Here is a 1,153,433-nt window from a genome sequence, read left to right as displayed (position 1 = left end):
GTTGAGTAGTCCCTCTTCTGTTAACCAGTATGTATTTTGGCTTAGGAAGAGTTCTGCATGTTCCCAAATGCTCCATTCTAACCCTATTGCCAGCAGGCCCTGCAGCTCACTGGGGTTGTGCTGTGGCACCTTGGGTTTTGACAAACATGGACTTTGGGGTTTTTAATCATTAGAATAGAATAGAATAGACCAGACCAGACCAGACCAGATCAGGTTGGAAGAGACCTTCAAAATCATCATGTCCAACCCATCAACCAATCCAACCCACCCAAACAGCTAACCCATGGCACCAAGCACCCCATCAAGTCTCCTCCTGAACACCTCCAATGATGGTGACTCCTCCACCTCCCCAGGCAGCCCATTCCAATGGGCAATAACTCTCTCTGTATAGAACTTCTTCCTAACATCCAGCCTAAACCTCCCTTGGTGCAGCCTGAAACTGTGTCCTCTTGTTCTGGTACTGCACTTTCCTCTCCTCAGCAGCATGTTCCCATCACACCATGCATACAGATCTTGGATTTCCAGTTCTTCTTGGAAGAAAGCTCATTGCTGCTGCACTTTCCTCACCTTTCTCTTTTCTCTCTCTGAGGACATCTGCCATGGCTTCCTGTGTCTCATCAAGGTTGTCCCTTCCTCCATGCTCTTTCTAAACCCCAGAGTCCCTAAATGAGCCTGTGGTCTAAGAATGCTGCGTGGCCAGCATGGAGCAGCTTTCAGCCAACACAACGTTATTTGAAGCTCAGCATTGCTTCTGGCCTGGCCTGGTTTTCAGATATTGCTTAAGGTGCTGAAAAACAGCAGATGGGCTCCTCCACATCACTGTGAATCAAAGGAAATACTAAGCAGCACTTCATCTGCACCTCTGGATCTGGTGCCTGAGCAAAAGTGATCCTCTGGGAACCATTACCACGGGCACTTACCCATGGAGCAACCTGGCTGGGAAACAGCCACCGCATGCCTGGAGAACAGGCACCCAGATAAGTCCTTATCACTGCCATGATAGTGCTCTCAAGGAGTGAGCCTGAGTCCTGGCTCTGGCAGAGGTGAGAGGACTGTTTGCTGTCTTCCTGCCTCTCCCAAGGGCTACCCCACACCCAGGCAGCCCCATAGGTCTCTTGAGGACCACAAATGTTATCAACTGTTAGTTCCTGCAGCATCGCTGCCATTGCTGTGAGCAGTCTGACCCAAGCAGAGGTGCTGACATGGAAGGAGAGGGGGCTATTCCTGTGTTTCTGTGTCTAGTATGGTGGCTTTTCTGGCCTGTGACACTGGTGGTCCTTACAAGATGCATCACAAGCAAGAGTGGACACCACAGTATGGGAAAAGAGCTGGAGCAGACATGTAAGTGTGTGCTGCTTGTGACAGCTGTGCATCATATCCCACACAGCCATTTCATGGTGATGTCTTCTCTGGAAACAGTAGCTTGGGTCTGAGTAGGGAAAACAGAGTCTTTATGGAAAGGAAGCACTGCTGAGATGACAGCAGACAAACATTGCATAACAGAGGGGCTCTAGGCACCCAATGCCTGAGCCTCAGCTTGGGAAGACCAGCTTACCTAGGTTCAAAAGATATTGGCAGAACAGGGAATACAGTGCCACAAATGTTACATGCACACACTCATGGCATAATCACAGAGCCCTCTTTGTGCTGGAAAAACAGGTTAAAAACCAGCTACAGTGGGTGCCTCAGGACACAGCTGGCTCCCCTGGAAGTTTGCAGAAGATCAAGCAGCAGAGAGGCAACAGTTTACTCTCCCTTCCCCTTGGGTGGACAGGGAACAGCCAGAGGCAAAGGACACCTCAAGTGCCCTGAGATTTCCAATGATGCTGCAATGAGTCTGCTCAAAGCCATTTCAAGGATCTACATCAACATAGCAGAAGGGGCCCTCTATTTTATGAGACTGACAGATCAAGCTGGGCTATGCAGTTGACCACAGAACCTCTTCTTTGACGATGGAGGGTTGCTTCAGCCTGTATTGAGCACAAAGTTTGTTTCTACATCAGGCTTGGAAAAGGACATGTGTGCCCAAAGGGCTCGTCCATTTTTTCCAGCTCTGTTCCCTCTCTCCGCAAACCTTCTCTTACCACCGCAGTTCCCACAGTGCTCATGCCATACATGGACGGTCACCAGGGATTTACAAGTGGGAAGATGTTCTCCACCAGCCCTTGGAGTGGGTCAGAAGTGGAATTCACTCTGGCAAAGAACAGTCCTTATTTGAAGGTCTGGCTCTCTATGGCTGAGAGAGTGCTGGTAGTTCATGGAGGCAGCTAAATCGTGGGCGTGTTTATTGGAATTACAAATAGCTTTATACAGACGGGTTAGCCTGGTCACTGGGAATTTGTATGGGTAATTATGGGCTCATTATTATCTTCCCTGCAGGGAAGACACATGACCCAGTAGTCTGAGGAAAAAAATTGGGCGCCAGGAACTCCTGGACTCTAATCCCAGCTCTGACACTCCCTTCTCTGGCCCCAGGCAAGTGACTTAACTTTGTGCCTTGGTTTCTCCGTCTATAAAATAGGGATAATATCTCTGAGGAGTGTTGTGAGGATTAATTAGATAATGTTCACTTAATGCTTTGAAGATATGAAATGTGAAATGTTATTATGCAGCTTGGAATGCTTTCCAGGCTCTTTTGATTTCTGACCGCACGCTTTCATTAGATCACCTCCTTCCCCGCGGAGGTGGATTCGCTTGGGAGCCACCCCAGCTAATTTGGGAGTTGTTTTTTTCCAATAGCTTGGAGCAGTTCCCAAATGTTCTGACTCACACCGGCTCACTGGAGAAGCTGCCTTTGACACCTGACCCTGGCTGGGAAACGCCTTGGTGTGTGCTGGCTTTCAGGAGACAAGTCAGGGAGTGGCTGGAGACAGGATGAATCAGGTTTAACTGTCTCTAATGAAGCCAGGGATGGATTTTTCCCTCTGGCCTTCTCCAAAAGCATCTGCACTTCCAGGATTCCTGGGTGACCAGAGATGTGAAGAGCGGCTGTTTTCCCATTGTGCTGCCAAAGGTGCAGATGCTGTCTAAACATCTGGTTAGACCCTATTTCTGCTTTGATATTGTGAGGCATGGATGTCTGAGATAAAGGATGAGAAAAGAAAAAATAAAAAAGGGAATAAAATTTTCTCTTCAGTCATTCACTTTATGTGCAGTTAGCTTCCCTAGAACAGTGATTCCTCTTCTGCTGAAGAAGAAAGGCAGAATTCTGCTGTGCCAAGGCACTATGCAGGACATAGTAAGGTCAATTATAGCTGATAAAGCAATAGCCAAAGCAGGTCTTGTTCCTCAAGTCTACATTTTTAATTGTTCAATGTTCCTATCAGCCTTATCAGCCCACTACACAGTGGGAAACTCTCTCCTTCCCCATAGCCCCTGCTGCATACCTTCAACCAGCCATGTGCCATGGCAGCTGTTGTTCCAAGGACAGGTAGGAGCATGCCAGGTGCCGTGGCCTCCTCAACTGTGGGGACAGGTGGCAGAAGGCCTGGACACCATGTTTTGATGCACAACAGGCTTGAATGTGCTTTCCCTTAATCAGCAGCAGCACAGGTTCTGGCACAAGCATCTCCTCATCTTCTCAGGAGGAAAGAAGAACTACATTCCCTGGGTGTAGTTTCCCGTGGTACAGTGGGTTGTATAGCCTCCTCTGGTACAGAGGGTTGTGAACCCTTAGGGTTTTGCCTGAAGAGGCTGCGAGGCGTTAAGTTCAGCTACTCAAAAGCATGAGCTCCCTCGAGTGGAGCAAACACCCCACTGCAGCGCCTGGCGGGGCCACACTGTCCCCCACTGCATGCTCTGAGGGGACAGCAAGTTTGCGATGCTCAGGCAGTGCCAGCTTGGGCAGCTCCATCAGAGGAAAAATGTGTTGGAAAGAATAAGCAGCATGGAAGTAAATTATGAAATGTAGTGACTTCCAGGGCTAGATCCTGCTTCCTGTGAGGTCAAGCCTTTCCTCAAGGAAGAAAAGCTGCATAGGAAAATGGTTCTCACCACTGCAAAGTGTAGAATAGTCACAGAATCGTGGATTATATTTTTTTCCCTGGGTTTTAATGCATCCCAAATTTATTTGCTCATTCTCTACCTAGAGAGTGAAATTCATGTTCAGAAAGAGGTCCTTTCTGCTTGCAGTTGTCCCCCCACAACTTCCTGATAAGTTTTATAGCAGCACAGGTCTTCAAACAGCAAGTGGACTTTCAAACTCATTTGTGGTATGCCCTCATCTCTAAAGCCTGGGTAAAGAGCAGTTCTTCATCGTGCATCTCAACTGTCCATGCTGCAGCAGGTAAGTGAAGGAAACCCAGGCACGAGGGTGGGCACCTGAGCAGTAGCTTCCACGCTGCAGCTCATGAGTCTGGGAGTATTGTCTTTGGGTGTTGGAAACGAGGAGACAATTTCTTCACTTTAGGGATGCAGATCATTTAACACATTATCAGTCGTAAACAGCACAGGCTACAGCTAGGAGTTATTAAACAACTTGAACAGATCATGATATGGTGCAAGGAGCCACTGGTGTGACACTCTGAGCATGTTGTCAAGTTCTGCATCCAACAGATATAAGCTGTGTCCGTGAAAAAGTCACAGGGAAAGGGGAGGGAGAATGAGCCAGGTCCTGTCTGAAATCATAGAATCATAGAACACCAGATAGTGGGACTGTCTGGTATGGAATAAGCTTTCTGGATAGCTGGCAGTGAAAGGTCTGTGCTGAGCATTGCTGCAGGCTGATCAATGAATGGCAAAAGAGGAACTGAGCAGTACTTCCAAACTACAAACACATATGCCAAGGTGGGCAGGGCCTCCTATCACAAGGGCTGCAATTTGATCCTAAGAGCATGGCTAAGGCTCATGGACTTTCCAGTTCCTGTCCTTTGGTTCACCTGTATTAGAAATGCTGATACAATTTTAGGCACATCCATAGGCACAGGATGCTGTAGTCAGCACCCAGGTACAGGAATGATTTGTCTGTAGAAAGCAAACCTGTTTCTTTAGCTAAGCTTTGCTTATATATGCTATCTGCTAAGTCATTGAAATCTCTTGGAACAAATGTATGGAAGAATTATTGTAATTGAATCTAAGTAGTGCTCAGATTAATGTAAATATGACGCATCAGCCTAATAATTAACGTTGTCAGGTATGGGTTTTATTCAGAACTTGAATTACATTCGTGCTTGAACTTGTTGATTTGCCTTGAAGCTTGTAAGGCTGAGCTCAAAAGGCAAAGTGTTGTGGGAATGCTGAAAACAAAACAGCGAGGCAAAGGACTCTTCTGCTCTGCTCTGGGGACTTTTCCTCAGAACAGCTGAAGCACCCCTCAGCAGGTACTTTGCATTAGAAGCAGTAGCCCCTTTGTTTCACTGATGCAAGCTTTACAAATTGCATATGCAGCAGCTACAGCCCCCAAAAGTTGTCTTTTTCCCAGTCCCAGTCTGGGGGACCCTGGCAGAACTCTGCCTCTCAGCCTGTCCAGCTGGGAGGGGTGGGAGGCACAACTGGAGTAGACCAGCTCTGCCCAGGGCTGCTTGGGCACCTCCCCAGTGCTCCCAGCTCCAGCAAGCAGCGTTAGCAGAATTTATTCCCTTGGGAATCACTGTCTCACCAGCTTGGAGCCACTAGTCTGGGATCCCATAACCACGAATTTCAGCTTGAATGACCCAAGGAAGCAGCCTGGTCAAACTTGCTCTGCTATGTCTGGCCTCAGAACAGGGTGCCTGCAAAAGCACCCTTTAGGAAACAAAATGATCTCTTCCTATGGATGTACCAGCTCAGCATCTGGCTCCAAGTCCTTTTATTTTCAAGGCATAGTTTAAGAAGAGACTTAGGTTCAGGTTGCAAAGTAGAGAAAATACACTAAGAATAGTCAAATGCTCTCTTTGGAGAAAAAAAATATTTGCTAAATCGACTGGACCACACCTTCAATATGTAAAAGCCCAATTAAAGAAAGGAATGAAAGCCCTCCAGCTCCCCCAAACTATTCTCAGGTTTTTTTCTGGGCCATTTGTACTTGCTTTGTACATTTGTGTGCAAATGTAGATGCTGTGTTCGTTTGTGCCCACATACACTTCAAGTGTGCACCAATGAGGCCCCGCTGAGCCTTTGCTCCTAATACCCCACACTAAAGTTTATCTGGGAAGAGATAAATTCAGAGAGGAGCCAGGCTCCTTCTCCCTGCACAGGCTGCTGGAGTGCATCCATGAGCTGGGTCTCTCTGTGGCCTATTTCAGGGTGTTGCTACTTTTCTGCTGTAACCTTGCCTACATTAGTGATCTGCTCTCTGTCTGGGGCACATAACAAGTCCTGCATAAAATCTATGGCCATGCATGCACTTGGCAGATGTATGCAAGAGAAGAAGTCTGTGTTCTTGATCATTCATCTCAATAGCTCAGCATGAGCTGAGGGGCCTGGGCATGAGGAACAGGGGCAAATTGCCCCAGGAGGGAAAGGGTAGGGGCAGGGGCAATGGGGACTGACCATAATGGTAGTGAGACTGTCCTGGTGGCTTCAGGCTCCTCTGTTTCCTGAGATGACATTACAGAACTGGTATTTGCTGAGAAGTTTGGCAGCATGTCCCTGGTAGCTTATGAAAAGACTCTGTATGAGGGGACAGCGTAGGCTGCCTTGTAGAGAGGCTGCCTTCCCACAACACCAATTAAGTATAATCCCAGTAACTCCACTGTCTTTTTCTGGGACTGGAGGCATTTTATGCCCACTCAGAGGCATCTTATGCCCTTGCTGCTGAGCCTGGTGGGGCTGAACATCGGCCTTGTTTTTCCTGTCTCACACAGAGCTGAGATCACCAACCCCCCATTTAGCCACTCTTATATTTAGAACTTCATCCTGCAGCATCACCACCCCCTGCTCCTTCAGAACAGCGGCTCCCATCATGTGAATGCACTTGTCAATGAAAGGCAAAGCAGGAAAACAGACTGAGCATCATTCCCTCCCTCTCGATGCAGCTAAATGTGGTCAGCATTACTGTGCACTCCTTTCTCCTTCTGAGCAAACATAAATAAAAGGAAATCATCTTTACACAAGGCAGCACCAGCTTTCCTCAGGCAGGTGTCCTTGGGGGGTTGTGCATTTGTGCTGAGTGCTGCTGGGTTGCACAATATGGAAGTTGGCTCTGCACTGCCTGGAGGGAAAGGTGTGCTCAGATGCCCTTCTTTATTTTAATTGTGGTTTAGTTTTGTGTTTTGTTTGGGGTTTGAGGTTTGTTTGTTTGTTTGTTTGTTTGTTTGTTTTCCTGGTAATGCTTTCTTTGTACTGCAAGCTGTGTGGGGAGTGATGATGGAAATTGACCCAGACATTTCTTGTTATGATGACTTAGGATATATATTGGCTGCAAACAACACCTATGGTATGCTGCAGTTTTCCCACTGTTCAGCAAGGGGCAGCCCCAGCGCTGGGGAATACCTCCAAGCTCAAGGAGAAGTGGACCAGAGAGAGAACAGAAATGAAGGGTAATAATCTTTTAATCCACTGTGTGCTGTTCTTGCCAGGTGAGAACAGATCATGGCACACTAATGCATGGGTGACCTGCAGTCTGTTTCCCCCAACACCAGCTGATCAGCTCCAGAGTTTCTGTGCATCACTTGGTGAGACAGGAGCTACCCATCCTCTGATCCCAAAGTCAGCATCCTCCCTGGGTCTGGCCCTTTGCCCAGACAAGGGTGTGGTGACCATGGGACCCCCAGCCCAGCTACAAAGCATCAGGCACAGCACTGTCATGCAAGGATGTGGCTTGTCTGAGGCCTTATTCAGAAGAAACAGCTTTTAATATTTGTAGTCCTTAGTGGAGGCATGGGCTATAAGCATGACAATACCAATACCAATACCAATATCATGTCAGAACTGACAAGGAGAACTGTGCTAAATCCTTGCAGTGAGGATCTTCAAAAACATATTAGCTTGGACCCACCCCTTCCTGGTGTACTTTTGAGACAATTGTCTTTTGTTGTGGAGAGTTGATGTGGAGACCTATTTCTCCTGGAGTCAAAGTGCAAAAATACAGAGTTCTATTATGCCCATAACTGGCCTGAGTGATTTTATGCTTTCTTTATGCTGGTTGATAGATCGCTCTAATGACTGTGTTGACATACATTTAATGGCACTCACTGGCACTTTCATCTAATAAAAGTCTTTTCTCACTTTGAACTGCAGTATTCTCTCAAATGTGGCCTGTGGTGGTTTGCCTTTGCTTATTATTAATTAAAAGTAAACGCCTTTCTTGAGAACATTTCATTGCCATGCAGATGAAGCCAACACCTTCAAATAGCTTTTTTTTCCACCTTTTATTTCTTTAAATGTGTTACCTCCTAAAGCCTGATGAAGTAAGAATTTGAATAACTATTTTTGAAAGGTATAATTCACTGATAAGGTTCAGATAAGCAGCTCAGATTCTTATCATCTCGATTTAACTACTTTAGCTTATTTAAATAGTGGGGGGAAAGCAACCTGCAATTCAACAAGAACAGCTTCTCCAGAGGTTTTCACTTATGTTACTCTTGGACAAGGTTCAAACTCTGTGAGGATGCCTTTATCCTGTCAGCACTTCCATGCTCTGAGTTCTTGCATTGACTTTTTAGCCCATGGGAGCCTGCTGAAGCAGCCCTTGTCACTGCAGTTGTGTCCAAATTGGCAAAGCCAGTTTTGCAGAGTAAGTTCACCTGGGGATGCCCAGGACTGCCTGCCAGCTTCATCTGTCTGCTCTGTGCTTGCGTTTTGATGCCAGGTACCTAAGGAAACATTCTGTCTCTGAATTTCTGGTTTCCAGATGAAAATCCCATGTATGTCAGATTCAACCACTCTTTTTGCTCACTGCTTCCGTGTAGAGACTGCTGCTCTTGTTACCATTTTTCCTCTTCTTTATTTTTGTCTTTCTCTACATTGTCTGTATTTACTGGCTGCTACTTCTATCCTGATCTACCAAACTGACAACTTTTTCCTGTTCATAAACCCTGTAAGATCCAGTTTCCCTGAAATTTCTGTCAAAAATAGATGCTAAAAATTCACTTATCTAGATTAAAGCTTAAGGTGCTTCCTTCATTTGGGTCTTCTGTAAGCCTGCGTGCTCCACTCCTGCCTTTCAACTTTCTAGTCTCTAGAGCTGTGTCCTATTTTTTATGCCTTGGGAAAAGTTGAAATGAGTAAATGGTTAATAATAATAAAAAAAAAAAAATAATGCCATAATCAAAGAGTATAGCTCCCATGCTGAAAAATTATTCTCCTTTCATTTGACTCAAAAGTTTCTGCCTGGTAAAGAGGAGAGAGGAACTGGGAAGTCACCATAACCCACCAGACCATTCACTAGCAACAGCCAGAAGCCTACCCTGCAAGAGAGGGGAGTGTACTGTAATTTGGAACACAAGCCCTATGAGGAGAGGCTGAGGGAGCTGGGGTTGCTCAGCCTGGGGAAGAGGAGACTCAGGGGTGACCTTATCACTCTCTACAACTACCTGAAGGGAGGTTGTAGACAGGCGGATGATGGTCTCTTCTCCCAGGCAGCCAGTACCAGAACAAGAGGACACAGTCTCAGGCTGCGCCAGGGGAGGTTCAGGTTGGATATTAGGAAGAAGTTCTATACAGAAAGAGTGATTGCCCATTGGAATGGGCTGCCCAAGGAGGTGGTGGAGTCGCTGTCATTGGAGGTGTTCAGGAGGAGACTTGATGGGGTGCTTGGTGCCATGGGTTAGCTGTTTGGGTGGGTTGGATTGGTTGATGGATTGGACATGATGATCTTGAAGGTCTCTTCCAACCTGGTTTGGTTTATTCTAATAAAGGTTTATTCTAATAAAGGTAATGGAGCCCTCCTCCTTGTGATTTCAGGTGATGATTTGGTTTGCATGCTTATTCTGTGTCCTGGGAGACACTTGCAAAACTCCAGCATCTCTCTGTCCTTTCTGTCCGGTTTCCACTAATGAGCAGCAGCGCATGGAGGCAACAATCTGCTCTAGAGAAGGTGGGAGCAAGGAGCAGAGCTAGACTCCCCTTGCTTCGTGTGTCCCACTATTGTGCAATCAATGATATGCTTCTGTCATTTTACATGCAAACCAGAGGAGCAAAATGCAGGGAGTGAGAAAGAACAATAAAGGGTGGAGGGGTGGGGGTGGGGGGTGCAGCTTCCAACCTGTCTCAGGGAGGTACCTCACCTAGATGTAAGTGGGTAGAGACAAGCTGCTCTCTTAAGTGGACTTGATGTACCTGCACACAACAGAACCCAGGCTGCAAAGGCTGTAAACAGATGGTTTGCAGTGAAGGGACTGAAACAGCTCTGCCCAGTCTCACAAAGATCGTTCATTCATGTAACTGCACACACTGTGTCCAAAGCCAGCGGCCGCAGTGTTCATGCCTGACACCTAAAATTCATGTATCTATGGCCATGTTTGGAGATGGCTCGGTTGATTAGCTGACCTCTGTGCACCCACAAACCCAAGACTCCAGTGCTCAATACCATGGAAAATCAACATGCTTTAGTTTCAAGCACTTAGTCATGAAAAATGGGGCCAAAACACAGCAGTCTGGTGGCTTGTAGCCTGTCTTCCTTTTCTGAACACAGGGGCTCCCTGTGCAAAGGAGCAAGTGGTCACAGATGGGGGAAAGAGATAGTGTCTGCTCATCTGCCCCTCTGTCCATCAAGGACAGCTTTTCCAGGCACTTTTAGCTGCTGTCCACACAGCATTTGTTGTCTCATTCCCAGGGCTGCTTCCAGAGCCAGGAGGCAGCTTGAAGAGTGGGAAGTAAAGGAGTGAGATGATTTCTTGTGGGAGAAGGGAGGGATGACAGCCTCTCCACCATCTGGATGTTTATAAACAGAAAGGATGGTTTGGAAATCAAAAATAGCCATGCAAATTTATTTCAGCATACACCTAAAAAAAACAACCCCACTCTCCAAAGCTCAGGCTTTATTCTCACTGAAGTTTCTTGCACAATCATTAAAAGAATGAGTTGTTTGCACCCTTAAGCAACACATCTGCTAGCTACTTGTGTAAACTGAGTGTCAGTGAAGATTTGCTTCACATGGGGGGTCTGTGTTGTGCTGAGAAAGAAAGGGACCACTGGGGAGATGAGGATGGCAGCCTAGCAGCCATCTGTCTCTCATGGAGCAACATCACCAGGACAGCAGGGATAAGAGAGAAGCAGCACTGAATGCTAGAGGAGAGTCAGGAACACAAAATAATTTTTATTGACTAGCTCAATATATTTCAGACAGCTTTAGAAGTGTTGCAGAAAAGCCTCATGGAACAGATCCTATCCTGCTGTTGCATTTCTGCAGGGTTTTGGGTCTGACATCAGTATCTGATGAGCTGATCCATCACTTGGGGTTTTTACCCAGAGAAACTGGGACCTAAGTTGTCACACAGCACCAATTGCTAATTTTAGTAACAGCTAAGTCAACACTGCATGAACACAACTATTTCATTTTCTAAGATTTATTGACTAGAAATACTTCCTGAGGAAAAACTTACATGGATATCTTACACTCACTTCCAGCACACTTCCAGCATTTTAAACTGCAGCACTTCTGCGCAGTTTCCAAGGACAGTTGTACTCTTTCTCCCATTTAGGCCTGGATCCATGACAAACACAAATAAGCTGCTTTCAGCTTCATCTTCAGGCACTATCTGCAAAACATAATCATCCTATCCATGCTCTCTTTATCTGGCCACCACCTGCTGACTCACTCCTGCTGCATTCTCTTGAGGGACACATCAACATCAACCCCTTGCAGAGACAGAGGTGAGGATTCAGGTGAAGACACAGCAATATCACTTTTAAACAAGGAATCCTAGCATCTGTTTGAGAAAACAACTTCAAAGTCTATGGTGCATTGCACACTTTTTTCTTTTGATGATAGGGTAACAATGAGGGAGAACCCAAACAAGCCAGCTACAGCACAGCTTTTATAAAGTGCATTAGCTCAGTCCATCCCTAAGACAATGCTGCTTCTTTCCTCCAGGATCTGGAACTCTTCACAAGCCATACATAATATGACTATATAAATATCTGTAAATGACTCCTGTAAAGTTCCTGTAAAATGAGGGGGGAAAGGATGTTGCTGCCTCATTGTTCCCATTTTCATGATTCTACAAGCACTGCTTCCCTCAGCAGTGAGGTCTTCTCTGGCATTTATCATCCAAGATTACCCTAGCCCTGATGAGTTAACAAGATCTGACAAGATCACAACACAGGGCAGTATACCTGCAGGTAAAACAAAGGTCGCTTCAGAGTCATTTTCTCACAGTCTGGAGCACAGAAATGTTCAACTCTTAGAGATTTTTCAGTGGCAAGGGAGACTGGTAGCTCAGTAAAGGCAGCTGTGCCTGTCTGATGGAGGCATGTTTAGATCACCTTCATGGGCTGCTGCAAGGCCAGTCTGGGCGTGTTTCTAAAACACCACCAGCACAAACCCTGTGTGATTGTATTGGATAATGAGTTAGTGGCTAAGATAAATTAACAACCAGCTGTCAGATGCATCAGAAGCAAGCACAAAGCCAACTCCTTGTAACACTAAGGGCAGTTAGAAGTTATCTTAGCAGCTTGTCTATTTAAAACTGCAGGGTCCACTGTGGCTCTGTTGCAGGAACCGTTGCCTCTGCTGCTTGGATGGGTGTTGCTCTGCCTGCCTGACATGTCCCTGCTGGAGTCACCTGAGGTCAACACAGTATGGTTAGATCATGTATCTTCAGAGGAGGACCCAGTCTTCATTGTGGACTTCCACATACATTGCCTCTGATTTTACACTGCTGGTCCCCATTTACATTCCCTCAGGAAACAACTCCATTGTGTTCTTCCTTGCTAATGTCCACTAATACTGATGTGCAGTTTATTTCAGTCACTCACTAAGGACCTGACTTAGGTTAGATCTTATCAAGGTCATCTTTGGGTCAGATATCTCTGTTCATTGCAAGGGGGTTGGATTAGGTGATCTTTAAAGCTCACTTCCAAACCAAAGTGTTTTATCATAAAGAATATCATAGATGTGGAATATCATAGAATACACAGGACATGGTTTAGTGGACATGGTGTTATTGGGTTGATGGTTAACTTGATGATCTTAGAAGTCTTTACCAATGTTAATGATTCTACAATTCTATGAATCTGCACTTCTCAGACAAGATGAGTTCCATTTAATTTTCTCTCCCATAAATTTTCTTTTCCATAAATCTTGGCTGTGATTTTCTGAGCTCTTCCTGTCAACTGCAGACTTTGGTAGTCATTCACAGAGGCAGACTGCAAATTTGCAAGACCTATTTTCTTGATCCAAAAGATGAAAGGAGATAGCAACTACCACATTCACAAGGGCCCAGTTGCAGTGCAGAGAACACCACTGTAAAGACTGGAACCCATGTGAGCCCCTGATGTGTGCTTGAGCTGGATGTGGGGAGGAATACCTGTGTTGCAGGTAGGGATATCAGCCCTCAGCAGAAACTCTGATACACAGCAGTGCTTCCTGAAACTGGAGTCAACCTTTGCAAGGGAATCCTGCCTCACAGAGACCTCAAGATTAGGAATGACTTTTCTTTCCCCTTCACTAGTATCTGCACAGCCATCAAGCCCTCCTGAGCAGGGAAGATAGTGTGCTCTTCTTCAGGCAGACATATCAGCAGTCTCACAAAAATTCTTTGGTGGAGTCTTAGAAGATACACAAACTGAAGCTAAGATGCATATTAAGCTAGTTGCTGCAGTATGCTTTATCTACCTCATCTTTATCTTTCCTACCTTTCTCTGATGTGGAGAGATGAGACTTCCTCATGTGACTGCTTGGATTATTATTTACTAGGACACCTAGGGAACTAGCACTTTGGAGCACCCCATCCCAGGGTTTTAGGAGGTATGCAAGCACTGCCAAGGAGTCCTTTCCCTAAGGAGCTCATGCTATAAAACACAGAGTAATGGATAGATAAAACAAGGAGATAGGGAAGCAGCAAGAGAAACCAGTGAGACAGGTTTGGGCAGCACCTCAGCCAGCAATCTCAGCACATCCCTGTAATTTGGGGAGGAGTTGTGCTGATAAAGGTATGATTTGAGAGAGGTTAGCTTTGGGCTGTTTCTAATGGGGGCTCCTCCCCCAGTGAGACACTGAGTCCAAGAGGGAAGGAGTGAACTGCTGGAAGATGTGCTAGGGCTTTGCTGTGTCAGTACAGCAGCATCTGGGATATGAGATGCTCTGAAGCCCATAGAAGCCAAGACAAGCAGATACAGGCAAATTCCCATGCTGTGCCTTGCCTAATAGCTCTTTTTTTCACTCTGAGGGTCCAGAGTGTCTGACTCCAGCAATCTGCAGGGCCATAACACTGACCGCAGTTTCCCCCTCCCTCTGCCCTTTAATTTTCCTTCCTTTGTGCAAATAAAGAAAATGCACTGGGAATTCTTTTGAAGACAGTATGGTTAGAGTTTGCACTGGAATTTCATAAGGAAGCTTACGAGACATTATAAGATGTCTTTAGAAAAAGTCTCTTTGAACCTTTTATCTTAATGCATTTACCTCTAGAATACACAGAGTTTGCATTCAAGAAAAGCACTTTACAAGGAGAAAATTAAATACATAATGACTTGCAGGAGACCAGGAGACTATATCCTGAGGAGTTTTAATGTGGGCTAGCACCAGGGAAATTAAAACACTTGGATACTCCTGACCTCGATTTTGGTGTTTCTGTTTCATGCCATAAAATGATCAAGTTAGTAGGAGTACTTTAGTGTTGTCCCCTACAAATGAACTAGAAGCAGAATGCTGTAGATCAGTATCACTCCTAATGGTGTAGCTGGTAGAAAACTGTGTTTCAGTATTTCACTACAATTATAAGAGCTCATGTTGCCTTAGGCAAGTGTGGTGAAAAAAAAAATCACATAATAACAGGTTATTGTGCAATCGACTGTAAAACCATCAGACAAGGGTGTAAGCTTTCTTTTTAACTGAAAACCAACCGAACAAAGTGCCTGAAGTTTTCTTCTGTTATTTTCTGGAGTTCCTCTGATTGCTTTCTAAGACATGTTGTAACTTTGGTTAGCAAAACACAGATGACTTAAAGAAAGAAGGAAAATTGTTATGTACCATTGGATGAGTCACATCAGTTAGGAAGGGAGGACGCTTCAAACACTATATATTCTTCTGACAATCGTATGCATCAGAAGGAGACAGTGAATACTGAGGCATGTTTCAAGGAGGTGGCTACTGAGAGGGCTGGTGGCATTTTCCTCGTGCTAGTGTAACCATGCAACAGCACCGTCACAGGCTTGGTTAAGTGTTTATTAAACTACCTGTCTTTAGACAGGAGCTGCCAGTAGAAAGGAGGTGACTGCAGTAGATTAGGCGCCTTTATGTCTGTGCATCAATGGCCACAGTGGTACAGTACACCTGGCTGAGTCCATTTCACCAGAGCACAATCAGCTCCTCAGAGCAGATGGTAGCATCCGGCATCCTTGAGACCTTCTCTGCAGTTGTGGACAGGTGAGGAAGCTTAGCAACACCGCTTTGGAGAGCAAATGGACAAGCGTGTGTACTCTGACTGCCAGATAATCATAGTATCATCATAGTATCATTCAGGGTTGGAAGGGACCACAAGGATCATCTAGTTCCAAACCCCCCTGCCATGGGCAGGGACACCCCACACTAGATCAGGCTGGACAGAGCCTCATCCAGCCTGGGCTTAAACACCTCCAGGGACGGGGCCTCAACCACCTCCCTGGACAACCCATTCCAGGGTTTCACCACTCTCATGGTGAAGAACCTCCTCCTCACATCTAGCCTGAATCTCCCCACCTCCAGCTTCATTCCATTCCCCCTAGTCCTATCACTACCTGAGATCCTGAGAAGTCCTTCCCCAGCCTTCCTGTAGGCCCCCTTCAGATACTGGAAGGCCACAATTAGGTCACCTCGGAGCCTTCTCTTCTGCAGACTGAACAGCCCCAACTCCTTCAGTCTGTCCTAATTAATTGCAAACAAAATGTTTGCAATTAATTAAATTGCAAATGATAGCTTCAGTGAGTTTCTTGGTAGACACAGGGCTACACACAAAATTAAATCACTTTAAAAAAAACACTGCTGCAGAAATAAAGCTCAGTGCAGGCATTGCCCTGCCCACCTTCTGATCACCTGTTGGTAGTTCGCCTGTACCTAGCCACAGTGGCGGTATTGCTATAACAATTATTTGGGTTTTCTTCTTGTGCTATCCTATTAGCTTAGAGCAAAGCATGAAGTTATGGGAAATAGTTTCCAAGGCATGTCATGGATCAGGCTATCTCCTCTACTTTGTCTGTTAGGAGAAATGTGTCAAGATTTGCCAGGAAATAAAGGGAGCCTAGACCGAGCGCAGGTCTTAAAGGAGGTGATCCCTCCAGTCTACCTACCCAAAGAACAAGCTGTAGTCATGTAACAATGCCTGGAGTAAATGGGTTTAGCAGAAATACAGCAGAAATAAAGAAAAAAATATCTACTGTTTTGTAATTGCACAGAACAGCACAATAACAGTATGATTTTTCCATGGAATTAATTACAGGTTCCAGTTCTCTGCTAATTTGTGCCTCATAAAATAATGAAAATAGCATTGAAGCAACAGCCCTGTCTCTTCTGAGTCACTGCCTCAGCAATGACAGATCTGAATATTGTGAATCAGAAATTACACTGGGAAGTCATTCTGCCCCTGTACTCAGCACTGGTTAGGCCACACCTTGAGTTCTGTGTCCAGTTCTGGGCTCCTCAATTTAAGGACACTGAGACTCCTGAATGTGTCCAGAGAAGGGCAATGAGGCTGGGGAGAGGCCTCGAGCACAGCCCTGTGAGGAGAGGCTGAAGGAGCTGGGGTTGATTAGCCTGAAGAGGAGGTTTAGGGAAGACCTCATTGCTGTCTACAACTATCTGAAGGGTGGTTGTAGCCAGGAGATGGTTGGTCTCTTCTCCCAGGCAACCAGCACCAGAACAAGAGGACACAGTCTCAAGCTGTACCAGGGGAAATTTAGGCTGGAGGTGAGGAGAAAGTTCATGGAGAGAGTTGTTAGCCATTGGAAAGAGCTGCCCAGGGAGGTGGTGGAGTCACCATCCCTGGAGGCATTCAAGAGGGGATTGGACGTGGCACTTGGAGCCATGGTTTAGTAGTCATGAGGTCTGTGGTGACAGGTTGGACTTGATGATCTTTGAGGTCTTTTCCAACCTTGTTGATTCTATGATTCTATGATTTAGGGCTTTAGCAAAACTGGTGTTCCCGTATCTAGTTGCTATCTCTGTTGGAACATGTTTATGAGGTCTCACTTTAACATCTGTACAACCAGTTCCTATGCAAAATCACCAGTTATAAATAAACCATCTAATATATGCATACATATGTGTGTGTGTGTGTGTGTATTTAGACCTTCATATGTATATATAGGTTTTGCTGCATATGAATTCCCAAATGCTTCTGAGGACAGAAGGCTTTGATTTGGTGGCATATGCTCTGCAGTTCTGCAGGAAAGGGGGTGAGTGATTCTTGCAGCTCTGTGCTGCTCTCTGCACATGCACAACCGCTGCCTGCTGAAGGGACTGGTTGCACATAGTCTGCCTCTCCCTGACTGGAAAGTAAGAAGTCAGGCAGCATACCAACTGGTTCCTATCAACTGATACCTGCCATCATTTCATCCCCCCCTTCCCTACTGTTTATGATGTGTTTTATTTTGTTGTTAATGTTTCTCACTTGATGTTCAGATTCACTCCTGCAGTAGCATCACAGCATCTAACCGCTGAGACTTGCCACATGGCTGCCTGCAGCCAAACCAGCTGTGCCAGATGGCTTGTAGTGAACGGGGAGAACCAGGCACCTTCTGAGCACATTGCTGGCTTTTCTATTTCAGACATCTACCTGAGGATGAGAAGCACCACAGCCCAGACCTCCTTCACCTATGCTGACCAGCTCTTCATGACAGATGAATGAAGCCAACAGCAGTTAGTGTTAGCTAAGATGAAAAAGTCTGTGTTTATCTAGGTGAATCTCCCACTAGGTGTTTAGCCCTCTGCTACTTAATTGATTTTCATGATGCATTCTTCCCTTCCTGAACTTATATAAATGGTTTCTCTGTGCCAGGTTTGCTTTGCTGAGGTAGATACACTTTTGATTCCCAGTGACAGAATGAGGGGAGATCCCATTAATGTTTACCAATATCTAGAGGGAGACTGTCAGGAGGATGGACTCTTCTTAGTGGTGCCCTGTGACAGGACAAGGGGGAATGGACATGAATTGGAACACAGGAGGTTCCACATAAACATAAGGGAAAAAATATTCACTTTGACTGTGGCAGAGCACTGGAACACACTGCTCAGAGAGGCTACACAATCTCTATCTCTGGAGGGATCCAAAACCCACCTGGATGTGCTCCTGTGTGATTTACTCCAGGCGAGTCTACTCTGTCAGGGGGGCTGGACTAGATGATCTTCAGGGGTCGTTTCCAACCCCCACCAGTCTGTGATTCTGTGGCTATTGAAAGACCTCAGTGACAACTAACTTGCCTAGGCAGCAAAGCGCTCCCATAAAGTGCAGGCTTATTTGGTAAAGGGTGGTTTTGGTAGGCGGGGAGAGCCATTTGAAGACAATTTTGTGTCACTAGATATTTAGGTTCAGAAATGTCTTTATCCGCTCTGGGAACGCACTTCCTGTTTTGACTTGCACTCTAAATATATATAATTTTTAAATTACAGGTTTACGTCAAGAGAACAATTTAGTCAAGTATTACTTTCTTTGGAGAACACATCCATGTTGGTACTCGTAAATTATGGCGTGCATTCAGGCATTAGGAATGCAGGCATCCATTAATCAAACCCCGTGATCCCCACTCTGGGTTCTCTGCAGGAGACAGCTCTTCTGAATCTGGGGGCAGTTGATACAAAGCTGGCCTGGAGAAGAGGAGGCTCAGGGGAGACCTCATTGCCCTCTACAACTACCTGAAAGGTGGTTGTAGCCAGGAAGGGGTTGGCCTCTTCTCCCAGGCAACCAGCACCAGAACAAGGGGACACAGTCTCAAGCTGCGCCAGGGGAGGTTTAGACTCGAGGTGAGGAGGAAGTTCTTCACCGAGCGAGTCATTCGTCATTGGAAAGGGTTGCCCAGGGAGGTGGTTGAGTCATCGACCCTGGAGGCGTTCAAGGGGAGATTGGACGTGGCACTTGGTGCCATGGTCTAGTCATGGGGTCTGTGTTGATAGGTTGGACTCGATGATCCTCGAGGTCCTTTCCAACCTAAGTGATACTGTGATACTGAAAATGTATCACTAAGATTGGAGGTGCAGGGAGTTACTGGCTGGAAAGGATATTGCAGGACAAGAGGATGTGGCAGAGATTTTGGAGAATCCAGTTTATACCTTCACAGAGCCTTCCTGCACAGCCAAGCCAAGGTGGCCCCCAGTCAAGGTCATGTTCAGCCTCCTTATGCTGATAGCTAGAGGAAACAAACCAGTAACCTTACAGGCTGCAGCAAAATCTGACAGGCTTCAGCATTACTAAGCCACTCCAGTAGCTGGAAACTTTACCACTAGGCTGTGTCTGAGCCATCTTTTGCTCTAAGCCCTGGGTTATAAAGAACCAAACGGAAAGATGTCCCACATTGTGGGTGTCCTGGCATGCAGACTATATTTGTCACAGATAATACTTTAAGACTCAGGTTTACTCACTAGGGACTGTGCCTCAGGCATGTCTCCAACCCACAGTTCTTTCAAAGGGCAAGAGTCTGCTGCCTGAACACTAGACAAGGACAGGGCAGGGCAGGGATGTTGATGTTTTGTTCAAGGAGCAGCCTGGTGCAGTAAGAGCAGGAACTGTACAACCGGAGCAAGTTCTGCTTCAATTTCAAGCCTATGAGAGTGGTGACTGAGGGCCAGGGAGGGGATAGGTGGCCCAAATACTTCTGATGGTGATTTTTTCCCAAAGCTTTGTTCTGAGGTTTTTCTTCAGTCAAAAGCTTGGATATACTTGATTCTTGGGGGATTTATCCCAACAGCTCTAATTATGAGAAGAATTTCCCACTAAACCAAATGTTTCACATGTGTTTTCTGGTGCAAGTTGTACCTTTCGAGGTTTATAGCCATCCACTGAGCAACGTGCTGCTGTGTCATAAAGTGCAGGCACCGTGTTTGATAGTATTCAAAGAATTATCAGGTGTGAAAAACCAGCTTAATTACACCCCTCTTAACACCAAGTAGGACATGTCTGTATAGAATTCATACAAATTACCATCATAAAAGATGAATGTCCCACACAACACTCTCTTGTGTTGGTACTATGTCCACCAGAAAAAGGCTGATGTAAGGCCTTGAACACAACCTCTACCTTCCTTTGAAGCTGGGGATGGGACTCTGGTCATATCCCTTAGGAGGGCTAATCTGCTAACTCAGTGCATACTTTGGACTTCATGATGCAACTCCTTCCATGGAAGTCAGCTTGCAACTTCTACTAATGGTCTGGTTGAGTTACTCTGCTGCAGCGGTCTCACGGAGGGAAGATGGTTAATTCATGTGTACTGCTTTCACTCATAGCATTTTATGCCACAAAATATGTGAATGGTGTCTCTCCCCAATACACACAGGGTTGCATTTGCTGTAACATAGGAGGTGACATGTTTTGATGTCACATTGACCAATGTCATGTATCTAAATCCTTGATGAAACTGGTGTGTTCCATGTGACAAACCCAAATGCTCACTTCCAGTGTTCACACTCCTAATCCTCCACTTTTCCCTAATCTTGGAGCAGTCTGTACATCCTTGCCCCATTTGTTTCCCAGTGTAGAGGATACCAACATCTGTTTATGACTACTGTGGTAAAGAGAAATTGCCATAAGAGCTTGGCAATGAGTTTTAAGTTTTCCCCTTTACGCTGATTCAGCAAAGCTAACATGAAATGGCCTGTCAGAGCATGCCAAAGGGAACCATTCAGTGCTCAGAGAGCTTGCAAAGTGTCTCTCTGTCTGTTTTCCCCAGTGTCTCAACTCCTTAGCTTTCAGGACCACAACAAACGACGCCTCATTGTGTGTCTGTAACAAAAAAAAATGGAAAATCTTGTATGTAGCTATCAGTCACTAGCCAGGCCTCAGCTCAGAATGATTTTGACTGGAAAAAAACAAAAGCTTTGCAGTGAACATATCCACCCTCCCTCTTGCTCCACAGTGCTGTGAAACCTCTGAAGCAGGGTCAAGGTATCACTAGTAGGACAGGATGCGCCGAGATCCTTGCTGAGCCCACCCATGCTGCAGGAGCCTTGCGGCTAGGAGATCCTCCAGCTTCCTCCACTTACTTAATCTTTCTCATATCATTATACATCCCCTTCAGAGCCAAGTTCCAATCACAGTGCCCATCCTTTTCCTTTTCAAGTTGGTAATGTTTCTTTTGTCCAGCACATACACACATGCACGGACACACACACACACAAAATGGTTCCAGCTGTTGTGAATTACAGCACAGAAAACACTTTAAAAAAAAAGAAAAAGTGAATGGAAGATCAGCACACAACCCAGAGAGTGAAGGAGTAAATGTTTCTCATTAATGATTAGATCTTTCATATGTCTTCCTGCATACTTCCATTCCTTGGTTAGTTGCTTGCTCTCAGTTGACTCGCGTTGGACTGCAGCACCTGCAGATCATATTTTATGACGGTGATCTTCTGTGAAGACATCTCAGTTCCTTTTTCTGTTTGAAAACTGAACTTTGTGAACTCTCATCTTGTCTAGAAAGCACATTTAGGTCTGCATCTTTGGCCAGAATCTAATGTTAGCTTGGTAAGGTTCATAGCAGCAATGATGCCTGTATGAGAGGCCAGCACAGAAGCCCCTTGACGAGTCTCAAAGGAAAGTATGTGATGCTTAAAAGATACCTGAAACCTTTGATGGCCTTAATAGCATCAGTCCCAACTACTTTTCTTTGGGACAGATTCAGCTTTGCATTAAGATATTTCATATGTAGGACAAACTTTTCTTTTCTGTAAGTATGTCAATTAATCAAGAGGTCAAACAAACATTGTTCTTCGGATATCCAAAAATATTGCAGTTGCCAGGGAAAATAAATTCATTCTTATCTTGTTGGATTGTTTTAGTCCTGCGTGATGGAGAGTTTTGTGATGCCATTGGTCTATTTGAAACATGCTATGAGTTGCTACATCTAACAATAAGCAGCCTGAGTGTTGAATACCAGACGGGATAGAATCAGACCCAATAGAGAGAGGAAAATGTCATTGACACAATATGAAACCCATGCCTAGTGGCAGTTGTTTGCATTTCTCCCATTACTGGTCCCCAGCCTTCAAAACCTTATTTTGTTCATTGAAATACTTCATCTGACAGGCTGAGTTGTGCTGATGCTCAGGCAATATAATGAACAGTAAAATAAAGCCAAGTGCTAGGGATGCATTAGAAATGTTGCCAAACTGGGCTGAGATAAATCTGCTGAAATTAACAAGGGCATTGTTTTCCTCAAGAACATTATCTGTCCTAAAACTGAAGTTCAAGACTGCCACGTTTAAACTTGTAGGCTTGGGCCAATTTCTAATCTCGTTTACACTGATGTAACTGGCATCAGAAGTTGGCTTGCAGAGTGCTTACTCTACATCTCTGTGCTATTAGCAGTAACTACAATAAAACTGAGGGCAGCTTTTGAATACCTTCTACTTTACACCTTATCTCCAGGACTATGACTCTTGGCAAGAGAGGCATCTCCTCTGTCTGCATGCAAAGGTATAGATCAAATTAACCCTCAGCCAGAAAGAGGCTAACAGATATCTCAGCTGAGTTTTGAGACATTCTGTTGGATAAAGCTTCCCTTTGCAGGAAATACTGCACTGTCTGTAAGTAATTTTTGCTTCAACCACAAAGAATACATTGGTGGACAGAAAATTTCTTTCAGGAATGGCTAGATAACCTAGCAATTTAGAACTGCTCTGAGTGTGGAGTGTGGGAAATGTACATACCCTTGGTTTCTGTTTTTCTAAATCTGTAACAGGACAACTCCATGATCTGTTAACTCCTTAGTTTGTGTATGACACTAAGGTTTCTGTGGAGGCAAGACCAAGAGTTTCTTGTGTCTTCTGCCAATGCTCTACTCCAAGGCCAGATACAGAGGCCAAGCAAACAAACAACAGACTTGGGCAACACATGCCAGAGGGTCCCAATCTGCTCCCATGCAAACTGGCAGGAGTTGTTTGAAGATATAAAATAAATAAAACTAAAAACTGTGGGGCTCAGGGGAACAACATAATGGTTGAAGACCACCTGGGAAACTAGACCTTTTCAAACATCACCCAACTTTCTGTATATTTATTATACCTTCCAGCTTGATGTTAGGCATCCAGCAGTATTGCACGGCAGTAAGCTCACAGTTCTGTGAATGCAAAATCATAACTTGGCTTCTCTCTCCATTTGCATACATTTCAAGCACATTTGTGCACACTCCTTTACCCATGGGCACAGCACAGAGCTCCCCTGCTGATTCACTGGCAGGGCTTCACACCATTCTCACTCACCAGGTTTCATGAGGTCTCCTAGCCAAATGCCAAACATATTTGGCTCTGTTTTGCTGTGAGGTCTGATGAGATCACAGAAAGGAAAGTGCCCTCAAGACATTGCAATAGAAATTAACCAAAAGACTTCCTCTTGGGGAAATGCTTTAGCAGGCATGAATCAAATGTCAGCAACATGCAGATTGCAAACAGTCCTTCCAATCCAGTGCCATATATGGATCATAATCAGCAGGATGATCTGAGTCAAAATCAGCACAGGCATGGAAGAGTGAACTGTACGGGCTGACAGATAAGAGTCTTTAGTTGTCACTTTGAGTCCACACATTGTGTGCTGGTTGTGGGTTCATTTAATTTCATTTGTGTTGGTTTTAGTTCATTTCACATATCAAGCTTTCATGCAGAAGTATCTACAACCAGTGCTTTCCCCTGTCTCCATCTGGCCGTGAGATGTCATCCTGTTACCTGCTAAGAGTTATCAACTTGAGAAATCATAACCTAGTGGTGATTTAACATGTCCAATTTCCAGCATAACTGGACCTGAAATCTTCAGCCACTTGGAAATTTCAGCTAGCAGCAAATAATATGGACTACTGCAAACTCAAGCACAAACATTATTTGCTGGTTATCAAGCCACACACATGTCTTGGGTGCAGAGATCCCAAGCCCTTTGTGAGGACTTTGGTAAAGACTACCATTTCTTTGGCACACTTTCTCTGTGTCTCTGTGAGAAGAGCTTCCTCAGGAGCAACACAAAGCAGAACAAACTGATAGAGACACTCAGAGGCTATCACAGACTTTCCCACTCCTGCTTTTTTTTAAGATGTGCTTCTTTGACCTAACATGCACGGTGAACCACAGGCAGACAAAAGAGGCACCAACACACCCTCACACCCTCCTTGTCCTGAAGGAAAGGATGAAAGCTGCCAACCTGTGTGTAGCAAAGCCTGATTGCATTGCATAGCAAAGGCAAGCCCAGCATGTGGGTACTGTGGTGGAGAGGGAAGGACAGTAGCTATCAAGATCAGAAAATGGAATAGAATTACAGAATCACAGAATAGTTTGGGTTGGAAGGAACCTTTAAAAGTCATCTACTTCAACTGCCCTGCAGTAAGCAGGGACGTTTTGAACTAGATCAAGTTGTTTAGAGCCCTGTCCACGCTGATCTGAAATGTTTCCAGGAATAGGGCATCTACCAGCTCTCTGGGCAACCTATTCCAGCATTTCACCACCCTAATTGTAAATAATTTCTTCCTTATATCTAGTCTAAATCTCCCCTCTAGTAGTTTAAAACCATCACCCCTTCTCTTGTTTCAACAGGTCCTACTAAAAGAATTGTCCACATCTTTCTTGTAGGCTCCCTTTAAGTACTGAAAGGCCACAATGAGGTCTCCCCTGAGTTTTCCCTTTTCAAGGCTGAACAACTCTGACACTCTCAGGCTTTTTTTCATAGGGGAGATCTTACAGGCTTCTGATCTTTTATTGTGGCCCTCCTCTGGACTTACTCAAGCATGTCCATGTCCTTCTTGTGCTGAAGACTGGACACACGGCTGCAGGTAGGTTCCAGCCAGAGCAGAGTAGAATGAGAGAATCATCTCCCTCAAGCTGCTGGTCATGCTTACTTTTCTCTCCCTGTCCCCCATAGCATGGTGCAAGGCATCTCCATGTAATAATGGGGTACTGGAGCAAAAAAAGACATCTACCATGAATTTGGCCAGATGCCATATTTCTGCATAATAATGTATTTGCTAAAAATTGTGGGTTTAAAACCATTCAGATTTTGAACTGGGATAAAACTGAATTAATAATTTTGAACAGAAATGGAGTTTAGAGAGGAAGATCAGAAAAGTTGAAGCCTTTTATTCTTCTTTTAAAACAAACCAAATACTCATTTTGAAAGCCAGAAAAAGTATTTTTAAAAGGCCTTATCTCATGAGAAGAAAAAGAAATATCCCATACTGAATAAAACAAAATGTTTGTTTGATCAAAACAGTTTGAGGTTTGGTGTTTTTTTTCCCCTTGGATTATGCAGCTTTGCAACTATATCAACTATGTAATTATTTAAATTGAAATAACCTTGATCTGATCTATAGAAGTATAGACCAAGACTAATTTCTTTTATACCCATCCACTTAGTTTGGAATAATATCAAAGTACCTGGCCTACTACCCAAAAATGTGATCAACATCAGAGCATAAAATGCAGTTTTATGCACTCTAGCTAAGGCAATGGAGTAGATATAATTAAATCCTTCCTTTTTATTGAACTCTTTGAAAACAGGAAGGTAGAGTAGAAACAGGAACTGGAAAATATTACAGCTCATGCAAAACTGATTGTAAAACAAATGCAGAATTCTGCTCGTTGTTGTTAAGAGGGCTGATGAAAACCTTCCTTCGTCGTCTCAAACAACGCGTTCACCGTGGCTGAAGTTCAAGGGATGTATCTTGGTACTGTTGACACAGTGCTAAATGGTGTGCTGGGGTCCCCAAGGCTGGCTTGCAAGCTGGTAGAAGACACAGGCTAAGGCTGGCCACAAATGCAGCACAATAGATTGACCCAAGGGGTAGCCAATGGTGGAACTCAAGGTGACTTGTAACACACCTCTTGCTGGGCTGAGGGACATGCCAAGGTGCTCCACACCTTATGGCAGGCAGGTTTGCCAGTACTGGTGTTGAAACCAGGGGATGCAGCTTACATCCCACTGTGTACAAGCCATAAGGGTCCAAAACAAGTCTTTAAATCCCAAACACTGTGTTTGTGATTTTACACTCATTTGCAGTGATAGCTCTTTTCAAGCTAAGGCCACTTCAGCTTCTCTAAGACCACACACCTTATAAATATCATGGTATTCCCTTGTGAAAGATGGGAGAACCTTCAATAGATTCTTTCCTTGGCAAAAGATCTCTCCCCAAAACATTTTGTGTCAAGATACTACTGAAGGAATATGTTTGGATTGCATCTCTGACATCGTAGGCTATAGTGATAACAATTGTATTTGTGTTGTCTCTTGAAAAAGGGAAATACCAGGAAACATTACACATGCTGCATTCATCAAATGCATGACTACTATCTGCCTAGTCAAAGCAGTCCTTAATAGCAACATTTAATGTCTAAAACAACACTTAAAGATTGTTTTCATTTGAGCTTTTCCTTCTCCCTCAAAAGGTCAGAAGTACTCTGTATGTGCAGCTGAAGCCTGTGTTAAATTAAGGTTAGAGCGCATAAAAGTGAGGACTCATCTTTATTCACTTTGTATCAGTAAATCAATTCAAATTCTAGCCTGTGATGTCAAAAAAGAAAATTGCTCCTCATAAAACAAAAATAAAACACTGGATATTTTGGTCTTTCCATATAATTATGTCAAGCAACTTTGTTTTCAACGAACAAGAAGCTGAAAGTAAATGTAACCTTTGAGACCACCACAGAAAACACCTCTAATTTCAGGAGGTATTACTAGTATGCATTGAAGTATACATATATATATAATGTAATATAATTACCATCCCCTAGAAATGATGAGCTGTGAAAAGGGACCTCTGATCTAACAATTTCACCCAGAAATAAAGTTTTCATTTCTAATCAGGTTTAGGTCTCAGTAATGTAGCAAGTCAGTGAAAGTTAGTATTCCTTTACATATTGCTTTAGAAAAGTGTTAGAGCGCAGCATGGTGTAGTGCCATGACAATCAGGCAGAAGGCTGCAAGCACACACTTCCCATTTCCTCTGTGGGAGCTCTTTAGAGGAGAGCCTGGTCTCCTTTAAAATCTCACATCTCAGGAGAAGCCAGGGATGTGCATGTGGTTGAGGAAGAGTATGATCTGAAGCATGGGTGAGCGATACTTGACAGAGCTGCAAAAAACTAGCAGAGTTAGGTGGGAGGTAGAAAGGCTGCTTATAGAACGGCTTCAGGTGGTGAGTGAGCACAAGAGCAAGGGGCAAGGTGGGCAGCAGCATTTTTTCAGATTGATGAAAGAGAAATGTGTGCCAAGAGGCACAAAAGCAGGGACTTCCAGCAATCAGGCTAGGAGAGACTGTAATTTAAATCTAATGGATGTAGGGTTGAAGGCAAAGGAACGTTAATGTCATTTTTCTAAATCCCAGACTAAGAACTGGATTCCTTGAGAAAGCCTTGGGATTAACTGATAGCACCACACAAAATATGCAGACATAGCTTACATTTTTCTCAGGCTTTAACTACCTTAATATCTCAGATAATAGGAGGATGTCAGAAAAATTTAAGCATGCAGAAGCCTTTGGAATTTGAAAAGCTCTCATAGTAGTTAATTAGAGCTAGTTATTGAATCTGGAAAACTATTTCATTATGGGCTGTCACTTTTTTTATTGTTTCTTTCACCTGCTGTGCTCCATGCCCAAGTTCACACCATTTTGTGGGAGCCATTGGATCCCCTCTACCAGGCAAGATCACCAAGTCCAGCATCATATCTTTTACCAGACATTCCAAGGTAGGTATGCAGTTCTCCAGGACTGCAGCACACCGAATCAACTAGACTAGACTTAGCTGCAAGATGTGGCTGTCAAACCCCACTACAATCTACATCTTTCCTACCCAATTAATCAGAATAACAAACATTTTGGAACTAAACAGCTTAACATGTCCCATGAAGACATTAACACCTCATGAGATTTTAGTCCCAAGTTCATTCACAGTTCGTTTTGGGGAGGGATGGATCAGAAAATAAACAAAGCAGCAGCCACAATTTTATGCCACATGATGGTTTTTCAAGTCAATTAAAATACTTTAAGAAATTGTCTTGCCTGAGTAACCATTTCTCTTCCTTAAGGGGAAGAATAGCCAAGTGAACCAAAGTGGTGAGGGCTACTTCTAATTGGAGCAAATAGAACCTATAGGTCATTAAATGAAAGTACTTCACAGAGTGGACTTCTGCTTTCTAAATACCTGTAGTCATAGATTGTCTTCCATAAAACTTCACAGGATTCAAGAAATTTCTGCATATCTGGTGCATCATTCATGGATGAGCCCACAGGAGGGGAGGGAGCTGTGGACACAGACTGAACTGCTGTCCTGTCAAGTAGGCAGCTCCTTTGTACTTCTTTCTTCTGCCCTAGAAGTCCTTATCCAAGCTGTATGCCCTGGTGCACGTGGGGCACAGACAGACCTTGTCCTCCCAGTAGCTCACAGTGGAGTTTGTCCTGTGTTGAGCCAGGTGCTGTATGAAGCCTGGCTCAGGTAACCTGTCTGCAGCAGGAAGGGTTCAATGTATAAGACAATGTGTAGAGCATCAAAGCCTACAGCTCTTCAGCTAAGCTCATCTCTTTTAGCTCCATTTAGGAGCAATGGTAAGTATGGGTGCCCATATACTAGAATTCAACTAGCCTTATTTATGCATTGCTCTAGGATGGAATGAATTGTGCCCCAGATTCACTAACTACAGATAACCCAGATGGTGGTGACCACTTCAGATAAAGATGTCTACAGGACTTCCAGAGAAACCACACCCTGAGAGACAAGTTGCTCTGCAAGAATGTGGTTAACTCAGCAGCCTCCCAAGACAGGTCTTTCCCTGTTTACTTTACATTAAGCACAAGGCAGGCTGATTACCAGTTGTAACATATTCTTAAATAAGAATGCTCCTGCACCACATGGCACCTGGCTGAGCTAAGTTGGTTCATATTCTTATGTAGATAAAGTATGTGATGATATGTTTGATCTGTTCATTATGAACAACTGATTAGACTGAAATAACCTTTTGCAATTAAAAATGTACTTGAGACATGCTAAGGAGATCTCTTTTCTCTGTGAGTGGAAATCTGTCCATGTGGCCAGCACTTATAATTAGCCACAAATTTTCTTTTTCTCCCTCTCCCTTCTTTGCTTTTTAAACTTTCTTGCTTATTCTGGAGCAGTTCATCCCCCCAGTATTATTAAAAACTGGAGCCACATAAGTTATCTCAGAAATGTCCCAGTCACCTCTGGTCTGACACTTCTGTAGCCATAAGGACAATCAGGAACATCCATTCTGGTCATAAATCCCATGTGTAGATAGCAACTTAGAGAAAAGTCAGGGCCTGGAGGATTTTAGAAATTGTTAAATGTTTTCTTTATAGGCCAGAGGTGAATTTTCTGGGGACAAATCAACCTAATTCAAGGTTTAGGGAAGAGTGTATTAGCCTCAAAGCTTGTGGAATCTCTCTTGCTGTGACAGCTCAGGTCAAATTCAGGTGACTTGGCTATAAAATGAGCCTGATGCACCTGATGAAACGGATAAAAGAGGTTGATTTGTGTGAACTCCCACCTTGGTGTATTGAGTTCACAGAGCAGTGCACAATGGCAAAGGGATCTGAAAGGACCATGTTCACACAGTTACAAGGATGGCCTTTCAAAGAGCAGGCTGTCATTCGGCTAAAATGTGAGAATTGTGCTGAAAGACTGAATTCTGAAAGGCATCTCCATCACCAGAGTCAGGCAGGCCGAATCTGCTCTCCCTAAGGCAGCCCCGGGAACTGCTGTCTCCATCCTCTGCGAACACTGAATGCAAGCCCCTGACCAAAGTCCAGCAATTTCATGCCTTTTGCTCCTCTGCAAGCTCATAAGCAATAACAGGGATGTTTCAGGCATTCAGACGTGGAGGGCAGCAGCAAGGCACAGAGTTGGCAGCAGCAAGGCACAGAGTTGGCAGCAGCAAGATGTAAAACTTGACTGTACACTGGAGTTTTTGTAAAAACAAGCCTCTTGGGAACAATCTCATCATAGGTTGCTACAGCTTCATTATCTCAATATAAGTTTACTCCTTGAGTACTACCTCTGTAGTTTCTAGTGTGCTGTGAACCTGTTGTTTCTGTCCTGGTCTTTTGCCCTACACTCCAATTAGAAATGGTTTTGGGCAGGCACCATCTCATGAAAGTTGTCTGGAGGGACCTGCTGTGCAGCAGAGACTCAGAGGTGTTGCTGTATTATAAACTGAAAACAACCATTTTACCCTGTCTGAGAAGTCCTGGGTTCTTTAGGTGCCTTGTCAAACTATGAAGGGCTCCTTGCTGAGGGACCTAGCACACAGACTACAGAGGAAGTGGGAAATGGATGAAAACAGCAGGAGTTTCCAAGCAAAAATAGACTCAATCACATAGATACAGCAATAATAAATGGATCAAGCTAGTAAGTGAATGAGGCAACAAGATGTGTGAGGAAAAGCCTGAGCCTGAGGAAGGAGAGTCAGCCAGCAGGAAGACTGCCAGGGTCTCAGGGTTATGTATGTGTAGTCAGTGAGTGACAGATCTGCAAGACAGCTCCAACGTCAATTTCCATGACTGTAACTAGAGAGATGAGTAGAAATTGGAGTTTACTTCAGAAGAGGATCCAATCTATTTTTTAATCTGCACAGAAAAAAGAGCATGTCTAAGGGGTTAAATAAAACATAGAGAAGGAGCAGTATTGAAGGAGACAAAGAGACAATGAGGAAGTTAGTGAAGGACTGACTCAGATTTCTTCTCAGAGGATTAAGGGGGCAGCTTCCCATCCTATTAAAAAAATTGCCATTATCATCATCCCACTGACAGATTTTTGCTTTGAGGAATATGATCTATAAAAATGAACATTGCCCAAGGACAGGTTTTCTTTCTCTCCTCTTATCACTAGAGACCTCAAGTAAACTAAAGCAAAGAACTTAGTCCATTCCTCAGCCTATATAGTATCACTCAGTTATCCCCCAAACTGGACCTATTAAAGCAGACAATCCTTAAGGGCAAGAAGTCCAGGAGAGTCTTCCAGGAAAAGAGATCTTTATGTTACCAAGAACACACTTATTCAGTGCAGGGCTAAACATGCCTTCATTTTCTGCAGGTTGTAGATAACAGGATTGGTCTTAATTAAAGGGCAAAGTAGACTGAGCCAACAAGTATGAGAGCTGCTCTGCATGCAGGCAGAATGACACCACCAGTTCACTTGGAGGCACAACAGAGACCTGGCAATGACAGCCCAGTGTGTAAGCAGCAGTAGGGGCATTCCCTTAATAAACATATTCCTTATAGGCCTACCTAAATGACAAGGCAATACACACACAGTCTGGCACAGGCTGGGACAGAGGGAATCAGTTAGGTCTGGAAGGTGTGGGAAACTTTCCCAAGCACCCTTCCGCTAGAGCTCATGGTGGGAGGAAGAAGCTAGAAATTAATGCTGGTCCTTGTCCTTATGGCTCCTTACTCAGGGGCACCTAGGCTGCAGTAAACTGAGAACTAGACCATTAACACGGAATGGAGATCATCAGTTCCTGAAGAGGGCATTTCTTGCTGTCACTGGCCAAGCAAGAAGCTAGAAAAGACTCTCAAGTGCCACTGCTAGGGGTACCAAAGAATAGGTTTCCACTTGAAAGTGTATTTAGAATCTACAGCTATTGAAAAGGCCTTGTGGCAGTGAAATCTAAATGTTTCATTAATGAAAGAACAGCAGATGAATAATCACAATAAAAGTGTCTGTTACCATGGGACAGGGAAATAGAAACACAATGGGCACTTGATGAGCGGCGATTAGTCTGGCTCCACAGACTATTTGGGAAATGGAGAAAAAGAATAGATTGTATAAAAAGCCAAAATCAAAAGACGCATTTGGGAAGCTTAGGTCAAAGAAATTAAGGATGACTACACCAAAATGAGATACTGTCTCTGTGGATCCACAGTTGAAGTGAAACTTTTAAGTGCAAGTCTTGTCTATGAGCCTGTAATTACAGGGTGTCAGGCATCACAGGGATGTGGAGGAGTTGAGCTCAGACTCTGCATACCTCCCACGTGGTGATTCCTGACTGTACAATTGTTCGGCCTTGTAGTTTTCTTAATGTACTTCCTAAACCTTGCCCAGATACTCCCAACTCAGGAATTACCATGAGACTCACTGCTGGGGGAACTCAGTAGCTGATGCAGAGCTAACATGCCCCATGGGTAGTCACATACAGCAGAATGGCTGGCTGACTGCTCCAAGGGTGAACAGAGTTCTTCTGAGGTCTCTTACACGAAGTGGTACCTGCCGACCGAGGGACAACCAAGCAAAGGCAAAGGAGATGGATGTGAAAGTGCCATGTAACACCTGGACCACACATGCAGACACAATTGGGAAAATCCAGGCTAAAATCATGAAGCAGCAAACACTGAAGTAAATGCACTTCTCTGGAGAGGCAGATGATCATTTGCAGAGTGGGCACCACCAGGGCAAAACAATCCCAGAAGATCTGAAGAATTTTCCTGGGCGTGGTGGGCACAGTTAAAGCTCAGACTCTCCCTCAGTCACTCCTGCATCATCCATGGAGAATCTGCTGAGTTGTGGCACTGGCTTTGGATGAAAAGCCATGGCAAATCAAGGTGTCATTTCAGGGAATACAGCGCTCATTATGGGGTTAAGTACACCACAGATGGGAGTAAAAACAAACAAAGAGAACAGGTAATGCCATCATTTGATTTTAAAAATGACAGTTAATTCCATATGGGGCTGTAATTAAAGACAGCAGAACAATCATGGCAGAAGCACTCTGCTAAAATTACATTGAGAGGAACCCAGGAAGATGATTTGCTTGAGGAGAGGGACAAAGACATTTCATACAACTTCAAAGGAGAGAGGCAGTAAAGAAGATGCTAACATTTTTCCAGGTATCCCAAGCAGCCAGTCAATTCAAGCGATACATTCCATACTAGCAGTACAGAGGTAATTGTCCTTTCTCTGTACAGCCACAGGTGTGCTCAAGTTTTTAAGCGGTCATACCCACCCCAAAGTCATCCCCCTACCATGTACTTTATGACCTTTGGCTAAGATTAGAAGAAAAAAAACATACCCAGAACAAATCTTTCAGTATCTATGGTGGTGATATACTGATGTATAACAGTGTAACAGTGGGCCACAGGTCACTGGGAGTGACTGGGATTTGTATTTCTTTTTTAAATGGAATAAACTCAATTATCAGCTCTGTGGGAAATATAATCTAACCAATAAAGAGATTAGTGACATATGCAGCAGAATAGAATAGAATAGAATAGACCAAGTTGGAAGAGACCTTCGAGATCATCGCATCCAACCTATCATCCAACAACACCTAATCAACTAAACCATGACACCAAGCACCCCATCAAGTCTCCTCCTAAACACCTACAATGATGGTGACACCACCACCTCCCCAGGCAGCACATTGCAATGGGCAATCACTCTCTCTATGAAGAATTTCTTCCTAACATCCAGTCTGAACCTCCCCTGGTGCAGCTTGAGACTGTGTCCTCTTGTTCTGGTGCTGGTTGCCTGGGAGAAGAGACCAACCCCTTCCTGGCTACAACCACATTTCAGGTAGTTGTAGACAACAATAAGGTCTCCCTTGAGCCTCCTCGTCTCCAGTCTAATCAACCCCAGCTCCCTCAGCCTCTCCTCACAGGGCTTGTGCTCCAAACCCCTCCCCAGCTTTGTTGCCCTTCTCTGGACACATTCCAGCAAGTCAACATCTTTCCTAAACTGAGGGGCCCAGAACTGGACACAGGACTCAAGGTGTGGCCTAACCAGTGTATTGTACAGGGGCAGAATGACCTCCCTGCTCCTGCTGGCCACACTGTTCCTGATACAAGCAGGATGCTATTGGCCTTCTTGGCCACCTGAGCACACTGCTGGCTCATGTTCAGCCTACTGTCAACCAGTACCCCCAGCATTATTACTTTATATATAGCACTGATTCAAGCATGGATCCATACTGAGCTAGAAACTGGCAATATCTACTTAATTAGGAAAAAAAAGTTTAGGTCAAACACACAGATTTTTGTTTGTTTGTTTTTATTAAGAATTTGTTTAAAAAGGCAAGAAAATATAGAAGATAAGGAAATTTAACCTGAAACTTTCGGGTTAACCCCCAATGGAGCACGTCATTTCAGAGTATTTATTACTTGAAGACATGTTTGTGTTTCTTTTTCATGTTCTTGGATAAAAAATGTTTTGATGAAATGAATAAACAAAGTTCTGCTTGAAACATCAAACCAAAAAGTTCTTCATCTTGTCTTCTCAAGCACATCATAAAATGCCAGAAAGAAAATTTTCTCTAAGAACAGAAGTACTTCTTAATTTACCTGATCTAAATTCACCAAAGCTTTCATCTCTCTAAACCTCATCTTTAGAACAAATGTTCTACAGGTAAAGAAAAAAAGCCTCCACTCCAGCTGGCACATCCTGACACCATCCAACAGAAAACTGATAATAGGATTTACTCTCTGTGAAAATCTCATACCAGAGAAGCTGTGGATATGTATAAGAGACAGGATGAGATAGCAAGGTTGTGAGAATGCTCTGGATGGAAGAGCATCCACAGGAGGGATGGTGGGCTGCAGACAGCAGCAGCTGCAGCCTTGGAGCCACCCAAGGTGTGAATTCCCCCATGCTGGGTGACTTGCAGGCAAAACTCCCTTCTCAGTGCCAGGGAGCAGATGAACAGAAATAGATGTGTTGTCTGCAGAGATTCCAGAGGTAAGAGCTGTGTTGGGCTGAGAAAGGTGGTGCTCAGCTTTTGCCTGTAGTGCTCTTCAAGAGCAGAGGCATTGCTATCTGTGCGCAGTTTCCTGTCAGATGACTGATCACAAGCAAGAAGTGTGGTGGATGTGGAGTTTTGGGTTTGTTGTGTTTGACTGGGAAGGTATGGGGCAAACTTCACTTTAGAGGGCTTTGGGTAATGCCAGGTGTTATCCAGAGACACTTTCAGAAGGAAGCTGGAATCCAGAGCTCTGTGAATTACTTCTGTGGTTTCTTCATCTCCACATGATGTATGGACCAATCACCCCCGTCCTGAGCTCCTCCTGTTCTTCTCAAAGGTATAATGGCAGCTGGCAGCATGGCATCTCCAGCACTAGTTCTTCTGCAAATCCAAGATAAATGATGGGGTTCAGAGGGACATGCAAGGTCCACACCTCCTCCTGGACTCAGGTGAATCTCTGCAGGCTCATTATCTGGTGTTTCATGTTACATATGAGGGCTATTTTCATCCTCCTCAGGAAGTCTTTATTCTCAGTGTGCTGGCTACAGACCCTTTTGGAGTAAGCAGAGTAAACTGATCTCTGAGCTCTCAGTGCCGGCAATGCTTAATCACATCCCACTCTAAAAGGAACCATCTGTGACGTCAAGATTTGGATGATAAGAATATGGGACACATTAGTCATGGAAGAGCTGACACAGAGCAGCAGCAACAAGATTACCTTGATATGGCTGCCTTTCTCAGCATATGGGCAGGAGAATTCTTAATACCTAAAACCCCGAGACTTAGTTACTTTTGCTGGCGATAGTAAGTGTCCTCCCCTTTGCTATATGAGAACACCACCCTCTGCAGCAATACATAGCCTAATAGCATAAAAAGCATAAGAAAGCTGCTGTAAAATCTCTCCAAGTGCCAGCATGGCCTGGAAAAATGGGATTTCCTGAGAAATCTTAGAGGTAGAAGGCAAGTAATGCTGCTGGAGAAAAGGAAGTTGTTTCTCCTTTCAAAGAAACTTTATCAGCTCAGCATTTTCATTTCTCCTAAAGAATCTAGTGCATATTTCCCTTCTCTTTATCCTGGGTGATGGGAAAGGGACATTTCCCGGGACCTATGCATCAATCCTGATAACAACACTTTGAAATTCATGAAGAAGACATTAGGGCCATAAAATCTGCTTTTCCACCTTCTAAGAATATTTTAAGATGCAAATACTCCAGATAGCCAAAGGTGTCAGGGCCAAGAAACCAGCAGGAGCTCTGCAGCATTCAGCAAGTTCTGCATTTGCAAAAGCTACCTTAAAAACACAGGGGAAACTGAACCCATCAGAGGCCTTGATGCAAGTATTCCCTGTACAGGGATCTCTGAGCAAACTGATCATGTCTCAGCAGATACCTGAACTGCAGGCTCTGGCATCTGTTGAAAAGAATCTTCAATTAAATTCTGACCTTTAGAGTACATTATTTTCAGAGGGACTGATTTTGAAAGTCTGATCAATAACATTGTGTCCACTGATGTCTGATTTTTAAATTGAGGTGAAGGTCTGGCATAAGTGATCACAGAAAAAGGCATTCAGTGAATGAATGAATGAATGAATGAATGAATGAATGAATGAATGAATGAATGAATGAATGAAAAGCATTAGCAAAAAGGGTCGGCAAAATGTTTGCTGCTTTTTCCATGAAAAGAAAAGATCATGATGTTGTCCATAAAAATATTCTGAGATAAATACTACTCCTCACATCTTTTTACCATTCCCAGTATCCAGCAACAAATGAACTTAATATTTACACAGGCCATTAGATTCAGTGGTTTTCAGCTACCTCTGCCAGTACCTCACAGTATTTTGTGCCTTTTTCCAAATCCCAGCGCCCTGGATTTATGCAATTAATTGTGAATATTTGTTTTCTCACTCCCTCAAAGTTATCAAAAGCTGGGAAACTTGCAGCTGAAAATGTATGAAAGCAGAAGGCAACAACAAGCGATATGAAAATTGACAACGTAAATATCTCAGGAGTTTTGCGATCGGCTCCTGGTTTCTAAATGCCTGTCTGGGAATGCCTTCCTTGGCCCTTGACTGGACTAGGTCAGGGGAACACAACTCTACTGTGCTGACCAGTACCAAAATCTCTGCTTCCAGAATGAGGATGTGCTTTGTTTTCATCTCCAGAAGAAAGCTGCATCAAAGCTTGGGCCCTGCAACTTTTGAAGCAGGGATAGATCTGGACCAAGGCACAAGGAGATGATGAATAATGCCTGCCCACCAGGACCTTGCTCCAGCTCAAAAGGTGGCTGATGCACAAGCTTTATCCTTTCCACATCAGTCCTCCTGTAGCTGAATATTTTAAAACCATTTTGGGTTTTTTGGGGGTATCTTTTGTTATTGTTGTTGTTTTGTTTTGTTGTTTGGGGGGGTTGTTTTGTTTGGTTGCCCAGGGAGGTGGTTGAGTCACCATCCCTGGAGGCGTTCAAGAGGAGATTGGACATGGCATTTGGTGCCATGGTCTAGTCATGGGGTCTGTGTTGATAGGTTGGACTCGATGATCCTCGAGGTCCTTCCCAACCTAAGTTATACTGTGATACTGTGATACTGTGGTTTGGTTTTATATGTGTTTTGGGGTTTTTGGGGAGGCGGGGGGGGTGTTGTTTTGGGGGTTTTGTTTGTTTCGTTTTGGTTGGCTGGTTGGGTTGGGTTGGTTTTCTTGTTGTTCTCTGAACTTCCCAAGAGCATCAGGTTATGGGATTTTTCTGGTCTTGAGTGTGTTTCTTATGTCTCGCTACACATAACACAAGCAGAGAACACAGATGCCTAAATAGCCTCATTCATAACAAGAGCATCACATTTCAAAGACAAGTGAGGCCCAGATGATTTTTTAAATTCAGTTTCCCTCTGTGTGCCTCTCTTGGGTACTTAAGTGAATTAAGCCCCTAATCTTCTGAGCTTTGCCCACCACATGTTATTAGAGCAATTGGGTTTGCAGGCATATCTTTGATTTCATTAGAGTAACTGGTATTCAGAACTGTTCTTTCAAGACTCTTACTGACTGAAATGGGCTGTTCCTTTAGCATACCTTCTTAGTACAAATACTTCAAAACTTGTCAGTAGGAGACCCAGACCATTCTCCTGTAAACCTCCTTCTACAAAGCCACCTAGCAGTTAGGGAAAGAACAGCAAGTCACACATGCTATGAAAAGGCAATTAAAATTGAGATGGAAAAGCAGTGTAAGATCCTTCTTATGGGAATGTCACACCAGCAGGACCAATGACCACCCCAGGACCCACCCTTGCCATCTCCCATACCACCTCTCATAGCTTCATGCCAGGCGCATGGCCAGGCATCAGCCTGGGAGCATGTTCACATCCTGGGCTGGAGACAGGCACCTCAGCTTACAAACAGCTTTGTGTGACTAGGAGTAAAAGAGTTTTAGTGAACAAAGCTTTGGAGAAACTGTGATGCTGCACAAAGTTTGCAGTTCCTCACCTCTGGCCCTGTTTAATGCTATAATGACTCTCTTAAATTTCTCTTTATTTAACGTCACCCAGCCTGTCTTCTTTTGTTACCATTTATTTAACTAAAACAGGCAGAGGCTGATATTGAAGGCAGGCATGGAGCCAGCATGTTCAAACCTGCTTTTAATTTAAAGTTCTGGGGCTAGTTTCCTGGCCATTACCGCATTTCAGAGAAAATGAATTTTCTTTCTCTCTGTCAAACTGCTGATCTAGATCTAATTAGGGTCAGTTTCACCTAAAGATGAGTCATTTACATTCTAAATATACGGCTTCCAAATGATCGTTTTGGTTTAACATCAGACAGAGCAAACACAACGCATATCTTTTTTAGATGGGACCAAAGATACAGATCCATGTGTTTTCTTCTGCAAATACTTTTCCCAGCAAAAAGATGGCAGCTGGATGAAGAAGAAAAGATGCAGTTCAGGATAAGGACTAATAAGATTAAGGGCAATTGCAGAATGTAGTTTTCTGAACTAGAGAAAAAAAGCAGCCGTTTTGAGACTTACTGGGGGGGGAGGGAAGAGAGGGGGAAAAAAACCAAACACAACTCTGAATGTTCAAGCATTTTAACCAAAAAATTCTGGTTATGCAGGGCCATAGCTCTCTTTTTTTTGGAGCATAATATGGGTGGCTGTTGGCAGACCAGAATGACTAAAGGAAGAAAACAGATTGCAATGGAAGCAACTGAAAAAAAGTAAAGATGGAAGATTGTTCAATACACAACTGCAGTTCTTTAGTAGTATTGGCAAATTCTAAACCCACTTAGGAGAATAACTCTTCTTGTTTAAACATGCCAAAATCCCATCCCCTTTTCATCTGGGAGTCATTTGTGTGTTCAGTATGTCCTGTAGCAACACTAAAAGAACAAAACTCAGTAATATGGCATCTTGTAGGCTTATTTGGCCAGGAAAGCCTTGAAACCAGAAATTTCTGGTGTCATTCTTATTTGTGCTCTGCATCACTCTTTGGCCTCCATTTGCTCATAATTCCAATATATGTTTCAATGGATGAACATGAATTAGCACGGGAGACAGATACCTCCTGTCTTCTACTCCCAGACCTGGCCCATTACTAGGCTAAAGCTGAGGCACTCAGCTGAGGCTGTTGGAGACAGCTGAGAAGTAGGCACGTCAGTGTCAGGAAACAATAAGGTCACTGAAATACGCTGTGGAAATTAAATCTTACACACCTTCTTATAAAATCCCATAATACATAGGAGTACTTTGTTATTTTGTGTTTTAAATAACTTTTTCAGCAAAGGAACTATTGTTTTGCCAGCGCTGGCTTCCTCAGAGGAGCTGTTGTCAGTAAGTTCACAAGTCAATGCTCATCAGAAGTGCAGATAACACCAGCTCTGCTGTTCAGTGGGATTAAGCGAAACACGCTTCTGCTATCAGCAAGGGGAAGCCAAGTTATTTAGGGCAGCCTATAAATCAGTCAAACACCAGGAGTATCTGGCGTCACTGGGGTTATGAAGACTTTGCAGATCCTTTCCCTGCTCCATTCCCACTTTGGAACAGCAGCACTGGGATCTTTGCACAAGTCTGCCAGGTTAAGAGCATCTTTTGTATGTAAGCCCTTGGGACTGAGATGGATTTTTCTGTTCACCTTAAAAACGAGCTGATAGCCATACCACTTGTTCTAATGGGCATTCAAAGGAGCAGAGATGTAATGAAGCTGTTTGTTGTTTTACAAAGAAATAGGGATAGTCCAGGGTTGTATTTCCTACATAATTTTGAGTCATTACATGTTCTTCAGGGCCTGAAGATTTTTGCTCATTTCAGAACCCAGCAAAATCAGTGCTTTTGTGTTTGGATTATTTCTCTGATCTCAGAAAGCCCTGAGATCCATCACTCCTTACACAATCGCTGCCCAGCAAAGCTTTGTCGATGTAGACAATTTAAGTTGAAGACACAGCAGCAAAGCAGTGAGGATTAGGTTCCTGCAGGAGTAAACCCATTAAGCCAAAACTGCTTATCCCCAAGACACAGATTGTTTTAAGCTCCTGCACTTGAAGATTTACTAAACTGGAATAGCAATCCAGGGTAAAACATCTATTTGGATCAAAACATGAAATGTCCAGCCCTGTATATGAAAGTTGAAGATGCTGTAGAGCAGTGGGAAAAGAGCTCATGGAAGCGCCGAGGTGTCTCAGAGAGCAGCAGCGCGGTTTACAGTGCAGAGGAAGGGATGCACAGTAGTCTAATTGAAGCCTTCTGAAGCCAATGCTGTGGAAATTCAGTAATGGCTTTCAGCAGAATGGTTATCTTCAATCAACTGCAAACAATCACTCTCAGAAGTAGCCTCTGTTAACTTTGCAGGCAGTTTCCATTCACAACAACCAAACTCCTGCTTGGAGCCTCAGCTAATTTGAGTCATGCATACTTCAGTAACAATAATTTCAACATTCTGTCACAACTTAGCTGAGAACAAAAAGTTCACCCCAAGCTTAACTCGTCCCTGGTTCACCACTAAACTCCATGAAGTTAATCCAGTCATGGGCTTGGCACAGAAGTGGTGTAGGTTTCCAGTTTGTTCCTATTTAGTGCTATGTCTGATACTCTGCTTCACATGTATTCAGGGTTTCTCTCTTTGATCTCCTGAGCTGTTTATTTTATATCTGCCTTGTTATTGTGGTTTTTATTTCCAAGCTGTAGCCTGGCATTGTGGTAATTGCACATACACATGCCCAGGCATATACAGACACACAGACCAGATCATTGATGGATTTCATCAACTTTTACTTCTAGCAACTATTTCATCTTCTTTCACAAGTGTTATCTACCTCAAACAAGAACTGCAGTTTACAGAAACATTGTCAAGAAACCAGAGATGAGGCCCCAAAACTGCATCTTCAGCCCAGGCATGGCTGCAAACACAGTCAGCTTTCAGACAGCATTTTTAACGAGGGTGTGCATATAACTTGTCTGCACAGCCTATGTGGCATGTCGAGAGCTATTATCAAACAGAAAAGGCAAAAAAGCCCCTCCCATAGGGAAGAAGCTCCTAAAATAAAATATAAAATATAATAAAATATAAAATATAATAAAATATAAAATATAATATATAATAAGAGACAAAACCCCAAGACTACAACATTAGCAAGATGCAAGAATTAAAACACACTAAAGGGATTTCCAGGGGCAACAGTTCTTTAACTGATGGCTTCATAATAAAGAACAATGACAAGTTTGTAGTTAGATGGTGCCTTTCATCTGAGAGATTGATCAGCTCTTAGCAATTACTTGCTATTAATTTGACACCAGTTCTCACAAAGGCACAGTGGCTGTGTGTGAAGGAGAAGGTAGGGGAGCGTGTGTCTAGAAACAGCACACGTCTGAACTGCAGCTGCTGAGACATTGGAGGAAAGCTCACCAGGGACAAAATGTCTGCCCCTAAGCTGAAGCAAAACATCTGCAATCCAAAACTGCTCACTGATTACTCATTTGTGTTGTTAAAAATACCCATGCTTTCAGGTACCTTCTAGCTCCCACCCACTTGCCTCAAACCAGAGGTGTGGAAATGGCTGTTTGAGCTGTGAGGAGTTTAATTGTCTTTCAAATACACCAGGATATCAGAACAGCTTTTCATCTGGAGGTAAACACCAGCAAGTTGCTTTGCCTGAGTAAATGCATTTCAGACAAGTAGCTGCATGAATGGATAGGAAAGTGCCTTCTCTTCAAAGGGTATTAGTGGCACAGTCTGAGTGAGGAAAACCCTGCAAACTTCACGTGCAAGGAGGTTTGCCCAGCTAAATCATCATCCAAGCACTTCCTGCTTGCTCTGTCTTTATAAAGCTCTTCAAAGATTCCTCCCAGGTGTCTTTCTCACACTCACTCACTTATGGCTTTCTGTGAGACTCTCTGGCCATGGAAGCCACTATCATGAGAGGTAGTGAAGTCTGGTGAGGTACTCTGGCAGTTAGGGTCTCACAGTGCACAGCCCTGGACTAACACTGATTCACCAGCAGATGTGAAGCAAATGCCTTCACCTCACAAACGCCTTCACTACCCCATCTTGGGTGAATATTTTTGTCAGAGAGCTGTCAGCTGTTGTTAGCTCAGGATTTGGAGCTGAATCATGCTAAATAGGCATTAATTTATAGTCAGCTCTCCAGCTGAGGAAACACAGGGCAGGGATCCCCCTGGTACTGTAAAAATCCTGAAGCATGATGCACGATTCATAGATTCATAGAACAGTTTGGGTTGGAAGGGATGGTGAAGATCATCTAGCTCCAAACCCCCCACCACCTCCCACTAGACCACATTGCTCAAGGCCTTGTTGAGCCTGGCCTTGAATACCTCCAGGGAGGGGGCATCCACAGCCTTCCGGGACAACCAGTTTCAGTGTTCCACCACCCACACTGTAAAGAATTTCTAATCTCCAGTCTAAATCTACCCTCCACAAGCTTCAATCCATCCCCTTTTGTTCTGTCACTCCGAGCCCTTGTACAAAGTCCCTTCCCAGCTTTCTTCTAGGCCACATTTAGGTACTGGAAGGCTGATCTAAGGTCTGCCTGAAGCCTTCTCTTCCCAGCTCTCAGCCTGTTCCCATGGGGGAGGTGCTCCAGCCCTCTGATCATCTTTGTGGCCTCCTCTGGACCCACTCCAGTAGTTCAATGTCCCTGTTATGCAGGGGGCACCAGAACTGGATGCAGTACTCCAGGTGGGGTCTCACCAGAGCAGAGAAGATGGGTAGAATCGTCTCACTTGTCCTGCTGGTTACATTCTTTTGATGCAGTCCAGCACATGTTTGCCTTCTGGACTGTCAGTGACCATCGCTGGCTCATGTTGAGTTTTTCATCAACTGACACCCACAAATCCTTCTCCTCAAGTCTGCTCTCAAGCACTTGAACAACTTGACAAAGTTTCAGCTTTGGTCCAGCTGGGCTGGCCCCTGCAGAAACACTTCCCTCCTGTGCAGCTGGTTACTGCATGGTGAATTCACTGGGAGCCCAGCCCAAGCTGCTCTGCAGGTGGGCACTGTTCCATGCAGGAGCAGTAGGATTTCCGGCACCCCAGAGCAGGAAACATTCAGCACAATGGTTCCAGGTGCTGCCTCCACCTGCCCACTGTCCTCTCTCTTACTCCCCAGGGCTGATGCCAGCATCTCCATCTTGATTGACTTGAGCTGATTTTGCATTCAGGTATCTTTGAATCATTCTCCAGATCCTGTAAAAGGCAGCACAGCAATACCAGACTGGTTTGACAGGTAGCCATCTCCCATCCACTGGTTTTATTAGTGCTACTACAGGCCACATGGAAGTGATGCAACTTCCAGACTCTTAGCCTGGGGTCTGAGAGTTGCTTCTCTCTTGTTTTAAGCCGCATGTATTGGTTTGTACTGTGAAACACTGCTTTGTAGAGAGCACCAACCTGTATAGATATAGAATCAAGAGAAAAATGAAGCAGAACTAAACACACATTATCCCCTCAGGGTATATAGATCACATATCTATCAAGTGAAGGGGCACAGGAAGGGACAAAGCAGCTTGTCAGGAAATTTGTGGGTGCTTTCACATCACCTAGACCAAGCAGATATGCCTTGCTTAAGAGCAAAATGAGACAATGAGGATGATACATGTGGATCACTTGGCAGCACCGAAGAGATGAGTGCATGCCTATACCCTGTGGCTGCCTTCAAAACCTTGCTTTTGGAGAGACTGACTGTGTGTCCTTTTACACCCAAATAACCACACAACAGTTTCTTGTCCATAAAGAGCTATGGGGCAGTTGGTCATAAATGTAAGAGGTGTTCCATAAACTTGCCTCACTGTTCAGTTTTCCAAGACAGGAACTGGTTTTCACCAAGCTGACACGTTCAGGCTGACCTATTTATGGGAATGTGTTTCTGCAGCTCATCCTCATGTCAGAAACATGTGTGAGCCTCATAATGTTAAAGTGATTAATCAATATCATGGGCCAGAGTTAGCTATCCATGTACAGCCTTCCTTGGCCTGTTGAAGAGCTGGAAGGAAGGGATCACACATATTGTTAGACCCAGCATCTTTAAAAGCCTTAGGCTTGACAGGCTGTGTACCGTTCATCAAGGCTCAGTCCTGAGAGGTAAGATATCTTCATTTACTGTTACATCCATCAGAAGCCTGACCACCCAATACACCACGTGCTTTGCAACCCTGTTCATTCCTGATATAGAACTTGTAATATCTAAAAAAAAAAAATAAAAGAAAGAGAAAAATAAAAGCCTAATCACAGTTCAAGGAAATAGCCATAGGCACTGTTAGCAAAGCTGCCAAAACCAAAGAGGTCCACTGATGTCGTGTGATGACAGATGCCTGACAACTCACCATATACCTTTGTGGATCTGTGCCCAGTAGAGTCAGAGCCAAGACCCCAAATGATAATTCCTGGCCCATAGGAAAAACTTGGTGAAAAAAAATTGGCTGAAAAATGATAAAGACTCTGAGCATAGGGATGCAACAAATTCTGTATTTCCCTATAGGAATTCAGTGCTCATCTCAGGGCTGCAAAGGAAGGATTACCATCCACTGTGGCTGGGGCAGCAAGGTTCCTCATAAGCTGGAGTGGAAGGAGTTCTCATCTCGCCCAAGAAAACCCTAAAAACCACACCCCAGAGCAAACTTAGAGGGCTCTTCCACATTCCTGCTCCTGAATGTGGGTGTGACACAACCAAGGACACAGAGGAGGACAAGCAAGATGTCTGGTTCTGTATCCTCTTTGAGAATTGAGATACCTGGGCTCTTGCCTCTTTGTTCCTGATGTTGTTCACCTGATGAGATGAAAAGCCAAGGAATCTGAAGAGATAATTCAGTTCAGTGAATTTAATTCAGCCACCAGAATTCTGCTCACTTCTTGCTTCAGGCACCTCAACATCATCTCTGAGGTCCTCCCTCTGCATTCTTCACCAGCTGTGGACTCTTACTGACTTTGAATTAGTCCTTTGTGTTCTCATATATTCCTGCCTCAAGATGGTGGTGATCTTGCCTGTACATTCATTCATCTCAGCATCTGAGAAGCAGTAAATACACCCAAGTCAATTTAAGACTGTGGGATCTTGACTTCGACAGGAGTTTTCCGTCTGCTAGCTGAGCTCCCAAGATGTTCATTACTAAGGTATGATGATGACTCAGGTAAACCCAAGTGTTCTGATTACTTGTTATACCAGCTCTTGTTTCTACACTGTGGCTTTCCAAGTTGCCTGACTGGACAAGTACTGGCTCACACCAGCTTCTTTTGAAGCTTTAATTTGCAGCCTGGATGCACATCTACACCCAGGGCCACAACTGGATTTACAAGGCCTGGGAAAGGGCTGTAGAAATGGAGGTGCTTTGCTCTCCACCCACACCATCCTGCAGGGCTCTGGGCTACAGTCTAGCACTGGCAAGAGTCAATCTGGTTGGTCTGAACAGCCTAAGTGATGAAAGCTCTGGGTGGGAATCCGCATCTCCATTTGGGTGGGAGCATACTAAGAACAAGAAATGGGATCCTTAACGCTGACTTTATCAAGAGGCACATGCATTCAAATAATAATTTCTAATTCTCTTTTCCAACCTCTCCTGCCAACCTTAGGAAAATTCTCTCTCACATTCCCTTGGCTCACCACCCCCTCCACAGCTGGTGTTCACCAGCAGCAGAAGGGAGGCAGAGAAATGGAAAAAAATCTACATGTTTTTATGGCCAGCTGCAGCCAGGCCGAGGTCTCCTCACTCTGCCAGCTCTGCTCCTGGATGTCTCTGGTGCAAGACTATCAGATAGGCTCTTTTCCCATGACAAACTGTGCTTTCCTGTAGCATGGCCAGCTCTCTGCTGTGCCAATCTGGCTAGGATTGCACAGATTGGGTTGTTGATCAGTGGGAGATGGGCATGGTGCTATTCTTTAACTTTTTTCAGTAGATTTTTATTGGAAAAAAAGATCTTTCAAAAGCATGAGAGGGATATTCTTTGCTTTGAGGATGGTAGAGCACTGGAACAGGTTGCCCAGAGAGATGGTGGAGTTTCCATCTCTGGATTCGTTCAAAACCCTCCTTGACACTGCTCTGTGCAACCTGCTCTATATGTATCTGTCTTCTACTCTAGAGTGGTGAGAGCATTTCTGAAAGTCAGCTAAATGGTAATTTACAGTTGATGCTCCCACAAAGAAACTTCATAGAATCATAGAATCAATAAGGTTGGAAAAGACCTCAAAGATCACCAAGTCCAACCTAAACTAAGTCAGGGCTTCAAGTGCCACTTAACTAAACTGAAACCAAGAGACCATTCATGAAGGCCTTGCACTCCTGTGTCAGTAGTTGATTTGGATGAAATGCTGAAAGTCAGTATCTAAGAACCCACAAAGTCAACTGTAAAATCTCATGGACTCAAATAAATTAATTTGGGATTGAAGGCCCATTAGCTTGTCCTCATGTCTCAACATGTAAGATGTGAAAGCCTTCTGAAGGACCCATAGATTCAACAACACAGTTTTGTGTCTGTATGCAACAAAAGCTGCAGTAAGAGCCTTGTGCTGTCTCTTGTGTAATGCTCAGCTTTAAACATCACATCTAGGAAACACCTTTTATCTCCATTTTGTAGGAAGCAGGGATTAAAGTGGTCATGAATAAAATAGGGTTCAAGACTTTGGTTAGGCAAAGAGTTTGAGAGGATGGAACTAATAAATCTTATCAGTGAAACAGTGTGATGTGTTCTCTAGAGAGAAATCTAAATTTCAGGTGTAGTGTGCAGATAAAGCTTCTTGGTGGGGCTGCAAGATAGTACTTTGCCTCTTTGAGGAAACAAATGTATTACTAGCAACAGTTCTGAAAGAGGAAGAGGAGAAGGAGGCAGAGAAGGTGGAGGAGGAACCACCAAAGAACAAAAGGGTTTTAGCCAGCAAGGGAGATGCATTTCCCATACAGTACAGGTGCTGTTATATTCTGACATCCACTGGCCAGGAGAGCTTTGGTAAAGCTGGAAAGACAGATTTCCACGTCCTATTGCAAGACACATGAAAGAAAACCCCTAGGCAGATTTCCACTGGCAAGCAAGCAGGATGAAGCACAGAAATAATAAATAAATCACTATGAAATCATGCTGAGAAGAATATCGTGGCTTGGCATGCAGATAATTCTGTCTACAGAAGCCAGTGCTAGTCAAGAGAAAACACAAGGAGAAGAAGGAACTATTTACCCAGCCAGCTATTAAGAGCTAGCTATCACGATGGGAAGGTCCAGCAAGGGTGGAACAAGGCAAATAACATTTCTAAAAGTTTAAACACAAAAGCTCACCCTATTGAACAGCAGTTGTACCTGGGCCCCAGTTATGGAAAAGCTTTTATTGTTTTGCATTTGTCAACAACAAAGGTTCAAGAGCTCAAGATCCAGACTTAAAATCTCTTCCCCCAAGCTGGGAATAGTCTGATCCAAAATTCTGGCGTTGGCTGTCTATGTAAACCAAAGGAACACCTACTCTGTGCTGAGATATGCACCTTGCTGTGATCCCAGCCCTGTGGTTAGGCATCTAATGGTAAAATCCTTCTTTCAGTGAGATACTGCCTAGGTGGGACCCTGCCTACTTATACAGGATGATAGAGCTGAGGATGATAGGGCTGGGAACACTCCATGGTACTACTCCTTTGAAATATAGTTAAAAGCCAGATTTTAGGTCCATAAACAATTTGATAACTTAGACTTTTCAGAGCTGTTGTGTTTTGATTCAAGCATCCTTATAGGGCCTGTTACATTTTGAGGTTTCATAAGAAGAAATATCACAGGGATGGCAACAAAGACTTGAGGTAGGGGTGAGGTATCCATGTGTGTAGATACCAGATAGGAATAGGAAAGAAGATTGAGCCAGACTTTTCTCAATGTCACTCACTGACAGGACAAGAGGCAATGGGCACAAGCCAAAATACAGGAAATTTCACTTAAAGATAAAAATTTTGCTGTGAGGGTGGATAAACAGTGGAGCAGGTTGCCCAGGGAAGTTGCAGTCTCCATCCCTGGAGACATGCAAAACTTAGTTAGACCCAGCCCTAGTTGGCCATGGTGTGAGCAGGTGTTTGGACTGGATGATCTCCAGAGATGCCTTCCAACCTCAACTATTCTGATTCTGTGATTTTCTGTGTGACATGATGACCTCTACAGACCTGTTGGTAAGCTGTGCTTACTGTGCAGCCCAACCACCAGCACACAGATTTGTCCTTTCCATGTGGAGTTTGTCTGGCCCAGTGAGGCTCTTGGGAGAAACCCCCAGAAGTGTGGCCTGTTTTACCAGTGTGCTAGCAAGGGTTCCCAGCCTTTCAGTTGAGGCTGTTTGAACACTACTTTTTAAGATGAAAGGTGCAGAGCAGAGGTCACCCCACCTCCCCTGGCACAGCTCTGCCTTGCCCTGCAACTCTCTGCCCAGAAGGGCAGCCACGATGAGGCATTTGAGGCAGCTGGAGCTAGATGCTGCCTGCTACCTGGGAGAAACACCATCCAGGAGTGCCATCTACTGGGTCCTGGTCAGGAAGGAATGGGAAGCTCAGGTAATTGCCCTTGTATCAGGAGACAAGTGGAGCATTTCAGCTCATGGTGCAGTTTCTCCTCTTTCCCCAGGCTAGGTGGGCACAGCTTTCTGCCAAAAGCCAAGAGGAAGGCTGTGTCAAGAAAGAGTTGGCTGGTTTTACACAACTTAATTGTCACCGGAATGAGACAGTCCAAGAAAGCATGATTTTTGAATAAGAGCTTACCCTTACCACCTGAGCCTTGTCATTGTTTGTTGTGATACTCCACTGGACTCAGAAAGCCTCTCCACGAGCTCTGACTCTCCCAGTTGAAAGGTGCTAGCTGAAGATGATAGAATGGGAACACTCCACAGTGCTAATCCTGTAAAATCCAATTTTAATCCCAGGATTTAGTTTCATAAACAACTTCAATAACTCCAACATTTTCAGAGTTGTATTTCTATATCAGTGTCCTTACAGGATTTAGTAGTAGAGTCCTTTCTGATGTGACACTCTAGGGAGCATCAGATTCCCCATCTTTCCTCCTAATCTTTGCAACCCGGGCCAGGCAACATCTATGCAGCTCTCAGTGAGGGGGAAAGGATGGATCAGAGTGCCACAGAATGGGGAAGAAATCTTGCAAGGTTGCTGCCCAGAGGTGCAAGGGAGGTCACAAATGGCAATCATTATCTATCTACAGTTTGGACCTACTTCTGTGCTGCCTGAACTGCATGCTGCTCTGCAGCCTCCTGCCAACCTTTTTCCCTCATCCCTGCCACATATCCAGCAAAAGGAAGGAGAAACCCCCTCCCACCAGCTTAGATCGTGGGGAGCTGCCCTGAGCCTGTTCCACCATCCTAGAATGACATGAGCTGGGGAAGAGAACTGCTAAGTCCTTCTGAGGACAAGAAATTTTTTTTCAGTCTGTTGGAGGAGCAAATTTTAGAATAAAATAACCTTTATTTAGAATAAACCAAATCAGGTTGGAAGAGACCTTCAAGATCATTGCGTCCAACCCATCAGCCAATCCAACCCACCCAAACAACTAACCCATGGCACCAAGCACCCCATCAAGTCTCCTCCTGAACACCTCCAATGACGGCGACTCCACCACCTCCCTGGGCAGCCCATTCCAATGGGCAATCACTCTTTCTGTATAGAACTTCTTCCTAATATCCAACCTGAACCTCCCCTGGCACAGCCTGAGACTGTGTCCTCTTGTTCTGGTACTGGCTGCCTGGGAGAAGAGACCATCATCCGCATGTCTACAACCTCCCTTCAGGTAGTTGTAGAGAGTGATAAGGTCACCCCTGAGTCTCCTCTTCTCCAGGCTAAGCAACCCCAGCTCCCTCAGTCTTTCCTCATAGGGCTTGTGTTCCAAAGTCCTCACCAACTTTGTTGCTCTTCTCTGGACACGTTCCAGCAAGTCAACCTCCTTCCTAAACTGAGGGGCCCAGAACTGGACACAGTACTCGAGGTGTGGCCTAACCAGTGCAGTGTACAGGGGCAGAATGACCTCCCTGCTCCTGCTGGCCACACTATTCCTGATGCAGACCAGGATGCCATTGGCCCTCTTGGCTGCCTGGGCACACTGCAGGCTCATGTTCAGCCTGCCATCGACCAGTACCCCCAGGTCCCTCTCTGCCTGGCTGTTCTCCAGTCACTCTGACCCCAGCCTGTAGCACTGCATGGGGTTGTTGTGATATAGCCTGTGCTGGCCTGTCTTCATATACTGTCCTCACCCCTGAGACAGTGGTGCTGACAGAAGAAAAAGAAACAAACCTGACTGTGTATGAAGAATGATATTTACAAATCAATAAGTGAATAATGGAGCCCATTTTAAAATTATGATTCATTAGAACATTTCATCAAGGTATTAAAGTAACATGACTTTGGACAAAGGTGTACCAGCAGTAAATAAACTGTGCCTGGATTAATAGCAAAAGCAGCAGGAACAGTCTCCCATGCATCCTCAAGTGTGTTTAGTCGGTGAACATCTTGAGTACTAAACTACTGTGCACACTTTCTCATCTCTCGGGCCACTCCTATTGATACATCTCATTTTTAAACAAAGAAGTCCATTCTTGGCTCACTGCTTTTATTATTTTACAGGAATTAGAACTGTGAAATTGCAGTTCCAGTTTTTAATGAGGTGGAATATTCTGCTCTCGAATGAACAGTTTGAACTGGTTGGCGCTGGTGTAATCTAGGCTGAACCCTGTGTTTGTAGAAACTTAGTGACCTGCTGGCTTGTATCAGGCATTGAAATAGGATCTTCCTCCCATCCTTGGTTTCATTATCTAAACCTTCAAATCAATTTAGTGGTGAGTGGGCACCAAACTATAACATGCACCTAACCAGGACCCTGATATAGCAAAGCTTTAGCATCTAGTTAAGCTTATGCTTGCTTTTCTGAGTGCAGAAAATGTGTGGTAAGATGTTTCACTAAACTGGACCCCAAATAAACTCTTTAAGAGAAGAGGTAAAGCACAGACCAATGAGAGTGGGTGAGAAGGAATTCTGCCCTTCTTTTCTACAGGTTTTACAGGGGCATGATTTCAATTTAATCCAAAAGTTTCTCAGCCTGGCTGAAGGTGACCAGAGTAGGTGGGGAGGTCAGGTGGCATCAACAGGGTGCCCTGAACTGGGCTGTAGGAGGACAAAGCTCAGGTCCTTGCCCACTGTTGGAGCCCTGACATTGTGCAACCCAGTAACATAGCTGATGAGGCTGAGAGCAAGAAGGGCACTGGGCACCACAGCTTGGGGCCACTTCCCTGCCATGGGAGTAAGTAGTTGCCATTTGAGGACTCCTTCTTATCTGCTACAGCCCTCCCATGAGCAGGGCATGGGACCCTGCATGGAGCAAAGGTTTCTGCTTGGATCTGAGGGACTGACAGTGTAAGATATTGCTAAGCAAAGTTAAACATCTTCATTTCTCCTATATTTTAATTTGAAAGCATGGGTTTTATAAGGGCTGCTTTCTTATCCCAGATAGTACCTTATTTTGAGGGACTCAACTCCCCAAATCCCTTCTCCCACACACATAACACATAGATTGAAAGCCCTGGAGATAGTGGCAATTGATTTTGCTTTCCATTTTGTATCCTACTCAGAATGAAGCCCACATTCCTGGCATTACCAGACATTTTTCGCACCTCTTCTCTCTGAGAGCAGAAAGAGATATTAGGGCAGGAAATCTCTGAAGCTGGAGGTTCAAGGGAAGCACAAATATTGTGGGAAGGCATAGTAAACTTATATGAAAGTGGTTCAGCTTAAAAATCTTTGGACTTTCCCACTGTACTACAAAGCACCAACCAATTAGCAGAGCTCCCACGTGATGCAGAAATAATGTCTAAACTCCTGGACCTGGCACCCATTCCTGGCCATGCTGCAGTGGAAGGAATGTTAATGCCAAAGTGGGAACACTTAAGCATGAAAAATAAATTCCCTATTACAATAATTTTCTGCAATGTGTCCTAAAGAAATACTTCAGGATCAAAAATGTTTTAAAAAGGTGAAAAAGGATTTGGAGCAGAGTTGACATCCCTGACAGAGTCATTTAATGTGTTGTCAGAAATACAAATAAAGACTGTTCCTTTATAAAATAGTGGATTTGTTTGCTGGCTTTGCATATTTTGCTTAACACAGTCCCTTTGGTGAGCATTTCCTGATAGTCAGGCAACTTCCTGGTGACATTTGTTGTTGTTGTTTTTCTCATTTTAACTAAACCAACAGTCAGGCTACTGTCCCCGTCCTGAGGAACAAAGCAGAATGCTCCGAGCTGTTTACAGGAATGGCTTCAGAGGAAATGTTCTCACGTTGGCATGGATGGAACCACAAAGGTTCATTGAGATCAGGCTGAAAAGTAGATGCTGTGAAGCCTCCTCCAGCTGTCCCCCTGGCACCATCAGGAAGAGCACTTCCGAAGTGTCTGCAAGGATCTAGCGGACAGATTCAAAGGAGGGCTGACTTTTCCTAATTGACTCCTTGTGCTTTGTTCATACAGTTCCTTCAAAGTCCCCCATGAGAAGGCCAAGCAGCTGAAATCTCTAAATCAGGCTGCCTTCCCCAAATGATATATGTGCGTTCTGGCTGCATTAATCCTGCCACCCAAAGAGATTTCATGGAGATGACTGGAAGGAGTGGGAAGGTTGCTGGGATGGGCTGAAGCACAGGCCACGCACAGATTTCAAATGTACAGCCAAGTAAGGCAAGCAGTGGGCTCAGCACATAGGATTTCCAACTTGTTCTGACTTTACCTTGTATGTAACAAACCTGCTGTTTCTTCACATACCCAAATTTCACTTGACTCTACAAGTTGCCCCTAAGGAAAAGCTTAGTCCTCGCACCAGCATGCAAAGTGCAACAAAGTGTAAAGCAGGGATAGATTAACCTCTTTCTTCCTCTGCTCATGAATGTACTGAGTTTAAAGCCTCTTTTCTCCATTCAGGCTTTATTCAAATCAGGATCAACCAAGACTGCAAGTGTGACTGCTGCAAGTAACAACAGTCCCTGAGCTACTCCAGCACTGCTAGCTGAGAAAGTGGCAGCATTCATTTCACATCTCTGAAGGTAGCTACTGCTGCTCCCACGTCGTATGGCTTTGCACCTCCTGGGTTCTGAGACCATGCAAGTATCCATCCCTGGTGTACAGCTACCTCTCTTGTAGGGACACTTTTGCCTTCTTCTACAATTAGTTATGTCTTCTGGGCAGCAGCATGATGATTTATATAGGAAAGCTGAGTGTTCCTGGGAAGATGGAAGCATATTACAACCAAGTTAGCTGACATGGGCTCAAGGACTGCTGTAACTTGAATTTTTTTGACTTTCTCTTTGGTTTCTTTGTGACAGTGCTTCTCTCATTCTCCTACTGTATCTCCATTTTTCAAGCTTGAAGTGTTTGACAGAGCTCCAGGGGAGAGAAACCAGGCCTCTGAAAGCAGATTCTGTAAATACTGCATGTGTGGAGGGCAACCAAAATGTCAGTGCCACCAAGTCCCTTGGAACCTCCCATGAGGAGAAGGGAAAGCTGTAAATTCATGGCTGCAGCAAAAGAAAAAGCTTTGTCCCTGAGCCCAGAGGTCCCTGATCCTTTTTGCCTTAGCATACCTGGAAATACTACTGATACTATTTGAACTTAGCAAAGTTCATTGCAGTGCCAGATTCTGGAAGGAGGTTAGGTTCAGATTCCTCACTTGCCTCTGGGATCCATGAGGAACCCTCAGAAGCTGGCCTGCATGTGTTTTGAGGGTGTACAGGCTTGAGGTTCAAAGGTTCCTTTGAACTGCCAGGCATTACATTAAAGGATGACAGGATAAAACAACCACGCAGCCAGAGACATGGATTTTCGTTCAGTCTCAGATACTATGGCACAGCACACCAAAGGTGAGCTCATCAGACATGCTCATCTCGCCAAAATACAGTTTCTTAGTAAAGCAGATATTTTTCTTAAAGCACATGACCTACTCAGATTTTCCTTTGAAGAAACAAATTTGGGACCTAGAAGCCAGGCTGGCCCAGTGCCTGCACAAATGGCAGGGCTCCTGCCATGCTCTGCAGGTGGCTCTGGGGTGAAAGGGAGGTTTAGCAAAGCCAAGGCTCCACTCAGTTTACATTATGCCTCCCACAGTTTGTCCCTGTACTACAGCTGAAAATCCTATCCTTGAGAAGAACTTATTGATTTGGCAGAGGATTAGAAGATGAGGCAGCATACCTACGTCCTGACTCACTGCCATGGCAGAAATCTTGCATCTCCCATGAGGCTTACTATCACGGTCAATGTAGAGCAGGCAAGTTGACATTTCAGCCACTGAAGGGACTCCTTGACAGATTTCAGTGTCTTTTTGACACTCTGATGCAATGCTGCCCTCCAAACAAGCATAATTTGGAACATTTACAGCCCATAAATCACTGGTGTGAGAATTATTAGTTAGAAGACCTTCTTTGAGAGAGCCAAGTATCCAGGAGGATTACCACTACGCCTTTATTTGCAGGCAATTGTGAATGATTTTATTTTCTGCATAGCTGAAATACCCCAAGTGCTTCAGCCTGGCAGCAGGTCACAGATGGCACAGAGATTCCGTGTCAGTACACATCTAATGCTGTGTTCAGATTTCAGGTTTGAACTTCTGCCACCTCACATTTTCAGTGATATTTTTCTCTCAGACAAAGTAGAGGCCAGCTCTGCCATCTGGAAAACCCTGTGTCCTGCCAAGTGTAACATGGATGAGAAAATAATTGGTTACCAAGAGAAATTGAGGAATAACACCAGTGAATCCAGCAACTTTCTTGACAGACTTGCACTCTCACTGATGTGCTCTGTAGCGTATTGAACAGCGGCTGCAATGGAAAGCTGAAAGGTCCAGTGTCCTCCTGCACCGGTGCACGTGAAGAAGGACAGCCTTGGCTGGTGATGTGGGCTGCATCAACAGCTTGGGATTTTGGTTTTGTTGTACCTGTTAAGTGAAGGGAAACCAAATAAAGTGACAGGCACCTCGAGCCCTGTCACAAGAGATCTCTGTTGTATTTACTTTCAGATGAAACAGTGTATGAGACTTCTGATGTCACTCTGCTTCTGAAAAAAAAACCTTTCTGTTTTGTACTTTATTTCATAAGTGTTGTTAAGGAGGAGGATGTATGTTTTTCCCTCTTCTACCTCAGAAAGAAATTCCAGGGCTGGTATTTTTATTTCCTGAGGAGAGGGCTGTTGCAGAGGAGAGATCAGTGAAAATCACAGTGATCTTGGAAGAAGCCTTTTTTGTGTATCTGGTGCCTACACATGGGGTGAAGCAGATGCTGTCAGGCTTTCCCAGTTAGGGCTGTGACATGGGTGAAATAAGCAATTCTTCTTTCTCACAGATAGCTGTAGCCCCAGTTCATTAATCAGCCATCACTCAGACAGGCTCCAGAAGGCATGCTGATAGCATCAGGGCCGGAGTGAGCAGGCTGCAGCAGGGAGAGCGATGCTGACAACACCCTGTGCCGCAGCTCCCGCTGCGGGGGCTACCAGCATCAACCCCTGCCATGTCTCAGCACTTTTCTATATCCTAAAGGTGAACTACAGGCGATCTCAGATCTGGCTCTGAACTTTCAAACAAAGGGACCTTTAATGTCTCAACAGGACAGAGCCAGGAGCCCCTCCAACCCCTATGAAAGGCTGTCATAATTAAAACCAAACAGAAACCGTCTGAATTCCTTATTAAGGACACTTTCTAGAACAACTTTAACCCCTGAGGAGCCTAGAAAGCTTAGCTTTTAATGTTCAGAGATGTTGATGGACACATATATGCAAAGGCTTTTTTGGTTAGTGCCATGGGGCCAAAGTTGGAGCTGGTGTAAGCTGAGGGTGGGATGCTGTGGCTGACTCAAAACCACCTTGGTTTAGTGCTTTCCTTTGTCCACATTATACCCAAGAAGATAAAGGTAAGAAAGAAAAATGAAACAAACAAACAAAAGGAATTAAATCTATTTTGTTATTTGAAAAACATCTTTTGGGGTTATTTTCAACTGTCAGAATTGCACAAACTTCAGAAATATTGATCTTTATCTTTCTACTGGGGGGAAAGAAAAACCCAAAGTGGTATGAAAGCATTCTGCCACCTCTTGTGTGGGATCAGCAGATCTGATGCAGTCAACAGATGTGATATTCGTGGATAAGCATAGATAAACACTCAGTCTGAAAAAATAATTACTAAATTCCCTCACAGATAAGAACAGAAATTACACCAAACATTATTTTCTCTGTTGCTAAACCACTACTAAATTCAAGTACACTCCTAAGCTAACAGCATTTCCAGTATTCTCGTGAGTGTGAAATTTCGGAACGGTCACAGTAAAGCACATTCAGTGCATTTCTTAGGCAGGCATGAAGCCTGTTAAAATAACCACAAAGCTGGATCTGTGACTGTTCAAGAAAAATATGATCTGTTAATCAATTGAGAATGTGAGGGTGTCATTAATGCAAGAGAATTCTTAACTAGAACATACCATAGTTTGCAGTATTAGGAAACAGTTTGACTTGAAAATAAGGAATGTGTGTGTGTGTGTGTGCACATGCCTGTATATTTGTGTGTATAGACAAATATTCCCAGCTTCACAGTATCACAGTATAACAAGGATCATCGAGTCCAACCTATCAACACAGACCCCATGACTAGACCATGGCACCAAGTGCCACATCCAATCTCCTCTTGAACACCTCCAGGGACGGTGACTCAACCACCTCCCTGGGCAGCACATACCAATGGCGAATGACTCGCTCAGTAAAGAACTTCCTCCTCACCTTGAGTCTAAACCTCCCCTGGCGCAGCTTGAGACTATGTCCCCTTGTTCTGGTGCTGGTTGCCTGGGAGAAGAGACCAACCCCTTCCCAGCTACAACCACCTTTCAGGTAGTTGTAGAGGGCAATGAGGTCTCCCCTGAGCCTCCTCTTCTCCAGGCTAAACAGTCCCAGCTCCCTCAGCCTCTCCTCATAGAGCTTGTTACATTAAAGTTTTTTAGCTGCATAACTTCAACTGAAACTTTATAGAATAGTAATAATAATAATTATATTAATAATGGCAAGAATAATGTAATATGGCTTTACCAGCTAAAGCCAGTAACATATGAATTTAAGAAAATCCCCTTCAGATATAAAACAAAATGCCTTCTTTATCCTCTGCATCGAAATTACATGAGTTCAGGCAAGCACCAACAATCCTTCCACAACTGAAGCGTTGTTCTTGAGAGATAAGGAGGTGGGTGAAACAGAGAAACAGGCCGTTGTGACTGGAAAAAAGTCCTGACACAGCAAAAGAGAAGCCAAGGCATTTGCAGAAAATAGAATTCAAGGCCTATGGTTGTCAGCATAGATCATTCCCCAGGAACAAGGTTCAGTGCCATTGACATGATATCCTGTTGAAGCCAATGCCATCCCCCAAATATTTATAGTGCAAGAAGGAGAGTTTTTGTTGGCCAGGAAAAAAAGTCACTTTTAGGCGAGGTGTGCAATTATGCTTTTTGCAAGGAATTCACCGCCAGACACTGGTGCCTTGCAAAATGCATCAAGTTTTTGGTGCTGGCCCATTGCACCCTGTCTGAAATGCAAGGGTGCAGCAGCTGATGCCAGCCCCTGGTTCCAGCACTCCTGGTCACCAGGCATTGCTCCAAGGTAATACGGAATGCCACTTCACAGAGCACAAACTCATCACCCACTGGTGCACATTTGCCTGACAGTGATCTGGACCTCCCTTGGAAAAGGGCAAATGTCATCTGCATCTTGGCACAGGCTGCACGGGACTGTGTCCTTGGGAACACCACACGCCAGCACGGGAACTTGGCAACACAAACCCCCACCTACGGCAGGCACAGACTTTCACCAACCCTTCTGTACCTCGGGCTGTTAGCAGCTTCTTCAAAGCCAGCTAGGCTACTTCAGGAGGTCTCATCAGATGTGGTCATTAGTCTGGCTGACTTCAAAGACCCACTGGAAATGTCATGACACAAGCCCTATTTTTTAAGGCTGCTGCTCCCTTCAGGAGTGTTGTGATGCTACCTAGTAAGCTTCAATGCAAGAGAGACTTGCTACCAAGCATTTTCAAGAATGCTGCCACATTTAGAGATGCTGGTGTCATGAGAGTGAAATACTGGAAAGGTGAGAGAAAAGCAGACTTGTACAAAGGAGGGTTTGGATTTTGATGTCTGACACACCTGGAAATGAGTTTTCTCACTCCAAAAGTAGTAGAGTGCCTGTTATCCTCTATGTTTTCCTCAGCAAACATAACCAGTGTCTTCAGGCCAGCTGAGCTGACCCATCCCTCAGCAGGAAACAGGATGGTGATAGAGGTGCACCGAAATTTGAGTCCTCAGAAAAGTTGCATAGCTGAGATGTTTCTGCCAAGTGGACACAGCCCTAGGAGCAAAGGATAGCCTATCCCTGCTCCATCCCAGCCAGCTGGCCATCTCTGACGGGAACTCTGTGCTGGACTGTGATCCTAGTTCGTGTCAAAGGGACATACCTCTTCCTTGGTTAGACAGAGACACAAAGGCTCCCATTGGTACCCCAGGGACAAGCCCTGCTCCACAATGTCTGTGCACCACCACTGTTGTGTAGAGTGGGAAAAATATTCCCATAGCGTGTGGAAGGCTGCTCAAAGAGGCCACAGAGATACATTTCATCATAATGCATAAATGAAGGGAAGAGTTTAGAGTTCATAAATAGTCTAATTAACCTAAATCCTTTATTTTGCTTTAGCTGTAAGAAGCCCTGGATTCTGGGCTAGTTTTCCTTGCCAAACAAAATCTTTCTTGCTGCTTCATTACTGACCCAGCAAAGTTAAGTGGTGTCATTTTTATTGAAAAAACATGGTCCAGTGTGTCACAGGCTGAGAAGCAGTAATGTAATTTGCTACTGCTTTGCTTCAAGCACTGAGAGAGAACACAAACAAGTTTAGCTAAAAAATGAGGACCGCCAAAAGCTATGTTTCTGTCCTATATTGGCTGAGTTTTGGAGATGAAAGAGGGAGAATATTGGGTTTTGAAACCAAAAAGGCTTTACAAATATAAATCACAGTCTGCCTGCTGTGCAGCATTTCGTTAGTACTTTCCTGAATCCATTGCTGTTGTGCTGACTCTGTCACAGGGCTGATCTTTTAGTTTTGTTTATATTTTCCTAATGCAAATTGTGACTTCTATCCTGGGAACATGACAAAGTCTTTCTTCACAAATGCAAAGACAGGAAACTCATGGTTCCCACAAAGCAGCTTTGATAATTTCATTAGCAAGATCGCAGGCATCAGAGCACAGATCAGCGAGCCACACTAATAAGGCACAAGAGCTCATGGAAAGTGGCTCATCTAAGCAAGGTCCAGTCTGCTCTGTCGTCCTGGGACAAGCTGTCCACCTTTTCCTTGCTTAGTGTGAGCTTTGCAGAAGCAGATATGGGATCTCAGCCTCTGCCTTTGTTCCACCACTGTGAGCTCCATAAAAGGACTCCTGATCATTTGTCTCTAGCTGATCCCAGGGGAAGCATCAGCTTGTGCAACTAACTGCTCAGCCTCTCTAATCCCTGCTGTGCATGAAGAGTGGTACAGACACCCCTGCACTGGCCTGTGGCCAGCCAGGACAACAGCAGCAAGCCTGCCAGCAGCAGCAACCTCCATAGAGCAAACCACCAGAGATTTTACCCAGCTTCTTGGGTGGGTTTTGCATCTAGCAGTTTTGTGCTTTCCCAGTCATGCTTCTTCCACGCCCTGAGCTGCTTAATTTCAAGCATACAAAGGTTTTTCTGCTCTAGGTGGTAGCCACCACAGCTTGACAAGGCCTTCAGCCACTCCAGAGAGTACATTTCCTTGTGATGCTGCCACAGGCCATTTTCTAGTATCCCTAAATACTGGATGGCTCTTTGAAATCAGGCCTTCAGACCCCAGAGCTGTATATTACACACCCTCACTGTATTAACCTCCAGCTCTTCATCTTCCTGTACTGCTGTCAGACAATGCTGCAAAACATCAAGCTGAAGCAGCTGGTACCAGAAGGAAGAATATGCAGACAAGATATGTTGCAATGTAGGTATTGCTGAGATTTATGGTTAATGTGGCAGGGGGGTGCTGAGCCCACTTAAACCAAGGAAAGAAAAGCAGATCCAAGGCAGAGAAGTCAGGGCTGCAGATTACTGTGATATGGACCCTGACTGCCAGCTCAGCTTTTCTTCTGACACATGACAGTGTGCTTCCATAAAAATGGCCAGAATTACCCTCTCCATGGCCACCTCCTCACAGCCCTTGAGAAAGAAGCCTATAAATTCATAGGAGATAACTCTACCAAGTGGGTCAAACAAAATCAGGAGGCTAGAAATTGTCTTTAGGGACAAACTGCTCTCAGTCTATACAGATTGGGCCAAAATATAAGTAAAATTTCAATTACAGGTCAATGGCCCCATCATTTCTCTGTATCAGGGTTTGTTAGTCAGAGGAACTCCATTCTTAGTGCTTGCCATTGCTTCATGCCTTAGTTTAACTACAGGTGGTCATGTGTAAATCGCTCCAGCTACACGTAAAATCATGAAGGGTTTGTTTTAGAAGCCTGATCATTAGACAAAAGAAATAGAAAGATTGGTGGAATGGGGCCTAATTAATTATGGAAGAACAAAAGAAAATTGAAGAATTAAAATGAAAATGTAAATTGCTGAAGTAAATAATCAAGTGAACCTTTGTTCAGGATTGGAAATAGGCAGTTGGGACCTAATTATACAATGCAGCTTCTGAGTAAGCAGATCCTGCAGGAATAAATGCTGGGCAGAAAGTAATATATGAGTTTAGAACACAAAGGATTTGGACTCCTAACAAAAAGGTATTTCAAGGCTAATACTGATGTTGGCTGTCACTCAAAGCCCACCCATTGAAAAGAAAATAATAAGAACAGATTAATAACATGAAACATTATTGAGCGGATGATGCCAGTAGGACTGGGAACAAGGAAACATCACAGGTTTCCTTTCCTGCAGGAGGCCTCTGATGACTGTTATGGACTGCCAGAGGGCAGATTGCCCATGAGCTCTGGGATCTTGCAGCCCTCCTCACCCAACCTGTGCTGGGAGCTAAGGTGAGAGGGTGCCAGGCTGCATGATGGAGGAGCAGCTGGCATCTCCTGTATAGCAATGGCATCTAGCTTCAGGAAGCTGAGCTGGAGGTGTCCAGACTAGGATCTGCTCCCCGGCATTCAGCCTTGGTCCAGTATAAAACACAGCCACTCCTGCTCAGCAAGAGCTTCCTCCTATCCCTGGAAGGATGGAAATGGGAGATACCAATAGTGACTAGCAGTCTGAAGAACACTGAGCCTCTAACATGCTTTGTGCATGGGGCAGGCAACCCAGAGGACATCCTGCCTGCCTTTTAGGAGTTTAAATCTTGTCTTGTTGTATTTCCATGCTTGCAGAAGAAAGAAAGAGGGGTATCTTTTGTGAGTTCATTCCCAGGCTCTTAAGTCACAGGGTTAGGTCTGCAACACTAGGCAGCCGACATTTTTGCAGCAGCAAAGATGAAAGTCAGACAAAATAATCCAAAGAAGTGCTTAACTGTGACTATTAAGTCCCAAAGGATTTATCAGAGTTTACTTTCCTCTGACTTCTAGGAGAGACTTCGGCTGAAGTCCATTAAGCAAATTAAAAAGCAGAAGGAAAATAAACACAGATTAATGGAGATAGGAATTTTATGAAGGAAAGGAAACAGACAGACCTTGTGACAAAGCTGCTGGACTGCTATTCAGGTTATAAGGCCCCCAGACCTTATAAATGGAGGAGATTATTCTATTCACGTTGCCCTGCTGGTAGTCGTAAAAGAGAGTTAATAGCATTTTTTTTCCCCCACTGAGAAGTCCTGTAGAAACTCGAGTAATAATATAATCCATAATGTTTCAGTTCAGTGCGTGACATGCAGCTATTTGTTCCTTTGTTTCCAGGCAGGGATTCGAGCTGTAAATCTTGTAGTGACACAGACACTGTACTGGCTTTGTGGCATTTTATCTCTTGTTGAAACTGAAACCCATCTGAGAAGCTTCCCACACAGCTAGGGACTTGCATGTCAGAACAACCAGGCAGGATTTCTGTATTTATTACTTTGGCATGTGATTAATACTTAATCCAGAGGAGATATCACAGACATGTTTGAAAACTCATTTTGCTTGTTAAAAAATACTTTGAAACCAAGAAGATGAGCAAATTATGTCATTATGGAGCCCTGGTTTTTATTATGTTTGGATAGTTTAAATGAAAGCAAATGCTCCCAAAAGGGGGAGATTCCTTCCACTGATCCTCTTCTAAGTGATTTTCTAATTGTCATTGGGTTTATTAGTGCTCATGGCCAAAAACAAAGAGCTATCAGAATGGTAAGACAAGAGCAAATAAACATCTTCATCTTGCTGTGTGGCCGAGCCCTGGTTCAGTTCTGTGGTTGTACCAGCCTGTGGGGTACAGCTGGCTTTTGTGGAGATGCCAACGTGCCAGGAGCAGGAACTGACCACTCTGGGACACAGGGAAAGCCTCTTTGGGTCCTCATCACAAACCTGAGGGAAAAGGGCATGCTCGTATTTCCTTTTCTGCTTTAACTTGCAAACCCTTTCGCTAACAGTCTTCACTGCATCTAACCCAGTACTGCTGTGCAATCCATTGCCTGCCTCTGTACATCAGCTGATCTGTGTGATAATTCTCGATCTGCCATTTATTCATACACAACTCCCTGTAGAAACTAAAAGTGTTCTGGATGAAAATTCACTTGAATTTTCTTCATGGGATCCCACCTCAGCCTGACTGGAGGCACTGGAAACAATTTTGTTATTTATTATTGTGGGTGAGCAGGTGGTATTTCTCTCTCTGTGCCAATATCCTGCAACATCACCTTGAAATATAAAATACACCTGTGCAAGGAAACTCACTTGCAGGATTAATTTTCAGGTGAAACAGGAACCCTCAAGGTCTGTCCCTGAAAGTACAGCTACAATGTTCCCTGGCTGTGTTGGATTGTTGCTCCCATGGCATAGGGCAGGGCTCGTGGGGCTTGATCCTTGGGTGATGGGGTAGGTGTTGTTCTGGAAGAGTGAGCAGTTGCCAGGGGAGTCCCCTCTGGTATGACCACACCAGGCTGAGTTCTGCTGCAGGAGGTACCGATTTAACTAAGCATAAATGGCGGGGGGGGGGGGGGCTATTGAGTGGCCCTGACTGTCCTGGTGAAAAAGGATCCACTAAGAGGAGGAAAGGAAGAGAAAAGAGGTGAGAGAGAAATCATCCCAAGGGAAAGGTTTTCACTCTGTATCCTAAAGCTCAGATTTTAGGTCTTTCCTCAGCCACATGCCCTGGACCCATAGGATGTGACTCACTGTGTGTGCTGGTAACTGTGTAAAAGGCTGATGTGCAAACTGGAGCTAAGAGTTGATGAGTTTGGATATGGCTTTGCAACAGCACATCACAGCTTGTGCTCAGGGGCTGACCAGCACCAGTGTAAGAGGCTAAGGTGTCTGAGCAGCTAAAGCATGTAACCCTTCCCTCAGTGGGTGCCATTTGTCAGCTTTCTAGATCCCATGGGACACTTGACCTTTCACCACTAATATAAGAACATTGCAAAATGGCAGTGCCTGAAGCTCTGTTTTTAACATGTCTGCACCAATAAAACCTGTTTGTGGCCCGGGCTGTGTGACACAGCCATAGTGTACGTGCACGCCTGCACCCACGGCCGTGCTCACCCTGGTCTGCAAGAGCAGCCTGGGGTCACCAGAGCCCTGCCTGCTGGGGAGCTGGCCTTGCGTGTCTAATTCTACTTCACTACCTGCTTATGCTTTGTTTTCACCTTTCACCCTGTGGACCTCAATCCCAAAGGCAATTACAGGCAAGCAAAGGAGGTGAGAAAGCTCCCCTGCTCCCAGTCCAGCCTGTGCCATAATAGGGTGGTCCAGCAGCTCAATTTCTACAGTAGTCCCTAACTCAGAATCTAGCCCTGGGCCAGTGGTGTTCCTCCAACTTGCAAAGGCTACAGTACAGTGGAAAACAATGCCTGGTGTGGGAATAGCTGTGCCTTGCAGCTGGGAAGATATGGTGCAGAAATAGAGAGGGTTAAAGAGAAATGGTGGTGGTGATGGTGGCTGTCATCACAGATGAGCATTAGCTCTGTCTGTTGTTTTCTTTGAACCTTGGGAAAGTACAAAAAATACAAAGGAGCGTTTTTTTATGTTATGTTGTGGTGGCTGTTCTTGTCTTTAGAAGGACAAAAGGCGGGGGGGGGAAATGAGCAACCTATTTGTTGTCAGTAGATGGGGTCTGAATCAAAATCTTACCTTCTAACACTGCCAAGCTTTGAAATCCAAGCCCAGGTCCAGAGATGTAAGCCAAGGGCAGACACTTTAGCTGCGTGATAATTGCCACTTCACCAAAAATACTTCATTCAAATCAAAATGCCAGACCATAAGAGAAAATATGCTTTAATCTTTAGAGGATCCTATTCATTCCCATTCTATGGAAAATCTGGGGCAATTTCTGTACAGTACTGAGAGTTAAGGCAAAACAAAATCATCTGTGACTTAGCCACACATCTTCTGTGTTTTCTGGAGATGGTGGGTATCTCAAATACTGGAATGTTAGTGCTAGAGTCCTGGAGCAGGTATGGAAACAGAAGAGTTGTATGCATCTCTGGGTGTGATCAGCCACAGTTTTGTCAAAGCATGTCCCATAAAAGCTGTAGTATCTCCCCCAGTAAAATATTCAGTTGACTCATGGCAGAGCTCTGAGGACACAGGGCAGTTGCCTTGTGTGCAGTGTGACAGATAGCTTTTCTCTTCCCTTTGACTTAAGGCAAAACTCTAGGTGTCCAGCTTCACTTTTATTTGGAAACTGAGTCAGGAACTTGCTTTCAACCCTATCCACCTGAAATCCCAAGAAAGGTGAAGCATGTTTTCCTTGTATTCTTGATGAAAGCAAATTTTCCATGTATTTCCAGGAGGTAGTACTTGCAGGGGAAATTTGTTAATCCTTATCCCCCAACCCGCAGCACCCCTGGTGACACCGAGACTGCAGGTAATCATCTGGCATGCTGTCCTGTCTGAGCACTGTAACTATTGAGGACCTTGCCAGCACACATGGACAACAGGGATCATGAGATCATCTATGGGCATATTTTAAAGGAACGAGAAACTTCCTAACAAGATAGAAACAAATTGAATAAAGGGCCTGATCCTGTCTCCCCATGAATTCAAAGGAAGTTTTATCACTGATTTTTAACAGCAAACAGGACTGACCTTGCAGGGTATGTCATCAAACAGCTCTGGATCGCTTGAGAGCATTTCAACACTTCAATTAAGACACCCCATCTTTCAAACTTGGCCATAAATATTCACTTGGCAGAAATCTCAACCTACAAGCAAATTAGGAGGTTTGTTTTTAACGTTTTTTCCACTCACAAAGGAAAAAAAAATGGAGAGAAGGAGCTCTTCTTGGATGTTTTTTAGTTACTGCTGCTATGCAGTAACATTTGTTGTCTTTGCACTACCCTACCTTGAAAGATTAATTAACTCATTCTTAAAGGGGAAGGAAAAAAAAGGGCAGCTAAATAAATAAATAAATAGATGTTGTAATCACCATTTTCATCTGCAAGGGAGGGAAATCATTCCAAGGAATCAGCCAGCAGTCAGGAAGACACTGCTAGAACAGGAGCAGTCACTTAGCTGATGTGCAGCTTGTGGACTGCGAGAGCGAATAGAATAGAATAGAATAGAATAGAATAGAATAGAATAGAATAGACCAGACCAGACCAGACCAGACCAGGTTGGAAGAGACCTTTGAGATCATCGTGTCCAACCTATCATCTAACACCATCTAATCAACTAAACCATGGCACCAAGCACCCCATCAAGTCTCCTCCTAAACACCCCCAGTGATGTTGACTCCACCACCTTCCTGGGCAGCCCATTCCAATGGGCAATCACTCTCTCTATGAAGAATTTCTTCCTAACATCCAGTCTAAATCTCCCCTGGCACAGCTTGAGACTGTGTCCTCTATCATGCCATGGCCCACAACACCAACAGCAGGGCTGTGTGTGACCAGAGCTGCTGAGTTATCCACATGTGTGCACAGGGACTGTTGGAACCCAGCTGTGTGTCCGGCCAGCCATCAGTACAGTGAAGCTGGGGCCTTTGCTGTCATCTTCTGGAAATCTCTTTGAGACCAAATTACCTCTGTAGGTGCTATAGGGACTAGAAAATGTTGGTATGAAGTTCATGAGCTCAGAAAAGAGAGCTGGTCCTCTGCTCCATGATTTCCTCCATGGTCTTCAGCCCCACACCCCAACTCCAATGAACAAAGCCAGAGGTGCCAGATCCATTGTGCTGTGAACACAAGAGACATCCCAGAGCACTGACATGTCCCTGCCAATGGAACCACTGCAAACTCAGTTTCTCTGTTTGCCTTGTTACTGGCCAAATGCCACTAGCTTCTTCCAATCTGAGCATGTAGCCAGATTGTATTCATTAGGAGAAGAAACTGAAGATGAATTTAGGTATATTTTCTAATGTAATCTCCTTTCTTTACAGACTCAGAGTGTACCAGGCACAGGACAACTTGTGCAACCAGGGACAATTATTTGCTCCCAATCCAAAATGAAACTTCTTCTAATGCCCTCCCAGATTGCTCCTTCTGTCAAAGATTCTCTGTGTGGTCTGGCATTCCAGCTACCAGCCTGCCTCTCCTCTGCCTCTTCTTCTGAGCACCCTGTGTCTTTCTTTCACACCCTCCCACCCTCTGATACACACACCCCATCTTCACTGGTCCCCTTTTCTGCAGGCTGGGGGCAGGTATTAGCTATCAGCCATGGAGCAGCTCCTCTCCAGGCTGTTCTCCCTGCCTGATGGTGTCCTGCTGTTGCAGTTAGTGATCCTGGAGCTTACATTGAGACGCACCATTGTTTTTACATGTATCCTGAGGGAGAGGCTGGCAGCTTCATTGTAATCTAAACTAGGATAAGGCAGTAAATATTGTTGTGTTTGCATAAGGATGAAGTAGGGTGAGTAAAGCAGAAAATGCTGAGGGAAGTAACACCTGTGTGATTCACCAGGAAGGGAAATATGGCAAAGGTAGAATGTTTTGTAGTTTGTCCAAAAATGTGTAGACATGGCACTTCAGGACATGGTTTAATGGCCATGGTGGTGTTAGGTGGAGGGTTGGAGTCAATGATCTTAGAGGGTTTTTCCAACCCAAACAATTCTGTGATTCTATGAATCTGTTTGATCCTTTCAAACAGTTTAACCTCCAAGCTCTCACCCATATTCATGGCCTGTATTCCTGTGTCAGTAATGTTAAAAAGGGGAACCTGATCCTGTGCACTCAGCTGTGTGTGGAGCCAGTCTAGTACAAAATCAGTGTTTCTATTCATTGCCACTATCTCCAAGACATCTCGATGGGACTGAGGAGCTCAGCCTCGTGGCCTGATCAAAAAGACCAAGGGATGATGTGTACTGTCATGGGCAAAAGTTCTGGGCACAGTAGAGTTCTTCAATCTGGAGGGGAAAAAACATAGCAAGAACCAGTGGCTGAGGCTTAGCCTTCAGGCATATTCAACTGAGAAATTAGTTATAAACTTTTAAGCAGTGAAAGGAGGTAAACAACCAGAAGAAACAAGCAAAATAAATGATAGCTTCTCAAACTCTTGACATCTCCTGAGAGAGACCAGATGCTTTTCTGGGTCTGCAATAGTGAAAGGCAGTACCCAGGATTCTGCCAAAGAGGACACAGGTGAAATAGCAAGGACTACTTGTTCACTCTCTCAGGCTCAGATGTCACCCTGCTCCAGACCGGCTTTACAACATTTGCCATCCCTCTGTGGAAAACACAGTTTGCCATCACCAGCTCTGGTCCAGATCGTGTTGTCCCATCCCCAGTACCTGCTCCCCCTGGTATCCTGCCTCCATGGAGTCAGGGCCAGTGCCATTCCATAGCAACCAGTCTGTCTCTCTTGCTGCTCTCCATGAACCTTCTACTCACCTTCCACAGGGAAAGAGACAGATGGTAATTCTTGGTGATGCTTGGTGCATTCTTGGTGATGCAGAGCCCCATGGATTCGTAAAGGGAGAGGGGGAAAAAATACCATCCCAGGCATCTAGCAGCTGGACAGAACAAGTCTGAAGGGCTCCTGAGTTCAGTATCTTTGTCTAACTTGCATGGCAGTAGGAAGCATGACTCACGCTTTAGATCTCAGATGTTGAATTTCCAAAGTTATTAGATAACGGGTGAGTGTGCTTTTACTACAAGAACCTTGAAACTGAACCTGGTCCTTTTTTCTAGGGCACCAGTGCCTTGATGAAAATGTAGACTTTCTAATACTAAGGGGTGTGCCATCATGCAGCTCTCAAAGGGTAATTGAAAATCACATTTGGCCCTCCATGAGGAAAAGATGATCTAATGGACTCTCCTGGCCCCATGTCTATGAATCCTTTCAGAGTTTCCCAGGACACCCAGTGTGTTTGCTCATGACCCTTCTACAAGGATCACCATTCCCATCCGCCTGTAGCCCATCCTACTCTCCTGCCTCACATGCTGAGTCCTGCTTGCCTGGACCATGTCCTGGCTCCATGTGGCTGAGCCCCCTTGTGCTGGTATAACTGAGGCTGCTACAAACCATCTCAGGGAAATTACTTCAGATTTGTGCCAGATTCATTTATTCCTCAGGGTTGCAGGACACTTTCTGTCCTGAACTCCTTCTTTCCACATGCTAATCTTTTTTCAACTGTTCTGAGCTGATGTCATCCATGTTGGTCTCAGCTTGAGGAGTAATCTTTATGGAAACTCTGAAGAAAATCCCTTTAGCGTCCTTCAAATTGTGAGAGAGTGGTAAAATAGACTTCCATAACTGGTAAGGAATAATCAGCTCTTCTGGCAATGCTACAAGAAAACAGATGATGTTGAAAGGTTAGCAGTAAGACAGTCATTTTGGGGAGGTTGTACTGTGCTTGGTTGAAGGAACTAAAAAAATAGCCACATGGGTTCTAGCATGGCCTGGGATCTGCTCTAGTTTTTAATTTAGACACAGAAACTTAACTCCTATTTAACACTGCTGCATAGTTTTACTCTGGTTTACATAAGACAGCAGCTCTGTGATGGCTTTTTGGATCATTTTCTGAAGGAGTTTATAAATGGAATAACAATCAAACATATTTCTCCTATTAAAAAATCCAAACCACAGAAATGCTCAAAAAGCCAGACATCAGCCTCATTCACCTAATCACTTTATGTTAAGCTATGAGAAAACCCATGTGGAAAAAAAACCAAATAGAATCTACAGGTGAGATTGTCATCAAGCCTAGCTGATTTTCTACCCTGGTCTACAAAGTCTGTGATGGTGTCATGTGCTCACCAGACCCTTTTGTAAATGTACAGCCCTTGCACTGTGCACTGGCCCTAGTTAAATAATGGCCCCATGTAAAATAGAACTGGCCCCATGTAAAATAGAACTGTCCCCATTCACGTCACCCATGGATGAGCTTGGTCTTTCAAGCTGCAAAATATAACATGGGCCAACCAGAAAAGGATCAGAATGTTTGTGCCACAACTGAACTCCACGATTCAAATGACAAAGCAAGCAGAGGGCAAAATGTGGTGCTGTTGAAGGAGATGTCACAGCGGCACTGCACATGGCAGTTCCAGTTTCATGGTTAAATCCATAACAGCCAGTTGTCCATTGGAAGCACTATTATCTAGAGCTTAAAATGTGCTGGGGATGCCTTCACATTAGAGCTTTCTGGCTATTAGTGATACCACTCTGCTGCTCAAAGCTGGAAATATGTTGTATTTAAGTTCTGCTATGATGGGTTTTGCCTGTGTTTTACTGAAGACCATTATAACACAGAGCCTCAGGGGAAATTCCATTCCCCTTATTAAAAAATTGCGGCTATTTTATTTTCCTTATCTCTGCCATCCATTTCCTTTTTGTTTCTCAATGCCTTGCTGCAAATCACAAAGACATTTCCTTGTCTGCTTTACTTTGGAGCCCTTTAATGAATGCTCCTACATAATCAAAGTCGTGGGATTCATTTGATGAAGTGAACTGGTTTTGCTGAAGGGTCACAGTTGGAGATTTAGCATTTCAGAAAAGGAAAAGATCTAAAGGCAGGAGAAATGGACAACAGTTTTTACAAGATATCAGATAAACACACAGTAACACAGAATGAAATTCAGCTCTTAGAAAGCAGAACAGCTCAGTGTGATCTGTCTTAACTACAACCAGGTGACTGGAGCCAGCCTCCCTGCGGAAAACTGAGCCTTGCTTCCTTTGCCTCACTGGTCTGTTTTCTGTGGCATGATGTCATGGCCAGGAGGCACTTTGTACTCATCAATGCAGGGCTACAAGGAGTGGTGTAACATAAGAGACAGAAAAACATGTCAGAAAAAAACATTTCCCTGTTCCCTTGCTTGTAGATAGTACTCCAGTTGCTGCTCAGCAGGAAGTAGGTGATCAGACATTCTGACCCTGAGAAACAGTGATCATTGCCCATTTGCTTTCAAGCAAAAAGCTTGAATAAGCAAAGCTTCACAAGGAATAAAAAGTTCTGGTAAATGTCTGTGTAACAAATATTATTCTGATGTTGCCAGTGCAAAGTATTTTGACATTCTCAAACCAAAACCTGTCTTTGGTTGTGTCCCCTTTGGTCATTGCTGCTGCTGCTGCTGGGACCTGCTATTCAGGTTCTCCTAACCCCAGCTCTCATCTGAGGGCCTTGCTCTTCACCAGGGTACACGTCATGATGTGACCCATGATCAAACAGCTGTCAGAAAGCTCCCCAGCTTGGAGGGGTTGCGTGAGTACTCAAAGAGATCTTCCAGGAAGGGGCCTCATCTATGTCATCATCAAGCAGACTCAGCACACACATGCCACTACAGGTTCAACAAGCTGAAAACTCTTGCTCTGAATAAAAAATGAAAAGTTTCATTCTGTTGCCTACTTAAATTCAATAGACAAGTGCTCACCAGAACTACCGTTTTGGTCCTGGGATTTAGGCTGCTGTAAAGGGGCACAGCTTGGAGTGACTAAGTCTCAAGAGGAGCAGGAGATAAGTAGGGAAGTTGTTGGTGTCAGCCTTATACTTTTTCATGTGGATTACAGTGTACTTTTAGGTAGAGTTAAGCCTTTAGAGTGGGATTCAGTTCACCTGAAGTAGATACCACATGCTTGTTCAGCTGGATAATATGCAGAGCTCCCTGAACTCAATTTAGTGCTTAAACGTAGGCAGCAGGAGACACTGGAGATACCTGGAGGTTTTCTGGGTGGCTTCCAGCTGCAGCTCTGTGAGTGTGCAGACCTCTTTTGGTTCTGCATAATAACTATCAGTAGGTACCAGCATCCAAATATCCTCGATCACCTCTGGTAGCACTAGCTGGTCATATTTAGGCAGTTGACACAATCTCTGTTGACCACATTGACTGGTCCTTCATTGACTATAAGAGTTCAGGTATCTAGTATTAGGACATCTACATTCAAATGCCTCCATGTGGGTGGCTAAATCCCATACTTAAGTCCAGGGTGACTATATCAGGAAGACACTGTAAGAAGAGTACTCAAAACTTTGAAGGTCACTCAAATGTAACACTGACATTCTCCCCAAAGCAAAGAGCTGCTCATGGATTTTGCTTAGTTTTTGTCCCCCAAGGGGTGTCTTTGATTTTACTGTGTTGGTTCTTTCCTAAAAAATTATGCAGAGTTTTAGTGAAGGTTTGAACCTTATGGGGCTCTGCTGGCTTAATCAGTTCCTTGTTCAACATGTCATGTCCTTCAACATGAGCATTCAGCTCTGTGAGAGGCATATATCTGGCACGAAATTAGTCAGATGCAGAGGCCAAGTTCTCCAGAAGTAGGTGGCTCCCTTGAAACATACCTTTGAGTTTTCATCATTCTTGCCAGAATCTCCAAAGTTTGGACTTCTTAAAATTTGCCATGACTAACTTACATTTACACTAATCAGTATATAAGTCAAGGAATTGCAATTTTCTCCTCCAAGACAGATGTAAGCAGTGAACGAGCTGCTAACATCTCATTACACGCAACGATGTCATTATGTGGAAAATAGCACAACAGGGATGCCTGAAGCAAGACTTTTAGACACTGAGATCTGAGAACTTGCTCATAAAATACTCACTCAAATTGAAACAGTCAGGATGAAATTCCGTGCCTTAATACCAACAACTCAGACACCACTATGCTGCATGGGCTTGTCATTCTCCTTGTTTCTTTTAATGTATTTAAATCATGTTGAGGTAATGGGAGTGGCATGGTTGGGAGCTTCAGACCTATTTTAATTCAATTGTAACCTTGGCAAACTTCTATGCTTTAACAGATCCTCTAGTAACATGCTCCAAAACCCCACAAGCGCCTGTTAAACTTTGTGGGACCTGCCTTACATGAAAATACATTCAGGTAGTTAAAGGAAGGGCTTGTTCTTTTTTTGAGGCCAAGTTTATCCCTGATAAACCTATAATGCAGATCCTGGACAGCTAGGATGACATTTGAGCAGACTTTGACATCATTTAACCTCAACTAGTGTGTCTCTTCCCCTGCTCCACTGGAGATGAAGAACTAAAGAGCAGCAATGTTAGATGTACCCAAGGCTTTATGTTGTGCAACAATGCAAGGATGTCAGCTCAGCTTTACGCAACAAACCACTCTGGCTGCTGGAACATCTGTCTTCTTTCTTTTATTTAATCTGTGCTGTCCATGGGCTTTATCTGAGGCAGAAGATGTGGATGCCTGGATAACCTTAGGGAGATGCTGAGGAGCAGCTCAGGTGAATAAAATCCACAAGCCAGTTACAATTCCACTGGGTGAAACACAAGACTATCCTGCTCTAAGATACTCCTTATTCTTGACTGTCTTGTTTTCTCTGGGGAGAAAGAGCTACTGTGGTCCTCGGACTGAATCCAGAAGTCTTGTTCCAGCAGTCAGAGAGAGAAAAATTCAGCCACTGTCTAAGCAAAATGAAACGCAGCACCAAGGGAAGAAGAGCCACAGACTTGCTGCAATATAGCCACTTGGGTGGGTTCAGTTTAGGATACTGACCTATGTATGGTGTGTGGCAGCAGTGTCTTTGTAGCTGCAGGGATGAGCATCTACTTTTTCTCAGAAAGCCTCTTTGAGTACGTGTTGCTGGTCCTGATGGGTGGCTGTCTCCTGGCTGGACAGCAAGGACTGCCACCACAGCCAGCAGCCCTCCTGAGACCTTTGCAACCAGGCAGAAGAGAAATATTTACTGCTCCTCATCACAAAGGATTCTGGCAGGGGATGACATAAAGAATTTGGTCCCGTTATGCTTCTCAATATCTGCTGTTTGGGCAGAGAGCCTATGGATGGTGTAGGAGCGCTGTTTATGGAGTGGAATACAGACACAAAGCACTCTGATTTTGGAAGGAGCTGCCTTGTAACCTGGTGGGGCCAGGGCATCTGGGCACTTTGCTTATCCATCAGCCACAGCCTGGGAAGGGAGGTGTATGGCCTGATATACCAAACCTTGCCCTGAGAGAGAGCCATGCAGCTGGGGTGATACCTCTACAGCTCCAGTTCCCAGTGGCTGCCTTTCTTGTCTCAGAATGTACAGGGGTCCAAAAGCCCAGAAATGGTTAAAATGCAACAACATTCTCCAGACTGTTGAGGACAAGGGACAGGCAGGCAAACCTTCAGTGCTTTCCCTGCTCACCTTTTCTTCATGTACATGAAAAAATAATTGTTACTGAGGGAGAAATCACAATGATCTCTCTCTGCCACAGAAAAAGAAAATATGAAATAAACCCTAAATTCACAGAGTAATCAAAACAACATCTTGTGACTGGCTAAAACAAACAGCATGGTTACCACCAAGGGAATGGCCAGGCAGCCTAGAAGGGCAGATCACAAAACATTGGATGGTTGTTAAGGGGAGGAAGTAACAAAAATAGTTATTTCTACAAAAGACTGCCTCAGCTGGAAATTAAAAACAGTGAAGTGGGAGAAGTGCAGCAGGTCCAGAGCAGGGCCACAAAGATGATCAGAGGGGCTGGAGAACCTCTCCTATGAAGACAGGCTGAAAGTATTTGAGCTGTTCAGCCTGGAGAACAGACGGCTCCAGGGAGATGTTACAGATACATATTATCTGAAGAGGACCGGCAGGAAGGTTGGGGAGGGAATGTTTAGAAGGGCTTGTAGTGATAGAATGAGCAGCAATGGTTTGAAACTGGAGCAGGGTAGATTTAGGCTGGGCATAATGAAGATCTTTACAATGAGAGTAGTGAAACACGGGAACAGGCTGCTCATGGATGTGGTTGAGGTCCTGTCCCTGGAGACATTCAAGATCAGACTTGGTGCGGCCCTGGGCAACCTGATCTAGTTGGAGGTGTCCCTGCTCACTGCAGAAGGCTTGGACAAGATGACCTTTGAGGATGCTTTCCCACCCAATGCAATCTGTGAATCTGTGAATCTTCAGTTCTGACTGAGGCTGTGTCAACGGAACACTGTGGGGCTGGGGCTGTCACTGTCCTGGCCAGCCTGCACTTTTGAGCCATGCCATTGAGTCAGGCTCTGCAGACCCATGGGAAGATGGAAACAGGATGGTGGGACCTTTGAAGTTGCCAGGGTGTAATAGCAATAGGAGAGGAGGGAGCCCACACTCACAGTAACCCACTGTCTCTCAGCAGCAGCAGCACATTAGTTTGTTGGGTGAGGATCATGCAAGAGAAACAACAGGGTGGCCTGGCACGAAAAAAGCACCAGGGAGGAGGCCCAAGGATGGGAGGGGTCTGGGGGATAGAGGGGGAGGGCGGGAAGGGGAGTTTGGAGAAAATTGCTCAAAATTACAGTATTCAGCTTTTGCTGACAGTATATCAAAGCCCAGCTTCTGCCTTTATGATATTTAAATCCCTGCCGCTTCCTCAGAAAAACAGTACCGGCACAATAGAAACATTATGTAGGGCCTGGGGAGGGCAGCCCTGCTGAAACGAACTCGCTTCGGCTTGGGATGCTGGCTGGGACCTTGAGGGCCTGACGGCTCCACCACAGAGACCTGCAAAGTGCCCATCTACAGCCACAGCGTCCTGAGGAGGCACTTTGAATTCACCTCCTGCTACACCCTGTGGAGTACACACACTCACATATCACGCGCATACAGTTACACACACACCCCTCATCACACACACATGGTTACATATCCCTCGTGCAGTTACACATGCACACACCCATTACACAGTTGCATACACAGTTACACATGCACACCTCATCATACACACACACATACTCACACAGCTACACACACACACACATTGCACACACAGAGTTGCATATGCACACACACCCCCATTACACACACACAGTTACATACCCCTCACACAGTTACACACCCCCCCCATTACACATACACAGTTGCATACACAGCTACACACACCCCATATACACACACACGGTTACATACTCACACAGTTACACAATGCACACTCACACACAGTTACACACTCACACAGTTACACAATGCACACTCACAGTTACACACTCACACAGTTGCGCATGCACACATAGTTACACACTCACACATACATACTCGCACAAACTTACACACACAGTTAGACACTCACACCCCCACACTCACACCCCTATCCCTCTCTGCCAAGAGAAACAACCTTGTTGCTGCACTGGGCAGGATCTCTGAAGATGCAGCATCGTTAAACTTGACTTGGATGCTGAATCACAGCTGCCAGCTCAGTAAGAGGATTAAAGCTCCTGCCAGGAGTTTGTGCTCTCTCCTTTTTACAATGCTTTGGCCTCCCCCATGGGACTGGCAGCCTCTTTACTGGTGGTGCCAAGTGCACCTTCCAAATGACTGCCTTATTTCTCAGCCAGCACCCTCCAGGAGCCAAAAGGGTGGGGACACAAACCTCTCCTCGGGGCAGAGCCCTAGTAGAAGAGTTGCAAGGATGGCAGAGATCCTGTCCATGCCAGGAGGATGTGAGCTGCAGGAGAAGGACATGTAGACAGAAGGCAGTGCCTGGAGAGGGCAGGTGTGTGCTCCCCAAGGTGGCTGGTGTGGCAGCATCAAAGCAGGTTTCACGTGCATCCACACATTCATAGCCAGGCACTAGCTGCCAGGAATGAGCAGTGTCAGAGCTCCTTACTAGAGCCTAGTCATAGCCAAGTCCCACTGAAACTCTGAGCCAAGTGGCTTGTCAGAGGTGTTCCTCCAAGCAGCAGAGCTGAGTGGCCAAAGAGAAGGTAGTTCCTCCTGGCACAAATCTAGCATCAAGCTGGAGTTGCCTGTGCTACCCACACAAGCCTTGACCCAAAGGGACAAAACAAATTAGCTAGTAAATAAGTTGTCTTCAAAGGATCAGGAAAGCATCAACACAGCTCTGCAAGACCCCATGAGGCAGGCAGCTATCTCCCCCTCTCTGAATGGCTGGAAGAGGTGGAGATGCTCTTGCAGCTTTCCTCAGGAAAGCATATGGACCTCAAGGGAGTCTCTGCTGGAGGACTTCTTCCCTGGCATTACCTGCCAACACCCAGCTAGGGGCTCAGCCTATGAAACCATCTATTCTCTCTAAGAACCATTTGCCAAGTAACAACATCAAAGGCCTTTGTGTTCATAAACCTAAACTGGCTCTTTATTAGAACAACAGATCTAGCATTTGAGCCTAGTGCAGACAGACTTGCTTTGCCATCTCCTTCCTGTCTCTCTGTTCCCTGGATGGTGACACCTTTCTTTCCCAGGGTATGTATGGAGGAGCAGGGGATGATTAATTAGGCTGGAAGCCAGAATCACTTCCTACTCTGGGTGCAAAAGGGCCTCCTGGAGGAAAAGTTTCTTTCAGTAGGAAAGCCAGTGGGGTTACACCAGGGTTCAATTTGGCCCAAGGACAAAAAGACAGATACCTAGTTTGCACTTACCGTGCTTTACAGATATAGCTACAAGCCACAGAGGCAGAAGAAGCTGTACCTTCTCTCCTCAGAGATGGATGGCAGGTTAACTCCTGCTGTCACTTGCAAGGGAGCAAGCACACGCAGGTGCTCCTCAAACACAGGTCATGAGGAAGCTTGACATCAAAAGTCCTGCTCAAATGAAGCATACTTTGCAAAACAGGTACAGCATTAAGTCCTTCAGCCAAATAAATAGATAATATGACAGAGAAGGCTGCTGATGGGAAGGGCAGTACCCATGTGGTGGCCTGAGGAGTCATGAGGAAATGTAAAACTATCCCAGCAAGACCAGAACTGGGACCTTTTACCACTCTGTGTTTCATCATCCCTTGTATACTCAAGGGACCTGTGTTTTGATTAATATTTGCCTTGGAAAAGTCACCCCTTTTTGCCTGCAAAATCAGCAGAAGGCAGCAGATCTGACTCCCTTTACAGTTAAATGAGGAGGTGGGGAGTGTTCTTCAAGAATACCAAGCAGGAGCAAAGTATTTCCAGGAGATGTTTCTGACAGCTTAGCTGATTAGCCATGGCTGGCACACTGCATGATGAGGCTTACAGCCCAGGAAAGCATCAGCTCAGAGCCCCACTTGGTGTTGCTTTTGCAAAGTGCATGTCTCCAGCTGGAGATGCTCAGCAAGGAGCAGAAAGCTATCTGCAGCATACCTAGAAGTCTTATTCTAACAAGACAGCACTGTTGTCTGACAGCACTGTTCAGATCAATAAAACACAACACAAAAGTAAAGGCAAATCTCATCCTCATGTGAGAAGGGAAACAAAGGGGCCCCCTGCTGGCAGTGAGATCTCCTTCTGGTGCTTCTGAAGTACCTGGTGCTCCTGCAGATGCAGATGCCCGGGGAATCAGGTGAGCACGGAAGCAGCAAGTACTGACACAGCCTTGCAACACTCTCCTGACATCCTGCAATTCATAGTGAAGGCACTTCCAAGCGTGATATGGGTTTTTACCATTGCCTTTGGTAGATTTCTCTTCTCTGGATTTATCTTTTTTAACCAATGCAATCTTTTAGCACCCAGAACTTCTGGCAAGGGGTTCCACAGCTTCATTATGCTTTTTTGTTTGTACAAGATGAGACTGGCACATGAATGAAAATATGTCCTAATGTTATAATTAGGACAAAGCCAAAGTCTATTTTGCCATTGCTAGAAGATCCACTGAGGTTGGAAGTCGAACTTCTACCAGGTCCTCTGCCTCTCAAACGTGGGTTCTGTATGGCAGCTTTGCACTTTTACAGTTGTTATTCAGATTATGTAAATCAAATTAATTCATGGGTAGAGGACAGAAGGTGGAAGAGATGTTACATTATGCAGCAGCATGGGCATGTATTATGGATTTGCCCCACTGTGCCCCAAGGCTAGAACAGTAAGGACTGGCCTGTGTGTTTGTACAACCTACATGCAGCTAGAAAAGAGATGGAAAGCATTTTTCAACCATTCATTCTTCAGTTTGTTTCTGTCCGGAGAGAGAAGAGCAGATCTTCCACATGTCATGTGGCTCTCAGTATATGTAAGAGTACATTGGCTGGGAGTTGCTCTAGAAGCTCTAAGTATTGTTCTGTGGTTTCCTCCCTTTCCAGGCATCTTTGCTTCCCTAATTTCTGGCCAGGAACACAACCTGGAGTGCCCAAGTGCTGTAGTGCTGTGGTGAAGCCAGCTGTCATGATATTTCCAACCCAACCAGAAATGCAGGAAATAGCCTAAGAAAGCTTGTTTCCATAGGCTCCCAGAAGGCTTGCATATGTCAGATAGGCTTATCCAGACCAAACCCAGCCTGCCTGAAATTCATTCCTCACTAACATTAATGCTTTTTCCCACGTGACTTTGAGTGGTGTGAGATTCTTGGCATTCAGGTAACAGCAAAGATTTGTTTACAGCTGTTTTGGCATGGATGCTGGTTTGTTTATTGCAATTCACGCTAAAGGAATATTTTGTCACAAGTCATATATTCCAAATCATGATTTATTTAATTGTTAAAAATTATTTCCATTTACTGTAGGGCTTTCACCTCTGCAGGTTGTGCTGTTTAGAAGTGGCCAACCACATAAAACAAAGGTAAGGGGGAGGAAAAAAAAGAGGACATTTGTCGGATGTTACCGCTGTCTTGAGAATTTCCAAGCTCAGACTCCAGCTCCAAAACAAGGGAGGACCTTTAAACTGCCATATTTCCTTACATCTTTCAAGTATCAAAGTTTTACAAGAATAGAATAGAATACAATAGAATAGAATAGAATAGGATAGAATAGAATAGAATAGGATAGAATAGAATAAACCAGGTTGGAAGAGACCTTCAAGATCATCGCGTCCAACCTATCATCCAACACCACCTAATCAACTAACCCATGCAACCAAGCACCCTGTCAAGTCTCCTCCTGAACACCTCCAGTGACGGCGACTCAGCAGAGAGGGACCTGGGGGTGCTGGTTGATGGTAGGATGAACATGAGCCTGCAGTGTGCCCAGGTGGCCAGGAGGGCCAATGGCATCCTGGCCTGCATTAAGAACAGTGTGGCCAGCAGGAGCAGGGAGGTCATTCTGCCCCTGTACACAGCACTGGTTAGGCCACACCTCGAGTACTGTGTCCAGTTCTGGGCCCCTCAGTTTAGGAAGGATGTTGACTTGCTGGAACAAGTCCAGAGAAGGGCAATGAAGTTAGTGAGGGGCTTGGAACACAAGCCCTATGAGGAGAGACTGAGGGAGCGGGGGCTGCTTAGCCTGGAGAGGAGGAGACTCAGGGGTGACCTTATTGCTCTCTAGAACTACCTGAAGGGGGGTTGTAAACAGGCAGAGGTTGGTCTCTTCTCCCAGGCAGCCAGCACCAGAACAAGAGGACAAAAGTCTCAGGCTGCGCCAGGGGAAGTTCAGGCTGGAGGTCAGGAGGAAGTTTTACACAGAGAGAGTGATTGCCCATTGGAATGGACTGCCCAAGAAAGGCGAATCAGCCTAAAACCTTTGGTTGATTCTATCACATATCCTTGTTCCTTGGCCCAACTGCCTTAAGTGAACATTTTCAGTCACGCTTCCAATGCAAATATGCACTGCAAGAAAGTCAAAGTGAGTTTTCCCCAACCATTTAGGTACCATTAGGCTTAAATAGTTTCTGCAAACTCTGATTATCCAAAAGTGCACAAGAAGGAACTTTAAAGGTCTTTCAATGCCTGACATCAATTTCCTTAAATATGTAAATATTAACCAAGTATTTTTGGTAGGGTTGTCTGGTTTGAGGTGGCAGGAGGTAGAATAAGTATTAAGCCCCCAGGTAAGATTCCTTGTCTAATGAAAAATAAAGCCACATGGGCCCTCTGTTAATACAGAAGGCACAATTTCTCCCAAACAAAGAAGTTTGTTATGCATTCCTTTTTATGTGAAGACATCTAAAGTCAGCAAAGTTTGTGTTCTCAGTAAAATATGCAGTTAGAAGATCTGCTGGGAGCTGCAGAACTCATCTCAGAAGTGCAGCTTTCTAGGCCCCATTGTCATTATCTGATCTAGAATGCAGGATATATCCCGCATCGGAAGATACAATCTACATTTCCCAGTGTGTTAATAACTTGACCCCCTCCAAAGGTCCTGCTGTGTGTATTGAAGCTGTCTATTAATTCCCTTGTGGACTGCTGAGTTTGGTATTTAATCTCCAGGAGGAATTTAAGAAGGTCAAAGTCCCCTTCTTTGAGGAATGCCATGCAAGTAATAAAACAAAGTACGTTTGCCCCTCAAAGAATTAGAAGTCTGGAAGCTGTGTTGATAAGAGACCTTTAGACTATTTATGCTGCTATTAGAAAGGGGGAATGCAGGGAGATAGTTACTGTAGCTTTGTAAGTATGGGAATATGGTTAATATACATGGAGTTTCAACTCCACTGTGATGTTTACGTTAAATATAGCGAAGGAGTCAAGGTCTCTCTTCACACCACTGTAATCCTATGGACCCCCTTGGTCTCTGCATAGTGACTAGAATTTGGATGATGATTGATTTCTTGGAGAAAATAAGTTTAGGATGGAATAAAAATTCAGCAAAGCTCCCATGGAGATGTCTACTCACAGAGTATCTGTGTCTGTAGGACACCAGCACAAAACATCACTAAGACCAAAGACTGAACAGAAGAGTCCCTAAGAGGTGTACTTCAGGACTGAGCACTGACTCAATCCTAAATCCCACCACCATGCAGACTTTCCCCTGCCTGCAGAAGACTTCTGAGAGAGCAGAATCAGGCTCTTTCCACTGCTGAGAGTGAAAAATAAACCAAACCCATTCCAAATCATTCAAGGCCTAGAATTTACCAAGTTGGAGTACAGAGACTCCTTGTTTGGAGACCTGCTGGGCACTTTATGTTATAATCTCACATAGTCTATGGAGCTATGGTCAACATTTCCAAGAGCTGCTTCCAAATGTGACCTGCTGCAGTGACTCTAGGCACAGCTGAGGTTGCCACGTGTGCGGATGAGTTCTTGGTGCTTGTACAGTGCCCATGAATGATTCATGTCTCGCAGAGCAGGGCTTGAGATGGGTTGAGGATCCTACATAGTATTACCACGGATCCCTGGTTAGGTTACTGGAGTTCCTAGCTCAGCTTTCCAAGAAAAATAGAGTAAATATGATAGTGCTGTTTGTTTATGTGTTTGTCTATCCATCTGTCCTTTCAAGCGTGCTGGCCAATTCCAATTAAGTTTTGGCAGTAGAAGCAGCTTCAAGGGATCACATTCTTGCAAGCTGATTTACAGTACATGGGGTGGAGAGAGCCTAGAAATACCTCCTCAGAGCAAAAGCTGCTACATAACCTCAGTCCAATTCAACTCCAGGAAATGCAAAGGAAAGGAAAAACCAAAACTGAGACTTTGGTTCTGTGAAGCTACTTCCCATGAATGGTGGGGGCCCATGAGAGACATGGTGAGCAGCTTTGTGAAAAGTCTGCAAATCCCTCTCAAAAAGCTGTAGTGACATTTCCCCACTAGGCTAGAATAAAACACCCTTTCAGGGAGCTGACAGTTAAGGCCATGGCACAAATTCTCTACCACAAACACAAAAGCCCAACGCAAGGTCAGGAGTCGATGCTGCAGGCTGTGCTCCCCAGGGCTGTGTGGCAATGCTCCCCTGTACCTGGTGGAAGGCAGCCTACTCCCCCCCAAAATCTCCTGGCAGCCTCAGACATGGCTGGGCACTGTTTCTGCTCAGAACCCTTGGCAGCCCAGGTGTGGGCAGATAATGGCTCAAACTTCCCTTTTACCACTGCATTTATTTTATCTGCACTGAGATACCATCAGTAACCAGGCAAGTGTTAGGAGATGCCTTTGACAGTCCTCTCAGACATCTGATTACAAACGTCCCTGGCTTATCCAGCACCTCTCCTTGCTGATTACTTCAAAGGGACTGGCTCCCCCTTCTCTGTCTTCTGCTGCCCAAATAGCTCCTTTTCCACAGCTCTGCTTTTGGCCAGGATTTTTACACAGTCCGTCAGTGTCACTGTCTGCATCGAGATGGACCTAAGGAGAAATTTGGACTTCTGCTATGATTAACCCAAATTTTGAGGTGGGAAAACCTGCTGGAATTTGAGGTTTTTAAGACCATTTCCAATTTTATTTTTCCTTTTGTGTTCCAGGGCTTCAAAACTCAGGTTGAGGTCATGAACCTTCCTCCTCCTCCTCCTCCTGTCGTTTGAAACTAGTGGTTTTTCCAATAGCGATTTGTTCCACTAAAGGAGGATTTTCCTAACTAAATGGGAGTTCTGTGCTGCTGCGTGTCCAGACAGGAGTTGTGATGAATCACAAGATGGAAGAGCAACTCTGGAAGGAAGAGCCCATCATCATGTTAGAAACCATGGATAAAATCCTGGCCCAGAAAAGCTTGCAGCAAAATATCTCAGTGAGATCAGTTTTTCACCATCCTCTTTTACTATTTCTTTTTCCATTGGAGTTTTTCTTCTCTCTTCCTCCTCATGGGACCTCTGTTTGTTTTCCTTCAGCCCACTCCTCCTCATGGGATCTGTGTTTGTTTTTCTCCAGCCCACTCAAAAGACTTTTTTTTTTTCCCTTCCTTATTTTTGAATACCCTTCAGATTTCTTTTATCCACAACTGTTTCTTAGACTGCTTCCCTTTGGTACAAATCTGGCCCCTGAAACATCTGAACTGAACTTCAAGCAGGCTGAGAATGAGACAAAATAAATTTGCCTCTGGAAACTTCATTCTTTCCACAATTTTCTGCGGCTTGCACCACCATGCCAGCAGAAAAATAGATGCCTTACATGTATTTTGACAGTAACTTGGTTTGCAGGGTAAGTAAGTTTCTCACCACCAGAACAAGCTAGTGTAGCTACAAAGCACAATGCACATGGATGGCAGGGAGACAGTGTTAGGGATGGCTGTTTCCCAGGCTCTGAAAAGTGACAGCCACTGAAACCACCCAGGGCCAGTGTGATCCCCAAGGTTAGCACCGTGGGCACTTTCCCCAACACCTGAAGCGCTGTTAAGGTCAAATTTGTGACTCTCATTTAACCAAGTGGGGGACTACTCCCCACGGTTCAAGAGCTGAGCTACCCCTGTTTATCTCCGGGTGGAGCTGAGTGTTCCTGGTCACAGTGCTTAGCTGCACTACAGAAGCACACAAAGGCACACTCCATGCCCTTGAGAGTTTAATAACTTAGCTTAGCTGTTAACAGCTTAGTTTAACAGCTTGCAATTAACTTTGCCAGGTTATCAGTTAGGTTTCCCACTGCCTCCACAATGCATTTAGTGTTTGGGATCTCAGCTACACCTCCTGTGCCAGAGATCAGTCTTCAAGGGAGTGTGAAGGCTTTTTGCAGTGAGTAAAAAAAATCATATCAGAAAGGACTGATTTTGCACACCAACACTTTGCTTCAAAAAGCAATTTTAAGTGCATATTAAAACTTTGGAAATCCAACTGCCTTTTATTGGGTAGCTTGTAAAATTGCTGGGCTGATCATCAAAGAGCCTGAAATTCTTTGTGCATCAGGCATTAGGAAAACAATCTCAGCACTTCCCCAATTCAAAGAGCATCTCTAGCTCTGCTCAGCCCTTTGCATTCCCCTGCAGATGTGGGCAGGTCATGCACAACAGCTGCTACTGTAGAGAGGGATGCTCTAAGCAGCGGAGCCCCATGGATCGTGCTCATCAGGTGATGGATGTGGTGTGCTCCAAGCTCCTCTCTGCTTGGGCTCGCTTCAAGTACCCAGGTTATCAGAGTGCTGCCATTATAAATGTAAACTGCAAATGGAACATCAAACAACAGCCCCATCCTGCACAGCATCACTGCCACGGCTCGGCCAAGGAGGAGCTGCCTGATCATTTCCAGCTCTCAAGCTGCTGGGGAAGGGCTGGGGAGTGTCTAGGATAAAGAGCAGTATTCACAACAGCCTCAAACTCCTTCTTCAGGAGGGCTAAGGTCATGCTTGCCTCCCACACTCAGCTTTGTTACATTACGTATAATACTCTTTACTTTATGAAAACAGGTTAAGAAGAAGAACTGGAGATATTTGGATTAATGTACAAGAGCAGGCAGATTAAGAGGCCCTATCAATTAAGGTGATCCCTTTAAGGCTCTGCCCTTTCACCCCTGGAGCTTGACTTTAATTCCTGCTCAGACTGATGTGGCTAAACTGCTTCTAATCTGACAGCTGGTACAGGTCAGAAGTTAAACATGTCCAGGCAGAAAAAGACACTGTTCTCATGGTCTCCATCCCCAGGAGTCACCCTGACACAGCAGCCCCAGGCACCACACACAGCAGTGAGAGGGCTTCTTTGTACCTTTTGGCACTTTTGCTGCTGACTTTCATAACTGGAATTCTTGCAAATCTTTTCATTCATCATTGTGTCCCCACCAACCTCTATGAAGCTTTGGCCCTGTGGGTGTGCTGCAGAGCAGGTAACACTTTGTTCTTCTCCACTGGGGAGTTCATCCTGGCCCTCACAGTGGGGATTGGGCGTTTTCCACACGTGGCCTGTAGTGTGGCCAGTGCCATCTGTAAGCAGTGACCATGGTGCAGCTGCAACACGTGTTTGTGGATGGAGAGGGATCAGGCTGTGCCACGAGGGCAGGCTGGGGGGTCATCACACTCAGCCCTGCAGATTCAGAGACGTAGCTACTACAGCTTGAGAAGATGGGTAGACGGCTCCAGAGGCTGTCCATCCACCTTGTTTAGACATCACTGCTGGAAGGGGTCGTGTCTGCAAGTGTCTGCCTCAAGTACTGATGGTGAACAGGGCTGACAGGACTGCCTGATTCCCCTCAGTGTACCCTCCCCACCCAGTCCCCAGACACTGGCACCCTGAGGCCAGTGAAGATGCATCTGCTTCATGTTACAGAGGCTTGCAAAATCTAAATCAAACCAGAGAATATTATCTAATGATATCTAAAAGTGAATGTCATGTCCTAAGGAGGATGCTGAAGATGGTTTACGAGCTGCAAGATCTTCCAGCTTCCACAGTAAGCCTCTATCCAAATCCATGCCTCAGCAGTACTGAGGTCAGTGCTGGGTAGTCAGGACTGAGCAGACTACCTTTAATGAATAAATGTCATATTTCTTAGCAGCATGAACAAGGAAATTGTGCTTCTCTAAGGCTGTGGTTTTCCCTGCAGATAATCCCTCTGGTTTTGGCTTGGGCCCTTGCTGGGGTCTGTTTTCTTTCTAACCATCTTATACCTGTTCTGGTCCAAAAGAGGACTTTGAATCCCAGCAAGACAGAGCAAGCAGGTCTCTCAGACCAGGCATTACAGATATAATTCACAATGTTTATGCTGAGAAAGCAGTAGAGCCTTTTCCAATCTCAGACAGTTCAGAGCACTTTCTGGTCCAAAGCTATGCTACAGCTTCCTTGCACCAGAGTACCAGAAGCTATAGGGACACAAGCAGGGAGGAGCAGGAGCCCGGGTTCAATGTCCCTTGGAAGTCCTGTTCCACTGGTCTGTTCCTACTTTTCTGCCTGTGCCTGATTTTCCTTTCTTCCTCATCTTTTCTGCTTCCTGTGCTCTGACAGCCTTTGCAGTTAATGGTCAGACATTTGCCTCTCCATCTCCGGAGGCACAGAACTGCTGTGCGCCTTCAACAAGCCCACCACAGAGGCTCCTTCTGCTGCCATTGCAGGGCCCAAAGCTCAGCTCAGCACTTCACTATTTTAAGAACAAGGAACAGAGACAGATGCTATTTCCAAGTGATCCAGATGAGGAGAGGGCAGTCACTGCAGTCAGGGTGGGTTTGCCATACACTACCTTCATGCTCAGCAGCTCATCTCAGCACATGGTCTAAATCAAGCCCCATTCTCTTGTTCAGGCTGTAAAGCAATTACAAGCTCTCCAGTCCCCCGGTGGGCTCATCTTGGAAAATCATGCAATAGCTCCATTTCTGCCAAATCATTCAGATCTTAACTTTCAACTGGTCTTTCATCCCAAGGGTTTGGCTTCCCCACTGGTAGAAGGATAAAGGTCTTGTGCAAAGGCCTCAGGAGAGGTGTGCGTAGGCTCGCTGATGCTGATTTGAAGCAAAGACAGAGCTTGTGTGGGACATGCCTATGTAAAACTCAGCACTCCACCTTGGAGGCCACCCACAGACTCCAAAATGAATTAATTTGTTCATATATTTTCCCTGCAATAAGATTCATTTGTGGGGAGGGGGTGGGGAACACAGAGACTTCAGGGTTAGTGAACTTTGCTGCTCAGACAGATGTTCAGTTTGTACTAAATCTGGTCCAAGCCCACATTTGAATGCTTTTGCAGAGCTGAGCTGATGCTCTGGGAATGACCTGATCTCTTAGCTCATCTGTGCTGTATGGAGAAAACTGGCTTTCTCAGGAGAGTGATATGAATTCTTGACCCTGACTCACTTTTATTTTCTTAGACTAGGGCAGGCTTTGTCACTTTGTAGTCCTCCAGCAGACCAAGTGCCTCTCCCAGCAGGATTTCATGATGTGGCTGTGACCAGCTCACCAAGACACATGTGACACGTCTAGTGGCTGGCAGCCACTTGGCAAATAGCTCATGGGAGCCAGCCAGCACTGGGCTTGGTTAAGGTATGTTCACACCATAGGGTGACAATTTTGGCACAGCAGAGTCATTCAGGGAGCTAAGACATGCAAATGAAAGCTTTAACAGCACATGCACAGCCATCCCTGCCTGGGCCAGGCTAAGCACTGAGATGTCCACCACAGCCAGGAGCTCTGTGCCCAGGTTCCTGTGCAAGGGGTTCCCTCCGTTGTGTTTTTACCTCATGGTGATCCCTCAGCCCTGCATCTTCAGTGCAAGGCTTATCTTAGTGTCATGAAACTACCCTTAAATTCATTAGCAGATGTACCATGTTTTACTAGCAAACTCTTTAAAAAGCTGGCTACATTGTCCAGCTTTTCAAGCCCATGTTAAGCAAACAGCTGCTAAGTCAGAAGGGAGTCAGAAATAAGTAAAATCTTTCCTAGACTAAATGGTGAGATGCTGCCAAGTATGTCATCTACTAAATACACCTGCTGAATGAAGGGGTGAGCAAACAAAAGGAAGGAAAACAGTGCCCAAGACCACTCCAGGCTGGCTGCCAGCTGCTGTTTGAGCAGCATACACAGGCACGAGAAGGGTATTTGTGCAACAGAGAAGGGAAGGAAAAGATATGTGGGAAAAAGGCAAGTACCACTCAAGGGCAACCTGTTCTAGCCCAGGGCTTGCTCCACGAGCCCAATCCCTTAAACTCACCCAAAGAGCTGGAGCACAGGCAGTCCCTTTGGCTCTGAAGCCCAAGTTCCCTGGAGGATGTCCAGGGATGAGGTAAATAAAAACAAATATGGCATTTTTAAAGTCTCAGCCCAGAAGAGGAAAACAAAGCTTCATGGCCTAGTATTTTGCATGCAAGGATTAACTGATTTCCTTCACATGCCTGCTGTTGCCAGGTCCTCCAGCTGGGTCTCTGTAGAGAGAGAGGCACCAGAGGACCACCCCTGCCAGCCACAGCTTTGTGGCATTGAATGTGTCCATAGCAAATGGTGACCCTCACAAGTAGCAGAGCAGCAGCAGGTTTCCACAGCAAAGAAAAGAATGCATAGAGCATCCTTTATCCTCATGCTAGACCATGTCTTCCCAACCCTTGGGCCATGGCAATGTCTCTGAGTCCCTCGCACAGGACATGCTGAACAGCGGGTGCCCAGGCCTGGTGGTTGATGGAGCATGGCATAAAGAAGATTAAACTTTGTGCCTTACCCCTGAAAAAGGAATATTTCTGAAGTGCTTTGAGATCCCTGGATGAAAGGATCTATTAATAATAATACTTTATTACTGCTGAAAGTCTGTCAGCTTTCCTTTTGTGATCATATACATTGGGGTTTACCACAGAGTTACAGAACACCTTCCCAGGCTGATACTTGGCAAAGCATGTCCTAGTGCTGAGCCATTTCATTTTTCATTCATTTTCTGAAAGCTTGTGTTGGCTGATTTTTAAGCCTGCAAAGTGAAGAAACAGAACAAACCCAATAATACCTGAACTGTAACATCTGCACCGTGGTGATTTACAATGAAATGACTGTCTGGGTTTGGACAACTGTTGTTCTACCAGCATGCCACATCAACACTGAATGGGGGGGAAAAAATGAATAAAAGGGCAGAAAGGATATTTTCTTTTATATGAAGGCATGGAAAAATCATGGTAGTTTAGCATCTCTTCTCACCTACAGCTTCCACCCCTCCCTGGAGTAAGCATGAATCATGTGGACAGGAACACAAATAAACCTTCATGTAGACAAACTTGTGTCTGCAATGTCCTCATCCAGTTGATCTTTGCCAGCCAGTCAGAGCATAAAATTGCAGTAGCTGTTTGAGTGAGGTGAGGAATGAAAATTTTATTAAGTAAAAGGAATCAATTTGTAAACATCACTTTAAAGAAAGAAACAGGGCATTGACTTTCTGGCAATACAACGTGCTCTGCACAAACTGTGACGGAGATGCATCCCGTACGCGTTCAAAGCTCTTGCTCTTCAGTGCTCGCTCTGGTCTGGGGCATTAATGCAACTAAATCCATTACTCATGCGCTCCTTTCCTAAGCACATCTTGGCTTGGATGGACAGCCTCTGTGAGGATGGCATAAGGACAAGGACTAGCATGTCTGCAGCCCATGCAGTGACCATAGCTGTTCATCATCGCACTTTTCCTGTTTTCTGGGGAAGTGCATCGAACTGATCCAGCCAGCACTGATCACCTCCCAGCAGCTCTGCCCTGATTTTGGAGCAACACTAAGTCTGGGATGGAAGATATTTCTCCCAGGCTCTGCAGCAACTAGAAGCAAACAGGAGCCAAACAGGAATTGGATAATTATTTCTATTGGTTTTACCAGCACTGGAGTGAAATGTGATCATAATGGTGCCCTATTTACTGACTGGATCAGTGCAGAAATGGACATGCAGATAAAATGAAGGAACTTCTTACAATCAGCTTCTAAGGAAAAGCAGCAGGGTGAGGGTAGATGATCAGAGCCTGTGTGCTGCACTTCTCGTAAGAGGCTGATCAGTTCCTGGACTTGCTCTGCAGAGGGAGCAACCTCATCTCAGCAGCAGTGTCCACATCCTTACCAATGCAGCTTATCATGAACTAGTAAAGACCCACAATCCTCACTGCCTGACTTGCTCCTCAGACTTGCTATCCACACCTTACAAAACCATCCCCATACTTAATCCATTTCAGGAAACACACACCAGGGCTGTATGACTGGATTGGGTCTCTTTCTGAAATTAAACTTCCTCTGTGGTACATTTTGGCAGCTGAATCTTGGTGGTGAAGAGAAACCAGGAGAATCTCAAGGGAGAGTTTTTCAAACAGAAATGTAAAAATGGAATCTTTGTTAACTAGAAGAAGCAGAGGAACATCAGTCAAACTGTGGGGTACAGCCAAAGACTTTGCCCTCACAGCTATGTTGCATTTTCTTCTTTACTATATGAAGGAAATGCAGAATGAGGACAATGAAGCATGGAAACAAATGCACAGAATCACTGAAGCCCCAGTGCAGAATTTTAATAGAACAAGCCATTCAGTACACAGGCTCAAAAATAAGTCAACTATTGTAATGCTTGATGACACTACTTTATGGGATGCTTGCCCAGATTTCATCTTTGAAAGCAGGAGATTATTTAAACTACTGTAGGGCTGAAAATGCTGTGGAATTCTTGACTCTGTTCTGGAAAGCCAGAGGTCAAAATTACAGCAGAAAGCACAAGAGACAAAGTTGTCACTTCACAATCATCATTCAGAATGATAGCAGAATAGAGATGAAGGGAAGTTTAATTTCACTGTAAGATATTGCACAATACAATCATCTCCATAATGAGCATTGACTACATGCTTGCTAGACAAGCTGCTCCAGTATTGGGGGAGTGAAAGGAAAGGCTTAACTATTTCTTTTAAAAATCAATAATTAAGTTACAAGTATGTGTGGGATAACCCAACAGAAATAGGAGCAAATAGGATGAAAACAACAAAGTTAACAACTGCAGGAGTCAAGAAAAGCAAAGAAACAAAATGAGAGAGAAAAGTGAAAATTCAGCCTTGGGGAAGGTGTCCAAGAAGGTGACATAGTCGGCATTGAGGCACTGAGCTGACAATACCTACTGAAGTCAGGAGCTTGAAAACATTCTGTCAATGAAGTGCGGCTTGCAGCAGATGCTTCCAGAAGAAAGTCTCTGGCACAACAGGTAAAACACCTTATTTCTGTGAAGAATGGAAATAATCCAAACAAACTGAGACTGGTTCTTGCTATAGAATTATAGTGAGATTAAAATACATGGATCCTGCTAGACCGTGTGCAGCTGGGATGCTGCAGCAGCTCTTGGAGTGCAGCGATTTCTGCCAGAGCATGGACCACAAATCTGGGTGTTAATAAAATATAGATAGATAGATAGATAGATAGATAGATAGATAGATAGATAGATAGATAGATAGATAGATAGAATAGATAGATAGATAGATAGATAGATAGATAGATAGATAGATAGATAGATAGATAGATAGATAGATAGATAGATAGATAGATAGATAGAATCAAGTCTTTAAAGGGGTTGGACTTACACCAAAGCTGCTAAAACAGCAATAAAAATTCCTTGGTATAAACAAACTGAACATGCGTGGTGCTCAATTGAAAACATCACCTTGAAACAACAAACTTTTCTCTTTTCCTTGCATCCTCTGTAGCAATGATTAAAAATCCAGGAAAATATAAAAACTGTGTAAATCTGACAAAAGCACAGTCACACATACTTTGCCCTACATGCATATCCAGGCTACACTCTTCAGCAAAAGGGTAGAATTTCATCTAATCAAACCAAGTGTGTAATTGGAAATGCTTCACTCAGAAATTGGAAAGAATCATGTTTTAGACAGATGTGAAAATCAAAGTTTTGCTTTGAAAGGTCTGATGAGGATTTGGAACTTCTTGAAGCTCACGAAATCTCCCAAGAAAAGAAGAACAGTTTGGTCTTAGAAACACTCCAGAAAAGATTAAGCTAAGTTTTGGTTCATTTAGCAGATGAGCCACATTTCAGTTCGAAAGAAAACACATTAGATGACTGGGAATGTCATAAAAATGTTATGCTTCATCCGTATTAACTGGCAGAAATTGTACTTGCAGTTCCAGTAAGCTTTGTGAGTGCTGAAAGAATATTTTCAGGACTCCAATTTATCCATTCAAAACAGAGGTCCAATATTACAGAGTAAATAGCTGAAAATGTTGCTGCAGTTTTCTCAAACACATTATTCAGGAGAGGTATGTTTGTTTGACAGCACTAGAGTATGTTCTGGAAAAACTACCATGCAAGGATGAGTGATCAAAAAAGAGATTAAAAGTTAAACTTCAACTGTTTGTTTATACTTCTATTAGGATGAAAACCCACCTTCATTCTTGCACAGCAATTCGATAGAAGCTTTGACACCACTGTTCTTATGATTGCCCACACTGGGATGTTCATGCAGACCAGCACAGCTGCAGGTCAAAATGCAGCTTTGCATGGCTGAGCAATTCAAAGTTGCTTGAAAAGTCTTCTCTCTCACTCTCCATCTGGAAAAATAACCTGCACAGTTCATCCCAGCCATCACCTTAATATGAAACACAATGATATGACACTAGAGAGCACCCAGACAAGGAATGATAAACTACTAAGGATGTTTTTTAACTGGAAACCACTTCACAATAATTAATTCCTTACTTGTGTTTGACCATTGTCACTCTGTGCATAGGCTGAAACCTGAAGGAGTATCAAAGAACACAGGTTCCTTTGCATGCAGACCCCCACTAAGCCCATTTCCTAGCCAAATGCAGTGTTCAGTTTAAAAGGTTAATTCATCCCCCACAGAGGTTATGGGCTGCAGTGATACTCCCTCCTTTACCAAGAGGGAATGCTGCTGTGCTAGGAATATTTACATGGCTAATTTGAATTCTTGAAGTCCACCCAGCATAGATGAGAGCCCATTTCTGCAACCTTTCTCTCTCTCTCTCTTTATGGCCTGACTTCACTGCAGCAGTCAAGCCCATAGCTGGGAACAAACTATGGCTCCAATTCTGTCCAATTCTGTCCTCAGAAACACTTAAGCAAGTCTACCTTCTAAAGGAAGCTGTTCAGGTGCTACTGAAGCTATTGTCAAACCATACTTCTTATAGTCTACCAAAGAGGACTGCAAGTGGCCTATATAGTCTTTAGTGTGTCCACTCCTTTTCTTTAAAGCTTTGAGTTTTAACAAGTCCTCAAGAAAGAATAGAATAGAATAGAATAGAATAGAATAGAATAGAATAGAATAGAATAGAATAGAATAGGGTAGGATAGAATAGAATGGAATAGAATAGAATAGATCAGGTTGGAAGTGACCCTTGAAATCATCGAGTCCAACCTATCATCCAACACCACCTAATCAACTAAACCATGGCACCAAGCACCCCACCCAGTCTCTTTCTAAACACTTCCAGTGATGGTGACTCCACCACCTCCCTGGGCAGCCCATTCCAATAGCCAATCACTCTTTCTACAAAGAATTTCTTCCTAACATCCAGTCTGATCCTCCCCTGGCACAGCTTGAGACTGTGTCCTCTTGTTCTGCTGCTGGTTGCCTGGGAGAAGAGACCAGCCCCCACCTGGCTACAACCTCCCTTCAGGTAGTTGTCGACAACAATAAGGCCACCCCTGAGTCTCTATTCTCCAGGCTAAGCAACCCCAGCTCCCTCAGCCTCTCCTCACAGGGCTTGTGCCCCAAACCCCTCACCAGCTTTGTTGCCCTCCTCTGGACACATTCCAGTAAGTCAACATCTTTCCTAAACTGAGGGGCCCAGAACTGGACATAGTACTCAAGGTGTGGCCTAACCAGTGCTGAGTACAGGAGCACAATGACCTCCCTGCTCCTGCTGGGCACACTGTTCCTGACACAGGCCAGGATGCCATTGGCCTTCTTGGCCACCTGGGCACTCTGCTGGCTCATGTTCAGCCTACTATCGACCAGTACCCGCAGGTCCCTTTCTGTTTGGCTGCCCTCCAGCCACCCTGGCCCCAGCCTGTAGCTCTGCATGGGGTTGTTGCATTCTCAGACTAACATTAAAAAAAAGAAAAAGAAAAAGGAAAAAAGTAATTTTAGAGACAAGACAGCAAATTTCAGACATTATTCTTTGATCTGAACCAGTCTGACTATCGCTCAGTGCTTGTGACAAAACCCTAAAAGCTGGTGTAAAAGGAAGTAAGGCTTTCCTAGCTGAGAGAGTCTATTTAAGAGAAGCAAGGGGTCCTATAAATAGCTTAAATGATGCACACTTTGTTTGAGAGAGCTTTCAACAGAGTACACAAACTAAACATTACCAGAAATTCTGCTGGGCCTACGTAACAGGGTGGTATTGTGGGCTCTCAAAATGACCTTTCATATTAAAAATAAAAAAGAAGAAGGGGAAAAAAAACCAAAAAAAGGTCTGTGTTTATAATGGAAAATGTGCCCTGATAAACATGAGGCACTTTGTTGACTGTGGTTGAGAACTGACTGTTGAAGTAATCTCACATGGACACAACATGAGGTCTTGTTTTCTTTATTTTTTGAAATTTGCTTCTTTAGCAAGGCCACAGGTTTACAGGCACTGCACAGAGAGAAAGTGGAAACTTGTAGCTCATCACACCGGTAAGCAGAGTCCAGTATAGCTCTCTGGCACACTCTGGCTATCCCCATCCCAGCTTTCACCCATGCATCTGCAGCAGAATAGGTGTTCCCACCTGAAGACTTCAGATGCAGTGCTACAGTGTTGTCAGATCCACTTTAATGAGAGTCTACAAAGGAGGCACAGCCTACCCTATCCTCATCTCTCTCAGCCCTTCAGCCCAGCCCATCAGCCTACCATGCTCAAAACATCTGACATTCCTCCTAGGTAGAATAAAGAAATGTTTGGGGTCTTGAATGTCCCAGCTTCTCTTTACTTCTTAGAGGCAGAGAAAAATCCCTGTAGGCACAATATCCCTACTTCCTTGGACCAATCTGGCCTTTCTCTGCCTGGCAGGAGAACAACTTGGGAATGACAAGCAGTGAAAAAGGGCACCTTGCTTGGCACCCTTGGTGCTTCTCCATTCCCATGTTTTGAAACCCTTTATCAAAAGTGTTTCATTTAGTCTTTGGCCTGGAAAGTAAAGGTTCATCTTTCTTCCCACAATTTAAGGATGCTTCCTGATAGTTTCTGTACTCTTTCTTATGTTTTGTGAAACCCACTACATTTCAGCTCATACTCCTTTCTTTGCATCTACAGCAGCCCTTCCTTTTCTCCTCTACTGCCCACAATGTGCTGGTGCTACTTGAGGAAGGACTTGCAAGCACAGTTCCCTCACCTTGCTGTGCTTTAAATTCCTCATTGTGGCTCTGACTCAGGTGATGACTTCCACAAAGCACAGAAGTCCTCTCAGTCTCCAGTGCAACATAGTGCAGAGCATTGCACAAGGAAGCACAAGTGCCTTATGAGTAGATTGCTCTCTCTGTCTCCATATTCTGTCTTTGAATGACCACCTTTAAAAAGAACATTGACATCACTGCAGGTAAGGGAGGAAGAATCACTGCTGACTTACTTGTAGTTCTGGGAGGAGCAAGGGGCTACCTGATGTAGGTTTAAGTTCTTGCATTCTTCAAGGCTGGGGCTGGTTTCCCTCTGTGGCAGTAACAACAGAGACTCAACAGGATCCACAGTTCAGTTCACTATTTTATTATTGCATTACAGACCTAGAAATGCTTGAAATAAAACCTAATTAGGTTAAACACTACTTGCTTAGCACATCACCATGGCAACTCCCCTTTCTCCATCTGCTTATTTATGATGATGATGGCCTCTGCAATGAACTTTGAAATAGACACATAGCTGGAACTAAGTCAAAACAAATTACAGAAAATGAGTATCTTAACTGCCAGCAAGTAAGTCCATCATGCTCTGTTGTCTAGGCCAAAGAAAAGGCATGGCCACCAGAACTAGCACATGCAAAAATGTAATCCTCAAAATCCCCAGCCACTTGTTATGTTTCCCTAATATCCACTGATCCTTCAGGATCTCCTTTTTTAAATGACTTTTAATGTTGGTGTCAGAGCCCTACCCAGGGATGCAGGTGCTAAGGAGCCAACCAAATGCCAGCCCTGTGAATAAGAGCCAACCAGACAGCCAGCCTGTGCATGTGCAAAAAGGTAGCAGGTAGAGCAAAGCCTTGAAAATGAGAACCAGCAGCATTGCATTATTTGGTGTTGCAAAGCAAACCTGAGATCTGCTAGAGCCCATCCAGAACACAGACATGGCAGATTCTATGCCCTGAAACATGCCCCCCCATGCTGTGCTCCTTTATGTTCATAGACTTTCCCCCAAAGCCTAGATTTCTGTGTTTGTACGGATGCACACAGCTCTGGGCAAGGCTGCTCCTGGGACCTGTGCCCACGTAGGCAGGCAAACAAGGATCTCCACAATGAAAGAAAAGCATTCACAATTCGTCCATCTTCATTTGACTGTTTATAAATACCCAGTCAGGAATGAAGGCAAAACCACTGTGAGGTTTAAGTAGCCAGTCTTCTACCACAAAAGATGAATAGTGAATAGCTGAATGATTCCCAGAAAACTCATAGTCTGAGAACAGTTTGTCTGTGCTGTTCAGCAAATGCTGAACAAGGAAACAAAAGTCAGAGCATGACCAGAAATCAGAATACGACCAGCAGATGGATTAAACTGATCAAAGCATTTATCCACAATTAAATATTTACCACACACTCTGTGTGTATATGTATATATACATATTTATATACACTCCTGTGCAAGCATAAACAAGCCAGAGTACTGACAGCAGTGCATCATCTATCAGATAGTAATGAGCAATGCTAATGAGAGTGCAGGAAATTATTGTCTGTGGGTGCCACAGTGCAGCACCCCTACGTCAACGACATTTTACCTTCTCATTTTGTCTGTCACATATGCTACAAGCATGTTACAGGCATGATCACTACTCATTTTGAAAACTTGATGGTTGTGCATCAGCAAGGCATCTGGGTGTGAGAAAAGGGCAAGACACAACCAACTTCTTCACAGTGTTGCTTATAATGATGATGATCTTGAGCCCAAGGCAAGAGCTGAAAGAATCATTTTATGAGCACTGCCACAGAAATTTCCTGGCCAAAAGAGTGTCAGAGATGTTCTCTATAAGGAACCTTGCCTCTAGGCTTATGGAAGCTCTTCCATGGCTGCAGTGATTTATCAGCCTTCAAAAGTAATCTGGAAGGGACATTCACCTGCATAACAATTTCTTCAGTTACCACAAGGCCTCCTGCTTGTAAAATTCTTTGTGACAGTTCTGAGTGGGAAACTATGTTAGTGTCAACCACAAATAATCCCAAAGTATTCATTTTCCTATTAAGACATGCTTGCTGGATCACCAAGCCTTGTTAAACTCTCCAGTAGAACTGGGTGGAAAACAGATTATTATTTTTTTAGCTGCCAACTGAAAAGAAGTGTTTGGGCTTTTTTGCTGTTTAATATATGGCCTGATCTCAAAATGAAAATGTGATTTTTTAAACAAAACAGTCAAGCTGTTTTCCAGGGCTCCTCCCCACTTTTTGTAGAAATGATTTATCAAAAGTGACCCAAATTGATTCAATTGCTCTGAAACTGCTGTGAATTTATACATTAACTAAGAATATTTTCTGTTCACTTCCTTCCAAAACATGTATGGCACTTTCAAGAACTGGTGGGGGGAAACTATGACTGGGATACAGAAATATTTAAACATCCAATGCAAATAAAGTGCAAATGTAATGGCCTCACTACTACAGAAATGTCTTGGCATGCTTCCACCTGGAGCCAGCAAGATGATTAACTGGCCACATGCACTAATCGTTTGCAGTTGATGCACAGTGCAAACTGGGTGCCATTCTGCTCACAAATAAACCCCACTCAACTGAAACTTTGAATCTGGATCTCCTCTGCCTGGCGAAGCTTAAAATACAGTACAGAAGAAAGAGGCATTGGGATTTCCAAGCAGAGGTTTGGACAGACCTGAAGCCAACTGCCTGGCCAGGGAAAGCCCTTGCTGTGCTGGCTGCAATACCCTCAGAGGGTTTCCCCAGATCAGGAGCCACTTGCACAGGAACTTGCACCATTTTTGTCCCACTGGAAACATCTCTAACATCCCTTGGGACTCAGAAGGCGAAGCATGAAGCTGACTGCACATTACCTACAGACGTCTTTACAATCTGTGTAGCAATAGTAGATGAGCATAATCTAGACAAATCCAGCCAAATACCCTTTCCCAACCTTGTTCTCTACTGTTCTGCAACTGGTTCTTGCAGAAGCAATTTAAAATACACGTTTACATACAGTGGATGAATTCTCCTCTGGTGAAAACTAGAACTCATTCCCCAGAAGTCAACACAGAAGTTGCATGCCAGGAGTTCTGAGAACACACATGAGAGAAAGACAGATTGTTGCTGTATAATGACAATATGCAGCTGTAACAGAAATGCAAGTTATAACACAAAAAAACCCAAACAAACCAAAACTAAAAAAACAAACCCACATCTCTGCACAAAACTGAAAGACAGACTTCTCCCAAACCTCTTTGATAACCAGAAGCCAAATTCTCCAGGTCAGAGAGAATAAGGTACAAGCCTACTTGGGTACACAAACATAAAGCACCTCCGACATTTGGTGGTGGAGGACCTTTGGTTAGAGCTCTTGTGCCATGATGAGTGCTGCTAGGTGATCAAGGACAGCTCTCATATATCTCTTCCCATATACCTCTTCAAACAGCATCTAAGTTTGCATCTCTCCTTTGGATAGAAACATGCAGGTTTGGTTTTCATCCATGTTTGGATTAGGCAGAGCAGGATCAGGCCTCAACTTTTGCTGAAAGCTGCCTGTTGGCTGGCTTCTCCTCCACATCCTGACTTCAAAAGGTATTTTAAAGCTTAGCTTAGAGGTTGTTTGTCTTGAACACCACCTGAAAACCCAGTTTCAGTGACAGGGATGCTCAGGAGCTCAAGGCAGCCTGTTCACTGTTTCTTTTCCTATATTCCTGCCAGCTCAGCTTTATCTGCTTTCTGTGTACTACTTGCATGTTTCAAAACAAGGGAGGGGAAATGACAGCCAAGAAAATCCTGGCACGTTTTCTCTGTGTGACAGCCATGCTATAAATAATAGAAAATTAATGCTTTCTTTTTTTTGCTTCATATCTGCTTACAGCTGGCTTGCCCCATCTATTTCAGTTAGATCAGTAGCAGCTTTGTCAAAGGTATTTCTCTCTTTTAAAACGTTCAGTTTCTTCCAGAGCCTGTCCAGTCAAGTTTCCATGATGGGCTGATGATAAACTGAGATCTTCTGGTGCTCTTCAGCAGCCCTGTGCCTGTGGGGACAGGACAGATTGCTTGTTCGTGTATCAGTGCATCGTTTTGTGAAACTATGCTGGTAAGAAATTAATAGAAAAAGAGCAGGGGTCAAGTGCAAGCTTTTATAGCTGTTTGTTTAAACCTGCATTAAGAGGAAAACCTTCCCCTAAGGTGACCTGCGGAGGAGGAGCCTGTCTACCCACTAGATGGTGCTAGAAAATAACACAACTGCCCGGAGCCTGGTTCTGCCAAGCAGCTCCTCTGCCCCAAGTGCCACCCTGCTGCGGAGGCAAAGCTTGGTTCGGGCAGGACTCTGAAGAACCTCTATGCTTTAGAATCATCTGGAAGCCGATGCACTTTCTACTCCGAGTTGAGCTCAGTTTAGTCTACTTGGTGTGAAGATATGCCCTAAGAGAGACAAGTTAGTTCAGGCGTAGCTTAGCGCCGCCAGTTGCAAACTGAGCATCCCCAGGAGCACCAGACTGGCTGGCAGAGCATGTGGTGTCAGTGCGGGCTTCAGGCTCCTCGTCCTGCCCACAGACCAGCGTTGTGTGGGCACTGGCTAACACAGTAGCACACTCACTGGGCTCAGCAGCAATGTCTGAGACCTTCAGCAGCCAACAAAACACAAAATCTTTTCATTCAAGCCAGCCACACTTTTCAGTGGGTAACCAGCACTGATACAGGTGGAGGTCAGAAAAGCATCATTTGAGCAAAGAGCAGCCAATGAGGTACCAAAGCCTGGATATGCCAGGTAGGGAGGAGAAGACCTCCCAAGTGGGTGAGCGGGACCTGAAGGGGAAGAAAACCCAGGAGAGTGAGGATATCAAGTACTGCAGTGCTCACTCTCACATTAAAAAAATAGTAATTTCAAATGGAAATTAAACTGAAAAGTTTGAATTTTGAGAGGGTATGCACTTAATACAAAGCAGTTCTCTCATTTAGTTAAGACAGAACACTGCTTTCTCCTGGGTACACAAGGAGATAACACAGCAACTCCTCTTTCTAAATGTTTCTTACACAATTCTAGCTTCCTTTTTGTAGTTGTTGCTTTAATTTTCCTGCACTATCTAAAATTGCAGAAATCAATCACTCTTGCCAGTGGACATCTGCTGGATTCACATCCAGACCACAATCCAGAATTACTCTATCTGATGAGAATTACCCTGATATTACATGATTGACAGCAAGATTAATCTTTATCCAGTGTTTTCGACATGGTTCAAAGGATATTCCAAACCAGAATACAATGCTTTCACATAGCCACAGGGAAAAATAAACGACAGACAAGGAGCATGAAACAAGCTGTAAGTGAGGAATCTGGCCCCTAAAGCTGCAATCTTGTATAGTCTAGGAAAGAGCATACTTTCTGGGTAGATAGCAAAGCCACAGGTCAGGCTGATTTCTACAGTGGTCACACAGAGGCCAGTTGAGGTCAGGTCATCTGCAATAAGCAGATATTTCCATGCCGGAGCACTGGGCAATGCGGTCCTGGCACACCCCTGTTCCAAGCACATGGACAATATTTGCTATTACAAATCATGCATTAAAGTCTGGCCAATCATAATAACAAATTTGTATGCATGTGAAGATCTCTAGGTGTTGCCAAAAGTAGCTCATGCATGAAAAATATTACATAAACTTTCTGAATATATATCAAAATAAATATTACTAATTACAGGAAATATGCTAAAATGACTCCCATTAAAGTTTCAGGATTTGTTTAGGATTACTCTGATGGTTATAAAAGTGTCTCCTCTCGTATCCTTCAGTTGAAGGAACAGTTCTGCCTTGGTCATTTTCTCCCCTTAAAGACATGCCAGATTTTTCTTCTAACTCCTAAAGGCACAGCACAAAGTCTAGACACCTGCACTTGTCCAGACCAAGTACACCACTGAGCTGGATCCCCCCAGGTCAGAAAAGTCTTCCATGCCAATTTTCCAGTGCTGATTGACACTGCCCCTCCACGCTATGCAGAGCTGAGCCTTCAACCTACCATCTGCAGCGGTCACTGTGTGTCTGCAAGTCATGCCAGCACTTTAAAGGCAGGTGTTGACATCCTTCACAGGGCACGACGACAGCAGGCCTTGAACTTCCACTGGATGCAAGAAAGAGGGATGAAGTCACCTGTTTGCTTCACTTGATGCCTGCCAACCTGCCCTTGCTACAGCTCTGGCTGTACTCGCTTCACAACACAACAGTGACTGTGGTGTCATAAAATGCTTATGGTGCTTATGGTCTTTGAATCTGCCTCTTACTCTGCAGCATGGACATGGCAGAACTTTGCCTCACGAAGACACCTACATTCAGCTGTGAGCTGAATTGCATCTATAAAGCCTGGCACAAAGTCCTCTGTGTCAGTGGCAGAGTGTCCTTTGAGTTCAAGGAGTTTAGGATTTTGCCCTACGACTAATAAAAATGCCATGATACTCACAGGTGGAAACCTTGTGTACTGCAAGTAGTTATAGCTCACTTAAAATCAACAGCCAATTGTTTGAAAATGTTCAATGAGTCCTAAGTCTAATTTGTTCACATCTGGTCTGTCTTTCACAAGAAGAGACACTGAGATAGTGGGAGCTGAAAGATAGGAAATTAACATGATGATAGTGGAAGGAAAAGGGAAATGCTGGAACTGTGTACCTCAATGAAATGGAAAAGTTACACCTTTAACATGAACAAAATAAAGGAGTTTTTGTATCACATTATCTCTGGCACTTACTGCCTCATGTCAAATTATTCCATAGCTGCACATTACACGACTTTTTGTATTTCCTATAAGGCACCAATTATTTGGCATGAAAATCCATTCACACAGCCTCCATAGACACTTTCTTGGAGAGAAAGTGTGCAGGAGAAGAAAGGAGTGAAGAAAGGAGTGAAGAAACCTACCCCTAGGTGATGCAGAACCAGTCAAGAAAACATTGTGGGGGCCATCCCAGCAAGCTTCTGTGGCAGACAGCTTCGAGGAACCCCAACTCACCACATCCCATTGCCTTTGGGCTCACATGGGTGGGGAAAAATCCAGTGTGCCCAGAACATCTCAGCAAGCAGCCAGCATACAAAGTTTAAATAACTCTCACACATCTAACCAAGGAGGCAGAGATGTGGTTCTAAGGGGCATGGTTTAGCAACAGACTTGATGGAATTAGAGACTGGTTGTACTCGATGATCTCAAAGCCCTTGTCCAGCTGACATGATTCGATCGTTCTATCTCAACCACCCGGTGAGCTTTTCACCCAACACTGCCTGTCTCTTGCCATACAAACGCAGCTCACAAAAAGGAGAGTCGGACTGCGCGGGGCGCTTTCTCCACAACGGCCGTCTGGTACGGCCCTCGTCCCGCACAGACACCACACCGAACGCTCCTCCGTGTGGCCAACGCTATGTTTTCAGCGCATCCCCTTCCTGCCCAGCCCTTGCGCTCACCCCGGTGGAGGGAACCCAGCAGAGTCCGGCCCTGCTCGGCACTGGCACTTCCCGCTGCACGGCAGTGCCTGTCCGCGCCCCTCCCGAGGGGGCGGCCGGAGCCTCTCCCTCAGCCGAGGCTGCGCTGCCACCTGCCGACCGCCGCCGCGGGGCTGCAGGGCGCTGCGCACCCCGCTGCCCGGTCAGCGCAGGGAGCACGGACGGGCACCACTGACCGTCTGCTCTGAGTGTTGGGGTTATTCGGTTTGTCGAAAAGAAGGCTCTGGGGAGACCTTCGCGTGGCTTTTCAGTTCTTAAAGGGGGTTTATAAGAAGATGGGGACAATGTTTTTAACAGGCTGTGTTGTGTCGACAAGGGGTAGTGTTTTTTGACTAAAAGAGGGGAGGTTTGTACTAGTATAGAGAAAAAAAAAAATACAGTGAGGGTGGTGAAATGCTGGCCCAGATTGTTCGGAGAAGTGGTCAGTGCCCCATCTCTGGAAACATTCAAGGTCAGGTTGGATGGGGCAGTTAAAGATGTTTCTGTTCACTGCAAGGTGGGGGACTAGATGACCTTTACATGTCCCTTCCAACCCAAACCATTCTATGAATTTATGAAAACAGACATAATGGAACAACTCCCCCAAATTTCTCCATGTAATCTGGTTCTTCTTTAATGCTGTGCCTCTCACAAGATGAACGGCCTCTAGCGCTGCACTGACTGCCACAGCTGGAGGAGACGTGCTGGCACCTCCCCCAGACTCACTCCAGCAAGAGAGACCCCTTGACTAAACCCAGGAGCCACAGGGGAATGGCTCTCCTGCCCTCCAAAACCACCACTTGGAAAAGTGATGAAGACAGGGAGGAAGAGAGTTCCCAGGTGAGAGCAGAGCAAAGTTCAGAAATCCCCAAGCACAATGTGAAGAGAATGATCTCTAATACAGAGAAAACAAAATGCAGGTGGAAGAGGGGAGCTACCTGCCTCTCTCCAGCACTGGAGACTAGCTTGGAGATCACACAGTTTCCTAATCCAAGCATGGGAATGATGAGGTTATCTCCCAGCCTCTGACAGCTTGAGGCATGCAAACTTCACACCAGCAGAAATATCTAGCAGCCATCAGGACTGGACTATTTTTAATGAACAGTTTCATAAATATTTGCTGACTCCAAGAGTTAGGGAGTATTAAAAAAAAACCCAACAGCCAAGCTATTGCAGAATTTGGGGCAGGTTGCAAACTTTAGTATTGCTACAACATAAAGAGAGAAGTACTGTTACTTAAAGAGGAAGGAAACTTGTATGAAGTTTTTTAGGGGAGAGTTTAAGTGTTTTAAATGCAGTAACTGAGGAATTTCACTCCATACTCACACAAGACAGGAAGGGTTTTGCTGGTGTATATTAGATAAGCAGAGAGTAAGTTATTTTATCTCCAAAATAAAGTGAGTTTGAGATTTGTAAGGGTTTTTAATGAAAGAATTAACAGTGCTTAGTTTTGTAAATGCTTGTATATAGAAGTGACACACAAGCATCCTTGCAAAACCTGTTCCCAAACACAGATTGTCCAGATGGTGAGCTCACCTATGCAGAAAATGTCAATATGCTCTTCCCACAAGACCCAGCATGGAAGCCACCAGAGTGCCTTTCATCGTTCCAGTGCCAGCTCATCTCCACCTGAATCCCAAACAAAACACCTTAATGGGAAATTCATGATTTTCATTTGGTCTCAAACACAAGTAAAACATTTCTGCTCCAATTATCAATAAAAGGTGATCATTTCTCCCTAAAGCCCAGGAAATATCGAGATTCAGCAAGGTTAAGTTTGTTAAAACTCACACTGGTTTTAAGAGCCACAGCTAAAACCAGCTGCTGATGATAGACTCAGAGGCCCTTAAACCAACATAGGTACAAAAAAATCTTGATAGTGATACAAAAATTCAGAAAGCTGCCAGTGGCTGAGGTCTCTTTTCATCAGAAACCACTGTGAGCTACAGCTTTTTCTAGAGGTCTGTGTACAACTTTTATTGAGATGCAGGTTCCAGGCTTGTAGAGGACAGGACCAGTGGTTTCTACTTCAAGGAAATTACGTTGTGTACTGATGATTATTTTTATAGGCCTTGCTGCTATTGAAACATGAAAGCCCTTATCTTTATGTAGTTTCCTCCATCTCTATCAAGTAGTTGTAAACTCTTATTTGATTTTCCAGATCCTTTTCAGTCAAAAGTTATTTAATAAAGGCTGTAGTGTATACAGAGCAGAGCAGCCAAAGGGCAGTTTGCAATTTGCAGGCTGAAGGAAGCTGTGTTATAGCCAGGCAGGGAGGAACTTCCTGGGCATTTTTTTAATAAATGAATAGAGGTTTTTGAGAAAAAGCAGCTAATCTTCTGTGTGCTTCATGATTTCTCTTCACCTGGAACAGGAAGCCTTTGTCAACAAAAGCAAAGCTGGTTGCAGAAAATGGCTCTGCTTGGCTTTCCTGATCCTGTCTGCAGATGAAGCCAGGAGATAGCAGGATATGTTACACGTGTAGTTAAGTCCTGGTATTGTTGTCAAGGAAGTGATATGAGTTTCTGGGAAATCCATAGTTCCCCTTTAATATGTCAACAGGTTAACAGTGTGGTGCAGCCAGACTCTATCTGGCTATGCAAGCAAGGTGATGTTTATATGGCTGGGCACTGATGATTACGACTGGATGGGCTATGTGCTGATTCTTTCTGGGCATATTAGCTTTCCATCTGAGCCCTAAGCACAGCTATTGACTTAGTCTATGCTTACTGGCATGCTTCCATTACAGAACATCAATGCATTCAGCAAATTCCATTTATGGGAGTTTGTACACCTTCATGTTTGCTCAAAACCCACCATAGGCTGCTTTTCCTTCATAACAAATTTTGAGTTGAGAGCAGATGTTCCTCTTACTAGATACAGGAGAAGTCTTTGAAAGCTCAAAAGTCCTAAATAATGCAACATTTCCCCTCTTCTACTCTGCCTGTGCAGAACTGCTTGGCTGCATCAGGGTTTTGATGAGAGGCCCCTAGGAAGGGTGCCTGGGTACTGCCCACTCTCCTCACCCCCACACATGGAATGTGTGGCTTACTCTGTACATCATGGCCCTGCTGCAGGACAGGTGCAGAGCAGAGACCATGATGTGTTCCATTGGTGAGAAAAGTCAGCCTCTTCCATCCTTCCCTAGGGCACATGCTCTAAAAGTCAGTTATATTACAGCACAAGAAAGTTCTACAGTCCTGTGAGATGCCTGCACAACTCAGGCCTTCTTCAAGCAGAAGAAATAATGAGACTGCTGTTCAGTGGCAGGAGGTAAAGAGCCAGGGACAGCCTAGTTGCATCCTTATGGACAAGAGCTGACTCAATACTCAAGAAGAACTTGGAAAACTATTCATTTCTGATCACAAGTTCTCCAGAAGCAGCTAACTGGCAGGGGAAGGATATTTTCTCCTATCTTGAGGTTATTTGGTGAATGTTGGAGGAGAGATCCTGAATAAGTTTTTGTCTGTAGGGGTAGGTTTTTTCATGTCTATTTCAGAATGAATACATCATGTCCAAATTTTCAATCTCTTTGGGCAAAACAATGACAGTCAACATTAATCTCAACCAGAGATTTCACAGATAAATTGGTTTGGGGGTTTGGCTGTGAAGTTTTCTTCTTACAACCCTTCTGCACTGCGGGCTTGCAATGCACTGGAAGTTCCCTGCATCATTGGTCATTTTTTTGGGGTGTGAACTCATTTTCTAAGATACTAATTAAAAGTGATGCACAATCCAAAATACCTTTTAAAATTCTGACCAAGATTAACCAGCAAATAAATAAAACCAGTTCAGCCTTGGTAATGGTGAATAATTTTTTTTCCCCCAGCTCTATTTTTTTATACCTTTCCTTGTTTTCAAAGAGTGCTTCCCTCAGTTTATTTATTTTTGTCCCAGCTTTTATGGTTTTGTCTTTAACCTTCCACCACAAGTGACCTCACTGGAAAGTCCAAGAAAGCTTCAACACAATGTTTGCAAATTTTCCCAAGGCAAGGAAAAAACAAACAAACATTACTTCCCTTTTGGTTACAAAGGGTGGTTCTATAAGTGTTCTTTCCAGTGCTGATACTATTAGGAAAGAGAAGCAACTCCAGCTCTGGGGTAAAGTGCCCATAAAAATCCTCTGAGCCTCACCCATTAAACATTGATTGTATTTTTTATTTCCCCCCCTTCCAGAGTTTTTTATGTGTCATCCATCCATCTCTTCCCACCAGAAGCTGTGAGCAGCCAGGTGTCGGGGAAATAACCTTGATAAAATCACAAAGTCCTTGGGTAAGATGAGAAAACTGCTCAGAGCAAAGCATGCTGCAAGAAGAGCTGTGACTGCAGAGGAGAAAGCCAGACCACTGCTGTAGAGGAGAAACAACCTGAGTCTGAACATGGTGTAAAATTGGAGGTGGTGGGAACCCACCAAGACAAGGAAGGTAGGGAGCAGGCAGAGATGCAGATACACAGGCAGGGCCCAGCCTGGAAAGCTGGAAAGTGGGCAAACCCACAGCAGTCCAGTGCACAGTGGAATGGCCAGCACAGACCTCTCTAGCCAAATTGGTGGAACCTCTGATGGTGAAGCCTGTGCAGTCCTGAGGGACTCCAGGCACTACAAACATGCCTGATCTCTGTCTGCACCATGTATGATCTCAAGACTGCAAGAGCAAACACCTCCTTCCTCCTGTGCTGCACAGAGAGGGAACCAGCCTGGGCTGAGTCACGCCTGGTGAAATTCTGTGTGATGTTATTACAGAGGAAAAGTAATTTGAACGAAAGTGAGACCAAGAACTGAAGGGAGGGGCAGAAATGCTGTGTATCAGCACAGCAGTATGGATGTGTTCTGAGTGGGTGAACCCAGTGTTCCTGGAGGCCTCTCATCTCAGTGCCACCCAACCATGCGCACAAGTGAGTGCCCAAAGGTGCATTTGAGTGCCTCATGGGGAAGTAGAAGAAGGAAGAGTCTGAAGTGGAAAAAGAGTGGAATTCAGAGGAAATTACTAGGGCTTTAAAGTGGAAAGGAAAGCAAACCACAGTTGTTAGTGTCTTTTTACAGCACACTGAGACTGCAGAACTCTGTTTGGAGGCTCAGCAGCAGTGCCACAGAAAGCTCTCGAGTTCCTCATTTCTGTCTGCTTGCTCCCAAATTTATTGTAGTATGAGCTAGTTTTAAAGTCAGATCTAGTCCCAGACATGAATGCAAGGGAGACATACTATGTGTGGGGATGGGAATAAGTACCTGGGACAGGGCAAAGAGCTTTGTTCCAGCTTTGCAACAGGGCCATGCTTTCATGAATCCACTAGTGTGAATCACACCAGGTGAGGTGGCAGCCCGTGGCTGCTGTATGGGGGGACAGAGCCAATGAGCTAGCAATGCTCTTTTAAAAGCATTTGTTTGTATGTATTTTCTCTTTCACCTTGTGAATCTGAATCTTCCTGCTCTTACTGCACAAATATCTTGGGTCATCTCTTTAAAGTTTTCTGTTTAAGAAAATTCATCTACAGTGTGTTTAAATTTTCATTGCTGGTGAATTGTCCCATGTGTGCCATGTTCTAATGAACAGCTTAATGAGTTTCTGTCTGCACAGAGGGCACTTACGTGCTCTATGGTTCATGTTTCCCCTCTGTGACACATTCATTCTTGCAACTTTGAAGGCTTGTCCTATATTTTGAGGCAGTAAAGCTGGACTGCCTATAAAATGCTTGTAACACCAAATTACCAGGATATTTATATTCCTAATTTAACCTGTAAAACGCAAGAGACATCTCACTGTGCTTGGGGATTTAAACTGAGCACTGCTGAAATCCTGTCCCTTCGTAGCTGAACACTGGCTGCCAGCAGAACAAAGAGTGATGAGGTGACAGGCAGTGTCTGCAGGGCCCAGGCACTGTACCCACTGGTAGTACATAACCCTTGGGCCCTCAGCCACATTTCATAGATTCAGAGAATGGTTTGGGTTGGAAGGGTCCTTAAAGATATCTAGTTCCACACACCCCCTGCCATGGGCAGGGAGACTTTCTACTAGACTGGGTTGCTTGAGGCTCCATCCAACCTAGCCTTGAACAGTTCCAGGGAGGGGGCATCCACAACTTTCCTGAGCAACTTGTGTCTCACCACCCTCAATGTAAAACCTTTCTTCCTAATATTCAGTTTAACTCTACCCTCTTCCATCTTAAAGCCATCCTCCTTCACCCTGTCACTACAAGCCCCTATAAAAAGTGCCTTCCCAGCTTCCTTGTAGGCCCTTTCAGGTACTGGAAGGCTGTGCTAAGGTCTTCCTGGACTGAACAGCCCCAAATCCCTCAGCCTGTCCCCACAGGTGAGACGCTCCATCCTTCTGATCATCTTCATGGCCTCCTCTGGACCTGCTCCAGCAGTTCCATGTCCTTCATCATTTGGAACACATGGCATTCCCAGAAGAAAGCCAGGAGCTGGTGCAATGCAATCCCAACCTGCCAACTTGCCCAGGAGGGAAGGCAGCTGCAATAAGCCTGCTTTCAGCTGTTCTGGCTCTCTTCTGTCCCTCCCTGGGCTCCAGGGGATGAGTGTCGCTGGTCCCAGCCTTGCAGCTCTCGAAAACCGGGCTCTAGCAGGGACATCACTAGATGGCGATAGACGTTCTTTAAACCAAATTGGCGTTTCCTTAGGATGTGCAGAAGGCTGAGGGATGTGGTTCAAAACTGCTCTCAGCACCAGGGGTAATGAGGTTGACTTTGGTAGCACTTCACTAGAAGCCCACTTGATACTCAACAATGTCAGCCAGAGAGCGCAGGAAAGAGCTTGAATGTTGTGTCAGTACCAGCCTGGAAGAAATTGGACCCTGTAAGGTAGATAGAAATAGGAGGTCATGGTCTAGATGACAGCATTTTGCTAACTACTAACTCTCAGCTACAGAGCAGAGGGTCTACCTGCACAGCCTTCCAAGATTTCATCTCAGTGGGTTTGTGACCAGGAAAGTGCTGACGTGCACTGAGGCATCAGGAGCTGGAGCTTCCTGGGAACTTGCAGCAGAGGAGAGAGTTTCACCAGGGCTCCACTCCCACTGCAGCCATTGAGACACTCTTTCAGTCATGGCTGGGTCATTTTCAGGAATAAGAATCTTTTGGTGGAGCTGACAGCAGAGAAGTTTCACTGCCAGAAAAGATTCATTGCACCCTGCAAGCACTGCTCAACCCGTGCCAGGCTTAGTAGGTAGGACACTGCCCTGCAACACCCTGGGGAAATGCTTTGGTGAGCATCTGCTGAACTGGGACAGACACCCTGGCATTGCCATCGTTATTACCAGGTTGGTATCAGCACAACTTTGGGTAAGGCTAGTGCTCACAGGTGATGGCCCAATAGTTGCTCCGGGTTTCCCCACAAGTGGAAATCCTCCATGGCTGTTCATAAGCCAGATGGCTCTCAGAATGCCTGAGAATTTTGGGGGGTTTTCTGGTACTCTTTTGCTTTTCTTTTGGCAATTCAAGTGTGTTAGCACCCGCCAAGCATCTAACCGTGTTGTGGTTAAGGTACTGGAAATCCTAGAACATCACAGGAGCAGTTTAAAGCACGTTTCTGTGTTTCCAAGGTGGTGTAATGGAAAGAGGATGAAACCATATTGCATCCTTCCTGACACACTGCTTAAACTGGTAATGGGAGCCAAAAGGCAGGAGCAACCCAGAAAGAAGGAGGAGGCATGGCCTGATATTGTGAGGAGCCATTGGTGGGGGGAATATTGAGGAGATGGAAGCCAAAGGCTTCCCCATGGTTCTAAACAGTTGTCTGAGGAAAGGTCAGGGTTGCACCACCTACTTCTCTCCTAACAGTGCAAACCACTCAGAAGCCCCTGCTTACCCTGACAGTTCTCAGGCTGAGTTAGCAAGCAGTTTTCTGCCAAAACAAGGAGCTTAGGATCAAATGCCCCTGTCCTTGTGCCAAGGCAAGGTCCTGAAGGGCGTAATTCCTACCTGAAGCTCACATGTACCTGAAAAAAAAAAAGGCGGGGGGGGGGGGGGAGGAAATTCCCACAAGCTACAAAGCTGTGTTTTGGCCATTTGTAGTCAATGTCAGTGACTGAATCAATTTTGTATGGTGATCCATTTAATCCTTGCGCCTACATGGATGCCCTCAGCCAGGGCGGAGCAAGATACCTTGGCCCTCACCCCATGCCCTGTCAGGAATAACTGCAGTCACACCAGCCTCCTCCCTTCAGACTCCACTGAAAACTCAGACTGATGTGGGAAGTTTTAGTCTTTTTTTCTATTGGTAGTTCAAAGCAGTAAACGTCATTCTCTTTCTCCCATCAGCACTGTTTTCATGTGTGCTGGAGCTTCAGGTTTCCAGTTACTACTGAAAGCAGAAGTCAAAAGCACCAAGAAGAGCCATTCTCAGGGTATTTTTAGGGTCAAGCAAAGCGAGGAAGTTTTGGAAAGAGAACAGGGGCACTGTGAGACACTTTGGTTTGTGCTTAGCTAAAGGAAAACCAAATTTTAACACTTGCCTATCCCTGTGAACCAGCCAAATGCTTTCTCCTCCCGCTGAAATACGTACCTGGTACCAGTATCCACAGATCAGTTCCTGTTTTTCCTAGCAGAAAATGTTTATGAGTGATAAAGTTTTGCTGCTCAGTCAAAACTCCTATCTGAAGTTCTTAAAATAACTGTAAATGTTTAATTTTGACAAAGACAGACCTGAGAAACAATAGATTTTCTAAACGTGAGTCCTCACCTTACTTGCTCAAGCTCAAGTATTTCTGGGATGTTTTTTCTCTGAAGTAGGTGACATTTCTTCCCATTTTCCTTTGGACAGTGGTCATCTCTTGATGAGGGTAGTACCTTTTCATAGTCACTCTTTTGTAGAGATTTGTTGCCAGTCGTCCAGGGAGGTGCAGAGCTGAGGACGATGCTGGATTCTGTCTATCTGAGGTCCAGCCTTGCTTCAGCAGTTCACCCACCTTTCACAACTGTCCTCCTACTAAGGACCAAGGATGTGTCAGGAGAACCAGGTCTTGCTGTGACCACTGATTTCTTCAGTCACCAAGTTATCATGAGAAGTGTTGTAATTCAAGCTTCTTTTAACCAGCACTGTGTACAATGTTACCATGTAATAATAGAGACAGCCTGGACCCAGAAACCAAAGAAGAGGAGGTTAGGATGGAGAAATGAGACACAGATCTGTTTATCTACCTGTCCAGAGAAGTGCAGCAAAGCTGGTGAGGGGTTTGGAGCACAAGCCCTATGAGGAGAGGCTGAGGGAGCTGGGGTTGCTTAGCCTGGAGAAGAGGAGGCTCAGGGGAGACCTTCTTGCTGTCTACAACTACCTGAAGGGAGGTTGTAGCCAGGTGGGGGCTGGTCTCTTCTCCCAGGCAACCAGCACCAGAACAAGAGGACACAGTCTCAAGCTGCACCGGGGGAAATTTAGGCTGGAGGTGAGGAGAAAGTTCTTCACAGAGAGAGTTGTTAGCCATTGGAATGGGCTGCCCAGGGAAGTGGTGGAGCCACCATCACTGGAGGTGTTTAGGAAGAGACTGGATGGGGTGCTTGGTGCCATGGTTTAGTTGATTAGGTGGTGTTGGATGATAGGTTGGACTCAATGATCTCAAAGGTCACTTTCAACCTGATTAATTCTATTCTATTCTACCCTTCTTACAATGGAGGATGACAATTTTCTCTGTAGAGTAAACATGTTTGCCAGGGGTGCTGACACCAAGAAAAGATTTGAAACTGCAAAGACCATTCAAGAGCAGTGAAAGCCTCTGGGTTTTCCTGTTTTCCTTTGTTAGACCAAATGACTGTGAGCAATTCATACTGGAATAGTATGAATTCATACTGCTATAGTATTGCACAGCTACATCAGGCAATGGAAGATTCTTAGAGTGAAGAAGATTTAGGTGATGTCCGGTGGAGTTTTCTGGCCACAGAAAAGGATCTCAAAGTCCTGACTGCACAATGAAAATAAAGATGCTTCAAGACTTTGTGCTATAAGGACAAATTGAGGATGTGAGTCCTTAGCAAGACATTCACAGCATGAAATCTATGTAGCTGAAAGACTATACTTTGGGAGCTGGATCTGACCCAGCTGATCCTAAAAGATACTTCAAGGTTTACAGGAAACCAAAGAAAACTTTGAAGGGAATTGTTCTTACAACCTATGACTTATCATGGGAACAACTTCCCATTCAACTCCAAGTGTCAACTACTGAAAAGGTTTTGTTCGCTGTGCATAATCTTATTACACAGGAAGATACCAGTAAGATAGAGTAGGAGATACAAGAAGGAGAATCTGCATCAAGGGAAAAGGAAGTAGTCATGCTGACAAGGGCAGTTGTTAAGGAAACATTGCAGCAAGTGAGAGAATTGTGCCTATTTCTGCTAAGAAAGTGGGTGATGCTAGACAAGAAAGAACCAAAAAAAGATCAAGAGGATTGCACATAAATGCAGGCAGCTCAGGAAATAAAATGGAGGAGTATCTTGATCCTCCAGTGAAAGACATTAAATCAGCTGATATTGAGATAACAGCAGATAACAGCTGAAGGAGCAGCAGATAACAGTCACCCAGGGTTGTAGGATCGATAGTGTATAAGAAAGAGAATAGGCAGGAGAAGGAAAGGTTTCTTCACTTTGGGAATTGGAAAGAAACCAATTCTGATCTGTGTAAAAATCAGATTGTTGAATTGGTCATTGAGAATTGTTAGCAGGGCAGTGTTGGGAATCTGCTGTAAAATTCTTAAGGTCAAATTTCCATTGAGGTAGCAGTCTCCAGAGAGGGGCAAACAGTCACAGTATTGGTGATCAGTAGGTTTTTTTCATCATGGACATGATGCACCAAGGTGTAGAGCCAGTGTGTGACTGGGTAAGGCTTTCAGGTGTGAGAAGGAGCCTGTAGAAGATGGGGAAAACTGACTGAGCAGCCAAAACTGTGCCTTGGACATCTTAGGGTGCAAGGGGAAAGTGAGAGCTGTCACAGAATCAGTCAGAGGACATCAAAACAAACAGCAAAGTATGGGTTAAATGAAGAGGAGAAAGAAATCACCACAAGAAGTCTTCCTCTTTTGTGCAAGGTCTGCTTTGTGATGCAGCAGTGCCCCGGGGGTGTTACAAAAGCTAGTGCAACGCTACAGATGTCTTCGCTGACAGTGTTTTTACTACATCCTCTTAATTTCTCCTTAGTTCTAGTTTCCCTTCAGTTTCTAGGGAAGTCAGGCTATAAAGAATAAATAAATAGAGATACTTCAGACATAGTCAGGGGTTTGCATCATCTGATCAGGTGCTGTGCTTCAGTTCCTGTATCCCTTTTAGGATCTGTCTCTGGATACCTTCCTCCTTTAAGCTTTCAGGAAATCCCCAAGCTAGAAGGGCTGAAAATAAAAGTAACTCTGACTAACCAGAGTACAGAAAGGTTGGAACAGAAACAGAGCATTTCTGCGCATGCAGGTAAAGTCTAAAAGTGGGGTTTAAGGTAAACTTTCCCCACTGCCGGCTCATTTCTGTGCCGATCCTGTGCATAAGAAAACATCAACCTGAGATAGACTTTTCCAAGAAAGTTGCCAAGGGGGAGCAAAATGAAAGCAGCCCCCTGCTGGGGGGCATCTCCTTTCCTGCCTTCACACAGGCTTTCCGTGCCCAAGGGTTGGAGGCTGGGGTAGGTGAGTCACAGGAAAGGTGGGCAGGGGTACTCCCTGGGGTGAGTCACCTGGCAGCAAGCATTCTGGGGCACCAAGCGGCAGCCTGGGAGGGAAGGGGCAAAGCCTGGGGCTCATGGGTCTGTGTAGGAGAAGGATGAGAGTGATGTGGGTGTGGAATTGCAAAGGCATGAAGACAGGGAATGAGATAAATGAAAGCATAGGCAGGGATTTGTCTACCACCACACTGGGGACATGGGGTGGGCCAGGGACAGTAGCCAATTCCTGTGTCCTCCCAATGTAGCACTTCTGGCTGCTGCCAGCAGAAACAGGAGGAGGTCCGTCTGCTGCAGATGCCCCAGCCCAGGGGTGCTCACAGTGCACACATTGCCTGGCCCTGTTCAGCAGTGATGCTCACTCTTGCACTCGCAGCAGAAATTCATGTAGCTCCTGCCCATGACGTCAATTTTCACAGCTGGTATCACTCAGCTGTGGCATTTGGGTCTTTTCCTATTTCTGAAGTACTTCATCCACCACTTGCCATCCCTCCTAGGAAGAAGGGCAGGACAGAGCAGCTGGGGGAGTTTCTTCAGGGAGTCCTTTAGCTTGCGTTATGCAAAAAGTTAGACAAGATGACAAACATCCCTTTCAGTTTGAACGTTTCTGAACCATTTCCTCTCTCTCACGTGTCTGCTCTGCTCCTTTTGCCCCGCACTGGAGCTTTCTCTTCTGCCTGAGCTGCTCTGCAGCAAGGGCTGATTCCTGGGGTATCTCCACCAGCCCTGCAGGGAGTTCCCAAAACTTCACTATGGAGAGCACCTCAGGGGTGGGGAAGCACGGTGGTGGAAGGCTCAAGACAGAGAACATGCCACTGACAAAATGCCCAGCCTGAGCTGGGAGAGATGTGTTCCCTCCCTGTGTCCCAGGGACCACAGCTTTCTTCTCCAGGGCCGCGAGCACTGCCTCACACGGGGCATGTGGACACACTGCTCTCCAGACATGAGCCTTTCCTTCCCACACCCTCTGAAAGGTGAGACAAGATTCAGGCACAAATAAATAAACATTATACTGTGTTTGGCTCTCAACAGCAGGGAAGTAAGCTGAGTGTTCCAGTGCACATGGCTGAGAAACAATTTACCAACTGGGACAAATGCAGGCAGACTTTCTGTCCCTGGCAGCGTGCCTGTACAGTCAGTGGCATGACACCAGGAGTCAGCTACGTACCAGCAGTGAGTCCGTGGGACTTGTGGAGGTTGTGAATAACTCTGGGATGGAAAGCTATGTGAAGTTCATCACTAGCAGCAACATAGCTCCTTAAATATATGTGACTGCCTGTCGTCCCAGCAGACATAGGACAGGCATTCACCATATGGAGTTTGTGATGTGCATGCCTGGGACTATGCTACCAGCTGCCAAGGAGGAGGTGGAGATCATTATAAGGGTCCTGCCATAAATGAATAGCTCAGAGCTCAAGTGTTTGAGTGACAGGAGGCAGCTCAGCTGCTGGGGCTGGGACTGAGGCAAAGGCAGGCTTGCTGAGTGCAGGCAGCTTTCCTCTTTCACTGGCTAGATAGCTCCATAAAGACTGAGTGAGATTTGGGTAGATGCAAGGCAAGGTCATGCAAGTATCAGCCTAAAAAAGCTGCAAGTGTCTTAGTGTCTGAGGGCAGAGTGGCACAAACCAGACTGCTCCTGGATTTAAACTCAGAAACATGTCAGACCAAGCTGCTAGCTGTTGTCCTGCAAAACAGGCAGGTGGGTGCTAGTTAAAGGCCTGGAAGAGATATTGCAAAGCACAGAGAAACCTGTATGTGTGTTGTGGACAAATGCACAAGGTACATGAGCAGGGGCAGACTACATCCCTTCTGCATTCCTGGTGCTCCTTTGGGGCATGCATCACTCTATGGCTTTGACTCACAAGTTGGCAGTGGCATGGCTTTGAATGTATTGTCCTGTGTCCTGAGAGGAGATGAGGTGGAGGCACTGACATTGTGGCAAAAGTGGAAATAATCTTTCATCTTTCTGCTCTGTGTTACAGCAGCACACCAGTGCTGCAGCAGGAGACACGCTGCCATGCTCAGCACCAGTTGGTAGGCAGCACAGGACCTGCTCCCACAACGTGTGTGGCTTCCCAAAGTACCTGACATCTGAGCCAGCCTGGCACTGCCATTGTGCTGGCTCAGAGCAAGCACAGTGTACAGGCCACCTCTGCTCATCAGCATGTTTTGGTAACAGTGCAGCTATGCCAGCTGTTGTCCTCTGCTGAAGGCTTGTGCCCCTCCAGGCTTTCTGCTCGGCTCCTCTCCCAGTAAAACCCACCCTTGCAGAGACTGGCAGGAGGGAGGAGAGTAACTTATACCACAACTCTAGATGGACTTTTCTGCACAGAAGGGCACAGAGGCCCTCACAGTCTCTCACCCATGACCACAGAGAAGAGGGGACAGGAGGTGACTGAGTCAGACAGGGGAGAAGCATGGAAGGATGGTGCCCTGCAGCACATCACAAGTTGCCTAGATGGAGGTAACAAGGCTTCCTTATGTAGTTTCTCCCAGGTACAAAGGATAAACTAGGAGAGCTGCATGGACTGGGAGCAGAAGATGCTGTCATGAGGAGGTGGAAATTATAAAAGCCATTCCTGAGATCTTGCAGGAGTAGGAAGCAAGGTAAGCAAACAGAGGAATAAGAAGGGTCTCATTGCTCTGGGACACCAGACAGAGTTGAGGGTGCAGGCAGACACTGAAGAGAGACAAGGTTTGCTTTTTCATGAGTGCTCCACACAGGGTAGAGTGGAAAGTCCCGCTCAGTGATTTGTGTTGTCCCATTTGTGTTTTGAAAATATATCCCTGTATATGTAAAAATATCAATGTGCACACCTTATCAATTAGGCTTGAAATTGTGCATGCATTCCTATGCACCCAGTTGGTTGCTCACCTTTTCAAAACTCTGGTCTGGAACTGTTATGCTGCTGTGAGTGCCTGACTCCAGCCAGAGTCAGAGCCTCACGGGACTTGGGAGAGGAGCACCCAGCAGGGAGTGTTACAAAGATGAGTCATCCTCAACAGGCCCATACTTAATAGCTGGACATGTTTCTCTGATGTCTAACCTCTGCCTCATTTCTTAATCTTTCAGGGGCAGAGGTCATGTTGCCTGAGACAACATTTGCAAATACAACACTGACAGTATCAGTTTGGAGAAGGGGATCTGTCTTCACGGCTTCTGGTACTAACTGCTCCTGAGAGAAGCTTGATACTGCCTTTTCACAGAGCAGTGCTATCCAGTTCACTAAACCCCCTTTTTCATTATTACAAAGGTACAATGAGATACTGTAACCACTGCCATTGCAAAACCTAGAAGAACAGTATCTACTGAAATTTGAAGGCTGGGCATGCAAAACATTAAAGTCTAAGAGAAGGCAAATTCCAGCTGAAAACATCTGGAGTTAGCTGAAATTTGCAAGGAGCACCACATTTCTTTGCCCAGGCACCTGAGGGATGAAAGGTCTCTATTGCTGACCATCTTCTTCCTGCCATGCTGGTTTCATCTCCCATGTGTCCTAATGGTGGTCTGGTGGCATGCACAAAAAGTGGTTCTTTCCCAAGACCTGCTTCTGGAAGGGGTTTCTGGGTGGCCCCTCCTGTCCTTTGGTGTGGCAGAACAGGAGGTGTGCAGGGATGCTTGCTGATGGGCGCGTGTGCTAATTCCAGCTGCAAGAGTCTGAGTCTTCAACTCTGCCCAAGCATCCATCTGAGATATTAGCACTGGAAGTCACCCCCCTTAATCATGAAAGAATGCTTCTGGCCCTGTTTACAAATTTCATGGGGTGCAGAAGGAAATACCACGCCTCTCTTTAAGACATACAGTCTCGGAGACACACCTTGAGGCCTCCTCCTTCCAGATAATTTCTGACTTCTTATCAAATCTGCACTTATTCATGAGCTCCACAGGGAAGGCTAAGAGAAGAAGTGTTAGTTCTGGAGTCTTGCTGCAAGGCTGGAAAATACAGCCTATGTGAGGTAGCAGTTGCACAAAATGGTGCAGAAAGGGAGCCAGACCTTCCTGAGCATTTTTAACATTATTTGTGTCATTTTCCTTTCCTGCTATGTTGCTCTTCTGGCAAGATGAATTATTGTTGTGTTGCAGCCAAAGATGTTTTCCTATTTCTTGGGAAGAGCCAGCTTAAATTCAAAGGGCACTTCTTGCTTGCTTGAAAAGCTCTTTTCTTATGGGGAAAATGGTTCAGTTTTCCCTGGAAATAACCCAGTGTGTACATGAAAATGGCATTTGGCTTATAGTCTGAGACAGTGAACTTGGTGTTCTGTTCTTTCAAAACCACCTTTACTTGAGTCCTCATGGATGCAGCATATGTGCCCCTCCACAGCAGGTCTGCAGGACAAGCAGGAAGCCAGAGAGACCAGACATCAACACAGGCTTTTCAGACCAGTTTTGAAACACATTCTTAAGTGGTAGCCTTTGCTGGAATCCCTAGTGCCCTGGCATGATCATGTTTTTATGTCACAAAGTGCAGCAGTGATCCTCACAGTGCCCAGCCCCATTGCCCTAGCAAGATCTCACCTGGTGGATGCTCCCAGAGGCCCAGGGCCATCAGTACCTGGAGATGGGAGCACAGTGCTACTGCACTGCTGTCATTGCTGAGGTATGTCCATGCTCCTGCCCTGCCCAGGGCAGCAGCTGGCCCCCACCATCTGCAGGCACCATGGAGGAAGTTCCGTGGGCAAAAGAACCAAAGATCTCCAAAAGGCTCAACCTGTGCCAATAGTGACAGTCAGGTCACCTCCAAGTGGCTAGTGCCCCAGTGCAGAGCCAAAGACACGGTGCCAGCTTCCCCCAGCATTCCCTGGGGGAATCAAGTCCAACCATTGTCTAAGTCCTCCAAATCTGGTGCTAAGCCATGTCCCTCAGAACCACATTGCTGTCCTTTGTCTCTCTTTTCCATTCCTTGCCCTTCTTCAGCTGTGTGCTGCTTCAGCACATGATTTGCTATCAGCACCAGGAGGGATTTTAAACTTCTCAAACACCACTGTCTATTTGACTTTTTCATGCTGGCCAAACTATGCTTACTGTCACAGTCTGCAAAGGGGGCATTGTTCCTCTGTTCATGGATGCTATAGCTGCATCCTTCCTCTGAAACTGGCTCCTACTGGTTCACACTTGAAACCAGATTTATGGGTGAGCATGATGCTGCTATTGCATGCAGCTTTGACAAGGATCAGCTATGCACAGCCATTTTCTCTTGCACACCTCACTCTGGAGCATCCCTGACTCTCCTCCCTCTGAACACGCTCAGACTGATCCCACGGCCGTGTCATCCCGCTACTCAGATGGCACATGGTGCTGTCTCGTGTGGGAGGTGTGGGACACAGGTGAGCAAAGGCTCAGGCTGTCAGAGCAGCTCACCTCCTCCCCATTGAGTCATCGTGCCCCAGTATCAGTCGGCAGGGCTATTTCTGGTGGCCAGCCAGGAGCAGCACGAGTGTGCCCACGACACTGTAATGAGCCACTACCAAGGTCCAGACAGATTTTCGTGGGTGTTGCTGAGTTTGGCCAGCACGCACTGTTTATAAAGGACTTGTTTTCCCTTTGCTCAAATGACTAGCTTTGGATAGGGACAGTTTTAGAAGAGGACCTTTTTGGGCCATAAGGAAGAGAATGCTTAGGCTCCAAATAGTGCTCCTTTCCTGGGAACAGGCAAAGTCCCTCCTCCCTGGGCATGGGATGTAAAGCAAAGTGCAGGAAGCAAAGTCTTTGCCCATGGTGTCTGGGTCTGCCTTGGAAACAGCTAGTAAAGCATCTAGCCATACAAACCTTCCCAGTTTTGGCCACACATGGCACCATGCAGCTCCCAACATCCCAGCCTTTCCCAACTGACCTGTTTGGCCTCCCCAGCGGCTGCAGGGGTCACACCTCCAGTGTCTTTTCCCCAGCTGCTTCTTCCCTGACTATTTAGCCAGAAGAGCAACATATTTTTTCCCCCAACATCCCAACAAAGGGACCAGCACTTGGCCAAGGGCCTCCCTCCCCCTCCCTCTCCACCCCATAGAGGGAAGACCTGGCTTTGTACTTCTAGTGCAGTTTCCCTTGAACTCCCATTTGGATTAACAGGGAAGCTCTTTTAACCCCCAGCCAGGAAAACCCTTATTTCTACATCTTCCAATTGCTCCTCCCAGTCTCTTCTATCCACTGACATGCTTTCAGGATTAAATAAAACAAGAACCTGAATTTAGGAGTTAAGAAATCTGCAGAAACCAGGCAGCAAGCAAAACCTCTTTCTTGCAGGAGGCATGGGTGACCAGAGGGCAGAGCAGGGGGTGCAAAGAAGCAGCAGCTACAAGAAAATGAGGAAAAAAAGGGTTTTGACTTCTTTCTCTCCTCCCATGTTGTTTCAAAGGCATGACCTAAACCAAATCTTCTTTCACAAACAGAATAAGGAGCTGAGCACATCTTCAGATGATCTCCAAACCCATTGTAGGCCAGTCACACCAAGAAGCCCTGCAGAGGAGCATGGTGGTGGGCTTGGTCTCAGGGTTGCAGGCTGAGGGAAAAGGCACCTGTGGCTCCCTAATTTCACCAGTCACTGCAGGCTGTGGGTTTCTCCATGCACTTGCACTTTCCTTTGTAGTTAGCAGGAGTTTCACTATTCCCCCAAGAGAAAATGAAACTATACATTAGAAATCAACACAGAGGCAAACCACTTGCAAATCCCACAGCTCAGAGAAGACCAGACACCCTGCTGGGAGGGGGCAGGATTTTCCCACCATCCCCTCACCTCCAGCCTTGAGTGCTCCAAGTACACAGCTGCTCAGGCAACCAGTTTAGAGAAATAATCTTTCCCCTCCCAGGTTAATTCCAACCCAGTTCATTTCCCTGACCTCATTCTCCAAGCAGTGGCACAAACAAGTGAACCTACACAATGCAGGGATCAGTGACTGTGGGATACACTTGAGGGATGGGATATGTTTGGGGTAGGATTTACTGCTCCCAAGAGAAATCTCTGCTTAGCTGCAGCCTGAGGCTTACCTGAAATAGTCCTCAGCTATTAGAAAGCTCACAGAGCCAGGAGCAATGCTTGGTGTTTGGTTTACCTGAACAGCTATGCGTTGATTGTGTACCACCCCTCTGAAGAGATATTTCTCACCAAGCCTCATACTGTTTAGACCTGTGGATATGTCTATAAAGAACTCCTGGTTCACTTAGCCAACCCTTATCACCTATGTCTGGCAATACATAAACTGTAATTACTTTGGATAACCTGGTCACTTATTACTAGAAGATATAGAACAGCCATACACTCAGAATGAATTAAATAGTGACCCTGGCCCCATCTGCAGATGTCCATGCTAAATCATTTAACTGGGTGGGGGAGAAGAGAATAGCATTCAAGAAGAAAATACAAGCAGAAAACTCAATGTAACATTTTTTTCAAGCAATGGTAAAAGCCCCCTAGCAGGCTGCAATTCTGTTGAAGTATTTAGGCACTTGTAAGTATATCAATAGTTTCTAGAGACTGTATGGTGAGGATGGCAACTTTAGTTGTATAGAAGGGAAACTGGAGAAGAGATTTTAAATTCACCTCCAGCTACCTGAAAACCTGCTTCCTACTAATTCTATGAATCTCATTGAAGATCAAAAGCCATCAGCAAAAAGATCTGAAAATTGACCTGGGCCTTTTCAGTCTTGAGAAGGCTGAGAGGGGATCTTACCAACATCTAGAAATATCTGAGGAGTTGGTGTCAAGATGAAGGTGCCAGGCTCCTTCCACTGGTGCCCAGAGTTAGGACAAGGAACAACAGGTACAAGCTAGAACACAGGAGGTTCCACCTCAGCACAGGGAGATACTTACCTATGGTGAGTGTGACAGGGCACTGGAACAGGCCTTTCAGAGAAATTCTGGAGTCTCCTTCTCTGGAGACTTTCAAAACCCACCTGGATGTGTTCCTGTGTGACCTGCCCTAGCTGATCCTACTTTGGCAGGGGGTTTGGACTCAATGATCTCTGGAGGTGACTTCCAAACCCCAACATTCTGTGATTCTGTGAACCTCTCAAGGCAAAGGTGAGTGTCCAAACCATTAGGTTATGGGGTTTTATTAAGTCACATACACTAGAAGTCTGATCCCTGAATATCCTGATCACTACAGCCAGTGTAAATATGAAGAGGGCTCCCCAGCTCAGCTCTCCTCAAAGCAGCAAGTCATCTAGAGATTCTGCACAAAGTACTGCTGTAGGTGGATTATTCCCAGCAGGATTTTTGGCAGCAATTAAGATCAGGACTGAAGAGTTGCCCTTTGCAACATTCAGGCAGTCTGGAAGGAGTGTTGGGAATGGGACTTTTTCAGAAGCACTCTTTTGTCTGTTAGTAGTGTCCAAAATCCATCAGTGATGACCTCCACCCAGTTCCCCAGTTGGTGGAACAATGTGTGTAGAATCATAGAATCAATGAGGTTGGAAAAGACCTCAAAACTCATCAAGTCCAACCCGTCACACAAGACCTCATGACTATTAGACTATGGCACCAAGTGCCACGTCCAATCCCCTCTTGAACACCTCCAGGGATGGTGACTGCACCACCTCCCTGGGCAGCCCATTCCAATGCCTAACAACTCTCTCTGTGAAGAACTTTCTCCTCACCTCAAGTCTAAACTTCCCCTGACACAGCTTGAGACTGTGTCCTCATGTTCTGGTGCTGGTTGCCTGGGAGAAGAGACCAACCCCCTCCTGGCTACAACCACCCTTCAGGTAGTTGTAGACAGCAGTTGTAGAGAGTGTAGTGTACCTGGGCCATGATAGGGAAGGTTGCCCCAAATACATCCCAGCCTCACGGTGTTTTTAAAGAGAAAAGAAGAGAGTGACCACATTTCAAGGCACTGAGCTGGATTTATTCACTTAACCATATCAGTATCAAACTAGAAATCATCTGTTAGATAGGAGCAGCATTAAATAACAGACATATGAAAAAGGAGACTGTGCTTCTCAAAGGGGTTCAGTGTACAACATACACAGTATGCCACTTAAACACAAATGCTTATAGAGAGGTCATCCTAAGCATCCAAGAAGAGTTTTATAAAAGTTTACGTTCTCATCCCATGGGATGTACAGAACTATGCAGTTCACATAGTTTTACTATCATCCAAAACATCATGTTTCAAATATATGAGGCACAGCAAGAACAATGTAATTCCATTTCCATAGGAACATAAACACAGCCTGTCACAACTGACATGCTTTCCAAACCACAGCACTCACAGCAATTATACACCTGTACACTTCTAAAGGGTTAAAAAGCAAGAGGCTGGAGCCTGCCCACTATTGCCAATAGGGAATAACATTTTATCTATCCTTGAAAACTACCTAAGATATCCTTGCAGTATCTGTAACGTAGGAAGCAGGTGGAGTCAAGGCCAGCTTGCTGTGCTGTTCCCAGACCTAACTGACAGGGCCAGGGAAAGATTCCTTCCACCCACAGAGAAGTGGGCCAGTGCCCTGCTTCCACAGCCCAGGGAAGATGCAAAGTAAAACACATCTGTGACCAAGTGATGTTTTGTCTCCAGAGACAGCTGATAAAAATTAGCTCAAGGGGGGCCCTGATTTCCAGTAAGATTGACCAGAGACTGGCCAAGTCTCAAAGACAGAACAACACTGAATCAGTCTTTGACTGGTTAAATCAAGGACTTTTTTTTTTCCCTTTAGAAAGTTTTCTCTAAGGACAGTTTAGAGAGCTGGAATCTTAGAGCCTACATGCTGGATTATATATATTGGCTTTTTCCATGGCAGTATTTGCAAGCATATATTACAAGTTTTACAAAAGTGCAAGGCCCAGCACAGGAAGATATCCTGGATTGAGACATTCCCAGCAGTGTTCTTTTTGCCATCTTCTTGTTGGTCAACCAGCAGTTGCACAAACATGGTTGTTTAGGATCAGCTTATCAGAGCCCTCAAGGGTTTAGCTTAATCATCTGTGCAATTAAACACTATTCACATTTCACAGCCCACAATGGCAAAATTTTTACATACAGATTTGAAAAATCAAGTCTTAAAATCAAGTTTTGAGAGGTAGAGGTCCATTTCTAACCTGCTGACACAAAATGCCACTGAGTCAGTCGTATTCTACAGCTGGTGGTCCCCTAACAATATTGAAGTAACCAGCTAGAGCTCCAAGATCTATGTAGAGTGACCTTTGCCTCTTTAGTAGGTCTGACTCTTCCATGCTCCCAGTACACAATGAGGAATCTAAAAAGGAGAGAGACAAAGCATATCATTATTGCATAGATACCTACATTCGTTCAGTTCCATGGCTGTAGACATTACTGGAATTATCGGCCTAATATTTGCTTTTATTTATCTGTGGTCTCGAAAGCCTCCTTTTTAAGGACACTGCAACATAAACCTCACATAAAATAGAGATAGCAAATCAACCCTCTATGCTGGGGCAAAGAAAGGCTAAGCAGTTTGCTGCTGGAAACAGTCAAGTATGTTCAACTGTTTCCATCAGCTGGGACAGCTAGGCAGATCTTCCACATCCTTTGAGCCGCTGTGCTAAAAGGAAAGTTTGGTGCATGAAAAAAACCAACCTGCCAGCTTTCTGCCAGCTAAGAATTCCCCTTCACACCAGGGGAATTTTCATCTAAACAGATGACATCCTCTTTGGGTCACTTGATGTGACAGTACAGAACAAACACAGGACCATCAGTCTGAGATACTTTTTTTTCCTTTCAAATCATAGTCTGAAAAATCCAGACCTGGTTTGCAGCAGCATAACTCTCCTGAATACTTGTATAATGAGTACCTTGGAATCTCAAGCACCTAAGCTAAAGTTCCATTTTTTTTTCCCCACTTAATTTTCAGTGCTTTTCATTTTCAAAATAATTGATTCAGATGGCCTGAGCCAGTCAAAGGATTATGCACCCACAAGGCAAAACAAAGAAGTAGAATTAAATCATTCCGAAGCCCGCTAGCAGGTTGCCGGCACTGAATCTCCCTGGGGCTTGATATTATCTGAGGACACATTGAGTTTCCTAGCTAGTTTCTGTATTACCCCTCATAAAGCACTTATTAATGCACAAGGGGAACTGTGTTCTGTCCCAGTTACTTTCACTTTTGAAACAAAAGGTTTGTACTGCTAATACTCAGCCACACCATGGTGTGATTGTCATAAAATCACAGGACGTTAGGGGTTGGAAGGCACCTCCTGTCAGAGCAGGATCACACAGGAATGCGTCCAGATGGGTCTCAAGTCTCTAGAGAAGGAGACTCCTCAACCTCTCTGGACAGCCTGTCACCCTTACAGTAAAGATTTTCCTCATGTTGAGGTGGAACTTCCTGTGTTCCAGTTTGTGTCTGTTGCCCCTTGTACTATCACAGGACACCATTTGAAAAGAAACTGTCACCACCTTCCTCTGCCTCACCCCCTCTTCTGCTTCACAAAGTGCCCTGAATGACACCCAGAGCTTTTTCAAGAGCCAGCCCTTCTGGAGCTGCAGAATTCAGGCTGAGTTCTTCCCTTGTTGAAGTCAACAGGCGTTTCACGTAACTCATAATGACCTCTGTCTCTGATCTCATCTGGCTGGATTGTTTACTGATCTCTTTCCAGAAGCCTTTTGAGTTTGGTTTGATTCTAAACACTCACTTAAGTTTTGAGACAAAGTAAAACCTACAAAGTGCAAGGTAAGTAAGCCTGATATCACTACCTGCAATATTTTCTGGCAGCTGCAGCTCCTTCCTTGCCAGTAGTCTTTTCCTCTCAAACAGTGCTGAGTCCAGGCTCTGGCACCGTGGCTGCTCTTCTGGGGGTGGGTGTAAGGCTTCATGTTTCAGTAAATCTGCTGCAGACAGCCTATGATTAGGATTCCTTTCTAGAGCCGCTTCTAGCAACTCTCTCATGGAAGTGCTGCAGTCTTCAGCGATGTCCTCCAAGGGGGGAGCTTGCTTGTGGATCTATTGGAATCAAAAGACCACCATTAAAACAGTTATTCCATAAACAATGGAAGAGGAAGCCGCAGATAACCACGAGTGGTCTGGGAATTCCCCACTTACAACTCATCTCCTCCCTGAGCTGGGTGAATCAATTAGAAGAGAACAGCTGCACAAAATCCACCTTTTAAAAGTCAAGTTTTTATCCTAAGTTTAAAAACCCAAAGCAGCTCCAAGCAAGCCTCAAATCAAATTCACCAGATTTCTATACCACACTAGAAGAATCTGAGAATCAAATCTGCCAGGCTCCAGTTTTCATTTGCCACTTCTAAGCAAAACAGATAAGCTGGACACAGATGGGTTTGTTTCAATCAAGTTTTATGCTGTTCTAGCCCTGTTCTTGCAGTATACCCAAGCCCTGTAAATTTCAACACAAATGACAGAGACGACTCCAGCTCAGCCTCTACCTTCCCCTAAACGACCAAAACCCACTTCCCTCCCCTGAAGCAACAAGGATGATATCATCTCTCTGAGAAACATTTTGACAGTTTTTATATGACTGGAGCTTTTCCAAACAAGAGCATAGGAAACCCTTCAACTGAAACTGAGCTACAGCTTTGCTGTGGACACTCACAATATAGAGGTAGGAGGGGTATGCAGAACGAGGATATCTGTTCACCCAGGGTGGGATGCCAGTTTGCATGTGTATAATAGTAGCTCCCATGCTGTAGATGTCCGCTTTCGTTGTGTGGCCTCTGCAGAGAATAACTTCAGGGCTCATGTAAATCTGTGCAGAATTGTCAAAAAGAGATTAATCAATAGAGGAAAGCAATAAACAAAGACAAATCGTGGCATTTTGAGATCTGGGAAAACTCTCTGAAGGGATACATCCTAACAGTGCTTGCAGCATATAGACAAGCATCATCTAGGGAGTAAGATTTTTCTGCTCTGGCACCTGGACAAACTCATATTCCAGGTTTACCCTCCCTACACATGCCACAGTTCAGTGGCTATGAGACTTAGCTGAGCTTTGGAAGGTTGATGTTCAACCCAAGGCTGTGTAGCAGGAACCTCACTCCTCCACAGGAAAAGGAGGTGCCTGCATTGCCAGTGGGGCACTGCTGGGACAGCTCCATTCTGCTTGAACAACATGGGCCTGTATGAGGCTAACAAGGGTGACTGTGAGTGCTAGTCACCCAGCTGGGGTAGGAGTCCACTCCTCAGATCCCTGTTACATCAGATACTTGACAGCTCTTCTGGGGAGAACTGACAGATACACACCTTCCTGTCTTCCTTACTCTTCTCCTCTCCCCACCTTATCCAATAACCTGCATGCTGGGGCATTATTCCAAGAAATGGAATGGTGAGAAGCCAGCCAGGTCTAAGGCAATTCATAAATATAAATCTATATCTCTTAAGTCCTGCTGCATGCCCTTTCCACCAGAACTTTCAGTATCCCTCTTCTAGCCTTTTTTTTTTCAAACCAAAACTGCTAATCTCATCTAAACCAAAATACGGTTTCTACCCAAACATTTCACTGAAACATTTGGATTTGTTAAAAAAATAAAGAAGGATTTAGTGGGAAGCTCCTGACAGCTCCAGGCAGCTCGGGAGCAGAGCCAGAGGAGAACCAGATGGGCAGGATGCAGGAGGCACACCCCACGACTGGCAGGAGCTGCCCGCACAGCTCGGCCACCACCACCAGCCAAGGGAGGAGGTTTCAACACAACGTGGGCACAGCCCACAACACATGAGGTTAGCAAGCCGCCCTATTTGCTTCTAGTTTCTGTTCTTCCCTCACCCAATTTCACTCTAAAGGAGCCAAACAGAACTTTAATTAGTTCAAGTCATCCTGCCACAAAGAATCACATTAAAAGCCATTAACTGACACAAGAGCAGGAAGTTAAGTCATTGCCACATGGTTTGACCGCTTATTACCACAGACTGAGAAGGGCTGTAGGGCTCAGGCAAATGCCAAGGAATATTTCCCGGTAAATCACTAACCGTATCTGCAGCACAGAGCCTCAGAGCAGAAGCGTGTGCGCAGGTTAAGCGTGCGCAAAGGCTCAGCAGGATTCTATGGCTGCTACCGAGTCCTACCCATTGCTTTCCTCTGGGTCTGCACCAGCCACTTCTAAGTCTCATAAGAAGCACAGAATAGAAAATCTGGTTTTGTACAAAAAACAGTGACTAGCAAATACAGTGCAACTTGAGTGAAATCTGTGCATGGGAAAAGAAAAAGGCAGCAGCTGCCTTTTTGAGGAGAAAAAGATGCTGGAACAAGAACCTGTCAACAACTATAGCCCAACGGTGAAAATGGTCAGGATGTACCTTGACTGAAGAGTGACAAAAAGCCAAACTGAGACATGCACCAAAGCTGTGATTTTAGACTGGTTTACAGTGGCCAAAGTTGTCACCAAAGTTGGCAGCCCAAGCCCATTCTCACCTTACCATTCTCACTCCTCCCTACTGCTGGGTTGTCACTTGGCTGCCTGCCCCTCAGACCAGAGACATGACTCCACTAAAAAACAGCCCTTCATGCTGTGCTGGTTTAATTTAGCATTCCTGCAAATGAATCACACCTTCCACATTCAACAAAACCCTAGCAGACAACTTTTCCCTCCCCTCACATAGCTTGACTGAAGCTAACAGAGCGTAAGAGCGAGCACAGCAAATGCCTAGAAAAAGTAATTTCCTGCCGAGGAGTTTCAACACAAGCATGGTATACTGTGTTGCATGACTTATCCAGAAAACCCAGGTTCTTCATGCTACACCAACTCAACAAAATCTAACAATCTTTCAGTCATTCTCCCCAGAAATGCAGGTATTAATTTTCATAAACACAAAGAAGGTTCACAACACTCAGACCTTCTGTGCTACAGAAGTGAATAAAAGTTCTAAGCCCCAAGAAAAGAATGTGCACAGGAAAAAGGTAACTCCAACTGCCACTTCAGGAGTCCTTGCCAATACCAGACATAAGAGATGTCCACAGGCATAATGCTGCACAGCAGTGACAGAGCCCTAACAAGGAGCTGTACAACTACATGCAGAAACAGCACTCCTGCACCACATATTAAGGCTGCATAATAGAGGGTGCAAAACTCAGGAAGACTTTGGAGTCAAGATCTTACTTTGAAAAAATTAACCAGACCATTGGCATCAAAGGCTACAGAAAGCATTTGTGGGAGACTGGATCAGGCACCCCACAAGGCAGAGAGGAAGATGCCTAGCAGGAAGGCTGCGAGCTTCTGCTATAGACAGGCATTCATGATGTTCCTGTAAGTCCTTGGTGTTTGAAAATCTCCCTTCCTGTCTCTGCAACCTTACTTCTGGCCTGTGATGCTGTGGCAGAACAGCAAGATCGCTGGTTCCAAGGACTGGGCTGCTTCTACCCTGAGACAGCTAACACCAAGCACCACCATGTTTCAGGGTTGTGGGGATTATTCACTTTCTGAAGACATGACTACAGGTGCTCAACAGTGTAGAATAATTTTCTTCCTAGTAAATGAAGAACTAAGTGTTTTTCACAGTTGTTCTTACCGCTATGAACTTGTCCTGCCTCCAACAGCCAGGAGCAGATCACCACCACTCCACAAACCTGGAGATTTCCTGTTTACACACATCTCCATCCTTATAAAATATGCTACCAGAGCTTCCAACTCATCCCCTTCACTTTTCTTATTCTAATTAACAGCACACAAAACCCTCTTAAACAAGTCAAAAACCCCAAACCAAAATAACACCCCCCCACCACCACCAGGAAAGCACGTACATTCCATGCCAGGAAGCGTGTTGCTTCCAGTACAGTAAGAATTTTAAGCTCCTCACTCCCCTGGCTAGAAAGACAGTCAAAACAAACATTCAAGTAATTTCCCAAATATCTTGGGGGGGAAAAAAAACCCAAAACCCAAACAAAAAACCCCATGAAGCCTGACGTGAAATGCTCTTTTTCAGTTATGAAAATAAGTCCTCTAAACACATGCCTGTGCTGTGGAAAACCAGGAAAACAGTAAGTGCCAACATTTCAGCTGCAGTATTTCCTGTAAACAACAGAGAGCACGCAAAGCTGTGTTTGCAGTAGCTATCCAAGATAATCGTTGCTGCTAAAGCTCCAGCCCTGTAAACACCAAGGCATGAGTGTAGCCCAAGTAGTGTGCAGGACCCCTGTGCGTGTTCAAAGTCAAAGTCACTGAGAACATGTAAGAGGTCCCCACCTACATCACTGTAATGCCTAAGCAAGTGTAGCAGATAATCATCAACCATGCCATATGTAACACCCAAAGGGCAGAAGGGTTACACGTGGATGGGGAACAGAGCTTAGAAATGCTAAGGGATGAAACCCCGAGGTCTGTAATTTCTGCAGTTTCAAAGGAATCAAACTACTGTGCTGAGCAGGTCATCTTGATCCATAGCACCTTTGCTAGAGCAGAGAACAAATTCCTGTTTGAAGTGTTTCTGACCAGCAACTGATGCACTGCAAGCTCTCCTCAGAGCACTGATCCTATGTTTGATTTCAGTGAACCCTGATTTGTCTTTAACTTCAGATTTAATCATTGCTAACTAACAGGACTGCAGAGAAGATGATACAGCCTTCAAAGTGTAACACCCAATTCCCAGCAAACTGACAATAAAAATATAATTGGTATTATATTCTTAATGTTTACTTGTAACTTTTTGATCATAAGAACCTTTTGCGCAAGCCTCTACCCTCAAGCTCCAAATTCGAGTCTACTCATCACAACCATGGGAGTAACACAACACAAGGGATTTTGCCCCTCCAGTTTCTTACCTCTGTTCCTCTAAGGTCTTTGGGATAGTAAATGTCTTCAGTCATTTGAACACTCAGGCCAAAATCCACCAAAACAGCCTTAGTTGACATAAAGACAATATTGCTTGCTAAAAGAAAAACAATAAAGAAGAAGAAAAAGACAACATTTCAGTTTCTAGGACCATGAGCGTTCAATTTGCAACACATCTATTTTGATTTGGATGATAGCCCAAGAAAGGAGACAGCACAACCAGTCTCATGGTCCTTCTTCTAGCCAAAACAGGTCTGTTAGTGACTGGGTCCAATTTTAAATCACCTCTTAAAATTCAAACTCTTCAGGTTTATGTAAGAGATTAATCAACAATTGGTCACTTTCCTAGCTTCAAAAAAGAAGAGAAAAAAAGAGAGAGAAAGAAAAATGGCTCAAGATAAGGGAGGAAGGTGGAAGACTGGTAGGCACCTCATCAAGGCTTGCTTTGAGGGATGCTTAGTGATCTCCAAGGTGGAGAGCATGCTGTACATGGCTATGAACAACATAACTGTTGGTCACCAGGAGGCTTCTCTACACTATTGACTTAAATGAAGAAAAAAGCAGAGAGCAACCAAAGTGCCTCAACAGCAGTCACACCAGTCTCCTCCATCAGTCAGCCAGAGTGGCTCACTGTGATGACTATGACTGCAAAATTAATGAAAGACAGAGACTTCCAAACTCCCATTGTACTGCAGCATTATCTAGGAGCTTAATGCACTTTCTTCCAAAAAGCGCTGCCTAAGGCAGGACTTTGTACTCAGAGGCTTTCTTTGCAGTTGTATTTCCAATCAAATATTTATGGAGGTAGTGCTCTCTGTAAGCCTTGAAAAATTCTAGTTTGTTTGCTGTTTCAAATGTGTGAACATAGGAAGTCTCCAAGTTACAGAACAGAAACACATTTTCTCCCAGAGGAAACTGTGGGTCATTTTCCATCTTGATGGTGTCCACTGAGACCAGCCAGTGGGAAGATGCAGGCTTGATTTCAGCAGTACTGGTTCCTGAAGCAATCTTTCACGCCCCCACCTCCTTGCCAGAGCTACAAATCTACACAAATAAATGTATGACTTTAGGGACACCTTTGAAGATATGGATTTTAAACACTACATAAAGGATGGTGCAGGAGACCACAGTGCCACAGCGCAGCACACTCTGCTGCATGTTTGGGACTGCACCCAGCTCCAGCTGATTTTGGACTGAAGTTCCCCTCACGAAATAGCATTGCTTTCCACAACCAAGGGTTAAAATGAGTGGCAACACTGAACAGCCTTCTCCCCTCCCTGGCTCAGGGCAGTCTTTCTCTTAGTAAAGCCCTATCTCCTCCTGCATCAGCATGACAGAGACTGAACATCAGTGGATGCAGTGAGGGGGAAATCATAGATGTTTGGGACACAGCCATTTCTATCGTTTCTGCCTGGTGATGGAGAATGCCCAACTTGCTCCCTTGAGCAGAGACCACTTTGCTAGGCAGTAGGCACGGCTGCCATTAAAGGGCTGGATTACCCAGATCAACCCCTCAAACCAAACAGCTCCCTGCAGGCAGGAGTGTGGCCAGGGTTTGCACCCAAGCATCTCCAGGACTGGTGCCCATCAGCCCCAGGTGGCCCCCACCTTGGCTCCTGCCCTGTGTCCAGTAATGCAAAGAAAAGGCTGGAAAAGGCAAAACAAACTGACATCCACCACATCCACAACAGACTGGTTCTTCTGTCTGTTATCTAGATGAAGTGGGTTGGTTTGGTTTTTAAACCTTTTAATTACTGCCATTGTTATTGCCAATTACAATAAACCCAGAGGAAAGCCTCTTACCAGGAGTGAGAAAGCACAGCTCATGGGAAAATTAAGCACTTTTAGAGTTGCCAGTATCTCAAAAGTGTAAATCTAAAAGTACCAACCCACATTAACTTAAAAAAATGCAAGATGGAGATCAAAATTCAGCAAAATGTTGCCACCTTCTGTAAACTATTTATTGTCACACTTCATTTTGAGTATTTCTACTATAAACACTCAGGTTTAGTAAAGAGTAACCTACATAAGAGATATATCTACAGTCAGAAGCACTGATACTAGAAAGGCAGAATTCTTCTGACCGTTGGGGGAGGTGAGGCTGGAAGAAACAGTAGTTAATATTAAGGTAAATATAATGCATTAGAATTTAATTGTAAAGGCATTTAATATTAATGTATTGAATTTAGGGTTAGTTTTGATTATTTATACATGTCAATACCTAGAGCCTTTCAAAAGCAAATATAGACTAAAATTCATAGTCATTGTTAAAAGGAAAAAAAAAAAAAACAATACAAATTATGTGTTTAGTTCCAAACTGAGGAACAGCCATGCAGGAACATAAAACCTACAAGAAGGTGCAAGTGCAAGGTGGGCATGGAAGCAGTCAGGATGAATTAACATGGAAGGAGGGAAACTTCTGGCTTAACACAGACTGATAATTTCACTCATTTTCTTCAAGTTTCTATTTCAAATCGAGCTGCTCAAGAAAGACAAAGGAGCTATGACCTTGTTGTCGTTTGTTGTGCATTATCCTTCCTTTCTTCCCAGAGATGAGGGTCCCAACCCAGCCTAGACCAGAAAGTACACCGAAGAATCACATACACATACGTTTGATATCATGGTGGATAATCCTCTTGGAGTGAAGAAAGTCAAGTCCTTTCAGAATGTGCTTTGTCACCCAAATGATTTCAAATTCTCTCATAGGACCACAACTCTCCAGCTTCTCCATGACAGATCCTCCCTCTCCAGCTTCCATAAAGAGATGGATCGTCTCATCCCATAAAATAGCACCATATAATTCAGCAATGTTTTCGTGACGGAAACATGCCTGTATTTCAACGTCTGAAGGTTTGAACTGCTCCACTGGGACCTAGTGAATTGAAACAAAACCACAGAAAAGAAGCTTAAAGGCCAGGTTATCCATACTAACACTAATTATCCTACAGATTAAAATGGAAGAAGGAAGCAAAGCTCGCCTAGCCATGTGTTAAAACACAGAGATTTATTTCAATCCTGTGATCCACTTGTTAAAGTACGGGGTTTTATGTCAATCCTGTGACTTATTCTTCTTTTCCAGTTGAGATATATCCTGTTTAAAGTTGAGAGAGTTTTTGGAATCATGCCCAAACAAAAACTGTAATCTTCCAGAACAAGCAATGTAGTAACAGCTATTCCCGTCAAAATCTGGCGGTTGCGCAAAAGCTCTATGCAAACTTCCTGGTGAAGGAGATAAAAATCCTGCTGCTTTTTCCATTAGCTTTGTGCAGTCTCATCTGCTCTGCCTCAGCCATGCACCTGTCTGATGTGTGCATCAGTGCTTGCAGTACTCAGCAGCGTACAGACAAACCATGCTGAGGACCGGCACTAACCTAAGTCAATCCTTATCAGTGCTGGTTTATGGCTTAGAATGAACGAAACCTGCTTTAAAGGCAGCATCTGGCAGCACTATATCCCTTTAAAAAGTACTGACAGTAGATTGCTAAGACAATAAAAAACAGTGTTTGCTCACACATGGAAAAGTTACTATCACTCTTTCTATTCTCCTTCCCTCAGCAGACTTAGAATCATAGAATTGTTTCAGTTGGAAAAGACCTTTATGCTCTCTGAGTCCAATCAGTGTGACTGTGAATATTTTTATAGCAAACAGAAACTGCATTTTCAGAAACATTAGGATGTTTTAATTCTGCAGTGGGTTATGCAGGAACAGCAAACTAAATCTGTCTTCATGTAGATACACTGACTGCAAGGGGTGTAATTGCCACATGCAACTGCCTCCCCAGCTCTCACTCACAGGGGCAATACAGGTACTTATTCAAAAGTCAGAGGATATAAAGCAATTTCCCAGCTCAACCTCGACTGACACTAAATATTTAATGCCTTTGGTTTGCATAAAAACAGGGGACTGCTCAGCAGTTTTCTTCAGACACCTGACAACCTTAAGCTCAGTCAGTGCCCAAAACACAATGAGAGTTGCAGGTAACACGAGCTCTCAGGGACATCATTGGCACTGAAGTAAAGAAAAACTAAGTCTGAGGACCCCAGTTAAAGGACAAGATCCTAAAACCATCTGCAGCAACATGGTTTTGCTATCATCTCCAGGAGAAACATGATCTCATGCTGATATTTTACTACCATGAGTACAGCAGGACAAGCAGAAATTCTTCAGCCTCCACAGCACAGCAGGCCTGCTCATGTGGCAGTTAACACATACTTCCAGATACTTTCAAAATGCAGACACTTTTGCAGTCTCAAAGCCAAAAAATGAAAACAAGTTAACAGTTAGAAACTTGCATTTTTCCTGCCTTGTGTAGGCCAACAAAACCAAGATGATCATCAGCCTAACAGTGAATGTGACTCACACAGACTGCTTCGGGTTGGAAGGTCCTCAAAGGTCCTCTTGTCCAAACCCCCACCAGTCAGCAGGGACACCTCCAACTTGATCAGGCTTCCCAGGGCCACACTGAGTCTGATCTTGAACATTTCCAGGAATAGGGCCTCAGCCACATCCCTGGGCAGCCTGTTCCAGTATTTTACCACTCTCATTGTAAAGAACTTCATCCTTGTGTCCAACCTAAATCTATCCTGCTCCAGTTTCAAACCATTGCCACACGTCCTATCACTACAAGCCTTTCCAAACAGTCCTCTCCCAAGCTTCCTGTAGGTCCCCTCCAGATACTGAAATGAGCCTCTAAGGTCTCCCCAGAGCCTTCTGTTCTCCAGGCTGAACAGGTCCAATTCTTTCAGCCTGTCTTCATAGGAGAGACGCTCCAGCCCTCTGATCATCTCTGTGGCCCCGCTCTGAACCTGCTCCAGCAGGTCCATGGCTCTCTTGTGATGCAGACGTATTTGACAATATACTGTACATACAATGCTGTACAATGTTTGCTCGGAGATAAAGCTACTGAGCTAACATACCAGCTTGCACGCCATTCGTTTCTTGGTTTCTCTATCTTGGGCCAGATAGACTTTCCCAAAAGCTCCCCGAGGAATAAAATCGGAGCCAATGTTCCTGTAAGTCAGCTTCCAAGGAAACAGCAGCACATCCGAGTCAATTTGATAGCGCCCATTCTTGGGTGTGATCTGCAGAGTTATTAGGAAAAAAAAACCCAATTAAAAAAAGAAAGAAAGAAAAGAAAAAGAAAAGCACTTCAAGCCTCATTAATTTTATACATGTAGTGGGGGGAAAAAAAAAGTATCACTTCTGTATGTGCATGATGCACGTGATCTGTTCTGCAGTCTTTATTTAGAAACACCAAATGGGAACAGCATGTGAGGTGTGGCACTCATTCACAGTCCAGGCATCCACGTTTCTCTCCAGTGACTAACTTACAAAGTGTAAGTTGCAATTAATTGTCTTGAAACAACAACAGCAGCAGCTGGCTTAATGAAATTGCCTGCCTCTTGTTATTAGATTCACCTGCACATGTTTGTCCTTCCTGTAATCTGCTAACTTGTTATGCCACATACCTGTTACTCACAGGCTATCTTACACCATGTGAGCAACAATTTCAGTGTTTCCTAATATCACATGTACTGCTAGGGCAACACAGCTACATTTTTCATCTTGTACCAGAGTTTCTGCTGCCTAGCAAAACGTAGAAGCAGCCTGCCACAATTTTACCACCAATCTTCTTCTAGTTTTAAACTGTATTAAAAAAAACCAACCAAACAAAAAATCCAAACAAACCAAACAAACCAATAAACAAACAAAAACAACACAGTGAAAGTCACACTGTCTGCTTTAGGTGGTAAAGCTGGGAGTTTTGGTTCTCTGTACAGTCAACAAGGCCAGGAAGGTTCCTCCAGGAAGAGATTCAGGGCATTTAAGTCAGTATTTTCCTCAGAAACAACTCCCTCCCTCTGCACATGACAGAGAGAGGCCAAACTCCTAACTATGAGTGCTTCTTGAGATGTGATGCTCTTTCTTCAGTCTCTTAATATTGTCTCAGCTAAGGAACTAGTAATGTTTCCTGTGAATAATGCTCCTAATTAATTCGGGGATCTACAGTGTTGTCAGTATCTGGAATATCATTAACCTGTTTACTGCTACTATTTTTAACAGCATATTAGGAAGATGACTGGGTTTAAACTTCTTTTTAAGATGCAATGTAGATAACCTTTCTGTGCTTTAACAATGTTCATGCTTTTCCATTTGGAAAGCATTTCCTAGACTGCTAAAACTGTGACTAGTATCAACATGAAATAAGTTAGTACTTGGAAGTTCTTATTTTTGGGGAGGTTAAGTTCTGAACTGTTGGGGGAAGTGTGTCTTTTAATAAAAATATTTTGTTTAGGATATGCAGAATGAGCTTCCCCTCTGCTCATCAGAGCCAAGGTGCAGACGAGCAATCCAAACATCTTGCCTGCTTGCTTCTGCAATTCCAGGGGTTGAGACTGGCTAACCTACATGGGCTGCACCTATCCTGGAAAGCAACACAGACCAAGTGGATTGGATTTGCAGAGCAAGAAAGCAACAGCCACCACACTAAGCATGTTTTCAGGAGACTTTTAGGACTAGTTCCTAGACTGGTCCTGTGGAGGAAATGCTCCTTTGTGGCTCTAACACATCCTCCAGCTAGTTTAGTTCCAACGGAAAGCAATCCAGCTTGTGCTCTCCAGGACCCCTCACGATGTAAGCCACGGTGCAGTCAGTGGGGTCACCAGGCAATCAGAAGCACTCCTGACCCTAAGTGAAATGCTGTAGGTTATTTGCAGTGTACCTGCTGAAATGCATGTACAGGTAAATGCCCTGCCTCTACTCCCCAGTTGCTTAATGGGATCATGTGCACTAAATAGTACGTGGGTCATACCAATTGTATGCAGCTGCAGTAACAATACGCAAGCAAAACAAGGGCCAGTATGTGGAACAGTACCTAGCCCAAGTATAGGAAACTTTTAATATTAGTGTCACTTCAGTAATAAACTCAATTACAGAGTTTAAAAATGACTGCCCTGCAATATTGCAATGCTCTCTCCAAATCAGAACAAAGCAACACCCTGTGCTATTTCACACCTGAGTAACCAGTAAGCCTCAAGCAAGCAGTGCTCACATCCAAAATGTACTGTGTGCAAGATATTTAAGATGATAGACGCAGAACTTCTTAATGAAGCAGCAACACAAACATATATGAATAAACTTCCATTTCATAATTGACTCTCTTCAGAGCAATTGATTTTAAATAGAAGCTCAATGACACTAATACCTACAGATGCCTGTAGAACATAAGTCACTTTAGGAAAGGAAGGGAAAAAAAATAACCTACTTCAAAACAATGCATCTATACTTGAATTTAGTGGTGTGTGATATGGTGTGTGATATGACATAATCCTGTGATTCTGAAAGTCACCACTGGTACTATATACTTATTCTCATTACATCACTGCTTTCTGTATTCTGTGCAGAGTTAATTCAGTAACTACACAAAATAGATTCTAGACCCTTACATGCTTGTTTTGCACAATGAACGCTTTTTACTACACGCACACAAGGCACTGGAAAATTCTTACCTTCTCCCAAACCTGTAAGCCACCACAGTTGTGGCTTTTGCTTTTTTAATGCATGTCCAGAGTTTGTACTCGATGTTGGGAAATGTTTTCTAATCTCCAGGGTTACCAAGAGACAACATATAGTGGATCCTTCTCAACAACAGACCTCTCTCCACAGCTGCTTGAGACTGCAGAGGCTAGACTTGATGCAAAGATCCCTCCAGTCCCAGATTTGCACAGGGAACAGCAGCCTAAGTGTTACCCCTGGGACTGGGGGGGTGATTTCTCTTCAGGTTCTCAGTCCTAATATATAATAATTTTTAAGTAAAAAGAAAAGAGACATACCACATTCAGGAGGATTCCTGATTCCTGTTGTCTGCATCCTTTAAATTGTTTTGCAGTGTTAGACACCTGATTTGCAAAAGCAAGCAGATCTTCCACAGTCCCATATTTGACAGAAGACATCAAAGAAACTTCCCTTTCACAAAAGAGTAAAGATTCTGCACGTTCTTCATTCTGATTTGCCTCTTCACACATTGTAATTAAGCTGTCTTCATAGACTGCAAGGTCTCCCCCTGGATAAAGGTCTTCCATGATGTCTATCACCTCAGACATATTTAAATTAGTTAGCAACAAGTCAATCTCTTCTTTGCTATCACTACCCGTGCTCATATACTCCATTACTGTCCACTTTGCAAAACCACTCCTGAAAAAACAAAAGAAATAAACTTGAAAACACTTTTCACATAAATGTTTCAGCAAAGTAAGAATGAAAAGAAGTGTTCAGGATAGGATAGGATAGAATAGAATTAACCAGGTTGGAAAAGACCTTCGAGATCATCGCATCCAACCTATCATCCAACACTATCTAATCAACTAAACCATGGCACCAAGTGCCCATCCAGGCTCTTCTTAAACACCTCCAGTGATGGTGACTCCACCCCCTCCCCGGGCAGCCCATTCCAATGGCCAATCACTTGTTCTGTGAAGAATTTCTTCCTAACATTCAGCCTAAACCTCCCCTGGTGCAGCTTGAGACTGTGTCCTCTCGTTCTGGTGCTGGTTGCCTGGGAGAAGAGACCAACCCCCACCTGGCTACAACCTCCCTTCAGGTAGTTGTAGACAGTAAGAAGGTCTCCCCTGAGCCTCCTCTTTTCCAGGCTAAGCAACTCCAGCTCCCTCAGCCTCTCCTCACAGGGCTTGTGCTCCAAACCCCTCACCAGTTTTTGTTGCCCTTCTCTGGACATGTTCCAGCAAGTCAACATCTTTCCTAAACTGAGGGGCCCAGAACTGGACACAGGACTCAAGGTGTGGCCTAACCAGTGCTGAGTACAGGGGCAGAATGACCTCCCTGCTCCTGCTGGCCACACTATTCTTGATACAGGCGAGGATGCCATTGGCCTTCTTGGCCACCTGGGCATATTGCTGGCTCATGTTCAGCCTACTGTCAATCAGCATCCCCAGGTCCTTTTCTGTTTGGCCGCTCTCCAGCCACTCCGACCCCAGCCTGTAACACTGCATGGGATTGTTGTGGCCAATGTGTAGAACCCAGCACGCAGATGTGTTAAATCTCATGCTGTTGGACTCCGCCCATCTGTCCAGCCTGTCAAGGTTCCTCTTACCATTATACAGTTAGATTTAAAACTATGAATTTGCAATATGAAGAAAAACATAACTATTAGACCGGGTGAGAATGAAATGGAGAAAAATTCTTTGCTAGTAAATTTGGTTTAGAAGTTATTAGTGAACTTCCCTTGTCATTTGGACTTGGAATTTACCGTGGTAAAGCTTTTAGTTAGAGGAACTGGCACAGTAAGAAAGCAAGACCTAGTTATATTTTGCTGGATATGCAAAAATGAAGGAGTACCCTCAATGAAAATGAAGGAATTAATTATTTGGAAAGGAATGACAGAGAGAGATATAAATGTACTCAGTTTACCCCACACTTATTTGATGTGTCCCGAAAGAGGAAGAGGTCATGGAGCAAGGTCATCCCACTAGTAATAAGCATTTGTTAGCATAATTGCATAAAGCACAAGTCAGTCACCACCTGAGATACATAACCCATCTGTTTTGTAAATAATTGATCAGAACAAAACTTGAACTTAAGTTATCACCAGTTCCAAAAGAAAGTCAGAAACTGTGTTATCATAAAAGCAATGAGATTTTAAAGCAGTTTCCAGCAATTTGTTCTGTCCTCAGTAGTCCTAGCAATGACTTTTAAAGGTAATTCTTGACTACTTTGCTGAAGTGAACTTTCACTACAAGAAACTGAGTTCAACATTCCTAAAAGTCGCCTTCCCATCCCAGGTTCCTGCTTTAAACCAGAGAGAATTAATCTATTCAAGTTAAAAACATGCATGGTCAGTTATTAAAATACTTAAGACAAATAGTTTTCAACACATAAATGTCTAGAGCACATACCTTGTATTTATCCTGGTTACATCACTCAAAACCATCAAAAAGGTCTCAATATAATCCTTAGAGTTGTCATGTTTCTTGAACCCGTATTTACTGCTGGTGATAATTTCACAGTGTTCTGCAGCAGCCTATTAGGAAAAGCAAAACAAATAAAGCCACGGCATACCAGCTCAAGCAGAAGGACTGGTTTATGCTCATATGATCACTTGCTTCATGAAAAGAAAAACCAGTAATCACAAGGCTGAGATAACAGGGGATTTTTCTGCAGAAAAAGATTACAGTTCAAACAAGAATCCAGCTGCTGTATGACCATACAGATTTCCAAGTAGTTGTGAAACAGTTTTTCCATGGCTAGGTCCTGACTTTTATCCTCCCTGCCTTATGTTTGCTAACAGCAGAGAAGGATCTCCTTTTCGTCTAGCAGAGCTGACTTAAGGATGCCCTGTTTAGAAAGCTTTCATTTCCCTTTTTCATCATCCGCTGCAACCATCTAATTCACGTAAAAGGTAACAACCAGAGAAAAAGAAAGTCGAAAAAGAAAAAGAAAAGCATCAAGCACAACCTATTTATCTCAAGGACAGGCAGCAGCCTCGGTCCCCCGAGGCCATTAAGCAATGCCGTTTACCCAGGTACAGTTTCTGGTTACAATCATTATCTTTCTTACCCTCCCTGCAAGGACGTGGAAGCTTTGTGGCACATATTTCTCATGGGTCAAAGTATTTACGTCAGCTCTAGCGTTGAAGAAAACCAAGCAAAAATGACTCGGCCGACTTGGCAGAGAAACTCAGCCCACGTGCTGCGAGTGTGCAAGACAGGGCAGGGCAGGACAGCTCGGCGGAGGCAGTACAGGAAAAGGCAAGGCGGGCGCCACACGCTCCTCTGCAACCCCCTGCGGTGATGGTGGCACAGCAGCACCGTGTCTCCTCGTCCCCCCCAAGATGGACACGGTGATTATCACCAGCACTTCACACCAATTCAACCAGCCTCAAGCCAGCCTGACAGCACCTCTAGCGCCAGGACAGCTGGGGAAAGCACCCAGGCTTTGCGTCTGAGGTGACGAGACAGGTCAGGATTTTCTACCCAACCCAAGAAACAGAAGATGCTAGAAGTCTCTTCTAACCCGGTGCACCCCACCTTCCTGCTTTATACCCAAGACAAAGGCTCTTAACAAAGCCTGAAATTTATTTATCTTAAAAGAGATTTTTTTTCCTCCCCACAACAGAACTTTTATTCCTTGCCTTTTTGTTTTTTTTTTAAAACAGTGCTGAATTCGTGAGAGTGGAGAGGAAACAGCCCAGTCATACAAGGAACTGAGAGACTGCATGGGTAAAGTCATGTAAAGTTAGAAACTATTCCCAAGGGACTTTCTGAAGGAAAACATAAGCCTCTAAATGCTCTAGAGATGAATATACAACACAATTAAAACTCACTCTGAAAATGTTTTCATGCATAAGGCATCTACCTGCACAGTTTAGAACAAATGCTGCTTTCCATAGGTGCAAACTCTGATCTGTTCCTCAAAGGGTTCCCAAACTGCAGCACACTAATAACATCCTAGACAGTTTCACTACTGCCAAAGAAAAAGAAGCTCTGAATAACAAGAAAAAGTGCTTTTAGTGCTTGAGAACAGCTGCAGACCTTTCATTTTTCCCTGTATCTAGCAAATTCTGAACACTAAATGTTTACAAAATGAAAGCAGTATCTAAACTATGTAAAGCTAATGCTCAAATTATGCAACAATTTATCAATATCTGTATTATATTTTCACCACTAGCAAAAAAAAAAAGTAATCAAATATTTCTATACAATCCAGACACATGAAGAACTGACATCACCAAGCAAGCTTTACTTAAGTTCTCAGTTAAAGAACTGTTTATACCTACACTGGAAAGAAGAAAACTAAATGTAAGAACTTAAGTCAGTTGCTAAAGCACCAGACTGTCCAGTTCTGCCATTATTTCAACATCCTCACATGACTAATTTGCAAGCCGATTTCTCTATCACAAGCAGCTTTTACTTAAGCCCCTTTTTCTGAGAAGCTTGACAGCATCCTTATAACCACCATATTAAAATAAGAGTAACTAGTTAAGAGACTTCTGAGCTCCTGTGGATTTTGTGTGTGTGTGTGACAAGGATCAACAAAGCAAAGAACAAAACAAAACCTACAATTAAACTTAACCCCCCCACCAAACTAACCCAAGACTACACAGACTGGCTCAACACAGTCATACACTCAAAATAAAAAATTCTTGTGCTCTTCTTAGAGAATAATTTCCTAGTTTAAGGGGCAAGTAACTGTCCACCATTGATGGGGGAAGGGAGTCCTTATTGGCTTTAAAGGACAGTTATTAACAGACTTTGAAAAACACAAGCCCTTAAGAAAAAGGAAAACACCAAATGTTCTTCTGTCAAGGGACAATTTCCATTTCTACCTAATTTCACATTTTCACTTGGGAAAAAGAAAAAAAAACAAACAACCCCACACCACCCAACACAAGACCTCTTGGTGCTGAAGAAAGCTCTTCTCCAGCAGGATGGTGCCCAGTGACCCCTTTCTGTCCTGCAGCCGCGGGGACAGCACAAGGTGCCGGGATCAGACTTCAGCGACCAGCACGACGCTGTCCAGGGGGCTGAGGGCAGCCAGTAGCCTGCCAGCCGCAACCCACCCTGCAACCCCAGACCCTGCTGGAGCCGCCTGAGTGGACGGCGAGTTCCCATTCCGTCCCGGCCCTCTCTGCCCCCCCTCCAAGTCTCGCTTACCCGCGGGGCTCCAGGACACGCGGCCCGCCCGCAGCCAGCGCCGGGACCCTTCGTCCCGGTCCCGCGGGAAACTCCCGGGGGCGGGGAAGGGCGCAGGTAGTGCCGCCCTCCCCTCGCCGGGGGCGGGGAACCGGAGGCGGCCCCGGCCGAGGTTTCTATTTGGGTTTCCCGGAAGGCTGGAGCCAGCGTCTCTCGCCCGGGGCGCAGAGCAGGGGGCGGGCTCGGCGAGCGCTATCGTCTTGTCCCGGCGCGTCCCCAGCCGCGGGTGGCACCGGTGGCCCTTCAGAGCCTCGTGTGCATCTGAAGGGGATCCCAGCAGCTGCTGGCACACACTCGGTGGAAATTTAGGACAACTACGTGAAGCGCTCGTTGGTGACTGTAGGATTAAAATATGCCTGGAGACAGTAGTTTGAGTATGGCAATTGATAAAATCAGGCAGCACTACGTTTCATTTCTCACTCAAAAGGCAGGACTGCGTGCTCAATGGCACCTCTTCAGTGAATTGGCTTTTAAGGAGAAATAGCACCTCCCAGCACTAGGGGCTGAGGAGTTGAGTCTGTCAAGGTCTCATGAGATACAAGCTGTATTTTCTATTTATTATCTGCACTGTAATGACTATTTGCTTAATGAAGTCAACAGAAAACCTCCATTATGGAATTTCAGAACAAACACCTTAGGCTTCAATGTTTATTATTAATACATACATATTGTACAGACACAGTGACTCCATTGTTCAAAGGTTGTATTTCTGCTGCCTCTCCTACATTGTTCAAAATTGCCTGAAGTATGGCACAAATGACACTGAAATGCACAGGGATTCAGACTCAGTATGTGATTTCACTTTGCCTACCGTAACAGTGCATTGAATGCTGCTAGCAGTGTTAACCTCTCTTCACACATGGCTTCTTCAAGAATACATAAATGATAAATACATTGGCAAATCATCATAAAGAGATGTGTGTCCTTTTTGTTGAGTTTGGGCATGTTCAACTGCACTACTCAGTGCACTTGCTAAGAAATGTCTGTAAACAAAAAAGGAAGAATGTTGAAGGTGATTGAAAGAAAACAGAGGAAGGAAATGAAGGGGACTGAGGAACAAGGCAGGCAACAGAGAAACAAAAAGTCTCCCAGGCATAGGAGAGGGTGTAATTGGCACTGCCTTGAAAGTAGGAGGTTAAGGGTGAGTACATCCTTAACACGTAGCAGCTCTCACGCAAGGATACCTGAGGTATCCTATTTCAGGAACCAGGTTGAGTTATTAATTTTCCTAACCCCACAATTACTTCTAATGAAACCATTTTCCTTTTTTAGACCAGCTTGAAAGGGGAAAAAAGAGGAGGAGTTTTTTTCTCTCTCTCTCTCCACATCAATGGATTTAGGAAGGACGAGTCATAGGATTCCAAAGGAAATTCACCCCAGAGAAATGGAGGAAACACAAGATTCTGCTCCATGGCATGCATATGTAGGATATAAATCGAAGTGCAGTGTTTTAAAAGCAATCTACTCTGTCTTCAGGATCATTCGTAGATACAAATCCAAGATAATTAGGTCACTGCAATTACTTATAGACTCTGACTTATTAGGAGGCTACCAAGACAACAGCTCTGTAGTTAAGACCTGCTAATGCACAAGGACACCACATAGCTCTTAAGATACACCACAGATGTGCCCACAAGTTTTACACAGATGACTGGTTTTAAATACTAAAGAAAATGACATCCTCAGTCCATACCAGGAGGAAGTGCAGCAGGACAAGGACTACTTCCCAGGTGCCTGCACTTCTAACCTCACCGAATGTGCACGCTGCCTTCCCTACAGTAACTTTGCTTTTGCAGCCCTGGCATGGGGTCGGATAAACGTTTTAATTCCCCTTCCTAAACAGCCAGCTTGCCAGAATCTACATTCGTCTCCCGTCACCTGGGTCATAGGCTGCTGCAGGTTCACCTCCAAGCCCACCTTCACCCTCCTGCCCTTGGCTGATGGTGCTCAAAAGAGGGGTGATCGTGGGCCCTGGCAGGTGGGAAGCCGCTGTGCACCTCCTCACACCCGGCTGCACTCATACGCCTCGGGCCTGGGCAGCTCAGTTTGTTCCCTCCTCAACAGGCAGCTGCCCGCACCCACACGCTTTGGTACTGGCCTGGGTCGGCCAGTTAGACTTGCTCTCATATCAGAGCAGGCAACTGCGTGCTGTCACGCGCTTCGGCGGCAGCAACAGCCCTTCCTGACCCGTGAAACGTCGTGCCGATAACCCAAGGCCAGCCCAGTATACCGGTAGTCGCTCCGCGCCAGACAGAGGAATACTGAGCCTCGGTGGCTGCCGTCGACCACGACAGGTCGCGCCTGCGCAGTGTCTGCCGCTGACGGCGCGGTGCTGCCCGGTAATGGCGCACCGCGCGGGAGGGTGCGCGCTGTCCCTGCTGCGGGGCCGCCTGCGCCTCTCTGGCCCGGCTGCGGCCGGCGGCTGTGCGGGTCGCGGGCAGGCCCGTGAACAGGCCCGGCTCGGCTCCTCCGGCGCCGCGGTGCAGAGGGCCCTGCAGGCGGCCGGCGCCGAGGAAGTGGGTGAAGGTACGAGTCTTCGGGCCGCGCCGCATTCCCCTCATGGCCTGGCTGCCGTTTCTCTCGGGCGGTTACCCCCCAGTGGAGGGGGGCGATGAGGTCAGGCGAGGGCGTGGGGAGTGAAGTGGTCGCCTGTCGTGTTTGCGGCGGGCGGATTGGCTCTGGGAGAGTCGCCTCGCCTTTACCGGCGTCGCAGGCAGTGAAAAGCATCTCGGGACCCGGGGAGCCTCTTCCGGCAGCCGCGGAGCCGGTGGCGGTAGTGCCATTCAGGCCAGGAGATCAAACTCCATTGCCGTTTTGTAGGACTTGTTTCATTAAATGCAGAGGTAAATTGACAGGGATTGTCTTGAGAGACTGCCTTTAAAAGACACAGGAAATGTCTGGTTGCTGCTGTGGACAAGCAGGGAGCACTGTCCACTAGGCTCACCTGGTTCGCCACAGGACCAGCTGAGTGCTTGCATTAGCATCAGCACGCAGAGGGCAGCGTTAGGATGTGTACAAGCACCATGTGGAGGATGAGGCTGCTTCTCCTGGCAGCTGTGCTGATGTGTACCTGTTCAAAAGAACTGTGAAATTATCTGGCACTAACTGGAAATGTTGCATGGCAGCAGGGCTTTCCTGGATTTTCTGCATTGACATGCTCACAATAACCGTTTGGATGTGATCATCTGCATCTGTGCTGCGCTCAGACTGTGCAAGTGACCAGCAGAGCTAAGAAGAGATGTCAGAGCACATCTTTTACTACAGTAACTAAGCATGTAGTAAACCAGGCAATAATCACACAGCCACTGTGGTCTAATACAGAGAGCTGTGGGAATAAGATCTGAATTAATCTCCTGATTGTGTCACTTGCTCTTGGGACTTGTCCATTCTGCATGTCAGTCACGTCACGTTTCTCTGCCTCTACAGAAAATAGGACCTTTATCATCTTCATAAAGTGCAGCTTTGATATTCTGATAAAAAATGGTATATAAAACTAAGCTATTGAAACAACCAGTTTTGTTTCTTTACAAGCCTATGTGAGATCTATGAGGACAGACTGAAGGAGTTGGGGCTGTTCAGTCTGCAGAAGAGAAGGCTCCGAGGTGACCTAATTGTGGCCTTCCAGTATCAGAAGGGGGCCTACAGGAAGCCTGGGGAGGGACTTCACAGGATGTCAGGTAGTGATAGGACTAGGGGGAATGGAATGAAGCTGGAGGTGGGGAGATTCAGGCTGGATGTGAGGAGGAGGTTCTTCACCATGAGAGTGGTGAAGCCCTGGAATGGGTTGTCCAGGGAGGTGGTTGGGGCGCCGTCCCTGGAGGTGTTTAAGCCCAGGCTGGACGAGGCTCTGGCCAGGCTGATCTAGTGTGGGGTGTCCCTGCCCATGGCAGGGGGGTTGGAACTAGATGATCCTTGTGGTCCCTTCCAACCCTGAATGATACTATGATACTATCTCAGTAAACTTGTAAAATAAAAGATTTCTTTTTAAAGCAACATCAAACAAACTGTCATTAGCTAATAGTTAATATTTTCTTGAAGCCACAAAACCCAGTGGGTTCCTCAAAACTGAATGCATCAGGAACTCTCTGTTGAACCTTTCTGTACAGATGGTAGCTTCAGAAAACTGCATGTTTTCCAGCTTCCCAGTCTGAATTACAAATGGCAGTATCAACAGGGAGCAGCTTTACAGGCTCCAGTAATGTTACATGATCAGTGGGCTAGTGAGTTATGCAGGGAAGTGGTTAGGCTTTTGCATTTGGGATGTGGCCTCTTTGCCTGTGCACAATAAAAAAAACCCACTGTGTTTCTGGATGTTCCAGCATGTCTCATTGCCATGTTAATTCAGCAGGCTGTTAGAAGCAGTATAGATTGCCAGTAGTGTGGTGAGATATGACTGATCTGTGGGTTTATTGTGGCAGATGAGATGAAAGTGTGGTATTCAACAAAAATTCTGAGTAGAAGTTTACTGTAAAAGAATGTGATGAGTTGTGAAAATAAGCAGGTGTTGAATTGCTCCAAAGTGAAAGTGCTGGTTTCGTGGTAGCTGAGAGAGGTGATCTTTTCTGTGCAGTTTGCTGAAAGTGTAGCTCTGCCTCATATCCTAGCTGATATTTCCAGACTTGGACATAGAGTCCAACTGTGTGCTGGGTTTGATGGTGAGCAGCAATTCAAAGAGCAGATTCCATTTATCATCGAGCTTCCTGTGGCATCAAGGGAACTTAGTATTGTTTTCTTCCTACATATCCTACTCCTTGTTCTTACAAATGTATGCACTTGTGAGAGAAATACACTCATGTTTGTGTCCTTCATTCAGTCTTGTTTTCTATTTTGCTATAAGCCTTTTAGAGACCCAGGACAAATCTTTGTTTTTTTCAGTTGCTTCATCTACAGGAAGAGGCTAAGCGTACTAAACCCAAGTTTCAGGCTTGATATGGCTGTGGGTAGTGGGAGGTGTCCCTGCTGACTGCAGGGTGGGTGGACAAGATGACCTTTGAGGGTCCTTTCCACCTCTCTCTATCTGTAAATCTTTATATAGAAAAGCCTTGATGCTCATTTCTTCTCACAGATACTGAAGTCGATACAAGAAAGAAGACATTCGCTGAGGTCCAAGCAGAACGACTGGAGCAAGCAGAACGGACTGTTTTGATTAAGTGCCCATCAAAACTGAATGAAAAGAAGTTGCTGCAGTATTTATCCAGTCATGGAAGCATTAAAAGTCATTTCTTTTTTGAAAATCGTGTAAGTAGTTATCCATGTAAACTAAAATCTAGGCTTTGACAAGGAGAAATACAAGCGTTTGCTCGAGGCCTCTGGTATGCAAGTTAAGGAAGTGATAGATAATTAACATAGTAACATAGTTTTTATCTTTGTTAAAGTTTACACACTGTTGAGAAACGGATTTTTATTCATAAGTTGCTAAGCACCATCTGTAAAAGCTAGCTAGCAACCTGTTTGGCACCATGTCTTTGAAACTCTTCTGTGGCACTGTTGCTGTTACAATAGAGCTAACTCTTTTTCATGAGTTTCTTGAACATTAGTTGTGAAGATAAATAGATTTGAAAGCTTTTATGTTTAGTGTTTTTTCCATCCCATCCTATTCTATTCCATCCTATTCTATTCCATCCCATTCCGTTCCATCCCATCCCGTTCCATCCCATCCTATTCCATCCTATTCTATTCCATCCTATTCCGTTGCATCCCATCCTATTCCATCCTATTCTCTTCCATCCTATTCTCTTCCATCCTATTCTCTTCCATCCTATTCTCTTCCATCCCATCCCTTCCCATCCCATCCCATCCCATCCCATCCCATCCCATCCCATCCCATCCCATCCCATCCCATCCCATCCCATCCCATCCCATCCCATCCCATCCCACTGCAAAGAACAGTATATCTTAAATACTTTTGACCTCTAGTGAAAAAGTGTTGTAAAAGTGTTGAGGTACAGCACTGAGCATTCAGCTTCAAGAGGGGTGTCTGAGTACTCCCAGAAACATCTGAATAATACCAGTGCAATCAGTTCTAGGCTGTAGGCATTCATCTAACGCTGTTTCTTTCCATTCTCAATGTTCTAGGGTATCCATGCTTTAGTAGAGTTTTCAGAGAAGAACAGTATAGCCTCACTGCAGGATGCTGTTGGACTCCCAAGTTCTGCAGAGCATCACGTCCCATTTAAATCTAGACTTTTTACTTTGACACTGAAAAACCCAGTGAGTCAAGCTGCTGGAGAGACACCAATTCACCTCGCTCCTCAGTCTCACCTTCCAGTGAAAGAGCTTATTCAAAAGCTTTGTCATGCAGACAGTGTAAGTAGAAGTTTCTGTGTCTTTCTCAATCAAAACTTACCCATGTCCATTTCAGATTTGCAGGAGGTTGTGGGAGACTTACAAAGCATCTGTTTAAAAAAGTTAAGATCTTTTAAAAGGTAATGTGAGTGGTTATTCTACACTGAAACAGATAGGTGAAATTAGCAATTTTCATTGTCAAAATAATTCTTTCTCAGTGCCAGGGGGGTTACTCAAGATGACCTTTAAGGCTCCCTTCCAATCTGATGCATTCTGTGATTCTGTGAAGTAAAGCTCTTTGCATTTAAAAAAAATCTTGTAATTGCAATGATATTAAGTAGATGAAAATACATATTAATAGATGGAGATGGGTCATTGCATCTTTACAGTGTTATTTTCTTAACCAGATAAGCAGTCAGATGTACACTCTACTGAAGGAGTATCAGCTTACAGAAGAAAACATCAAGCTCCGGTTCCTGGCCTGTTCTCTGGTTCGGGATTTTGCGCGTGCCTATTTTCCAGACAGCACAGTAAAGCCTTTTGGCTCCTCAGTCAACACCTTTGGCAAATTGGGATGTGATGTGGACATGTTTCTGGACTTCCATGACACAAAAAAGCATGCTGCAAAAGTGGTAAGGCTATGCTGTGCATCTTCAGTCTGTTGGATTTCTTCACCAGAGCAGCTCATTAGCTCTTTCATGCCCAGGAATCGGTTCATTTATACTTAGGTTTTACATGGGGTGAGACTATAGTCTGTGAGTAAGTTTATTTTAATGGATTTGAAAACTTTCAGAAGCTGGATGTGACATGAAAGAGGTCTTCCTTGCAACAGGAATAAAATTATTTCACGTTTAAATAGGCTGTTGGGTGAATTTCACTGTGAGAAAACTCAACATCCAAAATTGAGCCAGTAATGAGAGACCATCAGGACCTTCCCCTCCTGCTGTTGTGTTTTTTTCTCTGGAGCTGCTGGGCTTCATCCATGCTGGCTTTGACTTTTAGGGTCCTCCATGTTCTGGAGTATAGTAATTTTGTGCATGTGCATTTTGGGAGGGTTGTCAGATTCTTTTCCTTATTTCAAAGGCTTGACTTCAGGCTACAGAGAAGCTGTGGAGTTACGTACCAGGGTACCTCTATTTGTGTATATGCAAACATACGAGTGTGTGGAGCTGTGAAAGTTTAAGACCTGGGATGGTATTGGTGAACAGTTGAAGGTTGCACACATACTCATATTTGTGTTGTGTGTCAAGAGAACATCGTCATGTTAACAGCACCTGATTTTCATTGTGAAGGGAATTAGTTGGCTTACTCCTGAAAGGAACCTGAGGATAAGCCAGTATGTGTGAACTGTAGATGATATGAGGACCATGACCCTGGAGCAAAACAGGAACTGAAGCAGATCAATAATGCAGATAATTTCAGTTGTCAGACTTCTCATAAAGTTACTATGCCTAGTTGATAATACAACAGTAAGCACTAAAACAAGTGATGATTACTGAACAAGTGTCGAAGCTTGATACTGAAACACCCTCACTAGAATTTGCTGACCAAAGTACAGAGCTTGCATCATTACCTTGAGAAGTTGGAGAGTTACAAATCTGCCAGTAAGCAGCATGCAGTCAACAGCATTGCCTTTTTCAGTGCACATCCTAAATTTCATCTTGATCATGTTTACCCTTACAATGGCTCAGAAGTCTGCACTGTGTAACCAAATTCACCTTTAGTGTTGGCATTTGGGCAGCTTCAAATTGTTAGAACTGTTCAGAGTAAGTTGTGGCTCAGTTCTTGTGCATGTAAGCATAAGAATGGGAAAGAAATAGGCAAGGCATTTTGGGAGGGATATTACCTATTTTTGACTATAAATAGTGTAAATATACTTTTGGATTGGAGGAAAAATAGGAAAGAGGGAGATGAGAATCAGGGTAGGAAGAAAGGAGAATTGGATCATAGATGCCCTGTGGAGAAGTTGAGATTCTTCATAGATTGAGTGGGTAATTAAGTGACTCTGGTATTTTGAAAGTTTTGTGTTTGCATCATGGCAGATAGTTTAGGAGAAAAAGAGCTTTGTTTTCCTTGTAAAAACCCAGAAAACAGCAAAAGACAATAGGCTGCTGTGATTTGGTGGCTTTTTTTTGTCTCTCAGTCTCTGCACAAGCTCCTTTGGAAATCGTTGTAGTCTTTTCAGAAGTGTACTTAAATATCTGTTTGGTTCTAGAGCTAACAGTTTACTTTTGCAATTCTGTTAGAGAAAAGGTCCCTTTGAAATGGAATTTCAGATGAAAAGATTACCATCTGAAAGATTAGCAACTCAGAAAATCCTTTCTGTCATTGGTGATTGCCTCGATAATTTTGGTCCTGGCTGTGTGAACGTGCAGAAGATACTCAATGCTCGCTGTCCGCTGGTCAAGTTTTCCCATCAGCCAACAGGATTCCAGTGTGACCTGTCAGTGAGCAACAGGTGAGACCTGGCTTTAAAAAGTTTAGTGTACTTACGTTCTGAAACCTGAAAACTCTTTAATCTCCTCCTCTCTGGGTTCTTAACAAGTGTGAATGTTGCCTCTGAAAGTAAAAAGGATTATTTTTGGCTTCTAGAAGTTAGGTTGCAATGTGATTAAGATCTTTCACCAGCACAGGAAATACTTGCTAGCTGAAACTGAAGACTTGAAAAACCACTCCACATTAAGGCTGGCTGATAAGGAATTAAAAGAAGGCAGTGTTCATTAGCCATTACATGTGTTTTTCAGTGCACTACTTTATTAATGTTTAGATTAAAACTATAGAAGAAGTTCTAGTTGTATTTTATTATACATTAGGAGAGAGGTATTACTTAATGTACCTCAAATGCAATAGTGGCTAAATAGTGTTTTTTCACCTTGGTTCTGCATAATTTCACTCTTGAATACTTGGAAGGTGAATTCTTTGGTTTTCCCCCATTGTGATGTGGAGCAGGGAAACAAGAAACAGTACAAATGCAGTGCTATTATTTACCCATAGCTGCATCCTTCTTACTATGAAAAACCTACAGGTCTTACTGTCCTTCAGGTTGTTCATCCTGACAATTTCAGGCGTTCTCTTCTGTTGGGTTTTGTGGTGGTTTGTTTTTTTTTGATCCTTAGAAGTTAAATATTTGGCGCTTTTAATGAATGCCCTCTTCCCTTAACTGGTCAGGGCCGAACAGCAAACACTGCATCTGGTCCTTGGCAGTTCTTGTATCATTTACATATCTTTTACTTTTCATTTCTTCAGCATTGCCATAAGAAGTACAGAGCTCCTGTACATCTATGGCTGCCTGGATCCCCGTGTGAGGGCGCTGGTGTTCACTATACGATGTTGGGCCCGGGTTCATGGACTTACAAATAGTGTTCCTGGAAGCTGGATCACAAATTTCTCTCTGACCATGATGGTCATGTTTTTTCTGCAAAAGAGATCACCCCCTATCATTCCAACACTAGACCAACTTAAAGAGCTGGCAGGTAAGGACAGCTGTTCAGGTGTCCATTTGAAGTGACATTCACATGTGTTTTCTCTAAAGCCTCTTTCTCTGTGCTCTCAAATATTAATGCATATTATGTGTGCCTTAAGTTTGAGGTGGAAATAATGCACTTTTAAAGGCAAAATAAATCCATTTTCAATAAAATACTAAGTTCTGTTTAGGGGAGTTAGGCTTGTTCTGTGCCTCAGATAATTAAAAGTCACTGATTTGCTTAGTGCTCCCAAGCTGGCTGGTTTTGGTTTGTTTTAGGGTTTGTTTGGGTTTTTTAATGAGACTGTCTTTGCAGTTGTTAAGGATTTTGTGCAGACAGACACAATGTGCATGGTTTTACAAATACCAGGTGTTTAAAAGAAAGGCTATGTTTGTTCCTCACAGTTTGTAATATGCTTTGAACTGTTCAGGCCATTTGCAAGTAATTCCTCTGCCTTCACAAACAAGCTGTTCTGGCTGTTCCATACATAGCTTTCAGGCTGAGTTATCTTCAGTAAATCTTATGAAAGCATAGAATGACACCTCAAATTCTTGATTCCTCATTCATGCCTTCTGCTTATCAACATACTTCCTTGGAAGCTTTGAGTGCATTGCAGAGAAAGGTCTGTGCTCAGCTATTTCCAAATAAATTTAAACTCTTCCATCAGAATTCTATAGAATTTTTATACATAAAACAGAACACCTGTCCTGAGATTTTACACAAGAGTATTTCTAATTCTCTTGAAGTTTTCCAGGAAATGGTAGTGGGTACTTTGGGTCTGATCTGTTTTGAAACCTTCATATAGGTGTTAACCTCAGAGATCTGTGCTAAAGTTTAGTATAAGATAAAGTTCTTAACAGAGAGATACCAGGTTTGTAACTTAATGGAATGAAGCTGGAGGTGGGGAGATTCAGGCTGGGTGCACATAAGAGAAGGCTGGATGAGGCTCTGTCCAGCCTGATCTAGTGTGGGGTGTCCCTGCCCATGGCAGGGGGGCTGGAACTAGATGATCCTTGTGGTCCCTTCCAACCCTGAATGAAACTATGAAACTATGTGAGGAGGAAGTTCTTCACCATGAGAGTGGTGAAGCCCTGGAATGGGTTGTCCAGGGAGGTGGTTGGGGCGCCGTCCTGGAGGTGTTTAAGCCCAGGCTGGATGAGGCTGTGGCCAGCCTGATCTAGTGTGGGGTGTCCCTGCCCATGGCAGGGGGGTTGGAACTAGATGATCCCTGTGGTCCCTTCCAACCCTGACTGATACTATGATACTAAAATAAGTCACTTCAGAGATACCAAGATGTCATGAATCTCTCTCCTGTAGCCTTTTGAAAGTATGTCATTTACTCATGCATCTCTGCCTGTCCATTGACTTTTCTCTTTTGAATCTTTAAGCACTTTAGTTGAATTTGATCCTGAAAGTTCACTTGTGAACTCCTGATTTGATTTAGCCAATAACATGATCACACTCACTGAATTCAGTCATCTCTGTTAGCTGAATTTTATTAACTACAGTGGCCTTCTACTCTTGAGCATTTAAAAAATCTGCTTGCCATTTTTGTTTCAGATGAAAACGACAAGCATGTCATTGGAGGCAATGATTGCTCATTTGTTAGTGATCTAAGCAAGATTACACCTACAAAAAATACAGAGACACTTGGTAGGTCAATCTTCCAGAAACCTTTTGAATGTTGTTTTTTTTAATGAGCCTATTGAAAATAAGCTTTTCCTTCATGTTTCTGATGGCTGTTGGCTTTCTTGCCCTTAGATGAATTGCTGGGTGACTTTTTTGAATATTTTGGCAACTTTGATTTCAGAAAGAATTCCATAAATCTTCGAAAGGTAAATGAATTCTAATCTCCCATCGTTATCAGCTGCATTTCTCTCTCTGTCGTTTGGCAAACTGCTACGTGTGCTAAGCAACAGTTTATATCATTTGTAATTGTATATACAGTACAGTACAGTACAAAGGGCCACGAGGATGATCAGAGGGCTGCAGCACCTCTCCTATGAGGACAGACTGAAGGAGTTGGGGCTGTTCAGTCTGCAGAAGAGAAGGCTCTGAGGTGACCTAATTGTGGCCTTCCAGTATCTGAAGGGGGCCTACAGGAAGGCTGGGGAGGGACTTCTCAGGATGTCAGGTAGTGATAGGACTAGGGGGAATGGAATGAAGCTGGAGGTGGGGAGATTCAGGCTGGATGTGAAGAGGAGGAGGTTCTTCCCCATGAGAGTGGTGAAACCCTGGAATGGGTTGTCCAGGGAGGTGGTCAAGGCCCTGTCCCTGGAGGTGTTTAAGCCCAGGCTGGATGTGGCTCTGGGCAGCCTGATCTAGTGTGGGGTGTCCCTGCCCACGGCAGGGGGGTTGGAACTAGATGATCCTTGTGGTCCCTTCCAACCCTGACTGATACTATGATACTGTGATACTACATTTAAACTGGTTGTATGCAGAAGCTGAGCCCTTTCTGTGAAGGGAGAGGGCTGAGTACCTGCTCCAGAAAGGAGGGGGAAGGAGAGCATTTGAGCAATACATGTAGGGACAAGTTTCGGCGGTATTTGGGGCATAATTCTGGGCATAGGCACTCTTCACCACAGTTAGGAGTTTTAAGTGCCTGCAGTAGCTGATCAAACCACATGAAGCAGGCTATGATGACAGACTCAGCTGCCAATGCACAAATGGAGATGGGAGTAGGAGGTTGTAATGAGTGAGGTCTGAGGTTTGTGAAAAGGTGAGTGGGAAAATGGCCAAAAGGACAGACTAAGATGGAGTTGTGCGTTCTTTGCCTGGGGGGAAACCTGAGGTGAAGATAGCAAGACCGCTGCTAAGAGAATTAAGAGACCTGGTCAGGTTGACAGGAAAATTAACTGGATTAATAATGACTTTTTGCTTGCTTGCTTGTTTGCAAAAAGTTCTCTACTGGGTCAAAATCTTCTTATTCTTCATGCTAATGTAGTAGCTTAAATGACTTACTTGTTCAGCCTATAACACATACATGCAACTTTGGCTTTTTCTTTGCATTACCTGCAGGGAAAGGAAGTAAATAAACCTGAGTCATCTCCTCTTTATATCTGGAACCCCTTTGAACAAGAGCTTAATATCAGCAAGAATGTTAATCAGCCACAGCTGGAGAAATTTATAGCTATGGCCAGAGAAAGTGCCTGGATTTTACAGAAGGAAGATAAAACTCAACAAACAATCAGTAAAGAGCCTTGGGGACTGGCAGCCCTACTGGTACCGTTTGGAAAAAGTAATCCCAACAAGATGAAGAATAGGATGAAAGGAATAGGAAGTGAAACAATCAAAAGCCTCTTGGACTCTTTAAAGTTAACTAATGCAAACACTCTACAAAAAGCAGTGGGGAAGTGACTTGCAGCAGAGAAACAGAGTAGCTGGTACTCTGTCTTAAAGAATTGAAGAACATCACTTTTAATATTTCTTTTACAGTGGAGAGTCAAATGACCTCTGGTTTCCATTGGGATGCTTTTTGTACAGATCTGCTTTCCTTCTGTACAGTTTTCTCCTCCTTACTCTTCACTTTTCCATCTGTTTTATGAATAAAGAGCATTCAAATGGGAATTGGACAGATGCGTTTTGGAAGAAACATTCAATTGGGCATTCTGTAAAGGAAAAAAGAAAAAAGATGTCTGACAGAAGTAAGGGAAAATCCCTTTGGGAATCTGTTGGCTAACTTATGAGCAGTATGTTAAGTAAAAGCTCAAGAAATAGCCACCTTTCAGTGAAACCACAACTTGAAAGATGAGTGTTAGAATCATTGCTTCCATTCCAGCCATATTCTGGAAGCCAAGCCAAGGTGCATGTATCTATTTTTGCAGTTGTTTTCCATTCATGTAGATAGTGCCAAGACAAAATAAAGAGAATGGAAGTGGGTAGTAAGGATTGCATTTTCATTGCTCTAAGGCCACCACAACTGTTTTGTGTTGGAAAAGTGGTTTTAGTCTTGTGTTTACCACCTGATCTCCAATCTGTTAAGTCAACTCTCTTTTGTTTTCCATACCCATATAGCTGGTTCCCACCCACACTTACGTATACATTCTTGTTTCTCATTTTGCCTTCGCATTAAACCTGTATTTCAGGTTCAGGCAGGGGCTTTTGCATGCCTCTCTTGCTTTGTCTCTCTCCTTGAAGGTACTGCCTACCAGGCAGCACCACAGCTTTCCTCTCACTACTCCCTGCAGAGGGATTTGTCCCTTGCAGAGAGATCCGTAGAGGATTATATATCATGCTGGAGTTCTGTTCCCATTCTTGTCATGTTTTTCAGTTATTCAGCAGAATGCTGACTGTCCCCCCTCCAGATCAGTTGGGCCAACAAGAGTCACTGCTTCTTGCTGACTTAAAGCACTGACTTCTCGATCTGACACAAAAAAGAGTGTTTTCAGAGGAAGGGGGAGAGGGTAGGCAAGGAAGGAAGTCAGAAAGGGAAGCAGAGAAAGACAAATGTCAGATAGATTTTTCCAGGTACATTTCTTTTTACTCATCCAGTTTGAGAGTTTGTGATGAATTTGGTTTTATGCATATAAAAATAAGCTATATGGCTGACCAGGAAAATGGGACAGCAACCATGGTCTCTGAAACACACGCATTTCTCTGCCGGTTTATTGAGGTCTCTGGATTACAGCTTTTGAGGACGGCAACAGGTTCATCCCTGAGGTGATGTTTATATAGAGGCACTACGTTACTGCTGTGACTTGGCGCCACCGTGTGGCCACTTTGAGTTTGCTCGATTTAAGTAACAATTTACAAAGCAATGATTGCAACTGGCGAATTAGAATTTACAAATTCTTTCCATCTGGTTCAGAAGGAGATGGTCTATACCTTAAAAATATATATATATCTATATACACAAAATTCTGAACACATTATTTTCCAGTTGTCCCTTTTTTCCCCCCAAATCCCTGCTCACTCATGGTTTTCTTTACTTTTAAATGGAAAGGTGTCAGGTAGCAAAGTTAAAGATATTTTCAGTGCTTGGTCTGGGTACCAATGTCATCAACAGCATACAAAAATTAGTATCATACTGTAGACAACTATACTGCTCCTCACTACAAGAGCTGTGGAAATTATCTGCAGGGTTAAACAAATCAGCATTTTCTGGTTTGTTTCAGAAATTCCAAAGGATTTAGAATGTCAGTAAATCTCTCAAGCACATTGTTTACATAGTTTGAGCCAAACAGGCAGTGCACATAGCAGGAGAGCTTGAGTAAGTCAGGTATTCCTTTTGCAAAGTTTCAGGGTGAAAACCAGAAGTAAGATAGCTAGCGACAGGAAATGAGGGAAGGGTTTTAAGCTGAGGGAGAGTAGGTTTAGACTGGGTGGGTCTTAGAAGAAGTTCTTCAGTACAAGGATGGTGAGACTCTGGAATAGGCTGCCCAGGGAGGTTGTGGATGCCTCCTCTCTGGGAGTGTTCAAGGCCAGGTTGAATGAGGCCTTGAGCAGCCAAGTCTATTTAGAGGCATCCATGCCCATGGCAGGGAGTTTGGAATAGATTATCTCTGAGGCCCCTTCCAACCTAAGGCATTCTATGATTCTGTGTAAATGTAAATTTGGATTCTGATATGTTTGATAATGCTTTAAGGTAGATACAAGAAAGCCTTACCAAGTGTTAGTATGTAAAAGGCCCAGAGAGAAATCTCCATACATTCAGGTTCCCTGCATAAAGGCACAACTTTATGCTGACCAGACAGAGGACTGCTATCACTTACTGCAGAACAGAAGAAAGAAACAGGAGTCTAATTTATAGCAATATATTTTCAGTATTTTTTAAAAAAATATATACATCTAGAACACATTCAGTAATGAAATGCAGTTCAGCCTCCTCTTCATTATAACAATACTAAAATTGGTTCTGTCATTTTAAAGGTAAAATATAGACCTGAAATACTGTATTGATAGTCTGTAAAATACATGAAAGTTACACACCAATCCAAATGACAAATCTTCTAATTGCAGTGGCAAAGGATCTAAGTATTTTGCCCTAACTTGTACACCCAGGCAGATGCACTGCTTCTAAAGAGCCTGCAATAAAACCAGATGAAGCTTTTCAGATTCATCAGGCTGAGGTAATGCCCACTTCTTCTTTATGTACTGAATGTCAATCTGTCCAGATTCTTTGGCCAGCACAATGCCCAGCAATCCATTTGTTTTTTCTGGTTCTCCCAGTAGAGTCATACTCACAATGCTGAAAACAACAGAGCAGAGGAATTTTTTAATAGAGGGCAACTCAACAATAAATGGTGTTTTCAAATGTTTTTAGCAGGCTATAGTTAACTGAATGATTCCTTTTATCAGCTCACCACAGTTTACTATTTCTCACAGTTTCAAACCCCAGCATGCTCTAATTTTTCACCAGTTTATTGTAAATATAACAGGCAATTCCTCCCCTGTTCAGAGATTCAATCATCGATTTCTACTCCTGACTTAAATATTATTTCAAACATGTAAATCTTAACTCTGTTTCATGGTATTTTCCAGTGCAGAGTAAAAGCTTTTTAAAAAGGCCTTATTTTCTCCTAAAATTAGCAGCACTTTGCTGCAGTTTACAAGGGAAAAGTTTTAGTAAGAAGGATATCAACCAACTGTGTCCAGTTCTGGGGCCCTCAGTTTAAGAAGGACATCAGAACACTTGAGCGTGTCCAGAGAAGGGCAACAAGGCTGGGGAGAGGCCTTGAGCACAGCCCTGTGAGGAGAGGCTGAGGGAGCTGGGATTGTTTAGCCTGGAGAAGAGGAGGCTCAGGGGTGACCTCATTGCTGTCTACAACTACCTGAAAGGTGGTTGTAGCCAGGAAGGGGTTGGTCTCTTCTCCCAGGCAACCAGCACCAGAACAAGGGGACACAGTCTCAAGCTGCGCCAGGGGAGGTTTAGACTCGAGGTGAGGAGAAAGTTCTTCACCAAGCGAGTCATTCGTCATTGGAATGTGCTGCCCAGGGAGGTGGTGGAGTCACTGTCCCTGGAGGTGTTCAAGAGGAGATTGGACGTGGCACTTGGTGCCATGGTCTAGTCATGGGGTCTGTGTTGATAGGTTGGACTCGATGATCCTCGAGGTCTCTTCCAACCTTAGTTATACTGTGATACTGTGAAGACTAACTTAAGTCTAGGGAAGACAGCTTCCCAGTAGGGAAGTGAAAAGGAATCCTCAAGACTGTAATCCAGAAGGGTCACATTTCTACACTGACTGAGCAGTATTGTGAGACTACCCTGATCTTAGTTCTGGTGAACATGTGCTAGCTAAAAACATTGTTTGTGACAATGAACAGAATATATTTCTGGATACTGCTAACTATACTCTTCATTAAAATGCTGCCCAGCATCTTCCCTATTTTAGAGGTTGATCCTGATCCAGCAAAGCTGGTTTTGAACTCGATGTGATTTTAGTGGGAACAAAATATTTCTCTTCATAGAAACAGCAACTGCTCCACATACAGACACCTGCCCCATCTGATAACACTATACCTAACTTCTATTTATACTAACCTTATTTCTCCTTTATCAGACTGTATAAAATAATGCAGAAGCATAAACTAAAACTTAGCTCACTATAATCTATTTTCACACACCCAGCAGTTTAAAGAATACAGTTAGAAAAGCAAATTCTTAGAACATCTGAAGTCAAGCAAACAACCCCATCCAAATTTAGATGACAATAATAATAGTAATATTTTGTTTAAAAGAGAGTGATGTGAGACACTTACTTCTCTGATGGAAAAGTCTGCTTTGCCACAGGCAACAGATCATTTTCCAGAAGGTCCCAAATGTAAATATTAGATGATGCATCCAGGACAAAAAACACAGCAGGTCTGGTTAAAGCCCACTGCAGGGCAATGATTGCCTGGCCATTTGTGCTGTCATTCCACTGCATGAGTGGATGCTCCGATGTCATTTGGTGTAATCTAATGCTCCCATCTGAACAGCCAACCTGTATCAGATTAAAAAAGGAAACACTTCCTGGGGACAAAACAGGCTAGGCAAGATTTAAAAACTGCCATTTGATTCTTGAGAATACCAAGCACATTAATGAAAACACTGGTCTGACTCAAGGGGCACATCTCTCTTGTATCTCACCCTGTGGACTATTGGAATTTTTACTTCTGTTCTCATTCCGAGTTCAAAAGAAGTCCTTCTGTACTGAGCATACTAGAGTAATCTAATCTCATCTAACCCTGGGTTGATGTCTTAATTTCCTATTTAAAAAGAAAAAAAAAGTTCTGAACTATCAGCTTTACTAATGCTATGATCCAGCACAACCTGACTGTAGGCTGAACTGAGGCAAGGTCAGAGCCTACAGATAATTCAGATGGCTACTTAGTGACATACATGATCTGCAAAACCAGGAGTAGCTTTCAGTGGGACAGGCTGTGCTTAACAGTAAAGTTGACAGGAAAGTGATTCATGATGAACAACTAAATCCAAAGACAGGCAGGTATCACTGCTTTCAGATATCTTCTTCCAACCTTTGTCCTGCCTAGTATAACACCCACAAGTTTGCTCTAACTCAAATGCAAAAGAAATTATGCTATGAAAATATAAAGTATCTTATTCTTACTGCCAAGGAACACCCCTACAATAGGAAGATTTCCAAGAATTTGGCAATTATGATGACTTTTTACCATGACTCTGCAAATTGTGCTTACATCTAATAAAACTGCAGATACAATCATGCAGAAGTCAGTATCACTCTAAATAAATGCACCTGGGAAAAAGAGTATCCACATAAGGAAAAGAAAAAGTTCTGAGTGTGTAAAGGTGACACAAAACATCCACGTTGTTACCAAATATATTCATTTCATACCTTAAGAAATTCCCACCAAGCCATGTCAATCATGGCAAAATTAGAAAGAAAGCATTTTTAAGAGAGCATCAAGAACAAATAAATGCAAAGATAGGCAGAGGTGAGACACAGCTGTGGCTTCTCTAGCAGCTGAAGAGCTGAATTTCAGTAAAAATAAAGAGTATAGTCAGGAGGCTGAAGTGAGAATGTCATTTGTCTCTGTGAGCACCTTCCATGGCAGACTGGAATTTGTGAGGTAAAGCAACTGCCACACCTAGTTAAACACAGCAAATCTGAAATCCTTCCTCAGCAAGTGGTTAAGATACAAAACTTGTATTATAGTAAACAGTTTCCATACCAGAAATAGTGGTTTTCCAAAAGGGGAGAAATCAATGGCATTGATGCTTATTGATCTCAGTCCACTTTCCTGAGGTCTAAATAGCTTTGGAAAAACTTTAAAATCATCTCTTGTACCATGGCCTACCAGCCCCTAGGAATATAAAGAAAACAAATTCAACAAAGCACAACAAAATTTGAATTATCATTATTAGAAGAAAATAAGAAACAATTCTCAGAGCTGCTACCTTTAGAGATCCTTAATAGCTAACATATTTTAATAGCTAATGGATTTTAATGGATTGCCTCAAATTAAAAGTTTTCTATACAGTCTACTGGTAAAATGAAAAGTAAATGGGGCACCTTCCAGAACCAAAAATAAGGAATGAGATTAATTTCAGTACTTTACTCACAATGTTTGTTCCGACAATGAAATGATTAGGATTAGAAGGCAGGAATTTAACCACCAGTGTCTGGGGTAGTCTCTGGCGCACATCCTTTGGGAAGAGGCTGAGAAAAACATAAAGGTAAAAGAGGACATAAGTACAGGAAGAGGTCTCCTAAAGCTATGCAAGTACGTACAGAAACTTTTGACCTAAACTGTCTAGGACTAACTCCAGGAAAAAGTGTACATTTAAAAAGCTCCAAACAACTAATGAAAGTATTGTTACATATAACTTACACAACAGTAAATTAATAAAGCATAGGACAAATTAGCTATGTGAGACACACATGTCAAATGCTCCTATTTTCTTACCTGTTACTCAGTTGCATAGTAGAGCTATGCACTAACTTCACTTTCCCTCCAGGAATTAAACCTAAAATTATATTAAATTATTATTAAATTGATTTAAATACCTTGCATTAAGAAAGTACTATCATCAAATGAAAACCTAAGCTAGTAACTTAAAGGGTATTTAATAATTAAAGTGTTTATTGTAGAAGCAGCTTTTGAGAGTGTAGGTTTAGACTGGATCTTAGGAAGAGGTTCTTCAGTATAAGGGTGGTAAGACACTGGAATAGGTTGCCCAGGGAGGCTGCGGATGCCTCCTCCCTGGGGTTGTTCAAGGCCAGGATGAGGTCCCTGCCCAAGGCAGGGAGGTTGCAGTAGATGATCTCTAAGGTCTCTTCCAACCTAAGCCATTTTAAAACTACTTTTGCCTTCACTGATTCTTCTTCTGTCTTCTAAAGTCACTTCAAAACTCAAGCACTTTATTCTACCTCTAATATACTCACCTAAATCAGTCTGTGAACCAGCTAAATCCACTTTTTGTAATTCAACAACTACCTGAAAAGTCAATATTTAACATTAATAAAGCAGTAACATTTTAGGAGACTGAAGTTTTTTAACTACTTGCAAAAATGTATGACTCAGCTCTAAAGGAGCCTTCAGATAAGTAGGTCTAACATTGTGATCATTGCAGGTAGATTCTTTGTGCCCTGTCAATGTCTGCAATGCTAAAAATAGCTTCACACGCCTGCTGGATGTTTCCTGCTGGGAAGCAGAACGTGGGAATTTGCACTCTACTAGTTGGCATCTTGTTGATTTGGTTGGTCACAAAAGAAACCCTAACTCACCAACGAAGGACTTGTGTGTTTTTCACTACTGAAGACGTACAAAGGCTATGTCATTTGTCCTCAATCGGTTGGTACTCAAGTTACTTAGAGCTTTAAGAGACTTAACTAGTGATACAGGATAGAAATACTTTTAGCCCCTTCTTATTCCTGAACCATTCAGTTCTTCAGGCAACACCAATTCAGAAATAAACAACAGGTTCAGCAGCTGAGGCAAAGCTGCATCAGAAAAAAAGATGGAAAACGTCTGCTAGAAGGAAGAGTTGTCAGGACAATAATTAAGAGCACCAGACCTGGTGCCCACCTGACCATCATATTTTAGGCAGGGTGATCTTATCAATAGAATTTCCCATTTTGCCTCTTGAACATTTGTTACATAAATTATGCCATTTCCCACATACAATTGGTAGTCTCTGACACCATTGTGATTCAAGTAAAATAAGGTAGGTGGATGAAGGTCGACTGAGATCTATTATTCAGGTAAAAGAAATATGTGAACATATTCCTGTGAAGCAGAACTACTGATTGCCTGTTTTCATGATTCCATGTACCTGTGAATACTTTTGCTTAAGGATAACATAACTGCACTATAGGAGAATTCCAACAGAATGGGCAGTGTTGCTGTACTTTTGAGGGAGGAAATTCTCATAATAAACCCTGGATTTGGGTTGCCCTACTTCAAGGAGTATTTTATTATTCCAAAACAGGATACTTTTTCTTTTTGCACATGTATTACTCACCCACATATTGAGGATTCCATTTTCATCCATTGAGGCTATCTGAAAGGGAGGGACTGACATTTCTGTGGAAGGAATAGTAACAATTTACAATCACACACTGACCTTCATCCTGAACAGTATCAAAGGACTTGAAACATTTATTAGCTTAAGGCTTCTCCAAAGCTTCCATGATTATCTCAGATACATAAAAAGTCAAAGTGTCCTAATTGTATCAAAGACAAACACATGAAACAAACTTTATAGAGAAAGTGGCAAAAACACTGGAAGAGGCTTCTTAGAGATGTGGTCAATGCCTCAAGCCTGTCAGTGTTTCAGAGGCATTTGAAAAATGCCCTTCACACCATGCTTTAATCTTTGGTCAGCCCTGAACTGGGCAGGCAGTTGGCCTAGATGATTGCTGCAGATCACTTCCATCTGAAATAGTCTATTCTATCCCTCTATTCTGTTGTGTTCAGTTTGTCCTGATCTCTGTCTGCATCGTTTCAAATGTCTGGATTCTGCATGGGCTTTGGAACAGAACAGAAATAGGTGCAACAGATGAAATCTTGTTAAGCCTGCAATATGCAGCAAATTTCTCTGGACTAATCTGATTTCAGAGTGAAAATGGAAGCACATTTTGGGCACGACCATCAAAGTTTCTTTGCAAAGATCAGTCATTGAAAAAAATTAGGCAAAAGGCACAGGAAGAACCAGCATGAACAGTCTCCCATTTAAAGGGCTTTCAGCTACAAGAAAGTTGCTCTACTGGCTCAATTAGGGCTTTTTCTTTTGGACATTATAGAAGGACTAAGACTTCTCCAAAGGCAGTTTTTGAATGATAATTGTCTTAATCATTGAAGAAAAAAATACTGTCTGGAAAACAGACATTATAACAATTATGTGTCCATATCTGATGGGAAGCTGCACTGGATGAATGTTAAATGTAAACAAGAGTAGAAAATAAACATGAATGGTTTGGTCAGTTGACACTACAGACAACTTCAGAGCAGAACAGAATTATAAAGTGGATTTTTGCTGTCTTTATTTCACTAGATACTTAAAGATATATGTATTGATGCTTTGAAGAGCAGCTTACATACCCTCCTGATAAGAGAGACTGGAAAGCCCATAATTATGATCAGTGTAGAGAGAGGTTGAGACAGGTTCCACTGCCAGTATAGGAGAGGTGTGGTTTACTGAGTTTAGAATGCCATCTGTAATTAAAGATAATGAAAGTTAAAACAATTAATTCCAACAAAAACCAACAACTTTTCAGCTTATGGAAGAATGATGACCACAAAGAAGTTATAGCAAACAATTAACTTCATAAAGAATTACTTTGTAGAAGTCTTAAATACACAGCTGCAAACTGTTTCCTAAATTAACAAAATGCTACTAGATAAATCAGTGTTTCACTACTTGTATGTACTTCTCATTGTCCAAATGACTGCTGCCCCATTTATGCCACTGTAGCAGATATTTCATTAAAATCTGTCATTTCAGTGTTACCATGGAAACAATTTAATTTATTTCAGGCTCCACAAACAACAGAGGTTGAAATAAATCACTCCTTACTACACAAAAGACAAAAATGAAGAAAAATTACTCCTAATGAGAAAGTAACTACCCTGAAACAAACACCACAAAAATTACCCTTTAGAATCATGGAATCAATAAGGTTGGAAAAGACCTCAGAGATCATCAAGTCCAACCTGTCACCCAACACCTCATGACTAACTAAACCATGGCTTCAAGTGCCACATCCAATCCTTTCTTGAACACCTCCAGGGATGGTGACTCCACCACCTCCCTGGGCAGCACATTCCAATGGCCAATTACTCTTTCTGGGAAGAACTTTCTCACCTCCAGCCTAAACTTAATAACATTTTAATACAATTAAACATTTAATAACATTTTAAAACAAATGTTTATTTGGAGCAACTCCAATATGCATTCTTTGACAGGTATTCTTGATTTCTGGACTTGCCCTGTGCACTGAACTTAATCTCAGTTAAGTCTAAAGGCATAAAGCCTCCTAAGTACACAGCATTAAAACCTGCTTGCTTATGTAAGCAACTACATGAAACTGTATGTATATGTTTGGCTACTAGCAACAGAAAACCAAGCATCTCTAGTTTGCTAAAACCATTAAAAGTTTATCAACAACAACTAATGGTGGCCTTTACAGGGCTACTTTACAACAATTTTTACTAGACTAAATATTATCTCTGAACTGATGAAAACTAAAACAGACAGACTGTTCTTAGAAGAATGAGCAATGGAATTGCTTCACTGCCCATAAAATGACTAATGAGAATGTAGAGATACTAACCAGTGGAAAATGTTGGAACTCTAAATGCCCAGTCATTTTCACTCATCATCACATGAGGATGCATTCTTGAGTCTTCTCGAAGATCCCACACCAACAATGAACCATCTACCGTTCCAGCAAAAACTAATGGTGTTTTACTGGGACTAAAACAGCAACATACCACCTGTTACACATAAAAAGATGCATGGTTGATGTTATTCCAAAGGCCAATGATTTGGTAAACCTGAAATATGTTTGCTCTTCCTAGGTATGCAAATCCAGAAAAGGCAGCTTACAGGTGTTTGCAGGAGAAGGACAATTTATTTAAAAGGGAAGCAGGATACAAGACTCTCAGACAATTGTAGTGTAATATGCATCTACTGCCACAAAGCTGAGGGCAGTGATTCAGCTGTAAGATAGAGATGAATAGGGAAGCCCTAACACCATCTCGGCCAGCTGTTTTACTTCCATTCACTCTTCAACCATGAAATGGAGTCAAAGTTTAAAAACAATGAAACACCATGACCATCACTACACCAGTCCTGGAGCACAAAGTGGAATGAGAATGTTTGTCTCATGTATCACAGTATCACTAAGGTTGGAAGAGACCTTGAGGATCATCGAGTCCAACCTATCAACACAGACCCCATGACTAGAACATGGCACCAAGTGCCACGTCCAATCCCCTCTTGAACACCTCCAGGGACGGCGACTCCACCACCTCCCTGGGCAGCACATTCCAATGATGAATGACTCGCTCAGTGAAGAACTTCCTCCTCACCTCGAGTCTAAACCTCCCCTGGCACAGCTTGAGACTGTGTCCCCTTGTTCTGGTGCTGGTTGCCTGGGAGAAGAGACCAACCCCCTCCCGGCTACAACCACCTTTCAGGTAGTTGTAGAGGGCAATGAGGTCTCCCTCCAATGTGCTTCTCAGAAGACCTATCTTGCAGGCACACACATAGCAACACCATTTATTCAACGGGCAAATATACAACGTTGGTAAAACATACCTCTGAGTCACATATTAGAACTTTCTGTGGACTGGAGGGCTGCCAGATGTTCCAAACACATATGATGCTCTTTCTGTTCAGTAAATCAACACCTGCCTTCTCAGGTAATCCATGAACAGAAAGTAGTGTCTGCCTCTGCACCTGAGAGCCACACAGGCAGGATATTCTTCGGGCTAAAGGATTTTTTTAAAAGAATCCAGATGCAAAAGCAGTAAATAAATAAATAAACTCATTGCATATGAAAAAGCATATTCAGCTGCTATAGCAACAACCACAGAAACTAAGATGTAACTATGCAGAACATTTCTATTAACAGTCTGTTGCTTTTGACACTATACAAGAAAAGGGAAAGGACCAGAGAAGGAATCCAAAAAATTAAAAGTATGTAGAAGGCAAAAAAGGAAGAGATCAAGGAAGTTAATAGAAAAGTTGTGCTGGGCATAAACAAGTCAATCTGATCTGACATCAGTATATACTCAGAAAATAAAACTAAGTCTCAAGCAGGAAACAGCACAGGCCAGGGTTCTTCCAGTTCATCTCATGTGTTCAGGTTAGAATACACATGGGTTTGTGTTTTAATATATCTTCCTAACATAATTGCAGATGCCTTCTTTTTAATTTCAGTTTTCACCTCAACATCTACTGTTTGTATGGGGAAAGTATAACAACTGTTCAAATATATCAGGCTACATTCTCCCTGCTCAATAACCTTGCTTTATTTGCAATTTTGGCCCTACTGCCAGCACAAAGAGCTCAAACAGAATTAGACCCCTTGGGACAGCTTTCAACTACAGGAGCAAGAAATTACATCCAGAGAATCCCTATATCAAGCTAATTGCTGGCTAGATTTCTGGTTTATAGCAGCTCTGATGCTCCCTATGTGAAACCAATCTGTGCAGAGTTATAGCAAGATTAGTGCAATTAAAAGAAAAGTGGGCTCTACATCATCTATATATCCTGATATGTGCTGTTTGCACTTCAGACATGACAAAGAGCACTGTATTTTGCATAAGGAAGAATAGTTCACACTGTATACTAGAAGGTGTAGAATAAAGTTCCCTTACCATGGAGGAATGGCTGATTAGTATTTAACTGGAAACAGCTGTCACTAATAGACAGACTGGTTTGTTGAGATCTTAGTTTCCACCCGGGTTCTGTTGCAACTTGATCTTCCTCTAGCAAAACAGCAATCACCTTTCAAACATAATTACATTCATAGAAGTAAAAAGGTGGTCTTATCTTTTAGCTTTGCTATCTGCAGCTTTCTAAAGCATGTGGATTAATTAAATAAACCATTATCAACTCTCCTATTAATGTCATATCTTTGCAAATACAGCTTTACAGACATCAAAGTTGTACAGCTCTGATTCCATTCCTTTGCAGAGATGAAGCTCACTGATAATGAGTACTATTGGAGTAATTTATTTAAATCAGTCAGAACAGGTACTGTAAGTGATCTATGACACTGTGTATTTATGCATGTTACTCAGAAGGGATATCAAGCACAAGGTACCTGGCAAGCAGACTGGAGGAAATTTGCTAATCTTTGCGAATCAATTTTAGGTGTTAGAGTTCCATTCGCTGGCATATCCTGGCTGTCCATGGAACCTAAGAGAGAACAAAAACCAAAATCAAACTTGAAGCTTCAAAAGGGAGTAATGTAAGAAAAACATAAGATCAATGTCATTTTTAAGCAAGAGTGGCAGGAATCAACCTCTCTTCAACAGAACAAGACCTGCCAATGGAAACAGCAATCCAGAAGTAAGAAACGGTTTCTGCCCCTTATTCTCCACCCTCTCCACAAGGGCATTCAGAGTGCCTTTCACAGTTTGTTATCAATCCTGCCTGGCACATTACAAATTCTGAGAACTGAAGGGTATAAAAGTTTACATGCATATATCCATAAATGAGTATGATTAAAGTGCTCCTCACCTCCAGACACAAGGGCACCTTCTCCTGGATGCTGTGTCCATTTCTCCAGGGTCTCAACTTCCTCAGTCTGAATGTCTCTCTCAAGATTGTCCTCATTACACTGAACATAGGCCTAAAATAGAAAGATGAAGTGATCAATGTATGGGTGACACACCTACAAATGACAGCTGTTTGTAAGTTGAGTTTGTAAGCATACTGACACAGTGTCACTATTTTGTGCACGTGCATTTTACCACATTGCACACAAGAATGCCAAACCTACTGCAAAAACACAGAATGTCTTACATGATGCATAAACACTAAACCAAGAATACTTGGGACAGTGAATCACACACATACAGAAAGCCCTTTAGAAAATGGGGAAGGAACACAAGAGAATTCTCTTGTAACACAGAAAAGAAATGGCCTGTTTGACCACAACATTTTTGTATCGCTGCTTTATGGTAATTAACGCTTAGAGATAGAAATTACCCGTTTATTACTTTAGTGTTTTATTAGCTTCAGTAACCTTCTTGTGTAAGGATGATGATTTTCCAGAACAAGAATCAGCACTTTCAGGATTTAAATCTTACTACATATTTGCTACCCACCTGTTTAGTGTTCATTTTCCCATAATTCCTGATGTACATGTCGTACTCATTGACGGGAGGCAAATCCAACAAAGGAAAACTGACTGAGAAGTCCAGATCAATTAGTGGGAGAAGTTCTGAACACCGTTTTCTTTAGAATGAATTACAAGAGAGAAACACAAAAATGGTTAAGACCAAGTATTTGATATTTCAAGAGATAAACAGCCCTTTTTGGTACAGCAACAGAGAACTAACAATCCACTGACTGAAGCTGTAGCAAAATTAATTGCAAAATAAAAACATATCAATAGAAGTTAAGAAGGGCTGGTAGTGATAGGACAAGCTGCAATGGTTTGAAACTGGAGCAGGGTAGATATAGGTTGGACATAAGAATTTCTTTACAATGAGAGTGGTAAAATACTGGAACAAGTTGCCTAGGTGTGTGGTTGAAACCCCCTCCCTGGAGACATTCAAGATCAGACTCCGTGTGGCCCTGGGCAGCCTGCTCTAGTTGGGTGTCCCTGCTTACTGCAGGGGAGTTGGACAAGAGAACATTTGAGGGTCCCTTCCAACCCAATGCAATCTGTGAATATGAGTTTGTAGCAATTCCATAGCTAAACAGTCTTAGAGATCCCCATTCTAGTTGCGTTTCTTCTCAGGAAGACAGTCCTTGAAAACGGGAAAGACAGACAACATGAGCTGGAATTTCTCTTCCAAACTTTTAGGCTGGATTTTTCTTTATGCATAAGGACAGTTTCCACATTCTTTTCCTGCTTGATGACATCTATTGAATTTTCTTATCAATATTTTATTTTTACTTCTTAATACACCACCCCCTCACAAACACTGTGGGCACAGATTGCTGAGCTCCAATTCAAACGTAGGAAAGTTGCTTCCTAGTTACAAACCTTAATAATACATGTAGACAAATCTTAAAATAAACTAACAAGCCTCATATTAAAACTCACAACTCCAAAGTGCCACAGCTTATTTATGGGACCCTTTCAGTCTATTTCTGACAGTGATGTAATATCACACCAAAACATTCCACAACTCCTTTCTCTTTCCATTGAAATGCCAGTTATCTTCACAGGTACACAAAGTCTTATACATAGTCATAATCAGTCACAGCACATAATCAGTAGAGACTGACAAAACCTTTTCAGAAGGCAATTCAGCTTCAAGAAATTACAGTTCTGCTGAGCCCTGAACACAGCTATAAGGCTTGCCCTTTAGTACTGTAAGCCAGTGTCTAATCAAGTGACTGAAGAATCATACAAAGAAATTACAATCCAGGGGCAACTCAGTCTGTAATAAAATGATACACATAAATTGTTAGAAAATAACATGCAGCAAAGGCTGTAATATATTTCCTTAAGAACTAATTGTCTTGCAAAATAGTATTTGATTCTAAAAGCCTCAAGTTTATAAACTCCACATATTTCAAATACAATTAAAAAAATATGCCTCTCACATAGTTGCCATTTGGGGTGGATTATTTAAAGTATACTTACTTCTGCTTACTAGCCATAATTCGGCTACTTTGTCGTTGATTTGCCATTTGAAAATCCATTAATATCCCACAAAAAGAGTTTCTGACAGAGGGGTATTGCCTTTCTGTGATGTTATAAAACATTGTTAGTGTTATCATGCACACTTTACAGTGCATTAAAACTTAAAGCAGTAAAACCAACATATTTGTTACAACACAGCTACTAGGAGCTACTAACAGCAAATCATACAACATGCTTTAGCAGAGTTATCATTAAAGTGAGCTTCTTAACTTCAGTAACAGGCCAGCATTGCCCACTTATTATGGTCCAAACGACTGACTATTGTCATCTTTATTATGGAAGACATGCACCTACCACTAGCAGGACCCTTGTTCCCTTCTGCACAATAAAACACTCTATGGTCAATTCTAAACATCACATCCAATTCATACAGACTACACTGTGTGTCTGCCACACCTCTAAATAAGAATACATCACTATATCTAGTGGAGAGCCTCATCAAACCAACCTTCCCTGATGCCTTTGGATGAATAAACAAAACCCTGAAAGCTGATGCATTAAAAGCCACATTTGGCAGAAGAAATACAGTATCTGATGTCATAAGTCTATCTGGCACTGTCAGATATCAGATCAAGAAAACACAGAATACAGAAAATCAGAATACAAAAACACAGTTCAGAAAAACTCTGCATTTTAAAAGTGATATAGAACTATATATTTAAGTAGTATCAGTATGTCTCTTGCCTTCCCACCTAGAGTGGGAAGGTGGGAAGTGGCTTGGACTTTGCTTAAACGAAAAAGGCAAGTTAATGTCACCGGAAGCCCCAGGCTGTTCTAGCGCTCCTCCAGTTTTCGAACTCCAGACTCTTATATCCTCCTTTTAACCAAATTAAGACATACTAAATGTCAGTCTGTAAATTTTCATACTTCACATTTTAAATGATTAGTAATGCCTCTGAATCATTCTTCAGCAATGTAAAAGTTACAGCACTTACCCTCAAACCTAAGTGACTCATCCAGAGGACCAGAATTCTGCCTCTAGGCAGACGGCTAGAAAAAGTGGGCTGTTTACTCCTAAGTTGTATGTGCTATTCATACCTTTAATACAAAAAAGACTGGTATCTAATTGCATACCCATGGTTGGTTTCTCTTTTTCATTTTCAGTTTTTTTTGGCAGTGAGGTACCAACTCTATCATTTTCTGCACTAATTGCTCTTTGAATTTCTTCAATTTCTGATGTTCTGGACAAAGGAATCTCTCTTGGGTTTTCTTCTGCATCTCCTTCTTCATCACTGTTGCCTTCATCATCATCATCAAAATCGTCTTCATAATCCTTTAAAAGTAAACAGGAGCTTTAATAATTAATAAACATGGATTATAGATGTATAATATCTTTTCAAGATACTTTCAAGATGACAAAAAGAAAATTCTCATACAGATGCCTGTAAATCCTCTGACTGAAAGGCATTTTTAAAATAACTTTTTGACAAGAAGAAAATGGCATGTCTTGATTATGCAGTAATTTTCATCAAGAGAAGACAATCCCAAAAATAGCTTCCTTTTCTCTTTTTTAAATGTCTTCAAATAGGAACTATATGTTAAGTGAATTATATGTTCTTTAAAATGACAGCATTCAGTGGCATAAATGCATCATAAATGTATGAAGTTGTTTATTTGGTATTTTGAATCCAAGCTGCCCTTCGAGGACACAGTCTCAAGCTGTGCCAGGGAAGGTTCTGATTGGATGTTAGGAAGAAATTCTACACGGAGAGAGTGATTGCCCATTGGAATGTGCTGCCTGGGGAGGAGGTGGAGTCACCATCATTGGAGGTGCTTAGGAAGAGACTTGATAGGGTGCTTGGTTGCATTGTTTAGTTGATTAAGTTGTTGGATGATGGGTTGGACGTGGTGATCTTGAAGGTCTCTTCCAACCTGGTTTATTCTATTCTATTCTGTTCTAATGACAGGCTCAAATTCACTGAACAAACACTCTCTGTGTTTGTAAGTCCATGAATAAGGCTCATATTTGTATGACTTTACTTACTTCAAAATCATCTTCATAATTTGCTGAAAAGTTATCAGATCCCATGTCAGAATTATAGATGCTTGTATCTTTCTTGTCCTAAATAAGAAAAATAAACAAAACTGTTAAAACAGTCTTACAAAAGAAAAATAAGTCTGCCAAATATTAGTGTAAAGGTAGAGAAATAGTTGTTACTTCTCAGGTATTTGTACATTTTAAAGCAAACATACAAACACTGAAGTTTATAAATATAAATAAAAGTGTATGAACAAGTGATAATTACTGGTTTAAAAAACAACAGAGGAAGACAAAACGAAACTGAAGCCTATCTTGGGAAGACCAACTGTTTACCCACCAGTATTTTTTCCTGGGAAAGACATAAAACCTGCATTCTCAGTTACACTGGGAGACTCAATTGGTTAATAAAATAGTGCAGATGACAGAACCAGGAAAACAGACATGGATACAATAGGAAGATGTTTGCTTTTCCACATAAGTAGTTTCATTAACATTGAAACCTCTACTGTATTTCCAGGTGCAGATGATTTGTAGTCTCTTTGTATTGCATATCTAAACTCTTCCCACTTATTGAGAATTATGTTTTCAAGCATAGAAGATCCTGAAATATAGTTGAATAGATGGCTAACTTCAACACTCATCCAATTTATACAGAATAAATGTATTTTCTAACTGTGTATCCAGGAGATGTTAAGAGGTACCTTATCTTAGAATGTAATTAGATGTGAAGAGGTACCTTATCTTAGAATGTAATTCTATTGAGATACACATCCTAATTGTTATTAATGCCAAGAAAAATGCAACATTCCAAGTTCCAAAACCAAATAGTTTCACCTCTTGATTTGTGTCCTTTTCCTCTTTCTCAATGAGTTTTCCATTATCTTTTACAGTCCTACTGAAAAAGATAACATCAATTGTATTAGAATAGAATAGAATAGAATAGAATAGAATAGAATAGAATAGAATAGAATAGAATAGAATAGAATAGACCAGACCAGATCATACCAGACCAGGTTGGAAGAGACCTTCAAGATCATCGCGTCCAACCCATCAACCAATCCAACCCACCTAATCAACTAAACCATGGCACCTAGCACCCCATCAAGTCTCCTCCTGAACACCTCCAATGATGGTGACTCCACCACCTTCCCAGGCAGCCCATTCCAATGGGCAATCACTCTTTCTGTATAGAACTTCTTCCTAACATCCAGCCTAAACCTCCCCTGGCGCAGCCTGAGGCTGTGTCCTCTTGTTCTGGTACTGGCTGCCTGGGAGAAGAGACCATCATCCGCCTGTCTACAACCTCCCTTCAGTATTTGTTAACTCAGAAAAAACGTACTAGTTTTCTTTTGGTTTTGTTTTCTGGGGATGTTTGTTTGGTTTAGAAAATATTGGCCTTTCTCCCTGAAATGGAAAAAAAAGTACTTGACAATTTCTAATAAACTGAAATATCGCTACAAATACTTTTATAGATATTTGTTTGTGATACAAAATGAAAATGAAACAGTCAAGTGATGAATCAGTCACTGCGACTAAAGTGTTCTGTCCCTTCCTGAAGAAACAGAAGTTAATACCTAGGCAATAGTGGCAATGACTTCACTATGTCAGTCAGTATCCCAGCATGCCAGTCTTCTGTTTAACTAGGAAACTAAACTGGGATTTAAGAGTGAAAATCGTAAGTGACAACATACCTGAAGAGTTATACTTCAGCAAGGTGAGGAATTTCACATGGGTGAGGCATGAAAGAATGCCAAGAGAACTAGACTATATAGACAACTTCTGTAAAATTTTATGTTTTCTAATAAAAAAACTTAGAAAGATCATCCTGAAATTTAACTGATCCTACTGAGGATGACCTGGACACCTTTCCCTTTCACAAACAACATTAAACTTAATTGGTTGATATCTATATATATATAGATACATATAAATAATGTTGTGGCTGCCATTCAGAGTAGGAACTAAACAGAGATATTTAAATTAAAATCAATAATATAAAATAGTCCTCACATGTGGATACATGACTGTATAGTCAATTTCCAGCTTTTATTTCTCCCAAACTAAGTGCAAAGACTGAAAAATATCTCTTGAAAAATAGCTCTTGCTAACCTGGGGTAGAAAAAAAACATAAGGCTACATTTTTATATGAATCTTCTTAGAGAGAAAACAAACACAGATTTTTATTGTTTAATTGCTATGGTATTGTACATAGGGCCTATTGAAAAAAAATTATATTCACCCTAGATATCTGAGATCAAGAATTCATGCTTCTTGTTTTGTTGGTAACTGAATCTTAGTTGATAATAAATATTTTATTTGAATCTCTGAATTTACCTTACATGCTGATGGCTCATTTCTTCTTGAATCTTGTCCTCTTTTTTGTAACCACTGCTCTGTGAATGAAGTCACAATATTCATGTGTTATAAATGCTAGGTGGAGATATGTAGCACTGACATTAAACAGTAAGAAAGGTTCCTAATGAATCATCTCGGAGATGCACTACTTTTTAATCAGTCATTGCTTGCAAGAATTTCTGTGTATGAACTAATGTAAGAATATCTTACAGCTATAGTAAGCAAAGAAAATGAACACCCACATGCTGTACACATAATAAGCACTTCTGAAAACATGAAATATTTGGGAGTGAAGTTTGGCCACATGCCCTTCTGTAACGCATTTCAGAAATTAAATAAAAAGATACATAAGTATTCTCCTTTGCCTAAGAAAAATCTTAAAAGAGTAATTTCTGGCACTTTTATAGCATACCTTCACATTAGTACCTTAAGAACAATGGTTAGAAAATGTTCTGGGCCCCCAAATTAAGCCGTAAGACAATGTTTTAAAGTCTTAACAAAACTAACCTCTAGATCACGCTTCTTTCTTTCATTTTCTCTACTTTTTAATCTCTCATTAGCTTCTGCTGGTTGTCCTTCTCTGTCTCCATGGGAAGATCTCATTTCAGATCTCTTTGACTTATATTTTTCTTCCCAATCCTTTTCATAATGTTTATGACTTCTCTCTTTTCCTGGCCTAGCAGAATGTTCTTTTTTTTCTCTGTGTCTTCTTTCTCTTTCTTTATCCAACTCTTGATCTTCCTGTAACTTGTGTACATGTTCAGATTCGTCAACTTGGTAGGCTAATAATTTGTCAATGCTCTTTTTGCCACCATCATCCTGGTAAGAGATAAATAACATTAAAAAGTTTTCCAAGACCTTTTTATCTTCACAAATTTATCCATTTTTGTCCATTAGAATGATGGGTTTATAAGTATCTAATTTCTTTCTCTCACATGGATGTTCCAGCCATTCTTTTGTGTCTGCTACAATGGCAAGTTTCAAATGATTTTATTTTCTGAGATTCTGGTATTTCCTCTGTGACATTGTGTATTTTGCTACAGAAAATTCTTTGGATTGTGCATTCTTCACACAATGAATGTAGCCTTTGTTTACTAGGTGGTCAAACACAAAACAGGATGTGTCCATACCAATAACCTTGTAAGAAAGGTATAAATAGGAGATGGAAATTTTTGATGTAGCTATACAAAAATAAAGCACCGTTTGATACACAAATTGCATTTTACTTTTACCTTAAAGAAGGAGCAAAGTAGTTCTTCCTTAAAACAGAATGGCTCAGATGTATTTTCTTGTGTGTTTTGTACACTTGTGAAGAACTTACAATTTGTTGGATTTCTTGGGAACTGGAGTCTGATCCAGTTTCTTCATTATTCTACTATTTTATCTTACTCCATTACAACACACTTAATTCCTGTTCATTCTTTTACCTTCTTTTCTGTATGCCTTCTTCTTTCTCGTTCTTCACTTCTTATTTTTTCCTCCTCTAGAAAGCATATGTATAAATGAATGAACAAATTTTATTATACTGATACTCTGTCCATAATTAACTCCATTATGTAGGAAATAATATTTATGTGACCTGTGTTTTAGAGAACGTAAGAGCTTTCTAAAATCTAACTTCATATTCTCCTGAAGTTCTCTCTCCAAAGGTGGTTACTCCTTTTCCTTTCTTAATGAACCCCATTCTCAACTGTAACTTCAGCAGTTACCCTGCAACTTGGGCATTCAAATGGATCACTTAGTAGAGAATGTCTAGGCAGGAAGGGGCTTATCCTCTTCATATCAAATGACCAACAAAACCAGTGACATTTAGCCTCTCTTCAGAGGAAGAGAAGCTAACATCAAAATTTTTGAAAGGACCCAAATAAAACTAGGTTACCACAAGATTCCATAAAGATACACATTTCAGTAGGTACTCAAACCTTCCTGTCTTCATCCTCTCTCTACAGGTGGGGTTATAGTTTTAGATTATTTCTTTCTAGATATCAGATATTTCAAAGTAGAACAGCAGCTTAAAGCAACTTACCAAAATGATGCCTACTTTCTCTTCTTCTGTGATGTTCTTTATCTTTTCCTTCAAACAACTTCAGGTTATTTTGTATATCTGTTTGCTTCATCTCATGTCTTGTATGCATTCTGTCTCGTTCTCTGTTGCTGTCCCTGTCCTTATCTTTTGGAATACTGTATCTCTCCTTCTGTAAACTTGACTCTCGATGCTTATCTTTGTGTCGCTCTTGGCCACCTTCTCTGTGGTGCTCTTTTCCCCTTTCTCTCTCTCTCATTTTATCCCTGTCTCTTTCACTTGACTTAAATCTCTCTCTCATTCTATCCTTACTCTTTCCTCTGTCTCTGTGTTCATGTTTATGAGTGCCTGTGTCATGAACAGACTTCTCTTTGTGCAGTTTTTTTTCTTTGTGCTTTTGGTCTTCATTTTGACTACCTGGTTGTGATGCCTGAAAAAAAATCCAAATAATTAAAAATTAATAAATCTATTTTGATAGAGTATATTGCTGTGGAAAAAAAAAAAAACAACAACAGTGGATTGATAACTATGAATTTGATTTCTCAAACTGTATTAAAATGCTGATATATTTCTAAGTTTGCTTTGTAAAATTACTAACATTGCCTATACTTATTGTAAAAAGATCTAAGAAATTAAATACATGATAAGCTGCATTTTCAATACATTTGAAAATCATTTGGTGAAGCCAGAAAATTTACTGTGGAATTGTGCATTCTGTTTAGTGCTACATTGTAAAATCAACTAAGTGTTTTAAAGGTGCTATATTAGCACATGTAGACAAACTGTGACATCTTCTAAAAGAGGTTACAGATACACTCAATAGCGATTGAGAACTGGGCATCTTGCAGATGCTTTTAGAAGAGATTAGCTTTCACTTGGGACAGAAAGCAGCCTATAAAAAACTGTGAAAGGTTTTGGCCTTGATCCCTTAAGGATCCAACTATTCTTACATTTTTCTGAATTGCAAGAGATTATATTTAGCCTTCCTGAAGCAGAAGCACAATTCCCACAGATTTCACTACACCCATGATTTCAGCTATTTACGGAACAAGCAGAAATTGCTTCAATTACAGTAAATGAGTAAAGTGAATTAAACTTTATCCACCTGTTTCACAGAAATAAAAGTAGTCACATCACTTCTGCTGGTACTAATGTACCCAACTCAAAGTTGTTTGCTTTTAGCCCACATGCAACTAGTGGAAATGTCACCAAATGTCTGAAAAATACAAAATACTTGCACTGCAGTACTGGCATTTAAATAATGGGGGCTTTGAAATGTAATTGATAGAAAGATAGGTAACAGATTAAGAAGTAGGCTGCTTTAGTTTATCAAAGGATTAATAAAGGTCTGGACAGGATACAGAAGAGAAGATACATATTGCAAAATAGCTTTTTAAAGCTAATAAACTAATATGACTACCAATGGTGCAACTGGCTGGAGTCTGAATGCCTATTTGACCAGCAGATAAAGTAATTAATCAGTTTTAAAGTGTATGACAAACAGCATAGATAATAACAAATACAATACATGATAAACGTGTTGGAAAGTGAATAGGCCAGGTTGTATGAGGCTTTGAGTAAGCTGGTCCAGCAGTTGTTCCTGCTTAAGGCAGGGGTTTTGGAAATACATGTTCATTGAAGAGTGTTCCAACTCAAACCATTCTATGATATAAAGCAGAGCTGTAACTTGTGCTTGGATGGACAGCAAATCAGACCCCATCACATGCTGTGTGATTATGACAACAGTATTTTAAACATTTACCTAAGAAATCTCTAGAGCAATCATATATGACTTGTGTAGCTAGAAACAGTCGAGTGGGACAGTCTCTGGACACGCCTGGGAATACAGAGGTTCCAGAACAGTCTATTGTGTCAAGGAAGATCGCAGCTACACATTCAATGGTGCCAATTTAAAGCATCTGGTGTACCAAAAAGCCTTAAAGAGATGTATTATAGATCCTGGATGGGGGAGTGGCTAGTAGAACAAACAATCAACCTTCTACATTTAAACTGTCAATAAATTCCACATCTGTAAGGCAATTTAACATCACAACTAGTAGAGATAAAATCAAGTCACCCTGAGGTGTTTCCTAAGTTCTTCTGATTTCCAGGTATCTTCTTTGGTTCTTTTCTAGAACACAAAAGACAGCAAATCACCAATCAATTTGCATAGAATTGTGAGATCTCCTTTCTGTAGTTTTTAAGGCAGAGTGCTTTATTTTTCACATTTAAATATTTACCTTTCTTATTTCCAGTATAAGCTGCCTATTTGAGAGCCCTTGAATTGGTAAGGAGCATGAGTGATAGATTTGATTTGACAGAAGACAGACACATGGTGTGGCTGTTAGCATGAAAGCTTCAAGGTCTTTGGCAAGTCTTATACCCACATATCAGAAAAATTTAGAACAGTTAAACTTCCCAACACAGTTCATTAACTCACCTCTTTTCAGTGAAGAGGTTATTGATGTATCACTGTTAATGAAATGATACCTGAATGCTTTGAGTGGTTCTAATGTATGACTCCACACACCCTGCCCAGCCACTGTATTCCTTACTCCATTTTCTATTCAGCATGGCCATAAATGAATTAGCTGTAAAATCCAGATTCACACAACAGGAAATGCAATGTGATACTTTGGCTTTTTCAAGTGAATACGTAACACAGTAACCGATGTTTGCACGTCCGTCTGCTTTTTGTTTCCTTTAATGTGTACCTCTACAAACGTTTCATAATTTATGTCATTATGCAAAAGTTATGTAGGTTCCTAAAGAACCAAACCCCAGCAATTAGTGGTTACAGGAATACAAATTATTAAATACACTTTATGTACAGTCTGAAACATTAACAGCTCTGGATATTTTCCCAAACCACCTATCCTCTTCGGTAGAAAGATCCACGGCTGGAATGGCCTCAGTCTTCTGCTAGAGGAACAAGCACCTTCCTTACTATCTCTGCTTGGGTGCTAGTTTCATCTGCATGCTGACAAAATGAGGGAACTTGAGTTGCCCAAGGAGTGCCATGGGGGTTTTCAGTGCCAGCAGAAGAAACACTACGGCTGTTACTTGTCCAGGGAGGTGGTTGAGGCCCCCTCCCTGGAGGTGTTTAAGACCAGGCTGACTGAGGCTCTGGCCAGCCTGATTTAGTATGGGGTGTCCCTGCCCATGGCAGAGGGGCTGGAACTAGATGATCCTTCTGGGCCCTTCCAACCCTGACTGATACTATGATACTACCTTTGTCCCCACAGAAGTCCTGGCTTATTCAACACCAAGGCACACGAGTGGTTTCAGCGAGATGGCACAAAGGCACGAAAGGCTTAAGGGGTCGGGACCTGGGGAAGGCGGAGGGGTGGACGTGCACCGCTGCCACCGGCTCTGGCACCTCCGCAGAGCCCTCCCGGAGCGAGAGGAAGGGGCGAGGCGGAGCGGCCCTTCTCGCGGTGTCGGCAGGAGCCGGGATCGGGCTCCCTCAGACTCGCCCGAGTCCCCAGAGCCGCGGCCGCTTCCGAGCGGTCCCCCACCTTGTCATCCTCCATAGCAGGGGCGGGCGGACCGCCGCGCCGCGTGCCACCGCCACCGGCGGCCTCCGCGCACGAAGGAAACCAAAGCAGTTGCGTCCGGGCCTGCCTAGCAACAGGCGGCCAGGGGGAAGCAGCCGATCAGCCGAGTGACGGATGAGCGACGGATGAGTGCCGGGGCCCGTGGCGGGCGGATGCTGCTGCCGCACGGGGTTGTGGGAAAGGTACGAGATGAGGCTGGGCGGGCATGGACTCACGGGACGTCTGGTCGGAGCGGGGTGGTTTCCCCGTCTCCAGCCCTTTCCTAGCGAGAAGCGATAGTTTGAAATGTTTGCGTGGCAGCAGGAAGGTTTTATTCCTGGAGCTGGTGCCCAAATAGGTTTCCTCAGGCGGAGGGGCCCCGGGAAGAGCGCTGATCCGCGCTAATCCGCCGAGCGCCATCCTGTCAGGCGGGCACGGGGAGCTCCTCTGGGCAGCGTTTAAAGCACGGTGGTTCTGCTGTTCGTTAACGACTTTTTGTGTGCTGAGCATCCCGTGAAACCGTTCCTTTTAGTAAAAGTCATGCACGATCACTGTGGAGGAAACTGAAAGAGTGGTCCACTTAAATCTGCGGTTTACTCGGACGTTAGGTAGAAGCAAGTACGACAAACACCTGTAGACATAAAATTGTTAATAATATTCCCGCAGGAACAAATGCCAGAGCTGTTTTCTGCGAGAAAAAAAGAGTGGCAGCATACCAAACACCAGCGAAATAAACTTGGTGTCAACGGTGATTGCCTGCAGGAAAGGTGTGTGCTATTTTCTTAGCAAATATTTACAACCTATTTACAACCTCTTAGCATCTGCAGTTTAAAAGACCACGTGAAAATTCCTCCAGGCACGTTTAACTTGTTCCTTTTGTTTTTTTCTTTTCAAGAGTGAAAATGCCAAAACTTAATATGCAACTGTTACCACTAATATTAGTAATGTCTGTAGAACTGACTACTGAGGGGGAAAAAAATAAGCAAAGGAAGAGGTATTTTGCATTTGAGAAATATTCTTGTCGTAGTTATAGAATTGCCAGGTTTGGAAGGGACCTCAAGGATCATCTAGTTCCAACCTCCCTGCCATGGGTGGGGACACCTCACACTAGATCAGGTTGCTCAGAGCCCCATCCAGCCTGGCCTTAAAAGCCTCCAGGGATGAGGCTTCCACCACCTCCCCAGGCAACTTGTTCCAGTGTCTCACCACCCTCATGGTGAAGAACTTCATCCTAACATCCAGTCTGAATCTACCCACTTGTAGTTTTGTTCTAGATTTTGTCACACTGACTTCAAAAAGATAAAATTTAACTCCTTATACCTGGCCTTAAATAGCCAGTTGACAAGTATATAAAAAGCCTTGATACAGTTGCCTCTTAGACATATTTCCAGAATAAATTTAAAATGCTGTAAAAATTGCCTAACTGCCTGGACTTTGGAATACTGTCCTTTATCGTGGCCTTTCTGAAGCAAAGGCAAATGAGCAAGCAATTAAGAGGGAAAACAAAACACCCAAAACCTGTAAACCAACCCTCTATATTTATATAACATACCACTGTAAACTGTAAGTTTGACCTTCAAGGGCTAAATTGCATCCACCAAATATAAGCATCTAGAGGTACTAAACTATTTATAAACATTCTTATGAATTCTTTAGGTGTCTTTGGCAGAGCAATTATCTATAGTCATATCTTCTGCACAAATGAAATGTGTTCACAATTCATTTTGGATTAACTCAGAGTGCTCTTTAGTCAAGGTGGTGACTGTTACACGGAACCAGGCATCTGCTTAGTAAAGAACTCTCCACAGAAAGGCTTTCCTACATAGGGATGCTGAAGGTAAAAAGTACCTTTAAGTACTGTAATTGAATAGTGAGTTTAAACCAATGTAGCAAATATGCATAAGTAAAACTATCAAATGTAACAGAGATACCAATGACTGGACAGAAGAAAAAGCCATTTTTCAAGTTCTGGTCCTATCATCTGTTCTTCATAATATGCATATGTATTTGTTACCAAGTACAATTTTAAAATGTAAATAAAAACTAAAAACCTCAGGTTTGGCTGCCAATAGCTTTTTCTTCCTCCTATTAGGGTGTACTAGTCAGGCAGCTTTATGGCCAGAGAAAAACTACTGATGTGGAAAGGCACCACTAGAGGGTTTGGAAAGAAATTTTCAAACCTTAAAGACAGGGATCAAACTGAAGTCTAACTGTTACATGAGAACACAACCTACAATAACACCTTTGGAATGACAGAACTAAAATTTGTGCATGTTTAGATGTTTTGAACATGTATTAAACTACAGTTTCTCACCAATGTAGTGGAGAAAAAACACATCTAGCTTCTATATGCTTTTCTCTTGTCTGGCTTGGTGGACATATTTTACTCTTCACCTGCACTGTTATTTGAAAAACAGGACCATAAAATAAGTCATCTTTTAAAATTCTGTAGTAATAAGATCATTTTTGTCTTTAGATGTTCCTCTCATCCTGTAAAGCAGCATTGCATTTTTCTTCACCTCAGTATGGAATGATACCAAAAAATGAATGGAAATATCAGTCCTCATAGGGACAACATTACAACCCTCCACTATCCTAAAAATGATGACACTTTTATTATAAAAAGTAATAATGTTTTATTTTCTGTGAAGGAAGAGACTCATTAAGATATAGGCTTTGTAGCTAGATTCCCTCACCCCCTGCTTTTTAACCCATTTCTGTGAGGCCTTTTAAAGATGAGAAGAAAACTCAAATATTGCTGTCAGCAGAGGTGCACAAATGACCTCTGCAAAGTGTTCACAATGCTTATGTAAGTCCTCCATGTCCATAAATAGAAACAACAAGAATGTGGCTTTCAGAAATAAACTTTTCACCCATCAACTGTCCTCATCTCTGTCCTTCCCAGCTGCTGGTGTCCCTGCACAAGAAGAGATGTTCTTCTTAGGGGTTTTATACCCTAACCGTGGCTGTCCCTGCCTTCTGGGTGATGTTTAAGCATGATTTGGGAGTTGAGTAACATAGGTGTTTAGCATGTAGTCAGTTTTTCTCATCAGCATACCAAGGGCTGTCAACATTATTAAAATTGCAGTTAATTAGGTGAAGGTCTTCACGCAGGCATTCCGGCCTTCAAAATCTGTTTTGAAGTTGGGTGTTTATGTTATTTTAGCCTTGCTTCGTCAATTTTAGCCAAGACAGGGCTGTCTTATCTTTGTAAGACTCCCTCTTTCAGGATTTTGGCAGGCCAGCTTCACAGATCTTCATTTAATGCAAACACCTGCTGATTGTAAATGACCTTGGTGCTGAAGCATACTAAACCAACTTGTTGTCCTGTCCCATGGGAAGCTAGGGAGTTATCCCACATGAGTATAAAAAAATAAGATCAGGAAATACACAAATGAACAATTCCAAGATTCTCAAGCAAATTATTAAACAATTTATCAGCACCAGAAGATTAAGCAAATGCTTGTGTTTATCCAGAAAGCATTATAAAAAACTTCATTAAAGAGTAACTGACTGTAATTTATCCCCTAGTAGCAGAGTTTTTTATCTTGATTTTAACAAGATTCTGTTGTCCTTATTACAACAGTGGGCATGCTAATTTCATACCACCCCGTTTCTTCACCAAAACACTGTGGGGAGCCAAGTCAGTTATCTGCAGGAGTTCTAAGAAGTCTTTATCAGAACTTTCTATTGATGATACAGATAAATGCTATCTAAATTACTGCTACAAGTTATTGCTTATCAACCACCTCTAGTTCTGATTAATCAGACGTCCAGATGAACTAGTGAATTGCTCTGCCCAGGATCAATGTTAGGCTGTCAGGCCTACCAAGATTAATCTACCACAAGGTTAATTTATTTTCTGATGTGTTGCTTCAGTGTATTAATACTGACTCTATGGGGTATTGCTCTACAAATCCTATATCCAGCTCATTTGCAGATTACACACTCAGACATAAAGGAGAGCAGAATTAGACACAGAATATGGTAAGGTGTTAGTTGGCAAGCACAATGTTAATTCAATTGCTTTTTTTTCTTCTGATTCTGAATTTTCTTTTTGATGGGTGGCACAGTTGTATTCTGCTTCAGACACTGTGAAATCACACAGGGAGTTATAATGGAGCAATGAAATCCAAGACTGAGAACAAAGGGCTTGGAAAAGGGAGAAAATATAAATAGTATTGATTGTAATGAAGAAAGCCAACATACAATATGGCAATTTGGGGTTGATGTTACTGAAACTCAGGAGTGAGTTCACAGGAAAGCCTGTGTAAGCAAACTACATAATTAGAAGAGGAATACAACAAATGCAAAAATTCTCCCACATTTGCAGTAGTTTGATATTATTGGTATCCAAAGGGGTCACAGAGCTCATAGTCCCCACGTTAGGGTAGCAAGCTTTTACAAGGGCTTATGCTGCCCTCTCACTCTCTTCACTGTTACAGTCTGAGGTGGTTTGAGTTCTCTGGGAGACTCAAAGCAAATTGGTTTGCCTTGTAGTTTAAGTTGTCCATTTTGTTGGTTTGTTTTGTATCATTTGGTCCTTCCTAATTTTCATCTTGACTAAACTAGAGTTGGAAAACACCCTGTCAGTGGTAGGGAGGGGGTAAAGAGCAACATAAACCTATGGCCAGAAATTGTGCTTAGAGTGGTGGGTTCATTGTGTCTAATCATAGGCATGGAGGGAATTTGGAAAGATGATAAAACTGAACACATTCAGTTGTCAAGATATAGATTACTTTTCTAGTTCTGGTGTGAGCATTGAGCAAACAACTTTTCCTTTTGTGCTGTTGCCTTTCTGACTTTCCATTTCTCTGGATAATTAAGATGATGTTGCTTTTACTTCTTAAGGAAAGGAAGCTTATGCAGCTTTCCTATTTGTCCATTTGTATGTATTTTCATAACTTTTCATCCTACTGACTAAATTCATACTCTCCTCTTTCCAGCCAGCAAATACTAGTCTCATAAAGTCCTGAAGTCCTACAAATTTTGTTAAATTGGCAGCTGAAGAGAGGACCTTCACTTTCACTGAAAGATTAGCTATTTAAAACCAAAAGGGGAAAAAAAAAAAGCCTCCTGGTGAATGCTGTGTTTAATCGGTAAGCATGTGTGTACCAGCAAACTGATAAGCACACAGTAAAGGACAAGCAACAGCTGCCCCTTACAAAACTGGTAGTTACATTATTGAAAAAGATAACAGAGTGGTAGGAGGAATGAGGTGGCAACCAGGTGCTGCTGTTTTGAAGGGATACATGTCACAAGGTTGCAGAAACTTAAGATGTTTTAGTTCCACAGATTCAGGACTTGTGTAATCCCAAAAAGATGAGTGCCACTCCAGGTACTGCTCTCTATTAACAACATGTCAGAGGTACCAATTTTATCTGAGGATGTAAGCAAAGCTTCGGGAAACACCTAGAGTGAGTAGTGGAGTGACCAGCCTGTGGTTCCTTTGAGCCATTGATTAATTGGTCCTTTAATAACATCCCTTAAAAGAGGTCAAAGAAAAGTACGAAGCTTATTACTGAAGGGTGTAAGAGATTAAAACCATTCAATGGCACACATGAATAAAGAAAATGGGGACGTGGTGTGGCTTTCCCATGAGGAAGCACACATTAACACGTTGGCGGGGGGTGGTGTGGTTTAACCGTAAGGAAACACACACCAAGCGCGTTCACGATTTCCAGCCCCTTGACAAGTGGGTTCTGCTTCGTGCCATTCAGCAAGCGCCCGTTTCGTTGTTATAACCTCCTTTTCCCGCGGCACGTTGCCCCTTCCTCTCGTTCCTGCGAGGACAAGCAGTGACGGCCGGTGGCCGCTGCGGGTGGGCGGCTGGATTGGCTGCCGCAAGTGAAGCTGGGCGAGGGTGTCCGAGGCGATGGGGGTCCCAGCGGCAGCGAGGAGAGCTTGGCGAAGGGCGGCGACAGTCTCCTGGCTGGGATCCCAACGTGCAGGGCAACATGATCTCCCTAGGGCAGGCCTGTAAGGGAAGGATGAAAGAGAGTTCCGCCGGCTAGGGCCCGGCAGACGGGAGGGGGACGCGGCCGCCCGGGGCAGGGGGAGGTGGCACCCCGGGCGCCAATCGGGGAGGCCGGGGACAAGGCGCCTCCTCGCGGTGGCACAACTCGTTCCCCACCGCATCACTCTTCCCGCGGTCGGCGGTGAAGGCTTGGGCCGGGCCGCCCCGAACCCGGAAGCGGGCGGCGGCTGGTGTCGGTGCGCGGTGAGCGGGGCCGGGCGCAGGATGCGAGGCGCTGCCGCCGCCCTGCCCCCCTGCCCGCTCGCAGCCAGCGCCCGAAGAGGAGGAGGAGCTGCAGTAGCGGGAGGAGCGGCAGCAGTAGTAGGAACTGCCGCTGCAGTAGCATGAGCGGGTCCGCGGCTAAGCAGTCCCCGGGCGCGGGGTCCGCCACGGATCCCGCCCCAGCGGAGAAGGCGGCGGCTGGGGACTCGGTGCCGGAGCCGCCGCCGCTGCTGAGCGTGGATGTGACAGGCTTGGTGTCGCAGTTTGCGAGGAGCTTCGTGCTGATCTTCCCCGTGTATGTGCTGGGCTACCTAGGGCTGAGCTTCAGCTGGGTCCTCATCGCACTATGCGGGCTCTTCTGGATCCGCAGGCACCGCGGCGGCAAGACTTCCCGCCTGGGCCGGGCGCTCGCCTTCCTGGAGGACGAGGAGGAGGCGGTGCGGCTCAGCGTCTCCTCCGCCGATCTGCCTGCGTGGGTGAGTGGCCAACACCCTTCGGCGCTTCCGAGGGAGCACCCGCGCCCGGCGGGCAGGGCAGTCGCCGGGCGGGCTGGGGCCTGCCACCTCCCCAGGAGCTGCGTGATGCCCACGCCTGAGGCTGCCCTGTCTTCAGGCTGCAGGAGAAGAGGCTCGCTACAGGCCGGAGCCCTAGAACCGGCCTGGGAAGAGGGAGGGGGGACAGGAGGTGGTATCCCCGCTCTCCTACGCTACTCGTCCCCAGGTCGCCAGCCTCTTTCGGGACTTGCTGTGCTTGAGCGGCCGTTCCGGACGTGGCAGGCAGAGGCACCCTCCCTCGGCAGGGGTGGCCTGTCCCCGGGGCAGGCGCGGCCACCTGGCCCGTTGGCTCCCGTGGCAGCTGAGGCAGCCGCGGCTGCCGTATGGTGACAGCCCCGCGGCGCTGCCGTGCAGCACTGAACCTGTCATGGCCGGAGTTTCCCTCGCAGAATAAACTTTACCTCAGGGTTAGAGTTTTGTTTCTCCTCAGATACCAATGACGCACGCGTCTGGTCTGTAGTGAGGTCTCTGCAGCGCACAGATGTCGTGACTCGGGCAGGAACCTTTTCTTAAAAAGTTGAGATTAGAGGCAGACAAAATCGGGATCTTAAGGGCTTCACTGTTTCCAGTAAGACATTACTTAACAGGGAACGACATAAAAATGAGGTGGTGTTTCTGGCTGCTTTCAGGGTTGTGAAGTGAGGACTAAGGTAAAGGGGCTGTGGTTGACTTTAAAAGACTTTCTTTGAAAGCAAAGTCTTCCTGTAGAAGTTTCAGGCATCCTAGTAAGTCTTTAGAACTACATATGTTTCGGGGCTTTTTTTGGCTGAAGTTCAGCTTAAAAGTTGAATACTTTTCCTCCGTAATATTTACTTTGGAAGACAGACTATTTTGAACACAGTCAGCCACCCAACAGTGTCGGTGCTCATCCAGGCTTCTGTATGTCCTGATCTGCCCCACTGATCAGCGGGTCTTGGTAGTCTCTTAATCTGCATGCCTGCAATCTTGAGTGTTTCAGCTAAATCTTCCTGTGATTTGTTGACTATTCTCTTTTGCTCGGTGATAGCCATCCACACCTCGTATATGTACTTCTTGCAGTGGCTGTGCATCCACCAGTGTTAAAATGAGTAGTATCCAAGGAGCTGTTTTCATGTGATTAAATTGCTACACCTGATATGACCTGTCTTAGCTCTGCTAAGTCAGTTATAGGAGTTCCAGACATCCAGAACATAGCATGTAGGTGTGAGATGGGAGTCTTTTTTACTCCTGTTTCTTACCTTTTACCGAAGTGGAAGATTGTGGTGAAAACAAAGAGTGTTGAAGACAGACAAAGTTTTATTGCTTGAAACTGAGGTGTGAGTCTTAAATAACTTGGTTAATAGCTCTTATGTTAGCTCTGTGTTGGTTTCTTTCCGTGTAAACATGCAGCAGTAAAATGGAAGTGTTCTGATACGATGCATTTAAAATGAATTAACTGAAACTAGATTTGTTGTAGAGGGCTGTATATAGTAACTATCTGCTGGTAACTAAGCAGTAGATATTCAAGCTTAGCACTGTGCGTAAATTTTAAGTCACAATTTGTTACCTTTGATAAAAAGGCAACTAATTCCTGTCTGGTGTTGTCCAAATAACTAAATATTTAGAAGGAGGCCTCTTGACTGAAGCCTAAATCAAAAGTGGTCTTCAGTGTCTGCTGTCATAGTCTTTAAGTTTATATGAGTCTTTTTGCTACCTCTGTGACATGTCTTGCAAAACTGCTATTCTCCTTCCCTCTGCTTTGTGTGTTGTGTTGGAGATCTGTGGATTTCAGTCACATTTCAAACGAGCTATAGAAGCCTGATGTCTCTTTCATAGGTATTGAATGGATCCATACAATGTGAACTCCAAACTGCAGCATGTTCCTTTGGTTTCTGGTCAAAGAAATAAACTTGAAATTACTTGAGTAGGGTGGTGCTATCTTTTAAATATGGCAACTTTTATTCTCTGTTGGGACTGAGAGTGAAGTGTGATAAATAATTTTTTTACTAAAATGGTATAGTGCCCAAAATGTTTATCTGGGGGTGTATCTTTCTGGGCTCTTTGATTGGAAAAGAACTTTTAGGTAAGTTCTTTTATATGCAAGGTGACTTACATAAGGTGTGATCCTTCCACCTTAGGGTTTATTGCTGCTTTAGTGATTTGTGTTAAATATTCAGTAGTGCTGCACTGAGTTTCTAATTTTTAAGAAAGTGGTTGTTGCAGGAGTAACAAATTAAGATGTTTCTGCTGGCAATATGCTCAGTTACGATTTGAAAGTGATACTGTTGTGCTATCATACTGGAGTTCATAATGTTAATTATTAGGTTCCTAAATTAGATCTAATTCTCCTATAAGCAGGAGGTTATATAATAGGAATATTCCATAACGTGCACGTGAAATGAATTAATTCAACGTGTCTACAAGCTGTTTAAAATGGGAACACTGAATAATTTAAAAGAAATATGTATGTACTAAAAATATTTTGTTTACTGTCTTTAAAGAGTAAGATCTGTGCTCGTAGACTTGCTAATGTAGTTACAGCTTTGCTGTGTGGTTGGAAGATGTCACTGATTATATGGAGAGGGAGGGGGCAGAAATGGGTACTCTTCCAAGTCATGTAAAACTAGGCAGGAGACTTCACAATGAGAAAGGATTGGGGATTAGAATGAATTTTAAAGCAAGTCATTTCCCCTTTCTTAGTGATACTTCTATACACTAGATGTATTTTATACTGTAATGAATGAAAGTAACTTGCAAATGTATACAAGGAAATTGGCAGTGTAAGTATTGCTACTTATAGGATAGACGGTAAGAAAGCAGGACTCTCAGGTTTTAAAGACCAGGTATCCCATTGTCTTTTATTTCTAAAACAGTAATGAAATTGCATAATCTTAAGTGGTATTACAAATTTTCTTCACTCTTTCTCAGAACAACCAAAACAAGTTAATCTAATTTTGCTATTGTAGAGGTTTTTGTTTGCTCAATATGACTTTTTTAACATGCCAGCTTACCATGTGTGACATCTTTTTGCATAAGTGAAACTGTGATTCCTGTTTTCTTCAAGATAAAGATAAAAAGCTGTGCTGGTTTCACTCTCTCCCCCCTCTACCTTCCAGATTCATTGTAAAATTGGCCTGGTACCAGGAACTGTATCTATGAGCAGTCTGTCAGCAATCGGTAGGGGACCAAAATAGGAACAAATCTTAGTGTGTTTAAATAATGTATTCCAAAACCAGGTTTAGATGATTTTCTTTGTATCCCTAACCATGTATCGTACAGATGAAATATTGTACCTCATTGTAGTAAAAGTAATGACGTACTGAAACATTAATTGCAAGCCTGCTTTAGCATTCTGGGCCCTACAGACTCACAGGAGTTTCTGCTCTAGTTTGGAGTGACTTTTTGGGGGGTTGTTTTTGTTTTGTCTTCTCATCTACATAAGGTAAAAGGAAAAATCTACCTCAATCTGAATCAGCATCTAGTCACCTTTTTAACTGGGCTGATTTACAGTCCCATTGTGAAGAAATCTGCTAGATCTTCTTTCTTTTGGGAAGCTGTATGAAATTTTTGCAGATTGAGTATTGTGAATTGCTGCATCATAGACACACCTGTAGGGGCGAGATAATGTCAGCATGTACCTTTTCTACTAGATGCTGATGTATAGCTACCATAATCAATAAAATATTTACTAACCCATGCTTTGTTGAGTCTTCTGCAGTGGTGATGTTCAATAACGCATGACTGCAGTGGTGGCTGCATATTTTTGTGTTGAATGTTAAACAAATTGCTAGTGTTTGAAAGATGAAGAGCTGTTCTGAGAATAAGCAGACTTCAGAAGTTGTGTCTGAAAAAGGAAATTGTGATGTGTAATCGTGAAACTATTCATATTTAGTCTCATGTTAGAATAAAATAGCATACATATTCCTCACCTTCAACCCTTCCATGAGCTTCTTGTCAGATACTTCAGTTATACAGTTAGGGCAATAAGGACTTTGGGTTTTATTGATGCTGGAAGGGCAGATGCAGTGCTTGTGGAAGAAAAATGGTTCGGTAACTGTAACTGCAGGATTATATCCTGTACTGTGACATCTGCAGAGAAGACTGAGCCAGATATGCTCTTAAGTGTGTTTGATGGGAAGATTTCTTTCCTCAGTTTAGGAAGGATGTTGACTTGCTGGAACGAGTCCAGAGAAGGGCAATGAAGTTGGTGAGGGGTTTGGAACACAAGCCCTATGAGGAGAGACTGAGGGAGCTGGGATTGCTTAGCCTGCAGAAGAGGAGACTCAGGGGTGACCTTATCACTCTCTACAACTACCTGAAGGGAGGTTGTAGACAGGTGGATGATGGTCTCTTCTCCCAGGCAGCCAGTACCAGAACAAGAGGACACAGCCTCAGGCTGCGCCAGGGGAGGTTCAGGTTGGATGTTAGGAAGAAGTTCTATACAGAAAGAGTGATTGCGCTATGGAATGGGTTGCCTGGGGAGGTGGTGGAGTCGCCATCATTGGAGGTGTTCAGGAGGAGACTTGATGGGGTGCTTGGTGCCATGGGTTAGTTGTTTAGGTGGGTTGGATTGGTTGATGGGTTGGACGCGATGATCTTGAAGGTCTCTTCCAACCTGGTTTGGTTTATTCTAAAAGTTTATTCTAAATATAGAGTCAGATTAGCTGACTGGGTCTTGTATGGTTCAGGACAGGAATTTTTCAAACAGCCCCTGCTAATGGATGTTAAGTATGTACTCAGTAAACCTGATGAACGACTGGACTTCTACTTTGCAATTTTATTTGCTATAGAACAAAAAGATCTTCTTCTTAACTTCTAATTATAGTTTTGGTTAATGCTATTATTATTGTAGCTGTAGGAATTTTAGGAGGTTTTTTTATACAATTCTAAAATATGCAAAGGAAGACTGTGAGGCATTGCAACGCATTCTTCTGATCCTTTCTCCACATGTTCGTTGAGCACATTAGATTGAGTTTACTGAGGAGTGATTTATAAGAAAAATTACTTCCATGTATGGCTACTTAATGCTAAGCTGGATCTAATCAGTTTATATGGTTAGCACTGCAGATGGCTGTGGCTGCCAGCCTGCATCTGGAAACTGAAAGGGTGTGAGTAAGAGGCAGAGTAATAACTTGTGAATGCTTAACAACCAAAGTCTGCGTCCTCCTCTGCGTGGTAATGCTGTTTCAAAATTGCCCAGTTTTCTGAGTACCTCATACTGTATCTATACATACTTGTGCATTGTGAAATGTGGGATTTTCAAAGATTTTTAGATTTTTTACAAGTTATTACTATTACTTCTGTAGTTAGGGGTGATTGTTTTTTTATCTTAGTTCAATATTACTTCCTGCAGTTAAGAAGGTAAAGTGTGTAACTTTCTAAGAGTTAAGAAACAGGTTTTAGGAATGGAGAATCAGAGAGGGGAAAAAAAAAAGGCATTTGTTTGGGAAAAATAGGTCATCACAGTATCACTAAGGTTGGAAGAGACCTCAAAGATTGAGTCCAACCTGTCATCACAGACCTCATGACTAGACCATGGCACCAAGTGCCACGTCCAATCCCCTCTTGAACACCTCCAGGGACGGCGACTCCACCACCTCCCCGGGCAGTACATTCCAATGACGAATGACTCTCTCGGTGAAGAACTTTCTCCTCACCTCAAGCCTAAACTTCCCCTGGCACAGCTTGAGACTATGTCCCCTTGTTCTAGTGCTGGTTGCCTGGGAGAAGAGACCAACCCCTTCCTGGCTACAGACGCCTTTCAGGTAGTTGTAGAGAGCAATGAGGTCACCCCTGAGCCTCCTCTTCTCCAGGCTAAACAATCCCAGCTCCCTCAGCCTCTCCTCACAGGGCTTGTGCTCAAGGCCTCTCACCAGCCTTGTTACCTCTCTGTTACTCAGTTTTCAGATTTACTGTGTTACAACTATGCTGAGGTAATGTCTGTTGCATAACATGCTCTCTCATATAGTAATGTAAACAATACTGTATGGTGCATAGTTAAAGATTCTTCTCCAGAATATCTATGGTAGAAACCACATGATGAACTCATGTTTATGAACCTTATATCAAAGTACTAATGAAAAACACCAAGAGGAAAGTATTAGTGTGCTTCTTGAACAGTTTTTAGGTGCCACAGGCCTTCTAAATCTGTGTGCAATAACTTAGTTTTTCATATAACAAATTGATTTGAGATAAATGTTATTGCTGACTATGCGAATACTGCAAATGTATTCTTTAAATGTGCTGTTTGTATGAGTAACTTCTGTTGTTGCTGTGCTTTTTGGTGGTTGGATTTTTGTGTGTTGTTGTTGGGGGGGTTGTTCATTTTTTTCCTTAATTTTCATTGGAGTCCACCAGTATTGTTTCCAGGCCTAAATAGTTTTGCATATAAGGACTGGCCTATCTTCGGCCATATTTGAAAACTCAGGAGTCATAAATACCTTGTCAGTAAAGACTTTATAGAAGTAGCAGCTGACCTTGTGTGCTGCTTCTACAAGATTCTTGTCACTTTATATTGCTACAACTTTTTGAGGTCGTTGGCACATCACAGAGTGAAGTTAAATATGCATTCTAGGATTTGATTTTGTTGTGGGTTTTTTTTTTGCTTTGAAAGCCTGCCCTCTACAACTACAATAAAGGTGGTTGTAGCCGGGAAGGGGTTGGTCTCTTCTCCCAGGCAACCAGCACAAGGGGACACAGTCTCAAGCTGCGCCAGGGGAGGTTTAGACTCGAGGTGAGGAGAAAGTTCTTCACCGAGCGAGTCATTTGTCATTGGAATGTGCTGCCCAGAGAGGTGGTGGAGTCACCATCCCTGGAGGTGTTCAAGAGGAGATTGGACGTGGCACTTGGTGCCATGGTCTAGTCATGGGGTCTGTGTTGATAGGTTGGACTCGATGATCCTCAAGGTCTCTTCCAACCTTAGTTATACTGTGATGCTGTGAAATAGGAAGATGAATCAGGGTTACTGTCAAAACATTTTCGGTGTAGTTTAGAGTAATGAAAACCTGTTCTAGAAATTTCAAGTATTCAAAACAATTCTTTGGTGTTCTCTTCTTGTGTCTGAAAGTGAAAGGGGCAGCATTTTGTTTCTGCTAAGATAAAATAGTTTGGCTTAATAATTTGATTTATGTTGCACTTTATCTCCATTTTATGAAGTCATCACTAATTATAGCACTGAAGAGGTTCTCTAATTGCTGGAATTGCCTGTAACAACTTCTTTTGAGGTTTGTAACAATTTTGTGTTGACTGTGTGCTTGTACTGCATCTGAGGTGTGCTGAGGTGGGGAAGCTCTTTTTAAAATTGATTTTAAAATATGAAGTCTTGAAAGCATGCTGATTTTCAAATGTCTTCTACACTCTCTGAGTCCTGTTTATCAGAGCCTTGTAGTAGTATATCAGGTTCTGAAAGTAGCAGTTCCTGCTTATAAATTAACCCATACAATTGATTTGGCGTGTGCCAACGTGTAGATACAAAGAAATCAATGCAAGAGTGTAATTCTTCTGGAAGGATTACAGAAATAAGAGAATTTGTATGAGATGTTGGCAGTTTAGTTACAGAGCTTTTTTTGGCCTCTGAAGTCTCATCTTTCTCTTTGTTTGTCCTCATTGTTGAGCAATGTAAATTAAACCTGATATCGCCTTTTCCTAAGGAATTGTAGATGAGGCACCCCGCCAGGAGTTTTGGAGCTCTTCTGTGGCCTAGCAGGGGCCAGCTTTTAAGTTTCATGTACCAAACCTGACAGGCAGCATGTCGAGCTGCCTTTGATATTTGTGGGAAGTACCAAACCACTTCAATGAAGAAAATGAAATCCTTATCTTTGTCTGGTGTTTGTGAACAGTTAATAAAGGGTATACAGTGATGGAGTATTCAACATACAATCACGTGAATAAGATCAGTGGAGAAACAGTGTTTTGCTAAGAAGAGAGGAGAGTGTTTTTATTTTAAACAACTGTTTGAATTAAGTAAATTATGAAGCCAAACTATGTAGAGTGGTCTGGCATTTCATCGTTTGTATAACTTCGGGATCATATAGCACTTCAGTATTTCTGGGTAAGCCTTGTTTCAGTTGAATGAGGAGATTGTTCTGTAGAGCTTAGAAAGAAAAGGTTGGATGAGGCATAAGAGAGAAGAATCAAATAAGAATTTGCTCAAAGTGAGTGGTGTGTGAAATGGTGGAAGGCAGTTGTCAGCTGGATGTGTTTGACAGAGGTTGTAGTTGCCCAAGATGGAATGAGCTGTCCCAGGACTCTTCCTTAGTCCTGTCTGCCATGCAGTGACTTATTTTTTCATTTTGCAGCAAACAAAACAGAGGCTCTAGACAGGACTTGCATTTCTTAAACCGTTTTAATACTTACTTGGGGGAAGCCTTGACTTCTCACTCTGAGTTAAGTTCTGTTGGGGCAACTAGGAGATGATGATAATGTAATTAAAGATGTGTGTGTGTTTGAAAATGAACCAACTTAAATTAATTTTCTTTCTGGCACTTGCCACCTTCTCTGTTTTGATTTCACAGGTGGTCTTCCTTTTATTATGTTTTTAATACAAGTTTTGTGGCTTTTCTTAGCTGGCAATAATGGGTTGTTGGAAAGTGAGGTAATACAAACTTGTCATACCAGCTAATGGAGTAACTGAGAGCAGTAGTAGGTTTCTTGTCCATTGACTAGAATTACTCCAGATTAAACTTGCTCTGTGAGGAAGTTTCATTACAGAGGGAAGGTTTCAGAATCTTTAATCCTTTCCTGACTTACGAGCATGTGTTCAATGAGTGTCCTGGTCTTGCTAAGTCTGTTACATTTACTCAGCTTCTCAGGATACTTTGCTTGGGCTCCTTGTTCCTTAGCATACACCTTTGTAGCCTCTGGTTTTTATGTCAGCATTTGGGTGAGGAGCTATGTCCCATTTCCTCTTGAATCCCATGGATACGGTGTCTGGGAGAAGGAGGAAGATAGGTGCTTCTCAGCCTTCTTGCAAATTTGCTTGATCCCCACCCACAGTCTAATTTTTCATTCCCAGTAGTTTCTACCAAGCTTCATGTACCAGTCTTTGTTAGATTGGTGGAGTTCTTATTTTCTTTGCAGTTTAAATGGTGCAGCCTATTTTGTTGTTGTTTGGCTTGGTTTTGTTCCCTCTATGTGCTTCCTGTGATATTGTTAAAAGTTAGAGAAGCAGTTCCTTATTAGTTTTGTTTGTAGGCTTTTCTCTGCATACAAATATTGCAGAGAGAATGTGAGATGACTAAAGAATTACTAGTTTGAAACTGCAGAATCAGTCTCTCTAGACAAAGTAAATGTGCACTCCTGGCAAAAAGGGTGTTCTGCATCCAATTGCATTTTCCCACTGCCTTTTTGTGCCAGCATTAGAATTTACTTGGCCACCTAATTGTAAGTTTTTTGCCAGGGTTAGTGTTCATCTGACAAAGTCCCTTGAGTGAATTTACTGTGCAACCACACAAGTGCTAGTGTCTACAAAAAGGAGGTTATGGAAGCCTGTGGTCAGGTTGAAAGTGAGATGGAACAACAGCCTGTGTGAAGAGGATCTTAGAATCATAGAGTTGTCAGGGTTGGAAAGGACCTTGAGGATCATCTAGTTCCAATGAGCCTGTCATGGGCAGGGATACCTCACAGTAGATCATGTTGCTCAGAGCTGCATCCAGCCTGGCCTTAAAAATCTCCAGCAATGGGGCTTCTACCACCTCCCTGGGCAACCTGTTCTAGTGTCTCACCACCATCATGGAGAAGAACTTCCTAACATCCAATCTGAAGCTACCCATTTCTACTTTTGTTCCATTCCCCTTAGTCCTGTCATTACCTGACACCCTAAAAAATCCCTCCCCAGCTTTCTTGTAGGCCCCCTTCAGATACTGGAAGGCCACCATTAGGTCTCCTCAGAGCCTTCTCTTGTCCTGACTGAATAGTCCCAACTCTCCGTCTGTCCTCATAGGAGAGGAGCTCCAGCCCTCTGCTCATCCTCGTGGCCCTTCTCTGGACACATTCCAGCATGTCCAGATCCTTCCTGTAATAGAGGCTCCAGAACTGGACACAGTACTCCAGGTGGGGTCTCACCAGAGTGGAGTAGAGGGGGAGAATCACCTCTCTTGACCTGCTGGCTATGCTTCTTTTGATGCAGCCCAGGATGTGATTTGCTTTCTGGGCTGCAAGTGCACACTGCTGGCTCTTGTTGAGCTTCTCATCCACCAGGACCTCCAAGTCCTTTTCTTCAGGGCTGCTCTCAAGCCAGTTGCTGCCCAGTCTATATCGGTACCTGGGATTGCCCTGACCCAGCTGCAGGACCTTGCATTTGGTCTTATTGAACCTCATGAGGCTGTCATGGGCCCACCTCTCCAGCCTGTCAAGGTCCCTCTGGATGGCCTCCCTTCCCTGCAGCCTGTCAGCTGTACCACACAGCTTGGTGTTGTCAGCAAACCTGCTGAGGATGCACTGAATGCCACTGTCCATGTCGCCAACAAAGATGTTAAACAAGACAGGTCTCAGTACTGATCCCTGAGGGACTCTGCTTGTCTCTGGCCTCCACTTGGACATGGACTCATTGACAACCACCCTTTGAGTGCAGCCATCAAGCCAGTTTTTTATCCACTGAATAGTCCATCCATCAAACCCATACTGTACCAACTTGGAGACCAGGATGTGATGTGGGACAGTGTTGAAGACTTTGCCCAGGTCCAGGTAAATGACATCAGTTGTTTGGCCTTCATCTATTAATGTTGTGACCTTGGCATAGAAGGCCACCAGGTTTGTCAGGCAGGATTTGCCCTTGGTGAAGCCTTGCTGATTGTGCCCAATCACCTCTTTGTTATTCTTCTGCCTCAGCAGTGCCTCCAGGAGGATCTGCTCCATGATCTTATTGGGCACTGAGATGAGACTGACTGGCCTCTAGTTCCCTTCTTAAAAAGAAGTGGCAGATATTACTGCTGAAGTGTCTTTGTGGGGAAGCAAAATTTGGGCTTGAGCAGTTAATGTTAGCTTTCACATCCAAGTTCTTTTATAACATTTCAACAGACCTGTTAAAAATACTTAACCATCAAACTTACAAGAGTTGCCCTCGTTTTTGGTGCGTGGTTGGATCACATGAGCTCCAGAGGTCCTTTCCAACTGGCGTTTTCTACAATTTTTGCTTTAAGCTGTCATTTAAATTAGCTTTCAGGCTCCAGTAGACATGAGCAACGTTGTTTGCATAAAGTATGAGTATTGGTGTAATTATTAAGTGTACTATGAAAGAAAAACACAAAAACTGGATAGCTCTCTCTGGAGAGGCGTCTTGTAGGAGGTAGTGACACTTCGAGAGTCAATCAGCTGCCTGTCATCTAAACAGCGAACGTTAAGTTCTGTGCAGCGAATTGCTAAAACATACCATTTTACAAATGGAAATCCTGTTATATAAATAACCTTTGGAAGACTGATGTTTCCCTATAATGAGTCATTGCACAAAGTTTTGTCTGCTGCACCCTGGTGACTACAGAATTCTCCTTAGGAGTTGAAAATTCGAACCAGGGCTAACGGTTTCCAGCTGAAGCAGTATCAGAACTAGGTACCATCAAGTTGTTACTAGAAATACGAAACTAGTTTTCCTTGGCTGAAAATAACTGTCATATGACAGCCAAGCATTACATTGTCATTTGACTGTCCTTATCATATAGCAGCATGGGTCAAGTTTACATTAGTTCAGTTGCAAGCACTTCCACCTAAGAGATTTCTTTTCTGCAAAGTAAAGTGCATACCTTTTTTTTTCATCTGTTTTAATGAAGGCTTTGATTGAGAAAGGCTAATGCAGACTCTAAGCACTCTTGTTTTCCTGACCTTTGTTTGCATTCCTTCGGTTAGATACTGGCTAACATGAATTACTCAAATAGCTGAAGCTGAAATAGCTTCCTTGGGGAGGATTTTGAAAGATGTAACACCATGTGCAAAATTAAATCTATTGACGATACATTGTTTTGTATCCCGTCACTGCCTACTGTAAAAGGAAGATGGGAAGAGAGCAGATGAATCCCTACACATGCAGTCTTACTGTTCTGCTTTTAAAAGTAAGCAGAAGATATGTTGAAGCCTGAGGGTAGCTATGAAACCTTAATTGTTCTGATTTGAATTAATTGTTTAGATCCACCATTCTGCTCTTAAGGTTTGTGAATTTTCATTTTAAAAATACCTTCCTAAGGAGGATTGTGGGGGGGGGAAACATTGTGGGGGAGCTCCAATGGAATTGATCACCTCAGAAAGATCGTAGTTTGCTTTGTATTTGAGCGTTATTATTGCTTCTTTGTGATACGTGGCCCTTCATGGATTCTTTCAGATCTGCATAGCTTGATATAAATAAATGAATCTGGGCTTTATCAAGATGCCTTTCTTCACATAGCATTTTCTGTAGACTGTTATTTAGCTCTGAAAACCAGTAGTGAATTAAGTTTACAACTTAAACTGGGTAGTGAATTAAGTTTACAACTTTTATATTAAAAAACCCAAACAAAACCTCAGCAAGAACTCTTGTGGTGTTCTACAGGGAAGAGAATCACAAGACATGCTCTGAGCTGGGAGGTTTCATGCAGACTTGCAGACCAAATGCAGTTGTCAGGACTTGTTGGTAGTTGGCAGGTTTGGTCTGTCTGCGTGTTCCAAGCAGACCGTTAACATAATGAATGTACAATGTTTCAAATGAGGAAGTGTCTTTGCTTCATGTACTGTTGTTTGTAATATTTCCTTGTACAATAAGCTTGCTGGTCCAGAAGTTTGACAAACTGTAATTTATGTTGTGACAAGACTCTTCTCTCCCTCCCTTCCTTCCACCCCCAGTCTATTGATTCATCTTGTTAATTGCTGAGCCAGAATGCTAAAATTCTCTTGTATGTGTGGCTTTGAAATTGTCTTAGTTTAGTAAACAACTTTATGCTGCAGATTAAATTTAAAATGCTGTGTTCCTCACCCAATGACTTTCTCCTAAAATACTTGAACTAGAAAAAGAATGCTTTTCCACCCACCCACCCTCTGCCAGTTAAATGTCAAATAGCAGCTTGGAAATGATAAGAGTTTTTCATGGGGGAAACGAAAAAAAAAAGCCCAGTGTTCAGTCATTTGACTTGTCATAAGAACAGTCAATAGTGAGAGATATATTAGTGTGAATTGTATTAATTTCTTCTTTTCTCTTTGTTCTTGGTAGTCTTTATTTTGGTTTATATTTTAAGGAAAAGATTGGGGCTTATATTGCTTTTGATTTTTAGGCTCTTAGGTATGAATACTGTATTGATCTGGATGCGCCTCAGCTGCTCACATTCCTTTGCTCACGTTCAGTTTTCTTATTTCTATCTTGTTCATAAAAAGTCTTTGTAATCAGAATTAATTTCCTTCTAAATGTGGCTATGTTTAAAGCTTCTAAATGTTTTGCATAATATGCACTTGTCTTGTTTTCAGGGCTTAACATAAATATAGGATAACAGAAAACCTTTGCCAACAACTGTTCGGGTTTGGGATTTTTTTCCCCAGTTTCTTTGTGTTTTGAAAGTTTTGCAATTGTGGTCTGAAGTGTCATTCCTGACTATGCCCTGTCTTTCGTGAGTCTCTGATGTGAGTAACAAAAATGTTACCAATCTCTTGGCTTTCTGTTACTTTTAATTTACAAAAATAACCCTCAACCCCATCGGGTTTGGGTTGTTGTTTCCTTGGGTTTTTGTTTGGCTGTTTCCCCCCGCCCCCCCAGTTTAGTTTATTCAGGTAATCCATTACACATAGAGCCATATTAACAGCCTGAAAACAGATTTCAATTACAAATCAATTTCTTGTACAAGAATACAAACTTTAATTTTTTGCCACATGAGACAGGAGGAACTACAAAAGTGTTACTTTAAAACAGTAATTTGGGGTGAAGTGATCTGCTTCCAGCATACAAATGTTGTTAGTGGTGTACCTGCTTCCAGTTTTCTGTCTCTGCTCGGAAGGAAGCCTGCTGTATAACAGTACATCTGACAACAATATCAATGGCAGTACAAGTATATATACCTGAAACTAGGTATTTTCCTTCTTTATTCCTCCTTTCCTTCTTTATTCTTATTCTTTTTCTGGTGCTTAAGCCTCTATTGGGTTTAAGGAGAGAGTCTATAGAATGTTTTAGATATTATAGGGGAGTGGTAAGCAATTGTAGTGAGCAGTTCTTGTTTGGGAATAGGTGTTGACAGGAGCATTAAGGCTAAATGGACAATTTTATGAGATAAACTCTGTGGGATACTGGGGGACAGAGTGTTTGTTCTGTCTCAAGACATCTGAACTTTTGGCTTCACTTCAAGTGAGTTTGGTATTTGGGATGTAGAATATTTGGCAGATACTTTTAGAACTTTTTGAGTAAGAGGAGGAGGCCATTGTGCTTGAAGTGAAACTCTCTGCAGTAGATGGAAGTGATTTGAACTTTTACTTAGAGTTGCTTGAAAGCATTTGTCTTTGTAGTAACTTAAATTCTCATCTGTCCTCAGGGTGCTAACTGAATAACTGTAGAATATAATTTAAGCTTCAATTTATTGAAAAGCAATAGGAATGTATCCACTTGCCAGACAGAGGAGATTAGCTCATCAGCGTTCCTAAAGTTAATGGGTTTTAAGCTCTGGCAAATCACTTTGGAATTTCCTCTACTGTAAAGTTCTGATTCTTCATTCCCATGTAACACCTAAGCATCTAGTTTAGATGTAACCTGTAAGAATTTACAAGGTCATTTACTTTCTGGTTTGAGATTTGCAGTGATTGGGGAAATGGTTTTCCTTTTTGTCAACCCCAGTCGACTTGGTGAGTTTTCATTTGTCCTAGTTTCTTCTTCCAGCAAAGTGATGAACTCCAGCTCTGCTTTCTGCTGCTGGTTGTTTGCATTGCCAGGCACATGAAAATCACATTGCTGTCATAGCGTAGCAAAGAACACAAAGTATAAGTAAATCTGTTACATTGTGATCTCCCACTGAGTGAGGGAACTGGAAAAAACCACCTCTGATTGGGGCCATCTCAATTAGTCAGTGATGTGGGATTAGAGATATCACTGTTTCAACAGAAAGTAACTATATGAGCTTCTGAAGATAAAAGAGAACATTGAGAATGAAACATTGAAATACATAGCCTAAAATCTGTTTTAATTCTTGCCAACATAGTTTACGAGTTACTTTTACTCATAGACATGTCTATAGGCAAATAGTTATTCAGTTAAAACAAAAGTCTTCAGTTCAGCTAGGTTTTTTTTTCTTTAAAAGAGTGTCACAGGTGAATGTCCAGTGTGCTGACTATTTGATGTCTTGATGATTTTTCAAGTATATTGAGCAGAGTCAGGACTATGTCTGAGGCAGCAAATCGTATATGGCAACGAGAATGGTGGATTTGATTTCAGCATCTCTCTGATATTGAAAACAAATACAGTCCTTGCTCTTTTCCTCAGAGGCAAGTTGTACTTGGAAAAGCCTTTATCAAATTCTTGAAGATTTTACCTTTCTCCCTTTCTCCCTTTCTCCCTTTCTCCCTTTCTCCCTTTCTCCCTTTCTCCCTTTCTCCCTTTCTCCCTTTCTCCCTTTCTCCCTTTCTCCCTTTCTCCCTTTCTCCCTTTCTCCCTTTCTCCCTTTCTCCCTTTCTCCCTTTCTCCCTTTCTCCCTTTCTCCCTTTCTCCCTTTCTCCCTTTCTCCCTTTCTCCCTTTCTCCCTTTCTCCCTTTCTCCCTTGGAACAATACAGTTGCAAATTGACTGCTAATTTTTCTGATCTCTGAAAATAACTGACATTCTGCAAAGAGGGCTTGATTTTATTGTAACTGTCATCCTTGCAGTCTTCTAAACTCCAGTGATGTCTTTCACAGGAAAGCTATTACTTAGGCTTTTTGCTCTTGATTAAGAGCTATGTACAGATGAAAATATGTTAGTGGTACTGGGCTGAGATTCAGGCCTAAAACAAAACCATCAGCAGTAAAAGCCAATAAACCCTCCCAGTGGTTACCAATCAGCACACAAAACCTAAGATTCGTGTAGCAAACTGAAGTGTGGATTTATCCTACTGAAGTTAGGTGTGTAATTTTTGAGACTTAGTCTCTTTCTGCCACCTGTCTTTAGTCAGTGGAAACAGGTGAGCTGACTCTTTGCATGAAGTCCTTTTTTCTCTGTATAATCAGAACCTAGAGCAATTAGGTCACCACTTCACTACTGCTTCTTTTTGTGGCCTAAATTTAGCAAGGAATAATGTAGGCCACAGATGTTAGGTTTTAGTTAATACACGTAGTAAATGTTCTTTTGTAGAACTTCTAATAAAGCTATTAGCACTGTAAAGCAGCATCTGTTGTAAAATCTGCTGAAAAGTTTAGAAGCCAATACTGACTTGGCTGTACATATTGCTCCCTGTGTGTGCACAGATATTAACCTCTCCTTTAAGAGAAGTGCAGGCTATGAAGCTTCTGTTTAGGACCAGTCAAGTGATGTAGTTACTCTGGCATTGCTGTGGGCATGATTTCTTTGAGCTACATTTTGGGAGGCTGATGGACTAGCTGGTTGATTATTTGCAGTTTAGGCAGTTGTCTTTAATTGACAGAAATTAATTTCCACTCTTATTATTAATATTCACTTATTTCTAGTCACAAGTTGCTTGGTTTACACTCAGCTAGAATTTGCTGAACCTAAGTTTAGATGTGTAAGTCCAAATTCATTTGAGATTTTCTTTATGATAAGTACAGACATCTCCAGGGGACTCTACCTGTCCATGGGAGAAATGTTTGAAGACATTTGATACATCTCTCTCCAGAGGCCCTCATTTCTCTCTATTGATGATCTAGCAGGTGTAGAGTGAGTAGGTTATTGTTGCACATGTGAAAGTCAGAATTCTGAAGACCAGAGAAGAATACTTAAGCATTTGGAATTTACTACTGATCACCAGCATTTAGATGTTTAAAATTGGAAACCTTTGAAATTGTGTGAAGCCATCTACAGGTAAAAAGAGTTGCTGAGATGCAAGAAGAGTCTTCTATTGTGAACTACAACCAGGATCTAGTGGGTATGATCTGATTATCTTTGCTCCAGCTATACACTGTGGAAATATCCACAGGGTAACATGGAAATGTAGAAATGGTGAACTTAAGGATCGGTTACAAGCAGCTCAGTCTTTAAAGACTCTGTTGTGTGCTTAATGTTATTCACTTGCAGGCAGTGTGTTTATTAAGTGACTTACTACTGCTTGCATTAGAGTAGTTGTTTGATTTCCAATTTCTATTTTTACTGCTGGACTGAGAAGTGGATGAACAGAGCCTGTTGTAGTGATTGAATTTGAGGTGGAGAATATTCAAGAGATCCCTGAATGCTTGGGTTATATTTAGCGTTGATGATAATTAGTAACATGAGAGAAGAGGTGAAACTCAGTGCTGCATTTATAAACCGAAAAATGCATCCAAATTTCTTCACTCTGCTACCTCTCATTCCTGTCTGTCAAACACCCAACAACTCCAGCACTGGAGGGTTCCTCATTTGTGTCCAAGAAATACCAAATCTTACTCACTCATCCACTTGTTACCCATTATTCGTTTCAAGAGCAGTAACTGGCTCTATACAAGGGCTTGTTTCAGTTGTGGGTAAACATCATCTTGCAAGCACTTGCTGAGGATAAGCAATGTTTTTGTGTATACAAACACGTTACTGTCCTTCAGGTCAGCAACTGTGCACACTTGACTGGGCATGCTACCTGGAAGTAAATTGTTAGTATTATTGAAAATCTTTGCTCAAGGCAGTTTGTGGCTCCACTGAAGGGCTGGTTTGGTGACTGATTATGTCGAAACTATCATATGTGATTTTAAAAGTAGGATCTCCTCTCTAGACACATGCAATTAAAAGAAGTGATTTTACCTTAAAAGCACAGAAATAAAAATGATTTATCATTTAAGACACAATGTAGGCAAATGTTAAACTTCCCAGAGAACAGAAGGAGGCAGATTCTTTTGGTTTCCAGTATCATTAAATAAAAAATAGCTTAACCTAGAAAGGGGGTATTTATTTTTCAGAGTTTATGATCACTTTTTCCCCCTGTTTTTTAAGATGGAAAAACTCTTCAAGAGGCTGGAGAATGTTTTGATGCAGAGCATTGTTAAGACAACTGTTTTGAAAGGCAGTACCAGTGACGGTTTGCAGTCATAACATGAGGGAGTGTCTGCGTCTGCAGGAGGATGGAAACTCGGGGAATGTTTCCAGGAACCAGGGCACGTGAGAATTTTGGAAGGGTGAAGGGGAGCAGTGCAAGCTAACAACGGTTGTTTTTTTTCATTTCTATTTAGTAATGTGTATGTTTGTATTTACTACTGTTCTCTTGAGAGATGTCATCAGATGGCTGGAAAGCAGCCCTGAGGAGAGAGATTTGGGGGTGCTGGTGGACAAGAAACTCAACATGAGCTCTCAGTGTGCACTTGCAGCCCGCAAAGCCAATCAGATCCTGGGCTGCATCAGCAGAAGTGTGGCTAGCAGGTCGAGGGAGGTGATCCTCCCCCTCTACTCAGCCCTGGTGAGACCCCACCTGGAGTACTGTGTCCAGTTCTGGAGACCCTATTACAAGAGGGATGTGGAGGTGCTGGAAGGTGTCCAGAGAAGGGCCACGAGGATGATCAGAGGTCTGGAGCACCTCTCCTATGAGGACAGACTGAAGGAGTTGGGGCTGTTCAGTCTGGAGAAGAGAAGGCTCTGAGGTGACCTAATTGTGGCCTTCCAGTATCTGAAGGGGGCCTACAGGAAGGCTGGGGAAGGACATCTCAGGTAGTGATAGGACTAGGGGGAATGGAATCAAGCTGGAGGTGGGGAGATTCAGGCTGGATATGAGGAGGAGGCTCTTCACCATGAGAGTGGTGAAGCCCTGGAATGGGTTGTCCAGGGAGGTGGTCGAGGCCCCGTCCCTGGAGGTGTTTAAGCCCAGGCTGGACAAGGCTCTGGCCAGCCTGATCTAGTGTGGGGTGTCCCTGCCCATGGCAGGGGGGTTGGAACTAGATGATCCTTGTGGTCCCTTCCAACCCTGAATGATACTATGATAGTATGATCTCCTTGACATTTGGTTACTAACTAAAAAATCCCCCCAAAACAACAAAAAAGCTTCGTTCCCTCCCTGCCCCTCCCCACCCAACCCACCACCAGAACCCTAAAAAAAAACCAAAGAAACAAAAACTGGAAAACAAACCCAAACAAACCCCCAAACTCAAACAGCCAAAACTGGTAAAATTTTGCTTTCAAACTCCAGATTTCCTATTTGGAACAGGTTTTGTTTGGTTGGTTTTTTTCCCCCTTAGCTTTGTTGATTTGTAAAGACTTGCATGGAAGAGCAACAAGTGACTGAACAAATATTGCTGTGTATACAAGTCAGGTAATAAACAGAACTGTCAAATATACAGGCGTGTTTTAACTAAAGTATTGCAAGATGTAATAGTGCATTGGAGCAAATGTACTACATGCTCTTTGGTACTCGTTTGTTTCAGTTCCTCTTGAGGGACTTCATCTTCCTGTTTGCTAAGTGTGGACTTTATTATGTTGCAAACTCAGAGGTGCCTGCCAGGTAGTACTCAACTGTTCGTGTGTGATGTGCTGTGGATGGTGTGTTTTGGTATTCAGCTCACTTTCTGATGAGAATTAGTGTGTGATTCTGGAGAGATACTGCAAGCATACTTTGTCCTCCTACTTGCTCTGTGTGTGTAGTCTAGAACAGAAACTTCTGTAAGCATAAAATTCTGTTTATATCAAATGTTTATTATTGTTAATGAAAATGGTGTTCTTGAGGGTCAATGCTGGATTGTCAGTCACAGAATCACCAAGGTTGGAAGAGACCTCAAAGATTAAGTCCAACCTGTAACCACAGTTTGTCTTGGGCACTGTATCCACATTGTAGGGTGAAATTGTGTATGTGGTGTCCAGCTGCTGAAGGATTCTTCCTCTGAGCCTACTGAACTCATAGGATTTTGTCAGCTGACATTACTTGGACCAGGGTTTTACCCATTTTTGTAATTCCAGAATAAAACCAAACAGACAAACGAAACAAAACCAACACCCCAACCCCCCCCAAAAAAACAAAAAACCCAAACCCAACTGCATTTATATATGAAAAGAAATTGGAGGTGATCTATATCTGACCTTAACACAACAATCTTCTGTTGGTGACCGTGTGGCTGACAGAAAGCATTGATCTTAGAGGAGATTTGCAACTTGCCTGACCTTACAGTGTGCAGATGCCACGTGTGTCAGTCCAGTAGCATAAGCATGTGTGTTTTCTGCCAAAGATGAGGTTTTAGCAGCATCCTTTCCTTCTGCAAGCTTGATTTAAGTACACTTTGCTTTTTCTAAAATAGCTTCTTGGATAAGAGGTGCTAAGCTCAGTCATGGGACAGATAGTCCAGCGGAAAGGCAGGCTGCTGAAACAGATCCATGGTTTGTGTGGATACAGGAATTACAAGCTGGGGGCACAGATTGAAAATCTGCCTGTAAAAAGTTTTTAATCCATAATGAAAATATTTTTTTCCTATTTCAAACCCAAGTGATATTAGTGGGTGAGGATTTGGTTGGAATGTTTATTTAGGTTGAACATTGTTGTCTGTTACATGGTGATATATTTTTGTTTCTTCTAAAGTACCTTTTGATAACACAAAGTCAGAATAGTAAGACTGATATTTAAGGATGAAAATAATAGTTAATTTAGCTGGGAGGCAGCCTGAGGTTTGGTTCCACCTTGTAACTAAAACATGTGATGTAGCATACCTAAGTTTAGAAACTTGGCTTAACAGGGTGTGCTTTAATGTCTTTCCTTAGCAACCCAAGCTACCAAAAACACACTGAAGCTGCCCTTCCTGGTCTGTACTGAGGAACAGTAGCAAACTCCATGGTTTTAAGGTGGAGATTATAAACAGAAATAGAATAATGGTGCCTGCAATTTTAGGGGGCTGGAATTCAGTGGTCAGAATGTTTTCCAGTTATGTATTTCACTGGTCTCATATTTTCAGCATGATCCTGCACAAGGATAGGGGCTCCTTAACAAAACCTTTGCATCATCTGATACTATATTTTAGCTTGAATAGCACAAAAGTTTCCACATTCTCTGTTTTGCTCTCTTGTATTTTCAAATACAAATTTGCAGTTTGCTCCCCACAAACCAATAAAAATTAGAGCAAATTGTATTTATCTTGGAGTTCATATAGGTTTGTTTCAATTGTGAATTGTAGGTTATATTAAAAAAAATCCAAACAACAAAACAAAACCCTAAGAAAAGGAAAAAATGTTGTCTATGAAGTTTGGGGTTCAACACATGGAGATGTTTCAGGCTAAAATGTGCATGTTAGGAGATCATTTTGCTCGTCAGAAATCAGCCACTGGTAAGCCAGTTAAAGACAGGAAAGAGCATTTAACCTACCTGAGAAAGGGGACACACAGTCTTGGACAAGGTGATCAGTACTTCTTGAACACTTCCCTGAAAGTTGATGTCCATTTTAGTCCTCACTGAATGCCCTCATGGTTCTCTTAGTGGGATTGACTATGTAATCTAGCGAGTGTTCACAGGAGTAAGAGCTACCTGGTGAAAGAACCTTAGCCTTGGTGAATCTGAATTCCTGACTACAGGGCTTAGTAAAGCAGGTAGTGGTTCAGTAGAGTAAAAAGAAAAGACACCTTCAACATTTTAGTCAAGGTAGCAACAAGGATGGCTGACAATTTGGTGCAGGGCCCAGCTGTAGGCAATTCAACAGGTAGTAAGTTGTGCTGCAACACTGGATGTATGAGCTGTTTTCAAAGCTAGGATTTGGCAGTCCAGAGAGGAAAGTTTTTCTTCTGTTTACCATCAAGAGAGCAAGGCACTCTGGCACGCAGTAGAATGGGAACATGTCTGGATTCTCAAGGGAACTGAAAAAGAATTTGTTGTACAGGCTTAACAGTAGGAAAAAATGTCATGAAGAGAAAATGCTAATGCCTTTATAAAACTTTTACAACTTGAAAGCTTGAATTTCAAGGGATTAAGACTTTATTTGGAAAGGAGGAGAACTGATGAAATTACTTTTGAGAATTAAAAGATAAAGTTTGATGACATGTTAAAAAGTAGCACTGTGCAAGATGGTAAAATGGTAAAATTGGCAAGTGGTAAAATCAGTGAGTTCTTCCAGCTGTGGCTCCTGACACACCTTTCATCACTTGTGGTGTTTAAAATCTGGGTCTCTGCTTTCAGTAATGATTGTGGTGCTTCTGGGAATTTGGAGATGTGCTAGTTTGGACTGCAATGAAATGTTGTATTTTGTAAACAGTGGTTGCACTATGTGTCTTTAACCTGATGTGATAGGAAAGCTTTCAACAGCATAAATCCAGTCCTTGATATTTGGCTTATGTAGAGTGTCAGGCTATTCAAGGATTTGTGTGGTACTTTTGTTTTTCAACTCTGCTTATCCTGCCCTTCCTCTGGACATCAGCATTTAAAATTTGTTTTTTACTACTGTGAATATCCCCTGAAGGGGAGATTGGAAAGGAGCACGCTGGTCTCTTAACAGCTGATAATGAATTCTGATCTTCTGAATAAGCAAGTGGAATAGATAAAAGCACTATTGTAAATGTGGGTAGCAAGCATTCAAAATGTTAAGCCTAAGTTCTTACCTTGCCTCACTTTAAGAAGTGCTCAACATCACTTCTGTTCCAGATGACAATTTTGAACAATTCTTAACCATTAGATAAAGAATGCCTTGAGATGTTTTTGTTGGGAGTCTTCCTCTCCCTGTAAACTTGAAGATTGCTCTCTTTTGGTGAGTCTTAATTCTTGATGGCTTCTGAGTGATGGATATGAAACTCCATGGCACAATCAAAGAAATGGCTTTTGGTAGGTCTGCTAGGCAGCAGATGCCAGTCAGCTGTCAGGAAAATGTCTATACAGGTGACTTGTTAGGTCTTGGTGGACCTACATGCCAGACATAATGATGATTGCAGTCCTTGTATTGCTTTTAAATTCCATTTATGTACATTTAAAAATTACAAACCCTAGCCATCAAGCTGTGAGCAGCATATCTTCCTTTCCTCATGATGAATACTTTGCATTGTAGGGAAAGATTAAGGCAAGATTAACCTATTTAGCAAAATTAAGTTCTAAAGGCTCCATTTTTCATTTACAGTAAGTTGTTTTGAGTCACAGGAACACTTCCTGTCAAATTTGACATATTGTGCCACATTGCTAACGTTGCTTGTTGAAAATCTCCCACCACAGGAAGCAGAGATCTTGTTTTAGATATGGCTGAGAAACCTTCATTAAATTCTGGAGAAAATACTACTTAAGTGTGAAAAATGCACCTTTTTCTGTGTCAGAATATCAGTCTTATGTCAGAGGTTCTGTATGTAGATCCTTCAGAAAGTGGAAACCAGTAAAAGATTCCTGCCAATTAATGCTCCCATATACCTTCTGCTTTTTCTTTTATTTTTTAACTGTCCCAGTCCAAGCTGATCCCTGAAATCCTACAGTCCTCTTCCAGATGGAAAGTAGAAAAGAAGTGTGAACATACCAGTTTGGGGAAAATAACATGGTCTTAAACTACAGTGAGAGTACAGCAGATGGGTTACACAGGGGACTTAATCTCTTTAGTGAAGCCTGAGTTATGGTGTATAGTGTCAGTACACTGGTCATTGAAGATTATTCTGAAATCAGGCTGCACTAGAAGATGAATCTGCAGTAGAAGATGAGAGGAAGCAGAAAAGCAAAGGAAAGCTATACAGTTCCCTCTAGCAGGCATAGTGTGCTGTGTTTAGAGTAGATTGTGCATCCAGATAGGACAGAAGCCCATGCCAATATGTTTTCAGATGTTTGGAAGAAAATTGTGTAACCACTAGTGGTAAAGGATAGGATTTATGGTTTATGTGATTTATCATCAGGCGATTAAGCCAGGATGCTTCTTGAAGTTAATGATGCTCAGGTTTTCAGTTATAGGCTGGACAGCTTTCCTTGAGTTGGAGTTGCAAAGGCTGAGTGTCAGGTTAGAAGCAGGATTTCCCAGTTCTCTTACTACCAGGCTACTGTTCTGTCATTTTTCCAGAGCAGCTGCTTATAATGCCAATCCCTGAGGATTTTTTTTAATGTTAAGCTGCTGCTAAGTAAGATGTTTCTGTGTAACTTTGTATTGCATTTTGCTTGCTCCCTCTCTGCAAAAATAGCAACACTTAGGCAAATTTTATCTATGTTTTTGTACTGATGAGTCAAATTGCTGGAAAGTAATGCAGTTCCTGACAAGCCTCACTGCCATTATGACTGAAGTATATTTAATAGATGTTGAGGTGAAAGATAACACAGGGAGAAAATGAAACTTGTGCTTTGTAATTTCTCAGTATCCTTCAGTTCTGAATTGCATGACTGGCTTCTGGGCTGCCATTTCAGTCATGCCAGAGCTATGGATCCTCTTTGAGGCAAGGCTTTTCTTTTGCAACTACAGCATTATTTTGCATTGCCAGGGACGTTGTTTGCCAAAGAAGATAGGGTGGCTGTCCAGGTGGGAATATTCTGGTGGTATTGCAGGGCTGCAGAGGGCTGGATTCTAAATCCACAGCTGCCAACACTTGAAAGTGATCGTATTTTTGCTAGACTAATAGCAAAAATTAGAGGTTTTTTCATTTTCTAAATATTATTCCAGTGAATTCTGTAATGAGAAGGAAAACAGAGGCACAGCTTTTTCATAGACTCAGTCAGGTTTGGAAGGGACTGCAAGGATCATCTAGTTCCAACCTCCCTGCCAGGGGCAGGGACACCTCACCCTAGATCAGGCTGGCCACAGCCTCATCCAACCTTTTCAATTGCATTCTTATATATTAAAAAAAAAATCTAAGCCAAGTAGCATCTTTGTATTATTTAAATGACAGATACACTTGTGGTAATTAGTAACATTTTAAAAAGCATCAAATATTTTAAGTTTATGTGTTAATTCTAGCACGGCAGAATGGGGGGGGGGGGTACAATGTGAGATCTCTCAGTGCAGTATGGGCTTTAATTCAGTTCAGCAGTGTGTGTATGGGTAGCAAGAGTTCTTAGAGTGTTACTTCCATTTGCAGCATTTGATGAAGCTTGATTTTACAGTGTAACAGCCAGCATTAGGAATACCTGCTCCAGAGCATGCCAGAATGCTGAAGTAGCCTCTGTGTGTGGGAGCTACTGTTTTATTTCAAATTTGAAGTACTCAATATATTAGATCTTTTTTTTTCAGGCCCCTAAGAGGAGGAGGAGGGGAGACAGAGGTAACAAAAGGCTGCAGTGAAATAAAACTTTGTATACCACATGCAGAATTGTAGTTTTATTACTTGAGGTAGATTAATTATTAGAGTGACTTTCCTGTGCTGGTGTTGAAACCCGGAGGCGCTGAAAAGCTGTTTGTTTCAGAGTTCCTACAAGTGCCAACTGGCTTTGTGTTTAATTGGCTTGTTGTTGTAATAATTACTTCTCATTTGGATGTTCACACTGACTGTGAAGCGGACACCTGGGGAGGCAGTGGAGAATGTGGTAGAGACCACAGTGGAAAACTCCCCATTGAATAGCTGCCTGTAATCTGTTGTGGCAGCTCGTAGGACTTGCTGAACTGATAGTGCGGTTCACGTGGGATGGCAATGATTGTGCTGGTTGAGTGTTTTAGGAACATTTGGTGAGATACCAAGTATGTGTTTCTAATACCAGTCTTATCTCATAGGTGTAAATCTGACTCAAAGGGCACACCATTCCTTTCTTTTTTTAAAAAAGTAAAGACTTTATTTTTTCAAAGTTTATTTTGTTTGCCAGTGTGTTGTCCAAGCACTGAAATGCCTTATGTTCCACTTTATAAATAGCACAGTCCTTAACCTTGCTTGATATTACAACTCTTCCTTCCAATTACATATTGTTTGTCTAGTTTTTCCATTTTACTGCCAGGTTTTATAGTGATCAGATAGCCATGGAAACAACTCTAGGGCCCTTCACCTCCTTTCTTCTTGTATCTTACTCTGCATGTGTTTTCATTTTCTTTTTTCCCCCCTCTCCCCTTAATTTTCTGATGTTCAATTGTTTTGTTGTTGTTGATGGGCAACTCCTGTCAAAACCTGAGCTGCTTACTTTCTAGAGCTTCTAATTTTAGGTTAGTTGTATTGATTTACATGGGTCCTTTTAACTGCTGTTTTGTCAAGTGCCACGTGAGGGATAAAGCTGAATTTCCATATTCTGCCGCCTTCCAGGTCTTCCAGATGTTTCTGTTGAAAGACACGACCTGGGCAACACACCCCTAATTATTCTCAGTGAAACCTTTTCAAGAGTCCGTGCTATATCTCCATACTAAACCACACAGCATTTGTAATACTGAATGTGTTTTTCCTTCCGTCCTCCCCTTCTTTGCCTCCTGTTAGAAAGGAGCAGTTGGGAGCAGTGGTCCCCCCAGCCTGTGTTTGAGGATAAGCCTCTTCAGGTGGTTGTTGTGTAGCAGAAGACTCTGCATCAATTCCTCTGCGTAAAGAAACAAATACTTCACCTATTGCTGCTCCTTGTTTCTGCAGAGGGAGAGGGGGATTGCTGGCTGCATTACATGGGATTAAGCCATTAGCCCTGCTCAGCTCTGTTGTACCTAAAATGTCCTTAGGCCAGCCTGCTTTACCGACTGGAAAATACTGGAGTGAATAGCTGTTTAATTGAGCTTGAATATCACTGTATGGCACACTCTATTCTGTTCATGCTGGGATGCTTCTTAATTTCTACATTTACTGATTTTTTTTCTGGCCATTTTGAGTTACAAGTGCAGTGCGTTTAGGCAAATTAATCTGCTAGTTATAATTAAGAGGACAATTTAATTTTAATGTGTTTCTTTTTTATCATACCACCTAGCTTGAGGCTTAGTAGTTAAATAACTGCCTATGCTGTGCATTTAGGAGCAGATTTAGTGCCCCTAAGTTGGGCTTCTGTTCTGAATTTTCTTCTGTGGGATGCTCTCTCCACTGGTGATGCATGAATAGTCTATGAAGTTGTCTTGTAATGCCCTTTCATGGCTTTTTTCATTTAGGCTAGATAAATGTCTCTTTTGATAAAGAGGAGGATTTTTGCATGTAATATTAGATTTCCAAGGTAGAGATATCTAATATATTTGTGAAATAACTGGAAAACCATTCAAGAATATTTAGTTATGTTTTGACTACCTCGTGAAGCTTGGCTATATTGTGTTACTTTAGAATTAAGCAGAAAGTTACTGGTGTGGTTTCTTTAACATTTTCACCAGGAGCAACAAGTAATTAAACAGTGGAAGGAACAAGACATAAACTAAGTGATGGTGACTCAGATAAGTACCTGTTAAACACAGCTGTCCTAACACAGTAGTTCTAGTGTAGTCTAAAATGGAATTCTTACTTAGGAATAGAAGAGGAAAAAAGTCACCATACAGTGGTGTGGAGGTTTGCTTTGATTTGATTATTTTTTTTTTTAATCTAGACTGCTTTTATTGCTTCCTTTTCTTACTTAGCTATAGTACACAATGAGGAAGTGACTGGTTTGTAGCAAAAAAATAGTTTTCACTTGATGGAATACTCTGGTCAACAGCGGTGGTTTCATACTTTGAATGTAGGTGCCCTTTTTGCTGTTTCAGTTCATCTAAATAATACTTGGGACCTGTATATTAGCCATTAAATAGAAATGGAATATAACATAGAATAAACCAGGTTGGAAGAGACCTTCAAGATCATCGCGTCCAACCCATCAACCAATCCAACCCACCTAAACAACTAACCCATGGCACCAAGCACCCCATCCAGTCTCCTCCTGAACACCTCCAATGATGGTGACTCCACCACGTCCCCGGGCAGCCCATTCCAATGGGCAATCACTCTCTCTGTATAGAACTTCTTCCTAACATCCAACCTAAACCTCCTCTGGCGCAGCCTGATACTGTGTCCTCTTGTTCTGGTACTGGCTGCCTGGGAGAAGAGACCATCATCCGCCTGTCTACAACCTCCCTTCAGGTAGTTGTAGTGAGCAATAAGGTCACCCCTGAGTCTCCTCTTCTCCAGGCTAAGCAACCCCAGCTCCCTCAGTCTCTCCTCATAGGGCTGTGTTCCAAACCCCTCACCAACTTCGTTGCCCTTCTCTGGACTCGTTCCAGCAAGTCAACATCCTTCCTGAACGGAGAGGCCCAGAACTGGACACAGTACTCGAGGTGTGGCCTAACAACAGATAACTTTAAGGATGGAGAAGGCTATAAAGATAATTTTAAGGAGAAAAATAGTTTACAGTGTGGGGATCAGTTAACAATAACAGCTGGCATACTATTTGTATTTTTAAATAGATCACTAATGCTGGAAGTTATGGAGAATTGCTCTCACCACTACTTTTAAAATGTGTTATAATTTCATTCTTTCTGATTTTCTTGTCACTGCTTGCTTTTAGTGACACTAATGTAGCTATGTGAAACCTCCCTTATGTGAACAAAGGTTTCTATTTAAGGCAGCGATATTATTACCACTTGCATTTTAAAACTCATTTGCTGTCATCTGCTGATCACTGGTGATTTTGTTTTAAAATTCCCACCAATCCTTAGTCTGTGGGGTTTGAGTTTCATGGTGGTTGTTCTTTGGCTAGCCTTGTTTCCGTAGACGCAGATGATCATCATCAGGGCAAAAAAACCCAGTATGAATACCATATATAGTTTGAATAATAAAATAATTGTGGGTTAGAAATGTTTCTGCTGTTATTATGGAAATAGGAACTTGTTCGTGGTTTTCTTTTGTTGCTGTTTTGTTTGATTACCTTCCAGGACAGAACAAAGAACTGCATTCCTTGGGCTTTTTCTGGTATTTTTTTGATCATTACCAAAAATTGTGTGTTCCAAATTGAGTTCTTGACAGCGCAGCGTATGAGCACATCAGAAATAGGAAGCACACATGAGAGATGTTTAGAGCTGAGCACAAGGATTTGTGTGAGAAAGCTAAATCATGTATTTTTACATGAGTTTACACGATCTCTTTTTAAGTGAGGCAATAGTTGCCAAACTTGCATGAGCACTTCAATAATGGAAACCAAGTGGAAAATGCTCTTAGTTTTTGACTGTTTTCACTGAACTCCTGTCTCTCTTTGTCCTGCTTGACTAACAAATTTCATACAGGAATAAGTAGATTTTGCACATCAGGTCTGATTCCTGCTGCTGTTCCTGGCTATAAAATTCCTCTGCAGTTGCCTTGATGCTCTTCTGTCAGTCCTGACTCATCTAGAGTACCAGCTTGCATCCCTCAGCCTTTCCCCAGTTGTCTTTGCATAAGATTGTGTTTGTAAGAGACTTAAAAAGCTTGATTTTAGGTATATTCAAGAATATATTAGTGTTGATTGTTTGTGCAACAGTTTGATTAAAAACTAAACAAATGAGGCTTGCTCTCAAATCCAACTTGTGGAAAATACAGTTAAAGAAGTATGTATTTAACTGACTGTTTAAATTTGGGATGTAGGCATAATAAAAATAACCAGTAGGCACTGCTGTTAAAACCAGTGGCACAATCTGTTATGCTGTGAAGAGATTAAGACTTCCCAATTCAGTTAAGCAGAGACACTGCTTCACGAAAGTCAGTATATGTAGGTCATGGTTTTTTAGCGTGTTCAAAGGCTCTTTGTGTTTCAGAAGTGTGATCTGCATCCTGTTGTAGAAGCTGCTAGATTCTAAAGACATTTTTGTTAACTCTGCTTCTACTGAACTGCTTCAGGTTTTTCTCTTGCCTGTGTGTGTAAGCTGTAATGCTACTAGCTGTGCTTTCCTCCTGTTTCTGGAAAACTCTGTTCTTTCAGCTTTCAAATGATGTTTTCCTGTTATGATGGGTACTTTCTATCCTTTGCATATACCAGCACACTTTTATCTCTGATTTCCACAGTTGCTTAAGAAAAGAAATCACTAAACATGTCTTTGGCAGAGATTTTGAAGGAGCTTATATACATATTCCTTAGCTTCCACTTCACCAATTAAATATTTCTAGCCATGATTTATTGATATTGGCAAAAGATCTGACATGAAAGAAAGGAAGTGGAAGTGCAGTGAGGACTTGGGCAGCCTCATGTCATGTGTGAAACCCCTGAAACAAGAGGTAAATTTGACACTAGCTGTGTCAGCTATGCTTATTATAAGTTCTTTTATGATGTTACAGCAATAATTTATTCCAGATGCTACTATTAAATGTATGCCTGGACATGTATATATAGTTCAGTAATGGGTTGATATTTTATCTGATTGAATTCTAATATACTTATTAAGAATGTTAACTGCTGAATATATTTTCAGTGTATGCATTGCTCATAGGGAGATTACTATTCAGTTCACTATTCAGTATTTCTAAGGTTGGAAGAGACCTCAAAGACCATCGAGTCCAACCTGTCACCACAGACCTCATGACTAGAATAGGGAGGACACTACCGCCCACTGCATGCTTGAACTCACATCCCTAAGCTTTCTTGTAAGGAATTGAACACAGTTAACTAAAAGGTGTTTTGTATCTGTGTAATTTCTTGTTTGGTGTTTTGGGTTTTTTAGGTCCATTTTCCGGACACGGAGAGGGCAGAATGGCTCAACAAGGTAAGGGTAGCTGCGAGCATCACTTCCATATGGGAAGGGGGGAGGAGGGGAATCTGAGATTTAAAAAACAAAGGGTGAGGCAAGAATCTGAGAGCAGAGTAGTTCTAACTTTTCTGTGCTCTTCATACATTTGAAGCTCCTGGTTGTTGATCAGTTAGTCACATGAGAGATTCGACGTGCTTCTGGAGTCTTGATACTGTTGAGTTTTGGAGAACCATTTCAGTGGCATTAAAATGATGACAACTGTAATTATGTGGAAGTCATAGCAGCTGTGAACACTCTTATGCTCTGCTTGCCTGGGATACTTCCCAGTTGCTGTAGGTTTCTGACCTACAATTCAAAAATAAATCAGTTTTGCAATTTTGATTTGTAGGTGTGATTATCAGAGATACAGATCTCCTTTGGCTTGTGTTTTTCTTGTCATTTTATTTTAATCTTTCAAAGAGCTCAGAAGAACATGAGTGAATTAGAAACCAGGGGGAAAAAAATAGAGCATTTTCAGCTATGACAGTAAAATACCATATTTTTTACAGCCATATGCATGTACTTCAGAAATGCGTATGACACCTTGTTTTCTTGTTTTTATGTGCAAATAACCCTCTTCACCCTGCTCAACATTCGGCATCAGTGCTGAAGGCATATGCAATTGTGGGGATAGAAGAAGGAAACTCTTTAATACTGGTTTTCTTCTCCTCCAGTGCTTCAGCTTTGTGCAGTTGTATAAAACATACAAACTGAGAATTGCAGAGAGCTTTCCTGTATGTCAGAAGAATCGGTTTTTTTTATGGCTGCAGTGAAATGTGTGTCAGAATGCAATGCTTACAATTTTGTACAAAATTCCTTAAATATGCCTTATAGAATATTATTTAATGAGGTGAAGCTGTGTGATGTAGAGACTTACTGTGGTTGTTACTGTGTTTCTTTTCCCCCCCCTTAGACTGTAAAACAGATGTGGCCTTTTATTTGCCAATTTATTGAGAAACTCTTCCGGGAGACCATAGAACCAGCAGTAAGAGGAGCGAACAACCACCTCAGTACCTTCAGCTTTACAAAGATTGATATTGGTCATCAGGTCAGTGTCTGTTGAGGTTCTCTTGAGAAGCTCTGTCTCACATCCTGTTTTCATGCAGGCTGTTTAAACCTACATGAAAACTATCTGTCAGTGATACTTGGTGGTAAGCCTGGTTCTGCTTTCTGTTGTAACAAAATCAAAAGATGTGTCACTTTTTTCTGGGAGAGGCAGCTTTTTCCCCCTACACTCTCTTGATTAAGAAATATGCTTACAAATTGGGAGAAGACTGACATTACAGTAAATTCTAGTCCTGTGAAAATCCTGTTATGTAATACTTTAAGTGAGCAGGGACCACTATCCTCTTCCTGCCAGATGATATAAGTGCAGTTACTTTACTCGTAACGGATGAACTTTTAATCATGTTATGTAGGAAGCCTGATGACAGGGCTGCTGGCTCAACTTGCCAAGGGACTTCATTTAACACAGTATCAAGAAGCAGATAGGAGTTTCCCTTCTTTTCTGTCCCAGGAAAGAAGGGGTCATAGTAAATAGCTATTACATGCCTGCAGAAGAGCTTCTTTGAGTACTCCAAACTAAGAATAAGACTTACCTGCTTGCAATAAGTTTTGCTGTGCTTACTCTTACCTCCATCAGCTGGGTGCAGTTTAACCACTTTTTTTATTTTTGGTGAAACTGTCCTTTTTGTTCCTCTTGCTTTTCATAAATGGGGTTTTAAATAAGAATTTTTAATGTTATTTCCCTTTCCTCTGAATGTGAGGAAAGCTGAAGTTAAATGTCAGGCGTGGTGGAGGGGAATTACTTTTTAGTCTTTGCGACTAATTTGTATCTATTACACTTTAGGACACCTTTTATGTGGTTGTTTACTTTTTGGTGTTTTGGTGGGTTGGTTATTTTGTTTTGTTTGGTTTTTGGTTGGGTTTTGTTTGTTTGTGTTTTAAGAGCTGTAAATCCTTTTACACAGGGCCTCTGCCTTGCCCTGGATACGCCTGTATTACATACTGTAGAATAGCATTCCTTTGAAATGGGGTTTAAGTTAGCTTCCACACCTCAGTATGCTTCTGCAGCTAGACAGCTACTTTGGACACAAGAAGCAGCTATTCTTACTTTATTGCAGCCTTGATTGAGTTACACTGTAAGCTGCACAGCCCCAAACACATGACAGCAGTCAGATTTCCATTTTACATAAATTACCAAAAAAAAAAAGTGTAAATAGAAAGAAAACCACAAAATATGACAGGAGGTTGTGCTAAGTAAGGTCATTGGTCATCCTTTCCCTCTTGGTATTTGATGAACTTTTGAGTCTTGGGAACGTGTGACAGGTGGTGTTTCTGTATAAGAGAGAGAGAGGGAGCAAGAGGGAAGGAGAATATCAGCACAGTGGTTTAGAGAAAGAGCGTGGAGTGGTTGACACAGCTTTTTGTGGGGATTATGGATTATTTTCATCCATTCTGACTAAATTCCACTTAAGGCAAATACATTTTCATGAATTAAATTTATCTTGGTGTGTTAGTTGCACAGAAAAGAATGCTATGTTTGGGAGTGTCAGATGGGTACTAGTACAGAGGTATGAAATGCTTTTTTTGGGAGGAAGGGAAAAGCTTGATGTAAAGCTCTTGTAACTCTTCAAGTCTAGTGATCTAAAGCCAGAGTAAGTGCCAGGAGGGCTGTGGCTTGGGTCAGAATGGCTGAGATTTGAGCTGGAACACTTCAGAGTATAGAGTGAGGGAGCTGTGGCTATTCAGCTTAGAGAAGATGGGTGGACCTTACAGCTGCCTTCCAGTACTTGAAAGGGACCTGCAGAAAGGTTGCAGAGGGACTTTTCATAATGGTGTCTAGTGACAGGACAAGGGGGAATGTTTTTAAGATGAGGGAGAGTAGGTTTAGATTGGATCATAGGAAGAAGCTCTTCAGTACAAGGGTGGTGAGACTCTGGAATAGGCTGCCCTGGGGAGATTGTGGATGCTTCTTCCCTGGGGATGTTCAAGACCATGTTGGATGAGTCTTTGAGCAGTGGAGTCGAGTTGAGAGGTGTCCCTGCCCATGGCGGGGGAGCGTTGGAGTAGATGATCTCTGAAGCCCCTTCCAAACCTAAGCCATTCTATGATTCTGTGGATCCTAGCCAGATGATTTCTACCCTTGAAATAACATTTTGAGCTAAAATAGTAGCTTTGCTTCACATGTCTTACAGTAAATTCTGAAGTTGTTAACGTGCTTATATTCACCTTTACTTCAAAGTCAAGAGTTCAATACGGTATAGTTTGGTCGAAGGCTCCAACTTTTACTTGCTTCATTTTTTTCAGCCTCTGAGGATAAATGGTGTAAAAGTGTACACTGAAAACGTAGACAAAAGGCAGATCATTTTGGATCTTCAAATCAGGTAAACTTGATTATCATATTACAGTGATGCTGCTCATGCTTTATAATGTGTGCGTGGTTTGATTCAGCAGTTACGTTGGCCTGAAAGGAGAAGAGCTGCTTCATTACACAAATGTGGTTAGCGCTAATTATGTATGAATGGAGGAAGGAAATGCATGCTGTAAATAGCATTTATCTGAGGGAAATAGTATATCAGCTCAGTAAGTCGGTATCATCAAATCATATTGGGTAATAAAGAAATACTTTCCAAAGCAAAAGCGTTATCTTAAAGGCTGGTTTTATTTGTATGGTTTTTTTTAATGCATTAAAATATTGCCTTGACATTGAGTCTAGCCTAAAATTTAGTCTATGTGGTGTTTGGGTTTGTTTTGTAAATTTATTCCTCTCCCCCCACCCCCCCCTTCCTTTTTCAGTTAATTAGATTTTTTTCATAAACACAGTATTAAAATAAGAATGGTAGTTAGTGAAGTACTTGTGCTTATGCCACCAACCAAAGTGTATCTAGGTATTCTATAATGCCAGAGGGACTGTGCTCTGCTGCTTCAGGTTTCTTTACCCTTTCATCGCGACCCCTTTTATATAGGGTTATAAATAGATCTACTCACCGTGTGCCAAAGGCTTTCTCAACATAATCTGCAGTTAGTTGTTTAAAAGTTCAGTCAGTGAATCCAGCAATGTTTTTATATGCAAGCATCATAGATGTGCTGCCGTGACTACTTTGGTCTGTTTGCAGGCTCGGGAAAGGCCACATTTGTCAGTCACAGATTATCCAGCAAAGAGCAGCTTTCTCTTTTGCTTGCTGCTTCCCTAGCAGTAGCCCTTCAGAAGGATAGTCAGGCCTCTTGGCTTTTATTTTTCAGAGACAGTTCCAAAGTTTGAACTTGGGTATTCTTAATTTTGTATTATTCATCTAAATCTCAGCTATGTTGAAGACTGCTTTGTCAGAGCTGGACCCTACAGTGATAAGAGAAGATGCTGCTGCATGCTTGTTTTGTTTGTTTAGTTTTTAACTATAATTGCAAAGAGAATGTCTTACTGTTTCTACAAGGATGTGGAGTGCATTAGGATCACTGCTTCAGAGCTCTGCTCAGAACCTGTGCATCACTTAGCACCCAGTTAAGAACTGTACTCTTGTAAGCAGCTTGACTAGCTGATCTACAAAGCAGTCACTGGAAAATGTATTTATGAGGTTTCAACTTTAGTACCATAGAATAGAATTAACCAGGTTGGAAAAGACCTTTACAATCATCGAGTCCAACCTATCATCCAACACTATCTAATCAATTAAACCATGGCACCAAGCAACACTTTCCCTTTCTCTTGGTTACTTAGTGATCTTTATGATTACCAATGCACTGGCAAAAGACAGATGTCAAAATGGGGTTAAAAGACCTAAAAAATGATGAAGACAGTCCAGGAAAGAGAATCCTAGATCATTGTAATCTGGAAAATAACCTTTGTCCTTTTCTGTGTTTGTTCGTTCTGTGGGCTACAGTCGCCACATAACAGTACACTGTGCCTCTCATCTGATTCAGTACTGCTGCTGTTATAGTCTTAAAAGACTCCCCTCATTAAATTGTAATTTATCTTGATGATCTGTTCATTACAAGGGTCATAAATATTTCTGGGATATTATGGTCTGAATGTATGGAATTTGCTTACTTGATAAGCCTTCAAGCTGTATGTTACATTACAGTGCAATTCTGTACAGCATCGACCAGCCAACTGTCTTAGGGGATAAAACCACCTTTAATTTTGTTATAAGGTTAAAGCTTGTTGACTTATTCCCCTCAAATGCAGTTTGTTACTATTTTTACTTGAATTTGTCATTGTGTTATTACGGACTTTCAAATGAGCATATTGCTTCCCAGTCTTCATAACACAAATAGTTCTGATGCTACAGAGTGCCAGGATTGAGGTTTCAGTTGCATGTTTCAATTGACCTTGCTTCTCTGTGTCATGTTGTTATGCAATTATATATATATATGTGTGTGTGTGTGTGTGTGTGTTATCTGTTATCTCCATATATAGCTACACAGGTAAAAATAGAACTTACTTAGTTTTAAATTGTGTATTAAAAGTTATATCTCTATTTTTAAACTCTACAGTCACACTGCATTCTTTCCAGGGACAGCAGTGGTCACCTTCCGTTCACATGGACCCCTGTCTCTGTTGTTGTCTTCAGTTCCACAAGCTGGTCATTGCACCAAAATCATTCTGCATAGTGTTATCTTTTGAATAGTCTGAAATAAATCACCCAGTGTTGGATGTTTACAAGAATGTCTTGGCATAAAGTTTATGTGGAAGGGATTGACTGGATTTGCATCCCCCCAAAGTGGGAGAGAAGTGGTCAGGAAAATGCATAATTGTAAATATTCTTTGAAAATTATTTTCTAATTTGCTTCCTGCCTCCTCTCTCCCTTCAGAAAGGGCTCAACTGTTTTTGGCTTAAACCTTATTTAGGGGATCATCCAGCTTAGCATGCCCAGCTTATTAAATTTCTAAATATGACTGATTTGGCAATTCTCTGCATGTTAAAGACAACTTTCATTTTTAGTAAAATAACCATCTTTGTCTAGTGCTTCTCATGATTATTTTAGGTGAGAGTGGGTTCTCATACATGCACTATCAACAAGAACTATATAGAGCATTCCTGAAATGGAATGTGGATTGTGTGTCTGTTATTTCCCATAAAGGAAGGCTGCTTCTGTGTTTTCTGTTGCATGTTGCTTCCAGAGATGATGAAGTGCCTATGTATTAATTTGCGTGATTTTGATGACGGTGGTGATGATTTTGTGAAGGGAATGTAAGTTTTGTTACGTTCCTGACTTTCTTTCATGATGTAGTGTAATGTTTTAACTTGCATTTTTTGTGTAGGGACTGAGATACAAAGCAGACTGTCATGACTGCAAAGCAGAACAAACAGTGCATCCACTTCAGTTCATAAAATTGCAATGTCTGGTTTTTGTTTCAGTTTTGTTGGCAACTGTGAAATTGATTTGGAGATCAAGAGGTACTTCTGCAGAGCTGGTGTGAAAAGTATACAGGTGAAATTCAGACATTTTTATTTTCATTTTGATTTTCATATTTAGTCATCAGTGAATTGTTTTATGATGAAAGAGCTTATAAGAACAAACCAGTAATTGGAGTAGTTTTGTTACTGCTTTTTTTTCTCAGTTGCATAATATTGATCTTGTGTAATAATTTCAATAACATCACTTGCCTAAAGGGTGAACTCATCTTTCAGATGTCAAATTGTTTTAAACATACAACATTTTCTGCTGGAAAAGATGGAGTTAACTCCACATCAAGCCAATGTTCATGTGATGTTTGGGTTTGTAAAGGGACCATGGAGTGTAAAGTTTTGTTTCATTTAATATTTCAGTGTTAGATGCAGTTTCTAGTTTAGATGTGGCTAGTGGTAGTGGCTTTGTCTTCTGATAGTGTTTCTCAAATTTCCTTAACTTTTTGCTTTTTCTTGTGCCTTAACATACCTATAAATATTTACCTGCTTTTATTCTAGTATCTGCAGATGCTGTTGTATTGTTTTGTGCCACATTTGCTTCCCCTGAGCTCTAGAAATCATCTGCTTCATATTTTGAGCTGAATTGCCATTAGCATTACACAGCATCCTGTGTAATGTGTAAAGAATTTACAAGCCAAACCATAGTGTGTGTGTGTGTGTGTTAAATAATTTGGATTACCTGTAAAACTATATATATACATAAAATCTTCCAAAATCCAGAATTTGATGAATTGAAAGTTTGAATAAAATTAATTTAAAACTTGAATTAAAGACAAGTTAATTTCCTTTTTTTCCTCACTCCCCTTCTACAGATCCATGGCACTATGAGGGTTATCCTGGAACCACTAATTGGAGACATGCCCCTCATTGGAGCACTATCCCTTTTTTTTCTTAGGAAACCAGTAAGTAATTTTATCTTTTTTCTACTATTTTTAGAGTGCTTATGACAGTGATCAGAAAATGATGGAGCAAGAACTAAGGAGCAAAAGGAAAGAATGTGGGCAATCACTACTCTGACAGATAAAATAGTGGAAAATGTTATGAATATTGGAAAACAAGAGGAAGAATAATGCCTTTGGAATTATGAAGTGTGTTTTGTCAAAGCTGACAATATTTTTCTTACAAATAGAAGAAATTAGATACTTAGCTATCATTAGATACGATGTTGCTTGTAAAAAAGCTTTTGTGGCTGTTTCTCGTGACAGGCTGCAAGTGAGCATGGTCTAAGCTAAAATTGCACAAGATACCTGCAAAGTTGTCTTGAGGCCTATGCTGATATACCACAAATTAGGATCAGAATGGGTGTTTTGACATGACCCACTATGATGTTGGAGGTTATCAAGTGGGCAATTTCCATTACATTTACCAGGGACCCAAGTATGAGAATGGTTGAAGCACAGTATGAGACATACTGGAATTCAAAATAAGCTTTAAAAAAAGTCACTGTATTTCATTGAAGGTTTTGCTGTGGTAAGACACTATAGATAGTGGATCATTGCACAGTGGAGTGATTCTTTCACTTCAAAACCTGTAGTCTGAATCTTTCAGGTAAGAGTGGCTGACAAGCACCAGTATGTCTCTTGGTAACTTGGTGCAGCATTGGTAGAGTGACAGAGCATAGATAGCAAATGTAATTTTCAGTGTCTGAAAATTAGTAACTGATACTCTACAGTCTTAATTGAATTCCATGTTACAAAATGTGACAGCAATTCTAGTCTAGGTGTCCAGGAATTTTGTTTTTTTAATCTACACATGCATCAAGAATTGTTCACAGGTGTTGCAAAGTTCATACAACAATCTTATTGTATAAAATTAGAAAGGAGATCATCATACACATTGCACCCTTGCTGCTGGAAGTTCTTTGCTGTGTATATAAGGCAGTTTTAGTGATTTGAAGTGTGATACTGCTTTCAGTGGAAGATGTGAACATGGAAACTCTACTGCTACACAGACTTTTCCTTAAGGAAATTATTTCTATCTCTTACTTGGAAGTATATTTTCCATTGTAAGCTTTTATTTCTTGGACATGTTCTAGTTAAACAGTAAATCTTGTGATGTCAAGATTTAACTGTGTCAGGCTCCACTAGATCATAAATTACAAGTAAATGGGTTTAGGGGCTTCTCAAACAGTTTCAGATTAATCCTCTTGTTTTCCTCAGGACTCTGATCTAGTTTTCAAGGTTTGGGGGCGGGGTGTGGGGTGGGAGGGGATTCTTTAACAGCTTTAGATGGTTTATTGTTAGCTTCAGTGAAATCCCATTCTTGTAACAACATCCTTTTGAGCAAATATGATGTTGGACTGTTGACAAGATAGGTTCAAATCTGAATTAAAAATGCAAGAATGTGGATGTGTTATGGATAATTTAGTGAGCTTTCTTGTAAAAGTGAAGTAGTTCATGCAAAGCTCATAAAACATCTTTTCTCATATTTAGGAAAGGGTTGGAAAAGTACACTGGGATGAACCAGATTTGGATATCCATGTTTCTTTGAACTGAGCCTAAACATTAGGAGATGTCTAAGTTTTTGTCTGATCATTGTCCTCTGGCTAAGCAGTATGAGAGAAGGGCATTTGTTAATGTTCCTGTTAATACTAACACTAACAAACTAAGGAGGGCTCTGACAAAGGTTGAATACTGCCTTATGGCAGTCTGCATGCTGTAATTGTTAGTATACTCTCTGATGTTGTTTTGCTTCCTACCAAAATGTCCAAAAATTTTCTCTTAATCAAGTTATTCCAGAATTTTTGCAGTCATTTGCAGATGTTTAGTTTTTTTCTAAGCAGACTTTCTTCCCCACTGCAGTGTGTCTTCCTGGTGTTTGTTTTTCTAACTTATTGTGGAAATAAGCAAATTAATTCTTATTGTGGAAATAAGCAAATTCTGTCCTCTTACTAGAGAGCAAGTGGCTGCAGCCAAGGAAAGCTTTTCTTCAGTATTTTTGTTAGAAGAGAAGAGGAATTTCTTGGCAGCTAGCATTAGATTTTGTTCTCATATTTTCCAGTCTAAAGTAACTGGCAACAATTCCTCTTGCTCTGTATCATCTGTTTGCTGCCCTGAATGACTATATAAGGCAACCTTGCCTAAATTACTGGTTCTGAACATACTTGTTTAATGAATTTACCAGTCTTGGATTTGAGTGGTACATGAAGTTTTTGATGCTGCAAGAGTTCTAACTTCAGATCAAACTTTCAAATACTGTCTCTCGCTTTTCATGTTGTGAAGGGAGAAAGCATTAGAAGTTTCATCAGCTTATAAATTATGTCTAAATATGTTAGAGATTTCAAGAGAGAGGAAAAAATGTGCATTCTGATGTTTTGAAGTAGTCTTAAAAGTCTCTGGCTTAGCGCTGTGAATAGTCAGGATTTGTAAGGGGTTTTTTTTGCATTACTTATGTCTATTTATCATATTTTGCTTCTCTAAGTGTAGTTATCTTTTAGAACAAGATACCCCATTGCTAATTATGTTTGATTTTTGGTTCAGTCATAGAAGTGTATATGGTGTAGAGCTTCACTGCAGACTGGTAACTTGTTTAGTGGTGTATTTCATGCTGAAGTCATAGTATCATAGTATCAGTCAGGGTTGGAAGGGACCACAAGGATCATCTAGTTCCAACCCTCCTGCCATGGGCAGGGACACCCCACACTAGATCAGGCTGGCCAGAGCCTCGTCCAGCCTGGTCTTAAACACCTCCAGGGATGGGGCCTCAACCACCTCCCTGGACAACCCATTCCAGGGCTTCACCACTCTCATGGTGAAGAACTTCCTCCTCACCTTCAGCCTGAATCTCCCCACCTCCAGCTTCATTCCATTCCCCCTAGTCCTATCACTACCTGAGATCCTGAGAATTCCCTCCCCGGCCTTCCTGTAGGCCCCCTTCAGATACTGGAAGGCCACAATTAGGTCACCTCAGAGCCTTCTCTTCTGCAGACTGAACAGCCCCAACTCCTTCAGTCTGTCCTCATAGGAGAGGTGCTCATGTCTTAATCCAACCCTCTTCTCTTTTAAAAAAGCCCACAACATAACAGATGAAAATACCAATACTATTGTTCAAAAACCCCCAAGAGCTGGAAAACAGGATGCCTTCCAAGAAAAGTGGGCAATTCTTCCAAAGCTTTATATTTAGTTTTGCCTTCCTCTCGCTGAATTGAGCACTGCTATTCTTCTATTCACTTCGCAGTTTGGTTCTGCCCTATAGTTTTGTATGTAACGGTCATTTAGTTTCCTTTAATAATGGCTGCCTTTGGAAAACTCAGTGCTGGATGTTCCTTTCAGAATTATCAGTACTGATGAAAATCAGACTCCAAAAGAGTGCTTGCACCGAGGATGAGTCCCAGTGAAATGATTGGAAAAAATGATGAAGTGGTAGCTAAATTATTAAATTATTCCAATAATGTTAGCACTTCAGTGTTGTAGTGGGAATGGGCTGCACTCTGGGAACAGACAAACTGTACTGTGTTCTGCATGACCATTTACATGGAACAGAAGAGTGCATGGTAGTCCCCTTAGAATAAATTTCTGAGAAGAAACACAATTTACCCCATGAAATTGTATCACTGAGTTTAAATTTGTCCTGCAGAAATCTTCTACTTCCATAACTTGATTAGCAGGAAGTTATTCATCAGCATTTTAAAATACTTTGTGGCTTCTGTTTTGAGAACATACTGCTTATGGCAGCCAAATCAAGCCACACAGTTGGCAGTGTTTAGAGGCAGCCTTTTGTGCTGCTGTGAACTTCGTTTATGGTCCTGTATGTCCTGCATTCCAGTGCATGCTTTCCTCTTTGTGAAGGCTTCTAGGGTATAGAGGACACCAGCTATGTAAAAATGCTCAGCAGTTTTTAGCCTACCTTTTCTTAGAGGCTGCTGGCATATACGTCGTTAAAACCCTTTCAGTGTGCATTAGTTCTGAGCCTTGAGAATACACAAAGTTCTTGGTTTTAGTGGAGAAAACGTAATCTGTTTTGTCTGCTCTGATCAGAGGAAGAATTGAAAGAGCTTTGAGTAACATGATGCACTGCTTCATCGGAAAATGTAAGTGGTGCCTGAAACCCTGCTCTAGGACAGGGAGCTTGCTGGTAAGTCTCTGCAAGGCGTATCACCTCTCAGTTGTAATGTGTTGTGGAAAGACCTCACATCATTTCTGGCTCCTGGCAGTTTCACTTGGTGACAAATCCTGAACGCAGTCTTTCCAGTGCCCTGCTAGTTCTGCTGCAGGGAACCAGCTGGCATTCCCTGAATTTAGCTAAACTAAGAACTCTGCGTTGCTGAGAGCAGTGACAGAGTAGGAAACAATATTGATGAGCTACTCTGGAGATCTACAGGCCAACCAACTGTGGAGTTTTTTAAAATTCAGTGCTTCATAAAATGTCTTTTGCTTGCTTGCTCCCAGCACCAGAACAAGAGGACACAGTCTCAGGCTGCACCAGGGGAAGTTCAGGCTGGAGGTCAGGAGGAAGTTTTACACAGAGAGAGTGATTGCCCATTGGAATGGACTGCCCGGGGAGGTGGTGGAGTCACCATCACTGGAGGTGTTCAGGAGGAGACTTGACAGGGTGCTTGGTTGCATGGGTTAGTTGATTAGGTGGTGTTGGATGATAGGTTGGACGCGATGATCTTGAAGGTCTCTTCCAACCTGGTCTGGTCTGGTCTGGTCTGGTCTGGTCTGGTCTATTCTATTCTATTCTATTCTATTCTATTCTATTCTATTCTATTCTATTCTATTCTATTCTATTCGTCCATAGGGCTCTTCAGTTTGTTAGGGGGGTGATGTTGCTTTAATTTACTGTCAGAAGCACAAGTTAGGAGCTTGGCATCTTCTCCAGCACATCATGGCATGGTAATACCCAAAATTTAGAATGAGAATCTATTATTTGGTTGGACTGTGGCTGGAAGACCTCCCTCTAGGCAGGAGGAATAGGCTGCCCAGGAAGGTGATGGGAGTCACTGTCCCTGGAGGTGTTAAAAAACTCCATATAGACATGGCACTTTAGGATATGGTTTAATGGCCATGGGGGTGTCAGGTCAGCAGTTGGATTAATGAGCTTGGAGCTTAGAGGGGGTTGGTCTCTTCTCCCAGGCAACCAGCACCAGAACAAGAGGACACAGTCTCAAGCTGTGCCAGGGGAAATTTAGGCTTGAGGTGGGGAAAAAGTTCTTCACGGAGAGAGTCATTAGCCATTGGAATGTGCTGCCCAGGGAGGTGGTGGAGTCACCATCCCTGGAGATGTTAAAGAGGGGATTGGACGTGGCACTTGGTGCCATGGTTTAGTCATGAGGTCTGTGGTGGCGGGTTGGACTTGATGATCCTCAAGGTCTCTTCCAACCTTGGTGATTCTGTAATGGCATTTCTTGCCTAAATGGCCACTCCTAGTAACACTATTTTTTTCAGTTTCCTTATGCTTTTCACATAGCTTCATGGTCTAAGGACCAACGACAATGAATTGGTAGCCTTGTTTTTCAGAAGAGGTGTGTAATAATCACAGTGATGATAGTGAGGTTGTTCCACAGGGCACTTTGTGTTTCATATGCTGTATTGCAACCTTTTTATATGCTTTTTGGTCACATAAATAGCAAATCTTTCAGCTCTCTGTGGTATCTCCATAGATTGTTTGCTTTGTTTTGTGTTGTGGCAGTTAATGCAGAAACCACTAGGGTTTATTTCAGGAGCAGTTTCTTAATGCTGAGTTTCAACATGCATTATGTTGCTCAATTCATTTAGTTCAGTGAAGTCTGTTTAAGAGACAGCACAGGACTTTGCTTTGTTAATTGCTCTATGCAATATATTACACAAAGCATGGAAAAATCAAAAGGAAATGCAAATATTCTCATTTTCCAAATACTCTGAAAACATCAGTATGTAAAACTGTTAAATATGGGATACAGATATGAACACCTTAGCATGGTAAATATGATCTATATTTGCCTTCTAATTTACCCATGAAAAAAGAATAAATCATGTAACAAACCATGTCCTTTGTCTTAAAGCAGTATAACATTACTTCTTCCAGAGCCTTGGGAGCCTACGTGGATTTTTGAAGTGTAATATAATGTAATACCAAAATCTTGTGATTAGACCATGATAACCAGTATGAAAACACAAGCTGTGGTTAGTTTTGCAGGATTGAGGAAGGTAGTCCACACCCAAAGTTTTTCATTCTAAGGTAGACTCTTCATCTTGGTTCAATGACTTATTTCTTAACCTTTTTTTTCCAGAGTTAAGATGAGCATGAGATCAAGAACAAGTACTAGTAATATGCCTCATTCATTCTCAAAGAAAAATACATTAAATTACCTTCAGTTTTCTTATTTATGAATCTTATGTGTGCTCTAGCTCACAGTTTGGTTTAGAATTTGCTTACTTCAATATTTAGTCCTGTTGATACCCTTCATCTTTGCTGCATCAGTGGTCGAGTGAATTTATCTCACTGTCACTGCAAACAGCCTGCTCTGTGTTTGCAAGCTGTTGTCATGTCCTTTTACCACCTACTTAATCCTAATCCTTCATTCTTGCCATTGGCCATGTCTTCCAGAACTCTTATTTTCCTGGTCTCATATGGGATTATTCATTAGTTGATAGTCACCAACATGAATCTGCAAAATATAATCAATCTATAACAGGTCTCTGGTGAATATGAAAACAGGACCACGGTTCATTATTTCAAATCACTTCTATGCAGTAGGTACTATATACACTTGCATATTGGGATCTACATGTGTGTATTCATACATATGTGTGGAAGGGTGAAGAGAGTGGTGAGTTATTTTTATAACTGTTATAAAACCATGGCTAAAAAATTATAGAAGAGGTTTTGGGGTTTTATTTAAGAAAATCCTGGAAACTGGTTATGAGCCTTCCATTGATCAGAAGATATAATGATCAGGTTTATTTCTTTAGTCATGCAGTCATGTGAATTCTAAGTTGGTTTTTCCTTCTTTTTTTTTTTTTTTCCCTTTTTCCCCCCCTCTCTTTCCCCTTTTATTTTTCTCTTTCTCCCCTTCTTTCTCTTTTCACTGTAATTCACAGCTTTTGGAAATTAACTGGACTGGACTGACTAATCTTCTGGACGTTCCAGGACTGAAGTGAGTATAAGTAAAGCAATGTTTGATGTTTCACCACCAGAAAGTCAGAAGACCATCAGCTACATAATACTAGGTTAAATGTTTGAGAAGTTATCTCTTAATTTAGAATTATATGAAATTGCTACCTAAGCAGAAGGTAATGATTTCACTACAGGTGAAAATACATCAAAAAAGTATTATCTACTACATCTTGTTAAAAATATTTTGAAAAGATAGTTTTTAATGCATATTTTTCTAGTTTCCTCAGCCTTTCCAGATTTCCAGAATCTTGTGAATTTCCTATCTGCCATCTCCTAGGGTGGCAGAAAGACTAAGAGGATTATTTTTCATGCCACTGGGTTCACAACATCTTGGCTCTTGGCTTCAGATGCTGATACGTCCCTAGTTGCTTGTGTAAAGGTAGTTGGAAAGGCTTTAAGGCAGTAATCCAATTAAATAAACCTTCCAATCTCTTCAAGTATTTATTTTTAAACCTTTCAGTTTATTATGTGAAGGTCAAATGGAGTAACAAAATGATTGATGTATGTAGCTTGAAAAAAAGCCTTGGCATATTCAGAGCTTTTGAAATGAAACAAGATAAACCCCCAAATTAAAAAGCAAAAGTAGGGGTGAAAACCAAACTGCTTTCAGTTAGTGCAATCCTCATGAGGTTAAATATATGAATATATTCATAATTATCAAGTTACCTTGGGGCTTATTAATATGGAGACAATGGCTAAAGGATTAGTGGTGAATCTGATGCACACTTGGACTTTATGACTAGTCCTTTTATTGGATGCAATACTCTCAGGCATTGACTGACTCCAGGATTATTTGTTATTGTTTAAAGATGAGTTTGAATTTAGGTATTAAATGAACCCTTTAGCACTTAATTGCATGAGTGAAAGAGTTTTTGTTTTACTTAGGCATGTGAAGCCATTGCATGGAATCCCAGTTGAACAGCTTGAAATTAGAACTTGCCTTAAGTAGGTTAATGGTTGCAAGGATTGCTTATGTTTCAAGCCTGACTCTGAGGATAGAGATTTTCTTTGAGTGAGAAAATGGCTTCCAAAATACAGCTTCTGAGTAATAATTTGCTCTTCTGACACAACACTAATAAATTTACATGTAGTACTTAAGCTGACTAGGCTCCTGAGATTCATACCATGCTACATATTTGCCTGACTGCAAATACAAAGCCTCAGATGTAAACAAATCTTGCTAAGCACATCAAGTCTGCGGTTTCCAGAGCAACCACACTTGGCCACATGCATAAAGTAGTGCCATCTAGATTTGGTATAGTTTCTATAGTAACTGTAACTAAATGACTCATACTCTGCCTTGCCAAGAGATTTCTTCAGTGCTGTATTTGTTTGGTTTTTTTATCTGTATGTTTTTTATCTGTATTTAGCTTGCGTGTATTGATATGACAGCTTGACGTATTGTAGTTGTTATAAACAATGATGAACAAGAGATTGCTGCCACCACAGGTACTGTTTTCATCCTGTGGCTGGTAGCTACACACTTTACTTATTCATAGTCTGCAAATGTCTTCTGCTAAATGAATTTCTGTGTTTGCTGCTGGAGTTTTCCCTGTCAGCTGTTAACAACTTTCATGGCTCTTCATATACGACTCTACAAGGAGACAGACACAAATATACATCAAATTCCATCATTAATATAACTTTCAGAGGAGTGGAGCCAGGCTGTAAGAATACTCAAGTGCTGTCAGGAGGGGATGTGGATGATGGGATGTTATGGTTGCCTGAGATATAGTAAAAATACTCCATGCAGTAAGAGATATGCTGTCTCTGCAGTATGAATAAAGACAATGCAGGAATATACGTAGCTGCTTATTCTGTCACTAAAAATTAAGAGAGGAATAAAAAAGAGTAAGTGTCTCTCAATTATTTTGCTGCAATGAAATTGAGCTTTTGAAGACACTGTTAATAAATTGTACGAGGCATTTCACACTTCTCTCACTTTTGTGAACTGAAAAATTAATTCTAATAGAATCAATGACTTAGAGTTTTACGATCCTAAGAAACTATTTATCAGTGATGCCTCAACAGAAGGGTTTCAATGACACACCTTCCTCTATTGCTTGATCATTGATTTGTCTCTATTTTCTATGTATCAGACCTCTTAGTTCAAGTAGTAAAATAATGAGAAAGATTGTAAATTTTGCTCTCTGTTTCTGAAGAACAGTTTCTATCTGGGAGTATCCCAGCTTGTTAATACTTGGTTAGATAAGTTTTAAACAGCTTGAAAATGTTGTGTTGGTTTGGAATTCTTTTAATTCATTACTTGGTTACAGTCTTCAGTATTCTTTTTCTGGCTCCCTGGTTTTAAAGACAAGATATCTGCTACATCCTGTGAGTTCAGTTGCTCTGTGCAAAATGCTCTGGAATTCCATTAATGCTCTGATGTTTTATGAAATACAAGCATATAAGTTTGGATAAAAATATGAGACTGACCTTTGGAATTAGATTTGGGGTTTGGTCCTAGCATACAGGATTGCAAATCCTCCCAGGGAGTGGGCTGTGTTGTGTTTCAGGCTGTTGCTCTTATTTAAAGAGAGCTGCATTTGCACACTAGTCACTCTCTGAACCTTTTGTTAGTCTAGGATAGGTTTATTTACACCTATAGCTTATTTTATAATGTGTATGATTTTATCTCAACTAAAGAAGAGCATATAACCTTTCTTTCCTGGTGTTTCTGGTGCTATTGCCTCTCTTGCACTGTGTGTTTGCTCTCTCTGACCTAGGTCACTTAGTTTTCTCCATTAATCACCTATTCTTAAGGCATGCCTGAAGTTGAGCATAAAGGCAGAACTTTCTTTACTTGCCAGGCAGGAACACTAACAAAAGCAGGAATGAAACACACTCACTTGATCTCTCTAGTGAACTTCAACATCAGAATTGTATTTTGAAGAGTCTGATTGCTGCTTGTGTAGTTACCATCACCTCAGTTTGGGGTTTTTCCTTCTTTTAATGTTAAAACTGGTTGAGATGTTTATCTTAAAAATTTAACAAAACAATGGGGTTCATTTTTTGCCTCATTTTAGACAAAGAGTACACTTGCAGCTGAGGTGATCTCAAGTGTTTTTATAATTTTCTTTCTTGAACCTTTGTACATACCTTTAAAATCTTCCTGGTTATTTGGCTTCCATCATGATTGTGCCACTCCAGTTCTGTGTTTCTGCCAGTGCAGGCCATGTGCGTAGCCAATGGTGTTGGTCTGACAGCATACTGCTTTATTGTCAGCTTACACTCAAACTAGGTGAACCCATAGATTAGGAAACCTTCTGTGTGTTTGTGGAGGGGGTATGGGGTTGGGTTTTTTAAATGATTCATTACCAGTGTGATTGTACTGCCGCTCCCTTTTTGCCAGAACAAAACCTGTTTTGCTTTCCTAGCCTCTGTTTTACTCAGCCACAAGAATGTATTCTTATTAAACAGGTTGTGCTTTTGAGCTGGGAGGATTTCAAACAGAAACACAAAGAAAACAGTTAAAACATCATTGAAATGAAAATAGATTTAAGAGTTAACATCTGCTTGGTTATATGCAATGCAGGCAAAAAGACTTATGCAACAGCCTTATTCTCTGGGTGGCTTTAAAAGGTGGGGGGAACTTGGCAGTGGCAGGGAAAGAAGAACTTTATATTCTTTGTGGTTTCTCCTATTCAGTGTCAGCTGCTTCCACCTGGTGGCAATTCTGGCAGGAATCCTTTATTATTAGGAAGTCGTTTATAACCCAGATGTGTCCCCAGCCCCCCCTTTCTCTATTTGGTTGTGAGGCAGCAAAAGTAGTATGTTGCTGTAGCATATTTAATTCTCATGAAGTAACTGTGTATTACTTCCTCCAACAGTGGCTTATCAGATACAATAATACTGGATATAATATCCAACTACCTGGTCCTTCCAAACAGAATTACAGTCCCCCTTGTCAGTGAAGTGCAGATTGCTCAGTTGAGGTTTCCTATGCCAAAGGTAAGCATTTTTCTGTTAATACTAATAATCTGGCATTTTTTTCCCCTGTAGCATTAGCTAGTAAAGATATGCACAACTATGTGAGTTTCTAGACACTGTTACTGCAGTAGTACAAGTTTTTGTGAATCCAGCCATGTACAATAACTGATTGAATTTGTAAACCATTTCTGTGGAGCTAATGTTTCATAATAATGCCAGGAATGTTTTGTTTTGCTAGAATCTTGACCATATTACTTGCTAAAATATAGTTCAACTGTATAAATAAAAATTAAGTAGCATATGTTTGACATTATCAGTGTAAATTTATTGTTACCACTCTTCACTTGAAAGCTGTTACTTGCATGGCATTTCTTGATATAACCAGTATGATTCTGATTGTTGATGATAATTTTTCCTTCCAGGAATCTCTTAGTCCTGTGTAGGTGGATCATCATTGATATCCTTCCATTTCCAGTGTGTCCAAACCACTTTTCATGTTAAGAAAATCACAATGGAAACTGTAAAACATGTATTATATAAATTGTGATGCTATGGAAGCTTTCAGATTACTACAAAAACTTCTCTCCATTTTCAGGGTGTCCTAAGGATACACTTTATTGAAGCTCAGGACCTGGAGGGGAAAGATACTTACCTAAAAGGAATTGTCAAAGGGAAGTCAGATCCTTATGGAATTATCCGTGTGGGCAACCAGATTTTCCAAAGCAAGGTCATCAAAGAGAATCTCAATCCAAAATGGAATGAAGTTTATGAGGTATAACCCATAAAACCAACTTGTTGTACATTCTGTAAAGCTGTCTTCTAAAATTTCTTTTGGTAAAGAGGACAGTCTGGGGACTTCCTCAAGGATCTTCTTGATGTGTCCCTCTAAAAGTCTGTAACAGAGCAGAAGTTTTCCATTGATTTCTATACTTTATCTTTGGACTAACCATCAGTAATTCTTAAAAGTCGTGTGGTTTCTTAAAACCACCATGATCAAATAGCATCTGAAAAGCTCTTATACTTGTTCCACTCGTTCTGTTACATCTCTTAAGGCATTTTGCTGTTGGCATGTTTGAGTACACAAAGACGGTGCAGTTCACTGTTTCACTGTGCCAGTTAACAAAGCCAGTTACTTTTGACAGTGCCATCTTCCTGTACTTCCAGGCCTTAGTATATGAACATCCAGGACAGGAGCTAGAGATTGAGCTCTTTGATGAAGATCCAGATAAAGATGACTTCCTGGGAAGGTAAATATTATAGACAATACATTTGTAGGTATTGACAAAAGATTAAATATTACGATGTAGTATTTTTCTTTTTGCACTTCATTGCAGTTGTAGTTCTGCTGTATTACTGTACTTACACATCAATTATCTTCTCAAAATTATGGTAGTAAGTAGCTCCCTAATTTCTTCATGTATGTAAATACATGTGTATAAAAACATGCTTGTGTGTCTATATACACATCTATGATTGCTCATATGCTTTAATAAAAATAAGGTAAGTTTCCTGAGTATCTGGGGGAAAAAAAAGGAGTTGGGTGGGTTGTTTTGGAGTTTTTTTGCCTTATTTTGAGGGGGAGGAATGTGGAGGTTTTTTTGTTCTGGGGTTTTGTGGGTTGTTTTTTGTTCGGGGTTTTGGGTTTGGGTTTTTTTTAAAGGACTTATACTCTGCCTGCTTTAATGTTTGTAAGGTAGCACTAAGGCTTAATTATTTCTTCAGGGAAAATTAATATAGTTTTATAACTGTGTATCTTCTTCATCTTCATAGTTCTTAAATGGCTATCTCACAGTTTATTTTCCTCTTAAGAGCTGATCTTAACTATTTGATTAAAGAAGACATTTAGTTGTAATGCTTTCGCAGACATGACTCACTCTTAGTCCATAGGCCTACCTTTAGTATTTACCCATAAACATTTCAGGGTTTTAGTCAGCTTCTTTCTCCAGTAATTTGTCACCTTTATTTCTTGCAGAGTTTTGGAGCTTCCCATTGTTGCTTTCCATACAGAGTAGAACTCCCTTATCTTTCCAGCTCCTTCTCTCTTAACAGGAGCAACAGTACCTACTTCTCTTCTCATTAAAATAAAGAAGTAGGTAGTACAAAGGCTTCTTTTCTTTACACTTCCCTAATCTTACACTGAAGTGGTGGGGGGGAAAGTGGCATAATGTGTACATCAGTACTAATAAAATAAAAGCCTCAACAAATGTTCATGCACTGGCATGCAGTTGTCTGCCCTATTTATTTTTTAGCAGATTCTGTGGTACATTTTTAGCTTGTGTAAACTAGCACTCTCCCAGACAATGCCAAAGCATGAATTTGGTCATAGTGTACCTCCAGGGGCTATTTCCAGTGGGCAGTTCGGATGTGGTCACTGTTTTGCAAGTGTGGTCATATGTATGTGAGCCACACTGTGCCAGCTGCCCTTCTAGCTGCAAAATGGGCTCTTGTATAGGCATATTTTCTGTTACCTTGCATTCATTTCATTCCCTACTTCTTCCTCTCTTAGGGGCTAAAAGAATAGTATTCTGCTCTTTTGATCTCAGTGGAAGCCTGGATACTCAGCAAGCACAGGGTGGGGATTGAGTTCTGTATTAGGTTTTTTTGCTTGGCTAAAATGATAAATTTTTAAATCTTTTTCTTTTCCTTGTTTCTAGTTTGATGATAGATTTAATTGAAGTTGAAAAGGAGCGTCTTCTAGATGAGGTAAGTGTTCAGTAAGTATTGATGCAAAAAAATCCAAACCAAAACCAGCCACCCTCATATGTACTTGTTCTTATTTTGTTTTTTTCCCTTTTATATTTTTTTTTCCCCTCTGGATATAGTTCCTGGAAATGCATGAATAACCTTAATGCTGTAGAAATAGATTCCCAGGTCATCAATACAGTGGATATCTGATTTGGTGAATTCTGATGAATTTTATTCTGTCTTATATTAAGATTACTAGTACGTAAATGCAAACAACAGTAACAATTAGTGAGAGCTTTTTCTTGCAGGAGAACAGTTAATTGCCTGGTTTAGCTATTACTGGACTTAACAAACTAATTTTTGTCCTATATGTAAGAGAGATTTTATAGTAATGTTATAAAGGGTTTGTATTTCCAGAACTTCTTTACAGAATTTAAAGAATTCTCCTGATAATTTAAACATGTTTTTATTATACAGCACAGATGCTTGCATGCCTCTTTCTCTTATTCTGTGTTGAACTATCTAGTGTGGAACAGGATATTTGAAACAATAAATCAGATCTTTTCAGGCACTGCAGAGTTTCTCTCTGTGAGATTTCTGGTAGAGTTTTGCATTTCTTTAGCATCCTGAAGAGCCAGTTGCAATCATGTATTTGTTTGGTGTTAGATAATTTCACATTACTTTGCTTGACTTTTAGTGGTTTACTTTGGATGAAGTGTCCAAAGGAAAATTGCATTTGAAGCTGGAATGGCTCACATTGATGCCAACTGCTGAAAATCTAGACAAGGTATTAAAGCAACACATTACTTTTACCCTGGTCTTAATGTTTGTGGAGTGTTTGTTGTGAAAGGGGGGGAGATATTTTTTTTTTGTTTGTTTGTTTTTGCTTGGCTTGGGTTGTTTGGGTTTTTTTGGTTGGTTTTTGGTTTGGTTTTTTTTCATAAAGTGTGAAATTCTCCAGCTGTATGAATTTGGATAAACCTTTTATGCCAGGCTGTTTACCTCTAGACATTTCAAACCAGTCATAACTGTCAATGTAATCTTGCAGCACGGGATTTTAGAATGGTTTTGTTGTCTTCTTTTCCCTTAATGTTGTGATTTGAGAATATCAGATAACGTTTCATTAACCTGGAAGGTAAAGCTGGACATGATCACAGAATCACCGAGGTTGGACGAGATCGCAAAGATCATCAAGCCCAACCTGTCACCCAAGACCTCATGACTACTAAACCATGGCACCAAGTGCCACATCCAATCTCCTCTTGAACACCTCCAGGGATGGTGACTCCACCACCTCCCTGGGCAGCCCATTCCAATGGCTAACGACACTCTCAGTGAAGAACTTTCTCCTAACCTCGAGCCTAAACTTCCCCTGGCACAGCTTGAGACTGTGTCCTCTTGTTTTGGTGATGGTTGCCTGGGAGAAGAGACCAACCCCCTCCTGGCCACAACCACCCTTCAGGTAGTTGTAGACAGCAGTGAGGTCTCCCCTGAGCCTTCTCTTCTCCAGGCTAAACAATCCTGCTCCCTCAGCCTCTCCCCCAATCTAAAACCAATAATCAGGAAATGGGGTGGAAATTTCTGTAAAAACCAGTTTGCAATACCCGGATGAGTCTTGAAAACTTAACTGCTTCCACTTCCAAGTGTGCATTTATCAATGTTTGTGTTCTAGGAGGTATTTTTGAAATATTTTTCAGGGATGGGACAGAAATAATCTGACTTTATTTTCAGAAAGACTTACAGTGTGTTTTGGATTTAGGTGCTAACAAGCATTAGAGCTGATAAAGACCAAGCCAATGATGGGCTGTCTTCTGCATTGCTTATTCTCTATTTGGACTCGGCAAGAAACCTGCCCGTAAGTTGTATTCTGACAGATACCCTTTTGGTGTGGGTATCTCATGTGTACTTCCAGCATGTCTTGTTTGGTAGTATGGCACACTGCTTTACTAACACACATTATCCCATGTTTTCTATACTTCCTCTTCTTTCAAAACATGTACTGTAAGGTCCACATTTCTAGTAGTATAGTATTATAGATACATAATTAATAAAACCTTATTCTTTAATCCAAATGATTTTTCTTTAAAGAATGCTCCTTTCCTGGACTTAAAAGGCTGCATGTTTTTGCTACACAGTATTTTGCATAAAGAGCATGGGATTAGCATGTAGAATTTGTAAGGGTACTAACTGGGGAAAGACTGACTTCCTTGAGTTCAGGTAAACTTGCTTGCTGTAGTTGAGGGTGTCTGTTACTACTGTGTACTTGACACTAGCATGCTAGAGTATTTGTACAAGCTTTCTGTCAGGTCACTTGGGGTGTTGTTTATTTGCTTGTGCAAAACATAAACCAAAAAATACATTTCTGTTGTTGTATGGATTATACTATGGGACTGTGAAATAGTTTGACAAGAACAGACTGCTTCGTAGTTTATTTAGTAAAGTACTGTTTGTGGTTGTAACTCATATCAATAATAAAGTAAACCCTACCATAACATGGGAAGCATAGCACTGAGGTTTGCTGGTCTTCAGCAAATTCTAGAAGTGATGACTAAGAAAACAATCAGAAAAATGAAGTTTTCAACCTCATATTCTTTGCATGCATTTTGCAAATTTGTTCACTCATCAAATTTAAATCAGAGTGGCAGCAAATAAAACCTTAGTAGCCTAAACAACTTACATTACTGACTAGTGATTTCATGTCTGTTCCAGCGGTGTTCGACAGTAGTCAAAAGATGTAGCCTATTTGGAATAGAGTCCTGCATTATCTTCTCAACCTTACCATACTGAATTCAGTGGAAGTCTGTAACTTAGACTAAGTAGAATGACTCTAGTACAGAATACACAAAACTAGTAGTATGGTGTGCTTAACGTGACTTTCAGAGTACTGCCAATACACAGAAAAAGTCTGCCTGCCATCTGTTTTGTGCAGCAGGTTGAATCAAACCCATCTCTGCATTTTCTAGTTCTACTACTGTTACAAGTTTAATATATCAGTTGCAATATACTGAAGCCCCTTACTTAAAATGAAGTTTAAAGTTCTCTCATACACATTTCCAATTCTTTCCCATACAATTCTGCTTCTCTATATTCTAGCAAATGCTCAGAGGTTTTGTCATAAGTTCATTTTTCCCCCCTTCTGTCTTAAACAACTATTTCCTAACATTGTCCCTTCTTCCCTCAAAGTTGCTGCTGAGTTCTACCTAATTTTAGGGACAGTATTTTAATTTCAGTGCCTTAATCAGTAGATCTTTAAACTCTGGGGCACAAAAAGAAGTTCTTTCCTCGAAGCTGACCAGTTAGGAGACTTGGGAACAGGATTGCAAATTTCTTATTGCTGTTGCTGATGTTCTCTCCTCAGCACGAGATTGCTTTGGGTGGCTTGAGAGCAAGGATCATCATAGTGTGGGACCTATTTAATCTTTTTATTTGTTTCTCCTGCTCTACCAGCTCAGGGAAGCAGTTTGTACAAATGACTCAGCATTTAGATTTATTTTCTTTCCAGAAATGTGTTATAAGGAGTATGATAGAATGTAACATTGAACACTTGAAGATTCCACATAGAAGTTCACAAGAGTAAAATAATACAATACTCTGTTAGTTTCAGGTTCTCCAAAACCAGATATAAAAAGGTTTCTCAGTTAGGTGGTGGAAGTATTATGGGAAGACTTTTTCATGTGGGAGAACTGAAAAGATTCCTATAGATTTAATAATGTCAATACTTAGGTAATGACATGAAGCTGCTACACAAACTGCAGTGAATTATAGCAAATGTAGATTTATGTATTTCTTTATGTCCATTTGGTTCTAATATGGAACAACATTTACAAGACTAAACATGAAACTCTGCTGGCTTCACACAGTGTTTTCCTCTTCCCTGATAGGGGTCACATAGATGAAGAGCAAAATTAATCACATTTTTTTTATTGCTTATATTTATGGGGAAGAAAAAGTTCAGAGAAAATTGTGTTAAACTTACACTGACCCTTATTAATAGCTTTGAAGACTTTTGTCCAGAACTTTAATGCTATAGCTAAAATATTTTATAGCTGAATTAGTCCTTTTTATTACCTTCAAAATGAATTTCTTACGTTAGTGCTTATCACTAGCATACTTCAGATCTTGTCTTCAGCCTTGTTTCGTCTGTGTTGTAGTGGATGATCCCCAGAACAGGCATCTCTCTTGCACAGATGCATCATAGCTGTGGTCCTCCGTGACACCGAGATGATCGGTCAGAAATAATGTTTCAAGTGAAATAGAAATGGTGTAAAAGGCTGTTCTCTAAACTAACTTATTTGGACATGCCATATAAACATAAACTCCCATGAGTAAACATGGAAAGTGGGTTAATAGAATTGAATCATTTGCTGTGCTACAGAGAGTCATTTAACAGATGAAGCTATTTGCAATGACAAATATTTACTCTTTCAATCTGCCGTTTTCTCTGGAATCCTTTGACTGTTTTCCTTAACTTTTTTTTGTGTACTAAAGCTGCTTATGCATTCATTCTGCCACAATCCCATCACTCTGCTTTCTCCTTCCATTTCCATCTTCCTAAGAGTATCTACGAGGGAAACTTTGGGTGTGGATACTTAAAAGAGAGGAGAGCATCGGGACTAGTCTTTTGTGAAAACACTACCTCACTCTATAGAGCACTATTTGTGAGTTCTCTGGTATTGTTTGTATTGTACCTTTTTTTTCCCCCTGCCAGAGTGTGGATTAGTGCTACTAAAGCCACTCACTCTAGTGGAATGAGAGCATGCAATTTGTTTCTCTGCATGATTTCAACAAGTCTGCATTGTTTTTGTGCTATTTTTATTGCATTTTAAAGGCTACTTAAATTTCATTGATCAGCATATCATTGGGTAAGTAATTACCTTTTTGTGATAAAAGCCCAAGATAAGTTTGTTGGAAAAGCTCTTTACATTTTAACTCATGTGCTGATTCATTGAGAAATAAAATGCATACCATACTAGCACACTGTGTGCTGGCAAATTGTTGGGTTTGTTGCTTAATAACAACCAACATCCCTGTACTTTCTTTGAAAGGTGATGCACTTAATGTTTGTAAGAACTTGCAACCTCTCCGCACTGCTTCAAGTACTGCTTTCAAAACGAGGGTGGTTCTTTGTGCTCCCCAAACATATAAATTCCCTTGTAAATTCTATTTCACTCCATGATGCTCCTTGTTTTGCAAATTCCCAAGCTTTTCCCCCACACACCACACCCCCACCCCTCCCGAGTTAGTCTGTATTTGGGAAAATCCAGGCTAGGAAAAACCACCTATTAATACTTCGTATTTGAATTTACTGTTACAAGATTATTACAAACAAATGAGTCTCTAAATACTTTGCACTTGCATCTGTAAAAACAGCCTTGGTGTCTTTAAAAAGGATGAGAATCTGTTCAGAATAAGAATGCTGTTGCCAGAGAGAGGTAGGTATGCCATTTATGATTGGGTAGATACATTTGTTGCTGGCTTACTACTTTTGGCTCATATCATAAACCTTGATATAAAAAAAGCCAGCCTTCTCCCCTGCTTCCCAAAATCCCAACAAAACCCATTCCTGTCCTTCTTTCAATTGGAATTTCATTTTAAACTAATAAAAAAAAAGTAATACCCATTACCAAGTGTTGTTAAAATTTAATGAATAAGAAATGTAGTTCATAAACTATGGTTCAATCATCTTGATAGTAAAACTGATAAGTTGCCATTTCTTCTAGATACTAGATACATCCTGAAGATAATTACCTTAAATAAATCAAAACTGTTGATAAAGAGCATGGATGGTTTTATTGATCCTAGGCTCAAATCAACCAAATCTCCAAAATGATTTGTGAGTCAGAGTGGAACAGCAACCATTTTAGGATGCCCAGGTCTGGATTTCCTTCAACAGCACTGTTAACCACCTTGTTCTGCAGCTGTATGGGTGTTAGTCTTGCAGCACAAGATTTATGCCCAAGGCTAGGAGACAGGACTGTAGTAGCCTACAGGTAAAAGAAGCTTCAGCTGTCATGAGACTGCATCTTGTTTTCAGGGAGATATTATGCAAACATTCACAAGTTCAGCTATCTAATTGGCCTGTAATGTGAGTTACTCGGAGTGGCAGTGGTAAAAAGGGAGCTCACTATATAAAGTGAGGAAAATTCAGTGCCCTGAGTGCTTCCTGTTCCTTTCTGAGCAGTTTTATTTGCTCCTGGGAACCTAGATTAATGACTCCTGATTCAGACATTTACCCATCTAAATCTGATTTTTATGAAGCTAAGGACTAGGAATAGTGTTCTTCATGTTACTTACTTTCAGAAATTATACTAACTTTATGGTACATTATCATTAGTTCAGAGCAATTTCTCTTTCAATTTGCTGCCTATATAACATATAAATTGTCCAGAGTTTAAGTCAGCTCTTAAAGGTCCTCGGCTGTCTTTTGGTTATCAATTGACGATGCACTTGCAGATTTCAAAACTTTTAAAGCCCATTTTAATACTAAGCAAGACTTAGTGAATCAATGCAAATAATTTGTTCTACTCCATAGCATATTGAATTATGATCTGACTTGGAAACAAAGCACCCTGTTAGCTGGAGTGAACCCTATTGTTTGGTTAGGATTTACTGTTAATGTCACTGGCTCTTGCAGAATGCTTGCCTTAAATCTGATCTATCCCACTGCATTAGTTATTAGTGTAGTTCTTGGATACCCATTCCCTTTTCCTACACCTGCAGAGACAACCAGAACCATAGCAAGATAATTTTGCCCGCAAGGCAAGACCTTTTCTTGGCTTTTTGTGTTGAGTACTCCATTTTGTTGTCCTAGTCTCCTCCTGCCCAGCCTTTCAACCACCATCCTCATGGCCCGGCATCTCCTTCCCTTTAACCCTGAAGTCTGGCTAAAAGACTGTCCCAGCTGATACCCCTCTTGGCCTATCCTTGCTATGATTCCCGAGGAACTGAGACGTGTTCAATATCCAGGAATGCCTGCCTTTATGATTGATCACATAGGTTTGGGTTTGACTTCTAAAATTCTTTGGAATAATAAGATAAGGGTGGGGGGGGGGGGAGAATTGTCTACTGAATATGCAGGAGCAAATGTGAAGGAAACAGGGCAAGTAAGATGAGAGGCAATTTAGGATTCAAAATGATGAATTGCAGGCACAATCTAAAAACATAAGGTGTGGTCTAATCTTTCTCTTCCACTCCAGCCATCGTTAAAACACTGATTGTTTTGGCTGCATCCATTTAAGATCTGGAGGAGGCCAGTGATGATAATGAGAAAATTGGTAAATGTGACTGGCAGGGGAAAAGAGTTTAGCCTTAGGAAGTAAAGGTGTAGATAGAAGTGATACAAAGGCTGCTGCAAACAAAGTGACTTTTTCATGTTTGCCAGAAAACAAGAAGCAATTCTTAAACCCCAGCAAGGAACATACCTGTGGAGCATTAAAAAGTTTTACAGGGAACACGTTAGGATTGATAAGTGGAAGGCTATTGCTCAGTCTCCATCTGTGAAGGTCTCTAAGAACAGTAGTAAGTCCCTAAGGTATCATATATATAACTGTGGAAGATTCTTTAATTCTGTTTTAAGAAAAATAATGAAAGCAATTCTCACAAAACCCAACAAAAACTTCTCTCCAGTTTCCTCTATCATACTGTATGTTTATTCTAAAATAGACATTATAAAGCTGAATGTCAGGAAGTTGGTCATACATATTGGCCAGCTTCAGAACATGACACTCTAAAAGGAAAGGTAAAACTGTGTCTCTGAATGAAGGTTGAATATCTCTTAAAATGACTCCCTTTTGCATTTGGATGTCAAGAAGGCATTTATTGTGGCAGCTGATTAAAAACATTGATTCCTAATCATAAATCAGCATGTTTAAAACCACCATTGTGCAATTGTCTTTTTATTGCCATACATTACAGTTTTTGAAGCAGAATCCTCCCATGAAACAAGAATTGGTGCTTAAGGAAAAAGCCAGCCATAAGTAGGCTACCTTAAGTTTTAGTTCAAAGTCACATTTCCTGAAATTGTTTCTTAGGAATGGAATGGCAATTTGCTGTAATATCTTTGGATTTTATTGCTTGGAGAATATGATATTAATCCTAAAAGAAAAAACTAAAAATGTGCTTAATTAATGGAAGTGAGTCAGAGGTTTTGTCAAGCTAGAGCAGATGATAATTTGTTTTGGTGGTGTACTTGCACGTCTTCATTCAACTGATTAAAGCAGGAGACCTTCTAGTTAGAATACAGTGTTTGTATCATTTGTCTGCTGAAGAGGCTCAAATGACTTTGATTTTGGTCATGATCAAAGTCTTATTGGTACTTGTAGAATTGTGATTTTTCCCAGAAAAGGACTCCCTTCACATAATTACTTGATGACTTATCACAGGATCAGAGGATGTTAGGGGCTGGAGATCACTGAGTCCAACACCCTGGCCAGAGCAGGACCATAGAATCTAGTGCAGCTTGCACAAGAATGCATCCAGAAAGCCTTGAAAGTCTCCAGAGAAGGAGACTTCACAACCTCTCTGGGGAGCCTGTTCCACTGCTCTGTGACTCTCAGTGAAATGTGCCTCCTCATGCTGAGGTGGAACCTCTTGTGCTGCAGCTGATATCCGTTGGCCCTTGTCCTATCACAGGGTGCAACTGAGAAGCTTCTATGTTGTATAAAATATACTTAACCAGATTTAAAAAGGTTCATTCAGGAGGCAGACCAGAGGATGTCAGGAATTCAATACAACCTAGTTTGTGAATTTTCTTTAGTATAGAAACAGAAAAAAGGGAAATGTGAGTGGACTGAAAGTATCTTAGTTTAAAAAGCAGAATACAAACATTTAGAGAGGTTGTTGCCATCCTTGTTTTGTTTGAAAGATTATTTTTTTTTGGTTGGTGTTTTTTGTTTTGTTTTGTTTTTTAGGTTGATTCCCACCCCTTGCTTTGTCCTATGTTGTCACGTCATAATTAATTAACCTAGTGAAATTGCTTCATTGCATGACTTATTAACCCTTCCTATGTTCATTCTCTCCTGACTTAAAAGCATAATCCATTAGAATTTAACCCTGATGGCTTGAAGAAGGCTGCTGTTCAGAAAGCCCTAAAGGTAAAACTAATGTAGTTGTCCATTTAAGGTCACAGAAGTATTTGGAACTACACAAATGCCTGCAACGCTTCTCTGCCAATGATGGATGGAATTTGCAACCAGATTCATGCCAGATAAATATTTAGTGCAATTATGTTGTACTTATATTTGCTTTCAAGAACCAGTCAAAGGTGGTAAAATACTGTGGGTTTGTGGTGATTTGACTTTTAGGTGAGTTGAGTTAGTAGAGACCCCTTTAGAAGACAGGCAAAAATACAGTTCTGAAAAGTGATTTCAAGTAGAAATGAAAGAACAAAGCTGACATGAAAGCTAAGACATCTTTCACATTCTGAGTGATACATTATGGTTCAACTCTGTGTGCCTAGGCAATAAAATCAGTTTCTGACATGTTTTGAAATGATCTAGTTTCTGCTAGATGTTTTTTTTAGAAGGCTTTGCATCTTTCATGTAAGGGACAAATGAATTGAGCCCAGCTTTTTGATATGGAAGACCTAGAGTTGAGAGGGAATCTTGGAAGGCATAAGCCAAGTTTTCATCTGGAAGAATTTGGACCAGAGGCAGCGTCTAATGGAGTGTCATAGTATCATTCAGGGTTGGAAGGGACCACAAGGATCATCTAGTTCCAACCCCCCTGCCATGGGCAGGGACACCCCACACTAGATCAGGCTGCCCAGAGCCTCATCCAGCCTGGGCTTAAACACCTCCAGGGACAGGGCCTCGACTACCTCCCTGGACAACCCATTCCAGGGTTTCACCACTCTCATGGGAAAGAACTTCCTCCTCACATCCAGCCTGAATCTCCCCACCTCCAGCCTCATTCCATTCCCCCTGAGATCCTGAGAAGTCCCTCCCCAGCCTTCCTGTAGGCCCCCTTCAGATACTGGAAGGCCACAATTAGGTCACCTCAGAGCCTTCTCTTCTCCAGACTGAACAGCCCCAACTCCTTCAGTCTGTCCTCATAGGAGAGGTGCTCCAGCACTCTGATCATCCTTGTGGCCCTTCTCTGGACACGCTCCAGCACCTCCACATCCCTCTTGTAATAGGGGCTCCAGAACTGGACACAGTACTCCAGGTGGGGTCTCACCAGGGCTGAGTAGAGGGGGAGGATCACCTCCCTCGACCTGCTGGCCACACTTCTCCTGATGCAGTCCAGGATCTGATTGGCTTTGCGGGCAGCAAATCCCTCAGTAGCAGAATATTAGATGCGAGTTACGTGTGTGTACATATTGCTACCTATTTAGCATGAATTAAGATTATTTATATATCCGGATAAGCACAGGGGCTTTTTTTTGTCAGCTTTGTAGTTTCATCTTTTTTTTTAATGGAGAAAATGGCATTTCAGGCATCTTTTTATGGACTAAGGAAAATGGAACGTGTCACCTACCATTTTAAAACACCATGAGTTGGAGTATAATCTCACTTTTTTTCCTGTTCCTTTGTATTGTGTGAACTTTGGGAGCTAAATGCTTTTTTTCTTAGAAAAAAAGAAATGCAGCATTCATCCAAGAAAGGAGTGCTTTCTTAGCTTTTTGTTTTTTCCCCTAATGGAAAGTATGGTTATAAGCAGTGTGTCAAGTAGTATTAGTAGAAATACGACCTCCAAAATGTAAGTTCAGGTCAAAAAATACCTAAATTATGCACATTTCTTAATTGAACATACAGAATATTTGACTCAGTTGTAATTGTGACCTTACATGCATTAAGTATATTTTAACTAACTGTTTACATACCTGATCTGTACAATCTCCTACATGACAGAATTCCAAGTACATTATTAACCAAGTGTACTGTATTTTCCAGGCCTTGCAAACTGCATTAACACCTGCTTGAGATGATTAACTTTCATGTCTAACTTTTCTCTCTGACTTAAAATTTTGTTAGGTTAATTTAAAATTTGTCAAAGAAACATATAGTTGGGAAATTCCTTTGTATCTGTCATTTGGTTCTAAACTGATGTTTATCTTCACAGTTTGAGGTAATGCTATGCAGCTGGTGAGCAAGGCTCAGATATGGCAGATGGTTGATTCTTTAATAACAGTATCTGGTAAACTGTAAGAATATGCATCAGGTACATTATAGTGCATCTGATTTCTCCCCAAACTGAAAAGAGGGAATGTTCTGATATTACATTCAGTTTTATAATACTACTGCAATGTAAATGAAGTAAGCTTCCTGAGTTTGTGCTTTCTCCATATCTCCCATCTGCATGCAATATTCACTCTGCAGTTTCAACTATGCTTCATTAGCTTTGGGGGTTGTAATGCTCATGAATCATAGAATGGCTTAGGTTGGAAGGGACCTTAGAGATCATCTGTTCCAACCTCCTTGCCATGGGGTGAGGCTTTGCACCTTACCAATTTCATTCAAAGAAAACTGAAAGGAGTCTAAAACTTGTGCTTAGTTGTAGTGTTTTGCATCAGTGCATTTCAGGTAATTGGATGGCTTCATTTTAATGTATTCACCAGTTACTCGTCTGCCATTCAAGCCTGTGGGCTAAAATACTGAGCATAATAGATGAGCATATAGTGCAATACATATGACTTCTATTTTAAGATGCAAACATTTCAAGTTTCAGAGAGAGGTTTTGCTTTTTTCTGAAGGCAAAGGTTTTGATTTATTTATTTTTTTTACCAGTCAGGAAAGAAAATGAACAGCAATCCCAATCCACTTGTTTTGCTGTCAGTTGGACACAAGGCACAGGAAAGTAAGGTAAGTTCCTACTCTTCATACTTGGGTCTGTCTGCAAGCATTTAATGACTTTATGTGCTTGGCATTGACTGCCAAGCTATGAGCTTGTACACTGCAGTAGAATAGCATAGAATAAACCAGGTTGGAAGAGACCTTCAAGATCATCGCATCCAACCCATCATCCAACACCACCTAATCAACTAAACCATGGCACCAAGCACCCCATCAAGTCTCCTCCTAAACACCCCCAATGATGGCGACTCCACCACCTCCCCAGGCAGCCCATTCCAATGGGCAATCACTCTCTCTATGAAGAATTTCTTCCTAACATCCACTCTAAACCTCCCCTGGCACAGCTTGAGACTGTGTCCTCTTGTTCTGGTGCTGGTTGCCTGGGAGAAGAGACCAGCCCCCACCTGTCTACAACCTCCCTTCAGGTAGTTGTAGAGAGCAGTAAAGTAAAAGCTACCACTAGACCTGAAATCACCATCAAGAAGCAAAGGACTGAAAGAGTGCTTACTCAGTTTAAACTGTGAGTAGAGACTAGATTTTGAACTACTTGTAGATGGCCTTCCACAGCAGGTTGTGATCTGCAACTGGTATTCTTACAGTAGTGATTATATAAATCACAGTTCAGGGAAAAAGCAGGCTTCAAAAGGAGTCAAAAATTTACAGAATCACAGTTAATTGAACATATAGAATATTTGACTCAGTGGTAATTGTGACCTTACATGCATTAAGTATACTTTAACTAACTGTTATTTTATATATATATCTATTTATATATATATATATATATATATATATATAAAATAATTTGTATGCTTCCTCTTCTCTAACCTTAGATTCGATACAAGACCAACGAACCAGTATGGGAGGAAAACTTTACTTTTTTTGTACACAATCCTAAAAGACAAGATCTTGAAGTGGAGGTATGTTGTCTCACTCTATTTAGATACCTTTGTTTTCTGAGACGTTGCAGTAGTAGCAGCAATGAGACATTACAAGCTGTTAGGAAATGAGACAGAACATATTGAACATAAGTTTTAAGACCAATGAAATGTTTATTTGGATTTACTACTCAAAGGACTAAAGACTATAACAAATCTCTCACCAGAAGAACATAGTTGATGGCTGTCCTACTTAAGAATCAGAAAAAGGAAAACTGAAGTCTGATACCTGTTTTGAACCTTAACAATCTTAACTGCTAGCAGAAATTGCTGTTATGTATGTCTGATTTACTTGCTCTTTCATCCCAAGGAAGTCTTTGCCTTTATCCAAATACTGCTGATGTTGTTTATGTAGTTCAAAGACATTGAAGGGCAAATGAAGACTGCCCTAGTAACTATTCCTTTCCCAGCTGGGGTCATTCATTTTCACACAGACTGTTTGGAAATCATGTAGTTAATTTGATTAATTGTAGATGTGATGGTTAGTTTCTGTCTTGCTTTTGCTGTAAAGAACAGGGATGAATAAACTAGGTGTTGAGTATATTTGCTACTTCTTTCTTCAGTATAATCTTATGATGAGGGAGATTTGGGTTAATAACAAACGTCATTTGTTACTGTTTGGATTCTTGTTTTTAAGTAAAACTGCAATTCTTTGTCTTAATTCTACAAAGCAGATGAGACAAAATGACTTAGCTTCTGTGTTCCTTCAGGTGAGGGATGAACAGCATCAATGTTCTTTGGGGAACTTTAAACTGCCTCTAAGCCAGTTGCTGGAGAGTGAAGATTTAACTATGCATCAGCGGTTCCAACTGAGCAACTCCGGTCCAAACAGCACTATATACATGAAGATTGCACTCAGGGTACTCCACATTTTTTTCCTGAAAGCATATTTAAGACTGTTATGTCTTCTAGCTTTATGAAGAAAATAGTACATTTCCTTGGGTATCACAGTGCCAAGTGTCTTGAATTGTGGCAGTGCCATCAAGTACACAAAGATAACCTCTAATTTAAGTACATTCTGTGGCAAAGACAGAAAATTCTCCAAACAAAACTGTAATCAGCTGCATTAAATAAGACTGAGCTTCCCCATGGTTTTAGGCTCAGAAACAATGTTTAGGATCTGAATTCCTTCAAGCTTCTTACAGCATCTCTTACAGCTCAGTACTGTACAGATCAGTGAAATAGCCTTTATCTTATAGAAATGGAGCTAAGGTCATGATGGTTTAAATATAATACAGTTTGTAAGGAAAAGGAGTATCTTCATAGCACTAGAAACATTCAGACCAACTTTCAAACACATTGGAGTTTGGAAGATAGAACTTGCACTCCTGAAAGTTGGGTTGGTTTTGCCCCAGGTAAATTTGCAAACAATTTCCATTACTTGATCTGTTCTAAAGGACTTTTTTGTTTACTTGTAGTTAATAAATGAATGCAACCTATAAAAGAGACAGTGAGGGCACTGAGAAGAACTTGTGATATAGGATTAAGTTTCAAAAGATTAGAAGGGGAAAAAAATCTAGAATAGCATTCTAGGTGGCTTGAGCTGCAAAGTAAATAGCCCTTGCACCAGAAGTGTGTAGAGTGCTGCAGGAGGAGTAACAAGGAGAATAATACTAAATGAATGGAGAATTTCACATTGTTTTATACTTACTGCATTTGTCACAAAGAAAATAGAGCTGTGTTTTGCTGTACAAAAGGTTTCTTATTGCAGTGAATGAGTTTTGTGTGAATATTTTTGGTCCTGCTTTAGTATCTGAACTTAATAACTTGTTAGCAGCTGGTAATCTTGTAGAAACAAATGGGTTAATCTTATTTAATATTATATTTATATTATATCAGTACTATATTATTACCTCATTATATATTGAATATTAATATAAATTTGATATGATAACATATTCATTTATTTGTAATATATGCATATAATTATATCTAACATACGTGTTTTTACCATACCTAGGTCCTTTCACTTGAAAAGCAAGCAAGATCTCCAGATCATCAACACTCAGCTCAAGTGAAAAGGCCATCTGTTTCCAAAGATGCAAGAAAATCGTCTTTTAAGCCTCAGGTTCCTGTCTCACCACCACCTGATTCAAACAAATCTGTCCCAGCTTCCCCAGTGACTGATAGTGATAAAAAGACAGATACAGCTGAAAAAAGTCAGCCTCCCAATGCCAGCCCTCAGTGGACAACAGATCTCAGCCGAAGTTCCTCCAGTCTTCATGCCTCTAATTTCTCTTACTCTCCCAGCCACCTCTCGGTCAAAGAACCCACTCCTAGCATAGCCTCAGACATATCTCTGCCTATCGCCACACAGGAGCTACGGCAAAGACTACGCCAGCTTGAAAAGTACGGTGTTCATAACTTGGTTTTGCACCACATCTAAGCTGCTTTATTTAAAATGTTGTCAGTGCAACCAAAGGAGGACTGCTTAGTTTGCATTTCAGTAATGTTTTCCTGTTGCAGTTTGAGCCTTGCATTTGAAAATCAGTTCTTGTGTTTTTCTGCTTCCTCCCAGTACCTCAGAGAGTTTCTGCACCTGCTAACGTGTAGTAACTCTTCTGTCACAGTGATCTAGGGAAAAGTTTAATGGATGATACATGATACTTGGGAAAACAGCTTAGTGTATTTCAGTTAGGTCTTCCTTTAAATATCCCTTTTAAAAACTAAGTGCAATACTCTACTTTTTCCTGCAGTGGAACAACCCTGGGTCAGTCTCCATTAGGACAGATTCAGCTAACAATTCGTCATAGTTCACAAAGAAACAAACTGATTGTGGTAGTGCATTCCTGCAGGTGAGCACGAGATACCGGTTCTCATTTCTGTGCAGATTCCTTTGTAAACTTTGCCATGCCTTGACTTAACCTCTTTAAATTGGTTGGCCAGGTGATCTTTGTTCTTTTCAAAATAACACACTGATTGTAATTATCTGTAAATACAAAACCATACAGAGCTGTATTCAGAGTCAGGAAATGCTTTGAAGTTTTTGCTCTGAATTTGTATTTTTCTCTTAGATTTTAAATAGCTTTATATCAACAGAGTCTGAAAGCTGTCTCTTGATAAGAGACTGGGGGGTTTTGTGGTTTTTTTTTATAGAATGAGAAAGATGTATGATTTTTGGAGACCCATATCTAAGCTTTTAACTGGAATTTAAGAAACACTGTATTTCCACCTCCGCTGTCTGCTCACCTTTTACCTGACCTTGCACAAGACACTGCTTGTCATTTTGTTTGTTTCTTTTTCTTTTCCACTGCTGTTATCTTCATGCTGTATCTTGAGCATTATGCGTTGTGTGGGATATCTCACAACCAGTTCATGTACTAAACTAAGTGATAATCCTGTAGATACTTTATATTTGGTGATGTCTCATGTATACTCTAAGTGTTTTTCCTTGTTTTTCCACTGGTCACAGAAATCTAATAGCATTTTCAGAAGAAGGATCTGATCCATACGTGCGAATGTATTTATTGCCTGATAAGAGACGATCAGGAAGAAGAAAAACACATGTGTCAAAGAAGACATTAAACCCAGTGTTTGATCAAATGTATGTTCTAATCTACATGTGGTAGTTTTATATCATGTAATTCCAAAGCTGTCAAATCAAAATTTCTCATTTTACCTGAATGGATGAGCTGCTGAAACTCCTAGTTGTCACCACCAGACTCAATCATAGATTTCTCTTCTGCTATAATAGCTCTTCCCAAGCTATATAGCCCTTATTACTCTGTTGTCAGCCGCTTCACCCTTCTCTTCTGTCTTATTCCATGTCAGTTACAGCCCCTTTGTTTTGGTAGCTAAGAAGCAGCATGCACTCTTTTGGCAGGTGTTCAGAACATGACTGCCTTTTAGCTAGTCCACATTGTTGGTATCGCTTCCTGGCAGGATGCATGTGGATTCTAACTGGCTGATTGCCTGTCTGATAGACAACTGCCTTCTCAGTAGGACTGGCCAGCTAGTGTCTGTACACGATCAAACTGCTCAGTCAGTCTACTTCTTAGCATCCAGGGAGTGGGGAAATTTCCTTGTAGTTGTATTCTGAGCCACAGGTTTGAAGTTGTGCAAGCTTGTGCAACAGTATATTGCATAAAAATCCTTATGTTTGCACTCAGCTTTATGATGGTAGTCTCTCCTCACACATGTACCACTCCATCCCCCACCCATCACTTTATTAATAAAGAAGAACTTTCTCTACAGAAAAAATGAGTTAATCTAGAGAAAGCAATACTTCAGAGTTCATTCTGTGTAAGGGAAATCTATAAATCATTAGTTGGAGGCTCTGGTAGGTTTTCCTGTTACTGCAGCTGTCTCCTGATTGTTTCAGGTAACAGATTTGTTTTGCTGTGCCCTTCCAAGTAAATTATATTACAAAGCAATAAAGCTGCTTAAAACCAGTAGTGACTTAATAGATTTAGATTGTGGTATAATCTTGCCCTCACTTTCTCTAAGTTTCAGATCTGGCAAATGAAGTGCATTCTTTGTTGAAGTTGGTAGGTTTCCTTGATGTGCCTGGTAGGAAAAGGAACTCCTGTTACCAACGACTGAGGATCAGTAAAAATAAGCACTCTTTCCCTTTTGGAGAATAGTGATAATAGGATTCTTCATTCTCTTCTCTGTTGAGTCAGTGGTCAACCTTTTTCTTCCTGAGTTTGTTTTTGGTTTGGTGTTTTGTTCTGTTTTTTTGATTGGTTTGCTTTACCAGTGGCTTCTAGAGAACAAAGGTAATAGAAGTCTCACACACTTGATGTTGATATTAATCACAGTATTGAAGAAAAAATTTAGCCAAAGCATAGGGATTGGTTTTGTTAATTTATCTCAGACCTCATTTTTTGGGCATGGTGGGGTGGTGTGGTTATGATCACAATTGTTGTTTAGCTGTAGGAACTGAACTTGCACTTCAGGTACAAAATTCTCTCTAAAGCATTGCTTTGCCTGTTCAGATTTGATTTCAGTGTTTCCCTGCCTGAAGTACAGAGAAGAACACTAGATGTAGCAGTGAAGAACAGTGGTGGCTTCTTATCCAAAGATAAAGGGCTACTTGGCAAAGTAAGTTGACAACAAGCAAATTTTGTTAGTACATCGTGTTATTATAGCTGACTAAAATCCTCTGGTGATAAGAGCTTGTTAGTGTTGACTTAATTCAGGTAAAAAGCTTTTAAAAATTATAGATGGTTTGATGTCAAACTTCAGTGAAGGAAGGAACAAACTGCAGAGACAGACATGCAAAAGATGAGGCAGTAACCTCTTCTAGGGCATGGTAAGTTCTGAGGCTTGCAGTAACAAAAGAAACCCACACTAGACTTGGTCACTGTGCAGTCAGAGAAAGAAAATAACCAGTGAAAACAGGTGATATCTCAGCACATGTTCAGACAAAACTGGAAAGGCAAGCAAGCACACAGAACAAATGTATGCTTAGTTATTAAAATTCCAGATTGTAAAATCCATAAGAAAGAACTACTGGAGATGTTCCCAATGCCCAAACCAGCTGACGTCTTTACAGCTCCACTGTTCTACAGGCACTATCACTACTTCCTGCATGTGTGAATTGGAGCATGGAAAAAAGAATAGTAAATTCCTACACCCTTGCAAATTGCCACATTTGAGCTCTGTAAAGATTTCTGAGAGAGATCAGAATTGTGGTCAGTTCATGATGAACAGCTGTTTACCAGGAACACTGTTAGCATAAGGCCATCACCTGACTGCCATTGCCAAGACAGGCCACCTTCAGAATTTAAGGTTGTGAGGTGCGCTACCCTGTCACTAAAGGGCACAGGTTTTTAGGTCAAAACCAGCAGTTTGAAACCACATTACAAGCTGGGCATATAGGAGATAGCTGTGATGTTAAGGATGTAAAATATATTCATGACATTACCTATAGTGTAGTTTAGAGGACAGTCAGATTTGATCTGTAACAGACCCACATAACGCATTGATTGCTAATTTAACTTTCCACAGTTATTAATACCTCTGGCATCTGAAGAGCTTGCTAAAGGCTGGACGCAGTGGTAAGTATAATATGTCCTTACTAATAACTAGTGCTTAAGAGTTTTAATAATGCATGCTAAATGTAAACAAAAATAAATAATCCTGTGTTTTCTTCATTTTCAGGTATGATTTAACAGAAGATGGTACAAGGCCACACGGTGCAAGTTAGGCCCTTGGATCCTGGGAATTCCCCACGCAGAATTTTGCCAACCTTTATATATTTTTCCAGCGCTGTCCTCACAGATGTACCAATATTATTTTTATAGCTTTACTGATTTAGTTCTTAGACACATCCCAAATAATTTTGTACCATTTGCCCATTTTACGTAGACGTAGCTTTTCCTCATTGTTAAACTTTGTATTTTAATTTGCTGAACAATTTTTGGTGTTACTGTAAGGTGCAATAGTACAGTAAAGTAACCTTTTGTGTTTAACTTGGTCTTTATGATGGCTGTACCTATTGGAAAGCGAGAAGGTTATGTTCTGCTGTTTTCTTGCCTTGTTTTATATCTCATCAAGGTATACTGTACCATGTAAATAGACACTATTTTTTATAATTCTTTCATGCTGGTTTGAATTCAGAGGAAAATTCGATAAAGTACATAGATATTTTCTTCTAAGTGCATGTTAATTTCTTCAGATGAATCTCTTTTGTCTTTGCAGCACAATGGTCTTAATGATTTTGTGATATTCCTCAGATACAAATTGCAGAAGAACATTTTTACTTTGTTGTGTTTCTGGCCGAGTGTGGCTAGCTTCAAATGTACAAAAAGAGAGCATTTTAATATTTATATATAAATGTATTATTGAAAAAAAAAAATCACACTATTGAATATCATAAACAAAAAGAATTCTATAAATATTGTATAAATAGAGGATGAGGTCCATGAATCAGTTTCTGAATCTGAGTTTTCATGCAATGGAGTAAATGTTAACAGTCCGGTTTCATTATACAGGTTCACCTGGATTTTGTTATTTATTCCTGTACTCTGTACTACTAGACATGGGACCTTTTGAAGGTATGAGGACATGCATTTTTCTGTATTCTAGCCAAAATCTCTAACCACTTAGAACTATCCTTACTGCCATGTTTCACTGATTTCTAAGGTATACAGATCAGCTTGCAAATGTAAGTTCATAGAGTAGGCATACATACGAGACATGTTATTTTTATTATACAATACTGTGCTTAATCAGATATTCTGCTGTAGCTTCTGTAATACTAAAAGGGAACACCAATAGGTAAGAAAGTAGGAAATGGAGTTGAAAGCGACTGTCTTTATGGTTGCTTCATTGCTACTTAATGTGTTTGGTGCATGAAAAATGGCACTTCGGTGGTCCACACAGATTTCTTGAGAAATAAAGGCATCCTGCTGAAGCATTGCCATAGTCTGCTGCAAGACTACAGCAGTGATACAATTAGCACAACCTGATAAAAGCAGACAGCTGAAGGGAGAGCATCAGTCCTACACAGCTGAGTTCATAACTCTAATATTATGATTTATGGGAAGTTTTCTTTTGTAATCAGAACTGGTTTTTCTTCTTCTGTTAAGTTTTCTCAGACTGTTACAAAAATGCGCATTAAGAATCCAGGAGAACAGTTCAGCTCTTGCAGAGCCAGCACCCTCATTCTTGGATAAGTATGCAATTAGACAGACAAAATATATTATTTAGTTAAGATTCTAGAATGATCTCACAGCCAAGAAAAAAAATGTAAAGCAGAATAATAAACTCCTGAAATTAGCTTTATTGTAAGATTACTGACAGAACCTTAATTGTAGATGTAGAATATGCCTACATTACTAGACATACCAAAGTGCCTACCATAGATGTAGCTTTTTGTCTTTTTTCAGGTTTAATAATTGACTCATTTCAGTTTGTCTAAACACATTTTGGCATGAACATTGTCACAGATGTGTGACATGCATGCATGCACCCCAATACAGTGATGGCCTTCTTATTGCCACATTTTATACAAGACAGTTTTAGCAAACTTACATTACAAATTTTGCTGCTGTTACATTCTGGTGGACTGGGCAATAGGGAAAGGCTCTTTGTAAGAAATCATTTCCACTTGAAGGCTTCACTCTCTATGGGAATGTATGAGTACCTATCTATCTATATATGCACTCATCTATTCATATAAAATGTTATTTATTATGAAGTACATATTTTCTTGGCTACTTCTCTGTTAAAATGTTAAGAATAGAAAAACACAGAATTCTGGTTAACACAGAGTGAGAATGCAGAAGGAGAAAGCTGACCTAATAAAGGAGGGCTGAGAGCAGCAGTTCAGCATTGTTGTCTTTTGCCTTGGTTTGGCCTGAGGTGGAAGGACTTCTGCTGCACAGCTTGATCAGTGACTCCCTAGAATTTGATCCATAGCTTGTAAAATGATTCTGTGTTTCAAGTCTTAAGTGAGGTCTGGAGACAAGCTGTTAGAAGACTCTACACTTAAAAAAACTCGCACATTCTGTCTTCCAAAGTCTCGAGGCGGAAAATAATGCTGTGTTTTGGTGAATGTCAGATGATAGCACAAAGTGAGTAACTCAATAAAGTATATGGGACAGGTTTCCAAAATAACTCACAACATAAAATTAGGGGTAGGCTCTTAATAGAGCTGAGTTCCCATTTAGGAATCTAAAATGAAGAGATTGAACTGTCATTCTAATTCAGCAACAGTATTTGCCATTGGCTGTAATCAGTCCTGGATGCCAGACTCTTTAGAAACGTTCTCCTGAGTGAATTTGGAGCAGAATATGACTGGCTAGATGAGATTGATTCTTTTCTTAGTGGAAACAAACCTCTGTATCATAGTTACCAAATTCTGAATGTTCCATTCATGTGGAAGTAGGAAGGATGAACATCATTTCTCCTCTGGGCAAAAACCGCATCTCATTATCAAGCCGACATATTCAATATCAACTGATAGCTTTTAATGTAGATCTTGTTTATCCTGTGCCTTAAAATATGAACATATGAAGATGTTGAAGAAATGGCTTAAAAAAAAAGCTTTGTTACCTCTATGTACCAACACATGTTCTCTACTATTGAAACTGTTTTTAGCATTCCTCTGCTTCACTGACAAGAAAACCAGCTTTCTTGACTATAGCAGTGGTATAAACTGAACTCAAATCAGTATGCATATCACTTGGATTTGGAGTAAAAGAGTTTTAATTTTCTGTCTTGAATCCTTTATCAGAGCTGCAGCAAATGGTGAGAGTTGAAATGAGAACAAAGGGTAATCAATTTTGTACAGATTGCCTTTTTGGCTCATGTAATTCTACATTATGATGCATGTATTTATTCAATAAATGGTTGTGATAGCCCAATCTTCTGTTGTCTCAAAACAATACATGTGTCAGGACATGGCTGATAGCCTCTAATGACTCTGTTTCAAGGTGTGACATTATCTAGAGAGATATGGATTTGATGGGTGGACTGTTCAGTGGACCAGGAGTTGGTTGGATGATTGGCATCCAAAGGGTAGTGGTCAATGGACTGGTGTCCAGATGAAGATAGGTGACAAGTGGTGTCCCTCAAGGGTCTGTATGGGGGACCAGTGTTGTTCAGTATCTTCATCAATGATATTGACAGTGAGACTGAGGCACCCTCAGCAAATCTGGAGATGATACCAGGCTGAGTGGTGCAGCTGATAGGATGAGATGGGTGCCATCCAGAGGGACCTGGACAGGCTGGAGAGGTGGGCTGAGGACAATCTCATGAGGTTCAATAAGGCAAAGTGCAAGGTCTTGCACCTAGGTCAGGGCCATCTTAGATATTGATACAGGCTGGGGGATGATGAAATTGAGAGTAGCCCTGCAGAAAAGGACTTCAGGGTGCTGGTGAATGAGAAGCTGGACATGAGCAGACTGTGTGCTTGCAGCCCAGAAGGCAAATCGTATCTTAGACTGCATCAAAAACAGCACAGCCAGAAGATCAAGAGAGGTGATTCTGCCACTTCGCTCTGTTCTAGTGAGACCTCGCCTGGAGTACTGTGCCCAGCTCTGGAGCCTTTAAGATACCTCTTCCCTTAAGCAGCTACAACTTGTCTGAAGATAGTAATAGTCTTTTTTCATCAGCCACATAACTGAAAGTTGTAGAACTTCGTTGCTCAGTCACCATCGTATTTGGAAGGGTCCCTACTGGATAATCTTTATTCATACTAGCTACACAGTTATGTTCAGTATTTCAGTATTTTTGTAGCATAATAAGGGGTTTCTGCTAATCAATGGGAAGGCAGCTAACACCAAGTAAAAGCCTGCCCACCTTCATAACTCCCACATGGGAAGGTGTTTCTCAATAGCACACTTCCTGACAGTGCCAGGATGGATCAGGTGTCTCCGTTTTCCAGACGAATCAAAATCCAACCTTTCTTTCAGTTCTGCAAGACAGGATCAGCATCTGCAAAAGAATACTGCCTATGTATTCAGAAGATTTTGTTAAAGAGCGGAAGTAATTATGCAAGATGCTGCCCCAGCTGGATTTGATACCAATTTGATGGGCTCAGTCAAGTCTAGACTTTTTCTTATTATTTGCTCTACTCTTTACACTGGCTTTGGCCAGTTCATCCAGTCTCCATTTAAGAGCACTATTTGCCAATACAGTTACCTACATGATTGTTTTGGATACCTTCTCAGCTAGGAGCTGAATACAAAATTGGTTTCCTATGTGCTTTAATCAGTTTGTTTATATAGCCACCCAAACAAACTCAGTGTTGGATGTTACCACTGATATTTGGAAGAACAAAAACTTCAGATGGTCCCAGATCTGTATGTAGCTGGTTGTTGATTTGGGTTATTTAATCACAGATGGTGTCTTTACACACCTTAACAAAACCCCTAACTAGCACTGTATGCTCTCCTATTGATTCCAGAGGCTGTCAGGCCTCAGCAGTATTCTCAGCCGCCTTCTGAAAGACACAACCTGAAAAATGCAAAGCAGCCAAAGTAAACCCATTTAGTCCTTTCAGCGTTATGCAGTGAATTTAGCTGCCAGATTAGATAGCAGCTCTGGGAGGAAAGTTCTCTCATCTGTATTCATGCGATAGAGGTGATGGTCTCTGTTCTCACCATCTGCAGGGAATATTGCCTGCCAGTCACCTCCAGTGGGATCCAGTTTGTGCAGACTGCAGCGTATCTGTTTCCTCAGGTGCTGCCGAAGTGAGGCCAACCTGTCTGCCCCTGTCGTTTTGAGTGCTCAGGAGCTGGTGGTTCTTTCCAGCACAGAATTTCAACTAAAGGTTGTTTCATTCTTTATCTGGATTTGCAAGCTAACATGTTACTCTACTAGCTCTCAGAGAGTGGCAGCTGCAGCTTACCAAGCATTTCACGGAGATTAATAGCTGAATAAAGAATGTTCTGCAAAACTGTGCCATGCAGACTTCAACGTGGGAGAAATACTTCAAGGGCTGAAATCCCTCAGGTATTTTGCATATTTTTTTCAGTGCTGCTTCAAAGTTGAGCTCAAGTTATCCTGGTGCAACCTAGAATTGGTAAGACCCTTTACCTGTTCTTGCATGAATTGTGAAATGTTCTCTGAGCTAATATAAATGTAACCACTGAACAGGTGCTCTGTTGTAACTTCCAGCTCAGACCCCAGCTGGATAAATTGGACAAATTGTGACAACAGCAACCTGGATTGCCTCTAGGCCTGTCATTCACACAGGTGATGGAAGTGAAATGAAAGGTAGTAAAAACAAGCCCATAAAAATGGCTGCTTGTGATTTGTAGAATGGCATTTGTAGCAGTGCTGGTTCTTGGTGGTTTATTTGGTAAATCATTGATTAATTTGCATGTAAGTTAAGTTGGAATTGAAGGTTTAAAATACTAAGCTTTCTGTAAAGAAGTTTAAATGATACAGTCTTAAGTTTTGTCTAGGTCATAGTTTTTAAATTCAGTATGCTTTTTCAAGCCCAGATTACTGAAATGTAGAAAAATTGCTTCATTTAGAGTTTTAGAAAAGCATTCTCATTTTGCTTACCTTGCCTTGCACAATGAGCCTTTAAAATTTTTGATCTTATACTCCTTGCTGCATACTTAAGTTTTCTGAAGACACCATTATATTCCACTAGATGGTAGTACAGACTCTAGTCTGAAAAGTCTTTGCTGCCTGTGCGCTTTGTTTCTTGTACAAGAATGAAGCGATGTGGGCTCTAGGCATCTTTGGGAGTGGAGACTGAAGTTATCCTAGCTTAAAAGCAGTGAAAAACCAGGCATGCTTCCTACTGCTCTCTGCTCTTCCACTTTGCTCTGAGACACAGGTGTCACTGAAGCTATTGAGTTTTGATAACGGGGACTAACAATACCTAGATTCAGTTTGCCAACATGGTTTTGTAAAAGCTTTTAGTCATGAGGCACTGGGAAGTAAAACAACTGGTCCATGATTTGAGGAAACCTGGAGCTTAGATGATCCTGCTCTAGTGGGGTGGGAGGGGACTTAGATGATCTTCAGAGGTCCCTTCCAACACCTTTTGCTCTGGGATTCTGTGAAGATTAAGGTTCTGATTTCACCATGAATTTAGTGTGCCTCTGGCACCAATTCACCTTAGGTGCCTTAGATACCTAGCCTAGATGACTAGATCTGATTGTAGAACTCACTTGAGTTGCTGACACAGCTTTAACAAGATTAAATGCAAATGTCTGGAATTAGGCAGAAGTGAATTTACAGTTTAAGACACAGAAAGGGGCTTTGACCAGCCCATTTAAAACATCACCTGGCTTTGTTTCTACTGTTGGTTCAAGCATGAGGCTAGAAACTTACAATATTTAACAAATCCATAATGGACCAGTACAATAAACACAGAGGGGGGAAAAAGGGGCAAAGATCACATTCTACTACAAAAAAGAAGTTCCAACTTCTGTTTGCTTAAGGACATGATCAGAAAATATTTGCCAAATCACACTATCACAAGGTCTTGCAATACTAAAACTGTTTGATTCTCAGAAGAGGCATAATTGACAAGTATGTCTGAACTAGTGAATATGTGAACACTTCCAAGGGCCTGACTCCAAACTTAACCCCTGGGCTGGTATGGGGATGGCATAGAGCAAGGACCACACTCACCCAGTTCCCTGTGTGCTAGTTTTGCCTGAAGAAAGCTGAATATACAACCTGTAAGAAATGGGCTCTGCTCAGGCTCCTGGTCTGCATCAGAAACATGGAAAACATCCCAATCTCAGCCTTGATAAAGCCAATGCTGACAAGTCAATTGCTGCTGTATTCTCCAGGCAATGTAGTTTGTTGTGTGTTTGTGTATACATGTCAATACACAGAGACATTTATATAAACTTATATGGATGAGTAAACCATTTTCACTGATACTTTACAGTAATTTCATGTTTCCTACAAGCAGATGGTGTCATCTCTAGTTGAAGCATGTCTATCACAATAAAACCTCTAAGAGCACTTGCAGAACCAATGACAACAGTATTTTTGTAATTCAGAAACAATTCATTTCTCTATCTATAAAGACTAAAATGAGATGAAAGCTGAAAGGAGAGAGAACACTTTAAAAGTTGTAAATCTCTCATAAATCTGTTTAATAGGGGTAAAGTTACCTAGACATGGCAAATGTAACTGGTGTGGTTTATACCTGGAACAAATGAACTGACAAACTAGTATTATCAATTTACTCATTGATACATAATATTCAAAAAGGTGTTAATAATGTCTTTGTACTCGAAGATGCTTGGTGTAGGTATGCAAATATTGTTATTACCATTTCTTTTGGTGAACATTTTATAGCATTTCAGAAAGCTTCCCATTTTCATGGTACTAATAGCGAGCAGAGTGAAACACTGCTTGTAAGGAAAGAAGGATAAGAGCAAGAGCACAAAAAGAAAGCAAATAGCAATAAATATTTTATAATAAGGCCAAATAAAATTGCACTGCTTTCAGGCCTTGCATTTGGCTTGCTGTGACTAACCCAAGCAGTACCGGTGAGCTCCCACGGGGCGGCAGTTGGGTCCTCTGACAGCATCCGCAGCTGCCCAAGGGAGTGGCTCTGCAGAAAAGCTTTTGCATTCCCTCTGTGCGTGTTACTTCCTTATTTTTGTTCCAGTTAACAAGGATCATTTTTTTCTTCTGTAGTGAATGGGGTGGGTTTTTTTTTTTCCTACTTAATCTCTTAAACTCTGAAATTGTTTTGTGTTAATGTTAATAATTTAAGGGAAATAAGCAGCTCCAAGGTCTAATCACACCACCATTGAAAACTGACAGTTGCCTCTGAATAAAGGATGGCATGATTGGCAGGATTACCTTCAGGCAAGGGGAGATCTGGAGAAGTGGAATAGTGTGAAACTTCATCTCTCTCCCATGCTGTTCGGATTATTTATCAAAGTATCTGAAGATCAAAAAAAATGCAAGGGAAATGAATGCATGTAAATTATTCACAGCCTGCCTTGGAGGACAAGCAGATTTCGTGGCTACTGTATTAACTGCAACAGATTTTATTACGTAGTCAGATTAAAAGAAAGAGGAGTAACAATTCTCGTGTCAGCAGAAACTATCATCTAGAAAATAACACTTGTCAATATGCAAAAAATTAAGTGTCCAGAAAGCATCTGCTGCTCAGGGAACTACCTGTTCCTTTTTACATAAGCATTTATAATGTTGAGTCATTTAGGTTAAAACAGAATACGTGCTATAGTCCAAGCTATGATGTGCTTGTGGCAGGCACTTGTAATTGAGATCTCTTATACAGGCCACCAACAAGAATAAAGACTAAAGAAGCGGCAGCACAAAAGCAAATCTTTATTTGCTGTTGCTCAGCAACCGTGTGTGGAAGGCCCATTTTTCATTTTTACCTTAACTTGACTTGACAGGAAAATGATAATAAATAAGAGATTATTATCACAGAGTATAGATTATTTTGAACAGATGAACAGATATGTCAAAAAGAAGCATGTAATTTGGTACTGCTGAAAGGGAGAGCATTAGCAAAACTGAAAATAGAGTTGTAGCTTCATTACTAGCTTGCAGTTCATGCACAATTCTTGGAAAAAAAAACCCTGCAAAACACTGTTCTACCTCTCTGCTTTCCCTGCCTGTGGTCCTTTGAAATGAATAATTTGGTGTTACTCAGCCTGTTCTTATCTGCATCGAGTTTCAATACTATGAAAAAATCATTCTGTGGTTGCTATGCAACACGAATTATAAACTAAAATATGTTTTAGTTTGTTTGCTAAATGAGTATGTGCCTGACTAAATAAACAGGAGCCAGGTGACTAATGTAGCATCTAATTGAAAGGCTAATCAAGATAGTAATGACATATTCAGTCCACAGAAGACATGTTAAACTCATTCATTAGTCGGGATCTAAAATGGCCAAATTTTGTAGTGTATGCAGAAAGGGCAGGCATTAGCACAATGTATACATGGCTGTTTCCACAGTTTTATATTGTTTTTATTGTTCTACAAGTGTGATGACTGCTGGGGGAACTTCCCTCAACCAAACCGTTTCCCAGGCTTCTTGCACTTATCAAAATAACCTAACAAGAAAGTCTGAAACTACACTAACTCTTGATCCTTCTTTACTGTTAAGCAGAAAAATGCTCCTTTCTTTTAGTAGTCTGCTTCTGGAAGTCAGTGCCTGTGGGCTGTGGGATTAGGGCTGGAGGACTGATGCTATTTCAAGTGTTTGACCAGGGATCATCTCTCTTGGAACCTTCTTCTCTGGTTGCTGTAGGTGGATGTCGGTAATTTACCTTTTTCACACTTCAAAGGAGACAAGCCTTTGTCTAGATAGAAATGCATGAGATGGTCTGCTTGTGTTTGGCTTCAGGTGGAGAGAAGGAGTGACACTGAACTGCCAGTGCATAGTTTATGTTGCTCAAGATGATGACTTTCTGGCTGCTAACCTCTTCTGCCATATTGTCCCTGCCTTGGGTAGGCAACTGTTTCAATTACAGCGTGTAATCCATTCTCCTACAGTGGCATATAACTGTTTTAAATTCCACTTATTTCAGAAGTTTCATGTGGACTCAGTTGATGGTTCAGAAATTGAAACTGTTTCTATCTTTTTCAGTAACATCAATCATCTGTTATGCACATTTTTTAAGTAACACAGAATTTATACCAGGTAAGCATATACAAAACTATTTTTCATCCTATAGCCTTCAAACTGTATAAAACCCTAGTAAATAGTGTACTCAAAACCTTTGGAAAATAAACCAAGAAAAAAGTCTGTTAGCCTAATATGTAGAGCAGAAAATGTGACAGGTCTTTCTTAATTCTGAATATAAACTGATCCTGCTAAGAGGCAGGATGATTACGTAAGATTCTAGGTTAAAAACCAAAAGAAGGCATAAATAGCACTTAAAAAAACTGATGAAATTTTACATGTATGCACTTACTAAACTACTTCTTCCTTCATGTTTTCAAAAACTACAATCCAGAAAATTCTAATCAGGTGTGGGAAGTTTTATGACAATTATTGTTGTTGTACTGTTTGCACAGTAAAGCAGCAGATGCTGTGCTGTTGTCACAGATTGAAAGTAAACAATTGCAGTTAAGCACCTCCCTCTTCTGAGCAGACCACAGAACTACTGAGAAGTACTATGCCACTGCAAATGCAAAATTGAAAAATACAAATTAACGAGACATATTGACTAGTTTTGGGTAGCAGAAGAGCTCAAGCAAATGGAACAGGGAATCTTACAAAATTTGAAAGCCAGTTACGCTGTGTAACGTGAGGAACTGAGCCCTGTTTCCCCACACTGAAAAATTAAGTCTCAGAAAAAAAAGCGACCAACCACCATCACAACAAACAGCATTTCACAATGCATTAAAAAATGCCTTAGTTATCAAAGTGTAAACATCATCTGCCCTATGTGGTCTCCTATAAATTCAGGTGAGGAGGCTGCTTTGGATGGAGAGTGTGCAATACATGTACTGCTCACGACTCAAAGCAAATGCATAGCTGTCAACATTACCACCACAAACGTTCTTGTGGGGGAGGGGGGGGGGAGTCACCAGTGTAATCAAATGGCTGATGTGAGCTTTGTGAGCGAGAAGGAATGTTTTTGTTAGAATCATACGTCCGTGCTACTCAAGATACTCGGAAGAAGTCGTACTGTTTCTCAAGCCTATACAGGGACTTAAACTGTTTTATCCCCGGCTGAAGGCAGCGAGACTTAGAACTACAGGGACAGCAAGCTGATAGGTGGATTTGCTCCCTCAGGCACCTCTGGTAACCGATGCCCCTGCAGGGGAATGCGTGTAAGCAAGCCAGCCTTCATTATGAAGTGAAAGCAGACGAGCAGCATTTCCATGTAGCCGGGCTTACAAGCGGGAAGCAGGGCCTGCACTGAACTCCTTGCTAATGCCTGGGCTACAGCTGCCCAGAAGGGCCCATTACTGAGCCTGTCCTCTCCGGGGAGAGTGACTGGCAAGCACGTCTACTCTACATCCTCACTCCTCTGTTCCTTCTGCCAGACGCACGGCATCTGACTGAAAGCGTTCCCTTTAGAACAAACACAACCGCCCCCACGCCCCAGGGAAACGCCAGAAGGCGGCTGTAACAGGCAGCCCGGTATTGGGCTGGCGCAGTGCACCGCACCGGCCCGGGGCCGCCAGGGTGTGGACGGGACCCCGAGAAGGCGGCGGGGGAGGCGGGGCTTTGCCCTCACTGCCGCGGCCCGCCGGAAAAGGCAGGGCCGAGCTCTCGCGAGATGGGAGCTCTGCAGCGCGCGCCGTCCACTCGCCCGCGCTTAACGGCCGCCGCGCGAGAATTCGAAAGCAAGGGTGGCTCGCGCCGGCGGGCCCGGCGCTGGCTGTGCAGCTGTGTGAGTCTGGGGGGAGTGCGGCCGGGGGTGCCGAGGGGCTGCCGCCCCCTCTCGGAGCGGCACCGGGGGTGCTAAAGGTCTGCCGTCCTGTCGCTGAGCGGCACCCGGGACTGGCTGTGCAGCTGTGTGAGTCTGGGGGGAGTGCGGCCGGGGGTGCCGAGGGGCTGCCGCCCTGTCTCGGAGCGGCACCGGGGGTGCTGAACGTCTGCCGTCCAGTCTCTGAGCGGCACCCGGGACTGGCTTCTCTTCCGGCTGTGGAGCGTTCGTAGGGACAGATTTTCCCGTGGACAGTGATACGAAGAGGCGCGGCCCTTGCGCCTGTCAGTCTGTACAGTCGCCGGTTTTGTTTCCCTGCTATGCAGGCAGCTGCGCGCTGTTGGAAAAGTAACCCGTAGATCTACGAGGATTTCTGTCTAAGGGAGCGCTGGGTAAGCGGCCTGTCTGCCTTCATACTTCTCGTTCTGCAGGGTGGGGTCGTGTCGTGGACCTGGCGGTGGTCTGGCAAGTGGGCAGCCCCTGGCTGAACTGGGGCCGTGCCCGGGGTCGGCACCCGCCCCGTTCCCAGATACGGCTTCACACAGTAGTGGCTGTGTAAAGCGGTTTCCCAGCTGAGGGGGCCGTGCCTGTCTCTCATGGCCTTAACTTGACAAGAGAAAGGGAGAGAGTGTTCTGGTCGTCATCGGTACTTTCCATAGAAGTAACTGCAATCATTGGGAATGATGGGGAGCTAAAATAGGATATGTCCTGGGTACACTTAATTAAAAAAATATTAAAAAGTTCTTCTGTTTTAAGACTTGATTAACAAATTACTAGAAAGAAAGTATGCCAATACTGCAGACTGTGCTGTTATGAAACTCGATGCTGACTTGCAGAACTATAATGAAGTACTTTGGAATGCAAAACATCTTTCATTTATAACCATATAGATGAAGAATGTAAATTCACACATTGTTCACTAAGATCAAGAATGATTGTGCTAACATTTTGTTTTATAAAGCAAGAAAAATCAAGACCACAATGAAACGTGAAGAGTTCCTAGGAGTTGTGCAGAAAGAGTCAATCGAAGACTTCTTGCGTTATACTCAGAAACCTGTGAGTAAGCCGAGATACCTGTGCATGAAATACGTTAGTGCTGAAAGTTTATGATGTAGGGACAGAAACTTCCTCTGGTACTTGCAGATGTGCTGGAATAATTGCAGTGGAAAGTAAGTTCGAATTGTGCTTAAGAGAACATAACTGAAAAAGCTGTGGAAGCTAAACTTCTGGTCTTACGTTATGAGGATGAGGGTTCTCATTTTAGGATCTTGAATAGTTCTTGACTACTTTTCTGGAGGGTACTGTGGTAGTGTATTCTATCCTTTACAAGTACATATGTAAATATAGAAAGAAGAGGAGAGTGTGGTTAGAGCCTGACTGCTTTCCTTAGTTTTTACAATATATTTATGCTCTGTTTTTTCCCCACTTACTTTGCGCTCTAGCCTTAGATTTTGCCCTTTTAACCTTGAAAAGTTGTGTTCTTAGCATCAGTATTTTCAATGTCTTTCATTTCCACCCCCTCTTCCTCTTTTAATTTTCCTTTTCCCTCTTGTCAGTGTTCTGTTTCATTCACATCTAAAGTTCAGGGAGGTTGCTAATTGTCCATGGTTTGCCCTGGGCTTTTTGCCTTTTTCCTTTGTAATCTTTTAAAAGTATTGCCATGTTGTGGTGCTCTCCATGGAGCATCTTTAACAGGTGCTGCACATTTTTTTTCCACTAAATCCTGTTCCAGTTTGTGAAAATACATTGTATCTTAGAAAACTAGGAGTCATGGATATGACTGTCATTCAGTGACATCCTTTTCTCCCATAAGTTTTGGAATAATTCCTTCTCTTATCATCCGAAGGAAAGATCAGAAAGGTTTAGTCATCTTATGAATTCATTCTTCTTGTTCAAAACAGTACAATCTTAATATCCTGTCTTTTGAGTTTGTTTGAAGTAGAGGGCTACAGACCTCCCTCTGTGGCCTTTGGTTTATTCTATTTGTTTCCAGCTGTGGAATGGGATAGAAATTGTTACAAATATGTGACAGGATCTTTCTTCCCATACCCTTCTGGGAACCTCCTAATACTTACAGAAGTTTTTTTTTCAATATTTTATACTTTTCTTTTTTTTCCTTCAACTTCTGTTTTCTTGCTATTGATTCCTGTTTTTTAGTGTCTCTGCAAACTAAAAACATTTGTGTTTCAAGATCATGGACATTCTCCCTTTTTCCTCTGAAGTGATTTTGATCTGTTAAAATTTCACTTCTCAAAAATTATCCTTTTAACCCTGTCTGTTTTTTTCTTCTCATCTTTCCTCTGCATATGCCCTTTCTTAGCAGAATACCTATCCTTTGATACTAACAGACTTTTTGGGTCTCTGAGGTAAATTCTTCTAGCAAGGAAGGAAGGTTCTCCTGAGGAAATAGTTCAGTTTGATCTCCTAGTGACACCTGATCGTGGCCTCCCATTCAGTAGAGCTTAAGAGGGAATTGTGGGGTTACTGTGCCCAGGAGTTAGGCTTTGATGTGGGAGACTTACAGAATAGAGAGTACTGCTCTATGCAGATTGCAGTCCACAATCTGTAGTGCCGTCCCTGTGGTTGTACTGTTACATATCCACAGCTTGCATAAGGATTTTCTTTCAACAGCCATCATCAATCTATATTAACGGTAGCAACAATGTGATGAAGGACCTGAATTCTGTGCACTTGTGAGCTTCATAGCTAATGGTATGGAATTATCTCCATTGGGAATGAAGTTCTGAGAACACTTGAGAGACAGAAGTTGATACTATGGGATGTGATTTATGTTCAGTAGTGCTGGTATCAAGGCCCAAATTTATTCTTAAAAGAAGTACTCTTGTTTCACAATAAAGAGTTAATCAGCAGGAACTTCTCATGCTATTCTTTGAAGCAACACAACTTCTAGAAGCTACTTGAGAACTGCAGAAGAATGGAAATTTAATCCTTGAGGTAAAAACCCCCATTGATTTCAGGAAATATGATGGTGAAATATAACCCGGTTCACTGACATGGAATTGTACGGTATCTTCTGATCACTCACAGAAAAACACATTTGATCCTTTTGACTTGAATGAACTGCTTCAAGAATTGTCAAGAAAGCATAAAGAAGTACTATGGGAGAGACTGACACAGCTGTTGTCAGACTGTTTGATGGAGAGTCCTGTGGAAACGTGGCCAGGGGTTGCAGCTGATGACATGGATGTTGACATGGTTCCAGTAATGGTAAAAATCTTGTAAAATAAAAATGTGATGGGAATGTAATATTTTCCAGCAAATGTAACTTCTTAACTGCCATGCTTGGGTTAAGCTGAACTCAAGATTGGCCTCTAAAATATTAGATCAACTGATAATTTTAATTATGAAAGATAGAACTTAGTTTTTTTCCCCCCTGGAGTTGAGTAGCCTTTTTGTATGTCTTATTTCAGTAAATAAAGGAGCACCAGAGATATCAACATTTAATATCTGGCATATACACTTAAGAAATTCACTGCCTGTTTTCTTACATTATTTTATTGAATGAGGATCATGAAATTTCGATGTGAACACTTCTCCCACAGATTTAGCTTATATAGAATTTCTCTGACTCAGAGCCTTATGTACTCCTTCTGCACTGTAGTCCACATAGACTTGATAATATTAGGAAAAAAAAGTTATTTAATTTGTGAAGGAAAAAGTAAATGCAGTGGAGAAATCACTAGGGAGGCCTAGAGGCTTGTAGAAAATCCATCATGTGCAGAAGCCTGTAGAATCATGTACTTGGATCTATGCAACTTTGAGTTGCACAGACCCTGGTAGTCAGGGGGTTCTTAGATCTCATATGGATGTCAGAGTGGTCTTGTTACTGATAAAGTTTTTAATAGAGGAGTGGATACATACAGTTACAGAATTACCTACTATTTGGATCTGAAAGCTCTTCCAAACTTCTTGTACTAGATGGACTTTAAAAAGCTGTGGTTTTGCTTCTTATTTGATAGCTTTTGAGTGCCACTGTACTCTTCTTCAAAACAGAAGTGTAATAACAATTCAGCTTTGCTTTCTGGAGCCAAGGTTTTGTTGCGTGTCATAATTATCTTCCAAATATAAAATAAATTGCAGAATTGTTTCCTCAATGCTGCTTGCTTTCAGAAACAAACTGTAGCTGTGATCCAAGGAGTGACAGTTGTAGTTACTGCTTCCATACCTGCAGTGGATGAAACTGTAGACTACAAAGCTCTTCTGGAATGTGTTTTTATTTTAAATGGTGAGTATTTGTTTGTTATAGAATATTGCCTTTAGTTTTAACAGATGGCTATACTAGGCTTTTTTTTAACCTGACTGGCTTAAGGAAGAGCATATGCAGCAGAAAAGTTTGGTAGTGATGTGAGCTCTTATTTATGAGACAAAATTAAAGAAGCACTTACTTAAAATTAGCTACACAGTCTAGAAGTTGAAACTTAAATAGTTATCTTTCTCTTAACTGTTTATCCAATGATAGAAAACTTTCCTTATTCTGTGACTTACATTATTGTTAGGGCAAAACTGAAGTTAATCATCCAAACACATGGTCAAAACCTTAGTAGTGACAAAACTAACTAAATGTCCACAGTACTAAGGTATGAAGTTGTGTAAATATGGCAGAAGGTGGGGTATAGTTTGTGTACTAGTGGAGTAGTGGTTTATAGGAATAACTTTGTTCATTACAGTAAATAATTATTTTCCTATTGTTGTAGGCATTGTTCTTGCATTACCTGGATCCCAGAAAATCCTACAGGATGCTATCCAACATATATGTGAAATGTGGTGGGAGAAAGGACTGGAAGGGAAGGAGCAGCTAGGAAAGACTCTATGTATCATTCTACTGAGGAAAAGTCTGAATACATCTGCCACGGTATGCTGAAGCTCTGTTGACTTGTGCATTATTACTGAATATCCATAAAAAGATTACACTTCCAAAGTACCTTTAATATCAGGGTAGCTTGTATTACAGGTCATAGTGCTTCTCAGCTCATGAATGTAGGATACATATTGGTTAGAAATGTCTTTTTGGTGTTGCTTGCGTAGGCCTTCTCTGAACAAACTTAAAAGCTTTTTGGCATCAATTTCACAAGGGAACCAGGGTTTTTTAATGCTTGTTTGTGAAGTACAATGACGAAGGTTTCAGTAGGAATGAACTCTTTTAGATATTTCAGGTTTTAAGTGCTATGTTCAGCTGCACATAGAGACTTCTTACATGGAAAGCTTCAATTTCTGCCACTCTTTATCTCTACAAATAAATTTCTTTGACTTCTCTACTAATGGACTGGAATTCTTTTTCAAAACATGAGTTACTTAGAGTATTGTGGCATACATCTTTTGCACTGAGCCAGTACGAAGCTCCTTTGCCTATTTCTTTCTTTTATTTTTCTATGTTAATTGATTTTGTTGTATAAAGTTTCAAAGGTAGAATAACGCAGTTTTCATTTCTTTTGCGTGACACAGCAGCTTGCTTTCTATACTTGATCACATCTGCATTTGTTGGGAATCAGTACTTCTACAGCTGCCCATTTTTGTCAGTTTTCCAACTGTAGTGAAAGTCTTTTTTCAGTATTTTACAATCTGAAAATCTTTTTGCTGTAGCAATGCTTTACAAATTGATTACTTAAAATCCCTTAAATGCTTCTTTTCCTATTAAAGCTGTACACATCTCACTATAATGTGGGCTTTTTTTTCTTCCTCTCAGGGTGCAGATATAGTTCGTGTATGGAATCTACATCAGACATTACTTTGTTTTGATTATGATTCAGAGGAGAGTAGTGAAGTTAAAGACTTGTTGCTTCAGTGTTTTATGAGTGTAAAACATATTAAAAAAGAAGAGGTAAGCGAATTTTTATCTTACCACGATTTTGTGCGAGTAGGCTTTGGTTGCTGTTAATAGTTTTGCATTAAACCTTTTTTCACAGCACAGTGGGTAGCAATATGAGACAAATCAGTTCTGACTCCAAGCTATAAACGGGGGAAACTCTGTTTCATTTGGAAAACCCTTTGTTTCTATTCTAATCTAAAGTGTAAAAGTGTATATCTGAATCATTACTTAAGTTCTTGTATCCTGAGGTAATAAGAACAAAGTGCTTTGCTTCCAGTGGATGTCCCTCAGTACTTAAAACCATTCCCTGATATAGTTCTTTTTTATAGCAGTTTTTTAGTTTATTGGAGAAAGATAACTATAGCAAAATAATTTCCCTTCTAAATGATCCAATTTAGAACCCTGCATTGCCCTAGTCTGTTTTAAAAGCAGCATAAGTGGAACACAAATTCATGGAAAAATGAGAATTATTTTATTCGATTATCTGTGTTTCTCTCAGTGAAGAATTGCTGTATTGCAGTTTTTAGTTTGTGCTTGTGCACAGAGATAGCAGTATCCACACTTGTTTTTCTGGTTAGGTGACAAAACAACCTGACATTGGCTCTGAAGTTCTACCTCTTCCTTGCCTGTTTAAAAAATATATGTATTCTTTTTAATGGCATAAATGAACTTCTGTCATAAAATGAGCTCTGTGCAGTATGGGGATATGGCATTTTAAAAATGGTGGTAGCAAATTAATTAGTTGAAATGTTTGATTGATCAGGTTTTGGATACCTGCCACTAAGTTGTTTGGGGTCTTTTGTTACTTACACTTCTCACAGAAGCCACCCCTCTAGCCCCCTCCATTACCTTGCTGCATGAAACCAACCAAACTTTACATCCTTGAGGAAAATCATTGAAAGTAAAAGGGGAACCACAACCCATTCTGGAAAGGCTGCAAGACCAAGTTCCATTAAATTAAGTGCCTGAAACCAATTTAGACTTCTACGCAGAAGCCTGATCAGCACTGGTTTTGGGAAGAATTTGATTGCTCAAGTGAATGACCTGTGCTACACTAAATGACTTCAGTTGCCTCAGATGTCCACATGGGGCTGGCCTATAAAACACAGGATCTGTCATAGAAAGGCATCTGAAGTTGCTCTATGTTTAGTTAGAGACTGCCTCTGGCCAATGGAGTCAACAGTTCAGTTTCATAAAGCTGTTACTAAACAGCTGATCACTTGATTCACTCTTCAGGCAATTAACATTTTAGGGACTTCAGCACCCAAATTGAGTTGTCTCATTTTCTGAGCTGAAATCCAGCTTCAGTATGTGAACTGCCAGTCTAGAGATCCAGGGTGGTTAACTCTGGGACTTTTCTAGCTTTGCAGAGAGAAGATTGTCTTGAAATTGAAAGTATTTGAGGCCTTTTCCTGATGCTGCAAAACTATTGTCTTTGGTTGCAAGTCCTTCTGTTTGAGATTTTTGCATCCTGAGGGACTTATTTGTAGTGGTTACCCAGCCCATGTGAGTTCTCTAGTTTCCCTCCCTGGCTGGAATAATGTGCAATAACTCTTGAAGTCACACCAAAACAGAATGGCTATTGAAAAATAAAAGCAGGCAGATATGTAATCCACATGTTCAGTTGTTTTGTGTTTTCTCTACAGTATAAATAAAAGCAGTGCTTGAGTTCTGTTTAAAAATTAAGAATCTTCATTGGTTTCTGCAATAGCCTCACTTAAGCTTGTTAAAATTAAAGGTGTCATTTATTTTGATCTTTAAGCTCTGTATTTACTGACTTTTGAGGTGACACTTAAATTGGGCATTCCCCTGAAGTTTGACTTCCCTTTTTCCCCCTCTTTTTTCCCCTGCTAACAGGGAAGAAGATTCTTGAGCTTTTTGTTCACCTGGAATGTAAACTTCATTAAAATGATACATGGAACTGTTAAAAACCAATTACAGTTCTTTCCAAGGTATGCATCACCGTTAGAGTTCCTAATGATCATTAAGAGCTTGGCTGAAATCTTGTTTGTCTCACACTAAAATACCTCATATATTGATAAAATATATCAGAATCCAGACACCTTCAAATCTGCTGACTGTAACTACGTATTGTTTCAGCAACTTTGGTTAATAGTTGCTCTCCATGTGCCTATCTGTACAATTATAGGTTTAGTAAACTGCTGATTTAGCATTCGCCAAAGCAAATAACTGTCAGATGAAGTGTGCTGCATTGCTTGCAGTGTTTGTGTGAGGACTGCAGATCCATTTATGCTTCTGGGAGGTGTTTTTATTTTTTTCCTCTAGGCAGCTTCTAATTTAATTTGGTAGGATTCTGTGCAGAGACTTTCTAATAAGAAGTCTGACTGCTGGATGAAAAGTGTGGATTTTTCTCCCCCTTTGATTATTCAGTGAAATACTACAGAATTCTTCATACTAAAATGAGAGGTTTTCTGATGCTTTCAGTTAGAATGATGTATACCTCTACACATTTATAAAGAATTCAAGGCATTCATTGTGAGATAAATGCTAAAGTACCTGTGCTTTGATTTTCCTACCATATTACCTGATTTGGTTTTTTGCTAGTACTTGGGTTCATTAATTAATGATTACTTTGGATTTCCATAATTGTTACTGTAAACTTTCAAGTTATTTCCTTCTTCTGAAACTGATATACAGAACTAAGGGAAATACTGGTATTTACCAAAAATTCATGATGTTCCCTTTATAAATTGTCCATAGGTATGGTTAGGATGCTTGTTTGAAAGTGTTTCCCCTATGTTAATACAGATCCTTGATGGAATACATTTCAGAAGTTTACTTCAGGGCCTGGAAGAAGGTGTCAGGAGAATTCTTACAGGTAATAATAGACATTTCATTTGAATAGTTTTGAATTTCAAGGTGGAAAATATACAGGGCTTGAAAAGGTTACAAAACTTGAGGATTTTTTTTTCCCCCCTACAGAAGAGCCTATTTAGCATTGTCAAGGAATAAGAGCATGTCATGCTTTCAGTGTTTGCCCACTGTGATCAGCTTGGTTGCATTTAAACATTGTTAATTCTCTTACTGAAATACTGGTTGATGTAAACAGACTAGTTATCTGTGTTATTGAAGCTACTGAATTAATTACTCAGTGTGTGCAAGTCTATCTGTTACATAACTTAGACATTTGTCTAGGTTTTGTGAATTTCCATGGAGACAATCCAAAGCATAATGACAGCATCACAACTACACTACAGCCAAATTTCAGACACCAAGCAATTCATATTTGCCATGTGGAGATGCTTTTGAATTCCAGACTTGTTCTGAGAATTGATAAATTATATACTCTGAAATGTCAGAGATCACAGACAAAGGCCCTTAGTGTGAAAAACTTCAGGCAATACATAAACCAAGCAAAAACTAATATCAAAGACTATTTTTAGTTCCTTGTTTTAGAGAAAAATACAAGTTGCTGCATAGCCTACATCACTTATTATTGGTTTATTGTGTGTTAATAGTAGCCTGTATGTGGTTTTGCTTGTAGGTACTTGAACATAACTGCATTCAGGATTTCATGCATCATGGAATTCATCTTCCTAGAAGTTCTTCTGTTCATTCTAAAGTTAGAGAAGTAAGTTCCTGTAAAACATGACATGAACTAGTAGGATCAAAACCAGATCAGTTACTTTGAGGTGGAAAGTTTTGGGTTCATACTAAAATACTATATTAGGTCTAGCTGGAATGGAATTACTTTTCTTCATAGCAGCCCATATGGTGCCTTGTTTTGGATTTGTTGGCTGAAACAGTATTGATAAAACACCAGTGTTTTGGCTGTTTCTGAGCAGTACTTGTATGGTGTCAAAGCTTTTGCTTTCCTATTATGCTTCCCTAGGGAGTAGGCTTAGGATGTGCAAGAAGTTGGGTGTGAGTACAGCCAAGACAACTGACCCAAACTGATCAAAGGAATAGTGCTGTTAAAACTGGTTTTGAGATTGGTTTCTTTGTGTTTTCTCAGGTACTGAGTTATATTCATAAACAAAGTAAAGTTCGTCAAGGAGCTGAAGAAATGCTCTATAGATTGTACCAACCTATCCTTTGGAGAGCACTGAAGGTAATTATCCATTTCAGAAAACAGAACTGTCTTTCTCCACTAATAAATTCTGGGTCCCTCCCACATGCTGTGTTTTTAATAATTGCTTTTAAAATAAGGTGGCTATGGAAAAAATGTAATTGGTGTGTTTCTCATCTCAGCTGTTGCAGAGTAGCTTTGCATGGGGGACTTGGGGGTGCTGGTGGATGAGAAGCTCAGCATGAGCTCTCAGTGTGCACTTGCAGCCCGGAGAGCCAGTCAGATCCTGGGCTGCATCAGAAGTGTGGCCAGCAGGTCAAGGGAGGTGATCCTCCCCCTCTACTCAGCTCTGGTGAGACCCCACCTGGAGTACTGTGTCCAGTTCCAGAGCTCCTATTACAAGAGGGACATAGATGTGCTGGAATGTGTCCACTGAAGGGCCACAAGGATGATCAGAGGGCTGGAGCACCTCTCCTATGAGGACAGACTGAAAGAGTTGGGGCTGTTCAGTCTGCAGAAGAGAAGGCTCTGAGGTGACCTAATTGTGGCCTTCCAGTATCTGAAGGGGGCCTACAGGAAGGCTGGGGAGGGACTTCTTGGGATATCAGGTAGTGATAGGACTAGGGAGAATGGAACGAAGCTGGAGGTGGGGAGATTCAGGCTTGATGTGAGGAGGTTCTTCACCATGAGAGTGGTGAAGCCCTGGAATGGGTTGTCCAGGGAGGTGGTTGAGGCCCTGTCCCTGGGGGTGTTTAAGCCCAGGCTGGACGAGGCTCTGTCCAGCCTGATCTAGTGTGGGGTGTCCCTGCCCATGGCAGGGGGGTTGGAACTAGATGATCCTTGTGGTCCCTTCCAACCCTGACTGATACTATGATACTAAGCTGTAATTAGGCACAGTTAGAAAATAAGAATCTGTTAATATAATTTACTTCTATAGTTCAGTTTTGTTTCCAGGTACACAAAGGGCTTTTTAGGACTGTAGTAAACAGTGGGACCAACACTAAGTTTGGTGTTCTCATAATCTTCTCAGTTTGGGAATTCTGTGTCATGTTACTCTCTTTTCCAGGATCTTTATGGAATGATCAGTGCTTTAATGATCAAAGATAGAAATAATCAGTCGATTACTGAATTTGTCTTACCAGTGGATTAATTACCAGCCATAGAATACAGCTCAATTAATTTATTTTAGCATCACTTTAGAAACCCTTTTATTCTGGTTTGATTGTATGTGCAGATATGCTATGCCTGTGCTTTTAATCAAGCATTCAGAATGAAATTTCTGCCTTATAGGGCTTTTAAGGTAAGTGTGTATGTCTTCCAGCACATTATGTGCACCAACTAAAGGGTACTTACTGCAGTTCTCCTACTCAGTCACACTTTATGATTCAGATGAGCCAAGCTTCTTTCTTTGTAAACAGCTTTTATTCTGTCTGAGGTTATGAAATTCCTTCAGTGAGAGCATACACGTGCCATTTGTTGCAGCCAAATTGACTGCTCTTAAACAGTTACTGAAGTTTCATTTGCTGATTTGGTCATATGAGCAATCTTCTCTGCCCATGAGAGATGTATTTAGAAACTCTTAAAGGTGAAAGTATTTAAAAACAGCTTAAAAAAGTTGTTTAAAATTGTTTTTGTGAGTTACAGGAAGGAGATGAGAGCTGTTTAGTTTCAGTAGAACTGTATGGTAGGAATGGGAAGATAGAAAGACTCATTGCTAGATCATTATCTTGTTTGGCCTAAAAGTAAAGGTTGGATCTCATCCCTTTAGAACTAATATAAACAAGAATTCTGGATTAAACAGTGTAAGAGAATAATAGCTACAAAGCATGGCTTTGTTGAATTTCCATATTTCTGTCTCTAAAAAGAATAGGACTGTAAATTGATTTTTGATAGCGTAGCAAAGTTCAAGACTAGTGTCTGGAAACAATTTCAGAGTGGTTAGGAAAATGTGGTATTCCACTCTGAAGGGAGTTGCTACCTGTGAATCGAGGCTAGTAGTTCCCTTTCCAAAGGCCAGGATTCAACTCAGATAGAAGATTAGAGTACTTTGGAAGAACATTCTGTCAAATCTTTTTAAATCTGCATAGATTTATTTGGAGAAATGCAACAGAAGGATTTGGCTTCAGGAGAAAAAAGAAGGTTAATAACTGATTTTTAGCAAGACAATGGGAGAAATTCCTGGTTCCAAAAGTGTTTCAAATTCTTACCAGCTGCTGTTCAGAATTTTCACATCACTCTTGGTTCCATTGCTAGAACAAATCTGAATTGTAGTAAGTTTGGGGAGATGATTTTTAGTCTGGTTTTTGGGGGAAGGGGAGATAATTGGGTTTGAGATTTTTGGTTTTGTTTTTTTTATCTTGACAGCTTCTCCATATGTAATTAAGCAATTTAAGCTTAGATATTGTCAGGCACATCAACTAAGCCATGGAAAATGTGTTTTAATACAGCAAAATAGTCTAGCTGTTGTGAACATACATTTCAGAATGCGCAATTATATGAATCATGTCATGATTCAGTGCAAGAAAAGATTCTGAATTGCAAATGATTCAGTCCCACATTTGTGATTGGTGAAAGGAAGTATGTGACTGTATGTCAAAATGTGGCAATTTATTTTTGGGTAGGCCACTGACTTGCTGTGTGACTTTTGTATAGTTAATCTTTCTTTTTCATCTATTACTGCTGAAGTATTTGGCATTTTTAAGGTAACTGTTGCTGTGACTCAGAGTCACCAGTAGTTTCAGATACAGAACTAAGAAGGGAAACTTACAATTCTCCTTAGTATAGCATGGATTCTGCTCCAAAGCAGAAATTTTGGGTAACTAGTTTGATGCTCCTATTTCAGCCACTGTACAAATCCCTAATTTAATATAATGATCATAATCTTTTTCTGGAACACTGGTACCAAAGCAGAAAGGCAACTCAGAAGAGCCTCTTTATCCCTCTTTCCTGCAAGGAAGCTGTAAGAATGCTTAGGATTCTAGAACTGTTCATACTGAAACTACTTGATTTAATCTCTGAAGTGTTTAAACTGGGAATGTATATTTATAATGAATGGTTCTCTTTCTTCTTAATTTGCTTGTTTTACAAACACTGAGCTTGCACAAGTTTCCTTTGTGGTTTTTACCTACATGTATTTTATAAGCATTTATGCAAGTCTGAGTTTTTACAATATAAACCTTTATGTAGCTTCTTAAACTTTATTCATGTCTTTATTATGAAAAGTAAGTCTCTTGCAAGCATAGCCAAGATAGTTGTGTAGTGAGTGGTTATTAGTATAAGAAGCCATATGAGATAAGCTGTGATTAAGCTATTTCTTACCAAGCTTAAAAGGTCAAGAACCACTCCTCTAGGAATTCAAGCTGTTGAAGGAAATGATTCCTTTCAAGTATTGTGCTTGGCTGTTTGGTAATTTTTAGCATCTTGCATTTTTAAACTTTGCAAAAACGGTGCTTTAAATAATTGGAAGTGAATTTCAGGGCCTGTGAAACAAGATGAAACTTGAAAGAAAGCTCTGAAAATTAACTGAACAGGAAGACTTCAAAATGTTGTTTAAAAAGGTTCTGAAAGTTCCTCAGAATAGTACAAGAGGAAGGCAAAGAAACCTTAGTCAGTATGATATGAATTTCATGTCCTAGGTTCTACCTCCGTGAGGACATTTACTCTATTTACAAGCTTGAATATGTAAAAACATTTGGGATGAATTCCAATTAATTAGAAACAGGAATTTAAACTGTGGTTACTCAGTTCAGAATTCAAGTGAGCTTAATGGAATTCAGTGTAATGCACTTAGAAACTTCATGAAAATTATCTTTATAGAATGGCCATGGTAGACAAGAGCTGGGTTATTGCACAGAAATGTGCTTGAATTAATTTTCACATGAAATGTTAGTGCAGGAAAGCTATTTCACCCTGAATTCGTGTATTAGCTCATTATGCATTAGTTCTTCAGTATAGACAAGCTCACATTGAATTAAGAACCATAATCTTTTCACTTTTAGACTGTTTGTTGTATCTGTGATAAATAACCAGATCAAGACAAGTCCCTGGATGAAGATTGTGCATATGCCTTTGTTGTATTAACTTCAGAATTGCTATTTATTTTGTTGACTTGAAGAATTTGCAATTTTTTGGTTCTACACAGAGGTGTGAACCCTAAATCTGAACAAAGTTGTTCTTTCTTCTTTCCCAGAGAAGTCTTTGCACTGCTCTAGTAAAGAAAATGCAGTCTGATGGTTAGTTTTCAGGTTTCTCCCTGAGATGTCTTGAATTCTGTCCTTTCATGTCAGTGCCTGTTGTCTTTTTGCATCCTTTGAGAGTCCACAGGGCCCATTATTTTTCACTGATTGAGTGTTTAGATACAGACTTTTTCTTTACATTTGGGGCTCTACAGCCAGTGAAATACATGGTGTAGCACCCAGAAGGATGGCAAAGTTTCTAAGGCTTGCCTTAGATTTTTTGATGAGCTGCTTGCAGTTCAGAGTGTGGTCCCGTTCCTTATGCGCAAGATGCAGAGCTGAATAAATTTCTGTTGCATTTTACTCTCCAAGGTTGCAGGTACTTACTTTCTAACTACTGTTCTTGAAGAAGTAGGCATGAACTTTTCAATTAAATCACCTGTCTCTTGACAGGCAATGTAATTAATTCGGTGTGCCTGAATTCAAGATTCTTGTATTCTAAAGAGGAGCTCTAAGGTGACCAAAGGAAATCTCAGCTGCTTTTAATTTATTCAGCATTAATCAGACTGTGACTCTTCAGGGTCATTGAAGCTGCTATGCTTTGAAAGCTGATTGTACTAATAACTCAGGTTTTACTGAATGGGCAGAAATATAAGGAGAAAAAGTATTGGAAAGAAAAAATGTGGCTGTAAACTATTCCATACTTCTAAATATTTATCTCTTTCACTAAATGCATGAAGGTGTTTGGAGAGCAGTATTTAACTGATATTATGAATCTGCTTATCAGAAAAATACTTTTTCCTTCATTGTAACAGGCCAGGAACTCAGAAGTTCGATCAAATGCAGCATTTCTGTTTGTTGATGCTTTTCCTCTTCGTGATCCCAATTTTAGCAACGCAGAGATGGATGATGAAATCCAGAAACAGTTTGAAGAACTTTATGTAAGTTTTGCAAGGGAAAAAAAACAAACCAAGAGCTAAAAGCCAAAATAAGCGTTTGATGTAACTAAACTTTCTGGATAGTATGGACATACAGCCCTGTGATGCAGAAAATGCATAAAATAGTATTTTCAGCTTCTATAGTATGTTGACATGGGATGACATACACTACTTTCAGCTCTGAAAAAGAAATATTTGGTATTGTTACTTGTTAATCTTTGAATGAAAGATGCTTTTGAAGGACTAGATAATGAGAAATGGATCTTGAGCCGTACTTAACCTTGCATCAGTGAAGAGAGCTTTACATTTAATATGTAGGCATCCAGTGGTGGTTCAGTGCTCTAAGTACTTCTGAAATGAAGTGAAATAGAGATAACAACCTGAAAAAAATAGTTACCAGTCTAGATAGGGGACAATGGACATAGGGTTTTAGTTAAGTAGTTGCCTTCTCCCAGGCAACCAGTGCCAGAACAAGGGGACACAGTCTCAAGCTGTGGCAGGGGAAGTTTAGGCTCTAGGTGAGGAGAAAGTTCTTCACTGAGAGTCATTAGTTATTGGAATGGGCTGCCCAGGGAGCTGGTGGAGTCACCATCCCTCGAGGTGTTCAAGAGGAGATTGGATGTGGCATTTGGTGCCGTGGTCTAGTCATGAGGTCTGTGGTGATAGGTTGGACTTGATGATCCTTGAGGTCTCTTCCAACCTTAGCGATACTGTGATACTGTCTGGGAAATTCTAAGTATGATCTTAAAACCATTTAAACATTAGATAATTAAATTGATTTCCAAGGTTTTTTAATATTGTTACATGGAAACAGTGGGCAGTGTAAACTCACTTGTACATGGAAGTCTAAATAATTAAGTCACACATGCAAGAGTCAGTATGAGATATTTAAAGAAAAGAAATTCAACTGTTTGAGTAAAAAAATAAATCCATATTTGTCTTAATTTTACTCCTGATTTAAATCCCCTATTTTGCTTCATAATAAAATACCTTGAGGGAATATGAACATTAAATTTATTCCATAGTATGACAATTGGCATAATGATTGAAAGGTAATGGAATGCTCTTTGTTTATGTTAGGTTCCCTATGCTGACATTATTATTCTACTGTTTTAGAGTCTCCTGGAAGATCCTCATCCTGTTGTCCGCTCTACAGGGGCACTTGGAACTACTCAGATAATATCCAGATACTGGGAGATGATTCCTCCAACAGTTCTTGCTGATCTGTTGAAAAAACTAACTGGAGAGCTGGCCTGTGATGCAACATCTGCTGATGTTCGAAGCTCTGTTTTTAAAGTAAATCTTTCTTTCTACTTTTAATACTATGATTGCCTATTTTGTCTCGATGCACAGGTTTCTAGTATAGGCCACCTTAAGTGAAGGAAATTACTTACTCTGCAAAATGAGTTCCTAATGCATGAGAGTTTTGCACAGGCTTTATGAAAGACACCCATTTGGACTGAACAAATGCTCTTTAAAATAGTGACTCTGGGTTTGTGGCTCTTAGCCACTCTGCATTTCCAGTGTAGATCTGAAGCTACCTCAGCGGAAAGGAGTTCACTGAACACACCACACTGGAAATTCGAAATACTATTACAAGAAAAGTATGCATGCATGGTGTCTGTCCCTACTTAATTTAACCTTTCTCTTTCTTGCAGTGCTTACCTGTAGTTTTGGACAACAAATTAAGTCACCCATTACTGGAACAGCTCCTGCCAGCAGTCAGAAACAGTCTTCATGACAGTTCTGAGAAAGTGCGGGTGGCTTTTGTTGATATGCTGCTGAAAGTAAAGGCTACCAAGGCTGCTAAGGTAGGATGAGTGACACTTGTTAAGAAGAAGATAAAATCAAGGCATTTATTTAAAACCAGAGAAGTACCTCTTGAGACTAGGACAGCACTCCTAAAAGGAAAAAATATATGATTAACATAGTAATAGTCTTAATTTCAGGTTTTCTCATTGTCATGTGTTTAAGCATATAACAGAGTTTGTTTCTAAGCTGTGGATTCTGCTGCTGTTAGTTGCTGCTGTTAGTTACTGCTGTTCATTTGAAAGATTGTGATTTGGATGTTGGTAGTAGTGTAGAAGTATTTCCTTCTAGATTTTGTGAATTCTACTGAGATCATGTTGTCAGTGAAAAATCTTTTAAAACAAAGAAATAAAGTGGCTACTTGTGATGATCTTTCAGCCTTCCCATAGCTGCTCTTCTCAGGAAAATTAACCACAGGAGATGGTACCATGTCTGAATGTGATTGCAGCAGAGATTCTGTAGGCATGCTGGAAAGTTTTGTATTTTAATTGAGCCAAGTACACGCTTCTCCTTTTTACTCTCCTCTACATTTTTGAGCAGTTTGGGATGGTGACTGGGTCCGGTAGCCTCTTGCTCGCTGGCTTTTTGTCAGCGGCTGCTGGACCTTTTGTCGAGGACGTTTGTGTCTTCCCTGCCCTCTCGTGGCCATGCCGGGCAGAGCAGCCAGTACTGCCATGCTCTCCAGCTGGCAAGCTCATGACTAACTTGCCTTCTAAATGCTTAATACCTTTACCAAACTGTTCTTAAAGTGTATGTACCTATTTTTTATAATTTCGATTTGTCTTCTCTGAGCATCTGGGTATCTGGACTATCTAGATTGGATAATTGGGCAGAGAGGAACATGATGAAATTCAACAAGGACAAGTGTAGGGTCCTACACTTAGGCAAGAAAAAGCCTAAACAACAGTATAGGTTAGAGGTTGAAGGACCTTGGAGTCCTCGTGGACAGTGAGTTGACCATAAGAAAGTAATGTTCCCTTGTGTCCAAAAGAGCCAGTGGAATCCTGGGGTGCATTAAGAAGAGTGTGACCAGGTCAAGGGAGGCTCTCCTCACCCTCTACTCTGCCCTAGTGAGGCCTTATCTGGAATGCTATGTCTAGTTCCGTGCTCCCCAGTTCAAGAGAGACAGGAAACTACTGGAGAGAGTCCAATGGAGAGCTGTAAGGATGATTAAGGGAATAGCACATCTTTCTTATGAGGACAGGTTGAGAGATCTGGGGCTGTTTCACCTGGAGAAGGCTGAGAGGAGATATGATCAATATTCACAAGTACATTAAGGATGAGTGTCAAGAAGATGGTCCTGTTCCATACTGAATTTTCAGGACTATACCATACTTGTAGGTAGTTTGTTCCTACTTTGTCCTATGATGAGAATATGGAACATGGCAAATCATTGTTTTTTGTGGTGATATCCTTGCAGAGTAAATATTTTTTCCTTATACCTATGGAGTTGCTTTAGCACTGCAGGTATATTGAGTTGGAATTGCTTGGACTGGAATTTTTCCAGTCTGTCACAGATACTGGGAGATTCAGAGGTGTGTCAGAAAAGTGATATTGCAGCAATCTGTGACCTCAAGTAAATGGTGGTATTTTGGTTAAAAAAAAACCCAACTCGTACTTTTCTGGTCAATGCTATTTATAATGTGTTGAAACTTTTGATGTGGACAGCACTTAATAGAGTTGTTTCCTCTGGTTTTGTAACTCCTTTAATATCTTTTTTTTCACTTTAAAAAGTTCTGGAACATCTGTCCCATGGATCATCTTCTGACTCGTCTTGCAGTTGATTCACGGCCTGTGTCCCGGCGCATAGTGAATCTCTTATTCGACTCTTTCTTTCCCATTAACCAACCTAAGGATGTGTGGTGTGAGCGCTGTGTTACTCTAATCCAGATGAATTCAGCAGCAGCTAGAAAGTTCTATCAATATGCTTATGAGTATACTGCCCCCACCAATATAGGTAAAGTACAAAACTCTGTTGGTCTTTGGCAATGCGAATATCACACCGTGGAATTCTTCTTTTTTTCCCTAGCAGTGCTATGCTGTTGCTACTTTTTTGTTTGTTTTTTAGTGTAATACTAGTTTGTAATTGTTTAAAGTCTTGAATCCTGCTGACTACAGTCAAAGCTTTTTGTTTCTGCTCTTAGGGGTACTGTATTTTCTAGCTGGTGTTGTTATCTGGCCTCTATTGTCCTCTTTCTCCTTGCGCGTACCTTGAAACTATCTAAGTTGATATTTATTGACCATGCAGAAAGAGGGAAATAAAATACCCTGGTGTCTCAGGTAATTTGAGATCTTTGTGGGAGATTCTATAAAAGATCCAAAATATTTATGTCTGATAATCTGATTCTGTGGCATTTGTGGATCAGTAGTCTTTTCAAGTTTTATAGATTCATCAAGTGGTTTTGGTTGGAAAGGACATTAAAGATCATCTAGTTCCAACCCCCCTGCTATGGGTAGGAACAACCTTCCACTAGACCTGGCTTTGAACACCTCCAGCATCCAAAGAGAAAATATAAAAGGCCTCTTTCCTATTAAAAGCTTCAGAAACTTACAGCAAAAAGGTTATGTACTGCACAGAGTATAGCTGCTTTTTATAAAAGTGCTGTTGAACCAATTACATCAGGAAAAAAATTGTGTGAGAGTTCTGATAATGTAAAAACAAAGTAGTCAGCATGGAGTGACCAGGGTGAAATGTCCAAGCCATTGGTGCTTGACTGATTACATGAGTAAGGTAGTTCTGAAATAACACATGGTAGTGTGTTTCAGCTAGTCGTACTTTCACCAGAGTGGACATAACCCTTTCACTTTTATCTAGAGGTAAGCTGCTCATTAAGGAGTGCAATTGATAGGCTACTACGTCTCTTATAATTGGAATTGACATTGGAGGGGGATGTATTAGTGAGTGGCTCTGCCAGATGAATATAGGAGTTGAGGCAGCTTCCTGTCATCTTGATTTGGTAGTGCAGTGCTTGCTTTGGGCTTTTTTGGTAGACTTTATAACAGTAAAATTCTAGAATCTGATAGCAGCCTTGCTGTTTGTCTTGGTTTATCCCAACCAACAACTAAGGAGGCTGCTGGCTCCCTCCTGTGCCAGGGAGGAGATTGAAAACAAACAAACAAACAAAATCAAAAGCAAGACAAAACAAAAAACACACCCCAACGACCTGAAACTCTTGGGCTAGGATAAGGAAAGCTTAATAACTAAACTAAAATATAATAATAGCAGGATGTAATAATAACTCTAATGAAAAGAAATATAACAAAAAGAAATAAAATCCAAGAAAAGGCAAACTGTGCACAATGCATCACAAATGATGCACAGTGCCTGATGCACCATGCCTGAGCAGCGATCCACCCTTCCTGGCTAGCTCAACCCAGGCTGTATACTGAGCGTGACGTCCTCTGTTCCTTTGGCTCCTTCAGGTCATCTGTCCTGGCACTGCTCCCTCCCAGCTTGCTGTCCACCTGCTTGCTGGCAGATCATGGGAAACTGAAAAACCCTTAACTCAGGATAAGTGCTACTTAGCAACAAATAAAACATCAGTGTGTTATCAACACTGTTCTCACACAGAATTCAAAACACAGCACTGTACCAGCTGCTGGGAAGGAAATTAACTCTACCCCAGATGAAAGCAGAATATTCTTTTTCATAGTTGAGAATATAAACCATTTTCACATTTTTTTCCATTTCCTTTCACCAGGAAATCCTTTCTATTTTTTCCTAGTTATTCTGTTACCTGCTTTTCAGACTGGCTTTCCAGCACTACATATAGAAGCATTTACTAGCAACACTCTTAATGATTAGTAAATGTCTAATTTATTCTTATTGTATTTAAATGTAGCTAAACTAATGCTTACTATTCGGCGCTGCTTGAATGCCTGCATTCGGAAAGCAAGACAAGAGAGTCTTCATGATACTGATGATGATGATGATGATAAAAGTGAAAAGGAGAATACAAGTGTAAGAAAGTCCACTTTGTGATAAGTTCTGGTAATGTTTTTTCTGCTTAATTTGAGGTGGAGGCATTTCAGCGTCTGTGGAGTTAGAACTGGCATTATGGTGGTTTCATACCCTGCAAGAGCAGAAGTTTGGTGGATTAGCTCAATTAAGATAGAAGGAATATGAAGCATATTATAAATGAATTCTTCCCTAATTCCAGTACTAATGGGGTTGGGTTTCCAATTCAATTATTCAGAAAGCTAACACTGCATGATGACTCAAGTCATACGTGTAGCGTAAAACTGCATTGTGGAGTTCATGTTCTACCACAAACAAAAAGTCTCTGTCAAATGAATAGAGAGATTTTCAGTCTTTTTTTATACCCTTGTTTTAACCTGTGTTTGAGAATATAACAGGCCATGTCATTTGAATGTTTATATTTCAGGTGTTGAATACTGTGTTGTCAGTGGATGATGTGGGCAGCATGGCAGGTTTGTTGGAGATTACTGTGATACTCTGGAGAAGTATCCGCAAAGCGCTGGATCGCAACCAAGACACCAAAGATTATGCTATCGGAAAATTTGCTTCTGTGCTTCCTGAATATTTTAGAGCATTTAAGGTAAAGAAAGCCTAGATTGTCCTGTGATGCTTGGCTTTTTCTTCAGATGCTTTCATGTGCTATGTTCTCCATGTATTTTCTTGGCATTAAGTATTCTTTTTCACTGCTTCTATAAACAATAACAAGTTTCTTGAAATTCCACACATGGGTAGAAGCTGTTCTCCAGCTGCAATAATTTGAGTGATGAGCCATTATCTAAACAGACAACACAAAGACACTTAAGCAGCAAATTCCTCTCCTTGTAGTGTTTCTGTAGGATTCCATTCTTACGATTTTTTTTTTCTTAACATCTGGAAGTCAATAACTGAATATGTGGCATTGCAGAATAAATACTCGGTGTATGCAATAGTCCACATGTTTTACTGCCTGCCCCCCCACCCCCAAACTCTTCTGTCACCACCATTCTTATTATGATCCTGCTGCTGGAACAGACAGGTGAAGCAGATGAGGTTCCTTTTTCACTTTATTGTGATTGATTTCTCTTAATGATTCTACTCTGTAATGATTTTTTGATACAGTTATTTATTGCTTGAGTTTGATGTAAGCAATTAAAATAAGTCATCTTCATATTAGCAGTTGCTTTGATCTTTTTAATCTGTTATTCTTCAGGATGGTATCTTTTGATAGGGGCTAGTATTAACTGCTGCACCCTGTTGGAAGATTATGTCCTAGATATCTTGGGGTGGGCTTTTTTGTCTGGGGGCAGGGGGGGTGTTTGGGTTTTTCTGTGGTTTTGGTTTGTGGTTTTGTTGGGGTTTTTTCATATGTTTTTGTTGGGTTTAGTGATTTGGGTGTGGTTTGTTTGGGTTTTTGTTTTTTAGAGCTTTTATGCTAAAGTATAGGAAGTTATTCTAGCTCTTTCATTTGACAACATCCAAGTTTGCCCTAGATAATCAGGGACTGGTAGGCAGTTGGTTGCCACATAATACTCTGCAGCATAGATATATCAAACACTTCTTCTATCCTTGAAAGCATTTGGAACTTGTCAAAGACATTCCAAATCTTTTTTTGGTGGGAGGATGTAACAGTCCTCCTGAAAGCTTCTGGTGAACAGACAAGATTTAGCAAGCTTTAGCAAGCAACCTTTTTGACTTTATTCTTGTAGTGAGTAAGCAGCTTGAATCTAAAAAGACCTGTCATCAAAGGCTTAGTATCTGAAAGACTACAGATTGAAGCAGCATGTCTCCTTCTTGAAAAGTTACAAATACATGTAAAAATGTTCTTTTAAAAATCACCTTTAAAAGATTTTAGATCTTCAAGTGTCTGAGTAGGTAATAATTGCATTTCATTGTATTAATGATACACTGGTTTTTAGAAGTCTTTCACGTAGATTGGTTGCTCCATAACTGCCGTGAGACTGTGTCATGGTCTAGACCTTCTATTATGAGGTGTTGTAACCACTTCTGGTGCATTTTACACTGCCACTGTTGTAGAAGCACTGGTGCATTTTACACTGCCACTGTTGCAGAAGCACCCATTCCCTTTAGAATATTTTTTATCAATTTCTGATGTGAATCAGTATTCATATCTGGGAGCAGTTACATGAGAGGAGTTACATGGTGTCATGATTGTGCAATTAAATATTAGCCTCTACTGGAAGAAATGTTAACTAAAGCTGTTAGTTCTTTTGCAATGGTTATTAAGCTAATGGAGCCATAATTATTCATGATAGTTGTTCTGACAGTTTGTCTGAAAGCTCAGTGATGAGATAATTGATAATTGACCGCTGAGAATAGGAATCAAAGGTTTCAGATTGCAAGCCACATGTTATGAGCATCTTTCAGTTCCATTTCTAATCAATAAAAGAGAAGTCCTTCATTTGAGGTGATCTAATCATTCTTTTTTTCAGCACACTTCAGTTTTTGAGCATGTGGTACCTGTATGTGTGCATCATAGAGTGTACTTTTTTATCCTAGGATGAGCGGTGCACGACTCCATTGGTTATTCTGGCATCCTTCATGCCCCCTGCTGCTATTCCTACATTCAGGTACTATTTTTCAATCCCAAATATGAGTAACAAGAAATCTCTTGACTGTATTTGCTGATTTTTCACAACTCCTTATTAAACACCCACTTGGATAAATTAATCCACTAAACAAAGTCAGTGAGTTGGTAAAATTTGTGAAGGTGCAAATAACTATTTGTGCTATTGGTGAAACTTTTTATGCCACTCTTTGTTTTTCCTTGAATTTGTACTGCACTTACAGATGGAAAGTTAACACATCTCTCTTTGATTGTTTCCTTTTAAGCTGTAGTGTGATCTCCAGACTCAGAAATATCAACAGTGGAGCTGACCAAAGCAAATACTCTATGCTGATAGACTGCCTGTGTCGCTGGGGTCAAGTAGGACATGTTCTGGAATTGGCCTGTGACTGGTTGTCTGACTCGCTAACCCCAAAGAAGGTGTGCTGTACTTATGTCAAAAGTTGAGGAATTGATAGCTTATGGAAAGGCATCATGTTGGGGTTGTTTTCCTTCTAATAAGAGAAGCCTCTTTAATGCCACACCATTCTGCTTTGGAATTACCTTTAAAGTAAGGTGCTAACAGTATTGTGCTGGGTTTGTGCTTTTTCCTCATTTAGAGTACTAAGACTTCTGGACGGCGAGTACGTATCCAGGTCGCACACGAATCGAAGCCAGAATTAGCAGCCGATTACATTGAATATTTATTGACTCATCCAGTTAATTGTGATTGCCTGCTCTCTGTGCCTAAAAAGAAACTGAAGATGCTTCTGAAAATTCTCAGCTCTTCGAAGGTAGTATTCTCCTTACCATAAGCTGTGCTCATAAGAGTGCTTAATGTCATACATTGTCTGAGTCAAATGAAAGCTTGCAAGACTAAATAAGTAGGATTTGTGATCCCCTCTTCCCTTCTACAAAGGTGTGCCTTTGACTTGTTCATCAAACAAATACTCTTTATATTCAAATATAGAAGAATATTAGTTCAGAACTGTCTATAGATGGCAAATTTTAACCAGCTTGTCATGTTTAGATGTCTCAACATTTTTATGATCTGGTGTTGAGCAATGTTAAGGGATTTGACCTTTGGAATGTACATGTAAGGAACAGTCTGAAAGTCACTTATGGCAGTGCAAAACGAATGCTATTTAAATATAGCTGTTGTGGTTTTTGGTAATTGGGATTTTTTTTTTCAGGATATAGCTTAAAGCTTTTGAGAAAAGAGGCATTTGAGATAATTTCCTGGAAAATACAAATGTAAACTTTTATATTGCAGGAGGTTCTTGGCTCTATTCTGAAAGTCACTGATGCAAGTTCTGGCAGCTTCAGTGAAGCAGCTGGTTTACGAGCCTTCAGCCTCTTTTGCAGGTTGAGTGTTCATCTTCAGAACAAGGTATGGCTATACCTTTTCAATATCAACTGGAGCTACAGCTGACAATATAAAGAAATTCCAAACAGACAGCTGGTAAACTTTTTGTCTTATTTTTTTTTTCCAGTTTTCTGAAGAAGGGAAAGATCGCCTCTCACTTCTGAAGGAGACAGGTGCTTGGATAGAAAGTCAAGTTGTACCTTTTATGCTAGCAAGTGATCAAAAGGATGGTGTTTCAAAACACAATAGTGTTTCTGAATTAATTATTCAGGTTAGAGATCTCTTATAATATAAATCAAACTGCTGCCAATCTGAAAAGCCCTACATGTAGCAATAATATACTGACAGTGTGCCCTGGTGGTTTTAAACTCCAGCAAGTGAATGAGCTACTGAAACACAGTCCTGATCACAGTATCACAGTATAACTAAGGTTGGAAGAGACCTTGAGGATCATGGAGTCCAACCTATAAACACAGACCCCATGACTAGACCATGGCACCAAGTGCCACGTCCAATCTCCCTTGAACGCCTCCAGGGACGGTGACTCCACCACCTCCCTGGGCAGCACATTCCAATGATGAACGACTTGCTCGGTGAAGAACTTTCTTCTCACCTTGAGCCTAAACCTCCCCTGGCGCAGCTTGAGACTGCGTTCCCTTGTTCTGGTGCTGGTTGCCTGGGAGAAGGGACCAACCCCCTCCTGGCTACAACCACCTTTCATGTAGTTGTAGAGGGCAATGAGGTCTCCCCTGAGCCTTCTCTTCTCCAGGCTAAACAATCCCAGCTCCCTCAGCCTCTCCTCATAGGGCTTGTGCTCAAGCCCCAGCCTTGTTGCCCTTCTCTGGACATGTTCAAGTGTTTCGACGTCCTTCTTAAACTGAGGGGTCCAGAGCCGGACACAGTACTCAAGGTGCGGCCTAACCAATGCAGAGTACAGGGGCACAATGACTTCCCTGCTCCTGCTGGCCACACTATTCCTAATGCAGGCCAGGATGCCATTGGCCCTCTTGGCCACCTGGGCACACTGCTGGCTCAATAGTTCTGACAGTTCTGAGGTTACAGTTTCGTGCATTTGCTATGCCTTTGATTGCTTAAAATTACACACTTAGGTTTTTTAGGTTGCTTTGAGTTTAGTTGTCACATATTTTATAAATATAAAAATTATAATTAAGCCTGCCTTAGCAATTCAATCAAGTAGTTGGAGTCAACAACACCTTGTCTTATCTAGTTGTTTTTTTTCACCTACCAGTGCATAATATATATTCTAATCATACTTGTTTGAAGTGAGGATGAAACATGGTTTATGTTTCACATGTGTGAAAATGCCCACTCAAGAAATTCCTAGCACCAGCAGGTGATGTAAGCTGAGTATCCCAAATTTTAGGTTTCTGTCAAGTAATCCTTGTTCTCAGTCTCTCATCTCTCATATTAAATAATGTTTATGCTGATTTATGAGAAGTGCATTAACACAGGGTTAAGATTGTCACTGAAAAAGGAGAAGAAAATCGCTGAAAACAAGGATATAGTTTTGTGGTATGTTAGTACAGGTTATCTTTGCCTGTTCTGCTGTCGTGCAGGAGATCCTACAAGTAAGATCCTACTGCAGCTGCACACACTGTCCTGAAGGGCACAATGGAGGGTGATTTAGAGGACTGGGAAGTTGGTGAGATTATGAGAGAGGATTTAGATCTAATAATGTTAGCTTGCTTTCTTTTTTTCTTTCCTTCCTGCTTTTCCAAAAGAAATAGGTAAAATTATACTCTGAGGAATTCAGTATGCTTCATCCTGTGCCCCATAGAACATACCTTTACAAGTCAGCAGGGAGGTAGGATGTGAATTACTTGGAAATTTAATAATGAGTTCAGTCTTGTATAAATCCTGCTGCTGCAGCATGAAAAGTATAAAGAGGTAGTAAACTAAAACAAGTGGTGTAGCTGTTTCTATGGCAGGTTTCTTGTGTGCTTTATATGCTATTGTCTCTTCCCTCTGAATGAAGAATTTAGTGTGCACATTGTAGCTCTTTTGTGGATATTTTTCATAGTTTGGAGGCACAGAACTCAACCTCATAGGCAAGACATAAACCAGGAAATGTAATTAGTATTACAGGGATGTATCATTACTGTTATGGGCAGGGATTCACTCTTCAGGCCACTGTTTTGTGTCCTCTGACAAACCCCACTGTCACCACTGACAGCATCCCTTACCCCTTACTTGCACTTGCCCTTCACAGAAGCATTTGATTGTACAGTGTGAGGGTTTTAGCTAATTTTGGAATCTTTTCTTTTACATTCCCCTGACTTACTGCTTAACCCAAGGTGGATTTTGCATTGAGCTATGGGTCCTTTCAGTTTTTGATCAAGGGCTAACTTTAGTCACAGTCAGTGTCCTTCAATAACTCAGCTCATGTATACATAGACTGGCTAAAAATTCTATACTCTGTCTATACATTAGTATAATCTGTGCAGTATGTAACATGGGAAGACCTCTTTCTGTGTCCTGTTTTCAAATGTTTTCATATTCTGTCTTGGAAAATGTTAACTATCAATGCCTCTGATCTGGGTCTGAGTGAAAAAGGTAGAGGATTTACTGCCTTTTGAGAAACAGAAGCATTTGAGGAACTGTTTGGAACTCCTGCTTTTCAAAGGTTGTGAACTGAGTAACTCCCAGCAGATGCACCAGCTTTAAGGGCAAATTTGTCAAGATTTGGTGGGTTTATTATTGTTAGGTTCTACTGAACAGTTAACTTTATGTAAATTTTGTTTCTTGTATACTTTTGCATCTCTTTTCTAGACCTACCTGACAGTATGTAAAGATGTCATAATGATTGGCTTTGGAAATGCCACGTTTCAAGCACGCCTTTTAGATATAGGTCTTTCAGTTTTACAAACAGGTAGAGTATTTTGTGTTAACATCTCCATCAGTACTTAGCTGACTTTCTTACATTAGCAGAAGTGTTACTTTTAGCATCTATGATCTGCTTCCAAAAAAAAAAAAAGAATGTTTACAGTTTATGCTTGTGCCAGTGACACCAGAAAAGTCACAGCAGCTATTCAGGAAACTGAAAACAAGCAGACAACCAACTCAGAACAATGTCACTGTTGTTAATGTTTCTTCCTTGCTCTTAGGTTTCAGCTGTTGCTACACAATGCAAGGGGGTTTATGTGTGTGTAGAAAGTGGGTTTTAATATATATATGATATATTTATATTGATGTTTATTGATCAGTATGCCTTAGGTGACAAGATTGTAGCAGTGTTTAAATCTGGGTTACATCTGTGAAGTTCCATCTACAGTACAGACAGAATTAGAGCTCAGCCCCTCAAGAAATATGCAGTTTTAATCTCTATACTTCAAGAATTGGAAGGAACACTGGATAATATTGATTATTAAAATATTGACCAACCTTGACCTCTATGCAAATTTCAGCTAAGGATGCTCAGAAATCAAATCATATATAAAGATATATTTTACAAGTGTACTTGTGGACTATAACCATTTATGATATATAACTTATTTCCTTCTAAGGTTGTAGCTGAAGAATATCCCGTTCCAAATGTCATACTTTGCTATTTTTCTCTAGAGAGAGGTGGCTTTTGTGCTCCAGTGTTACTGCGTGCTCTAAAAGAAATTGTGGAGGCCTCTCTCATTCGGAATTTTGAGACGGATGAAGGGGCAAATCTTCACCATGCTGTACAGGCTGTCTTCCAGAAAGTTTTAGAATGTGTGGCATGCAGGCTCAAGCAACGGCAGGAAGAAGGGATGCAGGTATCATGCTACACTTGAAATTGCTACCTAGTGCATAGATGAAGCCATAGTGTTTTCACAGACATGTTAGACACTTGGAGGTTGTTATTTGAGTCAAATCTGATAAAATAAGGAGTTAACGTTTTCTAAGCTTCTGTGTTACCAATTTTTTTAAACGATTGTTGTTCTCATTTTGACAGAAAAACTAGTAGGCTGGAGAACAAGCATTTGGCTAACAGTAGTCCTGTAGGTTATTAATCTTGTCTTCAACTAAATGATCTTTCTCAATCCAGAGCAAAGATTTTGATTACATATATTATGATGCTGGGAGGGAGGATAAATTGTCGTTATTTTATTCATGTATTTCAACCTGAAGTATGTGAGCTTCAAAACATGCTTGATGTCTTAAAGTTCTTCATATCATTCTGTCTTCACAAAGAGGTGTATCTCCTTGTATTTCATAGCAGAGATTAGAGAGGAGTGAGACAGGTGAATCACTCAAGAAAAATGGGTGATCTGCTTTTCAGGGCTCCTGAAAGACATTCAGTTCTTTTCTTTTTTTGTTACAAGCACTATTTTGTTTGTTTCTCTCAAATTTATGAGCAGACTTCCCAAACATGTTGCTGATTTCCCCCTCTGAACTACCTCAATAGCTTTCAAGGTGTGACCTGCACATCTTCACAGAGAAGCTTGCTTCAGTTATACTCAAGCAGTGTGAAAAAAAGAAATTATTTTTTTTTTTTTTCTTTTTTGTGGTTTTAGTTGGTTCACTCTATTCAAATGCCTCTTGGAGAATTCATGCATGCAGTGCACTGCTGGCATTCCTTTTGCCCAGCAGTTTGCAAAGGTGTACTCTCTACTCTCCTGGCAGCAATAGTAGCAGAGATAAGTTACGTGCTGCAGAAGGTAAGGTTAATGCTGACTTAGATGGGGCTTTTGTTTGTTTTGGTTTGGTTTTCTTGTTTGTGTTTTTTACACTTCTTGCCTGTTAAATGTTATGTTGGAATAACAGAGCCTTGTTCAGAAGCATGACCTTTGTACTGCAGGTGTGTGTCAGCATGGAACAAACAGGAAATGTTATTTGCCAGAATTCTGCGTTAGAATCATATACTCATAGAATCACCTGGTTGGAAAACACCTTAAGATCATTGAGTCTAACCATAACCTAACATCTCCTTGTATACAATTGTCAGACTGTGTCCCACACACCTCATCTAAACACTTTTAAACATCTTCAGGAATGGTGACCACCACTTTCCTGGGCAGCCTGTTTCAGAGCCCAGTGACCTTTTCAGTGGAGAGGTTTTTCCCAATATCTAATCTAACCCCCCCCTTAATGCAATATAAGTCCATTTCCTCTCATCCTGTGACTTGGTATCTGGGAGAGGATTCTGCTGCATCTCTCAGATTTATGAGTGCAGACTTGATGCCTAGGTCACTATCTGCCTTGGTCAGAAGAATTTACTCTGTGTTTCCATAATGGTCTGGCTGGGAGGTAGTTTCTGTGGTGCTGTCTAAGGTGCTGTTGACACACCAGTTAGTTTTGGCTCTTGCTGAACAGTGCTTGCAGAATGTTGCAGCTTTCTCTCTTCCCTTCACCCCCTGCCCTAAATAAAAATAGGAAACAGGCTTTAGGTGAGCAAGAGGTTGAAAGGGGCACATAGCTGAGGCTGTTGACCCAAACTGGTCAAAGGCAGAATGAAAACGTGTGGGCTTCAATGATACTGCAGATACTCATAGATAATAAATGTTCATTGCGGTAAGTCATCTGAGCTGGGGTTTTCCCTGCCCTCAGGTTATTGTACTAGTAAATAAAAATTTAATTCTAATTAAATACTTGCCATGCTCTTCAGAACTTGATACCAAAAAGAGCTGACACAGGGAGGCAGGAAAGCACTGGCACCTGAGTTAATTTTAGAGATTACATTTGCATGCTTAAACTGGGAGACACAAAGGATACTCATTCGTTTAGTAGGCTGTGCCTTTATAGCTCACGACCAGCAGTGTAGTAAACTGAAGCCTCTATTCAGAACAACCATGGAGAATACTTGCCTTGACACAAATACTGTTTGTTTGGTTTAGGTTTAGCCTTTCTAATTGCAATTTGCTTTGTTTATTTGGGCACAACAGAACTGGGTTAAAGCTATTCAAAAAATACACGATTGTTTCTTCTCATTATTTAAACCTTGGTTAGTGAGATTACTGAAAGACAGATTTGCTTTGTTTTCTGCATACATGTATTTCTTGATCTACAGCAGTTGGTGATGTTTCTTATTTTTAGGCTTCCAGTGAAAAAGACATAACTATACCAAAGACTATTTCAGAACTTCCTCCTCTTTCAAGCAGTTTAATGGCAATAATTATGAAGTCAGTTAATATTGTCAGGTAAATGTTTCTAAATTAATTTGTTCAAGGTTCTTGCTAATGCAGGATTTTATATGTTGTCAATAAAGATTTAATTTCTAAACTCAAATAAATTTTGAGAAACCAGATGCTTATTAAATTTATCCATACTGCTTTGTAATCTCTCTTAACATACTGCTTGTAGGTATTGACTGGGGAAGAGGATTCCATGTTTTTAACTACTTCTAAGAGTGATTCTTACTTAGAGGGTTGCTCATGTAATGAGTTGTTTCATCATACATCTTGGCTTGCTTCTTTCATAAGATATTTGTAAACATTCATCCCCTTAATATAGGTGTATTTTGAGCCAGGTGATAAAATAGTTTACAAACAACAAGGCATAGTTCAAACTGTACATAAGCACATTTTAGTTATACATTAACGCACCAGTACCAAAGCACTACAAAGGGAATGTTAGAAGACACCATGGTAGTGTAGTAACAGTTTTAAGTGCCTGAGGAGTTACTAACAAACAATTGGAGTCATATAATATATTTATTAAACTTCAGTAGAAACTTCAGTTAGAAATGTCAATACAGATCACGTGAGGTAAATTTCAGTAGAATCATTCACGGATTGATGTTTCCAAAACAGTCCACGAGCTTGTCATTTCTCTTCAGAGCTATTTATTTTCCTCCCAAGCAATTCATCATTCTGCTCAGATACTCTCAGCTCCAGAAGCAGCACGTAGTCTTCAGCTGGCCAAAACCCACTGCTCTGTCCTGCAAAGTGTCTTTGAAGCTATGGTGGCGGAATAGCTTTGAAGCTGGGGTAGCATAATCGCAAACTTGTTATTTTGACTTCTGTTTTAAAAGAAACATAAATTGGAACAGATTTTTGCTTTATTTTTCCCTTAGGTCATTTTTACATGAATTAATGGAATGCATTCTCTCTGGAGAAATTGAAGAGATTTTTAGGCTAACAGCTACTGTCTGCATTGTGATTGTAATTAAAGGTCAGACCATTCTTTTGGTTTTATTTTGTTGGGGTTTTTTTATGTACCATAATTTGAAAGCTGAGGTCTTGTATGCTCTAACAAGCATTTGTCTTCCTGTTGTTACCCTTTTTCTACAGGATTTAAGGTTATATGACTTTAAAATGATGCTGTTAAGCTTTCAATCTTTGTGTAATGAGTTTAAAAACATAACTGCCTGCTAACTCATAGGGTTGATATCCATATTCTGACTTGCTGAAATACACACTAATTAATCCAGGACAGTGAAAATCTAATTTTGTATCTAATCTTCCATGAATCTTTTATGTTAAAAAATAATTCAGTGAAAATATGCAGGAGTTGTTTTTGTTAAATCATGATTTTTGCCAGCTTTTCAACATGATCTTATTTCAAATAGGTAAGCACAGAACTTCACTTCTAATGGATATTGCACCTGCCCTTCAAAGGAAACTGGTAACATGCAAGGATACTGCCACAGAAGAATCTGGTAGCACAGAAAGGTAAATGTGCTGTGGGAAATGAACACTAACCTCTCCTAGACCCTCTCTGCAATAATTGCCTACATAATACAGTCTGGGTGTTCTGCCTGATTGAAAGGTTTAAAGTAGTGAGTAAAAAAATGATGCAGTATTGAGCCCAGCACGGTATTGAATTTCCTGCCTATACATTTGCTGTGATTGCAGTCTTTACATACTTAGTTTGAGGGGGTTGCATTTAATTTGAATGCATCCTGACTTGATTCTGTATATCACCGGATTCAGTTCTGAAATTCAGTTCCATTAGCAGCAGGTGTAAGACAAAGCCAAGTAGGCTATTTACTGTTTCTTATTGTAGAAGATATTTCTCCCACATTTCAGTATTAAGCATACAGATCCAAACGTATGCAGATGGTAAAACTTTAACTAACAGTGACTTGAAGACTTTTCCACAGGTGGGTGATTTCATTTTGCTCTTCTGGGGGATTTTTGGTGTCATATCTGGTTGACTTTCAGATCTTTTGGGCTAAGTTTCTTGAAAGTGATTGGCTACATTGTGTTTGCAATAATTTCTTTCAGACCTGCCTGAGGTAGGTAATCACTATGAGTGCTTTAGCCCCAAGTCTCAAACTTAAGTCTAAAAATTTGTTGTCACTAATTGAAGCCAATATTAAAGTTAGGAGATGCTGAGTTTATCAAGGAAGCCACTTGGGCTGTAACCATTCCTCTTCTGACACTTCAGCTCCTCAGTGTTTGCACTTGAGCTGTCTCCAGAAGCTCAACAGCTACGCTAAGTGTTCCCGCAGTGCTAGAACTTTTAGAGGGCTGTACAGAGATATCTTTTTGGAAGTGGTTCTGAAGTGCAGAAGGTAAATTGGATTTTTCCAGGAAACAAACCTGCCTGATAGTCAGGACGGTGCAACAGAGTAGCTGGGTTGTTGCTAGCCAAAGAGGCGCTCATTGGTTTAAAAGTGCCAGTATATCCAAGAGAAACAGGTATTGGGTAGCCTTCTTTAAAGAGATTTCATAAACTTCAAACTTTCTGTTCTAGTCCTTATAATATGCACGAGCCACTTCAGTTATGTACCACAAAAAATGAGAGGTTTTTACTTGCTTTTTAAAAAACGCAACAAAATCCAAACTAGTGTATGCTTCCACTTCCATTTCCTGCCTGGCATAAGTAAACAGAAAACAGAAATTTTGCTGTCAAGACTCTGAGTGATTTTCACAGAGGACCTTGTGTTCATGTAACATAAAATTGATAAAGAACCAACAAATGTCTCTTTAAAAATAAACCAAACTCACTACATAATTGGACTTCTAAATCTCAGGGTGACTTTATTTCCTGAGTAGATTGTTTTAATTAGTTGCTCAACTGTGAACAAATTTCTTTTGGTTAGGACCTAGTATAGAAACAAAAATAAAACCCTCTTTTTTTTTCCCCCTGTTAAATCATTTCATGCTGGGTTGCCAAGTGTTTCACTGGAATATTTCTAAAAATAATAATAATAATAATAATCTAGAAAAGAAAAGTGAGCAGCAGAGTATTGTGGTGCAGCTTGCACTTCTTTCAATCAAGAGAGTAGAAAAGGCTGAGAAATTGAAGCAAATCTTAACATGATTAAATAAATAGCACATTAAAATGAATAATTGCTGCCACTTGAGTGCACTACTGACTATAAATTTCATGAAGAACACAGATAATTGCTTTATGAATCTCTATGATCATCTCTGCCCAGTGAACAGGGACAAATCAACTTAGAAGCTGGGGCAGATGAAGAGCATAAGATGCCACACAGTATTTTAATTTTGTGATATATGAATGGCTCCCTTTGTATAGTGCAGAAGTAAGAGGTAGTTGCAGATAAAATTAAAAGATGAGCGAAATGAACATGATGGGAAGTAAGTCCAACAAGAATCAGAACTGCAGTAGGTTAGCAAAATTCAGACACTATTGCACAGCTTTGCAGAAGTGGGGAGGATTCATGTTGGTGCGGGTGCATTGAGGATTTTTTCTCTTGAGAAGGGTAAAATAATTCATGCTGGAAGAAAAAAGATTAGGAGGAGGTTCTTCAATGCTTAGGTTTTGCTTGACTAATTTAAAGCATGTTTGCACTTCCTCAAGACAGAGAGAACACTGGACCAGGCTGTGCCCCTGGTGTCTTCTAACATTCCATTTGTAGTGTTCTGGTACTAGTGTGCTAACATATAACTGAAATGTGCTTACGTGCAGGCTGAGCTATGCCCTGTTGTTTGTAACCTATTTTATCATCCTAACCTACTTACCAAACATCAGAATTGTAGTTATGGTATGCTGCAAGCTAGATCTCTGATCATTACTTTGGGCACAGTCTTATCACACTGCTGCAGTGATGCGTGCTAAAATATATTACTGTTTTCTTAACTCGTACTTAATAGTGTTATTACTTTTTGCTTCTGAATGCATTATCTTGTAATACCTCCTTGAGGGATTATTTTATTTAATACCCAGGTATACCAGGAAATAGTGACATTCTTTAATTTCCCAAGAGACTTGGCATTCGGTGCCAGCATCTTAAATTTAGACTTAGAAGTAATCTATTGCATATTAGCAAAGAAAGGAAGAAGTAAAAATGCTGTCTGGTGTAGTAATTAAAGTGCTGCCCTTAACCAAGGAATCGCTGCACTGATTCAGAAGTAAAACTTTTCATTGTAATTTAGTCTTCCCTCTTCAGCTGAGTTGACAGTTTAAGATGACCCTGTGGGTCTATTATTTTTAAAATGCTGTTCAGTGCACTTAAAAATTCTGGACAACATCTTGTATATGGAGAGGATTTCCTCAAGAGTAATGGTGCACACATTCGTTCAGTTTATAAAGTGCAAATATTTATGCCTAGCCAAAACAAAAGAGAGACTAAAGCTGTCAGTGCAGTGATTTGGAGGCTAGAGAAAAATGTTCCATGTTCTATAAAACCAAATGTGCTATAGAATAATACCTTTTCCTTAATATTCTGTATTTACTTTTATTAGCACTTGAATAAATGGCTCTTGGGATTTAATGGCTGTGCTGAAAAATATTTCTTCAGTATAATCATTATTGCACTCTCATTGCATCTGGAAATAATGATTGAATTGTTTTATAACATAACTTTGTGTATGACTTGTCTGCCACCTATCTTAAAGTTCACTAGAGATACCTGGTAGAGCCGACTTGAATTTGTCTGTTTGAGGAATCCTGCAGTTACTCTGAATCACAGCTCATTGTGCAGTGTGCTGCAGGTACATGGCCCCATGTTGCACATCTATTGGTTTATTAGCCTTAAATTGTACCAAAATGAAATGTATACAAAAAAGTGTTGTGTGTGAGACCATAATACTTACCTAATTATAGCAGGTTAATATAGTATATTACAGCACTAGCTTATTTAGGCAGTTGAGTTCCATGGTGGCTTAAAGGGTCTGGAACTCTAAACAGGAGCACAGGACTTAGCCCTGGCACTTTGAACTCAGCGTGCTCTAACATCCAATGCATTCCTGGGAAATGCAGTTACCTCTTGTGCTTCAGGTCTTGGTGTCTCCCATTAATCATTGTGATTAATGACTGGCTAACCTTGCTTGGTTGGGACATCAGTCTAGGGCTGTAATAAAAATACAGAGGAAAAAATGCTTGAGAAATACAAGTGATGGAATCTTTTACAGAAGTAGCACAAAGGATGAAGTTTATGGTGTTTAATGGGGAAATGTTTTGAGAGAAGACCTAAGTGCCCATTTTTGTCTTTTGAGGGTATTTTAGAGGAAATGGATATGTTAGAAGTTGCTTTTATGTGCACTTACAAAGACCAGGTGAGTCAGGGAATGCAAGAAAACAGAGGGCCTGCCAGATGGGAATTTCAGAACTGACCTTTGGGTTTGTTTAGGGAATTATGTGAGGTGAGAGTTAGATGGGCTGTATGTGCAACTGGAAGAGGCAGCTGCTAATAAGAATAGGATAGAAAGCACAGGCCAGGAAACTAGTTACTGCAGGTGGGGAGAAAAATTTATGAAGACAATAATGAGGGAGTAAGGAAGAAAGTGAAAGAATGAGAAGTGGCCTTAGTATGAATTACTGGTAAAGGATATAGCTATGTTTGAGAAAAGTAAAAAGCTATGAAGAAAATGAGTCAGTTCCTTAAACAGATGAAGAAATATTAGAAAATGTGCTTGAATTAACACAGTAATTTCAACTGGCTTGCTGGAGATCACACTAGAGCTAGAGGTGAACAGCAGAAAAAACCCTGCTCCTTCAAAAGTAATTTGTAAAGACATATCTAACTAATAAATACGCAATAACTGATCAAAGAAACCATGTAGCTGTACTCTGTGGATCAAATAGTCAAGGACTGATTTACCATTTAGCATACCTAACTCTGTTGTACATTGTTCTGTGCCATTTCAGAGCCCTCTGTGAATCTTCTCTGAAAATTTTGGATGAAATTTTGAAACCATGACCATGTGGAAGCTTTTGTCATGAAAATTAAAGGAAGGAAGATGAATGGGGTGGGATTTTTTTGTTTTGTTTCGTTTTTTTTTAATCTATTATCTTGTAAACTTTTAATAAAGTTTGTTCTGTCATTCTGCACATTTAAAGCAGGCAAAATGTATAAAAGTGTATATAGAAACTATGTAATAGTAAACTTTTTTAAACAGCTGTAAATAGGTTCTTCTTTATAAAAATGTCTTATTTGGGGGGGGGGATGTAAAAATCAGTATTTTCTGTAATACCAATCGTAATTGTATCTGCTGTACTTTGGGTTTGAGGTAGAACACCACATCCTCCTTGGGAATGGTATAGAGCTTCTTCCTACAGGTTCTGGAAATTTTATTTCAAGACCCATGAAGGATGAAATAGTGATTGAAAGCAACCATCAGGACTTCACCAGGGACAAATTCTGCCTAACCAACCTGATTTCCCTTCATTTTTTGGAAGAAGAGAACAGAAGATGTCATCTTTCCTGCCCTTAGCATAGACTTCATATAGACTTATGCAGATACTTCCTTATAGCCAAACTGGAGACAGGTGGACTTAAAAAGTGGGGAACTGGCTGGATGATCAGACATGAAGAATAATGATGTTGCAGTGTCAGGTTGAAAGCCAGCATTTCTCAGGGCAGGTACTCTAGCCAATGTTATTTAACCTTTTAATTACAAGCTTGGGTGATGGAATGAAATGCAATCTTAGTCTGCTGGCAGATGGCACCAGCTTGGGAACAATGTTTGATACACCAAGGAATAGGGTTGTCCCATTCAATGGGTTCCTGATAAGCTGGACTGGAGATCCACAAATCTCATGTTCAACAAAGACACATGCTCTTCAACCTGTAGTGGACTAGCCCTGTAAATCAGCACAGGCACGTGCAGAAGGATGATCTTATTGCTGTCCTCACCTACCTGGGTGAGGAATAAGAAAAGACTTCTCAGAGGTACCCTTGGAGAGACTATGAGGCCAGAGAAGCAACTTCCAGCAAGAGTGTCTTCCATTATGAGAATGAATTGACCCTGGAAACACAACGGGAACAGGTTACTCAGAGAGGCTGTGGAATATCCGTCCCTGGAGATGTACAGAACTTGCCTGACCAGGACCTGACCATCATGCTATAATGTTGAAGGTAGCCCTGCCTGAGCCAGGAATTGGACCTGATAATCTCCTGAGCTTCCTTCTACCTTGAATTTTCTTGTGTACTGCAGGAGAAATGCCAAACCTATTAAAGATATACTTGATTAGTACATAAATTGTTTTCTATTTAACTTTTTTGATAAATTAATACTACTAATGCAGGCAATGCAGACATGTAAGTCACTTATTTTTCTTAATGCAACCATCTGCTTTCCTAAAACTAGTACCAGTCTGATTGCAGAATGGTATTTTGCCCAAACAGATACCTGTAAATGAGATGAACAAGCTCATGGTGCAGTTCAACCCCAGCCAGCGGCTAAGCACCACAGAGCTGCTCCCGCCCTCCACCATCCCCGATAGGATGAAGGAAGAATTTTAACGGTGAAAGTGAGAAAGAAACTCTTGGGTTGAGACCAAAACAGTTTGGTGGTTTAAAAAATAGTTGTTTTTTTTTTTAATTGTAGGAAGGGGCAGGGGGGAAACCAACAAGCAAAAACACCATAGCACTGACACCCAGAGAGAGAAAAATAAATGCTAGGAAAGACAAAACGAAAGCAATTGCTCACCACCAACTGACCAATGTCCAGTCAGCCTCTGAGCAGCAGCCCCTTTCTGCCAGCCTTCCCCTCCAGCCAGCTTTCATTGTTGAGCAAGACATCTTATGGTATGAGATACCCCTTTGGGCAGCTAGGGTCAGCTGTATCCCCTTGCAACCTGTTGCCCAGATCCAATCTGCTCTCTGGTAGGGCAGTGTGAGGAGTAGAAAAGACCTTGACTCTTTGTAATCACTGCTCAGCAGTAGCTACAACATCCCTGTGTTACCATCACTGCTTCCAGCACAAATCCAAAACAGCCCCAATGCTAGCTGCTGTGGTGAAACTGACCTCTGCCAGCTCAACCCAGTGCAGCTCACAATGCTGTGTTTTCATCTGGTTTAGAAGTTCCAGCAAATCCACAGCAAATTGGTCAGGTACAGACTAAAGGTAGCATACAGTGACCACGCTCAGGCTGGGTATCTAACGCTTATTTATCTATAATTAAGTGAAGTGCTTCTCACTATGTGCCTATACAAATGGCTTCTTGAGGTCCCCAATGTTACTGAGTGGCACTGAAATGGAAATTAGCAAATTTAGCTAAATTAAGACAGACTCCTCATTCTTGATTAAGATTTGTGTACAGTGCTCTACCCCCATCTGTCTAAACAGGCATCTGCTGTGCTGGTTTTATTTCTGTGGTAATGACTGATATTTTTTTTTCTAGTGTCTGCTCTGATTAAGTACAATGAGCTGCCTTCACCCTGCTTTACATCAAATTCTTACTTGACCTTAGTGCATAAAACTTCCTTACTGGATAAAAACTCATTTAGATGAACTGTTGATACTTAAAAGCAATCAAATTCTTAACAAACAGCTGTCAAGTTTTGCAACGAGCAAGCCAGTTTGTGTATGGACTGATGAATTCCAGAAGAATTTACCTTACCCACAACAGAAGCCCAAGCAAAAAGCCTACTGCTGCCACAGCAGGTATCTGTAGATCTGCCAACTGCTTATCTATCAACATCTTTATAAAAACTCTCTTTGGCCTCCATTTTTCTACATCTGTTAACAGGCAGGTGTTCCAGTAATGACCTTTTAAATCTTCTGATTATACAAATTGCTTAATGAATATGTAAATCACAGTTTCTTTCTGGTTTTTTTGTGTGCTTCTCAGTCTTTGCTCATAGATTAGGAAGAAGCCCAACTGCCTGCCTTGTTTCTCCTCGTGTCACTTTGTTTTTTCAGGTATTTTCATGGAATTTTTACTACAGATGTGATACTTCTGAGCCTGAAAGAAATAATGGTAATACCAGCATCAGAAGTACACTGATTTCTTCTGAAGAACTCTTGAGGTGATTTTGCTAGGAAGGGTAAGAAAATCTAAACTTTTGTCATCCTGGTGGCTGCTACTCAAGTGGTTCTCCAGGGTGTTGAAATAATTTTGTGTTAGTCCTGCAGCCAGTGTGTAGATTGCAGCTCAATTTCTAGTTCAACTTTACTCTAGCTGCTCTGACAAATGGAAGAACTTTGGCTGTCTGCAACACAAATAATGATGTTCTTGGGGAGTCCTTGAGCCAAGGTCTTGTCAGTGCCTTCTCCTTTGGTCTTTGTGGCACGTTTCATAGAAATAGTGTAAGGTTAGGTTTTGCCTGCTTACTGGAACAGGCTGCCCAGAGAAGGTTGTGGAGTCTCCTTCTCTGGAGAATTTCAAAACCTGCCTGGGTGTGTTCCAGTGTAATCTACTCTAGGTGATCCTGCTCCGTCAGGGGGGTTGGACTAGATGACCTCTCTGAAACCTTGCCAGGATTATTAAAACCCACAAGTATTATTGTATTCAGTATTCCTAATGTTGGAAGAGACCTCAATGATCATCGAGTCCAACCTGTCACCACAGACCTCATGACTAGAGTAGGGAGGACACTACTGCCCACTGCAGGCTTGAACTCACGACCTTCCCATTGAGGGTCTGATGCACTACTATTAGCAACTTTATTTTCTCAGAATAGCATCTAAAGCAAAATTAACAGCATCTGTAAGAGGCTATGAACCCAATTAGACCAATCCAAGAAAGTACTTCAGAAAACATACAAAAAAAGTGAATCCAGTTCCAGTTCTAAGCTAACTAATGACAGCATGACTTGAGTTCTCCCACTGTCCCACAGATGGAAAGCCCGTTTTACTGAAAGAGCTCGTTCTAGTCATCATAATGGCAAAAGCAGTGTCCTTTCTTACACCGCACTCTAAGATTGGACACTACTCATACAGAGGATAAAGGAAAAGATTATACTCTCAGTATTTTTTCAGTTCCCCCCAAAGAGACGTTCTAAGGCTTGTTCTTTATTTAAAAGCAGCCCTTTATTCAAAGTGGCCATCCTTTATGACAAAAATAGAGCTACCTTTCTCTGATCTTCTCTCCCCACATTGCCTGTCATGGACCACTGCTCTTGATCTGCTGGGTGGCTGTTTTCATGTAGCTGTCCACACACTGTGTGTCAAATAGATTTACAGTGAAAGCTGTTTCTGTCAAGTGCCTTAGAGTCAGTCATGGGACTTAGCAGATGAATTTGCCCTTGTACTGGAGCTGCTAGGGGAATGCACAGTTTGATGACCACAATAGCCGATCCTCTTCAAGTGTTTCAGTCCACACCGGATTCCTGCAACAATATTCAATCTCAAGGACATCAGCAAAAATGCCTTCGCCTCATACTGTATGGTGTACTGTACATCTGTGCCCCAAGAATCTGATTTCTAAATGAAAATAACAACAACACCACCACCACCTTCCAGTGTTTATCAGATTATTTTAATTTTGTAACTTTTTTAGTCATCTGCTATTGTTAGAATTAGAAAGTTAAAGTTATGTTAAGAGTGAAAACGAAGAAAGGGAACAACTATCTGCAATGAAGCTGAGAAGTGCTTGATGCAAGAAAATGAGAGAAATTATCAAGGGATCTGATTACAGCCTCCTGATTCACTGATTTGATCTACACTGGACTCGACAGCAATATTTGCCTCCTGAGCCATCCATCACAGCTCAGCCAGCCTCTGGGGAATTCTTATCTTCCCAGTTACGATCACAGAGCCTTAACCTGCCTGAGCAGCACAGAGAGATCAGGGAATCTATCTTGCATTTATCAGTGTATCATGATCCATTGATTGAATGCTTAAAAGCAGCCTTGTTTCAATGTGCTCTAATATTAGAAAGCATTCTGTGCTACCTGATGAAAGACTCTCCTGTGTAATTAGCACATCTGAACAGGTGATGCTTTTGGCTCTGGAAATACATTGACTTTGTGCAAGAATTTATATATGGAAACAGCTTTATCTTTTTGATAAAGGGGCAAGGGGGAAGAGGAAAATTCTTTTTACAAACCTATTGTGAAGATCATCTCCATCCCTTTAGCTCTGCCTTCCTGTTGCAGTTCCACTTTAGGATAGCTCTTTTACCTGTAATTTTATTCAACTGCTAATGAAAGAAAATACCAGTACCAAGGTTATTTTTGTCTTAGTATTCTTTCTGTGTTTCATGTCACGCTTGCCAGTAGAATTTTGTACCTTTGCTGCTTTTTCACTGTGATAGTCTTTTTTTTTTTTTCAGTGATAATATAGGAGATCTAATGATGGAATACTAAATATCCATCATAAAACTCAAAGCAGGAACATTGTTCATCTCTCTTATGAATCATCTGGAGAAGTTTCCTAAGGTAGGACTTCATTCCTGTTAGTGGATTTCTTTTGAGCACAGTGGAGCCCAGGCCAGGCCCAGCAGGCCCAGGCAGGGGACCTGTGAGGGAGGGAGCTCCCAGTGACAATCCCAATTCTGACTGCCCTCCCTAGCCCTCACTATGCTACTTCTGTGTGGCTGCTGTTGCTCAGCCACCCTCATTCCTTCATTCAGTGAGTGGGACTTCAGCAGAGTATCTTTCTTTTACCCCTATTCCCTTTTGTGTTTTTCACAGGCTAGGGGCTCCAACTTCACCCTAGTTTTCTGCCACTAAAGAGGCTAACTGTAGGTTAGGATGGCATAAGGAGATATGAATTTTAAAATAGTAAGATTTTTGCAGCATGGCCTGCTTTTCCAAAGCTGGTAGTCACTCCTTGGCTTTATCAAGAGCAGTGTATCCACATTCATTAACACTATTGCATAAGAAAATAATTCAGTATGACTCAACCCACTTAGTCATATACCATAAGGTCTATTATATGGAGCAGAAAAGTTCATGGAAAATGCTCAGCCTAGGAAGAAGACTCCCTCGAGAAGTCAAGTAAGTGTTTTTATTTGGTCTTTGATGCTCTGTTGGAACACTGAACTATCAAAGAAAGCAAAGGGAAGGCTTTTTAAAGGCTTTTCTCTATTTTCAGAACAGAAAACGAGCATCCTGTCTCTTCTATCATTCAACTTATAATAACTTTACCAGAACCTCTGACTATTCTTAATGTAATCTTGTACTTACAAAGAGACATAATGTAATTTCAGTGTAGTCCAAACAATGTTTAATTCCCCCACAATAATTACCATGAACTGCCCCTACTTTTTTGGTTTGTTTGTTTTCTGGTTACAGCGTACTCTCAGTAACCTTCCTTTAAATGAAGCACATCACAGGCAATCATCCAAGCAGTCCTGTACTCTGAAATATCAGAATGCCTTGAGCAAGGTTTTCTAATGTTTTTACAATAGAAAATATGTACTTGATAAGCATTAAGCTATAAAAGTGAAGTGAAAATTATCTGAGCTTGGTCATTCCTGCTCCATTCTGAGCTGGCAAACATATTGTTCAGTTCTAGATTTCCTCCCAGTATATTTCTCAACAATACTCCACATTTATAGTCATACAATAGCTATAGCAAATATTCTAGCCTCTAGCTCACCACCAGGCTTGCTTTTGTCTGTTACAGTAAGCAGCACATTTCCTGGATAGAACATATAGAGAGGATGAGCTTAACTCACAAGCATATTATAACTTTAGTATTGAGCAGCCAAAGCAAGAGAGACATGCTAGAGAAAGAGATGGAGAGGAGCTGGAGTGTGTTCTTGACTGTCTGCTGACCCACACTTCCTCTCATCATAGCAAGGGGCTGGAAGATGGAAGCATCCTCGATTTGTACTTTGTGAAATCAAATCCTCCCTGGTATGTAACACACAAAAGCATGGCTTTAAGAACACTGTTAGAGCTGAAAAGTCAGGCACTCAGAAGTGAGGAGGTATGAAAATGAAGGTATGCACAGTTCTAATCTCACCTTTAGTTACCTGTTGGGTGACGTGGTATCTTTAATTACATTAGACAATTACTTATTCTACACAAACTGTTCCTCACTCAGTGCTCAGCCTGTGTCTGGTCTATGGATTGAAAACCTTTGCTGCTGACATCACAGCAAGGACCCAGTGCTTTTCTTCCACTATTGTTCAACATACAGCTCTGCACTTAATCTGTTGCCATGACCAGCTCTGAGGACAGACCTGTTAACTTCTGCTGTGGTGTTACTATGGAACTATGCACTGCAGTCTCAGAATTTCACAGTGATTCATCTTTCCAACTCCCTGCAGGTTTACTTATCACCATTTCACAAATGTACACTGAGACTGAGTTTAAAAATTTCTGTGAGTTTTGGGAACTCAGTATAAGATGTTACATTGTATAGCACTTGTCACCTCAAAGCACCCTTATCCAGCTGCAGTTGTGGATGCTTAGCATATGAATCAGACTTTAGGTTCTCAAGTCAGACACAGAAAGTGAGTGATACATAACCAGAGCTCCCCAGCAGCTTTAATCAACCACTAGCCTATTCCTTCAGAAAGACAAAGTGCAGTAATCTCATTCATCCTTTAATTTAGCACAAGAGGAGTGGATATCTCCGAAGGTTAGTTATAGGTTGTAGAATCCATTCATCACATAGCAAATCTTAGAGATTCTACAGATAACACCAGAAATGTTTAACTGCTTCTGAACTTCCATTAAAAGCAACTAATTAACTTAAAAATTTTGCTCCCTATTGACATTTCAAATCAATTTTCATCAATGGTGACCAAATATAATTATTTGTTGCACACCCAGGAGTTTCAACCTGGTTTTCAGAGAACAAGAACCCATTCTTAAAAAACATTTACTACTGTCTGATCCTTTAATCTAGTTATGCCATCTCGATATGCTTAGACAGTAAGTTTTTCATCTGTGCTAAGAACTATAAGTGCACATGAAAATTAGTAGGACTTCAGGTGGGGTTGATTTTGAAATCTGTCTCCAGTAGCTTCAAGATAGACAAGTCACAGTTTAGCCTCTATGTTGATCTGATATGATGATGGGCATTAGCAAGAAATCAAGCCTTTGTCAGTTAAAGAGGACCAGCTCTAGTGCACATCAGTGGCCATGCCTTTCCCAGTGAAGCCCAAATTCCTTTTCATGGCCTGATACTAGATACAAAGATGCCAGAAATGTCCTTAGAGTTTAGATTCATCAGTTACTGGCCTGTCTTGAGACAATGGTCTGTTCTTCACAGTTTCTGAACATCCACAGATTGCTCCTTGCAGGTTGCTTCATGCCACATTTTCTTTCTCTGCTACTAGTTCTGTGTCAAACACAGCCTTAGCACTGTTTAATGTAGGTACCACCATAAGTGGTATTTGAGTAAGTCAGATAGAATTTTAAATGAACCTCAAATATATTTGGGTTCAATCCAGAACTGAAATGTCTACACTTACAGAAGCTGCTCTCTTCAGCATCCCTAGCAAACCAGCAGAAGAGATTATGGAAATTTTCCTCACAAGCCCAAACTACCATGCATACTGAAGTGGCTGATCTGGTACCAAGGGCTCCTATAGCCTCAGAAGTCAGCTCAGAACATGCTACCCTAAGCACTCATATACACAGATGTTTAGGCCTTCAGTTAATGTAAGGCACATTTATAGTTTTCAGTTAATGTAAGTCACATCTCCTGCTATTCTCACAGGTAATTTTCTCTAGCTACATTTCATCTCTTAGGCCCTGAACACTCCATTTTAGGCTCCATTCCAACTGTTCTTTCCAGCAACACATAAAAACCATTATCATTCAGTTACAGCAGAGGGAATAAAAGACCAGCTCACAGCTTGCCAGTCATAACTAAAATCAACCTACTTTTTTTTTCTTTTCCTTTTTTTAAACTTTATCAGTCATACAGCTGCTCAGTTCTCAAGGACTTTTCCTTCTGGCTCCGTGCTGAACTCCTGTTCCTCAGTGAAATATCTAGAGTGAAACTTTCAGCGTGCTCCAGCATGAAATCAACAGCACGTTAAAACGCTATTCCTAGATACCACTGACTTGCTGTCATGTTCATAAAATCAATCCTACCACACTTTTCCATTAAGCAACCTGACACCTCCTAGACCCTGCAAATACTCATGTTCACACTAACCTGAATTCAGTAGGAATTAATTTAAAGATCTCAAAAGGCTCTTCTAGTTGTATAGATATGAAATAATGAATATTGACATTCAATAATTTCTGTATTGAGTGCTAAAACCCTTGCAAGCAATTTTAGTTCATGTTCTGTAATTGAGAAAGAAAGCTCACAACCACTCTGATATGACCTGGGACTACACCTTTTTACAGCAGTGAAAAGATTTCTCCCTTTAGGAACTCTCCATTCCATTAATAAACATACATCTTAAAGCTCTGCCAAGATATGTAGGTTACTGAATCTTAGATAAACTGCCTGATAGATGCTGTTCCCTGTGGAATGTGGACCCATTAACAGGACAAATGATCTGCAATTAATGTGCTCAGAAGCCTTGAGTTGGGGAGAGAAGGGGACACAGTGGGGACAGGAGGAGGAGAGGAAGAAAGAAAATTAAGGTAATTTTAATGCTCTTTCATTTTTTTTAAGGACATGTTTGCCTATGCAGGTAGACTGTGTTCAGCACAGCTGGAACTGACCTTTTGTTTGGGTTCTTCTTTATACTTCGTTAAACTGACAAATAGCTCTGTGACCCCTAGACAAAACCTGCAGTTCTCTCCTATACAAATACACACATACAACATCTGCAGTCCAGAGGGTGTACCTATACTTGTATATATAATTCCCATTTGTAATTAAAAAACAGACCTGCAAGGGCTTACAAACATGACCTTAGTAATGAAGTACATGGTGAAACTCAGATGCTGCCTTTGTGGTTTATTATCCTTATATTTAGCCTTCGACTATCATGTACTATTTTCATCCTGTTTACAACATTTTACTCTTAGCACTTAATTACTTGTAAGTGTATAACTATTGAGAGTATTTTCCTTTTGTGTATTTTTATGCCTAAGTCAAGGCAAGCTCTGCTTTAACTGAATGCTCTGTTTATCTTCTTTTTTACCCCCACCCAATTTTTGGTTTGTGTGATTCCAACATCTTTTCTTCTTGCATCTGAAAATTCTATCATTAACTCAATTCCCAGCTTCTTAATTCATTACTCCTAATATTTCATTTTAAAGAGCAGTAAATCAACAAAATAAATCCCATATTCATCCCCTTTCCTCTTCCTTGCTAAACTACTCCTGCCTACCAATGGCTTTTATAGCAGGGCTGTTTCCTTTTGATATACCCTCAAATAGCTCAGCAAAATCCAGAAGGGCTGACCTTATTGCCCAGTGGTTAGATCATGCCCTTGAATGAATCAGAGCAAAAATCTGAAGCTTTAAAATCTCAGGTCATGCAGGTGTCCTGGCTAGTGGGCAATTAGCCATTCTGGGATAATTTCTGTTCCTTTTTGGATCTTTTTCTGGCCCTTACTAAAGTATTTTTGATTAAAACATGTATGTTTCTCAAGAAAAAAATGTAGTCAGACAACCCAGCATTTTCAAAGAGAAAACTGCTTCCTTGAAAAATGCCTTTTCAGCTGTGCTTACCATGAATAAGGATGTCATTCTTTCATATGTATAAAATCATGTAGATTATCCAGCTCAGTTTTTCACTTTGCTTAGCGTGTTTGTCACATCTATATGGGCACCATATAAAGACTCATTTCCAGCAATTAAGAACCTGCTAAACTTCCAGATGTTATTCACTGTGCTAAAATGTTCAGATCTGTAATTTCCAATGTCATTCTTCCATATAGCCTCACATTCCCCTCCAGACACATTAGCAACAGTGGGCTGATATTCTACCCTCTCAGCACCATTCAGTATCTCTACTAGTTTAGAATCCCTTACCAAAAAGATTTAAATCTGCCCTCACAGAAGAACTTAGTGAATACCCTCTTCCAAAACTATTAAGTCCTATGGGGTTTGAGTCCCACACCCCTGACTTCAACAACTGAGTAAATGTTCTTGTTTTCCCAGTAATGTTCACAAATTACTTATGCCCTTTAGGATTTCTTTTTCCTCCATTCAGAAACTTGCCGAAAACACAGTAATAAAACCTCACAAGGTTGGTAGACCTAAACATGGATGCTTACAAACTATTAAAAGCCTTGGCACTGAGAAATGTCTTGAGAGAATGTCTATGAACCAGCAAGGAACCTGCATGTGTCACAACATGTTATTTACACTGTGATTCTGTTACTCATCTAATTTACACACAGACTCCAGTGTTGCAGTTTTTACACGTCATTAACAAAATTCATTATACCTAGTGCCACTGACTTCAATCCGTCTGTTCCTGAGGCTTCAGGACAGATCTGTGTATCTTTGCTAGCTACAGCCTGCTATAAAACTGTAAAATACAACCAGGCAGGGAATGCTGGGTACTTTCCAGTCCTGAGAACTGCCATTTGTGCAAGATCTAAATATGCAATTCACCTACCAGTTGACTCTTTACTCTTTCACAGTATTACAGTATCGCTAAGGTTGGAAGAGACCTCGAGGATCATCGAGTCCAACCTGTCACCACAGACCTCATGACTAGACCATGGCACCAAGTGCCACGTTCAATCTCCTCTTGAACACCTCCAGCGATGGTGACTCCACCACCTCCCTGGGCAGCCCATTCCAATGACTAATGACTCTCGGTGAAGAACTTTCTCCTCACCTCAAGCCTATACTTCCCTTGACATCTTACTCCTGTATAACTAACCTACTAACCTTGTTTACTGCCTTTGATAAATTTCCTTTCTCTCTAGATTTTTCATGTTGCTTCACATGCTTTTGAACGGATGTCATTGTTTTCCTAATTCTCTGCATGGAGTAGCTATAGCAATTCTAATTTCCTTTTAAAATCTGCACAGTATTTGACCACAAATTCACAGGACCTATGCAAATCACTTCATTGCAGAGCTCCAATGGCTTCCAGGAGTACCACTGCCATATTTTGACGAACACCTTGTTCTCTCACTCTGCCTGCCATTTGCTCTTTTCTTACCTTCTGTTGTTTTGCAGTTCTCTGCTTATTCAGATGACCTTTTCCCTTGTTCCTACTACTAGCTTTTAAAGCCAGATAGTTTGCATAACCCATGAGAATATACTAATTTATGTTTCAGCACTTTCATTTCTCATGTTATCCTTTCCATTGAATGCTTTTCCCTCCTTTTTTGGTCTCTCCCCTTTCAGTGCTCGGATTTCTCTCAGAGCTGTCAAAATTGATTTTCCTGAGGTGAAAGGACCTCTTGGGTTAGTGAAACCACTCCCCTGCAAAATGTAAGCAAACATGTAACAGACCTCAAGGACAGAAATGCCTGAAAAGACCATCCAGCCCTTGTGCAAACACTGGACCAGCAAACACCGGACCAGCAAACACCATCCAACACCATATATTTTTAAAGATCTCCTATTTCCTGCCCTTATTTACATCCGAGTCACCAATCTTAACTACAAAGGAAAGGAGGTGACACTTTGCGCCACGTCTAGAAGCTGTGACTCCTTTTGCCCAGGAGAGAGGCTCACACATTTCCCACAGAGTAAAACTGGGAAAACAAGAGCAGTCTGCAACTATCACTACGCCAGGAGCTATGTTTGCCTATGTGTGGCCCTACAAGCTCCCACTCAGGCTCCCTGCACAGAGATTTGGGCAAAGCTCTGACCTGTGCCCCCAGGCTTGCCTGACTGCCTCATGGGAGGTCCTAAGATAGTGCCAAAATGGTAGCTGGACTCTTCATGTTTACCTGGTCTGGTCATGTTGGTGGTGTTTTCACTTGCCATCTTTGAGGTGAACAAGGAGGAATGGACGTTGCCTTCTAGGGTTAGTTTGTTTGGTGAGCTTTCACTTTTAAATAATGAGAAGTACATTTGCTGGTCTACAGCCAAGCTACTTGATGTAGTACAACTTAAACTCCTTTTAAATACCTTCAGTGTGAGTCTGTCATGACTTTACCTTGTTAAAGCCAGAGATGAAGCATGTCAGGCAGTGTAGTTACAGCTGTTTACCTCAAGTATGGAGAAGATCAGGAGAATCTAAAATTTCAGGGAGGCATAAAGCAGATGTCAGGGTGACAGAGAGGGCTAGGACTATCCATCAGTCATGTGGCGTGGAGCTGGCTGTCCCAGTCAATAATGCATCCCCTTCCAGGACGCATAGCAGCTGTGCTGCTTTCACCCTGGTGACTGCGACTGCTGTATTAATGGCTAAATATTGTTACACCCAGATTGTAAGAAAATGAGAGTGTGGCTTCAGGTTTGAGCCTCCTGCTTCCTCCCAGCAGCCCAGACCAAGAACTCCCACTCACATGGAGTGAATTGAGGACCAGAGTTGCAGGAGAAAGATGTCACTGGTGCAGACATGTCCCAGACAAACACAAACCTTAACTGCAGGAGGTTTTATCTGAGGGCTCATAAAATCCTTCCTTGGCAAAGAATTTTTTGTGGAAAAAATGGTAAGTAAACCGCTGCTGAGCAGGCTGCAGGCATAACCCACCCAATTAGCACGTTTTGCAGGACAAAAGTTTTGACAGGATTTGAACTGGATTTACATAAACAGATGTGCAGCACAAACACATTCAGTACACACCTCAACCCCCTATGCTCAGCTGTTTTTATAGGGGAGTCAAGCGAACTGCCATAGCCTTCCTGCCGCGAAGGATCTCCACTGCACCTTGCCCGGCGGCTCGGGGGACCGGCAGTGCCCGGAGGCTTGTGGCCCACCTGAGGGGAGCCTCTGCGGGGGCCACTGACAGTTCAGGGGCCGGGGAACATCTCCTGCCCTCATCTCGCCGGAGAGGGGGGTCGCTTCCCCGCGATGCCGGCAGGGAGAGTAGGGCCCTTCCCCGCAGCCAGAAGGGTAGGGAGCAGGAAACGGGGAGCATAAGAGGAGGCGCCACGGAGCTGGAGCGAGCTGCCCCCCCGCCGTCTTCTGGGCGGGCGGGCCGGGGCGGGGCCGGCTCGGGGGCGGGCAGGAGGCGCTGGTCGCTGTCCTGGGTGTTGAATCTACTGCGGCTGGCGATTGCCGGAGCCGGGGAGCGGCTGCGGGAGACGAAGGGCGGGCAGCATGGAGTGAGGACTGGCGGCGGCGAGCAGGGGAACGGGACAGGCGCCTGAGATGGGCCAGGCATGATGGGGGCGCTCGGCTCCGTCCTCCCGCTGCTGCTGCCGCCGCTGCTGCTGCAGATCCTTGCCGCCGCCCCGCGTAGCCAACCGCCCTCCACCGGAGCCGCCGCCGAGGCGCGGATCGGTGAGTGGGGCCAGGGGCGGGAGGCGTGGGGCTGGCGGGGAGTGGGGGCGCGCCGTCCCCTCGTTCCCTTCGCTGCTGCCCAAGATATTCCTCAAAGACAGCTCGACAGGCCCCCGGCGGCCGCGGCCGCGCCCGCACGGCTGCCGGCGAGGGGCCCGTCCTCCTGTCCCTCAGGACCGGCTGGCCGACGAGGGCCCCCGTCCTCCGGTATCTCACGACCAGTTGCCGGTGAGGAGCCCTGTCCTTCGGCTTCTCACGGCACGGTTGCCCGCTGAGGGTCACTGTCATCCGGCTCCTCACACCTCCTGGGTCCTGCCTCTCCCCGCCGGTTCCTGCTCACCCCAGGTCTGACACAGGGTCCAAGCTGCCCCAGCGGCGTGTCCCGGTGGGACCTCGGGGAACACCTCTGAGGAGCTGCTCGCGCAGAGTGGCCCCGCTGGCTGAGAACTTGCGCCGCGACAATCACGAAGCCCCTAAAGTCGAGGTGCACCACTGGCGAGTCACCAAAAATGCCTCCAGCCTCCACATATGTAACCCTCGTCCGGCTTAGTGGATTCAGCCCACTGAACTGCTCTTGTATTTGGAAACCACAGGATATCCCCATGCCACTAAACCCCCAGATGCAGCCCAGCCTTTGGTGGTGAGCGCTGCTAAGGCGTTCTGCTGCAGGTGGAAGTCAGCACCTGTTTCTGGTTAAGCCTGTTTTAGAGGTGTCTAAAAATACCCAGTGCTGCCCGGTGAAGACCATTAAAGAGCTTCGTTCTGTTGAGGCATTCTCTAGTCAACCCCTTCATTGATGCCATCTGCACTGAACATTCCCATCTGCTAAAATGACCCACACTAATACAAAGGGATTCTGAGAACAAATTGTGTTTAAGATCAGTTCTATTCTCCTGGCAGTCTTTTCCTTGCAACGAGGCACTCCTGACTGTATGCTCACCAGAATTACCTTCAATGTTATCTGCTAATACAGTCTTACTTCACTTGCAGTATCTTCCCCAAATTCACTTTTAAGTCAAGAAGGTCAGTACTTGGAGAATTTGGTATTTTTTTCCAATGTAATACTTGTCTGGAGTGGTTATGGAGACCAGGGTGAAAGGTAAACTGACTTTCCCTAAGAAATACTTTTTTTTTTTTTCTTCTTAAGACAAAAGAAAAATTAAGAAACAAAGGAAGCCTCCCACAAAAGTGTCTGCAGTCTTCCTTATGTACATTCTGTTTATTAAGAAGGAATTAAAATCAGCTGACCATGCTTTTAATGAGGCTTCAGTCAAGTGGCAATAAAAATGATCTATTAAATGCCTGCCACAGTGAAGGTAGTGATGCAAGGTTTTAAGGAGAAATGGTTTGGACTGCATATATCCCTCCCTCCTCTCTCCTGGTTGCTATAGATATAGACTCTTTCTCCTAATCTGACAAGGAGAAAGCTTGCATAAAAATGTTGAAAGTAATAGCTGTAATTTTTACCTTTAATATTGCAATAAGCTATACATTGTGCTTTCAAAGTAGTCAGATTTTGATTCTCTCTTCCTACACATAAACTGTACATCAGGCTGGGTCACAAAATATTTGTAAGTGTGTTGTAGCTACAAAACAATGTCTCTGTCACTTCCCTGTAGCTTCAGCCTCAGCAAGGATAACCTGCCTGATAGCTAAGGCTCTGCTTGTGTGGAAGGCAATGAGAAGAGAGCAGGCTTCATTTTACACCATGAATTCAGTGCTCTGAGAGGTATAATTCAGAGGTATTTCAATAGCAGGAAAATAAGTTATCTTTTCTACTTCTTGCTGGGGTAGGGAACTAACTGATATGTATCTCTGTGAAAGATGGGAAAGGATTTATTGTGTTTGGCAAGATGAGGGAAAATGTTTGCATTGCTGGAAGTGAAATAGTTTTGTCTGTTCCCTTCGAGTTTCTTTATTAGTTTTATTGATCAGTGTTCCAGATCTCATTAATCTTAAGTTCAAACTACTTAATATAATAGATTCTGTTCAATTTTAGATGACAGTTTTTAGACACGATGGGGAGATGCAACTGTAATTAAAAAAAAATAATCTGAATTTGGAGATTGTTTGTGGTTTTAGGTGGAAGATACTCATTTGTTTTCCTCTTGTGCACCGTCCCATCTTTGTTAATTGAAAATTGAACATAGATGCATTATTAAACCTCCATAATATGTGCTGGAAACTGTTTTAAAAGCCATGTAATTATAGAAAGAGCTTTTTTTATTCATTTGCTCCTATTAAGTGTTTCAGAAAGCCTTCCTAAAAGCTGCAGTTTAGGAGTCTTACCATTTCATAGGATGTTTTAGTCCAATTTCATGTTTTTTTTCCCCTTTTTTTGATCAACTTTTGTCTGTTTTCCAATATGGTAATCATACCCAAATGGTGACCTTTTTATTTTATGGCATACTTACCAACTTGTTTAAGGAATGGAAAGTTTTAAATTGCAGCTAAATTAGATAAAAGATTTGAATTTGTGCTGCTTCTGCCTTTATGATTTGTGAGGCTTTGTAAATGGTTCCTGTGGGAAGGTGTTTCCCTGAGATACTATTATCAACAAATGCAGAAATTCTTCCATTTCCTGCTACTAGTAGTAGCATTTTCAATGTGAACAAATGAGGGAAAATGTAGCCCCTTCCACTCTCTCTGTCTCTTGCCCAGATTTAGCCCAGGAGAGAGATTCTTATCTTTTCCACAGGAAAAAAAAAACCCAAACAAAAATCAGCTGAGTACATGTTAGTGTTTGTTAGTCTGATAAAACCCTGGGGCTGGGGGTTTAATATTCTAAATGAATCTTTATTTGTTTATGAGGCATAGTTCACTCAAGATTATGGAACTTCTTTTTAAGTCTTGTACAAAGTAAACACCTGTGGACAATAGATCCTGATCATGTTTGCTAGATTCCACTGATTTGGGTTATTCTGCTCCTGTAGCAATGGTTATATGGATTTTTATTATTATTAGGTTTTATGAGGCATTTTCTTATTAGCAAATAATTATGCTGAGGAAGCAGTTACACTTAAAATGCTTTTCAATATGCATTAAGCAGTTGCTTCAGTAAAATTGCAGCTCCAACAGTTGCAGTATCTTTATGCAGTTGTACAGCTTTTTAAGTGGACTGTTCAGGGAGTTGCAGGGACATTTTCTTTTTGTATTAGGTAGGGTGAGTGAGGTGGAGCACTTGGGAACAAAGTAAAATGTGAGCATTCTTAAACACATAATTTCCTTAGTCCTAAAATACCAATATTTTACAGTGGAAGTCATAGAATGGTCAGGGCTGGAAGGGACCTCCAGAGGTCATTTGGTCCAATCCCCCTGCAGTAAGCAGAGGCATGCTCAACTAGACCAGGCTGCCCAGAGCCCTGCTGAGCCTCTTATGTCCTACAAAAGAGTGTGTGCTCACTGCAGCACCTTCACATTGACCTCTAATGTGTAAAATGATGCTTACAACCTTCAGTGGATATGAATCTAATTTTGCAATCCAATTTGACCTTTTGTACTGTGTACATTCCCATTTTTCAGTCTCCATTTCCATCTTAAATGAGTACATTAATATGGTGTGGAAGTTTCTGGAAATGGTTGCTCCATATGCCATGTAAAAGTTCCTTTGAAGCTGTTTCAAATCATCATGTGCAAACTTTTTGCAAGTCAGATGCCTGTGAACTGAGATTTTAATAACAAAAAGACAAGTCAATCACATTTCACCTTGTAAAAATGAAATCCTCTTCTGAACCTGTAGCATGTAATGAACAAAGATGGGCATCTGATCAGTGTCTATCAATATCTGAGGGGTGGGTGTCAAGTGGAGGGAGCCAATCTCTTTTTGGTGGTGCACAGTAATAAGGCAAGAAACAACAGGTGCAAGCTTGAACACAGATGATTTCACCTTGACATGAGGAGAAATTTCTTTACAGTGAGGGTCACAGAGCACACGAGCAGGCTGCCCAGAGAGGTTGTAGAGTCTCCATCTCTGGACACATTCAAAACCCATCTGGATGCATTCCTGTGCAGACTACCCTAGGTGATCCTGCTTTGGCAGGGGGGGTTGGGCCTAATGATCTCTGGAGGTCCCTTCCAACCTCTAATGTACTGAGATACTGTGATAGTATGACTTTAAAAAAAATCTGTGTGTTCACTGTAGGACTTCCACAAAGTACAGTGTGCATGTTTTAACAGCGTGGAAAAATATTTTAGATGTGGGCTAGGAGTTTCAAGTGATTAAAGTTGATCAGAAATATGAAATTACAAGATCAGGAATTTCATTTACCATTGGCTGTTCTCCAGTGTTGATTCCTAAATTACAGGAGAATGAAATAAAGAGTAGGGCAGATGAAAAAGTACAGGATTTTGGGCTTTTCAGTCAGTGCCTCAAATATAATCCAAAGGAATTAAGAGACAGAGAACTTTCGTGTATGGGTATTCATAGGGAATAGCAAAAAAGTATATCTTGGTTTAGTTCTGTTACCATAACAGATACTGAAAACTGTTGTTTTCAGCCATCATTGTCAACTGTCCATGAGGACTGAGTTTATGCTTCTTGCACCAGTTCTAAGTACCTCTGAAGCTCACAAGGTCAATGTCAACCTTCCCGTTGGCTTCAGAAGCATTTGGATCAAAATGCTGGTTAAGGGTTGTAGCAGACTGGCTGGGCAAGTGAGGGATTTCCAATGTCACCATCTGCTCAGATAAAATTGCCTGACACTCCAATTTGGAACTTCTTATAGCCACTCACATGTTTTGGTATCATGTTGATATCAACAAAATAATTTAGTTAAGACAATGCTGTGTGCTCAGAATATGAAGGATTCAGTATAGGAAGCTGTATGCTTCCCCTCATCAAGAGTATTCAGTATTTAGTATCACTAAGGTTGGAAGAGACCTCAAAGATTATTGAGTCCAACCTGTCACCACTGACCTCATGACTAGAGTAGGGAGGACACTACTGCCCACTGCAGGCTTGAACTCACCACCTTCCCATTAAGGATCTTATGCACTACCAACTGAGCCACCTCAAGGCCAATTTTTGTGTATTCTGGAAATGTTTCTTAACTATTCAGTTATGTTGGAAAGCAACCTGAAAGTAACTTGATATTAAGGCATGTCTATCTGCTAGCTCCACTGAGTTAAAGGTAAGAATGTACATTAATGTTTTTTGGCATCGTGCCATGACTCTTCTACAGTATCTTTTTACTATCTGGTAAGTCAAAGCACTGCTCAAGTTTGAGGGCTGGGCAGAAAGAGGATTAATTTGCCCTTGTTAGTACCTACAGATGTCCAGCACACCTCACCCCACGGTTCCCGCCACTCCTGAGGGCACACACTGGCTTGTGTTTCTTGAAAGTTTCAAATAGATAGGAAGATATTTATTTCTCTATCAGGAACAGAAAGTCACTGCAGGGTGCTCTAAAGGTTTTTTTCATAGGGTGGGATTTCTAGGAGGATTGGATTTTTTTGGTTGGTTTACTAATTGAGAGAAAACAGACAAGACTTTGGAAATATAAGCTCCTTTCTGCTTCTTTTTCTGACTGTACCCCAGCATTTTTCTGGTTTTGGTGAAATATTTCTCCTTGCCTTTCTTCTTGGTGTTTTTTTGCTACCAATAAATCATACCAGTCTGAAAAACTTCATCATACCACACCATAACCTTATCATGCCATCAACTGGCCTACTGAGAAGAAAATGAGGTTACTCCTAGTTGTAACATCCTGGAATATTTGAGCAGTTCTGTTAGAATGGTGAAGGCTAGTTAATGTTGACAGACTAAACAGGTGGTTTTCTGTGTGCTTTGTTGCAGTGAACAGCAATGCTTGTAAACATCAGAGCGGAGACACTTCCTTTGAGTGGGAAAAGGGCAGTTGTTAGTTGTTGTGCCTGAATATACTGGAACCCTGTGATGAGCAGGGAGCTGATGTCTCCTGATGAGATTTCCTTTGGCTGGAAACAGAGCACAAGATGTAGGTGATTCCAAATGCATAAGGAGACCCATGAAAGCTGAAAGGCAGTATATATTTCAGCTTCCTGGAAATGGTATATATTTCAGCCTCATCCCACTTACACTGCAGCCAAAAATTTAGGTTAAATCTTCAAGTTGTTCTTATAAAATCAGTGTATAAAGTGCCTTGCTAAAATCTGTGTTGGTGTTTACAGACAGATTCAAGAGGGTGGTCTATAAAGATTGGAGGGAAGATCAATTTGGTTTTGGTGATAAAGACAAAGGAGGGAAAGTATCCAAGAGACAAAGTCTACTGGCAGTGACAGACAGGATGCAGAGCTGAATGTCTGGCTCACTGTGGTGATTACTAGTAACTCTAGGAAGGGAGTAAGTAATGTTGTTGCTGGTCAAACAGTTTGCAAATGAAGAATGAGCAAGTGAAGATACAGGTGAAGCATATTTGCATAGAAACAATCAGAAGGTGTGCCAAGGAATGCATGTTGGGAGTGTGGATGTTTAAAACAGACAGTGAGAAATAAAATGTTTACTAGAAGTAAAATTCTTGGAACTGGAAATCAGGAATGGAGATTGATGAATTGTGTAACTTAAGGTTGGAGCAAGGGAGTTTTTCTTGTGGAAGAGACAACCAAATGCAGCAGCAAAAGGGACATGTTCAGCAGACCAGTTTGAACCATGAGAAAATGAGGTAAGGTAACAAGAACTTAAAGGGATTCACAAAATGGAAATGTTAATTCATTCCTATAGCCCAAACATGTGGCAAAAATGGAGTCAGGAAATGCTTGTAGACTATGAGAAACTGCTCTGGGAATAGAAAAGCTAGATTAATCCTACCCCTTACTTTAAGATAAATAAAACTAAATGGGATTATTTAAGCTAAGATAATCACTCTAGGCTCCTTTTGACCTGTATCTATTTTCTAGGCTTCAATTAATTTCACCCAACTGTACATATCTAACACAGGACAGATAAATGGCTCCCTGAGTGCAGTGACTGCTTTCCCCTTAGGTTGTCTTAATGTGGTTCCAAGACTGGGATGAGTATGTGGCTTTAATCATCACCATGTTAGGTCCTGTTCCTTAGCTATTTAAAAATCAGTTGCTCAGATTAAACTTGGGTAGAGACCTCTCCCCATGAGGTGAGACTAATGAAGCAGCTTAAAAGTTAGGTTGGCTGGGGATCACCTGCTACATGACTTCAAAACCACAGGCATGACTTTGAGAGTAGTCAGGCAGGTTTGTCACATAAGGGACTGAGACAAGTGAGGTGGTTGAAGGATATTAGTAGCTCTGGGGGAAAAAAAAAATCTCTGAGAAATCACCCTCTGATAATTACAAGCAAATGAAGGTGCCCTCTGAATGAGGCAGAGAAGAAATGAGCATAATGGAAGGAGCAAGCAAAGGGAAAGAAGATAAATGAACAGGAGGTCTGCAGGTAGGATAATCAAATGGTAGGGGAGTCTGGTATGGGAGAGCTGAGGGAAGGGAACCACAAACACACTGGTTTTGTACCACATCAGGAGAAAGCACCAGGGGCATGGAAGTTAATAGGATTACTGAGTTTGCTTATGTGAGGTCTGGGGGCTTTACTTGTGAGGGCGTTGGAAGACCCATTTTTATCTTAACCGTTTCATAGCATCCATACACTATAGCATTCCCAACAACAGTTTGCTGTTCAGAACACCTGTGCTCACCAAAAACTTAGGGAATTTCTTTCAGAAAAGGTTAGAAGGGCTTCACTTTAGAGAATTTATTCCTTTAAGAGGGGATTTTTGAGAGGTAAAGTAGCTTACTAAATTACTGCATTTTACTGTGATTTTCCCCCGTGGTTTCTTTCAGTGAAACAAGTACTAAACATTGTGTACAGTCTCTCTGAACAGAGAGTTAACATTGCCTACCTATTTTGCTTCAAACTAGTATGTTGGTAATGCAAGCTATTTTAACATGTAAAAATCAGTAGCTAGAAGGTTTATTGGAAGTACAGCTGGTTGTAGTGGGTGTAAAGTCTTTTCTTTCAGTCATAGCTTAACAGGAGGCAATAGTAGTTACATAAGCTTGAAAGGAAGCTAACAAGTACAAGGTAATGTACAGAGATCTGTGCCTCCCAAAATGTAATTTACTGTCCTCCTAGGAAACAATGCAACTGAAACCAGGCATGTACTACTTACTGTAATAAAAATACAAAGTTCAACAAAAGTCAGTGCATACATAGAGCCCTCCCCCTTTTTACTCCCCCTCCCTACAGCGAGTCTTTGATGTCTCAGGTTTGAATCTCAACAAATTCTACAAATTATCTTATGAAAATCCCTCTCTTGAATGCTGAAAGACTGGTGGAGCGTTTATTTATTTCTGACACACAGAATCTTACGCTCTTATTGTTCTGCAGGAGATAATTACCTGTCTGTGGCTGTCCTACAAGAGTTAAAGATATTATAACCTCTTCTCTTGTTGCTATTCTGCTCTGCACCAGGAGGCCTGTCTTTTCTCTGTAACCTGTTTTGTTGGTTAGTACAGTTCAGTTAAACTCAGAGCAGTTGTATCAGGCAGCTGCTTTACTTTGCCTGGAAAGTCATGCCTCATCTTAAGGCCTGAGGAGGAGTTTGTGTTGATAAATTGCTTGTGGATTTTCTTTTTCTTTCGCCCTCCAACTATTATCCGGCTGCAGCTTTGCAGTACAGAACGTTTGGCAATCACAAAAATTTATGGTATTCCTACCAGTGACTGCTTGATCTTGCCTTTGTTAAGGGCATTGGCTTGGTTGAAATGAAAAAAATGGATTTAAATCACAGCCTTGCTTCCAGGCCATGAGAACAGTGCTGGGATTAGTGCTGGTATCCATGAAATGGCAACATGAAGATGGGCTTGGGGATAGGATTAGTTTATGCCACTGTTGCCCCTGAGCTCTTCATGACATGAATCTTTGACTTGTGTCTTTATAAAATATAATCTCCTATTAACCTGACCTCTCTAACAGAAATTACTTCTGAGTTAGACATTGAATTCTATTTCCTCCTCAGTACTGAATTAAAAATGTGGCATCAAAGATTATACCCCTTGATTAATGCAGATAAATCACCACCAAAGAATGTGAATGTCTGTTCTGGTTTTTAAAGACTGTGTACATTATGGTGTGTTTTGCTTGGCAAAATGATTTGTTATCATTTTAGTCTAGATTGTGGAATACTTTATATTCTTTCTGCTTATATTTCAGCTTTATTTGATATCTGGTATGATAGGCTATCAAATATTTTCAGTGACCTGAAATGCCTTGTCTAGATTTTAGCACAGCTCAGTATTCTCAGTATGTAGTCTGTGCAAGGCTTTACTTATACTGAGCAAAGTGCTATACCTGACTTCTGTGACCTGGCCTCACCTCTCGTCCCAGCTTCTCAGCTACACCCTATTTCTCACTTTCATGGTATCTCCCTGTGGATTATCACAGAATCATACAATGGTTTGAATTGGAAGGGACCTCAAAGATTATTTTGTTCCAGCCTCCCTGCTATGAATTGGGACACCTTCCACAACACCAGGTTGCTCCATCCAATGTGACCTTGAATGCATCCAGGGATGGGGCATCCACAGCTTCTCTCAGCAACCTGTTCCAGTATGTTACCACCCTCACACTAAAGAATTCTTCCTTCTATCTAATCTAAATCTCCCATCTTTCATTTTTAAACCATTACCCCTTGTTCTACCACTACACTCCATGATGGTCACTCCCCATCTTTCCTTTAAGCACTGGAAGGCAGTTATAAGGTCTCCCTGGAGCCTTCTCTTCTCCAGCCTGAACAATCCCAACTTTCAGCCTGTACTCATATGAGAGGTTCTCCAGTCCCCTGATCATCTTCATGCCCCTCCTCTGGATTTGCTTTAGCAGGTCCCTATCTTTTGTATTCTGGGGGCTCCAGAGCTAAACATAGCGCTCCAGATGGGGTTTCGCAAAAGCAGTGTAGAGGGGAAAACCCACCTCCCACAAAATCACCTCACTTCACCTCCTGGCCACACTTCTTTTGATGCATCCTAGGGTGAGACTTGCTTTCTGGATTACAAGTGCACATTGTTGGGTTTTCATCCACCATCACCCTCAAGTCCTTCTACGCAGGGCTGTTCTCAATCCACACATTGCCTAGCCTCTCTTTGCACTTGTGATTGTAAGCTCTCCATCCATTTGTTGGAGAAGACTGCAGTCACTGGTGACACTTCTTTCTTATGCCCTAAAGGAAGGCAAATAGGAGAGAAAAGGCAAATTTGGGAATTATACACCTACCACAACTTTCTGGGAATAGCTGGATATTAATGAAGTAAGATGCCAAGGTAAATAACATCAAGCATTTAGGTAGGTTGAACACATCTTGGAGTTAGTGACCCACTTGGCAGAGATAACCCTCCCCCAACATTATACATCACAAGGTATTCCTTTTAGGGTTTTGGTTTTTATTTGATCTATATTTAAGAAATGTCTGGGGCTTTTTTTTTTTTACCCTTGAAATCCAGGGTGAGAGTCTGCAGTGTTCCCTTTCCTCAGGTACGAAGCAAAATTTCACAGCTGTTAAAATACTCTTGTTAGTACTACCTGTCTGGAGATTTGTTTTGGTTAAGTAGGTCAGCTCATAATTACAATTTACCAACATACAGTACATGCAGGGAATGGTTTCCAAGGACAAAAGGCAGCTATAAAAGTTGCATATTCAAAATAAATGGAATGAGAGTGAAAAACTGAAACTCTGAAGGCGTGAGCTGAGGCTGTCTGGTGAATTGCCATCTTAAGATAGATAAACAGAAAAATCAAAAGCAAGCAGAAAAATAAACCCTTCATGCCCTTTGGGAGCAATCACTGACACTTTTATACAGTGTACAATGTCTAATGCTATAATCAAGTAGCATTGAAAAAGCAGAATAGGCAAGTTGTTTTAGTACTACGTGTTGGGTTTTATGGTGCCCCCAAAGACAAAGATCTACAGTTGAGGGCCTTTTGGGTTTGGTCTTTTTTTTTTTCTGTCCACTTGTTTTGTTTCTTTGAGTAACACCTGCTCTAACGAGTTGATAATCTGAAAGTAAATAACTGAGAAGGGAGGAGGAAATGGACACAGCACACAGGCTTGAGAATAAACAGCTGTCAAATGGCTGACATTTTCAAAAGGAGAACACACAGCTTTTAGAAGGATCTGATTCATCCGGAATGAGGGAGCTGATCACACCCCGTTGTCAAACTTCCCTAATTGAAGAATTGCTTGAGAGAATTTTAGAACAATACTTTATAATCTTCACATTATGGAACTATTTTCATAGTTTAGCAAGTAGGGAAGAGCTTTGACATGATCAGCTACCTCATGACTGGGTGGCTACACAGGTTGTTAAAAGGCTGTGCTTCTTTCTCTTACCTTGCAGTTTAGGGAGTTTCATTCTAGAGACTCTAAATTTAATAGTGGTTCATGAAGAAGGAAATGAACCCCACCTAAGACTCTGCATAAAGCTGCCAGAATCTCAATTTGGGTGTACATATGTTTGGCCACCTTGTGCTCCTTTAACATGATGAGCTTCCTGTCATTAATTTCATTTCTTTTTGTCCATCCAGTATCAAAATAATACTAACTTGCTTTTAGATGAAAGTTCACCACTGCACAAGGAACTGCAGCTACTGACATGCAGCCTTTCATGGTTCCCTTGTTTTCCTGAAGTTATTTTTGGTTTTGTGTAAATGAGAGCAGTTGCAGATTCACTTGCTTCTGATGTCACTACATTAGTCCAAGGTTCCTAGATTTCAGGTGATGAAAGGCACCAGAGCTGGTTTTATAGAATGTTTAACTCAGTTTGAGACAGAGAAAGTAAATATTTGAACATTTTCTTTGTAGCCAATTTTCCATTGTCTCTGCTGCATCCTGGAAGGTAGCCTTGCTTGGGAGCCCCCATGTTTTCCTCTGGTTTGACAAAGATACTCTGCTTAACTCTTCTCAAGAGAATTCTTTTTGCTGAAGGATGGGCTTTGGTGGTTTGATGTTGGACCATCTTGCAGCCCTGCCCTTGCAGAATGAGGTGTGAGTGCTCACTTTCCAGGGATTGTCACCCTCTGGAAAACAGAGGATGTAGTGTTCTGTAGTTTGGCAGCCACGCCTAAGTCACTCCTCAGTGTTTGACAATACATGTACGAATGAAATGAAAGGGAAGTCTTCTACTGTATGCAGAGTTCAGCAAAGCAACTACTATATAATGAAATATGTGCAGGACAAAGTCATATACTATTTTTTTTACTGGTAATCCTGGTTTGGTATCACCAGACTGTCACATTAACCTGATTATCAGAATGTTTAAAGAGAATCCCCAGAGATAGATTATTTCTGGTCATCTTTCAGCCTCCAAAATGTGTACTGCCTTGAAATGAAGACTCTACCTTTCTGGTGTGGTTTCTCTTAAGACTCATTTATACCTGGGATTTTCTCCCACCTTCCAGTCCCTTCACCTCTTGTTAGCTGTGCTAACAGAACTCTGACCAGCTTCACCATTGCCATGTAATCATTGAAAAGTTCTCACCAGTTGTGCAGGTCAACTAAGTATTGGCTGTAAAAAATGAAAAAGCCCAAACCATTTACAGACAGCAGACACAACACTTTCTGAATGCACATATGTATAGTAGAAATAGATAGAATAGATAAAATACATGGTCTTCTTATAAAGGTTCAGGAATTAATTATACAGATGTGTATAAATGAGAGCAATGAATGCTGACAGAGACCAGATACGATGGCAAACACAAAATCAGGTAAAAAAAGGAAGGAAGAGGGTAAGAAATAGGTAGCCTTTAAATGTGGCAAGCTGGAGGTTAGTGTGTTATAATATCTCTGTTATGTTGGAGTCAGTATATAACATCTCCTAGTCCTTATAAGTAAAAAATAAACAAAATCAGCAAACTGCCAGCTTTGTTGAAAACAGATTTATTTCATTCTGTAGTTTCTTACCCCTAGTTAATTTCACAGAGTTTTATGTCATGTTTATTAGTGATCTATTTTTAATCACATTTCATTTGTGACTAATGTATGTCAGGTATTATGATGATAGTTTTCCCACGTCATCAATCACAGGGGAGCTGTTTCTGTAGTGGTTTATTGCCTGGCAGCTCTGATTAAGTCTGTCAGTTTAATTTTGGTTCTGATTACAAATGCAAATACTTAGGCATGTGCATAGCTATAGGTAAGTGCTGTTGTAACTTAGTAGATGGGACTGTTTGCCCCTTTTGCTTTCAGAATGGGGAAAAAAAGAGGTCACAGCAGTTTTGGTTGTGCCTCAAACTTTTGTAGAGTCAGGACTTTGATTTCTCTCATTTCTTTTGGTAATGGAGTGCTTCAGTAACATCAAAATTTCACATAGTAGCAAAGTCTGTATTAACAAACTTTATAGTAGTGCCACCTGCATATGTTTTTAGGGTTACCTAAAGAGTTTATGGCATTCCCAAATAAAATAATTAGAACAGGTTTTAAAAGTAATACTAGATGGGAATTCCTCAAATTACTTGGCAATCTGCTATTTGGAGTGCCTTCTCTGTGTATTTCATTTACCATTTAAAAATTGATACAACACACACACTTGAGGATGAGTTAGAAGCTTTGGTTTTCATTCTCTGATGAGTAGACATGTGGTGACATCTGGGAGGGACTGTAAAAACCTGCAGCTGAGAAGATGCAAATTAACTGAATGTTTCTCTGAAACCAGGCTGGTGCCAAAAATGCTCTAACTGATGCTTTGCAACCGCAGGAAAACCGAAAGAGATTGTTCCTCTTTTTCCAAAGATGCTCCCCGGTATGCATATTGACAGCTCTCTCTCAGAAGAACAACTTGAAGTCTAGTCCTTAAAGATCAGAGGGAGAACACCAAATAAATATAAATTCCTCTTACAATCCCCAGGTGCCTCATGAATGGTTTTTGTATTCACTCTGCAATTTCTCAGTTCATATATTTTCTATGTGTAGTTATTCTCTATATGTGAGAAGTTGGAAATAGCTTTTTATTCTCGGTCTTATCTCAGGAGGAGCAAACTTACCTCTGCAAATATATCTTTTTGCAAATCCAAGCTTTTTTGTGATTTTTTTTTTTTTTTTAATGAAGATGATATGTTGCTATAGGATAAAAAATTATTAGGCATTTTCCCTTAGAGGCAATTGAGAATTCTCTCCTAAGAAGAGAGACTACTGGGTGGCTAAGAGGAATGAAAGTAGGACAGACCACAGCAAGTGAGAAGTCATTATGGAAATAGCTAAAAACTTTAGTTCACCTTTTCTGTTGCATTTTTACCCATGCTGAATATAAACTTGATTCCTCTCAAGAGCTTGTCTGTGCTTTTTAACATGACCTAGAACTCTTATAGTGTTTAAATTTAAAAGGGCTTGTGAGGAATATGTTACTGTAGCAACAGTAAAGTAATATTTTTCACATTTGATAAAAGCTTTAGTGTTCTTCTTAACTGAATCTTTACCCTATTACAAAGTAAGAATTTTCCAGTGTAATAGAGGGTACTTGTGGCATGGTTTATCAAAAAATAGCCAATTGGTGCAGAGAGAAAGAGCGATTTCAGAGAGTGACTAGGTTTATGAATCTCACCTGCAGTAATATTTTGCCATTCCATTATATGAGGCTTTAAAATATTAGTAGAGTGCTGTTTCCATTTCTCTGTGCATCTGCTGAGGGACACATCTCTGTCAGTGGACCAGCTCTCCAGGCTGGTATGAGGCCTGATAGATCGGAGGGTTGTCTGACAGTGGCAGATGGTTGGCAAATGGGAAGGTCATACCAAGGTGATGCCGGTGTATTGCCCCATTATTACACTCGTTCCCTCAGCAACTGCTACTGATTGCTGTCAGAGACAGATTTTGGTCTAATCCTATCTAGCACTTTGTACAGTTGCTCCTAAAGAACTTTTGACTAGAGCAAACTGAGTAAGCACAAACAGCACTCCCCTGAATAATCTGTGTTCCCTGTGGTCTGATGGGAACACGTCTCACAATCTGGAGGGTATTCTAACAGCAGGACAATTCCAAAGTGGATAAATATTGTGGATGCAGATATATACAAGCTTTCCTTAAAAGAGAAAAAAAATCATAGTCAAAGTAATTGCAAATCAAGAATTAAATGTTTGCTCATTGTGCCCTGAGTACTGGTATTTTATAGGAAAGAAAATGGAGTGTGTTTTTGCTAGTAAACTGCTAGTGTCTCTCGCCAGTGTGGGTGGCAAAATGCACTGGGTTAAATGGTGGTGGTTTGTTTTTTCAGAACCAGGCACTGGACAGAGGTCTCTGGCCTGTGTTAAACTGCTCTCTGGGTTCCTATAGCTATGGAAAGTATATAACTGACCTTGGTAGCAGGAAAAAACCTCAAGTCTTCCATTACACTTCGAGTCTCAGTACAGATGAGAAAACATGAATGCAAAGATGTTACATCATGACAGAAAGCACATTTCAGGTATTATGGGCTGTTAAGCTGGATCATTATACCCACTTAAGCAATACTGTCACTTCAGCCTTCTGCCTGTTGCAGAAGGTAGCAATTTAAGACTATGCAGCAGTTCTGTACGGCAGCATGTGAAAGCTGGTGACGTGAAGTTACATGGACTTTTGAACAAGCAAGTGTAAATGTGATTTGAGTGTGCCTTTAAGCTAATGTCTTTGCTCTTGGCATTTGTAAGGAAGAGGATGATGGTTTGTTTTACTTCTTGTATTAAAGACTTGATTTTCAATAACCTCTTTTTCTTCTGTCTCATTTTGGAATAATTGCCCAGTTCTGTTTCAGAAGGATGTGTTCCACTCATAGAAGTATAATAATAATAATAATAAACAACCAGGTTGGAAGAGACCTTCAAGATCATCGCGTCCAACCCATCAACCAATCCAACTCACCAAAACAACTAACCCATGGCATCAAGCACCCCATCAAGTCTCCTCCTGAACACCTCCAATGATGGTGACTCCACCACCTCCCCGGGCAGCCCATTCCAATGGGCAATCACTCTCTCTGTATAGAACTTCTTTCTAACATCCAACCTAAACCTCCCCTGGTGCAGCCTGAGACTGTGTCCTCTTGTTCTGGTACTGGCTGCCTGGTATGATTTCTGCAACACTTGTGTAATGTGGAAGTTTTACATGGGCATTGGTGAGATCCATTACCATTCAGTTTTTCAGAATGTGTGAGCTACTAATCTGGGGCACTGTATTTTGCACATAGAGAAATGGATATATATATATATAAAATAACAGAAGAAAATGGATATTTTTTCCTCAGACTTGAAATAATGAAAGTGCACCATTGTGCATGACATCTGTGTGAGGGGGAAGATTGAATTGCAAACAGGCTGAATTTAAAGAGAAAATAGCTCTATAGTGCACTCAGAAAATGTGTAATTGAATAAACTAGAAAGAGGTACAGTAAGTGTATACTTTAATGTTTCATCACGATTTTTATACCAGATGGGTAGATGTTGTAAGCTCAGCTAAACCCATTTTTAAATTGCTTTAGTTTACTTTGAGAAATGAACAAAGCCTTACAAAATAGTCGGTGTGGAGACAAGGAAACAAAATACTATAATACCAATGAGAGAGGCAGTACGGCTTCAGGAACACCTATTAATCTTTTGTAACCTTGAAGTCACACAGTTGAAAGAAATGTGACTTCTGAAGGCTTCTTTAAAGGAAGAAGTTGAGAGATTTTAACTAAAATGAAGCATCTTTGTTCATTTGAATAGTACTTCTAGTTATCTGAATAGGCATTTTAAAACAGAAGAGTTCCTTGAATCTTCTGAGTACCAGAACAGGTTTGTTTTTCTAAAATAAGCCTACAAAAATATTTATCACTTTCTTTAAAATCAAGATGATGCAGGAGAATAGTTACCTTTAACTCTTCCCAGGCAACCAGTACCAGAACAAGAGGACACAGTCTCAGGCTGTGCCAGGGGAGGTTTGGGATGGAGGTTAGGAGGAAGTTTTACACAGAGAGTGATTGCCTGTTGGAATGGGCTGCCAGAGGAGGTGGTGGAGTCACCATCACTGGAGGTGTTCAGGAGGAGACTTGATAGGGTGCTTGGTGCCATGGTTTAGTTGATTCATAGTAGTATCATAGTATCATTCAGGGTTGGAAGGGGCCACAAGGATCATCTAGTTCCAACCCCCCTGCCAGGGGCAGGGACATCCCACACTAGATCAGGCTGGCCAGAACCTCGTCCAGCCTGGTCTTGAACACCTCCAGGGATGGGGCCTCAACCACCTCCCTGGACAACCTATTCCAGTGCTTCACCACTCTCATGGTGAAGAACTTCCTCCTCACATCCAGCCTCAATCTCCCCACCTCCAGCCTCAATCTCCCCACCTCCAGCCTCGATCTCCCCAACTCCAGCTTCATTCCATTCCCCCTAATCCTATCACTACCTGAGGGCCTGAGAAGTCCCTCCCCAGCTTTCCTGTAGGCCCCCTTCAGATACTGTTGGATGATAAGTTGGACACGATGATCTTGAAGGTCTCTTCCAAACTGGTCTGGTCTATTCTATTCTATTCTATTTAAAAAAATTACTACAGTGATAGAAAGTGGCTGCTGTTTTTCCTCAACTTTGGCTGTTGTATATAGGTTATTGGAGCAAAGATTGTGACTTTTTGCATGAAGACCAAGAGATCTCAAATTGCTCCCAAGTGCAGTATGGCTATTAGATACTGTACAGCTGCTGGTTTTAACTTTTTGAGCCATTAGTTTTGTGTGATCATTGGATTAAAAGTCTAAGTGCAGTACAGATACTAAAGTTAAGTTCTGCAGGAGCCAACAGAAGAAGGAAATAAATTATATTGGGGGATGGTTCTTCATCTGATGTTTTTTTGCTTACTCCCCTTAATTACAACAGAGATTTTTTTCTTGGAGAGGCTTTAATTTTCTCTCTTCAGCATTTACAATTGTTTTCTTAAAGGAGTTTCTCATCTTTCAACACCTGGTTTTGCTCTGTACCAGGATGAAAATAAAAATTGAGGGTGTTCTAATGGAATGAGACTTTTTTTTAAAGGTTTGTCTTTGGAGAAGGCAAAAATACAGAAGCATGAAAAAAACAATTTTAAACCAGCACTAAACCTTTTTATCCTGAACTACCAGGTTTTGCAGCCTGAGGGGAGAGAGGTTTTTGCTTCTTCCAGTGCTAGAAGTTAAATCTTCAGAGCCTTGCCTGCTCATGATGGGCAGGAGGAAAATTGTTGAGCTACTGCTGTGCAGCTGAGGCCCCAGTTTTGTCACTGGGTCAGGCTTCCTTGTTCAATTCATCCTTGAGGCATTGCCACACTTCAAAAGAGGTATTTGAAACACCTTAAATCAAAGGCCCACCATTCATACCTGACTCACATGCATTGCAGGATTGACTCCAAATTAAATATGCTAATTCAATGAACTCGAATACATTTTTACAGTTTAGCTGGTAAGTGTTTCATTGGAAGTACCCTTGAAAGACCTGTTAACAACATCCAAGCAGCTTTAGTTTATGTAAGGACCAAAATGCTCAGAGAAGGCAACTCCAAAAGTCTTTGCAGCATGAAAGGAAACAGTGAACGAGAGTACAAGAAATTGGAAGACTCAGGTGTGAGTGTTGAAAGAGGAGGGAGTGACAGGAGAGCAAAGGAATATTAGGAATCAGATTATGAAGGGCTTTGAATGTCAAGTGGTCATAGAACAGGATTTGATTTCTGCTTCCTGCTATGTGACATTAGGCAAATCATGACATTTCTGTTGTGGTTTGTTTATGAGCAGAAAACGTGAATAACACTTGCATACTAAGTAGAGAACTGTGGTGACAACTCTGGTCTTGGTGCAATTAAAATGAGATACTTGTACTAATTTCAAAAATTACTGAATGAACAGGGTGATGTAAAAGCATTAGATTTACAGTTTCTTGACCTTACAGCTTATTTTTAGTGGCACCATTAACATATTTTACTGCAATCAAGATTTCTGCAGAGTTTAAGTTCTCTATATAAAGCTTTTTATTTATGGAGAACAAGTTTCTGCAAGGTGATTTTCTCTTTAATCTGTAGCCATATTGAATAGTTAATGAGGAAGAGAGCTTGTTTTTGGGGCTTCATGATCTGTAATGAGTGGTGGTAAATGAAACCTGAAGCTGCATAAATGCATGCTAAAAGATGAGTTTTGGCATCAGTGGATGAAAAGCCATTGAAATGTGTCAAATAGGGCAGATGATGCAATACTAAAACAGGAACTGTGGACTGACTGCAGTGACCACCTGATGATACTGACGACATTCTCTGACATGTAGAATGCCTTTTCTGACCTTGAAATCTCTGTCACAGTTCTGTATATCTTAGATTTTAGAGTGCATTACATCACCATGAAATGTACTCTGTATAGATTTTTTCCTTCTTCACTGTCTTCCACATTGCACGAATAGTACCTAATAATTCCAGAGTCAAATGGTTTTATGGTGGGCTTGTGATTAAAGCAAAGCAAGTTTTACTTATTCTAAATAATGTGGCCTAAGAAAATCTGGTGAACCATACCAGTGTGTGAGATAAAAATGCTTATCAGCTTCAGTTAAAATCTTATTTAATTGCAAAGTGTTGGTTTATTTTGATGTATTTTGTAATGGGTTGACCTGCAGGAAGTTGGAATGAAGGACCCATTTGTATTCATAATTTTTACCTCAACTGCTTGTAGTCATATAGCTGAGCATGCCTAAATGTTACTGCTTCTGAGGCTCTCCTGCATTCATGGACTGGTTCAGTAGTGTTCACTTCTACTCATTGTTCCTGTAAAACTCACTGTGTCACAGGCACACGCAAGGTCAAGTCTTCCTCACAGTTCTCTCTTGCAATTCACCACCAGGATCAGAAAGCATTAAACCCACCACTGGATTCTTTTGCACCGACCTGTTTAGTTGCCTCTGTAGTCTTTGCAGCTGGATAATCCAAGTGTGGCTGGCTCATTTTGTGGTAACTGGAAATGAGATTACACACGGAAAAATCTGTCTAATTTGAGTTTAATATATAGAGCAATAATAGCTTTTGACTCCAAAGCACTAAGTTTTTATTCTTTTGGTGAAAAAGGGATCATTATTCTTTTTGGCATGGTATTTTGCTGCAGTGAAGCTTTCTGTGTCTTCATCTGCAGCTTTTTCTCGTGGTTTTCTCACAATAGAAACAAAATGAGTCCTGTGACTTCAGGTCACTACAGGATTATCATAGTATCATAGTCAGGGTTGGAAGGGACCACAAGGATCATCTAGTTCCAACTCCCCTGACATGGCCAGGGACACCCCACACTAGATCAGGCTGGCCAGAGCCTCGTCCAGCCTGGGCTTAAACACCTCCAGGGATGGCGCCCCAACCACCTCCCTGGACAACCCATTCCAGGGCTTTGCCACTCTCATGGTGAAGAACTTCCTCCTCACCTCCAGCCTGAATCTCCCCACCTCCAGCTTCATTCCATTCCCCCTAGTCCTATCACTACCTGAGAAGTCCCTCCCCAGCCTTCCTGTAGGCCCCCTTCAGATACTGGAAGGCCACAATGAGGTCACCTTGGAGCCTTCTCTTCTGCAGACTGAACAGCCCCAACTCCTTCAGTCTGTCCTCATAGGAGAGGTGTTCCAGCCCTCTGATCATCCTTATGGCCCCAGTGGGCTCTGTATCACTGGCTCATATAGACTCTTTACCCTTCTTTATATTGCCAAAATCTACATCAAAGAAATGGAAGCCAGAAAGTGCTCCACATACAGCATGGAGAGAAATGTATCTGTTTCCTGCCTTTTAGCCATCTGCAGCTGCTGCAGAGATTTTTGGGGAACAAACAGAGGATGAAATATGGTCCTTTCAAAAATTAACAGAAAGTTTATTCAGGCACTACTTCATCCATTACCCCTCTACTATCTTTTCTGATTAGACAACAGAATGTTCTTATTTTTAGAAATGGCTCCTAATGGCTTCCCCCCTGCTGTTTAAGTTTCTTACAAATGATGGGAAAAATAACTGGTAGACAATACAGGAGTTGTAAAATAAATAGCTGCAACCATAGAAACCTGAAAGGATCCCACCTACCTGTACAACCAGGAAAAAAAAGCCCCAAAAGGCTAAAGCCAATCCACAACTGTGGTGTTTTCAAAGACATTTGCCTTAAAAATATGTGTGCTGTCAAGGCAAATGGGATATGAGTCATTAGGAGGTGTGGTCTAATTTCCATGCAGCTCATGTCATGTTTTGCAAGAACAGATTAAAGGCTTTTCAGTAGCACTAAACTTGTCTTGTTCACAGAAGGAGCAATTGTGGTTTGCATGATGAAACTGGCAATATAAAATAATTTCACTGTATTTTGCTTCCATTTTACAGCGCCGGAATTTGTGCAACTGAAAATGTCAATAAGGAGATAAATTACTGCCTTTCACAGTGGAAAAAATAATAGTATGATTTTCTCCTGGCAAAGGATAGAGCAGGTATCTGCAAAAAAAGTAAGACAAGAACAGCTATTTTTGAAGCAGCAGAGGTTTCTTTTATTCCATATTCTTGCACATATTTTTTCTAGCTATTGAAATATTGCATTCTTTTTTTCCTAGTTATTGAGGTAATGAAACTACTGAAATATTCTTGTCCTTTCAAAATTATCAAGACATAGCTTTGATAGTGGGTGCTTCAAAATAGTGTGCTGTTCTAGCACTTTGTCCTGATAGACATGTCCTTATAGGCATGTCCTTATAGACTGAGGTTCTTCAAGTATGGCCAGCTTCATCTTGTGTGAGATAATGGTGCATAAGTGTCATATTTGTTTTGTGAAATGACAAGAGAAATATTGAAAGCAAGCCAGAAAATGTTTAGACAGTGAAAGTAGCAAAGAAATAATATATTTATTGATCACTACAGGAGGCTGCTAGCTGATACGTGTTAGTGCTTAACAGAAGCCATAGAGACTGCTATTCTGTGTCTGGTGACATAGAACTCTTGGTGATCCACTTCTACCTGCCATCCAAATACTGAGCTACTTTTGTTACTCTTGATCAGACAACTTGCTTGGTGTTTTCTGGGAAGGATTGTTTATTTCAGCTAATAAGACTGACTCTCTCTATATATATAGAAAGAGAGAGTATATATGTAGTATATACTATGTAGTATAGTATATATGTAGTAGTATATATATGTGTGTGTGTGTGTGTATATATATTTATATATATACACACACTCACTCCTAGAATACTGTGTCCAGTTTTGGGCACCCCAATTCAAGAGAGACAGGGATCTGTTAATCCAATGGAGAGCCACAAGGATGATTGGGGGACTTCAGCATCTCCTTTATGGAGAGAGACTGAGACATCTGGGACTGTTTAGTCTTGAGAAGAGAAGACTGAGAGGGGATCTTATCAATGTGTTCTTGACAGAGGCGTCACTCGTTTCTAGAGGAGAGGTTTCTGGTTCTGGTAGTCAAGAATCTGAGTAACCTAACATAATTCAAGGTTATAAGGAACACAAGATTGCTGAAGATGCAGACGTAAGATTTAAAGGAGACATCGTTAGACTCGAATTCTCTACGTAGTTTTGAGATATAAAATAGGTTTAAGTGAAGAATAATAAAAGGCAGAGTAGATAAAGCGACATAAATTAATGGTGACCTGGGATTAAATTGTTTGATCCTTTAAAAGATGCTTTGTTAGATTAGCTTTTAGGAAAGAAACATTTCATAAGAGCAAAAAGAAAAGTGGAAATGAGCCAAGGAGCTTTAGGCATAATTTCCAAAAAGGTAGAGATGATGCCTTCTGCCTCTCTCACCAGGCTGCTCAGCTGGTCCATTTTATTCTGAGCTCTAGAGATACTCAGAGATGAGATGGTTCTGTTGAAGCTGTCTCATTCTGTATAAAGTAATTAGGTGTTAAGCAGGCCACAGGAACAGTTGGTGGTTTGGCTTGTCCGCAGACACTGGGGTGCAAGTCTTTTATCTCAGCGAGGCTGCAAGGACATTTTTGCTCAAATACCTCGCATTGCCTTTGACAGACCTAACTACTACGGTACAGCATAGCAGAAAGCATCAATGACATTTTGCTTTCTCCATCAGGACTATTAGCAGAACCCTGTTCAAATTGCTGAACTAGAGATAAGACTTAAAAAGCTGAGATTGAATTCACTGAATTAATCTTCAGTGAAACAATTCACTATATCTAATATTTAAGAATGAGTTGCTTGGGTTTTTTTTTCCACTGTTAAATCCATGCTTTTCATATAGACAATAATTCTGTCATGCAGCACTAGGATGAGATTCTTGGAGTATGGCCCAAGAGTACTACTCAAATAAGACAATAGCAGTTCATTTTGTCCAGGAGGAGAAATTTCAAGCAGCTATCATTACTAGAGACAGAGATTTCCATTTGTCACAATAGTAGTAAGCATTGTTAACAATTCCCTGGAAAATGGAAACACCTATGGCCAGTAATTACATCCTCTTCTCACCCTTCAGCGCTAGAGGATTCTAGTACCTGGTAACAATTACAGAATCTGGCACTCCTGGACCAGGGCTGTATATTAGGTTAAACCTAAATGGCTGTCAGGAAGGGAAGGTATCATGCCCAAGATAGACAACCAAAGTAGGGTTACACTTCCAGAAAGCTGCTTTACGCAGTCCTAGAGGAACAGATTGAAATGAACTGTCAAACACAATTTTTCAAGGACTATTGTTGAGTTTGTATAATGAGGTGGAATGTACCTGCAGCCTGTGATGAAGAGAGAGGCAATTAAAAGAGACATTGAGCTCCACTGGCTGAACTCTAAGACAGCAAGCAAGAAGCCGAATGAGATTTTGATAACACTGAGCTGAAAACTAGGTATCTAGTTATTTTGCAGAGTGGAGCAGTAAATGGCTGAGACTTTGTGTTGGAGTTTTTGTTTGTTTTTTAGTTTTGTTGCTGTTGTTTGTTTGTGTTTTTTTTTTTCCCCCAAAAAAAAATTCGTCTGATAAAGGCAGAAATTCAATACTGGATTATTTGAGGTGTCCTTAGAGAATAAATTCCATCTTATGCAGATACACAGTTCTTAGATGAGCTGGTAGAATGGACATACCAGTTTGAGTGTGATGTCTGAGCTTGATGTTTAAGTAGTTTGGCTTTGTATGAAGGAGCAGGAGTTGAATGATACGAAAGTAGCCAATGCATTTTTTTTCCAGTAAGCATGGCTCTTTTAGCTTCCAAGCAAGATTTTGCCACTGTTGCAGACCTACACTCATGCTTAGTTGCAATGCTAATAATGATTTACCATCCCTGGAAAACAGATGTCAGTTTTCCAAGCGTACCCAGCACAGAAAGAGATACAAATGAAGGAGGCAAATAGATGTACAATGCCTGGCTGGAAGAGTTATGTCAGGGTGACTGATTCATAAACATGTACAGAAAGAATTTAATATGTGGCAGTCAGAATCAGTGATTTGTAAGAGATGCCAGATGTAGCCAGGAACACCTTACTAGCTGAGGACTGTACATAGTGTTTCTGACCATCTGAAAGTGTTGTTATAAATGTCATCTACAGGCTATGCTTTCCTTCTGCTGCATATCTTTGTTCAGACATTCTGTACTTGTCAATTATTCTGATTTAGATCAGAAGCATCCATGTGCAATGTGGTTTCATCTGCATGCTTCTTCCTACAGGAAACATGCTCTTAATTCAAATATTTCTGTCTTCTTGGAGTGAGGGACAGTGCTAAGATGTAGAAAATCAGACTTACCAGTTTGGAGTATCCATTCTTTTTTTAGCTCACAGAAGGAATTTATTAGAGGGGTTTTGATAGGGCTTTGAGTTGTTTGTTTCTTCTCCTGGCGTTCCTATTTGGCTTTTTGGTCAGTTTGTTTGGGTTTTTGCTGGTTTTATCGGGGTGGGATCGTTTCTTTGTATTTTGGTTTTTTTTTGGGGGTGGTTGGTGGGGATTTTCGTGTGTGATGGTTTTGGTGTGTTTTTTTTTAAGTAGAAAAAATGCAAAATACAGTCTGCTGAGGTGTGAGACCTAATACAAAAGCAACGTGAGACAGACTGTTTTGCATGCATTTTAGATTTTTTACTTGACTGGCTAAAATCCCAAAAAAGTCTCCTGTGATTTAGTTTTAAATAGTTGGCAGATGTTGAATGATCTCAGCAAGTGTCTTTGTGGCCATTCCATAGTAAATATGTAGCACACTGACTGTTTATAATCTCTGTAATAGGGGATTTGTCAATCTTTCTTTATTACCTGTAAAATGGATTAGAATAATGGCAAGATTGCACTGGTTCTCTTAGCAACCTGAGAGAGTTAAATGCCCATCCTTAGTGGGGATTTTAATGAAAAATTTCTGCAGTGATCATATTAAAAATATCAACACTGCTGGCTCTGCTTCAGCCTTCTTTATATCTCCTCATTCAACTAGATCATAGTGCTTTCAAAGTTTCCTCCCTTTCTAAAATTGCAGGAAAATTACATCCATCTTTGGACAAAAAACACTGAGCATCTTCCTAGAACCAATTTATGATTTGAAGTGTATTCTCAGTGATGCAGTAGTAATGAAGATGCAGATCTGGCTGGACAGATAGAAGAGGTTTATTTTTCCACAGATGTATGTTTTTCCATCTCTTATCTTTACATGGTTTTTCTTTTCAGGCTATATTAGAAATGAGTTGAAAGATCAACATTGACACGCATGATGTGTCTGTGATTCCAAACTGGAAACCATTTCTAGCTTCCTTTGCTGTGGAAGCACATTACTGTTCATCTGAAAATCAACCTTCAACTAAGTCCAGTCTAATATAAACAGTTACATGAGTTGCATTTTAATCGATGTTTGAAATCACATAGCAACTGAGAACAAACACCCAATTTGAAATTAAAAAGAAGGAGGAATCCACAAAGAGCCAGTAGACATCTGGTCAGCTGGTTGTACCCAGGTTGTGTTGGACATATACATGGGAAAAATAAGTATATACAGTAAAAACAAAGATCCTGAAAAGAACCTGATAGCCCAGTCTGGATAAATCATATAGTTAATGGTAAAAGAGATGCTTAAGATTTAGGGTTTCCTTTCATCCTGTGGTTCTCCTTTGGAATCTATAACAGTTTCTCTTTCCTACCTGCTACTCCTAATAGAAAAAGATTCTATGTGCTTTTTTCATTTGTATGGTATAGTAAGGGAACAGAAGAGAGTCAAAATAATTTATTAGACTAAATATATTCTGTTTTGTTCAGGAAATAGATAGCTCACTGTGAAACACCAGAATAAAGGCAGTGCTATGACTATCATGAAAGTAAGGACACCCTGATTAACTGTTCATCTGAAGAGATAGTCACAGTTTCAGCTCTTCTAAAGTAACAGCTAAATATTGTTGCTGATATTTTGGTTCAGTGTTGCCTGGGAATATAGCAAATGGCTAACAGCCAATATAAAGAGCAAAGTAAAACTATTTTATTTACTGAGGTATTAAGCAAACTTTAGCAATCATTGTTAATGCTTCGGATGCTCTCTGAGGCAGAAGACAGGAGTCCTGTTGGTTCAAGAGTATAAGCAAGCTTACTGGAAAATAGGAAGGTTAATGAAAAGACTACTTATCTTGCGAATCAGGACTAGGTGGCCAAGAAGGCCAATGGCATCCTGGCCTGCATTAGGAATAGTGTGGCCAGCAGGAGCAGGGAAGTCATTGTGCCCCTGTACTCTGCATTGGTTAGGCCATACCTTGAGTAATGTGTCCAGTTCTCGGCCCCTCAGTTTAGGAAGGACATCGAGACACTTGAACGTGTCCAGAGAAGGGCAACGAGGCTGGGGAGAGGCTTCAAGCACAAGCCGTATGAGGAGAGACTGAGGGAGCTGGGATTGTTTAGCCTGGAGAAGAGGAGGCTCAGGGGTGACCTCATTGCTCTCTACAACTACCTGAAAGGTGGTTGTAGCCAGGAAGGGGTTGGTCTCTTGTCTCTAGCAACCAGCACCAGAACAAGAGGGCACAGTCTCAAGCTGCGCCAGGGGAAGTTTAGGCTGGAGGTGAGGAGAAAGTTCTTCTCTGAGAGAGTCATTCGTCATTGGAATGGGCTGCCCAGGGAGGTGATGGAGTCCCCATCCCTGGAGGTGTTCAAGAGGGGATTGGACGTGGCACTTGGTGCCATGGTCTAGTCATGAGGTCTGTGGTGACAGGTTGGACTCGATGATTTTTGAGGTCTCTTCTAAACTTGGTGATTCTGTGATACTGTGACTTGAGCAAGAGGCTAGAGCATCATGTCGAAGTTCAACAGCTTTTCTTTTGAGAGGCTGTGATTTTTCCTCAGCGGATCTGACTTCTTTTGGAATAAGACAGCGTGGAATAGGGCCCATACATACATAGCTCTTTCTACTTTAGAAATAGATGGGAACTTTTAAGAATGTTTGAATGGTTGCATAAAAATAATTTCAAAATATACCTAAAAGAGAAATATATTACTCAAATATCTCTGACTTAACAGGAGGTTTTTTAATAATTGAAGGTAAATAAGAGTGGAAGAAAGGCAGGTAAAAGTTATATCTGTAATAAACTGCAAATGGCTGGAGGGTTTTTTTGCCCAGCAATTTTTCACTTAAAACCAACACAACAAAGCAAACAAATAACGAACTGCAGGAGCAATCAAGTAAGTTACCATAACTCATGTGAAAGTCTTGGGAATCCCATACCTTTTCAAGGCAGCCTGGAATGTTTAGAATTTTTGAGGGAAATTATAATATTTATAGCTTTTATATTCCCTAAACTTCCACAGGTCATTTAAATGATTTGTGCAAAATGGTTATGTGAGAATGCTGAAGACTGATCATAAAACCAATTTTGTTGCTAGCTGTCTTGATGAATACTTCTCTGAAGTGCTTCTGTACAACAGGGAGATCATATATGACTAACTTATAGATGGCTCAAGGTAGATGAAACGAGCCCCATCTCTCCAGTAAAACTGGACTCGTTTCATTTTACATTTGGTTTTTTACTCAGCTGCCAGAGAAATATCGAGAACATATTTATATTCTATTTAAATTAGTTGCCATCCACTTCAGTAAAAAGAACTCTGCAAAATTGCTGTTGCTTACAGAGGTTCAAACCCCGTAAAAGCTACATGGTAAATTCTGAGGTCTGTACAAAATAAACGTGTGTGAAGATTGTGCTAGTATGAGCACAGTAGCACCTGAACTGCAGATTCCCAAAGGAACTTTCATCATAGTCCTTTATTGCTTTTAAGAGTGTTTTTGCCTGCTTTCTAGATGCCGTCATTCTGTTGCTTCTATTCTATTACATCTGTTTTTCTGTTCAAGATTTTGGCAGTGCTATCAGGTACAGATTTACTCAAAGGCATGAAGGCATCTATATACTTTACTAAATGCGGCCACTTCCATGTGATATTCATGTGCCGATATGCAGCTTCTTCATTCAGATCAGCTGCATTTGTTGCTGAAGCTGAAAGGAATACTATTCTCATATGCTGCTCTATTTGCTTTAAAGGCTTAATTTACCCTAAGGAAAAGAAAAATAAGTTTTTACCTGCAGTTTTTAGTAGGATTTAGGCTAATCTCTGTATTTAGAGATATTAGAACGTTAACTGGCAACTTTCTGCTAAGCTGCATAGTTGCTTACTATTGGAAGTTGGACAAGATGATCTTCGTTAGTCTCTTCCAGATGAAATTCCCCTTGCCCCTTGCCCCTTGCCCCTTTCCCCTTTTCCCTTTCCCCTTTTCCCTTTCCCCTTTTCCCCTTCCCCCTTTCCCCTCGTTTGTCAGCTGCTGAGTATCTGCTTCCAGAATGCCACAATCAACTTAAGGTAATGCAAGTTTTGTAAGGGCTGGTGAGAAAATGATAAGAGAGTGTAAACTCAGAACAGCAAAAGTAAAATGAGGGTTCTGGAGGTAAAGGGAGAATAGTAGGTTGAAAAGACTCTCACAAAATAAAAAGATAGATTAAGATTGTTAACAGTACTTGAAAACAAATAGAGGGCTCTTATAACCGTTTCAGAAGAGACATGTTGATATATATTACTCTATGTCATTAAAATAGATATTTTATGACTACATATTACTTCCTGAAAAAAGTTTTCCTTTTTCTTTTTAAACAGTAATAATGTTACTGACACATTTCCTTCAGCTACATGAGATGCTGGACAGCACAGTAATTCATTTTCTTTGACCACAGTGCTCTGTAGGCAAGCTCTCTCCTGAGCAAAATAGCCTATTTTTAATCCAGTAAGAATTAGCAAGGTATTTAATAGTAAAGCAACTGTGGAAGTGAAGCAGATGTCAAAAGAAATGCATTTCTATGACTGCAGTGAGAACAATATGGCAGAAAATAGGGGTTGGTGGTAATTATCTGCTAATGATGCAATCAGGTGCAAAACCTGCAAGCAAATGGAGCTACAGAATGATCAGTACACATAAAAGGTCTTCTGTAGCTCATTAAACAAAAAACTAAAAAATGAACTGAGAAACTGGTTCTTGAATATGCTGCAAAACATAGTGATTGCAGTCTGCACTAATAAACCAAATGTCTGACCCACTGTCTGACCCACAGTGACAGACTATAGACAATTAAACCAGAATTTATTAACTTCTGTGTTTCGCACAAACTGCCGTTCCCGGTTTTGAAAGCGGCACAGATTGATCACTGCATTGTGGAACAAACCCAATATAAAATCAAACTCTGAATAATTTATGACAGTGCTTGTAAGCCTATATTAAAAAACTCCTCAAATGCAGAAGTCCTCCAAAGGCCAGAGGAAAGTAATGAGTTTATATTTGTCTTATTTCTGCAGTGTAGACAGGTTCTTCAGTGTATAGGGAGAGACTATTTGGGGCTTGAAATCACCAAAATGACTTTTTTGAATACAAAATTGCTGAATCCCTATTTTTTTCTACAACATTCTTGTGAATTTTTCCCCCTTTATTTTAGCTTGAGTAAAACCAATGGTATTCCAGATGTTTTCTGTTATTATTTGCATACGTGGATTGAAAAATTTAAATGAAAACTTTACCAAACCCTCACCTCCAATATAAGAACAGTTACCTCCTCCTATCTAGATCTCCTTCTAGAGTATGGACTCTAGCTATGTGACGTTTCTAGTTATCTTACTGCTCAAATGCAAATAACATTAGGAACAAAAAATAACATAATAATGATTGTACTGGTCAGATTAGCAGTGTAGTTCTGATTCAGAGTGTATTTCGCCAGTCATGTTACCAGACATGCACATCTACCATTAGGTGAGGAAAATAAAACTACATGTAGGCATCAGCGTGAGCCATGATTCTCTTAATGATTGTCATATGGTTTGCAGGTGGTATCTATGGCTATTTAATTAGGACATTGGAAATACAAACATTTTACCAATAATTTTTATCTCTTTCTCTGCCCTTGTGTTCTGTTCTTTCCCCTGACTCCTAAAAGTTCAAGTGGCTAATTCATGGCAGAGATAAGGTCACTAATTCTTATGATGGACTTGGCTCTGTGCTTTGACAAAATTAGGAAAATTTAGCAATGCTGCCTAGTTCTGCCCTGCTGAATTCTGAAGAACACAAAACCCAATAAAAATATTAACAGCAGCCCTGTTTCACTCTCCAGGCCTGTTGCTGTTAGTGAGACCCTCAAGATTTTGCTGCTCTATCAAAATTTCTCCCAGTTGCTTCCCCCCTTATTGTATTCAGAAAACAATGTGTAGTTTCTGCCTGGAGCTGAGAAGGCTGAAGAAACTCTTTGGGGGGAGCTGGGATTGTTTAGCCTGGAGAAGAGGAGGTTCAGGGGTGACCTCATTGTTCTCTACAACTACCTGAAAGGTGGTTGTAGCCAGGAAGGGGTTGATCTCTTCTCCCAGGCAACCAGCATCAGAACAAGGGGACACAGTCTCAAGCTGCACCAGGGGAAGTTTAGACTCGAGGTGAAGAGGAAGTTCTTCACCGAGTGAGTTGTTCATCATTGGAATGTGCTGCCCAGGGAGGTGGTGGAGTCACCATCCCTGGAGGTGTTCAAGAGGAGACTGGACATGGCACTTGGTGCCATGGTCTAGTCATGGGGTCTGTGTTGATAGGTTGGATTCGATGATCCTCGAGGTCTCTTCCAACCTTGGTGATACTGTGATACTCTTGAGGGCTGCCCTCTTCTGACTTCCTTTGGCCTGTATTTAATATGCACAACCTGATAGAAAGTTGAGCTATCAGAAGAAGGAGAAATTAAAAAAAAGCTAAAAGCTAAAATGAAGATGTTGTAGCCTCTGTTAACTTTTCCTCATCAAGAAAGCCTCTAATATATCACCAGGTTTATTCTTTGCTGTGAAATATAGATGAAGGCTTTCAATTAACATCCTCTTTGAATGCAATAATAATTCTGGAGCTAAAGATTAGATTTCTGTGACTGCAAGACTAACTTTTTCTAAACAGAATCCAAACTAACTTGGGAAACACACCATAACTTTAAATATTTTGTGTTGTCCTGTTCTGGAAGTTTGCTGCGCTGCACACGCATTTATTGTCTATTTTATGGTAATATATCATATGAGACAAAGTGTAATATAGGCTTCTTAAATCCATTATCCAAAACTTACATTTCTGTTACTGCAGTAGATTTGTGGTGACTAATTCCAATATTTTGGAAAGTAGCCATCAACCGAATGGCTTGGAGCAAAGGGTTTCACACAAATGCAGATCTCAGTGGTTTAAACTCTTTCATGAAGAGACTGAGTCATTGACAGTAAATGTTCTCAATAATGACATATTCCAGGAGCCCAATTAGCAGAATCATTTTTATTTTCATGTGATGCTTGTATCATGAAAGGAAGAACCTGTATTAAAAAGTATAATTGCATGTACATTCTAATTTAATCTCATTTTTGCATATTCCCCATTCTCCATAATAAACTTATGGAGAATAGTAGCATATTTCTGTACATGAAAGGACAGGATGGGCTCTAGAGAAGCAGTGAAGCTTTTAGGTTGAGTAAACGATTGGATACTTGTTTCAACTTTGATTTGTAATGTCTCTGATAAAAAAAAAATAGATAAGAACAACAGAAGGGTGACTTAGAAATACCTTTTGAACCAAACAAGTTATTTACTGTTCAGCCTTTCAAAGGGCTGTTACATGGAGATAGCAGATGTTGAAATAGAGCTGAAGTGGTGTAAATACAGAAAAATGTAGAAAGTGAGAGACAAACATATTTCTAAAATCAATAAAACACTGAAAAGTTCATATCAAGTCCAGATCTCATAACACATCTTCATGTTTGGATTATAGGAGTGCAGAGGAAGACTGGGATTTTCCTAGTCGTCTTTGTTTGATTATTTGTCTCTGTGGAGTCCACAGAGCTAAACTAGGAAGGAGTAGTAAAGATATTGGAGAAAATCTGGAAAAGCATGTTTTCAATTTAAGAATAGAAACTGTAGCCTCGAAGAAAAAAGCCTGTTTAGAAAAGGTTTGTGAAAGAAGGAAAGCACTAGAAAGTGTTGAGAAGGAAATTGTTAGACTCTTGGGAGATGCCTATTAATAAAGGAAAGTGATTTTAATCTCCATTTTTCCTGAAAGGTTGCTGAGGAAAAAAAAAAACAGAAAAAAATGATTGTATGATTGCAAAAACCAAAGCTGCTTCTATCTTAAAAGGTATCATTGATACTATCTAAATAAAGTCAAGAACAATAATGAAAGAAGCAAGAGCTTTCTGAATGTACTCGTCTCTCAGCTGATAAAAGCCAAGTGCTATTTCAGCAGAAGTAAAAGTCCGAATGAAAAATAGCTCAGAAGAATCTGCCAGGAAAACAGCAAAGGCAGTCTGCTCCCTAATGGAAAGTGAGCCAGGAGCTGAGGGTGGTAACAAGTCTGGCAGAGGCAGTAGCCTCACTGACAAGCACCCCTGTCTCACAACACAGGAACAAGTCAAGCAGGGCAGATCTGGTGACCTTAGCCAGGTTTAGCTGAGAATCCAGACCACTGAGCAAGCCAATAGTCATGAGAAAAGTCTGAGACCAGGCTGGGATCTTAAATCTGATTGTTAGAGTCAGGATCAAGAGGGTGCACATCCAGCCATCAATACAGTGGCAACACAACTGCAGTAGAGTTTATGCTAAGGCCCAGGGTCTCAGATTAACAGCCACTCCCAAGAGACCCCACACTTCCACCTCTTTTTTTCATAACAGGTCCTTGAGCTACCGTGCTTCTAGGACAGAACTCTGAGTCCTGAGAGCATCACAGTAAAATGGTGGTTTGAATAAGGGAAAACTCACCTATAAAAGTATATGAGCATGTAGAAGAGGATTGAGTGAAGGATGAAATCAGCAACAGAGGGTATTTTAAAATACTTGGCAGAAGAGACAGATAACAGGCCCAAGGCAGGGAAAGCCCTTTCCCCAGAAAACTTACTGAAGAAACAAGAGACAAAAGGGAGGACATGAGATAGAGCAGCATGTTGTTTAAGAAACAATTGATGCTTTCAAAGTGAGAGAAGAGAAACCAGAGAAATATGAAGGGACTGCGAATGAGAACAGCATAACAAAAATGGAAATTGTATCTAAATTAGGCAAGAAAAGGCTGCAAAAATGTTGAGAACCAGATCCACAAATAGAACTTGGTCACTGTTAGGACCATCTGTGCCAGCAATGCATATAAATTGTTTGGCTAAGCAATTTTGGTTTAGGCAACAGAGGTTTCCAAAGAAGGAACCGGAAGAGTTAGGCACCTGATAAAAATGGGGCTCTTAAGAGCATGAAAGACACCATGTACAGCAGTATTTGAGAGTGGAGAAGAAGCAACAGTAAAAACTCTCTCTTGTGTGGATTTGGGCACCTGTCTTAAAGCTGCAGTTAAGCTTCCATGTAGTGAAGACTGTAAGTTTGCACCTTTGTACTCTGACACGTATACTGTGAAGGTGAATTAAACAGACACATCTCAAAATATTGTTGTTAAGAGGTTTGTTAAGGTTGTCTTCTGACCCTCACAGTGGCAACCTTTAGCAGAGATAGCTGACCACACTAAAGAGATGACTAAGTGATTTTTTGAAGGATTTCTCAATTTTCAGAGAATGTCATTAAGTCTTCAGGCTAAGAAAGGACAGAGAAAGCTATGTCCCCAGAGAAGAATATAATTACTTTGTTTAAATAAATAAAGAAATACTCTTCAGTGAAATACATCCATCAAGAGATCTACTTCTGCTTACAGTTTCAGAGTAAAAAATATCTAACTCTCACCCAAACTGCGTCATACTCTGGGAGCGTGAGTTTAGGTCTTTGTTAATAAACTAATCATGGATGGAGTTTGGGCCTGAGTAGAGATGCATGATCATCCATACTGCTGAACTGTTGGCATGGTCATGTCACGGTGGAGTTTGGAGTATTAAATAAGCACTTTTCCAGATGATAACCAGGTGAGGTGTGAGGATATATTATGGGCTAAAGACCTCTGTGAAGAGGCAGGTAGGATGCAGCTGTTCCTTTTTGGAGGGCAAGGAGATAAGAGCAGAGTGAGAGAAGTCAGCCAAATGGATGTGAGCCATGCTGTGCTAATCAATACCAGGGTCAGAGAACTGTTGCTGGCCCATTTAATTTATTTTTAGAAGCAGCCTGAGAGAACAAGTACCAGCATCCCAGAGTTATCTTGACATTTGAAGTTATGTGTTAAGGAATCATAAAACTGGCTAACAAGCTTGTAAGGGTACAGGCATCAGCTTTAGTTGTGGTCAGGTAAGTAGCTCCTCTCTTTAAAACCAGTCCTTTAAACCATGCTTGTGTCAGTGATTACCTGCTGTCTGCATTGAGTCAGACTTGCAGAACGTGAAAGCTTATAGTAGTAAGATAAGAAGTTTCAGACTTAAAAGCCCAGATCCCAGTGGCTGCTAATGAGAGCTGAGAAGTCTAATCCTTTATCTCCCTTTGAAAATCCTATCTGAAAATAAAAATTGGATGAAGTATGGGATTTACTGGCTCTGACTGAAAAAAGAAATAATGAATAGTAGCAGCAAGTTTTCAGACAAGCTGCTGACTGGAATAACAGAAGAGAAGTGATATAAATTTCCTAACAAGACTTGTCAGTTTTCCTGTCCTTATTAAGAAGAACAGAACATCTGCAAATGGGGCAGACATGATCTTGAAAATAAGTCCTGAATCAATCAATTCATCAAGGAACAATTTGTACACATGATTTTGGTTTTGGCAAATCGTCAAGCAGCTATTAACTGGAAAGTTAAATGGGGTCAGCAATCGAAGCCAGGCTGGAAGTTAATAAAATCATGAAAGCATTATAATATGCATTACTTAAATATGAATAGCTAAGGCACGTTTGAATTGCATGTGGTAGGATTCAGCTGCACATTAAGACACCTATGTTTCGATGTATCTGTGTAGATGTCTCTACATGAATTAGTTATCTAAGTTCCCATTACAGTCAATATAACCTGACATGTCCAGGGAGCTTTTCAGCTGATCAGATGGGCGGTGGTTACGTTAGAGCAAATAGAACAGCTATTGGCTTTTGTTACTGGTTACGTACCACAGCTACTTAATTCTGTGTGCAGAATATGCTTTTAGTTGAATTTGTCAGAGGAAACTTCTGCAATGTTTGTGTTGTAAACAAAGAATTTTGGATATTTTCCAAAATACCTAATTACCATTTCTTCCAATTAAAATACATATCCCTTCACTGCAATATCTGTGTCCAGCTGAGCCTCTGTAAGCATATGCTGCAGAGAAATAATACCTGGAAATGAATATTACATGGACCTTCTGCATCTGGTCTTGGCTTTTATTTACTTTTATGTAACCTTGGTCTTATTTTTAACTGGAACATTGCTACCTGCTAGTGAACCTGACAGGAGCTGTTCTAGGCCACAGAGGATCCATACAGCCCTGTACACTCTCTTTGCCTGTTGCCTATAGCATTTATCTAAAAGGCTATGGAAGAATAGGGCAAGCGTATAGTCACATTTCACTGGTATACTTCACTAGTCTTCAGAAATTTGCAGCTGAGGGAGTTCTGAATCAAAGATTGTATCACATTCTTGGACACAAATTTCTGGAGTTTTATAAGAGTAATTTCTTTTGTTTGTTTTTTAAAGTGTGCTCCTTGTGACTGAAGGGATGCTGAACTTAGTCCTCCCGATTTACTTTTTCCATGCTGCTTATGAATTTTAAAGCTTTCTGCTTTACCCACCCCCTCAGCTGGGGCTCAAGATGAATCCTTCCACTGTTGTTTTGGATTTTTTTATTTGTTATTTATTTGACAGAGAGAATGTTTTCATGGAACCTTCTTAAGCCTAAGATCTTGTTGTCTGGTTGCAATAGAAGGAGAAATGAATTCCTATTTATTAAACCCCTATGCTGGCAAACAGCAGGTGTTACTCTGATCTTAGTTTGCACTAATGTCAAGTAAACTTCACAGGAAGCAGCTAATAAAAGCATGTCTTCACAATAATTGTGATCTTACCTTTTTGACTTTACTGTACCTGAGAAATCTTTTGTATTCATACTTTATTCAAGAGGGAAGAAGGTCAAGTGTAACAAAGGTTTTCTAAATCAGTAGGAAACAGAGGTGGTTCCCTAAAAAAACTGCATTCAAGCATCTTTACTATTTTTTGCTTAATGTTAAAATACATCAGCCCTAAAATAAATAGTACTGTGGGGCAGAGGATGCTGCTGAACTACCTGAGCTTGGAGGACAACTCTACCCAAGTACAATTTTGGAGGTATTTAAACTTCTATTAATAGCAGCAAGAAACTTACAGTGTATTTGTCTTGTAGTAATGTAGACTCCACTCTCTATTTTCCTTTTTAAGACTACTTGCACAAACTGAGAATATTACTCTATGGTTTTTTGTTTGTTTTGTTTTGTTTCCTTTATTTCTATATAAGAACAATGACAAAAGAGCAGTTACTAGAGAGATTATACAGAGATACTAATCCAAACAAAACAGCAATGAATGGGATCTACTTTGAAAAATTAAATGAGAGATTAATGAAATGAGAAGGTGCTGTTGCTTGAACTGGTATCATTCTGAATGTCCAAATTATGCAGATAGTTGGAAAAAATTAGGAAACAGCAAGTGTGTAGAGGAGAATGATATTTGAGTAGAATGGTATTAATTGCTGTAACTTGGAAAAGCCTGACAGAGAATGGTTGAAGTAAAAAAATCTCTCATAACTTGGGAGCCTTTTGGATGGAAGTGAGTAAGAACATACTTCTGGCAAAGTTATGATCATAAATGAGCAAACTTGTCAAGTGTGGAGAAACAATATCAGCATGCAAGTGGCATTTTTCTAGGAGACAGTTGTTTCATTGTTTTTATGAGTCTAGTTATTACTATGAATAATTTGTCAATATTAATTAAACTTGATTATAATTTTATGCTTATATTTTAAAAAGGGACAAAATCTAGAAAACTTTTAGACTAAAAATGTCAGCAATTTGCTTGTTTTGATTGATTTGTCAGAATGTTTTACTTACCTTCTCATTGTATGTTAGACTTTATTATTATTACTATTATTATTATTATTACCCTTCTTTTGGCCCAAGTAGCTGATTTTGCACATAGCCTGGAGCAGGTCTGGCAGCTTTGAAAATACATGTTTTAACTATGGCAATAGATACCAGTTGCTTCTGAAGTGAGATCACTTGGGATTTTTTGTCTCTCATTTTGAGTACTCGTTGAAGTTTCATCACCTCAGACAGCATCACTATAACAGGATAGAATGTGCTCTCTGTCCTCCTTATCTGTCCCATCCCAAAGCATTCAGCTTTCTGCCTCTGCTGTGTTACTTCTCATCATCCCAGGGCCTGTCTGACTACTTAGATTTTCATTCTGCATAAAGTATGATGATACAGAATTTGTTCAATAACATTTGTTTACGCTGAGCTGCAATAGTAACTGCATTAGAGCGTAAGGAAAAAAACTGTTAATTACAAAATAGCATGAATTTTCTGTTGAGAGACCTTTGATTTTTCAAAGCAGAGATACCTTATGGTGACAAGTGAGAGTTGCTGAAATGTAGTAGTAGTGTGGAATAACTGAGTACTTATTGGCAGGCAGAGCAGTGATTTACTAGTGGGATAAATTCCTCCTCTGTTCCTCTGACTGTATAATCTCTGTATCTATTACTGTATCTTTCCCCTAACTCTAAATATCTACAAGCAACCCAGAGAAAAACCTGTTCTTCATTTTCTACTTATCTTCTTTGTCCTGTGTTATCACTTACTAAAGGTGTTCTAACACTGTGCTATTTAATATTTCTCAGAATCCACACGCATGAAGACATCTCTGTCTTCAGAGGTATCACAAATAAGGTGACATGTTTCTGTTTCTGACTTGGCATGGTAATCTGAATGGTCTTCCTGAAGAATTCCAAGGTTTTTATAAGAAGTGGGCTACAGAACAAAACAGTATTTTTCAGTTCTGGCAGCCATATAGTAAGTGTTAACAGCATAGTTCCATGCTTATTTTAAGGTAACACAGAGTCACACTGCTTCTGGACAAGCTGTCCTGCTTATCTGCCTTCTCCTGAGCTGGCAATCATTTCCTGCTCCCACTCTGCTGCCCTCATACTGCCCCTTTCCTCTGCATGTTGGGAGAACTAATCCCAGCTAGAGCTAGCCGGAGGTGAAAGAGCCAGGAATAAATAGTTAAGGTTGTCATCATGCTACTCTATGCCAGTATTAAGTGCTCACGGAATTGTTATTTTCTATCTTTTTTTTTTTTTTCCTTCTCTGTAGCTCTGCAGATAATTATGACCTATTCTTCCTGAGACAGAGCCAAAGTAAAATCTCCTCAAGGCTACTCATCATAAATGAGCTGCTATATTCCAGTGTCATAGAAAGATTTGCTCCAGGACAGGTATTTTTTCTTAGAAAATGAAAGTATCTGGAGCTGGTAATGGGCTGCGAATGACTCAATTAACTTGTCAGATGTCAGAAGTTCAAGATGGTTGTCCAAGCTAGTCACAAGGAAATGTCTACCAGCTATGAGGATTTTCTGCCAACAGTGTGTTGTTAAAATCCTTAGTTATGTATTCTTATTGTCTAAAATTAGCAGGATTCATTTTATTTTGCCCTCTGTCCTTGTACCTCCTTTTACTTCCTTATCCTGGTTAGATTGCAGTGGTCTCTCACAACTGCAAGACTGGTTTCACTTATTTAGTGTATTAACTAATTGTCAGGATTTGTTAATATTTATTCATAAAATTCATAAAAGTAATTAAAATAGTATTTTATTTTTACTAAAACAAGGCAGAATGAAGAGAACCACCTAGCATGCAACACTAAGATTTAGTGGCAGAGGCTTATTTTACTTGATCCCAGTGCCTACACCTAAGGGGTTTCAGAAGCAGGGATGCAGGGAAAATGGCAACACTGCTTTGGCATGGGAAAACGAAGAGAACCAGTGTTAAAACTGTCTCCTAGTGAGAAACATTGAGTCAATGAACTTGGATATCTTCTAAAAGCATTCTTGTGTTGAAAGTGGAGCCATACATCCCTGATGAATCATGCCGCATCTGTAGTATAGCCACGTCCCGATATGTCACATCAATAGGGGATTCAAAGAGAATGACAAGTAAAAGCAAGGAGTAACAGTGTGATGGAATGTAAGTAACATTAGAGAGTCCCTCTTTTCTCCCCCAACATGCTATTTAAGAGGCCTGTGCTTTGATGTATTATACAAAAGGGCACTAGTGGAGTGAAACGTGAAGGATGGGTAGGCGTTAGTGATGTGCAAAATAGCAAGCTTGCTTTTAAATGGTTTGGCAAGGACCAGCTGTGAAAAATAAGGCACTGTTGACAACTTGGAATCTCCCTAACTGTGATGTCCCTTCTCCTTGAGTAGTCTTAAAACTGAAACAGTGGCATGCTTCTTGATATGTGTGTTTGCCTTCTCATTACTGAAAATGTTAGGAACATCTTTATTAACTTCTATAATGAAAAGCTGAAGGAATGCTTTCACTTTGAAAATTCTGTTTCCATTTTTAAACCCTTCAGGTATTTTATTTACAGGTATACCCATTTTAAATAAAGGGATAGCAAATAAGGACTATTTACTCCGCTTTTGTTTTACTCTTGTTGCAACATTTTGTGACATACCAGGTTCATGTCTGTGCTGATGATCTCTTGCACTTCCTGCCACCTGCCTTTCACGTTGCTTTAGTCTAAATTCTTGTATGTATAACTTTTCACAGTATGACAGTATCACTAAGGTTGGAAGAGAGCTCAAAGATCAAGTCCAACCTGTCATCACAGACCTCATGACTAGACCATGGCACCAAGTGCCACGTCCAGTCTCCTCTTGAACACCTCCAGGGATGGTGACTCCACCACCTCCCCGGGCAGGCCATTCCAATGGCTAATGACTCTCTCCGTGAAGAACTTGCTCCTCACCTCGAGCTTAAACTTCCCCTGGCACAGCTTGAGACTGTGTCCCCTTGTTCTGGTGCTGGTTGCCTGGGAGAAGAGATCAACCCCTTCCTGGCTACAACCACCTTTCATTTCCTTCAGAAGGAAATGTTTAGTTATGTATTTTATGACCTGAAAGTGTTGTTGGTGCTTTTATCTCCACACAATAGCCCACCCAAATGTAACTGCACGTTGCCTTTGCAGAAATAGCAGTTCTTGCAGAAGGAAAGCCTAAAATCTGTTACAGTAATACAAGGAGAAAGAGTGGACTCCTGGAAATTAATTCCCAGCTCAGTGACATTCTCATAATGTACTGCTTTGAAGCTGCAAAAGGTGTCATCCTGTAGGTTAGGTGGTAAAGTTGTCTTCTACAGAGCAGACAGCTGCTGATGCGCAGGTTTTGCTACAGTGTGAGATGATTAGCTTTTTTCTCTGCTTCTTCTTCCCTTTAAAACAAAAAGGTGAAGAAAACACATCCCCAAAGTATGAAAATAGTACTCCCTAGGATTTTTCTGCATAGGCCCACATAAACAAGTTAAACTAAATTATTAAAAGTGTGAACGTAACGGGGATTTGTTGTGCCACATTTGTTACACACCCACTCTGTGTGGGCACTCAGAAGTAAAGTGATTTTCTTCAAGTTTAGCTGAACTGGTGAGCTAGCTTTTTTTTTTCACAGAATCACAATAGTTGAGGTTGATGAGAGCCTGTGGAGGTTATCATGCCCAATCCACCTGCTAAAGCAGGACCACCTAAAGTCCAGGGCCATGTCCAGATGGATTTTGAGTACCTCTAAGAGAGCGAGATGCCACAACCTTTCTGGGCAACCTGCTCCCATCCTCAAAACAGTGTTCCCTGATGTTCTCTGGTTCAGTTTGTACCTCTGGTCCTGTCAGTGGGCACCACTGAGAAAAACCTAACTCTGTCTTTGCACTTTCCCTTCAGTTATTTGTAGTTGTTAATGACATCTTCCCTGAGCCTTCCCAGCTCCCAGATTTGTCAGCCTTCCTCAAAGGACAGGTTCTCCAATCTCTTATCATCCTTGTGACCCTTCTTTGGACTACTTCCAGTATGTTCACATGCTGAGGGAACCCAGCACTGGACCCAGTACTCCAGATGTGGCCTCCCAAGTGCTGAGTAGAGGGGAAGGATCACTTCCTCAGCCTACTGACAACACTCCTCCAGTGCAGCTCAGGATACTATTAGCCTTCTTTATGACAAGGTTAATATATGTGGCCAAATCTTTGGCTGTGGCATTTGGCACTTTAAGCTGGAAATAACCAGTTTTAAACTGCTCCCTTCACACATAGGCTGTGATTGGGTTTTAATTATGTACTTAGAGATCATTTTCCCACAGATCTCTTTCCCAATAAATCTCTGTCCAGTGAAAAAGTATTTAAGGTTACATGGTCACTTCTACCACTCTTTAGCTTTCAGAATTTTGATTTAATGAATAACCTGGAACTTATATTTACAGAAATATTAATGTATAATTAAGGTATACACTGTCTAAGGGGTGCTTGGAAAGGGCTCACCAATAACAGATTCTTCTCTGTATTGGGAATCCTACACATTCTGTAATGGAAATGATGGCATGTTCTTCAAAAGGTTTCCTCATTCTTTTCTGGCTTTGGGATTAGCCATCTGGTCTTCAGTGAAGTGCTGACTTCAGGCAGGCTGTGAGAACAGCAGAAGAGTATGCCATTCATCTCTGAACTGAAACAACTCTGGGGACCTTCACTGCTGATGATTCAATGCAGTTTTCCTGTCTGGCTTTCCCAGAATAGTGCTCAGTGATACTGTGCTGAGGACTGGAGACCTGTGGGCTCTGTAGGGCCTGTGATGGTCCTTTGGGTTCATTCTGACAGGAAGCACCATTTCAGGTATTTCTGTTTATCCCTGTAATCACCAATGTGTGAGGAGAGTACCCTTTCCTGTACTGCGGAGCAGCCCAGTGCAGCGTAGATGCATTTTCTGTGAGTAGCAGAGGGTTATTTGTCAGAGCAATGAATGCTGCCCTGGCCTGAAGCCTGGTGGTTACACAATTGTGTCAGTTGACTAGGAGACAGCATTTTTGTTTTTTTCTTAATGTCTTAATTACTCTTCTTTTGTAAGAGAGGCACTGAGAACTGAGATGTTGGTCACGAGGTCTTTATTATTGAAGAAAATGGTCCTTACTGCTGACTAGTACATGTTTATATAAAGGTAGATGTTTTCTCTCCTCAAAGAGGAGTGGATAGTTTTTGCAGAAGGTATTGGTCTACAGTCTGCCATCATATTATTTTCCAAGAAATGCAAACGTAGAAGCCATTCTAGTTATTTTGAATGGTATGATGAAAACTGAGGGTCTTGCTAGTAAACAAAATCTCCTCTCCGAGGCAACCAGACCATCTATAATGTATTCAGTCCATACCTTCTCCAGTTGCCTTGTGCTACATTTTCTTGGGAGTTAAACTCCTGTGGCAATTTCAGTATTTTGAATATTGTTCTCCACTCTGCAGTGAGCAGAGTGGCAACAAGAAGTTCAGTTTAAGCATATAGCAGCTGAAGATTCAGAAGACCTCTCGCACTTTTGGGTGTTCTATTACCTCTTTCAGCTGACTTGTTGACCCTCTATGGGTAAAGAGTGCTACAATCAAATGCAAATTTCATTGACCACCTTGAGATTTGAGAGCTCCATGCTAACAAATTACACTGGTTAGGGGAATTTATCAGGGTTCCAGTACACAAGTTGGCACCACAAATGTATCAGTATCAGTATCACTAAGGTTGGAAGAGACCTCAAGGATCATCGAGTCCAACCTGTCACCCAGACCTCATGACTAGGGTAGGGAAGACACTACTGCCCACTGCAGGCTTGTACTCACGACCTTCCCATTAAGGGTCTTATGCACTACCAACTGAGTCACATCTTTGAGGTCACTGAGCCACATCTTTGAGGTCAAAGAACCTGTAAAGACATTCCTAGCAAATTAAGATGACGGTATTAAATGTCATGTGGCAGACACGTCCTCTACATCCTTTTATTCTAGAGCAAAGGATGTGTACAGCCAGATGAATTGCCATCTGGCAATTTAGGACTAGAGTGACTGGCAAAAGTTAATTTACAATAAAAGTATTTAGAAATAGTACAATAATTGAATAATACTTTAAAATACTTAAATATTTGAAATTCTTTAAGCTTTTTTATTTCTTTGAGCAGAGCGGAGAGCTTCTCTCTTTTTTTTTTCTTAATTTATATTTAATTTTTCATTTTAGAAATCAGCCCTTGAATGAGGAAAAAAAAATGTTGTTTTTTTAAAGATTAATTACTAAGGAGTAAAAGCAAATTGATTTTGTAAGCATTTCTTACAAATCATCATCTGCTGTAGCACTTCGGCTTCTTACACATTGACAATTTGATCCTTGGTTTTACACATTGACCATTTGATCCTTGGTTTTACACGATGACCATTTGATTCTTGGTTTGATATTCCTGACTGCTTATCCTTTCTTCCAAAGCGCTGAATAGGATGTTCACTTCAATTTAGCACTCCACCTGACTCCTTTTTTGTGTTGATTTGTCAATTTTCACTATAGTGCAAACTTTCCTACTTTGGCTTCTGATCGCTTGTACGCAATTACTGCGGGGAAGTTAAACAGCAAGAGTTTGTGTTCTGCTCTTCCTGTGAAGCCAGGTTCTCTCATTGTTTTCTTTTCTGTATTAAGGCTGTCACCGTCAGTTTGCTCATGCTGTTTTCTGTTCCATTTCTTGTTTGTTGAGTGTCAGGAGCTTGGTCTTGTTATCATAGTGGGAATCTGCACTGCTGATTAATAGCACAAACGGCTAAAAATAGGTGGAGTTTGTGCAGGCTGCCTTTGCTGATGAGAAATTTTTATGCCTTTTTATTCAGTATTCTCAAAGGTAAGTCTAATCAGGTGACAAAATGGCCACTAGCACTCACAAAATGAATGAACTGTTGGATCATTCTCTTAAAGTCATCCTCTGCAGAATGAAGATTTCTTGTGTGTGTAATGGGGAAGTGACAAACGTGTTAATCAGTTTAAATGCTGTCTACTGTTATTTTTCTGCCATCAGTGAGAGAGTCCTGCTGAGAGAGGCTGTTGTGAATGTTATGAAGAGCACTGGTTGCAAGCATCTTTTATTGCTTTCCAAAGTGGGAGACTCACTTGCTTCTCTAATAAAATATAATGAGTTTTGGTTTAATTTGCAATTCTGAATTCTATTGAACAAATTTATGTGTAATGAAGACACCAGTCATTATTTTGTTGCTTATCTGGAAAGATGCATTCTGCTATTTATTCTTTTTTTAAAGCTGTATATAAGTTGTAACTACTCTTTCAGTGAAGTTTGCAGTTTGTCATGAGCTATCATGCAGAAAACTGAATACAACCAGCTGCAGACAACTCTCATATCCCTTGGCATTTTCTTCAGTACTACTACAGTGAGGTGCATTATGCTGTTTTGTAGGATAAATTGTCTTTCCAAAAAGTGATAGACCTCTAGTGCACAATTATAAGTATTACATGTTATGCTTTGGACATAAACTGGAAGTATTAATTAATCCTCAGGTGCACTGAAAGGATTCCACTCGCATAAAACTGGGGAAGTGGTGCAATAGAAAACGGCACTTGTAGAGGAGAACAGGTGGCACAGGATATGTAGTGAATAGGACAAGTTACTCTTCTTACCCCCTTGTAGCACATGCTGATACGTTGCAAAAGTTTTATCTCTAGAGCTTAAACTTTGCAAGTTTTGTTCTTCCCAGAAGATTCATGTGCTTGGGAAAACTACAATAAGTCCTTTCAAATGTTTTAATTAGATGCTTATGTTCTTGTATTTGACCAGTGGAAAGGAAAAGTCAGAAATTTTAGAGTAGCTAAATGCTGTTATTCTGATATAATCTCTGCATGGTTAAGTAATTTTCCTTGTGTGAATACAAAATACCTAAACCTAAACCCTGCCCTACCTAAAACTCCCTGGCATTTGGATCCCAGAAGTTTATGTCTGAATTTATTTGAAGTAAAAATAGATGTTCAAAGGTAGAAAGATTAAATACATGGAAACCTGATTTCCAGCCTAGCCTAAATTTGAATCTTTTATACCTTAGAATTTATTTTATGATTGAAGACTAGGAAAATAGTATTATTTTCACCTTACTGATGATTTAGATGGACTGTAATGAAGATGGTAATGCTTTCAGGCCTGTAGAGTAGTTTTTATTCTGCTGGTGGCTTTAAGAAAATTAACTATTAAATGTGGGAAAGGTACTGTACCAAGATAGTAAGAGAAAAACAGGGAAGCATTTTGATCTGATAGTGTTGTATCAGATACTAGGAACCAGGAGGCCTAATTCATTAAAACAGAAGAAGAAACAAACAGCCACCTACTCCTGTATATTGTTTTGATTTGTATTTATACAATCATAGATGGCTTAGCTTGGAAGGGACCTTAGAGATCGTCTACTCCAACCTCCCTGCCATGGACAGGGGACATGGACATGGCTGCTTAAGGCCTCATTCAATCTGGCCTTAAACACTCCCAGGGAGGAGGCATCTACAACCTCCCTGGGCAGCCTATTCCAGAGTCCCACCACCCTTGTACTGAAGAACTTCTTTCTAAGATCCAGTCTAAACCTACTCTCTCTCAGCTAAAAAACCATTCCCCCTTGTCCTATCACTAGATACCCTTATGAAAATTTCCTCTCCAGCCGTGCTGTAGGATCCATTCAGGTATTGGGAGGCAGCTATAAGGTCCCCCCAGAGCTTTTTCTTCTTCTTTAGACAGAACAACTACATCTCCCTCATCCTATCCTCATAGCAGAGGTGCTCCATCCCTTGGATCATGTTTGTGGCCCTCCTCTGGACTCCAGCAGCAATGTGTTCCTCTTATGATTAGGACATCAGAACTGGTCAAAGTCTTCAAGGTGGAGTCCAGAGCAGAGTAATGGGGAATATATATATTTATACTACTATTAAGAATAATTTTACTGAGCCTCAGGCTGGACACTTTTTCTCTTCTGTTGGTGTATTTTATACCATCTGTCTAGACTGTAAGATGTTTAAGTGAAAAGAGATACACAAGTGGCACATAGACCACTGCTAGCACTGTTAATTGCTTACTTTTCACAGCATCTGGCACTCATTACGTAACACATTTTCTTCTGCCTGTTAAAAGTAGATAATGTTTATTTACCTAGCTGGCACAAGGGTTTTGAAGAGTTTTATGGAAGCCAAAAGAATAAATGAGTTCTGAAGGGGAATTGGTACTTTCCAGAAACAACAGTCCAGATACAGCCTCTAACTCTTCATTTTTAAACCATGTGTTGCCTCTCACTGGGAAAGTTTTCTGATGCTCTCTCCCTGAACATCTGCTCAGGGCCACTTTCAGAGCCAGAATCCAGGTTTGGACAGAAGTCCCCTGATGCAAATGGCCAGCCTGATGTTCTTAAAATTTGTGTGCTGTTGTGGGACACATTAAGTTTCATGCTTGTGATTTTACTGTAGTATTGGGGCCACCTCGGCTGGCAAAATGGCAGCTGTCATAATGGAATAAGAAAAGCTTTCTGTCTTCTGTTGCCTGTGTGTTCTGCTTAGCTGCAAAGATGTAAAAGAGCCCTTGGAGTATAGGAATTGAAAAAGTCTCAGCTGGAAATGGTCAACAGTGCTGCCTTCTACAGAGCAGAATAACAGGAAAGAATATGGGAGCAAAATGTTCACTGTGAAGGATGAGCATATACAGAGTTAAGCTTCAACTGGGTCATAAGAATTTATTCTGTTTTCTCTTTCTCTTTCTTTCTTCTAGCTTTGAATTAATTCCACTAAAAATGAAACTTCTTCAGTTAGTCATCATAAATTAGTCATCCACCTATGTTTGAGGTATTGGCCCCAAGTGAACTAGCCTACTACAGTAAAGTACAATTCAGATCCTGCGTAGTCTTTCTTTGTGAACAGGGCAAATGAGCTTGGATGCAGTCTCTGTTTCTTTGTGCTTGGATTCCAGCTGCTGTAACTAGTTATGGAGAGCTCATATGTTGCTGTCCTCTGTAAGGACCATACTGTGGAAAGCAATCCTGCTGGTGCTGTTCCTTACATCTATCTGACTGCATGAAACATCCAGATCCTATCTAGCTGTATTTATCTGCATGAAGCTGCAGAAGTGATAAAGTCATCCCACGGTGTTTTAGCATATGTTGAAAAATGAAATACTGTCAGACTCCTACAGTACTAGAAATAAACTTGAAATAGCCTTACATTTTTGCTCCTTCACACTTTTTCTGTAGGGATCATTCAAGGATTCAGATGCAGTGGGGCACAGAAATAGAGAATGAATCTCTCACTTGTCGAACTAAAAATTAACCTTCTGAACTTAGTTTTAGATAATCTTTAGTTTAATGCTTACTTTCTTGAGTTAGTGTTTGAGCTTCTTACTGTTCTGTGCAGAATGCATAATTCAGTAAGTGATACTCAAGTTTATGTTTTGAAAAGAGAAATGTCTAGAAATTTTGCATGAATGAGATCTTGCCATTTTAAAAGCTTGATTTCTACCAGCCTTGATGATGGTCTCAAAGTAACCTGATTGTTATTCCATCATACCTATTTGGTATGTCCAACAATGAAATTTGGCACTCTGATCAGAAGTATAAACCTCAGAGCCAGTTGCAAGAAGTGGGAGTTTACCATTAATTTTAAGGTGACTAAATTTCACTGCTATGTGTACAGCTAACACAGCTTTAGACATGAGAGAAATACTAAATATCACTGCTTTGCCATAAAAAATTATGGAGCCATACATCCTGGTTTGAGGATGGTGGGTGCTGCCCTGCTTGAATTTTGTAGTTTATCTTCTGTGTGCATTTGTTTCATGACAATCTTTTCCAAAGACTGGTTTGTTACCTCATGATTTTACAGGGATTAGAGAGTAAAGTGAGGAAGACTAAAGTGCTAATTTCCTTTATCCTACCATTCTTTAAGGAGCCACCATAAAGTAGGGTAAACCCTGTTAAAACAGCTTCAACTCTAATATTGACTGCAGAGCTGTAGAATGAGATTCTACTTTTCTACTGAGTTGAAAGAAGAAAAAAAAACCCTAAAAATTATAAATAATGGCCTTACTTTCACAGATAAGCATTTTAAAGTTGGCAGATGCACATTTCTAGAACAAAAGTCTTAATGCTGCCAGTGGAACTATTTTGTTAGTTTTCTAAACTGCCTTTTAAGTACTGTTTATATATACACAACACACACACCCCCCAACAAAAATAATCCCTAAAACACAGTCTAGAGGCAGGCATATGAGGAATATTGTGGACTTTTTCATGTATGCAATGATTATCTGAAACCATTCTTGGCTATGTTCAGTGGCTGTTTTTTTGGGCTGCAGCTGTCTTGCTGAATATTCATTACGAAATGCTTGTATTTAAAAATAAAGCCATTAGATTTGTTTTCAACACACAAAGATGTCTTTTGCTCTGTGCCAGTGAGCGGTCAAGGTGACTGCATCTCTGAGTCCTAGATCTCCTTGCAAAATCTTACTGGTTTAGAACTCTTTTTCTTAGCATATTCAACAATATTTAGATAATTTCAAGTATTCTTAGGAATGGATCCTGAAAATATAATGGAAAGTTATTTAGCTATTTCCTCCTAAGTAACAGGAGGCATTCTCTTCAACTAAATCAAAATATAGGAAGGAGCATATTTCTCCCTTTATTATTTTTTTTCCAAGCAGGAAGAAAAGTTAATTCACTTTTCTGTTCCTAGTTTAGTTGAGGAACAGTATCTGACCTGTAATTCAGCAAGAGCACTTTTCCAGTTTGCTTTGACTCCTATTAGTGTCCTGAATATTTAGGATCCAGACTTGTTATTTCAGAAATCAGTGCTTCTTGGTGCCTATACCAGGAACAGGATATCCCCTTGGAAATTGTTGCACTCTATATTGGTGAAATAAACCCACCTGCAACACTGGAGTATGAGGCACATAGGACTAGGCAAGCCAAGGTTAGAATAGCAACAAAACTAATGACAAGTGGAGACGTTCAACAGATCATCAGATTTCATGAAGAAGTTAAATATGAGGTACAGTTCCTCCTCTTTCAGTTCTGCTTTCTTCTTCAGTCCTTGTATCCTCTGAATTTGTGTGTTTCAACAGTACTCAACAAAACTACCAGTTTCAAAGAGCTAGGCTTTTGGGTTTTGACTTCTCAAAAAAGACAGTAGAAGTCTCATCTCAGGAAATTGTAGTACTTAGTTGACATTGACCTTTAAGATGACCACACAGAAACCTGCAAGTCCAAGTGACAGAAGTAGGACTTTTATGGCATAGTTCACCACAATGATGGATTCAGTTGCCTAAAGAAAGACACCTTGTGTTGTTTCAGGTGCTGTGAGTATTCTGCTTAACTGCCCTGATACTCCAGAAAGGATGGAATCTTCCACAAAAGCTGTACCATACCTCTCAGTGCCGTGTGGGTGTCTTAGTCTGTGGTATATCCCTAGGAGCCAATATATTGGCCACAAATTTTGCCCCTATTTTAGTATGATAACAATGACAAATACAAATAATAAACAACAGTACAAATAAAATATATACATATATTAATATGTCTATTTTAACATATATATATAGTATGTGAAATACAGAAATATATCTGTAGTTTTCAAAGACAAACACTGATTCTGCTTTGCAAAGTAGATAGCACTGACTGAAAGAGGGAGAATACCAAGTAGCAGTTAGTAAGATTAGTAGTCATCTTTGATCTGTAATTGCAACTGTGTGGTTAGTGCTTTCTGTCTGCCATGCCTCCTGCTGATACAGGTGATGTGCATTTAGGAGTTAAAGCATCATGTACATTGTTATTATTCTTACAAAAAGGGAAGGCAGACAATAACAAGAAACAAAAGCAAAGTTCTTTCAGCTTGCTTTTATCATAAAGGAAAAACCACACAAATGGAAAACAGCTTCCATAGATTTAGCTGGGTTTGAGTCACCTTAAATCTCTTAGGATATTTTAGCAAAAATTATATTTAAAAAGCTTCTATGAAGTAATGAACTCATGCTTCCTTCTGATGATATTTCACTTCTTTTTATTTTCTTGAATTATTTTTTCAGGGTATAGAATCAGTCATTCATCTGGGAATAGAAATGCTGTGAAGTGAGCTATGTAGATTGTTAAAAGGAAAGAAGACTGCATCATCTTTACAGAATGTTAATGGCCAGCCCCAGAAGTTATACACTAGACTAGTAATAGCAATAAAGGCATTCACACGTCTGGAAAGGTGGTGGCTGAGGGGGCATTATCCATTGCCTAAACTCATTGGTGAACTGTATGGTCCATAAGATTAGGCAGGCTGGGGAGGTGTTGTGGAGATCTCAGAAGAGAACAGATTAAAGCTGTTGTGTTCTCAAAGAACAGTGACAGAGGTTGCCATTGAAAGTTTTATCACAGTGCAGATAAAGGCTTTGGAATTCTGGAGTGATAAAAGGCTCCAGTACCCGGCCGTTGTTTTGAAAGTATGCAGACACTTTCATATCTCATTGTAAATGAAGCATTACAACTAAAAGCAAGAGTAAATGTCTAGTAGTTATATTCTATGTGTGCGTGTTCTACTTTTAACCCAGAGTTACACAAATTGTGTGCTTTTGGGTCATCAGATGTCAAGGGACAAAGCTGATGGGCATAAGGAAAGTGAGGATTTTCTGTGAGGTAGGGAAGATGCAAGTATGTTCACACAGAGCCCTCCCACTCCATCATGGTTGTGCCCTGTACTCATATTCTGTTTATTGGGAAAATGAAGAGCTGCATTATTCTGATATTATACTCCAGCAAATCTGGACCACTCTGAGGACTGCTTTGTCATTGAACCTACACATGTTAACTTCATGTTTTTATCTATATTGAACTGCTTGTGGAGATTATACAGAAAGTAGTACAAAGTACTTTTTATTTTAGTTGTTCTGACATTAAACTGATAGCTAAAGGGAAGTTGAACTGATTGGGGAAAAAACCCTCCTAGCTGTAAAAATCTTGAGGCTATCCTGAACCAAGTTCCAGCCAAGAGTCTGCCAGTGCTTGTTTTTCAAAAGCAGAGTAACAATACAGCTCACATTTTGTGAATTGCAATTTTCCAATTGTTTTCTTTTTTTGACATGTGCCCCTCAGTGAAAATATTCAGGAAATGATACAAAAGGAGGAGATCTGTAGACACTGAGTGCTATTCTGGTCCTTGACCTGATCCTCCTCAACTGTCTGGAGGAAACTGAAGCCACCTTCTCAAAAAGGCTAGTACTTGAGGTGAATTTGGTAGTTAAACTTAATTCTCATCAAAGTTAAATGAAGAAAAGTAGTTTCCTTGTACAGACTAGTGTGTAATAACGCCATCACTTCTCCATGTTGGGTGGGTTTTGTCATACCATTCATAGAACTTTCAGAACTTTCAGACAGTCCTGTTGAAGTCTCATGTTGATTGGAAAGAACGCTTCAAACAAGGTCATGGTATCACAGTATCACCAAGGTTGGAAGAGACCTCAAAGATCACTGAGTCCAACCTGTCACCACAGACCTCATGACTAGACCATGGCACCAAGTGCCACATCCAATCTCCTCTTGAACACCTCCAGGGACGGTGACTCCACCACCTCCCTGGGCAGCCCATTCCAATGACGAACGACTCTCTCCGTGAAGAACCTTCTCCTCACCTTGAGCCTAAACTTCCCCTGGCGCAGCTTGAGACTGTGTCTTCTTGTTCTGGTGCTGGGTGCTAGAGAGATGAGACAACCCCTTCCTGGCTACAACCACCTTTCATGTAGTTTTAGAGAGCAATGAGGTCACCCCTGAGCCTCCTCTTCTCCAGGCTAAACAATCCCAGTTCCCTCAGCCTCTCCTCATAGGGCTTGTGCTTGAGGCCTCTCCCCAGCCTTGTTGCCCTTCTCTGGACACATTCAAGTGTCTCAATGTCCTTTCTAAACTGAGAGGCCCAGAACTGGACACAGTACTCAAGGTGAAATACCCCACAGTGCTTACTCAATTGGGCATAATTTGAATATTCTTGTTCCTGTACTTTTGCTGCACAATGTATAGTTTGCAGAACACAGGAAAAAGGTCACCAGCTTTGTTTTGTTTGGGGGGTTAATTTGTTGTTTTGTAGGGTTTTTTTTTTAGGAGTCTTATAATTGGGATTTTTTGTAAACACCATTAATGTGCAAACATTGCACACACATTGTTCTTTGCTGTCTGCAGATTATTAAATTCAGAGGCAACACAAGATTAGGTTTGTAAGATATTAATCAAATAGGAAGTCTCCAAGTATTCTGGTTTAGTGTTTTGGCTGAAGTTCAAATCCTGAAGGGGGAAAAAAATTAACTTTTTTGAATAATACTGGTTCATTAAAACAATTTAAGAATTCTTAAGAAGGCTCCCATATGAGGTGCCAGACTGATTCTAAACCTCATTGAATATCATGTCTCACAGAATTATGCAAATGCCAGTCAACTTACAGTCAATGGTAGACTGAAAACTTGTGTCTGGAACTTTATGAAATATTATCACCAAGCATTTTTGGAGGGGAAAAAAACAATAATTCCAATCTTGACTTAACAAATCTTTGGAATAGGCTTGCAAACTATCAATGGGATTACTGTAAAACAACTTCTGTTCTTGGAATGTGAGAGCTCCCTTATGCTAAGCTCCCTGCAATCCCAAGGCAGCACTCCTGTACAGTCAGTGCAATATGTTGTCACAGGAGAGCTCCGGTCTGTTCTTATCTCTGCCACTGGCTTGTCTCTGTACTTGAGATATTTTCCCACTTTTAACTCATCATGCATTATAGATATTTCCTTTCTCAGACTCTCTTTATTTTCTTCCATTTTCTCCTTTCCTGCACACTCTTTTTATTCACTTTTTGTGTAGCGAAATGTTTACTGTTTCCTCTGTAAAACCATGGTTCTCTCTCCAGTGTTTTCTTCTAAATTACTAGATTTACTAAGTGTCTAAGTCTTTTACTGTCTTCCCTCTCTTTTACTGTTTCAAAATTTCTTCATCTTCATTCTTCATCTTTTTTTAAAAATAAAAAATAAACAAGCCTTTGAATTACATTTTGATAATCCCTTTATGAAGTTGATATCCTCCATTTTGTTGTTGTTGTATAGGCTCTGAGCTACATACTGTTACTAATGAGAGGCTGGATTCAGAAGGCACGGCCAGCTCTGGAGTTCAGAGCAGACTTGTAGGAAACTGGGAAGTAGTTTCCCATTGTGTAGTTGTGATGTGAAAATCCCAATTCCCTTCTCTTTTGCTTTATGTGCCTTCTACCTGGTAACTCTCAGGAGTAAAGAACATCTATGATGAGGTAGGGAATGAGCACAGGGGAGGCTGCAGTGATGGGAATGAAGATTGCTGCATAAATGCAAGCAGTAAAGGGTACGTGGCTTTTTATAAGACATGCTGTTACGATGAGATATGTAGACATTCAGTGAAATACCTGTATATCTTTGTAGGATATATTGCCTTCTGCATAGAGCCAAACATGATTTGGAGGCTGAGTGATACCAGACATGCAAACATCCTTGACTTCAGTGCTCAGACACTTCAACTCAATCAAAATGGATGGGCATTAGAGGCTATGTTAAGGAGAGCTGGTGACTGTATGGCTGTGATACAGTAATGAATTTTGCTTACTCTTAATGGTGAAAGGTACCTGTATAAACTAATGAAGGCATTCAGTCATCAGATTTTTTTCCCCTAAATAAATTAATTTTCTCCAAGGTAGTTTTTCTATGTTATATGAAGGATTTTAACAGTTCATGAACTTCTAAAACCTGTTGAGCTTTAGTCTTCTAAATTTTGATTTTCATTTTTTTTCTAGAGAGATAAAAAAATGCCTTTTGTGCAGTCTTTAGGAAGAAACCAGAATATGAATTCTGGTGCTGCTCTGCCTGCATCATATTTGTCACGTTTCAGAATGATCTCTTAATTTTCTTGGGTTTTCTACCCAAATTGCTTTAGTAATTTTTCATAACTATTGCTCTGATATGTGTCATTATGATGGCTGCCTCTCAACAGCTAGCCTGGGGAAAAAAACATCTCACTGGTATCACAGGATAGGCAGAGCTACTTCATGAAGACAACAGCAAATGCATTCTAGGACAGCTGGCTCTAATGCCAACCTCAGATTTGTCAGGGTGAGTCAGGAGTAATTAGAGCACAATTACTGGTCAAAATCAGGACCATTCACTCTCAGTTCCAGATTTTCCTTGAAATCAGGGTAATTTTACAAAAGTAAGTAGAAGCTGATCATTTTACTCTGTAATGAATTTAAGCTATCATGTGGGAAGAGTTTTGAAGCAGTACAAGATAGATTTAATTCTTTACCAGCATAATGAAGTACCGTCCTAAGTCTGCTCCTTGTTGCCATGATGCCCACATATGCAGCTATGAATGCTACAAGCCCAATGAGACTTGAACAAAGCCACAATATGCTGCATGTTGATTATATGTCAAGAGATAATTTGTATTGATGGGAACAACTGACTTCTTGGTAGCTTAAAACAAAAATTCTGCTATGTAGTATTTTGTAAGATTCTTTTCCTTCTTTTCCTTCTTTTCCTTCTTTTCTTTCTTTTCTTTTCTTCTTTTCCTTCTTTTCCTTCTTTTCCTTCTTTTCCTTCTTTTCCTTCTTTTCCTTCTTTTCCTTCTTTTCCTTCTTTTCCTTCTTTTCCTTCTTTCTTTTTCCCTGTGAAAAGGGAAGTTTTAGGCATCCTCACTAAGTACTGTTAACTTTGATGTGCTACCAGCATCCTTACATGACCTACTTCTCATAACTCTGTCCCATACTACAGAACGCTGCAGCTTCATTCACAATTGGGAGTCCCTGTGTAAATGATATGGATAAATTTCAGTGCCACAGTCCATTGAATTTTACCTAATATTATTCTTTTTCCTTCAAGAACTTTCAGAGGCTCTGACTTTCCACATTGACTTTCATTATTTTTCTCCAATCCATGAATAATTAATGCAGATTACTCTGGACTGTTTAAATTCCAAGTGCATCCAATAGGGCCTCTTTCAGGAGAGGAACCCAGGTGATTTCAGCATTCCAAATAAACATTATCACTTGATTCAAAATTGCATGATAAAGGTATGAAGCTGGCTTTTTCCAATCACACTTGCAATAATGGCAATACAGGCAATTTAAAGTGTTTCCAGAATCTGGCTGGCCTCACAGAAACAGACAGATTTAAAGTACTGCTTGGGTCCTATCTCCCTATTTGGAGCTCATCTGTTAAGCATAGCTCCCAAACCCATGTGTGCTCTTGCCTAGATTAGAATTACTTCCCTGCAATAAATGACTGTGAACTATCCCCTTGCTCTTCAGACTCCACTGAGCTATATGATTCTTTTTTATCTTCCAAAGTTGTTTTTGCCAAGACCACATGACAATTTATGCAGCTCAAATTAGCTGTGAAATAGAGATGGAACAAAAAAAAAAGGCTGATTTTTCTCAGAAGAATGAAGAAGGGGAAAAAAGAAGGGATTGTAAGTGACAGATACTGGTAATACTGCAGCTGTTGGTACAGGCATCATTGGGTAGAAGTTGTGGTACAGTTTCTGTGTGGTTTTATTCAGAAAAAGCAAATCATTCCAGAGAGGTCCTCTGCAAAAAATTAGTTTTGCCTTTGAATTTGCCTGAAGGCAGCATTGGAAGAGGTGCATTTGTCCCTACTGAGTAATTACTGCCATTTAGAGGCAGTATAACTGGATGAGAATTGCTGTGCATTCTGGTTATGTTTTTTTTAAGCACCAAGGAGATAGTCATTAAGAATCTCTGATGAATAAAGAAAAAATTGATGCTTGTTAGAGGGAAATGATAAATGTATCTATTTTCCTTCCTTTGATAGTGCAAATAATGGGAGTTTCCCCAAAACACAAGGCACAACTTTAAAGGACTGTTTAAAAAAAACACACCTGAAAACCTGCCACTGAATGTGGCTTTTGGAGACTGATTAGCTTCAGAAGATGGGACATGAACTTCTTTACTGTGTAAGTGTTTTGGAAAAATCATGCCTGGAGGAATTACCTTCCAAAGCACATAACCCCCAGACATAGATCCTATTTCCTTCAGCTAATGGTTCATTACTTCTTTGACCCAGCTTGTCTTAACCCTGACTGTGGAAGAAGGGTAGAATTATGTTATAATGAGGACTGAGAATTCACTCCTGTTCTGCAGTTTTGTAAAGCAAGTGTACAGGAGTAGTCTGACAGCTACTGATGAGCAAAACGAGCTTGACAGATATAATGATGGCAGTAGTTCCTTTACAGAATAAATATGACAGAGGCTGCTGAACTGCTGTGCTGGCTGGGTTATGTGCAATAATATTGAGGAAGATTTTGTGAGTAACATTGTACTTTGCTGGATGGAAGTCTCAGTGTTACCTTTTTTACTATCTTCTGGCTATGAAAAATACTAGAAGGCTTTTCCACCCACAGATTTTGTGGGGAAGGATGTCGTACAAGCAGCAGCAGGTAAAAATATCAGGCTCCCTGTTGTGTTTAAACAGCAAAGTGGAATTATTTGTTTAGGGTCAATAATGCTCAGCCTTCAAATCCTCTGCTGAGTGCAGAAAAGGTTTTGCTTAGTCATAGTTGTGATTTCAGTGAGTGTTGGCTGATTTCAGTTTACTGCCCTCTAAGGAAGTGAATTTTAGCAAGTGTTGACCAGAAGAAGATACTGAATTGCCGTTATTGAAGGCCTGATCTGGAGCTTTAAGACATTTTGTATACAGCTTGTAAGCACTTCAGTTAACAATTTCTAGCTTTGAAGGAATAGATCACATATTTTATATTGCAGAAATGCTAATTTTGTCCAAATATGGGCTACCAGCATGGCAAAGATCATCTGTCTGGAGCTGTGTTATCTGAGCACAATCACATCTCACCCCTCCTGCCACAGATGTGTGGGTAAAAGATTTTGGTCTTTATCCTAAGAAGTAGTAATTTTTAGTGTTAGTTTTAAAATGATCTTCTATTTGTTCTCCAACAACAGGTTTGTCTGTAACTTTTATTTAAATGGAGAGGATGCTGGCGTGTGATGTAACTAAGAATTGGTGGAGCTGCTTGTTTTCCACATTATATCTATGCTCCACATTTGGCATGTGAGCTAGTGGTGGTCTCTGCTAAAGAAACAAAGGTGGAAAATATAGCATTGAGAGAATTAGATTAGAGGAGACAATGCAAGGTCTTTTAACAATTACTGTGAGAAAATGACAGAAGATGCACCAAGACACGTTGCCTGTATCAGCCAGGTTCTTTCTGAGCCCTGGGCAAATGCAAATGATGCTCTGGAGCCTTCCCAGTGATGGCATTTCCTTGTCTCTTCACCTTATGAACTATTATTATTGCTCACATCTTCATTTATTCTTAGTAGTGACCTTTCCTCAGTGCTTCCCAGAAGAAAAGCCCTACATCATTGCAATCATGGCAGTAGTAATCAGATAAGTTAATAGTATTTTCACCACAAAGCAATTTCTTCCTGAAGTGATGGACAGGCTCAGGACTAATTACATGCAAAGAAAAGAAGTAAGCTTTTTCCCCCACCCCCTTTTTTTTGTTCTAAATGCAGAAAGGACGAAATACAGTCCTTACATAGTGAGTAACACAGTATCATACAGCATTTTTGGTACTGTTTCTCCTATTCAGTGCATCAATCTAGGCATGCTGAAGGGGGAGTGATGTAAAGGTAATTGAGACGCTAATATGTACTATCACTGAGGCTTCAGGCGCAAATCTTGGCTATAAGTTTAATCCTGACATTTTTTGGTTTTGCCTGCAAAGTACTCCATGGTGAATTATTCTGGCTAGGGTCATATTTCAATACACAAAATCAGTGCATATGAAAGATGATTGAAAGAAGGAATAATTCTCAGATGAGGAAGAGTTAACACCATATGGTAACAAGGGAGATCTTTCCTTACTTTACTTTGGAAACTTTACATGTAAGAGATTGCTCAGTCCCTCAGTTAACCACTGCAGGGAGTTCTTTTGTCATCTTTATGACTGTTAATTTGGGTTACAGAAAGGCCTGGATTTCTCACCAGGGATGAGTGCTGCATTGCACTAGGCTTTGTAGATGCACACACACAAAATAAAATGCAACTACTCTCAAGAGTTTACAGTATTACAAAAACATCAGGCAACATGACATTCACAAACCAGACAATGTAGAGTAAAGAAGATCAAAGCTCAGTGCTTATCATGCTGTCATGGATTTTTTTCACTTACTTTCTTGGGAGAAAGTAGTATTGTGTGCTGTAGTAGTGTGTGTTCCCTTAACGTCTTCTTACCACATTGATTTACTCTTCTTTTGTAGTTAACTATAGATCCAAGCAGTTGTTGATAAAACACAGATTCTTATGTCTCAATAAAATGCCTTTCTCAGTGAAGAATATTCTGGGTATCCAGAGAAGAAAGGGAAAACATGGCTGGACCCATTCCACTCTTGAAAGACTCTGAAAAGAGGGAGCAAGATGGAGCAAATTCTGCCCCTCTTTTACCCCTTTTCTCTTTACCTCTTTCCTACTCACTGCACCAAAAGGAGGTAAATGAGGAATGGTTGAGTGTGCCACAAGGGAAGTGGAGGACATGTGCAGAAAAGGGTGAAACTGGAGATCTAGAAATTGCCAGCAATCAATAATGATATAAAGGTGACAGACATGCTGTTTGCCTGCATGAGTGAAAGGAGAGAGTGCAGGTAGGAAGGGTAGTTCTTGACTACAGCAGTGTGTGTGCTTTGGAGGGACAGAACCGAGCAACTGCATTCAGGTGGTGGAATAATGCTTGGAGTGTAGAAGAGAATGGGTGGGAGGTGACTCTGATCTCAGCTCCCAGGTGCTTCAAAATCAGCAGGGGCTGGGTGAACCAGTCACTCTTAGTGTGTCACTCCACTAGAAACATCCTGATTGAAACTTTTACTCTGATACCTTTTGGCTCTACAACACATCTACTGCAGGATGAGAAATCAACTACAAAACTGCCTCTTCCCTCACCGGACACCTTCTACAGCCCTTCACTGGACAAGGGTATTTCAGGCTTCTGGTTTTAACTCTTCTGTGCTCTCTGAGGAAAACAAGGCAAAGCTGTTTAACCAGGGATTTTTCCTAACCATAGAAACTTTTCTTTTGAAAGATAAAATTACAGATTTCTGAAGACAGGAATATTGAAATATACTTTTCATGTAGCTAGCTTATATTAGCACTTGATTTTTTTTTCCCCTGCAAGCATCTATACATATGTATATATTAGAAAATATATATATATATAGTCAAAATTATCATTACCATACCTTTAATTAGAGCTTTTCTTGTGGCTGTACTCTGTGCTGATGTGCTGTGGTCACTGCCTGTCATCATTTTTGTCTCATGTTCTTTGTGAATCGATGTTTAGTGAAGCCATCCTTCTGCTTTGCTGGGTCAGTATCAAGGCTCCAATCAGATCTCTTCAGAGAGTTTTCAGACATTGTTTCAGATCAGACAGTAGACTTGACTGGAGCAAAACCATATTCATCTTAAAACTGTGCCATGAGCCACAGTTTGTGGATTGTGTAGGCACACACTTTTTTACAGCACTCTGCTTATAGAAGCATTCCTGGTCTGTAGCTTCCTGTATCTTTCAAAAACTACCAGATGTATCTCCCCAGATTAGTGCTGTATAGGCAACTGGAGGAGACAACACTTCTGTTGCAGTGTGTATTGTAGACCTTTCTGCTTCATGTTGTGTATGTGATCTTTTCAGACAGGTGTAGGATAGATGTAGAGGACTCTGCTGGTGCTCCACTATGTCTCTAATTCATATAGATGTGCTTACCTAGCTCAGGCCTAGCACTGAGCTAATAAATTCTGCTGAGAGACACAGCATTCTAGTTCAGACTTAATGATGTGCTAATACAGTTACCTGCTGGAAGGCTATGGAGGCATTCATAAGTCACTTTATCCCCCTGAATTTTTCTTTTAGCAAGGTTATGACTTGGGTAATTCATGGACAGAGAGTCTTGAGCCTTTCTGAGGTTTTTTTAAGAGCAGCCTACTTAATCAGTTTGATTCTCTGATGACTAGAAATGCATGTACTCTGCTTCCATGGAGATAGGCATGGCTGGAGAGAAGAGGATTTGCTCCTGTGTTTAGATGTGGTGATGTTCCTAGCTGGTTTTTTATCCATAGTGTGAAACTGTTTGACATTAATTTCTGTACCTCCCCGTGCCCATTTATAAACTTAAGGTACTTCCTAGTGAAGTTAAAAGGTTTAATTGTGAAAAATGTGTTCTCCAGGACAGTTTGTGTTCAGTATACCGCCTTGCTCCTTGGATTTTAGCCAGTCTGATCTCTTTATCTCTGTCAGAAAACAAAATAATGAAACTACTGGTTGGGTTAACACAGAGTGCATGCCCTTAACAGCAGCATGATATTTCATGCTGCTTCTGTACTTGGTCCTTGTCCTAATTCCTCAGCATGAAGTGACTCTAGAGCAGAGTTATATCCTGCCCACTTCTCTGCTGCTCTCTTAAACATCTGTAGGATTTTTCTTCAAAGATAAAAATAACTAGTGTTTCCTTATCTGGTTAGGTAAAGCAACACAGCAACAGGGAACAGACTACAGAGAAAGTAAAGATACATACAAGTGCATGAACTAGGACTGCCTAGCTGGATGTAGTCTCTAGGGTGAGGTATGAGACTGGCATAGCAGGGCCCCATAAAAGCAGCATACTTTGGAAGATACTTCCTGATTTAAATGAAAAAAAGCCCTGGGATGTTTTTCACAGACTTGTAGCTGATTTGTCAGCTGTGTGAGGAGATATCACAGTATTTTTTTTAAGCCTTTCTTCAGAGAGTTGGTGCTCCTGAGGATCTAGGCATGCCTACTAAATCAAGGCCTTATCTGAGCAATTTTTACTCAGTTCCTAGGCTTGTGTCATCACAGTAGAAATATCTTTAGGAAACTCTTGATTTCCTGCTGTGTATTTTCCTAGTGTACTGCAGCATTATTGTGCTATGGTATAATAACATACTCAAAATCAAGAGAACATTAAAGTTCTTCAAATTATGATATGAGAGAGACATGAACAGAGAAAGCTGAACCAGACATGTTTCTGTGTTCTTAATTTACATACTGCTCAATTTGGACTTCTAAGGCTAAACAAATGTCTGACTCTTGATGAGCATTTTACAGCCTAGGAGGTCTCCAGTCTCTACTAGTTATCCACAATTTGAAACCTGTATTAATGTTTACTGCTATACTGTTACTTAATTTTTTTCTGTTGTGTTTTTAGGCTGCCTGTTTGAGGATGACCTTTGCAAATCATCTGAAGTCTGTGTAAATGGTAAGTCTCCGGTGTTTAGTTTGCCGACTGCTTTGTCCTCTGCTGTGTTAATTCTGTGTGGTTGATTCAGTAATCTATATATGAATGACAAGGAGAGGAAAGGAAAAGTATCACATATGACTATTCTGGTCATCAGTTAGGGGAAATTTAATAATGAAAAATAGATAAATATTCTCTCAAGCTTGAACAACATCTTCTCCTTTTAGGAGAAATGGATTGTAATTAAATACACTGAAATATGGTAACATTTAATTTGTCTTAATACAGAGTGAAAATAACTGTTTTGCTATCTTCAGGTTGTTTATCTTTTTAGAGGGTGATGCTGAGTAATTATTAATCTCCTTTTCTTCAAAAGGTTGCTATTTATTATAATGAGGAAGGTCTCAAAGGAAGACTGCCATTATTCTTGATTGTGTTGCTTCCTTTTTCTGTGATTTCTTTTTCACTTGAGTGATACAGAAGCAGCTTTCTTCTGCTCTCCTTTACATTTTTTTTATTTCTTTGAAAATTTTTTTGCATTACTGAAATGTCTGAATGAGCCTAATGGAATAGTAGGGAAGATGATTTGTTTTTTTCCCCCGATGGCAGTTAAAGACTGCTAATGTGCTACGTAAATTATTTAGATCCTAACGAAGGATGGGCCGTGTTTAGAAAGAGGTCTTTTGAAGCAATTATTTTGTAAACTACATAGATCTGTAACTAGGGATTTTTTTTGCTTGTTTTTTTAATTAGGTATGATATAGGAAATGTCTCTTCATGTTCCATCAGACAGAAATCAATAATATGGTTCGGTTGTGCCTGGAGATGGTCAAGAGGGGATTGGACATGGCACTTGGTGCCATGGTTTAGTAGTCATGAGGTCTTGGGTGACAGGTTGGACTTGATGATCCTTGAGGTCTTTTCCAGCCTTATTGGTTCTATGATTCTATGAGTCTAAACTTTATTAATATCCTGACTTGACAAACATTTAAGATTAAATGAGATTACATTTCCAGTATTGTTGAATGACGGACAAATGCATTCAGGAGAGGGAATATAACACAGCAATGTAGCTGAGGAGTTGGGAGGAATTCAGTGGGTTACAAACTATGCATCTTAAAAAAACTCTTACATAAGAATTGCCTCTTAAAGTGCCATTTAAAATTGTTCCAGTAATATGCAAAAATTCTTCACTGACAATCTCCATGAATGACTTCAGAAAGGGTAGTGGCAATGTTCTACAGTGGTGCATTTTGTGAACTACCAGTGATATTCAGTGCCTTCAGTCTTCCCTAACCCAAGTGTATGTAATTGGGTTTTTTGATAGATTGCACAGTGTATAGTGGAAAACTTGTGCAAGATATGACAGTAAAGAAGTGTATGTACTGCAACTGATAGCAAAAAGTCTTCAGTGGAGATGAACCTTTAAAGGCTACTTCATAGCTTCTTGCTCTGTTTTCTTAATTGGTTTCTAAAAACTCAATGTGGCTTTCATTAAGCATGCAAAAGTAAATGATGGAAATGGTATATTTGAAATTAGCATGGACCTTCTCTATAGATATTCTTGTGTTTTGACATAACTGTAACTAAAAGGTCAGTAATGAATACATTAATTGATCAATTATATTTCCTAACAGCTGATCTTAAGTGAAAAAAAAAAAGTAGCTGCAGGAATTCTGTCAGTGTGTTTGTGGTCATTGCAAAGTACTTTTTTCCCCCTCCTTTTTCCTTAGCTGGGGAAATGTTGCTCTTGATGCAAGTAAAAATACACTATTTTTGAGAAAATTAACAATCTTTGCAATTCCTAAAATATCTTCAGATTTTCCCTTTTATATGGACCAGAAAATAAGAGCTCTGCTTGCTTCTGAGGCTGTCCTTCCCATTTTTTCCTGTCCAAAGTGCTTCTGGTTCTTCAGAAATCCTGAGTGCTATGCTGAATGGAAAGCTCAGAATCTTAAGGCTGTGGAGGTTGTTATGTTCAGGAGCAGAGCTTTGTGTATTGCAAGGTCATGCAAAGGTTTGCCTCCTTCATTGTCACACAGCTGCCTGTTTCTGAAGTGTGGTGTGAATGGAGGAAAGAAATAGCAGCTACTTTTGAGGAGCATTTAGGAAGCATCTGTGATCTGCAGATCTGACTGCAGGAAGGCTGAGAATTTTGATCTTTTATCTCAGCCTTCAGCAAAGGTAACTGAACTGACTGCATTTCCAAAAATGAAACTGGGTTTGCCTATTGCAGACATAAGGCTTCACAATATTTGCTCACATCATGGCACCGGCTGGAGACTTCAAGCTCTTGTCATGCATCAGGCTAACCAAAACACCACTGACCGAGCTGTTCCATACCTTTAAAAAACCAGCACTATTCTTTCCTTCTCTCTTATTTTGAAGAAAAGATTGTGACTGAAAGAGTTTGATCAATGTTCATTTGTATGTTTAAAAAGGGGGCACTTAAAAGAAGCTGATTGTTAAAAGCAGTGTAATCCAGTTGTGTGATCTGATATAAACAGCATTACTGTATCAGTTGCATTACTTACATCTGTTTTGGTCATGTGCCATTTTGCAGGGCAAAGAACCTGCTGTAATAATGATTGTTGACTTTTCTGCTGTTTCCCCTCATCATCTAAAGGTCTCTTGGCTTCAGTGATGGGTTCTCGCTTATGTTTGTTTAATAGCTCCAGCAGCATTCATGCAATATTAATTTATTTCCATAAACCTTTTATCAGTTTCCTGAGCTGCACTGACTCATCAAGTGGTTAAAAAGGAACATATTGTTTCATGTTTATTTTAATGGCATTAGGATAAACCAGGCAAAAGGAGTTAGTTTTCCAGGACTCTCTCTTTGCAAGCTAGAACTTGGTGGGGTAAAGTGGCTTAGGTGTTGGTTACTTCACTTCTGGAACATCATTACCTCTATTTTACAGTTGAAGGAACTGGTATTTTCACCCGTCTAAAAGGCCTGAAGCTTGAAAGCTTGCAGCTAAAATACTTCAGATGAAAGGTGGATATGCTTATGGGCTGCAGATCCAAAAATAAAATAATCTGACCTGCTATAAACTTGGAAATGTTTGCTTCCCTGTAAGTGCTGATAAGCTGCTACAGATGCTAAAGGAAGCACATAACATCTTAATTACACAAGGGGAAATTATGGGAGGGAAAAGAATGATGTAAGGAACAGGATTTGAAATGAGGCCATGTGTAGTGACACAGCTGTGGGTAAAGGGGGATATGGCATTCACACATTCACATATGTTTTTCTGTCTGGGTTAGAAGTTAAAGCAAATGAGGTTGCCCATATATCTATGTTTTCTTAACTGTTGTGCTTACAATGTGTTTCTATGAAAACGAAAGAGAAAGAAGTATCAAGAAGGAATTTTTAAATGACCTCAGAGACAGAGATCCTTCACTTTCCCTTGAACGCTCCTTGTATTTCTGTATTAAGCCTAGTACAGTTGGATAAGTGGGGATATGTCATGTTCTGTTTTGCATTTTAAGTGATAAGTAAAGCAGTTTATGTAAAGCATCAGCTCGCATAGCTTCCCTGTTGGAAGGTTTAAACAAACTGGCTTCTGAAAGCAGCAAAGCAAAGAGGAGTTGTTATCCTTTCTTATGAAATCATGCTATTGAATTCTGGCAGTGCCACTGGGAAAGACTCCATGTGGTACAGATAAAAGCATTCATTTAAAAATAAGCATCCCTTATTGTCCTCATTTCTGCCTTTATTAAACTGTTTGAACATTCAGAATGATGGCATTCTTTCCTTTAGGTTTTATCTTCAGATATTTTGCTTCAGAAAGAAGCTTTTTGCTGTGTTTCATCCATGCATGGATACCATGGTATCTTTGCTCTTTATCAGCAGAGCCTTTATAAATCAAGGCAGTTTTATTTATGAAAGATGCTGTGGCTGCAAGCCTCCTTCCCGCATGAAATCATAACAGGGTTCATACAGACAAGATCAGATTGTAGAAAACAGCTCTGTGAGGCCAACCAAAAAAAGTTAATTAAATGCAGTCGTTGGCGCAGTGTGCGTCATTAAGTCAAGCCTCGCTGACAGCCACAAAACTCCTCCTAGGAAGAGATGGTTTAATGTCTGCAGTGGTGTTTGAAGATGCTGTGCTTCTGAAAGGCTGTATAAACAGCCCTGCACAGCTGAATCAATATTGCTTTATGTATGCAAGCTGCACTTGTTAGGAGGGACTTAGGTTAGCATGGTGTGTCAAAGGCATCCAAGCATTGCTGTACAAAGTCATGAGCCTTTCCAAGTTTGAGTGTCTCCAGATAGCTCAGAATATTAATGTACTTTCTTCCTCAGCAACAGAGCTCCTGGAACATTTGGAATCTAAGTGATTGCATGTGTTGGTGATGAGCCATAAATGGTAAACATGTGCTACAGATGATAAGGGAGAGAAGTCAGGATCCCTGAAATGGTTTCTTGAACTTAATGTGTTACGCTCTGAGGTTTTCCAGATCATTGCCCAGTAGGATGGAATTACAGAGGGAGATGCACCTCAGCATTGTTTAGCTAACAGATGTCTGCAGCTCCATCTGCATTTGCAAGACACTGCTCTAAAGCTATCGAATTTTTGTCAGATGACTCTATAAATCTGTGCCTAAGCTTTCTGAAGCTTTCTAGTAAGCATCAGTGCTTGTTACACCTTAGGAGTAACGCTAACTGGGACCTCTATGAACTGTCACTTTATTGCATATACACAAAATTTCTGTGGTTTCCAAGGATATGGGGATTCTTTACAATTAATGAAGTCCTAATACTATGAGGTAAACCCAAGGTTGTAATTTCCAACCTGAATTCTGAGGTACATGGGAATACATTTGTTTGAGGGTAAAAAATGGCCCATTTATTTAAATATAAGAGTTTCCTTTCAGTGGTCCTCTCCTACCAGTTCAAAGAGATTGCGGGAATATTGTCAAACCCAAAACTTCAAACAATATGCTTTGAATAACTTTGTCAGGTGAATGTCAATCTAGATTGATACCCAAGGAGTAAACTTTAAGATCTATTGTATAATGATATTCTGAAAACCCACATCTTCAAAAGTATTTACACATCTCATTCAACTGAGGAGGAGTTAACAGCTAAATATTCCCGAGAATCTGTGGTTGCAAGGATGGCACCTTATTTATTATGGATATTTTACATTTCTTAAAGAGTTCATATATATATAAATAAATGAGTGTTTATATATATATATATATATAGATATAGATATAGATATATATATAGATATATAATATATATATAAAAAATTATGTGAAAATAAACACCAAGATTAAAATTTCCTTAGTTTTCTCCCCACACTACTTCTCTGTTCAATTATGTGACATTTGGTTAATAGGAGCAATTAATATGGAGTTCATTTGGGATGAAGATTCTCTTTTCCCATTAGTCTACATTTTCCCTCCTGTTAGCTCTTTTTGCCTTGTCTTACAAGGCTTTAAAGACACCTGTATTAATAACGGTGCCAGAGCTCCTCAGGATTAGTGAGAAGAGATGTTGCAACATAACTTATTTTATGAATCACAAAAACCACAACAAAAGAGAGCAGGAGATGGTGACTGGAGGAAGTGGAGGGTTTCTTGGCTTTATTCTACCCCATCATGCTGCTGCCTAGCAAATGAATTGTTCAGTTTCTAAACCAGGGGGGTCTGGTTTGCTATTGAGTATAGAGTATTTGCTAACAGCACACACCCATCTGTCTTCTAGACTGTCTTGTGTTTGTCTCCATGTGATGTTAACATAACTATCTCTGTGACTGTGGGGTAGAAGTGTCTCACTACTGGGATTAAAACTGGAGTAATGATCAAAGGGGAAGATATAATCTTCTCATTAGTACCAGATGTGTAGCATGATAATGCAACTATGGTTATCCACCATTCCAGCTGTCACTAACTGCTTTATTATGAGCATTTTTCTGTGGAGAATCTCAAGCTGTAGCTTCTTTTGGGCACAAAACCATCACTCAGATTTCACTGCCAGCTCGCTGTGCAGCACCAAGTGAAAGGCAAGTATTTATATTCCTGTATCCTGTGCTATAGTAAATAAGTCTTGGAGCGCTGCTCGGTATTATTTCATGCGGACAGACTTCCTTATTCCTACAGCTCAGGCAAGAATGCTGCTGGGTTATACAGAAACTTTCATTTCTACCTTAGTGTTGTGACTTATGGGAGTGTGATTTCTTGCTTCAAATATGAGCAGTGTGGTGCACAGAATCATGGCAAGCACTGCATGTAAAATTGCTTAGCCAGTGTATGCCTGAGTGATTTGAGGGAGGCTGATGATTGATTCAAGAAATTTACTTAAAAGACTCTTATCTCCCCACCTGGAATTATAGAAGCCTAAAACTAGCACAGGTTTAGATCATTGGAGAGTAAATTTCACTATATAGTGTGTCCCTCTTTTACCCAAATGATTTATTTACAGCGATGTGTGCATGCATGTATTAGGATTTGGTTGTTTTTCTCTATTTGCTGATTTTTAGGAACTATTACTAGGCAGGATATGCACAGTTTATGGTCACTTTGAAAACACTAGCAGATTTTTTTTCCTTAAAATCTATTTAGGTATTTAAGATATAGTCTGTGTCATGCATCTTAGTGTGTGATGGACTCCTCCGTTAACTCTTTTGGGGCAAGGTATATAGCAACTGTTGGCACATTTCACAGTATCACAGTATAGCCAAGGTTGGAAGAGACCTCGAGGATCATCGAGTCCAACCTGTCACATTTGTTGGACATGTTCCCTATTTCATTATTTTGTTACACTCAAAAAAAAAAGGAGGGGAAAAAAAAAAGGTAAATGTAGCATGTGGGAGACCATGGAAAAGTACAGCCCATTTGACAAAAGGCATTAGGGAGACACAGTAAAATTTGTGACTGATGAATCATGAAACACAAGAGCCTGAAAAGGACAGTGTGGTCTCTAAAGTAAAGAGAACACCAAGGGATAATGTTCTGGCAATGAGGTGGAAAGCAAATGAATCCTGGTTTGGAGTGACACTCGAGCAGTCTGCCTCTGCTGAAAAGCCATCCTATTTTCTACTCTTCTTATGTCAAGGGGCATTCAGAAGTGTTATGGTTACTTCCTGACAGAGGTGTTTGGGTTGTGGTTTTTGAAAACCAGAATCTAGGGCAGGATTTTTTTCCTCAAATTGTTTCTCAGCTTAAAAAAAAATAAATTAAAAAAAAATTCCCAATCACCCCAAACCCCAACATAAACCCTGCAAAAACATATTTATGAACAAAGAATGGTGATAAAAAATGTCAAAACACATGAGGCTTGGAACTGGTGATTTGGAAGTGGTGGCTGCGCAGACATACTGCAATCATTAGGTGATTCAGATTTGAATGAGAAGTTAACATTTTAGATCTTTAGAGTGTTAAAAGGATATTTTAGGTTGGATGTCAGGAAGAAGTTCTATACAGAGAGAGTAATTGCCCATTGGAATGGGCTGCCCGGGGAGGTGGTGGAGTCGCCGGCATTGGAGGTGTTCAGGAGGAGACTTGATGGGGTGCTTGGTGCCATGGGTTAGTTGTTTAGGTGGCTTGGATTGGTTGATGGGTTGGACGCGATAATCTTGAAGGTCTATTCTATTCTATTCTATTCTATTCTATTCTATTCTATTCTATTCTATTCTATTCTATTCTATTCTATTCTATTCTATTCTATTCTATTCTATTCTCTGCTTAGCATGTTGATTATTCATGGATGTGTATTTCCAAAATACACAAAATACACAAAAGTGCATACCTTTGGATCTACTCCCTTAATTTGGGCTTCACCTGATCTGTTCGCTGTGAAACTGTGATACTTGCCTTTGTCCTCCTGAGTACCAGTAAATGAGTATTGTCTCCATGCAGCAGTGGTTTACTGGGCCAGATTAATTACAAGGTACTTCTGATAATTAACAGAGACACTGAAGTGAGTATCTAAAAGAGGATAGACTGGAAAAGTTTGACCACATTTACTGCCTAAAATAATTGTGTGCTGTTTTGTGATAATCCTGCTGCTCGTGTCTTTCTTTTTGCAAACTTCAGTAATCTCATGGTACATATGGTTAAGTGGTACATATGGTTAAAATATGGATCATGAATCATACCATATATTTTCAAAATGTACCAATTTTACAAGGCCATTAATGAATGTCTCTTGACTGTTCACTCTGCACTTTTCTTGGCTGTGTGGGAGGCAAAGCTGTAGATTTCTTGCATGCCTTCTAAATAACATCCTGTTGAATGTTTCTTTACAGTTACAACTTTCTCTGTCCTTGTGCTGCCATACGTTTGGGGGTTTTTTTCCCCCCTCTCTTTATATTTTCCTTCCTTCAAAAGCTCTTTCAAAACTTCTCTCTGCTGGCCAGATTGTGCCTCGAGTGAATTACTATAACCATTTAATGAACATCTTTGTGCTGCTGACTTCATGGCATTTGACAAGCACTCACAGGTTTTCCTACTTTCAGTCTGCCTTTAGACAGTAAACACAATAGGAAAAAAATATTTATGATTTGAGAAAGGGAATGTTGTAGTCCTGACTAAATAACCTCTCATGGAATGTATGAGAACTGAGTAGCAAAACCTTGTCAGTTGGATCAGATGAAAGCTTTTCTGCCTCATCAAAGCAGAACTCTGATTGTAGTTTCTTCAGGACATGGGGATTCTTGTCTGGAGATAGTTTGTATGTGAAAATATATTCAACAATATTTAACAACTGTGACATCAGATAAGAAGTTAAGGATGAGGGAATGACTTTATAACATTCTAAATATGAGATGCAAGTTCATATATTTGTTCTTCATATGCATATTTTATATATATATATATATATATATGAAAACAACTTTCATCTGACAAATGAACTAAACAGAAGATGCTTTTATTTCTCTCTCTCTTTCTTTTTTTTGTTTGCTTTGTTTTGCTTTAAATAAGGAATATAGATGCTTTATCCCAAGTTACTGAAAGTCCTTAATTGGGCTGGATTGGGTCCAGAGTAGAACATTCATCCAAGGATAGAAAATATATACCTTACCTTTCTTTTTATGCTTAGAATAAATGTTCTGTAATAAAGAACAGCGAGAGACTTTTTTTTCTTCTGCATCTTTCTTTAATAAATAAGAGCAATCTGAAAGTGAACTAATTATAGTACTGTTGATTAACAGGTAAAGGCCTGGTAATGAAAAGTAATTCTCCATATAAAGCAGTTGAAGCCTTTAATTTAAACAGAGTTTTCTTTCATGCCCCACAACTTCCATGGCAACAGCAACAAAAGTTGTTCCAGAGGTAGACAGAACAATAAATATGTTTGATGGTCCCAGGGTATTTATTGTTATTTAGTCCTTTACTTAAATAGCTTTGGCTGTTGCTCTGCATAAGCTGAGAAATATTTGGTTGCTTTTGCTGCTGTGTCAGCATGTTCCTCTGTGGGCCCTAAGGCAGGATTAGTATGATTTAAGAAAGTTGGTGACAGTGGAGAATGGTAAGGGAGAATAATGTCATTTAATGTCTGGACTCTAAACTCTTAAAGGAAAGATGTCTGTCAAGAGGCAAATATTTTGGTTTTTAATGTAATTCAGCAAGCGTTTGTGTTAGAGTAAGACTGCAAATTCAATATTAAGGTGGAAAATGTGCACTTAATTTATTATATTTAATCTTAGGCCTATTAATGCTGTATTTAGTCTTTCAGCTGCATTACCTCACTGGCTCTTTTGGAGATTAGCCTATGCCATCATAGGTTTTGTTGTTGGTTTTCTTTTTCATTCCTGGAAGTAATAGGACAGGTATAATTGTAAACAGTTGTACACTAGTCAATTTTTCAATGACAATAATGTGTTTTGCTAGCTTTCTCTCTCTGTTGTTGAACTGTGATTGATTCTTTCTCTAGGGTGAAGTCTGAAATATGTGTGGGAGAGACATATTACCCAACCTGAAACTGTATAATGTGCTGATGGGGGGAAAAAAATTGAGAGTAGAGCTGGAAATTAAGTTCTTTCTTCAGATTTTCCCTTCCCCGTAGTCCTCTTGCTCTATGCTCTATGCCTGTGAAACTCAGAGAAGGGTATTGTGTTAAACTGACAGTTAGATGGATGGACTTTTGAATTATATGGTTGTCAATAATGTCATAGTTTACTGGACATTTACAGAAGACAATTTGCAAGGCCCAATCACAGTGGAAGCAGTTTAAATGGATTGTGCATTTCCAAAATTAAATCAATCCATTTCCTTTGGAGGTGAAGTTTTGGGGTAGTGGAGTCTATTGTCTTTTAAAAGTGTAATTAATTTTCTAGCTTTAAGTAATAAGCTTGACTTTCTTGTGTTTATTGTGACAAAAGAAACCCTAAACTTTTCCAAGTTCATCACAGAATACCAGGTTGGAAAGGACCTCAAGGATCATCTAGCTCAAGTTGTAAGTCTTGTGTTAGTATTTGTATTTTTATCTCCTTCTAGGACGTTGTTTCATTTCCCTTCACTGTTTAACTTTCAAGTTTGAGATGTAAAGATTTACTAGCCTTCTACAATAATGAAAGAGTCCTACTTTAATGACAGCCTGCCTTCATTTTAATGGAATTTTGCTGATGGCTTATGCTAACAAATTTAATAGAACAAACTGTTCTTTCACTGACAGTAGCTATTAGAAAAGTTCCCTCTCGAATTTGTACCTATAATTTTGTTTTGCCTGGATCTGTTTGAATGATTGTGTTCTACATATTGATTTAGTTTGTTTTGGTTTTACTTCTAAAATTTCTGTGAATAGTGGCTGAATAGAAATGAACCAATATAGTCAACGAAACACCAGGTAATGTCATGCTCATACACACTTAAGCAATACTAGTCCTGTTCCATGTCCCAGATTTCTTTTTATTCACTTTGATTGTGTTATGGTAAATTTAACTTTAGATGCCAAAATTCACTCAGTGTTATCGTTAAAAATGTTTGAAATTTAGTCTCCACTACTATGATTTGGTTTTCTTTTAGTAGGGTCACTGCCTTTGCTTTGAAAGCCCAAGGGGCAGTCTTCCCAATCTCTATCAGAGTATCAAAGTATCACTAAGGTTGGAAGAGACCTCAAAGATCATGGAGTCCAGCCTGTCACCACAGACCTCATGACTAGACCATGGCACCAAGTGCCAGGTCCAATCTCCTCTTGAACACCTCCAGGGACGGTGACTCCACCACCTCCCTGGGCAGCACATTCCAATGATGAATGACTCTCTCGGTGAAGAACTTTTTCCTCACCTTGAGCCTAAACTTTCCCTGGCGCAGCTTGAGACTGTGTCCCCTTGTTCTGGTGCTGGTTGCCTGGGAGAAGAGACCAACCCCTTCCTGGATACAACCACCTTTCAGGTAGTTGTAGAGAGCATTGAGGTCACCCTTGAGCCTCCTCTTCTCCAGGCTAAACAATCCCAGCTCCCTCAGCCTCTCCTCATAGAGCTTGTGCTCAAGTGCCTCTCCCCAGCCTTGTTGCCCTTCTCTGGACATGTTCATGTGTCTCGATGTCCTTCTTAAACTGAGGGGCTCAGAACTCTGGTTGGGGCTCACCCACGCAACAGAAATTATAACTGAAGAAGTAGAAACTGCTGAAAGAAGCTTGAGCAGAAAAGCATCCCTGGTTTAGTGCTGTCTCACTGAGGGGTGGAGTGCTCAGTGGCAAAGGATTGATAGATACGTTTAACGTTGCAATACAAACTATAAATCCTTGTTCACTGTAAAGGCAATCAGGCAGTTAGTGCCTATTTCATGCCTCTAGATCTAATTACAAGTCATATCTCCTTGCTAGGCTTTATTTCAAATGATCTAAAAAGAGATTTATAGAAGTCTCCAGAAGCTGAAGGGTTTTTCTAGTAAATTAAGCTATTGGGTAAGATTATTTTGTAATTCATGAAATATTGGTGTCCACAGATAATGTCAAAAAAGATCTAAAGGTGTCAATGCATTTTGTTGACATGGTAATTGAAAGTATGTTGTGACTGGAATAGAGGTTAACAGCATATTTTAGTATGGAAGACAGCTGCACCTTTGAAAGACTTATTCCTCCACAAAATTATGCCCCAAAAAATTCTGTCTACCACTATGCATCCTTTTCTATCCACAAGCATTTCTTGGCCAACATAAATTGACTAACACTCTAAGTTTGGGAGATGCCATACTGTGCTGGTTTGGGCTGAGGTAGAGCTAAATTTCTTCACAATGGCTAGTATGGGGCTTTGTGTTTGAAACAGTGCTGACAGTATGGAGATGTTTTAGTTACTGCTGAGTAGTGCTTACAGTCAGGGCCTTTTCTGCTCCTCATGCTGCCCTGCCAGCGAGTAGGCTGAGGATGCACAAAATGCTGGGAGACGCTGGGTGCACAAATGTTGTGGGATACAGCTGGAACAGCTGACCAAGGGGATATCTCATACCATACAATGTCATACTCAGTAGTAAACTAGGGGAAGGTTGTCCAGGGACTACTGCTTGGGGGCTGTGTCCAGTTCTGGGCCCTTCAGTTTAAGAAGGACATCGAAACACTTGAACATGTCCAGAGAAGGGCAACAAGGCTGGTGAGAGGCCTTGAACACAAGCCCTATGAGGAGAGGCTGAGAGAGCTGGGATTGTTTAGCCTGGAGAAGAGGACTCTCAGGGGTGACCTCATTGCTCTCTACAACTACCTGAAAGGTGGTTGTAGCCGGGAAGGGGTTGGTCTCTTCTCCCAGACAACCAGCACCAGAACAAGGGGGCACAGTCTCAAGCTGCACCAGGGGAGGTTTAGGCTCAAGGTGAGAGGAAAGTTCTTCACCGAGAGAGTAGCTGGTCATTGGAATGTGCTGCCCAGGGAGGTGGTGGAGTCACCATCCCTGGAGGTGTTCAAGAGGAGATTGGACGTGGCACTTGGTGCCATGGTCTAGTCATGGGGTCTGTGTTGATATGTTGGACTTGATGATCCTCGAGGTCTCTTCCAACCTTAGTTATACTGTGATACTGTGACTGGCTGAACATCAGCCATTTGGTGGTGAGCAATTCTTTTTGCGTCACTTGTCTTCCTTGGGTTTAATTGCTCTGTTATTTTCCTTTTAATTAACATTTATTATTATTTCAGTTTGTAACCTGTTCTTGTCCCAGTCCATGAGGTTTTTTTTGCTTTTACCCTTCCAATTCTATTCCCCCCCATCCCACTTTGCAACAGAGTGAGTGAGCAGCTGTGTGGTGCGTAGTCTCCGGCTGAGGTAAAACCCCAGCCTGTACTTTCTCAGGACGTCAGTGTCTTGTGAAGTCAGTGCAGTTATTCCTTGCTGCTTTGCTTAAACAAGTATCCTGCAGTTATGGGGAGAATGACTGATTTATGTCATCACAGACCAAAGGAAATGGTACTTCAGAATTCTGGGGCTAAAGGGTTTCCATGAAACATTTCATTTGTACACAGTAAATATTTCCCTTTTTCAATCTAAATGTCTCTACATTAGATATAAATGGGAAATGGGCATTTGTTAATTAAGCTGCAGTAAGTGCATGTTTCAGTGCCATTACAAGCTACAAGCTGCCTTTTTAGAAACCATGACAATGATGTTAAGCATTTGCTAAACAAAATCTGGTTCTGTATGTCATGCAGTTTGCATCCTGTTTACTACTAAGGAGTTGGCACAGACAGAAGACGTTTTGTTAAAAACAATAAATAAACAGAGTTGTCTTGGTCTGAAATCAACTGTTCTCAGAAGTACAGTTTTGGATGGAAAAAAGAGCAGGAGGCATAAACAGTTTTCTTCCTATCTTTTATGCCATTGATTTTATTTATTTATTTTTTCAATGAACCAGCACTTGCACATTACATCAGGTGTTGTTTTATGGAGCTGCAGCTCTCCTTATTATGTGAACCTGCATGTATTTTTCAGGCAGAGAAATACCAAACACAAATCTGTTCCATCCTCCCAAGGGACAATTACAAGGAGCTATTTATTGAGTTCTCCTGCAGGGCATTTGGTACCATGATTTCAGGTCCCTGTCTGCCTCACAGAGGTGTAAATGTGAGTGCTTGTCACCCTGAACAGTGATATGGGATAATCTCAGTTTAGGAAGGATGTTGACTTGCTGGAACGTGTCCAGAGAAGGGCAACGAAGTTGGTGAGGGGTTTTGAACACAAACCCTATGAGGAGAGGCTGAGGGAGCTGGGCTTGCTTAGCCTGGAGAAGAGGAGACTCAGGGGTGACATTGCTGTCTACAACTACCTGAAGGGAGGTTGTAGACAGGCAGAGGTTGGTCTCTTCTCCCAGGCAACCAGTACCAGAACAAGAGGACACAGTCTCAGGCTGCACCAGGGGAGGTTTAGGCTGGATGTGAGGAAGAAGTCCTATACAGAGAGAGTGATTGGCCATTGGAATGGGCTGCCCAGGGAGGTGGTGGAGTCACCATCATTGGAGGTCTTCAGGAGCAGACTTGATGGGGTTCTTGGTGCCATGGGTTAGTTGTTTAGGTGGCTTGGATTGGCTGATGGGTTGGACACGATGATCTTGAAGGTCTCTTCCAACCTGGTTTATTCTATTCTCACTGCCCCCCTCATGGCAGCTGGTCATTTTACAGTAATGTGGGAAGGAATCCTGTGGCTAGGAGAAGAGCAGGAAGTGAGTTTCAAAGAATCATAGAATGGTCCAGGTTGGAAGGCACCTCCAAAGGTCATCTAGTCCAACCCTGTCTGTAGTAAGCAGGGCATCCCAGAGCCCTGTCAAGCTTCACTTTGAATATCTCCAGGGATGGGGCCTCAACCACCTGGGGTTTAATCCTGCTGAGTGGAGTTTGGGTTGCTCACCTGGATGTCAATACCTGTACTACAGAGAAATCTTTTGGATTAAAAAGAAAGAAAATCCAGAGAGTTGAAAATTGTGCCTAAGTAATTGGCTATGGAGCTGCCTTGTTTTCCAAAAAACCTGCAAAACTTAGCCCCATCCTCAGTTCATCTATCCCCTAGACTGTTTTTTCTGTTGTTGTAATCATGCAGGAATTTCTCTGAAAGCTGTGAACCCCAAGCTGACTGTTTTGCTGGGAAAAATTGCACATTATAGCCATATAATCAATGACATAGTCTGAAACCACTCCATTAAAGAAGAAAAAATGTAAACAATGTGAGAAAGCTCATCTATCTCTTGTCTAGAAAGATGATTATGATGTGAGATTTTCTTGGGGGGAAAATACAAATTAATGTAGGTCATTGATTTTGAAAAGCATTATCCTTTGCTAGACAAGGAGATTTTGTAGGCAGTCTAACACACTTGCAGAGGAGCAGAGCCATATGTCACTGCAGCAGGGTTGTCCTTTGGCTTGAATAAAATGAGAATGTGAAGGATTTTATTGCTTTGGGTGTTAATATTGGTCGTAATCACGATGAAACAGAATTATCCACAGTATCAGTGTGGGAGATACTGCAGTTCAAGTGGCAACAGTTTTATGGGGGAACAGATTGATTTATTTCTAGTTGTTTACTGTCTGTGCCCATGAGCCATGCTGTCTGCACGGCTGGATCCACGCTCCACAGAGGTCTGTCAGCGTTGCGTGCCGAGTGGATAACTCTTCCCTTGGGAGCAGCTTCTCGGAAGTGTCTTGCACAATTGCACTTGAAGAAACTGTGGAGAATATTGATTAGTGGCCATTCTTATGGAAAGTGGAGGAGAATCTAAGTAGGGCTTTAACAAGTCATAATTCTATCTTTTGTTGTTAACAATATCTGAATCAACTTCAAATCCAGCCAAAGAATATAGCTCATCCTGGCAAGGCTCGGAAGATGATTGTGTATTCTGACTTCAGTGCTGCTTACAGCAGCTTTGGTGTGGGGACATGGTCGGCAAAAGTAATGGTTTGTTCTTTCAAGTGAGGCCACAGTAGGCTCTGTTCTCTGGAGCAGCTTGGCTTGGTGTTGTTCTTATGTCTGGCCCTCTTTGCTGTGTCAGACCAGAACCTGTGATCTTACACCTTTTCTCCTTGCCATAGTCCAGGATGCCCTGTGTGAGTAGTCTGTGCTGCTTGAGGGAAGGGAAGTCAATTTTTGTTTTGCAATTTTTTTTTTCTCCCCCAAATAGTGTGGGGATACTGAAAGGATGCTGAATGGGGGAAGACAGAAGCTTCAAGTCTGTGCAGGGACCCTGCAGGCATGTAAGAGAGGGAAGAAGCGAGGGAATCAGAAAGGTGGTAAAAGGCTGGGGACACATTGGCTCGCCCCTGGGCTCCTTCCCATTCACTCTTTCACCCTTCCTACTCCGGGTGTCACCAAAAGTGAAGTTCAGTTTTAACTCTATGTCTGAGGGACCCCTAGGTAGTGAGAGAAGCCTCAGAGTTGAGCGAGAAAACATGACTCTGGATACATCTCTGAAAAGGATGCATGGAGAAGGTGTGATGGTGGAGATGTGTGGACCCAGTGCAAATAACTTATTTTTGTTTATCAATACTATAAAGAGGCCATTTCTATTGGACCAGGCTCTCAGATTAACATTCCTATTGTCTTCTGCAGCAGCCAGTTGGTTCAAAAGCACAGATTCCTTACAGGGAAGCCTTGGACATTGTTTGCATTCATACTCCCTTATACCTTTACATCCATCCTTAAATCTGTTGCTAATCTAAATTATTATTAATCTCAAATATTTCTTCTTTAGATCCAAAGGAGCATCTTTACATATCCTACTATACTAGGTCTTGACTTCTGAGTTAAGTGCCAGAGTATAGGAGTAGTTTAGGGGTTTCTAAACTGTTAAATGAACCTGAGGGATATGTATTGTTTTGGTAAAGGTAAACCTCACCAGCAATTTCAAAGAGAAAATGGTTAAAAACCAGTACTTAATGAGGACTATTGCAAATATTCAGAAGTAACATGTAAGGACTACGTGCTGTAGGTGTACTTTCACTTTTATGTTATTTGATATTTGAATCAATAATTTAGTATAGCTTTAAAATATAACAAATATTTTCATATTTTTAAAATGAAAACCTCCCCTTTTTAATGGGGGAAGAAGTAAAATGCTGTTGGGAAAAATGGTAAGATTGGTCCCTAATTTTTATTCCTAAATCAATTCTTACTCGTTTGCATCAAGAGTGTTTGTAGGAGGAAAGGACCAAAAGTCTTGATTTACTTGAGCAGTGAGTGAGCTTTAGTGCTAGAGGTCTGGAAGATCATATCCAGGATAGAGTCAAATAATGAGAAGGAAATTTCTTTTCCTGCATCTTCCATATCTTTTTGGGAACCTTATTCTCAGACTATATTTAGAGTTTATGAAAGGACGTGTCAGAAAAGGTCATAAGACGCAGTGCTTTCACAGATATCTCTTGTTCTGGAGGGGTTTTGTTTGCTTTCCCTAGTCAGTCAAAAAAACCCATAGTTCAGTGATGGGATGATGTGATTGCATTTTAATAACTCTGGCCTGATCTTTCTGAGCAGCTGAGAGTCTATTTGTCACTAGTACTGAATAAAGCCAACAGGCAGGCAGAGCTGGTTAAGATGTCTGTCTGTCTCCATTAAACACTGTGCCTATTTAGAAAGGTTTGGCCTGTTATCATTGTCTTGCCCTAATGAGCAGTGGCTCAACAGTAACTGGATGAATTAGCTAATCTCTAAATCCCATTACTATTTGTTTTGCCTGATGCATTTGCTGGGTTGCTAAATTAGGATGAAAGATGCTAGCAGTGGAGAGCTGTTAGCCAAACAGACTCAATTGATAGCCCCACAATGTCAAGGTCATGACTGAATCTACTGCAAAGAGAGGCATAACTGGAGTTCTGCAAAAAAATGGCATTACTTAAGCAGCAATGGGATCTGTCAGGGACTGGTGCCAATGTGGTATGTGTAGTTGTGGATGGGTGCCATAAAGGCAGCTCCATCAATATTATGGGAGATCTGAATGAATAAAGCCAGATGCCAAGTTCTGCTCCAGAATTACCTAATAGTCTTCTTTGTGTGTCCACGCTTATTTCAGTGGCTGACAATGTGAAACTGGGAAGCAAGAACATTAGAGGGGAATCCATTGCTCTGAAGTTTTAGTCTCTTAATTGCTTTCTCTGAAGCAAACTTGAGTAACAGTTATTTTGCTGAGAAAGTAGGTTTTAGTTCTGAATTTGAAATACTTGATGTATATTATCTTCATCTTGTGAGATAGTTGAATTATTAGATGAGATGGCATTATGCTTGATAGAAAGGACCTTCAAAGAAGTTGTCTTGTCTGAGATTAGTCTGAGAGAGCTAGAAATACTAGTTAATTTGAGGTATATTAAGCCATGTACCATTTCCCATTAAAATTAGCTACCACAGAATGGAAGAGAATCAGCAAAATCGGTGCGCAATAACAAGGAGTAATAACATAATGGGGTGTGAAAAGCTGATGGATTCCAGATTGGTTTTGATAATAGGCAGCAGAGGTAGCAAACAATTTCAGAGCTGGAGAAGATTCAGAGAATTTGATAGAGCTGGAAGATACCAAAGAGAAGAAAGAACAAAAATATTCAAGAGGAGTTTTTCAGTATGGCAAAGTTTTTCAGTATTTGTGTGAACTCTCATGATTTACTCATCTTTGCTGTTTGGAATGATCTTTGAATCTGCTGCAAGTGGCAGCAATGGCCACTTAATTTGCTTAAAAGTATTTGGGTTCTTTTAGAAAGACCACTTAGGAAGAAGTTTGTAAGGTTTCTAACTTGTTTGACCTGATTTTTACTCCCTGGCATGCCACTTGTCGTACAGCAGTGTTTATGTGTGCCCGCAAGCAATGTGAACACGGTGAAATGTGATGTGCAGAAAAGCTGCTATTGAGTTGTTGTACAGCTGTACAAAAAAAACCCCAAACAAACAAGTTGGGAGGGGGAATTGTTTGTTTTCCATACCTGTGATATAACTTCTACAGGTTTTGAAAACTCATGTGCTTAGAAGAAATTTTTACTTGAATAATGGTGAGTTATGACCTTAGGCATTGCCTCAACAGGTATGACTCTCAAGTCTGCCTTGCTTGTGCTGTTGTGCTCAGGGCACCCCTTCCAAATCTCAAGCCTTTTTTGAACTTCTTGGCTGCTCTTTCCAGCTTCCAGATGCTCCTTCCCCATCCTTCCTGGCATCTGCATGAGCAAAAGCAGGCAGCTGGCTGTTCTCGTGAGTCTCTGCCTTTTTCTTTCCCTTCTCTGCTCAGTAATATGGCTAATGTGAAAATAGCACTTTCCTGTTCTCCGATGACTGTGGCTGGATTGTCTGACTCTGTGGATGATGCTGGCAGGGGTGATGTGGGCTCCTCTTTCTACCTTTTACTCCACAAGGTTTGTGTCCTGTGTGGGCTGTGCAGTCCAGTGGGATGGGGAAAGTTGTCTTCTGAACTAGATATATCCTATGAAAACCTAGCTGGCCCTTGACGTGTGTTCTGTCCTTCACACAGCTCCATCCTCCACTAAGGATCTCTTACCAGATGATGAGAAAATCTATAAGCAGAAGCACAATCCTCATTTTTGCTCTGGGGAATGTGCTGAGAGTCTTGTGTCTGGAGGCATGAATTTCATCTGGGTTTGCCTGAGGCTCTGAGCTGTGCTGCTAATGGGAGATGTCTCACAGCCCTGGGTGACTCGAAGGTCTCCAGAGGTCCCTTCCAACCCCTGACATCTCCACCAGGCTGGTGATGCAGCTTTGTGAAATTCTGTGGCTGGGGACATGCTCACAGTGTGAGGCCATTGTAGCCACATGGATGTTTCCCCAGGCCCTTTCAGTTAGCAAAGCAGAAGTGGTATTATTATTATTAATCATTACTAAAACCAAACAAACTGAAAACCTTCAAAAAGGACTTGCTGACTGACCTTGGGAACATAACTTTAACTGCTGATAGTTACTCAATTATTATGTCCCTTCTGGGGGATGCTTCTGATCTTTCTTCCCTTCCCCCATATGTGCACAGGTTTATTTTGCTGTAATAATCACAGATGCAGAAATAAGGTAGGTTCCATTTTCAGACAGTCCAGGTTCATGCACTGTCCATGTTGAAGATCATGTCTTTAACAAACTATTTTTTTAAAGAGCAATTATAACAGTACTTGCTATCTGGAAAATGTATATCCAAAATGACTTCTGATAAACACGTATAGAGCATACTGATTATCTTAGTATCACAGTATCAGTCAAGGTTGGAAGGGGCCACAAGGATCATCTAGTTCCAACCCCCCTGACATGGGCGGGGACACCCCACACTAGATCAGGCTGGCCTCCAGGGATGGGGCCCCAACCACCTCCCTGGACAACCCATTCCAGTGCTTCACCATTCTCATGGTGAAGAACCTCCTCCTCACCTCCAGCCTGAATCTCCCCACCTCCAGCTTCATTCCATTCCCCCTAGTCCTATCACTACCTGATATCCTGAGAAGTCCCTCCCCAGCCTTCCTGTAGGCCCCCTTCAGATCCTGGAAGGCCACAATGAGGTCACCTCGGAGCCTTCTCTTCTGCAGACTGAACAGCCCCAACTCCTTCAGTCTGTCCTCGTAGGAGAGGTGCTCCAGCCCTCTGATCATCCTCGTGGCCTCTTCTATTTGGTGAGGGCATTGTCTGGGGAGGAGTTTCAGCAGCAGAGCCGCCCTGTTTGCTTTGCAGTTCTTTGACCTGCTTATTAGATGGCATTGGTACAATCAGCTGGTTTGTGTTTCACATCTGGAGATTTATCTTGTTATCACACTGAATGTGGCTTGTTGACTGCCCATCAGTCTGGCTTTCTTATGAAAAAGATGAATTTGTGAGAGAAGTGTTTAGGGGAACTGTGCTACAGAGTCTGTCAGCACTTTTAGTTGTTTTATGAATGCATACAAACTATTTTAAGCAGCTGCTCATCTGTGGCCAGTAACATGCAGAATGCAGCCTTGTGTGATGAAAATTTTATATTTTACTTGCAATTTTTATGTGATAAATAGTTGCAAATAAAAGTAGGGAAAACTTAACAATGCTGAAGCACAGCAATTCTATCCATAATGAAAAGATCATACTTTACAATTCTGCAGTGGTTTACAGGTAATATTTTTTCTGGGTAATAGTAGGGGGGAAATGAAATATTTCAACCAAATGCAGCATAACTATGGTATAACTATGTAGTGGGAGTTTAGTTTATGTATTTCTTTATAAGAAGACTGCTTTTGTTGAAAGGGAATTGGCATAGCAACACTGTTGTCTTGGAGAAAAAAACCTGCTTCATTCTAAGAGAAAATTCTTAACTTCTTATGAAACTTAAAGCAGCAAAAAGCCTGTTCTCCCTCAGAATGAGTTACTTTCTCCTCCTGTTCCTTTTCATTAGTCCCTCCTTGAGTCCTGACCTTTTATTTTCCTGCATTAATGCAGCTCTGTCTCTTGACTCCTCATCAACCTCTTCCTCTCGTACCCTGCTGCGGCAGACATCCTTCAGAAGCAAGTGCAAGAGCGGATCATACAGAAGCTGCACCTAAGGATCCAAATATGCTTTCTGAATGTCATTGAAGAATGATGACAGGAAGGGGTAGAAAGCAAAAGTCATAGTTATTAGCCATAGTCATAGCTATTGCGGTAAATACTGAAATTTCACCAAGAAGAGGAATTTTGAAACTCAAGTTTCAGAAGTGCGGCGAATTGGCCTCTCTCCCCACAACTAATAGAGCATCTTGGTTCAGTTATTCAAGAGAAGACTGTACATATACACACACACACATTTATATTTTTATATATATATATATTTATTTTTAATTATTTTTAAATATAAACCAACCTGTTAGGCTGCGCAACTGAGTTCTTAAAACCAGGATTGCTACAGCATAATGGCAGCGTAACTAGCCTCGTGTGTTTATGTTTCAGTGGTAGCTGTCAAATCCTTTTGCTACATGATGTAGCTAGCAGTTCACATGCAGGCTAGCTAGGGAAGTGCCCCTGTAATGTTTGTGCTCCTGAGGAAGTCTGCAAATAGTTTCATCTTAGTACTGATGTGTTATTTACTGGCAAGTCAGCGTGAAAGGGTGTAGATTATTTTGATGTAACATTGTGCTGACCCTGCTTATTGTAGGTGAGCAGATAGTATGGAAAACATTTTGTTCTTGGGCCAGAGAAAGGCTATGAGACTGAAAAGTAAACCTTGGGCTGAAAGTGTTGGGCATTCAGTATTCCTAAGGTTGGAAAAGACCTCAAAGATCATTGAGTCCAACCTGTCACCGCAGACCTCATGACTAGAGTAAGGAGGACACTACTGCCCACTGCAGGCTTGAACTCACAATCTTCTCATTAAGGGTCATGATGTGCTACCAACTGAGCCACCTGAGGGGCATGATGAGCTCATCGTTAATATCTCTGGATGAGGTGGCTGGAGAAAGCCTGGGCATCATGACTGTGTAGCACCATTCTTCAAGAGCAGCAAATCCTGCAGAAGGCATTGGTTTACAGGCAAGGAAGATTTGGGAAAACCAACAGTGAGCAGTGACTGGAATGCAATAGTGTGGTGGAGCTGTTAGCTACCTCCCCACCAGAGTGTCACAAGTGCAAAAGGAGTGGAGGTTTCAGCAGGGTTAAGGGTCATTTTGGGCTTGCCCCTTTTAACCACTGTTTTCCTTTTGTTTGCATACAGATGGATTTGGGATGTGCAGCTGAGTGGGGAAGGTTTGTTCATCTTGCCCTGAAAATGAGGTTTTCAGATTTTGAGCTGAGGATTCAGTTGGTGCTTTTTGCTAGCTGTGTGCATTGCTAGAGATCAAAATGTGGTTCTCTGACTAGCAGTTGCTAGGAGAGCACAAATACCTGACAAAAATGAGTAATTTAATTCATACTAGCACAAGTCTGCAGTGGGGTTGGATTTTGGAGTGCCTGTGTATGTTTATCAAAAATTTTAGATGCATGTCAGCATAAAGATATACTGAGTACGTGTCATAGAAACCAGGAGAAATATAGAGTGTCATAATCATTAGAGATGCAACTGAAATGAGCTATAGACTTGCAGGAGAACATTTCCTGCTAAGGCTATGGGAGTGATAACCCCCTGATAGACATGCTCATTTATGGCTGTACCTCTCTCTTTATGTTAGCTGCTGTAGTGGAAATTCACAAGGAAAGAGTGCTTTTGAATTCACAGATTTTATTAAGCAAGAAATCAGTTTGCACCCTCTACAGCTACAAATCTAAATGCCTGGTGATGATCCATCATGTCTACTATGAAAAAGAAAAGAGTTCTACAGGGATTAAATATTCCGTGTCATAATGTATAGCTGGCTTAAGGAGTGCAAGCTATATAAGAGGGGTTTTTTTTTTGTTTGGTTATTTTTTTAGGTGCTTGACCTTGCACATGGAATTTTTAGGCACAGTGTAGTCTCTGAGAGATGCTTTGAAAAGCAACAGCAATCGCATTACTGTCTATGTGGTAAATGCTTTAATTTGCCATGCTCACTCCTTTAGCAGAATAGCACTTCTGAACTGAATGCAAATGCCTCACAGGTGTTGTTTTTATCTTCCAAGTTCCTGACTTGCCTCAGAAATGTCTGTACCTCTGAGGATTATAAATCAGTTAATCACCTAAGTATGTGACTTCTCTTTACTGGAGAGGATGGAAAAGGAAGTAATAACAAATGAAAGCAGAGCTGTGCAGATCTGAAAATTCCTTAGTTTGCTGCTGAAAACACCTGTTGGGAAGGCAATTGTCAGAGTTGTATGGCGTGCCTGAAATGGATGTTTTCAATATTAGTTTGACATGTAGCTGTTCACAATAAAGTGGTGCAGTAGCTGTGGAAATAAGCCTTTCAAGTGTGTTATGTTGCAGGTTTGTATTATCCAATGCTATTGATTATTTAGTTTGAGATACTTCTGTGCAAGTATCTTTCAGGTGATCTCATATAATGAAGTAAAGTGGGTATGTATGCATAAAAATCTGTTGGATGTGGCACAAGCTCTTGCAGATGAACACAGATTTATACATTTAATACTTCTATTCAGACTTCCTTGTATTCAGCTAGTGATAAATTTTCGTTTCTGAAACTTGAAACTCCTTGATGGTATAATGACTGTTCTGATTTGGAACATGTCTGCAATAGTAATTGTTAAAGTGGGTCCTCTTCTGCAGTGATTTGGCACTGTTTTTCTTCTTATTGTTCTCCTACCATTTAGACCTCAGTGAGATGTATGGTGCTAATGATTGCTGAAGGCTTCTCTGAATGGTGAGAGAGGCTCAGAGTGTGAAGGAAAAACAACTTGATGAAAAACAGTGTAGAGTGGTGGAAGTGGATGTGGCATGGGATGATTGTATTGCATATGAATATTGCATATGAAGAAGATTGTACTGAATATGTAGAACAGAAGTGAGGAGGTGGGTTGTACTTTTAGCATGAATAATATACCTTTGTGGAGTCTGGTAAATACCTCAACTGAATTACATGTCTTAGATGAATCCATTCATCTTAATTGAAAAGAAAGATAGGAATTGTGCTAAGGATACAGCTACTTTTATGACAAATTTAGAGCTCATTGTGGTTTTTTTTTTCTTAACAGGCAAGTTAATGATTTTTTGTAGAGGTGTACAGTGATTCATTAATTCCCTATGTAGTCTATTTTGTAAGAGGCACAAAAACTGACCTGAAGAACTACACAGTGCTCATATGAGAGGGTAAAGTTGTTTGTGAAAGAAATGTCAGCAAAGACTCAGATTAAGCACTTCTACTGGGAATACTATGCTACATCTACTAATTTCAATTTTCCTTTGCATTTACTATTTACCATTGTGAAGTGAGGACACAGTCTCAGGCTGTGCCAGGGGCAGTTTAGGTTGGATATTAGGAAGAAGTTCTACACAGAGAGAGTGATTGCCCATTGGAATGGGCTGCCCAAGGAGGTGGTGGAGTCAACATCGTTGTAGGTGTTCAGGAGGAGACTTGATGGGGTGCTTGGTGCCATGGTTTAGTTGTTTAGGTGGGTTGGATTGGTTGATGGGCTGGACATGATGATCTTGAAGGTCTCTTCCAACCTGGTTTATTATTCTACTCTCACCAGGTTATGTCTGCAACACATGAAACTGCCTTTCTGTTTCCAGTGGGTTAACCTTCATTATTGTGGCTGTATTTTTTTCTTCCCAAGCACACAGCAAACTGCTGGAGTTCATGTATAACTCAAGAGGGCAGGGATAGCACTGAACCAGAGCTTGGTTCTGCTTTATTGATAATAGATCTGAACAGTTAAGAGCAAATCTCCAGAATGCAATCACAAATCCTTTAACCAGGCAGCTTGCTGAACATCTGCAATGGAATTGGCACCTAAATTAAAGTTAAGCATTAGTTGAAGTTTTCAGAGAGCAAATTGGAAAGCTAACTACAGCTGTAATTGCAGCAGAGATTGTAATGAGCACAAAGCTGGACTTGTGAATTACTATTGAATGAAAAACTAACTGTAGCAATTGTAAACATGCTAATTTTCAGGTATGGCATGGGTTTATGTAACTTAACAGTCAACATGTTTTGCATGTCTTTCAAACCTTCATGTCTTCATGATAAAGCTACAATAGCATGGAGCTCCATTCTCCACTCACATAGTAGATGCAATATAAGCAGAAAAGGTCTTCCAATGGACATAGAGAAGGAAAGGTGATGAACAGGGCTTGGGAAGATGTGGAAGGCATAACCAAAATAAACAATGATCCAATATCCAGGATGCTGAATACCTCAGTGTAAGTATTCAGTTTTTAAAACCAGAATGAAGGTCTGTGCAGCTTTGGGGGATTATTCTCAATTTCTACTTCTTTAATATATTTAATTTAAATATGTTAATTAAATTAGATCAAATTAAAATGCTAATTACATTATTGAAGTATATCAATGAAATTAAATGCATTTTCCAGTTATGCAGAATGTAATTATCCTCTCATGCTCTGTGCTCTCCCCAGCCTTCCAAGATCTCTTGTGAAGGAAAAAATACCTCTATCTGTAATGGCACTGTTATAAAGGGAATAATAAATCCTAAAGAGATTTATGGGTGGGAATCTTGCATAACTACCAGGAAAAAAATAATCTAGCCACAGTATAAGTTTATTTAAAAGATGGATATCTACATATGTTTTAAATAATACCATTAAGCCCCAAAATTTTGAAGTAGAGCTAGCAAAGAAAGCAGGAATATGGCTTTGTTGATTTAGCCATGCTCTCAGTCAGTTGATTAGTGTCAAGCTAGTCATGAAATGGATTTTAAAGTAGGGTGCAGCTTTATTCTGTTTAATACTTGTTTAGTTTTTAATTACAATTTATTTCCTAAAAAGAGATAATTGTGAATGACACAAGGAGTGGACACAAGAGTTTTTGATACGGGCATGGCTTTTGTGCTTCCAAGCACAGGTAGGCTTGGTACACTCAAATGTCAAGATGTACTTCTAGAATGGGGGGGAATATGTGCTGTGCAAACCAGAGGAGTCATCTCTCAAGCACTTACAAGTAGAAAATGCCAGAGTTACCATGGCAAAACCCAAAGAATAACTCAGGCATGTGGAGGGTTGTCTTTTGACTTCATTTTCATCAAGTCTAATGGTAAGGCCACTATGAGAATGCTGCATAAAACTGTCATGCCAGTGTTCAAAATGAAAAATTGAAATGGAAAAAGAAGAGGGTAGCTGAAATAATTTTAGGCTTGAGAAAATGTTAAGGCTCATGGCTCAATTTGTTAAATTTCTCAGAATATTGTGAGATTGCATGACTGCAGTGTTATAGCATGTAGTGCTCAGCAAATACCATGCACTGTGACCTCATCAAAGCAAAAAGACAGTCTTAATACGAACTGGTGGGCAAAACCTGAAAGTAGGTGAGCAGGTTATTTGTCACTTGTCTTCAAATAGGCCTGATTGCCTCTTTTTAGATAGCATTTTTTGGTTGAATGTGCTTTTCTGCAACATTGCATAGTTGAAATGAACAGAGGAATGAAGCTGGAGACTGAGGCATGAACAATTTGGTTAAATGGCCAAATGAACTCTTCTGGCCTGAACTCTGGCTGTTCAGATTTTATAAAGCAATGAAGCAGTTTGGGTCACTTGCTGTATCAGTGCATAGGAGCGCACAGACTGCAATTCAGGAATAAAAGTTTGTGTAAATGCGTTAAAGGACATTGGGAGTGTAATTTGGAAACATGCTCTGCAGTGTTCCTGACCTGTTTCTGAACTGCATGCTGCTATGGGGACGCAGCTTGTCATGTTGGAGCTCAAGCCATTTCTAACATTTTCAGCATGGCCTTAATCAGATCTGACCACCTCATATCTTAAGAATCCAATTCTATGGGCAGAAACTGTTTTATTAATCATAGCCTCACCATTAAGTAGCAGAGCTAGTTAATGGGAAGAGGATTTCCATTAACATGTCCTGAGCAGAGAAAGTTTGAGAAAGACTGAGAGACTTCTATTGTGGGTCACTTTCTAAATTAATTCTTAGTTCACTGCTTGCTTAGTAGTAGGAAACCTTTTTATTTGGTGTGTTGCTAGGTTTTTTTGTTTGGGGTTTTTTTTTTTTTGGTTGGTTGGATTTGTTTTTGTTTGTTTGTTTTTCATGGTTAACAGTCTAGTGCCTCACTTTTGGAGGCATTTTAGTCAGGTTTCCTAATTAATCCTGTCTGCTTTACTTTTGTCTCAAAATAAATTATGGATTTATTTCACCTTTCTTAGACCTTTTGCTGTGTATGTGATCTGTGACAGCCATTCCCAGCCCAGCCCATCCAATTACTCTGCTTTTGGAGAATGAAATGGCCCTGATGAGAATGCTCTTCCAGAACATCAATGGTATCAGCAAGGTGCAATCTGACATTTGAATTTGAAAATCATCTTCTCTAATGAAGTAGATGTCTGCATCTTTAATTTCCTTTGCAAACTAGTGATTGGCTTTTTGAAACTTTTCATTAGCTTTAATACCTGAACCTTTGGGTACTGTCTATGAATTTATGCTCATGCTTGTACTGCAGATTTGTGATAAGGACTTGGATGATGAGACTTACATTGATTGACCACTTAGTGACAGCTGAGTAGGAATCCAATGCTTACTGAAACTGAGACCTATCCAAAGGACTATGAAATAACTCATTGTATTTTGGAGATAGTCTTGTCTTCTTCTTTGGCCCAAAGCATGATTGTGTCAACATAAAGAGGCCAAGGGATGAAGTCAGAGAAAACTCTTCTTCATGGACATATGAAGGAGCATTTATCAGGCTTAACCATAGATATCTGCAGTTTGGGTGTCAATCTCTGAGCTTATTGGCCAAAGGTTCCATATAGTTGAGGGTCTAATAGACATTCTTTGGTGACAACTTAAATTGTTTCCTTGTCTACAGCTCTGCGAAATAAGTGGATAGGATGACTAGGTCTGCCTTAGATGAGATCTACTTTTAACCACATGAATCCCATCCATGCTGTCTTGGATAATGGCCAGTTTCTGGTACTGACAGGCAAAACAAAAGAACTGGCAGGTAGAAAGTACCTAATGCAGTCAGCACTCCCTAGGGTCACTGCTGTCCCCTTCCTTTGATTGTCTGAAAGGGAAATCGAAAACCTACCTCCTGTGAAGGAAACTTGCTCTAATTAGGTAAAGCAAGTACCAGTCATGTTGGGCAGGTGAACAACACAACATGTTGTAGCCTTGGCCAAGGAAACAGGAAAGCCAGACCTTTGACACTAGTAGCTGTTGCCTTACGCCTTTCCCTTCTTCGCAAACTACGGTTGCTTAGACATGCCAACAGCTTAAAAAGTGTCAGCAGGAGCACCCACAACTACAGTCTAAGACCTTATTAACTCCTCGGGGCAGCACAGTAATTGCTAAGCTGCAGACTGCACAAAGTGAAGGCAGACTTTGCCTTCTGCTAAAGCAGTTCTATAGAAAAGTGACAAGATTTTACACAGCTGGAAAAGTAGGACAAGAGGAAACAGGATTGTACCCTCATGGTTATGCTGTGATTGAGTCCTTTTCCCAAGATTATGTCAAATTTTCATTGAATAGCTACTTAATGTACAATGCATTAACAGTCTTGGGAGCAAAAGCTGCAAAAGGTAATTGCACTCTCTCCAGTCAAATACCCTATTAGGGTGCAGATTCATGCTTCTCCTTCTGCTCTCTTTCTGGCTCCATGGAATCTTTCCTATTCATTGACATGGCCTCAGCAAAAAGGAGAGATGTCCCTGCCCATCTTAAAGCCTAATTGCTGGGGATTATGCTGTGGTATGGCAGATAAGGGAGAGAACCCATTTTAAACTGAAGAACTTAGATTTCTCATTTCCTGAGCAGAAGTGCTAGTCAGGAGGCTATATATGTGTGAATATATATACACACATATATGTGTGTGTGTATATATATATATGTAACTCCCCCATAGTTCCTACTAGCTAAGAGCTGCTTTTTAGAAAGATACTGAGTATTTGAATCCAGTTGGTGCTCTTAACAGAGGGAGTCCACTGCCCTTCTGGTTTGTTCAGAGGCAATTTCATTTTTTTACCAAAAAGGATGGGAGTAGGCATCATGTTTTTAAAAGAAGAAAAATTTAAGGCTTTACTGGCATTTTCTGGGCATTGGCTGGTCTTCCAGTTGCAGTCTGGCTCCCAGTGGCTTAGTAGTGAGGATTTATGTTAGCACACAGAAGCAGAACTGCAAGTGCTCATAGAGTCTTCAGGTCACTCAGGGCAATACTTGTGCTGAGTCTTCGTAAGGATGTATGTTGTGATCTGGACTGTCTGATTATTTCTGATAGGGTGTGCTGTGGTCCTCTCTACCTGCTAAGATAAATAACTTTATCCCTTTTTCTGAGGGTGTCCATGGGACGTGATGGTTTGGGTTGAGCTTTGCCCTGCAAGTCACTATTTCGCTTGGGGATCTTAAGCATTCTGTAGGCTTTTGACAGTTTTGGGTTGGTGTCTCAGGTTGGGACTGGAACACTTCATTTCTGGCATATAGTGAGAATATTCTAAATAGAATGATAGTCTGATGTGCAATACAGATTTTTGTATCAAGTGCAGATTAAGAACACTTTACTAATTAAAGTGAGGAATGGCTTAGACTGTGTGATGGTAGGCTTTATTTATTGCGAAGTTAGCAATATCTCTTGCAATGCATTCTACTTTTCAACAAAAATACAACTAGATTTTTTTTTCCTGCTACTGTCTCCTGCCTCTCATGTCAAGTGATATTCTTTAAATGAACTATGTAAAGCTAGAAAATTAAATGTAGATTCCTTCCAGTGACAGCACACAATGCTTCTATGTTGAAACGTTCACTTGTTCCCAAGTGGCTGTTGCTAATCTAAAGACTTGAGGACATTTAATGATGGAGCAAGGAACTGTTCTGCATGCCATGCTAAAATGTATCCTGAGCAGAGCAGTGCTTATTTTGGGATTGCTTAGCAGACTAATTTGGATATTAGTGAATGTGTATAGCTGATTCAAAAGTCGTCTTTTAGTTTCAGTTAAAGGGCAGCAATTAAGACACCTAGTAGCACATTTGTTTATGAATCATTGGGCTTTATCATCATTAAATACACTGACATTATTATTATTGTGGGAATTGCAGCTACTTGTAAGTGGGTTTGTTGAAAATTTGTTGTGCAAACAGTGGAGTATTTGTGGAAAGCTGTTTGATGTTTCTGGCTGGCCTAAATAATTTTGCATTTTGCAAGTAGCCAGATTTAACCTTAAGTACTTCAACAACTATCTGCAGAACTTGCTGTCTCAACTCTCAAGAGGTGTTTGACAAAAGCTTCTGGTTTTGATATTTGCCTTCCCTCAAGTACAATTTCCCACCTTTTTCTTATTTTTTTTTTCCAAAGGCTGTGAAGTATTATGTCTAGTTCTGTTGCCACGGTTCATAAAGTGCTACTTTATAAAGCATTTTCCCTTGCCTTACCAGCAATAATTAACAGAATGTCAGACTCCATTCATTTCTGGGTTTATTGATTTAAATGGATGAGGTCTACATTTTATTTTAAGGTGTGACTTCAATTTCAGTTTGACTTTTTTTTTTCCCCCACAATACTTTATACATGAGTAGTGCTTTTTCCAGCAGTGGTCTGAAAACACCTAACAAAACTCTAAAAAATGTAGTTAAAAGCTGGTTCAGTATGGCTCATTTACACTTAGGAGAGCTTTTATCTAGCTAGCTGAGAAAATAATCAAGATCCAGGAGAAAGGACAAAAAAACTTCCAGGCCGATTGATGTAGTTTTTCAGTTGTGGGGCATTTCTAGAAAACATTTAATCATTTGAATTTAGCATCTCACAGCTGGACTTTGCTTCATGTGGTTGTTGCCAGAACGGTAATGCACCGCCGCAAATTGGATGCTTCCTGGCTGCAACAGCAGGAGCTTTGTTAAAGGCAGTTTTTGTTAAGAGCGTTTTTCTCTATCATTCTTGTTGGCAAGCTGGCCTTTTCTGTTAGCATAACGTTTCTCAAGTTCAGCACAGCCAGCATTTCGTATGAGGTGGTATTTTTGATCCTTTTCATCAGGAATGGACATCATGGGCACTCCTATTCAAGTACCAAATCGCAGTGATTTGGACATAGGTTTGTGTGTATGTAGGGTACCTTTAAGATTCTTTTGGAGAAAAATATTTTATATACTTAATAATATAAATAATATTCAATAGTATACTCAATATAAATAATATTCATCAGTATACTTCCTGTTACACATTTTGTCTGGAGAATGAGTAGCTGTAAAGGCAGTTACAGAAGCACTGCTGACCAAGTTACTTCCCTGAGAAAAGGGTTGGTTGCACAGCAGAGTGTGTGAGATATACTTTACCTGAAGAGTTTCTATGAACTTCACATGCTTGATAAACAATCTGATATCAACCAGCATCTAGCTTGGTCTGAAAGACCTGAACTGAAAACACTATCATTTTTTTCAGATGCTGAGTTTTCTCACAAGGATCGTTGTGTTGATTCTTCCTGTTTTGCTGCATGTTTCACTTTATCTTGTATCTCAAGCTTTCATTTGATGTGTTTTGTTTCTTCTTAAAATGTGGATTTTTTGGCTGTTATTTATTTATTTCTCCTTAACTGGAGTATCAATAAATGCAGTAATGAGTTACTACTTGGTATTATATCCCAGAAAGCATGCATGTATATCTTTGGTAATATTATCAACTTGTCAAAGACTGCCTGATGTGATTACTCTTATTAATAAAGACCACAATATGAAATTGCATTGACAAACACCTTTTCCAAAGGGAAGACATTTAAATTGATGTTCAACATCCACTGCTTCAGTTACATGACGTATCTGCTGATAGCTAGCTTTTACATATTGACATACAGTTTTATTTAACTTTACCTGGAGATGGCAGGAGGAGAGTTTAGGGAAAACAGAAGAGAGATATTAATTAATACTGCTCACGGTGGGATGCAAGCATTGTTTCAGTCTCAAATTAGAGCTGTGCTCACTCAGGCATGCCCTGCTAATATGTTATAATTAAGGACTTGTAGAGCAAGGACAAATTAATGGAAAGTATCTGAAATAATGATGCTGTACTTCAGAGTTGCATTACAGCAGAGGGAATCAGTATGGCCTCATGGTTCATCTGTCATTTGCCTTTGCTTCAGATAGCTCTCTGTGTGTGCCACTAATATATATACACGTGTGTGAAGTTATCAAAGGCATAGAGATTTCCTGTATATATATGGCCATTAAATAGCCAAAAGGTGCTTTTAAACATCTAGTTATATACTTGTGTTTGATATTTTACTCTAATAGGATATGGAGCTAATTTATAAAGCTTCTATCATTTTATATCCCCAGGTTATAATATTCCCTTCAGAAGCCACACTCTCCTAAAGAATCCTGTGCGTTATAATTTCCTGGATAGAGAGCTGAAAGGAATATTAGCTGTAGAAACTACTATTATGAGGAGGATGAGTTCTATCACTCCTCTTGGAGACTCCTTGGTCTATCATAAGTCAAAATCAAACTGGTGCTTTAGAGGTTGATATGTAAAATTGTAGTTATTGGCTACTTTGCAGAAGGAACATCTCTTACAGTCAATTTTTATTCTATGGTAGCTACAGGAATGTGTTTATAAGCATAGTAATTTTAACAAGAGGGTTCCGCTTTGACTGACTTGTCTTACAGAAGATTATCTAAATCTTGGATCTCTTGGGATTTATTGGGTTTGGCTTGTTTTGTTTGTTAAAATAATACCTAACTGTCTGGCTGCTTTTCTTCTTGTTAAAAAAGCTTCCTGTGAGCAGTATGCTCAAGGTCTGTTTGCATTATGGATCTGAGGAGGGCATTGCTGCTAAGAGGGTAGGAAGTTCAAGTTTTGTATTTGGTTTGAGATATCAACTGAATATCTGAAATTGCTGTGTCCAGATGGCAAGTAGCTCCTTCTCCATCTACTTGTGAAGAGAGATAGTCAGACCTTGTTTTGGCGATGAGTCATCCCTGACTGACAGTTTCACATAATTATATGATTCTCTGCCTAACATGAACTTGAGATTTTGTGTTGTGGAATAACCACATATTTCATGACAAAAAAAATAGTTATTATAAACTTACAGTTTAATTTCCATTCAAGGATTTCCAAACATTTTATAAACTTATGGTTTTTTTTTTTTCAATTTTGAATGTATTTGTCATATAAGTCTATGGGGGGGAGTGTGGTGGTTTTTTGTTTCCCCCCTTAGAAGAGACCTCTAAGACTGGTAACAGTCTGAATCAACCACAAAGACTGAATTTTGAACATATTTTGAGTCCTGATATGTACTTGTACAGCCTTTCACAGAAAATGTAGCACTAAAATAGTGCAAATGTGAAGGAAAAAACCAAAACCCAACCACACAACAAAAACTTGGAAAACTTAATTTATGTGTTATGTATTTATTTAATTACCATTCTATGGAAAGAGAACTGTGTCTGATTTTAGTGCTCTAATGCTTATTGTCATTCCTCTAAAGACAAGGTCTGATTTTTGATGCATTAGTCACCCCAGTTTGCAGACACACCTTGAGTACTGTGTACAGTTCTGGGCCCCTCAGTTTAGGAAGGGCATCGAGACACTTGAACATGTCCAGAGAAGGGCAACAAGGCTGGGGAGAGGCCTTGAGCACAAGCCCTATGAGGAGAGGTTGAGGGAGCTGGAATTGTTTAGCCTGGAGAAGAGGAGGCTCAGGGCAGACCTCATTGCTCTCTACAACTACCTGAAAGGTGGTTGTAGCCGGAAAAGGGTTGGTCTCTTCTCTCTAGCAACCAGCACCAGAATAAGGGGACACAGTCTCAAGCTGTGCCAGGGGAGGTTTAGGCTCGAGGTGAGGAGAGAGTTCTTCACCGAGAGAGTCATTAGTCATTAGAATGTGCTGCCCAGGGAGATGGTGGAGTCACCATCCCTGGAAGTGTTCAAGAGGAGATTGGACGTGGCACTTGGTGCCATGGTCTAGTCATGAGGTCTGTGGTGACAGGTTGGACTTGATGATCTTTGAGGTCTCTTCCAACCTTGGTGATACTGTGATACTTGTAAATATATTTAAACCCCAATAAGTTATGTAAATTCCTTACCTTATTCTTAATGTATTTTCCCCCATCATAACCCCAAATGATATTGAAGTAATCTTCATTTATTGGACCTGTGTCAGTGGTGTGGCTGGATCCTCCATATAAGGAAATGAGATCATTATTACTTTCATACAACTATCATGAGGCCTCCAAGAACTGGTGGATTGAATAGCAGCAGAAAATTATGTTATTATAAAGAAGATTCCTAATTGTTGTTTTTCACAGTCTAAGCTACCAGATGGTCAGGGTTTGAAATGAAAAAAATATATCTAAACATAATGATCTTTAGGAAAGAGTTCTTTTTGCAGAAGTTGCCTGACTTTCCACATGATTACTTTGTTTTTGTGTGTCCCAAAGTGCATAACCCAGTTAAACTATCAGCAGTGGGCAGATCAGTTGTGTGCACACAGGCTTTTTGTTAATAGTCAGAGGAATTAGCTTTTATCATGCAGAGGTGCTGGAAAGGTCATCCTTAAGCAACTTGCTCTTTTAGACATTTCTGCCAGAAGATCTTGTGGCTTCATGGCAAACAGCTCATTGCCTTTTTTACCATGCATCATTTGAATGGCAAAAGAGAGGGATTAAGAGAAGCTCAGGAGCTTCCTCAAAGCTGTAAAGGCTTCTTCAATTTGATTTCTTCCTGTGATGCCATCACCACCTTTCTCTACAGATAAACCCAGAAATCTGTACCTATCTGAAGCCTTTTCTTTGAAGTAGAATGATTTACTGCAGTTGGGTAGTGTACTAATGAAAAATTCCACCTACTATCTGTATGTTTCTCACGACATCTTGAAAATGTTGATGATGGTGAAGCTGCTAAACATTACTGCATTTCTTATTTTGTAGTTCTCTGGGAGCAGGCAAATGCCTTAAATACTCAGTTTTCTTCCCACTTTTAGTGATCTACAGAAGAGAAAACTGGAAAAAAGTAATTTAAAGAAATATGTCAGGGACAGAGATTTCACTTTCTATTGATACTGCTTACCTATGGTACTTCTATTCATGTAATCCCTGTGTATTAGAATTTGGATTTATGTGTGTATCTGCTGCATTGGCTGCCACTTGCCCTGTTTGGATAGAATAAATGCATTTTTGCTGCAGCAAAGCTCTTCTGGCTCCCTCATCGTATTTTCTTGACGGTTTGAAGTTGAACACATTTCTGAGGTACCAGATGGCCAGGTATTAAATGCATAAAGTGCATTATTTCCTCCTTCCCTCCCCTGCAGCAGTCTGTTTCTGTTTAGCTATGCAAATAGGAGTGGTTGAGATTAAAAGCTGGAGGTGCAGCTGATGTAAACCCCAATAAAATCAGCAGCATTGAATGTGCTTCAAAAGTAAGCAACTTTTACCATTTTTAAGCTGCTTTGATGAATAGTGTTAAATAAAATTGTTGGCCAAAGAGGCTATTTATTCATTGTCTGTTTCATGCTGACTGGAGGGAGAGGGGAGTTTGGAGGAACAGCTCCTTTTTATTTGGTAGATCTGCTAGAAACAAGCTGGGCTGGTTCCAAGTCAGTGTGGTACCTTGTGTGATACAAGTCACTCTCAACTGTTAATAGGTTAAGGTAAACTTTAGCATGCCACTGAAGAATATGTAGAGGGTTCACATAGTTAACCATGCTGTTCTGGACTTGATGTGGTAAGGCTACAGTAAGAAACTGTTACTCTCTTATGCAGATTTGAAAACCTTGTGAAATGCAATAAAACTACTCACTCCTTGCTGCCTGTCTTATCTAATACCCAGAGTTAAGCCTTGGATAAATAGGGTGTGTCTGAATGGCAGGTAGATGTAGGCAACACATGGATTTCTGGTGTTTTATAACTTCTTTTATACAGCCATGGAGGTTGTAATATAGAGGACTAGCAAAATTACTTGTGACCTTGCCTGTCATTCGTTAATGAATGCAGCAGCAACCTTAATCGAAATGTACTCATTGGAGAGTTTTCATCTGTAGCATACTGCTCCAATAACTCTTCCTGTGTTTTTCCTAATGTCAGCACAATCTGACATTTTAAGAACAGATGTGTAATTTCTGCTAATATTTGTAATTCACTCTACAGGGCATATAGGTCATGTAAGAGATGCTATGATAATTCAGGCTTTAACATGTACAACACTTTGTCGGGCTTGTGAGCTTAACTTCGATTTATTTGCAAAACAATTTTTCAAATACAAGCACAGAAGCTTTATAATGCAAAGGAATTAAGTCTCCCATAGCAAGTTGGGTTGGTGATCTGTCATAAACTAGCAAACAATCCATCTTAGTCCATGACAATCATTCTATGGAAATGCTGGAGTACAGCACTTTGAATCAAACTGTTGCATAAATCCTACTGAGTTCAACACAGACAAAATATCACCTGATGTCTCTCTTACCCCAGTGTCTGTAATGCTTGGCTGTGAGACCTCAAGCATCACTGTTTCTCTGAATCATAGAATGATTCCTGGTTCTGCTGATAACACAATCAGTTTGGTAGTTTATTGCTTCTCATCCTATGTGCTTGTTTCAACACCTCTCTTCTGTACTCCAAGTGACAGTATTTCACTCTTATTTTCTGACAAAAGCTGGTCAAGAGTAGGTACATCCCTGTTGTCATCCACAGTTCTCACTGATGGAAGGAGATTTCAGTATCTCTCTAATACCTTGTTTTTCATAGAATTGTGGCTTAGGTTGGAAGGGACCTTAGAGATCATCTACTCCAACCTCCCTGTCATGGGCAGGGATGCCTCTCAAATAGACTTGGCTGCTTATGGTCTCATCCAGCCAGGCCTTGAACACCTCCAGGAAGGGGACATCTCCAAGTTATCCTCATTTTCACTTCTTGCTTTCTGTTTCTTTGCAAAGAGCCAAGCCTTACATTTCTAATCTCAGCTGTTTAGTGGTTATGTTACATTTTATTCTGGTTCTTATTCAAGAAAATGGGTGTGTTTGTTACTACAGGAGAAACCCTTGTGATAAGAATGGAAGGAAATGTGAATGTCCATGAGGTCCATGCCACTACCCAAGGGCTTGTCTGTACGGATTGAAGTCAGTGTTGTGGAAACGGTGTAACAGTCATGCTGGGTTGCTCCAACATGTGTTCTATGTGTTCCCTGACTGTAAGCCTAAGCCCTGGTGTGAAACAGTGCCCTGGGTACAGCGCATCTCAGTGGTCATAGTGCTGGTCAGTTCCTTTGCAATGTAAGCAAACAGGATGACTGTAATTCTTAGTTTAGTGTTCTCTGCAGTCATCTGCATGTACTGCATATGCCTCAAATCACACATTGTGAAAAGGAGTACTAGGTTCAAACATTATCTTGCACTCTCTTGTATAACCTTAGTCCTTCTCCCGCAAGGGGGAGATAGAAAATGTGATTGAATCAAAGCAGGGAAGTGTCTGCTATGAGGATACCCTAATTAGCAAGCAACTTTACCATTCCTGAGGGAATGAAAATCACAGAATGAGTAAATATCAATAGTGTGGGAACATTTGGTATGACAGAATGTTTTCTTGTAAAGGAGAGAGAAAGAGACTGTGTAAATGTGATTATAGATTTTGAAGGAAGGCAAAATGTTTCTCAACTAGGTTCTGGCTGTGTTTGTGTTCGCACATAATGTGGTGCAATTGGAGCAGACCTACCAAGCAAAAACACTTGGTTTGCAAACCTGAAATCCATGCTTGCACAGATTTCAGGAAGTGCTTTCCCTTGGAAGACTTCTAGTCTGATCCAGGGACCTGAATGCCACTAGTGCTTATTTCCATCAAAAAAGGTGAATACATCTGCTCCACTATGGAAACCAAAGTCTGTTCAGTGATGGCGAAGCAGGGAATTGCTGCAGAACCATATGACTCATGAAACAAGGCACTACTGTGAATCCACCTTCTTCTTTCCATTTTTGTAAGTCTTCATGCCAAAGATTGTTTGACATGTGAAATTTCATATGGAAACTCTGTCCAAACTGAAATTTTATCGGAAGTGTTCCCTAGTGTGAAAGCAAAGGATTTCCCCAGAGAGAAAAGCAGCGAGGCTGGTAGTTGTGTACTGATACTGTCTTCCATTATAGAAATGCTTGCCAAACTGAAAGACAGAAATTAAAGTAAGTCCATTTTATACCAAAGAAGGACAGAAGAGATGAAGTCTAGTTGATTTATTTGGGTATGGGAGTAATGCTGACCATCTCCCCTAAACCAGAGCCGTCTGATCTATCCATTGATCTGCAGATGTGCTCTCACAAACCAAGTTGTTACTGGTGGTCACTGCTATGTTCCTCACTTCCTGGGTTTGGTGCTGTTTTTTGTTGTTATATTTTTCAGCAGTATTCCTCCTTCTCAGGATTATTGATTGGTTCCTGCAGTCAGAGCTGCACTGCTTTCCACAGTTCTGTTCTTCAGCTTCTGATTCTGCATGCCCTTTTTCTTTTGTATCCCTTCAGGTTTCCACATGAGCAGCCTGATTTGACATTAACTTTTATCTTCTTCTGTGACCAACCTGTGCAAACACTGTGGTAGCAGGGAGTTGAGATGCTGGTAGATCGTCCAGAGTTTTTAAATGTTGTGGATTTTTTTTATAACTTGTTTAATGGCACTCTTTCTCATTGGGAACAACAGCAAAACTAAACAAACAAATAAAACCTTCCAATGCAGTACAGTTGTGAATGATCTGGGGGAAAAAAAAAAAGATATTAAAAGAGATTAAATGAGAATATTTACTACTTCTTCCTACTCCATTTATAGCTGCATGGACTAATGACAAAGTTGTTTTGCTATCCAATGGAAAGATGACAATGGAAGATTACTGGAAGATGAAAGTGTTTTGTTCTCCCTTCTATATTGTGTTTGCAAAAAAGAGATTAGCTCTGCATAGATGACACAAGCAGTAGAAGAGTAACAACTGTGCTTGGAACAGGAAAGAAGGAAAAGACAGACACTATTTAAATTAGATGATCTGAGATCACCTCATCGTACTTCCAGGTGCTTTAAGGTGAAATTTACTTAATCCAGTCTTTTGGCAGCAGTCTTAAAGAAGCCATGGAGATGATTTAGTGATCCAAGAACAATAAAGGGTAATGTAGAGCTAACTTGAAAAAGGAGGGTGTGAAACAGGGAGAAGATGCATTCTCAGCTTAACTGAAATTTCTGGGAAATGGCTGAGGTCTGTATACAGAATCACAGAATAAACCAACCAGGTTGGAAAAGACCTCAGAGATCATCAAGTCCAACCTATTACCTAATACCTAACACCTCCTGACAACTAAACCATGGCTCCAAGCGCCACATCCAATCCCCTCCTGAACACCCCCAGGGACGGTGACTCCAAAAAAAAACTCTCAGAGGATTTCAAATGACCTAATTTCATCCCTTGACAGGGTAACAAGCCACAGGGCTAAGCATACACAGTAAACATAATCAAATTAAAGGATGTTTTGGAAACATTTTCAGAAGCAATTTGTCCATTTGAAAGGCCCTAACCTCACGCATGCATCACTAATGGAGCAAAATCCACTCCAGGATGGGATCTAGTCTGATACTAGCCTGATCTAGTGTGGGGTGTCCCTGCCCATGGCAGGGGGGTTGGAACTAGATGATCCTTGTGGTCCCTTCCAACCCTGAATGAAACTATGAAACTATGAAACTATCTATGTACTGGTGGAGACCCTGTGAGCAGCAGGATCATCTGATTTTGCTTGTGTTGAGTCCTTACACCCTGTGACCCCAGTAAGTGCCTCCATGGGGGCAGTTACTGACGAGTTGCATCTGCTTGTTTGGAGATGCTTATCTGCTATTTTTTCAATGTTTTCATAATGATTTGCATCATGCAGCTGAAAGTGTGCTTATGAAATCTACTGGTGATGCACATGCCAGGAGGGCCTAAAACTATTCTATGAACCTATGAATCAACATGTTCAAGGAAATGCTTTAAATCCATGATGGCAGACAAAAACTGGAGAAAAATCCAGAAATAAATGTGGTGCAATCCAGTGGTGTCAAGTGCCACACTTGTTTGTAGCATACCATGTATGGAAGGGGCAAAGCTAGCTAGGAAGCAGAAAGTGCTGTGGGGCAGAAAGTGCACTGTGCTTGAGTTGTTCCCATCATCATGCTACAGAAATATCAAAAGGCCTACTGGAATGTTATAAAGGAAGGTTAAGTAAAATGTATGGGAGACAGTAATTCTGTTCCCATCAGCATTTTTGTGAGGTTTGTTCTGGATAAATGCCCACTTTTGGTGCTTGAAGGAGTCTTTTTGGAGTAATGTAGGGATGATGTAAAGAAAAACAGATGAAGGAATTGGTGTTCTGGAAGAGAGAAGCCTGAGAGGGAAGAATAAAGGTCTCCCTGTACTGAGAATAAAACCTTGTAATTTAAGCTGCATCATGGCCTATCAAGAGAAAACATGAGGAAAAATGTCCAAACCCTATAGACAATGAGTACAGAAATAGATTCCCAGGGAAATTCAGCCTATAAAAATAGTGTAGGGATTTTTGCTCCTGCCCGGATGGTGAGTGATGTTCGATCTTACAAGGTCTGAACTGAATGTATATCCCATTTTTCCTGAGATGCCAGCTTGTCTGGGTGGAGACCTCAGAGAACTGAAAGCCAGAGCAACTGTGTGAAAGAGACAAAAAATGGAAGCAAAATATGTTCAGCTTCCCAGGACTTTAATCTTTGAGTAGAGAAAGACACAGGTGCAACCAAATGATAGGCAGTAACTGCAGTGTGCCAGGATACAAGGGTATGCTGTGCTCTGCCATCTGTTAGATTAGTTATGATTCTCATTGCAGCATCCTTCAGGCCTTGCTCTTGCAAAAGATTTTGCCTGCCTACACATTTGTCTTGTATGCCAGCCTCAAGCTTTAAGTTGTCTTTAAACTTTATGAGACATGAAAGTTTTTTGTCACTTTGGTCTTTTATATTACAAATAATTTTGAGATATCATATGGCTGGCAAGGAAGTATTTGGATGGTATAGAAACCTCCCAGATAAAATGGTTCTTGTAGCATGCCTCCTGTTGTGGCAGCCTCCCTTCTCTGTTCTAAACTGACATCTCCAGCAAGTACCATAAATATAATTTTCCAGGCACTGGTATTTTTATTCATTATTGTCACCACAGGTCCTATGAAAAGAGGTCTGTAACAAGAACGAGGTCTGTAACTGTTGGAAGTGAGTTGGGATATCTTTCTATTCCCTTTTGGAGGCTGCCATCTTGTGTTCTGAAATCAAAATTTCTGTTACCATTCTCTCACTAGCAACTGTAGCTATGAAAATGGCTTTGAAATTGTGAGTGCATTGTGGACAAATGCTGCAGCACTTACCCTAATGTGCAGATAGTCAGACTCACGTAAAGACCTTCTTTTATCTTAAAGCAAGGTGATCCTAATAACCTTTGATGGATGTTTGCTCTGACACTCATTGCTGATCATTGAGAAGACAACTGATACAAGCAGATTTGTGGCAGATAATTGGTTTTGATACTCATACTCATGCCATATCATATTGGAATGGAACTCAAGGATCATCTAGTCCAGCCTTTCACGTCAAAAGCAATGTTGGGGATTCCAGCAGCATTCCTGTAGCTATTACCTGAGACTGATGGCAACGTTTTTCTTGTAAAGTTCTTACTTGGACATAAGATTAAAATGAGATATGCAGGGTTTTATATTAACATGCATAACTCCTCCAACTTGGCCCATGAAATTGTCTTCAGAATATTTAAAGTAAAATTTCAAATGCAGATTTAAATTTCACTGAGGTTCTTCTATTTTATTGTATTATTGGTTTAGTTCTGCTCCTTGCTTTAGGCTAATTTTTGTTTTTTCTTCTGCAATGTTTTCTTCTGTGAAAAGTTGAATGAGTAAATACAAAAGTAAATTTACTAGTAAAATGTCAAATTGGGATCTTCCAGAGCTTCGAGAATCAGGAGGAAGCAATAGTGATGCCTCAACTGTAAGAGTGCAGTAGATTTGTGTCTTCTGCCGTAATGGTGATGAGCAATCTTCATGCTCTGAAGAAGTGAGTTACATTCAGAGTGTATTAACATCAGGGGAAATTTTAAGGGTATTTTCAGTCTCATACACACAAAAATGAAAGCTGAAGCAGGACTTCTGGAAGCTGGTGTAAACAGGAAGGATTTGTGTTTGTTTGTTCTTCTTTATAATAGCAGTGTGTTTTCCCAGCCTCTCTACAAAGTGAGTTAAGCACAACTTTGCTGGAAAATGTGCCATCCATCTTCCCCAAATGAAACTCAAAGTGGTATGTGAAAATTTGCTTCCAAGTGTTTTCCCCACCTGTAAAGATATAAGGACTCTGAATTACTTTCTTATTTCCTCGTATGTGCATCAAATACATGTGATGCATCCAGGGAAGAGGAGTTGTAATTGTTCTTGATTCATCCAGGCTCACGATAAAGTTATAATTTTAACTTAGCTGCTCTGGCATACAATGTACTCTTATGATACTTTATACCCTTGTGATGCATATAAAGCCTTTCATATTTACTTTCAGCATTAATTTACACTGGGCTGAATATCACAGAATCACCACCAAGGTTGGAAGAGACCTCAAAGATCATCAAGTCCAACCTGAAGCATATGTAATATTATGGACTGTATTCTGCATAATTAAATAAATTAAACTTGCTTGAAGCAATTAATGGCACATAAAGCCTCTGGGGAGACCTAATATCAGCCTTCTAGTACCTGAAGGAGGCCTGCAAGAAGGCTGGAGAGGGAGTGTTTATGAAGGTGATTTAGAAAAGCAGTGATTTAGACTGGATATTAGGAAGTTCTTTATCATGAGAGTGGTGGAACACAGGAACAGGTTGCCCAGGGGGGTTGTTGAGGCCCCGTCCCTTGAGATATTCAAGGCAACATTTGACAGGGTTCTGGGCAACCTGATCTAGTGGAGGACATCTCTGCTCACTGCAGGGGGTTTGGATAAGCTTGGGAGGTCCCTTCCAACCAAAACCATTCTATGACTGTGAAGCCATTAAGAATGCTCAAATACAAATTTAATCTGATCACTGAATTATGAATAAAACAACTAAAAAGGTAAAAGTTACTGTTTCTAGAGTTACTAAAAGTTACTGTTTCTAGAGCTAATGTAGAGGAGAAAGTTCTTCACAGAGAGATTTAGCAGTTGGAATGGGCTGCCCAGGGAGGTGGTGGAGTCACCAACCCTGGAGGTGTTCAAGAGAGGATTGGACATGGCACTTACTGCCATGATTTAGTAATCATGATGTCTTGGGTGACAGGTTGGACTTGATGATCTTTAAGGTCTCTTCCAACCTTACTGATTCTATGATTCTACTTTTAAGGTAATCTGTGCAATTGCCAGGGCTCACTGAGGGAAAGAAAGAGAAAACAGTTCACAGTAGCAATCTGTGTACATTCCTAATCTGGAAAGCAAAACTGACTTTTTGAGAAAGTAAAGTAAGATGCCTTATCATTTGTTTAAAACCAAACCAACCAAACAACAAAACCTCCCACCCAACAATTAAACCAAAAAGTTTTGTCTCCCCTCCCAAGCCAACAAAAAATTCCAATCCACAGGGAAATTAATATCTTGTGTGTTTTACATTCTAGAAATTACTCTACCATTGAAGATCTGCACAAAGGACCACACATAGCAACTTTCAAGCCTAGTTAGGTAAAAAACTAAGGCTCACAATGCTGCAAAAGTCATTAGCTTCTTAATGTGCCACATAAAACCAAGGCAATTGTAGATAACAAACATAACAAGGTCAAAATCAGGTACTTTCCTATCACACCATCAATTAGTGTTGTGTGCATTAAAGGTGCAACTCTGTTCTCATTGAAAGCTCCTGCAAAACCAAAGTGTCCAGAGGCTTGCTGTTGTGCCCGTGGGCCTAGCAGGTGGAAGAAAATTGCAGTCATGTATCACTCTTAAAGACAGTGCTAAGGGAGAAGCTGCCACAAGTTGTCGTATTCAGATGTTGGGGAAGGGATGGATGACATTGTAATTAGTTTAAGACTACTGTTGGGCTGCTTCAAACTGGTGAAGCTGAAGCCTTATTAAAGCAAAGAACAGTGTGTGATGCTTTTCAAGGAAGAAACAAGGAGAAATGAGTAGCAGTCTGAAAAGAGAAAAGCTGCTCTAGGGGCTGCTAGCTTCTATTAATTCTATTTGAATAAATCTAAAAACTGATTTTCTACTGGAAAGAAAGGATCCTCACTACCACCTGAACATATCTAGCAAGTCTGTCACTAAATGACTGGAAATCTGTTACATTGCAAATACTGGACTGGGCCACAGTTAACATTTTTCTTAAGTTCAGTAATAGAAACAGTATCTCCATTTCTTTGGATTAGCTAAAATAGAAGAACTATTCAACTGACTGAGCTCACTGAATCCTTAGCCTTGTCCAAAACCTAGAAAAAAATAAAATGGTGTTATTTGTTCTTATCATTATTCTGAAGTATAAGTTCTTTCAGTGAATAGCAGTGAGGCTTTTGTTTGTTTGTTTTGTATTTTTCCTCAGCCAAAGCAAAGAAATTGTCTGCAATATCGGTTACCTCTTTGTCTTCTTTTCTTCCAGCAGGAAAGAGAGAGAGTAATTTTAATCTGAAGTCTTCAATCTCTTAGGTAGAAAACAAAGGGAAAAGGCAGAAATGAAATCAAATTCAGACTATTACCTGATGAAGCAAGAAGGAGGAGTGTCTCAACTGTTGTTTCAACAGACATGCTAAAATTACATGGTGTAATAAAAAAGGTAGTTATCATGATTTTAGCAAGGATCAAAAACACTGAGGTGAGATCTTGTGAATTCTGTTACTAGGTGAAAGACTGCGTCTAAAATCTCCAGTGAGGTCTGTGATGAAGACTTACTTTCCTCAGCTTGCTGCACCAAAAAGATTTAAGTGTGATCCAGTAATTTTTGCTTAAAGAAAAAGAGGTGTGGTTGCTTTTTATGAACTTTAGAAGTTCAGAAATTTGGTACACCCTTCCTCCCCAAATTCCCCACCCCTGTGAAACATCAGGTTACTGATGCAGGGGCAGAATGAGAGGGATGAACATATAAGCTGCAGCATCCTGGAGTCTCCCCAGCACCATGCTGTAGGTAAGCAGAAGTGTACATAGGAAAAGAGTAGGGTGAAGTGGTGAGCAGCCATTTCTGCTCAGGCTGTTGCCAATTCTGTGACTGCAGGAACGACATAACACATGCAAGGGTGTGGTACCAAAGGCACAAATGTCCCATGTAAGCTAGCTCTTCTTTAGGGGCAGGTGTTTCCTTAGTTCAGTACTTTGTCAAGCAACTGTCTGGAAGTTACTCTGAATCTCTTGAATACCTGCTAGTGGTAGTAAACAGCTTGACAAGAAAAAGTGAAAATCAGATTCCTCCTGAGATGACTTTTGGCCTGAGGATGAGAGGCAGTCTTTGATTGGAGTGTGCTGCTGGTTTGGTTCTCTGTAGCATCCTGCTTCTCCATTGCATTGTGTACGGAAAGCACATTCCTTGAACAGGAGGCCTAAAGAATTGTCTGACAGAACTTTCCATCTGTGGAATTGTGTACATCATCTGGTAATTTTGCTGTCAGAATGGCACAATGGGATGTCCCACCTGCCTGGTACAGTTTAAAAATTCGTCTGATTCTTCTTTTCCAGAAAGGTACAAACTGTAACTTTGTTGTAGCTTTTAGGAGATTATAATGTGGAAATGAGCAGCAGTAAAACTACTCAATTTTTATAGTGAGTCTTTTCACTATGTTTTGTAAGCTTATGCCCGTGAGACTCTGCATGTAATTGGCACTTGTTCTGCAAATGCAACAGAAAGCAGGCAGCAGAGGATTCAGCTGGATGTAGGCTTTCATCAGCATCTTGGGAATTTGCAAAGCCGGTGAAATTATCAGGTGTTCTTTCTGCCATCCTGTGGCAGTACTACTATACTGCAAAGGGTCGATCTTGGCAAGTTTTGCTTCAACGTGGGCTATAATCTGATGCTGGGGCTGTAATGAACCGTGCCCAGGTCCTCGTTTTGAATGGAGTTAATAAGAGCAATACAGATCTTGATTTTTATACAATTTAGCATACACCTCAGCCAGCTGCTATTGTTATTTGTTAGTGAGCAAATTCTATTTATTTTATACTGCCTGTGGGAAAACTGCAGAGGGAATTTCTCCTGAATATTGCTCTTTGGATAATTACCTATTCTTGATACTTTTCTGAAGTAATTACAATTTTTAAAAGGTAATATCCACTATTAATATTAAAATTAAGAAAGTTCCACATCTTGCAGTTCCACTTAGAAGTAATTAATCTCTAGCTTTAGAACAATTTTAATGGAATTTCTGGAAAGAAATTATCTTTTGGTTTTGTATTCCCAGATAAGTCAGCGTTATTGTTATTACCATGTTTTTGTCTTTCTTCCCTGCAATGGCTAATTTCTGTAAATTATCTTCATGACAGCTAGATAAAGTTTGAATTTTTAATGATATTTAATGCATAATGACAATTTGCCTTGAATTAATCCTCAGAGATTAACTTTCTTAACATCTCTGTGGAATAAGTCCAAAAGATATATAATGAAAACATGAGATTTAGATGATTTGGTTCCTCAGTTCCTATTTTATTTAAATGCATTTCTATGAATTGAAATTGTATGAATGCCCCTGTACTCCTCACTGGTTAGGCCACACCTTGAGTACTGTGTCCAGTTCTGGGCCCCTCAGTTTAAGAGGGACATTGAGACACTTGAACGTGTCCAGAGAAGGGCAACGAGGCTGGTGAGAGGCCTTGAGCACAAGCCCTATGAGGAGAGGCTGAGGGAGCTGGGATTGTTTAGCCTGGAGAAGAGGAGGCTCAGTTGCTGCCTACAACTACCTGAAGGGCGGTTGTAGCCAGGAGGGGCTTAGTCTCTTCTCTCTAGCAACCAGCACCAGAACAAGGGGACACAGTCTCAAGCTGTACCAGGAGAAGTTTAGGCTCTTATTTCTCTTGTCTGGAAGTTCTTCCCTGTGAGAGTTGTTTGTCATTGAAATGTGCTGCCCAGGGAGGTGGTGGAGTCACCATCCCTGGAGGTGTTCAAGAGGGGATTGGATGTGGCACTTGGTGCCATGGTCTAGTCATGATGTCTTGGGTGACAGGTTGGACTTGATGATCTTTGAGGTCTCTTCCAACCTTGGTGATTCTGTGAATGGAAGAGCTTGGAGTTTAATATCAGTTGCTACTAACATAAAGTGGAGTAGATTAATGAATTATCTGAATGCAAACAAACTTGATCTCCAGCCTTAAAAATTAATTTTTGCTTTTGAAAAAAGTTGAAAATGATGCCTGTCTTTATGGGTAGGTATGCTTTATTTTGTGGCTGTGCATGGACAGGCTGTATACATTAGATAACAAATCTGGTTTAATATTTAGCTTCAGAGATGTCATTCCATATGTTTATTTGGCCCACAGACTCAGTGATATATGTGGCACATGGATGCCACTCCAGGACTTAATGTACTGCAGCTTGGTCTGGTTTGAGCACAAGCCCTATGAGGAGAGGCTGAGGGAGCTGGGATTATTTAGCCTGGAGAAGAGGAGGCTCAGGGGTGACCTCATTGCCCTCTACAACTACCTGAAAGATGGTTGTAGCCAGGAAGGGGTTGGTCTCTTGTCTCTAGCAACCAGCACCAGAACAAGAAGACACAGTCTCAAGCTGCACTGGGGGAAGTTTAGGCTTAAGATGAGGAGAAAGTTCTTCACCGAGCGAGTCATTTGTCATTGGAATGTGCTGCCCAGGGAGGTGGTGGAGTCACCGTCCCTGGAGGTGTTCAAGAGGAGATTGGACGTGGCACTTGGTGCCATGGTCTAGCCATGAGGTCTGTGGTGACAGGTTGGACTCAATTATCTTTGAGGTCTCTTCCAACCTTATTGGTACTGTTACTGTTATACACGGCACAGGCAAGGCTTCATTCTGGCGTACTCAGTACAGCTGTTTCAGTTTGTGCAAAGTATGGCTTTTTAAATACCTTTGGTTTTCCAAGTCTTTTTATGTAACTTGGATTATGTAATTTCTAAATGGAAATTTTATCTCCAAAGATTTTTTTCAAGCCCATGAGAAATATTAAGCTTTCCAGTCTTGTTAATGACTTTTATATTTACTAGAGAGGCAGGATGAAATTCTAGAGAGAGCAATTTTGAATCAAGGCAGTAATAGAAGCAGTAATATACAAACAAAACTGTTGCTGAATTAATTTCCCTGTTCTGTATTCCTTACATTTAGATATTTGTATTTTGACTGATGTCTTAACTGGGCATTTGACCCTTTCTTTCCTAACATTTGCTACAAAGCCAAATAATTTAGGAATGTTACATTCCTTGAGGCCTAGACACCTATATATGTTTATGCCTTGATATATTCATCCTATTTGTTTGAAATAAGTCACAAGTAATTTTCTGTTTGGTAGATAGAAATGATAGTCCTAATTTCAGCAAGGTCATTCTGGAAGAGTGAATTGTTTCTGTGGTTTATGAAGCTTATCTGTACCCATGACCCCTTCATAGTTTAAATATATATGTGTGTGCGCATTGGGCTTTATGTAACTGTGTGTGTTGTACAGCAGAGGGAGTATTTCGTCAGGAATGGAGGATATTTGTCACTGTGTCACCGAGCACTTGGCACATCACCAGCTTTAGCAAGATAGATCATATCATTTTATCAGAAACGATCAGGCACCAGCATGTTAAACAGTACACAAGTGCAGAGGTTGGATGGGATAAGCTTTGAGTAACTAAAACCTTTCATTTTGTCACCTTGTACAGAGGAGATATCAATATTCCTGAAAATGGAGTGGAAAATCGATATGTATGTTAAAGATGAAATTTTCACATGCTATCAGTATTTATCTTTTCTATAGATTGGGATTTTAAAACGGTCTTTATCAATTCATTTCAAACAAGACTTCTCTTTATGGTCCCTAAATCAGTGTTTCCTAATGTCCTAAGGTTTTTATGTCTATGTATACACAAATCTACAGTGGTGGACTTCATGGATTTTAAGTGCTGTATTTTGGGCATTGGTAGAGAGTCTAAACTGTGCAATGAGAGATGTGGGCTCAAAGTGTCCTTCCATTCATCATTCAGAACAACAACAAATATATATATATATATATATATTTCTATTGAGCAGGTTGAACAGCAGGGATAAGAGGGAACAAATTAATCCCCAAATTCTCATGGTTTATTTTATTGCCCCATTTCCCAGGATTTCAAATTTTGAACCAGTATTTTTGTTGTAGAGGACAGGTATTGAGTAACCCCCCCAAAGATCTCTTTGCTTATGCTGTTACAGGAGAGGTGTTCATTTACAGCCTGGTAACCACAAAGGTAAATTGAATTGAGACTGATGATGCCCTTCTGCCTTGTCCTTGTGCTCCCCTCAGAAAAAATGATGTTTAATTCTGCTGTAATTTTAAGGAACATGCTCTCTTCACAGCCCTGTTTTTCTCTCTTTCTTTCTTTCTTTCCACACCCCCTACACCCCTCCCCCCTTCATTTTCATTACCTATTTACACTTTAAATCTTTATGCTGGTAACAGCAGCCGGTTAGAAAAGAAAGTGGACACTGTATGCTAATGGCTTAAAATGTTAGCTCACATTTCTGGTATTTCACATTTCCTATTAGAGCTTCTTTTGAAAACTAGATTTATTGTCACCTGACATCACAAGAACTGGCCCAAGCTACTGTCCTTAATGGAAGACTCTTGGCGATTTGGTGTTACTGCAGAAGTGTGTCAGCAGCCCAGGGCTCAAATCCCAGGGGAGTTTATTAAGTCTTCATTCTTGTACATTAGGTTTGTTTTGTGTCAAAACAAGATGCATTCAGTTTGGTGGTGATGTGAGAGACCTCACCTTGTCATTTTGATTCACTAATTTATTTTGTGTTTATTAGCTTTTTATTTTTGTTCAATTGTGTGTGTGTGAGTTGTTGTTGTTAATAAAAATAGTTGAATTAAAGGTATAAACATTTCAGTGAATAAATAAGAAGTTCCTTGACTGCCTCACAAAAATTTTGTTGACTCCTCTGTATTTTATGTTACTGATTTTCCTCCTGTAGTTCAATGTCAAACAATTCCTTTCTTTGCTGCATTTCACTGTTACTTGGTTGATTCCACCTGGTGCACAAGTCTTGTCTGCAACTGCAGACAGAACTGGGTCCTAGTGTGCTTCCAGGGCAGCTGGTCCTGGCTCACTTGTTTCTAGTTTGGGCTCTGTAAGGCCCCTCATTGACATGCTTTTGCATCTGAAACCACACGAGACAAACTCTCCTAAGCCTTGAAACTTTTGTGGTGGGACACGGTGAGGTTTCTGAGCTAACTGTGCTCAGTATTCCATCACAGTATTGAAACTGGTCTAGTGGTGGAATTTCCCATTTAAATGAAGATCTCAGTGCTAGACATTTCAATCTTTCATTTTGATGTCCTTGATAGATGAACAGAGACAGTGCAGTGCATCATGCCGCTCTGTGGGTATAATGCATCCATTTCTCATGATTGTTTACAATTTGAATACAGCGTGAGGCAGAGATCCCTGAGCTACTGCTGAATTGTCTACCTCCAGAACCCAGAAGTAGCAGAGCGATATCAATATGGTCCTGTACTGGGAATAATTAGCCTTGCTTGAGAGGCAGGCCTAATTAGCCCATGCACAATGTTGCTCTAACGAGGTTATATTCTCTCTGAGACCTCAGCTAATATCCCTGCATGCTGCTGTATAAATGTGCTGGTTTGGTTAGCCTTTACCTGGTGTTGCGTTGCTCTGGGTAACTATGCCTTTGAAAGGGTAAATGGGGGTCCAGTAAGAACTTTTTGTTTGTTCATCATCTGCAGTGGTATCGTATATGTATCTGTGGGGTACCATTCTGTCATCCTTGCTCACTAGGAGCATCCTACTGAAATCAGTGGACCCAGTTGCTTATAATTCACTTAGAGATGTGTCATTCAAGATCTTAGTGGTTTAGACATGCAAAAATATTACTTCTCATAGAAATATTGATAAAAATGTCTGGCTTATAATCATGCAAATTATCAGATCTCTATTAACATGCCTCAGTGGCAGCAACAGACTTTACTCCTCTTTAATTCTGTCAAAATGTTAGACAGATGTGGTTTAGCCAATTAAGAAACTTCCATTAATTTTTCTTATGCCAAGTTGAAAAGTACTGCTGATGACCTAGATTCAGTGCAGCCTGTCTTTCATCATTGCTTTCAGTCTTCAGTCCTGTGGAGTCCTCCCGTTCTCCATAACTTTCTGGCACAGATTTGTAGGAAATATGGCTGCTTAAGGGCTTATTGGTTATGGGATTAATCTGTGGTGCTTTCAGCATTGTCGAGGTTGATTCCATTTCAGCTTTGATTTTGTAATATTTTTTTTCTCCTCTGCTGCTAATACATGTTTTTAAAATATTTAAAACTAGTCCCAAAGCATGTGCCCTGAAAGATGTGCACCAAGTAATCTCCAGATAGTTACTCTCTGAATTTCTAAAACTTTAACTGGGCACAGTGGGACATTTGGTACTGGAACATTTCTGTGTCCTAAGGCTGAAAGCTTCCTGCACAGTAAACAGCACAGGCACAGCACCAGCCTCAGTGCTGGGCACTGTCCAGGTTGTGGGTGTTTAGCTTCCCAACAAACTGTCCAGTGATTGGTATTTAGATAACTGACTCCAAGAATAAGTCCAGGAAATTTCTTTTTTTGGAATGGTAAAGAGGAAGGTGATACTTCTTCATACCTTTGTCAAGCAATGGATCCTTTTCATGGACAGTATTTTAAAACCTGTGACTTCCATGAGTGGTGATTGTGCTTGACCCGCCTACTTACTTTCTCTCACCAGTGTGGAGGATATGCTGCTGTTGAGCCCAGCATGAGGAGAAATAAGGGTTGCTGAAGACCTCTGTAAAAACATCTTTCATGCATGCAGAGCAGTTGCATCCTTGCAAAAGTTAGTCTTGGGCATTAAGAAAAGACTATTGCAATGCCTTAATATGACAGCATCTGAGGTGCTGGGGCTGATTATTTTATTTGTTTCTTTGTTTTTGTTAGGCACCGCAAGTGGAATTATTCAGTGTTTGCAATAAAGAGCTTGTGAATGATGGAAAAGTAAAGCAGAAAATGGAAGCATTGATTAAATAAGCCTGGTCATGACTTTGTGGCTCACCTTAGGAATTCTGAGTTCATTAATTAGGAACGCAGTAGCTTGTTAAATGGGAAATTTTTTTTATCCCCCAATTTTTTTGTGAAGTCATTTGAAGAATTTTATAAACTAAAGTTTTAAGCAGTAAAGTGGAAACCCACCTTGACCATGTCTACCATGAGCGAGCTACAAATACTGAAGGCAGACTTACGCTGTGAGGAGGGTTTTTAAAGAGCACAGCACTCCACTACACAGCGCTACTTATGATGAATGATGAGGTCTCTTTGATGGCTTATGAAAATGTTTACCTGCTATTAAACTATCAGTAAAAAAAATATAGCTTCCATGTTCTCCACTGTAATTCTTGCTTTAATGCTGAAGGAATTTTATAAAATGCCAGCATAAAATACTGTAATCCTTTGTGTGGAGGAATAATAGGAAGACATGAAATACCTCATCACACAGCAAGCAGAGTTGCAATCTTTGAATTTCCCCTATTGCATTTATTGCATATTTTGATGTTGCTCTTCCAGTGCATGAATAAATATTGTATAAATTCTCACTGAGAGGAAAAAAGATGTGGACTCTGAAGCCAAAAAAAATAATACTGCTGCTGTTCAATATTTCCTCTCTTTTCTTATTCAAGCGTGTTGTTTTTTTTCCCCCCTTACATCCAAAGTCATTTTATGTGTCTTTTATCTCAAATGCTTAAACCCTTCTGAGATTTTCTTTCATTCTTTTCTTGGTCTATTTGATTATGTTTTATGTCTGTTTTCAAGGATAATTTTAGTCTAAAAAAAAAAAAGAAAGAAGCCGTGGTGTCATAGTATGAAACGTGATTTATTTATTTCATTTTGGATAATACTGTTTGTGAATTCAGTCAGACACTGAGTGCACCTTGCCAGAATATTAAGTGCCCACAAACATGAGAGCACATAGCGAGATGTACTGTACATTTTGATCATGAGGTTAAGCAAATTCAGATTACTGCAGGATGGAATATTGCTCCACAATGGTAATTTTATTTCTTCCTGTTGATTACCATATTTAGATCTGGAAGGAAGATTTTTTTTACAGGCAAAAAGCTAGAGAATGATATCAGAGATTTCAAAGCTGGGGGAAAGAGGGGAATTTTACAGTAATTTTCTTATGTGGGAACTAAGCATGTTAAATATTTCAATATTCACTTTTAAAGCAGATTGGATCAAACAAATCACTATACTTTTGATCTGTTTCAAAGGCTCCAGCCTTTTTTTTTTTTTCCTGGTCATAATGTTTTGGTTGTTCTTGGTGTTGTTGATGCTTGAAAGTTCAGTCTTGCTGGGCGGCGTGGGGTGGGAGGGATGAGGCCTCAAGTTCATATGGCAGGTAAATGGATTAGGTTGCAGTGTACAATATGTTATGAGTCTGCACATGACCACATTCCCACTCTATCTGCACCTGAACAAAAGAAACATTATATTGCAAATCATTTTTATATCCTACCAAACGATGAAAGGTTTGATGCTGGGTTTCATGAGGAGTTCAGTGAGAAGACTATCTGGGAATGACAAGAGTATGTATCAGTGAACTTGAAGAAGTTTGAGCAGCAAAGTGTCATGCAAAGAATTGTCTTTATAAAACAAGCATCTACCAAGCTGTAGAAATCTGAGGTAGGCGAGTTCTAGATAAAAGTATAACAAGTTGCACATGTCTGCAGTTCTGTCATCAAGATGCAGGGACAGGCTCCTCATACAAACACTAACAGGTAGGAGTTCTTAGTCCACTGTAGGCATTGGGTATTTATGGCTGTGATCCAAAACTTTCTGGCAGTACAGGACATCCTTTTTCTACATTTTGAGCCAAAAGTTAACTAGAATGTTGGGAAAACGATTGAATTGTAATGAAGAAGATGGAACAGTATTTCCAGTAGTTGACTGAATAATGTGCCTTGTTGCAGGATAATTGATTTAAGCGTTTGCATATTGAACAGTTGGGTGTAGAACTAGAATGGATTTGAGCTGAATGTAGATGTGCATTTTGGATACTTTTACCAAGTAGATTAAACTGTATGTAGCCCCAAGGTTACAATAAAAGCTTCATTTTAGAAAATCACATATGAATTTAGTAATTGGGAGAGGAAAGAACCAGCCAGGATGTGGGAATCATGGAACTAGACTAAGAGCTGTACTGATCAAATCTGAAACTCGACTAAATTGTTATATTATGATCTTCCTTGCTTCCTCCTTTGTCCTTTCACATTTTGCTTGTGCTTTTTGCTCTTAAAGCACACTTGAAGGAAACGTGTCAAAGTCATGGCAACATCTATCTGGAGTATCTCAGCTTGAAGGGAGGCAGTTCCCTAAAACCTGCATCTTGCTAAACATTTTCAATTTCTTCTCTTCTGGACATAATAACAAAACTTCAGAAAGCTGGGTTAAAAAAAAAAACAACCCAACAAAAACACCCAACAAACCTGCCAGGCACAGCTTTTGATTCTTTCCCAGTAGTTACCATTTGGGTTTCTTCTCTTTATACACAATTTTGGTAAATAAATAGTAAACACAGAAGGGTAATTATATAGAGGAAACCCATTCTTCATGGCAGTTAATGTATGCTGGGCTTTTCCAATAACTTCTAAATGGTATTCTAAGCCAGTCTTTCAGATCTTCAGCACTTTTGATATCTATTCTTGAACCTCAGCTACAGAAATTGAAGAAAACTAGCATTAGGTACTTTTCAGGAACCTTTTTTAAATCATTGTGTAGTCTCCTTTTGATTTGATCTACAGGAATACTTTTACAAATGATATCTGTATTACATAGATATCAAATCAGATAATTCTATAAAATCTGTAAGCAGAAGGGAGGTCTTCTGGTGAGATGAAGGAACGCCTCATAACTCAGCTCAAATTTGTGCCCTGTCACATTACTTAATATCTTAAAAATTAAAAAAGTTCCACAGTCTGGTGTTCTCCATTTTTCAGAGAATTAATTGAACTGACAAGGTATGAGGAAAGATTATAAATCATTTTCTAATGAACCTACACGTCTGAAGCTTAGACCAAAAGCTATAGGCGGTTTTAATACAAGTTAGGCTTGAGTTCATCTTGGGAATGAAGTCATTAGTATTCTGCTGCATTGGCTTCTTTCAGTTGGTATTTTCCATATAGTATCTTGTATACACATAGGTCATGAGGGTATCTATACCATGCCAATCTCTGCACTCTGCATCAAGAATACATGAAAATGCAAAGTGGTGCTAGAGCAAATCTTTGGCAGGAATGGTTGGCCAGTAGAATTCCAACAAGATTCAATTTCCTTTCTTCTGCTAATGGTATTTAATGTCCACCCACAACAAGCGTTCAGTCTTGGTTTTCTTTTCCCTCAAAGTGGTGGTTCTGGAATTTTCACCTGTAAAAGTAAGACATGTTTTGAAATAAAGCATCCCGGGCAGACATGATAAGGGCTGGGTTTGTTTGTGTTTATTTTTCTTTCCTGTGAATAGCAGATGTCATACATTACTGGCCATACTTGAGTCAGTTGTCATCAGTTTGACTAACACTTTGTAGTTACATGAACATGTTTGCAGCTACCGAATGAATCCAGCTTATTTTCTTACCATAAGGAATCTGAGGAAAATAGAGAAAGATAAGTGTATCAGTAGTGAGCTGTTGGCTTTGTATGGAATTAATTACTGCTTTTAAAATATAAAATATGGCGCTTTTATGCCAAAGTCCTTTTAGTGCCAACAGTCAAAAAAACCCACTTACGATTCAAAACCAATATTGTTTCACTTCTGATGCCTTCAAATCTACTGGAAGCTATATCCCCACTTGAATTCAAGTACTGAAGTGGCAAATTTAATTTGTGCAAGAAAGGAGACACATTAGATTTTATGCTTCTGTCCTCAACTACTTTTTTTTTTCTAATGACACAATGTGAAATGAATAAAATTATGCTCAATGCACTATTCTGTTTGTGATAGAAGAGGATAAAAGAAAAGTGATGGAAATGTATTAAATAGTCAGCAACATTATTTAGGTATAAGCAAAATTCTTGGTGGATTCTTGGCAGTGGAAGTGCATAACTGTACAACTGTATTTGGTTTCACAAAGCTAGTTTGTTGGGGTTTTTTTCTGAACCTGTTAGTAAGTGTCTGTAGAGGAATCAGTTATGAGTCCTGATTCTCGTCCTGATTCTTAATACAGCTTTAGAGGTTTAGGAGCATATCCTTCCAATTTTGGGCCCCACAGTTTAGGAAAGATGTTGACTTGCTGGAACGTGTCCAGAGAAGGGCAACAAAGTTGGTGAGGGGTTTGGAGCACAAGCCTTATGAGGAGAAGCTGGGGTTGCTTAGCCTGGAGAAGAAGAGGCTCAGGGGAGACCTTATTGCTCTCTACAACTACCTTAAGGGAGGTTGTAGCCAGGTGGTGGCTGGTCTCTTCTTCCAGGCAACCAGCACCAGAACAAGAGGACACAGTCTCAAGCTGTGCCAGGGGAGGTTTAGGCTGGATGTTAGGAAGGAGTTCTTTCTACAAAGAGTGATTTGCCATTGGAATGTGGTGCCCAGGGAGGTGGTGGAGTCGCCATCACTTGAGGTGTTTAGGAGGAGATTGGATGGGGTGCTCGGTGCCATGGTTTAGTTGATTATATAGTGTTGGATGATAGGTTAGACCCAATGATCTCAGAGGTCTCTTCCAACCTGGTCTGGTCTGTTCTGGTGTGTTCTGTTCTGTTCTATTCTGTTCTGTTCTATTCTGTTCTGTTCTGTTCTCAGTCCTGCCCACATTCCCTCTATCTTCCCTCTGTGGAAAGACTGCAAAGAATAGACTGCAGATATCTTAACTCTATGGGTACCTTATCTTTTCTCCCAAGTAACATATGATAAGACAAGGGGGGCTGCAAGTTGTGCCAAGGCAGGTTTGGATTGGATATTAGGAAAAAAATTCTTCATTGGAAGGGTTAATGAGCACTGGAACAGACTGCCTGGGGAGGTGGTTGAGTCACCATCACTGGAGGTATTTTAGAATTGGGTAGATGTGCTGTTGAGGAACATGGTTTAGTGGCGACTTGGCAGTGCTGGGTTGTCAGTTGGAACTGATGATACTAAAGACCTTGTCCAACCAAAACAATTCTATGATTCCATGATTCAACAGTGTTGTCTGCTTTGAGTGGCTGAAGAAATGCAGATGTGTTTATCCCAAATGCTTCAGGAAACCATTAGCAACTAGGAATACACTTTTCAAATAGCAATTTAAAGACTAGTCGGGGAGAGCAGGAAGATTAATTTAGGTGAATGTTCATATCTAGGACTGCAGAAAATAAAGAGTTATTTTCAAGGAAAGAAAAAAAATCTCAGTAGTACCACACCAGCTTGCTATCAGCAAAGGCAAGTCAAAAGCTTTATGGGACTTCATTGGCAAGGAAAGTCAAAGGCAGAAATGCAAAGGGTGAAATACAAAATTTATGGACAGATCTTTTTCTCTTACAACTTTCATTTTCTTTCTCACTTTAGAAAGGGTTTCAGATCATGGAAGCTATTTCTTCTATCTTTTTCATGATTCTTGAGCAGACTTTTCTCAAAGTAGATAGGCTGCTGTGATGAAAAGTGCTGCTTCTGGATGGAAATATTTAATTTCTTTTGTGCATATTAATCTTACAGCATCTATGCAGAATATTCCTCCCCCCTCTCCCCTGTTTCTCTTTCCACTTCTTTCTCTTACTCTCAGTGCTCATTGGGGAAAACCAGCAATTACAAAACCCTGTGCACTTGTTTGTTTTCTAGCTTATGAAATTATTTAATCATTGGAAAGTGAAGCAATTCACTGTCAATGCAGTAAATCCTTCCTGAGTGAGATGAAGAATGTACAGGAAGAGTTTTAGTAGTGTTTGGACTCATTTCCACTCAGTTATGATACCAACATCTTTCTCTTAGCTACCATGCCTTCTATTAAGAGCACTTTGAATTTAGCAGAAATATTTTGATCATCAGAGATGTCTCCTAATCACCAGAGCTTAATTCTTATAATTAAGATCATACTCATTAACAACCAAAAACCAAAGAGGGGGTGGGGTGGTGGGGCTGTGTTATAAATGTAACTGCTTCAGCTCCAAAGTTTAGAATCTCCAACATTCTTCTTTTTCATACCCAAATACAATGTTGTGAAAGTTGATCATACTTTCTCTGTGCTGTCTCTCTCCTAATATAGTTTGGGTTGAACAGGACAAATTCTTCACTAAACTAACTAAAAAGCCAGCCTCAAAGTGGTTTTTATATGCTGGGTTACTATGACTGTTCAGTGTCACAACAAAAACCCAGAAGCATTTCAGCTCTGAGTTCTGTTAGACTCTCACTCGGATCCTACAGTCACATCAAATGTGAACACTGCTCTGTTGTGAGCAAGTTTGGTTTGAGGGCTGGTACTATAACTTCTGGTTGTCAAGGTCTCAAATTCTCAGGAGAGGAAATTGCAGTAAACAATGTAAAGTCAAATAGATGCCCTGGGTGCTTTTCTGTAATGAATATCAAGAAGAAACATAGTTAAACAGTTCCCCAGTCCACTTTATGCACTGGTGACCTGCTTTTTGACTCACAGGTGTTTACTTCCTAGGCATACACCATGCTCTGAATCCATTCCCTGTCAACATACATAAAGCTGCAAAGTCAATTGAAATGAAATAGGTAACACTAATGATATTTTGTTGTTTCAAAACTACAGTGTTTTAGAAATGGAATTTTTATATTACTAGCTTCCAAACCAGGTTTATAATCTTCAGTTTTAAAAACACCTTTTTCTTTCCTTCCTCCCCCCCCCCCCCCCCCTTTCAAGTATTTGTATATTGTTGATGAAACCAAGGCACTTGCCCTTTTGAAAGATGATCAGGTGTGTAAATCTAGTTACCCAACACAAATGTTAGCAGGTGTGTATGCTGATACTATTTGGACTGCAAGAAAACATCTTTCAGAGAGACAATTGTTCTGTTAATATTAGAGTTCTGGTTTTCATATGAAGACATTTAGCATATTCCCATAGGTCATATTTGTCCTCCATGTCTATTCATATAAATATAAATCGCTTCTTACCCTTTAGGATGATGTCACAAGTGATATTTATTATCTAACATTTAGAGTGACTTATTTTGGGCATGAGGGGGAGAGAGAATTGCGGGTTTCTGCCTGATGCTTTCATACCTGAAAGAAGTTGAGAATCAGTGGACCAGATCCACAAAAGTACTTATTCATGTGACCAGACCTGTGCTTATGCAATTCCACATGTAGACATCTATTTGACTGTAAGTGTCTGGGGGTGTCTCTTTGCATTCAGTGAATAATACCTGTTCTGTAGTTCCTTTTATTTTCATCACTCTGTGCATGCTGAACACTACATCCACACCCTGTGCTGAATATGTTATTATTCATTTAGTCTTAAGTGTTTTGGTGTCAGTCACTGCTGGACTATTTACATTTTTCAACAAGATTAATGAGTTTACTCAATGGAGAAAAATAATATTTCACCAATTGGAAAACTGGAGGGTAGGGGAAATAAAGCTGAAACTGTCAACACCGAGCATGTACAGACAGGTTCTTTTCAGTCCCTGAAATGCATAGGTAGATTGCACGAGTCTGGGTTCCCACAACTCCTGGAGTTGAGAATGATCATCTACCACATTCTGATCCTTCCTAAAGTATAGAATTATTGTATTTGCTTTACTTATTTTTTTTCTATAAAGTATTTATATGTGAGGATGCAGAAGGAACCAAACTCTAAATGAGCTGCTGTCATAACAGTTTTGCTGTGAGAGGCTGCAAGTGGACAGCTAGTACTGCTGAAGGTGCTACTGGACTGCACAGTAATGACAGGGATGTGGCCCAGGATGCATTCCCCAGCATGTCCTGCACCAGCCACCCTGTCATATGATAAGGGAGCTCCAGATGAAGGATTCAGCCATCCAGCTCTCAGGTTGCATAAGCTGCTTGGTGCCTTTGCTGGGGCTGGCAGTGAGGTTGGCCTTCCCAGTGAGGGATGTGCTCTGGCTGAGACTGAGCTACACAGCCACCACGCATGTGTGAGATGATGTGCAGCCTGCACAGGCTTTTTGTCAAGGCTGTGCATGGTGAAAACCCAAACCCTCTGCTGCAGGGAAGGAAGGATGGCTTAGAGGGGTGACTACACATTAATGTGTAGAGGCTGAAGACTCCTACAGTGGGGAAGGTTGGGAACTTGCAATTTTTGGATGGAGGGGGGCTCTTTATCTCTTTGCAGTGGTACCTTACAGAATAGATAAATGGCCATAACAGGTGAATGGGAACCAGTTCCCTCTGGGGAGACATCAGCTGAGACAGAATCACTTAAAAGCACTGATAGGTATTGAATCCCTTCTTATCATCTCTAGGATACTCAAAGGGTGGTTTGGTGCTCAGACACCCCACAGGTTGTACACAGTCTGCAGGGGGCTGCTGGTGTGTCTTCACTTGGCTTCAAAACCTTGCCTGCTTGGTCCTTCTTTGCTGTTAAGGACCATGTTAGAAGAGAGATGATGCATTAGCAAATAGAAAAGATGTGGTCAAGAATCATCCTTGGACAGGTCACTTAACAGATATGCTTCACTTAGTGTTTCTGTTTACTCCCACTCTGCATATAACCTTGGCCTCTATGTTACCTCAGACTTCTGAAAAAGGGTTTCACATTTCTTCCCTACTAGTGAACTTTTCAGTTTGAACTGTACAAACTTTAAGGCACAAAATATATAGCAGAAAATTTGAAATGCATGTAACTAACCTCATGACTGAGCTTTGTAATTATATTGAGGTCCTTTCCTTGCCCTGTTGATTGCCTTCTGAGCTATCTTTGAAGCATCAAGGGTTCATTTATCCATTTGTGCATCATCATTTTCATCTTTCTTATCTTATTATTGATACTTATCTGACGTGTTTTCAGGGAAAATAACAGAGTCAGTGTCCTTTATCCTGAAAAATAGGCAATATTTTCTCCAAAGGTTGCATGTATTCATAAAGTACACTAAAACTGCAAGACCAAAGGGCATCCTCTTAGAAAGTCTTCCATGGCAAATGACTGCTTTTATTTTTCTTGCATATGCACAGTGTCTCTCTTTCTGGAAGTTTTGATAATTACTGTATTCTGACAACACTGTTTTTCCTTCTTTGTTGTCTTATACTTCTGTGTTTTGCCAGTTCTTCTGACATCAGTTACTGCAAGCATTCTTTCTCATTATTGTTGAGTGAAATGTCACTGAGTGGTGAATCCATGCTTCATTCAGGCTGTGCTGTAACTTAACAGCATTATTATGAACCAGTGTCCAGCTTTAAAAGCTTTCTCATTAATCCTTACTAATTTTTTTTTTTTGATGGCTAACGTTTTATGTCTAGCTATAAACACTGCTGCAATCTGGTTGAACTCAACCATCAAACTTTGGCTCATTCTGGGCCCCTCAGTTTATCAAGGATGTTGACTTGCTGGAACGTGTCCAGAGAAGTGCAACAAAGTTGGTGAGGGGCTTAGGACACAAGCCCTATGAGGAGAGGCTGAGGGAGCTGGGGTTGCTTAGCCTGGAGAAGAGGAGACTCAGGGGTGACCTTCTTACTGTCTACAACTACCTGAAGGGGGGATGTAGACATGCAGAGGTTGGACTCTTCTCCCAGGCAGCCAGTACCAGAACAAGAGGACACAGTCTCAGGCTGCACCAGGGGAGGTTCAGGCTGGAGGTCAGGAGGAAGTTTTACACAGAGAGAGTGATTGCCCATTGGAATGGGCTGCCTGGGGAGGTGGTGGAGTCGCCATTGCTGGAGGTGTTCAGGAGGTGACTTGACAGGGTGCTTGGTTACAGTTTAGTTGGCTGGGTGGTGTGGGATGATAGGTTGGACGCGATGATCTTGAAGGTCTCTTCCAACCTGGTTTATTCTATTCTATTTTATTCTATTTATCATATCTCCTGTCCTGTGTCCAGCAAAAATAGTTCAGTATGTATAATCACCTACTGGTAACACTTAGGAAGGAGTCACTGTGGCTTCTGCTCTTAGTAACACACCTGGGATAACTGCAGAGAGAAATCCAAGAGTGACCAAGGCATGCAAATGGAATACCCAAAACTGCCTCAGAGGATGTTTGCCCCAAAAACGGTAATGCTAAAAGCACAAGTTAAAAAGAGCAAAGCTTGCTTAGCAGGACTATCAGCTGATGGATATGTTAAAAAGGGAGTTACCCAAAGATTTTTGGGAGCTTAAAAAAACTAAAGAGAGAGAGAGGGAGAGAGTGAAAGAAGTAGCTTGGAAAGGAGTCTAAAAGAAACTTGACACCTTTCTACAATGGGCAGAGAAAAATGGGAACAGAACACCATTACAGTGGTGGTTGTCAGTGCTAAAGGTTACCTCACCAGCATCACAGCCTGCATTCAGAGTGATGCATTCCCCCTGATGGAAATTTTGGGTATTTACCATAGCTGGGATCTACCTTGGGGATTCATACCAGGCTCTGGGAGATCTTGTTCACCATCTGCAAATTATCCGAGTGAAGAAAGCAGGACAGGTATGCACAGAGGATAAAACCTTGATATGTCCCAAAGGAAATGTTTATAAATGGGAACCCACACCCCAGAAGAGGGAGATTATGGTACACTGCCTGCTCACACAACACCTACTCACAGGCAATTGTGTGAACACGGCCATGGGGAATAGAAATTTTGAGAGTGAGCAGTAGAAGGATGTTGGAAAAATTGTAAGCGTTTGCTATGATCTTTTGTGTGCCTGGTATTGTGGTTTATCTGTTGTTTTGCTGATATTGATCCTGAATGTATAACTCACTAATAGCCAGTTAATTACATACCATTCATAAATCAATAAGCCACTTCAACCTTGATTTCGTTCAAAGCATGCGACTTGGCCAATGTTTTCCTGTAACAACACGACGTAAAATTGAAGGGAGGCAATATATTTGGAAAATACATAATGAATGTCTGCTTTGGTTAGCAGATCAGTTTAAGTGATGTGGTTTTTGTGGCATGGTGGCTGGGGTTAGCGTGTTGTGAGAGCAACATGGCCTTTGTTCCTCAGCTGATCCTGTTGTTTTGAGATGCGTGGCTGGCTCCAATAACTCCCTTAGTGTGGCTATTTTCATAAACCAAATATAAGATAGCCATAATATATTTTTTTTTCCCATTTAAAAGTTCTGCTCTTTAATCAAAAGCATCATCTTCAATAGTATTTTAGCATTTGTTGTCTTGTGCTTCATCCAAATTTCCATTAAAACTTCAAGTGCCTCTTTGAATTGGAAAGCACACCTGGGAACACGCTATTCTGATCACTCTGTGTTGATAGCCATAATCACTTTCTGCACCATCTCACTCTAAGCCATAGCTGTGGCAGTCATGGTCTATGTTTTGTCTGAAAGTGGCTGATTATAAATAAATAAATAAGCAATCCTATTGGTATTTTATAGTACCTGGTGACAGACTTTGTGCTTTTACCAGGTGAACTGCAGTGCTCCACAACCATCACATCTGCCTCGGTATCTAACTTACATATCATACATTGAGGAAACTGCAAAGTATTTTGTCAGTGAAGATTGTATATAAAAGCTAAAGAACTAGGAAAGCATTCAAAAAGTATTTACTCTTGGAGTATGTATTCTATTTTGAAGTGCCCAGACCTTAGAATTACAGAATTAATGGCTATTTGGAGGCTATTTTGAACTGCTGTCAGTGGCACAGGGCTTTGTGTTTCAGCTGTGTAACTCTCATTCATGCTGCGAACTTCTCCAATGGGCTGGTGTTCAGAGATCCCTCTGAGACAGTGTAGCATCAAGAACTGCTTCATTAAATTTGTCAGTTCTGGCTTTAAATGAGTGCCTTGAAAATGAATTCCACTCAAGGATAAGAAAATGCTTTTAGATATGTAGTTCATAAGGACCGTTCCTGCAGGTGAGACGTGCATGTTTTACTGTCTGTACCTAAGGACTTGTAAAGAGTAAGAATTGTAACATTCATTACTCATGATAAATTATATCCACAATAAATAATGGCAACACAGTGTCTCAACTTAGGCAAAACCTCTTTCAGAAAATACCTGAATAATTTTTGTTTGGTGACAGGCTTGTGTTACTGATCTACAGACTATGAATTCAAACTGAGAATTAGGGGGACAAGATCTAGAAGGAGAAACAGGGTTCAGTGTTAGATAGAAGTATACATAAGAGGGGGAAAAAAAGATATGCAAGCTTTGGAACAGTGGCTGAAACAGTTTCACAGGTAAAACATTTAGAGTGAAAATATTATAAGCTGGAATTGTACCACTGCAGGTACTGTCATTTTGCTTTTTAGTTAGAGGAAGCTATCTTCCTAAAATAGTTGGAAGTTGTTTTGGAAATTGAGAACAATGCATGCAGGTGGAATTGTTGTCAAAGAGATGCTTTTGCTGTTCAGACTTTCAGGTTTGATTTAATAGCAGCCTACCCAGAAAATCAGCTTGACTCTGGATGGTGTGACACTGGCATGTATTAAGAAAAGCCTGCTCTGTTAATTTTGTGACATCAGCAGGCTATTTCTCATGTATTGGCACATAACTTAGTGATTTCTTTTCAAGTGTTTTGTGTCTACTGTGGTGACTGCTCCATTCTTACAAACCACATCACAAATTCAGCACAAATTTATTTATACTAGTTAGCAAAATGATGCAGATCTTCACAGGCTATAGAAGCAGAACTGCTCCTCAGTGGCACCAGGAATGAATTCAGACTGGAAGCAGGCTGGTGGATAGTTGTACAAAGGAGGCTTTCTTCAGCTCTGTAGGAAACTGGAAGTTTGTAGTTAGATCTATCTAATAATTTCTGAAACACTTCACCAAGTTGCAGTTTATGGAAACTGCCACACAGACTGGAGGTGGTTTCTGGGGACTGCACAGAGAGCTCTATCAGCTGATAGATGTTGAATTCATCTTGGCAGGAGTTATTCAAACTTAATTATTTTTATAAACGATGAACATTTTCTGTACAGCTAATAAATGGTTGTTATGGCTCGGTGCAGATGGGATCATTACCTGGTTTGGGGCTTATGAAATGCATCTCTGGATTTCCATAGGTAACATTTCTCAGAGTTTAACAAACTATTAGAAAGAGCATTATGGAAAATTTGTATGCTGTGTACGTATGTCTGAGCCCTGAATTCTGCCCTTGGGGAACTGACACTGCTGCTGCTCAAAGGAGAAGCTATCAAGGGAAAAAAATATTGAAAATCCAAACATGAGCAAATAAGAGATGTTTTATTTTCCCCTTCCCCCTTTTCCATTTGCAAAAGATTGGAAAATAGCTGCTATTGCAACCATAGTGGCAGAAGCCACTGAGAAGAAAAAGGGATCTGAGGAAAAGCAAATATTAGTGCTTTACTTTGTATTATATCTTCAGCCTATCCTGCTGGAATTGCAGTTGTATCATGGCTCTGACAATGGCAGGGTTGGGTTTTTTATTCCTAGATTAATGTTACTTTTCTTTCAATTGTTGTTACAGGCTATAAGTTGCATCTTTGTAAATTTTATCATAAGGTGCTGCCAGAGCAACTGGAAACACGTTTTTGTATTGCATATAATTGCTGTCAATTTGAATTTCCTTGCCCTATACCCTGAGTGGATTCTAGATCCCATATATGAATATTTCTTATATTTAGAGATTAATTCTCTCTGTGTCCCTAGATGACAGACAACAGGCAAGGGAAGAATCATTCACTCCATATTCAGTTAGGTGAGAACTTTGAATTTCCATGAGAATATTTCAAAAAAAGCCTTGATCCTGTGCATTTGTCATTTACTTGTCCAAAAGAAAACCTCAATAAACCAGCAAAAATCCCACAAAATAAAAATAATAATACAATCCAAGAACAACAGAACAGCAAATCCTCCCCAAGACCTCCCCCACAAACAAGGAAAGGCTGTTTGGATCATAATTACTTGGTGGTTTGCAGTAGTAGAGCAATATGGCCAAAGTATCTGTTTTCCTGAGGTATAGCTGTTGCCAGAGGATGTGTACAATAAATGGATTTTCTGGCAGGGCCTTGGCATTGTTGGCCCTTTGTCATGGTTTACTGCTCACCAATTTGGAATTAGTCAGCACCTCATCAAAAGGCTTGAGTCAGCAGCTGCAAGTGGGAACCTCTGCGATGTTTTGTTGGTTTTAAAGGGTGTTTGCACAAATGCATTTTGTCAGCGCAATCTGATTAGTAGAAGATTTAGGGTGGGAGAGGAAAAGTCAGATGTCTGACATAGCTCGTTTTCTTGGGAATTTCTATGGTTGGAGTAACTTTAAGCACACTTCTTAATGGTTTAGTTGCCAAAAAGAAAACTTTTTTGCTGGCAGCCTTGTCAGCTTCCATGTTAAATAACCTTCCAGTACTCTGTTCCTATTGCACCCTGTAGATTGAAACTTCGTGTGAATAAATAAATGGCAAGTCAGATGGTATCTGTTTTAATCCAGAGCACTAGAAATAGAGACATGACTTTTAATGCAGGCACAGGCACAGCCCCTGGCCATAAAGGCTATATCAGCTCCTGCTGCTTTTTTTGTCCCTCTGCCCCTCTTTCCCATGAATAAAGTCATGATGGAAATTGTGCCACAGCTACATCTTCACTTGGGTGATTTGTGCTCTTTTGGGCTGCTACTGAGTGATTCTGGGATGCAAACAGGAAGCTCATCCCAAGTGAACATTGCTAACCTATGTGTTGCATCACAAGCTCACAAAATGAGTGTTGCAAAATGTTGCTAAAGAATTCGCTACCATTGTGGGCTTCAAAGCCAATAGAAATCTTGTGATAAATATTTATTTACTGTACATTTTCCAGTGCTGGGTTTAGAATCATTAAAATCTTTAAAAACCCCAACCCCCAACACCTCAATCCTATGTTTAAAAATACACAATCTGAAAATCTGACATCTGTCATCTATGTAGGTCAGTGTCTCTTTTGGATGGTGGATATCTGCAGTGTCCAGCTTAGCACACTCACCAAGAAGCTGATTCAAAACCTCTTCATTTTTACACATAGTTGGCAGTTGCTGATGCTGACATGATCTTTCCAAAACTGCTGTTATTTGAATGCTGGCCTGCATGATGGTAAAGGCACACGGTATTTGTAGCTATACTGTTCTTTACTGTTGCAATACATAATGTATGTTTGTATAGACAGTATCATATCTCATTAATGCATACATAAAATATTGCTCTAGCAGATGTGTTGGAAAGGTTAAACCTGCTTGTAAGGCTTGCATATAAATATTTTGATTCTCAATATACCACGGTGTTATAGGGAGAGCTTACAGGGATCCAGTGAGTGTGTGGAGCATGGCAATATCCTTGCTAAAGTATAAAATTGCTTCTTGAGCTCTCTGGGACTGAAATCACCAGTCAGTGTTTCTGAATGCCATACTACACAAGAAACATCCAGAAGGCCAGACGTTAGAAAATCCCTTTTATCTGAGAAAGCAATCTTCACTCTTTAGAAGTCTTAGCTCACTGGTGGCTGAGACTTTGAAATCTTGGCTAGTAGAAGTAGAGACAGAGATGGAATGCTGTTGAAAAACAAGTTTAAAGAATTCTTAACAGGAAAAAATTAAGATGTTCATCTTCTGGGAGGCAGTGTTTGTAGATATGGAAATTATTCAGGAATAGTTGGTAGCTGAGGTAAATGCATGTATTTCTGTGCAAGGCACCCTATTCTTTTCTTGGTTGTACTCATGATCTGGCCTTGAGTTTCAGGCATTATTCCCAGACCTTTCCTTACCAAGGGCAATGAGTATGAATTCTCCACAGTGATGTTCTTCTTTCCCCAGCTCCTTTGCAGCAGTACTGTGTACATAGTGAATTTAGGCTCAAATTGCAAACTTGTTATTAAACTAGACTACAGAAGCTGCATTGCATTGTGAGTAGTTAGCTGGAGAAGAAAAAAAATTCATGAGCTCTTGCTTTAATGTTTTCCTTTCTTGGTATGAGGTCCCACTCCTTACCCCAACTGCCAGTTCTCAGGTTCCATGCTTTTCCTGCATTTTGGGATCTAAACCTGAGGACTACACAGAGAAGTGCATAGGGTGTATTCACATATCTGGTGAAAATAGATTTTAAAGTTAATTAGCAGATGGCTTTTCAATTCCTCTGGAGTGCCTGATATAGCAACTTCACATTGATGTGAGTGATCCCATTGATTTCAGTGGGAGTCTGTATGAAAGGCTGTATACTCGGGAGCCTTTTGCCAGCAGCTGGCAGAACTTAGAATGGTATTTCCTCCAGTCTTTTCTGTAGATATGAGAATAAAAAGATATCTGCATCCAAGAGGAAATGCACTGGAAATCTCTACTCCTTCCTAAGCTCAATATCTCTGTCAGCCTATTGTCTGCTGTTAAGAATGAAGCTGTTGGCATTAGAGACGCAGAAAAAAGCAGCATAACACTTGTGGACATTACCAGCAGTAGATCTGTGAATTAGGGCAGGATGTTGACTCTGGTATCTTTTGCTTTTTTCTCTTTAGAAGCCTCAGGCCCCCTTTGGGAGTGCTGTCTATACGCTATTAAGCAGTAAAAGCATATGTTAATAGCATCTTACTTTCTGATCCTCAGAGAGATTGACAAGTTCCATCTGGCATATGCAGAAGTGCTATAGTGTGGGAGAAACTGGAAATAGAAAGGCAGGGGGGAGGGAATGACTTCTTTAGAGGTACAGTCCTTGCATCCCAAGACCTGCCAAAGTGTCCAACTTGTTCTTCATGGGTTCCTCAACCAGAGAAGTGTCTACTCAAACTTTCAACATCACAGGCACAATGCTGTCTGTGTAAGAGCCAGAGGCAAACTTAAATAACTGCAGATATATAAAGGAACAAAGCAAAGGAGTCTTTTGAAGCCCAGAAACCATTTTGAATAATTTAGAGATTTTCTTTATCATCCTACTGTTTTTGTTGGCAGTTTCGATGTACAGATTCAGTGGCTGAGTTTGTCAGAAGGCAGAGGCTGGGTGAATGAAACAGCTCAAGCTGGGTTTTGTCTGTAGTTTGTTATTCACAGCCTCTTTCTCCCACCATTGGAAATAATGAGCTTTTTATGAAGATCATAGAATCATTTTGGCTGGAAGAGATCTTTAAGATCATCAAGGTCAACCACTAATGATTTCATGTATTTTGGAATTATGAAGAGCTTTTAACACAGAGCTGATTTTTATTGTATTATACACACACACACACACATATATATATACACACACACATATATATATTTACTTTGAATGTGTTTATTGTAATGGTGATGAGCTGTTGGCAAGTAAGTTTATGACTATAGGTTTGCATTTTGCAGTTTTATGCAAATGTCTCATTTCTTGCAAAATACCTTTACTCACAGAGTGCATTTTGTACTTGAAATGAATCATCTGTCTTCTACCAAACAAAGTGAGAATTCTTTTGGAACAAAAGGTGCACAGCAGTTTGAAATATTCATGAAGGTCTAAAAATTACTACTGACTTTTGTTTACTACAGATTGCATTGGCTTTCACAGAGACAAGAATTGGCTTTTAAAAGAGAAACCCAAATCCCTCCAAACGCTTCATTTTGGGAAGGAGGGGGAGAGCTGACACTGTCTGATGATTTGTTTTCATGAGATGTCTGCATTAGCTCTCAAATTACAGAGCTGATTTGATGGAAAATTGCAAGAGGCTGCTCATTTGTGACTGACCCTGCCATCTAACAAGAAGATAGACCTTAGGCATAATTGGGTTGATGCTGATTTGATCACACACACAAAAAGAGCTTAAAATAAGTCTTAGATCTGCAGAAGCAAGGCAGTGCTCCGTCCTTAAATTGCCCCTTTTGTTCATTGCCACAGGATTTTGCTACACTGGATGACTGCTTATTGGAAATCATATGCCTTCTTCAGTGAACTGAAGATAAAGTTATTTTTATGGATGCTTTGTGCAACTCTGTTTTGTATGTATGCTTAGAGAAAGAAGGATTTGCCCAACATCCTACCCCAAGAAATGCCATGCACCTTATGCTGTGTAATTTGAGTAGATATAATAAATCTAGTGAGATTGGACTCTCTGAAAACTTTGGCTAATGAAGGTAATATGACTCTTGAATAGTTTAGGGGGAATTGATATTATGGATTTGTTTCCTTTTTCACTAGAAATCCAAGAAAGCATGAGACTGAACAGGGAATTTGTCTGAGAAGGAAGTGCAGTGTGTATTGCACTGTGTATCTGTATACATTTTGGAAGTCATATCTGGGTATTCTATGCTACTGCACATGTACAAAGGCAGTGACTATATTCTAGGGTGTCTGGAAGATTTGTGGGGGCAGGGCTGGTATTATAAAGGAGAGAATGAGAGAGGACTGGGAAATCTGTGAGGTGTGTTAATTCAGCACTTCTCCAAGCTAGTCTTAACTGCTCCTGTGGAGCACGGCCAGACAATTAAACTGCCTCCACTCAGCCGCTGGGTCTTGCTCAGATGCCCATGTAGATTCAAAGGGTTATAATTTGCAACTGCCTATACAGGTGAAAATTTTGTCCAAACACCCTGCTGTTTAAAGACATAGATTTTATGCTTCCACAAAGGTTCCTAATTATTTGGAAAGCTCACCACTTGTGTTACTAATGGACCTTCAGAAAGATATTTTGTATGAGATTGAGAGTATTTTGCTCAGAGATTTGATTAGAAATGTAAACAAACAAAACATTCCTCTAAACACAAACTAACATTTTAAACAGCTATTATTCTGAGGCCTTCTATATTGCAAGGGAAAAGAGGTTTTTTTATGGCCATTCTCCCAACATCCCAAACAATGCTACAAATAAGTTTCAACTCTGTTTTAGCATAGTTGCAGCAAGCATTGCTGTCTTTGTGACAGACTCCTCCCTTTGATAAGGGAGTACATTTGCATAGCTGAGTTAAGCCCTCTGAAAATAAAGGCTTACAATGAATAAAACACCAATGTACTGTACCCCTTTAATTACCATAGTTCTAAGACAGCATAGTTATAACATGTAATTAAATTTCATTGTATAAATGGAACATGGGCTGTGGTAGGCACATCTTTCATCTTTTGATGTATAATGACATTCAAAATATTCTCTAGTACTCAGTTGATAAACAACTTGAAGAGTCAGGGTCTACAGAGTAGCTTGTTTGATTTTAAATTTGTAAGATTGGCACGTGGTCTCTTTTGACGATACTGCATTCTGATGTGATCCATTTATCTAATGTCATTAACAGTACATGCTGAATGTACAATTAAGCTTGAAACTGTCAATGTCAGTGCCTGTTAAAAAAGGGTTGATAAAAATGAGAAGAAGAACTGCTGTTTTGTAATAAGCATCTGTGTTGCTTTTAAGTCAAGGGGAAAAAAAAAATCAATGAATTTCAATATATTGCTGTCTTCATTGCCAATGTAATTCAATAAATATGTTAATTCACTTTTCTGAGCGCTGAAGAGAGTTGAGAGCTCTTTGTGTCATTTATTTTTGTCAGTTCTGTTTTTTCATAGTGTTGTTTTTTTTCTTTGTTTTAGCTAGAATTCCATCTTAAGTCTGGTAATAAAAATGCTATTAAGTTGAAGTAGAGAGGAAATATTCCATATCTCAGGTTTTTAACAAATGAGGATTTTTTTTTCCCTTATTTGTTTATCTTTCAAACAGCAAGCCAGTGAAGAGCAAATGTATACTTTTATCTTTAACAATTCTCTTCTTGCTAGAGTGAAAAAAAAACAGCACTTTGAGGTTCACCAAACAATTCAATTGTCAGTTCTTATGTAGATCTCCGTGTGGAAATTTCCTCCTGACATTGCTGGTCTTTACCATGAAACATGATAGACCTCATATATTTTAATCCTGTTTCAGAATTTGCATGTTCTACTCCTGCATGGATCAAATCTGAAGCATTTAGTTAAGAACTCTTTGACATTATGCCATTATTTGGTAGCAGATTGTATACAGTGATGGCAGGAATGCCTGCATTCATATCTCTTTACAAGTGTTCCCTTGTTTAGTAAGTTTAGGCTGGAGGTTAGGAGGAAGTTCTACACAGAGAGAGTGATTGCCCATTGGAGTGGGCTGCCCAGGGAGATGGTGGAGTCACCATCATTGGAGGTGTTCAGAAGAAGACTTGATAGGGTGCTTGGTTGCATGGTTTAGTTGATTAGGTGGTGTTGAATGATAGGTTGGACATGATGATCTTGAAGGTCTCTTCTGGTCTGGTCAGGTCTATTGTATTCTATTCTTTACATATGTTTTCTAGGAAAAGAACAGAAATGGTGGTAACTACTGTAATAACCTTTACTATTGTGCTTTCTAGAAAGACTGCTAGGGATGCAAACGCTGGAAAGGAGATTCCTACTTGTGATTGTGCACTGCTGCAAGCTCCTGTGTGTCTTCAGCTCCATTGCTGCGTTTTGGAAAAGGTGCAGAGGTGATGGGTGAGCAAGTAGGAGAAGGGCCTGTGTTAAGAAGCACAGAATGCTCTTAGGGACATCTATGTATCTTCTAGGGAGTAAAATCTCTTGAGAGGCACAGTTGTTATTACATCAGACCTCTTGTCATTTTTCTTAATACTTTCCCGATTAGACTTCTAAATAAAAGACAAGAAATGGAATACAATTATCAGAATATATATTTTATAGATATAGTTTTTCTTTTGCCTAAATGGCTGTAGCTGCTCAGACCTCATAGTACTAAAATATCCTTCTGGAAGTAATTATTCAAAACGTGACCTTGTAAAGGAACAAGGGATGTACAAACAAAGATTCAGTTCCTAAAATTGCCCATAGCCAGGTAATAAAGTAGCAACAGATTTGCCAACTGAATTACTTCCATACTGATGAAGGTTTTCAAATGAAGTAATCCTTTGGCTCTGCTAATAATTTGCCTTGATTTTTGTAAGTTTGATGTTAACTGTGATGAGTTAGGAAAACCAGAAATCACAATAACTGAAGCAAAACCCATTCAGGAACTTGATGCTCACTGACATCTGTTCCACACCAGACAGTGGCTCTGGCAGCAAGTGTTGGAAACACAGCAACAGAGAGTGGACAGAAGAAACCATTGCTTACATTCAAGAGGGCAGAGTGTGAGGCAGACAAATACAAGCCTGTAAGTCTGACCTGAGCTAAATGGGAAGACAACATAAATCAATCCAAGATGTATTACAGCAATGGCCTGACAAAGTTTGCTTTGTTGTTTTCCTGCTGACAGTTGCCCAACATCACCTGGAATACTCAGATGGAAATTTTTCTTTCATATGTATTGAAGAAAGTTTAGTTGAAATTGGAATGTGTGCAGAAAAGAGGCTGGTGAGATTAGAGAATTATGTCTCTCATCAGTGAAGCAACTAGAGGAAGCCATCCTATTTAGCCTTGCAGATTAAACCCAAGAGATGATACCTGATATGTAGATGATACCTGATGATGCAGCTGTTATCTGTAAGTATGTTACTGATAAAATACCAGGGAGTGAAAAGGGCTATTTAAGCTAAAGGCCAGTATTAGCATGAGAATTGATAGGTAGGAATGATTCACAGGTAGGTTCAGAATCAGACTTTGAGGATCTTTCAAGACTTTAGACTCTGGAACCACCTTCCTGACAGGAACTTTGAAGGAAAAAGTGAGAAATATCTTGAAGGTGAAGTTTGATTTTTATTTTAACAGAGGCTATTTTTAACAGAGAATTTTCTGATGCGCAACACATACTAGAGAAAGTTCCTCTCATTCTTCTTATCCTGCACTTGGCTTTGAACTCAGTTGCTTCACTGCCTGTTGCACAAAATTGCATTTCAGTTAATGCTGTCAGATACTTGTGAGATGCAAAGGTGTTTTAAGAAAAAACACTCTGGAGACTCAATATTCATTGCTGTTTATGCTGTGTTCTTAGAATTGGCTGTGTGGGCTGCCTAAATGACGAGGGCCCATTGTCTGGCCTTGCATCTGAGCAGCATAGAGTAGTCCATCTCCAGTTAGGCACTGCCTCTTGAAAAACGCATCTTTGAAATGTTATAGCTCATAAACTATCCACATGGTTAGTGTGGAAGAGTAGTAATGGGGACAAAAGCATGCCAAAGACCTTTCTAACTTCTTGAGGCAGACCAAATGCCAGTGCTTAGGAGGGTTCTGGAGCATGGTTTAGGTTATCAGCACATATGAAGCCATTGAGTTGTCTCATAGACTGGGACTGTGGTGTGAGAACCTATATAAATTGTTTTATTTTATCTTATATTTGATGCAAGGAATAAATAAAATATTAGTTTACCATGGAATGAAACAATGTCTCTTTCCCCCCCTCAAAAGCTTGGTAAACTGCTACTGAACACTATTTTATTAGAAATCATGGATTGCTGAAAGGTTTTCCCTGATTGTATTTGATTCCACTTTGCTAAATAAAAGAAAATAAATAATATACTAACCAGTAGGATTTTGTAAGAGGTTGCTAATGTGAAAATATAGGGGGTTTAATTTGATATTTGGTAAAGTACATAGCAAATTTAGACTCTCTGTGTTATGTAATTTGAGAATTTTTCTCCTTTTGAATACAGGTTCAGAATGTATTAGGCTGATTTCTTATAAATAATACAGGTTTTAATTAGTTTTTCTGTTTTACCACTTACCCCAGGCTTTATCTTCTTTGTATTCATTTTCAAATAAGCACCTTTGCCCTTCTGCCTCATATCCCTCATGTTTGACAGAAGCTGTTTGTAGCTGTTCATAAGCCAACTTAAAGCTGTCCTTCAGATTCCTCCCTGAAATTCTCCTCTGTTAAGCATACAAAAATATGTTCAAGGAACTGGACAGTGTTAATATTGCTTGTCATTCTGGCTGGTATTGCCAAGCCCTTACTTGTGTATCCATATCTGAATGCCATAAATACTCATTTATGAGTGTAACCTCCTTGAGGGAAAGTTTGCTAATGATTTTATTTATATCTGTGTATATAGTATTAAGATATGTGACCATATATAATTCAGCTATAGGTAAATATATATATGGGTGGATTTTTTTGTTGTATCCTTGCACTTCAAATATATTCCCTGAACAGTTTTGGAGGATGTTAGGCACTACTATGAGATCAGTAATTAAAACTACTGGTCTAAAAGATGTGCTAGAAGATTTGTGGATCTTACAGCACATGTTCCTCTCCTTAAGTTCTTGGTGCTATTTGCTATGTGCCTGGTACTTTCAAGGACAGTACTGTGTGCAAACGTTAGGCTATACCTAGAGTGTGATCCATCTGTGACTTCTCCTTTGTTCAGACTTATTTCAATTCTGATTTCATTATATTATGAAATGTACCCATTTCCTGGTGCGCTGATGGCCATTATGAAAAAGGTTTTATGTTACACAAAACAATGAAGCTCATATTTTTAGCTCCTTTTCTTTTTTTCTATAACAGATTACAATTTTTTTACCATTATCTGAAAGCAATATGATTCTTTGAAGGGATGTCTTCATGTTCTATACTTCATGTTCACTTATAGTATTGAATGCTCAGACCAATGGATTCTGTTAAGTCAAGAGTAAACACTTGATACGTAAGTATAGTGCATCCAACTGACTCAGCTGTTGAAGGTTCTTCTCTCTGAGGTGATTTAAAAATTAACTGTTAGAAAGTGACTATGGGAGAAATCACAGAAACTCAGTTGTGTTTTTCTAAGGATAAAAATAAGACTTAAAAAACGTGTATAAATATACTTAAATAACTACATTTAAGAACACCCTGCTTAATGCTAGGAAATTAACAGTCGTTCTATTCATTTGCAATAGAAATGCCTTCAACCTTTTAGGGAAAGCAAGAGCAAATTACAGCCAAATTTTCATTTCACAAGTCATCTTCATCCAGGATAAGCCAGGGCCCCAAGGTCAATTCTTCAATTTGGTATCCTATTTCCATAATGTTATTCTGCAGTGTACTTTCATTATTACTGGAGCAGTGCTCGCTTTCCTATTAGTTTTATAAATGGCTATGTTAATGCCTTTTTGCAGACAAAACCACCTTTTGTTAATATCCCAGTGGATTTCTTAAGGATTAAAATATATTTTTAAGCAGCCATTGGTTCTATTTATATTTTTTTTTCATTGATGATTAGCCCTTGTCACCTACCCAAAAGTGGCTTTGTTCAAACAGAGATCGACGCAGTTTTTAAGAAGATGTGCTGAATGATTGGCTTGACTGACAGAAAAGAAATAATTAGAAGCTTAAAATTCTAAGAATCTTTGTAAAATTTAGGAATAGCTAAAGCAATGCAACAGTAGGGGTGAAAAGAAAAAAAAAGAGGTGGAGGAAAAAATGTATTGTGACTAGGGAATAGCCTTTTGTTAAGGTATTGAGTTCTAGAAATAAAACTGTTGTCTTATCAAATAAATCTGTTTTCTTTTCTTATCCTGTGCTGTTAGTAGCAATAAAGTGCCAGTTCAGATCATCTGTGGTACAGCTGTTACTCCTAAAAACTTTGACAGTGTTTCAGATAATTACATATTTACTTCTACAACTGTAATATGCATGTAAATTATTATATTGCATATATTATCCAAGGCAAAAAGTTATGGAAGATGTCTTCAGTGTCCAATAGTGTACAGCCTTGATAGGATGTATTTACTGCACATCCAAATACTAAGAAGTTCTCCTCTGACTTTAGATACAGTAGTTCTGGGGAGCCATACTGATGAAACTTGTTTCACTAGGCTGTCTTTTGATAGGATAAGTGATTTACATTCAGAAAACATAAATGTATTCAAGATAGTGTAGTGAAAGAAGCTGTTGCTTGATTATCTTGATTTTCCTTAGTCTACATATTTTGTAAACACTGTATGAATATTGCAGAAACTTAGAATTGTTTCAGTTGGAAAAGACATTTAAGACCATCTAGTAAAACCCTTACCTACTTCTACCAAGTCTGTTGCTAAACCATGTCCCTTAGCACCACATCTAGTAAATACATGACAACATCTTGTCCATAGCAGCACAGTATTCTGTTTGGCTTTCAATAAAATATTTCAGTTGGAAGAGACCTACAATGATCCTCAAGTCCAGCTGCCTGACCGAAAAATAAACAAAGAGCATGTTTATATTAGTACCTAACACTAATTCAAGTTTTCAGGATATGCTATACTTTGATTTGAAGCAAAGTTCAGAGGTCCTTGAAGTGATGGAGACTTTACAGACGGAACCAGTTTAGATCCTAAACATATTTGCATAATCTCAGAAAGCCTTATTAACAGATGTGCAGGAATAGTAGGAGTAGTACACTTTTGTAGTTAAATTCCTTCTAGACCTTCTTTGTATGCATTTAGCTACCTCCAGTGCACCTGCTTTTTTGGGCTTTCCCCAAGCGTCCTCTTCCTAATTAGATGCTGGTGTGAGCGCATATTGTTGGTGATGCCTCTAGGTTTGCCTGACCTCAATTTAGGCACTCTGCTGAGTGGGAGTTATCGATGTAGAGAGGCACTTTTGTAGAGGACACTTCATCCTACCTAAAATTTGAAATATTTCCTAAATGTACTCCCCTCTGTCATGAAGATTCTCCTCTTGGAGACTTTCCCTGTAGTGTTCTTCATTTCTTCCAGATCTGCATAGGTCTTGTGGCTTCCAGTGTATACATGCTATCTATTAGTTAAGATACTTTATATTAAAAACTGTCAAAGAAAAGAAAGCAAATTCATACGGTTCCCGAATTAATGACAGTCTGCTTGCACATTGGTTGCTTTTTGTTGGCATCTGGGTCCTAGTACAGACTGCCATTCTTAATCATTTTTTAATTTTCAAATAAATTGCTTTCATTATCCTTTCATTTACAATACCATGTGTGCATTACTGCTCATTAATGTTTGTCATCTACTTTGCTGAGACTGGGTTTTTAAATAGGCATGGTTGCAATGCAGTAATTAAAGATGATCCATGTTGGTTTTGTAGAAATTATTCTGAAGTCTTCTTAAAAAAAAAAAAAAAAAAGGAGGAAAGGAAGAAAGAAAAAAGGAGGAAAGAAAGAAAGAAAAAAAGAGGAAAGAAAGAAAGAAAAAAGGAGGAAAGAAAGAAAGAAAGAAAGAAAAAAGGAGGAAAGAAAGAAAAAAGGAGGAAAGAAAGAAAGAAAGAAAGAAAGAAAGAAAAAAGGAGGAAAGAAAGAAAGAAAAAAGGAGGAAAGAAAGAAAGAAAAAAGGAGGAAAGAAAGAAAGAAAAAAGGAGGAAAGAAAGAAAGAAAAAAGGAGGAAAGAAAGAAAGAAAAAAGGAGGAAAGAAAGAAAGAAAAAAGGAGGAAAGAAAGAAAGAAAAAAGGAGGAAAGAAAGAAAGAAAGAAAAAAGGAGGAAAGAAAGAAAGAAAGAAAAAAGGAGGAAAGAAAGAAAGAAAGAAAAAAGGAGGAAAGAAAGAAAGAAAGAAAAAAGGAGGAAAGAAAGAAAGAAAGAAAAAAGGAGGAAAGAAAGAAAGAAAGAAAAAAGGAGGAAAGAAAGAAAGAAAGAAAAAAGGAGGAAAGAAAGGAAGGAAGGAAGGAAGAAAGGAAGAAAGAGAGAAAGAAAGAGAGAGAGAGAGAGGAAACCCAAACCAGAGAGCTGTTGAAATCTATTCCTTAAATGTGTGGGAACAGCTTAGTGTAAGTGTTTTGCCTGCAGGTAAAAAGAGAACACTTCCAATGGTTCTACTGAAAAGTACACCTTAGGATGGATCTGCATAGAAAATATATTTCTCTGTAATTTCTGACAGGCCTATTGTTAGATTGCTTTGCAAAATTTTTATTCCAGTATTTGTTTAGCATTTTTAGTTTCTGGTCTGCTAATTCCTTCCCGCCTTTTTCCACTCAAGATACCAATACCATGAAGGGACTGAAAGAACATCACAAGGATCTGAAAATTACAGTTTTGTAACAGAATCCTGATGGGACAGAAGTCAAAACAGTAGCAGTAATCTCTGCTCCAGTTTTGGCCTGGCTGTCTTCCATAGATTGTATATCGTGACATGGAAATGCTTCTTGTATCTGCATTTGCAGCTAGTATCTGCTTGCTTGTGACACAGCCTGTATGACTGATTTTATGCACACACAAAATTGTGGATCTCCTTACCTGTGCCCACCTGATATTTTTATTCCTTTGCTCCCTAAGTGTATGTGCTTAGCTCTGAATATTTGGCCCTTAGGGATCCTGATGTGAATGTTCAGCAGTAATGCTACTACTGATAGGGCACAGGAGTAAGGGGACAATTACATGTTATTCAAAGTGAACTTCAAATGACTTTTGGAGATATGGTACTTTTTGTGAACTGAGAGGCCTCTGCCAGGGCCAAACCACCTCAATCTTTGTGGAAACGTAGTGAAGGGAATATATTTGGAAACACAGTGATGCTCTATAAATTATTCATGTACTAGTGATTTCAAATAGATTCAGAGAGTGATAAATCAGTGGATTCAAATGAGTGAAAAACATATGCATTTATTTATCTGAGTGACAGAAGAGACTCCATATATCTCTATCTGAACCTTCTCTTACTTTATTATTGTACTTAAGCTGAAATAGGTATAACACCTCCTCTTAATGTTCATCAGCTCAAAAGCCAAGCTGGTTGAAAATTGATGGTAGCACCTCAGCTAAGGTTGAATCCACAGGATTTTGTTAGAGTTTATTCTTATGTTATGGCTATTCCATTAATCAAAGCTTTGTGACTGTATTTGTATCAAGGCACCTATCTGTTCAATTTAATGATTCAGATTTTAGTCTAGCCACATCAGCTTCAGCATCTGCCACCATCTCTTTAGTAGCTCTGGAGGAAAACTCCAGCAACTGCACTTCTGGTTTACCTGTCTAATCTCATATACAATGTTTCTTTTCCCTAAAAGTCAGGACATCAGTATGAAAATAATCACTGCTTCTATGTGTTGGTAGAAATAATACTTTCTCTTATCTGTAATGTCTCTATTCTCATTAATGGTGAAAAATGGAAGGATATGAGTAGGTGGAGGAGTTGATAACCCTGCTTTAGGTCATCTAAATACAGTGTCTAGATAAAACTGCAGGCTTACTAGTGAGAATAAGCTTTAAGAGTGTGTCTCAGAAGTTATTTTTCACTGAAAGAAGACTGAAAATTATGCCTTTGTGAAATGAATTCATCAATCCCATTCTAAATGTAAGAGAGTCCGTGGCCATATCACACTGTATCGTGATCACGTAAGACATTTCAACCTAAGTGCAATCAGTACTTTGAAATAACATCAGTATAGGAAACTTCAGTGTCAAGGGAAGGTGGGTTTCTGCTTCAGGAGATGCTGTTCATCCTGTGAGCTTCATATTACAGCAAAGCTTTACAATTTCCTGCAGGGTATGGTATGATGCTTGCAGGGCTTGTAATTTTTTCACATTTTTCTAAAACTTTGGAAAAGACAACCAGCCATGGAACACTGAGGCTGCAGCAGAGACAACTGCTTAAATAAATAGTTATTTTTAAGCATTGCAACATTCCCAGTGGCATCACTTTCAGTGAATGTAAATTTAGGCTCTTGCTTAACAGTAACTGAATGTACTGGAGTTTGCACAGAAATATACCTCCCTTCACAAGAACTTGCAACCTCAAATGCTTGTAAGTGTTTGTCTTAAATCCATACCTGAACTTTGTGAGCAAGCCAGAGAATTCCATCAGTATAAAATTCACTTCAGGGTACCCTTTCCATTTTCTGGGCGTGTGTAAATATGTCAAAGACAAAACTTTGAGGAATCACAGCTCTCTGGATATGGTGATTTGGGGATGGTTAATAGTTCTTTTGAGTGGAACAAAGGTTCTCTGGTACAGTGAATGTGCCTAGACACATTCTCTTACTTACTTATCACTTCTTCCTATGGTTGGTAGTGATGCAATTCTGTATATGCTGATTACAACCTGTTAATACAATTACAGTTGCAATTCATCATGACCCTAGATGATCTGGGACTTAAATTTTAGCAACCAGATATTCAGAAAAGGTGATTATAATTTAAAAAAATCGTAACTGGGAGAGGTGCAATAAGGCTTCCCTATTCCTGTTCCAGTGCCTGAAGTGTATCAGTGTTTGACTGAAACTCAGAATCTGTGTAGAGATGAAGACAGGAGACAGAAGTAGTAATACCGTGAAAGGAACGCAGCATTGTCAGTTTTGCATAGATTGTCTTATATTCTGGGCACGGTTATCAAAGCTTGAGGAATATCCCACCCACTGTGAGAAGACATCCCTTAAAGCACTGAAGGTGCTGCAATAGCTTTAGAATAAGGAATGAACACTTGCTTTTCAGTCATGCAATAGGGATCGGTGCAAGCCTTGTCTCTCTGGATGAGAGGTATCAGTAACATCAGCGAGTTGCTGAGCACCTGCCAACAGTGTTTAAAAAAATAACCTTGTTTGTGTAGAAACACTTTTCTGGGTTTTGCCCCTTTATTTTAATATTAAAATAAGCAGAGCAGAAAATGATAGAGGAGTTTTACCTTTTTTTTTCTTTCTTTCTTTTTTTTTTTTTTTTCTTTAGTTACAGTCACTGTCCAGATAAGGTGAGGGCTAAAAGATTTCTTCTTCATACCACATAATATGCCATTTTCATTTTGTGCTGCTCATAACCCTGAGTGTCACAGCTTTCTATTCTAGTCTGAATAGTCAATGAAACATTATGAAGCCGATAAGAAAAGCTGGTCCCCGTTACTTGGCAACGGCTGTTAAGCAGAGCTGAGTGCTGTTGATTGAGAAGATTAGCTGCCATAGATAAACCTCCTCTTTTTGCTGCCCTGCTGCTTATCTTTCCACCCATAACAAGTTGCACCAAATATGACAGCAGTCAGTGGTTTAGGCAGAATGTGAACTTTGCAGCAGATGAAGTTTGTGCAAAAGACTCAGGGTGCAGCCTTTAAAAGAATTAATTTATTGAAATTTGCAGGTTGTTTTCTGGACTGTCTTGACTTTGGGGTGAGCATTTTTGTTTTGAAAGAGTGGTGCTCCAGTCAGGAGAGAAATGGGATGTTCTGCTCCCACATTGTCCATTCACAGACGCTGAAAATAGCAGCAAAGATTTTTAACAGTTTTCTGACTCCTGTTCTTAGTGACACTGAGGAAATAGATGAAAATACACTGCACCATTACTGCAGTTACCAGATATACAGAGGCTGGATTAAAAGACAAAACCTGACTGTTTGGTTGATGCCTTTGTGGAAAATGCTGTTGTAGATTGGACAATATCCTGATGCATCAAAAACTCTTTATATTTGTACACTGTTAGGAAATCTTTCTAGTTTTGCTGTACCCAAGTTAAGTTTCATCAGAGAAGGGTTTTGTTGACTGTCAAGTTGCAGCTGAAATGTGAGTGAGGATAGGAGGTGGTGGATCTTCACGTCTTCTTCCTCTCACATTTTTACAATGGTGCTTTATCCTTTTGCTTTCATTAATGATTTTACAAGTCTGTTTATATTTTTGCCTTTGGAGGGGGTCTTTGCAAACCTTTCTATTGACTGGAACAGAAGCACGGCCTGGGCTGATTGAATGACTGGGGAGCAGAAAAGCACCAGCAGAAGAATGAAACTCTGAGGTGACATGCTTAAGAAGAGTAGTCTTTGTGCAGAGATCTGAGTGAATAGTTATTCATCTAATAAGTGTCATAAATTCACCATGTTATTTAAATGTCTGGTATTATTTTCAAGAATCCAGCAGAAGCTTCAGAAGAATAGATTTTTGGGGAGAGGCATTTTCATTTTGTTACCTTTATATATCTATGTGAAAAAAAAGGAAAGAAAGTGATGGCTTCTGCCTGGGAGAACATTCAGCTGGAGTGTAAGAAGAGACAACAAACAAATATGCTGTTTCCTGTGTAGCTTTGTTATCCCAAGGAAGAATCTGGCACTCCATAGGCAATATAGTATGAGGGAGAAATGGAGAAAAATACTGTGTGGCACTCATCAGTACAGCAGTATTTCAGCAGGATTTTATGCTGATGCTGTGGTCCTGGCTTTCATTATTCATTTATTTAGTCTTTTAACTTTCATGAATAATGAGGTATTATTTCATCCTTTTTTATCAAAAGGACTTTGTTCAAAATGACTTATTCTGTCTTTCTGTCTTCTTTTTGGAAGTATATAAATGCAGAGTTTACAACTTCTGTATGTAACGATTAGAAATTGGAGGCGACTCTAAAGCTGGGAGCAGATTAAATTCAGCCCCCAAATTCCAGTTTAAAGATGGCTTATGTTGGAAAATGTATTTTAAAAAGCTCATTAGAACTTCTAACACTCAGATGTTAAATATTGTGTGAGCTCTATGTATTCTGTGAATAAAACAGGAAGCAATTTGGGGTGCACATTTCACATGCATTGATGGGTCTGTGCACCAAAACCAGAAAACTATTACTGTAACTGAGGAGAATTGAATGCTTCTGAAACTGCTCCTAGTCCTGTTCCAAGTCTCCATTCCATTATCATTTCCTCTGCAGACTACTAGAGACAAAAGATCATCTTCTATTCTGAAGACTTCTGTGCTGGAAAAGGTATTTCACTCTTGGGCTCTTTCCAGCCTATAGATAATCTCTTTTGCTTCTCTCAATGTCCTCTCCAAAATATATCACTCATTTTAAAATCTGGACAGCAGAGCTCTTTATTCCCCCACTGACCTCATCAGTGCTGCATACTGAATTTATGTCACCTCCTTATTGCAACTTATTGCTGTCATGTTCATATGTCCAGAAACCTTATTAGTGCTTTTGCTCTGGTATTCTCTCAGACTGAATGCTGGGGTCTGAGCCAAGCAAGGTTTCATGCTCTTCACCTATATGGGCAGAGCTCAGGTTCTGGCACACAGCAGGGGACAGCTGAATCCCGACCTCTAATTCATTGTGATAGAAATAATGTTTCTGAATGCAACTTCTGATAGGTAGTAATGTGATATTTAGCTACTAACAGTGCAATTTGCTTGAAAACTGTCAGATTTTTTTTAAGCTCTCCAGAATGCTCAGAAACTGTTAGCATCCTTTGTCAAAGTTTGAGGTGAGGTTCTCGACTGTTGCAGTGCCCTTGTGTAAGCTGTTGGAGGCAGATTCATGTGCTGCGGCTTTGATAGGAGTGCTGGTATTTTGTACTTGAGCAAGGTGTAGAAATTTCTGAGGTAGCTCCTAACAGTTTTAATAAGTCCACAGAGTGTAGCACTCTGAAGTTATCCTAGTTTATAAGTGTTTCCCCTCCCCTTCATAAAGGAATGCATTTAAAATTTCTGCTGGTGTGTTTGGGTTGGCATAACATAATTGTTCCTAATTTTTGTAATGCTTTACAGCGAGGGAACAAGATGGGGATCTTTATTACTGTAATTTCATGCAAGTCTGAAGTCAGTTCCATTTAGGAATAAATTCAGATTACAAAAGCTACCTGCTATCTCAATAAATATTGCCCTGCAAAGATCTAGAAAGCTTCAAGTTTGACAAAGGTCAGAAATAAACCATTTGCTATGTTAGATGCCACAGATGAGTATGAATGGAATGGTCATATCATGTTTTCACTCAAACACTGCCTCCTGCAAACCTGTAATAGCTAACTCCTAAAATACAAGCCCTTGGCACTCAACACAAGTTAAAACTTTCACTACTTTGTTTTTGAATATAAAATGAAAATTAATAATGATATCCATTTTGCCAAACACGTTTCCTTGCAGAGTTATTTTTGCCTTGGGAATACAGATGCAAGAGCATCTACAGTCTGATCACACAGTGAAGACATTGCCAGCGCCAGAGTGGTTTTTGGCACCAACTGAAAATGTAATGGGGATCCTTGAAGTGACTGAAGTACATCTCAGTGATACTTGGAAAATTAGTGCGCATAAATAAGCATTAGTATATTTGCATCTCATTGCTTCCATAAATAAATTCTTAGTCCCTCCAGTAACCTCTGTTCATAAATGAATATTGAGTTAAAAAAACATTGTTCATGTTTCATCATTCCTCATTGCTTTGGCTTATTTTTAAACAGCACAAGCAATAGGAGATCCATTACTCTTCCAGGAGGGAGTTGAACAACTTCAGAATAGTCTCTCCCTGCTTGAAACTCGTTCTGATTCAGAATGCTCATTTTTATCTTCCCTCTCCATTTCTCCCAATAATGTCATAAATAATTAACCAACCAGGTTGCATAAACCTGTAGTCTTTTCCCATAAAGAATCAGATAATTCAGTGCTAAGGATCTATGTGGCTACCTCCTTTCTTTCCTTTATCTCTGAAGTTCTCTAGTTTATTTGTATCTTTCCAGTAATGATGTGGTCAGATGTTGGTGCAGTATTCTGTGTCTTCTGGAAAATGTTGCTTTTTTTCTACATGGGGGTGGGACATGGCTGAGATTTCTCACTAATGACATGGCCATGTAAACTATAAATGCACATGTTAATCTTATAGCCCAAGGACTAAGTATGCTAAAGAGATACCTTTGGTGTAAGTTTAATAATACTTAACTTACACTTTGTATTTTTCCTCCTGGAGGAGTATTTATGTTTAATCTTTTCCTTCCTCTTCTCTCTAGAACCAGTATTGACATAAAAAAGGCTAAATGATCTTTAAATAACAATCTGTGTACGCTTTCCCTTCTTGTCTTACTTCACCAAACGCATATCCTAGCCTGTTTCATATTGCATTTCTTAATTTTAAATAACTACCTCAACTTCCACACGCCTATCACCTGTAAGGATAAGGAAGACTGGAGGTGGCTGTAGCTGCTCAGCTATGTGATCCGGCCGAAGTCAAATGGAGCTGAAAGCCGTAAATGGAGCAGGTGGAGAAGCTTGTGCTCCCGGACTGGTCCCTGGGTGCGGAGCTGCCCACTAGGTGCCACTGTTATGCTCTGAAACGAGCTACCGCGGCCGCGGGGCTGCGCAGGGCGGAGCGAAGCGCACTGCTGGGCAGGTTCCCAGTGTAAGCAGGGAGACGCTTCCCAGGGCGGCTGCGCTGTGTTTGGAGCGCTGCAGCTTTGCCATGCAGCTCGCCGGGACTGCCAGAGCAGCTTTTCTGACGAGCCGCTGCAGTGAGACTTGTGAGGGTTTGCTGTCTGAGAGCACTGGAGTAATATTTGCAAAACATTGCGTGAGAAACGAAACTGTGGAAGCCAATGTTACTCTGTCCGTGTGATCTCTACCTCACTTGTAAAGAGAATTTAAAAGCAGAGGTATAAATTAGGACCAAATCCTTTTTGAATAAGTGGAATATGAAAAAATGTGCTATTTGCTGAAGGGCTTGCTTGCCAAATGTTGGATGTGGATTTGTGGACTACATCTGAAATAAGCCTCTTTGGTGTGTCACATAATGTCCTCTTCAAGGAATTGCAAACAAACACCTGGAGAGAAAGACTGGGAAAGGAGAATAAAATACTTTAACAATCTCCTTCATACTTCCTAAACCACTTAACATCTGTGATCTTGAAGCCCACTATCATGAGAATTTTGGGATGCAAATATTATATTTCCCAAATGGTTAGTGTTTCCTGTAGGCAGCTTGAGCTCTGAACCTCAGGTTACAAGGTATCAAACACTGGCCTTTTTGTTAGTTCTGGACTACTCTTGAACTTTTACAGCACCTTAAACCAATAGCTGGTGTATGGAATTTGAAGTAATGTCCATATTCAATGAGAAAGGATCTGTTTCTTACATAATCTTAAGTTGCAGAAGAATGATTCCCAGTGAAAACTGTGCAGAAATGTTAGCAGAAGTTCTCGTGATTAGCTGCAAGAGCTCCAATGATGCAGTCAAAGGTGGTAGCAGATGCCATTTGACATGCTGCTGGGTTTGTGGAATTTCTTCTTTATGTTATGACACAGGAACAAAGCTGAATGTTTGCAATATGGAGCAAGACTTACATGTTATGCAAAGGTCTATTTTATGACTTTTTAATAATTGCCAGGTAACTAGGCCGAGGAAGCAGAAGCGTTGGTTGACTCATGTCAGTAGTGATGCTGTCTGGAGAGCCACTTCCTTTCTGGCTGCTGCAGGAAGTTTGATGAGCAAAAGTGGGTGCTTCAAAGCATCTTGAAGACTTTTTTGCAAAGGTCACTTGTCAGCACCCTCTGAAAACTTCACTGCATGTAGATTAAATAATTGCTTAGTAGTTTCAGGATGGGGTGTTTTTCTTTAGCCAAGAACAGTGTATTGTACACTGGGATGTGTATATATATATATATATATATATATATATATATATATAAAATTATTCTTCTTTCAGTAGGAAATACTGGAAAATAATGGAATGAATCACTGCCCACAAATAGTCTTGAATTCAAGGTGAAGGTGGTCTCTCAGTGCAAGTTCCCAAAGATATTTAGTACCTGGTATGCATGTGATGCCTGTCTACCTTACCAAATGAATGTGCTGGCACACATTCAAAACTGTTTCAAAAGAAGTATTTCTTCACTCTTCTTTTACATAATTCAGTACCTAGATGTCAATCATAAACGTAATGTGATGCTTGCTTCCTCAGGAGGTAACAGAGGTCATGAATACCTGCTAATTCATGGCAAATTGACAATAATAATGAATTAAGATGAATGTTTTCTGTTTGCTTCTAAACCTCTCTCAAAAAAAAAAAAATCACCCTTCCTGAACCTGTGTTTTGACTTGTTCACAGTTTAATCTAGCAGTTGTAATTTAGTTTTTTTTTTTACTATAAGTTGATAAATATTCAGTGTAAATGCATGTACCATGCCTCAGGATGTTGTCTCTAATAAAAGAGCTTCATCTGACACTATTTGAGATCTAACTGGGCACCTGGCTTACTTCAGATTTGTGTCTTGTAATGTTAGCTTCTAATTTTGTTACATATATTTGTCAAAATTCAAGATTTTAAATAGAGTTGGTAAAAACTAATGCTTGCATTCCCCCCCCAACCCCCCCCCAATACTAAATGTATTAGCCAAATAGCCAAACACGTTAAAAAGCAACTCACTGTCACCTTGGGTATATTATTCTTCTGTTTTAGTGCCTTCTTTGGAAACAAATGTAGAAGCTGTCTAAAATTCAGCGCTACCATGCTGTTAACACAGATGTTTTGAGGTCTAAGTATGAGTTGTAAGATATTACTATGGCAATTTCAGATACTACTCTTTGCTAACGTTTAGCAAATGATAGCACTTTAATAGCAACCATATGTGTATATTGATCAGTTGTCTCAGCCTTCCCTCATTCTGGGTATGTGTAAAGAGCAGATGTCTTTTGCATATTGCATTTCTTCCCAGAATACAATTTTAATCAAAGTTCAGTGTGAACACACTCTGAAGGGCTATAGGCATACAGGGGATGGTGGTTATTAAAGCATCACTCATGATTTGAACTTCTCTGCCGTGAGGTGTTTACTGTACAATCTGGGAACTTTTCCATTTTCCTCTTTGCCTCATGACAACTTTGGGCAATTCACTTATTGGAGATTGTCAGGGTGCATGACAGGGTGCTCAGACACCAACGCTTTGCCACAACCTTACCACGCCCTGCGCCAGAGGTGGGTGCAGCTGTTCTGGAAATAAGTACCACATGCTTACTACTCACTGTAAAGATCACAGTGCTTTTGGTTAGCTCACAGCAGATTAAACTGGACAGTTGTTAAACATTAGCTGAAATTTAGGTGAAAATGAGGTTTGTGCTGGACCAAAGCTATTCCTGAATTTGGGCTACGTCTGCCAAGTAGATTTCTTGGGCAGAAAATAAAAAGCAACCATATATATATATATATATATGTGTGTGTGTGTGTATATATATATATATACATATGTATATATTTTTGTGTGTGTGTAAAATTATTTCTCCCTTTTCCTCCAATGTAATTTTAAGAAGGTTGAACTGAAAGATACTTTGAAAATTGAATGCTCAACCTCAGATTAATTTTTTTTAGGTTTTAAGTCTTGCCACAGAAACCTTGCAATCAAATCAAGTAAAAAGGCAACCAGCCAACAACAAAAAGCCCCAAACAAATCCAACCATGAGAACCTCCAAACAAGTAGAAAAACCTAGGGAAATTCTTACTTTTAAAAAAAATAAATGACTGAACTGAATGATGAAATCCACTATTTGCACAACTCTAGTCCAGCTGTAATCTCCACTATAAAGACCCTCTGTATTTTAGAGATGGTATTTGCCAACTGCTCCTTGGGGCATACTGCTCCTTCTCCACTCTCCTAGTACTGCATTTAGCAGGGCAGAGGCTATTCATGATTGCAGCCTCTTCAAAGCTTATTATGCCCATATTTCAAGTACAAAAGCCAAAGTAACTTGCAGTTTCTCTCTGAGCAGTCCCAGCGTTTTTGGGTAGATGTATAATGCAGCTCAGACTCATGTGCTGGTTGTTAACGTTAGAATTTAAATAGGGTTTGTATTCCATCCTCCCCTCCCTCCCTCCCCCCATTCAAAGGCAGTAGGCTAAAGGTTTGTGAAAACTCTGGTTTTAGAAAAAGAGGCTGTCTCCTTCAGAGTTTGTGAGCAAATAAGCTTCTGCATCCATGGAGATATATTTAAATGATACTTAATACAAAAAAACTTTAGTTAGTGCTGAATTTGTATGCTTTTCTGCTCTCTGAAACAAAGTGATCATTACTCTTAAGGTATGAGATCTTTAAAAAAATCATGGAATATTAGTTGTTTGTACAAACACAGGTTTTTTTGTCCTAAATATTAATAGCCTTTAATGGTGGTATTCCAAAATAGAGCTGGCTTTTTCAAGTTAGGTTTCATTTTGAACAACCTTGTTCTTAAACCCTAATTATACATTTTTTTTTTGGTCCTGTCTTAATCAGGACCTCATTTATCCCTGCTAGCCATCCATTTACAAATGACTGATATTTATATACTTTGCTTATTTCCAATTACAACAGACTTTTTAAATGGAGATGAATATTCTGCTGCTGGGCTGCTTTATGCCTTGCATGGCAAGAAAGCAAACCAGTTCTGTGTATGTGGTTTCTCAATGAAACCCAGTTTTGAAAAACAAAAGTGGAAGCAGAGGTAAGTTTTTAATTTGGATTAACTTGACAGTTGTAAATGACAGGAGGATTGGAAAGGCAAAGAAAGAAGTTGGCTAATTTCAATGAGGTATTTGTGTTTAACAGTGAAGGCCAATAATGCCTTTTTTTTTTTTTGCATCGTGGACTGGTTTATTTTCTTTTATGCCATTATTTGTGTTTAGTGAACAGCTGGGCCAGTAGTTCCCATTTGTAGCCTTTTAGCTCTCTGAAGAAGCAGAGAAAGTAATGGGCGTTTGCAAATTAATAGTGACCGTTATTTTCTGCTAATCTGATGTAGCTCTCCTCTTTGAGCAGAGATGTAATATCGGAGCAGAAGTAATTACTGTGTTAAAACTAGTTCTGCGGGAGAATATTTTGCTAATTAAACTTGTTGCATTTAAATTGCTTCCTTTGGATCACTATATAGAAGAGAACTGTTTTGAACAATAAATGAAACCACTTTCTTTCTCAGAGGCCTAGAATTGCAGATGGTCAGATTGTATGTGAAGCACCTAGGCTCTGAATAAGTCTTTTGTATGAAAGAGAGAAAGGTAATTTGAATGTTTGAACTCCCCGTTCCTCCCACACATACACAGGAAGCATGTCTCAAAATGAACAATTCTCTAAATAAAGACTAATAAGAAGCTAAATTAATTAGAAGGTGTGATTTGAAAAGACATTGATGAGAAGAGTCTGTCATTCTAGACAAATGGAATGGAGCTAAATAAATTAGGCCACATTAATATCTCATTGTTCTGTGAGCAGCTTTCTTTTATTGCATTCATTAGAGGGTACTTCTTGAAATGAGTCTTTACTAGCCATTACAGATGCAGTTCTCATTTACCAATGCCTAGCACACAGCTCCTGCATTAAAAATGTTTCAGTAAGCCCTCATAGTTTTTGCAAATGAATACTTATATTTCTGGATGCCACACTTCATCTGCAACATAGCAGGCATTGAACATTAAGTTTTTTTCCCCACCAAATTGCCAGTAAAGAAGTCTTACTTCAAAAGATTTGGGAAGCAGAAGCCTGAATTTACTTCATAAAATAAACTGCATGCATAACTTGTACAATAGAATCTCTTCCAACTAATAGTCCTTCTAGTATTTATTTATTTAGATGGAAAATACTCTGTCTCATGACTTCAATAGCCCTTTGATAGGTTTTTTAAGTGTCTTTTAGAAGGTTCCTTCGGTATATAATTAGGATACATTGGAAATGCGCATCTCATAATACATTTCCTCCTCTCAGAAAATGAAATGTATATTTTCCCTTTTCTTCTTCTCTCTCCTGCAGATGGAATATTTGGGAGATGTCAGCGAGTGCCAGTAATAGACATCTATAAATATGACATTTCACCCCTTGTTCTTCAGCGCCTAAGGATCATCCTGGAGAAGCTCTCGCACAGAGGTATTGTAAAGTTCTGGAGGGGTGTTACTTGTGCTGGGGGTTACGGTTACTTTGTGCTCCCTCTGAGGTGAGACCTTTGTAAGTTTTTGAGTGCTGTGTCTTTCAGGCCCAGTAGTGCAGACTTTATAAAAGTGAAACGGCCTTCTAACTCACTGAATCTGCAACAAGGGCTTGGTGAAGTAATTTCAGGAGAGGTTCTTCCCCTCTATGTAGTGCATGTCTGTGACTGCCACTCTATACAGTAGAATTTTAACATCTATGAATGCTGCTGTTATAAATAAACCAGCAGGAAAGAAAAATAATTTGCCATGTATGCTTTTGCACTGCAGTGTATTTCAATGTGCACAGGCAGAAACTGCACAACTTCTAGTTAGCTAGAAACAGTTCTTAACTTTCTAGTGAACTCAAATAAGCAGAACTCTTCTGATTTCATTACATGCTGCGTCTACTCTGTTCCTCTTAATTTCATTCAGCTTCCTGATGTTAATCTCTGTGCCATTTCCAAGGCCAGAAAGGATGTTCTGGCTTCTGAATGGCATACCTTCAACTAAAAAATCAAAACTTAGATCAAGGAAAAGCCAATAATGAGAACAAACTTTTTAGGTGCTAATAAAAGAAATAAACCTCTGTTTCAGGCAGCCACAGGATCAAGAAATCTTTGTAATCTAAACTGTTTCAAGAGGATTGTTGGAATCGTTAATTTTTCATTGGCATCATCCTTCTGGTTGTTTGTTGCTAAATATTTTCCAATTGCCATCTCAGTTACAAACTGGTAACATTGTATTACCGTGATGTTAGTTTAATTATGGGGAAAAAAGAATTGATTTCTTGGAAGTTAGTTCACAGCTATGCATAATCTGGACTTCTAGTTTAGAAACCATTGATTTAGAGGATTTAAAAAATTTCCAGGGATTTACTTCCCATCCAAATGAAGCAAACTCAGCAAGACTCGATTGTATTAACTGCTGGCTGATTAACAGTTACATGTGAATAGTACTTGTTGCTCTATCACTTGTCATTTTCTAAAGGCTAAGTTATGCAAGCAAGTTTCGTGAAGATACTATTTAATCAGGGCAACACTGTGTGAGTGGAAAAGCTAGTGTTTGCTCTCTGGATACAGTGAAGAAGTAGGGGCACATTCATTGCACTAAGACACCTAAATTGATATTTAAACTCGTCATATCTTCATGGACAAACAGCACTCGTTTACATTGCCTCAATATTGATGCTGAGTGCTATATGAAGCTATATGAGTGCTCTATGACAGCTTCATGGGGCTGTCAGAGTTGAAGGACCTGGAGGAGACTCATCCTTTTTTTTGGAGGGCTACATGTAGAGGCTGATGGAATGCTCCAGGCCATCTCAAAAGATGCTTACTATGTCATTCACCCTGACTACCCTAAGACTTTGATTAGTTCAGCTGAACTGATGTGATCTCTCTCTTACTAAGTGCTTCTCTGATCAATAAACCAACCCCTCCTAGGATGTCTGTGACCACCAGCCCACCTCCCTGGGTATACCTGTTGTGGTAAACTGCAGTATGTTTCTTTTAAGGCAAGTTGGGCATTGCAATTTGGTCTCCTTTTTCATAGCAAGAGAATCAGAAGGAACACACAGATTGAAACTGTGATGAATGGAAACATTTTATCTTTTATCTTTTCTTACTCATGGCATTTAGATGTGCATACACAAATGTGTATATTCTTTGAACTGATATATAACTTTTGCAAGCAATTTTGGTGGCCTGTGGGTATCTCAGTGAAGGGAATCTTAAATATAGCTGTAAAAGATAATAGAATGCTAGAATGTTGTTGTTCAAAAGATTGATGTGATAAAATAGCTTTTTTTTTTTTGGACTCTCAGTATCTTTGGCAAATTCTGAAATGTTTATTGAGGAGAGGAATATATCAAAAGTAGAATCAGTATGGGCTATCAGATTAATAGATTACTGACACCAGGCTGCTCAGAGAAGGCTGCTGTTTGCTGCTGCTATCAGATATGACACATTTAGCCCTTAGGTCTTGTATTCTGGCTGGGATGGTCACTTGCACAGTTAATGCAGTTCCGCAAATCGTGTGCAAAACATCATGTCCATTTCTGCAGTATAGATATGCAAGACATTGTAAAGACCACAGCAATGTTTCTGGTAACCTTAATTGAGGGCTTCATTTTTTCATAGGATTTGTTTCCTTTATTTGTGTAATACTATGTTCATCTTGCCCTCTTGAAAAGAGTTCTGGAGAGCTGCACTTGTGATGCCAAACTTCCCTGGAAGGGATAAGAAACTGCATTTTTTCCCCTCCTGTTTGTAAAACAGCAGGATAGATTTCTCTTTGAAGTCCAAGTAGTGTAGGTCTCATGATAAGCATGATGTTTAGCAATGTCTGTTTTGAACACTTTGTATTAGATGTTTGTACTGTTAAGAGCTAAATATTTTGGAGGCTACTGACTAGGTTCATCTTTATTTATTTTTCCAGTGTGACTTGGTTTGTCTTTTTTGTCTCCTCCCTGATGTCTTCTTGCAGTGTAACTAGTATCTTCTTTTCCTAGCAATAGTTTTTTTTGACAGCTGTTTCCATAGAATAATAAAACCTGTAAATCCATAGGAATTCTTGTAAAACTTACATCCTCCTTCTTTTCTGTTTGTTGATAACTTCTGAGTCATGCCTGTATTTGAATCATAGTCCAAGTGGATGCTTGTGTGGTCAGGTGCTGTAAAACAAAGGACAACATGATATGAATAGAAAATACCATTTGTGATTCTGCCAGCTCAAAATGTTTACTACAATAGGAAAGCATATGACAGAGGCTTAGATGAGTGACACACCTGATGATAATCTGTTTAATAAAGGACTTTGTCTAAAATTGAATTCAGCTTTCATAATGCTATAGTTTTTATGTCTTCTTTACACATTGAGTCTATCTTTGTCTACACTGTCTACTCGTAGATTGATGATAGAAGCGAATGCCTTGGAATATTAGTTTCCTACAAAGAAATCATCTGTTAGCATTCAAATACCCTTGTTTGTGGCATTTTCTCTCACACTGTCCTTGAGTCAGTCAAATCTTTTAAAATACTCTCCATGAAGAAGGTTTTCTGAAGATTCAGCTTTTATAAGTGTGGTGATCTATATGGGAAAGGACTTTTTCACAGTTGCTGAAACATGATGAATCACTTTTTCAGGTTGATTATGCTATAATTTATGGAGTTGAAAAAATTCTCATTTTCTGATAAATAGGACAATCAAAAGGATGCTGTTTAGATAGGACTGGGAAATGAAGGAAATACCAGCATAGAAGGGTGAATGATTAGTCCCTGAAAGAAATGGAAATACTAATTCCTATGGTTGGCCTTCTGTGTTCTCTTACCCAGCTTAGGAAGGCAAAGTGATTGCATCACCGTGATTCTTGGCAAGATTGTAGAAACAGTTTCATGGTGATTGACCTGTAGTGTAAGACACATGGAAAATGAGATAGGAGGACTAATCATGATATAACTCAAGCATGAATGCACGAATAGCACTTGAAGTATCAGCATAAGTAGTAATAAAAGTAAACAGTAGTATTTCTCAACTTATTTACTCCAAGAGTGATTTACATTTGCTTCATAGAACAGTTTCTAACCAGTGATTCAGACTGAGAACATAGCAACTCTGTGACAAAGTGCAGCTGCCATAGCAATGAGCATTACTTGATGGAAGAGCAGAGAGGCAGTCTGGGGCACACACGTCCTCAAAGCCATCAGAACAAAGGTATTTGCTCAGGGTCACAACAAATGCCCATCTAATTTAGAATTCTGCCCCTGAGTGTGGCCACTATTTTGTGTGTATGTCGGGGGGAAATGTAAGGAATGTTTAAGCCTAGAGAAGCTTTTCCAGCATTTGTACTTTCTCAGCATTGTGTGCTTGGTGGCATATGGCTCTCCTCAGCTAGAAGTTGTATATTTGTCTGTTGAATGCCCTGTGGACACTGTTTCTAGCACAGTTTGACAGGACACTGTCCTAGAAGCAGAGTATGTTAGACTAATAATCTGTAGTTTAGCTTCTGTCTTCTGTTTTACTTAAATTGTAATTAAATTATAGGTGTTGTGGCTTTACTGAACTGTGCAGTGTGACCATTTAAAAAACAGAGAAAAGTGTTTTGTTTTGCTTATGTAAATGGGAGTCATTATTAAGTGATTCCTGAGTTTGTGTTGCTCCTTATTTTTTGCTAAAACACTTTCTTGTTCAAAACTTTACTTTCAAAGACAGCAATTTCTTTCACACTACTCGTGAAGAAAGTCTTGCTTAAGATACTCAAGTGTCAGCAGTGTTATTAAGAGAGGCAAAAAAGCAGGATACACTTTTGAATTAATTTAGCTCGAGTGAGCAAGTTATTCTGGAAAGGCTCATGGGCTGTGATAGCAGGCAACAGATTTACAAACTGGGGGGAAAAAGGTGGGAAAAAACTGGAAACTCTTTCTCTCTTGTTTCCTTTGAAACCCAGGAAGCTCTTGACAGGAGGAAAAAATATTTGTGCTAAATTGATTCTAACCAGTTAAGTGTAAGGTGATTAATATAACTTTGCTTGCAATAAATTTATACTCTTACAGCAAATTTGTTTTACAAAATAAATTTACAATCAGTTACCTTGAAAATTGAAATGAATGTGAGTTGTCACATGCAGCTTGTGAACTACGAAAGGGCTGCTAAATATTTCAGCCAGGACTATTTTTCAAAGCAAAGAATCATTTATTGCTGCAACAAAGGTAAGGGACTTGAAAGTAAGTCTTTATAAGCTCAGTTTTGAAATAAACTTAAAAGGAATAATGCGGTTCTTGCACATATTTGCTGGGTGATTATCACATCATTATGGAGGTGTACAGAAACCTGAAACTAGGAGAGGTAGGAGAAAGCAGGTTTTCCTTTAAATTCAAATATTGATATAAGGGAAGGCAAACTCTTCTTTCGACCTTCAGAGAAAAAACCAAGTTTCACTTGAAAAGAGCAGTGCATTTACATACAATTTCCCAGGCATCAGTGTTCTCCAGACATCTATGTACAGAGCAAATTCTTCTCCTAGATGGCTGCTGAGGCCAGGAATTGAGGCATAACCCCCCATGACATGCTGCAGAGGAGGAACTCAGCCAGGGCTGGACATATATACTTACCTTCTGCTTTCACTGTCATGCTGCCTTCACTTTTTGGCTCAATGGACAGTAATGCTCTGAACAAGCTGCAAAAAATTCCTGTCTTTGTTAATTTCACCATTGATATTTTTTGGTCTTCAAAGAATACACTTTGAGATCTTTTTTTTTTTTTTTTTACACACCTGAACGTTGCACAGCACAGAACAAACAAATAAATAATTTTTCATGTGGTTCATTGTATGGCTGCTCTGCTTACCAGACATCATCTGATACGGCACTGACTCTCTCTTTGGCATGTAAGACAGGGAAGTGCTACTTATGAAGAATGCATTTGCATTACAGAAATCATTATAGGAGCAGAGCAGATACAATGCATTGTGGGAAAGATATCAGAAAGCCCAGAAGAAAACTTTTTAAGGTACATTTAGTTTTGTCTGCATTAATAACACTGTTTGTAAAGCTTTTATTGCATTGGATTTCATTTGAATATTGCCTTTTGGAAAGCATGTATGGCATCCCAGTAGCATCATATTCCTTTTGTTTAAAAAAATGTAAAAAAAAATAAATATAAAGCAGAGCTTTGACTTGTGTTTTTCATAAGATAACACTTTAAGTAATATGTTTGATAGGACAGAGAAAAGGTCTGCACGTCTCCTTTCTGTCATGTTTCTGTCAACTAGCAGTGACAGCTGCTGACTGGGATCAGGATGTATCAAATTCTTCGTGGTCCAGATAAATTTACAGCTTTTATTCCAGTGGAAACATAGAAATTAGTGATAATAAAATGCAAATATTGAAGGCTGTTGATCAGTTCCTGCCTTGCCTCCTTTGTTTTGAAGATTTCTGTCTCGCCTCATGGATTTTTAACCTCCTCATTAATGCTTAGTCTTTCCATGAATCTCTCAGTGCTGGCTCTTCCACACTTTATGTTTTTTTTGGTGATCTTTGAAATCTGGAGACTGTTTCTGTTTCCTCATTCTGTAGAAGAAACTGAAGTTGGCACTTGGGCTTAAGCAAACAAGTTCACCAGGCTTCCTCTGGAGGGCCTTGCTCCCAGCATTAGACTGAGCAACAGCTCAACGGCAGAAAGTCTTGTATTTGGGTTATTCATCAACATGCTGCCCTGTTAATAATGTCACACAGGGCTTTGAACTTAATACTTATTCTGTTAGACCATTCTTTTAGAAAATCAACACCTTTCACAGGACCACTGGCCTGGGCATGCTGGGCTTGTAATGATGTGGGTGCATAAGATATTTTTAAAACACACTGGAAAATTCAGCAAACAAATTGCAACTCATTACCAGTGCTTCCCACACGTAGAATATCAGCAAAACATCAATTCAAGCATGAGATTACTTCTTTAGCTGTGTTCTCTAATGATGCTACTTTTGAAACTGTGACTAACAATATAGCATACCCACAGTCATGATACCAGTTTGTACCATTAATCCATAATTCTAGCACATTTACATACTCAGCATAAAACTTTAGTTAATTTAATGTGATTTTTAAATAACTGCACTACCAGTGTTTTATTCCTTATTTGGATTTTTATTAGGGAATTTGTTTCCCTGTTCTATTTCTATATTCATTGCACATCCTTCTCTCTACATGACCTCTCATTCTTTTATGATACCAACTTTTAATGACACCTGGTGTTTGAGATATTTTTAACTTTATAGTAGTTGCTCCAAGTTCTGAAATGTTTAGGCTTATTTTTGTTCACATGCACAATTTTAATCTTATTCATACAAGACCTTAACAGGTAGATTGTGTTCCTCACAGTACACCATGGTATCATTCAAGCTCCACTTGCAGTAATCACTATGAATTCCCAGAAGAATTCTCATTTCCCTTTGCTCTACAGAATATATAGAGTGTGTGTATATATATACACACACACTTTTTTTCCCATGTATATAGATGTTTTCATTCTTTATCTCACAGTTTAGAATGCTTCTGACAAGCTTAGCATTTTCCTGCAAAGTCTGGATGTTACTAGATTTCTATTTTAGTTTGTCATGTTTTCTTTCATGCTGATTCTTAGCATATCCTCCTCGTATTTCGCAAGTTTCTCCTTCTGTTTTGTTTTGCCTATAAATGAGTGTATGGCTATGGACAGTGCAGTTCATGATAATAAAACTGTACTTTCCTTCCAACACTCGTCCATTACTTAGTTTCTCTTTTGAAGCTTCTCACAGTCTTAGAATTGCAAACAGGACTTTCCCATCATTTTTAGTCTTTTATTCCTATTGCTGTGTGGTTTCTAATTAAGCATTGCACAGACCTGCACTGCATGTTTAACTAAAGTGTCTCTGATCTTTTAGGAAGGCTTTGAATATGCTTCCTGTGTTTGACTTAGCATATAGCAAATGTATAGTTATTAAACTGTTTTTTCCCCTTTTCCTTTATTTTGAGGTTTGTGCAGATTTTATTGAAGCAGTATTTTCACTTTTCTGTAGCATTGTCAGATAATTGATTTTCTTTGCCTTATTCTACTTGTGTGCTACCCCATAACTCAAAACCTCTGACTCAGAAAGAAAGTGTAAGACCACTGAGTCTGTGATATTTTTAGAAACTTATGTTCTGTTTCTTTTATTTTTTTTGGTAGCTCCACTTCATTTTTGAAGAGTCTGCCTAAGCATCCTTCTGTTGTCTGATACACTCCTAGAAAGCTGTGTTGAGCCTTTAGATGCTCCTTCATATTCACTATTCTATTACCTTTTTATTTGATTTAGAAAGTGCTGTTAGAGATGTAAGAACTATCTATCCATTTATCACTCTCCCTTGTAGTAGCTTTTTGCTACTTTTTTTTAAACACTATTCACAGTATCATAGTATAACTAAGGTTGGAAGAGACCTCGAGGATCATCAAGTCCAACCTGTCACCACAGACCTCATGACTAGACCATGGCACCAAGTGCCACGTCCAATCTGCTCTTGAACACCTCCAGGGACGGTGACTCCACCACCTCCCTGGGCAGCCCATTCCAATGACGAACGACTCTCTCCGTGAAGAACTTTCTCCTCACCTCTATTTGACCAGACTTGAACTTTTCATGTGTAATAAATACAACAAAATGCTTTTCTGGACTATCACTAGTCATACAGAGGAACAAGTGGGCATTAATATCAGTGCTGGGCTGAAATCAGCTGTTACCCATTTGTTCATCAGCAGCTGGCTCTGCATGCCCGGTGTCCATATGCTAGAGGGATAGATGTTTATCCAAGCTGGGGAGGTGGGCCCAGGTGAACCTCATGAAGTTTAATGAGGCCAATGCACCTGGGCCAAAACAAGCCTCATTATAAATACAGGCTGGGGGGAAGGAGGTGATAGAAAGCAGCCCTGTGGAAAAGGACTTGGGAGTTCTGGTGGGTAGGAAGCTGGGCATGAGCCAAAAATGGGCACTTGCAACCCAGAACGTGAGTCGCCTTGCAGGCTTCGTCAAAAGGAACATGACCAGCAGCTTGAGAGAGGTGATTCTGCTACTTTATTCTGCTTCGGTAAGACCTCACTTGCAATACTGAGTCTAGTTCTTGGGCCTGCAGTACAGGAAGGACATGGACCTGATGGGATGGGTCCAAAGGAGGGCCATGAAAATTATGGGGTTGGAGCACCTCTGCTATGAGAACAGGCTGAGGGAGCTGGGGTTGTTCAGCCTGGAGAAGAGAAGGCTCTGGGGAGGCCTAATAGCAGCCTTCCTGTGTCTGAAGGGGACCTGCAGGAAGGCTACAGAGGGATTGTCTGCAAAGGCTTTTAGTGGCAGAATGAGGGGCACTGGTTTGAAATTAGTGATGAAGAGATTTAGGCTGGTGTTAAGAGGAAGCTCTTTACCATGAGGGTAGTGGAACACAGAAACAGGTTGCCCAGGGGGTTGGTTGAGGCCCCATCCCTGGGCATGTTCCAGGTCATGCTCAACAGGGCTGTGAACAACCTGATCTAGTGCAGGGTGTCCCTGCTTACTGCAGGACTAGATGACCTTTAGAGGTCTCTTCTAACCCAAACCATTCCATGATTGTACAGCCAATGCATTAATTCTGTATTTTGGAGCTGGTCATATCCAGCCTCAGTTTTATCCAGCTGATAGGCCAGGAAAACTACTTGAGACAGATGAAGAGAAGACACAGATACTGCAGAAAAGTGCACAGGGTGTGATATCAGGCAGGAGGGGAGAATGTGGTACAGGGGAACACCATAGGTGCTGTTCTGAACTGAGCATTTTATTAGACACATGAGCTCAGGGTGCTGGCAACCCTCTTTCATTACAAAAGGAATTGACTAAAAGGTCAATATCTGTTCACAGTGAAAAAGATTTTCTGAGAAATTACTCAGCCATGCTACTGTATAATTTCATTTGGTATTGTCCTTATATGAAAGGTTTAATAACTGCAAGTCAAATAATTAACATTAGATAAATAGAAGTGCTTGGAGGAATCACAGAAATGTTGCTTAGATGGAGTAGAGAAGGTTATCTATTTCAGTCTCTGGTGAAGCAGGACAACTGGAAACTATATCAGATTGCTTAAGTCTTGAAAACCTTCAGGGAATGGGATTATAAAACAGTTCCTGTTTTACCCAAAGTTTGATGTCTTAGACATCAAAGAAGAAAGTTGAAAGAAGAAGCTCTTGCTGCCTGCAACCTAATCCTCATAAGCTACAACTTTTGGCTTTTGCCCCTTTTTATTATCAGCCAAAAATAGGACTCTGCTGTCTTTGCAACTGCCCTCCATGATGCTGTGGGCTGCGTTGGTGGTGGCTAAGGTCCACCTGTGGCCACTTCTTCAAAATTAAAACAAAACTCCTATGCTATCTCTTCTGGGTTATATGGCTCAGCTTGGTAACCTTCTGTTGGACCTTTTCTGGTGTCTCAATTCCTTTACTGAACCCTGACTGGGTGAAAACATGGACTCAGTAATCTAGATGTGGCCACATTACTGCAGAGTAGGAGGGATAATGCCTGCTGCTTGTTCTCTCAATGTAGCCCAATATGGGTTACTAGAATCAGAATGGGTTACTTGTACCAGAAAGCAAGGCAAGAGGCACTCCTTGGACCACATTACCTGCTTTGTAAACTATTCATTTTAAGTAAGTACTAAGTTGAGAGGCAGTATTTTTCCTCAATTTTTCTAGGAGTTGCTAAGGCATTTGGCTTTCTTCCCTTCTCTATGCCTTTCTTTGTAGCAGCAGCAGGCTTCAGCACTCCAGCTCAGCCTTTTCAATTAGATTGATTAGTTTCAGGTCTTTCCAGATAGACCCTAAATGAACTATGTTAATTTTTGGTGATGTTATAGTTAGAGACATTCAACATGTTCTTGCAGCAATATCAGGTATTTATCATCCTTAAATCTTGAACCTGATAGACCTATGTTTATCCTTGTGTTAGAAAATACTTTACTATACATACTCTTGTGAGTATCACCAGGCACTGAAGGTATCACAGTATAACTAAGGTTGGAAGAGACCTCGAGGATCATCGAGTCCAGCTTTATGTGCCTTGGGCTAGCCTCTCCCAGTAGAAAATGAAACAGGGATTAAAAAATGCATTATGTTTAAAAATTTTCACCCAAACATTTCATAAAACATTCCTGAATAATAAATACTTTTACAGAAGTGAGAAATGAATTGGAAACAATTTATAAATAGAAGAAGGGTTAAACACCACCTAATGAAATCATAATGAGTAAGTCCATCAGCCCGACATGGGAAGGAAAATACATTATATTATGTTTTGAGTTATAGCTTTGACATTACCAGCAGTCTTCATTGGAAACCCTGCAAGATTGGGCATTAGCATATTTTTCCATACATGTGGGAGAGGAAATGATAAAATATTTTTCTCTTTCCTTCCATCAAAGTGAACTTTGTTTGGACACTGCCTGCAGGCTTGAGCAGAGGGCAGCTGAATGCTTAGAGAGCAACACACTGAATTTAAATTTAAAATTAAAATGCTCATTGATGCTGAAAACTTCTTACTACCATATTATTAACCTATGAGGTAATTCCACCAGACAAAAAAAAAAAGTGGCCTGTGTGAGCTGTTTAAAATGTGAGAATTTTCTTTATGCTGAGAATGACTGGCTGCCAAAATCAGTTCAGAAATGAGGAAAGTACACTTGAGCCCACCTCGGTGGAACTCAGCTATTTTTTTCCCCCCTCTTCCCTTGTGGGCATTGCAAAACCTGTCTGCTTTTAAATTTTAATTAAACTTAGATTAGTTATGATCATCTAATCTTTCCTTTCCACTGAATAGTCTGATCACTATGTGTAAGTATCCAAAGTTTAATCTACTTCTGGTCCTCCTAGGTTTGACAGTCTAATTAAGTGCTTAACTTTAGCACTTACTGTACAAGAAATCCCACTTCATGTTTCAGTGAGGTTTTGGATAAAATTGGTCACTTACCTGTTCTGCTGAAGGCTTTCTAAATAATGTTATTGTTTCATTTTTAGTACTGCATTTGTCTCTTTAGGAACTAACAGATCTCCTTCCTGCGTTGTGCTCAAAAATGTATTTGAAGGCTTAGCCAAGCATTGCTAGTAAGGTATTACTAACATTATAGTGGGTTGCCTTAAAGATGTATTTTCAGTATCAACATTAGTATATAAAAGTATATGAACATACAAACATGAGTTTTAAAACTAGTGGTTCATGCTTTATAAAATCCACACTATTTTTCTCCCTAGTGAGCGGTGTCCTGAGAATTTTCTTTGTTATTTCTCACACCTGACCTTGCTCTTTTCTTTGTTGCATGGTGCTTCACTTGTCTTCTGTCTGGGACTCTGTCCTTCACCTAATCCCAGGTTCCTTATGACTGATTTTTCTCCATTGAACTCTGGGAAGAGATGGCATTTGTCTCATATTCTTAGGCCAGCAGCTAATCATTGCAGAAAGGTCTAGTATAAGTCTACTGTCTCCTCTTAAAGTAGATTCTTCTTTATGCTTTGCTCAATCTGTCGGCAGGTGATCTGAATTCTGATAATGCCAGCACAGGTTATATGCATGGAGATGCTATTTCAACTTTGTTGACAGCAGGCTTGAATTTGCTGTATGGAGCACCATCTTGACTTGAAGAAATAGAACAGGGGTTGAAAATTTGAAAGACTCTTCATGCTCTAGCCCCTCACTTCCTCCTCCCTCTGTGCTGTTCTGTTTTAATAAGTGAGTCCCAAGATGGCGCTTCAAGCACTTTGCCACCCTGGGTTGACTCTGCTCCAGTTGTATGGATGGCATCTATCTCGCACAGCTGTGAGCCTGCAGCTTCTGACTACTGGGGCTTTATTTGTGTGTGGTGGGGGAACAGAGTGTAATTCATCTGTGACATTTAAGACAACAGGTAGATGAAGTGACTCATCCTAGATTTCACTGCCCTTGTTGCTTAGCTCTCCATTGACTAGGGAGTCCATTTCAGCTCCCCTTTGTTGTTTCATTTAGTCAAACTAATTTTGTCACATACATCTCACTGAATGCAGTATTTAAGTGCAGCCATGTTCCAGGCCCTGTGGAGAGGTGTTTAGAGGAATTAAGTTGTACTTTAAGGATAAGTACCTTCTAGTACAACTTTAATAGTCTTAACAGACTGAACAGAACCTGGGAAACAATTGCAAATTCCCAGTGCCAGGGTCAATGACAGAAAAACAGAAACCACCTTTGCTGCAGTTTGCCCTGGTCTTGCAACATTTTAATTATTTTTCTGAAATCCTCTTGGTACTCCTCAGTTATCCTTGTAGCAGCATCAACTAATTAGTGCTCAAATTCTGACCTTTGTTGAATAGCAGGTGCTTGGGTAATCTCTAATCCTGCTGTGTTATTTTGGCATAAACTCTTTTTGTGCAGCTCAAGCTAGAACAGATCCTGGATTTGTCTTGAACTTTAGTTTGACAGGTTTTGGTACAGGCCCTTGCCTGACAACTGATTGTATGAGTTGGCTTCATTGGGCTTTTAGCCCTGACAACATTCTCGTGATCTTAAAATCTGTTATTTTATACATCACCACTTTTCTTTAAACTAGGGACAAGATAAGTGTCTTTACATTTTCTTGTGAGTCTGTGTTGCATGGTGGTATTTTCCATTTGCCTTAAACCAATACTTTAAAACTATGCAGTAGATTAATTGGATCTTTCAGAATATTTGTCTTGTGGGGGTGGGGGTGTTACAGTTTGAAAGGGGAACTTTAGCCTAGTCCCTGACTGCAAAGACCAAAAGTAAAACAAATTGCCACTGGATGCAATAGGAGAATAATGATAAGGTCTATATAATTCCTTGGAATGCTCATGGGAATATAGAGCAGAGGCATAAACAGTTCTCTTTTTTCTTCTTCTGTTGCTTCTGCTTCCAACTTTCCTCTCTTTTCCATGGCCTTGCCAGGGGTATTTCTGTTTCGACTACTGTGTGAGGTAATGGGAAGGAAGGAGGGAGAGGAAGTGAACAGGTCCCCTGGATCTGTCCATGGGGATCTGAGGAGTTTGTGTTGTTTATAAGTGGCAAATATATGTATAGTACATATATTGTATGTTTTGTACATATTAATTCCATACCTCTAGATTGTAAATATAGCTTCATTTGCTTCCATCCTAAACTGAGCTGGTCTGGCAATTTTATATGGAGGGGTAATTCTCTCACATTATTTGGGGGTCAGTTTCAACCCATCACAGGGGGGAAACCCTCTCTTTCACAAATGTGTTGGTAACAGATCTATTGAAATAGTCAAACTACAATATTTTCCCTCTTAGAAAGTAGGTCTGGAATGTCCTTATTTGATATTATTTCATTAATTTCAAAATACAGGAGCTGTCTTTGTTTCTCTGTTAGGCACTCTGCTAAGGCTACTGAAAGCATCAATTTTAATAATAAACCCTGCTATTTTAGAGGCTTTCATGTCCCTGCTGGTTTACTGAGCTAGTTGCAGCTGAGGGTGGGTGATGCTGAGAAGGAAATGGCATTGATTTTCTGTATTTTGTCATCTCAGAGTCTTTTGAGATGTTTCTCTTTATTTTCAGTTTTGTTTTTTTTAAAGATTCAAAAGAACAGAAGGAAAACACTCAAAAGCACAAATTTAGGACAGTGAAATCAAAGCATTCTTGAAAACACACGCACACTACTTACTCATTTTCTGGAGGTTTTCTGCTGACACATTGAAAAGCTTGGGTGAATTAGATTTTCCAGGCTGTTTTACAGTGGTACAACTGTCTAGGGCTTGAGATCAAAGGGCAAGAATTAAAAGTAGCTTGGTTTCTCACATGGATGACTGACCAATAGGCCAACAAGCTCTTCCTTTAAAATAAATTCATGCAGAAGTGTGGCAATGCTTGTTTTGTGAAGCAGGGTAGATATGACTTTTTGATGTTATGCTACCAATGACTAATGTCATAGCCTTTGCTTTAAGAGCCAAACTGTAAGTGTGACAGCTTTTCTTGATCTCTTCTTACTGATATAATTATTTTTGAAAAGCAATTTGTTTAACCTGATCTATCTCTTTAGTTTTGCAAGTGCTTAAATAATTTCAGAAGTGTATTTCTATAAACTGGTTAGCTGACTGTATTGTTCTCTGACTGCACTCTTAGGTAAGTTGGTGAGTTGCTTTTACAGATAATTCTAGGTATGAAAAGCAGGCGGAAGTGAAACCTTTTATAGAAGGAGTCACAACTTTATGTAAGAGTTTCCAAAACATTCAGCATCTCCCTGCACGATGCTGCAACTGTAGCCATGCAATACAGAGCAAGGAGCAGGTGAGGCATGCATATTGATTTTTGCACTGCAGGACACTGAATCCCAACAAAGAAGAATTTAAACAAAATACAGAAACCCTGAGAGTGATGTCACCTTCCCTGAGATGGCAGAAAATATCCTGAGGCTACTACCCTGCCATAAATGCTTGTATGGATTTAGAATTGTCTTCCTGGTGCTTGCTGTATTACTCAATACTCTGAATGATGTATATATATTTAATATGTGCTTTTAGCTTTTGGAGGATTCATCAGGTGCTTGTGTCTACTTATGAAAGAAAAAAAATATTGATCTGAGATTGAATCATAGATATATGGAGAATGATCAACAACCATTTTCCTTACCTGCTTTGCTAGGATGTCGATTAACAGATGGAAGATCTATATTTCTAGGTTTAGTTCTTATATTGAGCATAGTCCATTGCTGCACAGGTGATGCTTATGTTAAGATTTATGGAATGCATACTACAGCTCCTATAAATGAAAGATTTAAGGAACTTTAGATCAAATTAAAGTGCATCCTTCATCTGCAGGCTGCAGAGTTGCTCATCTTGCTTTTGCTGAGTCAGTTGTTGCAGAGTGTTCATATACTTACAGGCTGCAGAGCTAGTAGGAAGCTAATTTTTTTCAGTAGGTTTACTGTAGCTGGGCCATGTACAGCATATCCATTCTATCAGGGTTGGTCTTACACAGCACTGGTTAAGGTTACATGGCTGTTTGTGCTATCAATTATTTTATAACTTGAGAATTGTGAAAATTATGTTCATAACTTCAGTAATAATTTTCATTAATATCTTTATCTATTTGCTTTACTATGAGTTAAAGATGAAGGACATTTGGGACTTTGGCTATTTGTGTTACATACAATATTTCAGATACTGAGCATTGTGAACTTGGTCTGCAGTAGGACTATTCAAAGAGGAGTCATTCAAACACCTCAGACTTTTTGTTTTGCTTCCCTACTTCACACAGGGTGCAGAAAAGAAGCCAACTTCTTTCTGTGTATTGGCAAAGTGGGATGAGAACTTTGCCAGAAAATACCTGGAAGATGCAAAAAACCAGTCTCATCATGTAGCTGTTGGTTTTGGTTACAGCTGAGCTTTGTCTGAAATAAAATTTGTTATTACCCTGTGGCAGCAAAACACTGTTTAGAATTTTCACATTGGTTCCCATTCTCTTTAAGTTGTTAGTTAAGATATTCCTGCAGTCAGAAAGAAAGTATCCAGAGGTGATTGTTTTAACCAGCTAACAAGTCTGAGTAGGTGTAAAACCCCATTGCTCTGGGCTGGTAAATGATGAAGAAATGCAGTATTTGCTCACTCAGATGATTCATCTAGCTGAAAATTCTCCTCTGGCAGTGATTGGTAGCAGATACTTAAGGATAGAGGAAAGGAACGTAAGGTACTGAGCAAGTACAGGATAGATAAGCTTGTCTGTAGTGTGACTTCTGATACTCAGTTTGCAGACTTTACAATTCTTCTGTTACTGAGAAACAATTTACAGTGCTTAGAAGCAACTAAAATACTAATATCAAAGCAAAGAAACTGTGACCTATGATGAAATAGAGGAAAGATGAGCAATTATTGCAGCCAGTCAGCACAGCCAGTGTTCCCTTAAAGGTCCTTTTGTAGATCAGTGAGATTCAGTCTCTTTCTGAAATTCAGTTTATGAATATTAGAAACATTTTTTTTTTGAATATTGCCTTTCCTGAAGCAAAGAAAACCCTTATTATTCATAATCATTCTTGAGTTCTCTCAAGATAATGATACAGCACATTTCTGGGATGGCTGTCCTTTTATTCATCAAAACACCTCTTGGCATCCCTCAAAGGAGCCTGAATTATTCTGAAGTAGAGCCACAGCTGGGAGAAGTTCTGCTTGTACAAGGGCAAACATTGCACTGGTGGTTGAGCCCAAGGAGATCATGCTGCCCACTCCACTTTATTGCTTAGTTGTAGTTACTGCAATATGAGATAATTGAAACCCAGTTCTAGTGTTTTTATCCTAATGGTTTAAGGCCTGTCAGGAGCAAACACTGTTTTTATTAACTGGTTTATTGAAGTTGAATTACATGATGCACTGAAGATGTGCATGCTAGTGATATGTTCCATAGGAGGCTTGTTTCACATTTTCACAACACTGGCCAATGAGTCAGTCTCATCCACACTTCTCAGGATATCACGTAGACATTTCCTTAGTATCTTCTGGTTTGTTACTTTGGCTGTGTCACCGCTGATTCTCATGAATTTTTGATGCATCGTATGTTTGTGCTTTTAATGGAAAAGAAAACATTAGCACCTTCTGGTTTGGGTAGGGAAACAGATGGGCTGATTTTGCTGAAATGATGACGTTGTGGAACAGAACAGGAAAATTTAAGAGCAAAACCAAATCTGCCATGGATCCATTTCAAATCCTGTTTTGGCACCCCAAGATTAACTGTGATCCAGCTGTGGAAAGGACCCAATTATTTGCCCCTTAATCTTTTGCAAACTGAATTCCTGGAAGCTGCATTCCATCTGCCTTGAAATCTGTGTCTTGGCTTATTTTTTCACGAAGAAATGCTGCAGCCTCTAAAGATGGACAGCTTTGGGATTCAGAGTGACTATGCCATATGATACATCATTTGACTGTTAGACAAGCTGGTGTGGTGTTTTTCTTTTTGCTTTTTTTTTTTTATCAGAGACTATACTTAGTCCAATAAGTCCCTTTATCATTTAATTTCTTACAATGCTTTTAGGTAGTACCAAATTCTGGCTGCAATGAAATGCTGCCGTTGGCCTCGTCTCCCATTGCTCTCTCATTTATAATGTTTTATACTGAATTTTCATTACTGTAGAAGAAAAGGTTACTACACCCAAAAGAGGTGGGGTTTTTGTTTGGTTTGTGGGTTCTTTGCCTTTTTTTCCTGTACAGAAATAATATGAAGGCTGGTGTTTGGGTAGAATTGTCTTGGAAGCCTACTGCTAGCAGAAAAGTGGTGTGGTTCTGCCCCACTATACTCTAGATGCTGCCTCAAAACGGTTCAGCAGAATTCGGGCTCGTTATGTCTTCCTTACATATATTCTGTTTGTGATGATTGCTGTGGGATGTTATTTTGGACAGGATGCCTTTTTAGGACACTCTTTGGGTTACCTACTAGCTCTCTGAAACATGGCTGTGTAAATTGTAAAGGGTGGTCTCTAAAAGAATTTTCATCAGGTTTTTGCCCTATGCACTTTTGAAGAAGCTTGAGCTCACTTAAGGACAAGACTTGCTGCCAGCATACTCTGCCTCAGCTCTACTAAGAGAAATGATAGAGAAGGTGGCATCAATTTGCTTGAGGCTGTCCACAGCAGAACATACACATCACCATGAGAGATACTTGGTTATCTCTTTGGGTTGGGGAGGAATGTTAAGTATCTCTCTTCCTTTATGCTCAGACACCTCATAAGGATCTTCTAAATACATATTGCCAGGCAAATAATGTGAATCTGAATTAGTTTGACTGCTTTGTTTCTGTGTTCCTGTTGAAAAAGCAGGTTCATCTAAATGAGGCAGCATAAATGTGAAATAGAGCAGTTGGGCTTAATGTTACAATTTGTGAACAAAATCATAACTGTGAAAGACTTAAAAGGTTCAGTATCTGCTGTATCACACATTACCTGCCGCTGCAGGGGGAGTCAGGGCAGCGCATTCCAGGAAAGCAACAAGATAAAGGCAGTATTGAAGTTAGAATCCTTCCTGAGAAGAGGGATTTATCTTAGAAGGTTTACACTCAAGAGTGGCTGACACATCACTGAGTCCATCTGTGTTTCCCCTGCTCCTCCTGATTTTTAAGGTTTTTCTCACATCTGCAATGTTTTGTTTGCTTTTGTAGCATGGTAAAATCTGGGCACCTTTTAATTTTCAGCATTTGTGTTCTCCATCTCTGCTAGATAAAGAATTAATGTTATCCTCATTTTACAGATGGGATGTGAAGGACTAAAGGGTCAGATTGACAGAGATGTGTAAATATTTATATTTCCATTGACTTCAGTAGCAAGTCTCCTAATATAAGATGCTTAAATATGTTTTTGGTCATGGACCTTAGTGATTAGCTGAGATTTTACAGGAAATCAGTAATGACACAGGGATCTGAATCCTTTAGCGTTCTTTGAGTTCATCTTTTGTGTTGTGTGCTTGCTGGGATTATGTGAAGTCTAAGCCTTCTATTCTCACCAAGCTGGTTTTAGCATAATGGGACAGAGGTGGAGAAAGCTGCTTTGATAGCTGTTTGCCTTGGGCATTATAAAACGGAGTTGACTTTAAAGAAGCATTTACAAGTGACCTAGTGCTTACTGGGAGATGGCCACTGCTGTTGGATTAAAAGCTAGAGGAGATACAGCTTCAGGACAGAAGTAAAAGTTGTCTATAATGTTAAAAGGATCAGTATCACAAGAACTGAGTGAGGAGGGGAGGACATGAGGGGAAAGTACAGAATAGGTAAAAGTGATGGTTTCTGAATATTTATAACCTCTTTTGTGCTACTGCGCAGTTGAAAACAAAGGAGGTGGAGCCTGCATTCATAATTAAACTCTAATTCTCCAGATCAGAGGGCATGGTGTCCTGTTTGCACTATCTGCTTTTCAGGACAACATATGGTATGATTGATACTGGCTCTAAAGAGCAATCCTCATACAGCTGTAATGATGGGGATGTGAATACGGTATCAGCTCTCCAGGGAGAACTATAAATTTAACTTTGGGGGATAAAGTGAATACTATATCAATAAAAAGATATTGCTGCTATTTTTGTCGCTTGTGCACTGACACTCACAGTATTGGCAATAACATGCAGGTCAAAACACCTTCCCAAATGTGATGAAGAACTGTTACTCTGGTCTTCAGTTTCACCAGCTGGGAACAGAAATGTGACTTAAAAATAAATAAGGTCTCTTGCTTCCACTTTGATGTAAGGGCTGTTGGTAGGGTACCAAAGGTTACTTGAATTAATTCTGGAGAGCAATTTAAATAACCAAAAAACAGGATAATGATGATTACATTGATTGTTACAGTAAGGGCATTTTCTTCCCCTGCTTGAAACGAAATAGACTTTTCTGTGTTAAATATGAAAAGGAAGAATGTAGGAAAGGCTGTTTTCAAAAACAGTATTGAAAAAAAGAGTGGGTAAACCCACAACTGTAAAAAAGCTGCCTGCCATCAAATGCATCATCTCAGAAAGATAATACATGCCAAAGGGCTACTGATTTGGACTGAGGTTGGCTCGCTCCTAAGAACAGCAGTTTTAGTTTTATGAGGCCTTTTTATCTTGAAGGATAAAAGTTAATTACTTATTCAGTATCTATATCTCTATAGTATTGCTCTATCTGTGATGAGCACAATCATGAAAAGTGAAGGAGACTTGCAGACCAATTATTTTTAAACTGAGAGCACAAAATTAAATAAATTCCAAAACACAGAACTCTACAGTGTTATCACAGCGCTTTGAAGCTCCGTCTGCGGACTCTGATTTGGCTACTGAAGTACAGAAGCAGTATAGACAGCTTCTGGAGAACCTCCAAATTAAGATAAAAAACAAAGCACCATTGCAGCATACAGAAATCATGAAAGGATATGGGTCTGTATATAGGCAGTAATGTGATCTGGCAGGAGCCCTGTGGACATGAGGAATGGGGGATATGTCTTAGCATGAACAATTCACTCTGTACAGACTTGAACATAGAGGTTTAGGCAAGAAATTTAGATACCTCAAGTCTTATATATACAAAGGCTTTTTTTCCCCAGTTCAATCACTTCTGTACTTCCTAAATGATTGGTGAAAGGAAATCAGTAAGCTATACATAGGGGTTCTGCTTGATTTTTCCCTTCCATTGACTGTTCAGGAGAAAATTGAGAACTTACCTGGGGATTTTAATGGTGTAAATTCAATACTGTAGCCTCATTACCATTCTGTTATGGATTCCCTTCATCCAATATCTTGATATTACCACTTATAGCAGTAAAATTGTTTCAGTTTATTAAACTAAGTGCTTAATAATGTTTAGTTGGAGAAAATCAAAAGTGCACGCTAATGTCACTGTATTGACAACCCTTCATCCTCGCAGCTGAACTGCCTCTATTTATGTTGCCGTTCAATGGGAGGTTCTCTAAATGTTTAAGGCTGGAGCAGAAGTGAAGACATTTCTGTCAGGTCACTGCTGCTTAATTAGACAATGTTGCTTTCAACAATTCTTCCCAATAGTTATACTCTTCAAAGAACAGGCTTTTCCGGTGACTTGGGTGCATCGTAGCTTGTAGAACATAGTCTCCAGTCTATGTACTGCTAAAAATTCAGTATCTAGAGATTCAGAATGATTCTGAAAGTCTCATTTGCAGTGAGAAAACTGGCAGCGTAGAGGGTTTTTGTTTGCCTCATTTTGTAACATGTTTGCAGATATTTTTTAGAAATAAATTGTATATGTTGCTAATTGTTTGAGGCTTGATTGACAGACCAAAGTATTTTTTAACTGCAAATCTAATTTAAATCTTATTTAATCTGTTCTAGAGAAGCTTGACTGATTAAAGGCTTTTCATTTCATTGCCACACAGTGCGTGTGGTCTTAGGGCCACTTAATCTTTAGCTGCCTTTTCAAGGCCAGCAATGGAAGTCCTGAAGGCTGTCAGAGAGTTACAGTCTTCTGACTATAAGAATTCAGTGTCTCACCCACAAATAGGAATGACAGAAGTTGAAGAATAAGACAGCTTAGTGCTAGTCTCCTTTAAAAATACACCTTGAAACTAAATAAATGTTATCATAAGGTGAGTGTCAAGATAACATCTATCAGAACAAATGTTTTAGAGTGATGATGGTAAGAATGCAGCTCTTTCATCTCTGGACTATAACCAGCTTAGATTTACTGCAGGTGATCTGAAGTTACTTATTGTCATATGATTTGGGCAGTATGAAAGGAGTTAAAAGTAAGTTAATATCAGTTTGAGTGATCTATGCTTTGGAGCAAGAGGTAATATGGTTTTTGTGATAGTTGCTACACTTGGAAAAGATGGACAAGTTTCTGATATGTCAGCCTTTCTTCTGAAGTATGAAGGGCAGGGACTAAATAGGCATAGGAGCTGAGCTGATGTGCTCCTAGATGAAAGCACATTGTCAAGGCATTTATGGAATTATGCTGTACTATTTCCCATGCACTAACTGCTTTGTGGTAGAGGTGTTAACCTCTAATGTTGACAGTTGCTCGAAGTCGCACAAGCCTTCCTGGAGGAGAAAGAGTGGCTTTGTTGTGCGAGTTAGGAAAGATGTTTCTGTTCATGGAATAATAATGAAAATTGTGAATGGATCAGAGAAGTGTACTGGGAGGTGGGAAAATTCCTATTTCTTACAGAATAGAATAATAAACCAGGTTGGAAGAGACCTTCAAGATCATCGTGTCCAACCCATCAACCAACACCACCTAATCAAATAAACCATAGCACTAAGCACCCCATCAAGTCTCCTCCTGAAAACCTCCAATGATGGTGACTCCACCACCTCCCCAGGCAGCCCATTCCAATGGGCAATCACTCTCTCTGTATAGAATTTCTTCCTAACATCCAACCTAAACCTCCCCTGGTGCAGCCTGAGACTGTGTCCTCTTGTTCTGGTACTGGCTGCCTGGGAGAAGAGAGCAGCCCTTGCCTGTCTACAACCTCCTTTCAGGTAGCTGTAGAGAGCAATAAGGTCACCCCTGAGCCTCCTCTTCTCCAGGCTAAGCAACCCCAGCTCCCTCAGCCTCACCTCATAGGGCTTGTGTTCCAAACCCCTCACCAACTTCGTTGCTCTTCTCTGGACTCATTCCAGCAATTAGTTCATCCAAGTATCTTATTTCTGTCAGTAGTAGGACAAGATAGGCAGCATGTGTCAAGTCATATCTGAGTGCTATGAGGTGGTAGACGTTGCTCTGTCTCCTCAAGCTGCCTGGTTCACCTTTTATTGTCTTTGCTAAAGTTGTCCTGCATGTGGAAACCTCCTGAAAACAGATATTGGTAGGAGTTTCCCCACCCAGTATGGCTCCAGCAGAGATCTACTGTGTCAGCAGGAGAGGAGAATTTAACCCCTGTTCATATAGCTCCTTTCTTACTAAATGAAGATATGCTTTGAGAAATGGAATACATTTGACACTGTATTTACCATTCATGTCTACTCTGAACAGAATTATTTTATAGACAGACACATTGTTCTCTCACGTATTAATTTTTTTAAATGCATTTCACTTCTGCTGACAAGCCATTAAAATTCAACATTTAAATGTCACACTTTGGCATGTAATTTGCTGTCATGAAAACAACTATGGATTTATTTTCTGGTGAGATTCTCATTTAGTATCGAGCAATATGTCAAAACCAAAAAGTGTCATGATTTTTTTTCTTTTATAAAGAGGGGGGGAAAAAGGAGAAATACCAAAATGGTATGGAATATTCAAAATTGGCTGCAATGATAGGAACAGGTTTAACAGCATGGCTTAATTTATATATATATAATTTTTTTTCAACATGGAAAGGGCAATACAGTTGTTCTGGTGGATTGGAGCTTTGCTGTAATTCTGAGTAGGCTGAACTAATAAAAATGTAAGGGTTAATGATTGAAGCTGTATTCAGCCAATTCTTGAATGGAGACTACCAGTGATGAAGTGAAGATGCTATACCTAGCAGTTGTTTTGTTACTGTTCCTTTTTACCTTCTTTCTGAGTCTATTTAACACTAAACCAATAATCCAGCATGGCTCTAAAGGCAGGTGTGCTGTTTCAGGCACAGATGCCACTGTGAAGTATAATGCCTTGATCCCCTCTGGATTTTAAAGATGATAGACACCTTTTGCAAGAAGAAGAATATGAATTTCAGTGACTGACACAAACTTAATTTGGACAATTTTCTTTCCTGAGTTCCTCCCACACCCGTATAAAATCCATTCGATTTATTTCATCATTGTCCTTATCAGCTGTTCAGTTTTGCTTTATACTATCAGATAGACACACCAGTTCAGCCCACACAGGTCAGCATACTAATCTCAGCTAAAAAAAAGTGCTACAGTTTCTTAGTTCTTTCATATTAAAAGTGGTTGATAATAGTAATAAGAATTATTTTATGCTCCATACTTTTTCACAGTATCACCAAGGTTGGAAGAGACCTCAAAGGTCATCGAGTCCAACCTGTCACCACAGACCTCATGACTAGAATTATTTTTGCTTAGTAATATTTTGAAATGGACCTTTTTTTAATATATATATATAGAAATTGCTTTATTTTATCACTAAAATAGAGAAGGGAAACCAAACAGCATAGTTATTTTTGATTCTTTTTTTTCTCATTGTAGACTATTTTCCATGGTGTGCTATAACACATCTAATAAGAGAATGTGATTACTTGCTTAGTTAATGTTACATTATCTTCCAGGATTCTGTAAACTTTCCACCCAGGTGATTTATATCACACACACACCCCCTGTTTCTCAAGTTTACTGGAAGCTGTAACAGTATGCACACATTTGGTGTGGCTACACAGCAGATTTTCACGTGGAAAGTATTTCAGAAGATTTTTAGTAACATTTTTTCCTTTGTCAGGTTACCCATTCTTTCAAGCAGCCCTTTTAGAAAGTCTGTTAAAATGTGTGTGTGTCTAGTGTCAAGAGCATCAGATACAGGCAGGGATGAGCAAGCGTTCAAAATGACCTGTCATTGCAAGAGGCAAGTGGTAAAGAACATTATGCTGCTTTGAAAGAAGCACCTATCTGTGTTAAAAGCTGTAAGAGCTCCTGTATGGAAAAGCTGGGGTGGGGGAGGGGGGAATGCAAGACTATAATTTTTAACTCAATTGTGAATTTTATTTTTCATAGAGAATAATTTTATAAATATAATTAATACTATGGCACTGATTGTTACAGAAAGCTCCCCATGTGGATTTCACTTTTAAAAAAGCCCTTCTATACGCTGTTACTGAAATCCAGTGTTAAACAGAGAACAAAACCTGTCTTGTGCAGGGAAAGATGCCTGCATTATACAGGCATGTCAGCTGTCTGCTGAGATGGGGCCCAGGGATTCAGCACCAAGGGCGCTAACCTCGTTACTGCAGGCAAAGTGGTAATCGTGTAGCTCTACAAAGAAGTTATAATTGTTAACAGAGTTAACGAACAAAGCTTCTTTCCAAGGCCTCACTGGTGTCCAGGTTGCCTTTACAACAAAATTATGTTGTAGTTCTAGCAAAGCTCGTGTTCTTTGAAGGCCAAGACTGGGACTGGCTGAATGGAGACAGAGATACATGAAGGGGAGAAAGTGTTATACTCTCATTTTATCAAGGGAAGGGAAATATGATAAACTGAAAGAGAGAGCTAGAAAGCACCTGATCACCACCTTCATTAAAACTTGGATGGAGGCTCACTCACCCAGACACAGGATGCACTGCCTGGAGAAGGCAGAACTCGGAAGGGCCAGGCTAGAAGCAGGAGGGTGCTATATGAAATCTCACTGTGACTGTGATAGGCAGCTGAGCTGCAAGGTTTATAGGATGAATTCTACTGCTGCACTTCCCTAGTTTATAATGCTCAGAGAAGATTAGGGTGGTTGCTTAAACCGTGGTACTTCATGGAAAACTGACCTGCATCATGGCCACCATTTAGAGCCTATCACAGATCAAACCATGCTATGACAAGTAGAAACAGCCTAGTAAGAAAGTACCTAATAGCAAAAATAATAGCACAAAGTCAATAGCTATCATGAAGAACATTCCAGTTTGCCTTCCCTTTTTCATTGTTCCTGTTGAAGAAAGATCCAGTTCAGGCTTTTAATCAAGTTCTTTTCCCTTCTGCTGTTTACCTGACTTTTAGAAAAGGTGAGATTAGCGCAAGAAAGAGAAAATCCACAACCTGCTTGTGCTTGCTCTAAAGTATAAATTTAAGCAGAAACAGTGCTCAGAACACTGCAAATCAAGTTTATTCTCCTGCATCTTCTCCCTGATTTTTTTTCCATTTCTTTATTGTCTCAGAGATGAATACACAAATGTTTTTGTTAAGAGTTCACCAGGCTCAGCTTTCAGCATGCTCAGCCACTTCAAGTGAATGAATCCAGGTAGCAATTGTAATGTTAAAATCATCAGTTAAAATTTTCAAGATGTTTTTGCCTCTGTTAGAGAAGTAGAGTATGCTTTTATGTCTTTGCATCCTGGTTAGCCCTGAGTAAGATAGCTCGTTCAATATAATGGTGTCGACACTGCTCTTCCTGGGTTAATTAGTGCTACTAAGCTCTACAGTGCTTTGTTTTGTACACATTACAGCTTTGCCAGTGCTAGCTTAAGTATCTCTTCATGTTAGTCCATTTGCTGTGTAGATATAATATTTATGGTCAGTTTTAGAATCTCTCTGTTTTTTTGCCTTTTTGTAATGTTAAAAATGCTAGAACCTTACCTTAAACTTCTATCAGATTTTTCAGGTATCAGCTTTGTGCTTACCCTGTTTACTACATTAACTCAACTTTGGCTTAATTTTAGTGATTTCCTCATTAGTGGTAGTGGGCTGTGTATTATTGCTTAAACATATTTCTGAACAAGTCCTATGTGTATGGACTTCCTACTGTACACTAGCTTATGATATGAAAGGCTTATTAAGCTTATTCTTCTCTTTTCTTAGAGTTAACTGATAATTTACCATGAGAATATAACCACTTACAGTAAAATCTAGTCTTTATGCCAGGAACCCTTACAAGGCCTGTACCTTCAAATTTACAATAAGTATCAGTTGTCTGGTACTTCTGGTACTTTTCCCTGAGGATATTTTGTTTGGCATGACAATGAGTTTGCAGGCAAAACCTTTCTTTGCCTTTTATTTTTGTGGCACTTTTATAGGCTTCAAAATTTGCAATCCCATTCCATTTGGGCCCCTCAGTTTAAGAAGGACATTGAGACACTTGAACATGTCCAGAGAAGGGCAATGAGGCTGATGAGAGGCCTTGAGCACAAGCCCTATGAGGAGAGGCTGAGGGAGCTGGGATTGTTTAGTCTGGAGAAGAGGAGGCTCAGGGGTGACCTCATTGCTCTCTACAGCTACCTGAAAGGTGGTTGTAGCCAGGAAAGGGTTGGTCTCTTCTCCCAAGCAACCAGCATCAGAACAAGGGGACACAGTCTCAAGCTGCACCAGGGGAAGTTTAGGCTCGAGGTGAGGAGAAGGTTCTTCACCCAGAGAGTCATTCATCATTGGAATGGGCAGCCTGAAGAGGTGGTGGAGTCAGCACCCCCTGGAGGTGTTCAAAAGAGGATTGGACATGGCACTTGGTGCCATGGTCTAGTCATGAGGTCTGTGGTGACAGGTTGGACTTGATGATCTTTGACATCTCTTCCAACCTTGGTGATACTGTGATATAGACTGTCCAGTTTACAAAAACCTGCCTACCAAAAGCTCTGCCTTTGCAGCTGGTTTCAATGGGGAGGCCACTGCATGAACAGGCCTGAGACTGAACGATGAAGAGCTGAGTTTGGTGTTTTTCAAATTAGGGAATCAGTGTGTTTGTATTTTGTCTTAAGGACATAATCCTTCTCTGTCTCTGAGTAGATGACTCAAGGTTTAGATGCCAATTTCAATTATAAACCAATGGGCTAGCACTGGGTGCTTCCCTGTGAATGCCTTTTAAATGGGATATGAGGGGGAAAATTAGCATTCTATCACCCTCTGCACATGAAGAAATTTTACCTAGTAGATTTGGGAGGAATTACACTGAGAGGAAGAGACAGATTTCTTTTTTTTTTGTAATAGCTATGAAAAAAGTTTTCCACTGATAAGTGTTCATCTGTCCATATCTCCAAGGATTAGAATGTTATTTCTAGATAACTGATCCAAGCTTTTGCACTGCCCATAGTAGATCTGAAGTGCTCAGCAGGGAGATGCTCTGATTAGCAGCATAGCCCTTTTACTTTTCACAAAATGTTCTGCATCCCACCACACAACCTCTTTCCTCCCATTTACATGACGTAGACTGATAGTTAGTGCTGTCTAAATGCTGCAAATGAGCTTCTTGCTACACTAGCAGTTTCTAGGAGTCATAGATTATATTCCCAGGCCTACAGCTGTTTACTGCATCCATCATCAATACCATTAAATGGTAGTTCATCTAATCTGCCTTAAGGGACACAAGTGAATTTTGTCGAGGCACTCGCAGACAAATGATTGTACAATATACATTATTTCTCCACAGCTATTTATAAATACATTTTTAAGGGGGAAAAAAAATGTACTGTGGGAAAACTGCTTGGCTTCATGAAAAGTAGCAAACGTTGCATTAGCTGCAAACCCACATTTCTGCAGCAGCTGTGCAAGCAATCAGACACTGGATGTCACGTTCAGATTTCACTTCGCTTGTGTGGCTAAATGCATGCATGGTGATGCCTCTAGCTGCATGAACATGTGTAAAATTGTACAGTTGTAATTCAGAAGTAGATACTGATTTCCTCAGCTGAGGAGTTATGGCCAGTTCAGATGACTGGGACTAATCAAGATTTTGTTTCTCCAGTCAAAGTAAGGAATGCCAGCTCCCTTTGGAAGCAAATTGTCATTTTGCAGGATGGAGCCTCAATGCCTTACACTCAGTTACAGAAATCTGTGTCAGGACAAAAAGACTCTCTTCTCCCTTGGGTATGACAATAAAGTAAATGTGTCTAAACAGGTTCTTTGGAACATTCCACAGAGTTTACTGCAACATCACATATAGTTGGATGAAAGAGCTGCTCAATGACTTTTTTTTTTCCCAAGGATTTACTAGTAAGATCAAATCCAAACCCAAATTGCTTTCAGTACAAGACAGTGTGATGGATTATTTTCTATTTTCAGACTTCAATTTTACAGCTTTAGTACTGTTTCAAAGAGTGAAGCACGCATATAAAAATGAAGGTGGGATTTTGACTTTTTCTTGACATGCCAGTTAGGGTACTGAAATTCTTTTTAAGAAGGAAGAATAACAATCTTTGGACCCCAAATGTAGGAAATATTATTCCTAAAGGAATTGGGATCCTGTGAAATGAGGCCAGGGTAAAACCCCAGAACAGATGATGTTATGTAAGTGAGAGAAATTTGTGGTTCTCTCCTGTCTTTTGACTGAGGCAAACGGGAAGGGAGAAGAGAAATCCAGAGAACTGTAGGAGTATGATACAGATTTAAGCTTCACATTGGGCATTGTTTGAAATTGTCTTTGGAAATATTTTCCCTGAGATGGATTGCATGGCTGTTGTATTTCAGTACCCTGTGCATTTACACTGTGATGCGCTGGAGAGGCAGTTACAATTCCATTCATTCAGTTGGTCCTTTTTAAGGGGGTTGTGAATCGTTTTAGCATATTGTGACCTCTGATCTTTTAGCTCCTCTTGGCTGTTTCATGTGCTGCTGGTGACTTCAGTGCAGTGGACACCCAGTCTGGATCACTACTGCAAGCAACTGAGGTACAGAGGGAGCTTCTTGTTTTAGTTTGGGAATAATAGAAACACAGTAAGAAAAAGCTGTTTACCTGCACATGGGACTTGGAGAGAAATACTGCTTTTAAATTTTCAAGTGGAAAGTATTAGGTTTATGGCAGATTGAATTGCTGTGAGTTTACCATTTATGTGACTAAGATTGATCGCTTTCTACTGTCAATGTTCAGAAGATGCTGCTGTACCTGGGGCTGCCTAGGTGTTGTTGGAGAGTTTACCTTTCTTTTTCCAATCAGCATGGAATCAATGAATGCTTCAAGTATTGCTACATACTAGAGTTTCAGTCAAACATTGGTAATTATTGCAGATCCTGTTCTGATTATCAGCAGTTTTCTTTTGTTGTCTGTTTCCTTTTTGAATTAACTGCTTTGTAGCCCTTGTACCAATCAATACTGAGGAGAATTAGGAAAAAAGAAGAGGAGCTGAGCACAATACCAGTAATCAGAAAGGTTGTTGTATATAAAGGGCATGAAAAATAGGTCTTTCTCCATGATCCATGTGATAGAATCTTCCTTTATGTTCCTCTGCTTTGATCTTACTATGAACTGGAGAGTTGGAGGTGAGAAGGTAGCGACAAGCATGCTGAGCTACCACACATTGTCTATTACCTCAGTGAAGGAAAAGAAGCCAAAAAAGCTTTGACCTCAAACTGTAAGATACATTTTCAGGCTTACCAGGCTTTTCTGTTCTGTGTTGTTGGGATCATTTCCTACTGAGGCAGATACAGCTGGAGAAAAGAACAAATGTTTTCAAATATGTTACACTGTCTTTATTGTCTCTTCTGCGCATTGAGGTAACTGCTTAGATGGAATTGTTGCTAAGTTGAGAAACTTACTTGCTGGGACACATAAGGTTCAAGGCAGTCAAGACAATAATGCAAAAATATAGTGCCTTTCAAAGGCACAGAGGGGTGACAACTTCGCAAAAATAGCTGAACAAGATTAGTCTCAATTTCATAGGGATAAGTCCTTAAAGTGTGCACAGTATGTACATACTAGACAGTTGCATAAAGGCCCTAAGATTTGCTCTGCAGGGTAAGCGGTGTTTATCCAAAGAATCTGCGCTGCACAGCACAGTCATTGAGAAGCAGAGAAATGAAGAAACAAAACAATTAGGAAGTTGTAGCACTATGATTTACAGCAGGGTGAGTCTTTTGACCAGTCACACCATGATCAGAGAAGCTAGCAGGAGGTGAGGATAGCACTCTCTTGCACATCTGTGAGAATGAACCTGGAAGATGGAGTGAGGAGAAGTCAATAAAATGTCCATCATGTGAGAGCTGTGATGGACAATTTGTGCTGAAGGTGTTAGAGAAGGGAGGGTACAGAATGTTATTTTTGGGGAAAATTTTCATCAACTGCAGGTTAAACGCAAGCCTTATACAGAACTGACATACCATCTGACCAAATTAAAGGTAATCTGTATGTTAAAGAAGTCAAGAATATAAATAGGGGGGAGGGAGAGATAAAGTATTTCAAACAGTCTAACAATTAGGCTGAAACTAGATTGGAATGGAATCCAAAGAGAGATCTTTTATCCTCTGTGGAGCAGTATGAGTAATTCCTGTTTTCATTAAAAGTGTTCTTTTTTTTTTTTAATGATGTTACATTTGCATTTTTTTCTGCCTAAAAGATAAGAGTTGATTAACAGTGCAGTGAGTTTTATGCAGTGAGTTCTACTTCTGTTTTCTTACTGGTTTGTTCTGGAAGTTTTACAGACTTGCCTCTTTAGCTCCTTTTGGCTGGTTCAGAGGCCTGGTGCAGTGTTCATATTGAACAGGGAGGAGGATAAAGTAGTGGACGTGGTTCTGTGTCTTTATCTTGGCCAACTGATTGTTTACATCTTCCTTTTGTGGTGTAGTTTAGAGCAGCCTCAGAACTGCTCCTATTTGTGGTCAGGAGATGGCATTTCCCAAGGGACTGGGTGTCACCTATCAGTGCTATCAGGACACTCTTCTTGCTTTTGTATCTTTTTTTTTCTTCAAAGTGTGCTGAGACATTTCTGCTAAATGAGAGGAGTCATATCACAAAAGAGGATTTGTCAGAGTCTTTGGTAGTTTTGCATCAAATTGGATGAACCGGTCTGTGCTTTTATTATCTTGCCAACCCACCATTAATTTACTGAGCTGGGAAATAAGAAGGAACCAAACAGTTTTGATCACCACCTTGCTTCCATTCAACTATTTGGACCTCATAGAAACCATTTGGAGTTTGAGAACAGACTGAATAACCTCACTTACAGCATTAGCAAATATATTGTCAAGTTGTTGTGACATTATATACCTTCAGAAATTAAGTTCAAGTGAAACAAGTGTTGGAAAAAGACATATGGCTTGTGGGGACAGGTTTGCTCTCTAGTGAAAACTAAAGTTATTAAATGAGCAGTGCCTGCCAATTACAGAATAATTGGCAGGGATATGTTGGCACTGTGCTTTTAAAAATGTATTATTTAAAAAAACCTAAAAATGTATTATTTTAAAAGTGGGACTTCTGAATGTGACCTTAAAGTGCTAGGCAATGTGTGCACATGCAGGCTCAATGGCATCAAGTATGTATTGTTCTGTGAGCAGGAAGAATACGATGCTCAAAAAAGCAGATACAGTGATGAAAAGTTCTCACCTTAATAGATTAGAAAACCCTTTTGGAAAGATGAACACTATGTACAAGGAAAGAACTACTTGTTTCTTCTTGTCTGAGGTCAAAGCAGTGGTAGTTACCATGTCAAGTTGATTAGCAGCGGAAGACCAAACAAACGGGCAATTGATGATTACTTTTTGTTGTTGTTGTTTTCTTGTCATAAAACATCAGAATTAAGTTAGTTTTAGAATGGTTTTAAGAATCTTAGGTTGGTGAAGAAATTAATCACCCTTCTGAAGCATGATCTAGCTGCTAGTGCTGCAACAGTTCCATTAAGGATCTGGCTTATTGTTAACAACACCAGGGTATATATATTTATCCCACGGAGCTTACGCTTATCAAGATTCAAAATGGTTTCAGACTAATAAACTTAATGCTTTATTCTTCCAAATCTCTGGATGAAGCCAACAGGGAAAAAAGCAAACATTTTTCAAAAATGAAAAGGTTCTATAGATACCTACTGCACAATATTAGTGGGCTAAACATGTTCAGCGTTTTTAGTATCACAGTTGACTGAAACTACCATGTCTTCCTGGAAAGCCACTTTTGAGCAGACAGTAACCATAAGGAAAAGCATGTGGAGGCAACTTTGCATAAGGAAGTTGCAACTGATATCCAAACCTATGAAAACTTCTGTGTGAGATCTGCAGGACCACAGTGTATGCTCTGTATCACTGAATGATTAAAAGCTGGACCTGCAGTCATCTACATCCAGAATCACCCTAGTGGCATCAGGCCACAGGAGCTGAGGTGATTAATACAGTGATTGAATAAGGCCCTCACATTCTTCCAAAATATCTTTTGTTCCCCCCAGTATGTTGCAAATAATCAACCTTGTATATATTTTCCTTATACCCATTTGACTTTATTTTAAGCTAAGATAAGCTGTTCCTTGACAGCTTCGTACCTCGTGAAATATGTATTTTATTCATCTTAAATTGATGCTAAAAGTTTTTCAGGGGAAAAATAAAAGGAATTTGAGTGCTGAGCTGCTGTATAAAAATATCATGATCATATGGAGGGTAGTTTACTTTTAAATGTGTTGGAAAGGGTTGCCTTTGCACAGGGGAAGCTTCGGCTCTTTTGCAAAGGCAAAACCTTCACTTTCAGTGGAACGAAATATATCAACATTGGAAGAAACCAAGTCCTATTTAAAGCTGAAAGCCTACTAGATGGGACAAAACCCCTGCATTTTGAAAGGGGGAGAGAAGGGGGGAGAAAGCCATTCATGAGAAGTATAAAATGTAATTTTGTTTTAAAGCTTACTAAAAGCTATATAGGTCATGAAGACAATCAGTCTTTTATTCTTTGAAATAATTCACATTACAGCCCTATGTATTACCACCCTTATCACAGAAAAGCCTTTAGATTTGTGTTGGCAGATAATTACAAATTGATTTCTGGACCCTCATTTTGACAATGGTTTTGAAAACCTTTTCTTCCCCCCCTCCTCTCCTTTTTAAAAGCCTCTTATGATTTCTCCAGCATCATACTGAAGAAGTAATGTCATGATGAGCTGGCCAGGTGTACTAACCATTTATACAAAAGAGCTGTAGAGAACAAACCCCAAAATATTCTGAAGATGAATTGAAATGCTGCAAGTAACAGCAGTATGCTTAATATCTATGTTCATTTTATATTACTCAAACTTGAAATAGTTGTACAGATAGATCATAATTTAACAAGTGGATAGCCTAAAATTTCACAGCCTACAGCTTGCTCCTTTCTCTCGAATACCAAATTCTGATTTCCTTGTTAATTTCTTTTTTCAAGTATTTAACATTACCAAAAAGTCTTCAGGAAGCCAAACACCAAATGCTTTATTGTTGATATTTACCCCTGCGGGGTCAGGTCTGTCTCTGAAGATGCCCTTGAGTGATTACCAAAATCAGCCTGAACACTTAGATTGCAGTCTGAGACATGTTCTACAGGTAGTAACCAAGTTTTGAGTCATAATCTCTGCCTTTAGGAGGCTACAGTTTAAAACTCAGCATATTACAGCTGAAAAACACATTTAGGTAAAGTCGATGAGTAGGAAGGGAGGAGATGAGTAACAAAAATAACTAGATATCTTGGCATAGATTTGCTGTGTGCACAAGCTGCAGTCAGTTGGTGACAGCAAGCACAGCAATCACTACTCACCACCTGCTTAGCTGTGCTATTTTTAAAGTCTAAATGAATGACAGCAGTAGTGGGATTTTTAATTGTTTATTATTCCACGAAATTAAATAGCGTCATCGCAGCATTTGGGATACATCTAAAGGATTCACATCACTAAGAATATCCTAGGCATGCAGGTACGTGCAGTAGCCTGTATAACGTGCAGTAAGTGCTGACATAGAGTAAGTGGGAGTTAAATCGAAGTTTTTAAGTATTACAGACATTATTGATTTGGTTTTGAGTTGTTCTCCTTTTTAACTCAGACTTTATGTATTATTAAAATGCTTGCAGAACTTCAAGCATGATGACATGTTTCTTGTGTTTATTTTCTTTCAGGGGGGAAAAAGTAGTCTTTCAGATAGGTGGGAATGGTGGCCATTAGCTTTAGCTAATAACCTATATGTATGCCTTTAAAGTACAATTTTTTTTCCCTACAGCTCCCAGAAGGATGTAATTTGTAAACAGTATTCAGAAAAGCATATGAAGTGCCACTGTCTTCATTAATCTGTTGCACTCAAGGGAGGATGCATTTTGATCATGCTTCTTGTTGAGCTTGAACCTGAATCCGAATAGCAGAAAATTTAGTTTTCTTCTTCCTGGTCTTTGGGTTTTACCTCTGTATTTATAGATAATTACTTCCATTAACCAGTTCACCTTAGTTTTACATTTCAACATTCTATTATCTAGTCTCCTATAGATGAAGAAAACTCCCACTTGAAATAGAGGGAGAAAGAATATTTAAACTAGCCAGTGGAATACATAAAATTATATGAAATAAAAATAACCCCCCTAACTTTTTCTGTAATTAAACTAACTCGGGAAAGCAGGATGTGGCCGGGTCGAGAGGCACTTAATTTCTCAGGGATAGATCTTTAGCTGAAATTATCAGTTTCTATTTATTTCAGTGGGCATTTAACAATCCACACAGCTTGGAATCTGTCTCCTCATTTCCTCCCTTTTAAAGTGTATCTGCCACTTTTGCCTGTCCTCAATTTTTTTTTTCCTCTGCCAGAACATGTGTGTATCTGTGTATGTCCATGTGTGTATGAATGACAATTGCTATAAGCAGTCCTCATTTTTTTTGTTCTAGACAAGAGTTTAGGATTCTTCTGAAGTATCACTAGTTTGTCTCCATGAGGATGTTACTGCCCTATTGCTGCCGTGAACTGATATTACAGACATGCCAGGAAAAGGCAGGAATTTATGCCTGCATTTAAAGTATTTAAAATCAGAGGGGAAAAATGTGAGAGAATGAGGAATGTGAGAAGAGGCAGTTAGGGAAATATTCTTTCCTTGTCCTTCAGATGAGATCAGAAAAGAGATGATGTAAAAGAGATGGCATTTTTTCTTTTCTTTTTTGTTTTTCTTTAATTAAAGAATACCATTTGAAAACAGGATTCATGTTTGCTGCATTCACTTGTGTGTGTTCTGCTGGGGACATCTATCAGAGGAGGGATTGTATATACTGTCTAATCCTGCTCAAGCCTCTCTATGTCTCTTTCTGAGGGAAGAGTGCAGTACAGCTCAGGCTGTGCAGAGTGATATTCTTTTGGACCGGTTTCTGTGCTCTCGTAATGCAAATACAAAGACTGATTTCTTCCCTGTAAAGCCAATGCTCAGACAATATTGCAGAACAAACCTTTCCTTACACAAAGGTTATTTTCTCTCTGGAGCATTCCCTTTTTTAACTGAAAGGCATTGTAGACCAGAAATTCTCTGAGAGTTCATGACACCCTGAGAGCCTTCTTTTCAGAGAAAAGCTGTATAATAATAATGCAGTGACAGAAAAATCGAGGAGAGGTGGCTTTCTCTGATAGAGAATTTGCCTTTAATTCTACCCTGAAGAGATTGCAACGGAGCACCAACCTTTGTTCTTACTGTAGTGCTTCACTGCTACACCAACCATTTGTTAAATGGGAAGTAATTGAGGTTGAAAAAGAACTGAATGAATAAAGCTTTTGGCAGGGAAGGGGAGGAGGCAAAGTATGGGTGAAAGGTTATTCCTTGCAGAAATTTCATAAAATGAGAAGTAATGTGACTTTTGAGCTAGAATTGTTTGTGCCTCTGGAGGGGGCTTGTGGAACAGAGCAGGGTGGGGGGAGGGAGACCAAACCTGTGAAAGGACAATGAGAATAATAAACTAGCATCAAATATTCAGCTTTGTAGCATCTTATTGATTATACTACAAATTCACCCTGAGATGTGCAGCCTTTGCCATCTCTCTTGGTGAACAGAGAACAAAGGAGGGGGAACTGAGGTGGTGTCAGGAGTAGTAATGCAGGTGCCCCTTAGAAGATTTTCTGTCCAAGAAATATTTTAGCATTTCTGTAAGTTGCATTTGCCTCTTTCCCCTCTACCTTGCTCCCCAAAATAAAAAAGTCTGCCATGAAAGTTAATCTTATGTTATTTGGTCCTGGGCACTCTGGGGACAGGGAGAAAGGATTTACATCCTCAGCAGAGCTTGTATTGGCTAAAATATCATGATTGTGGAAGCAAAGATGTACTTCTATCTAGTGTGCTTTCCGTATTGTATTGCAGTCATTTGGAGTTTTTTGTTCATTCCAGTCTTTGTGGTTCAAACTTGTATAAATGTATGCATTCTTTATTTTGTGCAGTATTACTTTCTGTTCTTCTAATGCACGTTGAATTGTTCAAAACACAAGTTCTAAGGGGTTTTATGCAAAAGAAATTGATTTTTAAGGACCACTGGTTTTGATTCTTGCACGTTATTTTCCTATGTGGCCTTGACAGATGAAACCTATCTGTTACTATACCTTGGAAAGTCTGATTTTGTTTTCTAATATGCAAATACTGTTTCTTATTTGGATAAAAGGATACTTTTAACTCCAAAATAATAATGAGGCTCAGTGGTAAGGAAGGGTGCTAGCTCAGTTTTCGTCCACAACTTTATCAGTAAGTTAGAGATACACATATACCAGCTGCCAGGGAAAAAGAAAACAAATCCAAATTACTTATAGACTATTGGAATTGTGAATAATAATTAGCAGAGAATTAGCATGGTTGCTAACATGGCCATTCAAGAAATAACATATAAGGAGACTGCAGACTGGGGATTGCAATTTTCTGTTGAGGCCTTGTACTTGAGAAAGGTGTTAGGGTCGTGCCAGACAAGCAGCTCATCATGACGTCCTATGAGAGGTAAGGCAAAGATGGCTAATGTGGATGGTGAATACACACATTAGAGCAGTGGCTTAAGGAGAGGGAAATTATTTTCTTGGTATGGATCACATTAGACAGTAGTAGTTTGTCCAGTTTTGAGTCCATGTTTGTTTAGATTGTTGGGAAATTGAAGGTAAATGAATACTTTTAGAGAACGCCTTACAGTGAGAAACTTGGACTGCTGTCTGTTTTGGTCTTCTCAGCAAGAGAGATGTGATCTCTTTGCAGTGCAGAGGAGCCTCGATGTGTTGAAAATACTGGTTACCTCTAAAATCTAGCAGAAGACAAGATTTGACTGCAGCAGGGTGAAAGCTGAATCCAGATGAATTCAAATGGAAAAGTAGAAACAAATAGACAACAAAAGAAGCAACCATATTTATGGAGTAATACTTCATGAAGAATGAAAGTCAAACTACTAATTGTTTTTCCAGCTCAAATAAGACTTCCCTCAGCACAGTGTCACTATTGCCAAACTTGGTAAATCAATGGAGAACAGTGTAAAGGATTATTCTGGTTACAAAATGTCATCACCAGTAAATTCTGGGAAGATGTAGACCCAAATTTTGAATCTTACAGTAATCACTAGCAGCCACTATCACTGATAAATATGATACATTATTGCCTTGTGAAGTAGTAGTATAACTATTGGAGTGAACATACTATTGGAGCTTTGCTGTTGTCTTAAGCAGGAGATGAGATGACACTTGGAACTGTTTGGGAAGACTTTTACTGCCTAGGAAAGGTGTCTGTATTCTTGTAATGGGGCTAGTGCTCTAGCTTGCATCCAACACCACAGCTTCATCTAAGTAAATGGGAAAGTAACGGTTACTGCAATATCTGCAAGATACTAAACCAAAGGTTACAGTAGCTTAACTTGGATTGCCAATTTAATAGAAATGTTTTCTTAAGGTGTAGTGTTCAGGAGCCCCTACATTGTGTCACAGCCTGTGGGTCTGAATGCAAACCTTGACACAAGTCCTGATAAGCAGTTATGTGCCCACTTGAAAATGCTCTGTGCAGGGGCTTGAACAGGCAAAGCCTGACATCACTTACTGCTGCTTCTACAAAAGCTGAACTCAGAGCAGCTATTGTTAAAAAAAAATCACAAAAGAGTTGCAGTTGAAATAACTTTAAGAATTGGGGTTAGCAGATAGAAAAAAAGTGGTAATTCTGCAAGTAATGTGTTACAATTAAGAATCATCATTAATTAACCACATTCATTTATAGAATGAGGTATTTTCTTTGTGGCACGTCCGGGTGTTCTTTTTACTTATAGTTTTATGACTTGCAGTCACAATTCCATAAAAATGATTACTTTCAGTCATCCTAAGTTAAATGAATGATTCAATAATTTAAAACTGAGTATTTGTTATCTTTGAGGACTGTGAAAATGAATTGCACATTGCTGAGTTTAAAATGCCAGTCCTGTGGATAAATCAGTCCCTTGGGAAGCTGTGGGCAGTACTTTCACGACAAGAAAAGGGGAGAGGTTGCAGGGTACAGATATCCACTCTTATATTTATGGCCTGATAGAGAGGCTGAGCATTTGAAGATTCAGTTGAAGTGAATTGAGCTGAAGGTGCTTCCCAAAAATCAAATTTTCATATATATGTTTGCAGTTGACTGGAGGGAAAGGAAAGTTAAAGCAGAGAAATATGGGAAGGGAAAAGGACTCAGGCATGAGAGGAGTCTGAGTTGTGTGAAGTTAAATGTGGGCTGCCATTTCATATCTTGAGACATCAGAGAGATTCTTTTCTTGTCTGAGTGGAAAATTTCATGCGGGTGTTGGACAGAACTGATCTGCCATTCTGAACAAAAGTCAGTGCCAGGGACACTGGCAGCCTGGACTTACCTTGTTTGTGTGACTTCCATACACAGGAGGTTGAGATGCTTTACCTCCCTTGGAGGTGGCAGGCACTATATAAATGCAGTGTACTGTTATTACCGGCAGTATTACTTCAGTTATTCATCTACAGGTATTTTCCCTGCCCCTCCTGACCACTTTCTTAATAACTTTAGTTGGTGGGATAAATGAAGTGCATTTAGCACATGGAGAAGTGTTCCTGAATTTGGGGGAAACAAGATCAGTTCTTGTGTAATCCCTGCAAATTCATTTTGTTATTGTTGTTTTACTCTCAAACTAATCCAAAACATTACAAATCAAATTCTTTGCCAGAGTACTTCATGTGAAAAATCAAGTCATATATCATACAGACAATCTTGAAGATGATAATACACAAGCTCTTAATTTCTGGTGATCTAAACACATGTACACACATGTATTTAATTTCTGTTTCTCAGTTCAGGGTCAACATATCCAGGATTTTTACTTTGATCTTTCACTGAAAACTACAGCTGGCAAGGGCAGTGGAAGTAGCAAAACTAATATTTGAGGGGCTTGAATATCAAAACTAGCCTTGTGCCTCCACCTTTGTCTGGAAGAGGAAGTGAGAAGATTTCTATCATGTGTGGATACTTTTGTCTCCTTTGTTGAAAACAGAATAAATATCCTGCCTGAGTTATTTTTTAAAAAATAAATTACTTCAGCTTTATCTGGAAAATGGACTTTATTCCCCTTTAAATTAGTCATTTCTGCTATGCATGGCATCTCCTGCCATTCAGTGCCTTAATTGAAACTGTAATAATTGATGCCACCTTTACATATTTATTTCCTGTGGAAATAGTTTACACAGTCACAGATTTGGTAGATAAAAATAGCATTCTGGTTCTGTGCTTCTCTGCTTGACTCACTGTGATGATAAAAGTGATTTCCTGTTAAACAGGCAGCTCAGGCCTGCAATTTCACGTGCATGAAGCCTCTGATTTACAGGGGCGCTTAGTCCCCTGAACTCCGGTTTAATTTGATGGGAGCTTTAGCACCAATAAATTAAAGCCAAGTATGTGTTTGAACATATTTTATATACGGTGTGACAGGCTCTCATTACTTTCATTGTTGAATAAACTCAAACCTCCTTTTCCCCCCTGCACTTAAGTACTTAGTGATGTGTCTTGTGCTTATATAAACTATTAGGAAAAATACACAAAAGCAATCCCCCTTCTCTAAAGCTTCTTCCCTTTTTATTCTATAGGTGTTTTAGCCCTTGCTTTAACACAAACAATAGCGTAAGGAACAGAATATTGTTGAAAGCAGTAGTGTTTATCAATGATGCATCAGACTTAGGGAAGTGGCACAGGTTTACTGTATTGTGACCAAGCTCAGAAATTGCTTAGGGAGTTTTGACTGTTCCCCACAGTGCAGCTCTTGGAGCCACAGAAAATTCTTGAGACATTGGTGTGTATGATAATTCGGTTAAACAGTGTATGTGAGGCAATCAAGTGGTCATATGCATGAGTGGGCTGATATACAGAAAAAAATAATATCATTAGCCACTGGAATATCCATGCCCAAGTAAAAAAAAAATACCAGGACAACTAATGAGCAGGTGCTGCACACAAGAGGTCTCATTATTACCCAGTACTCTATCATATTCTCTGTGTGTTATACACAATAGTTATGATTAATAAAAATAACAATAAAAAAACCCCTTCTGAGGACTGCAAATCAAACATTCAGAAAGGAGACAGATGTAATACGTGTATTTCCTGCACAGCCTTAATTCAGCATCTTTGTGCTTGTGTGTTACAGCGCAGTGTCTGATTATATGATCACATACTATTTTTTCCCACATAATCCCTGCATCGTTTAGTGCATGAGGAGAACCTATTCTCTGGATCACCTGGGATCTCAAATAGCTCCATTTGCAAGCTGATAGTTTAAACTCCTAGCAACCCAGACATGCCTACATAACCACCAAGCTTATCTAAGGTCTTCTGTCTCAGGAAATAAATTAACCCATTCAATTCCAGTATCTAACCATGGAAAAAAAGGGAAAGAAAATCAAGCAATACATTCTTTCTATTTAAAGAAAATTGCAGTTACTTACTGTTTGTCTACAATTTGGAGTCTCATTAATCTCTTAAATATAGTGTCAGCACGAAGGAGTGACATCTTGTGATAAATGGATTACTGTCTAATTTTTTTCCTTTGAAAACTGTGGGTTTTATTTATCATTATGAAAAAAGGAATAACTCAATGTCAAGCTTGGACTGCTGAATGGAATGCAGAAGCACAACTGCTTTTCTGGGAATGTATTAAATTAAAAGGTGGTATATGCTCGAACTGAGATTTTTAATAGGAAATTTAAGTGGTTTTGAAACCCTAGTTCCTGTGAATGCTGGAGGGAAGGAATGTGTTACTGTATCTACTTCTGAGCTGTATTTTGAGAGAGAGTCTGCATGAGTCGTCAAAGGTGCCTGTGTGAGATGTGACCTTTTCAGTTCATATTTATTGTCTTCCCAAATACACACCGTAGCTGTACAGTGCCTGTCAACATTACATTTCGTGAAGCTGGTTCTCTGAAGAGTTCTTTTTTAATCCTTAAATACTCCCCTTCTGAAACTGGTCCTGAAAATGAGAAAAGTGCCTTGAAGAAAATTGTAAGGAGAGGAAGAAATATGTTTAAACCTTCTTTCCCCCTTCCTTTTCCGGAAACCTTTCCTCTTGTTATTTCATACATCTCATTATGAGATCATCTTTGTTATTTCACTTTGCTCTTCTGAGGGTTGTTTTAATGAATGAAGTGCAACTATCCCATTTCCAATAAACCAGAGCACATTTATACTGTGTTCTTGCATACACAGTGTGGTGCACCTCCCTTGACAGAAGTGTCTCAGCTACAGTACCTGATTGTTGCTGTCCATGCTGCAACAAAATGGAAGCGTTTTCAGCCTTTCCAACAATTCTGGTGCGTCCTCCTAATGTGCAAGTCTTTAATTAGAGCACTTAGTCTTTCTCTGGGTTTGGGTGTCTAGAGCAGGGATCAGAGCCATGGACAATTCTGTATTATAACCCTAATTTCCCAATCAGTATGCAACGTTATTTCAATACTATGGAATGAAAACTCTTGTATCATACACTGGTTTGGTGAAGACTTGTCTCAAAGATGAATTAATAGTTTTGTACTTCTGAAATAAATAGGCTACCCCCCACTCTACCGGCATTTAAGAGAAATAACCATTAAGTATAAATACAGGATCTGACATTCTGTAAAGTAGTTAGGCTTGAATCAGTTTTGATTCTGAAGAGGAACATTTTTGGAAACCAGCTTTTAACTAATGCTGTTCAGTAGTTTGAAAGCTTTATTGCTTTCATCTGAATGCCTGAAAGAGAATCATGTCAGTCTGATTTGTGTCATTGCAGTTTCTCATCTTCCAGTTACATCATGCTATGAAAGTTCAACTGTGCAATTGGTCTTTGCAGTAGCATGCCCACAATGAAAACAGTTGTCCTCAGGTGGGCTGGATCTCATCTTGTCTAGAGAAACCTCATCTATCTTACTGCTTTGCACTGCTGCAAATAGGGTGGAGCAGGTCTGAGCACAACTGGACTTTGACCAAGAAGGCCTTTGGGCAATCTCATGTTTCCACTAATTCAAAATAAACTAGCTAGCTGCTCTTTCACGTCCTCTCATTGCTCTGTATGTCTTGTTTGTAATGGGAGAAAGTCTGTCATGGATTATTTTAGTTGGGAAGCAAAAATAGCTGCCAGACCCCTCAGATAGCAAACCTGAATGATGGGAAAGCTGCTATCAAGAATTATGCTTGCAGATGGTTGGAGAAGCTACATGAGTCCTGGTGAAGAAGGAACAAGCAAGGAACACAAGTTCTTGGTTCTATGATTGCAGAGTTCATTCTCTATAGTATGATGCCATCAAGAGGGCCAGAACTATCTCTTGTTTTAAAGAGCTGCTTTTGCTCTCCACAAACATCATTGGAGAGCAGGCAGACCAACGTACTGGCTGAGATTTACAACCTGCAGGACTCAAATCTTTTTATTTATGTTTTATTCATCCATGAAAGAGTGGCAATTGGCCATCTGAAACATCCTTCACAGTCCTCATAGGTGTACTTCAAAGAGGATGCTGCTGCAGATAAGTAAGCAGCAGCATCTCTACATTAAATGCTCTGTTGACCTCATCATTCTTTGCTTTGCATGGGCTTCACACAGTTGTGGCTGTGTACGGTGGAAATTAGAGTGCTGTTATTTTCTCATGCATGAATCAGCAGATAGTTCTATTTATTTTATTTTTTTTTCCTGTTATTGAGCAACTGGAAAAAATAAATAAGGTTGCAAGTAAACATTCCCAAACTTTTTTTTGTGTGCATGTGCGCATTCTGACTTTCTGCAAAAATGTCTGCGGGTCTAACAGCTATATAATGTATAAATCATTATAAACAAGGCTTGAAAGGAACTTCACTGTTTATACTATAGCTTCACTGCCCTTTTGCAGTGATGAAAACGGAAAATACCAGCGCATCATGAATTCAAAGGAGGAAAAAAAACCAGATGAGAGATCATAAAGGGGTAGCACAGTTCAGCTAGGCTCAGCGTTTGGAATATTAAGCAGATTTGACCCATGCTGAGAAGAGTCTGAAGAGCAAATTCTTCTCAGCACCGTCTCTTATGTCAGGACCCTGATTAACAAAGACATTTAAATAATGTCACTGCACTTCATACAATTTGAGCCTATTTTCTCTTTTGTATAGCTTGGGAATGTAAATGATTTTTTTTTTTTTTAACGTGCTGTATTTGACCTCTGTCTCCTAATAGTGGCAGGCAATGATACTTGGAATTATTATGCTGAATATAAATGCAAGTTTCAAAACTAACAAAGCTTTTTGTTCCTTTCCTGATGAAAGCACAATTTTGCAGTTGCTTTAAATATTACAGCTCCAAGTCTGTCACTGCTACTTCTACTAAGGATTTCTCAGTGAATTCATTAGAAGTGTCTGTTTTCATAGCCTGGCTTGTACAAATAAGAGGCAGGGATTTCAAAGTTCAGGGTATATCTTGCTGTGCTTAAGCTGCAGCAGTGTTACATATGCTAAACCTGTTTTTATGTTACTAGCAAGGAATAATGTAAGCTGAACTCTGAATTCCCTCATTAGAGGTTTAAATCTCTAAGGCTAAAACTAAGGCTAAGTTTTGATATTTGTTAACTGAATCCTCTGTGACTTAGTATTTTCCAGGAAGCACACAGAATTTTGAAAGAACAATTCTAGACAGATAAAGGTAAGGATAAGCCACATGTGTTTTCAGGCATGTGAAAATAATTTCAAGGGTCAGTGGCTTCGCAGTTGGAATTAACAACATGGTAACAGAAAGAGGAAGAGGAGAAGGTGATTGCAGGGTTTTTTTGTGCTGCTGTTGTTGTTGCTGCTGTTGTAATGCAGAAAGCAGTGTTGCTCAGAGAACGTCCCTCTTGAAATAATGCTGTTTCTAGAAATAGTACACTGGCTTTTACATAGATTTATTTATTTATATATTTTAAACCTTCTTAATGATATCTGTCTCGAGATGGATAAGGGATGGAGGAGAAGTGAATAGACTAAACCCGACAGGTTTATTCAAGCTATATCTAGAGATTCAGGGCACAACAAACTTCCCATGATGATAATTTCAGCTTTTAGGTGATTTTCTCCCTTTCTGTTTTTAGGAGAATGGAAATGAAATGACTGTTCATCTGATTGATATGTCCAAAAATGGAAGCAATTTAGCACGAGCCTGTTCTCCCCTTCCTGAGTTTATAAATCAGTTTGCCCAAAGCCTCTGTATTACGTTTCGAGGGAGTCTGAACTGTAGTGACTGACTGCCAACTGTCCAGATGGAAACTCTAAATAAGGCAGCAGATGAGTGTGGGATTGCCTCTGCAAAAAAAATAAAAATAACATTTTTTCAATTGTTTTGTAGATTAGGAACCTGTCATACTTCATCTCCATCACAAAACCCTAAACATTTTGTAGGGAGATACAGGGTGGAGAGTGAAGAGTGAGAGATGAGTAGACACATTCTTATCAATAGGAAACTGTCTTAGCTTCCACTGTGATCCATACCATGAACAGGTTACATTTCTTCTCTTAAGCCTTATTCTAAACTCTTTATTCGCTGCGTTTAGAGAACATAAAGAATGTCCACAAATGATTTCAAGTCAATGCTGTCAGATACAGTTGTAAGGAATCAGGGCCACAAATAACAAGAAGATACTTGCATCCAGAGTCGTATCTTCCTTTCAACAGGTTGTCACTTCATTGTTAGGTAGCCAGAGTTGGTGAAAGGACAGATTTCCAGCATATTGGCACCTGGCTTTCAGTAATTTTCAAATAGGGTGGCTGGGATATTATTTATATTAATTGAGGTATTTTTAGGTTTGGTAGTGTGGTGGTTTGGCTCTGGCCTGGAGGCCAGATACCCACCAAGCCACTCTATCACTCCCCCTCTTAAGTGAACAGGGGAAGAAGGGAAGGAAAATATAACAGAAGCCAGGAATAAGATAGGAGCAATTTCATAACACTAACAAGCAAGCAGCAATAGACCGCATGGAAGCAAAAAGCAGAGAGAGCACCATTAGTCTCTACTTCCCATCAGCAGGACGGTGGTCAGTCTCGGGAAGTATAGCTCTGTAAGCTTGGTGGTTCCTTGGGAGGATAAATGCCATGGACAAATCCCCACGCTTCCTTCTTTCTCTTCCCTCTTATACCTGAGCTGATGTCATATGGTATGGAATACCTTTTTGGCCAGTCTGAGTCAGCTGGCTCAGCTGTGTCCCCTCCCAAGATTTTGCCCACCCCTCAATGTACTCTTAAGGCAGGGAAATGTTGAAAGGATACAGCCTGGATACTGGATTCAGCCGTAGCCAAAACACTGCTGTGTTATCAACTACTGCTGCAAAAAACACAGCACTAGAATGATGCTGTGAGGAGAATTAACTTCAGCTCAAGCCAATACAGGTAGATGAAATGGAAGACTCTTTGCATTGCACGTTTGGAAACTTTATGCAATACGTGATGCTTTTGCCAGTATTTAGTGGCTCCCGTGTAATCCACGCCTCCTGTAAAGATCTAAACCATCCTGCTAACAAAGCATACAGAAATTGGAGGGGGAAAAAAAAAGTGGTATGTGCTTAAGTAGTTAGTATAAGCTTTACAAATCACTGCATGCAGACATCAAACCTAAATCTAAATTGTAAGAGCAGCGGGTTTATGTTTTATTTGGAATCAAACAATGCAGTAATGTAATAATCACATTTTCTAAAGTCTCACAGAGCACAATCAACCTCTTCCTACCAACTACAACATACCATCCCCAGGGATATTACTAAATAGAGTATTACTAAATAGAGTACTAAATTGCTGACTTAGGTTATTCATCCTACCTGTGCATCTATCAAATACTGCTTTAAAGAAAGGAAAGGATTAGAAATACTTCTTCTTTAATATGGTTTTTATTATTGTTATTGTGGATATGCTTTGTTTAACTTAGAAATAAAATGTAGGAAAATATCTCAGAATCTTTTTGTCCTCCATTTTCCAGGATGTGCATTTAAAAAGTAATCTTGTGCTCATCATCACTGTCTAGACTGTGGGGTTTTTGTTTGCTTTTGAACTATTTCCATTTCAAAGCCAGGATTCCATTCTGAGGCAATTAGCAGCCTGGAAGTCATCAATAGATGGAGACTAATTTAGTTTTACTTTTTGGTGGTGTTTTTTTTTTTTTACTGTGAAGACTTTTAGTAGTAAGCAGAAGATCTTGGTTTAAGTATATCCTTTTATTTTTCAGTTCACTTTCTATTTTATCAATGAATATTGCCCCAAGATTTCATCTACCGTTACAATGTGATTTCTATGGCAAGCTCTGCCAATTCTCTTCAGTTAGCATGTTTAGTACCATTTGGGAGCAAAACAAGTGTAGGTCTTGCTTTAAGAAAAAAGAAATGCTGGTTAGTGCACTGAAGATAGATGTGGGTCAGTTCAGGAGAACTACAGACCCAGATTATCTTCTGAAGAAAAGATCCTTATAAAAGGAGTGATTGAGGGCTGCTGCATCCCTGACTTTCTGTGGCTGGGAAGGTATAAGGTGCTGAGGGGATTTTCACTCAGAAGGGGGGAAGATTCTCTGTTGCTGGGTCTTGTGGATTCTCTTTGCTTGGTCTCTTTCCTTGCACTTGCTGACAGCATTTCTCCTTGAGGAAATTCCCATATCTCTGAGAAAGCCACCATGGGCAAAAGATGATACAGCTGCAACTCTGCCTTAGAAACATGTCATTACATTAAGGCAGTTGACATGCTCTTGAAGAATGCTATTTGCTGTATGATTCAGAGCCCTGGATAGACTACCTTATGGTCATCTAAGCTGGGACTGCTACAAAACCAGCTGGAAAATTAGAACATTGCAATGTCTTCCTTGGAAAAGCATTTGGGTTGCAGCATGTGAACTCTGAGCAAATTTGGCCTGTGCTGTTTAGTGGAACAGCTTTCATCTTTGGAGATGAGCATCCCACTGGAGCTGAGCAGACTGTTCCACAGTGTAGGGTCCACTGACAGCATTCAAGAAGTTAGAGGAGATACACAGTTTATGATGCTGTTCAGTTTTTGTGTTTAACCTTTCCTAAAACTTCAAAATATAATGAAATTTCAGAATCGCTGCTCAGTAAATGAAGGATACACACAAGAGAACCACAAAACATACAGAAGGTGATATTGTCTGATATTATGCCTGAGCTAAAAACTCTTGTTGGGTAGAATTTTGTATCATAACACTATATTTTTACTTGACATTCATGCTTGTTTCAAAACGTGCTGAATGTAATACTTAATAATGTATCAAAAGCAGCTGACTGCTTTTGGGTAGTGTATGGAAGACCAGTGCAAAGTATTCCAATGCAGAATGGAAGTAACTTGACGGGCATTGTAGTAGCATATTTCACACAGCTTACAGTGAAAGTCTGGGAAAACAATAGACAGATTTTGCTGTTTGTATTTAACTTCTGTAGTTTGAGGAACTGAACTTTTCTCCCTGCTTCTGGTACATTGCATGTGTATTCACACTGCCTCTGCTCCTGAACAGGTTTTTAGAATTTGGACTGAGATCCAAACACATGAATTCTTCAAGGGCAAAGGCAGCATCACTTGTCATTGATTCTGCCGAGCATTTAAGAAGAAGTGACATTTACCAGGGCTTGTTTTGAAGATTTATAAATGCAGTATAGATTTGGCAAGAATAGCTGCTTCAATAAATGTTGTGCTGTAGCATGTAAGCATGGGCTTTACCACCAGTGGGTTCACTAGCACTTTGTCATCCAAGTAAAAATAAATATTCAATAAACAATTTATTGGGGATGTGAGTTCACTTCTGCTTCATTCCACTTGGAAAGACTTGACATCTGTTGCCTACATAGTGTTATTAAGGGCACAATGAAATGAAGACAAATTAATTGTGGAATTGTCAAAACTATGCCAGGGAAAATTTCCCTGGCTAACAAGAATAACATGAAGAATAACAACAGTAGAAGGGCTCTAGCTGTTTGCTGTAATAGCTAGGCATAACTGTATCGTAATACCTGACTAGAAGTCATTCTTTTTTGGACACAATTTTTGTTTTAACAGAAGTGTTTTGCATAACTTGGGTGGCATTTGAAGAACTTACATTAAAAGTAAATAGGATTTGTAACCATTGGGATTCTCATTTGGACTACCAGATTTGTGTGACTTCATGTACTGCTTCCTAGTCCTATTAGCAGTGGAAGCCCAGGTACCATCAGGTAAGTGGGAAAGAGTCTGGTTTAGTTTTGTCATTATAGTAGTTATGTGAGTTCCTGTTCAGGAGTGTTTTCTTGCACTTGTTCATCCAGCCCCTTCATACAAAGCCCTATACCATCAAAATGTACACAAGAACTGGGGTGAAAACTGTTCTGGGTGACGGTGTAGCTAAACTGATGGACCAAAAGGTGCATTAATGTGTTTACCTGCACAAAATAATCTGACAAAATAGCCCATTCAGTTTCTAGGAGAGCCAGGAAAAATAAGTTGCCCTTCTTAGGTGTCAGGTACCACTGGTGGAATCCTGGGTGAGAGAGGTAGGTTGGCATCAGGGACACCCAGTGCTGTGGCATGCCTGGCAGCCCTGGTGCTTGGGCACCTGAGATCTGCTGTTGAGACACAGACTGGGCTGTGATGCAGTATCACAGAGTAATACAGAATACCACACATACAAGGTATGTAAGTATGTCATGTCAGTGTGACAGTTTTTTATTGAGATGTAGAGTGGATGAGGAAAGAGACTTAACAGGTTTTGGACATACCAGCATGGCATAGAAGCATCTGTGCTGTAACCTTTGAAATCTTGGCCAATTCTAATGTATTTTCAAGTAAACAGGACAACCAAAAATTATCTTTCTGAGAGACACTTAATGGATACAGCTTCTAAAAATGTAAAAGGTTCAAGCCCATGCCTTGGTACTGCATAGAGCAGAATGGATCAAACCTGACAGACTGCTAAATATAAAGCACAAAAGCTACAGTCTTCTTTGGCCATCAAGACAGACTTCTGCAGTTCATACATTTGAACCTCAGATATTTAGTTAAAAAGTCATTTATAGGAGGAAATATTTTCTTTCATATGTCATAGAATGTAAGTAAAGTAACATTCATATCAATAAACATATGTACATAGGCATCATATCAATAAACATATGTACATAGGCATAGAATTAAATGGTGAGTAGGAACAGCAAAATAACAAGTAATTGAATTTACAGTGCCCCATGTTTCTGTTTTGCCTGTTGTACTAAATAAAACAAAGTAATCCCAGGTTGTACTTTACTCCTTGCAACAAATAATCCCAAAGGGTAAAATAAATGTTTCTCTGGAAAAAAGGGAAGATTATTTTTTCCTGTTTGGCAGTGCTAACACTGTGTGAGGTACCGTGAACAGGAAAAACTAGATGAAGGCTGGATTTGTAGCATGTAAATGGGTGAAGCAGGATATTCTCAATAGTTTATTCATTCACTGCTCTTTCCATTTGTGCCTTCTGGGGCCATGATAGCAAATACCTTCTAGGTAGATTGCTTTGCTGAGCTACACATTTGGGGAACTGAAACACAAGCACTTTGGGATGAGAAAAGGGCAATTCTTTGTGCTTTTATTCTGGTATTTGGGAAAGGCTAAGCAGAATTATATGGATCTCTTGGACCTTAGCTCTGAGATACATTTACAGGGAAGTTTGCTTGTAATTTTGTTACTAAGGAGCAGAAATCTCATCAATGAAGCATATTTAAATTAAAGAGCAATATATTTGTAAAATACATGTGGTAGGCTAGCTTTTTAACTTGAGTCTTGTGAATTAGCTTAAGATACTATCAGAGCAATCAGATTGCTGCAGGTTTCATCTGCCATGACTGTTGTAAACAGAGAGGTAATACTGCTCGTAATTGTCTGCATTATCTTGTCCAGTATTATTTATATGCCCACTGGAGTAGTTTATAGATTAATAGAATAAATGTTTGTTTCTCATTACATTTATGCCTCTCTTAAGAAGAATTAACATGCAGGTTTTGTTTTCTTAACGTGGAGAAAAACACATGTGATGTTTAACCAGGATACCCTGAGGAGGTGGAAAACAAGTCACATGAATGCTCCACCACATCAAAAGTATGCTAATAGGTAGCAATTGATTATCTAGAAATAAAATACCATTTCTTAAAGCTGGCAGCCATTGAACAGAATATTTATCTTCGAAGTGAAAGAAAGAAATATGAGCTACACCACTATGTTTTAATTTATGTTTGGGTTTTTTATTTTAATGCTTTAACATCCTTGCTGGTTCACTTCAGTCTTTGCTGTGAAGATTTGCTGCTTTGTATGCAGTTCAGAGTGGCTGATGGACACACTTCAGGAATGAATGGTGTTTTTGCACGTTCACTTCTTTGATGTTGCTAGTTCTGAAATAGTAGAAATAAACTCAAATTAAGCGGTGGGGGAAGTAACTATCTCGCACTTAATGACACATGGCAGTAGCTCCCGGTGGACTCTTTCTTACTTATGCCAGCCCAGTTCTGCAATATTTGAGTGCCTTGCAAAATGCACTTTAACCCCTGAAACTGTGTTTGATTATGTGCAGAGAACTGACTCACAGAGTTTGTGGTGCATCGCTAGTTGAAGGGAAGATTTAAAAAGAAGACAGGTGCTTTTGGTCCCTCTTCCCGATGCTCACTCCTCTGTGGTTCATCCTGCAGGTTCAGGCTACACCTCAAACCATGGTCTTTGCTCAGAGGAAGTCCTCTCTAGCTCATATTGAGCACAGTGCATATACTATGCCTGTGCAGGTAATGTTAGACCTTGGCGGCATGAAGTTAGTGAAGTTAGCTGAGCATAGAACACACAATGACAAAATTGCTTCCAAGAGCGATAAGGATTTTATATTCCCTCTGTATATTTCCTTTCATTGTTACATCATCATGACCTGTTTTGAAGCATTTTGTTACTGTCAGAATTTTTCATAGTTGACATTTAAAGCTAGCATCTCTCGGCAGTTATGAGGAAAAATTGATGGAGCTTTATTAATGATGCATTATGAATGGACATCAGCTGGAACTGTGCTCACATTTTAGGGGCTTTCATTTCATATCTGATTGCTCCAGCTCTTCCATTGTAAATATCTTAATTCATTGACAGTCTTGCTCAAAAATTAATTTGAAGATTTAAAACAAAAAAAAAATCTGCTTTTTAGTACCATTGTGATACATCACAATAAAACTGAATTCAGCTCATAGCATGGCATATTTTAAGTGTTCTGAGAGATCTACCCCAGAAGGCAGTAAAGAAGCTAGGAGGAATTAGAAATCAGTGTGAACCTGGGAATCAGCATTACATTAATAGTCCATAAATGTTAGTGAGGCTCACTGAGGTATTAACTTCATGAAACAAGGTAGGGAAGATGAAGACTAGGTAGGAAATCATGTCAGTCAGAGCTTCTCTTACTAAATAATTTTTATTGTTGGCTAAAATAAGTCAAATAATCCCATTTTTACCCATGGACACCAGGTATCACAGTATCACTTAGGTTGGAAAGGACCTCGAGGATCATCGAGTCCAACCTATCAACACAGACCCCATGACTAGACCATGGCACCAAGTGCCACGTCCAATCTCCTCTTGAATACATGTAAATACATGGTCAGATACTGTACATTAGCTGACAACTGGTACAGTAATTTGTTAATTGTAATCAGCTTGTAATGAGATAAAACAACTTAAAATATGCAAATGAAAAAGTTATCTGACATGCAACATACAGTAAGGTTCATTGCAGCCTCCCTTGCAATGGGATGATCAAAACTCAAAAAAGTTTGCGTACAAGAGACCAGCAAAAAGAATTCCAATACTTCACCAGCTGGAAATGCTATCTTGCCTTTCAGGGTCGCACAAATTCAGTCTGTATTTTCTGTACATGGGGTGAATACAGAATGAAAGCTGAGAAGCAATAGCCAGGCTTTTTGGAGACCAGCGTGACCTAGAGATTGTTCATCTTTGCTTCAGGCAAATGACTTGGCTAATGTACTTCCGTGAAAAACTCCCAGCTTTCAGCCACCAGGATCTTTATGAGGTTCCTAAGGGAAACCTAACTTCTGCAGCTGCTATGCTTTCATTAATAATAATAGGAACAATAAGAATTACTGCTGTTGTTATTGCTGCAGAAAGAGACTGTACAAATGCATGCGATATATACCCTTTTCCTGGAGGAATTTGCAGTCCAAGAGAAATGGCTTAAAAGTGGAAAATTAAAGATATGGTTCCAGACAAACTATATGTAGGCTTTTCACCTGTCATTTAAAATTAAAACAAAACCCAACCAATGGCTATTTTGCTCGTTTCATCTGTATTGGTGTTGATGCAGGACAGAACATGATGAGTAGGAGGCCAAAGGTCCTTGCTACAGAAAGTGTTTGAAGTGTGTTGAATTTCTCTGTGTGATACATGGTGAATATCCTGCAGGGAAGCCTTTGCTCTGACTCATTCTAACATTCCCTCCAAACTGCTGATACAATGGTCTGAGCATTGGTCTTAAAGACCAAAGTAGGAGGTGCATTCACACGTGAAGCTTCTGCTGTACTGCCTAGTTTGGCCTTCCTGTGTATTGACTTTGCATCTGCAATTGACATCACTTCTCTGACAGCTGAAAATTGATTTTTGACAAACATCAAGGACAGTTCAGTAGTTACATAAAATGGGGGTAAGAACCACTGTGCAGAGCTGAAAGAACAGTTCTGTTCATAGGTATTTAAAAATACATGAAGAACTGTAGATCTGAGATGAATTTGCTGGAATATGTGTAACCTGCACATCCACTTAATTTTCTATACTTATTTAAGTGTCAGGACATTTCTGACCAATTCTGCTTTGTTACAGGTGATGTTTTAATTCCCAGACTGAAGGCACTTCAAAAGTCCTTTCCCAGGAACTATATTTTTCATGATAATAAGGCTGTTATCCTACTGTTAGGATGAAATGAAATGGATAAAATAAAATGAGAAGGTAGACCTGCTGAATTTATATGCATTGTGAACTACTATTTGGACAATATCTCCATTCTTAGCATTGTAGAGTCTAGCATTACAACCAGTTTGTGCATACTAAAGAGATTTTGCATTATGAGATGAGTGAATGAAAGTTTAAAGTGGTGTAAGACATCTCAGAGAGGAATAATAAGATAGAAAAGGAACAAGAAGGGAACAGAAAATGAGAGATCACCACTTCATATTCTAAAAGGATATTGCAGAGAATGAATATAGTGAAGAGAGCTGTTTTGCAGCGTAGAACTAATATCAGGCTTTTGGGGTTGCATTTGGAATAGTCACATGCACTTTGATGTCATTGTCAGTTAACATGGGTTCAGAGCTGGGTGAAACAAGCAAAGTAGTCTCATCTTTATTTTAGCATCACTCTTTTGGATGCATATGAATGTTTCCTCATGTTCGTGAAAATTCCTTGGACTCGTAGCACTAAGCAAATGTCTGTGCCTAGTTCAGGGGCAGAAGGAAATGGAGTAATCGAGGTAGCATCCTTACTCACCATATATGAGATTTATTTATTTATTTATTTAAATGTTAGAAATATCTGACAACCTAAACACTGCAAAGAGCCATGGCAGTTAAAGATCACAATATCACAGTATTGCCAAGGTTGGAAGAGACCTCGAGGATCATCGAGTCCGACCTGTCACCACAGACCCATGACTAGACCATGGCAAGATGTAACTGACTATAAGTTAAATTAAGGTTGAACATTAATACAAAGTTGTGATTGTGCAAGGAGGACCCCTTTGCCTCCCTCCCCACCTTGTAGAAGGCATGTCTGTGAGTAGAATGCTCTGCTTTCAGGTTGAGGGTCATCAATTTCTGGAAAAGATTATTTGACATGGTGAATAGCATGAGATTTATCTCAAGGATCTGAGAAGTCTTTTTCATGTGTCTGTTCTGTTCTAGTCTTTAGAAAGTTGTCTATTCTGGTTGGATGTTAGATGATATATTTTGCATTATCATATTATTCTTTTATTGCTCTCTGCTCCAGTGGCAGAAAAAAAAAAATCTTATATAACACTTAGCAACTTTCACTTGTATAAACTAATTATTTGTAACTGTCTGCTGAAATAAAGGTAAGGAAGCCCTGCCTACTGAATCCTGTGAGAGCGTTTTATAATCTCCTTGGCAAATGAAGCACTCATTTGGCTTTTTCAAATAATAGAAATGAAAATAAAAAAAGAAGAAGGGGAAAAAAAATAACAGCCTGAAGAGAAAAGCCTTCCCTCCACCTTCTGGGATAGTTACTTAGAGTAAATTAAAATCAGGGCTGCAAGAAGATCATGCTGGTAATTTAATTCTGCGGAGATTATCACTTTTATGTATAATAAAACAATATATGAAAATTTGAAACCATAATCCTTAGGCAGCCCTTTCATCTGTTCATTCAAATGGAAGTTTTTCTGCCTTTGAGTGTGAGTGAATTGCTGCTGAATGCACAGGCTGAAATTCTTGCTTATTATAAAAATCCCACTAGAAGCTCCAAAAGAGGGCAACAAACTCATCTGTATAGATCTGGTACAGTAGTGAAGCAGGGAAGGAAACAACTAAAGCTCCTGAGGACTTTCAAGAGAGGCTGACCACAGTTCATGCTGAAATGGATTGAAGAGCAGTGATGACTGCTTACAACTCTCAGTTGTTCCTTCAAATGCAGTCTGTACTTGATTTTCTTTTTAGTGTAGGAAACAATGCAGTGTTTGACAAAACCAAACATTTAATTAGAGTAAGTTTTCATGGAAGTGTAGTGCTCACATGCCTTGGCAGATTTTCTTTCAATTCTCTAGAAACCATCTTTAATCACGATTTTCAGAACAAATGAATTTTCCAAGCCAAAGGCACAGGGGAATTAAATATTTGTGGCTTAAGAGGTGAGTTTAAGTTCTCTATTACTATTTTTGGTGTTAATCTACTATGGCAATTTGTGTTGTGAAATCACTGTTGGAAGACATGTCAGGATTTTATCTTTTCGCTGCATTCCTAGGTAGAGACTATAGTGATTGAAAGAATTAATTTTGTTATGCACTCAGCAACCTCAGCATTAAAGCTGCAATTTTGACTTGGACATTACTGAAATATGTGAACAGTGTTGGGTATGTTCTTGAGCTCTGAAAACAGAGGTCTGGGATGAGAACAAGTGCAGCTCCTCTAGAGAATGTGGAAAGGCAGCCTGCAGAAAGGCATGTCTATATGTTGACCTGTCTGTTGTGAAAATAGGGAAGAAAGGCAATCACTCCCAATTTTGCAGACATTTTGACAGCTAAAGTAGGCATTAACAATTTGCAACACATGGCATGGGGGGTGGAAGTCTCTGGGCTTTACAACTGAGAATTTCCTGGCTGAAATGAAGTAGCAGTTGAAGGCATCTAAGAGAAAAAACCTGTTTTATTATCCACCATATAAGGACAAAATGGATAATATTACCAAAACCTGGGGAAAAAAATGAAGTCACAATTCAACAATGGTAACATGCTCAGGTTCAAAGTTTGAACATTTTTGAAGTTTCTTTATCTTTACATATTCCTCACAAAAATGAATCAAGTCTTTGTATGTAGGTTTCTGCCTACATACAGTAATCTATTCTTGCTTTGAATGGGACTTGGTACCTAAAATAATTTTGTTGCTGGTATATTGATACAGAACAATTTGGATTTTGATTGGCACAAGAGCTGAAACAATCTCGTGGTGTTACTCTGTCAGACACAGGTTTCACTCAACTTGCCTGCAGAGCTCTGTGTAGCCTCAGATGGACTGCTCAGGAAAGGGTTGGCAGCATGAGCATGACAATTTGCATGGCCAAATCTTTTGGCAGCGAGAAGTGTTGTTTCTTTAAAGAACTAGAACTGAGCTCTACTGATTTGCACAGAACTCTTTGGCAAAGTTAGAAAGCTATTGTTTTCATTGCTTAGGCCTTTAGAGGGGGTGAAGATTATTTGTCTGAATAATTTTGAACTAGAATGAGTTGAGACAGAGAAGTAGCTGATGAACGTTTTCAAAAGTTGCTAATATAATTTACACACATGAAAGGCATGGTCAGGTTTATTTGGGGAGGCATCAAATTTCTCTACTATGAAAACCAGTGAAAAACACAGGAAAGAATGCCATTACTTAGAGCAATTGAGCAGCTGAAAGACAGAAAGGCATACTTGAATTTTGATTATTTTGCAGTAATTCTCCGTAGTTGCTCTCACAGGCCAATTAAATGGGTTAAAAGTGAAATTGTGTGGTAAATGTGGAATCAATTTTGACTTTAATTTTTAAGACAAGTTTGTATTATCTTTACCACTGTGAATCTGTGAAAGTGTGTTTCCTTGCTGTTTCTACTGTTTGCTCTTGATTTGATTTCAGTTAACAAAATATACATGTGCTCTCTGTTGACATAGTCCTTGCTAAGTGTTGAATATTATGGAGACTTAGACAACGATGAAGTTTTCATCATTACTTTTGTAGTTGTGTGTAATAATAATAATAGTAATAATAATTAGTTGCACTGTGGAATGAAAAGATCACAGTATCACAGTATCACCAAGGTTGGAAGGGATCTCGAAGATCATCAAGTCCAACCCGAAGGGAGATACCCGATGAAAATGAGGAAAGAATGCATTATATGTAGAGCACTTCCACTGGTTTTAATGCACAGGTTGGGTTTAATAAACATATTAATGTATTAATCACTGTCTCTACACCAGCATTACCTTTTCACATGTTTAGGTTATGGAGTAGCAATTAAAATAAAAAGAAAAAGAGTTCAACCTCAGTGAAAAGCAGTAGTGGGGAAAATTTGTACCAGTGACTGTTTTTCATGGGGTCTCGCTGCTGCTGCTGCTGCCATAGTATTTTCATCACTCCAGTGTCTACCAGACTCCATCTCTTTCATTGGCATTGTCCATCTGTGGGAATTTAGGGTTGGGAGCTGCAGATCTGCAGCAGGGGGGATGGTTAATCAAGGGCTGGGTGTCCCTCCATACCATTCCCCATTAGTGTCATGGAAGTAGTGTGTGTACAAGAGCGCTGCTGTGATCCTGCTCAGCCAGTGGAGAGAAATTGTAGTAATTGGGTGGTGAGGCAGGAGCTGATGCTAGGTGTGACGGCAGAGACAAAGGGAACAGGAAATCACCATACGGCATCATATGTGCCTTCTCAACCTTAATTTTGATTGCAGCTGTCAGCATGGCATTGTGGTTCTTGAATGTGCTGTTTTGTTGAGCTCAGTAGCTCAGTGTGTGGGAGAGAGTTGGTGTTTTGGTTTTTTGTGAAACTGAAACAATGCTGGAAAATGATTGGCATAGGGTTAGCTTTAGGCATGCTGCAGTTCCTGAGATAACAGCAATATTAACTCAGTGATGAGGGGATTTTTGATTGGTTAAATATGCATTTTCTTAATCTATGTCTTGTTCTAACTTCTATGTAATTTGGAACTTGTAGGAGATAGAGTCGAGATGGCATATTCTCTTGCCTCTACTGTCTTAAGCTCTGTAACAAGTATTCTGTTTTTCTTTCATCACTCCGCCCTCCTTTAATGCAAACACAGATGTGTTTTGTTACAGTATGAAGGATGGAACACTTGTACTTGGTTGAATTGCATTAGGAGAAAATGTGCAAATAGTGCTGCAGGAGAAAGAAGCTATGCTGAAGTTAGAGAAAGATATTCTGCTATCATGACCAGTGAAGGCTGGGATTGCAGTGGTTTCTTGTGCTCTTTTACCAAACCCCTTGTTCTATGGAGGCACTAAAACCAAGCTATTGACTCCTCCTTGTCAAGCCATGGACCGCTCAGGACTGGGAGAGGAATTTCCTGTCTGTACTGCAGATGAGCTGCTCTTGCTCTAGTGTGACCAAAACTCACCAGAGTAGTTCTGTGTATTTTTCTTCAAAGATTATGTTATTTATTGTGTATTCTTTAGCTTTTAATAGGGCTGGTATTGACTGTAGTGATTTTGGACAGAGCTCATAAATGAGTTGTTTTCTGGCTAAGCTGATGATTTTATTATACGTGTATTTTAACTGACCTTTTTGGTTCAACATTCTTGTAAACTTTAATGTTTGGGGTTTTTTTCATGCATGAACCTATAAAACAAACAGGAATGTGTACTAGTAGGTGACACAGTGTAAAATTGAACATACATAAATGTATAAACACATTCATGTGAAAATAATTTTCATAGCACTACACCAAAATCATAATGGCGACTCTTATTCACCTAAGGACACGCTTTGAGCAGCCTTAGGGTGAGATTTGTGATATTATCTGAATCCATCTACTTACCTGGCACATTTGAAAAGGTGAGATTTGCATTTGAAAAAGATGAATTGGAACTAAAAATGGATTAGATAGAGGTTATTCTTCCTCCCAAGGGTCTGGAGTTACTGTAGCCATTAACATCTAATGATTTCAGGTGAAGTGTTTCCTCAATAAACTTGAGTAACACTTTTATTTCAGAAAAGGAGAAAGAGAGAGCAAAAGCGGAGTGTCAGAGAGGTGTCAGAGAGCTTTTTTTGTTTGATGAAGCTTTCAGGCACAGTTACCTTGGTTCTAGATAGTTTGTTATTCTTGTTTTCATTATTGGGGGGAAAAAAAAGTAAGGAATTTTTAATTCTGCATGCTCAGAACTGTCTGCTTTGCAGGACAGACAAATGTCCTGTTTCTGTTTAGACTCCCATCTGGTGCTAGAGAGAATTTTTCTTTATGCTGTTTCTCGTGGGAAAATATTACCAGGATTATCATATCTGGAACTTTTGTCAATGTTCATTGAGGGTTTTGTGGTGTTTTACTGTGCATGGTGTAAAAGAGGAAGTTCTCTTCAGTTATGTGATATTTAGTTATTAGATAATTACAGGTAATTGCATGGGCAAGTTCTATGAACCAAAGTGTTATCATATCGTCTAAAATCTACAAATTAGGTAACAATTATGTTTGGAGTTATATCATCATTCCAGGTATAATTACCATGGGATTAGCAGTACATGTAATTAATGAGTAGTCACTAGAATATGCCTTCATAGTAGCAATTCCTCCTTGTTGTAAAGTTCTTTGTCACAGTATTTAAGTATAAAGCTAACATAAATTGACCTCCACATGTGTTATACTAAAACTGAAAATACTTATTTCCACTGCAGCACTAGCTCCTTAATGTTATAAAGCATAGTTTCATGGAGAAAATGGATAAAGGACAGTATGCTGTGAGTGAGGGAAGAGCTGAATCAACCTTTCAACAGATACCATCTAGTGAGATAATTTTTCTATAGCTGTCTGAAGTAACCTTTTTTTCTTTTCTTTTAGTATTGTTTTTAGTCTACTAAAGGTAGTTGGTAACTAGCTAAAATTCTGCCAAAAGTGAAGTCTTTCAAAATCTCCTCACATCATCTAGTGACTTCTTTCCATTGTCTGGTTCACACAGTTTTATACAGAAGGGAGGAAGCTGTGGTTCACTCATGGATTACAATTGATGAAGACTATTTTTGGTTTTGGTCTTTTTTCCTTTTTTTTTTTTTTTTCATTGATGTTGTTCATACAGAACACATTTTTGTCAAGCTTTCAAGTTATTAAATAGTCAGCTTGCTTATTTTTGAAATCATTTGTTGTTGTTTTCTATCAGGTTTTACCTGGCAAGATGATTATACACAGCATGTTATTGGTCAGGAGCTCTCAACCATACACAAAATCCGCAACAGACGCCCTGATGTGTTTGCATCTGAAGGATCTGAGACACGAAGGTAAGTCTTTTTGCCTGCTAGGATTTAGTGAGATGATGAGAAATAGGTTAGCATTGAAGCTGAATCATAGAGGTGTAGAAAGGTCTGGGTCAGGAGGGACCTCCAAAGGCCAGCCAGTCCTCCCTCCTTGCAGTCAGCAGGGACATCCGCAACTAGATCAGGCTGCCCAGGACCTTATCAAGCCTCACCTTGAATATTTCCAGCCTCAACCACCTCCCTGGGCAACCTGTTCCAGTGTTCCACCACCCTCATAGCAAACAACTTACTCCTAACATCTAGTCTAAATTTGCTCTTCTCCAGCTTAAAGCCATCGCCCCTCATCCTGTCATTGCAGGCCCTTGTAAACAGACTCTCTCCATCTGACTTGTAGGTCCCATTCACGTACTGGAAGGCTGCTAGTACACACAGCACCAAAAGTGCTCTAGATATGATAAATGAAAAATAATCATAAAATCAATGCTGAGAATGTCAGTAGGAAAACAGTGTGAGTTAAAACATAATGAGTCAAACCCCTCAACCCTCTTCTGATTATCATCAATTAAAGGAATATGGCTTCTGCTGTCAATATAGAAGTCAGAATTCAAAGCATCAGGTCCTTTACCAAGTATATGCAGTTTCAAGTGTCAATTCATGACTGGATTAAAAAGGCTGACTTACACAGTAGCTCATCCACAGCAGGTATTTTATTCTGGAATAAGCTAAACCCAAACCAAAACAAACAAAAAGGAGCATTGAATGTCATTCTGAGCAATTAATTGTATTTTTGACCTCATATTGCTCCAAAATCTAGCTGTAATTGTTTTGAGGTTCATAGCTTCTCAGTTTTAGTTGCAAGATTTGTCCAGGAAGAAGAGATTGATTTAAGTTCCCATGACAGAAAACATTATTGGAACATTTCTATTCTTTGCATTATAGAAGGCATTTTCCTCACAGCTTGAAAGATATTAAAGGGTAACCTAGCAATTATCTGTGGCATGAGATACATCTATAATTCCGTACAGTGATTTGAGTGTAGGACCTGCAGTTGCATCATCTTCATATGCAGTTGTGCATATACCATTTCACCTGGTATATTTTATTCTATGGGCTCTAAGTACAACCCAGCCACACAAGGCCAAGAAGGAAATTTTAAAATACATAAAAGTTTAGAAATGTTAGAAATGATAAATTTTGCTCTTACTTTTGTTGGGTTGTGTTTATTTTGTTCTGTTGTTTGGGGTTTTGTTTTTAACACAATCTCAAAACTAGTGAAATCGAAAGAAAGCGCTTGCTGTTAGAAAACATCCTTCAAAATGGGACAAAGAAGGTTTGCCTTCTAGCCTGGTTGGGAAATTATTAAATGTTGGGATTTAGATATTCATATACTGCAATATGTGTTTTGCATGTACTGCAGAACCTTCTCTTTTCTAGATTGCTCTTTTATGGAAGTGAAAATACTTTAATTGGTACTGCCCTGTAGCTCCTGCTGTTTGCCTCAGTTAGTTCTGATTTAATGTATAGAATTTGGCTCTGCATTTCACATGTTTGTTCATTCAAAAGCGTTCCTTAAAATCACAGCACCATATATTTCAGGAGTGCAGTAAGGTAGAAACTTAACTTCCAAAGAAGATACTGATCTATAGATTATCATGCAGGCGATAAAAATGTGTGGTTGAATCCATAAACATATTTTTACTGCTTAGACACCCCAGATGCCATTGCTGTGTGGATTATTCTTTTTATGTGGTACAGAAAGGATCCTGAATATCTTCAGGTGGATTTATTTTGTTTTTTTTTTTTTTTTTTTAAGAGTGAGTGTATCTAAAACTTTTATTCATGATGGTAAGATAAAATAAGCCTGATTTCCATGAGACCAAGGCTATATTCTACAGTGTTCCAGATTCACAGCTATATAAAAATAAAACACATAAAAAGACATAAAAGCAATATTCATTTTTCAGACTTGAGGACAGATGATCACCTTTAGCAGTTCCCATTGCGATCAGGTTTCAGCTGGTTTGCAGTTTTAACTAAAACTATACATAATAAACCACCACCAAAACCAAAGAAACAAACAGAAAAACCCCCACCCACCCCAACAAAACAAACCCAAAACCAACCAAAAACCATTTTGTGTATTGACACTTTAGGAACATCAGAATTTCAAATGTGTTCCCCTTATAGCACTTCCTATTGTGGATAGATTTTTCTGAAGTTACCAAGCTGTGTTTCTGAAAGCATTATCTTATGTGCCAACAGTTTAAAGCATTAATTGATTTTTCTGGTTGTCCATTTGCAACGTATTCTGTAGGTCAGAGAACAGCAGGAACTTTTTCTTTGGTGTCTTGTAGATTCTGCTCAAGTTTGCTATGCGCTCAGCGTGTTCAGTGTGCACGCTCAAATCTTCCCAAATAATAAGTCAATAATTTTAAGAAGCAACTTTATGATTTTTCTGGTTGTCCATTTGCAATGTATTCTGTAGGTCAGAGAACAGCAGGAACTTTTTCTTTGGTGTCTTGTAGATTCTGCTCAAGTTTGCTATGCGCTCAGCATGTTCAGTGTGCGCACTCAAATCTTCCCAAATAATAAGTCAATAATTTTAAGAAGCAACTTTATGAAGGTATCTAATTATCAAAGGTACATTATAGCAGGAAGACCTTTTATTAAGTGTAACGTGTGTAATAAGAAAATATGAAGTCATACTAATGACTCATTAATCCCCACAGAGCTACTGAGAGCAAGAAAATAGACTCAGACACTTGAAAGGTAAATTGACTTAGGCTAAATTAGTGTGTAATAAGTCTGATGAAACAGAAGATATGGATTAAATCTTTTAAAAATACTGAAACTGGGAGCTTGATTTCAAGATGAAAGTTCTTTCTTTAGTGGTTAACTGGAGTGTACATGGTATTTCCTGGGCCCTTATTAAATTTCAAAAAATCCCTGCTCTTGAAAGAGGATCCAAGATAAAGGAGAAAAAGTCCATTCTGCACAAGGAATAAATGTCAGTTGTGTTCATTGGTGCAATTAGGCAACCCCAGAAATGCTTCCAGCAAGCTCCAGTGTCGAAATGGAGTATAGCATTATTTCTATAATAAACCCATCATTAAATCAGTACCAAGATTCTCACAGCATTTAAAAGGGTGAAGCTTTATTAGAAAAACTGTGGTTATCTATCAATTGAGAAGGTTCTACAAATAGCTGAGGTGCAGCATTTAGGTATTTCCACACAAAAGCTTCTAAAGTGCTAGAGGGGTTATGAAATATATCATTACTTCTGGGGATAAATAATTACGTGTGCTACATCTTAAAGTTCATTGTGTACAAAGTCCTTTTTCAGAATGAATTAAAACTGAAAAGACTTTCACATTGGCGCAGAACAAGAACTTAACTGACAGTTATTTCTCCTACTCACCATTTCTTTTATCCATTTTCCAGTTTGAAAGAGATGTTTTAATTCGTTTGCGACAGCAGCTCGTTTTACTTTGTGTGAACAAGGTGATCAACAGTGATGTGCTGGTGAACTACAAATACTTTGTAAAAATCCAGAGGGATTGATAGGATTTTATTGAAGTTGTCATCAAATGAAATGTAATGCTTTGTTAGATGTTCAAATTTTAATTGTTTAAAAGTTTATAGCCTAAAATGCTACATTTCATGTGGAATTTAAACACAATTTGAGTGTGATTACACTCTCTGTAAGAAAAGCAAGAAATCATAAACCCAGATTTTGCTTTTACCACTAGTGAGAGTGATTATATACTGTAAATAATAGGGTAAATGCTGTATTTTATCTGTGCATTCAGTTCCCAATAAGCTCCAGTGGAAATCCTCAGGGCAGAACTTGGTCTGGTGTTTCAATTTTCCCTTTCTTTTCAAAGTTAGCAAAGAAGACAGAAGATAGGTGTGGAATTAATTGATGAATGAAAGATGAGTGTTTGAAATGTGGATGTTATCTATGATGAGAGCCTCTTTGGATTAGTTCATCTCTATTGAAGCAGAAAACATACAGCCCAGGTCTTCTGTAGGAGAAAGAATTGTGTAACAGTTTTTGTCTGGCTTTAAATTCAAAACAAGGTGGATAATGTTACTTGCATGTCCACCCTCCATAGTAAGGTCACAATAAGGGGAAAATATGAACAGCATGAGAAGGGATCAAGCTGAATGATGTCAAGATTGCTGTAGTGCTTCATGCAGCAAACTTTCATTTTCATACCTGATACATAGCTGGTTATTTTGCGCTGAGGGGATGGAGGGGTTTTCTGGTAGTTCACAGCCAGCAGCTAAGTATCACACAGTATCACAGTATAACTTAGGTTGGAAAGGACCTCGAGGATCATCAAGTCCAACCTATCAACACAGACCCTATGACTAGACCTTGGCACCAAGTGCCACGTCCAATCTCCTCTTGAATGCCTCCTGGGATGGCGACTCAACCACCTCCCTGGGCAGCACATTCCAATGACGAATGACTCGCTCGGTGAAGAACTTCCTCCTCACCTCGAGTCTAAACCTCCCCTGGCACAGCTTGAGACTGTGTCCCCTTGTTCTGGTGCTGGTTGCCTGGGAGAAGAGACCAACCCCTTCCTGGCAATAACCACCTTTCAGGTAGTTGTAGAGGGATAAATGAAGACTACTGGTTGAAATGCCAACCAGAGTAAATTAGATTACTAATTCCATTTATTCACATTAAATTAGTCAGGACACTCATTTGATACAACTGTGAGCAAGGAAGAAAGTCTGTTGCTTTGAGCAAGTAATGCAATTAAACCCCAGATTTGGAAAATCACGTAACAGTAGTTTCTCAGGCAGTACCCCTACTGCTGGAACAAGTCCAGAGAAGGGCAATGAAGCTGGGGAGGGGTTTGGAACACAAGCCCTATGAGGAGAGACTGAGGGAGCTGGGGTTGCTTGGCCTGGAGAAGAGGAGACTCAGGGTTGACCTTATTGCTCTCTACACCTACCTGAAGGGAGGTTGTAGACAGGCAGAGGTTGGTCTCTTCTCCCAGGCAGCCAGTACCAGAACAAGAGGACACAGTCTCAGGCTGTGCCAGGGGAGGTTTAGGCTGAATGTTAGGAAGAAGTTCTATACAGAGAGAGTGATTGCCCAGGGAGGTGGTGGAGTCACCATCATCAGAGGTGTTCGGGAGGAGACTTGGTGGGGTGCTTGGTGCCATGGTTTAGTTGTTTAGATGGGTTGGATTGGTTGATGGGTTGGACGCGATGATCTTGAAAGTCTCTTCCAACCTGGTCTGGTCTGGTCTGGTCTGGTCTATTCTATTCTATTCTATTCTATTCTATTCTATTCTATTCGCACCATGGTGTGGGCCGGTAGAATAAAATTTTTGCTTACAGTGGCACAGAGATGTTGAAAGTCATCTTCCTGAGCTGTCAAGGTCTTCCACCTGAAATTGTTGTTAACTGAAGAAGTCCATGGATGCATGGGTAGGAGATGGTGACACCAAAAAATGTGATTTCCCTCAGAAAAAAATAGGCGTCACTCCAGGGAAGGAAAGAGATTGGGAACATTCTCTCTGCTTTCTTGCACAAGGAATGAAATAGTTACTGGTGTTGACATTTAAATTATCATCGTCATTGACATGTTGTTGAGATAGATGAGGAGAGCCGGTCATAATTCAGATTCATTGCGCAGTGTGCTCTCAATCCTACATAAACACTTCTGTGCTGCTGTTGTTTAATGGCATTTTCAGTTTTTCTTTGCAAACGTCACCAAGTTCTGTCTAAAGCACTTGGGAAACACTGCTATGCTGTGAATTCCAAGGCACATGAGAAGATCACAAAAGATACTTCTTCTGTCTCATTAGTCCCTTTTTAAGCCTTTTGCTGGAGCTGAATTGATTTTCCTCTTTTTTTCCTCCCTGCATACCCAGCAGTCTCACTGTATTCTGTAAATTGGTGCAGGGCCAAATTGATTTTCTTTTTTTTTTGAATCTCATCATCATCCAACAATTTTTTTTTAAAAACCATAGAGCCATCTCATGTTTCTTTGGGGTGCCATTGAATTATGCATGTTTTCTTTATATAAGCATTTTCTTATGAATATGGCTCTGCCTTGATATAGGCATTTTATTTGATTAGCTGTTGGATCATTAACCTTGATTTGTGCAATAAATTGTTAATAGCGCAACATTTTTGGACTGCTTTTGCTGCAACATTGAATTTCCTATACTTTTGTGATTGCTAAGCTTTCGAGTCAGTCTTTGGTTATATGTGGAACTAACTTCAGTGGTTTGCAGTGCCTTTTTAGTTGGACACTTTGTTCATTGTACAGGCTGGTAACTTGCTTTTCCTTGCTTTTGCTGTGCAGGACATCGGGACAGGATGCAGATAATGAAAGAAATTATGAGCTAGAAAATGATGTGAACTTGGCCAAGTCTCTTCAGCAATATCTTAAATATCTTGGTATCCTGTCCCAGTCTGCAACTACAAATTTGATTCCTAGGAAGATGAGTGACAAAGCTTCAGTCAAGGTAGTATTTTTATGTGGTGCCTACATTCTGTGATATTTGGATTCTTTCTCTGAAGTCTGCTTTATTTTTTCAGTTTTCCTTTCTCTCAAGACTAGGTGTTCTTTCTTACTCCACCTCTGATTATTGTAACTGCACTAACCAAGTTCTCCCAAATGAGTTGAGTCAGCTTCACCACTGTAACTGATAGCAATTTTCTCATCTGGAGCATTTTACGTTAGTTTAGGGGTGGATTTTATCATGAGGAAGGAGAAAGAGTGGGACAAAGGTGGTGCCATTTTCATTGGTTGATCTGAAACCCGTCTCAGAGCATCTGAACTGCATCTCTTCAAAAAGCTGGTTGAACTTCCCTGTGGATTCTTACTGATGTTTATGGTGCTTAGAGTAAACTTAGTGCAATCATTGAGCAGATTTTTACATTACACATCATGAACTGTGCCTCAACAGTTATGAATCCTTATTGATCATAAAGGAAGCCAGTTAGGGTTTGTATGTATATTGTACAGATAAACAGCTGGGAAGATAACTCACAACCATTAAATCTTGAGTATTGGCTATGTGAAAAAAGCACAGAAATGCCTATTTGAGAATTAAACCAAAATTTTAATGTCCTAGAGAAAAATCCGTCTTGCTCCAAGATGGAATTTAAGAACTTTATAAAAATGATTGAATGAAGGAGTTGCATATGACAGGCCCTTAAAACCCTCTGTCTTTTGCTCAATAAATGTGTTTACCCAAAGCACTCTATCAATTTAAAGACTCGATCCTTTCCCCCAAAACAATAGCATAGGCTGTTTGCATGAATGCAGCAGCCTTAGTTAATAAATATACTAAAATTTGAGGCAAAGAAAATGCAGACACAGAACTACTGCTGTGTGTTAGCCGCAGCAGCTTCCAACAGCAGGGTAAGTTGTATCAACTGTTCAGTCATGGTCTAACTGAAATGTCACTATTGTTGTAAGCTGGAAGTTTCCACTTTCACTGACTGGCATATATAATACCTCTGATTTATGGTGTGTTGTGTCATTAGGTATTCATTTAGGGTAAGAGAAACTTGCAGGCACTGGCACGATAGCTTTGGGGATGGATGACTGACCACCTTCATGGCACTTTTCCTCCGCGCTCTACACATGGGTGCTGACTGTGGTGAGGATGTCCTGCTTTAAATCACTGGTTTTAAGAGACAAGAAAACTTGCTCAAGAAGTGTTTTAGTGGGTCTGGTGCTGTCATACAAGTTCATAAATAATCCATATGGCTGAGACCTTCTGTGGGGAAGCCTGCTGTGATAATACCACCCACCAACCTTATCGAGTGTTGCCATGGAGATGGGTACCCTGAAGCCTGGGGGAGTAGGATAAAGAGGAGAAAATCTGGAAATGAAGTACATATAGAAGCAAACTGTACAATTCTGTTTACTAAGGAGCGTATTTAAAAATCAGACATTGAGTCACGTGTGTTACCTGGAATTTGAATTACCTTTTTGTTTTAAAAAAATGAAAATGATCTTAAAAAATTAGCCATCAATCATGAATTTTAAATGATCCTGGAGATATTTCTCTATCCTCTGCAAATCAAATGCACCTGCTGCTCTTTAAAAAGAAAGAGGAAGGACAATGTGTTTGTTCCCTGGTTCATTGGGTCATTAATGGAATAATATTTGAACAAAAGAGAAAACAGGATTTTTCCTAGTCTAGGAAGCAGGAGGGTGGGGAGAAGTAAAACTTAATAATTTGAAAAGAGTAGGATGTAAAGTAACTGAAAGAGCTGCATTTGATGTAGTCATACGATTTGAAATTGAAAATGTTTATCCAGGCACTCTAAGTGCATGCTTCAACAAATTCTTGGTACCTTATTTTTGTATTCCTTGCAGGGATAAATTGTGAGCCTCATTAACAATTGTAGCAGAATCTCATCTTTTTCACTTTCTTGCTCATTTCTGATTAAAAATAAGGGCAAAACAGAGGTGCTGAAATGTAGAATTGCAACTTTGGGGCCTTTGCCTTTCTTACAACGTATTTTCTTTCCCGTATGTATTTACCTCTGTCACTTCATTCCTGCTGTCAGTGAATAAGAGATGTATCACTGCTCTGGTGGCTTTGATACCTTACCTGTTCTGAAGTATAGCTGAATCCTGCAGAAATGTAACACTTCTAGGCAGATTTCCTGAGTGAATTCTGTTTTCTTCCAAATATATCGTTAGAGCACTCTGACCAAGAGTAAAAGGAAGGAAGAAAAAAGACAAGAAGGCTCTTGTTTCTTAGGCCCCAAAAGTATTATTTAGTATCTTAACATCAATATTTTTAAGTAAACTGGTCTTGATGTTTTTACTTTTTATTTTCATTTTCCACATCTATGATCAGAATAAAAACCACAGAGCTTCAACATTATTAAGTAGACAGCGCTCATACAATGATGCATAGCCTTGTAAGGGAGACGTGGCAAAATCTGATTCCTTTGTTCAAACAGCTGCCAGCTTGATACAACAATGACAGAAATAACACTATTAAACTTAAATCATGTGATAAACCCAAATTCCTGTCGTGTCTACCATTTATTGCAAGAGCTGCTTTAAGTGATTTTTTTTTCCCCCCTCAGTATTTGGACAGTATCTACTTTAGGCTGTAATTTAGGCAGTTGATAATAACTTTGATGGTGGATAAATAGCAGTAGATCAGAAGATGTGGTGGGTTTGATTCTTGAGGATTACGGTTGTAAAGAGCATTTCACTTTAGTTGAGCTGAGAAAGAGCTGTTCAGAAAATGGGCACTTGGTGGCATTTGTTACTTAAGCATTAGCTGGTGGGGTTTTGTGTCAGGTTTTTTCCCTGCACTTGAACCTGATGAAGTGTTTACCATTCACAGAAGGCTACATTATCAATATTTGTGATTCCTTTTTACCAAACCTGGATTTAGTATGGAAATGAACATGTATCTAGGACCATACACATAGTGAGAAAGCATGGTTTATCATATCTACTGAGGGAAGAAATGCACAAGCTTCAAATCACATGTTCTTTTCCCTGCTCTTCTCTCCACTTAGCAAAAAAAAAACCTCTCATAGGAAAAACAAACCAAAAATAAAACCCAAAACCCAGCAACAACCCAAAATCTGAAAAAATGCTACATTGTTGGTATTTCTACAGACGCTGAGAAGCAGAGGTTGTTGGGTTTGAAGGAACAGCACACTGCTGTATTACTAAAGCTAGGCAGTTGTTAAAGGAGGTCTTGCTCGCTTTGCTGCTCATGTAAGCCTTGCTGGTGAGTTCAGTGAGCATTTTTGTAGCAGGGGCATTTGGGGAGCCTTGAGGAAATATTTAAATAAAGGAAGTGGAAAACACAAAAACCAAAACAAAAAAAAAAAATAAAGCAAGCAAGCAAGCTCTGTCCACAGCTGCTGCAAGAGCAAAGCAAAAATAATTGTTATGGAAATGAATACCCACATTGCCTACAACAGTTGTGTCCACCACACAGCCTGCTACTTTTTTTCCTTGCATTTTAATCTCCCAGTTCCACTCTGGGGCTGGGCATTCCATCAGCTCCTCTGGAAATCCTGAACACACTACAGGAATAAGGCAGTTGCCCACTATGCATGTGCTAGTGCTGCATTTCTTGCAGGGGTTTCGTGGGTGGGGTTTTTTTGATGGTTTAGGGTTTATGTCTAGAAGATCAATGTGATTGCTCGTGTTTCTTCTCCCTGACTTGGCCTCTGAGATTTTCAGATTTGGGACCAATCCGCTGCAAAGGTCTTCCTCAAGCCTACTACATGGTATAGCGAGAAAGAGAAAATTATCTGAGAGTCCTGAGGGATGATAATCCATTTTCTGCAGTTTCTTTGATTTTTAAATCACTTGCAATGAGTTTCAAGGTAGATTTGATGCGTAAATATTGTGATTGCAGAAATCTCTGAGTCTTAAGTAGTCTTAGGTTTTCAAATAGAATCTTTACATCAAAGAAGTCACTAATAAAGTTTTTTTTTCAGAATCATGAAGGGAAAAAGAAATGTTAAGATGTGACTGGTTAGTGGCAGAGGGATCAGCAGCACTGTGTCACTGAAAGGGGAGAAGGTAAAACAATCTGTTTGTGGCAGAGTCAGGGTTTTGGGGTTTTTTGGCATCTAGAAAGGTACAAGGTTAGACAAAGCATTTGGGAAACCTTATACTTTATGACCTTACACTTTTTTTTGTCCTCAGTACAAGTGGAAACCTTCCACCTATTTTCCCTTTTCAGGTGCAGGGAATAGTACTCATAACTTTGCTGGGTTGAGAATAATTTGTTTGCTGCTTTTTAATTGCTCTCCTTGAAGAATTAGGATGTGTAATTATTATTAAAAATATTATTATTTATTTTAGAAAATCTGAGTGCACAAGTGCTCAAAGATGTACCCTGATCTTATCTGCAAATAATAATTACTGTGATTAACTACTAAGAAATTACACAGTCATTGCTCATTTTAATCTGGAGCTTTGATTCCAAAAAGCGAGGACCCGTATTTATCTAGCACTGATTAAAATACAGTACTGAATGAAGATCATCAGAAATTGATTTGAAGGCTGGCTGCCGAAAAGTCAGAAAGCTTCCTGCAATGTATACATTTAAGCTCTGCTTATATAAATGTAAAAGTTAATGTTTCCTATATGTGGGATTATATACAAGTAAGAAAAATGTAATTCATCTTCTGCATAAACACTTTCATAAATATACCAGGAATAATTGATAAAGGAGGGTCTCCCTGAAGCTACAGAATTGCCTGTCTACTGGCATATCTATACAACCACCATTAGAGTAATATCTGAATGTCTCTCAAGGGTTGATGTATCTATTTACTTAATGCCACTACAAAGTAGGGAAGAACTAATACCTCTGCCTCACAGATAGATGGGATAGCGTTTCTGAGGTCGTGCAATAGTTTTTTGGGAGCACAGACTAAAAGTTAAGCAACCAGTCCCAGAAAAGCGCTTCCATCTTTTGAAGCATTCTCTCTATGGTTCTTTTCAGTAATAAAAAACATTAAAGTCCTCTTAAATAAAGTCAACAAAACCCAACAAAACCAAATGAAACAACCCCAACACTCAATAAACACACACCCTGAGTAGAATTCATTTGATCAAATACAGATGTTTATGTTGGTACAAGTCAGTCTAAACTTAATTGTTTCATCAGTGAGGAGAAAACAGGAATTTCCAAGTTGGGATCCAACTGTTCCAATTTAAATCTATCAAATAAGACATTCTGAATACCATCCTGTTGGCTGGCTTGCACAAATTTGGTGTGGACGGCATGTTTCTCTGGGAGGACTGGTACCCACACATTTTGAAGATCTAACAGAATCTAACAAAGTCTAGTAAAATTGCAATCAGTTTGTTTGGGACATAAATGCAGAGTCTGGTGCTCTAATGTGAACTGTGATTTCATTTTTGAATTGATAATTTGTCAAGTGAAACTTCTAGTTGCCAGTGTTGCGATCTTCAATTCTTAGACCTAACACCTTCCTCTACCTCCAACCTGTCAGTTTATGTAAATGTAGTGACAGAATTTCCACATAGAAAAATTAACATAAAATTATAATTTTCCTTCTCATGCAGCTACCTTGTAAAGATTAATTATTTGTACAATGATGTGAAGATACAAATGCTGTGGAAATGAAATTATAAATTATGTGTGTCAAGTCTGGAGGCTTGGTTAAAAGGGAAGTTAATTAATTTCTAGTAATTGCCAAATGAAGCATAGATTGATAGTTTTAAAATCTCAAATACTGACTGGACAATAAGATTTGCCTTTCCCCCACCCCCCCACCCTCCATGTCATCTGTTTGGAGTTTTTTGCTTTGGTCACTTATTCTGCAGGCTTGCTCTTTGTCTTTCAAATGAATAGAATAGAATAGAATAGACCAGACCAGACCAGGTTGGAAGAGACCTTCAAGATCATTGCATTCAACCTATCAACTAATCCAAGCCACCTAATCAACTAAACCATGGCACCAAGCACCCTATCAAGTCTCCTCCTGAACACCTCCAATGATGGTGACTCCACCACCTCCCCGGGCAGCCCATTCCAATGGGCAATCACTCTCTCTGTGTAGAACTTATTCCTGACATCCAGCCTAAACCTCCCTTGGTGCAGCCTGAGACTGTGTCCACTTGTTGTGGTGCTGGTAGCCTGGGAGAAGAGACCAGACCCCACCTGGCTACAACCTCCCTTCACATAGTTGTAGAGAGCAATAAGGTCTCCCCTGAGCCTCCTCTTCTCCAGGCTAAGCAACCCCAGCTCCCTCAGCCTCTCCTCACAGGGCTTGTGTTCCAAACCCCCCACCAACTTCATTGCCCTTTACTCACAGTTCTTCAGGACACTGGGCTGAGTAAATATGAGATGATGGAGCTGGTACAAATTTTCAAGTGTATTCCATATTTATTTTTAGGTCATGCTCATCAAATGAGAGGGTAGAATTCAGAAAAACTTGTTTTACCTAACCTCTGTGTGAGTGTGCTGGTGTTTACATTTCAGGACAGTGCAACAAAAAAGGTGGGGTTTTGTTTGGTTGGTTGGGTTTTTTTATAAAGGGAAAATATCTCATAGAATCATTGAATCATAGAATCAATCAGGTTGGAAGAGATCTCAAAGATCATCAAGTCTAACCTGTCACTCAAGACCTCATGACTACTAAACCGTGGTACCAAGTGCCACGTCCAATCCCCTCTTGAACACCTGACCTTAACTCAAGCAGTTGTCCAGCAAATGACTGGTTGATTTCAATGGGCTTATAAAGCAGTGTTGTAGAGAGGGATGCTGCACATCTCTCTTCACTTGTACTTCTTTGGGTAAAAGTATTCTCAAGATTCATATGTCAGAGTTATAAATATATTGAATTGGTGTTAACGTGCTGAGCTTTTGGCAGATGAAGATCTCCATGTTTCTATGTAAATCGTCTTTAGATAATGAGTTAGCTCAATATACCAGCATATGCCTACAGAAAATGTGTTTAAACATCATTTACTGAAACCTTAAGTAACAGACTTATTGACATATGAGCAAACTGTTCTCAGGCAAGAGAAGCTGATACATCCTAGTATAGCTACCAGCACTGATCGCCACGCTGCGCAAGTTCTACCAGCTGCTGGGGCTTGACTGTCACTTTTTGTCTGTGATGGCTCAGGAGGAGCTGGGGTAGGGGCCCCATTGGCATTGATTAGCTTATTATCCATGATTTTTCTCTCCAAACTTTTCATCCTTTATATATGGAGACAAGCCAGGTTATCATGTAACCCAATGTGTAAAACTAGCACCCTTTTTTTTCCTCCTTTTTTATGACAAGCTAATGATGAATGCAGAGGAAAGAGCATCCATCACTCCTTCTGCACCAAAGGAAACTTTGTTTTAACCCATAACATGGAGGTTTTTCAGAAACAAAGAAAACAACCAGCAGTTAGTTATGAAGACTAAAGGCAGTAAGTGCCTCAGCAGTACAACAAGCCACAAAAAATGGTAAAAAAATATTCATTCAGGAGTCTGTTGGAGAAGGCTGAAGGGTAGTCATGCAGCTGAGATTGTCCCAAAGGAGATCAAGAATGGGTGCAAACATTTGGAACTTTAAAGTTCATTTCCTAAACAGTAACTTACACATGAAACAAGGTAGCATATTTACCCTCCCTCTTTTTTGTTTTGGAGAGGTGGGATTTTTTGATTGCTAGAATATGCTGCTCACAATCAAATCCCTGTCAACTGAGATTGCAGCAGTGAGATTACTGAATGGTACACAGTCTTGTTACACTGCAGTTTCACAGCCAGAATTAGGAGGCAAAGACATCACTAGTTTGATCAAAGCTGACACTGAAGACCCCTTTTGCTTGATCAAGCTGTTGATGCTGCAAACCACAGGGTGTTAATTAACAATCTTTGCCATTTTTACTGCTCCAGTGTAGTTCTTAAGTGGTTTCAAATCTATTGTAATTCTCAGAAACAAAACAGGAGATAGTTACAGAAAATTATTAGTGAAGTAGTAGGAAAGATGAGATGACTGTATTGTAAAGGCCTGTTGCCTTAAACCTGTGAATCTATAGAAAGACTATGGCTTGGTACTATCACATTGCTGCAAGAAGCACTGGATTGTTCCTTGGGCTAGTTTCTGGATTCTGAATTAGTCTTCAAGGTTCATTTTTTAAGCATGGTGTAATATCATTATCTATGGTAAGTGAAAAGGTCATTACCATCTGGTAGAAAAGGCTTTTGCTTCGCTATTGCTCAGAAAATTGAATTCTTCCATTAGCTTTACTTATTATTTTCAGACAAATCTAACACTGAATTTGGAGCAAAGTGTGTTAATACCATGTCTGCAGCACATGCACACTTGTAAGTAGAGTTCTGCCCTTTTTGCTGGCTTGAACCTGGAAGCCTGCTAAGGTATCCTACTGACAGTACAGCACTGTATGAGAACAGCAGCTCACCAGGTGAAAGAATTAAGGCTTTGTTAGCATAGGGCTGGACACTTCAGCTATGATAGAATCATTTAGGTTGGAAAAGGCCTTCAAGATCATTGAGCCCAACTATTAACCCTACTCAAACAAGTCCACCACTAAGCCATATCCTCAAGCACCACACTACACTGCTTGTAAACACATCCAGGAATGGTGACTCAACCACCTCCCTGTGTAGCCTGTTCCAGTGCCTGACAAACTTTTCAGTGATTTTTTTTTTTCCCCCTAATGTCTAGGCTAAAGCTCCCCTGGTGCAGCTTGAAGCTATCGATGCTTTAAAGACACAACTATACTGCTTACATAGCTCCATCCCAGGAACTTCTTCACTGTCTTCCACTCCATGACACCCATTTGACTCTCAGGTTATGACCTGTCAAGCTGCTGAGAGGCTGCTTTTTCGTGACAGTGGTGCAGCTGTGACCCAGGACTTACATCCAGTTTGCGTACAATCACTTGGTGGTTTTGTTGCATTTTCTTTCTTGATTGTGCTGGTCTGCAAGGGCAGGAAATCACAGATCTGTTAATGTTAAAGGATATTTGGAGTTGTTAAATAGCTCATCAAAAGTCAGCCCACATCCCTTGACCCTCATCTTCCAGGAGTGGTTCGAGATTGTCTGGTAGTTTTGCTCCTTCTAAGATGTGATTTATTAATAAAGCTTTAGAGGCAAAAGAGACAGCTGGATGGATATAGGACAGAGATCCACATTAAGCTATAGCTACAGAGGCTGGATTGAGCTGACTTAATGTCTCTTTGTGGCTGAATGGGGACTGTCCTATTCACCCTGTCATGTTTTTCCCTTTCCCAGCTCCTTGTTCTTCTTTTCCTTATCCCCCAAAATTCCTGCAAAAGGTGGAAGGTAGAGAGTCCATACATGGGAAAGGCAGTCAGTTTATGTGAAATCTCTGTAAACTACTTGATATGTCTGGGACTGCTTTGTGTTAGAGGATATCCTCTATGATTCCTTCTAGGAAGTAAATATCATTAGAGAGTTAATTACCCCATGCAAAGACCCATTGAAAGGGAGAGATAAATACCTGTAACTACTAGTTTTTCACAAGTAGGATTTGCTTTTAAGTATGTAAACAGCATTCAGCTTGTATTTTGACAACTGCCTCTCCTCTTGGTATTGATCAGAGCAGTGGATACCCTGCAGCTGCTGCACTGAACCGGAGCTACACTGCTGTTGTTTGATACAATTCCCAGGGGCCATTAAAATATTTCATATACAAAGCTGTTTGATCTCTAGCTCTGTATTATTTGACACTGTCTTAGTCTAGTCCAATTTATTGACATTAACAAAATGCGTTTCTATGTTAAAGACCACCTGCCAACGTCAAAAGCCTCGTGTTGGTGGACCACAAGCCAAAGAAGCCCGAGTGCCTTTTTTCCTGTAATAAAGTTGCTTAAGCCATAAATCTACAAATCATGATGTGGAATCATAGAATGAAACCCTTCAGTCATTTCTCAGGGGAAAGTTAACTCTCTTGGAACGCGAGGGTTATGAATACATATTATAAAATGAACTGAATGTTATCAGGAGAAATAAAATTGTTCAGATGCAGAGCAAAATTATTGTCCATAAGTAAAGAACTAGATAAGACCTAAATTATTTCTTTTTATTCACCTCTGGAAGAGCTTATCAGCCTTACATCTTTCACTTTTACAAACTTCATTATAAAATATATCAATAATTGTTTTTTTTCTAGCCAGATTCTGCTAATTTCTCTCCTCTGCTGTATATAATCTCTGTGACCTATATATGTATGTAAAAACTTCATAGACAGTTCACATCAACTATGAGTTAGATTATGCTCTATGATATCTTTCTCTTGCTTTTCAAGAATTTTATGAACTGCTTTACAAACATTTCCCATTTTGAAGTCTGCAATCTACACGTGCACTACAGGCTAATTATTGTTTTCCTGGTTGGTAAAACTCTAAGGGCTATGCCTGTGATTCCTGCATACCAGTGATCATTACAAAGCAATAATGACCCAGTCCTTTTTCCCACCTTCTTCTCTCTTTAGAGCTACATCTATAATGATCCTATCAGGTACTACATGATGCAAAAATCCAAAGAGCGAGCACCTCCTGTGGCCCATGCATCAACATCCCATCAACAGTATGCTGAAAATCTCCATGGGAGGACCCTCAACCAGCCTCAGCCAGACAAGTTATCACTAGAGTCAGAAATGGGGCTTGACCAAAAAACTCTGATGGCTGCACTGCATACGTACATCACTCAGAACTTGTCAGCACAAAGCAATGATAAAAGCTCTCACAGCAGGACTAAAGAGTCTCACATTTATGCTGATAGATTCCACTCTTCACAAGTCAGTCCTTTTGATGGAACTTTTGCCAAAGGAAAAGAAGATTTTAAAATGAAGAAGCTGTTCCAGCCAAGACCTGCATTTGGAGTGCTGCGGCCAACCCCTGAGATGCTGAATCAGAAATCTTTGTCCCAGGATAATCTAAGGGACCCTCTGAGTGCAGTGGATGGTAAAGATGATATTCTCTTATTTTACATTGCCTGGTTTACCTCATGTTCACTAAGCATTTTAGGGGGGGTGGGGGGGGAAGAAAGGCATTCTGGTTTGTCTGCTATTGTTGTCAACTTTATATTTACCATAAAACTCACAGTAATAACGTTCACCATTCTCTCTCCTCTTTCCCTGCAGACATTCTTCCCTACCCACATTCTTCAGCCTACCTTCCATATGCATGCAGAAATGTATGTCACCCAGCGTGATGTAACATTTATGTAACTGGCTCTGTTTTCAAATCATTTTACAAACAGCACCTAATTAAGGGTTCATCTTCACTATCAAATCTGGGTTTGTACATGCATCCCACAACCATAGACAGGTTTTGTTCCATTTCGTTATGTTGAACTAGAAATTCAAGGACCGTGGGTAAAATTCAAGGTTAGACATAGAAGTTAGCAGTGAAATAAACTATAGTGCAGAACACAGAATGAGGAGGAGGCTTATCAATTGTGCAAAAAAGTGGACACACTAATACAAGAAGGTGGGGTTACATCTAGTTTTGGCTAGACATTCTATAACAACCCATTTACTGGATTCCTTGCTAAGGCTGTTTAAGAAGGACCAGATGCTGATTTATTTTGTATATGATAGTTAGACAAGTACTTAAATGAAGGTAGGGTGTAGGGCTGCAGCCAGGGGCTGCAGGCTGGCCTAACTTGCACAGGTAATGTGATAAATGGGGGGGCAGGGGCATCAGTATCTGCTTGCTCAGCACTGTCCTGATGGCTGTGTAGGAGCTTGTGTGAGCCACCGCCACATCAGCAGTAAGATGCAAAAGCCAAGAACTGAGTGGCAGAGAAGCTGCTCTCCACACCTTAGGAGGATGCTGATGGTTGTAAGAGATCTCCAGCCATGTTGTTTGCTGTGGTGGATGCTTTGCTTTGCTTGCTTCTTCCAAAGCCCTCAAGTTTCATATAGTGGACAATAAGAAACAGATACTTAGGGATGTTGCTGCTGGGACACCATCCCTGGAGGTGTTCAAGAGGAGATTGGATGTGGCACTTGAAGCCATGGTTTAGTTAGTCAGGAGGTGTTGGGTGACAGGTTGGACTTGATGATCTCTGAGGTCTTTTCTAACCTTATTGATTCTACGATTCTATGCTAGTGGATGCTGCAGTATACTTTCAAGTGTTGCTTTGTGAGACAAGATGGTTCTTCATGCCATGGCTGGGGATCAGCCAGAGTTTAGAAGATAACTTGCATTCACTTTATTGTTTCTTTAAACTAATCTAACTATTGATGTTATTACAGTGGTTCAGAATTCTTGAAATCAGAAAGAATGCATCCTCAGCTTTTGCTAGCCATCTGTTACACTGTGGTCAACACTGTCCCAGTGGCTTTTGGTGGTGTGTAAGAAGGTTTCTTTGACTCACTTCTGTAGTGATTATCATCCATAAAGTTTATAGAAAACAAAACAAAGCAAAAAACCCAAACAACAAAAAAACCCCCATCTGCCCAAACAAACAAAACAATCAACCAAAGCAACAACAACACCACCCCCAAACCCCAAACAAAAATATTAAAAACCAAAACACCCCAAAACCCACAGAAATGTCGAAGTTGCAGCAGAGGAAAGATAATGCTTGCAATCTAAAGGATGCTCAGAAGCGAAAGCATTCTTGGTATGGTGCCCAGAGATAATAGGTTTCAAGAACAAACTATAATGTAAAATCAAATCCAGGTGGCATCGTAAGTCTCTTGCACAGGTTAGACAATTTTGTTGCTAGACTAAAAACAAACTAGACACATGCTGGTTTCATTATCCTCCAGCTGTTCCACTTCACCTTTCCTAGTAGGAGCCAACCGGGGGAAAAAATGCTTAACACTTAAAGGGAATAACGTGTTTCACAATTCATTGGCTTGCACTACTTTGACTTCACATACATAATGTGCCCTGTAGGAACTTCTTCCATTACATTAGCTTTTAAATGTTGCATAGACATAAAATTATGAATGGTTTGAGTGTTGTTTCCTTTGTATTTGTGAACCGCATTATACTCTCATGAGGAAATGGTGAGGACAGACCCCAGAGGATCTGTTATGTAAAATGCCTTCCATTGGGATGATGGTTTGGATTCAGATTTGTCAGGCTGACCACTCCATCTCTTTCTGCTTTTAACTGTTCTCCAATCTCTCTGACTCATCAGGATTTTCATACATGTGTGGGTTTTTTCTCCTTCCACTCTCTAAATCACAGAACTTTTCCAAAGCTGGAAAGCATGGGATGCAGTCACATGAGCTCAGCTCTCTGCTGCATCTGATAGAGGTCTGCACCAAGAAACTTAACTGGGAGAACAATCCAGAAGGTACTGGGCAGATTAGCACTAAGAATTGTGATAAGACAGTAGCAGGTAAATTAACTAATGAGGTACCCTGAGGGAGAAATACAAGAGAAGGAAATACAAAATGTTTTTACATTAGCTTTGGAAACTTACCTCTAGGAGTAGCCTGATGTGCCTGAGTACTTTTGTAGTTACTGAGTGTTGTGGTTTAACCCCTCAGGCAGCTAAACACCATGCAGTTGCTTGCTCACACATCCCCTGCCAGTGGGATGGAGAGAAAATAGGGGACAAAAGGAAATTCGTGGATTGAGATCAAGACAGTTTAACAGGATAGAAAAGTGAGGGAAAATAATAGCAATAATAATGATGATAAAAGAGTGAGAATAATAAAACAAATGATGCACAATGCAACTACTCACCATCTGCCCACTGATGCCCAGCAAGTTTCAGAGTAGTAGAGCCTGGACATCTTTCATGCCATTTTATATGCTGAACATGACATCATATGGCATGGAGTATCCCTTTGGCCAGTTGGGTCAGCTGTCCTGGCTGTGTCTCCTCCCAGCTTCTTGGGCTCTCCAACCTCCTGACTGGTGGGGTGGTGTGAGAAACTGAAAAGTCTTTGACTTAATATAAACAGAGTTTAGCAACAATTAGAACATTAGTGTGTTATTACCATTATTCTCATCCTAAATGCAAAACATAGCGCTGTACCAGCTACTAGGGAGAAAATTAACTCTGTCCCAGCTGAAACCAGCATGCTGTGCAACAGTGGAGTTGTTAATGTCTTCTGCACCAGCTGTGTTTAGAATTTGGCTCAGTTTTATGAAATTTGTTCTAGTCTACTTATTTTTTTTTGGTGTAATACATGTTGCAGAATACATCTCTCCATTGTTTTGGAAAGATCACAAAATTAGTAACTCAGATGCCTTTTCAGAAAAGAACAAACTTCCATGTCTATAGAGCATAGACATTTTTTACGTCCTCTGTATTGTAAAGCTGCAGTCACCAATCCATAAGGTGCTCAGTTGCTGAGGATAGCAAATATGTGGTAGGATGATGGGACAGAAGGAGACAGACCACTCTGGTCATGAAGTTAGAAAGACTCTTTATGTAGCCCTCCATTTCATCAGGCTGCTCCAGGCGTTTTGGTGACTGTTACTTTTTGTGTACTGAAAACCAGATCCTCATGCTTTGTAGCTTTGCTTATCAGCTTTGGTCTTTGGCATTTTAAGTTACACCTGCAGTTGTTCAGTAAAGGTAGCATATAATGCCTCAGTTTTACTGACACAAGTATTTGTGACTTCGTTTGATGACCTGCATCCAGGTATCATTGTCTAGGGTAGGAATAGCAGCACTGAAGGAGCAGGAGGCTCCTCTATAATAGGTTTACTTGTGAGCTAGGAGCATATACAGCAAGCCTGGTAGTATAATCAGGAGCAGGGCTTGTAGCCATTCATTTTCTCATGTGATTCCTTGCTCTGCTCCTTTGTTTCCATTTTGTTTGAGATTGAGGCTGCTTTGTTATTGGCTATAGATTATGTGGAAGCAGATTGGAGGGCTAATACTTACCTGAGGTGATAGGCACGGAGAAAAGTTGTTTTGAAAAAATGAGAGGGGAATTAGAAGGCTGTATTGACTGTGTGTTGTTGAGTAGCTCTGTAGTTGGTCTTGGCAGCTGGCTGTGAATCAACCAAAATAAAAATCTTGTAATGCTACATTAATATAGCTCTTTTAATGATATATGCCCTGAGATATAATGATCTGTTAAGATTTGTCTTTGAATATTGATGTTTTAGTGGAAAAGTTTTAGTTTTGATTTGGAACTGACACTGTTCTTTGCTAACTTTATTAGCTCTCCTTCAATAATTTAGGGTTTTGTATGATTTTTTTTCTGTCAGGTTTTTTCCTGATAGTTCCTAAGCAGTCACAAGTCTTCTGCAGTTACCTGGCAGTGCTGGTATTTCCTGCATTGCTGCTCTGGGTAGCATCTTTCCCAAATGGCCATCTTCCAGGTAGCTGTTGTGCTTCATGAGAAAAGTCTCTTGAACTCAGTTTGATCAAGTCTAGTGAAACCTTTTATTCCAATTTGATTTAATTTGGTCTTGTAGATTACTTTCCTAAAGAAAACCACTTCATCATTATGTTTTTATTAGATTATTAAATTCATAGCGGGGGGGGAGATGCAATAAGCTGAAACCTTCTCTTTAGCCTTTTTCCTGATGGAGTTTTCACTTTTGAACACCTACTTTTTAATTCACTTTTATGCATGCCTGAAAGCTGACAGCATGGTCCCAAAGTCTTCTTTGCAGAAACCTGTCCTGCCACAGGACTTAACAAGGATGCTGTTACAGTAAAGAGCAAAAGTTGGATGTTGCTTTCAAACTGCTTATATAGGAAGTAATACATTCAAAAGATTTAAAAGCAATTCACATCTTCCTCTTCATATACAATATTATCTGTGTGAAAGAATTCTCTCGCTTGCATGCATATGTGTGTTGAATTCCTGACCAGCATCAATATGCAAAACAGAGGCAGGACTGAAAATGGCTTTGGTGTGCTACAGTAATCCCTACCTTTACTGTCTTATATTTCAAGGAACATTGGACTGAGTTTTGCAGTTATATAGAATGATTGTGAAGGATGTATGTAATATATGCAATCAGAAAACTACCTTCCCTGAAGAACTCTTATGCTACACCTTCTAACCTTTAATATCCATTGTCCTTGAATTTCCATGTCATCAAAACCGTCGTCCCATCGAGACTGTTCTGTTGGGGGTTTTCTAGTGGTTGATTGGTTGGGTTTTGGTTTATTTTGATTTGTGTGTATTTGTTTGTTTGTTTTGTCTCCCCTGAATATAAGTCCACTTGGTTTTTCTAGCCTGGAACATCATTGTAGTGTTTTTTATCCTCAGTGTGACTGGTAAAATATTTATAGCTGACAAACCAAAACAGTGAAGTTGACTTGTGACAAAATGTATTTCCCAAGAGAAATCAGTATTGTTTAGAAGGTTTGTGCATTACATTTCCATATATGTAATGGACACAAATCTGTATCTGCTTCCAATTCAAGAGGATCTCTTTGATTGAAAGGCACAATATCTGACTCTTTTTTTCCCCCAGAACTTTGTATACTTTATATAGCTATTTACCTTGCAAAACCAAATTCACCTAAGAAACCTCATCGCTAATAAACAGTAGTACAGTGGTGTTTGTGCTATCTTAGTCCACCTAAGAATGGTTAAACTACCTTAACATTTGTCTTCAGTTTTTTTTCTGTCAGTTTAGAATGGGAAACAACACAAAGAACAAGTGACTATTTTATACCCCTCTTTCTATGACAACTTGCTAGGTTGTAGTGGCATACATCTCCTGGTGCCTGTTTATGGACTCAGTTTGTTGTAAACTCCATTTATAATACTGTGTTCTCTGTAATGATGGTCAGTAAATGGGGATGTATGTTTTGGAAAACAGATGGTCTCCATGAAGAAATAGCTCTCTTTTAGAGAATTGTGTGATTGTTTTGGTTGGAAAAGACCTCTAAGATCATTTAGTCCAACGATTATCCGACTCTACCAAGGCAAAAATGTGTCCCTTAACTCCACATTTGTGTCCTTTAACCCACCCTCCAGACATGGGAACTCAACCACCTCTAGTGAGCCCATTCCAGTGTTTGAGAACCCTTTCAGAGAAGTTGTTTCTTCTAATGCCCAATCTAAACATCCCCTGGTGCAACTTGAGGTAATTTCCTCTTATTCTGTCACTTGTTACTAGGGAGAGGAGAAAAACACCCACCTTAATAAAACCTCCTTTCAGGTAGTTGTAGAGTGTGAAGGAGTCCCCTGAGCCTCCTTTTCTCCAGGCTGAACAGCCTCAATTCCCACAGTTTCTTCTCTGATACAAGCACGTACGCTTCATGTATGCACCTAAATCTTGTGTTTATATTGTTTTGTGGTCCAGAGACGCTTATCAAAGATGTATTGAAGGACCTAGAGGAACACCAAGTGAATGTGGAGAATCTCAGCTCAGCAGAACTGGATGAGATTGCTGATACTGTCGCTAATGCAATACAAGCTGTTGGCATTCAGGAAGAAACAGGAAAGGGTGCTGGAAAAAATGAAGATGACAAAGCAGAAGCACAAATGAAGAAAGGAGATGCTCAAGGAAGGGCAGAGGTTCAGACTGGATTAATGGAAAACAGTGCTAATATACCAGGTATTAATTCTGAGACCTAAGTACAGCCAAATACAGCTACCCTAATGTTCCTTTCTTGTTTCACACTAGAGCTACACTCTTTAAAATGAGTTTTAAAGAAGACAGAGGAGAAAGCTGCTGCGTTTTTCCTTGAAGGCAGCAGAATTTTAGCCTTGTTGTTTTGTTTTTGCAGCAGGTAATTTATTTGCCAAAAATGGATCTGTTTGTGAGCCCTTGGTCTTCAAGCTTCACAAACAAGATAAACCTGCATACGCAATTATACTGAAATACAAAGTGCTTTGTGTTGTCTAATTTCTCTTTCTTGAAATTGACATGTTTAAGCAAAATGATAATGAAAAATGATTGTGTTCCAAGAGTGTACTTCAAAATATGTGGGGGGAAAAAAATGTTTTACAGATAATCATTCTTTAACGTACCACAATTACTTGCAGAAGAAAATCTTAGAGAGGTACAGATAGAAAATTACTTGTTCCCTTTCCTGCTTAGGGAAATAAAAGAGTTATTATGGTTGTTTGCTTCTTTCTGGATGCTTACTTTGCTGGGGATGCAGATTGAGGAGCTCCAGTAATTGCCATTAATGAGTGGATACCACAGCAGGGCATAAGTCACCAGTCCTCTGTTCTCTACTTCAGGAATGTTACGATATACAGGATACCAAAAATATATGCTATAAATGGTGATTTTAGCTTACTGTCTTTTTTCATGGTGATACACTGAAATCCTTACTATTTAGGAATATTCTGATTCTTTTAATTGCCATTTCTTTTTTTATAGATTAAAACGAATAGACTTGATGGTTTGTCCTGAATCATGCTGGGAGAGATGAATAAGAATAATTTCATAAACCAAAAAGCCAGCATTATTATTATCACTGCAATTAAACTGTAATATGGTTTTGGTAGATGATACCTATTGAAATAAATCTTCTTCTTCCACCAAAATTGTATGAGGGTTGTATTTGTTTCCTTTTTCTGTAATGTAAATGTCTATTCAGTTAGCTGGAACCATTTTAGTGATTTTTTTTTCCCCCATAGATATTGATAAACTGATAGGAAGATTGGACACTTAATTAGCAAAATAACACCATTACATTGGCTCTTGAAGTACTCTGTCTATTGATCTGGCATTAATTTACTATCAAAATGGGGTTAGAATAGCAATACTGATTTATACAGTGCTCTTTACACTGCCCTTTCAGCTTTGATGTCTTAATGTTTAAATTGCATGAAAGACCACCACTTCAAAGCTGTTTATGAGCTGTTTGTTTCAGATATGATGCTTTCCCTTCATAACTGCATACTTGTTTTTTTCATACCCTACAGACGATGGAATGCATGAAGCTCGCGTGAGAACGGATAAAGAGGTAGAGTATCAGTACTTCAACAAGTATTCCAACTCAGGCATGTAAACATGTTCCCTCAGAGGATATGTTTTTCTGGGAGGGTTTAAAATTCCCTCTCATTTCAGATGACCTATCTTTTTTTTCCTTTTCTTATAAACTTTGCCATTAATTCTCCAAGTAATTGAATATCAGAAGTATTTCCAAAGCTTTAGTCATTACATCTCTTACCCTAGGTGATAACACCAGTTTGGGGGATTTGATGCAGATTACTTTTACAGTATTCCTCATGAGCTTTGAATCATCTACTGTACTCTGATGTCCAATGCTCAGACATTTTTGAGGTGTATTCATCTTTCTTTTTCTGAGTTACATGGAGCAGAAAAATCTCCAGGAATTAGTCTTAAAATCTGCTGTGAAACCTTTCCTACACTATATCAAAGGCTAACGCTGCAAGATTCATATGTGGGCAAACCCTCTTGTCTTCAATCAAATCCTCCTAGTAGCTGCCCATCCCTTAAGGAGGTAACACACAAGTGGAAGTTTTAACCACCCACATGAAATTATTTGTGAAATGAAGTTCACAACAGACTTACAGAAGTTCCCATATATAAGTTTTTTAGTGACGATATGAATAGTGGTTGTGATAGGTTGGACACGATGATCTTGAAGGTCTCTTCCAACCTGGTTTATTCTATTCTATTGAAAAGAATATGTTGATACAGAGCACTGGCCTTCCAGTATCATAAGGGGGCCTACAGGAAGCCTGGGGAGGGACTTATCAGGATCTCAGGTAGTGATAGGACTAGGGGGAATGGAATGAAGCTGGAGGTTGGGAGATTCAGGCTGGATGTGAGGAGGAGGTTCTTCACCATGAGAGTGGTGAAGCCCTGGAATGGGCTGTCCAGGGAGGTGGTTGAGGCCCCATTCCTGGAGGTGTTTAAGCCCAGGCTGGATGAGTCCCTGGCCAGCCTGATGTAGTGTGGGGTGTCCCTGCCCATGGCAGGGGGGTTGGAACTAGATGATCCTTGTGGTCCCTTCCAACCCTGACTGATACTATGATACTAAGTGCCCAAAAGCTCAGCTGCAACAGACTTTTGTAATGAAACTAGCATGTTCCAGGCACATGCTTTGACTTTCTCACAAACAGTTTGTCACAATTTCTGGAGATAACTCAAATGTGATTCATCATGTAGTATCTGTTCCCTCTCTTGTGTTATGACTTGTGAGACCCCAGAGGTATGTGTGTTTCCAGTTCAAACACTTAAGAGTATTGATGGATATTTCTGTTAATTTCATTAACTCATTTGATAACAAAGCTTTTGTCTCATCAATACTTAAACACACAGACACAAGCAAATGAACACTATGAAAATACTAGCAACATTTTATACTAGCTGTTCAAGACAGAGGAAAGGCTACATAGATTCTGTGATAAATAAGAAGAAATTAACTGTTAGCTATGGAATTTCTTTGCCCTTATTTAAACTATTGAAAAGTGGCATAATTTAATGCTCATTTATTACTACTGAATACACATTATGTTCTCACATTGACTGGCAGCATATAGAAATTAAGAAAATGACCATGCAACGTTTGCATGAATAGACTCTCCTATGTCAATAAGAGTTTGAAAGATTATCTCCAGGTTTGGTTCATTGTAACATCCCTGTGTTTATTTTAAATATAATAATATTCTTTTAATACAGGAGAACACTGCAAAACTAATTAGCTTCTTGAATGAGAATGCACTACCTGAAAATACACCTAAAGAATCTACTAAGACCGAAACCAAGAAATCTGAAGACAGTAATTCTTCATCAGAAGAAATAAATGCTGGCGTGGAAAACGTAAAGAGCGAGACTTTCTCAAGGGAACTTACAGCTGCAAAGAGCAGTGATTTGGAGTCCAAAGACCCAAGTGATAGCCAGCACTGGATTAAGAATTCTTTAATGAAGGGTGGAAACTCCTATGAAGAGCCTCAGAAAAATATGGGACAAGGCTTACAACTTGAAGTGAAGTCTTCCGATGATAAAGAATACGGCTATATTGTGACAGTGAAAGAGTAAGTACAGCAGCCACTTTGAATGGCTTTTTTAGCGGGAGAAAAGATAAAGTCATTGCACCTAATAAAATATGAATGTACAAGAGGAAAATGCCACAGGCCTGATTTTTAATACATCTGAAAGTGTTTGCAACCTCTTCAGTACTTTGATGAAAATACAGAATTTTTTCTTATAGTGTCTTTTCTCCAGTGCACGAGGTATTTAGTTTGCAGGTCTTTTGCTTAGACCTCTCTCTATCTTCTCAGGGTTTAGCGACCTTCCAGTATGTCAGTAGGTGTGATTGTTTTGGGATGTGGGCTTTAAATATTTGACTTGAAAGTAGCTTAAATATCAATGCATGAGTCATTCTTCCAAAAAAGCGACACGGGCTAACAAAGCGCAGCATTTTCTCTGTGGCTTCATTTTGATCTGAAAGTAACACACATAGAATTCCAAACATCACATATGCAGATAGTTGAGAAGGGAAGACCTAATGATTTCAGGTCATGTCACTAATGAAGCAGACATTTAATACTATACTTTGAAAGCACAGCTTTTTTCCCTAGCTATACACCGTTTATTACAGGAACATTTGTGAGCTTAGAATGATGTGGGTGTTTTTAAATCCTTTCATCTGTTTGAGAACAATGTTATATTTGCTTAGTGATCCTAACTCATCCTCTGTGAAGAAATCAGGAATACCTAGGATGAGTTTACAAATCTCTGCCCAACAATATAAAGAAACTGAAACAGAAGGTTCTGTAGCATGGATTGATTCTTTTGGCCATCTCAAACCCATTAATAGGATCGAAAGCAATAGGATTGTGGAAGATTTGGTTCATTGTAACATTCATTGAACCCCTGTGCCAGGGGAGGTTTAGACTGGATTCATAGAGTGATTGCCCATTGGAATGGGCTGCCCAGGGAGGCGGTGGAGTCGCCATCATTGGAGGTGTTTAGGAGGAGACTTGATGGGGTGCTTGGTTGCATGGTTTAGTTGATTAGGTGGTGTTGGATGATAGGTTGGACATGATGATCTTGAAGGTCTGATCTGGTCTATTCTATTCTATTATTCTATTCTATTATTCTATTCTATTCTTCTATTCTATTCTATTCTATTCTATTCTATTCTATTCTATTCTATTCTATTCTATTCTATTCTATTCTATTCTATTCTATTCTATTCTATTCTATTCTATTCTATTCTATTCTATTTTCTATCTTATTTTTTTAACCATGCTGTGTTGCTTTGAAATGCAGATGGCTGGGTATCAGAAACAACTTGTTCTTCATCATCTCTCAAGTGTTACACTTGAGAGAGATTGGATCATGGAGAAAGGATGCCATTTAGTGGGAAGATTTATACAGTGTATGGAGGGACAGGTGGAGTGAAAGCTGAGAATCAGCAGCTGTAAACAGCAGACACAGACAGAGACAAATGGAGACTTCTCAAAAAGTAGGGAACAAACACCTGCTCCTTAAAGATAATGGAAGGAATAAATTTCATGAGAACTCAGAGGATAGCTAACCCTGAGTTAGTTACCAGAATGAGAGATGCTAAAGGAAAGGGCTCACTAGTGAAGACATAGTGGGGATGAGAATTATTTTAACAGAGCCTTGCATTGCTATCTTGTCCCATCTTGGATTTTATGTTTACTTTTTTAATATTGAATTTATTCACTTTCTAAAGAAAACCAATTCTAGAGTTTAGAAAAGACCTTTTGATAGTTTTGAAGTACTTGTTTTAAGGAAAGTCCCTAAGTTGAGGTCCTCATACTTCCATTAACTTGTCTGTATGTTGGTAACCACTGCTAATTATTATTTAATGACCAAGTGCTTTGGATTTAATTAATAACTTTTAAACTACTTTTGCAATTACACTCTTCAACTGTTTTCCTGTAATGTTCTCTTTCATTGACTGGTTCCTGTAGCAGGCTCACTATTCTCAAGAACATGCTTCAGAACAAAGCCAGTGACTACGAAATAGTTTTACAGGTTTTTTGCTATGTTGTAGCTCAGTCCTTCAGGTAGGCTACATTTCTATTTGCTTTTTGCTAAGGGGACACTCAGGAGTTTCCTTTTGTGATTTTGAAGTCAGTCTACCAGAAATTAATGTAATACCCTAGTTTAACAACACCTCCTTGTTCCTGCCTATGAAAGCTATGTGAAGCAGTAGAAGCTCTGTGCTACTTATCACAGGTCCTTTAACTCACATCAGTTTGGAAAGCACCTCTATATTCAACAGTATCTTATTTAATACCATCTCCCATGACCATCCAGACTTATTTGGCTCATAATTTTTCTAAAAGCTTAGAGCTTTTCACAGCCCTTTATAATGGGGAGAAGTTTTGACATTCAGTCTTCATGATATGTAGATTCTTCACTGAGTCATCTGTTTCTCTTCTTAGCTATTCCCCTGCATATGGGTTTTCCCCAATTGATGTTTATTCAGTGAACCTTGCTGAAGAAGGTAATTTGTCCTAGAGGACTCCATATACTCAAATAACATAGAATTGTTTAGATTCTTCACCATTTTCAATGCCAGAAAGACAAAAAGTACTTTTCTTAGTTACAAGATTATCACAGTTTTAGTAACTTTCTGGCAAGATGCTTTTAGATAAACATTGGGATGTCATCAAAAATGTTCAGGAAAAAAATTGCAATGAGTTAAATGAAACTACTTCAAATTATTTGAATTATAAAATATGTTTATGAAAAGTGATTTTAGTTTTTTATGGTCACTACAGCTCACTACACAAAGCACAGACTGTCTGGATTCAGAAAACTTACCTGGTAACTCCTCACTACATTCTTAGCACATTGAGCATGAGAAAATGTCCTCTTCCCCAAAGTTACTATAGACAAAAAAAGAGAATAAGATTTTGTTTTTTTTTTTTTTCCCAGTTCCTAATACAAAATGAGTTAATTATTATGGAGAATTACCTGATTGAGTTGAATTAAAAAAAAACCGTTTTGTACCAGGATTACGTTTCAATCTGCAGCAAACAGATTCAGAGTTCTTAGCCCGTAACTTGCAGCTCTTCAGTGACTTGACCATCCTCAGCCTCCAAAAACACTGATTTCATTTTGAGTTTTGTGGTTGTCATTACATTTGTTTGGAATAGGTCTATCTGAAATGCAAGAGTAAAATGAAAAACTCATGTTTTGCAAAACAGAAGTTATAGATTCTGGACTTTATTCTAAGAACAGTAACACCTGTTCAGGGAATTGCACGTGCTAAAAATGGATTTGTCCACTTTGCAGGAAGAGTGAAATACCTTCCACAGCAGTTGAGGGATCTGTTACATACATGTGTTTCCCACAACCATTTCTTTCATACATAAAGTGGCCTCAGAGAGCAATTAGGTTAGTGTAGCTCAGTCTCAGTACCGACTTGTCTTCATGAATGCTGCTGTATTTTTTCTTTTGGAGGAGAAAGGCTAGAGAAAGGGATATTTGTTAACTATCATTGTGCAGAAGAGAAATTTTACTGTCCTTTTAAGGAAAATTTCTTTAGTAAGCATCCTGTAAGGTTTTGTACCAGAAACCTTACTGATTGTTTGCAGTAATTAAATACTATTAATAAATTACTTGGGTGTATGATATATATTTACATATAACTGGACCTGAAAGTTATTCATACAGTGAAGTATGAATCCTAACCAGATCTTTAATCCATGGCAGGCTAAACCCACTCTTTTAAAGGAGATGACTATCACCTGTAAGTGATCAGGGAATTGATTTCAGAACTAATCTGTGATATTTTACAGCTGGACTCAATGATCTCAAAGATTTTTGCAACCTAAATCACCTTGTCATTCCATGATTTTGTGCTAAGATCTTTATGCTCTTTTTAAAGTTCTGTACTTTAAGTAGAGAAGATGCTAGAGCTAAAGGTAGACATGTAATAAATCTTTCTAACATCCTGAGTGTTAGACAAATTACTATGTCAAGCATCTTTCTTCCAGCAATTAGCACATTTAAGACTATAAACCTAAAATCATGATTTAAGTGAGTGTTTTTAATCCACTCTTCTGCACACGAAATGTCAAAATACAACTTGAGATGCACTCATTTACTTACTTTCCTCCACGAAGCACTAGGTCGTAGTTTTGATCCATCACTTTTTATTTGCCATGGCTTTTTTTGAGCAGCAAAGCTTCAGTTTTATAGCTGAAACAGTGTTCTTTTAGAGAGAAAGGGAAACAGTCGAACATATTTGTACACTGGGGATAATAGCTGGAGTTCTTTTTGCCTTCCGATCTGAAAATGGAACTAAAAAGATATTATACGCAGCGGTATAGTTGAGAGATGTCAGGGGTGATCCGTTCACTACTAGATTCTCAGGCTTCCATGGTTTTGCAAGTGTGATCCAAGGAGATATTAAGACCACCTCAATGAACTCCTAAGATGCCAGCTTTTAATTGTGCCACAAAGCAAAGATAAACATTTCCATGTAATACTTGAAGAAAAGATTTGTGATAGTTTAAAGACTTGTCAAACGGCAGCCTGATTATCAATGGCAAGAACAATAGGTCGCTCCTGCTGTGTTTGTCGAGTGACCTTTCAGATGGTTGGAGCAGTGTAATCCATACCAATCCATAATATCCATCAGTGCTAAGCTTTGGAATGAATTGACAGGTTCAGTGCAGAAAATTGTCCAACAAATCCTCCACTGTGCTGCTTCAGCACTTTATTATGCTGAGAAACCAATCAAATGGAGTGATTTACTTTGTTTACTCTCTTTTCCTTCAAAAAATTGGTATTTTACCACTGTATGACTTGTGTGAAAGAGGTTGGTTCCTTTCTCATAGCTGCTCTGACTGTTTTCTGCTGCTTTTAGCTCTGAAATTCTAAAGTAATCATATAAAGTTACCTACAGGACATTTTTATTTGCACGCTGCTTTGGCATAGTTATAAAATATGTCTCTGTGTAGTGGAGATACATCAGTGTAAACTCTCAAATCAGATAAGTCTTTGCCTTTGGACAAAAGAACTCTTCCTATTTTCTGAAATTCTAGTTCTTCAAGTATGAAAAACTGGTTTTCCATATAAATACAAGACCACAAACAGCTCGGTGAAGGCCTGTGGGCCAACTTCTGGCATTGTTGTATTAGTTAATTCTTGGATATTTTGTGTTTTGTCATGTTCACTCTCAATCCCAGACTATGTAAAATTTTGCAGGCTGTGAATCTGTTCACAATGTGGTAACTTAGATGGATCACACATTCATTTCTATGCTTTTAATTTGAGGTAGATGGTATTCTGCTCAGATGCTATGAAAAAGCTGAAAATGGATCCTTGTGTTCATAAGATATAATTGCCATGGAATATGATTAGTCTGACCCATTTAACATGCTGAAGAGTTAGGTTAATTCTAAGTGTTTGATATTATTTCCTCACCTTTACAATGGTGATAAATGATAATGCTTCACATGTAATGATTACTTTCCTCATGATGTTGTTCAGGTTATGATCCTGAAGCTGGGTTGTAGAGAACTCTTGGTTTATTCACTAAATTTTCTTTTTTCCTGGGCAAACCATTAAAGCATTGTATTTTTATGATCCTCATTAGTTGTTTTCCCCACAAAGTGCATTTTAATTGCATTTACAAATGAAATTTAAAAGAAATAGAAGAAAATTAATCACAATATCTACAGTAATGGAACAGTGCTGATAGGTTTTAACTATTCTTTTTTCTTACAGGAAGGTCTTGATGTTCCTTAGAAGCTGAGCCTTAGTATTCCATGATGCTTTTCAGCTCTTTTTAGAAAACAAGTACATTTTAGAGAATCACAGAATTAACCAGGCTAACTTTACACACTTCCAGGGATGATGACTCCACCACCTTCCTGTGCAACCCATTCCAATGGTCACTCTTTCTGTGAAGAATTTCTTCCTAACATGCAACCTAAACTGCAAAATTGTTTTAGAATCATAGAATTGTTGGGGTTGAAGGGGATCTCAAACATCATCCACTTCCAACTGCCCTGCCATGGGCAGGGACACTTCACACCACATCAGGTTGCCCAGAGCCACATCTAGCCTGGCCTTAAAAACTCCCAGGGATGGGGCTTCTACCATCTCTCTGGGCAACCTGTTCCAGTGTCTCCCAATCCTCATGGTGAAGAATTTCTTCCTAACATCCAATCTGAATCTACCCATTTCTATTTTTTTTTTCATTCCCTCTAGTTCTATCATTACCTGAAACCCTGAAAGTCCTTCACCTACCCCATTTTCCCCTCCTTTTTTCCTTTCCCCCCCCCCCCCCCCCCCCTCAAATCCCAGAGCACCTGGGATCTATTGGAGTCTCCTCCCATCCCAGGTGCGGCCACTTGGCCCTCCCCACCCACTCCCCTTTTTAATCCCCCCCAGGAAGGGCAGCAGCCCTAAGCTGAGCCCATCTGGGCTGGAGGATCCTCCTCTCATCACTGGTGAGTGCCCATGGTGCACACTGGGTGTTGGTGGTGGTGACAACAAAGGCCGGGGGGCCTGGTGGCCCCCCGGTTGTTAGGGCTATGATTGATGACTACTCCAATATCATCTATGGGTGTTGGCTGTATCTCCTTACAGGTGCTGAGCTCCTCTGTGTGGTATCTTGGCTGGTGAGGGTCTTTCCTCTGGCTCTGGGATGGGTGCAAAAATAGTGGTGGTGGAGCAGGAGCTGTTTAGTCAGATGATATGCTGCTAGTTACACTATTTTATTCTTGTCCTTTTATACATGTGTACAAGCAGAAACACTGATTCGACCTTTTGTGCGTATCTCAGTGTCCTCTTGGAAGTTGTTCTACCTGCAATTGCATTGTCTCAAGGGCAAAAGACTTCTGCATTTTCTTCTTTTAACTTTAACAGCTAGTTTTAAAAACTGAAATTATAAACATAAGATAGAAAAGCTCTTGCTACTGAAGTCTGTTGAAGTCAGCAAAGGAGAGCATTCTTCACATTAGTAGAGAAGTTAAAAGTACAATTTTTATCCTTCAGGTTGTTACTTTCCTTGCTGTCTCTCATGTATATCCATCATTGTTTTTAAAGCTGAAAGTTTTGCTTCTGATAACATAGCTTGACCCTCTACCTAAATAATACAGATGGAAAATAGGAGTTTAACCAGTGCAGACAATTCTGTTGTTGTGTCTCAGCATTGTTAACTGCTGGACAGACATAAATTCCAAATCTTCCATGGCTAACTCTTCACATGCAATTATTTATACTCCATAGAGTTTTCTAGGCATAATTTCTCCCTCTTTAATCTTCTAGTTTCCTTGTGATGCTTAAAAAGTAGCAAAGACCATATCCCCCACATTACTGCTTCACTGCCCTAATTCTGTTATTACCCATTCCCATAGGAAAATGCTACTTCATGCTTCTTATTCATGTGCAAGAATATAATAGAATAGCAGCAGTTACTGTAGCTTAGCCATAGAGAGCAGTAAATACTGGTGAGTTTATTTCAACATCAGCCTTCAGCTTTGAATACTTTGAATTTCTTCTTATCTGTTGCATATGCAGAGATAAATATGATTGTCTGTTCTACCTCTGCTTGGCTTTGCTTTTGTGCTTCTAAAAGCTGTTGAATTTTATTATCTTGGAATATGATTCTCACCTGTAGATTCATCACCTGATGTAGATTACTTCACTCATGGAAGGACTCTTCATTTGTGCATCTTTCCCTTGTCCCAGAGCTTCATTTCTCCTGCTTTCTATTGGAATGAGCTCTGCATTTTTTACTTTTAGAGGAACATCCAGACCAAAATTTTGAATTACTATAGCTGGTCACCAGCTACAATCTGTCACACTAGCAACAGTAATGGCAAGAAATCACTCTGATCCCTTGTGCTGGTAAATGGCAATGAATGGGAGTGTGTCTGAAGTCCTCAGTAGTGCCACAATGACTAGCTCACATATTTCTCTCTCTCTCCATGTAGCTGAACTGATATGGCTATTGGTGTAGTTTCCTGGGAGAGGCATTCCCAGACACTCCTGCTTCTGTCTTTCCATGCCTTATGTGCCCTGTTAGCATATCTTGTTTGAGTCTCACGTTCCAGCTCTTTTGGGACAGCATGTGGTGCAGGTACTCCACAATCTCTCTGTGAGAAATTTGAGATTTCACTGAAAACTCCAGGCTATAGACCTTTAGCCACTGATCCTGCACACTACATATCCTTGAGTGTGAGGGATGGGGCTGAGAGCTGGGCTTTGTTTTTATAAACAAGTGATAGTCATTAAAACCCTGAGATGCTGCAATATCTCACAATACCATATGGTCAATACTTTTAGTATATTACAGTGTTCTTCATCTAATTATCATGTAGTTCATTATAAAACAGTGATGAATTTTAAGCTTTTGAAATGAGTGAGAAAAAGAAAGCCAAAGATCAGGATTCCTGGGAATGCAGCAAACCGAATTATGCAGTCTATTATTTTTCATCAGTGCTGTTGTGCTCAGTCCTGGGAAGCTCAGATGTAAACAAGCAAGCATTTAATTTTCACACCTGATGTTTTTCTTTCCCCCTTTTTGTGTTTCTTAACTCAAATAACATACATAATGTAAACACCACACCCCTCAAAATTAGAACAAAGTAATTCCATTAAAATGATGTTGCATGAGGAGAAAAATCAGTGGGGACTAATTCAGAACAGAAAAAAAACCTATATATTTTTTCTTTCAAGTAGGTATTCTGGCTTTGCAATGGCACTCTTTTTCTAGCATATATGCCACAATCTAACCTATAGGTTAGGCATGTACTGGTTAGGTATTTACTGGTTGATAGTAGGCTGAACATGAGCCAGCAGTGTGCCCAGGTGGCCAAGAAAGCCAGTGGCATCCTGGCCTGCATCAGCAACAGTGTGGCCAGCAGGGGCAGGGAAGTCATTGTGCCCTGTACTAAGCACTGGTTAGGCCACACCTTGAGTACTGTGTCCAGTTCTGGGCCCCTCAGCTTAGGAAAGATGTTGAGTTGCTGGAACATGTCCAGAGAAGGGCAACAAAGCTGGTCTGGGGTTTGGGGCACAAGCCCTGTGAGGAGAGGCTGAAGGAGCTGGGGTTGCTTAGGCTGGAGAAGAGGAAGCTCAGAGGAGACCTTATTCCTGTCTACAGTTACCTGAAAGGAGGTTGTAGCCAGGTAGGGGTTGGTCTCTTCTCCCGGGCGACCAGCACCAGAACAAGAGGACACAGTCTCAAGCTGCACCAGGGGAGGTTTAGGCTGGATGTTAGCAAGACGTTCTTCATAGAAAGAGAGATTACCCTTTGGAACGTGCTGTCCAGGAAGGTGGTGGAGGCACCATCACTGGAGGTGTTTAGGAAGAGACTGGATGGGGTGCTTGGTGCCATGGTTTAGTTCATTAGATAGTGTTGGGTGATAGGCTGGACTCAATGATCTCAAAGGTCTTTTCCAACCTATTCTCTTCCTGCTTGGAAACAATTTAGAGTTAATTTCTTATTAGTCTGGAGGATAATATTTATTAAAATGAGTTTTAAAATATTGAAAGTTTCATCTTAGAGAAATGTTTGTGTTACTTCTTTCTTTTTACACTAGGTTGTTGGATATTCTTTGTCATTTGCATTATAAGTTGGTCTGGGCTTTAAGCTGCCTTGAAGGAAGAGGGGAAGATATGGAGGAAGAGAAAGAATGAAAAGTAAGAAGGGCAATAAAATGTATTATTATCAGTTGTCCTCCATTGTATTTACCAATTGTGTACAAAGGAGTAATTTGATATGAAAGAACAATTTAGCGTTTTCAAGGCTTCTTTGTTTCAGAGATTCAAGGCTCATGACAAATTACATTACAAAATACATGAGAGAGTATTTTGGAGTCTATTTCAGCCTCAGAAAGGATGACATCACAATTATAGCACAGGTTTCCGTTGGCCATTATTTCCCTGTTTCTGCTAGTAACAAAGCATCTGCATGAATTTGTTGCTGTTATAACAGCTGGAGGTAGTACGTGTTTGAAGTAGTGCAAGTACAGGCTGGCACAGTGTCACACTTGTGTTATAACTGTGGAGAGTTGATCCTTTTTGACTTCTCTATCACTCTTATGTTTCTGTGATGCTGTTATCTCTTCTGACCTTCACAGCCTGACCACTGCCATTGATTTTTACCAGGTGTCATGTGGGTTACAAATTGGTCTGGACTTGAATCTGTCTGTATTAAGAGATTAAAATTCATACTTAGGGGTGTTGGGAAAAGAAGGGAAAAAATTATGGAAACTGGGAATTTGCTGAGATGTCAAAACAGAAAGAAGCTTTAAAAGGTTTTATGGGCTACTAAAGCCTGTGAGGAAACAAGCATAGAAAAATGAAAGTGCAGCCCAATGCAATAAAATTGCAGAGTCCTTAAAATGATTACAGTAACAGTCCTGTGCAGTCAGCTTTCAAACAATCCTGTGAGTAGCTTTGTGCTCAGAACTTATTTGGTTGCTTTCATGACTCCTGAATAAATGTGAACCATGTACAAAATTAATCATTACTTAACAAAATTTGTGGCACAGATTACATTCAATCCTAATTAAACCCATCTAGTGCTAAAATATATTCCTTCTCCAAGCCTTTACTGGGAGTGTGTGCATCAAAATGTATGAAATGACACTGAAACCTGACAAATGACCCAAACTCAGAGACCAGGCAGGCTGTTGTGACACTGTGGAGTTGAAGCATCAGTGCACAGGACTTTCATTATAGTCGTGGGATGAGTTCCTCTCAGGAGTACTTCACAGTATCACCAAGGTTGGAAGAGACCTCAAAGATCGAGTCCAACCTGTCACCACAGACCTCATGACTAGACCATGGCACCAAGTGCCACATCCAATCCCCTCTTGAACACCGCCAGGGATGGTGACTCAACCACCTCCCTGGGCAGCCCATTACGACAGCTAAGAACTCTCCCAGGGAAGAACTTCCAGACAAGAGAAATAAGTGCAGTTTTGGTGTCTAGTTTTTGTTTGTTTTGGTTTATTAGGCTCAGAATTAATTTAATGACAATGCCATAAATTGAGGTTAAAATGTTACCAGTAGCCTTTTATCTCCTCTGTGTCCTGGAGCAAACCACTCTAATGTCACAAGTTTATTCTGTACTGTGTGGATAGTATATATCTGTCTTGTGATGAGTGAGACTTCTGTTATATCTAGAAACAGAGAAGGGGTTGAAGAATTTGGTAACCTTCTACTGATGGCTGCCAACCTAACAAGAGTGGGTTAGTCATGTCACAATGTTGCCATGTTTCCTCTGATATGCCTGGTGCTGCCTGACGTGGTAGGAACACTCATGCCTTCTGTGAGGCATGTGTAGATGACACCATCTGCTGTGTATTCCCTCCTTGGGCAAGTGCGTCATCTTTCTTCTGGATTGCAGGGCATGTGATTAAGAGGTTGGTAGCTAACACCTAAATCAACCAGGTTTGGCAAGTGACCTTTCAGGTCAGAGAAGAGTGGTGTTGATGTGCTAGAAAGGGCCACAAAGCCATTTCCCAGGAGACAGGAGTCAGTAGTAAGAAGGGAGGTAAAATCTTTTGAGAAACCTTGGTAAACCACGTGTGCTTGGTTTGGTGGCATCAGCAGCTCTTCCACAGTTCAGTTACTACTGAAAGTTGAAAACAAAAAGGTTTACATCTACTCATTTATTCTATTTCATACTTCAGCAACTGAGTTTCCCATTATCTTGCTGGTTAAAATATTTACTAATCTTAGCAGAAGGAGGAGGGGAAAAAAAAGGGGGGTGTGTGTGCGGCGGAAAACCTCAACTGTGTTGTTAAAAATAAACGCTTTTCTAGTATTGTTTTTGGCTTCTCTGAAGTGAAGAGGTGCTGTAGTCACAGACTTGGAGACCACAATAATAAGTTACTGTTCACATCTTAAGTCTTGATTATTTTTAGCTGAAGGCCACTGAGCTTCTGCCTTCAGGAAGCAGTGCTAGGGACCTTGTGTTCTCCTTCATGACAGCACTGCACCTTCTGAGGAGATACATAAAACTCTCCTGGGAGAAAAGCTGCTGTTGCAACAAAACTGCAAGTTGTTCCTACCCTTCAAATCAACAGGAGATAAATGGGATGCTCTTCATACTGAGTTTAAGGAGAGTGAGTCACGGAGCAAGAGCTAGGGTATCACTGGGGATTAAGAACTGATTAGGAGATAGGAGAGGAAGATTCGTCATGAACTGCTGCTTCTCATTGAGTAGAGAGATTAGGGGTACCCCATGGGCAAATTGTCTCTGCTAGGATGAACTATGGAGGATTTAGAAAAATTCTAGATGGATTTAAATACATTGAGGGATTAAGAAGCACAATGGTACATGAAATTCAGCTGGAATAACTGTGACCGAATATTAGATGTTGACAGAACCCAGATCTTTTTCCTCATGGCCTGAGCTCTGAGGTTGTGGAAAATGCTGAAGAAAAGTTTTGCTGTGTTTAGATGCACGAATCCTACCTGCTGTGGTGGCACATATTATGGGACTTGAAAGTTGAAAAGAAGACTTGCAAATGCTGAAGTTGGTGGCCCATTTCCCTGTTGTGTACTTCTAAAACACAAGCTGGTCTAATACATCTCACTGAGGACAAGAGTTCAGCAGGAGATTTTCTTAAAAAGAGAGAGATTTTTATAAGTAGTGAGTATATCCATAATCACATTAGCTAATTGTTTGTAGATTGGTACTATAATCTCATTCATTTATTTTCAGAAGGAATGCTCTTGCTGTGAGGTGTAAGGCAAGAAGGACTGATTGCTGATCTCTCTTGATTCTTTGCCTAGACTGCAGTGCAGAGTCGGATACTGAATCTGTTGGAATCTGGACTTTTCATGGATAATAATCTTTTATTTGGTCAGGTGTTCTTAGTAATCCTGGGATAGAATATGGATGTTTTTTTACAGGCAGTAGCCTGTCCCATGTGATTTAAAGCAACCTCCAGTCTTGTGCTGGTGGCTGCTGCTGAGAACTGAACTCAGCATCTGGGGTTAGTATATACTGCTGGGGATGTGCTCGCTTCAGCAATTGCTCTTATCACACCTTTTTTTCTGGCAGTGGGAACTGAAAATTGCTTTCCCCTTCTTTACCCTTTTCTCTCAACTGCTTTTAGCAGGCAAAGTAATCATAGCTGGTACCTGCCAGCCCCTTGCCTGTGGTGAGGCAACGCTCAAGTCCTGGCATCCTGGCTCATCCACCTCTACTTGCCAAGCAGTGCACTGAGGGAGGAGATATCGTGCAAAAGGAATCAGACCTCATACTGGACCATGAATGTGTGTGGTTAGAAGTACTGAAGCGGTTGTCTCCCCTTCAAACAGACCTCCTTTACTGGATTTCATCTTTTGTGTTTATTATAGCAGATAACAACAGTTCCTAGTGTATCTGAGAGTTGTTTTAAAGAAACTCTGAAATAACTCCATATGCCTCAAGAGTCTCATTGCTCACTCTGATCCATGTGACAAATATATCTATTATTTTCCAAGCATAGAGGGAGGGTGGCAGCTTGTGCTGGAGCTGGCTGGGCTTCTCCTCCCAGCTTCCCATAAGCAGGGATTTTGCCTGCGGCTTAGTCAATGCCCATGCTGCTGCCAAATGGTGTTAACAGCCAGAGAAGACTAGTCCTCAGCATTTGTTCTAAAGGTGGCATTTTTATTTGACTCTCTAAAGCATTTTTTGTTAAGGTTTAAAGCATATTTTGTTAAGGTTTAGCTTTTTATATGTAGTTCTAAGGATGATTCTTAACTTGCAGCACTAAGGAGGAAAGAAGACTGCCGGTCCAAACTTCTTTCTAGTACCTGCATGTTTTATATTGGTAAATATTGAAAGTGGTTTTAAAGTAAGAATTAGTCTAAATGAAACATGTCACCTCCTCAAAAGCCCTAGGTGCTGCATTCAAGTTCTACATTTCTTCCTTGAGATGTGGATTCAATGCTGTTCCAGCTGATCACAGAAGCAGACAAACTTTTGAACCTTCTTCAGAGGAAATAGATAGAGGGAAGATGCCACTGTGCTTGAGCTTGGAAGGCAAAAAAGAGGCTGAGTGAGAGAGTGGCATTTACCTCCACAGTAAAAGCACTTTCTGATGCTGCTGGGAGGATTGTAGTTAAGCATTCAGGCAACCTTTAAGCTGTAAAGAAATGCCTTGCAATTTTACTCCTTAAAATAGGCAAAGTGGCCTTCATTGCCAGTGTCCCAATTTAAGCAAATTTTAGGTGAATTGAACCCTGTCTTACTTAAAGTTTCATGGGGGATTAGATTGACATTTAAGGTGTGCAATTCCCAGTGCCAGGCCTATTTCTGTATTGTAGATGATTCTTCATTTTTACAGAAAATAATTCAATTGAACTAATCTGACAGGGCTGACTGGATGACCATTATAGTGCTGCATTACAATTGCTAAACAGACTATTGGAAGGGCACTGGGTCCTGTCTGGTAAAGACAATACATGATTTGGATGATAGCACTAAGGGAACATTTCAGAGTTCAGTAAGTGGGTTTCCGTAGACACTTGGCAGTTGAGAGGAAGAAGAGCAAATGAGAGCAACTGCTTATGAGACTGACATAACCTCAGTGTAACATTGAGCTATGTGTTGCTCTTCTTGGGCTGGGAGCAGGCTTGGCAAACACAAGCAATCAAGCCATCTGTATAACTGGATCAGATTTTTCACTACCAAAATGGATCAATTTATGGGATTGTTTTGACAGGCGTGTTGGGAAATACAGAACATATAGTTTTCATCATTGTTTACTTCTGTTTTGCCTCTTGTTCTCTTTGACTTTGCCCAGTGGCTTTTATTAGAGTTTGAGCTCCATTTAGCTCAGCATGCAGAGCTGGCTATGCTGCCAGTGTCGCTCCCTGCAGAACTCCTCATGTTCCCTCATTTACATGTTTCCTTCTTGTTCTTCAACCAGAAGGGAAAGTTTTGAGCCTTTAATGCATAAATCATTAGGTCCAGGTCAAAAATAGACAGACCATTATTCAAAGTGATTGTTCTCACTTTAGTTTATCTTGGGAATTTCTTGGAAATGTGGCATCAATTTGTAGCATTGTTTGGATAATTGCAGCACGAAGCTGAACTGGTCTTGAGATCAGCATCCAATATTCAGCACTAGCCTTTTGTCAGAGTGGTCTAATTGGCCATTTGTGAGGCATGTCTGGTCCATAAGGCTCCTACTCCATTTGCCTGCATTTGTCAGAACCTCTGTGCTGAGAAAGTTTGAAACAAAATTTTTGGTAGGGAAATGAGGGAAGATTTTTATTATAACTAGAAGTTAATTTTCATGTTACTTGGTATTCATTACTACATCTTTTCTCTATTTGGTAGGAAGAAGTATATATAGCCTTTAAGGCCAGCCAAGAGTACTGCTCTTTCTGTTCTTAGATCCAGAATGGATGAAAGTCAAATAACAGCAGTCTTTTATTCAGTAATATTAGCCATCTGACAGAGAAAGGTGCTAGCAGTGCCTTCATTTTACAGACAGTGAAGTTGAGAGTCAGGATGATGTCTTGACCGGGGTAACTTGATCGACCTTCTCCAGATGAAGATTTATTCTGCTCCTCATTCATAATTGTGGTAGAAAGATATATATATATATATATATATATTTGTAAACCCTGAAGGAAATATTTGTATTTAACCTCTTGTTTACTTCTTCATTGTCATTAACCTGTCAAACAAAGTATATTGTACAAATAATATGAGATACAGATTTGCATCTAAGTGAGAGTACTGCTACTGGTTCAGGAAGGTCTGAATCTGTCAAGAAAAAAGGAGTATTTAGGCTAACACTTGAAGATAGAGATGGCATTAGAGGATAAAACAGTGGAGGGATGTTGTTTATGCATGTGTCTTTTATACTTTTTGACTCTTTTCATCTTCCAAGATCTAGACAACTGGAGATGGAAACTGAAAAAGGATCTCAGAGTTATTTTAAACTGAGATGTATCACTTTTTGGTTTAGGTGCTATTGTCATATCTTAGCCCAACTAATGTGAAAGAAAATGCAAAAGAGAAATATACAGTAAGTGAAATGACAGCAAAGGTAGGAAGATGCTATGCCATCCAAAACTTTATTCTTCTCAAGGTTGAAATCTACACTGAAGGTGATCAGGAACCTTCAAGGCAATCAGAAAAAGTAGTAGTAAAATCAAGGTGAATAGTTAAGACACTGCAGGAGCCGTTAATTTACTTTGCACAGAAAGAGTTAGCTAGCCTCAAGAGAACTTGCAAAGCTTGAATAGTGTCTATGGGTAGGGCTTTCTGACTTTTGTTTTTTCCAGTACATGCTTTGTGTATCTCAGGCCAATGTAAGGTTTAATTTCTTCTTTCAGGAGTTTGCCATTACTGGTGTTCTGAAATCACAGGCTCCCAAATGAAAATGCATGAGTTGGACTTCTGTGGTAGCATGTCTGGAAATCAAGGGGCCATAGCCCAGAGGCTCGCTGTTCCATGTATTGGGTAGGCCTGTTGCCAAAAAGATATTTCCCTTCCCTCATCTCCTGCTCCAGAAAACTAATGACCATTTTGACAATTCAGACAAAGTGTGGGCCACGCCTCCATCCTTACCTTACTTCCAAGTCTTTGGCCATGATGAAATCATTGGGGTTGTCTAAAGTCTTTCTACTGCTACAGTTTCTGTGTGAAGTATCTCACTATTTGTTCCCTATCTGAACAACTAATTTTTGGCTTTGGTTTTTTGGTTTATGTAACACTTTCCTTTGAATTAATTTCATGGTTGTTGAGCCCTCACAATCAATAGGCTAAAGGCAATCCTTGTACAAACCATGCAACACTGAACAAAGTGCAACACTAAACAAAAGCAAAGCAGAAATAAAGCATGGAGAACGATGTTCTGGCATTTTTAGACAGACATTCTGAATATTCAACTCTCTACAATGCAGCCACCACAGAACTGTAATAAACTGTACATATGTATGAATGTTAAGTAGGAAAAATAGCACTGGAAAATATTGTTATACAAATTAATCATTATTAACATGAATCCTCAATTGTGACAGTGTGATCAGTGATAGTATGGGTACTGATTTTGCAACTCTTTTGTGCCTTTATGAATTACAATTTCTTAGCCTTAGTTTGTGAACCTAAGTGTTCTCCTTTGATATTGGATAAGAATTACTAAAACTATTCCTGGATGTTCAGGTTTGCAAAATGGTGCCTTCCAGCACCACTTTTTCTTCCAGTTTCTCTCCTGTATACTTGATGGGTTGTAGCATTCAAATGCTCTGATTGCGTCTCCCATTACTGTTGCCGCACTGCCTTTTAGCAGCATTCCTGGTTTTGAAGCTGGTGAATACTTTCCCAGTGGAGGAGGGGAAAGCAGGGAGTAGGAGGCTGAGCTTTTACAAATGTGACTCCTTTGGTAAGGGAAAAAAAAAAGACACCAATGCACGCAGCAGACTGCCTGCACCACTGCGTAGACTTGCTATTACGGTAAAAGCCCACTTGCTGACACCAATCATTTCCATAAAATTTCAGCCAACATCTTTGGGAGAAAAGATTTAATTAACACATAAGCCCCTGAGTCACTATGACAATCTGCTTTCATACTGATGGGAATAATCACATTTCTACCCACTGACAGCCCTTGAAATATAGGGGTTTTATGAATAATCTATAGTACTTTTTTGTGCCTTCCCCCCCGTCCCCCCTTACAGAAACAATCAGATTCTTTTGTTACTTTCACATAAGAACATTTCTGTCTTAGACGTCTCGAAAAACTCTAAATTTATCTGGTGCCTTGAGGGGCTACCTCTGCTTGTGTGACAGGAGGTCTCCTGAGCATTTTGGCTTAGTAGCATGAAGTAGCAATTCCATCCTAACCAAGATCCACATGAGATATTCCATTATTTAAATAGAGGTGCCCTAAGGGCAGTATATGAAGAACCCAGTGAAATAAATAAATAAGCAGTTCTCATTGCAGAAAATAAATAAAATTGTGGCAATGATTACCATGATATAAAATTAGATTCAAAAACTTTCCCTGTGAAGCAAAAAATAATAACCTAGGTGTACAGCTTTGGGAGGAAAAAAAACAACCCCCCTCAGTCCAGTTGAAAAGATCATGTCTAATAGTACATACTTTTTTGACACCTCCTTCTCCTACTTGTTATAAACCCTTGAAGGAAAAATACAGAGCCTTTTTTCCCCCTGGGTTAGTCTCTTCACAGTTGTTCCTGATTTAGCATGGCATAAGTTAGATAAGTATCAAGCTTATAAGGTTTAATTTTATGATCTTTGGGACTTTAACAATGTTAGAGAATAATTCTATCACCACATTTAGACAGAGAATCTGTTGTGCTCGGTGGATCTTCTTCTATCATTTCCTTATCTTTTTCTTACCTAATACTTTTATATTTGGTTCTACAGTACTGAACAACAACAAAACAAGGTAGGAACTGTGTATTAGGTACGGAATGTTTTAAATGTATCCTTTTAGAGTTGTAGCAACTCTAATAACCTGAAATTTTTTTGCAAATATAAATTTTGCATCTAGGTAAGTGCTTTTTTTTAAATGGTAGCAATCCTCTTGTGTTAGGCTTGATTGCAACCTGTTTTCTAAATTAAAAAAATGTAAATGTGGCATTGACAAAGGTTAGAAAGACTTAAAGTAGGTTCTGTCTGCAGTGCATGCACACACCAATCTAAATCCTACGTATCAAATCAGCGTCCCCTGGACTGTGCACCTTGCTCCATTGTTTACTTTCAAACCCATAATAATTTTATATCCCTTCACTGGGTGAAGATTCATTTTAAAAACTAATGAATTTAAAAGTATGCTTTTCCCTTGTCCATTTGATACTGAGCCTGCAATTTGACTTTCATTGTTTGTTTCCCTCCTTGTCTCGTCAATCCTTTTCTCTCTTTCTGTCCTTTTACTTTATTACATTTTTTATTGAGGACCGAGATGAACTGGTTGCTGCATCATGGGCCCATTACACTTCCTAACAATTCCATTTACACCTTATTGTTTGTCTTATTGCTGGAAAATTCAGGTGATTCATCATGCCTGAAGAAGCACCTGATCCCAATTCCCTTGATATCACGATCACTATGTGACAGGAATACAGTTAGTGGTGGCTTTCAGACTCAAAGAGGCCAAGGTGATAACTCTTTTGGGACTTTTAGCCTCTCAAGTATTGATGAGTTCCATTTTCATGATGCTCTGTTTTCTTCCTCCCTTTCAACAGCCCCATCAGTGTGGAAAAGGGCTTGGAGTTAATAAATGAAGTGGCAGATCTCCTGAAGCTGCAGATGAGTGCCTTCGATGACATCAAGTATGTACATGGAATTTGTCCCTTTTTATATTGCATTTCTCACAATTTTGTAATAGCTTGTCTCACAGGACAGAGTTAGCGTGCAAGAGACCAAAAAAGAACACTGTGATGCATTTTATAACATCCCCTATGCACAGGAACAAATTATTGTGGGGGAAAAAAAATATATATAAAGACTGAAGTTTTCCTCTGCCTCCATAGGGAAAAATAATCTAAGTGCTGCAAAAATATTACCCTCATTATTTAACAATTTTGAAGTAGGGAAAGCCTTGTGAAGGGTCACTATACACACTGCTGCTGAGGGGGGAAATTTCATCAGAAACAGATAAGAACTTAGGTCCCTGGTTTTGAGTCTGGCACATGGCACTGTAGGTCATGCCACTTGTTCAGCTATTCATTTAACAAGTCACGGGGAGTTCAGCTGTGCTGAGGTACTGTTTTTCTTCATATGATTCATACTGATGATTGCTCTGATGTTAATCTCCTGGAGTAGCGTGTCCTGATTTGTCATGTTTAGTAAAAAAACTTTGTATTGGGGATTTTCTGAAACCATGTTGGTAGGAACATTGCTTCACAAAACTGAATTCTTCCTTTGTGAAACAAAAGATAAAAAGAGTTTGGCAGAAAAGTAATGGAAAAAAGGGGAGGGGGGTGGTGTTGGTGTTGGGTGTCAGCTGTGAGAGTTTTAACAAATTACTGGAAAGAAGTCACATCTTGGCACAGAAAATAACCGATGCCTGGGTAGCACCCAAATACTGCCTATGTTTAGAAGCTTTGAGGCTACTTAGTGTGGTCCACGAGTCAGGTTGTGAAGAGGACCATCTTCCTCAACTCTGTGTACTTCCATCAGCTTTTATATAACCTTCAGTTCTGGAGAATATAACTCATAGTTTAATACTGTGTTTTAAGCCATTGTCTTGAAGTTTTGTGTGTTTTTTTTTCTTCCAAATAATAACAAAAACCTTTTTATTAATGTGCATAGAGGTAGAAATAGACTACTGGTGGGGCATGTTTGCTTAAGTTGTTTGGAAGGAGAATGTTCACATATTTTGTTTGCTAGAACAATTCTTTATATTGATGAAAGTCCTTTTGCTTGTATCTTATTTAAATACATATTTTAATGAATACTGAGTTATCAATTACAAAACTATGATAGCATAGTATTTTCTTCCATTTAAAGACAACTGGCAGCCCTGACTTTGAATACTAGTAGAAAAAGTTTGCTGCACATTTAAAGGGGTAATCCCATGGAAGATTTTTCTCTGCTGGCATCAGCTGGTTCTGCTTCATTAACTTCATTCATTTACAGTACAAGAGCACTTTCACCTACCTTTGTAATTGTTAGCATAAAGCTTTCGGTTATGTTTTTATCATTTGATAAATCACAACAACATTGCAATTGGCAGGCTGTGGATTCGTTCTCTAATGAAAAATATCCCTCCAGTGATACAGCTAGCTATAAACAACCTTTTATTATCATTATTTTAATGTGTGACTTTAGGGAGGCTGGTTATTTTGTGTTTGTTAATATGCAGTCATATGACTGTACTGAAACTATTTGTATTGTATTGTCAGTGTTTTTAAGGCCTGTTTTGAATTACAGTAACTCCAAACCACATCAAGTATTTGGTCTAGCAACACAGACATATTCTTTGCCTCTTTAAAGGATCTATAAATCTTTGAAAGATTATCTTGCATCATCTCAAGTTAGTGAAGAATTCATCTGTAATAAATTTTCTTCTGATAATAAGATGCTTAGACTCAGGTAAATCCATGGAAAAGAAATGTGTAGCTGACCAGTAGATATTGTGGTAGTAGAGCCTTTTGGGGAAAAAAAGGCATCACCAAGAAAAGAATTAATGCTTTTTGGATTTGTTCTTTCATCATCACTCACAGCCATCATTGGAAAACTGTGTGAACTTGCGAGCTCTACTCAGAGCATCATGGAAAAGGGTTTCAGGAAAGACTTGGCCATTGTTATTCTTAAACCATTTTTGACATATCAAAGTGTGAGAATGAGGCCTCTCAGGAAACATGCTTTTTTCTTGGCCTTAAGGCATGATGGGTGACTTAAATTATTTTATTTTATAGGCAACTGAATGTATTTTTTTTCTTAGGGATTCAGGTTTTGTAGAAGTTTACTTTGAACTCCAACCTGAGTATTAGCTTGATGTAAAATTTTCAGTTCTCTCTGTTCCCTCCAAGAACTTTGAATGGTAAGAAACTAACAATGTGGGCCTGAATATTTTAGACTCTTGCAAAGATTTCAGAATAAAGATGTGTTAATGAAATCACAGGGTTAGTTTTGAGTGTATAGACAAAGCTATTCCATTCAATAGGAGTAGTGACAGAACAACTGAAGATCAAGTTCTTGATTCTTACTTCTGTGAATCCTAAAGTTCTTTAGATTCTCCATTAAGTATTCTTGTTCATTTATCTATTTAAAGGGATTGCTTCCAAATACATCACTGCCTTTTGTCAGTTTTGTTTGCAAATATCTTTCATTCTTCCTTATTTGTACTTTCCCCTGCCCTGTGCTTTCAAGTTTGGTAAGCAAACAATTGCTTTTGCCATGGATTCTTACAATTCCCGTGTTAGCTCTTGATTAGTTGATGCATTGTAGTAATCAGCTTATTTTGTCTTCTCTCCTTCACAACCCTGCCAACTTTAACCAATGGCCTGCAATTCACAGTATAGCCTCAGGCTTGGCTCCCAGAGCGTTCAGTCCACTTCTGCAGTTGGTTTGTTGTCAAGTTCACATTGACATAAACTTTACTCGCCCTGTGAAGCAAATGAGAGGGAATAGATTTGGAGAATTCATAATTAGAAATACTTCAATGCTGAAGAAAAGATCCAACGTGTTAGCTGTCATTTTTTGATACAGCCTGAATCCTTATAGAAGTAATAGTTATGCTTAATATGTTTTGTTAATGGTTATGTAGCTGTCAAATAATTCCATTATTTCTTATTACATCATTAGAGACCATTAAAAGGATATTAGCATGCTGATGTAATTATGCAAGCAGACGTAAAATGACTATAGTTATGATTTTATAATCTAATTATGGATGTCCAATGCCCCTGGTGATTGATTGTTGGACTGGTATAATGAATTGAAGTCAAATGGATTGCAATATTAGGAGTGTTTGTATGTGTTTTTTAAGAATAACTTTAGCACTCTGCAATCTGCAGCTTTGACCTTCCTCATGTAATTACAGCTATTCACACATACAGTAAATTTACAAACACAAAAGATTATAAAGAAACATCCACCTACAATAAAGTTACTAAAATCTTTATGCTCAGCTGTGAGGGTAGTTGAAATTTCTGATTATCCTATGTAATGTGCTGGACTGCAAAGTCATAGAACTTAACCACTGCTCCCTTATCATGTGTGACTGATTTTCCAGCCTAAAGCTGGAACCTTCAAGCCTTAGCTTGGTCAGGTGAAAGTTGAACAACCAATGTATCTACCCACACTGAGAGTAGAGATGAATTTAGTGTTTTACTTGGGTAATTTGTTATATGAAAAACGGAAATTCAGGCTAACTGAAGGTATGCATAGAAACTGTATAGAGGCTTCAGCTGAAAAAGTACCTTTCAAAACTTGTAGCAATCACAGCAGAGTGGTTTGACATTTTTCAAACAAAATACTATAATTTTAAAATCCAACATAATCATTAGCTTCAAAATTGAACTAAATTTCTCTTATTAAAAAAAAAAAGCTTTTATTTTGGTGGTAAGAATAAACTACTTTTTTTTTTTCTCTCAACTGAAATGATTTTTCTTTTTTTTTGGGTTCTGCTGACCAAAAATGTCAATGTTTCAATAAAGACTAATTATGATATAGTCTTGAAAAACTAAATTATGTGTATATTTCTGAAGCCCTCTGTCTTATTCCATAGGCAGGAAATAAAATGCTCAGTTAATGAGCAGGTCTTCAATGCTTCATTTTGTCCTCACTGTTCAATGTGTGGCTTCAGGCTTTATTTATTGCATATTAGTCAAATCCTACTTTGAGGTCAGAAAATCCATTTCCTTTTGTTTTTTCCTGTGGCGCTATTCACTGCATTATCAAAATGCTTGACAAACGTGAACTGATGTACTTAAATCACATGAGATAAGGGGTATTATTAGGAGCATACAGTGATGTAGTTATGCATGAAGAGATTAAGAGCAGAGCTTTTGCCAATGTGAGGTGTCCAGTCTCATGTCTCAGAGTATAGCTTATTCAGTCTCTTCTGTTAAGAACTTTGCTTACTGAGATCCCATTGATTTAATTTACTCTTCTGAGTCTTCATCAGTCCTAAAAGTCACCTCACAGTTTACACAGTGCTAGTTGGCTTCAAATGAACTGAGTCTGAATCTGAGACAAAACTGGATGGTAGCAGCAGAACTCCAAGTAACAGCAGGACCTTTACATTATTTTTGTAGTGCAATACCTTATTTGCAACATACTTCATGAAGTCTGATAAAAATTATGCTGAGGCCCCCAAAGATACTTTTTCTTCTCTACCAACTGACTGCCATCCATTCTTGAATGCCAATGAACTTATTGGGGAAAAGAAAAACCAAAACAAAAACCAACACCAACCAACCAAAAAACAACAAAACAAAACCATTTTGAAAAGAAAGACTGCAAATCTAGACACAAAGTCAAGATTGTTTTTTCCTGTTGTGTGGCAGTATGTCCTTAGTACCAGTTATAATTTTATATAAATGGTGGTCTTAAAAAAGCTTGAGTGTGGCAGGCTTATCATCAGGACAGCTATAAACATTTTCTTAGCATACCTCAAATCTCTCTTTGCAAGTAGTGGGGTTAGAGACACTTTCCACCTCCTTTTCAAAGAAAAGGCCTTACATGACCAAACAATACCTATCATTATCATTGCTCTTAGGAAGGGCTGAAATGATTGGGCTGGAATAAATACAATTTGAAAAGCCAACCAACCATCCCAGTGAAAAGAGCTTGAACTGAGGAGGATGTCTGAAAATCAAACCAAGTGGTAAAAGTTTTGAGAAGCTTTAAATGTGTTCAAATCGGAAGTGTTGGGTAGGCAGACTGATGAGTGGAGTTCCCAGCCTCACCTATTATGAACATGTGCATTGGCTGTAGTGTCCTAATCTTGCTATATAGGTTTTGTTCATTGTTTGTCATGTTATTTTACTAACACCTGAAGAACTCAATCGGCTAGTTAATCATATTCAGTCATCCAGAATCTAAACACTGGAACACAACTTGGTGTATTCACTTCATCATGCTGATGTATTATGACATGTGGTATATGTATGCTCTAAATGTGAACATCTCAGAAAATTATTGGCAGCTTGAGAAGCAGGGTAGTGTGAGGGAGGACAATTTAACCACTGAGCAGTAACAGGACAGGTAATGCAGTGTTTTCTTAGGATTGCATCTGCAAACTTCCCCCTGTTGTGCAGATAGCCTATGATTCTTTTCTCCATGATCTGATGTGATTAATCTTTTCCAACATTGCATGTTGAATGTCTGTGAATTAATATTCTTGCAAAGTTTTTTTTTCCCTAGGTGGCAGCTTTTGGGTTTGGCTGTATATGCCATTTAGTTTCCCTGAGAGTTCATTGTTCTAATACTATGCTTATGAAAAAGCACATAGTTCATCTTTCTCTTCTTAAGGTTTTTTAGTACAAATCGGCAATAGAATGGATTTTTATTTTCATTCCATTTATTGCCCAGAAATTAGCAACATTTTTATTTCAATTTGAGCTGTCCTATATAGGACAGGTCTCAATATGGAGAGATACCTTTAAAAAAATTATCAGCCTTTTTCTTTTTTCTTTCTTAATTTAAATAACAAACCAACAGACTAAGGCTATTTGGCATAATCTTGTTTAAAATGCTGTAAAAGCATAACTCAGAATTAATGGAACCGCTTTTATTCAAACGTGACTTCTTCCACAGATTTAATGAGTCTGGAAAACAAACTGCCTGAGAAATGTTCTGCTGTAACTCATTGCATGCAGGCTTTTATAAGAAATTACATTGTGTTTTCTGGTACATGTTGTCTTATTTGACAACTAATTTATATAATATAAGGATACATCAATTTTTAAAGGAATGAGGATAAGGAAACAAAACTAAGGTTGAAATTTCAACTATGCATTCCTGTACTTAAAAATGAGTGATTTCTCAGCCTTAGCATTACATTAGTCTCATGGCTTTTCCCCTTGAGGTACAATATATATTGTGTGCTTTTCTTTAATAAATGTGCATGTATCCAAGATAATTTTGCCTTCTCCACTCTAACCTTCCTGCTAGAAAAATATAAAAATACATTAAAATAACAAGAAAGATTTTGACCTGGAGCGTTTTATGAATTCTGGGTGACAAAATAGAAAGACTATAAAAATCTAGGGAGACTATTATAAACAAATGTACAGAGTTTGGCTTTCCATTACCACATTTAATCTCATTAAATCAGAGGATTAGCACCTTTGGAATCAAAAGCAGAATTAAATCCAGTGTTATAGATGTATTTCCATGTACTCGTAGGTCCCTACTCACAGAGAATATTTTTACAGATAAGTGAGCTAAGTTTTATCTGTCTTTATTTAACTTCATATTTCTCTACTGCTCATCTGTGTGTGTGACTGAGAATCCCATTATGTTCCTTTTTAACAAAATTAAGGCTCATAACGTTATAGGGTAGGCAGGATATACTGCTTTGTTTCATGCAAGTCACTGAATATGTGCCATTGGGTTTTTCACATATTATTAACAGGTAATCATTTCCATTCCACAGATGGGTAAATTGAAACTCAGGAAGGTTTATTTGATTTTTTTCCCTAAGATGGTACAGAACTTGGTGACAGATATGAGAATAGAAACAGAGAACTGTGATTCTCACTCTTGAACTGAAGCTTGGTCTACAAATAGAATAACTAATATTAGAAATGGCAAAAGATTATGATGCAGAAAAGAATGGTCCCTCAAAAAATAAACAAAACTCATCTTTTGTCTGCATCTTTCTTGATTTTTCTGCCCATAGCTACCTGACTTTCCTATGTACAAAAGCATCTATTTTTTTCTGTCATATGGATGGTTGGATGGATTGTAAGAAGCTTAAAGAGACAAGTAATATTTATCTCCTTTTATTTTTTACACCCTAGTCAGTAAATATTGCTTACCCAGGCCCATGAGCTACACAACAACCTGCCTGTGGAAGGGTTTGCATTCCTCAGGAGTCATAAAGGCAGTTGGAACACACAAACATCTGTAGGTGCAACCAGAAGACTCAATGAATTTTTGACATGCCTCCCTTGGAAAGCAAATGACCTACTACCTATTTGGTTATGAGGGGAGATCAAGAGTGCATCTTGTAGTTGGTTTTCTCAGAGCTAAAGGAGAAGCCAGCAGGTTCTTAAGTAAGCAAGCGAGGGGGTGCTCTGGTTCTAGCACTCATAATTTAGTAGCTTGTCGAATTGAAACTGTAGCAAATTTGGGTGTTTTGGTCTTTGGTTGTGCTGCCTAATCATCAGCAAAAAAACCTGTCTCACCTGGCTCCTATCAAAGCTATGAGCATGCTGAACTTTTGCCTCTGCAAAAGTCCTAACACGAGTCATGCTCTTCATTACTCTCTAAAACTCATGCAAACTGAGCTTAAAGTGACTGTCATCCCAGTAGACAAATTTTACATGTTATTCCAACAGACTCCATTAACAACAGAGGTGTGCAGAGGTTAAGTAGACCTGAGGTCAGTAAAATGCATTGAGTGCTTACTGCCTAAAAATTAAAACCATCTGCTGACTGTGTACCAGGCAGACTACTAAAAGGTATAAAGATGAACAGAAATGCAAACAGAGTACAATTTTCTTCCTTTTTTCCTCCCCATTTTTAAATACACATGACATAACATTTTTATCCTTAAACTTTAGGGAGTAAAAGCAAAATCACTGTACATCTAAGTAGCATTTTGAAACTATTTTCCCACTCTCTCAGGGTCCAAATAGTCTTTTACTGTAAAAAAAAGCACAGCGCTTGTATGGTTTGTTCTTTTAAATACTGTAATTAAGAACCTTATTTGCATGGAAGGCAAAGCTGGCAACTTTTATGTACTCAGCATGGTGAAAATGTCAAGCTTCATGGCTTGTGACAGTTTAATAGAAAAATTATTTTAAAACTCTGCAAATTATTCATAGATATTGAGTAATCATCAGAAGGTGCATTTGATGAAGAATAAAAATAGGACAAACTGTAGCATCAATCTCTAAAGTGAACATTGAAATTTTACATCTCAAGTCAAACTTATTTTGCTAAGCCTAGAGCTTAAATGATTTTTAAGAAGAGACAAAGATCCTGTTTTATCACCTTTTGCACTGTCAGTTAGTGTCAGTATATTTAGGTCATTGTCGATGCTTCCAGATTACATGATGAATTTAAAATTAGTGATGAATGTAAAATAACTCAAAGTCCATCATTTAGTATTGGTTGGTATCAGACCCACTAAACATGGACTGCTGTTGTTGGAAAGCAACCCATTCTGGACCAGACATCCCTTTTCTGTGACTTCAGTCTTGAAATTAATGACAGTAGCATGTCAGTCAAAACACATTTCATTGTTTTTCCACCTAGTAGTGCCCTCTTCTTTCCCTCTAGAACAATGGTCTATGAAGTCTCTCTGAAGCACCAGTCATTTCAAAGGGAGAGAAGAGGGCAGTTCAAGTTGCCCAAAGAAATATCTGATTTATTAAGTTTGTAGGTGTTGGCAAATATGAGCTGCAACCATCAAATCTGAACCTCAGGTTTGTTTCCGTGTAGTTACATTTTTAAGACGTGGTTGCTGTGAAACTGTTGATCTATTTAATCTTTGTGATCTCTGTAACATCTCTCCCAGCTGCTTGGTGTAAAGCACTCTAATGAAAATGCAAGTGGTGATAGAATATCAACCACTAACTGGTGAGCACTGCAATTAATGTTCCCTTAGCAGGGATTATGCGCTTCCATCTTTAGTACTTGGTTATTGTCAGGCATAAGGTGTGATGGTAGTAAACCAAATCTTTGACTTTCTTTCTCTGTGCTGGCTATGTTTACTACAGGATCACACTTCTCTGAACAATGCTGCAAACAAACACTTTATGCTTAGTGTATGCAAAGGATGTAAATATGAATAGTTCATATATTTTCAGCTGTATCACAGCATGTTGTGGAACAGTAACATTCTGCGCTTTTATAAGTGTCTTGAAGAGTTTCTGTAGAAAGGATCGGTTTGCTAAAACAAAAAAGATTTGTTAATTGATCACTGGCTGTAAGTACATCACAGGTCAGTAGAAATGTGAGAATACATACAGCTGAACACTGACATTTGTCCAGTTCAGGTGCAAGGTGAAGCAAATCCGTCAACAGTAAAGATATTAAGAGCGAGAGGTGGATGCCTTTTTATTATGGAGTCTGGAGGATGATCAGTGTTTTTTTTACTGAACAGGAAAGTAGTTTTGTAGGTCAGCATAATACATCCTTCATGGGTTTCCCGAATCTTTGAAGTGTATTCAGGTATCTGGTTTTGTAATAGAAATAGAGTGTGACAGAATTTTCAGAAAACAAATTTTGGTCAACATTCCGAGTCAAAAATTATAGTGGTTAATGGATTTACAGCTGCTTTGAATATCAGAAGGAGAACAAAATAGCCAATGTGCCCTTCTTAATCCATTTATGTGTTGTATGACAATGACCAGATGCAATTTTCTGCCTTTACTTTGCTCTGGAAACCGTGTCCTATTAGCATATTGCATTACAAAAATGCCTCTTTTAACCATGTTCCTTTTTCCTATTAATATGATTTGACATATGTTTATATACCTAAACACACACATATATATCTCATATTACGTATTTAGTGCAGTATGATCTTTTAAATACTTCCAAAATTGAGAAGGTGCAAAGGAGGCTTCAGTGCAGTATAAACAATGGGCATAAGCTTCAAATTCCTAAACACAGTAAGCACAGAAATGTGTACCCATTGCAAGTCATTAGTTCAAGCCCACCAAACATTTCCTGAGACAATTACCTTTGCTGCTATAAAATTTACTTTGCACAATCCTCTGGAGCGTTACTAATTGCTTTTCTTAACCTCCAGAGATTAAAGGATTCTGAAATGAACATATAGACAAGTAGTGGCTCTGATTTCAAATCTAAGCTTTATTAAGGCAAGCTCAGTTTTAGGAAATAGGGTCATTAAGAGCATGTTTAATGTTGGAAATATCCAGTCCTAGTCTCCTCGTTTTGCTCCAATCTTGAGAAATTACTCTCTGCCTGTGTTTTATTTATTTATTTTTAATGCAGTGCAAGCTCAACTCGTTTCCATCTGGCATCAGCTCTGTCTCATCTTCAAGAACACACATAGCCATGTTGGCACTTGTCTCTCAAATCCTTTTCCACTAGGGGGTATGATAGACTGTGACTGTATTTCACTGTAAAGCCTTCTGTATGATATTGTAATACTGAAGTATACACACATGAGGGAGGAGAACAGGCACATAAAGCCTGGGACATAATTTATGGAGATTCAAATCCTGTCATTCATAAATATAATTATAACCTACGGCTTGAAAGTGATATGGACCTTGCCATATTGATCGTGCTCCAGCTCTGTTTGTTCAGATCATTTATTTGTTGACAGGCAAAATAGAATAAGTGTGTTGTTAGACAGTAAAACCATTAATGGAAGGAAATATTTCTATTTTACACAAAGAATAGTGTTTGTTTCCATGCATGTTGTGCACCCTCCCACCTTCAGATGGGAAATATAAACCCAAGGGGGTGGGGATATTATTAAATCAGCAATCAACCTTCAAGTCATTTTGGTATAAACACTGTAATTATTTCATCTCTGGTAAACAGAATATAAGACAACAGCACATAAGGGTGACAATTTGCAATATGCTTTGAATGTCTTTGTTAAAAAAAAAACCCACAAAACTATTATGGCTGAAGGCAACATTATTGAAATGAAAAAAAAGCAGAAGTTGTGACAGCCAACAGAGGGGGTAATTAGTCAGTAAATTTCAAGTAACAAATTTAGCAGATCATTGCAACAGACGTTACATTTTGCGTCAGGAGAAGTCACTGTTTATTAGCTTTGAAGCCAGCCCAGCTTACCTTTATTAAAAAAATTAAGAAGAGAAAAAAAAAAATTCATAACAAAGCATTAGGAAAAAAAAATGGCAAATGTGATTTGAACAGTGTAGTCCAGGTGCCTTCTAAAATTCCTGATCATCTTTTATTGAGGCGGCTATAAGTTCCCACTTCCCTTATGTAAATTGGAGCTGACTTCTGACATAAGTGTAATCGTAGCATTCAGCTTGGGGTGAAAACAATAGGCAAAACCCCCTCTGATATAAAGTGTTGTCTTTCTATATTGAAAGTGCCACTATCTAATAATTTTAATCTTGCTTGCAGCAGATACATGTCTTAGGTGGAGCCTATGCCTCCGTCGGGGAATTGTGGCTTCTATTTCTGATTGCTTTTACCTACACACTTCAGCTGGCTGAGTGTTGGCAGGATGTAACCTGCCAGCCCGGACAGATGCCTCTGCTAATGGGCAGCACACTCCCTGATCTGTGGGAATGGTTTGCATGTAATTCATCAGGTCATAAACAATTGTGTGCGCTTCGGTGTGCCTCTATATTTAGAGTGATGCAAAGACAATTGCCATTAATATTAGTTTAGCTTCTGAGAGTTTGACAGTGGCATGGAAAAGCAGTCTCATCTATCTAATTCCTGGTTAGGAAGTATCAGGGGTGCATTTTATGTATCTTAGGACCTTTTCTCAGGCTAGTTGACCTCTTCTTAAAGTCTTCTTTTAAAAATAAATAAATATTTTGTCCTCAAATAATGATTGTTATTGTTTAAATGTTCTCATCCTGCACATAATGAACAGTGAAGAATTCCCCAAAGGGCATCTATTGTTATTGAAATGTTTATTTATTGAGTGCTTTTGCCAGAAGCACCCCATGAGAAAAATCTCGTTTTATGAGCTCCTTGAAGCAGTCTGTTCCCAAAAAAATTGAGCAGAAATGCAATTTTGGCCAAGTAATCTCAAGGTCTTTTGTTTGCTTTTAAATAAACAGCAGAATATCAACGTGCAAAGGGTTGTGACAAGAGCTGCTTTTATTTTCTCTGTCTTGTAAATATTTCCAATGAGGCTGTGCTTATGTGGTGGTCAGGTGGTTTCTTACATTCAAGCATTCAATTGCTACAGTAGAGAAAACCCAATATCCCACAAAGCAATATATGAGTGGGTGCATTAAATGATTCAGAGATCTCTTCTTTCCTGAAGAAGAGCAGTGTTGGCCCAATACAATCCCACTTGCATATGGGATTTCCCCTTCCCCCTTGTTTGTTTTTTGCTCTTTATTTACCTGATTTTTCTCATCACCAGTGTGGAGGAATGATGGTGTTTGTGGCAATGGATACATGTGCACAACTTGGATTCTGTTGTGTTCATGGATTATCCAGGTGGAGTCAGTAGAGAATAGCGAGATGGTCCCTGCCTGGCTTCACTGCCTTTCACTGCCTGTTCTGGATCACTGAAATGATCCAGTTTTAACCTTTATGGATTAATGATGCCATGAAGTCTGCATAGCTGCAGTGGGTGGGCTAAAGGGACAGCTTCAGGGAGTGAGATCTAGGCCAAAATTAGAAGTAAAATAGACAAGGGAAGGAGTGGAGGAAACTTGTTATGCCTTTGCTGTTAAAGCTGAAAGAGTGCTCGAGTTTGTGTTGGTTCCAGATTCTCAAGTATGATGGATTATGCAGTGTAGATTTTGGGGGGAATATCTAGACTTGTTTTTTCACCCTATCCTTGTCGTTGGACAGCTGTGTACTTGGGTGGTGCCTGCTTTTATTTAACACAAACTTCTAATTACAGTGCAAATGTCTGAGTAGCCACAGAGGAATCATGATTTCTCTTAGGCTGGCAATGCAGAAAGGAGGACAGTGCAAAATTAGCTATATTCAGTGTGTGGTCTCATAAAACTCCCAGGTGCATTTTACAGTTGATTATTTCAGCATTAGTGAAAGAATTGGAGAATGGCCTAAATTCTTGTGAAGCACCTCCAATAAAACACACTTTGCAATTGTTTAGTGTTATATCCTAAAATATTCCTTAAATTATGCTTATAGATGCTTGATAACTATCTAACATTATTAAAAGAAGTTTCTGGTACCTTAATGTCTTGGTACTGGAGTGTCCTTTAGCAATAAAATCTCTCTGTTTTCTTTTCCTCTTCCTCCCTGCCCCTAAGGAGTATTTAGAGAAAAATGATGGATTAATGACAGTCCCTGTTGACTCTAGCAAAAGATTGACGGGATGTTCCTTAGTCTTACTCCGATTCCCTTTGTGACCTCAAAGTACTCTTTTACGGTTAATAATATTATTTTTCTTCCTCAAATGGGCAAAGTTTAAAGGAATTTCTGTCTAACAATTAAGCACACTTCATTAAGTGCTTTACATTGTATGAATGCAGAATATTAAAATGTTAGTAAGAGAGTAATCAAATGCTTCATTGCAGGCCCTGCAACAAAAATATTTTGTTTCAGGTTTCCTTTTATGCAGCAATTGTTCAGACTCCATTCTTTTATGAGCTACAGCTGTAGGAAGTGTATGGTTCAAGCCAATGTACTTCACCTTTTAAGCAAGATTGTTATATAATAAATATATTTTTTTCATTGATTATACAAATAATAAAAATTTAGGAAGTGTGTAACACATAATAGGCACTACTGTAAAAGTTCACTCACCTATTTTGCCTCTTTTTGAGCCATTCTACTCTTTTCCCCTGAAAATTATTGCATTGTACTTTCTGTAGTCTCTTGTTACTCAAATTTTCTATAAAAAATACACTTGCTATATTTGTGTATGTGTGTATTTTTCTTACCTTTTTCACATATATATGTACTTTAGTATGGTTTTAAGGCTGTCAGAACTGCAATTTTTTTTTCCTTTCATGAGATATGCATTTAAGTTGGGTATTATTGGGATGCATGGAGAATCAATGCAGTTATGTGTATGTATTTGTCTTTAAAGATGCACAATTAAATTCTTTTGGTGTGAAACCCTGAACATTACTCTGCAATTCTTCATCTGGCTAATCACTACCTTCCTTTGTTACATGCCTTACAGATTTTTCATGCCATGAAGGACCATCAGGGTACACCCCAAAAAGTCACCATCAAAATTAAGTCATTTCCTCTCCTAGGTCATTCAGAGATGATTACTTCTGTTGTTAGAAGATCAATAAATTGTGGTATCTTTTTTAGTTGAAATTAGCCTTTGGATCAGACATATCCAAGATCTTTTCCCCACACATGTCCTTGCAAGGCATGATCAGGATAAATGTTATGTGTCTCTTTATTGCCCCTCTGACTTGCAGTGTGACAGCAGAGCTAAGCTTGTACTGATGTTAGGCATATAGAATTTGAAGCTACACATAATCTTCTTTAGATGCTGAATTGCAGTGGTGATCTATGCTGTACTTGGGTGAATAACAAATTCAGTGCATCCATTTTTCCATCTTTGTAGCAAGAACAGTATTTACAGGAGTATTCTGAAGTTTAGTTAATGTCGTTGGAATTCTTTCAGACAGGCACAAGATAGACACAAGAAACCACAAGAGGTATAAAAATGTATGCAAATGTAGCTAATGAAGCAAAAGAAAGAGGACTAAATGGTGTCTTAATAGGTTCTCTTTAAAAACCTATTTTGATAAGGAATATTATGCCATGGCTCTTTGATTAGAAATCTTACATTTTTTAATAATCTCTTCCAGCGTGCTGGGACCAGCTGTGACCTTCAGAGTGCACTCAAACCTCCAAAACATTTCAACTGCAGATGTTGCCAAAACAGCAGGTAAGTCCTTGTCTTCTATTCCTGAACTGTGACCTCTCGTGTGTCCATTTAGTGGGCAGTAGCACTACAAACAGTACAGAGGCATCCCATTCTCCCAGAAGATTGACATTACAGAGAGAGACAGTCAAGAGGTAAGTGACACATATGGGAGATTTAAGTTTGACATCTGAGTCAATTCAAACTGTCTGAGACTTCCTTGGTTATCAGCTAAATGGATTACATAGAGACTTGAAGTCAAGGCCTGGCATGGTGAAAAACTCCTCATTGTTGTGATGAATTTGTAGAACAGATTGGTTACTTGTAAATGAGGATATCATACCTTCTCTGTCCCAGTACATCTTTCTCGGGGAACAAAACTGTTACCATGTTTTACTCTTCATGTCTGGGTTGAAAGATGGTGGAATACACCTCTCATGTTCCAGTGTTTAGGCAATTTAAGTGACAAGCTTATCTTGGTGAGTTAAGTGTTGGATTCTGGGGATCAGATGTTTGTGAATAAATAGCTCTGATTTAAGGATTCCTATTGGCTTCTTGTCACCTTGGCTAACTGTATAATGGAGTGTTGACTGCGAGAAACATCTTTTGCAAAGTAACTGAGTTGATAACTGATTTGCTTCTGAAAACCCAGTTGGTAGGCTTAAAAAATTATGAGTAAACAAGTCGCAGTGTTGCTTGAAAATAGGAGAAAATGTTTGCTTAAATAAACACTCAGAGCCTCAAACCTTCCACTGACTTCTCCCTTCTGCATGGATAAATTTAGTTATAGAAAGAATTGGAGTAGTTCCCATGCCAGAAATTTCCTTGCAGCTCCATTGTAAAAGGGTCTTATTATCTGATGATTAGAGTAGCAGATGGGATGCTATTTTTCTTAAAAGACTTCAGTAGGCCAAAGAGCTGTAGATATTTTTTTGTCAAAACTAGGAAATTACAGTGAAGTGATGATGGACTTACAGGACACCTAAATGTGCAAGGGAAAAACTAATATGCTTTTTTTCCCCCCAGCAATGTCCTGCCTTTTAAACCTAATTAATCTCTCTGAAGGGATCAACAAATATTATGCAGCTGGTAGAGCCTACTTGGCTTGCCAAAGACTTTTGACAAGGCTTTTCACTAGAAGTTCTTAGAATGTGGAATATGGATCACAAAAATGATGGCTCAGTAATTGGTTATGAGGCAAGAAACACAGATTAGGAAAAAAAATTATTAGTTTTTTAAAAGGCTAGAGATAGCAGAAAAGTGGGAGGATCTCTTCTGGGACTGTGGTATTCAGCGTACTTATAAATGAGTTGGAAAGAGGGTGAGCAGTGTGTAATGAGAAATCCTATTAATAATATTAAATTATTCACAGTATTAAAGGTGAAAGTTGATCTTAGAAATGTATAAAAACCTTACCAGACTGAGTGACTGTACTCAAAATGGCAGATTAAATCCCTTATAAATTAGTGTAGAAAAAACCTGCATATGGAGAACAAAATAGCTTTACACATGAAGCTTTAGGTCTAAATAGGCTATTACTGCTCTGGAGTAAGAATTTAGTGTAGTAAGAGGTAATTTAATGAAAATAACCATTCAAGCTCTAGTTGAACAACAAAAGTGTTTCTAGGAATTATTTGGAAAGAAATAGAAAACAGAACAAATCTATCCCTTGCCTGTATTTAAATACAAATGCTGTTCTGCTTTTTATACCTCACGGAGGTTAGAATCTCTGGTTGAAATGGAAAACTCAGAAAGAGATAGAAGGCATGACTGTAAGTACAGAAAATCCTCCATAGAAGAAGTGGTGAAATAAGGCAGGAATCTTTCTTTTGGAAAAAAAAAAGAATGAGTATGGTACCAAAAACAGCCTGTCAAGTTCAGAGTGGAAGAGCAAATATGGACAAGATTGCACACTACCTCTTGCAATGCATGAAGAGATGAAAGTGACAGACACAGGTTAAAAATAAATCATCTTTCAGTTTGTAGCTTTTCCTGCTGTGGATAATGAACCTTAGACATGTTCAAAAATTTACATATAAACAAGTTCATGGAACAGGCATCCACTGAAGCCCACAGAAACTTTGTTACGTTCAAGAGGGGCCTTGGCCTGCTCCTAGCAAGCTACTCTGAAATGTATAAATGTTGTAACTAGTTTATTTCAGCAAAAGTCAGAAAATGTTATTTTCTTACCATTGGCATCAGAGTAATTGCTTTCAACTTCTTTAAATATTGCTGACAAAGTAGGGAGGTTCTGGGGATGTAAAACAGTCACCCCAGAGGGGGTTCTGCTGACTCACCAACATTTTAATTGTAATTTTATCTGCTCTCTATAATATCTCAGCAATCTCCTAATTTCTGTTTGTGCAATGAATTAAAATATTCAGATTTTGATGGCTGCAGAAAGGTTTGTAGGAGTCTTGCATCAGCTTGATTTGGTATATTGCTGTGGCTCCGGTACTGTTGTGACTAAACCTTGTGTTTGCTTTTAACAAAACAAAAAATGCACTCACAGTGCTATCCAGCCACCAAACTTTGTAAATTTTGGAAGTATCTCATTTGTCTTTTCTAACCATAGCTTGTGAATATGCTCACCAATCAGTTCATGCATTTGAAGCAAAATTCTTACTTGCAGATCTCTAAAACAAAAAATAAATCCAGTTAAATGATCAACAGCAATACATACTTACATAAGAAAGATTTTTTTTAGGCTTATTATAAGAAATTTTAATAGTCAAGAGTGTCTTGAACAGAAACGTTCCTAAAACTTCATTTACCAAAGCAGAATAAATCAATGCATATTTCCAGGGTGGGCACAGGTAAATGTTTGTACCATCCTGCACTATTAGGTAACTTGACAGCCATCCAGGAACTCTGAAAGCAGATCTTGTTTACAGAAAATGAATAGACCAAACTGACAGAAGAATTTCCCTGTCCATCACATCCTTAGAAACGAAAAGAATGTAGAAATTGAGTTAGTCAGATGCCATGGTAATTATGGAAATGTAAATTAGCCAGATTTGTGCAGATGTTATGTACATGCGTGTCATACTGGTATCCACAGGAACAGTTTCTGTGCAGCAGTTTGATCTTCTTATTCATGTAGTATACATTATTGTAACCAAAATGGGTAAACTGCCTATTTTCCCTGCATTATTTAGGTTTATATATAGGGAACTATATTTAAAGTTAGCCTTTCCTGTGGCATTTGACAAATACACAAGCTAGAGAAGGCTTTTTAGCCATTGTGCAAGCAGACAAGAGACAAAATATCTACTGAAAAACAGAAGTATGGCAATTTGCTAACAAAAATGGTATCCTGTGTTTTCTTAGAGTTTGAGATGGGTTCTTTTTTGGTTTACACAAGACATGGCTTGAGGAGAGATAAAGCTCTCTAAAATCCTTCAAGCTATGTTCTTGCTGATAAAACTTTTTTTTTTTCCAGTGATGCACAGTTCCACTTCTGTGTAAATGTTTTGATTACTCTTTTTGCAGTTTCTAGGGCTACATAATTATAAGAGAAAGCTGTCAACACAGCAATTTGAAATTGTGAATAGCTTGCTTTCTCACATTAACAATACCTTTATTTGCTCTTTGACTACAGAGCAGGTCAGCCAACATTTTGCCAGTGTCACATATTTGGTGTTTATGGTACAGAACATATCTTGCATCAAGTAGCCATCCTCTGGCCTATTTCTGTTTAATAAGTCAGGCTCAATGGTGCAGTGTAATTTTGTCTCGGCATTTTGAGGAAATAAACTTTCTCTAGACATAGATGAGCTGCTCTAGAACTAATTACACTCAGCACATGACATCACTTAGACAAATGAATGTGGATTTCATTTCTCCTCAGTTTAAAGGTTAGTAGAAGTCTAGCAGAGAAATAACTCCATTAATATAAATAGTGGCAATATAGGCAGTATGGTTATGAGCAAAAAAATATAAAGGTGTAGATCTTATGCACAGACACTCAACATCAGTGACAGGAAACAGCAGCATTTGCTTGCCTGCAGTTGCAGTCTTTTAATTGTTAGAATCATATTTAATTTTATTTTGGTATTGTATTTAAATGCAACGTTTTAGATGTGGGAAAAAAAAGAGGGAGAGACTGAAGAGCAGTGTGATGAATACATCAAAAGCAAGAAACTTCAATTTCTGGATAAAAAGTATTCATATCCCCTAAGCCCTTTTTTTCTATTTAAATGGCTATAACTAGCTTTGGTTGTCTTGCTGATTTCTGCTATAAGCTTTGCATGTCTTGTGAGAAGCCTCAGAAAGATGAACTTTGTTGCTTCAGTCACAAACACTTCCATGCTGACATACCATCTCGGTTTCCTTTTCTTGTGCTCTTTGTTGAAAGTGTTCATTGCCCAGTCATTGTCAGATCATAATTCAGCTGTGATGAAGTGAACAGAGCAAGATAAAAGTCTGTGGCTGAATTCATCCCCTCTATCTAGATTTTTGTAGACCATTAGGTGTCTTGCTGTCAGAGATGGTAACAAAGAGTGTGTCTGTGAATAATTTTAAGTTCATCTTTGAAGGGAACTGACAGCTTCTGTGTCAGAAACTTTGAACAACGTAGCCAGGAGGCTGTGAGGTCCATCTGATTTCACTTGCTGTTGCCCTGGTTTAAGGAGGATTACAATTCTTTGGTCTGTAATGTGAAACATAAAAACTTGACAGCTCTTTTTCTGTTGCTAGCTCTCTTTAAGTCTTTTGGTGCAAATCCTGATTTTGTCCAGTCAGTCCTTCTTAGTTCACATTGTCCTTTTCCACCTCTTGATCTCCTGTAGTGGATCAATTCCCTTTCACCTACTGTGGCATCAACTCATCGAAACTATTTTCCTCAAATACTTCCATTGCTGAAAAAAAGATGTCATTACAGATTTGAAGATTTGTTCAGTATTTGAATTGTTTCCTGCACTCCAAAATGTCTGATACAATGATTAATGATTTTTTTAAGATGTCATTTCCTTCCCACCTTGTTCTGCAGATGAAAATCAAAATGAGTTACAGCAATTGTCATGGGTGCTACCATGCAGAAATGTGCCTCAGTCTTGAAGAATAACAAGTTTCTTTGGTTATGATTCTTTGATTACTTCCTTCTAATTGTGATATTCATTGCTGTGATGAGTAAAGATGGGGGTTTTTGGTGTGCTTTTTTTTAAACATACACCTCTTTCATGTAAGAATAACTGTGAGCTATCTAACTTCAGAAAGAAGTCTTTTTGCTTTAAGACCACTTTCTGTTGTAATGGAAAACTTCAGGATGTCCTTCTGTTCACCTCATCAAGTGATTAAATCTGTTCTAGCATAAATCCCTAAGTCAAGCTTTTTAACTCTTGGGAACTCTAAAGGTAGTTAATAATTTTCTAGAATTAGAGGGAAAAACAACTGTGTATCATTATGTAGCAAATTTCCTTCAATTAAAGCAATGATTGTTCATGTATTCCATTCTGATGTCTCTTATTTAAAACCATCAGACTGGTATAAACTGAAAGAAGAGAAACACATTTTTGGTGTAATGTATATACATTATATTGGTGTAATATATTTTAAAATAAAATAAATTGATGCCTGAACCAGACAGTTCTATCAAAGGTTCAAGGGAGAGATCAGAACTGAAGCTCATCTGTCTTCTAGATATCACAGTATAACCAAGGTTGGAAGAGACCTTGAGGATCGAGTCCAGCCTATAAACACAGACCCCATGACTAGACCATGGCACCAAGTGCCACGTCCAATCTCCTCTTGAACGCCTCCAGGGATGGTGACTCCACCACCTCCCTGGGCAGCACATTCCAATGATGAATGACTCGCTCGGTGAAGAACTTCCTCCTCACCTCGACTCTAAACCTCCCCTGGTGCAGCTTGAGACTGTGTCCCCTTGTTCTGGTGCTGGTTGCCTGGGAGAAGAGACCAACCCCTTCCTGGCTACAACCACCTTTCATGTAGTTGTAGACAGCAATGAGGTCACCCCTGAGCCTCCTCTTCTCCAGGCTAAACAATCCCAGCTCCCTCAGCCTCTCCTTGTAGGGCTTGTGTTCAAGGCCTCTCCCCAGCCTTGTTGCCCTTCTCTGGATACATTCAAGTGTTTCGATGTCCTTCTTAAGCTAATGTATTGTAAAGGGGAGGGTAGAGTTCATCTAACTGGTTGCAACTGTCTAAATGTTAGGCATTTATTCAAAACTAGTTGCCTTGATTGGGTATACATTTAGGTCAGATAATATCGTAACCTAACCTTTGCCTGGAAGGGAAGAGTGTGTACATTTCCCGCCCCCCCCCCCCCCCCCCCCCCCGTTAGATTGATTATAACTTTTCAGAATTTGGAACAAGATGAACCTAACAATTTTAAACTATACAGGCAAATAAACTCTAGACACCATGTGGAACAGGAGCTTATTTTAGTTGGTACAAATAGGAAAGTGTTTTTTATCTGATGTGACTAAATATATTGGGTTTTAATATATGATGATTAGCAATCTTGTGATTGTAAGTGATAGCTCTCATATCAGCCAAAGAATAAACATTTTTGAGTGACTGTGGTGTTACTTCAGGGCTCTAAGAAAAATAGCTGTTATTTAAAGCACGATTAAAAAAACTCAATTACATACAGCAGCATCTTAGAATCAGGCTGCCATCCTTTTTTGCTGGAAAAAAGTAATGACATAAAAAGGCACTTCTCCAGAAGCATAGTATTTTGGTAACAGTGTACAGGGGGGGGGGCCAACCCCAACCTGGTAGCAACCTGTTCTCTCAGGAATTGTATCCAGGGAAGGAGGTGCAAACATGAGGGGGGATCAAAGGGCAGGTGGAGGGTTTCTGGCTGCAAAAGGCTTGCTTACGAGGTCCAGAGGATTTGTGTAGCATCCATCTTGAAAACAGCCACTTGCATGAGCTTATACTGCTGATTGCTTGTGGAGGAATGTATCTGGGAAGGGAAATAATGCTCTTGACAGCATTACACGGAATTATTTGAGAGGTTTGGGATACTTTTTGAAGATAAGAGAAGTTTGTTAGTGGTACTCACAAGGGCTTGTCAGCATTAATCAGTTCCTTATTTTTACTTTGCTTTCATTTTGAGCAGTTTTTCTCCTGTGTGTGGAAGTCTACTTCAGCAGCTGCTGCTGCTACCTGGTAGCCTGCACAATTATTAGAGAGTGTTGTGACCACAGGGCCAACAACTTGGTGTTTATGAATTGTTGGTTTCCAGACTCTGGTCAAAGAAAGTTTGTTAGGGTTTTGTTTTTATCTGAGCTTTCCTGAACTGCAGATATTCTTCCTGGCATGTAAGAGAAGATGCGAGTCAGATTTGCAGACCTTTGATCTTGTTCTTATTTGGAGATGATGTTTTCCATTGTCTGACAAAAATTGTGTGCTGGATTTAGAGATTAACAACCATTGTAATAATCTGCAAACACTTAATCTTTTTGGTATTATCTAGTCTTTAACAAAGCAGGTTAAATCCCTTTGTTCTCTTTAGACAATATTTTTCTACAAGTTTGAATATTCCAAATTAAGAGAAACTTCATGGCTTCATGTTGCCTGAAGGTAAATGCTGTGCTAGATTTAATCTAGCTATAGTTTTTCCAGAAGCACCTATAAATTCTCCATGCCTCTATTTTCCTCATTGTAAATATGAATAGGGAAAATGCCTCTTAGAAAAAAAAAAAGGGGGGGGGGGGGAGAGAAAGTAACAACAGACCAACACTATCACATAATGTTTCTTAACTATAGTTCAGAGGACAGACAGTAGGATCTTACCAAGTGTAATTATGATCATTTATTCCTGTGCTGCCTTTCTCTTTTTTTCCTTCCCCTTCTTTTTCTTTTTTATTCCTGGTTGCATCAGTGCAACAATGTCAGGATGATAGCAATCAAAAAAATCATTTTGGCCGAAAGATCTGTCTAGTGGGTTATTTAGCCTGTCCTGTAGAAGTGTGATGGGATTGGCTGGCAGGAGATCACACAGCTTATATTTGATAGTCTGCTTAAAAAAAAAAAAAAAGGCAGAAAGAAAAAAAGAGGGGGGAAAAAAAACCAGACAGACAGATGCAAAAAAAAATGTGTATGCCAAAATCCAGAGGGTGCCTCTTGGCAAACTTTTATAGACATTTTAGATCAGTAACAAGAAAAGGTAGGTAGCTACACCCCATTACTCCTTCCTAAACAGCCAGGTAATTACTTTTGGCATTTTGACAAGTGTTTGCTGGAGTGAAGGTCAAAGCTGTCAGCAGAGAAGATCTATGCTAATCTGCTGAGCTGGAGAAGACTCAGGTAGCTAATGTTTTGTAATTAGAAGTTGTGGAAACCAGTTTTCACTGTAGTTTTGTGCTGAACACAACTGAACTTAATAATACAGAGGAATTTAATTTACCACAGTTTACAGAATTGGCTAAATACTTAGGAGTAAGCACACAATACAAAACTGGAGTACTATGGAAAATGATACTGTAGTACCAATGAAACATGTATTGCAATGCACACATCTGTATGTGTGGCATTACATAAATATGCAAATGGATATATATGTACATATAATATACATGTATGTATAATATACATGTATGTATCTGGCTTTACATGCACAGAGAGATGCATAATGCTAATACTTGTAATTCACATTGAAAATGTTAATCCTAAGAGGAATAGAAAAGAAAAATCAATGAAAAAAGATGTTTATTGTACTACAAAGCTTTGCTGGAAGTCTCAAATGCAAAAATTTAATGCATGCATAAATCTCCCATCAGTATCACTTCATCCACCTATAGTCTATGAGTAGAATAGTTGAGCAAAATATAAGAATATAATAAGGAAAAAACCAAACCAAAATAAATCCATTAAAATTATATATGGAAACAATAGAGATTTTTATTGACAGTGCCATTTGTTTTAAAATGTTGGCTACCTTTTCATGTCAGCGTATTCCTGTTTTATCAGGCCAAAGTATTACTTTTCCCCTTTTATCATCCTGTTTTTTGTGCTACAGAAAATGTGTGCATGCATATTGATATAAAAGACAGAGAGAGAAACACATTTTTTTTTCAGGGGGGCTCAAGGTGTTCAGCTATGCTCCTAAACCCCAGCTAGGACCTCAATTCTGCTGTGATTTCACACATGCTCAACTGTTTGTTCCCTCTGGTTTTTCTTCTTGAATTGAAATACATAATATAGATATATGGTGACCATGAATTTCTTACTGTGCCTGGAGAAAAAATGTGAACTTTTAGAGAATAGTTGTTTTGGACAGACTAGTAGGTACTGTGGCTCGAGGTGAGGAGAAAGTTCTGCACTGAGAGAGTTGTTAGCCATTGGAATGTGCTGCCCAGGGAGGTGGTGGAGTCACCATCCCTGGAGGAGTTCAAGAGGGGATTGGATGTGGCACTTGGTGCCATGGTTTAGTCATGAGGTCTGTGGTGACAGGTTGGCCTTGATGATCTTTGAGGTCTCTTCCAACCTTGGTGATTCTGTGATTTGATAGCTTAATGCTAGGCCTGAACTTAGTAAGATAAAGTTGCAGTGTTTCAGTGATTGCAGTTGGAGCTGGAATCTTGCAGTAGTAGCAGTTTAAAAAAGGCTTTTTTATTTTTGCTGAGTTGGTTTTAACCTTCTTTAACTCTGTTGGGCAAACTATTAAACTGTCACCAACAAAGATCCACCAGGATGCAGCACTGATGAAAATATGCAATCCAGAACATGTAGAGTAATAATAAGCTTTAAATGTAGGGCTAAATAACAGTAAGTCCATCTGAAACATAGGCTTGAATTGGGAAAAAGATGTCTCTTTTCCTCTGGGTTTCATGATTGGGTTTTTATAGAACATTGACAAAACACTTGAAAAAAGACATTGTAGAGAACCCAGAACACAGCTAATTTTGGAAAAAGACCTAAAAAAGTGCTTCCTTTCCTGCTCCCCCACTCCACCCCATCCCTCCTTGTCTGAATGGATTTTATGTATTATATTATTCTTTCTAGCATTTCTTTCCTTGGCATCTTTCCTCTTCAGAGGAATCACCGCATATTCATTCTCTTCTTCCATTGCTATTTAACAACTTGAGGGTACATTCTCTACCCATGTGCAGTGATATAGCTGTGAAAATCACATTAACATTAATGGGAAATGTGCAGCTAAAATCAGCCACACTGGGTGTAGTTACTACCCTTGGCTGTCAAATGGATTGGCATGTTCAAACAGGAATTATTTCCACTTAAGAACTGAGAAGTCAACTGGGCTATTACATTATTTTATGTTAAATTAAAAGCATTTAAACATTAATTTTTTAATGTGTTTTATATTGAGAAATCCACCTGCTGTAGAACCTGTTATTTTATGTTACAACATAATGTTTTCTAAGTTAGGTGACACTTTAAGCAAGTAAGCTGTCTTTCACTTGGCAGTTCCCAGTACTCTACTTTCTATAAGCCTTAGGAAAATATGTTAACAATTATTATTTGATGGTAAGTTAATATTTTGTTAACTGTGAAGAATCAGATGCCCTTCTTAGGTTTTCTGATTTAAATATGGATAAATTATAAGATTTTAAATGGTTTTCTCAGTCCTTCTGCATTTCTGCTTTTTTCTTCTGGTCCATTTTCCTCTCATGTTATATTTGTAGATCTTTTTCCTGGTGGCAGCAGAGATCTCATAGGATAACTAAACATCCAAAATCAGCAGAGTGGACAAAACTGAGCTGAAAGGTGGGATGTGTAGGAAGCCTAGAATATCAGAGGTACAAGTAGCTGTTTCCAGAAGCAACAGTATGGCTGAGGAAGTTGATCCTCTCTTCTCATTATTAAACTGGTGATGAGGCAGAGTTTGCATTTGTCGTATGTTTCCACATATTGCTTCAGTTTCTCGGATGGTCTTTGCCAGTGTGAATAAGAGCATCCATCTTTTGTGTTATATTGGTTTCTTGGTGTGTTGCTTGTAGGTAAAGAGTATCAGAGCGTTTAAGAACTCTAATTTGTTATCTAGTGTTATACTGATATCTGTTATGCTGTAAGCAATCATAAATGTTAGAATTGGCAGATATTTATGTGTAGAGGCATATGTATTAAAATGAATTACAACTTGCCCTTAAGAGTTTTAAACAAACTTGGTGGAATATTGCCACACAGTTAAATAAATCTTTGCTTGAGACAGAAGGCAATAAGTATCTAAGACTTCTCATTCCAAAAGATGTATACAGCTTGGATTTCTCCCCTAAGAAAAGAGGGTGGGGGGGGAAGTGTAAATGGAAGCTAAGAGGACAGAATGGTTAGTAACAGGATCTAATCCACAGCATCTTTTCACTGTCACGTGTATGCTTTAAAGTTAAAATTCTGGTACCCCTAGGAATGAGTTCAGTTTGGTTCTTAGCGTGTAGCTAGTAATGGCTCTCAGCTTTTCACAGAATGTAAGCATCCTGCATGCCTCTGTTCTTCTTGGGTATCAACACATGCAATTCCCACTAGTTCATTAAAGCCCTATTAGTGGTCGGTATCCCAAGGAGTAAAGCCAAGTTTAGGGTAGAGCCCTGAAGACACGTGAATGCTGTTGCTGGTCAAGCTCTACATGCATTGAGGCAATTAAATGGGACGTGTCATAAACCAATCAAACTTTTCCTAAGTGTGCTTGGCTAGTTAATCTTTTACCCTAATCCTGGCATTTCTTCTGAAAAGAATGAAAGTAAAAACATGACATTCTAATTTCCTTTTTTAATACTATTATTATTATTAGTTTATGAATGATCTTGCTGCCTTCCAACATCTGCTCCATTTTGAACTATATATATATATTTTTTTTTAGGGCATAATTTCCCACATTTTAATGGAAGATATTTCTTTTTATCTGTAATTAAATCCATAACTTGTTATTCTCACAAGGTTATTATGGATTGTGACTTGAATGTTACAAAAAAAAAATTAATGACTTAAAGAGGCTCCTAATATCAATTTAGTGTAAGGATTTAATTTATTATTCATTAATTTTGTATTCATTGTAATAGCAGTAATCATTTTTAACTCGCTGGGTAGGTATGAGAATGTCAGGCACGCTACATTTCCATAGGAATTCAGTTCGTTAATCATCTTTAGCAAAACAAAATGCCATTCATACATTAATGCTGTCACTTTTTTTCCTCTCTTTAGAATTATATGCCTGTTATTTTACATAAATATCTTCATATGTATAAGCTGTACTGGAATGTAAAAGTTTCTGTACACGTATAAGCTTCCTTGCCTGTCCTTATGGCAACAGACATTTTGCTGTCTTCAATCATGATAGCTTCACTCAATTTGTGACAGTATACAGGCTAATTTCAGATTTCATTTTAAAGGAAAATCCTTTCAAATATTGTTGGTTTACATTGGCAAGATGTGACACGCTTTTAATGCTGAAAAGCCTTCGGTTTAGCAGTACGGGATTCCAATTTGGATTTCAGCACTAATTTGTGTGTTCATCAGAACCTATTTAAAATGGGAATTAATGTTTTATGTTAATTAGTATTGTGTAATGTCGTCCAGAATAGAATTACAAAGGGGTTTTCCCATAAATCTCTCAGATGCAACATTCCTAACTATCCCATGTTTCTGAGACTGCTTCTTTTGACTGCTCATGTTAAAAATGAGTTAACTCGATGACTTAGAAAACAACTAGTTTTTTTTATCATTGTGCCAACTAATTACAGTAGCTGCTTTGCAGCTCAGTGTTGAATTGGGGTTGTCCTTCTGTGCATGGACCCAATCAGTCCTGCTCAGGATTATGTCAGCTAAATCAATTCTTTGTAATCAAATTTAAACATTAAGAGTGGATTTCATCTCCTCTAACTCAGGTGTCTGTCTTTTAGGTACTTTAAGTGTAAGCTAGTCAACCTCAGCTCCCTTTACAATCAGTTCAATGTAATAAGTGCTTCCAGAGGGTAATTCATTTTATCCCATGAGAGGTGTCTTTCTCATCTGTATCTCCTATATCTCATCAATCTCTTGTGTGTCTATCACAGTTATGATTGGTGTCTAAGACAGGTCGAGTATATATCATTCCCTTGAGGATTATTCTCCATTAACTACAACGGGAGTCTTGCTTAAATTCAGGGCCAGCCAAGATCTCCCAGTGAAAGTAAATCCCTTAGATCTCTCTCAAGCACCTTCAGAGCACATTTCAAAATTAATATGGGCATAGAAATCTGTTACTGAGGGATGGGCAGCGTTTCTTGAAGCAAGGTATTATTTCTGCTTTCCCTTGTGTGCCTGAACAGCATGGTTTGGTAGCAGTTTGAGTACTTCTGACTTTCTGCAGACGCTCACTAAATCTTTGTAGACTTCATCTATTATCAGATTTCTAGTCTTGCTACTGCAAGATACAGTCAGGATGTACAGCAGTGGATCTGCTTGAAACAATCATAGTTATTCCTTTCTAATTAATTCATTTCTTCCTTGGAAAGTCTACATCCCTCATGTTCATCTCTGCTAGAGGATTACCTACGTCTTTTAGCATTGCCTTGCTGTTTGTTCAAACCATTACCTCACTACAATTTTGATTTGGTAAACAAAACACAAACAAAAAAAAATGTATTTGAGGAGTAAGGATGAGAGATGTTCAATTTGAAAGAGAATATTTCAGCATACATAATTCTGTCAGCTGCTAAACTTACACCATTAGCCTCCCTATCATGCAGTAAATGTCTTCTTTTTATGTGTGCCACTCCCTAATCAAATGACCCACTATGTTAGAAACAATCTTTTCATTATGTTAAGAATAATGTCAATTTTAGTTGTGTCATGAATGAAAATCTCCAGAAATCTCATTTTGGTCATATCTTAGCAGCTTTAAATGTCATTGCCTTTAAAATATAAGGGAAAAGCCATATGCTCCTAAATCACAGATGCAGGTTTTGTCACTTTTGCTCAATTTGATTTTCAATTTCTAAGTATTTTGTGGTGATTTTTTTTTTCTCCACTTTAATAGGGAGAATATTACATGCATTGTTGGTTGAACTGTGGCTGATTTGTTTCCCCATTACAGAGACTGAAAGTCACTAGCTGAAAATTTTTACATTCTCCCCCAAAATAGTACATGGTTTGACTTTTATGGCTCTGAGTAGTAACAGGGAAAAAATTACACAGCTTCATTACCAAGTGAAAGATGTTTTTCTCTAACAAAGGTGGGGGTTTTGACATCCTCTTTTACATGCACTAAGCTAAATCTTGATTGTGGATAAACAAAAATGGGAACATTTTGAACCACAGGATACACAATTTCACACTGCTTGGGGGGAAAAAAAAAATCCCCTCTGGAAAATTCTGCTGCTTTTTCCACAGCATGTTTGAGTATTCATTTTGTCTTTCTAATAGTGGTTGGGGTTTTTTCTCTCAATAAACTAAAGCAAAATCTCTTTATACAAAGTATAATTGCTGACATCTTTCAACATTTTTACAGTACCTGATGATACAGTCAAAGAGCAGGCCAAATAGCAGCTTTCTCTGAAGCAGCTTGAATGAGACAAGTTACTTAATTTTTGCAGAATTGTCCATGTGATCACATCATTTCACATTCATAATGTACATGACTTGTCTCTAAAGCAGCCATTGGCTATCAGGAAGTGGTTAGATGTAATGATTTTTTATGTTTTTTGTTACATGAGGTAATCAGAATAAAGAGTTGTACTCAAAGCAACTGGCAACCAAACCTGATTACTTGAGAATGTTTTCCTGTCTTCAGAATTCTGTTTCTTCTTTCTGTGGACTTGATCCTGAAGTATCTTATGGGAGGAAAGGAGGGGGAAATTTCATGTGGTACTTGACTCAGAATTATAGTTACTTAAATGTGGATGTATGCATGTAAGTGCCTACATTTGACCTAATAATAAGCAATTGTTATAGTGATGGTGGGACTCATTTGCCTGATAGAGATATGTGAGGCCACTAGAGATGCTAAGAAACTTGCCTGGGACTTCACTTATGAGGGAGGTCCACATCCTTCTGGAGGCCAGGAAGCATACCAACAGCACTTACAAGGGCATTAGACAGGTACCTGAGCTTTACTCCAGGTTTCATGTCAGTCAGCAGAGCTGAGAGCTATTCAGCTGGACAAGAGTAGATGGCTGATTCAGGGAGATCTGAACAGCCCTCTTAATTTTGTTAGATTCTGCCTTTATTAACTACATTGGGAGCTTAGGCAACCAACTGATACGTAGGCATGTCCATGCAGGCACTTAGGTTTAGATCCCTTAACTTGAAGGCTGAATTCTGCTCGTAGCTTCTGCTGAGTTTGATGGCTTAGCACTCTTAGTGCTTAGAACTCAGGAGCATTGAAAGAACTAGCAATGCTTATTAAGCATCTCTGGCTTGAATTTTCTGCAGAAACTGAGGTGCCCTTTCGATTGCAAGCTAGTCTGGAAGAAAAGTTGGGGAAATTGGTTACTATTGTTATAATAACTCATCTATAGCTTTCTATTAATAAAACTTCTGCAATTATTACTAGTGATAAACTTTCATAAAGGGATAGACCTCATTTTTAGGAAGTAAAACCAAAAGTGTTTGCTACAAGTGATTTTTGTTTTTTGTGTCATCACCCAGGAGCTGTTTTTTTGTACTTCTATTAAATACCCATACCTGACTTCCAGCAATGAAAACTAAATGGTTATGTAATCAAATGAAATTCACTAAAATAACAGTCGTCTTCTTTCTCTAACATTTGAAAATTTGACATCACTTATCACTGTCAGTATTATAACATCACCCCTTTGGCAGCAATTAGAGCTGTAACAATAAATTCCTGTTTTCAATCCCTTTTAGAACATTCACAATTCAGATTGCTATTAATATGAGCTGAAGGTTGGGATGTAGATTCGAACTTGTTAAAAAAGATTTCTTCACTTCTGGGATAAAAATTAAAGCTACATTCAATTCTGCCAATATTAGATCTGGCAAAGAAACTTTCTAAATGGCTAATTTTAGATACTGGGAAAATTAGAAGTCTGTTGTCGATTTTTGATCTGTGAAGTCCCAGAACTAGTACACGGACTTAATAGCAGGCACCGATACATATCAATTATTTTAGATAAAATGAGGCTTTTTCTTTTCATAATGTCAGTAAAAAAGATATCATTTTATTGTCCTGATATACATTGTTTCACTATTTCAACATCCTAAATTCATTTTGAAAAACTTTCAATCACCTTGCTTATTTCAGACTTGAGTTAGGTTGTTGAGCTTTCTGTGCTAGAACAGACAGAAGTCTGAAGCCCTGCAATGGTAATAAGCATAAGCATTTTAGCAGATTATCTCACCTTTAGGAGACACACCTTGGCTCTGCAGAAGATATCTCCATGATACATATTTCTTCCTCCCTTTGTGCTTCTGGTTGTGTGAAATTGTGTAGATTGTATGGATCAAATGAATTGCAGGTTTATTGACATGTGGAACATCCATAAAGTTGAGGGTGAGGTGGCCTTTTGTTTTTCTGATGTGCTCATTGGTATCCTGATCTGATTTTCTGTTCAAGACATTGAAAAGACTTGACTTCACCTGGAGTTGTTGGAAACTGTCAAATGTATCTAGTCATACACATGAGTTCCTCACCTTTTGCTCTGCAGCTACTTGCTGTTTTCCTAAAGTGCTCTGGTTTGTGCTACAAATCACAGTGCAAATCTGCATAATCAGAATTCCCAATTAATTTCTACAGACGAAACCTCAGTCTCTTCTCAGAAATGCACTTGGGCAGGATGAAGATATAAATTCACTGTTTTCCTCTGCCTCAGGGAGTACTGAGAGGAGATTCACAGCCTTTCCTCTAGATGATGTTACACTTTGCATTCACTGACCTGGAGTGCGTGAGAGCAAAGGGAACACCACACTGCAACCTATTATGTGGGCATTCTCCAGGAGCTGGATGACTCATCTCCAAGTCCTTTTTTCATTGCATATTTAATGTAAAGCAGTAGACTATTCATTTGAGAAAGAACTGAAACTGGGGTCTTCCCTTTGCTGGTAAAGGACAGCAGCTACAATGTTTACTTTGTTAGTCTAGTCTGTTATGACTGAGTTCAAAATTTTTTCCACTTTGGGGGGATTTAATTTGATCTCTCTGACAACAGTGTAACAACTTCTACTGTTTTGTAATGTGTTCTAGCAATAAAGCATGTTTAGAGACTTTGGCTGGAACCACATCATCCATGCTTCACATGGGGTGCACTTTGCTTGTTTGTTTTTCAGTTTCAAGCGAGGTCAAAAAGTAATGAATAAATGTCAAGAAAGATCACTTATGAGAAGTGGATGCTCTGCATAATAAACATTAGCACATGTTTAACAAAAAATTTCCTCCAGTAGAAGTCATTCCCATACTAATTTAATCCTGCTGTCTAAGATAATACAATCTCTTTGAAACAGTCTCGATTCTTAGTGCACAGGGACCTTTTCTGGATCAGAGGCCAAATTTCCATTACCTGATGAGCTAATCTGACGTGACAGCCTCATATGCAGATGGGGAATCTCTTGTCAATAGTTTCCTTCAGAGACAAAGAGAGACAAATGTCTATATTCATTCTCTCACTTCATGCATGAGTAACATTACCTTTCTGTCTCCCTTTCACTCTATTCAGGTAGTCATTGAGAATTTAAATATAAGCTTTTGTGTTTCTGAGTTAGCTTATGCATGCAAAGCTGTTTACAGAAGACTGGCATCCTTGCCTGTTTGTTTAAGTACAGTATGTATTTTGACATGTAAATTTACGTGAGGCATATTTAATCAGTCACAATGATATGCTAATTGGATTCCTGTATGAACTGCATAAAAACAGCATTTGAGGGGGAAAAAAAAATTATGAAGGGAACTTATTACCAGCTGAGACACTTTCTAATCAGTATTACACGTCACCAAAATGCACAAAAAATGAAAGTGATAGGTTTTCAGGAGTTTTGTAGCCAAGCCAGTAAACACAAAATAAAATACCACAAACAAAACACAGAAACCCAGCAAAACCAAACCAAACAAACAAAAGTCTCTTTATCTGAAAGAGCAGCCTGAAAGTTACAAAACAGCAACTGAAATCTGTAAGTTAGAATGCCAAAAATCTCTCAAATGCCTCTGCAGGTTTTGGATGTTGTTCACTGACATAGTTTGTGTTCTGATAAGGTTATAGGTTGATCTTGTCTCCAAAAGAGCAATGACATTTAGACTTCAGCTCTGTCTCCCCGGGGATTTGCTTAAGTAGAGGGTTTTTTCCAGTATATATTTTTATAAGCAAATCTCTTGTTCAGGTGCAAGTGGTCAGTCCCACTCTGGCATCTGTTCTTTAGTGATCACATTGGACTACTTCTCATTCTCTCGTTCTAGTTTCTCTTTGGTGCATGGCTACGGTTAATGTATTTTTGAGCATACTACATTGCATGAATAAGTTTAGCACTCAAGTTTCTTGAGTGGTTCACAACTTATTTCAAGGCTTCAGAGAAAATATTCTTATTTTCTAGTTTTTCACTGCACAAGAAATGGACTATAGCAAACATAGGTAAGGCCACAGGCTCTCCAAATTTTCCCTGTGTTCAGTAAAATCAGGGAGACTTCAAACTTTGGATTTTTGCATCAGTCTGTATTTTTGCATCATTCAGTGGACAATAGCCAAATACAGACATTGTGGCAGGAAAGGGACCCTCTTTTCTCCGCTGCTGGGTGCTGTAACTACTAGACTTGAAGAAAACATGCTATTTGAAAATGCTTGTGGTTCCTCCCACATCCAGTCTTACATTCATATTTGCAGCTAATTTATGTATGTGGGATCAGACTTTAATATGTATTTCAGCTCAAGTGAGCATATATGCAGCCTTTGTAGAAATGACCCAATTTTAATTAGAGGCATGCTAGGAACAAGCTTTTCCTAAAAGAGGAGGAAGATTGTACGCTTGTGCTTTTGTGGTCCAGGAAACCTAATCTCTTGTGCTGATTTAAGAATAAATGTTTATGTGTATGCTGTAATTGCTCATCATAAAATTTTAATTTTCTTGTTGTTGCCTTAATTTACTCTTTACCCCTACATGTATTAGGCAAGTAAAAGCCTCTTTGAAATATAAAATAGGGAAGTAATCATTTTAATTGTTTAAGATAAAGTAATTTAAAAGTCACCTAGTTAAGCTGATGTAAATTTCACCATAGACATTATTGTTCTGTTTATAGTGGCTTGATTGCTTCTGGTTTGGGGGCTTCTGTGTGTGTGTGTCTGAGTCAGACACACTGAGAGGACAATAATCATTTGGTGGTCTCCTCACAATCTTCCACGCACCAAACTCAGTTTGATACGCATCTTTACCCAGTGCTATTTGTATGACCTTAGTGAAGTCCCTAAGGTCTTCCTTGAAGTGGGAAAAACTTATAGCAGCCTACCTAAAGGGTGCCTACAAGAATGCTGGAAAGGGACTTTTTTATAAGGACATATAGTGATCGGATGAGGGTAATGACTTTAAACTCTAAGACAGTAGAGATTTAGATGAAATGTCAGGAAGAAGTTCTTCTCTTCACTGTGGAGTTGAAGAAGCACTGAAACAGGGTGCTCAGGCAGTCTGTGGATGCCCCATCCCTTGAAGTGTTTGAGGTCTGTGCAACCTGATGCAGTGGAAGGTGTCCCTGACTATATAGCAGGGACATCAGAACTTGAAGATTCCTTCCAACCCAAAGCATTCTATGATTCAATGAAAAATAAAAGAAGGCGCAACACAGAGAGAAAGTTTCTGAGCTTTGATAAAGTTTGCAAAGGGCTGTGCAGTCCTCAGAGGAAAAGAGTTCTAAAGCAGAAACTGTGTAACATGTAGGGTGATGAAAAACACATCTCCAGTTGCACAGCTTCTTAATACCCACTAGTAATTGTCTTTTATTTCATATTCCTCACTGTCTGTGAGCAGCATTAGTAAATAGTTACAAATCTTTACTCACAGTAATCTCTATGGTATTGCTGTACCCTGTGTATCAACCTTCTTAGGAGGCAGGGAAATGTGTGCTTCATCTGTGTGTCACAGCGTGGGGAAGGTTTTCTGCACAGTTTAATATTTTGTGGTGAAGATTCTGGATCTCCTTCAGCAGAGGCAAAGGCAGAACATGGGGGCATTTTTCCTTTTGAAACATGAAGCTGCTTAAAGTACAGAAAACTGCACATCTCATGTGCATGTATAATGTATGGAAAGTGTACTTTAATATTTGAATCTTTACTGAGACTTCCACAGTGTGATAATAGCACAAAATTGCTCAGGCTTCTATGTATCCAATATCCCTGCTTCAGCTTCCGTACATTTGTTGCCAGCTTGCAGTCTTATTAAAATCTCTGTGTGTATCGTTCTAAAGTGTTTTGTTATGTTTCCTTTGGTGGATTGTGTCTAGATAAATGGCATTGATATGTAGCATAATCTTTTAATGATGTTTGATGTTCTTATTATTCTGTAAATCAATTATTATGCTATACATAATTATTTCTCTGCTTTGCTATTTTACTCTGCTAAGAAAAAGCTAAGCTTTGCTGTGTCCTTTTACCAAAGGCAATGATTCCCAATAGCTTCATCTCTAAGGTAGGTCATAGGATGCACATAGAGTGCTGTGATTTGCAGACTCCAGGAATGCAGCACCATTTCCATTCCCAATGCGCAGAGAAGGTCTATACTTGCTTCGATGTCAGACTCCTTGCAAATCATATTGGCTGGCCCTATCAGAGAGGCTTTGAGTCACCTACTCTGGGCTGCCTGCTATTTTCTGATGCTATACTCAAGATTTCTGTGAAAGCTCCTTCTTTATGGGGAAGGTCATCAGATAATATTTGAAATTGGATCTGTGGAACAATAGACACCATGGCCAGGTGATACTTCCTCAGAAACATTCAAAAATGCCCTATGAGGAGAGGCTGAGGGAGCTGGGGTTGCTTAGCCTGGAGAAGAGGCGGCTCAGGGCAGACTTTATTGCTTTCTACAACTACCTGAAGGGAGGTTGTAGCCAGGTGGGGGCTGGTCTCTTCTCCCAGGCAACCACCAACAGAACAAGAGGACACAGTCTCAAACTGTGCCAGGGGAGGTTTAGGCTGGATGTTAGGAAGAAGTTCTTCACAGAAGGAGTGATTGGTCATTGGAATGTGCTGCCCAGGGAGGTGATGGAGTCACCATCACCGGAGGTGTTTAGGAAGAGACTGGATTGAGGCACTTGGTGCCATGGTTTAGTTGTTCAGATGGTGTTGGGTGATAGGCTAGACTTGAAGATCTCAAAGGTCTTTTCCAACCTGGTTAATTCTATTCTATTCTGACTTTCCAGAATGAAGTAGCTGAGGCAAAGCCTCATCCTAACAGACTGAAAAATTGCAAGTCTAATACTAGTTTGTAGAAGAGGGCACAGAGAAGATTGACAGAAATGACAAATCACTCAACTCAAAGTCTATATTGGATAAATCAGTATACATCATTCTAAGTAATAATTTAGTGAACACATGGGTGTGGATGGCATATTAGGAATGGCTTAACTTTAGAAAAGCAAAGTCCTGCCTCCCAAGTTCAGCCTTTGAATTCAGTCACAAGTGTCCACAGGAAGGAGATGCTATTGATACCGTTCCCATGGAGTTCCAAAAGACTTTCAACAATATCTCTCAACAAAGCAGCTAAGTTGCTCTGGGATAATAGGGAAGTCTTCACATGGATAAATAGTCAGTAAAAAGAGGCACAGCAGAGGGTAAGAATAAATGTTCCATTTTCACAATGCAGAGATGTCACCAGCTGAATTCCACAGAGGTTTGTGCTCAACAGATTCATAAATGATCTGTAAAAAGAATAGCTTGCTGAGGATTTTGAGATATTCAGAATACTCAAGACAAGTCCTGACTGCATAACATTGAAGAAGGACATATGAGTGACTGGGCAATAAATTAGCAGATGAAATTCAATTTTTATAAGCATCATATGATATTTAGGGGTGAAAACCCCCTCTTTCCTAATGTCACATATGCAGTGATGGGCACTGAGCTAACTCTAAGTACTCGGGAATGACATTTGAGGTTATAATATATAGTTCTATGAAAATGCCTGTTCAGTCCTCAATGGCAGTAATGAAAGCAAATGATATGTTAGGGGAGCAAAGGGGGGGTGGGGGGGGGGGGTGGGTGTGGAAGCCAAAACAGGCAACCAAAACCAAACAAAAAACATAATTATGTTATTGTTGCAAACCCGTATTCTGCCCATGTCCCTAAATGTATGAAGCTCTGCTCCCCTGCTCTCCAAAAGGTGTATTATTATTATGGGCAATGTATAGAACATCTGATGTACAGGGAAAAATGAAATAGAATAGGAATCTATTTAAGGTGGTATGGCTGACAAAAAAAATGTAACAGAGGTCTGCAAAATCCTGACTGGCATGGGGAAGTTGTGTAGAGTTTGAATATTTATTGTTTTCAGAACAGGAGACAGAGCCTATCAATTTTGTTATGTTCTATATAACAAATAGCCCTTCTAACATTCTGTGTACAATGTCCCCATTGCTAACTACTGGGAAACAAGCTGTGAACAAGCAGAAAGAAGTGGCTTTGCAAAAAAATGCAGTGTCAAGCTGACAAAGTCCTTGCCAAAGTTTGTTGTGAGTACTAAAGTTTATATGGATTAAAGAAACCCTACAGCACAAAGTAGTCTAAGGAACAAATCATTAGTTTCTGAATCACAACATGCCACCTCTGCCTCAGAATTGCCCTGACTTAACCTTGCTGCACTCTTCTGAAAATATTATTACCTGTCTCCCTTTCTGCACAGGCTTCTCTAAGTATTCAGGATTAGTCATTGTTGAAGATAGAGGTTTAGGCAAATTATTGGTGCTCTCAATTGTGTCATCAGGTTGCAGACTTACAGTTATTCTGCCTTCGTAAGTTTTTTACTACTGGATTATTGCATTTAGGGATCTGCATTTAAGGAATGTTTGCATTTGTAGCTTGTCACAGTAACAATGTGGACTAATTAATAAGTTCTTAAGTGCTCCTTGCACAATAATGCTATCTTTAATACTGTTGCTCCTGATTTATTGCCACCTGAATTTATTTGAAATCAATGAAGTAACAATGGTAATAAAGTCTGCTCGGGGACATGTTTTTTTTTATCCTCTTTTGGTTTCAAAGACTAAGATGTTACAGAGATGTGAATGTCAAAGCTACATCAAACAAAGTAGCCACAAGGCAGTTATATATTTCCAAGTCATCTGAACACATTGGAGTATAAACACTAGCAAGAAACGGAGAGGAAGGAATTTTGGAGCCTTTCAGTTTGTGCTGGTGAATGGGGGCAGAATATTTGTCTTCAGAGACTTAATACAAAAATAGACAGTAAAACTGTGCTGCTTTTCCTGCTTAAGACAAATCATATGCTACCTTTTTTCTTGTTTGGTGTGTGGTTTGTTTTGTTTTGTTTTTTTTAGGGAAAATATCACATGTTGAAGAAAAAGTAGAATCCAAATCTTTGGATTTGTGTTTTTCCTGTGTGTGGTTCCTGCGCATGATAACTCCGTTTACTTCTCTTTAAGAATGCCAAGGCTTGCTGAATAGATCAACCCCAGTCTACATAAATCAAAACTTCTCTAGGGCCATATGAAGTGTTTGATTTAGTTGGACCATCAACTAAGTTATTCAGAGAGAGGAGAGATGACAACTGAAAACAACTGGATATTGGTCAAAGGGGTAATTAAAAGCCCACGGTGTAACTAGAGTTCTGTGACTCCAGAACTGTGGCTATTAATTGCTACAAATTTATTTTAAGATAATGTTGAGAGTTAGAATAGGTTCACAGATAATAGTTTTGTTAACACTTGATCTAGTCCGTCATAAATTATCACAAATCTTGTTTGATGCATACAGCTACTACGAATTAGAGACTGGGTGGAAAGTATTGTTTTTCAAATGTCTTTCCTAATTTAAAATGTATAGAAAGACCACCAAGTGTCATTTTATGCTGGAAACCAAAGTTTTGTCCTGAAATCTTTGGTAGAATACTCCTTCTGGACTATATTGTCTGAGTGGTGGGCAAAGGGATCACGTCACTCCTTGACGCTATAAAATACAGCTTACTTTGGCACCACTTTAAGGGGGCAGGCCACAATTGCCACGGGCAGTGGAAAGGTTGCCTTCAAGCTGCTGAAGGTGGCCACAGAGGCTTCAATGTAACATGAAGTTCTGTGCTATTTTAACTTGCTGAAAGAAGTCACAAGCACACAGAAAATGTTCTATAAAATCAGGAGTGCCAGAGTTCATGTCTTGGGACTTCCCGTAATGAAGACTGACTATTTCTTTGGACTCTAGAGATGTGTGATTTATGTTTGCATGAATCAGTGTAGCAGCTGTAATTATTAATAGTATTTAGTATTCAAGCTTGAAGTGGAGTATACATGGATGTAAGAGAGAGTTTAATTAAGTATGATAAATATTAATTTGAAGGAGAGAACATAACAGTGAGTGTTCTTGTATAGTAAACACACTAAATCTTTGTTCAGTTTCTGCTTTTAAATGGAGAACTTTGGGGGTTTATTAACTGATTCCAATTTTTTCTTATCTTGGGTGAAATACAAAGAAAACCCCACTTTAAATGCTTGAGGGCCACATCTGCATCTTGTCTTGGAAGCATTGCTCTGGGTTAGAACATCTAACAACACACCTCTCTGAAAAGCATTGATCCAAGAGAGATAGCAGGAAGAAGGCATCATCCCTCCACACTAATGCTCCCTTTTTCACAGCATATTTGAGTATTCGATTGGAATTCTTGTCACTATGCTTGTAGCTTTCTGTAAAACACTAATTGCTTTACCATTTAAACTTTCCATCACTTCTGCAATCCGTTTGTGTGAGTGTCATTCTTTTGCCTATTTGGGACAACAGAGAATCTGCCTGGCCTCAAACTGGGCCAAAGGGGCGATCCAGGTCTTTCAAGTTTCATTCTTAAGGCTTACCATAAGCAGAATTGTCCTGTCTAACCTGACCTTCACATTTAGTTCCTCTGTAAGTTCATTTTGTATGTGGATTCCTGTCCAGATAAGGACTAGGCTTTTGGGTATATCTTCAAGACTGCAGAATTCAGACTGCCTTGTTCATACAGTAAATTAGGAGGATGATCTCTTTATCTAGATCTCAGACTGAGGAAAGACTCCCCAGAGGAAAACTTAGAGCATCTTAGTTACAGTGCAGTTTTGAATCACCTTGTGTAGAAAGTTCATCCTTTCCCTTCTCTTACAGAGGTCTTTGAGAAATTAGCCTGTTCATAGGGATGTTGTAAGTAGGACGCCTAAATTTAATGAGATATCCAGCGGTGAACTGCAGATTGGTGAGACATGAGACAGCAGTTACTTTCTTCTTTGGAACCTGTTTTTTGCTAATAGACACTCAAAATTGTTAGCATCTGTTAGCTAATGTTATACAAGAAAATCTGAGGTCTTCATATTGTTTCCAACAGATGCATTCACATCCCTCCAACCTTTAATACGATCTGGCATTGCCATCAAACTTAGAGCCATTAACCTGAGTGTGCTTTTAGACCATGTTTGATGGCTACAGGAGCACCATAGCAGCACAATGCAGAACTTTGTGCTGCCCCTGCCTGGAATTCATCTCTTCAAAGGTATTTAGATCCTAGGCCATTGTAAAAGTAATCAATGAATAGACTTGTAAAACTTCCCCCACACCCCCTGCCCCCTCCTCTTTTAAATATAAAGCTACTCTGCCTGTATTAATGCAGTATTTCCTGAGTGCTAAAACTGGAAGGCTGCACATTCCCAGTGGTATTGTGTTGTGACTGGGAACCTGATGTTCCTTCCTTTCATTTAGTTTTAAATTAGAGGTAATGTGAGCCAGTTTATGTAAAAACGTTTTAATTAACTAAGACCCAGATGCAGCATTGGAGTCTAGAAGTTCTAGTGGCATTTGAAAAGAAAAGGGGGGAAAAAAAAAGCCTAGGATTTAGTCCTCTAAATAGTAGGTGGTTTAGAGCTATCTACATTCCACCAGTGTAGTTCAGGCTTGTCCAGTATTTGCTGCCTTGCTGCCTTTTTTGCTGTTTTGTTTTTCTCCTTACAGTAAGTTATGCTGGGCCATGATATAAGGATACTAGCATTTCATTTTGAAACCATGGCAACTAGAAGTGGTAATTTGCATGTTTGCATGACAATGTGATCGTGTTATCTCTGGAGATAATGGACATACACATAGTGGAACTGCTCTCTGCCTAAATCTATAACGTGGGATGGAGAAAGGGGAGAGGGATCACCTCTGTTGCTGCAGGAATTTTGTGAGAAATTAAGTTATTTTTTCCCCTTGGGTTAATTGGGAGGTCAAGAAACCTATAAATGTGCATGAGGTCACCTTTTGATTCAATATATTGAAGTCAACAATGGCTTCCAGGGACATCATCAGGAAGTAGAACACTGCTCAAATTCTTCTTCCTCTGAATTTCTGTGTCCTCACTCAAGAAAGTATCAATAGAAAGTGTTTCCTAGTATCAATATAATTTTCTGCTAAAATGATTGCTGGAGGATATTTGGAGAGAAAAATCAAGTAATTGAATAAGAAACTGAGTTTTTGTTTCAATTTTAAGAGCAGGTTTCAAACCAGCGCTGGCTCTAACATGGCTAACTTTGCTTCCAAAGTATAATGGAAGCTGTACTAGGTGACTGCTTCAATTAATTTTATGCTAGTCTGGCATATATTTGGCATAACTGACTGCAGAGTGACCTTCAGCAGATGAAGTCAGCCTTCCCAAATAAGAACCATTAACTCTCATGGCAGCAGAGAATCTCTCTGCTGTGATTTCTAAAGAGGAATAGCAGGAGCAGGCTATGATTTTTATTTTTTTTTTTTCTCATTAATGGTGGTGCAAACAGAAAAAGGTCCCTTGAAAGTTAAAGCTTAGCTACTGCAGAGTGTCCTCATGTATTATGAGTGAGAAACAAAGGAAACTGAGAAACTTCAAAGCTTCCTGTGGCATTCAGAGCTTTCCATCTTCAAAGCACCTCTCCCTTTTGTAGTTCTGCTCTGGGTTTAATTAATACATTTTAAATATTGTTACAGTAAACAGCGTCATCTTTGTTTTCTACCCAGTTCCTTTTCAGAGTAATTTAAATTATTTTATGAAGCTATCTGTCATCTTTATTTAGTGCCTCTTAACCTTTTTTCTTTTACAAATGTGTAGTCACCTCCAGTTGAGATTAAAACAACACTGGAAAGGGGTGTATGTGCATGTGAAGCAGTCCAGGAAAGAAGAAGGAGGGGGAAAAAAAAAAAAGGCTTTGCTTTCCTTTTATCTACATTCTTTAAAATAAAAAGAGACATAATCCTCTCAGTTCATACATTAGCAATATTTTAATATTTTAAGATAGAAAAGGGAGATTTAGAAGTTATAATGTATCCTTTCTTCCTTTAGAAAGCTAATTCTAGACAAGTGCACGAGGAGCAAAAAAAAAACGTGTGAAAATTACACATCTGCATACTTGGAGCCTGACTTTTTTGTTTCTGCTGTCATTAAATTTTTTCACATGTATTTTTGGGCTGCAGAGATGGAGGACAAAGAGAAAAGAGGTAGACTAAAGGAAGTCTTTTGCGTCTTATTAAGCTATTTTTGGCAGTGGAAACTTAAGAAGTTTTACCTGTCAAAATCATACAGTTCTCCCCTTCAAATATAATCTTTCTGCCTTTTTGTTTTAGTTTTGTTGTTTGTTTTTTTTTCTATATTCCTCGATAAGAAGAGGTAGAATGGAAATGTCATTGTTTGTGTTAGTCAAATTACTGCCCTGTAGTTAACGTTGCTTAATTTTATCATCTCAATGGAATAACTGTTTTACAGAATTATCACAGTACTAGGCATTTGAATATCTTTTCCATGCTTAGTTCACTAACATTAGAAAGAAGAGGGGGAAATAACTAGTGAGGTAATTTGAGGAATAGCATAAATATATTTTTTCAGCTCTGGTAAATGATATGAATGCAATTCTGCTCTCAGGATCAGTAGTCTCAGTTTCTGATCTTATTCCTGTCCCCAGTCACTCAGTTGAGACCATACGACACTTGACGGAGAGAAGAGGCATTTTTAATGCCTGTGTAGCATGATTCCAATCTCTCAGCTTTCCAAAACATAATCCTTCCTGCCCTCCAGAATGTAAAAGAATAGGTGTCAGAGGGCACTGAAGCTAATGAAAGCTTTCCTTGTGACATTGCTGGCCCTCAGTTCAGGCTTAAACCACACTCTGATTGCTGCTACCTTTAATTCCTTTTTAAGTCCTCTTCAAATTATGAAAATGGTCATCTCTTTCCTCTCCTATCTGAATATCCACTATTATGGCCCCAGTGCATGTAAACAGCAGGTTCCTCAGAGCCTGGAAAAGAGCAGGATCAAATTCTAAACTCCCATTGCTGATACAGGCTTACTGTTGTCTTCCCATGGCAGTAATTTGTATAGTATTAGTACTTGTAAAGTTGGGAGGAGTTTTATGTTGTGCAAAAAACCCAAACACTTTTGTATCTTGACTGTCTGTGTTTGTACATGCTTGTAGACAGTGAATTTTAAATTTATGTCAACACTGCTGCAAAGAATGGAAGAAACACATACTGAAAATATAATGTATAAATACACAACAACCAGTCATTGTTTACCAGGCTTGTGTCAGGCAAGCTCATATTAGGCCTGCCTGCTCCTGCAATGTTTTAGAGAAGATATAAATGGATACTACAAACTCAACATGTTTCTCTTACTAATGGAAAATAGAATAACACATGTATTCTAAGATGGACTTGCTTTGTGAATGTCATTTATTCACAATTTGATTGCTCTTCTTTCTAGTTACACAGCATCTGTTTTGTATTCATCGCTTGCATCTTATTGCAAGTTTCATGGAGGCCTTCTTCAGCCCTTCCATTTTAATACTTCTAAGTTAAGCTTCTTTTCCATTCTTTTATTATTTAAATATATTCTACATTTGTGATGGGTACTTAGTTTTCCTATATTCTTTCTCTTTTCTTAAAAAAATAAAATCCTTTTATTTCTATTTTGTCTACTTTTCTGGTTTTCCCACTCTCTATTTTTGCTGATATTTTCTGACCCTCCCTTTCTTGTAATCCATTTTTCTTTATCTTTCCTTCTACTTCCCTGTCTCTTTATGACCCCTCTCCTCACTCTTTCCTCTCTTTGGATCTTGTTGTTTTTGCTGCCTGTCATTCAAAATACTGCAGTAACATAACAAGAAGATCCCCTGAGACTCCATGAAAAATCCTGTGAACGCAGCTGTTCTTGTGATGTTTTCAGCAGGAAAAGTGCACAGAAAAGACTGACTGGACTTTGTCCCCAAATTATGATGCCTATGAACTGTCACTTGCAGTTATTTCTCCAAGGTCTGAGAATGGGAAGGAATGTTCTTCCTGTCCTGGCTTGCTCATCTCCCTAAAACTTTTGCTTAGAGCACTATGTTCAGAAATATTCTCCTAGTCTATCGTTGCAAAGGGCCGGTTTGGGGTTGTTTGTGCGTGTGGCAGGGGGCACATTTGTTCGGTATATTTTCAAACAAAATGTGTTTAAAGTAATATTTAAACAATAAAACATAGCTTTGTTTAAATTTTAGGTGCCATTTTGAAGTTTTGCTTGGTATCAGTTCATTAATTCAAGGGATTTCTAAACTGGAAATGGAGAATAGAAAAGAAGCCACTGTAGGAATACATTTTGGCATGCAATCCCACAGCAAAATGCATGCTTCTGTCTGTTTGTACACTTCCATGTGTCCCTGTCATAGTACACAAGTTTGGTAAGAGTTCAAAATATGGTACTGTAAACAGCAAACTGTATTCAAAGTATTTTTTAGTGGTGTCTGACACACTCAGCTTTGCTTTTTTTTTTTTTTTTTTTTCATGTTTTTTCCTGTATGCATAAAGTCACTCCTGAAATATTGCACAACTTACTATAATTTCATTTTTGAATACAAATTCCGGCCCCAATAGGACATTGTGATCTGTGGTAGTTTTCTGAGGAACTGGCACTATACAGGGGAAATTGCATTCATTTCAGTTGTTGAGTTTCGAGCCTAGGAACTATTCTACATTTGTCACAGCTAAAGACATGATAGGAAAGTGTGGAAATAGAAATAAACCCAAAACTTTGGGAATCTAATCTGTGCTGCTAATGTACTCGTTATGGTGTCTTGTCACCTTTCCTTTCTTTCCTACCTTTGTTAGTGAAGTAACTCTTCCTCACAGTCTTCCTTTGCCTTTATTACTCTCTGAATTTTAATTTGATTTAGAGTTAGAGAAATTTCCAATTAGTTGTCTCAAATCAATCATTTCACCTTCTTAGATATTAGAATCAGTGGACTATTGTGATAGATTTCTCTAGTGTAGCTGTTTGGGAACCAAGCAGATACAACTCTGTATTTCCTTGGTTTTCACAACACAGTACTTTCTCTAGGTATATTATTCAAGCTGGAAAAAAAGAAAAGGAAAAAATCACCACTAAAAGCCATTTTCTTGGTATCTACAAGAACAAATAAGTCATATCATCTATGTCTCTTTGGTTCAGATGTAATTTGATGTACCTGTATTGAACACAGTGATACTGATTCTATAATTTTATCTAAATAGGCACTAACTTCAGATGAAACTATGAAAGCTAAATAATGCATACACATCAGAAAGCACACTATGCCCTTTCTATCTTCCCCAGCCCTCTGGTCTCTATCTAAATCAATATCTGTGTACTGCTGTGATGGCTCACAGCACGACGTACATTTGGCATACTGAAACTGTTACATGCGTTAAAGCAATACAGGATCTTTTGGAAAGGCACTTTTCCCCTCAAAATGCTACTGGCAATGAAGCTCCATACAAATGGTCAATAACAGCCAATTGCCTCTGTTACAGAAGTCACTGAAATGGAAATGTAACCCATACAACAGAAATTAAGGAGAGAGGAAATTTTTATTCTGGATCCATAGGAGACTTTCTGTTTCACTAATCCAGGAAGCTTAACTTTGGTGATAGATGCTTTCCTTTAGATTTGCATCGCCTTCTAGTCTTTAACTTTCTTCTTATATTCACATTTTTCTCACAATGTATTGCATACCTTCTGGAAATAAGTGGACTTGATCTGCTGAATTATTTTATTCCTTGGATTTTCTGGGATATTTTTATTTGTTTTGGGTTGGTTTTGGGGTTTGGGTTCAGTTTTTTTTGTGGTGGCGGTTGGGTTTAGTTTGTTCTTTGGTCATTGGACTTTTTTTGTGGTGGTAGTGTTTGGGTTTAGTTTGGTTTTTTGGTTGTTTTGGGGTTTGTTTTCTTTTCCATGTTGGTAATATATTTGAGAAATATCCCTATCTACAGCAGCAATTTAAATTTAAGCCATCATTACAGGTATAGTTACAGAGCCATTCCTTTACCCTACAGGGCTCATGGAAATATACGTGAGAAAATTTTGTATCATATTCAGTAATAAAGATGAAAACAGGGAAATAAAATGTAATGACTGGTGACACGTCTTGCAAGATGCTGCAACAGAAATATTAGCCAGTGTCTGAAATTCAGGGATCAAGGAGGGCTTCCTTATTGTGGTATGTAGTTGTTTATTTCAGCTGGGGCTGAAAAATGCGTGGGAGACAGCAAGCCTGAAAACAGCCCCTCAGGCAAAATATGATAGTTGATGAAATGCTTCCTAGGTAGCAGCTTTGTAAAAGGTAAAATAGGTTTGTTTCCTCTTTTTTTTAAAGTCTTTCTGATGTAGATCAACAGGTAGCTATTAGATCTTATGGTGTTTCATAGTTTCATAGTTTCATTCAGGGTTGGAAGGGACCACAAGGATCATCTAGTTCCAACCCCCCTGCCATGGGCAGGGACACCCCACACTAGATCAGGCTGGCCAGAGCCTCATCCAGCCTGCTCTTAAACACCCCCAGGGACGGGGCCTCGACCACCTCCCTGGACAATGCATTCCAGGGTCTCACCACTCTCATGGTGAAGAACCTCCTCCTCACATCTAGCCTGAATCTCCCCACCTCCAGCTTCATTCCATTCCCCCTAGTCCTAGCACTACCTGTTTCTTGATTAATGACTTAACTGCCATGATATTCCCCTACTTTTAAAAGACATGATGGGGTTTTTATATAACTTCAGGTTCCAAATTCAAACTTGTGAATTGGAACACCCTGTTTTCTCTGGTGCGGATTTTGAACCTCTCCTGGCTATTCAAAATGTATCCTGGTCTGACTATGTCTTGAAGAGAGCAAGTTTCATTTTTTCACCTTGGCTGCCTCTGCGGTGCAGCTCCAGAGCTCTGGGAACACACAATTTTATTCTGCTCTAATTTCCCTGGGGAAAACAGAGATCCCCACTTCTACCCATCTGGGATATAGTGGAACATGTGGGGGAAGGTGATAATGCTTTTGTCAGTATGCATTTCTTCCCAAATTCTAGGAAACATCAAACTTCAGCCAATTTGTCCTTACTCTAAGGTAGTGAAACTGTAGGTTGGTCTTTGTTATAGTTTTGAAAAGAAAATTGAGGTCTATGAGTCTAAAGATAGAAATGTCTTAAACTTTCTGCTTGTAATTTGTGCTCACAAAGTGAAGGTATTTTTTTGTCGTATACAAAGGTCAATCGATACACAAAATGTAGCATGCATGTCTTTTGTTTCTGCTTTCAAAATCTCAAGACCATTGTTAGAAAATACATTTACAACTCTTGAGCAGCCACTCTAGCAATCTTGACTGTACACTGTGCTGTTGAGAAGGTATCTTTGAAAAGAATGAGAGACAAGAGGGAAGAAAATGGTGAAAGGGAATTGTTTGTCCTTTTGGCTTTCTTCTTAGTTTCTGCTTTTAGTATGTTATTTAAACATTATGCATTTCCATTCTTTCATTCCACTGCCATTACTAATCTTTCACTGGCAGCTTTGGGGAAACTAGAATGAAAAAATGTTGTTCATTTGTGTAATTAACGTTGCAGATTGCTGACAAGAGTAGTCTGAATCTGCACTGAGAGTTATCAATTTATGTGGTACATTTTGCTCTTCTAAGTCCAAAAGGTGATGTAGGTGATACATGTGCAGATTCAATAGCTACAATTGTATTCAACCATTGTATTTTAACTGAATCTTTTATAAATTAGATTAAAACATGTAAAGAAACCTTCTAAAATTTTGTCAAAAGTTTTCAGTGCAAATGTAAACCTTCGATACCTGCACCAGAACAATTACATTTTCAGCTTGATGGCTGATTTTATCTCTGGTCCCTGTTGCAAAGCCTGGTTTATTTTGCCTTTGTTATCTTACCTGTTTGTTTCAGCCCAGTGAATTCCTGTGTTCATGGCAAATCCACACAATCAAATGTGTTCTTTCCTGGTCAAAGTCAGTTTGCTCTTAAATTTTCATGTTCACATGGATGTCTTAGCTGGTTGCTCATCTCCCCTCAATCACCCCATAACTGCAGGTCAGCACCATAACACTTTGCATATGGTTTTATACACCTAGGATGAGAAATTAGTGTCACACTGGAAAATGTTTCTGCTTTTCAGTCTTTTGCTAAATTACTTAGTTTTCATGTATCATGCATATCAGCTTACTTTTGAGTTGATAACTACCATTTGGAGTAATGAAAGGTAGAATACAGATTTAGGAACACATATTAAGGGATAATCTTGCATCCCCTCTTTTCATTTACTTTTAATCCATAAGTGAAAATGTTCTTTTTCTCTTATTTCTGGGAGAAATAAAGCTTTTCTATCCAGTGGGTGAGCATTATAAACTCTACTTGTGGAAGCCTTGCAGGCATAAACCGAAGCTTTATTTTCCTGTGTTACTTTACATTGGTGGAGAAGATTATTTTGGAAATCTAAGGAATGCTTTACTGCTTTATATTGTAAATTATACTATTCAGACTCATCCTGGACTGTAATTTTACTCTCTGTGGAGTTCTCAACAACCTGTAGAGAAAGAACTGCTTTTTTTTTTTAACACTAGGATTATGAGAATTCTTCAGCGATACAAGTGGTACATATATGAATACCATGGGTGGGTCAGATTAAAAGTCCACATGCTTCCTGATTCAAAACGTAATCCTCAACATACCCAGCCTTTAGCTTCTCTTTGCAGTTTGAAGTCCAGTAGTTTTTTTGCAGGAGTCACATTACTCTGACACATATTGGACGTAACCTCATGATTCAGGAATGAAATTTTTACTCCATGTAGATCAGAATTTGGGAGAAGCAAAGGCAGAATGGGAGTCATCCTGGGCCAGTAGAGTGTCTAAGTATTTCACTTTTTCACTTACCAGGCTTATCATGATTATATTGTACTGTATTTTGTAACCTTATGAGACTAAAACCCCTAGAGCTACCATAGCATATTTTAAGTCAAGAGCACTTATGTCAGCTGTGTGTAGAAGCCTATTGAAACTGTCTGGGTTAGTAGGACAGGTAGGGTACTACTGACTCATGTTGATGTCGCTTCAGCTCTGTGATACCTGCATTTCAAATGTTTGTTGGCAAAATGACAGTGAGGTTCCTTCCCATACAATTTCCATCCAAACTTCAGTGATTTTATTGGCTGTGGGTTTGCAGAATGCCACGTTCATTTCGTCATTCATCTCTCTGCAAACAGTGCTTATTTTTAGGGCTATGGTCACCATGGTTCTCTGGAAAGGAGAAAACATTTCTGCATCATAATGATTACTTTTGAGAAGTTCCCTGTTAACATAGTAACTGTTGTCATTTGTGATATCACATTATTATTCTATTCTATTCTATTCTATTCTATTCTATTCTATTCTATTCTATTCTATTCTATTCTATTCTATTCTATTCTATTCTATTCTATTCTATTCTATTCTATTCTATTCTATTCTATTCTACAATGCTAAATAGAAAATAATTAAAAGATCAACAGTTCCAGTTTCCAGTATACTCAGAATGCATTTCTGCTGCCACTTGTGTATGAGCCTACTTTAGTATGATGGGATTGCAAACTCTGGAGCAAGATGAAGATGCATTAGTGTTCCAGCAATAGAAAATAATGCTGTTCTTTGATTATCCAATGTCCAAGGTATTATTGTATCCATGCCTTTCTCAGACTTCTTTAGGAGAGTGGGACATATCTTCCTAAACTGAGTCACTAAGGTGAATTATTTTCTGGGTTTGAATCCTTTCTGACTACTGTAAAAGCCCAGCTAACTCATATCAAGAACTAGAAGCACTGTACCTCCAGCCAGGTGGAGAATCCAGGCATGTTCAAGGATAATCGACAGCAGCACAAAACCTTTCCCAGTTATCATTTTCAGTATTCAGTACTCCTAAGGTTGGAAGGGACCTCAAAGATCATCGAGTCCAACCTGTCACCACTGACCTCATGACTAGAGTAGGGAGGACACTACTGCCCACTGCAGACTTGAACTCACAACCTTCCCAGTAAGGGTCTGATGCGCTACCAACTGAGCCACCTTTCCATCACCTTAATGATGTTCGTGTTCATATTTTCTCTCACTTCCTTGTTTTGTTCTTTTCTTTTAAAAAATAATCTGTAAGAATGAGATCATTCAATCTTCTCTGTGTTTGTTGAGCATAACTACATTCTGATCGTGGTGGTAACTGCTTACTTCTGCATTATAATTTTCAGTGGTGGGATTTCTGTGGGTCTTTTTTTGAAATGCAAAACAGCAGTTTCATATTTGCAAAATAAAACAAATGCAAAAAAAAAAAAGCAACAAAAACATGTCTGAGGAAAGGATCTGTTAGAAAGTTTCCAGTTGTAATCTCAGAGATTTTCTGGTTTAAGTTGTTTCCTTAAATTTATTACCCTGAACATATAAATTCTTCCCACCTGGTCGACTGATCACTGGGAAATATCCTGCATCTCATTTAGTATAGCCATAATCCAATAATTTGTAACACTTGCTTTATGTTACACCATTTATAGGTGCCTTCTGTTGCCAGGTAGTCTTATTCAGGAGCAGTGACTTTCCTTAGACCATGCTCCTGGGCTGCTTTTCAAGAGATAATTTTGAAGTGACGCTTCTTTCTCAAGAATCAGAGTTTTTGTTGTGCATCTATCTGTGAGTTCAGGGACGCAAGGCGGATCGTAATTGTGTCATTCATTGTGAAGCTATCTTTTTTCCTAATGGCCTTCACACTTCCAACAATTTCCAGCAATCTGATAGCTCATTTGCAGAGATAATCAGTCAAGATTTTCCATAGCTTTATAATCTTCAATAACAATTGTGTTTTGTTATCCCTGGATCATTATCTTGATTACTTTAATTTCTCTCTTTCTCTTTAAGCCCAAGATCCAAGGTCTTCAAATTTATACATTGCAACAATTGAAACAGAAATAATTTCTAGCCACTTTTGAATAGTTGCTAAGTTCTTGCAAAGAAGATTTTACAAATCTGTATCATTTAACATTATGGACAATGGGATTGAATAGACCTGCAGTAAATTCCTGATTAGAAGAAAACTCTTAAGAGGATTCAAATCTTTAGCTATCAAAGGTATATATGCCAGTGGTACTGGGTGTCTTTAGCATCCTATGAATCAACCCAAGAATATGAAAAGCTTGAGTAAACAAATACACAAAAGAAGGGAGAGAAGTGTGTCATATAGATGCAGTTCATTTCTGACATGACCTGTCTGTCTTCCAAAGCACATCAAAACTCATCCCTTCTAATAACCATTTTATCAAGCCTGACAGGGTTTCTCTTGTCTTAATGTTATACCGATGTGGGCTAAGCACACTCTGGCAGCAGTTGTGACTCAAATTTGTATTTTTTCTTTTGCTGGAAAATAGATGATTGATTGCCAGTGCAGTTCAGAAACACATGGGCCATTCAATCCTGGCTAGTTGTCTTCATGCACTTTTTACAATTGTCACTGTTTCCCTCAGTTCTTATTATAGAGCAAATCATTCCCTTGCCCTTCATCCTGCTGTGCATTCAAGGTTCCCAGCTGTCCTCATTTTCTCTATTCTTTTAGGAAAATCTCTTCAAGAATCTGCTCTTCAATGCCTTTTCCTAATTTTCTGTGGTTGTAGGATGTCTTGTAGTGCAAACCCACATGGGATATGGTCGTTTGCATTATTCAACCCTATTATCTTGTTACTTTAAGCCATGCCACTTTCAGTTGAAGTTGTCTAGTGTAATACTCTAGTTGTGGTTATTCTTTGTAGCATTTACTTTGATCATCTTCTCTAAGTGCAACATTTGAAAACCCTCTCTGCCTGATGCTTTTCTTCTTTTTCTGTGTGTCATGCACATATGATTGCTGACCACAAAATACATTAGTTTAGCAAATATTTGTACTCTCCAAATGTTTGTTGTGCTGCATGCTTTGTCTTCTAAAAGACAAGGATACAGGCATAAAGATAATTTTATTACAAACTAATTGATGACAGGAGATTTAATATCTGTTTCTAATTTTGTGACTGACACAATTAAGGACAAAAGGCACAGAAATTATCTGTAGAAGGGAAAAGATCATACCTTCTTTACCATAAAGATTCAACAAAGAACTGATGAAAGATTCTAGAGAACATTGGGTCTCTGGGTCCCAAAAGTACATGGTTTTTATCACACCTGAAGATATCTGAACCTGCTTAGTCAGTTGTCCCTAGGACCTTGTTCTGTTTGTCATCACTATTTAATTTAACTTATCACAGGAAACAATTAGCTAAGTATACTCAAGGTACTTCATGCTTCCAAGTGGATGAGATAGTGGTAGTGTCAGTGGCAGTGTTTAGTATCAGAGTTAGTGAAAACATTTTGAGGTGTTCTTTCTGTCTAAATATTCACGAGATGCACATCAGAAAAGTAATCTGATAGTTTTATCTGATGGTTTAACTTCAGTGTCTCATTTGCAGAAGAAAAGGTAGAAAATGAATTTATTTTGTCTTTTTCCATTCTGAGAAATATTTTAAGAAAATGGAAAATTATAACCAAAAAAATAATTCCTTGTTTCTAGGTACTGCCATACCATCAAAAATTTTACTGAAGGATTTCATTTGACTACTTTTCTAAGTATTTCTTATTAAGGACTCTCCTAACTGAGGTGAATTACCCTTGGAGAAATAAGGCCAAACTCATGGGGAGGTCTAGATATAAAATCTATTTGCCTGCCCTTTCCTATGCTGAATTATCATCCTTAAAAATAAATAGTCTTTTAATGAATTTTATTTGGAAGATACTACCTACTTGGATCAGTTAGATATAAGGTCCTCTCAATAAATCTCTTACAGCTACAGTATTCCAAAATCCTGTCAGCGATATGACATCTTATATGTTGGATTCTCTTGCTGTTTGTAAAGTATCTACTAAACCTCTCCATAAATATACATTATGTAATTTTCCTCAGGACTATTGATCCAACCATCTTCTGTCTTCACCCCCAATTTTCCTTTGGACTGATTCGCTCAGAAAGCTTGCTCATTGACACCTTTACCAGTGTCTCTTACTGAAGGAGAATTTTCATTTGAGTGGAATAGATGATGTTCTTTGTTTTGTAGAAAATGCATATTTTCTTTTAAAAGTAATAAATAATTGTAAAAAAATAAAAACAAATCACTATTTGGTATTTGTCAATGGTAACTTGATTGTTTTCCTTGTTATCTATATCCAATTTCCTCGATTCCTTATGTCCCCCAAAATTCAGATGGGTGTACTAAGGTCTGCATTTTCTTTCGCTGTAAAAATTTATGGGCTATTTTAATACAGATTAGTGGAAGCGCAATACCAAAGCACTGTAGGTGGTAAAACCCAGTTATCATTTGTATGATTAGTTTCACCTTGTAGCCATGTCTCAGAAAAATGCAATTAACAGTTTCATATTCAGCATAGCTGGCTTTTATTCCTGCTGCATGGTGTGCAACATTTGCATCATAAAAAAGCCCCTAATTGGTAAACACAGCCTTGCCAGATTCTCTGCAATTCACCCAATTCTCGTAACGTTAATTGGCTCAGCTTCAACACACATTGGATGGGTTTTCAAAGGCAGCCGCAGATTAGAGAGCTTGCAAGCACTTGTGTTTCACAGTACTGACTCCAAGGAGACTGAGGGAGGAAAAAAAAATATTTTAAATTAATGCTGAATGCAGGCGAGCTCTCTTGTCCAATGGTTGCCATGGAAACTGTTTTGTCTGCTAATCTGATAGCAGAGTGTATGTTTATTGGTACACATCTCTAATGACCTTCAGAGACTAAACTCAGCTGGAAAGTAGTATTCTACCACTGTGGGCAGAGACAGCAGCTAAGTGATTACATCCTAAACTCTATTATTGTAGCTTATATTTTTGGGTGTTGTTTTTTTTTCCCTTCGTTATTGTTATTCCCTGCTATGCATTGCCCCAAAACTGACAATTTGCAGTGCTTAGATGCATATCTTTGGCAACAGATCCAGTGTGTCGGATGCAGTATGTAAAGTTTTTATGGCAAGGTCTTTAAACAGCAAATTGTTGTGTTGCTGAGCTGATGGAATTTGTCACACTTGTGCCTCTATTAATGGGTTAATTCAAAATAGCTGTGATTCTAAAACAAGAAGGGGGGGGGGGGGGGAAAGAGAGACATTTAATTTCATGTGTTATCCTGGAAAAATAAGGGGAAACCCGATATGCCTCTTCTTGATGAACAAACCCATTTAGATTCCATCTTTCAAACCTGAGCAGCGTTAGTTTTCATACCTTTTAGAAAGGGTAATTCTCAAAATTCATGTGTTATGCCTTTAAGTCAGACACATTAATTACAGCTGCTTTGCTGACAGTTTTTAATTGGTAATAATAGTACGCAGAATTATTATTGGAACAATTTCTAGAATCATATGAAAACAAATTGTATCCTAATTAACCAAGCCATCTTTCTTTAAATCTGGGGGTGTATGAGTATTGACTCTGCCTTAATTACCAGCACTGCATGCATGGGTGCTGTATGATAGCCAATTAATAGAGGGGCTGTCAGACTCGTATAAAGAAGGATTGTGGGTTTGTTTTTAAATCCTACAGACCAAATGGCAGCTCAGCCTTGCACAGATTGTTCACCCTCCACCAGGTACAATTTTGGCCTTTCTGAATAAAGCATTAACAAGTAAAAATCCTCAGCTTTGATGTATAGTAAATGGGTAGGTGCTGCATGGATGTCACCAAGGCATCTCCTGCCTTCTGGGTGCAAAGGCTGCACAGTGTGGAGTAGGGGAGGATGTGAGCTGCAGGAGATAGGCTTGATGCTGCCTTGGGTATTAACTGGTCCTTGAGGTTTGCTGCTTTTTGCCTAGGGAATGGGAAAGCTGCTGCCATACTTGTTCTGCCCTGTGAGCAGTTCATGGGCAGGAGCTCTTTAGAGTGGCTCCTCATCTACTCACAGGCTTCCCAAGAGAGGAGGTGAGTCCAAATGTAGAGAGGCCCAGCAGAGAAACACCTGAGGAATGAAGATGCAATAGTGTGAGACTTAAGGGACAGAAGAGAAGATGAAAACAGACTAGAAAAAGAACCTGAGCTAGAAAACATAAAATTACTCTCCAGTAATTCCAAAGCAATTTAGCTACCTACATCCTGCTCAAGTGAGTATGAATGGTGAATGCCACCACAAAGAATGAGAGATCTTGAAACAGAGGAAAAAGCATAGGAGAGACTTAAAAGGAACTGTTATTAAATAATAAAACTTTCTGAATTATTTTGCCTACCAAGATGTTTGAAGTTTCATTTCCTCACTTCAAAATCTTTTATTTCAATGTTTTGATCCTTGTCATTAATGAGGAAATAAGATAATTAGTGTATTGGGGGCTATGTCTCAGTTATTGCAATCTCTTCTTTTATTATTATTTTTAGATCTTAGGACACATCAGAAACACCACAGATCTGCAAACCTTCCTGGTGGTCTTGCATTCTAAAAGTCTTACCAAGTGGCAACAGCCTAAAGCTATGATCCAGCAGGTGCTTGTCTTCTACTGCACCTCTCCCATGGGGCTGCAGCACCAGCTACCTGGGGAAGAAGGATGAAACCTGTCTCTGAACTAACATATCAAGTGTTTCCTTAGCCCGGCTGCAGACATGTTTATGTCAGCTCTGTTAGGGCAGGGAATTTATTTTTAAACCTTTCCAAGAATAAGCTTTCAATCCCTCCTTGCCATTCCCCTTCTATTCTCTCTTGCCAAATTTGGTCATTTGATATGGTATTAAATCACCTTGTCCTCAGAATGGTTCATTTCTAGGCTTGACCCTCTCCTTATTCCAAGCTGCGATCTTTAAAATGAAAAAAAATCGGAGATTAATATAAACCCTTCTTTTATTTTCATCTATGCTAGCTGCTATTTTCTTTTGAAAATACCAATCCTTGCATTTTATGAATTTGATTTAAACTGTTGGCTGCAGCTGTTTCATCCTAGCAGAGTGGAGTGCTAACTTAGCAGTGGTTGCAATTCAAAGCTGTTTATTTGCACAAAGGCTTCAGGAAGAGACCCTGCTATGTGTATTGGAATAAAACAAGCATTTTCATGCAGGAGTTTGATTCTGCTCTCAATGAGGTAGAAAAATGCATAAAGTAAAGGCTAGACTGATTTTCTTTTTCTTTAAAACCTTTTGAAGTTCTGCTGACCTTCTTTGTAAGAGCTACCTTATGTTCACAAAAACTAAAATCTTCAAATCACACTCAAGTACTTCTCTTGCACCAATTAAGGTATTTATCTTCATATATATTTCAAAGAATAATGACAATGCTTTCTATTTTCCTGTGTGAAGAGTACCTGAGACCCTTGGCTTATCCAGAATTGATTTTCTTTTTCTTCTTCTTTTTTTTTTAATCGTAGGACAGTTGCAATTTTGTTCTTTCATTCTGTCATTACTCCTTGAATGCAGTCCTCCAGTCTGGTTCTGAAAGGTGCTTGAGAATCCTGATTTTTTTTTTTTCCCCCCTCTAAATTACCAGATGATTAGTGATCAGCTTTGTGTATAAGTAAGAAGTGCAGATAGTGCTGCTTGCTTAGCAGGCTGTTCAAAGCCGATTTCTACGTCTCCTTTAGGGCCCCAATCCCAAGGCAAGTAAAGTCAATTGAAAGGCTAAAGTTCTAAATGGTCTCATTTCTCTTAGTTATGGTTTGCTCTGAAAAGGCTCCCTTTAAAAAAAAAACAATCCATTGGCCGTTTTCTGCTTGAAAAGCGTGGTTATAGGAAATGTATTATTTGCACTTTGAAAGAGATAAAGGAGCAGAAATGGAAAGCTGAGTTTTGTCCCCTGAACTAGGAAAAAAATATATATATATCTGAGTATTAGTGCTTTTCAAAAGTGTGTATGATATCTCAGGAAGAGAACCTTTCCTTTGTATTCAGCTCTAAAACACACATACCATGTCTGTATTGCTGTACATATTTATGCTAATGCTAATTGATTCTTGCATTAAAATGCCCTGAAAACATACTGAAGTTCCAGCCATTTATTTTTATAAAGGATAAATAAAGTACATCAGAATGAAGGCATAGTTAATATTTTGATTTGATAACTCATTAGAAAAAAAAAACCACAACCCAAACCATATTTCAGATGTCATAATTCTTTTATTGCCTTTTTTATGTCTGATACAGAAAAATAAAGAAACATCTGTGGAAGGATTTATGACAAATTTTTCATGTATTCTTATGCCTGTATATGTTGACACAAATGATTTCACTATTCTGGAAGTTCAGAGGTTTTATAGAGTTCTGTAATAACTGGAGAGGGAATGAAAAAATAGTTTCCTAGTCTGCCTGAATAGTCTGTGATGGATATTGCCTGTCATCTTTAAAGTATGTAAAGAATCTGATCTACATTTGCTTATGTTTGTATATTGATATCCATCACTGAAACTGAGTCATCAGTTTGATTTGTCATTCACTTGCTTAGGGATTGTAATTATTTCTAGCAATCTAATTAGTGTAACCTTTCTATGTCTAACTTTCAGGGCAGTTTATCTATTAAGACCAAAAAAAATAATCTGTAAAAGGTCCTTTTTTTTATGTTTTGTTCACTGGGTTCTTTTTTTCACACAGAAGTCCCAGTTTGGCATATCTTTTTTCATTTTAACCATATCAAGTGAAAAGAAATTGTGACTTCTTCCTCATAGGAGTACTCAAATCTATTTTTTTCATCCCTCACTACCTTCTACTTCTGTGGTAGAAAATCACTGTTGAGTCATTGTCTTTGTCAGTTACAGGGTGCTTTACTGATTTTGTCTAATGCAAGAGTTTTCTGGTGACTTTCTGTGCAAGGGTTAGTTAGCTAATCATTACAACACCCTCAGAGTAGGTAAATAGCAGAGATATCAACCTTGTACTAGTTTCAAGAACATGTGAGGTGCCCTGTAGTAATGGGAGAGAAATGCAGAAGGTAAACTGAAGAGAATCTGTCCTAAGTATGTGTCTGACCTCCAGCTGTGTTCTCACATATCTGTTTAGCCTTCTGCTACTTGCCCAAGTTTTTGCAAGTCCCTTGCCACAAAGAATGGCTTGTGAAATAATGAATAGGTAATGCTCATCTGATTCCAGTATTTTAGGATACTGTTTAATGGTATGAAGAGTGAAATTTCCCCAAAATCTCATTCTTAAGCATGTGCTTAACTTCAGATTACTGAAGTAAATAGTGCATAGCCACTGCTAAATACACACAGACTTTTCAACAATCTCTTACACACAATTTCTGCTATGAGGGGGGGAGGTAGTGGTAAAAAAGGGACAAATAATTTTCTTATTTCACTTTCCTGCTCATGCAACACTGCCCTGCTCAGTACCTTCTCCTTACTCTGTAAGGGTTTGTATTAAGAATGTGTCATGTTCTCTGGACCATGCTGATTAGGAGTAGTTAAGGCTGTATCAGTGTAGGATACATCTTCCAACAAGTAAACTCTGTCTTCTAGACTTGAATTGACGTCTGTAAAGAATTTCAAAAGGAACTAATTTCCAAATCATTCCACCTACATTTTCCTTTTTTATTACCAAAACTCTTGAAATATAAAAGAAAATCTTTTGTCTTCTTGACCTTTATCCGAACACTGCAAAGCATTTGACATATGTACTGAAATGAAAATACAGATGAAACCTGAAATTCTTTTCTTCTCACTACACTCCATCTGGATATAACATCATGTGTGGTTTCAAAATAAAATTTGCTTGAGAAGCAAATTTGTGCTCAAACCTTTGCCCAAATATAAATGCATGCATGAAAGAATAAGCTCAGCATGAGACAGTTGCCTTACCTTTTAAAAATTCTATTTAAATTTCCTTTTGTTAAAGATGTCATTCTCTGTAATAGAAAAGGGATAGATTAGAGCTGCTTATTGCCAGTGCAACATGACTAATTATATCTCTTAATTCAGTAATCTTCTATTTTTAAAAGTATGAACAAATGGTCATGTAAGTCCAGCAGCACCAGCCATTTACATAGAAAACTTCTATTGCTTTATGACTTCAAAATTTCTTAAATAGATTAACCTATCCCCTAACAGTGGAAGGGCTGTTTCATAAAAATACTTACATGCTCTCCTTCATTCAAAACTTATTCTACTAAACAGCTCAATTCAACATTGTCACTGTTTGCACAGTTATCTTCAAAGCTGATCCTCCACTCAAACAAGAAGCCTATTTTGAATTTAAAGTATAAAATATTCCCATTAAAATTCATGGAATTTGGCTTATCTACATGGTTCTGAACATTTGGCATTTTAAATAATATAGTAACTTCCACAAAAGGCAAGACAGATGAAGAGTAATGCCAAAATGTCAAGATTATGCTGCTTCTTCCACTCTGTCATCACACTACACAAATAGTGTAGACAGGTTACTGCAAAGCTAAAGGGCCACACAACGTCAGAATGCCACAGAAATATAAATATATGCAATAATTCAGAATCTACGCTGTGCCTATTCAGTTGACAGAATTACTTTCTTGCTACCTTTTCTTAGCAAAATTTTACCTTTTATTCATGCTATGTGAAGTGCACCTTGGAGTGGTTCTTTATCCCCACCTCTCTATGTTGAGTTTGAAATATACATTTTCCCTCCTCTCAGATCATCTCCTGATCCTACAGCTCCCAGATATCACCAGGAGTTTCCACAGTAGGTCTGACTTGTTTGCAAGGCCTTCACTGTGAGACAGTGTCAGAAACCAAATAATGGCTTGAAACCCATTTATAATTGGTTCAAGACAAAAACATATCTGGGGAGTGAGACATAGGTTAAAACTTGGACTGTATGTAAACTTTCCCCAGTCTGCACCAAAGAATGAGTGTGCCTTCGAGCACACTTTGCAAAGTCCTAATCCCTTTGTGCCTCTGCCAACATGCCAATCCATGTTGCCTTTCACAACGCTTTTGCTCTCATTTCTAAGTATCTCTAACTCGAACACTTTGCTATCTAAGCTTGACAGTGCAAGTTTTTATTGTCCTTGGCTATCTCTCAACTGGTAATTTAGTACACCATGCTAGAATCTCTTCTTGCTGTTCTATTGTCACCCTGCCTGCTTTTCCAATCATTTCCCATATAGGCTTGGTCTACAAAACTCAGTATACAGTAACTGCTTTTACTGGTATGGACAAGCACAGTACTCATAGAACTATTGCATCTAGCATTCACTACAGTACTAGATGTCAGCTCCACTGTCACAGATGTATTCCTCAATGACGTGTTATGGTGTGCCAGCCTTGTACTTTAAAAAGCTTTATTCAGTTTGTAAATATTTATTTAGTGATCAAAGTCTGAAAGTAGCTTTCCTTTCTGATTTTGGGGTTATTTTTTCTCTGTCTAAAGAAGGTTTCACAGTGAAATGCCACTTCTAATCTGATTTTCTGTGTCTAGGGTATATTTTATTAACCCTTTTTATTTTCTTCAGTGATAGATTAGTAAACTCCAAAGTAGCTTAGAAACATTGCTTAGTGACCTTTTTGTTCTTTGCATTTTTTGAGGAGAAATCAACAAAAGACAACAAAAGTAACCTTTCCATATTCATTACCATAAGCTGCACTGACCTTAAGAAGCAGTCTTATGATTCGACACTTGTATACAGGGTACGGCTGCTGTGCTTGTTTTAAGAATCTGACAATTTTTCTTCTTCTTAGAGCTGTGAGGGACAAAGAAATTAGGTCTATTATAATACCTGTACATTTGCAAAGGGTGGAATGACAGGTGAATCTCCCAAAACTCATATCGTAAGAATAACCTTTTGTGAATGTTTCCTCGGAAATTCACTTCTAGTTGATATTAAGAATAGAAGTCTAAAGGTGTCTTAGAAAGCTAATAATAGGATAATTTTAATTAGAAATTTCGAGGTGTTTTTCTTGGGTTTAATATTTAAGAGAAGGAAAGCTAATTTAAAAATAAAAATATTATTTTCTTTCCCTTCCCTGGAAAGGAAGAGAAGCCAAATGGGAAGTATCGGTATTTAAAGGGCAAAAGAAAGATAGGAAGTATGTGTAAGCTCAGCATTAATGAACCTACATTATTGCATTAAGCCTGATTTCTGGAGTTCCTCGATATTTGATCTTGATAGCTTAATTAGTGTTGCTGCTAAACTCTGCATTGTTTTCTGGGAGATTGTCTGAAAGGAAAAAGGAGAAGAGAAAATAAATAATGTGTCTAACTCAGGGGCTTATCTGGTGAAATCTACATCATTTCTAGTTCATAAAGAATTAAGTGATGATAAAACTTTTGCATTCTATATTGAGAATCCCTGTGGTTTTAAGAACATATTAGTTGGTGTTAAGGCAAAATTACTAAAAAAAGACAAACCTATTTTCTAGCATAACTGAACTCATTGTCCTCTTTGTCCTGGACAACCTGAAAAATTACCGTGTGTCTGTTTTGCTGCCTACTTGGACACCATCCCTTTCTAGATTATTAATGAATCTATTAAATAGCCAGTGACCTAGAAAGTAACCACAAGATGCCCTGTCATTAACATTTCACCATGATAAAAACACACCATTTAATCATATTCTTTGTTTTTTTCCTCTACTGGCCGTTTATAGGTCTGGGCCAATGTTTTCCTCTTTACTTCAGGACTTTCTACCTATAGTCATAACCTTGAAAAATAATTTTGGCGATCTGAATAAACTACATCAAAAGGTCCTTTATGCACTCTTTTATCAGCACTTCACAAGGTTTGTAATATTGTGGCTCTGTGACATATTTTCTTCAGCACTAAACCAAACATAGAGAAGATCCTGTTTTTTCTGTTACGCCACGATCACTGCCTCATCCGTAGTAAACACTGTGGGAGCTGAGTTGTGTAATCTGATCTTAAAATGTATTCTACAATGTAATTCTGACAGAAAATTATTTTACTTGTAATCTAATGTAGTGAATAATAAACATTTACAGTGGTACAATTGCTGTAAGGGCATTACAAAAATTGTGAGGGGATTGGAAACTGGAGTGGGAGGCACTGAAGATAGCTTTTCTAGAGAAGAAAAGAGAAGATAGACCTATAGTTGTAATGGATGAGAAATGGTGTTGCTTCACAGAACCAGCACTGATTAGCTCTTTTATTATCATCCAAGTGTTTTGTTTTTCTGATTTGAACTGTCATTCACACCCACTGGTCAGTAATTCCCTGGAGTAATTCTATAGCTCTGGATTGATTTTACATGTAGCTTCAGTGTGCTCCATGCATCAGAAGCAGCAGAAAGAGTGTATTTTATAAATGTTTCAGATAAGTTGTAGATGAGTTTCTTCAGAAGCTTTGGACGTTTGCTATTTGTTCCAGAATGCCTGGCGCCTCCATTTCGATAGTGTTTCATCTTAATTAGTGAAAAGGTGTAAGGGTCTCCTGTTTCATTCAGGCAAAGAATCATTTAGCTTCTCAGATGGACCTTTCCTTAACTGCTTCATTAACCTTTGTTGGTCTTGAGCAAATTCTTCTCATTCTTCTCATTTTGATGTCCTCAAAGTATCTTATATTTGGTTTTCACTGCAAAATAGGTTTAGATGCTTGGATTGTCCTCTTTCAGAATTTTGGCTGAGGTTTATACTGGGTCTCTAACACTTTAGTTCCAAATTTTAATTAATTTCTGTATATTTTAACTGGTCTCTTGAATCTTGATATCAAGGATTTATTCCTGTCTTCCTGCTTTCTTCATCATGCGTTTCGATGCTCTCTTAATTTTATTCTGAGTAGCACCATTCCTTCCTGGGGATTTTATTTTGCCTCTGGTTTTCAAATTCTTATTAGCCTTTTGGCTTTTATTCCTCAAAAATTCCTCCTTTGGAAGTTCAATACCACTTCTGGTGCTCTTTTGCTAAAAATACCCTACAAACTGTATCTGGAATATAATTGTATGCAGTAGGACCATAGCAGCAGCAAAACATTATCATTAGCAATGCTACAGCTTTAATTTCTCAATTAAATAAACTTTCCTTTGCTTTTCACAATTTTTTGGTACGAGAAAAGAAAACAAAACTAATTGCAGTTTATTTTCCATTGATAAAAGTGTAGAATAAGAAAGCTAAGTCTTGGCTTCTGTTTGATCAAGGAAATCCTGTCCTGTGCAAATTCCAGTAAAATGCCAATTCTGCTGCATGCTGGAACAATATAAACAGCCCCTCATCACCAGAGCATGCAATAATAGTGTCATCCCTCCAGGTAGAGTTCATCTGAGTGAACTCTAGTTAGAAAATAATAGTCTCTCTGTAGTCAAAGCAATGGAAGTACCTCCAAAGAACAATTCATGAATTCTGGTTTGTAATTCATATATTCTGTTTTAGATGTTTATTTAAAACACCACTTCTGGAGCTGCCTTCCTGCCTCCAGCAGCTATAAGGAAATCCTACATAACAGACATGTGTGGCAAAGTTAAGCCTAATCAGTCCACCCATTACTGTCATTTGGGGATTCAGTAAATCCTGTGACTCCCGGTACCACCACTGGCCCCTTGGGCAGTTCCTGCTGTGTCTGTGGCTTCTATGGCAGAAGCAAAGAGGGGCAAGATTTTCCCTTTAGATGTTTTATGCTATGTGTCTAAAAAGGTCATGATGTTATATCTGTTTCTTAAATGTTTTTTTGCTAGGTATCTATAAAGGTCATGTTTCACCACAGCCTGAGGTGTCTGTCCTAACTGAGGAACTGTGTTAGCCTGTTTCTATTCCCAGTCTGTCAGAAAATACACAGCAAGGCATAAGTTGTGAACTTAGCTATATTAATGTAAACTCCATTGTTCTGAAAACTTTAATGTATCCAATGGCTTCCAAAATGTTGACAGATATTCTGCATTTATAAAGTTCAAGTGGTGACTTTCACTACTTTGGGTTTTCTCTCTTGCAGTCTTGTGACTATGTGATATTTATTTATTTATTTATTTCCAAAAAATATCTCCAGTTATTGAGGCTTCTTTGCTGCACATATTTTAGATGATTTTTGGTTGTTTTGTTTTGTTTGTTTGTTTGTTTTTCAAAGTTGTATGTTTAGAAAGGATAAAACTAAAATCTCTAGCTGGGGACTGGGTGTCATTTTTCAGCCCTTCATAAAAGCATTTAATGAATCCACAGTAACATCACTTTGGAAAGGCATCTGTAAGGCCTCATGACTGCCCATGTTGTGCTTCTTAAGAGGTTGCCTCATGATAAATGTGCACACATGTGAAAACTGCTATTTTCTCCTTATCATTGCCATCGTGGGGTTTGTTAGCTTTTGCAACCTTGACTTTGAGACTTGCCTTCTATATAGGTTTGTATGTGTGCTGGAAATGGAAACATAACTGTTATACAACCTAGCTTCAGCTGGAGAAGAAAAAAACAATATTCCAATTGCCACTTAGTAATAATTCTGTCATATTTTGTGGCATTGAGAATGTAACTTATAATGCCTGATGAATTCTCCCTGTAGCAGCCAGTATTGTAGTTCTACTAGCTGAGTTTTATCACATGAAAGGAGGAGCAGCAGCAAGCTCTGAGAGAGTAATTGTAAACAGTAGATCTTTCCCTTGATTTGATAGTATGGATTGGATAATTTTCCAAATCAGTAATTCCTCAGTATAGCATACAGCACAGGTGGCTGCTGATAACTCAAGCCTGCAAGAGTCACAAAGCTGGCATGTTTACGGCATTGCCGCCGCTGCATATGTTGGTATAAAATACACAACAATGCTCCTAAGGAGGAGAAAGAATGAGAAATGATAACGTTAAATCAATAATCTTTATTTGACTCCTTTTATCTCTGTTCAGCTCAATAGCACAAGAAAATGAAAGCAATGTTTTTTTGTGAGAAATTTGGATAGTAGAGAGCGCTCAGCCACCATGAAAGTAATTTCATATCTGGAGATGAGCTGTGAAAGCAGCTTTTCTGTTTATTTGAGGGATAGAGCAGAGAGGCCCAATATGACCAGCAGCAGTTTGAAAATGGCAGAAAGGAGTAACTGCGCATTTCTAAGTGTCTTAAATCTTTTTCCGATTGGGAAAGTGATCTCATGAGGAGGCATTAAATATGGCACACTTCTTCAACATGCTAAATGGTGGTAGCACTTCCATCATTAGCTATGGGTTTATTTTGGTAGCATGCAGAGATCAGATTGTATAATTACTGCACTGGCTCTTGCAATATGTTGTTGGCTCAAACCTTGGCAGACACACAGTTGCTGAGCAGACTGGTCAGGTTCAGCCCTGAATAGTCTGTTTTTTTGCAGGATATGCAAGCTGTATAACACACAGAAGACAAGGGGTTTTAAACTTTTTACAAACACTGGATACAAAAGAAAAAAAAACCTTTTTCTTTTCTCCTCTTTCCTCTGACAGAGCACCCTTCTTTCCTTTTATGTTGTAGACCTGACTATTACCACCCCCAGAACCCGCATGTTTAATAGAATTTGGGGCTCAGAGTCCAGTCGCATGACTATTGTTATCTCTGTGGTCATTGTTAGATGGATAACAGCAGTTTGTGGTCTGGGTAGGAAAATTATTTGTATGTGGATAAGGAATGCCTGTTGCACTTTTTGACCACTACTTAAAATCCTCCTGTTGCAATATGGTCATATAATAGTCTAAAGGGAAGTGGGAAAGGCCAAAGCAAAAACTCCTACCAGCTGAGCCTATTTAACCTACCATCTGTTTCTGAACTGCCAACTAGCCTCTAGTTACTGAGGAAGCTGCCATCCAGTTAACTTGCAGTGTAACATATTGCTGGACTTTAACAGAGGCAGAACTGGAAGGAATGCAGAGATTTTAACTTCTGTGCTTCTCTTCACTGAGAGCTTGCACTTATGAAAATAAAATTGCAGCAGGAGTACTTCCTCAGTTTTCTTGTGGTGCTGTGTATTGCAGATTTTGTGCAAGTACCAAATGTGCCATATTATGATGTCAAGCACGTGCTAAGACCGTACATCCAAAGCAGGCTTGTTCTGAGCTGTTAAGATTATTTCTTATAGATGTAGTATTAGCACATTTTTCAAACATCTCTTTTGTTTAGCAGCTTTGCTCTTGCATTAATTCGCTTTCCAGTTTAATGTATTGGCTCTGAAAGCACTGCAGCTTGCATTTGATCTCATCAGACAGTGCTAGCTGAACATCATCATAGGTGGTCTGCAAATGGCAAGGGGACCTAATGTATTGAAGCAAATATTCCTGATAATTCTGTAGATGGCACTCTTTGCTCTGCATCACTCTTCAGCCCAGGCCTTTATACAGTGCTAGTTGTTTTCTGCACAAGATAGCAGGACCAGTACCCAATTTCAGTAAGGTAGACCCTGTGCAGATCACCTTTTTAGATTCAACTACATAATCACTCCTATCCTGGATTATCACATTGCTGTGTGCCCCTAAATGTTTAAAGGCTTGTGCTGGTAGTGCCATTCATTGCTGCATTATTACTTTTGTGATAATGAGTGCATGTACAGTTTTATTGAACACAAAAATTTGTGGGTTAATTATTATTTACAGGAGCTCTTTGCTGGATTCTGCTATTTTGGGTCATACCAAAAGTACTTTGTAGCTGAAATAATCCCACTAATGACAGTGAGGTAATTCAGACAGGATGGTTCAGCCTGATGGGAAGCATGGATGGCTGAGTCCACTTCAGCCCTGAGGAGTTAAATCTTGGACTGTTCTCACAGACTTGAGCAGTTTCCCGGGCTGAACAAGCTGTGGGATGTCATTTCTGCTTAGTGTTTCCAAGAAATAGCAATCTTCCAAAGAAGTCATATCTTTTCATCAACATCTTGCTGAGATGATGGGTAGAAAGAGGCTGGAGTTGGCATTCCTTTTATTTAAAAGTAAAAACTAATTTTAAAAAATTAAGAAAAATGCATTGAGAACAAGACAGTTTCTCCCACTGCTAACAGCTCAATCCTCACAACACAAAATACCCTATTTGTGATCCTCCTGAACAGTGAATTGTGGTATTTCAGCCCTCTTACTGCGTCTAAGATACAAGACATTAACTATCTAGCTTTAGTTGAAGGGAATGCCTGAAAGGAGAAACTGTGGGTGTGTGACTTCTTGAACTAGTAACAATTTTATCAACTCACTGACATCAAGAGATGTGAGATGCTGATGCCACCTCAAAAGCTTCCAGCTTGTTAGCCTTTCACACTCCTATTAGGATGCTCCTAGTCTAGCTCACTGGGTAAACTTGGTAATTGTCTTTAAAGGATGTATAGAAATCTGAAAGGTGTCTGTCAGCAGAGCATTAGAAGCTGCTGGCTGGTTGGTAAAAGGAGCAAAGGGAAGCTGAACAAAGTGAAACCTTTGCCTACAGTCACAGACCTTTTAAAATCCTCCTCCATTCTGGGCAGCTTTTAAAACATTTACTGTAATAATTATGTATGTATGTAAAAGAGCTTCTACAATGGCTATTTCAACCATAGATGGAACAGAAATCTTCAGGTAAATATGACAACTGATTTCGAGTGTGTATTTTTAAAGAGACAGATGGGAAAACATGTAAGGGCCCAAATTGTACCTTCATCGACTTGCATTATGCAGTGAAATAGTCCTATCAAGGGCATCTCACTCCTGAGGTGAATCAGATTAATTTTTAATTAAGCATCCAAATGACTGGCAAGTGCAGAAATTCAGAATGCAGATATGGAAGATACTTGTACAGATCTTGGGGGAAGATTTTAGAATTATCTTCACCGAGTAGAGTTATCCTTATTAATTTTGTGCAAAGATGAAAATGAATGTAATGAGAAGTCTTGTTTATGGTATATCTTCCAGTTTGCTGGTTTAAAGCAATTATGGAATTCATACAGTCTTTTATTATATTTCAAGTGTAATAAAAGCAAAAAACAAAACAAAAAAAAAGATGAAAGGTACTTCATTGATTTTTCTCTTTCTTAAAGATAGCAACAATATGCATAAAGTTCTAAGCCAAAACACATATCATTTTGTAAACTTTGCCTAATCCTACCTACTGTATGTGATAGCAGAGGGTTCAGCACTTGTGCTTCTCATAGGGTGACTCAATATCTCCTGACAAATAATAGCAAAAAGAGGGATATGGACATGCTGGAACGTGTCCAGAGGAGGGCCACGAGGATGATCAGAGGGCTGGAGCACCTCTCCTACGAGGACAGATTGAGGGAGTTGGGGCTGTTCAGTCTGCAGAAGAGAAGGCTCCCAGGTGACCTAATTGTGGCCTTCCAGTATCTGAAGGGAGCCTACAGGAAGCCTGGGGAGGGACTTCTCAGGATCTCAGGTAGTGATAGGACTAGGGGGAATGGAATGAAGCTGGAGGTGGGGAGATTCAGGCTGGATGTGAGGAGGAGGTTCTTCACCATGAGAGTGGTGAAGCCCTGGAATGGGCTGTCCAGGGAGGTGGTTGAGGCCCCGTCCTTGGAGGTATTTAAGACCAGGCTGGATGAGGCTCTGTCCAGCCTGATCTAGCGTGGGGTGTCCCTGCTCTGCCCATGGCAGGGGGGTTGGAACTAGATGATCCTTGTGGTCCCTTCCAACCCTGACTGATACTATGATACTATGAAATTTAACTATCTTTAATCAGCTCCTTTACCCAGTAATCTCAGTTGTAGTTACATAGAATTACCCATTAGTCCCAGACAGGACCACACAAAATCACTCCAAGTCTTTCATGACTTCATATTCAGCTTTTTCCACCAGGGGAAAAAAAAAAAAAAAAAAATATATATATATAGATATGTGCAGCTAATGAAAAGGTAAACTCTCTGTGTACACACTGACATAAATGTCAAATTTTAATGATTGCCCTCTTTGAACTTTGGACAACTCATACATACTGTGGAATCCTGCATAAGAAACAGTAAATGTCATCAAGACAGTGCATGGGATGTAATGTATTATAATAAAAGGCCAAATGACTTGAAAGTCAGGTTTTCTTGCATTTTTCATGAAAGAAAAATTGACCCATTTTTGTGAAAGATGTCACTAAGTCATAGGATAATTTTGGCTGCAAAACAGAAGTCAGTGACCAAGACTTGTGTTCCCAGAGACAGGCAGACACTTTTGGAAATGCTTCTCCTCATTAAAAGGTACTGGCTGATTCAAACAAAAATGCTTTCATCTTTCATTCTGCAGAAATTGGTACATGGCCATGAAAAGTGGTTGTTTTTTGCTTTTTTCTTCCCCTCTTTCTCTCTGAGCTTTTGCAGACTTCAGCTACAGTATGGAAACACTGTATTTTTGGCTGAGCAGGGACCCTTCTGTTGAAAATAGCTTTGATGTCTAGGAAAGGATAGTGAATGTGTTTGACATTTTTCTTGAAATTAAATCAAAGAAAACCTTCTTTTTTTTTTCACTACCTCCTCTCTCTCTCTATATATATACACATTTATATATATAGGTATGTATGTGTTTGGCAAAGACTGAGGAACTAGAGGACAAAAAGATTCCTTTGGATTTTAGCTTCTTTCCTGCCTTTAATGATGAGCATTATTGCTATCTTGCAGAGCACCTCGCTCTAAGAAATTACATGGCAATGCTTAGTGTAAGCCAAGAAGTTAATGAATATATACCATTTGTTATACCTCATCAAAAGATTGAAAAATAAGTAAAAAATAATTAAACATATCTAAATTCTGCATTAGATCAATCTCTGGACATGACTAAAGACACAAATTGATGTCTCTGTTGCAGTTGTATCAGTTAATCGCCTAAAAATGTTTTGACTTTTTGTAAGTCATCATTGTCATGAGATCAGATTAAATATAATTTCTCTAAAAATGCATAAAAAGGTAAAGTTTTGGAATTTGAAGCTCTCTTCCCCCCCCTTTGTTTCACGTGCTGTGAGTACACAAGCATCAGTGGTTACAAGGGGAAAAGGAGGAGGGATCAAATGCGATATTAATATTTTCTGAGATCCTTGTCATGAAATTCACAGCAGAACAGAGAAAATTGGCCATGAACATTGGAAAATTGTGTGCAGGATGCTCATTTTTGGAGTTTGCCCTCTGTTTTAGAATGTAATATATATAAAATTGCTATGAAAGGAGAAAAAGAAAGAATGTGATACAGAACAGCAGGGAGCCTTCTTTAAAAACACAGTTCAAGCCTCCCACAGTGGTACAGTTTAGTTGTACAGGGAGAGGAAGCATTCTCATTGCTTTTCGTCATGAATCCAAGCAACAAAAAGGGCATGACAGAACCAGAGGCTTGATTTGAGTGCCAAGGGCTCAGGAGAAGCAGATCTCATTGGCTTGGCACCCTTCTCCTTGACAGGAGCAAATCGAGTTATCCTGACTTCCCTGCGGGTAAGACAAGCTCCAGAAGTGTACAGGCTGGCCTTGCAGCAGCAGCTGAGCACTTGGAGCAAATTAGGATGTTGAGTTTTACCAGTGACATCCCATCATGCCACCAGCCCTGATGGGGAGAGTGCCCAAAGCCAAGATGCTGGAAGAGTGAATGTGGGGATGGAGATTTTGAGGACCAAGTGGGTATGAAAGCACAGTACAGAAGCTAAGATCTCCTCAGGGAGCACTCAATGTGTTATAATTATCTTTAGTTTCTTCCCCCATTCCTTAAATGTAATTATTCTTCATCTGGTGCTATTTAATTGTTATTTGCCACTACTGGTAGCATATGTGGAACTGGCAGCATATGTGAGACTGGACATGCAGGCACACCAGATATAGCTGTACAGTGTATAGAGCTCTCATAGGTGTGTACTGATACCCTGTATTATAGGTTCTGCTAATGTGCAAGCCAAACTTCACACTAAATAATGGTAAATGATTTTGACAGGAGTGGGAAAACAGATGCTGGGTTCAGAACCAGCCCCTGTGACTCGTTTCTTTATCATTTCATATTGCCAAAAGCTTTGCCACAGAGCAAACTCCTGTGGAAAGCAATGCTTGCAAAAAATAAAGGTAATTCTTCTAAATTTTTGTTCATTAACTTTTCTGGTAGTAATTGCCTGGCCATATTATCTGGAAGTAAATTAGTTATCATCAGGCTTGACAAAGTGCTGTGGATTATCTGTAGGTTCATTCTGCTGGTGTTCCTGTTCAGGGTCAGTTCAGTTCAGATGGTCTATGCAGATGGTACCATTTACTTTTTAAGAAACAGCCAACACAAAAGGAGGATGCTAAACAAATTCAAGAATTAAAAATCCTTGCACACATTGTCATATGAGACTACTCTGTTTTCATATTTGGTTACTGAAATGAAAAAGTAAGGTTTTTAATAGCATTTGTCCCCTGCCTAAAATACAGGAACTATGCTTAGGAAAACAGGCAAAGAATTTCAAAGATTCCTATGATGGAGGGTAATAGGTGTTTAGGATGATGCAATTAACACTCCAGAATAGTTTGGGTGTTTAGGGGAGGAATCAGAGGCGTGGAACGCAATTAAACCAAATTTGTTCAGCAGAAATCCAGGAGGCAAAGTCTTTAGTATTAACAAAAATATCCAGGGTTACTCACAACTACACAGTGATCAGGAGCTTCCATACCTTGTATGAAAGATGACTCTTCCTTTGATGTATTCTTCATTAGTATCTTCCTCAAGCATTGATTTCAGGGACAGTTGTCTGTTATTTTGGGCAATATTTTATGTTGTTTTTTTAAGTTATACCAATTAATTCCCATTTCAGCACCTCCTCATCTGATGAAATCTATTTTCTGTTCCTTTTTATAGGGAACTGTTCACCTTGGTGTTAATTTCATAGTTTTGAAAGTTATTGTACACTTCAGATAAATCCTACAATTATCCTACAATTATATTGAAGCTCTGTCATAGGAATTGATATTTTTTCCTAATTTTACCACTTTAATTGGAGGTAAATGGCTTGGACTAATGCATCTCAGTAAAGTATAGCCCTGTTTTCAAACAGTTTGGTTAAATATTAATGCTGAAAACCCCACAAAAGTCATTACAAAACTGAATATTCCTTCAACTCCACTTTGTAACACCAAGCTTTTAAAAATACTTCATTACATTCACACCATCCCCACGTTAAAAAAATTGCTGCATAATGCTCCTGTGTAAACTTTGCATGAAAAAGGAAATCTGCTGTCATTTTGCACTGCGTGTCTGCTTTAGTAATAAAAGATGTGAAGGGCTGAACTTTCTGATTGCCATGCAGGCTTAATTCATGCATAAAATTACTGTACTTGCTCATATTGTACAACTCTATGCATATGGAGATACTCCTAATACTATCTACACCTACATCTTCATACACAGCCCTGCTTTTGTACTTCAGGAGATCAGGACTGCAGCCCTGATGGGACCAAGAGGTGCAGGTATATAGGGTTATGGTTGGACTTGAATTTGGGAGCTTTTTCTGTTGAACTAGAGAAGATAAAACAAAAGTTTCAAAGAAAACAAACAAACAAATGTCCTTGCTGTGCTGCTGGGAAGCAGAGTTATGCAGAAGCTGCGTCAAGACTACAAAGTAGTGCAGACTGCTCCCTTCTCCCAGCTTTTCATATTTGAGTTGTAGTCTGAATACATGGTAGCTCTTTCATGCATCGATTTTGTGGGTTTCCTTGCCTTGGAAACCAAAGCATCCTTGCAAGTTGATGAATGCCTATGGCTTATATTATCAAATGAAGTCAAATCTCCCCAGTGAAATATTTTGTCTTCATATGTATCTAAAATAATGTGACGGCTTCTGTTAAGTAGCCTGGGCACTTGCACATCAATACTTTCTTTATATGACTCCAGACATTTATCAGATTGTAGCACTATTCTAGGAAACCTATCTTAAGAAATTGCTTTAGTGAAAACAAAAATTAATTGCTATTCTGAGATAGGTTAATGATTTGTTGTATCTGCAAGTACCTCTGCATGGTTTCATAAGCCAAGAGGTTGCCTAAAGGAATGGCTGGAGTTTTATACTTATTCACAGCAAATACTACCTCATCCCTTGTTGACTGGAATGGCTGTTTCCCAAATTCTCTCTGTCCTACTGGTGGTAAGGCTGAAGTCAGAAGTAGGTGTGAGGGCCTTCAGGTTTCTTGCTCCATCTACTTTAAAGTGGGAATTGTGTTTTCTTCCTTATATTAGTAAGATGCCAGTTGAGATATATGTCTCGTATGTTGAGCTACATAGTTGGCTGAGTTTGGAATGAGCAGTTTGCACTGATGCTTTGTCCTCAGGTCCAAGTTACAGTGGGTATTCTGCTCTGATAAGGAAAGCTCATAGCAAAGCTATGGAAGATTAGGAATTTATAATTTATTTAGCATATAGATTTAAGGTTGTTAATTTTTATGAATAAATTCTTAAATATTTTTTTCTCTTCTGGCTAATCTTCTTTAGTCTGAACACTGGAATTTATCAAGAGAGGATGCTTCTAATCTCTTGATTGCTTTTCTGTTCTTCCATGCTCTAAGTAAAAGCTACTTTTATTTCCCTTAGTGATTGAAATCATTTTCTTTGCTGCACTAAATTGGTTTTGTATTTCATAATTTGCATGCAAATCTAGAGAAAATACTTTGACAAATAATAAACCTCATGAATGAAACTGCTTTAAGCCTTAGAAAGCAGGTATGTTGTCCCAAAATTTTGAAGTTATGCATTTGTGTTCTTGCAGGCAATTGAATTTTAAATGTACCCTAAAGCCTGTCTTCTCTCCCAGTGTAAGACCTGAACCTAATGCTGAAAAGGGCTAGCTGAGTTCATTAAAGGAAACTTGTATTTTAACTTGATTACACTGTTTGCTGATATATGATCTCCATGTGGCCTGTAATATATTTTGGCAAAGTAAGTGTCAGCTGTAGCAGGTATCAGAAAATAGAAGGCTGCAAACCAGGGTGAACAGTAAAACAAGGCATTTGGCAGTAATCTTTCCCACAACTTAATATGTTTGTTTTATAAGCAAAGTCATGACCCTATTAAAATATTCATTTCTTCCCTGGTTTTCATATAACAGGGAAGGTAGTAACAAGATAGGGCTTCCCTGCACTGTGATTTCCTTATCACAACTCCTGGTTTTAGTAAATTGCTAAAGTATCCCAAATTACTTTCTTCCTGCAGCTGAACCTGTATTAATATGAAAGCGCAACTCTGTGTGAGTACAGGTGTGCTGCCTCAGTGGAGGTACAACAGTCAGCCAAGGCATACCTCAGGTTCACCTGTAGGAAGTCCTCTCCTACACTTGGCACACATGGTAGTCGAGTTGCCCAGCTCACATAAGCAGTGAAGTAAAAGCTAAGCTCCAGGGCAGGACTCAATTTGCCCAGCCCATCTCAGGGACCAGCTAAGGTTTAATATGCTCTGAGCTGAGAAGTGGCTGTCCACTAGTGGCCTCAGGCATTGACTGTTTAGCCGTGATCTTCCTGAATGAGTGACAGAATGGAGTCTTGTACAGATACCAAGTGGGTATTTTGTCTGTGCAGAAATGATAAGTTTTTGTAGGGCTATGTGAGGGAGGCCTGTTTCCGAGGATGACCTTGGATGCAGCCTTTCTAGACAGTGGAACTACATCCATCTGGATGTTCATTCCAAACCACATCTATCTGGACCTCATTCTCAAATCCAAGTCATTAACTTTTATAAGACTCCACCTTTTCTTACACCTGCATGAAACATGAATTTAGATCATCTGTGGTCTAGGTTAGAAATGGGAGAAGTGGGAGGTACCTGAATTCTTCTCTTCTTCAGATAAAGCCTGCAATGCACATTCAAATACTTTTTAGAAGCGGGCAACACAACTCCAGACTTACATAAGAGGGTGTCCACAGAGAAACTATGTAATGCCAGGACTAAAGTTGCTTCTGAAAAAAACTTAATTTGTCCCTTTTTGAGTGCAGGCACTCTGACATTCTTTTAAAAGTGAATACTTGGTTTTTTCCACAGTCACGTCCTAACTGCTGCATCAGCAGTTAGCTTATGTTTGCTTCCATCCTCTTGGTGCCAGAGCTTTCTTTACCACATACATACCAAACCTGCATTGAATACAGAATTACTGGTTCCTTCATTGTTCTCATGGCTATCATACCTGAATGCTTCATACACAATAATGAAATTACCTGTGTAATACCCTGAGCATTCATGGATTTATTATCCCTACTTCACAGGTAATGGACAGGGGTACAGGGAGAGTAAGAACAAAATAGGTGACAATGTATCAGCTAATTTCTAAACAATATTTTTTTCATAGTCCTTATAATTTTAATCAATTTCATGTGTATATAAATACAGTTTTAATCTACATTAGTTACAGCTGTAAGTGTTCTATAGCTCAGCTCAATTGTCTTGTAGAGAGGCCAGAAAATGAGGAACATCAAATTAATGGTCATCTCTGGGAAATGCGAAGTGATTTGTCTAACATCACACAGGAACTCCATGGCAGATCCAGAAATGGAATTCAGTTCTTCAGTGGCAGCTGCCTTAACCATTAAATCTTATTTTCTCATTCTGTAGTCCCTTGCTGGTTCATTATATACCTTCCAGTTCCTGAAACAAATGAGGCAGAGAGAAATGAAAGCCTCATTCACTACATAAACCTGATTCAATCCCAGAATACCATTTCTCAGAATACCATCCACAGTGCACACAAAAAGAGCTGCAGCTATGCCATGGAAAAATAGTCTGTGATCACATCATTGAAGATAGTTTCATAGCAGATTTGTTCAAGAGGTCCAAATTGAGTTGCAAAAGCAGTTTTAATCTAGCATTTCCTACCTTTTGAATACTTGAAATTGAATGGGGTCGTTTAGTAATTATTTCTGATACTTTGAAATGAAATAATAAAACAGAATTTCTGCTCTGCTGAACAATACTGACCTTCACCTTAGATGATCAGAATTTATATCTTCATCTTTATAGTAGAGACAGCTAGCACCTGAGCTCTTAAAGTAAACGTTATTCATAGATGGCTACTTAACTTTTATGAGAGTCAATCACTAGAGTGAAAACAAAGTGCACCTTCTTTTCACAAAAGCCCATAAAGTACTAAATCTCTACCTTCACATAAATGTCTGGAGGAGACTTTCTTGTATACAAGGATGACCTATCAATTCCTGTGTGTCTAGGCTTTCTTTGTGTACCTGTTCGTCTATTCGCCCTGTATATTCTGCCCCTCCTCCGCTCAGTTTTTGCCATCACATACTTCAGAATATTTTTCTGTGACTGCCTGTACTTATTGGTTAGTATATTGAAGGAATGGATAAATGGAGAGATGAAAAAGTAGTGTCCCATCTGGACACTACAAGTGAGGACCACATTTGGAGAACAGGAAGAGCACTTAATTGAGTTGAAGTGCTTTTAGGTTGCTGAGTACCTTCAGAAGGCTGGAATGCAGAAGAGGGTAGATGGAAATCAACAAACCGGGGGGTGGGGTGGGGTGTCTTGTTATTATTCTTGCCAAAGGGATCCATGGCTTCCATTTTCTCAAGAAAATCAGAGATACTGCGTAAATGTCCCAGGCTGCCTCGGTGTACTTTGAAGTTCAATTCAAGGCAGGTGAAATATGCAGCAGCCTACTGCAGCCTGCACTTTGCGTGGCACAGTGCTTCCTTCCACACTTTGACTCTTGGCTGTCTGGGGTCAGATGTTGACAGTGTTTTTACCAGTAGGACAGAATATACCAGTGAGTCAAATTTCTCTATGAATTTGTTGCTCTTAAGTGAAACATGGCTGGGTGATAAAGCATACTCTAGACCCAGTCTGGTCCGTCATTTTCTGCAGTGCTCTATGAGCCATTCCAGTGCTGCAGTGTGGAGGCTAAAAGTCAATGAGTCAGGCTTGGGCGTGGATAAATCTATTACTTTCCTAAAGAATTTTGGCTTAGCTTTCTCACTTCACTTGTAAGTACATTTTTCAGTTTCTGGTTTCTTGGTCAGGAGCCAAAATTTTCCCTCCTGTTACATGTTCTATTAGAGGAAGGGTAATCCCTGCGGCTTTGGCAGGTGCCGATAACTTCCGCAGGGAGGTAGCTTTTGCAAGGACATATTGTGACAGGGCGCGTTGCTCTATAATTCATTCCTATCCCTTTTGCCTATCAAAATTCCGCTGTGCAGCACCAGCTCATTTCAGAGAGGCTCTTGTTTGTTAGCTATTAGTGCATGTCAGATGGCGAAGGAACCTATGGCTTGTTTGCATACTGTGTATTTTCCCTCAGACTTACTGAGATTTCTCAGTTTGACTGCTGCAGCTGTAGTTCACATGCAAAGAGGATTTCTTTCACATTTTGTGGCAACTCATCATAACCTTATTGGCTCTTTTTGAAGACAATTTCTTCTGATTTATTCTCAAGGATTAAACCAACATTGGTCTTGATTTCTGCTCTGCTTTTGGCACTCGGCTGTAATTCTTCAGTTGCAATCCACCGACACAAATGTTTCGAATGTAAACTAATACATTAGTTTTTAAAAATACCCTAGCTTCAAGCCTCTTTTGGGGCTTGGTTCTGGTCTAATTAGAATTATTTTATTTTTTTTTTTCAAATTTCACTCTAGGATATGTACTATAAATTGTTTATAAATCATGAGGAATATGAATGGTTTGCATAGAAATTAATTCTGTCCCCAAGGAGGAGGTGACATGTATATGAGAATAAGCCTCTGGCACAGCCCCCAACACTTGAGTCCACTCAAGTCCTGTTTTGATGCTGTGAAAAGAGGTAGAGGATGTTCTGGTTGATTTTTCAGGAATAAAATTAGTCTGTCTTTGAGAAGGGTTTATCAATCTGAGGTCCACAGATCACAAAAAGGGAAAAGAAGGCACACTTCTTCTCACTTGTAAGTAAATAAAAAGAAGAATTACAGATTCAAAGTTTGGACTAACTTTTAATTGGTTTTAAATGAAAATCATTATGATTCTGTACAGGGTGAAATGATACTTCCTTTAGAAATGGTTTGAACAATTTCTGAAGATAATTAATTTTATTTTAATTTCAAAAGATTATGAAATACAAGACTGGGGATAGCAGTTGGAACGCAGTTGGCCGGACGGTTCACTAGATCTTCATGAGCCCATGCAGCTGACAGCAGAAGCCACACAGTCAGCCTGTTCCCTCAAGATCACAATCTGACCCTGAGAGGTCAGCCACAGAAATTGCATTCATCATCTCCGAAATAATGAGCCTTCCCTGGGTTTCGTTATTCTACCTTTGTCTGGCAGATATCCCTGGTAAAACCTTTCCACCTTTACAGTAATAGTCATCTTGGAACCTGGCTCTTCATAAACTTGGTGCTATTATTTATAAAGCCTGTAACCCTTCCTGTTGGATTATTGCAGGTTCTAGTCACTAGTTCTCTGGAGGTTTAGTTAGTTTAGTCTGTCAGCATGTTCAAAACTGTGGGGAGCACACTGTCGTGCAGAAGGTATATCGCTCAAGGCCAAATGCAAATGTCCTGGTTTGCATACACTCCCCAAGGTTTTGATTGCTGGAGCAAGGCCTCACACTTAATAAGCAAGTATTGGCGAAGCTCATACCTGGAATTGCTGGTTGTGTTACTCTTTGTAAGTAAAAAAATATTAAACCATTGTTCTTTTTGGGTTTATTTTCAAACTTTGGAAGAATTTCTTGAGTTGTTTGGAGTTACATTCCTGTTTATTCAGTCCCAAAAGTAATCATAGCTGTGCTCCTTTGCATGCCACACACCACAAAAGATTTTATAATATGTTTCATATACCATTAAAAAAGGCTGTGGGAAACATTTCTCACAGACTAAGATTTTTTTAAATAATTCAATAATCATAATGAGGTTGAGAGTAACAAATGGTTTAGTAAAATTAGTAGTATGCTGTGCTGTCCAAGACGGTGCAAATTTAGGCTTGACAATGCCACCACTTTTCTTGAACTAATGGTCTTACGAGACTAAGGATGGGAATGAATATTATTCAACAGTGCAGGTAGAGACATGGAGCTGGTAACTCAAGGTTATATGGTTCAGGCTGGGACAGAGCAGGGAATAAGACTCTTGAGAGCTTCTGAATCCAGGTCCACATTTTAACCACCATGGCTTCTTGATATGATACTGTGATTGTCTAATACATTTTGCCCTGCAATCAAATTGGAGGAAAAATTACCCATTTAGACTGTTTCCTAACATGGCAAAGCAGTTCATCAAATGAATTTTTGACAGTTAATTTATTTTTTAAAATATTGAAGTAGAAAAGGGGATTTGTAATCTGAAGAGGTAGCTCGAGAATTCTAACTTTTAAACATTGTTGAAACTACCTAGTTTCATTTTTTTGCAGTGTAAGACTTAGGAAAAAAAAACTTATCGCTTAAAATTTATTTCATAAATAAAGCAAGAGCTCCTGGAACACCTATGTAGCTATTTTTGGTGATGTTTAGTGAAAAGGTGACAGCACTGACCTTTCGAGTGTTTGTGGAGTATGAACAAAGTGCTTGAACCATTCACTTCAGTGATGTAAAGCTGCCAAGAATACAGCCTATGAGAATTGGTGCAAGCACAGTAATAACTCTTTATAGACCGAAGATTTCGTTCTAGCATTTTTAATACTGTGCGTGTTTATCCTTTCCTTTCCCATCACATGTCTACTGATGCTAGAGTTTGTGTGTGAGCTGCATTGTAGTATGCCAAAAGGAAAGCCGAAGTGCATGGCAGTACACTCATCAACAGCATGGGGTTGGGCTCATGTAATTTAAATTACAGCCAAAGGTAATAAAAATTCCTATTTCTAGTTTATAAGGGAACAATGTGAACCCTAACAGCTGTAGAACAGTTCACAAGAGACAATTTTCCCACAGATGTGCTAAGGCTGGTTTATGATGGGTTTAGATTGGCCTATTTTATTTTTATTGGTAAAGTTAATAGTACAGTAGGACCATCACTACTCCAGATAAGACTTACAGATATGATAAGTATCAGGTAGAAAATGCACAAAGCACACACCTTGGGAAAAAATACAGCTATCAATGTTACAGTTGAATGGGATACATGTATTTTCACATTCTGCAGTACTGATAGCACTGGAAAAAAGTGTTAACAAAAGGGAAATTTCTAAAATATGAAGAGCTTAAGAGAGATGGTCTTTAGATTGGACTCAAAAAATCAAATACTGATCCTTCTGAAGGCAGTGGTCAGAAATGTTGTCTTAGATTTCCTAGAGAAGGGGTTAATCATCGATATGTTTGTTTCAAGAAAACAAGCAACTGGGGCAGATGGCCTGAAAGGCAAAAAGAACTACAATACTTTCAAGAGAGAATGCAAAAGCAACTATTTCAGTCACTATAAGGAGATGCATAACTCATACTCACACAGTCTTGCTTCACCATGGAGTTAGCAAAGTGCAAAGCACATCAGAAAGAAATTAAGAGTTTAACAGGACATAAATGGACAGCGTAAAAGAGTAAAGTTTTAGAAGTGAGCTTTATGTCTGAGTCACTGAGGTAAAATTGTTTTGTTGGTTGGTTTGGGGTTTTTTGTTTGTTTATTTGGCTTTTTTTGTCATCTATATTTTAACCATTTCACAACATTCTTTTTAAGATTCCCTCTTCCTCCTCCCTGATCTAGATCAGTGCAAAAATGTATCATTTTCAGCAAAAAACAGCTGTAAAAGTCTGTAAAGAAAAAAAGGAACAATGCCTTCTTGCTTTCATGTAACTCCTTTCATCCTGAAGACTCCCCAAATCTTTTTACATTAAGATGAACTATTCTTTGATTCTGTGATTCTAACATGACCTTTGACTCACCGGCTCTCAGGTGAAAAACTGCTGGGTTAAATGGCGTAGTAACAACTGTTCAAAAGTCCAGGACAGAAATAGAAAGTAAATTCCCTTCCTTTGGCTTATCAGTGAGAACTTTGGTAAGCAAAATCTAATCACTCAAACTGGAATTTGGCCATAACATTTGGGAGGATGCCCAATAATTTTTCACTTATTCTGGGACACTAGCAAATAGTATCTTGAGATCTTTCATAATGATAAATGATGAGCACTTGGCTTTAAGGACCACCTTCTTCAGTCAAAGTAAATCACCTGAGCTTTAGCATCTTGCACTAAATCTCATTGAAATTATTGTGCTTCAGGAGGTAAGTGCTGAAACTCCTACTGACAGATGATGACTCTGTGGGGACTCAGAGGAGGAGAGCGTTTACCAAGTGTAAAAGTACATACCTTGGGCAGGAAGTCCTACAGGCCAGACTGACCCAGATCTTTGGTTTTCAAGGTGGGAAAAGCTGTCATCTGGAACTTACAGTTGGCTGAATAGTCAATTCTTCTTACTAGGTTCTTTGCTAACCATGCTTTCCTTCTGGCTAAGATGTCATAGTCTCAATTACTGGTATCATTCTTCGCAGCTGATGGACTTAAAGATCACAAACTTGGTCTGATTTAACCATAACTTAGAGCTGTGAATAATGAACCAAGTCTACAGTTAAGCAGTGACAAGAGTCTGTGCTAATAAACACAAAACCCCCACCTGTCCAAGCTGGACTGCTGCAACTGCAGTAAGTATCCTTACACAACATGATGGCATCACTACTAAAACTTCAGCAATATTTTATGCAAGGAAGCTGGCCAGTGAGCATCGGTCTCTGAAATAATCCTTAAGAAAAGGTGTTGTCCCTTGTGAAGGAGGATTAACAAGTAGAAAAAGAATAAAGCCATAAAGGCAGTAGTGACAGCTCAGAGGGGGTGAATGAATCTTAAACACTATACATATTTCTTTGCCACCAAGGGATTCTTATGGCGTAACAGTATTTTTCATCTCTAATCACTGGGCCTGCGTGTCAGTATCTCTTATTCCTTCCCCGATTTGAGTGACACACTGTGATATGTCTAATGACAACTAGAACAAATTTCAGTAATGAGGTCACCTTGGGCCTGTATTACTGTCTGACTGCTGTTTTCCATAGAAATTATTTGTGAAAGCAGACCACATGCCCTGCATAACTTCCTCTGCTTTACTGAGAGTGACGAAAGGGAGATATGTTAAAACTTGCAAGGTGCAGATGGTTTGCATTGATCTATTCCTGATTTTGAGCTGTAAATTGATATGTAATGAGAAAGCTGCCACTTTGGTCCCTAGGAAAAAAAAAAGTTTGTGGGTTTGGCTGAATTGCTTAACTTTTCTTTATAAATGTAAAATCATGCAGATTCTGACTGATGATGGGCAAACATATGCCAGCGAGGAAAATAATAAGTGTTTGAAAGATGAGCCCAAGTGAAAATCTAAAGTCAAAAACCTGACTTTGCCTCCAGCTCAAATAGGCCTGAGATTTTGGAAAACAGCGCAGGAAAATAATGATCCTCAGACAGTAAAATGGCAAAATTCAAGTTAGAACTTCTCTGATAACAGTAAAATTCCACTTTTTGCTGCAGTGTAATATGAAGTCTGTTTTAAAAAGTGAAGCTCTTCTGCTTCTAATGTGTCACAGATGAGTGCTTGTTTATGAATTTTGCTCAGTGTTCCCAAGAGAGAGGAAAGAACTACTGTCAAATCTGCAGAGACTGTGAGGTCACAGGACAACATTCTGTTGTACACCATGCAGGAATAAATCAGGAATGCTGGGATAGCAATCTCATCTAATTTCCACTGGATTAATTCCAAAGTCTACAAGGGATTTGAATTAAAGTGATGGAAGGGAGGTCAGAATGCATCTACAATGTATGAAATAGTTTTAATCCTATGAGCATCAGCTGAGTAACTTTTTTCACTCTAAGAACAATATTCCTGTGGAACTACTCATGAAGATATCTCCTGTGTGCAGGATCAGGCTTTAGTTAAGTTTTTTTAACTGTATTTGTAGGACCATAAGGAACTGTGAGTGGGTAGGAATATGGACTCAATAACACTTTATTGAGGAAAGGTCCAATAAAGAGATAATATGTATTTGAAAATTTTATTTTGTGTTAATAGAGGATTTTGATAGGTCCCTGGAGCTCAGTACAAAGGAACAATTTCACCTTTTCTCTTGGCTTTGATAGAAATCTCCTGCAATCTTATTTTCTGCCAGAGGTAGCGACAAATAGCAAACTCTTATCATTTACAATGCCGCTGTTCTCTTGTTATTAAATGGTGCAATGCAGCACACTAATGTTTGTGCAAGAATCCCCATTAGAAAACTAGTCATTTGTCCTAAAAATCTGAGCCATTTCTTACAGGTTAACTGATCATCGTTTTATTAGTTAATGCATTTCACTACACACGTGTGCATTTGAGATTCACAGTATACTTACAGAGCTACCTGAAGACAATCACCAGGCCAGGAATCAAATTATAACTAAATCAATACATTGATCAGAAAGAACATTTCTAAATTAGGTCAATTAAGGTGTTTCTTCTAGTACATGGGCTTAAAAAAAAATCCATGCAAAACTTACACTGTTTGCTTAGTGCCTTCCACAGAGGTATAAAATATTCCCTAGCTTGAAAGCTTTTTTTCTGATGACTAACTCTGAGAGTTTTGCTCATCCTTGAAACACTTGTGCTCATTGAGGCTAATTGGTCCTGATTCTGTTCCCTGATTTATAGTTAGTCAGAAGGTTAAATTAATTGAAATCAATGGAGCTATACCAGTACGAGACGTTCTAATCTCATATTAAATGCTATGAAGGTAAAATCAAGTCCAGTGTTTTCTCATTTGTAATTCCATTAATTCAGAAAATCAGTGTTCTTTGAAATTTGTTGCTGTTTTTTACTAGTAATAAAACACTGAAGGGAAAAGAGCTGCTTTTTTTTTTATGTGCCATACATTGTCACTGTGCTCTTTCCTTTTCTGATTTTTATGTTTTAATGTCAATCACTGCCTTAGTTTGGAAAGAGCTGTCAGATATATTAACTCAGAGCTTCACCTGGTATAAACAGGCAATGTCCTGCTGACAGTTGATACGGCCTTAGATTGCAGTTGATCTATTTTGTACACTTTTTCCAAGGGATGGCCCTACAAGTATATCCTGGAAATATTGTGACTCAATTGTTGTATTTGATTTATGCAAACTGTGTTCTAGAGTTGAGTTAAAAATTGAAAGGCAACATTCCAAATGTATTGAACTTTTCCTTCTCTTGGATGTTGGCCTGTAACTTTGAAAGAGTAGACATATGTAGCTAAGGCATACTGCTGATGACAACATCTTCCTCATCAACTTGGGTGTCATTTTCAGTTCTTTTCCCTTGTTCTTTTTTCAGCTATAGGCTATGCATAATTTTTGCTGACTCTCCAACATTTTCTTCTTGCATCTGCTCTCAGTCCTGGCCAACTCAAACATAACTGTGACATATACCAACTATAGCTGTTAGGTTTATTATTGTAGCTTGTGATTTGACCATTTCACTCCTCTCTTTAAGTATCTCTACAGGCTTCCTTTGTTCCATTACAGATTTATAATTCTTAATCTTGTCTTTCCTATTTACCTAATTGTTATATTGTTATTCCTTGCAACCTTCCTGATCTGGCTTTCTCCGGAGTATAAGCAGTCATGCTGCTTACTTCTTTCCTTCAGTAATCTTTCCAATACACTTTCTGTGAAGCTAAATGTATAAAATTAAACTTCCAAATCCACATTTAGGCTCACAGCTATAAAAAGTCTTTTTCTTCTGTAGATCTTTGTATTCTAGTGCCCAAGGAAACAAAAACTATGAAAGACAAATAAATTGTTTCCTCTTACTTCTTGCTAACTGGAGATTAAACTTTTCATTTCATTATTTTCTGCAGAGTTAATTTTACAACATAGTGCTTCATGAGGAATTGTTTGCAATATGACTTCTAAACAGGGATTTGATGCAGCATTCTCAAAATCCCAAACGTTATATGCCACATAATCAACATTATAATGGTGTAATCATTCTTTACAGGATCTAGTTTGTGTGAGAGGGAATTGCTGCCAGCTAAGAAATTTCCGCTAAAGCTCTTACACTGTTGAAATCATCGTCAGAATATCTTTAACTTCAGTAGCATTAGACAGCATTCTTCAGTGGCATTTCAAACTGCATCTAATGATATATGCAGGATAACTTTTGGAGGATACTCTACCTCTTGCAGAAAGATACATGGAGCAGAGATAACTTAACTAGTTTATGTAGGTGATACAGACTTCTTATTTTGGGATTCATGGCATCCTACTCCTGCCAACTATTAAACATCTGATTTAAATGGTAATTGTTCCCACTATAACATGACGAACTAACATGCCCTCTGAAGGCATCTCACTCACTGGCAGAGACCAGACATCTCAGACTTAATTCCTCTGCTCACCCACAGATGTCTGTTGCCTTTTGAAATGGTACTTGACACTCGCATGTGAATCATCAGGTATGACACAGAACAAGCAGGAGACCTGTGTTTTTCTGCAATGATTGTAAGAGGCCAGACAGAGTACATGAGCATCTCATAGAGCACTGGATATCAATGAGTTAAGAGATGAGTTTCACCCCAGACATGCCAACATGTGAGATTGTTACATTCCCGATACAGTCAACACAATCACTTGTATTAGCTGCACTTATTGTAGACATCTACCTTATATAAATGTAGTGGCACTTTTGACTCCCTTGGACTTTTTGACTGGATCAGTGTGCAGGTCACAGGCACCATTTTTGTTTGTCTTAGTCTGACAGCTGACTCACATGCTGGAAGTAAACTTTACCCTCTCTTTGATGTTTAGTTACTTGAAGTATTTCATTTTGAGTATTTCTAGACTATCAAAGAAAATTATATGTTTGTTGAGACATTTGCTCCTGGATACCAAAGCCATGAAGGATTAAAACCAAACCTGAACAACAACAGAAAAATAATCTGATTTTATCCCTTAGTGAGAAATAATGTTATGGACAGCTTGAATTGCCAGGAATGTTAAGAAATAGTTTAAATATAAAGGGAAACTACAAACACTAACATGTACTGTATTCCTAATGGATTTAAAACACACCCACTGCTTTTAGGCTCAAGAGAAACAGGAAACTTGCTTGCTGCTTCCTTCACAGTGGTTTTTATTATTCTTAAATGATTGAAAAATCTTCACTTGAAATTCAGGATTGGTTTGAACTCTTTATTTTTCAGTGTGGATCAAAAGATTTCTTGAGTTTCTGACTGTTCCTGCAAGTAGGAAATAACTAAGGCCACAAGATCTTAACGAGCAGCACCCATAGTATATTTTGTTCATGTTTTACAATTCACTTATCAGCTGTGAAAGTCTAAGCTCCTTAGCACACTGATCAGGAGCAGGGGCTGCGTGACATGCCCACATCTCATAACCTTCAAACCTAAAAAGGGATGGTCAGGGAGATCTAATTATAAATGTGTCATTCTGTATTTACTTTAAAATAAAGCTCATTGAAGGACTCTTAATGCAGATGACAAGTGAATAAACTGAAATGTATCCCAAGCTGATTGCTACCGGAGAGATTACAGGATTAAAGGAGCTGTGTTGCTTTTCTCATTGTCTCTTAAGACAAAAAACTCTTTAAAAACATCCAGTGCATAGTATATTTCCTTGGCTGTTAACATTGTATTTGTAATGACAGAAATGTATTTAATATTTATGGGAAGTAGTATAGTTTTGGCTAATGAATGCAGACAACACAAATCTTCCTCCTTTCCTTTATTATTTTGCTATTATTATATTGTTATCGTTATTCATTTTGAGGGAAGCATAACTAGATGCTAACTGCAGGATATGTGTTCCCATATGTAGTGTATGTCCTCTGAATAGTCCAAGATGGTGTGCAGAAGTAATTTTTGTCCAGTTACTCTGCAGTGCAGCAGTGCTTTGATTTTCTTAACATAGGTCCTGGCTTTCTCCCAGGGTTAGAATTTTGGTATTTTTTTCTATCCTTATTAAAGGTCTAAAAAATTTACCCCTCATTTCTCCCCCTAACTTAACCCTTGCACAAAAATTGATAGGGTTTAATCAAACACATCATCATCTTTTCAGCTACAGGCACTAGCTTGCATTTCTTTGGAGCCAGGATACATTATTTCTGAACTAGCTGAGAGCGGCACTGCAGAGGCATGTGTGGCAATTGCCCCCTATTCTAAGGCTGTGCTGCTGTTTGTGGATCACACCCTTACTGGAGGGTTAAACACTGAGTTCCTTTGCCATGGTTTCGGTCTTTCCATACCGCCTCTCAGCTGCACACTGTCCCTGTGGGAATACTCAAGCATGCATTTTCATGTCCTTGAATACCGGTCAGCAATGTAGCGTATTGCACATTGATCCCGGCTTTCATCTTTTCAAGTGTGGGTATTGTTTGTTATATTTCAGGTGCCAGTATGAGTGATTGTCATCCACAGACAGATGTGTTTTTGAGGTAGCAAAGAAAAAGAAGAAAAAAAAAAAAACCAACCAAAAAAGATTGACACGACTTTTGACATGATTTTTGTCAAGATTTTAGCATGCCATTTGCTGGAATACCTCATCTAATGAATACCTTTTACTCCTCCGAGATGTGCAATCTAATGTTATGCTATCTATTTTTTTTTTTGCTCTTTGATATCTGAATGTCAATCATCAGTGGGAAAATTATGTTAGTGAATAGGTAGCAAGCAATTTATCCCACAGAAATTAAATCTCTATCTGGTTTAGTAAAAAAGAGTCGTTTCCATACCCAGATGTAATTTCTGCAGATAATTTTGCCCTTGCCAAAATCTCATTTACACATATGCAACATTGTTTTTATAAATCATCTTGGAATGAGTGTTTAATACATGGGATGTTATTTTTAAAACAATTCTGTACATGTGCTGCTAGCAACAGGAAAGTTTCTAGCAGCAGTAGAATTAAGGCTTCTTGTTTCCCCAGGGAGTGCTCTGCCCATTGAGTGAAACTAGTAGCTATTGTAGCCTAAGGCAAGAAAAGCCTTGCTGTTTCACCAGGACTTTCTTACAACAATGTAAAACTTCTGTTGTTTTGGTTTTGGGTTTGTTTTTTTATTCACTTGGGGGTTGTGTCTTACTGCAGCTATGAAATGTACCATCTCAGGTGATGCTAAAAATTCTGGTACTTCATAGTCCCTTAAATCTGAATTATGATGGATATGCTATGGAGGCACTCATAAGGAAGTCCTGGTTTATCATTAACAGTTTGATTATGGCCAATGCTATCATGAGAAATTCCAGCTAATAATGATTGTCATAATTTCAAGGAATAAATAACTGAATAAATAACTAAATAATTAAATATCATTATACCTTACTATATATACTTCAAAATATCAACCAAACACTTGGTCTATATTCTGCAGTGTTCTGCAGTATTTTGTCCATTGTGCAAAAGAAATGGTGAAGCTCTTTGAGTTAAATTTCTGCTCAGTTTGGAGAGTGTGAATGGTCACCAACTTTATGTGAGAAGTGTGAGAAAGATAAACTTTTAAAAATACTTGACATGTTTGGGCTGACTGATGCTTCCTTCTTTGTTTTTTTTTCAATTTAGTTTCTAGGGTTAAGCAACATGAACTTTAGCTGAATAAGGCCAGCAGAAAAATTCTCTCTGAAGAATGGGAGTGTTAGTCTTTACATGTGTGGAGTTTTATGTTTCAAAGACAAAGAAAAGAAGGCAACAGAGCTGTGTCTGTTTATGTTGTACCAACTGAGCCAGGAGACTGGGCTACAGCATGGGCAGTGAGGATGAATCTTGACAAAAGCATGTGTGAAAAGTGTCATTTTCTCCAAGTATTATCACTGTTTCCTACCTGAGATAAAGCAAGAGTGTGTTGAGAGATTTAGTATTTCCAGGCGAGTGGTGAGATCTCATCCATTCATCATCTTGCCTGCTCAACAACTTTTCACCTCTTCTGACCAGGGAATCAATCATATTCTAATTAGGCTATTTGACACTGTTGTTGCAAAATAAGCAGCACCTAAGACTACCATAATATTCCATATTAATGTAGAATTCACAAGAGACAAACTACCATTGTGATTCAGTAAATGTAATTGCTTTGGCTATATAGATCAATAATACTGGAGGGAAAAATTGGCTTCAGTTCCTAAAATATCCCTTAGAATGTCAAACTGGGAATTCTTTCTACAAGGGACTTGCCTAAAGTTTTCTTAAGTCATCACAGTTCACAGCTCATTATTTGAGATGTAAGACTGGGAGGGAAACATTTACTCTAGTAAGTAAAAGTATAATGAAAATCTCTTTTAACACTAGTGCTTGGGATGGGTATGAATACATACAGGGAGATGTAGATACATGTACATACATGCAAATGTATGTGTTATGGCTTTAAATAATTTACTACAACCAGATACAAATAGTTTCAGTAAAAATTCCTTCCTTGAGCAACAAAACCAGTAATGTGTGCAGATTGAAAGTAATTCATGCCTGACCATATCTGTGTGGAAGTTTTTCATGTAGTGCTGAACTATCGAGAGAGAGAGAGAGGAAAAAACCTCTGTATATAAAACTATATAGTTCTTAGACACTTGATCAAAGCCCAAAATTTCTTCTTCAGGTAAATATCTTCTTTCCTTTTTTTTTTTTTTTAAACTTCCTTTCAATTTGCAGTGAATTGAAAAATTGGAACTTAAAGAAAAAAACAAACATTGAAAGAAATGTATGTCTAAACATCTCAACCACTGTTAGTAAAAATTCAATTTCAGCAGTGTCAGAACAGTTCAGCCTGACAATCTCAGCCCATTAGAATATAATATTGAATTATAGGGAGCAATATTGGATTATATAGAAATTAAGTTTTAAAACAAGTGCAAATAGAAACAGAACAAGATTGTGTCATCAGCCCAAAATCGAGTAAGAAAGCCCAATGTTGTATTTTTATTTGAAGCATTAAAATTTTTCTGTCAAATACTATAAAAATCAGCATGTTCCCTTGAAACTTTCCATTTCAGCATCTCCTGCTGGGGGATGGTTCTTTGGAAAAATGTTACCAGCTCTATCAGATAAATGCTTTGAGATAGGCACTCTTCTCTGAAAAGGACCATTAATTTTGAAGGTGACAATTTCTGCAGTAAAGGAATAGGGTAGACAGGGATTGACATTAGTTCATCAAGAGGAAATCCAGATAACTTCTTCCATTTGGAAGAGAAAGAGACCATACATTTGTTTGCTTCAGTAAGTTGGCTGCAGTTTCATTTTGGGCTGGAGAGGAGAAAATTGGATTGAGTGAATGCATGTGAGAGATGGGGAGGGTGGGTATATATTTGTCCATGTGTGACACTCAGTGATTATAATATTGTCAGAGCAAGAAGTAGGTTGTGTGTTTTGTTTTAGTATTGTGCTATTGTCTTAACGTTGTAGCAAAACAGGGGAGAAGGGTTTGAATGATATCCTTGGACACGCAGCTGCCTCCAAACCCAGAAATGTAGTGACTGTGAACTCAGTCACTCTCTGAATGAAGCTAATCCTTTGCATACGAATTTGTCATTTCTGTAACTTTTCCCAGAACCTATAAAGAAAAATGCTGAAGATCTGTGTTTACATCATGGTAAGAAAGAAGGCAAAAAAACCCCAAACAACCAAACCAAACCCCACAAAAAGGCAACCTCCCAAAACCTCACTGTTCCTCCATTCATAAAAATCCTGTACCCATGTAGCTGGACAGATCTTTTCATTCATGGAAGAGGGGAAGAGGGGAAGGTAGTTTGAAGAGAAAAACTAATATGCATAAAAGTGGTCTCCAGAGCACATTTTCAAAGAAGTGCTCAAATTCACACACAACTTTGGTTAATGGAATTTCTGCACCTATCCCTCCAGAGGGCTTTCCAAATGTACTCTGTTTATGAGTAGCTAATTAAACGTGCTTTCTGGTATGCAGATAATTAGTTGCTTTTTAACAATTATTCAGGTGTGGTAAGCAAAAGGTAAGGATGAATTTTAATTTAAAAAAATTAAATTCCCCCCTCCCCTCCACTGAAATACGTTTGCTGTACGCTGAAAGGCAAGTGGAACCATCTTTCCACTTTGGCAATCAAATAACAAAAACCAAGAAAACACATTTCTGGTTATTTTGGAAGTGTCAACCTTAAGGATCTAATCCGTGACCCATGGGTTTACATCAGAAATTGAGTTGTTAGAATTACACATCCAAGTGCCGGGTTCTACACATTGGCCACAACAACCTCATGCAGTGCTACAGGCTGGGGTCAGAGAGCAGCCAGGCAGGAAGGGACCTGGGGGTACTGGTTGATAGTAGGCTGAACGTGAGCCAGAAGTGTGCCCAGGTGGCCAAGAAGGCCAATGGCATCCTGGCCTCTATCAGGAACAGTGTGGCCAGCAGGAGCAGGGAGGTCATTCTCCCTCTGTACGCTGCACCTTGAGTCCTGTGTCCAGTTCTGGGCCCCTCAGTTTAGGAAAGATGTTGACTGGAACATGTCCAGAAAAGGCCAACAAAGTTGGTGAGGGGTTTGGAACACAAGCCTTATGAGGAGAAACTGAGGGAGCTGGGGTTTCTTAGGCAGAGAAGAGGAGGCTCAGGGGAGACCTTACTTCTCTCTACAGCTACCTGAAGGGAGGTTGTAGACAGGTGAGGGTTGATCTCTTCTTCTAGGCAACCAGCAGCAGAACAAGAGGATACAGTCTCAAGCTGTGCCAGGGGAGGTTTAGACAGGATGTTAGGAAGAAGGTCTTCATAGAGAGAGTGATTGTCCATTGGAATGGGCTGCCCAGGGAGTTGGTGGAGTCATCATCACTGGAAGTGTTTAGGGGGAGACTTAATGGGGTACTTGGTGTCATGGTTTAGTTGACTAGATGGTGTTGGATGATGGCTTGGACGCCATGTTCTTGAAGGTCGCATCCAACCTGGTCTGGTCTGGTCTATTCTATTCTAATTATAGACAATCCATTTAAAAAAAAAGGCATATATACTTAAACATCTATGCACACATGCACACACTCTCAGCTTGAATTTAAGAAAAATGTTCTTCCGTTTATGAGGTCAGATTAGATGATCATCGTGGTCCCTTCTGGCTTTACAATCCATGAAGTTACAACTGGAAAAAAAAACAAACTAGTAATTGTGCCAAATGAAATTTGGTATGTGAAGAGTGATAGCTGCTAAATATAAAAAGTAAATTAAATTCCATTAAAAGTGACAGGAAGACAGAGTTATTTGTTCTTTTAAATTTTATTTTCCTGATGGCCAGAAAGAGTGTACTCTCATGGTAATTGTTTGAGGGTTTTTTCCCTTACCTTCTAATTACTTCATTTTTATCATGTTGTAGATCTTGTTACTCCATCAAAGCAACTCTTCATATTTTTCACTCTTTACAAGGTCAGCGTGTGCTCCAGTAATTGTGAGGGATTTTGACAAAGAGAGAAAAACTTTTGGTTTGTTTAATTGGTGTTATCATCACATGATAAAAAAAAGAGCTAGAAGAGGCTGAAAAGGAGTGAGTGGCATCTATGCTGCACAAATTTATGTGAAGTAAATATTTGTGTTTCAATCAGGGCTGCTGCACACTGTTGTTCTACAGAAGGCAGAGGCAAACTCGGTTTACCATGCAGCTTAAATGGCACCAATGGATGCTTTGCGTCACCCTCACAGTGCAAAGGAATCTTCATTCCTCGGTGATTCCATCCTGTTACTCCCATTAGTGCTTTCTGCCTTATTGTAACTTCCTATTTGAAATATTGTGTAAGCTGATCTGTGGTTGAATGCCTTTCCAATTCTCAAAGACTGGTATAGTATCTTTGCATTCTGTTTCAGACATAATAAATCAACATATCCAAGCCTAGAGGTGGGTGACACATACGGCTTGTATGTATGACTAATCCTTGTCTAGGATAGAATAGAATAGAATAAACCAGGTTGGAAGAGACCTTCAAGATCATTGCGTCCAACCTATCATCCAACACCACCTAATCAACTAACCCATGTAACCAAGCACCCTGTCAAGTCTCCTCCTGAACACCTCCAGTGATGGCGACTCCACCACCTCCCCGGGCAGTCCATTCCAATGGGCAATCACTCTCTCTGTGTAAAACTTCCTCCTGACCTCCAGCCTGAACTTCCCCTGGCGCAGCCTGAGACTGTGTCCTCTCAATCCTCAAAGGCTATAAATATTTTAAAAATATGTTTCATGCAATCCAGAATTGCATTTTGGAGAGTGATGAGGTAACACTCAAAGTTTTGCACAGCCCAGATTTTGTCAGTAGGTTAATTTTTGCTGATGATTGTTGTTGGCATTTTGCTGTTATTATATTGATATCAAAGAGCCAAATTTGCAATTGGCAACACCACCGTCTAGTTATCCACAATATAGCTTTCCTGTGGTGAGAGCAGAAGAAAAAGATGGGAGATTTTCACAATGGAAAAGAAATATAGCCAGCTCTTCCACTTACAGTGGAAAGGAGCAACTGGAGCCACTGCACTTTAGGGCCATTAACAGTTATGTTGTGAAATACCTTGATCCTCACCTTGTCAAAGGCTTTTTAGTAGCACTGGAATGCTGCTTTGCACTGCTTAACTTGACTTATTATCAGAGTTCCTCAAAAGCAGTGCTCATGAAAGGAAAAATAGAAATAGGATTTTGTATTTCAGAATGCAATGTACTTTTGTGCAATAGCATGATATTGATGGCTTATATTCAGGTTTTTTATGTGAGGGGTTTTTTTGCTGTGTGAGTGCCATGAAGCAGGGCTTCTCTCTGCAGTCTCATGGATGCTGAAATTTGAAGATATATCACACCCAACAATTTGAAGATATCTGTTATTTCTAAGCATGTTCTCATTAAAGGTACAATGTAACACTTTTCACACTGGAACACTAACTGTCTTTAGTTATTAGAAATATTTAGAGTATCTTTAGCTTCAAAAGACTGTACAAACATTTTTACATTGTGGTGTCCTGTGAGGAATAATGTTATAAGCTGTGGAACATCTCACTCCAATGTTGTGTAGTCTGAACCTTTCCTTCCAATTCTCTCCATCTTTCCCATTCTTAGTCTGTTAGATCCCAAATATGTTTTTAATTGATTTATTATTGCAAATTGAAACAGAACGAAAAACCTACTTCCCCAGTTCAGGTTTACTCGTTTATTTTCTTCTTTTGCATTGCTGGCTGTTGCTGTAGTATTTGTTACTTCTGGTTTTGAGATGTACTTTCAGAGTGACTGAGTCTTCTGATGATCAAATATTTTCTAGAGCCACTTGGAAACAACCAGAGGCTACTGTTCACTGGTTAGCTAACCCCAAAATTTATAGGGAGGAGAACATCCCTGGGACAGGTTTACAAGTTACTGTCAAAATGACATATCATGTTTAATCTGTGAGGTCAGCTGAGCCTTGATGCCTCACACATTTTTCCAATCAATCCTAAGCACCTGTAAGTAGATCTGTAAACCTATTCCTTTGAAGTGTATTGCCATGAGAAAGAGCTGTGCTGCTGTGACTTTGGGAGTGCCTTTACTCCCACTGCAGTGTGAAGGATATCCACATGAATACTTAAGTGGGAGGTTGAAATTGGAATTGTACGGTTCACAGCATTTCACTTTAGAGGGACTAAAAAACATCCTTCTCTCTGTACAGTTTTGTTTGTTGTTGGGTTTGTGTGTGTGTGTGTTGTTGTTTTTTAAATTTTTATTCTCTTTTGCTGAATATCACTTAGCCTGCAGTTAAGTGAAGGCTTTTTAGGCTGCTGGGAATAAAATATTAAATTAGGTTCAAATAGGTGCCTTTTTATCCTAGCAGCTGCAGCCTCTCACCTGGAACCTCTTTTAACTTGACACTTGCGGGGGGGGGGGAACCCTCTCCCCCCTCCCCAAACCTCATATAATAACTTTTTCCACACTTACCTGCTTTTGTGTTCTGTTGGGTATGTCATCCCTAGCGTGTGAGGTCAAGGGATGAAACATCCAAATGTGTACCTCATCGGAGAGTGCCAAAAGTGCTACTTCTCACCACCGCTCAGTGCAAGTCACTGAAGAAGTGGTGGATGTCTGCCAGGTATTGGTGATGGTGATGTCCCATGGGCCACCAGCAACCAACAGGGCACAGCCATCACCTCTGCTTATGGTCCTTGGGAACAATTCCCACACAATCACTGATTACTGCTCTTCCAGGTTGCTTCCCCATCCAGGAAATGAAGAAACTTTTTGTTGTCTTATCTATTTTCCACAAACATCTTTCTGTTCTCAAACAATTTTATCCTCTATCTTTTCTTCAATTTCCACTGGGAGCCAAAAAAGTCCACAACCCAGTATCTTCCATTTAGGTGGAAGGTTCAGAGAATTTGTTCTGAATGTCACTATTTTGGGGTTTGTGCTCATGTTTTTCTTATTAGATTTCTCACCAATGTCCCAGCTGTTTTCTCTTATCCTTTCTCTATGGTTTTACAATAAACAAGCTGATGATGAAGCACGATCCTATCAGACATGTGGCAATCAATGCACAAGAACTGAAGTGTTGGTTCTCCAATGTGCTTTACTGGCAAAGCCATTTCTTTCACTTTAATCAGTACTTTTATTGGCTTTTTCATCTGTGCTGAAGTTTATTGGACTCTACAGTTCCAACAAATGCAGGTTGTTACAAGGGCATGCAGAAATGCATTTTTTTACGTGTCCCATAGGAAGAGTTCAGAAGGGATTGCTCAATTGATTGCAGAGATAGGGAAGTGGTGCATGACTATTTGGAGTGGATGTTATGATTTGTCTGGTTAACTCTGATGCCAGCTGAGATTGCCATGATGACTAGAGGTGTAACTCCCAGAAGGTCAACCCTCACTTGAGCTGTTCCTGTAATGGACTTACAATATGTTTTTGTGTTAAGACTTGCCTTGGTTTGAACTCTGCCCTGATTGAATTACTTGATGAGGACCAGCAAACACAATGATTCCTCTTAGGAGTTTGTGTTTGATAGCACCCCAGTCTCTAATTTACTGTGTGCATGTGCTAGAATGCAAATCATTCCTACAGGGTTGTATAATCAGTGTTTATCCCGACCTGTTATTTGTATAAGTACATTAGTTAATGACTCTGATTTTATAATTTTCAATGTTATATGAAAAGGAAAGCTCTTTTCCTTAGCTAAGCTGTGACCTGGGGTTCCTGAAACTGACATAATAGCCAGTATTTTCTTTTTCAAATGTCTTTTAAAACCTATCTTTGCCCTCATACATCTCTGTGTGGCAATATTGATATATTTCTGATCCTTAAGGATATGAAAGAAGGAAGGACTCTAATGATGAAAATGTTGTGGGGTTTGGGGTGGTTTTGGGGTTTGGTGTTGGTTTTTTTGGTGGACCCACTGCTATAACAGGAAAAAGCAACTGCATAATCTATTAAATAGAAGCTGTTCCTCCTGTTACAAATCTTGTCTCATAATATATGTCAACATAAATCACTTACCAGTGGGCAGGTTGGGGACAGATGAATATAGATGGTGTTTACAATTCTTCTTTTATAATAATAAAAAATAACGATGTGTATATTTGATTGTACTCTGCTCCATCCCTCTAAGTCACTTTTTTCATTCACAACATTTATCTGCTGTGATCTAAACATCAAAAGTCAGACGTGTAAGTCTGAGTTAGTCACTTTATATTCTCCTGTAGCCACTACAGAGAAGCAGATACCTCTTTTTGTCTTATATTCAGATAGGTATCTAGGATGTGTCAGAGGTTTTCTTTCTAGATCTACATATATCTTTACACAGATGATAAAGTGTGGGCTTGAACATCTAACTTTTTAACTGTGATTTATCATGAATCCATGATGCAGCTTTTTTTTAGTTAGGGAGGTGGTTTTGTTTGTTGGTTTGGTTTGGTTTGGTTTGGTTTTAATCACTTAGCACAACAGGGAGTTGGATCTTAATGCAATAGTAATAGGTGGTAGTGGTAATATGTTTTTTTCTAAGAAAGATGTGAAGCTGTCAGTAGAAAACATTCATGTTTAAAATGTTACCCAGGTTATTATGAGTTAGGTCTGCCTTAGCATGTGGTCTCTTTATGTCCTACTCCTTGGCATGAAAGTTGCAATCTGCACATGAATGTACTTGCCTTGATCACTGCTAGATTTCTCTTTCTGCCACTCCACACATCCTCTGTTCAGTTCCAGAGTTGTGCCAAACATAATTCATGCAAAAGCTTGAATCAAAGATGATCCATGGAAAGCAAAGAGACAGAGCCCTAGGCTCTAATCATTCAGAGTTTTCTTTGCATCTTCTTCTGAGTCTGGAAAGCACAATAAATTGGTGCTAGTATATGTGCACACATGCTAATACAAAGTGAAAGCATGCAACCTTATCATTTGAGATGTAAAGCTTGATCTTCAGGGAAGCATTTATAAATCCACAGCTTTTGTACTTTTGTACCAGAATAGTCTTTGAAACAAAGAATTAAATACTGTCACAGATACATTGTTGCATTTTGGGTTGAAGTAGTAATGGTGAAATTAAGCAAGCATTTAGGAAGTGTTAGATGATCTGTGCACTATGTGTTTCATCCTCATAATGGAAAAACATGGACAAGTAAGCAGACTAGTGAGCTTTCTAAAATAATGAGCAGATATCAAAATAACCAAGAAGACATTAGGCCAAATTTTGTCACCTTGTTATGTCAAAGCGCTCAGCAGCCTGTTGTTTTGAGCTGGTGATTTTCTGAGACTGAGAAAGTAGTTAGCATCAATTTAAATCACAGAATCTTACAAGCCCAAACAGTTTTCTAAAGGAATAAATGGTGATTATGGGAAGTACAGAAGGGGGGAAAAAAGAATTCCTGGGATAATTTAACATGAGAACAGGACAACTTTGTCATTCACACGTCTCTCCAATACTTTGTGTTTTGATCCCAGCAGTATTGAACAGGATGCTTACGTTTTAGATGGCTACACTTATGTCCTACAAACCCACTTTAAGTGGCTCTTTATTCTTCTGTATTTTTAGGCATAGGGATAGTATTTAATTTCTTAACTGTATTTTTTAAGTTTAAGGTGGAATTATACAGAGCAAGTGATAACTTTCCCTCTTATGTATGTTCATCATTTGTCTCTTGTTACTTCACAATCATTTATGTGCAGCCTGTTTCCATATAATACAATTGAATCATGTTGCTGGAAAGTGTATTAGTTTGAAAAGTTTGAAACTTTTATTCCATTTCTACTGTATTTTTCCCCATTTGTTGGCCAGCTTTCTCTCTAAATTTCAAAAATGCTGCATTGGAAGCCAAGAAATCTAGCAATGGTGCCAAGGCCAGAATCATGTCCCTGAAAATATGACCTATGAATATTTTTAAAATAGCTCTAGTGATTTTTCTGGGGTAAATAATTTACATGATCATGAAATGTATACACAGAGCTTCTTACACTACTTTGCCTTCATAACACTCTAAGACTTGAAAATAGGTTCAAAAGACAGTGATATTTTTGAGAGACTAAACACAATAGAAAATTAGGGGTTTACTTCTTTCTGTGTGTTCCCACTAGCTTGCTCCCTTTTCCCTCAGTCTTTGTGTTGATTTCTTGGGCTACATCACTAAGTAGTATTCCACAACTGCAGCACCCTGGACAGATACTTAAGATAACATTTAGTGAGCTGGCTCAGGTACAAGAAGCAGGTTGGGTATGTTACGGTATTTTGAACTGATTTACCCATCTTCTCTGCAGGGCTAATTAGTGCAGGCAAGGTGCCAGGTTAAATGGCTCTGCTAGGCAATATAGCCTGTTAAAAGATACCTCATGTATCTCTGCTTGCTGCCAGATTTGCTATGAGAAGCCATTTGGATTACCAGCTACCCACAAAGTCCTGCTGGGGCCCTTGAGCAGCCATGGAGGGCCAGGCTTATAGAGTAAGCTGAGCTACAGAGATACCTGTAGCAGACTTATGGTTGACCAAAAGCCTCTCAATTGCTCAAGGGTTGTATACTGAGTAATGCTACATTCCCTATTCCAATAGATATGAGCTTTAAAGCAACTGCTGATTTTTAGCTCAATTGTATATGAAGTATCCTTTCGTACATGCATATGGACTTTACCCCCATAGAAATTACTCTACTAAAGTGTGGGCATTATTATATTATGCCATCCTGCTAAATAGTTGTGTTTGCATGTGTGTACTTTGTTGTTGTTGTTGATTAAAAACTGGGGGGGGGATGGGATGTCCTTGTGATTAGTAAAGGATGTGAAGTGTTTCAAGTACTAATGTAGCAAAATGACCAAATCAGAGCATGACACAACAGTCAGTTTCCCATGGCAAATGTGTAATTTCTGGTGACATTAGTGGCATGTACATGTCTTCCATAAGAAGAGAATTGTCTCTTGAGAGATACATACTTTGCAATGTGTTTCTGCATATTCTACACCAAATTACAGTTCATCACTTCAGGTGTTCTTCCATTCAGGAAAAAGAAAACATTCAAATTGCTGAAGATAGTTTTGTTCTGATCTTCACTCTCTGAAGGTAGAAAAAAACCCTTCAAATCTCTGTAGCTTTATGAACAGTATGCATTTGCCAATTCTTCTTTGCCATCTGTACAAAATAAAAGCCTAAAGAAAGAAACAAACAAACAAAACCCACCAAAAACCCACACACAAGAACAATAAAACTGTTCCTACAGGTAATCAAACTAATAATAGGAAACATAGGATGTGTGCTAAAGCTAATGTTATCTTTTGCTTTTTGAAATGTAAACTCCTTGACAAGCATATATAGTGGCAATTTATACATTTTTTTAGTGGAAATGTTTGCTGTTGGCAATGTAAATATAGTTCTAAGTGAAGCATCTGAATGGTATAACCATTCTACTCCACTACTTCCAGCAGGAGATTATTCCACGATCTAATAGATCTCACCTTTAGTTTTGGGGGTTTTGTTTTCATTAGGTGTTGGTTGGTTGGTTTGGGGGGATTTTTGGGTTTGTTTTGCTTTGTTGAATTTAATGTTTCTTATCAGAATTGCACCCTAGTACTGTGTAGAAATCTCTATGGACTTCCTGACCAAAGGTTCTCTTTTCTCAAACTTACCTCATTTTACCTTCATATGTTGCTTGAGATAGGACCTCTTGTTTCTTCCCCACCTGGCTCATCCACTCAGGCACAGATTAAGCTGTCAGAGGGAGTGTGGGGAGGAGGCAAGATCTGAAGGAGACTGGTTTTTACAAAGTAAAACAAAGCACATCAGCAGCTCTGCTTGGTCCATAAGAAGGGCTCCACATAGCTTTCTCTATAACCAGTAATTTTTGCATTTTGGAGATACACAAAATTCCCAGATGTTATCTTGTCTTACAGGTAATTTACCTCTCCTTTTTGAGCATCTCCTTGAACAAAAGTTCCCAGTGTTTAGTGCTAACTGCCTAAGGAAAAGGCTCTGGGAACCACTAGAGCATCAAGGGTCATATGCTGGTAACTGTAATGATACATTAATTTCTCAGCAATGCTTTAGTGGCATCTTGACAAACTTCACATAAAGATCAAAGGAGTAACACCTTTGCAGTTATTTGATGTCCTCATAAGAAAAAGAAAACCCACTAGTTGTAATAAATAAATAACCAGAAATGAGAAAAGCCATCCCAGATTCTGACCCTGCGTGTTCTACTAATAAGGTCTATCAGCAGAGAAGGAGTTGCCAAATCTAAAGCTTTTAAGATTAAGGAAAGACTTTGGGAGCTGAGATCAAAAACTCTGGAGCTTTGGTTTCTGAAACCTGGAAGATTTTTTTTTTTTAGATGGACTGAATACTTGTTTGAAGACTCTGAAATGCTATGAGATAATGCTGTAAGACCACAAGAACTTTGAGGCCTCGGACATCGTTGCCTTTACATGTTTTGGGTCATTTGCCTGAAGTATGATGCATGTATGATGCATTTAAAAAAAAAAAACCTTAAAATCCTCCCAAGGAGTATCTTTAGTTTAGTATGAATAAAGTTCAGCTTCTCCAAAATGTGGTGAACTACAAAAATTAATTTAAAGCTTTTCAGACAGGCAAGATGGAAGAGTGAAACTTAGGGTGCAATTCTGAGTGGACTCAGCCTCACCAGGATGTAGATTTTCCAAAGTTTGGACAACACCAGTCGTGACAGCATTGTGTTTCATTGATTTGATTTTCTTCTGCCTTATAGCTGTGCAGCTGGCATGATTTAGAAACAAATACCTTTCAGAAACAGTAAATGGTACCATATGGTGCCAAGGTAAAGACTATCACAATTTGGGGGCTAGAACATTCAACTGAAGAGGGACTGCAGTCAGAATTAAGGAATGTGTTCGCAAGCAGGGTGTTTTCAAGGCAAAAGGAGATTAACCTAGGCCAAAACCCTTGTACAACATAGATGAATTACATAAGGAATCTACCCTTACAGTCTGATGGTTCTTCCTAGGCACAGGATTCTCTGAATGCAGTCTAAACATGTTGATTTTTGAATGTGGAAGGAAAGTGGAAATCCATATAGAATGAGTTAATTCATGTTTCTGTACTGATATCAACATATGGATGAATGCAAGGATGCTGTATATAAGAAAGGTAGCTGATATCACAGAGAGGCCACTCTGTCTTCTTTGAAAGTGGTGAAGATCGAGGATTAAATCTAAAGAAAAGCCTGTTTTGGACCCATCTTCAGAAAGAGCAAGAAGGAATGCTCCAGCAAGCCAGAGGCTTTACTTTGATCCCTGAGAAAATTATGGAGTGTGTTCTCTTGGAAGTCATTACTGGGCACATGAAGGACAAGATGATGACTAGGACTAGCCAGCATGGATTAATCAAGGGCTAATCGTGCCTGACCAACCTTATTGCCTTCTACAATGATATGACAAGCTCTGTGGATAAACAGAGAACAGTGGTTGTTATCTACTTTGACCTAAACAAGACTTTTGACATGATCTCCTGTAGCATCCATGAATTCAAGTTCAGGCATTTCAATGAGTACAAGGGTGAAAAACTGCCTGAATTGTTGAAATCTAAGGGAACTAATTAATGGTTTGTACTCTGCCTGGAGGTGGAATAACATTGTGCAACTGGCAATATTTGCTAGAAAAGCAGAAAATGTGACAACTAGGAGAGCGTTGGAATTCATGACCGACAGGTAGCGCTGTGTCAGCACATTGTCTGGCTGTCTAGATGCTTGCTCATATTTGAGATAACAAATCTGCCTCCTTTAAGAAAGAAATAAGAACTGAAGGTAGGAGACTTTACTGCAACACTGAGTTCTTTGCAGCATGCAGAGAGACAAGTAAAGGGGTTTTAAATATGCAGATATATCTAGAGACTCTTGGCATAATGACTCTGACAGGACACTTCAAGCCTGTCCTGTGATGATCCCTTAGGGAGCATATTAGGGTGAGGATGATGAGGAAGACATGTCAGGAATAGGAGCAAAGTATGAGGTGATGTGGGGACTCCCTAGGTAGTGCTCCAAGACAGAGGCATCCTGGAAGAGGCTGTGAGGCATCAGAAAGTGCTCAGAAAATGGCAGAGCTACTTAATATGTCATGGTTTCCAGAGGAATTTAAAAGGAAAAGACATAAAACTAATGCACCTTACTCTTATTTTTCCCTTTTGGCAATGTGCTAAGGCTCACTTTAGGATAAATCTTTTAAATATATATCAATTCACTCTCAGAAATCTAAGGTATTTCTCCTCCATCACTCAACTCGATCATAATGATGTGGGATATATAGCTTTTTGTTACACAATTTGTTGTAATATGTCCTGTTTCAGTTGACAAGTAGTCTACATCATTCATCCTAAAACTATCACTACTTTCAGGAAAGATGTTTCTGAATACACTGTTCCTACTGTCCAAGGGCAAGGAGACATGGCTGTAAGTTACATTCTCAGTCCTTAGCAGGTTTTCCTCAAACCACAGTTTGGATCTCAGTGTCCCTTGCAAAATTTCTGCTCTACTTAATGGTGGCAGGATTTTCCCTATAGCTCTAGAAGGAAAAGAACCTGAGGATGACAATATGTGAAAGGGTTTAAACTACTAGATGTGCTGCTAGCAGTTTAGCTGTGGCATCTTGGACCAGTGCCTTACATTAACCTTCACACTGTCGTGGTGGTGTGACAGAGCTACCAAACTCCCCAGGTTAGCCTGGGCTTAGGTATGTCTGCACAGCACTCCAGTGACTATAGAAGTTGCATATTTAATAAAGTTTTGCTTTTTCAATGGAGTATTAATGACAATCTGTAAAGAAAAAGAGAGACAGAAAAGAGACAGATGAAGGATGAGTATGAAGCTATTTCCCCTGTACAAAAGTCTTACTTCTGCCTTGTGCTATGGCAAGGCAAGTTGAGAACCTGTAATTGTGCTCACTGACAGGCTGTCTTGAGAAACAAGGGCTTGATTGTGATTATCCTTGACAAAGATATAGGGCACGAGCACCCATGGACACCTAATTTATGGATTTTTATCTTGTATTATGAACTGTCTGTAGGGTTAAATTGCTGAATAGGAAATGCAAAGTGAGCTGGAGACAAGGTATTTGAAAAGCAGAACTCAAGAAAGACTAATAACAATAGACTGAGAAGATCAGAGAGCTAAAAGACTACTTCGGCTAAATAAACAAGGAAGCCTCTGACCTCTCTGAAATCCAGTAAGCTGGTTATTGGTCTAATAAATAATGTTGTTTTATCAAATAATTTTTAAATGGCCCCAAAGTACCAAGTACAATGAATTGTTAGATGTATTTATGATAAAGAACCCTTCAGTTAATCTATGATTTTATTGTGCATTGATTACAGCTGCTTTCTCAAAGGTGGCTTCTTCTTTTCCTGGAAGACTTTCCTTTCTCTTTCTTGAGAAAAAGGTGGCTAGCTAAGGGTCAGAAAAGCAAACAAGCAAAAAAGTGTAAATGGAGTACTTTGTTCAGCAGATTTGTTTAGCTTTATAATTGTACTTTGCTTTGTCTTATTTCTATTTACCTTGGGGCCCTCCCCCCCCCCCCCCCCCCCCCCCAACCCCAGTAGTGTATGATTCCAGGCTGGGGTGAACATGTTAAACTATCAATATGTATAGAAAAATATTTTTCACTGCTGAACCATGGGATGAAATGTAGTATCACTGACTTTGGCTTTGGGACAGTGAGGATTTTTTATTTCTGCCAGTAGGCTGCTGGGTGACTCAAAGCAAATCACTTTTGTCTCGCTGTCTCACAGCTTTCCCATCTCATCTGGAAGACAAAGACTTTTACTGACACAGGTATTGCCATATAAAGGGGATATGTCTACATTATGCAGACTTCCCAGTCACAGAACAGAAGCAGCTAGGTGTGATGTTCATGTCTAACTGAAAATGATGCACAGCAGTTATATTTTGAGCTAATTGATCTGAATGCTTGTGAAGATGTAACTCCATAAAATCAACAGGGTCCCTTGGCAGTGCCCATATGGAGCGCAACAGTGAAATCAGTGGGGCCCAAAACAGTTATCACCTCACACCAAGATTCAGCCCTGAATCAAATTCTAAATTGCAACCTAAGAATTATGAACAGAAAACTTATCTTCAAATGAGGTCTAACAAAGCCATAGCACCAAGCTGTTTTGAGAGAACTTACAAACACATGAAAGAATATCATATAAATTCCTGATTATATATTTGTATGTAATTATTATAACCACAAATTATTCAGACACTTTTGCTCTCATCAGCCAGGTGACCAAGACTGTGCCTAGCTTCAAAGTGCTCAAACAAAACTGCAAAACAGGAAAATATGCGAGCTTAATAGGGAAAATATCCCTTTTTTCAGAGTTGAATTCTTAAGAAAGTGAGATTAATTGGACTTTATTTGGATGCAAGGATGCACGGAGATGGCTTCAGCTATGGGATTCAGGTAGACATGCTCTGATAGCTTTAGCTGCAAGAAGTGAAATTCATTATATATGGCTCTTACTCATTTATTCTGCCAAGGGCTAGCATTGCCATGGCAGATCAACAGACTGGGGCATATTCAGCCATCTCCTGTCACTACCAGATTTAGGGAGGTTGGAGTGTGCCAAGATCCAATGTTTCACCTTGGCAGCTCAGACACATACGCATATTCTGCTCTGCAGTAGCAATTTCAGTGAAAGGAATACCAGCTGCAACTTTTATTAGCAACACCTTGGGTTCCCCCAAGTATGTGCTCTAGACTTTGCCAGGGAACATGTCTGTCTGTAGGTCAGATGTTAACTATGTGAACAGTGGCATGAATTGTATTAATTAGAAAAGATGTTTTCAAATGCAGTTGAAGCAAAAGCTGATAATGGAAGAAAGAGACCTGTCTACTTACTTTGTTCTTACTTTTCATAAAACCACTTTATCTACCTCTCCAGAAAAAGATTTGCTGACGTTACATGCAGTGTTCCCTCCCATACTGGTGTATCTTCAGCTCATGTAAAGGAAAACAATTTTTCAGTGTCTCAATTCCAGATAAGATTACTCCAAACAGATTCCGTTAAATCACCAAATCAAATTGTATTTTCTTCATTATAATCCTAAAAATGCTTTAGATATTTGAAAAGAGTTGGGTGGAGAACTTTCTTGGAGAGAGTTTTGTGGGTTTTTTTAAACCACACTATAGAAAATTAAATCTGTTTTTTAGTTTGATAAGTACCTAAAGAACAAGTTGTTTCCTTTCCTACATCTCGTTGCATTATTTCTGTTTACGCATTTGGTTTCAATTGTGCTTTAAGCTCTGTTCTGGCCTTCTCAGTAATTAGTTGTAGAAAAATTCAAAACAAATTATAAAGTAAAAATATAAACTGCTTTTTAAGTCAAACAATGCATTTTGGGTTGGGTTTTTGAGGTCTGTCCAAATGCCAGTTACATCCAAGAGTCAATGTAGTTGCTTTGTGATTTGTCTAGGGCTACAAACATGCTATAGAGTAGAAAAATCAGGTTAAGTATTTTGACATAAACAATGTTAAAAGAAAACCCCACATCTTCTGCCTATTCTATAAATGATATTTCTAAGTAGTTTCTTTTTCATAGTGTACTGAGGATTGAAAATACAATGATTATTTGTTGGGTTTGTAACCTTTCTAGCCCCAAAGCCCCATGTGTCATATATCTCTGAATTACTACCCTGTTTATTGATAACAAGTCCCTTTCAAATCTTACATTTTAAGTTAAAGTAGGGTTTAAACTCATTGGGGTCCATTCAAACTTTCACTGGATCTGATAAGTATTCAAGGTAAAGGAAGCCTTTCAAAATAAGAAATCAATACGCACATTTTGCGGCATCAGATGGTTGGTCCTCCTTTGCTGCTGCTCTGCTTTTCTATCCCAAGTACTTCATGTTCTACACCAAAGGCAGCACTTCACTTTGAACAACTGGAGTTCAAACTGTGCATAGAAAACGTATTTGGATACTCTGAGTGCCTTTCTCTTCAGATGTATTAGGCTTCATAAAGCTGCCATTTTCCTTTAACTCTAACGCTACTGCTGCTGAAATAATAAGTTTTAAATGGTGTGTAATGTATTTCAAGTGCATGGTAAAATTGCCCAAGTAATAATATGGCAGTAATAACGTGCCATTTTTTAAAAGGACGAGGTAGATGCAGTGCCAGTATGATAATAGAATTGTATTTATATGTTGTAATTACCAAATAAGTGGTATAGTGTGATTTCTTCTAATGAATTGCCAGCAGTGTGCCTGCAGTTTGATTTAGACAGGCTTATGTCCTGAAAGCATTCTAACTACTAATATAATTCCCACATAGTAATACAGTGCTATATTTAAAAGCTAATTCTGTATTAATTATTATTTAAGTATTAATATCTTTGGATTTAATTTAAAGATGGTAATTGAATGCAAGGTTATGATGCATTATTAATGTTGATTATTTAATGTTATTTATAATATCAAACATCTTGTTGATATTTTTAAATAAGAAAATAGATGGGTAGATCATTATACAGTGTGAAATTAAGAAAATGAATGTGATGCATCTTCTCCCTGTTATCTCTGTTTCTATTCCTTCCTTTATTGCATTTTGTTTCAAAAGATATTGAAGATCTAATGAATATTCAAATATATGCAAATCGCGCCCCAGCACCATACATCATGCACACCAACCACATACATATTACACATAATTACATCCTACATATATCCCTATTTTAGAAGATTTTAGTGCTTTTATCCCTTATAGATGATTTTTGGTAGGAATTGCATTCCTGACTTGACCAGAGGAATTGTCCAGATACAGAATGACAGAAAAATCTAATTAAGTTAGCTATCAGAAAAACAAGGGATGCAGCAACCTGTTAATTATCTTGCATTCATCTCCTCACCCATCCTACACATGAAAAACAAGCCTCCTTTCTCCTTCATAGCTTCACTTACATGACAGCAGAACATTCAGATTCTCATTCAACCTTGGGTGAAACTAATTGCTTGAAATTGTTCATTTTTTATATGTGGCACAATGTTACCTGAAGCAGCATCAACTCTTCCTGCTATGTGACAGTGTAATATAGAAAGCTGTGCTTTTTTTGATGGTGCCTCCATTTATATGAATTCCCACATCCACCAAATCCTTTCAGGATAACCCTGGAGGCACTTCTTCCTCCTAATAATTTGTCAACTTTGTGTGTTCAGCAAACTTCTTGGGAGGAAAAAGTTGTTTTTATAGATCTTATCAGGAATTAATCAAAATCCATCCTTATGGTACAAAAATTTCTGGCTTGGTTTGGTGGTGGGTTTTATCCTGTGAAAACAACAAAACACTGGCAAAGTTCTGCCAAGGCAAAGAAGAACAAGACAGAAATGCCCTCTATCCCCACCGAGCACAGCAAAGCAACAGAAGGGCACCAGGGAAATTCAAATTATGAAACATTCTTGATGAAATATTAATAAAACCATACTATGGTCTTAATTGCTATAATTTAACACCCTGTATGGTATAAATATTTTAGAATCATCATAAAATGGAACATTAAGAAAGGGTCAAGGGATAATAATATACATTAATCTTGATTGGCGGAGACATATACCTCATACTTAATTTATGTTTATACTACTGGTCTGTTTTCATTCTTGAAGAGTGGTGGATGGAATAAGCTATATGTGTGTGTCTTATTTTGAGGCATAAATTTTATGTGTGCATGTATAGATTAGTGCAGTTATTTCCAAACTAAGGGCTCTTGAACATCTCCCTATATATTTATCTGTATATGAATATGTATAGAAATAAATACATTTTAAAATGCCTTCAAAAGAGCATCTTCTGCTTCAGAAATCAGTCACAAATGCTCCAGTTCACAAAAGCAAAGGGGCTAGGAAACATGCAAACCACTTTTTCACAAAATTATTTCCTGAGGAAGTCATTATCTGTGCTGCCCTTGTAATACCCACCTTTCTTTTTCAGTAGCAAGTATTTCTGTCAGACTGGTTTCCATATATTTGCATGAAGGGGAAGCTCTGGAAACAAGGCTGTGCTACAGCTACGCTGTCAGGGAGGGGAGAGCACTGCAAGGCAGGCTTCGTGCACAGACTTAAGGTGGAATTTACAGCCTGCCATTGTGGGAGACAGTCTGCCTGCCAAATGGAGCAGTCAGAAAGAAGTCAGAAAACATTCCTCCAAGCTTTTAACTCTCCTATAGATTTTCACCCCATAAGGGAGCTATTTTGCTAATTTCTGCAGAAAATAGCATGCAGAAATTGCTTGAAATTGCTGGCACTCAAATGGCGACCTATGCCCATGTAGGCATAAAGCGGATAGGCATTTCATTTACATTTATTGTAAATTGTATGCAGTAATGATTTCTGTGTGTTAAATTGCATAATCCATACAAGTCTGACAGTCTCATAAAGGCTGTGGGCCGATGTCCTCTTTTTGAATGCATCAGTGCCAATGAAAGAGGTTCTCATACCCTTGACAAAGGTTACTACTGCCTTGTGTCTGCTGGTGGAACTGCTCCTGTGATTACTCTCTAAACCGTGTCAGTCAAAACTTGCCAGGTAAGCTTGAATAGTTTAAATAGCAGATTATTTCCCCTTCTTTTATTAAAAGAAAAGAGCAGGGGGGGAGGGGAGGGGGAGAGAGAAAAACAAAAAGGGATATGGGGCTACTCACAAGAGTGTGTAGCTGGCATTTGGATGGACAGTGAACTCTTTTACCAGCAGGGCTAGCTCCTGATACACAGCATTTACTCCACAGCCCCACTCTGTCAATTCACCTCTCTTCTTTAGTTCTAATATTTCTGTAAAAAAGATCAGCATGACAGGAATGCTTTGTCTCTGAATGTAGGCTTCTCCCACAGAGTACACAGAGATCAGAGATACAGAATGGAATTCTGCCCAATGAGAAGTTTATAATTTGATTTATAATCCGCTCAGAATAGGAGTGGGACAGTCCAGGTATGCTATTTTTTGAGCACTTTGTAGGGAACTCCTAAAAAGATGTTTCTGCAGCATTGTTAGAGGAAAGTTGGTGGCAGCAGAAACACATGCCAGTAAGGACTGGGTTAAGCCTACAACAGAAGGGTGATCTCTCCATCACACCAATTACAGAAAAGAAAAGCTTTGCCTTTGCTTCCAGCACTTTTGGGACAGCTAATCAGAGTGCCCTTTCCTGCCTTTCCTTCTTGTTTTAAACCCTTCCAATAAGGCTTTTCTGCTTCTCTAAAGAGGGAAAAAGTTAAAGTTCTGCAGCTTTTAAAGGATTTATAAGGCTTAGGTGACCACATCACTTCCTGTGCCAAAAAATAAGAGAAAGAACGTTGTGTGGATGGATGCTGCTTTCATATTCTGCTGTTGTGTTGCCTACTATCAATTCCTCATTACCTGTACTACTCTCTCTAGCCATTTACTGTCTCTAGTTCTTTGATAGATATAAGCTCAGGAGCGAGTTTTAAGTTGTGTTTGCACAGCACTTACCTGTGACAGTCCTGGCCATATGAAGAATTTGTAGGTGACAGTAATAATTGTAATGTTTTGAGTAGCCCCAGGATCTGCAAAGTAGCCATTCTTCACACACTTAGATCTTCCCTCTTAAATCCTGCTCCTCATTCCCATCAAATGTGCGTACTTTCACACACCCCTGCACATGCAAATTCTGTAAATGCTTTTAGGACGGTTATCTCCGTAGGCAAGCATTTTTCTTCCTCATTTTGCACTTCACCCATCCAAGGATAAAAATAGCACTTTTTTTAATTACATGATTAAAGTTTATAGTCTTTAAAAAATATTGGACTTTTATTTTTGAACTCTGAGCAGGCTTTACTTGATTCTCCTGCTTTGCGCTGATTTCAAATGAATTGTTTTAAAGGTAGCAAAGCAGCCTTCAAAGTTTTCATTAAGGCAAAATTATGAAAAATTACTGTGAGAAATGAGGGGCAAGTTATCATCATCCCTATTCACTCTCACCTGAAAGCTTTATTGTGACTCCTGTTAGTAGCAGCATCCTTGGTAATAAATATTTTCATTTTATTCTGAGGCACGGCAAATAGATTTTGTTAGTGAATGACCTTGTGCATTAGCTGTGTTATTCATGATTTAGTGAGCCAGTCAGTTGAAATATTGCTAATGTTCTCCCAACTCAGTCTTGTTACATTTGTGCCACGAGGATGACATTAAGCGTAGTTGTAGATGAATAACAACTAACGTGGCTTGAAGTTGTGTTTTGGATCATTAAAGAAATGAATCTACAGGCCACTGTTTTATTAACCGAGAAAATGATGGGGGGAAGAAAATATATAGCTCTTGAATGTGTATTTATTAAAGACAACAACAGCTTGGCGTGTTGAGAATTAGTGGTAGCACCCTTTCCGTTTCTCATATACCAGTGCCAAGGCACTGCTGTGTCCATCCAAAGGTTTTGACAGGTTTTAAAGAATAGTTCATGCATTCCAGGCTGTTTATATGAGACAACTCAAAATAATGCAAGCAGAAGAATGATAAAAAAAATACAGCATAACAAATGTTAAAAATGAGAGGCCAATGTGCATTTTTAAATGTTATATATTACAACATCGAGAAGGGTCAGTGTACTTTCCAGGGAGACCCTCAGGATGAGTGGATCACCTCTTTAAAAGTGCAGTGGCTGTTCTTGGTTTTCCTTCCTTGACCATTTTAATTTCCTTTATGTTAAAAAAAAAAATCAAATATATAGAGAAAGTAAGTGGTATGCTTCTGGAGAGACAATTTAGTCCTTTCTCTCACCCCAACAGCACATAATCTATTCTAAAGAAACCACACAAGGTCAGTTATCTTCCAGATAATTGGGTGTCCTGGTTTTCTGCAAAGCTACAACAATAAGTAGCAACTTGAGGCCCTTTCTCCTTGTAGACTATCCCAGTTAATACTGCTGGAAAAGTGAGAACAGGAGAAAGCTGCATTTTAGATGTAGTTATTCCTGGGCACTAGGTAGTTAAATATTTTTGTTCCTCTTAGGTGGAGATGACCATAGAAGCTTATAATTTTTCTACTTCTTTCTAAACCATTAGAAAGACAAGGAATGGATTTGATGTAAAAGTTCATGGTTTTAAAGAGGACAGGCTGTTTTTGTTTAAAATAATCGACCACAGAAAGGAGATGTAGTGGATATCCTAAGGGATCAAAATGAAGTATGTGGGAGGAGAATGTATTCAAGTAAAATCAAAAGGCAGATGCTAAACTAGAAGATGTATCTACCCTTGAGAAGCTGAGTAGCTGCTATTACCTGTTTGATTTTTGGTAGTATTTTCATGACAAGAAAATTAAAGCAATTCTTGATGATAAATAAAAGAAGGCAAAGAAATTGTTCTTTTACAATGCTCTTCTCCAAACCTCTTCATTTAGGAGGAGAGAAAAGAAGCTGTGGTCTTAAGATCATATTATGGAGCGTTAATTTTCACAGTGTTGTGCAGGTGAGGAGGCAAAGAATTCCTTGCACTGAAAGGGCTGAGAGAGGTCCAGGTGGCTCTTTTTTAATTGCCCATATGCTGGGACCACAAATCTTGCCTTCCAATTTGTAAATGTTAAGATTGAACATATGATGGTGAACTGTAATGTTAGGGTAACAGATTTCCAAAAGTCAATCTAGATGTTAGGAATCAGGCCAGAGAGAAGGTCATCTAGAAAACTTGTCTACACTTGCATAGGTAGTTGTGCCACTTTGGCCTATTTGAATGTGTTCTGCTCCACTTTCAGCTCAACATACTGCAGGGTGTTTTATCTGCATTTTCTGTACAGAGCTGAAACTTGTCAAAGAATATTTATGTGAACAAATTGTGATATGGAGAGTGGAATGACACTTCTTTTTTTGCTAACACTGCCTGAATTAGTACACCTTCAACTATAAATAATGGATAAGTGGTTTATGTATGCAAGCAAATCATTACATAAACATACACTGCACTCCATCAAGTAATACACAGCATTGAATTGTCACTGTTTAAATGGCCAGTAGTATTAAAAATTGTCTTGTTAAGAATTCATTGAAATATATTCTGCACTTGTAAAACACACATGGGCAAAGCATGGTTATTTCTCATGTTTGTGCTCGAAACTCTTCAACCGAAGAACATCAACTTCCTTATATTATTTAGGAGAGTATTTCTGATAATGGGTTTCTGAAGCTCTATAAGAAAATCTTTAGAATAGACAAAGATGTTTTGTTTCTACAACTCTAATTCACATAAACTTGTTTTGTTCATACTTGTAAGAATAGAACCATCACACTGACACCACACTGAAAATTCCTCTCTGTAGCCATGGCGTTGTGTGTAGGACTCGTTTACTGCTGAAGCATTTTGGAGCTTGCATGCATGTGTTTCTTACAATGGTATGCCTGGGGGGGGGAAGACTGGTTGACCTAACAGGCCTTTCCAGGACCATATTTATATATGATTAATAAATTATATCTATCTTGGGATGGGATAAGTCAGTCTTTGGTGATGCTTATATACTTCCTGTTCCTAGTAAAGAAATGTTGACTTCTCAGTTGAGGCAGCAGAGTTAGTGAAGATGGATTTAGAATAGAATAGAATAGGAGTAGAATAGGAATAGAATAGAATAGAATAGAATAGAATAGAATAGAATAGGTTGGAAGAGACCTTCAAGATCATCGTGTCCAACCTATCAACCAATCCAATTCCCTCCTTTAACATAAAAGCTCCAAAGAAATAAAATAATTAAAAAAATGTATTACATATATCCCAAACTCCTCTACTATATAACTTGAGTATCATATCTTAGAATAGCAGTGTGGTCATTTAAAAGACAGTCAAGGGAAAGCATACAATTGAGCAGCGCCATATTAAATAGGTACAAACAAATAATGCAAGCACTCAGGTAGAAAGAATGTGTTCATGATACATAGCTAATCTATGCAATTGGACAGGTATGTGAGATCTTGATGTATAAGGTCCTTGCTATGCAAGCTTGGGACAAGTTTTCTCTCACAGAAACATGCAGTGCTGCTATTTGCCTGAAAAATGGAGTTTGTGTGTATTTTTTTGCATTGATTTAACGACAAAGGGAAATAACCTTGATTATGTGCATGAAAATATGTGTGTCTTGTACCAAAAACTGAGAATGCAAAGGTGCATTGGGAGTGGTGAGAGTGGCCTGAATTTCCATCTGCTGGTTTTATTGGCTGGAAGTTGTAAAGGATGTGTGCCTTCAAAATTGCTGGAGAAGCAAACAGTGTTTTAAATTACCACAGGTACTTCATCTGAACAGATTGAAAGCTGAAATGTTGATATCAGAAATTAAATTAATGCATGTGAGATTGAAACAATATCTAATTAAATTCATTTGAAAAATGACTTGGAAATTAAATATGACATAATATTTAGCAGGCTGTCGCTAGTAGAGCTGTGTGGCTTTGACTCTTCTGCAATCATTTTCATTCCAGGCCTGGCTGCCAGTTAACTAGAAACTAGAAACTATCTCCTGCCATCACCCAGTAAAGATTGGAAGACAAAATACCTTTTGCCCACAGCCTGTGTACTTGTCCTTTACTAATTGAATTGTAAAATTTAGTAAGGGGACTCTTCTCCTTCCATCTAACCACGTGAGTTAGTTATTTGTGTTTCAAGCTGGAGCTTGACAGACATACACCAAAGTCAGGAATAATTTATCTTATATTCCAAAAAGTCTGTTTTAATGAACTTGGTTGTACATAAGTATCTAATTCAAAGCTCATTGAACTAGTTTTTATTTACTTCCAACAAAGAAAACTGAATGAAGTGGGGGGAAAAAATATATAGCTTTGGGTTCTTCTGTAGAGAAAAGACAGAGAGGATTGAATGAAGTGTGGGTTTCCTCTCATTCTCATTTGGTGGTGTGAATGCTGCAGCAGTTTCAGATGGTGCATTGACTGTGCAAAGGCAGGTTTATTCTGGGAGAGGTCAGGGGAATCACTAAACAGTGTTCCTACCTGCTACTTCTACACGTCTTTTAAATACTTCCAGTGATCATGACTCCACCACTTCCTGTTCCAGTGCCTCACAACCTCTTTTGGTGAAGAAATTTGTCCGGATGTCCAACCTAAACCTCCCTAGCACAACTGGAGGCTGGTTTCTGATAGGTTTGGTGATGGACTTGGTGTTGCTAAATTAGTAGTTGGACTTAATGGTCTTAAAGGTCTCTTCCAAGAAAAATGATTCTATGATTCCACAATTCAAAGTACTTTCTCCTTTTCCTGCATTTAATTAAATACAGCACGCCCTCAACATCAGTTTCACAGCTCAAAAAACAACTCTCATTGAGAGTGATGCTATCTGTCTAAAAATACTATATGTAAGGACAGTTTCTTCTCTGGAATAGGTAAATGCTACAGCAGCACAGGAGACAGACCAAGGAAGCCTCCTGCAGAAACCCTTCCCTCAACTGTCATGGGAGTGTATACTTTCAAACCTTTGTAAATGAGTCCTTTCTCAGGGCTTCCTTCTTCCAGAAGTGCTATAAGACTGGAGGTCTGCTCAAAGCCCTGTGTGGCTTTCTCCCCCTAATAACTGAAGGACTTGTAAGGTTAAACCTGCCAGCTACAAAACTAGACACTCAAATTCCTGACTATGCCACTGACAAATAACTTTGATAAAGGAAATAAACATTAGCCCACAGAAAACACATCAGATCTCCTTCAAGTTAGTGAAGACTATGAAGAGTGACAATCCCTACCTTAAACACTAACACCCTCATCGTGCTCTCTAATAGAGCAAAGCCATTAAGTTCTCCCTGTTGTAATTTAGATCACAGAAGAGACTTCCACAGATTCTTTCAGGTTAAAATAACTGGTATACAGAGAGTAGGCAAAATTATTCCACTGTAGCTACGTGCTTAATTATATGGAATACTGCATAAATTGTCAAGTGCAAAGAATTATTCTGATAAATTAAAATACTAATTAAATAGGCTATTGCAGAATTTGGAGAACATTATAGGGCTCTGCTTCTTCAGGTAATTTGCATATCCTTCATCTAGTGAATATAATTTAAAGGCCTTCTTTTTTGTGTGTGTTTGGAAGCCCTTTTTGTTTCAGTGGAAGATTAGAAAAGGGATTTATATGTTGCTAACTGGGTTGGAGGGGGGTGTCTTGTCTTTTTTTTTAATAGCTGTTTTTATTATGCTTCTTTGCTGATGAGTTTGTCAGTTCTCCATTTTTATTTCAAGATTTTAAACCATGGCTGTAAAAAATCAACTTTGATGGAATGTGCAATATAACATGTTGCCCAGAATGATCATTTGCAGTTCATAAAATTTGCAACAGAAGCATCCCTGCTTTATATTTGTATAGGAGTGAAAAACCAGCAGGTAATACACTGAAATACCTTTTAAAACAATTATGCCAATTTTCAGAGGATTAATAGCTTGTTCTCAATAGCTGGATTTATTTTTCTACCATTTCTTCTTCATCCATCTGTAGGTTATTGATTATGTTTTGTCGCTGTAAATGTTCAATTATAGTTATGCATAGAAAAAGTTAAGTAGTTACATTCACTGTTCAGCTGTTTGATATATAGTTGATGCTTCAGCTTCAGCACCACTGTTTTTGTCAGAATTTCTTGACCTTCCTAAACTTCTTGTGGACTTCAAGAGTAGCTAAAAGATGCTCCTGTACAGACATGGAGTGAACACAGAATCCTAGAATCACAGAATCATTAAGGTTGGAAAAGACCTTTAAGATGATTGAGTGACATGCTGGAGACTGTCTGCTGTGTTTGTTTCTGCAGTCTGACAGTGTCTGAGCTTGACCACTTTCAGGTTGTGATTTAATCAATAGGCACATCCTGCCCTCATGCCTCCTAATTTTAGCATTAGCATGGTTGTCAGAGCTGTCCTTTGTGTTTTAGCTAATAGCAAGGGGAAAAGGGGAGTGTTAAGTAAACTTTTTGTTTGTTTGTTTCTTAATATCAAAGCTACAGTAATTAAAGTCTGTAGGAAACCCATAAAAAGGAGGTCAAATATGTAACAGTAATTACAAAATTCAGCAATTCAGCAGACCAAATATTTTCTATTAGCTGTTCATGTGCTAGGAAATTACACACTGGGATTTAAGCCTTATTGTTTACCTATACCCATTTATTTTGCAGCCACTCTGCTGTGCAGTTTTCTTTATCCTAAGCTACCAAAAAAGTAATTTGTTGGACTATTCAGTTTCTTTGAAAGAGGCTGTGGAGCTTTCTGCTTTTATAAAACTACTAAATCCTTGCATTTGGTAGAAATCTGCCTTTAATATGTATGCTGGGTGTGAGGCAGTCAGTGTGGTAGCATGGCATCCCTTTGCAATGAAACAGCACATCCGAAAATAAGGGACAGTATTAGTATGTGGTATGACAAATCATCAGCTATCGGTGAGGCAACAGAGTCTGGAGTCCAGCTCAAGGCTGAAAATCAACATTACTGACAAAGATTTAATCATCTTAAAAAAATTCACACAGCACAACTTACACAACATACTGAGGTATAGCCTCAAATCACACAATCCAGATAGCCCTCCTTCTCATGTCATCTCTGTGGCTCTGGGTGGGATAAATATGTTTATAAGTGTGTAAAGCATGGCATGAGCATGAAGTATGTGAGTATTGTGACCTTTAGGCTGTCATCCAGCAAAACATATCTACTTGACTGGTAGCATATTAAACAGAAGCAAAAATAAAGTTGTGTGGGTCTGAAAGGTGGACAGAGCTTTGTTCTCCATTTAAATCATAGGGGATATTCATCCCTTGCTGAAGGCAGTCAGAAAAGTTTCTCTGTATAGAGTTGCTTGAGGTTGGACTTCTTGAGTCTTTGTACATAAAAATTCTTATTGAAATCATTTCATGTTTTGGACATGTAATGTGGGGCTGAGCCCTAATGATATGACTTGCCTCTGAAGTAAAAGTGAGTCATTTATGTTGCACTTTGGACAAGCTAAGTAAAGTATCAGTTCAAATTACTACTGCTTCTGAGAATTGTCTGGTCTAATCTGAACTGCTTTGAATGCTTCAAACAGCAACAATCAAAGAGTATTTCTCACAAATTAAAAAAAGGATATATCAATTCCATTCAGTATTTTTATGTGAATGTACAGTGTACAATATGTTCTAGCATGCTTCTTGTCCTTTCTGGTAGGAAAGTTTTCCTTTAGGCAACTTCAGTTGAGAAGCTGAGTCTATCCAAGCTGTGTCCGTAATCAAAGCAAAGAGACAGGTGCCTGCAGATGCGCATAGGATATTAGGATGACTCATCGTGTTAAATGTCCAACCCTTTCCACTGACTGCAGAGAGAACCTCGATGACTCACTTGGATTACATAGTCGAGAACTAGACTGCCAAAGGGAGGAGAGGTTAACAAAGCTGCAAGGCTTCATATCTACTCATACATTAATCAAGCCAGGTGCCTGTTTTTTGGCCATGAGTCTGACTGTCACAGTTTGCATCTAAAAGGTTAAAGTCTTCCCATCCAAAATGAGATGGCCTTAGCCATACCCCCAGCTGGGAATAATCTTATCCTTATGCTGTCCCCGGAGCTGTGGTTGGGCATTGTTTTGTGAGAATACTGGTGGCCAGCGGCCAAAATCATGTGAACACCATAGTCATGACTTTAACCATATGGGCAATGGTAAGACAGTGCTAGAAGTCATGCCCCCAGCATATTTATGTTGCAAATATATATGTAGTCTTAGTGATTACTACTCCTGGTTTGCATTTAACTCTTTTATACTGGATTACTTTATTTTTGTTTTGAATGCTTTTATTGATATGGAGGCTGATAACTAAGAAGAAAAAAATCAGAATAGAAAGCATTGTGCATTGCATCCCCATCGTCTTCCCTGCTACATAAGAGTCTGTATTCACTGTGGAATATCCTATGGGGTGATGATGCTGTTGTAATGGTAAGGTGCTGCTCTGCTCTTCACTTCATGGAATGCAGTGGGAAGTTTCCACTGAAGAAAACTTTCAAAATATAGTGTGATTATGTGTCCAATCTGTATGATACTCTGTATACAAGGGAACTAGCATTAGTTTGGCTTTCTTTTTCACAGAATAATGAACAATTAATGGCATACCTACAGATTCAAAAACTGATTAATGGAGTTGTTGTCAAGGAAAGATATGCCATAAATAGCATAGGCAGAAGCTATCATGAATTTATTAATGGAGGAAAGAAGGTTGGTTACATTGTAAAGGCTGCAAAATAATGCATATTTCAGCTTTCTTATAACTCCTTCAATCTCGTTTTTCCTTACAGCCATAAACAAAGAGAAGCTTGAAAAAACAACTGGACTGAAGATTCTTCAGACTGGTGTGGGGGAGGTAAGTGGCTTGGGGGCATTTTACACTCTCAAAAATATTTTAATTGTTGGGTTTTTTTAAAGAAATTCTGGAGCTCATGAACATTTGTTAGCTACCAGTCTGACAGTGCTAAGGGCCTTTTTATGATACAGTTGCATCTGTCAAAATACAATCTGCTGCACAAATAGCACTGTATCCCACAGAGAAAAAAAAATGCCACCCTTATGAGAAAAGTGCAGATGCCTTTAAGAAATGCAGCTTTTTGCTTTTTTTTTTTTTTGTATCTGAGGAACAAAATCCTTAAAGATGAGGACAGCAACCGAAGCTGTCATATTATCCCCATTGGTTTTGATGGAGTGCTAGCTCATCTAGACCAATGAAAGTTTAAATTTGGAGTAAAGAGTCTTCAGATGCTAGACAGAAGCTCACAGTAAATGGTTTGCTTATTTTGGATGTAACTTAAAACATAAATAAAACATGTGGCTGTTATTATGGTGATATCACTACACAAAAACTCCACTAAGCAGTTCATCATTTATTAATAAGGATGATGCTATCTGCGAAGAATCTTGTATGATCTACAGTTGATTGCTAATTCTCCTGCTAATTTTGTGTACACAGTTATCTCTTTTTTTTTTCCCCTTTCCATGTAAGTAATTTTGCTAGTGGTGCACACTCACAGGGCTAGACAAATGCCTTTTTCTTGTGATTGCATTAATCTCGGTGTTAAGAATTATGAATTGCCAACTAAAAATGTACTGAAGGAATTTACCTTTTTATTTGGTTTTTTTTTTTACTGATTTTCATTTTTTATATTTCTATTTTTATTGGTTTAGTTAGTTGAGTTAGTTTAGTTGATGTTCTAAAGGGTGCATAACCTTAAGAGCTGAGAAGTGTAGCCTGGAGCAAGGCTGTGCACCTCAGACTGTGTCCTGAATTCAAGCCAGAGTGAAGCTTGCCTTTGTGTTATCCACAGGTTATTTCTGCTAAATAACATGAGAACTGGGACTGTGACACAGGCTGTAGAAGCCACATTCAGTGAAATTTTATCCAATGAGATTCCTTATTGTAATTAAATGCCTCCATGTATTTTGTCCCATTCCACTCACTGAATGGATTCCAGTTGGCTTCAAAGTCAACTGGAAAATGAAAGCCCACTTCATTTCAGATGCTTACTGTTAAATGACTTGTTATCTTCTATGCAGTCAATGGAGAAAGAAAATACTTTGGGATATTTGAAATGCAAGAAGTTGTCAACTGTTAAATGCATCATTAATCCACATTGTAGTAATAGGGTGGTTGTAACCATGGTAAGCCTAGGGATGTGCTGGGGATATAGCCTCGAGGACTTTCTACCTTTTCTTAACAGCAGCTAATAGAACTGGAAAAAACAAGTTCTTAGGCTAGAGAGCATCCTACTCTGATTCTTGCACTTGATTTAGTAAGAGTCCCTGCAGAACACACCTCCCATATATTTAGGCTATGTTAGCTTCTTTAAAAAAATTATGACACTACTTGGATTAATAAAGACTGATGAAAGGCTGGGCTTTAACCCTGCCAACTATGTACTTTTAGAAGTGAAAAAAAGTGCAAATGAATTAACCAAGGGGGAAGCATTTTGGCCTGAATCCATTCCAGGTTGCATCTGAGATAGAGTAATCAGCAGTGAAAGAACCAAGTAGTTTGCAACATTAAGGTGATGGAAGAACATTTGTTCAGCTGCTTATATATTTTGTTGTATGAGAATTGTCTCAGCTGTGTATATTCCCCTTTCTATGTCTTATCAGATATGATTGTGTACATAATGAATACATTTCTGCAGTCTCACTTACATGAAAAATAATGGACTTCTGTTACCAAGCTGGGGTTTTTTTGTTGATAGGGTATCAAATTCAGGTTATTTCAGGTTAAATCTGACTATGTTTTTCCAGTTTTGCGGTTTGTTTCTGATTCACCCAGGTGTTTAACGGTGTTAAAATAATAGAAAGCACATATTTTAACATAATGAAAGAGCCTTCTGTTGCATAAGGATTTCTTTTTATCCATGCCATACAAATGGAATTATATGTAATGGTAACTGTAAATCAAAGTCAAGATACTCAAATCAAAAGTAGAAAAAAAATCTAGTTCTAGAATAAGAAATGGCCTTTTTGTTTGGATGGTAGGTCAGATTCATGGCAAAGTTAATGGATATATAATCTGCACTTGCAGGATTGTAAAACAAAAAGGATTGATTTTGTGTGGCAAGTTTCATATCTGAAATAGCTCAAGAGAAATATAGCTGAGATACTAGTGGCAAATGGAACAGCTGTATAAACAAATGCAGGAACTGTTCTAAGATCAGCAATAATTCATGTGTTGCTCTGGACAGAGGAATCTGTTTTAGGTGTTGATCTATGATAGCAGAATTTGTGCTTCAGTAAGAAATGAATACCCAGGCCTTGGATAGAGTAAAAGGAAACAGTCTCTCTGTGGAGAAATTTTTCTCAGAGCTCCTCAGTCTCCTGCTTTCTCTCTGTAACTGAAGAAAATCATTTCAAAAGCAATCCCAGATTATACCATTCACACCAAGTTTATTGAGCCATGCAGTCAAGTCTGGGGAGGGCTGATGAATTGTTTTTATGTCACTGCATAAATATGTGCTGTGTAGTCATTAACAACACGGGTGTGGAGTCTAGCACAGCTACAATACAGTTCATCATCTTTATGTCATGTGAAAGATTTCCACAGCTTCAGCAAGTTTTTTGGTTAGAGCTGCCCTTAGTTGCACTCTGTCAGTGTAGCGTAGGCTCTGCTTCAGCATGATTAAAAAGGAGGTCCTAAGTTGCAACATCAGAAGCTGCTCAGGTGTCAGGATGTTGCCTTACAAGTTCTATACATTTCATTGGAAATTTTGTATGGTATAGTGCTGTGGGGTAAGCAGAACTTCCTTCAGTTCATTGTGGAATAGACCTTTACTGATACTTCTACAGCACATCCACCACAACATCTAACATTTGCCAGCAAAATATTCAATAATGATGCAGGGATCCAGAGGTTTGGATTATAGTTTGATGTATCACTTTTTAAGGGCTAATTTTTCTCTCACTTACCTTGTTTGTAACAAGGCTGTTATCCCAGAAAACCAGGAAGAGAAACTGCTGTAGAGAAAACCAGTGCTTACACTGAAATTCTGAGGATATATGCATTGCTGTAGCATTGATGACCTCTGGAATTATGTTTGCTAAGGTGTTTATTTTCTGTTTGGATTCTCCCAACACGTGTACTAGCTCTAAAACTCTTCCATGGTAGCCCTCCAAGATGTATTTGAGTCATTGTCAGACGCAGTGTTTGTGCCACACAAATTCATCGTGAGCTTTTCACACCTTCTTGGTTATTCAGATACAGTGAAGCTATTGTTGTCCCTGAGGTATTTTCTTTGGATCTCCCACACAAGAAATAAATCTCTGATGTCCTAAGGTCGTCTTCAGAAGCTCAAGAGCTTATGTGAGGGCATGAATATTTGTCATCTGTGTGTCTTTGCATAGTAGCACTGGTAAAAAAACCCGAAGAGCTACATTAAGCAGGCTCTTGAAGTCCATTCTCCTATCTCCCATCTTGATGTGAACTTGTTGTACTACATGTCTGAGCACCTCTGCAAAGTCTTGGGGATAATGTTTGGTCTTGTACTGAGGGAAAGCCTCTTCAGCAGCAGCAGAGTTCCAGTTGACTCACTCCAAGTCCAGGACTCAGCAGGGTTAGGAGCCCCAGTCCCACACAAACATTACTCCAGCTGGGTTTATACCTGGGGGCTGCTCTCCAGATCAAGGGAGCTCAGCAGGCACTGTGGATTACAACCCTACACAGAGGTCACAGAATAACCTGGAATTTCTTCCACATCTTTAGGAGCTTGACCACTTGTTTCCCTTCTCATAAGCACTTTTGAATTGTTATAAAAGCTCAGTATTTTTCAGGTCAGTTCCATGATGAGCTTGGCTGTGACTGTAGTTTGCCTGGCTCAAGTCCGACTCCAGTTGAAGAAAATTTCAAACAATGGTTCAAATGCAGTTACTGTGGCAAGGAAAAATAACTGTTTATTCAGGGTTTGGCTGAAATTTGTTTTCAGGAACAATTTCAGAATAGCAGGTCAGGCTCTCCAGCAGCTCAAGAAAATGTAATAATTCAAATAAGGTTTTGGAGGCTAAGGGCCTTCAATTTGAATAGTAAATTATCTCAATCAAGGCCTGAAAGAAACCAAGGGAATGGCACTGTTTCCGTCTTGAACTGGTAAAACAGCACTCATTCCAGAATACATTCTTTTAAATTAACTCATTCAATTTCTCAGTAGGGCTGCACAAAACACACTCATCACTGGATCTGTAACTTTGTTTGTAGGATTTGAATCATGATTCTCATATGGCAGACATAAGAAGGAGAATAATTTTCTATACCAAATGGAAATAACCCAAAATATATGTGAAACGAACATTTTGCTGTACCTCTAGATGTTCTAAAATAGAGCAGTGATATTTTGACATGTTTCAGAATATTCTCATTTATAGATATTGTGATAGCTGTGGAATTATGTTGATGTTACATAAAGTGATGTTACTGCAATAAAGAAATCTGCGTTTAAAAACTCTAGTGAAGCTAGAGGACATGATAGAACAGGCTTATAGTGATGTGCAAGCCTCTGGGGCAGGAGTCAGATTTCTATATCTTAGTGTTGCCAAACTTTGTCGTTAGTATCTGTGTGTCCAGATATTACCCAGGATTATATTGGAAATCGATAAAAAATTGGAGAGAGTACAGAACTTGAGAAATCATTTCAAAATGATGAAGAATAAGGTGTCAAGTTTTTTCTGATCTTCTGCAAATACTAGGTAAAATGTTAAGGGTTGACTTTTGGATTGGAAAGAACAAATTAGCCTAGGATCTACTCCAGCTGCCTTTCTTACATCTTGGCAATCAGCAAATGCTTCTAATCTGGAGCAGGTATTGCACCTAGGGGTCTGTGCCTTAATATGGCATAAGTGAAGGTAGGAAGTGATGCTGCACCCAAGATCATTTAGATGAGGTAGCTCTGATGCTGACCATGGTGTAGGAACAGCAGCTGTGCATGCATAAATGCTCAGATTTTAGCCCAAGTCACAGGTAAGCTTTCCAGCTTTCATCAAAACCTATCCTCCTTTTACCAGGACAAATGAGGCTGAAGCCAATCAAGGTGCATATGAGGGAATACACCTCTGCATTAATGTATAAGCTCTCTTAGACCGGTGGACACCAAGGAGAGCTTTTTCCAGGAGCTAGCTTTCAATATCTTTTTCTACAAAAGCCATGTCTCAGAAATCAACAAATTAGGTTTTTTTCTGTTATGTGATATCTGAGATTGGAGATCCTGCAGACAGTTCTTGCTGTAGGCTTTTGCTGATCACTGTGGCTGTGTTGATTAGCAGCTGAGCAGAGATTTTTCAGGATAGTCATTTGGGGGCAACATATATTGCTCTGAGCAAGACATGCATTAGGTCACAGATGGGCTCTTTGCTTTAAGGTATGTAACTCCAAGGCTATAAATTCAAATAAGAAAAATAATCATTAAATGAAAATCTTTGAGTACAAGCCTAGAAATATTCCTGCTGAAGGCACAATGAGGTTTACTTTATCCCACATGCACAAATTAGAGATTCTAAAGCAGTGTAACCCTTGAATAGATTATATTTTACATAGAAGGCTAGTAGTAATGTACTAATTTCTTGGCGTTTTACTGGTAGTGAATACATATCTCACTGTTACAGTTCTGTGAGTATACATTTATAGTAAAGTGATGCTAATCAGAAGTTAGTTGTTGAGCAGTGTTTAGAAGTAATGCTTCAAGAGCTTTCAGGAATGAAGCTAAACAGAACACTGAATTTCTCCAAAGAGAATGATGGAGCTCCATGGCTCATTTATTTAAGATCTTGTATGTTTTTGCAAAATGCATTTTAGCTAATATTTAGAGATAGTGTTAATGCTGTTTATTAACTATTCATTATGGCACATAGCCCACTAGAGGGCTGCTTTTCAAATAAATTGCATCCAGAGCATTAATAAATGACAAAATCAAAACAAAAAATGTGCAGCATGAATATGTATATAATTTTACTACATTATTTTGTCATATACATTCTGTGACTAAATGTTATATCCAGAACATACTAAAGCAATATAAATCATGGCCCCAACTCTGCAAACATTTAGAGTATGCTTAGCTTTAAGTACCCAGTTTGACTTTCCGTTTAAGCTACTGATAAATTTAGTGTTAAAGAGATGCCTGGATGCTACTGAGACTGTCTTGTGTCACATATCACACCGTCTCTGCTTGTGGAGGGGCAAAGTTCCAATGTTTATCTCCTGTATTTGATTTGAATATTGCATAGCGGAGGTATTTTGACATCTGAATGACAGGTCACAGCTTCAGTCTGGAAATCAGGTGTCAGTAGTAATTTCTCTTCATGTGCTCTGATTGTGACAACACCCTCCACTGTCTTTACAAAATTTTAAAGAGCACGACAAGGAAATGAGGAGATGATAATGTTAAGACAAATACAACAAACCTGATTTTCAGAGACAACTATCGGCGTATATTGATTTATGTTTTCCTCCTGAAACAGTATAAAAAGCACAAGTATTCAAGTGTCATGTTGGTTCATGAATTCCTTTACAGTAGCACTGTGTGATTTAAAGGAGCACGAGTGCCAAGTGATGTGGCAGTTGCCATGGCAACTACAGCAATTCAATTTTTATTCTGTATCATGTAAAATGAAACAAGATACGGTTTGCCTTGTGGCTTCAGGAACTTATGCATCCTACCAGTGTTGTTCCTTTTTGTCTTTTTTAAACATTGTTCCATTAGAAAAAAATAGAATGTGTTTGTTTGGTTTGAGGATTTGTCTTGGTTTTAAGCCATGTCATGCCATTGTCTTTTAAGCAGGGTTTCCTTTCCAAAACATAATAGATCTGTGGAGAAAATAGATTTAGATATGAGCACCAACTACATAAAGCAAACTGCAGGGTAATTCTGCTTAAAAATCAATGTTGTTACCTACCCTGTGATTTGGCAGCCTGCATTTGATATATTCATAAAGAAGAGAGTAGGATCTTTACATAGGAGAATGTGATTGTACTAGATACCTTACTGATTTATGAAATTCAGCATCCCCCTCTACCAGCAGCCAGTTCATTATGACTCAGAAATAATCCAGTGGTGTACTGGGTTGACTGGGGAGGCTGTAGATTAGGATTAAATTCTGTTTAACTGTCTGAAATTTGAGTACTACAGCTGATCAGAAGTTGAGAAGGGAGATCCTTCCACCTCCAGAGGCATGTGTTTGATCCTGGCAGGAATACATGGATTTCAGGCAATCTCACAGACAGAATTTAATATTTGAGGAAAGGAAGGAGCTGCAAATCCTGATCCTTCAACCCTGTCACTAGCAGACCCTGGGTAGAGAGTGTTCCTCTCCAGGTCAACACAGAAAGCCACTCACCCTGACTTCTGCTCTTAAGTGTCTTAAGGTTCAAGCTGTGAGATGTGGCTGGAGCACCTCTCCTATGAGGGTGGACTAAGGGAGTTGGGGCTATTCAGTCTGGAGAAGAGAAGGCTCCAAGGAGACCTACTTGTGGCCTTCCAGTATCATAAGGGGGCCTACAAGAAATCTGGGGAGGGACTCTTTAGGGTTTCAGGTAGTGATAGGACTAGGGGAAGTGGAAAAAAAAATAGAAATGGGTAGATTCAAGTTGGATGCTAGGAAGAAGTTCTTCCCCATGAGGGTGGTGAGACACTGGAACAGGTTGCCCAGGGAGGTGGTGGAAGCCTCATCCCTGGAGGTTTTTAAGACCAGGCTGGATGTGGCTCTGGGCAACCTGATCTTGTGTGAGGAGTCCCTTCCCATGGCAGGGGAGTTGGAACTGGATGATCCTTGAGGTCCCTTCCAACCCTAACAATTCTATGATTCTATATCCAGCCTTGCTATACATAACCCTGGTATTAGGAGCATTATAGGTCCATCAGTGTTAGTAAAATAAGCAAGAACAAGGCACAGATCTCAACATGGTCCCACATTTGTCTTTGCTGTTAAATTGTTGTCATGGTCATTCACATTATGTCCTGGTATTCTTCTAGGCTGTTTTGCTTCTAACTCTAAGCAAGATCCAGACTAGCGTCCCTTCATAGCAAGAAGCTTCAGTGTGGTCTGCTTTGGAGCATGAGTGTTAAGACTTGCATTATACTTAAAGCTCAGATGCAGGTAGTGTTGAGGTTCTTCCTATCTAGTTACAAGAATTGCTGCGAACCTACTTAACCAAATTTGTAACTCAAAGCTTCTGTAGAAACAGCCAGGTAATGGCTGCAGAATGTCACCAATAGGTCTCCAATGTCACGTTGGTACGTGAAGCTTTGGTACTCTCATGCTTAGTATTCTGATTCACATTGACGGGCATTAGACACAGCTGCTGAGGAGATAACTGATCCTCTCTAGCTACCTGCTGCAAGACCAGCAAAATTCCCATTGCAGTGCCGAGTTTTCTAAGTCTACATACTGCACAGCAAGACCTGGCCAGAGCGTGAGCACAGCACTTTGGTGCACATGAAAACAGTGCCTGGGTCGGTACAGTTGCTTCTAGCATGGCAGACAGATCTATCATAGAGCAATTCTTCAATGTGATCTGAGCGTATCAAACGTTTGAGTATCCGAACCTGTAACAGGGAAAAGGGAAATGGTTCTGTGCCACAGAAAAGTGACCTAGTCCATTAATGTCTGAGGACCGCTGTGGCTGACCACAGTTCACTGAGCACTTTGCTCTGGCAAGGGAATGTCGTTTTGTGCGCTATTTCCGTGGCTGTTTACCTTTAGCAGGTAGAGCGGTGACTTCATTTTCCGAGCGTCAGGGCTGGTTTTACGATACAGATTTCACTTGATTGTTATGCTGTTAATTTACAGATCTTTACTGAGTGAATGCAAACAAATTCTGTTCCTCAAAGCTCTACTAATGCACAATGTTTGAATTTTAATTTCCAGTCCATCTTAGATTACAGTGATGAAAAACAATATTTAATCCCTCGTTAACACATGAATAAGCGGAAACTGTCATTTCCCACCAAACAATAACGGGATTATCTCAAGAACTGTCAGTTTATGTGAAAACATTATGTAGCCCAAATTTTCATAAAAATTAGCAGTGGGTAATATTCAAGATCAGAGCAATGGAAAGAGGGAAATCTGCATTCATGGTAATAAATATTCATATTTGTCTGCTCAGGAGATGAAAATCTAATCAAGGGGCTATTGATGCGCTGGCTTTTTCTTTTTCTTTTTTTTTTTTTTCTTCTAAACCAAGATGTTTCATCTAAATTGGGTTTGATATGGAAATTAGTCTCACTCCAAGTCCTCCAGGCCATGAGCATGCTGGGATAACACTGGAGGTGTCCGATGCATCAGATGTTGCTGCTGGCATCTGCTTCTGCAGACAACAAACACAATAAAATAAAATAAAAAAAAAAGAAATTGACAGCATCTCAAGGGTCAAGCTCCCAGTGGCTGACAGCGTTGTGGTGGTGGTGGGGGTTTGTTGTTGTGCTTGGTTTGGGGTGGGTTTCTTTTATTCCTAAAGATTTTAATTTTATCCCAGTTAAATCCTCTGTACTGCTGGGTTAAAATTGTCAGCATTTTTTGCTTTTGTTGACAATTACCATAAATCAGAAGACACTCTGCATGAAGCTTAATGAAATATGTATGATCTAAAAATGGGAAGAAGATAAGTGCAGTATGTTGCTTTAGGGTTTTGTGTGTGTATCTATGTATCTGTGCGTGCATATGCACAACCTGAAGAGCCAACTTCTATTTTGTGTGCTGTGCACTGACTGGAAGAGTCAGGCAGTTACCAACTGGAGACCACAGAAAACACAAAAAACATATCCTGTGAACAAAATCTGTCATAGTTGATCCAAAAGTGAGAGTAGTATGCTTCCTATATCCGTTACTATGTTTAATTAATACAACTGTATGTTAAAATATTCAGTTAAAAATATTCCCTGATGCTTCTCTTGACTACACTAGTATGAAAATTTGGTCTGTCCTAATAGAAGTGTTTGCTTTGACATACCCTTTAAAAATGAAGCAGTTATTATTTCATTCAGTAGTCATGCACAATATTATGTCCTTCCTTGTATTTCCTGGGAGTTTTGTGACTTTGGAAAAAAAATATATGTATATATGTATATATGTATATATATATACACACACATATATATATATGTTGATCCATGTTGATCTTGATCCATGTTATATATATATGTTGATCCATGTTGATCTTGATCCATGTTATATATACATGTGGATCCATGTTGATCTTGATCCATGTTATATATACATGTGGATCCATGTTGATCTTGATCCATGTTTTACATATATATGTTGATCCATGTTGATCTTGATTCATGTTATATATATATGTTGATCCATGTTGATCTTGATCCATGTTATATATATGTTGATCCATGTTGATCTTGATCTATGTTATATATATATGTTGATCCATGTTGATCTTGATCCATGTTATATATACATGTGGATCCATGTTGATCTTGATCCATGTTTTACATATATATGTGGATCCATGTTGATCTTGATCCATGTTTTATATATATGTGGATCCATGTTGATCTTGATCCATGTTATATATATATATATATGTTGATCCATGTTGATCTTGATCCATGTTTTATATATATATGTTGATCCATGTTGATCTTGATCCATGTTATATATACATGTGGATCCATGTTGATCTTGATCCATGTTTTATATATATATATTTCTCACATTAAGGTCCTGGTCTTACAAACAACTGCATATGTGTGTGTGTGTCTGTCTGTCTGTCTGTCTGTCTGTCTATCTATCTATCTATCTATCTATCTATCTATCTATCTATCTATCTATTCCTTTTGTGGAAGGTGTTTTCTGAGACCTACCCAGCTGAGCTGTGAGTGTTACTGAGCACTAGACAGTTTCATCTAGCTTCTGATTGCTCTGCATACACAAGTAATGTCTGACTCAGTCATTTCAAAACTCCAAATACCATCTGTGAGTTTATTTCATTCCTGGAGAAGCTGTCATGGAAAAGGTATTATTTTTTTTTAGATTTAGAACTGGACAAAGTCCTATCAGCAGCATTCAGCTATATTGCCTGGAGCATGAGAGAGCAGAAAGGGAAGATAAGCAGAGACCGCTCGGAAAGGAAGGATATTCTTACTAACCAAGAGCATAGCTAGAATAGAAATCTTGCTTGTTGAGGAGGTTACATCCTTTCATTATCAAATCTATACCAAGTAGAAATATGGAGATGAAGCTCGTAGTATCTCAGAATTCCAGTAATTTGTGCAATAAATCATTGAAGAGGCAAGTGTAAGCAGCCTGCAGAGTGCAGTGTGCATGTATTGGCAGACTTGATATCTTTTTCTGTACAATCTGTGCTGGCATCTTTGTCCGAAATGTTTTTCAGAGATTTTCAGAGATCTTCATAATCAACTCCTTTGCCAAGCTCTAAGAAAAAAAAAGCAACAAGAAACTAAAAAAAAAAAAAAAGGCAGCATGCATCATGTATAGCAGATGGGTGTACAGCAGTGTACAGGTGTCTGGCATACAGGTGCCAGATAAGGAAAGGTAGTTAGGTATTTTCCAGAAAACCCCATTAATTGTTCCTAAAAGAAAGAGTTGTATATTCTTCTAGTGCTACCTGCACTGGCAAGATGTGTGCCTCAAAGTATCAATGTCCCCTCTTAACTGTTACCCATTTGACTGGAGTGATCCTTAAACCAGAGCTGCCTTTTTTTCCCTTTGCCTTTTCCCAGGACACTAAGTTGGCTCTGTGAAGTTCATCATGTTCTGAAGCAGAACAGAAGCAGTCTCTGACATTAGGCAGAACTACTTGATCCCTCTTCTTTACTTGCTTCACCTTTGTAAACCTTTTGCTATTAATTTTAGAATAAACATCCATTTTCTCATAGAAAGATTTGGGAATTTTTGATACGCAAGAAGTAACTTGGCCACAATAGATGAATATTTAGGGATAAAAAAGATCAACTCAGTTATAGTACCTTCTACTAAAAAGCCAATTTGTGTTTCTCTTAAGTAGAATGATTATGATGATGATCTATTGATTAGAGAAACATTAAGCTGTAATACATCTCAAGGTAGTATATGGTAGTAGGTAATGCAGTGTTGCTTGTCAGAAATATATCAGATGCAGTGGTGAGTACTCACACCACTGACCTCTGCACCTATTTTATCTGTTCAAGGTACTTTATATTAACTAAATTAAGTAATGTCCTTAGGTTCTTGCCACTGGTAAGGGGGAGACTTCAAGTGCATCATGGCCCTCAGCTGTGGTCCTGGATCCCATTTCTTTCTTGCACGGAGCTTCTACTTCACAGTACTGAAGTACCACAGGCTGAGTAGTTTTGATTAACAAGGGCATTACAGTAATGCTTTCTAGACAGGTCTAGGATCTCTCTGGGTACCTGCCTACACACAGAGTGTTAGGAAAACTGTGACTTTGCACGATTACAGATAATCAGTAAAAAAAAAAGACAAGATTAGAAAAGGAAAGGTAGAAAAATTTTCATTTTCCCTATTTCAGAAAGAAGGATCTGAGTTATAAAGATATGAAACGAAATTGTTCAAATTTGTAAGCAAGCCTGTGAGAAATTTGGGACTGGACCCAAGGCCCAATCCAGTGCCTGAAACAGATGCTCACCTTTCCTGCCCATTAATATGCAATTCCAGGAACATCAGGATGGAAGCTCATCTTCAGACTTGACTTAACAAAATGTTTTAATAATCCTAGCTATGAAATGCTAGGAGCTGGTCTTGGATTTTACAATAAGAGACAAAGTGGTTGTGATACAGTATGGTGTGTAAATTATATGCAGAGTTTATTGACATGCAAATTTGAATGCTAAAAAGAAAATCATTCTTTTTTAAACCAGAGAAGGGAGTTTTTCAACCACAGAAAACAGGAGCTGCCAATAATTACTCTTTTTTTTTAAGAAATTGACAGTATTTCCTTACATTTTAAGACATATTTCTCTTGTCATGAAAAATAATACTCTTTTCTAAACAAGCTCAATTTTTTTTTACTTTGCTGATAGCAAAGAGGCAAAAATACTAGAAGTCTGTCAGATAGATCATAGATGCCATAATATAAAAGTGTAACTATTAATGTGTGGACTTTTGAGTTGTCATTGTAAGATTTTGGTCTTCTGGTTTCAGCAGTCAAAATCTTGGAGCAGATCCAGGTGTTGTCTGTGACCTTGTTGGTCAGTAACATCCACAGTGGCTAATACCCTGTTATTGGTATTTTGTATCCATTAGACAATGAAATGTTCCTATGTCTACTGCCAGGGTGAACTTTGGAAACACTAATGGGCAGATATGGAATATTTCAAGGAATAGTTTATATTCACAGGGCATGATGAGAAACACCCAGTTGCCTCTAGCTTACCACTGACACAATGGTGTTATTAAGCATATTTTGTTAGCTGCAACAAGAGAAAGAAGAGCAAGAGGAGCTGTGTCTGCTGTCTTTTCTCTGTTTTATCTTTTTCATTTTGAGCTTGAGTTTTGTGCCAGACTAATAGCCCTTGGCAATGGGCTGGGGAAATGAAACTTTCACTAAGATTAGCGAATGTGCGGAAAACAATGTGTGAAATCCTGAACTGACAAGCACGAACAGACTGGTGAGGGCACAGAGACATTTCGTGAAGTGAAACCATATTTGTACCCAACATGTCTAGAAAAAACCTGTAACAACTGAGGTGGCAAAAGATCCCACCCAGGAGACAATAGAATGACATCCTCATTATACCAGTCAGAGAATAAAGGAGGTGTGGAGTTTATTCTGCCCTTTTCAATTACTGGCAGCTTGTATTAATTTATGGTAGTGCAGTGTTGTGTGTGGTGGTGTGCTTTGGGGTGATTATCCTTGTGAGACTGTAAGTCCAACAGTTGTCATGCAATTTGGAGTTGCAGACTGGCAATTTTTGTAATTCAATCTCAGGAAATAAACAAAGTATGGCAACTTGATACATTTCAAGCAATTAAATTTCTGCTGAAATTTTTGCTTCATCCTGGGGACTCCCAGATTTCCCAGCCACATTCTGTCTCTGATTAGAAATGCAAATAATCTCCATGAAATGGAAGAAAGCAGCCACCTTTATAATATACAGTGGCACAACAATATATTGGATTGGCACCTGCCCTTAATTTAAAACATGGCCTTAGAAATGTGCCATCAGAACACAAGTCAGGAAAGCAGACTGGAAAGTTGTGCCAGCTGTGGCTTTTCTGGCTCAGAAGAGGTGGACCTACAGAATTCCTCTGTGAAAAATGACTTATTTCAGGGTATGAATTCAATGCTCCTACCCAGCCCATTCAGACTGTACAGTTTTCAGAACAAGCTCTCTTCCTTGCTGCACGCCCATCATGTAGCAGGTACAGTGAACTACCAGGCTGCAAAATACCTGACAGATGAACAAATACTCAGAAGTTTGCTGAGTAGTCTTTTTCCTGAGAAGGTAAACGATTCATGCAAGTTATTTCTTTGGCGCAATTCTCTTCATTTACAGAAACTGTACATACAGCTCTTTTTCATAGGATGCTGGAGGAACAGGCAATTGCAGACACACAGCCTCCAGGCTCCTGGGTCACAAGACTGGTTCCAAATTTCACAATTTTCACAGGTTCCAAAACTTCCCTGGACCCTTACCTCCTCCAGTGAGATATGGGCCCACTGATTAGAAAAGTCTATTAGTAGTTAACATTATCCACCCCTAACTTAGATGTGCAGACACTTAAGTGAATCATCTGTGATAGGAGTGTAGTCAACTGAGCTCAATAATCAGCAGAGTCCAGCTATGATTGGAATTGCCTTTTATTTCCCACTGCTGATTAAAGGTTAAACCAAAGGCTAGGGCCGCATAGTTAAATGGGATTCCGTTCAAAAGCTAAGATTGATTAGATTGGATCTCCACTAGATCTGAGGTGTCAGGATGATTTTGTCATATAAATAACCAGGTAAATTTGACATACCTCAATCTGTAATGTTGGCTGAAGATGTGAGTGGTTACAAGCCACGTTCGCTGAACTCCATGTGGATCTGATAAGCCTATGCTAGGAATTCTCCAGTGTTATCTTCAATCTTCTGTGGCCATCTTTGACTCTCTGAACACTGAGACTGTGTTCATGGGGTGTGTGAACACACTGAGATTGAACAGTCAGACAAGCAAAGCCTAGCTGATCTCCCAGTCTGGGTACTGCAGTAAGGATTCCCCTGGAAAGAGACTGAGTGTGAAGGGAAATGAAAGCTTGTATCACACCAGGTCATGCTATTCTGGACTAGGCTAGCTCTTGATGGCACAGTGATTAATTCACCTTCCAGATCAACCCATTGAGATTTGCTGGCCTAAGCAGTGAATAGTCTGTAGTCTGCATGAGTTTCATAGCTGTTCCCACAGAAATTAATCTCTTCTAGTAGCCTGCAGCCCTCTAGTTACAGGCAACAAGTTTCCTAATATTAACTTCTGAACAAAAGACAGTAAAGACTTCATTCTTTGTCAGCTGGTGTTGAAAGGTGGCAGGAGGTTCAGCGGTGCTGACAGGGCAATCCAAGGAAAGAGAAAGGTGTCTGTTGTAACTAAAGGATGTCTCTTTCTTTTCTTTCCCTTTTTACTTTGTGTTAAAGATGTATGATTTCCTAGTCAGCGCAGCTTGTGGTGCGCCTTTGTTTTCCAAATTAGAGAAACAAAACAAGCTGTTTCTCAATATAGTTGTTGGGCAGTTTGTGGCATCAAGCTGTGAGCTATGTATGCCATGGTAAGAATCCTGGCTGATACCAGCAAAGGAGATGTGTGATTGGGGTACAAAAATAGTCATGCCACTTGGAGTGTGTGCAAACAACTGTGTTTGTCTTCTGGTAGTGCAGAAACCCCTGGTGTGTCCCATAAATTCTATCCTGTCAGAAATAAAATACAGGAATGTTGTCATCTCTTATTTAGTGCTTTCTTTTGTTGCTTGCTTATGAAAGTCTCATAGTAGAGGACAGAGTGCTAGCTGCAAAGAAAATGTCCAGTTGCAAACCAGTACCTGTAAGTAGATGCTGCCACCTCCGTGTAAATTCACGCAGGTGAGAAGCTGATAGCGCTCTGGCCACACCAAGCCTGGAGCCTCATATGAACAATTGTAGGCCCCTTGGTTTGTCTGGGTCAGTCAGACATACTGTAAAAATCGTAAGTTTAGCAAGGTGAAGTAGCACTGAATTTATCTTGATTTCTTGTCATTAATTTGCTTGGGAGTGCCTGATTTTCCAGTGCAAAGAATAGCATTAAGACTCTTTGTTAGAGATGTAGCAAGTCTTTTTGCCCAAACAATTTGCAGAGTATATGCACTATACTGAAAGCTAGACAGCTGAGGGAAAAGCAAATCAAATCTGTTACTTTTTGCCAGCTGCTTCTTCATACTGGGGATGTCTCTTTCTTCTCTATTTTAATTTTAGTCTTGTTTTTGTTTAATTCAGAACAACTGAGCCAATATATTTCCTAAACAACTATGTGCTGAATTGGCTTAGCATTCATTTTTATTTAATATTAACTCAGTGAACCAAAATAATAATAATAATAATAAAAATACTCAAATAGACTCGAATTTCAGGTTTCTGTCAAACACATAACTGTGATAGTGTGATATTGAGAGTAAAAAATGTTTAAACATTGTAAAAGAGCAGCGCTGCTCATATATGCCAGTATTGATTTTCAAAGTCAACTTCCAGTCATCTGACTCTTCATACTTTATGAAATATAATGCAGTATATAGAAATAAATCAGTTGGAGAACTCAGTACTCCAGCATGCAGCGTTATGATGTCAAGGGTAAACGAACCCACTGCAAAAGCAACAAATGCTCTTCAGTGATTGCATTTCTTTAGATATTATCAACTAGCGTGCGGCTTTCATCTGTCTAAACACAATGTAGTCAGCATTTATCTCCCATAAAATCAGTCAAAACAGAAACTCCTATGTAATCAGTTTGACTCGGTGATGGGTTTGGTGATGATGGTGGTGGCAGAGGGAATCACTTCTCTCAAGTAATTCGCAGGCAGCCAACGCACACATCTTATCAGGGGTTACCTGGCAACTGTATGCTGCCATTAGTTGAAGTATAGTGATTAGTTAATAGCCCATGACTTCACAGGTTACTTGTTTTTGCAATTATATACAAGCATTTAGCATTTGATTTCTCCTGAAAACTGCGTCTCACAGAAATTAGTATCAGGTCAGATCATGACTGGCGCTCCTCTCTCTAGCATCTAGTTAGCAGTAAATGCTTCCTTTCCTCCACCTCTCCCATCATGTTTTATATCTCCCAGGCAATTTCTACAACTTAAGGACATTACCAAGACAAAATTATGAAATGTCAAAAAGAGAGCAGTGCAATTTTCTGATACTTGGTTTACCTGGGAATTGCATGAAGAACAGACCATTCACCTCTCATGTTCTACCAGGACCAGGCGGGAGGAGAGACCTGTCAGATGCAGCAGTGTCACAGGGACACACATATCCCCAAAGGGGTTGTGGGGTCTCCTTCTATGGAGAATTTCAAGACCCATCTGGATGCATTCCTCTGTGACCTGAGCTAGATTGTATGGTACTGCTCTACAGGGGCATTGGACTTGATGTTCTCTTTGGGTCCCTTCCAACCCCTGACATCCTGTGATCCTGCAAATGACACACTATTTCAGGTTTTACAACAGTATAAATGTAGATGACTGGCACATACTTAAGTATTCCTTAGCATTTGAGTGTTTTGATGCAACCCTAAAGGGAAGATGTAGTAAGGTGGGGGTCAGGCTCTTCTCCCAGGCAACTTGTGACAAGACAAGAGGGCGTGGCCTGAAGCTGTGCTGGGGGAGGTTTAGGTGGGATGCTAGGAAGCACTTCCTCACAGAAAGGGTAATTAGATACTGGAATGGATTGCCCAGGGAGGTGGGGGAGTCGACATCCCTGGAGGTGTTTAAGGAAAGACTGAATGTGGCACTTAGTGACATGGTCTAGTCAGTGTAGTGGTGGTAGGTCATAGGCTGGACTTAATGATCTCAGAGGTCTACTCCAGCCTCAATAATTCTGTGATTCTGTGAACCCTTCATGTGGTGTTTCCCCTTGGGCTATTTTTATACCTTATAACTTTGTACTAAAAACGTGCACTTTTTTTTTTCACTTGGGTTTTTTCCTCTCTCTTTTGGGCTATGAATGCTCTTGTTTGCAGAGATGTTAGCTTTGACTATAATCTTTGACTATAATACCAAACAAATCCTCCCTGTTTTCTGTGTGCTGGCTTTATGAGATTTGAAAAGTTACATTACCAAGTTAGCAGGAAAAGGAGATGTTTGTACTGCCCAAGTGAGCCAGATATTCATTCCATATGCAGCACTTGGTTCTGTATGAAGCCTGTAGCCCAAAAGCGGCTTGGGAGTGAACTGTCAGCTATGCCTTATTCAGCTGTGCCCCAAATAACCATGCCTCTAATGCCTATACCTGGTGACCTTTAAGGTAGTTTTGAAGACAGTGGTCAAATTTCCTCTTATTGCTGTCGTATTTCAAAGCCTGTTGCCTCCTGGAAACATCTGTCAAATCAACCACAACATCATGAAAATGTTGGCTGAGGGACCCTGGAGTCACCTCATTCCAGATCCTGCTCAAAGCAGGGTGGTCGCAAACACTGTATCAGACAGATTTCCTTTCTCTACCAGCAGTTCCAGCTACACTCTTAGAAAATAAGGACTAATTTTTGAAGGCAGAAGGAAAAGAATGGAATTACTAGCTTATCTGCAAGGAAATTTCTGCCTTTGCTCCCAGTGTTACCTTGCATGTAAAATCTGGCCTCATGCCTTTCCAAGGACTTGTTTTCTATGCTCTTAGTCTTTTGCTCACTGCTGGTGATCTTGATGGGCCCTTAGGAAAACCACCCTGATCCTGGCATCACTGCCATCTGGCACATGATAAATAATAATGAGTTGTCTTTGTCTTTCTTCACCTGCTCAAAGTCCATGCTCAAAGCCATACATCAAAGGCTCTGCATGTAATAAATGTATCTTCCACAGATGTCTTTGGGGTGACAATCACCAATAGAGCATCTTTTGCATTCCTACCAGGCCAGAGTGGAGGTGGCCCCATACCCCTGTGCAGGGTGAAGAATGCTGTCATTTACTTGACTTTTTCTATACCTTGTGGACTTGCTGGTGTGAGCTGGCTTGACAAACAAATTTAAAGTTCCCTGCAGCTATTTACCCTCCCTGAATCGCTAGAGGCTTTGGATGAGTGTGCTGCAGTCTTGTTTGGCCCTAGAGGAACTTCTAGAATTGACTGGAATTGTTCTGGACACAATCACTACCAGAGCTTATTCCCCTGTGCCTGCTTTCAGCTCTGCAGAGGCTTAGGACTGTGCGCCTACAGCAGTTCTGATTCAAAATGCAGTGAAATCAATGGAAGAGCTGCTTTGATTTAGATCTCACAAAAATGCATTAAGATCATTAGGATGCAAGATAAAGCATAGGTGGTGGAATGTCTACTATGCTCAACTGTCCCTGCAGACAAGAGAAAGACAAGGAAAATGAGGAGTTTTCCATAGTCTTCCACTCCCTTGGGTTCATTTTCCTAGCCTAATTCTAATCAAAAAACACTACTGAGCAAATTTCCCGAAAGGAAGAGCACTGCCTTGCTCACCACCACGCCACTCAGCACAAATGGCCTCTTTCTAGACAGTGGTGAAGCTGTGTATTGCACACCTGTGGTCTCTCAGGGATCCCCCTGGGATTTTTCTAGTGTGGACTCATTGAATAGAATGTTATTCTGACTTTTAAACACTCACCATGTTGCCTCTGCTAGTATTAAAAGCATGGACTGTATTTGGTAGAAATTGCTTTGGGTTCAGGACTTTCTGAAAGTTAAATTGTAGTTAGTATCTCATGGACCCTCATGAGCTATTCTTACAGGTACAGGAAAGAGATGACAGAGCTTTGCTCTGTTTGTATTTTTTAGTGGATTTGCACTGCTACTAAGGGTCATGAGGACAATGTAAATTTCCAAAGAGATAAGCATACAAAATTATGCATTTACTCTGTCAACTCAAGATAAAAATGTATTACAAGTTTTATATAACATTTATGCACCTACTGTAATTCCTATTCCATGCACTACACATACCTATGCATCACATAAACCCAGTCCATATTGACACATACAAGTTAGTTGAAACTCAATCCATCTATAGTTTAGTAAAATTTGAAGTGTTTTAGGGGTGCAAGGGTTGAACTTTGGTAATTGTAATAGAACAATGATTACCATTGAGTAGTATCTAGCTATTTTAAGCTTTGATCTCATTAACAGGGTCAGATTTTGTTATTGTTGGGAAGGACACTTTAAAAGACAGCCACTGTGATTTCTGAATAGAGATCATAGAGGTTGGATTAGAATGTCACAATGATTTATGTGACTTCCAAGATATTTTATCGTATAGTATTAAATATAAACTGCAGGTACAGCAGATGGATTTTGCCATACAATCCATTTATGCTTCATTCTGTAATGTGTGGTTATCACTGCACATATACAAGATGTTTTGTCTTCTAGAAGTTTTTCTAAAGGATTGCAGCAGCATTTGTGCTGTCGTTTATTAAACAGCAATCCCAGGCCACAGAGCGGTGCTGCGCCGTGGCAGCTGCTGTTCTTCACAAATCCAGCGTTTTTCACGTGGTTGACTCTTTCTCTCAGTCAACTCCATAAGAATTTTAGATCATCCATCTCTGTCTTTGTCTCTTGAGCGGGAAATGTAGCTGGAGATTGACTTAAAGCATGCTTGGGTCTCCCTTAAAGAAGCACTATGTTCATTTGTAGGGTGGTTGATCAGTCCATCGAAAGGAGCTGCTGCTACATCCCTGCCTCATTAGCTTTTTAACTGACTGTATTGGAGGTGAGCCCTGCTTGAAAGTACAGGGAGGTGGTTTGCTTCTAGATTTATTAAAGCAGCTTTCAAGCAGCAGTGTGAAGTTATGGGATGTTATTTGTTAAATCACAGCCATATAAGTGAGATCAGAATTGGGACTAAAGACTCCTGTCCCTCATTCCCATGTTCGGATATCCTTTTTTATTCTTTCCAGATAAATGGTTTTCAAACGCTAGCAAGCAGATTTAAAGTTACAAATAATAATTTGAAGGAAGCCTCCCTGTCATCCTCAGGAGAGTGCACACAACCCTGGGCCATGGGCTGGAGTAGCACTGCCTTGTTATTTAAGTGACAGCTTCACATGCATGGCTCTTTGGGCACTGGTCATACTATTTTTCAATTCAGTTTGGTGTGAGTATAATATTTAACACTGACTGCATGAAGGTATTTTAGCTCCCAGAAGAGTGTTTTACTGCATATTTGATTCTCTTTTATTGCCACATTTCACAGTCAACAGAAGCTTTGAACTGAAAGCCTCCATATCCATTGGAAGGTTTTGTGCCTTTCTTTCTTTTTCACCTGTTTTATCACCTGAGCAACTAAGTGGATAATGTTGAGGACAGAGTCAACATATCAAAACCCCTTCAAAACCCAAACCATCCAAGATACAAATGACAGCTAAATAATGAGTGGTTTATCTGAAGTCTGTATCATGAACTCTGACACAAATCCTTATCTAGCAGGTGTGAGCAGCGTCTGCCCCTGACATCTACATCTCACATTCAGTGGTGAACTCTCTGTGGTCACCCTTTTGAAAAGGAAAGGACTTGTCTCAAGTTAAATTACCTGTGAGATCACTACCTCTGTCTCCATCCTAGTGTTAAAATTCCTAACAATTTCTGTCAACTCTCTGTAGCAGCAATGATGTTTAATGAAAATCTTATAGCATTAAAACTGCATCATCTTGGCGTGGGTGATGATGAGTCAGAAGATAGCTCTGGACCGAATGATTAATTTACCAAATAACAAATTCCTACTGGAGACATCTCTGACTGCAGAGGGTTTTTTACTTTTGCTTTCTCTTTATTTTTCATTAAAAAGGAAAAAAAAAAAAAAAAAAAAGAAGTAAACTTTGAGATTTGCCCAAAATAATATTCCTGTTGAAGTGAAAGATCAGCGAGTCTGCATGCAGGTTGGAAGTTCATTTCCTACAGGGTTCTTCTTACAATAGGACATTTTAAACTAGGCTTAAGTAAATAAATCTGTTGGGTTTTTTTTGCAGGCCACAGTACAAAGATTTTCCCTAGTGTGGCATTTGTTCTTGCTGATAGTTTCATTTGGTGTAACTACCTCCATCGTTTATATACACTCAACATGAGAAAAAAGAGAGCTAGGTGCAAACACTACCAGTATTTTAACAGAAGTTTTAACTAAAGGGAAAATAAATGAATACCCAGCAGTCTGAAGAGGTAATCAGGAAGCTTCTATGAGCCATTGTGATCAATTCCTTCATAATGTATGGAGACATGACAGTGGGCTCTATGTAGCATCTTTTAGGCATATGTTTTCAGCCTTGCTCTACAGTATTTGCTGAAATACTGTATTTTCACCATCAAAGTGCAAAAAAAAATCAGTGGCAAACTGGCACATAGCATAGGGTGTCTCTATTCTTAGTTCATGACTGTGATAGAGTGGAAGCTACTGGCTCATGACAGTTAGTTCACAGGAACTAAAATTGAATTCTGGACTGCGGAGCAGGTAGGAGACAAACTTCTCGGTGCTTGTGCCTGGAGGGATGCTGAGCAGCAGGCAGACTACGGACAGGAGCTTTATGGTGCAAGCCTGTGAACACAAAAGATCAAAATAAAAACTTCAAGTGACCATCGCAAAACAAAGTTAAACAAAGCTGCCTGCGGCCTGTGCAGTGACACTTCCTGATCTTCTAATCATGGGGCACTTCAGCGTGCACCGCCTCCAGCTCAGCCTGTTTTCACCCAACCTGCTCATAGAAAGAGCATGCTTGATTATTAACCCAGGGAGTAGATATTTGTCCTGCTTCCTGCAGTTTGGTAGTTAATGTTTAAAGGCATGTTATTTTAATAATAATAGCAATAATTCTTTAAAAAATAGTATCTGCTGGGAATAAACATTATCCTTTAATTTCTAAATATAATTATGATATGCATCTTGAAACGAGTGTGGCTCATGAATAGGAATGTAATTTCATGATTTAAATGCTGGTGGTACAGCTAGAAAGCAGCTGAAGTACATTATATACCAAGCAAAGATTCTTACATTTTTCTGTAATATCAATTCAGCATTAGCAACGCTAAGCCACCTGCTCTTCCCTTAATAGAGCATGAGTTATTAAGACCAATGTTTCAAATTATGTTTATGCTCTAATAGAAAGGATCTGGTTTCTTAATTTAAAAGGTGATTTAGTTTACCTGCTTTACTTGGCATATTAATTATTAAGTCACTGTCTGAGTGTCATTTAAGATTAAATCATGCTGAATTGCTTTGAAAAATACAATCAGGAAAGATGGGGTTTAGGAACAACTCAGATGAAATAAATTAGCATACACTAAAGCAGAGCATGACTTAGGAGGGGTAGGAGTAGTCTTGTGGCCATGGATGAGAATTTTTAATCAGGGGACTCAGACACTCTTTTGTCTTGTGCTAAAAACTTTATTTTCAGCTCTTATCGAAGCTCATACAACTCATGTTTCAAAAACAGTTTTTGATTTCAAATTGTTTGTGTGTGAGAGAGTGATTGCCCACTGGAATGGGCTGCCTGAGGAGGTGGTGGGGTCGCCATCACTGGAGGTGTTCAGGAGGAGACTTGATAGGGTGCTTGGTTGCATGGTTTATGTGAGTCTCTGTGTTTAACTTGGTGTTACTGAGATTTGATTTCTAAAGCTGGTGAATCCTCAAAGCCACAATTTGAATAAGGTGAGAGCTGGGATGTCAAGCCTTTTTGGAAAGGAGGCTTTATTTTTGGACCTTTCCAGCATAAATTACTTGCACAGTAAACAGTGGATTTATAGGTAGAAATTTCAGTAATCAGTTTTTCCATCACATGCATTACCTAATCACATTAATCAAAACATTTATTTCCAAGCTTACCATGTAAGAACGAATTCCCTTAAGTTAATTAGAATTTGGAGGGTTTTTTAAGTTGCACCAAGAAGAAATGGTGAATTTTCTGCTCATAAAACATCAAATTAGAAATTTTGAGAATGTAATACATTTTCTGAAAAGGAAAATTAATCAATCTAACTACTTCTGAGTGTTGTCAGTGACAGGTGCCTAGAAAAGACTTGTGCTGTGAAAATTCCTTTTAGTTCTAGAAGGAGAATTTTCTTGATATTGCATGTGTGGCAGGGCAGCTTCCTCACGATGAGGGAGTAAATTTTTGTTGAGTTTATGGATGGTCAGAGCAAAGCATAACTCTAGCAAGTTTCTTGGATATCTTTGTGGCATGTTGCAGGATGTGGATAAGGAGACAGATAGCAACTGCAGGAGCAATTGCTTTGTTGGCTCAGCCTTTCCTTACACTGCTTCCTCACCTCAAAAGAATGTACAATTATTATTCTTGGGAGTAAATACTGAATTCAAGCTCCCCTTGCAAATGTCCACCCATACCATCATTAACAAATTCAAATCTTGCCTGCCTTTTCAGTAGGCAAGGTGAAGGCAAATCTGCTAATAAATGTCATCAAATCTTGTTAACATCTTTAGCTTGGAAATAGTTATGGTGGTTCTGATTAGCCTAGAGATTCCCATTATAGGAAGGTAATGTAAATGATGAGTGAGGTGCAGTAATACTCATCCCCATTCTGCTTAGAGGTACTTAACTGGGTTGACACGGCATTACCTATCTCACACAGTGGATCACAAACCTCCAGCAAATGCAGTATCCAAAATACTGTAAGACTTCTAGCTCCACCAAAACCAGCCCCAAACTCACAGAGGAAAAAAATGCACTGCAGAAGAATCACAGTTCTTCCTCTTCTGACAAAATGTTGAATTTTCTCTAGGGCAAGTGGCACCCTTGGACGTGGATGTGATGATCTCATTCACTCCAGTACCACCCTGTTAATACATGAGAACAAGGCTTCAGCAACTAGTGCCTGGCTGCCTTAGACTAGATTGAGGGACTTCAGAGTTTATCAGAATGAAAATGTGTATTTGATATGGAGTAGCTGTTATTACCCATCCTTGCTTTAGTTTTTAACATACAGCTTTCTGCAAACACTATTTTCATGTGTGATACTAATTCCACCCATGTTACAGCCACTGTCACTGTCATGGTGTGAGTGCTTCCAGCCATTAATGAAGGGATGCTGGGAACCCCTCTGAGGTGCAGCCAAGAATTATAATCACTGTTACAGCTGGGAGCTGGAGCGTAGAAATGAACTGCGAGCATCTATAAGACCACATGGAAAGTCAACAACAGACTTGAGAATTGGCTTCATTTCTTCTCAGTCTCATTTTTGTACCTTCTATCCTTTGTTCTGTCTTGTTCTTTTTCCTTACTTAGCTCCTTTCCCCAGCTGAAATCATTGTTTGGGGGCAATGGAAGGAATTGCACTGAGAGCTGAACTACCCACAAACAGCTCAAGTCCTGGAGCACCAAGGCTCATAGACCTTATTGGAACCCAGCTCTGCCAAACTTCTCATAGAAAAGGCTTACATTTCTAACAGCAGCATGCTTTACAAGGACACATTCATTATTTAGTTTAAAAATCTCTAATTTACTAGCCATTTAGTTTTTAAAGCTTCTGCCTTTGCCACTCACCCATCCTGTCTTACTATAGCATCCAGCCACGTGGCAGTCTTAAAGGCCATCAAGGTAGGGAAGTAATGTGTATCCTTCAGTTACAGCTGGAGAATCGAATCACAGAGAGCGTGTTAGCCCTGAACATGTGTTTGGCAGCCCAGGTTTCCCCACTCCTAAGGCAGTTCCCTCACTGCTGGACCATCCTCTCAGCCTATCATAGTATCAGTCAGGGTTGGAAGGGACCACAAGGATCATCTAGTTCCAACCCCCCTGCCATGGGCAGGGACACCCCACACTAGATCAGGCTGGCCAGAGCCTTGTCCAGCCTGGTCTTAAACACCTCCAGGGACAGGGCCTCAACCACCTCCCTGGACAACCCATTCCAGGGCATCACCACTCTCATGGTGAAGAACCTCCTCCTCACATCCAGCCTGAATCTCCCCACCTCCAGCTTCATTCCATTCCCCCTCGTCCATCCTTGAAGATGGTTGAATTACGGGACAATGCTGTCATAAAGAACCCCAGTCCTTTCATCCATCCTGCTATCCTTCATGCACTGCTGTTGCATCTAGCAGCAGATACACACATTTGAAGGATATGAATTAAAAAACAACAAAAAAAAAGGAACAAAGACCAATGTTTACCATAGGATGGTTTGAAATCTTTGTCGTTGGCAACTAAATCAAAGGAGTGCTTATGTTTTGATGTACAGCAGCTTAAGTCATTTGTAATTTTCTATCACCTCCTTTTATCAACAAATTAACATCCTCATATATAAGATCATCAGTAAATTAGCAATCAGCACAAGAACACAAATTCATTTTTCGTGTGTGTGTACAAAACAAAGGACAATTGGTAATATGCGGTGTAGCACTTTACATTTTAAAGGGAAACCAAAAAACAATATTTCCATATATTCAAATATTTGTTAATTTATTCTGGCACCTGCAATTGGTGAATTTCTCTAGGCTTTCTCTCATTTTGATATATGTAATGTCCAAACTCCCTTGTGAAGAGTCTTCCATTTCATGAACAAGACAGGCAAATGGGGAGCTGTAGGAAGGAAAAGCAGCACATCTTCGTGCCTCTTAAGGAAAATGTTTTAAATGTCATGTTAAAACCCCACTAACTTCCAAGATGAATTCTATGTGTAAGGGGGGGTCATTTCCTGTAAACAAAGCAAAGTAATAGTTTTGCATGGATTTAAAGCTAACATACAAAACTGCAGGTCAAATCCTCTTCTTCCCAACAATCATTAATTCATTAATCCTTGAAACCATCGCTGCATTGTTTTCTGGTAATTATACACACCTCATATGTTGGCTTTTAAAGGCATTAATTGCATGATTAGTTTTATGATTTCTTCTGATTACCAATTAAGTTACCTTTTTCTCTCTTTTTTGTATTTCATACATACCATTAGACTTTATAGTGCTTCTTTTTTAATTTCTCACCTAGCAGGGGTTCTCACACATTCGAAGACTGCATTATCCACTCAATAAACAGAGAGGGAGTTTAATTTTCTGTGTAAAGTATTGCTATGGACTTGGAAGGATGATGTTTCAGATATTATGCTATCAAGAGTGACATTTAATTTTACAGGAAAAAAAAATCTTGTTTTTCCCTGTCATAACAATGTTCACAGAGCATGATTTTAAAGATGTGCAGAGACCAAATCAAGTGATTCTGTCTGTTGGCTTAGCTGAAGTTGTCACATCTTCCTTTTTTGCCCAACATGTATTGCCAGCTGGTCTTCGATTCTATTAGTGTAATTTCTTGTATAGTCTGTGCATATGTATAAAAGTAGCATCCCATGTATCATAAATCAGATATACATCCACAGCGGTCTCAAAGACTGGGAGAAATAAACAACAAAGCAAAGAACTGATCAGTGGGACTACAAGTTTGAATAGACCTCAATTTCCAAATCCCCTGTATAGCTGCATGACAATTATCTTGTAGCCTGTGTCCTTCAGATGCTGAAACATCTCAACTTTTTAATACACATTTGACCTGCAGCAAATGAGGCTTCTATCAACCATAGTGGCAATATTAGGTGAAGCATGTGTAGATCTCTTTTAGTGATTAATAGAGGAGAATATTACACAAAACACAGAAATAAATACTAGGTGCACAAAATACCTTTTAGTCTCCACATTGCATATATATGGACAACATCTGTGTACCTCAGTATGTGTTTCCTTTTGTGAACATATTTGTTTGCCTGGTCCATGAAATATTTGCAAGGCACTCCCACACACATTCTCCATCATCTTTGTAGTACAAAAGTGATTACATTTAATAACCAACACCAAACAAGATGCCTAAATGGAATTTAGGTGAAAAAAAAGGCTTTATGTAAAGGAAAAATAGAACTAACTCACAGATCTTCTTGAAGAGAATAATGTCTATCATATATTGTGTTTGTAGTTTTAGACTATCTGGTACTGATTTAAATGAGTGTGCACTTCCAGTTCCCTGACAGCTACGTCAGGACAGAGAATAGAAAGAGTCTGAGTTGCAGGGTAACTCTAATTGGACCACCACACAAAGTAAGCTCCCGAGTTTGCTGTTGATCCTTAAAATGCTTCCTTGCCAAAGCACTACTGTGGTTCTGTAGTAGGTAAAAAATGTCCACAGTGTACCATATGCTGTTCTACAAGCACCCTGCAGACAGCGAGTCAGCATGGAGAAATGTGCAAAATTGAAGGTGTTCCTGTAATAACAAGTAAAGACACCTCCAGCTCAATGAAGGCTGTAATTTTTGTTGTAAATTATAGGAAAAAATATCGGGTTCTCTGATTAACCTTTATTTTTCTGTCATAGTTTTCCTTTTTAAGAGATCTTTTGAATCTATTTTATTCGGTCCTGCTTTGTGTTGAATAATACATGAGGCGGCAGCAAAGTCTGTCAGCCCAGAAAACACAAGACTCTGCGAGCCCAGGCACTGGTTGTCACTGGCCTGACAAGGCTGGGAATGGATTTGGAGTACCCAGAACTTGCTCTTGCCTTTACTTACAGCTGATAGTAAATTAAATATTTCAATGACCAGATCCATTTATCTTTGAGCTCCTTAGAAGTATTTTTAGGCATAATCTGCATATTTCAGTCATTTTTTTTTTAATTGAATAAGCAATATGAACTGTTTGAAAAACTTTTCCAGTCCCCTTAAAGGTGAATGTGTATTTATGTGATTTCTGTCCGCTTTGTAGGCTGTGTCAAACCTGACTCTACTCAAAGCAGAAATATTTCCTTCTAATAGCTGCTGGTTTATTTTATAATTTCATTCCTCTGCTTCCAGCCATTCATAAAAACAGACATACAGAAGATAATGAGGTAAGACCAAATGTTGTAGCTAACTTAAAAAAAAACTAACCAACCAACCAAACAAAATTCCCACCCAACCAACCAAAAACCACAAAAAGACAGAAGCAGCAGCATAGATTTTTCTGTTTCTTTCTCTTTGGTAAAGCTTACTTGGCTTACTTGGTTTTTTGAAAGGAAGAAAAATTGTGAGGGATTTGGAGGAAAGGCAGAGAAGGGGGAAAAAAGAGACATACCTGTGTCTTATTCCTGTATAAAGCTTTTATTGGCAACAGGATCCTCTCGAAGATAAATTCTACATTTTCCCAAAAAGATATTTAGAACTTATATTTTTGAAACCCTTTCCTTCTTTACAAAAGTGTCCAAGTCATCATTTGTGTTTCTGAACACTGAGTCCATGACAAATGCGTGCTTTCATTGTATGGAGACAGTGACTACAGACTACATCTCACTCTCTTTCTGTCATTCTGAGGAAAACTTTAACCTTAAGCTTATTTCCAAATTAAGGTGCTTAGAAGTCAACAGATTTACTTTATTTATAGCATCTTGTGGTTTGTATCAAATATTACAGGTTTATAATGGTGAACCCTCTTACAGAACTGTGGGCAGATGTGTTCCTAAGCATCAAGGGACACCTCCAAATAAATAAACCAGCAAGCAAAGAAATAAATACAATAGAATTAATCTATAGACAATTTGGTTAATGCAGGGGGGGAAAAAGATGCATTGTACATCCTTTTACTGTGACAGACATAATACCCAGTGATTTTGAAATCAGAGTAACACTATTTCAGAAAGAATAATTATAAAAGTGGAAACTCTTCTGCATGATACTGATGTTATCTGAGTGCTGACAGGCAGTAAGGACTGCCCAAAGTCCTGTAGCCTGTGAAGCATCACTTTATGCATCCATATATTTCCTGTTCTTATCATGTGAGAAATGAAGTCTTTTGCAGCTCAGATTTAGCATAGAAGTGCTGCCCCACAGTGTGGCTGGGATGTTGTGCCAGCACAACAGTCTGCATTCTGTGGCTCACAGCCACCCTGTCAGCCTCCAGTTTCTCCCTCACTCACTCCATTGCCCAGTTCATATGAGCCTCTGAGCCTCCTGAGCAAATTCCTTAGTATTTACTGCTGACACAATGTGTGCCCTTGGGTAGGTTGCTTAGTACCCCTTCTTCAGCAGACCAGCTGCATATGTGAACAGCACCAGGAGGATGATGTAGAATAAGCAGTAATATAGCGCTGTGCTGAAAGTGTCACTGCCCTCAGAGAATGCTGCAAGTTTTCAGAAGTTCCATTGGTGTGTCAGAGAAAGTGCTTTCAGAGCAATGTATCACATTCCTGACACCAGAAAATACAGACAGGCAGCATGGAAACACTGTCAGCAGAGTCTCTGATAGCCTTCAGCCTTATTCTAGTAGAAGTATGAATAAATGAACTGGTAACAGTTCAGGATATTCCTTCATCTTTCAGGCTGAGGTAACCCAAAACTTTTTTAGAAGTTTAATAATATTCAAATAGTCATTTGAACAGTGTGTTTTCATCCTCAGATACTTCCTGCATCCATGGGTTTAGTTTTCACTGGATACATGAAGTGCTGAAAGTGTCATGAGAGGCTTTTCTCTTCCTAAGATCATTTGCTTTTGCACATTGTGTAAGCCCAGGAGATTTGGATAAGCAAATGTGTGGGTCCTTTTCAAACCAAACTGCACCTCCAGAATTTCAGTTTGCCCATCTCTAATGTTCAGTCAAATCCATGTTTAAATTGGGAACAAAACTATCTCCAGTGTACAGGAATGTAGCCATCCATAGCAGCCCAAATGGATTAGGATTGCTGCCTCAGAGAAGTCCATTAGTGTAGTGTAACATACAGCTACAGTATAAGCCATTTCAAAAAGTGCAGCTGCCTATGATCAACCTAAAAAAAAACGGAAAAAAATCCTCTTATTTCTGAAAATACAACATAAAAAGGCACAGCAGGCTACAGGCCAGATATGCCAAGCACATCTTTTTTACAAAGTGGAGTTTAACCCATAAGAGTCACCCATCACTCACTATTAAATGTCTATTATTCTGCTGTTCTTGATACCAGCCCAAATTAAATGGGTGCTGAAGGCCACAATGGATGTCTTATCCACTTCTCTCCCTTGAAGCACCCAAGGAACTTGGTGCATTTTTTACCCACCTCATGTATCATGTGCTGACCTTCTGTCAAATAATTGCATACAAGCATGACATGCAGCAGTCCAAGTCCAGGTAGGGAGTAACAGGAACCAAAGAGTATATTATGCAATCTTTACAGTGATGAATCTCCAAATTAGGGGATCAATGTGAAATTGCTCATTTCTTTGAGCATGAGAAGGGACAAACTAGACATCTTGCTTTCTCTTGCAACATACTATTTTCTGTCTTTGCTAAACTTTTCCTTTGTTGCAAGGGATGGGCCACTGAGGAAGTCATCCCAGCTGAGTACCATGGGTTTGCCAAGAAGGGCTCCTCAATGGTTTTCCTCCCTTTTTCACACTTGTCAGAGGATGAGATTCTAACCAGGGTTGTGGAGCAAGGGGTTTAATGAGCAGGATCTAAGGCAAATATAGAGTAACACTTGGTATTGACATCCTCCTCCGTTAACATCCAAACTTAAAGCCCCTGGTCTGTGCCTGGTTGTCCAAGCATCATAAGGACGGTTTTGTTGCTGAAATCTGTCAGGACAGAAGGATATGGCTGTATCCTACTGCCCTTGTGGAAGTTGTAAACCAGAGAAGTACAGTTCCCATCATGTACTCCAGAACAGAAAGCAAAGTGGTTCCATTTTGAAAAATACAGAGGCAGCTTTCAAAGTGGCAGGGCTGAAGTGCACTAAGGGCACTAAGCTGCTCTAGCTGGGCATCTCATCTGAGACCCTTTTGTCTCCTGCCTCCATTTTTGCATGAAGCAATCTCGAAAACTTATTTCTGAAGACAGGATCCCTATTTATAGGGAAAGTTGTTGCTCTTTTTACATTTTGCAAGAGCAATCTTTCATATCAAAATCTGTTTGATATGGAAATATTGTATACTTGCTGCTTTTAAGCCCACCTACACACACACACACACACACACACATAGAGAGAGAGTTTCTGAATTGCCAGTAAAAATCTATAGGCTTTTGTGCACACAAAAAACAACCCCAGCTTTTTAGTATGCACCTGCTTAAGCAATTTATTTGAAAACAGCATACTTGGATTTTTGGGGTTTTGCCTATAAATAGCCTTACTTTGCAGAATGCAATTTATTACAGGCTCTTTTAAATACACTTCTGAGGGGAAATATGTGGTTGTCTTTATTAAAAATGAATTATACGCGTCAAAATTAAAGTTGTTTGCAATAACACAACATTTTCCTGCATCTTGTGCTAACATCAGCACAATCAATGGAAAACATAAAAGGAGATATCCCATGCACATTTGAATTTACAATTGCAATGTCAGGGGAGGGACCCTTTTAAGTCAGAGCTTTTTTCCTGAGAACAAGGCTAATGTTTTTAAGGACTTGTGTTTCCCACAAACCCTTAGCTCTGCCACATACCTCTGAATCAAATCTGGAGCGGAAGGCTGCAGGAGGAAGAAGTCCTGCCTCAGACATTGGGAGATACCCTGATTTTGCCTAAAATTACAAGATATATTACATTTAACTTACTTCTTTTTAATCTGCTCTGTTAAATAATAGTTATATCATTATCTTTATGTAAGTTTTGATACAGAAAATACTTTTTCCTGCCGACATTAGCTTCTTCTAAAGTGTTTTGCAGATAAAACTGACTCCTGGGGATATTAAAATAACTCTTTGTGAGCATAATTCATGCCTTGCTGCAGTCAATCAGGAATACATGTTCCAGGAGATTTTGATAAATCCATGATACTGTGTTTTGAATTTCACATAAAAATGATTTAAAGTTATAGATCTGAAAAAAATTTCAGTGATGTGATAATTGGGTTGTATCTTCACAGTCAAGTAATTCCCTAGTAATCTAGTAGCAATGATCCAGAATCATGGACTATTAGTCATTCAGCTCACATAATTTTCATGAAACAAATGGTGGTCAATAGCTGACAGACTACTTAGCAACACTGAGGTTTAAGGTTCATCTCTGCCTTTGAATGGATGTTTGAGGTGTATACAGGCATCTCAGAAGAAGGCTTTTATGTAATGTTATCTCAGAGGGACCTTAGTCATTTTTTTTCTTTAATGTTTTTCTCATTTCTAGATTGTCATTAAAATATTTCAGCTTCCCAGCAGTACTGGATAAGTAAGTCTATGATCTAGTGTTGATAGACACATCAAAGTTAATCATAGCCTTAATTTAAGAGAGATAACCCAGAAAGCATAACCAATAAATAGAAAGCAAGTATTTTGTACCCATTTTGAACTGAAAAGCATAAATCCATTATCATATTTATACCAAAGACCAGGCTGATAGCAGGGCCCTCCAAAATTCATGAAGTTTCCTGTTTTTGTTTCTTTTGGGACTGACATAACTACAGGTTGATGCTTATGCTTGGTCTAGTCCTACTTTAAGCTATCTGTCTCTGCCAGTCCTTAGAGCTTAACAGAAAATAATGACAGCTGCACTTCCTAAATGAATTCACTTGAATATGAAGTAATGCAGCACATGAGCTCCAAGCTGTAGCCTGTGCACTTATATTGAGTATTTGCTCATTTTTGTAAAGTTGTTTTTTAAGTGATTTTGCTTTTGGAATCAGAACAGAGGACATATTTGCCTGCTGTGCGTATTCTCCTTGGAAGATAAAAGGCGCTTTTGATGGGGGGTACAGACTGTCTTCATTCATAGTAGCAGTCTCTGTATGGTGGAAAAACGTCCCATATAAGCATAATGAAATTTCTTTCTTAGGTATTTTGTTTATAGCTTATACCTAGGGGCAGGCTGGACAGCATTACCAACCATTAAGGTTGTTTCTTGGCACTTCCTGTTAGCCATTTCTGCTGCAAACTTTAATCATTTGAACATTTCTAGCATCTAACCTGCCTCTGGCTGAAATTTCGTTGGAAAATTACAACACAAACAACTCAGTCATTTCTGAGGCTGCACTGTGGAAAATTAACCTTAAACCAGTGTCAAACAGTTAACGGTGCTTTTTTTTTTCTTTCTAGTGTTGCAGTGATTCATCTCCATTACCTTTGCTCTGTGCTGATGGGTAGTAGGAGCCATGTGACAAAAGATTTATCTTATGCTCATTTTTATGGAAATCTCAGAAATCTTTTCCAAAGTGGTTATAAATCTGTGCATCTGTATGGTTTGCACATGCCCTGAAGTAACTTGTGACATTTTAGCATCTGAATTCTCCAGGGAATCTGTCCGCATGGATGGGCAGATGGGGATGTATAGGATGGACAAAAAAGCTTGTTGAGGGCTTGTGGACCATGATCCTGAGAGTTTGTTACAAGCTGCATGATCAGGGTGAGAAGTAGAAGAGAGGTTTTTCCAAACAAGTTAACCAAGTGTCTGTAACACAGACACTTAACCCTTGGTTAACCTCCCAGGACATTTTTTAAGCCAGAATTTTATGGATATCATTTTTTATTCTGAAAAAAAAACCCACAACAACTCTTTACCAAAAACAAAAAGGAAAGTTAAGCCCTCAAAATTTAATGTCTGGTGTATATTGTGTCTACACCCTTAATTTGTCCCATATTTCCATATATATTAAGGTAGAATGTTTAATTACAGAATCCTGCTTCATTTGTATGCAGAAAGGGTCAGGTCTGGCAATGAACTAGAACTTTGCAATAAAGCAAACAATTAAGAGGCTCTTACATCATTTGTTGAGTCAGAAAATATATAGTGAATGAGACAGGTTAGTCTCTTGGTTAAAACAGCAGAACTTCATTTGCTTTTACCAGTGTCTTTATATATAATTAAGTAGTTTTCTTATCTAACCGTTTGTCAGAGGTTGCCATTTCGTTGTCAGTTTCTAGATATACAAGACTTTCTGTGTAGTTCTTCATCCATAGGTTTAGTGAACACTTACATAAAAAATGTATGAACTAGTGATTTTGTGTGGCTATATGCAATACTACAAAATACAGAGACAGCTCAAATTGGATACCCAAATTTAATGAGTACTTTCTGACACAAATCTTTCTGTGCCTCAAATCCACTTTTTATAGAGGGAACAATAGCCACTTATGTCCTAGGGAGGATATGAAATTCATTAAAATTTGGGAGTGTTTATATGCTGGAATAATGAGTACCAAAGAGGGAAATGAAAATATTGAAAGTTATTAATCATAGAATTGTTTCAGCTGGAAAAGACCAACCATTATCTGATTGTACCAAGTCTGGTGCTAAACTGTGTCCCTTAAACACCACATCTCTGCATCTTCCAAACACCTCCAAGAATGGTGATTCAGCCACCTCTTTAGGGAGCCTATCTATCCAGCTGACATCTGTCATCACAGAAGACATGGTGTACTATGAAAGGAATAAGGCTAATGGCCACTGTTGTGCCCTGAGTAAAGAGGAGTTGTCTAAAAAGACCTAAATTCAAAATACAAGTAGGGCAAGACTAAGTCAAGTAAGTAACATTAATCCTGGCTTTTCCTCATACCTAGAGTGCTTGATTTTCTAGCCTCAGCTCAGGAACACTTTGCTCCAGCTGAGACCATCAAGTAAGTACCATAAAACACTAAATAATCATTCTTTGGGACACATAAATTGACTTAACCTGCACCCCAGATGCAGGATGAAAAGTCAAGTCTCTCCTCCCCACTGCAGCACTTGACTTGCAGGCTTGGCCCCTCAGGGCTGTGCACTGAACTGAATGCTGTTGCATTTTTGTTCCAGTAAATACTTTATAGAAAATACTTCAATATTCATCAGAGCAGAGATGAGAATCTTTCCCTGGGGACCGCCACAACTACTAAGCTACAGTGTGATGCTCACTACTGTCTGGCCCAATGAATATTTAATTGGGCTATGCAAAGAGTTTCAACAGAATGGACTGAGAAAGGCCTCAGTGGGAAACCCCAGCTCTGGTGGCTTCAGCTGCCTGACAGGAGGGATGAGTCCCGATCCCTTAGGTGGAGAAGCTGTTTGATCAAGGTAGGGGCTCACATCATTTAGACAGCTACTCTAATTACTGAGCTACTAGATGAAAAGGGGCACCTTTATCATTTTGCCCTTATCCTTTGAAAAGACCAGACCTCCTTTGCTTATCTAAAGAAAGGGTTAACTGTGTCACACACACACACACACCCCCCCTAAATGCAACTAAGTGCCACTTTGCAAGTGAGTCCCTGATTGAGGTAGGGCTGGAGCCATATCCAAGTAATTGACATCTTCTACTGCGTAGGCTGTGCCGATCCAATGCTATGAGCTCTTCAGTCTGGCTTTTTTCTTACCCTAAAATGCCTGATTCAGAGTTGGCAAAAGCCCTGAGCAGCGTGATGTCCAAGAAGAAGCTGTTGCAGTGACACTACCAGACTCCCTTGGGTTACCCTAGCCCAAGTAAAAGAAAAGGGATATTTAGGGGTGGCAAGATGTAGTCCATATGTAGTTAGGTAGCATCTGCAGGGAATTCTGCATAATCTCAGAGGTAAACTTATCATTAATGTAAAATAAAAGATTGCTTCTAAGAAACCTTTTCTGAAGTTTGTTTAAACTATGCACTTCAAAGCATGCTAGCACTTCTGTGAGCCCCAGCCTCAGAAGAAGCTTTCCCATAGAGACAAAGGAGGATAAAATCTCCAAATATATGGAAATAAGAAGAAAGGCTGCTCCTTCTGCCTGTGTGCACCTGAGGTTTATACAAGACAGGAAAGCATTGATAGAAGCTCAAATCTCTCAGTTGCACTCCTTACAGTAATAACAAAATATAGGATGTGGCCAAAATTAAACTTTCTCCATCAATTCAGACTGCTGTTGTCTTGCTCATGACTGCTCAGCTTGTATCCCAGAGCATCAGATATGCCAGTGCTTTAAAATGCTTTAGATGTGCCCTTCTCTAGATAACTGGATGCTAACAGTAGGTGGAGATACAATCCAATTGTTCTGTAGTGTTCCCAAACAATCTGAAACCAGCCTGACTTGCTATTAATTTTAATTAAGCCTTGCAATAAAAACCAACAGAACGGTGAAAAGCATGAGCAAAAATAAATGTATAGGTCATGCCTTTTGTTCCCTTTATGCAGTAATCTGATAGCTTGTTTTGGCATTGCAGGTGGAATACACAGACCTGAGTGTAATCTCTGTTGTTTGTTTTGGTTTTAAAAATCATGGCTTCTGCTTTTAGGTTTGCTTCAGCAAAAGAAAATCATAACAGGAGGAAGACAGTTCTGAAACCAGTTCAAAGCATTAGAATACAAACTGGTTATAAAAGATGTACAAGGTTCCTGGTTTGCACGTCTGATTTTTGTAAGGAAAGGCAATAGGAAATGCTGATGTACTTTAGTGAAACTTTCACCATGGCTGGATTTCAAAGGCTGTTTCTGATGCATGCCTCCTCAAAGGTGAATACAAAATGGTGACTGTCTGTGACTATGAGTTTTGGAGAAGGAAGGCAGGAGTTTTTTAGCTCGTGCAGCTGCACCCCCTTAGCATGTAGTTGGTAGTAAGTATTGGTGGGCACTAGGAATAACTTTTGATCACCTTTGTAGAGTGTCCCAGGCACGTAAATCTGTAGAAAGAGCAAAATGCCACCCCTGGGAGCAGTACCCCTGAAGACCTTATGTCTGTGCAGTTTGTACCTGCTGCCCAGATTTTTCAGATCTTTGCAAGCTTAGTGTTTTAAAATTCACCTTCAGACTGCATACTTTTCATTCACATTCAGTCTAATCCAGTGGGATACTGGGGAACAATAGTTTTCTTATTTTACAATTAAAATTATACCCTATCTGTGCTGTGACACTACTCTCCTTCAGGAAGACTCCAGAAATACAAGACCAGGAAATTCAGCCAGCACTAGACTGAGGGGTGGCAGAAAGATTAATGTGGATTAAGGTGCAGGGAAGCGCTTTTCTAAGAGTAATTCTGTCTTCTGAAGCTAGTTACCATTTTGCTTTGTGCTTTTATGCATTTTGTTGTACATAGCATTTATCCTGTCATCCTTTTCATGCTTATCAAATATCTGCTGATAAATACAGCTTAGTTTTTCCCTAGATCTCCAGCAGTGTTATTAAAGAGCTCTAACTAGAGGTAAAGATGTGAGGGAAATAAAGAGGTGGATTTACTAGGCACACAGTGACCATAGAATATCTTACAGAGGTACCTGTTGGTCCTGGGAATTGTCAGTTCTTCTCAGTAGCCTCTCCCAATACAGGTTTCCTTATTCCCATAGCAATATGGTAAGATATCACAAAAGAGTACACCAAAATGGCAAACATTATCATTAGTGGGAAGCTATTTAAAAAAGACTCTGTCCTTCGTGTTGCTGCTTTGCTGAGCTCAGTCTTCAGAGGAAAACACCAGAAATTCACAGAGAACTTTAGGGAAGATGCAATTACTTCTCATATGAAAAGTAAGTTAAATACATTTCACTGAGGTGTTTTTTAAACCTCACATCAGATAATTGCTGCCCCTGGAAAATATCTGTCTTTCAGTGCTGCACGTTGCATTTGTCCTGCTTACAGGACTTCTTTCATTAACAATTGCATTAACACATCATCCCACTCATGTTCTAAAGCAGCACCACTCAAAACTTTATGATTACTGAATTTTTAATTCTTGGATTTTGCTATTTCTTCACTCTCTTTAAGTCCTTTGCTTATGCCTGTGAAAACTAGGAGGGGGAAAAAAATTAAGCATTGAATACAAGAGCACCCAGAGCTTGTGTGTAGATATTTGTGTGCGTCTGCCTTCCATATAGCAACCTGAATCCTAAATGAACAAAAAGAAAATGCAATGAGAGCGCCACATTTAGCCAATACCAGGCCTTTAGAAATGTATGGTGTGTTCCCCCATAACCCAACATCCAAACAATGAGATATATTACTTCCATCATCTCTGTGTTTTCTGTTCTGCCATTTACTAGCACATGTTGATAGTAGAACTTAATGCAGCCTACCAGAGGTCCTTAGTGCCCCCTCAAAGCAGAAGGGAACCTGATTTCAAGTGAATTCAGTTGATCCTCCCTGTCTGACATGACTACCCATTTTGTAGCATTGTGTGTGTTACTGTGATGTAGCAAATAATGATAATTCATAGTACTTCTCTCATGTCAATACAGACTCAGCTTACCTTAGGCTTTGTCTCCACAGGAAAGCAGTTTTATAGTCACATTGATATTTTATATCCCTATGTTTGAAACAGCATGAGCCATTTCAGGAGCCTTGAGTTAATTTTACAGGGTCTCAAGTTTGTTTCAACTTGCATGCAGGCAAATTCAACTAAACTGGAAAGCGTTTAGAAGAGTGTCAGGGCGATCAACACAGATTTCCTTAGCTTTATTCTAAATCTGTACGTAGGCTGCAGAGGTTCAATTTTAATTTCTAGGTGATGTTTTGTAAAGCAAAGGCTGTGACTCTGCCAGGCTCTGATCCCACAGTCCTGTAAGATGCAGTGCAGAGAGCAGTGGGCACCAAACCTGTGTTTGTCACTTTGCTGAGGGCTTTTTTTTCTCTCTTCATTTGTTTTGCTGATAACCATCAATAATAGTTTCAGTGTATACTGCTGCTGTGAATCTACCTGGGCTGTGGATGTGTTTATAAATGGAAAGATTTTGGATGGGATAGACTATTTTAACAGTAATTAGAGCCTGCGCTAGTGTCACATCTTAACAGAAACAACTCTATTGCAAAGATTTCAGGCTGCCAATAATGGAAATCTGACATTTATGCAGGCTTTGTGTTGTTTGAAGCTACTGGCCATTATAGCTCAATTGCTGTGTGGCTCCACTCAGCCATTCTGTTTCCCAGAGGTGTTTCAAGAGCACGAAGCCATTTCTTTCCCTCTTTTTGTTTCTTTGTTTGTAAAGGGCCTAGTGAGTTATGTGGCTTTCCCTGGGAAATAAAAAAGGCTTGCAAACGTAACACTTATTCCTCCCTGACATTTCACATCTATGTATTGGTGGTTAAACATTTAGTTACATGGCTATTTTTCTAATGAACTACCTTACTTAAAAATAAACTCCAAAATGTCAGTCTGCCTTAACAGCTATATTGTGGCCAAATTCCCTGGTGAAATCTGTGTAACTTGCTGACTTTAGTGGGAGTAACATACATATAAGGGCAAATTTTTTTTCATGGATTGATGGATTGTCAGATGTTTGGTACTATGTGCCAGATACTCAAAGGCACTTTGCTCCCAGCAACTGTTGTAAATTCAGACCTCTGGCTGAATTTTCACAGTCTTTTTGTGAATCTCACATACAATGTGTAAATAAACATGGGCCTGAGTCCTTATGTTCAACGGGAAGTAATTTATTCTCAGGAGCAGTCCCAATGTCTAGATCCTGTTGAGATGATTAAGTACTTATTATCATGAGTAAGAGTTACAGATTACAGCATTCTGTTAACTGTTTAAAAAAATCTCAGGGCATGATTTATATTGAAGTCAATGGGCAGAGATAGAAGGAGCAGTAAACATTTATTAGAGATGTGGACTTCATTGGGGTCCCTGTGAGCCTGTGTTTGTCAAGCCTGAGGTGTAAATTTAAATTTCATCTTTGGTTTTTGTGGATGCCACTTTACACTTGTAACTAATTGTGCCTGCAACAAATGGTGCCCACTGTTTTGGACTAGGAGGTATCTCACTTTCTCACAGCTATTTCTTGTCAGTGGTAAATCTCACTCAGAATGCAGTTTAAGACTAAATTTAGGAGACAACACTGTTTGATGAGCAGATCAGGGGAGGTTCAGGTTGGATGTTAGGAAGAAGTTCTATACAGAAAGAGTGATTGCGCTATGGAATGGGTTGCCCGGGGAGGTGGTGGAGTCGCCGTCATTGAAGGTGTTCAGAAGGAGACTTGATGGGGTGCTTGGTGCCATGGGTTAGCTGTTTGGGTGGGTTGGATTGGTTGATGGGTTGGACACGATGATCTTGAAGGTCTCTTCCAACCTGGTTTGGTTTATTCTAATAAAGGTTTATTCTAATCCTGTTGCTAAAACTGATTTTCTCTCAAGGCTACTCCACTAACAGCAAGATACCTAAGTTTTCTTTCCTCAGGTTTACAGTTTGGGGAATGCACCCCAGGGTACTTGGTGCTGTTTTACAGCTGCCTTTTGAGGTCACAGTTTCTGCCACATCTCATGAGTTGCAGGAATAAGAAAAACCATGACCAGAAAGCAAAGTTGTGATCCCTCCCAGCAAGTACTGGAGACGTTCTGCTAGACTGATCCCCAAACCTGCGCTGTCTGCGTCAGATTTAGCCTAAGAATGGTATTCAGGCTCTGAGGTGTGAGCTGCACTTTGAAAGTGTTTCCACATACAGTGAGCATGTTTAACAGTTGTTTAGAGTAGACCTTTTAAATTATAGGCATCCATGTATCAGACCTAGCACCCAAATTGAATAGCAGGGCATTTTTGGCATTTTGAACTAGTAAATTAACTTACCCACTTGATGGTGAATATTTACTATTTTTTGTGGATAGAAAACTAACATTTGTTGATAATTAGTTTCATTTTGAGCCTGGTCATCATTTATCAAATGATTTATCGAATCACTTGCATGTTGGTTGATGGCATCGTGCAGATTTGTGTGCCAGGTAGTCTTACGTTCCAAGGCACTTATACAGGAGAGGGGTTTTTTTCCACAGCAGAAATAATTCACAGGCCCTTAAGAACAATCTCTTTGATAATCTAAGAGAAACATGCAGTTCCTTATCTTGGGCTAGTGATAATGTAATCAAAGCTGTTGAACATGAGATGTAGGAGCTTGAAATGTTTGGATTTGTCTGAAGAATGCACATGTAATTGTACAATGGTGCATTATATTCCATGACTTCAAGCCAAATACTTTGACTTGAGAAGGCATCTGACATTTGTGTAGTTTTTTATTGTCATATGCATGTGTGTGTGTATATATATATATATATCTCAAATATGTTGTACATAAATTCAAAGACCTACAAATCTCACGTCAAACAACCACAGACCATATTTTATCAGTCCCTTGTGGAAATGGCTCAGTTTATACTGGACATAAAGGCTAGGGCTTTTGAAAATCAAAAGAATATCATGTGGTTGTTAGACTTAAATTAGCCCATTCTAGACATACAGGGAGAAAGATGCAACAGCTGAGCATATTATTTCAGAGTTTAAGCATGACAAAAGAGGCCATCATGAAACCTTAGAGACCGAACTTCAAAACAAAATTATTAATAGCCAAGAGGGTAAAAGCTTTAGTGAAATTTGGAATCCAGTTCTAAATAAGATCTCCACTTCAAGAATGAATAATAGATGGAGTCCAACTGTTCTGTGGTTGAGCACAAATTAGTGATTCATTGATTGTAATCAAAAGCAGCTGCCTGTAATCAAAGCATAGGTTTTGATAGGTCATTATCAAATGATATGCTGATTTTCTATGTATATAAAGAGAAGAGATGGAGCTTGTCAAGAAAGGTCTTGATGATGCAAAATACCTTACTGTTTTCTTTCTTATCTGTCCATTTTCCCAGTCAGTATTTTCTGTCTTCATAAATAGCCTGAGTTTTGCGGCAGGTTATTGGAAGTGTCTCCAACATCTGGGTTGGTGCAGCACAGCACAACAATGTATTTGTAGGAAGAAAGTAGCTTTTAGCCCTTCCTCTTACTGTTACTACCTCACAATCAATACTCTTTTCTATGGACATGAATCTGTGAGTCTGAATTTTGCTAAGTGCTTAGACAAGTAGTTTCAAATTCACCTGTCTTAAGTTAAAGATCTATGGAAATGGCAATATTTAGCCAGCTACAGTTAGTGCACGAGAATTACAGCTATCTAGACACTAAAAATCAGATCACTGTTTAAGTGCTTTTAGAACTGCCTTGCCCTTAGGTCTCCTACTCTCAAAGTTGGGACAAAGCTCCATGCAAAATTAGTTCCTCTAGTGGTATCAAAGACCCCATGTTTAATCACAAAGCATCTTTAAAGTCCAACATCTCCATTACACACTTCCACCCTTTGGGAAAAGAGATGTTATTTCAGCTGTTCATGCTAGGAGGGGATTATTTTGTCATGTAGTTACCTGGTTATCTCTTGATTTGTGCTGAAACAGCCCTATGAGCCAGGTCATTCTCTGGGTTTGAGCTTAGATTATGGAATTGAAACAGAAGAGGTGCAAAGGCCAAAAAGGACAGGTGCAGTCCCCAAGTTTGACTTCACAACACAGTAGCCAATTCAGTGGAAATTAGGCCATGCTCAGCACATTTCAAAAGGAGACTTTAACTATCCCTTTTTACCATACTTTGCATTTGCCTTTGATCCTGGCATTTGCAATCTGTAGTTATTGTTCACTCCCAGCTGCTTTTAGGTGCTCAAGAAGAGTTTTCCATATCAATACAACAAGGATTTTTCCATTTTAATATAGGCAGGAAAGTAACCTTTTTCAAGCTCAAACCTTGCTTCTACAAACCATTCCCTATGTCATTGCTAAACAGTCTTGCTGTGGTTGTTATTTAAATTGATTTGGAAACTCAAACTGCTGTGCCTCTGCAACAGAACTGTCAAGCTCACATAGTGACCACTGGATAAGCATTAGAGTAGTATGAACATGGTGGCAGACAGCTCTCACGTGTGTTCTTGCCACTCAAAGTGGCTCATAAATTCTGCTGTTTGTGGAAGCACCAGAAACTTGGCACATTAAGCTGGGTTTCTACTTCTGTGCCGTGATTTTTTGTAACTGGTGTGATCTTTAATTTGGGAATGCTTTCATTTAAGCATTTCTGGTGTTATGACATGGCTGCAATGTGATGGCTGCTGTAAAGAAGTAATCCCAGCACTCCTGCACTGACACACAGCTACAAGGTGACCTCTGAAACTAGGTTTGCAGAATAAATGGTTGAAAGGCTTTACAGGGAAGGTTTGCCCTTGCAGTTGCAGGATTTTGTATTCAGGGTCTTGGCAGACCTGTCTTGTAGTCACAAAGGGGACCAGTGACATGGGTACTGTCATGTGAGGGTCATAGCAGCATCCCTCATTACCTACAGTAATCCTCTGCCCTTTTCCAGCCCCTCTGTAGAAGAATATAATCACAGCTGGTCTTCAGCATCTTCCTAGTAGGTAAGCACCCCTCTAGTTCTTAACTAGTCTCAGCAGCATGGTGAGATTTCCACCCTGTGTTCAACTTTCTGCCTGAAATTGTCCCAAGTCTTAGAGCCATTTTCACCCATCAGTGTGTGCTTATGAGGCAAACACAGTTCAGATGATGCCATGGTTTCTGAATGGAAAACCACAGGAAAACAGAGGATTATTTTCTGATTAATCATGAATATTGTAAGTTAGGGATCTGATTGTTCGTCTCTGTGAAAATTAGATGGTCTAGTTCCCTCCTGTACTCCAGAGGTTAATACAGAGAAAACTTAACCATCAGTTAGTCAAAACTTTAAATCATTTAAGGGAAAAATTATTTTTTGTGCTATTCTACAGTCTAGGGAATAGTCAATGTATAGCAGAAAGATGGAAAGAGGGCATGAAGCCCTTGCTGTGAGGAATAAATATGGACCCAGTGCCACTAGTGTACTCCAACATTTACTCCAGCAGGAGTCACATCCTAGCCTTGGTGAAGGTGGGCAGAAGAATCAAAAGACTTCTATCACCTCTGGTAGCAGCTGACTTTGCTAGCTTTGCCAATATATAAGACAAAACTGTGTGCTCCCACTAAGAATAAATAAAAAACATAAATTCCACTTTAAAATAATTCTTTCTTATAAAGGTTTTCTTTGGAAAAGAAAAAAAAAAAAAAAAGGAAGATAAATGATACCTCTTATTTTTCCAGTCTCAGCCTTAAGCCATTGCCTGAGCGAAGGTGAACAGCAAGCCAACCCAAGCCCTGCATTTTGGCTTCCTGTTCTGTTGACTAATGTATTGTTATTGAAGTGTTGCATGCCTCATTATGTGCAGTTAATAAAGTAGTACTGTGGGCAGATCTGCCTGCCTTCAGATCTGTGGAGCAGGTTACAAAGTGGACTAGTGCTTAAAGGTTGTGAAGCAGAAAAAATGATCTGCAGAATTTGCAGTGAATAGCAATGCACACCAGCCATCCCTGTGCTGCTCCCCGTTTCCCACTCTTAACCATAACCAAACAGCCTATTCCCCCCTTTTTTTTCCCTCTATTCATATTCATCTTGATGCATTTCTTCATTTGTTTAAGGGATTGTATTCAAATATTCAAACAGAGACTGAAAGGCTGAAGGACATCTTCTAGGTGAAGTTGTCTTTCAAATAAACAGGGGAAGTTAAAATTTACACTTAACTTCACAGAAGGAGCAGAATATGTCTCATTAAAGTGGAATTTGCTACAAAGTGTGCCACAGAATACAGCAGTTATTTAGTTGTTAGCAGTTGTTTAGTTGTTAGTTGGATGGAAAAAGACATTTTCTCACAAGACTTTAAATAAAGGGATTTCATTTAAAGGTTGCAACAAAAAATTCAGAGCTTTCCACGTCTTATAAAGAAACGTTTTCAGAAAGTAGGACAAACAAGACAGTCCAACAGAATTTCAGTTTGTGGGAACTCATGTCTACTGCTGCTGTGGACAAACCAATTATCAGGATAGTAGCTAGCAGCGTGGTTGGGTGTGGAGAAGGGTGTTGATTGTTGCCTCCTTGGCCACTTCAGTTATAAACTTTTCTCTCAGTATGTCATAAGCTTTTGTAACTTCTGCATGCAGGTAGGTACAGGAGATAGGGATGCTCCTGCAGCAGGCACACTCAGATTCTCACAGCCTTTCTGACCTCATCACTACAGTGGTCCTCACTGTAGGCTTTAACATTCTCTGCCAATGGAAAGCACATGCTGTCACCAGTGCTAATTACTATGGCTAACAAGAGGGAGTTTTACCTCTTCTTTAACTGCAGTTCCTTTGAGATGCACATTTGACTCTCCTACACAAACTGGTGTGTTCACCAGAGCAGAAAGCTTCAACAAATCCAGCCATTTTTGGATTTTTGGACCAATAAAACTTGTCTTTATAAATAGAGGAATTCATAGATTCTGTAGGCAATTCAGGTCTTCACAAATTTGAAGTAGTTCACCAAAAGTATTGTAGAGATCCAAGTTGAAAAGTTTGAAGCTGCAAGTTGGATCCAGAACCTTGAAATGAGAAGAAGACAGAAGAAGTCATAAAACATGTAAGTAAAAAAACCTCTCAGCCTTCCTTTATTTACAGGAATATGAGCTCTAGATAGGGATTTTACTTTTTGTTTGTGCTACAGCCCTCCTTTATGGAGTGAAACAAAAAAAATGGGTAAGGCATAGGCAATCAGTTAAACAGAAGTAAATTAAAGTTGTTGACTAAAAGCATAATGTGCGTTTGATTATTCGGCTTCGGTGAAACAAATATTTTGAGCAGCATTCAAGCTTTCATTGTTTTTATGACCAGTATGTTTGCTGCCATGAACTCAATCACGGCACAATAGGAGGTGAGACTAAATGGTTTGACACATAACAAGTAATCATGATAAAAGAATTGACACTCTGCACAGTGCAGAGGCTGTTACATTTTAAAATGCAAAATTAATTTCAAGATTGATTGAAGTCTTCTCCCTTTCTTCTAGCAATGGAATTAGTGTATTATTGTGAGCCTTCTGCAGCTCTTTGTCTGGTGTATGGCATCTGCAGTGAGTTCAGCAGTGTTTAAAAATGCATTTGGATTTGAGCTTTAAAATAACCTTTGTGAGCTGCAGAATAACCTTTCCCCCTTGAAACTTCACAACGAATTTGATATGGGAGATGGAGGAGGCAAAGAAGGAGGAGCTGGCATTAGTGCTTCAGAGGATCCTGAAGGATTCTGTTTATCCAGAGCCCAGGTAAATTGCTGGAGATTTAGCACACAGCTCATGCCATTTGTCTGAACATGACCTTGAGAGGACACCTTTCTGGTTTGAGGGGGGTAATTTTGTTTCATTCACTTGTCAATCTTGTGGTTGTTTCTCCAAAAGCAAGCAAGCGTGCTGAAGGAAATGTGTGACAGTGCTGAGAGGTGGTCCACAAAGTGTAAGGGTTGATTATTAATTAAGCTGAGACTGCATCCAAAGCCATGCTACACTGCAAAATTATTTCTGTTGTTTTCATGGAGGATTATGTTTGCTAGGCTAGCATGGTTAAGATTTTACACACTGGGTTATTAGCAAATAAAATCAGCTGTATATGGCAGTCCACACTTTTTTTCCCAAGTCTGCTTGCTAAAGGCACTGATGAATCCACACTTGGAGGAGAGCTGTGTTGGAACAGATCTGTCTTAATCAAGATGATTTTTTTGGCTCCTGGGTATTCCTATGGTCTTAACAAAATGAGACTTGTAGGGCACTCCTAATTGCTTGACTAGCTTCAATATGCAGCCACAAATGAAAATGGTCTGCCCTAATTCCTGTGTTGGATATCAACAAGTTACGAAGTGTTTGTGTGTGTCAGAGAGACCTGACATTATCTGGACGGTCTGTGCTGGCAAGAGATTAGCTTGAGGCTGCAGGGATGTAGAAACAAGGGAAGCTTCCCCATAGTTATCTTTGGTATGCTAATGCCCTTGTCCATTACATTAACTATAGCACTGCAGTTAAGAAGAGAGTAACAATAAATAGTGCAATATTTAAAATACTGAGTTATTATACATACTAAATCTACTAACCTTAATCACTGAAAACTTAGATTAGCCAAAACTGTGCTAATCTTTACTCGTAACAGTAGAACAGTTTATCTGAGTTTCAATGATTCTTCCAAATTTGATATATTTCTTTGTACTCCAGTTGGACTATAATGGGACTACAGAGAAGGGCAACAAAGTTGGTGAGGGGTTTGGAGCACAAGCTCTATGAGGAGAGGCTGAGGGACCTGGAGTTGCTTAGCCTGGAGAAGAGGAGGCTCAGGGGAGACCTTATTGCTCTCTACAGCTACCTGAAGAGAGATTGTAGACAGGCAGGGGCTGGTCTCTTCTCCCAGACAACCAGCACCAGAACAAGATGACACAGTCTCAAGCTGTGCCAGGGGAGGTTTAGACTGGATGTTAGGAAGAAATTCTTTATAGACAGAGTGCCCGTTGGAATGGGCTGCCCAGGGAGGTGGTGGAGTCACTGTCATTGGAGGTGTTTAGGAGGAGATTTGATGGGGTGCTTGGTGCCATGGTTTAGTTGATTAGATGGTGTTGGATGATAGGTTGGACTCGATGCTCTTGAAGGTCTCTTCCAACCTGGTCTGGTCTGGTCTGGTCTGGTCTGGTCTGGTCTGGTCTGGTCTGGTCTGGTCTGGTCTATGCTATGCTATGCTATGCTATGCTATGCTATGCTATGCTATGCTATGCTATGCTATGCTATGCTATGCTATGCTATGCTATGCTATGCTATGCTATGCTATGCTATGCTATGCTATGCTATGCTATGCTATGCTATGCTATGCTATGCTATGCTATGCTATGCTATGCTATGCTATGCTAGTCTATATGGAAAATTAAGATCTTGCCACTTCACTGATATTACCAACAGAAGTTATTCTTTGAGGTCTGTTTTAAAAGTCTCTTTTAGAACTTTTGAAATGCCAAAATGGCAATGAATCATTGTACATTCTTTAAATAAACAGTTTTTAATGATTCAAAAAAAATATCACTGTTTGCTATAGAGCAAAGTTCAGATTGTTGCATTTGATCCAATTAATACAAGTCACATTTTGAAATTCCTTGATTTTTCATAAGGCAAGAAAGACCATTTCCAGCTCAGTTCTGCTGGGTCTTGTGTGATATAGAAGAGAATCTAGTACTGAAATGAATTAATGCAATTTAGGGCTCTATCCTCTCTCTCACTAATGGCATCTTCACTGCAAATCAAGCCTGAACTCCCAGCAAGTCCTCCTACTCCTAAATTTTCTTTAAAAAATCAGTAATACTGAATCCCCACTTTTAAGAGGGTAGTATTTTACCCTAACTAACTGGACCAGTAAGGCATTGGCATAATCAGTATCTCTGCAAGTTCAGCAATAATAAATTCAATTGCTTGTGGATAATCCTCCTGTATTCATAAAGACAGCTCTAAGCCTTGAAAAATCAGGCACTCAGTGTTTACTAGTTTAAAGCTATTTCAATTTTATCTTTTACTTTTGAATTATTTTTATACAATTATCTCTCCCCCTGAAAATTCTTTTTTGTTCACTGAACACTGAAGAGCAATCTGTTTCCATTTGAAAAGTCTTAGCATTGCAGATTAAAACAGATCCATTAATTATTGTTATTTTCCCCCCAAAATTAATTTCATCTAACAATCTCTGTATAGGGTCTCTGCCTTTATTGTACCACTTGGATTTAATTGTAAGGAAGGAATAAATAAAAGCAAAAGTTTCAAGGCATTTAATGCACAGGGAGGAATGACAACACCATCTATGTTATGGCTGCCTAAAACTCCCAGAATAAGATCATTTTTGCAGTTTTGTCTTAATAAGCAGTCTTAACTTAGTCAGCTTGAACTGTTCCCTACAAATAATATTTCAGGCTGAAATTCATCAATAATTAATTAATCTGTTTGGGTGATCATAGAGCAGTTCAGGTTGGAAAGGACCCTGAAAAATCAGCATCAGCCTTTCATGGGAAGGGGACCCTAGATGAGAATATTGCATACAACCTCTCATAATGGGAATTTCACAATGCCACAACTGGAATATTGTGATGAGGTGCCCCGTGACTCTTACCTGCTCCAGGGAGGAAAAAAACTCTCATTCAGCCTTTCCTCAAAGGGCAAGTTCACCAGCCCCTTGATAATCTTTGTGGCCCTCTTTTGGACCATCTTCAGTCCATCTGCATCTTTCTTGAATTGTGAGGATCATAACTGGACACAGTACTCCAGGTGCAAACACTGGGTACTGTGGGATGGTCACATCTATATCTCTGGCCTTGTGCACACTAAACGGAATCTGATTTGCCTTTATTGCTGCACCAGCGCCCTGCTGACTCCTGTTCAGGATCACCAGAACCTTTCAATCCCTTTCAAAGAGTCTGATCCTAGCCTGTGCTGGGCTCTTTTTTTTATTTCACCCTAAGTGCAGCACTTGGCACTTGTATTTGTTAAACTTCATATTGTTCTTGCTTGCCCCTTCTTCCAGCCTGCCCAGGTCTCTCTGTAAGGTGGCTCATCCTTATGACATGTTCATCTCACCACTTGATTGGGTGTCATCAGCAAACTGACACAACTGGAGGCTGTCCTTCCTGATGAAAGGAAAAGGGAACAGAAAGAGTTGGGTCTCTTTCCACTTGCACATCATACAGGTGACAGCAAGAATCCAGACTTCTTAATTGAAAAGGACTATATATAAAGCATTTTTAAAAGAAGTGTGGGATGGCTGTCACCAGATTTATTTTAATTAATAAGATTTATGGCTTTAAATATCCAGTAAAGGTCTCCTCAGATCTTAATCACTGCAGCTTGCTTTATTCAGGCTTGAATATTCTGTCCACAATGGCTACTTCAGCTGTAGTAAAGGCAAAGCACTAGAAACAGAAAACATGCAAATAAAATTCCTCCACATCCTTCAGAAACTGTTTGTGCAGCCTGTAATTTCTAGGGCAAAGGTTTTGATGTCTGATGCTTCCAGTGAAGTTTGAAACTGAAACAAACCCTGGCTCCTGTGGAGAAGAAAATGTGTCAAAGAAGTTTGTCCTTTTTAATCAGAGCACCTTAGAAAAAACATTAGATATAAAATATAGGTTTTGACAGAACAGGTTTCTATAAAAATCCAAGCCAGAGAAATGTTTCTGTGGGTTTTTCTTTAATAAGAGTCACAGCATAAAATCAGTTTTTAGAAGACTCTTTCTCACTGATACTAACAGAAGAGCAAAGGAATCAGGAAGCCAAGGCAGCTTAGATGTAACAAAACAAAAAATATGGTTGGTTAACATTTTAGCTGAAGATAAGAGACATGCAGAAACACAGTGTGTGCTAAAATATTTTAAAATGAAGATTATTTTGTTCTTAAATAGTTTTATTATCTGTTACTTAGAAGTGGGGCCTGCCCTAGTTTCTGATTGTTTGTAACAGCTCTTTCAACGTCTCTGTCCCTCTGTCATATTATAGAAAAGAGGTTCATGAAACATTTTCGGTAATACCTAGATGCATATCTCCAAACAGAGCAGCCACTATCAAGCTCCTGTTGTATCATTGGTTTGTTACTCTAAAATAAATACTCAAGGACTTTTTGAGTGGGTTAAATGTTTCTTAAGCAAGGGCTGTTAAACACGGACCTTGTAACATGTATTAGGGCTTTCCCATACACATGTGCTTATCAGTGCACATGTTTGTGTGGCTATATATATGAAAGCTTCTGAGTAGACAGCATGTCATTAATGATCTTAAATGCTGGAGATGAGCAGGTGTCAGTTTTACAAATTATCTAAAGGGAGATAGTATATAGTATTGTACACACACAGAAAAGGGTTAAGGTCAAGGGTGGTAGCCATGGAAGTAAAGGTGAACCTTTCCACTGGATTCACTACATGCCAGCCAAAGCTGTTCCTAAAACAATATTCTACACTAATTAGAATAGAGTATCATAGAATAAATCAGGTTGGAAGAAACCTTGGAGATCATCATGTCCAACCCACCATCCAACACCACCTAATCAACAAAACCATGCAACCAAGCACCCTATCAAGTCTCCTCCTGAACACCTCCAATGAGGGTGACCCCACCACCTCCCTGGGCAGCACATTGCAACAGGCAATCACTCTCTCTATGAAGAATTTCTTCCTAACATCCAGTCTAAACCTCCCCTGGCACAGCTTGAGACTGCGTCCTCTTGTTCTGGTGCTGGTTGTCTGGGAGAAGAGACCAGACCCTGCCTGTCTACAACCTCTCTTCAGGTAGCTGTGGAGAGCAATAAGGTGTCACTGTAAAAGCCTGAACCATGTGTTACATCATAGAGAAACACACACACACAAATTCTTACCTGTATATGAAAATTTGGACTAAGTGTTTGAGCTTCCTTGAACTGATGGCTGCTGAGAGTTAGTAATTTTGTCAGCAGTTTCATTTTTTGGTGCCTAAAGGTAGGCAATTACATTTTGTATTTGAGTTTCAAATATCCTATGAAAACCAAGTGATTTCTTTTTTTAAGTGCTTTGCTGTGAACTGAGCCAAATTTCTGTTCCTCATGCCGGAATATCTTGGCTAGATTCTTCAAAAGTTTGTCTCAATTAATAGCCATATGCAAACGTATATTTTGATCTGCTCAGTTTTTGTGTGCCTGCTTCTTTTAATAGGTACTCAAACTTCACATATAACCTTTTGTCCATCTCCTTCTCCACAGGACTATATTTATAAATGCTTTCACCTTTAATATGGTCCTGCTTCCCTATTTTAGAGAACAGAAATGACTTATCAGCCTCGTAGCAGATCCTTATTTTGTCTGCCTCCCACAATCCATCAGGAGAGGGTTAAGAAAAGGACCAGTTATCTCATAGCAGTCAAATTCTTTGTACATCATTGAGTTTTACATTGAACATCTCTGTGTGCTGTCAGCTGCAGAGAAAGAAGATTACACTGTGTGTCTGCTACATGAATACCCTGTAAATACTGCTTCAGTGCAAAAGGCAGATTTCTAATCAGCTATGAAATAAACAGAAACTGCTAGTTATTTTAGCATTCAAATAGTCAATTTTGGTTGCTCTAATGCACAACAGCAATTTACTTAATGTATTAATAGGCATCTAATAACACAACAGCAAAAATATCCCAAGGAGTAAAACAAACCCCACAATTGAGAGAGACTGTGAAAATATTTAAGAGGAGCAGTCCTACATACTGGGCTGCTCACCAGCATTTACAGTGCACACAATTCTTTTTGAATCTATAGATGATTTTGAATCACTAATCCCCAGGTTGGTGGGAAATAAGGATAGTAGGAATGGGGAGATGCAAGTTGGGTTTTTATTTTGTTGGCCCTTTTCTTTTTTAGCAGTCATAAGCATCCTCTTTCCAGGCACCACTGAATACAGTTGAAACAAAAGCGTTGACCTGATTTGTTAGGAAACAAGAGCACAAGAGGGAAAGTGAAAATATAGTTTAAATTTGATGTTTTTAAAATATCAGGCCATGTGCCTTTGCAAACATAGATGTGTTGCAGGTCAGTTGTTTATGGAAATGGCAGTGGGGAGAGCAATCAGTAACCAGTCTTAAATGTATCATGTCACCTAAAAGCATGTCTGTGTGCAAGAGTGCATAAGGCATTCTAGAGGAGAAAAAACATCTGAATTAGTGCAGTGCAAATTTCTTGTAGGATGCTCTTGTGTCTTTTGAAAATGACAGGGATCTTTATGAAGTGAAGCAACACTTGCAAAATCACAGCAAATGTGCAGATTGCTCACTCTGCTTCTGGTGGGGATTGTAATAGTATAGCCTGCATGGGGCTTTGTTTTCACAGTCAGATACAGAAACAAATCCAAACTTCATAATTAGGGCATAACCCAAATCCCAGGCTTCTAAAAACCACTGTTTAATTCTGCTGTTCATTATGTTTCCCTAAGGACTCAGCGCTGACCGATAGCTTAAATTTGAATGCTGGCCACAGGGGGCTTTTAAAAACAATGGCCCTTGTAAAGTCCATAGTGCAACGAACAACCTTGCTGCTAAAGATTTACTGCTTCAGCGATTCCTACATTTAGAAGCTTCTTTCTTGTGGTACTTGTAAATATTATTGTTTACAAATTAGTGCAGATCCTTAATACAGTGCTATGAAGAGACTGGTGCTGAGGGACGTGGTTTAGTGGTGACTTGGCAGTGCTGGGCTAACAGTGGAACTTGATGATCTTAAAGGTCTTTGCCTAGCAAAATGATTCACAAAGAAAATACCAGCCTCTGTATAAAATGTGATGTGTTATAGCAGAGAAGCAGCCATCATGATGGTTTAGTGTCATCTCAGTTTGATTTAAAACCAAAACATATTCATATAAGTAACTGTTCTTGGACAGGTTTTGGTTATTTCTTCCATTTTCATTTAAATACAGCAGGAATCTTCCAACTGTTTAGATATATTGCTTGCTTCCATTTCTTATGCAACATTAGAAGCATTTAAAGGGTCCCCTTACATGAAGGAATGCTGTCCTGCCTAATGCTCTGTTGGGGCACAGGGATTTTCATTCAGTTCCCAGCTTTGTTAATGGTCTGCTTGTGACCACAAGTTAGCTGCATGGTGTCTGCGTTATTGGTGAAAACAATAGGTCTAGGTCAATGCCTTTAAATGGGTGGGAAATGAAGCTTAGTTATTGTGGTTTAATTTCTGGCCCATATGCTTTTAAGAATCCAAACTTGTAAATGCCAGGGACTCCGAAAAAAATATATATCTATTTTTCTTTAGAATCCAGTTTCTTCTGTTGTTGCCAATTTGAATTCTACACATACTTTAAAAATTGTGCTTCTTCAAATCCTGGGCATGGCATTTTATTCCAGGCTAGCCTAGAAGGAATAGAAAAGGCTTTGAACTCTTAACCAGGACATTTTAAGATGGAAAAAGGGAAAACTTTATTTCACTCTTGAAATCTGGCATTTTTTTTATTTAATTTTTTTTTTCCCTGAGCTTTGAATTACTGCTGTTGTTTTTTTCTTAGTTCTCTTTTAATGAAAGCGTTGTGAGGAGGGAAAAAAAAAAAGGAGGGGGAAGAGTCTTTTCTAGTATGTGACATGAAAGAAATAATAAGTGAAAGTGAAAATAGCTGGAAGAAATAAAAACTCTTTTGGTCTTAGCTTTCTCTTGCTTCAATTTTCCATCAGTGTAACTCTCTAGCCTAGCCTGGGCAATGGCAGCCTCATTAGAATTAGCTTTTCCAAGATGCATGTGTGAAAACACTTGTTCCTCCAACTACTATAGAATTAAGCTACACTATTGTCTTCTACACCTATTCCATTTGTTTTCTGCTAGACCTATTTGTTGGACACTGAGCTCCTGGATTTGCTAATCGCACCTTCTCTCGGACACAGATACACAACAAAGGTCAGGGTTTTCATGTGAAAACCAGGTGTCATTTACATACATTTACATCTATTTTTCATTTTCTGGGTAATAAAACCCATCTATTTCTGATAATACATAACTTCTGATCATGGGGCTGACTTTGCAGTGTATGCTAGCTCTAAGCTTGGAGTCAGATCTGGAACCTTGTTTTTCATTTTCAAAACAGTGAGCATCGCATTACCCGCAGCAGCATATAGGAACACTGGCTCCTCATCTTTGGTCTGTTCAACCACAGATAAGCAAGTCATTCCAACTCTTAAACTAATAAGAACTTGAATTGTTGCCAAAAGATGTGTTAAAAGTACAATAGCAAGTCTAAAAAAAAAAAATCAAAATCCATCATTCATTCCCTCTGGAATGGATTCCTGATGCTCAAAGGCTTCATTTCAATCCCAAAGTAAATATGAACAACTTTGAATAGCTGTGTACCATCTTTTGAAGTTATTTTCATTTTTTTTAAAGAAAGAAATTTCTTCTTACTATGCTGTGTCCTCAAATCTTATTAATCAATAAAGCCTTAAAGTGGCAAGTCAGTCACATCCTCCTGCTAGGGTAAATGATGGTTTAAACTCTTACTAGAAATTGCTTCCTTTTTCCCCCCCTCTCTTCACCATCCTAACATTTGTTTTGTTACAGGCTGCAAATGTGCTTTTCTGACTGCACTTTGTCACCCACAGATTCCACTGCACAGTGGGTGGAGAGCTGGAGATTTGTGTTCTGTTTTCATGCAGAGCTGTGCATTAAAAAGTGTGCTGCTGCTGTTGTATTGAGTGGAAGATCTTACCAAAACAGACCGATAGTTGTTCCAATCTAAATGGAAGTAAATTAACCAACCTGATTATTTTCTATTCAGAAAATAAGAATAGAAAGCAAAAAGAAAAAGAGGGGGGAAAAAAGAAAAGGGGGCAATGGGGGGCAAAAAGCTTAAATCTGTCATAATGTGTTATGCTTGTATATTTGGTTATGATTCCATTTATAATAAACTAAAGTCCTTTAATGAGGAGACAAGAGGCATCAACGGTGACCCTTGTTATTAGTTCAACTTTCCATTATGAGTAATTCTGACCTGTATAATGAAATCAGATTATGTGTGAAAAATGAAGCAGTGCTATACTGAAATGCAGTGTGAAGGTCAAATGTGGATTTTGTAGCTGTGGGAGAGTAAGAGACAACTCATATTTTAATAGACCAAGCGAAATATTTCTGACTCTGAAATACAATTCAAGAGGGAGATGAAAACAAGAAGAGAGAGGTGTGGCTTGAACACCCAAAAAGAGAACAAGGAACTGGAAAACGTAATTTCCTAAGACAACTTCTGATGCTGAGCTTGATTCTAGTCACTAACTTTCCTTCTCCTCTTGTTTTGTGTACATAAGGAATTACAATGCTCATCAAGGGTCTGGGTCAGGTCCCTAGTGTTGTGAATGCAAACATAGCCACTGCCTGTAGCAGCAGCTCACCATTCAGTGCAACCAGATATTCTTTCTTACTTATATGCAGATTGCTCTGGGATTAACTTTTATTATTTTGAGGTGAAAAATGTCATTCTAATGCTCGGGAAGTGAAATTATGTGACAATATTGGCTCTGCATTTAAGTGTTTAAATCCCGTGCAGCACTCTTCAAGTGAAATTTAGACATTCTGAGAATGATTATTTAAAACACAGCTCTGTGAGTCGCCCTTTTCTTTCTTCTCTGAAAGTGGAATTTCACAGAAGTGCAAGAAACATTTAAAAACCTCTGGTTTGTATATTGTTGAATGTGGTTGAAAATAACATAGCTGAGAAAGAGCAAAACATACTTCTAAATAATTATTTCAAGATGGAGATGCTTAAAATATGCAAGCGCTACTGTGAATTATCTAGCTTGCTGTAGTAAATACTCACCCTCTGTGAAATTAATGCTTCTACTCAAGGAAAACCCAAACAACCTGAATGCACTGTTTAAATTTAGAGGGGGAAAAAAATTAATATCAAAAGAATGGAACAGACAAGATACAAACTGGAAAATCTGGGTCTGGGAACCTTCAGCCTATGAACTGTGAGAAACAAGGTTTCAGATACAAATCGATGTCCCGGACTGTCCTTTGTTTGTAAACCACAGGAAAGGTCAATCCCCATTCTGATCTTTGAAAGAGAAGAATAAGCTGTATCCCTCTGGTAGCCCAGGCTTTGCTTAGATTCCCCCTTTCTGGCCATAGCTGTCTTCACTTTGAAAAGGTCTATAGGGCTGCCATGTATTACAGGCGTATGGTGGTGTTTCCCAAATGGAGTGGAAGGATACAGTCCCCATGTACATCCCACAAAAGGTTGAAGTTTCATCTATTTTCCATCTAAAGTCAAAAGAATGTGATTCTTCCAAGGGGCTGTAAATTCTGCTAAAGCATCAATAACTGGAATATTTTCTTTTGGCTGGTGTTGATGTCTCAATTTATTTCATATTTTTCAACAGGCTTCCTTAAATGCTTGCCCTTGTGCTCTAACAAACTCATCTTTTTCTGTTCATTAGTGGTTTATTACCTTTTGCAGAAGCAGGTATGAGGGAACAAGGTGATTTCATGTTTAGTGTTGTGTGTTGCTAAACCAGTGCTGACTTTCAGTGGAATTAGCATTTGTCTCTCTGGTTTGCACATTAAGTTTGTGAGGGACTTGGAGATCTTTCAAATGTCAGGAAATATATAAAAGTGAGGTTTATTATGCAGATAAGCAGAATAGATCCTAAAAACGCTTTCACACAATCCTACACAATTCCATGTGTTAATATGAAGAACTTGTACATTGTCAGCAGTAACAAAATAATTTGCTGAGCTGCCTCTTTAGGACAGCGCGGTATTACTGAGATGTTAACTTTTGCTCTATAAATACAGGTCCGTGGAAAGAAACATCCATGTTGCTAGATACTGCTGCTGAAGTGACATTTCTGTATTGAAATTCTCAGTTTAATAAGGTGTTCCAGGTTTTATTTGCAATAGAGAAATGGCTACTACTGATTATTGTGTTTCAGCCCCCAAAGTAAATCAAAACACGGTTTACTGGGGAAAGATGACTACCATAGATTTGAGGGTATTGGGAGCTTTGCCAACTTTGTAAGTATGGGGAGTGGCATGTAACATTTTGGGAAACAGTGGGAGGAGTGTAGGCCACTCCAGTTCATGCAGCTTGCACTCCTCCATGGAGGAACACAGGTTTCCAGCAAAGACTGCATTTATGCGAAAGCTTGCCTTTAGTTCACCCAAGCTTGCCAGTTTGGTCTGAAATGGGAGACTATCAGAATGTCTGATTAATTGTGTATCATCATGTCTGATTCTGCTTGACTTCTGTTAGCTGTCACTGATCCAAGTTTATCCCAAACTGAATAGCATCACCTCAGACAACTAATGAAACACTGCTAAAGAGGGGACCTGATGTTTGTCTCACTCTGGCAAAGGTATAATTAGCTAGTTTGTTTGTTTGTGGGCAAAAGGTATTGTGTTGTGTGCTTTACTGAAAAAAAAGAGCCAAACTGCAAGCTGCAGGGCTTCCTCCTGGCTCTAATCTCTCCAAGGAAGGAGGTTCTTTCCCTTTTCCCTGGCAGAACTGAGGATGTCAAACCTCAAAAAGCCTTTGGCTGAAGCTTGCAGTAGTCAGGGACTGTAAATTGGAGCCTGCACTGCAAGGGCAGAGGAGAGATGCTTGGGAAAAGCAGGAAGCCTGCCTCCCACAGGGGCAGCCAGACTATAGACACCTTCCCATGTGTCCAGAGGCAACTGTCAGGGTTGTTTTGACCCAGTAAAAGACTGAAAATCACCTTTTCCAAAAATCTTAGTTTTGTCATTACTGGATTTTCACTACATAGAGTAGGTACTGCGTTCAGGTTTGGTACTTAGTGCTGTCTTATAAGTTAGTCTTGAAAAATGAAAAACTTTTGGTATCTCTGCTCATCTCAGTGAAAAGGTGATCCCTTTCCTCACAAGCTCTGATTGCCTGGGTGTCCCATTGCATTTATGTTGAGGGCAAAGTTTAAGTCAAAACTTCCTAGCTTAGAGTTGCAAAAGTCTTCTCTTTGCAGGGAAAAAGCACAAGCTAGCTCTGGGCATCCTTGTTCACATACTGTCTTGTTGACCTTGCTTCTGGTTCCACAGCCCAGTTTGGGCTGGTTGTGTGAATGGTTATGTGAGGGAGGCTTCAGCCTCCTCTAGTTTAGGAACAGAAGAAATAGCAAGTTAGATGTTGATGCCTTGTCTTTCAGAACCAGGTGGTCCACACCGGAGCTGACCCTGAGCTCAGCATTACACTAAGCTTTCAGATGTGTGATGGAATGTATAAATATTTAGTACTGGGATTATTTCTTTTACAAGATCAGACTGAGAACTTCATGAAGACAGGTACCATTTGTCCAGAAAGTAGCACTGATTTCTCCATTTTATTGATTCATGCTCAACAGAACAAGGCCTGCAGTTACCAAGTCTTGACTGAGCTTGAGAAGCCTGACCCATATTGTCTTTGGTATAGCATTGGCTGTCCTGCTTTTTTGAGATTACTTAACTTCAGCACCATAGCTCTTTGAAAGCTTCTGGGACTGAAAAAAGCTAATCTTTTGTGATGTGCTAAAGTGTGGAAGTTCTTTGTGAAGTCTTAATCTAGTGTTTCTTGTACAATGATCATGCTAAAGCAGTGTGGGAGGAAGACTGTAGAGTGAAGGCTTTTCTTCATTCATGTTTTACTGAATGTGGACTTCTTACACCTGTGAAATAGCTCTCTGAGCTTTTTTTATCAGGCATCAGTTGGTGTTTAAATGATTATAAGCATGTTATGAAAATTGATCTGTGCTCAACTTGCTTTATAGTTGGAACTAAATCGTTATTGATTTTATATTTTTTTAATTAAATTATACATCATGCTGTAAGATGCCAAATGTGTGAATAAATAGAACCCATTTTTCAAGTGGGTTGTTACATGTATTTTCTCCCAGAAGGTGGCATCTTGGGAGCTCATACTACTACATAGTGCACTCAGACTACTACTTTATGTAGAGGACATAAGATTATGGCAGAGCAGAAAGGAGAGCTGCACCTCCATGCAGCACCATTCACATCATCAGACTTGAACTAGGAGTTGCATCACAGTTTTGGCCTAAACAGTTGTAATGCTATGAACATCATTTTCCACAGGGGAAAAAAAATGAGATATATAGAATCATAGAATGTTTTGTTGGAAAGGGACCTCCAAAGGTCCAGTCCAGCCCCCCTGCAGTAAGCAGGGACATCCTCCACTAGATCATGTTGTTCAGTGCCTTGTTGAGCCAACCTTGAACATCTCCAGGGATGGGGCATCAACTACCTCCCTGGGCAACCTGTTCCTGTGTTCCCCCACCCTCACGGTAAAGAACTTGTTTCAGTCATCCAATCTAAATCTCCTCTTCTCTAATTTCAAACCATTGCCCCTTGTCCTATCACTGCAGGCCTTTGTAAACAATCCCTCTCCAGCCTTTTCATATGCCTAGGTGATCAAAATCCAAAGAAGACATTGATGTGGTTGTTAAGTCTGGCTTGAGAGGCTTCATTATAAGGTCATAGGGCAGAAAGATACCTGGTGATCCAAAATTGTCATTACAAACTGGGAAATACACAGCAGGAGAGCAAGAACCTGTGATGGTGGTAGATGCAAATTACTGTAGAATTTTTAGAATGAAAGGGTGTTTTTTGACTGGCTCTTGAAGCTCAAGGAAAATTTGTTTGAAGTAATGACATGGTACATGTGAGAAGGTGAGTGGCAACTCCCCAAAGCTGAAAAGCTGGGGCTTGCTGAGTTCAGGGGAAAAAAGCATTTTGCAGCTATTGAGACTGCAGGCAACTTGATAACTATATAGCAGGGTAGTCTGACTTTTCCTTCTCTGCATATTTGAGTCAGCCACAAAACACTCGGAGATTTACTAGCTGGTTTTTCCTGGGGTAACACCTGATCACATTTTCTTCAGAATGCCTTTTGAAAATCTGTGAATTCAATATTTCATTGGTCATGGTGGGGAAAAAAAAAAATAGGAGAGAATAAGAGATTTTAATTATTTTTTTTTTTTTAGTTAAATATAAAACCAGAAAGTTTGCTAGTTCTAACAGGTATTTAGACAGTTAGGTTAAACTTTATTACCTTAGATCAGTTTCTTGAACCCTTAAAGCTCTGAACAACCCGAAGTGCACCTGTTTCAAAAATAATTATGAGAGATCCAGAAGAACAGTCTGTGCTTTGCATCAAAATGAGAAAAATACCTTTATGTAGCCATTTCCAGCCCCTTTAGTACATGTGTTAGCTGAAGATATGAAATACCAAGTTTTGAAAGAAATTTTGTAATTAAATAAAAATGTCATGCACTTTTGTGCATTGAACATCAAAAAAAAAGAGCCTTGCTTGTGATGAGCAGGTTTGGAGTTGCTGGAATATTAGAGTTATGAGAGCAGGTTTTGAAAACAAAGCTTTATTAAAAGACCTGCTAAATCATCAGCAATAGTTTCAAATTCTGGGTTCATTTGTGCTCCCTCTTTATTAAGAACAATTATAATTAACAGTTTCTGTGGGAGACTCTCAATTTTAGCTTTAAACCTTCACAGGAATCTCCAGAAGAGCACAACTGTTCTCTGTTCTATGAAATTTAATTGGCTTTAACACGGTTCCTGCTAATAAAATAGAAAAGTAATATATCAGTAGGTGTCCTCCCTTGTTGCTTTCTCCTTTTACAGCAATCCCACATTGGTCGACGAGTGCAATTTGATTCGCAAGTAAATCAGGAACAGTTTCTTAAAGGGCGATTTGCGAGGCACACCACTGCTGCAGAAAGTAGCTTTGATTAGTGAGTAGTTGACATCCTTCCCTGGAAAATCTCATGTTACAGGGAGCATTTTGCAGTACTTCAGGTGGAGAAATTAAAAGGCTATTGATCTCTTGTTCGTTAACAATCTTATTACGCTTTTGCTAGGCTGGCTGCCTAATGCCCTGTCATAATTCACACTTGGATGCCTGTCATACATCTGCATACTTTCCAGCATCAGCCCTGTAGGATAATGTGACATATTTTACTTTCTGTCTCAAATTGTTGTGCCATCTTGTCCTGTGATATTTATACTTACCTAGAAGCAGTTGCATATCAGCACTTAAGTGAGAGACTCCCTAGACACACTTGAGTTGTACAAATGTTAAGGCCCCACACTTACAATAAATATTCTAACACTCATACAGTATTAATAATACAAATTCATAATATTTATAATACGTCCCAGGGGAGAGGGAGGGAGGTTTGCTTGAGTGTATTACACATCATTTCAAAAAGATTTGGAAACAGCTGCTTTCTTTCCTAGCTCATGGCAGTTGATGGATGCTGCTGCTGTTGGAGACGGTGCTGTCTGACATCAGATAAAATATATGCTGCCAAGAAGCTGCAGCATCCCTTGGGATACAGGGAATCTTGTGGCACCATTGTTCACTGTGATCCAATAAAAGTACTAGTCATTAGCAGTGTAAAAATAGCAGTTGTAGGAAAGCCAGCATACCCATTGCCAAATCTGATCATAATTTTCCTTCTAAAAGTTCATTGGAAGAAAACTGTGAGTGAGTCACACCTGTTGGAAAATACTGTGTCATTCTTACTTCCCCAAGAAAGATAAATTGTACTTTTATCAATGACAAATCAGAAACATTAGTCACTTTTGTGAGCAAAATCTGTGACCAGATGCCATAGTTTTGAGTTCTATTAGATGAACCCAAACCTCAGCTCTGCTGTCTTCGTATTTTTAAAATAGTATAGATATTGCAGGCAGTGAAGTGTCCCATCAAGCAATTAGGATTAGGGTTTATGGGAAAGATCCTAACTAGAGCTAGGGCTTCAATCCTTTGAAAATCCTATCCTAAGTCTGCATGGATTTCAGCTTCCAAAGAATATGATGATAATAAGCTTTCAGAGCATCTGCTAGGTGATCCAGGAGAAGACAGTGGTCTGCATAAGCACAAGTACAGAATAAATCCATGTGTGTTACCATTTCAAAATGCTTTCTCCTTTCAGTGTAAAGGAAGGGTTTGTGTTCAAGATAGCAATATTCATTCTGGTTTTCTCTAACTTAACTATCTAATTAAAATTGCTTTATTGGGTTCAAAAAGTATTTTACAATAAAAGGTGTTCTGGTAACTGCACTATTATAGATTGCATGCCACCTCTTGTCATTAGGGCAGGCCATAACTCAAGGAAGTCTTATTAAGCTCACCTGCAGGTAGTTTTAGACCTTCTAGATTATTTTTTTTAATGTTGAACACCTCATCACAGTATCACGGTATATTAGAGGTTAGAAGGGGCCTCAAGAGATCATCAAGTCCAGCTCCCCTGCCAAAGCAGGATCACTTTAGGGTAGTCCGTGCAGGAAGGTGGTTGAGTCACCATCTCTGGAGGTGTTCAGGAGGGGATTGGACGTGGCACTTGGTGCCATGGTCTAGTCATGGGGTCTGTGTTGATAGGTTGGACTCAATGATCCTCGAGGTCCTTTCCAACCTAATTTATACTGTGATACTGTAATTCATTCAGGTGGGTTTGGAAAGTCTCCAGAGAAGGAGATTCCATAACCTCCCTGGGCGGCCTGTTCCAGTGCTCCATCACCCTAATTGTAAAGAAGGTTCTCCTCATGTTGAGGTGAAATCTTCTATGTTCAAGTTTGACCCCATTGTTCCTTGTCTTATTACTGTGCACCACTGAAAAGAGCTTGGTCCCATCCACCTGACACCCACCCCTCAGATATTTATACAGACTGATGAGATCCCCTCTCAGTCTTCTTTTTTCAAGACCAAATACCCCCATGGATCTCAGTCTTTCTTCATAGGGGAGATGTTCCCTATTGGGAGGAACTAGATTTCTTTGAGAGACACAATATACAGCAATCTTCCCATAATATCAGTGAGTGTGCAGCCTACCAACTGAAATGATTGAACAGTAAGATTAAGTTTGCTTGAGTTTGGTGCAAAGGCTCTGCAAAGTTCAGTTTGCCCTTCCTCCTAAAAGAGTATGAAAAAATATAAATGTTTGTAAAGTGAATATAAATCTTCATAAAGGAGAACACAACATATAAATGTGGTCTTCTTCCATTTTGTGAAGGGTTGAGGGCTGACTCACCTATCCAGTTAATCTTTTTAGAGAGACTTTGGTCAGAGGAAAGTGGGCAAATATTTTCCACTAGTGAAGAGAAGGCTGTTGATAATACTTTTGCTGGGTTTGCTATATTGCAGAGCAGGAATTACTTGCATAGCTAGGAATAATCAGCACACCAACATGAAATTCCTCCTGAAAATGCATTTGAAAGCACCATTTCTACTGTATTTGAAGGACAAGTTTCAGACAAAAGGTCTGACCACACAGTGGTCAAATATTGTAGGGACTGAGAACCTCCCATATAAATCCATTGCCCAGATCTCAGAAGCAGAAATGCAGCAGATGCTACTCCTGCAAGTAGCAACTTGGCTGTTCTGTCTTTTTTTTCCTCTCTTTTCTATGCTGGTGGGGAATGAGAAAATGAAAGTAATGAGCTAATTAAAAAAAATCCATACTGAACAAATATGGAAAGGTGATATTATTTGTAGCACCTAACATCTACACATGCATGTATGTGTGCCATTGCAGGGCACCACAATAGATTATTTAATCAGACAGTAGTAAAGGGAGAAGCTGTATCTGGCTTTCATCATAGGGATGGTCCTGGAAATGCCTTTTTATCTCCTCAGATTTATCACTGGGAGAGTCCCCTTGCTCTCATTTTGTGCTAGTCTCAGGGCTCAGTTCTTAATGCAGCCCTATAAAAACACAAACCTGTAATACATGCCTGATTTCAGCTGTAAAAGGCTTTTATTCCTGTGGTGGCCTCCCTTTGCTGAAAATCTGCTCTGCATGAGCTTTCTCAGTGTGTAATTACTTGAGGATCTATAGGTAAGACTTTTCAGTACTTAAATAACTAGTATATGAAAACTCCATGGTGAGGCCTTTCATAAATCAGAGGAGGCTTTGGTGCAATTGATTTGGTGATGCAATTCACTCTAGGGGCTGTGGATGGTGGAGTCTAATGAAGAATATTGAAAAGGTTACAGAAGTTCCTCTTTTTTCCTGTTACTTTTTTTTTTTTCCCTCTTTTTGTCTTGTGGCTGGTGCCTGAATAGTAGAAACCATCAAACTGTTTAAAGCCACATCTTTCAGTTCTCTTTAAAACACAAACTTCTTTGTTTCAAAGAACACAGTTGTTCACATTTTTTCTTCTGCTGCAAAAATTATTTCTAGCTGTTACCAGTTTCAATTTCTCAAACTTTCTCCTGCACTTAAAGCAAAAATGCAGAAACCATTTTAGACCTGTGCTGTAATAAAGATTTTCATGAAAGAACTTATTCCTTGTAATTACTTTGGTTGCTGTTACTTATTCATAAGTAACGGGTTGGACTCGGTGATCTTTGAGGTCTCTTCCAACCTTAGTGATACTGTGATAATGTTGCCCTTCCATCTTTCCTCCCTTGCAAAGAGTGCCCATGACTTGCCTGAGTTGGGTGTTGCATTGGTAGGTCAACATCTAATCCCTGTCAAGGATGCATTGCAGCGCAATGGCTGACAGTAAGGAAATGCAGCATTTTAGCATTAAGACCTCTGAAAGCCTGTGGTATTTCTCTTTGTTCAGGGAGCAAGCACAGTGCTATTCAAGGCTGGGCCCATGTTTCCACAAAATATCAGTGAAGCCCTTTCTGTAGAGGACAGAGCATGTAACCCAGAAAGCAGCAAAGCTTTCCCCTGGTGCATGTGTTCTGGGTGTTTTTTTTCTGTGTCAGCCTTTCTGGGATTATATGTTTAGAATTAAAAGAAATGTGTAGTAATGTTAACTTGGATTTCTGAATCTAGACAAAAAGACTCATATTTCTTTCAGCCTTTCCTCTGGGTTTTGAGGGGGTTTTTTTTGAGGGGGGTTGCTTCTTGGGTGTCTTTTTGGGGGGTGGTTTGTGTTGGTTTGGGTTTTCTTGGGGGCTTTCTTTTTTTGTTTGTCATTTTATTTATTGTGGGTTGTTTTCAGGTTTGGGGAGGGGAGGTTGGGTTGTGGTTTGTTGTTTTGGTGTGGGTTTTGTTTGTTTGTTGTTTTGGTTTGTTTTTTTTTCCCCTCAAACAGCAGAAAATACTAAGGCTGTCTTATTCTGGTTTGTTTAAAGAAATCTTTACATAGCAGTGTTGAGTTTATGGCACAAAGGCAAATGCCGTTGCACTCATACTGCTTTTATATAGCAATCACGTTGTACCAGAAATAATAATCTCTTGGTAAGCTAATTTCAAAATGATGATAATGACATTGATCTCCTTTCTAAAGTGCTTTGAGATTTGCTGATGAATGTCTCGATGCGAGAAATGGATATAAATTATCATCAAAAGCATTCATGTACAGAAATTCCAAAGAAAATGATCAGAAAATTTGGGTCCCAAAGTTTTAGGACTGTGATGGAAATTCTCTGTTCTGCCATTAGCATCAGTGAAGAGTGAAAATGAACAGAATAGGCGAGGCCAACCCAGTAACCCTGTGTCTGAGCCCCCCCTGCTGCCTGCGACTGCCAGTACCTAGCAAGCCTGATCCCAAGTCACTGCAGAGCTTATCTATGAGGTTTTAGGAGAAGCAAGTTCTGGGAGACATAATGGTTGAGCTGAGAATTAAATCCACTCAGGAGTGATGTCAGACTGGGAAGGGATACTTGGTATGTTTTCCACCCACAACTCTAAAATATCTTTCTGAGGAAGGAAACTTTTGATAAGCTTTATTAAAGCTAGTAATATTTTTTGCTTTCAGAGGTGTAACTATTATTTTCAGAATTTCAGCCAACATAAAATAATATTCAGGTATGTAGGACTCGTTGCATTTATGCAACTTTAACATAAAATTTTAATTTCACTCTCTTTAAAAAAATAGTCTCTCCTCTGCTAAGATTTTAAATGTGATCTTTCCAATATAAAGGATTGGTAATGGAAGTGCAGGTTTAAGGTTTTCTACTTTGCAGCCTTGCAGCTTCTTTGCTCGATTTACCTGCTCAGCAGGAGAGGAGAATGACAGCGAGTGCTGCAACAAGAACTGTATCACATCATACCTTTTTGTGCAAAAGTATCAATATCTAGGCAAGGCTCTGAAGGATCAAGTCCCCTGGGAGGTATCCGGGAAAGCAGACTGCACCAGAAGTTGTGCTCCTTCAGCTGAAGTGGAAGCTGAGTTGCTCATTAAAATTATCTTTCAGACTAGATTTGAAATTTCGCATCTATGACTAGAAATGAGACCATGACACATTTTGCAGTTCTTGGATATGCTGCTTTATAACTGATGCCAACATGAGCCACAGTACAAGTTTAAATTCTCTGGTTTGGGTAATTCTGCAGAATTACTGTTTGTTTATATTTTTGCTTTCCTGGTTAAACTCCCAATATATGCTGAAGAAAAAAATAACTTCTTAATAAAGACATGAAGGAGATAGAAAGAAATATGTAAAGAAATAAGTACATCTGTGTGTCTGTCTGCTCTGGTATCACAGTATCACAGTATAACTAAGGTTGGAAGAGACCTCGAGGATCATCGAGCCCAACCTATCAACACAGACCCCATGACTAGACCATGGCACCAAGTGCCACGTCCAATCTCCTCTTGAACGCCTCCAGGGACGGTGACTCCACCACCTCCCTGGGCAGCCCATTCCAATGACGAATGACTCACTCAGTGAAGAACTTTCTCCTCACCTCGAGTCTAAACCTCCCCTGGCGCGGCTTGAGACTGTGTCCCCTTGTTCTGGTGCTGGTTGCCTGGGAGAAGAGACCAGCCCCTTCCCAGCTACAACCACCTTTCAGGTAGTTGTAGAGGGCAATGAGGTCACCCCTGAGCCTCCTCTTCTCCAGGTATCTCACATCTCTCCTCTGATTTGGTATAAATGAGCTGCTGTAGATCTACAAATGAATAGACATAGTTAAATTGCCAAAGAAATGATAAACCACTTACTTCATTTGAACAATGGAAGGACAAAAATGCAGAGGCAGGTTGCTCACTGCCACAACCAGTGAGTTGCAATGTTAACAATGCAGGGATACTCACTGCAGATTTGGGGTAAGAAGGTGAAACTGGGAAGACCACAGGAACTAAAGCAAAGAACATTACTGCATGCCAGCAGATGAATGTGCTGCCTTTCTTGGGAAGCCTGTCCTGAAGTGCTGTGCCGTTCCCTGAAGGCTGGAGACCTTGCCTGGAATTTAGAGACTTGGAGGTTCACTGAGAGATCTTTGGGAGAACAAGATAAAAATTGTTCAGGGGCTAGCTTCAAAATAATAAAAGAAAAATATATAGGTCACATAAGCTTACATTCTTGGGGGGGTTGTCTAGAGATTCAAGGCAAAACATACACTGTTAAACTGCGAAAGTGATTACTTTGTACCTACTCAAGGTAACCCTGGAAATGCTGTTTTAAAGCAGACTTCACCATTTCTTCCAAGGAATTGTGCAGGTTTGCCCTAAATTGTTAAAATATTTCCTCCATATCAGTTTGCAAGCTGCTGAACTTCAACAGTGTATGAATGTGTGGAATGCATACATAGCCTTCAAGATGAAAGGACATTATGGGCTTTACATGAAAGTCAGTGGTAATGTTTGTCAAGAGTTCTGTGGACTTTGGCTTAGACTAAGCTGTCATTTATAAGTAGTCAATAAGGAAATGACTTGGCAAAAATTAGCACTCCTGTATGACTTGGGTACCCCTTCATGGCTTAACTAAGATAGCTACCAAAAATGAGGTCAAGGTTCTATAATCTGTTTCAGATGTATCTGCTGTTAGCTGAAAGCCTTGACATTTTTATGCTGTAAAACTTGTGGCAATAAAGTGTCAAGCTGTCTTGCACGAAACTCTGAGCAAATTGGGAATCCATCACAACTGCTTAAGAAAACTCTTTGAAGGCTACTGTTGACCTTGGATTTATAACTGTCATGGTTTTGACATTCCCTTTCTTATTTAAGGTGTATATTCGCTCTTCACTGTCTTCATCACAAATACAAGCTGAGATTGACGAGACCCATCCATTAATTCCAGCTTTTTTTCATTACATGTCTTGCACATCTCCTATCCTATCTCTAGCCTGTGCTTTTCATATTAAGTAATAGTTCAACTTGAGTAAAATCAGTTGACTTGCAGAGATACAAGGGGAACTTGGTCTTTCTAGATACTATAGCTTAATCTCTTGGATTTAAAATGTGATTCCATTCTGGGATGAAAACTGATGCTATTGTTTGCATGCTGGAAGTCATTAGAACATGTGCTAAAGTTTAGGTGGTGCCTAACCCCTTTGAAGGGCTGAGCTTGAGTCCTCATTGCCTTGCCACTTTGTCTCACTGCTGTGACTTGATTCCTATCCTGTTTTTATCTTCTAAACTTGTGTCTGGCAACTCTCTTGAAGCCTCAGTAATTACACAAGATAACTGAGCTGAAACAAGAGTCATTCTTTTGTTGTACTTGCTGAAGGACACACTTTACTGTGTGCCCATAAGGAAGGTCTGGTTACTCCTGAATCTGGAAACAATACAAAAAAGGGATACAAATACAAAGGCCATAAAGAAAATAATAAAGCCATAAGAAAAGCATAATATCTCCCTTATTTTAAGCAAATCTTCAAATAAAAGCATCATTTACTGACATCCACATCTTAATCACACTGCAGAATCGAAGGACATTTCTAGTATAGGACTGGTAAAGTATTACAGTTACAGCTGCTCGAGTACATCCAATCTGCCATTTTTCCTCTCTGACCTCTCAATAAATCCTTTTTTTTTGTAAAAAACTGATGGGAAGCAACCACTGTTAGTGAGCTAGGCATTAATAGTGGCACAACTTCCTAGGATAGTGGGCAAATAAAATGCTAGTTTTGGAATACATTCTCTGCCTTTCTCCTAGGTGAAACAAGGAAATCCTGGCTGACCAGAACACAAAGAAGGTGAACATAAGGAAATTGCTTTTATATCACCTGAGTTCACCTATTTGATATTTTTCTGCAAGGAGTTAAACAAGGCCTTCAGAGGGAGGAAAGGGGAAATGGAACAAGGGAAACCAAGCACAGCCCAGAAGGGTTTGTTGGTGACAACAACAGGATTGCTATTAATTGGTGAAGCCCTCTAGCCTGGTTACAACTAGCCTGGCAACTTGTGATCTTTCCGGTCTGAACTTATGACCATCTAAACCACTGAACAACATAAATGTCTGGGTGATGGCATGAGAGTGGAGGAGCTGCCTAGTGAAAGAGACCCTGAGAGCATGCTGCAGTTTTACAGAAAATTGTGTGGAGGGTTAGGAAAGGAGAAATAACATTTACACTTTCACTGCATTTCCCTCTTGAGATGCTGTGCATTGGTGAGTAAATACTGCTTTGTTCTCATCGATGTTTGGGGTTTTTACTCATCAAAGAGGTTTTGAAAATGTTAGTAGTGAGGTAATCCATACTAACAAGAGCTGGAAGCTGCTGGCTCTGGCACCCAGACTAGACACTGCCTGTGAAACTTTGTAGAGGAAAAATGGATATTGTCCTCCCTCTAGCTCAGTTGCTACCTAAACAAAACAAAGAAACATACAAAAGTTTTACTCTGCAAATGACTTTATAGATAGAATTAAGTCGGTTTCTTAAAGTACATTTTCCGGAGGTTTTGGACATCCTTAGGTAGTTTAATAGGAAGGAAAGGAGATGGGTGGCAGTAAAGAGAGAAGAGGAAACTATACCTACTAAAGACATAATAACTTAGTGCTAACCCTGGCATGGGATATTTGTGCAGGACCCAAAGTCTGTGCCTGATCAGAACCGCTGGATAACAGTCAAAAAGTATTGTGCTTTGTTGTGTTTGTCGTCTGCACCTGAAAGATTTATTTCTTTATTCTCCTTCTAATTTGGGCTCTTTATCTTGGGGCTGTTGGCTTTGGTGAGCCAGCCAAGCTCTGCCTGAGCTGAATGCTGGGTGTTGCCTGTGTGCATAAGCATGCAGCAAAAGCTTAGTTATTGTCTATATTATTTCTGTGCACTGGGCTGTGATTTTTCATTTCGTAGCTCTGTCACAAATTGGTGTGCTTGAACTTGTGACACAAAGGGAAAGGATTTGGACACATATTGGCATGAGTTTCATTAGCCACTGCACTGCCCTGGTCTGAGCTGCTTTTACAGATAAATCCTGTATTCTTACCCCAGAAGTAAGTAACAGAATAATTCTTTAGGGGTATATTTTGTGTAATCTCCATATGTGAACAGTCACATCTTATTTCACTTTACAACAGATGCTTTGTTCTGCAAAATGCTTTCCTTTCCAGGCAGGTGGGAAGGGCAAAAAAAAATAGCTTTTCTTTGTTTTTTAACCTGTGTTGCACATCTGTGTTGTTACAGAATAACTAAATATATTTGCAACCTGCAAACCTTGCTTGGGTTTAGCTGCAGCTTCACTAGCGATTGTTGTGATGCCCTTCAGCTTCCATCATTTCAGTAAAAGAGGAGGGCTTCTTGTACTTCAACAGGATTTTTGGGGATGGGCCAAGTGAAAGGTCAATGTCAAGACAGGAGGTTTTTCAGTGGGGGTCAGGTCAGGGAAGCTGAACGTCCTGACAGAAGGAGAACATAGAAAAGGCATCCTGAAATTATTGAGCTGTCTGCCCAGAATCTGAAGTGCTTTGGATGTTCATCACATCTCATACCTCAGCTATTTTTATTCTCTCTGGTAATTTTTACTTCTTTTTTTTTTTTCCTTTAGCACAGAGGCCATATTTACTGTGTCTGTGCAGATATTAACACACTTCCAGGGAAAGCACAAACTGGGAGCTCTGAGGCTGCATTTCTGCAAGCATTGCTCTTGGCATCAAAGGCAGTCTGAGCCATTCCTGCTCTTCTCCTCTTCAACTCCATCTGTTTATTCCATTTATCTCCAACTGTTCACTCCAGGGGAGGCTCCTCTGTTGTGCCATTGCCACTTTTTGCAGGGCTACAGATGAAATGGTTGACCTTAGCCAAATTAAAAATATGCTCAGTCCTTTTTTTCCTTTTTTTTTTTAAATTCTTAAACAGGATTAGTTGCAAGTTGAGTTTCTGAGTCTAGCTCACCACAAGGCCTCACAGACAAACAAAACAGCGGGGCTGAGGGATGAAGGCAGAATGAAAGAAAGAACCACGTTTGGCCTGTTTGATTTCCCAGAATTGTGTCCTGAAACAGTGACCTAAAGCACAATCAAGTGTCAGAACCAAGACAGTCGTTACGAGCCTTGTGCCAGAGACCTTCAGTTCCCTTATCAAGATGATTAGAGATAAATACAGACCAAACTGTGCTTTCTGATGCATTCTTAACACCTTCTCAGAACTGCAGAGAAGGTGAATGGGTATTTAAGGATGGAGCTTGGCTTATTGTTAGGTTCAGCTTTTAAACTATCTTCTGCCCTTCTGCGCAATATATTCTAATTCCCTTTTATTTATAACCAGCACTTTGTGAGGTTGCTTTTATCATCTGATTATTATCCTTTTCCCAGCTATGCAGGAGCAAATTTTGGCTTTCTTTGCTGGCTCACCTTTTAACTTCTCTTGTTCCTATGCTGTTTGTCTTTTTCACACTGAATGCTGATGAGGTGCTATTTGGTCTGTCTTCAGCAGTCATTTTCTGGGTAATTTCTTTAAGCAGCAAACACTAATTCCTCCCACTCTTTAAAGTGCCATATGGGACCAGATTACCAGATTAAACATGAATCCATTTTTGGATGCCATTTCTGTCCCATGATAATTCCATTAAATTTATTGACTATCTGGTCAAAAATACTACCTTCTAAAGACTGACACACAGCTATTTCCACGCCAGAACAAGAAGGACAAAGGACCATTCTCAAACATTGTTTCTAGCATCTTTATCTTAAAGTTTGTACTTCTGTGAACATTGACAACTGGATTCCGTGTGATCACGTTAACAGGCACTACTACAAACACAAAGTGTAGTTTTAGCAGTTATCCTCTTCCTAAGAAGCATTTCCAATCCCAGCTGACACATGCAATAATTTTTAAAGATCTTTTAGGGGACCTCAGCGAAAGAATGTGGCCCTAGAATTTGTTGGCCTCTTTCAGACGGTAAGGTTGCACACATTTTAGGAGCAGATGCTAGTTCACAGGCTGGTATTTAATAACCTTAACAGAGCTAGATGTTTGTTAAAAAAAAAAACAGTATGAAGAACATGTTTAAAGGAATAACTGTTCTCTTGGATGAATAAGACATCGAAAAGACATCGAAACACTTGAACGTGTCCAGAGAAGGGCAACAAGGCTGGGGAGAGGCCTTGAGCACAAGCCCTATGAGGAGAGGCTGAGGGAGCTGGGATTGTTTAGCCTGGAGAAGAGGAGGCTCAGGGGTGACCTCATTGCCCTCTACAACTACCTGAAAGGTGGTTGTAGCCAGGAAGGGGTTGGCCTCTTCTCCCAGGCAACCAGCACCAGAACAAGGGGACACAGTCTCAAGCTGCGCCAGGGGAGGTTCAGACTCGAGGTGAGGAGGAAGTTCTTCACCGAGCGAGTCATTCGTCATTCGTCATTGGAACGGGTTGCCCAGGGAGGTGGTTGAGTCATCGACCCTGGAGGCGTTCAAGGGGAGATTGGACGTGGCACTTGGTGCCATGGTCTAGTCATGGGGTCTGTGTTGATAGGTTGGACTCGATGATCCTCGAGGTCCTTTCCAACCTAAGCGATACTGTGATATTTCTAATGCATTAATAAATAGAGGGTAGACTGGTTTTGACAGTTGGGGAGGAGCAACCTGGTAGTAACTGAGTACTTGATGTTACTCTTTCTTACCAGTTTTATGTTTATTTGGTGAGTAATATATTGCCTCAATGGCATGCTTCTTGCTCTGAAAAGGAAGAAGAATGTACTATATATACTTTGTGGCTGTATGGTTGCTGCTCATTTTCCACACCCAACCCACTGGCTCTACTCTTCCCTTCCCAATCAGCGATATGGTGTATGTGGAAATTCCTATGTGTTATAGGTGTATGCAGTGTGTGGGAATTCATTCACACTGGCGGCTTGTAGGGGACAAGAAGCCAAAAAATGGTATAAACGAGGTTTAAAATCATTACCATGGCTTCTGCCATTGCACCCTCAGCGGATGCTGTAAACTTGCAGGATTTGATTCATCATTTGCATTGGTGCAAAATTGGCCGTGACTGCCAAAAAACAATTGACTATTCCTTCACAGCTGTTTTCTAATTACATTAGAATACTGCAGTGTCTAATGCAGCCACTCAGCCATGGTACGGACCTGCCTTCTCCCAGAGGGACCTTTCCACAACAGCAACACTTGCTTTGAGATGAAATCTATAGCAGGGATGGCTTGCACACAGGTAGTGGTGACTCTTCAGGCACAGCCAATTCGTTTCTTTTCTGGGAAGCCTTCCCGTAGGATAGCCCAATGCAGAGGACTCAGGGTTTAGAAAAATAACACTGAAAACATCAAGTCATCTCACATCATTCTGGCACACAGCCCAGAATCTTGTAAAAATGCTACTTCATCAGACAAAAAGCAGTTATTGGAACAGGAACAGAACAGAAAAGAAAATGCCTTCCTGGCTCTAACTTCTGACATTCCTGTGTTTCATATGCTGTGTGCTGTTCTTGTTATCCCATCTCCAGTGGGATGTGATGGAACTGGAAAAGCTGCAGAGAAGGGGAAAGCCTGAATGGAGGAACTGGACAGTTCCTGTACAGGCAGAGAATGAATGCACCAAATCTCTTCACCCTGGGAAAAAGAAGGAGTCTCACAGGGCATATAATACTGTGTACAACAAAGATCTAAAAAGGTGTACAAAATTGTAAACAATTCAAAGGATGCAGAGAGGAGGAGATCATCCCTTGTTACCACAAAAAAAAAGATACAGGGGCATCCTGAAAATGCTAGGTAGCAGGAAAGCACTTTTTCCTCATAACACAAAATAAATTGAGGATTTCATTGCTACACGATATTTTAGATACCACATGTTTAGAAAGGTTAAGAAATGACTAGACAAATTCAAGACAGAAAGATGTTTCAAAGGTTATTAAATGCAATGGTCTGGATACATCTTCCAATGCCAGAAAATGCAAAGTCTTCAACTGACACAAACTAGAAGATTATGTTAGGGAAATATCATCTTGCAGCTTTGAGCTAAATGAGAACAGATTAGTAAAAGGATAATTTTTCAGCTTTCTTCTGTGCTCTGGATATTTTACATGCTTTCATTCCTGAGAATGGGCCACTGAGACTCAAGCATAGCAAACTTTTATTATTATTTTAATACCTTTCCCAACATTTTCATTTTTTTTTTCACCTCCAGGCAGACACACTGAAAACATCTTAACCTATAGAGGTTTTAGTCTGCAGGGAGTGTTTGCTTCTGTCCTGGGTTTCTATTTACCAAAGAAGTTACCTTTTTATGGTTGAAAAGATAATGAAGAGGCAAATTAAGTGTAAACCGACAAGATGAGACTGTCTGAGTCAGAATATGGTCTAAAACAAGGAAGAAGCAGGCTGCCTTTATTGCAGTGATGAGTTATTTGCTGTCCAATTAGCATTATATTGCTTCTTTTACTGCTAAGAAAGACTTTAAAGGAGAGAGGTAGATAATAATATATAATGTTGTATACATATAGTACAATGCATGTAACACAACTGCCTGCTACCATCCACTGCTGTTGCTTTAGCATAGCCAGGAAAGAGCAAAGCAGAAACATCCTTACAAAAGTCATTCTCTGGCATCACTAAAGCTATTTTCAAACATATACATGTTGCATGTCTTGCTATTTACTGAAGCACATGAAGATACCACACAGGAAGCCTAGAGATAGCTTGTGCATGTTTTTTTTCTTCTCTGTAAATAACATATTGAAGAAAAATCAGAACTATTATGTGAGTAACATGGTTAAGAAGCTTAAAAACATTAAAAAGGCAAACCAAACAAAAAAACCCAAACAAACAAACAAAAACTCAAACCAAAACCCACATTTGCTAGAGCATGCTTTCAAGAATTCTAGACATGCATAATGATGTGATGGGAAGTAACCTGAGCTGGTTTTCCAAAGGCTTTCATTATCCTCTGGGTTATGTTGACAATGATTCACATACCTTACTAAAAATAACTTGAAATGGAAGGTGGGTGTTTGTTTTTCTTCCTGTCCAACAGAGTCTGTTGTAGAGGAAAGCACAGTAGCTGTCATGTGAGAGAAGTAGGCACTAGGAGCAGGTAGTGGCTTGACCTAGTCCATCTTTTCAACTGAAGTGATTAAACTGTTTAGAACAAGGGATTTGTACTATTTTTTTTTCACTTTCCCATTGTATTCATACCCTACAGCCCCTGCTTAGAAGAATGCTTCAGTGCTTTCTTACTGGTTTAAGGAGGGTGGGTTCCTGCTCTTTCTTACTCCTATAGCTCATTGGCTACACAATCTGGTGAATTTGAGGGCTGCAGGCTGGCAGACTCACCAGCACTTATAAGAAGTAGGTCTTATGCAAACTTGGGTTTTGGGACCTCACAAATAGAGAAATCTGCAGCTACCAACATCCCCAAAAGTGTCTCTGTGCAAATACTGAATATCTCCCACAGAGATGGGAAGAAGGCTGTTGGCAGCCTTTTAAAGAGTTGCTATTTGGTACAGAAGGTTTAAAAGGGGAAAGAACTGTGCACAGGGCTTTAGATAATCAAGGACATTTTGCATTTGAACTTGTAAGTGCTGCACTTCCAACTCTGCAGAAGTTCTGTACATCCACCTTGAGCTGCTACCAGTGCTAATGGTGATGACAACGCTGTTTCTAGCTAGCATTAGAAAGTTCTTTGATGTTTCACATTCTTCTTGATGAAAAGCAAGGTGAGGTCCTGTGAAGTAGTACTGGGTTACAGACACTTATATCACCTTTAACAGGATCTCAAGAGAACACACAATCCAGCATGGAATAAATACCTAAACTGATAGCTAAAAATGGTTTCCCTTATGCATATGGGCTACTCAAATGAGCTAGCCCTTTGATGAAATACAATGAGAATTTGCACAGACAGAATATGGCATAGATTAGCAGTCTGCTATTTTCATGCCACTTTAAAATTTTTGTGTTTTTCAGATCAATTTGGGTTTTTTTAATCCACTGTATATATGAATTCATAGTATCATTCAGGGTTGGAAGGGACCACAAGGATCATCTAGTTCCAACCCCCCTGCCATGGGCAGGGACACCCCACACTACATCAGGCTGGCCAGAGCCTCATCCAGCCTGGTCTTAAACACCTCCAGGGACGGGGCTTACATCTACATTTTGCAGCCCAGACATTTCACCTGCTTTAAACCAGCTCTAACCCAACTGGTAAATTCGTATTGCAATACTTATTTATTTTTCTTTGCAAGAGATCTGTGAATGTGAGTAGAGTCATTCTAGCTTCTAGAGGAATTATTCATCAGAAATGGCGGGTGTACACCTAACATTATCCTCAATTATTTAAACTATCAAACAGGAGAAAACCATAATTCAGATACAGTGATAGTGGTGTGTTGGAAATAAATAGTAGATTTGTTTCACTTGTAATTTCATCCAGACAAGGGGAAAGTTACAGTCTTTGCTGTTTAATTATTGTTATTATAGTGTATTATTATTTTTAGGGTTTCAAAGCTACATCAGGTTTCTTGTAAGATAGGTTAAAAGCTGATCTCTTGCCCAGGTAACGGCATCTAGTACAATTCAGTAACTGAGACTTACAGGTGACATTGAGGGGAAGATAATTGAGAAGGATATATCTAGATGACTGTGACATTTCTAAGCATCTTTGCTTTCTATTGTTTCCTGCAGATGACATAGACAGCATCATCTTTTGGAGAAAGATTGCTAAAATAAGGGAAGCATCTTGGAGTAGAAGTAGGATGTTGTGCAGATACTGTGGAAGGAACCTGTGAGAAAACACAGTGAGAGTAAAGAGGCTGCTTTCACTGGGAGAGCAGGGAGGATGGGAGCAGTGACAGTGGTCAGAGGTCCACAATAGGAACAAGCATTGATGGAAATTTGTTTGGCTGTGTTGTGGTTCAGAGTCGTCTCTTTCAGCAGCAAAGGTCTGAAAGGTAGGAGGAGGGAGGTGGTTCTCTGAATCTGGAAGATTATTCCCTGAAAACTCCTGTGTTAATGAATTCTCCCCATTATCCTGGAAGCACTTCATAATTTTACAGACAGCATGAGACATAGTAACAGCATGACTCCTAAGATCTTCTGAATAGCAACAAATAAAAGTTGAGACATAAAACCTCATACAATACTGTAAGAAAGAAAATCCTCATTTTTTAAGAAATGGTGATATTATCCTAAAAGTGGAGCAGCAAAAATAAAAGGGGGGGGTTTGTAATTCTTGAATCATAGATTCAAAATGTAGATGTTAAGTCTGAGAAGCAGTTATTTACAGAATTCATGATTTGCTGTAAGATTATTATGTTTTTCCTCTATCTATGTTCTTGTGCATTTAATTAACAGCTAGATTTCTCAGACCTCTTACAGAGATATCTTTCAGGCCTCTTTGTTGTGTTTGGCTGGTATCACTCATTACTTTGGGTTCTTTTCAGTAGCGGTGAATATGCTTCCAGGGCAGTTTCAATAGATATTTAGATTCCTGTTCACTACTGGGCATATTCAAGTGTGCAAATCAATTGATATCACCTCATCATTTAAAGAGACCATTAGTTTGGGGTGCATCTGGCTTTGCATCTTCAAATGCATTGAAATGAAGGGCACTTGTTTCTAGAAGGTGCTTAGCCTGACATAAGAAAATCAGTTTCTCTGTAGTATCTCTTCTCATTTTGAGCACACAGAACAAATTGTTCTGAAGAACAATTGTGGAGACTAGGCTGAAAAAATTACTGGTTTAATATTGAAATAATTAAACCCCAAGAATATTCCTTCTTTTGTTTGCTGTAGTAAGTTTCCAGCTCACAAGTGGAGCTCTATGAATACAGAATGCTTCCATTTATGCTCGTGACTACTAAACGTATATATGGCTCTAGAGAACAATGTTTGGTATCAATATTGTATGCCTTTTCACTTTCTCTTAGAAAATGGATCATTTAGGTCTAACTTGAAGGAGCATTTGGCTCCAATAATTCTGATAATTGAAATATATGAGAATTCTGTTTAAATACAAATCTAATCAGGATATTGCTGGTTGCCCAAGTGAAATTCAGAGCACTCTAATGCTTTGATGTATGAAGGTCTTTTCTAACAGGAAGGGGAATTAGTCTTGGTTGCTAAACAAACCGAGTTTGCTTTCTTTTATTTTCCTTTGCCTCTGACGTATGTTTCTGTTTGAAGATATCTCCAGTTTTATTCATTTTGATTTTCTTTCTTTGTGTTCAAATGTCCTCCCTTCTGGTTCTTCTCTATGGTTCCTCAGAGCCCTTCTTTCCCCAGCAGTGACCTGCTACTGTTGTCTCACTTCTGTCTTGCGAAAATCTGAACAAAGCATTATTTTAGAATAATAGAAGGAAATTGCTTTATTATAACTTAAAAACTGAGCCACTTCAAACTGTGCAAGTGCAGCTTCAGCAGCACTGGATATGGTCACTTGATGGATTATTATCAGAGAAAAACCTTTTGGGGGGAAGAGTAGCAGGATGCCGTATCCACAGCTAAGCAAAACTGACAACCTCCAAATTTTCAACATCCAGGAGGAAACCAACTCAGATTTCTTGACAGTGTCTTCTTCGGTTGGCATTGCCTCCATGTGACTAATGTGTCCCTTTTATTATATTTTAGAAGTCCTTGCTCATCATTGTGTTTCTTTTGTCACAGGGTCCATCACACCACACTTCGCTAAAATACCCTGCATTTGCTAATGATGTCTCTTACTTGATGCCTGTATCACTTCAGTGACAAAAAGGCTTTACACTTGTGCTAGCAATTCCCATTTATGGGAAGAGAAAGATAATTCAAAGGCTTTGATGCTTTCCATTATTCAGAATGACACAAAATTAGTTCCCTGCTCTATTGCAGCTTTTCAGTGCAACTTGCTCTTTTTGACCCAAATTTACACGGCCTCAATTTTGCCAGAGTCCCTCTATCTGCTACTTACTCTTGACTGACAACTTCTTATCAACCTAGACCTTCTGATGGATATTCAATAAAGGAGGAGAACCAACTCAGAACTATAAATGAGAGTGGATATTTCCTTGCCTTCTATGTTGAAATGCATCTGTATGGACAGCCCACTAATATGTTATGCATAATCAGTTTATATTAGAATTAGATAATATAGGAGCTTAAGTGGAATTCAGGTAATTTGATTCTTATCTTATGGTTGTATATACATTCTTCTTTTATTATGACTAAAATAGCAGTTTAAATAAGTACTGTACCACTTTTGATTCCTTCTCTTCAAACTGACAGAGTCTGTGGAATTTTCCAGTGAATCACATCCAACAATATAGCTTTATGTGCAAATGTCAGTTTTATTTACAGGGCTTCAGATCTCCCATCTAGCTGTACTACATCATTTGGTGCCACCAGATTACATTCTTGCCATATAGATACAGTCTAAGTTAGAGGATAACAGAATTGTAACTCTCACACACAGTTTAAATTTTGCACTTTCCTGCTCTCTCTTTTTTGTTCTCAGCCAGCTAAGGCAGATGAGTATTAAGGAGGTGTGCTAATGGAGACAAGTGAGATCTTAAACAAAAGTTTTTCTTCTTTTCCTTGTTACCACTTGTGCCTCATAGTTATGCCATATTAGCATCATTACTGGCAGGCTTCTAGTTCAGTTTACCTGTGCAGTTGTGGACAGGGGTTTTCTGTGTAAGGTTTATGGCATAGTTTGACTAGTGCCATTTTAATGTCTGTGTCAATAGGGTCTTAATCACACTGAAATCTCCGGATCTCTTAGATTTACCAGGAGTTCTCCAAGGAAATCAGAATTGCAAAGGCTGGAAAAAGCCCCAGAGGCTTTTCAACTTAATTAGGAGTGAACTCCTTCCCTGTAAATGAAGTGGTTCTTTAAAATGACTTGGAGTCTCCATTGGCATCTTCTGACAGTGCTGTGATGAAGTACAAAATATTATTAGAATCATGTTCCCCTCCTGTGACACTCTTTCTCTCTCATATCTGATGAAAATAGCCATATCTAGTGAGTACCCATAGCAGTTTTTTAATTTATTATTTATTTTTTTATACTTAGAGCCAGAAAAAAAATAGGTTAAATAGGTTTAAAACAGTGCAAACTAACAGATCTCTGTAGCATAACAGTCTGGACTTTTCTGGCTTTAAATATGACATTATGAATGTGAAACAATCATTGATAGAACAGCTCTTTAATTAATGGTTGAGATAAAATGATTAATATTAGACTTAATCCTATAAAGTATCCCTGTCTTCCTATATTACACATTTCAATGACACTGCTGTAAAAACTAGCTGCTACATTTTAATATGTACTGTTCTACTAAACAACTTTATCTGCAAAGAAGACAGAATTTTCCACTCTGGTCAGGTATTCCTAGGTGCCCACAGCATTCTGAAAAAGCTATTTTCCTCTGGGTTAACTAAGCAGCACCAAATTTGAAGTAATGACAGATAAACTTGAGACAAGCACAAGACAAGCAGTGCACATTCCTCAAACTTTGCTCTAAACCCTCTTATTTATGACTGATTTCTCTACCATTCTTCCTCCCATGCCATTTAACAAGCAAAATATTGCTTAACCTTCTATTTGTGTGTCATAAATCACACATAGTAACACTGAAACACAGTTTTCCTGCTTAATTCAGAAATGGGCCAGAGTCTTCTTATGGCTTACTAGAGTAAAATGAGAAATAGCTGTATTATGGTTGCTGAAACGTTCAGGATTTACACTGATGCTGGGGCTCGTGCTTCTAGTATGTTACTATCTGTATGGAGAATCATTAAAGTATAAAACATTTTGTACATTAATCAAATCATCACAGTAAAGCTTGGTAAATATTTTAAATAGAGGTTCTGTTCTGAGTTATAAAACAGCCAACAGAAATGTGTCTGAAGGAACTCATAATGCAGCCATTGGATGCATGGAAAAGCAGGTATGGGGCCCAATTCCTTTTATTTTCCTGGAGTTACTCCTGGTGTTTGATTGAGAGGTGTGACTGAGAGAAATTGGTCCTGAAGCTTTTTTTCTGTGCTTTTCTTCATCTATTTCAACAATAGGAGAGAAGCTCAAGAAAAGGGAGAACGTGCAAGTTGCTGGTATTGGGTGGTGTCAGTTGAGGGCACTGGTCATTTTGCAGCATCTATTGTTACCCCATTTCATAATTAATTCCATGTACTGTAAAGCCTTTTCTGAGTACTCTAGGTTCCCTTTCACAGTGTTGTCATAGGTATTTTCATTCACTGCATAATTCAGTGATGCCCAGCTGCAAAAATCAAGGAGGTCTCCATCCCAAATTTGGCTCCAGTGTGCCACCATGGATGTTCTGTGGTCGAGCTAGTGATCTGCTAATGAGTCTTTTCCAATTATTGATTCTTTTCTTGAATCAAAGCTGTTTGGAAACTAGCATTAAGCAGAGGGCTAAGTGCAAAATATAAAGGAATCTTAGTTTGCTTCTGAAATAACACCAAATTGTATGAGGCTCATCTGTTCTCTCAATGCAGTTGTGCAGAGAAGAAATTACTTGCTTATTTCAGGGCAGGGGTGTTTTAATAAAAAGAGAAGAATGAAACAGGGTGAGTTTAACCATTATTGCTTTGATTGCTGCTGGCTCATTAGCATTGGCCACGCTCCTTCAGATTAGCAGTAATTAAACTGTGAAATCAGACCGATTGCCTTAAGCTGAGACACCATACCAGGCTGTCAAGAGAAATCACAGGGGATAAATCAAGGGCCCTGTGCATCTCGGATCACCCTTGGCATGGGTGAGAGTGTGAGAAGCGGAATAATGAGGACATTCAGGTTTTTTGTATCTGGTGAACTCTCGGCAGACAAGCTTTGGAAGTGTTGTCATGACGATGACAACAGCAAGGATAAACTCTTACTCCCACTAGCTGTGGTTAATGAAGATGATAATGAAAAATTATGCCAACATTACTGCAATTTTTTTATTCCGACTGGCACTTGTAACCTTATGCCTAATGACACAACACAATGGTGACAGTAATTGTGCATTGATAAATGGGGTAAAGATGCTGAAAAAATGTCTGACTCAAAGATGCACAAGTTTAGTTAGCTGAGTAATTTCTTCCAATAAGCATTTGCTTTGTTCTTTGAACTCTCACTAGGTGGTTTTGGACTGTGCATGCCAAAAAACATCTCTAATCACTTTTCATTGTTTACTAAAGAATGGGCCCAGCAATTAAAGCAAAGAGTGCCTGTGTTTTATTTCTTCTAAGCAGAACAAACGCGATCAAGATAAATAACAGTAATAAAACAACAATACTTTTGACAAATTCTGAATGGGTTTACAAATTCAGTGCTTGTTTAAGCGCCGGTTTCTGGGACATCCAGTTTGCCCCACTCAAAATGTAAAGCTTTGGTGGCTAAATCTCCAATTACATTGTGTAATGGCTGTTTCGCTCCCCTGTTGCCCCTGCCTAAATGCCACCATTTATTCAAATTACATTAGCACTTACATAAGTGTCTTTTTCAACCACAGCTCCTAAAGCACTGCCATGGGAAGAGATTTATTTATAGGTAGATAAATAAACTGGCAATATCCTTAAACCACTGTAAAAACTTTCTTCTGTCCTACCCTGGCCATGTGCTTCCATTTTCTTTCCTGCAGTAAGCCCGTGATCAATTGTGGTGAACCAATCCAGGGTGCTAAATGGGAATACATTGAGGTCTCATTTTTTGTAGTGTTTTACCAGTTCAATTTCCTGATCCAGATCAGGGCCAGTGCTGGGGCAAGAGAGGCAGCAAGAGCACGTAGGCAGAAATGTCAGTGAAAGCCAGCCTAACCAAAACCTCAAGTCCTGCCTTGATGCACAAAGGACACGCATGACTTTGAGAAGAGATCTGCACTTGAAGCTCTGACCACTTTCCCGTTAAGCACTATGGTACCATAATCCTGAAGAGGTTAATGGAAGCTGTTCAAAAAGTGCTCACAGTGAGAAGAGTGGCAGCCAACGGTGCTTTGCAAACACATCTCACAGTGATTCCCAAAGGGCCATGCGGTATGTCAGGAATCCCTCCTGCTCCCCAGGCCACCCACTTCCCACTGCTGAAAGGTTGATGTTGTTTCAACAAGCAAGCATGATACAGACAATGGAGAATAGCAAACTCTTTCAATTTATGTAGTGGATTCCAACTCTGCTGAAATCCAGCATCCACACTCTCACTTCAGAAGCCACAGCACTTGGCTTTAAAGAATAGCCTGATTGAATGTCTGAGTATGCTGCAGCACAATAACCTCTCTGGGATTAGACAAATAAATGCAAATGAATCATTTAATGCAAACAAATCACTTAAAGGAGTAAGTGTTGTTTTATTTACTCCAAAACTACCTAAAAGAATAGCTCTTTTGATAGCTTTAGAAAAGTGTTTGGGTTTTTTTCCTGTGTGAAGTTCTACTGTTGCTCACCAGTGGCCTCATTCCATCAAAACTTTAGAAGTCTAGATTGTCGGATGTGGGATTTGGTTTGTGGGTTTTTTGTTCAACCAGTGTTTGTTTTGGTTTGTTTGTTTTTAAGAAAAAGAGATTAATCACAGAGCATTTGGAGGTGTATCAGATATATGAGGGCTTCTCCTTGACTAAGTGGTATTTGTCTCTTCAGTTCTTGAAAGGCAGTATTAAGACAGCACAGTAGTGTTTGTGATTCATGGTTGCAATTCTCTTTTTATTGCTGAACACCAGCAGTGAATAGGAGCTGCAGAAGGACACATTTCCAATTACTTTATTTCAGAGTTCTCCAGTGCTTCTTAACAGAGACTTCTCTGTCTCTGAAAGTGAGTGTAATGCAGAAGTTTAATAATAATAATAAAAAAATCCTATATGAAGACACCCATGAATACTCCAGAGAAAGATTTCTTTACTCTTTTGTCTGCATTCTTTCACAGAGTTGACTCAGTCTCTGCTGCTTTGTTGCCATTCTCCTCACTAGATGTATAAAGACAATTTAACCATTAGAGAGATACTGTATAAAGCAGTCCAGAGAATATTGAATGTTTTTTGAGAAGAGATGACCCAACTCCTGACTTCTAAGTGGTGGTGTCCTTGCACAGCTTGAAAGAAATGGCTTAGCCCAGCAAGCTCATAATTTCTTCAGCATGAAATATGAGAGACATGGGGGTCCAAGTAGGAAATGGAGAGATTGATTTCTGCTTCCTGAAGAAGAACCTTTTTCTGGGCTGTGGTCTTTAGTCCTTAGTCCAGAACAAGAGGACACAGTCTCAAGCTGCACGAGGGGAAGTTTAGGCTCGAGGTGAGGAGAAAGTTCTTCACTGAGAGTCATTAGCCATTGGAATGTGCTGCCCAGGGAGGTGGTGGAGTCACCATCCCTGGAGGTGTTCAAGAGGGGATTGGATGTGGCACTTGGTGCCATGGTTTAGTCATGAGGTCTGTGGTGACAGGTTGGACTCGATGATCTTTGAGGTCTCTTCCCACCTTGGTGATTCTGTAATTTTGGCCCATATTCCACAGTAGGATGGATGAAAGTCTGTTATCTGTGCAACTCAAATGGAATTTCTAACCCATCAGTGGTTACTTGACTATTTCTTCACAGAATAGTGGGGTGCAGGGAGGGAAAAAAGGAAGAACAAAATCCTCAATTACGTTAGTCTTGAGCATCTTTAACCTTTATTAGCACCAATTTTCAGAGAGAATTTCTTTTTTTTTTTTAAGTGAGACAGGAAAAACATCAAAATACACCATCTAAACATTAACACAGAGCAGATCTCCCAAATTGACAGAGAAATCAGTGCCAGGGAGAAGTCTGGAATAAAGGATCAAAAGCAGACACTCTCTGAAGAAAAGAGGATAACAGTACAGAGTGCTGTGTACTGAGCAGTTTTGATTTAGAGCATTTTAAAAGAAAACTCCGTTTACTTTAGAGACTGACAAAAGTTTTTACATTCATGAATAAGTTCTTTATGTATTTAAGAGGGATGACAACAGACAAAGGGAATATTTGATGAGTGTTCAGGCAAGATTCTGAAAGTCAGAGATCACTGAGAGAGGACAGGAGGTTTTGGCTTTTTCTTACGAATAGCTGCATCTGTTTGGCGCTTTGTGTTTCCATTCTGTGTGCTGGAATTGAAATAGAACCAGAAAAGGTATTTGGGGACTGACTGAGGAGCTGAAAAAATATAAAACATTTAGGAAAGCTATGGATCTCATCCTTTCATAGCTTCATTTTCATCTTACCCTATAATGGAGGACCCTGGCTGAAATTAGCATATAGCAGGACAGTTGTAAAGAACAAATGCTGTGACTTATAGTCATTGAAAGAGCAAGGGAGAGAGAAAACTGAGGTGGCTTTGTATCTTTTATTCTTAAAGCTTTTGAGGGAGGCATTTCTTTAAACTGTGCCCTGTATCAGGGTCAAGAAAAAAAGACTGGACACCTGTATTTCAAGGGCATCCCGCTGCAGACTGATATCTCAGCAGTTTGAAGGGGTTGTGTGAGATATGGCCCCACATTTTACTTTCCCCTTCTGTCCAGAGTACTTTCCCCTTCTGTCCAGGGGTAGAAACTTTGGCAGAAGGATGGGAAAAATAACTGAGAGCAGTAACATCTAAACCACCTCAGCAAAATTTGCTGGAGTTCATCTGTTACAATGCATTTTTTCTGCTAAGTCAACAAATCTTGAGGTTTCAGAAAAAGTTCTTAATTATTTGTTATGGAGTTAGCTTGCAGAAGAATAAACCATACAACAAATACTGCAGGTACATTTTTAACATGATGCCCAGTATTACAAGGTATTCTTATTCTCTCTTATTAGGTAAAGGGATTATTTCTTGGTTTAAAACATCTTTTATGACTTCCAATATACAGAAGGCAGAGTTACTAGTGAATGGATTATGTTAATGAAGCATGACACTGATGGGAGCAGGTTACCAGACTTTAGGCAGCAGGTATAGAGACTTCTAGAACCAAAGGTTGTAGCTGGGAAGTAGCAAGCGGGCTCTTGATGCATCCAGGTGACAGAAATTAGTAATGACTACATCATTCTTTACACCCAGTGTTTCTTTGGCTTCTTTTGTCTTGCAAGTGTAGTTGCATATCAGTGTGTGGGATGCCTCTGAAATGAGGAGGAAATGATTATCATGGGTTTCTGCTTTTATTTTCTGTAGTTCAGACTTGTTCCTGTTAATAAGGCAGATAGTCCTTAGGCTCCTTCATGAGCCAGGACAGCATGGGGCAGGCAGATGTTGAAGCGCAGGAAAGGCACTAAGGTTGTAAAAGGCTTGCTACATGTGGAGGAGGAGCTGCATCAGCAAGCTCCTGCCAGTAACCAAACAGGAAAACATCAACATCCTGTCCTTACCTGAGAGCATGAAATAGCCCTAAGCTCCTCTGTGCTTGCCTCTGATATGTCAAAGGGAGGGATGACAGCAGAGAAGATGTGTCCTATGCACACTGTGTTAGGGCTTGAAAAAACACTCTGGTCTTTATCAGTCAGAGACCACAAGGGTGAGGAACCTCCCCCATGGCTGCTGTAATCTCCCCCGCTACAAAAAGTTACCTGCTTTGGCAAACAAAAACCTATGCTAACCACTGCTGCAAATGAGATAGCTCAGGTCTGCTCTGACAGTGTTGAGATGCCATTGCCATCATAGCAGCACTTCATACCAGATGCAGCAGGCAGAAGGAGAAGGGAACTACTCAAAACAGCTTATGGCTAGCACCCAACGATCCACAGTGAGGGCAAGAGGTGATCAAGCTGGCAGACAGTCTAGGATGTCAGCACTATGCCTGAAGCTCCCGCCGCTGTGTAAAACCTCCTGCAGATTTGCACCTTTGGCAGTGGCTGCGTGGAGTGTGACTGCATTACCAGAGCCACAAGCTGTCTCTGGCCTCATCCCTTATAAGGCTGCTTGCCTGCTGTCAGCACTGCCTTTGGACAAAGGAGAACAAAGCAGTAACTTTCAATGAGATGTAAGCCTTGCTTATGTTTCAAATTTTTTCATCTTAAAGTAAAAAGGCAGCTCCTTAGGGCTTAGATGCATCTGTTTTGGTAGAAAGATTTGGACAGGAATTGCTTACTCCTTCCCTTGTGATTCCAGGCTGCTTACCCTCCATTTCTGCCATCCATATCACTCCATGTTATAACTAGCTTTTAGAAATCTAACTCAATGCTTTTCTGATTGCATAGTAATTCTTACTATTTAGGGTTTATTTAGTGTTTAGATTGCTCTATTAATTTCTTTCCTGCACTCTCCATCATGTGTCTTACATGATGCTTGTAAACTTTCACAGCAAAACTTCTGTGCTGGTGGATGTGCTCAGATGTACTTGGCAAGTTCCTGTCACCCCACAGAAACTGGACAACTCTGTGTGATTCTGAAACGTAACTTTGAAGACAAACAAGAAATCACTATGACAGTTACCCTTCATTGGCTTTATACTCATTGACCCCAGCAAAAGGGTGCTTACAAAACTGATTTCTTGTTTTCTCTTATCTCTAAATCTCTTCCTTCTTCTAGCAGACGTAGTTGTGTAGAGACATTACAATAACATATTGCTATTTCTTATCCTGGAAGCTACCTTGGATTTTTAGTTGATATAAATGCTGAAGGGCTGAACTTAAGTCAGTTGCTGTTAACTTCTTACTTATCAGAATATTGTCCAGCTGTTCCTAATGCATCTGAGTCAGACTTTCTGTATTTTTTATGCTGTTACCTATTTCAGATTACTAACAAAAGCAGCAACAAAAAAAAAAAAAAAAATAGAAGGAAAATTAAGTCGTAGCTTAACCTTGGGACAGAAGTATGCCAATGTAAAATGCATGTATTGCTTTTCTCTAATGAGACTGCCCCTTCCCTAGAGCAGAACTTAACTGCTTTAGTGGAGGTTTCCATCCAGTCCATTGTACTGCAGCAATACAGACCTTTGCTCACTGATAGCAAACAACAGTCAAAAAGTCATCTAGATCTTCCCTATGGGACTATTTGTATGGCTAGAATTAAGCAGGTGTACAAACGCATAGGAGGTTAGGTCTGTTGGGATGGTTTTGCTCAGTTTTAGCTGTTTGGCTGTTGTAATGTCCTTCTAGAGGTCAGCCCCAGAGCCAAAAACCCAAGGTTGGAGTTTCTGTTGGCAAGGATTCCACTGCTTTCTGAAATGGGAAGCATGTTGCATAAAATAGCCACTTTCTAACATTAGTAATAGTTACCTGTCAGGTGTCAGTGGAGAAAAAAAAAAAAAGAACAGAAATATATATATAAATACAGCATTGGTCCATTGATCCTGTTGGCAGAAGATGATCAAAACTACACATTACCTTGTAGCTTTCTGCCTCTGAATTAATCACTCTTGGCCTCCTTTATAGTCAGTGGAGAGAAATAGGCGCTCTTCAGATGTGATTCTTCTGGCCTATTTTAGATATCTAGTTTAGGACAAGATGAACTGCAGCCTAGAAGTGTCTATTTCTCATTGCTGATTATAAAAGGAGTCTAGACGTCTCCCAGAGAAGTAGGCAGCCAGATTGCAGATGTTTTTATTTGGCATTGTGTGTCTTTATGTGGCATGGGTGACTAAAAAGCCTTCTAAGCTCTGCGTTGTTAGAATTATTCCAGTGCAGTAAATTTAAGCCTCACTACTGAAAATGAGAGATCTTTTTATGGGTTATTATTTTGTAGATAGCAATTAACCACTCAGAGGAGCTGCTAGTTTTGATGTGCACACACTCAGCCACTTCATGCTTTAATGTTAAATTATATTTGACATTTAATTTAAACTCATATTGCCTTCATTCAAAAATAAACCCTACTGCATTAGTAGTGAGAAGGTGAAAGGATAATTTTTTTTCTCCCCAAATTCACACTCAGTGGAATCTGAACTGATTTTTCATGCTTAGTTTTTCAAATATATTATGTGCATTCTTCTGATTATAATTCTGTACAATTGCTTCTCAGATGTGAGGGAATGAAATCAATGCATCCATCTTAGTGAGCAATTACAACATAAAAATGTATTTTTAATAGGTGCTTTGAAGGCTACATATACTGTGAGGCTTGGTGCCGCCTTGAACCGACTGAAATCAGAAGTGACACATAGTGCTACTTACTGGGCAAAACAGCCCTGATTTTTGTGGTTGTATCAGTGTGTGATGTGATCTCTTTAGCTCTTCTAAATTAAGCAGGATGAAGAGTTAGCTGACTGACACACGTGTAATTGCAGAGTACAAGAGGAGTTTCTGCCAGCTCTCCTGCCTGTACCTGAGTGGGAGCAGAGATCTGTTGCATTGGGTCTGTGATACAAAGCTGGACCTGAAAGGAGGCTGAAGGGAGATTGTTTCTTCCTCAGTGTGATCTGGCTAGTGTGAACTCTAACTTAGCACTTGGAAGCCTGTGTTTCAGTTTTGGGGGGGCCTCCCACTTGCCCTTAAAAAAAAACAGGCTGCGCTTTACATCTATCTACCTTTTACTTCTTAGCTATGCACACCACAGAAAATGTTGTCATTCCAGGCAAAGAAGCAGAATCTCTGCACTCTGCACCACCAGAGTGAAGTTTGGAGTTGGTAGCCTGTGAAAGGATGTTTTTTTGTGAAACACCACACGAGACACTAAGGAGCATGGTTTATTGAGCCAGATTAGAACTAGGCCATCCACACTCTCATTATTGTTTAGCTTTTCAGCCCATCTTGGCTGCTGCAGGTTTTTAGTGTGCACCATGCCTAAGACCTGCTGGAGAAACCAAAGCCTCTGGCAGTGGTGGGACAATTACCAGCAAGATTTACAGTCACAGGAAGTGGATGGTGATTGTTTAAGAGAAGGGTCAACCCTGGGTCTGATTTTGCTCAAACCTTTTGAATGACCATGAGTCTCTGTGTCTTCTAGGCAGAAGCCAAACAAACAACAAACCCCACCACAACTCCAACCTCCCAACATCAAATGAGCCAGTGCAACTACTGCTCCTCTGCACATTTGTCTTTGCTGTTAAATTAAGCGATTTATCCACCTTGCAAAAGACATTAGCATTAAGGGACATAGTTTTTCTCAGATGTAATTCATTATTAATCTTAATGGGATTATGCTTCAAAGACCACTAAATGCACATCTTCAAAGTACTTAAATTGCTCCCTATTATTACTTCTGACAATAAAATAAATAAAGCTTAGTTAAATTCTACATGCTAAACCCAAATTGCTTGCTTTCTTTTCACTGTGCCAACCAAAGCAAAACAGACCATTCAAATAAAAAAGTGGGGAAAAAAAACAACCCACCACCCACCTACAACCAACCCCCCACCCCAATTCCTCCACTCCAAACATTAAGGTTTTAATGGATTGTGATGAACAAGTAACCAACAAAAAACAATTTGAAAATGCTTTCTTTTTCCCATCATAAATGTATGCAGCATCAAAAGTGTGATTGCAGTGAGAGAAGAACAAATATTTAACCTCAAACAAATTTATTTATGAATAGAATTACGTGGTACAAAATGCACTTCCTAGTATTGCTTAAAAATATTAATTTTTTTTTAATGCATATGGCAAAGCTAGAGTTATCAACAACAGAATCTACATAATAGGTAAATAGCTCTCTGGGCATAATTTGCTTTAAAAACCAGCAGCAAAAGGCATCATTTCCATCTGTGTTATCTAATGCAAATTCCTCCCAAGCTTTGCACAGAATAAATGTGTTCAAGCTGTGCCCCAGCTATATGTAGCTGTATGACAGGGAGACATTTTCTGATGTTTGTGCTAATTGCATTGGAGCTGGACGCTTCCTAGGGGTCCACTAGGTCACTGCACAGAGTCATGCAGAGGGTGAAAAGATAATATCTTGGACAAATGGTGTAGAACATTGCTGCAGATAGGCTTGCCAGATGCTCAGGTTATCCCCAGAAAGCCCTGAGTTTGTGTACATTGATTGCCTGTGCTGTGGTGCCTCTGCACTTGCAGCCAGCACCTCCTACCCATATTTCTGAGTCCCTTGGCATGCTCCCTTCCTTGTTACTTGGGATGTGAACTGAGGAGTGAGCACATTCAGGGCATGAAAGAAACGTATCTGCTTTCAGAAACAATAGGATTAGGGCTCAGGGCTTGTGCTAGCTACCCTAGCTCAAATCCTGTCTGATCTTGTCCTTCTTTGCTACAAGTTGAAACAGGCTCCACCACTCCATCAGTGCACAGTCCAGCTCTGTATTTCCCAGGTTGTTCAGAAACAATGATCTTCTTTAGCCTTTTAGCAAGTCTCCACACGTCATTTAATTCTGCACCCCTCATTAGAAGGGCTTTAAGGAGTAACATCTCCTGACTCTGGGGAGATATGCCATCTATCAGTAGGTTCATCTGTGTTGGGGCCTCTGTCATTCAAGCTCATGGCCCAGGAATTTGAGCTTTCCCTCCATGTCTGGGACACTGCTTTCTCTTTCTCTAAAAGATGTGCATGGTGTTGGCTGGACTTGGGGAAGGGAGGGGATTCACTCTGGCTGTGACCACACTGGCTCTCCCCTTTTCTCCTTACTTCAGTGACTTTGGTGGGCTCTGCAGGTCCCCTTTTGCCTTCCCTCTCACAGAGTGCTTGGGCTTACATCCCTTTTCCCACCACCATTGTTCTTTCTCTGACTAGGAGGCAGGACATGTGGAATGGCACTACCTTAAACTTTACAGGGAGACACTCATACAGGGATATTACTATTCTGGAAGATGTCCACTGGTACCATCAGTGGGTTCTTTGGCATTCAGGCAATTGCAGAGGTACTTGAAGCAGCTCTTCTACTAAGCAGATGGCAGGAGTCCTGCCTTCAGTTTTCCAGATCCCCTCTTCAATAAATACAGTTGATTATAGATGTTGATGATGATCTTCCCCTGGCTACCTGGGAACAAACAAAACATCTTTGTTGGACCATGCAAGCCTGCATCCAACTGCAGGCAACAACAGGATGGAGTAGGGCCAGTGTGTAGTGACACTTTGCTGATGTATTTCCCCAGTTTTCAGTAATTTGCAGTCCAGGGACTTTCTGAACCACAGATGGTATCTTTGTGTTTAATAGCCTTTGATACATTTTTCTTCCTTCAACTTGCCTCCAACATTCCCCTTGAAATTGTGGAGGAGAGCAGATGTGCCATTCCCAAAATTCATTATGTTACATTCAATAAAAAAAAAAATGACACTGAACAGAGTCTCCCAGTCTCAACAAGTTTGTTTTATGCTACGCTTACGGTAGTCAGAGCTCTCAAACTTGATGGAAACAGATGCAGCAAGCTGAAGTCTGATTCAGTTTGTCGCAACTGGGACATGGGTGGTCCTATCTGTTGGTTCAACTCAGCTGAATCAGAGTGAAAGAAGTCAAGAAGAGTCTTGACAAAGAAGACCAGGCACAGGAGAAGTCGTGAAAGTGGAGCTTTGCATGATTTGAGGATTTCAGATCCCAGCAAAATAGAATGAGGCCTGGGAACAAATACAGGCAGAACAAACATGAGGATGATAGCAAGGAAGACAGAAAAAAAAATGTAGAAATAAGGCTAAATGAGCAGGGCTACCCACCAGAGGAAACTTTAGGATCTGAATCATGCAGTTGAAGCCTCGTCAGATTTCAAAGCAGGACACAAATTCTTAGAGTGATCTCCACACAAATACTTGGTTTGTGTTTGTGTGCTAGTTAAGAAGCAACATCACTCGCCTAACTTGGTAGAAAGTGACTGTCCTGCTGGAGAGACATATCCATTTAAGCCTTACCATTCAAGTAAATTCCTACTGATCTGTAGTGCAGCTTTCTCTTTTGGGCTGTGACTTTGCCAGACCTGGTCAATGGGGTTTCCAGCTGCAGGACCACATTTGCAACTGTGGTAATTGAGCTAGGCAGCAAGGCTTGTATTTAAGTGTTCAGATGGGTATAATTCTCCAAGTGCTCCTTACCCCATGCCTCAAGGGGATGAGGCATGTGCCCACCAACTCTTTAAATCAGGATAGTCAGAAGAATGTGTGTGTTTGGTGCTGAGATCAGACTGCTGAGACTTAATAGTTTAAGTATGGCAGATGAGGCTTGTCTCTGTTTACACAGATTTTACCTGAACCAAGTGACTTAAAATGTTCTAGTAAATGCATTAAACCACCCAAATGCATCTATTAGGAGCTGCTGTGTCAAGGCTGAATTGAAGTATTTAACATTTGTATGGATGCCTGTTCAGCCTTTAGAAGACAGTTGCAGTATCTGAACCACACAGAGACACAGAATGTTAGGGGTTGGAAGGGTCTAGGGATCATCTAGTCCAAGCCCCCTGAGAGAGCAGGATCACCTAGAGTAGATTACACAGGAACACATCCAGATGGGTTTTGAAAGTCTCCAGAGAAGGAGACTCTACAACCTGTCTGGGCAAGCTGTTCCACTGCTCTGTCACTCTCACAGTGAAAAAGTTTTTCTTTGTGTTCACATGGAATCTCCTATGCTCCAGCTTGCACCCATTGCCCCTTGTCCTGTCATTGGGCATCACTGAGCTCTGTCCTCTTGACATTCTAAAACAGAATATGCCTATGTGTCCAGTATAGGGGGCATTTGAGTTAAGAAACACTACATTTCTACTTTGTAAAATTTAAGAAAATGCAGCTTTTGTTGTACATTTTCTTTTTTATTTCACAACGATTGAGCTGCAGTATGCAAACAGAATTTCTGTCAGCTGCACCAGCTTCAGCTTTGTAGCGCAAGTAAATCCTGGGAGGGAAGCAGGGCCTGATAAAAATATCGAAACTAGACTCTTCTGTGTCAGGTTGTCTAAGAATTTCCATTTTACAACAGAGAGAGAGTATAAAGGAGGTGCCAAAATCAGAGGGGAAAATTGCTGCTAAAGAGCTTCAGTCAAAAGTTTTGCATTTTTATAGGCAAATGGAAATGTGCACAATGACTGCACAGAGCTGAGCAGCTCTTGGACACAGGATTGTTAACAAGTTTGAAAAAACCTGCATCATTAGGAAGACAAGAAGTAGGAAAGCCAGATCTAGCTTTCTTATTTCTGGATATTTATGGCTTGTATAAATGTCAGAGGCCAGATAACTGACTTTTATTGGTAATAGCCTGAACTGTATTACAATGTGTATATGTAGTTGTTATGGCAATATATCAGCAAGCTGCCACAGTAGGTCAGACCTGGTTATATGGATTATAATGGGCTAATATGCAGGCTCAGGAGTTCTCTTTGGCTAGGACCCTTTGTGTCCTTTTCTTATAAAACATTTAGATATATATAGTCAACTGCTATAATGGGGAACCATAAAACATCAAATCCAGCAAGATACTTCGCATCTTCAGTGTCATTGCAAACAGTATTCAACAAATAGAAATTGAAAAAGAGACTTTTCTCCTAAATTTTATTTCTTTTCTGCTACATCTCTCATCTAAAGCATGTAATTGTGAGCCAACAGTGCAAGAATTTCAGGCAGCTTAGTTAAAATCCTGCTGTATTGTGGTCTGTGCTGTAGCTTTGCTGTTATTTCAAGGGTCAGGGCAATAAAGATTACTCACTTCTTCATTTGAAGATTGTACCTCACCACTGTTAAAGACAGCCTACTCCAGGAAAGATGTCAATATGCTGAGGTTTTTCTGTACTGATCTTTCCACATTAGTATTTTCAGTGCACACTTAGATGTTTCTGAGAAGAAAGTGCACATGTACACATACACTTCATGCTTCAAAACCAGTCTGGTGCACGAACTAGTATCTTAGCACTGCAGAACTTATTTGGCTTGTTACTTCTAATCTTCCACTAAGTAATGTTAGGGAATCTTACCTGCTAGAATCTGCAGTCTTCTAGAAATGCTTTAAGAAACATAGATTCTCTCTTTGTACCTTAGTGTTTCATACTTTTGGGGTACAAGAACTGAATGCTTTCATTTTAAGATTGTCTAGGTCTAAATGAGCAAGCTCTCAGATAGAATCGGTATAGAAAGCTGATCAGAGCACAGTCTCTACAGTCTAACAAAGTGAAAGAAATTCCATAGATGTATGGGAAAAGCAGGACTGTCAGTGAGCTGGACCTCTGTGTCCATGAGTCATTGATGTAACCTTGGGCTTAGAGTTCAATACCACATGCAGGAGGGATGGCTAAGAGAAAAAATGAGAGGCTGTTGAGGGAGGAGAATTCCTCTGTTTCTGTTTGTCTAGATATCTATAGAATTGAGGTTAGATCCAGCAGACCCAGCTGATGGATGATTGTACCTGAAAGAGTCTGAGAAGCAAGCCATTTTATTATATTTTGTCTCCAGTGGTAAACTACAGTCACTGCAACTGTAAGTCTTAGGGAAAATTTTGTAGCTCCTGATCTAGAGTAATTTATATTTCTCATTTCTAATTATACATGTTCTAAGTACACTGTATCTATACAGTTTAAAATTAAGATAGATTTTAAATCTAAAAATAAAGATGAGGTTTTGAATAGTATCAGGAAAGAACAAGTTATTTCCAGAGCTCATTCAACTTTTATGATCACTTCCATGTAATAAATGAAAGTTCTCCTAAAAATACTGATGTACCATTACCTAATTAAACTATTCCATGCAGTACAACCTCAGAAGCCTGGCTGCTTCTAGATTTAAGATCTAGTAAATGTACCTTCCCACAGATAAAACAGGGAGTTAGGAAAATACCTGACTTTAAAAAGATCTTTAACTGGAATTATACTGTTGTACAGCAAATACAGATCAGTCTCTGTGGATAAATGTAGAAAAGGTCATCTCAAAAAAAAAGAGAATTTGCCTTCTTGCCACAGGCTTTCATTTGCATTTCAGTTGAAGCTATTCTGAAGATTTATTTTTGTGTGTGTATCTAATGGATTCTTGCATGGACCTGTGTAAAGGCAGGAAATTCAGAAGCATTCAGAGGGGTCTGTGAAACAGAACAACTCTCCTGAGGATGTCACCTCAGGTGAGCTACCACATCCTGCTATGCCATGCCATGCAGTCCCTCTAGCCTGACAGGCACTGATTAGGAGAGAGCAGGTCTGGCCCCTGGTACCTGCACACCTGATAAAAGGGGTGTGCCTCCTAATCACAATCTGCAAAGATAGTGCTATGGTTCTTCTAATGCATATTGTGTTTATAAGTAGCCAGTGGCAGGCAAGGATTAACACTGAAAACAGCATAAGCTGGTTGATTGTTAGGAGTAATGCTATTAAAAAGTGATAGTGCTCCAGCTATAAATGGATGCAATTTAATGGATAGTATTAGTAGCAGAGCTCTTCATCTGAAGCCACGGCTAAAGGGACCCTGGTTTAATAACTTTCTAATTACATCTGTATAAACTGGGTCACTTAGCAGTAAACTGACAGGTTTACATTTCCTTATATACTAGGTATTGCTCTGTGTATTAGCCCTACACTAGAATTGCAAATAGAAAATAATTGGGTTGCTTTTTAGCCTCCCCAAATGGTTTAAATTAATGGCAGTGCAGATCAACACAATGCCTTCATGTGTGTGATTTTAACCTTCATTGATTTTCTTAGTTCCAGGGCAGCATGACATTGGCTAGAAAACCACGCTGATGTGATGGCTGCAAAGCCGAGCGGTGAAAGGAGGCTTGCACAATATTAGATTAGTTCCTGGTATTCAAGAGTACACATTATAGAAAACTGAAGGTTCTGTTCTCCAAATTGTAAGTGTTTGGTATTATTCCTTAGGGCAGAGAAATTTAGTATCATTCTGTTTATGAAAGGCTGGCGGTGGCTTTGCACAAAGGTTTGAAATCTCCAAAGAACAGCTGCTGCCCAGCTGAGATGCACCAGCAAAGTTTTCAGATAGGATAAGATAGAAGGCAGGAGTGACTTTAAAAAAAACAAACAAACAAGAACACACCAGGCTCATGGAGGTTTCTACCTAACATCTTCCTCATATAGCACACTTTAAATTTTATTAATTGCAGTTGTGCCGGTTACCATGACAGCCAGGTGCTGCAATTACCTCACACCTCAGGGAATTTCATGCTTAGTACGGCATTCAGAGCCTACTTCTTTTATATTTAGTTTTCATCTTGCAACTTTTTTGTATTTTGGGGAAGCATTGTAGGAAGCAGAGATGTGTTGTGAAAGAAAAATGCATCTTTCTAGTCTCAAGACACCACAAGCCCTGTTTAGCCATGGCCTGAGGAAACAGGAAAGTGTAATGATCTCTGTGGGGATCAAATGCAGTGACTGTGTCTGGTGTTTTCCTTTGCATCTGCCCAGGACAGCCAAGACTCACTGAGAAGAGCTCCTCAGAGAAAGGAACATGCTTCACTGTAAAATGACTTTGACACCAAGGTTTACTGGGTGAAAGCCACAGCACCCTCATCCAGAGGGATTAGCCTGAGGTCTAGCCATGAGCTTCTGCATAATCTAGGCATGTTAGCTTTGGGGAAAGGCCACAGCAGAAAATAGTATTTAGGAAGAATGTCCTTTTCCATTGACATGCCTTTGAATTAGAGAGCTTGTTGCCACAACCACATGTGCCAGGCAAGGGGAGTATAAGAGCAGAGTAGGCGACCACAGTACCACAAATCCTGAGACAGAAGTGAAGGAGAAGGAGGCTCACACACAGTGCTTGAGAAAATACATCTGTTAATCCCTTCTTTAAGGTGTTAAGCAGGCTCAGCTGTCAGGCAAGCCTTGTGCTGGTGATCCACTACAGCATACTTTTTTTAGAAGTAGTTGAATTGAAGCTCACTTAAGGTACAATATTGCTTTGAAGAGTATTGTAGACAAAGAGATAGAGGCTAGGCAACATCCCCTGGGCAAACTTGAACCCTTTAGAATGAAGCTGGGGATTCAGACATTTACACCAAACCAGTAACATTTCCTGGATCAAGTTTCCCACCTGATGTAGCAGCAGTGCTGTTTTATTTGAGACTGTCAGCATTTTCACATCATAAACCTCAATGTTGCAGTATATCTCAGCTGTTTCTAATCCCTGAGAACTGAGACTTGGCATAAAAAATGCTAACCCATATATTCATTTGAATAGAAGAGGATAAAGTTATATCTAAATTATGCAACAAATTCTATTGATTTTTATTTCAGCTAGATATGTGCTTTCCTCCATCATGTTTTATATGAATTGGCATCTTCCCTATTGTTTTTAAATGCTTTTGAAATAGATGTTATATTTACAACAAAAAAGCTTTAGCTAGTGTTATTTTTTGTAGATCACTACTCCCTAATATTAGAAAAGCATCTGTGAACCAAATGCTTTGGTCTTGCCTTTAACTTATGTGAAGTTTTGCTAGAACTTTATTTTGGATCTTAAAGCCTTGTCTTACAGTATTTGTAGACAAAGAAATGCACATTTCTTTGATACACAGAAAGATTATTGTTGTTCAAATGTCACAACATTCAAATGTTGGAAAGATTTCTAACAGCACTAATAAAAATACATTTATTTTAATCTTGGGTATTTACAGAAGAATGTTGGTTATGTTTTTGACCTTAATCCCATTGCTGGTACAAGTTTATTTACCTATCTGCTGGGAGGAGACTCAATGGATTCTTTCTTTAGAAAAGGTGAATAAAAAATCCCCAGCAGATGGAAAATAATCTCCAGTGAACAGAAATGAGGTACCTAGGATGTGCAAAACATACATGGGCTCCACTCTCTATGTAATACTGCACTCACACGATAGGTTGACAAAATCAAGTTTACTTCATCTGTCTTCTGAGGAATTTTGAGAGTTCTGAAGTGGTAGAGCTGTTATAGGTGGAGTGAATAATATTTGGCATATTAGTAGATACTGCTCTGGAATCAATGGGCTTTCTCATGACTAAGGAGTTTTTACTGAGATGTTAATTCAAATTTCAAAATTGTGAGACAAGTCAGAATCTCTGCTGACTTAGAATAACTGACTTAAATTAACCCAGTGCTTATGCTTCTCCCTTCAACCCCTACTGCCCCCAAAAAACTATCAAGAAATAGTGATGTGCAGCCAATAAAAAACAAGTCAAAGTCTTGGGAGATGAGCTGTTGAGTAATTAGTGATCCTGAGCTCAGGGTGCTGTTACTTAGCAACTTCTGAGAATGGATTAACCTTCTGCGGGCATCTCTTGCACTGCACATATAACAAGACTGCTTTTTATGCTCGTTTGTATCATCAGATATGTCTCCCCCAGATCAATCAGAGTTCCCTGAAAGAAGTATATGCACGGTGTTGCATTGCATGTGCAGTGAGCTGGGTGTATTGGAGATAAACAGAGCAGCAGTATCAGCACTGCAGAGTTGATCTGCTCATGTGCAATAGCACAGATGCACATCAAACACCTTTTTCATGGGGAGGTCAACTGTACAATGCATAATCCAGGGTTTCACTATCACAATAATTCATAGTTGTGTGTGTTTTAATACATGTGGTTATATATTTGTTACAGCACATAGAATAGGCTGGCACACAAGCAGTGGTGGGTTTTGTGAGATTTCCAGGCAATGCTGTGGTCAGTCTCACAGGTGTTTGAATGTTCTCAACAGTAAGCCAAATTGCCCTTTCCTCTCCTGCACAAAAGACAATAAACTTTGCAAAGTCTGAATACTTTTTCAGACAATGGAGTGCGGTGGACACTCCTCTTGAAATGAGACTCACCTGTAGGTGAGCGCTGGCTCACTTTGTAACCTGTTGTGATGTAAATATAAATTCCCTATGTATATTAATGGTGGGCTCCTGTGAACTGACTAAGCAGGGAAAAGCAGACACTATAAAAAACAGTTCATTTGTCATGACTGGTGAAATCCTTTATGTTGTAGTAAATTGTCAGAGCCATTATTTATCATTCTGAACAAAATGACTGCTTTCACAGTTGCTATACATCCTTTTTTCTTTTGTGTAAATGGTCAGACTCACCATGTTAACCTTCATACCTGGCATTATATAGGATCACAGAAATGGTGATTGGAAGGGACATGAGCAGGTATAGGCTCACCTCCAGATCAAACTGCAGCTATCACCAATGTACTTTCAGATCAGTTGTAGTATGGTCCTCCTAAGCCTTCAGGCTATCTTCATCCCTCAGGCCACAGCTGATGACCACTGTCTTCAGTATGTCATCTAATACTGCTGCAAAGAGTTTGGCTCTGCTATTTTTGCAACTATCCCTTAGTTGTAGACTGCTATAGATTGCCCTTAACTCCTCTTTACCAGGTGTACAATTAGCTTGAAGTGTGAGCATTTACCAAACAGCATTTTTATGTTCATGCGTTATTTCTAGCCCGAGTGTCCAATTGCTGTGTATGCACTACTCAAACCACTAAGGGGTGGTTTTCTTTTAATACAGGTTGTTCCCACTCTATCATGTATTACATCTTTTCTGGCACATGTGGGGAGCAGAAGACTAAAAGCATCTGCATCATGAACAGGTTCCTCCACTCTTTGACAGATGTTAGTAGGTGAAGAGAATGATAGCAAGGTACAAGACTGAGCCCAGGCCGTAAATGATCTGTAGGTTAAGACGACAACCACAGCAATATTTTGCTCATCTGTTTTGGCACAACAACAGTCAAGAAAGATTAGGCTCAAAGGCTCCCTGCATTTATTTCCCCCCACACACACTTTCATTAACCTGGATGGCTAGCAGGTGATAGCAATTTATGCAAATCCTTCTCTCTATAAGACATTTTACCTTTTCACAATAGGCAACCAAGCAGATGACACAGCTACAGACAAGAGGGTTTTGAAGACCCAATTTAAAATCTGAGCAGCCATATTTTTTTCAAAAGCTTTTCTAAGGATAAGATAAGAGTGTAATCCCTTAGTTTGGTGCAAATGTTTTAAGACTTTGTGTTTCTAAAATCCAATTTGAATTAGCCTTGAACTTTAAAGCTGTTTGTCTAGTCAACCAAAAGACACCATGTGATGCATATAATAGAAAGCATTGTACAGCCTTTCTCTTTCTCCTCCTCTTCTGATGCTGGCCTACAGTATTTGCCAAGAAAATCACCCAAAGGCAAAATGTCATAACTTTAGAAAAAAGAAAATGCTAGTCCCTTTGCAGCAGAGGACTTACAAAGCCTCATTTTCCTTATGCTTCTGTAGCCTTGTAATTTATTAGGAGCCCTTGCTACCAAGCATGCTTAGTATTAACTTGGCATTGTGTGTGAAATTATTTCCAATAGCATGCTGTATAAAATGTTCCTTGATGCCTATAACATCTTGGACAAATCTGCTACCTCTTTGGGAATCTGCATGATGATGTGACTTGTGAAAGGAGGGTACATCAGATAATGAGATGTTGACTTGCTCTCATTTCAAACCATGCATTATTTAAGAAATGAGAGAAAAAGGTTGGGCAAACTGTCTTGAATTCCTTTGCTCCCAACATCAGCTTGCCTATACTTCTGGCTGAAATAGTCATCTCTAGCAACGTTTGCATATTTTCTTTACAAAAGTCCTGATACATTGGGCCTTGGTTATTTATTTGTGACTTAGATTATTTCTTTAGATACAACACGAGGTGTATCCTGTTTTAGCCTTAACTCACTGATGTGCTTAGAATAATGGGAGTCTGACTCTTAAGGACTATTTCTGGAAATAACTTTCTTCTATTCATTATTAATTTCAAAACTTACTGTACTACCTAGTTTATTAACCAAGCCTGTATGTGTTGGCAGGATGTTTCCAAAGGACAAGGACGAATAGACCTTTGGCTATGACAGTTGCACAGTAGTCACAATACTGAGAATCAAATGTTGCTCTGACTCAGGGAAGTCAGTTAGGGCTAACTCTATAAAATTACATCAGCCTTCCATTCTGACAGGTTTAGTGCTTGTGCTTCTGGGTGTATTGTATTATATCAACTCTAAATCTACCCTCTTTTAGTTTAAAACCATTACCCCCTGTCCTAACACTACAGTCCCTGGTAAAAAGTCTTTCTCCATCTTTCTTAAACACTTCCTTTAAGCACTGAAAAGCTACAATAAAGTCTTCCCAAAGGTTTCATTTCTCCAGGCTAAACAATCCCAACTCTCTCAGCTCTTCATCACAAGAAAGGTGTTAAGGCCCCCTGATCTGTGTGTCCTTTGCTTAACAAGTATGCAAATAACTACAGCAGTATAAAGGATAGGGAAACTGGCAGCAGTGCCTTTAGCAGCCTCGATAGTGGCTTCTCCCTGGTTAGGTTGTTTCAAAGCAAATTTAATTTAATTTAGCAATAATGACAATGTAGGCCCTGTCCTTAGGTTGCCCCAAATCCCTTTTAAAAGGAGCAAAGATCCTCCTGGCCTGGTACAATGAACACACCTGCTGTCTGCTTCCTGTGTCTGTGGGTGATGCTTATGTTTAAGGGCTAGTACCTGTTACAGTTATTTTTGATTAAACTGCAGACATGACCTAAAAAATAGTGGCTTAACAAAAGAGACATTTCAAGCAAATGGAGAATCAACAAAGCTTTATTTACAGGGTATCAGGCCATTATATTAATGCTTTAAATATCTGACTTTTGTCTCAATCTTCTGTGCCTGAGTGGGAAAAAATCCCTAATAAGTGTCACTTCCTAATGAAAATAATATGAACAAGTAAAATCTTCTTAGCTTTAAATGTCAAGATCTTTGTAAAAGTTAGTCTTTTGATACTGTTTGTGAGACTAATAACTTATTGAATTATTTTTGTGCTACTTTTTCACTCTCTAAACCCTACTGTTCAAAGCTTTATGGCTGCATATTGCTATGTGAATAGGCTTATGGATACTATGAACTCTTAACAAAAAGTCCATTATAATGATACTTTGCTGTTCCAGGGATATTCACTGCATAACAATCCTAATGATTCTGGTGAAGTAATAGGCGTGGAAATGCTGGGTAGAAGATAGCTTTTCCCTGCTTGAGTTGTTATATGAAAGGTTCTGGCTCCAGTTATCGACAATCTAACCACCTGCAGCACTTAAACTTGCTTTTTATTTTTGTCCCCAGCAGTAGTCCCGTTGCATTCAGTAGGACTGCATACATGATTAATCTGATCAAGGTCTAATTAGTGAAAAAAGCACAGCCATCAGTTCTGTAGACAGAATCCTATGCTCTGAAACTGTTTTGCAGTCCCATTTTTAACCCCTGTACCCTCACCAGTGCACCCACATAGGCGTGAGTTTGTATGGGTCTGCATGCAGCATATTATTCTGAACAAGCACTTAAATCCAGATGTAAAATAGTTCCGGATTTCGAGTCCTCTGGAGAACCAGACTAAAACTATTCATTTTGCTTCTAGACTATTTCAGAGGCTTGATCAGGAACATTTGTTGAATGCAGAGGTCCCTTCAAAGGTAAAAAGTAGCAAGTGAATATTTATTTGTCCTGCTTTTGAAACAACAGGAGCACCTTCAGTCAGCAGTTAAGGGCTTGATTTCTCCATGAAGTGATTGAAGAGCAAAGCTGCTCTGGCCCTGTGTATAGTCACCAGAGAAAGATCAAGATGTGTCTCCTTAGAACATTTCATCCTACAGCCAGAACTGCCCTGTAGAGCAACCTCATTACATTCTGTAGCCCAAATAGCCTACAGGAACTAATTACCAGCCAAGGAAGATGCCTCAGGTTGGATAATCTCAATCTTTCAGGTCTTTTACTGCTAAACTGCATTATAAATGCACACTGATGGTAATGATTATTTGCAATATTTAGTGATACATATTTTACAGAATAAAAAGCAGAGACTGAGCTTTGGGATTTTTCTTTGTTAAGGCAGCCACAGTCTGATGTGTCAAAGATGCCTTTGTCACATTTTCCAATGTTATAAAAGGCATCTAAGTTCTTGAGGGATTATTGAAAGAATACTTTAAAGGTTTTTGTTGGGTTTGGGGTTTGGGTTTGGTTTTTTTGTTTGGGTTTTTTGGGTTTGGTTTGGGGTTTTTTTGGTAAATACTGGTACTATTTAAAAAAAATATTGCCACCCAAATCTTGATCATCAAACTCCAAATCATCGTGCAGATATTAATTAGCTGGAGTGTGTAAACACTAGGAGTAAACCAGAGAATTGGCTAATGGAACAACTGGAAAGTAGGCAAACTGGCAGATGAAGTGAGATGGTATGAGCGTATGTCATATGGATAAACACAGTGAGACTAACACAGTGAGACTAACACAGTGAGACTAACTCCAGAGATGATGCCGTTCACGAGAACGCTGGTGAGTCCTCCGAGCACTGTGAATTTTTGTGGGCACTGAAAAGTCATGCTGAGTGAATATTCATGACTCAGTATTGACAGTGACTTTCTCTCTAACATTTGAAAAATTCCATTCAGTCAGGACACAGAAAATAATACTGTGTTAATTAAATGCCAAGCTAAATGACACAAATAGTGAGTGTGTAATAATTAAAAGGAAAAGTTCACATAATAGTTCAGATAAAATTTTTCAGATTCGGAATATTTGGCAAATATTTATGAATTATAAATGAACAGCTAGAAAATTAATTATTGACTTGTGAATTATTTACTAACCAGAACAGATGTTAAAGTTCTGCATTATTTATTATGATGTATTTCTTTCAGTGCTGAATATAATCTATGAAGATAATAGTGATATTATAACTGTATTATTTAAACAGGTTGATCAGTTGTAATTATTATCCCTATTTAACAGGGAAGTCAACCAAAAAAACACAGGAAGGGAGAAATTCAAAGGACCCAGGGGGTGGAGTTGCACAAGTCTAATGAAAATTAATGAGACTTGCATTTCTGAATCCCTCTGGTTCTCACAGAAAATCTTTCACAGAGAGGTTAAATTGCGTGCCCAAGAGAAGTCAAGAGCTACCAACAGAGCCTGGGTGCTCAGGTTTGTTTAAATTTGCCGGTGATTGTATGCAGTGTCTCCTCTGCTTTGGGACTGTTGGGGTTTTTTCATGATATTGGAATATAAGTGTTTCATTAGCTATCAGGCTTCCCTAGCCAGAACAAGTAGTTTATCCCTCTGACAAGCCTGCAGGTAACAAATTCATTCTCCAGGTATTCATATATTTGGGGGTTGCCTACCAATTCACATCTCTTTAGTTTTCCCTACACTGAAACAAGAGGTCGTTCTTGTTATTGTTTAATGAAACTAACTATCCCTTAGCAGCCACCTCATTTAATGCTAGATTTTTCATGACTTATGGGTGAAGCAGAGATAAATTGGGTTTTTCATATCCATGGCCTACTAAGATCCTAGGAAGATCTTGAAATTTCAGGGTTGGCACTGCAATGAAATGAGTGAGTTTTGAGCCGTTATTAAGACAAGTTAGAAACTTCATCTCCCCCACAAACAACTGAATTATTTTTTATCCCTCATCACTCTGGTTTTGGCATTTTTCACAAAGCCACCTTTGTTTAGTCCTGCTTTATGACACTTGTTACAGGAACCTGTCTAAACATCTGTCTGTCAGCTGTGATATTTAAATTAACTGCATTGTACCCTGCTTGCTTGGTTTTAAACCAGGGTAAAAAACACATGAATGTCTAGTTTAATTTTATTTCGTTTTTCCAATGCCTAGCCTGGTTCTCAACTTTGTGTTAGCGTTATTGTGTGAAGGTCTTCCCAGTAGCTTGGAGATCTGAACTCTTAGTGAGCTCATGCTATTTCTGTTAGGTAGAAATCCACACAATCTGGAGGCAGGTCTTTTTTGATGGTTGCAAAGAGGAGTCACAACTTACTCAAAAAAGATCTGCCGCTTGTGAAATACCTACCTATATCTTTTCAGCTTGAGCAATGAAGAAAAAGACAGAAAATGGCAATGTTAGCATAAGGAAACCTATATAAATGATTTTATTTTAATATTTTTTTCTGCTTCTGGTTGGTATTCAGCTGTGTAGGGGAAGGAACAGATGTTACAAGCTTTGCAATTTATACAGCAACTTTTGACTAAAAATGTTGAATACTTCTTATAAATTTTAATGACTTGAACTCTGCAACAGCCTTGTGAAGGACTGAAGTTCTGCTATGTCCGTTTTACAAATAAGAATACTCAGTAACTGATAAGTGTAATGACATGCAAAAGTTTATACCGTCATGAACAGACATTGGAATAAAGCTAGAAACGCAGTGCCCACTCATCACTTCACCTTCCCCAAATCCAAAAATACATGGAAATCTGTAGAGCAAGACACTTTGCTGTCATTGTTAACTCTGAAGGGCTTTGTAGGCTTCTCTGATGAGATCTGGCATGAGTCTGAAGATAAACACCTTGTCTTCTTCCCACTCATCCTCTTGTCTCTGTCTGTACCATTGTATGCCACACAAAAAAACCCAACTTGAAAAGGAAAGTATTGTGTACTGAAAATAAATTATATGGGGGATGAGCATCTTGGAGGATAGAGAGAGGGCAGATAAACCCTTTAGTTAAGAAAGTTTTGGGCTGTCCTCCTCACCTGGAGTAGCTGCACTAATATCAACCCCAGTTGTGGATTTTTCGGGCCAGCTTGTGAGATGATTTTATAACAATGTGATTTTCCTTGCGTGGCCAGGCCATGAGAGGATAAAGAGGGCTTTCCATGGAGGTGCTCTGACCTGCTTCTGGGCAGGCACCTTGATTCTTCCTCCAAGTGGCCCAATCAGCCCATAACATCCACAATCCCCCTACCATCTGCCCAAATCTTCCCAGCTGGCAGCTCTAGCCTGCACCTCCCATTAAACGCCTGTGATACCAACTGTGTTAAAAACTCTCTAGGCTTTAAAATAAACTTGCTGCTGTGCTGATGGTTTAGTGGGCAAATGTAAGGAAGCAAATAAAATATTTGCATCTTTTTTTTTTTTTTTTCCAGAGGTCTGTCTAATCCTCTTTAACTCAATTGTTTAAAAAAAAAATATTAAACAAAACAAAACAAAAAATCTTTTCTTCAAAATCAACTTGAGGCTTATTATTATTGAAATGAGATGCATAAATCATTCTGCCAGGACAAGTTGTTCAGGTCTGATCGTCACAAGAAATAATAATAATGTTCTGGTATATAGAAATTAGTGTGAGGACACATTTTCTACTGTGAGGGGCAAAAAAAAAAGTGATCTATAACAAGGCAAAGTACTCTGCTGGGATCCTTTTTAATAAAGCAAAGCAGCAAGCCACTGGAGAGGTGTTAAAGTCAAAGCACATCTTAGTCGCAGAGTTTTTGGAGTTGAATTCCAACAAGAAATGTTGAGGTATGCTTTGGTTGTTCTGTAAGTAAAGTCTGCTGCACTGTGTATGCTTCATAACCGTTTAGAGTTTTGCTGACAAATAGATCCATAGGAATATTCTAAATGAAAGTGTAAGAAAGAATGCTTGATTTTCTTCAATGATAAGTAACCCAGCAGTTCTGCAGATGATGAATGTCTCTGCTCTTAGACGCTGGACAGCTTCCTTTTCCAAGGAAAAATGTGTAATGCAGCTGCTGCCCCTGAAATCTGGGGCTAAATTCAGTGCAGGTTTTAGGAACCTGTGGTAAAAAGTGCCTACATCCAAAACTACAACCCAGCTGCCTTCACATCTCTGTCCCTCAGTAATTGCCTGTTGCTACACACATCTCTGTGTGACTATCAAAGCCTTGGCTTTAGTTTCTTCAGTGTTCATGCACTGAGATCTAGCCTGCTGAAATTACTCAGATGCCTGAGTCCAGCCAGGACCTGGGCATCTGGATTTTGCCCCAGAACAAGTGGTGCTTTGGGAAAGTTTGTCTGTGGCAGCCAAAAGCATAGCACCCACTCTGGACCTGCACATTATGAGAAAATACTCACTTTTGTACCTGCTGTAGCTGCAATTATTTGTGTCATCCAGACCAGGTTTCTCTACAGGTAAGCCTGGCTGGTCTGCTTGTCATGTGATGGTTAAGAAATGTTTCTGTAAAGAGGTGATGACAAGCTCCAGTGCTCAGACATGACCACTTTGCCTGAGAGCATGGAGATGTGCTAAGACACAGACTGGCTACCAGAGAGGCCCAAGCTCTCCTCACTCCACCCTTACACATTTTTCCAGTGCATAAAACACAACAGCCTTCATCCCTGCTGCTTCCCATGTTCAATGCTGAGCAGCATCACATCTGCTTCCAGCAACCTTCTGTCTCTTCTCTGAAAAGTTACAGCCCAAATGCCTAAGGAGCTCTCCTCTAGCCAGACACCATAAGGGAACAGGAAGGAAGGAATGCCCACAGCTCAGAGCATGCAGGAAGGGAGGCACAGCGCTGCTCTTTAGCCCTGCAATTAGCAGTGGCCTGCTGTTGCAGGAGAGCAGTGGCAGCTGATGTACTGACACTGTAAGTCTGAGCATGTTTCCTTAGCATGCAGCTGAGGGACACAGTCACTCAGCCTTTTTTTCTCCATTCAGGAGGTTCACTCTCAAAAATTACAATTTCTAATTGTATCCCTAACCAATATAATGTAACTGTTCAGTAGCCTGATTTCTTCTGCCATAAAAAGGACTCTGGATTTATTCTCTTTCTCAGTCACTGGAAATCCATTTATAGAATCCTTGTTCTCTAGCTTTTGGCTACAAGGAAGTCCAGCTCTCGGGCCAAATGTAGAGTTTGTTTTAATATATTAAATGTGTTAACAAAATTGAAATTAAAGATGCATTTTCATAATGCAGTCTTAAGGAATTCTCTTTCCCTTCTTACCAGTTGTCACTGACACACAGTCAGGACTACAATAAAACTTTTTGATCACTTAATTTAGTAGTATAATAGGGTGCAAAACAACAGAGTCTTAGTCTCAGGTCCATCGTGTTCTCCTTAAACACTGCTCTACACAGCAGCAAAGGGCAACAGTCAGGACTCTGTGGGAAACCAACAGGAAGCAAGCAGCTTAAAAATAAATAATTATGCATTTATTGCAGGTAGTCAGCTGCAACAGGAAAATTCTTTGTGGAATAGCCCAATTTCAACCAAGAGTCCTGTTGAACAAAGTACCAAATAAAATGGCTGGGATGGGAAATAATTTACGGCCTTGTTCCATCTCTCTTTTCCATGTGGATGAATGCTCAAACTTGTGAAGAGTGTGCAGGATTCATAGGCTGGCCTACTTGTATAAGACAGGACAGGTTTGGTCATCTTTCTGAGGCATTTCCCCTTTTAAGGGACCACTCACTCAGCACGATGGTAATGAAAAATGAAAGGAGGTTCTCTAAAAAGAAGCTGGATGCTCTTGCTTTAATGCACTCGTGTTGTATTCCTGTCCTGAAGGAGTGGCCTTTCTATAGAGGCTGAGAGGAATCAATAGACAGCAACTCTTCTGCCTCTTTGATGCATGAGGGTGCTCGGGGACCTGTCTACCCTAGCTCTGGAGTTGCTTGAAAACTGCAGTGTCACAAAGCAACTGGAGTGGGCCAAGATCCAACCCTCATCCATGTGTGAGAGAAAGTGACGCAGAAAGAGAGCATTTTTCTTTGTCATACGTATGATAGTCATGTTTCCAAACCCTGCAATTTTGAAATTGTTTAATTTTCATATAATGGTAATCATAGTTATTACACTAGTCTATGTTATATCTGAAGGGGAAAATGAGTGGGGAATTTGTTCTGCATGAAAATACTAGATTGAGGTATACAGCAGACAGATGAGCTTGCATCTGCATCAATTTACCCTCTAACTGCATCTTAAATTTCCTATCTGTTCTATCATACTCTTAATTAAGCCCTAAGTAATTTAAAGCATTGAGGTGGACTACTGCTTTATTTCTAGCTGTGGTGCATGGAAGTGTGATTCATATGTGTGAATAAAAATAGATGAGGACAGACCTTCCCCAGTGTAAACTGTTAGAGCTCCAGCAACTTGTCTTTTGGAGAGGGGACCAGAGAAGTGAGATTTTTGTCATGATTTTAGGGCATGCTGCATTAGTCATACGTGGCAAAGCTACAGGCCAGTGCAGAAGGGGCTTCAGGGCTGAACTTCAGGTCTTTGTGTTGGTCCCATTTCATATTTGTTCCTATCTAAAGGCAACTGAATGATGAGGTGGACATAGAGAAATTCTCATAAAGTAAATACGTCCTGCTGAAGAAGCAAGGTGAGGAGGTCTACTGAAGAAACTAGCACCTCCCTCTAGCAAATCTCACACTTCACATAAAAATAGCTCACACTCAAATGTGTGGTCAGCAGGGAGCTCTCTGTCAGGATAGCTTCCACACATTAATCACCTACCTTTGATATCCAGATGCAAAGTCCAGCTCTCATGAGCACGCTGTAGTGTTATGGCACTGAGTCCATAAACTAATAAATGTGTTTTGTTGATCCAGACAATGCTGAACAACCTGGGTTTGAAACAAACAGATCTGTTTCTGTGTGAAATTCCCTCTGTGGCAACGAACATAATTACCAAAGATTTAAAGCCAACCTCCAGCTGAAAACTTGCCACAATGTGCCTGTGTTTCATACCTAAACCTTTCCTTGCACTCCTTGCTGATTATGCTGCGCTTCTGTCTCTTGCAAATAAGAGCAAAGCCTCTCATCAGTGTGGCTGGGACACAATCTGGGCTAAATGTGGGACTATGACTCTTTAAGAGTACAGTGCTGGTGCAAAATGGCATCTGGGTGTTTCCAAAACCTGCTCTTTCTTATTAGAATTAGTAACAAATTAAATCAGAGGCAAGACGTCAAAGACAGCTCCGTTATAGCTGTACCATGCGCTGCTCTTCCTGGCATTAGGAAGAAGAATATTACAAATGTTTATCTTTCTGATTGGCAGGAAATTTATTATCAAAATCTGTAAAATAATTTCAAAGGTGGTGCCAGTTCCAGAATATGTTTTTCTGTTGATGTATTCTACAAATATTTGTCCTGATACCACACCTCTCCTCGCCCTTCTATAATCTCAGTTTCATTCCTTGGGTTTATTCCTCTTTTTTTCATGTCATTCAGTGGAAGGTGGATTGGAAAACCCAGTGCTGACAGCAAAAAATACCCTAAAAGCACATTATAACTTTTAGAGTACAATGATTATATAAATTAATAAGTGGCTTTAAAAAGTGACAAAATGTTGTATTTGAAATCTCTTTAATATTGGAAATGTTTGGAGCATTTTTGACAAATTTAAACACTAAGTGGAAACTGAGTATCAGAAGAAAGAAAAAGAATTTGTTTGGCTTAGGTTTTTTTAACTGGATTTATTGTTTCTCATATATTTGTCCTTCAGTGTTTATTTCTCCCTCGAAGTAAGTGACAAACAGGAGAGAAAGTGGGGAAAGAAGGATAAAATAAAAAAAGAGGAAAAAATATTTAGCAGGAATGGGAGAACTTCTACTACTAAAAATTCAGAATTTCATTTCAAAGACTCTTTGCAATAAGAAAATAAAAGAAAGAAAACATTTCTGTAAGAGCCTGAAGAACAAAAATTAGTTCAATTTTGTTGGTTTTCCTCATTTTCAGCTTGGCTTTACTACAAAGAAAATCAGAAAACTGTGTTTATTATCATTAATCTGGTTCCATTCAGCCATGCTATTTATCTATAACAGAGCAAGTAATGCAAAGGAAAGGCACAATGCCTTTATATTATTATCTCCTCCAAATATGCAAGGCTTTATGAATAAACTATTTATCAGTTTCTTTGTGGTCAGTTCTGAATTTTCCTTAGATTTGCATTATTTCTTGTGGAGCACCTTCCACTTTGACTCCAGATTATTTTCTTCTGCTTTTGTATGATCTAAGTGTCTTACTGCAAATGGGCTGCCTTCTACTCTGCCAAGAGCTGTCAGGGTTTGCCAGTTATCCCACAGAAGGAGGAAGTATGTGAGATTAATGTTATAGTACAGATTGGCACAAAGAAATGGAAATCACCTGACACAGCACAGTACCATAGCCTCAATTAGTTTAAATTAGGAATTTTCTCCATTTAAAATATTCTTACTTGAAGATACATTACAATTCTCTCTGTGTATGGGGAATGCCTGTGCTGTGTCTCATTTCAGACATTTTTCATTCCATTCATCTTGTCTACCACCATGTAAATATGTATTCAAAGTTATTCTTTCTCTCTGACTGGCTTTTGCTGGGATTTCTCACATTCTGCATGTTTTGTCACTCTTGGTTTTTTGTTCTCTCTCCTTCCTCAGTCAGGTGTTTGAACAAAAAGCAACAGTGTTCAAGTTTTCTCTGGGGATGTAAAACAGAACAAGATAAAAACCAAGAGTTGGGCCATGTCATGATGCATATTTACTGAGGCAAAAACATGTCTGTCTTTGAAAGAGTGTATGTTTATGGATATATTTTTAAACTAATGACTCACTGGGTATGTTGCAGTTTTTAATGGTGCGTGAGTAATGCCTGGGAGTCCGTATTTAAATGTGAGGGAAATCTTGACATTTTTAAAGGGAATTCTCTGCTGTTGTTTCTATGGTAACTTTTCTGAAGAGATTATATTTGTTTCAGTTGATTTTTAATTGTGATCAACAGTAGAGTAATTAACATATTGAACATAAAACAAAAGAAATTTTATTTGTTATGAGCCCTTTCAGACCAGCCGGAGAACAAGGGACCAGTTGTACCTCACTTAAGCCCATAACTGGGGGGCCTAAAGGAGTTTCTGTAGTTCGTGGACTCCACTTGGGTTTTCTGGAAGCAAGAAAGCAGAATGAAATGCACATGGACGTATCAGGGAACATAGTGGGGTTACAGCAAAGTAGTCCCCAGTAGTGCCAGGTCAAAGGTTTGGCTTAGTCAAACAGAAGACAGGCTAATCAGTCCCAAGGTGTAATTTAGACAAAGAAAGAAAACTATTAAAAAGCTAGTTAGAGATAATGATGTAGGAAAACAAAGACTTTAAAGGATGCCTTCTCATGTCCTTTTCTCAAATGCATCTTCTCCATTTGCTCAAAGAGATGAACAGCAGAATTTTTCTATTCATCATAGTTCTAACTCTAAAAACTTTCAGTACATTTATGTTTTAAACAATGTAATACTTCAAGGCATAGTTTTCTTTTTTCTGTGGAGTCAGGTCCTAGTGTGCATTTGTCCTGGAAGTAGGGATAGGTTGTAGAAAAAGGTGTAAGCTTTGATTGTGGCATTCATTTCCTGGCCCGTGAGGTGGTTGAGGGAGTGTTGCACTTTCATGTGCAAAGCAATTGATCCAAGCACCAAACCTTCAGCTTTTTAAGTATGCTTAAAGTCCATCCTGAGATCTCCACAGTGCCTTCAGGAGCTCTGGGAACAGAATCAGAGGAAAGCTGGAAGAACTTCCAGAGGGAGTTTTTCCAAAGTCCTGTTCTTCTTTCAGTTCCATGAATTCACAAGGAAATGTAAGAGAGAAAACTTAGGAGCGTCTAGGTTAGAGAATATCTAATTTGTTGTACAAATGTAAACTTTATACATAATTTGAGATGGTGCAAGAACCCCAAAATTTTCCTGAGCTGTGCATTTGAAAAGGTTGTATCATTAGTATTAGTGACAGTTTTAAAGTCTGTATTGAGTTAAGGAGAAATCTTCGAGATTTATTGGAAAACCTTTTGAACAAAGTTATACATAAAAGCATCCAAAAGGAGGGAAGAGTCAAGAAGGTCTTTTCTTTCAAAAGCCTGAGCAAATCACCAAAAAACAGTGACAAATAGAAGATCTTTTCAGAAGCTCTGACTTTCCCTCTGCAATTAGCTCTGCTTGAGAGGCTTGTCAGTGCATGTCTTATCAAGCTCTGGCATGACCCCTTCATACGCTGCCCTTCCAAAATTCTGATGACGTTATGGGGATCCAGTGATAGGCATGTGGACGTAGCTCTTGGTGCCATTTGTAAGACCACTGTTTAAGGGTGAAAGCTTCTGTTTGCATAAATTAACTCTTTTTTCCTCTTCTTTTTAATTTTTCTTTTTTTTTTTTAAAGGATTCTTCAGTGGTAATTGCTTCAAACATCAAGTGTTTGAAAAAAAGCCACGAGAAACCATGCCTTCGTTTCATGTAAATTGACATACCTGTGTCAGTAAAGCAGTGACTCTAAAGTCTTACTGGTTTAAGTATAATTTTAAATGTACAGAACTTTGTTTTGAAATCAGTTGGGGGGGGGGGGGAAATCTAATTGTGAATGCACATGTCTCGTTACCTGCAAAACACAGGCTGTTTTTCAACAGCCTTTCTGATTTCATAGTAATCTGAAAGCATACATTTAAAGCAAGTATTTTAAAATGATTGTGTGATACACTCTTTTCATCATGCTGTCATATGTGATTATTTATCCAGGTTTTATAGCTTGTGGTTGCATAAACCAGTGTAGTCACCTTCCCATTTCTACAGATAGAAAAGGCAATTTTTCCAGTGTTCTTGAATGCTAGTATGACTCAGAGAAGGAAAGGGACTTTGTGATAGTTACCTAGTCTCCACCTTCCTTTCTATAACTCTCAGCATCTTCCCCATTTTTTGGTACTTGTTCATACTTCCAGGAAACTAATGACATGCACATAGTGCCTACCTGCTTTACTGACCAAGGGCTTGGTTTCTATCAAGGGACATTTTGCCCTTTTTTCAGTAGGGGAGGGAAAAAAAAAAAAAAAAAGAAAGAGGAAAACCTTGTCAAATTGCTTTCTAAAATATGGAATTGGGGTGGGAGTGGGGGTGGTGTGAAAGTATAAGAAGGATTTTACTGGGTGTCTGCCATCTTTGCCAACGTAAAGATCAGATGGTTAAAGCTCAGCTCTGGGACTGGTGTTAGTGGTGATACTGCTAATGCAGTTCAGGCTTACACCATTTCTTTGGGTCACAAGGTAAAAGCAAGATCTTTATCAGGGACCCCTAAAGCTATGGTGGCACCAAATGTAAAGTGGAGTGATGCTGGTGCAAGAACTCTATTTGGTCAGAGAGTGCTCTGTAATTCTGACATTTGTTGAAACTTCGTGTACCAATTTAAATGCTTTCTTAAAACATTTTTGTCAAAGGCATTGCTGTGTTTTCCACAAAGATGGACTTTGCAGTCAGAAGGTCAGTGTGAAAAGAAATTCAATGGGACTGCACAAAGCACATAAAAGCTTCATAAACCATCTGGTTTTAGAACTTTAAACTATCTGAAGCATTTCATTATTTTAAATGTATAATGCACGTCATTTAAAACCAATAAAAATGTTCTGCCATCAGATTCAGGTAGGTTAGAAGTGAATGTCAGTCAATGAAGGACAGTTTTCTAATGTAAGCTATGTTTGTCTTGAGGCTACCAGTATTAGAAGATAAGATAGAAAGAGCAATATTTGTGTCAAAGGCAGGAAAAAAAAGACCCACATCTTGATTTAAGATCTCATGTGGATCTGCAGCACTGGCTACTATTCTGAAAACACTTTTTCACATGTAAACTGCACAAGTTTGTTTTCATCTCATGAAAAAAAAAAAAAAAAAAGAAATAAATACCCTTTTCACGACAGTATCAAAATAGCACTTTAACAAAACTGCTGATTTTACAGTAGAGAAAACTGATACCTAACAGTTCTCTGAATTCTTGGCACGCGCACGTAAAATAAGTTCAGCGTTTCAATGATAGCCACGTTTTGTTATAACAAGATCACAGTGTAAAATCATTCATTTCTCATCATGTCTTAACATTAAACAACTTTTGAGTTGACATTTTTATAGAGGCTTCTTAATCAGACTTTCATAAGCACAGTATTTATTCTCTTGCCACAACTTCATATTTTTATCTGTATTCTGTTAATATAAAACTAATCACAACGCAATTAAGGCTTCAATACTGCAAGCCGGTTTTTTTTGGTGAAATATTGATTTACATAAAGCATGACCCTGAAAGCATTTACTATTGTGTTCCAGTTGCTATTCTGATTAGTTCCCTTGATTTATCATTAATTTCTCAGACTGGGGTGTGCAGGATAGGGTCCTAAATTACAAAGAGCCTGAAACTGTTACGAAATGCATAAAGGACATGTTTCAAAACACCTGCTGTGGCACCCAAGGTGTTTTGTAACTTTTTCTTTCAGTTTAGTTTTCCTTCAATTGATGCTGCTGCTCAAACATTTGAAAGACCAAATTATTACTGAATTAGTTAGGATGACACCTTTTTTTATTTTGATGTAGCTACAAACAAGACTGCCTCTGTCTTGTCCTGTGGTTTATCTCAAGAAAGGGGTTCACATGCGCATCTAGAACACGGCAGCTTTAACTGAATTGAATATTAAAACCACACCAACCCAGTTGTCCTCTAGCATTTTGCCTGGTTGTCAGCAAGCATGGCAGGCAAGTGGATTAGAGGGTTCTAACAGATTAATTTTTTTTTATTAACCTGGAAAAATATGCTAAAATAAAATCCTAATTTGGTTTAAAATGTCCATAAAAGGCATCCAGTTTGATATCACTGATTACCTTTATAAGCAGTATGTTATCAGAATGCTACTTTTACAAGGCTGTATCTGACAGCCTCTTAGCAGGCTTATCTGACCTTTTCAGACAGCTAGACCTCATTTCACTAATGGGAACCCCCAAACAATTCTGCATCTCTTTCCTATTGAAAAATAAACAGCCAAAAAGGCCAATGTGAACAGATAACAAATCAGTAGGAAAATTTGCATTCAAGTTTGTTTGATTTGATGAAGCATAGCACTATTTTATTTATTGAAACTATATTAATGTAATTAAAATAAATGGAAAATGCACTCTTTAGTTAATTAATATTTTAAGCTGTCTCTGAAGAATAGTATGCAGCTTGAATTTAGTTATCATTTTTAAACTGCAAGACAGATTAATTAGATTCAAATCTTAGCCAGAATGAAATCATTTTCTTAATAAAGCTAAGAGCTCTAGAATTTACTTGGAAGTAGAAAGTGTCTGGTGTTGATCTTTACAGATGAGGTTGAGAAGATAAGACATAAAACTCAGTGAAGTCTAGTGGCTGAAATATTGCTCAGTCCGTTGTCAAATTATGGGCTAGGTATTGGGTTTATTTATAGGACCTATGTCATGGTTTCAAGATATGGGGGCTCTTTCTTAATGCAAGTATTTCTGAAGTTAAGGTGATTGGGAAAAGTGTGTAAAGGAAGTTAATATTGGGAAAAGACTCCTTGTTCATAGGAGCTAAGGAAATTCAACTTTGATCTTAAGATCCTCATGGACAGAAAATCTGGGGCAAATCTTCTGCAACATACATGGATTTGTATTTAAGGTGAAGGGCTCCAAAGGATGTTAGATAAAACTTTTAAACAAAACAACAAACGAGATTAAATGGTGGCTTAGCTTTATCATACATCCTTTACAAGAATGAAAACCATGCTATACATTGTGCATGCATTTGCAGAAAGGAGTGACGGAACTTAAAATTGCAGACAGATCTGTATTCAGAATTCAAGGCAGAAAGGTCAGTGTGGTTTTCAGCACCAAGTTATGAACAGATTTATAAGGAGTGCTGGCAAATATTGCTGGTTGTCAGACAGGAGTTTTGTGCTGTACAAAGTGGAAATATATTTCAGCACCATTCTCATTGAAATGGAAAGGTTCAGAATATGTTGTGTTTAGGCATAGTTCAAATACAGCTCTTGAATTTGAGTGAATGTTAATGCGAATCTTAAAAATAATGGTGTTTTAGACATGCTCAAACCAGGGAAACTGTCTCAAAGTCATTTTTACCTTCAATTTCAAGTGTTTTCCAGGAAAAAAAAAAAATAATAATTAAACTTTCTAGAAAATCTATGTTTAAATACTACTGATGTCAGGTTGTTTTATTTTCCCACTTACAAACGCATTACGTCATATGAAAAGATCTATTTATAGCCCTAAATGAATGCAATTCAATTGGAAATGAGATTTTATCAAGTACCTGTAAGTCGATTTACAAATAAGGGCTGCAAGTAACAGTACTAGGAAAACTCTAAAAAGCATTTAAAATTAGTATACAATTGAAATTACTTTTTATTTTTTTGGTGTGGCAAAAAAAGTCCTACGTTTTAATGACTAGCATAATAAATGATCGATGGTTAGATTAAATCATCTATGTCTATCGTTTCTTCCCTGTGACATAACCCTCACAGATATTTGCCATCCCCTTAAAAGCTGTATGTAGCACATGATAAAAGTAATGAACATTTATATGTTTTTAAAAAAATATATATTTTATATTGCACTACAAATGTCTCAAAATTTCACTGCTGAGGAAATCTTTCCTTTAAACACTGTTTTTCTGTCTCTTGACACTTGGCCGGTCAATTTCACGTTCAACCCATTCAGCACCTGACGGCTCTGAACAGAGGCAGTATTTGCCCAGACAATAATAATTAGTGTATTTGTAAACAAAAAATACAAAGTATAAAGCTAATGGAAGCCTTTATCCATTTCAAACAGTTCATTAGAAGGATCAAAATGCAAACACACATGTCCTTTTAATGAAATCTCTTGGTGGGTTCATTTATCTTTCAAGTAATACAGGTTAGTGAGGAAATTTTGTATGCTATAGTTCTTACCAGGACAGGATAATGTTAGAGGAAGAGGAGCACTACCAGGCTGACACACTGACAAAGTAACAAGTTGATACTATGCACTAAAAAATGTAGCTGATTAAATGTTTGGAGAAGCCAAATTTGTGTTAATACGTGGGAACATGAAGGATTTTCCATGAGCACGTAAGGCTGTGAGGAGTGCTTCTCCCTGGGAACCTTATTGGCAAAAGTGCTGGTGATAGAAACAGCATCTTCCCCAGTCTGAAATGAGCAGGCTTGGTGTGGGAATGTGGTCATCGGAGGTGGGCAAGAGGGGACCCTACGGCACAACCACTGATTTCTGAATACTACTTTTGATGCTAATAGCGTCGCTCTGGGGAGAGGAATGGGGATGCTTTGGTGACACGGGCTGCCCTTACTCTTCCTTGGCTTTCTGGACAGGCCCGTCTGCTTACTAAGGCGTTGGTTGCAGACAGGATCAATGTTGGGGAGTGGAAGAGGGGAAAAAAGAGGCAAAGTACAGGCTGTGAGCCGTGCCCCCGACGGCTGTTGTTCAGGCGAGGGTGTGGGTATGAGGGCGGCCCGGCCTATCCTATCCTATCCTATCCTATCCTATCCTATCCTATCCTATCCTATCCTATCCTATCCTATCCTATCCTATCCTATCCTATCCTATCCCATCCCATCCCATCCCATCCCCGCACGCTGATCCCTCCGCACCGTCCCCCTTCCGCCGGGGCCACCTCACGGCTGGGGAACGGGAGGGAGGGGCAGCAGCTCCCCCTCCCTGATTTGCGGCTCTCTTGGATCGGGTCGATTTTGCCCGGGGGATGTGGGATGCGCGCAGGGGCTGCGCCTCCTGAACGGAGGGAGGCTGGGGCTGGGAAGGGGAAGGGGAAAGGGAAAGCCTTCCCCTCGCGACAGAGGAGGGCCAGTGCTGCCCTGCCTGCCATCCCCAGCTGTAGCGGCAACGGAAAACAGTGGGAGAGGGAAGCGGGAGGGCACTTTATCGGGGTGGGAGGTGTCTGAAGGGGTCTCCCAAGGACCTGTCACCGGCACCTGGCAGCCCTCCTCGCTCCCCCCTCGCTCTTGTCCCACTCCCGCAGCCGGGGAACTCCGCGGGTTGATGCTTCGGGGGATGCCCCCGCAGCGTTTGTTGGAGGCATATTGTAATTTGGGGGAGACGGGGAAGACTGCGGGGTCTGTCCTTGGGTCGATGCTGCCCTGCGGTCGGGCACCTGCGCGGAAAAGCTGGAAGTTAGGCGTGTGAAGCTCCGGGCACAGCGCGGCCCCACTCACCCTCACCCATCCTCTGTAGTCCCTGATGGGGTTTATTTAACTCCACCACTGTCCCGTGGCTGGGCACAGTACACTGCCTCTTCCTAATATCCTGTGCTATTAGGAGAACGGGGACGGGAGAGAGAAAAGTTTGAACTTCCTTTGCTTGGGACCGTGTGAGGTTTTTTTTAATGGAGGAAAGTCTTTTCAGGATAAAACGTTGCAGGCTTCTTTGCTGTATTGTCATGCAAATTATCTTTAGGTTTTCCTTGCTGTCCTTGTTTGATTTTGGCTATCCGTCATTGTTCTGCCCTCTGCTTCCATGTTGCAAGAGTGATACCAACAGGAAAAAAAAAACGAAAAAAAAAAAAAAAAAAAAGGAAAAAAAAAAAAGACAAAACAAAACAACAGAGAAAAGCAAACCACAAACCACCAAAAAAAAAACCCAAAAAAAACCCAAAAAAAAAAAAAAAACCACAAAAAAAAAACCCGAAGAAACCCCTACACATCCACACCAGAAACCGCAAACAGCTTTGCCAAATGAGTGACACAGCCCGTGTCCATTCATCGCCTCACTCCGGCGAAGGGTTTCTGAACAGCGCAGACCTCCTTAGCCAATTGCTGCCAGCAACATGTGGAGGGGAGGCATCGCTATAGCAACCGGTGGATGGGCCATGTGCGGCAAGCCGGCAGGGGCTGCGAGCCGCCCGATATAAGGAGGGCAGCGCCGGGGCGCGCCGGCATCCTCCACCGTCGCCCGCGCCCCGCGGGAGCTGCCCGAGGCCGCCCGGGGCCGCCAGCTTCCCCCGCCCTGCCGCGTCGAGCCGGGAGGCGGCTGCCGGGAGCGTTGGTGCCTGCCGCCGCCTTTGTCTCCGCTGAGGAGTGGGTTGAAGGGGCAAGTTTTGGCACCGGAGGAGGATTGCTAGAGCAGGCGGAGGTGCGCTGAGCCCTTCCAGGGGCAGCCCGTCCCATGGCAGCAGGTAAATGCGTCGGAGAATGGGGCGGAGGAACATGGGGGAGTGCAGTGTTTCGAGGCGGCCCGGCCAGAGCTCGCGTGGGAGCCGTGTGCGCTGCGTGGGGCGGAGGAGCGGGGTGTGGATGCGGACGGGATGGGGGGCAGCCGTTGCCACCACCGCCCCGTCGGTCGAGGCTGTGTCAGGTCTTGGTGAAGCAGCAAGGACGGCGGGAGGGGCGGAGGGAGGGCCACTTCTCCTCCTCCCGGCCCCGCGGCCGCGGCTCCGAGAGTCGAGCGGTGCCCCGAGAATATTGCAGAACTCGGGGCAGTCGGACGGGAGAGGGGCGGAGTGGGACATCCTCTCCCGTTCCCCTCGACCCGCGGACAGCTCGGAGCCCCGAGGACGGGTTGCCAGCGATGGATGCGCGGAGACAGCGGCCGGAGCTCCGTCCCCGGGCAGGGGTGTCTGGGCAGATGCGAGGCCCCGTCCGGCTCCCTGCGGGACGGGGCAGCCGCCCCTCTGACGGGGCCTCCGGATCGGCCAGCGTGTTACCGAGAGAGAGCTCGGTTATTGGCACTCAGGTTTAAGGGCACTTTATCTAATCCCTAAATTATGTGCCTTCAGCATCAGCATTAGATCAGCGCTGGCACTACGGCTTGTGTTTCTCTTGCTTGCTGAAGATATATGATTAAGCTCGGCTATCGCTGACCGTCTTCTTGGCTCGGGCTCTGACACTTGTGACTTGGACCTGCTGAGTCCCTCTGTTTATCTGTTTCACTCCGGCTTACAAAGCCTGGGCTGAGGAGGAAATCTGCTTCCTGGTGCTTCCATTCTGCTGCTTCCCCCTCATTGCTCCTGAGACCTTAGAGACAGGAATCGAAGTTCCTTCACTGTGGTGTCACCGCACCCTCCTCTTCTTGCTGCCATCCCAGAGGCATGCTCCGTGGCTTCAGGCTGGATGGGCCACGCTCCCTCCATCTCTACCTCCTCCACAGGCATGGATTTTGCACTCTGTTTCTCCAAGTTGTGTGTTGTCCCTACCATATCTCAGTGATGCTGTAGGCTTTTGTGCCATACTCTTTAACTAAATGCTGACTTTAAAAAAATATTCACACTCAGGAAAATCTTGACGTTCTTAAAATTTCTTCTTGTGCAACCTTACTCCTCCCACACCACAAACTTTTTTGGGATTCTCGGACATCTTGGCATCTTTCAGCATCACCTTGTAGTGGGATTCAGGATAATAGCTATAAATTCTTGTAACTCTAACCAACAACTTCGTTTGCCTTTAGGAAGCCAGAAGAAAATACCTACCATTGATCAAGGGATCTTTGAACTCACTGAATTCTTGATTGTATTTAGTCATTGTTCACGGTATTAATCCTACTAAAAGGTATAGAGATGCTCCAGAGTGCTTTGTGGTGTTGAAGGTTGCGGAAAGATCATTGTACCCCTATAGATGAATAGATCTGTGGCTCTTGCAGTGACCTTTCTCAGTGATTTGAATAAGCTGCAGTTCCCAGAAATCCATCTGCCTTTTGTGTTTGTCGATTTGTGTAATCTTTCCGACCCCTAAAAGAAGCAAAAAGTACCTTCCCATCCGATTTCATCCTGCCGAGTAAAAGTGTTAAATTGACCTCATTTCAGGTGGTGAACTGACATCTGCTGAAAGTGATGCTGGCATCAGACAAGCTTTCCGGGAAGGGAGGAGTGTGATGGTGAAAAGGGAGGCAGAGGATGGCAGCCCCAGAAATCTCTTACTAACTCTAAAGATAGTGCCTTAAAACACCAACAAGTAGCCCAAACCATACAGCTCTGGAGTGCAGTGCTGAACAGGAAGAGCACTATATGCACTTAAGGCAAACATCCTCAGGCCCTGCTGTCCCAGTCTAACCTGACTGGAAACACAAAGCAGACGAGGAGAAGCAGGAACCAAAACCAAGAGAGATGTTGCTTTCCCTTCTGTTAGGTGCCCTGTTTTATAAAGGGGGTGGGGGGGAGGGAAATATGGTCTGTAGGTTTCCTGGGGACAGCTTAGGGTAGCCAGGCTCCTCCTAATATGGTGTTCTAGTGAGCCATCAAAACTTAACCAGCATAATATATCTCAACCTATGTCTCATACGACCTTATAGAGGCAAAATACATGAAAGTGAATTTAAGTTTAGATTTATTTAAGCAAACAGACATGCACAGATATGTGTGTGTGCATATATATATGGATACATATACATACCCACACATACCTCTTTCTTCATGCTTTCTGTATAAAGGAAATAACACATATATCCTTTATGTCAGTAGCTACAACTATGAGCGAAGAATCCTCTTTTTAAAACAAACAAACAAAACCAACCAACCAAAAAAAAAACCCAAGCAAACAAAAAACCACCCAAACAACCCAATGAGCTAAAACTTATTTTAGTAAAGTTTAATTTTAAGAATGATGATTTTTCTTGTAGAATTCTTTTCTTCTGCCCAGGCACTTTTTCCCCTCCCTGAATGGCAGATTTGCAAGTACAATTTCATCTGCACAGAGGAACAATAGCTTTCAGTTGCACAAAGGATTTCTCCCACCCTGAATCCAAACCACAATGCCTCTTGCTCTGATAATAGCTTCTGAAAAGATTTTGTAATGCACAGAATTAATACATGATTATTTCCGCCTCACTTCTCTCATTTATTAGATTCTATAGTGAATTCCAAATTTAAAATAGCACCTCTTGAGTTTTTTTAACGTTCTAATATTTTGCAACAAATCATATTCTGAAGTTCCTCTTTTTCCCTGTGTTTACTAAGAAATCTGCCTCTTTTTATTTATAATATATTGGTCAGAAACAAAACAGTGTAATGTATGTGTAAAAATCAAGGCATGCCAAAGTTACAACATCAAGTTGTTTAAAAATTAATTATAGCGATTTTTTTCCCCTTTCCCAACTGGAAGAGAGGTCAGGTGTAGTAACTGGCAAACTGAGGTTAAAATCAGGACTATCTTTTTCAATTTATGAAGCAAAACAAACCCTCAACTTCAGTTCAAGTTTCGTTTCAGTGAGGTCCAGAATCAGGCCCTGTGTCCTAATAATAAACAATGAAGTGTAATTCTCCTGAGGCATCTGGAAGGTGAGCTTTCACATCACTGCACGGGGACTCCCTCTCCGCTCTTACAAAGACTTGCTCCCACACTTCCAGCATAGGTGTGAGAACTTATTTACATGAAAGCGTGCATTAAATATTTACATTTGCCTGGAATTCGTTTGAAATGGCTGTTCTGCTGCATCATGGGATGACACCGCGGAACGGGACACTGCTCTTTGATTAGAACACTGATTTGTGACTCCAGCATTATGGCTGCTCTGGTTACTGATTCACTTTTGGGTGTATGTAAAATGTGTTCTGTCGAGAGACTGGGAAAGCCTACATGAGATCATACCCTAAGCATTTTTTTCTCCCCTTAAAAAAAAACAAAAACTAAACCAAACCAAAAAACAACCAACCACAATCCACCACAGAAGCAGTGTACTTCAAACAGACACTGCTGAATGTAAGTGGTAGATGTAATGTTGTTCTGAGATAGGGTAAATCTTTTGCCTTCTAGCATTTAGGCTCAGGCCAGGCTAAGGACTGGCTGAATATCTCCAAAGCCTCTGTGTTTAGAGTCACTTTCTAAGCCCTTCATTGAGGAATTAGTTGTTTTTCTTTCACTGGGACTCTATGATACTACAGACATTTTCCAAGGAGAAAATAATTCAGAGGAATGTCAATAGATTTTGTTACATAAAGTTTAAAAAACCGTATAGTTACATGTAGCTGAGTTTAATATTTAATTACCTGTAATTTATGTGGTCTATTTATTTGTTAAGCTTTAGGGGGGAGGGGTGTAAAAAGAAAAAAAAGGGAGTAAAAAAAAAAAGGTGATTTGTTTTTCTTGTTATACAACAGCTATTGTTCCCCTTCCACCCCAGGCACACACACCACGGCAGCCCCAACCAGCACAGGGAGAGGTGTTCTGCTTTAAAAGACATCCGACTGTAAATGTCAAATTCATAAATATTTAAACATTTTTCTTTCAATTTCAAGTCAAGTCTGACAGGACGCCACTAATTAACCCTGAGCTCCTTTTCAGGCTGGGGGCTTACTGCAAGGAAGAACTGGAGGTTTAGGCGGGGTGGGGAAATCTGTGCTCCTGGCTGGAGGGAGGGGGGCAATTGGTAACGAACTCGTTGGATTGGTTTTTACCCATTTCATAATCTGATGTTTGGTCAGACATCAAGCAGGATGAAAGGGCACTTGGGGGAAATGGGACGTTCTCCTGTGGGGACAGGCCCGGGAGGCTGGGCTCCGCTGCCTCTACGGCACCGGGTGTCCCCAGCGCGGGGCCCACCAGTGCCGCCAGTACGAGACCCCGAGCCGGGCTTTGCCGCCGCCGCCGCCGTTACTCGACGGTGTACGCGGTGTTGTGCAGCCGGCATCAGTCACTGATGCCCGGGTGTTTCCTGGGGGCGGTGTGGGAAGAAGGCGAGATGGCCCTAAGCACTGACTCCCTGGAGGCAGGGAAGGGAGAGGGGAACTCTCTCTACCCCGACGGCAGCTGCTCCGGAGGTGCTCCCCGTGAAGTAGGAGAGAGGAAGGAGCAGTGAGAAGGGGCGGCGGCCCCACGGCAGAACTCTCCTCTCCCTTTCCCATCAGTCGCTGAGACATGGCGGGCAGCGGCGAGAGGCCGCACAGGCACGGAGCGGCAGGCAGCGGCTGTACCTCTGCCCCCCTTCCCTCCCGCTGCCGGTTCACCAACCCTTTCCAGGGCACAGAAGGCCGGTGCAGGCGTTGGCGCTGGTCCCCCGAGCTGTGTAGGGTTTTTAGAAACCCTCGCCTGCCTGAAGCCCACCACCAGCCAGGGCGGCTATGCTGGCTTCCCACGGAAGATGCTTACCGAGGTGCAAGCCATCCTAAACACTCCACGGACGATTTCGAACTTTCCCCCGTGTTTCATGTTCTGGGGTGCAATAGAGCGCCGGGGACGTGTGGGGTGTCTCAGCGCGCACATATTCTATTAAGGGCAGCCAGCTCCGGAGACGGTAGCCCCGGGTCTGAGGGGAAAACTGCTTTGCAAAGTTGGACGCAACACCTACAATCACTGTAACTACAGGGGCAGAGAGGCCAGCAGGCACTTTCTCTCCCGCCGTGTGTACTCGGAGCATTTGACAGCACTTTGCTCCCATCATTTTCATTGTTTCTCTCGCGTAGCCTTTTCCTCGGGTGTTTATGAGGTTCTTTCACACAGCAATCGGAGAAGGAAAATCCTTTAAAACCGTGGCTGCGAAAGCAAAGAATCAAGAGGCTCAGGAGCAGTGCCCGAAGCTGCTAGCCAGCTCCTTCCCGCTTATAGCCGTGCCCCTGCGCGCACTCGGGTAGCAGGGCCGGCCCGCGGGGGGTCCGGAGGAGGGGTGGGGACCAGCGGGGAGCGGCTTGTCCCTGCCTCGCCAGTGGGAGGCCAAACACCACGGCGAGTCGGCTTCGTGTCCCGGGGCGCAGCGCTCGGGGAAAGGGCGCCGGCGCTTTGGCGGAGCTGCCTATTTAGATGCAGATTGCGACCCCTGGCCCCGAGGGGAAGGCGGCTTTTCAGGGAGATGCTAATGACAGATCGCTGTAGCCCTTTACTCCCGCTCCCCAGCCCCCCAGGGCCGAAGCGGCAGGAGCTCCGAGCAGGCAGCGGCTGCCGTCAGCGCTGCCCTTTCCCGGGTCCCCTTTACAAACCAGCCTCGTTCCCCCTCCCGGCGCGGAGGGCGGGCAGCGGTGCGGGACTGGGGCAGGTGCCCGGGGGAGGGAAGGGGGGCGCGGGCAGGCGGCTCCTGAGCCCTCCGCGGTTGGGGCGGGGTGTGGGGGGGACACAGTACCGTTCGCCTGGTGGCTGTTGGGATTTGGAGGAGGGGCCGGCTGCCGGTGAGGGGAGGGATGCAGGGAGACGGCGGTGGCTGCGCGGGCGCGGAGGCGGGCGGCACATGCCTGGCCTCGGCGAGCCCCGCGCCCGCCCCCCGCCGCCCGGGGTTTACAAACCAGGCGATCCTCCTCCTCCTCCGCTCGGAGCATCCAGGCAAGAAAATCCGGGAGTCTTACTGAACCTGCATTTCCATTAACTCAGCCTCAGCCCCGGCTAATCCTCAGCACTGAAGGCAAGGAGGCTAATTAATGACAAGCTTTTACAGTCAAGACCAGCGATAATTGCTTTGGTGGCCTTTATGATTACAAGATAAAAATGGACCGGGCCTGACATAAGAGCCACTGTGTACACTGCGAGACAGGAGGAAATTAAGAGCTGGCTAGCTGAATACGGAGCAGAAAATTACTAATAGAGGAGAGATAATGAATAGGCCGGCTAGGCATTCATGGGGAAAAATCCATTTTGTTACCACGCGAAATTAGGTGGTGGAAAGGAGTTTGCTAATTGTTCTCATCTTGTAGCAACCAGGACTGAGGCAGGGGCGTGCTTTTCAATTCATTTCCCTGGTAATTGTGAAAGGGGGAATGCAGGCCAAATGAGTCTTGCTGCAATTTGCGCGCCTGGTCTTTTCATTTTCATGTTGCGTTTTTAATTGTTGCTAATATAGCTTATAATGAAGCTAATGAGGGGAAATTATTGTACAACTTTTTAGCACATGGAGACAAGTGAAATGCACTAGAAGGATTCTCTCCTATTGCTGCAAAAATAATAGTAATCTGGAGGAGTTTGGAACTATCGGGCTTTTTTTATCCTTTGCCTTCTACAACAGACAAAAGGAAGGACCGCCACCTACCTTTTTCTTTTTTTTTTTCCCCTCTGTTGTGACGTGCTTTATTTTTCACTCCAAGAAAAAAAGATATATAATCGGATTTTCCTTTGCTGCTGCCCTCGTAGCCCCTGGCCCTGGATGCGAGAGGCGGGCGGGGGGGGGGGGGGGTAATGGGGGATAGGAGGGGGGGGGTGTGGAGCTGCGGCCGCGCCGCGGTGTTGTGCGTAGCCTGCGCGCCCGCCTCTTGCCTTTCGGTAGTTAAATGCTAGCCGCCGTGAGGGGCTGGGATGGAGGTGGGGGGCGGCGGCATGTCAGCGGTGATGTCCCTGCCTGCCCGTTTGCCTCCATCCTTGGCTGAAAGTTAGCGCTGCCGGGTGTTTAACCCTCGACGGGGTCCCCTTCTTCTGCGCTGCTCCGCGACCGCGCAACTCAGGCGCTGCCTCTCTCTCCTCCCCTGCAGAAAAGCAACGTCCCGCCGCTCCCGCAGCGGGGGGAAGAAGCAGAATCCGCCAAATTTCTCCTCCTCACCCTCCTCTCCCTCGCCTGCATCGCTGGAGTCCTGGCGGCATCGGGGGTCGTCTACTGCCTCCGCCACCGCGCCCATCACCGCCTGCGGGAGAAGCTCTCGGCGCTGGGGGCCGACGTCGGCTCCGACGCCCCCGCTGCTTATCAGGTAAGGACCAAGCTCTCCTCCCCTGGGGTTAACCATCAGAACCTGGGGGGGACCCATCTCGTACTGGGAGCCGAGGGGGTGGGCAGCTTGCCCTCCCACCTCCACCCCGCACCATTCATATTCCCGCGGAATCTCTGTAGCAGCTTTTCACTGCTGGGTATTAATCTTGGCTATCTGCTGGTTGCTGTAAATTCGTGCCTAATTAGAAACATAAAAAAAAAAAAAAAAAGGCACCCTTGCAGTTGAAATTCCCTGAAAAATAACATTAATATCCATAATATGTCACCCCTGCCACTATTAATAACGAAAAATCTTTAACATTTATGAGGAATGGATTGCACGGTTATCTGAAGATGTCTCTCTTTTTGAGTAATCGGCTTCTTCAGGGTCTGATATGAAAAGAGCCTTTGACCCGATCTGTTGCCACCTTCTGCCATTATTCAGATAAAATGAAATCTAATGCTGATAGATGGGGAGGTAAACCAGCACTGGTTCTGGGAGAACAATGGTAGCAGATGCGTACCCAGTAATACGGGAAGACTGCACTCAGATTTCTTGAGATAAATCAGAAACCTCAGGCTTTCTCTTTCACTTTCAAAAGTGGAGACTGGGTGGAGACATGCTCTACGTCTTCCTGAACTTTGTTTTAGATCCTTGCATTTACTTCTTGGTGTGTTATTGATGTGGTAATGCATTTGTTATGGTCATATACCACACAGCCCTGGGTCTGCTAACCCAAAATATTTGGAGTGTGACCAGGAAAAAGAACTCAAGTATGTGTAAACATTGTGGCTGTAGTATTTTTGTCCGCTACTCACCCATAGGGTCTCACTAGTGGCACTCTTCTGTCAAGTTTTATTTTACCTTCTTGTTCTGCTTAGGATCAGACATTATGGTCTTTCTGTATTCTGGAACTGAGATAGATTCATATTGGCAGCTGGGAGTCATACGGGAATAAACTAGTGTTTCCTTGTGAAGTTTGGATCTGCCTCTACCTCTTACATGTTAAATATGTAATATATTAAGTATGTCTCTATAGGCTGAGTCCAGGGAGATCTTGGTACAGAATGATAAATATGAATGTTTCTGTAACAATTAGTATCTTCAGGAGTGGTTTGGGTTTTCAGTTTAAACGGGATGTTTACTTCAAAACAAAAAGAAAAACCCTTAAATCGCTCTGCACCTTTAAATGTAATGACTTCCAAAGCAAGGGAGAGCAAGAGCATTTCCAGTGGAAAAAGGGGTGTCCTCCAGGATAAAGTATGAACAGAGTAGTAGTTTGTCAGATGGGTTTTGTTGGCCAAAGAGGCTGTGGTTGTAAATGTTTTTGTTTGGTTTTAATGCAGGAGGGAAAGGTTGTATCAATTGTTCTTTATGAATACAAGAATTGTGTAGGTGAATATAAGAATTGCGTAGGTGAATACAAGAATTCTTAAATTACAAAAAAAAGCCCTCCAGATTCCAAAAATCACACTTGAAACTGAATTTGTGATAATTAACAGGACAATCTTTCTACTGACAACTCTAATTAATAGTATCTGTAATTAAAATGATGCCCTTCCAGCAGGAAAATTGTTTGAATTTCTTGGAGTGACCTTTTTTGCCATTTCTCCTGGGAATACAGCGGTTAAGTTGATATTGATTTTATAATGAGCTCTGGTTTGTTTAATAAGAATCTGTAATCCAGACAGTAAATGAAATGTGTGCTTCATTTCTTCTTTACAGGTTCATATATATTCTTAAATCTTCCTAGTTAGATCCAAGAAAGACATTTTCTGTTGAAAAACAACAACAATGCTTTGAGGATGCTGGCTCAGTTTTTCAATAGCAAGGCTATTAATACTCTTTGTTCCTGACCTTTGGGCCCAGTCCTAACCACCTGACTTATTAAACATTTCCATTGGTTTTTCAGGGAAACTGTAGTCATCAGTGGGAGGAAAACCGTTTTTCCTTAAATACAAAGGTTTCTAAGGGCTTGGCTCTCCTCCTGTGGAAGCAAATGGGAATTTTGCCATTTGTTTCAGTGGCAGCAGTAGGAGGCCCTAGTATGGGCAGACAAAATACTCTTGTCAGTTTTGATGCTGCTCAGTAGCATTTTATCAAAATGCATCACTGAGCCTGGTTCTGTGTATAATAAACTATTCACGTGGGTTGGAAGAGAAATAGGAGGGAGCTCTATTCGCATTGTCAAAATCCCCTTATGTTGAGCTGTGTGAAATGTAATGGGTATCTGGTGTGATGCATGTTTTGGATAACATCAATTAGGTCTCAGAAAAGCATCAGTTATCTTCTTCCTCATCTTCCCTGATGCTCATAGGGGAATAATGTAACCTGTATTAATTAATACAGGGGAAGGAAAAAAGCGGACAGCTTTCAAAACTGGACCTGTTTTGTTCTCTCTTAAATGCTTCTTAAATATCTACTCAGTTAACACAGTGTATTTTAAAAATATGAAATGTTTCAGTGGTTGCTGCCACTAGATTTTAAAGCACAATACTCCAATATGTTTCCGCTCACAGCTTAAGTGACAATTCAGATTTATTTATTTAGTTTGAGGGGAAGAAATTGGTTGGTATAAAAGGGCCTGGTGGCCCAATGTGATTCACAGAGAAAGCTGAAATATCACTTTGATTCACATGCTTCTCAAAATGTCAGTGGTTTATATCTTCACATAAACAAGGCTGACCTAAATTTTCAACATTTAGCAGGAGCATTTTTCATCCTAACCCAGTTCAGCCAGGAGAGTTCACTTGGGGTTTTACTCCTTCCTTACTCACTCTGTGAACTTTAAGGAGGTTTTTTCCCACAGCTGCCTGTAATTTTTTAATTATTTCCTCCCCTCATCCCCCCCCCCCCCCCCCCCCCCTTCTTGTTTGTGCAGTTAAATACCAGCTTATGAAGGGGAAAACAGACAAACTGTATTGTCAGGGAAATAGCAGGCTGGCTGCTGAACCTCTCCCTGCACTGGAGGCGTAGTGCCTGTCATGCAACGTCACCCTTCCTCAGGCATTTAGCTTCTAGCATGTGCATCTCTCATGTGAGCACACTTATCTGCCAAAATGAGTGTTTCTTGTGAAAGGGCATGTAGAAGTGAGTGGCCTTACCAATACTGTTTAAAAGCTGAATCAGGCATATAAAATCTCTGCGGTGCCCTTAGAATCATACAGTCATTTCAGTTGTAAAAGACCTTAGAAATTGTCTAATTGGACCATTGAGCTGAGTCCAGTAGAACCAAGTTCCAACACCTTGATAAGATGCCAAATTGCCCAGTACTGCTTGAAGAGGTTATCTGGTTCTTCAAGGTGTTTGGAAAGACAAGCAGCTGGTCTTTAAAGCGTTAAGTCTGGGAGACTAAACACTATTGAAAAAGTAACACTAGGAAGGGTAGATACACAATTGCAACTTCATTCGTCTTTAAATCACTAAACAACGCAATTCCAGGCTGGCTTAATCAGACAGTGGTTAAGGACTCTTTGAAAATTAATGGAAATAGAGTGGCTTGTAAAATGTTGCATGTGCATAAAGCATATTTTCTACATAGAGGTGGGCAGTGGTTGTGTAGCTCCTGTCCTTTCAAATCACACGTGTAATGGTTAGATAAGTCAGCGCTAGCATTCAGGGATGACTGAAAAGAGGTTCTTGCTGCCTCTGCGGTGCCCCTGCGCATGCGCACACCTGCACCCATGTGTTTAATTGTTGCTCCTGTTGCTTTGATCTTCTTTGAAAAGCAAGTTTAGCATTCTGCAAGCCCACTCTCTGGTCTGGGAGATTAGGGCAGAAGCGTTTTAGGAATTTTCAGCAGACACTCTTTGATTTATTTCACAACACTGAGCAGCTTTTCTTCATGCACTTTGAAGCCTTTAGAACATAACCCAGAGAAAAAACGGGCATTCAAACATCGAGGGCGGGCTGCAAACAGGGCCACTAAGTGCACATCTTACTTGTCACTGCTCCCATTAGTGAGCAATTTATTAATGTAATGAGTATATGTTAGTGACTGCTACTATTTAGGGATGCTCTGTTTGATTCAGGGTGATGTATTTGTAAGTCCAACTGAACCTTGGCTTTTGACTCCCCTGTGAGTAGTGCTGGGTTGTGTGAGATGTTAAATCATCAGCATGTTTTATACTTTGTGCTGCAGAACTTTTTCCTTCGAGCATGGTCTTCTGCATCACTGATTATGCTCTGCAAAATGTTGCCCATAATGGTGTTTAAAGCCAAAAGTTAAAATGCAGTGAAGCTGGCTTCAGAAAAGCCTGCCTTTTAATATTTTATGTCAATAACATTCTTTTTAATTTTCCTTCATCTCAGCCTCAAAGAACTTCCTTTAAAAAGTGAGGAGGCAAAGACCAGTTTACAATGAAGTTCCTTCTAACACTGAAGTATTCAGGGTTACCCTGTCAGTGGATTACATCATCAGCTGTTTTAAAAACTTGTTCAAGTAACTTGATTCGGCAGGCATATAGCTGTAAATTACATGTTAGATTCTACATTATTATATGTATTGTATTATATATAAATTATATATTCCTTTGTCAAATGCAGTCTTATTAATTATGTGATCAGTTTGGATTCAAAAGCCACTAAGAACTTTGCTGTGCTTTTATAGATTTGGTCCTGCTGGTATTTTGTATTAGAGATGTTAAGAGCACAGTATTTATGATAATTGCAATAAATATTTTGCTGCAAATATTTTGAAAGGCTTCAGCTGAAAGAATCCACTGGAAACATACTCTTTACTTAACCATCATGCCTGGTTTGTGTGTTTAAACACAAATCATAGAATCAATAAGGTTGGAAAAGACCTCAAAGATCATCAAGTCCAACCTGTCACCCAACACCTCATGACTACTAAACCATGGCACCAAGTGCCACATCCAATCTGCTCTTGAACACCTCCAGGGACGCTGACTCCACCACCTCTGTGGGCAGCACATTCCAACGCCTAACCACTCTCTCTGTGAAGAACTTTCTCCTCACCTCGAGCCTAATAACTCATTGCCTCTAATACGGCTTAGTATTTTACACTCTGGATTGACTTAGTATTAGACCGTAACATTATAGTAATACTGTGCATCAGTTCTGTCCAAAATTGAAATTTGTGAACTAAGTGGGATAAATGAAGAAAAATTTTGATGTTCTTATTGATCAAATTCTCCATAATATTCTGATTAACATCAGAATTGGGACCAAAGAAAACTAGTAAACTGAGTATGACTGTTATCATGAAGTATTCCCTATCTATGTAAAACTTCATTTTCAAGGAACCTCTCACTACACTTAAAAAAAGACATCACTGAAGACTAAGGGTATTCAGTACATGAGTATTTAGTAAACATTTCAGTAAGGAATGCATTTAGTATGAATTTTGGATAGATGAAAATTTTACCTTAAGGCTGAACGCTCCAAAGCGCTTGCTTGTGTTTTCTTCTGACAAAACAAAGAACTTAACACATTTTTAGCCTTTTCCTGAGTCTTTGTTATAGGAGGAAAAAAAACCCCCATCATGCATGACTATGTAAAGCAACAAGACAAACTGCAATTGTTCATAATAAAATGTACACAAAGAGGTTTTAGGAGGTATGCATAGACAGGTATATATTAGAAGAGCTATTCTTGTCCATTTAAGTCTGCTTAGTGTGTATTATGTGAACAATTTTCTGTCTCTCATTAGAATTAGTTCTTAAAATAAATTCCCAGGGACTTGCAAATACTTTGTATGCAATGCTGTTTCATAAACCACTTTAAGGTGAGGCAGTTTTCACAATGTGCAAAATATATATTCTACACAATAGTCATGCATAACAATGAAGGGAGAGCAAAAAAAGAAGTGGGATGTGGTTTAAGGTAATTAGAAGAGGGTTTACCTTATGCTTAAACACTTTGTTCATCCAGACAGTGGATGGCCAAAACAGAATGAGGCAAAACAGGAGGTGTACAAATACAGATTTAACTTTTAATCTGTGTTTTATTTGATTAGTGTTCAGAACAATCCACAATTCCTGTGGTGCAGTGGACTATGTAATTCCCTAACCTTGCTTCCTGTAATAGCCATAAAATTAAGTTAAATGGTAGTAATGTTGGAAATGGCATTTCAAAATACTGCATAAATTTATCAGATGTGCTTGTTTGCTAGAATGGGGTATGTATAAGTAAATATGTTAGCAAGCATACCCTTGGCATTTAAAACCAACTTTGAAGTACTGCTTAGTGAGAGGTGCCCATCTTAAGTGTTGAAGCATGATGGCAGAGATTTCAGAGGGCAATTTTGTATTGGAGTTCATTGTGTCCATCTGTGAGGAGCAGTGTTCCCCCATCACCTTCTCCCTTGCTCTGCTCTCACATGCACAGCCCTGGGGAAAATGCACTGCCTCTGAGAGGCTTATTTGGCTTGTTATGAATGACTTCATCCCTGGAGGTGTTCAAGATGGGATTGGACGTGGCACTTGGTGCCTTGGTCTAGTCATGGGGTCTGTGGTGACAGGTTGGACTCGATGATCTTTGAGGTCTCTTCCAACCTTGGTGATACTGTGACTTTCCTCCAAGCTTTTCCTAGTTAAGAACTAACTTTGGTAAATTCCTCAGTGTTGGAGAAATGGTCTTGCTCTGACCAGATGAGCTTTTACGTTCGCAGCTCAGGTCCTGGGCTGTTGGAGCAGTGGCAATGCAGCAACACTTTACATTAGAGCAGGCAGGTGTGGAGAGAGGTTTTCTGCAGGTATGTAAGGAAAATGAGTATTCATGCAACTCCTGGAGTGCTTCAATGAGAAGCTCCCATGTAGTAGATGCAAGCAGTTGGCTGTTTTTCTGCATAGGATTAATGCAAAGTGGCAGAGAGAAGGCAGTGTCAACCTTCTCCTCTTACTCAACTTTATTTATTTTCCCTGTCTAAACAATATGATGTTTGAGCTCAGTGTTTTGTGGAAGAAGGACAAACACTCAGCATCTTGTAGTATAATTTCTGTGTATTTAGAATATAACAAAATGATACAAAAAAATACTAGGAGGGGAAATTAAGTTAGTGACTCATTTTTAATCACTAGGAAATTCAGAGTCCTTACCCAAACAGCCATTTCTTAGAAAGTCTGCTGGAGGTGCTCTGGACTTTCAGACTGCATCTTGCCTGGTAAATTAAACCAGTAAATTGTTTGAATAGCCATGGTACCATTTCAGGCCAAGCCACACAACTTTCTCCCAAACAATTTCTCAGCACAGTTATCAGAGGCCAAGAAAAAGGCACATATTCACTGAGCATTTTAAATCATTTGTCTCTGCCACCTGGTTTTAGAGGGCAAGAATTATTGTTGCTTTCTCTGCCCTCACTCTCTGTCCTGGACTGCCAAGGTTTGGGCTGCCACTCCTGAGCATCCCTCTCTTGAGCATCCTGCTCCTACCTCAAAGCCCCCTCCACCTGTGCCTGCTGCTCCATGGGCTGTTTGCCAGCTGAGCGTGGGCTGGTTCTGGATAAGTACAATGGATTGTCTCCCTCTGGTAAATTGATTATGTCCCTGTGCCTGTACGTTATAAAGAAGCCAAAGATAACCACAGCCTTGCCTAATGGGCTGGAGAGTATTTGATCTGCAGTCCCAGGCAGTACATCATCTCGAGTGTCCTGATTTCTTTCTGGAATAACTATACTGTCTTCAGTGGCTTTTTTTTCTTCTTTTCTCCCCTTTTTTCTGATGTAATATAGAGGATAATCAGGTCTGTCTTTCCTACACACTTCTGCTTTTTCTTTTTTTTTTAAGTTTCAGGATTTTCCTTTTTCTTTTGGAGCAGCTCTGTTATCATGTTTCAGATTTGACACGTTCTTTTATTGTGCATTTTCTGAACACCCAGCAGCTATCACTGTGGGTCTGGCTTGCTGAGCCTTTCATATTCCTTCAGAGTGATGCACTAGAAAAAAAAAATTAAGAGATTTTAACTGGGAAGTTGTGGTGTGCTTTTTTTTTTTGTTTGCAGAACAAGTCTTGTACCAGGGTCACGTTCCCTGGAAGAGAGTAGAAGTTAATTGTGTGTACATAAAGAACCATTGTAGATGATATTTGTCAATTCTTGTAGGACCCCATTGCCTATGAGCAGGAAAAGGCTGCAATTTATTCTCTGAAGTCTGCAAGGTACACAAGAAGGATTCTTTCCACTGCTTTCTTCTGGGTACATCTGTTCATCCTGTACACCATTCTCACATGGTAGACAGTGAAAGGGAAGAGAAGTGAGGGAAGCAGTGCTGCTTCCTTTTTCCTTCTTGTGGGAAGGGAAGACATGCTGTGCTTGTCAGCGTGCTGGCAGACCAGATCTGTGTCCTGCCCAATGACAGTGAGATCTCTGTAGACTACAAGAGAAGATGTTTCGGTAGAGCAGACAGCAGGTTTCCGGGGGTCATGCTGCTCAACTGCTCCAGTCTTACCAAAGGCACAGTGAGAAGTCTGTCTTAAACAGCCTTGGGAGCATGCATGACACATGAGGGCAGGGGGACCCGTGGATGGCCTGGGTGCAGGGGGTACAAAGGGTTGGACATTGAGGATTTTGCCTGGACAAGAGGTTTCATTTTATTTCTTTCAACAGAGACAAAGCTGCAGACCCAGGGATAAGGACTTCCTATCCAAAATATTTTCCTTTTTGTATATTTACACAGAATCACAGAATTGTCAGGGTTGGAAGGGACCTCAAGGATCATCTAGTTCAAATTCTGCTATAGGCAGGGACATCTTCCTCTGGATCAGGTTGCATGGAGCAAAAAAAATATTCAGGGATAGGGCTTCCACCACCTGGGCAACCTGTTCCAGTGTCTCACCACCCTTATGATGGTGACTTCTTTTCAACATGTAATCTAAATCTCCCCTTCTCTACCCTGGATCCATTCCCCCTAGCTTTATCACTACCCCATACCCTGAAAAGTCACTCAATAACAGAGATCTAAATGCTTTCTAGTGGGTTAAAGAACTGTAAAAGAAGATTTGAGTGCTTTAGTACACAGCAGCATGGCATAGTGAAGGACTGAGATAGCTCACCTGACTTCTTTTTGCTGTGATTTTTGCCGTTGCAAGTTCTATGGTCTCATACCACCAGTGTATGTCTCTGCAGCATAAGCCATCTGAGGCATTCCTGAAGCTCTTTGGATTCCAGTTCAGGTTCTCGGCTCATAGCATGCAGATACAGTTTTGGTAACTTGTTTTCTTAATAAATAACCAAACCAATACTGGAGAAGGGAGACTGTAAGAAGGACACTCCTAGAAGTTAAGTCCTTTAAGGAACCAAAATTGATTTGGTTCTTGGGGATGGTAGAGAATAGCTTTTGAAATGGAGAAAATGAAATTTAGCATAGGTGGCTTATCCAGAGGAGAAATGACGTTTTCTCTAAGCTTTGCTGACCAGTTTCTAGACTTTTTGACAAAGATGAATGAGTGATGTTTTATTGATGTTTGCTTGGGATCACTGCATTCTGAACAAGCACAGATTTTGATCAGGGAAATAGTTTGTTAAATTTTTAATGTTTCAGACTAATAAAATCCTATTCCTTTTTGGTGCAGGTGGCTGGGGTTTTTGTTTATTTGTTTTCTTTCCTGTCAGTTAACGGGCGCATGCTTCTTGATGATTCTTGCTTTATTCTTCTGCTGCTGCTTTGCACAACTCTGTTCTGGCAGCACCTCAAAGATCTCAGAAGTGCCTTCCAAAGTGGGAACAGCTCATCATTATCATGATAAAACTTACTTTTGCTATTGAGTTCACATGCTTACCTTGGCTGATTAAATCGCTACCTAACTTGGAGATACATATATTTCATGCAGGTGAGAAGGCATTTTCTTGGCAGTGCTATCTGACAATAGCAGAGGTATGTGGTTTGAAGTGGGCTACAGTGGAGCCAGAAATGCTAACCCTACATATTTTCTGATACTGCTGGTCTGAACATCCCTCAGTCTTCAAAAATGTATTGAGGAGAATATTCATGTCAGAGGAATATTGATCTTTCTTGCTAGCTATTAGTAGAAGATAAAAAGGAAAAATTCAGTATGCTGCTGCTTTTCTGGCAGTGTGGAGAAAAGAAACTTGGATGTTATCTTTTTCCAACTTCTCAACTGGAGTTTATCCTGGCTTTCTGGGAAAGAAAAATGCCTCCTGTGGAATGAAACAGTGTGATCTGCTGGAAGAGGTTTTGCTGCAGTGGATTGCAGCAAAGGGTGCCAGCAGCTGGCTATCCACATAGGATAGGAGAAGTGTGATGGAAATTAATTTATTTCTTTGGGGATGAATGACCAGCTACATATGTAAATTCATGTTATGTAGTGAAATTATGTCATACAACATCTCTCTCTGCACTCAGGAAATAATATGTATAGTAAAATGGGAATGTGAGCATGTGAATTCCATATACTGTCATCCACATGAGTGAAACAAAGAGTTGCAGTTCTTAATTAACCTCATTGGAAAGCTCTTGGGTGTGAAGTTAAGACATACAGGAAGGTTGCATGGCAAGCTGTTCCAAATTTCAGCTTCTTTTTGAAGGTCTGGGTTGACCCAATGTCTTTCCAGGCATTGTTGACTAATTTGTGGATTTTTTTGTTTGAGTGCTGTAGAAGTTAATTAAGTATAAATCAGTGCTTGAGGCACCTGAGTGCTGGTCAGGAATGCTACAGAAATGGAGGGAGTGAGGAAAAGGTGACAAGAATGATTAAGGACATGGAAAACTCATATGAAGAGAGATTGAAAAGGCAGATTGTTTCTTCTAAAACAGTAACAACTGGCAGAGTAGAGAAGAAAAAAGTACATAAAATGAGGGACCGAAGAAAGAGTGAAATCCTTATTCTGCTTAGTACCAATGAAAGATGTTCAGTTATATAAAATACACAAAAGACTAACAGAGAAAAAGGTATCTGTGTGATACAATTGCAACATGCAACACTCTATCTGCAGAATGTTGCTGTTGTACAAACGTGCATTTCATGTATCTCAGAATCATATTCTGTGGTTCTGTAACAAAGAAGCATGTGAGAAAAAAATATTCTAGGTAATTAAATAATAATAATGTTTCAGAAGATACCTGTAACTTCATGCCCCACATCTTGATATAATTCAAAATTGACATGTGACCATTTTAGGAATGTGCCTGCCTTGTATGTATTCTGTGTGCTGTTCCAATAGTGCCTCTTGCAGACAAACTGGTAGAGAGTTTCAAGACAGAGTAAGGACAGTGTGCCTTCATGAGTTGGCAAAAGAAAACCCAGGAGCTGCAGTAATGGCCAAGGAGGTTCTTTTGTTTGAAAGCAAACACATACGTTAACTCCTTGCTGCCGCGGGGTATTTATTTGGAGTGGTGCCTTAGGGCAGGTTAGGGATGGGAGGGATGGAGGTGTGTGTGTCTGCAGCTCTCTTCCAGTTCAGGGTGCAGCTGTATAGAGAGGCAGGGGAGAGCTCAAGAGAGAGGTGTGGTTTTGCTGTTGCTGTTTTCTCAACGTCTCCTTGTATCTCTGAACATCAGTACCATAGAGTCTAAAACCCCTCGTAGTTTTTCTATTATCTTCTGCAACACTGATGAAGAGAGTGTGAGGAGACACTGACCAATGTTTTTAATCCTTGAAGATTTGTGGTGTGGGATAGAAAGAATGCCTGTTCTCAGACACGTGATGAAACTCATACATGGTACTTTTAACCATAGCTTAGTAAAATTTCTCTGATTTGGCTCATAATAACCTGTTCTCACTTACTAGCAACTTTGTGCTTTAAAGACCATTTTTTTTTATATGGTTTCCTTGTTCAGAAAAATTGCATTTGTTCTTTATATATATTTTCAGTGGGGAATGGATGGAAAGCAATGACTTTAGTTTTCCAAACAGGAGAGGGTAATGACTGGCAACTTCAGCTGTCATGATAGATGATGTTGCGGGGGGAGGAATTGTCGCTGTTGGCCATCCTTGATAAATAATTCCTTACCCAGCATCACCTCTTATGTGGATAGCCACCTTCTATGATAAAAAGAGTATTTGAAGTTATCAGGACTTCTTTTTGTATTTCTCCAGTACCATGAATGCAGTTACATAGCTTAGCAAGAGCAATAGTAATCTTTGCAATGGAAAAAATAACCTTTTTAAGCATAAACTTGTGGCTATATGTTTATTTCTTTCCATGCTGAGTCCTGCCGCAGCTGAGAATTCTTATTTCCAGCAGAAAAGATCTCCCATATTTAGTCCTGAAGGGCAATAAAATAGTGGGCTACACAGCCTTAATGTGTAGCTTTCCTGAGAAACTACAGCTGCCTTGGGACTGCATTTTTTTGCCTGCTATGGGCCCCAGGCAACTATAAACGCTGGGAGTGCAAAAGGAAACATTTGTGGCAGTTATCTTTTAGAGTGCTGGCATCTGCTGGAAGAGGGTCAGGCTTTGGGTGGGTTAGATGAAGTAAAAATACACGATGAATTTGCACGTGGTTCTGCGTGGCCTTTCAGGTTAATTCAGTCTTTACTATGGTTTATTTGTAGACCATACTGTACTGCATGGCTCTCGCCATGCTAGTGGCAAGTTACTGTGTAAATTCATTTTTAGAAGTAGCTGCTCCCTCATGTACATGCTCATGTGTTTTAGTTAGTTTAAAGGGGCAAAATATGGAAAAGTTTGGTTTGCACATTGTATTTCTTAGTTTAGTTACTCCTTAAGAAAGCTTTCCTTCTCCAGCTTCGTACTTACAATGTACTTGTAAAAATGTGATATACAACCAGAGCTGGGAAATACAGTTTAGAAACCAGCATTGTTGAAAACACCCACTTTTTTTTTTCTTTTGGTTTCTCTTTTTTGGTGGCAGGTAGGTCAATCTCATATCCCACTCCCTCTAGAATTACCACCCAGGTAGTCTGAGAGAAACCACCATGATGTCATTACGAGCATGATGTCATTATGCAGGGAAGGTACCAGGTCAAATCAGCTTAAAGAAACATGAAGCTTCTTCATATATCTTCTATCTGTGAAGCCCAGTGTACCATAGTCATGTTGTCAGGCATCTATTTCAACGTATTCCTCTCCCTTTTAAAAATCAAGGACATAACTTTTCTTCTTACACAGTCCCAATTAGAGTGGTCCTCCATATTTTTATGTAGGAGAGAAATCCAAAGTAAAGCAGCTTAAACATGATCTTCAAATTTCACTCATCTCTAGAAAGCAGTATTATCCACAAAGATGCCTGTGCTTTCCTGACAATGGATAGCAGGGAAAACACAGTATGTTATTGCAGGGAAATATCATTAGACCTTTGCTGTCATGTGTTTCTTGGCGATGTGAGCCAGGTGAAAGATCACTCCCTCCTTCAGGAGCTTCTGGGCTATTTGTGTGTTTACCTCATTGGTGAGAGGTTAATGAAAGAATTAAAGTAAAAATATTTCCTTAGGCTGTGTTGCACTGTCATTACCTTTGTTTCTGTGCAAGCCAGAAATGTTGGTAGCAACTGGACTTCTGAAGATGTGGTGCCTTTTTCTTTGTTTGATTTGGTGGAATAAGACTATCCAAATACTTAAATTTAAAGGGATGGAATCAAACAAGTAAATACAAATAAAGGAAAAGCCATTTTGCATATAAATCCTTGTTTTCTTTGCCTTTCCTTTCCTGCATAGCCTTTAATTTCTTTGTGTATGTGAAGAAAGGGGCATCGTAATGAATGAGTCACCACCAGGAAACACAATGTTGAAAGAATTGAATTTTTAAAACCTGAAATTTTGCAGACCTTCATCAAAATTTGGATTTTTTTTTTGTAGGGAAAATGAGACTCAAGCCTGTGTTTGACTGCTATGCTCTCAAAGATAAACAGCAGCTCTGCCTTTTAGGTCATTTAAAAAACAAACAAAATAAAACCCCCTGCACCGAGACTCAGAGTTCTATCCAGGTATGCAGTACGAGAGGGCAGATTGTAAATTGATCTGGACAGACTGAGGCTGGATTGACAATCAAATAAACACATTGTGCTTTCTTCCTTTTTTCTTTTATTTTCCCTTTTTATTTTTTTTCCCTCCCAAGATCAATCACACAGAACTCTAGGTAAATATCAATTGTACATAGCATAGCTATGTGATGATACGTTGTTTGATGCTGCCTCTCTCAAAATATACTACTCTTTTTTTTGCAATGCATCCCTTTGTTCTGTTTCTGAAGGCACACTGATACCAGTAGTTGCCTTTCTGTCAAGGGCAGAAAATATATCTACAGATATTCCACGTCCGTAAACAGCTCTCTTACTCCTAGACAAAAAGTATGTTAAAACGAAACCAAAGCTTCAAAGTGTGCTTCAGTAACTCAAAAATAAATGGTAATAAAACTGTAATTTTCCTCAAAGCTATGAACACGGTAAATAAGTTAAAATTTATAACACCTGCAAGCATATTAAGTATGCAAAAGCAAAACAAAGGCAACCAAATGACTTTAGCTTCACCCTGTAGTAACACTAAGCAAATTTAGTTAGAGAATAATGATGTTTATAGTCCTAGATTCATTTGTTGTTTAAAAAAAAAAATGAGCAAATGAGCTTACCTTGTTTATTTCATTTTTTTTTCAATCTCACTGCTATGACTGTCTGTGCACGCAGACCTCAGCTCATCTTGTGAATGCCTCCTTAAAGGAAAGTGAGGCTACTATTTAATTAGATGTATTAAAACCGAGGAGAAAAGCATGTTAAAAGATCTTACTCTTCCATACTTAGCACATAAAAGGTTATAACTATTCTTAGTTCTCATTACATGTTTTGTTATAAAGTATAGCCTTGGATATTTAGACTCAATAGTCAGTGTTTTTTCTAATTTCAAATGTCTATGGAACAATTTTGTTTCACAAGTGAAATGAACACAGTGCTGCTGTGACCACGCCTGCTTAAGCAGGTTTGTTTCTGGTAGAATATTAGGCAGGTCAGGTTGGAAAGGTTTGCTGCACACACAGCTATCACTTTTAATAAGCAGTAATTTCTTTGTCTGATGTATCTCCATTTTCTGAATGATGCCATGGAAGGGTTTATTCTCTATTATATTCTGTTAATTTTAGAAATAATTGTGTCACATTTGTTTCTGGACTAGCTCAAGTGATTTGCATTTTATTTTGTGAAGCAAAAGCATCTTAAGAACATACAAATCTTAGGCCTGTTTCCTGGTCTTCGTTTTTGGAATTATGGAAGTTTGGGGATCAGTTATACAAACAGATTGTTTTCATTAATAAATAGTAATGAAATCCTATTTCTTTCTCATAAATAAACTGCAAAGCTGGAATTTCTCTCAGATTCCAGGCTCCTTTTAAGCCAGTCTGAGGTTCATGTGACTGGGGAAGAAGAGCAGTATTTCAAATAAGAAGCTATTTTGATTTACTTTGGACTGAACAGCTTCATTTTTAATGCACCTGGTACCAGCTAGATGAGAACAATTCACATGCTGTAATCAGTACTGGATATGAAGTACCTGAAGATAGTGCAAAGCATATTTGCATTAAGTAGCTATATTTTAATAAACAGCAACATCCTCACTGGAAGCAACTTGAAGAGGCTTATCTATAAGAGTAGTGAGTGGAAAGCTGAGGTGCAAGCTGGCATCTCTTAACCAGGATGATCAGGTCAGGTCTCCAGCCTGTAATGTACCATCCTGAGGTTTTCAGATTGCATTTTTGCAAATAAAACAAGGGACAAGATTCAGTAATGACCATTCAAGCTTCAATTCCATCTGATCTTAGTCCCTTCCTTGCCCATATTCAGTCCTTACCAGGGTATATACTTAGTTTTTTCTCTAAACTGAAACATTTTAGTAAACCACAAGGACTTGATGGATTTCCCAAATTCTTATTGTACTAGTTGAACTTGACAGAAGATAAAAATTTCTCCAAATTATGATTTGCTGTCTTGTCCTTCTGTAACACAAATGACTTCCATTCATCATCAAGCCAAGTGTCAGTAAATGCTGCTGTCATTGTCTAAGGATATAGAGAATAGGTGGTCTAACACTTCTGACCATAAGCAGGTCTAAGCCAGGCCTGGACACGTATCTGGGGGGTTCTTGAACAGATTTGATGTCTTCTTGATTAAGAGGAGTTTCTTAGTCATCTCTTTGAGAGACCCGTCAAACAAAACAGAGCGGCAAGGCTGGCTCTCCTTCCCTGTGAGTTGTCGTCCATTAAGTGTATTAAGTGTCTTATTGCCCTTCTTTAAATGTGGATAAACTACCTTTAGACTGCACTGTGGTTCATTCAGAAATGGACTATGGATTTGCAAATCCATTTGTTGTACTTGAGGAAATTATTGTTCCTTCGTGCTCGCTCTGTCTTGGTGAGGACAACCAAATATTAGGGACATTTTAAAACCTCATTGGAAGAGGTCCAGGGATTTCCTGAGAATAGTGTTTATGGTTTGTTTAAGGTTATCAATTATGTCTCAAATAAAAAGCCCTCTGCAGATGATCATTGTGCTGTACTTTGAACTCATTTAAGGGGACATTATTTACAGAATATTATCTTGGTTATGGCAGTTTTTGTCACACAATGATATTACTTTTCCATTATATACTGCATGTGACTGCCACATAAGTTTGATAATAAATGTGGGGAAATAAAAAACAGGGTAAGTGTTTCAGCATGATAGCAGTCCCCATGTGATGGGAAATAATGTCATAAACTTCAAATTACCTTTTAAATAAATGTTTACGTCCAACCCATCCATTAGATCATAGCCTGAGGGGTCAGGAGGATCATTTCTTCATATTTCACTGTATGCATTATGATTGCTTTTTTAGGTGTAAATGATGTTTTTAAATGAAGAATGGCACTCGAACTATACACAAACAATGGCTAGACATTACTGAGTCGCAGTACAGCAGAAATAGCCTCAGCCACTCAGCTAAATATAGAAGTGCTGCAGTAAATTGAATTCATTCTTAGAAAATATTTTTAATGGTGTATGTGCTGAGACTGTTCAGAAATGCAGCTCGTGTCATTTTCGCTGTTTGCAGCTTTGACATTTTAGTCAAGTTTAAATTCTAATTGTGTTTTGGTAGATGGCTGATTTACTAAATGCTTATGAGAGTAAAGATTTTGAAGAGTGAGGAAAAGCATACCTGAGCATGCAGAGAAGTCTACAAGTAACAGGCTGCAGCATATTAATGAGGGTATTAACCGCTTTGGACTTTGTGTGCTTGTGAAGTGATGCCACCTCTTTAAGCGTCCAGAGATGGGGTTTCCCTGAGAGCTCCTTGTGTGAAGCACCCCACACGTTAATAAGCCTCTGCTACTCCCAGTAGCAAGGAGACATTGCCAAACATCTCAAGGTTGAAGCCAACTCAGACTCCACATTTGGGCATTTCCAGCTCTGAACTGAACCTTCCTAGTCCACATATAATGAAAAGTCTCATTTGACTCCCCAGAATGGCCTACACATCAAAGGTTTTATACATGGTAGTGTTAGCTGTGCTATCCTTGCAGTGGTGGACTGAAAACCCAACCAGGAGTTGAAATGGTTGGGCTAACAGAGGGGTGACTTTGAAGAAGCAGAAGCTGTAGGCATGCTGAGACTGGTGACACGCACATGGGGATGGGGAAAGTTCCTCAGCCTGGGCTGGGCTGGCTGGGAGTTGAGGAAGGAAGACCTGTCAAGGGCTGTTAGGGCAATCTAGAAATAAATTCAAGCAAACAAACAAAAGATTCTGTTTACAGGTTGGGGGGGAAACACATTGTCTTGGGGATTTAAAAAATAATTGAGAAATTCAGTGGTGGTTTTGCTGCCACTATGATTTGACCTTCCTGTTTACATTAAACATTTTGTATGACATGTGCAGTGACGTGGTTGCTTTGGTTAAGGTGTTTGACAGCTACAGCAGTTCTGAGGATAACTATATTGGTTCTGTATATGTCAGGAAATAAATATGTTGATATTTCAGATTAGATTACCTTATTTTTTATCTTTCTGAACTTTGCCTTCTTTCATGAGGACCATGACCATGTTAAACTTAATTTTGAAACAACATTTCATAGTAACATACTACATTTTAGATGGAGGTTGATCTGCTCTAGAACCAATTGGCTATAATATTGCTTCTTCTGTCATTATCCTTTGCATAAAACCCATAAACTAATTTCTTGGAGTTCACTTGATGCCAATTCTTTTTATGTTAGCAGAAGTCTATAATCCTTTCCAAGGCAACCACTTGTAAAAGCAGAGAATTTTGACTTGAAGCAGGATATGAGCAGCAGGAACAGATCAACTTAAAAACAAGGATCCTGTTTGAGTACAAATGCTATTGTTAGCACAGGGCTGGGGTGAGTCAAGTGGCAGGATGTCTATTAGAATATAATAAATTCATATCTATTCCACATGGCATGCAAGCCAGAAGATACATCCCTTTATCAGTTATGTGGTAGACTACATATTTTTCTACCTTTACTTATTAGGCTTTTGCCTGATCTAATGAGCCAGTCCCTTGGAGAATGTCTCATATCCAAATATTTGAACATTTTGGTTTTCTTTAGGTTTATTTTTCTGTCTAAAAAGTCTCCATGCTGATACATTTTTCCTAAAATCTGCTAAAAGTAAGGATTTCAAATTGCACTTACTGGAAGGTCGTTCTGAGGTTAGTAATAGCCATTTTGGACTCTTGCTGTCTTTTCCTATGGCATGTGTGATCCTTCAGAGAAAAAGAGAGAGGATTTTTTTTGTTTCTTTGTCCTTACAATTAAAAACAAACAAAACAACCATTTTTTTCCTATATTAAAAAGTCTTTGTTTTAATACTGATAGTTTAACTGACCTATCTAACACTAATATAGGTAACTCCATTTCAAAGTATTTTTGAAGGTTGGTTGGTTTGTTTGTTTTTCCCCCCTAATATTTTTCCTGTTAAGGTCAATAGGAGCAAAGGCACCAAGTGACAGAAAACATTGTAGCCAAATGTGGAAACCCCCCTACTTTGAATAAAAGTTGGAGAAATTCTTACAAGGCATGGATGAAATTAATAAATGTACAAATTGCAGCGATGGAGTTCAACAGCAGTTTCACTTGGGACAGTCTGAACCGTTACTACAAGAACTGACACCACATGCAAGGAGGAATAGAATAGAATAGAATAGAATAGAATAGAATAGAATAGAATAGAATAGAATAGAATAGAATAGAATAGAATAGAATAGAATAGAATGAAAAACAGGTTGGACGAGACCTTCAAGATCATCCTGTCCAACCTATCATCCAACACCACCTAATCAACTAAACCATGCAACCAAGCCCCCTATCAAGTCTCCTCCTGAACACATCCAGTGATGGCGACTCCACCACCACCTCAGGCAGCCCATTCCAATGGGCAATCTGTACTTCCCAAAGTTCTGTTGACTTGTGTTTGACTGGAGAACAAAATTTTGCCTGTTTATATAAGATAATAGATTTTTCTCTCACTGTATCTTACTTTGTGCACCATAAAGCAGTAAAATTCCACATATGCATCTCTGATGGCAAGTCAAACAGAAGCTTTGGCAGAAGAAAATGTTTGGAGGGGGTCTTTAATCCTTGATGTGTGGTGGCAAGATGAGACTCAATATGATGGTTGCAGTGGGCTTACTTAAATGCTGTCCTACAGTTTACCAGGGTAAAGAAAAAAATAGAAGAAACAAACCCAACAGCATCATCTTAACAATGTATTTCTAACCCTTGTCTGAAAAGAAGGTTTTATTGCATTTGATATATGGGGATTTTCAGATCATCCTACTGATGGCACTTGGGCTGCAACTATATTATCAATGAATAAGAAAACAGAAGCCATGGCATTTCAACAGTGTGAATTCTTCAGACTGTATTATTTTGTTAGCCTGAGGCAGAAGACTGTGCTCTTAGTACTTGTCTGTGCAGAATGAGTAATCTGAGACAAATGTGTAACCGCATCGCATGTGCAATATGGCCAGATACTTGGGGACTAGCCGGTCTTGCTGTGCGCCACAGGCAGCCAAGTATCTCTCATGGACAATAGACATATGTTAAAAAATTATAATTTTATTATACTGTCTGGGATTTCACCACACATAACTGATTCTAAAAGCATTATAACAATGGCAGTGTGACTGTGGGTCTGTTTACCCCATTAGAGTCAGAATTTTATACTGTAAGGAGTCGGTTTTAACCAGCAGGATTTTCTGTTACCTAACCAGAGTTCTGTATTTTTGAGTGAATTCTGCACATGGGAGCAACTGTAAATGCATATTCCCAGTGTGATGTATTTTGGTGTTTTAACATGGCTTGCATTAGCATGTGTGATAGCTTGAATTTTCTTTCTTTGCCAAAGCTGCTTAAACAATACAGTGACAGATTTCTGCTTTGATTCTTCGTTAATGTCATTCTTCATCCTCTCTGCCCCACATCAGGGAGGAAGTGTTGTGAGTTTGCTATTTTAATGAAGAGAAATGAGGCATCTATCAACTAGGATTTATGCTGGAGAGCACATCAATTCCGTTGCCTTGAGCTTGCTGAGTTTGCATATCCAGGGCCAAGCAGCGCTCTCAATTACTCCTGTGCAACCCCATTAACTTCAGGAGGTTGCACAGCTCAAAAGTGGTTTCGCAGAGCACAGGGTGATATTAGGGAGAAAAAAGGCTATCTGTTAGAGAAGTCAAGCTCCAAAATAATATTTTTGGTTATCTAAAAGGAGATGTGTGTGCAGTCATAATTACACTTTTGAAAGGTTAGGGTAGTCATCGCATAGTAATTTCATTGACTGTTTCTTTGTGGATGTGCCTAACAGAACAGACAGCCTCCCAAAATCACTGCAGTGAGGGGGAAAGCACTTCCAGCCCTGGAAACATATTGTAAATCATATGTCTTTAGTAGACTGCATCCTGTAATTACTCTTAACTGTGGGTTGTTTCTTCCTTTTTCTCTCTCTAGGAGCTATGCCGTCAGCGCATGGCAGTGAAAACATCTGATCGCCCAGAGCCCCTGCCTGCTTCTCGAGTAAACAGCGTCTCTTCACAATTCAGTGATGGGCCCATCCCCAGCCCCTCGGCCAGGAGCAGCACATCATCCTGGTGTGAGGAGCCAGTTCAGTCCAACATGGACATCTCCACCGGTCACATGATCTTGGTAAGGTGTTTCTCTCTTTGTGGCAGAAGGAACTTTGTCAGAATTTAAGGTACCCACTCAGTTTTTGGAAGAGAGAACTTTTAAAGAGCACAAAGCTGTCTTTTCGTGGGTGAAAAAAAAAATCCTGAGCTTTGTTGGTAATCTTAGCTTTGTATTATTAAAACTAAAGGGATTTTTATTTCCACTTCTTTATATCTTTTGTTTCTTCTCTGGGGAATGTTGTTTGGTCTTGGACATACAAGTTGTTAGTGCACTTGCTTTAGGAAAGATAAGCCCTCTGTTGTCCTTTTGTCCTCTTAATTTATGTTTACCTCATCTTGGACAACTAAATTTCTGATCATTGTGCCAATTTTTCTCGTGTATCATGTGTGGAAGTATCTGTGCTGAGAACACCACAGAATATTAGTGATATGGAGGAATTTGTTTTCCATTACTCTTGGAAATGAAAACAGATCTGAATGTTGAGCCTTGCCTTATTTTTGTTGTCCTTGGCTGAATTTATTCCACACTGGGTTTCTTCTGTGTTTGAAATTATCCTCTATTGATGGAGTCTGCATTGGAAAGCTTAGGTTCCTTCCAAACGCAACTTGTGACCAGTGTCAGTGCAGAAGATGGACAAGTGAAGGTCTGTGTGTATGTTAGAGTCAGATTCTGATGGTTGGAACAGGCTGCAGCTTTTCTTGGTTTGTTACTGTTGGTGTCCTGCTGGGAGGGCTGTAATCTCCCAAATTTTTGTGCCTTATTTTCCTCCTTCTTTAAATCTAAACTGTCTTTGCAGAGTGCACTGAAATTACCTGAGTAGAAGTTAGATGATGGTAAAGATGATGAGTCAGGTGCTATTTTGCATTCTATGTTTGATTTCTGCTATTTATTAGTAAGATTGGTCTAAAGTAAGCACCCTTTCCAGGTGGTAGTGTTGCCGTGCTTGTGGAAACTGCCCTGTTGATTTATTTATGCACTGCTGACAAGACTCACCAGTGGGGTGTCTCAGAAAACTCTCCACTAGACCATACTCTTGGGTAATAATTTTCTAACTTCTTTCTCTCTTCTTTGGATTTTTATTAGAAAGTACTATCTTCTTAGATACTTTTCAAGTTCTTATAAGCCACCTCACATAATGGAGAAAGGAACGAAGGCAGACAAACCCCAAAGAGCTAGTTTGACCTCAGCCAAGATACTGACCTTCAGCCTTGATCAGGGCAGCTGTAAAACTGAGCAAAAGCAGGGCAGGATTGTAAAGTAGATGCTTCCTCAGAGTATTTCACCCTGAGTAAATTTTTATTCCTCTGTCTCTTGCTCCTCTTTGAGGGCACTAAGTATTACATTGAAATCTGGTATACGAGTGCAATTTGGAAGGATTGTGCCCCTGAGAGAAGATCATTTGTTACCATTTTTGTTATCTCACTTTTGCCTCACTAAAATTAAAATTCACCAGATTTCCTTTCACGGTTAACTAAAATGATTGAGCCAAAAATTAGCATCCCCCCATTGCCCAACCTCAAAATAAGTCCAAATTGCTGTTATAAGGTTCTAAGGCAATACATTTACATGGGAACAAGAGAAAAAATTCCTGTGCAGACAGAAATACACACTTAATATTTGCAGTTTCACCTACTTTAAATTGAGCAAAATTGTTTTCAGTTATAGTATTGGGGGGTGGGGGGTGGGGAAATCACAGAATGAAGCTTACAGGAGAGAAAGTTGCATATGGGAACCACTTATTCTAGCCCTGGGAATTTCTGTAAAATTGCAGGAAATAATTGTCTTTGTGTGGCAATAAATAAATCTATAAAATAGGCAAATTGGTCAAGATCACTTTTACGGTCTTCAATGTCCATAATTCAGTCAATCCTGTTTAACCCTGGATGAACTCATACATATGTTAGTTATCTAGCTGCACATGTTATACCTTAGATGGTGAGACTTCAAAGAAGGGTGAAAGAAATGCTATAGTGTCTTGAGAGTACAAACCACACAGAGAGAGTAAAAATAGTTAATTTGTTTAGTCTAAACTGAACAAACAAAAATCAGTGATTCAGGGGAGTCTGCCTGGGTGCTTTGAAATACAGGCTGGGGAAAATCATTCTTAATGGACGCCAGTGATACAATTAGGAAGAAAATATGGGTTAGAATCAAAAGGATGTGTTTAGCCTGGATATCAGGTCAGGCAGACAGTGGGATGTTTACTTAAGGGAAGTAGTTAAACCATAAATTCAAGATATGCTGGAGGTGAAGCTAGGTTGGGTTTACATGGAAAGATCAGTATCACTCAGCTGCAGCGCTGAAGCAGATGATAGGACTTGATCAGAAATGTTCATGTTTTGTGTCATCGTGGGTCACACTGAAACCAGAGAGCTGCCCCAATTTATGTTTGCTCAAAATTAAATGCAGGTATTTGTAATACCTTCTTTGCCTGAACTTCCCTGTCTCTGGAGATGCAGTGGCTTGTTGGACTTCAGCAATAGACAAGGCTCACCTGACATGAGCTTTTCCTCCCCTTGCCCTTGCAGCTACAAGTGGAGGAGAGCAAGGGGCCACTTTGCAACTTTTAAGGCATTCAATACAACAAGTTTTCCAGTTCCTCTTATTTCCTGCTGCCACAATCTTATATTTTTAATTTTTTAGATATTTTTCACACAAAAAAAGCTTTCAGTGCCTAAAAAGTGAGTAATATTAGCAAGGGGCCAAATAAAAATGGGAAATGCCATATGCTTTTCAGGGTGAGTGTACTTGCAGCTCTGCAGATGTATTTTTAAGCTGTACTCTGTGTAGCAAAGTATAAATTAATCTGAGTTAGGGTTCTTCAGTCAGATGCCAGGACCTCCCCCCCCAAGAAAATAAAACAATGGGTTGCTATATGAAGGGGCAGCAGGAAATATTTTATTTTGATGTATAAAGAGAATATATCTTTAATGAAAGCAGCTTAGATTAAATGGGTCTGCAACTTCTGAAGGACTCCATGTAGTCTTGCTCAGAGGTAGTGTTGGTCAGAAACATTTCTGGTTAAAGCTGCTTAATTTGCTGGAAAATGCCAGCGGGTCATACCTGAAGCGATGTCCAACCTACCTCAGCTTGGGGTTTATTTGAACCTGTGGTTGGCCACAGGTACTGTTTTGCTAGAGGAGTTGCTACATGGGATTAGCCCATCGTTTATAGGAGTAAAGGTCTGGAGAGACCCATGTGGCTGTGGGGCAGTTTCCTCATTTAGTCTGAAACCAGTGGTTGGCCACAGGTACTGTTTTGCTAGAGGAGTTGCTACATGGGATTAGCCCATTGTTTATAGGACTCAAGGTCTGGAGAGACCCATCTGGCTGTGGGGCAGTTTCCTCACTTAGTCTGAAACCAGTCTTTCAAAGGGAAAAATCTGACGTTTCTGCCACTTTCCTATGCAGCAAAAGCTCTGTCTCTGCACTGCTGACAGGAGCATGAGGTAGTTTGTGCTGTTGGCAGGAGGAAGCAGGGAGGACTCAGGAGGCCCAGAAGGACAGCAATAACAACATGCAGAGCTTTTTTTTTTTTTCCTTTTCACGTTCTCTTTCCTCACATTTATAGCAGGAGGATGGCCCATATGGCACTTTTTGATTCTGTCTTTCTGAAAGATTCAAGCACTTTGGAAAGTGTAATTAGAAGAGCATGTTTTATGCAGTCATGTTTGTGGAGCTGACTGGCTGGTTTCAGCAAGAACAACAACAAAGTGCCCTCATTTCAGTCACTGTTGGTTTTGCAAGGAAAGAAAAATTGCTTTTCAGAAGGTCATAGCAAGGAAAAGAGCAAGAACTTGGAACTACATTTTCATCCACTTCACTCACACATGTACATGGACATTTCAAGTGCCAAGAGAAGCCCTAATAAATTGCAACTTTTCCTCTTGAAGTCCAACAAGAAAACCAAGAGGGATTTGAAGGTGTCTAGGAGTGATTTAATCTCCCTAACTTGGGCTTCTAACGTAGACCTACATTTCTGGCACTTAATGAAGCAATTTTGACTTCAATCTATAAATTCCCTTTTTAGTTGGCGAAGTGAGTGGGTGGCTCTGAAGGTCTCCAGATAATTCAGCAAAGAGTGGATTTCTCTTGGGAGGCTTCCTGTTGTGCCTGCACCATCCCATTGACATCTGCAGCTCAGATGAAGGCTTCTCTTTTGTTAGTGCTGAAGGACAAGTTCAGCACATAAGTTAGGTAGATTGGATTCCACATCTGCTTTGTATATTGCCACGCTTGTTTGGTTCAAATAATTATAATCTTTTATGAGTTTTTAAATGGATAGCAGTACTGCAGGGAGGGAGTGTATGCTTTTGATGGATTTGGGGGTTATTATCTGAGTACCATAGAGAGGGAATTTGTAGAAGGAGAAATTATTTTCTGTTTGGGGTTTTTTTTTTTGTGTGTGTGTGGTTTTGTTGTTGTTTTGTTTTTTACCTTATAAAGAGAGATGTATAAAATTTGGAACATCATATAAAAATTAGAATATTGGAAACTGGGAATTTACAAAAGGTCCTCTTCAGTACTATTTCAGTTTATGCTGGAAGTCTGAGAAGTCTTCTCCCTGAGGGTATGAAACTACTATATGCACTGGAAATAATAATAGCCTGTGATAATTTGGAAGTACTGTACTTTTCAGAAGGAGAAGAAAGGTTTATATCTGGGCCGAGCAAGACATAGGAAACAAATGAACTAGAGACTGAAATTTAAGGCATTGCATCTGGGACGTGTAAGTCCACTTGATCCCTTTGTATTTGGCAATATGCCTCCAAAACCAAAAGGACTTTCCACTTAAAGAAGTGTCATAAGAAAGTTTTGGGGCACCTGAACACAGGTGATGCAATTTAAACTGGGGGACATGGGACAGAGACCTGCTGCTGGGAAATCAGTTAAATCCAAGATGCTGACTTTTGCGTTGAATGATGTTTTAATGTTGGCATGATTGCTGTGGGATAGTGAAGGGTAATATGCAGGGAATAGTTTGCAATGTTGAACCTGGTGGTTGACCTGGTGTCCTGTATCCTTTGCATAACATTTTTGTGGTTTCTAAGCAATTTTCCCTCACTCCTCATCTTTTAAAATAGACTATGTTTGAAACTGACTCTAAGGGGTAGCTTCTATAGATTTGTCTTTAATGTGGAAGAGTGGGGAATTGTGTGACAGAGGACATATTCCAACAGGAAAAATTATTTGTTAAATCCTAAGCAGCCATGTTTTACAGAAACCTCTTGGTTTTAGTCTCAAAGCAAATAAATAAATAGAGAAACTCCAGTCTGTGAGGACCAATAGCACTGTGCTAGCTGCAGGTGTACTTTCCACCTTGAGCTAATCTATATACACAGAAAACATTTCCTGAGCAAAGGAGCATGGTGCAGGGTATGTGAGTGCAGTGCACTGCCTGGGGACACATGCTGCAGAAGTGATTAATGCTATCAGGGACAAAGGTGAGGACTGCAGGTACCAAAACCAAGGTCTTTGTCACAATTATATGCTGTTTGATTATTTAGTTGGTTTGCAAATACTGTTCTTTCTTCACCATTTCCTTCTAGCACCAGTAATTTCTCTTTAGGTCTTTATGAATTTCAGGAATAGAAATGCTCTGTTTAAAAACAAGCTTACAACTGAGAAAACTAATCAAAAATTCCTCTCTCACGTGGAAAGGGAAGGAAGACAGTGGCAGAGTTTAGCTAAATGAACAAACTCCTTACACATGCTTGCTAAGTGGATGTAAATCCCAACTTATCTTTCAACTTTGCCAGTATAAATAGTTGTAGGCATCTCATGAAATGCAAGCCCGGGAAGGCTTTGGCCCTAAAGGCCATTTCATCATAAACAGTCAGGCGAGAGGACTCACAAGGGAAAAGGCTGTTGTGTGTTGCATTACTCAATGACAAAACAGCCAATATTCATAGAAGACATAAATACCGAGGATGGGAAAGATTTTAGCCTTCTCTCCCTGAGTTGTGTGTTTAGGGACAAGTGGAGATGATTTTCTCCAGAAAGATCATCTGCAGATGAACTGGCACTTACATCTGCCTTTTATTTTTTTGGTTTTCCACCCTAAATGTTCAAGTTACTTTGAAACACTTCTCTCTCTTTGTTTAAAGCCAGGGCTTGAGATACAGGAACAAAGGAAAACTGTGGAAAAAAAGGAAAATTGCAGAAAGTCTCATTGCAGCACAGAATCACAAAGTGGTGGGGGTTGAATGGGACTTCTGGGGATCATCTAGTCCAACCCTCCTGCTAAAGAAGGTTCATCTAGAACAGGTTGACATGTCCAAATGGGTTTTGAATATCTCTAGAGGAGGAGACTCTACAACCTCACCAGTACTCTGGCACCCTCAAAATAAGGATTTTTTTTTTTCCCCTTATGTTCAGCTGTAACTTGCTGTGTTCCAGTTTGTGTTGTTTGTCCCTTGCCTTTTGCTGGGCATCACTGAAAAAGAGACTGGCTCTGTCCTGTTGACACTCACCCTCTAGATACTGTTAAGCATTGATAAGATCCCTCCTCAGTCTTCTCTTCCCCAAGCTAAACAGTCCAAGTCATTCATCTTTTCTTCATAAGATGCTGAAAATAAATCTACTAATAGAGCCATAAATCAAATAAATGGGCATATGTACTACATAGATTTCATCAGTAAAACTCAGCAAAAATGTTCATGAACAGGTTACCATTTGATTCTTCCCTTTTGATTTGTTTCATGTCCAGGTGCTTCCCTTTTTCTATATTAATCTGGTTGAATGGTCCTTAGGAAATAATGACAATTACCAAGACAGTATTAAATCAAGGAAAACATTCCTCTTGAACATGCTATGCAATTAATGTCAACCCACTTCCCCCCCCCCCCGCCCCCCCCAAATTCTTCCCCCTCAGTTGTTTTCCTCAAATATATTCATAACTAGAAATAACTCCCCAAATTTCTGTGACTACATCTCAGTCTGTTGTTTGGCTGTGAGGTATTTATTCCAGCTTTGTTTAAGCTGCTTTGGTTGAACACTTTTAGCCACCTTAGATCATTCCCTAAGGCTTTTAGTTGCAAGATGAAGAAAATATTTCTATTAATATTCTAGAGTACTAATTATAAGAGCATTACATTGGGAGAAATACATGACCCAAAACTAGCTTATGTAACTATTTGCACAAAGTAATAAGAAAGGGTCATTGCCATGGCTGAAACAAAACTAAGTGGTCATCTGAACTTTTTTTCTGCTTCTCCCAGAATTTTACGGTTTCTAGAGAGCACCCAGGTAATGTCAAGGCACAAAAAATACCAGTTGTAGCAAGTAGGAAGAGATGCTATGAGGTCACTTAATGAAAAAATCTGGTTTGATACTTCATATTGAAGATAAGGGTTGTTAGTGAGACCTCAGCTGCTTCTGAGACTCTGGTTGGTGGCAGAGAGAAGAACCCTTGGCCAGGAAGCAACTGGCCTTATCTTTTGGCTCCAAACACATGCTCAGTAATGAAGCACTCTGCTGTATTTGTCCTATTGTGCATGATCACATCATCCACTAAGTCATTGATAACCCGTTGTAGAAAACCATATTTTCAATCTAACAGGTGGAAATTCCTATTTGGAAGGAGAACAACTCTAGAAAGAGGGTGGTTCACGAACACTTCTTAGGCAGAAGGCCCAATATGATAATACACATTATAGAGTATTTGGTAATGCATGTTACAGAGTATTTCCAAGCTGGTGGCAGATGTGAGAAGATGAGTTTTGGCTCGCTGAGGTGTAATGAAATGTCTCACACAGGTTGTGAGACATGATGCACCACTAAGATTAAATGACGTGGTAAGTGGGACTACAACTTCAGAGCTTCTAAGAACATATATCACTTCAGGATGAAACTAGAACTTACTCGTGTTACTTACAAAGAGACGTTACGCTGGGGCTGTGTTTGTGCATGGTTACACTAGTTGCAGTTTAAGATACCCAGTGGTATTTTTGAGAGCTTCTTCTCTTCATGTGAGCTACACCAGAAGATAGTATTGGAAATGGTCTGGTTAAGATGCTCTGGGTAATGAAGGCAGTTTAATCCTTTCATTGATTCAACAAAGTCTGTTTATGTTCATCTTCAGGGTAAGATACAAAAAAAAAAGTATACACTTTTCTTTCTGCAACTCTTTCTGGGTTTAGACCTTAACTTGGCAGTGTTTTGTGAATAAAGTATCAGAATTTGGGTGGTATGTGGAAAATTTATGTGTAGGATACAGACAGAACGCTCCTGTGATGATCCAATTTTGCATATGCACCCACGAGGCAGCTGTGGAAACATTTTTAAATAAGGACACAAATATTAAAATAACCTGTGGAGTTCACTTATAGATGACATAGTGCTTTGCTGTTTCATGAAGGAAGACTATGACAATTTCTAGTCAAAACCAGATAAGGTTAAAGTCTACCACCCTCAAATATTACATCCCTCCTCCACTATGCCTACATGATAAATGTATTTTTCCTATAAATTTATCTCCTTTATATAACTCTTCATTTGTTTCAGACTTGAGTAATATCTTTTCATTTTTTTCCTAACTAGTAGCTTTCCCTCAATACTGTCATGTTGTCTTAAACTTGTGTGCTATACTGCTACAGGTTGCCCAGCTGGCCAAGAAAACCTTATTCATTGCAGGGGACGTTTACAAGTTGCCTCTTGTTTCTGGCTGCTTGCTGCACCATTGGATTGAACTGAAAATAGAAGGGAGGGGTGGCAAACTGTTCACAGGCACCACTGATTCTATTCTACGTACACTTCCTCCAAGCATGCTGTGGGAATTATTCTCTGCCCTTTTCTATTTGGAATGGCTATGAGGGCTGGTGTCCAGGTCCTGAAACATTTCTGTCCTCAGTATGCTTAGTAGTAAATTCATTACTGCCTGTTGAAGATGGTTGGTTTCTGGATTTGACATGTCTTTAAAAAACTGCTTCTCTGACCATGAATCGCCACTGCATTGTTTTCAAGCTTGCTTCCTTCTGGCTAGGCTGTTTGGACTATCCAAAACATTCCTACGAACATCTAGCAACCTTACTGCACATAGCAACTGTGCTCTAGTAGTGGTCAGAGTGTAGTGAATCAAAGGATGTTTCTATCCTTCTTTTATTAAATATGTGCACAGGCAGCACATTTCTAAAAAGAAAATAACAAAGAATGTCAATGTCTCCTTGTCAGACACATTATATTTATACTCTGAGCATTGAAAAGTCTTGTTAATTATGAAGCTGTTTATGCATTTTTATCTTGGCATTAAAAAGGAGCTTGAGAAAACAAATATAGTCAGTTACTTAATTCTTCAAAATTTTTTTCCATACTTTAAGTGAACTTTAGCTGGTTCCAAATAAAAACACTGAAGGACTAGCAATGCACACCGCGGTTTGTGTTCTTGCTGTCATCCAAATTCACAGAAAGAAGGAAACGTATTAAAGAAATTTGATAAGACCAGGTGGTCTGAGTGAATAATTTCCCTTTCATTAACATATTCCCCTTATTAACTCTGTAATTAATTGTACATAGCTAAGGAAAGCTATGGAAATTGCATTTTGAGATGTATCAAAGCTGACTTTATGCTTCAGACTTCCATGCAATTTACTATTAATGAAGCAAGAGATGGAGGCCCCAAATCTATAATTATTACTTACTATTTGAATGACAAGCAAAGAATTTTATCAGCACAGTTTCAAATGAAAGGGGATTAGCAGCTAATGTTGAAATTGTTAATCTTTCTTATTAAAATAATTTTGACGAGAGTGTTTAGCCTGAAAGAGGTTTCTGGAACATCATTTACTATTAAAACAGCTATTTTCTGAAGCTCCCTATGAATTTGTCTAAGTTTGGCAGCAGGGTGCAAATATTTTTTAAATGAATGAATATTTTATGGGAGCTAAGGCTGTTCATGTGTGAGCTGATGCTGAGCTGCTTCTGTTCACATATTCCTGGAACGTGTGGCAGGATGGTAGCTCACTATCTATCTTACCAAAGTGAAGATGTCTGCTGAGAACACAACAGACAAAAAACCCACAGCAGAAAAACCTGAGTACTGAAAGGCTGTTCCTGCACACAGCTCAGCCTGGTCAGAGTCAGGCCCTAGACTTTGGTGATGTTTTTAATCACACAGAAAAAAAATCTATGATTGTGTTTAGCAGCAATGTTACTTCATGTTTAGCTAGGCCTTTTCATTTCTGTAAATAATGGCTTCTTTTCTCTTTTCATATACTTTTATCAGTGTCATGTGCCGAGATGAGTATTCAGTGGTGGGCGTTTTATACCCACACGTATACTGGTATACAAATACCATGCACAGCAACAGTACCCTCATATAAGTATGGATAAATATTTGTGAGCAGTGGTATAATCTAAACATCTTTGAAGTGTTAATGAAAAACTCCTTGGCATTTCAAATTGTAAAACTTCTCCTTGCAATGTTTGCAATTTTCGTCTCGTACATGAATGTAGAAATGAAGCCGACAAGGTTGGCTTTGCTCCTCAGGAAGAGGAAATTACAATTATACAGTGACATAAATGGTGAAAAGCAAAGCAGTGCTAATTTACAAAATTTAATTTGCAGTGGTCTCAGTCCCATGAGTACTAGAGGAGAGATGTATGCGAGGAACACTATTATTTGCCTGTGTCTGTCCCATTACTGTGGAAAAAAAACCCAAAGCTACTGTAAGAGACATCACACATCTTTGCCAGTGACAAATCTTACCAGCAGAACAGATAAGAGATCATTTCAGTGATTTGATTAATACATTATTTGTGTGGCTAGATGAATTTTGTATAAAGATATGATTCACACAGTAAATCCTCACATACCTGCTCTGCTATGAGATTACTCCAAGCTTTACTCCTGTGTGGGCCATGTTGGAACTTCATTGCGTTCACTCAGAATATTACAGGTTACAGAATTGACCTTGTATCTGTAATCCTGTGCGTGCTTCTCTGCGACAATCTTGCAGACAAAGTGGAACTGTAGCAAAAATTGCCAGAGTGCATGTTCATTTATCAGACAGAATCAAAGGAGTTTTAACTTAAACATAGTAGTTGTTAAATGGTGTACAGTAGCACTACCTGAAGAAGCACTTTCATTACAAAATCACTTTTTCTCTGTGTATATGTATAAAAATAATTTCATTACCATTAACATAGTGAATATACTAATGGTGCCTAATCCATTATTTCTTCTGGGAGTCCAGAAATTACTTTTTTTTTTTCCTTCCTTCCTTCCCCCCCTCGCCTTTAAAGTCCTGCTGGATTCAAGAAAACTGCAGTATGTGAGGATATGTGGATATGTGTGAGGCTTGGACTTACCATGGGTGTATTCTTGCAGCTGAATGTCAAGAAACTTTGCCTTTCAGTAGGATTCTGGAGCCTAATAGAAGAAATTTTGATTAAAGTTGTCGGGGGCCTTTCAACTCACTTCAGTAACCAAAATAATAATAATCCAACTCTTACACAGCACTTTTGATCAGTAGGTTCAAAGCTCTCTTTAAAGGTCAATATCATTATCTTGTCTTTTTAGTCTAGGAAGCTCAGGCACAGACAAGGAACTGTCTTGACCAAGGATAACCTTAAGGTCAGAAGTGGAGCCAAGAGTAGACCTCCATTCTCTGGCATCCCAGTGCTCTGCTCTCTCACAACTAATTGTATTTGCTTTAAAAGAAAAAAAAGGATCCTATCAAAGGGTAATATTTTTGCCCCCTCCCCCTCCCTTTTTTTTTTTTTTTGGTCCCTCATTAGTCTTTTTTAAGACACGAAAGTATGACATGAAAGTATAAAGGAGTTCTGTACTTGAGTTTGTCAGATTTGATTCCATGAGTATAGTTTTGGCCTCATTATCGAAGAGCAAACGCTTCTATATTTGGAGATCTGTCTGGAGGATATTAAATACACATTGGACAAGCTTGTGAAAACCAAACAGGATGTGCAGACTATAGTTAGTTAGCCCTATGGTGGAAAAGGATGCCATCTACTAATTTTCTGAGTGTCTCCTGAATTGATAGCAGTTTTCTTTAAGAGTTTATTCCCCAATTGCTCCATCCTTAGCTATCGCACACACATGCACACGCACACATGCACTGACTTTTAGGCTCTTTAATTTCCTTTTTTCCTTCTATTTAGCAGGAAGCTGTACATGCATTGTCTACTCAAAACTACTGCTACCACTCAATATTTTTTTCTTTGCTTCAGCATATGAAGTGTTCCAAGGAAGAGAAAACAGTGCAAGAGAAATTGTTGACAAGTTATGATCAAAATTCACTTCTTCCCCTAGCATTTTCTTCATTTGCTGTGTTCTGGGTTGTTGGTTGGTGTGTGTTTGTTTGTTTGGTTTTCTGATTTTCTTTCTTTGCACTAAAGTGTCATCTTGCATCATTTCACTTCTTTGTTGACCTCTGTTTTTCTTTGGTTTCTTTTTCTCTGACCTCTTTCACATTGTCTTTCTCTTGATCTTACTTTGCCCTTTGTCAGTGTTATCCTTTATTGGCTTCCATGGAAACCCAAGAGTCCCAGGAGTAGGTAGGATGTCTTCAGCTTACACACTTCTAAAGCTTTTCTACCATCACTTCACAATCCCTTTTGAGTGCTTTCATGAGAAAAATATTTGAGAGCTTGAGAATCACTGAGCTAGGCCACCTTCAGCTGAAAAACCCATGGAGCATAGATAAAAGGATACCTAAAAAATGGGACACTTCCTCTGGATCTGGAAACTGGGTAGATGTCAGCTGCATGTTTCTCATGGCCAGTGCTGCTGTCTCCTGCTGCATGTTGGTTCAACTGGTTCCTGTGTGTGACATGGAAGGATCAGGGCAGAAATCAGGCATGTCTTCTCCAACAGTCATCTCTATTAATTCCTGAAAGTACTTTTGTGGAAAAAGTTTCTTCACTATTTATTGTCCTCACTGTCATTTAGTCTAATTGGATTTTGTTTCTGCTGTGCAAACATGGAACTTCCTAGGCTGGAGACATGGTTCCCAAATGATCTTGAGTCCAAGGATTTGACTGTTGAGGATGATTGGGGAGTTTGACATTTCCTGCCCCTGACTGTTAAGGAGTTTTCTAAGGAAAAGGCTGGTTATTCAGTCTTCTGTTTCCATGCTTTTTCTCACAGGTGGCCATAAGTTCACTTGTCCTTATGCATATTCTGCTGCTAGGCTGTGGGTAGAGAGTGGACTGAAAGACCTCTTGGATTTCACATTGCATGTTCTCAGTTTTCACACCAAGCTCAATGTGTGTTCATGTGCAAACTCTCACTACCCTTAAAAAAAAAAACAACAAGCAAGCAAGCAAACAACAAACCACTGAAGAGCAGAGGGGTTTGCATTGTGTGTCAGTTTACTGCTGGCGAAGCGCCTTTTCACTTCTGTTCACATATTTAAGAGTATTACCGCTTATCCCTTTGCTCTATCAGCGATGTTATGTCTGTAGAAATAATATTTTCTTTTCTACCCTCAAGATGGCCACTGTCTAGCAGAGGTACAATTTGCCAGACTATCCATAAATCATATCTTGTGCTGTATCACTTTGATGTACTTGGTCACGGTTGCCTGGGTTTTCCTAGTCTCATTATCTCTGAAGAACTTGACCACGCTTGAAGAGGAGATTATTTTTAAACATGACGTTTCCAGAATCCTATATTTATCTCCTGGTAATTTTTATATATAGTAAATGAAGATGACTGTACAAGGGCTCTGAAAAGAAACACAGACTTTAATTCACTAAAACCTAAATTTGCAAATACAGTGCCCAAGCGGGAGCCCAAATTTAGATGCTTAATTGAGTTAGCGGGGTTTGGAGGGGAAGAACGCAGCGGATTCAGGTTTGTGTTTTCATCTAGGCAATTAGTGAGTAGGAATATATTTTTGAAGTTTTCATTTCAGATATACAGCATCATTAGCAGGCATATAAATGAAGCATAAATATGTCTTCACTTCTGGTATGGTGTTCAAACCAATAGTTTAAAAAAAACATGAAGTGAGAAGAAGGGATCATCTGAAAAAACAGGCTTAATGTCTAAGAAGAAAATAGCAATTTCCTGTGAGGATGGAATTGGGTGCCAATGTTTATCACAGTGTTAAAGGACTTGATCTGCATATATCCTTCCAAGTTTTCTACTACTTTTTTTTTTTTTTTTCCTTATTTTTATTCAGCTCTGTAGCTTGCCCTTTTACTTTTTAACAAAACTACCAGAACTGCTTCCCAAAATGTCTCACTTGTCGAATTCGGCTGCCATAATCCTTGGTGTCGGTTTCTATACCGCAGAGCTGTCTTTAATGGGGAGGTTTGGGGGTTGGTTTAGTTATTTATTTATTTATTTTTCATTTTGAGAAATGCTACAACATATCCCACGCTGTGGGGGAGGGGAAAAAAAAAAGAACAACAAAAAGGCAGTATTTGGCTAAGAGCTTTAGCCCTCCATTTTTGGAAATAACCTTCTTCCTTTCCTTACAGGCTATTTATTATTTAAGGTTTTTTTTTCTAATCATGAAATTTGTCATAAGAAGTACAGAAAGCCTGGAAACTGATTTTGGCTAATTGGTTGTTTAAATCTTTATTATTTAGTTTGGCACCTCTTTGTATAAACAATCTCACATGTGTGTAAATTAAATCCCTCTACTCCTCAACCACCTAAAGCCTGTGTTTCTAAACTAAAACCTCAAACCTATTCTAATTCCTTTAAATGCAGAACATTTGGTATGCTCTGATTAGAAAAATGTTATCATGTGTGGATTCATAAAAGTTTCATGACCTTTAGTCCTGGCTATAAACATGATCTTGGGAAAGGGAAGAAACAGAGATCAAGAAGACGTGAGTCCTGAATTTCCCTGCAAAAAAGGTGTCTTAGGAACATGTTCTGTGATCCTGGGAAATTCACTTCAGTGTTTCTGCCTTTTCATTTCCCATCTGTGCAGCAGCAATGGTACTTGCTCTCCTGCACAAGTAATGTGAGTACTTTCAGACAGTTGGACAGAAGGAGCTATAGAAATGCAGAGATTGTAAGGGAGCAAATTATATTCCTTTTACGGTAATCATCTTCTCCTTTTTGTTGAGGTTTATTTAAAGCAAAGTAATTGCAAGGGTGAAACTTCATAGACATAATTTAGATTTCAAGAGAGGGGGTAAGGAGGAGGGAATGGAGGTGGTTGTATTTTAAGACCTAGAAGACACCATTAAGTAGCTGATAATCCTTGCAAAGGGATTCTTTATAGGGTGAATTTCATTATCCTTTGCTATATTTAGAGGGACAGGTAGAGTAAATATTTCATAATAAGCATTCTAAATTTTTTTAATGTTTACTTTCTTAGCTACATTTCCTTTCAAAATCATACCTGCTTTCATCATTCCAATTCAAGCAATTTACCATCACTTGTGTTTTCCAAGATTTCTTCTGGCACTGAAAACCTGCATCAGTCCACACCAGGTTGTATCCAGCCATTTCATTGGGATTTCATTGACTACCTTTGGCAGCTGGGGGCTGTAAGAAAAGGGATTAGTAAGTGTTTGCCTGACACACACTGATCCCAGCACCTGCTGATTGGATTGAAGTAATCCTTTTACAAGTTACAAAACTCTATTATCAAAGCATTAAGAAAGGAGGAGGCAGAGATATTCCCTACATCAAGGGTTTATTAATTTAGGTAAACAGCATACAGGTTGCCATTTAATGCACTTGTGAATTACAGTCAATCTTGCAAAAGTTGTATGAGAGTCTATTCTGGTAGATAATGCCATACACAGCTCATACAAAGATGATACTTCCCTAGAAACCCAAGGCAAATAATTTTAAATCATTTTTGATGGCATACTTTGAGCATGACTGCTTGCTGTGTACATGCTTAGTTGTTTACAAGAATCTGTATATCTGAAAATATGAAACCAAAACTATGGAATTTCATTTTTTTATTGTTGGTTGACATCACCATGGAAGTTAATTTATGTCTGAATAATACAACCTATTTGAAACAATCTAGGAATATTATTCTGCACCAGGCTGAGTAGTGGCTTTGTCAAAGAAGTGTCTCCCTTGGTTGTTTTTTTCAGTCTTCCTTCATCACCTACTGTATTATGCATGATATTAGTAGTGGTTTATGCCAAATTGCTAGTAAAACTTCATAGCAGTTCTCAGTATTTAATTGAGGAGGCTTCAAAATTGCTCTTTTCACTGGTGTAATCAGGTGCTGAGAAATACAGGAAAAATTAGATCAAAACACATCATGCTAGCAATATGGCTGCAAATATTGAACAGGAAAATCAATTCCTCAGTGTATTTTATAAAGACAAAGTATAAATTCTCATTAATTTATTTCATAGATTTTTTTTTCAATTGTAGTTACCTTGGGCAGTTTCTGCTGATAAGATCAAGACAGCTGGGATGGCATAGGACAGGTTAGAAGAGAGAAAGGAGCCTTCAGCCTCAAGTGACTGTCTAATCAGGTGACAAAATCCTGTCTCCAGTAAAGTCAAGAGTGTTGTCATTGACAGTAGTGGATGCAGAACTAAAGCAAGATGCAAATTTACTGAGATTTCTTCTCCATGCATATTCTGTGAGATTCTGGCAATGAATTGCCACAACAGAATTTTTGTTTGTGTATGCAAACTCAATGTAACTAGACCAAGAAAGTCACATTTCCTTACAGTTTATGTTGAAAACTTGATTTGCCACATCAGGACTAAACTAAGTGCTCTTAACAACAGTTACAGAGTGGTGTTTCAGAGATGGAGCTGGTCTAGCTCTGCATTTTACCAGTTGGCTGGATCAGAGCATTGGAAATATCTATGATGCTTCAATAGAACTGTGTTGGACAAAACTGATCTTCTTAACCACTAGTTGGTTGAAAGACTTCCGTTGGTTGACACAGTGCATCATCTCTTTATTTAAGGTCTGCTTTCTAAGGAAGAAAGGTAAAGTGTGGGCATAGTTTGGCCCTGCTCCTGTGTTTTCTTGTACATGGAGCATCACTGAGAACATTCTTCATGGAAACGTGATGAGTTCTCAGCCTTTGATCTCTACAATAATGCAACCACAACTCACAGAGTAAGATCAACCTTCTGTAAACATTAAAGATCCCAAAGTAACTTCAGTGTTACTATTAAACAGCATTAGAAGGTGAGAGAAATGCTTGGAAAATTTAAAGAAACATTTTGGTGCTTGGTGTGGTCTGAATATGGGTTTGGATTCTAGTAGTGTCTCTGGGACAGTTATTCAGTTTTGGCTTATGACTGAAATGTCTTACACAAGAATAGTGGATTTTACAACACAGCTCACTTTTTCACATAACATCAACACATCCTCCTTATCCCCATAACATGTTTGGTAGCAAGATTATCTCATCTGCATATACAAGAGAAAGTACGAACTGGGCTACAAGTTGTCTTTGCAGTTGAGGACCGGTGGAAGGAAACTCAGGGCAATGACATTTAAGGTATATCAGGAGATCTGTCCAAGCAGACAGTATTTGCTTAAATAATAGCATAATCTTGGGATTACAGGATTTATCTTGATGTGGACTTACTGGTAAGACAAGACCTCTATCTTTTTCAGCAGAGTTTCAGGAGCATTACAGTAACAGTGGTGACAACCTCTATTTATTTTACCTGCTGTGCTGGGACAAGGAAAATCATAACATGTTTGACATGTTTGTAATGAATTTCTTTTGTACCAGGGAAACACTGCAGTATGTCTCATGAAAAAATCCTAATTAAGGAGTGGATTTGAGTAGACATACAATCTCTAAAATATCAGAAGTTCCACTCAATTTAATGTACATCCAGCAGCTCCCAAGAGAGTGTTTCAATATCACTAAGCTTCTGTTTAGCAAAGTGGGGATGAGTGTAGGGGCTCTGAAGGACTGTAAATGAAAGATTACTTAACTCTAAGGGAATTGTCTGACTCTTGAATGTTTTAAAACAAGCTTCTTGCTCAGTAGCTTGTAAAGCAGATGTTCATATTGTGCAGAGCCTTCCATGGGTCCATTCATACAGTCAAACACCTTTTCAAGATCTGTCAGGAAGTGCCCTGTGAGTCTGATCCATGTGATGCAGGTGTTGAACCTACATTAAAAGCGTTTTTCTAGTTAAAGTAAAGATCTCAGTGTGTTTTCATTGGAACATTCATTTCTCTTTCCACTCAGGATTCCCTGAAAGAGGAAGGTAAAAGCAAAAAGAATATTCATGTTTAAAAAGAGATTAGTTATTTAAAAATTCTTATGCACCAAAGCAATCAAATTACCTTAGCTGTGTTGTATCTGATGATTTCAAAAGAAAGGACTAAAACAAGTTTGAGCCAGTGGGAAGCTTCTAAGAATCAAATGTTCATGGCCCTTTTCCTATAGCTTCATCCATCTCACAATATGTTGCAGAGATTTAGTATTGGCAGGTCTGTACATCTGCATAAAATGTCCCTGATGTCTATGGGACATTGGTCATGGGCATGTCAAAATGAATCAGATTCTAAAACTGTGGTTTAAAATGGAAAGATTCTACAGGCTGGTCCTTGACTGCCTGATCTCTGCCTGCTGCATGCTAAACAGCTTCCCTGCAGCCGGGAGTCTTGGCTCAGTAGCACTGTAAGATCTTACTGGTTTTTCCTTTTGCCTGATAAAAAAATTTTGTATATCAACTAGTCTGTGCTCAGGGGAGATAATATCTGGGGTTTGTTGTTGTTGTTGTTGGTTGGTTGTGTGTTTGTTTTTAATTATTATTATGTTCAGTATACATATCCAGACACAAATTTACTAGGAGAAATGAAAAGGGGTCTTCAGCCTCACTCCTTTCCCCAGTACCAGCAGCCTTTGGGCAAGGACAAGCAAATTATTAGAGGATGGTTTCTTCCCTTTAACTTGCAGGTTAAGGCTGGGAATTTGTTGGCTGACCTGCTCCCCTAACACATGATGTGGCTGTGCAACTCTCCCAGCTCCCCGTCTGTCAGGTCACAGCTCTGTTCACTGTGATGCTTTTGCCTTCAATATAGAAAAGAAGCAATCACACAGTAGGTGTTATTATCGTATCTAGGCCACCACTATTTTTCACCTCCTTTACAAACCTTTCCTTTAACACAGTGTGTTTCTGCACTTAAAGATGTCCTTTCTGGAAACATCACTTCTTGAATTGCATTTGGTAACAGGGTTTGATTTACAAATCTCGTGTAAAGATGCACACACCCAACAAACTCTGCACCAAACAATGCTGTGTGTGAGGGGCTCTTTTGTGACTGAAAAACCATTCAGGCTGCAGGAGAGAGCAGTATTCTGTGGCGACCGCTTCGCTGGTCGGGTGGGAGCGTGGTGGAGCGACAGCTTTAGCAGATCTCCCATTTGGCAGAAGACAAGCTGCAAGCTTTTTGCACCTTCTGTTAAACCTGCTGAGAGGGCATGAGTGCCTTTCTTCCTTAAAGCATGTTTAGGAAGAACTATTTGACATTACAGAGCTTGTCTACAGAAGAGGTTTTCTAAACAATCGATCTACTTTTTAGACTTGGACTTTTCAGTGAACCTTTTCCAGGAGCTTTTTCTAGACAAGTGTTGCTACAAATTGGGCATTCCAGCAGGAACTACTTTGACTAATGTTTGTGCCAGAGGCACCCACTGCTCTGCTCCCAAACCCTGTCCAGACCCTGAGCCTGTCCTCAAACAGTCTATCCCATTTTTTTAATGCTAAAGAATGTTAACTTCAATCTACTTTGTAAAGGTAATGCAGAGTTTAACTTAAAAACATGAATTGGGTATGTGTGAGATTATTCTCTTGCTTGCTGAAAGAGATGACAACAGGCTCTGAAAATTAATTTGGTTGTAGGAATAAGCTTACACTACCAGGTGATAACTTTCTTAATTTTCTTGTTAAGGGGAGGGGAAGGTTTCTTTCTTTTCCCACTTGTTCTCTTCTGTTCTCTCTCCCTCATCTGCTTGGATAATTTTCAGGTCCTTGGGACGAAGGAATAGGGGTTTAGTTAAATTCTGACAAACCTTGGGAACTGAATTCCTGATCTATTGCTGTACTGAATCTCTAGCCTTGGGAAATACACAGAAAGTCAAGACCTGCACCAATATACTCTGATGGAGTAGCACTCCTGCCACAGCCAGTTAATTTTTCTTTGGTGATGCTTCTCCTAACACTGTTAACTTTACTGAATGCCAGGTACAGTCCTTCATAACATACATTAATATTAATTAATGGTGCCTTTTCTGTTCAAGGCTCTCTCTGTGCCATGTGCAGGATGGATTCCTAATGACCAGTATTTGAGCCATGACACTTCAGCCTGTTTTTATTCTCTTCAACAGCTGTATCATTGTCATGACTTGCATGTGTGCTTGAACTTTTGTTTTAAAGGCCTTCAGTTTTACATGAGCTGCTGTAGTAACTAAAGGGCTTTTGCTTCTTTCTTGTTGCCTGATGAAAGAGATATTTGGATTTACATTTTCCAGCTACTGAAGAAGAAATAATTTTCTCTTGAACCTCAGTATCTGGGGGCTTCAAGTGTTTCTTCTCTGTCATGTGTTTGTGCTGTCATTTTGTGTAGCACAAATAAGCTTCAAGTTAACTTTAAAATGAATGTATTAGCTATAAGATTGAATGTAATTTGTTCCCAGCGCTCCTGATTCCAATGCTTTCCATCTTAAGATACATCCTTTAAACTCAGCTTTCAGCATAGCTAAGTCAATGATAATAATACATTATTCTTTTAATTCCAGTCCTACATGGAAGATCATCTGAAAAACAAGAATCGTCTGGAGAAAGAGTGGGAAGCTCTGTGTGCTTATCAGGCTGAACCCAATTCCACCACCATGGCACAGCAGGAGGAAAACATCCAGAAGAATCGCTCACAGGCTGTAGTACCATGTATGTACACATCAATTTGGATGATTGCATTTCAAGCTTTTGATACTTTTCTCAATATCCTTTGCACAGCGGTTTGAAAGCTACAGGCGACAGGCGAACAGAATATGGAGCAGCTTAGCTGTGTGCTTGAAAACTGTAGCTACAACTGTGGGCTGGGTGCATGTCCTGTTGTCATATCCGAGACTGTTTATCTCCTTATAAGTGCATATATGTTACCAAAATGTGCAAATATATCACATAGCCCTGCTGCAGCTGTGCTATCTCTTGAAATTCAATAGCCAGAGTGCTTTTCAATGCTGGAATATACTTTCTGTACAAGAGTGGCATCTGTAGCCATTCAACAGAAAGAAGTTTGGCTTGTGTTTAGACAAGTTGGTATCATGTCCATCCAACAGTAATACCAGCAGTCTATAATCAGAGCTAGATGATCTGTTTATCAGATATTCAGCTGTGCTGAATGAGCCCTTTTAGGCTTCAGTGGATAAGCTTGAAAACTGGCTTCTCTTTCTGCTAGGCTTAGGATAAAAAGAGAACAAGGAGTGGAAAAAAAAAAGCTGCCAGTGTTTATATTCCTCAAATCTGCTCTTTCCTAAAGCAGCCACCTTTCTGAGCTTGAAATGAAAGCAGTGTGTTTTTCCGATGCAAATATATGTATCTCATAGATTACATTGGTAATCTATGTCCACACATTTTATTAAGCAACCAATGAAACAAAACTGGGACTGAAAATATATGCAGTCCACAGCAACAAAAATGTTCTCAGTCAGTGTGCCCACAATCCAGCTGGGAGCTTGGCAAACATGTATAACTATTTTAATTTTTAAAGTGCCCCAAAAACATTAATTTTCCCTATGAGAGCCTTGAGTAAGTACTATTCCTGCTTTAGAAATTGGGAAATGATAGGTAACACATTAAGTAAATGTCAGAGCCAGATTTAGAGTGAAGATTCTTTGGAAGTGCATGACAATTTGACTGAGCCATCAGTCCTTGTGTATTTGCTTCAGCAGGGTTTGGCTCTCCTGTTTGTGTAGCGGCTTTTTCTGCAATACTTTGCTACATAGGAGAGGAGTGCAGTAGTTTGGTGATATGAATTCCCCTGAGTAAATATGGTGCTGCTTGAAAGCCTTTCGGGGAAACAGCAACTAACAGAAACAGAAACTTACATCAGGTCTGTTCAAAAGTTCTAAAGAAATGACCATAAAAGTTAGAGTGCAAGCCTTCTGTGCTCTTTCCTATGCTGAAGAAAATAGCATTTAACCAACATAATAGGAAATTAGGAAATGCTCCATGATAATGTGCATTGGTTCAAGTTAATCTTCCAGCTTAAAGTGTTCTTTTCAATGTACACTTACAGTCAGACCATCTTAAACTGTTCCAAGTCACTGCTCATAAATTAAGCTAGGTTGTTACTGGTTGTTTGCCTTGGAGACAGCATGGGAGCTACAGGTGTTGCCAGAAATGGATGCTGGTTACTCAGCCAATGTAGGAAATGTGTCTGCATGATACAATGAGCAATAAGATAAGGACCCTCAAGACTAGATCATTCTAGCTTTGAATTCAGAAGTAGCAGCTGCAACAGTGGTACAGAGCAGAGGTTTTTTAGCTTGAGTGTCATGCCACATGATAGAGCTCAACTATTTTCAGAGATAATATAGTCTGTCTCTTTTCATCATATTGTACCATGTGAATGAATCAGTCTACTCTGATCAGCCTTCAGCTGACAATCTCTGCCTTTGCCTGTTTCCATGGCAGATTGTTATGCCTGTTCTTCCCATCATTGAGTCTAGTAGACTGGATCAGTATGACCTGGGAAGGATGAGAACATGGGACATGGATAGGGTGGCTGAAATGTATTGAATTATTAATTAGAAGTATTTTAGCACATTTAAAATCACTTAGTACATTTACGGGAGAGAAAAGCTATCTTTGGGCTTTGTTACAATGTGGAAAGTTCTATTGTATAGGGAGCACTGGGAACTTTCCTTTCTGACTGCACAAAATTATCTGGCCTCAATTTATGAAGTTGCTGTACACTGGTAAAAAGCTTTCAGGTTAAAACTACTTTGGAAAGAATTCAGACAATATAAAATCTTGATAAGGTCATGGATATTGTGGACTCTAATATTAGACTGAAATGAGGAAGAGTCCAGTTTGTCCACTTTTTTATTTAGTTTTGATTGCTTGACATTGAAATTACAGCAAAGTCACAGATTTGCTTCATAATAAATGGAGAAGCAAGGCTGATATGCTTTTGATGTGCTACAAAGTTGTTATGCTGCATTGAGAGTATTCTAACACAGTAATGCCTTGTTAGCATTTCCTTACTCCTTTCATATTTGTAATCACCTTGGTAAGGCAGAACAAGATTGATAATTCATGTAAAAGATTTCATCTTAGGAAGGCATCAAAGAAGCATTGATATTATGTTGTATTTACTTTGCATTTTCCTTTCCTAACCAGTCTTAAAACAATACCATATTATTTTTCACTGATTAGAATGCTGATGTAATTTCTAGATTAACATTCTCTTCAATCACACATTTTTAGCAGACCATACTCTCATACCACTCTTTTCTATTTAGAAACAGCTTTTAAAATACTTGGTAGCAGATTCATCACAGTGTTCAGGCTGATCTATTTTTAACATTGATGTGTGGTATTTCAGGACTTGGCTTAGGGGGCATGGTGGTATTGAGTTGGTGGTTGGACTTGATGATCTTAGAGGTCATTTCCAACCTCAATGGTTCTATGATTTTGTGATTCACTTTCTCACTTCCTCGTTTCCAGCTTTTGTTTGTTGGTTCTGTTCCTTCAGAAGTGTCTGAGTAAAAGGAAACAGAAGACAGAGGGAGTTAGCAAGATGTGAATCTTATTTTTCCAAGCTTTCAATCCCCATCTGAAAAACAATAAAACTTAGAGGTCTTCATTAAGTTGCAGGGCCACTTGCATTGTGAGTTGGCACGCTACTGTAGTGTTGGTCACTGTTTAAATAATCCAGATGTTTTGCATTCAACTCAGTCTCTTAAATGAAGGAATTCAGTGCAATTTGAGATTGTCTAAAGTACTCAAGGTATCACACAGAGCTGGTAGGTATAACACAGCCTCTCTAGGGTAACCTGTGCCCTCCTAGCTGCTAGCTTGAGTGTCCTTAGAGCACTTTAGATATAACTGTAAACATTATGCCAAATTCTCTGGACATGGTTCTGTGAAACAGTAGATTAAGCTGCCTAAATTTAAGTATCTCCATGCAGCTGTCTCCCTATGAGTCAGGTATTGAAGGACCTCTTACAGCCACTGAAGAGCCAGTCAGTGCAGGGGCATCAAGAGAACTGAGTAATGACAAAAGTTGCTGTTTGGGTTACAGTGCATTTAATAACTCTGGCGTGCCCTTGCATAATATCTGTGGGAGCTTCAGATGCTGCTTCAATAAGGTACAAGTCTTTAGCTCTTGTGTCATATGTGTTATCCTTGTGCAAAGTCTCATTGACTCTATAGTTTCACAGACAGTAAAACATGTTTATGTTTAGCCACGTAAATCAAGCTTCAGCTGTAACCTAGTCCACATGAAGATAATCTGTATGTAGACACCAAATCTTAGGTTTCTGAGTCTGTAAATTGAGGGGGTTTGTACTACAAACTCAGGCTAGTACTAGCCATACCCATCTATATATTTTACTTTCAGCTGTAGTTTGGCTGGAGCAATAGCAAATGCAGAGTGCTTCAGCACTAGCTATTGTAGCAATTTGAAATGATGAGTAGATGTTGCTTGGCCACATTGCAGTAGCTAGTAACAGCATTTGTCTTTTCTCTCACTTTGCTATTACCATCCCTCTCCTCTCCTATTTCTTCATTCATCTTTCTTTCTTGCTTTTTAGATTAGTCTTATATATATTCCTTTTCTGTCATCCCCTTCCTTCATTTCCTGCTTCTTTTTCCTTGCTTCTAACACAATCAATATGCAGTTTACACCCCCCCCCAAAAAAAAAAATCCTGTACATTCAGCATTTTTCCCTTAATTGCTTATTGTTAACATAACAAACTGGTGTCAGTGGTATTCTTTTTTCCCCTCCTTCTTTTCCTGCCTGTTTCTGAAGAGCTATTATGCTGGTTCCTAGAAGCTTTGAGGTGATAACAGGCATAGACAAGCACAATCTGTTCATTGTCAATATGAACACTTTATTCTGCAACTGAAGCACACATGGGTGCAAACTCTTGATGTATTCAGAAAACACATGTACAACCTTTTTTGCACTTTTTTTTTTCCTTTGAGAACGAATACAAAGTCTCACTACCTCTTCATTACCAAAACCTTAGCATGTCTCACCCTCTGACAAACCCCCCAAGCCATCAGGATAACGATATGGCACACTACATCAGAGGTTGTGTTTACAAAAAAAACAACCAAACAACAAAACAAACAAACAAAACCCCAACCAACCCCTGATCCTCAGGTTACTAATCTGACATTTGACTTTTATTGGAGAATCACACTGACGTCTGTTTGCTAAATACTGATGAATCACTTTCTACTCTCCCTCATCCATTGGAAAACATTTCACACGTTTTCTTCGGTGATTACTTCAAACACATTTGCTATCCAATGAAGGAGGCTTATCCTGAGTGTTTACTTAGCATAAGGTATGTGAGAGACCACATACAGTGCACATAACCTGCATACCTCCTGCACAGCCAAAAGATTTCAGACCTGTAGTTTTCCAAGCACTTTATGACAGGGCTCATTGTAAAGCTCCCTATGAAGAGTCTTGGGTAGCACCAAGATCTCTAATGTCACAAGTTCATTTTTATTTCAAATTTTTTTGTGCAGTGGAGGCAAAATAAGGTGGAACTGAATAATGTGCATGAAGGTGTTCCCTTTCTGATCTTCATCCTCCTATTGTGTTGAAACCTTGCCAGTGGAAATAATTTTGTGTGACTAGTAAAGAATGGTTCTTTGTTCATCATTACCTGTTCACCACAATATACTGTGCAGAGTAGGTTTGCTGAGAAGTGTAACCTGTGCTGGTTACATATCAGGTACAAAGTTGTTTGAGATTCATATGTGAAGATTTGGACATCTCTTGCACACATTTTCTCTGTGTGATCTGGTCACTCTTTAGTCAGTGAAAAGAAATGGGTGCTTCTCGAGTGCAGTTTAGCGTGTTTGTTTTAGCTAAACCAGGATGACATGATTCATGTAATATAAATATTTCTTTTCTCTTAGCAGAACATAAGTCTAGATGACTGGAAGAGATGCAGACATCTGCATTGTCCCTGTCTAAATACAGATAAATAAACCTCATCTATTAAATATGTCCTGGAGGAAAGAACAGGGTTTGAGGTGTACCAAATCTAAACATGATTGCGCACCAATAAAAATACAAATTAAAAAGTGATGAAACAATCTTGACAATAGGTAAACATGAGTAAGTCTTCTATATCCAGAGCTGCTGTTTCTTAGCCAGTGGTGTCTGAACTAGCTGCTTTCCCAGCAGTGTAAGATATCTATATGTTCCACTTGCATAATTCTAGGTGCAGTTGCTACTGGCACTTTCTCTCTCCCACAATCATTTACAAGTCATAACTTCTCCCCATGTCTCTAGTGGAACACTGCACAGCACAGGACAGATTAACTTACTGTCCATCTCTCAACTGTGATGTTCCTGCTGTTCGCTTTATAGAGAAGCCAGATGGACAAGTTGCATCAGTTTACTTCTTCCATGACCCTGCAAACACAGGAGTGGTTTCTGTAATACTGGGTTTTTTTCTCTAGTGATTTGCTTAGTTTAAATCTTAAACTCCCTGAGCAGTAGAGTTTCACATTTTTCCTGTGAAAGGTTGTAGCATGTTGTTGTGCATCTCATGAAGACATGCTTTCTGATACTCTTCCTCTGAGATATCTTAGTGCTTCATTGCTGACCCCAGCTGTGATGCTGTGACTGTATCAAGGTTGGGAATCAGAAGGAAATATCGTTTCTCGTATTTGTTGTTTGTCCATCTCTAAACATACATTAGTCTGACTTTGAATTGTTTTAACTTAAAATGGTTAGAATATTTGCACAGAATCTTTCTTCTGTTCTTTTCTCCTTTACAGATGATCATTCCAGAATATGTCTGAAAGGTGAAAATAGCCACGACAATTCAGACTACATCAATGCTAGCCCGATTGTAAGTATGGTAACCTATGAGAAATAATCCAAATACTCAGTCTCTGTTCTTCCTTGGTGTTAAAATATGCTAACTTGAGGCACCTCACTGTTCAGGTTGTGCAACCTCAGATTGTGAGCACCTCACAAATATTATCTCAGACTGTCCTTTCAAATGGAAGAGAAGTGAATCTTCTATTTGTGCATGCAATACCCTTGAAGTTTATGTACTAAGAAAACAAAGTCAGTAGATAGTCATTGTTTTACCTTGTAATGCTGTCAGTTTTTCTATACTTGATATTTAACTTATGGATCATAAAATTCAAATAATACAGCCTTAGCAGAGCTTTTCCTTCTCTGAGGAGGTAAAACTTTCTTGTTCTTTTTTTCTTTGTGCTGCTAGCAACAGTCGTAGGAGGAATCATTTCTGTAGGCATTGAGCGCTGAGCTCTACAGGCTTCTGAGCTACTTCTGCATTAGGAAGTGACATTTCCTCTTATCTTTCTGCCTCCATTGCCCTGCCAGTGCATAACTTGGTGGTTTTGTAGCTCTCTTGGTTCTTCTCTCAGTTTACTGTTCTGAAAGCAAGAACAAGATCACTTTCCACTTGTGTATTCATTCAAACTGCTAAATGGGTTGATCCAGTTTTTGCATCCTACTACTACAGCCCAGCCCAGCTGCCCTTTCTCACCCTATGTAAGCTGAATATGAATCCCTTCTTGTTTGCAAAAGGTTATAGAGATAGAAGGTCTCTGTTGTTAAGCACAAAACAGGTATGATGGAGCCAGCAGCATTGCCCTGTCATAGCATTTCAATGGAACTGTCATGATAGCCAATTAAGGGATAAAAAGGCACTATGCCATGCTAGTACTGGAGTCACTTTTGCTCATGGTTCTTCTGCACCTTAATTAGACACTGAAAAGTTACTATATGGGAACTATGAGAAAGAACTTAGGAGGGAAAATGAGATCTCATTGAAATAGGTTGTGTATGTCGTTATTGACTCATTTTCCTGGGAGTTATCTGTCCTCTACTTGGTGTGAGAATGCAGCAGCCAATTTGCAACTGCATGAAATAACAGGCTGCTTCCTTCCAAAGTTGTTGACAATACTTTTTTTGTCTTAAAAAAAACCCACAACTGCATAGAACCTGTTCTATGAACTTTGTTTTTCTTACTTTCATGGGAATGCCAAAAGCATCATTTCCTTGAATATATAAAAATGGTTTATTCAAAGAGCTAAAAAATACACAGAATGATTTTAGCTTTGGCATAGGGCAGAGGGGATACCAAAGTATCTGCACACTTCAGGGATTTCCAGTTGCCATTATAGAGGACAGGTAGATGTGTACAGATTAGAACTACTGTTCTACTGTTAAGAATGTCTCTGACTAGACCAGGCTCTAGCTGACTCCAGGATCAGGACATCAGAGTAACTTAGCTCTTCAAGAAATATGTATCCTGCTTGTAAATTCATGCACAGAGGTCCAGCACTTCAGTGCTCTGCCTTTCTTCAGGGCACCTTTGGTGAGTTATGTTTAGTCAAGCCTTAATCTGATAGCAGAAGCTGAGAAGTTTTGTGGCAAGCGCATGAGCGGGAGGTGTTAGCTGGAAGTGACATACTGTATTCTTGTAAAAGCTTGGTTGTAGTTCACATGACTACAGCATGGTGCAGAAGTAGAATTGCAGCATCTGTAGACAGTGCTGAGCCAGGTTCAGTGTTGGCAGCAGTACACATGCTGTGTTTTTGCCGAATAACCAAGACAGGCTTCAGAAACCTGCCCAAAAGTCGGTGTGGACAGTTTTACGTGACTGGGGAAGGGGTAAATTCTCGCATGTGTGTATATGCCTGTTGCAATTGTAATTCTGGGTTATAGTGTATTTGTTTCCTTAATTATGCTGAAAAGTACAAGATTAAGTAGTGTTAGGGGTGGAGAGAAAGAACCAAGATATTCCATTGACATAACTGGGAAAAGACTTGCTTTGCCAGGGTGCCTGAAGCTAATGCAGGAAGCAAGTCTTTGCTTCCACAGCTTTAACTCTCATGGTTTTACAGGTGATTGTAATCTTGCCTTTCCCTCCAATGATTAATAAGGTTATTTTCTTTTGCACAATTACAAGATACTTCTTTTTTTTGTAGCTTTCCCAGGCACAAGATTTTTGTTCAATGAAACAGGTCACACTGATGAGGCACATATTCTTATGGCTGTCTCTGTACCTCTTACAGAAATATTTCTATGCCCAGAGATAAGTGGGTGCACAAGTGCTTCATTGGATTGGGACAAGCAGCCAGTATCTTGCATAGTCCTGCAAAATTGCCAAGAGAAAATCTTGAGTTCCTGTTCTTCATGGTAGGATAGGGACCATACTGTATGGAAAGTGCCAGAGCCCACACGTGTGTAGATGACCTGCTCTTCCAAGGAAAAACATGCTCCAGGTGTTTTGTGAGTTTGTTTCACTGTCAATAGTCATTTCTCTGTTTTGAAAGCAATAAATAAAATGTGTGTTTCCTGAACCTGATGCAGTGACAGGTTGGTAGGAAAAAAATCACTATTTTGCAAGCCCATAGTTTGGAAAGATTCCCTGCAAACTGTTTAATATCAATAAAAATTAAGTATCTTCAGGCTAGTATAAACATATTTGTTGATCTGATATAGTTTATGTATAATGAGGTGGAATGGAGGAGTGGCAGAAACATTCAGTGTCTGTTCTCATCTCAGAAGCCTACTGGAACATTATCCTAGGCACTTGATTCTGCAGTATTTACTGTGCCTGTGCAGCTATTACAGCCTGAGCTGGACATACATGAGCTGGACTTCTGCTGTTTATTTGAGATCTTTTCTCTAAGTGGACACAGATTTAATCCACATCTTCCTAAGTGTGCAGTGGATGTGGAGTACCAATAAGTCTGCCTTCATTCAGTCTTGCAAAAAATCCTACCATTCCTTTCCTTCAGACTACTGCCTTTCAACTTAAATAACCTCAATAATTATCATGTCAATGCAGTGATGCTCCTGGTGCATTTGCGCCTTGCGGAGCTTGGTTTAGGAGTGAGCATTGTAGTGAGCCCCAAGATGGGCATTAATAGCCCAGGATCAGTATGGTCTGAACTGACTGGAAGAGGCTTTTTTGTCCCTGCACGTGTGAGCTGTCTGGTGGGGAAAGAGTGTAAAATAAAGTAATTATATTTGAGCTTCATAAAGGAAGGCTTCCAGTCGTGTACATGTCACTGGGCATCTCCAGCTTCTGGGTCAGTGGTCCAGTCTCCAGCTGGGGCTCACTCAACCTTAACGTAAGTCTAAATGAGTGCAGCAGTACACCATAAAAAAAATTTCTCTCTAGTAGACAATGAGCTGGCCACCTGCCCACATGTTTCTTCCTTTTGAAAAATGCTACCCCCCTCAGGACCTCCTTTTCCTCCAATATGTTGTGAAAACTGGGGTTGGGTTGGTGCTCTCACCACAGCTGGGTGTGGGTAAGGAAAATCAGCAAAGATTTAGTCCAAGTCCTTCCCAGAGGTCTTTAATTTCACTGTAGCATGAGGCCAGGCAAAATGAGTCCTCAGGATGGATATGCAGAGTAAAAGTGAGGTAGAAATCTGTTTCCCTCCTCTCTGAAATAACATAAAGTACTATGATAATAACTCTGCTATCAGCAGCTGAATGAAAGGCTTGCAATTACAGCACAAGAAGACCCTGACTGTGCAGAATAAAACTGTGATAATTACATCTGTCATATTTGTACTTAGTCCTCATTAAATTTCGGAAAAATCATCCAGTAGTAAATAATGTGCAATCTTTGCTTTTAAATCAGAGGTCATGAAAGTAAATGGGAATTCTGTTTTTCCTCATAGGGTGTCTGAGAGAGAGGGGGGGAAAAAAAAATCCCATCAACTACATTTAAAAACTCAGTTTGCTTATTATTGAAGAGACCAGACTGAGGAATGTCATTAGCATGACAGTTTGTTCAAACACAGCATACAAATTTCATCACCACGAATAGACTCGGAAATTCATAATGGCATTCGCAACCAGCTTTGCTGCTTTCGTTCCATTAGGGGTTTTAAAGGAAGGATTTAAAAATTGGTGTAAATTTTAATTGAAACATGAAAAGGAGGACTGGTCTTCCCTTTTAATTTTAATACTGAGATGAAGGTGATTACAAAGTTCATCTGCATTTGCTGGAATAGACTTTTAGGAAAACAAGTATGCTTTTACTTCCAGAGACTGTCTGTATTCTGTGTAACAAATACCTGCATAGAAGTAGATTTTCATTGGTATTCTACACACACCAAATCTGGAAGCTACACAGCAGCTTCACTCCATACAAATTGTTAAGGTGCTAATCAGAGTTCAACTTTCCATCATATTTGGTCTGCACCAAATCTCATTCTAATCTCGCGTGATTTAGGAATGTTTCAGCTGGACTCAGAAGACGTAGGTCAAGGTACATACAGTGCAACAGAGACTGCATCTCATCCAACATATTTCCATGTGGAAAGTAAGGATCTGAGTAGTTGAGAGGGAAGGTAAAGGGCCGGAATGAATTGGTGTATCATTTACATGAGATCTCAAAGTGGTCACTGATACCTATTGGCACTTTTGACTTCAGTTTACAGTTTTAGAAGACTGCTTAACAAGAATCTATATGTACCACCCAGCAGTCCAAATACAAGACATTTGAGGCCATACTCGCAGAATGCTTTGATTTTGCTCTGTTTCATCAGCATGATGAGTGAAATCAGGCAGCAGCATGATCTCTAGCTAAAAACTCAACCAAAAAAATAGGTTTTGTCAGGATATCCTTGCAAAGTTGTAGGATAAAGCAACTGGATAGTAGAACTCACAAACAAAAACCTAGAAGAGCAGCTTTTATTCTCTGGTAAAGCAAAGGTAGAACTGTGGTCTGATACTAATTTAACAAAGGTGCTACTGTCTTCTTTATATATTTTCCCCCTATGTGATATGGAAAGTTAACTTATACTACAAAGCCCTGTAGAAAAACACAATTTGTGCCATTGAAGTTTTTGGCAGTTTTTATTTTCTAACAAGAAATCTGAATGCTCCTCCTTTTTGCTTCCATTTGCTTTTGTTATTGGTAGCGATGGAAATCACCCCAGCCGATTGCATGGGCATTTATAGTAATCCTCGATCCTTTTCTTTTCCTTAGTACAAAATTATAGAAGAATAAATTGGAACAAACTTGCCTTTATTGTACTGCAGCAGAAAATGAGAATTCCACCATAGCAGAGCAGTTGTAATAATTGTAGCTTTTTCTTCCCAAAAAATGGCTCTTCGATCCACTTCTAATGTAAGCCTTGTGAACTTTGTGCTGTGATGGGGACACAGAGGGAAAAAATCTTGTTCTTTTTGAGCAATTGCCATCAGGGTGATTTCTGAGTGTTGTTCCAATGTAAAATGTTAGCAAATAGTCGATTCTTGTTTTACTACTTGATAATGTGAAGCCTGCAACTCGCTGTTCTTCTCTGGAGAATGCATTTTCTGTTGTATTTTCACAAAATGAGAAATCTGAGGGATCCTTGAAAGAAGATGATGATTTCTGGCATACAAAAATAAGTTTAAAAAAAAATAAAATAAGCCTTTCACTTGATCCTTGATTAGTTAGTTTAAAACCCATTACTGACTTGATTTCTTTGTTCAAACTTTACTCCAACTCTGATAGCTTAAGATGCCCTTGGTGTTCTTGGTGACCTTGAGGAAATAACAAAGAACGTAACAAAAACAACGAAGAACCATCCCTTGCAGTCACCTACTCATGTTAAATTGAATGTGACCAGAATAGTGATTTTCCACACTTTTCCTGAAATATGTGGCCTTTGAAAGAGTACATATAATAGAAGATTGATGAAACCAGGAGCTTCATGTAATTAGTTTATTCTTTGCTCTTATTTTTGTTCAGTTAAAGATCAGTTAATAGTGTGATAGGGCTTTCTGCCACCTTCTATTTGCTGCAAGCTAGAAGAGTTTCGCTTCATAATTGTTTTGTGTGCAACACAATGTGCTTGGAATGTAATAATTGTAATTGTCTTTTGAATTATTGTTAAACTGCTGATACACTTCACTACTCAGTGCTTATTGTAATGTTTGCCACGTTCCAACAGCACCTTTGTGACAGAGCTTGATTAATGCTGAAATGCCAAGATTGGCCTATTCCTGATTTATCAGCTGAACGTTGAGATGTATTTCTTCCATGACAGCACTATTTGCATCATCCTTGATTTCTTCTGCCTTTGATTTCTGGCATGTCTACATACAAAAGAATTTAGTTTAAGAAGAAACTCAAAGTAAATTATTATTTTTCTAAAGTTTGGTGTAATCTCTGTCGGTTACATTTCCAAGTCAGGCCCTCATCTGTTACACAAGTGACATCATTTTCAAGTAGATGCTGTCTACAACTGTTTCCACTGGGAATAGTATGTCCTCCTCGGTGCAGGTCGATTTTTCTAAGCCAAGAGTTTTACTTCCAGCAAAGGAAAACATTTAAGCACATGATTAAATCCTATAGATCTCTGTGGGATTCAAAACAACAGAAATTATTTCAACCATAGGAGGAAAAAAAACCCGACCAACCAACCAAACCTCTAAGCCTGACTTTCCTTAATCACATTTGCTGTTGTTTTCAGATGTGTTTAGTTCAATGGCTCAGTTCTTACCAAACCAAACAAAAAAAGTTCTCCATTTTTCCTGAGTTTTTTTGTTGGTTTTTGGGTTTTTTTTACTAACACTGCTTTGCAAAGAAAGCTACTTTCCCCCGGTCTCAAAATACCCAGAGTAGTAAATGTCCTGCTATCAGAACTGCTTTTTGTTAAAAGGAAAGAAAAAGCAAGGTTGGAATTTGTTCTGAGCAATCTCTTGTTGTGAGGAGTTGTTTGCTGATATGAGAAGCGCCTCAGTGAAGCTCAGAATAAAATGATGGTATTATAGACATCCTGGTCAAGGTTGGTTTTTTCTTTTTATAACTAAGGGTAGTGAATCAGAAGTAAGCTTTTAATCTAAATGCGTTCTGTGACTTCATTTTACCTGTGTTGTGTTGTCATAGAGAATTTTGATATTAAGTCCAGCTTAATTATACTTCAGAAAATTGGAAACATAAAAGTGTTCTTCCTTTTTGCAACATTCATCATATTGTTGTTCTCTCAGAATAAGTTACATCTGTTCTTTTATGGTTCTTCCCTCTTTTATGTTGCACATAATTATGAGGTGCCTTCTTTTACGCTGACATGTACCCTCAATGAAAATTTTGATAGGCTATGAATAAATTCAGTAGATGCCTGTTAATGCAAATGTGACTCACACTCATTCTTATTCAGGTCTTTACTTATAGAAGAGAATCATATATTGAGAAAAAGTCTGCCTTCAGCTACATGGATTTAAGTCAACTCTCACTGACTTCAGTGTCACTGAGTCACACCCACACATCTGAGAGTTGAACTGGATCTCTTTATGTTCAAAGTTTTGTCCTGGGCAGTTCAGGGTTAGAATGAGTTTGTTTGTTTTTTAATCCTATCAGTAGATCTTCTTTTTCAGCAGAATGAGTCCTAAGATTTAGAACCAAGAAAACCACCCATCAGTTTGAAAACATTCATTGTAACACACTAATCCTATTTACTCTTGATGGCTTTGTTTCTTGGATTCTTTATTTTTTCTGCTCAGTGAATTTTCTGCTCCTTGAATTAAATGTAATAATTAAGGTCTTTAAGCAGAACTTCCTCTATTGAGGCCAAATCCCTGTATTTAGATAAATCAGCTAACCAGAAAAAGCCAGAAACTAAATTTGTTCCCCGTTTTTGCTGGGTTTTAGTTACATGTGCCCTTGACTGGCACGGTGGAAATGGAGAACATATTTAGATGTGTGAAGCATTCTTAAAACGCAGTGTAGAAAATGTTTCAAATGGCTTCTAGGTTGCTACGAAACCACAAGTACTGATCTCAAATAAATGCCTTTGTCAGCCACCATGTATGATCTTACACTGCATATTGAGGACATAGGCCATTGCTCCTCAGTGCTGATACTGATCTAGTAGCTTTTTTGTTTGTTTGGGATTTGTTTTTATTGCTTGTGGTTTGTTTTGTTGGGTTGGTTGGGTTTTTTGGTTTGGTTTGTTTTGATTTAAAAAGTTCTCTTCGGACCTTATAAATAGAATTAAAATTCTTTGCTTGTCAGTAAAGGATGGAGGCACATGACAGTCCTCTAAGAAGTCCCTTGTTTCTGCCCTCATATACTGTCTGTCTTTATACAGCAAGGCATTTTCTTTTAAATAAATGGAGTCTGTGTTCTCTTACCTTGTTCCAGATGGACCATGACCCTCGAAACCCTGCATATATTGCCACCCAGGGCCCTCTCCCTGCTACCGTTGCTGACTTCTGGCAGGTAAGTGAAATATCTCTTTGCAAACTGAATGTATGTTACAAGTGAAATGTTTTCCTGTGCTTCTGAAAATTTAAAATGTAGAAAACTTTGTTGTGCATGAGTCACAAAAGGCAGAAAATCCTTCATTCAAAGGATGCCTTTTAAGAAGGCATTCATCTAGTATATGGATATTCAAGGCACTTATGTATGTGACAAGCTCTGGTGAAGAACAGTTGTCTAGAAATTGAAAAGCTTAGGTCAGAGTATTCATATTTTAGTGCCAGGTCTCTGCAATTAAACAACTTTCAAGGACTGGATGATTTCTTAAGATTGTATCCAGGATTCATTGTCACTTTTCATATCAAAAAGAACCTAGCAATATGTAGCATAAATCTTTCTAGTAAATCCTGTTTCTCACATGTCCCAGTTCCTCCAAATGCTTAAATTCTTGTGTATTTTACCTATTAGAAGTAGCTGAGTTACAGGCTGAATTAAGACCCTGCTGCATAAATTTGACTAGGTGCCTAATTTTTTGCAGGACTGGGGCTAAAAGCAGTACTTGCTTATGCACAACTAGGAGCTTACTTTGCATGCAGTTTTCCTCCGTGCTCATGCGGCTCTCAGATTTGGACATGCACTCACTGCCAGCCTAGATGTGTGCGATTGTGTGACAGATATTCTGGGGTAGATATTCCTTTGTAAGTGTAAAACTGTGCCTGAAAGCTTACTGAAGTTGTCTGGGGAGGAGGCCAACTGGGTCTTATTATCAGCATGAACATATGCTTTTATTTTTTTGTTTTGCATTGTGAATTTAGAAACATTTGTTCTGAAGATAAAGAATGTCTCTGTAAAACTTTCGGAAGTGCCATTGTATTTCAGGAGCTTGCATCAGTTGAAATCATCATCTCTCTTCATGTGCATCACTTGGCCTATGATTAAAAAGTGTTAACTGATCTCTATTGAGGATGCTTTTCAGATCACAATTTCCTACTGTTTGTGATGAAGAGACATCTTCCAAAAGTTTGTTTGATTTTTGCGTGTCTGGATATTGAAATGCTCAGTCTGAGATATTTTGGGGACTGGCTTTTAGAAGTGCAGAGCAAATGCTTTCTGCTTTAAGTCTCTTGAGCTGTTGGTCTGGCTTAAATTTTCAAGTAACTTGTGACTTTTGTCTTCTCTGTTTGGTCATTAGGCACAATTGAGAAGACTGATCCTTTTTCCCTTGCCAGGTGGACTCGTTATAACGGGCATGATACTTGAAAATGTATTTCTGAGGTTAAACATGCAAAATCAAATGCTGTGTTAGCTGTTCTGTCATGATAGTTTGTGATTCCTAAGGCCTAGGGGATTTTAATTATATATTTTTGTATATATTTATATATTTTGTGTATTTTTACCTGTAAGTACATCTTTCCATGTTGAAAAAAAAAATCTCCTTTTTAAAGGAGGCATTTTAAAAATACCCTTTGTTATAAGCATTGCTACTGATGCAGAAATCAGAATTAATCATGCAAACACAGTATGAAGAAGAATGTATTTTGTTCTCCCATTCCATATTGAAGAGTTAGGCAACCTGTTTGCACAGAGACACTAAAACTGAGACATTATTTCTTCTGTCTTCCAATCTTCTTCATTTCAACTTCATACTCAAAAGATCTCTTGACTTTCTTTCTTGAACCTGTTTATGAATGGAGAATCTTTCTTTCCTTTTGCTTCTTTTTCTTCTCCCAATTATCCATCAGTGGAAGTTCACTCCACCTCTCTACAAGATCTTCTGTAAACATCTCCATGGAAACCATTTGACGACCGTGGTTTGGCCATGTGTCCGTTTTATGATGTGATCTTTTCTAATGGTTTCTTCAGTAGTTCCCCTAGATATGTTTGCTTCTCACATTTATTTTTGATGCTGTCTGTCCCTTCAGCATAACAGTCTACCTATGTCAGATTAGTCCATCACCCACTTTTTTAAGACATAAACTTCCCACAGCTCATGTCACACTGCTGATTCACAACACTGTCCCAAGCTTTTAGCATGGCTCAGGGTATCAGCCAGGTGTAATAAACAGGTGTAATAAACTCCTTACGGAACACTCTGCCCATCACCACTGAAATGTAGTAGGTCCACTGTACAGGTCAAAAGCCATGGCTTCAAGTTGTGGTTTATGCCCAGATGCAGGAGCAAAGTGTATATCCATTTTTCACCTAGTAGTACCTATTTTAAGGTTCAGCATGGAAAACCCAAACTTGCTGTGAAAGACAGAGTGTTAACTCCTGTCAGGGCAGAATCCCTTGATGTTTACTTCAATGCATTTTCTATAGTTTATACAGAGCACAGTGCTGCCACCAGGGATTGTTTAAAGAGTCAATTATTCATTCCTGATGCATCTTCTCAGTGGTTCTCCTCCCTCTCCTTCCTCCATTTAATACCAGCTGTTGTGAGCTGTGTTGCATTTTCCCCCTTTTATGTGCTCAGTGAAGCACTTTTCTAACTGACAGTGAGAGGAGTGACTGACTCCAGAGAGACATGTGACTGTTCTGCACAATGTCATGCTTAAGCAAGTCCAACGGAAACTCTTGGAGCTTGGCATCACCTTCTATGGCAATATTTACTAGATGTATTGCTTCCTATTTTTGCAGAGCCTTGGCTGCTAAGATTCACAAGAGCCTAGTTGCATGGTGGGCATCAGGCACTGCCATTTTAACTTGGCTGAAGACTACTCCAGTAAGAAACTCTCAGAATTGTTTACACTCCTGTAGATATTTCAAGCTGATTTCTAGGAAACACAGACTTACAAAGCATTTGCTTTACTTGAAAGTTTAAGCTGATGTCTGTAATGAAACCCAAATTGCTCCTAATTTGTCTGGAATGTCTAGAATTCATGCCCAAATTCTAAAGGCAGTTTCTAAACCTAGTTTCTCTTGAAGCTCACATTAGATTCTTCCATTCTACATTAGCAAGCAGTGTGGCCTACTAGGAATGGATTTATAGAGTGTCGCAGTATTTCACTTCGTAGACTTTTACTTTAGTCCAGCTCCGCAGTGGTCCAATGACTCAAATGCCTGTTAGCAAGAGAGAAGGCTACCAAAGCATCTGGCAGAAGCTTCTTCCAAAAGTAACACAGTTCCAGAGCTCTAACACCGGTCTACAGTGTTGGCTGCTCTTTATGTCTGTCATCTACGTGATCTTGTGGTCACATCCATTATGCCTATTTTAAACCAAACAGATGATTGAGTTTTGGATAATCTTTTTTTCTTAGTTTTATTGGCAGGCTCCTCTAAAACCTGTTCTGTTGATCCAGTGCCCGTTGTTTTTGTGCAAGTGCTATTAGACACTTAGCAATAAAATTTCTATTTACAATTTTCAAGTTGCCCAGATATGAACAGAGATCATGGTTAGCTCAGTGCCTGCTCTTTCCCATGCTGGGCAAAGCTATTTCATAAGTCATTGATATTGCTTTGTTTAGTATTCTTACTACTGGTGAGCAGATTCATGCCTAGTACCACAAAAGGACTGGAGGGGGACTAGTTTTAATTACCTTACTAGCGGCCACTTCTTGGGAGATTCTATTCTTATTGGTAAGGTGAGGAAGAGAGCACGTACTGTTCTTCAGTATCATTTAATTTGAGCAACTAGAGCTGCCCATTAGACCCAACATTATCTGTACACCTTTCTGTTCATTTGGGTTTTCATGTTGACCTGAGAAGGATCAGCTTGATGGAAGTTTTTCTTTCAAAGACACAGTCTGTAGACAGACCAAGCTCCTATATATTGGTCATTTTCAAATTATGTTCAAATTTGTGTATGTTTTAACAATCATAATGATAAAAGAATGCAAGAGTCTTACTCTGGCTTTTCTAATGGTATAAGACCACTTCCAGGCATCAGGCTTGTACAGTCGTCTGTGTCTCTCCAGTTTGCTTCTTCAGCTTCTTGTATTCTTGGTGTAGCTCTTCTAAGTCAGCATGTGCCAACTTCCAACTTTCCTGGCTTACCTATTTCTTTGAAAAATTTCTAGCCTGCAGGAGTTGTGTTGTCAGTCATCTCATTGATCTGTTTTGCCACAGGGCTTCCTAATATGTCTGGATACTCTGTGTTTGTGGCTCAAGCAGAGATTTCATCTCAGCCTGCATGTCATCTCTTAGACTGCTCTGGAAATTTCCCAGCTAGTACTTTAATTAATTTTGAAAAGCATCCAGCTGATTTAAGTCTTCTCTTAATTTCATCTGGTCTTGTTTTCATCTCTTTTTACCAATTGCTAGTTCTGAAAGATACCTCCTCCACTGATTCTATTTTGATTCAGTGGGAATTCCACCTCACGATTCCCTTCCTTGAAAGCTGGATGCCTCCCCTCACATGGTATTAATCCATTTTTACCTGAGAGGTTAAACAACTTGCTGGGCCTGTGGGTTGTTTTCTTCTCAGCTGGTGTGGTAGCTGTAGGCTATGCCTTTAAAAAATTTTCACAGATCTTGAACAGAAAGTAGTAAAATGTAAATAAATCACTCTTGGGTGTAAAACAGAAAACAATGATAATACTAAACAATCCCATTGGAAAGATAATGGACTTAAGATAGTAATGTAAATAATTTCTCTCTCTTCTCACTTCCTTGGGCTGGGAGATCCTAACTTGCTTCTGCTTGACCTTGGCTACGCTGCTTTTGTTGTGACTAGTATTAACTTCTCTGCTTCTGTCTCTTGTCCCTTTTGCACGGGGCGGGGTGTGGAGGTAAGGGCCAGGCAGGGAGAGAGAAGCTAGTAGCTTCCCCTGGTCCTTGGCCAGGGGGGTCCTTGTGCTGTTTATTAGTTGTAAATACCTGTAAATATTGTATATTTTGTATATATTCATTGCATTTCATTGTAGATTTAGTTTTGCTTGTAAATACAGCTTCCATTTGCTTCCAGCTGAGTCGGTCTGGCAAATTTAATGTTGGAGGGAAATTTTCAACCCACCACAGCTGGAAAGAGAATTCATCCTCAGAATGCTTTGATATAGTTCCATTTTATTTACAAAGAAAGTACGGAGTTTTGTTTCCTTGAACAAAGGCAGAACCAAATAACAGGCAATAATTCCTTTTTTCCCTAGCCTCATTCACCCAGTGTTTTACCACAAACATCTTTTCTTCTACCGGCATCACAATGCTACTGTGTTGAGCTGTGCTGGTGGTTTCTTTATTTTGCTGCTTATCTGGATTAATCATCTTGCCTTGATTAATGACTCTCTGCATTAAGCATATCAGTTTCTGGAGAAACTCCTGGGTCCATATGCTTCACATTTCTCTTGGTTTTGATGATAACTTCTGTAATTTCAGTTATCAGGCTCCATAAAAGAGTTTGCTTGTTTCTTACACTTATCTTGAATGAAAGGTGATGATTTTGTCCAGCAGCTTCAGTGAGATTTCACTCAGCTCTTTCACACAACACTATTAAAATTCAACGTCTCTTTGAACATAATTCAAAAGAAAGAGGATGCAGAACATTTCTGATCTATAACAAGTTTTCGCAGCAGGAGTTCCATGTTGTGAATAATTCTGGAGGCATCACATTTTATTATTTTCCCTATGTCCTGTGTTATAATTCCATAAAGTATGTGACATGAAGTGCATGTCTTAACTTGCAATGTATTCTAAGGAGCAAGGGATGATAATATGCAAGAAACTATTCCTTGGAATTAGGATATTTAGAACCAACTGTCTTTGCACTGAAAAATTGTCCTTAATTATGCCAGTTTTATAAATTGCATGTCTGCTAAGGTTCATCATCTCCAAGTGGAGATTTCTGCAGGAGGCCATCATTCTTCCCACTGAAAACCACCCTGCATTATGCCTTGCTTTCACAAATCTGCCTCCATTCTTTCCTGTCCCTCTTTATGGAGGGAAGTCCATTTCCATGTTTTTTCTTTTTCATTTATTTTTCCATGTTAAGTGAAATAAAGGGAGGACTCAGGTAGTTCCTGCCAAGTGACTTACGAGGATATGCTTTAGTTGCCTTAGAAAATGAAATCACATGTAATACTTATTTTTGTAAACATTTATTGTGTTTCTGTGATGTCCTCCCTCCATGCATCATTAATAAGTATATGAACATTATATAGCTTCTACTGAAGGAGTAGAGAAATTTGATTTTCTTCATTCTATATTCAGTAAGGTTCAAAGCACCTACAACAGTAAGTCTTGAAGTTACATAAGTTATCACTGGTAGTTTGGATGAGAAAATTCCCTAGCCTTTGCCTGAATAGATGTGTAGCTCAGGCTAGATTGTTCCCCAGATGCCTTAGTCCCTGAGGGTGTTCCAGTCTGGCAAGGATGGTCTGATACTGTTCTCCCAGCCAGCACCAGAACAAGAGGACACAGTCTCAGGCTACGCCAGGGGAAGTTCAGGCTGGAGGTCAGGAGGGAGTTTTACACAGAGAGAGTGATTGCCCATTGGAATGGACTGCCCGGGGAGGTGGTGGAGTCGCCGTCACTGGAGGTGTTCAGGAGGAGACTTGACAGGGTGCTTGGTTGCATGGGTTAGTTGATTAGGTGGTCTTGGATGATAGGTTGGACACGATGATCTTGAAGGTCTCTTCCAACCTGGTTTATTCTATTCTATAAGTAGCACTGAATCCAACACAGGATGAGGAAGGCTGACTTCAGGTGCTGCGCCTTTGTGGTTAGGATGCTCCTCTAGGAAGTGAGAAAAAGCTTCATTCTACATGTTCTGAATCAAACTCATGCTTCTTATTGCCTCATCTTTCCTTTACTATTTGCCAATATGGAAATAGACTTGAAATAGAGAATAGACTTCACCCTTTTATTAAAGCTGGGGATATGTTGCCAACGAGCGAAAAAGAAATCTCACTCAAGGGGAGTTTACACTGTTGTGGTTATGGGGAGACCTCATCTCTGCTCCTTTGATTATTTTTAATTTTTATTTCAAGAGTAGTAAAGAAAGAGTCTCAGGAGCCCTAATCTGAGCCAGAGAGTTCATTGCCCTCAATCCTGCATTTTTTCATCTAAAACTGTTTTAAGGACGATTTTTCACTACCCATATGGAGGAGTATATTATCAGACTCGGTTCAAAAACTAGCTACCATTTTCCTCCCAGAACACACCGGCATGTGAAGAACTCAGTTCCTAAAGCTGCAGTCTTCAGCACACGATAAAGCTTTGTATATCTGTTTGGCAGCGCTTGCTTTTCTCTTCCATGTTTTCTTAATTCAGCAGAAGAAATACAGAATGCTGTCAGTTGATTGTTCCCTGTGTATAAAGCATTAATCATTAGTCATATCCAAGGGCAAACCCCAGTGAACAGAAGATCACGTCCCGGTAGCTGAATGAGTCTCCCTTCAAAATCGGTGTTCCAGGCCCATGGGTTGAGTAAGAACAACTGTACCAAACCCTCCCCTGCTCTAATTACTGTTTCTGTGCTCCCAGTTCAGCACTTTGTGAGTGCTGAAATTAATTTACAGACAAAATTATTTCCCTGCATTTTGTTCTTCTGTGCAGAACACAGTGCTTTCAAGCAATGTTGATTCCCAAGTTTTATTTTCCTTGCCTGGAATGGGACTTCCTGCATGTCTAATCAGTTCTCACCTTCAGAAAGAAGAGCAGATGAAAAGCGACACAAAGCAATTCAATGTGTAAAATATGCATATTTTAATTTAATAAAAGGAAAACAGCAAGGGAGAGATAGGCACAGAACAGTAGCCCCTAGAGCTCTAGTAACTTGTCAAGCCATGTGAAATAAATACAGCGTTAGTAATTCTGTGGGCGTTCGGTGAAGGAGTGTGTGTTTACCATGCTCGCTTCTAATTATGGCTCCTGTTGGAGAAGGTGCTTAGAAGTGGTCCTTCTAAAATTGTTGTCCCTTTATTGTTTAGGTTTCCACACCGTTCCAATACTGAAGGGAAAAGCTAATTACTGGTTAGCAGATTGTCTCTCCTTTGTGTGGTTTTGTCAGCACCACAATGCTAAGTAGTGTTTATATTTAAATTATTTAATAATAAGGCTTGAGTTAGGAGTCTACTGAGGAGAGTAAGAACAGTTTATGTCTCTTTGAGAGAGCAGAAGTTATTGCAACACAAACTGTCATCCTGAGTTTGCTTTTCCCATTAGCTTCCAAACAAGTGTTGCTGAAACAGCAGAGCTATAACATGTGGAGCCAGTGTGACATCCAGGTATTTATATATGGCCCTCTCTCAAGACATCTTTTCAACTGCAGGACAGATTTTACTTTTTTTTAAATTAAGCATAGCTTGTTAATCATTAATTTTTCAACTTAATACATATTTGTGGTCTGGCACAACAATAGAATAGAATAGAATTAACCTGGTTGGAAAAGACCTTTGAGGTCATCAAGTCCAACCTATCACCCAACACGATCTAATCAACTAAACCATGGCACCAAGTGCCTCATCCAGTCTCTTCCTCAACACCTCCAGTGATGGTGACTCCACCACCTCCCTGGGCAGCCCATTCCAATGGCCAATCTCTCTTTCTATGAAAAACTTCTTCCTAACATCCAGCCTAAACCTCCCCTGGTGCAGCTTGAGACTGTGTCCTCTTGTTCTGTCACAGGTTGTCTGGGAGAAGAGACCAGCCCCCACCTGGCTCCAGCCTCCCTTTGGGTAGTTGCAGACAGCAATAAGGTCTCCTCTGAGCCTCCTCTTCTCCAGGCTAAGCAACCCCATCTCCCTCAGCCTCTCCTCTATGACTTTACAAATGGCAGCTCTAACTGTCAGATTTGACCCTTTTCATATCAAAATGATAAGTCATTTTCAACCAAAAAGTTTTGCAGAAAAAAAATTGCTTTTTGACTGTCACACACTGTGAACTTCTAGTTGATAACACAAATCTAAATCCACACCCCCCCACCCCCAATTTATTTCTTGAATTTGAGTTAACAGTTCCTCTGTTGTTTTGTTGGGGTTTTTTTTTATAACCCATTAAAGCATTGGGGTTTTGTTTTAAAATATTCCAGAATATGCTCTTTTTCATCTCCATTAAATACAGTATTTCCTAGCTCCAGTATAGAACTTGAAGGAAGTCACAGCTGAGTTGATTACATTCAAAATATGCAATGGCAGGACTGTTATCTGATCCAGCAGGGGTTAGTACCTTGTTTTGTTGTTTAGGAGATACATTTGCTCATGTCATGTTTTGATTATCATTAGAAATTAGTTGGGTTTTGTTTGCTTGTTTGTCTGCTTCTCCAAATAGTTGCATTTAATAACTATTCAGGAAGCCTAAAAGACTGAAAAGGTGAAATGTTTAGTTTGTTGGAGATCTCTTCCAGAAAACAGTTGATATGCTTAGCCTGTTATTTTTAGTGAACAGGCTGGACTTCACTGATTATCCTACCTATTTTCTCTTTAAATCATCACATTTTAGAAACTTCCACCAGTTCCCATTGAAAGAAGAGTCAGATCAGAGCATGTCTTGTAATTTCTCCAACACTAAACTAAAGGTCTGAAAGAAGGGGCTTGGGATGCATCATTCACTGAAGAAGCAGCTTAGAAATGAAGTGTCTGGAAGAAATAATAATAAAGTGATTCATATTAAATATTTTATCAACAAGCTCTTCAAAACTTGCATTTGTGCCAGGGTTGTGGCACTGATTCTCCTGTTTGTGACTTTTTCCTCCTTTCTTGAAAAAAACAATTCTATGGTCTTTTGCACATACTTCATACTAAATATAATTCATCTCAGTGTGGAAGTTCTTTGTACGGGACTGGCATGCTGGATAACCACAGCATGAGGTCTCTACACGTGGTAGATTTCATCAACAGGGAATCCTGTGGATGTCAAATGCACTGCTCATCTTTGGGTTGCAGGATTCAGCCTCTAATATGCAATAAATGAAGAGGGATGGTGTTATTCTTGTCTAAGAAATGTTTTGAGAATGATACATACAGCAGAACCTCATTAAAGATCATTAACATGTTACTCTCTAGGCATATAGGCTGAATGTAGATATGTCACACAATTATACGTTCTCTTCCTTTTTCAGCCAAGCTGCAAAGCTTTGTAGTGAGCTGCTATACATAGCTCAGACTTTATCACCACCATTCAGAAGACTCCATTCTACATTTCTTCTTCTCCTGGAAGTGTTACTGTAAATTGCAGATATGAAACTGTCTGTTCTAAGTGATCTAAATAAGTTTAGGTTTATGTATTACATCTTTTATGCAATATATTTGGGGGGTTATGTATATTTAGTTTTTATAGACACAGAGTCCAAGGATTAATTTTGCTGGGCTCTAAATAAAAAGAAAAACCTCTATACTGAGGACCTTATAGTCTCTTTAAACTTAGGTTATATGCAAGCATAAAAAGTTTAGAATTGCATAAACTGCTGTGTATTTGCAACTGAACATCCTCCTTTATTCTCCAAGCCCAGATTAAATGACTTATTGGTAACCAGAGGCACTTCTTCTCCAAAGGCTGTATTGAGATTGTGCAGGCCAGGTCTGTGCTTCCTGTTCCTTCATTAATTACAAAGACACACTCCTTAGGGCCACTTTCCAGCACGTTACCATATTTGAGCACTGGGCACAGCAAAGTGCTAGATGTTGGAAAATGTGGCTTGTGAGAGACCCAGCACCAAGTTAAAGATGGGGCAGTCAGTAGGTGACAGTATGAAACTCTGTGAACTGCCTCTGAACCATCCCACTTCTGTGTTGTTTGGAAAGAAATTCAGCAAACAGCCTGATAGTGTAATATTTAAGTTATCTAGGAAACAAAGAAAATGTTGTTCTCTGGTCACAGGCTGAGAGTTGTAGTGAAAATTGTGTCTCAATGGTAAGCACAGGAGATGTGGTGACGACTGCTTGTAACAGGGATGACAGCACTAGATTGCACTGTCGTCTTGATTTAGTAGATTTGACTTCTATATTTTCACACAATGACCTAAAAGAAATATTATACCCTAGAGTAACTTTGAAATTGTTTGTTTAAATTAACTTTCATTTGGATTTATGCTTAATGAAATCTTCAGAGATGCAGGCAGCCCTTTACTAATGAAATGCTGTGTCTTTGAACCAATGAACAGGGCTGCCAAACTGTAAGGATTCCTCTCTAAACGAGTGGGCTTTTATAATGTTACACTTGGGTGGCACAAGCAGAGTGCTAGATGATTAGTTTATGGTCTAGATCATTGTATTTTTATTACGCTCATAAAAACTGTGTTTCTCCTCATTTTCGTAATGGCTTCAATGAGCTTCCATACCTTCTAGAGGCACATTAAATTGTTATGTGATGAAAGTACTGATTTAGTGGGGCTAATTTTAAAGGAAGATACATGTTTTGAATTCTTACCTTAGTCTGATTGCTGACTTTAAAAAAAAAAAGAAAAGAAAAGAAAAAGGTGAAACTATGTTGGAATCAATGAAATCCTTACAAAGTTCCCAGATGTGTGTTAAAAAAGCAATACAAAAAATGTCAGTATTCAGTAATGTCAGTATTCAGAAAAAAAGATACAAACCATAAATCTACATCTGCCCATATAATAAATTATCTATCAAGTGAAATTATTTTTGCTGATTTTGTGACATTATGAGTATTTAACAGGAGAGTGAGTGGATTGCAGGTATTTTTCTGTTTAAAATAATTTTAAGGGGATTAAAAAAAGGAAGACAAGAAAGAGGATTTTTTACTCCTCACATTCAGCTGTGTTTCTTCCCCCACTTCTGTTCAAAAGTATAAATAACCTCGGACTAATTTCTCTCAATAATTTCTCTAAATAATTTTGCAGTGGTTTTGAAAGTCATTTTAATTATGTTGCAAAATGGGGGCGGGGGGAGAGGGAGAGAGGGGAAGGAAGAAAAATGTTATTTGTTTCTCTATACGCAAGCTGCTCTTAAAAGAGAAGACAACATCATTATCCATGAATGGGAAACCTTTTTATTTGATATGTAATTAAAAAAAAAAATAATCCTGGAATTGAATGTATCATCTCATCTTCACACAGTTTAGACAAAGGCCTTTTTTGTTTACAAAATTTACATGTCAATACAGTTGCTGATAAATATTTCTGTGAAATAAACATAACCCTTCACAAAAAGAGCAGTTTACTCTTCATTCAGTAATTTTATATGCTAGCAGGAAGACAATGAAAGTTGTATGCAAATATAACATCAATGTACAGCATAATAATAACCGGGTTTAGTGATTATGCTGCTTGGTATTAATTCATAGGAGCCTTTTTGTTCAGCCATGGGCTGTGTTTGGAACAGAGATAGGCCAGACCAGAGCATCTCTTCTTGTTCTGCTGTTTGTGGGAGACATTCACAAATCCTTTAGCTGAGGATGAGCTGAATTCTTGTATCCTACTCTGTGGCTGATGTATATTATTAGGGAATTATGTTGATACTGAAGATACACTGTTTTCTTCTGTTCCTGCCGTACCTGTGTTATGTGAGTGTACAGTCTGCTGCAGGAGTTGGTCTTTCCTTCTACCTCCAGAAAAAAAACCAGGAAGATAAAAGAGGAGAGTTGGAGAGAGAGAGAAAACAACAAAACAAAACAAAGCAAAATGTTAGGGAAAGAAAATTAAAGGAGAAAAGATAAAAGAAAAAAAAATAAAAGGCATGAAGGAAAAAAAATAAAAGGAAAGAAAGAAAAAAGGAAGGAAGGAAGGAAGGAAAGGAGATGTAAGAGAAAGTAATGCACTTTTGCCACAAATCTTTAAATGTGTTTTTGGAGGAATGGTTTCTCCATCTGAAATGTTTCTGGAAGAGCAGATTTTATTTGGGATCTTCCTGCCTTTTCCTCATTGCTGTTGTTCAGATGAAACTTTCAAGATTTTTTCAGCAATGCAGTATTTAAAGGCTTTTATGAGATGGCAACTGCAATAAGAAAGAGGCTGAGGACACAAACAGGTTTAAGTACATGACACTTTAGTAGGTGCATGCTCCTTTAATATTATATATCAAGTCCCAAATTGCTGTGTATTCTGCAACCATTGTTCAGGGTTCCCTTTGTGGGTCTGAAAGTTTGATGGAAAAGCATCTGAACACAGTACAAGGAATGAGGAGAGATTTTTGTGGAAGACCTGAATTGAAATAACTGGAAATTCTTTAATATTTCATGGATGCCTGCAAAATATGGATGCCAGTTTATTCAAGGATTTGAAAGCAGCTGCAGAGTAAAAGTGTCTAATGAAAATGAAATAAATTTCCTGTGAATGGAATAAATTTTGATTGTGTGTCTGAGTGCAGTAATTATACATGTCATGCAGTAATTAGGCAGTCACAATGTGGCCACGGTGTCTTTCTTTGTCTGCAGATGGTCTGGGAGAACGGCTGTGTCGTTATTGTCATGCTGACACCCCTCGCAGAAAACGGAGTCAAACAGTGCTACCACTATTGGCCAGATGAAGGGTCAAACCTCTACCATATCTATGAGGTACCTAAACAAAATATCTGGTTGTAAACGTGACAGGAAGTGTACAGCTTAATTTCACATGGGGGAAAATGGTGTTTAGGCCGACCTAACCTGGAGGTTGAACTCAAGGCTCTCAAGTACTCCTCATATGCTTTCAAGTAGTTTCGGATTTGCAGAGAAGAAATCAGCGCAGTTTGAATCGCGAGGTAGTTTCCGATGAATAAAATCTAGTAAATAATGAGCCAAGCAGTACAATGAATAAGGGACAACAATTTTGTTGTTCAAAAGCTTTTGCAAATGGTTGAAATGTGAAACCATGCATTTGTATTTTATAGTAAACACTATTTTTAGAACTAGTGAATTTTGTCTTAGGAAAACCGTATGTGTGTCTTTATAGAAAAGCTGCTCTGTAGCTTCAGCAATTAGTGCTATCTATTTTTACCTCTTCCTTCAGTCACAACAACAAATACATGTTTGTATTTTCTAGCTCAAAATACCATACCGCCAGTTTTGTCAAAATGTACCATTGACAATGGATGTCAGATTTTTCCAGTTGTCAGCCAAGGAAGACACTAAAACCACCAGGCCAAACAGGAAGAACAGGGAAACTGCTGTTTAAACTAAAATGTGAACAAACTCATATTCTGTGAAGATGAACTCTGCAAAGAAACTACATTTTTTTTATGCATATGTTTCTACATAGCAGGAGAAGCCCACTGAGAGCGGGCTGGGCCATGTATTGTGGGCATTTCTGAGTAGAAAGTGACTGACAGTCCTAACATACTTTCAGGCAGTGTCTGTTGTATACCTAATGATGTAAAGTTTCACTTCAGTTCTCTTTTGCATTAAAACTGCCAAGATATTTTTATGTCTTCAATAAAGTAGCAGTGGCTGCTAACCCCTCCCTAATAATTAATCTGATTGCTAAATTAAAAATGATTATAATTTTTCAAAAATCCCAGCGGTTCCTATGCGCTTCCTTCATTCTAGACATCTTTTACCTACAATCCTGATGATAAGGCCTATGACTAAAATTTCTGATCTCCATTTGTTCCTTCCTGTGGGGTGTAGGTAAACCTTGTCTCTGAGCACATCTGGTGCGAGGATTTCCTCGTGAGGAGCTTCTACCTGAAGAACCTGCAGACAAATGAAACCCGCACAGTGACACAGTTCCACTTCCTCAGCTGGAACGATCAGAGGGTTCCTGCTTCCACAAGATCGCTTCTGGATTTCCGCAGGTAAAGCATGAAGTATGACAATTCATTCAAAGGTGATTACAGATCTGAGGAGCTAAACTTAGTCGTTCTTACTGTCATTTAAATATTTCTGGTTAGAAAGGGGGTTCTTCAGCCTGTGAAGCCACAATGCTAAACTAACACAAAAATCTGCAAGTAAGCTGATGTTTAGTGTTGTCTCACACGTAGATGTTGCCTGGTTATTAAGATATACTCATTTCCCATGTACAGATCAATACCTTTCTTCCATTTGTACAGCTCTTCGGTGCTTTTATATCTCTTTGTTTTCCAAGTATTTATCCAGTCTGCAACTTCCAAGCTCTTTGTGCCACTCCCCTATGATCCTTATTGCAGGAATCTCACAAATAAATTATGTAGTGTGAGCACACTTGAAAAAAAAAAAAACCAAATCACAATGTAGTCATGCAGCAATAGAGGCATTCCTGGAGGAGTGCTCCTTTGTAAGGATCAAACAACGAGTTCTCCAGACCTTCTGTGGCTGCAGGAAGGTGGAAATTTGAGAAAGCAGATGAAAATGTTGATAAAACATACACTCTGGAATTTTAAGGAAAGTTAAGATGGCTTTAAAATACAAAGACACAAAACCCCAAAACCTGTGAAAGTCCTTTCCACCTTCCCCAATGTTTGCTGTGTCTAAATTTTAATTTGAAAATTAAAGCCATGCATGATAAATGCTGGAGAAAAATAATCTTTGTTTGATTGCAAACCGTGCCCAGTGCATCCCGTGTAGGTGTTAGCATGTCTCAGCTAATCCACAGCGCTGCGCTTATGATTAATGAAAAGAATCTCCAGGAGGTTTGGGGAGTTAGCTCTCAATCCACAAGTGGCCTGTGGGATCACGTGTTTTCCTCTCTGGACTGCAATATTATCTACAGCCTCCCAAAGTGATTATAAAGGGCTTGGTGTTCAGAAGCTCCAGACTTGTTTCTTTGAATAAGTGCTGGAAGCTCTGACTGATGCCAGTTGGAGTTCACACACCTGCACCTGAGGAGAGAAGCTGGGATATATCCAATGGGAACTGCTTATGCAGTTGTCTGTTGGCAAAATGTTAGTCATACAAATTTAGGACTAAATGCCACCTTTCATCCATCAGTATTCTTGTACATATTGCTTTTTAAAGCAGAGAGCCATCTCACACGTGCAGGTCAAGTAATGAAGTACAGCTTCACTGAGTCACTAGGAGCTATGTCCAGGTGAGGGTATGAGGATATGCTACAGAGTAATGACACAAAAGCAGAGGAGGGAAGCACGGTCATAGGATGGAGTAGAAGCTGTAATTAAATTTTCATCATTTTATTCTCTGGCTTCAAACTTTGATGTGATTTTCATGGGTTGATTCCGCTTTGCTTGTGGTACTGAAGAAGTTCTTATAGTGAATTTCTGTAGCAAAAATTCTGAACTGGCTCCCCTAAGACGTGCAAGGCTGCAGCACTGAGCAAACTCAGCTCTTTTTGAAGTTAGTGGGAAATCTGCTAGCAATTCTAACTAGACTATAAATGAGCTTGTACAGCCAGGACATGGGAAGCTGGGAACACTTTGACTCCAACTTGCTTCAGTAAGAATTGAGGTCCCTGCATGAACTGCAGGATTAGATCTACAGTAAGTCACAGTTCACATTGTCAAGACAGCACTTCTTAGAGTGACATTGTGCAAGGGTTAAATAGACATATTGGAGAAGTGCTATGCAGTACTTTGAAAAGGAAAAATTATAGCTAGATGAGAAGAGTAGTGGAGCTGCCATTCTTTGTATTTAAAGCCAGTATGGGAATGAACCTGTTAAGATTTAATTGAATTCTGAGTGTTCATTTCATATGTATTCACAGTCCAGTGTAGGCTACTGTAATCATTTGCTACGTGCAGGTTTTGTACAATGAACTCATAATACTGAATGCATAGTAAAATTCCGCTTGAAAAGGAATTTTGGCATGCACAATAGCTGGTCTGTGAATCTCAGTTTTCTTGGTCATCTGATGTTGCTGGGTTTTTAATGACAAAAAAAAACCCAAACCAAACCAAAACTAATGCACTATTGCTAAAACAATGTATTTGGAATTCATTACACATGCTTTGCACCTGAAGCTTCCTATTTAAAGTACAAACTCGGCTGGATTACGACAGCTGAGTCACAAAGCCCCTGGAATAAATGTCTGACAGCACTACCCTACTCGTAGTAGGGTGGTGCTAGAAAGGGGCTGCTCTCATTTCTTTTAATCTTATCTATGTTTTTATGTGCATTCAGTGTGTTTGTGTATATATGGATATGTGTGTATATTTATATATTCACATACATATATGAAATTAAACATATACATAACCAACCCTCTGTTTTTTATAACTCATCACCAAGAAAAATTGGATTCCCAAAATTACCTTGCCCAGAGTCTGTGGAAAGATGGACCTTAAAATTTTTATTGAAGTAAATTTTGCAAGTCTCTTTGAAAAACTGAAAGCTTACATTTATCTTGCTATGTATCAGACAGTATTTTAGATGATTTTGCATCTAGAAGATACATTAAACCTTGTGGAATAATCTATCATGCTTTCATAATGTAGGTATAAATTGCCAAAAAGAGATTATTCTATGTATTTTTAAAATCTGTACAAATGACAGTCCCTGAGAGGTGAGGCTACTACAGAAACCACTGGTCAGTTTTAAATGCTTCTGGAGTCCTAATTTCATTTTGAACAATAGACCAATCATTATTGCTCTGGACTAGCTTGTTAGTCATGCACTGATATGTGTAATTAAATATTTCTTGAGCCCAGAGGGAGCACATTTACACTTTAAAGAGGGACTGCTAAGCTAAAAGATAATTAGCATCACATGTGAGGGCTTTGCTTAAAATATATATCTATTATGCTATCACTTCTCGCTGTGTGCAATGGCATTTACTAACACTGCTCACTTTAAAAATGGACAAATTCTTATTTTGCCAGCTAATTAGCGGTTGCCAGTGTCATTTTTGTGATGTTGCAGCTAGTAATATGAGCCCAGTTGCATAGTCACAAAAGTGATCATTGGAAACTGTGACTCTGCTGCAGGGACAATGTGGGAAACCCCTTTTCTGAGCCTCTAACGACCTCTGACCTTTGCTTGCTGATGGTTTGCATGATGATTTCTTTTTCACTCAATGAGCCAAGGGTTGGTTTGTATTACTAATCATTCTTTCTAAGTTAATTCTTCCTGTATATGTGTATATATATATATATAAAATATATATTTTCCTCAACATTCGAGAACTTTGCTTACTGATGAATTTTCAGCTCACTCTCATTAGCCAGAACTAAGAATGAAATAAGATGTTGCTGCATTTCTAAATATTTTCATAAGCTATATATAGACACAGCCATGAACCAGCTGGATTGGAACCCTTTGTTTTAATGTGCTTTCTGAAATGTGTGACGATGAAAACGTTTGAAACGCCTTCAATAAAACTGACAAACATAAGGTGTCTTTCCCTAACATGTGTCTCTGGCTGTCTGATTTACTGGGAGATCTGATGTACTGATAGGCTTAAATTGAGTTTGCCATTGAAATTTTATTAGGACTTTGGTAGATGGCTAGTCACAACACGCAAACATGATATTAATGGTGCCATACAAGGAACAAAGGAACCACACAAGCAGAAAAAAAGGCAAAAAAAAAATGGTAAATGCTCCTCTGTAGTTATTAGCTTTCATTTAGTTCTTTAAACACAGAAATTACTTATTACTAATGCACATGATGGGGGGATGGAAGGAGAATGACCAGCTGCACGTAGGGGAATGCAGATTGACTGTGTCAGATGTTGTTATGGACGTTTCAAACATAATTTACTGTACAACATAAAACATAAGTATCAAGCCTTCTATTGTATAGGAGGAGTTAGTTCTCAGATATGACCATGAACTGAGTAGTTCAGTTATGTGACAACTCTACTTGTACCTTAAGTCATTGAAGTTCTGGTTGGTAGTGCCTGCATATATATGCATTTATGGACATAGAAATGGTCCATTTACCTTCTAAAGTCAGGTGCTTCTCAATGACCTAACACTTACTTCACTGAACATTGTTCTACTGTATTAATTACTTACATCAAGGAATAGAGAGGCAAAATGTCTCTGCAAATCCAATTTACATTGGTAATCAAAACAGTAAGAATTGTGACAGATTCCTGACTTCTAATGTTTAAAGGCAATCACTACAAGAACTTAATAATGTTATCAAGTTTGGTTAGGATCTTAAATAATAAAAAGCAGAATATGAAGGCACAATTACATGGGACAGCAGCAGCACCACCATTGCCTATTTGGATTGAGTTGCAGGTATCCTGACTCCCTGTCAGATCAGAAGTTTAGGCATCTTCAGGCTATACTGTAAGCAGTGTTTAAAGATATATGCATGTTTTCACAGCACAGATGTTAGTGAATAGATGAACAGCCAAGAACTAAATGATTCAGTAGGTTAGTTATGCTTTAAAATTCATAATAACCTCATGCCACAGTTGCCAATTTCCTGTAGCACGCTTCAGTTTAACAGTCAGCATCCTATGTAGTACTTACAGTGAGCTGGGGACTATGAGAGAGTCTGAGCAGCCCTTGGAAGCTGCCATATGAAATAATTTTATATGAGACCTTCTAGCTCCAGTAAACTCAAACATCTCATCAAGTAAATGGAATGAAAGGTTTTGATTTCTCGAAGCAATACTTTCCCATTTTAGCCATTATTCAGCTTGCCTTGTTAACATAAGTGTGCATATTTTATGGGTTTCTGGGCCTGTAACATACTTGACGTGCAAAATATATCCTAAAGCAGAAGAGAGGGTTTGGGATTTTGGGTTTTGTAAGGTAATTTAAATAGATTTAAACCAATTTTGTGGTCTCTATTGTTATAGCGGATATCTTGGTTTGCTTCAGCCCTAGTTAACTCTGAGTTCACATACCAGCAGACCTCTTCTATAGCTGCACTTTTATTGATTGACTTCACATCTATTCTCTTGCCACTGAGAATGTTTAACCAGGAAGCTGTAGAAGACAAGAATGTGTAAATATGAAATGCATAAGACTTCTGCACTAGAACCAAAGCAGTGAAGAGTACTGATGGCTTTAGCTATTTTGACCACGATAGATTACATGTTAGAATTGTGTGAGCTTTGCAGGAGATTTGGTATTTCCCTTTCTAGGGACAACTGGTTTTGCAAACCATCACATATTGTACAATGTATATTGGAATAGCCTTTTTTTTTTTTTCATTTTGGGTTCGGTTTGATGCCCCTTGATACTTCTTTGAGGAAGCTTACGAACTTCAAATTGGCTTTAAAATTAAAGCATCTCAAGATAATCTTACGTTTGGAGCTAAAACATGAGATATTTGAGAAAAGAAAGCATTTATTTTGCCTAGCCAACAGCAACAATGAGATGTTTACTGGGATTTCTACAGCAGCAAAGCAGAAGCAAACTTTAAACAAGATTATGTAGGTAACAACTGCTTGTTTTATTGGGAAATTCTCAGCCTGACTGTTTCTTTAAAGACTGCAGTATTTGCTCTATGTAATTGCTTATTTTTGACAGTTGGCTACAGAAGCTGTGTGATATACTTAATTAATTTTTTGTGTCTGTTTTATTTCAGAAAAGTAAACAAGTGCTACAGGGGTCGCTCTTGTCCAGTAGTTGTTCATTGCAGGCAAGTATAATTTCTAAAATAGTTTAGAGAGATTTGTATGAGTAAGAATTTAATGCAGATGTAAAAACAAAAAGGACGAATTAAAGCTTTAGATTAATCACTGAATAGACAGTGAGGTAGGCTGATGTATGAAATGTAATTCAGCTGGGTTTTTTAATGCTAATTAATACTTAGGATCTGTTTTCATAATAAAATTATCCTTTCCTGTAGATGTTGTGCTGTGACTTAACAATGTATGGCCACCCTTTCCGATACAAGATGCACTTCAGTTTCATAAATCTTCTTTGGAATGCTAATGGCTCCTTGCATTCCCTCTCAGATTAGTCTTGTTGACTTTATTAACTCTGAATTACGTTTTATTTCTTCTTTGCTTGCATTTAGTGATCACAGTAAAAAGAGGGCAATGTAGGTGGAAACCTACCCAGAGATTGAGTAACCTGTTAAACACAGATTATCTTTAGGCCTGAAAGTCCAATGCACATAAGAGCTATCAGGCAGATCATTGAAAAACTTTAACATAATGTTTGTATTTGGTTTTACCATTACAGATTCTGAATTATAAGGAGAATTATACACTTATTTATCAAAGATATTCTTGTAGATAAGGAAGGTAAAAAAACCAGCCCTGCTAAGAGGCTGGTTGTTTGACATGTGGTGCTCCATTTTGGGTGAGGAGAGAGGGGATGTGTTTCTTACATGTGGCTCAGCAGAGTCACCTTCCAGTGGGGCCCTCTGCAGAGGCGAATGCCCTGGAGGAGGTTTGTTGCATTGCCTTCAGGAAGCCTGAGAAAAGAAACATTTGATGCAAAATGAAGAACCTTCAGGTTTCTTGCTCTTTCCTTACTGTGATGGATGGAAATGTCTACCATCTGCTCAGTAGTTTTTGTTTTTATTGAGCCTGATTGCTGCCTTGTCTCTCATTATTCAGTTTAACTAATAAGATTGTGTCTTTGTTCTCTTCATAGAGATAGGAAAAAAAAAAAAGTTATTACCATTACCTCATTTTTTCTAAGCAGTGATCTAGTAACTGGAAGAAAAAAGCTTCTGTCTACAGAGACTTAACAAAAATTAAGTTTCATAGCCCGCCTGTAAACAGAATGTAATAACGTGCTTCACGCTGTTCTATTATTTTTCCTTTCATTAATTCTTGTACACAAATTGAGCTATCAATAAAAATAATGACTTAATTAATAAAACTACATACCAGTCTAATTGGTCACACATGCACCTTTGTAAAAATTTTGGGGAGGGGAAGGAAAAAGAAAAAGCTTTTACTTAAAGTCTTAATTATGTTTGCTAACAGCAGCTCTAAAAGAGCATCATGCTGGCAATTACATGTTGCTCTCTGAAAGGGACACAAGCTGCATTCAGATTAGGGAGCTTTCCCCCTCCCAAGGCTTGGTCTCACATCTCTGAGGAAGGGTTGATGATACACAAAAGTTAAACCTGTTTCTTAGGAATTATGGTGAAGGTCTTTTTCTGATCATTGCAACTAAGGAAGAATTATAGGGAAAGGTAAAAAGAAAAAGCGAGCTCTTTGTGGTGAATACTGAAGAAAGATTGCAGTCCCTCAGTAATCAAATATTTTGGTTCTCTAGCAGATTTTTGTACATGTTCTCTCTGACCGCTGTGTTCAAATGCAATCTGACACACTATGGAACCATTCTGGATAATGGTCTGCTCTAGCTTATTCTGTGCTTGATCTCATATACAACTGACTACAAGCTCATTATATGTACATATTTTCATAGAAATGGTATCCTGTTTTAATGTTAATGACTTTTCTACTGTTGCTTAAAATGCTTTGCTTGCATAGGCAGAACTTTAAAAATCAAGACAAACCCCTGTTATCAGTGCAAGCTAGCAGTTAATCTTTTACAAACAGCTTGTCTTAATTCTGTGCAAGCCTTCTTTCCTCCCTCAATACCCTCTTTTTAGCCCCTCATTCTCTCCTCTCTTCCCATCTCCTCTCCCCTCATGCATTAACAGTATGACATTAAGATCAGGTACCTCCATATTGAATCTAGATGCACGTTGATCAGCTTTACTTTATCTTTTTCCCTTTCTGTTGGCAGCGACGGTGCGGGAAGAAGTGGAACCTACATTCTAATTGACATGGTTCTCAATAAAATGGCTAAAGGTGAGAATCAAAAGGCTTGTTACTTAGTACTGAAAGATGTGCTTCTGTTGCCATGGCAACATGGGGAGCAATATTCACAGAAAATCTGAGAATAAATTAGAGGCAAATTGTACTCTTTTCCTGAATGCTCTTAAGTTTTATTTTTATAGCAATTTCAAACAACAAACTCAAATGCAAATGCTTTGTGAATGAGCAGGTGCTTTTGCACTATTGAAAGGCATTTCAGTTTTGAAATTTATCATTTAAAATAGTCATCATAGTTTTTAGAAGATACTCTGGGTCTGTACAATCCTTATTTTGTGCTTACATGCCTTAGGTCCTGGGCTGCTTCAGGTCAACTGTCACCTACGCAGCCATGACAGTCAAATGTCACTACATTTCTTTTTGTAGATGCCCATTGCCGCCAAAGTGCCTAGAAATTGTGGTACCAGACAGGGCTTTCATGGGCTGCACAAATTAGTCTCTTAAAGATCTAAAAAAGTGTAGTGAACAGGACAGAGGACTGAAAATCAATCAGCTAATGCTCTGTTCCCAGTTCTGCCACTATCCAGTATTGAACAATTTATTTAACTTTCCTGTTTCTTAGTTTCTTTATCTGTGAGATGTAATTTTATGATGTCAGAAATCGTCTGTCAACATAAACATAGTTAGTGTTGTTTGTTTAAATGAAGTCTATAGGTTTTCTAGTGATTGAGACCGTTCCTTTACAATAAATGGTTCGTGGCGGTACTTGAGATAGTCTGAAATAATCTTTGTGTGTTAAAACTTAAACCAAATGCTGTCTTCAAAGGGAAAGAGAGTAAAAGTGGGCATGTAAACCTGACCATATGTTAAAAAGTATTAATAGCAGTCAACTTTATTTATATGTTGTAGTCCTTCCTCAGGCTTTTGGACATGTTTGTATCAGAGGAAGAGAAGCCTCGTGAGATGGAAAACAAACTGAAAATAGTCATTTGCCTTTCTTAGTTCTTAACCTAAACTCTTAAGCCACCTTGATCTGTCGTTATGAACACACGTGCATTTAAAGAAAAAAGATTATAAATTGTAAAAACATGTATTAATTTATATAAATAATATTTAGTTCTTTGAGTTCCAATCACTTCACAGTTGTTACTTAAAATTTGTAATATGGACATATTTTATATGCAGTTTAAAATCACGTTCCATGCCTTGCACTCACGTGCTTTTGCATCCTGGAGATCCGAGTCCTGTGGGACGTAACAACCTCCTGACTCTTTAGTCAAGCAATTTTTTACTCTCCAGGTTTTACTAATATATCTCATCAAATGGGGATGGAATTTTGTGCCCATGAGCATCATGTGGAACTTGCTGGCGATGTTAAAAGAAGATGTATGTTTGCCTTCTCCTTAGCAGTGTACTGAAAATAAATTTTTCAGTGGGATGAGATTAGTTTTTCATGCTCGTTGGAAAATAGGTTTTCACTCTGTGAAGGAATATGGAGATATTTCCAGTGCTTGTTACGTGCCACGTGACAACCTAGTCTTTAAAAATGGAAGCAATGGTACATCATAAAATTAATGGAGACCTTTGTTAGGTGTTTGTTCGGCTCATTTCAGTCATCAGCAATGGGAAGCTGTAATGAAAACTAGATTTAAAGTATATGCAATTTACTCACATAAAGAAGTAAATGAGAAGTATTTTCTAGCTTGAGGCTTTCAGCCACTTAAGGGAGGGTTGACTTTGTTGTAAAAGCACTGAAGAATGCCATTTATTGACTCCATTGTAGCATGTAATGTCAAATTCCATTTTAAGTGTGGGCTTAGCACTTCACAATACCAGACAAGTCATGTGAAACTGGCCAGAGAAAGGCGTCACAGGGCTTTTGGAGATCGGTCACCCCCATTTTGTTCTTGACCTGCTCCCCTCTGCCCATGGGGGTTTGCACCGCAAAATCCTCTGACCTGGTGCTTTGGCTGGGGTTTAAATGAAAGATCAAAGGGCAGAGCGGGCATCTCAGCCCTGCTGAGGTGGGCCTTTCCCAGGCTGTCACACTGTGCGGCCACCAAAGGTTTTGTTCGGGCGGGAACCGGGGCCCAGCCTGTGCGGCCGGGGCCCTCTTTGTCTGGCCTGAGAAGCTGGAGGCCCAGGTTGAGGATCCAATGTTCATCAAGTGATCAAAGGCCTGAAGCCCTGGACATGAAATCTTTCTTTCCATTTCCTTTTCTTAGAGAATGAATTGCACGAGTGGCAAAGAATGCCCTTTCCAAAGCTTTTATGTGGAGTGCGAGGGCTAACTTCAGAGTCCTTCAGCGCTCAACATAAAAATGTAAGTGCACTTTCAATCTGGGACCAGCTGCAAGGCCAGCATCTAGTAACATTTCTTTCAAAAAAGGCTTTTAAGGATTAAGGCCTTCAGTCTTTCAAAAAAAAAAAAACCAACCAAAAACCAAACAACAAAAAAAAAAAAGCACCCACCCTCCAACAACCCACAAGGATAAAAAAAAACCAAAACCAAAAACCACCACACAACAAAAACAGACCTTCAAGAATAAACTGGGAATAATTTGAGTTTCTTGTTCTACTGTCTGGTTTATTAGAAAGTAGACAATACTGCATTTTCAAATCAAAGTAAATAGAGGAGTACTGAGCTTCGGCAGTGGGAAAGTAGAAAGCAATCAATAAATGCCTTAGCTCTTTAGTGGGGCTTTTAATAGGGTAGGTTGAGAAAAGGAGATCCTTTTTCAAGTAATGATTTACTTCCCTGCATTCTCTTAGACAGTTAACTGTAAATGCCTTTGTCATTTACAATTTCTTCTCCTACTGCTCATTGAATTAGTGCTAATACTTAGTCTATTAAACATGTTATAAATTCATATCTTCCACAATCTTCTCTGTTGAAGTCCCTCGTATTATTTTGGGTGCTGAAAAGCACCAGAAAGGAATCTGTTCTTAAAGCCTAATGCAGGGGAAAAGAAATCAGGTTGGGAAGGATTTTGTGCTTTTGACACTCGCCACTTCAGTCTGACAGCCCCAACCCCTCCGAGAAAGCAGGAATGAAGTTTAAAGAAACACAAAGCTCCCTATTTTAGTGTGCTTGCAGAACAGAAAAAGCTGGTACTGAGGGTAGAAGTGCCCCCTCGGTGTGCTTAGTGGGATGGTGAGCTGGTTGGAGGGCACACAAGAGCAGGCACAGAGTTCACAGGAGACCTCTCTCAATCAGCAAATGCCTTCCCAGCCCCCAGCTGCCTTTGAAAGCTCTGCAGTGCTGGCCTGCAGGACTCCCTCTGGCTCTGCACAGCATCAGGAGGGATGTCCTGTTGGATTGCATTTTTAATGAATTTCACTGTCCTTTGTGCAGTAAACGTAATGACTGCATCCGTGCATTCACTCCAAACATACATTGAATAATCTTATTAGATGCTGGAACAGTCAGAGAATACCAGTGTCTTTTCAGTGCTATCATTTTTGCGTCAGGTCAGGGGCAAGTTTTAAATGCAAGTATATCCTTTTGCTTAGTTTCTCAGGTAACTTAGTGCCGCTATTTATCATGTAGTTTATTACTGTTGTTATTTTTCTTGCTAGATTGATATGCAGAGTAGTTACAAGACCCTGATCCTATACCCATCCAAGTAATAATAAAAATGAAAGAGTGTTAAATGCGGCCTTACCGTAATGCATTTAAATACTATTTAACATTATTTTAATATGATAACTATTTAATATGATACTATTTCTACATGGGTGTTACAATTTTATGGCAGTTACCAAGTCACCCCTCACTCCCTGATAGACAGCTTAGGCGAATCTTTAGTTTTGAGGGAGAAGTTGGGAAGTGATTTATTTGAACTCCATGCACACTTCCATGACAGAAAATTATAATGGATTTGTTTTGTAGATAATAACGCTTGCTGGATTTTTGCCACAGACTGTTTTTCTGAGGCTGATTGCTGAGCATTTCAACATTCTTGGTGTATTTACAAGCTTTATCTTTTGCTACTAGGGAAGATAGACTGATTTAGATTTAGTCCACTTGATATTCCTTCTTCACCCCAAATTCACAGTAACCCTGATGCAACTGGGGTTTTTTCTCATTTATTGTTTTTCCTGCAGACTTACTGTACTGACTAAAAGTTCTATTTTTTTTGCAAGACATTTTTGTTGAGTGTTTCTGGCACACACACACAACAAAAAATAAAGTAAAGATATTATGATATCATTTTTCTGAACTGAGAGGCTTGGATAGTGCAGATAATAGTTTGATTTTTAGATATTAATCCAGCTAGCAGCTGCTCGGGGTTTGCTGACCATCCATTTTCTTGTGTTTGAACTAGCTGGAATGAGATGAGTCAAAAGGAAGATGAATATGAATTTTAAAATCCCTTTAAAGTATTGATTTCTGAATTCTAAAACCCAGGGAAAAAAAAATTCAATTTAGCAAAGCTGAACCAATGGTTTATTCTCTCAAATTCAAAAGCTTGGATTATAATTGATGAGCGCACACGCTCTGGCCTGGGCTGGCTGCGGAGGTTATCTCCCGAAGTCCTTTCTTTGCCCCCACCACCCTATTGTCTGAGGGTCTTGTGAGTCAGCTCCTGAGCAGATGCAGTTTATACCATGACATTTTAAGGCAAAACAAAAGATTCCTTAATTTGCCTTCTGACTCATCGTGATCAAATTATTTTGGCTAATCTGAACCCTTGCTGAGGTTTTGCTTGTCTTCTGTGTGGATTTCAGTCATGATGAAGTTGTGGGGTTAGCTCCTCTCTGAAAGGATTTTATGAAAGAAAATGCCCAGATTCATGTTTAAATGGATTCAATCTGCTTCTTTTTGAATGCTTATGTTCAGCTGTAATGACACAAGTATAGAGTATTTCTGATATAGAAATAGAGCATATTTCTGATATGCTCTTGGTGAACGAGGGAATGTTTCTTTAACCCAGGATCTAGCTTCTCCTGTTAGAACAAAATTTCATTCAGTTTTTGAATGAATGTATGGTGTAAGAGATTTTTCATTTTTTTTTAATGTTCTTTAATGGTAAGAGGGAAAGAAGTAGGATTAGAAAGAGATGGTATATTCTGGAGAAAAGTTTACATCAAAAAAATTCAGGATTTAAAAACGCATTTGTTTTCATGGTCTAAGTGGGAATCAATCACATTGGTGGTCTTTGAGATTTGGGCAATATGGATCACTATCTGTTGAGAAAAGTTAAAAAATGCAGGCCAGTAAAGCCAGAAAATGAGATTTAGCACTTTTGTGCTATGCCACAAGACTGCCTCAGTTCTCAGCAGCGATAATGCTAACCATGTAAATCTGAAATGTTGCTATTTCAATTTCTGAAGGAAGTTCTTAGTGTCCATGTAAACATATCATATGTTGTAAGGCCACTTTTCCAAATGAGCTGCATTTATGTATTGTAACTTTTATGTAATGAGTTACCCTGGAAACACAATTAGGCAAATAGTGCTCATTCTTGCAGCCTTTCCCGGCAGATAATTAATCACAATGAGAGCTGGGCCCCCAGCTACATGCAGAAGTGTATAGGGGAAGTATAGGACATTTTTTCACGGTCCAGCCTGAATTTCTCAGCAAACTTTCTCAATTTAGAACTAGCTGTTTAAAATGGTGCTTTTCTCCCTTTGCAGAACGCATTTTGACATATAAAGCTTTAAAGCTTTTGGCACATTACTGACACTACAGAGTCACTGATTAATAGTTCACAAAATGAACATAAAACTGCAGTGTGTTCTACAAGCTTCTGTTGTGAAATGAATTGGTGACCATGAGGAAGGTGGTGTTGGTCGATGTTTCCTAGTGCATGTTGTATGGACTGCGTTTTTAGATGGTTTCTTTTGTGGTGTATAGAGATTTCAAACAGAAAGCAAACAAATTATTGATGTAATTTCTTTGGCTTTTTTCTTTCTTTCTTTTTTTTTTCTTTTTAGCTAGTTTAGTGGCTGGGGATTACTCTACAAGAGCTGTATTTCTTCAGTTATTTGCTGTTCTGAGGATTTTATTGGAAAAGAATTGGGAGTAGGAAAGCATGATAAAAAGCAATCCTAATTATTCAGGGTTTGGGGCAAATGAATTGTGAAGAAAGACTGATCAGACATGGGCTATTCCTTGGGAAAGGGAGCACGAAGGGGGGTCCCCATAGAGCATTAGAAGACCCTGAAAGGAATGTATTGATGTCAGTAAGCAGCTTGAGATAGTGACTAATTTGAAAACAAGAGGTCATTGACTGAAACTAAGGAGGAGACAAGCAGATAAGGAATTTGGGCAGCATTTTTTCACACAATGGGTAGGTTAGAATATGGAAAAGGGAAAAAGCTGGTCATAGAAGTACTGTGCTATCAGTTTGAGAAGCAGCTGGGCAAATGTTTGGAAAAGGAGGTTTATATACAGAGTGAAGAACTACTTTTTTTTTGTAGCTAATCTCATGCAGCAGTCCATAGAGGGATTTGAAGAGAAGTGTTTAATTGACCAGACAGTAGTCTTCTGGTTATAAAGGATACAACATATATTACCTAACTAAAGTGTAATCATTCCACAACTTCTATAGAAGGGCCAGTTTTGTCACTTTTAAGGATAAGCTTTGTTAAAGAATGAATCCATAATAGTTGCATCTTTTATTCAGGTCACTCCATGTACTGTCTTGTGAAAGCATTGCCACCTACGTGCAATGTAAAATCAAAGTAATGTAAAATGCATTTCCTACAATTTAGTAGTTTCCTGTGGGTGAGCTACTTCTGTGTCCCCTGTATGGAAAATTCATAATTTCCAAAGGGGACTCCAAGATTTTTAGGGCATGTTTTCAGAAATGGCACTTTCACAATCAGCATCTTAACTTTGCTCATGTTTGATTCAGCGCATGGAGGTGAACTGCTTTTTAGGTAATTCACTGATAGTTTCTGGAAGAAGAGGTACTAGAAGCAAATTGTGTGGGGCTCTATGGGAGCTGACACTGGGGAACACCTATGAGTAGGCAGCATCAGTACACCCACAGTCCTTATTTGTGTGTGTGTGCTTGTATAAGTTGAACCTAGATGTGTGCACTGGTTCTAGCGTGGCCATAGGTGATTATGGGATATCTTACCCTATATGGAATAAAACTCATTAAATTCTATTTCTTGCATGTAGTAATCTAGGAATATTCCTTTTACTTATGATTTCTGGGGAGAGTGGAGGAAATCTAGATGTAAAAGAGAAACAGTTCCTATATGGTATAGAATTTCATGTGCATACTCTTGTGCACAGTGGACGTGAGGAAGGATTGGTCCTCAAATTATCATCTATTTGTATTCAGTTACAGAGAGTGGTTTCTGCATGGTTTTTTCTGCATTGACAAAAGACATTAGCTTAGAATCTGACATGTCAGTAGTGTATGTCTATCCTTGCAAGCTCAGAAGCGCTATTTCCCTGTAGCAGATGTTAAAATACTAGGCTGTGCCTAAGTGTTCCATCTTCAGTATCACCTTCCTTTGGACTGTGTACTGACAAAGCTGTATCACTAGCATTTATAACATGCAGTTTTTGAGTATCAATATAAAATGTGTAAATAATAACACATTATGTAATGCATACTCTCTATGTGCATGACTCACAGTAATTTTCATTACTTCACTTTTATTACCTTAATTATCCCCTTTTCCATTTATGTGTTTTCTTTACCCACTGGATTTTCTTGGCTTTGTTGTTTTGGTTTTGCTAAAAGCAGTGGAATTCTGATTGAGGTCATTGTTAGATGTATAGAAGCACTTAGGTATTTTGTCTGAAACTGAAGACAAATCACTGATTCAGGTGTACATTGGCTTCATCCCTAACTACATACAGACATGCACACAGATTCTGCTCCTGTCAGAGGGAGAATAAGCATTTAATGAAAATGCCAGCCAGAATACATTTGTCTTTTTTGTTATCTTTAAAAGTGTGTCCTTCACTATGTTTTTGCTTGTGCTTTTCTCTTTCCATGAAAAGCATCAAATGATCCTCCTGGCCAATATCAGAAATCCAGCAGCAGACATCTGGATAACTACAAATGAAAATTGCTTTTGTTTTTGGAGTTTCTAACTGTTGTTTGGCTCCTATTTTCAAGCCCAATATTTACAGGAAAAATATTCTTGTTTCTTTGGAGCAGAGCTCTATATGAACAGAAGTTACTCTTACAACACGTTTTTCAGCTCCATCACCTTCTCTATGCTATACTGCAATTAGTTTATCTTTTCATTGTGATTCCTGTTGCTTTTTCTTTTGCCATTTCTATCAAAAACTGCCAAATTGAGGGATGAGGGAAGAAGGGATTGCAACAGACATAAAACACAGATCTCAAACACCATTAGGTTTGGTACTTCTGAGCCCAAAAGTGCAGTGCAGAAACTCAACCCTTTTCAACTCAGGTTCATTCCAACTAATTTCAACTATATGAAGCACCTGCTGATGGGCATCTCACCCCACCTAGTTGTCTAAGTCTCCTCAGTCATCAGTGGAGAAGAATATGCACCTGTGGAGGATAATTCTCAGGCAAATGAATTGCCCACCAGAGCTTCCCCTCTGTTGGGGAGCTGTTGGGAGAGGAGATTACTAACTCTGATTCAAGCTTCAAGGATGGCTGGAGTAGATGGGAATGAAGCTGGGCCTCTGAGACTAGCCTAGTTAGTAAATATTACTGGTATGCCATTAAAACTAATGGTCAGTGAAGAAGTGGTGTTACACTCTCCTTAGTTATCACCCTTTCTTCTTTAATCAGATTGAATTTGCCCCTCATATGGTGTGATTAAATGTTTTGCTGCAACATTAAGTACCCAATGGGGCAAACACTCATTGGAGCAGCTACATAAGCTATCTTTTAAAAAAGTTGTCAATGGGAAGCTGGAGACATTGTGGGCATTGCAAATCCATAGCATATCTGTGCAACGTCCAGCCAGTTTGGGCACTGGGGACAGCATAGCTGTGAGAGTGTAATAGTCCATGGGTACAGATACACGATACCCTCTTAACTCCCCAGAGGGCCTACTTCTTCTCTACACTATTACAGCCAGCAGTATAGATGGACCCTTTTTGTGTATAGGCTCCTGGCAGACATGGATCTTGTTACTGTCTGGTTTCCTGTAGGAAGCTTCTGTCCTTGAGTCTCTACAGTTCACTGTCTGCCTCCTTTCTAGGACATAGCTAAGCACTAAACTACTAAACCAAGAGAAGTCCATGAATTTGCCAAAGTCCTCACGCAGGGAGGGAAGAAAGGCAGCATAAAGCCACTACGTACAAGTTCGCTTTGACCATGAGGCATCGCTTTTAGGCATGAGTCATGCAGTCAACACCCAAACATGAAAAGCACTTGTATTCTTCCTAAACACAGACATGCTGTGAAGGGACAGCTCATTGTCCTTGATGACACTGTATTTTTGCCTTTATTTTCTTTCTGTGTACTTTTGCTATTCTGTCATATTAGGAGTGACTCTTCCATCATGCTCCCAACTGCCCTGAACACTGTACCGTGCCTCACTCCAAGGCCAAAAGACTGCCAATCAGCAGCATCTTGAAAATATTCGTTGGATCTTTTTCAAGTTCTAGCAACAGCAGTAGAAAGAACTATATTAGGAACTCTTCCTTCAAGATTTTAACAAGGCAGTTATCAATCCGACCTAACAAGTCCCTTTGCCCTTCAAGGCCTAATTCCAAATCTATACGATATAATAAATGAAAAAAGATGCATTAAGCAGGTAAAGTCTGACTAGAATGAAACTGAGTACTTCCTGCTGCAAAGGGAAAGGCACTTGATGTGCCATTTCTATATTACCCTTAGAATTCTTTTTCTTTTTCTCTTTCTTCCTGTTGGGATAAATGCTTATTCCCACATAGATCATCATCATCTCCTTAAGGAGAAATGGTAACAGAGCTAATAATCCCACATTTACAACTGCTCAGCACGACTCCTACATCATACATTCAGCTTTGTGATCAGGGGGAACAGAAAGAGGACTGAGAAAGGTGCAAAGGGTATTAGAAAAATAAAAGCCCAGAGTATATATCTAGGTCCTCACCTCTCCAGTGTCCATGTGCCTTGTCATCTAATCATTAATGGATTTGCCTTCATAGCAATTTAATAAGTAGGGAAAAGATGCTTCATTGTATAAATGATGGTGTGAAACAAAGAGTGAATTTAATATTTTAACCAAAGCGATGCAGGAAGTCTGAGTGTTAGTCTGGAAGACAAGTCAAATGTATTGAAATGTCACAACCTAATGACCAAGCCATCCTGCAGGACACATACAGTACAAATTTATAGCCATTCTGCAGAGTTCTAGTCCTATCTTTTGAGGAGATATACTGGTAGATCTGAAAGTTGTTCCCAGCCACAGAAAAAAATCCTTTTTAATTTAATATTTATGAGTGATATGTATTTGTGAAACATCACAAAGAAATATCCTCAGTTTGGGATATTTAAAAAAGAACACCCCACACACACACAAATAATTGCTTTGATGAAGTATTTAAGGATCATTTCATTTTTATAAATACATAGAAAATTCAGAGCATCTAGGGCCTAAAATATTCTTTTTAATACAGCCCTTTAATATAAAATTCTATCAGTCTCACAGAATCTATGCTGCACTTTTCATTAGTAATGAATAAAATAGAGCTTTAGAGTTTGCCTTCAGTGCCAGCATGTTCAAGCCTATTTCATAAAAATACAATCTCAAAGTTTGACTTAATTAAGCCAAAATTTTCATACATTTATGTAACAAATGCTGATTTTTCTTACAACAAAAAAAAAACCCAAAACCTCAGCACATTTTCATGTGCACAAACTCTGAAGCATGCTGAATCTGAAAAACACTTTTTAATGATATAACTTCATTTTTATTTCCCAGTTGATACAAGAAACAAAAAACTGTGTCTGTCATATTCCTGTCACCATCACAGTGACAGCCATGCTGCTTCAGTGTGGAAGGGATTATCCTCCACAGTGGTTTCTCACGTGTCTTGTGCTTATCAAAAGGGGTCCCCTTCTATCTTTAGGGAGGCCGGGGGGAAACAGAGAAAAGAGGGAAGGTTTCATTATTTTGGTTGTAAAACTAACATTAGATAATTCATGATGATTTTAAATATCACAAGCTGCTGCTGGTTCCCTCATGGAGCCTATTGTAGCCTAATGTGGCTAGCTCGTTATTTATTGCAGGAGGAAAAGGGAATTTAACTTTTACCCATGCTTTTATGACATTCTGGATATTCCACTTACATGACTATCTAAGGGCAAACACTTTAACCCCTTGAGATCTGCTAATCAGGAGCACCAGCTGTTAAGTGCCAGCATGCATCCTGCATTGGTGCCTGCAGGGAGAGAAAGGGCTGAAAAGGATATGACCCCAAACTTCAGAAACTGCTTCTCTCCTTAGGGGCAAAATATCATTCAGCTTGCATCTTCTCTTGTTTTCTTTTCATTTATCCAGTTAATGTTCCTGGTGTGGGTTGTTGTGCACTCACTGTGAATGCTTCAAGCCTTTAGGAAGACGATAGTTAATTGCTGGAGTTAAAATCTCACTTGTACTGGTGTGGAAGTGCTTTTGGAAATATTTACTCAGCTAGCTCACTGAGCTGCTAAGGGGAAGGGGAAGGCTGGTAGTATCTGACTCACTGATTTTCCTGCAGATGCATGTTCTGTTTGAAAGAGAAAAAAACCCAACACATTGCACAGTCATTTTTCACAATACTGCTGGTACAATGTTAGCTCAGTCTCACACTTAAGTTACATTCGTACATTCATTTAAAACAAGCAATGAAATCCATCATGAAAAAGGAACCTGTCACAAACATAAACCAAATTTATTCCCTGCAGAGTAAAATACAGTCAAAAGGTGAAAAGGCAGTTCTTTATTCTTTAAATGCTTCCTGGTTTATCCCCCTTTGTGTTTTGTGAAACCAGCAGACATATTGGTGAGGAGAAAAGGTAGAATATACTGCCCTTTTGATTTACTTTGTGTTCTCTTTTCCTAACATTTTTAATCCTTCCTCTAGATTATTTGTTGTATGACAATAAGTGGCCCCTCCATCTACTACTGGACTTCGTAGCTGAGTAGCCCAAGCAAAATGCTTGTAGTAACAGGATATCCTTGGAGTCAGTGGATCAGATTCTTACAGCTTTTACTCTAAACCACCACAAATTTAGTTTACATGTGGGCTTTCCAGATAAATTATGTTTAAAATACGCTAGAAGTGTGTGGGTATTTTGTGGCCATCTCAATAAAAACATGATTTGACCCTACTGTCCTTAACTACCCACTCTCCTAATCTCATGTAGCGCATGATGGGGTTTTTGTCACCTGAAATGGCTCAAAAGCATAACTTAAGTATTATTGGGTGCTATAGAATGTTATGCCACACTATTGTACTCTCAGATTAAAGAGAAAACTTCAGTGTGGTGAAGAAGGTGTTGAATTTGTGTCAGATTTCACAAGTAATTCCAAAGAGAGTTGAAAGCTCACACTGCAATTAAACACTGAGCTCCTCTCACCTCTGAAGGCAGGTTGGGTTCAGACCTCCCTTTGTGCCTTGAAAATCTCTTCCTTTGTCCATCTGTGTCACCGGAGAACTTTCTATAGACTATTGCACACACCAGTGGAAATGAACCAAATTTACATAATACAAGAGCAGTCTAGTGTAAGTCTGAATAGGAAAATCAAAAAAGCCCTCATCAAAAATGAGATTTAATAGTGTATAAATATTATTTTAACTCTTGTGTTTTAAACAATAAGGGAATAGATGCAGAACATGTAGCAGTGGATGCACAGGAGGAAGAGAGGTTTGCTCATCCAGAGAGAAAACAAGTCATGCTGGCTTTATTGTAATGCCACTGATTTCTTCCTTTTCCCTATGAATGTTCTTTTTCCAAGGGGTTTGGGTTTTTTCCAAAGCAGTTGCCTGTCTTTGTACCACTAAATTTTGTTGATCATCCTCTTCTAGCACTTAGGTATTTCTTATCACCATAGGATCAGAGGCATTCAGAAATGCAAAAAAAAAACCAAAAAAGCAGGTTGCAAGCTATTCTCTGCCTCTGCTTTGCCTCGTGTCTGACCCCCTGGCCTCTCCACTAGATATGTGAGTTTTTGCAAAATCATATCTTGCTCTCTATTTCCTTTTAATTGCCTGTAGCTGAGGGCATCAAAAGTGATCGTGAGTGACAGACTGATCAAAACCCCTAGGCTGGGGGACACTAAGCGGTAAAGACCTGACCTCTTAAGGATCTTTTACTGACAAAACACTTTGAAACAAACTATCCATGAAGCACACCGACCCACCAGGACTATTCTTATGTTCCAGTGCAAACATATGCTTTGGAGCTTTGCTGAATCAAGATTTTATAATCAGGCATTGTTCATACTATTAAGCATGTCATTCTGGTAATGATGATGAAAAAGCAAGCATCAGTTCTCCTGTAAATGCCTGCAATCTTGCATCACAGAAATAGAGGAATTAACTCTTTCAAAGGTAAGCTGAGAACCCTCTCTGGCCATTAAAGAGTGTTATTAGGTCTTAGTATGAACCTTTTCCCATTTTTGTCCGGAGACTAGAGTGTTTTCAAGCAAAGACCATCCCTCATCAGAGGGAGGATATACATGTTTACAACCCTGAGGAAGCCTGCGTGACACCGAAATCTGCCAGCTCCACTGGGAGGGTCTTTGGGTTGATCCTTGCAACACACTTTGGAGGCTGCTCAAGACTGTGGTTAAATTACCATTAAATCACCATTAAATTACAAGAGTTGTAGGAAGAGTGGTAGCCACTGTGCCCAATCCTCCAAATCCAGTCCTGGGAACTAGATGCGTGCAGGTTAGCTACTGCAGCAGTGTGAATAGCCCTCAAGGTAAGCATTGAGACCCCTTTGAGTAGTTGAAGTCATCAAAATGCCTCCAAAATGAAGTCCCAAATTGGCACAGACTGTACCAGGAGAATTCTATGGCCAGGCAATAAGAAATGGTTGTCAAATTGCACATTATCTTCTTTGAGTCTCTTTAAAAACAGAAATTTCAGAATTGTAGCTGATCGTTGTCCTTGATTAGCTGTCTAATGCTGAAAGTACATGTACTGAAGAGGAGACACCTACAGTCAGTATCTTTCTAAGCTTCACAAGCTGTGTACCTCCATCTGCCTTAGGAGAATGCCTAGACAGTAGGGGAAAGTGGAGCAGAGATGGGGCAGTTACACTTAGATGGGCAGAGCATAATCCTAGTCTGCTTCATGCTTGTGACACTGTGTGATGTTCTTGCAAGATGCAGAAAGGGACAGGATGCAAGAAATCCAAATTCTCACCTCAAAGGATTTCTCTCCAGGCTTCTACTCTTCATGTTTGTACAAAGAGGGATTTCCTCTCAATCCCTTCAAAAACCATGTATCAAGTTAGGCACTTAAGAAAGTTGAGGAGGATGACATTGAAAGACCTTAAACTGAGGAAATTGTGGAGTAAATCAGCATTTCTCTCTCTCCTTCAGTTATCCATGCTTTGGGTTATAAGAAAGGTGAGAAGTGCAAGGGCTTTCTTTGATCTCTACGTATCATGTCTTAAAATAAAGCACCCCTCTTTGCACCAAGTAAGAGAGTGAGTCCACACAGCAGTTAGGCTGTGCATGGTGTTTTCTGCATCCTGATGTTGACAATCACTATGCAGCAGCAGTGTCCAGCCAGCCAACATACACCCTGAAGAGCATGCTGTAGATATACCAAGTGAAACAGTGATATCACAGCAAGATGGTCTGGCAGGTCCTGTACTAGGAAGCCACATACAAGTTTTCTGGATCTCAGCTGCAGGTGACAAAAGTTCACCTAAATCTTGTTCCAACAGCATAAGTCTTTGTGTGGATGCTCTTAGAAGGGACAAAGGGGCAGTCGGTGGCATTGACAAGATGGACCCTTAGGTTCTGCAAAATATATTCTGCTCTGGATGCAGAAGCATTTTTAAGAAGGTGTTGTTCTCTGACTTTTCTTGAATTCATGTTAATAAAGGCTGCCCCTACCTCTTATTTTTCTATATGAACACAAAAATTGCAGCTGCCTGCCAAGTCTGCTGAGAGATGGATGTAATAATTTTCAATTGGACTGTTAGCCCAAAGGGAACCCAACAGCAAGAGATTGACAGATGCAGCATGGATTATCTTGTGCTCTGAACTCAGCCCAATTTGTGGTTTGTTGCAGGTGCTAAAGAGATTGATATTGCTGCTACCCTGGAGCACTTGAGGGACCAGAGACCAGGCATGGTCCAGACAAAGGTACTGTCAATAAATCCACTGGGATTTTAAATACATTAAAGGTCTTTCACAGTAGTTGTTTTCATGACAGAAGAGGGAGGGTATGACCTAATTTAACGCAGGTCGCTTGCTGATTACTCTGTTTGGCTCCCTACCAACTGAGGTTTATTTATGCTGAAGATTTATCTAGGCTACTTTCTTTGCTGTTTACTGCTCTTTCTTGTAATATCTCCAACATCTATCTTGATTACCATATATGAAGGGCAGTCAAGACAACAATCTATAGCCTACTAAAGAAAATGTGCATTTGAAAGAGTGTTCTTGCTTTCATCCTGAAATATGGATTATTTTCTTAGAGTAGTTGTGCTTAACTGTGCATGGAATAGTTGGTTTTTTAATCTTCATTAAAGAGAATGTAACTTCTGCATTTGAATTCTTTTATAGGGGGAAAAAAAGAAGTTGTGAACAAAAGGAATATAGTTTTGTGGGAAATGAGGTCAGTTTTAGTATTTTTGGGGCAGAAGAGCTTACATCATGCTTAAAGACATGTCCTTAATGGATGTAGCATGGTAACTATACCTGTGCACTTTGGTGAAGTGAGCACCTTGCTCTGTGATTCCTGTCAGTAGTAATAGTTTTGAGATTTTTTCCCCAATGTAAAACTATTTCATATAGATGATGGTGTGATTGTAGACCCTGCAATCACAAATGAAACTTTCTTTTATTAACAATTTGATACTGAGGTATTTGCTGCAAGTTAAGAGCTGCAAATGTAGCAATAAAGAATTTTGGTCATGGCATGGGGATGCAATAAATCTGTATATGACATTGTAAAATATCAAATGAGAGCTATAGTTCCAAACTGAGTAACAAGAGCAATGTGATAGCGCTCTGCCTTGGCCAGGCTGGAACTGAGAGGAAAGTGCAGCATTTAGGGAGCTGAAATTGCTGAGGGAGAAAGGTGAAATGATTGTGTGTTGCAGGAATCATTGTTTAATAAGTTTTCTTGAATCTCTTCCTAATCATTTTATCTTCCCCTTAATACTAGGAGGAGTGATGCTGAAGAACAGTTGGGGGGATTTTAATTATTATTTACCAATTAAGTAAGTGCATAAAACAAAGATGAGCCAGTCAAAGCCAACTAATCTTTATCTGCAAGTAAGACATAAAATTGCACAAATCTTTCTTGTCCATTGGTTATTCAGACAGGGGGAAAAACCCATATAGCACACAGTATCCAATGTCACATGTGTTTACCCTGAGGGAAGATGGAAGGCCTTGAGCTACTCTCTGAATGCATCCAAAATATATGGCAGCTCTGCAGAAATATAGTCCTCAGATTCCAGGTTCCCTCTCAGGGCAGAGAATTTCCAAATTGTTGCCTTCAACAAAAGAAAAATAACAGACCAAAACATAGCTCCAGAACCAAAGACGGAGGTTATGCAAACAAAATCTCTTACCTAGCTCAGAAATAGTTACCTGAATCCCATGAAAATCACGCTCAAGAAGCGTGTTTTTTTTAACCTTCCAAACATTTATCTGGATGAGCTCCAGGAAACAAATACACGCTGTGTTTTCATCAGGATATTGCTTATCTCTTCTCTTGCTCCTTCTTCCATCATTGTCATTTTCTCAAAACCACCAAAATCACTTATTCAAGCTAATGTCTTGCAAATTATAAATATCTGGTTACATGCTAGCAATGCACGATCCCTAGAGAATTTTTCTGATGGATTTAAACAAACCCCTGTGCTTTCCCAACTGAATACAAATGAGGAATATTAGACCGTTGGAGTAATTTAAAACGATGGATTAAAAGTCAGGTTAGAAATGCCAATTACAGAATATCCCTAGGCAAAATAAACACCAACTTACTTTAGCAATGTTATTGTGTTTCCAGCAGGCAGCGCTCCACATTTTCAATAAGCGTGTGAAAGATTTGTCTCCAACATTTTGTCTTCTGGAAGGGATCTTTAATTCAAAAGCAATGGTATATAATAAATGGTAATGAAATTATCATAATGACATTCTGCATTTCAGAGAAGTATAATAGAGGGTTTGTGGTTTGGGTATTTGTGTGTGTGTGTGTGTGTGTGTGTGTGTGTTGGGTTTTGGTTTTATTTTTCTTTGTGCAGGGGAATCGTAAATGTGAGAGGAAAAAGTAATGATGGAGCAAGTGCATTCTCTGTGATGGGAAAAATATGTTTCCCTTTTTAGTATGTCCTCTATGTTTTCTCTCATGATCTGTAATATTTAGCTAAGATTCTATATCGTGTCATAGATGCTACATATACTCTTGCTTTCCTGTGAAATTTTATTTGTAGGCTTAATGAAACTTGGCTTAGTATTTTTTTATTCAATATATTCTTGTTACCTTTGTATTATAGGATGTTTGATGCCACAAAGTGCTTGTCTGGCTCTGTTTTCCAGGCAAAACTGGGTGTTGAAATTCATCTCCAGTCAATCATATGTATGCAAATAGCATATGTGAATGACAGTGTAGCCGTACAAAACAAATGCCTTTCAAAATTACTGCAATTAATTTGCTCTAACTGTGATTATTCTCATGGAAAGATGCAGAAGATGTGTAAAGGTTTTTCTTTGGAGGCTAGGGATACACATCAATGGAAACTGCACTGTCTGCATTTCACCTGTGTTATGCAAAAGGAAGGAGGGGGAAGAGCTCATCTGCACCCTCCCAGAAAGACCATATCCTCACACACCTCTTGTTTCTGCTACACTGCCCCCTTCACTGAAGTGTTTCAGTCAGTCTTGAGAGCTGTCTGCAAAGATTATGCTTTGTAAATTGTTTTGCCTCAGTAATTTAAGGTCACACATAATGTTAGCTGGTGGTCTCCACTGGACCTGTCTCTAACATCCGTACGGAACTTTGGAGTTCATGCTGATCAATCCACAGTCCTTGGGTGAGACAGACACTTGTCCTCAGGCGGTGTAATGATGCCCTGCACTCATGTGGGGGGTACCCCTCTGTGAGGGGTAAAGACACCCACAGGTCAGATGGTCTCCAGCCTGACAGATCTTCACAGTAAGGTGAGCACATCTTGGACCTACAACGTTCAGGGGCAGATTTGCTCACCGAATAACTTTAGAGTAATAGAAGTTACTTTCAGCAATATGACTAATATTAATGTAGTTTCCAGTCTTAGGAGCTTTTCCTGACTGTAAAAGACTCAGATGAAGAGAACATTAGGTAGCCTCATTACCATGGGCAGCTTCTCTTCTTCTGAACTGACACCCACATCTTGGAAGAGGCATCTGTACATCCCTGAAACTTGGCTGCAACACCATGTCAACCCCATCATGCTCAGATCAGCCTCTTCTGTTTTGTGCTCCCCATGCTCCAAGGACTGGCAGTGATGGCTATCAACTGTCCCACTTGCATCTGAGCACTGGCATCCTGCAGCCCCTGTTTTGCTTCTCTCCTGCCAGCCCCAGAACAAGGCTCTCCCAGGCTGCTCCACAGGTCTGTCACCTCACAGAGCTGCATCAATGGAGTCCAGCAGTTGCTGGCTCTTCCTGCCAAGGGTCTTTTTTCCTGGAGGCAAGAACTTCACAAGCGTTAGCCCAAATTTCCAGAGTTGTTATAAGCACCTGGTTTGGTTCTAGCATGGCATGTCCAGAAGAGTGCCCTCTCTGCCTCCACTGCCCTCCAGTCCCTCTCATGCATTCAGTATACTCAGGTTAAAATACAGCTGATGTTTCAGTGTGGTCACCAGCATTCCCAGTTTTGTCTTTGAATTGCAGAAACCACGGGGAGTGCAGGGAGGCATAGGCATATACACCAGTTTCTGTCCCTAAAGAGTCCTACTCTTTAGAGTGAATTGACGTGTGATTAAAAACTATTGGCTGCAGTCCAGCAAATGCCACTTTGACAGCACCAAGAAGATAGCAAAACTCTTGAATGTCAATGTCTCCAAGAAATTATTCTGAGTTTTGTTCTTTATTCTGCTCAGGGACTGTGCCCATCATTGCTTCTCTCTGAGGCATCTCCTCTTGGGATATGACTCTTCAGTGGAGTAAGACAAAGCAGAGCATTTTCTAACTGGAGACACAGTATCCCAGCAGTGGTCTCGACATGCTTTGTAGGGTGCACCTCAGGCCTCCATTCTCAATGCCTGCTCTTCAGCAGCTTTTGACCCTGACTGGTGTAAACAACTGGAGGAGTACTTTTAGAAAATCCAGACACTTCTCCACAGTCCTTGTCTGGTGTCCTTGATTTGCCTATGTTCTGAAATGGATTGCCCACGTTTCTTCTTTCATTTGAGAAGCTGCAAACACCAAATCATCTTGTCAGATATTTCAGTAAGCTAAAATTTTCAGGAAAAAAAAAAATTACCTGCTTGGAAAATGTAACACCTGTTAACCTTGGGGAGGTAGAACTCCTTTGTTGTTCTGCAGGACTGCGCAGTTCAGAAGCCTGCTAGGGTTGCACTTAGAAGAGATGGCTACTCATGGCTGTGTCCTTCATGCCTCTGCCAGTCTACCACAGAAGCCTGTTAGTCATTTTGGGCTTATGCTTACAGTAAATTAATAGCAGTGGTAAACCTTTCCAAGTATTTCTTAATTAGGGCTGGTCTAAACATTGTTAGGTAACATGTGAATGCAGAAGGACCATTGAAAAGGAAGGCTGAGAAAGAACAATAAAAGCTAAACCAAAAGCAGGTGTTGTTCTAGATAATAGACCTAAGGAGCAGAGATATTTATCCTGTCTTCTTTCAACTAGAAACAGTCCTGAGAAAAGCCAAGGGCTGTGGTTTGCCACATTTTGCCTATTTGTATCTTGGTTGCATTAACAAGTTTCCATCTCTGTGCCAGAAGGAAATGGCTGGTGATCAACTACTCCCCAGCCCTCTGACCACGTAATTGCAATACATCATTGTGTCCCAACAGCTTAGTTTCTGCTACCAACATTTTTCTCCATTAAAATTACTCTGGCTTCAAGATGCTGTCAAACGTGTTATATGGCATCAATAATCCCAGAACGTTTTGTTCCTTTCCATTACAGAGTACAGTTCATCCTGCATATTCATATTTTCAACAATGTCTTGAGGATGCTCAGCTGCAGAGTAGTGTACCAGTGGCTTTTTGGAAAGTGTTTTGCTTTATTATTCAGAGTATGCATTTGTTCTCTCCACAGGAGCAGTTTGAGTTTGCTTTGACAGCGGTTGCAGAAGAAGTGAATGCAATACTCAAGGCACTTCCCCAGTGAGCAGCTCAGTCTCCTGAAGGTTCCTGCAGGATCCGTCCCTCGTTTTCCTCATCCTCAGTCCCTGTGAATGTCCTTGGAAACCGTGACCTGACCTTAACTGTGTATCTTCTGTTGTAATCACATAGTGATAGGGTCCTTACCAACTCCTTTAGCTGGTAAAAGTTCAACAGTTAAAATGTGCATCCTGTTTTTTGGGGTTTTAAACAAATTTTTTAAAGGACATTGAAGCCTCGGATTACATGAGAGAACAATCCATCAAATTCCTTTCAAATCCTCCAAGCCCCAAATGTCACACTTTGAAAGCACACATTCACGTTCTTACTAGCAAATATACAGTGTTGTGGGTAATTAGTGCAGTCAATATAGTCTCAGAAAACAGTGTTCTGTTATATTTTGTAACTTCTCAGAGGCTGAATAAGAGGGGGGAGAGCAGAAGAGGATGGTGATTGTTCCTACACAATGTTGAGCTAGAGCATGAAACAGTGCTGAGAGTGTGAGTAAACACAGGTCCAGGCTCTGGCAAAGAGTGTTTGCACCTTCTCATGCTGGGCTTTGGCAAGCCGATGTTTTCTTAACTGTTGTTTACTTTTCAGCTTTGTGCCATGAATAGAAGAAAATCTGAACTCTAGGCCTGCATAGTTGTTGCAGCCAGGAAAACAAGTTGGTCACATTAATAGGAAACCAGGGGATAACGAGCACAATTCTGATCATGTACCTACCACTGACAGCGTGGAAAAGGAGAGTGTAGGCTCACTTCAGGTGATGGAGAAAGGCCCCATCAGAAGTCAGGTGAATGTCCAGAGCTGTTAGGGAAACAGATTCCTGGCTTTATGGGATAACTGAGGAAGAAAATGGGACTTTCCTCTTTATATTTTTGCATTTCTCTCTGTAAAACTGTCCTGTGCCATCCTTTTTAGCCAGGAAAATATATTTCTGTAAAAGCCTGGCTGAAGGAGAAACCTCCAGTCTGCATTTTACGATTCTCATCGAGTTTGTCTGATCGAAATGTTCATTGCACCTTTCTGCAGAGGCTCTGCTTGTTCTGACTGATACCTGTTTTAGCTAACCATGAAGGGATAAAGAACCACACACGCTGAATTTCAGAGGTCCCTGTGTTCTCTAAATCCTAATGCCTATTGTTGCAAAGTAATGCTAAAATACGTCTGCAAATGGTTTGGTGATGCAATCTTGCTTTTGTGATTTCACAGGTTAAGTTGTGGTACTCTGAAGGATTTTCAGTTATTGATAGAAGTTACTCTGATATGTTTGAATGAAGGGCCTGAGGGTAAAATCATCAAAGGTACCTAAGTGATCTAGGCTCATAATTTCGTTATCAAAAGTGAATACCTGGATGCTTTTTCATACGCTATCTTACATCTACGTGATTTAAAAATCTGGGGTGCTTTTTTTATTCAAATACTTAACAGTGGTGTTTGCTTGAAACTGTTAGGCTGATCGTTCGACTTCAGCACTGGAAAATACATCCTTTAATTTCACTTGTGAAGAGGGAGCTTTTATAAATTTCTAATCAGTGAAATGTTACAGATAACAGCATCGCCGAGTTTTGCTGGCACGGGTTGCAGGCATCAATCAAAGTCATCCATGTTGCAGTTTGGTGTTGTAGGTGTGGATATTGGTGATTTCTTCTTTATAGCAATTAAAGAGTTATTAAAAAATAAACAAAAAATAAACAAAAAAAAAAAACATGCAGAAGGCTTCTTACTTTTTGCCATACATTGTTGTATGCTGTACTTGGTATGTGCTGTTGCTTAATTTGTGCATTCCATTACTATAACAGTACAGAGCAGTTACTGCAGATGCCATCATCCTCTTAAGTACACATACTGTACATTAAGCCACATGTTTATTTTATGGCCTAAGCATTTTAGAGCTTTCCTAGCAATAACTAAAAAAACTAATGGAGTATGAATGAGAAAATTGCCTTTTTCATTTGATAATTTAGGTTTAACAGGATTCTTTTATTACTTTAGCTAACACAGAATTGCAGATCAGGGCAGATGAGATCAGTTTGAGCAGTATCAGTGAGTGTTTGAAGTAGATTTACTGTGAGCCACGTACTGCAGCTTTACGAAAATACAGGTAGTTATAGCCAAACAAGCTGTCCAAAGAATCAAAATGAGAGCATCTTAAGCCAAGCCCTCTGATTATCGGGTAGAATTATTTCCCAGTGCAAGATGCTGTGCCGTTACCTACTGGCAGTGGGCTAATGGGGTTTTAGCACAGATTTCTGCCCTGGGATTCATTAATGTTCGCCTTCTGACTGTCCCTGTGCACACCACAAACATGGCTGATGAGCCTTTCGTTTGCACTTCAGGAGTATTTTTTAATTGTTCTTCTGCAAATATTTGCATTTCATGATGGCAGTTTCAGGGTGATCCCTATTAATTCACAAGCAGCTGAGTGTAGGACTCAAATATTGCTCTCCATGCTTTGGAGTTTATTTAGTGTAGATTAGAGGGCATTAATCTTCACCGAGGCTAATGGGGCAGGGATGTATTGTTTTATTCATACTTGTAGACCAGTTTACACAACAGAAAGATGCAGTCTTACTCAGAAGGTTAGAGTATATCCCACTGAATCTCATTGACAATCTTGTTATTTCAGCCGTGTTTTGTACAGTTCTTCCACAAAGAGGTGCCAGGCTTATTCTATTGACTGTAAACTATCACACAGAGTATTTCATCTGTGCAAGCAGCATACTGTTCACACCTCTCAATAAATGCCCTGTTTCTGGGGGTGATAATCTGCTGCAGGGTCTATTAGTGAAATACAGGTTTCAGCTGCACCAGGGCGATCCAAAGGGGTTTGACAATCCATTTCCCAGGAAGATACCAAAGCCGTGGATAAAGCCAGAGATGGATTTCTCATGCAGGGCAGGTATTTCTTCATGCTTTTCACAGAGGTTCACTTAATCCTTGTGATTTGGTGAAGGATGCTGTCCAGACCACCCCTGGCCACTTGTGCTGGATAGGGGCCATGTCCACTGGCAAGTTTAGTTAAGCATCTTTTTGGAAGCTAGGATCACCTGAAAACCCAGAGTCAAATGAGGCCCACCATCCTTCCCTGTTCAATATTCTATTCTGCTTGATCTTCAGTAAATTCATTGCAAGTGAAGCTTGGGCTGGTGTCTGACACATAGCCATAAATAGCAGGTGTTTAGTATTGACCATCCTCATGTTCTTGATAATGGAAGTGAATCTACAGTTGCTGCTTGTGTGGTTGAATCTTTAAATGACATTTAAGGGAGGGAACTGCATGAAGGCAATTTAACACCAGTGCTCAGTTTCTTTCCTTGCTAGCCAAAGTCTCTGGCAAAGAAGAAAACCCTCATTTCCCACAGACATGGCAGTGAGCTGCTGGCCCCAAGCAGGACAGTGACCTGACCACACTCCACACTGAGGTAGTCATGGTGTGTGTAAATATGAGGGATGGAGGGGTGGTTGTCACCAGCGTTGATAGTTCATAGGAGTCACAGCACAGTTGCTTGCTCCTGCCTTCACCCTTCCCATGACATGGACCAGGATTTAGAAGGATGCAGCACAGCACCATTCTCTGAATCCCAGATCCTTGAGATTCAGCCCTAGTCACAGGGAAAACAGTGTTGGCTTCACATATTCCAGGTGTAAGATCTAACCATTGCTCTTGACCATCATCTGTGGCACCTGGTGCAGCCCGGGTAGCATCCCACGAAAGCCCTTGGCGATCTTGAGGCCCAAGAAGGAATTTCAGCAGGAAATCCCATAGCCAAATCTCAATCCAAGAGCAAAGCAAACCAGATTATTTTTATAGATATTGCTGAAAATTTAAAACATTAAAAAATATTTTTTGAAACTATGCCAATGACTAAACCTTGTTCCTGTCTCTAGCATGCATGCAGAACCAGTCTCCAGGGGAGTGACAGCTTATAGTACCTGTAAGGAGTTCATGCTTTATTAGTCAAGTGGAACATTAATAAAACCCAGCCCACTTCCTAGTTGCCAGAATAGTCATTAATTTTAAAAAGAAAAAAAAAAAAGAAGAAGAAAAACCAACATCAAAATGTTTGTTGGAATAGGAACCAACTGCTTGATTAGTTTTGTTACAGAAGAATAGCTCTCCTAATTTTTATTCTGCATATTTTAGCCTTTTGTTTTGAAAACTCTCTTCAGAAGCAGTTGAGATAATTCACTTTTTAAAACTGTACAGTTTTTATGGGTTTGGTTTGGGGTTTTTTTTTTTGCTTTTTAAATGAGAGTACACTTTGTAGATTTGATTAGTGTATTATTATTATTTTTTTTCCTCTTGAGATTGCATTGGGCATTACAAAAACATTCCCCACCACAGTGAAAAGAAAGCTGTCCTGTTGGGTTATTGTAAAAGGGGAAAAAAAAAAACAATTAAAACAAAATTGCAGAGCTGTGGCATACTCAATCCAATTAGAGCATGACTCTTTACTACTCTTCATTTACCACATTAGAAACAAAGTTACACCAGCAAGATTTCATTTGAAGCTGTTCTTGCATGCTGTTTGTACTGTATTTGATGGCATAATATTGGTTTGTTTACAACCTTTTCTTTCCTGTCATTCTATTATATTCTTTATATGTATATAATTTAAAAGAAAATAATTATACAAAGTATTTTGTTCTACCTCTGTAAAAATCATATTTGTGAATAAAGTCACATTGTCTGTGGAGTATGGTATTGTGAATATGGCATCAACAGCTGGTGATTTGCTTTTGTTTGCAAGGTGGAAGCGGTACCTTCGTATGTTGCTGGAGAGCTGGGTTCTGAATAGCTGAGGTGGGCACACAAGGCTGACAGAGAAGGGCACAAACATCCTGCTGGCAGCTTACAGGTGCACCTTTAACCTGAAGAGATTGCAGGCACTTCTGGCTTGGGTGTGTAGCCTGGCTGAATATGAGCCAGCAGTGTGCCCAGGCAGCCAAGAAGGCCAATGGCATCCTGGCCTGTATCAGGAACAGTGTGGCCAGCAGGAGCAGGGAGGTCATTCTGCCCCTGTACACTGCACTGGTTAGGTCACTCCTTGAGTACTGTGTCCCGTTCTGGGCCCCACAGTTTAGGAAGGATATTGAGACACTTGAATGTGTCCAGAGAAGGGCAACAAAGTTTGGAGCACAAGCCTTATGAAGAGAGGCTGAGGGAGCTGGGTTGCTTAGCCTGGAGAGGAGGAGGCACACAACTACCTGAAGGGAGGTTGTAGACAGGTGGGGGCTGGTCTCTTCTCCCAGGCAACCAGCACCAGAATAAGAGGACAGAGTCTGAAGTTGCACCAGGGCAGGTTTAGGCTCGATGTTAGGAGGAAATTCTTCATATAGAGAGTGATTGCTCATTGGAATGGGCTGCCCGGGGAGGTGGTGGAGGCACCATCATTGGAGGCGTTTAGGAGGAGACTTGATGGGGTGCTTGGTGCCGTGGTTTAGTTGATTAGATGGTGTTGGATGATGGATTGGACACGATGGTCTTGGAGGTCTCTTCCAACCTGGTCTGGTCTATTCTATTCTATTCTATTCTATTCTATTCTATTCTATTCTATTCCATTCTGTTTTGATCAAGGCAGATGCCCGTGTTCAGACCAGGAAGGGAAGCAGGCAAAAAAAAAAATTACTAAATTACAGACATGCTCCTTGTACAACTGTGAAGTGAAACAAATTGACCTGTAGTGTGTGTCACAGAGTGTACAACTTAACAAATGGAATAAATTTTACCCTCTTTCCAGAAAATTAAAGGCAAGGGAATGGTTTTGAGGAAGGAAGGCTGATGGATCAGAGCCTCACATAATGGGTGGCATGGGTTGCTCAAGGATTTACAGTCTTCAAATAGTAGCAAGATTCACAGAAGGATTTGAACTGGCAATGGAAAATACCTACTGTTATATTAAATAAGGTTAAGAGGGATAAAGTCTAAGATTCCCACATAAGCAGAGCATAAAGTCTTTACCCCAGGAGATAGGAAGTAATTTTCCCATCGTTATTGTCCACTATATGAAGGTTTGTATCTTACCATGAAATCAGAGTTAATCTTTAGGATTAGACAGCCATGAGATGGCAATTTTCATGGTCCTGCATTGTGTGTTAAAATTTCACTTGTTTTGAAGAAGACTTAAAATAGTTTGCCACTTACCAGGAAATAACTAGAAAAATGTAAACAGAAAGGGAGAACCTATCCTGGTGCAGCTCACCCTCTTCGCATCAGAAGAGCCACATTTTACATTCTTCAACCCTGTTGTTATGTGTTTTAATATCTGTGCCTTTCTCAGTGTAAGAAGGTGACTTTCATCTTGGAAGCAAAATATATGCACCATTATAGCTATTTTCCTAGTGGTGTAATTTAGAAGGTCTTTCATCTCCAAGATAGCTTTCTGAAGCCTCTGGTAACATCAGATGGAGGACAAAAAGGAAAATACATTTAATTGTATAACTACTGGAGCATTATGTATCTTCTAGGCAAACACGAAAACCATCAGTTGTGCATACACTGATTCACGCAGCCAGCACTTGCTTTTGCATCATGCTACATGGGCAGCCTCACCCTCTCCAGCGCTCCGGCTGTAGGACAGTGTCTCAGCTGCTGCCAAGGGGCATTACGTAGTTGCTGTTGCTCATGATTTTGTGCTTATGGCTCTAACTCATCAGTATGGCAGGCTGGTAATTGGCTCCTGGTAAGGTTCAGAAAAGAACTGGGTTTCAGCATCAGCCTGGAGCAGCCCCAGCACACCTGAGTGCTCTTGTTACAAAGTCCATGCCCTTGATAGCTCACCTTCCTCAGCTGTTCATACTTCTGGGGAGGCAGGAGGACACAACACTTAATAAAACAGAAGGAAAGAGCTGCTTGTCTGATGCCCTGCCTGGTGCCAATATTATTCAGTAGGGCACTTTATTCAGTATTCCTAAGGTTGGAAGAGACCTCAAAGATCATGAAGTCCAACCTGTCACCACAGACCTCATGACTAGAGTAGGGAGGGCACTACTGGCCACTGCAGGCTTGAACTCACAACCTTCCCATTAAGGGTCTTATGCGCTATCAACTAGGAAAGGTAAAGACTTGCTTCTAGTCCCAGCTGAACTACTACAGCCCTCCCCCCCTTCCCCCCCCCCAGTATTCAAATCTTTTCAAGTTGCCCTTGGAGGGTTATTTCTAGAACTTGTTTGAAACTCCACTGCTGATATGGTTGATATTTCTGTTTTGTGTGCTGGATACAAAGAACTCTGCACCCACAGTAAGGGGTAACCTGTGGGTTGGATTTATTCTTGGTTTAGTGACAGAACTGGCACACTGTGTGCTTGAAACAACTGAATCCTTGGGGAAATTCTTACTGCCATGGAGTTAAGCTAAAAATTAATTTCTCCCTTTGAGATTCTGCATGAATAAGCATCCTGGGTGATACAGATTTAAGTTTGGGGCTGCATGACTTACATTGCCCTGCACCAGATTTTTCCCTACAGGAGCTCTGGCCACAGTTTTCAAGGATAAAGAAATGTTTTGCTCCATCTTTTCCAACAGGTGTTAGAGGTGGGCTTCATCTTAACCAGTCTCTGAGTAGTTTTTGCATGGAATTCTACAGATGAGCAACTTGCCATAAGCTTCCTTTACAGAAAATGATGGAAAATAAGCATTTTTAGGGTTCAATTTGTCCTTGAATTTGTAGATCTTCTCATCCTCTTCCTCATTTTTTTCCCTGTTCCACACTGAAGATTCATTTTTCCCCTTATGGACATTGTCCCATGCCTTTGATCACCTTTGCTATCCCTTGCCTTGCCCATTTCTGTTTCTGCTATGCTTGCTCTGAGGTACGCAGGGCCCCACATACAGTCCACTGTCATATAGTGATATCTTTGTAGTTTTTCCTTTTCTTTTGACTGCTGAGTACTGAGCTGGCACTCACAGCCCACCTTCATTCACAGCAATTCCCAAATCTTTTCTTCAGGCAATAGCTCACCAAGAAGTCATCATAATGTCTTTATTATTAGGGATGTGCATTTCATGGTGTGCATTACCTTATTGCTCTCATCACTGACTTAATCTGCCATCTTCACAGTCTCAAGGTCTCTCCCCAACACTTCACAGTTACATTTACTTTTGCAGCCCTAGATAATGTGTGTCATTCATGCTGCTACCTATCACCTCCTCCTTTCTCACATCATTTGTACTGGGGAATCACCACCACTGCAAAAACTGTCTCTTTCTTCACAACCTGCTTATTACCTCTTAATCACTCATTAATCCACAAAAAGCTTTCCCCTAATCCAATGGCAGTTTCTGCAAGAACCTTTCTTGAGATGGCCTTTGGTAAATGCTTCCTTCAAAGCTTCATAGTAAATAAGCTTTTGAGACATGATTTCCCCCTATAAAAGCCATGTTTCTTCTCCCTGCCTGTTACATTCTCCATTATGTAGGATCTAGACATGAGAGAGTGGATGCAGCTTGTAGAGTATGACATCTGCTAAAATAGGTTTGGTATCCTTTTGGAGTCAGTGAAGAGCTATTGAATTAACTTTAAAATGGAGCTCTGCACCACAGTGAGTGCAAGCCTCCACTCAAGGCAGTACTTGGAGCATACTGCTCAAAGTCATTTCCAGACAAATTCTGAGTATCTCCAGAGATGCAGATTCTTCTGGGTCCTCTGTGAAAAATATCTTTTCATGACCTAGTGGAAATTTTGCTTAATGCAAATTCTTTGCTAATCAGCTCCCCAAAAGGATCCACCTACACTTGGACAGACACCTTTCTAGGCTCCACTAACACATCTACTATAGTGGACACTCAGGCATGTAGCATACATGGAAGGATTTATTTTGTGTGTCTTAATCCATGAGCTGAATCTCACCCTCTGGGCAGGATTCAGTGCTTGTTTGTAAGTGTTCAATGTGACTGCAGATGCTGGGGGTATCTTGCCTAGCCTCTAGCCCTCATGCCAAATGGCTGAGGGTCTGAAGTCTTGTGTTTTGTTTGCCAGCCCTGTGCTGGTGGCTTAAATCTCCTGAGGTACCTCAAATGATGTTGGATGCCTACATTCAGAAAACTAAATCTCACATCATGTGTCTGTTAGTTGGATCCTGTAGCTTCTGCTGAAATTCAGGGCATGGGAGGGAATTTCACAGGGCAGTAGTTTCCCAGATACCACCCACCACTCCCAAACTGGCAGCACCTTTTGAAAGCCTCTGTTATGCCTGTTTCAACATCCATCAGTAGGGGATTTAAGGTAGGGTTATGACTTCAGCATCAGACAACATTGCTCGAGCATGTGCCAAGCCCAGGCACAAGGTGCTACAGTGACCACAGCAGGGAACAACTGGAGAGTAGCCTTTATGCTGGGTAGTGTTTAATGGCTTTGTGTACCTCACAGCCAGTGACAGCTATGTGTGGGAGCATAGGCACTGTTGCTTTCCAGCACAAAAGGGAGGGAAAAGGAAAAGTAGCCAAAACCATGGTATTTAGACTTCTAAGTTCATGAAAAAAAAACCCTGGTGAACAGCAGTGTTCTAGTAGAACTTGTTTCTAAATGTGGCATCCATTTCCTTCACACAGGAAATCTGCTCCATTTTCCAGCAGATTTCATTTGTGTTGTCCAAGTTAGGAATGTTTGTTCCTGCATACAGATACTAGGAGAGTGAGCATGAGCAAGGCTAGTTCTTGCACTGTTACTGATGCTGCACCTGATCTGTTGGGCAGAAGCCAGTGTCGACCCACGGCTTTGAAATCCTGCTAAAAGCATTGCCAAGGCTGAAAGAAGTCAGTGTTCTTGTGAGTGACCAAAGGGGGGAAATAAACCACCTCCTTTTCCACAATTAACTTGTGATTATTTATAGATTTAGTTCCATGAGCAGGAGTATACATCTCTTTTTGAAAAGGGAGATCAATTTAACATCTGGTGTGTCTAGCCATGCATGGTTGGAGGGGCTGTGGAAGTGACCTGATTCAGTGACACATTCCTTACAGAACAGAAGGTCTTTAGCATTGTCTTTATTATCACTTTTTTACTGTTCATTCTTAGCCTACTTTTTCTTTTTTACTTTTTCTTTAATAAGGTATTATAAACGTTGCAGTAACATGTTGAAATCTATTAAGATTCATCTTAAATGAATTACAGCTCTGTCTATCCCATATGTCTCATTGGAAAGACCCACAAGATGGGCAGCAAGATAAACTGTGCTCTTAAACAGTTAGGCAGGACTTGGCCTTCCTTGATTTTAACCCTAGCACTGATCCATTTGGAGATTATGCCTGTTAGATTAAGTGACCTTTATTTTTCTCTGTGGTTGAGGGATTAAAGACACTCTAACAACATGATGCCATAATAAGGTGACTTGGAAAAGAAAACATTTTGATGTACTGCTGGCTTATACACTTTCAGTTATTTTTTAATAGAAGATTTTGTTGTAGCTGTGTTTGCTGGAACGTGTCCAGGGAAGGGCCACAAAGATGATCAGAGGGCTGGAGCACCTCTCCTATGAGGACAGACTGAAGGAGTTGGGGCTGTTCAGTCTGGAGAAGAGAAGGCTCCAAGGTGACCTAATTGTGGCCTTCCGGTATCTGAAGGGGGCCTACAGGAAGGCTGGGGAAGGACTTCTCAGGATCTCAGGTAGTGATAGGTCTAGGGGGAATGGAATGAAGCTGGAGGTGGGGAGATTCAGGCTGGATGTGAGGAGGAAGTTCTTCACCATGAGAGTGGTGAAACCCTGGAATGGGTTGTCCAGGGAGGTGGTCGAGGCCCTGTCCCTGGAGGTGTTTAAGCCCAGGCTGGATGAGGCTGTGGCCAGCCTGATCTAGTGTGGGGTGTCCCTGCCCATGGCAGGGGGGTTGGAACTAGATGATCCTTGTGGTCCCTTACAACCCTGAATGACATTATGATACTATGATACTATGATAACTTGGAATCCCAGTTGTGCCACATTTCTGCCTTGCTCCTCCTGCATGGCCAAGGCACCAAATAGAGATGCACATGGTTTGTAGACTGATGCCCCTCTGACATGAACATGTAAGACATAGGAATAGAAACCTTTAAGGTAAGACTGCTGGTAGGGTGTTCTCTGCAGGAAGGATGTGGATCCTTGCCCTGTAGCAGAGAGGTTATGGCATTAACCTCATACCATGGCATTTGCCAGGGAAAGGGATGGATGGACACCTTTGTAGTGATGTGCCACTGTTGCCATCTCACCACCTAGGCGTGTTCCAATCTCTAATAATGTTGTTCTCAGGAAGAAAAATAATACATATTTTTTTTTGTCACTGCTGTACATATTTAGCCTGGAAGACCTTCAGAGCTCCTCCTGTTCTGCATCCACCGAAACCTGCTTTTCTGTAAGTTGTTTACACAAACATCTAACGTGCACAAACCCACCAAAATGTCCACAAAGACCCTTCTAAGCAGAATGCTGCCTTTTGTAATGTGCCTTGGCAAATTCTAGTCCTGTAGAAGCAGGATTTATGTAAATGGCAGACACAAACAGCCCTGCCACACGCAGCAAATGTTATTACTCCCATCCTAAAGGAGGCTCCTGCTGCTGTGTATACAAGCCTAACTGGGGCTGACCAGCATGAGGCAATGAGACCATCACATTTTAAAGGCTTGCTCTAAATAGATGGCTGGGGCTGCATGTGTTGCACTTTTTCTAATGTGTGTCAATTAATTAATAATTCAATGCTGGTTGAAAATGCCATTATAGCTTTTAACTTTTGGCATCTGTAAAAGCTCATTTAATATTATTAAGTTTTTTAAGTCAGGGAAAAGTAATTTAATTAGTTGTCTGAGTATCCCTTTAATGCACAGTGAGATATGGAGGGTTTGGGAAGAGAGGGAAAGGAAGCACCAGGATCTTGATAAATTCCTGTTGTCTGTACCCAGAATCAGGGAATGCCTGGTGCCTCTGTGCAGGTTAGATCATCCATGGGATGGCAGATAACAGCACAGCACTGTCACTGAGAGTTGTTTTTATAAAGCCTCTAATAAGTGTTCACTTACACACACACACACACACACACACACACATACACACGCGCTCTTTTGTCTCCCCATCCCAGCTCATCCTCCAGCCCTTCACTCTATAATGTAGGCATAGAAGGTGGGATTTAGTTCCCCTAATCCAGTCACTTAAAAATTAAATGGTAGCCTCCACTAATTCTTCTTCCTCCCAAATCAACAGAGAGAGATGAGTAGTGTCAAGTTATTTATCCCAGAATGGTTTAGGGGCTGCAAGTGGAAAAATACTGTTCCCAGTAGAAAATGGGAGCTGGGCACTAGGTAGGCAGGACATTACTGAAATAGCCTCTCTTGCAGAAGGACAACATCACAAGCTGTGGAAGGACTCCCACTTGGCTATGGGCTTCAGGTCTCCCCTCAAAATTGCCATTCCACAGTGCGCCTGGGGCTTTGGCCAGGGAAACTGCTGCTCTTAGGGAGCATTGCACTGCCAACAGGCAACTGCTAGACTCAGCTCCCACAGAGCCTCCCTGATGTGCCAGAACCGCAGTGCACAGCTGAGGCAAGGATTGCCCACACAGAGGTTAAGTTTGTGTGAGGATTATGAATAACAGCCATTTTGAAGTTGCATAGTAAAAACCCCATGACTTCTGGTGTTCCTTTTTAGTCAGAGCCTATGGAAACAATACCAGACAGTGTTCCAGCTCCCAGGGCTGTCCTGTGTGCTGACACTGGTTTGGTGATCTGCTATCTTCAAACTTAAGTTTACCAGATACTCATGATGGGAGTGCAGGTAATAGGCAAAACCTCTGGGTCCTGAACCAGGGATGAGAAGCAGCCCTAGCATGGTGTGAAATGATTTAGAAATAGATGGGGATGGAATGCATCCTGACTTTGACAAAGTTCAAAGCCACCTGAGTCATGTTACAGTGACACAGGTTAGTACTTTGTCCACACAAGAGATACAGAATCACCTTCTTTTGACCACCTTGCATCCAAAATTTCACTCTTGTTCAACCTTTAGGTGAAGAATGGAGGAGACTATTCCAATCAGTTTGTGCCCAAGTTGAATCAGTGAAGGAGTTGTTTGCGCTGTAGCAAGGTAAGCAGATTCTGGTCTGAGAAAGGACAAAGACATGGTGTTTTTTCACAGCACACTGTGGTCCCTCCTGACCTCAAAGACCCTAAGACAGGACAGCAGCTCTCAAGCAGAGCAGTGTCAGAGGTAAGCAATGTCCAGCCCTCTTACAGCACCAAGTACTGAAGGAAGGAGAGATCAGCATGAAGCTGAGCAGCGATTTCTTTCCCTGCCTCACCTCACCATGGGATATGCTGACAATGGCATCATTTTGGGAATGACAAGATGTTCTACCCCAAGAGAGGAGCATAGGTTCATTAGCCAAATGAAGGACTCAGAGGTGAATCATAACAGGCCTGGTAATTTGATAAAAATAAATGTTTCCTTGTTAAAATGCAATTAGAAACCTTTGTTAGTGTTATTTTGAAATCCCATCTTCCCCACTGAAAGGCCAGCAGGTAAAGAATGTGGTACAGACCACTTTTGTTGGCTCTGAGAAAAAGGAAGAGACAAACCAGGCCTGCACCTTTCACCTGGCTAGTCTGGAGACTTTATTGCTCCTATTCCTGATGTCTTTTCTCATTCCTGTCCACCAGGCTACTATAATCTAGTTTAATTTTCTTTCATATTTGACATAACATCAATAGCTCCACTGTCTCTGAACACCTTCTGGCACCTGAAGGGCAGCAAAATGAGTTTGTAGAGCCCTTGTTAACTTCCTTCCTCCTCTTTTTTTTTTTCCTCTTTTTTTTTTCCCTTTTTTAAGCTTTGCTTATTTTTAACAGTTGCAACTAACAGGACTGTGCCTGTGACCTTTGACTGCAAACTTATGTTAACTTCTCTGCCAACACAGTGGGGTTTTGTCCCACTGCGGATTGTACTTTGCCTACAGCTGTTTATCTGGGCAATTATCTCTGGAGATGCAAGGTGTATATATAGAGAGAGAGATATGTAATAGATCTATATATACATAAACAACAACAGGGGAAAAAAAATAATAAAGAGCACAGCTATGTGGACAGCCAACAGATGGGTAAGTGTACCTCCAGACACTCGTGCTGGATAAAATAGCATCACAGCACTCCTACCAGGCACATGTTCGCTTACTCATGGTTGGGCATCTATAGCTTTTGGTGTAGGAGACGTCCACCTCTTCACTACCATCTTGGCTCTACTAGGAGCTAGGAGTCATTTTGCCTGTTTCTTCTGTCCATGCACCTGGTTGGCAGCAGTGCCTCTCCCACCAGTACTCTCCACTGACTCCAAAAACATTAAGGTAGGAAGCTACAAACCAGAAAGCTTCCTAGAAGACCCTCTCATTGTAGCCATGATTTTTCATCTGTTTACACTACTAAAAGGGAGGTGGTCAGGGACAAAATTCTAAAGAGGAAAGCTGCAAATTTTGTTTCTTAAGGGAATTTTAAAGGCAAACAAATGCTGCCACTGTGCAACATATAAAATAGAAGAGGTGGTGTTCACTTCTATCAGGCACTGTGCTGTGCATGTAGATAGTGGCGTGATCTGCAGTTGATTCCTCTCTCACTCTTGTGTGGCTCTACAGAAAGGGTCAGGGTGCAAAATACAAACACAAAGTATTGGGGTTGTTGTAAAGATTTCTGGAGCTAATTTAAGAAATAATTGATTAGTGTTTTTTTTTTAATGAAATATAAAAAATGAAGATGTCCACTTTCCAACTTGCTTAAAAGTCAGCTGCAACACTGACAGATTTCTATTGGAAAATTCCATATTTGGTGAAAAGTTTAATGGCAAGAAATTCATAGAAAATTTGCTCTTCAGCATGCTCTGGTTCTAAAGACCCTTTTCTGAGATTTGGCTACTCTAGACTCAGACTTTAGCCCAGTCTCCACAGCTTCTCATTTGAGTAAGAAACTTCTCAGGTTTTGGTTTTCGTTAAATCAAAGTTCAGACTGGATTCTGTGCATTTGCCACATGCTGGGTTCTGAGGGAAAGGAATTGCCACCTACCATGTCCAGAAACATTTAATCACAAGATCACCTCAGCCTTTGAGGATGCTTCATGGCTGCAGAGACAGTCACAAGTACTTTGCTTATCATTAGACTTAAAGACAAAAACTAGAAGGCAATTCAGAGCCTAAGTGGGTGTTCAGAAGATTGTACCAGATGTCATCTTAAGTGTCCTCACTTTTGGGGCTTCAGCCTTAATGGCTCTTGGCCTGGGACTTGACATAAGCCCACTGGTTTTCTGTCCCACATCTAAGAATCTTCTGTCACCTGCCATTTCCCAACAGGACAGGACATCAGTGGGCATTAAACACAGTGTTGACTTGCTCACCTCTGTAGCTGGCTATTAGGGGAACTGTACCCCCAGCAGAGCCTGCATAGGTTTTTCTTGTTGTACCCTCCCCAGAAGGGTCCCAGGGCTTTTTGGCCCTGCCAACAGACACAACAGGGCTTGTACAACCCTGCCAGATGAGGCTGCATCCAGATATTCTCCTCTGAAGGGGTTTGTGCAGACCAGTGCTGCTCAAGTTCTAGTGCTGCTTAGGTTCTAGTGCTTCACTATCAGCACAACAGGCAGTGGGGGAATACTCTTCACCATGCTCCATTTAACCCATTGCCCATCAGATGCATTTTCTGTTTATTTCCTTCTTTTTCTGAATTTTTAAGAGAGGGTTTAGGATTCACTACTGTACTTGCTGCCATTGGAGAGGCAGGATGAAGAGATTTATTACTCCAGATCCACTCCTAACACCACCCTGTCCCACAGAAGGGATGTTTATTGTTCTGTTCCTACCCAGTCATACTGCACAAGAGAGCTGGCCTCTGGCCCCGTGCAGGTTTGGGATATTGGACTCTCTTTGTCTTGCTAGCCTCTGCCTGACCCAGCTGCCTGCCAAGAGCCAACATACTCAGACCCTGGCTGTGTATGTGGGGTAATCCTTTCCTACGCTCATCAGGACAGCCTGTGCTTCCACATGCTGATTCCTTTGCAGTCAATGCTTAGAAAGTCACCCCTCACAGCTCTGGGGACTGAAGTCCTTCACCTGCAGCACAGCAATGGGAGCAATTTTAATAAGGCTAAAAGAAAATTGTCCTGACTCTGAAGGTAACACGCTCTTGTTCAGCCCTCCCCTGGCCATGGCTCATGGCAGATACCACAGGCACCAGGGGAGGTATTTGCACCAGCTTCATCACGTGTCTAAATTACAGACCTGAATTAGCAGCCTGAAGCTAGCAGTTCATCAGTGGTTGGAGGTAAACACTGTACCCTGTGGCTCACCAATCCTGCTCCCATTGCTGCAGCTGAGACCTCACCTGCAGCATTTAACCAAGACACTGACTTTTGTGCAAGCTCTGCCCCTTTCTCAAAGGAAAGCGAGCCTTGGCGTGTCCCTGCCAGTCCCCTGACCAGGTCAGGCCTCAGTCCCTCCCTGGGGAGCGCAGCTGTACAGCAAGCTGCACTGCTGGGTTATTAGAGTGCAAGAATGAATAATTTTCACAGATTCAGTTAGGAGCTTTCATGACAAATTGCTAAAACATATCAAATGTACATGAGAGAACACTCAAAGGTGAAACTGAAAACAGAATTATTCTTGCTCTTAGCCTTATCCAGCGGATGCTTGACTTGCCTTTTCCATCCAGCACTGCTGGTTGCAGGAATGACGTTCACAGCGTGTTGTGTAGAATTGGGCCTTATTTTATCCATCTGCATTTCTCCTCTAAATTATTGACTTCTCCAGTTCTGATGATTAGGTCAGGCGGTGTCACATGCTTCAAGTACCGAGGCCAATTAACGCCCTTTCTGGGTGACCAGGATTGCTGATCGATTAAGCTGCTCCATCCCACTGAGATTCCTTGCTGTTGCAAAGGCAGACCTGTGGTCATATAAAATACACTGAAACAGAATTAATGAAAAGGCAGGCCTGAATGACAGCCGAATTATTTTTTATTTCTGGAAGGAACCCAAGGAGGGGTTTATTGGACTCCTTTTTCCAGCACTTGGAAAGAAATAACAGCTGTTATTAAAAAGAAAGCCTTTTGGAGAGGAGGGGGGGAGTAATTCAGCTGAGCAAAATGGACAGAACCAGCTAAAATACTCTCCAAACAAAATATCCCTCTTCCTTCCAGAAAAGGCTGGAAGTGACAGATTGTATCAATAATAAAATTGAGGTTTCTTCTAGAAAGTACCTACACTTCCATCTACCCAGCAAAGATGTATTTTTAAGTAACAGTCCAAAAGCTGTACAACTCATGCTCCTCAATCTTTCAACACCCAAATTAAATGAAATTAACTGTGTATAAGCATGTACAGCTTGGTGCCATTAGCAAACTTGCTGACAATGCATTCAATCCCGCTGCGTGTGTCATTGATGAAGATATCAAACACCCCCAGTCCCATTATGGATCCCTGAGGGATATCACTTGTCACTGACCTCCATCTGGATATCAGGGCATTGACCACTACCCTCTGGATGCAACCATCCAACCAGTTCCTCATGCACTGAACAGTCCACCCATAAAGCCCATATCTCTCCAATTTAGAAATGCTGTGGGTGACTGTATCAAAGGCCTTACAGAAGTCCAGATAGACAACATCTGCAGCTCTTCACTGATGTAGTCACTCTGTCACAGAAGGCTGATCAGGCAGGATTTACTCTTGACCCTGGCTTATGCTAGCCATCCTGAATCACATCCCTGTCTTCCATGAACTTTAGCATACCTTCTAGGGGTATCTGCTCCATGATCTTCCCAGGAACAGAGGAGAGGCTGACATCTCAGCAGATGTCCTCCTTTCTACCATTTTTTGTAAGCTAGTGTAATGTTTTCCTTTTTCCAGTCACCTAACTGCCATGATTTTTCAAATACCATGGAGAGCAGATTGGCTACTAAATCAGCCAGTTCTCTTAGGACTCTAGGATGCATCTCCTCCAGGTCACATAGACCAAAGTACACTCAGGTCCCTGAGGCAGTCACAAACCTGATCTTCTCTCACTTTTCTCCCTGCCTTGTAGTCCATCCACTTGAAAGATGAGAGGAGGCATTGCCAATGAAGACTGAGCTAAAAAGCCACAAAGTTCATGTGTGCTGTGAGTCACCCACTTAGAGCAGGGCCAGAGAAGGGAGCTGAATCACTGTATGACAGCAACTTTTATCAGCTTTTTCAGGCAGCTGGAGCCTCAGGCCTCTCAGAGAAGCTCAGCATAGGAACTCTACCACATTTCACATTAAAAAATGCTCAACTCTCCATTTTCTTTTTTGTAAACTGTCAAGAGATATTTCTCTGACACTAATGCAAGCTGAACTGACACTGAGGTTTACAGCCTCCAAAAAAGAAATTATCAGTGAGAGTGAAGTCAGAAATGGGGCTTGGGAAAGCCAGGACAAAGTTGGAGTGGAAGGCAGGCAGAGGGTCCTTCCTCCAGAGTGGGAAGCTGGAAGAACCATAGTGGGAGAAAAAGCAGATGAGATGTGCATTTTCTTGCAGTTGAAAACTGTTACCTACCCTAGGACAGCCATAATGTCCTCAGCTAGGATTAGCAGCCTCTGTGCAATGCACAAACCCACCACAAAGGTCTGCTCAAAAGACTGAAGCTTAACTGCATGAGACAGGTTAAAGTTTAGGATGGAAGGAGACAAATGATTTATTTAGCTGAAGGTAACGTTAAAAAAACCCTGAAGAGATTCCCACTCTAATAGGCTGGGCTTGCTTGGCAGAACATTTTTCTATGTTTCTAGTCTTGACTCATCATCCTGGGATTTTCACAGACAGCAAATCCAGTCTCAACTTGGCTGAAGATCTGACAGAGCTCTGTCTATGCAAAGCATCCTGTTAGCACTGCTGAAGATTTGGATGTAACAGCCTCACACAGGACATTGTGAAAATGGGATGATGCTGTCTCCAAACCTTCTCCTGGGTATGTGGACGATTTCCCTTGTGAGCTATACCTTCTGGCTCCTTGGCTTAGATGGTCTCTAATGCCAGTCAATTCATCAGCTTTCTGCAAAAAAAAGCAAGTAATTTTGGAAAGCTGAAACATGGTCTTAATTAACATGCTATTGCAGTTAATCTGTTCTACCAATCCCTTAATACAGAGAATCAATAGTTACAGACATCAAAGTTGATGAGTTCCCTCATAGGAAAAGAAAAATCTATAAAACATAGACAGTTACACTTCTCAAAGCAGCAAATTAAAAACAATGAGTTCTACTAAACCTTACCCCAAGGTGAAAATTGCTGGTGTTTTAACCTAGTGTACAGCTGGCTCCTGGGCCAGCGTTGATACACAGCCCTTCAAGCAGCAGGAGGATTCTGACAACTGCCTTCAGAACTGTCCTAGCTTGAATGACACCTCAGTGCACAACTTGGTTGATCTGCAAAAGTAATAATGCTTTTCTTAGTACAAAGTAATAATGTTTTTCTTAGTACAGACCACCTAATTGCAGGCAGCTGTGGCAGTTATCTAAATACAATAGCAGAAACATTTAGCCTTACAGACTTGTTGACAGCCTCTCAGGCACAGTATTAACTGGATTTATCTGCCTTCTGGTGTGATTGATGAAAGTCAAATGTGAATCACAAGGTACTTACCTGTCAAAAGATTCTCTGCCACAAAGTGTAATATTTTTCAGTTTCAAAGTATGCAAGAAAGATTTATGCCTGCAATCATTTGGTGACTTCTTTAAAATTCTACAGACTGAAAGAAATCTGAGACCTGGCCAATTTCCACCTGTCTTGGTGGAGTGAAAACTCTGCCAGTGAGGGTAAGAGCTTCATCTGTCTTTGGAGTTGATTATTGTAGTCTAAGTGAAGCAGCTCTTGAGTTAGTAATCTATATAGGAGATGCTCCTTTGCCTCTTGTAGAGATGAGAGAAAATGGCCACATCACTTCGTAAAATGTTCTTACTTGTTTTTTCACAGCAGATGCATAACTATTCCTGATGTTGCTAGAAGACCTAACTCACATGCCACAGTGATAGGACCCATTAGAAATATTAGTTACAATGGAATGGTCAGCTATTAAGGAAGGTACTGTCAGAAATGGAGCCTAAAAAACCTCCACTAATACCTCCTTGGATGTTGGTGCAAGAAGCATACAGCAGCCTCAAAAGAGTATTTAAGCAAAATCCATGTTTTGTCATAGAGACAAGTTGAGCTGCCAAAACTTGTGAGTTCAAGCTGCAATTCCTTCAGCTTCTCCACGGAGTAGCTCTACAACATGTCAGTGAGGGACACAGGTGGACAGAGCCAATAGGACAGCTTTAGGGTAAAAGGGAGGAAAAGGACTATTTTCAGCCTGCAAGGGAATATGCAGGAATTGAGGCTTACTGCTGATGTCTGATCTCATTTAATTTTTAGACTTACAATTTTGTAACTGTCTTTTTCTCTACAAGTCTGCTACAAAAGACCAACAAAATGCTCATACTTCTCAGACAGCTTGAATATTGGAGCATTTGCTGGGGGAAGAGAGAGTTGTGGCTCTGGCTCTGGGAAGACAAACAGCCATTGATCAGCAACTTGCAGTTTCAGTGCCAAAGTCTTACTTCATTCCTTGAAGCCTTTCTATGCTAAAAGCCATTTCCATTAGGTACTTACAGCTCCCAGAAAAGAGGACTTAATCAGGCAAGTTCATTTATGAGCCATCCAATGGGATACAATTAATCTGCCGGTACCTTTCCTGGGACATTGGCATTGGTGTGATCATTTTGAGTGTGAAATCACCAGACCAGAGCACATATACAATAAAGGTCTACATTGTAGCCAGCACAGGTTCTCCTTTATGCTTGACATTTCCTATAGGAATATTGTAATTTTCTAGCCCTTAAGGGTTTTTTTGTATTTTCTTTGAAGAATAAGTTTTGCAGAGGTACCCAAAAGCCCCCCAAGAGTAGAGTAAGGAACAATGGGTCAGCGTAGCACTCAATCCCTGCTTAGAAGGGATACCATTGTTTAAGCCTTTATTTATAGCTATAGCTATCTGAACGTGGCTTTCAGTCAGGAAGCTGAGCAAACAAGTACCTTCTCTGCAAAGGAAAAGCAGTCTTTGTGGTCTCAGCACCTCTGAGCAAATAGCTGGATTCATGGCTGGGATCCTTGCTACTGCACATGGGCATTTGAGTTACGTTGCTTTTGTCGTGCATCTGCCTGCCTGTCTGCCTCAGGGGGACACGTGGTGGGAGGGTAAGGTTCGTCACTGTGAATCCAGTTATGAAAGTAGAACCATTGCTGTACATCTCTAATTGTCACAACGGTGTCAGAAACATTCTCTGCTGATTTTCTGAAAAATATCCTTGCTGCTATCCACCTGTGCTACTCATGTGACATCTCACCTTTTGAGTAGCCACTTCCCAAAGTGATCTGCTTTCCTGGGCTTGTATAATGATACTGGGGTTTAGTGAAACTTCAGTGCAATTTGCCTTGATCCGCAATGCTATTTCCTGTGTCATGATGGCATCACGACAATGTCTGAACAGGGAGAGGCAAATGGTCTGGTTTCTGGAACTGTGTTGTCACTGGGGGAATCATAGATGTTCAAAGTGTAAATAAAATAAAAGGAAGAAAACAAGAAAAATCAGTTAAGTACTATTCCTCTTGGCATTAAGCAACCAGATTCCCAAAGGATTTTTGTAAAGCATCCCCCATAATATCTGTTTCTCCATCTGATTAAAGTCTCCTCTTTGTTTAAAAATAAATCTCCTATTCTTTCAGTTTTTCCAAAAATATTCACACTTTGCACTGAGATGCTACTAATTGGTGACATCTTTGTATTCTTACTCATTCCTCACCAAGCAGAAGACTCAGTCTCTACTGAGACTTTGTGTTGGTGTTAAAAGCTTTATGCAGTGGATGTACCTTCCCTGTTTTAAGGAAAGCAGAACTTGGTGGGGTTTTTTAAACTCCTGAACATGCATGAGATTTTGAAGGTCATTTCCTGCAGTGGCTCCTGGCTTGCCTTATTACCATTGTCATATGTTTGTGTTATCTTGATATGACATCCCCTTTAAAACAACTGAGAGAAGAAACTGTTTTAAAGCTCTGCTGGTGAAGCAAAGTCACATCCATGAATAACTGGGCCCAAATCCAGTGCTGTAATCTATGTGGGCAAGATACAGACCCATTAATTCCATGAAGAGTACATGTGTAGGGCATTCCTGTGAATAAACCCAGGGAAATCAATGCCTTCTAGTAAGTTAAATTCATTGGCAAGAACAGGACTTGCATAAGGGATGAGAGTGACAGCACATACAGAATGAAATCCTGGCCCTGTCCATGTCAGGGATGAGAGGTTTGAGTCAGTAGTTTAGATTCCACTCATGGCTTGTTGTTTTCCTCCCCCTAAATTTTAAAGACATGCAATTATTTGCACAAGTAGAACAGGTCTGGCAAATTCAATAAGGCAAGTTTTTGATAAAGGTCCTCTGCTAATTTTGCACCAGACTTGGAACAAAACAAAACAAAACAAACAAACAAACAAAATACAGAGCCTTAGGCTGTTGAGATTAATGAAGTCCATTTTGGAGGCATCCTGAACTGGATGCATTAACAAACCTATTTAAGCCAAGAAAGTACCAACAGGCAGATCAAGCAAGGTGCTTGATTTAAGGACTACAGCAAGTGAAGTTCACATTGAGGAGACAGAAGTAAATAAAGTCACAGTGCAATGGGGATGCAATGGGCTACTAACTGCTCTGGGTTGAGCAAATACAAAGCACCCTACATGGGAAGAGAAAGAAAACGGGAAATCCTTCAAGAAGATGCCAGGCTGACATTGCATCTATACAGCAGAGCATGGATGAGCAAGCCACCTCTCATTAGCACTTCCATCTCTCATGCTGGGTTCTGTAGTGTGATAAAGAATTTGGTTTAGCAAATTAGGTAAGGGAAAGAGAATTTGGAAATGACACCCCCAATGATTGATGATACTAATAAGTACTGTGCCAGGGAGATCCCCTTCCCCCACCAAACAGGGCACATGCACACATAAGCATCAGTGTATACAACATACTTGAGGGGAAACAAAAAATGTACAGAGCAGCCTTTCTCCATGCAGTATCTGTACAATGCTGCTAAATATACACACACTATTCATCTGAGCAGAAGCATACAAAGAAGTACACAATTTATATGCACAGAAAGATGTATATTTTAAAAATCCCCCTGTACACACATCTCCCTTTACCAAAAGATAATGGAACTAAACTGTGACAGATGATGGTTAATCTTGTGCTGCAGGAAACTTTAGCTCAGTTCCCTGGTTTTGCCTCGTCTGAGGCAAGATTCAAACCCTTTCCCTGCGCACAAGGTGTTCTGTAGAGGAAATCTTTTTGTTTCACCCCGTTCATTCAAACAGGGAGGACTGGAAGTGGGGTTATGGCAGGATGTGGGGAAAGGAGGTGTACTTCTCTGCTTCTCCAGTGATTCAGAGTAAAATTTAAGCCTGTCTGTCACACATCAGTGCTTTAACTACTAAGCTGTATGGGACTGCCAGGATGGCAAGATGGACAGATACGGAAATGACTATTGGCTGTACTTGGCCCTAGGCTGTCCACTAGGTGAGCCATGGCTCATATAGCCATCTTCCCAGGGTGTTTCCAGGGCACTAGAGAGTCAAATTCTGACTTTGAGAATCTGTTTTCATGTCCTGTTTTGGCTTGAGCTGGAGCTCTTAGCAGGTTCTCAGCTATGGGCAGCAGTGATGTTCCTTGGACACACTGGAGTGTGTGGAAGCTTAATAATACTTCTGTGGCTGCAATGGCCCCCAGCTGGTAGATCTGGGTGCTGAAGGATACCTAAATACCCTTTGAAGAGCTGGCCCTCTGTTGCTATGGTGATGGAACTGTATAAAAAGCTACATGGAATGGAATAAAATACTGCATTTAAATTGATCCATGGAGATCTACAAGTCTATTTCTTTTCTAGGTTTCATATCCATGCAGACTGGTGTGTGCCTGCCATGGTTTCAGTCTGCTTCTGTGGTTTGATTCATGGGATTAGGGGAAATGGCAGTGCATGATTAGCTCTGTGCAGCAGCCAAAAGTTACGGTCAAAGACTTGTTGAACAGTGAGACCTGGAAATGCTACTCTTGCCCACTCATCAGGAATGTGTTCATCACCTAGGAAGCAACTGGCAAGTGGCACTAGAAGCTATTTGAAAGTGGTTGTAGATATGTGTGTGTTGACAGCAGACTTCTTTGTTGCAGACTAAATTTGGGGCTATTGCAACATGGATAACTGCAAGCCTGAGACTTTGGCATTACTCACTCCCAAACCCAGTAACAGTAAAAGTAATGCTGTCTTGTTTCCTCTGGGTATTTCCTTCTCTCTTCCTTACATTTTAATCAGGAGCACTACTACTGTCAAGAGCTGGATAGGGCCCAACACACAAAAGCTCCTTGGTCTCTGTAAGAATCATTTTAGGGCATAACAAGACTTTGTTTTGCTGTCAGCTGAGCAACAGCTTGAGCCTCCTTCCAGCAGGTTCCTTCTGAAGTTATCCCCAGCTCTTTTTACCGTGACAGGAGACTCACAGTCAGTCCATTCTATATAATGGTGAGCACACAGCTCTTCATCTTATACCAGCATATGGACAAAATTCTTCAAGTTTTCTGATGCCTTGAGGTTTAGAGCAAAACTTTTGCTCTCAGATGTTTTTGTTCTTGTCTCCTGGTCTGACTCAGACCCTGTAATTCTATTTGTGCTACAAGTAACAGCTAAAGTTACAAGTAACAGCTAAAAAGGAAAGAGGAGGGAAGAAGCCCAGAATTGTCTAAATCCTGAAATCACAGAAATGTTGGTTGGAATTAACATTAACTCTCTAGTCTCCATCTTCCTACTCAGCTGGACCCACATGGGAGCAGGTGTGTGGCTTTGTCTAGCTGAGGCTTGCAAACATCAAAAAGTACAGGCTGCATGACTTGTGGCACACAATTCCACTGCTGTGCCCTCTTGCTGAAATGCATTTTCTTAACACCCAAACTGAAATCCCAAATCACATTTTGTGGTCTTTGCCCTCGTTACACTGCCTGGCAATACCAAAGATTTGAGTCTTACACATTTCTAGCTGCCCATAAAGCTATTTGAGTTACAAGTGTGTCCCTTAGCCGTCTTTCCACAAAGGCAGAACAGGTCCAACTCCCTCAGCATCTCCAATGAGCTCCCAGACTTATGACACTTTGGTATTCATCCACTAGACCTGCTGCAGTTTATTCCTATTCCTCTTCAGCCAGGGATCCAAACTAGACCTAGTATCATAGATCAGCTCTCACCAGAGCCCAGTATTCCATTCATTGCTGGCCACCAGCCAGATAACCAAGCCATTGATTACTCCCCTTTGATAAGTGTCGGTAAAACTGTTTTCTCAAACTGCAGTAAGGTCCTGTGAAACTCTGCCACATCATACCTGAGCCCTTCTGTTCCATCTGGGGAGTGCTTCAGAACCAAAAGCAGCAACACCATGGCCAGCTTTATCACAGAATCATGTCCTTGACTGCTTGAAAACATGCGTGGGAGGTTATTTTGCCCTTCTACTCTGCTTTTCTACTCTGCTCTGCTGACACCCCACCTAGACTACTACATCTAGCTCTGGGATTCTCAGCACAGGAACCCCAAGGAAATCCATGCTAGAGTGGGGCCAGGGGAGGTCTGCAAAAATATCCAGAGGAACTGAACACCTTTACTGTGAGGACAGGCTTAGGATCCAAAAAAGTGGCACCTCCAAAACCATTCCTTCACAAAACCTCATGTCCCCTAAAAATCTGTAGGCATCACAGCCTGAAGAATCAGTGTTTCTGAGGCAACTAATGCTCTATTTTCAGATGTGCCCAAAAGTTTCTCGGTTATAACAGGTCTGAGCAGTTCAACATCTATTTTGGACATGGCTCCTGTTGGTATTCACAAATTAGGCATCTGTCTTGCATGCAGGGGAGCCTAAACTAGTAATTCAGGGGCAAAAGACCAAATGATACACAGAGAGAAAGACAGTAAACAAGCAGAGAAGTCTACTGTGACAACTCACTGTCAGTCCCTTGTCAGCATCCCCACAGATCTTCTCTTTTTCAGGATATTGGCTGCCTGTACCATTTTTTCTTCATCCAACATTCAAATTAGAGTGATCAGAGGCTGACCTGCAGAGTCTAATTCATCATGATCTTTTTTTTTCCCTACTGATTACATAAATAATCACAGGAAGGAAAGTGCCTTTTATATTAATACACAATTGCACAAGCTTTTGTAAGAACGTAAGGAGAAGTATGTTGAGTGCTAAAGCCATGCTTGAGTTGTCTTATTTATCTTGTGAGTCTAAAGGCCTGTCATCTGCAAAGTGACAAAGCTGTCTGCTTAACCTGAATGCATCTCCATTTTGTAACCTATTAATGCATTTGGAGTGCATGGCTAAACAGCGGCATTTAGTGCTGATCTTCCTCCTGATACTCATTTCTGCAGGTTCTGGGAGAGTCTGTACTTTTTTGTACTATTTCAGTTTTTTGAGGGATTAATGGCAGAACCATGGGCAAATCCAAGGGATTAAGATGGGGTTCTTTGTTAAACAAAGGAAAAGTGCAAATGTGAAGGAACAGGCAACCTGCCATGCAAATCAAAACTATGGGGTCAAGTAGAAAATAGATCTGGAATTGCCTGGAGGAATGTGATGAAAAGAGGCTTATGTCTTGGAAAACGTGACAAAAGTAAGGTTATCAGCTTCCTGCACTCAATAAAACATAGAGAGTGTACTGTAAGGTCAGAGTGATGGGAAAATCTGCCTTTGGGGTGCAATACCTTGTCTTTGGTATTCAAGGAAAGGTGGTCAAATGCAGCTCAGAAGCTTCTTCACCCCACTGAGTGAAATTTCTGAAACAGACTCCCCCAATTTAATGCTAATGATGGGACTTTCCAACAGCTGATTGAAGGTCAGAGCAAAGAAGATTGGAGCCTCTGTTTGGGTGCACAGTTGGGATAGCAAATAGAGAAAATGAGTCATCAGCTCTAATATTAAACATAGATGTCTTTGCATTTCCCAGAAATTAGTCTCTGTACCTAGGCTCTGCAGCCACTCAGCCAGCTGGCACAAGAGCTCAAGACACCTTTTGAGTACTCTTTCATGTCACCACGGCAGAAGTTTCCTCTGTTCCCTTCTCTTCTGGCACAGTTACGGAGCCTGCTTGTGGCTGGCCAGAGTCTTCTCAAGCTTCAGATCTGTGTTCAGCATCACAGCTGGGTCCTGCTGCTACCAGAGCTAATTAGAGTCCTGCAGGTCACTGCCTTCATGAAGATGTTTTTGTTGTTCTGGGACTGAGTACCCTGTTCCTTTGCTACTGGCACTTATCCTGCTTTCAGCACAGAGCCCTAAATCTCCAATATATCAGTGATGACAGACTCCTAGTACAATAATTAGGCTCAAACACAGAAAGAAAGCAGCCTGTTTTCTCCTACCACTGCTAGCATCACTTCTTAGGTCCTCTTTCTCCCATCCCAGATTGCTTTGTGGTCTGTGCAAAGGTAGCATGCTCTAATTAAGGCATTTGGGTCTAGTTTGTTGCATTCACATTAGACTGGGAGTCAGATGACACCACATATTTGGTTAAGTAAGAAACAAAATCCATTCTCAAAAAGGCTGATGTGAAACTGTTTTGCTGATCAGCTTCACTGATACTTATCAAGAGTTGTATCAGTGCAGCATTTAGAATTAGGCCCTTTGTGCTTAATTTTCAGGGAAGGCAAAACCCTTTTCTGAATAATTAAAAATCTGTGCATATGGATTGCATGTTGTCCTGGAGCCTCTGCAACTACATTCACTAGGGTGTTGGAGGTATCTAACTGCAGCTCTGTATGCCAACTTCAGCTATCCTCAAGACCTCCTTGGTAGCTAAATTACATAGATATCCAGGCTCTCCCCTCCTCCACAGAAATCCCCAGGGCACCTGAATTTCAGCTACTACTGCTCCCTATCTCGGGCTCTCAAATCAAACATTCCCCTGCTTGCTGTGCTCAGGGGAGCTGAGCTATTCCATGCTGCAATAAAGATATAAATATTCATTAAGTCACAGGGAATAAGAAGTGGTAAAGAGTTGATTCTGTAGCCTTCAGGGTTGGATCCTTACCTGCACTGGGGGAGAGGCATGGCTGGGTCCCTTAGTCCATGAATACTGAATTGCAAATGTAAAGGAAAGGGCTCCTATGAAATTGGAAATATTTTCTGGGATTCACTCAGACAGCTACATCCTATCTCTCTCAGCATCCCACTGGCAGAAAGTCTCCAGAAAGAGAGATCTGGCTGTGAGTTTCTGTCCCCAAACAGACAGAGCAGGGGTTTGGTCTCAAGGATTATTGGAAGAACAGGTAAAAGGGTGCATAGTGGGGAGGATTGTCTGGCTGTACTTTGTGAGAATCTGCAGGGAGGTGGGAGGAAAGCAGGCTCCAAGGAAAACTGCAGGATCCCCTCCTTTGGGAAAGGGGGAAAAAATTATCAGTGAAACATGTCAAACAATCTAGAGTCACCAAATTGCAATTGAAGGTCTATCTGTGCAAGCCCAGCGCCATGGCACCTGGCAAACTACCAGTGGAAAATGTAATGTTTAATAGAATTAAGTGTTTCCTGTGAGGGCAGAGGAAAGGGCTAGAAAATTTACATCTGGACTTAGAACATAAAATGGCTGTTGGTATCCTAAGCTGGCCTTGTGAATCCAATTCCAATTTTTTATTGTAACTTAGTGTTCTTAACCACTTGCTCCTTCTCTCCAGGATTTTCTAAAAATAGTAAGGATAATAATGCAAGGGGGGAAACCACAAGATCCACAGACCCTATGGGGCAGAGCCAGCAGCACACAAACAATCACTCTCCCCCCAGTTGAACGGCAGGCACTTACCAATGTCACGCTAATTCCCCATCTCTGCTCTTGTGATATCAGCTAGACAAAAGGAGCCAAGCAAATCCCTGGTGTCATTCCAGGGAAGTTATTTGAGCTACCTCAGGCATGGGTTTGCCCAGCACAGGTACCAGCGCAGAGAGTGCTAAGGTGCAGGCATCTCCCCAGGTGGATCTGCACCTGCTCTGTGGTCTAGACCAAGAATCTGTCTGTCACTGCATTTCTCTACTTGTCGTTTGGATTCCTGTGAAATATATGCTTGCCTCTTCTGTTTAACCTTTGTCTTCCAGTTTTTGTTTGCCTTGTGAATTCTCCCTAATTAGGAACCTTTCAAATTCCCTTGCGGTCTCAAGTTTTCTCATGCAGAATTTGGAATTAGTGCATTTTTGTGGCTAGTTTTCAGGGCCAGGCTCAAGCTTTTAAAGTGCTAAAATCACAATTAACAATACTTTGCACTTCCATACTGTTTTTTTCTTTTCCTCTAGGGATCTCACAGCACTTTATAAGTAGCAATTAATTAAGATCGAGCAGTGTAAGGGGAAGAATGTATACGGACACGTTTCTTTTCCTCCCTAAGAATGCAGCCTTCTCGGGGGTAGATAGTAACAACTGGGTTTAGAGTTTCTACAACACATTGAAAGCCAGATGATAGTTTTTAGACTGGTGAGTAAAAACAATGCAGAACCCAGTTGAATGTGGAAAAGAGATTGGTAGAATCAGAACGAACTTGCACAAATGAATTTTAACTACGATGCCAAGGTCAGTCCTCCTCCCACCCGAGGCCACAACGCAGCTTCACGTCTCTTACAGAAACAGCCCGGTCGCGTAACCGACTCGAACGAGGCTCCTCGGCCTTGCGACTCCTCACACAGCGCTGGGGCTCGGGTTTGGTCCTAAAGCAAGAGGAAATAGCGCCACCTACTGAACCACCAGCCCCACCAACCACCAGGGCTCGGGGGGTGATTTCCCAGCCAGACGCAGCAGTGATGCCCACACCCAGCGCGTAAAAACCCAGCATGCTTTCTAACTGCTGTATCTCGAACACATACACAGAGAGACAGACACCAGAAGAGTCAGTGTGCAGAAAAGACGCAAACTGGGGCTTGTGCACTTTTGTACACTTTTTATTATGGTGATAGGAAAAGACCTGAGGGTGGAGTGAAGCACCAGCTGGAAGCTGTGTATTTTGAGGGCTCATGATAGCTAGCAGTCAGGTCTTGCCTTTGCACTCCTAGCCTTCAGAATATCAATGAAGGAAAGAGTGTTTATTATTTTCAACACTCTTTCTCCCTTCAAGGATGGTATTAATGATGTAAGGAAGTAAACAATTCACCAAGCCTCAGAGCCCTAACAGTTATTAATTTCCAAGGAATTATCCTCACACCAATTTAGGAACTGGAACACTGGAGAACAGTGTGAATAAATATGAACACAGACACACTCTGGTTTACAAATATCAGTCACTGGCCTCCTTCATCAGAATTACTCCTTTGCAACAACCACGTGCTTGGACATTGACAGCTAAATTCATGCAGATTTTGCCTGAACCTTGCCCAGGCTCTTTGCTGTAGCTGCTGGTGCAGGTGGTGTGCTTGGGGCTACTCATCCCAAAGCACCCAAAGTGTAAGCAAACTGGCACCTACACCTTGCCTCAATTTCCAGATGACTCAGGACTTCTGATACCACCGAAGTGGTGCAGTCATTTCCCTATTGTTATGGCTGCAGCATGCTGGGGCATCTCTGCTTCAGTATCACTGGATAAAAAATGTGCTCAATATGTGGTCATCTGTTGGCTGCTACCCAGTTCCCTCCTGCTTTCTGTCTCTTCCACATGACTCTTGACTGACTGGTTGTACCATGGCTTGACTTGAAATTAAGAGTTTGTGAGTGCTCGTGGATGAGATATAGGATGGTTTGCTGATCAAGGCAGGCACCCTGGAAGTTGAAGAACATTTCTACCTCCATCATTGGAAAGCTGAGAACTAGATTCTTCCCATCCTAAGTCAGTGATTTAACTACTGCCACCTAGTTCAAAACATGAGAGATGGCACCACCCAGTATTAGATGTTAGCCTTTAGGAAAGGGTGATGAAACAGATTTCAAGGGTGTGAAGACACCTACCGCTTCCAGGGGTTGTCCTCTACTTTTCTTATACCTCACAAATGAGGGAGTCAGTAGAAACCTCTGCAAGTCTTCAAAGTTACTTATGCCTCTGCATTGACTGGCAAAGAGCTTTAGGTAGCTGTATCTCTCTCTTTTTCCTTCTTCCCAGCCCCCAAAAATTTTGTCCATGTATTAGACCAGTTGGCTGGCAATAGTCCTCATTACCCCTTAGTGGTAACTCATCAGAGTTTTATGCAGTCCTAGGAGGACTAAATTTCAGAGAGCTCTGCAAAACCCAGGCAGAAAGGTACATTTCAGGATCAGCTTTCAGCAGACCTTAAGAGCACAAAGGCTCATCCTTATTACAGGCAAAATTTAATTCTGCAAAAGCAAAGAGAAGATTTAGAGGAAGGGTGTAGGAAAAGATGGGAGAAATCAATCCAGAAAAAGACTGCTTTTCTAAGTTCTCTCTGTGGGTTACTGAACCTCTGTCTGAATGCTTCATGAGTGGGGAATGGGAGATGCTGCTCAGGTGAGAGAAGGAAGGAACAGGCCTGGGAAGGAGACATGGACTTGCTTCATGAGTTGTTGCCGAGAAGGAAAGGAGATAACCCCCAGAATAGCAAGTGTCTCCTACATTCTCGACCAGCAGCTGTGCAGATAGAGACTGGCCAACCCAGGGACTGTGGCGGTGCTATGCCACATACTTTGTCCAAGCAAGGCAGTCTGCCAACCCTAGCTACCACAGGGAAACACCAGCTGCGACTGTCTGTAGAGGTAGCCCTGGAGGAATGAAGACAGGGGAAAGTTTCTATCTTGGAGCATGAATTTTCCCAAAAACTCTGTGGTGATGCAGAGATTCATCTTGCTGAAGGCTTATGGAGATATGGGACCTTCCTAAGGAAGCTCTACTGTGCACTGTGGCAGCTATCCTTTTCAACTATCATCATCTGAGCTCATCTTATTGACCTGTTGGGAAGGGAATTCAATTTTTTCAGAAAGGGAATGGCTGGTTTCATTTTCTTATATATGAATCCATGTTCAATTGCAAGCTGTTTGTAAATGGTACAGAGCACAGAGGTCCTAATCCTCCCCAAAGCCCCTGGGTGTGCCTCCACTACAGGAACAAATAAAAATAGTGATTGCATTAGCTATCCATTCATCAAACCTGGGTGCTGTCTAAGGATGCTGCATACTGTCCCTTTGTAGTGCATTATCTTCCAAAACAAAAATCATTTCAAATAATAATTTAAGATTCAGGTTGCTCAAAGGCAGACATGCATAAGGGCAGGCTGTCAACTTTCTAGCACCAATTAAAGTATTGATAAAGCTTCTGGAGTAGTGACATTAACAGCATCTTCTTACAAAGATACCTGCAGGTAATATCAACCCAATTACTATTGAATCTGAAGTGGGGGAACTGGTGAGCCTGCCTTAACAAAATTACCAGGATACATTGAATTATTTCTACCAATATGGAAACTTATATAATAGCAAGGCACTGAGACATATTTGTCTTTGTTGAGAAAAGCTGAAGCACAGATGTTCCCCAGGCCATTCTGGCCCACGTTGGTGATATATTCAGAGCTCTGGATGTTTCAAGTAAATACATCCTTAGCCACACTCCTTCTGCTGTCCCTACTGCTTTTGATTAAAGAAACAGACCCTTGAAGCAAAGAGATAGCCACCAGCAGAAAGGTGATTTATATCTGAGACACCACAGTCAGGAAGGCAGCTTAGGTGGGATGTCAAACAAAGATGCTTTTACCACGAGCCATCCATCTACTTTCACTCCTGTAGCAAAACCCAGTGACCAAGCCAGTATTTAACATCCTCTGGACGTATTCCAGTCAATTCAGAGATGTTAGCTTCAGGATGAGGAGGGTGGGGAATGTGATGAGACAGGAGCAGTTACAGGGCATTTCAGTGTAAACAAAAGGAAAGGACACTGGATGAGAGAAAGCTGGAATGTGTTCCTCTTAGCCCCATAGCCCCATGTGGAAAATGCTGCTACTCTCTCAAAGTCTGAGTGTCCCCTTTAAACAGACCTTTTGATGTCCTAATGTGCCCCAGACATGCTTTGTCACTTTCCCACTTAATCCATATGTATACATACAAATACCTATGGATGTACCTATACAAATGTATCATTTTTCTTACTAGGTGATCCAAAGGAGCAAACAGCACACAGGGTGAACAATCCCACTCAAAGACATTGCTTTCTCCATCTAACTTGCTTTGGTAGATTGTTATATTGTGCAGTGCTATCTTCTCACTGTTTTCTCTTAATTATCCTTAATTCTATTAAACAGACAAACATCAACTGCAAATAATGCATGCTTAATTATGCAGTGTTGGTGGTTGATACTGTATTAGCATCAGCTTTTCTTTTAATATTTTGGCAGCACACAAATGAAACTGCTACACTATGTTTAAATAGCCTCTCTCAGAAGAACGGTCATGAAACCATCATATCCACAGTCACCTCACCCCTGCCCACAGCAGACCAGCAGGGATGGTAAAAGGGAACAGTTCCCATCCCAAATGAGCTTCCAGATGCCCTTGCTTGATATGGATCTGAGGTTAAGAATTGGTTGCCAGGTGACCCCCAGAGATAGGCAGGAAGAGCCCTCATGCAACACGAAACAATCACTTTCAAAATAAAGCAAAAATTCTCTGGGTTTTGTCGTCATTATTATTTGTAATCGCTTCTGAGGATGGAGAAGGCTTGTCAGACCAGATGGGACCAGAATGTATAATGAATGACACAGTACATTGCACAGGAACCAGAAACTGAGAGCAATAGGGCTCCAGGACTGTCACTATTGCACTAGTGACAAACAGATCCACAGGGAAATATGCAAAAGATGCAGCCATTTTCACAAAGACATTGCAAAGATGCCTTACAGTGGGCAGCATTTTTCACGTGCAAACACAAAAATGTGGTGCAATCTGGTACAGCAGCCACTGGAGCTCTACCTGTGCTATGGTAGACTTGCTCCAGTCCTCCAAGGATCTAGGATCTCCTGGGGTTTGGCTTTGTGTAATGAATTTGCAACTAAAACCAGAATAATTGGTTTTATGTTGAACATGAAAAACTTTGTCAGATGAGATTTATTTTCCTAGGTATTTTCCTTTGCTTTATTGTCATCATCCTTTCCATCTACATGCTCCCTGTGCAGAAGTGGTACATATTCCTGCTGTTGCACAACAGCTAAAACAGATGCCATAACCATGTCCTTATTGCAGAGGCCACAAAATATCTCAGGATAGCACTGTGCCTTGCCCTTGGGAAGCTTCCATCACTTACCAGCATCCAGGCAATAAGAGGCACTGGACTGATTCCTAGGCTGGAAGGCAGTGAGCCCAAAGGATGGCTGGGAAGTAACTAGATAGGACAAGCCTTTTACACTGAATTAGTCAAACTGTTCCAAGCAGATTTGTCCTTGTGTTAATTTACAGGAGTGTTACTTGAAGACACTGCATTTGTTCAGAATGAGACTACAAAGAGGATTTGGCCCTTAACCCACAGAGTAAACACCATACCAAACACAACATGCCAGATGCAGTTCTCCTTCCAGACCCACCCAAAATACTTTAAATGGGTTCAGCAAAATACTTCTCAAGCCATTGCTGGCCCTGCTTGGTCTCCCAAGGCCCTTTTTGGTGTGAGTGATCCTGGGATGGTGCAGTGATGATTTGTATTGCCAAAAGTGCCAGGAGTAGAGACACCTTTCTTTGCCATCTTCATGCAGTGACCACTAAACAAATTGTTTAAGAGCTTAAAACACCTTCATGGTGCAGAAGCAGCTCCCTGCATTAACAAGGCTGAGTCATACAGACCAGAGACAGCCTTCCGCTAATGCGGGACTGGCACAAAAGCTGAATAATGAACAGAAGCTTACACTGCTGCTGCTGCTGCCTTTACTCCAGGCCTTTTTCTATTCTAGCAAGTTCTCAGGCAGTCACCATTCATGCACAGGTGCAACCATAAATGGGCCAAATGTGGAAGGCAGGGTGTGACTAAGCCCAAAAATGAGCGACACAAATGCATTATTCATGCAGAAAGCTTACAATGCTCTGCAATTCCTTTCTTCAGAGCAGATCACCCTACTATCAGCATCAGCTACATGATTCTTTATTTCTGACACCTGCTTTTGTTTCTTTTCTACCTCAAAAGCGAGGTGACCTGGGTATTTACAGGAAATATTTGCTTGGGCCAGATTTCCCAGCAATGCTGGGCAACTCCCTGGCACTTTAAGGGAGTGACAGTGACACAAGTGGCGACAGAATCCAGCCATCTTATGCCACCTGCCCCTCTGAGCACAGCAGTGTGTCATCAGGAACTTTGATAAAGAAATGTATTAGAGGAAAAGAAGGGCAGTAAAAAGAGAGGAGAAGAGGAGACTAGAGAAAGCAAAAAGGGAAGGTGAGGATGGGAAGAGACAGGAACTCCCATTCAACATTAAAAACAAACTGGAAACTTGACTTCCTTGTTGAAAATAATAGGGATTTCAACAGTTAAAAGGTTTTAAAAGGTCATTATGCATTTAGCAGCAAAAGAGCAATATGAATTTCTAAGCAGCAACATCTGGAAGATCAAAAGAAATCATACTTCAATCAACATGAAAATCTCTGCTCATTACATGCAATCATATTTAGTTATTAATAGACACCGGCTAGACACTGACATTTTGCACATTTCATCCTATGATGCGCCAGGGACACTTCTGGCATTTAGTTTATCATTTTCATCAGTGTCATGGAAAGAGTGACCGATATGACCCCAAAAAATCTCACACTGTCAGTCACCGTAAGTGAATTTATCAACACATACAAAATGGGAATCCACATGGGAGTTTTAACTGTTTGCATACTAAATCACTTCATTCTTCACACTTAAAAAAAAAAAAGAAAGAAAGAAAGAAAAAAATCAGTTTTGCATAATAAATAATGATAAGGGCCAGCAGACAATTATATAGGTGGAAACAGTATGCAAAATACCTAGAATTCAAATTTGTTGTGTGAATATATCCAGAGGTTGCTTAAGTAATCAGCTCAGTGGCTGCGGTACCCATTGTTAGAGCTTAATGCAAAAGCTCTTCAGCTTACATTAAAAGCAGCCCAACTTAAACTGCAGTTGGCACATGTCCGATTAGTCTTTTCCTTTTGTCAGACAGTTGCAACTGATTCAGACACAAAATTATCTCAACATTAAAACTGGACGGTCTGTTGTTTTAAGTCAGAAAAGGCAGAGAGGTATCTGGGAGGAAGAAGTCAGTCCAAAAATAATGTTGACTCCAGCATGAGCGGAAAAAGAGAGCGTTGTAAACCAGCAGCCCTGGACTAAACCTCTGTGTCGCAGTGCGAGAGGGAAGGCTCTTAGCTGAGAGTGGCTTGCTAAACTGGCACATTCGCTTTCATGACTGAGTTTTGTGTGTAATAATTGCATTAAATAAAATAATGAGAGTGGGTTTCTTCCCAGTTTTACCGATCCCTATGGCCAACATGCCGAGACGCTTCAGACAAAAATGTGACTTCACTTTTAATGACAATTATTTTTGCTCTGAATTGTAATTTAGTTCATTAATTAGATCTGTCACTGCATTTTCTATCTCAGTTATTGCATCCTTTGATGATTTTACTAGAATTATACTTCTATCTATGCCACTTTGCATTCTATGCTTTAATAATTCTTCAGACAAATATGCTAGGCAGTTGATTACATTTCGTGGCAGCATTAATGTAAACCCTCTCCTGTGTTACATTGATTCAAAAATCATGCTGATCAGTGAACCAACAAGCTAAGCCAATACCACTCTGAAAGAGTGAACTAGTCAGAGGAACTCAGCCAGGGACATACTGTGGACATGCTTTTTTGGGTTATTAAATGGATATAAACAGTTACAAGCAATCACAAATGAAAACAAGATTCAGATCAAAACAAGAAACAATACCTTGAATGTTCTAAAATTCATTTAGGTAATAACAAAAGGAGATCTTATCTGCTAAATGATTTCAAGGCAAGCTGGCATGTGATTATTATATATTAATGAGCTGACAGATTTTTAATGATCTTGCCATTTTGACAACTCAAAAATTAGATTTTTTTTTATGTGAATTCTGGCTTTTTGCTGACACAGAACTGTGGGTGTAGATAGAAATTCACTTTTGGAATAAAGACAATACGATCAAAGCAGCCAGGTTCAAAACCTCTCCAGCACTTCCCAGCTACCAATTCCTCCAAGCCTCACTGTGTATCCAGACATCTGCCAGTCAGGTGCTGTGTGACAAGGATTACAACGCAAAGTTCTGGTTCTGAAAATACCCACCACTAAACATAGCTGTTGGGGCAGTGAGCAAACCCACTGGGCTATGCTAGGTTGTAATTTCATCGTCTGCCCTGAACAGACAACAGCTTGTAGCTGCCCTGCAGCAGGACCAGATCAGGGCATGGTCACAGTTTCCCTCCTTTCCTTGCTCAAAGCAGCAGCATTTGCAGTGCTTCTTTTCCAGGAATTACGCCTCCGCTTTTCCCTCTCTCCTATAGGAAAGGGATCACAGAGCCAGGACTCCACAAATTACCTAATTCTGCCTGCCATCTTCTTATCCAGTTTGGCCCCATCCCTAAGAAAATGTACTTGATAAGATTTTCATTAAACATATTCAGTATGATTTTAAATGCCTGGTTTAGAGGCATTGTTTGTTGTAGTGCTAGATTTTGTCAGTGTGACTGTGCAGTGTCCTAGGAAGACAGCCCATGATCCAGAATTCAGCCATTTGGCTTTGGAAATGCTATTAATTTCATAGTAGTGCACTACAGGACTTCCAGGACACAGGGACCAGATAATCATATCCCAATAGTCTTCCTCCTGCATTTAATTTAATTCATCCAAGGGGGCTGAATTTTCAATCCACTTACCACGAGCACAGGGTAAAAAATTTTATAATAGTTAATTTGTAATTATTTCTTAACCTCCATGGATTTCTTTTCTGTAAGTGGATGCTTTTTGAAATGTTGGGCTGCAAAACAGAAATGGAAGACTTGGACAATGGAACAGTGCTCATGAAGCACTCAGAAAGGCCTTGCTGGGATGGGAATGAAACACTCAATGAACACAATCCCCATGAGGAGACTGTGTATTATTCTATAATCCAGGCAGTGAAACTGAGCCCTCATTCTCTTTGTTTAAATCCTTTTCCACATGTTTTTCAATCATAAAAGTACAGTTCCAAATAACTAGACTTTACAACAATAAGATTTTAATCTGAATTGTTAAAAATTCCAAGGATCTGACTGAAAATGGCCAAGAATTCCTTATAATGGTGCCTTCTGCACCTCAAGCAGGAAATGCTGGTAGGGATGAGCTCATGGGCCTGGAAGTGGAGTTACAAGAGGTGATGTCTGGCAATATCTGCTATGTCATCTCCATGGATTTGTGTAATGTTGTCATGATTTAATTTTGGCAATTTCCCTTCCCTACTATAAATGTAGTTAAAAAACAAAGAATGCGTTCACTCGTGGGGGTTTCTGAACCAGTGTTTTTCTACCCTGATAAACACATCATTCAAAGTACTGATACTTTATTGTCTACTGTGCTCTGCAGAGAGTGAAGAGAGGGTGAAAAAAGGAAGAGTGGTTAAACAGGCAAGGCAGAGTAAGCTAAAGCACATGGTCATGTGGGAAAGACAGGACATTTGGCCATTTTTTTTTTTGCAAAATTAGACACTGAACAAAGCAAAGGTATTAAAAGTATAAAGCTGTAGGAGCACCATATAAGCAGGGCAGGACAGGGGTGAAATTAAACAGAACAAAATAATAATACTGGTCTTACAATGACCACTATTTATACCTGCTTAAAGCTACAAATTGCATGCTGAACTGCAGGTAGAGGGAGCAGTAAGGGGGCACCTTTGTATTGCAGTAATGCAATCCACATTCTTTGGATGTAGTATGGTGTTGGCCCTTGTCCCCGCAAGAGTTTACTCCCTGCATGCCCTGCTCCAGACATGGGTAGGTCACAGCAAAGCACTGGCTTATTCAATGAGAACTAGACAGACTCTTCTGGATGAGGAAATAAAGCCCCGAGAAATCCTGGGTCACAGCATCCCCACTGGGCCAGTAATTAAGTGGAAGAGGGAAGAAGGGGGAGAGGAACAAGAGGAGTGCCAGGTAGTAAAGCAGAAAAGAAAAGGAGCAAAAGTGATTGCCTTTGAGCACAAAAACTGCCCTGTGACATCTGGTCAGGATGCTTGTAGAGCAGTGGGGTTTGTATAGGTAGAAAAAACCAGACTGATGGAGGCCTGAAGCAAAGCAAGGTGGGCTATCTGTGGGAGGACTGTCAGAAGGGATGTAGTCACTCTGAAATAGAGATGCCTCCGCACAGCACTGGTACCAGTGCAACTCATTCCAAAACAGAGTCATGCTGCTTCATAAGTGGTTTAATTAAAGCAGAAGCAAAATGTCAGCTTGAAAAAGAAAAAGAAAAAAAGAAAAGACTTTTGTGTAAGGACACAAGGCAGCTGATGTCAAAAAAAAAAAGTTACAGGAGAGGGGAAAAAAAATCCCAACATTTCTATGTTGCCAAAGACCTTTCTCACTGGAGGGAATTTCGGTTGAATGGTTGCCACTGCCAGCAGCTGGAGTTGCAAACTGAGCAGGGGAGCAGCAGGGTTCTCATTCTCTTGCCTTGCTGACTGAGGGCTCTGACAATCCAGGTCATTATTTTCAAAGGCACAGCTCAAAACAGTAGGCCCAGCACTTGCTGGGCCCACATTAGTCCATTTACAGCATTTGTACCAGCCAGCAACCAGGATTCTGGCAGAGACCAAGATAAAAGCCATCTCAGAAAGAGGTTTGGTGAGCAGCAGTGCTGAAAAGCACTTCTGTTCTCACCATCCAACGGGAATCTGACAAGAAATCCAGCACAAGGATGCACCCAACTGTGGTTATGAGGAGGCTGTGCAACGGGTAGAAGGACAGAGTTTTACTCGGGGAGAAGAAGCCATAGGTGCCTGTCTTCACTGAATGCTAACAGCAGGTTTATGGATTTCCACATGCACTTTGGAAAGAGGATTGAAGAAACTGAACTTGTGATTGCTGCTTTTGCTCTAGACTGGCTTGGGCAGCTGAGCAGTTTCCGAGCCGCAAAGCAGCATCCGCCTTTACTCACCCTCATGAAACCACAAATCCAAGTCCAGGTAGCAGCTCAGGAGCTGATTTTGGAAATAGCATCTCAGTGGCAGACTGGGCCAAGGCAACTCATGGCAGAAAGAACCACAGAAGACCTACAACAAGGGTGGATATTTTTGTTAGATGTTGTTATAGCTTTTCTAGCCTGAAAACAACTGCAAATAAAAATCCAGCAAAATTTCCTCTGACTGAGAAATTTCACCATGGAACGAATTTGCATGCCTGAGTTATAAATTCAGTGACTTAACAGCGCTACAATGGAAATGATAGTAAAATCCATACTACAATAGTGCTGTGGGGAATATTTAATCCTGGTAGAAATTATTCCCTTTGTCTGGTTATGGTTCCTTTCTTCCCAAGCTAGAAATAAATATATAAGTTAAATGGAATAAAAATGCCCACCTAATTGTGCAGATGCATAGTTAATTAATCACTTAATTTAACCCACTTAGCTTCAATAGGAAAGAAATATAATCTGACAGTCAAGGCAGCAATATTTTTCCATTCACGCTAGTGTTTGAAAACATCTACATTTTTTAAACAGTGCCTGCATTCAGTGGGCTGATGCTAATGTTTTTGCTTAATTTGGTTTCAGAAAGGTTGTATAACATTTAATAGGTAAAGCCTGCACCCTGGGTAAAAATAACAGTGCCATTATGTGTCTGGTAAATATTAACAAATTTGATTAAAAAGAAATATGTATATATTTGTGGAGAGACAGATTAGAGAGCTACTTAGCTGATAAAATTTGCTTTGGGCTGCAGCTTGATCAAAAAAAAAAACACACCCATGTGCTTATGACTCCAGAGTACACACATTGCTACAAAACATTGGATTGTGTGGTTTGTTGTATTTTAAATCTAAGATTCCCATGTTAATGGCTCTCTGGTATGCATTAACATAATGCAGCATTAAACAAGCCACGCTACACTGCCTCCACAGCGCGTTTCTGTCCATCAGTGGGGCACTGGGCACTGGGGACTTGATCTGTAGCTCTGTGCAGCCAAAGGCTGATCTGCTTGTTTCCACTTGCTTCCCAGTCAACAGAGCAAGTTGGCACCTGCGCCCCAACAGAGTGCTCACATAGAGCACTGCTGAGCAGGTTGTGCTGCTCTGGCTGTGCCTCTTGCTTGACACTTGCTAACCATAAATGAAGGCAAAGGTGGAGCAGTCTGACTCAAGGGGCAGGCAAAACTGAGATTTAGCCTTGAGGATGAAGGACCTGGGCTAGGTTGCTAGATCCATGCCCACTTTAGAAATCCTGGAGCTGAATTCACTGATCCTGATATTGTTAGGCATGGCAGAAAGCACCCCTTCTTCATGAGCTTGGTGTTTCTTACCCTGGATAGTAACTACTGCCCTCCATGCCTTCTATACCATCAGCAACAGCAGCAGATCTGCTCTCTAAGCCACCTGGGCTGTGGCTCATAGAGCCCACTATAGCCCCGCTTGATTTGACTGCTCTTAGACGTGGTCCTGTTTGAGGGAATCAAAGAAAGGCTGAGATCCAGATACTCAGCACAGATAGCTAACCTGCATATGCATGCATTGCCTCATGCAGGTTTCCAAAACAGAAGAAAATGAGGGATATTGGGGACTATTACAAGGGTTAGTAACAAAATTCCACACCTTGTGGGAGACTTTTAGAAAAGACTTAAGGAAAACTTTCAAGTAAATCTCAGTGCAATTACTGACATACTTAAACACAAGTATGTGCTTAAATCTTGGACTGGGTCCAAAGCTCTACAGAACTAATATTTGTAATAATGCAGACTGCATGCTTCTCCTGAGCTATACTGAGCTACTACATTTGAGGGCAAAACAGCTAGAGCACAGTAAGCTTGTCCTTTATAGATTATATACACTCACATATCCATATATGTGTATATACAAATACACATACATATATATGTGATAGATAGATAGACAGATAGATAGATAGATAGATATGTAAGAGCACAGTATCTGCTATCTAAAGATCATAAGATGCTTTCAGCATAATATTCATGACTTAGGCTGTCTACTCTGAGCTTTAAAGATAATGGATTTTTATCTCCCTAGTAGCTCTGGAAAAATATCATTGAAATAGCCCTGCCTCATTCCAAATTGTTTTGTCAGTTATCAGCACACAGAGAAATATCTTTTAAGTAACACAAAATGCTTAATGTACTAAAATAAATTCTTTTTATCTTAAGGATATTTTAATTTTCTGAAATAATTCTTTTTCTGCCATTTCTAGCTGAAATGTGCTTTCCAATTACAACCAGAATATACCATGCTCACAGTATCACAAGCAAGAGTACTTTCTGTGAAGTTATGAAGGGAAATACAATTTGCTTTGGAGTAAATATTTAGCATCATGGAATGTTCCTGGTTCACCAGACATTTTGCATAAAATAATTCATCCAATTCTGTCTTTTTGGGCCCAGTGCATGGTTCCTGTTGTCATTTTGAAGTTGTAGACAGATTGTAGGAAGTTTAAGATGTGTCCCTAGTCCCCCATTCTCTTTTGTGCAATTATGTACTTCATGCTGTTGGGGTAGGGTACAACAGCAGAGGGAATATGTATGTTCTAAATGGTACTTGGGTTGCATTAGTACTGGGAAGTGAAATATTTATTTTGGTAATGAATCCATTAGTGACAATAAAAACTGAAAAGAGAGTCATTACTTGCCCATAGCATAGCAAACTATTTTGCTGACCGTGCCGCTGATACGCAACAAGTCTTTGTAGTTTCACTCCATCCAGCTTTGCCTCTGACCAGAAGACAACTCAGCAAACTCAACAGGTGAACATGGCCATGGCCATGGCAAAGAGGCTGTTATCTGCATGCTGTCACACCAGTGCAGGCAGGGGAGAGATAACTGGATGTGGCCCAGCTCTTCTTAGGATGCTGCCCTGCATCTAACACTTCTCCTCCCAACTTCTCACCTTCACTGAGCAGTGAGGAGAAAGGGAAGGGTAGAAAAGAAAGATCGAAACCAAGATCTACTGATGTGGCTACTGTGACCTACAAAGCTGTTTATCCCTTGCCTCACACATACCAATGTTATGTTTGTCAGAGGCATCCTTTTAGGACAAAAATTGGAGTTTATGGATAGTCCTGGCACATCTAGCATCTCTAGCTGCCTGCAGCCAATGATGTCTGACGGTCCCATGTCCAGGGAGTTGAGAAGGAAACAGGCCTTCAGGAGCTGGAGATAGGCAGAGGCAATCAAGAAAGCCTAAGAATTGCTATTGCCTAAATGCATAGCAATAGAATTTAATGAATACCCAGCTGAAAAGATAAGCAGAAGCATGTGGAAGAAACCCTGAGCAGTAAATAACAAGAAGAGAAAGGCCAGGCTATGCTATGATTTCTTTAATCAGAAATATAATGGATGATGGTAAAGGAAAAGGTCTTGCCGGTAATGTTGTACAGCTGGATCCTCGGTGAGGCATAAGCTTTACTCTCAGAAAGTCTATCTTGAAAAATAAATTCATATTGGCTTGAATACGGGAATTGTCACAGAGAGTGACAACTGGCTGAGTGGCTGTAAACAAAAGGTAATGATAAATGACACTGCATCAGGTCGGTGTGTCTGCATGGAAGTGACGGCCAACGAGATACCATCCAGAGGAGGCTGAAGCTGTCAGAGAGCTAGCCTGGGTTTATTTAACATCTCTGCTAATGATCTGGAAAAGGAAGGAGAAAGGCACAGTATTTACTTCATTTGATTTTCAAGAAAAGAGGCAAGACTCTCACCTGCTCCTGGGAGACCCCTAATATCAAAGCACTGTTATCCTACTGTCTGCAGAGATGGATTGCTCCGAGGCTGCGCAGGCGATTGTTTGAGAAACGCCCGATGGTAGAGGTGGTGGCAGCAATACAAAAGAATATGTAGCAATTATCTGCCTGGTGAGGGGGCTGCACAGGAGCAATCCAGCTCTTGACGTAAGCAAAATGCAGTAAAGCAGATAAATAAATCTCTGTGTGTGGAGGGGGTGGGGGGTGTGTGTGGTGTGTTTTCTACAAACCTGCAGGGATTTTTGCTCCAAATTATTTTACCTATGTATGGTATTTCCATGGGGAGTTCTTATCTCCTCCTTCCTTTGTCAGTGGGTTCATTCACCTTGCAGAAATATGAGTAAAATGAAAGAGGTGAGATGGCATTCATTACCTGGATGTTGAGCTTTTACATGACAAGGAGGGAAAGGAATAGCAAGAGTGATATTTGAGTGGGCAGACCAAAGGAGGAGCAAAGGCAGAGAAAGGGAATGGTAAGGATCAGGCAGAGAAAGGGAATGGTGGGGGTCAGGCAGAGATCCCACAAAATATGTTAAAGTCAAAGGGAAAAGGACTGTTTTCTTTCTGCCTATAGACGAAAGCAGGCCTGGCTCTCTATGTCCTGCTCACCTTGCTGCCAAAAAACAGCAACACCATTTTAATGAGGGACAACCTCAAGAGGGGGAAAATACAGTAAATGGCAGAACAAAAGGAGTAGCAAATAATCCTTCATGCCGGGGGAAGGGGTAGTGTTTCCACAGCACAAAAGGCCCAAGGTGTTAAGATTGCTTCAGTCCACTCCTGTTGCTGCAGGAAAGAGGAGGAAAAAAACACAAGAAAGCTCTCTTGGATTTTTCTGCTCTGCATCTGATTTCTCTCATTCATACAGAAGATGGCTCTTACTGAGCTGCCAGAGACGCATATCATCTCACCACTCCCCTTATTTCTTGATCATTTCTGCTGTCTTGCATAGGTGGTGCTATTGTCAGAGGCTGAAAACCATCAGGATTTGAGACGGAAAGGCAGAGCAAGGCAAGGAAAAACCAAATTATCAGTAACTTCTTCAAGAATTCACTAAGTGACTCTAGAAAATAGTGCAGGCCTGCACTTCTGTCCAGGCTTTGACAAACTGTGTACTGTTGCCTTTTCTCAATTTTGACTTGTTTTCCTGAAGGTGTTTCAGAAACTGTTCTTCCCTTTACTGCTGTGATATAAGTGAGAGAACAATATAGACACACACAGGGTAGTCCTTCTGTTTCATTGTTAATGTGCACTTGGAGGTGGGTATGTTGCTGCTGAAGATCAGTAAGCTTGCAGTACCTTGAATATTGAAGCTGAGAGGTGGGTGGATGTTCCAAACAGCCTGAGTCACATCTTCAGGTTGTATGAGGAGAGTAACAGCTTAGGAGAACTGATATTGTTTCATGGAAGTCAGTCTTCTTGTTTTCACAGCTGGAAATAGAGGACTTGCACTCCATAAATTTGGAAAAGACATATGAATTTATAGGTGCTGTTGGAATACAAATAACAAAGGTGACCAAGTGCATGTTTAGTAACTGCTTAGGCCAAGGAACATCGAGCATCAATATGCAATGGCCTTTGAAACAAATCTTTCTACATTGCCATCACAAAATAGAATTGGCCCTTGACTCTTTAAAAGGTTATTTCTCTCAACTCTCAGTAGTATAAAAACATTGTGATTTCATTACTTTAGACATGTGGCACTGTCCAGAGCAGGCTGTTCTGTATTGCCAAGACACCAAAATTTGGCTAGCAGAAGTAGAAAGGCAGCAGGTAACAATTCAGCAGAAGAAGGCTGATGAAACTATTTTATCCTTTTCTGTGCTGCGCCCCATGTTACAACAGGAAAATATATCAGGTTGTTGTTCTCTCCTCATGAGCCAAAAAGAAGGGAGAGTTGTCATGCCTCCCCAAGAGACAGTCATGACCTCAGGTCAAGAAATACTCTTCTCTGTGACTACGGTAATCAGATCATGCTGGGAAACTTCCACTTCTCTTGTCATAAGAGATTCAACCGTCAGAATTCAATCCTATTCTTACTCAAGGGCAAAGATGCCACTGGTATCAGTAGGAGCAGCGCTGGCATGAAAGAGTTCAAATGTCAAGTGTGTATTTGCAGAAACTGATTCTGCTGAAGACTATGCATATATAATTATGCTGCTCTCTTCCCCATTGCTCTCCTTTTATATTAGCTAAGGCAAAGCGCCCAGAGAGGACACAGATGCACTCTATTAGATGTAGAGTGAGTATTGTTAAAAATATCCTCTCTAATACCAACTACATATTTACTCCTTTGTAACCTCATCAACTGTGACACTATGTAATTACAGATTGTTCAAGAGTCTTATCTGCCCACTCGGTGCCAGAGTGAGCAACTAAAGAAAACATAAAAAGCAAAACAGACAACTGATCATGAGCCCTCCACCATGTCCCCAAGAGCCTGGGTGACTAAATACACACTTCACATGTCAGGGAAGATAATGCCCATCTACAGCATTCTGCTCCTCAGCAAGACACTTTTACTACACTAAAGTTACTAACAGAAGAAAACAACAATGTGTGGGAAAGTAAAGGTTAGACAGAATCAACACAGATGAGTCACTTCTAATTTCTTATTTCTGTTGCACAAGCCTTTTTTAACAAGCCTTGTGGGTTTTTTTTCTAAGTAATGATCTCTTCTCTCATGTTGTGTTGGTGCACCTAGTACTATGCCAGGGCTCCACCTAAATGTCCCATGAAGTACGGTCCTTGTTGCACAAATCTCAGTCTTTGTCCTGTAATCAGCCTCACAGAAAATCACTACCTGTGAAGTTCTGCTGAATTTTGGGAGGTCATCTTCCCACTCAGATCAAGGATCAAGAGTGGGCCTTAAAAGAGAAAATAACAAATAAAAGGATAAAACCCACTGTGAAATATTGGGTAATTTTTTAAATGCAATTTAGCAGATGTTTAGCTACTACCCTGAAAAGTAAAGCACGAACATTTGCATGACTCATCTTTGTGTTTTAGTTCAATTCTCTCTTCCATGCTATGGCTGTAATTTAAAACATTTACTTCATCCTGAGGGGGGGTGGAAAAAATGTTTGAAAGAAATCACTACTGCAGAAGTTACCCCTGTAGGGTACACGCAGAAACTACACCACTGGTAAATGTTGGATGCTGGACAGATGGAGATGACTGGAGGAGTGGAGATTGGCATATTCGTTTCTTTACCTGTTTGAGGTTTGGATTTCTTCAAAAGCAGAAACTTGCCAGAACTGACAAGGCAGCACCAAACCAACCAGATCTGTGTTCTGAACAGATAGAGACAAATGTTCCTAGATACTACATTTATATTTCTGGCTTACAAACACAGAATCCTACTGACTGGCAGATTTAAGACTGGAAAGAATTTCTCAAGTCAAATTAGAAAGAAATAAGTTCAAAGATGGGAGAAGGTATTCCTTTGACTAATTGTGACCAATTAGTCATGTCTCCTTTAATAAAATCTCTGTCATTGCTAGGGCCTTATTCATACTTGGCACTACAGTTTGGTCCTTCGGTTCTATGCCTGCGGTATGCAACTGATACTGCTGAAGACATAAATTCTTTAACTGAAGTCATCATAATGAAAATATATGTGAATTGTGTGAAACTGATTAGATTGAAGGTTTGGTTCCATAGTAGCTGGCATGATGCTGGCTGTCAGTTCTTTCTTCATTCTGCTGCCAACACACAGGACAATTACTCTGCAAACAGGACCAAATCTGCCTTGCTCTAATAAAGAAAAAAGCTCTGTGACACCAGCAGAGTCTGAGTCAATTAGCTCTCTCTGCCCAGTCTGTATCTCACATTAGCCACAATTCAAACAATACAAATGTGGCAACATACTTGTATATTACAATAACTTTTAAAGGAGTAAGCTTCATAAACTTGAGCAATGCCATAGCTGAGCACACAGAAGTTTGCTTCCTAGTGCTAAATCACAGAAATATATAAGCCATATCCCACAGTATGTTAACAGAGTACATTTAGGGGATCCCTGAAAATTCAAAGAGATGCTAAAAATATCAGCAAGGAAAACTTAAGGAGGGTAGATTTAGACTAGATATTAGGAAGAAATTCTTTACAGTGAGGATGGCAAGACACTGGGACAGGTTGCCCAGGGATCCTGTAGATGTCCCCTCCTTGGAGCTGTTCAAGGCCAGGTTGGATGAGGCCTTGAGCAACCTGGTCTAGTGGAAGGTGTCCCTTCCCGTGGCAGGGGGGGTTGGAACTAGATAACCTTCAAGGTCCCTTCCAACTCAAACCATTCTATGAAACTATGAATCTATGAAAGAGTCAAACCATGCTGGTAACCTGCAACATTCTGAAGAGTCATTGCAAAAATTCCTTGTATTTCCCAGCAGACTTGGTGGACATTTATGGGACATCTACAGGATACTCAGGTACAGAAATTGTCCATTATAGTTCTGAAGTTACAGGGCCAAATTGCTTTGCCATTCATTCCAGAGTGAATGTCAACATTCTTCTAATTTTGTAGCACCTTCCTGGGGACATTTTTGTTCAAGAAGTATCAACATAATATCATGTTATTTTTCCCAAGCTAGATCCTCTGCTTCATGGTCACATGAAATAGTGCCCCATCCTCCATAAAAGTGCTACCTATAGAAAGGTTCATCAAGCTATTAACCTGCCCACACTCTGGTTCTATTTCTTCATAAGTATTATGTTCCTATTTAGTATTGTAGCAAGAGGTACAACTCCCTTAACTGGTGATAAAGAAGGTACACTCACCACCCACCATCTAAATGTTCCAGAAGAGCACACCAAAGTGCTTGAAGGCAAAGGTGTGCAAGATGGAAATGGGCTTGACATGGGTACTATTAAATGTCATGGCAGAAACACAAGGGGTGAAGAAAACTCTTTGCTGTCATGGAAAGTTAAAAAAGGAGTAGTAGTGTGCCGTTTTCTGCACTTTCAAAGCATGGCACTGAGCCTGCATGTCTCCTCAAAGCAGGATTTTCACTGAAATCCCAGCCTTTAGCAAATCTGAGGGGGAACATTAGAAAGACCAGAAAGAGTGTTTTTTAAAACTCCCAGCAATCTCACAGAGGTGAGCCCAAATGGGATGGATTCATACCTGGGAAGCTGGAAGGAGACCCACAGACAGATTAAAAAGGACTCACCATATCCTCGTTTATACTAATAACAAGAGCTGCCTGTCTTGTGATTTGCTAACAGAGTGTTCCCAGTGCCCTTGACCTGAAACTCACTTTACTTTTGACATTTCCTGAGCAGCTGGCATTAAACAGTGAGTTTCTTTATCTGGGCTGTGATACTCTACTTTATCCTTTGTTGATTCTCATCAGCTTCGTCACACTATATAATGTTTGTGGATTAATGTAAACTCTGTGAAAGATTACTGATAGAATAAACCAGTTGAAATTACTTCAGCAGAAAATGTTTTAAATTACAGAAGGATCTTTGTGAAGAATGTTTGTGCTAAAGCTTTATTTTAAAACTATTATTGTTAAAAATGCAAAGCTTTTTTTTTTGTGTGTGTGTGGTTTATACAGTTCTTAATAAAAAAAGGAGCCTTAGAAAGTTTTCTTTCTTTGTAGGTAATCTTTGTTTCTAAAAGAAAGAAACTTCTACTGAAACAACAAAAGAAATTGGTGGGGGGGGAAATATAACTGATATTTTCTGTGGAAATAGGTTTGGCATTTTTTGGTCAATCATATTAGACAGATAGAAAAGGGGGGTGAGGGGAGGGGGGGCAGCAGGGAATCAACCCACTTAAAAATTACTTCATCCCTTTTTCACTATCATTCCTATTTTACAAAGACTGCCTCCAGTTCAACCCTGAACACACACCAATCTCCCACTTATCATGCACCAAAACAGCTCCCTTTCATCATTCACTTCTTTCCTTAAGAGTTTCATAAAAGCTTCCTGCATCATGTTTCTCCCTGTTGATGACTACAGACCTTCTTGCACTTCACTACTGTCCAGTATGTATGGTATCTGAGTCTAGGCTGTAGGGTCCATACCATAAAGACCTGCAGCCTCTCCTTCACCTCTCAGCACACAAACACAGCAAAGGAAATTACAAGATTGTAATGAGGAAAACTCAGCCAGGTTCCTCCTGAGAAGCTGCCTACAAAATGGCCCGGGGAAGATGCCAGGCTCACTGCAGATAAGGTCTCTCTGCCCTGCAGGTTCAAGCACACTTTTCATAGAATCATAGAATCAACAAGGTTGGAAAAGATCTCAGAGATCATCAAGTCCAACCTATCACCAAACACCTCACAACTAACTAAACCATGGCTTCAAGTGCCACGTCCAATTCCCTTTTGAACACCTCCAGGGACAGTGACTCCACCACCTGCCTGGGCAGCACATTCCAACGGCCAACAACTCTTTCTGTGAAGAACTTTCTCTTTGCCTCGAGCGTTAACTTCCCCTGGTGCAGCTTGAGACTGTGTGCTCTTGTTCTGTTATTGGGTGCCTGGGAGAAGAGACCAGACCCCACCTGCCTACAACCTCCTTTCAGGTAGTTGTGGAGAGCAATAAGGTCTCCCCTGAGCCTCCTCTTCTCCAGGCTAAACAGCCCCAGCTTCCTCAGCCTCTCCTCTTAGGGCTTGTGCTCAAGACCTCTCACCAGCCTCATTGCCCTTCTCTGGACACGTTCAAGTATCTCGATATCCTTCCTAAACTGTGGGGCCCAGAACTGGACACAGTACTCAAGGTATGGCCTAACCAGTGCTGAGTACAGGAGCACAATAACTTCCCTGCTGCTGCTGACCACACTATTCCTGATGCAGGCCAGGACGCCATTGGCCTTCTTGGCCACCTTTTAGTGAAGTTAGGACCAATTCATGAAGGCAAAAATCTATGCTGCAGACATCATTACAATACCCAGCTCTGCTACGCCACAGACATCATCACACTGCCCAGTATGGCTAAAGAAAGAGCTTGGCTGCTGCTGGTTGAATCTCTTGTGCCTCCTCAATAGGAAGCATGGAGGGATACTAATGCCATTTATAGCCCTGGAAATATCTATTTGTTTAAATTTCATATGTGCTTAAGAAGCCATTTGCAGCTTCTTTGCTATTTAAGCTGTTCCAAATCTCACGGTACATGCTGTATTTATAGAGGTGTAGGAACAATCCGCATCCAATGTGATAAGCACAGAGTATTATATATAAAAATAAAGATCACTAAATAAAAAGTTTGAAACACAATTATTTGGTTCACAGAAACATGACCTACATTTCCTGCAAGCACAAACTCTTAACATACTTTTCATTCTAACGTGTGTTGCAAAGAGCCACTGTCACAAAACCCCCAAATTTAACACAACCATACACACAAATGTTAATACTGTCTTTGCAGCAAACTGCATCTCAGGCATTTCTGAGCTTTAAGCATCATTGGGTCTCTAATGACACATATATAGCATGGAATTATTTTTTCTTGATGGAGTTAGATGAATGCTCTGTCAGAAATGGGTGGGATAGGCAATGTAGTTTTGCCTTAACCATTTTCTTCAATAGAAAATATTTTTGTAGTAGAAAATAATAACAGGTAAGAGTCACTGCAGCTGAATCCCTCAGGTACTGCCTGATGGCTAGAGCTGAGTGTGTTTTCTGTGCCTGTATGCAGTTTTTCATAACTTTCTAATGTTAAAAAAAAAATAATGGCATCCTGGCCTGCATCAGGAACAGTGTGGCCAGCAGGAGCAGGGAGGTCATTCTGCCCCTGTATACTGCACTGGTTAGGCCACACCTTGAGTACTGTGTCCAGTTCTGGGCCCCTCAGTTTAGGAAGGATGTTGACTTGCTGGAACGAGTCCAGAGAAGAGCAACAAAGTTGGTGAGGGGTTTGGAACACAAGCCCTATGAGGAAAGACTGAGGGAGCTGGGGTTGCTCAGCCTGGAGAAGAGGAGACTCAGGGGTGACCTTATCACTCTCTACAACTACCTGAAGGGAGGTTGTAGACAGGCGGGTGATGGTCTCTTCTCCCAGGCACCCAGTACCAGAACAAGAGGACACAGTCTCAGGCTGTGCCAGGGGAGGTTCAGGTTGGATGTTAGGAAGAAGTTCTATACAGAAAGAATGATTGTGCTATGGAATGGGCTGCCCGGGGAGGTGGTGGAGTCACCGTCATTGAAGGTGTTCAGAAGGAGACTTGATGGGGTGCTTGGTGCCATGGGTTAGCTGTTTGGGTGGGTTGGATTGGTTGATGGGTTGGACATGATGATCTTGAAGGTCTCTTCCAACCTGGTTTGGTTTATTCTAATAAAGGTTTATTCTAATTCTAATAATAAATCAGTGCTCATTGTATTTTACACAATACAACATTTGTTTAATAATCACAGAAATCAGGTGTCACACACAGAAGCACAGGAGGCTCAGAAATATTTCATCTTCATCTCACACCTTATTGAGTAAATGACTAAGTTTGCAGCTGCAAAGTAAACAGGCCTTTGAGGAGGAATGGGGCTGCCTTATCCCTCACATCAGTCATGAACCTCCAAAATACCAAGAGACCTCCACTGACATCAATATGTGGACAGCTGACAATGCCCACACTCGGCTGAGTCTGGCCAAAATTACACAATCTGACTCAAAATAAGGATCAGGCTCGTTATTATCTCTAAAATTAAAAAAATTCAATTCACATTTGTCTACAGATGCTTGACACAGAAAGGACAAAGACAATAACAATAAACTGCATGAGCACAAGAGAGGTGTCCCTTCTGACATCAGGATAGGAAACTGGAAAAGAGGAATAGCAAAATGCTAGGGTTTTGTCATGGGTTGAGTTGAAATCTCCAGCAGCTATTCATACCATCCTGCCTCATGTCAACTTCAAGATAGAAGTGCTGGCTGGAGCAAAGCATTGTGGGGCTTGTGGTGGGTTAAAAATTCCCCCCAACATAAAATTGCCAGAGCAGCTCAGATGGAAAGCAAATGAAGCTGTATTTACAAGCAAAACTGCAATCTAAATATGAAATGCAATGAATATGTACAAAATAGATAATATTTACATATATATGCAATTTATAAACAACACAAGAACCCTCCTGGACAAACCAGGGGGCTACTAATGGCTTCCCCCTCCCTGCTCCCTTCCCTACCCCAGTGTACATGGGACAAGAGAAAGAGCAGAGAGTTGCTGTTAGTTACTTAACCACAACAAGAATGTGTTCAAGGTCAGCAAAACCAACAGAAGCCAGAAGTTAATATCTGCCAGACTGAAGAAGCTGAAAAAAAAGAGAAAGTAAGTGTACACAACTTGCTTTATGTTATATATCTGTCCAATGGGAGGATTATTTAGAACTTATCATTATTTTCCTTTTTACCTGCAGTGGTGATTCACTTACAGTCTATTACTTTCTTTTCAAGATCTGTGGAAAATTTTCAAGGCACAGCCTAAAACTACCACAGGGCTTGAAGTTCAGACTGTTAACATGAGAGGCTGCCTGTCCCAGCTGCTGCTTTTGGGTTCCAGGTTTAGGATGTTGACTCTTTTCTGTTGGGATGGCAGTGGGAGATAGTTGGCTCTCTGTTTTCTCCTTTATGCTTCTTCTTTCTGCATTTTGCTGAGCTGCTTCTGCAAACTGGCTAAGCTAAGGTAATTGTGCATTGTATTATCTCATTTTCTCAGTAACACTTTTTATCTCAACTCTTTATCCATTTGGAGTTTTGTTGTTTCTTTTGTGTGTTACTTTCCCTCAGTTCTGTGTTGGAGGGAAACAAGGGGGTTAACCAATTACGCATTTCTGTAGCATAACATCAACTGTCCTTCTTAATAGGTGAAGATTAGGAAACTGAATGAATTGTATCAACCTTTTTATTCAGGTAAGAAGCACAAGAGGCTTTGTTTGTGTAGGGGGTTCCAGCTAGGGAGTTAGGTGTTGTTTAACAACACCCAGTCGTGCACTTGTGTGAAGCAGTCATTTTATAGACATGGCACTCACAGGGAACCTCTCTTCAGCCAAAGGCTACTGAAACCATTAGCAAAGGCCTGAGCCACATGAACTATGCCAGCTGAAGATCTTAGGTCGTATTTGGGCAAAGACATCTTTTACGAGGTAAGAAACATCAGCATGATGGCTGTCCTGGCTGCTGGATTCCTCCCGCTCCATCATGCTCAATGTGGACAATTTCCTCTCCAACTGTTAGAAAATACCGCTTCTGGTGTTTGTATCCTATTTTGTCTCAGAACGAAAGAGGGAGAAAAAAATAATGCCCCAACGGGTCACAGAGTTCAGTGAAAATCCTACAAGCTTTTCCTGAACAAATAACAGATAGTGACCTCTGGCCCTGACTTTGCATAAGAATTAACATCAGTATTCAGGAGTCACTCTGGTGACTGGGGATGGAGCAAATGCCAGATTCTGATTTAAAACTCAGATTTATTTTTTTCCTTTCTTTTTTTTTTCCCCCCTTTTTTTTTAAAAAAAAATTTTAAAATATTTTTTTAAGCACCCAGAAGAAAAGGGGGGTGGGGGGGGTAGGGGGGGGGGGGGGGGGGGCTTGCAGCTCATCTGCATTACAGATCAGGCCTCTTTGAGAAAATCAACCATCCATAATTCATTACATGTTTCCTGCGGGGCTTGGAGACGGCTGAGGCCCTAGCAACAGAGTCATAGCAACAGCAGCCAGCCCCAGCCAGTCGGCAGCCACCTTTGTGAGGCGGCTCAGCCAATCTGGCGGGGCGAGAGGGACCACAGCTCCAGTTGGGAGGCCGCACAAGGCTGGGCGGTTAGAGGCAGGGCTGGTGGGAGGAGGGCAGGAGGCGCCGGCGGCTGGGTGCCTTCAGTGAAGGTTGGGCCATCTTTGAAGGTCTGGCCAGCCAACCCCTAACGATGTGTGTTGATGCTAAAGCATGCAGTGATGCTTGGTCAGCAGGAAATGAAATCATAATTAAAAAGACAAATTTCAATCCTTAAGACGAGTGTGTGTGTGTTTTAAAACAGCTGCAACTCGAGGTGGGTTTGCCTGAGAAAAAGTGTCTTGTAGCTGCCCAACGCAAAACCTGGGTTAGACTCTTCCTTTTTGCCTAATGAAGGCTGTTGATTGCCGTTAGCTGCATAAGTTATAAGCATTATTTTGTATTGTTTGTCCGTATGAAGCAGAAACGCCCTACTACTATTCACCGCCATACCCTGTAACAGAGACTGCTGCGGAAAGAATCCTTTTCAAAATCAAAATCAGATTCATTTTTTAATTCCTTTGCACTCTACAACAATAATTACTGGTTTGTGACTTTACTCTCCATGCCAAGAGCTTGTCTTACCTCACATGACAGCCATTGTTCTCAAATGGCATAGCCAAAACGCAGGAAGTGTGGAAACAGCACAGCTGAGAAAACAACAACAACCAAAAAGAAAATTGCCTGTAGTAGAAACTGCACTTGGAAACAAAAAGTGCAGAGAGCATTGAACCTTCCTGCAGTTGTGAAGTTTTGTTAACTCTGTAAAGTCATAGTGTTGCTACACTTATAAAAAAAATGTGTCATTTCCTTTCTAGGATGCGGAGGAAAGGTAGTGAGCTTTGCTTAGATTAAATAAGAATAGTGAAAGCTCGTTGATCACTAGAGGTACACAATGGTGGCTTACTCCATCATCACATTCTTTTAAATAGTATCATTGTTCTCAGAATGGCACATAGGAAAGACTTGCTTTTGCAGTACTTGTAGCATCATTTTTCTCAGAATAGTGTAAGGAAAGATTTGCTTTTGCAATATTTGTATTTAACGCAGGTTTTCAAAGGCACTCTTGATGCCCATGTGTATGCAGGCACAGAGGTCTAGAAATCCTAGTATAAAACTGTGGCTTTTATCATTTATCTTTGGGGGAAATGAAAAGCAATCACTTATCCGAACCTGAACATTACACTTGAAGCCAAGATGCTGTAGGTTATCTAAGTAAACATTTCACCCCTCAACCTAAAAGCTGATCCCAAATTCCAGTCTAATGCATATGCTGCTCAGATAGCGAAAGCAGAGATTAGAAGATTTGCTATGGATGCTTCAAAGTACGGTTTGGGACCCAGTGCCCTGTTTTGAACTTTAACTGATGATGCATAAATTGACTAAAGCCATGAAGGCTGCCAGGGGAAGATTGGAAAATACATTCCAATTGGAAAATACATTCCAATCTGCCCTCATATGTTATAAAATGTTGAAAATGATGTGCTTTGTCAAGGCCATACCTTCTGAAAGTCCACAGATTGAAAAATACCCTCTCACTAACTTTCTTGATCTGACAAATGGCTGAGAACTCTGCTTTATCATTGATTTCTTCCAGCAAATTAGTAGGAGTAATTACTAGGCTTTCTGTTTAGAAGTGGCAGATTTTCTCTTGTTTGAAGAGAAGCCATGCTGAATTTTTTTTGGTACAGCAGTCTTTTGCAGCAGTTAAGCCTCAAATATAATTTTTTTTCAACATTAAAAAGAAAAGAGCAGAAAAACCCAAAACAACAACAAGTTGCCAAAACTATTCTGAAAATATGATTGCTGACCATAAATTAAAATCTGGCAAGAAAGATCAATTTTCCTGTTTCACATTTTTTGCTTGCAATTAGACACAAATGGAGATTTGAATGTCAGGCCTGTGACCGTTCATTAAAATAATTTAATGAACCCTGTGGTCTGCATAGTTAAAAACCAGAAATTGCCTTCCAGGATGGTTAAGTTGTCCCATACCTTTATCCTTAACTTTGACAGATTCCACATAGGGCTGAAGGCATGCTCACTCTGAAAAGCACAGTGCTCTAATGAGCTGTTACAATCACACAACTTAAGCTAATGAATTTCTTATCCTCTTATACGGATAAAAGTTTCTTTTAGAAGTCAAAAGATCTCCGCTTTTTAAGTGGATTTGTACTTGGCATTTGGGGAGGGAGAGGGGGAAAAGATACTACAATGACTGAAACTCATTGTGTTCCTCTTAACAAGCAGCACTGTGTGGCAATAACGAAATCACAGTTAATAAAGAATCCTCACATGCTCAGTTTGAAGTGTGGAATGCATCAAGGCAGAGCCACAGATCCATGGGCATGGGTGGAAATAGTAACTCCGCATTTGAATGACTCAAGGGGAATGGATCCTGTTCCCCTGTCACCCTTTAATGTCTTTGGGTGTGGGCAGAAAGGCTCCAAGCTGTGCAGAAGACCAGTGTCCCACCTACATGCAACACAGTGTGTAAAATAACACATCACTTCTTTTTGCAAAGGCTGAATCTTTCATTTGTAAGGCAAGGCATCATCTGAAGCACTGATGAATGGCAACAGTCCTGAGCTCCACAGTGGTGGGGTGCTGTACAAGAATATTGCACACTCACACTGGGATCTCCGAGCATTTGCAGCCATTTACTGCCCAAGCTTCGCAGCCTCACAGAGATTTATTTCAGCTAGGGCATGAAAGCTGTGCCATTCCACATTTAAGTGCTACTGCTTCTACAGAAACAGTGTGTTCTCTCAAGAGCTGTATGAGGCCTGAATTGTTTCAGTGCCCTGAAATGCACAAACTGCAATCACAGTACCAGGGGTCAACATCTGCCTTAAGAGAAGTTGTTCTGACTTTGCAAAGGATGTAGGAAGGAGGAGAAAAGAAAGAAAGAAAGAAAGGAGTCTTGACTCTAATTTCTACTTCTGGAAGTGGTCTTAGATTGTGCCAAAAGGAGCTTTGAATCTTGCCGAGGAGCTCACTGGAGGTTCTGGATACGTTTATGCTGCCAAATTAGTTTCTCTGCTCAGCTAGGGGTATGAGTACATAGAAAGTCTGCACACCTTTTTTGAGTAGATCACTGTTCCTGCCAGTTAAAATAGTGAGGGCTGAAACTGTAGGATGCCTTAACAATATAAAGTGTGTTTTCTGCTTTTATGTTAGGGCCAAATTCTTGTTCCAAGGTAAGCAGCTACACAGTGCTTATTTCCCTTTGCCCTGCCTTGGAGGTGGCAAAGATTGGCTTGCTGACTTCAGTGGGAACTGCAGATTTCAATCTCTGCACAAAATTTGGCCCCAAGACATGAAAAAATCAGAAAGTCCTTGGGTGAAGGTAAGCCAAGAATTCGTAATTCCACATTGTATCCTTAAAGATCTTCCCAGAGACTAATGTAAAGACTGCAGCCTGATCATGGTCTGATCCAAAGCACATGAAATTCAACCATACCACTCGTATTCTTTCCAAGGATTCAGATCAGGCCCTAAAGGAGTCACCTACAACAGTTCACACCCAAAAAAAACCCCTAGCAGGATAGGTGCTTTTATTTAATGTGTCCTGTTTAATAACACAGAATATGAATTTGCCAGTGTATCTCACATGATCCTTGCTTTCTTACAGTGCTTCACAGGAGCTTAGTGTTTTCCCCAATTTTAGGGCTGTTGTGTACTCAGGTCAGTAGAAATTTAGCCCTGACTTTGTATCTGCATTGGACATTGCCACCAAAGACTCCAAGTGCCTCAAAACCTGTATTTCAGCATTCCACTTACATTTGGATTTTAAAGCCTCACTCAGCTAATTCAGCTATGCCTCGGCAGCCTGAAAAATCCTCAGGGAAGCAAAACACAAAACAAAACCACATCCCAACCTGGGAACTGCCCTTTTGTTATTGTCTCTCCAAAAGGGGACCAGGTAAGTAACTTGTGAGTTCCCTCTGTACAAAGGAGAGAGGAAAAAAGAACTAATCTCTCCTGCCCTCCATGAGCCAGAGAAAGCAAACGCGCAGGAGAGCGTGTGTATCCACAGTGAGAGCGACGCTGGGGCAGGGCATGACCTCTGGCTGCCTATCCACCACAAAGGGACCATGGCATTGACACAGCCTAGCTGCTCTCCTTTGGAGGGGACAGATTAAGAGGAAGTGACCCTTGGTGCCCTCATTCTGTGGGGGACCTTGTGAAATAACTGTTGCTCTTCTCTTCTCTTCCTTCCTTCCCTGGGCAGGGCAAGGAAATTAACAATGAGAAATCTCTCTCTATTACTTTGTCATTCAGAGAGCAAGGGAAAAAAAAGAGACTTTTTCCTTGAAAGAGATAAGAGAAAGTCTAGAGGTGCTAACCTTGACTATTTGCTTCTCTCTTGGGAAATACAGGGTGGTTTAAAAACCGGTCCACTGTGTTCATGGATGACAGGGCAGCTGCAGCAGGAGCTCTGGGTGAGGTTGTCTGAGTCCATCTGGTTTTATTTTCTAAGGGGACTCATAAAATGATCGCTGAAGCTCCATTCCCAAGAACCAGGAGCATCAGGAGGGTCATAGCTGTTCAACACCACTTCCTAATTCCTCAGAAGACTTAGATCTGAGAGGATAAGGAGCATCCTGGGGACTGTGGAGAGGAGAAGGGTAATTTCAAGAATAGGAAAGGCTTACTTCACAGCTGTGTGAGCAATCTCTTCCCATCCCTGCTGAAGTTCACAAAGCATCCAATTGTGAACCCAAGGCCAGGCCTGAGTAGGTTTGAGCATCCGGGTAAACATTTCATGCACAGCCCTGGTTCATCTCTCTTGGTTGTTGAAGGGCAGTAAGTAAAGTACATGGACTCAGTTTCTCCTCTCCCTCTTCAAAGGAGTTTTAAATGTCTATCAGATGCACTTGGGGTGAGTTGTGAGGGGAGGGAATGACCTTTGGATTCTCCCTCCAGAGGGAACCTGAGAAAATGACCTTTTGGCCCATAGCACCACAGGGGTTCGGGAGAGGTCGGGAGGAATGACTCTTGGTCCAATCTTGCTCTCCATGGGGGCTAGAGGAGGGGAAATAAGAGAAAGAGCTCCAGGAATATGTGATCACGGGGATTTTTGTCTTCTGCTGAAAAAAGAGGCATGTTTACTTCATAGTCCCTGAAAGAAAAATAACCTGCCACTGAGAAAAAAAGGAAGTCCATTTAGAGCAAGAAAGAGCCTCAACTCAGTGACCTAGAAATCAAGGCAGAAAAGTAAAAGCTAATAAATAAATAAATAAATAAATAACTACAATAATCAGGGATGTCATGCAAAATCAAGGGGTGCCCTCTGAAGAGATGTAATCAAGGCTCTGAGCCATCAGTTATAATGGTTTTGATTAAAGAAAGCTGTGCAGAAGTAATCTATTTTATTTTTAAATGGCCTGATTTTCCCTCGCTACTCTCTTGGAGGCTGAGCCTAGAACAACTTGAAGGAGAACATGAAATGTTCAGTGAAAAGAAAAAAAATAAAAGACAAGTGAAAAGACATGGATTTAATGACGTAGGAAATTGACATCTATTTAAGTTACTTTGGGGGTTTGATGGCACACATTAAAATTGGCTGAAAATAGCAGTGCTTTAGTAAAATAAATAACATGAAAGACCTTCCAAATCCTGCCTGATCAAGCCACACAGCTCTGCACTTCTTCCCCAAAGCCTGCAATGTATTTGCAATTGTCACAATGAGCTGGGGATGGAGCTCGGTACGTGCTGTGTACCTAGAAGCATGAGGAGGTTTGTTTATTCTGTGTATTCTTCAGACTGTAAAAAAACTTAAAACAAAAACTTCCTTCATAAAGGCTTCATATTTTGAACTTCTTGTCTCTATTACAACCAGAAGCTTCTTCAAGTCTGAAAGTCTTCTCTTCTTATGTAGGCTGAAACACACTGTCTTTGCTCGATAAATAAAGACAAATAGTAGAAAAGAACCTCAGAAGAATCACAGCTGGGGTGGGAGGGGAGGAAGGTTCACATTTTCTCCCTGAAGAAGGTCAGATTTTTATTCAAGCCTATCGAAGCCTTTTGAACAGAGCATGGGCTGAGCTGGAAATCTCATGAGAACTGTGTTTCCTGAAGAACTGAAGGGAGAGCAGTCTTCAGAAGAGCCAGCCACAGAGTGCTCTGTTGGTTGTAGAATCTGACAGTGCTGAAGGTGCATTGAAATTTAAGGTGCAGAAGTGTAGTCTATTACCAAAACATTATTTGAACAACGCAAGTGGAGTTCTTGCAATAACCTGTACCACAGCTGCAAGAATGAAGTGGGCATGTGCATTATGTTTTGCCAGTTATGCTCTGTCCAGCACTGAAAGAGAGACAGGGACCTGTTGGACAGAATCCAATGGAGAGCCACAAGGGTGATTAGGGGACTTGAGCACTTTCCCTATGAAGAGAAACTGAGAGACCTGGGGCTGTTTAGTCTGGAAAAGAGAAGAACGAGAGGGCATCTGATCAATGCCTATAAATATCTGAGAGGTGGGTGTCAAGTGGAGGGGCCCAAGCTCTTTTTGGTGGTGCACAATAATAAAACAACAACAGGTACAAGTTTTAACATAGAAGATCTCACCTCAACATGAGGAGAAACTTCTTTACAGTGAGGGGGATGGAACACTGGAGCACGCTGCCCAGAGAGGTTATGAAGTCTCCATCTCTGGACACGTTCAAAACTCATCTGGATGCATCCTTGTGTGGGCTACTCTAGGTGATCCTGCTTTGGCAGGGGAATTGGACCTGATGATCTCTGGAGGTCCCTTCCAACCTCTAATGCACTGTGAAAGCTCCTCCCAGAGGATTTCCACATTGAAAATGGGAGAGGCTTTGACCTTACCTAAGTCTTGCAGGTTAACTTTTTCAGTCACAATGATTTTTAGTAGAACTTGTAAACAGTATTATGAATGTTCAGCTGTTCCTGATTTTTCAAAATCATTTAAAACATGCTGCATAAGATATTAGAGCCCAGAAAAGCAAAGGGAGTCCAAAACTTCTGCTACATGTGCAACTTTGGTTTGGTGACTTGCATGTTTAAGATGATCTAATTGCTGCTGAAAATCAGCCCTCATCTTCCCTTACCTCTGGTCAGATTTTGGGGAGGATAAAGCAGCTGTGGTTAATTTTATTTTGACACCTCTTCATGCTTGAGGCTCATGACTGTTATTTTCGTATCCAAGCTTGACATACAGCCTAATATACACAGAAAGAAGTTATGTTTTCATGAGCAAAAAAACCTAAACATTGTGCAATTTGGCCTATAAAAGCATCAACAACACCTTTACAACATGGCAGAGGCATTTAAAGCAGAACACTTTAACACAGATTCATGGAGGATGGCTGTGAACATGAGCAGAAGCAAGGGGCTGTGTACCTTCGCAGAGGTAGGCAACAGCATCAGACAATGCCTGCAGCCAGAGCTTCCTCTGCAAGGACTAGGAGCTGAAAATACTGCTCTCTTGAAAAAAAACACAAGAATCCAAGCAGACCTGCAAAGTGTGATTTTTGCAGAGGCTTGAAAATTGTCTTTGGCCAGACTGAATGGGCAAAAGCTCATTGTGTCCTCCAATCCCGACTAATAATTAACATTTGATTTCTAAAAGCGTGGCAATCTCGTATGTTCTTTTCAGTAACAGCATGTGTTCTCTATTCATAGAAAATCAAAGTTGTATGATGTTTACTTTTCAGCAGCATGCTGCAGAGAATGAATTTAGCCATTCAAAGCAGAGCTACTTTTAAATAATATAAAGATAATAAGGAAGCCATGGAACAGAGGAGCAAATTAAGTTACATTCCTCACCTGCTAAATTACTTTCTTAATATGTCATCTGTTGCTTTAGCTTCTAAGGTCTGGAGGTAAAAAAAGCAAAGGTCTAAAATAAAGCTGCTTAACCCATTTATGAAGAACAATGTAATAGCACTCATGGCCTTGTCTGTATTTGGACCATCCCTTTCCCAAAGTGAAGCTCTCTCCAGCTATCTAGGGGCATCCTACCTTACAGCCATATAGCACTTCCTCTGCTGGGAGAAAATATTAGGTCCTTCCAAAGCTTTTTACATGATACTATGCATTATCAGCTGATGATGAACATGCTGGAACATGTCCAAAGAAGGGCCATGAGGATGATCAGAGGTCTGGAGCACTTCTCCTATGGAGACAGACTGAGAGAGTTGAGGCTATTCAGTTGGGAGAAGAGAAGAGGAGACCTTATCGTGGTATCTGAAGGGGGGGCTACAGGAAAGCTGGTGAGGGGCTTTTTAGGATGTCAGGTAGTGATAGGACTGGGGGGAATGGATCCAAAGTAGAGGATTTAGATTAGACATTAGGAAGAAGTTCTTCACCATGAGGGTAGTGAGACACTGGAACAGGTTGCCCAAAGAGGTGATGGAAGCCTCATCCCTAGATGTGGCTCTGAGCAACCTGATCTCGTGGGAAGTGTCCCTGCCCATGGCAAAGGGGGTTGGAACTAGATGATCCTTGAGGTCCCTTCCAACCCTGACAATTCTATGATTCTATGATTCTCTTCTTGGCTTGGTAAGTTCACCGAACTCAGACAAGTTACGCAGTGATCCCTGGGGCTCCCAGTCCAGGTTTACCACTGGTGGTTAGTAAGTTATTATTGAGAAAAGGCAAAGCATGGCTGAAACCCCTGCCTTTGAAGTCAGTGAAGTTCTGCCTGTTAACACTGGTGAGCTGTGCTTGTAAGCATGTGTGCATTTGTGTGCACAAGATGGAAAATCATCACAAGGTTGACTGGAATCACTGTGGTGTAGGGATACAAATACAACCACAACTGTTGTACAAGGATCAGCTGCCATGCCCTTGGCATATGTGGGTTTTTGTCAAAATACCACAGAGCAAGGCACGTTTACTTGGGTATATATTACAGCACATACTAACACAAAAAGGGGAGGGGGCATTCAACGACACATGCTGATTAATTGGTTAACAGGAGCTTCCTCAAACTCATTACAGCTATTCAGCCATATCACTTTCTAAATCTGAAGACACAATTTTATCTGAGAGTCCATATGGCTTATCAGGAAACCGTGCATATAGAAAAATACCACAATCCTGAACTAAGATAATATTTATCTAATAGACCATAACAGCTTGGAAAGAGTCAATATGGTCTCTCATTTGAGCATGCATTTTGATATGCATTCTACCTATCCAAACACAAGTCATTTACACTGCAAGCTCTCTGCCTGGCAAATCCATCTTTACATTAATTCTTATAGTGGATGTTGGTTTTTTTTTCACAAGAGAGATTATAAAGATCACTTGAATGTATTGTAGTCTGTGGGCTAATTTGGAAATTAGAGTATTTGCCTGATAGATTGTAATGGACTCTGATGGAGCTGCTGCCTTTTATCAGCACACCCCATGTTTTTGATAAGTAAGCAAATCTGAAAAAAGGCAAAATATTTGCAGAATAATCAAGCAGGCTGCTTTGTCTGACTTGCAGCGTCCTGCTTGCTTTGAATCTCCAGACTGATGAGAGGAGCAGACTCTGCTACCAGGACCCAGATCTGGCAGAAATGAGCCATTACTGCAAATTCTTTCTTATCCCTTCAACTCACAGAAGCCCAGGAGTACAAAGTAGAGATTGCTGGGGGTTAATGGTTGAGCAGAAACTGAAGAGGCAACCCTGCTCACCTAATCCCATACAACTCTGCAGAGAATATCTTATGGTGAAGCTCTACTTGCCTTGGGAGTCCTGGCTGTGTGTTCATAGAGCCTTTAACAGTGTAGATAAACAGGCTTAATCTTTTTCTTTCTCTGCATTTTCTGTTCTGCTTTCCTTCTATCAGAAACACAGTAGAAAATAAAGAGGCAAGTGGAGAGAAAGCAGGGAGAATTGGAATATGGAAAAGTAGCAACAAGATATTGCTTAGGTTTTGTTTCATTGTTGGGATACTGTTAAAAATGAAGGCTCAGACAATTCTAAAGAAACACAGGTTTTTGTGAAAAAGAGACTAAAAGAGCATTTTTTGTTAGTGTCTTTCTTAAGGCAACAATTTTGGCAAACCACAGCTAAGGAACAATGAGCCTTCCTGAGGAGAGACTGTCCAAAACCACAGTGACCCTTCAGCATAAGCTCTGAGAGCCCACAGTGAGAGGGATGAAGGTGTCTCTCCACTGAATATAGAGGGACCCCACGTGGCTGATGTAGACTATGTGCCTGCTTCCTAAATGACTCAAGTTAGGGGAGACAAAACTTACTAAATTCTGCTTTTTCACCATATCTTCTCATTGAAGAAAAAGGGAAAAGCAGCCAGGCAGTACCAGCCTTTCCAGCATTTTTCTGCAAGTTATCATAGTAAATCTCCCCATATCACAGAATCACAGAAATGTTCAGGTTGGAAAAGAGCCTCAGGATCACCAAGTCCAACAGATAACCCTGCTCTACAAAGTTCACCCCTAAACCATATCCCCAAGCACCACATCCAAACAACCTTTAAACACATCCAGGGTTGGTGACTCAACCACCTCCCTGGGCAGCACATTCCGATGCCTGAAAATATATCAAAGTTCATAATCCTGCTAAGTAAATTGATTTCAGTGATGTGTTTCTACTGTCACCAAGTCATTTGGTGGCATTTTGGGAAGAGTCAGGAGGTACTGACACTGAGGGGAACAGGGAGAGAAACAGACAGAGAGCAAGTGACCTTGTGTTCTGGAGTTTTGGTAGATCTTAATGCAACTGTGCTTAGAGTTGCAGTTGTTATCATTGTGACACACTTACAAAGTCAACCACAGAATACTAAAATTAAATTTCTGATAAATAATGTAAACTGAAATGCAAATTTTTAGCAGATCTCACTTTTCTGGAGGAGGATCAGTAAAATGGCAGTTGACATGGTGTCAGGAAGATATTATAATGAAAGGTAGTATTTAATTTCCTTGAAAATGCATTTAGATTTGATTATTGAGGGTTTGTCATCAGCTGTAAAGCTGCTAGAACAGGCATCAAGACCTAAAGAATGGTTACATTACCTAAACCTTTCTTACTAGATAAGTAAATAAATATAATCCATATTCCATTGAAGCTACTGAAGAAGCAAGTTGTTGTGTGGCAGAAATGGAGGTGGCATGAAGAAAGGAAGATTCTGACCATGGAGCTTGCACTAATCAATGCAGCTTTGCCTTAGGTTTTAAGAGGATTAGGAAGCAATATGCTTAAAAGAAATGGGCCAAATTCTGCCCCAACATGTCTTGCTCATCTTGCAAAGTGAATGAAGGGAGAAAATGAGACTTTCCCCAGTGTGCCCTGCTTACGCTGAGGCAGTACAAGGGTATCTAGAGAGCCCCAAGCTTGTTACAGCATATTCTGTATGGCATGCAGATTCAACAGTGCTTCTCTGAGGCTTCCCATATACCTTTGTATCTTGTCCATCATCTACCTGCCTCAGGCCTTGTTCTTCCTTACTTCCTACTGCTATGGAATCAGGGATATTTGTGCCTAATATTTTCAACAATTCTCCTATCCCAGGCTCATCTCTGACCATCTCCTGTTGCGATCTTCAGCCATACAAATAACTTTTGTCTCAACAAAGTAAACTTACACACGCTTCAAACCACAGAATAATCCCAAGTGTAGCCATCACATTACCCTTGTTCTAAGGAGGAGGAATTTGAGGCAAACAGTTCCTAGGTGCAGGAAAGCAGTGTTTGCCATCAGTGAGAATAACCTTTGTTTGAAGCATGCATTTAAGTGCTTTGCAGAATCAGAGATCCAAACACCTCTGTGCCTCAGTTTCCTCACTATCACTGGAGGAGGTGCCATTTGCTCCCACTGATCATACACTCATGATGCATTTGGGAAAATGCCATTAGCTTTTTCCAATGGTCTGAATTGCCTCTCTTTAATTTTAACTGATTTCGTTCATAACCTCCAAAGCTCTTTCCCTGTAGATTGCATCTGTGTGCGTGATTTCTGTATCAGTAAAATTAAAGTGCATCTGCCCAAATGCAGCACTCCAGCCTCCTGGAGTTTAATTGTATTTGCATGCCCACTCCTGCTTCAGTGATCCTATCAGAGGTTCCCACTCACAGCTGCAGCTAAGTGGGCACATCTTAAGGTGACAGATTGAGAATATATGTTCAAGCACACATATAAGTGTATATATAGATTTCCATTCCTCCTTTGTTTCTTCCTCCTGCTCACTGATGTTAAAACGGCACACTCGCAATTTAAACCCCAGCATACTTTGGTTTATTTGTTTGTGGGTTTGGTTTGGTTTTTTTAAATGAAAGTATTGCTCATCTTCATCCTTCACCTTTCACAGAATTTCACACATTATTTCCTTGCTTGCTCACCCTCATGCTTCGTTTGACAAGGAGCTCTCATAAAGCTAGTGATCCTCTTCTTTGACCACCTCCTTGTCATCTTGGCAGAAGTATTTCCCGCACCACAGCATTCCCATCTAGGTCTAAGCTGACAGTTGACTAGGAAAGCTTCAGATTCAAATCAGACTCTGTGACACAACTGATATGTTCCTTCTAAGACTCTGTGGAGTTTCATGGCTTGTATCACATTGTATTTATCTGCAAAATTCAGAATCCAGTCAATACTGTAAAGCTCTCAAAGTTTAAGGCTTTCACATTGGTGAGGCGAGTGGAAATCTTAATTCTGAGCTTCCATTTTGAAATCTGCTTGTGCCAGCCACACTTGTGCTGCTTTTGTGTTCACTTTCTTTGAATATTCAAGTGGATAAATTCTGTGTCCATGAACATTCACAGAAGGTGAGCCTCAGAGCTGCACACTCATTTACAGATACAGTGATTTACGTTTGCACACTTCAGTATTCGGAACTAAAAGCGCTCACTGGAGGAACAAAACCGCTGCCATTTAGCCAGCCAGTCCTGTGCAAAACTGTTTATTACCCACAAAAAAACCCTACTTTTGATCCTGCTACAGAAATGCTTTTGCTTGCTCATATTTTAAAAAGAATAAATAAATAATCCAAAGTAATCACTGCTTTCCATAGACTCGTGCAAGCAGAAGAACAGCTTAGACAGATTATGTGTTAGAAAGTATTTGTTCAGAACTTGGAGCCTACTGCCACAAAGATGTGACCCCTTGTCGGTGTTAGTGGCATAGAAAGTATGACACACAGCTGAGCTGATACAGGCTTTTCAGCAGAGATGTTGCACATCCACCTGACACAGTTAATTAAAATGTCACTTCCATAGGAGTAAAGGGAGACAAATGTGAGCCAAACAGCTGAGCAGAGAAATTTGTTTTGCCTTTGAGCAATTCACTGTAATTTTGTTTAAACACAGGGTGGGGTGGGGTTTTTTTCCCATTGTATTGATCAATATAAAGCTAGAAAATTCACCCTAAAAATAACACTGGTGTATTCAAACCATTTGCTTCACAGCTTACACTTACTGATCTTAAATTTTCCAGTCTGTTTGGTGCAGTGTCTTGGCACAGTAACACCAGTGCAAAGACCCCTTTGGATTTCAGTGGGAGTTATCAGATTCTTGCCAGGAGGGTGTTTAGCATCAAGTATTGTACTAAGTGACAACGTGGGGTTAAGTCATCCTCCATCAGGGTATATGAAGCAGCATGTGGTTTGCTGAAAATGTAGCCTAAATGCACATGCTAAACTGGCACAAATGTCAGGATCATGTTGATGACGTGTGTTGATGGCACAAAGCTGGGAGGTGTTCCCAGAGAAGAACTTGTATGCTGTAGGGGAGAAATTGCATGACACTTTTGACTGAAATAATGGGAGCGGGGTGAAACCCATTCAAGGTGGAAAATGCTAACTGATACACTTAGAACTGACACTCAAAACACCTCCTGTAAAATGGGAGCTCATGAGTCAATCATAGGGCAGCTGCAAGTCACCAGCACTTGTGAGAAGGTTGTGTCCAGCTATTCTAGGAGTACTACTTCCAGGAGAGCTGAGGATGTATTAATATATCATAATCTGGTGGGATGATCTAATGGTTCACTACTGCCTAAAAATGGGGACATGAAACTTGTACCCTTTCCCTACACTCACCTTCATGCTTCCACTGTCTCCTGCACACCATCTTTACTTTCCTTAGACTCTTCTCATGATCTTTGGTTGCCTATTAGTCCAGTCTCCTGTAACTTTTGGTATTGAGGAAAAAGTGAGCTGTATTCATTAGCAGAGGGATCCGGAGACACAGGTTTGCCACATGGTAAATGATAAGAGTGTGTAGCAGGGAGAAGAGATGGGAAGAAAGCATATGTCCTTCACTGGGAAGTGGCTATTATACCAGCACATCCCATTTTGGGGAAACTGCTGCCATAGTGGCTTTGAATAACGCTTTGTCTGAGTAGGAACTCATCTGAAGCCCTGCATGCACTGAGATGGTTACCCAGGGATAGCTTTCACAAAGCAGCCCGAGAAAGGGTGCTCAGACCACCTCTCTGTCCTCCAGAGATATTCCTAGGAAAGTCAGTGGTTGAGATTTGCTTGCCACTTGAAAAACGTAAGCTGCCAGGTGGCAGCCTCTGTGAGAGAGTTATTCCTAGATCTCTAGTCTGTGATAACAACTTGACAGCAAAAAGCAGACAGTGCCCTACCTCCAGAGAACTCTCAGACTCCCCAGAGTCTGGCACGCCAGCACACAACTTCCACAAACACCACTGCATCAGGCTTTTTTTTTTTTAACCTATTCAGGTGGGGTTTTGCCCTCTACTGAAAACCTGCTCCACAACCTGATTCCTCTACTCAGTATAAATCTACTGATTTTCAGCATACACAGGGGATCAAGTAAACTCAATGACTAAACAGGAGAGAAGGCAATTAGCAAGATATATGACCAGGCTCTTAGGTACCACACTGAAAGTAAATGGTCATAAGGAAACAAATACAAAAGGCAAATCTTCTCAGGGATGGCAACCAATCTCCAGCACTTAGGCTTCCTGAGAACCTTTTCAGCTGCCAGACTTGAGAATCAAGAGCTCTTGGAGACGCCCCGCCTTCCAAATGACTCCCCTATTTCCATTCCTGATACTGTGCCACCTTCAGGAGCTGGTGACCTGGCTTTCATCCAATAATCACACAATCACAGAATCACCAAGGTTGGAAGAGACCTCAAAGATAATCAAGTCCAACAGGCATCTCTTCAGCATCAAGATCTGTCACATTACAGTCACTTACCTGTCTTTGTCAGAGAGGCTTTGGCAGATGTTACAGAAATGGAAATGATCTTGGTAACTCTCTCAGGACCCAAATCTGGAGTAGTGAGAGCATCCTTTCATCCATTCACATTTCACATTGATGTAGCCATGCAGCTTTCTCTTCCCCTGCAGATGCTCCATTCTGATGTTCCCCAGTCTGCAGGTCTCAGCATCCTTCCAGTGAGGCCTGAAAGCCCAGGGACCAGGTATGACCAGTGCAGTATCAGGAATGAGGGAGCACGAGGAGGCTGGGCAAAGCATGAGGGACAAGCTGTTTTCTGTCTTTCAGAAGAAGAGCAGGGAAGTAGGTCTGGAAAACAGATTGGGAGATGTAAGAGGAGAAGTGTGAGAACCAGGTGATTTATGTGTATGAACACATGGGAGAATGAGAAACAAAGCTTTGAAATGGCAATGGGGTTGGGTTTTTTATTGATCATAAATTGAAACTCCAAGCTATAATTAATAACCTGGGCCTAGACCTTACCCATTACATGGAGGTGCTATCAGAACTCTATAAAACATCTTGCAAGGCAGTAACTAGACATAAATTCTGTGAAGTTTATGATTTCCAGCATGTTATTAACTTTCTATAAAGATGTTCCATTGTTATAAAACATGGCAGCAAACATGAATGCTGCCATGAAATGCTGCTTGGAAACCTCTTTTTCCAGAAACTGTTTCCACTTTTTGTGCAACCTTTCTAGGATTTCTGTGGCCTATTTCCCTGCCTTTCCTTTTGTTCTTCAGAAAAAAATAAGTGCTGTTGTCCTATGTAAAATTATGGTAAAAGGCCATTAATGCTGTTTTAATTTCTGGGGTTATGTCATAATTCAGACTGCTTGCTTTGGAGACAGTGATTTATACCCATGGCTGAAAATTCAGATGTGGGGTTGGGGCTGATTTGGGCTGTGCTGCCATATTGCAATGTTTTGATTTTGTGGATGGGGGCTTTTTCATACAAAATTCTTCTGTCTTGACAGCCCTAAAAAGGAGGCAAAAGCACCCAAATGCTTTTATCTCTTCTCTTACACATAAATTCAGCTATAATATAATCATTTTCATTTTGAAGTACACTAATGCCATTTTAATCATCTTTTGAGCAACAAACGTAATACAAAGGAAAGAATGAAATGGAATATTTGTGGCTGCAGAGACAGATATCATTATTCAAGGGTAGAAGCATGTGAAAGGGTAAAGGGGGTTTAAAGAGATACTCTTTTGTTGTACTTAACACTGATAAATGACATACAAGTCAGGATAACAGGGCAGAGCTCCTGTCACAGAGACAATGATAAATGTGGAGGCTGGGACAGAAAGGTCCACTAAACAGAAATCTGTATATGACACATTGTACATTTGATAGACTTGTCTGCATGGTCTAAGCCACAAAGCGCTCTTCTTGGCTCAAATTACGGCCCTGGAGCACATCTTAAACAATTGCTGAGCTGATGTTTGTTTTCCCATTTTTGTATGGCAGCAAAGATCAATTCCCCTTAATCAGTGTAACACACAGGGCTAAAAACAGTGAGGAAAAATGTTCTCATACACATATAATTGATATCTCTTTTAGGCTAATCATCGTATAATATGAAACAAAAAGCAGGCAGACCTCTTTATGATCGCTGCTGTCTCACAAAAAAAAAAGAAAGAAAAAAAAAGGGGGGCAGCCAAACACAAAACAAACCCTCCTTTTAAAAACATCTGCTAATTAAAAGATTAGTTTAAGAGAAAACATCCCCAAGTATTTCTTTACAAACAAAACAGAATGTCTGTGATTCATGCATTAAGCTTTCCACATCTCATGCTCCCAAGCAACATGACCTGTACTTCTCAAATGTCCTCAGTGTCAAAGATGAAGACAGAGGAGTGGAGACAACCAGAAAAGGCATTCATGACCTCAAAAAAGCAATTTTAACAGTTCACAAAGGAGAAAATAAAAAAATCCAAGAATACACTCGTGTAACATTCACTGTACCCTCTTAGCAGATGACTAAGGCCTGCTCTTTCAGCAGGAGCAGCGTGCATGAAAGGGTAAGTGTGATATCAGGTAAGAACACAAAGGAAGATTGAATGAAAGTAATTCAGCAAGATTGGTGGAAGATTAGAGTGATGGTCAGTCCCTTTTTTCATTCCTTTAAGCACACAGACATTTTAACTGGCATATTCTGCCAGTCTCACTGAGTACTGTGAGTCTGATGGTGTGGTGGAGAATTGCCAAGTTCCAGGTGGAAACACTTTCTCTGTTACAGTAGGTTATGAACGTAGTGAGTGTTATCTCCTACTTGAGGTGAAGCTACTGTAGATATGCCTGCGGGTACCAATATGTGATGACATGGTCTAACAAAGATGAGTCACAAAGGCAGCACTGAAACCTGAATTTCAGAGATATCCAGGTTCACATCTACAAGTGCTGGCTCCTGAGCATCAGTTCATTCGGTGAATTTAGAACTGGGAAAGCAGACAGGACAGAGCCTAGTCCCTCTCCACACTTCTGTGCAAAGCAGACAGAGACAGCAGTGCAGGAATCCCTGTGCACTTTTCTGCTGAAAACTCCTTTCTTTGAAAGTCTCCTGGGACTGTGGGAGGGACCAGTGATAGCACTGTCAGAAATGCTTTGTAATTAAAAAATCTTGGAGGCCTTCCACATAGGTTACTTCACTTTGCAAGCACTCACTCTGTTTGGGAATGGCTTCTCTAACCTGTTCTGCAGAGGAAAAGGGAAAGCGACTATCTTTACATCCCTGCCACCAAGGAAAAATCTCAGGAAAGGGTCCCTGCAAGGGTGACCAATCCCAAGACCCTCACCCCTCTTAGCACTTATGGATGTGGGAAGTATAAGATCCACAAATTTTAACACAGTGGGGCCAGGCAGCTGGGTGGCCACAGAAAAGATGTTGGTTGGATGTTAGGAAGAAGTTCTATACAGAAAGAGTGATTGCGCTATGGAATGGGCTGCCCGGGGAGCTGGTGGAGTCGCCGTCATTGAAGGTGTTCAGAAGGAGACTTGATGGGGTGCTTGGTGCCATGGGTTAGCTGTTTGGGTGGGTTGGATTGGTTGATGGGTTGGACACGATGATCTTGAAGGTCTCTTCCAACCTGGTTTGGTTTATTCTAATAAAGGTTTATTCTAATAAAGATGCAAATTTGAGGGAAATCTTAAGAAGAAAGAAGCTGCTGAAATACATTCTGGTGTATTTGGGACCACTGCTTTGAAGACACTAGATTTGACATTAATATAATACAACCTCAACATTGCGCTGAGCTACTGACTGCCTCTCCTGAGATCCACTTTAGCCTCTGGATCTGTACACTAGAAGTGGGAGGAAAGAGTGTCCTTGGTTTTAATGCAACTTTCCTTCTCACTGCAGCTCAGTAACACTGGCTCCCTCAGTGAGGACAGCTTGTTTACCTGCCTGTCTTTGCACATGGATGCTGGCAAGTTCTGCACTGTGTCAGTACTGCAGAGACAGTAAGCAATAAGGGCCTGTATGCTTCCAAAATGATCTGCAGAATATCCAGGCAAGTGGACAGAAGGCCCTTCAAAGCCTCCTTTTTTCATAACGTGTTGCCTTGGCACTGCAGCTAAAACTGTTTCAGTCTAAACAGATTGATTTGGGGAGGATAGAGGGAGAAGGAAGGGAATGGATATGCTATCCCCCACATGCTGCTTGCTTTCTTGTTACCCCTTGTAATGTGGGTAAGAATCAGCATTATGATACAGAAAGCTCCTGGAATGAAATAGCACATTAAAATAGCAGACATGATTTTTAAACTGTGCTGCAAGGTTTTCTCCAACTAAACTGCATTTCCACTGCTGAGTTTGTGTGTTGATTTTGGGATAGAGAAGTTGGCCCTTTAGGATGGAAAGAGAGAAATAAGCTACATTTTCCCATTTTTCACTATTAGAGGACCTGTTTTGAGATATATATATATATAAAAATGCTAACTTCTTATGTATCTCTTGGTTGTTTTTTTTTTCCTTTTTTATTCCTGTATATTTTTGACAAGAGCTAAAATAAACTCCAGGGGGACTTTTTGAAGAAGACAAGTCTATTCAATGCAACGTAAAATGCAAATTAAATATTTGTTCAGTGGTTAGTCATTCCTCAGAGACTAAAAGAAATTCTTCATCACAACCTCTATGCTGACCTTCACATCAAATTAGAAAGTTTCAGTGTTTATGTGGAGCCACGTACATTGTCCCTATAAGCAATTGCAAAGAAGAAATGAACATTTTACAGCGACTGCAATTTGTTTCAAGGACCATTTTGTGAGATATCTGCTCACTGAAGACTACAATTTACCTTTTTACAATTTCATTTAATGATCTGACATTTGAGACACTTCCTAATTAATTCTGTCTCTGCCTAAGCCAGCTGTGATAAATATAACCTGTGCATACAGGATTACATTGTCGCTTTTGGAAAGTACATCCAGGAAGAAAAGGTGAAGCTTCCAATAAGCTGATAGACAATGAAACTCTCATGGTTAATGTGGAGTAGCTTCTGCAGTAGCTATTGTGAAGAGCTGCACCAAGTCAGGGTGGGAGCAGAAGCTGCTTAAAGTGCCACCATAAAAATTTGGGTTTAGCATATGAAAACATATTTCAGAGTTTGGCATTTGTGAGATGCTTGTTTATAAGAAGTTTGCTAGCCAAAATAGTTCCTGTATGGAGCACATCCACATGGATGCGAGGCAATCAGTATTCAGTATTCAGTATCACTAAGGTTGGAAGAGACCTCAAAGATCATCAAGTCCAACCTGTCACCACAGACCTCATGATTAGAGTAGGGAGGACACTACTGCCCACTGCAGGCTTGAACTCACGAGCTTCCCATTCAGGGTCTGAATCCAGCAGGAGCGTGGCATGTGCCATCCCCTCTACAAACCAGAGGGAACTGTGCCAGGCAAGATCGGAGTTTGAGCTCATTGCTGAGTAGACCAGAGGATACTATGGTTACAGGCTACAAAAACGGTCTCCTGCAAATCAGTGATGGGTTTGTTTTCAAAATGGCTTTATAAGGAGCAGCTGTGACAACTGTTGATACAATTTAGTGAGACCACTGGACCACCAGGCAATGCAGACTCTTGATTAGCTGTGTACAGCTAGCCATGGAGCTTGTTTATTAATTAGCAACTGAAAAAGCACCTTTGAATCCGAGAAACTCTCCTGGATACTGCCTTAAAATTATGCACTGCTAGTTCAAACCTTCTTGCATCCTTACTTCCAGGCAAACATTCCAAGATTCTTTTCTTCCTTTTTTTTTCCTCTTTTTGTTAAGTAAATTAAAGCAGGGATGTGAAAGGGCAGTTTTGCATGCCACAAAAGTTTGGGAGGTTCCAACAAAGGGCACAAATCTCTAGAATAAGATTATAACAGATCTTGAGCTGTTCATTATTTGCTTTATAGCAGATCATGCTGTGGACAGAATAGTAATTGTAACAACTGGAATAGGTCCTAATTATTCTAAATTTCTGTTCCTATGGTGACTTTAATAAATATTCTTTTCAAGATAAATTTAGATTCTCAGAAACATAAATGTTTCCTGCCTTCTGTTTCAGACAAAAATAGGATCATATTTGCAGAGAGATAGGGTTTAGACTCACTTGGCATGTCTTCCTCAGATTGCTGCCTTCTCAGTGTCTATTATTTTTTCCAAGAAAGTGGTGGATAGCCATAAATATTTGCTTATTTAGCTTAGGAAAAAGTGTGGTTTGGCAAGAGTCAGTAACAGGAGTAGACAGGGTGGAAAAGGGAAATTCTGCAGCTCCCAAGGTCCCAATGTGAGACAAATTCAGCTTTGATATGGCCATCAGAGATGACTTGGATGCCTAAGTGTGTCTGATGGCTCAGATTTGTGCTGTGGCTGTGGCTGACCTGATCTTGCAGGCTCTGCTTCTGTGAGTGGCCTCACTTCAGCACAGGGGCTCTGCAAGTTGAGGTTTGCAGGATAAAGTCTGCTGACATTCCCACCGTGAAGGTTTGATCTGTAACGTTAGTCCAGAGTGACATGAGCATTTTTTCCCTTCTTTCTTTTTCTCCTGTGTCTATAGAACTCATAACTTTAGGTCGCGTTAGGTCTTTGATGTTAAACCAGCAATAATTTGTAACGCTAATGTTTGGAGTCTTCCAGCCAGGAGGGAGCAGGAGGGGACGAGACTGGAAGCGCTGAAGCGGGTTGCGGCTGAGTTTTGGTTTTGTAGTGGAGGTGTCCCTCCAGTGGCTTCTCCAAAAAATGCAGCATCGAAGAATAAAAGTGTTCTGTACTGCGGGCTGAAATGAGGTCCTCTCACGTCTCCTACATCTAGCAACATGCCTTATTACCTTAGAAAAATGACAGTGAGTTAGGCAAAATGCCATCAACACTCATGGCTCCAAAGGAGTTCACAACAGACAGCCAGCAGGAAATTTAGGTAGATCTTTCTCTTGAATGAAAAAGAGTTTGCTATGTGTCTATGTCTTCTCTGACAAACCCCAGAATGAGATTCTCACCCTAAAGAGCTCACAGTCAAAGTGTATGGAAAAAATATACAGGAAATATGGGAAATCATGAAGAAATATATTCTATACTATAACATGCTCTTGTAGTCTGTGTGGTTTCAAAGGTGTGGGGTTTTTTCTTAAGCTTTATGGCAAGGGAGAATTTAAATAGGAGGTTTGAAGGTAAGTAGTGATGTAGCTTTGGGACTGTTTGCAAGATGTCTCTCCCAAGCCTGAGGGCCTGATGGAAGAAAGTGCACATGTTATTTCTGGAAAATTTAACAACAGGATGGTGACACCCTGATGGGAAAAAATTCCTCACAGGTAATGAAAGCTGATTCAGAAAGTAGGGAGCCAGACAAGCTGTGCCCAGAGAGCCAAGGTGAGAGGTTGTGTCCAGTGTTATTTGAGATAAATGTGTCAGTGTGGAAAAAGAAAGGTGAGAGTTGATCCAGACTAGAGAATGACCTTCAATAGTCCATGGGTAAGAGCAAGGTAGGATTGAATTTCTCATGGGCAGCAGAAAGGAACCTGTGAGGATCCAGGTGTGAAACAGTTGGTGTCCGGAGATTTACCGGAGTGCATTGCTGGGAAGGACTGGCTGTTAGAGAAGTCAGAAATCAAGAACCAGTGAGATTTCAGTAATTACAGCTCCGATAAATCCTGGCTAATATGATGGCTAGGTTGGAAGCCTGAGTGACAGGCAGAAAAACATCATCACCTGCCATGATTAGGAAAGGATGTAGAGAGGAGGAATTATCAGGAGGGAAGGTTAAAAACTGAACTATAATCAACCGGATGCTCACAAGAAAGGCAGGATTCAGCTCCTGCTTGGGACATGGAAGTCAAGGTGTCTGCCAGGGTGGTTGATGTGTAAGGCTGCACTATAGTCAATGTCAGTCTGACCACTGGAGCCCAGAGGGCAAGTCAGCTGGCCAAATGTAGGTCAGTACTTTAGGATATGCTCAAGTATTCCTCAGAGTCAATGGCTTACACTAAGTAGAGCTCCACAGTCTGTGGTAGGTGCTTTGATAGCAGGCTTCTTGGAGTCAGCTCCCTACAGGTGCTTGCCACACGAAGGATCCGGTAAGTAGGGAGTTCTCAGCAGCAAAAGAATATTGAACCTGGGGATCAAGGCAAATAATGCCCAAGAAAGAGATGGAAAAAGAGCTGAATAAGGAGCAGACAGACATATAAGAGGAGAATCAGTGGAGGACAATGTCATGCATGGGGCAGGACACATTGAATTTTTAAGTATTTGGTCCTAGGCCAGCAGAGATTTGGTTATCAGAGGTATTGAACAGTTGTTTAATGTTATAACTCCAGCAGAGCTTGGGTTATCAGAGGTATTGAATATTTGTTTAATATCATAATTCCAGTAGAGTTTGGGTTATCAGAGGTATTGAATATTTGTTTACTGTTATAATTTTATATTATAGCCTGAGTAAGGATTTTTTTAATCCTATCTGGCCTTCTTTGAATGGTAGCTTTTTCCCTTTCTCTATCTATGTATTAGATTTTAAATGGATACTTTAAGCTAGAGACACTGTGTTCTCATCATAGTGTGACCCATCACTGGCCAGGGGAGAGAAATTTTGTCCACAGTTTGGCAAAGCACGTTGTGTGTAAAGATTGGTCCCTCCTAAAGCTGGGAAACATCTAAACATTGAATTTGTTCCTAACCACAATCACAGAGAATTACTCCTTTAAATACTACAAGGCCCATAATTCTCTTCCTCAGTCTCACTGACTTTTACAGCACTTGAATTTTTTAGCATTTAATATGAAAATCCAAATGTTATGATCTTTATTTTTTCGATGCTGTTTGACTTTGCTACAGAGCTGCTTAATTCTCTGCATATCTGGAATGACATTTGCCATGGATGTCAGCCAATAAGTTTGTGAAAGTTTTTCTTGTTCCCTGGAAACCTTCCCTAACATCCCACCCTGCCCAAAGTTTAGACAATGACACATCTCAGCGTCACATACTTCCCATGCCTCAGTCCTGAAAGGGTTTTTCCCCTTTGCATATGAAGAAGAGCTGACATAGCCTAGATTGGCTTTTGAGACATTCTTGGAATAGTCAAAATGCTGGGAGTTTAAGAGAAATATTTACTTTACAGTTCACAGCCAAGGGCAGCTGGCCTGGCTCAAGACCCACTGACTCCATCAGGAATTGGCCCAGACTGGTAGAAGCTGCTCTCAGCCCATCAACACATACATGACCAAAGAAAAGGGCAAACCTGAGAAGTGGAGGAATTGTGCTACCAGGAAAGAAAGTGGGGGGGAAAGTGCTTATATAGATAACAGAAAATGAATGATGTTCAGCATGCAATTTTAAGAGGATTTACCTTCACCCAGGCCTTAAATGGTTTAGAGAACCACTGAAATGCAGATCTGGGCCCCAGTCCAGTGCTCCCTGTGAAAAGGAAGAGACACATATCAGTATCATCACATACCAGACTCTAAGCTAAAGAGGCCCAAGCAGTGGATAAGCAGCCCCCGTGGCAACACTTCCAAGGGGAAAGTGCTCAAACTAAAAGAACTGAAATCAGAATACAAATTGTTTTATCATTAAAAAAAATCCTCAATCCACAGTGTAATAACTGCTCCATAAAAATATTCTTCATATAGACAAGTCCTCCAGCACTTCCTCAGGCTACCAGAGGTTTCCAGCAGATTTCCCAGTTTCCAGGCTTTTTGCACTGCATCCCGTTTGCAGAGCATATGTCTCTTCAAAAATAAGCAGGACTTGCTCCTGCTGATGCTATCCCTTATACACATAAAATATCACAGGTAGAACAATTACAAACAGATGTAATATATGAGACATCATAAACTATAATAGCAGCATCTCTCTCCAGCCCAGGAGGGTTATTTAATTCATCAGGCTTAATGAGTGTTCAAGCAGTTTATGGCATGTACCAATTCCTACCATCTAAGTGGAGCTGTCATTAATATCAGATCAATCTTTCTAAGCAAGAGTCTGTACTTTCACACAAAACCATGGTGTCTGTGCTACACCAAGGGCTCACAAATAAATTCCTCTGGGATTTAGGCTAGTGGCTTTAAGTAAAATTATTCTACCCTAACAGTGAGTTTCTCACTTTCTGATGTCAGTTCTGCTCCTGTGCTGGGTCAGGAGGAAGGTGCTGAGATCGTGCAAAGAGTAACTAGCTCCCATGAGAAACCAAGCAGACAGATTAGTATTTGGAGGTATCATGCTAACAATGATTTCATTCCTAGTTTGTGAAATCTGTAACCCATACTTAGTAATAAAGCCTACACAGAATAGGTATTACATGAGAAGAGACAACATGAGATTTGAATTAATAATGAAGTGGTTTGCAGGCAGGGAGTCAAGGTCAAAGGGTACAGTGATAGCAAAATCAGCAGCCGTTATTTTCCTGTGCCATACCTTGTGTTGAAAGAGCCATGTGCATATACATCACGAGCAGACCGACAAGAGCTTCTGGCAGTGCTCCCAAAGCAGGCTATAAGGAGCAAAAGACAGTTGGGAACCAGCAAACTTCCGGTTTTCTAAGTTGTTCAAATATGAATGAATTTTCCAGGGAGGTGAGGGAGGTACCAGCAAAAATATTTCCCTGGCCTCAGAGTTACTCATCTGAAATAATTCCAGGAAGGCTGTACTGGTCTACAAAGTCCCACTTAGAGGAATTTTTGAAACAGGAAAAGCAGGCAGAGTAGGGATTATGGTCATCTAGAATGAAACATGTACTTTTATTTTGAAAGTTTATCAGCAGCACCCATCATAAGAAAGTGTCTGAAGATCAGTGTACAAATGTGTAAAGATATGGAACATATTTTCACCACATATTGAACAAGAAATTTGTTGCTACAGCTAGCCCTGATAAACTCATATGTGGATCAACAGCATCCTTGAATACTATTTAGTATCATAGCATCAGTCAGGGTTGGAAGGGACCACAAGGATCATGTAGTTCCAACCCCCCCGCCATGGGCAGGGACACCCCACACTAGATCAGGCTGGACAGAGCCTCATCCAGCCTGGTCTTAAACACCTCCAGGGACAGGGCCTCAACCACCTCCCTGGACAACCCATTCCAGTGCTTCACCACTCTCATGGTGAAGAACTTCCTCCTCACATCCAGCCTGAACCTCCCCACCTCCAGCTTCATTCCATTTGATAATAAAATTCATATACTGAAGCAACCTACTGTGATGTAAATTTAACCTGGTGTGATATCATAGCTTCAGAACAAATTCTCTCTTTTAATTTGGTACCTAGAAGAACATCTTTAAGACAAAGAGTACCAGAGCAATGAGATAACTTGTGCTAGAGCTGAGGGCTACACAGCAGTAATATATTCAATCCCTTCCCCTCAATGCTTAGAGTCAGCTACACACTTGAGCAGAGGTGCAGTCTGGAAAGTTGACATCTCAGTGGAGAAAATCTATTTTTAATAAAGAATCACTTCTATAAACTCCAGTCATAATTTGCCCAGTTTCTGTTACTTGTAAATACAGACACATTGCTCTGCAGAGTGGCAGGCAAGCACAGTGCCTCTAGCATGGAGCCAACAAGCTTGTTCCATGTTCTCATGGCAGAGGCTGTGCTAATGTGAGTATGCTCAGGGCATGCCTGGTATTTTTGGAAGCCTGAGCAGATTCAAAATAGCTGAGTGCTGATGTGTCTGAGATCAGGAACCCAGGTCAGAGGGAATTAGGAGGCAAGATTTTTTGTAGTGTAGCTGCTTCCAGGTCTCCTGCATCAGGCAGCATCCAGGACCTTTCATCACCAGCTATGTCCTTCCCTTCTCACAGTCATGCAATCTCACTGTCATGTTCAGCACCTAGGGACATGGCTCTTTACAGATCTAACCAAAGGTATAAAAGTTTCACATTGGCTTTGTGGTCACTGTACAAAGCAGAGTAGTTTTGTAATTGTTGAAGTTGATGGACCTAGAAGGAGGATGTAGGCACCAGTCCTGCTGGGAGGACTTTACCTTAGGGAATGTGTTGTGAATATTTTTTTCTTCCAGTCTTTGCCACAGCTGGAAATGGGGAAAGAATAGAACCCAGAAGTCCACCACTTTCTGCTTAAGCCTCTGTTAAAATCCAGTCCAGAGTGCTTGATAGGAGACAGCCTAATCCTCTTCTTGCTTGAGTGGTCTCTCCAATTTCTCCTGTAAAGCTGAAAAGTCTCTTTGGGTTTATGGTGAGGGATGGCTTTGTACGCTTTTTTTTTTCTTTTGCCCTAAGGATTTTACCTCAGGGGAAATCACTCAGATGTTTTTCTACAAGCAATAGCTTCTTATTTATTTAGCTAAGCTATCTAATTCCATGAAAGGTAGCTGTCGGGGGGGGTGCTTTTTAAAATGTTCCTTCTTTGCTCTGAATTCTTGAGACCTTACGACATGTTTTTGCCACACTAGCTGGGTTGAATAGTTAGAGTTACATTAGGTTTGTCTAACGAGCAGGAAAATCTGTTTAAGCTCTTCAGGACAAACTATTTAAACCCTTCAGAGAGGACAGTTGCAGCCTGTTCCTCTCCAGTCTGACATGTCCAGCATGCTGGAGATTGAGCTAAAGAAAAGCTGGAAGAATCATAGAATCAACAAGGCTGGAAGAGACCTCAAAAACCATCAAGTCCAACCTGTCACCATGGACTTCATGCCTACTAGACCATGGCACCAAGTGCCACATCCAATCCCCTCTTGAACACCTGCAGGGACAGTGACTCCACCACCTCCCTGGGCAGCCCATTCCAATAGCTAACAACTCTCTCTGTGAACTTTCTCCTCACCTTGAGCATAAACTTCCCCTTGCACAGCTTGAGACTGTGTCCTCATTCTGGTGCTGGTTGCCTGGGAGAAGAGACCAACCCCCTCCTGGCTACCACCACCTTTCAGCTAGTTGTAGACAGCAATAAGGTCTCCCCTGAGCCTCCTCTTCTTGAGGCTAAACAATCCCAGCTCCCTCAGCAAAAGTAGAGCTCATCCAGGAGTTGAACCCAGGACCTCTCACACCCCAAGCAAGAATCATATTGGTTTTGCATTAACCTGTGTCCCAGAAATGGGAGTACCTACAGAAGGGCAGGTTACAAGTACAGAAGGTAAATGACTGCAGGGGGTTAGTAACTTTTCCTGTGACAGACATGCAGAAACTTTCCTCTAAAACAAGAAAGTGTCTTCCTATAGCCCTGTTCTGTGTCACATCCCAGAGTGGTGGACATCATAGCACAGGAACATCTGGATAAAGAGTTATAGAAGAATTATGCCAAAGGGCAGGAATGTGTTGTTCCTCCAAATGCCATTCAAGATGTTCAGTTTTGTTTTCTCTTGACAAACACAGGGTAAACTAATGACATTATTTTGCAGATAGCTGGGGAAGGAAGTGAAATAAAACCCTTTATCTCTGGGAAAGCCCTGGGATATGGCTGTGAGTATACAAATACTTGCACAGCAAACACAATTAAGCAGAATGAGAGGGAATGCCACAAAGGCCATGGGCAGAAGGGTGGAGAAGGGCACTTGGTAGACATCACCCACCTCCACTTCTGGTTTGTCTAGATTTCAGGGAAAGAAAGAAATATGTTGTCTCAGTATTGATGGTAAAGGAGTGCACTCTCTAGGGTTGAATTTCATTTGTATAAGCTACAAGACTGTTTAATCTGTATTGCTCCACAATTCTCTGTGTGCTTGCCTTGTGAAACAGCATGATTGAGTTTCTAGTCTGAAGAATTAATGAGCTAAATGGATTGAGTGAAGTGCAAGAGAAAGGGATTAAATTACCTTATTTTACAAGTAGGGAACAGTGAGATAGGCTGATGTAACCATTTTAAGATTGACTCAGGAAGGCAGGAGGAGAATCAAGAACTGCATGCATATCCTCTAAGTCATGGACTCTCTAAGTCAGCTACTCTATTAACTATGAAAGCCACCTTCTCAAGTACAGACTTATGGTTGTAATGTGGCCATGCATCATATATCAAACCACTTTCTGCCTCCAGCTTACTCTCGCTCCAACAAATTTCCAGCTTTGAATTTCATATCTGTAAAAGCTGATTCCTCCAGCAAAAATTGTGCTTCAGCAGCCCCAGATGCTCACGAATCACAGAAAACCAGGAGGAGTCTAAAGGAAGAAATTACAACAGATTTTTTTCACAAAGCTGATAAGTTAGGTTAATGTGCTAGGAAATTCAGCTGTATCAAAAATAAGGATGAGGTAGCTTCTGAAGTAGAAAGCTCTTGGCTGATGCCAGAAAGCTGTTTTAGTAAATGTTTCAATTTGACATGAGTCAGGAGCACAACAGCCTCTTCCTAGGGGGAAAGCAGAGCACTGCTTTATTTATGAAGTCAGGAACCTGACATGAGTACATTAAGCTTTGTGGACTAAAGCTCCTTTTAGGCTCATAAAAGATAGCAGGGTTTGGGAGTTTACTATGTAAGTATTAGAGCTAACTCATCACAGTAAAGTGCTCCACGTTTGGAGCAATGCAAATCAGTTGTTGAAGGCTGCTTTAAGGTAATGTGGGTTGATGGGATTTCTTCAGTGCTGTACTTGAAGGATGCATTGTGATTTAATTCACTGAATATCAGTATATTAGTGCAAATAGCACAGCAACTGCCAGGGCTAAATTAAAGAACGGTTAGTTCCATTCAGAAACCATCACATGCTGCACAAGGTTTAATTTATATAGGAATACCTTGGACCTTCTATAGCGGGAGGGCCAAAAGCAGGAGCCAGGGAACTCCAGGCCTGTCAGCCTGACCTTGGTACCAGGGAAGATTATGGAGCAGTTCATTGTATACAGAATACAGAATTAACCAGTTTGGAAAAGACCTTTGAGATCAGTGAGTCCAACCTATCACCCAGCACCATCTAATCAACTAAACCGTGGCACTAAGTGCCTCATCCAGTCTCTTTTTAAACACTTCCAGTGATGTTGACTCCACCACCTCCCTGAGCATCCCATTCCAATGGCAAATCACTCTTTCTGTGAAGAACTTCTTCCTAACCTCCAGCCTAAACCTCCCCTGGTGCAGCTTGAGACTGTGTCCTCTTGTTCTGTCATAGGTTGTCTGGGAGAAGAGACCAACTACAACCTCCCTTCAGGTAGTTGTAGACAGCAATAAGGTCACCCTTGAGCCTCCTCTTCTCCAAGCTAAGCAATCCCAGCTCCCTCAGCCTCTCCTCATAGGGCTTGTGCTCCAAACCCCTCACCAGCTTTGTTGCCCTTCTCTGGACACACTCCAGCAACTCAACATCTTTCCCAAACCGAGGGGCCCAGAACTGGACACAATACTCAAGGTGTGGCCTAACCAGTGCTGAGTACAGGAGCAGAATGCCCCTGGTGGCCACACTATTCCTGATACAGGCCAGGATGCCATTGGCCTTCTTGGCCACCTGGACACACTGCTGGCTCATGTTCAGCCTACTATCAACCAGTACCCCCTAGGTCCCTTCTGCCTGGCCGCTCTCCAGCCATCCTGACCCCAGCCTGTAGCACTGCATGGGGTTGTTGTGGCCAATGTGTAGAACCCTGCACTTAGATGTGTTCAATCTCATGCCCTTGAACTCTGCCCATCTGTTCAGCCTGTCAAGGTCCCTCTGCAGAGCTCTCTTTCCCTCTAACAGATCAACTCCTGCCCCCAGCTTGGTGTCATCTGCAAATTTACTGATGATGGACTCAATCCCCTCATCCAGATCATCAATAAAGATATTGAACAGGATGGGGCCCAGCACTGATCCCTGGGCGACACCACTAGTGACTGGCTGCCAGCTGAATGCAGCACCATTCACCACCACTCTCTGGGCTTGGCCCTCCAGCCAGTTCCTAACCCAGTGCAGAGTGCACCTGTAGGTGCACTCACATGGTAAGTGCAGGACAACAGTGGGACCAGGCCCAGCCAGCACGGGTTCATGAAAGACAGGTTCTGCAACAGCATATTTGTTACATGCATGAACCCTTACATTAAGTCCAGAATTTTACCTCATTCTACCTGTACTGGTATAATTAATGCATAACACTTCTTCCAGCTCTTGTGTAATTATCCCAATAAAGATACTTACCCCTAGAAATATAATGCTAAAACACAAAGTGCTGAATCCTGTACCAATAGCCAGGTGAAGACATTCAAATACATCCTCTGCAAAGTAGGACAGCAAGAAAAGCTGCACCTGTAATAAGTACATCTGTGTGTCAAAAATCTCCAAAATTCCTTCTAGGAAAGATTCTGAAATAAAAGGTATGGCATTTATTTTAAATTAATCTTCAAAGCACAAGAATATAGTTGTCCCCTGAGGCTTTAATTTCAGATAAGGGAACAAAACTATGGAGTCCGTTTGATAGCTCTCTATCTCTACCAAACTCTTGCAAGTCAAAGAAATAAACTATACCAAAGTGCCTTTAACAACAGTGTCATTATATTTATCCAATTCTATATAATTACAGATACCCTGCAACTGTGTTTATGCTGGTTTGCTCACTGAAACCCATTCCTTGAGAAGCAGCTGTTTGAGAAACTGAGTAACTGAAGTATCTTCTGTAGGAGCTGATGCCTAAATGAGGTAATTATGCTGGATGTGACTAGGTGTTTCCCTAAGAGATACCCTCTGGGTTTGCCATGAGATCATAACTTCAATACAGGCACCAGTAAGTGATGGTATATGGCCTCATCTAAGGTAGCAGAACAAATTTTCATAATATCCTCCTCTTGGCTATTAAACAAAAGAGTTCCACTAAGGAGACCTGAACCAGGCTTAGATCACCTTATTGTTGGGCATTACCTGAACACAAACTCAGAGGCCTGAAGAGTAAAGATTCTGCATGAAGATATCTAGAAAACTGCTGATTCCACCCTTTTAAGACAGTTTGCTTCAGATTCCTACCTGCTAGTAGAGAATCCATCCTCTTAGCCTAAGAAAAGCAGTTGAAAATATCCAGAAGGATGCTAAAGGTAGCTGTATATATGCATGCATGCGTAGGATAGGATAGGATAGGATAGGATAGGATAGGATAGGATAGGATAGGATAGGATAGGATAGGATAGGATAGGATAGGATAGGATAGACCAGACCAGACCAGACCAGACCAGGTTGGAAGAGACCTCCAAGATCATCGAGTCCAACCTGTCACCCAACACTATCTAATCAACTAAACCATATCACCAAGCACCCCATCCAGTCTCTTCCTAAATGCCTCCAGTGATGACGACTCCACCACCTCCCTGGGAAGCCCATTCCAGTATTTCTGGGGAAGGAGAAACAACTTTCAGGCATTCACTTCAGCCTGACAAGAAATCAGCCCCAAAGCAGAGCAAGAAGGCCAGCAGGGAGAGATAGTAAAACATCTCCAAAATAAAACTTTACCTGACAGAAAAGTGACTTTTCAAAATTATTGATTGGCCCCTTCCCGTCTGTCTATGAGCAGAGCTGGCCCACAATAGCTAAGGCCAGCTAGTAGGCAGCAGACAGGATGCTGCAAAAGAGCAAGAGCAAACAGAAAAACGAGAAACAGCCTCACAAGCCTCCCCAGACGTCTCTAGGTAATGTCTTGCACAGCTACCAGGTGAAACGGTTCTGCTTCCCTGCAGTTAAATTGCTCCAATTTTTTTGCTATCAGTATTGTGGGGTTTTAATAATAAATCCTCAGTGCTGACCATCAGCTCTCTAGTGAGTGAAGGGAAGCGATAGCAGGTGCTTGATGGTCAGCTTTCCCTTCCACTTCCTCCCTCCATCATCCACAACACATCCTTCCCCTCTAGCCTGCTTACCTTCACACCTACGCCACTGCTTTCCACATAGCCATCAAACCCTTAAAAATAAACAAACACATACAGATGTTTTCTTTATCACCATCTGTAAAAAAAAAAAAGAGAGAGAAAATAATGGGGAAAAAAAAGAAAAACCTTAATAAAAGCTGAGATTAAAACATAGCTGTTATAAATGGCTCCACAGCACTAGGCAAGCAGCCTCCACACTCCAAAGGTAAAAGCCTTATTTCAAGAAAGCAAGCACTCTGACAGCAGGACGCAGACCACTATCGATTGCTGCTCCCATAAATCACATTTATTTTCCAAATAATAGGAAGATTAATTGTTTTCTGCCAAGCAGTGTCACCTGGTAATAGGAGCCAGTCAAAGCAACAGTAATTTTCACACCATAAAAACAGTATCAAGCCTGTTCAGCGAGCAGGATGAATGCTATTGATCAGGGGAAAAACAAACTATAAAAACAGGAGACAAAAGCAAAGAAATTAAGTAATGATGTATCGGGTGTGTAATGAAAGGTCTGTTAACGTTTCCATTATTCAGCTTCCCTCCCCAGATGCCTCCTCTGAAGCATTTACAACCCTGTTAGGAAACCTTCTCCTCAGACCAGGGCTGCAGGGGGTTAATGGTGCAAGCCCAACACTTAGGGGAGTTCAAACCATAGTATAAAAATGAAGGGAAAGGTCCTACCCTGGTCTGTTTATTGACACAGCAAAGCCCCAGAGCATTTCACTGAATTGACTTTTCCTGCTTCACAGAGACATTTGGCTAAAGGGACAGAGACTGCCAAAGAGCTCAGTCAGGAGAAGCCACAGAGTTGTGGGAGACACGTACATCTGCCCCAAATCTGTCCCATGTGTGAGAGGCCTGCTGAGTCCCCTCACACTTCAAATAAATAGCACAAGAACAGCTGAATATATAAACCCTTATTCTCAAAATTTAAACTTTTAAACCCCAACATTTCATCCACCATCCCCACAACAGATCATATATACCAGATACTTCCAGGCCACCCAGATGAGTGGATGTTTTCTAGTGCAGCTTTGGCAAATCCATGTGCATATCTGCAGGAGGCAAAGCAGTTGGCTGGAGGTCTCATCAGACCAGTGGTAGAGAGGAACTGAAGCCCATTGGTCTTCACAAGCTCCATTGCTCCCATCCCATAGACACAATTTCATACCCAGGGCTTCTGCAACATCCTGAAGAGTCCTGTGTGCTTCTTCTTAATGACCACCAGCAATGCAGCCAGCAGTAATGGAAATGAAAAGCCTACCTTGAAAACTCTCTGAGTTTTTCTACCTGTATCTATCCCTCTGTCAGTCTCTGGATTAAAACGAGAAGTACAGGGTCAGTCTCTAACCTCCTAACTTTCCTAATCGTGCCTTCATATTCTCAGTTCTACAGTAGCAATGGGGAATGGCAGCAGCATCCTCTTCCAGTCAATGCAAGCAGAATGTAGCCCTAAAATAAAGGCAATCTCACAAACTTTCACTTTGTCAAGGGAGACACATCCTGATGGCTGGAGGTTAACCCTCACTAACAAGAAACTGATTACCATTGTGGGTGGAAAGCAGATTCTGAGGCAGTTCATTGTTAGCAATTTAAACAAAACATTGCTAAACCACAGCCCTAAACTTATCTGCTAACTAGCCTAGGAAAAACTTTGTAATCTCTGCATGAACCAGCAGTTGTTTCATAACTGGGCTGGTAGAAACACCTATAGCACTCCAGCTCTCTCAGCTGACACATCACAATAAAACATGATATGAAGTGACTCATTACCATCATGTTCTATCACATCCCATCTCCTAATGCAACCTGGCACTTGCATTACACAGGAGCTGAATAATATTTTCCTAAGTATTCATGATTTTTAAAAAAATCTGTGGTTCCAAGGGAAGTAATTTGCTTGATTAAAAAACAGCTGCCACCAAACCTGAATCCTGCTAAGAAGCAGCCATGAGCTCAGGTACACCCAGAAAACCCCTTCCTGCAAGCCTCAGCAGAGCTACCTGCTAGAGCAAGAGGCACAGCAGGCAGAGGCTACCTGTCACTCAAGCCTGCATCTGCACTCAGATCAAAAACCTATTGGGCAAAATCATATTTAAAGTCAAGCTGGATCTGAAGCAGAACTGCAGAGCCAGACAAAAATCTGAGCTTGGACAGATCCTGACACAGCCTTTTGAGGAGTCAGATGAATAGCCCAGTTTTGACTTTGCTCTTTAAGAATCAGTGTTTGATGTTCTGCACCCTCCCATCTCTCTGGATCCTCCCTGCCATCCTTGATGTTTCCTCATAACAAACTCCCCAAACTTTACTACTTCCCAAATGATGTCAGTAAAACCCAGTAATGGAACACTTGCATGTAGCTGTCACTGCACAAAAGATGCTGAGGAGAACAGGGAAAGTCACAGCCCAGATTACCACACATGTGAAATACCATCTGCACATTGGACAGGAGGGTGGGAGTGGAAAAGCTGTTGCTGCAGAAATCAGGGGCACATGAAGTCACACTGCCTGCAGGGTTGTGTCATACCAGGAGCCTGCTGTCCTCCTAGGGTTAACAGACCTGTCTCCTTGGTTGGCAGAGATCTTGCAGCCAATGCTGGTTTTCCATGGAAGCAGGTAAAGTGGCAGTGGCATCACCAGGCACTTCTTACAATAAAGAACTTCCTCCACAGTTTTTCAAGCCCCCAGCCAAGCAGAGGCACAAACAGTTAGCCCTCGCAGTCTGAGGAATGAGTGCAGCAGCAGCTGTGCCTGAGTCAGGAGGTGTGTGGCCCATGAGCCATTAAGGAATGCCTCATGACACCATTTCAGCTGAGGGGATAGGAAGGAAGGTGAAGGTATGTGGGACCATGCTCTGGAGATACCATCACTGCCATGAGCTTATGCATTCTCATTCCAGAGCCCGTAGGAGCCAGGTGAGACTGAGGGCATCAAAGCCCAGTCTCAAGTGATGTTCTGCTCTTCCTGCACCTCAGGCCTCGCAGAGTCTTTCTTTGTCAGCCTGCTAACGGGGTATTAGCAAGTTGCTCAAATACCAGTTGTGCTTGTCTGGGCAGACATCACAACTTACTGAGATGAGTGACAGATGAAAGAAAGAAACTTTCCTAACTGAGAGGGTGATCAAAGGCAGGAGGCAACTTTTCTGTGAGGGAGGGTTCAATATGCTGGACCTCTTGAGCCATAAAAGAATTGACCAAAGGCTGCATAAGCAAAATATGTAAAATCATGAGTCTGCCTGGTAAAGGTGAATGAGGATGTGGTGTTCAGTGTCTCTTCCTGTGTCAGGATGGAGGAGGGAAAGAAATCAAAGGAAGCTGTAGGAAAGAGGTTTATGGTTTACTAGTCATGAGGTCTGGGGTGACAGGTTGGACTTGATGATCTTTGAGGTCTTTTCCAACCTTATTGATTCTATGATAACATAGTAGTTATCTTCACCCAACAGAGTCAGTTGGAGAATCCCTTACCATAGAGCACTGGCCACTGAGTAGTGTTCTAAGTTAAGAGACAATTGAACAAGTCAATGGGGGGGAAAAAAAGTAGTGGGAGCAGAAAGGCCATTTCTGGATCCAGGAGCCTCAGACCCAGATTGCCACAGCTGGAAAAACATTTTGGTGAGGTGTAATTACATGCCTCAGCTGTTCATGTGCTCTCCCCTAGGCATCTACCATTAGTCACTACCAAAGACAGGACAGTGGGCCAGGTAGCTGACAAATCATTTTTATGGGTGTAAAGCCTGACTCACAGCACTACCAAGGCTCTAGTGCTGGTTACCTCCTTGTCTTCAGTCCCGAAGCTGTAAACCCCATGTTGTCACAACACTACATGTATGGCAGGTTGCAGCTTGCATCTGCTGCCAGGATCATGTCATGTGCCTCTGGTGGGTGTTCCTTCCAGGTGCCGTGGGAAGCATTCGCTTAGTGCTCCTTAATGTCTCCTTCAAACCCCTTCCCTTCCTCAGCTCTGTGCATGCAGTCTAGTAAAGGATCTTCAACTTACCTCTTGATCTCATGTAGCTCTACACAACCAGCACTGCTCAGCTTAACGTATTAAACTTTCAAAGACTCCAAAATCAGGAAGGAATACACATTTCATATGTCTTAACCTACTACATTTAAGAGGTGTATTTGCATACTGGCTTTGGCATGACCTACCATTGTGAACTGTTAGCTTTTGTTGAGGCAGAATGAAAGTCTGGGGTACTCAACACTGTAGTTCAGGATGTGCCAAATAGCATGAAGAGCCTCTGCTTGTTGTGATGAGAATAGCAAGGTAACCTACTCCACACTTGGAAATGTCATCTCAGGTCAGCCCAGCCACTTTGGAAGTGCCTCCTCAACTGACAGCACTCACCTGTTGGTGGCCAAGAGGGCACCCACAAGGTACTTAACAAAACTGACATTTTTCCAACACTGTGTAAAGCTTTTCAGCTAGAAAAGTCCTGTGCAACTGGCACATGAAACAAAGGGGGGGAAAAAACATAGGAATAAATACCTTTCTGCATATACAGAATAAACCAACAGTCAACACGGGAACAAGCTAATCACACCACCTGACAGGCACCAGTTTGGTGACACGTGTCTAGGAACATTGCTGAAGTAGGTATGAGTCACATTATTTCAGATATGGCTGGGAAAATGGGCACTTTATTGCTTCCCTAATGAATACTGCACATTTCCTGGGCCTCTGACTCTTCTCTTCTCAAAAGAAGCATCTTTTCAGTGTGTTAGTTCAAGAAATGGATGCAAAGACTCCTAAGATGTTCTGAAATTTGAAGGGAAAGCAAGTCTCTGTGAAGGCAGCTTGGCTGACAGAAAAGCAGTGCTCTGTCTTACTTTAGAAGCAGGATTTCCAGGTCTGCAGGCTGCTGCCCATCAGCATGGAGCAGAGATTGGGCAAAATCTTGACACCAGAAAACATTTCTCTGATTTTGACACAAGTATGCCTGAGATCATTAATTTAAGATCAGCCTTGACAAACCTTAGCTCAAAGAGCAGACTGCACACCTCCAAAAGGTAGGGAAAAAAACCAAATGAATATAGACCATTTGCAGCTTCCAAGTGAGAAGCAGGAACCTTTATCTGTATTTTGTTTGTGATTGTGTCCCCTTAAGATACAATTGGTTTGTTTTCAGTGTATCATTTTAATCACACTGTTAACCAACTCTGTGTGTACTCTACCCTAATAATTTACTTTTCTCATGGGTTATTAAGGGGATTGAAAACATTCTGGGTCTCTGAGCCCAGGAGTCTGCTCTGTAAAAATACCATTTTGCAGCACATCTTCTACATCATGTCAGGTCTGGATTTCTTTCCTCAGCTCTTCCACAGAAATGGTGTGGGATGGACGGGAATCTTTTTCCAACTTTCACAATAGATCTATTCACAGCCACTTAGGCCAGCATCATCTGTTATCAGCTGTGGTGTCTCACACCCACCTGCATTTTTCCTGCCCCAACACATACTTTAAGTAACCATATCATCATGCAGTCTTCACCACCGTGCAGATGGACACACTGGGATACAAAGACCTCAGATACGTGACTCTTCATACAGACGTGGCAGACATGCCACTACATCCAGGCAGTCCTGCAAGTGGCATCACTGCCTGAGGACAGCACTACACCCAGGCTGACAGCCCTGCTCAGTCAAGCAGTTACCCTTCAGTTAAAACCCAGAAATAATCAGGCTGAGAAGGAAGGAATTAGGTTTAATGGCCATGGACTCACATTTCTTCATTTCTGGGCAAGCTTGGGCAGATTCTAGGTAATTATAGGAAAGATTATGCACATGGTTCCCTCATCTGGGCACTCTTGTTTCCCAGGAGTTTCTCCCTACAGGAGGCACAGGGGGTAGGAGCCCAGCTGCAAGCACACCAGCACCTTCCTCCCAGCACAAGGATACCCTTGGTGAAAAAAGCTTCCTAAGTAATTTAGAGCCCATCTTCAAGTTCTCCTAACTAATTAATCCTCCTCCTTCAACCCTAACAGCATCAAGACAACGTTTACTTACCAAATCTCAGTCTGCTGTAACTCTCCAAGACCTGTTCCTGATCCAGAGCCACTCTTTCCAATGATGTGAAGCTTCTCACAGCAGAGTGTCTTGGGGAGACCAGCCCTACACTCCTGCTTTTTTTAAAGCATGTATGCTTTCCCCAACACACAAGGAGTGCAAATAGCTTAAAACTGGCATATCTACTGGGAGGGACTTCTCCCAGCATCCTAAATGGGACGCAATTCAAAATGTGGTGTTTTGTCCCGGAAGAATGCTCCTTACACAGCAACTCTGCAAGCTGTTTGAGATATATGCTCCTTATAGTGAAGTTTCCAGCTAGGAAGAACCCTTCTCTTCCATTGTCAGCCATTTCTCACAGGAATGGCATTGACATGCATGTGGATTCAGCACAAGGAATATCTTGGTATGCTTGTGGAGATTCTGTGAACAGGGACTCTTCCCCTTTTGCTCAGCCTCACCTTTAACCAAAACTAAAGAGAACAATTGATCCCAGCTGCAGTCTGCAGTACAATGCAAGAGGACAAAGTATAAAGGAGAATTGTCTTTATTTTTAAATATTAGTAACACTGCACAAAACAAAAAGTGGTACTTAAGTGACAGAAAACTGGTACTCAGTCTTATTTCATATTAACCACAATTTAAGTACCCTAACAGAGCTCATGTATGGCTATATGTTTGCATAGGGTTGTATTGGGTAATGTAAGCATTTGAAGCTAAACCATTCAGATACCAGAGACACCAGAATTCGTTACATCTACCCATACTAGAATGCAGACTTGATTTGTCTGGTTAGCTCCTTCTTTACACCATTATGTGCATCCCTACAGCTTTTAGACATCAGGATGAGTGAGTTTCTCCAGAACTGTGAACTTTCAATATTGCCAGGTTTCAGTCTGTAACATCGACAGCATGTTGACAAGGGGAAGACAAAAGAAACACAACACAAAAACATAAGCTGCTAACTCCTACCCAGAGGTTAAATAGAGGAGGCAACATTCTGACAAGGAACATGCAGGTAAATGCTTAAGGCAGCGGAAGGGCTCTGTACAAACTAAAAGGTTAAGAGAAGCAAGGTGCCATGCACATGAGACAAGTATGGGAAGCAAGGAAGTAATCTTGCCAGAAAATTCTGATTTCTTTTAAACTGAAGACATCTTTTTCAAGGTAAAACAAATTAGTCCTGCAATAAAACCGATGCAAAATGCTTTCAAACACGGAAGTGTTAAGTTCCTTGCAGAAACAGCTTGATAAAAATCTTACACGGATGCTGAAAAAAAGTTTGTTATCTAGAACCTACTCAGCAGAAACAAAGACCAGCTTTAAAGTAGCACTTAGGTCATTTGTCCCCAGGTTCTGAAAATCAACTTTTAAAATAAGGAATGATTTCACTACATGATTCATGGGGAATCAACTATGCTTTAGGAAATCAGTAGGAGTGCTTACAGGAGACCACCATGACACTAAGGTTCTTAAAATCAGAGGATATTACTTCATGATACAATTTTAAATGAAGGAACATTTTAATAGCAGGGACAAACCTTTGCTGCCCAGCTTGGGGCAGAATAACAACCATAAAAGTCACTTATTAAGCTTGCATAAATCACCCTACAAGAGCTCATGTCCCAATCCCATTCCCAGTGACATGAGTGAGTAGGACTCTTCAACAGGCCTGATGTTGATGCCAGAGTGACCAAACAAAACAGGCATTTGCACAACCCTTTATACCCTACAAAACAAATAAACACTAGACTAGAGTCATTTTAGGCCCAGGGAAGGAAGAGGTAAGAAATTCTGCTTTCCAATCTTCAAACATAACACACTTCTAACCGAGTTCAGCCTCGTTTGAATTCCCTAACCCATCTGGCAAGAAAGCCACTCCGTGAAACTAAAATGGATAACATAGTGCAATTTTAGTACAGTTTTAAACATGAGTCACTTCCTTGCTAGCAGTGTGAACAGTCAAAAAATATACACAAAAGAGGTGTGCTCAAATGTACCATTAAGTTGTCGTTATTATAAAGGTATTGGCATAGCAGAGAAGTCCATTTTAGTAACTCCCTTTGGTTGACTTCTTCTTCTTCTGTTCCTCTCTCTGCTTCTGCTTCCTCCTCTTGCTGCCTTCTTTGTGTCCTGAGGAAACATGGCTTTTAAAACACTATTCACAGCATTCATGGACTTTTCCCTCTAGCAAAAGCACATGTTCTCTGAATGGTTTAAGGCATCTTAAAGTCTGGCTTTCTACTGTGTTTTTTTTTTTAAGTGATCATATCCACTACATCCCCAGCTCCACCATATAGCCCTTATGTAGGATAGAAAGAAAACACTTATCAATCTTTGAAGTTTGAGAAGCTCTGGAGAACTTTCAAAACACTTCAAAGCCATTCAGGAAACCAGAATAATTTTCAATACGGAAGCAATAAATAAGACTTATACAGCAGGAGCCATTTAAGTGCTGGCATTTCCTGCTCACAGTAGTCAGCCACCATGGTATTTGCATTTCCATTTTAAAACTAGGGAATGCCAAGAATCCTGAGTAAATAAGGTGCTCAATGTTTACCAATAGGCATTTTATATGCAGGTCATCAGCCTGCTCATGCTTAACTATGCACCATAGGTTATATCCTAGTGCAGCTCCAATGGTGCATGGAAGCATTAAGTTCAAGCAACAATTATTTCTTACAGGTTCAGTAGGCACAAGCTTTCAGGCATGTGATCATCATCCCAATGGTTTCCTACCCTCCACCCCCACCCCCCAAAAAAGTGCATGAAAACCAGTTCTTGGTTGGCATCAAGCCCTTTCCTCCAAACCTGCAGTAAAGTGGAACTCACTAACAGACTCGCAAGAACTGTGCAGAACCAGCACCACATCTACTCAAGTGCACTTACAAACCTTAAACTCAAAGCTATCAAACACTGCACTTAGGTAATTATTCTGTGACACTCTGAGGGACCTTTCAGTTCAGCAGTGCTCTGCGACTGGGAATCAGCACCGTTCAGTGAAGTGGGCCAGCACGGAGCAGTGGAGCCCCTGCAAAGCAGCTGAGAAGCAGGGCTGGGAGGTAGAGGAACAGCTCAGGAAGGGCACAGCTCTGCCTGTCTGGAAATCTTTTTCTTTCTCCCTTTCTGTCTGCAAGCAGGCAGAGATGACCCTGATGAAACTGTGTCACCATCATGCCTGGTTCTCCATCAATTTAGCTCCAATAGCAAAATTAAGATGGGAAAAGGAAGTGGTGAGAGGTCAGAGGCGTACGAAGCCTTGCTGTGGCTGGTTTGCTCCTAATCAGTGCTCCTCCCAAGGGCAATTAAGGTTGTGCAAACAGCAGAAGTTCAATTCTTCAGCTGAAATTTAAGACTTGGGCAGAAGCACAACATCATCTTTGGGCTAAAATCACTTTAAGACTTTATCTCAAAGGCTTGTGCATTAGAGGAAATACACTCCCTTGTAACAAAGGGGAACTGTTCCTACGTTATCATTCTAGCTCCTACGCTGTATCAACAGCATGACTTCATCTTTTGCAATCACCTGAGTCAAGCAGCAGGATATTTATGTAGAAATTCTGCCATGAGTGATTAGCCTACACTAAGTTAGAGTGGAAACCAGTTTTATTGTTGAAGGAAGAGACTAACTGGCAGCGCTTTGCAAGATTGCAGTTGACACTCTTTTCCTCACATGCTGTCACCCTCCTGAGCTACAATCCAGTCCTAAGGGACACTTCCTGAAAATCTCCTAACTAAGAACTCCATTTATGAAGCTAACTTAAAAGTCAGCCCTTTGGTCACCTATGCATCATCAAAAATAGGATCCCTGAAGCATTTAGAATAGAATAAACCAGGTTGGAAGAGACCTTTGAGATCATCGTGTCCAACCCATCATCCAACACCATCTAATCAACTAAACTATGGCACCAAGCACCCCATCAATTTAGTTTACTGCTGTAAGGCACACAGCCCAGAAAGGCTCAAGCATCCCCTCGCTTTCCCACAGAGGCCAGTGGAGACAGCAGACACATGCTGACTCTTGAGAGTCAGTCACCTGAGGGGTGTTATTCAAAGGATACTTCTCTTTACTGGAGGGGAAAAAACAGCATCATATCAGCTGATCAGTTAGTTCATGCAATAACTATGAAACATTAACACAGATGTTTGGGAAAGGATCATTATACCCTAACAGGTTATTAGCTTCATCATTTTCTCATTTTTCATTCTGAAAACAGTGTCAGTATTCCTATTAGGCACATCCAGACATGACTGCATTTGATACTGTTATAGCATTTGATACTGCTTATATCATAATACTGGTGGTGGGCTTGTTTGCAACACTCCATTTTCTTCAAACATTTGAGATTTTGAAAGAAATTCTAGCAACTCTTCCTTGAAAATACCCTGAGACAATGTAAGCTGTGACTTAAAATAATTGTCCTATAAATGAAACAATTCAAATGCCTAAAAGAAAAAAATTGCAGTGTGAAGATATTGAGGCATTTGACAACAAGGTCTCCTATCAGCCTCTGGAAAGATAAGGGTGAAAAGTGGAAATCTTTCATGTGTTATCACTGACACACAGAGAAACAGATTGGCCAAAGTAGAGATAACGCTCAAACACAGCACATTTCTCAAGAGAAAACTGTTTCGAGCCCACTGTGATGAATAATTTCACTCTCAACTGTATCCTTTTCTACCCTCACTGAAGAAGAAAGGATGGGTCGAACTTTGCCAGTCTGTAAGCTTCAGTGATGCTATGCTGGGTGATAACAGCCAGAAACCTGGCCCAAACAAGTGAAGCAGCTCCTAGCCGGCTAAAGATCCAACCCTTCGGTGCTTATTTCACTCAAATACTTCAACCAGCACTAATTGAAAGCATGTTTAGCTGCCTTGGTTATATCCTAGCCCCAAAGTCATGACAGAACAAAATCTGAATTAGAAAGCAGCAGTCCCATTGCTATTTGATTAATCTGCAGTGAACTGGTGCCCTGGTGAGTTGCCAAGCATCGCAAAGCAGTCATGGAGACTTCCCATACTCAGGGCCTGGCTGAACTGGCTTCAGCCAAACAGTTCTGGTCTCTGAGAAAGGCTTTTCAAATGTCCACCATTAGAAGTAATTGTTAGCCAACTAAAATCTGGAAATGCTTTCATTAAGATAGAGAGTCTTAGGGAAGGGTGGAGGGAGACAGGTTTCTGACAGCTTCCCCAAGTTTTGACAATTAGAAAACAGATTCACTGAAATGCAGACAGGTATCAGCCTAACTTGGTACACCCTCGCTTTTATCAGCTGGAGCAGAGATGGATGAAGCAAGAATCCACACCATTTGGAATTACACATGGTTTGCAACCTGGATAATTCTTGTCTAAACCAAAGAGCGACCTGCTTTTCCCCTTTCATCCATTCCTCTACTTCCAGAACAACCATAAAGAGCACAGAGGCTATTCCAGCTTTCAGAAAGCTGAAGGTTGAAACCAACTTCCAACAATGCTCAGCAGCAACTCCCTCAACCACTTAGCAAGGACCAAACCAAATCAAGAAGCCTCTCTGCTGCATCCCAGATTGGCTTTTCATCCGGCTCTCTACTTCTTTGTCACCTGCACCTCCCTAAGTCACAGCTTTGTTCAGTCACTATGACCAGTCTTGGGTGACAACTGTGAGAGGTATGAGCATCAAGCGGCTGATCCAAAGGGCCAAATGTGCCAGGGAGCACACTCCTACCCAACCCACTTGTGGGAGCCTGCTTCTTTCTGCCCTGCCTGCCGTGCGCCTGTTCTACCAAGGTGCAGAATGGAGCCACAGGCCTGCTCCACCTTCCTTCTGCCAGCACAAAGGAGCGTAGGAGTCAGCAGAAGGAAACAAGTTCTTCAGTCACGACTGATGATTAACACGCTGTGTTCTTGCTTTGTTGCTTCTTGACACACATCAGTCAGTAATAAAAGCCATGGCCCAATTTTTATACATCTCCTGCAAAGGTGATGGCTCTGGCAGAGCCTCCTTCCACTTTCAGGCTCTGAAGCACCCAGGCTGGGTGCTCTCTGTTCAAGCCCCAGAGAAAAGAGTTTTCAAGATTACTAACTTTTTGGTGCCATTAACAACTTTCTGCAGCTGTTCTTTTGCCCTCCTTCAAACCATGAAAGCAGCCATGGTTCCAGCATGCACACAGAGCTTTAACAAGGCAGTGGGGCATGTGTGGATTGGGTTTTGTAGTGGACTTCCTAATTTTCTGCTCTTATGAATCTCTCTCTAGTTAAAACAATGATCAAATACTTCAAAGGTAGCTAACTTCTGAGTTGCATCCACCATCTGTTATTTGAGACTGATCACATTAGCATATGCCATTGTAAGAATTTGCCCCAGATCACAGCTTCATTACAATTTCATGTGTGTGACTCAAGTTACAATTACAGCTTTACACTACACTTTCACACTGCCTCCTTCCAGCCCTAGCCACTGCCCAACACACAACAATCTGACCTATTAATTCTTTCACTGCATCCATAGCTGTCATCCAAAGAGCACTGAGGAGACAGAACTCGCCTTTACATGAAGATCTGAGGTAACAAAACATCCCACCCTGTCTAGGTATGCTGCTCCACTGTTTAATTATCCACACTGTTAAGGGGTGAGTTCTCCAGTTTCACTGGCCAACCCAGTGATGTCATTCCAACTTTGATGTTTTAGGGGACTGGAAAGCTTTAACGACTTGGGGCTTTCCTTCATGCTTGCTCACCACACTATTGTCAGTACCAATTCTGCCTAGAACTGCTACAAGAACATATCAAGCCAGATACAACCTGCTTGCCTGCCATTAATTAAGGCAATACTACTACTGAATAAAGTCCAAGATTTTACTCCCACATGGCAAGCAAAAGCTTGCAAGGCTATGCAGCCTTGGAAGCCCTTCCATGTGCAACCCAACCACCTTCTACAGGAGACTACAAACAGCTAATGGGATGCTCTTACACTAGCAGCCAAAAAAACATGCATGAAGACAGCTATAGCTAAGCCAGGGAACAACCAGCCAACTTCCAAATCCACCAGCCACTCTTCCCACCCCCTGCCTGCAGAAGAGTACAGTTCTGACCCTGTCCCACTTGCAGACAGCTACAGCCAGGGGATGTGGAGCAAAGGGAGCATGAGCTCACTCCCATCTCCACACCTCCAGCATTCTTCATGTACTAGATTTCCACAGAAAACAGCAGCTTTGCTTTCTGTTCTCTTTCCACCAGATGCCCAGATACAAGTGTGTGAGGGAATTATAAAGCAATCAGTTTGGATAACCAAGCATATTGATGTTAGTCGTTAGCAAAGTGCAACTCAGGAAACCGTGTCCTGGTAAAAAGGAGACTGCATTAGAGGTGAACAAAGTAAAAACAGCTCAACTGTCCACAGAGGAATCTCTGCCAGGGAAGGATCAAGATTAGTGTAGAAGAGGTTTTTTAAAATGGTTTCCTCTTCAGGGATGCCAGTGGATGAAAACACAGCAAAAATGAATTATTAATGTTGTAAGTTGTGAGTTAATACAAGGTACTTCATTCAAAAGGAAGAGCAAACCTTGCAATATTATCTTCCAAATAAGGATCTTTTGTGTCATGTATTTTAGCCATTAAACGTTTCATTCACTCTTGCCACATAAAGGTCACCACTCTCAAATCCAAAGTTGCCTGGCCTCTGCTGCCATTAATGCCATTTTGACACAGCTTGGATACCACCAGTCAGTCATACACCATATGATCATGGAGCACATTACTTGCAATAGCTGAATCTTGTTTTAAAAATACTTGTTTGGAGCTAGAGAACTGCTTGAGATATGCAGTGACTTCAGAGCACAAGAGGTGGAGTTTATTCTAAAGGGCCCATTATGAAACCAGGAACAGTTCAAAAGCCAGAGCAGTATCTACTAAAATAGTGCCAGTGTTAGCTGGGGAATCAAATTAAACTCTAATTTCTTAAGTACCCACTGTAATGCCTGAAAATCCTGACTAAGGAGAGGATGCATCTCACTTCTGGATATTGGTTACCAATATAAAGAAGTCGGCCAGCCCTTCTCCTTGGGCTCTAGAGAAAGCTGGCCACTTCTGGAGAGATTCCCACCACACAGACAAGATGAAACCTATCCCCATTTCCTTCACTTCAATTTGCTATAAGTTTACAAATTAAAACTGAACGATTCCCACTCTGAAAGCTGGGAAAGCCATTCCACTGCAGGTGAACTGCTAACAGCTGAGGATTTGCTTGAGGTGCTCTAACTGGGACAATATCTGAAACCGCCATGCAGTCTCACTGATGAGGGCCAGACACCAGTGGTGGCAAAACCATCTGATTCAAGGTGGAACAGTGCCCAGTTTGAGCTTAACTTGCCCATTGAACTTAACTTCATTTTCCACTGAACCAGGGGCTTTGGACCAAGGCAGAAAAGATGCTCCTCTTCCCCAACACTGGCCCGTGTCAGCACGGCAGCTGTTGCAGTGATCAATGAGAAGCCAAGCAGGAGCAAGTAAGTGGTCTATGTATTTACAGAGCTGCACTGGTGAAGCCTGCTTGCAAGGCAAGGCAGATGGCAGAGGTGAACGCCCATGAAGGAGAATGGCGTTACTGGCCAGGGCTCGTGCACAAACTTCCCAGGGAGGGATTAAGACACTCACGTAGGTTATTATGACTGACTCGACCAGTCCTTCTGCAGCCCTGTCCATCAGAGGAACAGCAGGCAAAATATTTAAAGCAACAGTAAAATCTTAAGACTTACTGCAATCAGGTTCTCACCCTGAATATCTTAGGGCAACTCACAGTCTACTGGTAGAAGAAACAACTTTGTGATTGCACAAATACTTCTGGAAATTCATTTTCATTGCAAACCTGTGCATCTTGGAGCACAAATAGATGCACAGCAAAAAGTCCAAAGTTGCTCCAAAAATGACAAGCTGCATGTCAAACTCAGATGCCCTTTGGAAATCACTACAAAGTATTGTTATGATTGCAGAGAACCTCAAGTCTCCGAATGCAGAGCCAAGGTTTTGGGTTTGGCCAGCAGCAGACACAGGAGACAAAACCTGTAAGCCTTGCATGGGAGATTTTAGGACATCAGCCCAGAGGTTACATTCAGGCTTCTGCAGAGAAGTGTTAAACTTTTGTCTTTCCCTTTTTTAACTGAAAACTTTAACTTAGCCATCCCTGAAGAGATAAAACCTCCAGCAACTGACCAGGAGGACATTTACCTGAATGTTTCTGTTTTTTTGAAGCTGTCAGCCCACATGACATCTTTAGGTCTTCCACACAGAAGACAGTGTTAGATTTAAAGGCTCTTAGGGGCAGCTGAACTTGGCAGAGCACAGGTAGTACGTGAGCACGTTTTGGAGTATGCTGCATATTTTTCATATGCTGTGTTTGTGTTTACCCTGAGGAGCCTCACATGCTCACGCCTCCCAGCACTTCACCTAATTCAGCACTACTGAGAAGGGCCCTTGGTTTGGACATCCAACTAGAAAGGCATTTTCCTGTTTGGAAAAACCTGTCCTGGCAGTCCTGGATGATCTTTGACCACAGGTTCAAATTAAATCAAGTAGTTACAAGGCCTTTGTTGTCCAGGATAGCCTCTGGACTAAACTGCTGAATCATTACAGACAAGAAATATATCAAAGGACTAATTGCTTCCAAAAATAACTGGGATGATCACCACACTTCCATGTTCACCTGAACATGCTCAGCCTTCTATTAAGATTTAAGTGCCTAAAATTGCAGGTTTTTAGAAATAATACCAAGTTGCTGAACTTCAACAATGAAGCCAAGCACAATATAAGTAAAACAATGTGCACAGTACTGTGATTAGTTCCTCTCTAAAAGGCCTTCACTTTTAAGAATGAAGAGCATTGGCACTTCAGCAGCACAACAGTATCTGCCCTGGCCCCTTGACAGGACGTTTGTGAATCTAGACTACATTGAAGCGCAAAGCTAATGCAGAATGAGGACACACAAGCTGCCATTTATTATCTACTGGGCTGCTAATGTTAAGTCAACACACAGCAGCAAACTCTTGCTTGGCTTTTTGGTTTGGGCTTTTGACTAGCTGGTGGATCCTTTTCTGTACATTTCTCATCAACATGCTTGTGCACACCTGATAAATAAAAAGGGGTCTCCAAGCTGCTTGTAACCCGGCTTCTATCTTGTTCTTCCACCTCATCACTATTATAATGATAGGCGTATTTGGGGGAACTGGCAGGCTTGTGGGACTTCAGCAGGCGAGGGTTGGTCGGCTGGAAAGGCAAGGCGTGTTGTCCTCTCCTTCTGCACTCCTCAGCAAAGGCTTCTTCATCTGCCTCACCTGAAAAAGCAAAGAGTGCAAGAAGAGTGAGCTGCACCCAAACTGCTGACATTTAGCCTGAAGAAAACATAAAACTGGGCTGGAAATTAAATGTCACAAAACACTTGGCTTGCCTTGGCTCACTGACAGTCTTGTCTACCTGCTGACTGGGGAGTGTCTGGAGCAGAAAGCTCCATCAGTGGCCTCTCACCACACTCAAGTCACTCAAAGAAGCCAGCTAGATATGACAACTCTGGGCCACTGCTCCCTTTTTCCCCAAAAGGTGAGCATGCCAAGCACATGGCTCTGTCCTGTGCAGAACATGTCATCTCATTCCACCCCGCCTGGACTATCTGCTTAGGAAGGGTTGACCCTGCTCAAGGAAAGGCTACAGCAAAAGGAGAAAGAACTACCTACCCAAGCTGGCTATAGGGGTAGTGGGAGAAAAACAATGCCAGTGTGGGTTCAGAGATGCTGGATGTTTAACATCCATAGCTGGAAGGGCAGTAGGGAAGTGTGAAGGATCACATGAAGATGGGAAACCAGGCTGAAGATGAAAGAAGTGAGCAGAGTCCAGGGAGCAAGGCAGGCACATACAGCAAAGGCGAATCAACACAATGGCAATAAAACCCCAATGTCTGCAAAAGTATGAGAGATGAGGCACTCCAGTCACACTCATGCTGTTTGGCAGATGACACTTTCCTTTGCTGCAGAAACCAACAGTACCATCAATGCTGCAAAGTGGAGGAATCAGCTACCACAACAAAACAAAGAAAACCAGCAATACCGCACACTGAAAAGCAAACAGTAAGAGAACAAACACAAAAGCCAACCAAAGACATTCAACAGGGAAAACAAAAATGTAACAAAAAAATAAAGACATTCAAAACAAAAGAGGTGAGGAGGAAGGTGTGTACCACATCTGCCTCTCAGAGGCTTTTTAAAGTTTCATTAATTCAATTACTTAAGCACTTTTAATAGAGCTGATGAAACACGGCGTCATTTTATTTGCATCAAAAGTGGTGGTGTCACATTCTGGACGTTTTTCCTGGGATGTGGCCGGCATCAGCTGCTTCGAGAGGGGTGTGTGCTCTCAGCTAATGCATGTGCTCTTAGTTCATGGCTGGAAAATGCTTTGAAGATGGAAGAAGCACCACACATGCAGTAAGGAACCAGAGCAGCACAGCCCGCCTGGTTGTGTGCACCAAACCACCAACACTCTCAAACAAAACAGCTCGCATTGGCTTTACCTTGTAATTGTACTTGGGGAGATACTTCTGAGGGCATGAGGAAAAGGAGGCAAGGTGTGTTTAAGCAGTCATTTCACAGGGTGATGTGGCACCCGGGGCCTCGCTGGGGAAGAGGACTCCAAGACGTGCCTCACATCATACTGCTGTGCATTTGAGAACCCAATGCGCACAGATATTATGCAGAGGTCCCTTTGACCCAGGTGATTAAACACCCATTCCCCTCCCCCTTCCTCCCAACACTCATGCTTTTTCACCCTGGATTCTCCTGCACTTCTGAAGGCACAAGCAAACAAGATGAAAACACAAGTGATGATGACACCAAGGCCTTCTACACTTAGGCACTGCCTGCATCACACCAAAATCAAACTCCACATGCACGATTCTCCTTGGAGTAGGAGAGGGCTGGCAGGACAACTTCTTCCCCCTCACAGGGGGCACAGCACTTCAGTTACAAGAGGTGGTGGGCAAGGGAAAGCTCAGGTGCAGAGCTGTCAGCATTCCCCATAAGATGCTGTGGGATTTTACATGCTATAGGAACAGCACTGCAGCATGTATCAGTCTGCCGGCATCAGATCTTTGAAGATGAAGCCTATAAAATGCCAGGAGTTAAAAAACCCCAAAGCACAGCAAACCAATGCACACCAGCTGCACATACAAAACCCAGACAATGAGAGTCCACCTAACAAACTATAGTGCACCAGCAGTAAGAGCTTCCTCTCCTCACAGAGAAACACAAACTGCATGTCTGTCTTCTTGAATAACCCAAACAAGTAACTCCTGACTATGCTAGGGATCCAATCTCAACATCTCCAGTCCAATTCAGTTGGTGTGGTAGGCACGGTTGAACAGTGGGAGAATCAAAATATCTTGCTCCTCCCTGGTGACAGACCCACAGCATTGTTGCATGCTGGCCCTCTTGCACCTCCAGAGAAATAATCTGTACTTGTTCCTGGGTTGTCCAAGCCTGCTCCTCTCTGTCCTCAGGGGGATGCATTGCTGCTCCCCATCACTATATAGGCAGCACATTTTGCAACTAAACCACAGGATATTTGGGACTGGAAGGGACCTTTACAGGTTATCAGCTAGGGACATCTTTAATCAGCTCAAGTTGCTCCAAGCTCTGTCCAACATGACCTTGAGTATTTCCATAGATGGAGCATCTACAACCTTTCTTGGCAGTCTGTGCCAGAAATGGAAGGAAGAAACAAGGAAGAAATTTCTTCCTCATATCTAGTCTATCTCCCCTCTTTTAGTTCAAAACCACTGTCTCTTGTTCTGTTAGAAAAGTTCCTGCTGAAAAGTCCCACTTTTCTCACAAGCCTCCTTTAAGTACTGAAAGGATTAAACCCATCTCATTCACCCAGAGTCTTTCAGTTTCACACCTTCCCCTGAAGTAAAGACAAGCTGTAGTTCAACAAAGAAGACTCCCTAAAATAGTCCAAATTTTTTCCCCCTTTCCAAGCTGCTGGAGAGCAGGGTGACATCAGAGATTAGGTAAGTGCCACACATAACATCACATAGCTGTGGTTCGAATATTTAATTCTCTATGTCCTGTGCTCAGCAGAAGCCTCCAATTTCCTGATCATCTTTTACACACCTCATAAAGCAAAACTCAAGTGTCATTTGCATCGACTACTTTCTCTTGTTCTTCATATTTGAATATATTTGAAACACTTGAGCCAGACTCTGAAAACAAACAGCTGTACCAATTGCAAGTACAAGACTTGGAAAAAACAGAATTTACTTTGGGAAAGGTCAGTCACAGGCCACCACCACCACAAACTGCTTAAACACTGCTGGGGCTGTGTCTGCAGCAATGTTGGTCCTGGAAAAAACTTTTAGGAAGGCTAATTGTATGGAGGGAGAGTTCACTGCCAAGTTCAGAGCTGGAATATCCACCTGAGAAGCAAGTCTCAGGGTGCTCCAAGCATTGAAATGCCCTTGGTTTCCCCACTGCTCCTTCTTGCTGTTTGCCCTGCCTCTGAGCCAGCACACCCACGTGAGAGCCCGGGCAGGCACACATGGAACCGAAGCAGGGGACTGACCCAGGTTAAAAATAACTCTTTTTGCAAGCTTATTTTTAACCCAGCTCAGTGCCTGGATTCAGCTCATTATGCAGCCACCCCAGCTGGGGCAAGGAAGGGGGCAATTATCGGGGGCTGCTGGATTCAGCATCCAGATTACAGTGTTAAGCAGAAGGTCTCACTCTACTAATACAAATAATAATTAAAAATCTTGCTGTTATTTCCCTTGCAAAACCAGTCTGGATGAGATACATTTCTAAGGGCTAGTTCTGGAAATGAGGGATTCAGCATCACTTGTAACATTTAAAAACAATAATTAAAGTTTACTTCTCTGGTGCATCAGGTTCTCCTAAATGAAAAGCAGCTTCTGGGGAAAAACAAACCAAACATGAGCTGTAGCCTCCATAAAAGGTGCACTAGGACCAAAACCTGCCTCCTGCTCCAAGTGAAGCCTTGGGCTGGAAAATAAGTTCTGGTAGCAAAATGCTGCTGTATGGAAGGGGGAAATATGGATCCCTGCAGCTGTAATTAACCAGTAGAGGGCAACATTGGCTATTGTGAGGGGCAGCCTTATCAGAAAGTCGCTGCCAGCTCCTATTGTGTGGGTAACTTATCGATTTGATATGTCTGAGGCAAACTGTGAGTATAAATCTTGGACTAGGTGGGTACTTTAGGAGAGCCACCAGATGCACCCCGGGGGCCATGTGTGCTCCTGGAAAACACAGATAATGCACAGGAATGAAAACACCACAGCAGAGGCTATTCCAGGTGAGGTAGGATGGGTAAGTCGCAGCACACTTCACACAGAAGCAGCCCTGCATTGTTGTCAGCATTACTGATTTGTGTTACATTTAAGTAACATCCACATATGTCCTGGAACTGAACTGAATCCTGCCAGGAATTCAGTAGTAATTAATGGCAAGATAGTAATTAACAGAAACATAGCCAACAAACCGGGGTAAACATCCTGAGGATCTTGAACCACCTATTCATATGTACCATGTCGCTTGCCAGGCAGGAAGAAGCACACAAGCAGTAGGGCTCCACTATTTTCTTACACACCTTACCAAGAAAAATTACATCACCAGGATTTTCCCCTGTATTAAGAAACAAAAAGCAGGCTTGCTTAGTCCAAAGGAAGGCTTCCTCAAGGCTGCACACACAAAGACCTTCCTGTTACCAGCATCAGGGGGAAATGCACCTGGTGAGGGACACCTGGATGTATCAAATGACACAATATGGCTCCAAGCTAAGCTCCAGCAAGTCAGTTGTGTAAGGATGGCTTGCAGGAAACTTAATCCATTCAAATCTTCCTTGAATAATGGCTAGCAAAGTGTCTTTCTACTTAATACTTTGAGACTTACAAGTGAAGAGGTGGTATATTTTCTGAGGCTCAGAGCAGGACACTGTACTGCTGCTCCTAGAGAAGACTCAAGTGGATGTCTGATGCTACATCTGAGCTGCTACCAACACTGACTGACAACAAAACCAGAGTGCAACAGGAAAAAACTTCATTTGACTTCTTCCCTGCTTCTGTGGGAATTTACCCTGTGCCTACAGAGGGCACTGGAGTTTCTGATGACTCAGCTACATCCGCAGCTGCTGGGAAGAGCTGAGCTGTGACCAAAGCAGCACTGAAATACACTTATCTGAAGTTGATAGCACAATGAGCTTTGCAATCAGTTGATAAGACTACGGTACTGATAAACTTTTCCTCTACGACAGCAGCTCCAGTATTAATGTTTAGCTTAGCAGAAGACACCAGGGTTCTTCTGAGAAGTTCAACATTTGCTGGGACCTCTCATGTGTTAGAGGAGGCTGTTGGAGCCAAGACCTTATTTAATGGAAGTGACGTGGATTGCTCTGAGCTGAAAAATTCCTGGAGATTAAACTGGTTCTTTTGTTTCTCCTCTTAAAGGCTCTGTATCTAATCATTTTTAGCACAGAGAAAACATCAAATCAAGCAACTCCACTAAAACACAGAAGAAAGTGGTCTCATTTGGGAGGCCAAACTTGAAAGTTCAGGAAGTTGCCAAATCATCAGTTTCTTTTAATTTCTGTTGGGAGTGAGGGATGCTCACTCTAAGATACCAAGCCCAGGGTGTTTCCCAAACCCACATGTGCACACATAACCCTCACACCCCTCCTGAACTGTAAAGGAAACATGCTCAGCCAAGAAGATACTCCCTCACCATTACTGGAGGCTATGTTGAGCAAGTTCTTCTGAATAATTGTTCTTAAACTTGTTTCTAAATGCCAGGAAACAAATACTGTGATGCTTAACAGGAGGAGTTATAGAAGCAACTTTCAGCCTGTGTCCTCTTGGGTTTGTCAGATTCAACAGTCCCCTTTGGAAAATGTCTCTGAGTCTGGCAGGGACAGCCTTTAAAACATCTCTCTCCCGTTACTCAATGTGATGCTTATGAGAAAAAGCAGCTATTTTAACATCTACTGATAAAAACAAACACAAGTGCTCTCAAAAGAGCCTTGAAATCACTCAGAAACTATCCAGGGAATGCTGGAGCAGCTGCCCCATTGCTTCCAGGGGCAGAACTTTGGTAAACTCTAGAGGGACTTTATTTCACTGAAGTTTATTGGTGTAGGATGAGGGACAAAATGTCTCACAAATCAGTGGCTTTCACCAATTACTGACAATAATTTTTCTTCTAGAGCAACTCTCCATTCCTCAGTGCTACTTGAGAGAATGAGGAGATGCAGGGCTTCCTCTGCTGCAGCAAACCGATGTCTGAGAACGTCTTGGGAATACTGAGCTGAAGTGGTGCCCAGAGTGCTCAACTAGCTAGAAACTTGAGACACAAACATTGTCAGCTCTCAATCTGCACTGTCTGTAGTAATCTGTGGCCATGTCTCACCTCATCCTCTCACCATCTTACACTCTGTGCTGGCTCTGACTGCACATCTTGGCCTACCAAGATTGCCATGCTCAGGTATGCATTCAGTTTCCCTGCTCCAAACCAAAAACTCCTATTAAGTTTAGAACTTGGGGAATTTGGACCAGGCTTTCCCAGGCCAGGACCAGCACTACTGTCTCTGCTGGGGGAGCTAGGCATTTTCTGCAAGGGAGGAAAGTACTCCCCAAGTGGCAGGAGGCAGTAGAGGGGGTGGGGGTGGAGTCCAGGGAAGCGATGGAAAATGAGTGGGTGGGATTTGGGAAAAAAAAGACAGAGACTGATGGAGCAATTCTTGCAGTGCTATTTCTGTACCAGGAGAGCCATGGCTGCAGCACATCCAGTATCCAGGAAAGGGCAGGGCTCAGTGCTTTTTCTCAGCACACACAGTAATCCTCTAACCTCCTGGCTTTAAAACTGTCAATGGGCTTACTCCTTTTAGTTTTGCCCTTGCATCCAGCTGCTCCAGTGCCAGCTTGTGCTGTTCCTACCCAGCGGCACAGGGCAGGGGCAGGGAAAGCCCCGCTCTGGGTTGGCTCATCCCACAGCAGCTCCCTTACAAAGCTCAGCCTTGGGATTTTTCTTCTCTTTTTTTCAGCCCTCTGGATTTTGCCTACCACCCCCATACACGCCCAAGAGCCCCACTACATTCTATATTCAAGCCCAGCATGTACCAACACGAATCCTGCATTCCCAGCACACCAAGCTACTCAAGAAAACTGCTTCACCACAAAGGCCAACCTGCAACCAACTGGGAAAACTAAAAGACACCACAGGCTAACTACAGTGGCACTGCAAGCAGGTACTACTGGGGATCAAGGCTAAAGCCATCTCAGTTTGACCATATCAGGTGGCAAAGCTCTGCAGTCTGACATACAGACAGATAGGGGAGTTGCTGAGAGAGCCTGGATTTACCTCATCATTGCCAAACCTTTATGGTCAGGAGATGCTATATTAAATGAATTGTCCTACATTAAAATTGAGGGCAGAGAAAAGTGCAGGCTGAGTACACCCAGGCTTTTGCAGTTACTTTGCTTCTGTCAAAACAGGTCAGGACATCCGTACAGATTACCTCAGCTCTCTCATCGTAAGGATTTGGGATGTGGGAAATGCAGACAGCAGGAGGTAACACAAATCCCCATGTTTCCATTTGCATGCTGCTGCTCAAAGTTGCTTTTTATAAAAGACTTTATCACACAGGGGGTTTTTATTCATTTCTGTGTGAATTTTGAAAGGAAGCAAAGAATGAAGAATGAGCTCCACAGCAGCTCCACAGCTTGACATATAAATACAAATTAGCAACATTTCAAGCTCAGAATTGGGACAAATGGACCTGATTTTTAAACAGCAATTGAGATTACTTTAAAGATGATGCTTTCTGTACTATTCAGGGTCATGTCACATCTCTACCACAGCTTCCTGTAAGTTGAGAGGTATGTCACTGTGTTGCACGGCTGCCTGCCCTGAAAAAGTTACACAAAGGGCTTCTATCCTTGAGGCTTCTTTCCCCAACACACTTCCTAAGCAACATGTAGGCGAGATGGGGCTCAGATCACTTTAACTGTCTCCCTTTTGCTCCAGAACTGGGATCACTAACAGCAAAATACTTAGTGGGTTTCAATATCCAGAGCTGCTTTTTTTCCATTTCACCTATATTTCATCCCCAGGCAAAAATACCTGCAGGTTTTACCTCCACTATGAGGAAGCCTCACAACTCGAGTTTCATTCTGAAACTGGATTTGAAGGGCAAACAAAACACATACTGAGAAAAAAACAGCAGAACTGGTCCTTAAGACACAACTTACTAGAGGAAAACAAGTAAACAAAAAAATCCACAGTGCAGCCACACACAGCCCAGCCAGGCCCTTCACTGCTCACTCAGAAACAGGGTGCCTTCCACCAGTGTCTCACCAAAGATGAGTCTTACAACTGTCCAGTGTAGGGGACTCCACTGCTTCCCTTGGGAGATGATTCCAATGTCTAACCTTCATACTTTGTATATGAAACAGTGTAGATGAAACATGCAAATCAATCACAGCTTTCAACCTACCAACAAAAGCAAGTTGGGAGAGTGGAGTCCAAGCATGCTGCCCCATAATTAGCTACAGACAGACTCAAAACAATTAAATCAAGGCAACCAAGTAACTAATCCTAAATGGAGATATGGAACTGAGTTCTCTCATCACAGTGGTGTGAGACAGCAAGACTGATCGGTTGGTCTAAGAAAATCTGCTTCAGCTGATTCCTGGATCCAGGAAATTAACACTGGATGGACAAACACATGCTTAGAATAGAGGAACTGGCCCCTACTCTCCTCTCCCCTGGTCTCCTCTCTCCTTGTGCCCAAGAGAGCCCTGCGGACCTTTGCACCTCATTCAGTATGCTCATTTGGTATCACTAAGGTTGGAAGAGACCTCAAAGATCATCGAGTCCAACCTGTCACCACAGACCTCACACTCACTCTCCAGAACCAACCACTGCCAGATGAAATGGCCCCTTCACTGCCCCAACAGACAAAACTTTGCTTCTGGACTTCAGCCTTCTTAGGAGCTACCACCACCAGGGCAGGTAAGATTGGTTTCTGATTAGAAAACTCCTCAGGCAGCAGGCAAAGTGCTCTTCTTTCTCACTGAATGGATCTTTATAACACTTAAAAAATAACACATGAAAGCATCAAGACATCACATTTCCATTAGTGGCCCTCACTAAAAGGAGCATCTCCAGGGCAGCTCAGAGCAAGCTCTAACTTGCAAATTACACAGTTCTCTTACACATTTTTCCATTCATTATCAGCTTTAAACCAGTCTTCAAAACCTTAACGTACAGAGAACCCAGATTACCATAAAAGCAAAATACATACAAAGCAAAAAGGCATGCAGTTAAATTTAAAATGAAAAAAATGCCATGAGTTGCTTCAGAAAAATGTGATTAATGCCTTCCCCAGCTGTTTTGTCAACGCTTCCATAGTAATTTGGCAAAAGCACAAAATCACCAAGTTTATATTTTCATCAAATGGCTATTAGGGCTGTTGAAAGATCACAGACACGAGACAGCAACAGCAAGCTCCGCATTTTATGTTGCATTGTCCATGCTCTGTTTCTTAGTGCACATCTTTTCAGGTTAACAGTTACAAAAGATATTCTCCCTTCTACCCTGAGCCTTAAATGTGACCCCAAGGGCGTCATATGTTACAAAAAAAGGAAGGGGTACTAGTCCTTGACAGTTATATGCCCAATATGTTATTCACTCCTCATCCATCCCTGCATTACCAGGACTGGGTAAGCAAATCCCAGCTCCCACACATCCCTGATTTACAGAACTCCAAAGGTCACCATCTTTCCATCGACATACAGAGACCATCACCCTCACAACGAGACATGCTCACAGTAACAGGACATCTCTTCCAACAGCTCAGGAGGTTTGGAAGCGTTTTTCAAACCCTCACCACAAAACCCAATCCCCTTTTTGACATCTTCCTGACACCAAGCTATTAGTGGTGTTCAGTTTGATAATACTGACATGCTAATGGGAAGTCTGAATCAAAAAAAGAAAGAGAATAAAAAAGGATTTGGAGTTGAGATTCAATGCTAATTTTGACTAAATGCTGTATTTGATTAGGAAGCTGCACAGCAGCCTTACAGGGGCTGTAACTCCCAAGCTGCACCACCTTTTGTTGTTTGGCATCTCCAATCTATCTAGGGAACTCTGAAAGTTTCCAAACAACCTTTCTTCCCCACCCACAGTCAAGCTGTGCCTGAAAAGCCACCACAGTTTAGGAATACAAGAAGCAGTTTGTCAAATCCAAGATCTATCAATAACTCCATGCTCCTACGTACAAATGTACACACAAACACACACATGCGTACATGGATCTAGACATGAAGAGACTGCTCCATGTGTGCTGCTCAACCTGAAGTTCTGACCAAAGTAACCAATAAATGGAGAACACAGAAGTCACGATTTTCTCAGTTAAAGAAAACAAACACCAAACCAGGAACATGACCACCATCCAACAATAGGCATACTTACAATCATCTTTTGTGCCTGGGAACAGTACCGGCAGTCAGTTTACAGGCTTCTTCTGCAGAGATCCAGTGGGAACAGGGAACATTTTAGCAAGAGAGCTTCGTGAGTTTTGAGAACAGAAGAAGAGTTTGAATAGCAACATAAGTACCTGCTTGGTGTACCAAAGGTGGCCATGCATCTCTTGGGAAGGCCATTCCAGAGCTGCTGCCCTTGCCTGGACTGATGGCTGTTACCATCCTGTGTTGCTGCAGTGGTCCCATTCCACCTTTTCTTTTAACACACTTCTGAGATCCGTAGGATGAAGCAACAAGGACAGTAACAACCATTTCCAAACAGAGTCTCCGGGGCCAAAACAGGAGGACCAGCATTTAAGAGCTATCACAAAGGCAGAGAAACTTGAGAGCACCCACATTTCAGAAGGGAGCAACAAACACCTCTCCAGCTCTTGGTGGAGAGGTAGATGTGCCCATGGTGGGATGCACCCACCAAAACTGTGTGACAGGACAACTTGACACTTGAAGTTGCTGTCATGAGCTTCTGTTCAAAATCACAGAATCATAGAACTGTTTTGGTTGGAAAAGACCTTTTAATATCAAGCCCAACTGTTACCCTAGCACTGCCAAGTCACCACTAAGCCAGGTCCCTCAGAACCACATCTATACTACACATCTTTTGAATACTTTCAGGAATGGTGACTCCTCCACTTCCCTGAGCAGCCTATTCCAACACTTCACAACCACTTCAGTGAAGAAATTTTTTGTAATATCCAATATAAACTTGAGACTACTTCCTCATCCTATCACTTGTTATTTCAGAGAAGAGACATCCACCTCATCACAACCTCCTTCAGGGTAGTGCCTCCTTTTCTCCAGGCTAAACAATCCCAGTTCGTGGAGCTGCTCCTTGTAGGATTTGTGCTCTGGACCCCTCAACAGCTCCATTGCCCTTCTTTGGACACACTTCAAAGCTCCATGCTCATCCAGGGTATGGACATATCCACATTTCCTTAATTCTGTAATAGCAGTGGAAAGCTTCTCTAAATATTTGGCTGTTTGTTAGCAGACTCGTTATCCCATGGTATAAATATTTGAAAAAGTAAAAGCAAATCAAAACTAGAGAGATTTGAACTGTTTAACTGCAAAGACAATTTTCTACTGCTAGTAGCCTAAAGTGCAGGATCCAGCAAAGATAATCCACCTCCCCCTTGAACACTAGCAAACTCAGAATCTTCTCAGAAACACTTGCTAAGAGTTTTACTCAGTCTGAAGATCTCAAACTTCATTTACACTACAGCATTTCTCCTCAGCCTTGTAAGATCATTGCTGCTCCCTTTGTGGGGTTGAAAGGGTCCTGCAGCCTGCACTGTGGTAGGCAGGAAACTAGAACAGATGCACAACAGTAAGACTGACATTCACCTACATTTGTTACTAGGCAAGCCAGCAACTGACATAAAATCTCTGAGATATCACACTTTTGAGAACATTTCATCACTTGTTAATTAAAATTGTGACCTTGCCTGCACTCTTGGTACTGGATACAGCCCAGTACCTCTGCAGAAACCATCTCCTTTTGCAGTAATTCTGAAAGATACTAAATAAACTCATTAACAACTGGTTTTCTAAAGAAAACCAAAAAAAAAAGCTGCTTACTCAAGACTGAATAGTGAACTTGAAATAAAATTCAGCAGGCAAGGCAGTAACTTCACCTTCCATGAGGCAAAACATTAGCAAAATCCTTCACAGTGGTGACTTTCTATGAAGAAGATAAGCCCATCAGTAAACCCGGGCCGGTGTAACACCAATGTGCATGACATTGATGAGAGTTCAGCTAACGCCTCAGAGTGGCCATCTCTATCACAACTTCAATTAAAAATGTGAGGGCCTGTATTTTAAAAGAAGATCCATCAGAACTGTCACAAAGATAGCAAACTGGCCAGGCTTTGACCTCTGTTAGCAATATACCATCTGTCCTACAGTAAAGTTGCAACCCTGGCTCCGAGCCACTTGCGGATCCATACTCAACACCAGGGACACTGATCATTTGAGAGATTTTTGCCTCCACACTCACAAAACAAAGCAGTGACCTGAATCTGAAGCCTGGTGTGAACAAAGGGCTGGCTTTTTGTTTCAGGAGAAGCCGGGAGGCGTAAGGCAAAATGCTGTAAAAAGCTTTCGTAAAAGCTGTTACACTTTCCAGTATTGGAAAGTGGCTTTCCACTATTGGAAACTATTCTGTGCAGGGCAACAAGCACCTCCCTGCAGCAGAGCACACAGCACGGGCATGAGCTTGGCTCTGTTATTTGTTCTACAAAAAGGGTTACCAGGGATGTAGTCGTCGTCATCTATAAACATTTTGGGAGCAAAGCACACACATGATCTCAGAGCGAGCGCTGGAGGAGAGGGAAGAGTGGAAACCACCTAAGAGCGATCAATTCATCTTTTGTTCTTCACTTTGTTCATCAATACGAACAGGCAGGCTTGAACACCTGTGTCTTTTTCATAAGAAATGTTTTATTGCCCTGAGCTGAGCTTCTTGTTTTAAGGACTGATTACAAGAAGCATCTTCTCGAGTTACTGCCTGCTTTGGAAAGCACTTCAAATCCACTTTCTGTTCTGTGACATTTTCCAAGACAGAGTGATATTAATGGCTACAGAACTGCTATGGGTAGCATTCAATACAAATCACTTAACTTCAGGTTTTCATACAGGACTATCTGCCAGGTTTTTTTTAGGCTAATATTTCCAAGATAGATCAAAAGCAGTGTTTCAGATATACTTTAGACAGGCCCCCGCCTTACAAAAGGTACTGCAAGTCATGTACCAGTAGAACACCTCAAAAATATGAATGTGTGGGGCAAGTACACAGGATTGTCTTTTTACTTAGCAGTGGTAAAGACCTTCTAATCTTCACCTCTGGAGCTGAAGTTAAGAGTCTCTCAAGCTCTGCAGTCTGTTGTTGGTGAGAAGACAGGAGAGGTACAAGGGCTCACTGTAATACAAATTCCCAATCAAACTCCTTGGGACAGTCATCCCTGCCCTTGCCCTGGTTTCTCCTCGTCACTAAACACCCGGTTTTCCACTACAATAAAGCAGCTACTTACCTTAAGAGATCCAGAAGTCTTGTCCCACATGAAGTCCACTCTCAGCACCTACACATCCCAAACTGGATGCTTCAGTCAGTCATGAGTATCTGTGCCCTAGATGCAGGTGTTGTCTCCTCTCTTCTCACCTATCCTGCTTCCCCAGCACCTCCCAACGTGCAAGGTGGCCCCCACACACCACCACAAATATCCCTCAAATTATTCTATCACAAAAGCATCCCCAGCCTCAAAACCATGGTAAGAGAATGTCATGTGCCTTAATACTAACATGTCAGGAGAGGGAGGGAAGAAGCTCAGACTCAGATTACAAAGAAAAGCCTGAAGGAACAGTGTGTCCTTGTGTTGCACCTTGATGTGTGTCCCAGAATCCTGAATTTCCACTACTTCTCTGTAGAGCCCAAAAACTCATCCCCACTAAATTGTATTTTCCAGAAAGCTAGTCTTTGAAAGGCAGAGTGACTACTTCTCTTGGCAGGTTCTTCCAACAGCTAAATCACCCATGTGTTAAAAACGTATGTTTATCTTCTCTTTTGAATTTGTCTAGCCTGATACTAATGTTTATACCCTTCTTCCAAACAAGGTGACCTTTAACATGCACAGTTTTATCTTACTGGTGTACACATTTTTGTAGAACCAAACTGGAATTTGGCACACCATCCTCTGCCTGCAGCAGCACCTCCCTTGCCTGAACTGTCAAGGAAGCAAGCCCCCAGAGCAGCACTGAGCTTGGGCCAGCAGAGACCAGGCAAATGCCCACCCCTGCTGCATTCAGTGAGGTAACTCATGATCAGATTTTGCATGATGAGAAAGGCAAAGGCCAAAAGTCTTTGAAATCTATGTCACCAGCACAAAGCAGGCTGTGCTGGCTTCCTGCTTCTCCCTCCCTGGTTTCAGCCCTGAAAGTCACAACGTTGTGTCTAGCAAGGATGTTAAGATTCACGAATTCAAATACATGAAGGGACCCTACAGGAAAGCTGGAGAGGGACTTTTCATAAGGGCATCTAGTGACAGGATGAGGGGGAATGTTTTAAGCTCAGAAAGAGTAGGTTTAGACTGTAGCTTAGGAATATGGTCTTCAGTAGGAAGCTGGTGAGATGCTCTAACAGGCTGCCTAGGGATGTTGTGGATGCCTCTTCCCTGAGGGTGTTCAAGGCCAAGCCAGGTAAGACCTTGAGCAACCAAGTCTAATTGAGAAGCGCCCCTGCCCATGGAGGGAGGTTGGAGTAGATGACCTCTGAGGTTCCTTCCAACCTAAACTATTCTGTGATTCCATATCTCTCTTCTTGGGGGTAAAACATCCAATCATACAAAAGACAGAAGCAGCACTAGAGGTATTTAATGGAAGAAACATTTTAGTGGTTGTTCTAACTCATCGAGCATGAATCTCCAAGAGAAAAATTTCCCACCTCTTTGCACTCATTCAGGAGCTTGCAGGAAATACCAGATGCACCCAAAACAGCTTTAAGTGAATTTCAAGCTCTTTACTGCTCTCTTAACATCCAGCTCCCAGTTTGCATGGAAGACCTGAATAATATCCATTTGCTACTGAAAGGCAGCACACTTGGTGATAAGGACCTGCCTGCATTTCCTGTAAGCACCCAGTAGTAAGAAATGCATAGATCTGAGATCAGCAGACTAATTCTGGGAGGTGTCTGAGTGATGGCAGGTCACGTCCAAATAAATCAAAGGACCAAACTGCTTTCTGATAATAGTCAGTGTTATTACAGAAAGCCTGGACAAAGTCCTCTGAAGGCAACTCATCTTCCAACTCTGGCTAAGAGAGACTGGAGGAAAGGCTTAACCTTGGACATGTGAGTTTGCTCCATTTTCCTCCAGAACTAATTTCACAGAGAAGTCCAAAGCAACTGTGAAACATCCATAGTCTAGCTCCCTTGGGAAGAAGAATGATGGAGACTGATACTCCAGAACATGCCCTTTCACAAAAGCAAGGCAGTGTTCTGCTGCCGAGTAAGACAAGGGTGGCAACAGGATGACAAATTCAGATTTAGTTTCTGTAAAGACTGAAAGGCTGAAATACATGCTCAGGAAAAAAGTTTGCCAGAAGGGGCAATGGTGACAGCTATGCAGATTGTGATAAATACCCAAGTTAATCTCACTTTACTAGTTACAAAGTTACTTTACAGTTACAAAGATGAACAGGCACAGGGCATGCGTTCCCATAGAGAAATCAAGACTAACGGATCTGCCCAGCTTCTCTACCAGATGTGTCAAAAGCCTCTACAGGATTGATTTTTGGTTTCCAGGTAAACTCCCCTCTCACAACCCAATTCATTGACGCTTGTGACTGCAACCAAGACAGAAGAAACCTACTCCAGAGCTGCTGTATTGCATCTTTAGCTGTTACATTAACAGCTTCAAGAACCTCCACTACAGATATAGCCAAAATAATTCTCCCTCCTGACCATCAAGCCTGTGTTCCACAATGTGGTTCCTGGGACCAGTCACTCAGCCTTCTCCAAACTAGTAACAATCCAATACATTTACAAACAAGAAACAATGCAGAAGATATTGTATTTGATTTTTAGTTGTCAATAAAATGAGGAACCAAAACCTTCTCAAGGTACTGCGTCATTTGCTGTACCACATACAAGACAAACATCCTTCCTGTAGCCTCTACAGACTAGGTGTTAATATTTAATCTCCCTCAGAATTAACATTCAGGTGCAGGAAAGGATTCAGCTGGTAAGATAGCAGGGCTTTTTTTCCCCTTTGAAGTTGGCTGCATTGAAAAGAATAGATGAAAGCTCTCATTGTGATTCAGTGTAAAGGATGAGTTACAGGACAAAGTAAAGTTTTAAGAGTTATTGTGATAGAGCCTTAAAAACCATTAAATCTATCTGCCTGACTGTTAATTTTAACTAAAGCTCAACAACTATCTATTTGTGGTGATTTTAAAATGAGTCCACTATGCTGAAAAGTACAGCACTATTTACAACACCAGAGAACTAAAGAAAATTCTACTAATGGCATCCCTTTAAATAAAGCTTTTTACTGATCTTCTCAATTAAATCTACTTTAATCCCCACCATTATATTTCAAAGCTGCCATCTTCTCAGGCAGAAGTCTTCAGCTTCCTTTAGGTGGAATATAATTAGCACTCAGACCACCAGTGCAATCTACCTCACCCCAGGACTTCATGGTTTTCAGATTTGGGTACTATCACATCCAAACCAGTACATGGATTTTGGACGTGGTAAGCATGACAAGGATGCAGCACTCACAAAGCTTTTCAATTAACTTGCTAACATCTGCCAGAAGGAAGATAACACCAACCCAGTGCTCTGTCTGCCAGAACTGAGTTTTCAGAGAAGTTTCAGTGAGTTCAAATCAGCAGTCAGCCTGCACAGGTTCAGGGTTATGGCTCAGATGGTCACAGTATTTTAACTTTATTTTTTTTCCCCTTCTTCTTTTTAATTAATCTGACAGCAGCAGCCCAAAAGTGAGGTTTACCATTTTGTGAACACATGACCTGGGTAGCAGAGTATAAAGCAAACATTTTTTGCTCTAGCCTATCGGTAGTGCACTCCACTCAACAACCAATTCTAGTCAGGACAGTTTTTTTCCCCCAAAAACCAAAGCAGCAGTTCAAGCAGGCATCCCACTAAAAGAACACATTCAGAAAGTATAATTTGTAAGACTAACCAAGTAAACAAGCTTCATTCCCACACTATTGCAACATAAGGACCATTTCAGCATTTTGGGTGGAAGATAAAAAGCTTTTTACCTAAAACAACCACTTGCAGACAAGCAACAAGAAGAAAACCCAAACTGTCTCTGCCGAGTACTACATAAAGCAAGTCTGCCCTCACAGTTCAGTCCCAAAGTAAACAAGACCAGAGGCAGCAGACAATGCAAACAAGCTTCGTCTTGTATTAGTACAGTTTCAAAGTTCTGGTCACTGCTGACTCCAATACAGACATCAGTAATCTGTCAACTACTTTGCAAGAACAACACGACTGAAAAAGGAGGCTAAATATCAAGACATTCACAAATCAGGACCAAAGAGACAGGTTTTCCAGAAGTACTAAGAACCGCTTCCACAAAAAGGTTAACAAGCATTCTGTTACTAAATTAAAGCACTGTGCTAACACTGAGCACTTGTGAAAAGCACTCTGACCGCAAGCATCCCACAGCTGTAGCACTCATTTTGCAATGCAGTCATCTTTACCAGTAAGCACCACACCATTACCATCAGAAACTAGGCTAAATAAGAGACAAACTCATTTCTCAAGCAGAACAGAAGCAGATTCAGGAACAGAATTCATATTTCTGAAAATAAAACCAATCTTTACCACTGGACCACCACCAAGATGGTCTGAGACACAGCAGAACAGCTAATTACAAAGGACAAACCTGACACCAATACGCTGAAGGGGGCAAGCAAACAAGACAGTTGAACACAAACACTGACAGAGAGAGAAAAACCCTTAGGGCTTTGAGATGATGGGGATTTTTAAGTCTTTTGCATTCTTGTTTTCAGCATTCTAAGACCCAGTCCATCAATTAACCACAAGCTGATACAGCATACATCTTACAAATGTATACTGCACATGTACACTCACTCTGTAGAGCAGCTTTGTCACTTACACCACAAAACAGTGCCTGTCATTCTCAGGAGGTGTTTTAAGAACCAAGAACTACCAATAGCTGAAGCAATTTTACAATGTGAAGCATTCTAAGGCAATAATCCAAACTTCTTCAGTAAAGCCAAGAGAAAGGGGTAGATGCCATGCAATCTAAAGAAGAACTTGTGTTATGGTGTGTTGCATTGAAATTACTGCCATGCACAAGAGACCAAAGAAGCTGCACCAAGAAAAAGCATTACAAAGTTACTGTATTCAACCAGTGAACTTTGAAGCAGAGCATGAAAGAGGTTCAAAAACTCCATCTTAGTTTTCCAAACCACTGGAGGAAGTTTCATTTAAACTGGATGGTGTCCCTAAACCTTCAGAATTAATCCCTCCTGCATGAAGAAACGATACTTCTAATCAAACAGCGCTTGGTTTTGAAAGCCTCCTCATCCCACTGCACTTTTGAAGCCTAGCATTTGCTAGAATGTTGAACCTTTCCTGCTATGAAGTATTTTGGGATGTATTGGCCAAAATGGAAGTTTAGGAAAATGTGCTGCCCTTGATGATCCCTTACTTCTAGTGAGTAGCATTTGTACATCCATGCAAGTTAACGTATTAGTAAAGAATGACATCACATTTCTCAGAGCAACCTAGGGAGTGAGTTTTCATGAGAGAAAAAACTAATTTCAGCAGCACAAATAAGAAGAAATTCTGAATATATAACATAGCAGGAAGAATTCACATTGGATCCACAGTAAACATGTAATGAGGATTCACTTCTTGTATTAAAAAAGATGTTAGATGCAAGAAACTGCATTTTAAACAGGTCAGATGTGGTGGTGTTTCAAAAAACAACCCTGTGTTCCACATGGTGAAAAAAGCAGAGACTGTTGGCTGAGGTCAAGTGCAAGAAGACAGTTTTTTACATTTGCAACTGGAACTGCCAGTCCAGTTCTGTACTTGGGCCAAGTCCATGTATCTACCCAGTTCAACCCCCAGCCTGTTCAAATGCTGGTGTATGGGTATTTGCTTACTACTGTAGAAATTGATTCACTAATAGATTATGCCTTCTACCAACTCATTTCTTCCTTCTGTGTTTGCCAGTTTTTACTTTCTACCCAGAAAGTGCAGCATTGCCATTTAATGCTTTATTTTGTCTAGCTCTGACAATATTCAGCTTCAGGGATCTGAAGGCAGAAGAGACTATCCAAAACATCTGATCTTTAGCAAATTTAGTGTTAAAAGATTTCATCATGGAACCCTGGATTGAATTGTTTATACGCAATGCTGCGAGAAGGACCACACTTTTCTGGGTAGGAAGATCTAAGGCGAGCGTGTGGGTACAGATGTGCCACTAGCAGTTATGCTATAATTGTGTTCTTCACTTGATCTAGGCAATTTAAATGTTACAAGATTACCTAGGATTAAAACATGTGGTGAAGTCTGGCAGCTCACTGTAAAACTTCTGGGTATAGTACGAAGGAATTCAAACTCAACTCCAGATTGTCCTAATTTTATTTGACTTGTTTAACCAATTTTGAAGCACTTTTTACAGTTTACATAACTTAAAGGAGTACACTATGTCCTATAAATTAACATTTTTAGTAACTCAAGACATCACAACAAAGCCAGATTTTGAAATGAATTGTCTGTTTAGTTATCTGGATCAAGAAGGAACATACATGGGGAAGGAAAAAAAGAAACAGCATTAACAAGGAAACAGTTTAGTTCTAAACTGAGTTTGTGCTTCTACATCAAAAACACAACACTGAAGTTACAAGAACTCTGCAAAGAACTTGAAGAGGTACATAACTTCTGTAGCCCCCAAAACCAAAGGTACATGTTTATTTCTTCTTCTACCTCTTATTTCATTTGGTTCTATGAAATCAGCATTAACGGCAGAGGGACACCAGTAAGATACACTAACTTTGCTGCAAACACAAATTCTGCTGTAATAGTTTGCAATGCTGTTGGTTTGGGTTAAGCTGAATTTGTTTTCCTGCATGATAAACAGGAGCAAATCTTTTCAATGTATTTAATAACCAACACGTTTGTTAGTACAAAGCAGATGGTGTTCAGCAAGAAGGCATTAAGTGATCATTTGAAAACACCATGCTTTTTTTTTTAACACTAAGCCACTCTAAAGAACTTCATGAAGGCCAGATGTTCAAAGCTGGCACACATAAAAACTGCACATCTATGATTTATGCATGAAATTACTCAGAGCCTGACAGGTGTTAACATATGCCAATAGTTACTTGCATGCCTTCTCTCTGTCATACAGAAACCAAGTCTTTCACTAAGCTTTGAAAATCTGGTCTTAGCTCAAATTAATGCTTTGCTTCAGCCCATTAATTTAACAAAAGGCATTCATTAGTTTTTCAATTTGGGGTTTATGACTAAAAGGAAGATGGTTTAATGTTAATAACTCTGTCCAAATCTTCTTCAAAGGACTTGTGTTTGGTCTCAAAATAAGAAACAAAAACAAAAATAGCTTATCAGATGTTACTCAATGTTTTCCTGTACATTTGTCTTCAGCACAGTTTAATCTTTGAACCAAATCTTAAATCTTTGAATCAGAACTTAAAACTTTAGAATCAGAACTTAAAACTTTAGAAATTCTTATATTTTTTTAAACAGAGTTAATTTAGGACTAAACCAAACCAAAAAAATATAGTAATTTTGTACTAGGGCAAAAGATGGAGTTAGAGAGTCAGCCTCTGAATGCTTCTTAAAAATAGGTGCTTCACATACAGGTTTAGAAAAGAAACTAAGTGTCATGTTTTCAGTCACACTGAAGAAAACATCTGCAAAGAACAAAGGCCCTCATCCTTCAAACCAGGGAAAAAAAGGTAGTAAGAAAAACAAAAAAGAAAAGAGACAAAAAAAATAAAAAGCACTGTTTTCCCAAGGTGCCCAAATCACACACAGACACAAGGAGGTTACAAATGCCATTCATGAAAGAATGCACCACAAACATCAGCATTTATTCATTTTGAAAATTAAGTGTTTAGCAAGTAACAAAAGACTCAGCTTACTGCCTCCACTTTTGTTTGCCTTTTGCTTACATTACACAGTTAAACATTTGTTAAAACTGACTATGTTGTCTGCATTCATGCACAACTAGAAAACATCCTTAATTTATTGAAACCAGAAATGCATTACCAGAAATGTCTTAACATTGTTCACTATTAAACATTTCAAATAATAATAATAATAAACTAAAAAAAAAAAAAAAAAAAAAAAGAAAATTGAAATTATCAAAAAGGGAAAAAAAAAAAACCCAAAAAGGTTATCCTGGAAATGTTTAACTTCACAGCAGACTTAAACTACTACTTGGCTCACATTTCAGATTGAAAATAAAAAAGCAAGATTCATGCTAGTGTTAGTGTACATCTTGCCCTAGAGCTACTGAAGGACCATGGTTGACCTGGATCATAGATATATATATCATAAAAAGAAAAGTGCATACAGAAATTTCTAACAGCTTTAAGGACAACAAAATGGTCCAATTGGTGTGGTCCCGACAATCAACTCAAAAGTCTATGACAAATACGAGCTTCTGTGAGCTATTTATACTACTTAAGTACAGATATACAGAAAGTTGAGTTCGTTTGAAATCTTCAAAAAATGTTCCTGTCAATCCTCAAATGGTGGCTGTTATAGCTTAAAATTTCTGTTAAATGCGTGCGTTGAATTACTTGTTATCCAAGCGTAGCAGCTGCTCCTTACCATTTATTGTTAGCGACCTTAACTGGCCATCTTCTTCAACTTCTACTCTCTCTTGTCCATTCTCAACAATCCTGTAGGACAAAACCACAGCCATTGTGAAGCGCTGTAAGCAGTTCTGAAATGCATACTAGACCAAGGGGTTTGGCCTTTCCAACCTAAGTTATACTGTGATACCGTGATACTGTGATAATGAAGGACAATGGAGCATACTGCCTGCTTAATGCAACTACAGTCGGCAAGCTTTTGCATTTCACAGTAGTATCACAGTATAACTAAGGTTGCAAGAGACCTCGAGGATCATCGAGTCCAACCTATCAACACAGACCCCATGACTAGACCATGGCACCAAGTGCCACGTCCAATCTCCTCTTGAACACCTCGAGGGATGGGGACTCCACCACCTCCCTGGGCAGCACATTCCAATGACGAACGACTCGCTCGGTGAAGAACTTTCTCCTCACCTCGAGTCTAAAACTCCCCTGGCACAGCTTCAGACTGTGTCCCCTTGTTCTGGTGCTGGTTGCCTGGGAGAAGAGACCAACCCCTTCCCAGCTACAACCACCTTTCAGGTAGCTGTAGAGGGCAATGAGGTCACCTCTGAGCCTCCTCTTCTCCAGGCTAAACAATCCCAGCTCCCTCAGCCTCTCCTCATAGGGCTTGTGTTCAAGGCCTCTCCCCAGCCTTGTTGCCCTTCTCTGCACATGTTCAAGTGTTTCGACGTCCTTCTTAAACTGAGGGGCCCAGAACTGGACACAGTACTCAAGGTGCAGCCTAACCGATGCAGAGTACAGGGGCAGAAACAGCACAGAGGCTGTGACCAGTAACCATCTGCATTCCCCTACTGATACTGGGTATTTATAGCAGGAAATTTGTCTGAATCCTCCAGTTTGTAGAGTTCAGAGTCACAGCTGTCACCTCATTCATTGTCACAGTTGCACTGACACTACACTATTACCCAGAACTAAATGCCTTTTGACAGATCAACTGTAAAATTTTGACAGTGCATTTAGTACCTACCCATTTGTTAAATGCGTACTAGCCTGGACACAATCACAAGTCTGCATGATGTAAGGCACACAAGACAGTCTAATCTGCTTCTCCTTTGTTCAGAGCAATTAACTTGGAGACCTACTGCATACCAAGTTTATGACCAGTATGTATGTTGCAAAATTTAAGCATCTCTGACTGGGAGGGGAGATCAAAGAGCTCTTTGCATTTGGGGTTTTTTGTTGGTTTAAAAATAGAAAGATAAAGAACGTTTAAGTTATTTTCAGAATAATCTCTGCCTGAATTTTAACTAACTGGGTATTCTCCCCTCATGATTCAAATGAGAAAACCACATGGATGAGTACAATTTTTTCTAAAGGTCAGACTTCCCGAAGTGAATACACCCCTATTAAAAGCCAAGGGAAGAGTTTCTTGCCTGAAGTAAATTACTCAGAGATGATTTTCACTGGGTGTGCTGGGATATGAGGTAGCTACCTTATAGGCAGACCTTCTACAAAGTAACAGGACTTCCAAGAGACAGTAAATGTATCCTCCTAGATGTGGCTAACCACATCTTGACACAAGTTACCAAGAAAACAGTTGGCTCTCCTTTGCTTGTCAGTACCTTTTAGTACTGAAACAGCCTTCAGTGCTCCTGTAACTCAGAGATCACAATGTTCCATGTAGGTCACTGCGAAACTGAGTTTCTCCAGTGCATACAGCAATTTCCCCACCACAAGCACAAAATAGTGAGAAGGTAAACTGTATACTGTGTATAGTACTTGTAAATTCACTTTCCAAACAGGAAGTTTTCTCCAAAGCAAGTTTCAGTTGTTTATTTCACTTAACAGATAAAAGAGAATGACTCTGTTATATAAAAACATCACTCAAACACTGCCTAGGAGAGCAAACTAGAGCAGATGTTAGGGAACACGGTTTCATGTTCTATCATGTCTGCAGCACCAGAAGTCCTCCCAGTCCCCAGTTAAAAGCTTCAGAATCAACAGGAACTCAGCATACTTTTCCCATCCAGCACAAGCTGACGTGGCAGACAGCTGTCAGGGACCATAATAAAAGATACATCTGAAGGCCTGGAGGAGCTCCGCTGCCAGGTCTCTTTCAAACCTTCATGTTTGATCAGGGCAGTTCTGAAAGCATGTCTAAGGATCTGAATCCTCCTCAACTGCCAAGAATTTAGAGAAAAGCAGGATCTTTCTCATTTTCACAGGCTACAGCTTTAAGTAACTCTGCAATGCCCAGGAGAGTCAGAGAGCCCAATAAAACTTTTCAAATGATTGGTTTTTAAATCATTCAGAGAAACTCAAGTAATGGTATCACAACAGCAAAAGTAGAAACACATATCACTGTATTTATAGTATAATTACATGCATCTATTTACAGCTGTGCTTGTGTCCACAAAGTTTCATGCAAGTATATTTGTATCACTTACCTCTTTGTAGTAATTTTTTTGCCATTAACTATTTTAGTTGAGGTTGATACTGATTTGAAGTTACCCATCCCACTGCCACCGTATGACGTAGAGGAGAATGAAGTAAGGCTTCCATGTCCCAATGAACCAAACGAAGTAAAACCTATCGGGAAAGAACGTATTTGACTGAAAATGTCAATGGGATGCTGTCAGGGACAGAGGGATTCAAGTTTACCATCCACTCAGACTACACCCTAACCTCAGGGTGCCATTAATTGGTTGAATCAACACAGTACAAGTGACTAGATGGCATTAAGCACTAGCTTGAGAATAAAAAGCATGGCTGCAACCCTGTCAATTTCTCTCACATGGACCCCACGGTTCAATTTCCACACAGTGTTGTCCAAATACCATTCATCACCCCCTCCCCTGAAGAAAAGGCATTTATGTCTGTCTGCTGAACTCAACCATTCCAACTCAACTCTTTCCACTCAAGACAAAGCTAGTAATTTCAGTTAATGTGGGGTTTTTGCTGTAATGTAGCTTAGCTGTTGGGATACCCCAAGCTAGCAGACAGAGCAAGTTCTGTATCACTAACATGCCCAGAATCTTAGAATTTGAAAGGATGATGACTACAGGTTACTCTGAGCAACCCCTGGCCTGTGTCCAAATTGACTATCCTAGAACTAAGTAGTAGTACCATAGGGGTTAGGCACACATATTTCAGGACCTCAAATGAAAGCTATCATATTCCCAACAGATAAAAGTAAACAAAACAAAACCAATTCTAAAACTATAAAGAAACTGTAGGACCAAAATTAAGAACACCAGTAGTTCTACCATGTAGAGGTCTGTTTACTTTTCAGGTAGGCCAGATAATGTAACTACCACTGATGTGAAAAAAGCAGCCTTAGAATCTCCCAAATGCAGGCAGCTTTTAAAAAAGCATTTATCAGCTTACTTTACTGAGATACTCTGCGAGGCCAAACTGCATTCCTTGTTAAACATTGGGATATTTACCTGTGTCAAATGAAGGGAAAGCACTTCCAAAAGCAGGGAATCCACTGAAGGCAGAGAAAAATGATCCACCACCTCTGCTTCTGCTTCCTCTTGGACCTCGTCTACCTCCGAATAAGTCCTCAAAAGGGTCTTCTGCAAAACAGAAGACAACACTTAACAAGTCAGTATTACCACATGATTCTGTATTGATTAAATGGTCACCCAGGGATTTTTCATTTTAAAAAAAAAAAAAACCAACCAAAAAAGGATATTTCCTCTTACAGGTTAAGATTCTTCCTTTTAAATATTTGATGCTACTGAATAATCCACAAAAAAGGTAATTCTTACGCTCCTCCTGGACCAAATTCTGTCTCAATTTTAGATATAAAAGAACTCTAAAAACTAACTGCTTCCTATATTTTAGCTGTTTAGTATTAATAATGAGTAAACATAAAAGCCCTTACATTTTTCAGGGTAACAGAAGTGGCAAGACCTAGAGAAATAGTATTGTTTCAACCAAGTGCTCATACAGCATAATACTCTGAGGGTGTGATAAAAAATGAACTCAGTATTTACTTGGAGCCAACCATGCCCAGTCCGTTAGTATTTGACAGATTTAGTACTCTTCAGATGCACAGTCATGACCTCTACACACAAATCCTGCATCTGTTCTACAGAACTCCCTGTTGCCAGACCAAGGTTTTCCAAAGGTGCAGAATAAAGAGTAGCACTACAGACAAATTAAAACCTCCTAGAATTTGAATATAACAAACCTTAAAACATTGCACATGGGTACCTGAACTTGCAAGCTTATTTCTAGTCAAGGTTTATTGTGGATCACCATGATGAGGTCTCTGAAAAGTAACTTCCAAATAGGTTATATCAGTTATTGAAACACACAAGCACAAGCCAGGGATTGATGAGTCATAATCTTAAAGTGTTCAAAGTGTTTATTTTAGCACTTGCCACATCAGGTACTTCAAACATGTATTCTGTTGCATGTTTACACCGCAAAGTATGGCGGTTTATACATGGTTCCTACCAAGCAGGAGGAAGAGAGGAGAAAGAAAGGTCATGGATAAAATGCTGTTTCAAATTCAAGCACAACTGTTATGTCATTCAGAATAGCTGCAGTTTCATGCCCATCAGGAAGACAATAGTCTCATTTTAAAAAAGAAGAAGGAAAAAACCAAAATTGCCAAAGGGGTGGGGGTGGGGAAGGATCAGCCACCTACACAAGCAATCCTTATGTAGTCTATCACATTTTCCTAATCAAAAGTAGTCACTAATAGAATGATGTGAATAATGTTTTTTGCCAATGCTCTTAAAAAACAAGCTATGAATTTTCAATCACGCAAGAGATAGTAAATAAACACACTGCCGTTAAAACCAGGAAAGTTTAGGCACTTCAACTGCTCTCTCCATCAACGGCAAGTCTTGCAGGATGAGCATTGTTCAATGCTGTTCAAAGTTTACCAAGTTTTACAAATGGGGACTCAATATTGGAAGGTAAGTCTGAAACACTGCTCAGAAAAAGCTCCTACTGAAAAATGCAGAAACTGGTGCTAGCAGCAACAGAATAATGAAGGCAGGGAAATAATGTGAAGGTGAGAACCAAGGTATTTATTCCACTTCTGATAGCCCCCACAAAATCCAAGTTATGATGAATCAACCATTTAATGCAACAGTGACAATACTAAAGCAATCAATATGATAATGAAAAGTTTTTAGTTACCATGTGGTCTGTGTGCAATTACTTGACAGTGAAATGTCACAATGGATTTATGCTGAACAACGGCAGCTGCTGAGGTTCAAACACAACACCCATCAAAGACATAAAGTGCCAGGAATGGCAACTAAAAGTAACCTTATTCTTCCCCTAGCTTCTGCATTTATTGAATAAACCACAGCAAGTCCAAACTGACAGTCAAGTGGTAACATTTTTTTCTACTTCTTTTTCATGGAGAACCAGCTCTCTTCAATGTAAAGATGAACTGTTGTTAACTTCAAAACAAGAGAAATTAAACCTGTGCTTCAGCAGGGAAATGGGAAATATGAGAACTTCCCACTAAAATACTGTTTCCAAAACAAGCACTAAGCCCATTTATTAAAAAGGGCATTTTTTTTCAGACTAGTGTATCAGCTAGTAAGTAAATCCACTGCAATTAATTGTTTTGTAGTCCAATTTGTTCTTGCTGGAGTGACTCACAAGTTAGTTATGAAGGTCATTCACTCACGTGTACAAATATCTATATTATATTACTCCCACTGTTAAGCTTTCTATTTATAGTTCAATTTTTCTTGTTACCTGGAGTACAAAGAAAAACAGAACAACCTACAATGTAAGCTCTACATTTTTATATCAGCCTGTTCTGCAAGTGAATTTCTCCATCTCAGCACCACAGCAGCACAGGTTTTTTTAAGAAGAATCACAAAATTTTTCCAGAGATGCCTGCTAGGAACACAGCTTCTAAATGGACTGTCTACTCCTAGACAAACAAAAACCTAACCAAGACTTTGAAATGCCTTATTAACCTTTGGCAACCCTACACACCACAGAAAGAGGTCAGCACTCTGTACTAACAAATGTTCCAACCTCAGGTGGCATCTGTTAGCAGCGCTGCTAATAATCCTCCAGTGCTCTTCCAGAAATTCTCTCCAGTAAATACTACTCAAGTAATTTTTACACAGTGGACTGAAATCAGCAAGACAAATTATATAGGAAAGTGGGAAGGACTTTCCTGAGGGAAGAAAGAAAAAAAAAAACAAAACCCAAAACACTGAGGAAAGAAGGCAACAGGACCCTTGGCATTATCAGTTACCGTATCAACCACCCAACATACAGTGATACCTCAAACCTATTCAGCCCTTGTTTATGTTTTCAGTCCCTAAATTAGGAACTGCTCAGTAAAATAGCAACATTTCACACTGGTAGGTCTGTTTTGTGATTTAGCAAAGCATTTCCATGCATGACAACACCAACCCCCAAACAACCACCCAGAAATGCAGGCCTTTCTAAAAAGGGAAAGTATTATATAAATACTACACAACTTAAAAGCTTCAGAAAACTGAAATGCTGGACTACTGTAACCTCAGAGTATTACCAAATACTGTCTGGAGATAAATTCATGGTTTAATCTGGGTATTACCAGATGCTTATGGGAGGACAGAGTATCAGATTCAGTTCAACAACAATGTTGGTGCACGCTTCTGCCACAGGACCTGTGGAGCTGTCAGAACAGCAAAGATCAAGAGAAAACAAAAGGTAAGAGATTTCCAGGAAGCCAGTGAGACAGACTTCTAATCTGTCAAACTCTGTAGGAACTCATGGTAAACTGTTACCCAAAAAGAAAGACAGAACAAAGGACTTCAGGACTCTTTCTATTACTAAGTAGTAAGACTACAGTTACAGAAGCCAAAAAATTAATTCAAAGGTTGGAGCACAAACCCCCCAGCATCAGGAAACATTGTGCATTAACAAACCCATCTGAAAACAATGGCACTACAGCTAGTGTTCCCAAAAGAATTTACATTATTTACAAAAATCTTTGCTAATTCAAATGCACCAAGTGTCTTGTTCTGTTGGGTAAAGCGTTAAACCTGCTCTCTGTGAACCATGGAATCCTCTTGTGTAGTCACAAGAAAAGAATGTCGCCTCTAAACAAGTCAAACAACAACAATGAAAACAAGTATCTCAGATCCCTCCCCACTCTCATGAGGCCTTAGCTGTAACACAGGAACAAGATTTTCTCCCTTCCAGCAGTATAACCCTACTTCCAAACACTACCTAAAAGACATGACTGCTCTCCTTTCCTGCCTTGTGATCATGGAACCCAATGACTGATCCAAAAGAGAACACTTTAATGTTCGTATTGTGAGCCTTCTGTTGCACCCTTGAGCCAATCTGACTCAGTTCTGGCATATCTGAAAGAAAATAGGCAGGAAAGCACCATACAACAGGGGAAGGAGATAAGGACATGTTTCCTCTGACACTCACTTTTACTATGACACTTGCACCAGGGCAGGTGCTTGGGGAACCAGATGAGGAATGGATCAGCTGAAAAAAGCATCTTCAGATGAAAGGAAAATCAGTCATAGCAATTCTTTGATAAAGTTCACAGTGTGACCATAAAAGCAGCTGTGCTGGTTACAAAGACAGCAGGAAAAAGTGCCCAAGGGTCAAAACCAGTGCAGGAAGATGCCTTAAGCCACAGAACAATGCTATCCCTAATGAAAGTGTTGACCACATTCCAGTGTAATGCCATCATTCACCTCCAGAAAATCAAGTGTTGAGATAAATTGTGCACTGTCAGCAATTGTTCTCACATGCATGCACGGCTGCAGCCAGAGATGCTGATAATCTTACAGGGACATTATGCAAAGGAACATTACCCTGTGAAAACAGGATCACTGCTCAGTCATCACTCACTGGACTACTTCCCCAGCCAGTAGTGAGCTTTCTTTCCCTTTTTCTTTGCAATGAGAGCCATGCTACTGCCTCTGCCAAAATACAACACACAAGCTGAATGCCCTTATTGCAGATGCAGGAGGATGACACTCTAGCTGCAACACACTGAGCAGAAACAGGTTGAAAGGCTGCACAGCCCCTGCATAAGGAGGCAGTCAAACTCCACAACTTTGAGTATTACAGTCTGCAGAGTTTCAGCAAGTAAAGGCAGCACAGGTGACTGCCTGTCATCATTTGTTTATATCAAAAGCATACTGTAAGTGGCTTTATGGATCATGCCAGTATAGAGTCTGAAACATGGGTCTGAATAATCTGTTCATGCAAAGGGCTAGGGATGCATTATAAAATTGTTTTGGTGAGAAAAGACCTCTAAGATCATCAAAACCAACCATTAATCCTGCACTACATGATATACACAATGAAATTAAATTCTTGGGAGTAGGTATTTCTGTCTTAACTCCTGTTTGAAAAGAAAAGTTTAAAAGTTGCAAACTCATTGCAAGCTAAGAAGCTGTTGCAAGCACTGCTGATCCACCTGCCTGGAGTGTTTCAGCATGGTCTTTTGTAATTGCTTGCTTCTATAAATCAGATGTCAAACAGATGTTTGCCCCATTTATTTAATCAAGCTATGTTCTCCTAATGACATACAGTAGAGATCCTGAGATTAGTACTTTTTGAGAAAAACAAGACTTAAAACATTACCTTTGAATGCCATCTATACCATGATGGCAAAGATGCACAAGCACAGCAAGTTCAACTCTAACCATTTCCTATTTATCAAGTCAATGCCCAAATAATCAGACCTACCTTAAAAATTGAGGAATTTTCCACTACCACTGAATGGCCTGCTTTTCTCTGAGCAATTTAACCAGCTAGCCATCCAAGCACACAAAACCATTTTGGTGGAGGACAAACAACCTGAACAGGCTTGGGATGCACAAGACAAACTTCATCATAGCATTAACTTTGCTGCAGTTGGAAGCTGTCTCCAGCATTTCCATTTGAAATGTCTGACTGGACTGGTCTGCTAGAAATCACCACAGAAGTCTTCATACATACTCCTCTTTTCTATGAATAAATGAAGATGCCTCTCTAGAGAGCACACTTTCTGTAACTGCAAGACAGAGCAGTGCAACTCAGCGGAGTTTAAGAGACAACTCATAGCCAAAGTTTAGAAATTCTTCACATCCATAAATTTACAGGGATTATGCATCTGAATGCTGCTCTTTACAGTGGCAGTAAGGACAGAGTCCCACCTGCATTGTGTGGGCTTCATTACACGCCACTTCCAAGTGTAGGAAAGGTGCAAAGGTTTCAAATTATTTGTTCATCTTTGATTCCACCAGTGTACATTTTTAGAAAGCATGACCTCAGTCCTTGCTCACTTGCTTAAAAAATCAATTATAAGCAGAGCAACTCCTTAAAAAGTCACCAGTTCCAGAGAAAATTCACAAAGTTCAAAAGCCATTTTCAGAAGATAAATTCCCTTCTTCTTCAGGACAGAAGCTGTCCCACCAGTGTTTTAACACAGCAGAATCTACAAGGGTTTTAAATTTACCAATACATGGATTTGTGTTATACATACAAATCTACAGTTTTCTTTTGCCATTATTAACTGCACTACATTCAGCTGAAAGCAGCTGTATTTTCATACTGTACTACCCTCAATATTCACATAAATGCAGAGATTGCTGCAAACACTTTTTGCAGAAAGCTGTGGAAAAACTGTTTTGTAGATAGGCTTTGCTGTGTTAAAGAACACCTCAAGCATCTTAAAGCCAAAACAAATTTTAAAAATAGAAAAAGATTAAGAGGTGCTCACTTTGAAGATTTCTGACAAGAAAAATTACAAGAGCTTTTACTCAAAATCTAAAGCTCAACACAGGTTTAAGGACTACGATCACTGATGCTGCAACTATCCACATAAAGTGGATAAAGCTGTGCAACAATTAGTTTTCATCATTTGGAGTACATGTAGTACTGCTGATAGTTCCAGAACTGCAGAAGTGGAGCCTGTAGTACATTACTTGTATCTTAAAAGCTGTCAATGATCGAGATCAATACATGAAGTAGATAACCTGCTTTTCAATAAATAAATTCAGGTCTTAAGCAGAGGCAGAATGTTTTTGGAAACATGCCTCAGTGTCACTAGTGCAGAGGTATGCTACGTTCCCTGTTACCACAGGGTAAGATGTATGACTATTCCTCTAATAGAAGCAACTAAAGCAGCTCCAAAATCCCTGGAAAAGCTTTTGCAACAGCAGTACTTCCATTTGTAAAGCTAGACAGCTCTATGTACTATGCTGTACAGCCTTCCTTCTAAGAAATCCAAAAGGTTAAGTCCTCAGCTTCTTTTCAAGCCCATGACAATTTCATGGCTTTAAGATTCACGATGAATAGTGACATTTTCAGACAGCAAGTTAAATCTCTTGCTAGTGCTGATGAAGCAAGTACAACTAAATAGAGGCTAAGTCAGTCTCCTAGTAGCTAGAACATGCCACACCTATACAATTTGCTATGAAGATATTTGTGAACTACCTAAAGTATCTTAGAGTAAAAGAGAAACAAGAGAGCTAAACACTCTCTCCCAACTCCTCTTAATGACCTCCATGCTCAACATCTTGTCAGATTTTTTTAGGTCTTTCTACTACTCAACCACAAAATGGTTGAGGTTGGCAGGAACCTCTGAAGGTCAACTGATCCAAACTCCTGGTCAAGCACAGCCACCTAGAACAGGTTGCCCAGGACCACAACCAGATAGCCGCTAACTATCTCTGAACATGGAGATTCCACAACCTCTCAGGTAACCTGCTCCAATGCTCAGTCACCCTAATATTAGAGAAGCATTACCTTAAGTTCAGGCAGAACCTCCTGTACTTCCATTTGTGCCCACTGACTCTTGTCCTGCCACTGGGCACCACTGACAACAGCCTAGGTCCATTTTCTTTACACCCTCTCTTTCCATATCTATTGATGACACTCTCACCCTGAGATTTCTCTACAGTAACTGCAGCAATTCTCTCAGCCTCTTCCTCATCTCTTTCCATATCTATTGATGACACTCTCACCCTGAGATTTCTCTACAGTAACTGCAGCAATTCTCTCAGCCTCTTCCTCATGCAAGAGAAGCATCAATCCTTTAATTTCTTAGCAGCCTTTCACTGGACTCTATCCAGCATGTTCCTTGAACTGAGGAGACCAGAACTGGTCACAGTATTCCAGATGTAGCCTAACCAGTGCTAAATCATTCATCTCATCTACACCAAAATCCTTATCTAGTAGTCCTTAAGATTTTTATTCTGTGGACAGTGAAGAAGTTGCTTCTTCCCACATCAGCACCCATTTCACTCATCAATATTTTGCTAGATGCTTCCTCCAGTCTGCCCTTTACTACCTCTGATTTCCCACTGGATCCAATTGCTTAAGTTCTGTTGTTTATCTTCTTCCACATTCCTCCTCAAGCTACTCATCTAATTAATCAACGAACATTCTACTGACCTCAATCTCTAGCCCTTCAAATCCCTTTTCTAATCCTTCATTAGAGTTGTCCAACAACTGATGATCCCTCAATAGCAAACTAGAGAATGATATAATTAAAATCTGAGTTGAATTAGCCCATTAATGCTGCAAGTAAAGATTAAAAATTGCCTTTAAAAATATTAAACCACTACATACATTATTATAGAGATTAATCAGCATCAAGGCACTTCAGTAAGAAGACAGCTTTGGTTTTCAAGTACACTTCTTGCAGTTTTCAACATAGGACTTATTATTTTCTCTAAATACTGAGCCCCAGGATCTGTTCTGCTTCATAGGTCAGCAGTTTATGCAATAAAATGTACAAAGAGAGATCTAGCAACAATTCCAGCAACTCTGAAAAGACCTTCAACACACTAGCGCAAGGAATTGTCACCAGCCAAAAGACCATCAGCACTATGGTAAAAAGATTACTTTGACAACTTTATCACATAATTGCTTCTTTTAACTAGCTGAAGCATCCAGGCTTCAAGAACTATTTACATTATCCGAATTTTCAGGGACTGTATCTCCCAAGCAAACATGTGACATGAATTTTGGACAGTGTCTAAATTATGTACGCAGCTGTCTTTATTTTGGTACCACAAAATGATGCCTGCTCTGATCCAAGTTCAAACTGAGAGCTATGCTCTAACAGTTACAGTTAACTTGTCCAGAAGCTCTCAAAACATCTTCTGATATTTACAGATCAGAAGAGATCAAATTCAACAGACTGTTTGCCCAGTCGAATTCTCAAGAGAGAATTCCAATGTATTTTTTTCCCCTGTAGAATGTTAGTTACTTCCAATCTACAGACACAGAAGCCATGATTTTATGTGTGTTTTGATAAAACCAACAAAACATGAATTCTCAGGCTGTATCTGTTCTGTAATGTCAAATCAACCAAGAAGAAACAAGCAGGAAGCAAGTATTTTAAATAGAACACAGAATACCAATTGTTTACCTCCAGTTTTCAAGCTATTTCTAATAAAGATGCATTAGCTGTGTTTGTTTTGTGGAAGTAAATCTTTAGCCACACTTATGACACACATTAAAACCAGTGGATTACTTACCAAAGAAGTCAAATGAAAAGGGGTCCCTCCCGCCAAAAAACTCCCTGAAGACATCTTCTGGGTTACGGAATGTAAATTCAAATCCAAATGGATTATCGTGATGCATTCCACCTGCAAAAAATGTTACATTTCAATTACCCACACACATTCTTACTGACAACAAAGTTCAGGCCTACATGGCATTTGAATCACTACAAAATACCTCCTTCCCTCTTAGATATTACTTAAGTACACACAATACCTCAAATAATTACATTTCACTTCTCTATTTCTATCTATCAACAGTACCTTTCCAACAACGGGGGGGAGAAAACTATTACAAGAATGGTAATTTCAATTTTCATAAGATTACATCTAGGTCCTACTATAAGCATTTTCAGATTCCTGTTTCAAAAAGTAAGCTGCAGAAAATGGCTTAACAGCAGAATAAAGAAAGCAAGTAACTGCAAGTTGTCAACATACCTCCGCCTCCATTTATTAAGCCTTCTTTTCCATACTTGTCATAGAGCTCACGTTTACCAACTACAAGGAGAAATTGTACATCATGTCAGTAAACAGCAACAGTGAAACTGGAAAAAAACCCAGACTTAACTGCTATTCTCAGCTAAGTGTCTTCTCAAACCTAGTTTATTTAAGAAAATTCTGGCATGTAACTGGTGAGCATTTTTGTTGAGGATTGCTGAAGCAATTTCTGTTCAGAAAGAACAGGTACTAAACTTTGTACCTACTACCACTTAGTTGTAAAAGCTCAGATCCTGTTGCATCAGGAAAAATTCTGGTGTAAGAACAAACTTCACAAGGAAGTTTACCTTTAAAAAGCATACTGTAGTCTTCATCTTTAGACAGTTGTTTGAGTAACTGCAAAACCTCTCAAATTAATCATAATTACTTCTAGTTTAATAAAGCAAAATTAAGTGATGTTAAAAAAATGCCATGGAAGGACTTGACAAGAGGACACAGTCTCAAGCTGCACCAGGGGAAGTTTAGGCTCAAGGTGAGGAGAAAGTTCTTCACAGAGAGAGTTGTTAGCCATTGGAATAGGCTGCCCAGGGAGGTGGTGGAGTTACCGTCCCTGGAGGTGTTCAAGAAGGGACTGGACATGGCACTTGGTGCCATGGTTTAGTAGTCATGAGGTCTTGGGTGACAGGTTGGATTTGATGATCTTTGAGGTCTTTTCCAACCTTATTGATTCTATGACTCAAGTTGCATGCTCTCTTACATGAATACATAAGATCAAATTGCACTGTTGGTACTGGAAAGGAACCTGAAGAGCTTAAAGAGTCAAATGGTTTATTTTGCTTGCACTGCTGTGGAATCATCAGCCAGAAACTAGTCAGGGCATCTGATTTTAGACTTGTGGATTAACATGCTATTCCCACCAGAATCTCTTCAGCAAAAGATGCTTTTGAAATTTAAATAGCATCACTGAAAGAACATGCAGTTACCTCAAACAGCTGCTGCAAAGTAAAATACTTCTGACTAACATGAATTAAAATTTTCTATACCAGTCATCACCTTCAAACAATGGAAACTTGCAGTAGGTTCACACACACACACAAACACTCCCAGCAAATCTTGGTACATTACCTGCACAGCCCTTCTAGAAAGCCCTTTATTAAAGAAAAGAGGTTAACCTACACACCAAGGTCAAAAGACCAAAGCATTAAGGCAGACAAACCATCAGAAGGTGCAGGAAACAGTGAAGACCACCAGAAGGCTCACAAAGCCCAACGCACATCTTGGAAAACATAATGTTCTTGAAATCACAAGGGATGTGTGCTCGGTGATCACCTAATCTCAGTATTCTTCGATTATGTAACCCCTTTTAAATTATTCTTCTGCCAAAAATCTGCCTTCATTCAAGCCTGTAACGGTGTCAGAAAAACTCATTAAGTCTGCAGAAAGGTATTACTGCCTCTCAACAGCAGGGCTCAGGACTGAAATGACCCTGCTGCAAAAATGATTGTTATGACACCAGTAACTTAGGATTGATCTAGATCCAAAACCAGGCAGTATCTACAGGTGGTGGCCTAAAATTCTAGCAGTATACTGTTTCTGAAGAATTTAAGAGATCTGTGTAACAACCAAAACAGTAGCCTATTTTTGTGGTGCTCAAAAATTTGGCTGAAGGTTTAATTACTCTAGAAGAGAAATATACAGTGAAGTGCCCATCAGTTGTTTCTCCCACGTCAGTTAAGTATCAAACCCAAAGAAACAGGGTGTACAAGACTGCAGCTTGATAAACCAAGCCAAATTCTGAAAGGTAATCTAGATGCTGCTAGTGTTTTAAATATAGTTTTCCCATGCTCCCTGGTCTCAGGTGAAACCAAGGACACTTCAGAAATAGCATATAGACAGCTGCAGTCAATTACAGAGAAAAAATAATCAAAGCAGCTTAAATCACTTTGTTATGATTCAGGTGGCCTTTTGCCAGAACACAAGCAAAAGATAATGATACTTTTCCAGCAAAAGGATACGGGTGAACTACAAGCTGTATTCCTGCACCACATGGGTCAGGCTAAGTAACTGTTTCAGAACAATTCATTTCAATATGAACACTCTCCTCAGCTATCACAATTGACTGAATTCACAGAATTCACCCAAACATAATCCACATTTTCAGCACTGTTTATAGTATGCTTGGGCTTTGTCATGACTAGATGAGTGTTACAGTGAGCCCAGCAGTACAAAATGCAGGGCTTGTCTGGTCTCATTTTTGCTGTATAAACACAGTAAATCCCTTATACTGATAGCAACATGGGCTTTACCTCCTAGATAATATCAGTCTTGGTATTCACAGACATTTCTTCAGGAACTATTGAAAAGAGCCTGGCAAACAGGACTTCAATTCTAGAAGGATACTGGTTTGGTTACTCATCTAGAGAGATGCTGAATTTTTTGTTTCAAATTTTCTGCTTATTCTGTCTCACCTGAAAGCTTCTTCATCTCTCCTTTGTTTTGAAAAGGAAGCAGCTGGGTTGGATGGTAAACCAAAGTTCCAACATCCCTTTAAGGCATCACAGATCACCCTTTTCAGTCTGATACCCAGACCAAAGCCCTGCATTTCAAAGCCCTTTTAAAATACCTACCATCTGACAAAACCTCGTAGGCCTCAGCTACTTGTTTAAACTGCCGTTCTGCCTCCTCTTTATTGTCCGGGTTTTTATCAGGGTGCCACTTTAATGCCAATTTACGGTACCTAAATGGAAGGCAAACAAAGGACATTTTATTCCTATTGTAAGTATCATGCTATATAAATAAACACAAAATGTTTCAAACAAGTTGGGCAGGGAGAAACAATGAAATTCAACATGGGCAAGCATAGAGTCTTGCACCTGGGAAAGAACAACTCCATGTTGTAGGTTGGGGACTGACCTGTTGGAGAGCAGTGAAGGGGAAAAGGCCCTAGGGGTCCTAGTGGAGGGACAGGCCAGCAGTGTGCTCTTGTGGCCAAGAAGGCCAATGCCATTCTGGGGTGTATTAGAAGGGGAGTGGCTAGCAGGTCAAGAGAGATTCTCATCTCCCTCTACTCTGCCCTGGGGAGGCCACATCTGGAGTATTGAGTCCAGTTCTAGACCCCTCAAGCCAGGAAGGACAGGGAACTGTTTGAAAGAGCCTAGTGCACAGCCACAAAAATTATTAAGTGTGACAGTTTTAGGCTGTGCCTTTGGGTGGATTAAACTTTCACACTACCACATTAAGTGAGTGGAACATCTTCCTTACGAGGAGAGACTGAAGGAGCTGCAGCTCTGTAGCTTGGAGAGGAGAAGACGAAGGGGTGACCTCATTAATGTTTATAAATATGTAAAGGGTGAGTGCCAAGAGGATGGAGTCAGGCTCTTCTGGGTGATGCCCAATGACAGAACAAGGGGCAAGGAGTGGAAACTGAGGAGTAGGAAGTTCCATAGAAACATGAGGAAAAAATTTTTCACTGTGAGGGTGACAGAACTTTGGAACAGGCTGCCCAAGGGGGTCGTGGCATCTCCCTCTCTGGAGATACTCAAATCCCGCCTGGATGCTTTCTTGTGTGACCTGGTATAGGTGATCCTGCTCTGGCAGGGGGGTTGGACTGGAAAATCTTTTGAGGTCCCTTCCAGCCCCTAACATTCTGTGATTTTGTGACACAGATTAAAGTATTGCAAAGTTTCCAAATCATTAAAAAAAAAAAAAAAAAAGTGGGCTTGGGGATCTTTAGTTGTTTTGAGATCATGTCTGTGCATTTCTGATGATCAGCACATGGTTGGTCTATGCAAAAATGTTCTGTTACATATCTGCTAAGGGCTTCTCCCCTAGTGCTCCACTGTACTCCAAGAGCATCCTGATATCAAACTGTGACAGCATCCTAACATCAGTAACTTCCTTGACTGCTACATCTGCACACAATTCCCTCAAATCAAATATTCTAGGTAACTACTTAGAGGGATGTCCTGGTCTTGGCTGAGATAGAGTTAATTTCCCTCCCAGCAGCTGTTAGAGTGCTATATTTTGGATTTTGTGCAAGAACAATGTTGATAACACACTGATGTTGTTGCTAAGTAGCACTTATCTGGAGTTAAGGATTTTTCAGTTTCCTGGGATCTGCCAGGGAACAGGTGGACAGCAAGCTGGGGGGGAGCATGGCACCAAGACAGCTGACCTGAACTATCCAAACAGATATTCCATACCATAGAATGTATGGTCAGGATGAGTGCATTGGTGCTCAGGCATCGGTCAGCAGGTGATGAGCAACTGTATTGTGCATTGTCTTTTCTTGGGTTTTACTTCTCTCTCTCTTTGTTACATTTCTTCTCACTGCTATTATATTTCAACTGTTCTCAACACACTTTTTCTTGATTATGCTCCCTATCCCACTGGGAGGGAGAAGAAATAAGCAAGTGGCTGTGTGGTGCTTAGATGCTGGCTGGGGTTAAACCAAGGGAAGGGGCTAATTCGGAGCAGTTTACACCGAGTCATACAAGACCACAGGTTAAACATTTGAACTGACAATGTAGTATGTACAGAAATTTTACAAGAAAGACCTAGTATCCAAAAAAAAAAAAAACAAACCAAAGAGCAGGGTGTCAAATACTTCACTTTGAAAAGCACCTCTGCAAATGAGGAACATGAGTTACTGCAATTCAGCCACAAAAGGAGCTGTCCCTGCCTGTACCACATCAAGTTTGGAGGTACACTTGCATAGAAACTGATGACATTTCTGTTTTAGCAGCATTCAGGATTCTTTTCCCAATTTCATAAAAAGAAAACAAATGCTTTTTCTTCAGAACACTGAAGAAGGCAACCACTACTCATCCTAGTACTGACAACAAAATAACTTGTGTACCAGTAATACTCACGCTTTTTTAATATCTTCTGCTGAGGCATGCTTTTGCACTCCCAGAACTTCGTAGTAATCCACCATGTTCAGTAGTTGTCTTGCTAGTGACAGCTGAGCTTTTCAAGTCCTGTAGCAACAAGAACTTGTAAATGAAGCTTGTCCAATAATGCTACTTCATAAAACTCAGGTAGGAGCTGACAGATTTGATACTGATTTTTTTCAATCCCACCGAAACACGGCGCAGAGGCACAGGTAAACAGCAGCCTTCTGAAACAAATTACACTGAAAATCTAGATTTAATCAGTATGTTAAGAAGACTATGTACAGTACATCACCATTTGGATATATACATGCTGAATACTAAAGAAACCATACATTATGCTCACTTTATGTCATCTCTGATACCTATTTTATGTATTAAGAACATAAGAATAAACCAAGGGACACATCTTCCACTGAGGTGTTCCCTTCAAGAAGCCTATGTATGTGCAGGTCTTACAAATCTACAGTTTCACCTATAGTTTCTGTACTCAGACCTTAACAGAAAAGTCACATACTGTCAAAGTGACTGAACTATTTACCTTCTTTGTGTTCAGCAACATAAAGTACACAGCCAGGAAAGACTGCTCCTATTGCAAGGTTAACCAACCAACCAACTCAAGCACAGAGACATCTTGTCTCTTAGCATAAGAGAACACAATTTTCACAAGAGTCCTATAAGAATTTGACAGTTTCTTGTCAATGTTAGAAACCAGTTACACAGAACAGTTATATTAATCATTCATTCAACCAAAGGACCACTAAGATTAAATAATCTTTCCAATAAATCCAAAAATATTTCATCTCTTCAAGGAAGGCTGCTTCTCCCCACCACTGAAACAAGTCTTGATTCTGGTGAAACTTCCAACCACCTTTCCATCCTACCACTCCCGCTGGTTGTTTCAAGCTTTATGAACAAGGCAATGCTGATCTGTTTGATGAGTTATCAACTCGTCGCAGGCAAAGTCATCCAAATGCACTTAGAACAATACAGCAATGTATTAGTCACATTTTCTGATCTTACACATCAAGAATACAACTTCATCAAAATTGTTTCTCCTCCCCAAATGATTAGGTTGTTTTTCATTTCAGCCTAGGCAAAGTCTCATTTTCCTGTTCTTTCACATAAATGCTGAAAGAATCAAGCATGATACAGCCCAGTAAAATATTCTGAAATTAAGTTATCGTACTAGTATTGCACATATCTGTCAACATCCTGGAAGATAAACATTAAAGAGAGACTGCCTTTTAAAATAAATTGGTACATCTTCAAATTAAATTGCTGCTGCAGGTTAAAGCTTAATTAACTTTAATTAGGGATGTGGTTAAACACATTTCTTCAAATGACAAAACCGGTTTAAGAGATATCCTGCTACACTAGCCTACAAACTACATACAGAAGCAAACACATTGAAGGAGCTACACAACTTTAAAAGTGGGGCTGGTTTAGCAATCTAGTTAATCATTTAGACTGGATCTTAGGAAGAAATTCTTTGGTACGAGGGTAGTGAGACTATGGAATAGGCTACCCAGGAAGGCTGTGGATGCCTCCTCCCTGGGAGCATGCAAGGCCAAGTTGGATGAGGCCTTGAGCAGCTGATCTAATTGAGAGGTGTCCCTGCCCATGGTATAGATGATCTCTGATGTCCCTTCCAACCTAAGCCTTTCTATGATAAACAAAAAAGTGTAGCAGGTAAAATAGATCTTTTATTGACTTTGCCCTTGGAACAAAACTCCATACCGGGGGTGTGTGGGTGCAAATGGATGAACAAAACTGGGAGACATGCATTAAAATGAACATTTACAATGTCAATACTGATATAGTAATGGCAGGGTTCAATGTGTAAACTTTGAGATGACTACAAATATCCCAGAATATTTGCTGTCAACTAGCCTTGCTAGTTCTGTTGTTTCCCAAACAATAATTAGAAGAAGAGGTCTACGTATTTATAGGTGAGGAGCAAGGTTAGAATGGGTTAAGTATGCTATTAAATCCTGCAGTCCTCATGAGTAATAGCATATATGTACCATACAGTATACATAAAGAAATCAGGGCAAGGGGAGCCTGTTATGAGTCAAGTTTAGGGTCAGAGCCCCTCCTACCAAGATACCAGCCTAAAACCAGTCAGCCAACTGCAGGAAGCCACGACACCTAAGTGGTACCATACTGCTAAGGGGTTTTTCCATATGCTTTTCTTCTTAAATACAAGCCTTGCATTAGCCCTTCTCTCAGGCAGATCTTTCAAAGTGAGAATTCAAAACAACCTTTTAGATAGAAAAAGCAGATAGGAAAAACAAATTATATGTAAACAAATATATCACATCTTTTCCTACAGAACTTTGTGCACACTGGTAGTCATTTTGATTTCAACCTACTTCCTTACACACTTGAGCTGTTCATTAAGAACATTGCTGCAGCTTCTAAGTTCAAACTCAATACATGTACCAATATATCCTATGTAACAGGAGCCTGAAGTTGGGACCAAAGTGAGTGCTGAGGCCACAAGCCCAGATCTTAATAGATTATTCTGACTATAAAAAGCAACTCATCCAAGAACAAAGAAATTGTTTCAATGAAATGCCGGGGGCTTGCATATTCTGGGTTTTGTGAATGTGTTATTGAACAATTTTTATTTGCCACTTATATGAAGTCTGGAAATTAAAACAAGTCAGCAGCTCTCCAAAGAAAGCAAGGTGCTTTTATTTTCTTTCTTCTAATCATGCACTGGAGTGACAGTAGGGGTTCATTCTCATTATTTTCTATCTGCTAGTTATCATCAAGCAAAAACTGCAATGCTACAATTTTAATATCAGAGGAACTTTTTTCTTATTGCTAAAAACTCTTTGCACACATTTGCATGGGAAAAATTCATCTGCAACTTACCATCTATCTTAAGAAATGGTGCAAAACCATCCAGTAAGGTTGGAAAAAACAACCAACACAAAAAAAACCACCACACACCAATAAGTAAATAAATAAATATCAAAAAAAGCAAAGCAAAAAGCACCCCAAGCAACTAGAAAAGAGTTGTCTCCACTCTTCCTAGGAAAGCAGTATTTAAAATAGTCATTCAACAAAAGAACCATGACCATCTTATAACAAAACAGAAAACTGCCCATTAGAAAAAAAAAGACTTTTAGGGCTAGTAGGAAACTGCATGGTGAGACTGCCTAAAAGTTTCAAAGCAGCAAACCATATGCCATCCTGTAAGATGAAAAACAAAAACACTCAATTGTCCTAACCAAAATGCCATCACAAAAATCATCTTCCAACTCCATAACTGACAAGTAATTGGTCTCTGAATACACAAGCAAGGCACATTCAGCACTGAAGAGATGGCTGGTTTTTTTTAAAGCCACAAGGAAGACAGACCATATGAGCTAACTTCCCACCTCCAACCACAGGAACACTTCAAAGTCTCAGAAGATAAAAACAAGCAAAATTCCAGATTAAAGAAATTATTTCATGGCCTTCATGTTTCCTTGCAAAATGCCACAGTTTCTTGCATTCATAATTGCACTGTGTTTATAGGATGCTATCAACTACTCTCAACTCTTCTCTGGAATGAACATGAACAAATCAAACATCCAACCGTTTACATTAATCAAAGGTTTCCATAGCTTATAGATTTCTCAGTCACCATTTGAGAAGTCAGCTCTGTTCTGGCTTACCAAGCAGAAGCTCTGACTGCCTATACTGGTTCAAGGTAGCTGACAGGATTGCATGGCCAGTCTCAAAACCTCCCTCCTACAGCACAGCCCAAAGCCAGATCAGTTCACAATTATCTTGAAGCCCAGCTCATAAATTCTCTTTGCAGCAAAGACCTCAGTTACATAAAAGGCATAAGAAAATTACAGAAGATAGATAAGTACAGAGCTATAAAGTTTTGTAAGATCAGATGACAAAGAAAGAAAAGACATTTAATCAGATGCACAACCTTCAGGGATGACAAAGCAGTACCCCTAACTAAATATGGAATGGAGGAAGGTATCCAAACAAATTCTTAAATCAGTCGGGAGGGAATTTAGACAGCAAGGGGCATGCGACCTTTGCAGTCAGCATAGACAGAAAAAGTTATCTATTTCTGGCCATGAAGCAATGGGGCAGCATGGATAGTCCTGAAAGATGCCAGAAGAGCTCAAGCTCAGTGACTAGTACAGTCACCTGGGTAGAGGGAGACGGAGGTCCAAATTCCTGATTCATGCAGCTCTCAGAAGCTGCCAGTCAAGTTGCACAGCCATCCAATTCCTAGTACTTGCCTGCTTTCTATGAACTTACGTAAAGGACAGCATGCTTCTGGCAGCAGGAAGAACAAATACCCTGTTCTGAATCCCAGTCCAGCTTGAGCCTGTATTTGAGCTACTCAGCAGCAGCTGAGCAATATAGAGACATCTTTGCTATGTTAATAGATGATGCACACACTCAAGGATATTTGGGAATTGCAACCTGTGATTTTAAAAAATATTATTTTTTACATTCCAAGAGTCATAACAAAAAGCAGTATGTCAGCTGGACCTGATGAAATCTCACATTCCTACTCCAGGCTACAGCAGCATTAATAGTTGTAGGCCATACACAGAATACTAAGCAATACATACACACTGATGAAGTTTTCTAGTATTCCTTTTTGATTTTTACATAGCTAAGAGACCTTTGCTAAACTTTTCATTATTTATGGTCCAGTAAATTCAGAGACATAAAAGTCTTTTCAGTCTTCAGATCAAGTTCACTTGCTCACAAGTTACAGATTTCAAATGCAATCCACGAATTACTTGCCTGTATCTCTCCACGTTACACATTCAAAAGAAGGGTAAGTGAAGATCAACCACAAAGCAGTAACTACCTGCCAAGGCTTCCAAGACACATTTGGACCAGTGGCTCATGGAATTCTCACTGGCTTGAAGAGGTCACTGCCTTTAACATCCAGGTACTGGTTATAGAAACCACCTTCTGGTGTCATTCTATGCCCTAGTCAAAAAAAGACAGATCTCACAACTCTTTAGAGCAGAACACCACTCAGGCAACAATCTGATGCATTTCACCTAATACCACTGAGCAACACAGACAACTATACAAGTCCCAAAACCTTGACAAATCCCAAACAAGAGGTCTTAGTTCTAGCAACATGTGGGATGTGCCATAAGTAACAGAGCTGAGACCATGAACAGTCTCTCAGCCATACCAGCAAAGGTCCACTGTGCAAGCACTAACACCTGTGATGCAGACCAGAAAACATTTGTAAGAGGAAGTCTGAGAATGCTACTTTAATTCTGTACAGTGCAATAAATAGAAAATGAGAAAACATCTAAGAAATTTATGATTGATTGATCTGACTGTCAAATACATTTAAATAGTTCATCAACATTAAACCTCTCTTCCCACTGATACATACACAGTGTGGTATTGACTAAGGTATATTAGAAACTTCAATACTTTTAATATCTACCTAGCTAGGCTTAGAAAAGTTGTCAGTTTAACTTCATAGATTCCTGAAATTAGTTTCATGGAAAAATGTAATTTTACCATGTAATTAAAGTTAATAAAACCTACTTAAACAGCAATGTTTATACTCATTACATTAATGCAGCATCCTCAGGAGATGAATCTAATAAAATGAACATTCCAAAATGCTTAGTTTAATCTCATCTTTGCACCAAACATCCTGTTTCACACAGAAAACAAGTAGATTTTAATATTGTGATTGCAGGAGAGGATGCAGTTCTCACAGGGGGAAAAGGCAGCTAGGCTGACTGGTTTTCTGTAAATAGAACTTGAAGTGCCAGGTAAATTAAAATAAATATATATATGTGTGTGTGTGTATATATGTGGGTATGTATATATATATACACACACACACACATACCACAACCCACACCAGCAAAACACTACCAAAACCAAGAAAGAGTCACTTGCATCAGGTTCTCTCACCCTTTAAAGCAAGAAGTTACAAAGAGCCCTCTCCAATGCTCTACTCCCTGTGGAGACCAAGATGCAACTGTGGCAAGAACTACAGGACCTTCCTGTCTGCGTTACTGCCTGGCACATAGAAAGCCTGTAGAGGGCAACAAGTTAAAAAAAACACTGAAAAACAATTGGCCTATTAAAAATGGAAGTAGAACAACGTTTTTTTAAAACACCCCAAAAAAACTCCCAAAGCCACAACACAATTTAATCTCTGAAAGAAATGTAAAGCAGCTAACAAAAACTGGAAGAGGAAGCAGATCAGACAACAGGCTACCCTCACACCCTTGGCTGGTACTCCACTGCTTATCTGATTTATGAGTTTGCCTTAAATCAAGGGGTACTTATTCACCAGCTATCCTTAAACCAAAGGGGCACTTTTCCAAACACAACTCAGGTGTCCAAATTTGGAATTGTGTCATACAAATATCTGGAACACTGGCACCCTCTTAAAACTAACCATAAAAGGCTGTTTTCATACAAAATAAAAATATTCCTAACTCCTTTCAAAAAATGTATGATCCCTGTTTGATTAAGCAGTTACAAACAGTGAAAGCCTCAACTGGCAAAGATCAAGTCCAGAAGGTTTCAGCCAAGTATCACATGCAACTAGATGATCCTTCAGGGAAAAGAAAATTGTTTAAAGTTTCAACACACTTTCCCCTTAAGTAGTTTTTGGAGTCATGATAATTTTACTTAAGCCAACCAGCACACACACAAAAAGCTACACTCAAGCAAATGCCCTTTTCTTTTTCAGAATGATGACAGGTTGTCAGATTCAGACTACATTTAAAGATGGAGAATAATTTCTTCTACTGAAAAGAATTAACAAAGCTTTAACAAAAACTGGTGCAATGTAGCTACAAATGGCTTCAAAATTATTATGGGCTTTAAGACCCTTGTAGTTCTGAGTCCTCACTACTATCAGTGGATTTTAGTACTTATTCAGAACAAGCAGAAAATATAAATTAAATCTACAACTAGTAACTGTAGGTGAGAAGTTCATATGCATGAATTATTTCTTGCCTAGCAGTTAAATAAACAAAAACAGAATAATGTTTCTATTAAATTTAAACTTAAGAAACTTTTGACATTCATTCAAATGTAGTATTTCACTGAAAAGCAAACACAACTTAAGCCCATGAATATTGACCACAGTTTTAATTTAAATCTATCTTGAAAATAACAATCACTGAATATAAGATCCAACATGTTTTGACAAGGCTAAATAATTTCTCACTAATCCTTCCATTTCTTGCATAAACCCAGACAAAGGAAAAACTGTTGACAGAAAATCTTTTCAGAACACAGCTGACAAGCTTCATTATAAATGCTATTAGAGAAGTGAAGCACCTCCTACTTTCGAAGCAAAATACTAGAATATTAAATCTCCCACAGCTAAGTTGAAAATCAACCCCCTTCAAAACATCACTATTTATATGGCAAGAAACAAATGGTCCACACAAGTCTGGAAGTCCACAGTATCGAGATGCACCATGGCTGCGCTCAGTCTGTTCAGGCTGATGTGACAATTCAGTCAACTCCAGGACAGAACTTCAATGCCTCAAGTCTCACAGTAAAACACAATCATCATCCTCAACCTACCCCACCTCAACTCAAAGACTTAACTGTGACAATGTGTTAAGCACAGCTGTACAGACGCAGGAGTTCTGGAAGTTTCTCAATTTTAAACAAACAAGCAAACACACACAGGTATCTGTCAGTACAGTCCAAACGCTACACAGAACTAATATATCCTTATTATTGAGACGATGATTTAACTAAGTTATTTCCTCTCTCCATGTGTACTCCAAAACTTCCAGTCAATGAAAGAAATATAAATTACTCTTCCTACTAAATTACTTTTCAGAAATAAATACTTAGGAAAACTAAAAATCCTGTGTTACACAAAAGTGAAGCCTTGGATGCTTTCTCCCAAACTCCAGTCAAGATAAATTAGCCAACTGTATCAAACTAGGAACGAGAGAAGAAAATAACAGTGAGAAAAGCCAGAGTGGTAAGAATATGCTGTAGTAGGAAAGCACAAATGTTAAAAATACAAATCTGAGAGAGAACAAGGACAACTTTGTAGTCTAGAGATACAGAAATGATTATTAACATTGAAGTCAAACCAGTACTGCCAGTAAAATTAGAAATGTCAATTTCTCCTCCAATGTCTGATTACTTAAGAAAGTGTAACCCTAAATTAACTTCCATTTTAAAATGTCTCTGAAAAGGCAGCGTGAGAGCCAAGAAGGAGGAACAAAATTAGAATTTTAGTTGTTTCAAAGTAAAATTAAAAAAAGTAAGCAGAGACCACATCTGCAAATGCATTTACTCACTGGTCCAAACAAGTCTTCTCCAACAACATAATCCAGCAAACTAAATGGTACTTTAACCACCAAGCTCTTGACCATCAGCTGAACATAAAATCCCTTGTACTAGAGTACAAGGATTTCCAAAGAGTAAACAAAAATTAAGGTCAGCGCACAGCAGTAATGCCAACCTCAGAAGAACTGAAGAAGCAGAGCCTTGATTCATTCCAGCTGTTCCCCACGTTAACACTTTGTTCTTCTAACTTTCTGATGCTTTGTTTCCTAAAAACTCAGGGCTTGATCACTGATTGGCAAGGCAATGCCACAAGCTTGATCATTTGCACATTAGCATTGTTATAAATTTAGCTTCTACGATGTTATTGTGGCCAAGTGAGAACCAAACAAGTAGTTTATCATTATCAGAACTCAAACCAGATTTGCTCAATATTTTGAGTAATTTTTTCCAATGCCTTCACTAGAATAGCTCAAGCCTGCAGCACAGGTTTTGAGTAGCCATGAAGAGGTGTGACAACAAAACTGTAACACAACATAAAGTGTTGCTACAAACAGGAACACTGGTAATCAATAAGTTCAATTCCTAACTTGCTGCCCTTTTAGAAGTCCAGCAAAGACTTAAGCCTATCTTCACTTGCCGGTGACAATTCTCAGCTCCGCTTGGAACTCGGCAACTGAAAGTTCAAAACATCCAGCCAGTACCACATTCTCCCACATCAAACCTTACTGCCGACCTACTCTGAATAAACGCAAACCAGAATTTAACTAAACTAATTCTGATCGGGATGGGGGGGGGAAAATCATGTTTAGTATACAAGTATGACAAAAAAGTACACTGCGAGGAACAGGACTTTCAGGTATGTTCAACGCCTTCAAGAACAACGAGTGAAATGAGGCGCTCACCTTTTTGTAACTGAAACCGCTACAAGCTAAAATGGAAACGCCGATTTTCCTAATTTTTTTTCCTCAAGTCTTCCCTGCTTGCGGCAAACTGAAAATAAATCCGAACTGCGGCCGTATAGCCCGAAGATCCCGAACTCTGTCTTCCCCGCTCCGAGTTACAGGATGAGCCCAACGCCACCACTGCGCCCGGGGGCGGCTCCCTCTGCCCGCCCCTCCGTGCCGAAGATCCCCGCCGCCCCATCCGCTCCCCACGCGAACCCCGTTCCAGCCGTCCCGGGACCGCCACCACGCACCTACTCAACAACCAGAGAGAAAATCTGGAGGCAGGTGGCACCCCGTCTCCCCGTGGGGAACACACCGCCGCCGGTCCTCCAGCGCGCAGCATGGCGGCGCGGGAGGCCCCGTTACCAGCAACACTGTTGCTAAGAACCGAGGCCTGGCGCAGAAACTGAGCCCGGGCCTGGGCCGGGAACCAGCGCGCCCTTCCTCCCGCTCCCCCCCTCATCCTCACACGGCCGAACGAGATGAGATCAGTTTCGGAACAGTCTCAATCCCTCGCACTCACCTGCCCCGGCACCTCCGCAACGCGGCCACCACCTTCCCCGCCAGCAACCCGGGACAACGGCAACGGCAGCCGCTCACCTCAGCCGCAAACAGGAAGCTTCGTCACGCACAACGTCACTTCCGCCCGGCTGTTTCCGGAAGTTTCTCGAAGAGCGTGCTGCTGCCCGGCCGCGCGCGATCCGCGCAGGCAGCGTCTGCCCTCTGCCGGCGGCCAGCGACTCTGCAGCGGGACGCGGGACCACGGACGGGGACCGTGGGGAGGGCGGTGCTTCACACCAGACGGGCCGGCCGCTCCTCCCGGGGGGCTGAGCCCGCGTTCCGAAGCGGCACTACGCCGAGAGAACCGCCTTCATCGGCCTCGGTTGGCACCGGCCGGGAAGGGCTGAGGCCAGCGCTCCCGCACAGCACGGCCAGTGCTGTAACCAGGGCATTAGAGCCTGCCTAACGGGAGGCCGGCAGCTGGCTGGCAAACGCCTCAGCGTTTCTCTTGGCGGGGGTGGGGGAAAGGATACCCAGGCGGGAAAGGAAAAATAATACTTCTAAAAAACATTTATTGGAAGAGGTGAGTTTGACTGCCAGAAGTGAGAAAACAAAATTCCTACCCCCCTCTGTTTCTTTGTGTCAGGAGCTGTAACCCTCATGCATTATTATTTTGAGGCCAGATTCATTATTTTCCAGCCACATTCATCATTTTCCAGCTGGCACCTCCAAGGATTCCTTGTGGTGGTTGAGTAAATCTAAACATCTTTTGGGTTGTGTTTGAGTATGTGGTTTTCTGAGTGTCATGGCTGAAAGCAAAGCAGAAGCAGCCAAATTATTATTCTACTTTTAAAAGTTGGGCTTGATCCACAATTATTATTGCTGTAAAATTACATTTCTTGCCCTTTATTGAAGAAGGTGGAGGAGGCATCTATTTATAGATTACCATGGTGAAATTAGAGTTTCCACACCTAAATTATGCGTTCCCCCAGTAAAGTCAATTAAAAGGCTACTCATTATTTCAGGGGTGTTTATGTGGGAGTATGGTCAGTTCAAACAGGAACAACACATTCAAGCCTGAGTTAAGACAGAGGAAGACTTAATGCAAGTGAGCAAGGCAAGTAGCAGGACAACCCCAGGAAACTTACAGGCTCAGGGTTCTGGCAAAATACAGGCTTCAAAAGAAATATTGTTATGTGAGAGCTGATGCCAAATTGTGGTCATGGAAACAAGTCTTTAAAATTAGATCAAAGAGACCCTTAGCTCCATATCAGCTTTTCGTCAGCAAGGCCAGGTTGTAGATCCACGTGATAAGATGGGGAACTGCGTAAGGTGAAGAGCAAAAATCACCTTCCTCCTCGTAGAAAAGACTTGAGAAGCAGGACTCATAGATAAGATGTTTAATTAGATCTACTTACAGGACTAATAGGAAAGCTTCTAGACGCCTAAATCCTTCTTTGAAGGTATTTGCAAAAGTGTAAAGTAACAATGTTCTGTGTTTTTTAAGGCTAGCTGCTTGCAGCAAAAGCTGGACTATTGTGTCAAAGAGCATTAAATCTGATGTTGCCGAGAGAGGACCAACATTCCAATAACAAAAGCTGATAAAAGACTGGTTGGTCTGTCAAAGCTGGTATCAAAGATCCAAGTGCTGAGTTATAAGTCAGAATAAATTCTGTTATTGAAAGATCTTCATTGTTCAAGAATTTTCAGCTCTTACCTGGGAACATGAGGGGAAGGTCTGGTTCACTTCAACTAAGTTCAGATGCCCAGAGGTTAGGCACCTAGGTTAAGGCCTCCAACTACAAAGAGAGAGACAGAAGAGGCAGCACATCCAGGGCATGATTCATACCACCCACTTTGGAGATGTATTTCAGTCAGGAAAGAACCACACTCTGGAGCTCCATCTCTGTGCTGCCTCTCATCGGAAGTGCCTTGACAGCCACCTTACAGATGGCTGAAGTTAAGTGAGATTAATTCAGGCCTAACCTAATGATGGAAATAACATGGCAGCATTCCAGGAGGTATTAGCAATTCACCCAGTTCCCAGATTCTTTGTTTTAATCATTTTTTATGACTTATGGAGGTCAATTATGAAAAGCCCATCAGAATACAAGAAATGCTGCATTAGAGAGGTATTAATATTAGTCCCTTTGATGTGGTAATGGTTGCAGCCTTCCCGGCCTCCTGCTCTGGCCTGCTGCTTAATGCATCCACAGTTTTTCTATTTACAGATTTACAGATTCTATTTTTGGTATTAGCAAAGACTATGAGCATATGTAGCAAAGACTATTCTCACATCATTTAATTATGGTACTACCAGCAAAGTAATTCTGGAAAGTGCCACTTAATTAAATATAAGTATTAACTTTCTGCTGATAGCTTATCAGAAACAATTAGACTTGAAATACGAGCAATACACCTAATGTTTAAAACTTTAAGTAGAAGCATTAAAAGCCCAAAATAACCAATTTCCATTAGCATTCTCCAGAGTTTTCCTGCCAAGCAGAACCTCAATTTTCACTGGTACAGTGCTCCTTAGGTAATCAAGAGGCTGCAAGATTACCTGGACATCCCTCTGTAAAACCAAAAGCTTGATCTGCTTTTGAAAGTCATTGAACATTCACCATTTCTTCCTGAAATATCAGTTGTATTCTGCTGACTATTTGGGGTGTGCAGACTACCAACCTAAGAATTGTTGTGGGAAGTCAGATCTCACGGCCTATGGCAAGAGCTTATTCTTGCAAGGACAGATTGATCACAGTATCACAGTATCACTTAGGTTGGAAAGGACCTCGAGGATCATCGAGTCCAACCTATCAACACAGACCCCATGACTAGACCATGGCACCAAGTGCCACGTCCAATCTCCCCTTGAACACCTCCAGGGTCGATGACTCAACCACCTCCCTGGGCAACCCGTTCCAATGACAAATGACTCACTCAGTGAAGAACTTTCTCCTCACCTCGAGTCTAAACCTCCCCTGGCGCAGCTTGAGACTGTGTCCCCTTGTTCTGGTGCTGGTTGCCTGGGAAAAGAGACCAACCCCTTCCTGGCTACAACCACCTTTCAGGTAGTTGTAGAGGGCAATGAGGTCACCCCTGAGCCTCCTCTTCTCCAGGCTAAACAATCCCAGCTCCCTCAGCCTCTCCTCATAGGGCTTGTGTTCAAGGCCTCTCCCCAGCCTTCTTGCCCTTCTCTGGACACGTTCAAGTGTTTCAATGTCCTTCTTAAACTGCGGGGCCCAGAACTGGACACAGTACTCAAGGTGCGGCCTAACCAAAGCAGAGTACAGGGGCACTATGACCTCCCTGCTCCTGCTGGCCACACTATTCCTAATGCAGGCCAGGATGCTATTGGCCCTCCTGGCCACCTGGGCACACTGTTACTTCATCAGGGATACACTTTCTTACCCATACGCCAATGCCAAACATTAGCTAATTCTGTGCAAATTTTTATCAATAGCCAGATAGATTTAAGAGGTAATTAGACCAAAAATATTTCTGCAGAACTTCTACTGCTGTATGTCTGAAAGGACAGAGGGGGAAAAGGATAACAGTAAGCAGAGCTGAAATGAATTCTTAGTTAAAAATATAAAAGGTGGAAGGAGCTCATTTCTTTATAGGTGCATTTGATATACAGCAAAACTACACAGCAACTGATGAGAGATGCTTTTGCTAGATCTAACATTTGGGTAAGCAGCAGCAGCAAGCTGATCTGAAATAACACCATCTGGTGAATGGCTGTTTCCTACTCCAGTCATCAAGAGCCATGTTAACTATAAACTGGGAATAAAAATAATACAGAACTACTTTCAGTAAAATGTTACACAGAATGAACTCACGACTGCTCTGGGAATGCAGAAAAGAATGATCTTAAATATAGCAGGACCTTTGAGCAAGCTGTTCCTATGAACACATTAACAAACACTGGAAATGGAATGTATGTTTTCTAGAGCAGTGGACAGGTGAACTTAGTCCTAGACTGGAGAACAATTATTCTGGCAATGAAATGTAGGAATTGTTTGTAACTGTCACACAGGAAAAGCTCATCCTTTGACAGTGTGAGATCAAGCCTGCAGGACTTCCGTGCATGCCTTTGTGTGCAGGCAGTCACATCACTGCCAGTCAGAACTCCCATATTTCTACTGTCTGACTATCTGACATGTTTTGCTGGATTGCACCTAACACTGGGCTACCCAACTTTTGTCAAAGACAGCACACACAGCAGTGTGTGCAAGAAGTTCCACTTCTAGATGTTTGATAGTGTTGGTGGTGAAAGAAGTTATTTAACATTTAGCATTAGTCCTATGGTCTTCACATCAATGCTTAGCATCATACATATAAATAGTTGTGAAAATAATTGAGTTGGCAACAGACTTGCAAAATCCTTGAGAAGACAAAGCAGCACTGGAAGATGTAAAAAGCAAAGCCACAAAACTGGTAATCCAACCTTACCCGGAAAGTGCCATTTACTAACAACTACTGACATCTACTGGCATCTGGCAAGGAGGAAAACAAGTGTCGTCCCCAGTCACATCAACATCCTCCCAAGGTTCTTTGCAAATGCCACTGTGTTCACTAACAAGCAAGTCAAGACAGGAAGATGATTAAGGTTTTGGAGCATGTCATATGAGGAAGCAGAGAGCTATGGTTGTTCAGACAGGAGAAGGCTCAGATTCCTCTTAGTGCTGCCCAGTAACAGGACAAGAAGCAAAGGGTACAAACTGCAATACAAGAAATTGTTTCCTCCTGATTAAAACTGTTTTACTGGAAAGCTAACTGAACACTGGAACAGCTGCCCAGAGAAGTGTTGGGAGTTTCCATCCACAGAGACCTTCAAAGTTCTATGAGACAAGGTACTGAGCAACCTACTCTAGGTGACTCTGCTTTTAGCTGAGGGGTTGGACTGAGTGGTCTCCAGAAATTAGTGCTAAACTCAACCATTTTGTGTTCTTTGAAATAGATTCAACTTCACAAGCACTGTCTGCTCTACACACATCAGAACTATTTGTTGTTGTTTTTCCATTCTACCAGCTACATACTGAAAACCAGGCAAGGAGGCCAGGCATTTGTGTTCTATTCATGCTATAAATTGTGAAGTGCCTTACAAGAGGAGTTTTGTGCAATTCTTCTGTTTGTCCCACTTTCAGGCAGGTAGAACATGTGGTGCTATTTGTACGCATTCCAACATGAACATGCACAAAACTAACACCATAAATGCTGTCATGGAAACCAGAAGTGTATTTAGCAATGCACATAATAGAAAAGGGAAGCAGATAACTGTAATTATCAAAGGAGATAAAAATTAAATTGCACATTAGAGGGGCCCACATACATGCTAAGATTCCAGAAGAAACTGAGATTTTATACATATTTGCTGACAGAGTGGCACTCTTCACTGTGGGTAGAAATGAGAAGCTATAATTCAAGAAGGGAGTTTTGTTCTTTCCAAAGACTCTGAAAAAAGGTTTTTTTCAAAGCACATCAGGGACTTGACTGACAGAGTGGGAGCTTCACAGCTTGAAAATTGAAGTTACAAATCATCCTGAAGCAGGAAAATCACAGAATCATTCACTGCAAGGGTGACAGAACACTGGAACAGGCTGCCCAGAGAGGTTGTGGAGTCTCCATCTCTGGAGATATTCAAAACCCACCTGAATGTGTTCCTATGGGACCTACTCTAGGTGATCCTGCTCTGGCAGAAGGGTTGGACTAGATGATCTTTTGAGGTCCGTTCTGACCCCTAACTTCCTGTGATTCCATCAACCATGTCCCTAAGTGCCACATCAAGTCTTTTAAATACCTCCAGGAATGGTGACTCCACCACTTCCCTGGGCAGCCTGTTCCAGTGAGCAGATGCCATTAGTTTCCTTCTAGAATCTGTTCAGTACCATCAATCTTCAGCAAGAGAATGCCAAATTTACTGGGGGTGGAAGGGGGTGGGGTAAAACCAAAAAAAAAGGTGTTTCTGCAAAGTTTCAAGAAAACTCAAATTATTTTATTCACAAAAAAAGCAGAAGTCAATAAAAATATAGATATCCCAATCAGTTTTACAGACCAAGTTCTTTTCTTCTCTCCTTCACTGACAGGCAAAGCATCATGAAAAAGAACAGTAACAAGCATTTACATCACAAACCATTAACATGGATTCATGTATATGAGCAAAGGCTTTATAAAGGGTATTTTGCATATAAATACAGAAAGAAATTACAGCTCCAGCAAAACATCCCAAGAAAAACAGCTCTCGTTTTGTCCTTGTTTCTGTGCTGTATTATTTTTCAGTGGTGAAGAGTACATGCTGTCCCACCGGTACTTAACAGTTTTTGGTTCAAACTGAAACTGAGCGTGAGCTCACCGCACTGTTAAAGGGTTCTCTTGGAAATCCAAACCCCTTTATAGATCAAGTGTGAGTGTTTGTGCTAGATTACTCAGGTGATGTCAAAAGACTTGTCCACATTGCTACTAACAGCATCAGGAAGCTCATTGGGTTTAAACTATAAAGGACCCCCCAATAAAGTACCTGAAGATATCCTTGTTGTTCAAATCAAACTTCTGTCAGCTCAGCCTTTATGCAGGAAACTGGAGAGAAAGGTTGCCTCTTTTGCAGATGTACATTTCCCCTAGAAATTGTGAGGTTTGTGACATTTATAGGAATCTGGCTATCAAGACCACGACAGAAGACAACAGATTAAGGAACAAGGCAAATTGGTTCTGGTTTGTTTGGGTTTGGTTTTGTTTTCAATCTAGCTAGTAGAACTAAAGCCACACTTGGAAAAATTCTCACCAAGAAAGAGACCAACTGCTCATTTATTATATATATTTTTTTTTTATTCTGCTTTTGTGTCTTTTAACTCTGAAAGATGAAGAATTTGTGACCTCTTCCATTGTAAAGATAAACCATGACAGAAACATTTTCAAAAGGTTACAAAATTACAAACCAAAAAATTACTTTAAAACAAAACCCAAAGGGAAAATGCTGTCATTCATTTCTCAAAAGGCAAGTACTGAACTAGGAAGACCAAACACTGAAGTACAGGAATTGACTTCAAGGAAGAGTTGTCTTGCACAGAGAACAACTCCAAACCAAGAATTATTAGTGCTGTAACTCTGATGAGCAAAATCTACAATACTTCAAGTTACTTGCATGCAAAGTGCTTCCTGCTTCTGCCTACCTAAACTCTGGGAGCATCACAACCAGGAGAGTTCGCGCTTCTTTTGAAAAACAGAAAATCCATTTTCATATATAAACCATGTTTGCTACCTAAGAGCTGTGAGAGACCATTTAGACCACCCAGCTCTTCAATACGTGACTAACTATATTATTTCTCATACCTTTATCTCCTGTTCCTTAAAATATCCATCAAGAGATCATTGAAAAGCAGGGACTCCATCCTGACTATAAGACGACAGCTACAGCCAGAGGTGAAAGCAGCCATTGCCAAAGGAAAGCCCAACCCGCTTCTTATTGCGGTCTGGATGCTGATGTCAGCTCCTGCAGCACAGGTTTCCAACTGACCACCTGCAGAATGAAATCTGGGCTACAACCCCACTGCCTTCAGTATGTCAGAATTTCACACAACGTACAGAATATACAAAACAAGATCACAGAGTACTACATACTGAAGAAATACCAAATATCCTCAGCAGAGCTGGAATTCTCCACTGAAGTCTTCCACAGCTGTGTGATTTTTGCCCTTAGAAGACTACACCCATCTGCAGCTCACACCTCCCCCAGCCTACCTTCCCCGCTGAACTTGCATTCACAGTATCAGACAGGAACAGCGTGCACTGTCTCCTTGTACCGAGGCAGAAAGTGGACGTTACCGCTCATGATTGCCTGGCGTGTGTCCCAACACCACCTCCAAACTACAAATATTAAATAGAAAATTTAACTTTACAAAATACAGAATACACCGCTGCCCAGTGTAGCAAAATAATGGAATCAAAAAATAATTTCAGAATATCTAAAGCATTAGGTTCCAAAATAAATAATGCTATCTAAAAGAAGTGTTCGGGTTTTGCAAGGAGGAGGAGGAGGAGGAGGAGGAGGAGGCGGCGGCGGTTCTACTATTACTGATCTCTTTTTTCAACTTCTTTACAAAGTTCATAATTTATGTAGAAAAATATACAAGAAAAGAATTTGGAGGTAAAAGACTAGCTTGGGCACGGAACATTTAACATAAATAAAAAGCCTAAAGCAAAACCAAAAAAGAAAACCAATCGTTTTATTTCTGTACATCGAGACTACAAATAGCATTTTAACACTTCATTTATTACCCAAATTAAGAAATTATACATTTTTATATGGTTACTAGTAAACATCTTAAAAATCACTCCATTTCCCCACATTTAAAAGGATATTGCTAGTTACTGCTTATTAAATAGGAAATCCAACACAGCTCCCAGCAACAGCAAAATACTTTCTTGTTCTTTTTTTTTTTGCATAAGAGATGAATACAAATTTGATTGCAAATTTTGATGATTTAAAGTATACAACTAAAGCCCAGAGGGATGCACCTATGAATCTTTGCAGTTTGAACTATAATTCCACTTTTAAACTGACTGCAGCTTGCACATGAACAGCCAGTGATGTGCCTGCTACTAGAGGATCGGTTCCTCCCACGTGAAAACAAGTTTTATTTTTCCCCCAGATATCAAATTATATTAAGCAGCATATTTCCACCTACTTTTCTTAGCAGAAATACTGCAGGCAGATGGAGATAAAAGCTGTTTAATCACCAAACTAAAAAAGAAAAGGAAAAACAAAAACCAAAACAGGAAAGAATTTGACTAGTGTCTACAGCATAGATATGGAAAGAAATGACGGGGGAAAGGAATGTGACCACCACAGGCTTCAAATATAAAAGATAAAGCCTGATAACTTTGGTTTAAATAATTTTAATGGTTGTTACATGTATTATTCTTTTCCAAAGTGATGACTTTTGTATGTACTGTGTATGCAACAGGAGCCTGATACATTTGTTTAAGAAAAGCAGAAGTCTGTACAGGCACAAAAGACAGAAACAGAACAGAGCACGCATGGATAGTCACACCCATTCACAACAGTGTTCAAGTGATAATGATGCAGCCAAAGGTTGAACTTAATGCAATTCCAATTTCTCCAAGTATTTCAGAAAGCACAAATGGAGTATTATAAACATTTTATCTCAGTGCCTACCACCTTGAGGGAAGGTAGAATAAAATAAAATCAGTTCTGCAACAACTATGATTTGTAAACAATTCTACAATGTAAGTAAAGACGTTAGGTTATCAGAAATGAGCATTTTCATCTTCTCAGCTCTGGGATATCTGCAAACATCTGCTTTGCTTCCATCTAAAAGATTAATTACAGGATGTTAGCCCTGTCTCATCCCAATGTGCTGCATGGTACACAATTTTATTGCCAGTTTGTGAAATTATTTATGTTTGAACAGCACAAAGCCAAAGCTTCATCTTTGGTTAATTTCACTGAGATGACACTCTTCTTTACATGTGCTCTTCCTTTGCATAAACACGGAACACAGCCACACTGCACACAGCATTCATTGTTTTGAATCATAAAGCAGTGTCAATGTAGTATTACCTAATGAAAGCTAACTAAGAAATTGTGTTTAAAAATGAAACCTATTTGAGGGCATCTGATAAGACACAAGAGCTGCAGAAACCTAGACAGAATTCCCTTAAAATTGCTTGGGTATGGGTGCTGCTTATAGAGTAGGCACTGGTTAGTTCCTCTGCAGATCTTCAAATAAGCATCAGTTTGACTCAGCTTAATTCAAATCCAGCAGCACATTCAATGGCATAAAGAAGCTTGCTTCGCATAAGGTTTTCATCATAAAACTCAGGAAGCTTCAGCAAGTTCATGCAGGTACTGGCAGTAGGTAGCCTGTCTAAATCAGATCCTCCATTGTGAATGCAAAATGCAGGATATAACTCCTGAAAATGACAGAAAAAAAAAGAAACATATTAAAAAAATACATCCAAGGCAAAAGCTACCCCATATCAACTGGCATCAATTTCTAGGAAATAAATTATTAGATGAAACCTGTCACAATGACATACACAAATGGCATTTGCTCTCATTCCTAGTGGCCCCAAAAGCACTCTTGAACTGTGTAGTGCTTCTCTCTACCTTGTCCCCACCAAGATCCACTGATTTGTAAAACACAAAGCAGTTGATTTGCTTCTAAGGAAATAAGCAATAATTTGTTATTGCTCACACACTCCATACTGCAAATGTATGATGGTACAAAACCAGAGAAACACAAAACAGAAAAAGTAATACAGCACACCAAAAAATTGTTGTGTTTGGGATACAGAACTGGGATTCACAACTTCAGACTCTCCTTAGAAAGGCTCCCAAAAGCCCCTGGGTCCCACATATTCTGCAGAAGCATGATGGTTTCCTGGTATACTGAAGGTTCCTGACAATGAAACACGTGCTGAACACGAGGAACATCAAACCCCTTGCAGCAACAGAGGTAAATGGAAAATGATGTTCTGGTGTGTTTGAATGACACATCACGTTTGTCACTGTATAAAAATGTGTCTTCTGATGAGAATTATAATTTGCTATTTTCTTTGGAGATAGGGAGGGCATTGTTCCTATATACACAAAAATCCCAAAGGTAATTTTGCTCTAGCTAATGAAATGATGTGCAATGGCAGCTACAACATTCTTCTATTAGAGTCTAGAAATATTCCAGTTTTATGCACAAATTCTACCTGAGCATTCACTTGTCATGTTAAAGTGATTCTGTGAGGAAAAATGGGTAAGTGACCAGATATAAGGGGGTGGGGGGGGAGAAGCTGTAGTACCCAATTTCCTGATGTAACAAAAAAAAACCAAAACAATGACCAAACACAGAATCATAGAATCAATAAGGTTGGAAAAGACCTGAAAGATCATCAAGTCTAACCTGTCACCCAACACCTCATGACTAACTAAACCATGGCACCAAGTGCCACATCCAATCCCCTCTTGAACACCTCCAGGGACGGTGACTCCACCACCTCCCTGGGCAGCACATTCCAATGGCTAACAACTCTCTCTGTGAAGGACTTTCTCCTCACCTCAAGCCTTCCTTCTCCTCATCTTCCATCTCCTCACCACAATATATTACATTTTCTATTGTCTAACACAATGCTAACAGCCCTTCTTGCCCTGAAGGAGTTTATCTCTAAAAGAATCTTTCAGCAAGCCTAAATCTATCAATTTGAAGACGAACAGAGCATCTGGTCAGGTGTCAAATTAAGCAAGTATTGGCACTACTATGGTCTAGAACTCTGACTCAAGAGGTACTTCATATTCTCCAAAGAAAGATCAATCTGTATTTAAAGAAATTATATCTGATGCTTCGTAGAGCAATGACAAAGACACATAGAATACATAGAATAAACCAGGTTGGAAGAGACCTTCAAGATCATCACGTCCAACCCATCAACCAACCCAACCCACCCAAACAACTAAACCATGGCACCAAGCACCCCATCAAGTCTCCTCCTGAACACCTCCAATGACGGCGACTCCACCACCTCCCCAGGCAGCCCATTCCAATGGGCAATCACTCTCTCTGTATAGAACTTCTTCCTAACATCCAGCCTAAACCTCCGCTGGTGCAGCCTAAGACTGTGTCCTCTTGTTCTGGTACTGGGTGCCTGGGAGAAGAGACCAACATCTGCCTGTCTACAACCTCCCTTCAGGTAGTTGTAGAGAGCAAGAAGGTCACCCCTGAGTCTCCTCTTCTCCAGGCTAAGCAACCCCAGCTCCCTCAGTCTCTCCTCACAGGGCTTGTGTTCCAAACCCCTCACCAACTTCGTTGCCCTTCTCTGGACACTCAGCTGTTATTTGGATTATTCTTCTGATGTAGTAACTACTGAGCTGAGGAACAGACTTTTAAGACATATTGTATGTAATATTTGTTTTTAAATATGTTTCTTTTTTCCCCTTCTGAGAAAGAGTGTAGTAACAAATATATTTGTTTGTTACCTCTAAAGCACTGCTTTTGCTGGCAAGAAAGTATTCCATTTTATCTAACACTTGCCTGAGTTAAAATGGTTCTGACTTTAGAACCAGGGGGGGAAATCCCAGCTCCAGAGGCAATAGGTCAATGAGATTCTAAGCTAAATTATTGTTCAAATGGATGCCTTAAAAGTATTTAATGGCTAAAATGCTGCATTTTTAGTGTTCCCTTCAAAATGCTAATTGAATTCCCCTACTTTAGCTTTAAAAATGGAAAAATGAAGTCCTACATTGAAATGTCACGGCAAGGGCACCATTTGTTGCATAATTAAGTACCGTGCAGCGGGAAACTGCAATAGTTTGGAAGAGAAAAGTATCATCAATTTATTATGTGACCTGATTGGAACTTAACAATTTTCAACCAGACTTTAATGATTTTATTTTTTTTTGTCTGTAACAATCACAAGCATTAAACTTATTAAACATTAATTAGCTTTAGTGAATGTTATTCTGAGCCTGATTCTGGCAGTGAAAGTTAAAATTTTTAAATGATGTCGAGCTAGACTGTGTTATCTGTATGCTATGAATGCCAAGACATTTTAGAATAAATAAAGTAGAATAGACCAGACCAGGTTGGAAAAGACCTTTGAGATCAGTGAGTCCAACCTATCACCCAACACCATCTAATCAACTAAACCATGGCACCAAGCACCCCATCCAGTCTCTTCCCAAACACCTCCAGTAATGGTGACTCCACCACCTCCCTGGGCAGCCCATTCCAATGGCCAATCTCTCTTTCTATGAAAAACTTCTTCCTAACATCCAGCCTAAACCTCCCCTGGTGCAGCTTGAGACTGTGTCCTCTTGTTCTGTCACAGGTTGTCTAGGAGAAGAGACCGAGACCAACCCGCACCCGGCTACAACCTTCCTTCAGGGAGTTATAGCCAGCAATAAGGTCTGCCCTGAGCCTCCTCTTCGCCACGCTAAGCAACCCCAGCTCCCTCAGCCTCTCCTCATAGGGCTTGTGCTCCAAAACCCTCACCAGCCCTGTTTCTCTTCTCTGGACACATTCCAGCAACTCAACATCTTTTCTAAACTGAGGAGCCCGGAACTGGACACAGTACTCAAGGTGTGGCCTAACCAGTACTGAGTACAGGGGCAGAATGACCTCCCTGCTCCTGCTGGCCACACTGTTCCTGATACAGGCAAGGATGCCACTGGCCTTCTTGGCCACCTGGGCACACTGCTGGCTCATGTTCATCCTATTATCAACCAGTACCCCCAGGTCCCTTTCTGTCTGGCTGCTCTCCAGCCAATCTTACCCCAGCCTGTAGCACTGCATGGGGTTGTTGTGGCCAATGTGTAGAACCCTGCACTTAAGATGTGTTAAATCAATCTCATGCTGCTGGACTCTGCCCATCTTACATTAACATGCAGTAACTTGAAAATGTGAAGTTTCCACAACAGAAAGCACACAGAAGATTTCACAGTGCAAACCAGAAACTGCGTTCCCCTCAGAAAAACTCAGCATGCATATTAAAACTGTAAACAAATTTGGAAGATTGCTTGTGTTAATGTCTACCATCAACACAAATATAGTCAGACAGTTATTTGGCTGCACTCCTGCAGCTTCACACTCTTCACTTTCAAAGCCCTAAACAACCACAGGCTGCCACAGGTTGGCAAGACATTACTGCTGATAACGCCAGCTACCCACTTCCTTTTCTGGCCAATGTTTCCTGGCAAACCCATGGTTTGCTGGTAAATCCATCTTAACAAGATACTACTCTAAGCACCATACAAGTACTGACCCAGTTCCTGCTCAGGGCTGCCCAGCAATGCAGCAGTAATGCCTTCTCACTCTGCTTTCTGTTTCCAATCCTGTTGCTCACATGGCTGAGCTCACACGGCCGTTTTAAGTGAACCTAATCTTCTAACGTATTGCTATCATGACTATTTTACTTCCATTTTTTCCTAGCCAAGTATGTCAAAAGTCAAGTTGTAGCCTATCTCCCAAGCACACACACAAACTTTAGCTTTTTGTATTTGGCCTCTTTCCAATGTGTCTCTGTCAGCTGTAGTATTTTCATTTTTGACTCACTTCCTCCATCCTTTCAAATGTCACACTGGCTACCAAAAAGCTGGGTAGCTACATCTGCATTTCCTCCTGTCCTTCTGTCTACTTTGTTTCCACACAACTGTTTCCCAATTCTCCCTCCATCACATGACTGATGTGCAGTGTTCCATCTTGGTCTCATCCCCGCTTTCTAATTGTTCTTCCCACTGTCCCAAAAATTCCTGTTTGTAGCTAGAGTACTGTACAGTGATATTCACACAGACTTGGGAGAAATGCTTGCAGGCTTTTAAATAATCAATCACACCCATCAATCAATGAATACTCTAGACCAGATTCAAGTGATTTAACAGCCATCACTACACTCTCTGTATCCAAACCTAGTCACCCTGGACACTCTTTAGTGTTAAAGAGGATCCAGCTAGTATGTTTTGTGGTGTCTAAGACATGATTCATTTCACCCTGAAGCAGACATGTGGAACAGTCAGACAAATTACTCACTGAACAAGACAACTCCTCTCCTAGATGCCTATAAAAGGAATGTAACTGAGTTATAGATTATAGATATTGAGGATACATTGCCCATCCACATGCCAATGGCACCTCACAGCCTGTGAGATTCTGTGAGACTGCACAGAGGCTTATACAATGGCTGCACCAAAGGGAGGTTTAAATTACCACACACAATGGCAGTGCTGCATACCCATAGTAGGTGACAAAGAAACAGGAAAATAAATAAAAGAATTACAGAGAAAAGAGAATGTGAAGTTGCAGCATTAGAGGATAGAGAAGTCAAGGGAAAAGGACCATGCTTATGCCTCCCTGCAGAATGTGGCACCAGAAACAATTCTTTCATTTCAAAATTGCTCTGCAGCCTGGGGAAAAAAAAAAGGTCAGCTGCTTAAGTTCCTGAGAATATTCTTTCATCACTCCTATCAATTGAACCACGAGTCCAGAGAAGAGCAACAAAGTTGGTGAGGGGTTTGGAACACAAGCCCTATGAGGAGAGGCTGAGGGAGCTGGGGCTGCTTAGCCTGGAGAAGAGGAGACTCAGGGGTGACCTTATCACTCTCTACAACTACCTGAAGGGAGGTTGTAGACAGGCTGATGATGGTCTCTTCTCCCAGGCACCCAGTACCAGAACAAGAGGACACAGTCTCAGGCTGCGCCAGGGGAGGTTCAGGTTGGATGTTAGGAAGAAGTTCTATACAGGAAGAGTGATTGCGCTATGGAATGGGTTGCCCGGGGAGGTGGTGGAGTCGCCGTCATTGAAGGTGTTCAGAAGGAGACTTGACGGGGTGCTTGGTGCCATGGGTTAGCTGTTTGGGTGGGTTGGATTGGTTGATGGGTTGGACACGATGATCTTGAAGGTCTCTTCCAACCTGGTTTGGTTTATTCTAATTCTAATAAAGGTTTATTCTAATTCTAACATACTACTGCACGACAACCCACAGACACTTCTGTGTCTTTTAAATCATTCAAGTGTTAGAGATCTGTGTCTGAGACCTTGTGACTTCAATAGTGGAGTCTCTTGTTTGTATTCCAGAGGAAAACAATGCTTATGAAAACCATCAAAAGTTAGAAAATTCTAGGACCAATTTTAATTCATGAAGAGAAGAAGAATCAAATAGATTTCCAAGTTACATGTATGGAAGAGGAAGGGGGGGGAGGTTCATTTTTCACTAGTCAACTTTATCATGTGTCACCTCCAAGACATTGTCACATGAAACAGCCCAGTTCCTACATATGAGAAGAAATTCTTGTAGCATTTATCTTTCAAGTACTGTAGATTTCTACAGACAAGAAAAGCTTGTATCATCATGTGCAGTGTTTACACAAACTTGCCCAGAAGCTGGGAAGACATACATACCTTAAACCCCAGAAGAGGTGGTCGAGAGCAGCTCGTTACAAACTTGAGTAGCTTGCGTTTCTCTTCATCAGTGAAACTTTCTACAACTCTCCAGAATATTTTAATTACAGGATGGTCTGCTGTGTAGCCACCTATAATGAAATTGAAATGATTTATAGGTAGAGTGGTTTTATGCAAGAAATAAATTCTGCAGAAACATAGCATCAATCTTGAAAAGCTCAGGGAAAATACTGCAGCCAGCAGGCTTACACTGCTGACTTCCGGTATCTATAGATCTCTGATTACTGCATTTTGAGTTCCTCATTCAATGCTTACCTATGGCTACCTCAACTTCTTAACAGCATTCTTCTTCAATGAAGCCTATTTGATTATTTAAATTACTGATTATCATTTTACCCAACCTCAAATTCACACCTGTCTGAAGAGTTTGGCCAAAGTTAACAACTAAAGTTCGCAAGAATGACCCCACATGTTTCTAATGCTAGGATAAAAAGCATACATTTAAATGACCCCACATTTTCTAATGCTAGGTTAAAAAAAATACATTTATTTATTCCTCAGTCAGTCATAATGCCCTCTTTTTTTTTTTTAATTTCAGTAAAATATGCTTACCTGAATAGTTTGTGAAAGACTTAAGGTCATCCAAACTAATAGGAACCTGGGCACCAGAAATCAGAACCTAACAGTGAAGGCAATTAGACAGTTAGGTTACAGGCAAAACTTGGTAGTTATTTCTGTGTAAAGTAACTGTTCTCTGCAGTTTGAAGCAGACGTACCTGTATTTCCTGCTGATCAAACATCCGAAGCCACTCAAGATTGACAACATTGGCCAGTCCCTGACGGAAAGCAAGGCAGTGCTGTCGAATCTGTTTGTTTAGCCTGTAGTCTGCCACCAGATGGATGTAGGCGATGCGGTTCGCACTGGTGACAGGAATATCTTTTCCACCTGGCTTCAGCTCAACCACCTATAAACATAACCATTTTCGTCATCTTGGGAAACGTTAGTTCTGTGTGCTGTAGCTGTAAAATTGAACTGCAAAACATTCTAGCAAGTGATGTCCCTTTGAAGTGTACTAGAATACTCAGAAACATTCACTTCAGTACAAGATAAAGAGAGTATGACAAGAAGTAAAGGTATAAAGGATCTCCTGTTTATTCAAAACAGCACATTCTATGGCATCCCATTTTTAGACCTAGACCGCCAGCTGCTGATGCAGCTGAGTTTGTGGCCCCATGGTTTATTACCAGAAAGAGGATCTGGCAAAGTCAGAGCACTTTTATAGGAGGATCATGTGTAATACTAAATTCACCACTTCGAGTCAGACAAACTTCAGTGAAAATCTTCCCCTTGGCAAGTTTCCCCCTAGTTTCACTGATGCTAGTAAGTGCCCCGGAAAAGAAAGAAGCTTTCACAAGCACAGAGCTCACACAGCCTCCTTCCAGTTGGATTAGAAAAGCCATGCATGACTGGCTAGGCTCTCCTCCAACTGTTTGGTGATCATGAATGCTGCAGGACCACATTATCGTAAAAGCAGTGTCTGCCAAGTCAAAATGAAACTCTAGTTTACAGAATAATAGGCATTCACAATTCCTGCTGTTGAAAATCCAAGTTATAGATGCTCAGTACTTTCAACAACAGAAAAAATAAACAAAACCTCCAACAACAAATAAACAAACAAACAAAAAAAAAAATCAAGCCTAAACTTTATATTGCTACTGAGAAAGTTCACTTTTGTCCTTCAAGTACACCAAGGCACCTCAGCATCAAAGAACTATTAATGGAAAACTTAAGATAATGTAATTGCACCAAGATGTAAATTAGAACCAGTGATAATCATTTGTACAACATTAAAGACCTTTACCTATTCTGCTCTACTACATCAGGTTAATTTGGTTGAGACACAGTTTAACTGGTATTATTAGAGCACTAAGAGGAGGATTTAAAACACTGAGAAGTGTAGACATCGACACTTTCTGAAAAAGGGTTTGCTTTTCTACACTCTAGACTCAGCTGTTTCCAGTCTGCAGTAATGATCAGACATTTAAACATAAATAGCTTGTTTTGTAACATGCTACATACTAACGTGACCTGTTCCAGTACTAAGCAAAGTGCAAAATGGTGAGATTAAAAATTCACAGTGCTTTGGAGCCTTCAGATTTTAACTTGACACATAGCTTTTTAAGGCCAAAAGAGAACATTACCATCTGTGAATCTGACCTCTCAGACAACACAGGACAGAGGACTCTGTCTAGATATTCCTGTATTTAACTGAATAAATCCACAGATGAGTTAGAACACATTTTTTAGAGAGACAGGCAATCTTGGTGTAAAGACCCCATGTGATGGAGTATTTACCACTTTCCCTGATAAGCCAAAACAACCTGAATTACGATAGGTGTTAAAAATAAGTCTTGCAGATGAAGGATTGAAGTGGGAAGTAAGCTTCTTGCTTTTATTTTTGCCTACAGCAATAAAAAAAATAATCATCAATACTCCACCACATCTGTGCGCAGGGAGTACTGACTATGCTTAAATCCTGCTCCCTGAAGCATTAAGTAAAATGACTCTGCTTCATACCCTGCACACATTAGCTTGCTCCCTTCCAAGTGAGTCCCTTTCAAAATAAACCATGCACTCAAGAGGCACGATAGCCTTTTCTGGGGTCTAGCCCTTGGGGAACCTGGTATGCCATGCAGCCAGACACTCTGAAAGAGGCTACAGGCCAGCAGCTGGTGTGATTGACTGGCCTGAGGGCAAGGACACTTTCATTGGTACAGTCCACAAGGAGTATTAACAGAAGTATAAGACATATTTCATACCACAGTGAAACATCTGATGAGAAGGGGGCCTGGGGTGCTGAGCTTTCTCCTCTGATACTGCAGGCAACAACACAGTCTAGAACACATCAAGGCCAATGGGCAAAATTTGTTCATACCCCATTCTTATTTCAATATTGTCCTATAGCTTAACCAGCTCTTTCCTTCCTCCTCAATTATACCAATGATTTAATACTTATGGGCAGTAACTTCATTAATCTTTCCAGAGACTTTTTCACTGAATCAAAGTCAGATTCCTTTGGTTTTCTCCTGTAATATACACTTTCACAAATCCTAACAAGATCAGAAAGCTTTCTCTTGTTATTTGAATTCCTGTCCTCTTTATTGTTACAGGATCAGAGCTAATAAAGACATCAACGCTACTAATGCTTTGCTATCACTGAGACATCAACACTACTAATGCTTTGCTATCTGCCCACTTACAAATTTTCTGTTTCAAAGAACTGCAAAATTACATGCCCTTTTCTCACTAGTTCTTTTCTTTAAGATAAAAAACAACTCAGTTGAGTGTTCCTACTTTTATCCATCCAGTTTTGGCCACTAGGTGGTGTGAGATAGTAAGATGAGCATAGACAGGATGGGTGAGAACTGAACACCACACACTTGTGTCACAAGAGTTATCTTCCATTTTGTAGGTGTAAGTTTAAAAAAAAAAACAAACAGAAAAATGAAAAAATTACTTTGGTTTGCTATCAGAATGACACAACTAAAAAGAAATCAGATCATACCTATCATTTAGCTCATTACTCATTCAGATCATTACAGTAATAGCACAGGTAACTGAGTTTCTATTCCATACTCATAAATAGATTTCCAAAATGAAGGGGAAATACCAAAATGGGATAGAAAAGTCCCATATATTCAAAAATCTTCCAGAAAAGGTACTTGGCAGTTTTTACTGGTGTGGACCGAAATATTGCATAATGCCTCTAACAGAAACTCAGATATACTTGGACAAACTTACTGCTAGCTGCAGCTCACACAAATCTGCCAGTGGCAAATTACTTCCCAAGCTAATGGAGAAAAAGTGTGAATATTTAGAGGGTAAAGTGGGAAACAGTTTAGGAAAGAATAAGAGATCCATCATCCAGATCTTGTTGGTTTGTGCGTGAAGGAGTTAAGCCATGCAATTTCAACAAACACTCTTAGAAATAGACAAGGACTCTCAGAAACTTGGGTTCAGGACAAATGAAAATATTTTATCTTTTGTATTAGACTCCAGTTGCTTTTGTTCACACCACTGCTAAAGATTTCTTTCTTTCCCTGCCATCTGCCTTCCAGATGTTCGGGCAGGAGTTCCAGGTAGGAGATTGCATTTGAATGCCTAAGAATGCATTTGCTGTAAGTGTTATAAATCTGCCCAAGAAAGAAGTTGCCATGACAGAAACTTACAGAATTATTTTCAAGGTTTCAGTATTTTCTCTCATGGAAATTTAATGACAAAAGAACTCTCTTTTAGTGATTCACAGTATTTTCAATTAACAGCAATGACATTCACATCTGTTTGAAAACCTAAAGGAGGTGTCCTGACACCAACTTCTACCCTACGTGAATTTCATAGAAACTTACAGTGATTGTGGATTTGTGCTTCTACATTTCATTTATGGAGTCCAGATTATGGAGTCTCCTATCCTATTCAACTGCTCCAATCCATGTGATCTTAGCTATCAATGTTTGAGAAGACTCACTGGAGTACAGTATCCAACATTTCTGAAGGAAGAGGAATACACATTTGAATCTTCCTCTCTTCCCCTGGACAGCCACAGAACTCACCTACCTCACTGAAACAAAGGTCTGAAAAAAAAGCAGTATTCTCTTAAATTTGTTAACCTTACACTTATTATGAATATTTTATAACCATTTAATCACCATCTAATCTACAATATAAAAGGAAAAATAAAATCAATATACACAACTACTTGAAGGCACCTCTGACTACAGGCTGACATGAGACATTTCACTGGCCACCAGTTTATGCAGCACATCCAACAGCTAAAATCTAGCCTGGTATCACTGCATTAGATAGCTCTTTATCAAAAGCCAAAGCTCTTTGGGGTTGGAAGATAAGGCTGATGGCATAGTTTCCCTAATTAGCAGGTCTAATGTGCAAATTATTAAGTACCTTTTTCAACTTCTGGTGAACGCACTTTGACAATAGTTTAATGGGACCTAAAAGCACATTACAGGATTGGAATCAATATGCTGATAATAGAATTTCTACCTTCTGCTACTGACAGGAGCAATGGAGCCCCTTTGCAATGTGTCTTTCATTGCAGATAATGCTTTTGTGCCACAATTGCTGGATGGACACTGTCATGAGGATAGCTATTTACAAGGACAGATTTATGATGCATTTATTGGGCACTAATTTATTAGACACTAAAGTGGTTGTTTAGCTGAAAACTAGAGATAATGCACATTCAACACAAGGAGTGCAAATTAAGCTCTTTTCCCAAAGTGAATTAGTTTTACCTTGACACAATTAATTAGTATGCAGTGGTTACACAAGTCAAATACCAGACAAAATCTATTTGTCCACATGAGGTTTATTAAGGTAATGAAATGAAGTACAAAAACTCGTTGCACCTAAACACAGAAGATGGTGACTACACTAACATGAAGTCTCATTAAGAGATGGTTAATAGTTCACAGGTAGTGTAAACATAACAAAACAGTATCAGAATATTTAACTTACTTTGAGTTTAGTGATTTAGAAACCCATTATAATATTTAATCTTCCTTTTAAGGTTATGCCAAACAATTAAAAAGCAAAAGTCTTGATAATACTGGCTACCACCTTCAGAGAACTTCAACAAACAAATTAAGCTTCTTGGCAACAGTCACTTTATACAAGTTTTTGCTGCAGGAGGTAGAGCTGGCAGCATCTCAAATTTAGATCTCCCCTTTTAGAGTATTTCTGAGATATTTCTCTTTTCTCAGTCTTATTTGTTGAGGTATGTTCTAACTTGAGTAGCTAATTTTTGAGGGCATACAGAGTAGATGTATGAAGAATGGAAACCGAAACTTGTCCAGGAAATATTGACTACTTTCCATTTTTAATTAGAGACAAAACTGAATTTGTATTAGCTGCAATCAACAAAACTATTACTTTAAGTGCATTTAAATTAATTACTTCAGAATACAAACAACAGCCAATGCTGCTGCCCTAGAAAATCCCGGGTTATATTGGAAACTGTCACTTTGTGTGCGTTGCAACCTAGTAACCGAAAACAGGAGCTACTACAGTATCAGTCCCTCAGGCCAGATGCTACAAGTACAGCACTGTACAACAGAGCGGAGCTGTTTGATCCATGTTAATCACGTGCCTTTATTTCAGTTTTGGGGTGTTTTCCCAAGGACAGTGCAGGCCAGTTTTCACATAGGGAGCATAACTCAGAGAGAAAATGACATATGACATATGTTTAACATGAAACATGGTTTATATCAGGCAATCATTGACTCTCCCCTTCAGTATGATTCAAGAACTCCAAATCTGATGATACTGTTTTAAAACTGTAATGTGATCCAGGTTTTAGGGTCTTCCAAAATGTCAGGAAATGGGTGACAGAAAAGTAAAGTTCAACTCTTATGCTGTTAAAGCAGAAATCTTGGACAAATTATAGCTAAAGAAGGCAACACTTATCCCACAATAAAGGGTCCCTGTCATTTAAATCATTCTCATTTGTAATTCAGATTTCAAACCAGGAAGTACTTCCATACAGTTTTCTCCTACCATCTGTAAGTTAAAACGTTAATTATTAGGGGTAGTAATGACCCATCAGCCATATACAAAAGGAAACAAAAATTGAAAGCCATTCTTACCTGTGCTTCTCCAAGATCGTTATTTACCACAGTGAAGTTTAGTCCAAGTTCTTCCACATCACCTTCATAGCTCTTGAGAAAAAGCAAGTTTTTGTACATTTCTGGATCTAGTGAAGCTAAATGATGAATGTCAACGTCCGCACTTGTTCCCAATAGTTTAGAGAGAAAGAAACTGGCAAACGGCAGCTCCACCAGCATGTTTTCATAAAGAGCCTGAAAAACAAAGCAATTAAATGCATGAGATTTTTATTGTACGTGCAGAATTTCTGAAGGCTATGATCTATTTCTCTACTTTTTGGTAATTCTTCTTCCTTTGGTGATTGAATAGGACCTGCTGATACGGCAACAGCCCAGGTATCCATCCGAAGTCTGAAACTGGAATACTCTTGTGAAATACCAAGCTCCCAAGTTCTACAAATTAATTACGTGGTGATCTAAAAGGTAAGATCGCTGCTTATGTGTCATGAGTCTTCTTGTCTGAAGTACAGTAACAAACAGGAAGTGTATCAATCGCACAGATTGGCAAGAAAAGCAAAGGTCACTAAAGCACAATGCATCTGCATTAAGAATGTCTTCCTAAAGGCACTTGCATCCCTACCTCCATTAGCATCATCACGAGCAGCAGTTTTCCATTCACACCAATTGCTACATGTAAAATAGTCTGACCCTTAAAAACAACAATGCAGATCCAGTATATTTTAAAATACAAATTCATTGCTGCGTATTTTGCTGAATTCTAATGTCTAATGGCATTATCAAACCATCCTAATTTCCAAGCTGAGAGCTCAGGACAGACAGATGAAAACTCCATAGGCAAGAAAGAAAAAGCAGCGCATGCGAAAAGGAGAAGTAAAAGCCTTTAAAACACAACATTTCTGAAACATGCTGTCTGTGAATAGCCTTTCCCTTTGTCCATTTGTTTGCCACACCAGCATCTCTAAAAACGACAACCTGATCTTCACAGTATCATTAGCATCACTGCGAGGCTGATCAGAAAAGGCATCACCAACAAAACATTTTTGACTTTTCAGTATTCAAGAGCAGTGTTCTGTCTCATCTTAATTCCTCTGCAATCTGCTGCATACTTTGGAAAGGAAGCACAATGAGAAGGGGGAACAAAACCCAAACAAACCAACGAAAACCCCCAAGGAAACAAGACTAAATGTAGCTGTAATCACTCAATGATATTCCAACAATTGCATTAAGAAAAATATACACAATTCCCTCAACTTCTAAAAGAACATTTCCATGAAGCAAGTTAGACCTTGCAGAAAGAATTCAGAGTAACGAGTTCAAAGCCAAAGGGTGCATTATATTTAGAGCCGTATGATTTATTCAAGGTGTAGAAGTCGAAATCTTCATTTGTATAGTTGACTTTAAAAGCAAACTAGAGGGATAAATCATTAATTTGCAATGTGTAAGGTCACTGTTTGCTGTTCCTGCATTAGTAACAATAAAGCCATTGTAATTCCTTAAATACATCAAAGCTACCCGAATTTAAAATAGAATTCCATCTATGACTCATAAAATGTAAATGTAGAGGTGCAATTTTTTACACAAGGCAGGTTTAAGCCTTTAGAGCATTTAATATACAAGGACTAATAAATGATAGCACTAAAAACTATGATCACATCAGCTAAATGGATTATAAATTAAATTTCCATAATGTATGCAACTGAAATACAAATGTAGACATAAATCAAGGTATTTTCTAAACACAGGTTAATTACACAAATTCAAAACCTGTCTATTTTTTATGCAAAATAATCCACTTAACATTTTTCAAACCAGTCTTAAGTCTCAGCCACTTGCAACACTTGATCCTAGAAGCCCATCAATAATTCCCTGTCAGGAAAAAACAGCAATAGGTATATTGAAGAAACTTGTACGTTATTTTTCAAGTGTCTGTCTTTTATGAGTGTTTATTGCTAGAAATTGTGCCAAAATGATTTGAAATAAAAAGGATTAATTATAGTAGAAGCTTTTTAATATAAGTGAGTGCAGCTGCAATGCAATTAATGCAAATTGTGACGCTATCAGGAAAATAAATGTGAACAACATCACCGGCTATTTCTGTTTGCTGCCAAATAACTTCAGTAATTTACTACATTAAGAATCAATAAAAAAATAATGCATTTCAAATGCATCACTATTAATCTTCAGGTAGTTCCAAAGTGAACATTTATAACTTCATCTAAAAACTATATAAAGCATTTTTAAATAAACTGAATTGTGCAACTTGAGAATAACTTTAATTACTCCGTCTCTCAGCTAAGTGATTGAAACATTAAAACCAAAGTATTTTTGGAAACAAGACAAACAGCAGTGTTTTAATTACTTTGAAAGTCAAGCTATCCTAATAAAGTTTAATTAAAAAATGCACTAAAACTTTGGTAAATAAAATCATGATAAACTTTGGTGCTGTTTCCAAGGGGTAAATTACACCATTACAGCTCCAGCTGAAACTGGGTAGGGACAGCAGGACCATTTTTTCAGTGGCAGCACAATCTTCGAGCAGCCAGATGCTCATAGAAGTCCACTCTGAAAGGTATTTCTCTCTTATTACAGCTAAGCAAATGGCCACAAGTGGAGATTCACTCCTCCTATCCCTTCCCTTAGGGAACTGTCTTGGGGAGCTAGAACTTACCACTGTAACAAGCCCCTACCTACACTGTGTTATCCTGCAGTCCCATAAACTGATTTACATGAAGCAAAACAATCCTGATAGGAAGTCATGAATGGAACAACCAGCATTCAAATATGACATTGCACATCTAGTTTCTAACATTTAGATGAGAAGGGGAGAGGAACAAACACTTCAACAGAGCCTACAAGGGACCTTTCCCCTTGTTTTCATCCTAATGAGAGTAATACCTGACTAGGACTACACATGGTAATTATTGCAATAGTATTTAATGATCACATGAGGCATTGTTTAAGTATGATCACACCATTTAGAATATAGCTCTTGAAAGAAAAGAGTTTGTTCCATGTTTTAAAACCAGAAAAAAAAAGAAATTAAGCAGTCAGAACACTTCAGACAAATTAGCTATGCATTGTAGAGGACAGATATGGTACTAAGGGCCATGTTTTAGCACCAGACTTGGCAGAATTAGATAATGGTTGGACTCAATGATCTTAAAGGTCATTTCCAACCGAAACAAGTTTTGATTACAACCAGTTGACTGAGGTTCCAATTGTGTACACAAATTCACAGATGAACCAACTAAACCTCCCTGACTGTGAGGCAGCTTTCATGCCTTTACTTATACTTTCAGGTCCACAATTAATTCTGTCATTTATTATTTCAACTAAAATCATTTTTAAGGAAAAAAAACTGATCAGTCATTGCTCCTACCTGCCATTAATCCTTTACAAGCTAGAACTGTGTTTTAAAATCCAAACAATGCTAAAGTCATACCCCTAGAAAGACTCATCTCATGAGCTGAGAGAGTAAATGACTGGGTTTAAATTCAGTTATTTCTCTAATCAGCCCCCAAGACCATAACCCTTTCTATTTCAGTCATTTTAAACAGTTACTATTAAATAATACTTAGCACTTACAGAGTGCAATAGATCTTCAAAGCTGTACAGAATCATTAATAAAAACGATAGAAAAATAGGAAAACCATTAGAACTTCCTTCTACCTTATTATTTATATCCTAGAAATATCTCATCACAGTCACAAAGTCTTTGGGGCCAGCCTTTTCTACACCAATGAAAAAGATAAAACTAATGGAAAAAAGAACCCTAAAAATACAAGCTGCATTAAAATTAACATGCACTCGTAATTTGAAACATTTTGAAAGCTAATGTTTAGTAAGTTCAAGACAAAGTAATTTGTTACAGATACACTTAATAATGTGCTTTAAGGTGAGCAAAACCAAATTGGTATTGTTCCTAACATCTGTATGAATAAAGAAAACTAATTCTTTCAGGTGCATGCAATGCACCTACCTGGTAACTTTCAGTCATTCTCATTTCTCTGAGCTCCACAATAGCAGAGATTCATTCATCTCACTGTAGTGATGGAAAATCTGCTACAATATCTTCCCTACAGGCCTGCCAAAATTCATAGTGTGCCTTTTGTTCAAATACTGCATGACTTCTCCATCTTTCAGAAAATTAAGAGCCCAAAATTCCACACCTATATTCCTATAATTAGGTTTCTGAGAAAGCTTTATTGACCCCTGTTGCGGCAGTGTCAGTATCCTCAGATTTCATTTTTCTCTTTCCTCCAGAAAAAATAAATCCTTTTGTAAATTGGCATTACTTCTGATTTCCCATTCGCTGGGAATTTGAAGGGTCAGTAAGTGTAAGTTCACAGAAGTTCTAAAGACTTGAGGAAGCAAGACTGGGATGAAGTGTCTGCCTGTTCAATTCACTGCAGTCCCTGGCAATACCTGACTTGGATGGCTGGTGTGCGATAAGCACAAAACAAGCTCATGACAGTCTCATGAACACATTACCATGAAAAAGTAAGGATCCATCTCCAGAGTCTTTTGGAGCAGCTCGAATATGATGACCTCAAGCCAATTTAAGTCATATTTCATTTAATCACAAGAATTTTTATTACCAAAATAGAGTGCTTCAGAAATACAGGTACTTGCAGAAAACCATCATTTCAACATCTGAGTATTTTCTTTGTGTTTTAGTAGGAACAGTTATCTCTTACACCATATGTACAACATAAATTGCTGTCAATGTCATCTAGGGGATTTGGAATGATGGGAAAGGGAAGGACTAGAGATACCTGTGGATGCACTGAATAACTGACAGTTATCATTCACTACTGAAGTTCCAGTAAAGGCTTAATAGATTTTTCTTGTCTCAAATTTAAACATAATTTAGTAAGACCTGAAGACAAAAGGAAAACATCTATTCATTCACGTTCTTCTGAAAAAAAATGAAACATTTACTACTATATAACCAACCTGTGGATATGCTTCTAAGACAAATTTATATTTTAATAGCAGTGAAATGAGTACATTTTGAAGACAGTTCAAATAGAATAAAGTATTTCAGTAAATATTCCAAACCTAATTGATTGAAATGGACATAGGTGTTCCCAGCCATGAAGAAAGATCAGGATACCATTACCACACACTCTTAACTGTTTATTTATTCCCTGTCTAGGAACCTGATTTAGAGGCAATAAAATGCAATCAGTACACAAACCAGAAGCAAGAATCATCTGCTAATGGAACTTTTAATTGAGGAGTGCCCACTGACATGAGGTAATTCTTTCCACGCAAAACTCCTTGCAGAGACCTCTATGCACTTTGTCACGGTAAACAATCACTAACATATGCATTAAAGAAAATTTAAATACATTATGACCCAATAAATATAACCATCCATCAATACACACTTTTCCTTCCTAACAAGTTGGGAGTTAAAAATACCACATTTCAGTAGTCTTTTAGTGCTGGACATATATTTACAAGGTTAGTACTAACATAGCTATTTGTAATCATAATATAATTGGTTGATGTTAAACAAACCCGTACACAAAGGAATTCTCAAGCTGAATAGCTACATCACAGAACACATTCAGATTAGTTTACATCTACATTCACAAAACATGAAATAGCATCCATAAGGTATCAGTTTTACTTTCTTATGATCATGTCTCTGCACTGTAAATGTATAATTAAAAGAGCATGTCACTTCCCATGGTAAATTCCTGTTTTGATTCAATTTCAGATGATTCAGGATATTCTGAGACAAATGATCATCAGCTAACATGCTTTTAAGCAAAATGCTGAGTCTACAAAATTATGTGCAGGGTAACTGAAATGAATGAAACAGAAACTTTATGCAAATTAACTCCTCTTTGTACTAGTACTACTAATTCCATGCCTACCTTTCTAGGTACAAGTAGTATCAACTGTAGCTGCAGCACAAATCAAATAAGAGTGTGCTGATTCAAGCCAAGATAAAGTGGATCTTAATTAAATAGACAGTAAGCAAAGGGAAAGGGTAGACCAAATATCAGAAGGCAAAAGAAAAGCCACAAAACACTCCTTAGCAGTCAGAGAAACAGGGGAAGTACAGCAGTGCAATGCTTGATGCACCATCCTACCAAATATTCAAGTATATGAAGCTCCATAACTCCCACTGTAGAATAGAATAGAGCAGAGCAGAGCAGGAGCAGAGCAGGAGCAGAGCAGCTTGCTTTATTTTCTCTCTACAAGATTTTGGCCCAAAATGGGCACACGAGTATGTTACTAGAAACATCTGCTTAAAAGTTTTCACTCCATGTGTGCAGCTTATTAATGATTTAAGTGTTTAAGATCTGATCCAGACCTTGCTGTGAAAAGACTCCCACTGATTCAATCCATTTTAGACATGGCCCAAGAATGATTAAGAACTACTTGTACCATAGACACTGCTCAGCTTCAAACTGTACCTTGCAGCCAAGAATAGTATCTCACTCAACACATGATCTAGCACAGCTCTACCCAAAGTTACACACACTAACCACAAGGCACACTGTCTAAGATATAGAAAAATAATCTAATATATAAGTAATGGTCCTACATTTACTAGTAAGGCAGTAAAATTTGGCTTCAATCTACTATTACACTTCTAAGATTTCATTTTACCACAACACATATTTTTTAACTTTTTTTTTTTTTTCAATTATGCATGTTTACCATTTAGCTATGTCCACAGATTTTAATTCTCTATCTAGTCACTCTTTCTATTTAAGTGGTTAACCAGCATTTCCCCCTCTCAGGTTTCCAGCAGATCATCCAAGAACCAGCATAAAGAAAATCCTCATTTAAGATTCTCAGGTGTTGCTTTCAAACTTGCCTTCTCTCACTATGCTGCTCAAAGTTTTGGCAGCCTGTCAAAATACAAACTCCAGGGTTCTCCTGAGCCAAGTCTGCTACAGTGCCAGAGTTGCAACAGGGAAGTTTGCATGTGGAAAGACTTAGTGCTTCCAGCATAACTAAAGTATATGAAAAGACAGATAAACCAACCAGAATCTTCCCCACAGCTCAATCCTATCTATTGAGAGAGCACAATGATTACAACATCCCATCCATACTTCTGAGACACCAAATGGGACTGCTTTCCAGACATGACAACAAACCTGCTGCACCTAATGCTTTAAAAAGTTAAACCTATTATTTATTTTAACTTTCTGAACCCGTGTCAGTGCGCGTCCTTATTGGGGCACTAGAAAAGAGGCAAAGGTTTGTTTTGTCAAACAGTTCAGTAAGAGTCCCGGGGCTCTGAGAGGCAACAACCATTTTTTAAAGACAAGTTTTACATTTTCAGCTATTTCTACTTCTGAACCGGTCGATTAACACAGAAGATGTCAAGCTGGAAGAAACTTCCTGACGAGAAGAAAAACTAAATTAGGTGTAAATCCATGGTCCTGGAAGTTAAATGCATTTGGATATTAGTATGAAATGGTTACCAAGAGACAGAGAATTTCTATAAATTATTATATTTTAATGTATTTGTTTTCTGATAACATTGAAACTTCTTACGTGAGAGTTTTTGATGGCAGCACTCTTTACATACTGGTTTCCACAAATAAGAAATTGCTGTGGATGCCTGATTGCTTCCTTTGCACGGTATCTATTTTGTTTACAGAGGGGCTTTTAATAATCCACTATTGCTCTCAAATAACCTTGTGTAAAGCACAAAATGGACACATTTTGAAAACAGGTGAGTGAGTATTCAATAACTTAACCAAGACCACAATACTGGCAGGTTTTGAGTAGTATGGTCGTGCCTTATCTTTCTGTTTAATTCATCGAGTCTCTAAATACACTTCCAAAAAGGTGTCTGTGCACCTGGGCAGGGGTAATTATTAAGTAACACTGTCAATTCTTACCTTATGTAAACACACTGCAAATACAAAAACAATTTATGCTTTCAAAATGTTAAATAATAGATCCTCTGATTTTAAAAAAGGCAAAATCAAGGCTATGCTTGTAGCACTCTGCAAGAGATAAAACGTATTTATCTTTATGCTGATCTTTGAAATCCAGTTACAGAAAGCAATGTATTGTTCTGACAGAAGTAGTAAAATTCAAAATTACAATTTTTATTTTTAATTATGTTTAGAACTCCATCTTGACAACTAAGTCCTAGATCAATACTAAATGTTTCTGGAGTGAAGTAACTTCCTCATGATACCACAGCAGCATTCACTTCCTCACTCCAAAAATCTACAGGTGTAGAAAGAAGGAGAAACCTTGGACACATAACATGGGTCATCATTATAAACTACTGTGCTGGTACTAAATCCATCTCCCATTAAAGCAGAAACAGCCTTCAAAAAATATTTTATTGAAATGGCTGATTCAAAAATGCCATTATTTAACAAGTTTGGATGTTGCAGCATCTAGGATGCATTAGCAGAGAATTTGCTTGCAAAGTGGTAGTTTAATCTCCATCAGTTGACTGGCAGCTCTAACAGCACTCTGTTTCAACAACTCAAGTTTGCCAACAACATCCTCTTGAACTGCTTCCAGCTACACTAGAAGGACATTCAACTATATGTTAAATCTCACGGCAAGTCAACAGGATTTTAGCTTCCAAAATAATTCAGGAAGTTAAATGAGACTTTTACATCTTAAATACCTTCAGATTTAGATAGCTGAGTAGCAATCAATATACTTTTTTCCAAAATGGAATTCTTATTCCAAACTAATTAGCTTTACAAAAATTATTTCAAGGGCTTAGAAGTAAATAGCCTCAGTACTAAACCTGAAAGAAAACTGAATTTAATGAACATTTATAATTGTTTTCCTCCTACTTTCTCTCCCCTCCTCCCCACCACTTCATTTTTCATCTAGCTCAAGAAGTGTGTCTTTGCCTTTGAACATTCACATCAAAATACCAAGCACTAAAACTCAAGGAAGATGCAAAATGTATGAAAAACCAAGAATAAGTGAAAGGTAATTTGCACATGACTCTTAAGCATGGTAAATTATCATGGCAAGAATTAAACACCTCAAGCAACTAGAAATTGTTGCTGAAAATATTAATTTCATATATTCCTTTTACATAACTGCAGTTTAATTCCAGAAAGCTCCAGCTTACAAATCACCATAAGCAGAATAGTTTTATTGGCTTCAGTCAACTTAACTTTAAGCAAGAGAATAAGCACAGAAGCAAACATGCATACTTTGCTTAACTGGCAGTCAAGAATCTCTCAAATTCTCTGTGCTTCTCAAGCAGGTAACTTACAAAAATTCATCAGAAATTTGGGTGATATGTAGAAACAGTGTTCAGATCAAATATCTGGAAGTTGTACTTTCTCAGCTCTAGAAAAAAATTATTTTTTTAATCTCAAAAGAATAAAAGAATTACTGAATAGTTTCAATACTGCTCTAATTTTATATTATACAACACTGCTTTTACCTTTCCAAGCATTCTTCCAAGAAAGTAGTAATGTCGGGCGTAGGAGTCTCCAACAAGCATCTGTGCAGCAGGGTTAGGGTAAAGAAGTCCCTCATTGGTGGTCTTAAAAAATCCCTGGTTAGGGTTAAATCCTGATTTAAGTAGTTCATTCAAAAACTCTCTGAAAATTCCACCACCATCAATACCAGCTTCATCAAGACCATGGGCATTAAGTAAGTGAACACGAATGCGCTTTTTTAGGTCAGGTTCTGCAGAGAAAGGAGAGAAAAAACTCAAACACAACTCTCTGCTTGAATTTTCTTTGGATAAAAACATGTGTAAGTACATATACAAACAAATCTACAATAATATATCAAAAAAAAAAAATTGAATGAGCAAATGGCAAAAATCTATTGCTAACTTGAATCTGGGAATATGCAGCATGTGAAACTCACTTTGCACAAAGGGTGTTACTTTTAAGTCATCCACCGGTGGCTATTACAGGACATTTTGGAAATTGCAGGCACAGAGGGAAGAATGAAATAAATGCTTGCACATTAGTAAGCATATAAAAGCACAGATCCACAAGAACCAGCTTAGTACATTTCTGATATTCTGAGCTTGTTTTCTTAATGACCTCAGTTAAGGTATTGCAGAAAGTAAATAGCTCTCCTTTCAGGGCCAGTAGACAAACTGGATGCCTCTTCCAAATCGCTGTTCTTCACTTTCTTCTGATCAATTCTAGGACCTTATCTATCACCTGTTCTCTCTCCCTAGATCGATTTTAATCAGTTCAGTCTACATTGAAACTGCTTCTCTTGCAATTTTCAGGAATTCTTTCTTTTCTGATTTCCTGCATGGAGCTCATGTGGCCTACTCCAGAAATTACTTTTCTTTCAAAAACCAAACAATTACACTGTCTCATCTTAAAAAAAAAGACAGACTAACCTTCTAATTGAGTTGTTACCAATTCTAAAAAGCACTGTGCTGCACTAATACAGCACTAGATAGCACTCTCTCTGTATGTGTGTATGTATATGGGTGCATATACGTGGTGTGCAATACACAGATTTTCAAACTTCAATGGCCAGCTACCACCATGGCCTCTGTACCTGTAAACAAGACAGGAATCTTTACCTAGTGATTACTTTACTTTCAAGTCCCCTGCTACGAGCTTATTAGGTTCTCTCTTGTCACTGTTTTATGAGTAATTTTCTTCCTAAGAAAAGGCTGAAAACATTAGCTGCAACTATATACAGATAAATTATATGCAGATAAATTTTGTGTTGATACAAAAGCTCTTTTTGCTAAACTGAAGGCTTGACAGAATCACAGAACAGCTCAGGCTGGAAGAGACTTCACATGATCAAAAATCCCCACGTTAAACGCAAGGCCAGTTTCCAAGCTAGATCAGAATGCTCAGTGCCTTGGTCTGAGTTCTTCAATGTTGGTGACTTCACAGCCCCCCTGGACAGCCCATTTCAGTGCTTAATAAGTCTGTCAAATATATTTTACATGTATGTCCAGCAAAAATTTTCCTTGCTGCTATATGTCACTACTGCACCTCATCAAACTGGCTTCTGTAACTTTCCACTTGCAGTGAAGTTACAGCTTCTCATTAGCCACATGTTTCACTCTCTAACAGCCATAGTGTACCTAGCAAATCCTCTGCAGTTTTGATATATTTGTTGACACAGATTACCAAAGCAGTTAACACCTAATGAACTACAAACATAAATAAATATACAAAGTACAGTTACTTGGACAAGTAAATGGGAAGGAAAGCCCCACAGAAGAAGTTTAGAATTAAGAAAGGCTGTGTTAAAGAGAATGAGACTGCAATAGTCAGAAAGAATGTGAATGAGAATTACTTTATGGAAAAATTAGGAAATTTATAAGAACTTTTACACCTTGCAGCACTTTTAACATCTTATTCAAGTAAGCAAATATCCAGCTACAAGGTAAAGAATAGTTAAGTGTTATAAACAAGGTGATAATAACTTTACTGTAAACCTACCATTTTCAGGAGAAAGTTTATCATAAGCATCTTCATAAATATAATTTCTTCTGATAGTGACATTAATTCCATCCAAAAATGGCCCATCTCCTTGAACCTCTTGTTTATCAGCATAGATCAGTCTTTGAAAAATCTGTTAAAAGATGACTCATGTCATTGTGCAGTTCTAAATATTCGGTAAGAGATTCACTACCTTTGCTGTCCTTAGAGCTGCTTCTGGGCACTCAACTTTCAAGTGATTTGTCTTTTCCTTCACTAAGCTGCAGAAACATAATACAGCCATGTCCCAGGGAACAGAAGAAGTGACAGACTCACAACTTGTCCATGCTCAGATACCATCTTCAGTCCTTTCTGAGGCACATCTACAGACATTGTGTTAGTGATTTCACTTCCCTCTCCCTAACTCCCTGAGTTTTAAATGTAAAGTATTCAAAAACAATGGGGGAAACTCATGTGTTTTGCACACTCAGAAGCTATCCTCAATAACAGTAAATAATGTATGTTTTTTGTAATGCTTAGGAACATTCCCACTAACAAGAAATTAGGTATCAATTCTCTCAGGAGCTATAAGCAAATAATTCAAAGCAAAATAGTGGATAGCATTGTCACATTAAACGATGAACCAGAGCACCTGAAAAAAGAATGCCAGCTAAAGTACAAACTGAACTTCACATTATCCCTTCACAAGTCTCCTCAACAGGAACCTCTTGCAGTTCAGCTGAAGAGCAGCTGTGGCTAGCTGCATTTCTATGCCAAGACAAAGCATGGGAGGTGGTTGCCTTACATACGAGTGTTCAATATACCCTCAATGCAGGGAATGCCTGTTTCCTACATCCTCTGTTCAATATACCCTCAATGCAGGGAATGCCTGTTTCCTACATCCTCTGTTCAATATACCTTCAATGCAGGGAATGCCTGTTTCCTACATCCTCTGTTCAATATACCCTCAATGCAGGGAATGCCTATTTCCTACATCCTCTGTTCAATATACCCTCAATGCAGGGAATGCCTGTTTCCTACATCCTCTCTTGCACCTTTCCCATATTCCATAAACAGTCTAGTACATTTTCCAAGGGATGTAATCTCCCCAAAGTATCACAGATTGCTTTCTTAACTAAGAAGACTAACACAGTCTCCAGGGATGCTTAAAAAAAAAAAAAAAACACCATAAAAAAACCCAAAAACCAACATTTTGTTGGAACAACTGTTTCATAGAAGCCTGGAAAAAAAAAACCACACTCTTTTTCTACCAAAGCCATCACTATCTTTTTTAACAAATGCTGATTTACTTTCCCTGTGGAACTATTCTTCATTTTGCACCATAGTGTTTCCAAGACAATTCAGGGTGCAGTTTTTAAGTAACAGATACTGTTCAGAAGAAAAGCAGTTTAAAAAAAAAAAGGGGAATAACAGTTTTGAAAAAATATATATGATGCAAGTAACTTTGGCAACAGAACTAATATATTTAAAAAATCTAGAAAATATTCAAAAGCATAATCTTTCAAGTTTTAAACCACACACTATTATTTATCACAGTATAACTTAGGTTGGAAGAGACCTCGAGGATCATCGAGTCCAACCTATCAACACAGACCTCATGACTAGACCATGGCACCAAGTGCCACGTCCAATCTCCTCTTGAACACCTCCAGGGACGGTGACTCAACCACCTCCCTGGGCAGCACATTCCAATGACGAATGACTTGCTCCGTGAATAACTTTCTCCTCACCTCAAGCCTAAACCTCCCCTGGTGCAGCTTGAGACTGTGTCCCCTTGTTCTGGTGCTGGTTGCCTGGGAGAAGAGACCAACCCCTTCCTGGCTACAACCACCTTTCAGGTAGTTGTAGAGGGCAATGAGGTCACCCCTGAGCCTCCTCTTCTCCAGGCTAAACAATCCCAGCTCCCTCAGCCTCTCCTCACAGGGCTGTGCTCAAGGCCTCTCCCCAGCCTTGCTGTCCTTCTCTGGACATGTTCAAGTGTTTCGATGTCCTTCTTTATGTTCAGCTACTTCAGCTATGAAGCAGAAATTTAATCTCTAGGTGTTATTTTCCCAAAATGTACATCCTTCAACTCATTCTGAGTAAATCCACCCACTGCACCTAAGTCTCCAGAGTCTTGACTTCGAAATGTGTTTAATAGAGAGAACACAACTAGTTAGTGCTCTGCTTACCACAAGAGGGTGCACTCACGTAGATCAATCACTGAATCAGGACTGCAGTTTATTACAAACATACAACTGCTCTCATACATTTTGGAATACATTCCTAATTCTATAAAGGGTAATATAACTAGTAAGAGAAAAGTAATTAACTTCAAATATTCAGCTGCTACAAGAGTAGAAGAAAACCAACCAAAAAAAACGCAGATTAGAAATCAGGTACCTTTACTCTTTCTTCAAAAGGAACTACAAAAGGCAGCTCTGTCAGAATTGCAAGCTGTCGTTCTTCAGATACAGACAGAGGAGCTGGTTCCAAACCCACTTAAAATAGAAATAATAATTTTTAAAATGTTGGAAATAACATTTTTTTTTAAAAAAAATCCATTTACTTTTTATCAGTAACTGAAATTACTTGGCAGGAAAATACATACAGAAAAATAATTCATTTACTAAACAGTCACACAAAGTCTTTACCCCTCTTTCAGCGTTAGTTTCTAACTGAAATATAAGTAGCGAAAACAAACTGAAAGTGTGTATAAAATAAGTACTCCTGTATATTTTATTTTATTCAGAAGGCAAAAAATCATTTGCTTAGTGACATTTTAATTTTTCAACTAAGAGAGAATACATGACAGAAGACAATTAATTAAGAAGCCGTGAGTAATCAGAATTATCATCAGAGGAATACACAATATTCCCATCCTGATGATCAAAACAGATCAAAGGTGCCATGCTTCCAACTACAATATCTACTTTGAATCAAATAATTTTAGGTATAAAAACTAAGAATTGAACCAAATCTAATTAAACTAACAAAAAGGCAACATTATGTTCTCAACAGCAAGGTCACAGTGACTGTGTTAAAGCCCAGTCACTACAGGAACAGTGGAAAGAGTATCAAGAAGTTGTAGAATGTGCTTAAGAAAAAAAAAATATTAGAGAATAATTCAAAAAGAAATAGCAATAGCATGGGATTCCCAAGTTATCATGAAACTCCTTTGAACCTTCTTAGATCAACAGAGCATGTTTTTAGGAAACATCTTAACTTAGAGTGATGCATGGAAGCTACCTAGGCTAGCTTCATGGTAGGAAACTCAGTTGCTGAGAACATAGTTGACTGTAAATTAATTAAATCCAAAGAAATAAACACACAAAACACAGTGTTGCTCATTGACTAGGCAATGCAGTTAATGGTCCAAAGGAAACAAAACCCACAGCTCCTTAGCTGTTCCATTTTCATCTTTAATGACCACCTTACTGAAAAAAATACTCCAGAGTCGAGACCATACTACAAATCTGACATAAATACTTCACATTACTGCCCCTTCTGTGAGTTTCTGATGACAGTTTCAAGTTTTCCCTTTGGCTCCTACCGGTGATGACCAGCATCTTCCTCCCCTTCTGCAGCTGGACTGTTCTTTTCTATGTTATTTTTTTCCCCACTCCTCAAAGCACTTTAAGTAGGAATATTTTAAGCACCAATTTAACATGACATGGCCCAAAACATCACATACTTGATGTATATTTGTTTGGGGCAGGTTTCAACATTGCAAGCCCTTGGAATTTCTGATAAAATGCTTATCTGTGATCACCTTTGGTTTACTTAGTAAACATTTTTAATTAAAGTCAATGTATGCAGCCTATTAAGCTAACAGTTAAAAGCATTTTAAATAAAAAGTGCATGTACAGCAAAGGTAAACTACTACATGACTTGACAGTTCAATTATTCTGGTCAATTAGTCAATTTTATCTGCATTTCTCCATCACAGCTTCTTTCTTTAAAGAGAAATATGGGATGGAGTCATCAATACAGAGGGCATTTAGAACTAACGAGTCTGCCATTTAAGTAAATGAAAAAGCACAAATAAACATGACCATATGTGATTCAGCAGTACTTTCATGCTAATTGGCTTTAACCCATATGGAGTTAAGAGAGACTAAACAACTCATGTGCACATTGTTTCCTGCTTGTTCTCGCATATGTTCACTGCACTCTCTAGCCTGATTTCACATGAAAACAAAGTTTATATAAACACACTGTGCCATCTTTACTCAACATCTCGTCTCCAATACACCTTTTGAGCGAAACAGCTGAACCTAAATTTTGACACAGAATAGGAGATTCAAAGACACAGAATAGGAGATTCAAAAATACTACATTTTGTGAAAATCTGCAACTGGACAAAGAGGAGAAATTCCTTTAGTGACCTAACCACAGAAGCAGTAAGGAGAGCTCAGTTATCTGCTCTGTTCAGTGTGTCAAGCTTGTTTGACAGCCAGCCAGCAAAGGCCCTGCACTGCTGCTTGGCACCAAACCAGTGCATGCATTTCTTTATCCATCAGCTGCCCCAGACCAAGGCATTAATGAAACAGAAGGAACTGGTGCTACTATGGGAAGGAAAACAAGGGAAAGAACTCAGGGTACTGCATGTATGAGCGGAATGAGACTAGTAGACTCATAACATGGGGGAGACTCTGAAAGTAATAAACATGGAAGAGGTCTGACAGCGGAGAACATCACAACAGTATGGCTGTCAAGAGTCATGTAGGTCAATGGAAGAAGCAGGGATTACTGATAGAGAGTCCAGAAGGTACTCAGGACACAGGCCTGTTGAAGCAAGCTAAAAATCCTGCTCTTAAGATGCCATACTATCAATTGCCTCAAATAGGCTATTTCCAAAGAGAGAAACTAAACTGAAAAAATATTCAAATCAAAATTCTAAGGAGTACTTAAACTGGACCAACTAGCTGTTATCTCACAACTAAACAAACAAGGTAACCAGAGTAAACTTATACCGCCATAGCTATTCAAATAAAAAATAACATTGTAAGAATTCCTTAGACTTCAACCTTGGACCAACTCCTTAATTCTGTATAACTCTACCGCAGCATTCAAAAGCTATGGTCTTCTCTAAAAGATCTGCTACATCTGCCTAAGGGACTCAAGCAGATTACATCACCTTAAAAAGAGTATGGACTCCGGTAGATGAATCGCTTTACTGCCTAAGGGCCCCATTTTTCATTCATTATTAAATCTTCACAAGTACTAGTGATGTAATTATTTTTTTACCTGAGCATAGCAAGGTAAAATTCTAGCCTAGTGATACTACTAAATTATGAAAAGCTGAAAGAAACAGACTGTCTACAGGAGAAAGCACATTGCCGCAACTGAACTAGTGTACATTGAGTGCTAAGTTTGTCCACTTCTCTCATCTTTCTTTGGAAGTTCTATGAAGTGCAGATATATTGCAAAATTCAAGGGGCTACATTTCTGCCTTATCTGATTAGAGGCAATGTTTGTAAACAGTAATTCAGTTACCACTGAGCTTGTTTGCAACAGTTTAATATATAATAAAGAAGTATCTTTATAGTACACAGTAAAAGCAACAGACTTTTATACATCAATATCTAACACATATCATCTGTCCACCTCACCACTTCCCTTCATCGACAGTAGAAGCTGGGGAAAAGCTGTTATACATTAAATATTCTCAAGACATACACACACATTTGTACACAAATATACAGGGTTTTTTAAATATCTGAAAACTATGAAAGATTGCCTTGCTTTTGGCTATTAGTAAGACTTTTTTAATACAAAATAAAGAATATTCTTTGTACAGGATAAGCTGTGTAGCAAAAATTGCATAGACAGCATCTTACCATCCAAAGTAGACTGCAATGGTCCTATTCTTCCCATTCTTCTGACTCTCCAGACATGTCTAGCAGATGGCACATACAGCTGTGTAACCTAATAAATTAACAGTATTTTAGAGTTCAACCTATGACTGTCAAATTTCCTATTACAATTTACTATTACATAGTAAATACATTAAAATGTCACATCCAAAGCTATGTCTGAACTCCTCCTTATATTTGTTCTTTAAAGCTGAGCTGCAAAATTCACAATGTAACATGAAGTCCATCTGTAATTTAAAAATACCATGCAATGTTACCTTAAGTCCTGGTATTTAAGATAGCAGAGAAGCTGAGATGTCAAATAAATTGTTCACTTCTTACTGAGGTTAGCATCACAGTTTATGACTACTACTCTTTTTTTCTAAGGTGTGTAGGCGTGATTTCATAATTATGATAAAAAGCTGTCATACAGAGAAATGGGAATCTTGAATGTAAGCCAAGCAAATGTGCAATCATTAATAACAAACAGAAGAGTTTACTGGTAACTGTTCCATGCAAAACTTCCAACTGTTAAGGCATCTAACCATGCATAGTGAAGCCTATTTGAGCTGTAACTAGCTACTCAAATATTCAAAGGATGTACTTGCACATACATATCAGCATTTTCTTTTGCACACACACAATCAGTTTTTAAACTCAATGTCATTTTTTTCAAAAGCTCTTAGGAAAAGAAAACTCTAGGTGAGAAAATGCTACTGAACTTTGTTTTCTTTTGGAAAACCACTTTGAGGGGGTTTTCCCCATGACAGAGTAATTATTTTCTTCAGCACTTTTATTATGAGAAGTACTTAAAATAGCTAGAACATGTAAGTCTAACAAAACGCTACCAGATTTTCAACTCTGCTACAAAAACAGATGACTTACAACATTGCACTGTAGAGGAAGTTCTGCTTAATGAATTGGAAATGTGAATTGACAGGTATTTCATAACAGATGCAAGACTTCTATGTTAGAGAAAAGCAGCATTACTCCAGCTTTTAAACCGCACAATTCGTGTGTCATCATTAAAACTATCAGGAATCAAACACATTAGCACTGAAATTTTGACAGCTGTACGGCTATGTGGAAAAAGGACATTACTCCTACCTTATCTGCTTTAATGTTTTCTTGTTCTGAGAGCCAGTGATTTGGTGGGCAGAAATTCCTCCTTGTGTCTCTAGATTTCAACATTTTCACTAGGTTTGTGATGACCTAGGTGTCAAACACACATACATTCAAAATACACTGTGAATGAAGCTGTGCAATCCACAAGCAAAAACTTTAAGAATGTATCTTCCAGTAAAATATAAATAACAATTTAATACATAACTTACAAAAACTTACTCTCATTCTAAGATACTTAAGTGTAAGAACAAGTAATTGTGGCTCATTTTTCAGTCACCACAAAAGTATCATTCCAGTATATAAGAACAAGGACTACCCAAGACTTGCACGCCTAAAACTGCATGTGCCACTTTGTTGAAAGAGAATGGTTACCAAATATTCTTCTGGTGATCACCCTAAGAAGCACAAAAAGCATCTACAGTGCTTCACATGTGTGTAGAGGGTGGTAGTTGTAATTTTCATTTAACACACATATATACACTGTATCATTGCAATGTTATTTACAAAGCCAAATGTGTTCTGTAAAAGCCCTTCACTGTGTTAAGGTAGTAGGCCCTTTTCCAACAGAAGGTATAAAGCATTTACCTGAAAACCCACTATTTTTAATTCCATTCTATTCACAAGGAATTCAAATGATGAAAGGAAATGATATCATTTTTATAACCACAGTCAGAAAATGACTGAATAGTTATTCACATCTTCATATGAAAATTGAGAGGCTGAGAACAACAGTTATCACAGGGAGTAGGGTGTTTGCAATTTTAATGTTTTTCTTGGATGTTTCTTCCAGTCCAGGAATCCTTCCCTCCAAAGCAGAACCAACTTAGCACAACACTACATAAAACATAATTAAGCGGAATCAATAGAGAATTAAATTACCAGGCTAAGAAGACATTATCACGGCTACAATGAACAGACATCTGTTTTGCAACTTAGAGCTACAGCACTTGTAAAATTAATAGGAAAAAAAAATATAGACAAAGCTTTTCTGAAGTAATCTTGCTAAAAGACAGTTCTTAATGGGCAGGTGTCAAGAGTAACAAAGAGTTTAATGGGCCTTCTAAGGAATTCTGTGCCTAGATACCACACAAAGGACCTTTTAAGATCTACTTTGTAAAGTAAGGTCTTGAATGAAGACAGAACAAAGAATGCTATTAAGGGAATTGTCTGATTACACAGGAATTTTCATCACCTTGGCCTTATAAAACTCAGTGCAGGTTAGGTAAGTCACTGAGAATCTGTAGCTCCATTACCACTGTACATAAAAGATTTTTTTAAAAGCTTTAAAAAAAGAAAAAGAAGAAGAAATTATCCATGTGAAGGCCATGCTAATGAAGTATTTTACAAGCAGTTAAAGAATCCTTAAAGGAAGCTGAATTAAAATTAGATGAGATCGCAGTTCCTCCTACATAATGAACGGGTACTGAAAACATTAGCAATCTGAACTCAGGGCTCCTTTGTAAAAAAACTGTATGTATGTAGTTCACTGAAAGGAAAGAGCCTTTTCAATCAATATCACAGTCAGTATTTCTTTTCAATAGAGCACCAAGTGCAAGTAACATTCAAAACTGAAGTTCAGCAAAATTAGCAACTTATTTTTGCAGTATTAAGCCAAGATAGTGAAATCATTCTTTCATTTGACAAAATTCATTGTCATGTATGGAATCTGTAACAGTTGACTACACTAATCACTATCATACTGAGACCAAAAAGGGGAATTCTGTCAAATAAAGACATTTCCATATTTACATCTTACCAAAGACTTCCAATCTGTTAGCAAATACACACACAATTGTTAGCATTCTCATCTGTATTTGTGTGCATAAACATGGGAATGTGTACCATCAAACACCAGTGACAAGGAAAATATTCAAAACAGGTGTGAGAAATTGAAAGAAAAACAAAAGAATAATATTAAACAAAAGCATAGATGATAGGGAAGGATTGCACCTTTCTCAGTGTAAGCAGCTTGCAAAGCTTGATGTCTCATGCATTTGACAGCGTAAAGGAAGTATAATAGTACTTTCTACTTAAATTTGTGATTAACTACTTGAGCTTTGTTTTAATGATCTGGAAGAAGATACTGCTTCCTGCTTACTGGCAGAGACTATTTTGAGGCTGCTCTTAGGAATGACTTAGTGCTGTGTACAATAGCATTCTTGATGAGATGAACTTCAGATGTACTGAATTTTTATCTTTACAAAAAAACTTCTGAAGAAATAAGGTAAGTTTTGTTATTAGCTACTTCTTTTTTTGGGTAGAAGAGGGTATCTTGAGGACTCTGCAAGATTTACACTTGCAACTCCGTTAAGAGAAGACAATTCTGGCTCTTGAAAAGAGTACACTGAGTTTAGAAAGTTGCATGTAAGTTTCATTTCTGACTGCCTAAGTGCAACAGCAAAATAAAGAGAAGATATAGAGGATGGAGTAACACAAACTGAATACATGAAAATACAACTATCATGCTATCCTTTCTGGAAAACTAGAAATACTGGGGGTTTTACTTGTGACCTTTAAATTGAAAGTTTATTTGGCAATTTAAAGACAAGTAATTAAATTAAATTGTGCAAACATATATTAGATCAATCCATGCAAATTACAGATTCAGTGGTGCATTAGGACTGTATTCAATGCAATCAAAACATTATCAGTTACTCTCACTGCTATTAATGCTTATGCTCATAAGTGAAATGTGTTGTAAAATCAGGCAGAATAGGCTGGATAGAGGCTATCTTAGACTTGTAGAATGAATAAGCATTCCTTAATTAGCCCATCAGGTTAAGTGCAAGCCTTAATGGGCCTTTCCTAAAGTCTAGCATGACATCTTTCTCCAAACATGGCCAAGAAGAAAGTTCCATTAGCAATATTAATACAAGCTTAGTTGATCATTTTCATTCAATTAACTTCTTTCAATTAAATAGATAGCTTGACAAAAGCAGTGATAAAAAGACCTGAAGGGACAGCTGATGACTCGAACTGAACATTAGTGTGCGAGAGGTCGCCAGTATCAAACAGACTGTAAATCTAGCATTCAATTTGGAAAATGCATTTCTTCTGCTCCCACTTCTTTAATGAGCAATTTTAGCTGACTAGATGTGTTTGCTGCAGAATCTTCATGACAAGTCAAGCACTCTTTTTCCTTTTTTCTTTTTTTTTTGACAACAGTTATATTAGGTTTTTTCCTGCCAATGTTTTCAGCTTCTCTTAACTCATGCCTTAGGTAAGATGCCAAGGATAATAGATACTCTTTATAGATGTATTTCTGCTAATTTTAAGTTTACAATTGCTAAGCTTGATTCACTGGTATTCCAGCATATCCAAAGGCAGTAGTACCAACACAGTTTAGCAGAACACCAACAAAGCCAATACACCATGGTAACAATTCAGTGAGGCCTCTAATACAGGAATACTTGAGTAAACATACAAGCCAGTTAGAATCTCACACCTACATAAAGTTAAAATGACATGCTTAAGTACTTCACTGAATGGGAGTCCAACTTAAAACCTATATTCTGTACCATAACTTTTTTATAAACATGATAAGCAAGAAAAATAAATTAGGAAGCAAATAATTCTCTTAGTTTTGTAGAATTTAACTACTCAAGTTTTAGCAATTGCACCAAACAGGAACCTTCCCAAATCCATATTCCTTGCAACAATATTTACAAGTGTAATTAACAGGGGAAAAAAACACCACAAAGCTAATCTCATCTCTTCAGCAGAAGCCTGAAAATCTTACTTAAATATGTGCTGAAATTGACACCATTTACCTTGAACAACTGAATCCACCTTTTCTGTTCTGTCTGTATACACTGCTGCATTTCTGTATTTTTTGTTACTCCAACACTTCTAAATGCTGCAATATATTCTTCACGAATCTCCGGTTTTGTTTCTGGATAAGCCAACTTTATGATTCCTAAGCACGCATCGCGAAGGCAGCGTGATAATATTACAAGCTCTTCTAGTGTAAAAGGCATCATGGATGATTGTCTTTGACCTACAACTACACAAAACATGTTTCCTTAAATGACTTTTTCTTAATCTGTGTTGCCATAAAAGAACAATTCTTTAATTGTATAAATTCACACACAATATCTAAAAGTAGGGAAAGTAGGGAAAGCAAGAATCACCCAAAAAGAGAATGAGTAGGCACTTATAAAGTCAATTGGGTTTTGCAACTGTTTGCACTCACAGTGATTTTAATTATAACATTCTCTTAGTTTACATTAGACTACATGTTCAGCCCAGAAGAAGGAATCAGTGAGGACAGTGAAGTTAAAAATTACATTATCACAGTATCACCAAGGTTGGAAGAGACCTCAAAGATCATCAAGTCCAACCTACCACCCAAGACCTCATGACTAGAGGTCATGATTAAGAACTTCCACATCAGAGCCTATAATGCCAGGGTTCACAAAGTGTAGGCCACCATTTTTTTCCCTCTTTTTATTAAATGCAATCACCATGAAAGAGCCTGCTGAAAGCTGAGTGCCCAGGGGAGTCAGCCCAGAAGAGCCTTCACCACAGATGTCAGCAAATCATTGTCCAGGGAACTCCATAGCCTTACACAAAAACATTCTAAAAAGCACTCCTATTTAGTATGCATGGAACTCACCTTCTATTGGATCACCAAAGAATTCATTATCATGAATAGAAATTAGTGAATGACTAAACAGAGAACTAAAAAGGTAGAAGAGAGGGATAATTCGACTTGAGTCTTCTAAAGACATTGGAGAGCCTCTTGAAATCACTTGAAGAAGCGGCACCATAGACCTTAAAACACAAAATGGCAAATTAATGATTGTTAATAGTCTCAAAAATACTAACTTCAGCTTCCAAGTATTTAGCAGTGGTTCCTACAGCAAAATAAGGATGAGACTCAGTTAAATAACTATTTCCCATCCTTGTAAAATAAAGTTAGTCTTTTAAGTTCTTGTCAATACAGCATCTCAGTGTCTCGATATGAACTTCAGCATTAACTTTTACAGACTGCAGACACTTTCTGGTTTACAATAAAGGCGTGAAGTAACTCATCTGCATGTCAGCACAGAACAAATCTGTAGGTTCAATGCCTCAGTTCCTGGAAACACGTTTCTGCCACCATCAATTTATGGATTAGTTAAAGCCTAAGAGATAAAAGTCTTGAGATGATGCACTTGTAGATTTGGTGTTTGTTATAACTGATGCTAGGAAGCACTCCAAAAACTACAAAACATTCACCTCACTGTAAACACAGATTTTATTGATTACTGTCCAACTGCCAAGAGTTTGCTCGGTTTTATGAAATCATAGGAAGTAGGTAACCACTAAAGTTTCGGTTTTAATCATCTTCCATAAACACTGTCATGTCACTAATGGTCTCATTGTCTGCTCATTAGGTATGTGCTACTTTAACAAAGATTGTTGCAGAAATGGTATCATACATACCCTGTAATCATTCGTGTAGTCATCGAAGATATCAAATACCAAAGATGTCTCAGGAATCTGGCATTAAAGGCTAAACTATAAAGAAGCCTGCAAAAGGAAGTTCAAATAAATTGTTTTCCAAAGCACTGTATTCACAAACCACAATGCTTCCATAAGAACTTCTCTGTTAAGGATTTCTCAAACATTAACAATTTAGAATTCTTTTTTCTAGATGGAGGTTCTTTTTCATTAAAATCTGGTGAAAGCCCCAAAAGTTGAAAATGAGCATATAAATCCTTATATCTAAAAGTGCACCATTTTCATTAACTCTGCATCCCAAGATTTCAGTATTTCACAGCATTAAATATGCATTGCTAAAAACAATATATACTCTCAGTTTATATGGGAATTTTGTAACGTCTAATAAAGAGAAATCACACCGACTAGTTACCAGCCACTTCTGTGTTTCTTCCAACATTAGCAAGCTTAGCCATTTTCGTGAAAAGTAGACTAAAACACTTAAAATTCATTTATGCTAGAAGCAACTACTGATTTAAAATCATACAACAACTTTACTGATATATACTGTGTAACAGATACAAAAATAGCAGCATCAATTGAACAATGCCTATGAGGGTAGCTTCCCATACACATATGCTAGTCCATCCATAGACGAAAAATGGTTTATACACCTGACTATATGAAACTAAATTAAACAAACAAATGTGTCTGTTCACAAGTCAGATATATATAGGACTGACTTTAACCATATTATTACAGACATGACTATGGCATGATTGATTTTTTTGAAGAAATGAGAAATAAAAAGCTTCGTGGACTCAAAGAGTCTCCCCCACCCTATTTTTTTCTCCCTGCAGGTAGCAACATACATAACAAAACATCATATGAAACAATCTGTGTGTTCTAGAAAAATCAAGCAGGCTTTGACTGCACTGTCATTTTTTAGATACTCAAGAACTATATTCAGTGAGTTATCCCAAATGCTACTTTCCTAGGTTTCCTAATTACTATAAGAATAAATAAGGTAAAACAGATGCTCAGGTCCACATCTCCTCTCAGAGGTCAGTGGCCTCATAATATCAATACTCCCTGTGACCACACATACAAGAGATAGGAGGCTGGGAAATGGGAGCAGGGAGGGTAGTCTAGCTGCTGCCTGAAAGAACAGTATTTATTACAGACCATATGGATACATTAAAATTTGCCAGATGGCAAAGAAAAGGAAGCACACATTTCATTAAGGAAAAAATGTGGAAAAAAAAAAGAAATTAAAAAAAAGTCAGTAAACACCTAAAAACATTTGACAATGCTTTAAGCAGCAATCCATTTAAAGACATTAAAATAAAACAAAAAGAACACCACATGAAAACCTACACACACTCACAAATACTGCCTCTGGGTCCCTGCTTACTGGGCTGCTAAAGTCCTGTAGACTCTTTTCTGCCTTCTGTGAAGTTCAGTCTCTTATGCACCCACACTGCTAGTCTCTTCTTCAGGCTCTCAATGCACCTGCATTCACCAAAAGCCAGCGACAAAGAAACAAAGTAGCCTGAGGAAGGGCAGAACCCTTCACGTAACAGAAAGGATAGAGTTTCACAGGTACAAGGAGTTCTAGAAATAGAATGGGGGCATGCAGGAGGAGTATAAATGAAACATACGCCATCTCTGGTTTTCAGCGCATCTTTGCTGAGATATCATCCATCTTATTTAAAAGATTTTGAGTTTAAATACATAGATTATTTCTTTTAAAAGTCTTGGGAGCTTCACATATTCCAAACAAACTGCATACTGGTGATCATTTCAAAGTTTGAGCTAAATTTGAAGTGATGCCAACTAATGCAAGTTTAATATAAGTTTTATGGTAAAATTAAGTTCTGCTTCAGGTAAGTGGAATTACTATTTTTTTTTTGCAAATCAACCTGAATTTGATACATGGGAATTTTATTTCCTTCTAAAGTCACATTATTTTGACATTTGGCTGGAAATTATACATTATCACCTGAGGAAGAGCTTATTATATCTAGCTAATTTAGAATAAGGATTTGTATTCTAATGTTTAAATATCAGAATGATAGCTTAGATGTCTTGGTTTCTGAAATGAAAAATTTCCTTAGTGACCTTCAGTTTTCAGCCTCATCTTCGAAAAGAAAAGCAATTTGGCACAGTGCCATTAGGTCTCACAGGGCTTCCGAGTGAAAACTTGTTAATTTTACAATCATCCCTGGAAATTATGTAATAGTTTTAGCAGAAATGAACAAATATTATGGACACTGAACCTATCATAATGTAATTCATTTTTTCATTCTAGTAATATTCAGCCATAATGAAGGGGAAAAAAGGACAAACCTTAAGAGCTTATAATAATAACCTTTGTCTAAGTTTTAGCCATTTTTATTCCATATCCGTGATTCAGGCAGTCAATTTCAGCAACTGCTATATTCCATGGCCCAATTCCAGAAATGCTGAATGCATTCAACTTTCACATTTCCCTTCCCTGAAAATCTGATTCACTACAAAAATGCAAGTTTGGCAAAAGATGTCATATAGCTTATTTTGCCTGCACAAAATACCTACAAAACTCAAATCCATTTCTCCAATTCTAAAGTAACAATTATAACAAAAAACAATTTCAACAAAAATCAACAAAGCCTCAAGAATGGCCCTGAAAAACCTTATCTCTGCAATAGTTTAAGTAATCAGCTTCACACTGAAAAAAAAAGAAACAAACACATGAAAAGTCAAAGAAAAAAACCCCAACTTTAAATTAAAAAAAGTAAAGAAAAAAAATTGTTAATAGCAAAATATCTACCTCATTCTACCATTCTGTGATTCTCAGTTGGTCTTTGGCAGAGAAAAGATGTGCTGAAAAACAGCATTTCTAGATAGAACTGCATTAAAATGAGACGGTGCAAGAGAATTCTTCCTGCTAAGCTGCAGAACCTGACAGAGAGCGCTTATATACCCTGAAGACAAAGCATTACCAATCCACGAAGTTTAGAGATCAAATATTGTAAAGCTTGATCACTTCTTACTTTTCTTTAAAGTAAACCAAAAACACCAGAAATCACAAAGATTAGACATTCTGTTTGATAATGTCAATTTTTACAATCTAACTTTGGACTTTCGTTTTCAATATTTGTACTATCCTAAAAGCAAATGTGGTTGATAAAGTTTAAATCCTGGTTTTCAACCCTCCCATCCCATGGTTCTGCATTTGCTTTAAAATCTTACTGCACCAACTTTTTTATCATGAGATCATTATACATGGGATCATTATATACATGAGATCATTATATACTGGGATTCCTTCACAGATTTTCTGTGAAGCTGAATATTCAGATGTAGCACTGGAGTTTGGGAAAACCATGCTCCTGTTACCAGAAAAGTGGAATGCTCCTTGCAAATGGAAAAATACACACTGTCTCAGCCATAGGCTGTGATAGAATTAAATTCACTCTGATGTTTCCTCTGAAGTATCTATTTTAATCATATAAAATTACCTGCTCCCAAAAGTAAGTACATAATGACCATTTATTTAGAACCTTGTTTCTCTCTCTAGGTATCTAATTGTCCACGAAGGCCACATGATTTATGTATACTTGCCAGAAGAGTATTTTGGGCACCTCTGGTTTAAAAAAAAAAGTGTCAAATTCCTCCTGTGCAATAGGACAGATTAAATGACCCATTAAGCTTAATTTAGCTGAGGCACCACTACAAGTTAATTAGTTAAAGGCAAGATTTTCAGTCTAGGTCATAAATTGGGCCCAGCTTCCCACTGAGACCATTTAAGTTAATGAAGAGAATACACCAGAATGAGAGGAGCTCATACAGTCTGTGAAAGGTCACTGCTGCCAGGGCAGCAGATTTTGACACTTCAGAACTGCAAGGTGTCACAGGTAAGGGACAGCATACAAAGCCATACTTAAATGAACTAAACCGCTCTGCAGGCTGCTTCTTTCTGCCTCGCTTTGTATTGGACGAAGAATGTAAAGCAAAGCTTAAAAAAAGAAGTAAAAAGGTCTTATATAATGTGTCTGGGTTTATGAAAAATACAGCAGTGCAGAATCACATTTCAGCCTGATATAAGGCCAAAGTAGCTTTTACACACATATGAAGACAGGCTGCTCACACTACACAGAACGTCCGCTTTCAAACTATTTTCAACCACAGCTTAACATTAACAGTATCATGTTAATTAAATAGGAGTAATGTGCACTCACTATGAAACTGTTAAACCAGGATCAGCAATCACTCTGGGGTACTGATCAGATGGATGATTGTGACTGAAATCCCAGTACAAGCAGAGTGTCTACTACTATTTAATGTTAAACCATAGAGATGACCCACTGTCTACAGTATTAAAATAGGCCTCTAAGTATTTTGCAGAAACAGAATTTAAGTATAACTTTGGTGAACAAAGGTCTTCTACATCTCCTTAAAATGAGAACTACACTCCAAGATTCAAGTTTTCTTATTTAATAACTGTTAAATAATACATACCAACTTTAGAGTGAAAAGATTAAAGCCCTGCCCCCCTGAAAACAAGCATAATTCCCAATGACTTCATTACAAACAGGATTTTATTTTACACCTCTCATCTGGCTTACTGAATACTAGCTACCAGTACGGCTTTTCCAGTCTTGCAATCTTTTTCTTGAATTGAGCTTAATGGCATTTTGAGCTCTTAAAATATATCTAAAATATTTTTAAATACATTATTTCTGCTCAACTATTTCCACATGGTTTAATTAAATAGATATACTTTACTCTGATCTTTTAACTGTCTTTCAAAATAGCACAATATTTATTACCTTTAAAGGAATCATCAAATCCTTTGAAAAACAGTCAGAAGCAATGTTTAAAATAGCTGCTTGGCAACTTAGGCCAGGCCTAAAATGCATTGGCAATAGGACAGTAGGACTTCATGTCATGATAATGCCTGGCAAACCCAACACTTGCTACTGACTTTGAAGACAGAACTAGTAATTAAATGTCTACTTTAATTCATACAGATATCTGTATGAATTAACTTCATCCTGACCATAAAAGTAATTCCACTGGTTCTGTTGCTGACAAATTTCTGCTATTTTCTAAAATTGGTACATTCAATTATTTTGGAGCTATTCAAAAGTTATAATTTGTACTCTTTTTTTCTGCTGAAAGATGTTGAGTAGAGCTTTCACTGCACCTGAATTTGCCCAGTGTGCAACGAGCCTGTCACCACAAATAACTGCAAAGACCTGGTACGGCTGCTTAGAGGAAATAGATGCCATACCCATACAATTGAAGTTCTGTGTGACTTCTTTATTCATTAAACACCCTTTTCCACAGAGTTCACCAGCAACTTCAAGCCAAAGCAGTGATGCATTTAAACTCAGTAATTACTATCCAAGGCAATGTACTACGTGCAACAATAAAGTGGGCACACTAATTCAACTGCTGCTATGATCTTCAGGTCTCACATCCTGCTCTAATGCAATTAGTCTACAAAGAACTAATTACCCTAATCGAGCAATCACAGTTTCACTGACATCTTACTTCCTCTAGCAGCTGTAAACACCACCAGGCTAAGATAGCACCTAATTAGTTTTCTGTATCACTGTTTACAATGCAGTTTGAATTGATTATGTTTACAACATTCTCTAAATACTTACTTTACTACCAGCCACTACATACTTACTCAAAACTATTTGCACCAGAACAGTGTTAATACTTTTGGGTCTTAGTCTGATAATAAAAAGGTCAAAAAAAATCTTCTTCCATTGTTACTGACATCTGTGGGTTTCAGTCCTTGTAAAAGAACGCTGTACAAATGAATAAATGTTTTATCTCCATCTCAGGTGTTAAAGGCCTTCCCAAACAACACTGATTTTCAATAATTAGGAATGGTTGCCATTTATAGCAAGAGAGATTCTGGCTGTATATTAAAGACCCCCTTATGGTGGTTTCAGCACTCAGCTTGGGAGACTCTCAAATCCACATTACTGAAAGATTTAAAAACAAGCTAGACAAACTTCAGCTAGAATGACACAACAGTGCCTCTGAACAAAGTGGCAGATATACCACTTTCAAGAATCCTTGCAAACCCTATTTGTGGGTGATTGTCACAAGCACTACCTGTTCCATAATATTCTGTCATCACAGTGAAGACTAACCTATTTGCAACTCACTAAGCAGCTCAAGATGTTGCACTTTTGGATTCAGTGATTACTACAGAGAAAGCATGATCCATAAGAAGTAAAACGGGAAACAGAAAGAATCCACTCTGTGGTTTGCCTGGAATTATTAATTAAATTCTGAAATTCTTATTTAACTCAGTTGAGTCTAAAAGAAAACACAGAACAATCCCCACAGGGTATTTAAAAGAGGTCTTATCTAATAAAATTGACTTCAGATGTACTATAGTTCAACATCACTATTATTCATACTTGCCTGACTTTTGGCACCATCATTCGGTGCTGTACCATCAGCGTGTGGCAGATTGATGCCATCAGGGTAAAGACTTCTTCGCTAGCTGAATCTCTCCAAACCATATTCAGCAGAGTGTTTGTCTGTTGTTTTGTATCCAGTTTCTTCAGACACTCTTCAGTTATGTACTGAACTGATATTCTCCCATCACCCTGCAAACAAATTAAATCAGAATTTGCTTTAAGTCTTTTTAATAATCAAGTATCCCCTTTTTAAAAAATACTACTTAAGAAATAAGCAAGTTCCCTTCTACACAGATCTAGAAAAATACCAGACTTATGATGACCATGGTGGTTGCCTGCATTTGTTGCTGCTATAATACAAATTCATTTAAACAAATTCTACACTGCTTACCGGTGTAGTTGTCATTTTACTGATCTCTTCATCCTCATCTTCAGAATCACTGTTTGCATCTTGACAATTTGTACCAGCAGTAGACACAGGCAGCTGAGAGAGAAAAGTCTGGAGTACCCTTAAATACACTAGAAGACCTTCTTCTGAAAGGGATCCTGTAACATATATTGAAACAGAGTATCATTAAGCACATCATACTGCACTGTAAAATGTACTTAATACCTGATCAAACACATTATGCCAAGCCTTCCCAAATTAAGTGCATTTTTTACTGAAAAAGGGGAAGAATGGCTAATAAAACAGATCTCTCCAATATTTTTATTCACAAACTGTCCTTCCTGCTTGGCAACAAACCACATTGTGGAAATATGTAACATATTAACTCAAATATGAAAAAAACCAATACATTAACCATTCAGCTTTCTCACCCAAATATGTTTCTCCAACTGTTAATACAAAGTAAAAAAGCCAAGGGGCTTGATCACTTCTTCTTGAACATCCACTTTCTGCTAGTAATAGTGCATTCAGAAAGAGTTCATAAGTGAAAATGGTCTGCACATCAGCAAGCGCTGGAATGATGAAATGGAATATCTGATCTGTAAAAGGTGCTGCCAGAAACTCCTCTGTGAAGGCTGCAAAAACCTGCTGCCTGAAATGAAAACAAATTGTCTTTGTAGAAAACACAAGTAAAATTTCCCACAACCACAGAGTAATAATCAATTTGCAAGTTTGAGCACGATCTGAAGAAGCCTGCACAGATGCTTTTTCCATTTTATCCTGGAAACTTTTAATGAACTCACAGGAAACTCTTCTGAAGTTAAATTTGTTCAGAATCTTGAAATAAAAAATTAATTTGAAAAGCACAATTAGTCTCCTTCCCCAATACTAAATTATCACAAAACACTATCACACGTGTTATTGTTCCCTCTTTCTACATACCTGATTCTTTCTGCTTGCAGGCTATGATTTAGTCATTTCTCTCCATAAACCTCATATCCTGTCAAACTTTTTAACTCCAACATTCTTTTCAGCTGCGCTTAGCTGCTTTTCTGCTCACCTAAGTTTTTCCACACCTGTGTTCCTACTCATCATGGTATCTCCTATTGTCTGTGCTGTTTATTTTAGTGTTCAGCATTTTATTGCCTTTTTCCTTAAACACACCTGAAACTACATTGTTCCACCAACATACAGCATTATCAAAAAAATCATTAGTATTGCAAATAAATCAGTAAACAGCACTAAATGAACAGCTAGACACTCAACAACAACAAACTGCACACTCAGACAATATCAAATGAGTATAAAAATATCTATTTTTAACTTTACCTTGCACCTTCTGGACAGGAGCTATATGTAAAGTGCAATGGCTTCAGAACATTCTCCAGAAGTATTTTTGCAATAGGGACTCGAGAAACATCAGAATACTCAATACTCGAGGGAAGCTTATTGTTAATTAACAAATAAAGCGACTTGTAGTAGCCTGCAAGTGAGAAATACCACTTTGAAAATACAGTATTGTTTTTCTTCTTTTTCATATAGAACAATTTCTGTACTTAACCTTAACATGAAAAATACCTAACAATCAGTGCATGAGGCTTTACTGAGGAAGGTATTTTACAATAGTCCAAGTCACACTCACACAACTAATAGGATATACCAAGAACCTCCTTGGAAACATCACTTCATACAGTCACAGGTTCATTTAGAGTCAGTCTGATCTTCAAATACCCATGATGAAGTGAATAATTTAATTGTTTTAAACAATGACCCCTGAAAGAGATGTTCTTTTCACCTCTGAGTGCCTCTGTGTCCTTCCACCATTTCAGAAATCATTTCTTTTCCCCTCTACTCCAAAACTGCATCATAAAGGTAAGAGATGTGTTGGTAGAGCATCTTGATTCTAGGAACACTTTGCCTAGGCAGGCTGAAGAATACCATTACTGCTTCCAAAACAGGGATCTCTCAGACAATAATAAATCACCACCCAAGTCATAAAGATATGTGTAGAGGGCAATCTATTTTTGTCTTGCTGAAGTACAAATGGAATCCTGTGATTTTATGCTTCTTAAACCAACCTCCTCTTGCTCAATCAATTCCTAAACTAAGACAGAAGTTCCACAACTACAGGAGCCACTCTAAATGCATAAATAGTGTCACACCACTGAGAGGTTCCATCTAAAACCCTTTATCAGAGACTAGTTAACTTAATATACAATGCTACAAATGGGAGTCATCATAAAGGAATAACAGCCTTGCAAACTCAAGCTACAATGTCAAATATTTCTTTTATTTATTCCCAGGGTAATGTTTTTTGCTGATGTTGGTACAAAGGAAACAAAAGCTCAGTCATCATCCCTTTGCTAAGATGCCTCTACTGCCAGCAGGATGAACAGGTAATGCCAATTTATGACAATAATTACCATCAGCATTTGTAGAGAACAGCACTGTAACACCATATCTAACTTTTACACAACTAAAGCTTAGCTCTGCCTCCCTGTGTGTGCATGTGGACATGTGCATGCATGTGTGTGTGCATAAACAGCAACTGGAATAAAACCTCTGTTAGGTAATACTCACCTACTCTCAAAATTTGTGTTAGAAGTCTGTATAATTAACTTGGTAGAATATTCAATTTATAAAAAGAATTTCCAAAGAAATCAAATAGTAACTTCTCAAGCAGTGATCTCCCTACAAGCAAAATCTCTATCTCTAGTATAGGCTACCGTACACAGCACTTAACTCATTGTATTTGTGGTAAAGGCAAAAATGTGATTAAACAAGACAGCTTTCAGGTATCACACATTCTGTTCCAGTATTTCCCAGAACTTGTAGTTCCCAGCTACTCACCTTTTTGAATCATGTAGTGCAAAATTTCTTCAATTAATGATGTCACATAGCTGACATCTTGTAAAACAGGCAAATATGTATTCTCAGATGAAAATACCTCAAGCATTCTCATAGGAAGTGCAACATTCAGACTGTCATCATTGCAATTTTGCAGTAGCCTATAAATGAAATTAAAATTATTTAATGAGATATTGCTCTTATTTCACCATCAGCATATGCACACTGGTTTAAAAACAAAACTAAAAAAAAACCTTTCACATTCTCCTTAAAACAACTCATTGATACTTGGTTTCCAAGGGTCTGTTTAGAATTAGAATTTGTTAGTATGAGATGTACATAGGAATAACTGCCCTAGCAACTTTCCTTCCCAGCCATTCAGAAAAATCATAGAATCCTAGGAAGGTTTGGGTTGGAAGAGACCTCCAAAGGTCATCTAGTCCAACTCTTCTGCAGTGAGCAAGGACCTATTGGCAAAAATTACTTTAAAACCATAGTTCAGACATGTCACTGAACAGCAAAACAAAGATACTCTGACAAGACAACCTGTTCTCACAGATGTAGCAGAAATCAAGCTACCTTTTTTTTTTTTGCTACAATATTACACAGCCAAGTTCTTTACCACACCATCAAAAGCTACAGCTCCTTGTGAATCTGAAGTTTTCCCCAGGACACACTTTTTTGGCTACCTGTCCCACTGCTTGCTTTCTGGGCTTCTGCAGAACATTAAAGCAGTTCAAAAAGCGAGCACAGACACTCATCATCATGCTGGCAAAGCCAAGTTCAGAAAAGCGTCTTCCCTCACTCTCCCTATATGTATAGGCAGGGACAGCCCTTTCACTCCTTTTGTTTTCCCACATTACCAGGACAGGGACAGTGAAAATACTATCAGTTGCATTTGCAAAACTGCAATTTCAACTGCAGTAAAAACATTCCATTTGATCCAGCACCCTACAACTGTGTTCCACTGTACATGGACTTAGAAGCCCACCACTCAAGTCTACTTCAGCATCTGATATCACTGGGTTTTATACATACAGTATGCACAACTGTAAGAACACAAGGTTCAGTGACTCAAATGAAACCATTTTCTAAAAAAGCCTCAACATTAAAAGGGAAAAAAAGAAAATAAATTTAGACCACTGCAGAGTACAACTAGTTCCTAATATTGATAAGAGCAATACATTTGCTTTCCTGTGCTCATCCCAGGATCCTGCCACTACAAATAATAAATGCAGTGCCAAAGCCAGTAATGTTACTGTGTAACATACCTTAAATTCAAAACAAAGCACAAGAAAGGGTATCTCAAATTATGTTAGATTTAAAACAAAATATATCCAAAGCATATCCTTTGGAACATCAGTCTAACTCAGATAATATCTTCTCATTGCTATCAGCTCCCCATACCTTCTGGTTTCACAAATATTGCTAATGACAGCCCTACATACAAACAGGTAAGAACATCTGCATGAATGTCCTATCCTAGGCAGGGCACCCAAGTACATGTTTAACTTGAAAGTCAGTGGAGCTTAAGAACCAATCCATTGCCCTTACTCAGAAACAAGCATGCTTTGCAATGGCCTACACATGTATTTAACATATAAAGTCTTCTTTATAAAATAAAATTTACATTTAATACTTCACCTGCTGCAAAAAGAAACAAAAAATTCCCAACAATTTTTAAACACTTTTTAGACAACAGCACATAGGAAAAAAAAGAGTTTACCTGCAACACAGCCCCAACAGTCTTTTTATTTGGAATAAGCAAGTAAGTCTGTCTGGACCATCCAACTGCTTAACAAACTGAGAACTCTGTTTAATTAAATTCTGACACATCCATATCTGAGAAAAGATATGCACAAGTTCAATGTTTATAACAAGTTACATTGTTTACTGCAACACAGATAGTAATATTTCCATGTTCTTTTGAATACATATGGAGGATTTACAAAACACCAAGCAAGAATATTATGTTCAGCTGAGAAAAAAAAAGTTACACAACATATACTACAAAACTGCTGGTAAGTTTGCAGGGATTTTGCAACTGATATACTACTGACCCATAAGGGAAAAAACCCAACCCAGATAGTCTGTGTCATTCCCAAGGTAAGTGAAAAATAATATTTAACAATTAAATTCTAATGCAAGTATATTATTTTTAATAAATGACTGTGAATTATACACAAGGAAATAGTCAAGGTTTAATTTCACAGATTTGTGTGTATATACACATACAAGATCTAATTTTAAGTTATTCTGTCTAAATTTAAACCAGCAGATTTTTACTAAAATGCTCAAAAGACATTTTTGCATCCCTTCAAAAATTTTGAAGGGCAAGAGCATTTTAAAGCTCATGAAATAAAAGTACTACGGATCAAAGTATGTAAGGGTACTCACCAAACGCTTAGAATCCTCATTCTGTCTATAAAAAAAGAGTAACTGACGAACTAAAAGAGTCAAATTAGCTCCATTAGCAGTGGAAAAGGTTCCTCCAGCCTGGGCCAAATCAGCACAGCGATCAAATTCACTTCTTTGGATAGAGTACTTAAAAAGAAGACACGCAGCAATATATCAATGATAGTTACGACTTAAAGCAGAGATGTAAAATTTTTAAAGCTTCATTTCAAGCTCCCATCCAAAGTGGCTACAAAGTAGTAAAATGGATACATGCCTTTACTCAAGAGATCAAAACACATACACTATCATAGTTAAAGCCGTAACAACTGCTTTCTGCAACTTGGAAAGTACACATTGCAACCAATCTGTTGCTTCTGAAGTAAAAGAATAATCACAAACATTTTCACTCAATAAATGTTAGTGAATCTAAACAGATACAACAATTTTTTTGTATAAACTAGCCAACTAGCAGTTCAGAACACAGTTTGACTCAGTCTACCACCTTAGCCATATCAGGAAAAAGTAAGCTCCACTGGGGTGTGATTGCTGCCAATACTTAACTGTTTTCATTCGCTCAAAAAAAACACTGCATAATCCCATTGAGGTCCACTGTCAAAGATGTGCTTTGCAGAATAAATGTCCAAACATCAGGAGGGAAAAAGAATTTTCAGCTTGTGAGCATATTCGGTAGTCAAAAATGTGAAGATTTTTCAATGGAATTATATATTAGCAGAAAATCTCATTTTCAGCCAGGCTGGCTTATTTAATTTATTTAGAAAGATGCAAGTACTTACTTGATGTTTTCTGTCTCTGTACCCCCTTACAAACGACTGGATTATTATTGCATTTTTCAGCCTCCGTCTTTCTTCCTGTAATGCAAAGTAGAAAACGGAAATAATCACCATGGAACTGACTCCTAATTTCTACCATTTTAATCAAATCTGCATGTATATTTTAATGAAAATTAAGCACTGTTTGAAGGCTTGCACCAAATAAATCAGGAAGAAAGCTTTTTATGTATAAAGTTAGCATTAAGATACTGCAAAAGAATTTTTAATATTCCCTAAGTATGTTACAGTACAGAAGTCAAAAAATAAACATGTTTTTATTAGATGAAGTCTTAAACGTCCAAGTAGTCATCAAATTCAACTACACCATTCCTCTTCCTGCATATATCAGCTAACACTGAAGACCCCCTGATTTGTTTCCTCTCAAATATATCAGTATGACATTGGTTGACGCAGTTGATTCAGTTATTTGGAAGTCATACTGCTGTCAAAAGCAAAATTAAACAATGCTTTAAGACCAGGAATGCAATATTAAAATTAATTAAAATTCTTGCTCTCTCCTTCAAGTCAGATCTTCACAGTGCCTCACTTTGAGGAACTGAAAGCCAGTTTGCTTAAGGTACTATGGAAAGACCACTCAGAGAGTACTCTGACAACACACCCAGCATCATATTAACTAACTACAGGAAGTGGCTGCTGTCATTAGGCTTCTAATATTGTCTGTAATTAGGTTTCTAATGATGTTCATATAGCTTCTTAGAGGATAAAAGAGGGATGTAAATAATGAGTTGGTCATGAACCTAAAGTTACAAAGGTTGAGGAAGACAAAGATTATGAGTGATAAAAATCAGAGAAACCCACTTCAAGAAGGGTAATTTTAACATAACCAATTCTGAAGACCACCAGGCAAAACAAAAACACAAAAATGTTTTATAGATTTTGTTAAAGTACATTTGGGAAAGTTCATACCAACTTTCAACTTGCAAAAACTCGATTTCTAATTCATGGTCCTACATAGATGGATCCAGCTTAAACACTTAACCTGAACTGACCAGAACACTACCAGATAAAACTGCTATCCAATATCCAATGTCTATTGTATTTTTCTTGGAAACACCAGGCCCTAAAGCAATTTCTCTGAACAACTGTATACCTGAAGGATTCTAATTACCTCTAGAGTGTTGTCCAGAATCAAAATTTTAATAGGCTAAAGAATGTTTTTCCCTCAGAAGTACCTACCAGTAAAATTGCAAAGTATGGGGGCAAGCAGGAAAGAGTTTCAGTTACAGAGAGGCACTCTCTCTTCATAATCATAATGTAATGCTTCACTAAATGGTAGGTATATTCTCCTCTTTTCAGGTACAGGTTTTATCTAGAATAATGATTGTCAATTAGAGACCCATAATTGCAAAGGTTTTAAGTCTGAGGTCACTGCTAAGATTCTGCAACAGGCATTTTTAAAAAGACATAACTGATTTTATTCCCAGAGGGGTCACTCATCTTCTGAGAATCTGACACATCACAGAAAATCATTGCATGTATGTGTGCACATATAGAGGTATATGATTCTGCATTGGCTTTGCAACAGACAGAAGTAAGCAACCAAATGACTTATTTTGATATATGACAAAGAGTCTGTGAAGCATGAAAATGTCTTTTTACATATGTCACTGAGAACACAGCATTCTGAACTAACTGGTGAAATCCTAGTAACTTCATACTTAAATTTGGTTCATAATTATACACTCGAGTTGGAAAGAAAAAAAGAGCAGTAACTGTACTCAGAAACAGGTGCAACTGCAAAACCTAGCACAGATCAAACACATCTTTAAGGGCCAAACAGTTTTCTTGACTAGCATGAAAGCTACAGAGCCAGACTCATTTTTAAGCCAAATTTTTTTTTCCTTCATAGTTTCATTCAGGGTTGGAAGGGACCACAAGGATCATCTAGGTCCAACCCCCCTGCCATGGGCAGGGACACCCTACACTAGATCAGGCTGGCCAGAGCCTCATCCAGCCTGCTCTTAAACACCCCCAGGGATGGGGCCTCGACCACCTCCCTGGACAACCCATTCCAGGGTCTCACCACTCTCATGGTGAAGAACCTACTCCTCACATCTAGCCTGAATCTCCCCACCTCCAGCTTCATTCCATTCCCCCTAGTCCTGTCACTACCTGAGATCCTGAGAAGTCCTTCCCCAGCCTTCCTGTAGGCCCCCTTCAGATACTGGAAGGCCACAATTAGGTCACCTCGGAGCCTTCTCTTCTGCAGACTGAACAACCCCAACTCCTTCAGTCTGTCCTCATAGGAGAGGTGCTCCAGCCCTCTGATCATCCTTGTGGCCCTTCTCTGGACACGTTCCAGCACCTCCACATCCCTCTTGTAATAGGGGCTCCAGAACTGGACACAGTACTCCAGGTGGGGTCTCACCAGGGCTATTCTTTTTTCAAACTGGTGTTACTTCCTTGCAGTGCCTATTTCTCCTATTCCAGATTGAATTATCCATGGCAGTAAGGTTCCATCACAAACCAGTACTAAGGCTTCCTAAAGCCTCACATATCAACTTCTTATTGTTCCTCAATTCTCAGGTTATTTCAAAGCACTTTAGGATGCATTCAAGAATCACTGTACTGATTTTACTTTCACAGAACTGAGGCACACCCTGGGGAAGTGAATTACTGAAGGACACAGTAGAAACAGGAGCAGAAGAGTTTGCTGAGACCAATCCTTAGTAACAGACAAAAAACACTGCAATTTAGCTATCCAAACACCCGTATTTCCCCAAAGTAGTCTAGATCAAATGAGCATCAAAACAAACGGAAAATTTCCCTCTGCACCCAGTCCATGTGTAACTACCTTCTTTTGAGATTAAAATAACTTCTAGAAAGCATCTTTAAAAGCAAAGAGTTTGCCAATTCTATTGTATTAGAAATTAGATAACTTGCAAACTGAAACAAAACATTCCTGAAACAAGTTTGACTGCAACAAAGGTACTCTGGACTGCAAACATTACAACATGGAAGAAAAATCCAGTGTGCATGCAAACGCTTACAGTCTACTTTACCTCTCGTTTTCTCCTTTCTTCCTGAGTACGATGCAGGAGAGAAGCCTTTTCTTCCTATAAAACATAAATAAAGATACTACTGTGTTTTCATTCAAACATGATTCAAATGTGTTCACAATATTTAATCTAGACTTCACTTTGGGGATTGTTCATAATATGTAACAAGCAAAACCCTGGAGAAAAGCAAGTGTCAATCATTTTCCATGCTTACAAATACATGTAAGGTAGCTCTCTCAAAAGCTATCTGAAAAGGGACAGGCAAAAAGCAGCCAACAGTTACTGGTCCCTGTCCAAATTTGTTTCCTCAGCATCCCACTAATATAGGCAAACATCATCCAATTAAAAATAGGGGAGCTGAACCACAGTAAGGTTCCAATTCTAATCAGGTAGTACCCAATGTTTATCAAGCATTCTCCTTGCTGGAGAGCACACAAGTCATTGGCCCAGGTGTGCACAGCAAGTTGTGGCACGTTCAAAGTAATCACTGTTCCAAAGCCCCATGCTTTTGTCTAACTTGCAAAAAAACACTAAGCTCTTATGTTTACTCATGCTTTTCCTCAAAACTTGTCCAGTAAAGATGTCAACACAAACTTATAACAGAAATGGTAGGAACTTTTCCTTTTAAAAGTTTGAACTCTTTGCCCAAATTACAGCTACAAACTGAAACTTTCAGGACAGTGATGTTTCCAATAGAAAAAAAATAAAGTATTCACAAGGCCTCTAAAGAACAATACCATTACAACAGAAAACTTGTGCATTAGCTTCTAACCCACAACCTTGAACAAGTACACACAGATTACAAAATACAAACAAAGCTTTATTTTCAAGAATCTCCAAAGAAATATAAAAAATAATTCCTTTTTAAAGCAGAGTATTCAGCCCCCACCGCAGTGAAGATCTTAAAGTACACCCTGACACCTTCCCAAACCCAGTCTAAAATAGACAATAGATTTAAGTAAACTATTTTCTTTTTGCACGTCTATGACACATGTAACTACTTTCCTTTTCTCCCTATGTCCTTATTAGTCTAGAAAAGTTAAGAAACAAAACATACTTAAGCTGAAGAAGTATTGTATCTATACACGTAAAAATAAAATTTATCTTGGCAAACAAATGTTTATAAAATACTTAACCATGTCTGAAACAACTGTGCTGGAATCTTTTCAAAATCTATATGCAGACACAAAAAAAAATGAGGGCAAAAGTCTTCTAAATTTCTTTTTTGAAGATACAAGAGGTCATGATTCTTCCAGTTTCTTTAGGATAGCAAATATTAAGAGGATGAAAAAAACAACCCAACCTACAGAAGCATAAAAAAGGGAATCTAAAATTTGGAATGTATTTCAGATAATTTACTGCAGCAAGCATAAAGAATGAAAAAAAACCCCAAAACGCCACCAAACCACAAGATGGTTAACCATGTTTTCCTCTAAAGACAGTATTTACAACCAAAGACACCACTAACTACAGCTACTGCCCTCTAAAGACACGAGTTTTTTCCCTTGCATTAAACACAGTATAAACAAATCACACCAAAATCCATACATAAGAAGATGTATCTCTGCCCAAGCAATAGGAAAGGCTGCAGGTCTGCTTGGTAATGTGAAGCAAGAGATTCTGACCTCACACACATAAAAAGAATAAAATAATGTACTAAATTAAGAAACAGTTAACCAACAGATGGCTTAAAGTTTCAGGTCTTTTTTTAATAGATTACTTCATTTTCAACAGATGATACCCACTGCATTCAATATGTTAGTAAAATGTTCCTATCTAGCAGTGATCAGAGTGATATCCCTTCAGTATGCCTGGAGAATTTAATTTTGCAGGCAGCATCATGTAGAGATTATCTCTGCTTAGAAGCAAAATGTGCTGAATTTTTCCTTACACTTCAGAGTGGATTGAAAGAAAAAGCAAAAGAACATATTGAAAATGGAAGAGAAAATGCTGTATGTCAGTGAAGAAGAGAATGGTACCAAAAAAAAACCCCAAAACACAACTATACAAACATAGTAAATGTAACAGATGAGTAAATACAGGAAAATAAGACAGCTTATCAGAAACAAATCATTACAACTATTGGGAGGGGGTGAAGAGAGGAGATATAAGAGAGCAACATATTCTCACATAGTGTATCACTAGCTTTGCACTGATCAGGAATCAGGTTCCTTTAAGCAAGCACTCTTCAATCCACCTTTAAAAAAAATTACAAAACCTGAAATTTTCAGTCAATGTCATATACTTGCTTTGAGTGTTTGCAAAGAAAAACACCCATTTGGTAAAGTATAAATTAAATACCATAGAGGAACTGTCTCAATAAAATATTCAGGTAAGTACATCTGACCTTTAAAAAATTATTATGGGTCAAATAAGGCCCAACAGAACAGAAATGTAAAGGAATGGAATAGTAGCTCTCACTAGATACATTTTTATTGAATATAAATATATCTCCTTCAGAGCTAATCAACCCAACAGCAATACACTGCCTCTTCAGAAATTAAAAATTAACAGTAAATACTCAATGAAAATAAACCCACCACATAAGAGATGAAAAGAACTACAATATAATCTTCTTCACCTACAAAGGGTACGCTAACAAAATTATTTCTTAAAGACAGTTAACTCTGAAATCCCATTAGAAACAGCAGAGCAAAAAAGAGCTAAACTCTGTAGTTGCAGCTATGTGGTTGGCTGTGACAGCAGCATTACAGCAGGGGATGTACATCTGACAACTCCCATCTGTATAGTCACCTGACTGCTGACAGCTACAGATGCTGTTTCACCACCTCTTCCTACCTACTGCCAGAGCTATTCACAGCACCAGATTCTCCGCTCTCAGAAACAGTTCTAGCTTCGACATTATTTTAGATAAGACAAATTCCACTTAATTGCTTTCTCCAAATACTGAAAGAAATTAGCATTTGAAGACACACAAGGTCTTGAACTGAACCTCAACAATTTAAATTCTATTGGACACACAGCTCAGCTAGCCTGCATAAAACATGTTAAGCAGCTTGAAAAATTCTGCTTTAGAACAGTTGGTGGCTCTTCATATCTCCAACTATTTACATCATGGTCAAGTTTACACATAGAGAAGACCATTTTCCAGAAGAATGTATTTTAAAAGTCCTTAAAACATGCCAATGAAGAGGCATTTGGCCAGGAAAAGCCTGGCATCACTGAAATCAATGTCACAGTGCTTGCTAGAAATACTGTAGCATTTTAGCTCGAATTTTACTGTAGTATGTAAGGAGTATCAGGAACCACTTTTAGCATGGTAGCTACAAAGGCATGCACAAGGGAATAGGACTTGAGATTCTAGAGGCCAAAAGAATTGTAAAAAAAGTTGCTTCAAAACTTCCCCTCAAATTGTCTCTACTATGAATTTTAGGATGTATATTGCACACATCATTGTAGCTCAGTGACTTTTCACTGTCTCAGAAACAAGCAGGCTTTGACATCCCAATGTCTGGGACAAAATGCATTCTGACTCAGAATGGGGTATATACTTGAATACAGATCTATGCCATGTGTATTATGGGACATGGGTCTTTCGGAGCAAAGCAGTGCAAGTCTTTGCCATCATTCAAAAATAAACTTTAAATCTGTAATTGTGATCAATAAATCCTGTACTATAAATCCCCAGCACTGTTTCATTTCCACTGTGACCTGGTATAGCTTCAAACAAGATATAATTAAAAGAAACCTCAAACTTCCTTCCTTTCCTAAACAAATCAGTAAGGCAGAACCAAAACTTTTTTTCACCTCTCCCATTGGTGCTCAAATCCTTAAGATAACCAATGCATTCAGTATGCTAGTAAAACGTTCCTATTTAGAAGCGAGCAGTGACACCCCTTCAATGTGCCTAGAGAGTTTCATTCTGCAGGCAGTGCCATGTAGAGAATATTTCTGCTCAGAAGCAAACCCATGCAGATCTCTTCATACACTGGCAATCTTACAGCCCACTTTTTTCAAATCATTTTTAATTCCACAAGAAGTTATTTAAAGTGTAGAATATAGACAACAAAGCACAAACATGATGCTTCTGGAGATCTACCCCTGTACTTCAGCTGTGAGCGGGGTGAAAAACACACAGGAATCTAATGCTTTATGTTATGCTATTAATTCAATAGTGTGTCAGTAACCACTAAAAATAAAATATAAAATAAACTCTTTCAATGAAATATCTTTGATTATTAAAAATTTCCCTATTAAAAGGAATTAAAGAGACTTTAAAATACAGGTGGAGTCATCACTGTGTGTTCATTGTTAATTTCCATGTCTTCCACGAAAGCACATCTTAGTAAAACCAAAAGAAACTTAGTGAAGTTGATTTCATTGTTACGTTCATGACAGCACAAACTCATTTGTATTACAAATTCATACTGCATTATAATTTTTAAATACTCTATTTTAAACAGTCTTGAGATTTATAAAAGTATGTTTTAGATATCTCAAGTGATACTGTAAATCTGACTTAATAATATTCTTTTAACCATTCTCCGTGTTAAAAACTTGTAAGATGTCATCATAATATTTCACAACCTAAATGAATGATGTGGAGCTACAAAGCTCCTTGCACCTCTCCACACAAGCATGGGGAACCCCTTGCATGGATGTACTGAAGGACTGGTACCTCATGTTTGCCTTAACACTGATAAAATTAATAAAGGAATGCTAGGCCTGAGTGCACCAAATCAAGCTAACACTGTTAAACAGATTCTGCACTATGCCATCAAGAGTCTAGTTTTATGACAAAATTAGTGAAACCTGCTAGCTGCCAACAGAAGGCACAGTGACACTCCACCTCAAAGAAATATGTTTGCTATATGGGATATAACAACGGGGCGGGAACCAGCCAGGTGAAGGACCATCTGTTTCAGTCTGCTGCACATTAGGTTGGGTTAGCTCAATTTGAACTGCACCCCTAGCCAACTTGAGATGCACTTCTTTTTTCCTGCTTGACACACCACAGAAATAATGGAGCCAAAGCCTTTAGGCAACAATTACTGTCCTGTACAAAAAGCCCATTAGTAATTCAAGATGTTCTTGCATTGATCTCCAGTAACAGTATTCATTTTTGGAGGCTACTTTACTTCAGAAGTAAAATACAAGTATGTTTTGCCAGTTACAATTAAAACTAAATCTGAAAATGTCTTCTGAAGAGCTTCACAACCTAGTGATCATGCTTTAAAGGTGAAAATAAGTAACCCAAAAGATAAAAATAGTTAAAAGAAAAAAAAAAACTCATCACATTGCAAATAAAACACAGTATCTACACCACTGAACATATACACCACTAACAGTCCAAATGAATCAGCAGATTTTTGAAAGCACAGACACAAGGAAAAGTCCAAACACTGATAATACCACCTATATTTTTACATTTATGTATTGTGAAATATTAAAGTATTATAATATTATGAAAGAATCAGTCACAGGGATAATCATCTTGAGAACATTAGTTTTGCAATCCAGGATTTTAACAAAAATAGATGGTACTTAAAGACCACTTTATTGGCAAAAGGTTTAGTTGAAGTGCCTCTCTACAGCACCCATAATTCAGAGCATTGCAATGCACATGAGCATAAGATGTAAACAGTGCAAGGACAAATCGGAACCTCTCTGCTATCATAATACAAAATGCTACAGGAGTTTGTTTTAAGAAGGCATACCTGAGTCAGGATCTTTATAACTGTCACAATGCCAAAAGTCCCCAGGTATGTTTCTATGATTATGCTTATAGGGCTTACTTAAGCAAACCTTTCCTAAGGCCTAAACATCACAGACACGATGATGTCAGACAAGGCATCATCAACATGTGACCCATAACCAACACGGTTACTGTTTGCAGCTGCATTTACACGTGCAAAAGCTACTTTTAATAGTCAGCTTTGCTGATCATTTATTTTGGTGTAGTCATATCCACGTCAGGAGGACTCACTGGCATCTTTAGAACTGACCAGCTCCTCAATCTGGAGTCCCTGCTTTTGTACCGGGAGCAGTTTACTAATACAGGTGCAACAGCAACATTTGGCAAACTTCTCCAGAATGGGTAGGGAAATTCTTAATGTTTGGCAGCCTACATATAGATTCTACCAGTATTTCTGAGTTGTGCTTTATTCCACCAAATCAATCAATAAAGGCACAGTACTAATCACCCAGCTAACCCACAGAGCACTGAGCTGGAACTGTATCTTTCTAAAATTATACACATTTGAGGGAACAAGAAGGTTTAGCAAAGAACAGATTGTTTGTTTTTTCTCATGTGCACAAAAAGCTGAAAGGAAACATTTTCTAATTCAGCCCTCCGTAAAACTAAAGCCTGTAGGTATGAGAAACATGATCACAAGAAGTCTGTGATGTGAAATAATGAGAAGCTCACTGAACCCACGTAAACACTTGCCATGTCAATCTCTGCTGTAGTATGTTTACATAAAAGCTCAGGGCATAAAAAGCATTTTTAGAAGTAATTCTCAGCATCATTTAAATAGTTCTTTCAATAGTATTCCACATAGTTTCTGGAAATAATCAGTTATTTCAAGAGCATTCTATGATGTCCATATAACTATGATGTCCAAAGCTGTAACTAACCGATTTGCATTGCTGCAGCATAAATGTACAGTGTACAAATGTAAAATCATGAAATCTATGGACCAGTCCATATCAAAGTGATAATGAAATATAACCTCTGAATTGGACAGAGTGAAAGTTATGCATAAATTTCAGTTTCCACTTCCTTTACTTTTTAATATTTGCCCTTGGAAATTCTTATCTGGCCATATAATTAAAACAGATTGAATTCTGATGAATTTTCATGTAGAAATCAGTTGGTATAAAAGCAGACATTATGACAGTTGTTTATTTCTGTGGAAGGAAACATATTCTGCAAGTAACACTAAGTCAAAAGTTGTAAAATACCTCAAATGTACAGCTGAGGACCAGGACATGAGCTGCACCTCAGCTGGGGAATACCTATGGTATTTTTGAGATGTGTAATGCCACTGCATGTAGTCTTAACGAACAGAAAAATCAAAGGTAACCACAGGATTATTCGGATTAAAAGCTGCACGATTTAAATACAGTTTTGTTACACATTCTCCTTAATAAATTATGTAAGATAATATCTGAACGCAAACTTCACTGTGATTTTAATTTCACACTGTGCAGTATTTTAAGTTCCCTAACTATGCTGTCAAATCTTAGAAGTTTTCAGAGAATCAAACCTGCTTACAGTGCACAGTAACAAAAGTTTAAGACTTCTTTTTACCCTAATTAAGAATAAAAAAATACTAAAGAAAACACCCAAAAACTTCCCCGTCATGTCCAATGACATAATGGGAATCAGTGCTTCAGCAGCAAATTAAAGCGACCCTTACAAATCAGGCCGCTTCTAAAAACACTTTGTCCTTTCTCTCGCTCTTCGGCAACTCTATGCCCTTCAGTGCTTGGCTGAAACATTTTACTACCCCGTCCAATCAGCAAGATCTAAACAAACCGTTTCACTTCTTTTCCATCAATAAATGCAAGGAGATTCAATAGTCTGGTACAGCGGACGATTAACTGCTGCTCACCCTGCACACGACCGATTGACGGAAAAGCTAAACCTGTGACCCCGCAACCCTCACTCACGTGGACGAAGCCTCCCCCAGCGATTTGCATTGATCCCGAGCTGTGCAAGGCTGTCTCCCCCCCGCCCAGTTCCTCCGACGAGGGGGGCCCACGCTAGACTCTCCCTTTGGAGAGCAATGACAAGAGGTCTCCGAAATCTTCACTCCCTCGCCCAGAGATGAACTGCTCGGAAGGTGCCACCAGCCACAACAAACCGGACTGCTTACAGGAGGGACGAGCTACGGAGACATTTCCTTGCTTCCCACTATTCTTACTACACTACAAGCCTGGGAGGGGGTGTGTGGCCTCATTGGGGGGGAAAAAATCCACAACACAAAGCCACAGAGAACAGGGATAAACACATCATCAGGAAGGGAGGATTTTTTTCCCCTCTCTATTAAACCTAAGTCATAGCTACTCCCATTTTTGAAGGCCCAACGGCAAAAATAACGATAACACAAGGCGGCAAGGCAGGCGGGGGACAAGAGAAGCCGACACAGACACAAACGCGGAGACAGACAGGCGTCGTTTCTTACCTTTCTACTCGCTCCTCCAAGAGACACCTTGGGCCTTGTTTTGAAGTCCCCTTCAAAGCTAAACATGTTTACAGCTTATCCCATCTAGAGCGGGGTTCTGCCCCCCGAGCTGACCCCGCAAAGGGGGCGCCGGCCGCCTGGCAGACAGGGGCCAGCGGAGGGGGCCGCCGCCGGTCCCGGGGAGGCACGAAACCCCCGGGCTGGCACTCGCGGCCGCCCGCCACCGGCGAGCCCCGCGCCGCCCCCGCTGCCCGCCCCCACGGGGCTGCTCCCCTCACGGCGGCCCGGCTTCCCCCCCCTCCCCGCCTTCCCCCGCCCCGCGGCCTTCGCTTCCCCGGTCGCCCCCTTTCTGACCGGCGGCGATGGCTGAGTGTAGTGGGAGGGAGAGGAGGGAAGAAGCAGAAGCGGGGACTGGCGGGGCTGCTTCACTTGCACTGGGGGAGCAGCCGGCTGTGGAAATAAGATGGCCGCCGCCCGCAGCCTATCCGGCGCGCTCCCGACAGCCGGGCACGGCGGCGCGCGCACCGCCCGCATCCGGCGGGGGCCGCGCCTCGGTCCGCGGCGGCCCCGGCGCAGGGGCGGGAGGTTGCGGCCGGCTCTGGCCAGCTGGCGTCTGGCTGTGGCCCCTGCCGCCTGCTAGTCACGCCGAGCCCTCAGGCCTGCCGGATCTAACAACCGGCTTGTCCCCTCCGCCCCTTGTAGCTGGTTCTCTCACAGGCCTGACCGGTGTCCAGTTTATCTCAAGTGGGGTTGTTTTATCTAAAGCTAACTTCCCTTTTTCAATAGGAG

The 1,153,433-nt window shown here is 40.2% G+C and overlaps 8 protein-coding genes across 15 annotated transcripts; 4 read left to right on the top strand and 4 right to left on the bottom strand.

The window, feature by feature from the left end:
- Positions 1-123,021: 123,021 nt before the first annotated feature.
- On the bottom strand, positions 123,022-143,638 carry MAP3K8 (mitogen-activated protein kinase kinase kinase 8). Its single transcript, XM_068146031.1, has 9 exons — positions 143,543-143,638; positions 140,786-140,910; positions 138,707-139,067; positions 135,791-135,955; positions 133,484-133,745; positions 130,864-130,970; positions 126,709-126,861; positions 125,852-126,098; positions 123,022-124,394 (listed from the first exon to the last, which is right to left on the bottom strand). Exons 2-9 carry the CDS (start codon positions 140,818-140,820, stop codon positions 124,261-124,263), a joined length of 1,464 nt encoding a protein of 487 aa, XP_068002132.1. The 5' UTR covers positions 140,821-140,910; positions 143,543-143,638; the 3' UTR covers positions 123,022-124,260.
- A 2,264-nt stretch (positions 143,639-145,902) lies between these two features.
- On the top strand, positions 145,903-157,211 carry MTPAP (mitochondrial poly(A) polymerase). Of its 2 annotated transcripts, none has more exons than XM_068146030.1 (9): positions 145,903-146,107; positions 148,647-148,819; positions 149,657-149,887; positions 150,274-150,498; positions 152,113-152,324; positions 153,113-153,339; positions 154,891-154,983; positions 155,092-155,165; positions 156,349-157,211. In XM_068146030.1, exons 1-9 carry the CDS (start codon positions 145,924-145,926, stop codon positions 156,685-156,687), a joined length of 1,758 nt encoding a protein of 585 aa, XP_068002131.1. In that variant the 5' UTR covers positions 145,903-145,923; the 3' UTR covers positions 156,688-157,211. The 2 variants fall into 2 exon arrangements, with proteins under 2 accessions (XP_068002131.1, XP_068002130.1); XM_068146029.1 differs by lacking the exon at positions 145,903-146,107 and adding an exon at positions 146,178-146,424.
- Positions 157,212-159,069: 1,858 nt separating this feature from the next.
- On the bottom strand, positions 159,070-182,175 carry DYNC2I1 (dynein 2 intermediate chain 1). Of its 3 annotated transcripts, none has more exons than XM_068146026.1 (24): positions 182,008-182,175; positions 180,567-180,620; positions 178,493-178,919; positions 177,894-177,949; positions 176,974-177,285; positions 176,446-176,504; positions 174,946-175,006; positions 174,115-174,192; positions 173,205-173,403; positions 172,071-172,173; positions 170,578-170,707; positions 169,988-170,099; positions 169,569-169,663; positions 169,120-169,249; positions 168,056-168,228; positions 167,067-167,229; positions 165,835-165,948; positions 164,756-164,817; positions 163,677-163,728; positions 163,198-163,258; positions 162,854-162,950; positions 162,463-162,594; positions 161,029-161,252; positions 159,070-159,517 (listed from the first exon to the last, which is right to left on the bottom strand). In XM_068146026.1, the coding sequence occupies exons 1-24, from the start codon at positions 182,020-182,022 to the stop codon at positions 159,346-159,348; spliced, it is 3,081 nt and encodes a 1,026-aa protein (XP_068002127.1). In that variant the 5' UTR covers positions 182,023-182,175; the 3' UTR covers positions 159,070-159,345. The 3 variants fall into 3 exon arrangements, with proteins under 3 accessions (XP_068002127.1, XP_068002128.1, XP_068002129.1); XM_068146027.1 differs by having other exon boundaries at positions 174,946-175,003; positions 182,008-182,174; XM_068146028.1 differs by lacking the exons at positions 180,567-180,620; positions 182,008-182,175 and adding an exon at positions 179,595-179,787.
- Positions 182,176-188,173: 5,998 nt separating this feature from the next.
- ESYT2 (extended synaptotagmin 2) lies at positions 188,174-262,483 on the top strand. Of its 3 annotated transcripts, none has more exons than XM_068146023.1 (23): positions 188,174-188,739; positions 219,252-219,293; positions 220,231-220,365; positions 222,627-222,703; positions 225,677-225,749; positions 226,540-226,629; positions 233,749-233,804; positions 237,655-237,775; positions 238,350-238,526; positions 238,919-239,001; positions 240,409-240,457; positions 241,137-241,226; positions 242,199-242,294; positions 249,469-249,531; positions 252,166-252,240; positions 253,065-253,151; positions 253,880-254,029; positions 255,130-255,518; positions 255,866-255,964; positions 256,582-256,713; positions 258,107-258,212; positions 259,122-259,171; positions 259,275-262,483. In XM_068146023.1, the coding sequence occupies exons 1-23, from the start codon at positions 188,386-188,388 to the stop codon at positions 259,318-259,320; spliced, it is 2,640 nt and encodes an 879-aa protein (XP_068002124.1). In that variant the 5' UTR covers positions 188,174-188,385; the 3' UTR covers positions 259,321-262,483. The 3 variants fall into 3 exon arrangements, with proteins under 3 accessions (XP_068002124.1, XP_068002125.1, XP_068002126.1); XM_068146025.1 differs by lacking the exon at positions 188,174-188,739 and adding an exon at positions 189,200-190,110; XM_068146024.1 differs by lacking the exon at positions 249,469-249,531 and having other exon boundaries at positions 188,175-188,739.
- An 8,368-nt stretch (positions 262,484-270,851) lies between these two features.
- Positions 270,852-307,888, top strand: NCAPG2 (non-SMC condensin II complex subunit G2). The gene is made up of 29 exons (XM_068146021.1): positions 270,852-270,937; positions 271,300-271,365; positions 271,935-272,029; positions 274,022-274,201; positions 275,105-275,219; positions 275,689-275,846; positions 276,678-276,812; positions 278,658-278,752; positions 279,570-279,639; positions 280,306-280,392; positions 280,777-280,872; positions 285,821-285,946; positions 287,060-287,239; positions 287,602-287,754; positions 289,487-289,709; positions 291,595-291,713; positions 292,138-292,311; positions 294,228-294,298; positions 294,561-294,714; positions 294,894-295,067; positions 295,547-295,663; positions 295,767-295,910; positions 298,430-298,529; positions 299,219-299,403; positions 300,145-300,288; positions 301,664-301,767; positions 302,643-302,740; positions 303,138-303,240; positions 307,631-307,888. The coding sequence occupies exons 3-29, from the start codon at positions 271,955-271,957 to the stop codon at positions 307,680-307,682; spliced, it is 3,432 nt and encodes a 1,143-aa protein (XP_068002122.1). The 5' UTR covers positions 270,852-270,937; positions 271,300-271,365; positions 271,935-271,954; the 3' UTR covers positions 307,683-307,888.
- A 13,781-nt stretch (positions 307,889-321,669) lies between these two features.
- PTPRN2 (protein tyrosine phosphatase receptor type N2) lies at positions 321,670-934,403 on the top strand. Its single transcript, XM_068146020.1, has 23 exons — positions 321,670-321,942; positions 383,550-383,600; positions 475,367-475,480; positions 535,826-535,943; positions 542,251-542,413; positions 552,907-553,378; positions 559,670-559,924; positions 561,247-561,287; positions 562,973-563,328; positions 582,473-582,559; positions 597,362-597,441; positions 701,161-701,225; positions 830,251-830,463; positions 851,326-851,520; positions 872,183-872,330; positions 878,422-878,495; positions 886,785-886,862; positions 900,108-900,227; positions 901,278-901,444; positions 907,071-907,124; positions 909,200-909,264; positions 924,410-924,483; positions 929,621-934,403. The coding sequence occupies exons 1-23, from the start codon at positions 321,822-321,824 to the stop codon at positions 929,690-929,692; spliced, it is 3,183 nt and encodes a 1,060-aa protein (XP_068002121.1). The 5' UTR covers positions 321,670-321,821; the 3' UTR covers positions 929,693-934,403.
- An 88,888-nt stretch (positions 934,404-1,023,291) lies between these two features.
- DNAJB6 (DnaJ heat shock protein family (Hsp40) member B6) lies at positions 1,023,292-1,082,370 on the bottom strand. 3 transcript variants are annotated; one of them, XM_068146019.1, is made up of 10 exons: positions 1,082,262-1,082,368; positions 1,072,482-1,072,589; positions 1,070,238-1,070,347; positions 1,067,611-1,067,670; positions 1,067,149-1,067,259; positions 1,058,113-1,058,244; positions 1,057,114-1,057,255; positions 1,054,677-1,054,747; positions 1,032,858-1,033,064; positions 1,023,292-1,024,893 (listed from the first exon to the last, which is right to left on the bottom strand). In XM_068146019.1, the coding sequence occupies exons 2-10, from the start codon at positions 1,072,544-1,072,546 to the stop codon at positions 1,024,811-1,024,813; spliced, it is 981 nt and encodes a 326-aa protein (XP_068002120.1). In that variant the 5' UTR covers positions 1,072,547-1,072,589; positions 1,082,262-1,082,368; the 3' UTR covers positions 1,023,292-1,024,810. The 3 variants fall into 3 exon arrangements, with proteins under 3 accessions (XP_068002120.1, XP_068002119.1, XP_068002118.1); XM_068146018.1 differs by lacking the exons at positions 1,023,292-1,024,893; positions 1,082,262-1,082,368 and adding an exon at positions 1,081,697-1,081,918 and having other exon boundaries at positions 1,032,406-1,033,064; XM_068146017.1 differs by lacking the exon at positions 1,023,292-1,024,893 and having other exon boundaries at positions 1,032,408-1,033,064; positions 1,082,262-1,082,370.
- An 8,076-nt stretch (positions 1,082,371-1,090,446) lies between these two features.
- Positions 1,090,447-1,153,128, bottom strand: UBE3C (ubiquitin protein ligase E3C). Its single transcript, XM_068146016.1, has 23 exons — positions 1,152,645-1,153,128; positions 1,144,498-1,144,551; positions 1,141,439-1,141,513; positions 1,140,645-1,140,791; positions 1,139,974-1,140,089; positions 1,138,251-1,138,408; positions 1,136,730-1,136,883; positions 1,135,832-1,136,052; positions 1,135,404-1,135,558; positions 1,135,014-1,135,201; positions 1,128,582-1,128,668; positions 1,127,770-1,127,927; positions 1,126,925-1,127,157; positions 1,123,137-1,123,241; positions 1,122,015-1,122,102; positions 1,118,575-1,118,672; positions 1,116,193-1,116,325; positions 1,114,197-1,114,444; positions 1,104,806-1,105,018; positions 1,098,922-1,099,110; positions 1,098,758-1,098,824; positions 1,098,146-1,098,276; positions 1,090,447-1,092,175 (listed from the first exon to the last, which is right to left on the bottom strand). Exons 1-23 carry the CDS (start codon positions 1,152,708-1,152,710, stop codon positions 1,092,005-1,092,007), a joined length of 3,255 nt encoding a protein of 1,084 aa, XP_068002117.1. The 5' UTR covers positions 1,152,711-1,153,128; the 3' UTR covers positions 1,090,447-1,092,004.
- Positions 1,153,129-1,153,433: the final 305 nt, after the last annotated feature.

Source organism: Melanerpes formicivorus, unplaced genomic scaffold (genome assembly GCF_026170545.1).
Source record: "Melanerpes formicivorus ecotype bairdi unplaced genomic scaffold, bMelFor1.0.p_v2 SCAF_13, whole genome shotgun sequence".
In the NCBI taxonomy this organism is placed as follows: domain Eukaryota; kingdom Metazoa; phylum Chordata; class Aves; order Piciformes; family Picidae; genus Melanerpes; species Melanerpes formicivorus.
Note: the sequence above shows the minus strand (reverse complement) of the source record. Positions and strands in the feature narration are given on the sequence as shown.

Coding starts and splice junctions, on each gene's coding strand:
- MAP3K8 (XM_068146031.1), bottom strand. CDS start 140,820: ATGGTTTTGAGTGATGTAACCAGGATAAATACAAG. Junction 126,862..130,863: donor AAGACCTTAGAGGAACAGAG/GTAAGAAACTGG, acceptor AATTCTGCACAG/ATTTACATGAGCCCTGAAGT. Junction 126,099..126,708: donor ACCCCTCCTACCTCTATATT/GTGAGTGTCCAC, acceptor TGATTCCAATAG/ATCCACAAGCAAGCTCCCCC.
- MTPAP (XM_068146029.1), top strand. CDS start 146,193: ATGAGGTCAGGCGAGGGCGTGGGGAGTGAAGTGGTCGCCTGTCGTGTT. Junction 146,425..148,646: donor TTGTTTCATTAAATGCAGAG/GTAAATTGACAG, acceptor TTCTTCTCACAG/ATACTGAAGTCGATACAAGA. Junction 152,325..153,112: donor GACCTGTCAGTGAGCAACAG/GTGAGACCTGGC, acceptor TCATTTCTTCAG/CATTGCCATAAGAAGTACAG.
- DYNC2I1 (XM_068146026.1), bottom strand. Junction 177,950..178,492: donor AGAAAGTAGGCATCATTTTG/GTAAGTTGCTTT, acceptor TATGCTTTCTAG/AGGAGGAAAAAATAAGAAGT. Junction 175,007..176,445: donor ATGAGCCATCAGCATGTAAG/GTAAATTCAGAG, acceptor TATCTTTTTCAG/TAGGACTGTAAAAGATAATG.
- ESYT2 (XM_068146023.1), top strand. CDS start 188,386: ATGAGCGGGTCCGCGGCTAAGCAGTCCCCGGGCGCGGGGTCCGCCACG. Junction 233,805..237,654: donor CTGGACGTTCCAGGACTGAA/GTGAGTATAAGT, acceptor TTCCTCCAACAG/TGGCTTATCAGATACAATAA. Junction 255,965..256,581: donor GTGGTAGTGCATTCCTGCAG/GTGAGCACGAGA, acceptor CACTGGTCACAG/AAATCTAATAGCATTTTCAG.
- NCAPG2 (XM_068146021.1), top strand. CDS start 271,955: ATGAAACGTGAAGAGTTCCTAGGAGTTGTGCAGAAAGAGTCAATCGAA. Junction 291,714..292,137: donor GTGAAAAGGAGAATACAAGT/GTAAGAAAGTCC, acceptor TTTATATTTCAG/GTGTTGAATACTGTGTTGTC. Junction 294,299..294,560: donor GCTGCTATTCCTACATTCAG/GTACTATTTTTC, acceptor TTTCCTTTTAAG/CTGTAGTGTGATCTCCAGAC.
- PTPRN2 (XM_068146020.1), top strand. CDS start 321,822: ATGATGGGGGCGCTCGGCTCCGTCCTCCCGCTGCTGCTGCCGCCGCTG. Junction 701,226..830,250: donor TTCAGACTGGTGTGGGGGAG/GTAAGTGGCTTG, acceptor CCTCCCCTGCAG/AAAAGCAACGTCCCGCCGCT. Junction 851,521..872,182: donor CCACCGGTCACATGATCTTG/GTAAGGTGTTTC, acceptor TTTTAATTCCAG/TCCTACATGGAAGATCATCT.
- DNAJB6 (XM_068146017.1), bottom strand. CDS start 1,072,546: ATGGTGGATTACTACGAAGTTCTGGGAGTGCAAAAGCATGCCTCAGCA. Junction 1,070,348..1,072,481: donor GCAGAAGATATTAAAAAAGC/GTGAGTATTACT, acceptor CCTTCCATTTAG/GTACCGTAAATTGGCATTAA. Junction 1,057,256..1,058,112: donor TTTCCCTTCATTTGACACAG/GTAAATATCCCA, acceptor CTTTCCCGATAG/GTTTTACTTCGTTTGGTTCA.
- UBE3C (XM_068146016.1), bottom strand. CDS start 1,152,710: ATGTTTAGCTTTGAAGGGGACTTCAAAACAAGGCCCAAGGTGTCTCTT. Junction 1,140,090..1,140,644: donor ATGAGGATTCTAAGCGTTTG/GTGAGTACCCTT, acceptor ATCTTTTCTCAG/ATATGGATGTGTCAGAATTT. Junction 1,098,825..1,098,921: donor TTGATCAGCAGGAAATACAG/GTACGTCTGCTT, acceptor CTTCACTGTTAG/GTTCTGATTTCTGGTGCCCA.